The sequence below is a fragment of the Diorhabda carinulata genome, chromosome 1 (genome assembly GCF_026250575.1).
Source record: "Diorhabda carinulata isolate Delta chromosome 1, icDioCari1.1, whole genome shotgun sequence".
In the NCBI taxonomy this organism is placed as follows: domain Eukaryota; kingdom Metazoa; phylum Arthropoda; class Insecta; order Coleoptera; family Chrysomelidae; genus Diorhabda; species Diorhabda carinulata.
In genome coordinates this window covers 1,855,148-2,845,494 of record NC_079460.1, presented here as the reverse complement: position 1 = coordinate 2,845,494, position 990,347 = coordinate 1,855,148, and the positions used below count along the sequence as shown (strand labels likewise).

At 31.9% G+C, this 990,347-nt stretch overlaps 37 protein-coding genes and 3 long non-coding RNA genes across 85 annotated transcripts; 17 read left to right on the top strand and 23 right to left on the bottom strand.

The window, feature by feature from the left end:
* Window positions 1–10,858: 10,858 nt before the first annotated feature.
* Window positions 10,859–22,587, bottom strand: LOC130896500 (F-box only protein 33). The gene is made up of 7 exons (XM_057804656.1): window positions 22,409–22,587; window positions 20,074–20,266; window positions 19,574–19,810; window positions 19,283–19,517; window positions 18,906–19,181; window positions 18,187–18,501; window positions 10,859–18,016 (listed from the first exon to the last, which is right to left on the bottom strand). The coding sequence occupies exons 2-7, from the start codon at window positions 20,262–20,264 to the stop codon at window positions 17,885–17,887; spliced, it is 1,386 nt and encodes a 461-aa protein (XP_057660639.1). The 5' UTR covers window positions 20,265–20,266; window positions 22,409–22,587; the 3' UTR covers window positions 10,859–17,884.
* Window positions 22,588–25,795: 3,208 nt separating this feature from the next.
* LOC130896485 (ubiquitin carboxyl-terminal hydrolase calypso) lies at window positions 25,796–27,841 on the bottom strand. 2 transcript variants are annotated; one of them, XM_057804645.1, is made up of 5 exons: window positions 27,199–27,841; window positions 26,776–27,146; window positions 26,384–26,693; window positions 26,099–26,328; window positions 25,796–26,034 (listed from the first exon to the last, which is right to left on the bottom strand). In XM_057804645.1, exons 1-5 carry the CDS (start codon window positions 27,710–27,712, stop codon window positions 26,008–26,010), a joined length of 1,452 nt encoding a protein of 483 aa, XP_057660628.1. In that variant the 5' UTR covers window positions 27,713–27,841; the 3' UTR covers window positions 25,796–26,007. The 2 variants fall into 2 exon arrangements, with proteins under 2 accessions (XP_057660628.1, XP_057660621.1); XM_057804638.1 differs by having other exon boundaries at window positions 25,796–26,328.
* A 165-nt stretch (window positions 27,842–28,006) lies between these two features.
* Window positions 28,007–29,520, top strand: LOC130896505 (MYG1 exonuclease). Its single transcript, XM_057804668.1, has 6 exons — window positions 28,007–28,154; window positions 28,210–28,369; window positions 28,418–28,557; window positions 28,606–28,936; window positions 28,991–29,232; window positions 29,289–29,520. Exons 1-6 carry the CDS (start codon window positions 28,084–28,086, stop codon window positions 29,464–29,466), a joined length of 1,122 nt encoding a protein of 373 aa, XP_057660651.1. The 5' UTR covers window positions 28,007–28,083; the 3' UTR covers window positions 29,467–29,520.
* Window positions 29,521–34,291: 4,771 nt separating this feature from the next.
* Window positions 34,292–37,546, bottom strand: LOC130896587 (uncharacterized). The gene is made up of 2 exons (XR_009059590.1): window positions 34,693–37,546; window positions 34,292–34,477 (listed from the first exon to the last, which is right to left on the bottom strand). It is a non-coding gene; the product is annotated as an uncharacterized LOC130896587 (long non-coding RNA).
* Window positions 37,547–37,765: 219 nt separating this feature from the next.
* LOC130896439 (probable phospholipid-transporting ATPase IIB) lies at window positions 37,766–50,692 on the top strand. 3 transcript variants are annotated; one of them, XM_057804589.1, is made up of 17 exons: window positions 37,872–38,140; window positions 38,219–38,318; window positions 39,073–39,331; window positions 39,391–39,540; window positions 39,593–39,847; window positions 39,910–40,012; window positions 40,087–40,294; window positions 40,350–40,572; window positions 42,511–42,673; window positions 42,733–42,986; window positions 43,097–43,273; window positions 43,333–43,582; window positions 43,845–44,053; window positions 44,118–44,477; window positions 47,270–47,408; window positions 47,466–47,669; window positions 47,955–50,692. In XM_057804589.1, exons 2-17 carry the CDS (start codon window positions 38,245–38,247, stop codon window positions 48,086–48,088), a joined length of 3,162 nt encoding a protein of 1,053 aa, XP_057660572.1. In that variant the 5' UTR covers window positions 37,872–38,140; window positions 38,219–38,244; the 3' UTR covers window positions 48,089–50,692. The 3 variants fall into 3 exon arrangements, with proteins under 3 accessions (XP_057660555.1, XP_057660572.1, XP_057660563.1); XM_057804572.1 differs by having other exon boundaries at window positions 37,766–38,318; XM_057804580.1 differs by lacking the exons at window positions 37,872–38,140; window positions 38,219–38,318 and adding an exon at window positions 38,722–39,011.
* A 350-nt stretch (window positions 50,693–51,042) lies between these two features.
* Window positions 51,043–57,551, bottom strand: LOC130896458 (carotenoid isomerooxygenase). 2 transcript variants are annotated; one of them, XM_057804607.1, is made up of 13 exons: window positions 57,275–57,551; window positions 57,086–57,191; window positions 56,585–56,696; window positions 55,139–55,285; window positions 54,885–55,087; window positions 53,508–53,588; window positions 53,363–53,452; window positions 53,187–53,311; window positions 52,664–52,840; window positions 52,131–52,359; window positions 52,019–52,080; window positions 51,867–51,965; window positions 51,043–51,387 (listed from the first exon to the last, which is right to left on the bottom strand). In XM_057804607.1, the coding sequence occupies exons 1-13, from the start codon at window positions 57,407–57,409 to the stop codon at window positions 51,217–51,219; spliced, it is 1,737 nt and encodes a 578-aa protein (XP_057660590.1). In that variant the 5' UTR covers window positions 57,410–57,551; the 3' UTR covers window positions 51,043–51,216. The 2 variants fall into 2 exon arrangements, with proteins under 2 accessions (XP_057660590.1, XP_057660584.1); XM_057804601.1 differs by having other exon boundaries at window positions 51,043–51,965; window positions 57,275–57,546.
* A 6,285-nt stretch (window positions 57,552–63,836) lies between these two features.
* Window positions 63,837–82,321, bottom strand: LOC130896468 (transcriptional repressor p66-alpha). 2 transcript variants are annotated; one of them, XM_057804620.1, is made up of 9 exons: window positions 81,513–82,321; window positions 77,640–77,930; window positions 77,216–77,531; window positions 76,958–77,155; window positions 74,382–74,474; window positions 69,139–69,349; window positions 68,886–69,031; window positions 66,734–66,995; window positions 63,837–66,681 (listed from the first exon to the last, which is right to left on the bottom strand). In XM_057804620.1, the coding sequence occupies exons 1-9, from the start codon at window positions 81,548–81,550 to the stop codon at window positions 66,461–66,463; spliced, it is 1,776 nt and encodes a 591-aa protein (XP_057660603.1). In that variant the 5' UTR covers window positions 81,551–82,321; the 3' UTR covers window positions 63,837–66,460. The 2 variants fall into 2 exon arrangements, with proteins under 2 accessions (XP_057660603.1, XP_057660611.1); XM_057804628.1 differs by having other exon boundaries at window positions 76,958–77,152.
* A 1,263-nt stretch (window positions 82,322–83,584) lies between these two features.
* LOC130896524 (exosome complex component RRP40) lies at window positions 83,585–84,599 on the bottom strand. The gene has a single exon (XM_057804707.1). It carries the CDS (start codon window positions 84,294–84,296, stop codon window positions 83,610–83,612), a length of 687 nt encoding a protein of 228 aa, XP_057660690.1. The 5' UTR covers window positions 84,297–84,599; the 3' UTR covers window positions 83,585–83,609.
* A 563-nt stretch (window positions 84,600–85,162) lies between these two features.
* On the top strand, window positions 85,163–85,471 carry LOC130891043 (uncharacterized). Its single transcript, XM_057795578.1, has one exon. The coding sequence runs from the start codon at window positions 85,163–85,165 to the stop codon at window positions 85,469–85,471; it is 309 nt and encodes a 102-aa protein (XP_057651561.1).
* A 333-nt stretch (window positions 85,472–85,804) lies between these two features.
* Window positions 85,805–87,171, top strand: LOC130896579 (60S ribosomal protein L29). Its single transcript, XM_057804764.1, has 4 exons — window positions 85,805–85,904; window positions 86,040–86,092; window positions 86,152–86,216; window positions 87,015–87,171. The coding sequence occupies exons 2-4, from the start codon at window positions 86,056–86,058 to the stop codon at window positions 87,129–87,131; spliced, it is 219 nt and encodes a 72-aa protein (XP_057660747.1). The 5' UTR covers window positions 85,805–85,904; window positions 86,040–86,055; the 3' UTR covers window positions 87,132–87,171.
* On the bottom strand, window positions 86,260–89,299 carry LOC130896591 (uncharacterized). Its single transcript, XR_009059592.1, has 2 exons — window positions 88,691–89,299; window positions 86,260–88,568 (listed from the first exon to the last, which is right to left on the bottom strand). It is a non-coding gene; the product is annotated as an uncharacterized LOC130896591 (long non-coding RNA).
* Window positions 89,300–89,873: 574 nt separating this feature from the next.
* LOC130896432 (laminin subunit alpha-2) lies at window positions 89,874–333,557 on the bottom strand. Its single transcript, XM_057804561.1, has 37 exons — window positions 333,276–333,557; window positions 261,653–261,990; window positions 205,470–205,712; window positions 198,015–198,269; window positions 194,039–194,275; window positions 192,127–192,426; window positions 191,932–192,072; window positions 189,026–189,305; window positions 187,866–188,186; window positions 187,398–187,564; window positions 186,158–186,372; window positions 185,204–185,328; window positions 183,661–183,830; window positions 183,372–183,549; window positions 107,717–107,823; window positions 105,671–105,851; window positions 105,474–105,613; window positions 105,135–105,362; window positions 104,856–105,035; window positions 104,169–104,467; window positions 102,858–103,107; window positions 102,622–102,790; window positions 102,333–102,554; window positions 100,528–101,479; window positions 100,203–100,444; window positions 99,575–99,853; window positions 98,475–98,656; window positions 98,176–98,417; window positions 97,879–98,112; window positions 97,671–97,824; window positions 97,096–97,497; window positions 96,482–96,858; window positions 92,679–92,979; window positions 92,279–92,563; window positions 91,927–92,092; window positions 91,475–91,834; window positions 89,874–90,469 (listed from the first exon to the last, which is right to left on the bottom strand). The coding sequence occupies exons 1-37, from the start codon at window positions 333,361–333,363 to the stop codon at window positions 90,327–90,329; spliced, it is 9,153 nt and encodes a 3,050-aa protein (XP_057660544.1). The 5' UTR covers window positions 333,364–333,557; the 3' UTR covers window positions 89,874–90,326.
* A 2,476-nt stretch (window positions 333,558–336,033) lies between these two features.
* On the bottom strand, window positions 336,034–428,604 carry LOC130901464 (uncharacterized). 4 transcript variants are annotated; one of them, XM_057812894.1, is made up of 10 exons: window positions 428,180–428,604; window positions 409,317–411,289; window positions 406,835–409,242; window positions 363,964–364,187; window positions 362,557–362,701; window positions 358,989–359,111; window positions 358,066–358,245; window positions 354,479–354,773; window positions 348,761–348,907; window positions 336,034–336,119 (listed from the first exon to the last, which is right to left on the bottom strand). In XM_057812894.1, exons 3-8 carry the CDS (start codon window positions 406,941–406,943, stop codon window positions 354,565–354,567), a joined length of 990 nt encoding a protein of 329 aa, XP_057668877.1. In that variant the 5' UTR covers window positions 406,944–409,242; window positions 409,317–411,289; window positions 428,180–428,604; the 3' UTR covers window positions 336,034–336,119; window positions 348,761–348,907; window positions 354,479–354,564. The 4 variants fall into 4 exon arrangements, with proteins under 4 accessions (XP_057668877.1, XP_057668869.1, XP_057668885.1 ...); XM_057812886.1 differs by lacking the exons at window positions 336,034–336,119; window positions 409,317–411,289 and having other exon boundaries at window positions 341,519–348,907; window positions 406,835–407,287; window positions 428,180–428,193; XM_057812902.1 differs by lacking the exons at window positions 336,034–336,119; window positions 406,835–409,242; window positions 409,317–411,289 and having other exon boundaries at window positions 341,519–348,907.
* LOC130901455 (uncharacterized) lies at window positions 409,986–422,818 on the top strand. 2 transcript variants are annotated; one of them, XR_009060288.1, is made up of 7 exons: window positions 409,986–410,081; window positions 412,256–412,505; window positions 413,880–414,149; window positions 414,216–414,505; window positions 416,196–416,386; window positions 417,542–418,519; window positions 420,458–422,818. XR_009060288.1 is itself a non-coding variant. In XM_057812872.1 (6 exons), exons 2-6 carry the CDS (start codon window positions 412,381–412,383, stop codon window positions 417,737–417,739), a joined length of 1,074 nt encoding a protein of 357 aa, XP_057668855.1. In that variant the 5' UTR covers window positions 409,986–410,081; window positions 412,256–412,380; the 3' UTR covers window positions 417,740–422,818. The 2 variants fall into 2 exon arrangements, 1 of the variants encoding a protein (XP_057668855.1); XM_057812872.1 differs by having other exon boundaries at window positions 417,542–422,818.
* LOC130901433 (uncharacterized) lies at window positions 417,633–436,684 on the top strand. 4 transcript variants are annotated; one of them, XM_057812847.1, is made up of 10 exons: window positions 417,633–417,786; window positions 424,158–424,370; window positions 424,426–424,529; window positions 424,589–424,660; window positions 424,725–424,834; window positions 424,953–425,223; window positions 425,399–425,584; window positions 425,679–425,830; window positions 430,309–430,548; window positions 430,621–431,011. In XM_057812847.1, exons 2-10 carry the CDS (start codon window positions 424,280–424,282, stop codon window positions 430,955–430,957), a joined length of 1,563 nt encoding a protein of 520 aa, XP_057668830.1. In that variant the 5' UTR covers window positions 417,633–417,786; window positions 424,158–424,279; the 3' UTR covers window positions 430,958–431,011. The 4 variants fall into 4 exon arrangements, with proteins under 4 accessions (XP_057668830.1, XP_057668822.1, XP_057668814.1 ...); XM_057812839.1 differs by lacking the exons at window positions 425,399–425,584; window positions 425,679–425,830; window positions 430,309–430,548; window positions 430,621–431,011 and adding exons at window positions 432,308–432,572; window positions 435,710–435,989; window positions 436,126–436,684; XM_057812831.1 differs by lacking the exons at window positions 425,399–425,584; window positions 425,679–425,830; window positions 430,309–430,548; window positions 430,621–431,011 and adding exons at window positions 432,308–432,572; window positions 435,710–435,989; window positions 436,120–436,684.
* A 777-nt stretch (window positions 436,685–437,461) lies between these two features.
* LOC130901423 (protein commissureless 2 homolog) lies at window positions 437,462–488,915 on the bottom strand. The gene is made up of 2 exons (XM_057812819.1): window positions 488,376–488,915; window positions 437,462–439,847 (listed from the first exon to the last, which is right to left on the bottom strand). Exons 1-2 carry the CDS (start codon window positions 488,638–488,640, stop codon window positions 439,582–439,584), a joined length of 531 nt encoding a protein of 176 aa, XP_057668802.1. The 5' UTR covers window positions 488,641–488,915; the 3' UTR covers window positions 437,462–439,581.
* A 13,278-nt stretch (window positions 488,916–502,193) lies between these two features.
* On the bottom strand, window positions 502,194–511,302 carry LOC130896149 (calcium channel flower). 2 transcript variants are annotated; one of them, XM_057803990.1, is made up of 6 exons: window positions 511,185–511,289; window positions 511,004–511,124; window positions 510,518–510,716; window positions 510,257–510,364; window positions 509,587–509,727; window positions 502,194–507,149 (listed from the first exon to the last, which is right to left on the bottom strand). In XM_057803990.1, exons 1-5 carry the CDS (start codon window positions 511,185–511,187, stop codon window positions 509,604–509,606), a joined length of 555 nt encoding a protein of 184 aa, XP_057659973.1. In that variant the 5' UTR covers window positions 511,188–511,289; the 3' UTR covers window positions 502,194–507,149; window positions 509,587–509,603. The 2 variants fall into 2 exon arrangements, with proteins under 2 accessions (XP_057659973.1, XP_057659962.1); XM_057803979.1 differs by lacking the exon at window positions 509,587–509,727 and having other exon boundaries at window positions 511,185–511,302.
* A 349-nt stretch (window positions 511,303–511,651) lies between these two features.
* On the top strand, window positions 511,652–512,969 carry LOC130892297 (HCLS1-associated protein X-1-like). Its single transcript, XM_057797655.1, has 5 exons — window positions 511,652–511,845; window positions 511,952–512,130; window positions 512,181–512,337; window positions 512,395–512,530; window positions 512,584–512,969. The coding sequence occupies exons 1-5, from the start codon at window positions 511,793–511,795 to the stop codon at window positions 512,824–512,826; spliced, it is 768 nt and encodes a 255-aa protein (XP_057653638.1). The 5' UTR covers window positions 511,652–511,792; the 3' UTR covers window positions 512,827–512,969.
* A 1,719-nt stretch (window positions 512,970–514,688) lies between these two features.
* LOC130894345 (sodium bicarbonate cotransporter 3) lies at window positions 514,689–565,296 on the bottom strand. 14 transcript variants are annotated; one of them, XM_057801151.1, is made up of 17 exons: window positions 564,917–565,270; window positions 560,288–560,371; window positions 545,306–545,403; window positions 541,549–541,680; window positions 538,611–538,661; window positions 529,763–530,230; window positions 527,516–527,584; window positions 526,688–526,963; window positions 525,859–526,628; window positions 525,441–525,596; window positions 524,781–524,927; window positions 524,166–524,445; window positions 523,730–524,115; window positions 523,281–523,508; window positions 516,681–516,880; window positions 516,180–516,291; window positions 514,689–515,501 (listed from the first exon to the last, which is right to left on the bottom strand). In XM_057801151.1, exons 3-17 carry the CDS (start codon window positions 545,391–545,393, stop codon window positions 515,493–515,495), a joined length of 3,372 nt encoding a protein of 1,123 aa, XP_057657134.1. In that variant the 5' UTR covers window positions 545,394–545,403; window positions 560,288–560,371; window positions 564,917–565,270; the 3' UTR covers window positions 514,689–515,492. The 14 variants fall into 14 exon arrangements, 13 of the variants coding, with proteins under 13 accessions (XP_057657134.1, XP_057657125.1, XP_057657174.1 ...); XR_009059322.1 differs by lacking the exon at window positions 560,288–560,371 and having other exon boundaries at window positions 516,102–516,291; window positions 564,917–565,239; XM_057801142.1 differs by lacking the exon at window positions 560,288–560,371 and having other exon boundaries at window positions 564,917–565,296.
* A 6,621-nt stretch (window positions 565,297–571,917) lies between these two features.
* Window positions 571,918–582,758, bottom strand: LOC130894400 (girdin-like). The gene is made up of 11 exons (XM_057801231.1): window positions 582,485–582,758; window positions 582,288–582,428; window positions 582,199–582,231; window positions 581,804–581,960; window positions 579,927–580,019; window positions 578,703–579,052; window positions 578,456–578,554; window positions 578,026–578,398; window positions 575,509–575,900; window positions 572,937–573,297; window positions 571,918–572,404 (listed from the first exon to the last, which is right to left on the bottom strand). The coding sequence occupies exons 1-11, from the start codon at window positions 582,665–582,667 to the stop codon at window positions 572,226–572,228; spliced, it is 2,361 nt and encodes a 786-aa protein (XP_057657214.1). The 5' UTR covers window positions 582,668–582,758; the 3' UTR covers window positions 571,918–572,225.
* A 4,454-nt stretch (window positions 582,759–587,212) lies between these two features.
* Window positions 587,213–590,647, bottom strand: LOC130894421 (elongation factor G, mitochondrial). Its single transcript, XM_057801263.1, has 6 exons — window positions 590,249–590,647; window positions 589,843–590,197; window positions 589,074–589,778; window positions 588,616–589,019; window positions 588,192–588,555; window positions 587,213–587,633 (listed from the first exon to the last, which is right to left on the bottom strand). The coding sequence occupies exons 1-6, from the start codon at window positions 590,300–590,302 to the stop codon at window positions 587,284–587,286; spliced, it is 2,232 nt and encodes a 743-aa protein (XP_057657246.1). The 5' UTR covers window positions 590,303–590,647; the 3' UTR covers window positions 587,213–587,283.
* A 9,041-nt stretch (window positions 590,648–599,688) lies between these two features.
* LOC130894430 (serine/threonine-protein kinase 26) lies at window positions 599,689–632,281 on the bottom strand. Of its 2 annotated transcripts, none has more exons than XM_057801283.1 (9): window positions 631,844–632,281; window positions 607,576–607,800; window positions 607,298–607,514; window positions 605,525–605,817; window positions 605,327–605,472; window positions 605,069–605,270; window positions 604,727–605,014; window positions 602,188–602,393; window positions 599,689–602,089 (listed from the first exon to the last, which is right to left on the bottom strand). In XM_057801283.1, the coding sequence occupies exons 1-9, from the start codon at window positions 631,856–631,858 to the stop codon at window positions 602,077–602,079; spliced, it is 1,605 nt and encodes a 534-aa protein (XP_057657266.1). In that variant the 5' UTR covers window positions 631,859–632,281; the 3' UTR covers window positions 599,689–602,076. The 2 variants fall into 2 exon arrangements, with proteins under 2 accessions (XP_057657266.1, XP_057657256.1); XM_057801273.1 differs by lacking the exon at window positions 631,844–632,281 and adding an exon at window positions 626,910–627,353.
* Window positions 630,956–634,170, top strand: LOC130894537 (pre-mRNA-splicing factor SPF27). Its single transcript, XM_057801419.1, has 3 exons — window positions 630,956–632,390; window positions 632,441–632,678; window positions 632,741–634,170. The coding sequence occupies exons 2-3, from the start codon at window positions 632,604–632,606 to the stop codon at window positions 633,323–633,325; spliced, it is 660 nt and encodes a 219-aa protein (XP_057657402.1). The 5' UTR covers window positions 630,956–632,390; window positions 632,441–632,603; the 3' UTR covers window positions 633,326–634,170.
* LOC130894478 (mRNA cap guanine-N7 methyltransferase) lies at window positions 633,399–642,602 on the bottom strand. Its single transcript, XM_057801350.1, has 4 exons — window positions 642,046–642,602; window positions 641,706–641,993; window positions 640,016–640,477; window positions 633,399–633,567 (listed from the first exon to the last, which is right to left on the bottom strand). Exons 1-4 carry the CDS (start codon window positions 642,524–642,526, stop codon window positions 633,491–633,493), a joined length of 1,308 nt encoding a protein of 435 aa, XP_057657333.1. The 5' UTR covers window positions 642,527–642,602; the 3' UTR covers window positions 633,399–633,490.
* Window positions 642,603–642,725: 123 nt separating this feature from the next.
* Window positions 642,726–646,475, top strand: LOC130894406 (nonsense-mediated mRNA decay factor SMG8). 2 transcript variants are annotated; one of them, XM_057801244.1, is made up of 9 exons: window positions 642,726–642,976; window positions 643,031–643,166; window positions 643,213–643,499; window positions 643,551–643,763; window positions 643,819–644,095; window positions 644,234–644,630; window positions 644,684–645,007; window positions 645,075–645,481; window positions 646,166–646,475. In XM_057801244.1, exons 1-9 carry the CDS (start codon window positions 642,936–642,938, stop codon window positions 646,349–646,351), a joined length of 2,268 nt encoding a protein of 755 aa, XP_057657227.1. In that variant the 5' UTR covers window positions 642,726–642,935; the 3' UTR covers window positions 646,352–646,475. The 2 variants fall into 2 exon arrangements, with proteins under 2 accessions (XP_057657227.1, XP_057657235.1); XM_057801252.1 differs by having other exon boundaries at window positions 645,695–646,475.
* Window positions 646,476–647,071: 596 nt separating this feature from the next.
* LOC130894440 (putative sodium-dependent multivitamin transporter) lies at window positions 647,072–666,309 on the top strand. 8 transcript variants are annotated; one of them, XR_009059336.1, is made up of 11 exons: window positions 647,072–647,394; window positions 651,568–651,712; window positions 651,770–651,991; window positions 652,204–652,360; window positions 655,139–655,322; window positions 656,910–657,180; window positions 658,912–659,058; window positions 659,909–660,133; window positions 660,190–660,347; window positions 662,155–664,196; window positions 665,071–666,309. XR_009059336.1 is itself a non-coding variant. In XM_057801315.1 (10 exons), the coding sequence occupies exons 2-10, from the start codon at window positions 651,593–651,595 to the stop codon at window positions 662,420–662,422; spliced, it is 1,752 nt and encodes a 583-aa protein (XP_057657298.1). In that variant the 5' UTR covers window positions 647,072–647,394; window positions 651,568–651,592; the 3' UTR covers window positions 662,423–666,309. The 8 variants fall into 8 exon arrangements, 5 of the variants coding, with proteins under 5 accessions (XP_057657298.1, XP_057657280.1, XP_057657309.1 ...); XR_009059330.1 differs by having other exon boundaries at window positions 647,090–647,394; window positions 652,191–652,356; XR_009059338.1 differs by having other exon boundaries at window positions 647,096–647,480.
* A 2,879-nt stretch (window positions 666,310–669,188) lies between these two features.
* Window positions 669,189–674,406, top strand: LOC130890742 (tigger transposable element-derived protein 4-like). Its single transcript, XM_057795057.1, has one exon. The coding sequence runs from the start codon at window positions 673,261–673,263 to the stop codon at window positions 674,404–674,406; it is 1,146 nt and encodes a 381-aa protein (XP_057651040.1). The 5' UTR covers window positions 669,189–673,260.
* A 1,343-nt stretch (window positions 674,407–675,749) lies between these two features.
* Window positions 675,750–678,712, bottom strand: LOC130894501 (45 kDa calcium-binding protein). Its single transcript, XM_057801386.1, has 4 exons — window positions 678,249–678,712; window positions 677,289–677,545; window positions 677,032–677,238; window positions 675,750–676,222 (listed from the first exon to the last, which is right to left on the bottom strand). The coding sequence occupies exons 1-4, from the start codon at window positions 678,560–678,562 to the stop codon at window positions 675,933–675,935; spliced, it is 1,068 nt and encodes a 355-aa protein (XP_057657369.1). The 5' UTR covers window positions 678,563–678,712; the 3' UTR covers window positions 675,750–675,932.
* A 5,781-nt stretch (window positions 678,713–684,493) lies between these two features.
* Window positions 684,494–686,198, bottom strand: LOC130894510 (inhibitor of growth protein 5). Of its 4 annotated transcripts, none has more exons than XM_057801394.1 (6): window positions 686,028–686,198; window positions 685,787–685,977; window positions 685,579–685,735; window positions 685,348–685,527; window positions 685,083–685,234; window positions 684,494–684,847 (listed from the first exon to the last, which is right to left on the bottom strand). In XM_057801394.1, the coding sequence occupies exons 1-6, from the start codon at window positions 686,062–686,064 to the stop codon at window positions 684,746–684,748; spliced, it is 819 nt and encodes a 272-aa protein (XP_057657377.1). In that variant the 5' UTR covers window positions 686,065–686,198; the 3' UTR covers window positions 684,494–684,745. The 4 variants fall into 4 exon arrangements, with proteins under 4 accessions (XP_057657377.1, XP_057657383.1, XP_057657390.1 ...); XM_057801400.1 differs by having other exon boundaries at window positions 685,083–685,231; XM_057801407.1 differs by having other exon boundaries at window positions 685,354–685,527.
* A 209-nt stretch (window positions 686,199–686,407) lies between these two features.
* LOC130894485 (protein DDI1 homolog 2-like) lies at window positions 686,408–691,370 on the top strand. Of its 3 annotated transcripts, none has more exons than XM_057801362.1 (5): window positions 686,408–687,301; window positions 687,732–687,899; window positions 687,957–688,211; window positions 688,268–688,690; window positions 690,804–691,370. In XM_057801362.1, the coding sequence occupies exons 1-5, from the start codon at window positions 687,049–687,051 to the stop codon at window positions 690,986–690,988; spliced, it is 1,284 nt and encodes a 427-aa protein (XP_057657345.1). In that variant the 5' UTR covers window positions 686,408–687,048; the 3' UTR covers window positions 690,989–691,370. The 3 variants fall into 3 exon arrangements, with proteins under 3 accessions (XP_057657345.1, XP_057657361.1, XP_057657353.1); XM_057801378.1 differs by lacking the exon at window positions 690,804–691,370 and adding an exon at window positions 690,228–690,361 and having other exon boundaries at window positions 686,706–687,301; XM_057801370.1 differs by having other exon boundaries at window positions 686,723–687,301; window positions 687,732–687,890.
* A 59,911-nt stretch (window positions 691,371–751,281) lies between these two features.
* Window positions 751,282–821,205, top strand: LOC130897448 (pituitary homeobox homolog Ptx1). Its single transcript, XM_057806304.1, has 5 exons — window positions 751,282–751,601; window positions 759,554–759,898; window positions 783,242–783,358; window positions 793,066–793,301; window positions 812,728–821,205. Exons 2-5 carry the CDS (start codon window positions 759,628–759,630, stop codon window positions 813,328–813,330), a joined length of 1,227 nt encoding a protein of 408 aa, XP_057662287.1. The 5' UTR covers window positions 751,282–751,601; window positions 759,554–759,627; the 3' UTR covers window positions 813,331–821,205.
* Window positions 821,206–851,114: 29,909 nt separating this feature from the next.
* LOC130894574 (uncharacterized) lies at window positions 851,115–851,402 on the top strand. Its single transcript, XR_009059347.1, has 2 exons — window positions 851,115–851,253; window positions 851,321–851,402. It is a non-coding gene; the product is annotated as an uncharacterized LOC130894574 (long non-coding RNA).
* An 8,760-nt stretch (window positions 851,403–860,162) lies between these two features.
* LOC130892396 (protein CASC3) lies at window positions 860,163–866,290 on the top strand. The gene is made up of 8 exons (XM_057797813.1): window positions 860,163–860,425; window positions 860,579–860,874; window positions 860,968–861,171; window positions 861,399–861,617; window positions 862,658–862,940; window positions 862,996–863,230; window positions 863,767–864,095; window positions 864,555–866,290. The coding sequence occupies exons 1-8, from the start codon at window positions 860,360–860,362 to the stop codon at window positions 864,771–864,773; spliced, it is 1,851 nt and encodes a 616-aa protein (XP_057653796.1). The 5' UTR covers window positions 860,163–860,359; the 3' UTR covers window positions 864,774–866,290.
* Window positions 865,818–868,134, bottom strand: LOC130892404 (ADP-ribosylation factor-like protein 6). 2 transcript variants are annotated; one of them, XM_057797824.1, is made up of 2 exons: window positions 867,899–868,134; window positions 865,818–866,932 (listed from the first exon to the last, which is right to left on the bottom strand). In XM_057797824.1, the coding sequence occupies exons 1-2, from the start codon at window positions 868,074–868,076 to the stop codon at window positions 866,541–866,543; spliced, it is 570 nt and encodes a 189-aa protein (XP_057653807.1). In that variant the 5' UTR covers window positions 868,077–868,134; the 3' UTR covers window positions 865,818–866,540. The 2 variants fall into 2 exon arrangements, with proteins under 2 accessions (XP_057653807.1, XP_057653813.1); XM_057797830.1 differs by having other exon boundaries at window positions 865,818–866,911.
* A 3,383-nt stretch (window positions 868,135–871,517) lies between these two features.
* On the bottom strand, window positions 871,518–879,791 carry LOC130895598 (uncharacterized). Of its 3 annotated transcripts, none has more exons than XM_057802991.1 (5): window positions 879,617–879,791; window positions 878,885–879,178; window positions 878,389–878,711; window positions 877,876–878,183; window positions 871,518–877,303 (listed from the first exon to the last, which is right to left on the bottom strand). In XM_057802991.1, the coding sequence occupies exons 2-5, from the start codon at window positions 879,129–879,131 to the stop codon at window positions 877,123–877,125; spliced, it is 1,059 nt and encodes a 352-aa protein (XP_057658974.1). In that variant the 5' UTR covers window positions 879,132–879,178; window positions 879,617–879,791; the 3' UTR covers window positions 871,518–877,122. The 3 variants fall into 3 exon arrangements, with proteins under 3 accessions (XP_057658974.1, XP_057658965.1, XP_057658983.1); XM_057802982.1 differs by having other exon boundaries at window positions 878,885–879,228; window positions 879,617–879,782; XM_057803000.1 differs by having other exon boundaries at window positions 878,885–879,170; window positions 879,617–879,770.
* Window positions 879,792–883,479: 3,688 nt separating this feature from the next.
* On the bottom strand, window positions 883,480–885,215 carry LOC130903574 (derlin-1). Of its 2 annotated transcripts, none has more exons than XM_057815773.1 (4): window positions 884,779–885,215; window positions 884,633–884,724; window positions 884,289–884,577; window positions 883,480–883,950 (listed from the first exon to the last, which is right to left on the bottom strand). In XM_057815773.1, the coding sequence occupies exons 1-4, from the start codon at window positions 885,035–885,037 to the stop codon at window positions 883,946–883,948; spliced, it is 645 nt and encodes a 214-aa protein (XP_057671756.1). In that variant the 5' UTR covers window positions 885,038–885,215; the 3' UTR covers window positions 883,480–883,945. The 2 variants fall into 2 exon arrangements, with proteins under 2 accessions (XP_057671756.1, XP_057671748.1); XM_057815765.1 differs by having other exon boundaries at window positions 883,480–883,747.
* A 41-nt stretch (window positions 885,216–885,256) lies between these two features.
* Window positions 885,257–885,813, top strand: LOC130893531 (dolichyl-diphosphooligosaccharide--protein glycosyltransferase subunit DAD1). Its single transcript, XM_057799759.1, has 2 exons — window positions 885,257–885,547; window positions 885,653–885,813. Exons 1-2 carry the CDS (start codon window positions 885,340–885,342, stop codon window positions 885,781–885,783), a joined length of 339 nt encoding a protein of 112 aa, XP_057655742.1. The 5' UTR covers window positions 885,257–885,339; the 3' UTR covers window positions 885,784–885,813.
* Window positions 885,814–889,199: 3,386 nt separating this feature from the next.
* LOC130893522 (CCR4-NOT transcription complex subunit 10) lies at window positions 889,200–894,125 on the bottom strand. Its single transcript, XM_057799747.1, has 14 exons — window positions 893,919–894,125; window positions 893,715–893,871; window positions 893,501–893,642; window positions 893,283–893,446; window positions 893,095–893,232; window positions 892,674–892,780; window positions 892,469–892,620; window positions 892,224–892,414; window positions 891,843–891,955; window positions 891,641–891,768; window positions 891,307–891,502; window positions 891,094–891,251; window positions 890,841–891,026; window positions 889,200–889,313 (listed from the first exon to the last, which is right to left on the bottom strand). Exons 1-14 carry the CDS (start codon window positions 894,005–894,007, stop codon window positions 889,255–889,257), a joined length of 1,980 nt encoding a protein of 659 aa, XP_057655730.1. The 5' UTR covers window positions 894,008–894,125; the 3' UTR covers window positions 889,200–889,254.
* A 49-nt stretch (window positions 894,126–894,174) lies between these two features.
* Window positions 894,175–894,982, top strand: LOC130892174 (rRNA-processing protein FCF1 homolog). The gene is made up of 2 exons (XM_057797398.1): window positions 894,175–894,238; window positions 894,297–894,982. The coding sequence occupies exons 1-2, from the start codon at window positions 894,236–894,238 to the stop codon at window positions 894,900–894,902; spliced, it is 609 nt and encodes a 202-aa protein (XP_057653381.1). The 5' UTR covers window positions 894,175–894,235; the 3' UTR covers window positions 894,903–894,982.
* A 757-nt stretch (window positions 894,983–895,739) lies between these two features.
* LOC130892593 (sodium/calcium exchanger 3) lies at window positions 895,740–986,045 on the bottom strand. 2 transcript variants are annotated; one of them, XM_057798080.1, is made up of 8 exons: window positions 984,762–986,045; window positions 967,754–968,086; window positions 949,769–949,860; window positions 934,699–934,835; window positions 922,700–922,901; window positions 920,716–920,874; window positions 914,078–914,249; window positions 895,740–913,984 (listed from the first exon to the last, which is right to left on the bottom strand). In XM_057798080.1, the coding sequence occupies exons 1-8, from the start codon at window positions 985,985–985,987 to the stop codon at window positions 913,780–913,782; spliced, it is 2,526 nt and encodes an 841-aa protein (XP_057654063.1). In that variant the 5' UTR covers window positions 985,988–986,045; the 3' UTR covers window positions 895,740–913,779. The 2 variants fall into 2 exon arrangements, with proteins under 2 accessions (XP_057654063.1, XP_057654055.1); XM_057798072.1 differs by having other exon boundaries at window positions 934,699–934,844; window positions 984,762–986,042.
* Between the last annotated feature and the right edge of the window lie 4,302 nt (window positions 986,046–990,347).

Sequence of the window (990,347 nt, the reverse complement as noted above, 5' to 3'; positions counted from 1 at the left end):
AAAACGGCAGTCTTCAGATTGCTTTCATCTCACTCCAGAATGTGTTGAAAATAGGTATTGCTTGTGATCTGTTGCTACCTACGGATTTAGGTATTAGTCGAGTATTGGGGCGGTTGATTTGAACGATGACACCAATGTGTTATCGGCGATGAGGTTGTAGAACGTGCTTCCAGTTTTGTCTAGTAGATCGTTGATCTACAGGAGCACACCAGCGTTAACCTCAAACCTTTCTCAGGTACGTCCATCGATGGCGACCTGAACGGATCGGTATTTGAGAAAGCTACTAATCCAGTCGATAAGTGAGGAGGACAAACCATACGATCTTAATTTATTTAGAAGTTTGAAATGCCAATCTATCAAAATCCTTAGATATGTCTAGTGCGATTGCACGGATTTTTTTATGAAAACCGTATTGATGGTCGCTGATGATGTTAGCAGACTCAAGATTTGCTGGTTACAGACTTTCTCCATGACCTTGGCATTGATGATAATAAATCAATGGGACGGTTGTTTTTGGGAACAGTTTTTTTCCTAAGTATGGATTGAACTCGAGCAATTTTCCAAATTACCCCTTTTTTATTATAGAGAAAAGAGTTTGCATGGCAGGCTCATTAGTTCAGCTGCGCATTTCTTTAATACTTTTGGTGGTGTTCTGTTGGAGCCAGTGGCTTTATTAATGTCCAATCCATTGAGAACTTTTCCTACATCTCGGTGTTTGTTGCAACAATGCGAGTTGTCTCATTTTTATCTTCAATTAAATTGTAGCAACCTAAATATGCCTAAAAATTTTGAATAAATTGGCCTTTAGAGATATCTGGGAGTGATAGTGACTAAACGAAGAAGGTGAAATCAGGAGAATCGATAAAATACCGGCGAGAGGGAACAAACTTTTGGTTAGGTTAGGTTAGGTTAGTATATGATACAAGCAAGGCTTACATATTTCGCAATCCCCTCTATCGAAACCAGTTGCTCTGAAAAAGTTAATTCTACAGAGATTGCTTTCCAATAAGCCAAAAAAGTTAGTGTATAGTTATAGGGTTTTGGGAGATGTGGTATGGCTAAACAAATGTTGTATTGCATGGTGTGGACGTAATGGAATGACATATAGCCTCACTACTTCCTGATCGTAGCGTGGAGCTGCCATATTACCTCTAATTAAAACTAGTCGTGATCTGGTTCAATAGTACAGTTTTGGGCATATGAGAATGTAGAATCCGCTTCGTCTTTTTACCCTCAACCAACCATCCCATAGAAAGGTAAGTAAAAATTTTTGCATTCTGACGAACAACTTTTTAAAAAGTCAATGTATACGCCACTGCAGAATTTTTTGTATATCTTTAAAAGAGATACAATAAAATTGGACTTTTTCTAAAATTTCCATTTCAGATATAACTTTAATAATATAAATATCTAAACCACTATCAAGAAACACTTCATATATTGATGAAAACCGGATGTAAATTTTTTAAAAAAGTTTTGACTATTGTACTGATTACTTTAGCTGTAAATGAAGGGTTTGCTCTTGGTAGCTGCACTAGACCAGTATAGGCCAGTTCATGAGTGTATAGAATTAGTTCGATCTCATACAAAGAACAATATAGTTCAGAGAGCAATGGAGCATTTGTTAATTGTTGTATTTGAGTTTATTTGATGTGATTCAGGCCTTGTAGTATTAACAATAATGGAAAACGATTTATTACTTTTTGACATTTTACATTCGTCCGATGACGAAGATGTAGTGTCACCGTTTCCAGATTACACTTATGGCACTGTCTTGCACTGCACTAGCTGAACTGACTCTAGACCCAGTGCAAGCAGTGCAGTGAATTTGATGAACTAGTTCTCTTGCACTGCTACTAAGAACAGCGACACTAGCGCTGGTTCTGCTACAAAGAACGCTTTAGTGTACACTTCCCGAACTAGTTCTGCCGGCGCAGCTACCAAGCACAAACCTCAACTTCATGAATGGGTTCGTAATGAAGCATGCGCATTACAGTGATCCTAAATTGGTTACCAAAGGATTCGGGATATATTCGAAATTGATCCGCTAACCAATCTTTTGTTTTATAATATGTAGTGATTCCCCGTAAACATTGGACTAGTAAAAAGAGTCCGTTCCCTAATCTAAGGTCAAATGTGACATTAACCTAAAAATTATTCACAAAGGCTCATCTCTTTGATAAGGTACAGAGAGCAATAAAAATCTATTTTGGGTGCTCTAAAATTTTATTTAAATTAACAAAATTTCGTTTCCATCATTAATAACAATTTTTTTTTCAACATTACAAACATCGATTATTTAATTATACCACATGTTAAATTGCTAGTTTATCTAAAAATGTGAATTGAATATATCAACAATTATAACATGGATATTTTTAAACTGGTGGTTTTCAAAAAACAAGCTGCAATTGTTTACTAAAGTTCCAGCAAACAAAAACTTTTTGGACCAATTATAATTTTAGCAAATTAATTACTACAAAAAGTATGAGACATAAGGAATTTAAAATGGCGTAGATAGGTGTGAGCCCACGCACGACCCATTTAGACTCTACCATATGATTACTTTTAAGGCCAAAAATAAACGAGATTTGTTAGAAATGACTAGCTAAAAATCAACGTTTTTTCCATAGATTATATATTATTTTTTCATGTCAGGGTCACGCTGATGCCACTTTCACCCATGTCTGATTATTCTACGCTACGCCTCTGAAAACTTTAACAAGAAAGTCTATTATTTAGAAGTGTTTGCGAATACAAAATAGTTTTTTGATTTAGTGAAAACTTAGTGACTGTCACAGTCAAGTTTTTAGAAGAAAAAAAAACAATAATTGAAAATAAATTTCAAGTTTAATAATAACAATTAAGGATTGCAATCGATCTTTTAATTGTGTAATAAATTCTAAAATATATAATTTGTGATTCAAAATATATTTGTAAAGTAATAAAATGCTTTTTTTGAGTAATAAAATTGAAAATTTCACTTTAATAATAATACTACTTCAAAGAAAGTACAGGAAACTTTCAACAAAACAAAATATTCAAAAAAGATTCTAAATGAAATTCCAAGCATTTTCCTTTCAATATCCGATGGACCAGTATGATGAGCATGAATTCGGCAAATTGTTGATACGTAGTTTGCGACTGCGCATCTCCCCCTCAACACGCTCTACCACACACATATATGTAAACTCCTATATTGACAGTTGGTATGGGAAACAAACGTCCCTACGTTATAACGAGTTACTGCTATGGAGAGTAGAGATAAAGAGAACCATCTCTATGCTATAGAAAGTTTCCATCAAATCCTTTACGTTAGGGAGGTCAAACTATAGCACGAGTTTAAAGAAAGATAATGACTTCGGCGTACTACTTAAGTTACTTTTCATTTTACTTCCACTCGGACAACTTTTCGCTGAGCAAATTTGATGATTCTATTGTGTAGTAAAGTTTTGTGGTAATTGACTTTATAATTACTTGAAAAATTCTTACAAATTCACAATAATTAATTAACATTCAGCATTATCTCACAGTATGATTTCTAGGTTATATTTACAAAATTATTTTGGACTACGTGAATAGTTTAGATTTTGTATACCAATATTTAATTAACGACTCTAGTCATTTGAAATATTGAATTTTCTAACACTGAATACTTCACTCTATCTAAAATAACTAAGTTCATATGATAAATTTTAAATTATAATTTACCGTCTACAAGCGGACAGTTTTTAAGCTAAGCCCCCATATGAGATGGTCCTCCTTACTTCCACCCTCCATAGTTACTGCAATATGCATTTTCTCTCTCGTTCGAGACACTTTATCTATAATGCGCATGCTTGAGAATGCGCAGAACCGAGCTGGAACCTCGGAGGATAGAGAAATCATTGCCATTCTGTCTTCCTTAGTGGGAACAGCTTCCACTTATAGAAACTGTCCATATAGAATTGATTTGCAGTAACATAATCATGTTTGTTCATCAAGGACACAAGTCAGTTCTTATAAACGAGTTATCCAAGCAAGGAAAATCGGTTTATCGTAAGTGAATTATTGATGAAATTTTCAGATGTTCACCGTTATCCATCGTTACTGAACAGTTGCGCTCGTTCTCTTTCAAATCCATTTTGATGAAACTTGATTCCAATATGACACATTATCCAAAGAGACTCACGAAATTTAAATGAATGATAAACAACTGGCTTTTGGAAATAAAAAGGTATGTTACTTTTGGTGTTTATTCAGATTTGTTTTGTGAAAAAGCAATGTTTACAAAGAGCTAACCAAAATTTGTGAAACCACGTCTCCTTCAGCACATTTTGATGGGATATTTTTGAATACCAACCATATCATTCCAATCTACTACAGAATAATCCATCTTGTGCTTGAGTGGTTGGGGGCAGCGCTTTTAAACTGACATGGAGTTGAATGAAACTGTTATCACTCCCTTGTATTCGTTGCAAAACTTGTTCACAGATTATGTGTAGAAATAATTATTATTATATATTACATTTGGTAATAAAATCTTCTTTGTATATTTTTGTTTTTTATTTAAGAATCCATCGGAGGTATCTCTTCTATGAACTTAATTTTGTTTGATTATTATTAAAAAAATTAATATTATTTTATAATTATGTAGAATCCCTATTTTAAGACTTATTTAAAAAACCCAGACCAGACAAGAAATTTTGTAACAATTGAATGAAATGTATTCAAAACTGTACTTTCTGGTAATATTAAAGATTTTGAATATAATATCAGTAATAAAATTAAAAAAAATATACAAAATGTTCATTTTTAACAAGATGTTAGCTAGAATAATAAATTTGGTTCTCTTTTTGAACTGCATGATTCATTTTAATATGAATACACCGATTACTGCCACTTATGATAACTTAGCTATCAAAATAGATGTCAAAAAGTGTAATTCAGTCAATTCAAGATAATACAACATGTTTATAACATAAAGGTACAGTTGTACATGTTTTTCATATTACTAGACCAGTTTTTACAGTATATTCCGGTCTACAGAGGGCTTTTGCAGCACTTACTCTATATTTCTATCAATGTGATAATTCTATATAGTCTCGCAAAAAAATTTTCGGATTACCACTGGTCGACTGTATTACTATGTTGTTTAGTATAATGTGAAGTGGGGTTCTCACTAGTCAGTTTCGCTGAATCAGTCTGACTGATTCGGAGATTCTGAATAGTCCCAGAGCTGGCTACATTAAACTGTACCGATAAAGTACACGACGTTTGAGTTCGTAAACCCCTAGAAAATAGTTGTGACGTTACCAAATGGCTGTTCTGTCTGTTCGGACAGGAAGCATATGAAAATGCCAGCAGAGTTTCCACGTCGAACAAATGTGCCTAAAAAACCGATGGGGTACACGCGTGAAAATTTTTTTATAGGTTTTTATAGAGTTCAAGTAAGAGCGGTAAAGCAGAAATGTAGCCATTCAGAAAACCTCCGGCAGAAGCGATAAAGACTGTCGGAAAACTTATGTGAAAAAACCGATGGGGTACACGTGCCAAAATTTTTTACGTGTTTTTAGGGATCTAAACTAAGGTTTATATGATAATGGCAGAAATTTAGTCAGCCGGAAAACCTTCGGAAAAATTCAAAAGATGTCGACGTACATGTAAAATTATATACATTCGCAGTTGTTGCATTCAAAACCTGTTTTTTATGATGCCATTCCAAATATCTTTTTGTTCTACCCCAAATTGAAAAAAAAATCACCTTGATACGCGAGTTTTCACCTGAAAACTCGCTGAAACATCATCATTATTATAACAGAGCGCTCGATTTGAAGCAGGTTTCTCCGTTTCTGGCGCATCGCATCGAATGAATAAATAAAATGTAGTTGAAAGAGAGAAAGCGAGAAAAACTACTCGTTCACTTTTTCTTTGTATTTTAACCATTATTACAATAAAGCATTTAATGATTTGAGTTCAAATTTTAATACTTTATTAATAAATCCTATTTAAGTATTTGTTTCTGTTGTTGTTCATGTAGCAATACACTTGATTCTTTCCTTTTCTCGTTCTGTGATATACGATTATTTTATTTTATTTACATTTGGTAACGTCACAACTATTTTCTAGGGGTTTACGAACTCAAACGTCGTGTACTTTATCGGTACAGTTTAATGTAGCCAGCTCTGGGACTAGAATGAATAATGAATGTGAGAAAACCTGTTCATTAAAAATGATCATCAGTTTGATACCTTCAGTGAAAGCAGAGTCTACTATTGTTCAAATGAATCCAAACTGATGCTTGAAAATGGCCTATTTTATTTTTGTTTATTCAGTTCAAAATGGTTTTTCGTTGACGGGATGAACTCATACAGGTATTTTTAGACAATAATTATACAAAAATGAGAGTGTCTATGGAATGTCAGCAATAACTTTAAACGAGACAATACAGAGGATGATTAAAAAAAATCAAAAAGATAATACAAACTACAAAAATAAAATGAGCAACGGTTTTCATTTTGTGGCATGAAAGTATTGAAACTGAAATGGCTGCTTGATATGTTCAGCAAACATGAAGCATATGAACGAATTTATTTTCGTTATTAATTAATCGGACTACTTCAGCGAGATTGACTAGTACGATCCCCGCTTAAGCAGCGTGAATGCCAAAAACGCTACCAGAAATTCCATTCAAGTTAAATGTCCTATAATATTTTTCTGAATTGTCATTCCAAACATACTCAGTTTCATTATAAACAGAAATTATCTACTAAAGCAGTTGGGTTGTTCCAAGTTTACATAAATGAGTGCTCTGTAATTTTCTAACTTCACTTTTGAAAATTTTTGTTTCCAGAACTTTTCTATTTTGCATTAAGAGTTGTTGATAAATTTAGAAAATAAACTCCATTTTTAACCGATATTGTTTTCAAATCTTAAACCACTACTATACACAAATATCCATAAAACGTAATATTAAAACGGTTATTAATATTAATATTGACAAAGCGACGTAATTTCATAATCCAATCGATTCTTAATAAAAAAATGTATGTATGTATAGCAGCTTCTAATGGTACGTTCCCATGCAGCCCTTCATTTCGAGTAATCAAATAGGTTACTGCAACAAATTGTAGTAACAGCAACGGACATCGAAGCGACAAACAGTACCGTTTTAAAAATATAAATATCGATAAATCGATACCGAATTAACATGATTTGATACATCTTTTACCCTTAGAAACATATTATATTAATATAAAGTTCAGTAGTTATTTACTATACTAACTACTTCTACCAAATAATAACTCAGTAATTCTTAATTGCACTTATAGATCTGAACAATAAATAACTTAACTTCACATAACTTGTTTATATCATGGATATATATCGATTATCTATCGATTGTGGAGTTTTAACTCGTTTTTCTTCAAGCGATAAAGCTCGTCCCGTGACCAAATTTGTTGTTTGAACTGCACGAGTTCGTACCTTAATTAAATTAGTATTCGCGTATTTTAGTCAATAACAGCCAACGAATTTTCATATTGTTCATTTTACTTTCAACGCCATGGGAAGGCAATAAACATTTGAGACCCATTTGGTTGAATGGGATCGAAATAGAGCCAATATCGACTAACTGTTCAATTTAATTGTTTAATGTTAGTGAAAAGAGTATTTCTAAAGAGTAGTGAAGAATATCTGATAATTTCGAAGCAGCTTAAGTGCTTTTAGTGGATTTAACAAAATTAAGCGCACTTACAATTTATATGGACGTTCAATTTGTTGAACAATGTACATTAGATACTTGAATCAAGTATTTTTTTGTGTATGAACTTAATTACGATACAGATTTTCAAGCCAATAGAATAAAGAAATTTGGAAAAAACAATTTGCCAATGATTCAAGATCTCAATTTATATACTGGACATGTTTTCATAGATCTGCAACCTTATTGGTGGATTGAGGTAGTAATCTCACCGCATAAAAAAGATACAGTATTTGGTAATCCACTACACGGTAGAGGGTAGTAAAGAAAATGTCAAATTTAATTTTGAAACAATAACTTCCCATCCGCCTGAACAGAATCAGCCCTCCAAATAAAGTTTACGATAAAAAATTTATACATAAACAAAGAAAGGTTTTACATTAATCTATTTTTTTATAATAAATGATAATTATTAATTAAATACTACTTATCAAACTAATAATAAAAATATTTGATGAAAGGAAACGAATATTTACTATGCCACTGCTACTACAATTTTTTAGACAATTAGTTGCTTTCCAATTTATTTAGTACTTTGTGCACGATATCCATGGGCTCGGCGCTTATGAGCTTAGCACATAAGAATCAATTGGAACACACCCTCACTTGTGTCAAGTGTCAAATTTGAAAAGAAACTCACAAATTATTTGTTTATTTCTTTCCGTGTCCGAAATACATGATTAATTAAATATAAATAGTATATAAACTTTACTTTTTATTATATATACCTTCTTAGTCTTCTAAATTAAGAAATAATTCATATTTCCAATTTGCCTCTGAAGCCAATATGAGAAAATTTTGTTCTAAACAAACACAAATGTGAATCTTAATAAACCGAAATGAATTTGTAATTATGCCCATCGATTGTAAAATTTGGGATTAAAGCACAATTTTAAAGCTCGAAGGGCTCAAACATTTATCTGGTGTTTTAGGGACAAGGGGAAAACGCAACTATGCTCGACGCACACATCTTAAAAACGACAATTTGGAACATGGGTGCGCACATGTGCTCGATTTGGTGCTCAAATTATGTAATTGGAAAGCAACTATTGAATTAATTATGATAATTTAAGGGGGGGTTCATGAGTAAAAAGAGTAGTCTGCATATAGAAAAATGAGCTTGGATTAGCAATCGCGTCAAAATACCTCTTAAAATAAGAAAATAAGTTACTTACAGATAGTAAGTGTTTTAAATATCATTTTATTCTCAATTAATTTTTTTAAACGAATAAAATGTATCAAAACCCAAGTTATATTCACGTTAATTAAAAACATAATCGCAGAATTTTTTTAACAAAACATGATGTATTTTTTACACTGTCACCAGTGGTGAATTTAGTAGCAGGCTGAGTAGCCTGTAGGCAAATTTTTTATTGTTCACACGGAGAAAAGATTTGAAATTTTTACAGAAATAAAACTAATTACATAAAATTTGAATATAAAGCCATACGCAGTATACTAAATGATATCTTTAGTTATGAACTAAAGTATCGAATTTCAGTAGAGGCGGCAAATCTGTATATCTGCCACCTCCTTAAATGACAAGCTGGATGGAGAAGTTCCACTGTATGGTAATAATGGTATATCTAATCAGCTAACAAGATAGAACCTAGGTTCTTCTGGTACTAAACCTTTTTTACATTCATTTATTAATGGAAACGAAGTGATAGAACAAAGAATGTTAATAATAAATAACTAAAATGTCATCAATTCTAGATTTTTCAATGTTCCGCTAGTGGTTGAATTGAAGTGGTATCTTGTATGATGGCTAGAACTAATATAATGCTATAGTGGATAAAAATTTTACACATTTTCAATACACTGGAAAATAAACGTTTCCTAAGGATGTCAATTTTTTTAAAACATAATCCAGTTATTAAATATCTCTGAGTATTATGTAAAACATGCCATATAATTATCTTTTCTAGATTTTGAATAATTTAATTTTGGACAATCCGATAATCCTGATGAGATTCAAGTATAAGACAAGAACTATCAGTTTTTTTTTGGCACCAGAATCTTTAAAATCCATAGTTCTCCACAACAGCGACAAAACTTTTGATCAGTACTTCCTCATTTACTATATCTTCATTGGTTTCCTTATGATACAATAACAAAAGTTTTAATCGACTCTTCAAACAGTGGCGGCGCTAGGTGTCGGCCACCGCAGTCTAGTTTCAATAACCAAGTTATCGTCCTCAGAGACTAAAGGTAAACTGTCTTCAGTCTCTGAGTTGATTATCGTCATTTTGCTACTGGATTCAAGAATTCCGTAATACAGGATTTGACAATGGTGTTGCACAAGCTCGATTATTTGTAGAGAAAATTATTATCGAAATTGAGTCTTAATTTAAAGAAAAAAAAAAAATTAGGAAATAACGTAAGTTCGATTATGAACATATTGAAAAACCTATTCAATCTTTTGATATGCAGTCCATAGTTAACACACTGAATGTTGATTCAAAACACGCAATGAACCTTTTTAGTAATTTCGTTTGATTTATATGTTATTTAAATTCTATATCAAAAGAAGACTTTCTCAAGTATTGTAATGATTTAGGTACAATACTATATTCGGGAAAGATGCAAACAACAACATACAGCCTTTCAAACTATTAAGAACTCAAATTTTCATAAACAAATTCACTAGACTCATTCAGTACATTTTAGAAAATAATTTGGAAGAAATATATCCAAATTAAAATCATGTTCACAATTCCTGTCAGTACAGCTTCCGCTGAGAGAGGCTTCTCGAAGTTAAAATTGATTAAGACCTTCTTGAGAAATACAATGAATCAAGAGAGACTATCTGTGTTAGCAGTTCTATCAATTGAAGCTGAAATTGCGGCTAGAGTTAGCTATGAATCCTGAAAAAGTTCAGTGTGACCAAAAGCCGAAAAGTTCGTCTATTTTAATTTCTATTTGTGGAATTTTTATCATCATGTGAACAGTCATAAAACAATAGTTTGATTATAATTCGGCTTATATAGTTTAACATTTTCTTTGTTTAGAAAAAGAGGGGCTCACGAACCTAATTTCGCCGACGTTCACGCGTGGTCTAGCGCCGCCACTGTCTTCAAACATAAATTTTGATCGATATAATCAAAAAAGAAGACATTAAAAGTTCAAAAAATCTATATTATTAAACTTAAGCACATTTCTAAACGGTATCAACAAAAATAATGCAGGATGGCCTAATGAAAACTGCATCAACATTATAAAAACGTAAAATTAATTCAATGATATTAATTGATAAGTGAAAATAAATATTTATATCCAAATGTTTAAGGCAGTATCTGGTAATGGCCATCCGGTATATGTTTAACTTAAAATAAATAACCATTTTTGGTCGATTCCTTTAAAAACAAATTTACAGACTAATTTCAAATTTGTATTTTTAAAAATTCAAAACTTAATGAATTAGTCTGTATTTGAATAGTAAAATAGACTACACAAATATTAAATAAACATTTTATATTTAAAAGTAATCAGATATACAATCAGCTCATATGAAATTAATATGCTGCCAAACTTCTTTTGGACCTGATTACTTTATTTTCGACAAAAATTTATAACAAAACATTGATATATTTCCACTTTTTTTATTGTCTTTTTCGGAAAAGAAAGCTATTTGCAACACTCACTTTGTAATTATATTCCATAGAAAAAAAAAAGATAAATACCTGTTAGACTTGTAAGCGCAGAAATTGTTTTAGTACCATTCAGTTTCAAATAAAAAAAATCTATGAATACAGAATGAACCTGCATTTGATGTTTGTGGACTTTGAAAAGGTTTTTGATCGTGTCAACACGAAATGAACAGAGTAGGTGAGGAGAAAACAGGGGTTTATTAATTCATTAAGTTTATTAATAAATTGTTTTAGTACCATTAGACAGTTAGTTGACTTCTTTAACAAAAAAATTGATGAGTAGAAAGATTCCAAATTTAAATAAATTAAATGATTTAACAGTATCAAAATTTCATAAGAATATAGCAAAGAAAAAACAAAGATGGAAAACTATAATTAACGATATAAAACTGTATTACCATTTCAAAGAGGATTTGTTTTTAGTAATATGTTAGTGATAAGTACTACCTATTCATACTGGGCTAACAGATACTATCTTATGATAATTAGAATGGATCTTTGTAGTTTTAAACCTACATTGTAATTTTCAGCGTGTTGAAACATATGTACGCTGTTAACAATGAGTATATTTTTCATCACAGACATATCTTAAAACTCCATTTTTACTATATAATATTTTTTGGAATAGTTTTATATTGAAAGTGGATGGAGTTACACACATTGTTGTCAACATTCTCTCATGTCATTCTTCGTACACAAACCTCCATTTTAGGTATTATTTGGAACATCAATATTATGCGAAAACTACCTCACTACAGAACACAATTACATTATCTGGTCCTTCCAGCCGGATATGAAGAACCATACAGTGTAATAGTGAGTATAAAAAGGCTAAACACCTACAAGTTCCAAGTATATACTGAAAATTTGTATTATATAAATCTTGTTAAAAAAATATCTATCGAAAAAGACAAGATTCATACTAACAGGTTTATATTGTACGAAGAACGTATTATATTAATTTTTGACACACACATTTCATACATATGAAGATTTCTTTTAATTCTTTCGTTATAATACTAATATCTTGGACTAGTTTATGAATTACAATAGCAGGTTAAGTTTTGCTATAATCACTTGTTATTCAGGTACTTGATGTTGTAAAGATTCTCACACCATTTGATTAAGATTTTTTCTATTGAGACACAAAATTATTTCAAGCATATTCGCCACTAGAATTCATATAATCCCACAGTTTTTTCAAAGTATTTGAAAGTTTAGATGATATATTCAAAATTATTACCAAATAGTTGAAGTGATTGGAAGTACAAGTAGTATAGTAATTACATCAGTTGCTCTGTAGTTTTATATATTTGTAAAAGAAGAATCGAAAAAATGGTTTGAAAACTAACCTTCAAAATATGAGTTGTAGTTTCATACATTTGAAAAAGATGAAAAATCTGTAAAATATTATGAAAACTAGCCTTAAAAATAGAAGTTGATTGAATTCTCTGTAGTTTTATATATTTGGAAAAGAAGAAGAAATGATAAAATATCATATAGAATGAAAGTTGTATGTATAAGGTCATCCAAAATCTACAGCTGATAGAGGTACTCTTTCATATAGGAGATACAACCCTTAAAATGAATTTAAAAATTCTGAGTAGCTTTGGTATTTAAATTTGATTAAATTTAAAGAAATAATTTTCAAAATAAATTCTTCAAACTATTAAAAATTGAGAAACCAGTAGGTAATACCCATCTAAAGTTACTTTGTAGTCAAATAGGATGATGAGTATGAGTAATTTACAATTGATTATCTGTACATCTTATAATTCAGTAACAAAAACGAATAAGGACGCATATGAAAAGATTTCCAAAAGAAGTAAAACAACCGAAACAAGTTTTTAAAGTTTAAATTTGGAATATTCAGAGGTGACAAACTAGAAGATGAGTCAGACTAATTAATAAAGTAAGGGAAACTTGGGAATAAGGAATAACACGACTGGAGCATGTAGAGCTTTTTTAGAGTGGGTAAACCGAAAAAGAAAGAAATCATAAAATACTTAGAATAAATATAGCTGATGATACATAAGGATTAAGTCTACTAATGAATAAAATAATCTAAACTTTTGGGGTGGGGGGGGGGTTTGATTGTAAGGTTCTCATTCCACCCCTTTACAAGTTTGATTCGGGTCTTCTGTTACTGAGCCTTAGAGAGCTGTTCCTATCTTTACCGTGGTTTACTTTAAGTTAGTCACCCTGAACGACCCCTAAGTGTGAAACTATACTCTTATTCCATCCAATTTGATACAGACAACATGCATGGTTGGTTAGATTCGGTTCACTTGTGATAACTTCTATATTGTAGCTAATGGCTAAATGGACGATGTCCTTCGACCAAAAAAAAATGTACTAGTTTATAATTTGTATAAAAAGATTAAATACAGAGCATAACTAATATGAAAGCAAGTATTTTAATTTTGTTGTGGTTTCATTACAATTATATATTGTTCAAGTGACGTTTTGAATACGTGTCAGAAATAGAAAAAATATTTTTGATTTTTTTTTAAAGCCTTCAATGTTCATTAAAGCAATAAACTTTGGATTTATAAAACGAACAAAACAGAACGTATTTTATACAAAGAATACCTAAAATTAAACGAAAACGAAATATTGATTTAAGGATTCTTCGTATAAATTTTATTCATTGGTTATGATCGTGATATTAATACTAGATAAAATGTAGTTAATAATAATTTTAATTCGTTTAATTATCACATTCGCCTTCTCCAGTTAATTTAAAGTTGTATTGTCCTGAAGATTTTATAAACTAAAATTATTATGAACTATTCTAATGATATACAGACATTTATAATTTTTATAATTTGATAAACATAAACTTATACACACAATTAAAAAAATAAAATGTTGTTAACATTCATATAATTTTTTTCAGAACTACTTTGATAACTAAATACATGGTATCTTCAAAGTTATGTACACATTTTAAGATTTTAAGTCAAGAAGGATTTTTTGGTGCTACAGAATATGTTAAAACACTTGAGTGGACAATACCAATACAATACTATAAGGTTGGCAACTAAGTACTTTCGCTTTTTACTGATAGAGAGCGTTTCTGTCAGCTTGGTGGGATTACAAAGGTGTTCTGTTTTTTGAGCTGCTTCCAAGGAACCAAACGATCAATTCTGATGTTTACTGCCAACAATTAATAATGAAGCAATAAAAAAAGAACTGTCAGAATCGCCAAATCGGAAAGGTTTAGAGTTTCACCATGATAATACAAGGCCTCACATGTCTTTGGTAACTCTTGGAGATTGACTGGCCAAATCCTCCATATACTTCTAATCCGCATCAACTGATTACCATTATTTCGAAATTTGCAGAATTCTTTGAATGGTGAAACTTTCACAAATGACAATGACTTTCAATCGCACCTGGTTTATTTTTTTTTGCTGATTAGAACCAGTAATTTGATGAGCGCGGAAATATGAAGTTGAAAGTATATATAACTGAACAAAAACTTTTCTTTGTTTTATTTTATACTACAAAACCGAAATTACTTTGTCGCCAACTTAAATACAACAAATTTCATTGCATTTTATTTATCATATTTCACCAATACTAGTAGTCATATTGAACACACTGTTGTCTACTTTAATACTATTTACACTATCTGGTCCTTCGAGCCGGATGTGAATCAAATACTTATAGAAAGCTCAAAGGATTAGATAGTGTAATTATATATGAATGTGACTAACGATTCCAGAAATTCCAACTTGGTTTAAATTCTCCATCTCAAATTACTTTAAAGAATTGGTGATAAGCATTGAAAAATAAATTATTAAGAAATGTTAGCATACTTTTAATGTAAACAAAATTTTCTGGATTTGTAAGCAAAATATGTATCTGCCTTCCTTTGTAAAACTTTTGAGTACGACCTTAAGCCTTGTCTTCTTTCACATTAAATAAGCAATATAACATTTTCTTCATTTTTTATCAACCTGACTTGAAACATATTGGTCTTCGGTCAATATTTCAATATACACAATCTTATTTATATTTTTTTTATCATAATACTGTGAAATCCCTAATTTGAGAATTATTTATAATAGCTTTTGATGTTAACTAGTGAGTAGTAGGAAACGATAGAGGGGAGCAGATGTGGAATTTGCAGTAACTTCAGTTATATTTTTGCTTAAACATTTTGACACAAAACTTTTAAAAATTCTATAACAAATACTTCGAATCCTTTACCATCCTATATATTATTTAAAATATAAAAATTAGATGAAATAATAAGCAAAAGGATAAAAATAACATACCAAGCAGCTTCCGGCAACTTTACAGTAACTAAAACTCAAAATTCTACTAAAACGTATTTCAAACACAGAGGTTAAAAAATATCCTAGTAAAATAGACTACTTTTTACCCCAGCTTTCAATATACAAGACCAGAACCTCCTTTTATAAATTGCACATAAGTCTTTTTCATAAACTTTTAAAATTGCTATTTATAATGGACTATATATAAACAATTAATAATATAGGAAAAATTAAGTTATTTGTGCCAAAATTAATCAAAAATACCTACTTTTTAATACTCCTAAAATTTAGTTTGATCTGCATATTACACAATGCGTTATTTCTAGAATATGAATATCTGAGGAACTCTATTTGTAGTACTGCACGAATAACATAAATTAAATACATTTACATTTTTAAACAATATCAAACATCATGGAAAATGTTCATCACAACAAACGGATCATAAGAATAAGCTGCATTATAATCTAACTTTTGGTCAAAAGAAAAGCAATTTTTTTATTTATGTTCGAAACTTTTTGTTTGAAGTTGTTAAACAGGCAACAATCTTCAATGTTTAAATATCGATCGTTGTTACGTTTGCTTTTCAGTTAAGTTTTTATTTTTCAATATCACAGATGTTTTGTTTTTATTTTCTGGTTTCAGAAACATGATCGAATCTACAAGATTATATTATACAATAAATGAATAGGGTCGCACCTATTTTCCTAAGTTAGTACTGAACACAATTTTTATTACAATTATACCAATATTTACACTCTGGTACTTCAAAGTTTCCATAGGTTTTTGGTACATATCCGGCTCGAAGAACCAAACAATGTAATTATGACTTTATAGTATGTATTCCACTAACAAGTGCAGAAATTCCAATTTAGTTCTGGAGGTTAGTTCAAAATAATAATTAGAGCTGATAGTTTGAAGCAAAGTACATTAAATTGGATACTTATAAGGCAAATTGGTTAATATCATGGTACAATTAAAAGTCAAAGTAGTTAATAAAAGGTATTTGGAATTTGCTTATTACCCTAAATTATTAATTTATATAAAATTGAAGCTCATACTGTCTGATTTGGTAAAAATAATGAAAAAAATCTATAAAACTTACAATGATACTTCTAGTACACCCCTAAAAAAATCGTGCTCTTAAACCCTTTCATATATACATTTTTGTAATGTATCAAATTGAATATCATAAAACCTACAAGGATTTTTTTGATTCGATCAATATCCTTAAACCATTAAATTCTTATCTCTATTTTTCATTTGTTAATGAAACATGTCAGACTTTGCACTTTGGGATATTCTTGTTGGAATGTGCAAAGTTTTTATATCAGCTCTTTGAGCTTAAGCTAACATAATTTTATTTAAAACTATACAATCATTCACTTGTTCAGACAGTTTTGTCCAAAAAGAAACAGTCAAGCAGTTAATTTTTTTAGCGATACATTCAAAAAGTCTTATATGGCATGTTTGAGAACAATTTTTCAAAATCTTCTGACCCGTAACATATATTTGAATATTTTGTTCATCATAATTAACTAAAATATCATCGGAAGAAGTATTTTGGTGGTATATTAAATTTACGAAAAATTAGTTCAAATGTCCCGATGGTAAACAGAATAATCAACATAACTTTAAAAACATAAGACAGACATAAAAAAATAAAGATAATTAAAATTATTATTATTATTATTATATGTTATTAAAATTATTATGAAACAAATTAAGATAGTAGAAATCAATTCTGAAATAGAAAAGCGAAGCCTAGTAAAAAAAAAAAGTTGGAACAATCCAAAAGTAAATTAGAGGAAAATCATAAAAAATTTATAAATAGCTGTAATCAAATTAAGGTAGTGGTAACTTTAGGCATAACAGTTATTTAAATTTATGTAACTCCTTCTCGATGATATATCAGTTTTTGTAAATTGTTCCCAAACATTATTTAAATCAGTTCTGGATTAAAAATTTGTTCTAATATCATAAGCGAGATCTTTACATCGTTCACAGCAATATTCTAAGTTTATATTTGTCTGTAAATATAATCACTAAAAAATTCAACTTTTGACTAAACCAATCAATACGAACGCATAAATACACTGTAATTGTGAGAACTACTTTGCATTCTTTTTATAAATAGAAGACCAAAACAATGTAAAATAAATATAAATTTATGCTGGATCAAAACGAATGTTTGAAGTTCTCCTTAACTAGTTGAGGTCTGCTAAGACTAGCGGCAATAGATATTCGTCAGAATCACCTGCTGTAGCACTGCGCACTACTGGGTGTAGTTCTGACCGTTTCAAAGGTCTCCATGGTTTAATTCTGCTATGTGGAATATTCTGAAAATAAATCATACAAAATTATAAGAAATGGTATTTTATTTTTGGTTCCCTTATATTATCTGATATCTTATTATTCCTAATACTAACAATTCTTCAAAATTAAATCCTGCTTGTCAGGAGCTTTGTTTTAATCTGAACTAAAGTGATTTTTGATAAACAATACTCACTAAATTCAAAGGTTCTCTCGTTTTTTTATCATCAATACACACATCTACTTCTGCGATATCCAGTCTTTTTAATGTGTGACCCCGTAGTCTACCAATAGCAATTAAATTTTCATGCGAATATTTGTAACCAAATAATACCAATTCTTCCAGACGTTTGCATAACCAAGCTGTTAATACGAAAGGATCAGGACTATCGTCGTACCATGGTTTTATCAATGACCAACTGCTGTGGTTGTCGCTCAAAGAATCTACCAAAATTACACTACGTAATGTGTCCGAGTATTGGGTAAGACCTTCTATAAGTTGCATATTTATCTTGAAAAATAAAACAGATTTAATAACAATAGAAATATTTTCATTCGGTAAAATATCTTAGTACAAAAAAGAAAAATAACAAGAAAAATTAACAAAAACAGTCAAATATTGGAAATTTAAAAGCTACTTAGATAGGATCAGTTAGTGATTTGAAATGATATCAATTAAGGAACAAATCTTTGGAATGATTTGAAGGTAGATTAATTAAAAATGACCGATTTAACACCTGAAGTATAGTAATAACTAGACTCTGATGGATGCATTACATGAAAAAATTTCTTAGATTCGAAATACTGGATTGTAAATTGTAATAATCCAAGACCTCTAAGTAGCTGCTAATGTTGTTCAAAGTCATAAAATTTATTAGTAAATTGGTAAATCATGTTATTTTATCAATTACTCACTTGTTCACAGAAGAATACTTTAAGGTGAGAAAGTGGCATGGCAGACCTCATGACAGTTTCGTGAATGTTTCTAATATCCCTAAAAGCATGTATAAATGCCAATCGAAGCTCACAATTTGGATGTTTGTCGCTAAAATCGATCCAAGCTTTGTTCGTGGTGTTGGGATGATTTCTACGAACTGCATGAATGTGTACTACTAATCGTTCTAATTCCGTCGCACCATCCAATTTTGAAAGAAAATCGTCGGATATTTGATCGTAATCCACACTTAGAATCTAAAAAATAATATATAAGTTACTCCTCTATGATTTGTTTTTCAATATTCCTCTTGTATCAAGATTTAAATCTAGAGATATTGAATTTAATGTATACTTACTACTAGTTTTGTAAAACGGGTAATTAGCTTAGAATCAAAACAACCACCTTCTTGTTTCAAAGGAATATCTTTAACACTAGCTAAACCTAGATGGGTTACAAGAGACGGATTAAGCGATTCCAATAATTCTTGAAGTTGTAAGGAAAAATTCTCTAAGCAACCGATACTGAATTTTCTAAGTTTCGACAAACAATTCTTCAATAATTTCAATATTTCTTTGTATTCATCAATGTATCTGAAAAAAAAATACTATATTTAGCATGAAAACTGTAGTAACATATATTTTCTTACCTATTTTGTTTTACTGGCACTTCAAGTCGACAATGTGTTGGTTCTATAATAAAACTTTTCAAGTTATTATTTTTTTGCATTTCTTCTAACAAATGCATAAATTCTTCAACACATTCATATGACAATGAATTTAATATTATCTTGATTTCTGAAGCAATGCTACCAAAGGTGTATATTTGAAATCTGGCTCTTTCTAAATTACGTTGTTCGATCCTAAATGTTACTGAATGAAACCACCTAAAAATATATTTTACTTCTGATAACACTCAATTTAAATTTAACCATATTACTCTATCTTAATGAATGAAAGCAACGCGAGAGATAAAAATGAATAAATGAGCAAAGAATATAAGAATCTTGAATAAAATATTAGAGGTACACTGTGATTAGATCAGTTTTGAAGTTTGGGAACTTGTCAATAGTTCTCAGTAGATTTTTTAGGGTGTTGGAATTTTTTGTTAATGCTAAATCCAATTATTTGATATAAGCTTTTCACTTACTTGGGATGGAAACTATTTTGTCTCCAATTCTTACACACTGCAGATGCATTTCGCCTATCCTCTTTGCTTAACAAATCAAAAATGTCACATAAGATGAGAGACGGTAAATGTGCCCAATATGAAGCAAAGGCAAATTCTTCTGAAGTCTTAGACTTCTTAGGTTTTGAGCAATCTCCATATGTCGAATTCATTTCTGGAAAAAAAATCATGTAATACAGATGATATCAATATCATAGTTTATAACCAATAATAATAATAAAATCTCCAATTTTATACACTTTTTTCAACGCTTCGTACACACAATTTATTACATAACTTTATCTAAATTTATTACACAACTTTTCAACGATCCGAAAATAATAAATTGACTGATTATAGAATCATTTCATTTACCTTCATTTATTTAACCAAGGTAGAAATGGAAACAAAAGATATAAATACACTACACTACAGACAATTATCGATAACAAAGAATTTTATTAGTTTGTTTTTGCTCAGTGGAATGTTTAGTTAGATATAATAATTAATATAGACTAAGCAAATCAATTCAAGTCATATCTTCAAGTTATGTGTGTTGATAGCAAATATTTGTAAACTGTGACCAATTTATGACAACCAACATATCAATGTACCTTGAAATTATGTAATGGGAACAGAAATTTCATGAAAAATAATTATTTTTACATTTCAGAATCGCTTATTCCTTGATCCTTATAAGTATATATACAGGGTGAGTCAGGAAGAGCTTTACGTACTTTTACTATATGTAGAGCCCCTCATACAGGATATCATGTGGCTACTAAAATGTGTTATCTTCTATTAGAAATTCCAAGACCGGCTTTAGAAAAATTAATTTAGGGATTCGTATTGAATATTACACCCTGTACAATATTTGTATTGTATTGTATTAAGTGATAAACTGTATCAAACTACGATAATGACAAACACCAAACAACATAAAACAGTAAAACAGAAAATAAATATAATAATGTTGATCGTTTCTAATAGTATGACAGAAAATTATAATTCTATCAATTAATTGTTGTCAGTAAAATAGTTCCTTCAATCATCCCCAAATATTGTAATCAATGAGATTAAAATCAGGGAATATGTAGTTTGAAAATTCATTACTGCATTTAAAAAAATACTATATAGGATATAATATTCAATATGAATCCCTAAATAAATTTTTCCAAAGTCGGTTCTAAAATTTTTAAATTCAGTTAATACCAGTCGAATGATTGATACTGCTGTACTGCATCATGAAAAATTTAAAAATTCAAATGAGCTGATGCACTGATGGGTGCAAAATAAGTTTGAAACTAGCCCTCTCTTTTTAAGATAAAATTGACATGAATATACTTATATCCAAATCTAGTATATTTTTTTTTATATATTTGACCTTAGAATATCCAATTTTGATTATTAGGTAAATTTACATCTAATAAATTCACATTATACAACATCAACCTGTTGCTTTTTCTTCAACAGAAAACCATAAAATAATTTTAAATATTTTTTTTCTTATATAATATCTGATGATATATAATACAATATTTTTTTCATTTAATTATTGTACATAATATAAGCAGCACATTCAATTTGTAATAGCGTGAATTCAGTTAATATAATTCAATGTTATAATTGACAGACATAACAAATTTTGATTGCAATTATTAGAAGACAAAATATTAAATTGTAATGTTTTACAACAATATATAGTACTTGTTGGATTTCAACTAATTCATAAAGAGTTACCTCCTCTAACTTATTGACATATAAAGAAAAAAAGTAAAAATTAATTTGAGGAAAAATCTCAATCATATAAATAAATCCGATGAGCAAAAACCAAAATACAAATGAAATAAGAGCAAATGGAATATTTTTATATAAAACATCTACACTTCATTGTTACATATACATCATGTTTTTTATTTATATAATAGAAATTGCAAAATATCTTGAAAAAACACTATTGTATTTGCCAAAAATAAAACAATATTTACAATAAACAAATATTAATCGTCACAAACCAGACCGTAAATTTCATAAAAAAATAAAACTGATCAAAATAACCTTTCTTCAACATTTGTAGCAGCAACAAAAAATCGATGTTTACATTATATATAAAAATCTCTTCATTGTTTTTTGGCATCTTAAATACGAACAGATGGTGAAGTAACGTAAATTTGAATGGCATTTAATGATATTTTTTTTATGAAAACTAATATGATTTTAAAAATAATATGGAAAATATGTTCTCATTAGTTTTCAACGTAAACAAGGATCATCTTCCATTTTAATTAATACTGACATGTAATGGCGATCATCTTACCTAATATATCTCGCTTCTTTGTACTAAACTACTAAAACAACTTCATCAAATTTTTTTGTTCACACCTTATTTTATGCGATTTTCCTTTCACTAAATTCAGTATTCAACAAATTACGCATGTACTAATTCAGTTCAACACACAGCTGATTTCTATCTTGTCAAAACATCTGCGTTTCTAACTGACCTACTTCGAATCCTAAAGGTGTTATTTCATGTTGACGCTCAACTCTAGCATGAAGCGTCAAACGAGATCACGTGATATCATTTCGACTGAAGCATCATTTTAAATAAATTAATGCGAGGTCAAATATAAGATTGTCAATAAGCCTAACAATATTTAGTTTTGACGCTGCGTTTATTTAAGATAACACTCCAGTCAAAATTGTACCACGTGACATTATTCGACGCTCTTAATCAGCGTTAAACGTCCACATGAAATTGCACCTTAAGAGTTGGTAGTTAGTAGCTGCGTTCTATTAAATGTACGATAACACAACTTTGTCATCAAATTTTTATACAGAGTGGCAGTATATAATCTTAAGGCAGATCTATCGAGTATATAATCTTAGGTGTACATAATTATTCGTAAATGGAGTAGGACAAACCAACATTTTATAGCAATTCTTTCCAAATTACGAATTATAATAATAATAAATCGTCTTTGGTATACAAAATACGATTGAAAAAGTATACAATATACACAATAAGAGTGGCGAGATTTAACATATAATCTAACCACTTCTCGCCGCTTATCTTTGCAAAAGAACTTTATGCAGTCTCAACTATAAACTTATTAAATTTTTAACCAATTTACAATACAAGTTTTGTACAAATTACACACGATTTTTCCATTCAATGAACAAAAATCACAGTAGGTAAAAATAGAAAATACCAGAAATTCACAAGGTTTTTTTCGTCTTAAGAATTAAGAATAAACATGTTTATATACAAGAGTTTCATCTTAGCATAGGTTTTCTGCAAAAGTATCTGGAATTAGTTCTGAGTTCTTGACAAATTGTTTGAATACTAACGTCTCACTGCCTAATTTCAATTTTAAATTTTGTTGTATCTGAGACAAAATAGTAAAACTACAATCTTATTTGCATTCAGCTTTAAATTATGTTTAGTAGAATATTCAAGAATACTTGACAGATTTCTATTTTGGTGTGTAGCTGCTGCATCTGGATCTGCAAGATCAAAATAGTGTAGGACCTGAGTGTCATCAGCATATTATTGAATGTGACAGTGTGAGACACTGTCACATAAATCAAAGACATATACAAGAAACAAAAGTGACCCAATTATTGAAGCCTGTGGCACACCAGATACTATTTCGCCAGCCTCAGATGAATTCTGATCAATGCAAACCCTCTGCCTTCTTCCTTTCAAGTAAGGCCCAAAAAAATTACAGCATATTCCATCAAATCCCAGTTATTGCAGCTTTGCACAAAGAAGATGATCCAACACATTAAATGCTTTGTAGTAAGCCTTATCCTTATCCAGTGTTCTTATTATGTTGTCAGTGATATTTAACATTGCAGTTGCTGTGCTGTGCCCTTACTACTAGCTGATGCACGGAAAGAAGATTATTTTAATGTAAAAATGTATGATACCATTTATATAATTCTCCTATATGAACAAATGGTATGGGAAAAAAACGTCCCTACATTACGGTGCCGACAATATTCATCTTCTCTCTTGGTCGAGACACTATCTATACTGCGCAGAGCCGAGCTGGAGGATAGAGAAGTCATTATCATTCTGTCTTCCTTAGTCGGAACAGCTTCAGCTTATAGAAACTGTTCATATAAAAGTATTACACTTACGGCAGTTATACGGTGAATTATAAGTGGCAAATGAGCAAGGGAAGAGTGCATATTTTAAGATACAATAAATATATTTATAAAAAATCTCCATATTTGTTAAATTGAAATTGGAAAAACAAGCATGGCGCACAATGCACGAAGTCATCATCATCATCCTAGGGAAATAACCATAGTCTTAAAATAAGGGATTTGCAAACTTAGCCACTAACAACCTAATGATCTGTGGAACGTATATCACCTATTTTTGTGGTTATGTAAGTACGAACAAATTACATCAATAAATAACTCTATTAACGGGTCAAATTCCGAATAATTCTTGGACCAATCGCATGCGCACTTTCAAAATTGTCGTACGCGAGTTGATGACTTCACCCCCCCCTTCACCGAAAACGACAATATTGTAAGTGCGCATGCGATTGGTCCTAAAATTATTCGGAATTTGACCCTCGAACAAAGGTAATATTGAATTATTATCCAAACTAAATAGATGAGCTGTAAATAAATGTTTATGAGAATAATAATTTAGGGGCTCGATTAATTAATTAAAGAATCAAAACTTTTTAACGAAAAGAGCCATTACTCATGTTTATTTGTCGTGAACACCAAAACATTGATGTCTGTACTTGAAGAAATCCACTTTTAATGTAAACAACTGTTTCCTAGAATACCACACAGCTCATCAATTTAAATAAATTCCTTGTTAACTCTAATGACATTAATATGTGTAACTGCCTTAAAAGTTATTTTTAAAACGATACTACTAATGGAATAAAATCACTGATTTAAATGATTTGTTAACAGTCATGAATACTGAAATAAATGTGAAGTAAAGTTATACAATTTTGTATGATTACCAAAAAATGAAATGGTTAAAAACTGGACCGGCAAATTGTAACTATAAAGTAATCTTCACATTAACAATATATGCTCATATTTTGCTTCCTGTTGACTCTCATCAGAATGACGTATCTAATATCTGGATATGATTTAACGTTTTCACTGCTTTCTCATAACTGGATTGTACATGATCATTTTTTAGACCAGATATAATGGTAGTGATTGTAAACCTGTTGATAGGAATACTCCACTGTGGTAGTGATTGTAGATCTATTGAGAGGAATATCCACTGTGGTGTGTGGTTTTACGCTGAAGGATAACGCTGTGCGTTTTATGCAGACTCGGGTGATTATTGTTTAGTTTTTATGATTATACAATTCACGCCTTTCCCTAAACTAACTATTAAATGTTCAACATTATGAACGTAATTTTTGTTTCTATCAACCTTGTCCTCGTGTCGGTTCAACTTAGTTCATATTGGCTTTTTATTATCTTCGGGTTGATAACCACCACACACTAAGTATTGTTTTCTCACATCCTAAAGGCGCTAAGCAGAATTCACAATGGAAACTCCCAGAAGTTAGATTTTTTTAACACTTCCTACATTTGATATTTGTCAACCTTAACTTTCCTTATAAATCTATGGGGGGGAAACCACATGACGATATATTAATTAGTTCATTTTGAGTAGACAGATCTGGAGAGGGATTGTAACTGAATAACATTGTGTATAGCATTTTTATTTAGTAAATATATAATAAGTGTATAAAGTATAAGTAAAAAGAAAATAAATAAAGTAAAAAAAATATTAACGCCTTTTTTTCACTTTGGATCTCCCTTTTTTCTTTCTTTTTCCTCCATCTTTCTTCTTTTTAGTTGGTTTGGGTACAGGAGTAGAATTGTTAGGTCTCTTTGGTACAACAAGATTTAATTCAACTAGATCAGCCAATTTTCCTTGTTCAGCTAACATTGAAAGGAAGGTACAAATAAATTCATCGTAATTATGAGTTCTTCTACTATCATCTACCTTATATTTGTTCTGTTTGTCATTTTCATCTTTCAAACTCATCTCACACATGCAGATTTCATTTTCGAGGTTACGTAGTAATGCCAGAAGATCTTTAGGAGCAAAAGTGTGTGGCTCTAGAAGCTCTTGATTTTTCTTCTCTGCTATTACAGGATCTCCATCACTCGTATGTACTCTAGCATGACCTCGGCCAGATTTGTGTTCTGGAGCTTCAGTATTAATTCTAGAAACTAAAGAAATACTAAATTAAACAATCCTTGGCGAGGTTCAGTGCAAGTTATTTACCACTTTTTTCATTATCTTCTTGTTCAGCCATTCTGAGAACAACAAACCGTTTTAAATCCTTAGAAGTAGGACTATTTTGACCAGCTGCAGAGTTCGCCCAATTCCATGTTTGTGTAGGAGAATTGAAAGCAGATCCGAGATCAGAAGGAGTATCAGTACCTGATGTACTGGGAGCAGGCGAAGTTTGTATTGTTAAAGGTGTTGCATAGTCTAAAGGACAAAGAGTAACTTTACTAGTAGTAGATGATGTTTCAGGTTTAGTATTTTTTGCTTCTTCTTCAGAGATTTCTTCTTTAGTTGATTCTGCAGACTAATGAAAAATTAAATCTCTAATCATTCAACTAGAAACTTATTTAAAAAAATTTCAAATAAGAAACATTAAAGAGGCTTACTTCATCAACATTATTAGTTATAGAATGTTTTCCAGCTTGCATAGAAGTTTCATTTTTGATTCCACCTCCCTTATCTTTAATTTTAACTAAATGCTGCAGGGCATCTAAAACTATCTGTTTATTTGTTCTTAACATTTTAAGCTTATGCTGGATGGCTAATCGTCTATCGGGAACTACAGCCATTAAATTAAATCTTATTTCATTATATTCATCTGCAGTTATACCTAATCTATCAGTAATAACACTCCTAAATTTATCTGTCCATTCCATATCATTACATGGACCATGGTCTATAGGGTAAGGTTTTAATCCATCTAGTTCAAATAACCTTCCTCCAATTGGGACAAAACTTACAAAATGAAATGCTTCTCCTACAAAAAAAAATAAACATACTACGTTTCACGAGTATCTGGGATAACATACCTGTGAAGCGCCCAGTTGTTACACCACTTCCTTTTTCCAATCTTCTTTTCGCTTGTGGCATTGCATGTGAATTATGTGCACAAGCTAGCTCTGGGGTATTTCCTATTGCCCAACCTTTATTGTCAGGACTCATACCTTGTGTATGAGCTTTTAGCCTAGCAAGCGTCTCTCCCAAATGTATATTTGGACAATTTAATAAAATTGAAATCAATGCATGAGTTGCACAACTATTTGGTACCATTTGTTGAGCAAAAAATATATTATTCACAATATCTTCATCCTTAACGAAAGTTTCATTTTGTTCCACGACTTTACGCCGTGACCGCCTCTCTTCCACCCACCGAAATAAAAAAATAAAACCATAAACTGGACTATCTAATGGCTTGTTTAGGTCGTATATTTCTTCCACTTGTACACCTTTAACCCCGAAATCTTCTAAAAGAAGAGTGAATAGACCTGGATCACTTTCTAGTTCGAGCCATCCTTCGGTAAGTTCTTTTATATCTACAGGCATTTTAATTATCCAGTTTATTAGACAAGTAAACAAATTAAATTGAAAGTTGGATAACCTCAAAATCAAAAATAAATGTCAAATGTTATTGAGGGCTAAGCATTAACTCACTAATTCAAAATTGACGTCATAACGACGTATCATTTACCCTACATTGTTATTAAAAACGAAAAATCATGATTGAATTTGCAATCTTTAAGTTTCTTTAGACATCTTAAATATATTTCTTTTAGAAGTGATAACACAGCTCGGTTAAATAATCACATTAACCATAATAATTTAAACCATATTGAAAAGTGCCTAGAAATCACGTCAAACATCAAAATGAAAATTTTTATAATTTGAATTGTCAAGATAAATAGTTGATTGTATATATGGCTCTTAGCGCCAAGATATATGAAATTATTCGTATCTCTTCCGGCGTTGGGACACACGTGTGGAACGGGTTGGTTTACATAGTCAGTTATTGAAGTGAAATGTTTCAGTTACCTTTCTTTTAGGTTCTCGACTATGGCTACAGGTCCAAAAAATCCTAAAGTATCAAAGAAAATCGGTACGCATAGCGGTGTCTTTCATTGTGACGAGGCATTGGCATGTTATATGTTAAAACAGTTACCAGAATACGCAGATGCCGAAATCATAAGAACAAGAGATCAATTTGTGAGTAATAAATGCTTCTGAAAAAATGTGATAGCATATTTTGATTAGATTTTAGGAAATTGTGATATAGTAGTTGATGTCGGAGGAGAATACGACCCAAAGAAACATCGATATGATCATCATCAGAGAAGTTTTGAACACACTATAAGTACTGTGCGATCAGACTTAATTAAAAATAAATCTATAAAGTATGTAGTTTTATTTCTGTTTCTTGTATAATTTACTATTATTTCTAGGTTGAGTTCAGCAGGTTTGGTGTATGCACATTTCGGTTTTGAAGTAATAATTAAAATATTGGAAAAGCAAAATATAACAGCAAGCAGTGAGTGTTTGAGGTCCGTTTATGGGTATATTTATGAGAGTTTTGTAGAAGAATTAGATGCTATAGATAATGGTATTCCCATGTTCACTGAAGGCAAACCAAAATTTAGAATAAATACTCATTTAAGTGCAAGGGTTCATAGGCTAAACCCTGAATGGAATTCACCAAATCCTTTGCCATCCGATGAAATATTTTACAAAGCAATGGAACTTGTAGGTTCAGAATTCAGTGAAAGAGTAACTGAAGTAAGTTGTTTTTATTTTAAATTTTTTAATCAATTTTACATTAATTTTTTGTAGAGTGTTACCATATGGTGGCCTGCGAAGGAAATTGTTAAAAAATCAATGGAAAACAGAAGTAAGGTTGATAAAAGTGGAGAAATAATACTGATAGGTGAAAGATGTCCATGGAAAGACCATCTATTTGCATTAGAAGAAGAAATGGGTATTGTGGGAGAAATTAAATTTGTAATTTTCAATGATGTTGGAGGTTCCTGGAGAGTTCAAGCTGTACCGATACAACCAGACAGTTTTATATGCAGGTTTGACTAATACTTTCCTTATATACTTTGTAGCTTTCAATCATTATTTATTCTAGAGTATTTTTGCATAAGGACTGGAGAGGTGTAAGAGATGATGAACTTATTGAAATTTCTGGGATCGAAGGATCTTTATTCTGCCACGCCACTGGTTTTATAGGAGGGAATAAAACCAAAGAAGGTGCTTTACAAATGGCATTACGGAGTTTATCTGCAAATATTGCCGATAGAGAATAATTTGTATAAAATCATTTTGTTATTCATTTTAAATAAAAGTACTTTACCAATGAACTGTTTCTCATTTATCAAAAATTGAATTTTTTAAACTAAATATTGTGTTGTTTTTGGTATAAAACTTCCTTAAGGAGGTATTCTGGTCTAGAAGCCTAAATTTTGAGCGTTTTTGAAACTAGCGTAAAAAATGAAAATTTTATTTATAAATATTTCAATTGTGTTGAACTTTTTGTTAATAAAGGCATAAAAATGTCCTCGAACGTCTGTAAACGCATGGTTTTATTTCCAAACATCAAGGACTAGCCACTACGATTTTTTAGATATTCAAGGAAAAAATGACGTTTTAATGACAAGGTCAAAAGAGAAAAGTCTCGATCAATTTAGAAAAATGACTACAAATACAACGATACCGATACTAAAAGCTAACAATTTTAGCAACTAGCTGTTTAGGATCAAAATATTATGTCGAAAAGATAAGTGTTTAGAAGCAATAGATGGTAATCCACCAGACTCAACAGCAAGTAGAAAAGAGAAGGATGAATGGGAGTCTAAAGATGCAAAAGCTCATTCTATTATTATTCCGGGTATATCTGATAAGCATGTAGATATTACTAAAGAATGCATAACGGTCAAAGAACAAATTGAGGCACTTAAAAATGTGTTTGTAAGGACAAGTGCTTTGACTATGATGGCATTATGTAGAAAATTATTAACTATGAAAAATGAGGAATTTGAAAAAATGGAAGACCTATTTTCAAAATTTGATACAACGATAAGAGATCTCAAAGATATGGGGTCTATATTATATAAAGGAGATAAAGTATGTCTTTTATTGTTTGCTTTACCGCCAAAATACAATAATGTAGCCACTGTTTTGGAAACAATAGAAAAAGTTAGATGAAGAACTTAGAAATAATTCATAGTTGGACACTACAGAATCTAGTTTTAAAGCTTCAAATGGGTGCTATAAATGTGGAAGCCAAGAACATTGGTTTTCACAATGTCCTAAGCGAGACAGAGGTAGAGGTGGTTATAGAGGGCGTGGAAGAGGAAGAATAAGAAATAGAGGAAGAGAAAGATCTTATACTCAAAATTCAAGGCAAGCTAACGTTATGAAGGAAGAAGAGAAAGAAATACAGCTGTATGCAGCAAATTTATGTTCTGAAACAAATGGAAAAATGACAATGATTTTGGATTCTGGAGCAAGTAATCACTTCTTGAAAGAGGAACTAGAAAAATATATGGTTAATATAAGAAAGCTAGACATGCCCGTAACCATTCATATTGCAAATGGTGACATTTCACAAGCAAATAAAATAGGAACTCTGAAAACAGAAACAGAAAACAGTTTGCATTTTTTATTTGCCAGAAGCTTTTGGCAACAGTTTCTTTATTATAGGGATTGGATATAATAATAGGAAAGTGCAGTTTTAGGGTCACAGAACCTGAGGTCAATAGCAGAAAAGGAGCCTGAGGAGATGTTAACAGACAGATACCAGTTGAATTTATGACTTTTTCTATTGTGTTGCCTCTAGTGCGAGTTTGGGTGACGCCCCACATAGTGTGATGTGCATTAAAGTCTCCAACAAGAATGTATGGTTGGGGAAGCTGACGAATTAGGTCTGTTAACTCTTTTTCATCAAGGTGGTGGTCCGGTGGAATGTATATACTGCAAATGGTAAGTTTATTGGGGCACCAAGTAGTTATAGCTACTACTTCAAGGTTTGTTGATAATGGGAGGTGGGATGAGTAATGTCGCTGGATACAAATATTGAACTACCGCCACTGCCTCTTATGCAGTTGGTACGGATGTAATGATATCCTTCAAAGTTTCTCAAATTGCGTTTATGATCAATTTTGAAGTTGGTTTTTTGGAGACAAAGGAAGTCAGGTTTGTGGGAGGAAATTATTTTCTGAATTCTTTCTAGTCGAGGATAAAATCCATCGCAGTTCCACTGTATCAGGGAGAATGTACTTGTTTAGGAAGAAGGGAGAGAGTATTTTACTGAGATAATGTCGAGGAGTCAGTGGTATTCCCATCATCAGTAATAGACATTTCGGGAGGAGTTTTTTGTTCGGGGTGAAGTTTAAAGTTAATTCTATTGATTAGACGTGTAATACGGTTTTTTAAAGATCTTTCTTTTATATTAGGATAAATTAGGGACAAATCCTTCGGAAAAAGGGTTGTGTCGGAAATAAATTTGTTGGCTTCGGGGAGGGGGGTCATTGATGCATGTTTTCAAGAAACTCAATAAATTGGGTGCCTGTAAGGAAAAATGATTCAGGAGAATCGTCGAATTGTTTATGTATAACGAAGCGTGATTCGGGGCAAGTGACAATCGTTTTTAGTCAGTTTAGATTTTTTGGTCTTCTTTTTCGCAGGGTTTATGGAGCTGAATGCTGAAAATTCGGGGGGAGGCATTGGATCTGGATGAAGATCGGTAGAAGATATAGACTGTGTTGAGTCGAGGCTGCTGTCATTCGAACGGGGACGTTTTTCGCTAGTTTTTGATAGAGATAAGATAAATTAGAGAGGGAAAATGAGGATAATACGGGAATAACTGAAGTATTAGTAGTGGCAGTTGGGTCAGCACAAGAGGAGGGATTGAGATTGACCGAATCCTTTGATTTGGGAGAGGGATCTTGAGGGATGGAAGTGTTGGGGCATGAATCAGCAGTGTGCCCAGCCTGTTTGCATAGACAGCATTCAAGTTTGTTGGTAGAAATGAATATTCTGTGTGTTGTATTTTTATGACTGATGAGAATTGAAGATTGAAGAGAAAAATCATTATTGGTTGGTAATACGTAAGGTACTCGGCGGAAGCTGAGCACATGTGCGTATTCATCATCAGGTGAGCCACATTTGACGTATGATATAGGAGAGGTGAGTGATAACCCTAGGTCTTGCAGTGCTTTCTCGATGACGGAATGGGGAATGGATGGACAAACATTGGAAATGAGTATTCTTTTGGTTGGAGATATAAGCCGACGTATAGGGATTAAATTGGAATTAACTAGGATACTTTGGTTGGTTTTTAGAAGTTCGTCGACTTGAGTTGTCGACGATAAATAAATGCATATGCGTCCGTGTGATATTTTGGATGCGAAAATGACATTTTTAGGAGAGACGATTGATTTAATGTAGTCAAATAGTACAGTGTTGGGGATAGAAGGCATAATGATGGCCTGATCTTGTGAAGACACAGAAGGCGGTGGAGATTTTGCTGAGGTAGCTGCAGCATATGATAAACGTGGCGAGTGAATATTTGGATTGGTTTTTGGTAGTGAGGGAAGGTTAGACATATTGCTGTGATCTTGGTTTCCAAAATAACAGTCAATAGTTGAAAAAACAAAAATAAGAAAAACGGATCAAATATATAAATAAATCTCAGCTCGAGAAAAACCAAACAGTCGTCTGTGTCTCAGTGATTGGCATATTGATTTCCGGATTCGTAAATAATTTTAAAGTATATTTACCAAATTTTGTGGTATCACATTTCAATTATAACAAAAAGCGAAGAATATATCTGTACCTTGAAACAAAAAGGGCCAATGTCTATTTTCGTCAAATGACAGGAAACCCAATTTAAATTTGAGGAATTTTAAGAATCCTACTACAATTTTTGTACTATTATTTTTCAAAGTTGTAGCTTTTAATTCAGTAATGTTTTTCTCACTACAATCTAATGTTAGATTGATTTTTTTACTTTTTTATATTTTTATTGTGCATTTAACTCAAATTTTGAAATTTTGGACATTGGCCCTTTTTGTTCCAAGGTACAGATATTATTGTTGGGATTTAACTTAACGATCTGAACCTGACGAGGTATACAGAAAGAATAATGGATTAGAATATTGTTTATTATTTGGAAAAAGAAATACAGGACTGGTTGCTATGTGTGATTCAGATTGTGGTGGCGAAAGACAGTCAAGAAAAAGTGTGAGTGGATTTATAGCTTTTTATAACAAGAATCCCATAAATTCGAGGAAGCAAAATTGTGTGGCCATTAGTTCAATGGAAGCAGAATATATTGTCGCAGCATTAGCAGCTCAGGTTTTTCTGAAAATTGTGCTGACATGTTCACAAAATCTTTGTCAAAAGAAAAATTTGTTGGTTTTCGTAAATTAATTTTGGCAAATTAAAAAATGTTATAAGTTGTTATTTTAGAACTTTTTTGGCAACATAAATGTTTAGATTGTTAATACATTTAAATTGAGGGGGTGTATTAAATTTAGATATTAGTATGTATATGTTCAGGCTATTTTGTCTGTGTTCAGTTGTGTGCAATTTTGACAATTAATTTAAAAAAAAAATATATACAGTTGACGTCCTTGAAAACAGCCAGCGTTTTATTTTTCTTTTATTTAGTTTATTGTAGTTTTTCCACTGCAAGGACTAACATAACCAATAGTCCTCGCACAGATTGCCTATATATGCAACCCAAATTAACCCAGCTAGTGGTGTAAAATATTATCTCAACAACCACTGTTAATTGAAGGGTCGGAGGGAAGAAGGGGCAAAGTCACATTGACCAAATTTTTCAGGAGAGACAATTTAAGGTTAATTTTTGGATATACGTATTAATAAAACATGAAATTATAAATTCTGTTTATTGAATAAGCTACCTTAATAATTTTAGAGTCTTAATATATTATTTATCTTAATTGTATTCACTCCTTGGCATGACAGATTACGTAATTGAAAAATGGTAACAATCTGGAAGAGGGAAAAAGGGGCAATTTGCAGGACTTGTCCCCCTTTTCCCCCTTCAAGTTAACTTTTAATGTGTCATAGGATGGTATTATAGGTAAAATTATGAAAAATCCCTTAAAATCAAGAATATTATTTATTGAATGGGTAAAAAACAGTTTTGCTTCACTTTTTTTTTCCTTTTTTGTCTTGCTTCGTCGTTGTGTGGCAGGTTTATATAGTAATCCTTTGCTTTCATTTTACTGCAGAATTTAGAAAGATGTACCAAATCTTCGTATTTTTCATCTGATATTGGCACTGGTCCTAAAAACATAAGCAAAATTTTCGTAGGCCTACGCATTTCAAAGTACGCACATTTTTTAAACATAATGTTATCATAAAGTAAAAACTTTCCGGTTTCATAAAACTTAAGGATCCCTGACATTTCTTAATATTTTTATTAACAATATCATTTTATATTATTCTATTTTCTTCAATTTTAAAGATACTGTCACTTGATAATATAAATTTATTATTACCTGTGTGAGAGTGATCAGGAAGAGTGGAAGGTTCTACATTGAATCTACGCCTGGCTGGTAGAGTGATGACTGTGCTTTCCCAATGTCCAGAATAATTATTCCTGAAGTACATAAGCCTTTCAGATTCAATAGTGAACTTGATTTCTCTTATGGGTCTTGTTTGAACGCTAAGTTTTTTCTTGTAAGTCAAGTTAAAAAACACAGTCCATGATTACCAAAACGAGTAATCTACTTCTACAACAACGTATGGATTAGGTTTCTGTCTACAATGCCTGATGTGATTAATCCAGTCACTTGGCAGTTCAGCTCTAAAATTGTTTTTTACTAGAGCCATGTCTTTGTCTGTCTCCATATATGAGTGCCCTCTTATAGGAAATGTCATTTGTACAGACTTAAACCTGTTTTGTATATATATAATATAATGGAGGAATTGTATCATCGTAATGTTTTTGTTCTGACCTCCGCAAGAGTCTGCATATATTTGTAGAATTTCAACATTTTTGTCGAGATGGTTGTTTAAAAATTCAAAGAGCATTTGACAAACATTGTCACTTACTTTTTTACCTTCTGACTCTGGATAGACAAAAAAGTAAGAAGTGTTATTATTGAGAATGTGAATAATAAAACAAAAAACAGAAAGTTGTCTTCTGTAATATACATTGTTTGTGGTAACATTAGGCACACACAAATTTTTTCCATAATCAATGCATATGGCCTCATAGGTTTTTGTTTTCGATGCAGCCTTTCGGGCTCTTCTTTTTAAATCATAAAATTTGTCTGCCTTCAATTTGTGTAATTTGAATTCCATTTCTTTTTTCTTCAAGGATTCTTCAATTTTATCTCTTTTTTCTTGACTTTCAACATTTTTCAAATCATTTCTCAGTGATTCTAGTTTGATATGCATTTCATCACAAAAACTACATGTATCTGTTCTTGGGTAGCCAAAGGCTATGTTAAAAACACATCTGTAAGAGTCATATGAGACTTGCGTGTTTGGATGTAGCTCTTGAAAAAGTTTATACATTTTTTATATATTCAGGTCTTCTGACAAATATTTTTTTTGTAGTCTTTTATACAATAGTGCGCCCCTCGACCTTTGAATGAATTTATATGGTCCTTAATGTTGTTTTGTTTCCTCAGGGATAGCATGTTTTCTATTTAAATGTTTTCCTCTTTGGTACTTTGGCGAATATCCTGTCAATTTCAATGAGTTAATTAAATACTCTACCTTCTTTTTTGATATGCCATGTATGGCAGAAAACGCTTTCTGACAAACATCGTACTCATTAACTACCCCATCGACCATATCCCTAACTTTATATTTGCATGTAACATCTCTAAATTTTGCGTCAGCTGTATTTACTCAACAGGCACAACAGCCATCAAGCCACACAAATACGAGTTTTGTTCATTTGTATTGTGCATCAGATTAAATTTAGAAATAATGCTATCTCTAACCTGTAAAGGTATTTTTTCAAAGCATTTCATTCTACACTTACAGTCTGCCCCTGACTCATGACTCAGCACCCTCATCTTCTTTGAAACTTCTCGCAATCTACCAAATCCTTTTCTTTTTTTAGTAGTCTTCTCCACAACACTATCATCACTTATGTCACTATCACTCATTTTGTACCAATATAGACAAATATTATTTAGAGATAACAACAACACACTAACCTCAACCTGTTGCACCACTGACAGAGAACAACAAAACAAACACTGCATTCACAATCATCTGTGATTCAAATCAGCAACTGGTTAAGTAGCAAATATCTTATTTGTATTTAAAATAATGCTTCTAAGATGTAAATACGTATATAATAAACTGAATTATTATATAACAACAATAAAAGTCACGATTAATTAAGATCTTCATAGGTAAATTGCTGAATACAACGGCGTTTAGTTGTGGACTTGACTTCTTTCCACTACGCTCTGGACTTAACCCCTTCTTCTCTTTGGGCCCAATTTTTCAAACCATTATTTTAAGGTGACTTGACCCGTTTTTCCCACAAATCATTATATCATGTGAAAGTACTCGTCAAGAGCTACAACAATCCATCAATAACTCAACTACTAAAAAAAATGGACTTTGCCCCTTTTTCCCTCCGGCCCTTCAGTTAGTTTTATTAATGTCATAAAATTAAAATGTCATTTTAAAGAACCTTATAATATTTAGAAATATATATTTGCTCACTAAATTATAATTCTTCATTTGATTATAGTAATAAGCTCCCACAAAACATAATATTTATTAATATAGTAAAAATAGTTGACTAAAAATCGTAAATTATAACATAAAATAATCAGACACTGATTTTAGTACTACTAAGAACACATAACTATTTTGGAAGATAAAAATCTTCATGATAATATAGGAACAAATGGATTCATATTGAAAAAGTCAATATTTATTTCCAGGATTGTCAAAACATCACCAAATAAAGGATCGTTAAAATTAAGCCCTGATCACATTATTCCAGTCGAGGGCTGGAATGCTACTAGAATAATATGAACCTGCAGGGGAATATACCATTTCAGTGTTCAATACAGTTCAGTTGAATAGGATCACGGTCTATACGATATATATATTATAAGTAAACAGTTTACCTTCAGTCTCCAAATACTCCAAAAAAGTTAACTGAAGACAAAACTCTTCAGTCTGTTTCTTTGTACAAAGAACATGTATTTTCGTGAGATATCCTTCTTTTTCATTTCTTTCGTTTATCCAAGCCCTCACCCAAATCTACTTTTTTCTTTTCAATTCTTCTTCCACTACATCAGTTTTTTCTAACAATAATAATTGAACAGTTTTGAAACAATTTCTAAACTTCTTTCTTGAAACTATTGTTACGATAATGTTACCGAGCTTACAGCTTTTAATGACTGGAATAATTAATAAGATTTAGTCCAGCACTGGATTACTGTACTGGAATAATGTAAGCCGAGCTTTATAAAAAATTTAAAAATAACGACAAATAGTATTTACTTTATACTTTATCTATGAACAACATAACACAATCAGGAATATTTGAATTAACAACCAAAACCATAGACAACATTTATTTACGAAGAATCACCATTGCACAATCATAGTGTCAATTTATAAATTCGATTTCTATTATTCCTGACAGATTAAATTAGAGTTCTAGACGGAAAATTAAACTTGACTTTAAATCATATGCGTGAACTGTCTATAAAGTAAATAGTTTGTGGATCCTTGCAGTTGTAATTTGTCAAATTTGTGATGTCAAAAAACTAAAAATAGTAAAAATCAGATGTGAGGTTCTTTAACAAACTAAAATGTAGCTTCTGACTTAAAAGTTCTTAATGAAATAATGTGTGAGCACTCGTGATTTTTTACTTTGATGTACAATAAATATATCTTCTTGGTTGCCAATGCAATTTTTTTCCAAACGTAATAGTTTCAGTTTCCCACTGAAATGACGTAAGTTAAACATTAATTTTGTTATGGAATTTCCTATGCAAGATTTTGATTGTGATCAAGAAACAACATTTTTATTAGCAAATTCTTCAAGTAATGGAAACGATATGGATGTAATACAGACTTCCGTGAGAAATCGAAACCCCAAACGTCGTCGCAGTATAGGCAGTATTTTGTGTGGGTAAGTTTAAATTGAAATAATAATTATTTTTGATATATCTTATATTTATTAGCTCAATTTTTCATTATTATTCCGAGGTATAAAATTATTTTTGTTACAAATTTAGATTTAAAATCACCGCCTTGAAAAAGTGATATCTTTTCTTCCGCTTCCTATTTGTAGCTGTGAGGAAATAAGTATTGACTAAACGTAATGGTTTAAATCCATAATTTATTTAAAATTATTGTATAATTTAAAATGGTTATTATTTTTCTGAAAATTTCCTGAACTGTTTAGTTTGTTGTAATAAAAAGGAAATTTTATAAATATATTATTAAATCATAATAAAATTGTAGCACTCTAAACTGATTTTTATTGTTTTTACAATGAATCATATGTAGTTATTTGCGCCTAACTTCATTTCACTTAAAAGAGACACAAAATGGTGAGATAAGAATAGAGAAAAAGATGAGAAATCTACTGACATTGACAGAATCATTCCCTTGTTATTCATCAGTAAAAGATGTTTTACGATTATATCAACGTAAATTGATATTATAATTGTAATTTAGTGTTGAAAGTAGATAATTATTAAGTGAGATATTTCTTACATTCAATAATTATGGATAATATGGAATCTCAAAGTAATATTCTGAAAACATCAAAGGAAGACATTCCACTGATAAGCAAAACACATAGACAAACAAATTGGGGGTACCATAATCATTTATTGGTATATAATAAATTCATTTACTACTAATATTACTCCTTTTAGATGTTGGTGCACTTTTTTTCGAAGATGCTGTGGTCCAAGGGAATTAAGATCCAGAAATATTCTTTTGGGAAAATCGACACCCGGACAATTCCCTGCCAATGCGATAAGGAATCAAAAATATAATATTATCACATTTTTGCCCCTTGTTCTTTACCAGCAATTCAAATTTTTTCTCAATATGTATTTTTTGATCATGGCTACAAGTCAATTTGTGCCCGACATTCGGATTGGTTATTTGTATACATATTGGGGACCATTGGTAATATTTTAAGATTGCATTATAAATGTTTTTCTTTATATGAATGTACTTAATTGTAGTGCTTCGTTCTTTTGGTTACTATTTCAAGAGAAGCTATTGATGATTGGAGAAGACATAAACGTGATCAAGAAGTCAATAATCAAAAATGTAAAAGGTTACTTAACGACCTTAATAAACCATTTGAGACAGTAGCAGCACACAAATTAAAGGTAAAATGAAATGTAATGCTCATTTTATCAATAACAATCAATATATTTGTAGGTAGGAGATCTTATTATCGTCGATAAAGATGAAAGGGTGCCAGCAGATTTGGTGTTATTGAGAACCTCTGAAAGTAGTGGTGCTGTATTTGTAAGAACAGATCAATTAGACGGTGAAACAGATTGGAAGTTAAGATTAGCTGTTCCCGCAACTCAAAAGTTATCATCAGACTGTCAATTATTTGAAATAAATGCTAGTATATATGCAGAGAAGCCTCAGAAGGATATACATTCTTTTATTGGAACATTTAGTAGAGTAAGTATTTACATAACTACAACAAGATTTCAAAAATTACATGTAATTATACTCATTTTCAGCTAGATTCTTTGAATAGTGATGAAAGTTTGAATTTAGAAAATACATTATGGACAAATTGTGTTATAGCATCTGGGCAAGCTACAGGAGTTGTTATTTATACAGGTACTTATATAATTTTCTATGATATTAAAAAAAATAATATAATATACTTAATTTTTGTAATTATTTGCTGACAGGTCCTGAAACAAGATCAGTTATGAATAACTCTGCTCCTAGATCCAAAGTAGGTCTTTTGGACATTGAAGTAAATACAATAACAAAGCTATTATTTGCTGCGGTAATAGGTCTTACTCTTATTATGATGGCATTAAAAGGATTCAATGGTCCTTGGTATAGATATATGTTCAGATTTATTCTCTTATTCTCCTATATTATACCAATTAGGTGAGATCTAATTAACAAAATTGTTTGCAATAATTAATTATTTATTTTCTTACAGCTTACGGGTTAACTTGGACATGGGAAAATCTTTTTACTCATGGGCTATTGGAAAAGATCCTGCAATGAAAGGTACAGCAGTCCGGTGTACTACTATACCCGAAGAATTAGGTAGAATATCATATCTTCTTTCTGATAAAACTGGTACTCTAACTCAAAATTCAATGGTACTGAAAAGGTTGCACATGGGTACTGTTAGTTTTGCTACTGACAGTTTTGATGAGGTATGTGTACACAAGTATATCTGGTTTATTTTTAATTTATGGCTTCTGAGTGGAAGGAAACTCTAGAAATCTACTGTCTTTGCTTTATTATAATGTATTTATGTCATCATGGGAAAATATGAAAAGAGTACTATGAAAATAAATTATACGAAGACGGAAAAAAGAAGGAGAGGAAGAAGCAAATTTCCCAACTAAAAATTATGTATAAGAAGAAATGAAAAGACTACCTAATGGAAAAGCTCCCGATCAAGATAGAATAGAAGCGAAGTTGTTAAAATACAGAGAGGAATAATTGAAAAAACAAATTCATCAACAATCTGGAAACAAAACAAGATCCCAAAGGAGTGGAATACCTCTACACAAAAAAAGGCGATAAAGAGGAATGGAAAAACTATAGAGCCATTACTCTTCTTAACATTATGTATAAAATACTCGCTAATTTGATAAATAGAAAACTAAAATCAAATGCAGAAAGCATACTGGGAGTCTACCAACATGGGCTCAACATGCCATATATATCTCATCTCTGTAGCTTGCAATGCTTTTATGTCTATTAGTGAGAGTCCTTGTTTCACAGATATAAGTTAATAGTGTTTTATAAACATTCATTTTTGGCAATCTCTGCGTTCTCATTACCTTTATTTTATATTTCTGTTCCAAGGTATTCAAATTCAAACTGATTTAATGCTTTCTCCTTCTATTTCTGCTTAATGTTTGGATGCCATTAGTACAGTTTTTTCCACATTTATTCTCACAACAAACTGCTTTTATGTATTGTTCCAGTTGTCAAAATTTTTCTGTAGATCTTTTATGTTTTCTGCAATAAGGACTAAATCATCAGCATATGATCTTTGAGATAATTTCACTATTTGCAGGTTTTTGTATCCAACTCACCCTTTGAGTTGAATAAGCAGATATTCATTATATCATCAAAGAATATACTGAATACCAATGGATTCAATCCATTGTCTTACTTCTTCTGAGATTAGAAAAGAAAAAGAAATTAGATTTTTACTGATAACATCAATATCTGTTTTTCTTCTTTCCAAACTTTCCCATATGTTTGTCTATGGTACCCTTCATATCAATAAATCCAAATAATGCATCTGTATCTCGACATGATCTTGTACACTTCTACCTTTGCGGAATCCTTTTTGTACATCATTTAGTGTATCTTCTATATGCTTGGTCTCAACTTGTTATCTAAAATTTTCTCATAAACTTTCTTCAATGTAACAGTCAAGTTATTCCTCTATAGTTGTTACATTGCTTGTTATCTTCTGACTAAAAAATTGGTAGTTATAATGCTACTTCTCAATCTTTTGGTATTCTTGACATAATCCAAGCTATTTTGCATTTTTTAACTATTTTATCGCTTCTATAACTTCTTTTATTATTCTTTCCTCGTTTTTTTCGTGGTCCTCTTTTTTACTTATTTTATTAATATCTTCATTTAGTCTAATATCCTCTTCCATCTTTCTATTATTTTCGCCTCTTCTGTTAAAATTCTACTATTTTCATCCTTAATTTCTTAAAAATTTAATTGTTTTGTAAATCATTTTTATATGACTGATTGTTGCACTGACTTATAAAAGTCAGTGCAACCCGTTTTCTTTACTTCAGCTACCACTTTTTTTCTCTGTTCTTTGTATTTAATAGTTTTCTGCTATTTTTATTGTAAGATATTGCTTCTATGTGTCTTTTTCTTCTTACTTATTTCTTCCTTTATTTGGCTCGTCTAACATGGTGTCAATTTTTTGTTGGTAGTAGTTTTGCATACTCCACATATTTGTTTTGCTGTTTCACTTCTCGCTACTTTTACTAACCTTTTTTACATTTGAGTATTATTTTATTTTTTATCACTGTAGATAATAGCACACATGGTATTTGTTTAAGTTTTTTTATAATACTAATTTCATAGGATATTGATGTTTTCAGGTAAGCACTTGTTTGCGGAATTCATATAATATAGAAAATTTGACAGTGGGCTCTGAAAAATTCAGGAGATCTGAAAACATAAGAATTAGAGAGGCAGTACAGGCATTAGCATTGTGTCATAACGTTACCCCCATGTGTGATACAACTGAAAAGAAAGACACAGGTAGAGAATTTTTTTTGTCCAATCAATTTTTAAAAACTAATTGAATTCAATCTATTTAGATTCAGGTTCGTTTGGTTCTGAAACTGAGGCTGATCATCATTTGCAAATATCTGATCAAGAAGTAACTTACCAAGCATCAAGTCCAGATGAAGTAGCTCTAGTACAGTGGACACACCAAGTCGGATTAACTTTAAGTCATAGAGATCTCACGTCTATGCAGCTCAGAAGGCCTGATGGTAGATTGATGAATTATAGTATTTTACAAGTATTTCCCTTCAAGAGCGAAACTAAAAGGATGGGAATTATAGTTAAGGTTAGTGAAAAAATTGACTAAAAGTGTGAAATAATAATCATTCATTTGTAAAAGTTTTGTATCATATTAAAACTTTTCATTATAAATATTCATTAGATGATATTTTCCAGGATCTATATACAGGAGAAATAATTTTTTATGTAAAAGGTGCTGATGTTGTAATGTCAGCTATTGTACAATATACGGATTGGTTAGACGAAGAAGTTGGTAATATGGCTAGGGATGGTTTGAGGACGTTAGTTGTTGCTAAAAAGGATCTAACTGAAGAGCAGTACCTTGATTTTGAGGTATATATACAAATAATGAATTATTGTAACATAAATAATATTCAAACTATTTTTTTAAGGCTCGGTATGATGCAGCTAGATTATCCAAAACAGATAGAGGTGCAAGAGTTGCTCAAGTAGTCGAATCATTAGAAAGAGAAATGGAACTCTTATGTGTTACTGGAGTAGAAGACAAATTGCAAGATAATGTTAGATCAACTTTAGAATTACTGAGAAATGCTGGTATTAAAATATGGATGCTTACTGGTGATAAGTTAGAAACTGCTACATGTATTGCCAAGAGTTCTAGCTTGGTATCTAAAACACAGGGTAAGAATTATAAATCTGTTATCAAAATATTAATCTAGAGAATTTGTTTATTTTAGTTTTATTATTGCTAGTATTCCACACTTTCCATTACTTAATTATTTTCTTCTGAGACAAAAAAACTTCTAACTCAGTTTCATGAAGTTTTTGGTAGGATGAGTTCTATCCTCTCATTTATTTTCTCTTGGGTCTATAAATCAGTTTAGTTTAATGTCTCACATCAAAAACAATTTTTTAGTAGTATGTATATTAAATCAAATTTTAGGTCTTCATGTTTTCAAAAAAGTAGTAACTCGCACTGACGCTCATCTGGAACTGAATTCATACAGAAGAAAACAAGATTGCGCTTTAGTAATAAGCGGTGAAAGTTTAGAAGTCTGTTTATTATATTACCAACCTGAATTTATGGAACTAGCAACTGCTGCTCCTGCAGTGGTTTGTTGTAGATGTTCGCCCACTCAAAAAGCTCAAGTGGTGAGTTGGAATTTTTTTGGAAATTTCTATCAACTGGTTATCATATATCTTTGTATTCTTATAGGTACAACTTATTCAAAAACACACTGGTAAACGTACAGCTGCAGTTGGAGATGGTGGAAATGATGTTAGTATGATCCAACAAGCTGACGCAGGTATCGGTATAGAAGGTCGAGAAGGGAAACAAGCCAGTCTAGCTGGTGATTTCAGCATACCGCAGTTTTCCCATTTAGCTCGACTTTTATTGGTACATGGAAGGAAATCTTATAAACGATCAGCATCTTTGGCTCAATTTGTTATACACAGAGGATTGATTATTTCGACCATGCAAGCTGTGTTCAGTAGTGTGTTTTATCTGAGCTCTGTGGCACTGTACCAAGGTTTCCTCATGGTTGGTTACGCTACTGTTTATACTATGTTTCCGGTGGGTAAATATCTCTCCAGTTGAAGAATATATGATAATTTTCTTTATTGTAAATAGCTCTGATTCCCTGTAATTGTGTTGCTAACTACTGATGCATGACATGAGTATTTATTTTAATAAATGTTAGTGGCAGTTTTCAAAAAAAAATTATGTATTTCTGGAATTGTCCATCCCTAGGCTTGAACATCTTATATCCAGAAATACTTACTATAAAAGGGTATGTGGAAGGAAAACTATCAGAATGTGATATATCAATTCATTCTGATAGTAAAATGGCTATTAAAACATCGAACAGTAATGTCATTGATTCAAAACTGACATTGGAGTGCTCGATGAGAGTATTTTTCATTAGAGTCCTAGAGAATATAGGATCCAAAGGAAATTAAGACATGAAAAAGGTAGCAAATGATGAGAAAAATTTCTAACAGAAATGGGCGAGTGTAGATTCTTGTGGAGATGATGGCTATAATGGCTCCTCATTGCAAATCAATACAGATAATACTTTTGACAAGAAACCTGTAGGATAGAAAATCTAACGTCCAGAAAACCAGCACAGAAACCGGTCTCCATTAGCACTCTGAAACTGAAATGTTTAGATATTGAATAGCTTTGATATATGCATGGACCTATTAAAGGTTAGGGACTCGCCCTACCTATCTTTTCACACGCAGTTTCGAGATGCCAACATTTGAAAAAGAGTTTCGAGATAAAGCTAAAGAGAGTAAAAAGCAACTTAAATCAGTAAAATATTGTCAGCAAAACGGTTCAAATATTTGGTTTAAAATGACACTTTTTTGAAACTTTTAAATTGGATACTAATTAATACTCAATATTGGTCGCTAGTGATATTTAAATTATTTACATTTTATTAAAAGTGATCTATAAAATAATAGAGAATAAAGGAAAAACTCATATATAATTTTTATATTTCATTCAAGGTAAAGGATAAGGAAATAACAAAAAAGATTTCATACCAACTAGTTTATTTATAAATTTAAGATTTACTTACAATATAATAATATTTATTACATCTATACAGTTTGAAAATTGGATGGGTGATATTTTCTTATATTATATTATATAAGTTTATACAACAATATTATAAATATAATATTGTTGTATAAACATGAGGTATTATATTATTGGTATTTGTTTAGGACAAGTACATAAAATGTAATAAAATAGTATGTTTGTGTGAAATGTAAAAACCCTGAATCATACAATAAATAATAATAAAAATTAAAATACAATGAAGAGACAAGATATTCTTATATTTAATATATACATTATATAGGGTGAGTTACAACAATCATAAAACTTATTTGTCTTAATGATAATGAGCCCATAGTCTATAGTATTGTATTGTAATATTAAAACCAGGAAATCTGTCTAAATAGTAATGATCTATGTATTTCAGGCACGCTTTCCATAAAAAATTTTAATAATCAAAATCATATAAACAACTCAAAATTTAGGAGAAAACTATACCTTTAACATAAACAACTGTTCAGAAGATATCTTCTTTTTTTTTAACAATGAGTTAAAATTGTTCACCTTCTGTCTTCGTTTTCTGATTGTATTTTGATGATATTTTTCAAGACCATTAGATTTTGAAATAGGATCATGTGCTGCTTCCCAAAATCTTTTCCTCCTCATTTTGTCATCTAAGTCAATTTCTTTAAAATCTCTGAAGTAAACAGGGTATCTTGGATCGAAAAAGGAAATTTGTTAGTTAGTAGGTAAAATGATAAATTAGCAATTCCAAAATGATATTAATATAAATGCTAGATAGAGCCAAAATCTAAGGCCACTGTAGTATTTTGTACATTTAGATCCTGCGGTAAATTTTATGAAATTCTACCATTATCTTCGTATCCACAGCTGGTGCATCTGTGGCAGTGCTGGTATCTAAAAATATGATTAATAATTAACAGATATTATTTTACTTTAGGCAAATTATTAAAATAACTAACCATACAATCTATTTTTGTCCTTACATCAATATCTTCACTACTTAATCTTTTCCTTTCCTCTTATCTTGTAATTTTTTGTAAATGTATAGGAAAATCAAAAACAGAAGGAATTGCTCCTGCTTTTAAAATTCTATTCCCATGTACATTAACTTCAAAGTCTTCTTTGGTGAAGTGTTTTATACAAATCACTGTATAGTCACTCTGTTTAAAACTGTCTCTTCTTATAGCCATTAACCATTTATTTCTAAGGGCGGGATCTTTTGGTATCCCAAAAATATAGGTACTTAATCATTTTTGAATGCAATGATTACAAAATAGTAATTTTTTTTTGGGAGAAAAAGAATTAATATTGATGTTAACATTCTTACTTGAATATTTTTATTTCTGCTTTTTTCTTCCTTCTAGCCGTACAGTTCAGGGCACAACAAGATTGAACCATCTTTAAACCTCTAACTTGAAATTAAAAAACAAAATATTTCTCAAAAATCATTCAAAACCTCGTTATATTTATCACTATCCCAAAATAAAATGAGTATAATAAGACACTAACACTTAAAGATCCTCCAGTACTTAAAGATGAATTATCGCAATTAACCATAGGCAAACTAAATAAACTCCAAGCTCCAGATAAAAATTTCTTTTATTTTGACCTCTTTACCTCCATTCTATTTATATTGTCTCTCTTGCACTGCGTTGGCATCAATTTAAAATCGTTTGAACTCGTCCATAACCTTTAATAGATCCATGGCCTTATTATAAAGGAATCCCTTAGATTTATACTAAAATTCTTATAGCCTAATCTCAATTTAATAATTGTAGGTATTCAGTTTGGTGCTTGATCAAGATGTAAGTCCTGAAATAGCTCTAACTTATCCAGAACTGTACAAAGATCTAGCCAAAGGAAGGAGTCTCTCTTTTAAAACATTCTTTATGTGGGTTCTAATAAGTATTTACCAAGGTATGCTCTATCTCATCTTCCCTGTTGCTATTGAACTGATATATTTTGTTTCTTTAGGGGGTGTTATAATGTATGGTGCTTTACTTTTATTTGAAGATGAATTTATCCACATTGTAGCGATTAGTTTTACTTCACTGATCCTCACCGAATTAATAATGGTCGCCTTAAATATCCGTACATGGCATTATCTAATGGTATTAGCTGAATTTTTCTCGTTAGGACTATACGCATTATCTTTGATAGTTCTACATGATTATTTTGGTAAGTTTTTACATATATTTTGTTACTATTTTGCCTATACAGTTAAGGCAAATTAATTTTTTAAATCTAATTTTATGGGTTAGATTATTTCCCCATTGTAATTTACATTTTTATTGTAGATATTTTATAATCGATTGTGTGGTTTTTTCTGTATTTAAAGTCTTATTTTACTTTCCAGATTATTTTAATCTATCATTCCTTATACAGAATTTTTCTTGTTTCCACAGTTTTTATTATATGTTGAATTTATTGTTTGTTGATTTAAGCTAATTTTGAAATTTTTAGATGCGGAATTTATAAGAACAGTGGATTTCTTCTGGAGAGTGGTGTTGATAACGTTGATATCCTGCCTACCGTTGTACATCCTCAAATTCTTAAGAAAGAAATTTTCTCCTCCGAGTTACAGTAAACTTTCGTAAATTTCTGATAAGAGAAAAAAAAAGGAATGTGATAATAAAAGCACCATTTGCAATAGTTTTCCACGAATAAAACAAAATATGTTTAGCATTGTCACATGAAATGATACAAAAAAAAAATTGTGATAACTAGTGACAGAACTAACACTTCCACTGAATACTTATGCGAACTCATGATGTCTCAAAATGGACAGTTTTGAAAGAGATAAGCCAAAGAACAATAGGTTACAAGAAGTTGAATTATGATATAACCAAACTTTCTTATATAGTGACCACAAACTGCTTCCAGTTAATATATTTTAAAATAATGTTTATTAGTTAATATTAATAACAATTTGTTATTTGTGTAATAAAACATGAAATAAATATTAATCTATTTTCTTGAATAAATAGTACATGGCAACAATTCTCTCTTTGTACACTTTATCAGTATATTGTGAATATTTTCTGTGGGAATAAATTTGTGTTTCTTCTCTGACTCAGTTTAAAATGTTTCTCTCGGTGTTTGGGGGGTTAGTTAACTAAGGACTTAACATGAAGCAATATGCAACTGATCGATTCGCAATTTTATCAATTTTGGAAATCGTAGGAAAACTCTAGTTACTGTTGGTTTAGCAATCAACAAGATATCAGATTTATTTCCGTCTACTGTGATCATTGTGAATTGTTCTGATTTTCTGTTACTGGCAATTATTCGTTTTGGAGGGCAGCCACACATAAAAATGTCAAGGTCACTTCAAATTACGGCTACAACACTCTTAACACTAAAACTAACCCTATTATGTATAGTTATAACATTCCAAATAAGTGAATGTAACAATAATTACCAATGAACAAGAAAGTTAGATTTACCAAAGAAGAAAAATTTGTTTTACACAATCAGCTGATCTTAACCAAGTTGGAATTTCTAAAACCGTTGGTGATATTTATACTGAACATACTGTTTACACCAACAATCACAATTACACTGTTTGACCCGCGTTTCAGTAACCAAGTTATCGTCTTCAGAGACTGAAGATAAACTGTTTACCTTCTACTCTGAAGACGATAACTTGGTTAGACAGTGTGGTGTAAACAGTGGATACAATATACAGCTGATTTTAGTTACAGTTAGTTGGTGGTGAAATCAGAAATAACTAGATTCATCCCTGCAATTTGCAGGCAATAGAACGTACATAAAGTTGCAGGAATCGGTTAGCTGCATAATTGTAATCGAGTATTCCATTGCACATTGTTATGTTACTGTCGTTGTAGTTCCTAAAGAGGCTTTTTAGTTTGAATAATTATATATTTTTGTAGTTGACTTCACATGAGAATATTTATTTTTTTGTCTTATCTTTATATATGTTATTTTCCATAAATATTGAAACTTTTATAGCACAATTTAATATTATTTTTGCATTCAAGCATTCCAGTACAGCTCAATTACTCCTACAATTATGCATTAACGGTGTACTTGTAATGATAAAAAATGTATTTTTGACAATAATCTATCGAGCACCTTTTTAATTTTAAAATATTTTTTTGAACTAATATATTGTGAAAGTTTACTAATTTTGAGACATCTGAGGATATGAAAGATTAACAAATTAATTTTTTGGTATTGTCCAATTAACCATGATTATTATAAACGATTCTTTTTTATTATTAGTTTAGTTTTTTTGGAAATAAGTGCAGAAGATTAGCATTTGCAACAATTTTATTATTTGTTGTAAACTTACAAGTTTGTACAATTACATTTTTCTGTATATTGTTCAAATATATATATATTTGAATAAAACTGCTTTTTTAGTAGTAACATCAAAAAATAAGTTTCTTCTCTAGTAAACAACTAATAACGATTTTAAGCCAAAATTCGTTTTATTCATTGAAATAATTTCTTCACGATCAGTCCAAGACGTTTCTAATCATTTTCAATCATTCTTATAACGATTTTTCACTTTTATTAAAATGATTTGTCACATTTTTTCTAGCCCTAAAACACACACTTAAGGTCAGATCTGGAGAATATGATGATTGCAGAAGCAATTTGAATTCATTAGTGTTATCTTGGGGCAGTTGATTTGCGATTTTCCTCTTTAATCGGTTTATTAATATGTAATAATAGACATTGTTAATGTTATGTCCTTCCTTCATAAAGATTTTTTTTATATTTTGTGGTGTAACCATCTCCTGATTGTTGAACATCATCGGTAGTTGTACATGCATGTTTAATCTCACGACATATTCCAGTGACTTAATTTTGTAGAAGAAGAGTCCCTTAATACTTTTCAAGCCTGAACTGTATTTCAGTTATAAAATGATGCTAAAACCGACACAAATCTTTTACTTCTAACAAGTTATTGGGATGGAATAAACTCAAAGTTTGACACTTGTCATTTGAAAAGTAATACCGAGAGGGAAGTGTTTTTTCGTGACATCAATCCGTCTAACAGGACTTTATTGATAAATGTATAATCAAATTTGACAATTCAGGTAAACTCCGTCGTTTATTTAAACTATTTTTGTTTCGTATGTTATTTCTGGAATCCAACAAATTTTGGTCACATTAAGTCCTATCTCCATTTACAGTTGCTTATACAGGAATCATCCATTAAATGAAAATAACTGACTACCTTCCATAGATTTTTTAGTAGACTTGAAACCAGAGCTTAAAAACTACGTTTACCTGCTTACCAAGGTTTGGAAAACGTCACCATGCTCAAAGTCTATCTTGAAAAAATCTATATGAATTCAGTATCGATTTATATCGATATTAAAGAAGAAATCGATGAATTTATCGTGTAAATTTTGAAAACTATGATTTTAGAAAGACAAATGTAAGTCAACAAATACAAGAAATTTCAATATATTTATAATGAGGAATCAAGAATCTTTTTTTGGCAATTGTTGAAAATGAAAATCTACTTCCAACTTTAATCCCCACACTTTTATTATTTGTTAGTTAAAGAAAATCCTTAGAAATGAAGCACGTTTTTATTTATTTCAAAGTACATTTGTATGTAGTTGTATTACATTAGCTAGAATATTCTATTAACTGTTTTATTGTTGATTATACAGTTTATTATTTATCGAAAACATTGTATTTATAACAATATATGCTTATTTTAAATTTATTCAAGTATTTTTCATTATGATGGGAGGTACCAACCGTGTAAACATTTTGGAGCTGGAGAAAGTGTTTGAAAATCTGCTCTACCTAGTTCAGTAAATGTTACAGCATCTAGGATTAACAAACCGACGTGATTGGTATCTTCTTCTCCCCACACCATCGCCGACAGAATTACACCTTCATCCTCAGTCTAATAATGAAGAGAATGTAATCACAATCGCATCAATTAGTTACATACTTGAAATGAACTAAATGGGTGAGTCAGTCCGCAACTTTTTAAATTAACCGTTACTCAACTAAAATGACAACGCTGTACTCGTTAATTGACATCTTTCGATTTCTGTTAAAATTTGAACGGGTTCTCATTTAGTGTTTAGTGTTTTATAACCGTTAGTACCATAAAAGATCGTAATTTGAGGAGGAATTGTAAACCACGACTCAAACAAAGGATAAGCTTGATAAGGGGACTTTTTGCCCAACATATTTGACTGCCAATGATGAAATAATCTCACAAAAAATAACCTTGAAGAACTTAATTTGTATGGAATAAATTAGATAAATGTTGAACGAGCTCAAAAAGACACTAATTGAAAAATAAAATGATTTTGATGTACATTTCGTTCGGAAAGTCGCTGACTTATTAACCCACTTTCTATCTAGGAAACAAACCTTGGAATCCGGACAAGGTACAAATATAGGTTCGCTTGGATAGCAATTTTTCTCACACCATGTTTTGGTTGAATGTGATGAAACATCTACTTTTATGAGCTAAAAATAAAATCGTTTAAAAAATATTTTATTTTATAGATAAAGGGTCTTACAGTTCCTGGATTATCTGCGTCAACATCTGCACTAATTGCATAGAAGTATCTGTAAGGTTTACCTAGAAAATTGTCATTAGAATAATTTTATAATAGATAACCACACACATACCCAGGTAATTTTCATAATTAATTCTTGGTGTTTCACATCCTATATCACAAAGTTTCTCTGGTTCTACTAAAATCTTTTTATTGGACATGTAGTACGCTTTAGCGCGCACATTTTTCAAAGTAACTAAATTTCTACTTTCTGCTGCATCTCGATTAGGTTCTAGAGGTAGAACAAATCTTGCAGGACGTCCTCGAAACATTTTTGCATAATCAGGATTTTGTTGCATTGTCTATAAAATAAAAATAAAATAAAAAATATTTCATTGAAGTTTCTATCATAACACTTGTTCAAGTGTTATGGATTTTTTTTTTGGTAGGAAAATTTAATATAAAACGGGTGAGTTAAGTTAATAGGTTTTAGTTTACCTTGTCTCTGAAGACAATAACTTAGTTATCGAAACGTGCGTCAGGCAGTATAATTGTGAATGTTGTTGTAGTAGTAGTGTAGACAGTGTTCAGTATAAACTTTTTATTGATTTTAAATCGAATTCAGTTTAACTATATATCATAGTGGAAACAATAATTATTACATACCTTCATTGTTTCAATGTACATACAGTCCAACATTGAAGGGTCTTTGTACATACAGATATCTAAAACTATATGATTATCCATTTCATACTGATTGATTATATGTAAATAGAAAAATGATTTGGCAAAAAATGTTTCAAATACTTCTCCATTGGTTCTAGAAATAACCGTTATTCTGGTCTAAAAAAATTAACAACTTCCTCAAATATTAATAGAGAAACAAAATCTTCAAATATGTTCAATTTAGAGATTTAACCATCAACAAATAGTAATGATTAAATTACGTTAAACATATTGGTGTGTAAGTCTGGTACTCTACTAACATATAATGTTGAAAGAATAACATTTATTGCTTTTAATTTGGCTTTGATTAAACAGTTTCTAATATTTCTAAATAAACACTCTAAATTGTTCATTATAATTACACCTAATCACAAAACATCTTAGTATCAAAACTCTGTAACTTCTGGTATTCTTTCGAGGTATTCTCAATGATTAATTTTATGGAACACTAAAAAACACTTACATATTCTTCGTGGTACCATCTGAAACAACCTGCTAAAGGCTCATTGTTTAGTTTTGATGAAATGAGACCAAGAACTGATATACTCAATGGTTGTTCTACAATTATATAATAATTGTCTGTTATACCTAAAATACGACAAGTTTATTGACTATAATGCAGTATAAAAAATATCCTACCAAAACTATGCATGTAAGAGGGATGTAAACGCCATCTTGCTGGAACTGAAGCAACTATACGAGCTTTTTCAAACATGGATTTAGAAAAACCTAAAAATATTTATGTAAAAAATTTCTTGCTCTACATTAAGTGTGCTTTATTTACCGGTTTCAGTTTGTGGAAACTCCACTATATTATGATATATTCCAGAAGAAGAAATAGACATTCCTAAATTATAGACTGTACCTAAAAATACGTTTCACAACTTTCTCAATGATACTAGGATAAAGTATTTCTAATAAAATTTTCCAACAATGGTTAGGTTAGGTCGTCATAGTTTTCAAATGGAACTGAGTTATTTCAATGCATACGAGGGTTGCCTTTCAAGTTTTTACAATCGAACAATAGATTGCGTTAATGAGTGTATTTGCCAACATTGATGTTTGTTACCGCCTTTTACAACTAAAGTTTAAATCTCAAACGTCAGTTCAAGCCACAGATATGGAGTTTTCATGTTTTACCGTTACCGGCGGTCTGGGAGTAGTTTAAGCTTGAGTGTAATATGACACTGAGATTTCCAACCTAGCTTTTTCAAATTGTTAATGTTTTTACGATATTACGTCTTGAGTTAGGGAGGGTATTAAAAGTGTCCATCGAAATGCGTTAAATAAGGGTGGCGCCACATTAGCATCCAGGGTAAATTTTAAAGAAGGCGCTAAATATTATTGAGAAATACAAAATAAAATAATTTTTTATGCACGTTTGCTCATAATTCTTTTAGGTTATTTTTTTCAACTCTGCATACTTCAATTCATCTAGTGCTACATAATACCAAACCCTTTTCTACTTCAGCGCCATTCTGGAAGGTTTTTGAATTGTAATTTATCGTATACAGTTAAATACTTTTTTCCCATAACAGATACTCCTCCCTCTCTCTACCCTACATACCTTGAGCAAAAGATTTTGGTTTTGCTAAAATGTCTGAATATGTGCACTTCATATTTGACGAACTCGATGATGATCATGAAAAATTTATCAACATTGTCGATTCAGTAATTACTAATGCCATATGAAAAAATAGAGTTTGAGTTATATTTTTGTTGGGGTTACACCTAACAAAACAATGTGGGTTCAGCTGTGACCTGCAAAATAGAGCAACTTTATTCTTGATTTAAACTAGAGTTTAATCTCCAGTTTCACCATAAGTTGTAAAATTATGTTTTAGTCAACAACAATGTATAGAATCGCTTCGTGCAACTTTTGGTAATGAAGCACCATCAAAGAAGACAAATATTTGAAAAAGCAACAGAACACTTTGTTTACAACTTGTTCATTTTGTAAAAATTTAAAAATACATAGAAGACAAGTCAAAGTTTATGTGTAGAATGAATTCACTGATTATTTGATAAATTGGAAAAAAATAATTTAAATAACTATAAAAGTGATTGTTATTCATTTTATGAAAATTCTGTGAGTTTTCACTATTTTTTGAACAAACAGAATATTAACTGTTTTAATAATCAATGGAATTAAACTATTTACCAGATTTCAAAACATGTGGATGAGATGTATGACTCACAATCGAAACATATTCGCCAATATTCACTTTTTCTTTGGTTTCCAACGTTTCCGTATCTATACGATGAATCATGGATGTTTCTCCAAATGCGTACAATTCATCACCGAAAGGATATACGGAAATCATAGAATTATCTGAAACTTCCTTACTAAACACAGTGGCAATCCTAAAAAATCAATCATTAATTGTAATAAACGAGATAAAAAAAGTCACGTACCTCTTAAATATGGAATGACAAGGATCTTCTACAATTTTTGTACCAAATTCGCTATGGACAATTCTTTTTGCTTTCCAATTTTTCTTATACACATCTGACTGCAAGAAACGACATTGGTAGGTTACTTCACCATTTTTTATACCGAATCTAAAATCAAAAAGAGAGATACTAAGTACTACATATTTCGAAATTTTAAATCCAGTTTGTTGCTTTCCACAGTGACACTGAGTTTTCGGGGTAAAAATTACTGATTACAGGAGATACAAGAAACGGTGATCAAAAGAATCTTGCTTTATCTCATATACATATATCAGAAAAAAATTCTTAAAATTTCAACTAAATATTCTCCCAAAGCAAACATACAGGAGTTTCTACTTTAACAAGATTTATATTTCGAAGAGTATTATACAAAAAAAGTAAGTCATAGAGGTTATCGAAACAAAATTAATTGCCAAAGAATATACTGTAGACGTAATGGGCCTAATCCGTATTCTTGTGTTTTAAATCCAACTGAATTAATATATTCCCGACTAAAAAGACAAACAAGAACTAATAACACTTCACCCAAAAATTCCTCCTCCGTTATGGAAGTGATAATGAAAAAATGTTCAAACATTAGGATCAAGAATTGGAAAAATGCCATGAATTACGTAAAAAGAGTTAAAAACTTAAACATAATTAAACGACAGTCATTATGGGGAAGATGAATATGATGAATGAGAACAAAACTTGGTACGTTACAATTTTAGAATCTTCCAGGAAATTGTTATGGATATGTTGGTAAATAGTTATTTCCCAGTATGATTTTACTGTTATAAAGTATTCACTGTATTGTATCTGTATTATGACAACAAAAACAAGAAAAAACAAAAAATGGTCTTAACAACTTTTTCTGCCAAAGATTTTTTTAGCTCTATGAGTAACATTCATAAAAAAATGCTATGTAAACTATAATTTTCGGTTTTCGAAAATTATTTTTAAAAATTTATTTTACAATAATTGAATGAATACAATTAATCTCACAAGCGAACTAACTGATATTCATTGAATGAACTATATATTCATGAACGATACATATATTGATTGCAAAGTTGTTTACAAATTATTTGTATTTATAATAAAATAATTGCTGATGAAGTGTTTTATATTGCGTTTTATATAAATGTCCTTCTAGAATTTTCTCCATGTAACTTGTAACGTTTACTTTATTTTTTAAGTTACAAATAAAACTTCGAAGCAACAAATTCATCTTTGGATTTAATTTCACTGAAATGATGGTTTCCTTATATACATTTGCAAGCCGATTATGGTTTTACAATGTGATAATCTGAATAACTAGCAGAGAAGCTCACAATACTTTATTTTCACACTCCAAATTTCAACATTCTAAGTATCACACTTCAAAAAAAGGGGGGTTATATAATAAATAATATATGGAATACTTACTTGTGCAGCAATCCTGAACTATCAAAAAGATGTGTAAATTCCTCATCACCCACTTTTAATGATCCAGGTCCGTTGCGAATCAAAGAACCATTCAACCATTTTGGAATATCACCTAAAACTTCCTTATTAAAACAAGAATATACAAATATGACAAAATGTGAGAAACCTTGACCTTGAGAGAACTCTGCTAATGAATCAGACAGTCACGTTGTTTGCATATATATTGGCATTTAAACTGCTGATGTCGAATTTATGAGCAAATGTTTTAGTTATATTTGTGTAACTAAACTCAGTTGACGATTTATAAAAAAATTATAGTTGCGAATTTTATTCAATTACTCTTATTATTTATTACTGGCATTTATAATTTCTCTGATATCCGATTTATCTAAATAATTGAATTATTTTTGGATATAACGGCTAAAGAGTTATTGTTTAACAAAATGTATATTTTTATACATTCAATAATTATATTATATGGAAAAATATAATGCATATTACCTGAAATTTTTCCATATATAGGAAATTTTATTTCTTCTTGACAAGACCTCAACCAAATGGTAAAGTCACAGTTTGGATATAATGGTTGTTTGTTTTCGTTATAATTCTAAAAATTGTAGAATCCCGTTCGATTAATCAAAAAGTCTTACTGCGGTTTCTTCTTTATCATCTTTATAATTAATATTTTACCTTATTATTGCTGCTGGAATTTTTAATAAAGTTTAATTGCCTTTTTTGCGGCAAAGGAGACCAAGAAAGAACTGGACTACAGGTTCCTGACGGACACCCTTCTTTAACGTTTAAAAATTCCGGTATCGAACTCATTTTTGTCGCTTTACTTAGTCAACGCAAATATCTGTTAAAACTATTCGCGAATACATAATCGGCAAACCGACATGCTATAATTTAATTTATATAATATACTTGTGTCACCTACAAGGTCGCTCAATATCGATTGTATTAAATTTATTTATAGTTTAAGACCAATAAATATATGCAAATAGATTCGACCCTAGTTGGCATAATACATAACAACTAAAAACAATACGGTCGATCATGAATTGAATGTGAAGTGAAAGTAACACATTGCTCTCTGACTTCAACGTCCAGTTTGTCCCAGAACAAGTCAATCGGATTGAGATCGGGTGACTGTGACGGCTAAATCCTCACTTTCAGTACACTATACCTTTCCAATTCTATCAAATACTCTTTGCACATCTACGAGGAATGCTTGGGATCGTTTTCATGGCGAAAGATAAATTTTCTGCTGATCAGGTGCTGGCAAGAATGTACTACATTTACACCGAGCCTCCGCCATCTTTTACTGAACGTTTTCTATCGCCAAGCTCTTGGTGGATACATATTTTTTCACGTTGTAGTCTACGGTACGTCGACGTATTTTTGATTCGGCGGCAATGGTATGGTTATTTTGCCTAGACTATGAAGACAGTTTCACCCTTTTTAAATAAGTAAATTACAATCATAAACACCAAAGAATGAAATTTTCAAGAAACTGATCCCCGAAAAAAATTATTAACAATGTGATTGTCGACTATTTTAATACACTTTTGTACACGTCTTGGTAGCGTCAAAAAGAGATGGCTGATGTCTGCTGTTTGCACCTCGTTTCATTGGTCAGTCTTCTCCCCATTATATCCCACACATGATTTATGGGAGTCAAATTTTGACGTCTTTAGAGACAAATTAATGCGCTTAATTAATACAGATAGATGACCTTGTAAATTCAGTTGAAGGTAAACCGTTAATATTGCCTCATCATCCATGACCATGATTCCCTTTAGATTCACTAAATCTAATTTAACTGAGTATGAAAGTTGCTTTGATTATTGGAATAACTCATCATTATCGTCACATGCATAGCTTCCAGTGAAGCAAATGGCGCCTGTCAGTGTTTCAGCAACTGTGGTAAAACTATGAGGTCGCTATCTTCATGCGTCATCCAATTTTGTTGATGAGGGCTCTCTATTTCCTTCTACTTTCGACTATTTCTGTAGCATCTTTCCATGTTAACTGTTCTTTTCCATGTTCGTACAGGTCTGTCTCTTTTCTTCCTCCCTATTGAATTTTTAATGTTTGTCTGGTTATATTTGTTGCTAGTTTTCCTAGTGTATGACCTATCCATCTCTATTTTCCTTCGTAATCGTTACGTCTATTTGCTCTTCTTCAGTTATGTTACAAAGAAATTTATAACTTATCCTATTTAGCAAGAAGATTCGTAGGTATTCCAATGTTTCGAATGGGTTCTAGTTGATTATTTACGTTTCATCCCCTTATTTCCTCATTATTCAATCTATTGCAAATATTGGCGAAAGAAAACACCCCTATCTCACTAACTTTTCTATTTTGATTAATTCTATGTTTATCGAGTCAAATGTTTTTCGAAATCAATAAAATTTGACCAGATATTTTCATTTTCTTTTATTGTTGTACAGTATTATTCTCATTGACGCAATATGGTCAATGAAAGAATTACCATTTCTGATTGGAATAATTAATTTAACAAAATTTGTAGAAACACGATAATTACCAAGAAAACACTGAATACATTTTACTTTTTATATTCTATAAAATTAATATATAGTATCAAAGTGAACTTTTGTTGAGTAGGTAGCTTTGTTATTGTTAATTTTTGTCATACCATTGGAAAATTGATTGCATTTTAAAATCCCATTTACTTTTAACTAAGTTAATTTTCTACTCTTATTTTTGCTTTACATATTTTTGTAAATTAAAACAACAAATTCAATTAACTAGAAAATTTTCTTACTTCTTTTTATCTTTGCTCTAAATGTAACCTGAATGTAAGACTAGTAAACGAAAAATTTATATTGTTGAATTATTTTGATTATAGTAGTCTCTTTTTTAATGTATGAGATTGAAAATTGGGATAATTTTGATTGAAGGTTCTTAATTTATTCATCCATTTTTTATATTTTCTTTTACTTGAGTTAGATCTTCTTTGATGTCCCTATGTGTTGAAGAACGATCTATTCTTGTCTTTAGGATAGTTCAATCTGCAGTTTCATTAGATAGTCTGATATCTATCTATAAATGTGAAGATCTACTTTAAATTTTTAGGCCAGTCCGGCTCTACTGCTTGGTTATATTTCTCTATATATGTAATACTTCTATATGGATAGTTTCTTCTTCGAGCACTTCAGTTAGTTCTGCGCATATTTTACGCGCACGAAGCATGCGCAGTATAAATAAAGCATCTCAAATGAGAGAAAAACAAAATTGTCGGTACCGTAACATAGGGACGTTTTTTCCATACCAACTGACTATATAGGAGTGTTACATATATAATATTGCTTAAACAAGCTTCAACATACAAAAAAAAACAAGCCATTTGTATGTCAAAAAGCTAAAAAAGTACAAAATTGGCAATCCTTAAACCAGTCAATTGTCTTGTTTAATAATTAGGAATAATAGTTTTTAAAATTCAAAAATCAAACGAAACAACCAATCAGCTGATCGCTTTTACCCACCATATCGGTATCCCTTCAAATGCGATACTCCCTCTGACGAGTGTTTGTGTAAGTAAATTTATATACACTGTTATATGTTGAGTAACTTCAAGTAGTGTAAAATTGTTAATTGTTTCCCAGTTCAATTCATTTTCAATTTTTAATATGAATAATTATTACTGTTGTGTTCCTCATTGTTCTTCCTGGGCGAAAAGAAATCCTGAACTGAGCTTTCATAGTTTTCCGGTAGCAGGAAATTCGAAAGTTCTTGTGGAAAATGAATTTGGGGACAAAGAACTTGTGGACAGGAGAAAAGAATGGATTAGACAACTGAAAATTGGAAAAAAGAGGTCAAATTATATGAAAGTATGCTCGCTCCATTTCAAAGACACAGATTTTTTCCAAAAAGGTTTGTTAATTTATGAATTAAGGTTATGTGTCAAAAATTTATATAAAATATTTTTAGAAAAAGTAAAACGAAGAAGACTGAAGTGTAATGCTGTTCCTTCAAAGAATCTACCAGGAACTGTTGTTCTCAGTTCATCCCCTAAACATAAATTTTCTAGAGCAACTCGTAAAATAGGAGCTAAATCGGAGGAAACCACAGATTTAAAAGAAACTACCCAAGAAGTGTCAACATCTTATGAAAATGGATTCAATTTTGAAGATGAGGAAGACAGACAGGCCGCAGAAGCATTATTAGCTTTGAAACATACTCGAAGACGTGAAGAAGATGAAGCAGGCCCCAGTCATAGAGATTTTAATGTGTAAATGAGCACATCAACAATTTTAACAGTATTAATAAGTAACTTGTGATCAAAGTATAAAAGATAAGCGAATAAACTCATATAAACTTATTGTATTCATAATTCACCTGAAAATAAAAGATTGAATAAATAATAAGTAAAAACAAAATCAAGTACAATACTCTGAAAACAACCTCTAAAATAATTTGATTACCTAAAAAAATACACAAAACAACATAACATAAATGATGGCAATGTTTCTGGCTGCCACCACCGTGGCGCATTCATCTTAATCTGAGAATTCAATACTAAAGATATAAGCGGACCTTACACGTTCAATAACATTGATCCTGTAAGGAAAAAAATCTAGCTATAAGTGATGGGGATATTGTGGATATTGAGCGTGTAGGGGGAAACGTCAATAACATGGTCAATAATATTCAGTTGGTGCCAAGGTTTCGTATGAGATGGTTCTTGTATGCAGTGACAAATAATTTATCTAATGGTTTTCATTTATCAATAGGAAAGAGTTTATTGACTTTTGATTCTACTCCTTCTGATGACTACAATGACATGAATGCTGAAGTTTTTCAAGAATAGTTCGAACAAATGATAGATCTTCTTCCCTAGAAGTGTATAATAGTAATGGGGAATCCAAGTTAACATTTGAGATTTTAGACAAATTGCCAACATCTAAGATTTACAAAATTAGCTAAATTCAGAGAATATTAAGTTCCATTCCAGTTCTGTGAGGAAATAACATGCTTTGTGTTCCCTTTATAAAGAGAAATTAAAAAATTTGAAATCTATGATTGATTTTGGTTAGACCTCCACCATATCAAAAACTTATCCCGATTGAACTGGTATGGGCACAAATAAAAGGAGAAGTTTCAAGAAAAAAATACTTATTTTAAAATTAGTGATTTGCATAGTTTTCTTTTTTGAAGCCTAAAAACGGGAAAGGACAGTAAATCATACGATTAAAGAAGAGAAAATGTGGAAGTTGCACATATTGGTTCCAAAACTTAGTGTCATGAACGATAAAATCTTATTAGTCAATATTATGGGTCTAAAGGACAGTATTGACAGTATAATCACGATATTATCGAGTGTGTTAAGGCCCGTTATATGAAAAGCACCTGAGCGACCTAAGAAATTGTCAAAATCAACTGATTCCGATTTAAAAAATACCCGCCGTGGGGTAAGCATATGCTTTTGCCGTAAATTTATGTGTTTTGTGAACTTATTTGTTCTATTTTTAGTTTTATTGCAAAATTTTTTCTTATGGAGTGCTCCCAGAAAGGGGCTTTGTCGGTTTTTTCTACTGTATAGTGTTGTGCTCAGAGTAGATAAGCGGTAAATATAGTCTAAAACGCAAGTAAATTGGAAACTTGTGAAAAATGAGTAGGATTCTCAATAAAACTCTTAATATAATCAAATGAAGTTAATTGCACCTAAAGCTTCAAGTTTGTCCTTTATCTTTCAGCTGCCACTGATTTGTTATGACTTGGCAACCTACTCATGTTTGATGAACTTGTAAACTCAACAATGGAAATTAATATAAAAAAAAACACCCGTAATTTAATTAAAATTAGTAAAAGTGTTCTAAATTTTGTAAATTTCGTGAAAGTTTACTTGATTGACTGAAAAAATACTCAGTTTCAGCTGTATTAGTTTCACTCAAACAGGTCTGAGAATTATTTATGAAGTCATAACAACAACATAGACCAATTATTATAAAACTAAGACTAATGGCTTTGAGATGCTAAAATCAGAAAAAGAATGGAAGCCATCAATTTTTTGCTAGCAACTTTTCACCGCAAACGTGTGACTTGAGCAGATTTTTTTTGCTCACGATTATATATCTCAATAAGAATAAGTTGAAATTGTATGTGTTGTAGAAGATTGATCATGCCCTTTCTATTCTATTCAGTTTCTGGAAACCACTTCAGACACAATTAGTATGTTTAGTCCGGATTCTTCAAGAAATTTCACAAACATCCGCCGGCTTCAGTTTGGATACATATTCCTGCTCTATCCAGTTTTCTCACATATGTTATACCTGAGATAATGTAATGCCGCCTTGCTGATAAATATTTACTCTTTTAAACCACAAAATCTGCATTGGTTGAGGTATCCATTCAAGGGATACTGTTTAATACAGACTTCTGGTCTAGTCCTACTATATTGCCCAGTACTTCAATCTTCTCAATAACTTCTATTTCATCCAATATTGTATCAGTGCTGATTCCTCAAGAGGATTCTAGTTCCTTTCCTTTGCTAGTTTATCAATCATCTCATTTCCTCCTACTTTAGTGTGTCTTGGTAATCACAACTTTGTTAAGTTCAAAAAATGATTCCCAAAGAATTATTAATTATACAAGAGCTAGTGCTTTACTGACTGCTTGGTGATCATACAAGATATTATTATCAGCGCATTTCTTATTGACATTGAACTGATCTCTAATTGCGTAAATTTCTATTTGGAGTTTTTAAAAACTATTTAGTATTTTGTTCCAGACTCATGTACTCCTACTTACTTTAAAACAGTATACCATTCAATTCTATTCTTTTCCTAGTACTATTTCCTGTTTGTTACTAGATTCTGTATTTACTCGTTCTATCAATTTCCAGAAATTGTGTAATAAATGGAAATATCATTAAATCAGTATTGGTATGAGAATTCGTTTATGCTTTTATCAGTAGTATATTTGAAATTTCTGGTGAATCGTTGATAATGTTCATACTGTTTCAGTACCACTATACCAATATTTACAATTATGCTATCAGGTCCTTTGACTCGTATCCGGCTCGAAGGGCCAGACAGTGTAATTATAAATGTTAGTAAACCGTGTTTTTGGTTATATTTCTTCCAATTGTATATCCTAAATATTTTAGGGTAGTTATAGACTTCTTATATATATAACTCTTATGTTATAGTTTTAAAATATGCGATTGTTTTAAGGCTGGTGGTAGAACTGATTAAATCAATTAAAATAAGAATCAAGAAAAACGAAATAGTACTAGAACACCTTATATTAAATTTATTGAGCATAGTATGCACCAGTATTTCTAAAAAAAGAATTATGACTAATGTACAATTGTGGAAACATTTATTTACAAATATTCAACCAATACATAAGCTGAAGATTCGATACTGTAAAAGGTTTAGACAAAATTGTGCTTATAAATCGCCAGTATCAAATCTTTCTACACAGATTGTCCCAGAATTTAATATGCTAATTTAAAATCAAGCAAAACTAAGAAGAATGCATCGACATAGATAATTAAATCCTATTCAGTAAACCATTAGTATTTATTTTGATCAAAATTATGGCAAACATAAAGTTACTGTTAGAATTTTACTTCACTATTCATTTTTTAGAAGCAAAATATTCCTTCAAGTCTTTTTATCAGTTTTCTAATAACACAATTTCTTGATAAAACAAAACCTGTTCTAGACCTTTCTTTGCTACTAAAAATTGTGTCATAAGATCTGAATTATACTAAAGAAACAAATCAACAGGATATATGTGAGTGTCTCATTAAATATTAAACATAATTTTAAATGAATTAAAATTGAAACATTCTAATAAATTCTGAGACATCCTGTACACATCAATTTACCTTCACTTTATAAAGCAGTTTTCCAGAGCAACTTTAATGTAGGTAGTACACGCTCGCCAAGGTGACCCAAGAGTGTATACGGAGTTATTTCGACCTCCCTGATTACTCTGAAAAAGTCAAAGGAAGTAAAGACATCTAGGGAGTATTTCTAGTACAAGTTCGCACTGTACGATTCGTTACGAAATTCTTGGAAATGTTGACATAAAAACTGATCTCGTGCTCATGTCGCATTGATGAGTGTGTACTGCCGGCATAATATTTCCAACTATTGTTGTACACCAGCAAACGAAAAGTACAATGCCGTTTCGGCACAGCCGTAATCAAAAATAAATAAATTCTACTTCAGAAAAATATTTTTTTGAAGGTTTTCTACAGTTGTAAAATACAAAGTAACAAAAGAATAAATGCGTTCAAAAAATGAATAATTATAAAAAGGTCGACAAAAATATTTGTAATTAAATATAATTGTTTAAAGCGACACTAATTTCATAGCAAATAGTTTTTTTAAATAAAATATAACAAGAAATATATTCAGATTCTAACAGGTTGTTTGCGGAACACACTTAGAGCTTCATGATAGTAAAAAATTTCCATATCTTGGTCTGACTAATTTCATAATGTTCCAAGAAAATAACTAGAGCGTAGGCCGACATAAAACAAATACGGCTCTGTACAAATATGAAGGACGCTTAAGATGGTTAAGGTGTCTGCTCACTACACCGTAACCAATATATGAACACTACTCATACTAGACCGTTAAATCACAGACTAATACTGTCGCCTACAACTCACGGAACGTCAAGACTATTATGCCACTTTGCTTGACCGCTGGGCGGTGAGTATACTGCACTTGTTGACTGTCTCACCATTGTCATCTGTTGATAGCACTAAAAGACACCACACAATACTTTGTACGTGGGAGAATAAAACTCAGTTTTGGTGGATGTAGCAGATACAAAACGCCGTTGATCCATTTAGGTAGAGCGTAACATGTCAGATACTTTTCTAGCATGTTAAAGGTATGGTGTAGTTAGCAGACTTATTAAATTGAAAATGAATACAATAAACTAATCTCAAATTTGAAAATTGAGATTCGATAGGAGGAACAAAAGACCTACTGACGCAGCAATCGAGTTTAGGGTCACATGTTGCGACCAATATTATACTAAAAATAAAAAAAAGAAACTCATTTCGTCAAAGCAGTAAAGTTACATCCTTCATCTTTTGAAATTTTTGGCACTCACTTGTCAACTTAGCTACCCCGTAACGCTGTTTGACAAAAGATAAAATAAATCGACTGTTTCGTTTTTGAAACTCCAGGATGTTTGTTTAAAATAAAATTTAATTAAAAAAATCGAAAAAATAAATTAAAAGTGATATTGTTAAACGATAAAAAGAGTTGATTTGATAACAGCATAAAACATTTCAAAGTTAGTACCAAATTTATAAAATTTATTTACAAGAAATCAGATAAAAATATAACTGTAGTGAAGCCCTCATTTTACAATAAAAAGATTGAATGTGACTTTACGTCAATATTAAAAACATTAAAAGTTACAGCTGATTTATTTGGAAGTATTCTTTTCTTGACCAGTTTATTTTTTATACAGCTGAAACTTGTTCAGGTCTAAAATCATCTCATATATATATATATATATATATATATATATATATATATATATATATATATATATATATATATATATTTAGTCTCTCGAGCTGGATTTTAAGAAATAAATATGTCCTGTAGTCGAGTTGTGATTAATTATCTGATAAAGTTCAAATAACACTACATATAAAATGGTATTCATTTCAACTGAATAAAAAATAGCACAGACATCGGACAAATAAAGGTATAATCACCATCTACTGTCAAACAACTGAACTTTGTTAATAATGTGTGAATGAGTAGTATGCTTGAATTGTCATAGTGGCGTATCATATAATTCCGTATCCCTACAAAACAGCTAATTACACAATGAAAACTAAACGTATCACTCTCGATTTCTTTCGCATCATGTCTTCCAATTGTGACGTTGTTGTTGAGTTGGTGGTGGAATCATATCCAACAGGTACTGTCGATGTAGATCGGCAGCGCGTTGTATATCTGCCAAATTGCCGCCAGCCGTGTTTTTACCGGTCGCGGCTGCTTGTGCCATCGCCAACTGATACGGGTAAAATAGCGGGGAAAATTGAAGCATATGCGCAGCTGCTGGAGGCCCGCCAGCAGATAAACCTAAAAGAATAAAATCAAAATTATCAGGAACAAAATTTAAAGATTTACTTACTTCTTAAGATCTGCTGATGTAACGCCTGCATAGCAGCTGCATTCTGTTGTTGCGTGTACTTATCCTGGGCGACGGAAGGAGGAGGATGATTTGGTGGATGTGAAGTGCGCGGCGGCGGCGGAGTAGGTTGTGGTGGCGGTGGTGGGGCTGGCGCGGGCGGTGTAGGGGCATGTCTCGGTACAGGTGTGGGTGTTACCGCCTTCGGAAGAGCTTCGGGTGTCACCGGTGACGGCGCTGGACTGCTCGAGGTGAATACTCCATTCTATAAAAAATATAAAATGACAAAAATTTCAATCAAAATAAATATATATATATATATATATATATATATATATATATATATATATATATATATATATATATATATATATATATATATATATATATATATAACACGGTAGGAGTATTTCCTTGCAACATGTTTTACGATCCCATATAACGCATTGTGTATAAATTATCCATATTTATTGCTTGTCGGAAGAAAGGGCTTCTAATACCATTGAATGATAGAAAATTTTTCGAGCTTATGCTTTTATTAAACAACTATTTGTAGGAATATTATTTGATAGCAATCTATCAAAAAATCTTCTGTTTTTGAATGTAATATGCCAGTCGGCTTATTACGTTTTCTTCAAACATTTTGAATAATCCTAATAATAATATTGTGGGATAGTAGTCACTTCGGATTTATTTACTCTAACATTTGAGATTATGAAGGAATTAATTTGTTATCGACCTACCACTCCATTCGAGAATTCAATAAAACCTCGAAATGTATTCGAAATCGTCCTCTACATTTTAAATCAAAATAAATTTCAGTAAATTTGTGGTTATTATATTCTTTATATTCGCTGGTAATTTTTTTCTTTTTTTTTATCATTGTGTTCATAAAAATTCCGGTTATAATTATGGATTTCCCTTTGTTTTAAACAAATTTTGTATAATAGTTTTCATATAAATTCGTATTATCTATTTATTTGGGGAATAGAATGAATAGAACAGATTTCAGTTTGGTTATATTATAAAAAAATATAAATTCAGTTTGGTTATATTATAAAAAAATATAAATTCAGTTTTTCTATATGCTAGTGCATAGGCTCTTTTTTATTCAAATCTGTTCTTTCTTCAGTAATTTCCATCTGTGTTCCCGTTTCCTTCCTCATTGTGTTTTATCCCGCACTTCTACAGCTACCAAGTTGCAGTTTCAATCAACCAAAGGACTCAACCGGTACACCACAAACAACTCAACGTCACAGCCCTCAACTGGAAATTCAGTTGGAAATCCATCCCGGATTTCCATAGATAAGTCCCAGTCTTATTTTCATTCTATATATATATATATATATATATATATATATATATATATATATATATGTAGAATGAAAATAAGACTGGGACTTATCTATGGAATGGAAATTGAATATATATATATATATATATATATATATATATATATATATATATATATATATATATATATACATATATATATATTCAATTTCTTAAACCTTTTGATATATTTATTAAATGTTCTTGATTTTAGATCTCTTCTGATTATATTTTATACATATTTATGCCGGAATACCACCACTTCATGAAGAAGAGTCTTCTGCTGGGGAATTTAAGATTATATTTTTTTTTCGCATCTTTTGTGAGAACGTATATTGATCTATTTGCATTAGTTTCTTTGGTTACATTTCAGTATTTTTTTTCAAATCCTTCTTTTTTCACGTGATCTCTTATGGTTCATTTTTTTTTTGGTTTTGCATGTTGTGTCAAATTCTTTACTCCATTGGTGGCGTCATTTATCACCAATTTGTCATACTTGACTTCTTGTGTATTTTGTTTAAAGTATGTTAATAATATTCTTTGTTCCTTTGTATTTTTTTGGTCATCTCTTATCCTTATATCAGTGCCTTTTATTTTTTCTGTTTGTATATATACTAAAATTTTTATATTTCATATGCCGTCTTTTATAAGATTGTGTCTTGTTCTACCAGGTTTAAAAAGATACTAAAAATAAGCTCATACATAACTGAGGAAGGCGTATATGAAATGCGGAGGAAAAAAATTGTGGGGACAAGTAACCAGTATAAGAATAACTGTACCGAATCATATTCTAAAATTAAATATTGTTATGAAACATACTCACTTGTGCGAGTCTCTGTTCAATTTCTTGCTCCTGTTGTAGAGCCTTCACAAATGCTGTCTTCAACCTATTTGTATGTTCTGCTTTCAGAGCCTTTTTAACATTATTTGTGACACACTGTTCACAAATGACAGATTTACTACCTGAAACTATAAATATATATATAAATATATATATATATATATATATATATATATATATATATATATATATATATATATATATATATATATATATTAATGAACAATTGAATTACCTTTTTGTTTTTTACTATTTTCCCATTTCCAAACGGGAGTGAAGTCAGACTGGCATTGGCTACAAGCAAATGGTTGTGGGGGTAATGGCATTCGTGTTTCTTTAGTGAGAAAATCAACGACATGTTCTAAGCCGACAAGATATATAAATTCTGTATTGCTCGGATTAGGTATAAAGTGCATTTCTGGAGGTGGCGGTTTTGGTGGTGGTATCTGAAAATAAAATCTGTTTACATTACTTGACCAAAAAAATTATAAAACCCAATTAATGTCTACCATTTCAATGAATAAACAGAATTTTTCAAAATACAATTTTCAAAAAAATAAGATTTACGATTATGTATCATTTTTGATGAGACCAACATACCGAAGTTAGAAACAAGTTACTCTATAAAATTAATTAAAAAAGGAATTTCGATAAAAATCTACTCCGTTAAAAAAGTATTTAAACAAGCCATATAAAAAGTTAAAAGTGCCTTATGGGATACCTGGCTCTTGCATGCAATATATTGATTCTAAATTACTTCATTATTGGCCAAGATGAAGTCCATTCTCTCAGAGAGGGATGATGTAGTGCAGGTATGGGCAACCTTTGACATGCTGAGGGCCAAACTTTAGCGTGCAAAACGTTCGCGGGCCGCGTTTAAAAGTACTTAGTGCATTTTAAAGTAGTGATAATATTTTTTTGCGATAGATATTAGACATGAAATAATACGACAATGTTATTATTGTATTATGTATTTATTATTGACATGTATGTGTATATTGACAATGTAATTATTGTATTTATTAACAAAACAAAATAAAATTTAAAAAAATGATACAACATTATAATTAAATAGTTACATTTGCAATTGTTACAAACTACAAATGTTAAATACACTGAAATCAATGAGACACTTGAGCTTGAATTTGGGAAACTAATCCATCGATATTTGGATGAATTCCACTGATACAAAGACGTAAAGAATTTTCCAAATTATCGTCAGTCAGTCTTGTACGATGTGTTGATTTATTAACTTTCATTAATGGAAAGAACTGTTCGCGTTTATAAGTACTGCCAAACGCAGAAATCAATCTTCTTGCGAATTTTCTAAGCTGCGGAAAATTGTCTTCTTCTAGGTATTTTTTTGTAGAAATCGCACAACTCTACGTCTTCAAATTTGGATTTTAGGAGTGAGTTTTCTTGAATCTCGATTAAGTGTATTGGAGCATTTTGTACATTACATTTTGTAGGAGTAGCAAATAAATTGAAACATTCTTCCATGTTTTTGAAGTCGCTAAATCTGTTCGAAAATTGTTCCGACGGTAACTTGAGTTCTTCAGCATATTGAGCATAAGCAATATTTTCATACGCAGAGAGCGTGTTGAAATGGTAACTGTTACCAGACTGCAACTGTGACTCCCACAAACGTAGTTTGATCTGAAACGCTTTCAAATGGCCGTACAAATCATTTACTAACTGTCCTTGTTTTTGAAGTTTCAAATTTAAATCATTCAAATAGCCTGTAAGATCGACCAGAAATGCTAAATCACATATCCATTTTGGGTCACTCAATTCAGATAGTGACTTATCTTTCATTTTCATAAAGTCTGCTATCTCATTTCTAAGCTCGTAAAACCGTTTCAACATTTTTCCTTTGCTCATCATCTGACTTCACAATAATATGTTACGTCGTTATATTCAGCTAATATTTCATCCAAAAACGTCTTGAACTGACGATGGTTAAGCCCTCGGGATCTAATAAAATTGATGGTTTTTACTACCACATTCATAACATTGTGGAGTCGAATGGACTTAGAACACAAGTTCTGTTGGTGGATAATGCAATGAAGGACTATCAAATCATCTTTTTGCACATTTAATTCTGTTGCTTTTTAATTCAAAATTCCGATGAAACCTTTTCGTAAGCCGACCATAGAAGGGGCACCATCAGTGGATACTCCAATTAATTTTGACCATGGCTGGCCAAAACTTCTGAATACCTTTTGAACTTCATTAAAAATATCCTCTCGTGTAGTGGTTGCTTTTAGCGGCTGTAAAGCTAGCAATTCCTCAGTAACAGTGAACTCCTTATCAATACCTCGAATAAATATAGCCAGTTGAGCTGTGTCAGACAAATCGGTGCTCTCGTCTAATATTATGGAAAATTATTCAAAACCAGCCATACGGTCAGTCAATGTTGTTTTTATATCATTAGCCATCATTTTTATACGTCGAACAACAGTTCGTCTTGACAAACTAATTTTTTCAAATTCATTTTTCTTTTCAGGACACAAAACACCGCAAACTTCTAACATACACTCCTTGATAAATTCTTCTTCAGCAAATGGTTTTAATGTCTTTGCCAATTTTGAGCTAACTATAAAACTAGCTTTCACAACATTATCAAGTTGTGTTCTTTGTTTATGAACCATTTGTTGCTGTTTTTCAATATTTGCTCTAAGCTTCTGGATTTTGTCTGTTCTTAATTGTCCTGTCAGTGAGTGCTGTGTAGCATGCTTAGTTGAGTAATGCCTCTTTATATTGAATTCTTTCATTACTGAAATGGATTCATTACAAAGCAAACAAATAGGCTTACCATTGTGCAAGATAAAAAAGAATTCTTCAGTCCATTTTTCTTGAAACTGGCGACCCTCTGTATCTACTTTTCGTTTCTTTCCACCAGACATCATTTTTTTTTACTTTTCGTTCAATAAACTTAATAACAAACTATAGTTAGTAACCACTCAAGATGCACACAAATTCACAAAGCAAGTTGACGGCTCTAGCCGTTCGCTAGGATATCGCTTGTCTGAGTTATCACCGAGGTGATAGCTCAAATAGAACTGAACTAACTTTCGGGCCATCCACCCGCTTATATAGACAAAATGAAGGAATAATCTGGAATAAACTAGTTTAGAATAATCGAGAAGCAATAAATAAAATCTTTTGATGTGTAGCCCGTGAGGCGGCAAACTTCAAAGAATTTGATCGAGCAAGTCGAGTGGCGGTGATTATCGAAGGTTTTGATGTTTGCCGCCTCACCGTCACTCCCGTGAGTAAACTAAGGAAACACAAGGAAACTCACGGGCCGGATCATATCTTACAAGGGGCCGGATCCGGCCCGCGGGCCGGTGGTTGCCCATATCGATGGTTTTCTAACGCAACCTCGTAACTCGATTTTTAACGATTTTGGGATTTAAACGAAAAATTAATCGGTAAATATCGTCGCATCGATCTGTAAAGTTATAAATAAAAATATTCATCCATTTTTTTTTTATTTAAAAAAATACAATTTAGTATCTCAATTCAGAAAACTGTGTTATGCGCAACCTCGTATCTTAAAATCCAATATGGCGCATAAACAAATTCCCTCTCAGCAGTTTGATTTAGTTAGTATTACAGTTGAGAAGATTAAAATATAGTCAAGACAAAATAATGTTATGTTAAAATAAGTTATCCTTTGATAACAAATAGGAGGATCTTTCACAACGTTTGAACAAGAATATTTCTGTCAATACTGAAATTAAGGATTTATATTCCAAAGAAATGCCGTTAACTAAGCAAAAATACATGGACTTATTATTTCTTGAACTATTAATACCTAAGGACTATCATTCTTCTTATGAAAATTTAAAATACGTGAATAATGAAAATTAAAAATATTTTTCAAAATCTGCAAATATTGTCTGTATAGGCAATGAAAAAAAATAAATTTTATGATTATTTGATTTTATAATTCTATTCGAAAAGTCGTCGGAAGTGATTAAAAGTATTAATGAAACTGTGTGATATTTATACTAATACTAGAATTAAGACAACAAATTTATCTAGATTTAAAAGAGTAATATATTGTAGTAATTGAGAACTCTTATTATTTGAAAGTTTAACACGTTTGTTCGATTGAAAATTATTTAAAAAGTTAATTTGATCGCAAAAAAAAATAGTTTACAGAACTTTTTCATGTACTTATATTTGTAAAGAATACTACGCAATCACGTAAGTTACGTTTTTTCCTCTGCTGCAAACACGTATCTCAGAAAATAAAATGAAAAATAATGATTAAATGTGTTAAATACTAAACTTATCTTGAAAATTTATCAAGAAAGTGAATATTTTTTAAATTAATAAAAAAATTGTTTGAAAAAATTCTCAATTTAATTATAAAACGTTTTTTGTCATTCTTGAAAAGTAGTAGTTTTTGAGATACGAGGTTGCGTTAGAAAACCATTGATATGTGATGTAGTGTAAGGGATCGCTTTATTTTTTATTTCATTAAAATAAATTCCTAACCTAGTTATTAAACATTTCAAATTATCAATAGAATTGTTATTGTTACCAATTAATACATGTAACGAAGACTCAGCGAAAATAAAGACATATTCTGTCTCACACATACAAAAAAATAGAAACTTCAGCTTAACAAGACTTATCTCATACAGAATAACATAAACGAAGGAAGTTATAGTAAACTAATAACAAAAATACTATTTAAGCTTGAAAATGGAAAAATGAGACATCATCAAAAGTATTTGTGAAACCAATAACTGCAGTCTAAAGGCTCGAAAAAAGAGCATCTGATATTAAAATATTAAAAAATCTGATTTAACTTATACAATAAATGTTAAAAAATGGTCAAATGATTTTTATTTCATTATTTCTGGTTTAATTTTCCTAATAGGTTTTGAAATTGCATAAAGATTTACAACAACAAGGTTAATGCAAGTTAACAATTAATATGTTCAAAACTCTAATTGAAATTTTATGGGATACCTGGCTCTTGCAAGCAATATATTGATTATAAAGTACTTCATTATTGGCTAAGAGGAAGCCCATTCTCTCAGAGAGGGATGATGTAGTGGAAAGGATCGTTTTATTTTTTATTTCATAAAAATAAATTGCTAACCTAGTTATTAAACGTTTCAAATTATCAATAGAATTGTTATTGTTACCAATTAATACCTGTGACGAAGACACAGCGAAAATAAAGACATATTTTGTCTGGCCATAACCAATAACTGCAGTATAAAGGAAGGAAGAGCATACGATATTGAAATAACAATAAATGTGATTTAACTTAAAAAATAAGTATGGGGGCAATGCTACAAAATTCATCAATAAGTAAAAAATACTTTAAATTGGCCAAAAAACCTCGGGTTGATGGCCTTGTGGTACAAAAGTATTAAAAAAAGTTTGTTCGAATTAAAATTGAATTACAGCATAATCCTTTTGAAGTTCGTAATACTTCTTTTAAATAAATACCTGCAATAATGTTTTTTCCAATTGTTTTCGTAATGCTAATTTTGCAGCAGCTTGTCTTTGAGCAGGAGTTTGGTTGTCTTCTCTAGGTCTCTCCTAAAATAATTATTATAATTAATTGGAATGATAATTATCGGAATAAATAATAGATAATTAAACACAAATATAAAAGTTTACTGCCTATAAAAATAAATCTGTAAAAAGATTGTCTATTCTATGACTTTATGCAAATATTTTTGGGCAATCTTTAATTCATAAGTTTCAAAACAAACCCAATTATTGGTTAAAGGAAAGTTGGAATTTCTGGAATCGTTGTTGTAAATCATACTATCACTACATTGTCTGCTCCTTCAAATCGAACATATCAGGCTTGAAGGACCATATGTGAAATTTTTAGAATTACACTGCCTATTTCGTCATATCCGGCTCGAAGAACCAGACAATATAATTGTTACTTATGGTGTAGTGGTAGTAAACATTGAGTTCAAAATGCATAGCCGAACAATAGTTAATAGTAGTTACCTGTCAGAATAATTAAAAATACATTTTAGCAGTACTGAAATCATCATATGAGACAAAAATATTTTTTGTGTAATCTAATATTAACAAAATATATAGTTGTAATTTGATATTATGTAAGATTTTATGTAGTATCTTTCCAGCTGGCTTAAGTGAGAGCAGTTTAATTGAAAAATAAAATCAAAAACCATCGAAGATTCTATGATTTCTAAAGATAGATTATTACCTCTTGAATAAGGTTCGGCTGCATAGGTCCACCATGCACCAAACCTTTGTTTTCTACTCCACTAACAGTCTGGCAGCAAAGTAAAAAAGAATAAACAAATTTAATAAAAACAAACTACACTTTTAATTATCAACAGAAAAATTGTGACTCATTGAAATAATAAATAAAGTTTTAAAGCATCAGCTAACAAAAAAAGTGACCCTAATGTGGCTACCAGGCAACCAGGATATTAGGAAGGAGAAAATCTTGCCAAAAAGAGGCAATAACTCCTTATTTTGGACCTCATGGGTTATCACATCAACAATGAACAGAATGGAGGGCTAAAGGATAAGATGGAAATTTATTTGAGAAATGTTCCAAATCTAAGGTATTTCAATAATATCAGCTGAGGCACTTCTCATGATGTTCATAAATGACTTTAAGATAATGGTCCGTATTAAATATGATCTTAAAATAATAGGCATAGCAGAGGAAGACAACTGCAGATTATGAGAGAGGCACAGAGACAGCAGAACATCTACTGAGCAAAAAATCTGTTTATTCCAACAAAAGTATTAGGGAGCAACAATTATCGACTAATTAAGGGTGTGGGGATAAAAAATCCATTCAGTTTTAGACAGCTTAGCAAGTGGGCATTGACTAAGAATGTTATTAATTGTTTCTCATAATTTGGCAGTTGTCAGAGTATGAACATTAGTAGTACTACTAGTAGAACTTTTCAAGTATTGAAAATCTAAAAGAAAACGAACGAGGTAAGATAATTGTAAAATTTCATGAACAAAATCAACATCTAAAGAAATTGTTTACGGTTTACTTTCTAAAAATGGGAATAGCCATTTAAACAATTTACAATATCTATCGGCGTGTTCAGACATGTATTTCGATTGAAAACAAGTTAGAATAAAGTGGAAAAGATCAAAAATATGCTAAAATAGAAGCTTTGGTTAAAAGGGCTCACGGAAAACTAGGTGTCAGTTTGTAAAAATTGGGCAGAAAATTCAAAATCGATAAGGAAATGTTAGACAGCCTATCTAAAGGAACAGAATTTAGTTTGAAAAATCAAGAAATCGGCACATAAAGAATCTAAGAAGCAACAAAATTCGTCTGCTAAAGTTTTGGAAATCATTATCGAAAACAAGTTAAATTTTACTTTTGACGGTAGTGAAACAGTGAATAATAAGATTTATTATTGTCAGAAAGGCAAGGAAGTAAATCCAAGTGTATTTCAAAAAACACAAAAATTTCAATTCGAAAGTATTAGTTTAGTTGGTCGTTTTTCAGCATACATTTGTCCCTCTGGAAGTTCTGTAACCGCCAAAATAAATGAATAATAGTGTGCTATATCTAGATTAATGCAGTTCATAAAGAAAAAACATCCTGAAAAACATTTTATGGTTTGGACAGATATGAAAACTGCTCATTATGTAAAGTACGTTGTGGAAGCTTTTGCAGAGTTGATTATTTTGTTTAATGAGAAGTCTAGGAATGTTCCTAATGCGCTTCAACTAATGCCAATTGAACAAAATTTGAAACTAAACGCATATTCTGAAGGTGGGGAAGCAACTACACATGAAGAATTAAATAAGAACAAACTCCGGTAAACGCCTGATTCAGTATATCATAATTTAATGCAATATTTAGGAACAAAAATTAGGAAAGCGAGCCCACTGGGTGCTGATTCGCTTATATAAAATTTGTGTAATTATTAATTTGTATGGATTTTTTGTCCCTACACCCTAAGAGCATATATACCAAAAAATGAACTGTTCTTTTAGCAAGAACTAAAACATTTAAAAATATTTGGACTTTATAAAGAAAATATGTTTATTTATACCTTAATAGATTGGGGAGGTGCAGGCGTAATTGTCACTGAAGGAGACAAGTCTTTAACTCCGGGTGGAAAACCACTTGGTGGTCTACCCATTGAACTCCTTTGAGGTGGTTGAGGAACTGATAAACTAGTTCTGTTATTAATTGGAGATGCATTCATAGGTGGACCATGCATACTAGCACGAGGAGGTGGTGGTTGCTGCTGAAATTTAATAACCATCAAAATAAAATCAATAAATAGCATAATTATATAGAAACTTACAACTCTTAATAAGTGTTGAGAGTTACCACTGCCGTTGCCGGGTATATTGCTCACTTTGTGCGAATTATTAGAAGACGGATGTCGTGAATGTGCCATCTGTGGAGATTGTTGACCTTTGGGTGGAACCTTGACTGTTGTAGGGGTGATACTGAGACCACTTGGTAAACCACTTGTTGGTAAAGCTGAAACGGGAATATTAGGGGGCAAAACTGCAACATTTTCTTTTAACTGTTGAGACTGCTTGAGCTTTTTGAGAAGAACTAGTTTCATTTCTTCGGCTCTAAGCTCTTCACGTAACCTTCTCAGGCCCCTCTCCCTATATAATACACAATACATTATAAACACTTTTAGATAGATACTATGGTGAAAGTCCATGAAGATGTTTTGCTGAGTTAGAAAAATATATGTTAACCAAATTAATTACCTTTGCTTAATCTCAGCAGTTGTATATTCCCTAATTGGACTGAGTGGAGGCATTTCTCCTTCACTTGAATCACTGCTGTACTCAAAATTCCCGTTAACTCTTGGTTTATCTAATAAACCGTTGATTAGAGCATCCGAACTTTCTACATAAGATCGGGGTTCTGTTCTAGGCCTTAAAACTCTTCTAGAATTCGTTAACGGCAGTGGTTGTTGTTGAGGAATTGAGGAAGTTGAATTGTTGTTTGTTAAATGAAATGGAACGTAATTTGGAGGAGTTGATGAAGACCTGTTGCTGAAATATATATATATGACAGTTATATCAGACGATTTTTGTGTATATACATTTTATTACAAATACATATAAACTTGAATACTAATATGTACTTGTCTTTAGCTACCCATATGTTACTAAAGCAATAAAATGGTTATTCATATTAGGACAAACAATGCAAATCAGATAGTACAGCCATTAACATTAAAATTGTGTTCTAATCTAATCAGCATTTTTTCCACAGTGATTAACAATCAATAATGTCCACATCCTTTTTTATATTTAATTAAAATTGTAAAAATGAAGTGTATTTTGAATAGTGCAAAGTTAACTGAAACAAAATTTCCTTTTTTGGAAAACATACTTAGTACTGGAATTGAGTGCAAATTTTAAATATTAATCATATTTGCTTTTTAACTTTTAAATTTTACAAAAGCACCATCATAAAATATACAGTTCCATGAGTAAATTACAATATATTTTCAATATTTGAATTAGGATTCAAGTGGTGGTAATTAACTCAACAACCAATAAATCTCTGGTCTAGTGACCATAAAAAAAATTTTTCAAACGAATTTTGCTCTATTCATCATTATAGTTTCCTTCAAAAGTGTGATACAGTTCAACACTTATACAAACTTTTTTATAGAATGTTTTTTTCGCCACAAAATAGCTTGATACTTCAGTGATAATCTCATTTAATACATATATTTTTTTTAAAATGATTTCTTGGGGCCTGAAAATAGCGAATAGTTACTGGGAACCAAATCTGGGGAATATGATGGGTGAGGAAGCGATTCAAAGTTCAAATCATTAAATTTTTTTCCTCAATTGGTCCAATAATCTACAGTAATAGTCACTATTGAATATTTTTCACTTGTTTAAATAGTCAATGAACAATACAAAATGATATCCATAAATACAAAGGCAATAACCTTGACAGTCTATAGCTGTGGTTTTATCTCCTCATTCAATTGACTTTTTATTATAGGAGCATTTTTTCCAGAGATAACCTACTCATTTAAAAGATATTTTTGTTTTTAGAGCATTTATTCTGGCAGGTAAATGGCGAGTAGCTACTGGGAATCAAATGTGGGGAATATGGTGGGTGGAGAGGCGATTCAAAGTTTAAATCACTAAATTTTCTTCTTCAATTGGTCCAATAATAACCACTGTTAAATATTTTTTATTTGTCTAAACAGACAATACACAGTGAATAAGCCTATATACTGAGGCAATAACCTTGGAAGCCTACAGTTGTGGTTTTACCTCTTCATTTAATTAAATTTTTGTCATAGGAGCATTTTTTTTCAGAGAGAAGCTACTTATTCAATAGATATTTTTGTTCTAGAGCATTTATTCTAGCCTGTTAATTGCGAGTAGCTACTGGGAACCAGCTCAGGAGAATGTGGTAGGTGAAGAAGTGATTTAAAGTTCAAATCATTAAATTTTCTACTTCCATTGGTCCAATAATATGCAGTAGTAGTCGCTGTTGAATATTTTTCACTTGTCTAAATAGTCAATGAACAATACACAGTGAGTAAACCTAAATACAGAAGCAATAACCTTGGCAGCCTAAAGTTGTGGTTTTGCTCACTTTTGCAGGGACCAGTTAGCTCAGATGACATCAGTTTTCATTTAGGTACATAAATCCAAATTCCATCCTTGGTTATGTGTCAATTTAAAAAATTCTTTTTATTTTGCAAAAACAGCTCCAAAAAGTGCTCTGGACCATTAATTTCTTGTTGTTCTTCATCCATTATAAGTAAATGTGAAACCCATTTGGAAAATTGTTTCTACATATTTAAATACTCATATAAAATGGTGTTATAACATCTTAATAATTTATACTACCTCTTTCAATTTTACTTGGTGCTTCCCATTATAATTTTCACAATATTCTTATGTTTAATGATGTAGCCTCTCAAGTTGTAAATCTCATCATCTGTGCTTGTATAGATACTTTTAAACTCCATATACCTGTCAACGATTGTTGATTTTCATGGAGAAGAGTCACATAATACTTTACAAACCAAACCTCTTCCATAATTGTATTTTTTCCAAGTGAAAAATTCTTTTTTATCATTTAAAAATACTTCACTTTGGTTTTTGTGAGCTCAATAAATTCAACATTTCATAATAGCACTGATAGAATTAGTTAAATGAAATATAATAATCATGAGAATTAGTTCCATTGAAAATCTAAAATATGAATACCAAAAATATGTCAAATACACAAAATAGATGCATGTGTAGAAACTTTTTAGGTCGCCTACTCCAGAGACATTTGATTCAATTAGTGATAAAATAAATTAAATAATAAACCTAATACAACGCTAAGGCCACAAGACAGATAAAAAGTATATAACTACATTATTTTCCAAATCAATGCCACAAGTATCAAAAGCAGCAATCCGAGAGATCCAGGAGCTTTTGGTTTTTAAATAAAATTTCTCTTCACAGCTCTTCATATTTCCTTGAACTTTATTTCTAGCCTCCATGTTTCTAAATTATTCAATATAATTCTGGAATGTCTTTATACTTATTTTATTCAATTGTTTTTGTCCATTTATAGAAATGGATACACTATGCTATTTTTTAAAACTGTGTGATAATATCAAATGCAACAATCAGTGAGGTCTAAATGTTTTAAAGAAAATTGTGTATAGCAATAGCAAAAATAAATTCAACTGCAATTGAAGAATGGTTTGGAAACATTTTGAACAAACCTAATCTTTTTTAATTGCATTCATATACTGCACCTTTACATATTGGCCTTATTCAAAACCCAAACCAACCAAAAATAAACTTTAAGATTTTTCAGTTATATTAAATAATAATAGTAATGGTTTATAAACTTCCAAGGGTTTCACTAATGACTTAAATGAGACTTATCCTCTATTTTTTGTTTTTATTTCTTCTACTTATAGGTTTTTAAGGTCTTATTGTATGATAAAAGATATGACAAGGATAATCCACAATTGTCTGGAGAATCTGGATTGACCCCAGTATATGACCAAATCGAATTATGTATTTATCTAAAGTACATTTTTGTCATTCAATTTTGTATTGTTTCAAATATAAAAGAAACAGAAAAGACCTAATTTGAATTTCCTTTCAAATTAATGCTAGAAATTATATTCAGTCGATGTAAGATATAAATACTAATATACCTGCAACTGACCCTTATATATCAATTGCAAGTAATATCAAATAAAAAAATGTTTTTAACACATCTTCACAATGGAATAGAAAAACAACAATTTTATTTTCCATGTTCGATTCCTTGAAGATTTAAACTTTTAACATACATATAAAACAAATGCATTGCACAATATATACTAACAAATTATGAGTAGTCAAGGAATCGTATATTATATATATATATATATATATATATATATATATATATATATATATATATATATATATATCTTTGTTAATTATTGTTTATCAGAAAATACAATTATCTTTAAAATAAGCAATTGGAAAAATAATTTAGGTAAATACGTCCCATTTATGAATAGACACATTTAAATTTTCATTTCCTTCAATGTAAATTGGCTAAGTAATTTAATTTTACAAATGGTATTGTATACATACCTAATACTCAAATCTACAACAGTTTCATCGACATCCATTTTTTTAGATAGACTTCCAAAAGAAAGTATCACCTTTGTATGTATTATCTAACGTATTTATGTATAAATAAACACACATCTGAGTATACAATACTTTATTACGATCTAATGAAACCCATTTAAGTCTACCTAACGAAAAAAAGTAATTGTATGCTTTCTAGCCTATTCACTCAAATCGTGGCCTCCTACCACTGTTGCTAATTATTATTATCAAAAGATGTTGATAATCAACATAGGCGATAACCCCATTCCTAAAAGAAACCTTTTACGAAACACGGTAGGTTCGTTACGAATCACTAGACACTTCTTTACCGCTTATTCATGAGATGTTAATATCCACTTTTTGTTATTAATTGTTATACACTGAAAACTTGAACACAAAAATAACTCCAACCACGATACAAATCAGAAGAAGCCGCATCCAACGACACCAAACATGGTACATTTATGAAGTGATGGTTGAACGCACCTTAGGTCAATTAGTGCACCGAAATTGTAATCTAAACTCGCGTTGACAAATCGATTATCTTCCTGCATGTATATACACTTTTCTGAATAAAAAATCATCATTCTACTTGTTATCAAAATATAAAAACTTTTCTCAAATGAACTACTGGAATATGTGTCACACCTTATTATTAATAATATCGAGTAGTTTTGATTAAATTTATTTTTATAAAAACACGAAAAAAGTGAAAAGCGCGAGACACCAATTCACCCCGAGCCAAAATTAACAGACAACTGATTCGTTTCAATATGGCGCGGCCTTGTGTTGAGCTTATACACCGACGCAAAGGTCAAAGACACTCTTATCATCTGCTCTCTTTTTTTCCATTATAAAAGTCTATTCATAACGTACGTCTATACTTTTTACGTCTTGCATTTATTTATTTGGCACATGATACAATCAACCGCAGCTACCAGGTTATCTCTTTCACTCGAACGAATTCAAAATTGTATCTTTCATCTTTATACGGCGTTGTTTGCATTTGTAAACTTCTAAGCCAATCAAAAACAATACTCTTTAGAGGTATCTATCTCACTTCTACTTTCTATTAACCCATTACTAAAATAACATGTTCGTCTGATTCTTCATGATTAGAAAAAAAAACAAAAGGTGTAATGTCACAAGTGATTTTTTTCTTATGAATAAAATACATATATGTATATATATAATAAAACAAATTACTTATGTAATATTTTCATCCAAGGTCATATACAAAAAATATTTAATATATACATAATAATATGATAATAAATATAAAACAATGTATCATATAATAACTAATAAAATAATGATCAATATCATTTGTATTGATTTTTATCACAGGTATGTCCTCATAATGAATATATAACTTTTACTAATACATCGTTTATCCATATTTTTTAACGAAAGAAACAGATTTATCTGAATTTTAAAAAAATATTTTTAGAAGTTTAGTGAATATGTATAGGATGTTTGTATTGTTAAAGAATGAATTTGTTTTATCTCTTCATCATACAGTATCATTTTCATATCTTATCTTTTTTGTTTTCTAGGCATTTTTTTTAATTATCTGTTATACTTACCAAATTAAAACAAATTTCTTTATTTCCAATGGTTTAACACATTCTTTTTGAAAATATTGTTTCTACACATCTTGCTTTTTAGAATCTATACTTTGTATATTTCTTATTGTACTTTTATTCGTGTTTTTTCATATTATAGCTTTATCTCTAGTTTCTTCTTGTTTTTAAATGGCTCTCTTATATTCCTTATTGTATTTTTGTTTTATTGCTATTGATTTATCTCCTTATTTTCTAATTGTTCTACTATACTCCTAATTGTAGTTTTATTCATGATTGTTAATATATTTCTATTAGTTTATCTAATTTTTAATTTGTTCTATCTGTTCATACTTGCATTCATTTTTTATACATGTTATATTTATCATACATTTATATTTGTAAATTTAGATATAATTTTCGTTTTCTCAATATGTTTGTATCATGTTAGGAAAATTCAGTTGCTAAATTATTAATAAAACACAAGAATTATTTCCACATTGTTTAATGTAGATCATAAAATAAATTTTCTAATTTCAGATACACTTGTAATACCATGTTCATCAACTATTTGTAAAACTTTCATCAAATTCAAAATATCAGTGGTCTTTCTAGCATTAATCCAAACTTTACCATTTACACCAACAACAATCTCATAAACAAATTTCTCTCCTAAAAACTTCAACATGGAATTTTCGATATCTAAAAGGCTTTGGGCAAGTGTCAGAGATATTGTAAAACAGTATCCTTCGCTTGAAAGTACTCCTAACGGTCCAGCTTTAAAGTAAGAGTCTATACAAACTAATTCGGGTTCCATTTCTTTGTGTGCATTGATCAATTTAGCATACACTACATCACCAACTTTAACATCTGCTTTTTGCTTCTTAGTAGCTCCTTCAAAACATAATAGCGAAAGAGCAGCATGTTCAGCACTACCAATATCTACTTTTACAGTAGCTCCAGCTTTTTTTATCACAATTCCAACAACCAAATCTCCCTTTTTTGGAACATACCTAGTTCTATTTCCTTCAATCCAATATACATTGGGCTCTCTGAAACATAACTTGCCAGGTTGAGTTACACACAATACATTTGTGGGATCTTCATTTTGTCTGAGACCTGGACCCAATACTGTTAAACCTCTTAAAGATTTTACTTCCTTTATAATTTCTCCTGGAAATACAAATTCAGGTTGCGTCATTTTTTAAAATAGAATATAAAATAATTGCCCTCTTACATTGACTTATACTTTACTATAAAAACTAAATTTATAGGCTTCAATAGTCACTATTTTTTCTCTATATTTTTTGATAAAAATTCTTCATATTGTTATTTGAATTTAATATTTTACTTTTTATTCTTCAAGTACTCCACTTGAAATGATGTATTAATTCATTTTCTTTAATATATATTATACTTAATAAACAAAAAAAATCTATGGTTTTACACCATAAGTTGGACACGTGTTGAAAGGAGATGTTACCAACTGCATTTTCTCGAATAGAGAGTGTCTAAAGCTTCCATAGCTCGATATTAAAACAATTTAATTAAATTATATTTGAACTAGAAGATTAACATTATACGCTAATGATTCTTGTTTAGAATTAACTGATATCTTCTATTTATATTTTTGTCCCTCATTTCTCGATATTTATAAAATTCATAGTAATGTGCTTATTATTATTCATCTAATAAGTACAAACTAAATGTTAATTAAAATTTGTTGTAGCCTTAGACATTTCTTATGATAATTTTTTATGCATTTGAAATAATTATGTTATTAGTAAATGAATGATAATAACCGTTAATTTTAAATTGACAGAAAAGCCAGATATATTTTTGTAAATTAAAATCGCAAAAAAATACATAAAAACCTGTTTAAGACAGTTGACGTTAGTAGATTATTCATTTCCTGTTGGATACCGCAGAAATCTCTGGTAGTAACTAGTTTGGAGGACTATAGTCTGAATTTTAATTTGTTAGAAGAAAGAATCATTCAGGTAAGATTAAATGTACTTTCTTACGTATGTATAACTGGATTAGTTGCTAACACATGAAAATTTCAGAATGACCTCCACGAACATAAATGTTGGATTAAGTGATTCTACAAGGAATTCTAGTAGAGTATTGAGACCTCCGGGTGGTGGACACACGAATATTTTTGATAATGAGAAGAACGAGACTAAAACTACTAGGAAAGATCATGGCAGAAATGCTTCATCAATTCTTGAAGGAACTAATACAGACATTACACAAACAAGTCCAGTGAAGACTGTTCTTCCTTCTTCACAGCCCGAAATAAGTAAAGAACCAGCATCTTCTGTCCAACAGAAAGGAAGAGTCCCTCCAGGAGGATTTTCATCAAAGCTTTGGTGAATGAATGCATGTTATATATTTGGAATTTCGCTTATTGGAAACTATGATATAGTACTTATATTTTCATGTAATTTTTCACTTTTGACAATTTTTAAATAAAATTTTTTGAGCTAATAAAAAGGGTTTTAATAATTGATTTTTTATTCCTACCATATTTGTGGTTAATAAAGTTATCCTCATTGAAATCTATAAACAAATATTTAATAATTCATGCAGCTACTTCGTAGTTCATGTATGGTATAAATACAAGGATTTATACTTACGAAGAAAACGCCCATTAGGAATATTAACATATTAAAAAAGAAGAAAGAAAATATGAACGTCATACTTACAGTTTATCTATGGAGTGTATCTACACTCCATAAGTTTATCTATGCAAAAGTCAACCGTCAACGTTCTTCTGACATTTGGCAGTATACAATATACTGTGAAGGTAAATAATTTTAAATTTATTTCATCAATCCATCAGTTTTTTTCTTAATATAACGCTGTATCTTAACTTCAAAGCTTAGAAAAATATTCCGACATTTTTATTTTTCATTTTTTATATTAACGAACTTTTTTTTAGGTTAATCTCAAAAGAGATGGCGAAGTCAAAGAATCACACAAATCATAATCAAAGTAAGTAAAATACATGTAAAATATATAATACCTTAACTAATAATATTATTTCGTTATAGATCGTAAAGCCCATCGTAATGGAATTAAAAAACCTAAACGATTCCGTCATGAATCTACTTTAGGGGTAAGTAACTTTTTACGAATTTCAATGAAATAATTTACATGCATTCACATTTTTTAAGTATACATTTTATTTCTTTTCAAATTTGGATTATTCTACATTTGACAGTTCTTTTATGCCTTAAATTGTAAATTATTTCAATTTATAAATTTCTGTTTGAAATTGTCGCACCACTACAAATATGCCTTATCTGTTTTAAAATTTATTCAGTTTTATATTAGTATATGTACGAACGAGTATAAGGTATAACTTTACATTGTTTAATGTTTTCTGGATTTAATCTGCTTTAACAGACACTGTGTGTAATTCTGGGTAACAGAAAATCTTTGAAATAGGAACTAATTCTGGGTAACAGAAAATCTTTGTTTCACCACCTTATGGTTAGCTTTAAGTGTGGGTAATCATGAAACCTTAATTTTTACACTTCTGTTTTTTTTTTGGTTAAAATATCAAATAATAATGATTTCTAGTAAACTTGTATCTATAGCAATCGTAAATCTTTTACTGGTCAAATTTACATTTTTTACTCTTATTTTTATATTTTATAGTAAAGTTGCAGTACCTTACATATTCATCATTACTTGAATTTTCTGAACTAATGATATGATTTATCTGTTAATTTTAACCAAATAAGCTACAGTATGATTATGTTATCTTATTTGTTTCAATACTTATTTTCTTACATTAAATGTTGTTTCCTTGAGTAAATAAAATAAATTTAGAAATATAAGTGGTATGATAGTTTTCAATAGTAGTTTGTGTTAATGTGCTTTAGATATAATCTGTTTTTAATTTTTTTAGATGGATGCCAAATTCCTTAAAAACCAAAGATTTTCCAAAAGGCACAATTTAAGCACGAAACAACAACTTAAACGTGCAGCGGAAAGAAAAGCAGAGCGTGAAAGTAAAGGAAAATAAATGTTGTTTGACTTTTTTCTAATAAAGATCTTATGAAATACTTACGATTTTCTATAAATTTATCCTGGCTTTTATAAAATTTATCAAATTATAGAAACAGATGCTTTTTTGCTTTATAGACGGTTTTTGCAAAATAACTGATAAAATTGTAAATTAAATCAGTTTTTTATAATTATTTGAAAGAAGTTAATATTCTAAACATAAGAACCTATAAACAACAAATTACTAGAAAGAATTTAATCTATAAGAAAATTAAAAACCAATTTGAATTGTTTTTATTATAAAATTGGTTGATTGTACTGCTTTTCACTGGAGTACATATTGAATTTAATGTTTTAATCTGTTACATGCCTAAGTTAGAATTCTGGAACTGTTGGTGGTATTCTCAGACAATAACACTCTCATTCCTTATAACCAGATATGAACTAGCCATTTACGGAAGGCTTGAAGGTGCAGATAGAGTAATTGTGAGTGTGTTAAGTATGTTTATATGTCTGTAGATAAATTAAACACTTATTGTTAGCATATTCTTTTGAAAATGTTTCCAAGATAAAAACTAACTTTAAGCTATTCTATTTTGAAAATAAATAGTTGTGCGTAAAATATGTGCTAGGCAAGAAAAATAAAGTTACCCTGCAATGGATTCTGGGATACACCAGAGTGGATGGAAACAAAATAGCTGATAAAATTTTTAAAATAAGGGCAGGAAAACCCTTCTTAGGACCTGAATTGTTTTGTGGTATAAGCTATAGAACAATAAAAGAATCTTTTAAAAATGAGCTAGATAGGGCATAACTAGTTACTGGGACAATTTACAGTGGCTGAGACAGACAAATACTCTCCTGAGAAACTGTAATCAGAGAAGATCTGTTGAATGTATCAGCCTAAGTAAGAACAACCTACAGATAGTAAGAGGAGTACTATCGGGGCACTGTCCCCTCAATAGAAGATAAACAATAGATCCTTTGGGTCACAGTATATATGAGAACCCAATATTTACATACATACACATACAATATGTGCTGGAGCCCTAATTTATACGAAAGGGAAAAACTTCACTTCACATGACAGATTTGAATTTCCATTTATGGTTTTACAAATAAATATCAGTCTATGCCTATTAAGCAAACAAAAGTGAAATATAGTCGAGTACTAAATTTTATCAAGACCAAGATATTGTTTCTTGATTTTCAAATGAAATACTCAACTGATTGAAAAACAAGAGTGAATAAATCATGATCAATAACTCACTACAAATTTGCTACTACTTAATTTTAAATATATTCCCATTTTATTTGTTGTAATTACTTCTTCTATACCATTGTCCTAAGTTAGTGAATTCTCTTCTGCTTCTAAACTATGTAATAACTGTAAACCAGACTGAATTACAGATGCTTCACCTCCTAACAAAGAAATGTGGAATTCTGGGTTTTCTAACTGTAACAATATTATTAAATTCATTTGTAGATGGACTATTTGGTATTAAAAGGGCTGCGTAATGTTCCTTGTGTCCAACACATTTTTTTTTCATTCATCATTTTTTAAGAGCCCCTATATACCTGATTACTCCGTTTTGAAAATAACCATGGAGTCCTCGAACTCCACCCATTCCAATTTCTATTAATACTTTTTCAATGATCCTGCTGAATCCTATATCTTTATGTTCAAAACTGTCCATATATTGTACTACTTTCTGACAAAATTTTTGCAAGAAAGTTTCTAATACATCAGTCAATATATCCAATACACTGAGCAAACAGATTTCTTCACTAGATTTTTAACCACTGCTTCACTCAATTCAGGTATTTTTACTTCATTTCCAGAAGTGAATGGAGTTATTATTCTTGAAATAGAATTAACGTTAATTCTCTTATAATTCTGCCTCTCTGATCATCCAGTCATATCGTTAGCATATTTATGTAAAGAAATGGCGTGGGAAACCAATGATTCTATAAGAGGCAACATGATTTTTTCTTTGTCTTCAAAATTATCGAACTCTGCTAAATAAAATGCTTTATCGATTTTTCTATATCTGCAGTGATGTCGGGAATATTGAAATCAGGTGCTTGTTTTGTTTCAATTTCAATGTTATAACAAACGTAACCTTATTCATGCAGAAAGTTGAAAACTTATATGAGGTTTGTTCTTGCTGGCTGCACTGGAACTGTATTGGACTGGACCAGTGCAGGCCAATTCATGAGTGTATGGAATTAGTTCAATCGGATACAAAAAACGATATAGTGCAGAGAGCAATGGAGCATTTCTTGATTGTTGTATTTGAGGATAATTGATGTGATTCAGGCCTTGTAGTATTAAAAATAATGGAAAACGATTTAGTACTTTTTGACATTTTACATTCGTCGGATGACGAAGATGTAGTGTCACCGTTTCCAAATTACACTTATGGCAATGTCTAGCACTGCAATGACTGAACTGACTCTAGACTCAGTGCAAGCAGTACAGTGAACTAGATAAACTAGCTCTCTTACACTGCTACTAAGAACAGCGATACTAGTGCTGGTTCTGCTACAAAGAACGCTTTAGTTTACACTTCCTGAACTATTTCTGCCAGTGCAGCTACCAAGAACAAACCTATACTGTTTTGTAACGAAAGTCATATAGGCATAGGTGACACAAAATACATTTTCCTGTAATGATGATTGTATGAATCTGCGGTAAGTTGAAAACGTTATTTATATATTTAGAAACTTAGGAACCACTAGAATTAATTAAACAAACAAATTATTATAATTATATTTTATTTTCATAAATTAATTTACAGTATTTATTTAAGTACCACTTTAATATAGGAGAATACCTACTATATACAAAACATCCACAAATTATTACATCATTGAACTAAGTTTATGGCAGTTGTACAAAAATTAAATAATTATTTACACAATTATGTACAGGATATATTGGCAGTGAGGTTTTATAATACAATATTAATATAATACTATAGCAATAACATTCAACCATTACAGAATCGAATATTTGTTGGAAAATATATTTTTTTCGAATAATCAAAGCATATTTTAGAATATAGTCAGTAGTTTTGCAAGTAATATCTTTCTCACTTGCAGTTCTTCCTGAGATTAACAAATTATAACAATTTGATTTGATTCTTAAACGGTTAAATTTAAATTGATTTGGTTTTGGTTTTTTCACGTCATCTTAACTAATTCTACTATTTTATGATACCGGACATGAATTTAGTAAAACATTATTCAATTCTTTCATATCTGTCCAATCCATCGGTTGATTTTCAATTTTCAGTTTTCTTATACAGCCTTTGAAGTTTGTAAATGTTTTTAATGTTCCAGTAGGTGCATTATCTGAAAAAGAAAAGATATATATTTTGAGAAAAAAAAAAGGTTTTAATTTTTTTTCATGAAGTAGATATTCAGTAAAACAAAATTTGATTGGACGAGTTGGCAGCATTGTAACACAACTATACCAAACAAATTTTGATTTATGTTTCAGAAGGAAATGAACAGGAGGATTGGACACTAGAAGAAATACTTGAATAAATATTCATATTTGAAATATACAACAGATGGAAATTTGAAACATATATTCAAAGAACGAAATTTTGGATAGAAGAAATAAGAAAGTTTGTGGGAGAATAGAAGACGACATGGAAAACCAGCTCTAACCATAGAGTTTAACAGGAAGAGGAACGCAATTAAAATGAAATAAAAAAAAAGAAAAAGCATAGTCGGGGAGAATTTGAAGAAGATATAACAACATTTGTATACAGAGAAAATTAAAAAAGAGTTGAGAGAAATGATAAAAGCAATCAAAGACAAAAATAATCGACTAATTATTATGTAGAAAAATTACATATAATTCCTTAAAAGTAATATATATATATATATATATATATAAATATATATATATATATATATATATATATTTACAATGAATGGAGAAAGAGTAACAAGAAAATGCGAGAAGTAGAAGCAACCATACAAAACATCAAAATTTATTATGTGTCTGGGAGAAACAGATAAAGACTGCAAGTGAAAAATGGAGAATATAGAAGATACAGAGAAGATAGATATAGAGAAGATACAGAGGGAATGGAAGAATCGTTTAATAGTGCCTTTCTAGCAATGGACAATTGGCAGAAGATGGAAAAAACTTGCATTAGGAATGGAATACCTAGGAAGAATAGAAGGAAAACTGAGTGGAACTGAATGAAACTGAAACGAAGAGGGGAACAAAGAAAGGAATGTATAAAATAAAGGAATTTAGGGAAGATAGCAAAATACAGAAAACCGTGGACACCTGACAAAGGATAAGGAAAAGAGAATAAGAATATATATGTTTATATTTACCAGGTAATCCTCCTATATACAATGGGGCTTCCATATCGTCCATTGCCGAACTAGGATCACTTTGTACCCAACTTTTTCTTATTCCATCCACGTTAACCGTAAGTTCTGAATTCGAATACAAAGCAGTGACGTTGTGCCATCTATTATTACATAAAGCGATATCCGAATCGAGATTGTTGGTTACATTTATAGTTATCCCATTTCCTAAATTTACCGCCATCACAATAGCGCCATTTTGTAGTTCTACGGAAAGAGCGGGCGAATCACCGTTATTGGAAACACTCAGTAACATCCCATTTTGCTCGGAAGTTCTGAATTCAAAGCTCAATTCCAGTATTTCGGTGAATCGGAAATCTTCTTCTGCAAAATTGAATAATTGATTTGTAGCCTTGAATTGGTAAAATATTACTTAAGTTCAATAAATATTGTTGATAAATGTGTATGATACTTACTGTAAACAGCATAGGCGTCTCCTCCAAAGTATGTTCCTTCTTCAACTTTCGAAAAACATAATGTAATATTGGAGTGCAGGACATTTTTGTTATTTGTTAAAAACTGCAGTTCATTATTGATTTCTAATGATTTCATGCAGCCCCTAAACGGTAGTAGACGACTTCTCTGAAACATTTTAATTATTAATATTTACTTGCGTGTTTTGTGCCAAGACTATAGGGAGATACGTTAAGTGGATTTATGTTTCGTCACATAACGTCTTGTCAACTGATTATTAAATTTATAAGAGTGAAAATATACAATTCCCAATATATAAGCCAACGTATAATCATTGATATTTCTTCTACTTACCAAATCGGGTATATCTGTGTACTCTGAACGTGGATCTACTCCTCCAAAATAAATCTCATCTTTCGGTTTGATTCTCAAATTTATTCGATTGGGTTTGTTTTCTCTATCAAGAATAACAGTGAGTTTTTTCAATTTCCTGGTTAATCTAACGTGATGCCATTGTCCATCGTTTATTTTACCGGAATTTATTGGCAGCGTCTTAACTTGCTTCTTTCGGCCTTCCACATTCAATTGGAGTTGACCTTCTTTCAATTCTAATAGGATGTAATTTTTCCTCTTGTTACTCTAAACAAGAATTATATTGTTATTGGAAATTGAAAACGAATATATATATATATATATATATATATATATATATATATATATATATATATATATATATATATATATAATAACTTACAGCTACGAATATAACACCGTTTGGATAGAAAGTCCTAAATTCAAATTGTAACGTGAAGTTCGTCCTCCAAAATTTTGTTTTAATGAATGTGTAGCTGTTTGGTTTATCCCCGAATTTAATAGCGTCTCCTTGAATATCGTTATCGTCAAATTCTGTACACCTCTCGGTATTTTGCATTGAATTTGTCATATTCAACATCATTAAACTTTTGACGTTTATATTTGATTCGACAACTGGCTTCTCCCTACCGATTTCAACATTTTCAAATTCTTTTACAGTTGTATTTTCAAATTGAAGAAGCCTACAAAAAATAACCATATGAACCTAAATTATTTTTAAAAACGGCACCAAGACAACATTTAGTGAGAAGCATTGGCGAAATTTTGGAATAAAACCCATTGTGTTTATTTCGGTTGAACACAACACAAACAAAATGCTATTGAAAATTATTCTAATGCCAAAGTATTTGACTAATTTTGAGATTCTTGTTTGTCGGAAAATTTTCTTTGAATGCAGAGTGAAAGTGTCTACAGATACAATAACTAATATAATGTTATGTTGAATATTGTATTATAAAAAAACTTATGCTTATAATGTAATACTTTATGTTTGCTTTCATTTTTATTGTGTATTAAAAAGGTAGGAAGGCTCATAGATGATAAAACAACAAAGATAAAATCCGAAGAAGAATTGGAGAGAATCCTAGCATAACAACATAGCTATAATGTAAACGACGAATGGAAACATTTAGAGAAAACTATTAAGAAGGCGACAAGTAAAATAATACCACCAAAAATAGATCAGAAAAAAGGGACGAATGTGAAGAAGAAATTAAAAGAAGATAACAAGCCAAACAGAAAATGTTACAGACTGGTACATATAAAGGTCAAAAACAGTATGAAGAGCAAAGAATAATAACGAAGAAGACGTGTTGGACAAAGAAGTGAAAAGGAATGGAGAGCAGGTAAAGGCGCATAAAAGAAAACTTGGTCAATAAAGAAATGAAGAAATTCTATGAAGTAATAAAATACGATAAAGGACAAGCTAAGCAGAAGACAATGTATATAAAAAATAAGAATGGGGGAATAATAATGAATGAGAGAGCATTTCAAAGAAACATAAAACACAGAAAACGATGGTGGTCGATAGGAGGAGCTTACGACCCCAGATTGGAAGAATGACGGACATATTTGCCACCATCGAACGAGAACATATTAGAAATAAAACTGGGACAACAGAACGGTAAATGCCCGGGAGAAGGCGAAATAGAATCAGAATTAATCAAATACGGTGAAACTGCTTTTAAGAAGTAACAAAAATACACAAGAAAGGGAAAACAGATGAATACAGAAACTGCAAAGGTATAGCGCTACTAGATACAGTTTGTACAATAATGGCTACGATCATAGAGAGAAAGTTGAGAAAATATGGAGAAAACTTGTTCGAACACTACCAATACGGGTTAAGATCAGGAAGATCATTCACAAACCATATTTTTACTCTGAGACAAACGCAAAGAATGGATTATCAATATCATTTGCCAATGTACTCAGTTTTCATAAATTTCCAAAAAGCTGTCAGTAGAAATTATTTATACAGGATTATGAACGATCTTAACATTCCAAAATACTAATAGATTTTACCAACATAACACTCGAACATCTTCATCTTCTTCTTCTTCTTATTTTAAGACTATGTCTTGTGTTTTCAAAGAGGCAGCCTAAGTTGTGACTCCGAGGACCAGCTCTCATACCAGCGCTTTGGTGGTCTTCCAGGCGGTCTACTTGTATTGGGTCTCTCTTCCTTTGCGAATTTCGCCAGTCGATCGTCGTCCATTCTATTGACATGATCTCTCCATGCTCTTCTTCTAGTTCTGGCCCATCTCACTATATCCGGAACGTCACACATTCTTCTAATTTCATTGCTCCTTATTCTGTCTCTTAGTGTTTTCCCTGTGATTGAGCGTAATGTCTTCATCTCGGTCGTTCTAAGAATCCGCTTAGTAGTTGCAGTCTCCGCCCTCGTTTCTATGGCGTATGTCATTACTGGTCTGACACAAGTTTTATATATCCGTGTTTTGCTTTCGATACTTAAAAATTTATTCCTCCATATCACGGTTCGAAGGAATCCTGATATCCTAGATGATGCTGTTCTTTGCGTTTTGACTTCTTGTTTCAAGTTCCTATTGCTCGTGATGTTAACCCCTAAATATTTAAAAGACATAACCTGCTCTACACTTTTATTATAAATTGCCAGTTTGCATCTTCTTGGTTCTCTCGCTATTGTCAAGGATTGTGTTTTTTGTGTCGATATGATCATATTGAATTTTTCTGCAACTGTTCCAAATCTGTGTAGCAGTTTTTGCAGATTATCTTCATCTTCGGATATCACAACCGCGTCATCAGTGTAGCAAACTATCTTAAACTCATGTTTTCCCATTCTTTATCCTCTGCCTGCCGTTTTGACTTCTTTTATGATTTCGTCCATTATAATGTTGAAGAGTATTGGGCTGAGACTATCTCCTTGTCTGATCCCTGTTGATACTGGCATTTTACTGGAGAGTTCGTTGTTTACTCTTACATATGTGCTATTTCCGTGGTTAATGTCCCGAATGATGTCTATTGTCCTTTGGTTTACGCCTCGTTCTTTTAGTAGTTCAATGACGTCATGTAATCTCACACAAAGTCTATGAAGCACATAAACCCGGTTTTATTGTACTCTATGGCCTCGAACATACAAAAATGAAAATGAAGACTAACTGTGGTGGTTATTTACCTCGAAATTCTAGAAAGACTAATATGAACTGAGCTGAACTGAACACGAGAACAAGGTTGATAGAAACTAAAATTATGTTCGTAATAGTGTTAAGCAATCATTGTTTACTACCAATCTTAGATAAACAGAGACATGAAAGAATATATATGTAGGATTGTGTCAATACAATACAATTATTGCTCTATTGCTCTACTCCGTATTACAGCAAAGCATGAAGCCACACTGCCACGAGTTCTCTTCGAGCATCTATACCTAGCCCAGCGAGAGCATTCAGGCCATTCATTGTGGAATAAGATACCGAACGACGAAGATTACACGACCAAAGACGCTTGTAAAGACGGTTTCCCGCTCATTTAAATTAGTATTACGATATTCAGTATTTGTTAGTTAGTAACTAATTCATGGTTCAAAAAGAAAAAGTTAATTTACAGCAAGAATGTCAAAATGTTTCCAGACCAACACAGGATTTAAATTGAGATATTCGTTATCTATTACGCTGTTCAATATGATATTAGAATAGCTTAAAAATCGAAAACAAGTTCAAGGAAATTTACAGACCCTTCATAGAAACGACAGTGAATCTACAAGTCGACGAAGATAAATCGAAGTGAAAAAAAGAACAAGGAAAAGATGGTGCGTAGAGGTGATGGAATACTTAACAAAGAGAGGAATTTAGAACTGGAAAACGAAAGCAAAAAATAGGAGAGAATGGAAGGGAATCGCTTCCAAGCTATGGGCCTTGAAGGTCTTAGTGAAGCGCCTATATACATGTTGAATATTGTATTGTGAAAAAACGATTGCATATAATGTAAGAATTTATGTTTGGTTTTATTTTTATTGTATTATTGCTATTGCTAATATATTGAAAAGTGATAGCAAAATGTTTATAGACATGTAAAAGTGAAATCGTTTGTTGACTACACTGCTGTAAAATTATGTACGATTATGAATGTAAATTAAGTTTTATATAAGGATAAATGCAATTTATAGCTATTTTTGACAGTTTCAATATATGTAAAAATACTCACTTGTCATTGATGATTATATCTCGAATTCCTCCAACAAATCCTCCTTGTTTTCCACCAATTTGAACGTTTGTGATTGTAATACCCTCAGGACTGAAAATTTTTTGCTTTTTACCATTAACAATTATTTCTTTATTGGTACCCATTTTCAATTCTATTGAATTGTAATCATCCAAAGTGATATTTGTGTTATCAATTTTTTCACCATTTAAAATAATATCGGAGTCTAGTAAAACAATACTTTGGGCATCATTGAATTTGATTATAGTTCCACTTTTTATCGGCCGGAAAATGTAATTGAAAGTTTTGATTACTTCTTTCGGGTAATCTAAATTGAGGTAACCTTGTTCATTCACCCAGGCATGAGTGAAAGCCAGCGTCTAAAAAATATATTCAACTTTATTGTTTATACAGAGATTTACAAAAATATTTTAAAGATTACTAATAAAAAAGTGATACCTTTACTATTTTTTATTTAAAATCAAATTGGGTAAATTTAAATGGTAAATTTACAAAACAACTTAAGTAATCAAAACATAAGATATTTTAAAAGAGATTTCATCTTTTTATAATTCTTTGATCTAGTTAGATGAGGCAAATATAAAAAATACACTTACTTTAGCTTTGGTAATACCGTACGAAATATTGACATTTGTCAATTGAGATCTCAGTTTAAGAAATCCTAATAAAGGTACACCATGCACTGGAATACACTTATGGTCAAAGGTAGGTGGTACTCCTCCTAAATAATGTTTGGTTTCTTTCAATTTGAAGACGTTGCTTGCGTTTATAGGTTTTGGCGGTGTCGATGTTCTATTGAAATCTACAGCTAACGTATATGTTATATCGAATTTCGAATGTTTTTGATTCAATTTCCAACTTATTTCTGCCGAATGTACTTTTCCATCGTTTACTTTTTGGGTATCTTCCAGTTCGACGACTTCTTTATTTTTCAGGCGGATAATGAAGTGGACGTGGCCATTTTCAAGATACAAAGTGAAGTAAGAGCAAGTGGGGAACTAAAAAAATAAGTTGATGGAAAAAGCAAGCAAAATAGGAGACAGATTTAGAATATTTGGTATTTGTCTTTAGGTGAACATTGAGAACTAAACAGTTATGAATATTTAGGTTGAAAGTATTCAGAAAATTTAGTATACAATATTTGAAGCCCTCTCACTGATTTTCTACTTACATGTGCTGCAATGTAGATGATACTGTTTTCATCGAACGTACTGAACTCAAATACTACTGAGAATTGTTTGGGATTCAAATTAGTATTAACTTCATATACTAAATAACCTTTCCCGTTGAAGAGATCATTCAATGTTTCGTCAACCGCAACGTTCCTTAAAAATATACTTATATTGAATTGAAGAAGAAGTATAATAATTCGTTAGTACCTTTTTTGACCTTTACACATTCCATTAGTGTCTGCAAAGTTCCATACTCCAAAGTTCTCACCATTAAGTATAACTTTATAGATATATGAAATTTCTTTACTGTCACTGACTTCGTCTTTATCTCCCAGTTCTAAGAAGTCGTTAGTATTGATGTAAGTCATTGGAATTCTCGACTTTTGTAATCGCTTACTTCGTTCTTGTCGTCCTACTTGTGCTTTTAATAAACTGCCTGTCCTGAAATTAAAGTTTTTATACGCTATTTTTCAACAATAATGGGTAAATAATAATTATACTTACTTTTGTATTGATACCGTAGTTTCTCCTGTTTCGATTCCGCTAACGTTAATTTCTTCTTCTTCTATAGTTACAGTAACCATATTGTCTCTAACACTTATTGATAACGATTCGCCACTGGGTTTTGTCCAGTTAAATAATGTGCAGTCATTGCAATTGAACGTAATGGAAAGGCTTTGGAAGTATTGGGATTTCGGTAACTGATACGCCATGTAGCAATTCTTTGGATTTATTGGAACGTCAACCTAAAATAGAAATTAGTATACTACTTATAAAAACTAACGCTTAAAATATATACTTACCCCATCCACTTGTTGTTTTGCTAAACTAATTAGATTTTGCAATTCTTTTAGTTTCTTTTCTACATTACTTAGTTTGTCCACAGAATCTTTTTTCTCTTTAGAAGTGTTTGGAGCCCGGGGAATTCGGAGGTTGTTAAGTGCTTCTCTCGCGGCTTTCATCTCAGAATTTATTCGATTTATATCTACAACAGAAACAGATTTTTGAAACAAATGGATTTGGAATTGGAACTCAAATAGTTACATCAGTATTTCCAGAGGTTGGAAAGGATGTAAAACATATTTCTATTTCTACAGGGTGAGTCGGTAGGAGCGCACCAAATTCTAGGAGTGTATTATACACGTGAAAATAATGTAAAAAAAACTGATATGTTCTTATCCGATTTTCATTTGTTTTCAGGTTATGGAGTAATTAAAAATGTTCATCTAGCTTTCCACTTATATCTGAATTTTAACTGAACGTTTAATTTCGAATTTATGTGATTGTTAGTGTTGCAAAATGCCAGATACTTATTCAAATTTAGAATATGCAAATATGGTGTTTGTTTATGGTTTCTGTAGTGGAAATGCTACAGCTGCTGCTGAAGAATATCGTCAACGTTTTCCACACCAAAGATATCCTGATAAAAACGAATTTATTAGAGTTTTTAACAAATTGCGCGAGACTGGTAAGCTTCCCTGTGCTAACATATCATCTGAACGCGCTACTCGACAAGGTTTGGCAGAAGTAAAAAATATTCTGCATCTAGTAGAAGAAGATGCAGCTACTAGCTCACGGAGAATTGCCTCTCAATTGGGAATTCCACAAAAAAGGGTGATAAACACACTCCACGAACAAGGCTTATATCCATATCACGTACAGTGATTACAGCACCTACAACTCTCTTTACGTCGGTTTAGACTGCGGCGGTGAGGGGGGCTGGGGGCTTTATTATAAGAATTTATATTGTACTATTTTTTTAGTAGACTATGACTATAAATAAATATTTTTGGTTTACTATGTAGCCAAAATTAAAGTAATTAAATCTAATAGCTGCATAATGACTATGTATTGAAAGTAGATATGAAAGTTACATAATATAATAAGTAGGTGTATAACTCACCTTTGGGGTCAATTTGCTCTTGATATTTTTGATATTTTTTATCGAAGTTGAACTGTTTGTCGAATGCTATGTCATCTGTTTTTTTATAAATATCTCTCATTCTTTCAGAAACTTCGGAAGCGGTTTTTATGGCTTTTTTCACTCTGGCTACTTGTTCTTCTTGAGATGTTATATATTTATCAGTTTTAATTGCATTTTGTACTACTTCGTTGTTTGCTTTACCGTTTTCTATTATACTGTAACCAAGTTCTTCTAGTTTGCCTTTGATTTTGTTGAAATCTGGAAACTTTTTTAGTAGTCAAAACTAATTATTTATATGATGTGATCCAAATTTTCAACCAGTATTATAAAAAACCAAAACAATCGAATAAGTTCAATTGAAACGCCTTGTCTTCTAATACAACTAGTTTTTGATTATTTTTGCAACTGTACTGGAATCTGGCATAATATTTAAGATTTAGGAGAAAGAAAGTAAATAATGGTATCTGAACATTGTTTTAAAAGTATTATTTCATCCTAATGGTACCCATAAGAGCTCATCACCCACCTTTACAAAAATTCTAATCTCTCTTTCAACCAGTATTTTTGAAATTTATCATATTTGAATACGAAATAAATGTTAACTTACCGTTCGAAATCATTTTTAAATTATTTATTCTCTGTTTTAATCTGTCAGAATATGTTTGAGCTAAATTTGATACTGTGTCTATACTGTCTCCACCTTCTGGCGCAATTATATTCTTTGCTTGACTAATGGCTTCTTTGGTTTGTGTTAAACTATCTCGGGCTTCTTTTATACCTTGTATAATGGTCTCGTAAGCGCCACTTGCGTTAATTTTTTTCCATTCATCTTTGGTGAAGTTGAACATGCTGCGAAATTAAAAATACAGGATGAAACATTCAACAGTTAAAAATAACATGCATGAAGATGAATTATAAATTGATAAACTTACCTGTGATATTCTTCAACTTTTTTCTCTAGATCTTGTACATGTTCTACTGCTTTATCAAACAATTCTTGGGCTTCAGGTATTTCTTGTGTTTGCTTTTCTACTTTATCCTCTAGTTCATCGTATTCTTTGAAATCCGATATTTCTACCAGATCTTTATAAACTATCTCCAATGCTTCTAATACATCCTCGGTACCATTTAGTTTTTTTACGATGTCGTTGAAAGAAGTGGTGATTTCTTTATTTTTACTCTTGATTCTTTCAAATTTCTCTTTGACAGATTCTAGTCTTCTGGAGTTGTCAGTGTTTTTAGCATCGGCTAATTTTGCCAGGTTGTCTATGTATGAGAGCAAATCAAAAAGGGCGTTTAATATATTTTTTATATCTTCGATATTATTAGGAGGCACTTTAGGAGGATTCCCATAGATTTCGTCCACTTTTTTATTGATATTCGCACAATAATCAAAGATTTTTTGATCATTTAATTCATCTATTCGATTTGAAGTCTGTTGAATGTTTTTCAGTATTTCCCGAGCTTTAGATAATGCTTCCGATAAACTGACATGCTTATTTCCAAAACTTTCCAAAGAATCTATAATGTTTATAAGCTTTTTGCTCAATTCGTTAGCTTCGTTAACAAGTTCAGTGGATTTTTCATTCAACTTATCTACGTTTTTAATATTCTCTTCTAGAACTTCGTTATCTTTGATCGTTCTCTCTTTCAAATCATTAACTTTAGCTTGATATTCGACTATGTTGTTCGCTTTTAAGATATTATCGAATTGTTCCCTTTTGTTTTTGTATTTTTCGGATAGCATGTCGTGTTCATTCAAATAGTCTGCGAGCTTTTTCCAAGGTGGACCGATTCCATTTTTGAACATATCATAAATGTTTTGAACGTCTGCTTTCATTTTATCTATTTCATCAAAGAGTAACATTGTACATTCATCACAAGCTAAAAAAATTAAAGATAGAATAGGATATTACAGACGATAAAAAGTTGAAGAAATAAGTTGATATGAGCATGCTATAATCAAAACTTTTTACAATATACTTATAAAATACAAAATAAAACTATTTTATGGTATCATGAAATCATGCCATATATATACTAAATTTTTGGCGTTTAAAGTAGAGAAGTTTGATGTTTGTTCATTATTTTTCTTCTCTTCCATGTTTTTTCCTTTTTATGTTTTTCTATGTCATATTCTCTTACTTTTTATATCTTTTAATGTAAGTATTCTCTTCTTGGCTTTTCTCTTGATTTATTTTTGTATTTTATATGTGTTATACCAGCCTTAATATTTCCGTCTGAATTATCCTGCAGTTTTTTTATTTATCTTATTTCCGTTGCATTACTCCCTGTTTCAATCTCTTATTATTATTTTCGATAATATATGTTCTTAAAAACTTTGTATTCCATTTATTATGAATTCAGAAATTGTTTTATTTTTAAGTTTTCCATTTAATTCACTTGGATAACGTTTGAAGAAATTCAAAAATTTGTTAGAATTTATAATGCCAGAGTTTTTAATCAGTTTTAAGCAATCGCGGCACTTAACTTTTCTTTGGTTTCTTTGTTTTTCCACATGAAAACAATGTTTAATTATAAATTTTGTGGAAAACCAAACAGCTAAAAGTATTGTCTTATACCAAATTAATTATTTAGGGAATCAAGAGTAATTATTATGTTGTTTTGGTCACCAAAAAAATTAGTACATAAGGCTGCAAATCAACGTATCGAAAATATTTATTTTATTGATTAAATTGTGGTAGAATTTTCCCTTGTTAAAATAGATTTAACTTACATTTACATATTCCATCTTTTATATATTCTCTTTCTTTGACACATTGGTTACATTTGTCCCCTTTAAATCCTTCTTGACATTGACATCTACCGTCCTCATCGCAAATTCCAAAATGCTCAGCTACAATTCCATATCTGTTACAATCACAAGGCACGCAGACTGATGAATTTGATGGTGAATAATATTGACTATCGCATTTGTCACAATATGGTCCAGTATATCCTACAGATATATATTTTATAAATATTTTTATTTGGTAGAAATGAAGAAGTGACTTTTATTAATTTACCTTTTTTACACTGACAAACAAATCCACCGTTTTTTTTAGGAGAACAACTTTTAGCATTGTTTTGTTGTTCTGAAGGACAAAGACAAGTCTTACAGTGGTTGTCGTTGTCTAAATAAAAACCATCTTCACATTTATCACAGTGTGGACCACTCCTATGATCTACACAGTTCTAGAAATTGGAAATAACAGAATTACAGAAATGCAAAAAAACAATTTAAAAAGTTATAAGAGCTTACTTTACAATGTCCTGTTTCTGGATCGCAATCTTCAGAATATCCTCCACATTCACATTTCTTAGCAATTCCTATAACTCGATCTATCCAAGAAAGTTTAGGGTCATCAGAAAAGTATCGGTAGTATCCTTTACTAGGCTCCGCACAGGAAAGTCCTGTATATTGAGCAGGACAATTACATTTTTCTATGGAATGAGTCAACGTATATTCGGAGTCTTCATTCGTTGCTTTATCCAGAAGAACTTCCTTAATCCTGAAGAAATTTTGACATTGTTATTATTATTATTTCTGATAAATTGTCTTGATTTTAAGTTTCCTCTGATTTAGAATTATATTTTAAAGCAGTTGAAAAAATTGACGTTTCGATCTATTTCTGTCTTTATCAAAATATTAATTCATTTGACATTGACAACTTGAATAATTATATTGATCAATAGATCACCTATAACATTGATTAATTAATATAATATCATTACGCAAATTTTCAATGTCAAATCAAATATTATTTTGTTAAAGACTGTATATAAAAAAGTATACAGTTATTTGTTTTATATTTACGGTAGAAACGTTTACCTGTTGTAATTAAACTATATGCTGGAGAAGTTTTATTGAAATATGTACTTTTCTGTTTACTTTGATATGTTGAGGCGACAACTTCCAACTTATACTTATAAAACCTAAGGCTAATCAAACCTTTTAAATACTTCTAAAAATATAATTCGATGTCTGTCGGTAAGGTAGTCAGAGAGGTGGCAATTTTGACTAAAAACTTAATTTGCCGATGGTATTGTTAAAATATGCTATATCAAAGCCAAAAATCAGGGTATATGATCAAACAGAAGTTATTGCACGATATCCAGAGCGATTTGGCCCAAAATCGATGAAGAGAACAATATTCACGAACAAATCAAATCAAAAGGTCTGGGAGGGATCACTGGACTTGTACTGTGGGCACAAAACTATAGAAATGGGGAGTAGCAACTATTGCAAATAGTGTAACAGAGAAGAAGAGAAGAGACTACTCTGCCTTGACTTAAGAACGACGTCAAAAGCTTTGAAATAACACAGCAGATGGTCTCGAAGAAATAGTAGCAGTAAAAAAAATTCATTCTAGGTTGGAAATGCTTAAAAATAAGATGTAAAAGAGGAAATATAAGAGGGTGATCCAAATTTTGGAAAATAAAGGGTACCACAAGAGTTTCAGGTATCCGAGTGAACCACGATCAATCTAGGTTGAGACTCCTCGTACTGACCTAACCCAATTTACTTCATTATTTTATTTCCTATAATAATTATTATATATGTATAATTTACCTGGTGTTAGCCTTGATCATGAAGAAAGTAACATTTTGAATTATCACCATGAAACATGCTCGTGTTAATTTATCGATGCATTCGTTAGAAAAATCCAAATTTTTTGAAATAACTCTCCAATTACCGGATTCTGTCATCTGTAGTTCACTGTGATCATTTCTGGACGATATTTGTATGTTATTACCTTCCAAAAAGACGTCAAAGTATCCACCAGAGTTTTCTACTATTAAATGTCCTCCATATGAAGCTGTAATATCGCCTAAAAATGCTTTTGGTAGGCTGAGTTCATCTTCGGTTATCTAAAAATTTAGATTACTCACTATATAAGTTATTTAATATCAAATTTATGAACAATGGGGCTTTTCTCAGATAAAAGCATGGTAGCGATAGAGGACGAGTCTATAGAAAAAACAAAAAAAAAAAACAAATAAAATAGTCTTGTACAAGCCATTAATCCAACATGGATCTATGAGATTATTCCAGTAAGTGAAGCAGAAGAAAGCACAAGATATTCTGTTGCATATAATCATTTGATGCAAGAGAAAAAGCTATAAATCAAAAGAGAATATGATAAAGAATTGGTCTTCGCAATAGAAGAAAATCTCTACAGTTTTCTAAAAACTAAATTCAGTTCCGATTCATTATAAAAAGAAAAATTGCATAAGTAATTAATAATCTTGAGCTTACTCTGTTATCTTCTTCCAAATCTGTTTCTAATCTTGTTGTTTTACTCCAATGGTATCGCGCGTCTTCACAAGTGTTACTTCTACCAAAACAGAAACATTCCGTACATCCCTTTGAATTTTCTATAGAAAGTCCGTAATAGTTCTCTTTGCAACGATCACAATATTTTCCTTCCACATTTTCCTATAAAATTGGAAAGTTTTATCAATTTATTTTGTATATTTCGAATCATTTTTGGTAATCAGAGAAAATGGGAGTATTATAGTAATGGATGAGATTTACCTTGCATTTACATCCTCCTCTGTTATCACATTTACATAGACCATTCTGACACTGTCCTTCGTGGGTACCATTTCGATCACAATCACATTTCTTGCAATTAGGATAATCGTAGTAACCAAAGCTGCATCTGTTACATTTTTCCCCTTCAAATCCTAAGTTACAACTGCAGTTTCCTCTCATTTGGTCACACTGTTGACTTGAGCTACCAGTATTGGAACAGTTGCAATGCTACAAAAGTTTAGTTTCTAATATAGTACAATCAAAGTATTAAACTACTTCCCAGACTATTGTAATCATTATTAAACTTAATTCGTAAGATATATTGTTGTTTTCAATTACCTTACATCCTATGCCCGGTTCGTAACCCCAAGTATTCTCAACACAGTTTTCACAATATTTTCCACTTGCTAATGGAGGACAAATGCATTTGCCGTTTTTAGGATCACAAATATGTCCCTTTTTGTCACATGGATCGCATTCTAAGAAACATAATTATTCAGTTGGGCTTACACTTTAATAAAATAGCCATTACTTACTTTGACAACTGGTTTGGATTGTTCCGTAATGATCTGGTAAGCAACTAGTACATTGGTCTCCAGCTACTCCCGATTTGCATTGACATTTTCCAGTTTCTTTGTCACATATGGTGTTAGGGATAGTACCATATGAATTGCATCTACACTCTGTGCATACGTTATTTCTTCTCCAATAATTATCCTAAAACATATATAGTATAAAAAATTATTTATAGCAGTTATTTCGGAAGACTTTTATGTCTTGGTCGGTGACCAAATTAATTTGCTTTTTTAGTGAATAGGATTCAATAGATAGTTTCCCGTATGAAACGTGTAGGACATATATTAATCTGTCTAATAGGGAGAACTTGAATAGGTTCTTCTACGTCTACTTAGGAACGAATAAAACTTTACGTCTAAAAATTAACGCAAATTTAGTAAAATGGAAGAATACACTGGCTAACAATAATTGTAAGCCAATTGATTACAAACTCTTTGGATTTTGTGTGAAAGCAACATTTTTTGATAAAATGGTGGAAGAATGCTGGCTAGCAGAAACTATTATCCCATATAGACGCAATAGGTGAATATATCAAATCAAATATCAAATCTGAAATTGCCATCATAAAGTTTGACATTTTTAATAGTAACGTACTCAGAACGTGTTGTCGTACAACGGCTATTTGAGTTGTTTACAGATACTTGAAACATTCATCTTGGTAATAAAATATTCCCTGACTTTCAACGTGGATTAAACCAACAGATCAACTCGTTTCGACTTTTGGTGATAAAGCACTATCTCAAGTCATCGAGTGATCGCACTCCGCGACAGGATGAATTTCGTGAAGATCGTCCAAAATGTGTTGTGCCAGAAAAAATCGAGGTGTGGTTTATCTGATATTGCAAGATCGTCATGTAACATACCGTGAGATTAAGGCCTCATGGGCATTAGTTCCACTCGCTTGGAGATCGTGACATTTGACGAATCATGGATCTATGCACATAAATACGAAACTAAACAACAATCGACTGTATGGGTGTTCCAAAACTAGCTAAATCCAACTAAAGTTGTTCGCGCACGAAGCACTTGAATCAAATGGTCGCCTGTTTTTTCTGAATAATTAGATATATCGGCACCGTTCCATTAGAGCAACGTAGAACGGTCAATTCTGAATAGTAAACCAGAGGGAAACCAATAGAATCATTATCCACTAAGACTATCCACTAAAAAAAGTTTTTGAACAGTGAAAACATCGAATCGATGGGTCATCCACCGTAGAGTCCTTAATTGACACCCAATGATTTATTCTTATTCCCGCAAATAAAAAATAAATTGCGAGGTCAACGTTTTTTTACACATGGAGAAGCGGTTGACGCGTTCAAATCACATGTTTTGTAGGTACCTCAATCGGAATGGAGTAAAAGTCATATCCAATTATAAATATTGGTTTTTCTTTGTTTATACAAAACTGAGTAGCAACCATCGCATTCTACTTGTAAACCACTGATTGAAATTACTTGAGTTCACTCGAGAATATCGAAATTGGGGCAACCATGGATGGAGTAAAGTTCTGCGGACCTAGTTGTGATTTTGATTCATATAATAATATAGCAACTATTTATTAGGAACAAAATGGTATTAATGCATGATATTGTACTCTCACACGTAGCTAGAATAGTGCAAGATTACCTCCAAGAAGTAGATAACCCTACTTTGAATTGGCCAGCGCGAAGTCCTAATATCAACTCTTATTGGACCGAGCGAGCCTTCTAATTGTTTTTCTTTTTTCAAAATAGTCGTTAATTCTGCGACTAGTGTAGTTTTGATAAGCAAAAAACTTGGCAAATTATTTTCCAAACGAAACAAGCAGAAGCTAATTGAATCAATAAATCTTGAGTATTGTTTTGAGTTTTGTTACTTCAGTCTGTTTTCATAGATTTAGAAAAATGTAATGGTGAAGAGTTACTGAAAATACAGTTGTTCAAACTATTTCTGCGGTAGGATGTAGAGAATGATAATTATTTCAAGAAATGCCAAAAAAATAATAAGTTCAATAGGTTAATTACCTCGCATGTACTACAATCAATTCCTGTAAAATGCGGTTTACAAAAACACGCTCCTGTAGTTTGATTGCAAGTAAGGAACATAGAACCATCCGGATCACAGGTGCAGGCTGTAAAAAAATCAATTATAAGAATGACTTGGAATCATATTTGGAACAAATTAAAAGTTAGTTTATGATTATTCAAGGTAAAAATATAAATTTTTTATTTATATTACATGGTGAGAATGAGGAAATTCAAAATCAAATAAATCCCAGTACACCCTGTTTGAAAACCATCTCAATTCGATTATCATACGCTTTTAAGATCTTCACGAAGGATCTAACAGAACCGTACGATATCAACTCTTCAGATCACGCCTTCTCGCCGATTCCCTTCATCTTCTTCTTCTAAAAAAACTTTGATCCAGTGAATTGTTACTCTGTTTAAAATTAAAGATGCTATCGTGGTCTAAAGAAGCGGATTAACTACGTCCGCTGAAAGGATTTGCAAATTATGTTTGGTTTCTTGAAAGAATATAATTCAAATTAAATGTACGGATATACAGTAAATCTTTTTATCAGTCTATATTTACTAATTATAGGTATGGCTGGAGTAAATCTCACGTTTTAAACAAATAGGTTTGTTATTGAACAAACCGATTCGAATCCTAATCTAAAAGTAATTACTATTTGTTCATTAATTTAAGAATGTGCAGCATTTATTTTATAGATATATGGACAGTGAATCTATTCCTTCTTCTTCTTTTCCAGTTCCATTTACTAGAAGAAACCAAGGGGTCGAACTAACCCTTAAATCAGATATTAAATATTGGTTTGGTGGGTGACCTTCGATTAAAGTTTGACATGGAGAGAATATCTTCAAGCAGTAAGCCACAAGATACGAAATGCCTTATAAAACTGCTACAGAATGGTCGAAGCAACATGGGGCTTGAAACATAAAATGATGAACTGCATCTACAAATCATAAGCTATACATTTTTCATGTGGTGGCCAAAAACAAAAACAAAAATTGGGAAAACAACCGTAGATAAGTTGGAAAGGACGGCCTGGTTTGCGATAACAGGTGCGACACGGTCATGCCCCACGGCAGGATTACAAGTTATTTTAGACTTGCCCCCTATGGCGACCTTCATAGAAAGAAAATCAATTTAGTGGGCATGTCGTATCTATGAGCATTCTAAAGATGCTCATAGATACGATAATGGACACCATATCATGTCTTCTAAACTATGCTCAAATACTATAAAATTTCAATAATAAGTCGACAGCAATAGACAAATGCTGTGATTGCGTTCCCACGAGTCCCATAAGTATTCTACAATGATGGACAATGGGGACAGGAATATATGGCCCAGGAACCAAGCTTGCTATCCATTGGGCTTAGAACCTTTCATTTTCCAGACGGAAACATAACACAATGCAAAGATTCATTATATATAAAAGCAAAGCAGCCCTACAAGCACTTGACTTATAAAATTGAGTCAAAGCTAGTATGGGACCGAACATTTTTACGCGCTTGCTCATCTAATCTAATCTAAATTCCTTCTAATTATCTGTAATTAAAGACATTAAAATACTTGCAAATTTGTTAAGTCAACTATATATAATTTATTTCTTCAATTTCTTATTTCTTAGACCTTTTGATTTATTAATGCATCTAAATGTTCTTGATTTTAGGTCTCTTCTGTTTCAAAATTAGTTGATAGTTTTTAAAAAAAAAGATAAATTTTGACGTTTCGACTTTATCAAAATTTAAGACTTAAAGAAAAGTCGAAACGTCAAAATTTATCTGTCTTTTAAAAACTATAAAAAAATAATTTTGAAACAGAAGAGACCTAAAATAAAGAACATTTAGATGCATTATAATTTATTTCTAATAATTAAAACAGGCGAATTTAGCAGTTTTTCAATTTACAAAAGTTTTTAGTTTGAAAACCGGTTGTATTTATTGAAGCAACTCGTTGTAATATTTCTTGGGCGTTACATATTTCTATAGGGTTTTCATTGTTTTCAAAACACTCGAAAGCATGCCCGATTATGTTCAGTAGTCTCGGCATATCAAACCCACGTCTTATTTTTTGAAAGCTTAAAAAATGTTGGCTCTCATTTGATATTATTCATTCCACCAAGTTAAAACTACCTCTTGAAGAAGCAATTTTGCTTTAATTCCAGGATTATCTTGAGAAATATACCGTGAGAACAAATGGTTTTTCAACTATTGAAACTCAGTGGAGAATTTAGATAAGAAAGATTACAGTTCTAATATTTACTGAAGATTATTTTGTATCTGCTACTAAATTACAAAAATTGCATTAAAGTTCGAAAGATATGAATACAGATGAAAATATTTTGAAAACTATTCGATTGCTGTAAACGATATTGTCTTCTTCATGTTATCCTAAAGACTTTTTACTAATCGGATTTGGATTCAGTATCCATTTTCATGCTCTTCAGGTCCTGACAAGTACTTTCATCTCCTTCAGAGTTTTTGCTTTATCTGATCATATTTCTTCTATTTTGTCGATCAATTGTTTTCCTCTAGCCAATTCTCATTATATGGTAGTATGAGTTATGGATTTTTGCCATATACCGATACTCTTTCTGAATTGTTTTCTTAACTTTTGTAATATTTACTATTTTTGTTTACTTTGTTTGCCATCGTAACTTTCGTTTTTACGTTTCTTTCCATTTTCATTTTTTCAACCTCATATATTTACTAATTTTTATTTCTAACTAGTTCTAAGCCAGTTATCTTCAATTCTTTCTCACTATCTCATCCAAAACCAAAATAAATATTCCTTTTATTGTTAAAGTCATTGAACATTCTTCCTCCTTTCTGTATCTGGGATCTCACTGTTTCTATGTATTTTTTATTACTTCTACTAGTGTTATTAGTAATTTCACATTTTTCTACTTATAGTACCAAAAGCCGTCCTAATATCAAAGTATGATATGCCTAATTCTTCTCCTTCTTGGATTTTTCTTTTTAATCGTCTTCTGAGTTCATTTCTATTATATTCATTTCTATTCTATCATATTTATTTAACCGGCATATTCTTCTTCTAACCTAAGTTTCACATATTATCTAATCTATTTTTTAAAATTTGGATCATCTTTATATTAAGTTTAAGCCAAACCAAGCTACACTCCTGAGCAAAAAAGTTGACTCTGCAATCACATGTCACTGGCAAAAAAACTGAACACGAAATTGTATTTTTCTTAGTAAAATTTTAAAGCTTCAAAATGGTTTGAAATATTGTAATGTTTCTTGCTCTTACGGTCCAACAATATGTTATGATCGGTCACCACTCATTTTATGTTTTATGCGTGCGACTTGAATCGATTTTTTTGCTCACACGTGTTCATTTCGCAATTTTTTTGTATGAGACGTTATTTTTTTTGTTTCTCATGCTTTCTTATATATTTCTCATGACAAATTTTTCTTCTTTATCAACTCATGCTATCATTTTCGTTGTTATTGCATCCTCTCCACAAGCGCTTCCTGTTTTCTTTTTATTTATTTTTATTTCTTTTTATTTATTGCATTTCATTTTTACTTATTTATTTTATTTCCTCTCTCTCTGTGTTATATTTTTATGTAGTACTATTACTTATTCATGTAGTATTGTTTGTATAACATCCTTCCATTTCTGTCTTAATCTGTTTATCTTTTTACTTAATTTATTTTTTTATTCTTTTCGTTCCATTAAAAAATCTATTGTAATCTGTTTTCGGGTTGCATTATTATTTCTTCAAATTCTTTCTGTTTTGGTTGCTTTCACGTTGTTTCTTTTCTTTATCTCTGGTCGTTACTTTCTTGTGTTTTGGTTGAGTTTTGATGGAATATTGCTGATAAAGCGTGAAACAATATTGATTCGGTGTCTGAATTAATGAAAGGTATATACGGATAGAGTGAATGAGGAATTTTTTGAATGAGTACAATGCGTCAGAAGTCAATGGAAGTTATTTGTAAAGAAAGTTCAAGTGCCAATGTATATCAATACTTGTCATTGTGTAGGTGGGTAGTAGACTACATGTGTATTAATTATTTATAAACAATTTCAAAAAGAGAAACTTATTTTAAATGAAGAAAAATTGAAAAATAGAATACGTGTAGGCGGTGATATGTAACACTAAAACCTGTAGTTACTAATAATATGCAAATTGGAATTATTTATAATAATTATTATCTAACAAATATTATTTGGGTTGGGTTATAGATGTTTTATACGTCGATGGCAGGTAGAATGAATTAACAACAAAACTGGTATGTAAATTGACTACTGTCACGCTGTCTGGAGAAAAGTAATTCAATATCTGTCGAGGCGTATGGTACTTCCTTTATTATTATAAAGGAAAGCAGAGTATAGAATGAGAGAAAATACAATATGAGATGAAACTATAGAGAAAAAAAGTTGAAAAAGTCTCGATGAAACTAGCATAAAAATAAGATTAGATAACTGGGAAGACGATGAAGAATGTTTTATGAATAACCATCTATAACATGTTTATGAAGTTCTATTCTGAATCTTGGAAAATGTGCATTTTAGCACCGGACAACCCAAAAACATTGTGACGGAATACTTATTATTCTTTTTCTAATGGTTATTATGCTTCAATAGATTTTAGTACATTTTTCTATATTATTATATTTATATATATATATTTATTTCACTTTTCTCGCATTTGTAAAATTCCTTGCTATTTCAAGAAAATAATAACAAGTTTACAATAACGCCCCTCAAGAATCCTTAAAAAAATTTAGATGAAACGATGATGCAATATATTATTCAGCATTGAATTTCTTTTCAAAGTTTGTCAAAATCCATAAACCGGCACTAAAATTATAACTATTTTATTGAGCTAGTCTTTCCATTTACCCCTATCAGTTATTTACTACCCATCAATTTCGATTATAAATTAATAAATGCGCAAATAATGCTATATTCTCATTGCAACAACTTTGTCCTAAAGGCTTTCGATTGTGTAAATCATAATATTTTAGTAATAACAAATCAAGTTCTAGGACAGTTTATTATAATCTTTATGTATTGCATTTCTGGTATGCCCTTCCTTTTTGGGGTACGTTTTGTGCGACTCAATTTTTAGAAGATTCAAAATATTGGATCTTACTTCCTTTCTTCTTTAAATCCGTTTGACTTATCCGTTTCAGACTCCGTAAGACTCAATACTGTACAATTTTAAAAAAATGCACAATAATTTGCCAATTGAAATCAAATCTATAACACCTTTTCCCGCATTACATATTGGGTGCATTAAAGATTGATTTTTAATACAAGTTATTACATATTTTAGAATTGCCGTATATTTAATTTTATTATCTGTATGTACATTTTAAAAGTTAATATCGTTATTAATTGCAGTTTTCGTGTTTATACTATATATTTGGATTTTCTTTGTGTAGTTATTCATTTAGTTATTTATGTGTTTGTTTTCTAGTTATTTACAATTTTCTATAAATTGTAAACAATAAAGCTCAATCTCTTTAAAAGATAGAGGAAAAGTTTATTTCTAAATTCATGGAAAATAGTACGAATATTTATATTTTGTGACAGCATTACTATGTAGAAAAATGATATTATTGTATTATTATTAATAATTGGGCTTTCTACCGCTGGAGTAGTAAGCTTTAAAATAGTTTCTAGTAGTTTCTTCTATGCGACATTTATAAATTTATTGTACGATTAGTAGTTTCTGAGATACAACTGGTATCTCTTTCAATGTATACGAATCGTTGAAACACTTTTCTCAACTACATATATTTTTGTCTTCTTCACACATTGTACGCGAAGAACATTAAAAGTATTACGTTCTAATTGAAGAGCTAACAAATAATTGTTGTATTCAATGATAGTTATAAAATGATATAATAAATAATAAGCTTACCATTATAAAAATTTAAATTACAGCAATATTTGTATAGCAAACAATTTATTTCAATTTGAGAGACCGCTGGAAAGCCGCAGGGTCTTCCTAAATCGTACGCATCCTCATGCCTTATTTGTTGTTAATATGCAAACGAAATCTCCTACAGCTTGAATTAATGCAGCTATCGACAGGACCGCATTTAAATATGGAAATCAATTTAAAATAAACAAATTTAATATAAAAAATGACCAAAATCATAGCGAGGAAGAAGGGACAAAGAAAAAGTTTAAACAATTATCATCTTCAAATTTCAGCTGAATTCCGTGGCTCTTCCTGATAAATTCGCCTAATTTTAACCATATATTTACACCAGACGCAAAAAATCGTCTCGTTTGAATACACACCATCATGGAGTGTTATAGTCATTCAGACACCATCACCAGTATTGTTCCTAGACTATGAGAGAGAGAGAGAGAGAGAGAGAGAGAGAGAGAGATTTTTAGATAAGACGGTATTATGTAACCCCCATTTCAAGAAATTGTCCACAACAAGCCCTAAGAATTTTACAGATTGAACAATGTCAATGGTGGGTGGTGTTATTTAATAAAAAAGGCTGCAATGTATTTTTATATGATATAACTTTTGTTTTAGAAATGTTGAGACAGAGAAAATTTGAATTGCACCATGATTTAAGGGTGGTTAGGTCACTAGTTATGGTCCTATGAAGTGCCGTGAGATCAGGGTTGCTTCAAGAGAAACTAGTGTAGTCTGTAAATACACATATTTTACCACTGATGTTTAGATAGGCGATTTCGTTTATAAACAGAAGAAACAAAATAGGGTCTAGTACTGAGCCTTGGGGCACTCCACATTCTTGCAAGAAGACATCATTGTATCAACCCTTACAAGCTAACTTCTGCTGGTAAGGGATGACTTGAACCATGCGAGGGGTATTCCCGTGAAACCGTAGTACTGCAATATGTAGATGTAGTAATGTATTTTATATTTAAACAGATAGATATTTAAATATCTGGGAATCGAAATATCTGGACACGGGGACGTGGAGATGGAAGTAAGAAACCAAGCTACAAGAGCCTCAAGAGCAGCAGCATACCTAAATGACACAATCTGGCGAAATAAATACATTCGAACTGAAGGAAAAGCCCGCATATATAAGACCGCAATCAGACCTATATTATCCTATGCAGCAGAGACCCGACCTGAGACCTCTAAAACGAAACGGATATTGGAGACTACATAAATGAAAATAGTTCGAAGAATAGCGGGAAGAACACTAATGGATAGAGAAAGGAGTGAAAACATAAGACGAACATGCGGGATAGATAACATCAATGACTGGGTACTGGATAGAAAGATAAAATGGAATGAGCACATTGACCGCATGACGGAAGAACGAATTGTGATAATATCAAGGGACAAATCACCAGCAGGACAAAGAAGCCTTGGAAGACCTACGAAAAGATGGAGTGACAACCTCCCCGGTGACTGAGCAGAGGCAATAACGTGAAGAAAAACAGGCAATGATGCCTATACACAGCAGGAAGAAGAAGAAGAAGATATTTAAACAGAAATGATAAAAGCCTCTTTTTGACCAATATTTCTATGATTATGGATAACGTCTTAAGCCAATTGGGAAAAATGCCATTTTGAAATGAAACGTTAAATAAAGTGGTAAGGTGATTTAATATGCAATTGGGCAGACTTGAAAACATTTTTAATGTTTAAAAGTCCATCAGTTCCAGATGAGTATTTATTTTTAATGTTATTAATTGTACTGCGAAGATCTGATAAAACTACGGGCATAAATAAGAAACTGTGTAAGTTAGCATTAGCATTAGGAAGATATAAAATCGGATCATAAGAAGGAGTTATAGAATTTGATAAATTTTTGGCTACATTCACAAAGTAATTATTGAGGTTATAAGGTGAAGTAGAGACTATTCTTGATGAAGAAGCCTCATTTCTTAGATCATTCACAATGGACCATGTTTCTTTAGAAACATAACAAGAATTGGCGAGTCTCCTATTATAATAAATATCTTTAGCAGCCTTTATTATTATCTTCTGATAAATTTTTTGGTATAGTTTCACGTAATGTTTGAGATCGCATGTTGTTTGCAGATATACGTAAACCTTTAGTGAACCAGAGTTTATTTTGCTTATTTTTAATACGCCTGAAGGGAAAATAATTGGATACCAGACTAGTTAGTGTTAGTCCATATCACCAGAGCATGTTTCAGTCAGTTGTTTGACAACGGTGCTTGAAGTTTTGAAAACTTTTTTAAGTATTAAAATCAATCAATATCTTTGGATAAAGACCCAAATAGGTCGAAACGTCAATTTTCACCTGTTCAAACAAATCGGAAGCGAAAACATACATTAGGGTTTGAGGAATAAAAAACCAAAGAAATTTTCATATAATTTGTATTTCCTATATTGCCGACATTGGAAAATATGTCTTTCTTTGGCTTGGTCCGATTCTGTAATATTAATTATGTTTGATTGAGATAATGACATAAAAACAAATTAAACATTGCATTAATTAGAAGCAAAGCTAATTTCCATATAATTGATTACGTAGAAGGTATTTGCAGAATAATTTTCTTCTATAAATTATAGTCGTGGAAGCTGTATAATAAATAATTTATATATAAAAAAATCTACTGTACGACTCTTAAATATTAATATACAAAAACAGTAAATGAAAAGTATCTGGATGAGTGTGACGCTACAAGCCATTAATACCACTTATACATTCATTTTATGTATTTGTCTCTTAACATTATAATCTTTTAAAACTAGAAATGACTAGACTTCGAGATTAGAGTATTAATATTTACATAAAGTGATTTAATTGGCTCTAACTGATCAGTCATGTAAATTATGATCGCAATATCACGCCATCTTCTCTTTCAATATATGCACCAGCTTAAACAGTGTTTCGCAGTCCAAAGAAACACTAAACGTAGAAGTTTGGAACCAGCTAGTTGCTTCGCCAAAGATATAAGTTGTGCTCTAAGTATGTTATCAAATATAATATTATTGATTGATTGTATCATAAAGAGTATGTAGTTAACTTGTCAATCGGTTTTTTCATCCATTTCAAAAATTCTAAACAACCAAACGGGATGATACTTTACACGACATGCGTTTCATAAAAAGTTCTTCTCTTATGAAGACGAATGTAAACTGTAAACAGAGAGTTTAAGTGTGAGTGTTGTAGTGAAATTTGTATTCAGTATGAATTTCTAGTTCGAGAGCTTTGTGGAAAATGATTCAGTAAATTCGTTAAATCTCTATAAACACCAAAAAATAATAATGAATAACATATTTATTTAGTTTCAAACCCAATAATTTCTCTCGAGATTAACTATATCATTTGCATATTATATGCAATTGTTTCAGCGCTAAAGTTTATGCTCGCTTCTGTAACTGAGAATGTTATTCTGAAAAACTTCCTGAAAGCTTTCAATCCATCAGTTTGGTTTATATCAAAGTTTCAACATCTTTTTTTTCATAGTATCGACCTAAATTTTAGACTTGAATATTCTTTACTGTTGTTGAACTCGAAATGAATATTATAATGTTACTAAAAGTACTGCCCTGCTCAATATGTGCCAGTGAATATCATGCGTATGAAAAGTGATTGTGTTCACTTGTAGTCTATCAGTCTATAAATTCTATAGACATTTTTTTAAGTACTTTTATAAATTTAAGTAATGATCCACTCAGATGTCCTGAACATGACAGTTTTGTGGTCTCATACTTTCAAACAAGTTTTATTTCTCATCAGATAAAAATAATTAACTGTCTATGATGTTACTGCTATTTAAAGTAATAATAAACTTATTCGCGTCATAATGAATATGTCATTCATCATTTGGCTTTTAGATAATTATCCATGAAATGAAACTTGTTGAATATTGGTAAATATGTGATATTGAAACCAGTGGCGTATGATAGCAAACCTGAAATGGTTATTACAAATTAGCGACTCAATTTTAGTCACCACCTTTTAAGTATAGCCAGTATAGCCGTGACCTTGGTTTGTATAGGGGCTAATTTTTTGTAATGTAAAAATTGTAACCTTAAATTCCCGGCAGGAGCACAACGAGCAAAAGCTGTTATAAATTAAAAACAACTCAGACTTGTCTATATATTAAAGATAAGACTGGGGCTTATCTATGGAAATCCGGGATGGTTTCAGCTCTCGACTGGATTCTCAGATGCTCAAGTTGAGGTTGAGTTTGTAGTCTGGTAATTGTTGTGGAAACCCCAGCGTGGCAGCTGTAGAACAGCGAATATAAAGAATAAAATCACCACAAATTTATTAAAATTTACTTTCGCTTGAAGTGTAGATAGGTAGAGGAAGAATTCGAAGTTTTATTGAATTTCTCAAATGGAGTGGGAGGTCAAATTGATTTCCTCAAAAACTCGAAAGTTAGAATAAATAAATTCGATGTGACTACTGTGCCACAATACGTGAACAAAGAAATATTCGAAATGTTCGAAGAAAAATGTAACAAGCCGAATGGCATGTTACAAAATAGAGCAGCGGATTATTGTGTGGCTTCGTCGAGAAATGCTGTAGTCCATTTTTATCCCCACTAGTGAGGTATTTGTAAAAATTATTGCAAAATTTTTATAAAAAATATCGCGAGAAAAGTTAGATAAAACGTCATTCGAAAGAGCATTAAAAATGCTTCTAAAAGGTCATTCACCATAATTTTATCTGTAACAGTTTTGCTGTAAAATGAAATTTTTCATAGGCATGTAGTATTACTATTTTCACTTCGTTTCCTGAATATGAACTTGACATCTTGCAAAAAAACTGTCTCATTTCTGCGAAAATTGAGATATTGAAAAAAAACAACTTGTTCATCATATTCTTGCCAACTACGAGGATGGTCCCAGAAGTATCTGACCTAACAAAGAAAACACAAAAATTTTGGAAAAAATATATTTAATTTTCAACGTAATCTCCTTTTAGTTCCATACAGTTTTAGCAGCGATGTTCAATAAGTTTGATACCCTGTTTATAATAAAAATCGTCAAGCTCCTCAAAATAGCCATTAACTGCCGAAATTAGCTCTTGATTGTTGGAAAATCTTTGACTACTGAGCCATTTTTTCAAGTCTGAACAGAAAATAATCCGAGGGAGCTAAATCTCGCGAATAGGGTGCATGTGGTAGCAATTTTAGCTCTAATTCATTAATTTTGGCCATTGCATTAACGAATTTGTGAGCACTTTCTTCTTAGCCAAATGCTGCCGTTTTTTTCGCTCAAACGTTGCAATGAGTTTGCATAATACTCGCCGTTGATGATTTTTCCTTTTTAAAGATAGTCAATGAACATTATTCCAGGCGCATCTCAAAAAAAAAGACTTGCTTGCAGATTGTCTTTATCTTCTTGGAGCCGGTTGTTCCTTTTCAGTACATTGTGTTGATTGTTCTTTTTATTTCGGGTGTGAAGTGATGGATAGCGTTCCATCCATGATTATTAAACGTCGCAAAAATTCGGCTTTATTTCTCTGAAATATTGCCAAACACTCGATGTCTACATCTTCACGACGCTGTTTTTGTTCCCTTGTGGGCAAACGCGGCACTCATCTTACGCCCAGCTTTCTCATGTCCAAATTTTCAGTTAAAATGCGATGTATCGAGCTCTTCGATATGCCTACTATGTCTGCTAGCTCGCGCACTTTCAGTCGACAATCATCCAGCTTCGCTTTCTGGATTTTTTTCTACATTTCTGGTGTCGTCACCTCATTTGGTCGACCACTGCGATGCTGATTTTCGTAGGTCTTACTACCTCGTTTTAAACTCTGCTACTCTCTACTGTTGATAACGAATGAGCATTCTCACCCAGAGTAGAATCTAGTTCAGCTTTTATATTGGTTGGGCTAAGGCCATATTGTATCACAAAACAATGACCAAGTTTTTCCATGTTTACAAATTCACTGAAAACGTTCACTATTGATGGTTGCCAAACAAATATTAAACAACGTAGCGACTTCAAACTTTTTCAGCAACTACCGCCATCTCTAGTTCAGACCAGGTACTTTTGGGACCATCCTCGTAATTCATTTTGACTAATATTTTGTAATTACAAAAGAGGCAGAATCAGAAGAATCAGCGTCACAGAAACAACAATGAGTGCAAGTGAAATTCTGTTCTATTTGATGGAAATCGAAGTTTTTTATCGTCTGTACCAATTGAGATTATTATAGATTAATGTCCTTTCAAATGGTTCAACCTCTATTTCATAACACTCAGCATTTGGCGCATTTTAAAATACATTCAAGACAATTTATCTACTTATTCTACAACTAGACTATAAAGTGTTTTTAACACGCTTAGGATGATTATATAGGAACATTCTATGTACAACGTTGCCAGCCGGTCCTCTCCCACTCACTGGCAACTTGAAAACAACATCAGTCCACAATTATATGCGATTTATAAATGAAACATTTCACTTTATGTTGTAATTTCTTTGACCCCAGAAGTTTTTTAATTAAAAAGAGTACATAAACCCCTTCCGAAATAATATCCCAACATCACAAAAATTTTTATTAATCGCATTCGGAGGAATCGCCGGTTATCATCAGATGGAAATGAAATATTAACTGGACTGGACCTCACAATTCCACTGGAAGCTTATATGCCCAATGTTGTTATGGGACTTATTCATTTATGAGATGTCACTGTACTTAAGATGTGAGAAAAATATAAAATAATATGAGAGAAAGATCATATATTTTTTCACTTTTAGACAAAGAGCCTTGTAGGATATACTATCTTTAATTCTCAAACATATGACTATTGTTCTTACCAATGTCACAAAAATGAAAGCTTTCATAGGATGGCACACCCTTGCTTTAATTTTTGACTTGGAAGAGTCCTTATTTGGAGAGATTTATTAAAATTTTGTCTAGATTTTTTTATTGAGGCATATATCTGATGCACCTAACAAAACATTCATGTTTTTTTTTACTTGAACTTCACATTTCTAGTCAATACTAACTTTACATTTTCTTTTGGTCCAAACTTATCAAGTCCCGTTCCAGCCTTATGTGATAGGTTGATTTCAAGAAGAAATACTAGAACAATTCGAGACTAATTTTGAAATGAGTATATACAGTTTCTTGATGGATTTATCATTTGTTTATTAAAAAAACACTAAAATCGTACCTACCAACTTCTTCTTTTGTAAATAATTTTCTTTACAAGTATTTTGTCATGTTATCTTTGAGTAGAAATATTTACATATTATATTTCATATCTCTTTTGCAGTTTTGTATGTACTTGTTGGTGACACACTGGGTTCCTGGAATTTAAGTTATTTAGCACAGTTTAATTTGTCCTTTTGTTGAAATATTTTTATATAAACAAATTGAATGTTTGGTTTATTTTCTCTTGAGGTTAAGTCTTGGCCTACATGACGCAAGCATTATTCGAAATTTGCCAGACGTGGTATAACTGGTTGCAGAATTATATTGCTTGTAAGAGCAAAGTTGCTTCCCCTTAGAAGGTTCGAGCAACATCTAGTTAACTGTTCACGAATTATTCGTGCAGTATTTTGTAAATTTTACGGAAATTGGTTTTTGGTTGTTTAGTCCGTTGAAATGTTGTTTTGAGGAGTGATTTGTTAGCTGGTGTTTTAAAATTGAGCTATCGTTACACCTGGCTAGATTATCATCATGACGTGTGACCCGATTTTGCTCAAGAATTCTGATTATAAATTTTTAAATTTGGCTCCAAATTCTATATTAGTGATATTTCCGACTGAGAATTTGACGATTGGAGATTCAAAAATTCTGGAATATTAAATTGTTAATTGACATTCAAGAAGTAGATACAAGTTAAAAAAGAAGGCAAGATCTTTTTTTTTATAAAAGCAGAAATAGTTCTAATTACTGACATATGAACTAGGTTAGGCTCCAAATTAAGTTATAAATTATTTCTTTTAGTAATCTATAAATTGGCAAATTTTTCACAGATTGTATTTTGTACATTTTTCTTTTTAATTTAATTAGGGACTTAGTTTTGGATATAGTATCTTTATTAGGGTTTAAAACTTAGACGACCTTAATTTGGATTTAACGTCAAATCTTGTCTTGTGGAACTACCTAGTCCGGGACAATTAACTGAATGAACTTCTTTAATTCCTAACCGCATTCCACGGATGTGGTCCTGTTTGTATTCTCCTGACAAGTAGGCAGCCTCATGTGTTGTTAAAGGTCAGATCCACTCACATTAGTTTTTTGTTGTAAAATTTACTTCATTATTTTCTGTAAACCAAAAACTCCTATTCCTAGAGATACCTCAACCTATTTCTATACCTTTCTCAATTTAGGAAAAAAAATTTATTGTCGCCTCATTGGGAAATTGAAAGCATACAAAATTTGTATACCCCTTAAAACATCAAAATCTTAAACGAACCCCGACAACACACATTAACATGATGAGCTTAGTCGGAGCCCAAAATGTGACCTATTTTTTACTGTTGCAACAAATCTAATATATTTTATACATGACTTCTTCCCTTGAAAAGTAAAATTTATGATGTTACGCCTCTGTTATACATCTATTGACATTATAAATAAAGAATGTATTCATGAATTTAATAGATTATCACATTTTGATAAGGTTAAAACGTATTTATTAATTTTGAGGTTATATTTACGTTATTCAAAGTTTTTTTACAAGGTTATTTTCCTTCGTGATAAATATATCTTAGTACGAACAATTCATTCATATCTATAAATAACGTTGTAAGGTATTATGTATCGAAAAGTATCCAAATTGATTACTATCACCGATCTGGCAACGTTTCTAGTTAAATGAATACTTTGCCACATTGTAGATACACTGCTAGTCATTCATGAGCTTTTAATTTTTTTTTTCTGTCTTCAAGGAGGTCGGTTTATCAACATTATTTATTAGGTGAAAGTTTTTTGTTCTAAATTACATGATGAAATGTTACGTACGACTATATTTGGACTCAGACGTGAATCTTCCTGTGGCGGAAAATATCAAAGGTTGTTTATTACAGAGTGGATTGATCTTACGATAATAAAAATTACGCGATGTGAATTAAAATAAAATAGACTACATTATACTTGAATTAAATACATGTGTTTTTCTTCATTTTTCGTTCATACTTTCTAGTCCATATTGATACGTCGAATTTTCTTGGCCCTCTCCTGTGTTTTTCTTCATTTTTCGTTCAAACTTTCTAGTCCATATTGATACGTCGAATTTTCTTGGCCCTCTCCTGTGTTTTTCTTCATTTTTTGTTCAAACTTTCTAGTCCATATTGATACGTCGAATTTTCTTGGCCCTCTCCTGTGTTTTTCTTCATTTTTCGTTCATACTTTCTAGTCCATATTGATACGTCGAATTTTCTTGGCCCTCTCCTGTGTTTTTCTTCATTTTTCGTTCAAACTTTCTAGTCCATATTGATACGTCGAATTTTCTTGGCCCTCTCCTGTGTTTTTCTTCATTTTTCGTTCAAACTTTCTAGTCCATATTGATACGTCGAATTTTCTTGGCCCTCTCCTGTGTTTTTCTTCATTTTTCGTTCAAAATTTCTAGTCCATATTGATACGTCGAATTTTCTTGGCCCTCTCCTGTGTTTTTCTTCATTTTTCGTTCAAACTTTCTAGTCCATATTGATACGTCGAATTTTCTTGGCCCTCTCCTGTGTTTTTCTTCATTTTTCGTTCAAACTTTCTAGTCCATATTGATACTTCGAATTTTTTTGGCCCTCTCCTGTGTTTTTCTTCATTTTTCGTTCAAACTTTCTAGTCCATATTGATACGTCGAATTTTCTTGGCCCTCTCCTAACTGTTTCTTTCCAGTTTTTACTCCCTACCTCTTCATTATCTTTTATTTTGTCTTTCCGTTGTTTCAGGTGTATTCATTCCTAGCAATTACATACACAATCCTAGCATTACTAAGCAACAGTGTTGTTGCTTAATAATGCCCCAAAATAGATTGAAGCTTTCAAAGAACACACAAAACTGAATATTTTTGAAGCCTTCCGTCTACTTTCATTTCTATCTATAGTCTTTATTTTTTCATTTGTTTATATTATTTTACGTTATTGTCTTTCTTTATGTTGTACCGTTTGTTCAAGTTCCTTAATTGTTTTCTTTTATTTTTTTCGTCTCTTCCTTATGGTTCTGTTTCACCAATAATGTCTAGTAAATTTCTGTATTGACTTGGCCAACTACTATTTTTCTGTTGGGCTGTTCGGCTGTCATCAGTTGTCTCTCGCTCTTGACGTTTCGCAAAGCATCTTCAGAAACTGTGAGTTTGACTGCTAGCGAACTTCTGGAACCTGCCGCGACAAAGACGATACAGAGATAATCGATGTGGTGATTTTACTTGGGAAAAAGAAACGATTTCGTGTAGGATATGGTTTATTTCTGAAATTTCTCTGACATAGGAAAACTTTTCCTCTGCAAGGGTTTTTTTTATGAGCAATCAACAGATTGCTTGTATGCCTGCCCATTATTGGATGAGGGATATAAAATAGAGATAATGGGAGGAAAGCTATTGGAAAGTACAATAGATTATTTCTTGTAAGTTAGTGTAGGTACAGCTGCGGCTATATTATTACCTCTCGTCGACCATTCACCAGGTTATAGGAGAAACCTTATGTAAGAGAGAGAGGTTCGTTTTATTGTTTGCGAATGGGATCGGGACATTATTCATCTAAGGTTAGGGATATTTTACGTTTGGCACTGATAAAGTGAAATTTTCCTCTGTAGAGCTGGAATTGTAGTGGATTTAGAATGAGTGTTATGAACTGTATTGGGGTGAAAGCAAAAAATGGGAGAAGAGAAAAAGAAAACGGCAGCGATTTTCTTTGTTTATTTAGATAAGCGTGCAGCGGCTGTGTTGTCTCCTGTCGTTGGCCATTTGGCTAGTGCACTGGTTTACCAGGCTACAAGAACACTGCAACAAATCTAACGACGATGGGAGAAACCTGACCTTATCTCAGCTCGTATTTATGGGCGTCTCGATAGGCGGTATCAACAGTTCGGTTGTGATATTGTCGAGTGTTCATATTCGGTCGTGACGATCATTGTCGAGTGTTTTTCTTTGTTGTACGAGGATTTTTCCAGAAGTACGTGGCCCAACAAAGAAAGTACAAAAATATTGAAAAAAAAATGTTTTCAGTTTTCAACATAAACTCCTTTTAGCTTCATATACTTTTCCCAGCGATGTTCAATAAGTTGGATACTCAAAATAGCCATTAACTGCCGACATCACCTCTTCATTGTTGGACAATCTTTGACCACAGACCCATGTTTTCAAGTTTGGGAACAGAAAATAATACAATAATCTGACGAATGGGATGAATGAGGTAGCAATTCAAACTTTAATTCATTAATTTTGGCCATTATAATAACAGATGTGTGTGGTGCATTGTCTTGATGAAACAACACTTTCTTATTAGCCAAATGCGGTCATTTTTGCTTGATTTCTTCGCTCAAACGTTGCAATAAGTTCCATTGTGTTCTATTGTGAGCAAACGCGGCACCCATCATGCGCACAGCTTCCTCGTGTCCAAATTTTCAGTTAATATGTGATGTATCGCACTTTTTGAATTGCCTACTATGTCTGCTAGTTCGCGTACTTTCAGTTGATGTTCATTCAATACCGCTTTGTGGATTTTCTGCAACATTTCTGGAGTCGTCACCTCATTTGGTCTGCAATGCTGGTATTCGCGGGTCGTACGGCCTTGTTTAAACTCTGTTATCCAATATTTTACTTTTGATAACGAAGGACCAGTCTCACCTAGAGTAGAATCTAGTTCAGCTTTTATATTTGTTGGGCTAAACATATGCTGTATAGATTCTAATACAGAAGTATTTTTCGAACAACTACCGCCATCTCTAGGTCAGGCCAGGTACTTCTGGGATCATCCTCGGATGGAGCAGTTTTAGCGTTTTTCAATATTGGAATCCATATTTGATTTTCCTTCACTATTTCTTAGTTTTGTTAAAATTGGATGGATGGTTATGATTCTCATGGCTTTTCAAGTAGAGTTTGGCATAATGTTGCTGATTTTCCAACACGTTTTGATGCCAAAACGAAGAGGTGATGATAGAGATAAACCCGTATTTTGCGGAACTGATAATATAATAAAATTGAAAACTGGCTGAATTAGATATTGTGTAGATATTGGTATTATGTAACATAAGAATATTTTTTTCTTGTAGTAAAGCAATTTTCAAATAAAAGTCAAAATGCGATCGTATGTCATCAAAATGTTACAACAAAAGAAAAATCCATTAAATTTATCCAAGAAAATGAGCGAGGGGGCTAAGTATCGATATAGAAAATTCCTTTCAGTGCTTCTGAGAATATAACCAATTATTAGGCAAATGAGTAAAATTATTTATTCAAATTATATAGATACACCCAACATAGTAGTTAAAACAAAAAGTAATAATCATTAAAAAAAGTAACAGAACTGATAATAGAGTATAGAAATAGGTAAATGACATCAATCTAGAGCACCCGTGGTAAAAAACTAGAACAAATACAACCACGTTGTATTAAAAACAAAATGTCAAATTAGTAGTGGTATGAAATAAGTGTTTGTTGTGCAATAAAGAGGTAGCATAGAATGAAGACCAAATTTTTAAGTTGGTCACCGCTTAATCCCACGCCCAATAAAATTCTAATATCTCATTGATACAATCGAACATTGAAAAAGCATATCGGATATCCAATCGCAATAACATAAATGTATTATTGTTCTGTTTCAGACAAGAGACAATAAAAAAGTTCGTGCAATCAGATAAAATAATTTTCAGTAAAGAAAAGAGAATAAGTATTTACATGAAGCACGTTTCGAGTTAAACGGATATAAGAAATTCATTATACTAGATAATTTTGATATATTTCGGACTTTCTTAGGAATGCATGATTTTTACTACGTTGATTAGCAATGTGATTACCCCAACTTTGAACCAGTGAAGAGACTTTAATGTGCTTTTTCAATTGTGCTAAGACATTTCTTATTTTCGGAGAAGAGCCTTAAATCGTACGGTGCTAAATCTTGTGCGTAAGCGAGATGAGAAGACAAAATGAGTCGTCAATTACGACAATATGTACTTCCCATTATAAACTAATTTCTGACATTTTTCAACCGGGTGATTTCATAAAAATTTCTGTAAAGATTTTATGTAATAATTATTTCCTGTATTTCGAAAGTGCAATAGCATATCTAAGTTGCTTTAATCCGCTTGTCCGTAAGCGTAACATTCTAATAGTGACATAAACCCAACATTAGAACTACGTTTGTCATAATTTTAATACTAAATTATGAATAAAGATTCTGATGTTTTTGTTTGATCTAAACAAACCAGAGAAAATATAGTTAGACATTTCTGATTTTAAAAAAAGTCGCACGTAACTAAATCTGACGGTTCAGAGGTTGCTCTAAAACTTTTATGTTTCATAGACTACTTTCAAAATTTTGATTGATCCGGTGGACCCCTGCCCTACCAATCTCGAAAAATCTCTCCAAATCTTGATTAGAACTATCTATGGAAACTTGTGTTGTGGCTGAGTTTCAACGACGAATTAATAGTTTTCGAAGAGTGGTGAAAAGAAATTTAGTATATTTTCTTGTGTTGAAGGTGTTCATTCAAATATATAAACTTATATACTATTAATTATTGTTATAACAGTCGTAATTTAACACGTAATGTAACTTGTACCTACCTCATATAGCTAGTTGGTTGGAAGAGATTCCTTTCCATTTAATTCCTATTTTTTGTTTAAAATAAATAATATATAAAATAAAACTATATGCATATAATACAGGCCAACACTAATATCGATTCATTGTACCAAATTTCGGAAATAAATGAGTAACGTTTATCCTTAACATTCATATTTATATTGGAAAATAATCGAACAAGTTGATGCAAGATTGCAAGCACATACACTTTAAGTCGTATTAATTTGCATGTCTGAATAAGCGTTCTGGACTGGACTGCGGCCGGCGTGGCAACGGCAAGTCTCGACGCGTTGTACTGAATATGGAATATGCAAGTTGACACCAGTAACTGTCGCTGAGCTTCTTAAAATATTATCTGCTTATATTGATACGAAAGGTCAAGCCAATATTTTAGAAACCAAATAAATTTTCATCCCCATTGTTTGTCACACCCAACGTAGACCCGTCAAGTCTCCCGTGGACCCCTGATGGTCTCTCCTTTGGACCAATTTGGGAATCACGCCTCTAGAACGTGACCCAAAATGTGACGGGCAAAACGCATTTCGTAAAGAATTTTTTTTCTACAGTTAATCCATTTTGGATAATTTTTTTATTGAAGTCAATTTAACTATTATTCTATTATTTTTTATAATTTAAATAGGCTAAAAAGATCATACTATTATTTTTTACGGACTTGCAAATTATAAATTTTGAATTAAGAAGTAAATAATTGATTTGTTGAAACAATTTGTTGGTAACCTCAAAACATACATTAATAATTCAAAAAATATGAAGTAATTACTGAAGAATGTTCATTCAGTCTCGTCAGGCTGATGATTACGGATAAGTGAAGTGGTGGTACATTGTAGCGAAGACCACCTGGATATTCTCAAATTATTTCATCCGACTATATAATTTCTTTAATTGCTGTCATTTGTAATCGCATTGACTTTTGAAATTATGATTATACGATGTTTTTTTGATATAATTTTCAATCAAATATTCATGACAAAGTGATTTTCGGCAAATAGAATTTTGGACAGTTGTTAACACAGCTAATACGTAGTATTTTTGAAATAATAAATATGTCAACAAAACCCTCCTGTAGGCATGCATAATTTTAAAAATGTTTTAATAAAATTCACGTTTTTGTAAGAATCAACTTCGAATTCTTAAAAACAATCATCTTTTGTTCTGGATACAAAACTAGGTCGAATACTTTTAGCTAAATTTACGTAATTTGGAAATTATTTATAATAATTTTTCATTTATTTCAACTTATATCAATTTATTGATTAAAGTTCACATATTTAACATCATAAACATATTTTGTTAATATAAATGTAGTATATATATAAAAAAGAAGATAAGAATAGGAGAGGTACTATTTAACAGGGGCGGCTATCATTATATAATTCAAATAATGATTATCCAAAATTTTTTATAACTTATCCAGAAAAAAAATTTCAAACGCAGTATTAATACCTTAACTGTAATTTAAAATAGTGTATTGTGATTTAACTATAGAATCAAGCTGCATTTGGTCCAACGCAACGTGTAATGCATTGTGGGTTAGGTACCGAATACATGCTACATTGCTACATAGAATTCAATTACCAAATATTGTTATAGAAAAAACTATCGTAAGTAGGGGTACAAGCTACAAAAGAAACTTTTTATTTAAGATCTTTAAGCCAAAAATATCGGATTTGTGATAACTAAAAAATATATTATGCTGTTATCTCTTTTTAGTTTTTGAACTTTATGAAGCTTAGATGGTTGACTATACAGAGACATAATGATAATATGATGAAGGCTAGGTATATATTGTCGAAATTTATAAATTGTATTAAATTTTGTGGGGCATTTGAGTTGGCACTCCACGATAATTTCAATAGTCATGATTTTTTGGAGTTTTTTAGGTGTACAATTTCTCAATATAGTTAAATACGGAAATGTTAACTCTTTCAGTTGTTACCACGAGACACCACTGATATTTAACCTAGATCGTGATATACGTTTCCATCCATCTCGTAACATATCTCATAGTTTGATAATATTTTTTAATAATATACCGTAAAATATTCAAATTTTAGTCCTATTTTACGAAAAAGGGATACATTTGAAAATATACTATGTACATGTTCTGAGTTAGTGGTATAAGCTGTTATATAACATTTGAATTAATTTAGGGCCAATAGCTGGACTTTTAGGCTCAGAGTTAGCTGCCTTAAGTCTTCTTCTGACTGTTCGGCAACTCACAGCCACTCCTCGCGTTTCTCTGAGCTCTAGTTGGACTTGAACATCAGTGAGGGTCCGATTTCTCAACGATGTGCTGACAATGAGTCGATCATCTCTCTCGGATGTGTATCTTTACCTCTCTGAGCAGCGTATTCGATGAAAGTCTCTTGGTAACGTTGGTTAACTCTGGATACAGCAGACTGATTCATGTCCAGCGCACTGATCACATCTCGCCGAATCTGCCCTTGTCGCAATAGGGTGACCGCTTGTGCAGTTTTATCACTTTTTGTGTTCATTGTCAGGTAGAATTTTCGTTTGTTGTTAACGGAGATGTGCATCGGTTGACGTATGAAGGTTGACGGATAGTGGTGGGTTAGGTAGACAACCTTTTATGAGTCAGTTACTCCTAATTATCAGTATTGGAATTTAGTTTAAAAATGGTGGTTATCGATCATAGTATATCTATTCCTTGAACCAAGAGAGCAATAAACATTACAATATTTTATCCCATTTTGAAGCTAATACCATTAGATTTAAGGTTTTCCTCAGAAAAATACAATTTCTTGTTCTGATTTGCGATTGCGGGAGTGTCGCCTCAGTCGATTTTTTTGCTCACCATTGTATTTATATCTACATAATCTATTTTTGCTAAGATTATGGAATTAACCAAGTTTTTTGTAGATTAGAATTTATAAATACCCCTATTAAAATTAAAATAGTTTCACTAAAGGATGTATTCAATGAAATTAATACATTTTTGTCACCTGAAATTATTTTTAAACCTGAAATGCTTATTAAATAATCTTATAAATAAAAAGTCTTGATATTCGAAGTATAGCCAATCTTATTCTGTGTTTTAATTCAAGTTCAGCGAGTTCTTTGAGATCTTGGTAAAACCATTCTTTGGGCTTAGATGCTAAAAATTGTCGCATTCCATTTTCAACATATCCTTTGGATTAAATTTTTTGAGGTAGGGATTCAATAATGTTCTTCACACATGAAAACTGACATTACTTATAAGACACCCTCGGTATTTATAAACGGAATTTAATAATTTTCAGGTACAAACGTGCTTTAATTGATAATTATGTTTATGATACATTTTCAATAACAGTAAATAGCAAGATCTCTCGTTAAACTCGTTTAAAAAAATTTAATAATACTCAAAATCTGGTATGAAATACACTGCTCGTTATGTCGGTTCTGCTATGCGAGTATGCTATAAAACCTATTTCGACATCAAAGAAAAGTTAATGGAACAAAATAAAAATTCATGTGTGTAATCTTTAACTTTGTTAATCCTACCTACCTAACTTTTAGTTAACACAAATTTAATAACTTTGTTTGATAGAGATGTAAATATATTAGTAACTGTGAATATTTGGACCGGATTTGAAACCTCATTTTTAGACGTTAAGTGAAATCATTTGATTTCAGTTGATAGAACACGTATTATTAATTAGGATTTATTAGGTCGAATTTCTTCAATCAGTTGAAAATTGATGCTTCGAAGTAGTATTATTGGGTTTGGAAAGAGAAAAGGTCGCTTAGAACATCAGGAAATCGTTCACTATGATTTTATTTCTATGCTGTTTATTCCTAACCTAACCTATAATATATATTATGAATAAATATATAATTTAATCGAAGATGTATTTTGCCGTTCTTCAAAGTGGAAAACAACTACTTCTCTGGCTAATGTCTCAACGAATATTGAATTACATTTTCTTTCAAGAGCGTTAAGTCAATCGACCTTTTTGTCGATATTAACATCTCCAATGTCTCGTAATTGCTAGGAGAGGTTTGTAACTACTGACTAGTAACGGTGTTATTACGACTCATCAGTAATGGCATTATAATTAAATTAAGGTTATAGTTCAAAAGTCGGTTGTAATAATATAATATCAAAATGAATTTGTGAACAAAGAGTTTATTTCATCTTTTTTATGTCAGTTTCATTGAAATGGTCGCAGACAACCTATTTGGTTTTCTGTCAATTGTTACTTTCTGACAGGTGTATTTCCAACATAGAGGCTGTTTTGTTACATAAAGTAGTAAATTTGGTGGTACTTTGTTTAGATCCTTTTTAAAGAATTACGATGTGTGTCTATTGTTCACCCACTTTAAATGTATTTGAAAATGGACATAATTCAAAATGAAATTATAGAGAATAATCCATACAGCTCCAATTTATTTTCAATAACACCAATGTATTATGAATTGGAAATAAGAAAAAGCATATACGAGGCATATTTTTTAAGTAAGTACCGTTTAGGAATTAAAAAAAGACGTGCAAAGATATCGCAATAATTTTATTTTTACATGAAAGCCTGTACCTTAATCTACTCTTCTACATAATTTCCGTGAATAATGAGGCACTTGTCATAACGCGACACCAGTTTTTGAATACCCTCCTCATAAAATTCTGCCGCCTGACTTGTTAACCACTGTATCATATCTGTTTTGACTTCGTTATCGTGTTGAAGACGCTGACCGCCCAGGTGTTTCTTTAAGTGCAGGAACAAATGGTAGTCGCTGGGGGAGGATGATCTAGAGTTTCCCATTGAAAAGATTTGATGAGATCTTTGGTCCGATTAGCCACATGTGGACGGACATTGTCATGCAGCAAAACGATACCCTGCACTCACCCATTTCCTTACCATTCCATCACTCATAATGTTTTGTCCGTGAACTTCACAGATCTCTCGATGAATATCGATCGGTTTTACGCCTTTAGCACTAAGAAATCGTATAACAGCTCGTACTTCACAATAGGCGGGACTCACGATTGTCGGAGGCATCTTAAACACTCAGTAAACAACGTACACAATGAATAATCAGACTGTAATGGCATCAGTGCGTAGACAAGAGATGAAGGTAACCAGCGCGCATGTGCGGAACGCCGACCTTGCGGCTACTGCGGCGGAATCGCAAAACGGTACTTACTTAAAAAATAAGCCTCGTATAATTTTGTTGGAGCCTGACATAATTCGCCTTTTTAATAACCAAAATCTTCACGCAGGAACATTGACCGTGCTATAACCGAATGAGCACGTAGCATATTCAGACCTTATGTGAGTTGAGTAAGGAGGCAAGCTGTAGATTCTGAAAGATATATGAACTACTGCCTGTCTTTAAATTATTTGATTTTGTACGTTATCACGTTGGAAAAAATATAATGTTTTGTTCGGATTTAGCGTCCTGCCATTATGCAAGGAAAATCGACGGTATTTGTAGAAAGAGTTTTTTTCCCATTATGACAACGCAAGTTCTCACACTTTGGTGATCGCCATGGCTAAAATTCTCGACTCGACTAACTCAATCTAGCCCTCAGCGACTAATATTTAGGAGGGTTAAAAAGGTTAGAGCATAGCTTAAAAAAGTGTATTATATGGAAAAAATGTTTTCTTTATTTGATAGGTCCGGAGCTTTTCAGACAACCTTGTATCAAATGTTAAAATGGATCAGTATTATTGTGGTTTATAGATACGACACAAGCCAGCAGCCGATTGCGGAGTCTCTTTGTAAGTTATTTATTGCATTAGACTGTCACCACCTTATTTTCCTAATCGAACCGATGAAAATTTATGGTCGTTTCTCGTTATTAATACTGATTTGTTCTACTTGGTGCGGGCATTTCTTGTACTGAAACCTAACCGGTGGCAATGTTTTATTTACCTTTAGGCTACTGATCATATATCATATGCTAAGACCTTTTTTAACGATCCCTGATAAATGTGTTGTGATTTCTATGAGATCCGATACGAATTTAAATACTATAATCCGGTACCGGCAGTATAGGTAGTAAATTATTAGAATTGTGAATGTTGTTGCAAAGCTTTGATCTCAAATATTTCATAAGTTGTTCTTTCGAAGTTATCATCAATTCTTGCACTTATGAGTCCGATTTCCTCAAACTATGAGGCGGTTGTATAAAAAAATGTGAGGCGACTTACAAATTAATATGAAAATTTTAATATATCATACAAATTCATATATATCGTCATGTATAAAGTTAATAAACTATACTGTAAGTATTTAACAATACTTTAAGTTAGAAATAAAAGTTATTAACTATCATAACACCATTAATAATTTAGTAGTAATGATATAGTTCAGTAATCAGTCATTTTCCCGTAGAAATTTGATGTAAATATGTCAAATCTGACATTGCCATCATAAAGTTTTTTTGGTGACTTTTTTAATAGTGAACGTACACAGAAAGTGTTGCCATACGAGTGCTATATGAGTTGTTATCAGATACTTGGAACTCGCATACATTCAATTTTGCATGAACATTTGGCTGTCAAAAATATTTGTCGCGTTGGATACCTCATAATTCGATAATCGCTGAACAAAGCTCGTGTCGATTGGTGCGAAAAATTCAACCGTGGTGCTTCAAAAGACGTATATAAGATTGTGACAAATCCAGTACAAGTAGACCAATCGCAGAAGTCGAATCATTCTCCACCACGACAATGCGGGCTGTCACACATCATTTCAAACAGAAACGTTTTTGAATAATCAAAACATTGAATTGAGTGGTCATCCGCCGTACAGTCCCCGTTTGGAACCCAATGATTTCTACTTATTCTCGTAGATCAAAAATAAATTGCGAGGTCAAGTCTTTTTACACATGAAAAAGCGGTTGTGTTAAATTACATGTTTTGGAGGTACTTCGATCGGAATGGAAAAAATATTTCAACATTTAGTGCAAACAAAAGTGTACTGATCTTAATGGAGAATATTTTGAAAATCACAAACGCCATATCCAATTAAGAATACTTGTTTTTATTTGTCCATTTCAAAACTTTAGTAGTAATCCTGGTATTATATTCTTTAACATCTAGCCTGTGAAGAAGTGGGCTTTTGCACTAGGGGATGAGAATTTTTATGGCTAATGTTACTTCGAAATTAGGTAGATTGACTTATTCGAAGCAACTTGTCTGATTTTTTTTTAATATTATACCTCAAAGTTATTAGAGATTGAAATTGTATTTTCTATTAAAAAAACGCAGTTTTTTAACCTTTTTTCATGAATAACTCGAGTTTTAACTTTATCTAAAACTAATTTGAAACAAAAATGTAGATAAAAAAAAACAAACGAATTCATTTTTTAATGATCTCTGTAAACGTAGTTAGGACTGAGTTATAGCCCGTTGAGGGATGGTTATTGTTAGAAAACACCGAAAGTTAAAACATTTAAGCCTAAAAAACTCGTAAGTTTTTGGGAAAAACTCGAGATCCCTTTCTTAAAGAGAATAGAAATCCCTTTAAAATGAGCACTTGTTGAAATTTTTTGCATGAAAATTGATCGAATTACAACAAAAAATATCACTATTTTATTTCTGAAATATAATACCCTCAGATGCCGATACGTTGACAGATTGCTATAACAACAACCTCAATTTTACAGTTACCTAATTGTAAAACCATATATGTAATACTCCTATACGGACATTTTCTATAAGTGGAAGGTGTTCCGACTAAGTGAAATATATAGTGTATCGTTCTCTCTGTTCTCCGAGCACTTCAGTTAGTTCTGCGCATTTTTCAATATTCTTGATATATTTTTTTTTCGTTTTATGTTTAGATACCACAATAACATCAGCTTTTATTTCAAAATCGTCTATAGACATCTTAATGACCTCTTCGTTTCGACAAGCACCAGTGTAAGCGATAATGAGAACAATCTGAAGTAGTTGAATATTGAATTGAAGAAAAGATCATGTCGTAGCAAGCTTAATTTATTAAGTCACCAAATATCAAACCAAAATAAAAGCTTATTAATATGTCAAAAATTTGATTTTTTGTTTATTATTTTTAATATACCGAATTTCCCACGAGTTTGAATTAATCTCCGTGAATTATTTCTCGGTTGCAATTTACCTCGGGATATTTTTCAAAAAACACCGCGAAAAGATTTTCGGAAATACTTCAAGCTCAAGGGAGATTATACGAGATAATTTCATTTTCGTTATTTCACAAGTGAATTTCTATTAAATCAACAAAAAATATTCATGATATTGAAAAATGTTTCGAACAGTAATTTTAGGGCTTTTCTCATTTTTGCATCAGAAAATTGAAGGATATTTGGCGATTGGAAGTTCACGTTCACGTATTAATTGATGCTCCTTCAAGCCTTTCAACAAAATTTATGACTTGATATGACTTTGAGGCCCTTGAAATTCTCTACAAAATGCTTTTTTAAAAATGTTTTTCGTTTGAATAATGAAGGGGTTATTGTCAGAAAACCAACCGCTTTTTTTAAATTTTTGAGAATACGCTCATAGGCAGAAAATTGGAGAATATACATAGCGAGGTTGTAATCGTGGAATTAATTATAAACTTCAGGAGATCTGAAAATAATTCATTTCATCTTTACTTCGACCAAATAATTATAAGATTCAAAACTTTTCAATTTTTTGTAATAAGAATTAGTTTTGATCTCCATAAAACAAAAATAACACTTCGACATAGGGTAGATTTTTAAGAAGAGCATGAATAGAGCTTAAATACAAATTTTCTACCGCTGGTAACTGGATTAATATGAACACGAATACTGTACACTTATGAATCACGAAAAAAGGATCCAAATGAAAGGAGAAGTTATAAATAAAATAAATACGATAGTGTGGATATGTACAAAGAAACATCCCCTGAAGTGTAGTTCAATAAAAGTAGACTACTGAAAACCATGTAGGAAGTAAACGAAGATCTGAAAATACGAGTAGTAACTATTTGGGAGAATATTAGGAGAAGAAGAAAATGGAAAGATAAGGAACATAAAAAAGGCGAGAGGGAATACGAATGCAAAAAATAGGACTGATCAAGAGCTTATTAAGAGAGAGCTTTACTCCCTTTAAGGAATTATAGATAATTTAAGCTCATATATTATTTCCTCTATATAAGCTGAAGATATCATATATTATGTTGGTTCGAGATATAGTTATAAATTGCTTTTCAATCTACAACGAGAAAAGTTAAATCTCCCATGTAATTCCCATAACATGCACGGTCTATTATATAAAGTATGTTGCAATAGGGAATGGATTTATTTCCTAATTGTAACTCATTATTCGTACAAGTACAATAATTTGAGAGATTACGAGTTGTAACAATTGTTGCATTAGATGAGATGTTGTAAAAGGAGTTATTAATTATTAATACTTTTGTAGGATTAACAATTATTATTTGAGAAATTTTAAGCTGTTCAGAATGGTTCGACTAATGAATAGTGTTGCTATACATATATGGTTTTCCAACGAAAAGTACCCTGAATAGGAAGGCTGCTACTTAAGTATTGAAATAAAGAAAATATCTATAATGGGATATGGCTTTTTTTGTTTTTTAAAATATTCTCCATTAAAATCAATACACTTTTGCCTGCATTTAATCCAATTGTATAAACAGTTTTTCCATTCCGATTGAGGTACCTCCTGAACATGTGATTTGAAGGAAACCATCGCTTCTTTAGGTGTGGAAAAACGATTGAATTCAGAAAACTAGTAAAATAAGGTGGGTCGAGATAGTGTTTCATTACCAAAAAGTCGAAGCAAGTTAATCAGCACACTGTTGTTGGTTTAATCCACGTCGAAAGTCATAGAAACTCATCGCACGAAAATGTTCCCGATTTAATTCCATTTTTTGACCAAGAAAAATGTTTCAAGGATCCGTAAACAACTCGTACGAGGATATATTGAAAAATTCTTAGCCTACTATAGAACCAAACAAAATTTCAATGTCAAAATATTTTATTACTCAACATATTCTCCACATTTATTACAGCGAACCTGCAAAGTCTCTAGATCTTTCAAAAATAATGTTTCTTCTTGCTCTGCAAACCAGACGTCCGCAGCTTTTATTACCTCCTCGTTGGAAGAATATTTACGACCTTTAAAACTTTTTTTCAGTTGAGTAAAGAGATGATAGTCGGACGAAGCCAAATCTGGTGAATAAGGGGGGTGTTCTAGTAATTCAAACCCTAAATCACGAATTTTTTGAATGGCAACATGAGATTTGTGTGCAGGGGCGTTGTCCTGCAAAAACAAAACATCTTTGGATAGCTTTCCACGTCTTTTCTCTTTAATTTTTCCCGTAGAGTGGTCAGTAATATCGAATAGTAATCTCCAGTTATTGTTCTACCCTTATCCAAAAAATCAATCATGATTACTCCATGGCAATCTCAAAAAACTGCAGCAAGAACTTTTCTAGCAGATTGACATGAAACTTCTTAGGTCTTGGAGAACCAGAGTGTCGCCATTCCATCGATTGTTGCTTTGTTTATGGATCGTAGAAATGTACCCAAGTCTCATCTATAGTAACAATTCGGTTTAAGAACTCTATCTACATCGTTTTCAAATCGAGCACAGATCGAACGCGGTGCTTCTACCTTTGCACTCATTCAAACATTTGAGGATCCATTTTGCAGTAATTTTTCTCATGTCCAAATTGACGTGAAGTATATGATGAACGCGTTCGTATGAAATATTCAGTGCTTCAGATATCCGTTTTAGCCCAATTCGGTCTGATAAAAACATGTCATGAACTGCATCGATATTTTCGGGAACTGACACAGAAACTGACCGCCTTCTCGATCGGTCATCATCTTCAATGGAAAATTTACTTCTTTTGAAACTTGCAGTCCAATTTTTCATGATCGTATACGAAGGATATTGATCACCAAGGGTATTAAGCATCTTTGTAAATCTGCTTACCTCTTATCCCTTTTTAATACAGGTACTTGATGATGGTTTGATACTCCAATTTTTCGATTTTCGATTTTCACAATTTCGGTGGATATATTTTTTCTTTTAATTTATTGCGCAACTCTGGTTTACTTTTTTGACGTCAAACTTCTCACTGACACTTCTAATAAGTTATTTTTCGTTGCTATGGTAACGCAATATTTTGTTTGTGAATTGAGCTGGTCGCTAACTAGATATCAATACATCCTCGTATGACAACACGTTCTGAGTACGTTCACCATTGGAAATGTCAGATATGACATATTCCCATCAGTATTGTCATATCTCAAAACTTAATTGGCAATCCTCGTAATTGCAGAGGTAGTAGCATTCAAAGTAGTGAAATACGTGGATTTTATTTTCCAATAGACTTCTTGATCAGTGCTATGCATTTTGAATCATCTCTTGGATGCACTTTAAATAAATTTATTATTTTTCGTAACTTTTTTGGAAATTGTTACAAGAGTTAAACGAAGATGATCACTGCGAGATTTTTACTTAAATATATTATAACTATAACAATACGGTTCTAAAAAAATCACATGTTAGTACGCTACCAGTTTTTATTATCGAATATAAATAGTTTGAAGATTATCTTTGTTCATTTGCAAAGTCTCTGAGACAAACTTACGGAACATCAGTTTTGTTGTAGTTGAAACTCAAGAGAAAAGATGAACGCGAACGAGCATAGTAATAGCGATGGCATGAATACTACCACCGTGTCTACCATAAATCTTTAGAAAAGCCATCCCGTTATGCTTGTTCGTTTCTCATCTCTTACACGAACTTTTATAACATTTTTGTTTCGCTTAAAATGAGTCTTTTGTTCTTAGAATTGCTCTCTATTTACCAACGCGAAGCGATCAATCAAAAACATATTGGTTTAATGAAAGACATACATATTCTGGAATTTTAATTCGGATAAAATTATAGTAGAGGATGAATAGTAAGAGACTTATCTTTCATTTTATTCATTTTATTAAACAACAAACAGCCCTCGAATGCGATTGAGTGGTAAAGTGTTTTTATTTCAGCCAATTAGATTAAAAAATAGTCCGTACAAAAACAGTGTACACATCTACATTCTATGAAAAGGCACAAAAGCCACAAATATGATAAAAATGGAACATAAATTAGAATAATAGTTACGGAGAGTGACAACAATATCACCAAATAAATACATTTACACTATTTATAGTAAATATAGGACAAACAAAGTGAACAACAAGGAAATACTTCCGATTCATATCTTAATCCTGGTTTTTATTAAATGAAAATCTAGTTATTTTGTAACGGTATTTTTCCGAAACAAGCGACTTTATCCCATCACGCTATGTTTAAAAACAATAAAACTACATGAACCTCAGGTCTATATTTTCACGTGTTTATGGTGTATTATATTTCTAGAACACGGAAATTTAACATTAAATCTAGCAGGCCACATTTCACTAAGAACAAGCCTTCACGATACATTTTGCGGCGTAATATCTTCTAACCACAAGTATTATCAGTACCTACGGGTTATCGTTATTTATACGCGTTGAAAACGTTTTTTTTTTAAATTCTAATTCTAATTAATGAATTACCATGATGTCATCTGAATGTTATTTAATTTATTTTTATGAAACAGAGAACAAATCCATCTGTTTTTTTATTATATAGAGGGTGTCTCATAAAATATTGTCAGATTCTAATGTTCACTTTGTTCATTCCATAATCATACAAAAAGCAATCCTCAATATTCGAAATATAGCCCATTGTACTCTATGGCTTTAACCCAACCTTCAGCAAACTCTTTGAGACCTTGTTAGAACTATTCTTTCGGCTTAGATGCAAAAAATTGTCACACTGCATAACCAACCAAATAGTAATCTGATGATTTGAGGTCATAAAATTTATGTCCACAACATTTTCCTCAGCAAGACACATATTACAAATTAATTTCTCTTTAATGTCTTACCGTAGCCACTCCTGTCACTAGATTTTGATCTCTATGTGGAAGGAGGTGATTGTCTAATCTTCGCCAAACATTTTGGCGTAGTTAATTGACGAAATTAAAGATCAAGTAGATAGCCCAAGGCATTATTACTTTTTGTTCTGAATACATGCTAATGAAATATCTTGCAAATGTAATCGTTTTATTCTTGATGAAATGCTATCAAAATATCAAAAAATCAAGGTCAAAACGGCCAAGTAGTCCTCCTTATTAACTAATGAGCCTCACCACGACTATTCAACGAAACTATGAGCATCACCTTGATATTTGACCGATTTTGACAACACACGTTTAGTCACCAGTAATGATGCGTTAACGCCAATCAAAATATGTTGAGTCTATCCATAAAGCAATTCTCCACTGGAAATTTGTATATTCCGAAGAAGATCGGAGAATTATGAAATGGATAATGTACGTCATGTTGGAAGAAGAAGGCCAAACACACCTTCTTTTGGTATACAAAGTGAGAATAACTTCGTGGTGATCTTGCTCAATAGATGGGGGACTTACCTCTGAAAAAATTAAAGGAAAAATGATCGAAAGGAAGAAGATATGGGATGCTGTAAGCACCTTTGTACTAGTACATAATATAAGAATATAAGGAAGTCAATAGAGAATAGGAACGAGAAGATTAGATAACTGTCAGGAAAAGTAGACGAAATAAAACATGATAAAGATGTCGATCAAGGCATGAACAGAAGCAGGAAAAGAGAAAATACTGTAACAATGTAAGGAAAAGGGGTCAAGATGCTATCGTCGTCAACAGAGATGGATGTCGACTTACATGAGGCGAGTATTCGATTATTTTCACTGAATGCTTTGAGCCACTCAAATACTTGCGTATCTAAAACAATTCTGCAACATTTTGAACGCATCCGAAGCCGTAATTCTATTGGAAACAAAAAATTTCAAGCAAACTCGTGGCGCAACTTTTTTCACAGTAGAAATGTTGACGATTCGATTTACGCGTGCAGTTTCAATGCACTAGTCAAATTAGATCAGAACGGAATCTTTCCCAATTTCCAAACAATTAGTGTATACAAATATCTAATGAAAAAGTTTATTATTATACTTTTAATGGATGTTTCGTGTTTCAATATAAGTAATAAATAATTGCGTTGAATTGCGATAATTTATTTATTAAGTTAAAAGGCACTTCCATAATTATAACATTGCTGGTTAGTTAGGCCAGTTTCTACGTTCATATCGAAGAAAAACTAATCATTTTAATCTGTGGTTATAAAAAACTGGACTGATACTTTGGAAGATAAACAGTTGATTGGCTCAAAACAAAATCGTGGATTTTATGAAAGCATTTTTCGCAAAATATATCGTGACTGTGTTAGAATGTTGGACTTCTTTCTATTTTTGAAGGTGACATAGGCGCTAAAAGGTAACAAGTGTGGAGGCGATTAAAGCAAAACCTGACTTCCAGCACCGCTTTCAACAATGAACACATCGTATGGACCGATGTAGTAATTGCTAAGGGAAAATTGGTCATAGTTACACGGCAGATTAATTTAAATATTCATTGATAAAGCAACAAGTCTTTAAGAAAACCGTATCAAGATAAATTAAATACTTGGCACTTATCAGCAAATACGACTGTTGTCTTTAATTTCAGTCATTTTGGATGGTTGGCTTCTGGTTGACAAAATTTGGGCGGCTAAGTGCAAACATGGCCGTACCAGTTTGATTGACGACAAGTGTTCGGAACTGCGAGAACCAATGATATTATTTAACAAGTTCACCAAATGGTACTGGACGACCATCGGATTGAAGTTAGTTACTGACTGAAGAATTATATATGCGTAAGTTATCCGCGCGTTGGGTACTACTTTTGTTCATTTTGGACCGGAAACGCATTCGTTTGAACATTTCTTAGGCCTTATAGTAATGGTTTAAGCAAAATATGTCGGATTATTAGCGTCGATTCGTAACTGTAGATGAAACCTGGATTCAATACCACACTCAACACACACCACCACGGACAAACAGTAAAAATAATGGATTGCAAAGAGCGAATAGGCTCTAGAAAAGGCAAAGACGATTTCAGCCGGAAAAGAGATTACGATCGTTTTTTGAGAAGACAAAGGGAAAGTAATAGAGAAATTACAGAAAAGCGACCATACTTGAGAAAAATGCAAATGCTTTTGCTGTAGGACAACGCACCCTGTCATACTTCGGTGATTGCCTTTTGCGTTAAAAGTCACGAACTGCACTTTGGATTGGTTGACCAACCACTAGATTCACCAGATTTATCCCTCAGTGACTTTTTCCTGTTCTCCAACAGGTTAAAGTTGAAGGTAAAGCTTAGCTAGACTTAGATTTAGAAGGAAACTATGGTGAGAAATAAAAATTGTTATGGAAAAAAATGTCTTGTTTGTTTGTTAGATTGGAAACTCTACATTCAACCCAAGTATTTACAGAATAAAACAAATTATTTTGGAGAAATCCTGTATACTATACGTTCTATTTTATGCTTCTAAATCTTCTTGATTTTAGGTTTCTTCTGTTTCAAAATTAGTTTTTTTCAATAATTTTTGAAAGATAGATAAAATTGACATCCCGACTTTTTTTAGTCTTTATCAAAATAGATCACAGTGTCCTGTCCTGTTCTTCATGAGTGAATAAAAAATGAAAATCTGAATAAAAATATAGTGTATTCAATCTAATTAAAATATTTACTTTAGGGACCTCATTACATTGTTACCGTTTGATTATTTTTTTGTTTAAGCTTATGCGGCTACCCTAATACACGAGTTTCACCCAACATTTACCATTCATCATAATATGTACAGAATTCAGAAGACAATAAACATTTACACTTTATTGAAATCGATGTCAATCACCGTATACGCGCAATCATAATACACAATATATGCCATCAGATGAGTAGACAAAATCATCAATCATACCGGCAGTAATTTTCAATCAAAATCCGTCAACATTTAGACAATAAAAGAAATCACGAGCTGTGTAAAATGTATACAAAATGAAACATAACCTCGGATTAATTGAATTACTATGAATACTTGATGTGTCGATTCATAGAACGACGCAATATACACGAAAAAAAACTGTTTAGTCATTCTGGCTCGAATAAAGACAATTTTTCAGAAGGGAATTTCAGTAAAGTATTGTTGGAAAACCTAAACATTGTGTAATAACGGTCAAAAATCAAGGTGACACCATGGTGTGGTTTACCATAAATTCGTTCCAGAATGTCAAACTCTTAATAAGCACGTTAGCACTTGATTCTTTGATATTTTAATAGCATTACATCAAAAAAAAAAACAATAACACTTGCAAAATATTTTATTAGCACGTATTAAGAAAAACATTGAATACATTTCTGTACAGGTCTAAGTATCGACAAAAGCAAGTGGTCGATGTCTGCTTCTTCTGAGCATTTAATTTCGTTGATTTACTACGCCAAAATCTGTTGTGAAAATTGTAGTCACCTACCACGTATTTTCTATGAGATTAAAATCTAATGATAGAGGTAGCTACTCTAAGACATTGAAGACAGTTTCTTGGATAAACTTAATATATAGTACTCAATTCGTAACATGTAGAGTGAGTTGTCTTGCTGAAAAAGGTCATGTGGACGCCAATTTGTATAAAGCCATTATTTAAATAGCCTTTCAATACTTCGACACCAAAAAAATTGATAAACTTTTCCCTGGGCCCAAAAAATATTTCTGGGTTTTTACGCTCCATCTGGGGTGACAATCCAAAGGAAAATAGGAAAAACATTTATTTGCAATAAAAAGTGCGAAACAATAATGTTTTTCTTTTTGCAGTATTTGTTTTGGAAAACCACATTATCGTATTTCGTGTTTTGCGGAAAAACCTAAATAATTGGGATTGTAACAACAATTTATTGTTGTATTTATCTGTAATATGTTTTTTGTCATATTTTTTATACCCTTAAAACAAAATAGGTACAGGTAATGTAAAGGTAGTATAAATTGAAAATTTTGATCAAATATTATTTGAATTATGTTGAAGAAAACAAAACAAATATGAAAACTAAAAAAAATCAAACCAAGTGTAGGATAATTTTCCAAGGACTCTGGACGGTCCAACCAAACTGTAAAACACATTTAAATACGTTCCCTTAGGTCATGCGGGAGGTTTGAAATAAGTTGCCTATGGACCGCACCGGGTTCAACGTGTTAAAAGCAAAATTTTAATACTAACGTCACTATTATTGTCTTTTTCTTCATCATTTAAAAATAAGTGGGATAATTTAAAAATTTGCTCTAGGACGGATAATTTTTTGTTTTCCCGGCATTTCGACAATATTGTACATTTCTTCATCATCATCCTCGAGATCATCAAATATAAAGTGCAAATTTTCAATCATTTTACCAAAACCCTTTTTAATATCTTGAAAATGTGAACAATTTGAAAAAGTTAGGTTCGAAACCTCCGTTTCATGTTAAACAGTTTAGTTTAAACTACCGCCTCCTGCCGGTAACGTTGAAACTGATTTTGTCGGTAAACGCCATCTACAAAACGCGAAAAAATGGTAATAGTGGTTTAAAGTGACATTTGAGGCTTAAATTTTCATTTGTAAAACTGAGCCTAAACATTTTATTATCATTTCTTGCATTTGTTCGTTCTTTTCACTTAGTATTTCATTTTCGGTTTTCATATTTAATATTTCATCTTGGCATTTCATCTTCGATTTATCCTCATGTTTTTGATCTCTCTAGATAATTCTTCCATAGACTCTGGCATTTCAACCATCATTTCCATCATTAGCCCTATATTTTCTTCAATTTTTTTATGTGATTTGGTAGATCAGTCTACTGTTCCTAAAAACATCACCTTCCCATTACTTTCCATCTTCCTCCCAGTTACTTTTCCATTTCTTCGTTGCTCCCCATTCTATGGGATTTATTCAAGTAATTGACTTGAATTATGAATATATGGTAGTTTTTCTTACTTGCTCTGCAATTTTCATAGTTTTGACTCTTCAGTTGCACTTTTGGTTTAATTACACATCACTGTTTGGACTTAATTATTTTTAATTGTTAGTATTATCTAGTATTATAAATTGAGTAGAAATATCTAAATGCTAAACTACATACTGCAAAAGTTACGCGGAATTAGAACCAAAGAAGATGTTGAAAATGCAGGATGACAATTATTTGCATTCAAGCCCAAATGTTTTTTTAATATTTTAAAAATGTCTCAAAGAGATTGCTGAACGTTGGGTTAAAACCATAGAATACGATGGGCTATATTTCGAATATTGAGGATTTCTTTTTGTATGATTATTTAATAAACAAAGTGATTCATATTTATGAGACATCTGAATATGTGGACAACTGCTTCATGATCCCGAAAGATCATTTGAAATACTTCTTCATTAGTATTATTTGGATTGATAACATCAGATATTATCAAAAGAACTTGCAATTAACCTTTACCCTCACATGCACACAATATGAAAGATTATCACATGAAAGTTGTCTCGTTACTTTAAAGATTGAATTACTTGTAAGGATACTAGCAATTGTCGTTATGGTGAAGCATCTGATAGTGGTATTCACATTGAATCCGTGACCTCTAGACGTACCTTTTTATTGTACACTGTATATATGCGAGACGTTGTTCTGAATTTACGTAATATCTTAAGCTACGGATAAAACTAGCATCATAATTGTACTTGCTTGTATAGTTGGTATAAATAATACCTTCTTATTCTTTAATCAATAATATTTTATCAAATAATAGTATAGTATCACAAACGATTACGATAAAGTAACACTAAAACGTTTTTTGTTGACGAACAAATAATCACTCATCAAATTAATATAATAAATCAATATTACGTTTTAGTGTTATTTAAAATGTTAATTTTATATTCTTTCATGGAACTCCAAGTTTTTCCAATGGATTAATAAATATATAGGTATTTGTTGTGATAAATATTCATGTATTTTATTTAATTGTTTTACGGAATATCATCAGTATTTGTAATCTTTTCATTCGGTTTCAATTTTATCAATAACCTAATCCAGCGTATAAAAACATTCAAATCAACTTAAATGTAGTGACTAATAAACCAACATATTGATCAATTTCATCATTAAATTTTACAAAACCAAATATGTTACTACAACATTATCAAATTGTTACTAAAATAGAGTTTTGAAGTCCAACTTTGTGCTTCTAAAATAATTTCACTTTCCAAAAAGAAGCAATGGATATAAAAACGTTAAAGATGAGGTGGGCAAGATGAATATGATCAACATAATATAAAAAAGTAGCCCATGCAAAAGGAAGAAAGGTTTAAAAAAATCAGTATAAGAAAAATAAGAAACTTTAGATCCATTTCATTCGATCTTTAGGCAAAAGTTTATGTTCCCCATGCAGGTTATTATAATCAGAAGCCAAATGTTTATTATACTTTTGGTGAACATTCCTTTGTATAGAGTGAAATTCGTGAGAAAAAAGTGCAGAAATTGTGGCTTAATTCAAATAGTAGAGCCAATTCAAATTCATGGAATCAGGTCATTCTTGTATTGAAGCTGATTCTTTGCATGCCACTATAGAAAACCTAATTAACTATAAAAAATTCATTCCACACATTGATAAAAAATTCTATTTTTTAAGGCGAGAATAAAACCACATCCACCATCAATATAAAACGAATGAAATTCCATAAGGTCTCACCTTATATTATACTGTAAAGTTTTGTGGATAAAATTGTAAATTTGATATCATTACACCATAATTATCACCCCAATAATAATAGTTCTAACAATTTAGTAACTATAACTTCACTTTATATATCACTTTATACTTCTTTCGCTTTCCCACTGTGAGTTCCAGCCTTATATTTATATTTGCGATGTTATAGAAAGAACATTGTAGAAGAGCCTTTTAGAATGTCTAGTAATATTCAATCTTCTCCAAGAGCACTAGAACGTAGTTCAAAGGTTACCCAATAGATGGAGACACTCATTGTTTCCTCAACCATAACTTATGACCAGTGGTGTCACTTGGCGTGCGGCTTTGTCCTCGTTTTAATTCATATCTTAAGAAGCATTGTACTCTGAGCACATATTTAACCAAAGCAATAGGTGATGACGTGAATGGAATAAAAATTAACAGCAGGACATTAAACAACATACGTTATGCAATCGACATAGTTATCATTGCAGACAATCCAGAAGTCCTCCAACGCCTAATCAACAAAGTTGTGGAAATGGGAGATCAATTAGGCATGAAAATTAATGTAACAAAAACAAAAGTAATGGCCATAACAAGACCTCCAAATTCACAATTGAACATAAACATCTATGATACCGCAATATAGAAATTTGAGAAATTAAATATCTTGGCAGCTGCATAACGACAAATGTAGAGTCTGACGTCGAAGTAAGATCACGTATAGAACAAGTTAGGGCCATATTCCTAAAGGTGAAAAACTTATTATGTAACGCAACCTTGAACTTAAACTTAAGATACCGTTTTGTAAAGGCAAACGTGCTCTCAGTTCTTTTGTATGGAGCAGAAACATGGACATTAAAAGTGGATACCATGAACAGATTTTAGGCTTTTGAAATGTGGATCTTCCGCAGACTAGTAAAAATATCATGGATTCAACATATACCTAACAATGAAGTGCTTAGAGGTATGGGAAATGAAAGAAACTTACTTACAACAATAAAGAGAAAAAAGGCCGCTTATCTGGGCCACACATACTTAACAACAGGTATGATATACTGAAATTAATAATTGAATCACAGACAACATTCATGGTTAAAAAACATTCTGGTATGAATATATCATCTTTAATTCGCACCACTCAGGGTCGAAATAGGTATGCCGAAATTCTCGCCAACCTTCATTAAATGGAGGTGGCACCTAAAGAAGAAGAAGAAGAAGAATTATTTCTTGCAGTCATCTCGTCAGATATACGAAAACTCACAAAGAAAAAAGTACAATTCAGTCTCACAGAAGAAGATAAAAAATATTTAGTGGCTATCAAATGAAACTATTTTATGGTATTACGTTTATATGGTTTCATTGATAGTAAATAATTGGATCACAAATCATAATTCCATTAACTAATAGATAATGAACGTTGTATAACTGAGTCGCATGGAACTTTAACTTTTATAACAGCGTAGAATTTTAGTACTAATAATATAGATAGTTTTTCGAGGTAGTCATCTTGTTGTTTCACAACTTTATTTGGTACCCAATATATCCTCTACAGTCGAATATCGATGAGAATTTTGTTTTAGCTCTGTAAAGGATGAATATTTAGACGAGTTATCGGTGCATTAGCTACGTCTATAACAAATTTGGTTTTTTATCTGAACTCGGAACAGATCACATTAGAATGATATATTATTATGTAGTTGGAAGAACTTCTGTAGCGTATTATGTAATAGACTTGTACCTTTACTAATGACAACTTTATTTTTAACAATAGAAAAGGAAATGTGTATGCATACACCTACCTGCCTACATTTAAATATAGTAAGTACCAAAACGTCCCAAAATAAAAGACTAAAAGTCGTTTCGTGTAACTATATTTGTTTCGTTTGATTTGATTTGAGACGACTTATTTGTTTGATCTTACTACCTACTGGGTGACAAGTGAAAAGTGAATTTCTCGTAATTTTTAGACGTTTTTCGTTTGTATTTAAATTTATAATCATCATTATCATCATTTAAATTTATTTGAAGGAGAGCTCTGTATAGTTACCAATTCCATTTATACATGTTTGTTTCGTTCCTGACTACTAATAACTATTCACTTAAGCTAAAGTAAGACGAAATTTTTTCTTAATCCGAGTTGAAATTAGTTTTATCATTCGTTCAGATCATAGACTCTAAGGATAAAACATAAGTCATAAGTTGAAGAGGCACAATAACGACAAAACCGGTGTGTAAGATATGTTAACTCATATTTATTCAGTTATGTAGTCATAAAACTACAAGAGTAAGAACACTTTTGACGGTTTTTTCACTTTTAATTATAACCATCAGTAACATTTAAACATTTGTCCAGTTTTTAGATCCAATCATCAAAGGATTATAGGATTTTAACGCCTGATAGTCAAACTAGATGGTAAAAGTTTCAATTAACTTGTTTTAATTTTCCAAGTGTAAGCTTATGGCATCGTACTGATTTTCAAACCAGATTAAGAGAATTTCAACTTCAAATTTTTGTGCCAAGTCTTCATTCATATGACTAGGCCCTCTTTATCGTTTTTATTATTCCTTTACTAAAAAGCTGACCTATTTCTATCTTTACTTATAAATCTTGTTTCTATATTCGACCGTCAAAGCTCTACCATTGATAGATCCCAATCTATGATTCATTTTGATATAGGAATACGAACCCTTACGGAGCCTAGTTGCTGAGATATAGGGTGAAGAGTTAATATTAAATATTTTTAAAAAGCCCTCATTAAGTAATCAAACTGTAAGTCGCGCTTTAACAGTGGACCATTCTACTGTATGGAAAGTAAAAGAACAAGTGTTACACCATTACAAAATAGCCAGTGTTCAAGTATTAGAACCTAGAGATTTTGAGGTGCGTATAAATTTTCAAACAGGTATTTGCAAAATGTCGTGTAAATCGAAATTTTCCAAAATATGTATTGTATACCGACGAGGTTAGATTTACTAGGGAAAGAATTTCCAACTCTAGAAATAGTCACGTTTGGGATGAAGAAAATCCGTACTTTGTTCGTGAAAGGGGGTTTCAGCATTAATATTCGGTTAATGTATGGGTGGGTATGGTTGGAGATTGCTTAATCGGGCCTTACATTTTACCAAATAAATAAAATGGAGCAATTTATACGCGCTCTCTGGAAGAAATGTTGGATTAATTATTGGAGAATGTACTGTTAAATACACATGTAGTTTCAACACGATGGTGCATCTGTTCATTTTGCTGCAGCGGTAAGAAATTACTTTAACAGACGTTTTAGAGAAAAATGGATTGGTCGGTGTGGACCCAATTGTTGGCCTACACTATCACCTGACTTAAATCCTATCGATTTTTTTATATGGGCCTATATGAAGTCGTTAGTGTACGAAATAATGATCGAATCTGAAAAGGATCTAATAGCTAGAATTCAAGCTGCGGCAGAAATTATTCAATCCCATCCAGATTTATTTGTAAAAACACGTTTTTCAATGACAAAACGGTGTAAAAGTTTTTTGAAGTAAGCGACCAACAGTTTGAACAATTGAGATTATGAATAATTTTTATTTGTTTTGAACTACTTGCGCTTAATGATTATTCGAAATTAAATGATTAATGAATTAATTTGTAAGTTACTTAGGTACTTGCACATTTTCGTTTAGAGGCAAATTTCTACAAATCCGTTCATTTTAGCTCCACAAAAGGTTACTAGTTTTTTTAACTAAAAATAATCAGGCAATTTAAAATAAAATTAAAAAAGAATTTACTCCAGTGGCGTAACAAATAGAGGGATAAAAGTGACAACTAACCCTAATAATGCACCACTGGTTAAATTTTTCCAAAGTTTGATTATGTAAAATATTACTTTGTTAAGAAGCATATTAGTCACCAAATTTGAAAAAAAATTTATAGGCGTTCTTGATTTATGGCAAATTTTTTTATATTTCAGCAACTAGGCCCCGTAACGGTTCGTATTTCAATATCAAAATGAATCATTCATTGAGATCTCTCTGTGGTACAGCGTTGTCGGTCGAATATAGAAACACCCTGTATAAGTTGCCAGTGGATTTTCAGTAGAAATCAACCAACGCCTGCAGAGACGTTAAACGTAATGATGGTATGGTTATGGGCTGGCAAAGATTGCTTTTAAGTAACGTCACTTGAAAGGATGCACATCAAATTTTGTGCCAAGTCCTCATTCATGTGACTAGCCAATCCATTTCGTTTTTATCTTCATTCTATCTTTAATGTTCAATAAATTGCTAGTGGATTTTCAGCAGGATTCATTTTTTGACAGAAAAGCCGAATAAATGAGCAGTTTACCATAACAACCAACAACAACAGAGATAGATGAAATGTCGGCATCGTGAGAGTAGCCACCCTTTAACCAATGTCACTTGATAGGAAGAGAGAAGAGATGCGCAGTAGGTTTTTACTCTTGGTTTATTCCTTCAAAAATGATTAAAAATATAATTTTGGTTTCTATCTACAGTTTCTATCTACAATTAACAGGAAGTAGTTGGGAAAGCAAAGTAAGATTGTTTTTGTATTGTATTGCCTAATTCCAATTTCATTCAAATAATTATACGATTTACAGTGAAACATGAACATTTGAAGTCGTGTTTAGAACAGAAAAAAAAATAATCTGTCGATAAAAAAACCTAAGGCGTTAGTAAATATCTAACATAAAACTTTTAAACATGAAGTAAAAATTTGTATTTACCTATTTATTTGATAAAATAAAAACATTATTGCTATGGTAATAACCGGTATTTACAAGCGACACTAACCTAACACTAATCCTAATAAATTCCATGAACGTTTTGTCATTATATTTTAGATAGTGCCATTTATAAATTGCATTGTGATTGTCCGTGAGAAACATCTCGTGGTACATAAGAAACTACTCGGGCAATATACCTAGTATTTAAAATGAACACGATCCATATTTCATGAATGGTTTAGTACAAGGAAATCACCGAGTATGTCTGTGTTACATATGCTTTTAATACATTTTAACAGAAATAGAAGTGAACTGGTTGAGATCGGTTAAATGCACTCTACGAGGTGGTGAAAATAAGTTTGGTTTGGCTACTTCATTAATATTATCAAACTTTATTGAAACCTGTAATTAAAATAATTGAAAAACAGCAGCTTACATCATTTGGACAATTTTTTAGAATGTAGAACAATAGACAGGCAGAGAGGATTTGACAAGTTAGAGAAATGGCCGCTCAAAAAATCTGGGGAAAAGAATATCACGGAGAAAGATTATGAAAAAAGCTAAAAATAAAAATGAGTGGTAGAAATTTGTTTATGAATAAAAACACATACCCGTTACCCACAGCGGGTACACATGGGTTCATGATTACCTAATATGGATGAAAACAGATTTGATAACAAATTATTGCAAAAATAATAGATAAAATTTCCAATCTTATTGTTGTAAGTTCAAGCTAAAATGCAATTTGCAACGGAAATGGAAGAATAATTATCTGAAGTACATATCGTATGTTACTTGTTGTCCATTTATTTCTTCAATATTTCTAAATTTGGCAAGCTTTTTTATAACTTCGGAGAAAGGAGCATAAAGAGTTTGTCGTTCGATGGCGGAAGCCGTTCAGTAAAGCTGCGCCTACCAATTTCTCTTCTGGGAAAAACATTATTTAGTTATTGTCTCACGTCAGCTCTGAATCAAAAGGCAATGGATTGTTACGTTTGAATCGTTAGATGGTAGAATTTCATCTTCATCTTAACGTTTATCTTAATCATCTATTATCATTCAAAATTCCCATTATGGACGTTTGCGAGATATCTAATTACTTAGATATTTGTCTAACATAACAGAAATATCTGAAGATGTTTTTCTACTCACAGTTGTTCGGATTTTGATAAATAAAGGTTTAGAACCGTACATTTTTCACCAACTTACTCAAAAGAGATATAAATTGATGAAGATATTACATTTTTATTGTTGACTTTACTGTCATTCCGTGGCGTTTTCAAGGATTCTAATAAACTTTGTGTGATCAGAGTTAATTAAAATGGTAGATGACGACGAAAATTTTAAATGGTAAGAATGTGTTTTTGTAGTTTTCTCCCTAATAAGGACTAAACATTCTAGTTGCGTGAATTAGCGATTCTAATATAAATTTGTTTCATTTAAATTAAATATCAATTAGGAAATATGGATTTAAACAATTGTTGTTATTTAATAATATAGTTCTGTCACCTTTTTGAAGATTTCCACTAAAGCAGACGCAAATAAACATTCTACTTTCTATATATAGCGAGTTCGTTATGGTATGCACATGCTTTACCCACTCTAACAGAGATAATCTTCTGACGAGTCGCAAGATTGTGGAGACATATTTGCTATATAAGAGAGCTATAATACTACGCGTGCTGTTTCAGATTTCTAACTAATTATTAAGGAAACTTATGTGCTAACCAGTGGTGTAGCTGAATTAGAATTATATGTAACACTCCAACAATTTTTATCGGAACAGATAATTTAGTTTATTGAATTTCATCATTGAATTTTTATACAATGCTAAAATCGATTGAAGCGTCTCAGTAAACAAGTAGAAGATTTAATGGTACAAAACGTACTACGAAGTAACTACGATCGTTTTACCATAAGTAAAGTTCCCAATAAATTACTGCTTCGAGGGAAGATTCTAAGCTGAAGTTGACAACAGTGTCATGCGCAGTGGTTCCCCCACTCTAGAGCACATTCTTCCGCAATTACCTATGTCCCTAAGTGTTCGCATAGTATTTGTCAGAGATAAATCTGTTGATTGCCACTCCCGCAAATTGCGAGGTTCGATGAGTTATACAGTTTTTCCACGAAAGCAGATTACCCCCCGTGGAGATTTATCTTCAACTGACTGAGGTTTATGATAAAGAGTGCATATCCGATCAGCATGTTCGCTAATGTTGCAGAGCTTTTGATGAAGGTCGGGCGAAAGTTCAAAATGATGACTGCCTGTTTCGGACGCGATTGTCCAGAAGATTCACTCAACAATGTCAGGGGGTAGACAACAAGAAGAAAATTGATCAAACGTAGTCAATAGGAAATGTTACGGCGACTGTGATTTGGGTTCGAAAGGGGGTTCCTCATCGATTTTATGCAACCTGACACGACAATGAACTCAGATATATTGATCAATATAGGATTGTCGAAGAGAATGGCTGATTATCACCTCCTCCCCAAGCTAAAGGAACAATTATGGTAAATGCTTCAACGGCTATAACGAAGCCCGATTACACGATTCCTCAACGGATTGGCTGGAGAGTTCTTCGACTTAGGAATATAAAAGCTGGAGCACCGTGTAACAAACAATTGAACACTATGTTGAAAAGTAGAAAACAGTGTTAGCTTTTAAAAGAAGATTTATTAATTGAGAGCAATAAATAATTTTTTCGTTTGGAAACATTTAGGAAACTTACTTTTGGTCGAACCGTTGTAATAGGTGGTTACCATTTGTTGGGTTGGATATGATATTTTATTACATCACTTAAAAGTCGTGTGACTGACATACAGATGACGTACCAATTATCAAGTCCATATGACATGTATGAAGTACCAACTACCAAAAGACTATGTGTAAATTATCATGACATTTTGATTAGTCAGAAAAATTACAGCTATTTAAGTGAAGCTACTCTTCTTATTTAAAAAAAAATGAAATCAAAACAATTTCGTGTGTTAATTTATCATTGCTTTTTGATGAAAAAAATAAAAGCTGAGCAATGGCTTCAAAAGTGTTACCCGAACTCTGCGCGATCGGAAAGAATAATTTGTTATTAGTTTGTTGAATCTATAGACATCGGTAATGGTGAACGTTCTGGTCGTCCTATTAAGGTGGTTACTCCAGAAAACATCAAAAAAGTTCACAAATTGGTTATATCTAATCGTATATTGCAATTGCGTGAGATAGCTGAGGCCGTAAAAATATCAGAGGCGGACTATTCATAATTATGTATAAACATTTTACCATGAGAAAGCTTTTTTCAATGTGGATACTGCGTTTACTCACAGTCAATCAAATACAACAATGTGTTGATGATACAGAGCAGTGTTTCGCCATGTTTACACGTAATAAATCAGATTTTTTGCGTTGGTATGTGACAATGGTAGAAATATTGATCCATCACTTCACTCCGGAATCAAAACGATCATCATCTGAGTGGACTTCAGCCGGTGAACCACGTCCGAAGCATTCAAAGGCACAACAGTCAGTTGGGAAGGATATGGTCGTTTGAATTCAGGATTCAAGGAAAAACGGCGTCATATGACAAAGAAAAAATGACTATTTACCAAGACAATGTACCGATTCACAAATCGATGGCAACGATGGCAAAAAATATGTTTTTCTTAGTTAGTCACACAACTTGAGTGATGTGTTATCTTTGTCTAGTGCAAACACAAGTTTTGTAATTATATTGAGAGATAATATTGTGATTTAAAACAGTAAAAATGATTTTCATACCCTTAGTTGTAGTAGTTCTAGTCCTTGGTGAAGTTTTTCTTTGAGTAGGTCTAGCTGTTGGTCTTGTGCTTCTTGAAGTTGTTCTGGGTGTAGTACGTCTAGTGGATTTTGTCGATTGAGTTGTTCTTAAGGTAAACCTTGGAGTTATCTTCGTGGTTATCCTTGAAGGTGTTCTTGTTGAGACTGTAGTATTTGGTATCCTAGTAATCGAAGTAGTTCTGAAGGTCGTCTTCGTAGGCATAGAAATGTAAGGACATCTTCTTATACACGATGAACTTAAACATCCCATGCAATAATTGCATCTAGTAGGTATGTAGTATTGTCTAGGAATTAAGTAACGTGGTGGTATTATATTAGGATTTATTTGATGTCCATTATTATATACCGGTTGATAATTTGGTACAGGTTGGTAACTTGGTATCCGTTGATAATTTTCTATGTAGCGTTTACATCTTGATTCCCTTTTTTTGTTTTTTCTTCTATGTTTATGCCGCGGAATGTCAGTGAACTTAGTTAGCTGGACATCATCAACGTCCGAAATTGTTGATAACTGATAACTGACACTATCATTTGCTTCGAATCCATGTGACGTAAGAAATAATATGAAAATCACTGACACAAATATTTCCGTGCTCTTCATTATAATGGTTTCATATTTGACAAACTGGTAGATTCGAAATGAAAATCAATTGCAAATTAATTTTTTAAGGAACCTTATCTAACAAACTCCTAAGCAAATAAAATTAAATTTTTCACTAGATAATTTCTATTTACTTTATATCTAATGCTCAACGTTTAATTGTGTCATATCCGTTTATTGTGACATATTTTCCTTATCTGTATTTGCTCTTGTATATCAGTTTTTATATCATTTCTATTATTCCGATTCGGAAGAAACTAATATTTGCAAATGGATTGAAATTTTTAAAACTTATGACTAGCGCCACCTTCATATTACAAGTACTAGAACTCGAAGGTTCACCATAAGTGAATTATCGCTGTAATTTGTGGAAGTTTCAAGACCTGCCCTGTACTCGATCGTTGCTAAACAGTTACGCTACAGAGAATATTGTGCTTCCAACGATGTTGACTGACAATTACAAAACTCGCCGATATGGGTGAAGAGTTTTTTGACTGTTAATAACTGATTTTTTCAAAATCCATTGTGACATATGATGAGATATGGATTTTGTATGACACGCCCGAAAAGAAACGACAATGGAAGTCTACATATTATCCAACACGATCCACAAAATTACAATGAACCTTCAACAGCCGTAAGATGATGGCAACTCTTCGGACTCAAAATGATACGTTACTTTTGTTTACGCAGCCTGAGTTCTGGAATTGTTCTGATCGCCAACGATGCCCGTCCCCACAGCACTCGTATACTTTAGGTAATAAAATCTTTTTTGTATATTCACGCGTCATTTCTTCACAGTTCAGGTATATAATGCATACGAACTAGCTAGGATCATCTCAAATCGATTAGGTTAGGTGTTGGAGACGATCTGAGCAGGCATCTATAATTTAAGAGTTTTCTTTGAAAAACTAATGGAAAAGTTTCGATGAAATCAGTGGAGATTCAGGAATCAGAGAATCAGGACAGATTTTCTGTGGATCATTAAATTTGTTTTTTAGTTAAACCATAGCAAAGTAGACTGGGGAAAGTATGTTGATGACTTAGTGATCCTATTCTCAGTGTAAGTCTTGCCGAATGAATAATGATATTTTAAGAACAAACAATACCGAAAGTTTACAATGATAACTCAAAATACAGGCAAATTTTTCCGAAGAAGCGAAACATAGCAATATAGATCCCAGTTGAAATTTTAAATCAAAATCCTCTATTTGCACATATTTTTTAAAATAAATGAAGTAGCGAAAACGAAAAAAAGATTCCATTATTTGTTTAAAATGTACTATTGAATTAACAATTCGATTTATCGATTTTATTCATAGATTTAAAATAAATAATTCCTAATCCTGCTGCTATATTTAAAATTAGTTCCAGTCTGTATTTTTCCGTCTGAAGCAGATGCAAAATGAGGGAAATGCATTTATGTCTGTTAATGTATTTCAAGTCCAACCGAGGATAACCTAATTGCTAGATATCTTAATGGTGAGAGGAGAAAAAATAAACACTGAAATTTCGGTTAATACAAAAGTGGAAATTGGCAATTTCTTTGCCAGTCGTGGCGAAACAAATGGGAATTGAGTGATACCTTATTTTAAAGGTAATAAAGGTATCATCTTATATGATGAAATTTTCATAATGTCTACTATTTTTTATGCTCCTGTTATTCGAAAGGCATCTATTGAAATCTCTCCACACGCAGCTCTTATTTATTCTTCTCCTCAGGCGTTATGTTTTATAAACGGTCGATTTCATATGCCTCCATAGGAAGATACCATCTTACCGTACAATATGTCTCCACTGCATTTTGTTGTCGATACCAACCTCTCATCCATTGATTTTCGTCACCTTCGGGACCGCCACCACATTATCTATTCATTTCCACCTCTTCCTAGTAGTGTAAAGTTTTGTGTTATTTAGAGCATTCCATATTCCTATATCCTCTGCATATGACCAAACCATCTCAACCTGTCTGAGTTTATGAAATTTCTTGGTCTTGATTAGTATTCAACCGATCTAAGGCATTTTGTAATCAAATTGCTCTTAAGGAAATTTTTATTTATATGCTAATTTAATTTTTTTTTTCTGATGGCATTACTTGTTTTCTTTATATTGTCGACAAACTCATCAATATATTTAAACCATACCATTCTCTCAAATCTCTTGGCAAGTCCCAGTTCTTTTCTCCTTGCTTCTAATTTTTTTACTATTCAACGAGTTTGTATTGCGTTTATTCATGATATTAAAATAACATAATCAAATATGTGCTTGTTTGTTTAACGTTTGCTTGCTGTGCAACTATAAAAAGTATTCCAGATACATTCACATTAACTTACTCTATTATTAATGATCCTTTCTATGCTGTATATTTTAACTTTGGCTACGGTCCTTACTTACTGGGTATGGTAATACTTTTTATCATTTCTAGTAAGAATCTAGAGACTTTAAATCGACCATTCGTGATGGCTATTCTATAGAATCCAACTGCCAGAAAATATATTATTCAGCCATTGTCTCACTAGAGGAAAGCGGATAATATCTTGTAAATCATGTCACCAGCCACATCAATATGCCTTTCCAAACTAAATTTTTATAAATGATATTAAACTATTATTTCTCGAAATAGCGATCAGCAATCAGATTTTTCTGATTAAATATAGGTTCAATCAAACTTTCTTCAAGAATAGCATTCTAAACCTTCACTTTTTTCGAATACTATGACCTTTTTTGTGCTGGGAACGAGAATTATTAGAGGATGACCCATGTGCGTGAGGTCCTGTGACGGTGACTACTTCAGAAAACATTAAATTAGTAAAAGAAATTGAAAGTGATCGGCATCTAAAAACAAAAGAAATTGCAGCTCAGATCGGAATTTCCAAAGCAAGTTCTATAAGGATTCTACATGAGTATTTAAAAATGACAAAAATTAGTGCCTCGAGTTTTGAGTGTAGTGCAAAAGCAGCACCACGAGGATCAATTGTAACGGGTGATGAAACTATGGTCTCTTATTATGATCCGACATCCAAAAGAGATTCCATGGAGTGGCATTGGAAAAGAAAGTCCGTACCAGGAATAGCAAAGGTCATGAAAAGCACCAAAAAGTGCTGGCTAAAATATTTGGAGACTGCGAGGGTATCCTTTTGATTGACAGTTCCGTCAAAAAATTATTGAAAATGGAATGGTAAAATCAGCCGCGGTGTGCGCTTGCTTCATGACAATGTTCCTGTCCACACTACTCAGTTTTCCAAGGCGAATGTGGCTTCACAGAGATTGTACACCTACCATATAGTCATTATCTGGCCCTGTCCGAGTTATAGGGTGAAATATTTAATAGCGACGATGAAATTAAAGAGGCAGTGTACGAACATTTTAACTCTAAGTATGCATCATACTTTCATAGTGGCATAGAAGCTTTAGTCAGACGTTATGAAATGTGGCTGTAAGTTAAGGGACAATATATTGACAAATAATAACAGTTTTTCTATTTATCACTATGTCATGCTAAGAACTCATGGACCGCACTACGTATGTTCATTAATATTTTTTGAGTTTTTACATTCAGCTCTCCGTATTTCAAAATCTACTGAAGTACATATTAAATCTTATTTGAAAAAGTCTAGTCATTTTTTTCATTTGTTTGTAACAGTAATTCAAAACCACTATGTATGAGATAAATACAGTTAAGCTCTAGTGTGAGGAATCCCTTGATATTATCTCTCTAAATTTCATTGTCAGTGTGTTTTATTATATTCATATTTGGACATAAAAAATTCTGTTTCGAAGAAAAATATCTGATAAACTTCTGGATATGGTACAAAATCATGGAATTGTTTTAAGAAATATAAAACTTGAAGTTATAAGATAATTCAACAAACTACTTTTGCATTGTAGAAGCAGGTAACATATTTATAAAATTTATATAATTTTTTGAACTTTTCGAACTGAATAAAATATTCTTTTATATGTCTACTTCGAGAATTTTGAATATGATAAATTTAATGAACCTTGTAATATCTAATTCATTCATTTTTATAATTTTTCAATTTGAATAAATCAAATTTGTATAATTGATAAAAAACAACATCCAAATCCAAAGACTTTTGATGAATTACAAAAAAAAATTTTTAGACTATAATTTTCACTTTATATATTTTCTGAAAATACAGTTGAAATTTATGTGTTTGTTTTAAATCAGATTAATATAAATATTGATTAAAAAATAAAGCTGTACAGATAAAGAATGACATATAGTAAATTGTTGTATATCCACCCGTAAAAAAGTTTATAGATAGAAGAATGAATGGACTTTATTATTTGTTATTTCATGTTATCTACCTATCGATTATACTGTTAAAAATAAAATTTATAGAAAAAATTTCAAATATTTTTTAGTCCGAATTTGCAATTGATTATCACTTTAACCTGTTAATTCCATCCGACACTAACACCAACCCTCACATAACCACCACTTCGGTTTAACAAAGTGTTAAAATTTTTACGCTCACTTCAATCACGTCGTGGAAGTTATATGTTAAATCGTGACTAGCCGCGTTAAAATTCAAGATTAGACTAAACTGAAAGATTCAAAAGATCGAGGATCGCGTGAATGTGAGTACCGCGGATCTAGCTCTCGCGGTTCCTTATCTCATCAAGGTAGTGTTTGTGAGTACCGCGCGGCACCCTATCACTTGTCGTTTGGTTCATTACATGGGTTGTAGGCATGCAGAGATGGTGCTGAGAGCTCGTACGGACTTTAATTGTTTTTGGGAATTAAAAATGGATTTTAATCAGTTGAAAAAAATAATGTTTTTTTAATCGTCTATCTTACCATGCTTTTAAAACTAAATATAATTAAATAGTTTAACTTAAGTAAAGATACAAATTTACTCATACACTAATATTGGTTAGAAATTCATCATGAATAATGATCTTTAAAGAAAATTTAAAGATTTGATGTGGATATTTTTGAAGAAAATTGAGCAGATTTCATTATCGAGTGCAATCCAGAAGAAAAGACGTGGCAAGTTGAGTAAGGGTATCGTTTTGCTGCATGACAATGCCCATCCACATGTGGATAATAGGACCAAAGATCTCATCAAATCTTTTCAATGGGAAACACTAGATCATCATCCCTACAGCCCTGACCTGGCGCCCAGCGACTACCATTTGTTCCTGCACTTGAAGAAACACCTGGGCGGTCAGCGTCTTCAACACGATAACGAAGTCAAAACAGTTATGATACAGTAGTTAACAAGTCAGGCGGCAATCACGGAAATTATGTAGAAAAGTAGATTAAGGTACAGGCTTTCATGTAAAAATAAAATTATTGCGATATCTTTGCACTTCTTTTTATAATTCCAAAACAGTACTTACTTAAAAAATATGCCTTGTACAATATAATTTTCATAGAAAGTTTTAATATAATAATCTTAAATTTTCATACTAACGTAGTTATCATTTAGACAGTATGTAGTTAAGAAAAATCAAATCCATTTTATGGCATAACATAAATTCAGTGTAAAGGTAAGGAGAACTATGTCAATGTATCAATTAGTTTTTTTTATACAAAAAGCAAACATAAACTCTATTACACTCGCTTGTGGATATTGATCTTAAACTTCTTTAGGTTGTAGTGTTCGGGAAACACGTGCCTTGGTAGCTAATTCCACAGGCTTGCACTTCTCGATAAATTGACGTTCTGGGCGCCTACCTGTCGAGTAGGTCGTATAAATACTGCTCTAGGTGATATTACGTTGAACTTCATGGAAGAGCATCGAATTGCTCTCCAGATATGAAAGCAATACTTCACAGTGCCCGTTGAAATGGAGCAACTTAAGGTGGCGCTTTAGTAGCAAGAGGGAAAACAGCGCCAGAAATTGTTATAGCTCGCTAGTAAGCTGTTAAATAAAAAGCTTCTTAGATATGGCCAAGGGCCCTTCTCATTTGCCCACCCATTACATTATACTGATCTTAATAACATAAAATTAAATAAGTCAAGTAGGTACATAATATCAACTGTCAATTAATAGCCATTCCAGAGTGGGACCACAATGAACTAAGAAGTATTATGAAGAGCTGAAGAAATATTCAAAAAAGAGTTGAGTAAATGTGGTATATCATCGAAGAAACGATTGAAAAAGAAAAACTAGTAGCAGTAGCTGACACAGAAACCGTCACACGAAAATAACAATTCAAGAAATTGTGAATACACCAGCCGACCTGATGGTTGCCCACGTATGGCAGTTTAAAGAGAAAAAACCCTCAAAAACCTCAGTTCATTGCAAATTCTTTCATTTAAACTCAAAAAAATGCTGCAATATACACCTCTAATTCGAAATACAATAATTGAAAATTTAGCTCATTTATTCTGAGTCTGATAAGGCTTCCAGCTCATGTAAAGTTTTCAAAAATTAGCTTTTGCGTACTATACCTCCATATTATGATTTATTAATTATTAATACAAACATAAGAAAATTTAATTAAGCATCTTGTCGTTCTTTTATCTTGACACTAGACTATCTATTGTTGCCCTCGCGGTTATATGCCATTCAAATGAACACAAACACCTTTTCGCAAACACAATTAAATAAATAAATTTGTGGAATATTCAGCTTCCTAGCTAACATAAAACTGGATATGCTTTTTGTATTTTAATAATTAAAAAAGGGTTCGCAATACTTATTACTTCTGACGGTCATTGTTTTTACACTAAAATGGAGTATGGCGTTGAGCAGTAGTTGAATAGGTATCAGAAATAAAAAACTTTAGAGAATGGATTTTCTGAATCCTCCTTTGGAGAACAGAAAGAGTATGGCAACTACTTACGAGTGGTGAACATGGAATCGTAAGTACTTTCTATACTCTTTCGGTATTCCAAAAGGCAGTAATTGAAAAATTGCGGACAATCACTCGTGAGAATAACTATTCTTATTTATATGAATGTTTTCAGATTGTCTGTTTTCTATATCTAAATCAAAGACAAATAGAAAGTGATATAAAAGTGATGCATACATTAAATAAATCAAATTTAGTAACGTGTGTGTTACGATAACGCAGAGGCATACTTCTGATCAAGCCCTCCAAGTAATTTAGGTCTAAATTGTTCCACTCATTCGTTAACATCTCTTGCAGTTGTTGAACGTTAGCTGGTATCACATCTGTGGATCTTACCCTTCTGTAAAAATTGGTTCACAGATGGTCAATAAGGTTTAAATGTAGGCTGCGTGTAGGCCAGTCTAAAACTACAATATTTACCTCTTGAAGGTGTTGGTATACTATTCTAATGACTCGAGGAAAATACCTCTCACCATATCTTCTATAAACAGGTATTCTCAGATGTATTACATAAATAAAATCTGGATTTGCTGTTGAAAAATGCATTACCCCAATCTTGGACATTCCAGTTGGTATGCTTTCGAGCGAATCTTAGCCTAGTAGCTCGGTGTTCCCTGGTCCCTAACTCTTGTTGAAGCTTTCTTCCCATTACATGTCCTCTTCGTAAAGTTGTGTGCCGAACAAACTGATAAGGAGCAAAAACCGATTAAAACGTTTTGCTGATGTACTCAAACGATACGTTACGGTTCAACTCAATGCTGTTTTCCGTTTGGGTTCAATCTTGGGTTGCGTCTGATGTACTGGTGTGAATGTAATTCGCATTCAGATAGTTATTAGCATTGCGTATACTACCTACAATATATAATAAGTTCGTAACATTCTGGATGAAGACTGGCTAATTACAGTAGCTTCAGCTTTGAAGATGAGAAAACCGAGAAAGAAAAAATAATGGACTAAAGCCTGGTATATCAAAAGAAATTCCTTGTATCATTTAAAGTTAATAAAGGAACTTCGATTGGAACCAACTTTTTGTTTCACAAACAAAGACATAGATATGAAGAAACTCCGCAACAAATTCGTGATCCATCGACTTATTTATACAATAAAACAATCACCGAGACAGCCAGATCCAAAATGAGACATGAGCATGAGAGTTACGCGTTTGTTTACACAGGAATTCTTAGAACTGAAATGAAACGAGTCCATCCCGTTAGGTCTTCGTCTGAATAAGGGATTCCTTTCAGTTTTTATCTGTTTATACCTAGGAAAAACTGACATTTCGACTGAGATTGAATCAGAACTGGTAACTGATATGACCGTGAAAACGGACCTTAACATTCTTTCTAAATTTCTTTCTAAAAATTAAACTAATCGATATTTTTCTTACCCCTTTTTTTATTTTTTTGTTAGTTTCTAGTTAGTTAACTATTTAAAATAAATTAATTGCGAATATTCCAGTATAAATTAACCTTTGTTTGGAGGCTAAATAAAAATATGTCAAAACATCTACATCGTGAATACGTAACTAATCACCACCAGCCGTTGTAAGCTTTGACACCTTCCTCGGTATCTCAGCAGCTCAAAGCCAAGTTCCAATTAATGATCTTAATTAATTCATCATAAATAAAAAAAAAGTTTACACAAATATCTACAATACTCACCGCTGGTAGCTGTTGAATTATTTGATACCGGCTTTGAATTAATTAGAAAAGAAAAACATGAAACTATTTTCTGTATAATGAGAAAGAAAGGACTTTATGGAATAACAAACATAAAATATGTGGATAGGTAATACTTATATTACGGCCATTTTATACCATTAAAATAAGAAACTTCTATTTTTGACTACCGAATAGATCGGAGATTAGATCCTTCTTTTTTTTGAAAATTAATATTTAGGAGTAATTGATAAATTTTAAGTGACGTTACGGACCTTGGGGTTAACGCCGATATAAATCCTTGTCGTATATTAATTCAAGCATGAAATATAATACTGTTAAACTATGAAAAAATTATTTATTGCTTTTATTAACATCGTCCTCGATGTTTTTATTGTTGCAGCTTTTTAAATCTTTAATAACATATTGCCTAACCGCGGCAATCCAGTGATGTAAACAAAAGAAAAGAAATATACAAGAGGAAAGTAAAATAAGCGGAAACACGTCATTAGGCTAAAAGCCATACGCGTTATAAGGAAACATACGGTCGTTTAATACTTGGCGACTCTATCAAACACGTGCTTAAAGATTACAAACTCCGCGAACATTTAACATCCAAACAAAAATAAAATAACAAAGCTTCAATACGTAATTACGACGTGTGTATATAATATTCATTTGAATATTAATTATACAAGTTCAAAGTTGATGAATAACTACCAGATTATGTTATCTTAGAGCCGGCGAATGGCGTTTACTTTATTGTAACTGGAGCTTGTTAAAATCTGTTATCAACCAGAACGTGTCTGGTTTATTATTTTATTAGGCTTTTTACACATATATTTTTAGATAAATTACGTCCAAAATATAAAAAAAAGTCATATAAATTATTCCATTTACTGCTAGTTTTTTATTAAAGTTGATTACATTTACATTTCTTCAACTTCAACTTCTTAGACTTGTTCATATATTTTTCTTGGAAATCATTTTGATGTTAGATCTCTGTTTCCAAAAATAGGTGAACATTGACGTTTCGACCTATTTCGGAAATTGACAATTTGCTTAATTATCTTCATCATCCACTTGGAGAGTTATCTTTAAAAAAAATGTACTTCCGTTGACAATGAAAAGTGATTTTCACGAAGACGGAATGAACTCAAAGATGTATAGAAAATGAAAGGCGTTTTCAAAAATTGTTTTTTTTAATGATTTTTTGAAAAAGTGCAAACTAACAAGAAAGCAATGGCTCAAAGAGTTTTTTTGCATAGTTTTGGCTCATTTTGGAAAATTCATCTCATTTGCTTCGTAACGGAACAACAATCGTTTCATGACCTGGTATAAGTTGCTCACAATTTTTTCATTAAAAAAATGAAGATTTTGAATCATATTCTTACTATAAACAACTATAAATAAAGTTAAACCGACAACTGTTCCAAAATAACACTATTATCATTGATTCGCATCTCATGTAGAATCACATAGCAGTCGTATGTGCTCAAGAAAGTATTTAAGGGTTATACATTTCGACCATCTTGGGAAAAACAAGACATTTGAGAAGATTAGCTGAAATCCACTGATAAAAACTAGCAAGACTAGGATTTAATGAACGTTACAACGTCGAAAATGAGCTACAGTTAGCAGAAAGACAACTTCTAAGGGAAATTCATTGAATTAAGAAGCTTAGAAGTAGAAAAATATTAAGCGGAGGATTATAATACTTAATATATTTATTTTTAAATTCTTTATCCAGAAAATGTGGGCATGCAATCAGAAAAACAGTTAATTAATATTATTATAATAGAACTAGAAATATATTGAAGTTATCTCCACTTTCAACTGTTATACTAACGAGGTCGAATAAAACTGAAATTTCGGTTTATAGCTTTTTTCTTAAGTTGAAGCTAAAATGGTCTAGTGTTAATCGATAATTAGGTCTTTAATTTTTCGAGAAATATATAATCAAATGTTTGAAACGACATACAGCCATGAGAATTGTTGTTTTACCTTTAAAAAATGGCAACAACATGGCTTGGAAAATATTGTTCATCAAATTTCTGACGTGTAAGTAGAATCTCATTAAAATCAATAACCTTTAAGTACAAATAATGCATGAAAATACGAGTGAAATTATTTTTATGTAGAAAAACAATTGAAGAAACTGAGAAAAAGTTATGTAAATAATATCCTAAGTGCTGCATCTCATTGAACCATTTATGATTGTTATATATTTTTATATATGATCACGGATGCTGCTAAACGTCCGTGACCCGACATTAACTAGTCCAAAAATCGTTGATAAAATCTAGCAAGACTAAAAGTATAATATTTCATTGAACAGTCATGTCGCCAAACTGCACTAATTTACCTAAACGGTTTTTAAACCTAAGCTGAAAGTTATCAATTATTGTTCATTAAGGTTATAGTTTTGAAAAATTTTCTCTCACAATACTTTATTACTTATAAAAGATATATACTTTTTCAAGAATCAACGAGAGGTCTTTTCTTCTTTGAAAATATAAACTGTCCATACAAACACAACAAATTTTTAGGGGGCTCTGCAACATCACTGTATGGAAGCCCAAATGGGAGGTAAATTTTTTCACAAAGCACTAGTATTTAATAATATAAAACATCTATTGAGTAGTGTATGTATGTATGTATTGGGATATCACATACACTGCGGCCCAAAGAATCTATTGTGTTGGTTAATCCCTTATTAGAAATTCAGAAAATTCATTCCATCAATTAATTCAGTATTACTCACAAAATTCAATGGTGTTTCAACAAGTTTTCCGGGGGGAATAACAGCATATTCTCTATTTCTGACCCTTCCGGTTACAACTGCAAGGGCTGAAAAAAGTTTTTCTGAATCAAAACTTATTTAAGGACCTCTCTGAGAATAGTTATCGGATTTGTCCTTATTATATATAGAGGTCATAAACCTCGAATAACTGAAATCGCCTACTGCTATTGATAATTTAATTAATAAATTTTCCGAAAAAAAGTCGAAAAGAGTGATTTCAATTATTTTGCTAAATAGCCCCTGGGAGCATTTGTCTTAAATAATAGGTAACACTCAAAATTTACCCCAATTTTAAACTGTAGAAGTAAATGGGATCAAAAAACCATACATATAATGAACAGAAATACCATTAATAGTCCCAGAGCTGGCTACAAAAAACAGGGTCGATAAGGTGCGCGCCATTTCAGCTTGTAAACTGGCGACTCCCACTTAATACATCACCGAACGCCACTTCTTAAGGTCAGCACAGGTCGGATATGAAAATGCCAGCCGGTTTTCCCGAACGAAAAAATTGGCTGAAAAACCTCATAACGGGCGCGCGTGAAACCTTTAGTAACGTGGGGTTCAAACCTCAAATAAGAGCGGTGTAATAGCGCAAGAAGTTTTGCAGGCCGGAAAACCCTCGTAAGAAGTGATCGAAAGTGTCGGAAAACTCATCTGAAAAACCTCATAACGTGCGCGCGCGAAACTTTTTTATTAGGTTTTTGGGGTCTCAACTAAGAGCGGTGTGATAGCGCAAGAAGTTTTGCGGGCCGGAAAACCCCCGAAAAGAATTGAAGAAAATCGGCGTATATTTGAAATGAAAATTTTTCGTATTCGGCTTAATGGAAAATTATTTTTGATGTCTGCATTCAAAATACCTGTTTGAGCTACCCGAAATTAAAAAAAAATCATCAAGATACGATGAAAACTCGCTGAAATATAATCATTTTTTATCGCGCGCGTGATTTTATAGCGCTTACTCATTTTCCACCTACTCGAGCCGCCGCCAACAACGCAAAAACGGGCTTCTAATTTTTTTTTTAATTCATTTACTGCGCCAATTATCAAGTGATTTTGATCAAATTTTTTTTAAAACTTCTGGGAATGGTTATACTTTTTGATAAAGTTCGATCACTTCTTACGACAAATGCTCCCAGGGGCTATTTAGCGAAATAATTGAAATCACTCTTTTCGACTTTTTTTCGGTAAATTTATTAATTAAATTATCAATAGCAGTAGACGATTTCAGTTATTCGAGGTTTATGACCTCTATATATAATAAGGACAAATCCGATAACTATTCTCAGAGAGGTCCTTAAATAAGTTTTGATTCAGAAAAACTTTTTTCAGCCCTTGCAGTTGTAACCGGAAGGGTCAGAAATAGAGAATATGCTGTTATTCCCCCCGGAAAACTTGTTGAAACACCATTGAATTTTGTGAGTAATACTGAATTAATTGATGGAATGAATTTTCTGAATTTCGAATATCAACCATGTTTTCCCTTCCTTTGTTTGGTTTGCTGTAAAATAAAAGGGTTTATGCTTGATATCAATTCAATTAGCCGTCCGCCCAACCGTTAACTTTATAAGCTTTCTTTGCTTCCGTATCAAAAATTTTTCCGTATCGAGTGATATTGTGGGTAACATTTCACATATTTTTTCACACATGGGTTCGTGGCTCCTGTAGTTGGGGAGTCCCATATCTTTGATACTGTGGTATCTTCTGACAAAAACATTGTTTACACTTTCTAGTCGACATTTAATAAAGTTTGAAATGAGATATTGGTTTTTTAGGTTTAAGGGGTGTATAGAAAACATCAACCAGTTTATTTATTTGATACATATTTTCAGACAATAAGTTGTATTTTACTTATTTCTGCTCAGAGATAAGAGAAAAACCGTGGAACGTATTTCCAGTATTTTATCAAGACATATTCGACATGTTCTAAATAAAAGCAAAAAGTGATTTTCCAGAACGTCACTGATAATTCCTCTAGAAAACATGAAACGCGTGGCACATTTGGGAAGACATCATCCGACATGTAACAAAGAGAGAAGGAGAAGACACGTGAAAGGAGGAGGAGGAACATTGTAAAAAAAGTAATGAAGAGACCTCGTCGGTGGCTGTTGACTCTTAATCCCTTGAAAATCCCTGCCGGACCATGAAATATCTAGTGTACTGGTCGCTTGGTTTTTTTTTTTAATTTTGGCTTAATTAGAGATGATATACGTTAGAGTTGGAGAATGTTTTTTGCGGAAAATAACTAACTTCTGACTTTTATAAAAAGTGAGTTTAGTTCAAAAAGTATTTCACAGGATTGGTAAGATTCATAGACTTGAAAATGAAGTTGAGTTAATGATGATGAAAATGGAATTTTTATTCAAGCTAGTGCTGTAAAGTAGGGTGTGTAAAATTGATACGGGGGCTGCTACTTAAGTTTTGAGATACAAAAATGAAAACAAATATTTATATAATATTACAAATATTAGTGTTTTTCAACATATCCTCCATTAATATCAAAACACTTTTGCATGCGTTTGAACCAATTGTTGAAGCATTTTTTCTATTCTGATTGAGGTACCTCCAAAACATACGATTTGAATGCATAAACCCCTTCTTTAGGTGTTGAAAAACGTTCACCTCGCAATTTATTTTTGATCTGCGGGAATTAAAAGAAATTATTGGGTGCAAACAAGGACTGTACGGCTGATGACCCATGTATTGACTGTTTTGGTTTGAGCTGATGTGCGAGAGCTTGCACTGTAGTGGAGAATAATTCGTATTCTGCAATTATTTTGTGGAAACAAATGCTCATGTACCATTCAGAATGTTCGTACAATATTGAATGTATGCGGGTGAAGATAATGTCCAAATATGCTTCAATCTCACGGTATATCAAATGACGATCTAGTAATATCAGTTCATAGAAATTCATCGACTACGATTGAATTCGGGAAATCAGCGAAACACGGTTGCTCAAGATGGTACTTTAACCAAGATGAATGCTTCCACCATCGGTAAACAACTCCAATAGCACTTATAAGACAACACGATCTGTGGACGTTTACCATTAAAAAGTTAAACTTTATGATGGCAATGTCAGATTTGACATTTCAGTGTTTCAGTGTTGCCATATCTTAACACTTAAGTTGCAACCCTCGTATTTCTTCAATAATAAGGTTTTTGTTAATTGGCTCTTGCATTATGATTCAAAAATATCTTGAATACATTTTTACTATATCCTTAAAATACATTTAACGGATTTCTGGTTTTCAAAATTCTAAATCTCATATTACATGAGACCGGAAACTCAAAATAGTTTTGCAGAATAAAATTGTTACAACTTATTGATAGTTATTTTAGTTACAGTCAATAAATTTGCATATGTTAAAAATGACCTACTTTCCAGACACAATATTAGCAAATTAAAAATGTTTAAACTTTCATTACCACTTCCTGTTGTAATTAGTATCATTGACGAATAATCAAATTAAGGGTGTGTTCCGAACAGAACCGTATTCATGAAATATATTCAAATTTATAGTACCAGTGATGTTTTTCAAAACAATTTCCATACACTTTCACAAGTTTTAAGATATTCTATTTTTAACTAAATATGATTATTTTTAGAAGGAAAAAACTTGACGTATAACATATTTTATTATTCCTTTTATGTATTCCCTCTATGAAGATAACTTGTATTCAAGGACAATTCTAAGATCTGGCTTTATTGTTTCTTAGAATTTTTGCATGCGTTTCATTTTTATTTCCGATTGAGGTACCTCCAAAGCTGATTTGAATGCAATCGAATCTCGCAATTTAGTTTGCATTTGCGGGAATAAAAAGTAATCATTGGGTGCAAAAAAAGGACTGTACGGCGAATGAGCCATCAATTCGATGTTTTGACTATTCAAAAATGTTTTTGTTTGAAATGATGTATGAGAGCTTGCATTCTCCTACTAGAGAATGATTTATCTTCTACGATTGGTTTTGATTCGTGTTCTGCAATTGGTTTCTCTGATTTTTTCGAACCCTTCTGGCAAAAAATTGCTGTTATACCATTCATAATTGACAGTTCTACGCTGCTCTAATGGAACGGTGGCGATATGTCCAGTTATTCCGGAAAAATAGGTTACCATTTGGTTCGAGGTGACATATCCATATTAACAACTTAAGTATCAATCCTTGTATTCATCAAGTGATCCATAGCTGTCCGTTTTATATAGTCCAAAACCTCTTTAATCTACAGCTAGGGATCGTGCGAAATTATGGTAAGAATTTATCCAAGTCACCTCTCAAGCGCTTTCCGTATTTTTTCAATGAGCGATTATACTATGGGAGGGAAGCAATGTTAGCTTTTCCAAAAAATTCGTTCTTTCGTTGCTTAATGCGTGATCAATTTTCTCCCAATGACATTAATATTACCACATTGACCATATAGTTGAAGATTTGTCTAGGATTGTCCATTATTTGTAGTTTGGGATACCTAGATTGAAAGCGACGTTATTTAAGTCTGGGTACGGTTTAAAAAATTTCTCTTAGCGAAAGTCAGGTTTCATTCGTGCCAATATATGGCTACATTCAGAATCAACTAATTGGAACAAATACTGATGTTGACATATTCTTGCCATTCTTTTCAAATTCAGAAGGAAATTTCAACAGTTACACATATAATGGTTTAATAATACTAAAAAAAGAGAAGAATGAAACACAAAATTTCAATAATCGTCTTGTTCCATTTATAACAAATCCACGTGTTGTCAGTCATTTCTCCATCAAGGTTGAATCAAGAATTAGTTTCCTTTGTATTAATTTGAATAATTTAAGATGTTTTCCATTGAGGTTTTGGTACATTTTTCTTGAGAATCGGTTCTGTGCGAAATATGTTTCTTTTCGCCTGGATTTGGCGACAATGAGCTTAAGAATTTACATACAATCGACGAAATTATCAATAAATTGCGTAGGCAGTTTTCAGTATTTTCTTTGTATTTTTGATTGTATAATTAATTAATAACACTCCTGCCAATATTGTCGTATTCGAGATTATAGCCTAAAAGTTAATTGTAGTTTTATTTTGTCACATATTTATATTAACATTTTTCAAAATAAAACTATGTACACTGTATATTATTGAAGAGTGATCTGAGCAACTTTTTAATGTCTCAAAATTAGATTAGATATAAACAACCTATTAGTCAAACAAAATAATTAATTATTTCAATTGTAATCTTGATTGTATCGACCTCGATCAATCTTACACAATCACACTATGACTTAGCCATGTGTTTAGTCTCTTAGCGGCCCCTCAAAAAATAATTCAATTACGAAAAGAAAACGATGCTTACTTTTTATAAATAGAAACTGAATTTAGCTTACATTTTAATTATAATTGATAAACATTTACTCGGAAAAATATAAACAATATTATTACGGGGGTATATATTTGCATTTTAGTAAATTTGTTTTGGAACTTAGTTACCATACATTCTATATTTCTGGGATATGTCGTGAATTGTAATGTTTAATCTATCATTTTCCACTGACTTCATAGGGAATGGTTAATAAAATAATTATTCGCAATTTCTTTACGAATAGAATACCATAGTGTTATGAGATGTTCCTTTCTTCTTCACTTACAAAGAGATTAGTGTTATCTTCGTTTCTAAGAGAGTTGGTGTCAAGAAAAGGTAATGATCATTACCTTTTATTGATACAAAATCTATTAGAAACGAATACAATAAAATTTTAATCGACTTGCTTAAATTGTGATAGAAAATACATTGGTCGGTCTAAGATGTCACTCACCAATCGGATAACCTCTCAAAAAAGTGACAGCGAATTATATCCAGATAGATATTCGTTGGCATAACATATTTTCTATGGAGATCATTCTGTAGATTATGATTATGCCAAATAAAAACAACTGATTTTAATAACAAGTGTAATCTATACATATCTTCTAGATTTTGAACAAACAGATTTTAAAAAAAAGTTCAACGATATTCGTATCTATCAAAACATTATTTGTAATAACTTAAAATAACTTTTCATTAGATGGCTTTCAATTAAAAAAAAACAAATGAATAGCAACGTAATGATGTTAAAATTTTATGAAAACTTTATTTTACTGCAATTATCGTTTAATTGATATAAGTAGTTTTCACATTTCTCAATACTTTTATATACATATATACAATGTTATATTTCGACCATATTTTCAATCCCTGACAATGAATACACTTTGGTGTTTGATAGCTGCAGTCCCACAATAATAACATTTATAAACTAGATGATGAAGACAGAACAGTAGATTGGAATGTAACCTTCACTATTTGTTAAGGACAATGAGCATACCCCGTCCGTCGAAAAATCCTTACACGATGGATATTTTTGCTATATATAATGGATATTTCCAATTATAATAAACGTTGGTTAATAGTAAACAATTTATGATTGCAATGTACTTAGTTAAGAGTTTGTATGCTTAGAAAACGCTCATATCTTCTATTTGTTTGACAGGAGAGTTTCTGAACACCCTGTACGTATGTTCTATGCCTTAAGTTTAAGATGACTTGAATCGTTTTTTCTTTTGTGATAGTGTCCTGAACATATTTAAAACAAGTTCTATTGATTCTTGTGAGTTATCGTTATGGTTATCGCCGATTGTTAATTGGGATTATTTTTCAGAAGACGTGAAGATGTGCTATATCTGTTCATTAAAATTAATTATAAAATGATTTTGTTAAAATAATATCCACGATGCACGGTACTCTAACAATAAAATCATATTAATAAATAAATAAATATCATTTGTCCCCGGTATCACTATATATCTTGGATGTTATTGACCCACGAGTGGGTTGTTTATCGAAAATTTTAAATACTTTCGATCGAACCAAGTACTGTTAACGGTGAAAAAGACAATGATATGAAGTTAAAAGATAAATATACATAAAATCATTGTGGTATAAAATTAAATGCATTGAATGTATCAAATACATTGAATAACAAAAAAACAATATGTGAATGAAAAAAAATTGACACGCCAAGTTCCCTTGTGACATCAAAACATATATTTTCGTAAGAAGTACAAACATCAGTTATATTTATAGATATTATTGCTTTCGTGAATATTTGGCTCCTGGAAGGTCTTCTTTCAGTCTCCAACTATAATCTGATGATATTTCTGGACTCCATATTTCTTAATAGCACTTTTCCATTAAAGATGGGACTTCTCACCTTGTTCGTCACTTATATGTATATTTAAATATTACACCCTAAAGCTTTATATGACATTATAATTTCATTTGTCTTTGTAATTTTCCGATTTATGGTTTACTAGAAAATATGGATAACGTCTACAAAATATTTTCAGTTTTTCCTCATCATTCAGTTTGAATGTCTTGAAATGTCTAAATGTTAAATTACTTCGAAATTAGTGGTTTTCTAAATTTTGTCCATCACTTGTGTAATAGTCAGACCAACTGTGCCAGAACGGATAAAAACATTAATAACATGATTTTTATCATAAGATATATTTAAAGTTAGTTTATTTTAATAGAGAATTGCGATGAAAACGCTATTTATGATTCTTCTTGAAAAAGCTTACATTTTACGACCACACTCTTCAGAGTATTCGGTATATAATTATTAGAATTGGCTCTCCTCTTTTTAACCTTATCTCCCTTTGATCACTCAATATGTTGGCTAATTAGATATCTTAATTCGCTTTTTATTTCTGAGATCACTTAAAAGCCAAGCCAAGTAAACACAGATAAAGTAAATAAAATGCGTAGGATTCATTTATACTATAGACCAGACAAAGAAGTTAATTTTAAAATTAATTCCATTAAAAAGAAATTATAAAATTCAGTTCATATTTATTGAGTTTTGTTTTAAAAATATATAACTGTAATGTCATTCGGCCTGAAAATTTTTTTTTCCAATAATTTGAATATTCCTTTGTTCATTAAGTGATTAAGTAGTAACTTATGTTTTAATTACAAATTTCAAGTTTTTGAAGAAATTAATTTCTTTCGACCCTCTACTCTATTCGAAAAATTCAATAAAATCTCCGTGTCGATTCTACAAGTAAATTTAAATAAATTCATGATTCTTTCTTATATTCGCTGGTATGTTTTTTTAAATATCTTTTTAATTTTGCTTTTTATATAGTGCTCACATAATTTCTATTACATCCTATAATTTACATATCTTTTATTTCAAGCAATTTTTCTATAGGTATTTTCGTGTGAATTCGACTTTTATTTACTTTGGAGAACAGAACAATTACGAAAAAAACGATTTCTGGATGGTTACATTTTAAAAAAATATAAATTGAGTTTATGTAAGTTGCATAAGTTCCTTTTGATATAGATCTGCTCGATCTACTCGTTCATTTAGTAATTTCCACTTGTGTTACTGTTTCCTTCGTTAATCCATTTTTTTCTACAGGTTGGAGTTAGCTATATCCAAGAAACCAACCGTTGTACCATTTAATAAAAATCATACTCAACCATCCTAGGTCCCTAAAGATAAGTCCTAGTTCCCATCTTTAATATACATAAATCTGGTTTGTTTTTAATTTATAAATGCTTTTATTCGTTGTGCTTTCTTGGATACGCAGTTCATCTGAATTTTATTACTTCTATACTATAATTAATCATTTGTTGAAACCTTTTTTATTGATCACAGCAATAAATTTTTATTAGAAGAATCGTGTCCGACTATAGTTTGTTTTTTTTTTAGTTTTAGTTTAATTCATAAGGTGTTTCCAGCTTTCTTCACTTTTAACTTCGTTCGTTAAAAAGCTTGTAGTGTCCAATTTAATATTATTCACCTAAGTACCTGTTATTTATATACTTTAACTTATGCCGAATGAAACTTCCTGAGGAAGAATCTCCAACCGGGGATCTAAAGTTATACTAATTGCAAAGGCTACCCATTTGTTGCTCCCTACGCAACAGTAATATTAAAAAATTATAATCGGATCGGATGAAAATTTAAGGGATCTAAATATTATTCTTGCTCATAGACTATTTACTTGACAATTTTCAAAATAACGGGGGAGTTTTTCTATAGCATGTAAAGCGTCTTTTTTTTGAAATAGGCATTTATTTTACATCCATACATTTCTTTATTTCTATAAGTGTTCAATCCGCAATTATGTCATCATCATTATGCTTTCCAGAACCGGCAACTCAACATCAAAGTTTTTCAAAATGCTTGGTTTACAGTGATTAAATTAGACCTTGAGGACGGATAAATTGTCTAAAGAAACATATAGGACACTGTTTTCCTGATGATAAGAAACAGCAAAAATATTTATTTCTGTCCAGACTTTCGCTTTGCTTTCCTCTATCACATTTTCTCCTGTTTTGGATGATACTCTTATAAAAGTTCAGGTAAATTTTCAGTACACAATCTTCTGAATTCATTGATTTGATTTTTTTGAAAATATGACAAGTCTCATAGCCTTTTTAAATTTTTCGACCAGCCGTTACTAGCTGAAAAATTTTGTATTCCCAGTTTTAAAGCGAACATTTTACTTCAACAATTTATGGGAAAGAATACTTTGTATTTGCATGTTCTATTTAACTCTAACAATTTTATTAAATCTATATTTTTTATTATTTTATAGAGAGATTTCGGTAAGTTGAGATCGTAAGAATTTTGTTTCTTGATTGGCCTTCGAATGCAACTACTTTTTTAATTTCATCACTATTCGCTTCAGCATCTTGAGGGTATAACGCCAAACCTTCTTTCTTCAATGATTGTTATCAAACAACCAAAAGTTGAGGATCAAACGCTTACGTATATTGTAAGTCCATGAAAAACAATGACGCTTTGGTTTTTTTATTAAACAATACGGTTTGATTATATGTCTCGAGTTCTCAGAGTTTCGTAATAAAATAGTAGAGAATCTCGTTTACAAAGGATTAGAGTAAGAAACTGTCACCAACAGAGATCTTCAAGTAGAAAATTATTCTGAAAGAGAGAATCTGACTATTTTAATGTTTTCTTACCTATAAAATTTTCGCTTTTCCAGTATTATAGTAGCCTCGCTTTTAAAAATATTCATACAAGATAAAAAAATTAGATGTTGTTTCTTGGTCTATAGCGCGAATTTCTTAATTGAAAAAGAAATGATTTTTAAAGCTTTAAGAAATGTATATTTTTTAACGTTCCGTTGTTCACTAAACCAACTCATCGATTTATTTAATTATGTAGCTTTTAGTACTTCTCCAACAAGTATTAAAATTTGTAAAAACTGTGTAATGCAATTATCTTAAAAGTAAAATTTGATTATTAATTTTAGTTCATACAAGAAATTTGAGAAGAAAAACTGATTATAAAATATTTTTAACGATGTTTTTTTGTCAACTCATTTGTGAAACAGTTGATAATAATTGTATTTCTCACCAAGTATTACAAATTGAGTTTCACTAAAAAATCTCAATGTTAAATATCTTCGATTAAAACAAAAATGATCCTTATATTTAAATATGCAGAAAAAAATTGTACAAACAGAACAGAACAAGATAAAATCTATATACGAGGGCGGGTCAATCAATCAATCACTTTTTAACTAAATACAGCTTTTCTATTAAAAAATAATTTCATTTTTCAGTAGTCTCCTCAATTTAGAGGCACTTGGTTTTATTCATAGTATAAATCTTATAATAAAACTGAAAAAAAAATAATTGGAATAATTGAATGATGAATAATATTTCTAATGTTTATTGTTATAATTAATATTAATAATGAAGTAATTTCAACATCAAAAATTACGGCGTGTTTAAGTGGAGATGTTGATTGATTCGCAATTTTGACATGGAAACTGCACGTATTTGCCATATGTGTCAACAAATCTTTCAAATAAATAAGAAGGTCTCACATTACTACGAATACGGGGCCTTCAATTTGTTAATAAATATTAACGAAAAACATATGCATGTTTAAAAATTCACTAACATCAAGATAATTAGAGCATTGAGTTGAATATGGAGAGAGGTATTTTTAATTGTTAGACGTATGTTCAAAAAAAAAGGTTGGACGTTTGTAGGTATTTTTAATTGTTAGATGTATGTGCAGAAAAAGTTTGGACGATTGTAGGTCTGACATTATTGAGAATAAGATAATTGAGCATTGAGCTCATAACGTTTGTAGGTTTCACAGTATTGACAATATGGTATAATATTCGTGATTGATAGTTTTGATTGATGTTTGGTCTATTTGGTCTAATGTGCGGAGTCCATGATCCAACAAACACTCCTCGAATTTTTCATAACATTGCAATTGTTGCGCAAAGGGCCACTCATCTTGCGAAAAACATTCTCATAAACCTTCTGGGTGTCCAGTACATCCAGCATTTCCCGTACTTGTAAGGTCACAACGAAATTCAGTAAACTTTTGTTCTACTATTCTAATTGATGGCGCAGAATTCTCATAGTATTTATCAAATTGAATTCATCCTGCCCACCAAATTCACTTTTTTAAATTTTTTCTAATTACCAGATATTTTGCCATTAATTGTTGCTTATTTAGATTTAATTTTGAATATACTCTAGCAGCAGCTCTACTACAAATATTAATCTGTACCTAAATTTATGTATTTTTAACGAGAAATTCATAATATCACAATTAATAATAAAAAATTATAATATTACAATCCGTTTGTTTGTCTTTTGAACTGTTAATATTGGTAGTTTCATTTCAACAATAATCTCTGCTCACTACTAACAGTATAGAAATTGATTTTCCATAACATCTGGAAAGCCAAATAAAATCTCTGTACACTTACAGTTTTACACCTACTCCAGAATCTATTAACCAAAGGATATGATAATATTAAAGGCGATTAGACATTATCCAAGCTCGTTTTTTCTTTAACTTGAAGATGTGAACAAAATCTGTAGCTCATTAATTTCAGCTAATCGTAGAAATTATCATTTCAGACTGTATTGTGTCACAGTATAGAAGAAAAGACATAATTATAAATCAATTAATACTGACAACGAGAGATACTTATCACCATAGAGTTAATATTAAAGATAGAAAGAGCTGCGTGTAAGACGTACTCTCTCTCTCTCTCTACTCGCTTCTGATTCTGTTCCAATTATTCGAAGCTCTGACGTCACGGCGATCCAATTAATATAGAGTAGAGAGAGTGATAAACCTATGTTCTTCTTTTTACTATCAGCAGTTCGGACGTACTTGAACAAGCTCTCATACCTCGCACTCTCTCTCTCTCTCTCTTTAATATTAACTCTATGCTTGTGACGCATTGTTACGAATAAGTAACATTAGGGTATATAGTCTAACAAATCAGTTAAATGAGACTAAATTGATTAGTGAGATGTAATTGAGAACACAGTAGTTAGTTATGCACAATTTATGGAAATTCTGAACCAATCCAATTCGCATTTCGAAATGAGTAACGAATGCTTGTTGGGATCGACATTAAAATCGGGGATTCCATTAATTTATAGTTGGGTTCTAAAATTTGGCATGCGCATGCTTCGGATGCTCTCAAACTATTTCTGAATTGAAACCGATCTTATGGAAAGTTGTCACTGTTCCTGTCGCGGAACTGAATAATATTATCCATCTCTATTTATAAGTGGGTAGTAGTTCAGAAGAGAATTACTGAATGAAATCACGTGACTGCTTCCAATAAATAATCAAACCGTGTAATTTTTTTTCACAACGCGCAGACACAATGTGTTAGCTGGATGAACGAGTGTGACTTCAACGAGATGTTTATTTGTTTTTATATCCTTGTTCGGACAAGAATAATGTGGGATGATGGGTACCTATTTTGATTTTTTACTAAGGATAATCATGAATGAATAATTTTAATATTCGTGTCATCCCGATCACATTATATATTTGCAAATTCTTAATCGTCGATACAAAGTTATATGAATAAATATTTAGTTAAGTACATCATGTTGGAATATCTTTGAAGATATACGAGGTCTGGTTCCAAAACATGTTTCCATCACTATTATAGTTTGTATAGTAGCGATTTGAAACGAATGTGTTTTTTTGCGACGAAAAGCAAGAGCAACGTATCAATATCAAATTTTTTGTTAAATTGAAAAAAAACTCCGATTGAGTGCTATAAATTGTTGCAAGAGGCCTATGGGGACAATTCTCTATCTCGTGCGCGTGTTTTGAGTGGTGTAAGCACTTTAGTGAGAGCCGAGAGAGCACTGAAGATGACCAGCGCCCATGTTGCCCTGTGACTATTTCAACTCCGGAAACAGTGACCAAAATTAACAAAATTGTGCGTGCAAATCGTCGAAAGAGCATCTGGATGATTGCCGAGGCTGTAAGTGCCGATAAAGAAACGCTTAGAAAAATTTTACACGAGGAATTATGCAAGGCATAAGTCTGTACGAAGTTTGTGCCAAAAAATCTGACTCTTGACCAAAAGTATTTGGCGTACTCGCCGTACTTACCAGATTTGGCAGCGTACGACTTTTTTTTGTTTACGACGAAAATCTGTTTTTAAAGAGACCTGATTTGAGTCGATGGAAGCGGTAAAGCAAAAAACGACAGAACTTCTATCCCCTAGGCAATCACCAAAGAAGACTTCCAGCACAGCTTGGATCAATGGAAAAAACGTATGGAAACATGTGTGGCGAGTGGAGGGGTGTATATTGATGGGGAACATTCGAATGTAGAAAAATTTTTATAATAAAACCCTTTTTCGCCTCGTTATTTATTAGCCAGACCTTGTACATTCATATAAAACGACGAAAAGTGGTGAAAGAACTACAATTTAAGAAATCGAATCAAGCACTTGATTGTATAATAAGTTTAATATTATTTTTTTACTTTGGTTCGTTGTTTGTTTGTTTGTGAATTCGCAATGTCACTACACAATTTTGATGTGAATTTCGAGGTAATTTAACAGCAAATTCATCTTAAACTTAAAAAACATCCTTAAAATGTGCATATTCACTATCATTTGTACGTTAAAAAGAATTTTTTGCACAAATATATACGTTTGAGTTTGATCTTAAGATTTGTACGTTATATATATGTATATATATATATATATATATATATATATATATATATATATATATATATATATATATATATATATATATATATATATATATATATATATTTAGAATCAATTTTACTTAGATATTTTTCTTCTCCATCAAATTTATTCAATTTTCTTTTAATCACGATTCACGATGAACAATAATAGTATGCAATAAAGCTTTTAGATGCCTGACTTTTTAATGATGATCGAATATATCAAATGCCCTACTGTATAATATATAAGGCTGTTTGCGAGTGTTTTTTTCGTAAAACCTCTCAATATAAAAGAAGATACAAAAATGTTTGACTCGTAATATATTTCTGAGAGATCAAAATCGTTGACAAAATTCATAACGAATAACATTAAGTTTATAACAAAAAAATTGTATTCGACTCGTTTCCATAACTAAATTTGCAGTTCTGTTCTCCCACATCGCTAATCTCAATCGCCATATTTTCATTCACAGACAAAATTAATTCACACTAAGCGGGTTCAAGTTAGAAATTACCGTTCGTAAACCATGGGTGTTACCGTACAAGGGAATGCGGACGAGGAAGTTGAATTTATAGATAGATGACTTGTGGAGAAAGTCGTTCAAAAATCAGTATCTTGTGGCGTAGGATATAAAAAACACAAACAAAAACTGGCTAATTTTTCTACATGTCATTCGTAATTTGTTTAAATTCAATGTGAAAGTTTCTAAAATTGTCTATTAAATAAATGAATTACGATAGAAGTCTCGTTCCAAAGAAAAATCTTGGATTTGAAATAGTATTTGCGGATTTTATAAAATCATAGACCATCTCGGATTTCTGTTTACCTTTGCAACGAATTCTCGATTGATGGTCATACCACAAATCTATTGTTTTTGTCATCATCGCTGACAGAATGTCTAAGGAAAGACTAGATGCTCCAGAGCAAAATTGGATCAGAAATGTCTTATTGAAGCGAAGTAGTTACATTCGCAGTTTGTGTTCGGGTATTGTCGTGAATAGAAACCACTCCTATGTGAATCTTATTTCGGTGATTATTTTGAATTTCGCGACTTCGCAATTTTTGTGTTTCGTTACCAAAAGTTTTCTGCGTTTTTAACGATCGATCTATGCTGTCTGCATTGAACCGCGTATCGCTGTTCCTTCGTACACCTCCCAGATTTGTCAATGAATCAATATTCATTATTTTCAGACAGTTCATAATATTTTATTTTGATTTTATGGAGGCGTCGATAAAAATTCCGACTTTTTTCTTTTTATTATCGAAAAATTTAAGCTCTTTTCTAGTCTTCAAGATGGCTTTTCATCACATATATCTTCTTTACTTATCTATCCTATCTCTATTTACTCACATGCTGAAATCGGAACTGGTTTTGTTTTATTATTTCTAGTCATTCTTTATTCACTTAATCTATTTTCATAACTTTTATCTAATTAGTTTCTAAAACGTGTATTGTTTTCTCATATTAAAAATTTAATCCAAACTTTGAAATGCGTGAATTGTTTTGGGTTTGATTTATGAAATTACAGTCCATCTATCTCTATAAGGCCCTTTTAAAATTTTCTCGTACTGTTTATGCTCAAAATTAAACCTCAGCACATTCAATTTTAAGTTTATAATAAATTTGCATAGATTGAGGTTAAAGCGTAGACTGGAAGTTATGGAAATCTGTATTACCAGAAACAGGGAATAATTCCTGATATTTCGTACTACACTAAATAAAACTGAAAAAATATGAGCGATTTCATTCGAAAGTTCAAAAAAGATACTACTGAAAGTTGTAATTTGATTTGAACAGGAATGTAGCTTCAAATTTAATGCCAATTTTGGCTATAAATTACTCAAATTACTTACGTTTACATCCTGTATCAGAGAATCCATAAAACATATTTTGGCAGGCATCACAGTGAAATCCTTCGACTCCCGGCTTACAATCACAAATTCCTGTGTGACTGTTACATATTTCTGAAGTTGAACCGATAATGTTGCAGCTGCATGGCACACAAAGGGCGGTAACATTCCCAAATCCACTCTAAAATAAATATCCCGACAATAAGTAGTAACCAGAATTAAAAAAAAAATAAAACAGCATGTTTGTTCTAGTTTAGGTATGGATCATAATATGAAAAGTTTCAAATCTTACTTCACATTCTGAACATATCCTTCCGATGAATTTTTCTTTGCATTCGCATTGGCCTGTGACATTATCACATTGTCTTGATACTGAACCAATCGGATCACATTCGCAAGCCTTACAGTTGAAATGAGAAGGTTCTCCATAATGTTCAGGTTTACATTTCTCACATTTCCAACCTAAAAGAAAAAGAGTTTCTCACTATCGCTAAAATTTATATTCAGTATACACTATGCTTGAATGATAGGAATATGAATAAACACACTTCAAGTACTGAATTTCATTACAAAAAATTAAGCAATTATAGACAAAGACATATTTATGACTGGAATATGTACAATGTATTTAAGATAATCCTAAATACATTGCACAGAAGCACTTTCATAAAAAAATATATTCATTTTTCAATGTAATCTCCTTTAGCTCCATACACTTTTCCCATCGACGTTCAATAAGTTCGATACCATTTTTATAATAAGAATCGTCAAGATCCTCTAATTAGCCATTAAATGCCAACATCATTGTTGGAAAATCTTTGACCATTGAGCCATTTTTCTGTCTGGCCACATAAAATAATCAGAGGGGACTAAATCTAGCGAATAGAGTGTGAGATGCAAATTTAAACTACAATCCAATAATTTTGGCCTCTGCAATAACGGATGTGTGAGCTGGTGCATTGCCTGGATGAAACAACACTTTCTTCTCATTCAAATGCGGCTGTTTTTGCTCGATTTATTCGCTCAAACGTTGCAATAAGTTTGCATAATACTCGCCGTTGATAGTTTATCCTTTTTCAAGATAGTCAATGAAAATTATTCCACGCTTATCCAAAAAACTGACGCCATTACCTTGCCTGCAGATGGGACGGTCTTTTCTTTCTTTGGAGCTGGCTTTCCCTCCCTTCAGTCCCTTGTTTTGATTGTTTCAGGTGTGAAGTGATGGACCCAAGTTTCATTCAAGGTTATGAAACGACGCAAAATTCGTTTTTTTTTTGTGTGAAACATTACCAAACACTGCATAGAAAAATCGTTACGATGCTGTTTTTGTTCCATTGTGAAATGCCTACTATGTCCGATAGCTCGCGCACTTTCAGTCTACGATCATCTAGTACCGCATTATGGATTTTATTCAACATTTCGTCGTCACTTCATTTGGTCGACCACTGCGTTGCTGATCTTCGCAGGTCATACGGTCTCGTTTAAAATCTGCTACCCAATATTTTACTTTTGATAACGAAGGAGCAGTCTCACCCACAGTAGAATCTAATTCAGATTCTATATTAGTTGGGCTAATAACTTTAATATAAAAGTATTGTACTCGTATTCTATAATGATGACCAATTTTTTCCATGTCTACAACTTCGTTTACTATTGATGGCTGCCAAACAAATACTAAACAACGTGGCGTTTTTAAACTTGAAACATATGCTGTATACATTGTATACTTTTTAATACAGTGGTATTTTACAGGCAATTATCGCCATCTCTAGGTTAGGCCAAGTACTTCTGGGACTATCCTCATATATACAATTATATTTAATTTGGTGCATTACCTTCTGTATTTCCCCGGCAACTGAGGCATTGTCCAGTTTTACGATCACATGGTCCGCCGTTGCAATCACATGGTTGACAGCTATTTCCAATTTCCATGGGATTTCCATAATAACCATCATCACATCTAAAATATAACAATAAATAAGGTACAAACTTCTAATAAACACATTTATATTTGTTCAAACTAGTTTTCTATAGGGATTTATTTATAAATAAGTTGGTTGAAACAACCTACCAAGATTGAAAATGAAGCAAAAAAATACCAATAGTTCAACCCAATGAAAGAATTATCTGATGGTAGTTTTTTGGGAACATGTTTGTGTTTTTTATGAAGCTAATATAATAGCGTTCCTTTAATTATTTTTGGCTTTTATCAATCTTTTATCACATTTAAAGAGCTTTGATCTTTGATGACTAAGATAGCATAACCTACAAATTTTTATATTTATCCAGGTTTAATTAATTAAATTAGATCGTCATGTTGTGGTAGTGATTAGTTTTGAATGTTTCTTCTTGTTAGTATTTTCATTTAAACTATGACAGGTTCTAAAAATATCTCTCTAGTTTCGGTTTTCAATTTTGGTTAAGAAAATGTGGACGAAATCTTGACTTTGGAGTCAAAGGGTTTTCCTACATCAGCCTGCTACGGTAAATTCTAAAAACTTTGTTCATTAAAGGTAGACTACACGAGAGGAGTGAGATGTAGTGTAGAAAATTGAACGAGATCTACGATCTAGTAAGAAAAAGGCGTCTATAATTTTTATGATGCACCAAATTCTTCTCGTACCATAAATATTTTTTTATCTAGTAAAACTTGGATGCTAAATGACTGGTTATACTGGAAATCCTAAATATCTCTCTTTTTCTAAGATACGCCAACGTATATTTCGACTAAACCTGCTTGAATTCAGTTTTCGTTAAAAAATGCGATGAAAGAATGTTCCATTACTTACATTTCACAGTGATCTCCTGTATATCCCTTCGGACACTGAGTACAGACGTAATTGCCCTCATCTTCCTCCCTCTCGACAAAGTAGTCAAGTTGACAGCTGGGACTGAAGTTGTTCTCGTCGTTCTCCAAAGGACAAGCACACTTTTTGCAGTCATCGGAAGTGCCTCGAATTGGATTCCCGTAGAAACCAGGGGCGCAACGTTCACACTTTTCACCCTGCATGATAATTTTGAATAATTTATATCGTTAATTAAATCAAGTAGTGGAAAAACTCGCTTCATGCATTAAATAGCACTTTTAAATAATCAGAAAGTATTTCTGGGGATAAAGTGGAGGAGTTTGAACAAAACTGCCTATAAAACAACTTTAACGTATTGATGGCCTTTTAATCTATTTTCTAAATACTGAGATGTCTGTCCTAAAGCGTCACAACCATTACAAGATACTTGATATATAATTTACTTCTTTTAGTTTAGTAAAATATTTCGACAATGTATTATGTCCTTTATGACTTATACTAATATCCTATTTAATGGTATAATTCGATAGTTGTTGGGAAAGTCATTATATATGGTAGGCAAAATGATTTATGTTTACATAGGTCAAACATCTCAGTATTTAGAAAATAGAATATAATATTAAAACTATAAAAAATAACATTTTGCATTACCAAATCAAGAGTTATCGAAAATAAATTCAATTATAAAAATTAAAAAATTCTTGAAATGGTTTTAACTACAAAAACAGAGAATTTTTTTATAGTTCTATTTTATAAATTTTAATGCAACTACGAATAATTTACTTGATAGCTTGCTGCTATATTTCTTGAAATGTAACAACTAAGAAAAAACGACTTTTTGTGGTTAAAACCGATTTTTATTTTCATATTTTTGTAGTATGCGATCAATTGATTAATATAATTATGCAATTTATCATGTCAAATCATATTTTAATGAAGATTGAAATAAGTCGAAACGTGAAAATTTTTACCCGTTTAAAAACAAATTTTCAATCAAAAGTGACCTAAAATCAAGCCAAGAAACAATTATTTAATACAATAGTGTCTTAAACATTTGATATATTTGAAAAATAATCAATAAACTTTGAAGTTGATTGTATAAAAAAAGACTTTTGGTGTCCCAAAACCAGCATAGGAATAATTGATGTTTTATTATGGAATAGGTAAAGTATTTCAAATAATGGAAAAGTATTGATGTAACAAATGATGTTTGATAGAGTACCATGGTGTTGTGTTGACACGAGCATTCTCCTGTATCTGGATTGCAGGTGGAAGAGTGTCCGTTACAGTCGCATTTGACACAAAAGCTTTGCTCTGTATTAACAGAAGTATTCGTTTGAATACGAACATAACCGAAGGAACATGATTCGCAAGATAACCCAGTGTAACCTAAAACATATCATAAATCAGTGTGAATATTAAAGAAATATAAAAATGATTGAAAACACATTTCGATTTTTCGTTTATCACAAGTAGTTATAAAGTTCATGATGTAAGACATATACTTATACCTTTTCTAATAATATACGTATCTTAAAGTAAAATCTATTTCCGATTTATTTTCTATCTACATGTACTAAGTTTTGAAAGTTTATATGAAGCAACAAGAAAATTTGATGTAGTCTAGAGTCTTTCTAGCTTTCTAAAATTGATACTAGTCCAAATTGAATAAATTTATTGGACAACTCACCAGACGGACAAGAACATCTTTCTACACTGCTATACCCATATTCATCTTCGCCAATATCCAATGTGGCTTCTTCCAACAACGCTTCAATTTGATCAGTATGAAATGTAGATCTTAGTAATATATTCGTTACGTTCACAAGAATGCTCAGAAACTCAAATCTAGTAACACTTCTGCCATGATAAATGCTGCTGTTTACTTTTGTGATATCCGATATGTTATTAGGGATATGGTACCAGTTCAATTCGTTGAGTTTGATTTGCGATGCCAATTTAGACGATGTGTGAATTTCATCACCACATCCTATTTTTAAACCATTGCTTCCTACAAAACCCAAGAATTGTAACGATTATATTTATCATCTAGTAAGTTTAGTTGGAATGCAATCAAATAGAGTCGAAGACAAGTGACAAAGTTTTTCGAGCTCGGATTGACGATTCGAAACCTGATGAAACGTTAGATTGTTAGTGTTAGGGTGTACAGCTTATCAAGGATGGAAACGGAAAAACAAAGATCAGAAGAATAATTAACTCGGCAAATGAGGTATACTTCACTATTTTTATCTAGAAACGTAGATATAAACAATGAAGTCGGAATATACAACGGCAATAATAACCTACGGTTGTGAAATCTTGGTCTTTGCACAACAAATAGTCGATTATATAAATACCTTTGAAATGGAGATTTTAAGGAAAATAGAGAGACAGAGACTAAGATGGGTAGGTCATACAATGCGAATGGATGAACAGAGAAAATACCCGAAACCAATTTTCAGGGGCGTATGCCAATTGGAAGATCTCAGAAAACGTAGTAGAAGACGCGATCAGTCTTGCAAATACAAGGGGGCAATTCTAGACAGGACCAACTGCAAAGAAAACTTAGAGAGGAAGAAGGATAGTAATAGCAATGACCTACTTGAATAACATCAATATTCAGTACAGAAAAGAAAAACCATTATTTAAAAATTAAGTGAGAATGGGAAAATATTTTTTATAAGAAAAAATATCTAGATTCATCACATTTAATTGGTATCATCTATTTTTAGTGACGTTCTCAGGGAAAGTATTTAACGAAAGGGTAAAAAAATGTCTGTTATACGGACATATTCTTTGAATATCGAAAAATACTGTTACTCCTTTGATTTCTCTTTTTATTGTACTCACCCATCATGACAATATTGGGTCCTTTGATAGGTTCACCGCTGGTATCTCCCCTCATCACTACCCACTGCATTTTAAATAAGAAATTGGAATTATATGCTTCTAATTTGTTGCCTAAATATTGTTCGGGGGCTAACCAGTAAAAAGATTTCGTTCCGCCACCGCTGCTTCCCGAAAAATCTCCGTAGTTGCCGAGAGAAAACACATTTTGACCATTCCAGTTCGGTTTCACCACTTTTGACACTCTTAGGTCGGTTATTCGCCAGTCTTTCAAGGAGCGGATCTAAAAATTCAAATGAAGCCCTTGAGTTTCGAAAAATTGAATAACCCTAAAGAAATGGAATACAAATTTTTATTCCTCATAGAAGTTAACGAATTTGAATGCTAGAAAAACATAGGAGTCATCAGTCATTGATTTAAGATTTATTTATTTATTGAATTAATTATTTTTGGAGAACAAATTGAACCTCAATATGAATATCTAATTACCTCTGTATTACGACTATTATTATTTTAAATAATTTTGAAACCGTTAATATCAAAAACGGAGTATTCTATTTTGTCTTTTCATCAGATTTGATAGTTAGATAATGATAAAATAACAAATGAAGTGGCTATCTGGCTAAGTTCTACGCCTCTGTGTATTTACCCTAAACTTGTTAATTTAAGCATTCCCTTTAATCATTTTAATCAAATATTTAAACTCTTCTGCCTCAAAACTACTGTGTGAATTAAAATTATACAGTTTATTCGTAAACATGAAGCGAACAAAGAGTGAGTGAGGAAAATCCATTGTAACCGAGGAAAATCTAATTGTGAGTTTTCACGGACAGAAGACCAACAAAAGGCGTCATACGATGGATTTTCTTTGTCGAAGTAATGGACTGAAATAAATTAGGAGATAAAAGAATACCCCTTTTAAAGTTACAATGGCATTTTGTATGAATTTAAGCAATACATTTTCCGATTAAGTTGTAGTTTTCGTTATATAAGATGTTGAATTTCAATTAAATTAATTGTTATTTCACGGAAAAAAGAAGTTGAAAAGAGACTTTAATTCATTGAAACAGATATGGATAATAGCTTCGATACAAATGCTATTCAATCATTATCAGTTATATATCTCTAGCTCGATAGTATATCTTGAAAATAAAACATCGAGAGTATTAGTTACCCAACGTCAGTAAACGTATCATTGCCACATAATAGAATAGTAGATTGTTTAGAAAATCGTGAAAAAATATTTAGTGCACTAGCGCGCAACTCTGGATTTCATTATTCTGTTTCTAAAATACACAGATTTCTCCCAAAGACGCTAGTTTTCTGGCTTTTTTGTTTCACTTCCCAATTTATTAACAATTCTCCTTCGGAGTTCGTGATCCTTTTGCTGAAATTGACAGGACATTCGCAGATATGCTCTGTTGTATCAATGGCTTACTCCCAGATATGCAGTTGTCGTCCTGTACCACATAATTCATGTAAACAGAGGGTAAATGTAATTAACTTTTAAAAAGTAATCAATTCTTCATATATTTATTTATTGCCAAAAGTGAGATGCACTACAGCTTATTTTTCTACATAATCATCTTATGTATGTATATTGGTTATATCTATGACGAATTTTGCACAAGTGCGTTGGGACGATTTGCTTAAGATCTACATGAATTTAGAAGCGCCGCCCTCCATGTTACTCTTTCAGTTTAAGGAAAAGATGCAAATTATTCGGTGCTGGGCCGTATCTGTATGGTCGGTGTTCGATTATGTCCCATTGAAATTACTGAAGGATCATTGGGTTACACGAGCGCTGTAGGGATAGCCATCGTGTTATTCCAGGCCCATCTGTTTGGTTCCAAAAAACAGTTGCCATAATATTACGATGGTTGAAGGTTCATTTGAATTTTGTGGAGAATTTATGTGCATCCATTATTGTGATTGTCGCTTCTTTTCGGGCGTATCATCACCTGTCACAATGGATTCCAAAAAAGTTTCTCCATCAGTATTGTAACGGTTAAGAAACTCCAAAGCTGCATCGATTCAGAAAGTTTTGTGGTTGTCAGTGAACATCGTTGGCACAAACTGTAACGATAGAGTACTTGAAAGAAATCTCAAAAAATGCATCACATCACTTTCAAGTTTCTCTAACCGCTTGGTCAATTCATTGAACAATGTCGTCTATAGCGACAGACTTGCTTCCATAAACCCCTTCATCAGGAACGTCAGTTCGACCATCTTTAAATTTTCGGCACCACTCATAAAGGTATCTCCATATCCTCGACTCATTCTTCGATGAATTTATGCTGCACTGTTCCTTTTATTACATCTCGCAATGCACCCTTGGCGGGAGAATCAATAGCGACTGCCATATTTATGTGATTGCAACTCAATGGGAAATGGCCTGTTAAAATCGCCAGTGACAGACCGTTTAGGCGCAGTCACTCGCGTGTCACCAATCACCTGCTGCATTCCTGGACAACACCCTGTGCGGTTGGAGGTTGTAAAAAAACTATCCTAGTAGTTATCATGTCTAAGTTGTTTGTTGAGGCTTGCACTTTTCGTACTTATATATTTTTAGGCATAAAAATTGCTTATTGGTATAAAAATTTATCATAATATCCATGAATGTTGATAAATCGTTGATAACTATTCGATATTAACAACTAATATCTATAAACCAATCAAAATCTATGAAAAATTAACGCATGAAACTAAAATAATAAAAATAAAAGGTTTTTGTAAGTTGGGTTTTGAAACTTCACTGAAAAGGAATCTCCGGATATTCTTATGAAAATCTTGTTCTACTTGACCTGGAATCATCATAGACCTGGTAACACGAGAGCTGCTAATTCTTTTTTCACAAATATTTAGCGTAATAATGACAGAAAAGAATCGAAATATTCAAGTTCTATTACCGTCTGTTTCTTCAGTAAAGCTGATTCACATAAAGTTGTTACTTGAGAACAGTAGCAAGGCAGGCAACCTCCTTCAACATCACTTCTTAATCCAAAATAACCAACTTTGCATCTGTCACAATATTTACCTTCTACATGCTCCTAAAAGAAAAGTATCAATGCAATATACAGTACTCGAAAAAATATGAAAATTACCTTACACACACAACCAACTTCACAATTATCCATGGTATTGACTCCTTTAGTATCACAAGGACAAGGCTGACAGTCGGGGAATCCCGTATAACCTACTGCACATGCTACGCATCTTTCTCCGGTGTACCCATCTCTACACTGACAAGCTCCCGCTTGCTCTCCATATTGTATACAAGTACTTCCTGATCCAGCGGGATCACAATCACACTGTACACAAGGTGTTTCCGCATCTGGAAGAGTGTTTGCTGGTCGATAATAGCCAGGAAGGCATTTTTCGCAGTTTATTCCTGTTGTGAAATCCTAACAAAAAATTTACGTTATGATATTTATTTGGTGTTATTGGTTTTTATTAACTGTGACAAGAAAATTGAGATTTGTAGAAATTATTTTATTGCGATTTTTCGAAACCTCAAACCAACCGAAAATACTTCCATCGAGAATTTTCAAATTTAAAATGGAGAGTATATTATATTCTTCAAACAGTAGTACATTAACAACAATATAATGTCTTCGTGAAAATTGATAGTAAATTCTGCCCACATTATCTAAATTGCTTTTTCATCTTGAAAAATTGCATTTCTCTTAAAAATACAGGTTCCGCATCGTTTTAATAAACATACATGACTTGTAAACATGAATTATGTGAACGAGTGCAGCACTAATTTTAATAAAATTGGAATAAAATACAAATCAGTTGTAAATGGACATTTTTCATTCTATCCATCATAATATAATATAATGAGTAGTACGTTTATGGAAATATGAAAGGAGGGCACAAGAATTTGAAGAAGCCTCCTTGTTTTCTTCTTCATCTCATGCCGTCTTCTCATTGAAGAATGGCGTGCACGTTTTTAAATGCGTCTCTGTCCCTCGCAACATGAAACAATTCTCCGAGGCTGAGATTTGTCCATTCTCTTATGTTATGGAGCCAGGATTTCTTTTTTCTGCCGATCACTTTCTTTACCTCTACTCTGCTCTGCATTATGTTCTGTAGCAATAGGTATTTGTCGTTCCGTAAGATGTGTCCAGCTTTCTTTTGCGACCAATGCGTCTTATAAACAACAATGCATCGAAATGTAAACAGCGTAATTAAATACAAAACTAATGAAATTGTTGCTTTGTTTGTTTGTTTGTTGCTGACTAAAATATCAATACCTGTAAATGTAGTACACAAATAAGTTGAAGGGAAAGGCAATAACATCTTCAACCCATTTGCATGACGATTGGAGTAGTCTGTTGCAGTCTTTATCCAGAATTGATAAATAAATTTCTTATTCCTTAGATCTTTTGATATGTTTATGTTTCTAAATGTTCTTGATTTTAGGTCTCTTCTGTTTCAAAATTAGTTTTTTAAATAATTTTTAAAAGATACAAATTGAAATGTGACTAAGTCCTAGATCTGAGGCTAGTTCAATAAGTTTTGTCTCTACGACTGTCGTAATTGTAATAATTATCAATAAATGGATTGATTATCCACAGATTACTTGAACACACATCTTCTTCTGGTATAATAATGATAAAAAGCTTTGAAAGTAAATTTAAATGCTTCATCCCATAGTATAATTGGTCAGAGGCATAGTTTTCATTTTATCTGCAGCAGATTCACCCATTCACATAACACGTTTATCACACACAGTCTGTCAAGGTATTTAGCAGCTTACTAAGTATGATTTTTTAGATTTGGCAATACGCACATCAACTAAATACGATGCTCTACAAGCAACCCATTCAGGTTTTGGATAATTTTCGTTTGATTTAGGTCAGAGGATAAAACCATACTGCCTTACAAAGCTTTTTACTGATCTTTAAAGGTATGCCAAAGGCTTCTTTACTCCTTTCTTTTCATGTATTGAGCGATGCCATTTAACATAATCCCTTTTCAACATCAAAACCTGGTTTAATAGATACTTACTGTACAATTATCACATACTCCTCCCCCTTGATATGTTCCATGAGCATCCATGCTCAATCCAGCTCTATCGACGTCTTCTTCATAATGACAACTTGAACTATGACCATGGCAGTTGCATGCTAAACATTGTCTAGCATCTCTTGCGGAACCTGGACCCCACTGACGTTGATTATACATTGGACAACATCTGTCACAGTTCGGTCCACATGTATGGTGGCTACATTCACATTCTGGATGCTAAAAAATTAAAGGGTTATTTGAATTGTGTCACTATTCATTTGATTCTAAAATGTAAATCACTGTAATTTTTGTGTGTCGATATTTTTTTATTATATTTCCATATTCTGTCACTGCTGTTGATTAAAAATTGTTTCTATTATAAATACCTAATTATATCGATGTTCTAAATATAGTACGCGATTCGTTCCCTTTGAAAAAGTCCATCGTACGCCTTGGCGTGTGTGAGGACATTTTTCTTTTGTTTTAAGTATCTCGATAAATTAATAGTTTGTGAAAATTCAGGTAAGTCCTTATGTCGGTCGACAGAAGACAAAAAGACCGAAAAAGGATCCCGTTGAAGAGACAGACATACCATAAAAGTCGATAGCAGCGCCAATATCTTTCTGAGAATTGTAGTCTTGCCATCTTTATTTGGTATTATTCGATAGCTATCGTGTGGGAAAGCCATCAATCTAAGGGTTTGTAACATCGATGACCATAATTGCCGGGTTGTTCTTACTTGATAAACATGAGAAAGGTAAAAAGGGATTTATTTATGTATATTTTTTCGATGGTTTCTTGTATTCATATTAAAAACAATATTACTGTTACTGATTTAGGCAAACGAAGAAAGTTATTATTCTATTTCTCTCTATACAAATGGTCTGATAAAATTTGACCCGGACTGGTAGATTTAATGTACGTGTTACGTGAGGTTATTTGTCGTGAATGACAGGATTCGGATATTTCACATTTTGGTGAGTGATTTTTTGGTCAAAAATCAAAAAACCAAACGAGAGTCATCGCTCAGCCACCATTTTCGCAATATTTGATTTCCGATGACTTTTTCTTTTTTCGAAACTCAAAAATTTGCCTCGGTGAACCTATATCGAGTCCATTGGCGTCAAGATGAGTAATTAGATTAAGGTATAGTCTATTTTTAGGGACGAGAGAGTAATAAAACCTTAATCGGAAACTTAGTACTGTCATTTTAAATATTATCATAGAGTGATCTAAAGATCCTAAAATTTTTATAAATGTACATGAGTTAATACAAGGTTCCGAGTTTTTATTGGTCTTTTATAATCATAAGTTTTACTGAATAATAGAAAAAGATTTGGACTGCTCATAATCCCTGTGTATTGAAGATTACATCTATATCTATAAATACCTATTTGCCAATTACAGTTAGAAATTTTGTTTTATTTAAATTCCTAGAATATCTTCGCGACGAATTTTACCGAACATACGATTTCAGGTTTTTCCATACAATAAGGAGATCCAAGTTTTGTATTCTTAAAAATTTGGAAGAGCCGTTCGGTCGTTTACTATGTTAGTTAATGAAAAAACATCAATATTTAATTGTTTTAAATCATTTACCTGACAAACATTTATATGGAATTGTTGATGCGTTGGATTAATTAGTTGGTTAGCTTGGTGAAATCTATGGTCACAAAGTTATTCTAGAAAGGAAATTTGACGAGTTTCTGACAGTAGACAAAGCTCTTGTCACGGTTCGCTATGATAAGGATTATCCTGAACTGAGTCGAAGCATACTATGAAAACTTTTAGAAGAAAAAGTTTTAGCTGGAAAAAGCATTACAGATACTCGATTTTAATAGAAAGAAACCAGATTGTAACCTGGAGGAGTATAAAAGAAATGAAAAACCCAAGAAGAAAACAGAAAAGTAGCGCAGACAGATAATACTGATATAATAGGTTCAAACGGTTTTGTTAAAGGTGGTTTATTGACTTTTGAATCTACCGATGACTACGAAAGGGCACGAATGCTGATGTTTTTGAAGAATGGTTCGAACAAATGATAGATCTTCCTCAGAACTGTATTATAGTAATGGATAATGCAAGTTATTCTTCTAGACTTTTAAAAAAATTGCCCACGACCAAGTTAAGTTCTCTGAGAGAAAACTTAGTGTTTGTGTTTCCTTCATAAAGAGAAAATAGAAGAATATGAAATTGATGAAATTACAGAAAATCGTGGAATGATGATGGTTAGATATCCACGATATTATTGCGAATTAAACCCGATTGAACTGGTATGACAACATATGAAAGAAAGAGTTTTGAGAAAAAATTATTCTTTTAAAATGAAACAGTTGTTTTTGGAGGTTGTAAATAATGTGAAGCTTGAAAACTGGGAAAAGGCAGTTAATCATACGATAAAAGAAGAAGAGAAAGTTTGGAAGATGGATAATATTAGCGATGAAAAGATTGAGACGATTGTGAATATTGATTGCAGCCGTTCATCTTCTGATTCAGCTTCTAATTTGGATTTGTAAGAAGTATCTCTATTTGTCCCTGGTGAGTTTTTGTATTCAAATTAATATTTATTCACGTAACGTTGTTTAAAAACCAAAGTTTAAATCCTTATGCCAAATAACTAGTAGGTATGACACAATTTCAGCTGTTTGAAAGATATAATCAGGTAATTTGGTGAAAGCATAAGTGTAAGATATTTTCGTTATATTTATATACTCTTGGAATTACTTGAACAAATATTTTTACTGTCTACTAGTAATAAGAAGGAATACGCCTATGGATTACGAATGCTTCATCAGTTTATTACTCTCCCATTCACAAAAATTGACTATAAAGGAGGCGTCTTGAAAATATTTTGCTCATTGATCTTAAATCCCTTTTTATTCGGGCTAGTCACTTTCGTTTTCTCTATCGCCTTCACCGCGTAATATGCTCAACGTTACGGAAATATTCGACTTTTCGGTATTCTATCTTCCAGTAGCACCAGCGATCCCAAATTTATATCAAACATTAATATGACGCATTGGCTAAAACAGTAACTTCAAATTTCGTTTAATTGCTATGTAAATCTCATTATATAATGTAATTTTTGAGACAAGAGTTTACCATTTTTTAAAAAACTGATCATTATCAATGGCCGTACAAAATAACCAACAATAGTCTCGAACACCAAATTATTTTAATAATTTTTGCAATTAATGAAACAATTACATGCACTTTATGTTCAATCCTATGTTGGCCTATCTTTATCACTTGCAATCACACTATTTTTGTTATACCTAATTTGATAAATATATCAATAGCTGATAATTTTAAAGTATCTTTAATCTATTTTATCTATTATATGCTACAGACAATGCATTTTGCTTCGGTAATTCACAGAAATATTTTTTCTTTGGTTTTAATTTTTTTAATAATAATACACGTCCACAAAGTCCACATATTCATGTTACGTGCTCACTATGCTATTTTTCGAAAATGGGCTCTGATGGAAATAGCGAAAGGGCAACAGTAGCCTCGATCGCATTATTATTCTAATAATTTTTGCAATTAATGAAACAATAAAATGCACTTTGTGTTCAAGTCTACGTTGACCTATCTTTATCATTTGCAATCTTACTATTTTTGTAATATCTTAATTGATAAGTGGTTGAATATACTTATTATTATAAATTATGTAAATGGGAGCTTTCCCAATTACTTATTCTTCCCCCTCGCTACCTTCGTTATTAATACTTTTCTTTTTGTATGATTATTTAATAAATAAAGTGAACCAATTGTAAACCAACATTATTTATGAGACCATTCCGAATTAATACCTTAGATAAACTATTTCATAACGACATCTGATTTTTTGGAAATAAGAATACATTCACACTTACTGAACTCTCATATAATAATATTTATTTATTGAAGAATTATATTAATTTTCCACAAGCGTTATCATAATTTTTGTGAAAGAATCTGTTTGCTCACTTACCCCTGAAGCGACGTTATGTCTGCAATTTTCGGCGTGACCATTACACACACATTGTCCTCCTATGCTGATGTCTTTAATCGAGTAGAAGAGCTTCTTATCCTTCCAAATGTCTTGAGCCAGCCAACGCGGGATCGGCTCTTGTGTGCCTCGTAATCCAATTAAACGTATACGAACAAAACGTGCTTTAGTAAATTCTGAAAGTTCTGGACTCGTTTCATTCGCACCTGGTCTTCCTTGGATTAAAGAGGTATGTATCTAAAAATTAATAAAGAATGTTTTTTCGATACTTCTTAACTTATTTCAAAACTACCGATAAAGGAAAAATTACTATTATTTGAAAACATGTCTTCCCGAAATTTTAGCGGCCATGCTTGTATTCTTTCTTATAGTTTGTCTGTATCCTTCCATGTTCATGTTATGTTGATCAGAAGTGCTTTAATTCTGAACTCTATAATATTGTTTTTATCCCATAGATTTATAAAATCGAGAAATAATCAAAAAATAAGGTTATAAGCAGCATCTACATATTGTTGAGAAATTTTGTTCCCAGGTGCTTCAGTACGAGTGAAATGGCATGATTTGATTTTTATGAGCAAAAAATCATAATCAAATCTTGGAAGTTTTCATAGAAGTAGTAAAGAGAAAACACTCTTTTTAATCAAAGTGTTGTCAAAGCCCAGCCATATTCTTCAACTACACAGTGTGTTTTCGATGGGCTTTACGTGCATTATTCGATGAGCACGAAGATCACCAAATGAAGTGCAATATCACAAGCAATGCTATTCTGGCAACCAGCACTTTATCGATCACATTTTTAGGGAGGACGAAAGAAACCATCGTTTCAAATATGGAGCGGACACATTCTGGACACTAGTAGGGAAAAAATTTGAGTATATACCCTTTACTGTTAAAGTTATGTAACCATATTCTGGGATCCATACGCTATTATCCTGTTAGAGAATGTTGAATCATCTGTCTTTTGGACTGCTTAAGCAACATAGGAATTGTTTCATCAGTTCACGTGAAAGATATGGAACAAATTTGGTAACCAGTGACTTTTTTCTTTTTTGAGATTGAAGAAGAACTTATCCAGCACACGGTTCTCTCCAGACAATGATGATGAAAATATCCCTAGGCAGGTTAAACAATTTGTCTCAGTAGTTTGATAAATGTCTGAATACACTTGGTGACAATGTCGAAAAGTACGTTTGCTACTCACTCGTCTCCTTTTCTTTTCAAATTATTTTGACTATCGTTAAAAATAATAATGAAAAAATGACAGCAATGTCTTAGTAGGAGATCTGTCATTTTGACGTTTAGAAATTTAGCATAATTTATTCGAATACTTGCAATGTAGGCATACGAGTACATAATAAATCGAAATATATGATTTGAACGCATCAATCGCTTCTTCACGTGTAGAATGTTGACCTCGAATTTTATTTTTGATCTGCGGAAATAAGAAGAAATCTTTGAGTCCCAAACAGGGACTGTACGGCAAATGACATATCAATTCGATGTTTTGACTATTGAGAAAACGTTTTTGTTTGATTAGTTGTGTAAGAGCTCGAATTGTGATGGTATAGAATGATTCTGCGATTGGTTTCCTTGATTTTTTCTAACACTTCTGGCAAACAAATGCTAGTGTAACATTCAGAATTGACCATTATACGTTGCTCTAATGGAGCGATGGCGATATGTAAAGTTATTCCGTGAAAACAGACGTCCATTTGCTTCTAAATGCTTCGTGCGCGAACAACTTTTGTTGCTTTGGCTCGTACAATCGATTGTTGTTCAGTTTTGAGTTCATATACATAGATTCATGATTCGTCACCTGTTACGATCTTATAGAAGTGCTTCATCATCAAAATTTGAGGCAAGTTCATCGACACTCTGCGATCGGTTTAATCCACGTCTAAAGTCATAGAAAATCATCGCACGAAAATATTCACGAAGATGAATATTTCAAGTATCTGTAAGCAACTCAAATAGCACTGGTATGACAACATGTTCCGAGTACTTTCTCTATTAAAAATGTCAAACTTTATGATGGTAATGTCAGATTTGACATATGGGTGATTCCGTTCTAACTGTGATTTTTTGTATTCAAAATTTCAAGATTTTAAAATTTAACTTTTCTAACTTTTTTATGCATATTATTCATCTATTTTACTGTAAAAATAAAACTCTAAGAGGAATTTACTACAACTTCAAAGTATCACGAGCAAGACACAAATGTCGGATTTTGAGTTCCACGGTACTGACTCATTTATCCACGGTACTGACATGGTAACTTAAGATATTAAACAACAAGTGCATCAATTTTCCTCAGTTTGATCATAAACATTAGAATTTATAAGGTAATTAGTTTAAATCATTTGTTACGACAAAAAAAATTAATAATTTATCGGTAAATTCTAGGAATGGACATGACACGGTACTGACATGGTAACTTAAGATATTAAACAACAAGTGCATCAATTTTCCTCAGTTTGATCATAAACATTAGAATTTATAAGGTAATTAGTTTAAATAATTTGTTACGACAAAAAAAATTAATAATTTATCGGTAAATTCTAGGAATGGACATGACACGGTACTGACATTCAAGTGATGTAGTATAAGTTTTCTTTAAGTGGCAAGTTATATTGTATAAAAATAATGTTTAAATATCTTAAGAATTATTCAATTAACACAAAATTTTTATTAATTGATTATTAATTAATGACTAGTACAAAAAAACAATACAGGACATTGAATATCACAGTTAGAACGGAATCACCCATATTCACATCAGTGCTGCCATATTTCAAATAAGTATATATCTCTTAAATAGAAGCCCTTTTACGATATAAGTGAAGCTTTTCATTACATATAACACAATTCATTTAGTTTATGATTAAAGAAAAAATAGTTAATTATATTATGAAAAGTAAAAGGCTTCATTATGTGTTTATCCTAGATAACTATGCTTTGACAGAAAACGTATGAGCTCAAAACATAATAAACTCCTAGATAATATTCTTCAGCCTGTAACCCTTCATATTTCGAGAAAAATAGAAATACTCAAGGTAAAAATTTTCTAAACTAGTATATTGAAAAAATTGAGTTTTGGCATAACGTTATTTTAATTACAAGTAGCTCCGCCCTGTAAGTAAATAGCTATTTTGAAATTCTGCCTCAGGCCGTAGTCGATCAATCAAATCTCATTATGCTGTATAAACCAGCAACAAAATGGATCACTGTTAACTCCAATAAAAAGATACATCGACATAGAATCATATCTTAATGCTAAGTCATCTAAATCACTGACAAGAATCAATTATATCGTAATCAGAGAATCAATTTGAGTTCTTCTGTAATTGTAATTGGAGGAATTCCTCTTAGTTACGTAACGTGAAGAAAAGATGTTCTGAAATCGATGGTGCTTCTTAAATTTGATCCTTGAAGAATTTTAATCACAGTATAAAACATGAATTAATATCTATTGTTCGAAGATTTGTCAGTTCAATTGTTCATCTGTTAGCGGTAAATGGAGAAATAATCGCCAAGGAAAAAGAGAAGATAAAAAAGATTTTGTATACGTTAGTATAAATACGAAGGCGGTTAGACGAAAGAGTGACATTGCATCAGAAAAGTTACTTTACCGTGAAAATTTTAAATTTCGTGAAACTGGAGAATAATCTTTCAGATGTTACTACAATCACCTCCATTTATTTGAAATTATTCGTCAACACATTTCGAAACAGAAAGTAATCGGGAGGAACCATATCAGGCGAAAATGGCGGATGAGTTAATAAATTGGAAAGCATTTCAGTTTATGCAATGGAAAGGCGCATTGTTGTGGTGTAACAAAACTTTTTTCTTTAACCAATACAGTTGTTTTTTCTTTCGTCTGTATTTTTGATTCTTAGGAAAAATAGCGTACCCATATTTCATCTACTCGAAATTCTTTCTTTTTTTCATATTAACCCATCAACGACTACAATATTCCCATATAAGTATAAAAAATATGCAAAATATATGTGAAATTTTGACAAACAACACTAAAAATATGACTGAAACGAACAATACAATGACTGTAGCGGAAGGGTCAAATCCTTCTCATAATTAAAACGAATTTTAGGTTCCTTCCTTTGACAGTCATAGTAATTTTATTCGACTTCACTAGAGCAAACTCACAATTACATTTAGCTTCGTCTTATTACCAACTCAATGTCATTAGTTACCATATTCCATATCGAGAAAACAATGTTCATAAATCATTGTTATTCGGATGTTTTTAGGTAGTTACTAAATTTGGAGTTTTAACAAAGTAAATTTGGAGTTTTAACAATTATTACCTGTGTTTTTATGGTTAATAGACACAGTTTGAGGATATTTTCTAGCTGTCTGTCTATCCATTGTCCATGATAATAAAATTTATAACAAATATTGGACGCCTAAATTAATTAGATAAGCTTTTTACCGGAACTAGTTCGATTTTGCGAGTAGATGCTACAACTGAGTTTCTGAAATAATGAAAAAATAAAAAGGGACCTTATAATTTTGCATATTCATGTTTTATACAACCCGCGCTTTATACGAGGGTTGACTATGTTTTTACAATGGAATAATTCATGAAAATGACGCATCCCAAAACGCATGAACTAAAAAGAAGAACATCAGACCGATAGTACTGAGTGCAAGCGAAACGTGGATATTAATTAAAACGGAGGAAAACGAATTAGATACAGGGAAAGGATTATTAGGTGGATATTAGAAGGAAAAAAGAAAGAACAGACTAGGAATAAAAAACATGTATGATGTACAAGAAATTAGCAAAATTATAAGATCAAGAAGACTAGGATGGAAGGGAAAACTTGAATAGAAATCCGTAATAAAGAATGAATGGAAAATGAATATAATCGCTTCGTGGAACTTTTGGTAATGAAACACCATTAGAGAAGACTATTTACAATTAGTTCGCAGAATTTTGTTTTGGTTGTACGTCTGTCAGTAATGAATATCGAGGCACAAATTTTGCATGTAAATTTAGGTGTAGAAAGATGTGTTTCAGAAACAACTGAAAAACATTGAATTAATGTCGCATTGATGTACAGACAGCGATTTTCATCATCTAGAAAAGCTGAATTATTTCAAAGCCTCGTTTCTCCGATATCAGCTTTAGAGTGGAAAAATGTATCTAGAATTGTTTTGAGAGTATGCAAAATGTATAGAGTTTAAGGGCAAATATTTCGGAAAGTAAGAAAAAACTTTGTTTTGATCTTGTTTGTTTCTGTTCCATTTGTTTCACTTAACTTAAAACTTAAAACGGCAACCTAGGTGACACAAACATCATATTATCTGATTGTAGTGTGTGTAAGATTTAACCCCACTAATAAAGGAGTTCATTATAACAATAACGTTAAAATTACAACAGACATTACAGGTAAATAGTTGTTTACATAATTTTTGAATGTTTGGACGTGTTGAAGCTGTAACCGGCATTAGCAGAGCAAGTAGAATTAAAAAAGATAGAGATAATGCAAAACTACGGTGATTTGGCAAACAATATAAAAGAGGGGTGAAGTAAATGAAAAAATATGTAAAAACTATTTGAAGGGAAGTTTATATCAATTTTTGAAGCGTATAGAAGAAGAAGACACTATGTATAGATAAATTTAGCGAAATATACTTCTTATTTATTAAATATATTAATTAATAAAATGTTGACTGGAAAATGCAGAAATAAAATGGATGTATAGAGGATACAAATGAAGATATAATTAAGAAAACATTATCTCAATTCCCATCTCATAATCTTATTACATATAATCGACTTTAATATTTTTACATTAATTAATGTAGATGAAGAACGGATGCAATACGTACACGTATAATATGAAAATGTCATACTTATATGATTAGTATCAAAACTGTCAACAATCCAAAAAGATTATCTTGTGATGTTAGAGAAAACTTAACAATCATGTGTCGATAGTTTACGTAATCATGGTGTTAAGGATCATTCGTCAATTGCTCTAACGTGATTGACTAGCGCATGGGTATGTGCTGCTAAATCTGGGTTCAATAACATGTAGGCTTTCTTATTACTCAAAATGTCAATCGAATAAACCTTCTGTGACGGAATCACATAATTGTCTAGAGCCGTGTCTAATAAGACATTTCGAATTTTGGAGAAAGCTTGCACTTAAAGAATGTTGTTTTAAGTGTGACACTCCGCACATTTCTTCACATTTAGATTTTTCTTGTATTTGCAATGTGCCGTGTTACCTAATTATATAGGTCTGTTCAAGACGAGCCTGACTTGACTATTCGGAAGCGTGCTGTTGCTTTTAACGTACACAACATTTTGAGGGCTGCACCCTTACAAAATTCAGTTAATGCAAAAACTGAAGCCTCAGAATAAACCATATAATGGAGACGTCAACAAGCAAAATTGCCGCTACTGTAGGGCAGCCAATACAAAACACAAACATCAGAAACCTCTAGATTCGCCTGAAGTGTCAGCGCGAGGAAATATAACTCATTAGTGTTTTGAAGATGAAAGGGGAAGTCTAATTACAGTGAATTCAGAGCGGTATGTGCAGGCGTTTACACATGTCCAATAGATCTCTGCCACGAAATTTTTCAAGGTAAAATGATCTTGAGGAGAGGTGGCATAAGTTGGTCTCCGTGCAGTCCCGATTGAACCCCTATAGCCTTTTTTCTGTGGATTTACGTTAAATCTGGAGTTTACGACATCCTTGGGACAATTGAAATATTCATCATTAAATGGCAGCCATCACGAAGAATACCTACCGAGCTGTCAAAAACTCAATCAAATGAATGCCGTGGACGAAACGGTTTACATTTAGACGATGTTATTTTTAAAAAATAAATTTCCAAGCAATGTATTTTAATATGTAATAAAAATTAATTTTTAAAAATGGGAGGGAGGACCGACTACATTGCACGCTCGATCAACGGGATTTACAAATATTGACTTTGTCATGTGCAATAGCCAAGGAAATAGGAGAACCTTGTTTTGATATAAAATTTTTGAAAAATATAGCAGTCGATTATAAAATTACATCCAAGTTATAGGTGGGTTCTTTAAACATTTAGCTTAAAATTATCTTCTTTGAAAATTGATTTTCATATAAATTGGTAGACATGCATCATATACGAACATGTAGATATAAGCATATTTGTGGTAGCCAAAAATCATTTTTATGCACGTTGTTGTGTCTTACTGTATGAACTCCAATAAAATTTCTGTACCCTTTAAATTTTTAAAAGCATACGTATTTTCTTTTTTTTTGGAATGATGATGAATGACTCGAGTAAAAATATAAACGTGTATTCATTTATAAAAATGTAATAATACTTTTAGTGCTCCCGTAAAAAATGTCAACACTCTCCGGTTCCATCGATCAATTCTCTCAGCAAAACAAGAACATAAAGGCTCACCTCTCCGTTTTCCATCGGAGTTAACTTGGAGTAAAAAGAAGTGCATATCACTTCGTTGTCGGTAACGTAATGTGGTTTTCCTTTAGTAGCTGGAATTCCGAAACGTTCTAGGCACTCTTTGTCGGTCCTCGCAAAATACTGCCAGACCTCGTAATATTCGCCGTCAAAGGATCGTTCTAAAATCCAAGAACCAGGTCGAGGTGAATTTCCCATTTTCATAATTACGTACGCAATTTGGTAAACCTGAAAATTAAAAAAAAAAACTCTTTGTAAGCGGGATGAAATGTGTATATTTAGATAAAAATGTGAAATGTATTTTGAGAACGTCATATCTCCCGAAAATATAAAATTGGATAATAATTCTAATTAAGACTCAAGCATTTTCCATACTATCATAATTTCTACTTAAATTTGGAAATAGTAGGGAAATTTTAATAATTTTTTATTTTTAATATTAGGTCACTATGTTGAATGCTAAGTTATTATTTTTTGCAGTTGTAGGTAAATGACATTTGTTTTTGACATTTGTGTTACAAAACACATGTCAATAAGACATGAGTCATTAGAGTCATTATTTATCTTGGAATTATTTCCACAATTTCTCAGTAGTGTTGACGCAACGTGATTTAGACACAATATGAGACAACATAAGATGTTCAAGTTTGGGAAGCTTCAGATTTGTCGTTCGGGTCAGAACATCGCAGATGGGACTGTAGATGTTGTACAGGACATGCTAGTATTAATATAACGACGTGTTACATAATTTTAGTGAATAATGATGCTGCCCAAGGCATTCTGAATCTCGACAAATACGACGAAGCCAACTTTTGATCGAAAATCATAAATAGCGACGAGATCTATTTCCAAATTTAAGATCCCCAATAGACACACAAAGAGCCAATATAGCCGCTACAAGTTACTATGTGGTGTTATGGGTCTTAAATTGTTCAAAAACACCACGCGTCAATGACGAGAGCTACTAAGCCATGCTGTATAACTTGCTCCAACTTTAATGAGACTAATTGGGAATAAATATGTGTTTTCAACAGGATGGAGCAATGCTACATGATACATGTACAGTATACAAATGAAAATTCCAATAACTATATTTCTTTTTTGAATATAACATGTGAAAATTCTTACATGTAATATACTTGACATGTATCCATTGTCAAAATTAAACCAAATAATAAAATTAAATATACAGCAATCATAAAAAACATGTTATAATTTGTACTAAAAATGAATATTAATATTAGCCCACTGTGTGAAATGCACATAATTAGATATAGAATATGCCTTGTGAAAAGCGGGAAAAGATGTTATATATTTGATTTCAATTGGCAATTTATTGCCATTTTTTCGCTGTGTACAGTATTGAGCCTTAAACTAATTCTGAATGTGAAGTAGGTAGATAAAGATCCGCGTTCCGGATTGGGCAAAGGGCTTCAAAGATGGATAAGGAAGGAAGAGTCTACATTTTAAATCTTCTAAAAAACGCCAGTCCTTTTTTGTAGTTTGCAGATTCGCTCAAATTGAGTACTCCAGAAAGGACGTATAGAAGATGGGATTCGAAAAGGGCACAATAAACTGTTAAATATGTTGATAAGTTTAGTTTTTTGGAAACTGATCCTAGCACAGAACTTAATATTTCAGATAAAGCGAAGATATATAACTCTCATTGCAAAGAATTGTCTACATTAGTAGTAAGTATTTTGTATTTGAACAAAAATGATGGAAGCCTTTTTTTAAACCAATCAATGATTTTATATAACGTGGGAAGGAGTGACTTGACCTCCATCTCCTCCTTTATGCAGACGTGTAATTATTGCCGTCTTAAGGCAATTTGAAAAAATACCATTTTGAAACAAGATATTGAGATAGCTTCAGTAATTTGCCCAGCAAAATATTATATTCTTGTCTCTTCCATAAACTCAACCAATATGAAGTCACCAGCTTTAGAAGTGCATTTCTGGAAGGAACTGTCCATCTTGAATTTAAAATGTGTCTAGTTATCTAAACTATCATAACTATTCACCCAAACTTTTTCATTAAATTTTTTTCATATTTTAAGCTTTATTCTCACCGTCTCCTTGTTTTCCTTCTAACTCTAGTTTGTCAGGTGTATCAGATGAAATTCGACGTTTACCTCTTTCTGTTTGCACATTGACCTTTGTTATATGGTATAATTGGTGAAACAAAGGTTGTTCATAGTTGATAGTTATATATATATATATATATATATATATATATATATATATATATATATATATAAATTCTCAATTCACGATTTATTTATTAAGAAAATACATTCAGATACCAGTTGTTCAAAAAATTAGTACATATAGGAGACTTAATTCTCTGATCATAGCTTTAATAGATAGGATCAACTCTCCCGAGACCACACCAAATGTTTAAAATGGTAATAAAACCTAAACATAACTCAATACATAAACAAATTCAACATTCACTTTTCCTCCCAAAATCTCAGCAAGCAATTCCTAATGCGTTAATTGTCTACTAAAACCAAATAGTATGCAACCAGTGTTACCAATAAAACACAATATAATCTTCTCTCTAATCTAATCACAATATAATAATTACATAATCTTTTCAAAAGAAAAAGTTGTTATCTCTGTATGCACATGCCTGTGCATACCTCAATAGTTATTATTATTATGAGTTATTATGAGAGGAACAACACGATTAATTTCACTGGGTTACGTTATTTGAGACTACGTCGATCAGAGCTAATGTTGTGGTGAGATTAAATAGCATATTGTCTGGTAAACGGGATTTATCTAGGAAAATCGATTCCGGTTTACCCGACTTGTCAAACTAATTAATATACTGCATAATCCCCAGATAAATGCGTCCCAAGATGGAAGATTAATGTTCTCCAAATCTTGTCTTATGAAATGTGCGATTAGTATCAGATGGCGGTTATGGTGAATCCAAAGCTGATAACACGGTGTAAGATACGAACTTCATATTTGCAAACTCACAAACCATCATTTGGCACACTTAATTATAGATAAAGTGACTCGATGTAATATAGGCAGGTGAAATCTCGATGGGCAAGAAACTGACTGCCTGACTACTACTATACTACTATATCCAAAGTAATCACCAATCAAGCTTTTGGAATAGAAAGAGATTGATGAATGTCTGTCGTGAAACCTCGACCACGAAAACGCTTCTTTAAGGTGAGGAATAGCCCAAAATCGGATTTGTTCAAAACAGGCGATTGTTATATTATTTTCATATACAAATTTAAATGTTTTTTGTGCAGTATGTGACGATGCATTCAGTGGACGAAACCGTTGTGAAATCCTAGCGGAATCGTGTGATGAGTGATGGATATACTTCGTTATTCTTCAAAAATAAATTAGACAATTTATAAGCAGAGGAATAAACAGTCTATAAGTCACTAATATGATCAATGGACTATCTCTTGACGGTACTCTGTGAGTGTTTACTATAGGAGATCTTCTAGTCATCTTTATCTTCTGTTTGCCAGGGGCTGTTTAAACAGATGATACATTAATTTATTGTTGTGGTCATTTTGATTAGTGGAATATTCATATCGTTATAAATTGTTTAAAATTAGAAACGTACGAAAGGGGCTTCACTTCACTTACTCACTTACATATAGAGTGTTTTGGATTGAAATGTTTGGAGTAATCTTCGTATTTGAAGGTTCACTGCAGCCCCATAGCTCTATTTCATATGACCAAATTGTTACAATTATAGTTTTTATAAGTTACCAATGCAAATTTGATTTCAAATATAATAATTTCTTGGTTTTGATATGTCTTCCATGTAAGTTTCTCATCTAGATGCAACCTTAAATACCTACCTGTTGTATATATGGGAATATTATTGATGAAAATTCGCGGGAAAACTGATTTTTATGTTAATTTTTCGCCGATGGAGCTAGTTTTGTAACATATTTAACATATATAGTTAATTTTCTACCTTTTCTGCAGATTCAGTTGGTTCGATATATGTTGCCGTGATTGCCGTGTCCACTAATTCGTCGCTCTTATAACGACATTTTTCTCTTTAACTTCTTAAATTCTTAGATATATTTTCCAAAATCTATTTCAAAGTCATAAGGTTGAAATATTTCTTCGAGATCTGAGTTGCTTGCAGATCATTGTTCATCACTTGTTCGTAGAAGTGTATTAATGGTTTTGTTTGCTTGAGATGTATCATTTTTTATTGGCCAACAATTTTTCAGTCTTTTCGCGTTAACAACTCCTCTAGTAGTGGATTTGAGTGGTTTTCTATATTTTGGTGGTATTTGATGATCCTCTCTTGGATAACTTCTTGTACAGTGGGCACTGCCAGGTCCACGTGAGTTATATACCATGGAGCATCTACTAGTTGGCGGAGTATTTTAGATTAGGATCTCTGAATAATATTTGTATTAGATCTGGAAGCGCAACCCCACAGCTCTATTCCATATGTCCATATAGGCTTGATGACAGATTTGTAGATAAGGACTTTGTTTTCAAGTGAGACTTTGGATTTTCTCCCCATCAACAAATGTGGTAATCTTGCTTTTATATCGAGTTGATTTCTTTTTTTTTTGTGATGTGTTGTTTCCAGTTAATTTTTTTGTCTAGGTGGGTTCCTAAGTATTTGCTTGAGGTATTTCCGTATTGTTCAACTTAACTGGCGGACATGTACCCTTATGTAGTGTGAATGTTACATTTATTGATTTGGTCTCATTAACTTTAAGTCTCCATTTTTGTAGCCACTCCTGTAATTGGTCAAGATGAGCCTGGACATTTTTTGCTGTTGTTTGTGGTTTTTGATCAGTAGAGAGGATGACTATGTCGTCAGTAAAAGTTTTTGTTTTTGTATACTTTGGTATATCTGATGTATACAGTATGTAAAATAGTGGGCCTAGTACGGTATCCTGTGGTACCTCTAGTGCTATAGTAAAATTTTTGGACTTTTTCTTATTAACTTTTGTTTGGAAGGTTCTGTTGGTTAAGTAATATTTCAGAAGTGGTTAGTAGTTTGGGAAAACAGCAAAGCAATATTATTTGGTTTCCAAGGCTTTATTTATTTTCTGCGTGAGTCGGTGGACTTGCACTGTCGAATGTTTTTGTCGGAATCCAAATTGATGGCAGGGGATCCAATTCTGTGGAGGTAAGTCTTCAGTTTCAAGAAGTTTGGACATTGTAGGTAGACGGCTTATTGGACAGTATGATGACACGTTGGTTGAGTCTTTTCCTGGTTTACCAATCAATATGATTTGTACAACTTTATATGATTATTGCCAGTATCCGAATCGCATAATTACATTGTAGATGTATGTTAGCATGACTACCCCTTTTTGTGGCAATTCTTTCAGCATTTTGGCGGTTATTAGGTCAGAGCCCGGTGCTTTTTTCGAGTTTAGTAATTTTATCTCATTGTGTACTTCTTTTGGAGTCAATGCTTTCACGGGGCTTCTTGTATTTATTGCAGTTGGTAAGTTTTACTCTACTTCTTGGTCTGTCTAGTGTCTTACTGGCTGAAAGACTGTAGTGAGATAATTCGCAATTGAATCTGCTTTTTATTTGTCGCTTCTAGCCCACTGTTCATGTTCGTTTATTCGTACAGGTGGGGCTGTGATCTTTTTTTAATTTTTTATTGGATTCCAAATGGAATGATCTGGTCTCATTAATTTAGATACGTATTCCTCAAATTGTACATCCCTTATTTCTTTGAATTTTTTCTTCAATTTATGACTAAGTTGAAGTTATTTTTGTCTGCAGGATGATGTCAGATGAATTTGGAAATAACCTGTATATAGTATTCACCTCCAGATCTTACTCTTTTTTTTTAATATTTCGTGTTAAATCAAATTGAATACTTCTTTTTGTCTCCAACTTCTCATTTTTCCTTATTCTATTTACTCCTTTAAAGGTTTCTTTTATTTTGGTCATTGTTGTTGTTCCTATCGCATATATATTTTCTTCTATAAGCTTGTTGGTCACTTTGAAACCTGTCGTTGGATCTTTGCCTTTTTGGTAAAATTTCTCGATTTATCTAGCCGAAGAAACCACCGTTTGACGATGCAGATGTTATCTGAAATTTAACCAATCTTCATAAACGTGGAAGTTTACATGTATACCGCCTTCACTGCTCGCTCTGAATTAAATATGAAAAGATAAAAGCTTCTCCAAATTTCCTGAGATCTAAAAGTGATGACTACATAAATGCTGAGCTGTCGATATTAAGTACTGGAAAATGTTTTGAACAAGCTTATACTATTTATTGATTGTATTCTCAATAACATTAAGGTAATTTGTGAACGTTTGATTCAAGAAACGTTAGAACTGATCGGGCAAATAGAGAAAATTCAAAATAACCGGAAAATTCCATGTTTATTTAACTATAACTATTTTTCGAATCTATGCGAGCCATATCGAAGTAGCAATCAGTGAGGTCCATTGGCGTACTTTGGAAATGAGGATATGAAAAAATTAACTGTAATAATTTCTTTGGAATTGAAGAATTGGTATATTTTTATGAATCTACTAACTTACGTTTTACCTGTTTATATTTAGGAATTGATTGATGTAGAAAATTAATTCTTTCAATACTAGACGTTTGTTTGGTGGTGAAAAAAAATTATTTACTTTTATAAATTAGAGAATGGTTTTATCAAGGTATTCCATATGTATTCTAAAAAAATTAAATTTTGCAGATTAATACACAAGTTGTTCTGTTTAAGAGCAAGCACAGAGCAAATGCGTATAGTAGAGCCCAAAATATCACTATTGAGGGCAATTTAGCTCTAAACCATCCCTTAGGAGTTAGGCCCTTCGCAGACAGGTCGACCGTATGCATACCGTACAATAGAAGACCACGGGTGCGGAGGGCCTTATATTATTTCAAATGAGTGATCAATCTCAATCAATCAATATTTCTTTTGTTGAAGAGGTGGAGAAGCATGAAGTGTTGTACAACTACCACCTTCTTGGTTATTCTAAAGGCACAGATTCCCTTATATTGGTATTCTGCATCTGTATTGAAGGAGCAACCAATCTCACCAATTCTTCAAAGCTTTCTTTTGTCATTCTATAGAATGCTACAAACTTTGCATTTGTTTCTTTAAGTTCTTCGGCAACAACAAACAACCTGCGACTTAAGTTTTTTTGAATATACGGATGACACATATTTCCTTCTTCCTCCTCTATGATACCGTCTGTTCTGATAATAATCTATCATTTCTTCCTCAGACTCACTAATGCTAGAATGCATTTTCAAAAACTAGCATTACATAAAGTAAAATTATAGAAATATAATTTCAGTTCTCCGAGCTCTGTTGCCAACTGAAACCGACTATCAGCCGAGAGTTGCGGACTGAAGTTGCATTCATGGCCCAACTGTGTGCAAACTCCAGTTGCAGTCAGGTTGCACAACTCCGATTGCACGATTCCGATTACGCGTTGCGCATTTAAGTTGCAAACTCAAATTGTAAATGAGTCGACCCGTGTGCGGAGGGCCTTATAGTTCCTAAAAATTTCGAAAAAAATCAATTTCTATGCAATCTTTCATCTTAAAAATAGCAAAACGGAATAAATCTTTTAAGAAACAGTCTCATGCTTAGTTTTTTAAAAATGATCCATCTCAAAATATATTCAAAATGAAATGAGCTAAACAATCATTTTAAAAATTCCAAAAACTTTGATTATTGGTTGGTGTTGACTTTTAAAATGTCTACAATGAAAGGGAATATTGTCGAAAATTGAGTAAATGATGATCAGTATGAGTTCATTATGCGAAAAGTCGAAGGTTAATTAGATGCGCACTAACATTTATTGGTGATAGCAAACTGTAATGAAAAAATAGATTTAACAGTGTTAGAAAGATAGAATATAACTTTAATCTTATTTTGTTCGTAGTCATGATCAATACAGCAAAATCTATTTTTTCAAACAAAAAGTTCCTGGAGACAAACTAACATCCAAAAGTGACTTTCCTTTCCTAAATCAAAACTATTCATGTTGGCTAAGAGAGTTTATGGATGAAAAGGTTTGAAGTAGAAATGACGTACTATGGTTACTATCCTTTAATGTTTTGCATGTCTTTCATCTTCGTTTATGAATGTCGTCCAATATGTGAAAAACACTTTGGGTATTAGATTTGTTCGAATCAAATTTTACACCGTTTAATTCTAATAAAACTTAAATTCTTCGTAGTCTGTGTTTTTCTACTTAAATTTTATTAAATGAAATGAATAGCACCTTTCACCCTTATACTTCCGCCACCTATGTTCCTATACAAAGATCAAGGAGCAATAGCTCCATACCAACTCGTACCATTGAAGCGCGTGACGTCATGATCTTCAAGCAATGCACGCTTCGATGCGATTCCGGGAGACTGAATATTAAAATGGGAACCGGGTGAGAGTGGGTAAAACCTAATAATTTATATGGAAATAAAACTATGGATAAAAATGATTGTTTTAACTATCAATATGCTTTTAAAAGTAATTTAAATAAAGGCATTACCACGTTTATGAAACATACAATTTTTTGCTTGCTAGCTGATTAGGTTGCGTCATTTAGTTAAGTTTTTCCAAATGGTAAGGAGATCCAAGTTGTATATTATTAGAAGTTTAGTTTAGTTGCAGCTTGCAAGGTGCAGTGTGCAATCTATTGTTAACTCCAGTTTAATTATAGAAGAAGACTTCGAAGGAAAGTACATGCATTATTTTTTCGAATAGAATTTCCGGAGACAAAATTCTTGTCACGAAATGAGTCTAAGCGGACAATATATATATATTTATGAATTTACTCGTTCCGGTGACTACCATGAGGACATGAATGCTGATGTTTTATGAGAATGGTTCGAACAAAAAATAGATCTTTCTTAGAACTGTAAAACAGTAATAGATAATGCAAGTTGTCACTCGTAACATCAAGAAAACTTGCTCATAACTGATTAAAAAAGATTTACAGAATTGGCTTGTTGATCATACTATTAAAGAAGAAGAGAAAACGTGCCAGCTGGACAATTCATGTTCTGATTTAGATTTTGATTTGGATTTATAATAAGTAGCTCTGTTTATACTGGCGAGTTTTTATATTAAAATTATCCGTTATGAACGTAACGTTGTTTCCAAAACCAAGTTTGAATCCTTATACCTTTATAACCAGTAGGTATGACACAATGTTAACATACCTTGTGGAACAATTAAACATTTTAGAAACAAATTGCATGTTTTCATATACAGCTGTTTGGAAGTTGGAAGCAAGTTAATTAGATGAAAATATAAGTGTACACCCAATATATTTATTATACGAAATACCCATTGTATAACTTGAAAAACCAACACACTACAAACACAAGTGTGAGTGTTGCAGTAATGATATAATAAAAATTGAACAATATTTATTTTCTTTACCCAAGTTTCAAAATTTCATTCTAAATCGTATAATATTTTCATTGACTGATATACAATATGATAAATTATAAATTTTACTGTTGCCACATGATTTATGATTTGAAATTCGTCGACGACGATTCCCTTTGGTCCTATAAATGCCCTTAAAATACAAAAAAGCATAAAGCAATTCAAAACAATTGAGACCATTTTTTTTGTTGGATCATATCCATATAGATTACATTTCTCCTATATGGGTTATGGAAACAAAGAATGATTCAGTTTGTAATTGTAATGTAGAGTTGAGCATTCAAATAAGTTCTTGCGTACGTACAGGGCCTTTTCCATATATAAATCGAGTGATGTTTGTTTTAGTGACAGATCTAAATGGAAATGTGAATATATACATTCCGTATCACTTTGATTTCTGATTGCAATAAGATGGAAAAACTATTATTATTCATATGGACGTTTTCGGAGAGTTTTAACTGTTTTCTGTGTTGATTTCTAGGGCTATAATCATATCACGACAACGACTCCAAGTAATTTTGGTTCAACTCAGTCATTAACATCTCTTGTAGTTGTCGACGGTTAGGAGGTATGACAACTATGGATTTCGCCCTTCTGCAAATATTGTCCCATACTTGCTTATTATAGTTTAAGTCTTTTTCAAAATAGAAACATTTACTTGAAATGTATTTATACGGTTATCACGTTTATCACCAGCGGTGGAGGTTTTTCGTGACCGCCCTAAGCATTTTCTATCGCCAAAGCTCCTGGTAGAAGCATATTTTTTTGTAGTCCACGGTACGTCGAGGTATTTTTAATTCGGCGGCAATGGTACGGTTACTTTTGCCTAGACTAAGAAGACTTGCGATTAATGCCGAGTTTCAATCGATAGTTTCTTGGATTTACCATTTTAAAACTTACAATTCTGAATTTTCTAGAATGAAAGCAATTTGTATTCGAATTTCACAAAAAGATGTCTTGGTCCAAAAATTATAAATGACAGCACGTTCTTGCGTCTCACAGAGCTAACTGGGACTAAACTACAATTATAAACACCGAAGATATAATTCAGAATTAAAGAATAATGAACAAATCAGTCGGTACTTGCAAGTTTTAACTTGTTGATCTAGCCGTCAAAATATAAACATGCTCTCGTATGAAGTAAACAAATAACGGACGCTATTATTTTTAGTTTGTAAGACTCCGTTTCGACCTTCACTTGACAATATGAGAGAGAAATTTGTTAAAGCGTATTATTTTCAAATTTAATGAATAGATTATGAGATGGGCAGAAACTTTTGACTGGTAGTGTACTTTTGATGTGTATCATATGTTTAGATTAACTTCACATACCTTCTTTTCGACTAAATATAATTAATTTTCGTTTTCTCTACTTTTAAGTAAAATAAAGTAACTATATATGCTTCATCACAAAAAAATGCTGCAACTACGCCACTGGTACTATGAACATTAAGGATGCAGCACGAGTAGTTTGACGATCTGAAATGTAACGATACAATTTATATTTGTCTTTATGGCACGACATTTCGTGGGAATTGGGTGGTTTTCTGATAAATTTATTCATTGCTGTTATAATTACTTAGTTATTCGGTGCCATATTTGCAGAAAACTTATTTTCACAGGGATAAGACGACCAATTATTAAAATAAACTATTATATTGCATTATATACATCCCGCAATTCATCAAATTTACAGGATATTATTATTTTTTATAACTATGTACAGAACAATAGAAAAAGGTTTAGAATGATCAAAAGCCCTGTCTATTAAAGATTACATACCCGTACCTTGAGATCTATAAGTACATATTTGCCATTAAAAGCAAGAAATTTTGTTTTATTCTAATTCCAAGAATCTCATCGCGAAAAATTTCAATGAAAATTCGATTTTAGGTTTTTCCATATAGTAACGAGGCCCAAGTTATGTATTTTTAAAAGTTTAGTTTGGTTGTAGCTTGCAAGGTGCAGTGTGCAATCTATTGTGAATTCCAGTGTAATTATAGAAGAAGGCTGCGAAGGAAAGTACATGCGTTATTTTTTCGAAAAGAATTTCCAATAGTAGACAGAGTCCTTGTCACGAAATGAGTCTAAGCACACAGCATATACATTTATGAAACTATAATAAGTCGAAGACAGGATTATTGTCTACCAACAGAAAAGGAGCGCAGAGTGATAATAGTACACACAGTTCAAAAAATTTTGTTAAAAGTGGTTTATTGACCTTTGAATCTACTCGTACCGGTGACTACCATGACTGCTGATGTTTTAGGAGAATGGTTCGAACAAAATATAGATCTTCTTTAGAACTGTAAAACAGTAATAGACAAGGCAAGTTATCACTCGTCACATCTAGAAAAAATGCTCATAACTAAAAGATTCACAGAATAGAACGTGCATTTATAAGTATAGACTAAAAAAATAAATACATAAGTTATTGTTGAAACAAAAGTTATGATGATTAGGTAAGTTTATATTATACAAATAACAGCATCTAAATGACGGCCCTCTCAAAGACGGCACTCCTCCAAAGGCGAACGTAAATTTGTGAAAATCTGGGGTGATTTCTGCCATTTCCTGGCGGATATTTTCCTTTAGCTGACTCATGTCCCTCGGTTTGTTCATGTAGACTTTATGTTTGAGGTGTCCCCACAAAATAAATCCCTAGGCGTCAAGTCAGGGCTACGTGGGGACCAAGGGATATCACCTCTTTTGGAAATTAGTCTTGCAGGAAACATCACAGCCGCTATAGAGTCATTTGATGTGTGACAGGTAGCTCCGTCTTGTTGGAACCAAGTTCTCGTATTCACTATTCTTGATCTCGCAAGTTCTGAAGTCAAATATCCCTCTAACATCGCAACATAGCGGTCGATGTTAACGGTGATGTTTCGTCCTCGTGAATCTTCAAAGAACAAAGGGCCAATAATTACTTGCTTGAGATTGCTGCCCATACCGTTATTTTATGTGCAGTTTAAGATCGAACTTCAAAATTCGCTCTAAACTTTGGTTCAAAGCCGCCGAGTAGACACATGTGGATTTTATCGTATTGACTCCTTCAACCTATCAATATTTTTTGTGGTCCTAGACGTTCTTGTATGACCTTTTGCTGGTGGCTTAAACTTGATTAAATTTGCAATCGGAGCTTTATTAATGTGTCTTGATCCATATTCTGAACGATACAGTCGCCTTGTCAAGACGCAAGAACGACCGTTCTCGTAAAACATGCGAACACAAAGAGCACGACGTTTTCCATCGAAGTGACTCATGGGTACTAAAATCTTACGAGTGCAAAGTGCAATTATCCAAACACGCTCACGCACCGTTTACTTCGCGAAAAAAGATGATTAAATATGCACGTTCTATTGCGCCACTCTGTATTAAAAAAGAAGAGAAAACGTGCAAGTTGGCCAATATTACGGATAAAATGAACGAGTCACTCATTTTAAATATTGGTCGCAACAGTTCATCTCCTGATTTCGATTTTAATTTGTATTTGTAAGTAGCTCTGCTTATACTATTGAGTTTTATATTGAAATTATCCTTTAGCAACGTAACGCTGTTTCAAAAACAAAGTTTAAACCCTTGTGCCATATTCGCAGAAAACTTATTTTTACCAATTATCAAAATAAACTATTATATAGTGCTATATCTATATCCTTCAATGCACCAGTTTCACAGGATATTATTGTTTTTTCAAATGAAAAAACCATTGCAGACTTCAGGTGTGTTAAACAAGTAACATACTCTTATAAACTGTGGGGAAACAGGTACTAATAAATATTTATAATTGATTCGATGTTTAAAAAAGGAAGCAGTTTATAAACTTTCTTATCTCAACATCGATTTGTTTAAATCGTAAATTGAAGGCTTAGGTGGAAGCTGTAAAATTGATCTGTAAAATATTCAGATTACCCTCAGGTCGGTTAAGTAAAATGAATTAGATTCAAAACGATGTTCACAAAATCCCATAACAAAAGCCGTCGTCATTTATTACCGAAATTAATTGTAGAGACTTACAGTGTTTGCTTAGCAACAGCTTTGAAAACTGCTTAAATAGATAGTTTAATTAATTAGTTATATGATTGAAATCACATCTTTTTATAGTTCATTGAAAATTAACAATAATTACCTAATATTATTCATTATATATTCTATAATGTATTTTTAAGCATGACAATGAGAGCAATAAGAGAGTACTGTGGTAAAGTAAGAACGTGATAGTACCATGTAAGGAAGAACTTGTAAGCAGTACGCAAAAGTATTGGACAGGTTCACTGTTACGACGCATTCTATTGTTCGATCCTAAATTATTTTAAATTGGTGCGCAAATTAGCTTGAACAAAGACTCGACCATTATGGTAACTACTCCCAATTAACGGTACGTACAAATGCCCGATCATTCTCATTATCCATTTAAGATTTACTTTTAGAGAGTACCACGCAGTGCCAACCTGTATTCTAGTGAAACTATAACTATAACTTGTTTTAAATTGTTTCAATTACAATACTTCAATTCAAATACATGTACCAACTCGAATATGTACAGAGTGATCGCATTATTGGTAAACATAGTTAGGGGAGCCAGAAAGCTTATGAGAAACGTGAAACTGACTTTGAATAAAACAGATAATTTTTTTAATTAAGAATGTTGGTATTTGTGTTCTTTTGTTTTTTTTTGAGCGTTCTTCTTTGTGTATTCAATGTCCAATGTTCCCCTACGTCCCTACCAGAATAATGTGATCAAGTCAGACAAATTCTTAGACTAGAAAATAATTTAATTAAATTTATACATTCAAACGGGACATTATTGAAAGGTGAAACAATATTTCATCTCCATATTTGACCATAATGTTTATATATCCAATTAGTCTCATATTTTCTCAAATAATAAATAATTGGACTTTTTCTGTTAGCAAAAAAATGAATAGAGCAGTTGGTGGGATGTTCAGAATGCATATTTTAGTAAATTTCAATCAAATTTAGAAATCTGCCGGTCGTAAAATGTGTGTTTACAAGCCAGACACAGCGGTATTGCCTTTCAATCTGTTATCATTCATCACAGGTGTGGCACTGTCTTTTTAATCTGGTTCGCCAATATTCCTGTCACGTGACAATTAATCACTTCCAGAAGATCATTTTAAAAATTTAAACTGACTGATACGCGTGGATTTTATTTGAATACAGAATAGGTTTCAAATTAATTATGAGATATGCCGTGGGAAGAAGAAAGAATGGTAAACAATAATTTTATTATCCTAGTCATTTATTGAAGTTGAAAATTGGTACGATTTTTTCACTGAATAAGTAATATTTTCCTCATAAATTTAGAAAAAATCAATTATACTCTTTTCATATTAGATACTGCTATTCATAAATAATAAACATAACCGGCTTGTTTAAAATATTTTCTAATGGAAATACACTATCAAAAATTATTATGCAGTATATATATATATATATATATATATATATATATATATATATATATATATATATATATATATATATATATATATGCAATTATGTGGCTTTAATTCAAATTATGGCTGAGGATGGTTAAATTCTCCTCAATAAGCAGTTATTTAAAGATTATTTCCAAGTACCTATAGTTTTCTTGTGCTACTCCACTTATTTCTGCTGGTGATATTTAGGTATATCATAGTTCAAAATAGTTCACAAGAATTTCAGTACACTTTACGACACAAATAAGAAAACTTTTGTTTTGTCTAGAACAGATGTTTTTTCAAAAAACATAAAGAATATAGCTATGACCAAGAATTAAACCTGAAACTATTCTTTGTGGATTTCAAGCAAGCGTATGATTCAATAAGTAGCCCTAGTAGCACTTTGAATGCTTAAAGAAATATTATATTTAGTAGAAATTACACTAAAAAACACCGAGAATAGAGTAGCTGTCGAAGGAAGCCTATTGGAAAGTAGACCGACCAACTATCAAAAGTGCTGTTTAACCTGATGATCCCAAGAATTAGTAGCATCTAAGCCCAGAAGATGATTTACAAGATCAAAACACAAACGCAGATGGTATGTACTTATAAGTAGAACGAAAAAGATCTAGAAAAAATGATTATACTCTTTGAAAAGACAGCAAAAAAATAAGGACTACGCATAAATCAACAAAAGACAGAGCGAAACAGGGAGTATAGATTTGATAGAGTCCAGGAGTTCGAATACCAGGGAGTGACAACCGAAGGAGGTGAAACCAAGGAAACCGACAAAAGACTAGTGAGAAGAACAAAGACGTTTGGAGCCCTAAGAAAACTATTAAGATCAGAAGATATTCAAAGAGCCGCCAAGTTAAGCATTTACAAGGCAATTATATAATCAACAGTGCTGCATTGCTGGATCTTGAACTGAAAAGAAGAAGAAAAAATAAACATATGGAAGAAAAAGGTACCAGGGAGGGTTTTTGGAGGAGAGCAGGAGAAAAGCGACAGGAGGGGGAAAACGAACACAGAAATCAAAGTACTGTATGGTTAAGCAGAGGTGAGATGTGAGATCAGAGCAAAAAGACTCCATTGCATAGCGCATATGAGGTGTAGCTATTAAATAATGAAATAGGTGATATAAAACATTTTATTTTTATGTTTTTAAATTTTCTTGATTTTAGATCTCTTTTGTTTCCAAATTATTTTTTTTTAATAATTTTTAAAAGATAGATAAAAATTGACGTTTCGACATTTCATTGAGTCTTTTTTAAATTTTTATAATTGAATTTATGTTTTTTTGATATTTTATGGTTGGTTAATGCAGTTCTATTTTATTTATCGTATTGATTGATGACCTATTAGTCTATTTTATAAATACTGAGATGTCTGCCCTATGCAGACAGCGGCACAATTAGTACAAGGCACTTAATATATAATATTACTTCTTTTGTTTTTTGTTTTATTTTTATATGTGTTTATTTATTTATTATCACCTTGAATATATATATATATATATATATATATATATATATATATATATATATCTATATATATATATATATACATATATCTCTCTAGATCCCTGTGAAATTTCACAATAATCTATTGCAATATTTTTACGTCGATCATTTTTACGACAAAAAACAGCGTCTAAGCAAACGTGACTGTTATACTGATTTGTCTACCGACACGGTAGACATCCCCTTCGAAAGAGTGAGCTTCAGGCTAAACAGCTGTTAGTCACTTATCTTTGACGTATGCATACTTTTTCTGTAGCAGCGCTAGTCTCGTTACTTAAAAGCTACACCTCGTATAGCCAGAATAGACAGAGAAAGTTGAATGAAAAGATCTTTGTTAAGGAAAGAAGCAGCGAAAAAAAAGAGCGTCCAAAAGAAGATTTAGAAAGAATACGGATAGAGAGCTGGCGTGAAGCAGTCATGAACAAAAATAGATGGAGGACAGTTGAATAGCGACTCCAAGCCTTGGGCGTGACTGTGAAACAAGCATGCATGTAAAAACTTTTTGTGTAAACAAGCTGTAGCGCAGTAAGGAATATTTTGTATAAATATTTAGATTTTACTAACCACTTGATAATCAAATAAATTTCAATATCGCTAGTTTGCTTCGCTTTATCAAGCACAAATAAATATTTGTATCGAAGAAGTATCAAAACCTGTACAAACGTATGTTGTAAGTGAACACCTGTAGCGGACAAGAATGTCTACTAATCTAAGAAATAAAAACAGAGATTTACTAGAAGAATTAATTAAGCAATGTGAAAATTAGTCATGTCTGTGGAAGATAAGATTACAGTCTTTCATTAGGAGTTATAGCTATACCCATAATGATTTTCTCAGTTTTAATTAGTTATTATACACAAGAGATTCAAATATGTTTGTTGATAATTGTGCCAATCTCGCGGATATTAAGCGAATTTATATATGAATAGTTTTGTCGTTTCAATAACCAATTTCTACACCGATTTTTTAGTTTTAAAAGGGGAAAATCCAATCAAAGCGAATCATCAGCATCGTTCACGTGGAAACTGGTACTGACTCAAATATGCTCCTATCGTATGGTGTCGAAGGGAAATGGTACATCATTTGTAGTATAGATTGCGGAATTCTTTGGCTCCAGCAGTACGGAATACGCACTATAATCGTCTAACTGAACATCGTAAAGCTTTATACTTGTACAGATCTCGCATTTTTCATTACCGAGCAAACGACATTAACAGAAAAGTTTCTAAGAAATCTGTATGCTTGAAATGTATTGTTAAATCGTTAGGTAGATACTAAATATTCGGTGCATACTCATTCTGGTAATGTGAATTGAAAGGGTTATAAGTCTCTATATACTCATCTGTTTTTTCAATAAAATTTGCTGAAAAACTTACTATTTGATACTGTCTTTTGGTGGTTTTGAAAGTATTTCATGTATTACGTACAGTTATCGTTAATTTATTTGAATCGCGGGTTTGTTTCTATGTTCACAAACATAATTTTATAGTTGTCTACTAGAAAATCTATCAACCGTCTCTTCTAATACGAATGCTCTTTTTCGGGATAAGAAAGATACCAAAAATAATTATTCTTCCATTTTCAGAAAATCTGCCCATTTCACATTCATCACTATTATCACATACCAATAGAACAGGATGATTATTTGTATCATTTCAGTCCTTTTAAAGCACAGCCGACATTACTGAGTTATTTTACATTCTGAGCTACAAAAATCCAATTAAATGAAGTCGGACATATTTATGCCCTCAAATTACTGGTATATCTATGAATAGTTCAATTCTACAAGTTAGGCGTTGTGTATCTAATAGAATTTATATAAAAAGCTATCTCTTATAAAAATAATGAATCATTATTTCAGTGGCATATCTTAAAGATATTTCAGTTAAAATCTCAATTCTTCAAATTCCTTTTCAATAATTTATTTCGATTTTTTTTGTAGGAACCTGAAGACAATAAATTTATGAGCCGCATCAACGTAGTAATCTCGCTGTTCAAATTATTATTCAATTAAATTATCAGAAAATTAATTTATTTAGTAGGCTGCACAACTGCTGCACTTTTTGTATAAATTTCCAATTTGTATGAGATCAGGACCGGACCAATATCTATTTTGTCAAGTCTATCAATTTTGTAGCACTTTGATTCTCAAAATCATCTTAAAAATTTATATTGAGGCATCTCATTGTCTATAATCTTTGCTAAAATAAATATTTTTTGCAAAAAATTCAAATTTTCAATTAGGATATACGGATGTGTATTTGAATTGTTGAAAATGATGGTTTTCAAGATATTTGAACTCAAAAATACTCAACAACTTATGACACAAGAAAGAAGGTAAAATACTTGGACAATGGCGTAACATTGATAAGGAATGGAGTACTTTCCTTACATCATTAATAGAATTGTCTACATAAATCTGTAATTTATTACCAAATTTAATAAATTCGTGCTGTGTATATTTTCCACCTTCTACATTTTAAATGATACCTGATATTATGAATTGATTGATTAATTTAACGAAAATTGAGGTAAATAATGCATTTTTCAACTTTATTTGCTTGGCAGCAATTGGCAAAATCAAAACGTAGCAAAATAAGCTGTTAATTTTTTAACTGAATTATCTCAATAATGGGAAAACTTGACTTAACCAAGCATATTACCAAAGTATAGGATGATAGAATGCTCAGAAATAAATAGAATAATATTAGAATAGTAGTCGTTTACAGCGTAGAAGGCACTTTTCAGTAAATATGCGTTCGAATTCTAATAAAATACGGGAGAAGATGTTATAGATTTGATTTCAATTGGCAAATGATTGTGCATGTTTTTCGCATTGTACATTATTGAGCCTTAAACTGATTCAGAACGTGGAGTATAGTAGATAAAGATCGTGTTTCTGGGTGGATAGCTATGCAATGAACTTTCTAGAATGCTTACGAATTAGGCAAGCGAATTCGAATATGAATAAGTAAAGAAGATTCAATATTTTGAGTCCCGGCAGTTTGTACCGTTATCTCTGTGTAAATAACAGAGTTGTAGTTTAAAGATTCACTCGAATTGAGTCGTTTTTTTTTGGAAACTGATGACTTAGTGCAAAACAGGCCAACCGCTTTAGGCTCTACGTCAATGGTGGTGCTATTTAATATAAAAGGCTGCAATGTATTTTTATACGATAAAACTTTAGTTTTGGGAAAATTGAGACAGAGAAGAATCGCACTATAATTTGAGGGTGATTATGTTACTAGATATAGTCTTATGAAGTGCCGTGATGTCAGGGCTGCTCCAAGATAAGCTGGAATCGCCCGCAAAGAGACATATTTTACCACAGATGTCTAGATAGGCAATAGTACCTAGCACTCGATATTCTATTGGCTTGCAAAAAGATATCGTTGTATCAACCCTTGCAAGCTGACTTTTGTTCGTAAGGTATGACTTAAAACATGTGACAGGTACTCCTCGGAAACCGTAGTATTACATTTTTTTAATTGAAATATTATGATTCATATAATTGAAAGCCTTAGAAGAATCACAGAAAGTATGTAAGAAAGCATTCTTAGATGTTCTTGGTACCTCCAGAAGTTGAGTACAGAGATTAGTTAGGAATCACTTACAAACAGAGTTAATGCTTACAGAAAAACGAGGTGGTGATCGCGTCAGTAAGAGGTATGATTAAAGACGGGTAATAAACAATATCTAGAGCGCCATATAGGTATTTCTAAGCTTGGAAAATATATAGTGAGTCATACTATGCTCTCTTCAACAAAAAGTAAACTTTGTTTCAAACTATCTTTTTCAAATAACATTAGTTAGCAGAAAGAATTTAGCTCAAAAAAGTACTGAAAAGAATAGTAGCTTGATGGTAGAAAGAAGAATCCACACTTTAAAATCAAAGCCGTTCTTCGAGAAAAGTGAGGAAGATAATAATAATATGATGACTTTTTCTTTTAAATGCTAGAAATTGGTAAACCCCAAGGTTTCAGATCGTGTGTCTATTATAGTAGCCATTTATACAACTATAACTTCACTATAGTTCATCCTAGGCAAAAATGGACCTCTCATAGCATTCAATAATAAGAATTTCTGTTGATGAATGTGGGAAACAGAGCCAAAACTCAACTATGATTGGCGTGTTATCATATTTTTTATCTAAAAATGACCCCTATAATATAATCACTGTTGAGTTATTTTCCGATACCAGGGTATTCGTTTCTACCATCAGACAGAGTTTTTGAAAAAAGATCTAAAAAAGGCAGCCATGATGGATTAGATATTGAATATTAGAGAGTTTTTAAACCCGTTGGGCACTTGCAGCTTCATTATAATACAGCTGATGTTGAAAAATAATTTCGAAGAATTATTGGCAAGAGAGACAAGACTTATTGTGTTTTTAAACACACTTGTCAGACATAAATCAGGTGTTACTCAACATACTATCGACGATCTCGAGGGAGATTTCCGTAAACGAAGAACGCCAGACCAGAAAATGATATTTATCCGAAAATTTGATTGTATTACATTACAATTTTTTAAAAACGCTTAGCTGTTTTCATGTTTCAAAAACTTACCCTATCAATGCATAATTAGTTAAATCCAGAATGACACTGCAAAATTTGTCTCCTCCAATTTAACTAACTCCAATCCACTTTAACCGCAGTACAACTTTCCTTTTTTATGCTTTGGGTATTAATTTATCACAATAAAAATTTAAATAATGAATTTCGTATTGGTTTTTAGCTAAATATGCAAAATTACCTAAAATGGGTGATATACCTCATATCTAAACGTGTTGATCATTAATTTTTTTATTGAGTATTGACGCACTAACTCAACACTCTCATTTGAGCTAATGCATAATATTCTACCAAAAAAAAGATTCACGAATCCGCTCTATAGTTACAGGTAATAAGTTCGTTATTACAATCTTTAGAAATAAAAAGAATGTTGAGAAAATTGGAAATATATGACCACCTTGTAAATTCAAATTTTAGATAAAAACCGTTATACCGCGTCACAGAAATTACACGTACAATATCCCCGCTGAGGTTGATCTTCAAAATAAATTGGTAGTTTAGGTCGGTTTTATGTGAGACGGCACTTGATTTATGGCCTAAATTATTTTTAATACTCACGTTAGTGGGTCTTTTTAACAACCTCATTTGAGTTTCTAAAAGTATGTCTACCGAATGTATAACCAGTAGATATTCAAAATAATGAGAGTGATGGTGTGATTAGAGGAAAAGCATTCATTTACACGCTGTTTTTTGTTATCGGTTCCAAATTAATGGGATTCTTGTTAAATTATAAAAAAACAGAAGAAAAGAATTTACTTAGGAACCTGCTCCTTGTATACCGGAACTGAAATAGGGCAGCAGTTTTTTGGAAAGTTTTGACGAGCATTTACCCTTATCAAATATATTACTTTCGAGATATTCGCATTTTGAAATTGGTTATAAAAATTTTTTTGAAAAAAATTTGTACTGAAAATGCTTATTTCTTTTTATTAGGATAAATGCGTAGAATGGATGTCTCAACATTTGAGGATGAATCAATAGTTAAATTGCTCGATGGGATAAGTCAGTGATAGGGATACCAAAGCATCTACGACTAGTATTGCATGGCAAAAGTTGGCCAAACAGCATCATGAAAAAAAACTCATAACATCGCTTATTTAGACATATCTTTTTGTAATACGTATTTATAATGAAATTTTCCTCATTTACCTAGAATAACTTATTGTTTAGTATCTAAACTAAAAGTTGATAGCTAAATGGAGGGACCCGTGCTTCTCAACTAGATGTAAGTTTCTGCAAATGCATCTCATATTAAGTCTTGGATGACTTGAACATCTATTTAGCGTATTTTATCTAAAAATTCTAAGTTGTACCTAATTGTTCCCCATCTTCAGCATCATAAACTTTGCGAGATAAAAGTGCTCAAAAATCTTTGGGGTCTGATTTACATTGGGGAAGTTATGTTATTGTGTTGCAAAAGGTTATTTATATATTTAGAAAACTTCCGTCTCTTTCGGTATTTTTGTCCATTTCCCGAGATATGGTATTCATGCGATAACGAAGACCCCGTTTCTGTCTCTGGCTCTTCTTACTAGTCTTTCTGCTCTTATTCGAATGAATATTCTGGGTTTTTCACTTATTGAGAAGTTCGGACATCGTATTCCTTTTTCACATTCGACTATGCTTTTGAGTGAAATATTTTAATTCTTCAAAAATGCGAACTGTCAAGCTTAGAGATCTGTCATACCACATCATAAATGGTATAAGACAGTCTAATGTAACTGACATAGAAAAAGATTCTAACTAATGTCAAAATAATAAACAATTTTTTGTTTACAAAGCCATTTTGATATTGTATTATTACAATCTTACAATTTCAAACTACCAAATTATGTACCAAATCTATTACGACATATATTACAAAAGATCACCTTCCAAAACTTCAAATATACCAACTCTGAATGTACTTGCAATCGAGCACTAGCATAAAATCATCTATCTAACATACCAGATTCCATGATTATTAGCTCATGAATTATTCAAGAGACTCTACTGCATAATCTCAAAAGCATTCAAAGGTGACGGTAGACGTAATCATAAAAGGATTATGAATGGGGGAAGTAACGCTTGGTCGTCCACTTTAATGTTTTCTTTCACGTTTCCAGATGCTTTAGTATCTGCTAAATAACTTTCACTTATTTTGATCATAAACCTTGAAAACACAAGCAAGTAGTACTGACAAGAGTTATTGAGTCAAATTAAAATAAATCCAATATGTAAGACCTGTTTGTAGATTAGATTATATGCTAGTCATACTAATTTTTACGCAACCTTCTACTATTTTAGGGGATGAAGTCTCAATTGAACATTATTTTTTTAATGCTATGATTATAGTTATATTATCTCGATGCTGCATGCTATTATCATCCTAACTATAATTTTTAGAAGTTCTACTAGACACATTATCCGGAAACTCTGGTTTGTTTAAATGGCCTTTACGCTTAATACGCCATGTAAATATTTTCTCTACACCTGCGCTACAGTAATTATTCCAAAACAGGTTTTACCTACCGATATTATAAATATAAATTTTAGTTTCTCCATAGAATCTATTAATTAATTAATAAAAGTAGGAAAAATATTCAGATTGCGCGTAAAAATGAGAAATTCTCAATAAGAATGTGGTTTTTCTGGTATCAACAATCTCATGTGCTCTTTCTCTTTCCTCTTTCCAAAACTATTCATATCAATATGTTAGAGCGATTCCTACTTGCTACTGTGTTAAAAACTAAACTCTAAACAGAATTGAGCCAAAAACACCACATACTAATAGGTTTAGGAAAAATATATAGAATGGAAAGGAATACGTAGAATAGAATAAACAGATATGCGAAGTTTCATTAAATTTAAATGCAGATGAGACAAATTATAAAGCTTCTCATCATAAGATAAAAACATGAAACTAAATTATAAGGCAAGATTGAAATTGTTTCATATTACTTTATATTGTATTATAGAAAATAGGTAGTCACTTCTTTTTTACTATTACGTTTAAGTTTTTAAAGAAATTGTCGATCTTTCACTACATTCAAAAAGTTAAAGTAAAATAAAATTGTAGAGTCGATTTCAAAACGTCCTCTACATACCACGCCTACCAAAGGTTCAAATCAAAGTAAATTTTAGAAAATTTTTGGTGACACTACTTCCTAAGCAGATTGGTAAGTTCTTCTAATATCTTCTAATACTGTTACAAAGTTTCCTCATTTTCATCACTGATTCTATTTTTTTTCTGCAGCTCTAGCTGCTAGGTTAGGAGTTTCAACCACAACTAAGGATCCAACTACCAACAAATTCATCTCACGCAACATCTGAGAATCTATTCTGAGTTGGTCTCAGTCTGAGTTCCTTCCAATTTATAACTGCTTTGTATTTCTTGTATTCATTCGAATACGCAGTTAATAACAATTTTATAACTTTTTAAATAAATCTAATATTAATTTGAGGGGATAGTTTTTATTAACTGAATTAATAAGGTGTTACCAGTTTTTTTTACCTTTTTCTTTACCTTAAATTTCATTTCATTTAAAATCTGATAGCGTCCAATTTGACATTAATTGCTTACCCCATCTAAGTACTAGTTATACGAGGGTGGTTCAAATATAAACCGGAATTTTACTATAAATAATTTTATCATTAAGTTACAGAGCTTAAATTTATTACATTTCTGTAGATAGTCATACTATACACACAGAGTGATCCAGTGTTTTCGAACCCAATTCGTTCAATGTTTCCATCCTAAGTCGAGCTGAATGCGGTCTGATGTTGTCTTGTAGCAATATCGCACTACGAATTGGAAGATCGCGTTGTTATAATCTGTAGACATGTCTCACCGTGTTTTTAGGAGGTTGCTATAATGTTGCGCCTTCACATTTCATTTTTCAGTGGGTAAACCAGGCGCAATTATTCATCCTCTGTTCCAAAACACGGTACACAACATTAACTGATGCATCTTCGTCTTTCTTCCTACACTCCATAGACTCGCGGACACTCTTCAGAATGTATACCAAGTCTCGTCTGTGATGAATATTCGGTGCAATAAATTTCCTCCTTCCTCTTCATAACGCTGCAAAAGATTCGTGCAAACTTCCCAGCGTGTGAATTTCTGTTTAGTTAAGATTACAAGGTAAACTAAAGTAAAATTGTGATTCTTGAGTTTATTTAATGTGAAATTTGGACAAACAGACTCCAACACACTTTGGTCAAAAATACAAAAATTCCGTATGGCATGCTGGTTACGTATCCGTTGTCAAAAAATACCACGTGCTTCAATTGCAGAGATGTTGACACACTTATTTGTACTGGATTCAAATTAACTAATTTTTTTTTCGAATATGCGCAATCGTTTGATGCTGTTCTATTAACAAAAATAATACAGATTACCGAGAAAAGAATTAATTCTGCATGGACAAATTTTTCAATAATAATTCTGTAACTAAGGTGGCGGTATTTTTTTTAACAGATTCGTAAAGACAAAATTATGCTTAATTTTTTTGCATTCGTCGTAAGTGGACAAATGCTTCGGTTTTAAAAGAAATTTCTCTATCAACGTTGAAATAAGAATCTCGATATTAATAAGATATTAAATAAGATCATATATTCAAGTGGTTCATTTTTATTTGTCTTTATCAGTATTTTTTCACCTTGTATAATTCTCGTAATGTAAACTTCTTTTCGGTACTTATATATACTTCTCAACTGCTGACATGTTGCCTAATGGTTTAATGAAGATTTTTAGAATCCTAATCGTTTCAAGTGCCTTTCAGAGTCATAACGAAATAATTAGATTTTTGACTTTCGAGGTTTATTGGCTGTCGAGATGAACATGCCAGTAAACCTATTTAAAATGTACTAATGGTTCGATTTTATTGTAATTCTGTGTTTGTAAAGAGAAGACCAGTTGACAGTTAAACGAGATATTATCACCTTATTTCGTAATAGATATAATACTTATAGAAATAGGCATATTATTGACAGATTCATTTGGTAGTAATATATAAACTATTTCCGGTAGCTCTTATTTGATATTTTTCTGCTATAACTGTGAGAATTATTTTGGCAAATGAATGAATTTTTGTTAGTGAACTTGAAATACATGATTTTCATACGTATTTTACAAAGATAAACCAATAGTAGAATTAAGAGTCTACTAGCAAAACTAAATAAACAATTTTTTAATGATTATTGGGGTTGAAGTAGAATCTATAAAATTTACAGACAGACTAAAATATTCAAAATTTATAGCAAGATAACTTAAAGAGGTTAGAGTTCATAATAATAAATAAGTAATTGATGATGATGCGCCGCTGTGAAGAGGGTTGTTTTGGATAACGTAACTCCTCCCATAAGTTCAGAAAATCTGGGTTCGCATATTTTCTGAGTTCCTCTTTGTATTTTCTGAATAGGTAGGCCATTTATCCAAAAAATAGCAAATTTTGCTTGCAGATGAAGATGTCTGCTACATCTGGGCATATTTCTGTTACTAACCATTGCGTATTTTCCTTAAGTAATACATAATATATATATATATATATATATATATATATATATATATATATATATATAGTATGGTAAAGGGTATCTGTCATCTATAGTATTTTCATTTAGTTAGTGTCCATTTTCTTTGGAACGAACCAGACGGGGGCGGGCCAAGGACTTGATGAAGGTCATATTATTCCGTCATCTAACATTTGTGTTATTTGTCTTTGTACCTAGGCTTTGTGTATGTAGGGATACCTATATGATTTTGTATGAATCGGTATTTCATCTTTTGTTTTTACTTCATGTTTGACACTATTATTGAAACTTAATTTTTCGTTAGGTCTATGTAATACTTCTGTAAATTGAGCAATAAGTTTTTTCAATTCCATTTTTTCTTCCTGATTAAGATGATTTGATCTGATTAAAGAGAAGTCATAATTATAATTGATATTGGCAGAATTTATGTTATTTAAATCGAATTCTGGTTCTATTATTTCATTCAATATTTGTTCTATGTTGAATATTTCGAAATCTTCGGCTCGAAATAATTCAGCTTTTTGTCTTATGGAGTCAGGATAAAAAGGTACGATTACGCTATTTCTAAAGGTACTGTTTTATTTTTTACTTACAATAAGCTAGGTAAGATTTCAATAATTGAATTGTTTATATAAGGCATAAAGAATTCGGTATTTTCTTCTAAATCGGTATATTTCACTTATAAAACTGTTTATAGTAGTTTAAAGTGTATTTGACATGAGGACGTTCACATAAGTTTTTCTAATGTTTTGTTTTTAATATAAAAAAGCTGCTTTGAAGTTTCATTTTTTGTTTATATTCGAAATAGATCCATTTACATAAATTGCAGTTTACGTCCAATTATAAGCCCTAAGAGGTTCTTGAGAAAGTTTGATATTGGTTAGTGATTCAATTAAATTATGTTAAGTCAAATTCCACATAAAGAGTGTGCCCCATAAGAGAAAACTATAAATATATAATATTTCATTCTATCGAAATTTTCATGGGAATTTAGAGAAATACTAGTTATAAATGAGTTGTACATGATGCGTTATCTACCTCTGTTATTAGAAAGTGGATTTTCTCCCATTTACATTGGGCAGAGGACAGAAGGAAGCAAAAATTGTTAATTCCGTTGATATAATACTGTGATATTGGAAAAATTAATTTTCCTTGAATTCAGTTGAAAGTTCCGCCATTGTTACTTTCTTTAACGGCCGTATTTCGTTCGCGATAGCGTGGATCGCGCCGATAATCAGAGATATCAAAGAAATTGAGTTCCCGTTGGTGTTTTTATTGGACGTCCGTGTTTCCCCTTGATTTATATGCCCATATACCGCCTCTTGGAATGTTTCAACAGGCGCACTCTCTACATGGTAATGCTGCATGACATGGTGCTTGTGCTCTCTTGGTTGGTCTGTATAGGTACGTATATGTTAGCAGTAACGTTTTTATCCACGTACGGGACGATGTTTAACTTTGTAATCTTATTTATTGGGGATGACAATTTTTAGCGTTTATTCAACTTCAAAATGTGCTGTGAGGAAAAAACAATAAGGTAACTGTGTTACATGAACATAAAATCAGCCAAAAAAAAAAAAAGAGGGAGGAAAAGATATAAGAATATACGTAGAGCGGATAAATTAGCTCAAATTCAAATTCTTCGGTTTGATTTTTTGCCTGGAATCTGTGGAGGTCTTCCATCACGTGACTCAAACTTCGATTTATCGAACACATATTTTTTACATACTATCTTCTTTTATCTATAGAAATTAGACATAAAATATAAGATCGATTGTCGTCTCACAAGACCAACTACAAGACATACGTAAGTTTATTTAAATTGACAGTTGTTTTCGTAAAAAGAGACGATATAATTGACGTAACGTGGATAACTGATGGTACTACAAGTCAAATTTGATATGAGCTTTGTTTACTGTGTTAATAACGAATTTTTCGATTGAATATGTGTTCATTGTTAAAATATGTTTTTTTAACTACCTATTTGACGTTTTATATTTTTAAGTTACAAACTATTATTGGTAAATAGTGTTTATAACTTTGTACAATTTGTAAATTTCTGTAGAATTTACAAAATTGTGTCGAGCAAGTGCCTGATTATACTCGTAACGACATATTAACTAACAGTTATTTTCAATTATCATTACTGGATAATGGATTAATTCACGAGCTTAGGAGTTTACGTGTTTAAATATTTTGAAACGAAAAAAAAAAAAAATTAAAGGCGTACCTTTTCAACCTCTTCCATCTGTTCAGCTTGGTTCAGTTCTTAACCTTAAGATTAAAGTCAGCTAACAATTTAAATAAAATTGAGCAAAATTAGGATTACAAAACATAGTGCATATAGTATTATCTATACAGTCTGGTTTTTCAACCGTTGGTTATAGGGTGGTATCTGAGTCTTGTCATTTCATGATTTCACTTTCCTAAACTAATAATTTATATCTACACTGATAGAAAAAATTCGTAAAAGTGTTACTTCAGTCGCTCAGGTATTCAAAATAGAATATATTTAGCTATACAGATTACGTACTATTTATTTTTAAACCATGAATGACGAACGTGAAATTATTTCTAATGGAAGTGCCTCTTTATCTGTGTTATTGAAAATTTGGTATTCAAATATAAAAAAGAAGATAACAGAAGAATTAATAGATTTGTCATCATCATCATAGTTGTAGATGAAGCATGGATATATATCAAACAAAACTAATTAAGTTCTTGGCAGAAGACAGCTGAGATTCCGAATCGGAAGAACTCTAAATTTCTGGCTGCAATTCCACAGTCAAATAGTCAAATATTCTGCTATCAACGTTACACGAGTATGAGTCTACTAACGCTCCTATTATATTTAAATTAATTCATACACATTAGTGTAATTTTGTTAAGAGGACACCCAGTTGATAGATCAGATATTACGTCACTTTTGTGACCTACGTACGTTTATTTACCTTACTATCCACGTCATCCTGCGAAAAATAGCCTTTCTACTAATAAGCCATCATTGCTAATATCTATTTTAGATTTTTAAAACTTATTCACCCAGTATATCGATATTTTTATCAAGAATTTTGCTAAATATGTCGATTTAACCATATAAATAAAATACAAACAATTGAAAATGTGAACTTTCTTTTTTAATTGCTAATTCGTAAAAGGCCGACGTTTGGAATATTAGTCATAACGATTATTTCTATTGAGTTGACAGAAATTTTGATTTGATTCATATGAATACCGTGTCTAATGTATATTAATACACCAGAATTAATAAAATTAAACGTCATTAAAATGGTTTTCAGGAAATTAACAAATTATGTGTATACTAGATTGTTTCTAATAAGTTGTAGAAATTATTTTCTGAATTGAAAGATGTCACTAAGATTCTGATACCAATTAACATTTTCTAATGCCAATTAGTTTCTCTTACTTTATCTAATACAACTATTTCTAACGGTACACAAAGAAAATATTCTGATTCATAATGTAATGTGTTAATCATGGGGAAATTCTTCAATCTAATTCTGGTTCTAGAGCAAGCTTTTCAAAAACTTTGTTTAATCGTATGGTAGATGTATACAAGGGAATTCGTTAACCACATACTCTGAGAACTGATTGAACTCAAGTTTTTTGTTTTGTTCTATACATCTAAATATTCTTCTGTATATGTTCTAGGATTTAAGTCTGTTCTAATCTTTTCATTTGCATCTATCCATGTCATTCTTATTAGAATCTATCTGTTCTCAAGGTCTTACTAATTATTACATTTTAGGTCAATGATACCATCTGATGATACAAAACGACCAGAAACGACCAGAAAATGAAAAACCAAGTAGTTTTAATATGACAAGTTTTTTTGAAAGAAATACTGAAACAAGATAGACGGTCAAGTGATTGGTATATTATTGAAAAGTATCATACAGGGTTCAGACAAGGCAGAGATACCACAGACTGACTATTCACCCTAAAACATCTACAATGTATTAGTTACGATCAGCATCTATAGTTGCATATATATTTAATTGATTTGAAGCAAGCCTACGATACAGTTAATAGATCTAAGTTATATGAACCTATGAAATACCTTGGGCTACAGATCAAGGTAGTTCTTTGGAAAAAACTACAAGTAGGATAACGGTTTAAGATGGAAAGCTTCCAATAGAATAAAACTTTCGACGTCGTTGTTCAATATAATATTCGAAGGCATCATGAGAAAATCCATTATGAGGAAAAAGGAAATTTATTTCTTCAAATATTGTGCTTATACGGACTATATAAGTACTTTTAACTAAATCGAAAATAGCTAGATTAGAAGTGATAGCAAGAGAATATGGACTACATATAAATGGAGGTATTACTTAAAGACCAACAAGCCATTTATCAAAACAAGTGGACAATGGAAAAGAATACTGTTTTGAAATGGTAACCCATTTCAACTATCTGGGCTTAACAAGGGGTGGAAAAAAACTAGAGTTTATAGAACAGTTATTTGTCCAATATTAAGAAACATTTTTGGAGGAAAACAAATAAAGAAATGAGGAACGTTCGCAATTAACCATTAATTATTAAGGGAGGAAAGAGTTAAATGACTGGGACACCTGTTGCGAATGAATATGTACAGAATATCGAAAAAGATATTAATAGCGGGGGAAATGGGAAAGATAAAAAAGAAAGACCAAGGAAAAAATGGATAGAAAAAGTTAAGATAGATATAAGAAAGTTTGGTATTGAAAGAAGGGAAGAAGGACATAGTGAAATGGAAAAATTCCGCTCTTAATAATAGCTTCACAGTGAAATCCGAAACCTCGATAAATTCCAAAATTCAGCGCAGTTCATTTTTTCATATGATTATTTTATGTCTTTTGAAACTCGAATATGTATTAGCGTTATAATGTACTATTCGGGACACAAATAATAGTGGTTATTTTCACAAAAACAATTTTTTGAACAAATGACTGATCAAAAAGCTACATCCCTAAAAAAGGCTTTCCGTCTACGCTTTCTCTCTTATAAATCCTTCGTACAAATTTCCAATTTATTTGCATTGAAATACGACAGGAACTGGCTCTTAAAAAGCCGAAGAAAAAGAAGCGACTAAGTAGGTGAGACAGTGTGTTCTTTTCAATACCGTGCGAACACTGTGATTAATGGCTCGCGCGAACTGTGTATGTTTCTGCGGTTTCTCGGTTATCTATATTGCCTTTAACTGTTGCCTCGTTTGTTAAATGAATTATAAATAGCCAATCAGATCGTCGGTAGTTTCACAAAGGAATACACATCAGTGACCTTTGGCAACATGATTTTGTGCACCGATATTTTTGTTATGTCATCCTTGGTTGTTTGAACGTGCACAACATGATTTCCTTTATAAACATCGCTATTAAAGAGAACTTCTTTTAGATAACGAATGCCGTTAGTATTATAATTATACCGGAGGGTTATATAATTTTACCTTATATAATTTTACCTTCAATGTTTTATATAATCAAAAATAATTAAAGGAACGCAGTGGTACAAATTCTAAGTTAATGCAACTATACTCAAGCGAAACTTGATAGTCATATGTCACTTAGTTTAATTTGTCAAAAATTTATCATTGAAAATCAGGCTCTGGTCAAACAAGTTAAAATCTAAAACAGAGTCAAAAATTTCTCATAAATCAATTAGTATCTCCAACATTGTTTTTTATTGTTACTAGCCACGTTTTAGGTAAATTAATTAATATTTTTTTTATTCTAAAAGTCACAATATAACTTCGAAGTTACTGTATTTCGTCGGTAAAGGCAGAATGTGGTCTTTCTTCAATATACGTTTAAAAATTATTTCAGAAATTTGGTAATTCAAATTTTCCTAGTTTTATCTGGAACCAAAGATACTCTGTGCAAATTTGGAACGATCTGATATTACGAAAGATGTGCAAGAAATTATTTTTATTTATTTTCAGTACTAGTAACCAAATTGACATTTTATGTGGTCTTGAGTTGACTCTATTATGATCATATTTAAAGCACACTATACTTATTGGGATATCTCTGAAGCTAATTTTCAATCTTCAAGTGGTCATTAACAAGCTGAAAAAAACTTTTTGGTCGTAAGATTGACAGTTGTCCTGTAACCTGTTGAGCTTTTCCAGCAGGCAAATGGCCGACGATAGAGAAAAATACATCTACAGCTGCACCTGCCTGTACTTACGATAGAAACTAAGTCTATTATAACCGCAAACGCTTATTATTTTTTGTTTCCAGAATTTTCCTTTTTTACCCATCTCGCAGCAGTCGTTGGACTGCATATTTGATAAGTAGCTAAAGTAACTAACCAACTCCAAAACTATAACAATTCCAGCCTTACAAAGGAAAATTTTCCTTTATTGGGGCCAAACCTAAGATATCCCTCACCACACATAAAAAAGTTCTCTACGCCACTCACAAACATGATAACGAAACTCTTCCGCGCGAATATACTAGTGTAATTTAATGACTCTATAGGTCTCTAGTTAATTGTTGTTGATGTTGATCGAGACCACACCGAAATGAGGTGGTTTTAGGAGAAATATAAAATGAAATTGTTCTTCGCCTTAGTCGCCGTATCTAAATCTCATAGAGCATGGCTGGAATCAGTTACCAACAGCCATTGACGACCGTAATCCACGACCAGAAACCATACAACTTTGAACAGAAATCGGACAAAATTTATTGGACAACTTGGTTGAAAACATTACAAGATAAATGCTGTGACACGTGCAATGAAGGACACACAGTATCTTATCTGCTGTTTAAATATTCTTTTTTATTACATTCTTTGATAATCCTTTTGTTTCATTATTTTATATTATTATATATAATCTATAGTGTTTCAAAAGTTAACAAATACGTACCCTTTGCAGATATACCAATAATTTTCTATCTTCTCGCTTTTAAAATCGAATTTAGTCAATATCTTCTATTCAGTAACAATTAAAACGTATTCAAAAAATCTACCATAACAGTAAATTAAATTTTTGATTATGTTTTTATCTTGAAATTATTTTAAATAATACTCTCAGCTAATTATCTACATAAAAGCGAATCTCTGGTTTCAACAGGTCTCGTGTTTCTGCGACTGCATAGCAAACAATTCTGCATTGTTTCAGCAAAACAAGAAAGCAAATAACAAGTATTTAGTGCTACTTTATCTGGCATCTTGGTACATATTCACTTAACTCAAATAAATGTAAACTATTCAACTAGTGTGCCGCTTATATAATTTGTATTGTGTCCTTAAAAGCCTCGTAGAATGTACAGGGTGACGGTAACAAATTTAATAAAACCATGATTATTTCGCTTTATGATGTGATCTTCAGTGAAGTGAATCTTAGCAAATAGATAGATAGATGGATAGAATTGGAAAATAGATATTTAAGAAAATTTAGCATTAGTTTTGGACGATCGATATTATGTTAAACCCAGTAAAACTTTACCTGAAGTAGATAAAGTGTTAGTTTGTCCATTAAAATGTATAAATTTAAAGAGAAAATTTCGTTGCTGAACTTAATCTGGTAATAATGGGAGAATATAGAAACTTCGTATTTATTCCGTACTTATTAGAACTCACATTTGTTCTACGAACCCATAAATCATCTATTTTCTATAAATAGTTCATTCCTTTTTTCATTACGTCTTTGTTAGTCAACCCGATGAAAGACAATTTTATTCAAAACACCTCAATAAAATAATTTCTACAAATTTCATGCGGATTTCATTAATCATGATCGTTCATCTTAACGTAGATATTTTCATCGACATAATTTACGATAAGTTTATTACCAACATAAATTATAGGTTATTATTTCTGTCTAATAAACATAACATACGCCAAAAATTAATTCCCATAAAGTTCAATGAATTTGTGTACCGCCCTTTCGTATCTCATATCCATATCTATGCGTTCCTCATCCTCATATCTTCGTGTGTGGTCCAACATGTTCATCGAAGCCACATCAATGATCGCCGCATTGACCGGACGTCTCATTAGTCCACTAGAATTACACACTGACCTAATTTACACGTATTTAGAGGAAAGAACAGAAGTTTTTCAAGTAAAAGAACAGAAACACTGATTCAACTACAGATAGATAGACAACAAATATTACCCAGAGTTGTCAGATAAAACATCGAATGGAATGAAAAAGGCAACCCAAGTAGCACAACTTGTTTTATTAACGAAAAATAACCGTTTACATAACAATTTTCAGAAGTTGAATGGTGCTCAAAATTTAAATATTTAAATAGCTCTTATTCATCCAATTAGGACCATTCTACTCGACCGTTTTATTGAGGTAGTCTCACATTCACAAAAGAACAATTATATAGAACTACTGTAGCATCATAAGAGAGCTCTTTACTAGCTGTTATACAACAACTGTATGACTACTTAGTAATTATATCACTCACAAGAAATATTTTTAATTTGATAGTGATACGATAGACAGAAATGAATATTATTTGCACCTAATTTTATTGACATATGGTGACCATACATTCCCATGGGAATTGTCTAAGGGGATATCTTATCGATCGATTCCTTTTTAACTAACTGTTTCCAAGCGAATTAATTTTTTCTACATATTTAATCCAAAAAGGTATTATTTTTACTTTCTTCTTCGTTTCTTTAATATTCATACTCTCTATATCCTGGTCTTTTTATCTTATTCTAGTTTTCCACTTGCTTTGTCTACAACTGGTTCCCATTCTGTTATTTTCCTCAATGTATCTTCTCCAATCCTTCTGTAAAGTTGTAGTCTGCGTGCTTTAGTAATATGTACTTGGGAGAAATATTTAAAATGTGTTACCTCTCTATCATATTTAACATATATCTACGCCTGCTTCTTGCAGAAACTCCACAGGTTGCCGAGTAATATGTGGAAAATATTGATAACGCAATAGATTTTAGGGCTTCATCAACAAAGCCCAGATATCATATGACCCGAATAATTCAAATTTGATATAACACATTCTAATTGGAAGAAAGGATTAGAAGAAACCTTAGGTAACAGAAATTGTAGGAGCTGTTACGTTACTATTTGGACATGTGATGTTTTAGAAAAGTAATTTTATCATGACTATGAATTAATTGCATCCTATTAGAAATATGAAGAGATTGTTTAAAAGATAAATCATGGACTTTTGTCCTTAACTTAGTTTAACAGATCTTCGAAATATCGTTTGTGCGTCCCAGCAGTTTTTATATAACACAAGCTAACAATACTTAACTAATGATTGTTAAACGTACACAATATATTGTACTTTTATTTAGCAGTTAAATTTTTTCACACAATTAATTCTCAAAGTTATGAATTAACTGGAAAATTTTTAAAAACAAAAAATCTATCAATTTTTCATTAATTTCTATCTTTTGGTGATTCAAATTGCATCGTTAACTTGAAATGACACAATTCCGGCGGATTATATATAGAGGTCTTTATTGCTCCGATGAGATGAACCAGATACAAATCATTAATTGGGGATCAAGTAAGGGAGTTGGAACTCGCTAAGCGACAACTACGACATCGAGTACTATATATTGGAAGCGAATGACACACTTCACATGGCCAAAGGGTTTAACACGCACGCTGGACTAAATTTACAATATCGGGCCTTTGAAGCTGAAATGTCAACCTTAATTATATTATTTCAATGATTGATCTTTTCTAGTGGTATGAAATATCGTTTGTTATAAGTGACGATTTTGATGGTTGTAGATTATTTTCTTAGAAATAATTTGATATACTGCGGGTTTTGTTATAATTTTTTCAATAATTTTCTGTTCTTTTAATCATTGTATCGGATTTATACAAATTGTTTCGAGAAACATTTTGCTATTTTCATCTATGTTAAAATTTTTTTCTTATCGTCGTGTACAAAACCATAGATCTAAAATTGCTTCATATGTTTTGCTTTTTGGAATCTTTGTCACCCATAATATTGTTTATTAATAGTTAATTTCTAATAGAGAGTATATATTGGCACCACATCCATTGCAGATGATAACCCTCCTTTCAAGTTTTGTAGATTAATATTTTGTGGTGACTTTGACCCTTTTGCTCGCTTCCCTACTACCTCCACCCTGTTCCACTTCTCTCTATCCTAGACGATTTATCTCCAATTCCGCACCCACACCGCCGCAATATCTTGTTGTTCCCAGCGTTATTTTGGTCGATCGTTTGACCGTTCTTGGGCTGGCTTCCTTCCGTAATACGGCTTTCGGATCTTCTTCGTCTATGTTCCAACCATTTAAGCCTTTGCATCTTTATCATTGTCACTGTATAACCTCTTTCACCTCGTTCTTGATCTCGTGGCTCACCAACCTTCTTAGGAATCCTCCATCGGTCTTGACAGATCCCAATATCTTCCTTTAGATCCTTCTCTTCATTCCTCCTCGTACTTTCCCGTCAGGCACGTCGCTTCGGCTTCATATGTATTGACTGGTCTAGTTCCTGTTTTTAACTTTGTGCTCGTGCTTAGCTCTGTACTCTTCACATATCTCTAGTACGTTCAATTTACCGCTCTGATTTCTACGCTTATATTATTTGCCGCATCTATTGTCACACCCAAATACTTTCACTTTTTGGAATTGATAATCTCCCAAATTGATCTTTCTCTATCTTATTTGTCTTTCTCTTAGTTACTAACATGTACTTTGTTTTCTGAACAATAACCAACCCCGTTTTCCAACATTATAATTTTTTCTAGCCTCTCCCATATCTATATCATCTATTACTCCATATATTATGACGTCTAACAGAGTCGTTAAGAAAACGTCTCTCTGTTTAACACCTCTCTGTACTGGAATCACCTTTGTTAATCTTCTGTCAAAATTTTGACATTAGAGCTGTTCATAATCGTATTTACCAATTTAATAAGCTTTCAGGAGATTCCCTATTTTTCATCACCTGCTCTATTCGTTTTTTGTTGACATTATCAAGAATTTTTAAAGTTCACAAATATCATGTGCAGGTCCATTCCGTGTTCATAGAACTGATGTTAATTTCCAAGTTTCGCTCCAATATATTTCACTAGTCTATCTCTTTTGAGAATGTTTAGAATTTTATGCGTTGTATCTAAGAGTGTTATTGGCCTCTAACTGTCGCACAACTTGGGCTTCCGTTTATCAGGATTGTAATGATCAGTCCTCTATTCCATTCTGTAGGCATCTTGTTTTCACCCCATATTTTGTTGATAATGTAATAATATATTGTTATTAAAGTTTTGCTCCATTCTTCATTAAATCAAATGTAAACTAATCTAGTCCTAGTGCTTTCATCTGTCTAAGCCGGCCAACTTCTTTAACATATTTTTCATATGATGGTGCTTTTTTGTAATCGATTCCCTCTTGGTTACTTTCGTGTTGTTCGCTCGTTTCTCTGAAAGCGACTTCAAGGTATGTTCCCCATTCCTTCCTTTCTATTATCGACAACGCCCTCCTGGGTGTATTTTGTGCTCTGATGTAGTGGAAAAATTTTCTGCTGCCTTTGCTCTTTTCCTCCATTTCCTCAAGCATTGCATTTATCCACTCTCTTCTTTTTTCTGCAGCGTTTTAGTGCTTTTTTATCTTGTTTACTATTGTGAGATATTGCAGCCATGACTATTTTTTATTACTGGTGTGTATCTCGCACTCCTTCCCAAACCACACTTCCCTTTTTTGGATTTCTCCCTCTCCCAATGTACTGTTCGCTATATTCATCTCTGCTTCTTTAATATTTCTCCAATTCTGTTCAATAGAACTAAAGCCATCCTGCATCAGATCTCTTTTAGTGTGTCTCCCTAAGAATTTCAAGATCTGTATCTTGTACAATATGTTTCTATTTTCTCGATATTAGTATGTAATCGATTTGATTCCCCTCTGTTGATCTTATGTTGTTTCGGGTGCTTCAAATTTGTGCTCACTATTGATTCTATATTTGCGGGTAGTATCCACGCTTTTTCTTATCGCCGTGTAAGAAGCCATAAGATTGGTAGAGTTACAGTTACTTTCCGACATAATCACCAAAGAGATTGAGACATTTGTCATATCTGTGTACATAGAGTACAAAACAGACCTTGAAACTTCTGGAATTTCCTTAGATAATGGTGAATCTGCAGTTTTCTTTAACCATTCTGTCAACTCGTTGAACCAGGTCGTCTGAAACAACAGATTTGCGTCGACTCTTTCTCCGATGGATTTCTGCTGCAGTATGGTCTTCAGCCTATAGAAAACGAATCAGACTTCAATAATGGAGGTCTTATGTACATGGCTGTAGCACAACGCCGACTGACGCCTGAATGTCAACAATGGTGGAATGTGTGGTGCAAGAGCTTTGCAGTCGCCTACAGTGCATACCCGCTTTCTTTTGCTCGTATAGCGTCTGCACGAAGCGATCGTAGGTTGACAAAAAGATGGCCCTCGTATTTTAAAAAATGTTATGACACGTTGTAGTTTTTATTTCTAATGAAGCATCCTGTATATTTTTTAAACCAGTTTAACACGAAAATTTTATGACTACTTGATAAATGTTCAAATTTTATAATCGTTACAAATAATTCCACTCTATACATTATAATTATAGTAATTAAACGGAGCGAGGTACTTCAATTTCCCTTACAATAAGTATTTGTTATAGCTAAACAACAAAAAATATGTTTTGTTCACAACATTGTAACTGATAATAATTATAATTATAATAAAGCCATAAATTATTTTATAGTGGCACCGAGCTCTGTAATGGTCAGATACAGGCCCAGTAAATGATGTTCCCACGTTTGAATGCGTCCCTTTCATCAAGTGCATCTCCTAAAGTGCACTTAGAGTAAACGATCAGAGACGGGTTAAGCTTATTTGATTTCAAAACCACAAAAATAAAATTTAATACCAAAGAATTGTGTTTAATATGATAAATAATGAAGTAATTCTGTTAATACTAAACTTATTTTAGAATTACTTTTATGTTATCTCTTTACTAACAAATTCTCATATTACAATGGAACAGTTTTTTAAAATCTTCTCTAAAATACCCGAAAAGCTCGTAAAGCTGCATTATACGAAACGGCGGAAGAATAAATTATTTTGAAACATAAAGTTATGAAGTGCAGCTATGCTGAGATTTGAAAGTTTTCAGTTCCTGAACTCGTTAGTGCGGCGAAAAATTTATATGTAACATCTCATCCACGAGTCGGGACCAGCGACGTAGAGCTTCAGCATCGAATTCATGAGATGTTTATTCGGTTTATTTTTACTTTTAGCAAAATGATCGAAATTTTATATTTAAGAGTTAAACTGATATAAAATTATGTATTTTTTGTAACCTTTTTTATTAGCAGAATAAAGCGATTATTTCAAAAGAAAAAATAAGAGAGTTCAAAATGTGGTTTCAATTCATTAACAAATTATTCCGGCTGAGTATAAAGCGATGTTGATCTTAACAAAACTACATATTTGACACAAATAATACTAATAATAAGGAAAAGAATAATTGAACATGTAGCAATTAATTGATAACATTCTGAAGAAGAACCCAAAAACTGATTAATAAATGAAGAGATTTCCTTCCAGTAGGGTTTATCCGCTTCGTATATTCTTGACTAGTAAGAACATTCAGACTTTGCTGCCCAGAATAATTCTGTGGTATTTAAGACAATCCATTGCCTAAGGTTCAGGTGCTAAGAGTTTCTTCTCCGTTCCGATTCCGTATATTTTGCATTGAAAAATTAGCTTCATCGATTTTCATTCCTTGTTAAAGTACCCAAATTTTCACTCACATGATTTATTGTTTTAGTACTTCAAAAGTGCTCTATCCATGATATTAGTATCTTAATCGAAGTTTCAGTAATAGTCCATGAGATTCCATGTCATAAGGCCGAAAATACATAACAGCGCAGTTAACGTAGTTTCCTTGCTCTCGGTAGATCACGGCTTTATTCGTTCTGATGAAAGATGCTCTTGCCTAAACAGTGTAGCTGTTTTCTCTTTCTATTTGTTGTTGATTGACTGTTCTAAGGTTTATGAGTTTTACCAATTACATTAAGTTGAGATCAAATTTCTGGCTACAATCTCCTACGCACATAATCAGAATGTGTTGATCTTCTAGAATATCTGCAAATATGATTGTATCATCTGCCTATCTTATATCGTTTATTCACCGTTCCGCACGATGAGAATAGTATAAATTCCAAATGAACTTGAAAGAAAACTATTAGAAATGTTATGCAGCGATTCATTCTAATACTCCAGTAGCCTTCAAAGCAATCCATATCATCTTCTCAACGCTGCTTATTAATATAATCTAAAATAATCTGGCCTGGATTCTTGGTCATGAGAAATCGGCGATGTAGAGAAATACATTAGGCAGAGATTGAGCACATCCGCCTTTTATTCTTGTGAAGAAATGCTCCTATAAGATAAAGAAGAAAGAAATGCACTTTGGTAATTCCTGGTAATGCCTAGGAAGGCACGTGATTGGGAATATGTCTCGCATAAACTGGAGAGTGCAGATTTTTTGATAATAATAAAAACAATATTAGCAAAAGAATTAAAAATGTGATATAATGATTAATTTTGATAACCAAGCAACCATCAGCACTGAGCACCATGATTAACTCCTTAGAGTTGGTTGATGAATTAAGCTACAAAAATCTAGCATGGGTCTTTAATCATAAAGAAAAGAAATAAGACAAAGAAGGATGAATATTAAAGAGATTCTTGAATCTTTAATACTACTAGATTGAAACGGTCATAACAGTTGTTACCTTTTAAAAATAAGTAGCAGTATCAATTAAATTATTCGCAATTTGCATTAAAATTATTAAAATGGCACTCTAAGTTTCACTCAAATCACTTCTGTTTTTCTGTATTTGATATCTTTACAATGATTAATGAATTTCATAATCAATGGTATATCTTGTTGATATTTCACGGTTTCTGATAACAGTTTCGTGGAATTGAAAAATCAAAAAATTATCCTGCGAAACATTTTTTTATTGATCATTTTTTACCTACTGTTTAGAATTTAAGACTTCCTAATATATAACGTGAAAGAATCGAAAAGGATGAAAAGTATTCAATAGTCAGCTCTTATTGTTCAGAATAATTTTTTTCAGTTCTGTTCACCTTCACTTTCTGAAGACGATAACTTAGTTATCGAAACGCACGTCAGACATTGTAAATGTGTGAGTTGGGCTACTGATAGTGTTCAATATTAATATCAACAACGGCTCCCCAAATTCCAGCTTATTCAAGAAATTGACGCTACGCCTATGTGAAAACCAATTATCCTTAAAATCATTTGAAAATTTTTTAAAGTTTGCATATTCCCTACTACGAAAATGAATTCGAAGAAATACTGTTTTTAATTTTTTATTGTTTTGTCTGGTACTCACTAAAATTTCTACCACACTTCTTGTTGATAACGAATTTTAATTGAATTTCAGTTTATGAAATACATTGAGCGAGGTAACAGGATATTTTCCTTAAAAAGAATACTTATAGTTGGCATTAACACAATATGATTGAAAGTAACAAATTATAAAAGCTGCTATTTATACACAGGGGATAGAAAGAGCAACCAAATAAATTCAATTAGCTCCAAAACATGCTTTTTGAAAGCCTTATCGCCTCTTCCATCTTTTAGTGTCCACGTAATTCGTCTTCAACTATTGGAAATATGAAGAAATAATTGGGTTCCAGGGGTTATTGCAACAATTCAATCTTTTAGGCGATGTGTGTCAGATCCTGTTAATACAAAACAATTTGCCGCTCTGTATCAGTTCATTAGTAATTTCCTCATTGGCATTTTCACCTGTTACGATACTGTATGCGGCTTTGTATGGACCACAGTTGTATTTTTTAATCAATCGACACGAGCATTTTTTCGAGAATGTGGAATTCAACTTGAAATATTTCAGATTTTTTTTTGTAATTATTCTCTTCTGTTCTGACTGGTTTCTTCTTTACGGTCTCTATTAAAAAACTGTAAAGACGTAAAGACTCTAGTTTAAGTTTAAGATTACACTTGCTATATGCTATATACCAGGTTAATCTACAATGTTCCGCTTATATTTCTATCAGCGGTAGCGCTGCCATCGTAGTATCGAAGTACGGCAGTTACTTTGATTCCAGCAGAATAAACAGAAGAAATGTACATAAACAAAGAAAGTTAAATTAAATGAAATTTATCGGCAACTGCAATGATTAAAAGATATATCAGACATTTCAATGAAAGACATGATCTAGTGCACCCTCCGTGGACTCCTGTCTTTGTTTACTGATGAATTGGTTCACGTTAATTAAGAGAAATTTAAGCAAAAGCGTTTTCATAGTTTTCATATCTCGCGATCAGTAATTCAAGAAATTGTTTCTGAAAAACTGAAATTTCTAAAACATTGATCACGTTGGGTCCCCAAAATTTTCTTCCTTTGATAGTTACGGGGGATGAAAATTGGGTATCTTGGGATAGCCCAGAAAATAATCGTCAATCAAGGAAATGGAGTCACTCTCCGTCTCCAACAAAAGATAAGCCTAAGCAAATCTTGACTCCCTCGAAAACTCATGTGCATCAAGGCTTTTGCTGATTGATTCCTTTCTACGAAGCCAAACAATCAATACACATGTTTACTACGATACCCCTAGCAACATTAGCAAAAATTAGTGCAAGGTATCATGAATTCTGAGCGCAGTGCAAAAGTGGTGTCGGGTGGAATGTTGTGCACGAAGTGTAGAGCTTTGTCGCAAAGACCAAGAAAATGTAATCCGATCAATTGGAACGGGTGATGGAACAATGGTCTTTCAGTACGATCCGACATCCAAAAGAGATTCCATGGAGTGACATCGAAAAGAAGAGCCCGTGCCAAAAAAGCGAAGGTCAGGAAAAGCACCAAAAAGTGATTGCTACAATATTTTGAGTACAGTAAGTGTTTCCCTTTGATTGACTTTGGGAAATCAAACACAACCCACACTCCTTAACTTTTCAAGGCTTCTGTCACGAATGTGGCTTCACAAAGCGTGAATAACCACCATATGGCCCTGATCAGGCTCCCTCTGACTATTTTTTGTGTGGTGGTAAAAGATCGACGATAAAATTAAACAGGCGGAATTTGAACTTGTTCATATTTTTATAGTAGCAAATAAGATTTACTCAGACGTTCGGATAAATGTGTGGAAATAAAAGAAGAATATATAAAAAAATAAAATTTATTACCTAATATTAATGTTAATGTTTAAGGCTAAGAACTCATGAACCGCACTACGTACCTCGTATAGAATATGTCTTTGATTCGTTCTTAGCAATGACAATTTGAGTTGTGAAGATAATGGAGAATTTTAATACTTCCCTATACCGAAGACATCTGGTTGATGTATTTCAACAGAAGCAATTATTTTATTCAAGGAAATTACACATAATAATGTTGGAAAAAACATGACTAAATATTTGTCGAGATCAATTTTTTTCTGCATTAGATAAAATCAGAATTAAGTAGATATTAACTCAAAATTCCAACATCGTTCTGTTATAAGTGGTTCTAATTTATATTTTTAAAATAAATCTAATTTCAAATTAGATTATAAACAAGATTTCTTCAAATTTCCCCTGTATTTAACTAGAAGCTGTCTCGTTGATTACATGTACCTGTGACACCTGGTCGTAGCGTCGCTTTCGATAAACAAACACAACCGATCCATTAATGCTTGTTTGATCTTTTCAAGGAATCTGGTTAGAGTCAATGTGGATCTCACTTTAACGCATCTCTAGTGTAGCTAGAGATATGAAGACCGAGAACGGCTTTGCATATCCCATTCCTAATGAAATAAATTACCGTTGAGATTGACGGTTACCAAAAAGCGGTTCCGGGGGGAATTTGTCAGAGCCGGCACGTGAGAATATTAAATCATATGGAATATTTATTCATGAAAAATATCATCGAGATTCAAAATAATTATACTAAATTGATGATATTATTCATCTGGTGTGCCAATATCTCCATTATTGTTAATCTATTTTGACAGTTATGTCATATTAATGAGTTCTTTAATACATTATCCAAATATAACGGAACTTATTACCAAATAAATTATATAAATAGAATGAAAATAGATATAAATAAATATAAATATTAGCGGAGAAATGGTTAAAATAAAAGTGACAAATATATTGAGAAGAACTAAATAAAAGTGCTAAAAAGATTGACAGTTGAATTACGAAAAATTAGAAAACTTAATTGTACAAGCAAAACAACTCGACAGTACTAAAGAGATTAAGAAATGAAAGTTAACAAAATAAACGAGCTATATACTAAATCACTATTAGGAATTTATACAAAAGGATAATGAGTCGATGGTATGAATATTTTGAGAAATCAGAAATCGAAAAAGTGTTGTACTATGGCTAGCAATTAAACCAAGAATGATAATTCACAATACAAATTTACGTAAGATTTTAGATCAGGAGACAACATAGTAGGAGAACTTTATGGCTAATTATAATTTTATTATAATTAATAATAAAGAAAAAATAGAGAAGAAATGCAAAAAGTTGATCTGGAATATAAAAAGTAGTATACGAGGCAGACGCTGTAAAGCATGATATATATATATATATATATATATATATATATATATATATATATATATATATATATATATAACTCTTCTATGCCTACAACACTTTTTCCATTGTTTAAATATTTAACATTTTTCTTGTTTTTTCTGAGCTTTAGCCGACTAGTTTGACGATTATTATACTTTTTAACAAGTTTCCTGTACGTTTCAGATTGGATCAGATTACTGATCTTTTTGATATTTTAATACGTTTCTGACATGGAAAGGTGACCCAAGTGGAAATTATCTAGAACGTCTTCTCGGTCAAATGCATCCTCAACAACAGGTCGTACAGTAACAGCTCTCGGTTATCGGTGTTAGTCGCAGGCAAACGTCTTCTGTGGGAACTTTAATTTCGCTATTTAATCGCAATAACTCGTATAAGAAGATAACTTTCTAAATTTCTAATATTCATGACAATAAAAGTTTATGAGAATATTCCCAAAGAAACATTTCTTTAAAATTTTATGTTGAAACAAAGGCTGAAGAAGAAATAAATAAATGAAGATAAAATTTTGAGATATCTCTATTATATATGAATATAAAGATCAACTACCAAAACAACCTCCTATTGGCAGCGAAACATGGAGTTTGTTGTGTGTTAGACCTTTTGAAACATACTGAAAATAATATAGTAACGTCTAAGCTAATCGTAATATCTCTTGACATTTCAGAGAAAGTGAGACAGGCTAGTGTGTCACTTATACATGAAGGATTATGAGTTTAATCAGCCCAATATATGCAGAAATATATTTTGAATCTGCGGTATCATAACGGCTTTCGAAGATTGAATACGCCATCCACTGTTAAATAAGTGGGTGAAACAAAACTTAACAAAACCACAGTTTGCCTTAAAAGATTAGAGCTGTATAATAAAATATTTTGAGGCTGTTTCAACTTAGATAACATACTGATTTAATCTCAAATGGCGAACAAAAAGGAAATGGTATTAGTTAATAATGAAATATTTATCAATGTGCTCGTAATAAATCTTAAATTACTTACATACGACGCACGTACGGTTATTTAGTAACTAGACTGGTGATATAGAATATTTATTTTGATATAGTTAAGTTATCCAAAACAACCCTCTTCACAGCGGCGCATCATCATCAATTACTTATTTATTATTATGAACTCTAACCTCTTCAACTTATCTTGCTATAAATTTTGAATATGTTTAGTCTGTCTGTAAGTTTTATAGATTTCACTTCAACCCCATTGAAGTATCATCTTCAGTTAATTATTATTAATGTAATAATAATGAACCATAAATATATTGGTTAGGTCAGATTGGTGTAACCATTTATATATTCTTCTAGTATGTTAGTCAGATTAGTGTAACTATTTGTTACTTTAAATTATTAAATTCTCAGTTTGCTAAATAAATTGTTTTATAAAAAGCAAGTTGGTGAATTGAGTTATTTAGTTATATTATGTATATTTATTTATTATCACCTTCAATATATACACCTCTTCTATCGTTTCCTAAATCGCTTCGTGCGAGTCTTGAGCCTTGTGCGAAACAGTGCAGGAAGTCTTTTTCTTCCAGTTCCTTCAGGGAGCTTTTAATTTCACAGCTTGTACAGACTCAAATCTTGTTCCTTTCAATGCAGATTTAACCTTAGGAAAGAAGTAGAAGTAGCACGGTGCAGCATCCGGCGAATAAGGTGGACAGTCTAGCACTGGGTAGAAAACACTTGACGGATAGTGCGGAATGAGGCACCAGCTTTGCACACACTTTTTGCGTTTTAAAATTTTCATATAAAATTTGCCGCACACATTCTTTTTCAATTCGTATAGATTCAACCATAGTACGAATACTTAGCTGACGGTCAGATCGAATAAGATTACCGACTTTTTAGATATTTTCATTTGTTTGGAAAACACGTGGACACGACAAACATCCATTTCCATAAACTTGTTTTAATAAATTATAAGTTTCATTTGCAGTTTTTCCAAGTTTCATCTATTTCTACGTCTTTCATTTTTAGGCTTAAGACTAAACAGCTGATAATCGCTAACGTGCGATTTAGTTGTATTAAGTTATGATGTTATTTCATAATAAAGAAATAATTGTTTATAAGTTTTATTTTGTTAAATAAAAAATAGTTGAACAATCTCAAAAATTATTTCGCCAATAGAAGGTTATATAAACGTTATATAGCGTAAGTCATGTTTAAAAATTAACGCAATTGTAATAATCCAAGGTATATTCATACTAATGATACTGGAATATCATCCAACCCGCATCGTGTCTATTTTTAACTTATCCCTGTCCTAAGTTGTCTTGCAGAAGTGAAGGAACTCGTAAAGTAGATGTAAAATGGAAAATAACCAGGATCTTTATAAAAACCTTAAAAATGATAATGAAAATCCTGTTTTACTTGACGGGTTTTATTTAGGGATAATATCTAACATTTTCTCTTGCGTCGAGTATGTGTACAAATGAAAAGTGAAATGCGTGTAGGGGCTCCAATTACTCGTTGCTCTTACTTGAACAAACTCGAAAATGTTGGATGTGTGACCAGTATAGTTAAGTCACAATATCCGTTTATTAGAATTAGTTAATCAAAATATGCACAAGATTTGAAATTGTTGACATCTGATTATATTAATACCCAATCAACTGATAGTTTAATAATTAAGATTGATTGAGTACAGGCTCTTATATCTTGAAATTATTCGAATCGAACCGTTTAGAGATTACGAAGGGTATTTAAATGCTGCGGCATGAGCGAACAGCCCTACAGTTTTAGTTATTAGTTACATATTGATTATATAGAGGTTGTCTAATGAATACCGTCGGTTTCTAATATTTACTTTGTTCATTAAATTATCATACAAAAAGAAAGCCCTAATATTCAAAGTATATCCTATCATAATGTATGGTTTTAACCACAACGTTCAACAAGACCTTGGTACAACCATCCTTTGAGCTTGGATGCAAAAAATTGCACTGCATGTTCAACATCTCCATTGGATTAAAATTTTTTCCCAAGCAAAAATTTTGTCATGGAATTGAATACATAGTGGTCTGGCGATACAAGGTCTCCCCTATTTTGGTTAACTAAACTTAATACATTCACATTAGCTGTCCACTAAACACCTCGGAATTGATAACTGTACCCTCTGGAATGATTTTGATGTACACTAAACCTTCAGAATTCCATCAGGCACACATAAAGACTTTTCGCTCAAATCGAGACCTCTTTGTGAAGAGTTCTGTAATTGATTTTTGTTTAATCTCTGCTATCAAACCAATTAAACAAAAGCTGCCCTGTTGGCTCATTAACTGTGTCTTTTCCTTCTATTTCATATATTTTCCCAGCTGCCATAGCTGCTTTAAGCTTTTGTGGCCAGTTTTTGTGACTAAAATAAAGGATTTGTCCCGCCACATGATTTTAATATACTCATGTACGGTCGGCTCCTCAAGAAGCAATCGTGTGTGGTACTGTGAAGCTGGGTCAAGTTGTTAGTTTTCGACCTACTCCTCTTCTGAATCTTAACTCTGATTCTTGCATTTTCTATTATAGATCTGAAGAATATAGACTATTTAAAAAAAGATAAACTTTAGGAAATGTTAAAAATAAGTCATAACTTTTTCTCCTATTTATTTTTCGATAAAAAGAACAATCCTATAGAATTCCATAACACCGTAAAGAATAATAATGTCTAAAGCCTCTCATCTCGTAAGAATCTTGCTTTGGATTCCATAGTGGCGAACGTATAACGACCGAAAAGAAAAATCGTTTAGTGCGTGAGAACCGATTTTAGTCCCAAATAGGGTTATTTGTTAGCTGAGTGACGCAGCATCTTCTGAATAAATATTATGACGCGTCTTCTTTATTATCGTGAATAAATGAAATTTTTGCTTATAAATTTGTTTTTTTTTTCAGTAAATCGAATTCGAATTTGATGCATCACTGATATTTTATGGGTCGGGAAAAAAGATGCGGTTACACGGAATACATTTACAGCTTTTTTCCGCAACATTTGACGGTTGATAAATATTAGTGACATGATGTTACAGGTTCAAAGACAGGGTAAAAGCACTTTCCCAAGACTAGAGGAGCACAGGAATTATGGAGAAAAAGGTACATATACCTGTTTAATAATAAAATTTCTTCACTTTGCACATTCTGCTGAAGACAATTTGTGTGAAAAAATCAGATTTTGTTGCTTTGTCCATATAACTTTTATTACACAAATTTCGGAATGGATTATAACGAATGAACGATATTGCAGAACGTCTATGAAAATGATTCCTTATAGTCTACTTTTTTGGGTAAGAGAGTTCTAAAATGGTGAAGCATTCGTGATCCATAGGCGTATCACTACTTCTATTAGGCAGTTAAAATCTTTAAAGTTATACCTTGAGTATTTTCGTATGAAATAACATTATGCCATACTTGTAATGTATCTAAAGCAGATTAAATGTTGGAACCACTATTCACAATGAGTGATCATTTTATCAGTAATGTCTAACTTCCACATTTTCTCTTCTTCTTTAATTTTTTTTAACCACTTGGATGTGGGCAATTTTTCTAAAGGTCTCCAATGAAAACTTGCATTATCCATTTCTATTTTACAGTTCTGAAATCTATCATTTCTTCAAACTATTCTCTAAAAATATCAACATTCGTGACCTCATAATAGTGACCGGAACGAGTAGATTCAAAAGTTTGAACTTTTTCCAGCCAAAACTTATTTCTCATCTCGAACGTTGACAATAAATTTGTCTACTGATGAAAATGATTTTCTAAAGAAGAACGCATATACTTCCTAGTTTTTTTTTCAGATCATTTTTCTTCAAAAATTTTGGTTTTCCTGCAGCTTTACGTGCTGTTTGAAACTCGCCAAATTTGTTTTCTATAATAACACTGGATTTCCCAATAACAAGCGTACTACTAACTAATTCCACTGTGTCATTAACACTTCTATATAAATATTTGTCTGCAAATGTTTTAAAACAATTATATATCCTTGTTTTTTTTCATTAAATGTTGGACTGATTTTTCAGCGTGTACGGACCTTCTAAATTTTCCATAATCTCACTAGATTGCTAAGTTCTGAATTTGAAATTTTTAGTTTTCCTTGTCTAGTCTTATATTTCTCTAAAATAATAATCCTAATCTCTAACCTCGTGCTGTACTGACCAGGTCATTTACGTCCAGTGTCCTATGGAATTATGACTACTTAAAATTGAAAGTTATGTCAGGAACATAATATACTCAACATTACTGAGCTGGAATGTCTAGCACATTTGGTTCTACTCATATTAAACAGAATATTTACTGCTACTTTCACAATTACACTGTAATCGTTTCAACGAGAAAATATTCGTCTTCAGAGACCAAAAGTAAACTGTTTACAATGCAGCTGTGATTTTTCTTTGTTTGACTGAGAGAACGGAGAACTAACCTCATTGAAGCCGTTCCAAATAATAACATTCATCAATACTCTAGGTCTGTACGAGGGGATGAAGCATATTTTTCCAGTCTAGATATAGTGAATAGAGTACATAATTCAGATAGCAGTGCAAGTACAAACGTTCAGTATCTTCAGTATACTTAATATAATCCTGTTAGGACAAACATCTTATTCTCTCGGTACTTTACAGTTAGCATTTCGCAGTTTTCAAATTACTGATTAGATTAGATGAGCTAGAGCGTGAAAGCCGTAAATCTATATCGATGACACTTTGACCTATCGATCTATTTTGTATCCTGAACTGTTTACATGTCTACATGTCTGACGGCTATGCGGCTTACCTCATCTGGCTCAAAACGGTTCAATTTAAATATTGTAATCTTCTTCGCACTCACAGGGGATGGTTTCTTTTGATTCCTAGTTAAAGCGACAAGAGCTGTCGAGATTTTCTCTTCAGATCGAATTTAACCGGATATTGTCCAGTAAGCATATTCTTCTTAGTTAATTTTTGATTAATAAAACGGCCTTTTGGAACCAGTTGGTACAATAAGAAGAAATCTCTTCGATTATTTTACACCAGGGGTCTTACTCCATGTTTGTGATTTCTTCTCGTTTTTTATAACCATGACTTGATGGCTTTTCGAAAAGATTTTACTCCTATGAAAGAAGTTTCGCCTTTCTTTGCCAGGTGATCATTTTATAGTTTTTAGATAAATTACTGATTTCCAGTGGTTTGGTGAACAAAGTAACTAGCAAGGTGCAGGATCTATCACATCTAGACGTATATGAAAAAGCAGCAGAGGGCTACTGTGGATTGAGTGATATGAACATTATAACAAACAATGTGTAATAAAGTGATAAATCAATGGCGTGAATTGAAAATAGAACACCTTAGAATAATACCTAACCAAATCAGCTTTTGAAGATACCTGTTATACCCTCCAGATTCTAGTATAGTACTTTCTCTTAAATTGTCCCGATGGTCCATTTGAATTTTCTGTGTTGGTGTTTAAAAATGTAGTTTATTAAGAAATGATTTGATCAATAGCGTTGAAGTTGAAAATAGTTGTATTTTCGAAATTATTAAGAAATATCTACGTAAGAGGTATGTAAAAATTCAAAATACTGGTGTAAATTTTTAGTTTTTTCTTTATTTCCTCCTCTAAGCATCCAAGATTTATTTTCAATCATCAATCATAACCTAACATATTAAGCGGCAACAACCTAATTACATCAATAACTAATTTCCAAGCCCGCAAGTACACTTTTTTTGTTTTCTTCTCCACGATGCATTTAACTGCTAAATGCCATGCATATCTGAAATCCTAAAGCGGCTAAGACATGAATAAGACTTATTTTTAAACAGGAGGGTAAATCCAGCTCAGAGGCACACACTCACACATATAAATCTGCCAGTTACTTTGTCAAGCACGTTCAAATTCCTTAAGCTTTTAAATTGGGAGTGGCTCCTGCTCTACTTCACGTAACCACCATATATAACTTGGAAATTGGGAACTGTGAAAAATTGTCGGAATGGACATCTTGATAACCATAATCACGAATCGCTTCCTTTTATACAGTAGAAATATTACGGGATGAGATTTCAAAATGCTTCAATTTCATAACTCAGTAATATTTATAATGAATACAGTCTTTCCCATAAAATTGATTCAATATTATTATAATCATTAGTGTGAAGTTCTAAAGGTTCTAAAATATTTGGAAGGAAGATGAAGATGGGAAGCATTTATTTTTGGGAAGTACTACTTACAGTAGGACTACGACATTATTTAAATATAGTATAAATACATTAGAATGAATTCACTCCTAGTAGAAAAGATATATTGTCAGTTTATGTAGAAAAATTGGTATGTCTAGTTTAAATAACAACAGTTTCAGAAAGCCATATTTGGTGACTTGGATAGCCACGTACCATCCTTTTATCAAAATATGCTGCATTTAAAAATTCTCAGAAATCATACGCCGAGCACTCATCGCGCTGGAGCTACGTGGAAATTGCTAGATATGTATCTAAACGAATAGGTAATTCATCACTTAAAAAATTTAGCTACAATTCCCCATTTATAGCCGTTTTCTTCATAAATAGTTGAACCTTAGCTACATATTCCGATAGGTAAAAATATTTTAGGTTTTAAATCGAATGGTTTTCGTTGCTAGTATCTGTTATCTGGTGAATAACTTTAACCGAAGGATAACTACGACTGAAGAAAATGACCATAAGTGAAGTATCGAAAATAAAAGTTTGAATAAAATTAAATATAAATGTCAGTTCTATTTAATTTAGTTTCCGTAAGTTATTGGCTTGAATTTATTAGCTTCAGTTTTGATTTATTTTGTACCATTGACAACCGGAAGGTATATTGCTGTTCCCACACTTGTAGTTTTCCCATTGTGCACAGAGATATAATACAATAGAACGCCAAAACTGAATAACAACTTCTAGTGCGTGATGTCTGTATTAGTTTCGGTTTAAACTCGTAGTTCAGGAGTTTCGGCGGTTGAAGTGGTCGAAGAAGAATTTGTACAGGTTAAGGAGTTCTCTACTTCGACCCTAGTTAGAAAACTTATCAAGGATCATTTCCTATTTACGTAGATTTATCATTTCCATTCGATTTGAATCGATTTCGGAAATATAAATAAGTCATATACGTTTACTTGAGAAAAGTTATAGTGATTAATGGTAAATTTGGTTAGTACTACTGCGAACGTTATAAACTATTCCAAAATAGGAACATATAGACAAAATAATATAGCAGACTATACTTTCCAATGCATAAAGAGAGTGGTAACACAATTATATATCTTCCTTACACAATAATGTACATCTGACATTAACACACCAATATTTAATACTGTTACAAAATCAAATTAAGGGAAACATAACCTAAATTCAACAGCTTAATTTAGTCGTAGCGTATAAAAAAGTGATGTGAATATTGGATAACATTTTGTAAATATACACGAATAATTATGCATAAAGTTTTTAAAGGCGACAGGAGATAATTCAAAGTTCAAACGTAAAGAATGCGAATTGTTACACTTCAACGGATCGCCAGCCCTCCTCTTTCCTTCGTGCTCGGTTACCTTCTTTTTTTGGTGTTTGATCTCCCTGAATTTGCCTCGCCAGATCGTCGCCTCTTTTTTTAAGGTGATTATAATGGAAATTCACTCTATGAATAATATGACAGGATGAAAATGTACGATGTTTGGTGAAAATATTATTAAAGTTCATTTTTCAGATTAGTTTTTTCAACATAAAGCACTTTAAGATAAAATATGGAAGAAATGTTGGAGAATTTACCATGATATACGATGTAGACACCATACAAATATTGAAATTTTTGTCATTTGAAAAAATTTCTCCAAATTAATTATAAAATAAACTCGTTATAGACAATCATAAACTGTTTGAATCGACAAAAATATTGGAAAAATTCCAGGTCTTGTTTTGTTGAGATTGTTAATTGACGTATGATTAACTGTTCTTCATAAAAACCCGATTAATACTAGATATGACATTGTTTCTCCAACCTGCACAGCCATCTCCGTTCTACCGTTTTTGGCTGAAAATGGCATAGTTACGCTGCCCCACGTAACTTATTCGCCTGACCTGGCCCCGTGTGACTTTTTTTTACTCTACGTATGAAAATAGGCATGAAAGGACACCGATTTTACAATAACAACAAGGAAAGAGCTGCCAGCCAATTCTGTAATAGAAAGTATGATGAAAGGAATAACGTTGTTTTGTGAAATTGGTGATTCCGGTTATCTTTGGGTCCCTCGTTATACATAGTAGACTTTACCGAGTTCTTTATTGTTCAAATTAATTATGAAGCGGTCCTAATGAAGAAAACCGTTAACACTATAATTAATTATTTCTACCGACCTTATATCTACAGACTTATAATATAAAATTATATTAGTAATATTTATTTGTGAGAAGACCTGTGGCGCGTATGTCGTTATGTGTAAACTTTTACGAGTCGCGATGTTTTTAATGAGTTGCCAATAGGTAATTCATTAAATAATAACATAAAATGAATCGTATAGCATTATAGCCATAAAATTTTTACAATGCATCGTAAAATTGGTTTCTTCAATGCTGGAAAATTATTCGATTGAAAACAATTGGAAAGAAATTGACAATAATAAATTTGAAAATTAGATGACCGTGGTAGTTCGTTTTACAACCACTAAACCACAGTTATCTTTAATTTTCTCCTCTATACAATATTGGAAGAAAAATTTGAAATTGCAATGAAGGAGAAATAAGTTAAGGTACAATTACACGTGATTAGTGTTAATTGAATGTGAAATATTCACTTGTGCAGTTGTGAGTTTACCAGCCCAACTGAAAATATGGAAGACTGATAAAAATTTAGAAAGTATATTTCTGTGGCGACCACGCCATGTGCCCTAGCGTACAAAAATACATAGATGGTGACTCTGAAGTGATAAGCGAAGAGCGTAAAAACAGTGAATATGTTCTTTGTGGGCGTAAAGTGAATGTGCATAGTGTTCAAGTGAAGTGTAGTGCTAGTTCCTCAGTTTATGATGACTAACGGTGTAAATTATGCTGGTGCAGTAGTCCGACAAATATCCTCTTTTCGTTACGACTACCATTATTCTTACCTACGAAACCTGCACTATGGTTCACCCAGCGAAATATTGCTGCATACAGTATAACGGACGAAGAAGCAAAATCCACTTACACGATCATGGCAATGGATATCAGTGCCAAAATGGACATAATTTTGTATCAACCGACCGTCAAGCCATATAAAAAACTCAAGGTGTCAATCCGTCGTTTAAGTACATCGCAGAAACAAAGCATACTACAACTTTTGGAAGTTGAAGCTATATCGACGAAAGTCCTCTCTTTTTTTGCGTGACTCACATTCTTTCGGCGGTAGCGCGTTCACCGAAATCATTCTACTGATGATGGCTACGCAGATAAAAACAACCACTCAACGAAGCCGCAAAATTCGCAGATTCTATCGGCTCCATGGCAATGAGAAAGTTGATTTAACTCGAAAAATCGAAGCACAAGTTGATCGAGTGGTAAGCAGTATATGCTCTTTAGAACGATCTCAACGATGCAAATTTTCGCGCTCCACCGGACAACTTGCACACCGTGTTCATTCGCGCGACCAGTTGTTCATCGGAACAGCGAAAGGAGTAGATCTCGAACCCTTAGATCTCAGCGGAGCTACGTTGCTCCAAGAGATTCGGTTTCATGTTACGACTTGTATATATTTTTATGTATATTGTTTTGTTGATATATATTTATCGAATAATAAATATATGAATAGAATATTTTTTGTACCATTCTGCAGGAATATAAGTTTAGTTTATTTATTGTTATTTCTGGAAAAACAGTACTATTCTGTTACCGAATTGCCGTCACGTGCTAAAACTTATTATACGGTCCAGCAGATGGCTTTGCGAATAAATGTAGTCATAGAGGTAGTTCTAGACTAGATATGGCTGATATGATATAAATCAAAAACAACTACACCATCATACAGTCAGTTGAACAGAGTATGGAAAATTTAAAATATAATTGATACATTACAGTATTTAAAAAATAATCTTAACGTAAAATAAGTTGTGAGTTAACTCTGTAGATATGATGCTGGATAATCAAAAGACTTACCTGTTTCAGATCAATAGTGATAGTGACGTATTCGTAATGAGGGCCGTAATATAGAGCGGGACTTTGCCACCACCTATTGCTTCCGTCGATGGCGAAATTAATAGAATGCCTTTTGCCGGGATCGGGGCTGAAATTGTCGCAAATACCGCAGCGTCCTTTACCATTATTAGCCATCCGGCAGAACTCCTCTCTTCCTCTTTCCCCGCAAGTCGCGTTAGCTGTGATCGCGGCTTTTGTGGCCAAATTAAAAACTGAAGGCCATAGACCAGCTTGGGGAGCTGAACGCCGCGGGGAGTGATTCCGGATACCTCCGCGATGGCTTTTCAGAAATTTCAGCCCTAAAAATTCAATTAGAATTAGATGGGGTGTGTTGAAACTGAGATTTTGTGTGAAACTATCGAGTAAGGTCGGATATTCAAGCAGTGAGGGATTGGAAGATGATTTAGGGCTTAGGTATGTGTATCAGGAGAAAATGGATTTTTGTAAATAGAAAATGCACACGCCAAAAATGATCGCATCATCCATAAAAATAGCAACATTGCTTACAAAATCAGCGTATGTTACACTACTAGAAACTAACAAAAATGTAAAAAAGGAGACAAGAAAAATATCGTTTTATAAGTTTTTCTCAGAAAACAATTTGAAAAATATTACTCGGTTTTGTACAGCACTGATCGAAAATACACAGTTTGTGTTTTATCGGGTATTTTGGAATTAATTTTAACTATGTAAACATACATTCCAATTTAACAAGCGAGTAAATTTTTAGAATAATTGCTCTTATTGAAGACGGTCGCAGTCAGGTACGTTGACAATATACTGGGAAATAATCAGTATTGTGACCATGTAGTTGTGAGATATCGAGAGACCTGAAGATATGATAGAAGACCGGTGATGGTTCGACCAGCGGCAACTTGAGACTGCAAGCTTCACTAAGAAGACATGTAACGGTAAGGCAGCTTCAACAAGTGTCAGATGAAGCTCGAAAATTAAAGTACCTTCTCAAACCGTGAGAAATGCTTCACGAAGTGCTGGAATTACCGCCACTTAACTAACAAGGGAACACCTTGCAGCTAGGTTTAGATTCGCACGAGAACATGCGGACTGGTCGCAGTCAGAAGTACGTTGCCAATATACTGGGAATTAATCAGTCCTGTGACCATGTAGTTGCGGGATATCGAGAGACCGGAAGATATGATAGAAGACCGGTGATGGTTCGGCCGCGGTAGCTAGACCTTAAACAATAGATTTTTGAGACTTCCAGCTTTACTAAAAAGACATGTAACGGCAAGGCAGCTTCAACAAGTGTTAGTTGAAGTTCGAAATGTTAATGAAACTTCTCAAACTGTGAGAAATATTTTACGACATACTGGAATTACTCCCCTCAACTAACAAGGGGACACCGTGCAGCTAGGTTAAGATTCATACGAGAACATGCGAACTGGAATGTTCAAGATTGGTGTAATGTACAATTCCAAATTTTGTTTATCTACTACATATCGCAGAATACCTATTTATAGAAGAGATGATGAGAGGTATTTTCCTTGCAATAACAAATTTTGTAGGTGGGTCTATTATGCTGTGGGTTGGATACGTTTAGGAGATGACACAGAATTAGTACTGTTAGATAAAGGATCATTAACTGCTCATTATGGATATTTGAGAGTCACATGTTGTTCCCCCATTTATAGGTTAGGCAGTGACTTTCATTGGGAAAATATGTAGTTTTACGTATACTGTATACTGTCCGGACTTGAAATCTATTGAATATATGTGGGACAATATTTACAGAAGGGTGGAATCCAAATATTTTATACTGGATACTAGATAAACTTCAAAGATATGTTAATGACTGAGAGGGAAAATTTGGACCAAAATTACTTGGAGGTCTTTTCGATTTCTGAGTTCCTTTAACCAACATGTCTACATTACTTTTATATAACTTTCCATCTGTTATTAATTCAAATACAGAAAACAGTTGAGACTATTTGAAAACACTCATATGATAAGAAATCATAGTGATACGATACTTTTTTGGCGGAGGGTATATTCTGCTTTTCAGTTAAAGTTTTTATTCAAGGATTGATTGCTACAAACAAGAATTTGACGGATGTGTGCAACTTTTTACGCTTTAATCATGGGAGGAGTTTTCCATCATATGACTCAATCTACGATTTATCGAACACATAGTTTCTACATACTATCTTCTATCAAAAGAAACCAAACGTAACAACGTAATATCGATTGTCTTCTTCACAAAACCAACTACAAGACATCCATGATAGTTTGTTAAAATTAACAGTAGTATCGTAACAAGACATAACTATATAATGACGTAACGTGAATAACTGACCGTACTAAAAATCAAATTTGACATGAGCTTTGTTTACTGTGTTGTTTTGAGCGAATGTTTCCATTGAATATGTATTTATTGATAAAATCAGTTCTTTTAACAACTAATATGACTTTTTATTCAATTTTACACAGGTATATATAAATATAATACATTATCAACTTTTGACATAATACTTAAAATTCCGAAAGACGGGGAGGTTAAAATGCTTATATTACTACTTACCTTAAGATTAAAATCAGCTTACACTTAAAATAAAATTGGGGAATATTAAGATCACACATCATATTGCAAGTAGTATTATCTATACAGTGTGATTATTCTCCAATTGTTTTTAGTGTGGTATTTGAAATTCTTAGGAAACTGGTATAATTTGATGTTAGTTCGATCACAGATTTCTAAGTTGAGAACTATCTGTAAATGTTTACTAATTTATGGTTAACTAGTTATTTTTAAAAATTGTTTAAGAAGTTTTTTAAAAAATCTATGGAATTTCACAGAGTAGAAGCAGAAAAAATCAATGTAAAGTACTGGGTACTACTTAAGATTTAAAGAGCTTTGGGTTCTGCTAGGGCTTTTCAATAGGTCGTCTGTGTTGTTTGGGTTTCTAGTAGTTATATGTGTTTGATTATCATTTCTGACCTCTGTTATACATATATTCATTTGTGTTTTACTCTGATAATGCTAAAATATTCACCGAAACGTCGACTTTCAAGTTGTTTAGGAATCTTCTATTCAAGAACTATAGCCTAATCCAAAAAACGGTAAACCTATTTTTTAATTAACAATTCGTAAAAGGTCGACCTTTGGAATATCAATAATTACGATTATTTCTACTAAGTTGTCAGAAATTTTGGTTAGGTGATTCATATGAATATTGTGCTGTGATTAAAGAACTCCACCGTTTCTACTTTACTTGTGCCCTAATAAATGTATTTTTCAATAAATTTTCAATTAGTTTTAAAATTGCCTACTTCATTTAATTGACTTTGGGAATTACTACCTGTCACGACCGACATGACAGAAGAGATTGTGTAATAATTATTGTTAATACGAATAGATTCGATCTGCAGATGACGTTTAGCCTGAAGACGAAGAAATCATTAGAGTTAATCACGTTACCAAATAAAGTTATCTCAAAATTGTACCGAATCGAATCGTTCAATTTTAGAAGACCAAAAGAAACATACGAAAGAACTCCTGAAATAAATTGACTTTGTTGATATTAAATGCGATAAGTCGCGACGTCCGGCCATAGTATATAAAATATATATGAGCTCAGGGTTTAAAAATATCTACCAATTTATTTGGTGAACTGGAAAAAATACCGTATTGAAACGTATTTGGAAGCAAGTTATTCTTCGGATCTTACATAATAATATGTTATTTTGTAATTATTCTTGATAGTTTTAGAAAATTAAATCATTCATTATTGTGGAGGAATATTTATTTCAAATGAATTTCATATAATTGAACTAAAAGTAATAGTAACAAGACAGTAAAGCAAATCAGAAATTCTATTTCAAAGTTCTAAGAACACTAAGAAATGGGAAATCGAACACTAAAAAACAAAGAAAAAATGAAAATGGTGACATATTGAAACAAGATGTACCGGGTGTCCCAATAAGAATGGCTCTCGGCCATATCTCGGGAACCATTTATAGTACAGCTTCGGGAAAAAAATATAACAAAAGTGACCTCGAGAAAAACCTGGAAATTATTTACAGAGTTATAGGTCCGCGTCTAGAGGGCGTAATTAAATACCAAAAATTATAAAATAAATAATTTACAAATTTTGCCTAATTAAGATGCATTTAAACTATGATTATCGAATTCTTCTAGAAATACCAATGTAAAAGTTATAATTTCGAAACAAGCTCATGAGTAACGTATACGCTAGAGGGCGCTATTTATTTATTTTTTTAAATCTAGCTATCCTTGATAAATGTTAAATGGGAGCATGCAGTTTTAATTGAGAAATATAAAAGTAGAACAAATTAGCAACAGAATAGCGAAAACCGCATGTCGAAATCTTTTTCGTATTACGAGATATCCTAAGAAATATGTAAATTTTAAGCATTTTCCTTTAAACATAAATTACTCCGGGTTGAATGAACGGATTTTAACATTTTTTGACTCCTCGAAATTGTCCTTCCTTGTTATATTAATAATAGTTCCAATTATTATGTCAATATTACTTATGCTGTCACCGGGAAACTGCGTTATGGAAGTTAAAATGGAAATATATAAAAACAAACCAAAAAGATATGTCTTGTGTTAAATTAATAAACCCAGCAATTGTTCATTTACGTGACATTGCGATTTGTGTGTGTTACGTCCCAAGCCCGATCTTGTACGGAGTCGAGCTTCGTACAATGAATTTGTACGAAGTCCGATCTGTACAAGCCATTTTGTACGAAGCCGATATTGGCGGACTTCGGACAGAGATGATTGTACGAAGTCGACTCTGTACAACGCTGGTTGTACGGAGTCGGAGCATCGATACTCACTCGGTAATGAGCGCGTTATTCCGAAGTAGTACACGCAACCTAACCTAACCTAACCTAACCTAACCTAACCTAACTTAACCTAACAATAGATGGTAGCCAACTAGCCTGAGAACATACTTTCAATCACAATAACTACGTTTGTGTTTACTAACATCTTAATAGCGCGCTCATTACCAAGTGAGTATCGATGCTCCGACTCCGTACAACCAGCGTTGTACAGAGTCGACTCTGTCCGAAGTCCGCCAATCTCGGCTTCGTACAAAATGGCTTGTACAGATCGGACTCCGTACAAGATCGGGCTTGGGACGTAACATGTGCATTAAATTCGATATAAAATTTACTTAAAAGTTAGGTTAGTTATATCTAAGATGATTCTTACAAGCATTTGATATGATAGGCATTTACTTTGAATGTATGCGAAATGCAACTGTTGCGGCTAGGGTATATGCCATACAATATCCCTAAAGACGTCATCCCGGTAGCAGAGTTTTTCGTCGACTCATACACCGTTTAAGAACGATTGGAAATGTAAATCCTCCTGTATTTAGAAGACGCGGCAGAGGTCGTTCAGAGGAAAACACAATAAATGTTTTGGCATATGTGCAATTTAACCCGCATTTAAGTATTAGAGCAATAAGTAGAGACTTGGGAATATGCAGAACCACCGTTCAACGTATTTTGACAGGACCTAGGTAAATTATGATGTAAAAAGATATGTTTCTTAAACAAAATATACCCGCATAATATTATTTGTGAGCATGGTTATATGTTAACATAATTATTTATTTATCATTCCTATTTAATAGGTCATTATATTTCTTTTAGATTTCATCCGTATGATATAGTACTGCATCAATAATTGGTTGATCGTGATTACGACAGAAGGTTGGATTATTGCAACTGGTTACTACATATGGTATAAGACGAACCTCAATTACTGTCACGTATTTTGTGGTCAGACGAAGCTACATTTAGTAGTGATGGTACGGTTAACTGGCATAATATGCACTATTGGTCACAGAATAATCCACGCTGGATGGAAGAAGTTCAGCATCAGGGGCGATGGTCGGTGAATGTATGGTTTGGTAATGTAGATGGTCAGATAATGAACGGGGAACGCTACCTAAATTTTATAAGGGATGAATTACCACTTCTTCTAGAAGATATATCACAAGCAACTCATTCAGAGTATTTCGACAGCAGAAAATGAGATTGCTGTTCAATCTACTCTTCAAGGAATAAACGCTTGTATCGAAAAAGATGGGCGACAATTTGAACATTTAGGTCGTCACTAGCGAGGTACCTTAAGTTATATTCCCATTTTAACTTCCATAACGCAGTTTCCCGCTGACAGCATAAGTAATACTGACATAATAAATGGAACTATTATTAATAGAACAAGAAAAGACAATTTCGAGGAGTCAAATAATGTTAAAATCCGTTCAGTCAACCCAGAGTAATTTATCTTTAAAGGAAAATGCTTAAAATTTATACATTTCTTAGGATATCTCACGAAAAAGATATCTACATGCGGTTTTCGCTATTCTATGGCTAATTTGGTCTACTTTTATATTCCTCAATTAAAACTGCATGTTTCCATTTAACATTTTTCAAGGATAGCTAGATTTAAAAAAATAAATAAATAGCGCCCTCAAGCGTATACTTCACTCATTAGGTTCAAAAAGACTAAGTTTGCATAGATAGGTTAAGTAGAACTGCACTTACAGGCTTTTTTTCATAATAAAGTTCCCGCTTCCCCCCACCTCTTATTTGAAGAGATAGAACAAAACTTGTAAAATCAAATATACGCTGGATTTCTTGAAGAATACGATAATCATAATTGCATCTTAATTAGGCAAAATTTGTAGAATTTGAATTGACACAATTGATACAATTTCAGAATTTTACGACTAAAGAAGGATTAAGACATAGACTACTGAGTCCGGAGCTATTCATAATGATAATGGGTGATTATTGAAAGAAGTGAAATAGATACAAGTAGGATACAGAAACTGGAAACAGTTAGAATGTCTAAATATGTTTTTGCCGACGATTTAGTATTGTTTGCTAAAAATTAAGAATTGACACATAATTTATTAAAATGGAAACAAGCATTAAAATTAAGGAATATAAATATCAATATAGAGAAGATGAAAATACAGTTAATGAGGAAACAAGAATAGATGGAGTATATTGGAACAAGTTGGAAATTAAGAATCAGAGGATAATGGAAGAATTAGCACGGCAATCAAACTTTATTAAGCGTTGAACAGAAATTGTCTGAGAAGAAACAACAAAAAACATCAAAATGAATGTATAAATCTATCACCTATCTGTATACATGGTAGCGATAGCTAGGTACTTACAAATTGACTCAAAAACAAATTTCAAGTATCTGAAAGAAAATACTACCACGGAGTCAAAGATATCACCAGAAAAGATCGAATAAGAAACGAATCAATGAGAGAAGACTTAAATGTAGAATATGTAATTAACACAACAGCCTAGATGGTTTGGACACATTTGTAGAATGGAGAGAAATACACCGGCAGAAAGGATTTAACAAGTTGGAGATATGTGAAAGAAAAAAGAGGATGCCCAAGGAAATCTAGATCTAGGGAAAACATAATTGCCGGAATTTTAGGAGAAAATGAAAAAACATGGAGAGAGTTACGCAAAAAACTAGAAATAGAAAACAGTGGCAAAATTTTATGCATGAATCAAAAGACACACATCTGACACCCACAAAAGGTACACACGGGACTATGATTATATGCATGTTTGGAAATTTGGAATAGAAAGTATATATCAGTTATAAAACTAAATGTGGAGGAATTTCGCGTGAATTGGGTAAAATAGAAACAAAACAGAACAAAGTACTGAACAAGACTGAATAAATAGTGGAACAAAATAAAGCGAATCAAATTAGGACCAAACAGAACGAATTGGAGTAAATTACGACATGATATACCAAAATGGATCAAAAGAAAACAGAAAAAACTGATTTGGAAAAAAGCGAAATACAAACAAATAAAGCCGGCAATCAGAACAAAAACGAACAAAACAAAACAGAAAGTACTTGTGCCAAATATAACAGAAAAAAACAGAGGATACAATTATAAATAAGAAATAACTAGAAATAGTATCTTGTAAAGAAGTAGAAGTAGAATAGAAAAACATTTATAATTATCGAAATCGTATTTTTGATGCCCATTTGGAGGAATTTGAAAGAATATTTGAGCTTCATTATCTTCATGTTAAATGACTCAAATATCACTAAAAACACTTGTCTAAATCTTTGAATATATACCAAGGTATTGAGACGTAAAAAAGTTTGAACATTTTTCTCAATTGAATCTTGTTCAAATTAAATCAGAATAACTTTGCTAGCAGCAAATGTTAATGTTATGTCTAATAACTTTTTTATACCTCCATGCCCTAAAATAAATACGTACTTTTCAGTTTATTAAACTTTGCCAGTAACGCCCTCTTGCTTGTCTGCGCTTGACATAATTGAATGATTGTAAGTGGCTCTTGCAAAAACCAAAATTTTCTCCCCCTTGTCAACTTTGTTATATTTTGTCTGGTACAGAATTGGAAGTATCTTATCTAAATAATGATGTTATATACTTGATGCGATGTTGCATTGCATTTATATGTGTTTTTTATTTGAAAATTATTTTATTTCATGTTAACTACAATATATAAATAATGAATAAAAAAATACTCTTTTCCAGAAGCTAAAATAATGGTTAAACTGAACTTTCTAAAAATATATTTTGGTGAATAATATAAATAGGATTTTACATCACACTACTCATATTTAAAATATGTGTTTATCAATAACATATTTCCTTTCACAGTTCCATTACCACTAATTATATTTTACTTATAGAAATGGCACCAGGAAGTGTATTTATAACCTCAAAATATTTTTTAACTAATTGCATATGCCGCTTTTCAACGTCCGTTATCAAAATGAGAACAAATGAAACCGCAAACTTCTTGTGGTTTTACTTAACCGACACTTGTCATTTGAACTCGATGCGTTAAAAAGAAAAAAATTGACGGGTATGAAATGAAAAAGCGGTCGTTGTGGTAATTATACAGTGCGAAGTTGAATCTCCTGGGGTACAAAAACATAAAAAAAAATTAAATGGTCAGTTTTAACAAGCTTTTACGACATAATGTACAATTACAGGGTCTGTCTCTTTCTGATACGTGGTAAGATTGAAGATGCTGTGAATTTAATCTTCTTCAAAATACTACCCTTGTTTATGAATGCAGTTATCTTAAGTGTTTCTGTAATGTTTCTTTGAGTGAGGTTTTTATCTAATCTGATGGGATTGTATGAAAACTTTCCATTTTAATACACACAGTTTTTTCATTTTCTTGCAGATTCAGAAATCACATTGACCTAAATCTGGCCACATAGACGGTTCACGTCCAAATACTCGCGATAAAAATCGAATTAAGGTGAAACGGCGAAATAGAAATCGCCATCACATTTTTCAAGCCGTGTTATTCACGCACTATTTCGAAACCTTTCTACTACTCCCTTTTAATTAGGGAATTGCAGTTGCTTTCTTTGAATCGAACTCTGATCGCATTGTGCTCTCGGAATACATGAAAACAATGATCCTGACCTTAATTTTTCCTTTTCAAGACAAACAGAGTCACTGTTTTTTAATTGAGAACTCCAAATTTTGGTTTCATTGTCGCAAACCAACTATTTTAATATTTCATGAGTTTTTTTCAATACATTTTGATGTTAAGGCATTGTTTAATAGCTGTATTCCAAGACAGATAGGCTCAAAGTTGTCACTACTTGAATAAAAACAACGTATATAGTATTAACTATAAAAACTTTATATTATTTATCTTTGATCATACCTTGATCAAAGATAAAGAGAGAGCTACCACCCTTTGAAGATAGCACTGTTTAAAACTGACTTAACAGTATTATCTTCAAAGGTAGTTAGCTCTATTAGAACTTTTTAATAGTGATAAATTAGGTTAAATTGAATCAATTATCTTAAGTTTACAGAAGAGTTTATGGGCAACCTTCAAATTATCAGAATTATTAGAATCGGAGAAAAATGCTTATGCTAGATTTGTTGAACCAAAGTTTCCACCCGCGGATGATTTGAGAAATATATCTCCATTCAATTATGAATGGACAAATAATTTTTTTATGATTATATCAGGAAGAAGTTATTCACCTCCAGTATAGTATTCAGTAGTAGAGAACATAATAATTATTCATTCGTTGATAAATTTGAATTTTTACAAGGATCTTTACATTCATCGATGAACCTTTATTGAAAGTTTTAAACTGTTGAGAAATTTATAGTATAACTTTGAAATCCCAAACCAGCAGATTGCTGAAATAAATCCATAACCTACCCTAACGCAACCTTGCTTTTGAACTTGCACGACTTGATTCAGTTCAACGTCTTGATGCAAACAAAATAAAAATAGGTAGTGAGCATGTATAATAAAAGTGTAATGCTAAAACATAGAAGCTTATGATGCATATATTATGGTTTATATATATATATATATATATATATATATATATATATATATATAAACAAAAAAAATGGAGTATAGCAACTAAAACTAAATCAAAGAATATTGGGAAGAGAAAAATAAAATGATAATTAAATAAAACTTTGAATCTTTTATATTTATGATGTTACGTATTCCTACTGTATGAACACTTTTAATTCATGTGTGGCACATAAATTTTAGTGGTTACAAGGGTTGCTATTTATATCTTTGGCCTTGGCAACGCTGTCTGTTCTTGATTATCAACATCACAAGATTTGAGTGCTATTAATGGTATTTGTAGTTAATTAAAAAGTGCAGTGGCTAGCGGAATATAGAATTGACCCGTAAACACTTTTGAGCAATTATTTTTCATAACTTTATATGCGTCAATTAACTTAATACATTATATAGCGTAGGATTCACATTCTTCTCTGTGTAACACTGGTATAATGAATTCAAACCGATGGTGAATCAAGAAGGAAATCCGCGATGGCCGTAGTTTTACTTAAATATATGGATGCTGATCTGATTAAACGACATAGTCATGTGAGATTAAGGCATATTAGGAAAGTATGACTAACATCAACTACATGATCATATGGTGGTTAAAATTTTGTCCCTGTCAGATCCTACATAATCTGATCAATGCTCAAAAGAATACTTGGGTATTGAAATGTTAAAAATACATCAATCACAGTTGGAGCTTCTGCACATGGTACAAAACACCATTAAACTGTGTGGGTTTTTCATGACAAGCCAAAGTACCGAGTACGCAGTTTTTGTATTTAAAACTTCCATTTTGAAGTTACCTTTATCGGAAGTTGTCGAAAATCTAGGTGACGAAAAATATAAAGCTCAAGATTAATTTATTGTATATTTTTATCCATTATGAAAATCGCTTAATATGTACTAACTAAATAGAGTATTGGAAACAAACTTATTGGCATAAGAATCTCCATCTACGTATGAATGAAGACAGTTGTGCTAACAACGACAAAAAGATTTTCAACAAACTATTTTTGTGGGCTCTTCAAATGATAAACTTCCGTCGGGCCCCTGTACTGTAAAATAGAAAAAATAGTCACCTTGTCTTAAGAGAAAAGGTGTTTGCATATGTATAAATTTACATGGGATTATAAATACACCGGACCGTCTAGCAGATGTTTGCTGGTAATTAAAACTAAATCTTGAAAGGAACAATTACAATAAGCGGTGACCACTCCGATATGGTTGTTCAGCCACTGAATTAATTCTCGAAACTCCTGGTTATAATCTTATGGAAAGCATTTGAGCACTGCAGAATAAATGGCCCATAAAATATTAAAACTTCCACTATTTATTTTCATGTTCCAACTAATAAATGTATATTGGAGCAAGCCTATTAACATAATATTCTTTTTTGCCTTCGTCTTGAATTTGTGCCCAATAAGATTGGGTTTTATATATCAATTTCGTTACAAACTTTTTCCAGTAAAGGGCACTGAATAAGATAAAAGCAAGGATGCTACTAGCGATTTGTAAAACATGGACATTATTGATTGCACAATTTTTCATAGATTATTTCAGCAAAGGATTGTGATGATTTAAAATATATATTAGGGAATAGTAAGTAGTGAAAGTAAAAGCTAGAAATGCTACAATAAGAAGTAAAATACTGTACAACTTATAAATGTGGCAACTACACCATTTGCCCTCGCATTCAAAAATACGTGATACAAGTACACTTTCATTCACGATATTTTTCATCTTTTAACTCTTCCCTTGAACAACTTTTTCAATTAAACAATAATCCTTTGACCCATGATTGACCGATACCTCACCCAGAGAATTCCAAGTTATTTTACATACCTGTTAACATGTAAACCTATGTACGTTTTTCTATCTTCCACACATCATGACATGAAACATCATGACACCCCGTACTTACACGAAACCAGGCAAGACAGCGAAGCGAGCAGATATCTAACGAATAGATCTCAATATAATTACGCTGCTCCTAGAGATTCGGCACGCTCGTAGCCAAAAGCAAAACATAATAGTTAATCATTTAATGGATTGTGGACATGTCCATTGAACATTCGATTCTTCAAGCAAATTTTATCTTAACGACGAAAAAAGGTCTCGATTAAGTTGGAGAGAGAGGGGAAGACTGGAATAGTATATTGTTTAACGAGCAAGGAATGAAAGTCATTCCCTACGAGTTAAAGTTTTCAACATGGGCCGTAGGCGAATGCTGGAAATCGTGTGAGTGGGAAATACGCATCACATGCGGCTTAAGCGATAATAGCGAAATGATGTAACAAATTACATGATCTTTAATGTCATTTAAAATTTCATTTAGGTATAACAATAATAGCAATTACAGATTGAATAACAAAGAAACTGTATTTTCAGAAGAATAAGTAAGTTCTTATTCACTCGTTGCTCATTGTAGGATTTTGTGAAACGTTTCACAACTATATAGTTATTAGTAAAAAGAGCTGTCAATGCTTGAAATTTGACATTCCATAGGAGGCCTCATTTATTGTGTAATAATAACCACATCTGTAACATAATGAAGTCATTGGTTAATCAAATAAGGAAATAAAGTTGAAGACATACGATGGACGTCATTGATCTATGAATAACAGTTTTGTGTTATAGCCGTTAGAAGCTTAGTTTACTTTCGACCATTTAACTTGGTTAGGTTCATATAGAAGCAAATATTTTTAAATATTCGTACCACATATAAACTTGCAGTTTTCTCTTAATTGCCACTAAAATCGTATTATTTTCTTCACCCTTGCCGTTTAAAAATCAGTGGAAACGTAAAGAGAAAGCGGTAGCTTTAAACGGTTGGTGTTCCCAACTTATTATCCAATTTCATTTAAAATCCAAACCGCAATACATCTCTTAAAAAGTCTTGCAATAATTCACGGTCTGTCGAAAAATAGGTCCTTCCTTTTAATTGGACATCGAAACCCTTGTTGAACTTTCGACAGACTCCAGTAGCGTATCAATTTTCAGCATTTTTCTAAGGATCCCAAGACGAAACGAGAATTTGAAAAATATTCCAGCTAATTTGAAAGAAAGAGATGACCGACAAAAATCCAAAGAATCGAATAAAGATTTGTGGGACAATATTACCCTTGACTATTTCATTCATTCAATTATGATGCGGATAGTTTGACAGTTTGACAAAGTAATAATTCGTGAAATACTAAATAGTTTTAGATACAAACTACTACAAGGTGAACAAAAATCGTGTAGTCGTAAAAATTACAGTTTGGTTAAGAATTTCATGCTCTTTCAGAAAATCACAAAAATAAAAAAATCGCACGACAGAACTTAATTTTAACGTAATTTTCTTTGGCAATCCCTTTTGACCGATAATCGTCTTTAGATAAGGTAGTTGATATTACAGAACGCCGCGGGGGCGTTCCCGACCTGTAAAGCGACAATTACGTGGTTAGTAGTGTCAAAATTTTGGAAAATTGTGCTCTTTTGAGTTTGCTGGCCAAATGGGCACTTTTTTATAACTGGTCTTCTGCAGACGGAGTTGTATGGAATCCTTAATAGCCTCAGAGTACGTCACGTGGACGGGCAATGGAAAGGACAATGTTGGGAATTACGAGAAGGGATAGAATTACAAATGAGAACATAAGAAGAAGAATAAACGTTAAGGACATTATTAAAATTATAGCCCAAAAGAAATGGAAATGGGCAGGCCATGTAGCCCGAATGACGGATAATAGATGGACGAAAAGAATATTGGAGTGGAGGCCAAGAATGGATAAGAGAAGTAGAGGCAGGCCGCCAACAAGATGGCTGATAGATGATGATGATGATGACGTCACATGGATATTTATGATTAGTGCTGTCAACATTTTTTGAAATAAACAACAAAAAAACATTAAATTGGCATGATGCCGTACATAAATGCCTTAGAACTATGCTGAAGCTGCTATATGTTCAATATTGATAGGAGGGTGACATAACCGGAGAGGGAGGTAAAAGAAAAAGAGATTGAGTTAGAAAAAGTACGAGAAAGAAAGGCAATTTGATGTCACAGTGCTGTCAGAGCTACTTTGCTATCCTTCGTACTACATACGCAACGTTTGTCGCTCATTCTGCACCGAGTCAGCGCAACAATCCTAAGAAGGCATTAGTGGAGGGCGATAACGAAAATGATCCCCCTTCTCTCCAATTCATTTATTGCTGTTCATCAAGGATTGTCGTTTCAGAAAATAGTATCAATGAATAAAAGTGATGGCAAGAATAGGTGAAACTCACTTTGTGGCAATTATAAGTAATTTGTACGTTGCTTCATGCCAATATTCTGAGCTTCTCACAAAAATGGTCAACACGTGCGACTCTCATTATATTAGAGGTTGCATAGGACTCCAACTGCTGAAGACTAGAGAGAAGAATGTGCCCATTTTTCTCCCGAAAACCCAAAAGAGTACAATTTTCAAAAATTTTGACTGCACTATACACTCACCTGTTGTTTTCCAGCTCAGAAATGCCTTCGCCGTCGTCCATCTTGGTTCTGTAAGGCAAACTAGTTGATATAAAGTCAACTACTGACGTCAAAATTAATTGTCATGTCCTATTTTATATACAAGGATCAAACGTAATGAGATTTAGTTATAAGAATAAATTTTATTACAGACCAAAATATGAATATTTTCTACCATCTGACCATTAACTTCCGAATATTTATCATGTCGTGGTACCATCTGTTTGATACCAACACAACACTCTGCTGTATGACGATTAAATCAGTTAGTGGTTTCTTTCAGGTGGTCAACTTTTGATCTTGAAACATGCGGAAAATTTTCCATGAAACTCGTCAATAGTGAAGCGCCTGTCTGGGCGAATTTCTTCATATTTGAAACTAGGTCATCCATATCGTTATTCATGCATATTTCCATCATTTATTACATTTTCGTCACAAACCTTAGCAAGACGAGCTTTTTTGAGTGTGTGCCCAAAGGGTTCTTACTTCAAAAGTAACCCTCGTATCTTGAACAACATTTGCATACTCACAATTGTCCCTCAATTATTGTTAATTTGAATCTACTAATTTTTTGTGACAATTGAGGATAGGAGTGTGGACAGAATAAATTTTATTTTGATACGTGGTAGATGATGTATTAATTCATATGTCGTAGTTGTCTATGGCAGGTAATATTCTGATAAAGATGTCAGAGCTTTTCTATAACAGAAGCACGTTATTAATTAGAACAGATCTTAAATCAAAACATTTATTTAAAAAAATAAGGTTTAGACCTGTCACTAAAAGAAGGATTAATGTGGAGATAAACTTTAATTGACATGTTTCTGATACATTATAAATATGCCAAATAATTGGCATACTGTATTTATTCCATTTTGGCTCTGCCATGCTGTATACAAAATGCATTAGTTTCCATATAACAATACCATAAAATATTGAAAGTGAAATAAATTATTCATCATTCAATCCCGGAAGTTTCTATAACAAGCCGACGTGATTTTCTTGGTTTATATACCTTAATACTTCGTCATAAATTGTACGAGTGTCATACCGATTTCCAGTCGAAAATTTCCAAACCACTAACTGATTTAATGGCACGAAACATGAAAACGGTAATGAACTTCAATTATACACGAAAAAATAATTTTTATCGTCCAATTACGTATGGTAATTGGTGTATTGATTTGAATTTACGACTTGAAAACATGAACTGAATGACTTAAATATCGGGTATTGTTTACAAATCTTTTACAGCGAGAAATACTGCGGCAGTTGATTTATCGGTCTTAGAAGTGATTTAATCCCACCGTTGTTGATTCCGTGTTTATCAACCCGACTTTCCACCTTATTTAATTACTAATTTCATAAAAAAATATGAACATTTCAATATAAATTCAGTTCAAAACTTTATTAAGTATATATTTTTTGTATTATTGCAGAAAGAGAAGTGCAAGACTTTTGCAAGACCATGACATAGTATTGCAATAGTTGCGCAAGACCAATATCAATCATGCAAGACTCTTGTGGTGTTGCGTTTTCCTTCCGAAATATCTTTTGAACGTTTGTCAACAATTCATATAGGCAAGCATCCGGGTCATTATCTTACATCTTAAGATAATTTGTATAATCTAACGTGGTAAATAATATGATTTGGCTGATAATATTTTTACAGATTAATCAAAATTTCTAGAATTTCATATCCTATATAAGACAGTTTATTTGCATTTGCTTCGATTTGGACACTTTCATTAATATTTATACAACACTCCATACTTGATTTATCTATCCTTCATTTATTTGAAAAATTTTCTTCAAAAAATTGCCTACAGTGAAAATCTCCCAAATAAGATTCGCAAAAGTATTGATGCAAGACCAATACCAAAACTACACCTTTCAAAAACAAGACCAAGACCAAAGCTGTGTATTACACTGCAAGACTAAGACTAGCTCTAGATCCGCAGATCGATCATGCAAGACTCTTATGATCTTGTGGTTTCTTCGCAATTTCTTTTGAACTTTTGTCAAAAACTGAAAAAGAAAAGCATCATCCTTCTCACTATCTTACTGTTAAAAAAATTCTTAAATTCTAAAGTAGCAGATAATATTTTTACAAATTAAAACAAAATCTTTGACATATCAAACATACAAGGCAGTTTATTTGCATCTGCTTCGATTTTGGGCGCTTTATATTTCTAGAAACTTTCATTAATATTTATACAACACTCCACTCTTCATTTGTTCATTCTTTATTTACTTTGAATTGATTGAAAAAATAGTTATCTTCAAATTTTTACTATACTGAAAATCTACCAAATGGGAATCTTGCAAAAGTCTTTCTGTGATATCAAGACCAAGACCACTTATTACACGACAAGACTAATACGCGAGATCAAGACTAACCTAGTATTGGTCTTAACCTTGCATTTACTCATTGCTAATTGTATATATCCATTCACAACATTATGTAGCTCAACTTAAATAGTGAAAAGAAACATAATATGGTAGTAGGCGAAAAATACTTGTTGGATATCAAAAGTTACATGTTTGAGAGACTGATAACTGATAGCTCAAACTAGGCGATAGAAGCGATATTTACTTAAAAAATTCCATCATTTATTGTCTGTATGTTCCCAACCAAGATATTTAATAGTTTTCATTTTACTACACAAAGTCTTTCTGCGTTATTAGTTTATATCCATCTGACGTAAAACATCAAAGGTGAGAGAAAATAAAACACATTATACCTATTTGTATACGTGTCTAGAACATTTCTTTCTAACGGATGCATAATCAAGGAACCCTCTATTGGCTAAAAATATATAGACTCCAAAATAAAATTACAGTAACGTTTCGGGAAAGTATCGAATTCTTCTCACTACAATCCTCAGAGAATTACTGAGAAAACTTTGTGATGTTTTCTTTAAATTTATTCTATAAGCAATAATCGATAATACGATAGGAGAAAAAATTGTTACGTAAATAAAATGTTTCTATGCCTTCTTCCTTTATGGAAACTTTTCAAATAACTAAGATAAAAAAGATTGAGAAAAAAAGTGTTCTTTGTAAGGATCTTTATTATACATATTTCTGATACTGAGGAAGATTCTTAAAAATTGAGAAATAATTTGTTATCAGTGATTTCAGTGGCTTGAGTGAGATAGGCTACATATCGTTCCCTTAATAGTTAACTGAATAAAGGTTGGCCTAGAAAGAAAATAGTTTAAAAGGTAGAAAACAAGAGGAAAACTGTTTTACCTAAAAGTCTTATAATTATATAATATACAGCAAGATGATAACGTCTTTGTTAGTTATGATACTTTTACAGGATGCACTACAACTCGTGACGATTCTTAATCCATCGATATAAGGTTGCGCCAATCTGAGACGATATATATTTCAAGTAAACGAAAAGGTAGTCCGAGAATATAAACTTATAACGAATTAATTAAAAGTATTACCTGGTATTTAGTACCTAATCCACTTTGTTGAGTTGCAAAATTCTAAACTTAAAACCTAGAATTTCTAAATACTTCAAATTGCATTTTAACATTATGTAAATACTAAGTAATATGCAATGGCGAAATTAATTTTTAAAATATGTGGAAATCGTAATTTGTAACATTCCATTTAACATAGTAATGTACACTTGCAATTGGTTAGGTTAGGTTAGGTTAGGTAAGTCAAATAAAATAACACAATATTAGTTTATGAAATAGGTCTCTTATAGATACAAAATGTAATGTTTAGAATGTAGAATATTTTTTACTGCAATACACTATAAATATTTAGAATTACGAGTTAGCGTACGCTCCTTTTACAAACACAAACTTTCAGGTAAAATTTGTTATTATTACACTGGTGAAAGCTGCGTTTCTGAAAGCTCCTGTGACGTACGGGCGAGCTTATGCTGTTGAAGGGTTGCAGTGAATCAGTATATTCGTTCCCGGCATCTGTATTTCCTTCAGTTGCAAAGAAAATCCTGATTGCATTAAGTTTTCCAGCTCTTCATCGTTTGTCTTCGAAGATGCTGGCTCGATAGATGCTTCGATTTATTCGATACATGAGAGCTTATCGGCCACAACGCTGTCTTTACCGTATTTCCGTACTGAATTGGTTGATAAAATCGAAGTAGCACGCTTGCGGAGGGAAGCTTTTTCAAGTTTCTGTTGGAAGGCGAAAGTTAAAGGTTTCTGATTCGTATACCAGCTTGCTTTCGATTTAAGACGAAAAATCTAAGCCCAGGTTGAACAAGAGGTGAGCTGAATACGCCCCTCCGAAAGATTTCAACGACACGACATTACACGCTCTCCCAGATAACCTGCACGCCGCGATTATTTGCGCTTGCCGGATCGCCCGCGGGATATCGAAAATTCAAAATATAAAAAAATGACGGCAATATCATTATGGACAAATCTTGTAATAGTAGTTTGGTATTTCGTTTCAAGAATATCAGAAACCAACTCTTAATGGAAATTTCTTTCCATTTTTCTTCTGGTCGGTATCCGAGCCGGCGCTTATTATTGTCCATTATACAATCATCACATAAAATAGCGCCATAAAATTTCGAAGTTAATTTCTAATTATCAAAGTAAAATGAAAAAGAAAAATATAACGCCGTTCTCTGGGTTCGGAAAATGCAATACATTTCTTTAATTGTATTCACACAGGCGCCCAGCACAAAGTACAAGTCGTTCAATAAACATTCGAGGCTATTTCTGTGGCTTGTATCCGATTATTTCAGTTAATTGCTTGATTTTCTATAGTTAATGAATATGTAAATCTTAGCCCTTAAATTAGAATAAAAATATGAAAGAAATGAAGAATACTTTCATTATATATTTTTGATAAACTGTATGAATAATTTAGTTTTAAGGGGGATAAATAAAGTAGAGACGCAATCAACATTTAGATGATTTACGATATCATTAACTCTAACAAAATTAGCACCATCCAGGAATCTAACATTTTCATGGTATTCGTTTATATGTAATAGGTCTGAAATCTGCATAATTTTGAAATATATATTGTGACAAAAGCAATGAAATTTTGAAAACTGCATGCCAAACAAATAAATTTCCTGATGTTATTATGAGTAATGTTTTTAGAAGCTTACAAGTAGAATTTAGAAAAATCAGTTATCAAAAACAGCAGTAATATGATAATTATTCAATTAATTTTATTAATAACCTCAACTAATATTCAACTATTTTAAAACGAAAATAACAAGTAAAAAAATGTTTGATTTGAATATTATGTATAAAGTATTGATACCTGAATCGGTAATATTATATTCAGCAGCTTGTAAAACGTTTCAAGTTTTTGATGTATGGGAATGAATGCATTGCATTAATGGAATCCCATAGCGAAACATAATATCAAAACTTCAAACAAATTCACCATAATCGGTAATGGGTAAAATTATCGAAAAGTTTCAAATATCACAAACACAGCAAAATGGATAGATAACCTTCATATGCACAATGATATATTAATAACCAGAGCCGGAATCATCATTGCACTACCAACGAAACTTTTTTTATCCTAATATCTATGATGTCAGATCTAATTCAATGTCTTTACTGAAAATAAAAGTTTTTACCTGTTAACCATATTAGGTTAAGGATAAATATTGATTTTGAAAAGGTTCTGAAACGTTGAAATTTAATATATATATATATATATATATATATATATATATATATATATATATACATATATATATATATACATACATATATATATATATATATATATATATATATATATATATATATATATATATATTACCAAGAACAGCCATACGATACTGAAGTGCTTGGGTTTTAGAAATTATTAAACTTTATAAATAACTTTGTAACAAATTGAGTATAAATCAATTATAGTACAAATATTACTATACTATTAGAGGGTTTCTCATAAATAATATCGGTTTCCAATGTTTACTTTGTTTATTAAATATTCATACAAAAAGAAAGCCTAATATTCGACATATAGCGCATTATATTTTATGCTTTTAACAAAACTACTGATTTTTCATATTCGGTTGTTTAGATAAATCCATTTTTCATCGTAAGTGACAATGCAGCTAATCAAACGATCATCTTTTGGCAGAGCAAAGAGCCGTTTACACACCTCTACACGACGTTTCTCTCTCTCGGTTAATTCCTTAGAAGGTCCGAGGAAGTCTGGTAATCGGCGAGTGCTAGTATTACTGCTTCCTTTGTAAATTCAATATTACACAATATTACAATATCAGGTGGACGACCTGAGCGCAAACTATCTTCAAGCATCAAATATCCACTATTAAAACGATTACACCAACACTGTGCCGTTCGCTCATTAACTGTGTTTACCTCTTCAATTTTACATGCTTTCTTTGCTACGGTGTCTGCTACAATACACGAATTCTATATTTATCGCACCACATACTATTTTTTATGCTGCGTCGACAAGCAACAAAGAGAGAATGATTAGAAGAAAGTGAAGCGATTGTACTTTTCATAGAATTAAAGATTAGTCTTAACAAGTTACGGCATGTTTATGAGACACATATGAGGAAATTTCAATACTTTAGGCGAATTGGGGATAATATAGTTCGGGTCAACAAAAATCAGAATTATTGGACGATAATTTATCGATTTGAAAACTTTATTTGTGACGAGACATGTCACAAATAATCTAACTTAGAAATAGGTTTAGGTGTTAGAATATAGTAGATTTTATGAAATAAATGAAAAAATATACTCCAAACGAATATACATCTTAAAAAGGGCTGGAATAATCCCCCCTTGGATCACACGACAATGAAACATATCACTTCATGAAGAGCGGATCAACTTTTATAGGACCACAACCTTTTATAGGTTTCCTAGTTGTTTCTTAAGGAATCTAATCATCACCTTTCAGCAATACAATATCATAAAGAGATTGTCTCATATTTGTTACTCTTTTAAAACCATGTGGATAAATTTCTGTTTCAAATAAATCCAAAGAACAAAAAATCTGGGGATTTGGAAGGTCAATTGATCACGCAACGCGATATTTTTTCCCAAATAATTTTGAACCTCGCGTTATTGTGAACAGAACAACCTTTTTGCGGCAACGAAATAATAAAGCTCTACAAATAATTTGATGAAGTAAAAGTTGCAAATATTTATTTCCATTAACTCAGAAGGGACCTTCGATATACTCCCTTAATATTATTATTCGAACGTTAATTTTTCAAATCCGTACACAAATGCTGAGGTAAACTAATTTTTTTTTGTGTATGACAGTTTTGTCATAAAATATTCAAAGTAATTATCTACACCTCCCTAATATTGTTTTAATGCTGATAGATTTTCATTGTAATAAGAAGGGTAATTAAAGATAGTGAAAAAGTTAATTTTTTGTGACGTTCTGTTAAAATTTACACTGGTACATTAGAAATCAATTGGTTGAACTTTTTATATTGAAACTATAACTTAAAAAAAGAGACAAAAAGAATTGTAATTGTGTGAAAATATTTTTTTGATAATTTCTTAGCTGTTACTCATATTTTTTTAGATAATTTTCGTATAATCATATAATCATTAAAGACCATATGTTCACATTCACGTTTCATTTGTAGGTCTTTTTCATGTAATGACTCGAAGATTAAGGCTCATTTGGAAGACGGTCGGACCCTTGAAGAAGGTATTCAATATAGAAGAAAAAGCTCGTCAACAACGTTTATATTATTATTCAGGCCTTCAAATTGAATTCTATGCCACCGAAAGGAAATGGAATATAATAAGACAATATAATGATGGACGAATTGAAATAAACAGAAGAGAACGTTTAGGGTTATTTATAGAATGCAAGACGTGGAAAATTATTACCAAATAAGGTCAAGTGGAATTACTATTATCAGAACCTTATTTCAAAACCACAAACTAAAACATTTATAAGTTCAACAGAAAAATTATTTCATCATATTTTTTGTATTGAAGGCGAAATTCATTTATTGTTAATATCTGGAACCGGTTTTTTATCAATATTAGCATATTTCTTTTCTTTAATTTTTTTTGAAGCAGAAAATAAAGTTTCTTGGTTAATAAATATTAATATTTTTTCTAGAAGTCGAAGTAAAAACTAGCAGAAACAAAACTGTTTAAAAACCTGACACGCCCGCTGTGATCTGTAAAAAGTCTGAAGAAGTCAAGCCCTTTTCATCGAATAGGTGAATGCTTCTTCTAGTGGTGTCAAGACGAAGGCATTGTTTGAGAAAATAGGGGACGAAAACAGTGGCGTGGGAACCTACCAAATTTTGATATACATACTAGCATGTCAAAAAAACTAGAATAAATCGACGAGAAGATAATGTCGATCTAAATTCATTGTAACGCTTCCAAAATTTTTTTATATTTCAGAATGCATTACAATCTATTTATACAACCCAAACAATGTTAGGTAGATATTAAGTAATCGGTATGACAAATTAGTCTACCACAGTTGTTTTGAATACTTAGATTGTTTTTCATGTATTCTTAGCAATAATTAAATATAAGAGCACTACGTGTGGTTGATTAACTAGACTTTTTGCAAACGCATTCGAATGCACGTTTAGTTTTTACTTCTTTATCTCTTCTTTAGCATACAACGGACCCGCATCGTGGTAAATGGTTTCATTAGTTATAAATCATGAGACCCCTAGTATCATTTTGGACTTAAATCTCTGTATATTTTTAATATTTTGAAGGGCAGCTGTTTTCATGGATAGTTTTCAATGGATAGTTCTGATTTTTTACAAGCCTCTCAACTTTTGGCCTAGTTGTTTTGTTTTGTCCAATTTGACTTCCTGCTTACCTAGATACTTTGTTGCATTTCTTTGCTGTTCAGTTTTACAGGCGGACATGTTTCCTTATTACCAGCGATTGTTAAATATTGTGATTTGTTATCATTTATTTTTATTCTTCATTTTGTTATCCATGTTTGTATTCAGGTAAGGCTATTTGACAGGGTTTAGGAGGCTATTTTGGGATTTTTGTTAGGTGCAAGGATTGCTGTATCATCGATGAATGTGGCCGTGGTAATGTTTGTATCTGTTGTCACGTTGGCTGAAAATATTACACATTATTATTAGTAGGAGGCCTAATACCCTTCCTTGGGGCACGCCAGCATGAATTAATTGAATGCTTGGGTAGTCATTGTCGTATTTTACCTTTATAGTAATTTCCTAACAAGTTCTGTTTCAGTTTACATATGAGACCTTTGTAAAAAACCTGGCTGATGTCCAGGAAGATCGTGGGGCAATATTTCTTACTTTCAAAGTTTTTATTGATTTGCTCCACAACTCTATGCTGTTCTTTTCCGGGCTTTAAAATCATATATTTCTTTGGTAATTTCTAGTTTCATCTGAAGTAGTCTCTTTTGATTGTAGAATTGAACAGCCGGGCCTAATCCAAAATAACACAGTACGCCAACGAATAATCATTTGATCAAAATATTTTTAAATGCATTTTCAAAATCTGTTAACATGAACATCAAATGAATATGAATAACTATGACCTGCGATATATATTGATTAAAGTAATTTTTTATGTGTAATTTTGAAATTTAAAATTCTAGGAGCTTCATTCTTGAAATGGTTCACCTTTCTAACCAAATTAAACTTTGTCGATATTTATACTTTTCTTTAAATAGAAAATCAATGGTTTTTTTTTATAATATATGTATTCAAGTTATTTGAATAACAGAGGAAATTGTGACGGAAATACTACCTAACTAACTAAAATTAAAACAGTAACGAGAATAGTAAAAATATCAGGACCGAATGAGTTTTCCATCAAAGTAATTTATTTAAATCAACTAAAATTTCATTGATTAATTATCGAAGAACAAATTTTCGAAAAATTTTTATCAGAATATTGAAAAAATTACAAATTTTATGGATATTAGGTACCAACTGTTCTTTTCAAGAAGTAAATTTTTGTACTTATGGTACCTATCCCTGCCGAATGTTGACGATTATCATGGCAATCTTTATTCTGTCAGCAGCAATGGGAAAGAGTTGAGGGGAGTTTTCATTGGACCTCTTTTTCAAATATTTCGCCTCGCTTTTCATTACTTCTTGTTCTTTTTTCATTCAGGACTTCTATTTGCTACCCGGATGGTCCGGGGGATCAAAAGTCTTCTTCTAAAAGTCATATTTTGAATGCTGAATTAAATTACAAGCAGTCAGAACTACCAAAGAGGTAGAAGTTACTGCGATAAGAAATTGATACTTTCTAGTTTAAATCAGGTTTTATATCAATATAACACAAAAGTGAATAGTTTATGCATGATCAGGGGTGATAAAAATAGATACCGTTTTCCTGATCTAAGCACCTTATTTCGATTGAGAAATTTTACATCTAAGTTATCAGAAATTGTGTTTTTCGTTGCGATCAGAGGATCCCAAAGTTTACAGCTGATCTATTAATCCCATTCCTCTTTCATACGCTCCCAGGTATAGAGAGCGTCCTCAGCATAACATAAACTTCACGCTGCATTCACTAGCGTCTTCAGCTGTCCAATGACGTGCTACGGTCCCGACAAGACTCCCCGTAGTATTCGTAGGCTGCTCTTACTTAGGCTGATACATTTAGTAGATCTTCTCTGGTTATAGTTTCCCAGGAGTCTTTGTCTCTTTCAGCCTCTAATATTTTCTTTATTGTTTTGTATACAATATCACTGAAGAGTTCAGGTCCTATGAAGGGTTTGTCTGCCCCTACTTTAATGAATTTCTCAGTTATTTTGTTTCCCTCCACTCCAGTGTGTCCCGGAATCCATTACAGGGGGGTAACTTTATTTTTCTTGCATAGATTGTTTTCATATTAGAGACTAGAGCCTAATGGCTGCTTATCTTTGATGATTTATTTCTTGCGATATTTCCTATACAGATCTAGATTGAACTTGACACATTTTTCATTTCAAATGAATGTAATTGAAAATTGCTTGGTGCGTTGACCAGTTTTATCAGTTATTTTAGAGCCATCCGTGTACCATTTGATGACATTTCTCATTTCTCGTATGGTGTTTTAATTCCACTTGCTTCTACAACTTAGTATTGAGCTGTTTTTTTCTTAAAGTTTACTTTATTGGTATTTCATCCTGAGACATGTCCCAGGTTTGATTATATTTTAAGGATGGTTTTTTGTTGTTAATTCCGTCTCTTAACATTCTGAGTGACGTTTTTTCTGCCACACTTTCCAATCCTATAGGGTGTGAGATTTAAAAATTTTCAGTGCATCAGCTGGGTATGATCTCTTGGCCCCTGTTGCACATATGGAATCCAGTCTGTGTACCTTCAAAAAAATTGCAACTAGGTGCGATCAAGAAATATTCGCTGTTAATAACTGGTCATTTTCTAAAACGTTGAGCATAAAGATCTTCAAGGTGGTTTGGCACTGTTAAACTCTAATTAACTGAACAATTTCTAAATAGAACTATTATAATGGGAACTCTAATTAATGAAATCGTTGGCAGAATGGAGAAAAAGAAAGAAAACAAATGAAGAAGATACTACAGAGACTGTTAATCGGTCCAAAGCATACGCGTTACGTTAGAGGTAATAACATTCATCAATAACTTCGAATAAATTTATCCCTCGATATCAAATTTTTCAATGCTCTCTAATTGAGAAAACCACCCGACCTTTTATGAGAACTTCTGACCTGGTATGACCAATTTAGAACCAACCTTGTAGATGGATATAATTGGTCAATTGAAATAAAAATGGGATGTTTAGACCCCCGAGCTTCGTTTTTACTGTTTTACATCAAGATCGTATATGAGGGAAGAGCTACATGAAATATAAATAACCAAGTATATGGAACATAATATCAGAACCGCAGCAGATTTAGTAGAAGTACGAAATACCGATAGCAATTATTTTGTCTTAAAAAAAGGGAAGATTGCTGTGAACCAATCTATCTCATAAAATGTAGTATTATATAGTTTCAATTATTACAATTATCGCTTAATGTATGAACAAACAAAATCTTACCGTTCATTTTAAGTATTTTCAATCAAATGTTATAAATATACTTGGTACGCCTCTGTAATCACAACATAATTAAAAAAGTGGCTTATTCAATTCAAAATAGAATCGCATATGACATGTGATAAAAATATGTCTGCTCTGAATAATAACAAAGTACCCAATAAAAAGAAATAAAAAAAGCCTACCGATCTATTGTAGTAAGAACGTTCTTTGAAGTTAATGAACACTAAATCTCCAATATCGCCCTCAAAAAACCCTTATCCTCGGCTACTGCCCTTTCTCAAGTGGATATCAGGGCTTATTGTTCTCAATAATGGGCGCCAGTCTCTTCAGGACCCCTACAGTCAGTCCAACCATCCACTCTTCGAAACATTTTCTTCTTTGATGTTTATGTAGCTCGTAAATCCATGTAAGGATTTTTTCTTGTTGAGCTTCAATTTGTCTCATTTTGAATAATATTGGTCGGACATGCCATCGTCTATGGAAATTCGTTTATGGGGTGTAGAAGTTTAAGCTTATGTCGGTTGAACACATTCAACAAGTCACCTGAGTGTTAAACTGAATATATCATGGGTTTTTATAGGACAAAACACATAACGTAAAATATCAACCGTTATTTTTTTTAAGTATCAAATTTATTTTTAAATTTGTTCCAGTTTATGTTTCTGTTTTAGTAGAAAATAAGAAATATTGAAGAAAATTCAACATCTCAATAATGTCTTCAAGTAAAAATTTTATGAACTTAGTTTGATAATGTTCGAAATACCAGTTCAATTACGAAATAAGATGTAACAAATAGGTAGGTAATAAGTTGTACCATAATGAGAACGAAGATATCGTGAAATATTTATGAAATGTATGAACTAGAAGTAATATTTTTTTTAAGAATCTCTATAATGTGTTGAACCACTCATAAAAAATACCAACTCGAATATTTTATTAAAAAGGTCAAAGTCTAGAAGAAGTTCTACAATTCATCAACGTTTGACAAAAATGTGTAGAATAAGACCAAGAACAAGTTTTATCTTCACCCTTTGGCAATAATGAGCGAAACAAGACCAGGTTAGCTTTGGTCATATTTAGTCCTGTTTTTGTACAGACTTCAGATAATCAATAATTGTAGTCACTATCGGAAACAAATTTTTGTAGTACCCACCCATATTGTGTAATAAATATGAAATACAAACATTTATGTATCTCCATTCACCATATTTTACATTTTTAGCTTTTCCATCGAAAAAAGTATCAAAAGAATTAATGATCTCTATTCCATATATTTTTATAAATACAGCTCAGTCAGAGAACAATATATATCCAAAAAAATAAATATATTTTATTATTTTGTTACAGCCGAAAGTTTTAACTGTAAATAAGTTATTCTATAGTAGTCAATTTAAATAAATTGAACAGTCATAGTTTGAGACATAAATACATGCTGGGCTATTGTAATGTATTGTTGTGTTTTTAAAAATCAGTTATAATGTTATATTATAATTATAATAATCTCAGAAGTATTATCATTATTACTAATTTATTAGATAAATAAAAACTAACATAGAATTTTAAAATTTTGTAAAATACAGTTATAAAAAATCGAAACTATATCAGAATCTCGTTCTAGGTTAGGATCTGCAATCAGCTGATTAGTGATTTACCTGAACTCTGGTTATAGTTTCCTGTGATGATCAGAAAAAGCAAGCCAGGGTATTCTGAAACCATACATCGCGCATCATGATAAATTTTATTCTCTAAAGTGCAGACAGATGGTGCACTTGCCATACATTTGGTTTACTGTGCCTAACAATCAAATCATTGAAACTCATGGCAAAGAAGCAATAAGGAGACAATATGTAGTGAAATAATGTCGCTATTTTCTATCAGGCAAACAAAGAGTGGCTCGCTAAGCTCTTCAGCAACAGCTGTCAAGACAGCATGAAATTCAAAATGAGTAGCTCTGCGTGAAAGCTGGTCAGAGCACAGATAGGATACAGCAAGTTGTTTTTATTCCATTATTTATCACACTACACGTGTGATAAAGTTTTAGCAACCATATTTTAAGTATTATTCTGATCGATTATCCTCTTGCATGACAATGCCTTATACTGCTAAAACAACGATAATACAGCAGATACTACACGGAATTGAAAAAGTTGTACCAGACCAGGTGAATGTAAATTTATTTCTATTGATTGAATTAGTGATTTAAATTGAAAAAACTGGGCAAATTTATGTATGCGTAGCTATTTTGCATTTCGAATTTACTCACTCACTGCCTCTAATTAAGTGATTGTTTTATTGTTATTTTTTCATATTCTACAAGATTATATTAATATTTCCTTTCATTTCATATATTTGTAAGATACAACCGCAAATTCGCTATAAAAATGTGATTCTCAATTTGATTGTAATCGCACACGTTCTCGCAGCGATGATTACGATGTTGCGTGAAGGGGATAATTCGCAGGTAAAAGAAGAGATATAATATGAATGCTGTTTCATCCATTGTTCTCATGGTATCTGCCATATATAACAATTCACCCGAGAAATTATATACGATGTTTTCGATCTTCTAATTCATGTTAATGAATTTATAGGTCTTGTAAATATGTACAAAAAACAGTTCACATGGATATTTATCATTATTCATTAGAGTTCATGAGAAAATATTTTTTGGGGGCTTAAAGATTCTTGAGAAGAATTGTGGAATCGTATAATAGACAAACAAATCATTAACTACTGGCCAGAATTATCGGTGGATAATGATTTCGTGTCTAAGAGAAAATGGTAATCATTTTCAACAATTTCTTTGAATAATAAACTTTCATGTTATTTGCGCATTATTATTAATTTGTTATTCTATTGAATTGTTCTTAATCGACTTTTTCGAAATTGTATGCTCTAATTTGAGGCACTAGAACTCCTCAAAGAGTATTGGTATATAGATAGTTAAACTGCCCACAATCGTCATATTTTGGGCTCCTCTATACGCCTTTACATCCTATATATAAAGAGAGATAATATACATGATTATATGTCTAAATATTCCCTTCTGATTATGTACCCTATTTAAAATTACGGGAGTGGATAAGTAGAAGGATGAGTGTTGATATATGACAGGTATCTCTATCGTAAAAATGTGTCCTACTTGGAACAAAATGGTTTTGTGTGACCCACTTCGTATAGTTCTCTAAATTCAATAATATGCAAATAAAAATAAATACAATTTCTTGCTTTTATGCACAGATACTCAAAAACTTCAAACAAAAAATAATTTCATATCATATCCACACAACAATTTCTCGTACTTATAGGAATGCATTTAATGCTTTATTTAATGACCACCAAAACTTGACTGATACTATATTTTGATTAATAGAGCCTTCATGTTCCAATTAGTGTTTCCTACTATTAACACACGACTTCCAAGACTCCAACTTAGATAAGGCCATGATCCCTTAAAAGCCATGATGACTGATTTCTCACAGATAAATATAGACTTTCAAGAATACAGTGTCGTATTCATCAAAATTAGTCCATTAAATTCCAATTTCATTTCATTAAGTTTGTTGAGTGATTATAAGATTGGACAGAAAAACGATCACTATTAATATACAAGTTCATTCAATAGAGATTTGAGTATATAATTTTTTACAAATTATTCATCCTCTGTCTTGAAAAAGTTAGTTACACAGAACGTAACAAAATTAACATGGATTAAAAATAAATCAAATAATTGAAAAAAGAAGCAGTTCAAATGTTGAATTGAAAATTTAGAAGAGTTTCAAAAAAGTAAATCGAATTTATTTTTACAATGACTGTAGAAAAAAGTAAGAACACTACAAAGGTATATTGTACGATGTATATCTATAATGTAAGTTGCGTTTCTATTTCTATTAGCAGCAGCACTGCGCTTGCAGTTTCAAGCATGTGCAGCAGTTACTCTGACTCAAGCAGAAGATATGCATGCCATTTTAAGATCGCTGATGCCGACTTGTTCTTTGAAGTGCTTCTTTATGATGTTAGCCTCAATTAAAAATACCGCCGCTCGTGAAATCAGATTTGTGATTTTCTAAATTCCAAGAAGTTAAAACAAAATGGGTCAAAGTTCAAGTAACGATGTGGTTACCCGTCTTTGGTAACTGATGATTCGGTTCACGCAGTTGAAGAGAAGCTTAAGCGAAATCGTAAGTTTATAAAAAAAGCTATTGCTCATGTAATTATTACTGAAAAACTGAAATTTCGATAACTTTGCTCACGTTGGGTATCCAAATTTTTACTGAATAATAGAATACAACGGATGGGTAGTGTACTTCAGTTTTTAATACACTACGATGAACCCGGTAATGATTTTCTTTCTTAAATGGTCATGGTGAATTAAACTTTGGTATTTTACGACATCCCAGAAACTAAACGGCAATCAATGGAAGGAGCTACATCCGAACAAAAGTTGACCCTAAGCAATTCTGGACATCTCAAAAACTTATATGAACAGTTTTTGGGACAAAAAAGACATTTTGCTGATTGCTTTCTTACCACGGGGCCACACCATCAGTGCATATATTTATTGCGAGACCATAAAGAAATTACGCCAAGGATTAGGATTACTGTCAAATGGTGTTTTTCCACGATATTGTTTGACCTCACAATGCGAACGTAACAAAAAACTACAGAAATTTGGCTGGGACGTGTTCGATCATCCTAAAATCTTTCCTTGGTGGTCAATACTTCATCGATGATGACGAGCTGAACATGAGACCGTTTTCAAATGGTTGAAAACATAGGCGCTAAACGTCTATGAAAATAGCTAACAAACTTGTCCCACGCTACGATAAGTGCCTACAAAATTTCGAAACCTATCTAGAACATTATTCCAATACTTGTAGATTTTTGTACAATTAATATTTTTCGTTGATCTGTACATATCTTTTTCATTACTTTGTGGATATACCTCGTAAATGAAAGAATAAATGTAATGTAGAACCATTACAAGAAGAAAATAATATAAAGAAAGTCCAAAACTACATGGAATAGGAAAAGAAAACTAGAAAGTAAAACTACAGGGGAAAATGACAGATGAAGACAGAATCAAAGAAATATGGATAGAAAATGAGAATTACCACACAATAATACGAAATTGTACATTGAACTAATCATATTCTCGCCGTTAACGTATTTTTTTCCTATAATATAATACTAAGTTTTGATCAAAGAAAGATTCCGCAATAAATTTAATAACAAACCTCATAGAACTATCATACATTTTCTAAATAGTACGATACGCAACGATAATCTCACGGTACTACCTTCCATTATATGAATTACTTTAACCTTTTGAGACACTTTAAGATAAATAGTTATATTTATATCCTACTTCGTTCATCTGCTTGACTGTGACTATTTAAATTGAATGTTTACCGCGGGGACTTGAAGAAGGTAATACTTTAATATCAGAGACGGATCAAGTATATACAAGATAGTATGATATAATACGATACGATCACCATATACGGTACCAAAAACCGATATAAAATGATAGAAATCTACCTAACGAACCTTAAAAACTTTCAATAACAAAATTAACGTTGCTACAAGAAATTCAATCAGTTCAGTTTTTTGAAACAAGCTCTAAACTAAAAATATTATTAAGTTTAGATCTCATATCAAAACGCGTACAAATGTGTGTGAACTTGTTCAAATGAATCCACAAACTTAAGAATAGCAAGAGAGTAAATTTACATCAAATATTGTTATTCAAGTCGGTGCAAAATAATTCAGCCTGAAAACCATTAAATCAATTTATTGTTACTTGTTTAATCATTTTATGTTATAAATCAAATTACTCCTTAATTGACACCGAAACATGCGCCAGAAAAAGCAGTCATTGAAGTTTGAATGTCTAAATACTTTAGCAAATTCTCTGATGAGGCTTATCTTACCAGCTTAATAGTATCTACTCAATTTTCCAGAAGATTTGAAATTATACCTCTTTCAACTATACAAGATGTTAATTACCTAATCCATTATGGTTTAGAGAGTCTTAACCTAATACTTTTGTTTTTTAGTTTATTGATCTCTTAAGTTAAGGTTTTATATTCGGATTTATATTCGGATATAAATTGTGATATCCAATCTCCATTTATAAAAATTACCGTACTTATACTTATATCGATATCAAAAGCATTTTAAAGTGATGTTACTTTATTCGTCACTTAGCTGTTGCATCAGTGGTTCTCATTTTCTGAAAAATCGTTGTCGGTCTGTCCCTGAACTCTGTAAATTTAATATCGCATAAAAAATGATCAAAGCTATTATTAGATTATATCTGATTTGTCATTTGTCATGAATAATCTATCTCTACATATATTTGTATTCACAAAGTTAAACATTTCTATTCAGACGTAAGCTTTAAATCATAATGTCGTAAGTCATTAATTTTTGCCATAGTTCATTAAAATTAAATTAATAATTTTAATTAATCGCTATTTTTAACATATTAAGAGATTATATTTTTTATAATTTCCTTTGTTTAGTAACAGCACAACCAACCAGAAAGTCACTTATCTGTATTTATATTATGTAAAGACCTCAATTAAAATAAATATAAATAAATAATTATTAATGTGTGATATTAACTTTGGCACACGTGAAGAATGGATATGAATGTGGAATATTTCCGCTAGATCAAAATGTAAACAATTACAGGATATATTAAAGATGAACTAAAAAGAATCTGTAATGAAGAAAATGTTGGAGAAGCGGCAGCATGTGCTTTTTGAAAATTATATTCTCAATCAGATCAAAGAGTAAGGAAAAAAGAGAAAGATGCAGCTTAATTTTGACTACATTACTTACTACTACTTTATGCACGTTTCTATAACCAAGTTACAGTCTTTAGAGAAATTTAGTTTATCTTCGGTTTCTGGAATGTATGACTAAAGAAAATTGGTATTTCAATTTGTGGTATCGGACATCATTACTTCAAATGAAAAATACAAGAGAATGGTTTACCACAAGCAACAATTATAAGCACTACAATTTTTCTATTAGGAATCAATGACATACTAGATCAATACTTGCCACTTGTTAATGACTATATGCTGATGACATATTTGTCTTTGACAAAGGACAAAATTATTTACCACATACTATGAGTGACCTTCAATTTCCCAGCTTTTTCCAAACAAATATTTAAACCCTTCCACGCTGATTGATTTCCATACCAACCTTAAAAAATCAAACAAAATGGAAACTCGAAATAACCTGATGGAACAATCTTGTTTAACACGCTTATATCAGTTCCACCTGTATATTTGTATACTTGTATGTTTGCACCAAAAAACCAGGGTTTTTCCGATCGTACAGTATGATGGCCAGGAATGCAGTAGGTAATTGGTACGCGTAGTAGGCGACTGTGCAATTTCCTTGGTCAAACGTTCTGTCACTGGCAATTCCAACAGGTCATTTTCGTTGAATTTTTGACACATAAACATGGCTGTTTCTATTGCTTCTCTCGCCAAATGTGAATTGCGAGCTGTTATTCGTTGTTTGCAAAAAGAAAGTGCAGCGGAAATTCTTCGGAGAATGAGTCGAGTGAATGGAGACACATTTAGGAGTAATGGCGTTGCTCGTGAGAGTTTCGAAAATTTAAAGATGGCCGACCTGATGTTAATACTGAAGGAGGTTACGAACGCAAGTCTGTCACTACAGACAACATTGTTTAGGGAGGTTCATGATTAATGAATTATCGATGCAATTTTTGGAAGTTTCAAGATTTGTCCTGTACTCTATCGTTACTGAACAGTCCCAACGATGTTGACTATCACAAAACTCGCCGAATGGGTGCAGCTTTGGGTTTCTTGACATTTACAATACTCATGGAGAAGATTGTTGGAAATCTATTGTGATAGTTGATACGCCCAAAACGAAACGACAATCACAACAATGGATGCATACAGTGAGACCCACAAAACTACAACCAATCTTCAATAGTAAGATTATGACAACTGTATTTTTGCACCAAAATGATATGTTGCTTGTGATACTTATGCAGCTTGGAGCAACAATTAATGCAGATTCATATTCTGGAACTTTAGAGCGCTTACGATAACCTATTCAAAGCAAACGAAGAGACATGGAATTGTTCTTATTTACGACAATACCCGTCCCCATAGAGGTTGTGTAATCCAACGACTCTTCCAACATTTTTAGGTACATACACCCATATACCCAGCACCAAGTGACATTCATCTTCTCCCTGAACTTAACGAGTTGCTTGGAGGGCGGCACTTCTAAACTGACGTGGAGCTCAATGAAACCGCAAAGCTTGTTGATAAATATGCCTTAATCTTGATGATTATGTATAGAAATAACCTGTATTATACAGTTTTGATAATAATTTTTTTTGTATATTCGTTTTTTCTTTACAGCCTATCGGAGATTGAAAAAAAAACAAAAACAACAATATTATTGTAAATATTTCTCTTATGTTGCTAATAACCCTATTAGTGGAAGTGATTTTGATGTAGGCAGTATCAAAAATACCAATCTTGATAGTAGTATAACGAATAATTTTTTTAACAGAATAAGGAAGTCCTATTCTTCATAAACAAAATTATTTTGCAAATGTTTCACTTGAGCTAATAAGTAACAGGAGTTACAGACGATAATTATTTTCAAAGTAGAACTACTTCAGCAATCCATTATTCAATTTGAAATATTCTTATACACATGAATGAACATCAAATAACATTTTGTTATAAGTAGATTAAAATCATGAATCGTTCGCGGGAAGATAAATAGCTGTGTGTTTTTAATCATGCTGTAAATATGTTTATAAAGTTGGAAGTGACACTACTAAAGATAGAGAACCACTTTTTTGACAGAATTTCCTTTTAAGCATCGAAGATCATCTTTATGGTTAATAGAATATCTTGATAGGCCGTGCAACTTTTCACAATGTTACCAACTGATAAATCATGTTAAATTACCGGTATAAGAGTTTATCTAACTTGACCGAGAAACACAGTGGCAGGACACGGTACATAATTAAATGGTACGTAATTAATTCTTAATTGAATGGTAGTGATTGTGTTATAATAATAAAGGTTTTTACTTTGAAACAAATTGAAAAAAGAAAGCTGCTGATGTTATTTTATGAAAAGTGTTTGCTATAATGAATTTGCGTTGAATTGCCTATAGAATAGTGTATTGTAAAATTAAGGAGAATCAAGCAGGATTTTAGATCAATTTTTTTCAATGATTCATATGATTGATTCTTGTAAATAGTTTTAATTGAATGTGAACTGAATTTTAAGAATAAAATTTTACTATGTCAATGATGAAATGAATTGGATCTTATCATTAACGGGAATTTTTTTTCTAGAAGTTTATGATGTACTGACAATATTGGATGGAATGAATCATAAAACCAGTCAATTATTATACCGCATAAAAGGCAGTATTATTCAATTTTATTATAAGAACTCTCAATAACATTAGACCTTTTATAATACGAGTGATTGTGAAGAAGTGAACCATAACATTAATTTCCAAGTAAATATTTATTGTCATTCATTAATTTATAAGTTGATTTATGAAATTGTTCTAGAAGGTACGCCTATGATAGTAAAAAGACTTTTTTCAAACAAAAAAATTATATAATGAAGAGGAATTGAGTTAAAATGTCATTTTATTTAATAAACAAAAATTCCGAACGGCAAAACTAAACAGAAACCCTTACTTCGAAATTTGAGGAAGACTGAAAACGAAAATACATAAATACATACTAAGATGAGAGCATTTTATTAACATTTATTGCCTTTTTTCCTGAAAAATTTTGAATTTGTGTATCTGTTTTTAATCTAATGATTCAGTGGCGAACAACAAAGTTCTAATATTTGGATTTCTCCAATATTTCAACCAATTTTAGTATTTGGGTAAGAAAGTTGCTTCATTCAACAAGCTTCTATTATTTGATTTCTGTCAATAATTTGAATGTCCAGTTGAGATTATAAGCATCTTGAATGACGCAATGGTTTTAATTGGTTATTGCTTCGTGAGCAATAACCAATGGTACCGCATTTGCTCACAATCATGTAACAGCTTCGCAGGAGTATTTGGTGTTGTTCAACTACAATAAGGACAATTTTTTGAGCTCAAGAACTTTAAATGATTTAAATCATAAATAAACAGAAAATCATTGCTGTGTTGTGTAATTCAAACTATGTGTCTAGTATTGAGAACTTATATAACACAATAATTTGTAATTTTTACATCGTTTCCTAGATTGACATTAGAAACCTTTCTGGAACGTGTTTTTCTACAACTTGCAAAAATCAACGGTCGTAAAAAGATAATTGACAATTGTGCATAATGGTATGAGTCAACAAGGCCTTAAAGGGTATAAGAAAATATAAAAAAAATTAGTCGGTTAGACTGCAGCTCACGATCAGTCGAAGTCTTTACCATATATGTGGGAGGAACGCGAAAAACCAGACGACATACGTCAGTGCCGTACTTATTATTATAAGTTATACATTATAACATAACCTAACCTAACCAAGGTGACTTTTTTAATAAAAAAATTTCTTTCAGGCTAGCTTCCATAGATTAATTCGCTCCTTATTTACTCATTATGGTATGGCTTTTTTCTCTTTATAAAGCCGTAATTACGATTTTGAGGTAACTATTTTCAGTTGATAGAAGATATATAACAGAATTTAAAGGCTATCTGCTCCTGGAGGACGTTTGCGCTATCACTACCGAGCACACAAAATTACACTGTTTGACGCGTATTTCGATAACCAAGTTATCGTTTACCTTCATTAGATAGATTCTTGGAAAGTTTCGATGTCATAATCACCAAACCACATTTCATATGAATATAATGCCTTGACCACGTTGTTAAGCATCTCTTTTGCAACCTCTACGAGACGATGGTTTAGTAAAAGATTTTTTTGATCTTTTTGTACTTGCATTGACAAAATTCATACTCAAAATATCACTTAAAATATGTTAAGAGATGTTAAGAACCTTTGCTATCTCTCGGATACCGACACGACGATTTTCGAGCACCCATTCTTCATCTTTTTGATGTTATCGTCGCAAATTTTCTTATGTTCGCGGATAAAGTAGAGTCTCAAAAACAAAAACACAAAAACACGCGATATTTCCAACGATTTCGAAGCGGTAATTTCATAGGAAACAGAAAATTTTAAGCAAACTCGTTGATTAACTTTGTTTTACTCATTTCAGTCATTGGTAAAAATTCTGATCTTTCAATTCATAAATTTAGTTGGGTATATATGGGATGTTTTATATAGATCACTTCTGTAATTTAGGAGAAAAAACGTATCAAAATACGTTTTGTATGGCATAGTTTATTTCTCGCATATTTTTATTTCTTATTTTAAATGTTACGGCTATGAATGGCCAACGGTCTTGAAAACATGATTTTTTATGTTCGGTTACATTGTTTAGTACATGTTGTGAATTGGAAACAGAAATTTATTCATATGGTATTAAATCATATCATGATAACCCATAAAAATTTGTTAACAATTGTAATGTGGATATTTTGCAATTAATCATAAATTTCTGTAGCAATTAATAAAAGAATGAATCATGACTAATGAATCATAGTATACAACCAATCTTTAAAAATACACTCTCCAGCAAAATTAACACATTATTTGTTATATTAACACATCCGTCGGTTTTTAGAGCATCAATAATATAATAATTCTATTTGATATCCGGAGTACATCTGTTAAGACAAGAAACATTACTTAGTACAATAATTTGTACTTCCCAGATAAAGTCCAGATTTTCCATATTTACCAAAGAATGACGTATCCCAGTGCATAGAAAAGCGAACGAAAGGGTTGCGCAATGCTGAACATTACCAATGCATATAGTAGCGGAACAATAATGATGTGGCAATAATATGGAGGGATATACCAACATTGTGATCATTTTATCATCTTGATCATTATTGTTGGATAGATTCGAACCAAAGGTTATATTTTCAACCCCTTTTATAGAAGAAATTCAGTTTTTTCCATGCATAACCATTCTCGACCGCATATCGCAAGAATCGTTGAAACTTACCACGACGAGCTCGAAATCCAAGTACTGATAAGGCCAGTTAACAGTCCTGACCTCCATCCAATAGGTTTAACGTAATCAATAATAATTCACGTACTTTATATACATGAGATAGATACTACGAAATTCCTACTATAGTGATTAAACTTTAAAAAAGACGTGGAATTTCATGTAAACTTTTGTGGTCAAATTCATTTTTCCAAATTAAAATAATTTAATTTTTTTGTTCCTTTTTGGTAATCTAAACGTTCTCGAGAATGAAATTATGAAAGTTGATTTAACTAGCATCCTTTTAGTTTTAAATAATCACTTTAATGATTTTATTAAAAGTGGTAAACACAAAACTGCGTCCGGTGATAAAAGTAGATGGCATTTTATTTATTGTTGTTTTCCTGTAACTCAACAGATTTCATGGAAAAATATGAAAAGCTCTGGAAGAGGCAAATTCTAAAAAAAAATCTACTCCATATAACATTATGTAATTAATAAAATTTACGGAAAAAGAGAAAACTCACAGACATGTTTAGATTTTCGTTTTTAGATTATTTTCACTATTCAACAAAAAAAATGGTAGTCATGAAAAAATCGTATTAAAAATTTCTTTCCCTAGCCCCTCAAAGTGAATTGTTTTCAGGTGTTTCATGATGAGAAGTAGGATTGCTGAAATAGTCAACATAAACTTTTATAGGTTATTAAAAGTAACCAAAATGGTGGGTAAGTTGTTATTGAACGATAAGGAAATCGTTTTTATTACACTTAAAAACGAAAGTCGAGTCGTAACATAAAATAGCAATTTACGGTTTTAGAGGTTTGTTCTATTTTGCGTTTATAAGATTCTCTAGTAAAGAGTCAGAGTGAGAATATTTTTTGTGAATATTCACTACATAATAGTTCACTTACATTGTTACCGATGATTTAGTATCATGTTTATATCTTAAAAAACTTGAAAATAAATGAAACGGCTAGATTCAAATTATGAATATAAATATGAAGTAAAGAAAAATAGTGGGCCAAAAGAGATTTATTCTTAAGAAACGCATAAGAAGCTTTGAATGAATATTACGTTATATGGAAAGTTCTGGGGAAACATAAAAAGGCAACAAAATACCAAAATGGCCGTTCACAAATCAATTATTCCAGTTCTTATACTTGATAGTCCAAATTGATTGTTTCCACAAAATAAAATTTGTATAAAAGCCACATAAATGTGGTAGTTAGTCAAAGGCCCCAAATAACAATTCAGAAAAAATAGCTTAGATTGGTAAAATGGGGGTTTCATTTAAAGATATTATACAAAATATAGATTTTTTCTTAAATAAAACGGGATCCGTTTTCAAACTAAATCTTAATTTTATGACCAACTAAACAGGATTGTGGATTATTTTCGGCCACTCGGATACAGCTACTCTGCACCTATATTTAGAAGATATTTTGTACAAGACTCTACATCTTATTGTTCCCATTCCAAAATACATAGACTATTTTTTGGGGTGTTTCGTGTCCCACTTTACTAGGTGTTAATATTACTCCTTTAAGCTACATATTTTTTTTTGCGAAATGGGCGGGACACTCGTAAACTAGATGCTCTGTTGTTTCCATGACTTACTCGGAAAATCTGTAACTGTCGTCCTCTGTCATGCCTTTCATCTTATTGTGGTATTTGACGGGGCAGTGACCTGTCCAGGTTTGAGTAGCGGTGACCAGGTTCAGTAGCGCCTCTAAGGCTGTAGTAGGGAAGGTTGAGATTTCCCCTGTAATACCTAGACAGATTAGCCTTTGAATCTTGTTTATTTTTTTATGAGCTGTTGTTGATTGTTTGATATATTCAGAATACCGTTTTAGGCTTTAGTCCCCATGTTTTGTCAACAAGCTTGCGACAAGTCCATATAGCCGCAGTGGCTATATCCATCAAGGATAGATACACTTATATTTGCCTTCCTTATTAATGAGACTAGCGATGTTTTACTGGGGTAGATCGACAGTTGCTCTTCATTACCTCAGTTTTCGAATGTGTTTAGGGCCGTTTGAATCCGGGCAGAGATTTTATCTTCATGCTTGCCCCTTACTACCATTACTAGATCTTCCGCATAGACTAGAGCTGTAAATCCAGCGCTGCTGTCAGGACATTGTCCACTTCCAATGACCACAATAGGAATTATAGGTCTCCGCCTTGTGGAAGGCCCTTTACTGTAGTAACAGTGGAAGTGTTTCCGTCTATTTCTGTTGCAAGAAATGAACAAATTTCGCTATAAGAAAATAGGTAAATAAGTATTATCAATACTAATTTTTCGTTTACAGAACCAAAATTCATCTTGCCTCACCTGCTAAGCAGGATGGGATTTTCAGTGGGATGAGATAGGGTAAACATGGAGCATGATGGGTTTAGCCACTAACAATCCAGCCTTCAGAAGATAATGAATATAAATAACCGCAGTACACACATTCTGCGTCCGACTCTTTCTATGAGGATGAACTCTTCCGTTTCCACTTAGAACTGGTTTTTGTCACTTAGGTTTTTTTCTTGCATGCTTTTATTATGGTTTGATGTGTCTCGCAAGGTTTTACTTTTTACTAATCTGAGGATATTGAATTGAGAGCCCTGGTATTATTTTCTTTTTTTTATTTTAATTAAGGATTTCTAAAAAACGTTGACACATTCTCACATCCCACATGTATTCACATTAGTTTTTACAAAATTTCGTATTTCTAGGTTAAGTTACTGTGTTTACTTTATTTTAGAATTTTATCTAATTTTTTTTAGAAAAATATATAAAAACCTTTTATTTCAAATTGCTTTGAATAAATTCATATTTTAAAATACCCGATGATATCAAATATAGATTTAAGATCAAGTACAGTAAAAAACCAGCCAGTAGAAGCGAAGGGCCGTGGTGAAAGTAAACGGAGAGACGATCTACTCGCAAGCGATCAGTTGCTTTAGTGATACTTCGAGCAACCTTGCATCGTATATTGCATCTGGATTCAAAACTGGATCCTTTCAAGGAAGAAAGTGATCTAATTTCAAGACAAGTCTTTGTCGATACGATATTCGAAAGTTTTGATAACTTTAATAACAAAATTTCAGTTTTCGGAGTTGAGAGAACTCCTTATTATTGTAAAAATCTGACAAAATGGAATAAAATAACTGATGACCCTCAAACTCACATAACGCTCTGAACATTGTTTTTGTTTATTCGAAACAGCCAAGTGTCGATTTCCATTCAATAATTTTATGAATGTCATTTTTGTGTTGACATTTTTATTGCAGTAGAGTAAGAATTATTGTTCTTTTTAATGTTCGAATTTTTTGTTACACTCTATATGATACCATGTAGATTCTACCGTAAATAAATATTGTACAGATTGTGGTTTAATTAGACTACCTCCAACGTTACTAGCATATTAATGGATATATTAAAATAAACATTGTATATAAACAATGATTATACTTTTTGTTCTCCATCTCTAGATCGAATTCAATCTCTTCCGCTATATATTCGTAATATTTACCTGCTCCAAATTCCATTTCGTAGCAAATGAAAAATAAAATATCGCCCACAATCAAGTAAAGCGCATTCTTGTATTAAGATAACCGATCTAATAGATAAAATTTTTAGTGGTCTGTGTGTGTATCTTAGCAGATCATCTCCACGCGCATCCAGTGCATCCCCTTGAACTTTTTGCACTCGCATTACTGGTACTGGTTCTGGGTCAATGACTTTGTTCTTGTTGCGTTTAATGTTGTCCCGTTTGGTACCAAAAGGGGAATCATACCGTACGTGGAGCGATCATGTTTATGATATCATGGGAATTGTTGTGTTCTTGCCTTTCAACATCTCAAGAATTCGCACGACTGATTTCTTCTTTCGCTTCTTCGTTTTCTTTCGGATTTCGCTCAAGATGGTGATGATGATGACGTTTCAGGAATTTTAAGAGATAGAAAAATATAGACTAGTTTATTACATCAAATACTAATATGATGTTGATTAAATTTATACTGAATAGTTTAGAAATTGGTAAAAATTATAATAATGCTTGACAATTCTCTTAACTATGATAACAGCCTCTTTAATTTTTTTTCTTGAGTATCAAGATATAAATATTCTCTACAATGAGAAGAACTTTAGTCTATTTCTATACACGGAAAGAGTAATCAAACCAATTAATACAAGTTTTTGAGCATTAATTATTCAATTATAACCATAAGCACGAGATTTACAACATGAAATTTACTGGGATTCAGGACTAATCAATCAGAAGACTTTCTTGAGCTTAAAAAAATGAACATCAATATTTGTGTATTGACCAAAACAAAGAGAAAGAGAAATGAAAACATTGGAGATTACATACGTTTCTACAGCGGGGTACGAAAGGATGCTAGAACGAAGAGCCGTACATGAAGACATCAAACAGTGCATGAAAAGTTGAGAAAAAATAGTCGAGCATATAATGACCATAGAAATAGTAAAAAATATTCGACAAATAGTTATAATTGGTGTGTATGCTACCAGTGATGATGCGTTGTCATAAATAAAAGATCAGATTTATGATAGGCTTATAGGGGTAGTGCCAAATATGTGCGAAACTACAATAATGAAAAAAGTGAATTTTTTTTCGCATATTCAGATAGGTGGATATCCATAAGTTTACGTAGGAGCAGGCTACCAAGAATTTGAGGTAAATTTGAAGTAAATGAAATTAAATATAATCTGAAGCAAGTGAAAATAAGAGTGTACACCGAATATATTGATTATATTTATATAAATGCTATATCATACATACACGAGGTAGAAAATGTAAAAAATATTTCAACTGTCTACTGAAAGAAGTTACACTTCTATGGATTACGAGTGCTTCATCATTTTGTTAATTTTTCATTCATGAAAATAGACTATAGAGGATAGACAGAGTCATACTTTCCCCATCTATTCGAGCATTTAATGAGAACAAATAATGGAACTTTAGTTATTTTGAAAATTCTTCATTTCAGGAATGCCTTTTGAAGCGACTTTCCTAGAATATGAGCTCAAGTTGGCCAGTAACTTATTTTATTGTCTCTTAATTAAAAAACTTATATACAGGGTGCGGCAGCATAACTTCCTTTTTTCAAAAGTTAATAAAACTTATTGTATGAATCAGAAAATTTTTATTCGTTTTTTATAATACAGGCACATACATAAAGTTTTGTTTTACTGAGTTTTGAAGATCAAATCAGTTAGGTGACGTCCCCCATTCTCCATACACTGAGTAAACCGATTTCTGGCGTTTGTCATGACTCTTGCCAGCATAGCAGGCGTTATGTTGGCAATTTCTTCCTGGATGTTCGTCTTCAAATCTTGTAGGGTCCTTGGACGGTTCACATACACACGGGATTTCAAAAAACCCCATAGGAAATAATCACAAGGGGTCAAATCGGGAGAGCGGGCTGGCCACTCCAAATCGCCCCTAATTGAGATAAGGCGCTCTGGGAAGTGTTCCCTCAAAACAGCCATCGATGTTCTTGAAGTGTGTGCCGTTGCTCCGTCTTGTTGGAACCAAGTGTCCCCTAAGTCCAACTCATCTAGCCGTGGGAAAAAAAATTCCTGTAACATGTTTACATACCGGTGCGAATTCACTGTCACTGTGACTTCATTTTCCTCAAAGAACCAGGGACCAATAATTCCACGTGAGTAAATTGCACACCACACTGTGACTTTAGGTGAATGCAAAGGCCGTTGATGCAATTGTCGAGGATTGGTATCAGCCCAGTAGCGCATGTTTTGTTTGTTTACGGATCCACACAAATGAAAATGGGCTTCATCACTAAAAAAAACAATAGCGTCCTCAGGAAGGACTTCCAGAAAAACCTCACACGCGTTCCTCCGAGAATTGAAGTCACGTTCAGAAAGTTCCTGCACAATTGCCATCTTGTATGGATGAAAATGAAGATCATCATGAAGTATTCTCCTCACAGAACGATCGGAAAGTCCAAGGGCAGACGCATGTTTGCGCGCAGAACGCCGTGGTGATCGCAACACTGAAGTTCTAACTAACTCAATGTTCTCCGGTGATCTAATGGGCCGAGGGACTCCAGTTCTTCGTCTTGTCACACTTGCAGTTTGTCTGAACGTAGTGACCCACGTAACAATTGATTTCCGGTCCGGGACAGGGGCCAAGGGGGCTAAATTAAAGCGATTCCGAAAGGCGCGCTGGGTTGCGATCACAGAACATCCGCTCGAAAAGTAAACCTCAACGGCAAACGCACGCTCCTCACTGTTCCAACGCATGATGGCGACTGAACTGTGCCGGGACAAAACTTTATAGTCCCCCCTCTCGAACGAGACCACTAGCACTCCGTTACGACATCTACCGACTAAATGGCGAACTTTTTAAAAAAGGAAGTTATGCTGCCGCACCCTGTATAAGTGCCGAATTGATTGATTTCTCTCAACATTATTTTCCCTCGCCTTACCAGTACTATAAATATAACCCTCGTAAAGTTTATTATGTCACTGTTTTGAAAATAAATATGTGATTTATTTCTTTGGAAGATTTATGAGCACCACTCCATAGGTTAAAAGAAAAGATAGATAAAAGACCGTATATCATGAAAATTGGCTGAAATATAAAAGACGTGTATTGGATATATTTAAATGTCGACCAACGTTTCTTCGATAAACAGAATAGAAATTCAATTATTGTTTATTAAAGGTTTATCCTTTGGCGGGAAATGTTTCTCCAGAGAAAATATTTAATAATGGAAGCTTTCCACAGAAGGATGTATTGACGCTAAGAATAAAATTCTTTTTAGTTTTATTACAAACATTTCTATAGGATTAAAATAATCTAAAATATTTTGGCACTCATCGTATACCCTCGTATTTAATATTATCATTTATTACTATGCAATCGATTAATTCTATACGAGGCTTACATAATTTGAAAAGTGAAAAGTATTAGAAAGAACGATGAAACATGCAAAACGTATTCTTCTAAGACTTATACATACCTAGGCGAATGAACTGAAGTTATTTCAGGATCTTTTCCTAGAAAATAAGAAGAGTCTACCCCGGCTAGCATAACAGGATGTATATAATTTCATTTAGAAATCAAGACGCTTGCCAAGTATGAAATTTTAGTTTTTGATAAACTGCAATATTAATTGCTGTACTTCTTGTGTTTACAGAAATATGAATACCCTAAACAAAAAACAAAATTAAAAACGAATTTACCTTTAGCTTTATTTGAAATAGATGTAATTAAAATTGTTTTATATATAAGTAAACAAAATTTTTTCAATATGTTTAGATTTCTCTTGTCGGTCTAAGTGATATGAATTAACTACTACCTACATTATTTTCCCGTCGTACACACGATCAAAAATATTTAGGACTACATTGTTTTCTTTAGTATTTCTGCTGCTTTCGATATTCACACCCTCAAATTGCGTTCCACTTTTTGTTTTTGTATAAGAAACGTTTATAGCGCTATACAACGTTTTTTTTTATGTCTTGGCAACCTAAATTGCAAAGTCAGGCCTGCAAATGAAAATTCCGCATTGTTCTTCGCTTTATTGGTAATTATAAGTCATCTCCATCCAATGAACCTCTTTTGACTTTCGATAATTACAGCCTTTGCAATTGCCTATTATTTTGTGCACCGATCTCGAAAATGTAGACATCAAATGATTATAAATCTAGAGAACGGGTTCTCTGATATTGTTCCTTGTAAGGAAGTCCTACAAAACAGTGGCGTATTTGCCTTTTGTCATTTGGGTTTTCAAAGATGTGTACTCCTACCGACATGACATTGTTGAAGTATGGAGAACAATTATCATGAAAAACATGGATTTTTCCATTAAAAATTAGATATTTGACTAGTGTATAACTGTTATAATATCTAGAATCGCCACTGCTACCACACCAACACTTACAAGTATACTTCGGACGCTCCTTTTGGTAACCAAGTTATAGTCTTCAGAAACCAGAGATAAACTGATAATTACTCGTATAACGTATGAGTTTTATTGTTGCACATTTTGAATTCTGTTCGGAAATGTAATAACTTAACTAAACTCTATATATATTTACCTACTTCTGAAAGTAATTTATTTTTGTGCCGCAAACAGTTTTTTACATCAGAATTTTTGTTAAAAGTAAATATTCTGCTGTTATATCAAAATTATTCCATTAAATTCTCCAAATATTTTGACGTTTACAGATTCGACAGGCTAGGAAACAATGAACTTCAGTTTACTGATAATTAAAAGAAGGAACTGATAAACTACCTGGTTTGATTAGTAAATTTTCAAAATCCTTTGATATCAATATTGAGATATGCAATATTGTGTGAAGCTTTCGCGGCCATCGTCCAATATCTATTTACTATTTCCACTAAACCAACACTCGCGATGACCGCAAAAGCTTTACACTAATCATTCGTCGCCTCTATGAGAAGGATATATCAGTACTACGCTAGCAGTCAAATCGATAGCAGATTCTGAAGATGCCAACCGATGAACATAAAAACCGCACATATATTGGACGATGTCCGCGAAACCTTGATCGTCGATGTTGCACGTTTTATGCTGATTTCCTGTGACATGGTGAACCCGTTTACCCACCCAATGGCCGACAATAAGTTACCCCTAAAAAAACAAAAAAATATATATTGCCTATCTGAGAAAAACCGTTTTTTTGTATCGCGCGTTCCTGTCTTTTCTTATTCACTCCGTTTTAATAATTTCTTTTTCAGCCTGAAGCAGTACAAATCACACTACCATACACCACATTTCAGACCTGCATTGTAATAATACCTATATCAGAGCCCAATCAAATGAATCCCATTCTCAACATAAGAAAATTCCTCAACCCATCCAAAAAACCAAGGAATTTCTCTCTTTTAATTAGGGATACAAATTGCTGAAGCATTTTCATTTCCTTTCCACGTTTGTGCACTTTATAAGGCAATAGCGCATTGATATTATCAAGTTACTAACTAGTGACTTATATTTTTGTGAACCGTTGAATTCATTCTATTTGAAAAATTTTTCGAAATCTTAATATAAGATCCTATTTCGTCGAGCTATCAACTCTTTCGAAATAGTCCTTTTTGTCTATTACAACAATATTGTTCCTCATGTCGACTTCTAAATAAAAACAATCCTTTTTCATCAAAGTTTTGACAATAAGGAAATACATTCTTCTCGAACCAGGGAGATACTAAAAAAAACTTTCAATAAGCTCAATCAAGGCACTGCAAAACTCAACCCCGTTTAACGTGTCTATCTTTCAGTCCCTGAAGACGATAACTTAGTTATCGAAACGTGTGTCAGACTGTAATTGAGTGTTGTGTGAATTAGTTGTAGTAAATTGATCATTGTACAGAATGTTAAAAATTTCTAAATCTGATTATTGATTTCTATCGGCTTCAATTACGATTACGTGATCCCTCTATGTACTTTTAATAGGGTACATTTTTTACAAAGTATTTATTTTTTTGTTTATTTCCTAAGCTATTGATATGAAATAATGACAGAAATATTTAATTAAAAGTCAAAAAATAATATCTAAATATTAAACTGCAAATCGCAAAAATTTCAAATTTTCAACTACTAGAAAAATATTCTCATTGGTTTTCAGTTGTGACGTCATAGGCTTAATAAAATCATTGAGCAGTTGTCTGCTTGATAATCACGAGGATATCGTTGCCGGCAATATAGCATGTGCTCTTATAATACAGTTTCTATTTATTAGTTACGTATAAATAGAAATTTTTATAGGTAAAGTTTTCACATTATTACATAATCACGTTGCAAATCAAAAGCATAATAAACTTAATTACTATAAAATATTGAAATAAGTTAAATTTGTATCTTATAACAAAAATAATTATAGGATCGTCAAAGCGACCAACACACACCAAACCATTTTTCTAGTATAATCGAATTTCTTGGCATCATAAAAAAACTTTTCAGGTGTTTTAGTCGAGGTATTTTATATCCTGGTACAAAACACGGTTTATGTACCATTTTTCAGATTAATCGAAATTTAACAAAGCTTATTTTAGAATCAGCAAGAGAATAACTGTCGTATTTACTTTGTATCATACGTTCAGTGTATATTTTATACCTATGACAACACGTAATATGGCAGAAATGCTTAAACTACTTTCAAAATTTTTGAATTTTTAATAATTTTTTCTCTATAAATATTTATAAAAAAAAATTAAAAAAAATCCCAATTAAATGTTGTATATAAAACATCCAAAACTATTTTTTTCTTAAACCATGCAAGTACCCTATTTATATAATGTAAAATTACATTGGTAGTTAACACATTGTTAAAAGAAACATTTTCTTTTCTTCTTTTTAGTTTATAATTTCTTGAGAGTTGAGACATTATCAAAGAACCATTTAAATGAAACTTAAAGACAAATGTAAAAAATATTTATCTTCTCATGGTAATATTCCCATTAGTCTTCTTCTTAATGGATTTAGGTGTTTTACAAAGCCAAATGTGTTTTTAATGTTTCAGTTGACAGTCGTTAAATGCCGATTGAAAAAATCATATTCAAATTTTTTGAGAGCATATGAAAAACTAGGAGTGTCCCTGGGTTAAATAAAATCAAAACAAAATGTCAATATGTCAATAAATCTGCTACCGTGTATTTCTTATTAATTAATTGTATAATTTTTCATGCTCCTTCTTATTTACTGTTTTTGGGTGTTTATTTATAATAGCTCTGTAGCATTAATCAAGACCACCCAGTTATTTTAAAATTTTTATTTCTCATGCATTTTCGAACAAAAAATATAAATTTATTGTTGATTTAAACAATAATTGACGTATTATGAAGTAATTTGCTTGGAAAACGCTCAATCACCTCTATTTAAATTAGACTACAGAGGCGCTACAAATTTTTTCAATAAAAGAGTACGGAAACTATAAAAATAAAAACTCTGTTTATACTGTATGATAGAACAACAAAATAAAGCACAGAAGAATAATAAATTGGGGAAATTGAAAATAAGATTACCAGTACAATAATACATAATACAGAGATATAATTTATAGCGTTATATTATCCAGTGCCACTGTATATCGTCGGTATACCGAATTCAAAAGATAAAGTACATCCAAAAATCGGTTGCAGTATTAGAGAACTTCTATTCTCTGCTAAAACGTAGCGAACAAGATCGTTATGTAACATATCGTTAAGTCGAGACATGTGTAACCATTAGTATGAGTTTTTGCACGTAAATTTGGGTTTTTAGAAGTTATATGTTCGTTGGATCGCACATTAATTGATATATCGTCAAAAACATTATCGGTGTCGTAAAATACTTAGAAAATATAACTGTAGGATATTTAAAATCTTATACACATCCGTTTTATGTACGTGTGACCATTATTACCGTGTTAATTAGTATGCATATATAAAACGACTTTTTCCGTCAAATTTTATTCTATTCATCAAGAAACTAATATAATCAGTTTAAAGCTTTTACAACTTTTCTTTGGTGTTAAAAGAGGCTTCTGTTTTAACGAAGACTTTCTCAATTAATTAATATTTCTACTCCCTAGAACATTTTTTTACGTCTGAAGATATCCCGGAGGGTTGGAACTGGAGAGCAAGGTGGGTGAGAGTCGATTTGTAACACGGTCCATTGTTATGATGAAAGAGATTTTTCCTTCTGCATAGAGAGTTGTTTCTTTGTGATTTTCGTCTCCAATTGGTCTAATAATGGACAATAATAGTTGATTGTGATTGATTTAGTCTTTTTCAAATAGTCGTGTATATCCTAGAAAGAAGAAACCACAATATCGTTTTTGCGTTTTTGCTCTTTTTACCGGATCCAATGCATTTTTATTCAGGTACATCGAGGTGAAGTCTCATCCATGGTCACATACCCAAAAAATCCTCTTAGTTCCAAACAGTACTCGAATAATTAATTCTTTGTTGTTGCTTTGAATTGTGAGGAAACGTGTAACCTACTTTGAAAGAAACTATTTCATGCTTATGTAAAATTTTTCAACCACTCATATGATATCTAGATGATATCTTATTATTTCATTTTTTGATTTTCCATCACAATTTCCAGGATATTTTCCATGTTGTCTACTGTAGTGACCTCTATTAAACGTACTGATTATCGAGCATCATCTATGCTTGTATGGCAGTGTTTAAATTCCGCATACCGATTAATAATGGCCGATTTTTATAGAGAAGAGTGAACATAATATTTTACGAACCTCACCGGTGTTTTTTCCGAATATAAAAAAAATTTTACTTGAAAAGATTTTTTCTTTTACAAACTATTGGACATTAGATGCAAATTAGAAGTAACTCACATAAGCAGTTATTTAAACGTAGAATAAGAGGTAAGAGAACAGTAGCTAGAGCAAGTCAGGTCGTGGGATGTCTTCAAAAGGTAGTATGGCGAAAAAAACACGACAAGAAACAAAAGCACGCATTTACAAAGCAACAATCAGACCTGTAATAAACTATACATCAGAAACCAGGCCAGAAACATCAAGAACGAAACAACTTCTGAAGACCACAGAGATGAAAATTCTCAGGCATATGTGACGTACATGACATTAAAGAATGGATATTACAGCGTAAAAATCAATCAGAAATCAATCTAGAATCAATCTAGAACGTCGGTATCATGATAATTCAAGCTCATACTCACGGCGTGGAAGAAGAAAATTCGTATCATACACAAAAAAAATAGTTATCTCTTCTTATTAGCACTATCTTGGAAATTATATATTATTATTGCAAGGTATGGATCTGAGGTGAGCTGGACACGATTCTATTAATTTCCAATATAAAATTAGCATAAGTATGATCTTTAACTTTTTGATTATTTAATTTCTCTCAGTTCCCCGCCTCTGTTGATAAGGCATGCATATAAAGCGCCATTATTATCACGATAGTTATTTGCGGTTCTGTTCCGACAGGAAATAATATCCCTATTTAAAGATTGCAACATTCTCAGGTGCTCCTTTTAAGTGCATTTATAATAAATGTACAATTATTTAAAACTTTCACGAGCTTCGAATTTTTTCCGAATTTCTTCTCAGTTCTCACCGCTTATATAAAAGTCATAGGTAATTGTTTGATTGTTAAAATTAAATGAACTCTTAGTGAGAGAAAATTTCATGATATTGAGTTAGAAATCGTGTGCTTCATTATGATGTTAAGGATAAGCTTTCTTAAACAAACACGAAAATTTCAATAGGGCACAGTTTAAGCGTTATCATTCTTTAGTTTTTATGTGGTACTCCATTTGGTTAGTTTATTTTTGAACCAAGCACCTCAAATCAACTAGATGTCATCAAACATGAAATGAACGCTACAAAAGCATTGATATGAACTGATCACAGGCAGCGTTTCGAAGGAACTTCCAATAGAAAGGATTAGCCAAATAATCAAGATAACATGCTGAGCTTGAGTCATTTCCCATCCCAGTGAAAAGTAGCCCAAATAATTCTCAGCCTGAGAAAGATCCGACTAATATCAAATCACAAAGATCTATCAGCCTCCTGTCTATTCTATCTAAACTGTTTAAGAAGCTCTACCTTCGGAAACTAAATACCAATACAAGAGAGAAGAAATACTAGATAGAAGAAGCCAGCTACCAGTTTGGCTTCTGGAACTCTAATTAAACTTTTTTTAGCCAAAAAATAAGAAAATATAACAAAAATGACCATAACATGGAGAGGGTTGGAGATGGAAAGTTTCGATCTTAGACAGGAAATCATCTCGTAACTAATTGAACCTACATGTGAAATTTCATTTTTCAGTCGCTTTTCGTTTGACCTGCAGAGGTGAGCAAAGGTCAAAAACCACTTTTTTTGCACTGCGACCCCTCGAAATATTCTTTTGTTTTCAACCAAACTCTAATAACATCAATCCGCCGCCATTAGCATACATGGCTTTTTTAGCCATGTATGCTAATTTTGAACCAAATCGGACCCATAGCAATTGCTCGAGAGACGAAAATAAGAATTGTAGCTTAAACATCTTGTACCGATAAAATCTAGGATACCACAAAACGGCGTGCTACGACCCATTCTATAACTAGACCCATGTTTACAGATTCTAAAACGATTCTAGTTTCACACTAAAACGCTGAGATTTTCTATAGCTGCAGTAACACCTCGATTAAAGTGATAAATGGGTGAAGATCTGGCGCATCTGAGTGAATACCTCCAAATCTGTCCATTGACATTCACCATTAACAGATATACTTGTCCTATAGTTACGATGAACAACTGTTTATCACTATCTATCTATCTGGACCAGCGTCTAACTTAGAGTAAACAAATAAGGTAAAAGAGATTACAACTTGACATAAATCAGATCACTGAATAGTATATTCCCAGTTATGTACTTCCCACAGATCTCAAAGTTCCAACAACAATTGTAAAATGTGACAATGAACTATTTACTTACCCATCAGCCAATGAAGAGACTGAAGAGTCATAGCTGTGGACAATACGTTGTCATGTTAATATATATAAGTGGTATCAGCGGATACCTCTTCTCTTTTTCATTTGTCATAAGCTATGAGTATACCAAATTCTCATTTCCTTGAAAACGACAGATTGTATTTATAAGAGATACTGAAAAAAATGTTTTTGAAGGAATTTCGTATGTGGAAGCGCAGAAAATATCACAGAATTCTTTCGTAAATCTTTATAAGAAACGAGTATCTTACAACGGTAAAGTTAACAAATCCGTACGTCTAAGTTTGATAAAGGCTTATAGACGAAGCGCTGCTACTATTATTGAACTAACAGCAGGTGCATTTGCCGTCTCTTATGTTGTAAGGTACAAATTATTATGCAAATCGTGATAAGCGACTGCTAATGTTCACTTATCTATCCAACACAAGTATGTAACCTGAAGATGTTGTCAGTATAATGATAATGGATTCAAATTGCTCGCTTTCTTCTTCTGTAGAACGACGAATGAGTAATTTCATGTAAAAAGAACAGTGCAACTTAGTCAGTTACCTTTTAAAGCAAATAATACAAGAAAAATTGATTATAAACAATGTGGTAGGTAGTTCAAAGCATTGATTTATATTTTGAAGAATTGTGTATACATATATGAGAGATCGAAAAACAGCTTGAGAAATCTCAAAAAATTTATTTTGAAAATTACACGGAATTGTGAAGGAAATTAAACATGGAATGAAGCGCTCAGTGGAATAGGTTTAGAGCCATGAAAGAACGATTGTTATTAGAAAATAATGGAGAATAATAAATCATTGCGAGTTTACAGGAAACAAAATTTAGTATGAATTTTGTGAGGTTCGCTTTCAGATAAAAGTGCAATGTTTCAGTTTCTAAATATATGTTTAATAATAATTAATGTGGATGACAAATTGTTCTGATATTTATTGTTACCTGGCTAAGATTTAAAGCTGTTGTCATTAAAACTAAACCATACCAATAATAACTCAGGTCATTGAACTATTTTCATATGCATTTTGAGGTACTCAAACATCTGAAACCATTTTCAAACTTGAAACCATTGTTCAAAATTTTGATTAAAAGAGTTAACAATAATTAATTAAAATAATTACTACAATTTCCAGGTGAGAATGAATATACTTTGCACAAATACATGCCTGAAATTAAGCCGTTGTCTTCAGTTCGGGTCCCAAACCCGATCGTGAGTTGTTAAACCACTCGGATGAGACGTAATAACGTCGAAACTAGTCTAGATTTCTACCTAACCAGTGGTTCGCAGTTGATAGTAAGAACGGCGCCAATTAGCTTTTTCTGGGGAATGTTAACTACATGAACCAAATAGTGACGCTCTTTGACGTTGTCTTAAGTTCGGGTCCCAAGCCCGAACGTAAGTTGTTAAACCACTATGATGAGACGTAATAATATCGAAACTAGTCAGTGGTTACGAACCTCACCTTGCAATTGTAAGCCATTGGGAATGGGGAACGGCAGAACACAATTTCTGCCGCATTATTTTATTATTAAAATTCGAATTAATATAAGAGGTGCCAAGTACTTTTTAACAAAAAATACCATTGAATATTAATCAGATTTTGCCCCAAGAAAATCAACTGTTGAGAAGTGGTACGCTAAGTTTAAAGGGAACGAAACGAGCACCGATAACTGTGCACGTAGTGGACACGCCAAAGAGGCTGCGCCGACATAAAAGTCCGGATAACCGTAATCTAAAGCTGATTCAGATAGCTGAGATCCTAAAGATATAATATCAAAGGAAATGTTAAATATATCGTGAATGAATATTTGGATATACGAAACCTCTGTTCGAGGAGGGTCGTGCGAATTCACCACCGACCAACAACAACGAATTAAATGCATTGATATGTGACAATAGATGAAACGTGGAGCCCAACTGACAGTCAGCTGAGTGGAATGTACGGTAATGAACCGACTCCAAAGCGTGGAAAGACAAGAGTCGGCTGGTAAGGTAATGGAATGATCAGTATTTTGGGATGCGTTTGATATAATAATCATCAACTATCTTAAGAAGGGAAAATCATAAACAGCGACTATTACCTAGCGTTATTACTAGCGTTATTAGAGCATTTGAAGATTAAAAATGTATCATAAATCAATAAAAATGGTGACAGCATTCCATGAGTTGAATTGCTTCTGAACCTACCATATTCTTCAGATCTAGCCCTCCCCCAGCGATTTGTACTCATACCTTAAAAAGTTGCTCTCGAGCCAAATATTTTCGCCCACCGGTTATTTTAAAATATTAGATTGATATCACTTATTACGAGTATGTCATAATTATGAGTGGAAATAAACACCGTGCCAATTACAGAAAATTTACGGTATGTGTACCACATCAGAGATCATTCTGTTTCTTGAATTTTGAAATTAATTCTTGTTTTATGTAATATTTCCATTACCAAAAGCTCCAGTATTTTTTATCTTCCAATTATTGGAAACAAATTTCTCGAAGGAAAAGTTAACATAAAAATAAGATGAAAATCGTGGTTGTTCAATAATATAGCTCTTTTAAAAAAACGGTCAAAATCCGTTATGTGGTTATAACTCTTGAATTGGTTCCTTAACAACAAATTGCTAAACAAAATAGAAGTATGTACATTAAAGTTATATTATATATGAGATATCGATTACTTTATGAGATTAATTAATAAAAACTGGGTTCTTGAAATCAAAAGGTAACATGGGGTTCTTGGTGTGTGAAAATATGGCTGATTCACGGGTTAATAACTTAAATTAGTTAGGTTAGGTTAGGTTATGTTAAGTTAGATTAGGTTGGGTTAAAATTGTTAATTTGCTAACAATAATAATCCAACTTAACCTAACTTAACCTTACCTTACTCAATTCTCATGATAGAAAACCTAAGTATGACCACCTCACTACTCATTTATATTTATATTTTTTCTGTGAAATTTTTATAGTGTTTGCTTAAAAAACTTTCTTAAATTGTGTCTTTTCAATTATTTAGCACTGACAGTTTGTATCGATTGATTATACAAGCATTATGGAAAAAATAGAGTTGCGTGCACATAACAGATTTTGACCTTAAAACCGAATAGTTTACGAAATCAGTTTATATCTAAATTAATTTATTCACAAAAATATGATATATATTCATATTATATGAGATGTTCTGAATATTGAACAAATTGATAGTTACAAAGTATCGATAACGTGTATGAACGATTTGTTAGCGTCTATCTTTTTCCTAGTCAGAATATGTGAGATCAAAATTATTATAGGTAATTTAGAAGTGTATAAAATTACATATGTGTCAGGGATTGCGTGGTTTGGAATTTTAAACGTCATTATCAGGCTTTTGTTTTGCTCCCACTATGGAGTAATATGGCTACATTTTCTTTTTTTTTTTTTTAATAGGTAGTTACATATTTGAGATCCACTGAAAGGAGGATCTATTTATATTTATTCGTAGATGAATATTTAAAGAATTTTATAAGAAATTACACGTACATATTTGGGGATATTTAATTCATTATTATTCAAAACTGTAACAAAAATTTGCGTATATCTGTTAATTTTATGTTTTCAAAAGTTGGTCTTTCGGTAAAAACTTTTAGAACTAAAATGTTTTTTTGCAAAGCGTGTTGAAGTGATAATGTTAAGAGAGTACTGGCAGAGAAAGAATTTTAATTTTTATGACTTCACGGGCCTCACTCTAGGAGGTCCCTACTCTTCTAAGAAAATATAGCACAACAATAAGCTTAGATGTTAACAAGCAGTATGATATTTGACACCTTTAAAAAGTATAAAGTGAAACGAGAAAGGTATAACCACCTCTTTCTGTTATAACGAGAATTGAAGAACAACAATAGTAGTCAACATGACGTGACTCATTTAACACGAAAATTTCTTATATATAGGGTGTTTGAAGCATAGACCGATAGGTTGTGGGCTCCTGCACTCATATGTTCTAAGTGTCACGGCAGGTTTTTTGAAAATCACTAAAATCATTGCCTTTAAATTGTCATAACTTCCTATTTAGGATACTAATTGTGCTTCTATTTATTCTCATGCTGGATACATGATGACCTGACACTAATTAGTATTAAAAAAATCTGAGATGAGCTTACAATGTTATGAAAAGTGACAAAATCTAAACTGTTTGCAAAGAAAACTAAAAACCATTTTGAATTTAGCGTTTTTTTAAAAGTTGTTATCCTTTCCAATGATATGCTTCATGAAAAAATGCAAGAGATAAAAACGTTTCTGAACTACCGCGACAGTTAGGAGATAGGTTCTACCGAGGAAAAGTATTGTATGAGACCCCCAAAATAATTGTAGCTCAAAGCGCCAAACACCCTGTATAATTGTGTTATCGTTAATAGGTACAGGGTGTTGACTTTATTGTTGTAAACTAAAAATGAAACTTTTCTTAGTGACGCTACTGGTTTTCAAAACTAATAAAAAGCACATGTTTATTTTAAGTAGCCTTTGGAATGTTGACAATTACTGAGACAAACTTTCACATTTCTATTTCAAAAGAAATCATCCGGTAATATACTGCACTAATTGTCTTTATCTATATTTTATTTACTTCCCTCCTTCCTGTGTGTACCTTGGGTAAACAATGCAGACTAAATAAAAATGTGAAATTCCATCTTCCTGTACCTGACATCCCGTTTATTTAATATGGCAGGTGGATTTGATACGTTTATTTTAGTCGGAAATAATAAACGGCCATTATCACATTGTACCGAGCGAAATATTCAAACAAAATTATTTAAATCGCTGAATAAATTGATCCAGTTGACAGTTGACAGAATGCAGGTTTTCAAATTTTCGCCATAACTTTTCATATTCCAGTAGTATCTACTTGAAAAGTAGTTTTATCTTCTTTCGCATCTAATTTAGTATTGTATTATTTCTCTCTATAAGCACCATTGAACTATTCGATGAATTAGTTGTGGGAGTGATTTTATTTGATTATCAACTGATGCCAATGCTAAAGAAAAAAGACAAAAGGAAAAATCTGATAAGAAATAGTAATAATTCCAACAAAATTCCTCTTAATGGTCTATCAGAGACACATCACTGTTCAAATTTATCAAATTAGAAACGGCCAATGCGCTATCTCTTTGAGAATCAATTAACCCCTAAAGTGCTCAATACATAAGGTGGCATTCCAAGATTACATTTTTACGTATTAACAAAAATTTCTATGCCTGTATTCCTTTCATAAACTTGAAGTTCAAAATCATTTGGAATTAATGATAGAATTATTTCTTCGCGTGATGCATTAAAGTGGCCTCCCAAATAACCACAATTTTTTTTCTTTGAGGTCATTGTTCATCGACGGCTACTATAATTAAAGAATTAAAAACAACAACATCTAATTTTGAAGTAGAATTACAGCTTATCTCATATAAGGATACATCTTTATAGCTAAGTTATTTTTGATATATCTTGTCACAGATAATATTTTTAATTCATATAATTATCGTTCAAAAATAGACATTTTTGTGTTGACATTTACCTCTCAACCTTATTTTAATACTTATAGATGTCAAGTACCGGGAGGGCAACTAAGAACGGCGTCGTTCAGAAACAAATTATGTCACAAATTTTTTCTCTACCCTGAGATATCTGGTTCGCCCAAACGCAAATTCAAAATTTTATTCTGGATAGAAAGTTTTTGCACAATCACACGTTTACAAATGAACAAACCTGATGTTGGATTTCCTTTCGAAATAGTAATGCATATTATGACGATTTACTCTACCATTACTATGAAACGTAGTCTTATCTGTCGACAAAATTCATGAAAATATTTCGCTTGTATAATATTTACTATGACAAATATGTAGGTTTGTACTTTGATTCACTGGCAAAAATATATAACATTTTTAAATGATGAGAAAAATTAACACAACTTACTTCATCAGCCTACTATATGTTTGAAGAAAAATTCTTACCCTATACACATTTCTTAAGATATCTCGGTACAGAAAAAGATATCGACATGTGGTTATCGCTAATTTAATGATTTCATTTGAGTTTACGTTGCTAATTAAATTACTTACAATTCATATATTTTATATTGCAGTTCTTTCAAACAACATCAAGTTATAAAAATCGGTTAAGCAGAAAAGGACTTAAAGGCATTTTTTCATAACAAGGTTCCCACTCTCTCCCGCCTCTCATTTGAAGAATTGGACTAAAACGTATGAAACTAAAAATTCGTAGTGTTTATTGAAGAATTTGATTATCGTATAAAGTGCTACTCAATTGGCTAACTTAAAAAAATGCTTTTTTAATTTTATATTTTCAAATATGCCCCTCTAGTGGTGGACTTAAAATTCTAAAAATAATTTGCAAGTGTTTCTCGAGGCAACAATTATCATAATTTTTTCCTTGAAGTTGTAAAATAATCTTAGTTGCCCATCTAGTAAAGTATAACAGTTTATTTCAATTCATATTGAACGTAAATTTTGTCCAATACTGTAGAATCCGTAGAAAGACCGACAATATAAACATGGAGCCGGCAACAATGTGCTTAGATTATTTATACTCTATAGTAAATTTTTCCTTAAATCACGTATGTAAATAAAAAAATGGAATTTGTTCCTTAAACACCTCAACTTTTGGAGTAAATCACCCTATACAAATAATATACAGCTTTTATCACAAGAATCTAAGTTCGGTCAATAGAAAAAGGCACCAGGTAGATAGAGAACAATGTGCTATCTAAAACAATTACATAGAAATAAAATGGTTTTCACCTGTACCTGTATTCAGTGTCCCTATTTATGACGCGTCATTAAGATAAGATGGCTTTAAAGTAACTTAAACCAACCTGTGGGTGAGATTTTTCGGAAAGCATAAGGTGAATTTTTTTATAGGGACCGTACTAGGATACGTTCTTAATGAATTTTGATCAAAGCTGTAAGTGAATTTAAAGCCTAATCCAACCATATAACCACACAAAACAATCATTATAAACTATTAACCATCATTCAATTATATATCACTAAAAGTGTTGCCTTTTCTATAATAGTCATAAAAGTATGAACCGTAGAGAGAAGCCAGAAGTATTGTTAGGTTATGATAAGATATTACCGAGCGTATTAGTCTTCATCAAGTGTTTATACCAATCACATCTCGTAAAAAGACATTCAAAGTTTAGTTTTCAACTTAAAAATGGTTCAATGTTCAGTTTTAGTAATGGTCCAATGATACTTTCGACTCTTTCGAAGTTACGACATTTTCAATTATTTAGTTCACTTCACTTCAATTTTATGCTTGATAACTTATGTTATGCTCACAAGAATTGCCATAATGATAATTGTAGTATTAAATTCAAGTTTTATCTGATAGATATTGATTTTCTCAAGTTAAGAACCATGTGCGTGTCTTCGATTTTTATATCCTAAGTAGGTGGCGTCAAAGAATCCATACTAATCCTAAATACCTAAAAAAATATGTGTATATGTGCTACAATTAAATATTGATATACTACCACCATAACCGATTAGAACCGCGAGCATACACACAAGTTTGAATATCTTTAACAAGGCAGAAACACCGACCAAGTTTTACTCGAAACTCTCCGTGTATTCTAACTTCTATCAAATATACATTGATGCATCTGAAATCCCAAATGGGGTTGAGGCTGCTGTTATCACTTCTCATGAAGCTCCCTTGAAATATTAATTACCTGACATAAGCTCTGTATATACAGTAGTAATCATAAGACATCCTATAAGATTCGTCAAATATACATAAAACTGTAATAATAACAGACTTCTTAAATGCCCCGAGTTCCTTAAATCTATAATCACAAACAACCCTCTTGAGCTACAAATGTAGATTCATTTGTATTTTCTACAAAGCAATTACTCAGATGTCAGTTTTTTTTGTGTTCTCTCATCAAGGAATTGTAGGAGACAAAGATGCTAATAAACATGGAAAAGACGTTACTGTATGCAACGATGTACATATAGTAGGTACAGTGCAGTTATTCCATCACGTGACTCAATCTACGATTTATCGAACACATTTTCTACATACTACTTATTTTATCAACAGAAAACAAACATAACAACATAAGATCGATTATCTTCTTCACAAGACCAACTACAAGACATACGTAATAGTTTCTTTAAATTGACAGTAGTAATCGTAAAAAGAGACAACGATATAAGTAGTGGCCTAACGTGAATAAATGACGGTACTACCAGTTAAATTTGACATGAGCTTTGTTTACTGTGTTATTTTTATTGAATATGTATTTATTGTTAAAGTCATCAGATTTTTCAACAACTAATTTGACTTTTAATTTTACATCAGTAACTACCTAAAATGTCGTGAGATAAAAAAAATAACGGCCGACTTTTTCAACCTAGAATTAACAACTGGTTATAGACATTTCTATGGTCGTATGGATGGATACTTTAATTAAAACTAAAACACCGAATGTACTCGAGGTAACCAAAATATATATATATATTATGTATGAATAAAGTAAATAAATAAACGTGTGAAACAATGATACAATACCGTCCCATGTTCTTAATCTTTAGATTGAACTCTGCTTAACCTTAAATAAAAGTAAGAAAAATTAAATAAAATTGAGAAAAATTAAGATTGCATACAGATCATAGTGCCTGACTTTTGGAATATTGGTCATAACGATTATTTCTACTCAGTGCCCAGAAATTTTGATTTTACTCATAAGAATATCGTTGCTGGCGTATTAATCACATGATGTTTTTCTACTCTTGAAATGAAATGAAAATTAATCTTCAGCATCAAGTTGAGTGGCCAGGATCATGTTAAAAATTAAGAAAAGTAAAGGTGAGTGTTGAATAATAGCCGCGAATATGCAGCAATCGCCCAAAATAAGTCATAGTAAGGGGACTAAGCATAGGTCACATTAAAATTATGCACAAATATTCATTATGAAGAAGTAACAAACCTATATGTACAGCTTGTAACCAAAACATACTGTAAAACATATAATATATGAATGTACATTATACCCTTCGCAAAGGCAATAATGTAATTTTCCAAAAGATATGAAAACCCTACTGGGAAAGAACTACTTAATAACTTGTGATTATATTACCAAATCCATAACTAAGAATATAAATGAAATATATGTTGTCCGCTTTATCTACTGTAAAGAGTCTTGTTTTATTTCAAAAAATGCATTGAATGTTCAATATTTTGTTGGTGTCTTCGATAAGGGGAATGGGCATATACCTCTTACCACATTACAGGCTTCACGTGCACGCGCCTAGAAGCTGACTCATGCTCGTTTCCTATATTTTCTATTTCAATGATATTAGTAATAAAACGGATAAACTAACAGAATATATTAGAATACGTTTATCTTCATGATCACGACAATTTTTGGCCTGAGAGATTTATTTCTAATACACTAATGCCACTTAAATAAATTTGAAAAACATAATGCTGACGCATGTGGTGATATAAAGAAAACCTAATAATATAGTTAAGTTATCCAAAACAACCCTCTTCACAGCGGCGCATCATCATCAATTACTTATTTATTATTATGTTATCTTGCTATAAATTTTGAATATGTTTAGTCTGTCTGTAAGTTTTATAGATTCCACTTCAACCCCATTGAAGTATCATCTTCAGTTAATTATTATTAATGTGACAATAATGAACCATAAATATATTGGTTAGGTCAGATTGGTGTAACCATTTATATATTCTTCTAGTATGTTAGTCAGATTAGTGTAACTATTTGTTACTTTAAATTATTAAATTCTCAGTTTGGTAAATAAATTGTTTTTAAAAAAGCAAGTTGGTGAATTGAGTTATTTCATTACAGTCTTATTCATAAAAACCGCGTAATCAGTAATTATTAAATAATGGCCCTATTACTTATGAAAAACAAAAAAACGATAACGGTATATTTGCCATTACTCACATGTCTATTGTACTCAGAAAATGATAACCATGCTGATTTGTTGAGTGTCGGACGACCGCTACTTCGTATAAATAAATTTCGTTCGTTGACAGCAATCATTTTGTTTTGTTGTTGTTATTAAACTCGCTGCCTGAAGAGTGGCAACAATAAAATTTGGTCGTTCCAAAAAGGTCGTAACTGGACAAACGAATATAATTGCTATCAAGTTACGTGGGATAACAGAGAAAATAGGCCGATATATTCGCTTGAAACACTTGAAAACTAAAAGAAAATTTACAACTGAAATTAGTAGATGTGTAGAAAGAAAAAAGTCGGAACAAAATTTGGAAGAACAAAAAAATTTGAATGACCAAAATTGGTATATTGAATGCAATTGAAACTTTCGTTTAGCTGACGAAGCAAATCACTATATATAAAATCCTTATTAAGATGGTTGCTACAGAGTGGCCCTCTGAAATCAATGTATGCTCGTTTTTATAGCAAATGAATACATATAACTAATACACAACCCAGGAACTCTACTACAGGAAATTAAAAGTAGAATCAAATTAGCTTTGTGGAAATTCGTAAGAATCACTATTATATTCGAATCATCAAAAAAACGACTCAAAGAAAGCGTTTAATAACGCATACTAGTCCTAACTGTGAAACCTGGACATTGAGAACAGATATAGTAAGTAGATACAGAGTAGATACAGAGAAATACTTAAGATAGGACGACTAAGTTTGCCTAAATTAGGTGGAAAAATATGGACCATCACATCCAACACTAGACTCACTGAGCTCAAATGAAGGAAGAATATATAAATATGTAAATGCGGTCAGAAAGCCTACAAATGAGGATGCAAATAATGAAGATAGAGTATTATAGCTTGACCACCTTGTATCTTCATAAATCTATAACTATTTAGGTATATTAATGATACTCTTTATATATGAGACTAATACATCAAATACTTTCAACTATATTTTCAAGCTCCGACATTTATTATTTCTCTGTAATTAGATTTTTGCCAATTTTATTTTTATTTTTGATAATGAAAGTGATTGAAGAAGACCAAATTATCAGAATTTGATGTTAGCTATTTATCCTTTTATTTGTGCCCAAATTAGCTCGGTTAGATTCAAATCGCAGTAATATCCAAGCAGTAATTCCACGTTACTTTGCAATTTCATCAATGGCGTATTTTTTAATGCTGGAGTATATTGCTATGTTTTTACAGGTAGCCGCTGCTAACAGTTCTATCTATCCTGAATGATATCCATTATCCATAACTACAACGGAATTAAACCCAGAAAACATTGAGGTATTTTACGCTCACTGACATTAGTCTGTGTATGTGTGTGTGGGAGTATGTTTGTATGTGTGTGTATGTGTCACTTTCAATTTGTTTCAAGTGAGAACAAGTGATTGAAAGGTACGTACAAACACGTGAATTTTTTTAGATTTAAATAATTCGAAATCTAACCTCTTGTCTCTTTAAAAGAAGTAGGATTGATGAATCAGCTGTAAACACTGGGTTCTCCAGTATCGCAGCAAGAGGGGTACACAATAGATCATTTGGGTCGAAGTGTATACGAGACCCCAAATCCATACATACATACATAACCGGTATTGATAATTGTATATTTACCTTCCGTTTTGGTGAACTTCATTTATCGTATTCACACATTACACACACATAAGAAAATGTGCCCTAATTTGGTTCGCGCATTACGCCCCATTTGTAGAATTTTTTTTATATGAATTTTATTGTTTTTCCGAATTTCTATAATGTAATTGTTATATATCAACAAATGGGGAAAGTTGAAACTAAAGATCCAAGAAAATGAACAAAAAAGTGTGTTAGAAAATGTGCTAATTACGAAAAATGGAGCTGGAGTCAGAAAAATGAGACTTGCAGCTCACATTAATTATCTCAAATCTATCCGATTTCTTATCAAACGAGACTGAGATCTATTTTTTATGACTTTGAAGATAAACAAGGATTGTTTCATCTTCTCCTTCATAGTCTTATTACCATACGAATATGGGTTCAATGTTTGCGGTAGCGCAAATAACGGAAAAAGAAAATAGACAAAAAAACGTTGATATCATCTGTGTTAATTACATTCTAGAAGACTGTTCTAAATAATATCATTTTTTATTTTAATTCGTCCAATGGTAGGGCACGATTACCAAGTTTACTCATCCCCAATATGGGCTATTATTACACGACAACCTTTCCCAATTGGAATTTTCTTCTCTTTTCTTCCATAATAAGTCTAAAATCTGTTCCTTCTTCGATATTTTACCTCATCCTGGCTCTAGGTTGTCCCTTCACTTTTTTCTTAGTCGACCTCTGCTCGGTGTTCCAATTTGAACTATATTTTTTACTATTCTAACTAATCTATCGTCTGTCATTCGACTTATATGTTGGCTCCATTGTTATCTACGTCACATATTTGTCTGATGTTTTCACTTCTTCCTTGGTCTTGTAATGTTTTTCCCGAAATTAGCCTGAGAATTTTCATCTCTGTGGTCTTCAAAAGTTGTGTCGTTTTCGATATTCCTGCCCTTGTTTCTTATTAATAAGTCATTATAGGTGGGATGATTATCGCTTTGTGAATTCGTTTTTCTTATCTCATGTATTTGTTTCGCCATATTACGTTCAGAACGCATCCTGCGACTTTATTTGGTCTAGCTACTTGTCCTCTCATCTTGTCTTCTAAGTCTTCATAATTGCTGCTTCATATGCTGATTCCAAGATATCTTCAAACCAATTAATAAATATTCTTAAAACGTTTGTTCAGGATAATTAACCGAGTTGTCTCGCCAGATCTTTTTGTATCCATAACACCTTTTTTTCAGCTTTTTACGTATTTTGTATAAAATTCTCGTACTGGCCTGAAATTACCGGAACAAGAACCTAGTTCACTAAAAAAAAATCGGCAAAATCACGATCATATTACCGAAAATAACAGATAAGAGTAATTTATATGCCTACCTGGGTGATTATACGTTCGTCATGTTAATCCGCTAATACGATAATACGCGTGGGTTAACCACACTAAATGTCGGATATTGTAGGCCTGGAAACCAAACCCTCCTACGGCTTTCTTCCTATACGGTACACTGAGATAAATACAAATCTTTAAGCGACTTTCATAAAAACATGGGAAACGTAGATTTATAACAATATTTTGTCACATCAACCCACGATCATCGCTGGCTTTGTCAAAAGCTAATGATACAGAAATTAACCGCTGCTATATTATTTGGAATGTTCTTCAATTTCAAAAATTGGTAGAAAATATTGAATTTATTGATACCACTTATTAATTGAGATGAAACTCCAAGATTTTAACAAATATCGCTAGTCGGAAGAGAGAGAAGTGGCAGTACATATAAGGAAAAAAACGGATATTTATTGTTTACAGGACCAAAAGCAATTTTTTTTTTTTTTGGAAAAATGGCACATATGAACTAATGAACTCATATAAAGTTTCAGTATAGTTAGTTCGGTTCTCTTTTTAATTGTCTAATTCCTTCCTTGATCCACCTATTCTCATTTGAACCTTCTTTATGTTTTATTTCTACATTCGGATTTTATTACTTCTCTTGCTATACTTTCCGGTTTAATTTACTCCTTTTTATTCATTATACTCATTAGTTTTCCCTAGTTTGTTATTATCTCGACATTTCCCCATTTACTTTTTAGTTTACTTTTTGTTAAATCTGCTTCTATTTCCAAATTGTAAGTGAGATTTCGATTGTTTCACTTGATATCCATCCCGAAATAAAATCATTTTTGTTTCAAAATTTATACCTATTGTTGGGTTTTTATCTTCATTTTATGTCTATAGTTAAAGGGTAACTGTCATACTAGGAAACAGAAAAAATGAAATAATTATACTATAGGAAAGTTTATCGTTAAGTGGCCGTAATCAGAAACGTTGGTGGGTGAAACCATGAAACTCAAAAAGAGAATATCCGGCAGTTTCATCAACGTTCATAACTGAATGAAGATACTTTATAATACAATAACATTTCAATAAAGAAATAGTTTGAACTGATAAACTAGAGAATATTTGTTAAGTTTGGATGAATAATAAGCTCAAGAAACAAATCCTTTTTTCAAAAGTTGATAGGGTGTCAACATATGTTAATGAAACTTTGTATGATTTCTGCAAGTGATGTGTGATCTATATATCTAAGCATTCCGTAGCTTATTTGATATTTACAGTATGTTTGGGATATGCCAGTTAAGGATGCATCAAATTTATTTATTACTAATTATTGTTTTAGTTTATTATGTTCAGCATGTATAAAAGTGAATATTTAGTCGTATTTCAGTGTATACCATGAAGTTAAAGTCTCCCACGTTCTTCCTTGTTCATAATAACATGCAAATCGCCCATTGAAGTTACCTTACAATTTTAAATGATTTCGACGCTTCATGTCTATTCTTTCCTTCAACTTTTCGCTTTTCATACCAGAAGTAATTCATAAACTCAGTAACATTTTTCTTATGAATGCAAAATTGTTTTGGCATTTAATATACATCTTGTCTTGTTTGTACTAACATTAGAAAGTACGGTAATGATTATTTACCTCTAGAATAAATTTTAAAATATCTAATTATGTACCAGACAGGCTAATCCGTTTTTAAAACGAGCCAAATCTCTGTTGTGTCTGTATATATGCAAACATATATCGATGCGTGAACGGTATTTTTATCTTTAACTTTTTTAAAACTGATTTTTGAAGAAAGAGGTATTGTTGTGACGTTTTAGGTTATTAAAATCCAACTCTCTTTAAAAATACTTATTAATATAGAATAATTTAGATATTAAATATAGATAACTGTATTGAAAATTGATAATATGCATTAATTAAGTCGATTCACAAACAATGTCGTAGCCGTCAATGTCATTAAATTATTTGGGAACAATGAAATGAATTTGTAGTGTACAAATTCAGCCACAGTGACCGTTGTGGTCCCTTAGCGAGTGATTATTGCTTTTGGAAATTGCAAATTCAAACATTGTCCAATTTTGTTGGCGTTATGAGAGCACACCCAGATAACATGCAAAATATATATTCTTCTCACATTTTGGATAATTTCAGTTCTAGCTAAATGATTTTTCAGATAAAAATTGTTTAACTATGATGCAATTATAAGATATTTTCATCGTATGATGAAAATAAAAAAGCATTTCAATAATGAATGAACCAAAGAAAATCTAATAACTTCTTTTACCGATATAAGATGCCAATTACGTAGGCGTCAGTTTTCATATTTCATTCGTTTAGTTTCAGAGAAATATGAAAATACTGGTGCCCACGTGTTGTGCATCTTTAACCTATATAGTCGCTCCACTAAAAAGAAGTAATAATATTTTATTAAAATATACTGGTACATTTAACATATCTTCTTTGTGTGAAATATGAATGAAAAAACGTTAAAACAAAAAATAAATGCATAAATCATCACCTAATATCTATCCATTTATACAAGAGATTACTTTTAAATGGTATATAATGTCGCAGTTATTTTAATAACTTAATTTTCGCATCACGAAAGAGCATTGACACTACTTGAAGTTCCCACCCCCACGCAAATATTAAGGAACCGCACCTGTGTTTTTAGAAGCGGATTCACATTTATAAAGTAAATAAACGGCATTTTCACAGATTTTCCCCGATGTTAATGCCCTTATAAACGATGATTTGCTTACAACGTACAAACAGTCCGCGGTTGCAAGATTAGCAGAACATAATCTTTTTACGGGTTAAAAGCAGATGCAAATTCATTATTAGGCGTTAAATTGATTTAAAGATTTATACTGGGTGGTTGATAATAGTTTGTTGTCAAAAATATCGAACATACTTGAGCTCCTAAGATAAATAGAAATATACGTAGTGCAATCCCTGAGTTCTTAGCCTAGCATAGAAAGATAGGTCATAAATAAATGAAAACTGTTATTATGTTTCAATATATTATCCCCTTATTTATTTTCACACACTTTTCAGCGATGTATCTTAAGAGTCAAACAGTAACCTCGGATAGCGAAGCACTGGGGACTGAATCATTGTCATGAAGCAAGCGCACACCTCGGCTAATTTTGCCGCACCTTTCTTCAATAACTTTTTGACGCAACTACCTCAGTAAGTCAGAGTGATAGGCCGCGTTCATGGTCGTATTTGATTTCTCAATCAAAAGTATACCCTGGCAGTCCTAATATATTGTAGGCATAACTATTTTCGTGTTTTTCGTGACCTTTGCTCTTTTCGCACCGGCTCTTTTTTCCCATATCATTCCATGGAATCTCTTTTGGATGTCGGATCATAGTAAAAGACCATAGTTTTATAATTTGGGGCAATTGATCGGATTACACTTCATTGGTCCTCATGGAATAGCTCTAAAAATCACTCACAACATTCTACTCAACGGTGCTTTTGCACTGCGCTGAGAATTCAGGACCTTTCGCAAGTGGGTCATCTTCTAATGATTTTCAGTTTCTCTACTCTGTTTTTGATTTGTGTTGGCGTTAATCCGTACTTATTAAAAATTTTATAACAGCTCGAAACTATAACAAAATTTATCGAACCAGCAAGTTGAAACTTCGTGTAAAGCTTGATTAGCCATTTAATTGACTGAATAATAGACGAAGCTTTATTTTCATTTCCTTTTATTTGAGTGGTTTTCATCTATTTCTTTTCGTTCAGCATTATGGAATCACTCTAAATTAGCTGAAAATATGTGAAATATTTCTAGATGGGTTTCGTGTTGTCATGCATAGCAGATACATGCAGCAGATAATGAATCAGTACAATTCTAGAAACTAGGTGATAGTAAAATTACTCGTGAACCACAGGAGAGTTAGCTAACGACAAAGTTAGAAATAATTCGATAGACTTATCATAGAGGTTTTAGTTTAAAACCATCTAAGCTCTTGAAAATGCCTTTATTTCACAAAATCTGCCAATTAGTTTGCAATTGAAACCTTGAAAATCGTACGGAATGCTTGTTAAAAACAGTAAGTGCTATAATAAGTTTATACTGTAATGGATTATACTTTATACTAAATTTTTTTAAATATGTTACTCATATCCGAGGACTATATCCTTACTTTAAATAATTTTTTTACAATTTTAACATTTTGATTATACGGAAAAATAATTTAAGACATTTAGATTAACAAGTAAATTTTAAATAAGAGAACAGGTTTGAGGTAAGCAAAACCTCAGTTTATTCATATTCATGCACTGCTAGGAGTTGATAAAATGAAACTGTTATGGTTTGGAATAATACATGCGTGAATTGAGAGCCTTGAATAATATGGAGAATGAGCCAAACAAGAAGTTAAGTGGACCAGATTGAGTTTTGGAAATGTTTAAAGTGTGTTTATTAAACGTAAAAATAACATTATGGTCGAGTATTTGGTTCTATAAATAGGGATATGACAGTGTGAACAGTGACAACAAGCAAATGATTTATTTGTTGTCACTGTTCCTAATATATCCGACCCTTTTCATAAAATTATTGAAAACACTGCAGATGGTAGCAGAAATTAATCTGATTGTTAGGAAGAAGGCTAAAAATAATCATAAATATAATTTTTTTGATCCTGATACAGTAGTTCATACAAAAACAGTTGAGAAGATGTGGGGAAGTGCTAAATACAGGATCAAGTGATAATAAGAAGATAACAAGCATCATGTTATGGACTCTCATTTAGCTGAAAGAAAACTGAGACTGTTTCGGACTCAATATCAATCTTTTTTCCACCAAAATCCTATTGATTACTTTTTGGAACGTGTTTTAATTTTGAATAAAGCGTTGTATCTGATAATTTATAGCAACCAAGTTTATATGTAGAATGGCGGCACTTAAAAACGCCCCATCTGTAGCTGGATGTGGTGTTAATATTTAAGTATCAAAAATGAGGGTTCTACAGAATTTGTAGTACCTACCAAATGAGAAAATGTTAGAACCACGAGCGCATGAGCATAATTTTGACAAAACAAATCAAGGTCATGACAGTTCATTTAAGTTCGATACAAAATCATCATAAATGAGTATAGAATAATAAATATCTACTCATTGAGTCATAAAATAAATGTTCAATAAAAGGACTAAATATTTTATAAATATTTAACTCGAATGTTTCTTTATATTAATCTAACCTTGTTTCCCATTCTTGTGTTTCATTTTTCCAGCAACTTCAGCAAATACAATCAAAAGCAAAACAGCGCCAACATTTTTTAATTTCATTTTGCACAATTATCACTCACAATATATAAACACACAAATTTCGACATAAATGCGTTCAATGCATTTTCTCTAAATCTTAACGTTTAGTTTTCGGGAGTTCGATTTATTTACTAATTTTTTTGTATAAATAAAGCACGTGGTCGAACTTTCAGTCGTATCGAAGTCACAGACCCCACGCCAAGAAGATGTGGACTGAGTAAAATGACTTAACACAAGCTCTTAGTCGGTTGCTTGAGATGAAGCGATGTTGCCGATCATAGCAGAGGGATCTCTTCGAAGCTCTACCGGATAGAGGGTATTTATGTATATTATAAGAATCAATTTGCAGCTCTTCGACATAGGAGAAAAGAATGTCAAATTATTTGAGGAAAATTCGTATACGGGCCAGAAAAACAGAATCTGACTGGAAAAAATTGTTATATACCGAAAGCAAAAAGTATTTAGCTGTCGACTTCATTTATGAATATTCTCACTCTTTAATGTAGGAGTAGCAGAGTTCAGTTACAATTTTTTTCTAATCATTTGTATTAAACCTTTAAGAACAGATATTTTCCTATTGGTATGAATAAGAAGTCTAACCGGGATGCCCCAAGATGAAATCAGCTATCTAAATGAATTAATAAAATAATATATGATTAAAAAGCATGTTTTTTTTGGCTAAAATTTCTCCATAACTTGATGAGATTAAGTCAAGAACGATTATGAACCATTTTTGAATGTAACAATACCTTGTACTGTACCAATATCTATAATGATAGCGATTAGCTGTATCAGTTAACGCAGGGCTTCCCAACGTGTGGTCTGCGGACCTTTGAACTGTTGCAGAGATTCTCAAGTGTTGACCCGCCGATAGTTTAGTAGCGGTGGATGTAGCCTCCTTTTGTAAAACTCTTAGGGTCGCTTACGTGTCGACTTTTACCATGATCTTCTGAAATTGTACGATCTCAGCTGTTCAATCAGACTGACCATTGCCTCGTATGCTCTCCTCACTTTGTGTGTGGTAGACGGTCGCCCGATTTTTCTCGTTTTTATCGAGATATCATTCAATGCTGAACTTCCTTCATCAGTACACTATTTGCTTTGTGCTCAGTTTATTACTTCCACCATGCATCTGTAGCTGAAGTCGGGATCATTGCAAAAGCTAGCAGTTACTCCATCGCCACAGTAAGAAAAGCTCCCGGGTGAAATTAATTATGAATGAGGACGGTCAAATGAAGAACAGTTACATTACGCAATGCGAAAACCTGGACCTCGATTCTAAAGAAAGTAATGTTTTTTAAGAGGGAGAACACTCACGAAAACTCATGCAAAAGCAATTGACGAAAATTTATTTCTTGTTAAGTTATCGGGTGATATTGTTTTTTGCATGCTAGACGTGCCATTATCAAACAATACTGTCAAGAGATAGATAGTTGACATGTCAAATGAAGTGAAAGAATCACAGGTTTCTCGTCTCTAGCACAATTCATTTTTTCTCCAAATAAATTAAACTATTGATGCTGCGGGGTTAACGTGGGGTGATTGAAAGAAATGGCACTTGCATTATGAAGTTTTAAATTCCGATGGGTTTCAACTTGAATTCTACTAGTTACCGTACACTTCACTGACAGGGGTCGGCCGTTGATTTTTGCTTGAAAAAGGGGTGCGCGAGCTAAAAAGGTTGGGAATCCTTGAGTTAACGTAAACGTGACTTCATCGGATAAGAGTATTTTACTTGAATGATCGTCTGTATCTACCTTTTACATTATGATTTCACGAAATTGCATTTTGTGAACATGATCACCTTCATATATATCTTGTACTACTGTTAATTTATAAAGAAGCTTAAACTTGTTACGTGCGGATCCTACACAAACGTAATCTTGTAATTTATTTTCCCCAATGAATGTGCAGATTTACTATAGAATTGTATACTCGTATGTTCAGATGTTTTTTTTTTGTAATTTAATGTATTATTTAAACTAAATAATATAACTTTACACCCTGTATACTTTTAATTTATTTATCTATATGACTTGAATTAATTGAAAAAGCAGTTTTTTATTACAGAAATAGAAATGTTGGCTTAATTTATACACACTATATACAAGCAGGTTTAAGAATTGTTTTTTGCTCATTTTCAACTTCTTTTAACAATTACCCTATTCGCTATGTTTGTCTTATCTTCTTCATATATCTAACTTTCTGTTGACAGGTATCAAGTTTCTTAATTTCTACTGACCACAATTTTTTTTCCATTCATTACAGATATCTGTACTTTTGATACTACTTTCATAAATCGATCTCCACTTTACTCTTTTATTTCATATAAATTCTTATAATCAATTTAGTTTTGAAACCGTAGTGTACACTATTTAATATGTATTCGGAGCTTTCCAATTCTTATGTATTTGTAATCGGGTAATTAATTCAATTAATCGAGAATTTTGGTGTTAGTATATTTTCTCTATAACAAAAAAACATTAAATTTATTCGGCTCAAAAATCAATATTGAAATTGACACTTGACATAAATATTCGTTATTTGCTGCAATACCAAAACTAAAACGCTCATAAACTAATTGGCAAAGATTAACAATGTAGCTACTCAAATTCCCGACTCCACCGATATTTTCCTGAAGTGGCAACGTTTTTTAACGCACTATACTGAAATAGCCTACGAAACGCCACCACTTTTTCCGATTCAAAGAACATGCCGACAGTTTTAAATCTTCTGTTGTATCTTTCTATCCCTGCTTTTATTGTAATTAACCATACCTGGAAGTTAGTAAAAAACTTTATAAATGATTCGACGAAGTTTATAAAATGTAATATTTATATAAATTTTCATTGATACTAAAGTGAATTTAGACTTATAATAATTTTCTTTAATTTGTATACAGTCGGGTGGCTCTTAAGATGTTTTTATGAGACCTGAACAAATATACTTCTACAGATTTGGAAGTGAAGATAAACCAGTTATACATTTTTAGAAGAGGTGACTCTTAATAACCCATAAATCGATAGTGAAGGTTTTGATTAATGAGCAACACTATTTCGTATGTTATGAAGTTCATATACGTTCAATACTCTTTCACATATATAGTTATGATGTATTGTGAAGTAATGCATAAAATTCATACATTGTACAACTACAAATTCTAATGATGGTAGATTACGGCGAGAGACCTGACTTCGAAGTCATGAAAAAACAGGTCATTTATTGAAAGAAATACATTTTAAAAGACCTCCAATTGCTAGAAGCACAGCTAAATTTAATGAAACGAGAAACGTGAGGAGTGCTCCAAATCTGTAATACCAGGAATCAATTTATATATTTATATAAATGTTAGTCGCTTGAAGTAGAATTTTCAAAGAAAGAAAAACTACACCTATAAAATGTTCAACTTGTTCGTGAGCTCTCAGAAGATGAAACGGAAAGACAAAACATACCACGTGCTCCAAAAAATTTATGTTTGGGTAGCAATCGTAGGGGAAAATTTATTAGTTGTTATTTCTTTCTCGGGAATTAAACAGCAGTGTGAAATTTGAAACATTTCGCATTGCCTAAGTGTTGAAATTACACATGAAATGACTTGTGTAAGTGCACAGAACGTCTAAAATTCTGTAAATCAGGTCTACCATTTTCTTGGCTTTTGAACGGGACACAGTTTTAACCATTCCTAGAATAAAGAGTTTTGGCTTAATAGACTGTTAAAACAAAGAAAAATGACATTGACAAATTTGACGTTTTATTTTTTTTAACTTGTCAAAAAAGTACATGCTAAAAAGAGAAGAGAAGAACTTGTACATAATAAACTTATGCTTTATAAACAGATACTCATGCTTGTATGGACTCATGGTATGCAACTATGGGGATGCACCGAAGCAAGCAACCTAGGAATAATCAAAATATTCCAAAACAATGCACTGAAGAACAAAGTAGATGCCCCTTGGTACGTTCGCAATAGTGACCTACGTACAGACCTGAAAGACCAGACCATCAAGAAGTTGGCTAAGAGTAATCTCCATCTCATGTCAATGTAAGACTCAAAAGGATCAAGACCGCTGAGTTAGCTTAGTGTTTTTAATGTATATGCGGAGCTTGTGTGTCACTATACACTTTAGTGCAATCTATTCTACAGATCCCAAGAAAGTGAGTAAACTTTTTGAAATGATTTTACATTCTATTAAAAAATGAACGTTTTATGAATTGTTTACATTACTTATCATAACGCTGTACTATGGCAAGTAGCTCTAAAACTTTTTCGTTTTGTTTTTATTTTTGGCGAATCACTTATTTACGTAACTAATGCATCCATTAGACTGAATTATGCTAAAAAGGAAAAAGGCGAAATAATAAGCATTCCATAACCTGGGAAGACAGTAAACACGCTATAGTCACAGACACCTACCTTATTTATCAAGATTGTTTGGAAAAAACCACAGTACACGTAACTTTTCATATTGTGTATAGTTCGTTCCAAAATATTTCGCCTCGTCTAGATGATTTTTTATTCCAATCAGTTCATTATGTCAGCCACAAAATTTTTTTAGGAAATTTTTCCTGTAAACTCTTTACATGCATTGTTCGGATGCAATATAAATGCCTCTAGCTTACCAGTTTATACATTGGTGTGTTAAATAGCTGATCTGCTCTGAAAAAGCAGAGATGGTTTCATCAACCGGAAAAGTAATGGCGACTGTTTTATTGGGATACGGGATTATTGACCGTCTTTAAAAAATTAACAAAGAGTATTTCAAATCATTCCTTGTTAAGGTGAAGAGGGAAAGTGCTAGAAAGCTATCGCATATTAAGAGAAAAAAAGAAAGAGAAAGTTTCATCCCCACAACGCACCTCACACATCGGTACCATAGCTAAAATTTACGAAGTTTACTCCGAATTAGTTGATCACTCAGCGTATTCACCAGTCTGGCACCCACCCACTTGTTCCTGTTTCCCAACCTCAAATTTTCAGTTACTGGAGAAAGATCTCAATCAGACGAGGACGTTATTGCAAATGTAAACGCCTTTTTTGAGGATAAAGATGGCAACTATTACTTGAAAAAATTATAACATCGCTGGACTAAGTCCATAAACTTTAAACGGGACTGTTTTGAAACATAAAAATGATTATGAAAAAAAAATGTCTTGTTTCTCCGCTAGTTTTGAAACTTTTCAGGCAACCCTTCTAATAAGTATATTTTAACAGATTAAAAATGTTCTCAAGAAAGTACTCGATATTGATTGGGGAAAGATCTTGGAACGAACTATACCTGTGTTATAATAATATAAAATATTCTGAATCACATCAACATTCTAATAAATATTTTCGACGTCGATGACAAGTTATTTTGGTTTCAGCTGTATCAATGGAAGTATGAAAAATATAAACAACGAATCAATAATTCATTTTATTAAATACACATTTTATACAGACCGTCTGTTTGTTCCGACGTTATTGGAAGATATCGATGCGTCCTATTTTTATAATAATGACCTTTTCACTATATAAAGAAATACTGTGAACCTTACATGTATTGATAAAACGTTGTAGGGGAAAAATAATGTTTAAGAATCAACAACGTAATTATCCATATATTGACAAAAAATCGAACATGACTTATCTTTTATAGAAGCTTGTTGGCGAAAAAATTATGCCTCTAGACCTACTCTTATAGTCGATTTGGCTAACTCAGAGGATGACAGACTATCAAAAATGCCTCTAATGGAATATTTCTGCTAATAAAAGAATATGTTCTTCCAACCCCTTTCCACCTCAAACGATAGAGGGTACCACTGATGTGAACGTTTTTCTTTGTACGGGTTAGCAAAAAAATAGAAATTGTTCATGAAAGAGGAAAATACAATCATGCATGTAACTAACATAGAAATAGAAAAAGTAGGAAACGAGCATAAATGAGCTTGTAGGCACGTGAAAGTGAAGCCTGCCCAAGTAACATTTTTAGTAAAAACCACGTGGGTGTCACCAAAGGAAAAACTTGAAAGAGTATCGTACCTAGTGGCTGCCATGTGGTTACCGCTAAATAGCCACGTAGCTACCACGGATATGGAGAACACTTTTTGGTCTCACACCACGTTCCAATCACATTTTAGGAACTTATCCCGTAATGATACAGCTACGTACCACCCATGTGGCTGAAATGTGGCAGGATAGGTGGCAGTTTAGTCCGATCTCTATCTTTATAATTATAAATAACACGTTGTCTCAATCCAATTGCTTTGAGGCTATTAATTTTTGATACTTGTCTATGTCGATATATATTTGACAAAACTGAATACAGGTCATTGTAAATTGAAAAAGTGTGATTGTGATTTAGTGAAAATTATGGCGGTTACCAATTTATTGAACCAGACATCTCTTTTCGATTTCTTCTTTGTGAAAGAAATAGACTACTGTGACTTCAATATACATACAAGTGCCGTGAATTTTTTTTTATTATTTGTAATTGGTCAAGATTAATAAATACTGATCTATTAAATATATTTTTTGTACTACTGAAGATAAAACTTTTGCGTTTTCAGCGTAAATAAAGGGGAAAGAAAACAGTTATATTTAAATTTCGAAGTTGCTATGGAAATAAAATAAACAACCAATCAGATGCCATACATTGTAACATCAAAATGGTGCTTTGGTTATTTTCGGTGGTTAATGTGATCGTGTATTGACGTAACAGCCTCTTCGTCTAAGTTCAAACATACGTTATATCACTTCTGATGGTACTTGGGTGAAGTGCAGTATCCTCAGAAAATTTAGCAGAATCGGGCAATTAAAACTCGCAAGAATCATCGGAATTGATTTCAATATTATTTATATTTTCAGTTTGGATGGCGGATGGTGGATGAACTATCTAAAACTTTTCAATGTAAACAGATCAGATAACAGCTTCTTTAGTTGAAGCCTAATCAACTCTTTCTCTACTCTGAATCCACATATTCCTGAAATTGATCTTTTATGAAAACCTTAAAAACAAACTAAAAAACTTTTACGAATGTTGGTAGTGGAGGTTTTTTGGGGTCGCTGATTACGAATTAGGCAATGGTGTTTCGAAAATAGGAAGGTGGATCCAGCTTGGCAGCTAAAAAATGACGAAATTGATTGTTAGCACTGAAAATTGGTTATTACAAGTATACTAACAAACCAATGAAATAGGACTTATTAACATTTAGATTTTATTCCGAGAATTATGTCCACAAAAGATAAAATAAACTTAAGCCTGCAATTTTAGCAGTCGCTTTCACATTCTTCATCACTGGATTCTAAATAATCCGTTTCATTTTCACTATCGGTATGTCCATCGATCACAATTTGTACTTTACTTATATAAAGTTTTTCTTTACGTTATCGGAAAGTCGATATGACCGAAGCAGTTTCTCAGAAACATAACTTTCGACGATGCTTAACATGACTTTTACTTCATTGACACTGCTACTCGTATTGCAGGAATATTTAATACAAACACTCTGTTAAAAAAATTGTTAATAACAAAAGAGTCGGTTATTTGTATAATATAATGGAATTTCTTAATGATTATTTGTTTAAATAACGTCATAAACCGAACTTGCCGCTATTTTTGACACCGTTGTACAAAAAGTAGTATTACATACAATGTTGCAAATTGGCGCAGTTATGATAAAAACTGTTGCTTCCTTCTTTCGTACTTCCATCTAAACTGAAAAAATTGGAAACAAACAAAATTTTTTTAAATTCGAAAAAGAAATTATGCCAGCGTCAGGTTTTCAATTAGGCACATTCCCTTTTTTGGGATCTATGAATGAACGAAATTTTCAGTGAATGGTATTTGAGGTGTAACTTTTTTACCATACATGATAGCGAAAAATTGGAAAGTGCGTTCTAAAGAGTAGAAGTAGAAGAAAATGGATGGAGCTTTATAGGGAAAAATATTCAGAAGCAAGCCTAAAAAATATTGTTATGCAAGTTCTAGTGGCCAATACGCCAGTGCAGCTATCAAATTTGTGCTTAAAAAACCAAAGTTTTGAAATTTTAAGGCTCGTTAATGACAAATATTTTTCTAAAGCTAAGAATTGCGAAATAATAATTATGCTTATTATTGTTAAATTTATTAGTAACCGACTCAAACCAAATTCTTTTCCTCATTATTTAATGGAGAGGGTTGAAATGAAACACACCAGATTCAGTATTCGTTTTTATTAAATAAACATTTTCTGTACTCCATTTAAACACACACGGACTTTTTGATAAATAATTTTGCTAAGAAGGACCATAAATTTGTTTTTCTAACATTTGGTCAACAGTTTTTAACTCTTCTGTATTCAACTATCATTTCCATACTGAATACGGTTTCGTCGTTAGAAAAGTTTTATAAATATAAATAATATCATATTATGCAACTAATATGTCGGTCATATTATTGAGTATAAAAATGATTTTTTTTATTGGTTTAATTGGTTTTTGTATGAATTTTCTAGCATCCTAGCAATATTAGTTATGTATTGAACTAAACTGATGATTGTGGAATGAAATCTAAAAAATACTAGCTTTCGGACGATCTGTAACATCAAGCTAAGTATATATATTTCAACTCATTTCATCTTTAGAATTTTCGTAGATTTTAATTTGAAATTTTGTATCTCTTAAGCATTTTTTACCCAAACCATGAATAACCTAAACACATACGGCGGATGTAAATACGGTCAAATTAATTACCTGACCTACAATTTCACAAAGGTCGTTTTAAATTCGCTGGTAAATTCGGCCAAAAAGGTTAGGTTAGGTTTCAGTTCGTAAAATCGTTGCTTGGTTGAATGTCGTGTAATATTTTGTTACGTACTTTACAATGTTCAGTTTTCAGTTCAGCATTTCTTTAATTATCTCCAAATTTTGGTGTATTTGTATGAATTTGAACATTTTTTAATATATAAGTTTGTTAGTTGTATACTTAAATTTTCATTACTCAATTTAAATATTTTCTAATATCTAATGCAGGTGTTTGGTATTAAAATAGCACCCTAAAATCTGGCCGAGTTTACATATACAAATACTGCATCTCAATTTTCTCTTGCCGAATTCACCACACCAAGGGGTCATTTACCTGCTATCTGGTCGGAATTTACTACAGCCTATTATTTGATATCTGACAGAATATTGGTTTGTGTATTATTTTTTCAAATTTTTTATCTCGATACTATATAAGTATTGATAGAAAGATACTTTGATTTAATTGTGAGAATTTTCTAAATAAAAAAGATGAAATGAATCGATCTTTTTAATTATATTCGTGATAAATATGTAAGCCCATAAAATGATTAAATCTAACAATTTGTTTAAAACATTCTCATTAAATCCCGTACCGGCTCGTGAGTAAATCTTTGTATACCAAAAGATATGACTACAGTTACTAGAAATATATAAATGCGGGCTTATTTTACAAAATTTAAACATCTTTAGAGCCTGGGATCAATATGTCTAATATAAATACGAACTTGATGAATAACAATTATACTTAATGTGCTGTAAAAACTTGATAACACTGTCTACAAAACTTTTGTTTTTACAACTGGCGCACCGCATAGGATTGGTGTAACAATGTTAGTTATATAATTAAATAATATTTTGAAATGTAGTCTCATAAATTGAAAAAGAATTGAATGACTAGAACTAGAAAAAGAAGGTTATGTTGAAAGAGAAACAACAGTTGATGCATAATATCAAATATTATTGATGTATAAATAGGAAAAAAAATTGTTAATTTTTTAGTTTATTGTCATGATTGACTGGCGTGTATTTCCTTCCTCTTTATGACGAAAAATCAAGTATTTATATCAAACATATTGTTCTCTAGCTCTTAACCTGCATATAAAATATATTGATATGTTTATTATTGCTTTTAAAACGATACGATATGAATTAAACGATTAGATTTGCTCACAAGCTGTTGTAAAAAAGCAACAATTGATTACCAAAATAAGCAATTTTTTACTATATTCAATTATCTTAGTAAGCGCTCTAGGTTTGACTAGAAATTCTTATAGATTACAAGTACAGACGTACTCAAGGATACTACAGTAAAAAATTGTACGAAAAATTTAGATTCAAGGTATTTTAATCTTCTGAAGGTGTCACAGAATTCATGCGTTGAAACGAGAAGTAGGTAGAAAGAAAAAAATTCAACTTGTACGAATTCTGTCTCGATAGGTCTTCAAAAGCTATCGATGTCTATATTCCACATCAAATATTAGATACAAACGTCACGCATTATGATTGATTCAAAATACTGAAACAAATTTATTATGAAAACAAATATACAAACAGTCTAAAAGAGATTTTTTGGACAAGTATGCATCAATTACCAATATGGTAAATGGTAAATGGCTAGATGTAAATCGAAGTAAAAATCTTCATGATCAGTACGTTATCCTGATTTAAATTGTCTAGGTTTTTCCTATCCCCATATATTTTTCTTTTGGACAGCTGGGAACTTGATATTGGATCTTTTATTACGTATTATCTGACCTCGCATTATCAATGTAATTAATTTTGGTCGAGCAAATGTAACAAAGGGATTGAGTGCCAATTTCTCTCAAAATTAGGTATTTGTAGAAATAGGATCTATGTGCCATCGACTATATCCTATCAAACGAGAAAAATGCCAGGAATTTGGATGTAGTCAAAAATCAATCAGGTGTTAGATGGCGCTTTATACAAGCGTGTGGTCGTTTCTACATCGAAGGTGTCAAGTGTCATAGTATGTATCACTGTATAACTGTGTGGTTCGTCGGTTCATACTATATATCGCTGTAGCGAATAATGAACTTCAGAATGGATTCATGACGTTGCAATTAATGGATGGGAGGATAATATTACGGTTGCTTGTAAATCCACTTTCATAAATACATTTGAAGACCATTATAAAAAAAGATGAAATGTACTAAATGTTTTATTAAAACACCTAAAAGTAACGCCAGATGTAAATGTGACTCCTCTTTTTTACGAATGAAAAGCGCAAACTGAAAAAAGTCAAACAGGAAAGTTTGAAATCGACCATCGGAAGGCAGAAGCAAGTCAAGTTCGTACCTACATCAACTCAATCCGACATGTTCTATTTCATCCAGCTTTCATGCTATACCTTGGGAATCAACTTTGGGCAAAACCAACAATCATGCATAACGTCTTGTTTTTTTCGCGATCCAAATTTAAGCATTTTATTTAGAAAGAATATTGTTATTTGGAGTGACAACCTAGAATAAAAACCGAATGATTGTGTTTGTTTAAGTATTTTTGGTGAGTTGTGAACTCCATTTAAACATAGATATCTGTTAAGTGGTCAGTGCGATGGGGATTCCGCCATAATCTAAAAAAAGCGTACCATGGAACCAAAAAACTTACAAAATCTTAGTAAAGTTATCAAACCAAAAGTAGATTAACAAACACCGGTATATAATATTTTAATTAACCACCTATCAGATAAATAAGGTTAGTGAGAACAAGAATAATGTACTAAACGGATAATTGCCTATAAAGAGTTCTTTTTCTACGTGAAGTCTTTCTTTATAAATTCCTCTTTAATAATTTTAGCACTTATCCCGTTTGCTTCTTCTGCTCCTCAATAAGAAAAAGTTTATAACCTCTTGTGGTATTTAAAAACAAATACGATGTATTTTACATGCCACTTATATAGTATCATCATCCTCACCTCAACTCGTCATTTCAAAGAATAAACTTCTGAGACACCAAATATAAACAAATTTCAGTGAATACACTAAGAATACTGGTTAGTAGCAGTAGAAAGATCATAATACAGATTACAATATTTGGCAAGTTGAATGCATGCCAAATAATCATCATTGTTTAAAACATACTTTATTAAATTAGCAAATTCCTTAGATATAAAGCAAGAAAATTTTTGGGACGTGTCCTTATAAGCAAATACTTTCTTTAAAATTCACTAGATGAATAAATGGAAATGTTGAGCTCAAACATTTATATTGAAAAGAATTTTATTGATTGTATGTAGATGTTGCGAAAAAAACTTGTTCGAGTCAATATGATGCAGATGTAGTTAATGAAAGACATAATTTTGCAATGAATTTATTGGTTGAGGAGATAAAAACAAAGCGTGCTCATTCTGCGGCCAAATATGTTTAGAACATTCATCGGCAGGGTAATCGGTATGCTCAATAATTCATATCAACGCAGTTAAATCGAAAGTCCAAAAAATGTTGTCATATTAACTCGAGCAGTGCTTGTAAACATCAAGAAGTGCCCTAATAACTTGAAGAGGCGTAGTCTAGGGGTTTTGAGCATATATAAAGTATATTAAAGATTTGATTTTATGGCATGCATTATTTGTTCTTTTACATATTACTCGAATATCTACAATTTTTAGTGGTTCAAGTTCTACTACACAGACTTCTATTTACAACATATAAAAAGATATTAAAGACAAATTAATATTTAATAATTAAAATCCTACCTCAATACTGCTCCTGAATAGGAAATTTTGCGTTGCCAATACTTGTTATACAAGTTGACATGAAATAATATATTTTCAGTTTATATTATTCACGCATATTAATGTAGGACAAATACCTTTTAAATAAAACTTTCACTGAAACTTGTTACATGAAAACTTACGATTATAACAAAAATTATATTTTTCTATACATTTACTTACGTGAGGAACGGTTTTATGGAAATAGTCGAGAAAAAATATTTATTTTTCCCCTTTTACAAGTGTTTTATAATTTTTCTAATAAAATGTTTAGCTTTAAACTTCGGGCTTGTTTTTAATCAGTTTTTTTAAATTATTAATTGTTCGAAGGAAGTGGTAAGTGCACAGAAACAGACTAAAGCAAGACGTAGTCCTGAAATAATTTTCGACCATTTTCATAAGATTCGTCTAGAGTATTTTTTCATTAACCTACATACATTTTAGTCCTTTTAAGACTTTGTAGTGCTATACAAATAGAAGTGTTCCTTGTCTATCTTATTACATTACATCGTGTCATCATATTTGTCTATGGATTGTGTGCGTATTAGAATTTTTTTACTTTCCGAAGCAATCTCCAAACAGCAATACGCAACGTCATTATAAAATCTGTCATATTGAAAGCAAATAGTGATCAAACGCATAGAAAATGTTTCTATACAATAATTATGTGAACGAATTCAAGTTTGATCTGAGGACGCTAACGAATTAAAGGTAGAAACGTTTTATTCTAGCAGATCATTACAGTTGATCAATCTGCACTATTTTTCAAATTTCGTATATAATTGGTTTTCACTGGATTTTTGTAAAAAAAGTAAATTTAGCTTAGTATGAAATAATATATACACTGGTGATTTGCACATTTGGTCCAGTTATCTTTGAAAAGCGAACAGCACGCCTTGCATAAATGATTAAATATGATATATTTCTTCAAAATGAATTTTACAAATTTTAAAAGACAGAAATAAGTTATCTAAATTGTAAGATTCGTCATTTAATACCTTCAATATCCACCTTCAACAATTGATTTATTTTTATTGAACGAATATCATTCTTAGCTTTCTATTGGGGTAGATCTTACTATAAATTTAATGCTATTGAGTTAATTTTGAACAGATGGAAAACATAATTATAAAATTATATTAGTAGAAAGAGATATGATAATTAACATGTTATAAATATATAGAAAGAATTATTAGGCTTGGAATAAATATCTACTCAATAAAGATATTAAAACAATAATAATATATGTAAAAGACGAGAGCTCAGATTCGAAAAGTGATTAATCAAAAATCAATATTTTTCGTAGATTTTCATTTGTTGTATTTTCGGAAAACACGAAATAAAATGAAAACTTAATAGTTTGGTAAAAATGCCGATTGTAAGAATAACGTTTATTTCTACTGGAAATTTGATATTATTTGGATGCAGTTTCGTGTCAAAAAAAATTTTCAGTATAGATTCGAAAGGCTAATGTTATGAACCAAATGTCGTTCACCACGCCCTTGACATCATATTCATAGCTGAAATCATCAACTAATCACAGGTTTGATATGAAGGTGAAATATTGTTTTGTACACCATTACTTCGAAAACGGCAGTAGATACACAAATAATCAATGTATATGGATGATGTATATACATGTCTGGAAGAAAAGAATTATTGAAGAATCAATTTAATACTACTTATACATATGTAATTAATACAATTAGAATTTCAAGTTTTTCTCGAATATTTGACAGGAAATAGTTTGAACCGGCCGTTATTCTGTTCAAGCAATTGAAGAACTGTAGCTTGATTTAAATAACTTATTTTTGTGTCGAATTATAAATTAGTGAGGCTTTTATTAATTTGTTTATTTCTTTTGCGTCGTCAGCTATAAATCTTTTTCATATTATCGGCAGTACAGAGCTGTGTGACTTTACAAACGCAATCCTAATTTTCAAAAAATTTTTCATACATATACAAAATTTCAAATAAGGTAGCCAAACATCTATCGTTGATAACGTGGCTAGTTCATTTACGGTACCAAAATTTCATCCAATTCAATGTAATGTTTCTTGATTTCTCTATACTTGCACGTATTAGCCATGAACGTTTTAAAAAGTTCAAAATATACTACATGGATAAACTGTGACGTGTGACATTATACGTTGGACGTAGCACATGTTGTTAACGTAACGTTTCTTTAAAACGTTATGTGATGTTTGTCAAAACGTCACATGAAGCGTAAAAAATCACGTTCTGTGAGTTAGTTGTCAACAGCAGTTAGCATCAGCGCCTCTAACGGAATATATTATATCCACATTACGAGATTATCCTACTGAAAAATGTTTCACATAATTTCCTGCTGGACTTACTGGAATTAATAAATGTATTGGCTACCTAAATGACTCTCCAAAATAATTACCTAGTTTTATTAGCTAGTTTAGGCTACATCTTCACACTGATAAGGGTAATTTCAGATATACTAGATAGTACGGATATTAATACATATTGTCTCTCACAAAATGTCTCCATTTATTCTAAGACCTACCTTTTTGGTTGAGATTTTCCAATTAAAAAGTAATTATGAGGAGATAATGAGGTTGTTAGAATGATTAGGAGTTATTTGTTAATATCGTTTGGTTCATTACAAAAAAATAATAACGGTATTACTGTTTATCATCATACAATCACAAGCTTTTATGAGATGTACAAATAGTTATTAGCGAGCATATCAAATATTTTCATTCACCACAATTTATTGTCAAAATAATAATTGTTGTTCAATCAGTCTTTGATTATTAATGAGCCAAACGGCATTGAAAATACTCATGTCAAAAAAATAAACATAATATTCGAAATAAAGGAGGAAGGAAGGAAGATACTGAAAATTGCACTGTCTGTTTTACAGATAATTATGTAATAATTAATAATGTCCTTACACTTAATTTAATATCCAAGCAATCGCACGGCGATAAGAAAATTTGTCCCGTGGATTGTCGATGTAGTTAAGAAATACATAGAAGTGCTAATGGCCGAACGATGGGTTCTGCGTTCGACTCACCCTGCAGGCTTCGACCCGGTCGACTCTGAAACAAAAAAGGATAAAACATGAGAAAACAGGTTACTTCGTTGGATTTAATAGCGAAAAAAGAATATGGGAAATTTTATAACTATCAAAACAAATACTATTGTAGTTCATAAAACAATCATTTGTTTTGTCTACTAACTAAATCAAGATTGGCCACAAACGTAGAGCCGGTACAGCTCTGGTTACAGGCATCCTGGCCCAGTATTGTTTTGTATATTATTATTGTAGAATATTCTTCAACGGATCATACATTATAAATAAAAAAACAAGTTTAGTCATATAAATTATAATTCAAGTTCTAACTTTTGATTAATTAGGCGCATACATGTGTGGTTACTGTTGTGTGCATATAAGAGTCTGCACGAGCCCTATACACTTCCTCCAACCATCCACACAGAAAAATGGTTGTTTCCTGGAAAACAACCATATAAAATACTGGACAAGAATGCTGTCGCTGTATGATAAAATCTCCGAGCAAAGAAAACACTACTTAGAATGGAACAGTCTTCAGATATCATTGAAAGGGCATGGAGTTGACCGTAATCTGTAACAGATTATAAACTGCAAAGCCACAAGATGGAAAGCTATACTCCAACGAATATTGGAAACAACTTGAGTCTTGAGCAGTAGAAGCTTAGCTTTCCAAGGGGAGAATATCCAAATTTGTGATGGAAACTTCTTAGCAGTATTGGAATTGAAAGGAAAATATGACGTAGACCTCGTGAACATCTAGCCAAATTAAAAAAAAAGCTAATTGAATAGAAAAAGTGAGATAGGTCAAGACTCTCTTGGTACTCACAGAATGAATTTATTTTATTCTGTGGTTAGAAATTACTAAAAACTAGAGTATGTCATCTATGGGATTATTATTGATGCTACTCCCTACATTCCCCAAAAGGAGCAAAATGTGTACTCATTATACGTTACGTTTATCAAAATGTAGAATAAAAGACATTCGAAGTTTGCGAAGAATTCATCGAATTCATACATTTTAGCAAGATAACAGGTAAGTAACTGACGAAATACTGTCCACTTTAAAAAATATTGACTACACTGAAGGTGTAGAATCAAGAGTATTTCAAAAAAATGGTGTAAATGCTGCAAAATTGAACCATGATGTAATGACACTTTTCAAAACATTGTTAGTAATTCTCATTCTTCAGCACGCCTTTTCGTTGGGAATTGTTAAAGCAGCACGTCCCTTTGTCTCTACAAAGTTTTTCTAAGCTGTACGATTAAACATTTTTTAATAATCTGCCTTCATGGACTTTTTCTGCCAGGAATACTGTTTTGGCAGTAAAGAGGTAATTTCTATCTTTCAAAGGCCTCTTGACATAATCGGTTTGGCACAAGATCTTGGCGTCGAGAAAAGTTTCCTTAAACATAGAAACTCAACTGATGAAAGATTTGTTAAATGAATTTTCAGCAACAAGCTTCACAGGATTTCAAATCTTCTGTGGTCTTTTTGAGTCGAAAATCAAATTTGCGAACTGTGAAGAAATTTGTAACCTGTTTCCTCTAGTTTTAGTTTTCATGAATTTAGTAAACAAGGAACTGAAACTTAAAACAGCCAATCCCGTTTCATATTACACTTTTGGCTTTGCTGATCCAAAATATCTATTTAAAAGAACCCTTCTTATCAAGAATGTCTGATTTGTGGAAGTATTTATTTAAACAGATTAATTGCGATATTATGTAACATACACAGATCTGAAAATTGTTCTTGATACTATTTATATAATGGAAATGTTAAGAAGAAATAGAAATCAATAAATAAAGTAATGATAAACACATATGTAACAATAAAATACCAAATGAAGGTAGATGGAAGAATATCAGATGATTCTTTTGAAATAAGGAGAAGTCGCTAATAATTTGAGTCACTAATAAGATAATGAAAATATTTGAAGAAAAATAGAGGCAAAGAGATTGTGTGATGGGATTCACAAAGTTAGACGCGGTAGTTTATTATATGTGATGCAGAATTAATACCTATAACGAAAATTAGTCAACAAAAGGAAAACTCACGAAGGAATAAAAGTACTGATCAGGAATAGAAAAGCTTGAAATTGGCGAAAGAGGATACGGAGTCTCAAATCGAAGGAATAACACAAGTGTCATCAAAAGAACTGTCTTATTTGTAATGGTAGAAAATACCCTTCAATGGGGTTTATAGTAAATCAAATTTATTGATGAATACTAAGTATTTTAATAGAAACATCTAATAAACTTCTGAATAATATTTCAACAACTATTTTAAAATTTATATAATGGTGGCAATGGATATTGAAACTTTGAATCAGCTTTCAGTTTAGTAATGCTATTGGAACGTTTCGCTGTTGCTTCGTTCGATTTTATGCACCTTGAGTTGAATATTAAATGTCCATTATAGCTATATTTTCCTGTTTTATATTTGGAAAATATTACCAAAGTCTATTAATTGAAACATATGCAATTTCTCATTAGAGAAAAATTCATTATCTTTCCAAATTAAGTATTAAGAGCTTTGTAAAACATAGAACATCACTAAAAAAGAACCATAAATAATGGTGTCATAAAATTGATATGTACAACCTTTATCACAGTATAAGAGCACTGGTCTTGAACATCTTCCAGAAGATAAATGAAGAATTTAGTAAGTTGAACCAATTCATCAATTTAGACGAAATGCTGAGAGCGACAAGAGATTTCAATTATTATAAATATCACTGGTAAATGCCAGCGATAAAAAATAAAAATTTAAGAAGAAAACTAAAAAATGTTTACATTGAAAAGAGTTAAAAATAATTGTAATCTAAAGTATAAGGAAATCAACGAACCCGTAATCCTACAATTATGATTTTGTCGAGGTTTACTCAAAGATAACCATCAAAACTTCAAAGTAATCTTGAATGTTTATTCAGTCACATATAACGACTCTACTCAAAATCGTGTGATAACGACGTTAGTCAATGTTAAGAATCAATTTTTTGGCCATTTTTGTAGTATTGGACGACTAACACCAAAAGGTTGCCGTTTTAGGAACAGAAAAGTTGGAAACGTTGTGGCATAAGAAACCAGTTTCACTTGCAGAACAGAATCAGATCCTTGAAGTCGTTGACGTATATGAACACAGATTCCACTTAAATGTTAGAACTGTTAGATTTCCAAATATTCTCTCAAAATTTTATGGAATATGAAAGGATAATCTAGGAGTATTTGGTATTGTTTATATACCCAAACACTAGAAAATTTTTCTATCCCGAGAGCTTAATATTAAGGTGTCGATCTTGTTGAAATACCAGCAAATAGGCAGTAACCAGGGTTTATAAAATACTGTATCAACAGCTACTATGGGTAATTGCAGTTAAGAAAGAATAATCTCATAGAATTTGTAGTTTGTTGCGTACGAACTCTCTAGATGAATGGGAGGATTGAATTTTGTTGGGAGAGATCGAATAAGCGGCTTACGCTATGCTAATGACACCACCATATTTGCTGCAATGGAGGATGAAATGATAGTTCTCCTTAACAGAATAGAGAGGAGTGGAGAGTCTGATCTTCCCAATCTTCTCATACGGCTCAAAATCGTGGACGCTTAGAGTTAAGAAATGCAAATACAAATTGTCATTTATTTGTTAGCGCTCAGTAGGTATTTTCCGTAATAGTGGCCATTTCATGACGGATATTTTCTTTTGATTGTCCCAGGGAAATCAGTTTATTAGCTTAAACTTCAGATTTGATATTACCCCACAGGTAAAAGCCCATAGATTGTAAGGAAGCCAACTCCATTGCTCCATTCAGCTGGAATCACGTTCTTTGGTTGTAATTATTAAAGTTTTGCAGTTCAGGCAAGAAGTAGTCGTCTAACATCCGCACATAACCCTTTGAAATTGATGTAACTGTGCGTTCCCTTCCATCTGCAACAAAGTAAGGGTTTATAATTACTCACGCTTAATTTGCAACCCATTTTAAACGCATCTAAAGTTTCTGATGTTTGTAGCTTGGATTAGTTGCTTTCCAGTAGCGCCAATTTTGCTCGTTGACGTGTCCATCAAGTGGCCAGCATTCTGAGACTTCGATTCTCACACCAACTTAGTTTTTTACTTTTTGTATAAAATGCGAATTAATGGTTATTTATGCATGTTGAAAGCAGTAACCTGCTTCGAAATAGACAAGTCATGCTCGTTACGATCACATCGAGTAACACTGTCTACGTTTCCGCCCATTTTCCAATCTGTCGAGCGTTTAGCGCATCATTTAAGTGACGAATATTGCATAATTTCTACGGGCGACAATCACCGAATTACCATTTTTGTAAAACTCACTCACGCACAACACACGGTCCGTTCTCGAGAAACGCTCCATAGCGACTAAATTTCCAAGAGTTAGGCTACCCATTAACATCCCTCACGCGCCCCTCCAAAAAGCTGCGATCACATATTAAGCATTTACATACTGGAAGAGATAAGTGTAACCACCGGACTATCATCATTATGCATGAAGTGTTGTAATGTTTTGGACACGTAGCTAGAAGACGAGGTAACAATGAAGTCAGGCATATAATAATGGAGAAGTACAGGGAAAAAGTAGAGGCCGATCGCCTATGAGATGGTGCGATCAAATCAAACTAGTCACAGACCAGCCCCTTCACGTATCATTACGCCCGAATAAATATCGAGAAATTTCGAGGGAAAGAATTAAAAAGAGAATAGGGACATTCCAAAGAGTTTACTTATGACTGAGGAAACGAGCAGAGAGGGATTCACATAGAATCATATGTTCAATATTTGTAGTTTTTGAGTACGATCCTCCCGCGTTAGGCTTGTGTATTTTCTACTCAGTATCTACAATTGTATAATTACAAAACTGACTAATTTAATTTTGTCAGGATCCTTGTCTAAAAACTACATAATTAATTCATTCATGTACTGTTTCCCGACAGTTCTTTTGGAAGGAGAGGCATTAAACAATCTACCTAAGGTTCTTGCAAATTTATTATTCTCGTAGTATAAAATTAGAATTTCAATTATTTCCATTTCCACGACGAATTTTGTGATTTCTCATATATTCTTAAGTACACAGACTTACTTATTCAACAGTATATTTAAAAAACGTCACAGACAGTTTTTCGGTCCTTACGTTTTAGTCTTTTTCAAAACATGGTTTGGTAATAGGATCCAGAAATTCTAGACGATATGGAGAGGGTATGTTATTTCAAGTACATTCTGATTGGATTGTTTTTTATTTTTTCCAAACAAGATGATAACAGATTGAAAACAACACTCAATAAATTTAATTATCTCTGATAAATTTTAAATCGACATTTTATGCTAATTGTTATCCATATTGGTTTATTGAACTAATTAAAATACCATTCATATAAATATGGACAATTTACTTCATAAAGGATCACAAAAATGATAATTTTGAGATTTATTTGGAATCAATTTAAAGTCAGTGAAAAGCAAATGATAACAATAATTTTATTGAGAACGATCCAAATGAAACGCTTTACTATTAGAAAAAGAAATACCAATGCAAATGATTTAATGAGCTCACAAAAATTACTAATGAAAAATAAGCTTACCTACTGCTAGACGAACCACTCGTCTTTCTGGCTAGAAGAGACGTGTTCGGTGTCAGCTCCTCCGCCATTGACGGGAGGTGCTAATCTCACTTTGCCTGGCAGTAGAGGCGGACCCGGACCGGCGTGCTGAGGCGGAACCCTAGTGGGCCCGCAGGGTGGCACCAGTTTCCCGGCTGTTGGTGCTGGTGGATACCGCCACCTCCACCTGGACCACCGCCCGTCGTTGTTACCGTTAACGTCGTCATGCTACCGGTGCTGGACTTCATGGCGCCGTTAGAGCCGTACATTTGTTGAACTGAAACAAATTAAACAACAATTGAACACAAGAATTTCATTTTGTTGAATAAAAGTAACTTTACAGGCACTACTGATATAAACACCTCAAAACTCCTTATAGACCCAAGACTTGAAGTCGCTCTACTGCTTTTCTCTTACTATTTTTGATAATAGCTGTTTCACGCGAGTTTTCTATTCCTATTTTTATGTGAATTTTCTCTACACTCTTCTATTCATGAACGCCCTCATTTCCTTTTTGCTCCCTCTCTCCACAACAAGGATCTTTTCCCCCAACTATCTTCGTCCAATGTGGGTATGTGTCCAATCAAACGTCTTTTTGCTCTGACCACATATCCCATCTCAGCTTGATCATATAGTACTATGATCTCTACGTTTGTTCTTCTCCTCCACTCGTTTTGCTCCTGCACTCCTTCGGACAGGACAGGAGCAAATGCATTGGAGATAGATTTGTAAGTAAGGAAATGAAGAACTTTCATAAATAATTTAAAAAGAATAGAAAAATGGAACAACAAAAAACAATTTTGATCAAAATCCAACATGGCAATATAAAAACAGATAAAGACGAACCTACAAAAAGGTGGAAGGAACTTCCAAGAAATTTTAAATACAAAAAATAATAAGGAAGAAACATATGAAATAGCAACTCTAACGCCACAAAACGAAGAAAAAATACCAGCACTAACTAAGAAATTACTAGTCGAATTGATACAAAACCAAAAAAAATCCACGAATTGATTAAAAACATATTGCAAAATGAGATAATACCAAAGGCACATCGATACAACATCGATAGTGCTGCCAATATACAAAAAAGGAGTGTCTATATAAAAAAATAAGAGGATATGGAGGAACTCTGCTGGGAGAATACCAGTGAGGATTTGGAACTGGAAGATCCGTAACAGACTATATATTCATTCTCAAGCAGATACGCAGAATGGGGTATGAATACAACTTGTCGATATTTGCAATTTTCATCGACTTCCAAAGGAGATATGGCACAGTTACAAAACAACATCTTTATAAAATAAAAGATCTGAAAGTACCAATAAAATTGATGAAGCACACTCAAACGAAAATTAAAATGAAACAGAAATCATCAGATAACTTTAACACAAATATAGGATCCTCTATCTACTACTTTGTTCAACATAATACTGAAATGGATGGTATGAAAAAAGTGGAATCAACAATTAAAATAAAAACAACACAGTTGATAGCATATGGAGATAATGCGGTTATTTTATCAACAACAACTTAAAAGTAAACGAGGGGAAATCCAAGTTCATGAAAATGACGCATCCCAAAACGCATGAGAATAAGATAAATCTTAGAGTGGAATTACACACAAAAGATAATTTAACAGTTACAGTTATCTTGGAACAGCAAAGACAATGGTGATGAGGGAGATATAAGTTAGAGGAAAAAACTTAGGAGGATATTAGGAGAGAAAAGGGAGGAAGACAAATGTAGAAGAAGGACAAACCAGGAAATGAGGAACCTTAGAAACACAAAACACACATAAAGAATATCGCAAATAAAAGTGACGAAAGACCTAAAAAGATATGGTATGCGGGGACACAAGAGGATCTAATGGATGGAGGAGTTCGGAAGTGGAAGGCGAAGTCAAGAAACAGAAAAGAATGAAAGAAAATTATTACCACGCTATGGGTCTCCGATAATCTGTGTGTAGCACGATATACATACATACAAATGTTTAAAAATATTGACCAAAAGTCATATAAATCGGTATTTTCTAATTTTATGATAACTCCAAATGTTATAATTTACACCTTTTTCATTTGTTATTTCAGTTTTTCAATTTCCTCCAATCATTTTTTTTGCACAATATACTATAATGAGCAACTGTATTAGATCACTGTTTCAATAAATAATCTATCGAGTTAACTTGTTTGTTGAACTACATCAAGTTAATTAAATCCTGAAACTACCCGTTAATTAGATAATTAAATTGAATTAATTAGGTACTTCCACCAGAAACGTGGAAATAAATGCTTGTCTGTCATTCTACAGTTAGCAATTCAAACTAATTTTTCCTGTTTCCGCGTCCGCTTTCCAGAGAGATTGAAGCGTCACCACCGTTGCGTCGCAACGCCCGTTTGGGAAATGGAAAACTCTTCCCATTTTTATATGCAGGACCGGGTTGATTAAACGTTGAAGGAGAAAATGTATTAGGAAATCAATTGGATATTTTTAAATTTTAAATTTGAGGATAAAAATTCTCTGACAACAGTAATCAGAAAATCTTAATAAAAAGTATAGATATAATTCACGATGCTTTAGATAAGATTAGCTCAACCCATGATACATCAATTTGCCATAACAGAAATTCAATAGACTCAATTAAGAGTAATTGTAAGGACTGGATAATAGTTTGTTTCACTTCACCCATCTCCCTCGCGTACAAATTAAATATGTAAAATATATATGTTAACACAAAAGTAGATAACGATAAAAGTACCGTTGGAAAGAGACATTTTGTGGCTGTTTTTTTTAGAAAATTGCATATATGGATGATAATATAGAGCAAATAAATGTATGTGTAAGGAACAGTCCAAAATATTTTCTAATGACTTTCAAATTAAAAAAAATGCTTTGAATTACTTTGAAAGAAACCTGTGTCATCATTATCTAATCAGTTCTGGATAAATATTAGGGTTAATGATGTATTGAAGTAATTAGCAGATTAAAGATAAAATTGTTCAAAATTTCAGCCTTTTCCACTTTGATAGCGTGGCCTCATTATTTTTCAAAGTTTATAGTGATATCAAAGAATGTAAAATACTTGGTATCAGAGAATTGTAAGAGTAAATTAGAATTAGAATCATCTATATATTCGTTTGGTTTTTTTATCGTTTTGAGTTTCCCGAGTTTTTGCAACCCTGTCATTTCGTTCAGGAAATGGAAAACTCTTTCAGAGTTTCTCTTTATGTTTTGTTTCCAACTGTCAACAAAGCTCTTCGAATGAGGCGAAACACACATACTGATTTTAGGTTTTTAATGAAAATGATACTGAATTGTAGTTCGCATTGTTGCAAATTTTCTAAAAATCAAAAACGATAAGTTTATTGTAGATAAAACAGGTAGAATTATGATTAAAAAGCTTTTAAGAAAAATTACATTGAATATAATAATGTATATTGTGAGAGGAAAGAATGTACCAAAACTAGAAGTTTGATTAAAAATACAACGTCATTTTAAAAACTAATACGCATAATATTTGGTTGCTTGAATTATTTTTATGATTAAGTCTAAAGATAGTGAGAACTTACGAGAATAGGAAGCATTTTGCTGTTGCACTGTACCATTTCCAGAGGAGGAATGTGGCCATCCCATTCTGCAGATGCACACAGAGACGGCTACAATAAGAACCAAAAGGACTAACAAAGCACTAACAACAACAACGACAAACCATGTCATTTCCAATCCCAAAATCATTCCAGTATCGTTATCTGTGAACAAAAAACAAAATCGTAAGTATAATTTTCATTATTCACATTCTAAATTTGCAAAAACAAACAACATTTGGAAGACGGATTCTGTTTTAATTACTTGGATTTTTTAATATTGGATATGGATATAATGAATTTACGTTATTTGAAAATTCATTTTGTTAATTTTTATTATTCGCTTGATAATTGTTGAGAGAGAATCTAATTGAAAATAATGAAAAAGTCAGTTACAAACATACTGATGAAACTAGAAAAGAGTGAACAGACAGACAGTAGACACACTATCAACATGTTACAAACTGAATTGGAGGATATATAGTACCTATGCAATTTATATTGGATACGGTTAAGTCTATCAATGTATTGAGAATTCCAAATTATTTATCCATAACTTAAGACATTGTTTGCATAGCTCATAATAAAGATTGCAATGAATGTAAAGTTTGTTGATAAAGCCCAAAAATTTTGATATATTGGCCGAAAATGAATTTGGCGTTACAATAAACTTTTTTCATCTGTGATACCTGTTCAATAGGTTGGTTTTCAAGAAAATATTGAAAATCGATATTATGAACATTTTTATGTCATATCGTTTTTCTATATTTACACGACTTTCATTAAACTTATTCTATAAAATGTAGCAATTACAAAAATTAGCCAACATTCCTATAACGTAAAATAGAACTATACAACTATCCAAAACTATTACAACAACTCGAAATTATATATGAGTGGCTACTTACTTTGACATAGATTTGTAGAGGTTTCATCGGATCCATCAGCGCAGTGGTTGATGCCATCACATACAAGCTCAGTTGCTATACAAAATTCCCTCAAATTGCAACGATACTCTGTGCAGGCGTGCTCTGTAACAAATAAAAAAAGTAGTAGGAAATGAAAATATCAATTTATAATTAGAAACTGACATTTTAATATACGTTTCGATATTACCCACCTGGTATACAAAATTATATTCTAAATAAATTAATAAGAATATGTTTGTAGTTGTCCTATACTTTCAAAAATGATTTTAAGATATATTTGTCTCATATAAATATGAACAAATCTATTCATAGTTTTTTAGAGCAAAAAAATTAGTTAATAATAATTAATGATTATTCATCGTTATTATTAACTATGCTTTCAACAAACGACATTTTCATTGTAATAAGAGAATCGACAGAGTTTCCTGTTAAATAGTATCCTCTCTATATCAAATTTGCTCTCTGTAATTTAAGCATTTAACAGAGAGTGACACAAAGCAACTTCCACACAATGTAATTCAACTGCCTTTAAAATCTAACAAAAAACAAATACAAACAAAAACACGAAATTATTTAGAAATTATTAAAAGCATAACAACCCTTAGATTGCTTTCACTTCAAAGAGATGATGCCTACTCAACTCATTTCGTAAATATTATTGTTTAACGTTCGAAAGGCTTCTGTTCTCTTAACTCAGAACAACGAGGACTGTTTTATTCCTTGTTTCTTTCGGTTGAAAAGTATTATGACGAAATTTTCTAGTTTTTAGTCAAATGAAGTTGTTTTTAAAAATATAAAAGGTATACAATTCATTATTTTTCACAATAAGAAATTTTCGACTTATAGGAATGTCAATTTTATTGTTAAAATAAGAAATTGTGGCCAGAATTATTCTAAATTATGTATGATCGATATTTCCAAATACAGAGGGCAACTCATAAGTAATGTCCATTTTAATATGTGTAAATGCCTATGGCTCAATTTAACCATTACGTAATTTGTTAAAAAATTAAATTCAGTTGGTGCAAGAATTGAAGCCTTAAGATGCGGATCAGAAGCTTGACTCCTTAAAACGGATAATTGAGGGCTTTCCAACGTTAACCAACAACTTGTGTTCGGATAAACTCATTTTCATCTTAATGGACACATCAACAAGCACAATTGCCGCTACTGGAGTACATCTACTCCAAAATCAGAAATCCCTAGATACGCCTAAAGTGACCGTATTGGCTGCGATGTCAGTGGGAGGAAATATCGGTCCTTAATTTTCTGAAGATGAAAGAAGACACACAGTTACAGTGAATTCAGAGCGTTAGACGACTTCTTAGTGTCTGAACTGCAAAACTTTAATCGTTTCAATCAAAGAACATGGTTCCAGCAACTTGATACTCGTCCAATATATCTCTACCATGAAATCGCGACATTTTTTCTGGCAAATTGATCGCCAGGAGAGGTGTCATAAATCTCCAAACAGTCTCTATTTAACACCTTTTTCCAGTTGGATTATGTCCAATCTTAAGTTTACGCTAACAAACCGACTTCCCTGGCACAATTAAAAAAATATCCGTCACAAAATGGCATGCATCACCAAGAATACTTGCATAAACAATTTTAGTGCTGACGATATTAATTTAAGAAAATAAATTCCCAATTGATGTTTTTTACGAGTAATAGGTAGCAAACATTTTTTCAATAAACTCTTTTCTCAAAATGGTTTCATTAAATTTGATCTTTCTTTTAAGACACCTTGTACTTGAAATTTTTGCCTGGGAAATAATTTGAATCTTAAGAAGAATGTTGAAAGCGCAGTGGACAAAATTTTTTGCATCTAAGCCCAAAGGTCTCAAAGAGCTTGCTGAATGTTAGATTAAAACCATAGAATACAATGTGTTTTATGAGACACCCTTTATATATTAAGTGTCCCAATAAAAATAGCTATCAAAAACTGCTTGCATTTAGCTTAGAAAAAAAATTACTATTTAACTGGTAGTTTGTCTTTTAGGTGGAATTTTCTAATCAAATTTTCAAAAACATTCAATCAACTTCTTGACTTGAAATTCAATACACAATTCAATAAAAAAAATTGGTGAAATATTTGGTAATATATGAAACAGAATGTTCTATTTTTCATTTTTGTTATTCTGTAATAGTATTAATGAGTGAATTGAGTTGACTTAAAAAAATTCATAACGATTTTTTGTAAAATATTCATTTATATAATCAAATGAGGTTTTAAATGTAAAACAGTTTCGATCGTTCAATAGTCCATGAGCGCGGCTTACGATCATTTATAACATATATTAAACGCTCACACTTGAAGATATTATTTTTTTCTTTCACAACTACTATTTTTTCACACATTATAATTACAATTAGCTAAAAATTTATGACATTCTGAGTTGTGGAAATGGTTTTTAATATATGACCAACTTTCCTTTACATTTCAGTTCATATATGATTACAATACATTATTTCAACTCGTACCAACATTTATTTTTTGTATTTTATTTTTTTAAATCCATGGTTAATGATAATAAGAAAAAAAGAACAAATATAAGCATTATAAAGTCAATGTGCAAGATAAAGATAATTTCAGAGACTACAAATATTACAAATACCGATAAGTAATAACCTAGCCTCCAAAGGAATAAGATCAGAAAAGAATGGGATGAAATACAAAACAGAAGGCTTATAATATGATACCAAAAATTATGTCGTTTTGTTTTAATTTCAATAAATACTTCAAAGAAGATTCCTTTTTGCGTCACGAGTAAAGAATTTGTTCCCTCAATTTACTAACACTCTGAACTCAACCGTTATGTCGCATTCAACCAAAAAATAATTTTAGTTCCTATTGAATAATATTAGAATTTTGTAATTTAAATGGCTTCTACTTTAATAAAAACTGAAAAAGATTTCACTGTACTGAGAAAATTAATTTATAGATTCGCTCCGAGGATCCTATTCTTTTCCTTTGCTTTATGGAAATGACGAAATTTTTAAAATGGGCGGAAGATAAAGGTGAAATGTTAATATATTTTGTAAAACATAAAATTGGTTACCGAACCAGTTGTTATTCTTGTAGGGACCGATAAAATAACTACAATAGTAATTTCTGAATCATTTTAATGAGTTTTTAAGCCCAGAAAATGTAGCCGATTAATTTCTCATTTACTTTGTTAGACTATTACAACCGGCATCGCAAACAAATAAATCGGTTCGGCTCTTGAGTAAACAAGCAAATTAATGTAATAATGTGAAGAGTAACTATTTGGAGTCAGTCATTTTCATCTGCTCAATTTTCATATTTCAATTATTAACTTTTGTTATGGTATAATTTGCAATGAATACGTCAAAAGCATCTGATACTTCGGAAAACAATACTAGTGTAATAGATTATCAAATTTTAACAATTTTTCAAAGATCTTCAAGTAATTTATGAGATATTGAAGGATATTTGATTTAAATAAAACCACATATAAAAATTAAATTAATCAAATTGCGAAATTTGATGACTAACACTTTTAAAAAGTAATTGGTTACTTACTGGGATCTTTGACAGCTGTGATAACAAGTTTGAATCCGTTGGAGTCTGTACCCCACGCATCTGTAACGTACTTGAGCGTAACGTAATTAGTACGTGTAAACATGGCCCCAAGGTTTTGTTTCGTATTCTTGCAAGATAGATCAAACTGAAAATAAAATATTAATATGAGTAAAATTAAACTTTGAAAATCGATCAAAAATACAATTTCATTAATCCAGATATTATTCAAGATACGAGAACGTACCCAAAAATCTTCAATTAGAAGAGATTGAGGTAAATAAGGAGGGATTTTTTTTGGAAGAAAAAGTATGTTATTTTGATGTAGCCAATGTAAAATCAACTAAAATCTATGTTTTCCTCCTTAGTTGGCTCATACGAGGTCTGGATAACCCTTTCGTCAAAATTACACACCAGACCAGAAATTTATCAGCGAATTTTGCTTTTTTTTATATTTTTCATTATCAGAACACTCTTCTATATTGTCCGTGTAGAAAGCATGGAGGGGTGGAGTATTTTTTATCGTCCATAACAATGACTCTCTCATTCACAAAATGTATCTATCTTAGTTTGACAACAGCATCTTGATATCCGTGCTAATTATTTTGAGGTATATTTATAGTCTATTTTTATGCAAGAGAGAGTAATAAAACCTTATTACTAATCCATAATTTAGTACGGCCATTCTAAATATTATTTAAAAATAATCTAAAGATTTCTTAATTCTATAAATCTACCTGAACTAATACAAGTTTTCGCCCTTTATTGATCTTCTACAACCATAAGTTGTGCTGAACAATAGAAAAAGGTTTTGACTTCCCTGTGTATTAAAGATTACATAGTCGTATCATAAGATCCTATTTGCCAATAAAAGTTAGAAATTTTGTTGTCTGAGACAATTTATCTACTGGTTTAAATCCACCAAAAGAAAAGGGACGCAGACTGATAATAATCTGCATCAGTAATTCAACGATTCTTTTGAGGGTGGTTCATTGACTATTCCATCTACTCGTTCAGGTGACTACCATAAGGACATGAATGCTGATGTTCTTAAAGAATGGTTCCAACGAATGATAGTCTTCTTCTTCTTTTTGTGAAGTTCAGACATGGTATTCCTCCTTCAAATTTCGCTATACCACAGTGAATATTTCTGCGTGAAATATTTTGGTTTCGAAAAATGCGAAAAATGTCATGGATCTGTCCAACCAAATTATACATGTTTTTCCATATATCTAAGTTTTTAATAGAACTGACATAAAAAAGGACCAGTACAACTGAAGTAAAAAAAAGAAACCCTATTGCGACATACGTTTTGTGTTATATGAGTCAAAGAGACAATTATTCTTATTCTGTTCAAAAAAACGATATTATAATATGCATATTATTCACTTCACTAATCTATCCACTTACTTTATATGTTCCTACTGCATGAGCGCCGTCGTAGATATATAAATGATCATTACAATCTAACTGAAGAAAATCAAATCGAAGCATGAATCTCTGAAGAATCGAATGAGTTTGAAATGTTATGATGCAGTCCAAATTTCTCTCATTTTGCGACCAAAGTAAAGCGCCATCTATTTTCCGGTACAAGTTCTGAAGAAAATGGTTCTTGCATAAAGATTGCATGGAGTCTGAAACAAAGAAGAATTTGTTAGAATAAAAATTATTCTAATTGTTAATTGCTGCTTTTTTGTATATATTTTTTTCATATTCCCTTAAATATATTAAACCATGGAGACTCGTATACCAAATTTTTCAATACCGGTTGTAACTATTAAAAAAACTTGTTACCAAAAATTAATTGATTTTTGGGTCGCAGAGAAGATACAGTTTTCTTTACTCTATAATATTCCAAATTTCATGAGAAATCAAATTAATGCTTACGTAAACAACTAACATTGGTAGATTATACAATATATATTATATATTTAAGAACGTCCCAGCTTTTTATTTTGTTCCCACCACGTACCGTGAATAGTCGTTTATTGAATAATAAAAATAACGAAAGCAACTGAGTTTTCATACATGAAAGTTAGATCTGCAAATCCTACGCTCTGAGGTTTTCGGAGTTAAAGGAATGTGACAAGACATCCCTCGATAAGGCATATTTTCTCATTTTAAATGCTAAAATATGTTCCTTTCCCGACTTTCGAATCACAAAAAGAAATTATATAACAAAAAAGGAGATCAAGGAACACGAGGCGGAATTGTGGAAAATATGCACAACGTGCGCTTCAAAAACTTTTCGACAAATAGGCGAAATTTTCTCCGATGCAAAGATTTGAATCACGGAATTGAACTTCGAACTTTTGGTAGAATATAGTCGTGGAAAAGATAAGATAGATGAGAAAAAAAAATAAGAGGGCGCTTTGATATTTTGCAAATTAAAAGAGTTTGCGTACTAATCTATCAAATATTGACATATTGAAAAATTAGACAACAATTAATCGAAATTAAGTAGAAAATGCATTTTTTGGCAAACTTTTACTTATTAAATTAAAAATTTATTATTCTTCGCACTGTTAAGTAAGAATAATTTAATTAAGATCTGGTGATATTGTGGTAGTATCTTTTATATTTAAAAATTTGGTGAGAGCGTCGGGAAACAAGAAACTGAACTAAACAATTTATTTGTTACAAGAATTGGGATAATTGGTGATCGGAACTAAGAGTTGGATACTGATTGCTCAATTTTGTGACACTTTTTCGCAGTGCTAAAATGCGTAAAATATGTGAAAAGTGAACAAGCTAGCGAAAGTCTATTGAACTATATTTTGGTTTGATTGTTATCAATAAAAGCTATATTAGCAAGGAAAAGGTCGTGATTTGTTGTGTTCCTCAATGTATGGTGATTGGCCTCATGCTCTTTACATTGTTCAAGATGGAGAGATTTTGAGATTTTGTGACGATACGGTTGAATTTTCTACTGTTGAGTTTTGGAAAAGAAAAACAAATTCTAAAAGTCATTTTGAAATGTTTGATTATAAAATTTAAATTGTAAATTATAAGAAACATTATTTATGCCTTATTTAATACTAGACTGCATGTCAATATAATATTGAAGGAAAAAGGTTAATCAAAAACATTGGTCGAAGATGCCATGATTACTTGATTTCCAAAGTTTTTAAATATCTTAAGTCTAAACAAAACTTCGATTCAAAATAAAATCTCATTGAGAAATAAGAAAAAACAGTAAAACCAACAATCTTTAGTCTCCCTCGCTTGGTAAACATACAAGATTATTTTATTTTTATTGTATTATAAATTGAATGATTTTTTCATTATTATACAATTTATAAGTTGATAATTGGAATGTAATAAGTTGCAAGATATATATGCTCGTATAGCGGATCACAAAAATTGCAATTGGTTCACGTATAATTTTAATAAACTGCTCATAATTCAAAATTGGTTGAGAGCGAATGGAAAATGTTTTTTATTTTCAAAGAAATTTGACTTCACTGGACTCAATTATTATGTGTTGATAGAACATTTGTTGAATCCAATTGCTTTCTACAAAAGTGTATAATACTTTCATATTCGTAATTATTTGTCAAGATGCTCTCATGAATTTTTTAATATTCATCCAATTCTCAACTTTAGAGTACTATAGAGCTCTTATTAAGACTTATTAAGATACTTGAAACATCCTAAAAGGAAAAATTTCTGACAATAAAAGAAATACATTCTTGTTGCATGAGTGAAGTCTACACACAAGACGAATCCTGTCTAGGAAAACAATCGAGACGACAGCGCCGAATGGCCAATTCCCTGATCAAGTTGACCTCGGATATCCTTGAGTGCTCCCAGGAGGACATAGCTTTCACTACACAAACAGATAAATTGACCCCAGTTTATCGCAAACTCGGAATCGAGTTTTCCTCCAATCTTTTCCATTTAGAAAACGATAAGGAAAATAAGGAAGGCATATTGACTCGACTTGTAGTCTCGTAATTGATTGTTTTCTTAGGATCGATTTGAAACAAAGCTGAAGAGCCGCTTGTTAGTTACTTCTCGAAAGTTACTTACACTTACAAATAACAAACTAATTCAACGTCAAGAGTTTAGCCTCTGATTAATTTAAGTACTTTGTTTTGAGTCCAAATTACATTTCAACTGAGCAATAATTTGACATCTATTTTTCCGAAGTTTCTTAATTTTTCATCACAAGAAACAGGTCAGAAACATAGAAATACCAAATCTCAGCAACAGAATGCGATCCGAACATAAGATAAGAAAACAATTCATAATTGTGTGAAGAGTGATGAGTGACCAATATGCGCCAAAGTTAATACAGAAGAAAAGCGAAAGGAAGAATCAATTAAGAACTGAAATATATATGTATACTGGACCGTATATAAGATATTGTAATGGAGTGCTATACTTAAACCCGAATGGGGTAAAAAAGAATGAATATAAAGTAGCAGTATTCAGTCCTAGATCTAAAAGACCTATTGTACTAATTTATATATAATTACGAAAACACAGCTCTAGAATAACAATCAAAATCATTTTGCTTATAATTAAAATTTCTGTTTTAAAAATACAGAATGTCATATTAATCATTAACTTGTATTAAAACTGGTCGTATTGCGTATAATACGTAATGTGAGATATCATTTTCCTACATTGGAATAATCTTCAAACACCATCGACATTCAATTAATTATGTCATATTTACAATGAGGAAGTTCCCGTCAACTACAGATATAAATCCACCCGATAAGAGGCTCTTAATGTATTTGGAAGTCTTAAAAATTTATCATATATATTATATGTTGGTATCGAACATAAATTTATAGAAGTTGCCAGAATTTTAATGATATCTATATTGAGTTATCAACCATGTTCCCCGATATTCAAGACGACTAGATTCTCCCTAAACCTTTCGCACTTATGGTTATTGATTTAATTATGAAACGGTTGACAATAGGTGAATATGACAAGTAGATGGAATGGATACGAAAAGGTAGGAGTCAAATTTATATAAACATATATAAGGGTTTTTCGTAGTGGGAATATGGCAAAATTAAACACCAACGTGTACTAACTCTAATAAATTTCCGAGCTTTCGAATACGTATTAATCATCTGGGACTGAGACTAAAATTATGGTCAAGTACAATTTAAAAATATTTATAAAAGTATAACAATTATAACAAAATTACTTATATCAAGTTCAGTGTGTTAAATTTTTTGATATATTTTGAAAAACAGATTATTCGACTTCAAAATTCAAATTTACGTTTGATAGAAATATGAAGCGTATTGATTCTGGTTACTATAGATCGTTTTAAAGGCATTTCTTGAGTTATAAATGGTGTAAGTAACACGACTTTCTCTTTATATATATATATATATATATATATATATATATATATATATATATATATATATATATATTATATATATATATATATATATATATATATATATATATAAATGCATCTAAATGTTCTTGATTTTAGGTCTCTTCTGTTTTAAAATTAGTTTTTTTTAGTTATATAGTTATATAGATAGTTTTTAAAAGAAAGATAAATTTTGACGTTTCGACTTTTTATTAAATGTTTATTAAGTTATGATATTGACAATGACAATTTGTATGTTTATATTGATCTATAGATCACCTTCATCATGAATAATATAAGGATAAAATCATAAAACCATTGTGATAAATATATTAATGAAAAAATGGGACAAAATTAAAGAATATACATAAATACCTTAAAATGAATTTATAAAAGCTATTGAACTCACACTTACAACAACATATTTCAAATGTGAAAAGGAAATATACAAACAAATTGATGGTTGTGCTATGGGAGCTTCCAAGTGTTATAGCACAATTGGTGCTGCATTATCGAACCGTGAAATGTCAAAAAAAAAAACATAAATTCAATTATAGTGATTCAAAAATTTTTGAAACGGAATCTAATACACGAAAAAGAGAATATTAAGAAATGTTTCACATTCATAAGAACAAAAAGCTATAAATTATAAAAAAGATCTAAATAATTTAAGTAAAATTTATAGCTTTATTTTGTAATTTCTAATAAATTTAATTGATTACCGCTATATATTTGAGATGTGGGAACTAAAGGAAAAATTAATTTTTCTTATTGGAACAAAGTTCTAAGTTGATTTTATCCTTATTTTGATATTCATGATGAAGGTGATCTATAGATCAATATAAATAAGCTTATTGTCAGTGTCAATATCATTCACGCATCATATCAAACACGCAACATTTCGATAACCAAACTATGGTCTTCAGAGACTAAAGTAAACTTAAGTTTACCTCCTTAATTGTGAATGTTGGTGTAGTGGTAATGTAATCAGTGTGCAAAGTAGTGACTTGTTTGTCAGATTTCAATGTCATTGTCACAATAACTAACCTAATTTTTCAATAAGGGTTGATTCCACTAAATACACATACCCATTCAATCAAATTTTGTACGCTATGTCTATTCTTATTCTTCTGTTCAGAATTAAGTACTAGTGTAGTTCTTTTCGTGTGGTACATTCTGCGTATGCATACTTTTGACTTATAAATATTTCAAAAATTTACGTAGAGTAGAATATAATTTTTAAAAGCAAGAAAACCCGCATTCGCGAAGGTACAATATTGTTAAACCTAACCATTTAATAAACTTGGAATAGTAGCCCGTTATGTTTCAGACTGCCCACAATTCTTTAAGTCAAATCAATGCCATGAAAGAAAGCTGTCAATATGATAAATTATTTGATTCATATGCCAAAAAGTCAAAAAAATTTTTTGGATATTACCATCCTTACATATTATTATTATTATATCAAATTTAGAAATACCAACAACAAGCAAAATAGGTACTAAAAATGAAAATTGATTATTTAAATGGACCAAACATGTTTTTCTATCAATGACATTTATTCATAATCCTTTTCTTTAAATTATAAAGTTTTTGGTAGTCATAATTTAGCAATAGTTAAAAGCGAAAATAAATTCGATTGCCAGATTCAATTTTTACTCCTTTATGGACCCTTAAATTTGATTATCTAGGTTTTTAAATGTTTATCTTCTCCAATTAGTGTTTTCACAACATTAGATTAGATATATTTATAGTTATTCAAGCAATTACAGATATTTTCCCAACCCTTGCATAAAAGTTCTATAATGTTTTTTCTTTTAGGATAATACTCAAGTTCCAATTAGACACATACTTTTAATCAAGCTGTCCATTTAGACAGAAGAAAATACTTTCGTTGAGCAGGGAGAAGTGAACTGAAGCTGACACATAGAGAAAGTCTTTGTGAGAAAATTTTATTAATTATGGTATTTCCTCAACACAATTTTCCGCATACTAAATATGAAATGTTAACTATACAATAACAAAAGAGTAAATATTCTATATCATATCCCAAGTTTGCGACAGTGTCTCAAGGCTCTTATCTATTTACTCTTAGAAGTAAACAAACTAATATACGAAGTGTACCAAAATTTCATTTAGCGGTTGCATTGTGTGCATCTGTAGTAAATTATTCAGAAGATCAACACATCAAGTCGGGTAACTAATTGTGGTGAAATTTCCAAAAGCAAATAGTGCTGGAATGCTGAGACTCGGAGAAACCGGAATTAATGGAGATATGAATATTACCATTGGTTTTGGACGACCGAAACTAATATACAAACTTAATAACATGGTCAAGCGAATATAATATACAAAAATTTATCAATTTCAATATCAAGTTAGTAAAGATATTTTTCTAATAGGGATCATTGATAATCATATTCCCAATTATATGTTGTTAGAAGTCCATCTGGATCAAAAAAGAAGCAAAAACAATTTAAAATATGCTAATGAGAGACGAAGTATTCCACATAAAGGATCTAAAACAATAACATTAGACCTATACGAAGGTTGCTACTTAAGTTTTGAGATATGGCAACATTGATGTGAATATGTCAAATCTGACATTGCAATCATAAACTTTTCAATAGTAAATGTACTCAGAACATTTTGTCATATGACTGCTATTGGAGTTGTTTATAGATGCTTGAAACATTCATCTTGGTTAAAGAATGGAATTAAATCGCGAAGATTTTCGTACGATAGTTTTTCTATGACTTTCGACGCTGTTGTACCAGAAAACATTGATGCTGTGCATAAACTGATAGATGTGATATTAGTTCCACTCGCAAAAATTCAGTTTTACATGAACATTTGGTTGTCAAAAAGATTTGTTCGCGTTGGATATCGCATCATTTGACAGTTACTCAAAAAAAAAAGATCGTTTTGATTAGTGCAAAGAAATGCTGAAAGAATTCAATCGCCGAAGCTAAACAACAATCGACTGTATGGTTCTTCCAAGATGAGCCAAATCCAACACAGCTGTTCGCGCACGAAGCACTTCGAAGCAAATGATCGCCTGTTTTTTCGTAATAACATGTCGCCACCGTTCCATTAGAGCAACGTAGAACGGTCAACTCTAAATAGTACACCAGCATTTTTTCAGTCAAACCAATCGCAGAAGACGAATCAATCTCCACAACGACAATACAAGCTCTCACACATCTGTTTATACGTTTTTGAACAGTTAAAAAATCGAATTGATGGGTCATCCTCCTTATTTGGCACCCAATAATTTCTTCTTTTTGCAGCAGATCAAAAATAAAACGAGGTCAAAGTTTTTATACACTTGAAGAAGCGGTTGATGCGTTGAAGGTACTTCAATTGGAATGGAAAAAATGCTTCGAGAACTGGTACAAGCACATGCAGAAGTGTATTGACCTTAATGAAGAATATTTTAAGAAAACAATAAAGCCATATTCAATTATAAATATTTTTTCATTTGTCGATCTCGAAACTTAAGTAGCAACCCTCGTATAAGTTCATCTTGCACTACTCAAGCAAAAACTAAGAAGACAGATAGTTGAATGTTTTCGATTTATCCTAGCGTTTTTTTTTTTTCGGTAGCCTCTGAATAAGTCAGTAATAATTGAAGTAATTGTCAAACAAATTGGATCCAACTAAATAATGTATAATCTGTTTCTAAATCAGTTAAAGCCAATCGATAACTTATGAAGTCATAAATAGTTCGATACACGCTAAAAAAACTATGCCCCAATTTTGGTTAGGTTATGCGGATATTTTGATAATTAATCATATATTGTGTAATTTTTATGACACCTTGTTATATTTAGTACTTATTCTGATAATAAAAGTGAAAAGATATTTTTTAATAGCAAAATTCGCTCGAAAAATTTTAAAAAATGACTAACACGCTCGTGTGTAACGGAAGCATGCCGGAAAACTGTAAGCAGAAACTAAAACATCGCCTGATAATCGGTATTTGCACTTCTGGCGACATCTAACGAGTTATATTTAGATTAAAGCACTGCAGTGTACATTACTGAAAGCCATTGAAAGGCGGTAACGTCAGTTAACCACAACAAAGATATATATGTATATAAACGTACACCTGAGTGTACTTAAAGGGTTAACTAAGTATTAGCATCATAAAGACACACGAAGCAAAAGGAAATTGGTCTTTTGAAGGTCAGAAAACAAAATAAACAATTTGCAATTTAAATAATTATGAGAGTAATTTTGCAAACTGTAACGAAGTTTTTACTTTTCTAACACCTAAAAAGAACTATATTGCCGATTTTACATCTAAATTTATATCTCCGTTATTTTTCAATGTAAAAAAAATAATTCTTTTTTTAAAAAAATAGCCCGATTTAAATCTAAAATATCTCCCCCAAAACTACAATCATTGTATAAAGAATAGGATAGTAGGTTAAACTTATGAAGATATCATTTGACGAGGTGGACGCCACCAATAGATGGCAGTGGAGAGTTGGCGTCCACAGCACGTCTTTTCTTACTGTACTGTACTGTACTACTGCTTGAATTACGTGATTTTTTAGCTTTGGTTGCCGAATTTCCCCAACAACAGATGGCGCCAAAATTATTTAAAATATTATATTTAACCCTTAAGCTGTGTTGTAAAGTTTCTTATTTTGGGTGCCTATAGCAAAGTTGCAATTTGAGTTCAATATTGTATTGTGTTCGTTGTGTTATTGTTGAGTTTCGTTGGTTGTGCATTTGGATTATTTTTTTATTTGAGAATCTTTGAACTTGGATATATATTTCATTTTTAAGGTAAGTGGATATTATTACAATTAATATACATCACCACTCTCTTAGTTAATATATTCAAATTATAAGAGGCGCTAGATGTATAAATGCTACAGCTTAAAATTTCGAAAAAAAACTGTATATTTAGCGAACTACTTACTAAAATGTATTTATATAACAAATAATCACTTCTTCTTTTCAATTTTTTAGAAATGGCTGGAAATAAGCGTGTTTATTTCAAGTGTGGACTATGTAAGAGATCAGATCCTACAATTAAAATGTACCGATTTCCTGTGAATGACCCTATCAGATGTCGAAAATGGATCATACACTCGGGTGAGTTATTCTTAATAGACAATTATTTTTCATAAAGGAATAAAAAATAGTGAATGTGAATAAATGACTGTTCACAAATGTTCAATACTAAACATAAGTAGGTATTTAATTATCGTCAAATAAAAGATAATTCGTCCAATAGTTTTTTCTGATAATGAATATTTGTATTATGGTCGCATTGAATATTATACAAGTACAATGATTTACTACAAATTCCAAATCCATTCAATCTTATTAACTTATCAAAAGTACTTGATTCATACCTAAAATTAAACTTAGAAGCCACCTTTATAGTAAAGACATAATAGAATAAAACATTTTTGGAAATATTTCAAACTTATACATAACCACAACTAACCGAATACAAAGCACTGAACTCTATATTTCACAAAAATCGAAATAGTATTTTTTGTTATTTTTTTATGTTCATGAACTAAGCACATAATAATAAGGTAATGCGTCTGTGTGTTTATATTTGGAAATTATCCTGTCAATGAGGCAAAAATTTCACTTGTTCAAATGTATAGAGACTGTTTTTTTATCACATATTATAATATGGTTATAATACTATATTCTATGCCATAACAAAATAGTAACAATTAGGGAGAAAATTATAATTTCCTGCTTTCTCAAGTTATACATGAATCAGATAGGGAAAATTTGGATGAACAAATAATCCAATTAAATGTTTCGTCACATCCACAAACATATCCAATAGTGATTTTATTGCCTCGATTCATTCCAGAAACATTAACATGAGAGGTAGTTCAATCAGTAACCATGAAGATGAAGAGTGGTTGAAAAAGTTACAGAACCTTCCATCTTGTTCTATGGGAATTGGAGGTAGGAAGCAGTCATTGCAAGAAGAAAATGAACGGTTGAGAAAGGAACTAACCAATGCTACGAAAAAAGTCAATAACATGAATACTCAATTGAGAGCTACAAAAAAAAAGGATTATGAAAACGCAACTCTCTGCGAACGTTTTGTATGGAGAAGGAACTCTCACGAATTTTACAAAATCTCTTGTGAATATGCGACATAAGATAAAATCCCCATGGTTACTATCTGAAAAGAAAACTTCCCTGTCATTATTTTATACCTAAGGACCTAATACATACAGATATTTGCGACAAAAAGGGTTTATTTTGCCAGTAATATCAACAGTGAAATCACGGGTTGCCAATTTCCGTTGCAAAACTGGATTCAATAAAAAAATTTTTATGCACCTTACTTTAAAGGCGGATACGATGCTGCTTTACGAGAAGAAATATATTCTGATGTTCTACGAAATGTCTATTAAGAGGAATCTTGAGTACAACATGAAAACAGATTTAATTGTAGGTTTCGAAGATCTGGGCGAGTTTGGAAGAAAGCCTTTCCCTGCCAGTGAAGCTCTAGTTCTCATGATCAGAGGAATCTATAGCAACTGGAAAATTCCTATTGCCTTCTTTGTATCGAATGGTGGGGTGTCATATGTTTCTTTATGGTGTATAATTACCAAGGCATTGGAAAAACTTAGTGAGACAAAACTAGACACTATAGGCATAGTATGTGCTTTATCAACTACCAATCATAAACTCATAAAACATTTGGGGGTTAACAAAAACCAACCTTATTTTTTTCATAAAATTGTTGGTCCCTAGCTGACATTAATGAAAAAATTCGAAAACTAGAACATCAATAATATTATATATTATTATATATAATAAGATGGCTTAAGACTGATGCAAAAAATTGTCGTACATTTTTCAAGGTCCATTTACAGTAGATTATATTTTCGATAAAAGGTAATTGTTGAAATATTTGTGTGGATTGTGGTTTGATTTCCAATATTCAACAACAGAAAGAATCATGAATAACCAATAATAATCAACGTTTTTATTTGTAGTAGGTGGTTCAATAGTAAATGTGACCCAATTTGACCCAAGAATATCTAGAGGTCATCGCGAGTAGATTCTACATGTTGTATAACATATTTGGGGTTTTAGAGTCTTCTTAACGAAGATTCAGGTTGTTTAGTGGATTTTGTCCATTTCTTTCCGTGGTCAAAATTAAGAGCTACTTTGTATATATTTTCTTGATAACACATAGTCCAAATGGGCCGGGTACTGGTTATAAAAAAAATAATTTCTAGAAACGAAAAATATTATAATGTGAGCAACACTATCATACTTTTTAACAAACATTTTGAGAATTTGAAAAAGGTTTCAAATCACAATAAATTTACTCCATTTGTTGACCATGCGAAGTTCCGAATATCAACGACGGCATTTCTTCAAGAAAGGACTTATTGCACCATTGAAGAATTCTACAATGTCATTAATTGAATTATTAGTACGATATTGTATTATGATACATTTAATATATTTCATCTCGTTACGTTTAGCATAGTTAGAACTTTTTACAAGTTATTGTTTTTGATTTTATCAAATATATTAATACAGTACGAAAGCGGAACAAAATCAAAAATATTTTTCCCAGGAAGAAAGGGAAAAATGGATAAATCACATAAATCAACTGAGAGTTAAAAAAACACACAAAATAGCCAGGACTTATTTTTTCGCCTGTACAAAATATCATCAAAATATGAATGTTTCAAAAATACATTCATGACCGAGGTTCTGAAATCGCAAATTGATATTATTTCAGTCAGCAAAGGAAAGTATATATATTTTATATACCTTTGTGCAAGGATCCTTCTTCCTATCCCAAATTTAAGTGATTAACAGATTAATGAAAAATTATTTGTTTCATTTGCTAATGCTACACGAACTCATTACAAAAATCTTTTTTTTTATACATTGAAATTGGTGACAAATAATTAGTACTGAGATTAAGTTTATTTTTGGTTCGAGATGAATACATGCTATAACATTATTAGAAACATGACATTTCAAAATACGCCCTATCTATCTATTGTAAAGATTCCTATTGAATAGGTAATTTGTGTCACTGTCGTAATAAAAAGTAAAGTCGGCAACTATGTACTGTCGGTTCGAATTTCGAAGATAAAGAAAACTTCACATTTAGTTGGGATCTTTCCAAAAAAATTTAGTTGTTGAAACTAGTGCGTTTATTTCAGATGGCACTAAGCTACGGGTCATTTTTATGAAGAACGAGCGTAAAAGTAACTAGATGGCATGCAAAATTGCCTCAAATGGTTTTAACATTGTCACTGTTCTACTATCCTATTCTTTCTATAATGCTGAAAGTATTTACAAGTGTTATATTTTCCAACCAGCTCCGAAACTTGAGGAACGGTAGCCAAGGCCATCTTTCGCACCGCTCGAGAAAGGGAAACGCTAACAATACTAAAAGAGATGGTACCGAGTCATGAAAAGAAGTCGTCCCACCATCCTCATCGAAACACAAAGCCGACCAAGGAATACCGTTGTAAGTAGAAAGTAAGTCTGCACAAGTCCAGCGGATTGGTAAAATAGAAAAACCTACAGCGAAGACAAGATTAGAGCAGAGTAAGAGTCCCAAGTCTTACTAAGTCAGTTGAAGGGTTTCTGTGCAAGTTCGTTCGAACTCAAGTGGGAGGATTCCAGGTGAACCGATATTGAAGTGTTGGCAACAACCACCGAATACGGTTCAGGTTAGAAGGAACCGAGGTAAGGAAACTGCTACAGGAGAAGCTGAGTATTCACACTTCAGTAGTAGTCAAGAAACTGCCCTTAAGTGGTGGTCGTGTTTGTGCCTTCAGCCAACCGAATAGAACCATTTTGAATAATTAAAACATATATAACGCGCTTGCTTTCACCATCCAAGAGCTTAGTTTTCGCACACCACTCAACCGCACTTGTTGAACGCACCCGTTTTCTCTTTCCGTACCCCTTAGCAGCCGTTTGTGCCATATTTGGGAGTTTTCACGTAGTAATCGTAGAATTTGTGCTTTTCGTATAGTTGCTTTTCCAGCTATTTTCTTCAGTGATTTTGATATATCTTCATATATAGTTTATTATTATTTCCGTTTTTAATGAATAAAATTTTGTTTAACTGTTATTTCGCTTTCTTATACGTCACCGTACCTCAAAATCTTCATAATGAACACCAGCAGAAAATACCTAGGTTAACAATCCAGAACAGCACGTAAAATCTGTTCAACTGGCTTCACCATATTGACCCCTGGAATATGTTATTTTCTTTACTGATGTTGTCCGGAGCAAGTGTAACATACCTCGATAAAAAAATGGCGCCTGAGGCAATCCTGAGCTTTGGCGTCAAACCGTCATGTAGGGACGAAAGAGCGTTACAGCGTTACAGAGTAATGCCTCTGAAATATACCACGCGTTGTCATATACTGTTATCGGTCCTTTCGGTTTTTCTATACACAATAACAACGATGATAAGGGATGGATGATGTATAACGACTATATTAGATAGAAATATCTTCAACTGGAATCACTATTATCAGAGAGAAGAAATTAAGTGTGCTATTTGTAGTACATCCAGTATAATCAACATTTTTCGTAGATATTAGTTCCGCCACTAGATTCCAGCAAATAAAATCATCTAAAATCGTGTTCTCTTTATCGAAAAGGAAACATAGATCTAGCTATTCTTTTATGAGAAAATATTCGGTTGAATTTAATCTTTTGTACGGAATAGATTCGGGATGTAATATACGCTTTATTGCAGGAAAGACACTGAAAATTCGAATGGATTGTTCAAAGGCGTGCGCTCAGCTGGATCTTCTTTGACAGAGATTAGTTTTCATATGAATAACCGATCTAATAGATTCCAATAATCGATTTTAAATTCCATTCTTATGTGTATATTCCATAAGGCAATGTTTCTAATCGATGCAAAAGAATTAAGAAGTACATAAGTATGAGTACTCTAAAATTTGAAAGCCTGGTTTTTATTGAAACTTGTTTTGCTGTCAATTTCCTAGAAATGATTTATCTACACTCTAAAATATTAAAAGTTGGGTATCCTATAATAGTCTAAAGGGCTTTTCAGAAACTACGATATTGTTAACTTGAACATGATCTGAATAATCGGAAAGTAATCCGGATTACGTTCACTGTCGTTCGGAAACTGATCTTAGTAGTCGGGTCTTTCAACCCTAATATACCAATAGGTGAATAGTGTAAATACGATATCCTGCGACGTTTGTTTCTTTTAAAATTCTTTATTATCTATCATTGAGTCTTATGAGCTGCTTCTTGGTAGGTTATAAAAATCCTTATTGGTATGAACAATTTGTTAAAATCAATGGGAATGAGTAAATTGTTGCTGATAATTGCTAGCTACCTATTTTTAAAACAACTAGAATCGATTATATAACTGAATAAAGTCTATGAGCATAGAAAAATTGACACTAAAGTAATAAACTCAAAGATTTTTCGAAAGTTTTTAATTTGAAATTTCCACCTAAAATAGAACATCACGCTGAAAAACTTACATAAAAATTTCGTCCTGACTTTGGATCTGCAATTAGCTAATAAGTAATTTATCCGACCGGGGGTTATAGATTTGAAACATAATGTCTTAAAAAATTACGGAGGAATATTGTGGAAGAATTTTGGTACAACCGCAATGAATATCTACTCCTGTATAATTTTCACAATAATACATATGTTTTGTTTTATCACAAAAATGTTAAATACGAGGTATATGCGTTGTGATGTTCAATATTACAATGAGAAAGTAAGGAACATTTTCTCAGGATGAATTGGAAGGACTCTATTGCTTGGTTGCTCAGATTTTAACCCTATCGATTGGGTAAGTAAAGTTCAGTCAATATTTAGCCCCAGAATATAATCTGACTTACCTTCATATTAGAATTTCTATTCATAATGTCATTTTTAGGAGTATTATAATATTACATAAGCGATCTAATTTCAGCTGTGATTTCAATTATTGAATTAATTTGAAATAGGTCCATGACTAAATCCCCATCGTGTTATCCGATTCATTTACTGAAAATCCTATTTACAAAATTCTAAATGGATTTCCGATGCTGTTTCAACTAAATTGGATAATACCCTGCACCGAAATTTCTTCCTGCCACATTGTAATTTAACACAATAAGAGTCTAGAACAGTGTTGTTGATCAAATTAAATGGAAACTTATTCTGTATAATAACGAAAAAACTTGTTTCGTGGTTTTACGTCGTTTTAAGGATTAGAAAAAGATATTTGTAATGTAATCAACTTTACACACTTTTATCTGTATCAGGGAAAATAGGTGGTAAGACAAACGACAAAGGTCGATTTTGCGACGAAAAATTTGAATCAAAAAAAGATGTTGAAAATGCAATGCAACAATTTTTCATATCTACATCCAAAGAATGGTTTTACAAAAATCTCAAAGAGCTTGCTGAACATTGGGTTAAAACCATAGATGGAGCCTTTGAATATCAAGGCTTTCTTTTTGTGCCAAAGTGAATATTGCAAACCGACATTATTTATAAGATATCCTATATGTTAAACATTTTTTTCTTACATCATTGAATTAAATCATCCAAAAATAATCAGATTGCCCCATACTTAGTACCAATATATTTACAACAATTCCAACACATAAAAGTTTTCATAAGATTTTTTCAAATAACAAATATATAACATTTATCAAATATTTAGGCAATTCATATTCAAAAACTTTTTTGCTGTAACCTAAATAATCATTGGACTGTAACGTACCCAATAAAAATTAATATTTAAAAAAACCATATTCCTCAATTAAGCTCACCGATTCATAAAGAATGCATCAAAAATTCCAATATTTTGTTGGTTAGGATGCGGGGAGGCACAAAATGTGTTAATAAAACTTCATTAGCCACAAAATCCCGGGTATTACGATTCCTCTTCATTGTGGTAGGTCATCATTCGATATCTCCAGGATCCAGGCGAAAATCCCTTTTTATGTAAACGGGACATTTGGAAAGATGAGAAGTGTTAGTAATATTTTCACGTTCACCGCATCAATCTGGATGATGCGGATGCGTTGTCGCTTGTTAACACTCATAACGAGAATTGAGACCGAAACTCACAGAAAACTTACTTGGAAAATGAATTTCCGTCACTTGTTTCTCGCTCCATTTATGCATTAGTTGTTTCTTATTGTCGTTTTATGAAATGAAGTCGAATAAAATTTGACACTTATTAAGTAAGTGATGGAAATTGGGGAAAATGAAAAAGAAATACCACGATAAATTATTTGGGAGGTTTCCACGCATTTTTATTTTATTGGAAAAATTATTCACTCCAAATTTAATCAAGCAAAAAGTATAGGGTTTAAATCAAGTGCAAGAAAATTTTTTGACTCTTCCATATCCAAAAAATGTCAATCTTAATAAAGAGCTTTTGATGTTACTAGAGCATATGGGTTATTTTCGCAATATTTCAAATAGACTGGAGAAATTCGGAAAAAATCAGCAATAAGATGGTTTTGATGATTGATATCGAGGCACTTAGACACTAGGTTAGTGAAAAGTGGAATTAGGAGAGAGGATGCCAAAAAGGCAGTACTACTAACTATACATTTGTTAAAATTTGCTGTTGATATGAGAATCCGAGCCAAACATCAGGATCTTCGCACAAGTATTTGCACCATATCCGAAATGATTTAATCAAGGATAAGTGAAGACACAACAGAAAAATTTAGTTCCATGAAACATTCAATCGAGAAAATCATTGGAGTGATCACTAAACATTGCACATTTGCCATTAGAATCCATAAATATGGAATGACAACTATCGCAAAGCCGTAACGGAGAAGAGACGATCGAGCTGCTGTTCTGACTTGACGGAAAATCGACGTCAAATGCTGGAGCACAGTAGACTGTCTTGAAATAGCAAATTCAAAAACAGGGAAAGTGAAATACTTCATTCTAGGCTGGAAATGCTTGCTTGAGAATCAAAAATAAAAAAAAGATCTAATTAGTTAACTAATTTACCAAATTGTGGAAAATAAAGGACAACAAAATAGGCCTCCGTATTCCCCAAATAATCTAAGTCGAGGTTGCTAGTATCAACTTAACCTAACCTATTTTGGTGTCTAGCTTATATCTTCGCTACCTCACTCGCGTATGCATTTTGGGATAACCTAGTACATTATTGTAGATGTTACAAAATTTTGATATTGAAGGGGTTTACTGAATCATCAGAGCTTGATTTTGTACGACCAAGAAGAAGAAATAGAATGAAAGTGATACATTAAGCAATTACATTGATAATACTTCTCCTTTAGATTGTTGGGGGTACTTTTCTTCTCATCAGTTGGCTTTGAACATAAATGAATTAAAAGTAACCCTACTATGAGATTGTTTTCCTTTGCAATAATTATTTTCACACTGTTATCAAAATACGGCTCTGGTCTTAATAGTCCCATATATCAAATTCAGAAGACTCCATTTTAACCCGTTTCAACATCGACATTCATACCTTAACTTCCGGTCAGATAACCCTGCAAACAGCGCTAGCCGGCATCACTGCACATTTTCACGATATATATGCGCCATGACTGCAAACTATAAATTATTTCGTATATTACATTTTGGTTATATTATTTTGGTGAATTTATGGAAGATCGGTGATTCTAGATTATTATGTCTTTCAATTCGAACGAAATTTAAGTTTGTGTGAAATTCATTTATATCATTTAGATACAAAGTATAAATTTAACTTGATATTTGTTGTTATATTATATTGCCACACTATGAGGTGATTCTGCAGTAAAGATTTTGTATATGAACTGCTTCATCCAAAATTATTTCTTACCAACCAGTTTCACTAACTATATCCAGGGTATATTTATGATTCAAATTACCAATCGTAGAAGACAAATCATTCTCCACCACGACAATGCGAGCTCTCACACATCTGTTTAAACAAAAAAGTTTTTGAACAGTCAAGACATCGAATTGATATGTAATCCGCCGTACAGTCTTTGTTTGGCACCCAATAATTTCTTCTCAATCCCACAGATCAAAAATAAATAGTAAGGTCAACGTTTTTCTACACCTGAAGGAGCGATTGATGCGTTCAAATCACATGTCTTAGAGGTACCTCAATCGGAATGGAAAAAATGCTTCGACAATTGTTTCAAACACATCCAAAAGTATAATGATCTTACTTGAGAATATTTTGAAAAACGATAAAGCCATATCCAATTATAAATATTTATTTTTCCTCATCCTCCACATTCCCCATAAAAGAAAGCGTAAGCACCATAAAAAACAATAAACGCATAAGTGAGAATATATTTAAATAATATTTTTCCTAATAATCTTCATTTAAAGGAATATTATGTTTGTCTAATATCTTGGTGGAAATTAGGAGTGAAATTACTTTTCACTGTTATGTAATACGACACTTTCATTCAGTTTATATCACCTGATTTTTCATGATTTCTGAAAAAGGTCAAGAAGGTTTTGAAAAGGTAGTTAACTGACCTTTAAAACGAAGTATCAGTCAACCTCCCATCCTATTTAAGATTTTATGAGTTTTGTCCGCCTCCACTAGATGTAATGTAGTTGAAAACCAGCCTACAGACTATGGACGTGGATTAACATATTTTTGAAATATAGAGGGTAGTGTGGTGATACTCTGTATATATAAAAAGTGAACTAAAAAGTTTGTAGGGTAGCATAGAAAAGATCTTTATTTTATATAATTTGCTTCTATTACAATTTTTAATTTTTCGATACAATTTTTATCGGACGATTTGCCTATAGCCTCGAAATAGGCCTCAGTTTCGGCGATAACCTCTTCATAGGCGCAAAAGTTCTGTCTAGTAAGCTGTGAGGTCTGAGAACAGGAAAAATTCGCTAGGGGTCTGATCTCGGTAGCTCGATGGATGCTAATTTTGTAGAATATTTATTGATTCATGACACGGTGCATTGTTTAAATGAAACAGAACTTTCTTCTTAGCCAAATGGGATCGTTTTTATGCGATTTTATCCTTCAAACGCTTAGTAATAGTTGCTATCTATGATTTTCCAGTTTTTAAGATAGTTGATGAATGTACTCTGCTGCGCATCCCAAAATACTGATTCCTTGATCCTGTCATCCGATTTTGCGTCTTTCTGCGTTTTGGAGTCGGTTTATCACGTGCAGTTTATTCGGCCGACTGATAATTGGGCTCCGGTGTGAAATTATAAAACCATGTTAAATCTATTCACACATACCGATGCAAAAATTCGGGTTTATTAAGATCGATTGTGAGCCGGCGTAGTACGCACTTTGATCAGAGTTTTCACATACCCAAATATCCATTTACGATTTGTCCAACACGTTTCTTTCTCAGCTATCTCAATCAACTTCACTTTACAGTGTTATTCAGAATTATTTTGTAGACTTTTCTGATGTTTTTATCGGTGACAGCCGCTTTGAGACGTCCACTGCGTACATCATCCTAGGTACTCATTTCTTTCAGTTTGAACTTAGCAAACCACTTCTCAACTTCTATTTTTTCTGGGGCAAAGTCCAAATAATGTTGCTTCTTTAGTATTTATGACAAAAAGTTGCTTCATTCAAAATGCCATAACAAAGTAATAGTACGACAGCTGCCAAATTCGTACACGTGTCTTAAGAAGGCTATAGTGCTTACTGAATATCATATAGATTTAATATCACGAGCGCCATCTATGTATCAACCTATCTAATATAATTACTATTCAGTTCTGTTCCCTTTATTTATTTTCTTGTACCCACAGCTTTAAAACTTATAGACACAGCGATATATGGTTTCCTTTTTGTATGAGAAAATATGATTTTCTATAAATACTATGGAAACGTACGATCCGTAGTAGAATACAACTGAAACTTCTGTAACTCTTATAAATAACAAAGTTATAGTGCTATTGCGTTACTTCTGAAACGCACTGAATGAATAAAAATATCAGTAATTCAATAGTCTATCATTGAATTTTCTTATTGCAACTAAATGTCGAAGCTGAATAGCGATCTCGAAATTAAATTGTTTGATGTTTGGTTAATGGAATGTAATTTGATAGTGGCAAATTTGCCAGTATCGTAAATTGGCTAACGGATTATCTGGTACAGCTTAACAATGCATTAATTATTCACGATATATTCCTGTTGTTAGTTATCGATTTCAAAATCTGTACAATTGCAACATAATAAAATTAGTGCTGTTCGATGTTAAGTTCACATTAGATGAGATAATTTTCAAAACAAAGTTAAGTAAAGCTCATACATCATTGAAATTGTTGAATATACATATAAAAAACATAGAGCAGAGTGAAAAACAAAACTGAAATAAAGAAAGATCAAAAGATATATAAATACGAATGGATAAGAACCTCAACAAAATTAAAGTCGAATAGTAAATAAAACTAACTGAAAAAACATAGATAACTGACAACACATTCTTTATTACTCGGGAATAACACGAGAACAGATAGAAAAGGAGGGGTAGAAATAATTATCTTCTTCTCCAGAACCCTTTATACCCTATTAAGCGCCAGAATATTGAGATTTTAGTTTTATTTATACTTTAATCCATTTTTCCACTCTTTGCGAGCCTTTGCTACTTCAAACATCTGATGTGTGTTTCCCCCGTCTCTGTACCAATTTTTCCCAATTCTCCTTTTCCATCTTTTCTCATATCTTCTCGCTTCTGTCACTTTGTAGAAATAATTATAAAATGAGAAAATGACCCAGTAAACTCATTTTTTGAAATTTCACTCAATACTGCAGGGGAAACTAGATGGAATGGGAAGAGCAATAAATAACAATGTGTATAGGGAACTAAAAAAGCGGACTTGATAACTACATAAATAAAAAATGAGATGCATGAGAATTCATTTTCGAAACAAAACATCTATGTTGGAATTTTCGGGTTTTCCCACTGGAATTATTCAGTATAAAAAAAGTAGGTCAAGTTAATAGATTTTAGTTTATCTTCAATCTCTAAAGACGATAATTTGTTGATCGAAACGCGCGTCAAACTGTATAAATTGTGAGTGTTGGTTAGGTATTGATAAGTGTTCAGAAACAAAACAAAAATTGATGATATAAATAATAAACAAGCTAAATTAATATGGAAATATCTTAAGAAAAGAGACAGTAAGACAAATTAATTACAAAAATATTGAGAAAATAAAAAAACACTGTAGAAACCAAAGAAAGAAATAAAGGTGCAGAAAGAAATAAAGGAATAGAAATCAGAAAATAGTGGGAGAATCAGGAACAAAAGTGACCGCGTATCCTTAAAAAATACAACGAGAAGGAATGAATTAAAATATTTGACTCAGAGGGAATATCACTATTATATTCTTCACTTTACACTGTTTATGCGGAAGGATGAGTAAATTCTTCTTCTCGATGCGAAAAACATTAAAACTTGTGACATTTCGAAAGGTTATATCTAATAACATGAATATCCAACAGATATTAAAATTCCTATCCAATCTGCTATTTAATTAAAAGGCGAATCCAGAAACGGACCAGCAATAAACATTCTTTTATAAGCTAGATTTTTATCACTATTTTAGTATTATGCATTTTTGTCCGCTTTACCGAATTTTAAGTAGAGGAATATATTACCTGCTATTACAGATCCCTAACTGCACATTTGGAGGACGTCCTCAATATGTATCTACTATCACCCCAAAGTGAATCTAATATTTTGGTCATTCGTTTTTTCTTCATTAAATAATTGTAATAATTTTTACTTTACTCAGCTTGTGGATAATGTTTTTGAGGTCTGATATATGTATCCTTCAAATCGTTCTAACTTATTCATAGTTTATTGGTTCACTGACCAAACACGAGTTCTATTGAAATATCTGATATTTAAAACATTTCTGACTTTCTATATACTCATTTACTTAATATAGAAGGCTTGTTAATTAAGTTTTGAGATAAGGTAACACTGATTTAAATATGTCAAATCTGACATTTCACATTGCCATCATAAAGTTTGACGTTTTTAATGGTGAACGTATCTACTCAGAACTTGTCATACGAGTGCTATTTGAGTTGTTTCGTGCGACGATTTTCTATGACTTTTGACGTGGACTAAACCAACAACAGTGTGCCGATCAACTCGCATCGACTTTTGGTAATGAATCACTATTTCGAGTCACCGTGTTTCGCTGGTTTTCCGTTTTCAATTGTGGTCACACTGGGCTGTCAAAAAGATTTGTTCACGCTGGATACCGTATAACATGACAATCGCTTAAAAAAAGCTCGTGTCGAAATACTGAAAGTTACATTAAAGCAACGTAGAACGCTCAATTCTGAATGGTACACTAGTATTTTTTTACCAAAATTTTCGAAAAATTCAAGGAAACACATCGCAGAAGACAAATCCATCACGACAATAGGGGCTCTCACACAGTTTTATAGATTGCGACATCAACGTTTTTCTACACCTCAAGAAGCGATTGATACGTTCATATAACATGTTTTGGAGGTACCTCAATCGGAATGGAAAAAATGCTTCGAAAATAATTGATTCAAACGCATGCCAAAGTGTATTATAAATATTTGTTTTTATTTATACATCTGAAAACTCTCGAAAGTAGCAGCCTTAGTAGTATTTTATTCCATAGATTTTTCGCTTATTTCGGCTACCTGCGCTATTAACTATATGTTTGGTTGGACATAATAAACAAAGTTGTTAACAAAACACATCTTTTCTTCTTCTTTTTGAATTTTAATTCCATCCGATGTTACTTAGCACCCATTCCTGGGCCTGGTACAGGCAGTGCCACACCACTTATTTTTCATAATACCAGGCTTTCTAATATGCGTGTTGAAATTTGACATACTTTGATCCATAGTTGATCGGTTAAAGTTAAGTGAAGCTACAATTGCTTTTGTTTAAAATATTGAGTCTAGTGTATTGATTAAAAACTGTTTTTTGGTTTAAAATATACTATGCAAGCAAAGCAATGACTTGGTAAGTATCATTCACTCTGTTCCATCGACAACAGTTAGATGGTATGCTGACTTTGAACGTGGTCGAAGACCACCAACGATGCTCTGTACGCATTTGTCAGCAAACATAGTAAGGTGACAATTATCAGAAAACATAAACATTTGTCCACGGTTTTACTTCATGAGCCTGTTACAAATCGACGGAAACTGTGGTTCTAATTACTTGAAAACTAGCATATTCCCCATGTCTAGTTTCCCAGTGACTAGTGGCTCTTTGGAGATTAAAAAAATGCTCTATGTGAAGAGATTTGATTCCTATGAAGTAACGACTGTCAAGGCTAAGCCCCATTTTGAAAACAAAGACAATTAATTTTACAGAAAAGGAATAGAAAAGTCAGTGGAATAATTGAAAGATATACATAAATAAAATTGAAGAAAATAAGCAAAATAAGAAAGAAGCAGAGAGCAGTGTAAACAACAATACTGAAATAGAGATCAGAAGAAATATAGATAGAAACAGGAGAATAACGTTAACAAACTTCCGTTCTATTGAAATATCTGATATTTCAAATACTTCTATCTGTATTCTCATTTATTTTTTATATTACTCCATTTCATGGGGTTTCCGCGTATTTTCAAAGAAAATCATAGTTCAAAACAAGGATTAAAATCAGTGGAACGTTGGATGAATTAATGTGGATTTTATTCCCAATCACAAATAACTGTTTCCCCTTGTTCTGGGATTATTCAATTCAGATATGCCATTTTAATTTTTGATGTTCGAGTTTCCTTTATTTTCATTTGAAAAAAATTTCTAATCCGTTTCTGCCATTGTTCTACATTTTTCTGAGAATTCTCAGAATGATAAAATTGGTCCTCAGAAATTTAATTAACCTACCTCGAAAGAATTTTCTCATCGGGCTTCTTTATTTTTTCGCGTAAATCATAGTTTTCCATCTTCCAGTGGAAAACCATGGGTGGAATATTTACTTGTTGAAATCCAGATAAATAAAAAGTTTTTAGATACCTGAAGCTGAATTTATAGCTCTTATATAGAACTTTTATTTTATAAGAAGGAGATTTACTGATTTTATTTTTTTCGTGCTTGTCAGACCTATACAATTTCATTTCGCTCTAGTCATTAACTTTTTATACTTTATACATCCAATTTTGTACACTCCATACCTTGTTGATGGAAAATCATAACTTTGTATACTCAACTTGTTTGTTCTAAAACTGAGTTGAATCGCAATAACAAACTTCAACAAGAAAGAAAATACCTTACGGCATGAAACACAATGTTCGTTTTCATTCGGAAAAACTTAATCAATTTAAAATGGAAACAGTCAATTTTCTACAACCCAAACTAATATCAAGCTTGCTGATTGCATGATTTTTATCTTTTTTCCAATATTGTTACTACCTCTGGATTCCACGACTATCTTGTTATGTTTATTATCCTTTCGGTACTCAATCTCGTATACCACATGGATATCACTGGGTTTCTGATCTTATAATTATATTAGTTAATTATACTTTATTTTCTTCAAGATTGGATCTACGCTTATTCTCACAATTCTATTTCATCTTATGTTTACGAGTTGTTATATGCATTTTTTTAGGTTTTTGTCCTGTAAACAGTCTCTGCTTCATAATTTTTAAGCTAAAGCGATTTGCTTACTTAAGTGTCTTCAGTTCAATTGGATTAATATTCACTTGACTGTGTGAGACGCAAAGCAAACTAAATTCAATAGGACAACTCCGAGGAGATATTTGACCAAGTCCAATAGTTTTGATACTTACAAAACAATAAATAGTAATATATAAGTACAGAATAAAAACTTTATTCACAAATTTTTGTAGTTACCTATAATAATGATATAAAAACTCATTTGTAATTAATTTTGTTTATTGGGCATTTCAGTACAGTTATATTCCCTTCAACAACTACTGTTCATCAGAATGTCGATGGCGCAACAACAAAAAGAGACGGAGGAGAAAAAAATAGAAAAATAGAATGAGCTAAAGACCTGAAGAAAGTATAGAAAAGTTCGTTCCGCATCTACGAATTTGTTAAAACTCTTAAAAGTCCCAGAACAGTAAACAGTAATGAATCACTGTATCTACACAAATATCACAAGTACATTTTATTTGGCTTCTAAACGTAGTACGATCCATAAGTTCTGGCCTCATATAATGAATAGATTGCGTCCGAAAAAATCTTTATGCTTGCGTCAGTCACAAGTCTCAACAAGCTTTGAAAAAAGTTTTTTCTTGCTGCTTCTATCCATTTTATTACAGTAGACTTCGAACGAGCACTCATAGTCCAGTCAACATACGCAGTAAAATTCACTTAGAGCTGAAAATTGGCATATTAAATACTTAATTATATATAAAACAGAAAAATCTCTGTCGATCTTCCTTCTGCAAAAAAATTATCCAAGGTCAAATATGCGAAATTGAGGTTTTAATAGCTTCTGGTATTCCAAGAACAATTGGAAAGTTTAACAACTGTCTTTGTTGGGGAAGATATTGATTTGCTGGATACTACGAGTACAATCAACAAAAAATTCATCATATGCATAACCAAAATGTCGAGTTCATATTTTATTTTTACATGCTGTAACTGGTTGCGAAATTACATCATCAATTTCGAAAAGAAGTAAAACAGCAGTATTTAAATTGTTCGAGAACCGGAATGATTCAGTTGAATGCATTGAAGTATATACAAAGATTGACTCTTCTCTACACGACATCGTTTTCTATTGGCAATGAAGCAATAAAACAGTACAGTTGTATTGTTTGTTCCCAAGATCTGCTTCTGCCTGTCAACAGTTGAATCTTTTGTATTATCAAGTTCGAGTGTGGCTAAGCAATGAAATAGACCCACAAGAATGAGGCTGGAAATTGAATGATAAGGCTCCTGCTCCGGAAAAACTGCTTGATACTATATTTTGTACCTGTATTGTAGTAAGTATCAATTGTCAGAGTTAAATTTTCTCCAATATTTAATCAAATAAAACAATGTTTTAAGAAGAAGAAAGTGAAGGTGATGAAATAATTGTTGAAGTCGAGTTTGACAATTATCAATTCCAATAACATTTAGAAGAAAACAACATATTCCACTTCGAATCAATAGTACTATTCTTTTAATTATACGATCTGATTGAACTTTCAGAATAGATCGTAGAGTATACCTACTGGGGAAATTAAAAAAATGCGCCAAATACATTACATTATAGGTGGTGAGGAAATATGTGCATGCTATGTAAGATATGAAATTTCCAAAGTTTAACACGATATCTTACGAATGGTGAGTTTTTTTACGATAAAAATGACTTTTTCAAAAAAAAGTCGGAAAAATCTCAATTTTGCACATTTGTACTTGAATTTTGCTGTTTTATTTATAATTATGTATTTAAGTTGTGTGCATCTTTCTCAACGATTAAAAATTTGTTCCGCTGGGAAAAAATTGCAGCACATACTGGTTTCTTAATAACATGCGCATTTAAACAAAAATTCCAAGGTGGGTACCTCGAATTCTCAGCGCACTACAAAAGTAGCATCGAGTAGAATGTTGAGAGCAATGTTTAATGCTTCACCGAGAGAACCAGCCAGTGTTATCCAATCAATTGTGACTGCTATTAAAATTATGATACTTTTACTATGATCCCACATCAAAGATATTCCTCGGAGTCATATCGGAAAGTGTGTCAAACAAGTAATTCACGAAAATCACTAGTCAGTGATGACTACCATATTTTGGGACTGGGACGGAATCTTGTGATTGACTTTAAGGAATCAAATAGGCTTACTAAGGTAGTTGCACCAAAAATTTTTTGAAAAAATTCACGCCAGAATCAGGCGAGTTGTGCGCTTGCTTCATAACAATACTCCATTCCACACTAATTGGCTGCTTCCAAGGAGGGTACTGTACACGAATGTGGCTTTACAGGGATTTCCCACCCACCATATAGCCCTGATCTGTCTCCGTTCGACTGTTTTTTGTTCATAAAGCTGAGAGCCGATTTAAGGGGTTAAGGATTTTGCATCAACAATGAACAGGCTAAACGGGTTAAACAGACGGTGTACGAACATTATGACCCTCAAGAAGTTTTAATCAGACTTTCTGAAAAGTGTGTGGCTTTAAAGGGAGACTATATTGATAAATAATCACAGATGTTTTTAATTATGAAATTTCTTTCTATGCTGGACCGGATTAAGTTCTTATATTCCAATATATCAGTTTCAAACTTCATTTTTAATAGATTCTTCACTACGAACGAACCGAAGAGATTTAATATATGATCGGTCATCTTGCAACTCAAAATTCATGAATTGGTTAATAGGTAACCGAAATTCCTTCGAAATTTGACATTTATACATTCAATTTATCTTCCAATATTACGAGTCTATTGTTTATTGGTTGCGCTAATTCAAAAACAATAGCCCGAAAAGCAATTGTCTCTATTCATTTTAAGTTGAAAAAGCCCCATTCAATGTCTTGAAAAGTGAGCTAACCACGGGAGCTCCTATTTTCCTCTTCTCTCTTGAGACTGTCGAGACTCCTCTTCTGATTGGGTAGCTATTGATCGAGATAGGGTGCGAACAAACTTCATTCAGCTAAATTTCATATTCATTGAAAATAAAACTCTCGATATCGAATGATAGAGCTGCTCTCTCTTGAGCCTTTTCTCGATAATGGGGTATATTTTTTAAGAAAATGCTAAGGGCGTGGTGCAACGAGGGAGTGGAGAAGTTATCAGCAAATTATCATTTTTTATATTCATGAATCATCTATTTTTTTATTGCCAAGTGGAACATCCAATAGGCGTACTTCATTAAATGATATCTTTTTTTTACAGAATTTATGATCATAAATAAGTTGGGGGTGATTATAATTTTATTAAAAAAGTATTATCTCCATCTCTTCAAAAAGTAATGAGAAGAGTTATCGATACATTATATTTTGGAAATTTTATTTTGATTATCCAAAATATACAAGGTGTGGTGAATAACTGCAGGGTGTTCCGTATAAGAGCCGACAAAGAGCAGAGACGTATAAATAGAATATGACGATTGGGGGTAATCCCATATAGAGAAAATATGGGAAATTTTTTACTGAAACTTTTTCATAAAACTGCCATTTTCAAGGAAAAGTCGAATAACCAAAGAGATGTTATTCGAAAAAATACAGAAAAATCAAGAATTTGTACATCAAAATTGAATTGTAATAATTTTTTTAACTGAGTGGAAAATTCTAATTTAGCGGACACGTCGATATTTTATTGGTGTTTTTAGGTTTTTCTGATGTAAGCTGTAGAACAAGAGTGGAAAAATATCAGAGGAAGTTTCCTAATCGCATCCTCACAGAGAGACATTTCCTAATGCCGAAACACGGGAAAGTTTTCTAGTGTTAATCGATAACGTCCTGTTCAAATGATCGTGCGAGATGTAGAACTTACTTTGGATACCATTAAAGATCAACGCCATATTAGCACTAAAACTTTATCTGGCTAGAGTGGCATATCAAGACCAAGGACATGGTTTGTGTTTGCTTTTCTAAAAGGCTATTTCAGTCGTATCGTGGAAATGACTCATATTAACAACGTGTCTTGATTCAATTTTTAGATAAATCAAACGGAACCTTCCCGAAAGCTGTTGATGTATGGAGAACATTTTTTGTCAAAACATGCGTCTCTAAATGGACAAAGTGGTTCAAAGAGGAAAAAGCAATCTGTAAGATGAATCTAATCATTTACTCAGATATTTACAGTATCGTTCATGGTTAAGCTGATGTTTTAGTAGAAAATTATATGGAAAAAGAGCAGAAAATCAAAGTTTTCCCAGACAATTGAAGCAATCTCGAAAAGGACGTCATATTGCCCAAGAAATATATGCGCAAGGCATCGCTTTGACATTTGTAAAAACTGTAAAGCTTAATCTTTAATGCTTTATACAAAATTTGAGATTATTTCTTTTTATTTTAAAAAATATTCGCTTTCCATATTGTCACTTATGAATATTTCTATTTCATTTTATGGTTCATCTTTATACAAAATTTTAGCAAAATATATAAATATTTAGAAGCTTAATAAAAATGGGTGCATTGTTTTTAACTATTTGAGTAAAGTGACTTTGAAAATGGGTCACCGGCAGCTCCATGTTGTGGTCTTGTTTCAGTTATTCCACGTTGTGGTTCTAAGGTTAATTAGAAAAATGTCTATCCATTTATTATTTGAATAACTCGTATACTAAAGTATCTCTTTCTAAACGAATACCGAAGATCCAATTAAACGAGTAAATTCAAGCAGATCTTGAGTAGAGACTGCCACATCCTTTATTGATGTTAAAACACCATCCATTAAACACAAAACAAGTGAATCGACATAAATACAATATGTGACCAAGCCAACCACGTTCCTCTACAAAATTGCTGTTAATTTATCTAGCCAGCGATCGAGAGCTGATTTCTACTGTCTCTGTCTCACTCCCGCGTTCTCTCACGCGCGCTTTATTCGATTTGAGGTGGTTAGATGGGGTGTAAACAGAGACATGGGGTTGAGGGTGCAACGGCCCCTTTTGCTTATACAGCCGACAAGCTGCATTTTGAGATAAAATAATTTACCCTAAGTATAAGATAATCAATTTTTTTCCGTTCCATTGCATGGTAATTAAATCACTAGTGAATTATACACTGGCCAACGTAAAACGAAAATATTATCCGTACATTCATACTTTCCAATTTATTTTGAATATTTTACACAATATTGGTGTTATAGCTCATCAATTTCATAGTGATATTCGTTATAGATTAGACAATGAGGAAATATAATAATCAGAGTAGTTCACAAAAACCACGTTAACAATGTATAGAACATCATAACGCTTATTTTGAAACCTGTCGTTGTTTTGGAAGTACCGGTTAACCTTAGAGGATTCTAAAAAAAATTTTATAGATATTTATTTAAAACCTACTACCTTTATTATCATAATAACTTTCCATCACCTTTTCAACAATGACATTGTGTTGTAATGCATATCAATTTCCAAATTATTTTTTAAGACTTTTATTTTCTATACATTTATCGTACTATTGGAGAGCATGATTTTATGTAACTATCAGATGTCGTTTTCGTCACGCACACTACTGATAAGTAAGAGTCGTTGAGTATAATAAATTTATTTCAGTCATCTGTAAAATATGTCTAATTTTTGTAAAGGTATGAAAATAAATGCATTACATTATTGGAATGCTTAAACCGTCTATAAAATAGCTCGTGCTCTCAATGAAATTTTGTTTATAAATGCAGTAAATACAATCACAAAACAAAAACTCAAACAGTTAAATTGATATTAAGGTAAAATCATTCAAAAATTTTTGTACATAATAGACTTGTTATAAAGCCATTTACTTTCCATCACACACGTACAGTTGAAATCGAATTTGTATTCCAGTTGCCGCATAGCAAGTGTAAAAATTATACTAAATAAAATTTGAAACTTATAGCATCATTCAAGTTCTTTGTTTGTTCGAAGCTACCATATTCCACTATTCCTACCTTTAGGAATATATTTCTGTTGTGCATTTAGATATCCAACATGTAATCAGTCATTGCTCTGTCCAACTGCGGTAAAGCGGAGTCAAGGAAAGATTGAGAACAATACTGCTATTGATTTTACGTCTGCTGTGGGAAAACAGGTTTTGTTAAGAAATTCTAAAAGGTTCACTTCCGGCTTGATCGATTTTATTCCACATTGTATTTCGAGTGATAAAACCGAATCAGAAGTTTCTATTATCTAACCTCATGTTTAGTGTTCTTCTTTTTGGGACAAGCTAACTAATCATTTCTTTATTTGATACGTCATCGATATTTTTTTAATTTCTTCTGTGTGATAATTATTCTAGACTTCTAGGACGGTTGCACAACTATCATTGATTTGTATAAATGTAGTTTGAAAGTACCTGAGTTTTATTTAGAGTGATCTAAGTTTCTTATTTCGTATTTGAATGTGGAACTCTTCGTAAGTGAAATATTTTCTTCAAAAAAATAAAACAAGAATTAGTTATTCATAGTTAGAATATACTAGGAGTTGGAAAATCATTGATCTAAATACAAAAGGTGTTTTTTTCATTATTTAATTACAAATATTGTATTTCTTCTCCTAGTTAAATGAATTTTTCTTTATTTCCATGGAGCAATAAAAATAAGAATAAATCCAATACAATGTTATGTTATGTAACTGCTTCTTTAACCTCAAGAAGAATTTACTAATTAGTAGGCTCAATACATAGAGAAAAGTTTCTTATTTCGAGGTTATGTAGAAATGATATTACTTAAAGAGAGCCTTTATTTCAAAAATTTTTATTGAAAAATATCTAAAATCAATTGTAAACAAGCGGAAGTTTTTAGCATTGATTGAGCAATTAGAATAGTTAATTCTCTTTGCATTGAGCTAAGCAATTTTTGTCGATTAAAATAATGAAAATATCAAAAAACCAGCTTAGTTCCAAAGTCCACCATATTCTGATTTCCATATTTTTGAATTACGATTTAAAAACCTCTTGTGTGCTATAGTTTATTTCAGAAAGGTATAGAGTGATAAAACCTCATTAGGTATGCAAAGAGACCACAGAATGACCCAACGAATATTTAAGCTACTTTCACAGTTTGGCATTGATTTCATTGTAAATTTCTCTATGAAAATACACACTGAAAATAGTGTGCCAAAGGCGTGCCGGTAGGATACTCGTAAAAATGAAAGAATTTTATTTTAACAGAATAAAAATTAGGCATAATGTACATAGTATTAGGTACACTTATTTTTTATTGAATATTATACAAAAAATACATTATACAGAAATTAAATTAAAAAGAATCATAATATTCTTCGTCATCTGAGGAACTGTTATCTCCTCTTAACGATTTAATTAACGGGTCGGCGATCCCATCGATCAAGTAGTCAAGTTTTTCATCTCTTCTTTAATGACATGCTGGACTGATTTTCGCAAGTTCTCTGATATTACCTCCTTAAAGGCTTGATCAAACAGTAATTTAACGTCTTTCATTTTGAATGTCGTGTTGTGACTTGCTACAAATCCTTTCTCTTGCGTCCATATAAGTTCTATAGGATTTAGTGGTTAACCAGTCAATAATTTCTTGTTTTCACCAAGATGAAGTTGGAATCTTTTCTATGCGTCGAGAATAATAACTTACATTATCCATAACTACTACTGAATCAGTCGGAAGATATTTTATCATTTCACCAAAATAGTCTACAAAAACATCCGAATTCATGTCCTTGTGGTAATCTCTCGTATGGCTCGACTGAAAGGTTAGCAAACCTTCTTTTCAAAATCCCTCTTCACTTCCAATATGGACGATTATTAGTCTTTTCCCTTTACCTGAAGATACCTTAATACCCTTTGACAGGTCTTCCATGAAAGCTTGGCGGGTACTGGTTATATTTTTGTCTTGCCACATTTTTTATACAGTGTAACCTTCATTAATCCACGTCTCATCAACATAAAAGATTTTCTTCTGCTCTGTTCTGTACTGCTTATACTCCTTAAGTATTTTCGTCGCCACCAAACAATTTCATCGCTTTCCAGTAAAAGTGCTTTACGGTTATGCTTTATAATTTAAAAACGGTGAACTTTCCAACTCCAGTCATTCGGGAACATCGGTCGTCAGTTTCTTGTACAGTAAATTTCGGGTAATTGTGTACATTCAAAATAATAAGTTTTTCATCCACTGATAGTGGAGAATTGGAATATCTTTTCGTTGGTGTAAATGTCGTCATTTTATCACTAATCTTATAAAACCGTGGACACTATTTATGGCTTAAAAGCGAATACTGATGCGTTAAACTAAACAAATATACTTATAAAGGTCTAAAAATTTTGGGTAACGCCCTTACGGTGCATGGTTAAGCCTGATCTGAAATAGGGTTGGAATTAGGCAGAGGCACTAATAGAAGGTTAAACGGTACCTGTTAAACGCAAAAGGTAACTGTATAATCTACTACCTAAGTAATCCCTACACAATATTTCAAGACCTACACCTATGGCCGACACCTAAATTGAGCCGAAATGGACGGAATTCCCCATTTTATTGCTCTATACCTTTCTGAAATAGACTATAGACTATTCTATTCTTTTGTCTGCTACTTTATTGGTTAATTAGCAAACCTAAAATCGCAGAATTTTCTTGTGAAAACAAGAATTAACAAGAACACTACTTAATTTGACAGTTGAACTTATAAAAATAAATATATAGAGAGTATAAAGGACACAAAGTAATATTCGCTGTGTCGAAATCTGTTCTAAATTTGAACTTCATTTGTTTCGATGTAATCTCAGAAAATCAAAAGCAGTGAAAGCACATTCTAACTTGAATTTACTACCTAACTTCTCCCATTCTAATTTGCTATCTTGGGATTGACTTCTGACCTGACTAGTAACAGTTTATTTTCTAATCAATGAGTTTGTAATGTCTCCAGTGCTGCACTCAGAACGAAATCTAATTGAAATCGGAACTTCCTAGTCCATTTATTGTAGTCCCGCAAGGCGAAGAAAAAAAGGATAAATCGAGTAAATTAGACGTTTGGGAAGTACCCAATGTGTGTAAATATATCTTGTAGAATATCATAATATTTTAGTTTTGTTTTTAGTTTCAGATGCAAAAAAATAATGAGATAAATTACAGAAACTCAGTCTCTCATAAAATATTGAAGAAGTAATTTGCACAAAAAATGAGCACGTAGGAAACCGCATCAGATGAAAATAAGATGTTCACGTAATTAGGAAAACTACATTAAATTATTATCAAAAATTAACTTTCCATTATTTTGCTCCTGTTCATTGCACTTCGTATTTATCCCATATCTCCATATTTTTAGAAATTCATCAAATTCTATGAAATGCAAGGGAGAAGAGGATTTACGTCATGAAAAGGATGAATCACGAACTTAGTCACCTCACTGAAGGGGTTGTTAGAGTTAGAAGTGTAAAAAGCACAAAGGGTAGATCATATACCAAGAACGTATTTTATAAAATTACACGTAGAAAAATTATATAAGCTAAATTAGAAGATATACCGTTCCTTGAGCTGACCCACCAAGCATGAAAGTCACTTTTTTACAGAAACAGCTGATACTGACTTTGCAGAAAATTGTAGAGAAAATATCTCTTATATGATTGAAATGAGAAATAATGTAAATTTGTATTAACTTTTCAATTTGTCCGTGTTACTGATATAAAGGTGTATGTCCGCCATTACGGAACCATACGATCAAGTCTACATCTAGTTACGTGATTTTAAATATCAACCACCCATTGAGAATCCCAACGATTGCGAAATACGTACTGAGATATGTTTTTCAGTACTAAAAACTTTAAAGCCGCTAACAGTCATCGCCAAATGGTATCGTAAAACATTACTCCCCCACAAAGATTCATGATGAACAAGGAAGTAAACACCCTTCGGTCATTATTCCAAAAAGTAGACAAATACAGCGATAGTAAATTCGACCAGATAGCAGGTAGATGACCTTTTAGTGTGGAAGAAGCGGGATGCAAAATTTCCATATTTCTATTGGATGGGAAACTTGCACCAGCCGTCATACATTGCCGATCAAGCACCGAGCGACTACCATTTATTTTGTTTTTGCACTTGAACGGAACTGTATCAGGACTCTACTTGGAGAAGTACGTCTTTCACGAACATTATAATCTACAAGTTCGAGACCAATATCTACAAGCATTTCAAAACGGCAGGCACCACGCAAACTACTCGAGTGCAAGTGAGTTTATTTTATTGAATGAATAGCCTTAGTAAATAAATTAATTCTGGAACTTATTCACTTGTTTTTTTTTTTGAAAACGGTACTAACTTTACAAATATTGCTTGTAAAATGAGGACAAAAATGGAGGTAACATAGGTGATAGGTACGTTGTTAATAGTCATCTCTGAACAAATACGTATATTCTCAATATTAATAAGTTTTCTCATTTTCATAAAACTCTCAGGAAACTTCCTTTTTAATTAGAAAAATACTTCCCTTAACACCTCTATCAAAGTTATAATAGTAGTTTAACGACAAAAGATTAATTTCAAAAGAAATGTAATCTTGTTTACGTGAGAAGAATCAGCAAATAATATAATAGCTACCTACTTAGAAACTTTTTCTCCTTTTTATGGGGGCTGTAAAAATGGAAGAAACCATCTCGGAAATTTCGTTCGAATAACTTTTAATGCAATTTCTGAAAGTTTTGCAATCTCCACGTTTTGTTTGACGTTTTATAATTGTTCTCAACAGAAGAGAATTAGTTTTTTTATTGCTAACCCGTTTACCTGGAAAGTTTAAGTAATTTTAATCGGTGCTTTTATTGAATTTAAAGAACAATCCCAAAGTTTGACTTCTATTTATAATTTAAATATGTGTTATATAATACTCGTAATATTATACTCTGTATTTTTAGTTGATACACGGTGTGAAAAAATCAACTAGATTCGACATATTGAATATACTGCATATTTGAATTTTCAAGTGTACTGGGTGTGGTATAGTACAGGGTGTCCCAATAAAAATTGCTCTTGGTCATATATCAGAAGCCGTTTACAGTACAGCTGCGGGAAAATATTATAACAATTAACATCTCAAAAAAAAACACCAGAAATTATTTGTATACAGTTCCGATAATCAAATTATCGTCTTCAGAGACTGAATGTGACCACATTGAGAGTGCTGGTGTTGTTTTATAGTCCAGTTTTTATGTACGAGAGAATAATAAAACCTGATCCAAAACTTAGTAAGGTTGTTTCAAATATTACTACAGAATAATCTAAATATTGCCCAAAATTTTCATGAATTTACCTTAGATCGTAGATGCTTTGGAACTGTTATTGGTCTTTTATAACTATAAGCTGTTCAGAATAATAGAAAAAGGTTAAGACAGGCCAAAAGCCCTGTGTATTAAGGATACATAACCGTAACATCTATAAGTCCCTTTTGCCAATTAAAGAAAATTTGTTCTGTTTCAATACCAAGAATCTCTTTCCGACAAGTTGCACCTAAAATACGATTCTAGGGTTTTCCATATAGTAAAAAGGCCTAAATACTGTATTCTTGACAGATTAATTTAGTTGCAACTTGCAAATTGCAATGCTCTTCATGCCTTGAAGAAACATTTCAGAAAAAATTGCACCTATTTAGTTTCAGCTGTTTGTAAGCAGTTTAAATAAGTGAAAATATAAGTATACACCCGATATATTCATTATATTCATACAAATGTTATACAAATATGTACAAAATTATTGAAATATAAATAATATTTAAAGTCATTTTATTACTCTCTCTCTCTATTAAAAAAAGTGTAAACAGTGTGTTCAACCTATTTAAGAACTTGATAAGAAACTATAATCGTAGGTTTGTTCGTTCTTGAAAATTGATATATTCTGCGCAATTTCCGGCTATGCACTGTTCTGGTAACAGTACTTGCTATGAAGCAAATATCGAAAAGACCGTCGCGGAAACGGAAACAAACGATACCTAAGTTGGTTGGATTAAAAAACAAAATCATTCGTATAACGCTAACTGCCCGGTTGGAACACGTAATCTCTATCGCGCAGAATTGTACCAAGACAGTTTTTGATGGGCTAGAACGAACCTCTTCTTCTCTTTGCTACTCAAATAGGGCGTCGGGTTGAGTATGAACATAACTCTTATTCTACACTAACTTATGGTCTTCTTTAAAACAACTCTTGTAATTAAAACTTCACTTAATGAGTAATATATACGCTAAAGAGCGGTATTTGATTTTTTTAAATCCAGTTGTGCTCCGAAAGTTTTGATCACTAGTATGCTTTAAAAGAGAAGATATCGATATGCGGTCCCTATTCTTTTACTAATTAGGTCTTGATTAATTTAACTTACTTGAAAGCTGCTAACTAGTATTTAACAGCTTTATATACCCGAGAGACCTTCTTACTGAAACACCCTGTAATTCTTGTATCAGTAAATAACATAACAACAATATCTACCAACGCTCATGATACCGCAGCACGAGCATTATATACAAAGTCAATGATTTTGTTTGTTTGACAAAATCTCCGGTTCAAATCCAACACAATAGTTGAATATTCAAGAAAATGGCGACTTGATAGCCATGAAACTAATACAGATCACTTAATTGTGATGCTTGAAGAAACCTTTCCACTTCACAACTATCCTTAAAGCACTTGACGCTAGAATACATTTTTCAAGATCCTACTATAAAAATCCATACTTAAAACGCATGTATGGAGATAACAAGTCGAGGAGAGAAACCTGTATAATGGAGATTAGTTACTGGAGTTATTTCCTTGCGAATTTGAATTTTTCTAAGAAAAATTTTTATATTTAACTCAGAATGTGATAAGAGCCCTTTCTAAATAAGCGGAATTACCCCTAACCAACAGCCACGTTGAGGACTAAACACCCTGTCGGTAAATTCCACTCAAAATTTGCGCCCTTTGATCCCTATCTACAAGATTCTGAACTTGAGAGGGTAACGGTATTTGGGGTATGAAAAGCAGAAGCTGCTTATTACTGTGATATTCCATGAATTTACAAAAGCGACATTGTTGTTTCAGTAAGGATAATCTAAAGGATTGTTAATTATTTCTATGGAGATTTTTCACGAGTAACACTTAAGCTTTAACACCGCCCCAAATTCCAAAATCTAATTTAAAATATTTAACCAGTATTTAATTGCAGAGTAAGTTTAATGCACTACGTTATGACAATATCAATCAGTGACATTTAAACTTTGATGACCAAATATTCTCCGTATTTATATTGCTTTCCTCGCATATCGCATCTTTTGCAATCTTTATTAGTCTCTCATTCCGACCCTTTTATAGTTCTTCCAGTTCCCAGACCATTATTATCCCAGTTTCATTATATATTTATAGTTTCTCTTCAAGTCAAATGTATGAAGATGAGGTGAATAATAATAATAGAAAGGATTAGATTAGATGAACTACGGTGTGAAGGTCATGAATAAACCTCGCCAACATTTTGACCCATTGATCTAATGTGTACCTGAGCAAATTCTATCTAGCGGCTCTGCGGCTTACTTCTTTTGTTTGCATTTGTTTACAAGGACTAACTGAAACGAATTGGTAGAATAATAAAGAAATATCTTCGAGTGTTTCATATCTGGGGTCTTATGTCTATGTTTCCGATTTATTCTCTCTTGATGGTTTTTTGAGAAAACTATGAAAATATTGTGGGACTAGGAAAGGAGTTGTCTCGCCTTTCTTTGCCAGGTGATCAGCTTGTTCATCACACCACTCACATTAAAGTAAATTTGTTGTTTGCTTCTAGTGAGTTCAAAGATTGAATGACTCAATTTTATAAGAGTCAAGTGCTTGTTGCTGCTCTGCTATCTGATACGATAAATATCTTTGCATTACGGTAGTTACGTTGTCCATCAGTGTAGAATACCCATGGGTCTCATGGACAGCAATATCTGCATTTGTCCATTGCTGTTGACTTATTATTATAATTTTGTTGCACCTGTTATTGTAAGACAAGCCGTCCTCAGCAGTAATAGAAGGGATAAAAAACAAAAAACATGCATGATTTCAACTTGGCAAGTGATGAACACAAGAAAAATTTTTAGTTTGGGAGGTAAAATTTTGCGCCAGAAAAATTAAAAAGGGTGAATGAAAACAAATTATTAGAAAAAGAAGCGTCAAAAGTAGCTCAAAACCAGGTTATTTTTTTGAACGTTGAAGGCTGAAATTTGTAAAATGTGGTTTTAAATTAAACTGAATACTACAGTAAATGAGTTCTGTGGTATATTAAAAATCAATTTCATATGTCCGTTTTTTACATATCTATCACTTTGTTAAATTCGGGTAAAAAAACGTTTTACTTCTTAAACCTTTCTACATGTTTTTCCTAAGAAATCCTCTAGATTTTAGATTTATTTGATATAAATTGAATGTAGCCAAAAATTTATCAAATTCTATAACTCCTTTCATATCTCCCTTATGCTAATGCTTGGTTACAGTTTCTTAATAAATAATCATCTGGAACTGATGAACTTACATCAAAAGTGTTTTTGAGTCTGCCCGATTGCACAGTAAATCATCTTACCACTTTAAGTAACGTTTCATTTGAAAATAGCATTTTCCCAATTGTCCTAAGACAAGAAGATTGGTCAAAAATAGGCTTTTATAATTTCTGTTTAAATATAGGATACTTACTACCCATCAATTTGGGTATTTAAGTAACAAATACACAAATGATGCTCTAGCCATCACTCCACTGCAACAACTTTTTGTAATTTTTCTTTCGATTGTGTTAATCATAATATTCTAATCAACAAATTGCAGTACTACGGTTTCAGGGGAATACCTCTCGCGTGGCTCAAGTCATACCTTACCAAAAGAAGTGAGCTAGTAAAGGTTGATATAATGATAGAATGTGGAGTGCCCTGAGGTTCAGTACTATGCCCTATTTTGTTTCTTCTGGTTATAGACGACATCACATATCTAGACATCAGTGATAATATGTCTATTTGCAGACGACACTAGTTTCTCTTGGAGCAACCCTGATCTCACAGCACTTCATAGGACCATAATTAGTGACCTAATCTCCCTTAAATCATGGTACGATTCTAATCTTCTCTGTCTCAACGTTTCTAAAACCAAAGTTTTATCATATAAAAATACATTGAAATTTTTTTATTAAATAACACCACCATTGATGTCGTTGAATCTGTAAAATTCTTGGGGCTTGTTGTGAACAATTCCTTGAAATCAGAGTTACATATTGCCGCCTTATCTATAAAAATAAGTTCCTCTTGCTTTGCGCTGAGATCAGTCTCCAAAGAATTGAACTTATCCATCCCCTTAACAGTTTATTATGCCCTTTTTGAGAAACATTTCCGATATGCCCTTCCCTTTGGGGTACATGTGGTGCAACTCAATTTGAGCGAATATCAAACTACAAAAAAGCTGTTAGATATTTACTCGGATTAAACAGCAGGGCTCACTGCAGGGACTTTTTTGAAAGATTAAAAATTCAGACTCTTCCTTATTCATCTTCAAATCCGTTTGCCTAATTCGTAAGCACGCTTCTCCAATTCCAGAAAGATCTTTGCACGGCTATCCACTTCTATCCTATCCGGCTAACCAGAAACGCGAAACACGACCTTTACCTACCTACTCCACGTTCAGAATTAGTTAAAGGCTCAATATTTTACAATGCAAAGAAAATGCACAATCACTTGCCAATTGAAATCAAATCTATAACACCTTTTGAAATATCATTTTATTTGTATCTTTATTTAGTTATTTTTATGTTTGTTTTTAAATTTTTATAAGCTGTTGTCTATAAATTGTAACAATTTTTCGGCAATAAAGCATTCCTCCCTCTCTCTGTCTCTCTCTTCTAAAATTAGTTTCAAAAAATAAGTAAAAAATTGACGTTGCGACCTATTAATGTCTTCATCAAAATATGACTTGACATTTCCAATCTGCGTAATTATATTATAAAAGTATTTACTAAATCTGGCCGTTTTCTGAATTACAATAACATCATACACAACCAGTTTAATTGAATTAAACTTGCGTCTGTGTGAACTTTAAAAACAATATTTAACGAAACTTTTAAACCTGTCCTTGGGTTTCTCTGTGTCCGTGTTTAAATTTTAATGAACTGCATCTGAAATTTCTCGAGTCTTTTTGAAAGCATAACCATTTCTCTAGTAATATTATACTCAACAGTAATAACGAACTTTTCAACTATTGTAAAATTTGATAGAACCCTGCTATATCAGAGAATGCAGTTTAACTAAACCAGAAGCCAACTTGAAACAAATCCTATGAAGTACACCCACTCGTCTAATTAATATTACAGTTGTATAAAGGAAAACTTCTGAATATTTGGAGTTGCCGTTTGTTGGTTTCAATTATTGTGAATCGAAGTTAAACAACTCAGAAAGTTGACAACGACAACTTTAAATAAATCGGTTAAATATTTGGCAGCAAACTGAAAATTCGTTGCTACCAAACAGGTTGCATATTTAATAGTTTTAAACGTTCCTGTCAAACAGGTTGCATACCTAATAGTCTCTACTTCATCAGATTTTAAAAATTTTAATGGTACATTTAGAAGTTACATTGTATTGTGTCAAAATATCAAAGAATATAATTAAATAACATTTTTATATCTAAAAATCGGTTCAAAATATTCAATGGAAATTTTTGTTAGATCTAAACATAAAAAAGATAAATTTTTAATTAGTATACTATAGATTCGGTATAAGTTAGAATTTCTGAAATTCTGGAACAATCATACTTATCACACTATTTACTACCACTGCACAAACACAATTACACTCTTTGCCACACATTTCGATTACTTAGTTATCGTCTTCAGAGACCGAAGTAAAATTAATTGATGTAGTGGTACTAGTGTGTTGAGTATATACTTGGTATCTAAGCTATCGGAAAGATCCAATTTTGCAAGGTAATATCAACGTAATTGTGCTTAAATATGAATAATGGCCGATATTGGGTTGGAATAATTTTTTTAAAATACATATTATTGATTCCAATTTATAGTATCGCCTTTCAAATCCTCAATAATATACTCATCCCAAAGAATAATCTAGCCATCAAATTATTTTCTCTATGAAGAGAAAACAATGGGTAATTTTAGTACAGGACGGATCACAGGCATATTTGAAATCATGCATTAAAAAAATACTACTACTGCTACTGAAAACATGTTATTTCATTTCATACAATTTTTTTGCCAAGTGTCACTTGTCTATTTATTTAAATATATCAAACCCTTTGAGTCACATATTTTTCTACTAGGTATATTCTCTTGAAAAAATGTACGACGCAGTTTATGGCGTGGCTGAGCATGAATATCTTGAGATATAAAGTTGATAATAAGATCAATGTACAAAGAAATAAGTGAATAAAAAAGTAACAAAACATGTGAAAGATAATAAAAATTGTGTGTTTTTAAGTTGGAGAGTGCATTGGCCTAATCAATGATAATTGGGGGAAAGTGGAGTGAAATCATATATAATTTGAAGTAGAGATGTGAGAGATACAGCACTATAGTGGTAAAGGGAGATAGATATAAGTAAGGGAATAGGAAGTAGAACAAGAAAATACAAATAATTTGATGCATAGGTAGAAGCCGTAGAAGACATTTACATAAAATTCGTTTATTTGTAATGAACAGGATATAAGAATATGAAAAGAAATAGAAGAAAGGGTAGGGGAAAATCAGTATAACTCATAACAAAGGTTAAATACAATAACAAAGTAGATAAGATAATAAGATGTTACCAAATAAGTAATGGAGAAAGTTTATGAGTTATAAGAGAAAATTATGAGTGATCTAAGAGTAAGTAGTGGAAAATATTCGAAGATAAGACAGAAAGAAGTGGTAAGAACTGATAAAAAAGATAGATTATTGGTAGAATCAATTCTATTATTATTTAGATATGAGGCTGTGTCAGGAAAATTGCAGAAGATTTTTCTACGAGAAACATTTTTGGATTTTCGATTTAAAAATAATAAATAAATGACAAATGATACAAAAACCAATTTCGGATGAGATAATAATTAATGAGTACATATTTACATTTATTTATCTCTGTTATATATAGTGTTAAATATCGAATACAATGATTAGTATTAACATATTGTACATATTTATTTATTTTCAATATTACAACCTGGAAGGGCTCAAGGACAAATATCCAAACAGCAGTTGTAGTAAACGTAAATCAACGAAATAGTATTTTCGTTTTACTAGTGGTAGTGGTTGTGCATAAAAGACAAATTTTAATACGATTGAAATTGATTACGACATTATTAATTACTAAATATAAAGTTTTTTATGAATTAGTATTAATATAATATAAATATGTTACTTACATTTTTTAGTTTTCTCCGCATTTACATCTGATGGTAGAATAGCGAAAAGAACACAAAATAGAACCAAAAGCGTCCATGGGGGTCCTGGTCCTCTATTTCCCAACATCATGTTCAAATTGTTTCACTATAAAAACCCACTAAGTCACTAAGTCACGGAAAACGCGAAAAACCGAAACATATCCAAATGAATACGCCACTTTAGGTTTCAAAGAAAAAAAAACTACATTTTGAATATTTGATTTATTTTTTTATTTTAAAAATTTTTTGGTCGGAAAGGATTTGATATGTTTAAGAGGCTAGTCTGTGGATATGTGTTGGTTGTTGGACGAGGAGAATCTGTAGTTTGTGATTCGACTCGCGTAGCATGCGCATGACACCCACAAAATCGATGTTGGCGTCGGCACAAGAGAGGACATCGCGACGCTGCCGCCATTTTTAACTCGCCAGCGATATCTGAGACGAAAGAGATGAACTGAGCGACAAGAAGAGCTCTGTTATTTACATATAGAGTTATGGGAGCTACATACATGTAGGAAAAGGGCACAAGGCTCAATTAGATAATAAATATCATTATGTGTCACATTCAAATTCACCCATTCATTTTAAAAACAACAGAAAATTTTGTTAGGAGGAAAGGGTTGATTAAATTGTACTGAGAATTGTGCGTTTAATAATTAAAAATTTTATTAGTTTGATATTTACGACGGATATTGGGAGAAAAAGTTACTTTACTATGAAAAAATGTTTTTTCCAACAAAATCCTTTTCACTTTACACATTTTATTCAGCAAGTACCAATTTTTTTCAAACGATTAAAAAAAAATTTTAACACTCTCCATTTGTTTGAAATCGTTTTTTACCAGTCACTAGAGAATAATCGGAAAAAGTCAGATCAGGTGAATATGATAAATGAAGAAATAAATAGTTACACAATGGGAGTAATTTTCGTGCAACAATAGCGGAGGAATGGACATGAGTATTATTGTCATGGAACGAAACACTTTTCTTCATCAAATAAAGTCGTTTTTTCTTAAATTCGGCATCAAAACTTGTTAACAAACACTGACCAGTTATCGCCTTGACCTTTGCCAAAAAACTGTTTTTGCTTCTTTGGAAGCATGCTCCTCGGATAAATCTATTTTTCGACCGTATCTTTCTGGCGTATACAAGGTGTGGCTATTAAGTTATTAAGACGAGCTGCAGAAACATACGCATGCGCCAAAGGTTAGCAGCTGCCAACTGTTTAGCCTAAAGCCTAAAATTGTAGCAATTGATTATTCTGAAATCTCACATGAAACTACAACTGAAACTAATTTCTTGAAAAAAGTGTATGGCAATATATGTTTGACGAGTTAACGTGTTTTTGAGTGGTTCAAGTTTTTTTCAAAATGTCGGATAATATCGAAAAAGTCAGTAATCCTTTTCGACCTTACCGTCGGCTAAATATTCGAACGATTGCTAAATCTAAAAGAATTGACAAATATATGTGAGGGGTATATATTAAAGGTGATAATAAATAAATATACATAAAGTATATGTATATAAATACATAAGTAAAATATTTTGTCACCAGTCTCGTTATTTAATAGCTAAACCTCGTAATGATGCATAAGTTTTATCTACTGTGACATATCGATGAAAAAAAATGTTTACGTGAGTTTTCCCCGGTTTTTTGGTTTTGCAACTAAAGCAGTTTCCTTTATATATGAATGAAAATTGATTTGTGTAAAATTATGCCAGATAACATAAGAAATATTATGGAAACTAAGAAGGGTTGTCTTCTCAGATTATACAAAAAGTAAAACGAATAAGTTTGAGACAAAGTGTTCTATTGCTTTTCGAAATACTCACCCTTAGAGTCTATACATTTTTGCAAACGCACAAACCAATTCATGTAACATCTTTTCCATTCTTAGAAACGTAGAAACATGGTTTTGAAAGATTTCAACAACTTTTCGAGATATCCACGCATCTTTTGTGTAATAGTGGACAGGCAGAAGAAGGAGTTATTAGGTGATAAATCTGATGAATACGGACAATGAGACATTGAATCGATGTGTTTCTTCTCCATATAGCTGTATGACCTGCTTTATGGAAGATGGCATGCGGAATCTATCTGGAGCATGTCTTTCTCACTGGCCTCACAATAAAAAATGGAGAGGTGTCAAAACCAGCGTTAACTATTGTTTGATTGTAAAAACCGAAGTGTCAACCAATGAAAAGTCAGTATTCCGTAAATCGTCTTCGATATGATGTTTTGAATACGAGACAGCGATCTGTCATTTTGGTCTATTATATTCTATTCCATCGTTTACCAAGATGATGATACATCCACTGTATACAAATCTCCAAAAACCATTTTTTTCCTATCTTTTTAAGTATCTTGATACTAAAGTATTGTACTGAATTCTGTAATATTGGAGTAAGATACTAGGAGTACACATTAACACGTAGTATAAAGTATGGAAATAGAATTCACTTACCAAAGACAAAATGTGAAGTACCCAATGAATGAACAAACAAATTGTCATGTCTTATACCTGAGGAGCAATATACAAGTTGAAATATCATTTGTTGTTTTATTAAAGACTAGAAAGTGTGTATTTATAGACAAAAAAAACAATAGTCAATAGTAGAAAACTTTGTAAACACAAATTGAACTTCCAATAGCAAAACAACATAATTTATCAATCAATACTTCAAATGTCTTAATACAAAAAAAGATATTGAAACGATAGTTTTAAAGAGAGATAAAATTGTCAAAAACATCTTTCATCCAACCTCACTCGATCCTCATAGATTTATCAAATGGATCATGTGATAAAAATAATGCACAAACATTGAATAACAATTAATTAATATACTAGATTTCCATGACTGACAAAAATCAATGAGATAAAATCATATTTTTAAATTGTTCTCGAAAAAAAAAATACCGCCCTTTTTGATAACGTCAAAAAAACGTCTAACTAGTTGAGGTCTCGAATTCCAAACGAAAAACCTCAAAGTTTTGAAAATCTGATACTTGGATTTCGAGACCATTAACCAGTAATTGTAATTGTTTCTAGAGAGCCTAAAAAATTATCTTTTTATCAATTTTATCAATCCAAAAGATTAATTTAATACTTGAGATAGTTCAGTTTGTTAGTAGCATCTTTATTGTTTTGAACGATACACGGTTTTTATAAACATAATTTCTACATGTTGAAATACTAATATTCAAGCCTATTTTGAATAAAACAAATTGAGTAAGTACCAAATAGAATTCTATTTCATTAAATCTACAAATTTATTTCTAGACGAAACCCCCATTATTTAATTTTCATAACAGATTAAGTTATGTCATAAAATTTATAGTAACATAATTATGGCATCAGTTTCACAGATTAATCACTCATATTATCAATATTAACATTATACAAAAAACTAAGTTTCTTAACATGCTGTGCCGCTGCACTAGAGTAATTATAATACAGGCCAGGAAATTTTTCGCAATAATTTATTTTGAATGAAAATTCATCAAAAATAGTGCTATAAGTTGATCTAATATAAATGAAATAATATAGTGGACACCGCCCAATTAAAACCGAGATGGACGAGTGTTGGCAATATCCCTGAAGATGGGAATAAGATTTGTTCCTATGCTTTCAGTTTTTTCACATCAAGAGTTTTTTATATACAAATGAACTTCTAAAATTTATGTTTAAAAAGTAGCAATTTGCCAACAATATTGCTGATTTAAAAAGCAATGATGTATGAGAAAAATCCTCTTTGACTGAATATACGACAAAATTTTGAAACACCCTGTGCTATCAGAATTGCTATGTATCAATAGGCGACTAAAAGTTAATGGAAAAATTTAAAAAAATGCAAATTTGGATTAAAATTTTTCATATTATATGCAAACAGTGGATATTTATATGACATAAAGGTTTTATTATATAATTACATTTTTTTTGATTATTTGAAAACAAAAGTTTTGTAAATAAAAAATTTGCCTGATGAATACTTCATGAAATATATATTCCATCATTCTATAAAATCTTTCACTAATTTGGCTACGGCGAACAGTTTATATAAGCACGAAAATCAACTACTAACAAATAGTACTAATAGTATTATAAACGGTAGTTTTTTGGTCGAGGATGGCGAAGAGGTATCACAATAATCAAAGTTGAATAACTACTTAAAACTTTACAAAATATATACAAAAGAAGCTTGAGAATCATTCGCTCTGCTGTCCTTAGCACTTCAATCCAAAACATCTCGCCTTGATTCTTGTAAGAAACAGGAGGGGGTGTCGTGGAACCGTGTCTCCATATTTTACTCGTCGGCTATGTGACTGAAGTCCAGACCTGGATTTCTCATTCATCAATACCTTTGATCATTGGAGGTCTTTTGGTATGTGAATAAGTTTCATGCCAACGTCTTCTTACAATTTGGGTCCTTTGTATTGCTAGTCAAGTAAGAATTGTGAAGGAGATTAATCAAAATTTTGTCACCTTTATAGTTTTCTTTCAATAAAATACTCAATTCACCTTATCTTAACATCATACAATACAATATCGTTTAAATTATCAGTGCGGGATGAAAGAAGCCTATTATTTTTACAATAATTCAAATATTTTCGGAACTTATCCGAGCATATCTACTGTTTCTGAAGAAGGTTCTTATCATTCAACACAATGTTTCATTTAGAGTTTAAAAGACCTTGACTGTTTCATATAAATTTTTCCAAAGCACAGACGATATCAATAAGTAAACAAAGTAATAATCAGTTTGGATTGGAAACATGAATAAATTGATAAAACATTCGCCTATCGGGCATTCAGCTTAATAGGATTCACTTCATATCTACAAGTATATTCACAGAGAAACCAGCTAAAAGTCCCCCTGTGACACCCCCAATGTATCCCTTCCATAAACGGCGCATCGTAACGTTTTATGATTGATATTAGTGTCACATAAATGTGTAAATATTTTTTTAACTATTTGTAACAAAATTATAATCCATTAAAAATAATGTCCCCTCTTTATTTTTCTATTTTTAATAAATGCGAGGCTTGTTTCATGTTATAATTTGTTGAAAAGCTGTTTTTTACCTCAATGGTCTTCAGAGTTCTACTGTGTTTAAAAGTTTATTTCTTCTAGTATCAACTCTGTGTTTCCCTTTTTCATCTTCTTTATAAATTTGTTAATAATTTCAATTCTGTGGTATGAACTGCAATTTTTTTTAATTCCTCCTATTTTTCCACTACGTTATATATTATACGCTATAGGTAAGTTAATCGGTCTTTAATTGCGAAATATTTATTTATTTCTAGATCTTCACAAACTTCCTTCTTGTTTGCTTAGTAAATATTTTATCTTGTGTACTATTAACAAATTTATTTTTAAGAATAATTTCCGTATTTTTGTGTAGGTTCGCCGCTGACTAACAATTCCACCCTCCTTCAACACTAACCACCACTACGGACATTTAATCCTAGTTAAAAGTATTATAGTGATGATATTTGAAACTTACTAGTACATTGGTCGACTTCAAGTATGAGAGTTTATAAAACTGACGGAAGTTACGTGGAAGATAACGACTCGGAATTCGGTTGGTACTTCTACGAAATTATGGTAGATGAAGCTGATGAACGTTTTGAAAGAATTAACAGAGAAACAAGGTGAGCTATGAAGCTTTAAATTAAAGCATACTTTTAATCTTGAGTTGGCTTTTATTGATCAGCGCTTAATCAATACCTACTATTTTTATACAGTAAAATGATTCTGGGACTGTAAATAGTATTAAATCTAATAATTTAATCGTCTAGCTCAATGTAGTAAGTATGTAGTTCTACGATGGAACTTAATTCAGGATCCTTTCTCTGCAAGTTGTTCGTTCGTGGAAGTTTTATTTTGCATTGTGCTATATTATGAAGCAATGTGGAAAAATAAAATCATCCAAGTTGCCTCCATCTCGATACTGTTATTCCTAAAACCTGACCCTCAAATTTCCTTAAACACATGATACTTCACGAATTTTCTCAAATGCTCAAATGAAGCATGGTCACGTAAGCTCCACTTTAAAGAGAACCCCAAAAAGAAATCATATGAAGGTAGTTCTAGAATGCGGGAAAACCGTGAAATATATCTTCTTCTCCAGTTCAATTTGTTTGGGAACATTTGTTTCACCGCGGGTAGCCGCACCTTGTTGCACCTAAGTTGTATAGTTGTAATTCTCAAATTATGTAACTTTGGTTGAAAAACCCTTTGTAGTTTTTTCACATATTTTGCACCAATAACTGTTACTAAATATCCGCGTGCATTTTAAAAAACCCAATGTTATCGTTATATTGTTTTTTGATTTATCTACTTTTACTTTTAAGTTTTGAGGGTCTTAGTAGTACACCACACGACTAATGTACCCCCTTATGTAGGGCGCGGGCCTGCTTCTAGGTATATATAATCTATTATATATTGAATATATTCTCTGCAGAGAAATAGCTTTACTATAACAGGGCCATTCCAAAAATTATCCAAATCCGTCATGAAATAAATCCTACTTCACAAATAAAAACAATCCAACAACTATCTCTCTCTCTCTCTCTCTCTCTCTCTCTCTCTCTCTCTTTCCCTCTCTCTCTCTCTCTCGAATAGATATATTATTTTTGAGAGTATTAGCTCCGTATAGATTAAAACTAAATACTATTATATGATTTGGATAAAATGTTGGTAATTATATAATATATGGTTGGTTTCTTGAAATCACTTGAAGTGGTTTCCTCAAAATATCCAAACGCCTTGAGTTTGAAATTTCTAAAAAACCTTTCAGCCTATATTTGAAAGGTTCAGTTTATATGGAAATAAATTGGAAATGCCGTAAACAGAGATCGAATCAATGTGTTAATATCACAGTTAATAAAGAATTAATTGAAAAAATGTATGAAACACTCCATACGGGGAGTTTGGAGGTTAATTTCGTAACATTTATTACAACATACTACAAAACTTCTATCCTCAATGATTTTTTAAAGATATATAGTTTATTTGCTTTTTAGATTATTTTCGAAGTTAAATAAAAAAATTTCGGAAAATATCGAATCAATAGATTTGATCAATTTTGAAGACTCGACCTCTGATCCCGTGAAAAATATCAATCCTGATATAGAAATAGAAGAAATTATTGAAGTGGAATCATACAATAGAGGAGAAGATGAATGTTTTAAAGATATTGATCTTGAATTTCCTCCAAAAGAAAAGTTATCAGAATTAATCAATCCCTGTAACACTGAAACTAAGATGTTGTTGTCTGTTGTGAATTTTCCAAGGTAGAATCATTCAGAAACTTTTTGTAACAATCCAGGTATTTATTTGAAATCTTTTATTAATTTCAGATATCGTGCTCTCATGAAACAAGAAGCCACAAACAAACTAATGGAAAATTTAAATCCAAAAAGTACTAATTACAAAAATCTTATTAAAGATAAACGCACAAGTATAACTGAAGATATGGTTAATGAAATAGTCAATTACCATGCCACGAAAGAAGATACCATGATGTCGCTTATGATGGAATTAATTTTAACAGATGTTGATTGCAGTTTAGAAGATATTGTAGAAGTAGATGAAAAAGAGAAAAACGTTTCACAAGTACCTCAGTTTGTTATAGAAAATTACGATTCGGGTAAGTACACATTCTGTTGTCGAAATTTTTCTCATGTCTCCTCTTCAAGAAAGACAAGTCACCTACTTTGGACGCCTTAGATGCAGATTTCAAAAGGAAAACATATTCTTCTTCTTTTAGGGTTACAGCGTCCATATGGCTCCTTGAATTTTCTTAAGATGTCTACTTGCATGCATCCAACGATATCATACGATTTGAGTATAAAATAATTTGTCTGCTGCAGCGTCAATTGTAATTAGATGCACATTTTAAGTCCTTATGACCGAATTCAACTTGTTTAAACTTTAAAAATCAGTTTTCTCGTCTTTTTATTTGAAAATTCCTAATACGGAAAATTGTGACATTCAAATTGAAAAAATTGATTTAGTTGATATAAAAACAATTTTGTTACAGCATTACAGGTCAGGTTTTTTCTTTTGTAAGTTTGTGAAACATCCAATTGCTTATTAAAAAAATAATGTACAGGGTGTCCCGCATAATAACATAAAACAGAGGCGTATAGGGGAATCCAAAATATAACATCTGGGGGCAATTTATCTCTATAACAAGTAGCATCCCTGAGAACTGTTAACTTAGAAATACCAAATTTGGTAAACAGTTTGAGACTGTTAAGGGCATTCTTGAGAGTTAATTAGAGTTGACCTAACCCGTAAAATTTCATTGAAATTTTTTATCTGTCAGTTAATTTTGAAAAAGTTATTTTCATATTAGAGACAATTTAATTCTACATTTTTCTACTCTTTTCAAGTCCAGAGTTCTTCTCGGAACCATCTGGAGAAAATTGAACAAACTCGTTCAATTCCCACCAAAGAAAATAATTTCATTTAATGAGGTCCTGTGAGCGAGGAGGCCAATTTTAAGGATAATTATTTCCTCTTCCAATTCATTGATTTGAATATTAGCGGTGTATTACCTACAATCGTCATATTTGGGGTTCTTCTATACGCTTCTGCTCTGTGTCGTTTCTTATGCGATACACTCTGTATATTTATAGATTTGGTTTTTTCTGTATTTACTTTCAAATATTCCTTGTGAAGAATTTTAGGCCTAAAGTTTCGTCTATTATTCTGCATAATGATTGAGTGAAATGATGTTGATAAACTCTAAATCTTCTTAGCCCTTTCCGGTGGCCAAAAATGTAAAATATTCAAACCAAAACACAATTCCTCATATTTTTGTGAAAACTAGTTTTTGATGGTGAGTTTATATTAGAAAAAAATATATAGAAATATTTTACCTTAGAATTAGGTCGCTAATATGGTGATACGCATTTTTATATCAAACCAGTTATATTAGGTATATTCTAAAATGGTATGGATGTAATCGTAACTTTTGGAATAAATTAACATTTTAACAAAAATTTTAGGCCACTTTTCGCACCAAAATCTGCAATAGGTTTAATAATGTGTTTCCTCATCAAAAACTCAACCAAATATAACGATTTTGGCGTAATTTCCTATCGAAAGACGCAGCAGTATCGTAATTTTCGCTTTAGCTTTATCTCTAGCGGCTATTTGTCCTTACACCAAGCCGCTAACAGCTAACAGCTCGAATCTTCTGCCTTAATTTCTTTTAAAATGGCCAGTCGCCACGGTAACGCCATTGTAACTTTCAGCACGTCCTACATGACAATTGCTATTTCTCTAATTATACCAACAATTATTATGCTTATGCTTCTTATACATTTCAGTGAACAATCTGCCAAGTATAAGATCGAACAAAAGCGAAGGTATTGTACGTAACAATTATCTGCAAGTGCCGAACCGGGAGAATATTTTGAGTAGCTTGGGTCTTAGTGAGGAGGATAAGAGCATACAGAGTTTCTGCGAGGAAACTTTCGAGATGCACCAGGAGTTAGCCGATATTAGAAAAAGCTTTCAGGTAAGTATGCGAAAGTAGGAAGTTGAAAGTGATTATTTTTGCTTTGCCGAGAGTTGTTTGGAATAGGGACGAGATAATAGTATTATTAGGCAAGTTTCATGTAACTTACTGAAAAGCATAAAGGGATAGAAATATAATAAGAATGTGTTTGAATCTAATCAATTAAAATGTACCAAATGTCTTGTTAATTAGAGAATACGTTTACAAATTGATAATACATTAATAATATCAAGTGCTATTCAAATTTTTCCCTTTTCTCTGAAAATAATAAAAATATGTGTAGAAGTATAGAAAGTATAAAATATTCTGAAACAGTGAGAAAAATGTGAGGTTATTCATACGGATACGTTTGGCTCAAACTCCATTTAATCAATAGTTTTAGAGACCAGGAGGTGACTAGATGAAACATAGTTTGAAAGAGGACCGAACAACTCTTCGCCCTGTCAGACCAACAAATTATAATACACATACCCTGATAGAGAGGAGATAGAGGAAAATTCAAGTAGAATAATTATATCTAGCATGCATACCAATATCAACAATACCAGCAAAAGTAAGGAAATTTTTGGAAAAAATTCCTCAAACCTCACAAGGAAACGATGAAACAAACGTCTTTGATCGATGAAGTAAATAAGAAACAGTTCAATTGGATATTGGTGTCGGTATATATTGAGAATGAGGCAACAAAAAATGACAAGGGAACACGAAAAAAAATAATAGATTGACAGAAATAGGATAAAACAAATAGAAAACTCTATAGAAAATGAAAGTACATTTCCAAGCAAAAAAGCTTGGAAAATAGATGGAATCGTACACGAAGTCTGAAAACGCATTAGCAAAATAAACAAAAAGAAAAATAAATAATGTTTAGGTTTATAATTCATAGTCCTGCAATTAAAAAATTCATATTAGTTCATTAGATTTCATACAATCAATTTAAACAAAATATAGTAAATTATGAATAAATAGTTTTACATAAACTAATAACTGTTTAATAGTATTGTGATATTTTTAAAAAATTCAGTGTATGATTTTCATGATAATGAAGCATACTTTCTCTCTTCCACTCTAAAAAACCACTTTAATTTTCAAGCAAAGCATGTATCTCATTTGAAAATGTTATTGATAGTTTTCCTTTAAAGTATTTATTTCCAGGAGGACACCGATAAAGTATACGACCTGCTAAAACAAACAAGTGCCTTAAAAAACGATTTAAGAGAAACCTTGTACCTCAATGACATCATCAATCTTTTGAAGGGTGACATAGAAAAAGTTAAACTGAAGAAGCTCCCCTTCCGCATATTTTACGCGCGAATCGAAGAGGGTGAACCGGAAATCAACCTCATTATATAAAACTCCATTCCAGTGTTATGATCACAATCGGATTATAAAGACGTATTGTAAGTTATATCATTGTATAAAGAATAGGATAGTAGGTTAACCTTATGAGGATATCATTTGACGAGGTGGACGCCACCAATAGATGGCAGTGGAGAGTTGGCGTCCACAGCACGTCTTTTCTTACTGTACTGTACTGTACTGTACTGTACTGTACTACTGCTTGCATTACGTGATTTTTTAGCTTTGGTTGCCGAATTTCCCCAACAACAGATGGCGCCAAAATTATTTAAAATATTATATTTAACCCTTAAGCTGTGTTGTAAAGTTTCTTATTTTGGGTGCCTATAGCAAAGTTGCAATTTGAGTTCATTATTGTATTGTGTTCGTTGTGTTATTGTTGAGTTTCGTTGGTTGTGCATTTGGATTATTTTTTTATTTGAGAATCTTTGAACTTGGATATATATTTCATTTTTAAGGTAAGTGGATATTATTACAATTAATATACATCACCACTAGCTCTCTTAGTTAATATATTCAAATTATAAGAGGCGCTAGATGTATAAATGCTACAGCTTACAATTTCGAAACAAAACTGTATATTTAGCGAACTACTTACTAAAATGTATTTATATAACAAATAATCACTTCTTCTTTTCAATTTTTTAGAAATGGCTGGAAATAAGCGTGTTTATTTCAAGTGTGGACTATGTAAGAGATCAGATCCTACAATTAAAATGTACCGATTTCCTGTGAATGACCCTATCAGATGTCGAAAATGGATCATACACTCGGGTGAGTTATTCTTAATAGACAATTATTTTTCATAAAGGAATAAAAAATAGTGAATGTGAATAAATGACTGTTCACAAATGTTCAATACTAAACATAAGTAGGTATTTAATTATCGTCAAATAAAAGATAATTCGTCCAATAGTTTTTTCTGATAATGAATATTTGTATTATGGTCGCATTGAATATTATACAAGTACAATGATTTACTACAAATTCCAAATCCATTCAATCTTATAAACTTATCAAAAGTACTTGAATCATACCTAAATTTAAACTTAAAAGCCACCTTTATAGTAAAGAAATATTTTTTGAAAATATTTCAAACTTATACATAAATACAACTAACCGAATACTGAACTTTAATATTTCACAAAAATTGAAATAGTATTTTTTTTTATTTTTTTATGTTTATGAACTAAGCACATAATAATAAGGTAATGCGTCTGTGTGTTTATATTTGGAAATTATCCTGTCAATGAGGCAAAAATTTCACATGTTCAAATGTATAGAGACTTTTTTTTATCACATATTATAATATGGTTATAATACTAATAATTTTGTTTTATCCAGCATAGAATGTTTGAATGAAATAATATCAAATACTAGTTTTATTTGAATACAAATTTACTATAGACATGTACCAACAAATCTTCGATATGACGTTTCGTGCCTTCACGAGGAAAACATATAGGTTTTTAATGAGGATATGCTTATTTACTATAATTATTAGTCAATTTAAGCAATATAGCACACTTTTATCTCGAATAACTAACATCACTAATGATTATTCTTAAATACGTTTCTGTCGTAGATACTCGTTTTGATTTTATCATAAAATGTACTGAGAGCTTTACTTTAAACATTACCTGGTATTTTCGATATAAAAAAGAACTTTTTTAACCAATTTCCCTCCATAATATAATCACCATTTTTGTCCATTGTTCATTTTTGTCCTCGTATTTATTAAGGGTAAGAATATAGTAATGCCATATACCATCTTACGATTGCTGAATACTTTCAATAAAAATGAATTTTAGTTTCAATTTTATTATATATATTGGAAAAAACACATTTAACAAGAGATAATTTTATTTGCTATTAAGTACCCGCTTTTATGACCATATATAGGTACTTGTTCAGATAAGTAGACCTTTTGCCTGCTTTTATTATACCATTAAACAAACAGATGGTTTTATATTTAACTCAACAATGAGCTCAGTTTTAAAATTTCTATATTATTTTGTGGTCAATCTAAAAAGTATAAATAGTTAATACAATAAATGATATTTTCGATTATTATAACTTTTGGCTCTCCAATGTGAAACCAAGACCGGTCCTGGGTTAGTATAAATATCTTTACACAATGATAAAACTGACAAAACGATTATAAGTAGGTATTTTAGTAGTAGTTGATAGGACAAATTTTTTTTCTTCATTAGAAAGAGTTTTTTTTATTTATTGGTCTTATCCAAATTTTCGCATTGATCCGTAACTTTCAATACAAAGCCAATGAATATAATATTTATATTAAAATCAGATTATTTAAATATCTTTGGTACGTATGTACTTATTAGTATATTTTTTATTTCTGGTTTTGCTACACTTCTTTGGAATGGTCTTTTTTGTTTGATTTTAAAAACCCTTATTAAAGAAAAGTATGAAAGTGTTTTCACCGTTGTTGTGAGCATACCAAGAATTTTAATGATATGTAGTTGTTTTTGAGAATGATACACAGGTATGGAATTATCTTAAAACAATTCGGGAAAATTCTGTCATTCCGACGATGATATAAGATACAATTAGGGAAATTCCAAATAAGGGTACTACTAGTCATTATTCCATTTATGCCCGTTATTGAAATAAAATAAATTCAAGTTTTTGAACATAAAAAAATACTTTACCATAACCATTACAATACATTGATGTTCCTCATTTCAGGTAATGCTGTTTTGGCAAACTTAAGCTAGAAATCACTAAGAAATAAGCTGATCTGCAGCAAACATTTCAGTGAAAATATTAGTCAATCTAAAAGATTGCCTACTACTGCTGTACCATTCCGCTACAAAAATTACAAAAATGATGAAGTTTCAGAAAGTGAATCGGATAGGGAAAATTTGGATGAACAAATAATCCAATTAAATGTTTCGTCACATCGAAAAACATATTCAATAGTGATTTTATTGCCTCGATTCATTCCAGAAACATTAACATGAGAGGTAGTTCAATCAGTAACTATGAAGATGAAGAGTTACAGAACCTTCCATCTTGTTCTATGGGAATTGGAGGTAGGAAGCAGTCATTGCAAGAAGAAAATGAACGGTTGAGAAAGGAACTAACCAATGCTACGAAAAAAGTCAATAACATGAATACTCAATTGAGAGCTACAAAAAAAAAAGGATTATGAAAACGCAACTCTCTGCGAACGTTTTGTATGGAGAAGGAACTCTCACGAATTTTACAAAATCTCTTGTGAATATGCGACATACGATAAAATCCCCATGGTTACTATCTGAAAAGAAAACTTCCCTGTCATTATTTTATACCTAAGGACCTAATACATACAGATATTTGCGACAAAAAGGGTTTATTTTGCCAGCAATATCAACAGTGAAATCACGGGTTGCCAATTTCCGTTGCAAACCTGAATTCAATAAAAAAATTTTATGCACCTTACTTTAAAGGCGGATACGATGCTGGCTTACGAAAAGAAATTTATTCTGTTGTTCGACGAAATGTCTATTAAGAGGAATCTTGAGTACAACATGAAAACAGATTTAATTGAGTGTTTCGAAGATCTGGGCGAGTTTGGAAGAAAGCCTTTCCCTGCCAGTGAAGCTCTAGCTCTCATGATCAGAGGAATCTATAGAAACTTGAAAATTTCTATTGCCTTCTTTGTATCGAATGGAGGGGTGTCATATGCTTCTTTATGGTGTATAATTACCAAGGCATTGGAAAAACTTTTGAACAATAGTTTCATATTTAATGGGCAGTTCATATGTTTTTCTGACATTTGAAAAGTTTATGATCTTGATAAAAGGAGCAAAACAGGATAGATCTTTTTGAAACTGACTGATAAGCACATCAATCCGAATTCTTTCGAAAAAATGAAGTTTAAATTATTATTGAGTCACAGTGTTTATTCTGCCATAATGACATCTTTGGAAAATGGTGAACTTATTTCAAGTATAGCTAAAAACACAGCTGACTTTTGTTCTAACCATGAACAATTTATTTGATGCCCTGAATAGTACACGTTCCCGAGTGGTATGCAACAAATGCAATCTGTTGTAGTCATAGGCAATACATTTTCAATTTATTATTGCGAACTCAGATTTTCAAATATTGTAAAACTTTTTCAAGTTCATTAAAAATTAGACAAACTAAAAAAAATGATAAATTTTCAATACTTCAGCATAACTGTTATATAATTTTATATTCAACAATTTCATAAAAAGTGTAGTTATTATTGTTACTTTATTTAATATTTCTGTGCGATATTTTCTAATAAATTCATTTACTAAAACTTTGAGTGTTTTATTAGTTATCTAATATGAAGGATGCAATTACCTCAGAGCAAAAATCCGTGATTCCTGACGTTTATGCCAAAATCTAACATTTTTTTTATGTACATTAATTTATTTCAATTTATTCATAATAGTCCAAGCATTAGGTAATGCCATAAGATATTTATTGTCCAACCGACCTCTGACCTTCTAGAACCTTCATGCTAAAAAATTATCATCTAGGTATCTTTAGAATTATAAGCAACAAATAGATTAAGTTCCGAATATCGACGACGGCATTTCTTCAAGAAAGGACATATTTGCATAATTGAAGAATTCTACAATGTCATTAATTGAATTATTAGTACGATATTGTATTACGATACATTTAGTATATTTCATCTCGTTACGTTTAAAATATTAGCATAGTTAGAACTTTTTACAATTTATTGTTTTTAAGTTTATCAAATATATTAATACAGTACGAAAGCGGAACAAAATCAAAAATATTTTTCCCAGGAAGAAAGGGGAAAATGGATAAATCACATAAATCAACTAAAAGTTAAAAAAACCATACAAAATAGCCAGGACTTATTTTTTCGCCTGTACAAAATATCATCAAAATATGAATGTTTCAAAAATACATTCATGACCGAGGTTCTGAAATCGCAAATTGATATTATTTCAGTCAGCAAAGGAAAGTATATATATTTTATATACCTTTGTGCAAGGATCCTTGTTCCTATCCCAAATTTAAGTGATTAACGATTAATGAAAAATTATTTGTTTCATTTGCTAATGCTACACGAACTTATTACAAAAATCTTTTTTTTATACATTGAAATTGGTGACAAATAATTAGTACTGAGATTAAGTTTATTTTCGGTTCGAGATGAATACATGCTATAACATTATTAGAAACATGACATTTCAAAATACTCCCTATCTATCTATTGTAAAGATTCCTATTGAATAGGTAATTTGTGTCACTTTCGTAATAAAAAGTAAAATCGGCAACAATGTACTGTCGGTTCGAATATAGAAGATAAAGAAAACTTCACATTTAGTTGGGATCTTTCCAAAAAAATCTATTTGTTGAAAATAGTGCTGTTTATTTCAGGTGGCACTAAGCTACGGGTCATTTTTATGAAGAACGAGCATAAAAGTAACTAGATGACGTGCAAAAATGGTTTTAACATTGTCACTGTTCTACTATACTATTCTTTATAAAATGGTTATATACAAATATGGTATATTTGCTGAGATACTTTTTTCAATGGAAAATTATAAGTTTTTCGAAAAAAATGAGTTACTGTCCAGCATTTCCATGTTCCAAAAATTCTATTTGCTGGAAACTTTTCTAGCTTGTACCAAAATAGCAGAAAACAATTAAAAGTTAAACAATGTTAAATTTCAACACAGTGGCTAGGAAGCTGCTCAATTTGAGCAGTTATGTTTATACATTGTACGTTTTCCTGATGAAATATTATACCGATTACTTTGATAGATCATCATTTCTATATTAAATCGGTCAAATAAGGCATTAGCTACTTAGTTTCTCTTGTTAAGGTCCACTTGTGTTATAAGATTTGATTGTTATAACCGTTACAGAGAATTTTTTGCCTTCTTGAACATAAAATTAATCATATTCAACGATTTTTATCTAGTCTTAAGCTCAAGCTTCCGTTGGAATGTTAATATTGTATATTATAATTTATTATAAACTCTTTTGACTTCTGACAAGGCTAGGCATCTTCAGTGGATAGTCCATTGTGTGACTCAGTGTTCCAACAAACGTCACGTAACATTAAATGTCATTAATGCACCATAGATTATTTACATAATCACGAGGTTCATTTGGTTTGAAGAGTGACAAATGTCAAAATAATAAGCGTTTTATAACTATTACGCCGTTTCATGAAAAAATTTCAACCTAATTAAACGATAATAGGGATCTAATGAATTAATACATGTAATAAAATTATTTACTCTATCCAATAACGATGTTTATCAACCCACACTTTATCACACCAATCAAAACTGATTACCTATTTAAATTGAAAAACTTATTCATTATTATGTACCTGTCTAAATTTACCTTGAATAATATTTAGAAATATATATTCATATTACAGAGTTGAAAAATGAAACTACCATTATCAACACTATCAATTTATCTATTTTCTTTCCTCTATACCGTTTGTCGCTTCTTCTACTGGTTTCTATAGCAACCCACGAATTTGAAATAATTGTCAAAATGGCTAAGAAGGGTCAGCAAGTACAGCTTCAAGCTGAATTAACCACTGAAGAAGAATGGGAGAAGTTCTTATCGAAAGATGGACTTCTTCGTGAGTATTCCTTCTCTTGAATTAATGAAAAAAAGTAACTACTTAATATTTGCAGTAATCGATATTTACTCAGATTGGTGCGGTCCATGCTCTGGAATGGCGGCTAATTTGAAGAAAATAAAACTGGAATTCGGTGGAGATTTGCTACTCTTAGCAATTGTGAGTATATTATTCAATGTTTTTATGCTCCTAATACATATATTGAAATGATTTTCCAGGCAAAAAATGATCACATCAAGCAATTGGAAAGATTCCGAGGAAGAAGTGAACCTACCTGGTTATTCGTTTCGGTGAGTAAAACAATGCAATTATTCGAAGATTTTTTAAATAAATTGAGTCATTTTGATCTAATAGAAAGGAAAAAAAGTTAATATGTTGTTTGGATGCAATGCTCCACTTCTAAAACGCGTTATTTTGGAAGAAATCAAGAAAGAAGAACAGGCAGCGAGCGGAGAAAAACAAAGGTAAATATCTTCATCATATTTCTATGTTTTGATATCAAACTGACACATAAAATAACCTTATGCAATATACATTCATATATTCGTTTTTCACATAAATCATTATCAAATTCATTTGTAGAGATCGCTATTCAGAAATTACTGATCTGGAGGAGATAGAAATCCAGAGACAGGCAGCAATTGATGCTGTAATACAAGCAGCCAAAGAAAAAGAGGAAGCAAAGAGAATCAAAGAATATGAAGAAAGAAAAATTGCTGAATGTAATAATATTCTTGAAAATTTGCCCAACATTGGTACAATATTGATATTCCCATGTGGAAGAGATAAATACCATGACGTTTTGAATGAACTAATGAAAGAAGCAAGCCTTATTACAACTCAAACTGAGAAAGTAAGCAACTTATCAATTTCTGTATTTTTTTTTTTAACGTAAGTGGATCCTTGAATAGTATACTGTTGTTCGGGATTAATACTGTTTAAAACAAAACATGTAAAATCCTTCAAATTTTCAGAGTAATTGATAATCTAAGTAAATTTCCCCTGACTTATATTACGCTTGTCATCAGGTAAGATTCACCGAAGAAGAGTTAGAGGAGTTGATGTACTTTGAAGAACCAAGACAAGGAGCAGACGAATACATATTTGATGGTTATTCTCTACACAATCTGTTAAACGAGGAAGCACTTTTCTTAGCAGTCAAACCATCTCATGGATCAGAAGTCGAAAATATTGATAAACTATTATTGGAGATGGTATTTCTATTTATATCGTAACTTTTTTCTACATTAATATTTTTGGGGCAGCTTCTTTTTTAATTAGAAGTAACAACTTTATTTTTGGACTTAGATATATGGGCCTCCAATGAAACCACCTGGATCTGAAGATTGCCCATACAGACAGATGTTAACTGAAGCAGAAGATGAAGAATCTGGTAATGTCGTTGAACTAATTGGAATATGGGTGCCAGCAATACCTTGTGTTAGAGCTACGGTTCTAAGGTTACAAATATTTTTTATTATAAGTGTGGATCATAAACTGTCCCACTTTCTTTCAAGTTTTTCCATCATTCACATTCCATAAAAATTTTAAATCTTCTAAACTCGATTTAATAATTCCTTCATTATGTTAAATTTCATCAAATATTATCTAATATTGTAATTAAGGTCTTCTTTTACCAATCCAGCTACAAGTTTTATTAAAGCCGCTTGACATGTAGCAAGATAACAAACAAAGCGATTTGTTAGAAGCTTAGTTTTACAATCAACCCATTGATATGATGGAAATTCAGTTGGTTTTTAAATGAAAAGTTACAAGTGTGATCATGATATCGCATCTCTGCTCAAATAGATTCAGAAATCAAAAAATTAGAAGATCTCGTTTATTGCACCAGTGGAATTAGAAAACTTCATCTCATATAATGTCATGTAAATAGCTACTATTGTGGTAACTTTGTCAATTTTTGAATTATCATCATCAATCAATTTCAAATGCTGGTAATTATCTAGATTAGGTTACACCCCTCCGATTTCGATAAAATTTTAGTAAGTTGTATAGAAAATTACCCTGAACAAGAATATATACATACGATAGGGAAACCTATTCCTTCTGGTACTTTTTTTATGTGGAGAATCATATAATTGTAATAATTTTTCACTGATTGTAATATTAAAATTGATCATTAAAGTAAATAAAAGAGGGACAGATAGGACATTGGTCTTAAGTTTTAACCCCCTCAACCACTTCAACTACTTTCAACCATTAATTTTTACGTAATCATTTAATCAAATTGTTGTTTAAACTTTAAGACCAACTTCTTTTATCAGCATAATAAAATATATATACAAATTAAATAATCATCAATTTCGATAGGATACATCTGAGACCTTTTTTGAAAAAAAGTCATTTATTCTCTGTGTATAGCTAAAGTGACTCTTAAATAAGAATTCGGCAACATATTGCTTTTAATGATGATGAGATCTGCTATGTTATCACGCAAATCTCTCCAGAGCGCCTCTATATTTTAGAGTGTGTGCTTTCTGGGTTTCTGGATCTACCAAATTATATATAATAATTATAATTAATAATGATGAACCGTGTACTAATTTTAACTTAGAATATTGATATCAATGAACAGCAATATACAAGAATTCATACAATTTCATTTTTTCATTATCAAACAAGAATAAAAAAAAACAAATATTGATAGATTTACTATTGATAGTTGTATGTAAACAAACTAGACTAAATTCTCTATAAATTTTATGATTCATGTTGTCATTATTAGGTAATGAATTCATGGGAAGCTGAGCTATGATGTATAAAATATTTTTCTTTTTCTGGAACTGCAAAGTTAAAAAGCTATGTAAAGTTTTGCTTTCTGCACCCTAAATATTCTTGTTCAGAGTAATTTTCTCTATACATACTAAAATTTTAACAAAATCGGAGGAGTGTAACATGATCTAAATAATTACCCAAATGCTTATTACTCCATAGTTTACTTTTTTTTAATTATCACACTATTTGAGCAGAGGTGCAATATATTGCATTGCCACGCATGTTTCGCTCTCCATGTCAAGTGGTATTAATATCGAACTTTTTTTAATTTCATGCTATTAAATCAACTTTAGTTTTTATCTTGTTAAGCAAAAAAAAGAGTATAGTTGGTCATTATACTATACTAGTTCAATATTAAACACCATACTAAACAGCAATATTTATTAACTACATGAGACAATATACACAATTAGTCAATGCATGAAATATTCAACTGAAAACAAGTACACATGATTTTTAAAAAATAATAACAAATAACTAAAATCAATGTTTAAATAACTGTTTACTGTATCAACCAGTATTTATATCACAATAAGTAAAATAACGAACTGTAGTATAATATTTGGTATGAAATAGTAATAATATTACTACAGCCAGGGGTATTTAGAACGATATTTTCTTACAACCTGACTAAAATTAACAATAATTCAATTTCCAATGATCTGAAGGTTTCGAAGTGAATTGGCACTAGACACAATCTGCCTGAAATATATGAAGGCTTAGTTACATTATAACAAACAATATTAAATGTTTATACAGGGTTTCACGTTGTGTATGCTCCATAATCTAACTTTTATAGCTATTACCAGACCTTTGATTCCATAGCAGTTAATTATGAATAATTTTCGAATTTGTTTCATACATTTTTAGACAAATTGAAAATTTGATTGATTAAAGCGAAGTATTGAAGACTTTAGTTATAAGTAAAAAGGAATGAAAACATGCTTTCGAAATGATTTGTATCAATGTCAAAGGAACACAAGTATTTTAAAATAAATATTTCCAATATTTACTTTGTAAATGGAGGTTTAATCGTATTTTCCACACATGCTGCTTAATTTTTGGAAATCCTAGTAGAAAAAAGTTTTTCAGTAGTTAAATTTGAATCCAATTGTTTGAATATTTCTGGATCTGACTAAATAAAACGACGTTTTCTACGATTGGATTTATATCACCGAGTGCACGAAACTTTTAAGTATTTATAGTCTTTGAAAATTCTTCAAATAATCATATCGTAAGATATTGAAATCACAAAATAAATAAAAAATAGCGATACAGATTCACTAGAAACAAAATAGATATCATATAGGTTATAAGTCTACACGTGGCAATGAGTATCGATGGCATGGAACGTGAACATCAGGTAGTTGAGGTTAAATCTTTGTATCGTCCAGGAAATAAAGCACAGAACTCAGAAATTTCTAAACAGTAATCCTGATCAAGATACAACAAAGTGTATACGATATATATATATATATATATATATATATATATATATATATATATATATATATATATATATATATATCCTGGGGGTTTTTGAGATCGCTGGACACGACGGCAATATTACCTGCATGGTAGGGGCCGGGGTGGATGGTTTATACGGGGTCTCATGAACCTCCGGAGGAATTCATTATGAAATTCGTCAAATATATATTTCCTGGAGGTTTTCGTGGTCGTTTCTGCCCACCTAATAATTTATTTATTTGATTTCAAAATAATGCACTTTCTCTCTCATATTCTCAAGTAAAGGTCGAAACGGTGTCTTACAAATAAAAAAGTCTTCGTTATTTGTTTACTTTATGGAACGCATATTTATATATTTCCTCGTTGTTTATGATTGTAGTTCAGCCAGTCAGCCATGGCAGACGCAAAAACGTGGTATTATTTATACTTTTAGAACTAAGATATCTTTTTGTGAAATTGAGACTCGTAAGTTTTGAAATGGGTGAAACTAAGGAACTATCGGTTGAAAGTAATGGATTAATCGCAAGTCTTCATAATCTAGGCAAAAGTTACCGTACGATTGCCATCGACCACTCATTTGCCCAGGGATATCAGCTCAGATCAATGAATCTAGGAATTTATCTTTGAGAACTTCTATAGTGAAAAGGAGAATAAGAGAAGCTGGCCTTTTTGGAAAGGTGACAGTGAAGAAACTTCTCTTAAGACTTCAAAATAAAATTGAGAGGTTGCATTGAGCTAAAAAACATAAAAATTAGATGCATCAAGAGTGGGAGAGAGCTCTACTATAATAAAATGGATCGAAGCAGCAAGTTGAAACTTTGTATAAAGCTTATTGAGACTTTTCACTAACGCGTGCATGAAGATTTTTACTAACGCACTTTTATTTCCCATACGATGCCAATACCAATGATACCCTTGCTTCAAAGTAGCTTTTCCAATGATAGGGTTGAATATTGGAAGGAAGGCTGAATATAGTACTGCAATTACACGATGTATCCAATATTCATGCAAATATTCACCTTCGAAAGTTGGCTAAACATTGGAAAGCTGGAACCTTACCTAAATGTACCCATAAAAATGAAAACGTGACAAAAAAGTGATGAACCGTATACAAAAGATGTAAATTCTTTAAAAATAAACTGGATAATACTAGCAAATTTGGTTTTTCATACAAAACACGTAGCATTCACAAGCAAGAGGACAAGAGGTGTGTGTAGCTGCACAATAAGTGTTGGTTGCAACTTCCTTCCAATGGTTGCTACTCTTTTGACGTGGGTAAAAAAGAAACCGACTTTCCATGGCCAACGTTGGAAGCAAAACAGTCGTCGAAAGACATGCGCACTACGACCACACGATGCGTTCAATCATACCCGTCTCCAAAGTTGGAAGCATTGGATGCATCGTGTGGTTCCAGTTTAAAATTAAGCTTTTTCTGTTGTAAAGTTTCCGGGTTTGCACTATTCTGATTTTCTGTAGCCACCAAGGAAATCAACTTTTATGAACAAGTTTCTCTCATTTTTTTCATTTTAATACGTTTTGTCCTATAATAGCACTGGTCAGAATGTTTTTATATAAAAAATTAGTAATTATTAGTTCACTTATTATTGAATTCAACAAAGATTTGGCCATAGTCTCTTCCTTATATCTTCCTGCTCAATAATTTTTTTACCTTTAGACTATTTTTCCCAAAACTATCTGGTCCTTATGTAATCCCTGAACCGGAACCAGAACCTGAACATTTGGCGATTATTTTCGATAAAAAGAAGACTCGTGAAGCTTTACGTACTATGGGTCACTGGCCAGAACAAATTATGAATTACGGATTTTTCTCCAACGAAGATCCAGAAGACACGGAATTAATAGCCAAGAGTGTTCAACGTTTAGAGGATCCAAATATTAGAGTCAAGAGAACATAGTAAGAATTTCATCTTGTATTATATCTTCCATATTGAAGTTTTCTTAATATTCAAATATCTCAAATTTACAGCGAGGAAAAATTAGTTATCCAACTGTCAAAGAAAAAAAGTGAATGTGTTCTGACTTTCGCTCAAATTGGTCCAATATACATATCCCCTAACCCTCAAGAAGGAGCTAGAGAGTGTGCATTATTTTTTCCTGACGATTACTCCGAATCACTTACTGAAGAAGAACGCGCTCTTAGTGACTTTTTGGCCTTGGAACCCGATCCAGAAGAAATTCAAGTGGAAGAAGAAATCGAAGAAGTACAAGAACCGCAAGAAGCAGTTGATGCGGTTGAAGCAATTGAAGCATCTGATGAAGATGTTAAAGAAGAGTTAGATATGAACATGTTCATGATGATGTAATGAATTGTTAATTTGATTTGAAATAAATAAATGTTCTGAAGGTTTTTCCATAAATTTATGTTCTTTATACAAGAAAATGAAGTTACTAGATGCTGATTGGAAACAAATGGAAATGGAGTTAATTGTCACATAGCTGATGATTCAAGAGGATAACAAAAATTGTTTTCATATGGAGTCTCCTATTTTCATGATAACAGCATTTTGATATTCACAGTTAAGTCGTGGAATTTTGTAGTGGAGAAGCAATAAGCATGCATCATATGGCTTCTAATGAGTTGTGTTATTCCAAGAAATGTCCTCGCTGGGCTTCACTTGCGTTTTCCAATTGGCACAAAGCCACGCGAATGATTAACAGTTCAACGTTACCATTCCAAAAGCCAACATTTTCATTATCCCTCTCATTATTCAAGAACATTTCTTCTACATTATGGTTTTCCTGTAACCTGATGAATCTGTTCACCAGCCAAATGCCCGACGACCCGCCTATCTAAATTCTATCTTTTTGGATACAACTCTAGCTCCAGAGAAGAAAGTTTTCCTATATCAAGGCCGTACCTAACATATCCCTCATCCCACATAAATAATGTTCCCATCTCACTCATATATATAACCCAACAAACCTGTCTCTTCATACCAAGCTCTATTTTGCAGTAAATTCTTAGACGATTGGGGATTGGACCGAATTTCGTCAGGGGTTTTCTGATTCCTACCTTTTTGAATACTGAAAGAGTATATTAAGTGTTAAGGATCCCTGGAAAACTCCTTGATCGCCTATTGACATTTTCGTTGAAAATTTAGATAGTTTAAGACAAAAAAAGAGTTTCCTGCCTTGATTTTTTAATTCCTGTCATGTTTATAAAACGATAATGTATCATTGATTCTAATATTAAAATTTAAAAATTACGGATAATTTTTCTTGAATTTTCATACTTATATTCTAACCCTTAGAACCCTTGCAATCTTCTTACCAAAAAAATTTTGATAATGAAATTGATGATAAACATTCTATAAACATGACAGGAATGATAAAATTGTGAAAGGACCAATTTTTTTGATAAGAAAATGTCAATTTCCTAGAAAAATGTTATTGAAAACCAAAGGATATTCCCAGGAATCGTAAGTACTTTTCATACTCTTTCAGAACTCTAAAAGGTAGGAATCAGAAAATTGCGGACGAACTTAGGACCAATCCCTCTCGCGGTCTATCCACTTCTTGGTTTGTTTTGAAAGCTACAAAATTAGTTAAAGTCACTATTTAAATATGCTGTAGCGAAACTCGCAACCTTTTCTTGATTTTCTCTTATTAACATAAAAATATAACTTGACAGATTTTAATCTAATAAATTTTAGATAAAAATGACCAGAGAGCTAATAGACGAAATATTCTTTTTCTGTGAAGAAAAATTGTCTTTGAAAACCATTGAAGATACTTTGAGTGGTAAAATAACCATAGCAATGATAGTTAGAAGAAATGGAGATCTGCCGGGTGAAATAGACGATATCGTTCTTCAACTAGTTTATGGAAATAGTAGGAAAATGCCCGGAGACGAACATTCACCTTGCCACCAATTGACATTTAAAAAAAACAACGATGATGATGTGGATAGTATTACAGGTAAAAAAAAACATCAAAAATGTGAACAAAAATCGACTCAGGTGATACACTTGCAATCGCAAGTCACTGGTAAACACACTGAACACGAAATTGTATACTTCCTGAAGCTTCAAAATTATATAAAATATTGTAATTTTTCTTGCTCTCACATTAAGTTTTGATTGGTGACCACCCTTTGTATCCCTGTTCAAAATAATTCCAATAAGGGGTAACTGGCCCGTTACCTACCTGATCCACCATTATCAGTTAACCATCAACCGATACGTATCTCCGTTAAAACCAAACAAGAATCTTTCCTGAAAATGTGATGAAGCTGCTCAAGTTGTCACCCTTTTGCGACAAAGCCATACACTGAGGCGAAACACCAAATTATTGGACATTGTAGTTTTATGACCAGACTGTTAGCAGTACGAAAAAAAAATCAAACGCAAACCCCTATTATTTTTTATCGATTTCTGTATTCAAATTTCAATATTTATATTCAGGGTGGCCCAGCAATCACTTTTTTTTATTAGAATCCTATTGTTTGACGTCGTAAATTGATTCCACACCCTATATCCAGAAATGTCACTTTTTTATAGGAGCAATCGTAAAAAAGGGTTACGGGGTTTCTCGGCAAACGAAAACCCGTTTTCCATATCAGAAACGTAGATACCATTCAATTTGCAATGAATTTCTGGCGTACACTCCTTTTTCTTAGGAATATTTTCGAGTTCTAGATCGTAAATCCATTGTCCAAATGCCCAGTCTAATGTTCGAAACTTATATGGTTTGTTCTTAAAAAGTTAAAAATGTCGCGACTTTTATTCATATTTGATTTCTTTATTAATTTTCTTGTTTTTATAATTCATGACAAGACAATAATACGTGCATAAAACAAAAAAATTGGATTTTAAACATGTGAAGAAAACGAAAGATAAAAGAAAGAGAATTAAAAACAAAAATTCTCGTAAAACGACACGAACCCCTAGGTAATTATTAATGGAAAGTAAACTATAATCCTTATAGTTAATTTCTGTGGAGGTAGATTTCTGAAAGATTTTAAACGACTTTCGATGTAATTGTTTTAAATTTTTATATGTCCACCAAATGTGCAGATTCACCCCACTGTGCGACAGGACGCTGAACATGAGTCTGTTTGCTATTTCCAGAGTTAATCGTTGTTACCAGAAGACTGGTAACTTTCATAGAAGACGCGGTCCCGGAAGAAAAAGGTACACATCTGAGAAAGATGACCGATTCATTGTCGGACATCGTTGAGACATCGGGCCTTCACTGGTGTTCAAGTCCAACAAGAGCTCAAATACACACAAAGAGTGGCTAAGAGTGGTTGGACAGTCAGAAGAAGACTTAAGGTAACCTTGAGCCAAAATGTCAAGGTACTGGCCCCAAATTAACCCCAGCTCACCGAGCAGTCCGTCTACGATTTACCAGAGACACGTAAATTCGACTCACGAACAATGGGGCTTCTGGATGATATTGCAGATTCCGTATGGTAGTATTTACAGGATGTCGAAATCGCCGTTATGGATTGGCCGGCGTGTAGCCTGAACATGAGTCTTCTCGAGCATTTACGGAATGAATTTAAGAGAAAAGTTTGGGCTAGAAATCCTGCACCAGTCACGAAATCGGACCTGAGAATAACGCAAGCTGAATAATGGGAAAGCATCGAGCAAGATCGAGTAAAAATACTAAATATTAATATGTTAATTTTAAACAAATTATCTTGAGAAAATACAGATTTCGTAATAGACCTTTGACAGAAAGCGTAGGACTGACTTGAATCGATTTTTTTGCTCACGTGTGTATATAGGGTGTTTCCTAAATAAAATGTTTCTGGATATTTACAGTTGAGGGTGTTGGGAAAGATATGTTGAGAAATATTAGTCCGATTTTGGATTAAAGATTATAATCATTTGATATACAAAAAACTTTTTGACTGGTTGCGGTGTGAATATACTGATCTAAATTTGGAGTACAAGTTTTCCTAATCGACAAATAGGTGGCGTTAATAAGTTGTACCACTGTATTTGTCAACAATATCGTTTTTCATTGCGAAAACAGTGACAATTTAGAAATTGTCGGAATTATTGATAGTGAACGTTTAAAAGAAACAAGTTCGTGCAAAAAAGAAATCACCCTTGAAAGTTTATGGTGAATAATTTTTTATGCTTTTAACAAAGGCCTTACTCAAAAAATGCATAGAATCGCTTTGTGCAACTTCTGGTGATAAAGCACCATCAGATAAGACTGTTTGGTTTGCAGAATGTCGATATGATCGTGCGTCCGTCAGTGATGAATATCGAGAAGATCAGCCAAAATCGGTTGGAATTCCAATAAAAATCTATGTTATGCGTAACATGATTAAAGAAAATTGGCATGTGACCCACATACAGATTGAGGCGTCCCTAAGTATATCGCAGACTGCAATCCAAATGATTTTGCTTTAATATTAAAGTGTGAGAGATAAACTTCCAAAACCATGTTTCTACGACATCAGCTTAAAAGTGGAAAAATATTTCCAGAATTAGTTTGAGCGTATGCCAAAATGTATAGACCCTAAGGGCGAATATTTCGAAACACAATGGAACACTTCGAATGGAATTTCTTGGTTTCTGTTTCACTTTTTGTAAAAACGCAACCCCTTGTGTTTTGTTTTAAAGAAATAAAACGCGAATATTTCTCGTAAAATTAATAGTAGGCGATGAAAAATGGATTGAATATGCGAACTTTAAACCCAAACGATCGTGTTCGAAGCGTGATGAAGTGACAAAAATGAATGTAAGCCCGGATTGACGGCACGTAATTTTGAAAAAACTGCTAGGAATTATATGCTATGAAACCAGGTCAAATGGTCAACAGTTGACTAGATTACGGAAGGAATTTTAGAAGTAGCACCTGGAGTTGGTGAATAAAACGGGCTTTGTAACCATATCATACACATCTTAGATAACTCACTAAAGAGTGACTTAATTTGTTTGGGAAATTCTGATGCGTTCAATAGACCGGATATTACACCGTTTGAGAAAAATGTTCAGTCAAAAATCAAGCAAAAATTTGAAAATACTTTTTAGACGACCCTATTACGTGATGAAACTTCCACACATATTTATTATGAAATATGTTTATTTTTATAGGAATATGGGCTCCACCGGATAAATTGACAAGATCTTTAGTTCTTAAATACCTTTTTCCTAATATTACGGCACCTTATAAATTTCCGGATGTTGAACCAACTCCTTTTTATATAGCGGTAGCTTACGACGCTTTCAAAACTAAAGAAGTCATGGAACTGTCAGATCTTTACCCGGGACAAGTTATGATGTATGGATTTTTCGATGACGATAAGCCTGAAACGGCAACTTTAATTTCAAAAACGGTAACAGAATTTGAAGAGAGGACCACCCCGACTACATAGTGAGTTTAAATATCTTTATTAGGAGAGTTGCGGTGCATATAAAAGTGAATCTTATTAAAACTCCTCATGTAATTTCATTATTATATCCACTACGTCTCTCCTAAACAGTTTTCAAACTTATTTGATTAGTTTCAGCGAGGAAAAAATCATCATTCAGTTGGCTAAAACCAATCCAGAATGTCTACTAGCATTCACAGAATTAGGACCGACTTACATGAGCGCAGATGCGGAGAAAGGCGAAATCGATTGCAAATACTTCTTCCCCGATGGCTACAATGTACCAAAAGAAGTAATACATGAAGTGAAGAAGAAATTTAAGAAAAAGAAAAACAAAGCAGCAGCAGTAAACCAAGAAGAAAATACATCAGTAGCTACTAGTGACTTGGTGAAGGAACAAGAAGAGCTAGAGCATGAAGATGAAGAGGGTAACAGTGAAGAAGAGAAAATTGAATGTGATATACTACCGGAAGAGCATTATGAACAAGAGCTCGTAGAAGATGGCAATTTAAGTGCTAGGAGTATTAGAGAAGCTGATAAGGCAACGTCTCCTATAGCCGATAGTTGTTTATAGAAGTAAATAATTTTAAATACAAGGCATAAAGTGAAAATTTCTTAATAATTGATTATTAATTTGAAAAAATTGTTATGAGTACTGTCAGAAAATTACTGAAAATAAAAAATGTTAATGGAAAAATACATTGTTTTTGATTTTTACCAACATAGCGTCGGCTCAACAATACTCTAAAATATACAAGGTGTCCCGCAAAAGAAAATGGATCTTTTACAAAATACTAATCATTAATTCAACCATGCTCCCTTTATAGGATTGATAAGGCCGGATTTAGAGGTCTGGAGGATTCAAGACAACAGAAGAGTGAAAGCTACCTCCGCCTAGATAATTGTCCAAACAAAATTTCTAATTCGAGGTTGTTAAGAAATAATTTATTGTGAAACTAAGTATTTAAAAAAATAAATATAATTGAAAACGAGAACAATCTGAAATAAAATTTTAGGAACCCTCAACTATTGAGGCTGCTTTTTTGTGTAACTCCGTGTGCCCTTCCCTAAATCCGGCCATAAGGATAGAATGTGTTTGACGGTTGATATTGAATTAAGATTAAATAAATTTATACTATAATACAAACCATTCCAACATCTCTTGACTAAAGATAATGAACAGAGCTAATCTAAATTCCTGTAATATATTGTCATTAAGTTTTTTTGTTTGAAATGTAGATGGCGTGATATGATGGAAAACGATACAGCGTCGTATAACTGAGATTACATTACATCGAAAAACCAGTTTTCAACTCTTAAGATTACTATGTAATGAGTGTTTCCGGGGTTATCACGACAAACCAAACATTCCATAAGAAAATATATTTTCAAAAAATGGAGATACAATAACTGTGAAACTGATAAGTTATTGACGTCTTTCACATTATCGAAAGGAAAAAAAATAAAACAATCATTATATATCGGAGTCTTTTTAATAGAACATAAATAACAAATATTTACACGATCGCCACATATACATACTGATGATGATTACATCAGACTCAAATTATCACTTCGTTTACTAGAACTAACATGATATTTATTTTTATTCTAATCACAGCCTTTTCACACAATAATTTCTGAATTGTTTCTAATTTTCAGAAAAAAAATGGAAATAATCATCAATTTTTGCATAAACAATTAGGTACCATAAAAAAGAAATTTTTGTTATGTAGTTGACATAAATTTATGATTATTTTATTAAATAAAAAAATATTTATAAAGTCAAATAAAGAACTACATCTCGTTCACATTGTGTTCTCGAAACAAATATATTTTCAATACTAAAAAAATTTATTCAGTTGAACTTTCTGGGTAAGGTGGAGTTATAAAGTGTATGAATGATACAAAATATATTTTTTTCCAATTTGGAAGCTGCTGTCGAAAGATCACGAAACTCAAGTAAACATTAACCGATATGTTGATATTGTGTGATAAAAATGTTTATTGCTCTTCAATATATTATCATCAAGGTGGTTCTGATGTACTGAATTAATATAAAAACAAAAAAAACACCTGAGAATTCTAAAAAACATACAGCTTATTTAAGTTACGCCTATGTGTTATGACTAATACCAAAGAATTTTACATTCCGGGTCTTCAACTGACTCTATATTCTGGTAAATTAGTATCTCAGAAGTATTAAATTGAATGGTAAGTTGTTGTTTCCAATGAAAAAATTTACAATTTATTTTTTGCACCATTCATTCACAGTATTGTTTTTTCCATTATTGATTGAAAATATATATGTACTCCATTGTTAGGTAATGAAATTTAGTCTCCAATTTTAATTCACAGTGAAGTTTTTAGTTTAATATACCGTACTTTGATATGTTGAAGAATTTATTTATTTAAATTATTACTTTTGTCAAAAGCTGCCTTGTTTCTTGTTAATTTATGTATTAATAGATATACAACCGACATGAAGACAAAACCATGAAATGAAACATGTACATAGAAGGTGTACTAATGTTATAGTAGACATCAAATTCCCAGAAATGTGAAAAACATCTCTAGTTGTATCCATTCAGAAACTGAAAAAATATGACTAATGTTGGTTACACATAAACACGTTGCTTCAACAATAAATTTTATGAATTTAAAACGTATATAGAATAGAAATAATATACAAGAAAATGAAAGGAAAACTGAATTTTTCGAAATGTCACAGCAGGTCGATTAAAGAATTGCAAAAATCACGAAAACGTATATTTAGACTTTCTACTTACATCGCAGCAAGTTTCAAAATACTAGTTATATAAGACGTGACAAATATCGAATTACATTTCCTCGTTGATTTCACAGTTTCATTCATCAACAGTTAAAATCTAGTTTTTAAACATTATTTTTTTAAAAAACTCAAGACTTGTTGTCGTATTCGGCATCAAAGTCAACTCAAAAAGGGAATGAACGATCAAATACATATCCATATAACGATATCCAGTATGACGTAAATATCTAATTAGTCATACGATTCCATCCATTACGTCTGTTAAAAAATGTGACGTGAAAGAAATATAAAAAATAGACATGTAGGTATTTAGCTGCCGTGATTTTTTAGGACTGGAATTACGCACAAATATGCTTCACCTTCATATCACTTGGGAAAGGGCTAAACTACCTGACGTGGTGTAGTTTATCGAACTACTAACCAAAGCAACTAATGACATTGAAATTTTATGTATCAATGAATATTGTTACGTATCATTGTGTCTGAAACGAAAAAATATCCGTTTAATTTCAAAATAAACAAAAACGTCCCTACATAAAAAAAATTAAGTATTTTATCTGATACAATTTGTTTTTTTTTTTCGTTAAAATCACATAAAAACCAATTCGAAGTATTAAAGCGAGTTCATGACACGGCTATATTTGGAATTAAACATTTGAACACATTTTTTTTTTAAAGTTTCGTTTCCAATCACTACACATAATCAGTCGACTGCTTATTTACCACAATTCATCGTAAACCTTTGGTTAACAAGAAACCACAATAGTTAAAATATCAATCACACTTCTTCAAATTGAGTCGATTCAAGTAGCTTTCGATGAATCAGCGTTATCGTTGGTATATCCTTGAAAAAATTTCACAACATTCAAAGAGACAGGTGGTGTTGCTGGAGTGGGAGGTGTATGTGGAGTCCAATCTGTCGTCTCTGACGTTTTATCGGGCATAGGATCTTTCGTGTTGAGTTGAAGCGCTTCTTCGTAAGTCGGTAAACCGGAAGCTATGGTGTAGCTCGGAAGTTCTGATTCGGTCAGGCCTGATTCTAAGTTACCAGCATTTCTTGCTTCTATAACTGAAACATAAATTTCTCATCAATATTTATATTCCGACAAAAGTTTTCTTTGATTTTTCATTATTTTATATTTTTTGTTATACAAGTCTTTACTTTCAGTATACAACTACTTTGTATTTTCAGCTTTTGGACAAACTTTCAATTTAGAAGGGCTCATAGTGAAAGGGAGTTGTTTTAGGTATCTCCCTTTAGTTATTTTCTTTCTAACGGAGCTATTACATATTCATGATTATTTTTTTTATTATGGTAAAAAAGTAATGTTGATGCAACTGAAGCTGCTGCTTTTTTTCAAGAAAAACTGAAAAACTTCTTCGTATTTCTCTTTCGTAAGTTCTGTGAGAATAGGGAAAGGTTTCTAATGAATAATTGAATATAGTCTAATGAAATGATAATAATGTTATAGTTTTGACAAATTGTTACCTAGGGCCCCATAATTTTCTGGGTCAAATTTGTTTGCATTGTCCAAGAATGGGTATTGCATAGGCTGTTAGGTTCTAAGATAGACGTTTTGCAACTCCAGAGTGAATGTGTTCTGTAAATTCTTCAAAAATATGTCCATGAATCATGAAATGTAATCTTTCAACCCAACGTTCAGCAAGCTCTTTGAGACTTTGGTGAAACCAACTTAGATGTAAAAAATTATCGTTCTGCATTTTTCAACATCTCCTTTCCATTCAAAATTTTCTGAATTTGAATAAGTAGTAATCTGACGGTACAAGGTCCGGACTTAAAGCTAGATAAGGGAGGATTTCAATACCAGTTCTTCGATATTATATCGTGTATATTCCGCAGTATGAGGTTTATAGTAAGAGAATTCGCTTTCGGTTAACTAAACCTGCGTATTTCTCCGATTAAAACCTCATACATCCTCATCATCAGCACACTATATACCTCGGCATTGATAGCTAGACCACCTGGAATGATTTCGAAGTACACTAAACCTCCATAATTTCACCAGACACACAACAAGACTTTCCGCTCGAATCGACCTCTATTTGAGACGCGTTCTGGTGATTGTCCTTAATTTTACCACTGATTTTCATGCTCGGGTTGTCTACACTACTCCTTTCAATTTCACATATTTTTTCTTGCTGCCACGGTGGCTTTTACATTTTTACAATTTTCACATACGAAAACAGACAGTACTTATGAGATACAATCTGTAGACTGTAATGTTATGTAATAATACATAATTACTAAAAGTTTAGTATGGAATTTTTAGGAATGTCGTATCCATTTAACATTCTGAAATATTTATGGTTGTAAGGAAAAAAGAATCCATAAATAATGTCATAAAATCGCCATGTTAAAAAATCCAAGCAATAATGTTAATTGTACTGGTAAGAAACGCCAGAAATTTCAAATATTATTTATATTTATACATTAGTTTTTTTTAAATATTTCTGTACGTTAACGTCTAAAATGCTGTTAATTTCCCTAAAAATCTTTGTTATTTAAAAACTATTTTTTGGATTGATTTCACAAGGTTGAATGTAAAATATCATTCAGAAAGCAGACCTCGATATTCGACATAATAATATATACTTATATCAGCCCTTCAGGCCTATGTGACACTCTGCTTCGAGATCTTTCACTCTTTCTTCGCATTTTTTCTGTATTTTATCAGCTCATTTCTACTTGGCCTTGCTTTTATTATATAGTTTATACTCGTATTTATACTATAGGAAAAATCTGAGCGACAAGAAAAGATGCGATTAATTCAATAAAAGATAAAATGTACGTATCCTGGCGGAAACACTGGTATAACGCTTCACGATCCTCAAATAACACTTATTTTCAAATTTATCCTACCCCATCCTCAATTCCAATATAATTTTTAATTACAAAACTCCGAAATTTTATTCAGCAAGTATATTTAGAACGAAAACTAGCCATAAGAGATATCCCGTCAATCTGCCAAGCACAATATCATACAATCATCTGAGATGTTTGTCCTTATGCTGATTTTAATCACATTTTCTTTGAATGCAGCAATTACATTCACAAAATAAACTATTTATTACAGTAAAAGATAACCGTCATAGTTTGGATCTATTGGTAAATTTCATCAAGGATATTAAAATTGATATTCAGGTAAAATCAATAATAAATTCTGTGCCTAATGGAATTGCATCCAAGCCTTTTTCTTTCACACTCACTCAAGGTTTCACATGCGTAGGTAACTGACAGTCTTATTATTGGTTTCTACATTTTTATTTAAGGTATTTAAGTGTTATATCGAAAATGACATGGTAGAAAATATTTAAGATGTTAAAAATTCAACAATTGTTACAAAAAACATTTTAAGACAAATAAAAAAGGACAATACCACACGGAATATACAGAATGAAATCGATTCAACAGAAAAACCGAAAAAACTTAAACGAAAACACCATATCTTACAAAACCAAGTAATAATGATCAATTACAGAGATATTCAAGATATATATGTAAGCGAAAATTACATAAATTAGCGCATAAGTTCCAATATAATCTTCTAATCCATATAAACTATGTTAAAATCTGCTGTTATGACACTAGGTTTTTGGCAAGTTGATTGGGTAAAACTATAGTCTTTCATTGTACTTTTCACAGGTCACTTTAATTTCTTCTCTAACCGAGAGACTTTCAAGTGAAATATCTCAATAATATTTATAATTGATGTGTGGTGTTTTCTCTAAGGAAGTCTTCTACCCAAATAAATTTCAAGATGGACAGTTTTCTCGTCTATTTGTGAGAGTCACATAGATGGATTTGCTTGATGGATTTTTGATGCAGTTGAGTATCTCGGTTGAAACAAGTAAAGCAGTGTCATCGACATATATTGCATATAAGTGTATTATCTGATGTGGGTAAATCGGCTGCATATGGAAGATGCTGTATCGGACCCAAAAGGCTTTCTAACATCTGCGTTGATTAGTTGTATATTTGAGTATTTGTTATGGTACTTAACCAAGAAATATCGCTCTTCAAGGTAAGATTTGAAAATAAGGGAATAATTTAGAGCAAGGAATTTTCTAATTTTGAAAAGTAGTCCCAAGTGAGAGACTTTTTTAGTTACATTCACATATTTTTTACAATCAAAGTAAAAAATATTTCGTGTGGTATGCCAAATTGTGTCTGTCTTTCGGTCTATAAGTAACTCTAATAATAATATTTTTTAGATTTAGTTGTTGTCGTTTTCGAACGTTAGGAAATGCTATAGGATGGAAAATTTAAATAAAATTTAATAAAAGAACTTTAGAAATTGTATAAAAAAACGAAATATGGTTATTGAGAGACGATATTCGAGTAAAGGCGATTTCTGCTGATTAATGGTATTTTTTTTCAATGCGCTAGTAACACTATTAACACCATAATCACCTTGATTTAACATATGTTCCGCTTCTGATTTTAAGTTTTTTATCACAGCGGAAGAGAATTCTGTTAAAAAACCATATCAAATATTTAAATATGGTATTAACTTGCATAACTCGTATAAAGAAAGCATTCGTTTTAACCTTGGTGTCCATTCAAGTAAATAAACAGCAAATTTCCATTAAAGAACGATATATTGTAAAAAACTATAGGTTATATAAATATAGTAAAAAAACTAATAAATCAAACAATTTAATCGATTCCACAACATTATCATTATATATTATTATGTTAAGTTTTTGTCTATTTTTATTGATTAATTTCAAATATAGCTATTTTTAACGTGTATATATATATATATATATATATATATATATATATATATATATATATATATATATATAACTAATTATTATCATGGTTCAATGATCAGGAATAAATTAAATACAAGTTTAGTTGTGGGATCGATTATAATTTGTAATATGAAGAATATAATAAAACAATGAAAATATTGGGTGTACAAATTGTGCCAAAAAATCGAAGACTAAATCTAAGTTAATCAGAGAATAATTTATTCCAATCCATCCCTACACAGATAGCTACCCAGGAGAGATCCAAAGCAGAAAACTAATTTCATGGCTTAATAGATCTATTTTTGTACTTACAACACGTACAGGAATGTGTTTTTGTGTAATGTTAACAATCAAAAAACGATCAATGAAAGCATTGGAATAAACTGCCATTTAAAATAAATAAGCAGCAACTAGAAAATTCCTAAAGTATATAACTTCTGGTGTTGATAAGTCTGTTGATTTTTTTCACGTTTCTTTTCTACTTATTTTTTATGTAATATTAATTTTTCAATTCCAGTAGATGATAGCAAGTGATAATAACTATCCAAAGACGTTACCAAATATAAATAATCGTCATTTGATTATACTTACTCTTTTATCCTCAAGAATTTTTTGCATCTTTCCCAGTTATGTTTCTTTTATTCCTTCCTAATGTATTGTTTGGTTTGTTTTTAACAATTTATTGGCTGCTACATATTTTTGTGGTTACAACTGTTTGTAAGAATCTGCACTTTTGAACAAAAAAATCGACTCAGGCGACACCCCTGCAATCGCAAGGGACTAGCAAGAAAACTGAGCACGCCGCTTATATCTACCTCACCTTATGACAATGCCAGACTCAGCGAGAAGTGACCAGTGCGCCCATGAGTCAGTCTGCTATTTCGGGGTTACCAAGAGATTGATAACTTTTATCGAAGATGCGGTTCCAGAAGAAAAATGTGCACATCCGATAGATATGACCGTTTCATTGTCAGCACATTGCCAAGGAATCAGGCCCTCACTGGTGTTGAAGTCCAACAAGAGCTCAGAGAAACGCGGGGTTTGGCTTTAAGTGGCTGAACAGTTAGAAGAAATCTTAAGACAGCTAGCTTTGAGTCAAAAAATCCAGCTACTGCTTCCAAAATTTGCTCCAGAACGAGCAGTCCGCCTACGATTTGCCAAAGAAGACGATACATAGAAGGAATTTCAGGACATCACGTCGTTCCGATGCTCGTCCACATACTGCAGGTTCCGTCTGGAAGTATTTACAGAATGTGGAAATTGCTGTTATGGATTGACCAGCGTGAAGCTTGGACTCAAATTCTATTGAGAATTTACGAGTTCAAACTAGAAATCCTGCATCAGCCACTAAATCAGACCTCAAAACGGCGCTCACTGAAGAATAGGATAGCATCGAAAAACGATCCATGAAGCGGCTATTAGATAAGTTCTTTACCAAAAAAAAATAATACTATAACGACTTAGACCACTCATTATAAAAACCAATGGCTTTGAGATGCTAAAATCGGAAAAAGAATGGAACCTGTAGATTTTTTGCTAGAGACTTTCGACCGCGGACGTGCGAGTAAGTCGATTTTTTTACTCAAAAATGTAGCTGTGAAAATAGAATTAGAGAAAATAAATGTATATTTTTATTTTTCTTAATTTTGTAACTCAGTTTATTAATTTTTCTTTTAATTGTAATATTAAAACACCAATATTTTAAATTAATGCATTAACCCGCGACATTCCTTAACAATCTTCCTTTCCTATAATTATGATGTCATCTGCATAAAATATCGTTTGCGTTTGTTAAACGCGATAGCAATCTTATCGAAGTTCGTTCTTTGTGAAATGCCTTCCAGTTAAAATATTATTTAACTCAAGGAATGTACTTGGCAATCTTTCATATCTCACTTTCATTGTGTTTCGTCATATTCTGTAAAAGCAGATATTCTTGATAAAACTGTCATAGAATTCTTATGTCCAAATCTACTTCTCATTACGCACACAATCGAATGATTCGTTACATTTAAGCAATTTAAGTTGTGAATTAATATTAAAGTTCCAAAATACCAAGAAATTGAAAACAAAACCTAAAACTGCTATAATAAAGGCCGATCATAATCAAGAGGTTTCGGAGTATACGAAGGAAATTTTTCTGTACTTTGAAGAGCATTTCCACATTCTGTCCTATAAAGTTTTATTAATTCCTTATTAATTCTTAAAGACAGCACGACATGGTGCAAGACAACGTGCAAGAAATTGCATGCAATTTTTGCCAAAGTCAGAATATTTCATAGATTAATATTGGACGTCTTTTGACAAGTCTCTTACCTAGCACTGCATGATAGCTGTGGTAAATTGAACAAATTCCTAACGTTAAATTTTATTTAATATTTTCTGACCAGTTTAAAACAATTTAAAAATAACAAAGCTAAATTAAATGGACAAGAAAGAAGTAAGTAGACTGTTGAACTTCTGAACATCTGCGCACGCTTTTGATAAAAATATTGCTTCTTGCATTGCATTGCACGTTGCACTGCATCATATCAAGTGGCCTTTGTAAGTACCGGAATCGAATATTACTTAGGAAAATTTTAAAGCACCGGAATCGATTATGTACACTAACCACTAAGATTTGCTCAGTTCTGCTTCTTTAAACAAACGATAACACGATCCTTTAACAGCACAGAGATGCCATTGTTTTGTTGAATGTGTGGCAAGTGGCACCGTTCTTTTGGATCCATATATCATCTAGCTCCATATCCTCAATGTTGGCCACAACAAATCAGTTATTATATCGCGAACACCATTCTGCTCCTCGACGTCATTCTCAAAGAAGAAGACCCCGCAGTCCAAAAATCATACTAAACAGACGCTTTTTATTGATAATAACAATCCCTGGTGGATTCTAATTTGACCAAATGTGATAATTCTGATTATCAGGTGAAACTGTGCTTCAATGTATAAGATGATTCGCTTCGTAAAGTCATTATTTACGTATGATCAAACAACCATTCGATGTATTAAAGACGCTTGAAATGGTCATTATGCTTCAGCTATTGAGTCAGTTGAACCTTTTAAGCGTGTGTGGGTCAGTTTATCAATTGCAAGGTTTATCCTGTCGTTAAGTATCCGTCGGATAATATTAACCGGCAGATAAAGTTCCAATTTGGTTTTTCCCTCTCATATTTTATCTGGTTCAGCCAGATAAGGAATGTTGGCAGAAGTGATTAATAAATATAACAGACTTGATTGGCTGTGTATTTTTCCATAGACCAATAAGCATATTGTACGTTATTTTTATTCAAACTCTGGTTCACTAATCAATAAGTGATATCATCATTCAATTTTTATTTTAATATGATGGATTTTGGATAATGATGCGGATCTTGTGGAATTCCTTCAACACGAAAGAAGGCCTTATGTATCAAGGAAACGAGTATATAATTATGAGAAATGGGATGAGCATGTTTTTCATGATAGATTTTATCAGTTCTTTTACTTATTATTATATTCTTCTGTCTCAACAATAAAGCTCTCTCTTCGAGACTAAAAGTGCTGCCTCGCTTTTTAGTGTTAGTATTTTGAATTCCTTTAAAATAAATTTCGCTCACAAATAAACCAGTAAAAATTGTTCTTACACAGACCGGAAATCAAATATATTTCACAATATTTAGATTTTTTCTACAGACCTGTGGAAATTTACACACCATTCGATAGATTTTGGACACATTTGCTCGATTACACTGATAATGTACGAAATGACTAAATGCGTTTTGATTTGAATAGAAGTAATGAACTACTACTATTTACTTCACTATTTGCAATTCAAAGCTTTCATAGATTGTAGGTTTACAGGTAGTGCCCTCTGTTTGTTTCTAATATTGTTTTGGTTTGCCTTGATCTTCATGTTTGTGTTTTCGAATGTTATTTTAATCAGACATCTGTTTTATGTATTCCGTTTTTATATTCTTGAATTAATAAAAGAACTTGACTAAAAATAAACTAATGGTTATATTAAACAAATTATAATATGCACGCTAACATAGTGTTAATTTATATCAAGAGAGGAGACAAATAATATTATTAACACATTTAAAAGAAAAGTATTTATTATATCGTTGTAAATTAGTATATAAAAGTATTATCTCGATTTTAGAGTTTTACAAGGTATTTTCAATAAACAGGTTGTTATAAATTATATCAATAAATTTAATAATAGAGTGGTTCCATCTTTCAAGTTTTTTATGTTATTTTTAAGTCCAGTAGTTAATAAAGGTTCCTACTCTAGACATACCTACTTATGTCGTAACGAATATATTGCATAATAATAATATTACTATTTATATTTAATTGAAGAAACTTTGGATATTGTTCTAGACGAAAGTACATTCACACCAATTAGCATTAATTATCATACTGAGAAAGAAACTTGACTAGCGGGATTGTTTACTAGTGTTGACAAACTACTAGGTCAAAGTCTTACAACACCCTACGATTTTACACTACCTTGGACCAAATTCATTGTTGTTCATGTTGTTAAATAGAACTATTATTAATAAAAACAGTAATTGCGCTTCTATTATTACTTTATTGAAATTATTTATTCACTTACACGAATTATATTTAATACCAATACGCTATTTTTCTTTCGAAAACCCAGAAACGTGGAAAACATGCAAGCCTTAGTAACCTGTCAACTACTCTGCTCATGTGCACATCAAAATCAAAAACAAAAACAACGAAGCAACCCGTGAGTTGATCACATTCAACCACTGTATATGACTCCACTAGGATGGAGTGCAATACCGGCTACAGCCCTGTTTTATATATTTTTATGACAAAATATTTTTCAAGAGTTTATTAAAAATGAAAAATTATAATCATGAGAAAGTTTAATAAAATCAATTCTAGTGCTAATTCTACTCATGTACTCATCGTTTTTTAGCTGATAATAACGAATGAAATTTTGTCCACTTTAGAAGATATTGGGGTACCACTTTTCGATTGTCGAGCTAACGGCTTTGACAGCGACTTTAACGTGCTGTGAAACACTAAAGGTGTACAAGCAAGAATAGTTCCATGTGTCTTTTTTTCCCTGTGAAACAGACTCTTTTCACAGAGTTGGTGTAAATGCTTCAAAACTGTGCCACGACGTAGTGACGTTTGGAAAAATTGAGAGTTTCTCCAGCAGCCCTGGTCGTTGAGGATTGTTAAAGTAGTACGTCCCTTTGTCTCTACAAAACTTTTCCGAAACTTGTTAGAGTGAACGACTTCTAGCTGTACGACCAATTTTTAAACATTATCCTTCAATTTTCAATGTTTTGGACCTGCTCTTGAAAGATAATAATGTGCATGTAATGATTCCTACTGACAAAAATACTGTTTTGGCGCTTTGGATCTTTCAAAGGCCTCCTGACGTCATCGTTTTAGTACAAGATGTTGGCGTTCATTGATCAAAGAGACTAGACCCGAGTAACTTGAACAACAAGCCTCACGTTCTGTTGTCTTTTCTACTTTAGATTTCATCATGGCTATCTAGAAAACCAAATTTTCGAGCTGTGTAGAAATCTCTTTACTCTAGTTTGAGTTTTTATAGAACCGCCAATCTCGTATCATATTACTCTCCAGACATTACTGATCCAAAAGGAACCTCATTATCTGTATTTAGTGTAAATAATATAATGGAGTAATTATAACATAGCATAGTACGGAACTATGAGATTGGAGGGGCTGGACCCCTGATATAGGGCCCGATCATTTTTGGAACAACGGAGAATAAGATCGAGATTGTTTTCCGAACATTCAAATTATGATCTGGTTAACCTGCTCATAGTTTCCAGAAACTTCATCCTCTGTCAATGGTTGCAGTTTTAATTTCCTTTGGATATAGTCGATACAAATAAAATATCTCTCCCAGTTTTTCTAGATACAGATTGTTAATATTCTAAAAATATAGGGATGCTGGTAGTATTTAAATGGTAATTGCCGCTGTTTAACTTGTTGCTTCTTATTTAAAAATCTCATGAATCTAGGAAATTAACACTACACATGGATATGTTTATACAAACATGGAAAAAATAGGTTCTATTGTATAACTAATGGTGTAAATTGTGTACTCTGAAACGTCAATATTTTTGAATAAATACCAAATCAAATGATCAATGACGTACAATTGTAAACAACATTTTATAGTAAACACTAAATAACTGTACATAGATATTTCAAAAATACGTTGTTTTAAATTGAAATCACAGTTTGATTGCGGATCACAATAAAAAAAATATATGAAAAAAGTAGTTCTATAACACAGAACTGTAAAAACGTTTTTATATGAGTGATATTTCGCAAATGTTTTTCAGTGTAAGAATGTAATAGAAAACTGCTCTAACATTTTAATTGTAAATATAAGGACTTTTCGTGAAACTATGATGATGATTATGAACTAAATGTTCGGAAACTAACCCGGATCACGTTAATTGTTGTTCGAAAAGTGATCGAGTTGGGTTCATATATTATGATCCTTTCTGCCCTGGTATACCGGCGGGTAAATGCGATCAACTGAAGGGTTTCTCAATTTGTCATTGGTTGTTTGAACTTGATGACTACTCAATAACATTTATTAAACTTTTAGAACATATTATACAACTAAATAGACATCATGGAAGAATTAAGCCACAAAAAAGTAATAGAAATCAAAAGATCATGTCTTAGATTTGAAATTTACATCGAAAATTGAACATGGCATTCAGAAACTTTGATTTAAATCTTTGTTCTAGGGTGGAATCCGCAAATAGGTGATCTACCTGAACACGACTTATAGTTTCCAAAAATTCCTATCGTTTATTCAGAAACCGTCGGGGATTAAAATCAGTCAGTTGGCAAAATTCGTGTTAATATGAGGCTAGGAATGGATCGTTCTCATTCAAAATTTGCTCTTCATAGTTCTTCATATATATGCGTATTTTACCTAAAGAAAAAACTAGATCATCTAATTTAGAGTAATAATTGAAACTGCGTGTTTTGGATATACAAAAAATTAAAATATGTTTCTTGAACTACAGTGTCAGTTCAAGCATTTTTACTAGGGACGTTTTTGAGGAATGGTTTGAGCAAATATTAGATCTCATTCCAGATCCCTTCACTGTAATGGATAAAACAAGATATTATTCAAAGTTGAACTAAGTAATTTACGTAAATGAAAACTTTATGTTTGAATCCAATTAAAAGAATATACAATTTTCTAGTGACACACTAAAACTGGAACTTTATTGAATTTCGAAAATAGATTTAAAGTATATGTTTTGGAAGAAATGACACCTTCACGTGACATAGCTGTGCTTCGATTTTCTCTACACCATCTAAATTCTATAGAATTGATATGAGCGCTTATAAAATTGGACATTAGAACAAAATATAATTTATAGTTTGGATGAAACGAAAAGTTGAAGACGACGTCGAGCATTTCTTCAAAGAAGAATCATTTATGTGGAAGATTTATAATATTTGTAATGGATTAGTTGAAACATGCAGGTTAACTCTTAAGTACAATATTACTCAAGCAACTATTTTCTTGTTAATTTTTGTAACACTTTTTGCCTTTTAACAGAATGTTAAACTTAAATTTGAAGCATTCTACATACAAGTATACAATAAAAAATTTTCAGAATCTGACTTAAGTTTCAAAGTAAATTTTACCTAATTGTTATATTATTTGGACCATACAGTGTCTATATTAACTATAGCAATACTCGTAGTGCAACATAACCTTCCATTTTTGACCTACACTGATAATCTTATCAACTTGTTTTATTTGCAGTTTCCACGCGAAATGGGAAACACAATATATCTGATTATTTTTTCATGAACCTCTCTATCAACTAGCTATTTTTATTTAGGTTTAAAAGCGATTACCTTAAGATATGTTATTAAAATAAATTGATGGACTGACGTCAATCGAGCCGATAAGGATTTTACGATAAGAGTTCTGTTCACATTTTAAATTAATGATTACCTCGTGGTTCTTTTGCTACAAGGTTTATCACTCGAATATCGAATCTACTTTTATATCCCAACGTCAAAACCGAGCGACCTTTGTGGGACGTCATAACCTCGTTCGTATACTCTACTCTTCATCTTCATCAATTTTGTTTGAAACACTAAATTATTATTAATGATGAAGACGCTACGAAACCTGAACAAAGATCCCCAAGACCGAAAATTCGAAACATAACAAAGCAAAGACTTTTTAATTTTTATTATGCAGACGAAGAAGAGAGAGAGAGAAATGCTTTATTGTCAAAAAATTGTTACAACTTGTAGACAAAAGAATGTAAAAACTGAAAAACAAACATAAAAATAAATGAATAAAGGTACAAATAAAATAAAATTTCAATATACAGAAGGAAACCACAATGAGTAACAAAATTATAGGTAATAGTAATAGATGATATTTAGTATATGAATCGTATATAAGTCGATAGCAAAAATTAAACTAGTATGCAGCATGTCCGGAATTAAATATTATTATTAGAATAGAAGTCGTTTACAGGGTCACAGTTTTGGACCAGCGATGATTGATTGCTTCACCAATGAGCCAGTAGGATGAGCTTTCTGCTTAACAAATCACCAAATCGTAAAGCTTCGCTAGCTTCAGTATAGTTCCAGATTAAAAAGGACATTGGTTTGATAATAAAGAGACGGTTGAATCTAATGTACCAAAGGTAATTTCAAAAAATGACTTCCAGAATTGAGAACGTGTTATTCAATTAAATGAGGACATCTTTGAAGTATTTCACTTACAAGATGTGGTGGAATACTTATATACTTGAGGACCCGTCGCACCTTGATTTTTAGGGTTCGAGTCTGCAGTTAGATACATTTTTCATTATCCCCTGTTCACAATAGGAATTTTGGTTAATAAGATTGTGAAACCCTGTAGCTTATTCTTAAAATTTACCTTTTGTAGACTAAATACAGTTTTCCGGTTTTTTATTCAGCAAAAGTGTCAGTTTGTCTATCAAAGTGTTTAAAGTAACTTTCGATGTAGATAATTGGCAAGTAATTCAAGTGATTTACTGAAAGAACAGAAGAACCTCAAAACAAAACAAAGGATCTAGAAGTACAAAAATACTTACTTTTAAACTGTTAGATCCTTCCAGAGTTTCGTTATCAAAGTAAATTACATATATGAATACAAGAGAGACAAATATACTATTTTTATGTACTCATGAGAAGTCAAAATCAGATTTATAAACAAAAATCATAAAAATCGTAAAATATTTATATACGCTCGTGAGCAACAAAATCCACTTAGTGGCTGGACACTCAGAAGAAGATTTAAGGCAGCTAACTTAGAGCCAAAAAGACTAGATACTTGCTATAAAGTAACCCCGGCCCACCGAGCAGCCCGTCTACAATTTGCCAGTTAATTAAATTGACGTAAAATGGGGCTTCTTTCGAGTCTATAATAGACCTATAATAGACGAGTCTACAATAGACCTTGAAAAAGATTCACGCAGTGTTGCAACAAAGAGAAGGTTCCTGGATAGTTTGGACGACTCCAGTTTCATCGGCGAAAGCCTCATCCTTACGGAGAACAATGCCCGTCCATATACTGCAGGTTTTGTACGGCAATATTTACATTTTGTCGAAATTGTCGCTATGAATTGTCCAGCGGTAGCCTGAACTTGAATCATATCGAGCATTTTCAGGATGAATTTAGTTTGGGCTAAAAATCCTGCAGCAGCCACGAAATCTGACCGTGAAAAATCGATTGAAAGCGGTTAGTAGAGCCAGGGGAGAGAACATTGATAGGTTTTTATTTAATTGAGAAATTTTGTAAAAATGTCAAGTAATTGAGGCTACACATTTTTCGAAATCGGACAATAAAACCGACGCTCACTGAAGAATGGCATAGTATCCGAGAAGATTGAGTAAAGAAACTTTACTCTTTAAAAAAGCTACTGGAATGCAGGAAACGCTAAATATTGATAGATTAATTTCAAATGAATTATTATGTAGTTTCTTTATTGTTTAATTATAACCCTTTCTCAATGTTGAAGATTTCTTTTTATTTCATATTTTTTCTTCAGTTAAAAATAATTCAATAAAAAGATAGACCACTCATTATAAAGCTAAAACTAATGGCTTTGGAGTCCCTTGCATCTACCACATGTGTGATACGGTAAATTCCCTGACCGGACCATGAGATATAAAGATGGGATCGATATTTTTGATATAAACCTCGTATATATAAACGATTTATAGTTGATCAGCAAATGAATATGTACATAAATAAATTTTATCTAATGTAAATTCCTAGTTTCACTATAATAGTTACACGTAGAGAATAGGTTAATGAGGAAGCTACTGGTGCATATACTACATCTAATCTTATCACTTCCGGATTGTTAATAAAAACTACAAGGAACAGTTCGATGACTCCCACTTCCTATTCGTTCATAGGAGCGTGTTCTAAGGAAATCACTAATTTTTATCGGAAGCTTGAAAAAATGTTAATACAAAACTTTTTAGAGAAGCCAGATAAGCTAATCAATGGTGTAGTTACGGGCTCTAGTCCTATCATTTAACTCTGTTCATTCTTTTTAAATATGATTAAAGTAATTTGATAAGACCTATAAGTGAAAGCCCCGAGACAATAATTAAAAGTGTAACAAATAACAGTCAACTTATATTCAGTAGACGTCTGTTATATTTATGATGCAAATATCTTTTTAATTGGTGAATTAACAATATGGTTGTTGCTTTCCAGTGACCAAGTTTGAATTTAGACGACACCACTGGTACGTGATTAATTTAATCGTGTACTTTACAGTTCAGGTGATTCACTGTTATTGTACACTGTTATATAGCGGTTATTATGATTGTACTACGTCGTTGTCATTATAATTAGAGTATGAATTGTGATTAGTGATACCAGAAATTGAAGAAAAAGGCACTCACATAGGGAAATCTTTATAGACAAATCCCTTCCAAATCTAATAACTTGTTAGTCGTTATATAAAATAAATTATCACAATTATTTAAATAATAACTATATATTTGTTAATTAATTATTAAATTTTTAGGTTTAAAAGTATAACTTTTATCTTTAAAATTGAATTGTACGTTGAAACTCAACGCTCTTTGTCAAAATATACAAAAAACGTTATGTGACAAACATACAATTTTGAGTAATCAATGAAAGAACATTCATGAATTAAAGTTTTGATTAGTTTGTAGGTTAGTTTTTTGTTTCAATAATCGAGCACTATATGATACTATGACGAACTATTATACATTTTAGAACCTCCTATAAGTTTTTCCTGGAGGAAACGTTTCTTCATTCTCCTACGTTACTAAATAAAAATACTCAGGAAACTGGGAATGCGTAATAGGAATGGAAAAAAAAATTTGAAACTTTATTAGTAGTGGAAATGGTATAGAGTATATTTGAATTTTATTTACACTACCGTAGAATGTTATTTCTGTAAACAGCTTCAGAATATTTTGTTTTTTTTCTAGAAATATGAGAAAAAACTTGAAAATAACGCTATAAATATTAGATAATGATTAACAAATTACATAGTATATTATCTGAACAAATAGTGACCTTAGTTTTATCGAGTATTATACTGAACAAGAGTGGCAGTTGAAACGTTATTCTACTGATTTCTCTTGGTGATAGTTTCACTAGTACTGGCTTTTCAATTTTTGATAATAAATTAATGCTGTCCAGCATTCTTGAACCCTTTCCATTCCTTATCCATTCGTTCATGTTGATCTTTTTTCTTTGTCCTTTATTTGAACATTTTTGGTCTCCGAGAGAGAACGAGATGGTAAACGGCGGGATCCATTACTGGCGGATAGAATCTAGTTTCAAATAACACGTATGTCTGGAAATTTTCGTGCTTTTTAGCAGACGCAATCAGTAGTACCGATATGAAAATATTAAACGTCAAATTGCCCTTTGAACGTTATTCTCCCAAAGTCGCAGCTTATTTTTTTGTGGAACAGAATGTTCTATTTTGCATTTATGTCATACTATAGTTCCATCTGTTAATTAAAATTTTATTGTACAAATTCCAAAATCATTTTCTAACGATTTTTACGAGTCTATATGTAAAACAGCTTATACAGCTCAATGGTTCGTGAACGCGGCTTATAATAGATCAAATTTCATTAGGGACGTGATTAAAAAAGTCCATTCTTTTTAAAAAACTTTTAAGTTTTCACTGTAAAACTATTTTCAGTCTTATATAAAAAAATTATATGCAGAAAATTGGGCATATAGGAACATATAATTAGTTGAAATATCCGCTAATAAGTAAAGTTAAATTTCATTGATATAGATGACTAAATTATCAAAAAATTGTTATAAAGGGTAAACAAATACTTGAAGAGTAAATGAAGCATAGTTATATCATGAATTGAGATTCAAATTACACCAATAATCACGCTAATAATTTCATTTTTTTATTTTTTTATCACTCATCAAGGAAAACCGATTTCTTATACGTTTGACTCCAAAATAATAATAATAATAATAAATGAGTAAACTAATCAATTTCGAATAAAAATATTCATATTTGCTGCCACGCAATCAAAATTTCAAGGTTGAAATCTTGTAATAATTCAATATGGGTTAGATTAAAATAATATTAATATGCATAAATCAACAATAAGAATATGAGGTCTCACACGAACTTGTAACCGAGTATGGAAACAATGACCTAACCAAAAGGTTCAATATTCATACATGTAATTAAAAATATTATTCACGTTACACTTTAATTGGGGACAGAAATAGATCAAATTTTGATTTAGTTTGATGTGCTAATAGGAGGTCACCAAATTGACACCAATTTAGAAACGATGAAATGATTTTGTCACGCCTAATATTAATACAGATTTTATTTGGAAAATTACGTTTATTTTGATGATTTTTTAATTGTATATCATGTTATTTTTTTATATAATTATAGAACTTAATCCAAAAGAACATTATGCGAATGGTAAGAAATAATCAATAGATGGCAGGACTCGAACCTGCAGTGGAAATTCTCTGCAGACACTCTAAGCTGTGGAAAAAGGAAGAAAAACAAAGAAGTATGGCTCAAGCCTTATGGCTTGAGATAAGCCAAAACCTTCGTAGATGAAGCAAACTTCTCAAGCTGGAGAACTGAAATACTGCATCTTAGTATAAGAGAGAAATAAACATGGCACGTGGAAGTCGGTATCACAGATACAACATAAGCAAGGCCACCGAAAACTACAGAAAGAAAACTACAATAACCTTGCTTTAAAGCCAACAACACCAGGAGGATTCTTCATCAAAAAATAGGATCGACAAGGTCTCCCCCATTATTAATAATAGGCGACGATTGAGAAAATCTGGTGAGACCGTTCAAGTTGTCTAAATGAATTAACAAAATTGTTGTATGTTTTTTCACCTTTTTCATTGGCTCTTTCTTGGTACAAATAAATTATTTTATTTATGCAACAGGTGACTGTACGAGGTGTGGCTATTAAATAACGGGATTGATGATATGAAATGCTTTACTTAGATATTATGTATAATTACTTAACAGACTAAAATTCGTTCCTTTCAATTTGTCACACGTTATTAGCTTTTCTAATAAGTTTGAGATATTTTCAATCGTATTTAAAGTGTCAATCCAAAAAATTTTGCGAGCATGTTGTCGTTCAAATAATTTTGGGTACCAATTTTGTACACACTTTCGCATGCTGAAATTTTCATGTAAAATTTGCCGCACAAAATTCTTTGATTTAGCAATCGTACGAATCGACGGTCAGATTACCAAATTTTTCGATATTATCATCCGTTTCTGGCATGGAAGGGCGAACCAAACGAGAACACGACAAACATCCATTGCCATACACTTGTTTCAATAAACTGTAAGTTTCAAATCCATAAGAAATTTCATAACAATCCGATGCTCTACTTGTACGTTGATAATTTTTACGGCCAAACAAAAAAAAACATATATAAACAACGGCTACACTGGTTTGTCTACAGACTCAAGACATTCGAGTCTGCTTCTACCTCAAAATTGTTCAACTTTGTCAATACTATATGTAATAAGAAAAAACGACAAGACACTGTCTGGAGGTTGAAGATGCTACGGCAGTGGGGCCAACGAACTTTTATAAATAGAAGCACTAGGTTAACAATCACCTATGAAAAACTATAAGGAAATTCCATCCACATAGGTTGAAACTATCAACCTATGCACCTATATTTATGTTTACGTGTTCTGAAATATCAGTTAAATCCTATTTTCTCACTATAACATTGAAAAGAAGCAAGTCTTTTGAAAACTTAATGGAGTTCGATTGATGTTGAAGACTTTTTGATAAGAAATAAACAAATAGTTAAACCCGTTACACTTCCTTATAACCATTATAAAACATTAAGAACGTGTGATGACTGATTAAAATATTTACTGAAGAATATGTAAATATATTAGAAGATACTTCATTGTATGTAACAAATTACATATTCGACAATCGTTTACTGTATTTCATCTAACAAAACTTACATCTACTTTATTATATTTGTATCCTTGAAAGGATTGTTTTGAATATTGCAGTTACCTTATAGAGTGATAATATGCATAACAACACGTGTATTTAAATTATAAATAAAGTCTTTGTTAATAACATACTATGTAGTTTACTGGAAACATCTTCCTAATTTTAAGAAATTATAGAAAAATAAAATAACAGGGGCGGCTCGAAAACAATAATATGTCGCTTATATAAATTGGATTTTTTTGATAAATCCAGCTTAATAGAAACGTAATATCGCCACTGATATTTATAAAATTTTTATATATTTATACACTACCGGTAAAAAATTTTTACGCACCCTATAGTTTGCGTGGTACACAATAACTGAAAACAATACGATCGATTTCGATATTTTTATTTTAAACAAATTATATAGATAAGAATATGGTGATAATGAAACTACAGTTTGTAATTTTTATATATATTCAAGTTTTTGATTCATGGATATAACCCCTTTTTGCTTTTATTATTTCGGTGAACAATCTTGGCATTCTCTGTAACAATTTCAATGTTGTCTATTTGGTTCTAATCGTTTTACAGGATATTCTAAAGATCTAAAGTGTTTTCTGACTTCCCTGTCGAAATCATTACTTTCAGTACATTCTTCTTTTCCAGTCCTTTCAATTACTCTCTGCATAACTTCGAGGAATGCTTGAGATTGTTGTCAAGCTGAAAGATATATTTTCTGTCAATCAGGGGCTGGCTAGAGCGTACGACATTTTTCTTTAATATTTTTTATAACCTTCTTTCTCCAACATCCTTCATTTTTCCCAGGTCATCTCCAAACCACCTCCGTCGTGTTCTACAGTAGGTATCAAATATGGATCTTATATTCGTTGTTCTTTGACCTTCGTACAAAAACCCTTCTCTTAGATCTAAAAACTTCAAACTTTGAAACATCATGAAACTCTTTCCCATACTTCATGCGTCCAATTTTTATGTTCTCCAGCCACTGCAAGCTATAGAAATATTCGAAGGCAGATCCCTAGATTCATTGATCTGAGCTGATATGTTTGGGCTCGTGAGTCGTCGATCACGTTTACTTTTTAATACAATATGTTTATCACCAGCGGTTGTAGTTTTTCATGGCCGCCCTGAACGTTTTCTATCGACAAAGTTCCTGGTGAATTTATATTTTTTCAAGTTGTACGATATTTACCCATTTTAAAACTTACAAGTCTGAATTTGCGAGAACGAAGACCATTCCAAGTTTTAACTTGTCGCACACGCCGATAAAATTTAGAGAGAAATTTATTAGAATTTATTACATATTTTGAAATTTAATGAATTGATTGGGAAGACACTTTTGATGGCTAGTGTATATATACTTATTTATTAAAAAATTAAATTTATATTTCTATCGAATTAATAAAACTTAAAAGTTATCCTCGCTCTTTGTTTTGTTTATATTATAAACTGGCTAGAAATATATGTTAATTGACAATTGTGGGTTTCGCAAACCAAAGCGGCTACTGTGGCAGCCAAAGCCAGGGTTGAAACTGCGGTTAGAACGATTACTTTGGTATTGATCTATATTAAACACGGCCTTATAAGTACGACGATCCTTGGAAAGCGTTTTGACAAGCGATTCTCGCCAAAAGTGTATTGTTTAATTTGGTCTCTAGCTGTATTATCTGGAAACAGTCGAAAACCATGAAATATGGCAGTGACATCAGAAACAATTACTGAAGCTTTAAATAATAAAGTGCTGCAGTATTGGAATTATTATGAACTCTTTCTTAATCCAAATGTAATCGATCAAAGTATGCTTGAAAATGTAGAATTTTATTGCTCAATATCTTGATTAAAAAATATGGGGCACAACCAGCCTAAAATGATCGAAGCTGTCTCAACAAAGTATTTCCGAATATGTGGAATGGAAGTCTAGCAAAATTACCCTATTAGATTTTTATGGGGATGTGATACTACAGTAGTTTTTGTAAAAAATTGTTATTTTTTGAGATATTACTTTAAAAAAAAGTTGACCTAACAATAAAGAAGTTAGGGCTGATTCAACCCCTTATATACTTGAACAGTATTTGTATTAAAGGCTATAAAGAATAAAACTGACGTGTTTAAAGAATTTCGCGGTAGACCTTTATAAAGGTACAGGATTTGCTCTATTTACATTTTCCACTCTGTATAATTATTATGATTATTAAGTAGTCGACACTTCTACTTTGAAACTTGAAGTAAAATAATAAATGAAAAACAGTTTGTTTACGTCTTTCCACTGCCGGCAACCTTGAGATTGTCTTAAAAAGGCGATGTGTATGTGTATAACCAACTCATTATCATTATTAAGAAAAGTTTATCGTCTCCACAGACTAAAAATACAATATGGCTCTATTGTTTTGAACTCTTAACAAATAAAATATAATCAATAAAAAGAGAAACACGATAGTTTTATACTGATTTGATATAAAAACCGTTATTACTTTAATGTGAGTGATTGATGTAAAAAACGCATTAAAGTTAATTGGTGGAATAACATTTTTTTAATGTCTTTTTTAACTCAAAACATACAGCTGACATTTGTTTTATGGAAAACGTGAAACACACCAATTTTTATTATATCAGCCATAGCTTTTTATCCATAGTAAGATGTCATTTTGAGATTTTTATACCTTCTGACTTCTGCTTTGTAAGGTGGCAAAATGAAATATATCCCACTATTTCCTATAAAGTAATATTCTATAAAGCTATAATCAGATATATTGAAATCTTATTTCTTAGAATTGGCAAAATATAATATGATATGGCATCTGTAATCACTGGGTAATAATCTGTTAATAATTTTAATTTTGGAAGCTGCCAAAAACAATATTTGTCGTTTTATTTTAGTCTTAAAAATCAAAAACTTCCACCAAAGTTACTAAACATAATATTGGCAAAACTATACAGGGTGTCCCAGAAATTGCACGCCAGGCTGACACGGGAGGTAGATCAGCTTTAGATCTATCAAATAAAAGCAACATGACCTCAGTAAAAGTTTTTTAGTTTTCGAGATATTAACACTTTTAGGTTTTTTCAGAAAATCTCTACTTTTTGCCCTATTTTTGTCTGTTATGGGCATAAAAAACCTCTAATTTATAATTCTTTTTTTTCTGGGCTACCACTAATAGTTGGTTGAGACAACCCAGTATTCATTTTAATAAAAAGTAGCACGACATTAACAAAAAAAAACAACTCAATCTTACCTTTTGTTTCAAAGCGAAAACCTTAACTAAAGTTTGGTTAGCGACTGTGAAAAAAAATGTACCAGACTGAGTCAGAAAATGTTCTTAAAAACTAGCCTACTTAGTGCTCTTTAAAAATGGTATAATATTCATAGAATTATAAATTAGAGGTTTTTTATGCCCATAACAGACAAAAATAGGGCAAAAAGTAGAGATTTTCTGAAAAAACCTAAAAGTGTTAATATCTCGAAAACTAAAAAACTTTTACTGAGGTTATGTTGCTTTTATTTGATAGATCTAAAGCTGATCTACCTCCCGTGTCAGCCTGGCGTGCAATTTCTGGGACACCGTGTATATGTTGTAATATACGGTTTTGCCCACTTATCATATTATTTTATATTTTTATTACAGAGCTGGCGAATGAAGCAGATGAATCTTACGAGAGTAAAAGGGGAGACAAAGCAGAGGCTTGAAGATCATAGTAAATGACTTACAAAAAAAGTATTACTTGTATCATATTAAATATTAAGCAACAAACGTGGTTTATTAAAAACGTGTGTTATCTGCATGCAATCTAACAATTGGGGACTGTAGTGCGTTCACTGGAACTTCAAGCTGATTCATATGGCACGAAGCGATTGATGGCAGCGGTCCCGAACAAATTGATTCCTGTGTATTTAAAAAAAATAAGTGTGTACCCGATACCATTCAACACATTACAAAATATTCCGACACTTATTGCGAACAAAGCCGAAATATTAATATGGCTATAATAATTTTTTATGTCATTCAGAAGACAGCAATTGAGGTAATTGACCAGACATTTTTGCTTCCTAGACACATCTGTTTGGAATGTGACAATGATCATGCAAAAATTGAAGGAACCAAACAACAAATTGATGATAATTTCAAAATTGTTATTCAACTGATCTATTCGGATGTTGAAAGGTAAAAAAAAGTTGAATGTAGTGGGTATGACCCAGAAATATTTTTTAGCATTTTTCACATTATTAAATATTCAAGTTGAAAGAGCTCCCGACACTAATGTTGGTAAACTAGCTTAATATAAAGTGGATGGGATTCTAAAAAGAGTTTGGAACAATGTTCTTTAAGTACACATTGAATAAAGAACGCTCCGTTCAAAATTTTAGATCTAAAACGTGGAAAGGCATGAGTGACGCCAAATAATATACCGGATCCTTTCCAGTATATCATTAGCCGTAGAATTTTGTATCACTTTTTCTGGATTAAAAAATAATAATAAAATCTGAGGTGTTCATAATATGTAGTTTTCATTTTTCTGAATAAATATAAGGAGACAGTATCAGATATATTATGTGTCTAAAATTCAAAGTTTTGTGAAATGAAAGTGCTGACTTACAATAAAGTTCTTGTGAAACAAAAAAAAATGTATCAAAAGTTTTGCCTATAATTTATGTGTTATTTAACATCAATATGTTAAATATGTATGTATAACAAAAAAATGACATATCTGGATTTGTCATCTAACCACAGATATACAGATACAGGATTCAACCATCTATATATGTTTCATCAATATACTGTGCTTTTCAGATAAAAGTATCCACCTTTAATAACTTTTGTAATACTGGTATTTAGAAAGAATCCAAAAACACGTCAATTTATGTTGGAAGGGGCAAGCATTATGGCTTATTTAAACTTACTGGAAAAGCCACCCCCTCACCCCTAGCAGCATCCCCTTTATTTTTTTTAATTACTTTTCATATTTTTTATGTAAAATTTGGATACTCCTCTTTGAGCTGATTTCAAAAATGTATAATACTTGTAGGTTAAAGTGGTTAGTTTATGAGATAAACAATTTTTCTTTTAAGAGCACAAATTTTACTTATTATTTACTTTCACCTTATTTGCCTGTACTAAAATGGGTTGTACAACAGTTCAAACTCTTTAATCTTTTTAACTGTGCTATTTATTATGAAGTTACAATAAGTGTTCAAAATTAGTACCATTCACTTCCATACAATGGTATAATCTATTTTGAAATGCCTCTCTGACATTGCTTAATACGGCTGGATTTAATTGTCGACATTCATTTTCTATCCTCTCTCGTAAATCATCCAGAGATTCTGGTTGGGTAGCATAAACTTTTGTTTTTAAATACCCCCATAAAAAGAAGTCTAGGGGTGTTAAATCCGGTGACCTAGGTGGCCACTCCATCATCTGCCCCCTTCTACCTATCCAACGAGCGGGGAATGTTTTGTTTAAAAATTGTCGGACAGGCATAGCATAGTGTGGGGGAGCTCCGTCTTGTTGAAATACCAGTAAATCTTCGGAAAGGTTATCATCATTTTCTATTATTGTTGTAATACGTGGGTCAACCCCTTCCCTGAGTAACTCAAGATATGATTCACCATTTAAATTTCCGTTGATGAAGAAAGGTCCGACAATGTGGTCACCTAGGATACCACACCAAACGTTTAACTTTTGGGGATGTTGTGTATGGAATTCACGCATAATATGTGGATCACTTTCAGCCCAATATCTACAATTATGCCTACTTACTAAGCCATTTAATGACCATGAGCATTCATCAGAAAAGCAAATATTGTTTAACAATTGTGGATTGTTATTGATAATTTGCGTCATTGATTCGCAAAACTCTAGACGACGATCAAAATCATCTTCATTCAACTCGTGCACCAACTTAACTTTGTATGGGTGATACTTGAATTTATGTAGAACTTGGAAAACTGTAGAAGATGAAACACCGATCGCTCTACTTATTGTTGACAACGATTGGGGTTGTTGAGCCTCTAAGCTGACTTGCCCTAAAATTGCCACTTGGATTGCTTCGTTATTTACGAGTCCCTCTCGCTTATGCACTTTATTGCAAACAGACCCTGTTGTGGTAAATTTATCCATCAGTTGAATTACATACTTATGAGTTGCATGTCTTCCGTCATGTAATTCGTTAAATATTCTAGCAGCAGCTCTTGCACAATTATTATTTTGGTAGTATAAACCTACAATTTCAATTCTTTCTTGCAAAGAGTAAACCATTTCAGAGAAACAAAATAAATAATGTATCAAATTACACTATCAATAGTGACTACAAATTCTAGTTGACAATGTCAAACTTTAATAAAAAGTAGAGTTTTTTGTTGTTTGGATTTTTTAAGTAGAATAAATAGCACAGTTAAAAAGATTAAAGAGTTTGAACTGTTGTACAACCCATTTTAGTACAGGCAAATAAGGTGAAAGTAAATAATAAGTAAAATTTGTGCTCTTAAAAGAAAAATTGTTTATCTCATAAACTAACCACTTTAACCTACAAGTATTATACATTTTTGAAATCAGCTCAAAGAGGAGTATCCAAATTTTACATAAAAAATATGAAAAGTAATTTAAAAAAATAAAGGGGATGCTGCTAGGGGTGAGGGGGTGGCTTTTCCAGTAAGTTTAAATAAGCCATAATGCTTGCCCCTTCCAACATAAATTGACGTGTTTTTGGATTTTTTCTAAATACCAGTATTACAAAAGTTATTAAAGGTGGATACTTTTATCTGAAAAGCACTGTATTTTATAAATATTATCATTTATATCTACAGAGTGTGTCTTATAATTCATGTCGACTTTTCTAGGCCACTATTTAAACCTGTCGTAACCTGTTAAAGCTATAATCTAATTTTATGAAGAATACAATTGCTTTATTTTGTTTATTGACGACGGCAGTATGTTTTTATAATAAATAGTATGAATTGCCATGATTATGAAATAAGTGTGGTGTGTGACTTTTTTGGAAACAAAAGCCGTGGCAGTAAAAAAAATATGTGAAACTGAAAGGAAACACACAGATATTGAGCGAACGGCAAAGCGTTAGTTTAATCTCTTTAATAGCGGAGATTTGACGCGTTCAGGTCTTTCTGCGTGAGATATTGAAGTTACAAGGAAAGCAGTAGATAACCAACCAAGTACCGTAACTTGCCGATTATCGGAATCCCTTGGACCTTTTACCGGACATCGCCATTTGAAATCATTAGGTAAGATTAGGTAAGATCTATGAAAGTTGTCGAATAGTGCCACATGAATTAGTCGAGATTCAAGCGAAACGTCGAGTAGAGGTATATAAACAGCTCCTTGTCGACGGATGATCGATTTATTAGACACATGTTCACTTGCGATGAAAAATGGATTTATTTGAACAATCAGTGGGAATCAGTGGTTAGATGTAGGACAATTATCAGAACCCGCCGCTAAGAGAAGTCGAGTCGAACGGAGAGACTTGTTATATGTCTGGTGGGATTATGAAGGTTTAATGTACTTGGAAATAATCTCAGATGGTCGAGTTACAAATGGCGAAGTATATAGTGGACAGTTGATGTGAATGTATGAGGTTTTATCGGAGAAATATCCAGGTTTAGTTAACCGAAAGCGGGTTCTCTTACAAAAATGCTGAACCAAATTCTGTTATAAGATAGACGAAATTGATGTTATTGAACTCTTACCATATCTAGCATTTAAGAATTCAGAAGATTCATGGCAAAATTCTTACGTGGGAAAAATTTAATCCAACGGGGATGTGGAAAATGTAGTGCGACAATTTCTTGTACCTATGACCAATAAACTTAGCAATGTCTTAAAAAGCTGGCTCAAGATTATAATGGGTTATACTTTGAATATCAAGGCTTTCTTTGTGTATGATTATTTAATAATAATAAAAATATTTAATGAACATTGGAAACAGACATTATTTATTATATTTTATTTTCTTTCTATTTATACTTTTGCAATAATAGGCTTCAATAACAATATGGTCCCAATTGTTATTCACTTACAAAGTCACCAAACAAGATTAATAACGCTTTATGAACATTTCTAAGAGCTGCGCTGGTCTAAATTTTGGAACGAATCAAAGTAAACTTCGAAGAATAAACAATTGCGTATATATTCCAAATTATTATTCACTGACTTTGATTAATATTGGTAAAAACATTGATAACTGTTTATTTAAAAGGTCATTTCAACTGCTACTTTAACAAAATTATTCATAGAAATGATACCATACACGTTTTGATAATAAATAATTGATATTTTTCAAACAATAAACATAAACAAGGCATAATTTATCAATGCGCACATCTTTTTAACAACAGAAGTCTCCCTGTCCTTTATTATTAATGTTACACCAATAATTTATTTTAAAATTGTCTAGAATGTAGGCAATATATAGAAGTGAGAAAGATTAGAAAATATTGAATATACATATAGTATCAGAAAAAGTATTGCAAAACAAGAGTATGAATTTCAATGTAGTCATTTTGACTCAGTCAATATTCACGGGTTAAATTGCGTCACGACAATGCACCGTCACATTGCAGATCAGACAGTTAAATTGTTACGTGAAATTAATATAACTGTCATTGTACTTGCACCCTAATAGCCCGATTTGTGATCTTAACCTAAAGAAGTATAAATATGGTCGACGTTTCAAGACTAAGGATGAGATAGATGTAGCAATCCATCAATTTTTAAGAGCAGATGACTAGAAGTTTTGGAAGTTTCGGTTACATTGATGAAAGTGGTGATTACTTTGAACCCTCGTATTTCAAAGATAACTATTTCGTTTCAAACTATACCGATCCTTGTTTAGAGTCGAAGGGTTTACTATACAGAGGACGAAACCTCTATCCACATTCTCTCGAAGCGTCAACCACTGATAGTTCAAAATTCATACATACATACATCATTTATTAATGACTATAAAACAAAAAATGTAAACTTGCTTATTCCTAAATAATAAAAAATTATATGGAGAAAACAAACATATCCTAATGAACAATAACTATGCTGTACAAAGAAATGAATATATTCGTAAAACATTGGAAAATAGATTTAAAAACACTCGATTACAAAATGCAGAACAAAATAGAATAATATCAGAATGAAGCATGTTATGGATTGAAACATCGAAGTAAAGACCAGGTTGAATTTTCCTTAAGCAGTTTTGCTGATTTTATGGAGCACTTTGAGGCCACCAATGTGGCTAGGGTAGCTACAATGATGGCAGGTTTTTACGGTAATACCTTATTATTGACAGACGAAATTTGTATAGAATCATTTTCGGTTGACCTGAATCTTTATCATATATATTTTGTAGGAATTTACAAACAGCAATTGAAAGGTGGCTATTTTTAGATACCAACTGAGAGTTTTTCTTTCACGGATAAAACGCAAGAAGTTGGTCTTGTATATCTACTCCCAGGCATAAACTTATATCTCATACTTCGCAATAGCTTCAGGTTTGTCAACAACTTGTCCTCGCTTTTTATATGTCTAGGTATGTATTCCTTTTCGAGTGATACGTTCTAAACTTTCTTCAATGTTTTTTTGAATGACTTTCCTTTAAATCTTTTCGTAAAGTTCCTGTGCAGTACGTGTTATCACCAAATTGTTGCTATAGTATCTATCCACGTATATTGAGTAGCCACTCTGAAGCTTTTCTTCTAGTAGTTGCATAGTTACCTTCAGTTCATCAGGATCAATCAACATGTGAAGTTGTACTTTGTATTTGTGTCTCTTATTTTTTATAAACTGTTTGAACTTCAATCGCAATGTTCTATTGAAACGTACACTAATATATTAGACGTAAGATTTTAAATTAAAATACTTACGTAATTTTTTTTCAATGTCATAGAAATTTAAAAGAAAACATTTCTTCGTGACATAGTCCTAGTTAACTTGTTTGTTGTATGTTGTAATAAAAATGGAATAAATGATATAACAAAAAACTGTGAGACGGAACTAACAATGATCTTTCAAACAAAAAGGTCAATGACAGACCCCAATACCATGAAATGTTACATTCTATGTAAAACCGTTTCAAATCTGCATTAAAATAAATATGCACAGTTATCGGTGAAATAGACGGTATTATTGTGTGAAATTATCTGTGGGTTACCATATAATAATAGTCCAAAAAAATGACGGATATAAATCATACTAAATTGCACTAAAAATAAAATCAGGGCAAATAAATATAATGAATGAATAATATAAATGATATAACTCCTTTGTTGAAAAAATATTGACCTTTTTGTGAATATATTTGCTTATAACATTATTAGACCAGTGAACAACAGCTTTTACCTTAGAACTCCATCAAGACGCATGGATTTGCTAGAAATTCTAACAGTAAATAGTAAATAGATAAAAAGCGAAGTCTACCCTTTGCCGTTATGTGCTTTTACACTTTGAGTAATGTTTTGTTGAAACTAAACATAGAAATCGATAGAAAAAAACATTCTAAGCACAAATTACATTATGGAGTTTTTTCGAAAAATCAATACTTTTGACTTATTTGTGAATGAAGTTTTAAATATTTGTTACTCTAGATTTTATCGAAAAAAACTGAAAGGAGGTTAAACATAGCTTTCAAAAAAATAAAAAGAATTTTTTTTTCGTTATAGACCTAATACAACCGAGTTATGATTTATTAAAGATTGCAAACGGTCAATTTTTCGGAAAAAATGTATTGAATATTTTTTAAAAAACTTTGAAAACCATTCAAATGAGACTTTTTATGATATTGTAATACATGAAATAAGTGAGTTGAAAATAAGATAGAATCTCTTCATTTCATGAAAAAAAGGCCTTTGCTGCCCTTGATTTTTCCACCCTAATTGACATAAAATATTATAAACTTGCAAACCACTTTAATTGAATACAAATAATAGAATCAAGAAGAATGGTGTAGGAATCTTGATTTTGAAAAAAATTATCGTTACAATGGAGAAAGCATTTTTAAATTTTTCCAAAAAATTGTCTATTATTAAAAATAACTTGAAAAATATGAAAGATAAAACTGTTGGAGAAAATTGGTGTTTTTTAATTAAAATTCTCCTTTTTTTATTTTTCTATTAACTAACAGAATTAACCGAAATATAATCTTTCAAAGTTCACAGTAGCGTGTGACTGGTACCGTTTTGAAGTCCTTTAAACGTTTTCCTTTTAAGAATACCACTCCAAAAAATATCAATTTAACATAAGTAATATTTTTAATTCTATAAATGAGATCTTAAATGATTTCTTTTAAATTTTTTTGCAATAAGGGATGATTTTTAAGGGTGAAAATTTTGTGATAAAGAAACATTTGAGTTGAATACAATAAAAAGAGCACTTTTAATATAAATTAACTAAGATAAAGTACTATTATTGTTTTTTTTTCAATTTTATCATAGGAGGGGTTTGGTTTTGAGGGTTGAAATACATTGATTAAGGGTTCAAAAACATATATAGTATCCTAAAACATCATGCTATCTTTATTTTAATCCTACAAATGTGTTTTTAACTTTTAATTTATTGTATTTTGACAATAAGGGGTGGTTTTCACCCATTAAAATAATTGCCCCATATTGACATAGGCTATATTTTGAAGTGAAAAATAAATAGAAGTCAAGTCCAAAAATTCGTACATATTCATGCGTCTTGATGCAATTTGAGGTGAAACCATATTTTTACCGTTGTTCACTGGACTATATTATAATATAACGTAAATTTTTAATAGATTTTTGTATAAGAAACCCATTTGCTTTAATTAGCAGGAATATTATATTTTGGGAAACCATATTTGAATGAAACTATGGCAAAATTAGTTGATCTACTGATTGATCGGTTTATGACTTCAGTACTTTATTTAAACTATTTCGGAGCTAAATTCATACCAGTTCTCAAGTAGTACACAAAAAATTTTGGTATATGAGCTAAAAGAAATGCATGTCTTGTAAACTTATTCTTTTGAGAAATAATCCTCAAGACAAAATTATATAGGTAGATATGTATTATTTCTTTCTACTCCTTAACCTTTTTAAATGTTTTTCTTGATAAATTTTCTTGATTTTAGGTTTTTCTTTATAGAATATCAGTTTAAAAATTAGACGTTTCCATCTATTTCGGTCTTTATCAAAATATGACAAAGTATATTCTATGGTGTGTTAATGCATTTTTATTTTTTTTTAACGTATTGATGACCTCTATATCTACTATTTTCTAAATACTGATATGTCCATTCTATGTAAACAGCGTCACAATCCCTACAAGGTACTTGATTTAAAATATTTCTTTATTTGCTATTAGGTGTTTTAGTTCAGTGAAATATTTCGATGTAAGTATTATGTGTCCTTTATGACTTATACGAGTACTAATATCATATTTATTGAAATAATTCGATAATTGTTGGGAAAGTCCTTGTACAGTCCTTTATGTTTTGATGTTTCGTTTCGTTTTGACCTCTACAATGTCACCCCCGCTGTTTTTATTTTACGTTCATTATCTGTCATAAATCTATCATCAGTGTGACGTCTGATAACGGGGTTTACTACTATATTCGTTTTGGTATGAGTCATTATTGGACGAATCATTTGCAAGATTCTCTCAACAAAAATTTGAAGAGTATAAACTATTTGTCATTAGGAATAACAACATTTATGAATGAAAATAAATATTTAATGTTTTAATGATAAGAATTTAATACTTTTGTTTTAAGAACTACGGTATTGTTATATTGTACAAACTATGTTATGAGGATACCTACATCTTTCATACGGTGACCTTAATTATATAAAACAAATATGAAGTAAAGTTGAAAAACTAACATACAAGGTGTATGTATCTAAAAACTGTGAATTTGCTTTGGGATCAACTGTTATAAACGCACTTGCTCGACACGATCGATTTTGATACTGAAATGGGACTCGAATTAAGAATTCCCCTTAAGCACCTTTTCACCAGATTCAGAGTTATCAATTTATAGTGGGATACATAATAGGTTACAAGTGATATAATGATAGATAATTTATAAATGAGTCAAAGGTAGAGCAAAGAGATTAGTCCTGTTTTTTTACGATTTTATACCTTCCACAATTTCGTTCTAGTTCACACAAATACCACAATTATTATTATAAGTGTCTTTTATAGACTTTTGTGAAAATCCAGTTGAGATTAAATGCAAATGGGATACTGTAACATATTTAAAAATACACAGACAGTGGACCATATGATCAAGATTTCCACCATCTAAAAATAAGAAAAAGTGTTAATAGAGACTCGGTCTGTTGAGGTTGTGATGCAAAATATATCCACTTCTGTATCAGAATCTATTGGATTCCATAAATTCATACCCAGCTATTACCAGATTTAGGAGGAAATAGTTCGTTTTATTATTTTGAAAAAATTCCCTCTCTTCTGTAGCAGTGTTTTCATATCATCTAGATAATATCCTAACTACTAAAATATTTCAAATTCCACTTGAGCTGGGTTCAACCATTTTGCTTTTAAATATAAAACATCGTATTTCGAGAAAAGAGCAGATTTAAATTCGGAATTTTTCCTACCCAAATGCACTGGCACGTATTCAGTATTATATTTTTTACTGCATGTATTTATTTTGATCTTTGACCATGACAGTCGGTTGAAATGAACAAATTAATTAAATAATTTGTGTAAACCTGTTTTATACGTCAAAAAATACAGTTAATGGAAAAAAAACTATATAAAGACATTCAAAACATATCTTATTGATACTTCTTGGTTGGAATTTGTTTTTCGTATTGCGTTTCTTTGTATCAAATTTCATGCTACACAATCATCATAAAATGTCATCAAAATCCTTGATATATATAACATTAAATCTTAGTAAATACGTGCCATTATTTAAAATTAATCATTTGAATTCGCCTACCTTTGAACCTTACAATTTTATGTTTTCTGTTCAAGGAGTGTTTAGTATTAAATTCAATCACATGTTTATTACTATTTGGTGTATTACTCAGGCAGCTAAAGAATAAAAAATAGTGTCTATGTTCTTATATACATATAGATAGAATTTTGGTATCTTTATATTTATGCTATAAATAGAACTAGCACATTGAAATACATTTAGACACTAGCATCTCCTCTAATTCTGGGAGAACAATTATTATTTCGAATATTTTGCAGAAATTAGATATTACATGGAAAGTTTATATTATATTGATGAAAAAAAAACGAACAATAACTAACCGTCAAGCTCAGGAAATTGTCTGGAAATATTATACTGCTAGTTTAGCCGAGAAAGTAGCTAAACATCTAAAAGGATTAAAGTCAAAACGACTATGCACAATTCTATATTTCATTGGCTGCTTTAAATGGTTCCAAAATAATAAAAAAGCGTTCTTAATACTTTAGAGGTTAAAAAATGTTTTACAATTCTTTTAAATGAACTGGAAACAATTTGAATTGTTTAAGAAGAATCAGAAATGATTTCTATTCTTTTCAAGAAATCAAGATCGATTATTAATTCCTAAAAAAGGATTCAGCAAGTAATTGATATACGAAATAGGATTGTATGAATTGGAATCGATTACAAAAAAAATTAATTTCCAGTTTTAAAGAAAGCGAATCGAAGATTCTCACTGATTGACGTAAGTCTTAATAAATATTTTTCACTTTCCTTTTTCTGAGAAGAATAGAAGAAGTAGCTGTAACTCTATGATCTAAGCTGAGAAGAAATCATTTAAAAATTCTAGTTAGAGATACTGTGGTTTTTAATGTTTGTTAATTCTCTCCATTCATGTCAGTCATAAATTTAATACTCCTGTACGGCGTAGAGGTATGGAGATAGACTACGTAGAAAGAGATCCACCTCAAAAGAACTGAAGAGATCTGCTCTTATAGTATATATATATATATATATATATATATATATATATATATATATATATATATATATACTATAACTATATATATAACTATAACAGTATTAACCATTGTGGAAACCATCCGCTAGCACTCAAACGAAGGAGAATACACAAGAAAATACGTAATGCGGAAAAGATGATGAGCTGCATGCCTCTCACCATGTGTAAAAGGCTGGATTGAAAGAAGTCACGGAGAGGTGAATTATTACTTGTCCAAACTATTGTCAGAATACGGATACTTTAGATCCTATCTCACTTGTTTTGCTTGCGAACAAGATACGAACAACGCAGAGCACACATTCTTCATATCCAATTATTGGAACTTACAACGCGCAATTCTTCAAAAAATATCGAAAAATTCACCGAGAATGATCACGGAAGAAGTGAACAAGGACGCCTTAGCTGAGAAAGTAGCAATAATTTTACGTGCGAAAAAACGAGACCAAACCACTTAAAGCTACAACTAAAGAGATCACAAAACGACGAATAAATAGAGCAAATGCAAATCGAGCAAAGAACGGCCATCCTGTGGAATGTCTATGGAAACCTCGGAAAGATTTAATTTAGAAAGAACGTATATCCCAACACCACACACTGGTCGGCTTCCTGTGGTCACAGACGGTGATCTGTACCCATTATTTGGGCACTACTATAACGTGCGATGTAACTTCGAACGATGTAATTTCGAAGGAATTGAACAAATATGGTGTTTCTTCTATATTAATCCTACACAAAATTTCTTTTATTTGACTATTTTAAATGACGAAGAAAAATTCGCGAGGAGGTTCTCAAGGTAACAATAATCAAAATTTATCTTTATAATAAGAATGAAATTTATAATTTTAATAGGAAAATCAATAAATTTTCTCCTTATATATTCATAATTACTATTTTAATAAATTATCAAAATACGATATAATGTTGCACAACCTCGCCTGTTTATTTCATTGGAAATTTTATCATACCAACAGTAATTTTTTAGCCTGAAGCATTTCTACAAACTTACTACATTACTACAAAGGAATTTGCACGTAGTAATCAAACTAGAAAATGAACGACGTATAGGAAAAACAAGTTTTTTGATTGTGAGTCATTTAATGAAGGGTATACAAGGCGTCAATGGCGAGCTTCTGTTCTAAATTATTTATAAAATGTTTTATCATACATGTTACTATTATTTATACTTTTCTTCATCGAGGGCTTCTTCTTTTATATCCAAAATTCTTTATTCGAATATTATAAAGCATGTGTACAAATATCCATAAGTATAGTAGCACTTTATCTTATTCTAAATATAAAGTATTGTGCCCTGACCTAAACTGGGCTAGTGGATTTTGGCGGCGTGGTTATATTTGTATTAAGTAATTATGAAACTTGTGCAGTTTCATGTAGATCGGTCAACTTTTTCGTATACTTTGTTGTTGCGTCATATAAAGGAAAAACTGGGAATATCGTGCAGTAATAACATTCGTACTTTTGTAAGGTATGGCTCCCAAATAAATTCAAAATTGTTCAAAGTGTATTAGTAGTCTTCACCTTCGATTCAAACAGTAGGAACTGGTCAGACAAGTCTTAATGACGATCCACGCGAAGGTCTTTAGTAGAAACCTTAAACATCTCATTAGAGGGTCTGAGTAATATTTTGGATTACAGTCTACAAAATGGCTGCTGCATTAGCTAATACTGGAACAAAAACACAGTCGGATGCGTTTCTCAATATTTAGAACATTTTAGAAGAAACTAAAAGGATTCTGTAAGGCGTGGATGAGAACAGGATCCACCAACATGATTCTGAATCAAAACTAGAAGCTAAAGAGTGGTGAAAACCTGGTACTTTGACTCAGAAGTGAATTAGGCTCCATAAATTGGGCAATAAGGTGTTGACACTAGTTGTTTGAAAAACAAAAAAAAATGCTATTGATTATTACAACAATAAACACAAAGTACTATTGCAATCTGTTGAATGAACTACATGTGAAAATTAGTGTAAAACGATGGTTTAAACGCATGAATTTCAAAACATGATGCAACATTAATCCCATTCGCTAGACTCTGACTGTCTGGCAGTGGTAGAAGTGGAATTTTATATTTTTTTTCAAGAGAGTAATAGAAAATGACATTTTCCCTCAAATGTTAGTGAAACATGAGATTTTCAAATCGAAAACAATTATAACTTCCACTGAGAATGTTAGTAAATGTAAGCTTAATTAAATGTACGAGTACATGAGACAAGATAAAAATCTGCGTCGGTGGCTAATGGCCAATGTAGATATGGCTATTTTAATAGCAGCTTATATTGGTGCTAATTCTAGAGCTAGTCAACTGTATGAATAAAGTGCTCAGTAGATGAAGTTGTTAATGTCTTCCATATATTCAAAACACAGTGTTTTATGACAAATTTCAAGAATTGGCGTAAAAGAGTTATGTAAAAAGGAACTTGGTGCGATCAAAATTGGATTAGGAGGCGAGAAATTCTTGGTGTTTCAATTACTCTAGCAGATGAGGACGCTAGAATGTACTTTGATAATGTATCTTTTCGACTATTGGCTTGTAGCTCCTTTAATAAAGAAAAATTATGCTGTGATGAGCAAGTCAAAAACTAAACTTCAAATGATAATAAGGTATTTGGCAACAGAACCTATATCGTGTGCCTGTTACCACCATATCGAGGTTTTTTCCGGAAGGCGTGTGGTAGCTAGCGCAATCCAAGCATCCAGATACCACTTATAACGTGAGAGAGAGAGACAGATTCGTTGGTTAAGGTTTGGTAAGATAAGGAGGATTTTTGTTAGGAAGGTGGTTTGTTTGAGTAGGTCCTGATATAGGAATAGCTCCTCTGGGCTGGGGTTGTGGTGGTTTCGTTGGGTTGTGTTTGCCTAATTCTCTAAAGGGAGATTTTGACCAAAATAAAACGAAGTGAAGCTTATAAGCAAAAAAGGCCCTGGGATTGTGTTTTTTGAGAGGATTTATTTGTTTTTTTTTTTTTTTGGAAATTTAGTGTTTTTTTTTATTTGTTCATTCTAAATTTAATTTGAGGCGGACGGGTACAGATGCAGCTGCAATATTCCCTATCGTCGGCCATATGGCTGGAGAACCGGTTCACCTGGTTGCAAGGAAACCGCAGAAAACCTGCAACACCGACGATAGACGAAAGAGTGTGAGGGGTGGGTGAGGAAAGTCGGATTTTATCTTATGGATAAGGGAGAGCCGACGAGGAGTCTGCCGGTAAGGTTGGTTTTAGTATAACCAAAAACGGGCATTCTTGGAGTTTTACCTCACAGGGAGGTACTTGGCTTTTGGGTAAATGCGAAATAGATGCGGTTATCCACGCCGCTAGTAAAGGTAAAGTTGTATCCGTAAAAAGGGGTATGAGGCGTTGTAGCGTTTCGGCTATTAGCGCGCGAAAAGTGAGGATGACATTCATTATTGTGGGATTTTAGTGTCTGTAGAAAGGTCGTATGGAGTTTGGGGTTTTCTAGGGAGACTGGGGTAGTTTCCTGGGGGAATTTTGAGGTTTCCATCCTCTTCGGACAACAGGGGTGGAAGGCGGGGTGCGATCCACCGTAATTTTTGCATGTAGGGGAGTTTGATTTTGGGCATTTCTCTGGTTTGTGTTCAGAAGCACCGCACGAGGGCAGATCGGTACTTATAACGTGCTAATTCACAAGCTTTAGTAATCACGTGACTACCTCCTCCGCTTCTGAACGCTTGTATCATCAAATATATCAAAAGCGAGTAAACTGCTAGCTTGCTTGTTATCATTTTCGCTATTGGGGCGTTTATACGGTGTTAATTTAGAAGCGCTAATCAATTAGCTGGTAATCCAGCAACGTCTAGACGGGACTTAAATATAAGTAAATATAACGGTAACAAATTATTTTCTCGATGAATCTTTATCCAAATATTCGTTGATTATCAAGACAAAAAATGTTTTTGTTATCCATCTGTGATTGTAAGCCTACAGATTTTTTACAAAAGTAGAATTTCTGACTAAGCAGTGAGCTAAAATGAAGAAAAAATTATTCACACCTCTAATAATAGCAAACATTTTTATATTTAAAATTTTTATTTAAAAAACTCGTTATATTTGTTTGGAAACATACCAACATAACCTATAATAATGACGAATTTAGTATAGAAAAAATACAAGAATTGAAAAACTTCTCTGAACATACGATTTAATTTTAATTAATTAATTTTATGAATCACAGTAAACAATAGAGTTTTAAAAAAATATTATACTTCAAACATGACATACTTTCGTTATCTATTTGAATACACTAAAAGACAGCCAAATATCATAATATGAAAAATTTAGTTAAAATTCTTATGAATAAATGACTAATTTTCTTAGATATTTGATAGCTTCATTTAAACAGTAATTAACATAGGATTTTAAACACGTTTAGAATTCCAATCTCGACGTTTCGGCTTTCCTTTCAAAAGTCATTTTCATAATAAATATACAGTGCTTTTCAGATAAAAGTATCCACCTTTAATAACTTTTGTAATACTGGTATTTAGAAAAAATCCAAAAACACGTCAATTTATGTTGGAAGGGGCAAGCATTATAGCTTATTTAAACTTACTGGAAAAGCCACCCCCTCACCCCTAGCAGCATCCCCTTTATTTTTTTAAATTACTTTTCATATTTTTTATGTAAAATTTGGATACTCCTCTTTGAGCTGATTTCAAAAATGTATAATACTTGTAGGTTAAAGTGGTTAGTTTATGAGATAAACAATTTTTCTTTTAAGAGCACAAATTTTACTTATTATTTACTTTCACCTTATTTGCCTGTACTAAAATGGGTTGTACAACAGTTCAAACTCTTTAATCTTTTTAACTGTGCTATTTATTATGAAGTTACAATAAGTGTTCAAAATTAGTACCATTCACTTCCATACAATGGTATAATCTATTTTGAAATGCCTCTCTGACATTGCTTAATACGGCTGGATTTAATTGTCGACATTCATTTTCTATCCTCTCTCGTAAATCATCCAGAGATTCTGGTTGGGTAGCATAAACTTTTGTTTTTAAATACCCCCATAAAAAGAAGTCTAGGGGTGTTAAATCCGGTGACCTAGGTGGCCACTCCATCATCTGCCCCCTTCTACCTATCCAACGAGCGGGGAATGTTTTGTTTAAAAATTGTCGGACAGGCATAGCATAGTGTGGGGGAGCTCCGTCTTGTTGAAATACCAGTAAATCTTCGGAAAGGTTATCATCATTTTCTATTATTGTTGTAATACGTGGGTCAACCCCTTCCCTGAGTAACTCAAGATATGATTCACCATTTAAATTTCCGTTGATGAAGAAAGGTCCGACAATGTGGTCACCTAGGATACCACACCAAACGTTTAACTTTTGGGGATGTTGTGTATGGAATTCACGCATAATATGTGGATCACTTTCAGCCCAATATCTACAATTATGCCTACTTACTAAGCCATTTAATGACCATGAGCATTCATCAGAAAAGCAAATATTGTTTAACAATTGTGGATTGTTATTGATAATTTGCGTCATTGATTCGCAAAACTCTAGACGACGATCAAAATCATCTTCATTCAACTCGTGCACCAACTTAACTTTGTATGGGTGGTACTTGAATTTATGTAGAACTCGGAAAACTGTAGAAGATGAAACACCGATCGCTCTACTTGTTGTACAACCCATTTTAGTACAGGCAAATAAGGTGAAAGTAAATAATAAGTAAAATTTGTGCTCTTAAAAGAAAAATTGTTTATCTCATAAACTAACCACTTTAACCTACAAGTATTATACATTTTTGAAATCAGCTCAAAGAGGAGTATCCAAATTTTACATAAAAAATATGAAAAGTAATTTAAAAAAATAAAGGGGATGCTGCTAGGGGTGAGGGGGTGGCTTTTCCAGTAAGTTTAAATAAGCCATAATGCTTGCCCCTTCCAACATAAATTGACGTGTTTTTGGATTTTTTCTAAATACCAGTATTACAAAAGTTATTAAAGGTGGATACTTTTATCTGAAAAGCACTGTATAGGAAAAATATTCCTCTGTAAAAATAAAATTGGGCTGATTTTTGGAATGGAAGCAAAGTCTGAATAATAGCAAAAGAAGAACAAATCACAACTTTTGAATATAGAAGCGGATGTTACAAACAGAATAAAAAACGCAACAAATATACGAGGATGGTCCTAGAAGGACGTGGCCTGACTTAGAGATGGCGGTAGTGGCTTGAAAAATACCACTGTATTAGAAAGTACACAAATATTCACTATATGTTTAATGTTTGAAGACGCCACGTTATTCAGCATATGTTTGGCAGCCATCAATATTGAATGTTTTCAGTGAATTTGTAAACATGCGGTACATCGCATATTAACTGAAAATTTGGACATTAGAAAGCTGTACGCAAAATGGTACCGCATTTGTTCACAATGGAACAAAAATAGTGTCGTAAAGATGTTTCTATCGAGTGTTTGGCAAAGTTTCACAGAAATAAAGCCAAATTCCATCTGCATATAATTTGGGATCATTTTCATTGACTATCTTGAAATATGAAAAAGGAGTATTATATGAACTTATTGCAATATTTGAGCTAAGAAATGGTTCGGTTGTCAAAGATTTCAGCAGTCAATGGCTATTTCTAGGAGCTTGACGATTCTTATTATAAAAAAGGGTATCTAACTTTTTGAACATCACTGGTAAAAGGAGATTACATTGAAAAATAAATATATTTTTTCCAATATTTTTCAGTTTTATTTGTTTGGCCAGGTACGTCTATATAAAGCAATGTTCAAATAAGAACGTAAAACTGAACGTATACAATAAAATTTTAGCTATATATGGAAGTGAAACGTGAGCATCTAACAATAAAATAGTAAAATAAACGCAATCGGGTCGAATTACACACATGACAAGAAGAGATGGAAGAAATGGGTGAATGGATAATAAATACATTTTCGGCGCCCTAGAGAGAGCAGAAAGAAAAATAAGAAGAAGAAGTAATTTTATATAATGTGACATGGAATTTATTTTACTAAATAGTTTTGAATTCGGGTTTTTTATGACAAAATTGAATTGAATTTTTTGGTACAGTCCCACGGCAATCCCATGGCAATCCCACGGATACTTTTCATGATAACATATTTTAATGTCATAATTAGATATTTTTCAGCTTTCGATTTATAAGATCTCACTTTTAGTTTGTAGAAATAAAAATTATTTTAAGAAAGTAGTTTTAATAAACTACAAATTTAATTGGCGCAGTCAGTAGGATTGCAAATTAGTTTAACAAAAATCGTGACACCGGTCCGTATCTACGGTTTGTTTGCAATCTCGAACCTTGTGTTATTTTGTGGTTTCCAAGAAACTTCAAGAATCCAGTCCAGGGAAGAGGGACCACATCGCCCAGATTCTTTTGGAGAAGAATGAACATTTTCTTCATAGTACTGTAAGTCGAAACGTTTGCGAAACAGATTAGAAGTAGCTATGTCTTTAGTTATAGGAGAAGAGAGTTTTATGTATAGTCAGAATAGAAATAATACTCTAAATTATCAACCTTGCAAACCAACACCGAGAATTACTCCATCCAAACAAAATAATTATCACCCCAATTTCTTCAAAAAGAGCAACGCTAGTTACCCAAATTTCAATTCGCCACCTTCTCAACACACTATTTCATTTAATAGGAATTCATATCCAGGTGTAGCTAATAATCAATTCTCGCAATCCCCACAGAATTTTAGTAATTTCAATCGTCCTTTGATACAAACTTCACAACCCCAGTCGAGGAACTATAATAACTTTGAAACTCAAAGACAACCATTTTCCAATCAACCCAGACAAAGCCAGATATCGAGAGCACCCTCAAATCAAAGCAGAAATCAATCAAATCCCAACAAACCATATAAACCTACTCCAATGGACACATCATCAGGTAATACAATGTTAGCACCTAAGAGAAAATTCACGTCCACAGAATTATTTGCACATGATGTAAATCATCAAAATTATGAATTCAATAACCAACATGGTGAATGCTCGTACCAAACCCATAATTTCCAAAATAATTTTGATACACATTCTAATCAAACATCAAACAAAATTTTCAACAAGAAGCCTCTCAAAACAATCCCACTTAGTAACTTTAAATATATCTAGAACAAATTTACATTCCCGAACTGAAAGCAAATTTTTTAATTGATACAGGTAGTACGCGCAGTTTAATTAAACCTGATTTAGCTTATCAATTTTATCCAAATCAAATTTTTAAAGAAGATTTTCAAATACAAAGTGCACATAACATAACATATCACGACGAAGTAATAAAAATACAAATTTTCAAAATTTTTAGAGTTTCATAATATCATAGATTCTATCTCTTCAATTTTAATGATAAATATGGCGGTTTAATAGGCAAACAATTAAAAGCTTCAATAGATATGAATTCAAAAATTATTGCAGCTCCATTTGTCAAAATTCCAATAATATATGAAAATGAAATATCAAATATTCAAAATCATAAATATCAAACATATAATTTAAAAATACCGCCTAGAATTCAACAAAAAGTTGGAATAACAGTAAAAATGAAACAAGGCACCGGACTATTGGAATATAAAATGTTTGTACCTCATTTCGAGATGCCAGTCGCTGTAGTGAATGTCGAAAATTACTTTGCTCTTACCACAATCATAAATTTTTCGAACCAATCGATATTGAAATTTAAAATGCAAACTGATCATAAAATTAGTGAAGAACATGACCGTATTTTAAAAACAAATTTGAAAAATATTGATCTAAATCATTGTATTCCAGAAGGTAAAGAGGTTATTAAAAAATTATGTTATGAATATCGTGATATTTTTTATGGTGAAGAGATACCGCTCTCTTTCACTAATCAAATAAAACATAAGATAAATTTAACAGATGATACTCCAATATTTACAAAAACATATCGCTACCCCGAAATTTATAAAGAAGAAGTTAAAACACAAATAAACAAAATGCTGGATCAAGGTATTATCCAACCTTCCAATTCTCCCTACTCATCTCCTATTTGGATCGTTCCAAAGAAAGCAGATAAATCAAATAAAAAGAAATTTCTTTTAGTACGAAAATTAAATGAAAAAACCATCACTAGTAATACCCTTTACCAAACATTACAGAAATATTAGACAAATTAGGCAAAAGTCAATATTTTAGTATTCTAGACTTAGCTAGTGGATTCTACCAAATTCAAATGCATGAAGACGACATTCCGAACGACTACGTTCATCTCCTTCTACATTCCAAAGAGTTATGGACAACATTTTACGAGGTTTAAACAACGAAATATGTTTAGTGTACTTAGACGACATCCTTGCAAGAACACGCAGGAAGACTGAAAACAGTATTTGACCGCTTACGACAATCAAATTTCAAAATCCAACTAGATAAATCTGATTTTCTTAGGAAAGAAGTCGCGTACTTAGGGCATATCATTACACTAGACGGAGTAAAGTCAAATCCCGAGAATGTAAGTGCAATAAAAAATTATCCAATACCAAAAACACAAAAAGAAATCAAAAGCTTTTTAGGACTATTTAGAATATTATAGACGTTACATTAAAGATTTTGCTAAAATAACTAAACGTTAACTTTATGTCTGAAAAAGAATGCTAAAGTCAAACACGATCAAAATTTCGTCTCAGCTTTCAACATTAAAAAATTTATTAATTTATTAATTAATTCACCGATACTTCAGTACCCAGACTTTTCCAAACTCTTTGTTTTGGCAACTGACGCTTCAAACGTTGCACTAGGTTCAGTATTATCTCAAGGTCCAATTGGTTCAGATAGACCAATTGCATACGCTTCGAGAACACTAAATAACTCTGAACAAAAATATAGCACTATCGAGAGAGAAATACTTGCTATAGTGTGGGCTTGTAAATATTTTAGACCATATCTCTACGGTAAGCGATTTAAAATATATTGTGACCATCGTCCTTTAATTTGGCTATTCAATCTTAGAGAACCGAATTTAAAATTATCGTTGGAGATTACGTTTAGAAGAATTTTACTATGAAATAATTTAAAAAAAGGTTACTTTGAATTCTAATTGCGATACACTTTCTAGAGTAGTTATTAATGCACTAGAAACCGATTCAATGATTAATAATCCTGATGACATGACAGATCCTCTTGAATTAGAGCAATTTTTGAATGACCTTATAGACGAACAACTAAATGACAACATAAGAGATGCCAATTATAATAAATAATTAATAATAAAGTCAATCAAAATATAGTAGAAGAACAAATAACGTTGGCAAAACTAACCATCGTGGTATTGTAGAAACGTACGAATATTTAAAACGAAATTATTATTGGAAAAACATGAAATATTTGTCAACAAACAAAATACGGCAGACATCCTCCATACATACCTCTAGTAATAACCGAAACAGCATCAAAACCTTTTCAAATTGTTCACATAGATTCATTCCATTACAACAATATTTAATTATTATTGACGCATTTTCCAAATTTGCACAAGCATATCAAGTCGAAGGCAAAACGGCTATTCATATAAGTAAAGCAATAATAAAATAATGTTGTTCTTTTCGAGTACCAGAAAAAATAATTCTTGATCGAGGTACTGAATTTAATAATGATACGGTAAAAGAAATTTTAAATCTACATAAAATAAAAATACATTTTGACACTGTAGGACATCACGAATCGAATAGTATAGCAGAATGTTTTAATTCCAGTTTAATAGAACATCTCAGAGTTCTAAAGGAGATGCACCCCAATGAAGATGATTTAATTGGCTTTGCAATCTTAGGCTACAATAGCTCAATACTTAATAGTACTAAATTCACTCCTTTCGAATTAACCTTCGGACATACATACTAATTCCCGAAATCTAAAGGAAATTTTTATTCCTGCAGCATTTTATTCAAATTATGCTGAAAATCATAAAAAGAAATTTAAGCATGTATACGAAAATGTAAAAGAAACCATAGAAAAACAAAAGAATGAAATCGTAGATAAAAATAACCAAAAAGGTAGTATTAATACTGATTTTAAGTTAGGACACATAGTATTTGAGAAAAACTTTCGTTATCATAGTAAAAAAGATAATAAATTTATAGGGCCTTATGAAATAACAGAAATTTTAGATAAGAATAAAGTAGAAATAACCTCAATAAAAATTCGAAATAAAAAGGAAATAATACATATAAAGGAACTAAAGCAACCTCCAACTGTTACAGGTTGTCCACCCACATCCATGAGGGATCCAACCCCCCAAGACTCCATAACTTAAATAATAACCCTGGTCTTCTACCTTACAAAGTAGGCAATGCTCAAAATAAAATCGTTTTTGGGTTTTTTATTGAAACTTCCGAAATTTCAGATATAGTAAATCATTTCGAAATCATACAAAACCACTTGAAAAGAATTCAGCAAATATTTCCAAGAGATGAAGATAAATAGGTTTTAATGAATTTCAAAGTGTATGCAACCTAATCTTAAATCTGGAACAAAAAATACAAACTCAGTTAAATCAAATAAATCCAGTTTTCAATATAAGAATCAAAAGAGGATTAATAAATGGAATTAACGGGCAATCTAGACCAAAACGATGCAGAAAAATACTATAAAGCAATTAACACACTTTCTGATAATCAATCGAAATTAAAAAATATAGTTAATTCACAAATAACACTTCTTCAAAATTCTATTAACATTTTTAAAAACAATACAAACACATTGGCACAAAACCAACAAACGTTATTGAAACGAATAGAGGAAATTGAAACTTATTACAGACAATCAGAGGAAGATTATCACTTTTTTGTCACTGATACACTGGTTTCTCAAATCGCTCCAACATCAATTAATTTACAAAATTAAATACAGCTCATAATTAAATAATTGAACCTAGAGAACTATTAGATGAAATTAAGATTGTGAATGAACAATTGAAATTTAATAAGCTTCCATTTGAACTGAGAGTAGAAAATATTCTCTTATATGAAAAGGTCACAGAAATAAAATGTTACACCAAGTGATGCAAAATAGTATTTATCTTAGAAATTTCTATAGTAAAAAAGCGAAATGTACAATTATTTCCACATATACTCATTGCCTGTACCCACACAGAATTCCTTCAAAGTAATTTTACGTCAAGCAAAATTCCTCATCCTAAATGACCTTTCCTATATGTTTTTTGACGAGAATTGTCAACAAGTCTCATCCGAACAGTACATTTGCAACCAGAATGGACCCGTCATCATTCAAGAAGAAACCCCATGTGAAATTCAAATGCTCCGCTACTTCAAGAACGTCTCATCATGTCAACAGTTACCTATCCGAATGCCAAAAATACGAATCCAAAAATTAGAAAAGAATCATTGGATTCTTATATCTCCTGAAATAAGTGTAGTTAATCAAAAATGCGGATCTAATAAAGACAATTTTCCAAATCAGGGAACTTTTTTTAGAACTTGACTCGGAGTGTGAAGTGGACATAAACGGCATTAAAATTAAACATTTTGAAAATTATCAAACCGAACTCAATTTAATAAACTTTCCAAATTTAATGTTTTCAAGTGAAATATCAAAATTTCAAATGGAACCAATTCAACTACATTTTATTAATTTAGACGAATTTAAACATATTCAAAGTGCTTTAAACATTCAAAAACAGAAAATCTCAAATATTCCATTTCCAATAATATTGGCAAATTCCACGGATACTTTTCATGATAACATATTTTAATGTCATAATTATATCTTATTATATATATTATATCTCTTTTAGTTTGTAGAAATAAAAATTATTTTAAAAAAGTAGTTTTAATAAACTACAAATTTAATTTGTACATAACGCGTTTAATATTCATGTAAACACCTTGTGGATGACTCAGTATTATTTTCTCTTTGTCATCGTGAAAAATATACGTATAAAAGTGAGAATTACAGTTTCTCAAAATAAGACAAATTATCGATTACTGTCTATTCACTTTTTCATAATGTTCCAAAAATACATAACCACGTGGGTTATTAGCGAAAAAGCCAGAGAATAATTATTTTCAAGTATTCTATAATTTTTTAAAATTATATGAGTTTCACTCAAATTAGAAGTGATTGTACACCTCATAGTACTTAGGATAGTTAATTATATAAGTCAATTTTATATTACACAAATCGCACTTTGTTTCTTCGTCACTGTTAAACAAATAGGAACGTGTTAATTTCAAATGACCTAATCTGAGACGTGATATTAACACTTTCATTTTTCAGTATTTCCCATGGTGTCTGCACTAGTTTTTGATTAATTATCTTCCAAAAAGAAATCTAAACTTCAAAATGGAACAAGTGGTATCAGAATTAATTTAGATGATTCAAATTTCATCAGTTCATCCGTGGACTTGTATTTTTATAACTTCCGTTGATTACAGTTTAGTGGATTTGAATAGTATGACTAATCAGAAATCGCGAAAGAAAAATCTTCTATTAGAAGAAATATTCATCATTGAAATGACTTTACAGTGTCATATTGGCATTATGTTGAGTATCGCCGAACAGTTTTTATACGTATTTAATAACGAAGGAAACATCAACATCGAACCTACCTAAAAGAGATTACGTGACAACTTTAACGTAAACACGAGGCTATAATATTTATATATATATATATATATATATATATATATATATATAAACTGTTATACTCGATTTAATTTCTTCTTTAATTGTAATCTATTTGTAATATTTTATTCTCAATTGAGAACCTTCTAGATATTACATCACGCCCGATGAACTATTGAATCATCTGTATCGGGAATAGTGTTAATTGAATAATAATTTATGATTTATTCAAACAGTAATTCCATTTCAATTGGTTTTTTGCTAGTTGAAAATGTAATTAAATGATTCTCTCACATTACTAAAATTTTTATTAAACCATCGAAGGAAATCATTGTTTTACTTGACAGTATAATACCAATATCAAAAGTGTTCATTTTCCTAGAATCCGGTACTATCTGATGAAATGGGTTTAAACATTAAGGTTGACGACATTTTGCAAGTTGGTAAATTTTATTGAGAGATATCAATACTTTTGCTCTGTATATTACACTGAATTGCGAAAGGAATCATGTAAATATTATAACATGACATTTTCTTTTCTGTGTTTGTCTATATTAGAAAAGTATGACGTAATCTTTAAGCCATTTATTTTATAGATTTTATAGGTTATATTAGACATTAGTAAAGAGTAGCTTTAAACAGGCAATAAAATAAAACTTATAGGATTATTTAGAAACAGGTAAATTACTTCCGTTCCCAACTAATGTTTGGTCATTTTAAAAGTCTTTTTGAGTCATGTGAGTCATATTATCGTGGTGGACAAACAAATCTGTTTCTTTTATGTCATATAAAGAATCGATTGTCTCAAGCTCTATTTTCTATCGAAATGAATATGTGAATTTAATTTTCATCAAATCGATAGTTTTTTTTTGTTATACAGATTTAAAATATGCAAATGTACAACGTCTAAGTTTTTAAGATACGAATTTCTCCGTCAGAGAAACATACATTATTGATATGCCACTATATCTTTAATATGATGTGTTGAAATAGTTGGATTTCGATAAAATCGCACGTTGTGACTATTTCCTATATTATCAGAACCAACAACTGGACAACATTCAGTCATTAAATCATTAAGTGTGATAAAAGATTTTGAATACAAAATTATGGAAATGGGATTGAATTTTTTGACGTCATTATGGTTGAAGTGTTATTTGTTTTCGACATTTTCATTTTGTCATACATATTTCAATTGTTTTATTGTTTTTATTTTCCACTACTCAAATATAACCACATTTTAGAAGCCGATTTTGTAGTAAAACAAACCAACAACGATAAATTACAGATTATATGAAGGAAAAAGGAACGGTTGCCAACAGGTATCCGGAAAATCGCAATCAATAACAGGATGATAGATTATTTTATTTCAAAGGTTAATTTTAAAAAAATAGTGTGTAACTAAATCCACATGTTATTCAGTATTATGACCAAGAAAAATGTAGTAATCTCTCTATTTTTGAAAAAATTTCCATATTACTTTGAAATAAAAACTACTTTCAAATGAAAATCGTTGTGGTTTGCTATTTTACGAAGAAAATGACGCAAATTTCAGTAATATCCATTAAAAAGGTACCATAAAAGAATCTTCCAAATATTGTTAAAATACAATGAAATGAACATTCTAATCTGCACATAAAGTCATTTTATAAATCGAAAGTATCAGAAAATATATAGTATATTCATGAAATTGATAGAAGAAAAACTCACCTCTAGTTTTCCACTGCTGGAATTTATGGTAAATCAAACACGAACACATAAAACAAACACAGCTTAGCACCATGAGAGTCAATACAATTCCAACCCAAACGTCTGCTAAAAATTGTTCATATTCTGGATCAGAAACTGCTATTTTACTACCATCAGTTTCTGAAGGTTCTAGGAGAATCTTGGTCAAATTATAGTCGGCACTATTAAATTCATTACTATATTTTGAAGGCACTTTTATTTCAAAATCCTCGTCTAGCGTTAACATTTTGAAGTTAAAAATACCGGTAGACGTTGTCCGTTATTTTATACGTTACGGTAAGTTCAACACTGTTCAAATTGTAATAACAAAGTTCTGTGTTGAATACTACTTGTAATAGTGTGTCCCCCACTTTACCGGTACCATCGGTTCAACGTAGCCGGTCAGTTGGATATTCATTAATATTTAACTGGAGATAAAATGAATTATTGTAAAAAGCCAAATACTTTATTAATGATAATCACTTAGGATTTCACTACTTTTATCAATAACTAATGTTGACTAGCTTGAAAAGAATTTTTCCATCAAATTATCTACAATTAAAACTGTTCTTATTCTATATTTTTTTATTTTATTGTTTAGCATTTGTAATTAAGATTGTCATAAAAATATGATTAATAATATTTTTTAATTGAACAATAAATTATTAAATTCAGTTGCTTCCTCTACAAGAAACGATATCTGATTGGAATTATTTTAAACACATAGATAGTCGAAGGCAATGTGTTAAAATAAGTTTACACTTCTTTAAAAAATGGAATACCATGTGACTGAACGCTTACTTTGTTTCTTTTAGACATAAACTATATTATGACTACTAAGAAAACTTGTAATTGAATTTTTGAAGAAATTTTACACAAATATTGTGGAAATTGAATTAATATTTATTAAAAATTATATACAGGGTGTCTCATAAATAATGTCGATTTCCAATGTTCACTTTGTTTATTATAAATATATAAAAATAGCCTGTATATTCGAAATATAGCCCATTGTTTTATATGATTTTAACACAACGGTTAGTAAGCTCTTTGAGTCCTGGAAAAACTATTCTTTTGGGCTTAGATGTAAAAAATTGTCGCACTGCATTTTCAACACCTACTTTGGATTAAAATTTTGTCCCAAGGAAGAATTTCACCTTGGATCTCAACTCTCTTCCAATTATTGACTGCTACATTTTTTGAAAAGGGTATTGCAACACTTGTTTACAGTTGCGATAAATGGCTTAATCGTCAAGGTGATAATGTAGAGAAATAAGCTGTATTGTACCTTACCTTTGGTAATAAAATCTTTTTTGTATATTCACCCATCTTTTCCCCACAGCCCATTGGATATTGAAAAAAACAATCCTCGTATTTGTTTAAAAGACAGAATTGATTGTTTCTATGCTGTAAAAATGGAAAAAAACATACTACAGCGAAAAGAAAGAAATTGGAATAAGAGAATTAAAGAATTAAAATAAAATACTTATGATCCTTAGTAATTGTTGTACACTGTATAAATATTCATATGATTCGCGATATACTAGTTCATTATATGAACAACTATATAAACGATAATCAAACAAGTACATATTCTTAGGAACTGAAAATACATCACCATTCTATGATAACTAAAATTTTTGTAAAAATGAAAATATTTTTGATTCTGATTCTGATAAATATTGACACTAAGATAAAAAATGATCTGGTGATAAATAACTTTTCCTAGTAATGTTATTAAATTGGAAAAATCAAAATTATAACTGTTAAGTACACGGAGAAGTCGATTCAGAACCGTTCAACTAAAATAGTGAACCAAATAAATGAGGATTACATATTTTAATAGGTTGGGGATTTAGAAGAAAATTGTGTTTGAATGTTTCAGAAATTGAGTATGAGTACATATGACAACAAATTTATGTCTGAATCTATAGTGTAAATAAAAAATAGTGAGTTTTGTTTGGTTATGGTAAAAAACGTGTACAGATACAGAAAATATATTTATATTACAAAAATCTGCAGCCGTTAAACTAATTGTGCACATAGCTTCAGAAATTTTGTAGTTACTTGCCATAGCGTGGCATAAGTTTTTGTATGCCTTCTTCATAGAAGCTGTGTTTTAAGCATGGAGTAATATGTTCTTTCAGCTCGCTATCTTCTTGAATTGTTTGCCACCAAAAAAATGTATCCGAGCTGTTCGGAGGATGATTAAACACGTTCCAGTCAGATTCCTGTAAAAGTTTTTTTTCAACGCAGTGTGTGGTCGGGCATTATCGTGATTAAAACACTTTTGACAGAAGTCTCTGCGCTTATTCTGTATTTCGGGAAATTTCTTAATGGTCTTGCAGTAGATAGCAAATATTGTTTCGTCTCGTTATAAGAAATTAATAAGCCTTTTCTACCCTAAAAAACGGTGTAAATGTGTTTTCCAGGTGTCAAGATTTCCTTAGGCTTAACTTTCGTGGGGGACGAAATGTTTCTCTATTTCCATTGATTAGTTTCAGGAGTGGTTTAAGATACCTAAGTTTCATCCCCCGTGTCTATCCTAGAAAGAAAATCTTCATTGTAGCGTGTCAAAAAATAAACTGCACTACCCATCCATTGTTTTATCTGTTATTCAGAATTTTCGGTACCGAACGTGAGCAAAATTTTCGAAATTTCCATTTTTCAGTAACGACGTCATGAATTTGTGATGATTTGCGGAAATTCCATAGCAATAGCACGAATTGTAAACTCACTGTTTTGCATAAGCTTCTCTTCAATTGCGTAAATCAGTAACCAAAGACGGGCATTCACATTGTTCTCCATTGTGCACTTGATCACGTCCTTCACTGAAATGTCTGACCCATCTTCTAATCATTGAATCACTCTTAGCATTTTTTCCGTAAACCTCGCAGATTTGCCGATAAATTTCTCTTGGTTTAACTTTCTTTATGCTTAGAAACCAAATCACATGTCCGATTTCACAAGCAACGGTATTTTCATGATCTGAAAATAGCTTACATTTCTTCTACTTGAGTCAGAGAAACTTCTACACATGCTCGGAACTGCGATTACACAATACAGAATAGAACCGGAATGTACATTGTGGATATACATCGTATATTAGCCGTAACACATGGGTCCTTATTTTTTTTTATAAATTATATTAAAAAATAACTGCTATTTCTACGAAAAAGTTTAAAGTTCGGGTATTGGTTTCCGTTGCTATTTTCTTGTAAATATAATCTAGTTAATTATGAAAAAACTTACCAAAATAAATCAGGACATAGATTGATTTTGAGTAGTGTATATTATGTCATTGAAATTTTGGTTCGCACTATAAGATTCTTTCAAAGAAATTGACTCCTTTTTCATTATTCTAATAAAAAAAAAAGATTGATTTGTAGAATCTGCAAACTCCAATAAAAAGGATTGATTTCTATTACAAATCCCAATGATTCCTTCATCTTACACAAACATCGTGTCCCAAACCAATTTTGATGCACCAAAACCATCGATCCAACTCGCACCTACAAGTCTAGATTAAATCTATGTAGAATAAGAAAAACGTTCAAATTGCTTGAAAACTAAAGTCGACAGCCAGACCGTCAAAATATAAAAATCTTTTTCATTCATCCTTTTCCGAGACCATATCACCCTATTCCCCCAAGAATGCCAAAAAATATAATTTTTCGATTGAAATGAACACAATTACTGCCGATAGACCACTTCCCAAGTGCTCCAAAAACATACATATTGTAAAAAATTCTGATTGAGCTGTGTATAACAATTTTTTCAATTCACTAACTTTATGATTTGTTCTTAGCTCTTAATTTTTTGAGTTTTTTGGGAAATCCTTCAGCTTATGCAATAGCTACCCATGAGATACAAATTGAAAAATTCGGATGGGCGTTTTTTTATTGACGCGTAGTGTACATGGTGGAATGAAAAGCCACCACTGAATAAGTATACTAAACTCAACCACACTTGGTAAATATAAACCCTATGCACGTTATTGACCGAATTGGTCGTCATAACTGATGTTGCCAAATTGTTGAAAAAATATGAAGTGACAGTAATTGTTGTTGGCCCTTTATTTTAGCTGCGCTTGATCTGAATCATCATCGGTAATGTTACTTTGGTGCCGCCAGTGTAAATAATTCTTGGAATTATGCATGCGTATATTTACAAGAACATCGGGTAAATTCCGGCAAGGAAGCCAATTAATTTATATTGAATTTTCCCTTCTTTGGTAAGATCTGTCTTTTTGGGTAATAAATCAAACTTCATACATTTTTCAATAAACTTCTTGATTGATAATCGTGTTGGTGGTGATTTTTACGTGAATTAATATTACCCTTTTCCCAATTTATTTATTTCAACATATACATTTTTTTCAAATACATTATCGACCACATATTAACCACACCATCGATTTAAAATTATGCCATTATGCCATTGAATATTTCAGTTTAAGTGAACAGACTTTTGTAATTATCAATGTGTCCGTCGAGAAACCTTGAAGACACTCGACACGTGCATCTGCGTTTTTATACATATGAACATATTTTAAATATATGTTTAACAAAGAATGTGAAATAAAGGATACATTATGCAAAAATAAATTGTTTGTTGTATGTGCTGGGGTTTGAATCAGTCCTCAAGTAATAAAAATCATAATGTGGGATTTACTGATGGCCAAATGATGCAGAGAAGTCGAATAGGGACGTACAAATTTGAATGGAATATTGTCTCACACCCCCTTAAAGCCCAGAGTTGGACCTCAGTGATTAATATCTTTTTCCTGAATTAAAGAAGCACTTGGGAGGGACACATTTCAGAACCAACGAAGAGCTGAAAGAAAAGGTTCTAAGCTGTCTTCGTAGCACAGCGACGACTTTTACTGGAATAAAGATGGTTAACCGTGTGCAAAAAATGCATTGATCTAAACGGCGATTATGTCAAAAAAGAGGGTAGTCTAAGCTTCTCAATCTCATATTATTCAGTGTCAAGAAAGATTCGTTGTGAATTCAGTCAACAAAGCCTTTAGATAGCCTCTTTCTCTGTATATTTCTCAGCTGTGTCTCAGTGTTTGCATATATATATATATATATATATATATATATATATATATATATATATATATATATATATATCTGGTTGATATCACATTGTTTACTAATGATACAACAATCATAGGATTATATCTAGTTAGTGAGAAATATTCATTTTAACTTGAAATACATTTATTCTAAAGAATTTTTTCATTTTAGTGATCTTGTTATGTTGTAATCACACGTGTTTTCTCAGTTTAATTAGTAAACCATGTAATGTCGACTTGAAATGAACAAAAAAGATCTAGTAAATATAATAATATTCCCCTAGAATAAGTAATTTATTATGTTTATTTAAAATATTAGCAAAAAAAAGCATTTATTTGTCTGTCTAGTCATGATAAAAACAAGATAAAATTTATTTTTTCAATAATAATAATAATATTTATTTCGATAGAACAATATCATATTTTTATTTGTAATTTTGAAAATAATTATATTATCTTTTTCTACCGAATAACTCAACTTATACATTCACATCTAGATGTTTTTGAGATACTTAATGTTTAAACAATAATAGGTATTCGATACCTTAACCCACAGTATTAACAAAGAAATCAATTAAGTTGTATCTAAAAAGTCTCACATACTTTCATTTATTCAGACAACCATAAAAAATGATCAGATGAACTGAATTAAAATGACTAATAACCATCGATAGGACATTTTTTAAGTTGTCACCCGGCGAACTACAGTTCGTCGTAGGGTTGTTGATATTTACCCTTCGTTTAAAAATGTAACGGCATTTATGTTCTCCATATAATCAGCTACCGCCTAGTGCCCACGTCAACAGTCGATACAAACAAGTCGACATATCTTTGAGCAAATAGTCATTTCTCTAACTTTCCAATGTTTCTACTGTAATAGGATCGGATACACAGTACTACAGTTCATATGTAGTGTCATTTGATTATTGCATGTTAGGTAGCGTCTTCAGGAATAAGAGCAAACACATGTGGTGCAAAAATCATAGACTCAAAAGTAAAGAAAAAAGCAACAAATCACATTTTCAAAACAAAATTTATAATATTAGAAAAAAACAGTAAGGAATTGCTACCTATGACATTGTTTTTTATTTGTTTCTTATTTTATTTTTATTTGTTAAAACGAGGGAACCAAATTTCTCGAAAATAATATATTTTCCAAATGAGAGTACGCACTTATTCAATCGCATATTGATTGATGCTGAAGAAGTAGCATCCAGCTTAGACATAGAACCTAAATTCAAAAAACAGAGAGGTGTAAAACTGAGAAAAATAAAAAAAACATTTTGATTATGAATGTGACGAAATTATAAAATTCAAAGTTGATTGGGTTTTCAATGCTCTAGATGTAATCATAACATCAGTGGATGAGAACCCAATTATTTTCTTCTCACCATAAAAATACTATAATATAATACTACAACTCACACATTTTGTTGTATAAGATGAAACACTATTGATTCCGAGATAGAGTTGGAGTGGCTTGAATCTTATTTGGAAAATCGACAGCAGTTCGTAAACTGTGAATCTAGTCCGAGTCACTCCGGGTTCAGTCTTGGGACCACCATTGTTTCGGATATATATATATATATATATATATATATATATATAAATATATATATAAATATATATATAAATATATATATATATATATATATATATATATATATATATACTGATATATATATATATATATATATATATATATATATATATCAGTTTTAATTACCAACGATGCTACATTCCTAACAAAAAGGATGAAAACGTCAGCATCGAGAATCTAGCTGAATCTTGAAAATAAACAGAACAAAATCTAAAAAAAAAATATTTAGTTCTGCAAAACGAGGTACCAGAGAGGAATCTATGAAATTGTTGGGAATCACAATAGATCACTACAGCTTTTTGCAATGAGACAATTGCGCTTATCTATTAGCAGTATTTGCGCTCGATTTACTTGGCTTGAACCCACAGTCATCTGGCTTATGGTATCTCTCTATGGGACAACTCTAGCAGACTTCAAAGGGTTTTTACTCTACAGAAGACTGCTCTGCGTATTATTCACAGTGCAATAAGTCGAACTCTATGGGATCCTGCCATTGCAGCAAAGAGGTCTCGTACTATATGTACAATTTAGAATTACGTCAGAACGAACATTTAGCTTAAAACCTTTACAAATGAATCAGTGGTGTGGCAGTCAAAATGGATAGCAATAACACATTTTTTGACCAGGTGTCCATACATCAACTGAAGCTCTTCTAGGTTGATTCAGAAAGAGAAGTGAAAAGAGTATTTGTTGTTATAGATACCACAGCAAAAAGAGATTTCTCAGTATTAGTGAGTGATGGACTTATTGCGCTTCTGTAGTCTTCAGATGAACAAAAGATACTTCGCTATAATTGTAAAGCTTATCTTCTAACGAAAAAATGGGTTTGAATGGTGAGGATTTAATATTGGTGAACATGTCGAGTGAATTTACACAGTTAAATTATTGCAGAAATCTGTTCCAAGACTTGAATGCTTCAATAAAGAGAACTCAATGAGAAATTACTTGTATGGATTATACGTGTAAAATATAAATAAAAATTAAACCAAATTTATAAAAATATTTTTTAAATTATTTTTGAATAATAGATAATACCTAACTTGACCCATTTCTGTACTCATTTGTTAACCTAACACAAATTTGCAGCGTTATATTGAATTTGCACAAGCGTGGGCCTGATTGTCTTTATTGCAGTGTGATGTCCCGTTGTAACATGACGTAGATGTTTCATTGAAACACGCTAACCATGGTTGTCAGATCTCTAAATATAATTACTTGATCCAAATGCTATTATGAACAACTATTTTCTATTGTCATATAAAAAAACGACAATATTCATAATTGAAAGTTGTTTTTTCCCTGTCCAGTTTCGAAAATACATTCATTTGACACCTACCTTGCGTCATTAAAAACTAATCAGAATAATTTTATGTTATTGTTTTTATTAAAATGAGCGAATTACAACCTATTAGATACTATTATCTTTATATTTAATATAAATTAAAACTTTTTTTGTTTTAAATCCATCGTTCTTTTTTTAAAAGTGAAGGTAAAGCAAACCAATTAGGTTCCAATTTATAAAACGTTATAAATAAAAGATTTTTCTTTTTTATCTACTTATTAGGATGAACTGAATCGTAATAAAACTGAAAGAAGTCTTAAATATCCCAGGTTGCCCAGTCTCGTATTTTTCATGTCAATATTTAGTCATTTTTTACGTCATATGACCAAAAAAATCACATCCTGAAGACGTAAAAATCACGTGATACAACCCAGCGACGTCATTTTTCAACGTCCTTCATAGGACAAAACAAAACGTTAGTTTTACCAGTAAAAATACCTACTATACAGGATGTTTGAAAAAAAATGTGATCCGGTCCTTAGGATATATAGAGATATATTTTGGATTTGGTCAGTAAAAAATTTTCATATTCAAGATAAAGGGCATTTTTCATCAGGGCATCAAGACATTTTTTTTATGATTTTGCCGCAACTACTGGCAACATTGTATTAAAATTTTATACGAATATGTTTTGGAAGCTAATACAACTAATGAATTTGTTTTTATGTCTGACTCTCATAGAGGGCGCTAGTTACGCGGTTCGTACCAAGTAGTATTGAACATAACTTTTTCAATATTTGATTTATTAAGCAAAATTTCAAGTGAATTTAAATTCATTTAATTTTACTTGATACTATGTACCGTTTTCGGAATATTTTGATTTGAAAATGATGAAGTACTAACCGATGCTAGTATAAAGTAATGATATATATATATATATATATATATATATATATATATATATATATATATATATATATATATATATATATATCAATTAAACGAAAAATCACAAGATGAAAATAGGATAATAACTTTCTTTCTTTCAATTCTTGAGGTGAATTTACCTCTGTAGCATAAGCTTTTTCATTAAGATACGAACAAAGGGAATTAAAATCACATAACCGAGGAGGCCATAGAATCGGAGCTTCTGGACCTCTACCAATCCATCGATTCGGAAAATGGTTACTCAACCAATTATGACACCTAAAGATGCTGCCCAAACATTAACTTTAAATGAATGTTGGTAATGTGATAACCTTTAGTCATGTGGATTCTGATCAACTAAATTTAAAATCATATTTTCTTTATTAATGGTTCACATTTCCGGTTTCTCGACAATGTTATTCAAAGGCTCTAAATGTATTTTTACTTGGTGAGTTTCTTGGCGGAAACTTTTCTGCATAACGTGTAACAGCTGCAATAGAGTTTCTTAAGGAGAATATGTATAATTAATCGGATATTGTGTAGATAAATAAAGTACTTTATTTTCATAATGACTCCTTCACTTCATCTCGTTAAACGCATCAATGCAATACTACCAAATATAAATTCATCAACACATGAACAAAACCATATAAGGCAGCAAAATTTGAACAACACATTTCACTTTAGACGAAGGAGAGAAAGAGATTTGCTAGAAGAATTTTTTGGTAGGATGAAGGAAATTTGTTACAGGAGGAAGATTTGTTGGAATTAGCCCGGATATAGGAGTTGCTCCTCTGCAGGGCTGGGATTTTAAGGGTTGCGTGGGGTTGTGTTTGCTATCTTGGTTGGAGAGAACGAAATGCGAACAACATTTGCCAGATGAAAACGAAAATAGAACTGTGTGAGTAAAAAAGTTTTTCGGTTTGGGTTTTTTTGTGAGTTTTATGTGAGTTACGTTAGACGAAGGCACGGGACACGACAGTTTATAATAAACCGCGAAATTTAAAGTATTGTGAACAAAAAATAAAGAGTCGATCGATTTTGATGGCATTGACATGTGAATGATCAAAGAGTAGGTACTTGTTTTCCTACAAACCCAATATAAGGAAAGCTGACAATATTGTCATGTATGTATATCACAGATTAATAAGAGAGAAATAAAATTATTCATACCATAGGCATGGACGTTATATACCACACGTTATAATCACGTTATACGAATTACGTGAAAAATGATGTAATTGAGTGACGACAAATTGACGTCAGTTTTTGGTCACTTCACGAAACCAATGAAATATCACCTATTGATGTCGTGCTACCTGGAATACGTTCCTTGTGTTCTTAAGTATGAGATGCATTCATAAAAAAATTGTTTTCTTCGCAAATTGAGCTGCGCAATCTTTTTTTTCGACTGAAAACTTGTACTCATAGTATGGGCTTGGTCCATGGTTCATTTAATTATTTGATATCTAAACTACATGTTATTCTCCAATCAACATCCTTCAGTAAAAGGTATTCATCAGTTTTGACGTGAATTCTCATTAAATCGGGTTCCAGGTAATATAATGTGTTCTTTTATTTGTAAATACATCAAGCCCCTAATAAAAATATCCAAAAACCAAAATATGAGGAATATTTGTGAACACATTACAACACGACTAGAATTGAGCCATAACAAACTAAATGAAAGAAGATGAGTACAGAATCAAAAATCAGGTTAAGAAAATAGATAGAAGAATGTTGATTATCTAGGGGAAAGAACAATTTATAGAAGAATAATCTGTTAGAAACATAATTCACAATTGAAAATATAACATAAATAAAAAATAATAATACGAGATCAGTTAGACATGCTTCAATTTATTTCACTGTAAGGAACAAAGAGATGAAGGTATCTAATAATTTAGAAATTTCAGTTTCAAGTATTTTTGTAGAAAAACAACAATATTTAAATCCAGCTACAAAAGAATGGGAGATGAGATACTGAAAAAATGAGGAAGCAGATCTATTATATTTCAAGTCCGGAATGTATATAAAAGATGAAAGAAATTATAGGTGTGGCTATTAATATGATATGACACATTTTATTTTGATATTATGTATATTCATTTATTATCACATTCAATATATATCCCACCTCTATTCCTACATCGCTCCTGTTCAAAACAGTGCAGGTAGTCTTTTTCTGACAGATCCTTCAGGACGCGCGCCGCTTGTTCTTTCACAGCTTGAACAGACTTAAATGTTGTTCCTTCAATTCAGATTTGACCTTAAGAAAGGAGTAGAAAACGCACAGTGCAAGATCTGGCGATAAAGTGGGTGGTCTAACCCTGGGATGTTGTAATTAGCTAGAGAACTCTTAACGAACAGTGCGAAATGAGGCACCAGTTAGCACACTTTTTGCATGTTAAAATTTTCATGCAAAATTTGCCGCACACATTCTTAGTGCGGCTCGAACGCGAATAATCTTCTACGTCTTAAACCTCTCAATAATACGTAGACGCGACAAACATTCATTGCAATACACTCATTTCAATAAATTAAGTGTTTCCAAGTATCATGTGTCATTTCATAACAATCCATTACTCCATCTTTATGGCAAAACAAAAAACACAGCCCCTATACAAACGAGGCTACACTAATTTGTTTTCAGACACAATAAAGTGAGCTTCTGGCTAAGTAGCTAACAGTCGTAAACCTCTGGTGCATGCGTACTTTTCCTGCAGTAGAGTTATCCTCGTTATGTGATAGCAGCACCTCGTATGTAGGCCTTCAACTAAATTGTAACTAGTGCTCAAAAAATGCAAAATTTAAATTTCTGGACCCGTCGATGATGTTCATACTGAACTAGATCTAAAGTTGCAATTACATTGTCTGGTCTTTCGAGCCGGATATTACCTGCTGATGTTTTAGTAATAAATAGTGTTCTATTTTTAGAAAAGGTATTCGAAAGCTCGGATTAGAACAGTGTGCTATATCATTGATAACATATGGCATATATAATTCACAATCTCTTATTATTTTGTAGTACCTATGACGCTTAACTATCAAAAATTTAATTACACTCTGTACAGTGTTTCAAAACATGTTAGTTTATTATTATTCCATACTGCCTGGAAGTACTACAAATTTGAAGCTTTTTATCTATTCCAGGTATCAGATTGAATTTGAATTATTTGAAATGTTTTTTATGGAATTAAGAGAAAAGAAGAAGAAACCAAACATTGTCTTAATATAAGATAATTTTATTTATTGCTACAACACATGAATACATAATTTCAACAAAAGAATATTCACTATATTATCCTATTTTAACTTGGATTTTAATGAAGGTAACAAAAAACATTTTAAATATTTTTTAAGACTTGTTCTTATCACTATACAAAATGATAATATACGTAAATAGCGGATATAAAATATTATTCACAATAATTAACATACAGAGTGACTCAAAAGTATACAGAAATATTAATTCCAATGGTATACTTTGTTTACTATGTAAGATTCATAAATATACCGATTGTATATTATTTTTTAAAATAATTTCAACTTGACTAGCAGCACAATATTGGAAAAAATATTTTAAAAATGGGTATAAGGTTTTCTTTCAAATAAGTGTTGGTCACAGTGATGTTATCTTGTGAAATACACTTCTTGATCAAATTATGCTGGTTTTGATCCCTTTCTGATTCAAATTATTCAGTTCCTGATCTCACTTCTGATTAAAGAAAAACAACCTACTCTTTATACCAATACTACTTAATTAAATATTTTTGGCATATTTGACTTCCATTTATGAATAATCTCTATAGAACTCACTATTGCGATATGTTTTTTCAGCTACCAATCTTCTACACCTGAATATTCTTGCTTACACGCCGGACAAATTCAACTAAAAGAAGCACTACTTTCTATAGGGTTGTGGCTTTTAAACTATTAACCACAGCCACCGGAATGATGTTTTTTTTGCTATTTTCAAAAATGGAATACATTTGAAACATTATTAATTACTTTATTTATACCTACAAGAGCAACCAAATAAATATATTGAGCAAAAATATAATTTAAACTAAAATAATACGTATTGGATGTAAAAATCTACCAATATTAAAATATACAGTCTTTAATAGATCAGACCACTATATACTAATCATATAAGAAAAAAAAAGTCCGATGGATGCTATAATATTTACCATTCATTATTACTGCAAAATGACGTAAAAGCATAGTTAAAATAATCAAACGGTCATTAAAACTGAGAGAATTTCAATGAAACGGAATTTCCATTATTGTTTTATTACAGTAGAACCTCGATAAGATAATTACCAAGGGAAACATTAAATAATTTGAGTTGGAAGTTTGTTCTTTTTACTTGCAGATGTTCGATTATGAGCTGATAACTCAATGATAATTATTAAACACCTAGAATCTATGATACATCTGAATAAGGGCCTAAAATCATGGAAAAAATATTAAGATAAGTTTTTAATTTGAAATTTCCACGAAACATCGAAAGCGACGTGCAGAAAGATAAGTGATCTATCTAATCCAGTATCATACTTTCTGAAAAGCCCTCTTGTAAAATAACTTGTGGCATTGAATAATAATTAAAATGTATTTAAAATAACAATTCTTTTAGTAAAATGATTATTTTGACAGCATATATATATATATATATATATATATATATATATATATATATATATCAAATATGTTATCAGACTTAATTTGAATAAGAACATAATGCTATAAATAACAATGGAAATTCAAAGATTATCACTGTATATAATTTTTCCTTATTATTACGTCATCTTAGAAAATTAAACGATTCGCGGTAAATAAAGAGATGAGAATTTCTATAAAACAGACATAAATGAGCCATTATATTATTTAAAAAAAGTCATAAACAATGATTTAAGTTTTATCTGCTGGCATACATAAACACAAACACAATTTTTTTACAAATCAAAAAGACACTATTATTAAACAATAATTAATTCCAATTTTACAATTTGCAAATTGAATTTGCATTGAAAAGTCTTTTAGATATGATTTAAATAACGAAATACGATTCTGTATTTGTTATAACTTTTTTTTAAATAGAATATCTTGACTTTCATAAATCACAACAAATTGAAGTTAATTCAAATTATAGAATTTTTCACGATCTAAAAAAGTCTCCAGTTAATACATGAAATGCAATAGAATAGAATACCCTTATATTTAAACATGACTTTAACAGGGTCGGATTATGTATGGTGCCAACGACTGTATAAGTTCATTTCGAACCAAGAAACAGTGTGTATCATATATTTCGATAGTATCTCTTACAATGTAGATCAAACAGAGCAAATATTCACCCGTTCAGGCAAAAATGATAGTTAAAAGTATTTACTTAAAGTTAGTAAAGTGAAGCCACGAAATATACTTTTCATTAATGAGAATTCCTGGAACTAAATTGAAAAATTGTTAGTAAATATCTCCTTAAAAAACATGAAAAGACAATAGAGCACCAAAGTGAATTGATTTCTTTTAATCCTCATGGAATGCATGCAGAACAAAAAGTGCCAACGTGATTATCACTTGCAGACTGTTCCAGAAACCTGATGGTGAGATTAATTGTTCCACTACAACTTTGCGGCATACTGTACGTCGTTTGGGGTTTTTATGCAAAATAATAAACGAAAAGCAAGTTATAATTGAGTCGCAGCACTTGCACAAACTTATAATAGAATATCTCGAAACAATAAATACTTATAGATTGAGAAACCGAAATAAAATCTACATATATGAGACTTGGTACGACTCCCATAGTACACCTGGTATAATATGGGTTGATGGTTCAAAAAAATGTTACATGATACAATCATGTAAATGATAGTTTTCGGAGATTGGTTTCAAAATAAATAATTGCCGAATATATCAACGAATAGCTGTATTGTGATGGATTGTATCCTACCATAGACGCCAAAAGAATAAGATATCAGGTTCCAATAGTAGAAAAAGTGAAATATAAGACTCTCTAACGAAGCGAAGGCAGTTCTCGCAGAACCAGCAGCCGTTCACCACGTAGTCAAAATCCGAAGCAAAGTAAGTTTGGGGCACTTACTAATTTTAACTTTAATAATTCTGTTTAAGGGTTTCTGCGCCAGTCTAAATATAAATGGGAGAAACCAAGGTAATCGGATATAACTCAATGAATTGTGAGAGGTAGGTCTGCAACGCCCGTGAAGACCGCTCAGGTTAAAATCAGAGTTGAGTTTGTGTTTATCATATTTATGCTGTTCTCAAGCGCCGAGCTTCAGATTTCGTAGCAGGTATTGAATTTTTAATCCGATCGAGACGATATGGCGTAAATTAAAATCTAATGTACGTGCCAATAAAAAACTTCGCTATTTTCCGTAATATCGTCCAAAAATATAGGATTACAAACAAAAACACAAAAATATCACGAAAACAAAAAGAATAACAAAATTTTCAATGGCAGCAATGTAAAGTTTATCAATAGGATGTAGAATTAGCTACGAACGTCAAACGTCAACCGCGAACGGTAAATCCAATTATACAACAATGTAACTCAAATTTACCCTCTATTATTATGAAATTTAAATATAAACTATAAAGTAAAAAGCCAGGTATTATAACACAATAGTGCGACTCTGCACAATATTCTCCCAATAATTTACAACTTTTGGGTCTTATCGAATTTTAATAGGTTTCGGTAGTAAAGGTAATTTCTTAGATTGTGAAAAATACTACACCAACAGATGAAACGGTTATTAATAAAAACTAAACTTTATTCACAAAAATATATCGTAGAAGATTATTTGGAATTAATGGATCCAATAGTTGAGTATATGTAATGTCTCATAGAAAAACAATAGGATACCTCGATTTGAACTTTTTCTGTAAATATATACAGTACTAACGTACTATCGGGTTCATGATTAGCTAATTATCCAAGTTTCTCCTCTCGATGTTTTCAACTTTCTTGCAATCTCTTTAATTGGCCTACTGCTACTTCTCTTTGTTATAACATTTTCCAACTACAAGGATATAAAAAACAATGATAGATTAAAACAATGATAAAAGTCTCAATGACATTTTTTTTCAAAATCGAGTTAAAAAAGTTTAATAAAGGAGTTTAATAAGTACATAAGGTAGATACCATTTAGAATATGGTTGTATAAAACAATAGAATGTGACAAAGTGCATTACTAAGAAAATTTTAAAAATCTGAGACAGGATGCAGAAGAAAAATAAAATAAAATTAACTATTTTATCTTACATAATAGAGTTAATACAGCAAAGAAATTCATTTGAAATATTGTATAATTGAAAATTTCTTGTGTTATTTTGGTACAAAAAAAACTATAATAATAACAGGAAAAGTAAAACTTGTTTTAGGAAATGCTAGAACCAGATTAGTTCCATAGCTGTGAATCCAAAATTTTACAAATCAATATTTTGTTACAATAAACACTTTCAAGTACATTGAGCACACCTTTCTTATGTCTCTAGTTCATACTAAAACTGTAACTATTCGAATATCTCGAGAAAACAAAATAATCAGCTGACTATACTATAGTGTATTATACGTCAATTGGCGCCTCGAACATGAAAAAAAATTTATATTTTCAGTGATTTCCTATCAATTAAAGATTTTATTGATGCTACCTTATATGTACATGTGAATAAATATATAAGTCAGCTGGCTATATCTCAGTGGAAAAACGTCAGCTGATATTTTGGATGTTATTACCTAGGAGTTAAGCTGAAGCATCTATTGCATCAGCTGACCAGGTTTTCCTCGAATCACTGCTAGCTGATTTTTTTCATATATCACAGCAGTATATTAACAATCAGCTTACACATTTTCAGGTGGGAGGAAATTACTGAATTTAGGCTTTATTACATAACTCTCTGATGCATACCACCAATTAACTTTCGAAAACAAATAATTAACCAAATTATCACCTGGCTCCGGACTATTAAGGAAGAATAAGATCAACAAAAGAGCATGTTGATCTATGAAAACCAATGAGATTCTTTGTACAAATTGAAAAATCTGTACTAAGCACATGGAAATAATAGTATTTTGTTCACAAAAATTGTCATTGTATCAAGCTCTTACTTGATCAGGTACGAGGTATGTGGCAAAATTAATAAGACTACTAGCAATATTATAGACAATTTGGCATCATTGAATGTCTTAGATTGGTTTGGTTATACCTTAGAGCTAACACGTTATCTTTGACAGTTCTATAATGTGTTTTCAAAATGGTGCATTAGAATATCGAGCAACGTTTTTGTTTTTGAAACAGTTTATCTTGTTAACCAAGGATCCTGATGAGTCTTAGTGAATTTTTCCTTTTCCTGATATTTAATCTTAAGAAAATCTCATTTTTAAAAAGACTGTCGAGTTAGCTGTCTAAGGGAAATGCTTTAAAAGGGATAACATTACTTGCTAAGATTAAAATTATTCCCATCAATTTTCTTACTTAGCAAAAAATAATAAACTACGTATTTACAGAAAATGACATTACAAATACTAAAATAAACTAACTGAGGAAAATGCATATAAAAATGAATGTATAGAGTCAGTTGGTAAGTTGAGAAAGTTCAATATCACTCTAATTGAAGGTTAGCCTTAGTTTCTTGGAAATCATTATTCACATTATCACACAAATTCTATATCACACTTTTGAACTGTAATTTGGATTCAAATCGAGGTAACTTTGTATTTTATGAGAAATGATGCAAGATAAAATATATCACCTAGTAATAATAAATTATATCACAATATGTATAAACTTTGCTATAATAAACAATAAAATCCAATTGAAGCTGTTAAACTATAACGTTAATGAAGATAATTCAATAATATCTTCAATAAAATTATTTCTCAAACAGTTTTTGATTTGGCTTTATGTTTAATAATAACATACTTAAAATTAAGACACAATATAAAACGAATGGCTGGAATTTAATGAATCATCCTAAATAATTATTTAACAATAAATTTTTTAGCACATAATTTTCTGATTAATGCTATTTAAAAAACCAGATTGTTACAATTTATACAGCAACAGATAAAATCGACATTTTAACCCATTTAAAATATGAGCACATGATAAAATTCGTTTGAGCCTTAAGTTGCTGTATAAACCATTCCTTTTTAGTGACCTTTAACTGTAGTATATGAATTTTCAAAAAAAATTACAGTAATATTATACAGCTATTTATTAATACACATGTATCTACAAATTGAAAATTTATAATCTGATATGTAGAAATTTAAATACTATTATGATTATACCTACAAGGGCAATTTGTGTTCATCATCGCAACTCCAAAAATTTTGTAACAAGATCTGTACTTTAAAATAAACTACTGTTCTAAGAATTTTTAATCTGCACGACATAAAAGTTCGACATAATAAAAATATTAAAGGCCCAGACACCAAAACCCTAAACCAAAGAAGAATTGAAGTGTTGGTCAAAAAAATAATGTCATAATTTAGGAATTTTCTGCATTTTCCAAAGTTTTCAGTTTAATAATGTAGCAAATAAATTTATATAAAGTTATCAAATTCCCAAATTCAATATGTTTATATCGTAGTACTCAGATTTCCACATGTCAATATTCAACTCTTACTTATAGGAAGGGAAGGGGAATTACTAGATGAGGAAATAGAAAATTGAAAGGACGTCGGTTCGTAGACACGTCTACACGTTACTGTCAAAAACCGGCGTGCCCGTAAAACTGATTGGCTGCGCATGTGCGACAAGATTCGAGCGCGTATTGGTAGGTGGTACTGCATTTTCGGCTCGCGCTGCTTGTCGCATCTCATCAGCTGATGCCCTAAATAAAAAAATATTTTACAATATATTCATGAAAATACAATTTAATTATATTGCCCAGAATGATCACCAATAAGAGAAATCAAGAGAAAATTTCACATATTGATGCTATTCTTAGTAATTATTAATTTTGCTTTTCAAGCATTTTCCTTTTGGAGGTATTTTCAAATTCCTTTTTTAACTAAGTTGTAATTTCTGGTACCGTTGGTGATACTCATACTGAATACACTGTTTTCTCTACCACTACATCAACAGTCACAAACACAGCCACTGTCTGACGCACATTTCGATACTCAAGTTCTAGTCTTCAGAGATAGAAGGTAACCTAATAACTTGACTTACCTGTTTTATACTGAATTTTCTCACAAATAAACCGTTTCCTGCTGTATCTAATTTTCGCAGAAGATTATTAGGTTAGAAGGTTATTAGGTTTTAGTTTACTTTCAGTCTCTGAAGACGATAAGTTGATTATTGAAACGAGCGTCACACAGTGTAATTATAATTGTTGGTACAGTGGTAGTGTAAACAGTGTGTTCAATTCGTTTATTGACCAAATGGCAATTAATTTGATGTCCATTTTAATGATTTTTCTAGATCATGAGGAAAAGCAAGAAAATTAACGTTATTACTCATTACTTACATCAGATATTGATAAAAGAATCTGAAAATTTAATCTATAATGCTATTATTAGTAAGGGCTGTTTATTACAATACATTAGCATTCAAACTTATAAAGTTTATAAAAGGGTTTGAACTAAGATACATTCTCTCTACTTTTACACCTGTGATATATTTAATTCCAAAAAATAAACGAATAAAAGAATTGACACATTGATCAAACTGTAGGATTTGATAAATTATATAACCAAATACAACATCCCATTCCCCACTAAATCTTCCTACCGTACCATAATATCTGTTTCATACGGTGATAGGAACAAGATTTTTTGTATATAAGAAATCTGAATCCTTATTTTCATCTTTAGTTATATGATTCAAATTTTTCTAAGATCAATATTTGATCTGTATTAAAAACATTTTCATAATACAATTGTTGAAGGTATCATATCATTATATAAGGATAAGATTATTATATACAGGCTGCAGCAGTCAATCCTAAATAATTGAAAGGCTGTAGATAAGTAGAAAGTGATCAAAACAACACTGAGAGTTTGCTGTGAAAGCGTTTTACCAAGTAGGTAGGTAGCTATATAGTAATTTAGTGTCGTTTTCGTACTTATTTTAAAGTTAATCAGAATCAGCTAGTGTCTAGTGTAATTTTAACAAATTTTGAAAATATTGATGAAAAAATGAGCAAAGGAGGTGGCAGTACGAAGTCCTGGGAATTGCTGTAGGAAGAAGCCCACAAAGGTTAGCGCATTGGAAAAATGTCGTATTTGGAATTTCCAACAAGTCTGCCCAAAGGATCTTTAGGTCAGATTTGCACCATTACCTTTACAAAATTCGAATGATTCAGGTATTGAACAAACATGATTTTACTGCTCAACGGCAATTTTGCGAAACGTTTTTGGGCACTTTTGAAGAAAATGAGCTTGTCGACAACCTTTGGATTAGTGACGAGGCACATTTCATCTCTCGAGATTTGTGAACTAACAAAACTTCAGGTACTGTAATGATCAAAACTCTTATCAAATTCACCAACAACCTCTCCACTCAGCCAAGATAACAGTTTGGTGTGTCATGTTCTAATCGGGAATCATAGGCCCATTTTTTTTCAATGAAAAAAATGCAGTCTGTTACAATAAACACAGAGTATTCGGAAATATAATTCTATATTTGAGTAAACATGCAGTTTAAGAACTCAAAGAACAAGTCCAATTAGAAATACTGAGATTTCCTCAGCAGGAAGGACGTCATCTGATCAGTGTTGTTTTTAAATTTTGATTAATTACACTTACACTAACTTAGTCAAAGTTTTTTGATAAACAACAAAATTTTGAAAAATGCAACTGTCTATTTTTCAAGGCCAATTCAAAAATGCAGGATTGACTGTCGCACCCTGATTTGCTTGGGTATGAAATCAGATCCGACCAAATTTCCAATACTAAATTCAAGATGACAAGCAACAAATTAGTCTAAAAACAAAAGAAAAACACTTTGGGAAACCAAATTACTGCATGTTAGGTATTACTCTGGATAAATATACAGGGTGTTTCATTTATACTTGTTAAAGTTGGAAAATTAGAAAACTATAATAGCATGTATTGAGTAAACTTCTATTGATGAATAAATTATTGAACATCTAAAACTTGAAAATATCCATTCAAGTTCAAATGTTCACTAGCTCTTATCATAAAATTTTCAATGAAATTTCTGGTTTTGTTTGAAACACCTTGTATAGTATAAAAAAAGAAGAAATCATCTTTGGCCAATTGTCATGCGATCATGCAAATGAACTAAAAATGATTGTTAATTACACAAATCTGTTAGTAGCTTATGTTGGACGCCAAACATCTGGATCCTCCATAAGAGTAGTGTGGTGATCTGTATGTCCCATGCCAGTTGGAGAAGTTACCATATGGGGCGAGGCAACAGCTGCCATATCTTCCCTAGAGCCTCTAATTTTCGGCAAAAGTGTAAATTAAAGTGAAATAGTTAATTGATGAATATTTACATCAACTGAGATTAATTCAAATTCTGTATCTTATTAGCTAACCCACAACCACATTCATTAATTATATAAAAATTGAACCCCCAAAACTTAAAAATTTATATAGGATTATATCAAAAATAGTCTTCTGAAATTTTTAAAAATGTATTATATGTCCAAATTGTCAAGGGCTCATTAAATATTGAATTGATATACAAAACCATTCAAAGTGAAGCATATTTTTAAAAAATGGAATGCTACTATAATAGTAAGGAATCAATTATGAACAAACATGTATCAAGATTTAAAGAAATACAACAATTCATCTTTGACATAAATGGCATAAATAAATTAAAAAATTATTTAAGTGTAATTATAATCCCACTTCTTAACGCCATATATAACATATATATTTCTAAATTTATTAAAATAAGCATTAGTACCCAATAAAAAAACACTTGTAAAATTAATATAAGAGATTAAGAGAAGTTACTTACTTTTTCCCCAATGCCATCATACCATATATCACTGCAGTTAACAAAATTAATCCACAACCAAAACCAGTAGAAATTCCAAAATTCAAAATTAAAGGAGGCAAAGCCAATCTGCAAATATAATTTTCTCAACAAATATAATCAGCCCAAATATAAAAAACATGAATATTTATTTTACAATTAGGTTTTTTTACTAAAAAAATTTTTCATTTTTATTAGGTCATAATAGATTATTTAAATAATGAAACAAATGCATAAACTTACAATCCATATGCAGCGGCCCTGTTCCAATATGGTCTATTTTCAATAAAATCTGCTAATTTTTGTACATGTTCCACAAACATACAACAGCACGGTGCTTCACAGCAAACCAATAAGAATCCAGCGAAAATTTGCCATAGACCAGCAACTAGGTTTGCTACAGTTAATGTCACACATACCCATATCCCCAAAAACATAGCAACTGAAAGAATTCAGGATAAGAAAAATAAAGCAACATAGATTTTTATTTCTGGAAATAAAAAAATTAAATCACAAAACAATGTGTAAAATTATAAACTTCTTATATTAAAAACTGTATAGAATCTACTGATGACAATATAGTGTAAATGAATTCATTCAAATCTGAACAAAATAAAAACAGTCAATCTTGTATTCGATCTAATAGTATAACAAAGTTCACGGCTCTTGATGTATATTGAAGAAATTTTTATTATACTAATATATTATGAGGGATTAAAACTGTCTTACCAAATCCTGCGAAGGTGCCAACTCCTCTTCCAGCAAATTTCATCCACCATGGTACATCGTCTTTTGCTACTGGATCTTGACCGGGTCGAGCCATTAGGGCTGAAATTTTGTCTTGAAATGACTAAAAAAAGTTATATTCTGATATCACATGAGTTCACATGACATTATGAAAATATCTCACCATTTTTGAAGAAAATATTAAATATTAACAATACACAATTTTTTGTCACTCTGAGGTATACTGTCAAACTTAAACGTCAACTTGACAAACAGTACTTGTCACTGGGTGTCTATCAATTGATATAAGTCTCCTGACATAGTATGTAATTCATTGGATAATAGACGATTAGTTTCGAGTTATGATATAAAAATTCATTTAAAATATTTCAATCCTTTTGCCCTTATAGTGTATTAAAACAATTGAAAACATTTTTTAAGCACAATTTCTAGATTTTGCTGTGAATTGGGATAATCTTTTAATATTGGTTGCCTATCAGATGTTAAATATAAAAAAGAAATTATTAATATAGTAGTTTCTGATGGTAATATATATTATTTAGAATACTCACCAAGTTGTTTATAATATATGATATGGTAATTTAAGGAACTAAGGAAAAATAATATTTTGAATAACTAAATCAAATTCAGTGATAAAATAACAGTGCTAGATAATTTGATCTTGATATATCGCACGTCACTAGTAATATTTCAATTCTCGTGTTTTGAAAATACTTAATGTCAAAGCAGAAGTTTTCAAATTATTAAAAGGATAAATTAATAGTAATATACATGGATCTTTTTCGAAAAATATTTGGGATGGATCGTAATGAGGATCATAATCAGTAAGTAGTTTTTAATGTCAACAATACGATGTAACAATTTCTTACTTAATTAGTAGTTTCTAGAAAGTTTGTACATCCTCATATATATGTGTTTTAAATATTTCAGATTTAGAAAAGACCCTCGAGTGAGTGATTATGATAGTGATGATTTTTATTCTGAGGACCCTTTTAGCAGAAGAAACTTTGATGTGTTCTCGGATCCCATACAAATGCACAGATATTTTGAGCAACAGTTGAGCGATGTCCTGAGAATATTTGGCTTATATGGAAATAGTGAATTTTCAAGTAAGTCTATTTATCAAATATTCTAAAATCTATTTATGCTCAATTTTCAGTTGGAATTCCAAATTCACCTCTAGATGATTGGTCACAAACACCTCCAAGTGGACCCAGTGAAAATCCCGAAAATTTACGTGACCAGTTTCTAAAACCAGGTTATGAGAAACCAGTAAAAAATTATTCTGATATGGTTGATAGAGATTTGGACGAAAGGTAAGCTTTATTATAGTTTATGTAATAAATTTCAGCTATTATGCAATTTAATTTCAGTGTGAAAAATGGAAATGTAAGTAAAGTATTGGAGGGAAAATTTGACAATGAAGTTATGCCTTATGAGAAGCAGAAAACTAAAAGCTTCTTTTTTGGAACTAGTCAATCCATAAGGACCATACAAAATCCTGATGGGGTATGTACTTAATAACTTTCATAAAATCACAACTTAATTTCATTGAATTTCAGTCTATAGAGACTCATAGAACCACTAGAGATAATGAAGGCAATGAAGAAACTACAGTATGTCATAAAATTGGAAACAAAGAATACTGCGTAATAAAAAAAAAGGATAAATATGGCAAAGAGGAAGTATCAGAAAATTTTGTTAATATAGATGAAAAAGAAAAAGACATATTTACCAAACCTAAAAATAATAAGCCCAGTGGACATCCATACAGTACTTCTGATTTCTGGAGCAAGTTCTTCTAGTTTGAAATAAATGACCAACTGTGGGACAGCAGTTTATACAGATTATTGCAAATTATGTTTCTTTTATTAAACAGTAGCAGAATAATTTATTTTTTGCTATTTGTTAATAGAATTTCTTGAAATATATTTTATTTAAAAAAAAATTGTTTTAGTGTTAGAACACTCCCTAGCAAAATTATAATTTCTATTTTGCAATGAATTTGATAAAAAATTACTATCTGAAGGTGGAATTAAAACTTTCCTTATTTTTTTTTTAAATTTAAACCTCTAAAATATGTAATAAATTGAAAGGACCTATTTTAATAGCTCACATTTTTTTTATCTCAACGACAACTTTATAGCTATATCGTTTAAATATTTCATTTGAGTGACAGCTCATAAGCGAATTTAAAGGCTATATTACATTAACGTCAGGCCATACCTGTGCTTAGATTTCAATCTCTTCAAGGTAATTTTGCATGAAGAGAATAAGTTATCTCGTACAAAGGAAGAGAAAGGTACCACTTATGATTTTAATAAGCCAACAATGTGTGACCCAACCTTTTTGAATTAGCACTATATTGGTGTGACCCTCCAAGTTAATGATTTCACATATCAATACTGACCCTCCACCATACGCGTACAGTGGTTGCATTTGGCATTGTGATGATTAATTTCCTTCCTCAAAACTGACAGGATGAAACTTCAAGTGTTTTATTTCCAGAAAGATGTCTAGATTAAGCTGGTGGTCCAGGAATGCTTTCGATTTTTTTCAATTTTAGTTTTCAAAAACTTCTTTCCATCATATGGACTCTTTCGCGATACTACTGACTGCGCCAATTATATTTTCGATTTTTAAAAAGTGAATAACTATAGAATATATACTGAACACATTGTTTGCACCAACACTCACTATTACACTGTCTGACGCGCGTTTCGATATCTGAAAACGATTACTTGGTTATCGAAACGCGCGTCAGACAGTGTAATTGTGAGTGGTGGCGTAAACAGTATGTTCAGTATGAATATTACCAACGGTTCCAGAAATTTCACAATATATCCCATGTCGCCTCGTTGGAATCAAACGGATCATCCACTGTTAGTGATTCAATATTAGAGCACGACAGGTCTTGACAAGGTGTACATGCCAGAGAACAAAACAGTCCAACTTTTTTGTAGCCACATTTAATACTGTATCCCTTTTTGCAGTTGCAAAAATTGTGTTCAGCAATTTTTCCGACGTCGTTTTCATAAGGAGACAGTTTTCACCATGTTTTAAGAGGTTATAATAATACTGAGCGTTCACAGTTCATTGTTCAATGAGTAAGTCAACCGCAATGAATCCTAGCTGAAAGAGTAACTTTCGCTTTAACTGGCGCTCCTTAGTCTTTCTTCCAACACTCCATAGACGCGGGTTTACTTTCCGGAATATAGTGGTAGAGGTAAGGAGAACTATCTCGGTGTATCGTGTACCTCTACCCTCCCTAGGTGAATCTTCGGTGCAATAATTTTCTTCTTTCTTCATACCGCTGCTTGATACCCATCTGGCTGAAATTTTGCGGTAGCCGAACCGTTCATAAATTTTTTGTTCAATACTGGTGGTGCCCAATTCTTTAGCCATATCGCGTACAGAACCGCGTTGGTTTCCCAAAATGAGTTTTTATACACCGCTGCTGTTCTAATCGGTAACACGAATCGTCGCTAATGGCTATAAGTAAGACAGACCAGTCCAACATCCAGTACATCCACTTTTACGATACTAAATTTTTCGCAGTTTATTTAAAAATTCCGGTTTATATTTGAGCCACCCTCATATAACTCATATAACTTACCTGTATTATGAACTACAAAATGATGTTTTCAAACCCACTAATCAAACAAAATTGCTTCTTATATTGTTTTTTATTTTACACATATTTGATAATATTGTTTATAAAATATAATGGTAATACAAATACCAAAGTTAAACCTACAGATATGCGAATGTACAGAATATTTTGATATATTTACAGCCTTTTTCATAAAATCTTTGAAAAACCTTCGCTGAGGACAAATCTTATATAACAATATCCTAATGAGGTAATGTATTGATGTCAAATTCCATAAAATTTCTAGATATACATATTTATCTAGTTTAGAGGACTTAGGAGTAAAAAATTTTCCCAGTGGAAGCATTTTTATACTTTGCACGATTCTTAGACCAAATTTCGGTCTAGGATATTAAATAAGCTGACGATACCGACATTTGGGGGATAAAGAAACGCCAAAACTGAATCAACATATTGTTTTCTTCATGTTAGGATTCAAATTATTGAACAGCAGACGTAGACAAGCAACTAAAAGACTAGAAGCAAGAAAACGTTTGGGATTTTTTGTGAATTTTCCAGTGGAATTTGAAAAAAAAATAAAGCTAATTTTCAAAATTGTTTAAAGTGATTATTAACTAGTACACACACAAATCCATAGATTTTTGAGATATAAGTTATAGAAAAAGAAAACTAATACATTGACTATATTTAACTAATTTCTCTATTACCTAAATGTTTTTTAAAGGAAACCGTATCAAGGGTATTAAAATATATTTTTTATGTAAAAAACTGTTGATATAATACTGGAATGGATGAATTTAGTCGTCAGTCGTATGATTTGAATATGGACCTCCTCAACGTTTCATCTAATGAGTTTATTTAGGGATTCTGAAAAATGAAATAAAATTGTGTTGTTAAGCTTTTAATTTTATCGCATGTCCTAATTGTTTTGTTTAAATCAAAATTTTATTGAACTCTCTGCAGTTTTTTGACGGCCACGATCACGAATGCTATTATTATTATTATTATTATAATAAGCAATTGAAGCTAAGTACTCATGTACATGTAATAGTTTACTTAAATACAAGAAAAACAATTTGTGGTGGTTTAAAACCATTATAACCAAATTTCACAATGTATATATTTATAAAAAAGAAAAAACATATTTTTCAATTTAAAAACCAAAAGTGAACAAAACAATGGGGGCATGCAATGATTTTTTAAAATAACCCAGAAATGAGGAATTGTATAAAATTTATAGAGAAATATTAATTATTTACATGAAAATTTTTTGTAATTATAATTTACTTGGAACGAAGTCAGGTCAATATCCATTCAGCTTTTTAATAAAACAAAGTATTGTTAAATTAAAAATGGAGGATTTTTATTTTTTTTAAATTCTTCTAGTTCAAAACTATGGTAAGAGAAAGAAATTAAATAGTTTTGATATTATGATGATATGTTCAGTTATAATTAGCTTCTACTTACAGTTTATATGAAATAGTGTATACTGTGTTGATGTCTAATGTATATTTAGATTTAAATATGAAGAGACGTGTCTGTCACCTTTATGATGAAACCCTCGTCCTCTTCTTGACAAGTCGACAGTCTTTTCTCCAGCTTTTCATCTTTGATAATTTTTTCCTCTTTTCGTCCAGGTTTCTTCTTTTTAAACTTACTATAATAAAAAATTGTTTCAGAGGAGTAAAAATAATGGTAAAACAGTGGATGAGAAATATGTTATTTCTATATATGTCCCTTTTCACTGATTTTTTCACAAACATTTCTTCGGTTTGGCTATATAATTAATATCTCAGGAATTAAACTTTTTAAATGAATTCTGCCTTTGGTTCAAGTCTATGAGGGAAACTTGATCTTATTTGCAACGATTCTTATATGCTCAACCCAATTGATATGTTTATTGTACTTCAAATTATTTCATTTGAAACCACTGAAATTTTAATAGAGGCAAAACTTTGTATTGTTTCGCTTCCGTTTGTTCGTTACATAATTATTAAAACTGTTGTTTCCAATGAGGAAATATGGTGGTTTCAATATAATACTCACGTTTTACTCCTGGGACTCTTCTTTTTTACTTTTTCTTGACTTTGGCAATCATTCACATGTTTCCATATACCTGTTTTATCCACTTCTTCGGAAATATTAATTGCAGATAAAGGTATATTCATAACATTTCCGTTGGCTAAGGGAATTTTCAAATTTCCAGATTTTTTTTGGATCTCTATTGGATTTTTTCCCGATCTTTCCTGAAAATGGTAATGGTTCCAAGTTATTTTATGAAGAAGCAGGGTTTTTTTTATAGAAAAGCATAAGCGCACCCATATTGGTACAGTTAGATTACCACTTAGGCAACAATGAAATCACATTTTAAATACTTATAGACAATTATCAAACATAATATTGACTTTAGGATTGGTGTTCGTTGCAAATACAGAGAGGAGAATAACAGAAGCAGTACCGTTACTGAAAAAATTCAGCGTATAAGTATTATTTAGAACTGAAAGAAGGGTAAGACAAATCCAGTCAACCATATTTAAAATTGTACATACAAATAAAAACAATTAACCTTGAAGTAAAAAAACAGTTTGATGGATAGCAAGAGTACAGTGTCTGGACAAATCGAGTTCAGAATTCTGAAACTTATCAATAAAAAAAGTCAGTCAACCAAACTGTACATTACACATACAAAAGTACATCAACTGTTCTTCAATCTAAGAAAACAGCTTAATGAAGCAATTATACAATAAACCTATAATAAAATATAGAAAACCTGGAACAACAATGAGATAAATAAGGACAGGGATAGCAGAATACTCATGCAGAATTTCAACAGTTTTTTTTTCGCAGTAAACTTGTATGTGCTCTTAAGTACTGATTGATTGATGAAGTATTAATGGGATTAAGCTAAAACAGAACTTATTTATCGAAAGAGATGAAGAAACTGGTTATAAAAACAAAAGAGTATAAAAACAGCATGTTAAGTTCGGTGCTGTGTGGATAAACCAAACCAAAATAAACTCAGTATATTAGTATAATGCATAAGAGCTCCAGTTGAAATTACCTTAAAAAATAGTTAGAAACCTTTATTATCAACAAGTGTTGGGCTAATTGAAAGTAATAACATTTTTAAATAAATAAATGAACTTATGAGTCTGTACAATAAGAATCCATTGGTCCTAAATATAAAAAAAGGTTTGTATATGAATAAATCAATAAATGAACCTTGGTATTTTCATTTCATTATTAATAAATTAACAATATGAGATAAAAATTGTGTAAAGATACTGAATATTGCTAGTGCTAGTGAGTAAAGAAAACGACTCAAGCGACACCCCTTGCAATCGTAAGTCACTCGCAAAAAAACTAAACAGCAAAATGTATTAACTTCAAAATATAGAATTCTTATTCCATTCATGAAAAGGCAATTGGAGGCTGTCATTAGAGCAAGAGGAGAGAGCATTAAATATTAATAGGCTAATTTCAAATAAATGATTATTTTGACAAATTTGAGCCTGTATCTTCTTTACTGTTAATTATAACCTTTTTTCATTGTTTAAGATTTTTTTTTGTGTTATTATTTATTTATAAGAAAAATGATTAAATATCGACATACACACTCATTATAAAGCTAAGACTAAGGGTTAGGTTAGGTTTATGCGATGCTAAAATTAGAAAAAGAATGGGAGCTACAGATTTTTTGTTAGAGACTTTCGACAGCGATGTGTGCGTCCTGAGTCAATTTTTTGGCTGACTGGTGTATTTGATTTTTCGTAAAATTATCTTTTCGAGGTATATGAAAATAACTTCCTTTCAGATTGATTGCTTTTTGGTTTATTTTCTAGCTACTCTTTAATAACTAATTAATTTTCATTTTTATTATGAGCACAAGAACTAACAGCATATAAACAACTGAAATTTACTACAATACAGTGAAAAAAGTATGGAAATTAGGAAGTAAACAAAATAATAACACACAGCGATTCCAATAACATAATTTAGTTGTTTAGTTGTTTCTCATTGTATTGTTAAAGTTATGGTGAACTAAATGCTATGCTTTTTATTTATTAATTGTTGTTTTGCACCTGTTTATCAATGAATTAATTTTAGATATTTCTAGTTGCATTCAGTGCTAATAATGAGATTTTTGTTGTGCTGCTTAGAACAAGTTATAAGTAATTCATATCTTATCTATCATAAGTTTTTTTTAGGTTTGTTGCTTCTGTATATCAAATCAACAAAAGTAGCTAATGCACAATTTAATGTTAGTAAAATTCATTTAATTAATACAAACATTTTTTATCGCAGTAAGGAGAGTTTATTCTGTTTAGATGATCCACACTTTATCATATGTTACAGTGTGAGCTGGTGCATTATTTATGCAGTAGATGATTGACATTAAAAATTATTCCGAATAAAACTTGTGTGATGTTTACTTACGTTTTTGTGGTGACGTATGATGAGAACAAAAAAAATAAATAAAAGAAAAATAAATATAATTTATTGAAAAATAAATAGAACTATAAAATATAAATGATATAAGATATGTAACGACAACTTATCACATTTAGAATTCCAAATTATTGCAGAAAAAATAACAACTGGAAACACAACATTTATGTAAGTAGCTTATTAAAATGATTCTTGTAAACGCTTGAAGCACTGGTCAAAAATTTGGTTCTTATACTTCATAATTTAGCATAGAATATAACAGAAAACTGAATTGTAATCTAACAGTTTAAGGTAGTTGTAATATTTTGACAAAACAGATAAGAAACCTAAGTAATTTTTCAATAAATTTAGCAAAAAGTGCATAGGGAAAACTTTTATTTACAAATGAGGAAATAGTAATTAATTGTTAAATGAAAATTTTGAAAAGGACCTCAAGATACAATCAAATATACATGTATATTCAAGCATATAAAATTTTGCATCAATTCTTTCTTTATCTTGAATACAAGTGAATTAAGCTACTACTTTAATGGAAAAGGCACTGAATTTGAAATTTAAATATTCGACAAATACAATTGAAACAATTCTAATAATATCACAATTGAAATATTGCAGAGAATTAAATCTTAATCAATTTACTCATTAGCTTATCTATACAAAATGTCAGTCCAAAAAATTCTAGTTTGTTTATCATTTATGATAGTGTAAAAAAATTAAAGCTATCGGATAGCTGGAATTTTTGGAACCATTGATGATATTTATAGTAGACACTGTTTACTGCCCCACAATGCCCACATCCAAACCAGATCATATATTTACTTACAATAAACAGTTTCGGGTGTATTGGACTAGTTAATATTCAGTTCGAATGACTAGATAGTATAGATAGATTAGAGTTTTTGGGTGCTTTGTGCTGGTAAGTTGTAACTTTTTCTTTAGAGAAGGAAGAATATGGAAAATAAGGACTGCAGATGAACGTATAAAAGACACAGTACTTTTATAAAGGAGAGGATACAACTGATATACAAATAGAAAACAAGGAAATTATAACGAGATGTGACAAAGTAGAAACAAGTGGAACGAACATAGAATATAGAATAAAAAGAGCAAAAACAATAACTAAATGAATGAATAGCAAACAACGCATTATGTCTGCTCGTCGAGCACGTAGATAGGAGGGATTATAATCGATAACTCGAAAGAGCATCTGTCGCAGTAGTATCGATAAAACAGAGTCAGGTCGGCGACCTTTCTTGTATGCTGTAAGCAGTTTAAGCTATCAACTCTGAATCGCTTTAAGTAGAATTGCTTCCTTCTGTATTGAGTCGAGCATCCTCAGGGTATACTTGAGAGCCGAGCTCTGAATGTGCGCGCGATACCCCAAAGATGGACAAATCTGGCCCTTGTAGAGCATTAGAAGCGGAGTATATGGCTTTTTGGTCTTAAAGAGGAATCCAAGTTTTTGTGAAACTGCCACAGCAAATTCGGTCACGAGACTATGCCAGAACATCTTGCTCCAAACATCAATACCCAACAAGCGATAATAGTGATATTTCAACCTGGCCTAACCTAAACAAAACCAAATCCTGAGCCGCAGTGCCAGTCTTTTTCGTAAAAAGAGCAGTTTGGGTCTTGCTGCATTAAACTCAATCAAATAGCTTCCATTTTACTCCAAAAGATCGGTATCGATGGTGTTGATATGTTGACGCCTACAGATTTGGATCAGGTTTGCAGTTTTGTCAAGTAGATCGTTGATGTATCGAAGTAAGGGAGTGGGTGACAAGCTGCGTCCCTGGGAAACACCAACGTTGACCTCAAATGTATCTGAGATATTTCTATCGTTAACGAATTGGGTGGATCGGTTTTTGAGAAAGCTACTAAGCCAGTCGATGAGTAAGGACGACAAACCATACTATCTTAACTTATTTCGAAGGTTGGCATGCCAAACTTTGTGAAATGCCTTCAATATATTCAGTCTGACTCTGGATTCTCCATATTTTAATATAATGGTCGCTGATGATATTAGCAGACTCAATATTTGCTGGTTAAAAACTTTTCCATGAACTAAGCGATCGGACGGTAATTGTTGGGAACAATTTTTTGCTTTTTCTGATGGGATTAAATCCGAGCAAGTTTCCAATTTGCAGGTATTATCTTATATTAAGTTATTGTTAATATCAGATAACAACAAATTAAGATTGTTATTGACTTTTTGGAACCAGATTGAACAAACAAATCTATTATTTGACAACTAATAGCAACAAATTTTGGCCCCTTTTCAAAAGTTTTTAAACAAATGAAAACAAACCATTTTTTATAAAAAAAAATGGAAATGCGTGTTGATATTCTACGTTAAGATTTAGTTCTCGCCTCAAAAATAATACAAGTTTGATACTATACATAATACACCATTAATAACATGGGGAGGATTTGATAATAATGTACTTTTTATAAAACAATATACTTATTCACAGATCTCTCCAAATGTTAAAAATTGTCCTAATCACTTAATTAGTTATAATACAGATTAAAAATATAAACAAATAACTATTTTATTTTAAATATATTTTTTTTGTACTATAAATTTGTGGAATACCATTTCAGTTTTTATAAAATTTGAAAAAATCAACTATTACACTGGTCAGCGAAAAAATTGCAGCTCTTAATTAAATCATTTACTTGGTCCAGAATAATGTACATTAATTTCGACATCTGTGGGTACTGCTTTATGTACATTGACTAATAAGGGAGAAAAATCCTTTATAGTGTTAAATTAACAATTCAATTTTTTAAAAATATGTGCTAAACGTTTTTGATTACAGATTATATTTTTTGAAACTAATTATAAGACATAAGAATAATTCTTTCTTTCCACCACCTATCCTAATCCATGTGCATACAGGAGGGTTTGCAAGGGTTGTTATTCATCATATTTTTCCAATTTTCAATTATTTAAAAACGTTAGGCTTAAATTAGATAGATATCACAATTTATCTAAACACTACCGGTATATTCCAGTAATAAAAAAAAACTTACTTTTCATCCCAAATTTTATGGGACAGATTTTTTACACTTTTCAAATATGAACTCCATAATCATAACCATCCCTTTCCTAGAAAAGTATATTTTAAGTCGCGAAGAATTTCTAGTTTTTAATCTAAAAGGGTGACAGTAGAAATAAAGTTCTTAATTCACCCCTTTAAAGTGTTTCTTATTTTCTAAGTGCATAAAAAAATGTACACAAAGCACCACCTTTATTTTTGAAAGAAACAAAGAAAATTAAATAGCACAGAATTTTCTGAAGAAAAGTTGGCTAGTATGAACACTGTAATTGAATCTGGATAAATATGGTCCAAACTAAAATTAATTTATTGAAGAGATAAAGCATGGATGAGCAAAGATGACCTTGAGAAATTTAACACTTGGTAAAAAATTTTCTAACGCTCACCAATTAATTAGACCAACTGGCCTTTTACGGCCAATTTCTGACTTTTTAATTGGTACAATTGTTCAATCGAAATTCCGCAAATGTCGTGTTAAGATCGCGAAGCTTAGGTGAGGAATTTTAACAGGGCAAAGAAAACTTTATTACAAAAGACGCAATCTCACTGATACAATTAAATTGACGTTTTTGTTTATAAAATTGAATGAACCAAAACTTTTAGATTTTTTATTAATGTTCACATTTCACTAGCGGTTCCTGTATAAATGACCCAAAACAGTTAAGATCTGGCTGAAATTTTTTCACAATCCAGTGTTTTTTGACACAGGAAATTGAACAAATTAATCGTCTTAGGGATGTAATAATAATAATATAATTTTTGTTAAATACACCAACCTGCAAATTCCTAACAATTTAAAATAAAATTTAGTTGTAGACATAATGTGTAGTTTGCATGGAAGTGTCAAATGTTTCTAAAGTTTTCGCATAGCCTAAGAAACTGAAGAATTACTCAGCTCCCTGTGCTGTACTTAGGTATTTTAATAAATTATAACATTCCCATTTTATATATTTGTTCACTATAAATTCTTTTTATAAGAAAAATATCACGCTATATAGAGTATTTCATTACATTTTTCATCATATTTTTCCAATTACAACGATTCTTTAGCAATCTGATTGCATTTCATGTATTGCTTATTTATCACCAACTTGGGACCTAAAAATAATTTAGAAATATATCTCACACAGCCCACCTCTTCATCATCCAATTGATATATTTTATTATTTTCTGGCATAACATCGTCGAGAATCCTGAGCTCTCGTCTTGTGAAGATCCAATCTAAAGATTTTCTGATCCCAATCATCACTACCAACATTAGAGGAAATAATATTGAAGTCTGGCTGAAAGATTTCACCATCCAGAGGCAAATTAAACAGGTTAATTGGATGATTGTGAAGAGATGAACCTTTTTGATGGGTACCTGAAACCAACAGAATTTATAATTACTATTTCAATTTATAATTTTCAAAAAGTGAGAGATTCCAATCCATCCAATTGATATTTTTTGTGTTAGGACTCCATTTAGTCACGAGTTAATTATTCAAGGCATACTCATTAAAGTATCTGAAATCCTTGGAAACCTTAGTAAATTTGAGATAGCTTTTGAAACTACTAAACAAATGCATACCATGTCCAACTTACCTGTCTTAAAAACATAAAATCCGGTTGATACTTGTTAGGCATTAACATAATTCGTATCCTGTCAAAGAATTGTAGTCCTTTTAATGAAGAAATGCCCATGTATAAAAATACTCCAAACAAAACGGGCATAGGTATATGACCCAACATAGGTGTCAAAAATACTGATAAACCTATTGATGCAAATATCAAGATATGAGTGACCCTCTGTTCTCTTACACCCAAAAATTGAGGCTTGTCCCCCGGAGCTGCACATTCTGATTCCAGTTTAAGAGAATGTACATGTGTTATAGAGAGTACTGTTGCTGCTACGAACCATGGTAGACCCATAACAGAACATATTTCGATGAGAATCGCCAAAACAAAGAGATCTAAGTGGTAACCACAACCTAAAAAAATAATTTTATGAGATACAATAACTATAGGAAGAAAAACAAACCTTTTTTGAGTTTGAACTCTTTTCTATTGACAATGACAGCAGTAATCTGTTGATCCATGAATATTAGGATAGTACCTAATAGAGCTGGTGGTATCGCCACAAATACGGTGTAGAAAGGATTATGATTAAATGGTGCTATTATCCATCCCCTTCCTGGAAGGGTAGGTTTTAACTCATGAGGAACTTCAAGTTTTGGAGTTGGAATGCTGACATAGTAATCTAAAAGGGTCATGGAACATATTGCTATTATGACTGCAAAGTCACTAATAAATTGACGTACCTGAAAGAAAATGTGAAATTAGGGAATTTGAAAACGATTTCATAGTATTTGAATCCAGTATCAAAATTACGCCTAGATTTTGAAACATTTATAATTTGTTTCTATGTTAATGTACAGAATCTGCAAATTTAGGGTATGAGATATATTTCATTACCTATGACCATTTTTGGGATATATACTCAGAGGTTTTCAAGATCTATGATTAATTATTGGTATACTATCTAAAAGAATAATTCTACTTTTGGTATGTTGTGATTGCTAAGTTTTGTTATGTTGGTATTTCTGATAGATTTTGATTAATATTGTTTTGGTACCATTCATGATTATGTACTTACTTTGGATGGAAAGTAGAGAGCATTTTTGAAGTCTTTCAATTGGATTGAAATGACGAAAGTACCAAGAAACAGTAGAACTGACATTAAAAATATATCCGGAGAATATGGTGGAGTGAAACAGCCTTCAGATAGTGTACCATTCAATTGCTGAAAAATACAATTCATTATTAAAAATATTTTAATTATATTTCAATTCCATATTTTCCCCATATCTTTCCTTGACTTCAAACTTTATGTTTTTTGTTGCTATACACTGCTCATTTTTCATACTATTAGTTGTTTGCGTTTTTTTTTTATTTATAGTTAACCGATAGTTCCTCATAAAAAATTATTGCCATCTAAGACAATTCAGTTTTTTTTTCAAAATTATTGTCAATATTTTGTGTGTTTTCAGGTGAAAAGTTGTTCTCTCCTACTTATTTTTTCTACACCTCCTTATTTTCCAATCTACTATAGTTCTTCACTTACTGCCTTACTGCATCCTGTCAATTTTCAATCTTCTTTTTCTTTTTCTTTGCTATTTCCTATTCATTTACTATCAATTGTCCATTGACTCATTCCTCATTATATGTCCATACTTAATTTACCTGTTTTTTTTTCTATTTTATTAATAATTATTGATATTTTCCACCAAATTTGGTCCAAAAGAAAGTTATTTACCTGACATAATGTTTGATTAACCGTAGCAGTATTTGAAAAATTTGACAACGATGAAGATATAGAATCGTTCCAAGTACAAGAACATTCCATATTTATATTATTTACGTCCACCGTTATTGGAAACTTCTTCCCTATTGCCCACACGTTTTCCACAGCCTGAAATGGAAAATACTATGAAAACATTTTTTCTCTCATATAGGATTTTATTTATTCATATTAAAGCAATTAACATCCATACCCAATATAATATTGGGTTTTGGATCCTGTTTCAATTTTCTGATAATTATAAAATAAGAAATTATTTTCCAGGAGTTGGGTGTGCAAATTCTCACCATAAAATTCTAAGAAGCATTGTTGTAACTGAGAGAACTGTGAATAAAGACTACAGAGCAAAAATACATTACATATAATTACTAACCTTGTAAATAAAAATGAAAGCTATCAGAGTAGCGAAGTTCTCTTCAGTAAACCTAGTAATATAGCAAACGAATGCACTTGCATCAATTGCTACCAATATCAATAGAATAATAGCAGTCCATGTTCCTATCCAAAATCTAAATGACATGTAATCCCATTTCATGGTATAACAGAAATCAAAAACTATCGTTTCGAATACTAATACTGGTCCTGTAGATCCTAAAATAGACAAAGGTTGTCCGGAGAATAATCCGTATCCAACACCACAAACGAATCCAGATACCAACGATTCCATTGCTGCCATATTTTTACCAGTTGCTTCAGAGAGAAGACCTCCAAATGTTATAATAGGTGAAAGACAAGCAAAATAAAGGAATATCCAAGAAGCGATACATTGAGTAGAAAAAGCATCTTTAAAATCTGATAAATAAAATGGCACTTTTCTTTTGATATCATTCTTTAAACCTCCGAATAATATTCCAGTTCTAGCCAATCCAGCTTCAGCTCTTTGTATTTGTTCTTGTTCTTCCTCATCTATTTCTTCCATCATTTTTTCAGGTGGTCTTTTTCTAGCATCTTGAGAAGGTATGGCTGCCGGTGGTTCTATTCTTATAGCAGGATCCCATTCTCCGGGTGGTAATACTGTTACTGCATCAAGAAATTCATCTACACCAGCTAATAAATGACTTCTATTACGTGCTCGGTATGCTACCTCATGGAACACCTCATCTGACATCAGTGTCGCCATGGCTCTACCAATTTCATGGTAGCCTAAAAAATATATTAAATTTATGTTAATATGAACAAATTATTATATTATTTATACATACTAGAAGAAGTTGATAAAGGACCGAGAAGGATGAATAAAAATCTAGTTGGCACTGGAACTTCAGTCAAATCCCCCAAAATAGTGGCTGTATTAAGTCTAACAAAAGCTGATAAAGTTTTTTCTAAAAATCCAACTTCCCCTACAAGAATGTTACTCGCCTCTGCACCCGTTGGAATCTTTTTCATAAACGCTAAGTTGTGTTGAACTTCGGAGAGATCCCCAGAACTGTGATTTCTGTGTATTGATACATAGCTTGCACTTTTCTTTATAGATTTATCTGAATCAATACATTAATTAACATTAGAAAAAAAAATCCAGTTACATTTGGAAGCATTTTCATTTCTTTTGGCTTCTATTCAAATTTGTGATATTTCATGCGAAAAATGCCAACAAAATAAGTCTGATTTTCGGAATATCCATTTTATAGTCTTTGTTTTAAAAAAATGTAGCGAATAATGATGGAACAGGCAACATGCACTAATTGTACAATAAGAATTTGATTAATTTTACAATCACTAGGTAAGAAGCAAGTGCATAAATTTCGAGAAAATAAGATTGTTACAACAAAGGCCTGCATAAAAACAAATAATTATAAATACAATTGGAATAAACTTGAGCAATATTTTTAATATCCAAAGCAAAAAAGTTCAAGGAAGATACCTAAATCATTTAAAAATCGAATTGTTAACTGAGAAATAAAAAAAAAACTTTACAAAAAATTCAGCCATATTCGATAAGCAAAACATCAAATTATGAAATTAAACTTAAAACATTCAAAAACAGGTACGGAACTAAGGAATAACGACATTCTATGTATTTGAATTTTTACCCTGTCCAGGGACTCCTAAAAACTTTCCAGATTCTTTCCCAGAAGAATAGTCACTAAAATGTTCATCAACTGAAAATTAGAACAGTGTCTATAGAAACATCATACAAACATGATGGGTTCAAAACAGTTACCAGGTTTCTTGTTTCGAAAGCGAAAATGTCATTTAATAAGTAATTACTTCTTTATAAACTGATTATATTGCTTGGTTGAATGCCCTATGATAGGAAACACTTCTATAGCACCACCATGCCTAATCTCTTTTGGAGATATTTGCCATTAATTAGAATATGCAATGTTTTGGTGGGTCACGGCCATAAACCAGTATTTTAAAGTCACTTGTAAGTAGACTTTTCATTTTTTCATGATTTCTTGATCCAGAAATGACATATATGTTGTTTTCGTCTATATGATATTTTAGATCCATCACATCATTATACAAAACATAATTAGATGTACTTAGAGGAAAAATCATCTTTATAAATATATAAATAAATATGCGAAAATATTTTTTTATATATCATGTATATATCGAAAAGATCCTCGTTGAGAATGTATAGAGTCAAAAACTAGAACTGTTTCCCATCTAAATGGGAGCTTAAAAATCCTTAATATGTAATTATTGTAAGTTCATATTTAGTGGTTAGTGAGATCATTGAGTACGTAATGAAATGAAAGATTCAAATTTGAAATGTAATAGATAGATTGAGCCAACTTCGGTAATATCGAAGACCTACTGAATCTACAAATATACTAAACTTCAGTTAACGATATCACAAAGAAGATCAAAAGAATACGTACACTACCGGTAAACAGTTTTTGTTTTGGGTAATACACAACATATAAAAACTATACGATCGATTTTAAATAAGAAAATAGTAATAATGAAACTACAGTCTGTAATTGTTATATATTTAAATTTTTTATTCATGGATATAACCCCTTTTTGCTTTTATTATATCGGTGCACAATTTTGGCATTCTCTGTAACAATTTCGACGTACAATCGTCGTCTGTTTGATTCTATTCGTTTTTCAGGATGTTCCAAAGTTGTGAAGTGGAAGTAGGACACATCTTTCTGACATCCTTGTCCCAGCTTTGAGGAAATTTTCTGCCGATGAGGCGCTGGCCAGAGCGTACTACACTTTCCTTTAATATTTTTATAGCCTTTTTACCTAAAATCCCCTTCAATTTTTATCAGGTTTCCAGTTGTTCTTATGCCAGAACAGCCCCAGTCATTTATAGTCGAGATTAGGTACACATGGATATAACATCCGTTCTTTTTTTGACCTGCCTACAAACCCTCTTCTCTTGTACCCAAAACTGCAATCTCTTAACTTTATTTTGACGTCTTAAAAGAGGTTTGTTAACGGCTATCCTTTTAAAAAGGCCAGCTTCTATCAATCCCTTTTTAACTGTAGAAGTACTCAAAAGCAGATCCCTATATTCACTGATCTGAGCTGTTATCTACCAGTGGGTCGTCAATCATTTTTACGGTTACTTTTGCCTAGACTATGAAGTCCTGCGATTAATGCATGAGTTTCAACTGAGAGAACTCTGGTTTTGCCCATTTTAGTACCTACAAGTTCGAATTTTCGAGAAGAAAAACAATTTGTATGCGTACATCACAACAAAATGTCTTGATCCAAAAAGTATGAATCTCAGCACGTTCTTATGTCTCACTGGGACTAAACTACAATCATAAACATCGAAGAAATAAATCACAATTGAAGATTAATAAAAAAATCAGGCGGGTACTTGCAAGTTTCAACTTGTTGTTTTCGCCGACAAAACATAAACTAAACAAATAACGGGCACACGGATCCTATTATTTTTGGTTTGTAATAAACCGTTTTGGAGCCTTTGCTTGATAATATGATAAAAAAATTTGTTAAAGTGTATTTTTTTGAAATTCAATCTATAGATTACGAGATGGACAAAAACTTTTGACCGTTAGTGTATGTATTGCGGCACTTTTAGTTTCTCAAAAACGCGATGGAATAATTCTTATTCTGCACATAAAATTACGTCCAGTTACGACACCGTTTTACACATGTAAAGAAACAATTCTCGAAATCAGAACACAAACATTTATACAGTGAGGGTCTTCTAAAATAACGTATGACCTCTTTCAAGATTTTCCAAGTACGTGGAAAAAAAACTTTATTTTCCCCTAAATTTAAATGTTCATGCTTTGTATTTCCATTTCGAGAAAAAAAAAGGTAATTTTGATTTGTCTAAAAATACTTACTCTTCGAAGAAGAATGATTTTTAGTTTCGTTAAATGACCTAATAAAAGGCAACGTGTGGTTCTTTGTCTGATGTTGATGCCGGTGCCTCTTCATCAAAGCTTCCTTCACTTTTCCTTTTTTATCGAAAGGCAAACTGTTATTATTTATCATATTATCCAATACCAAATCTGAAATTTGTTCGATTGAATTTGCCTCCATATCCAAAATAACCGTTCCATTTAGTAATAAACTTCTTAGTTCAAATAAGGAATGTAAGGATAATGTAGCTACGTGTGGTTTGGACCATCTGTTTCCTCCTTCTTCAACATCTTCTTCGAACTTGATCCACCTGGCGGTTTCTTTCCACTCCATTTCGTCTCCGTCTCCCACCAACTCCTCCATTTCGGAGAAGAGAGGGTGAATTTCATGTTTTTCGTCTGTCGCATCTTCTCCAAGGATGAACTGCACTCTTTGAGATGGAGGAGTGCCTGAAAATTGAAGAAACGTCAAACATTGGCAAAAAATTATTGGTACAACAATGATTTTCAAATCTACTACAACAAAATCTACTGTAAATGATAGAAAATGTAAAAATGTGTATAAAATTGTATAATAAGAACTTTTTTTAAGTAAAGTTTTTCAAGTTCTTTCTTCAATATTATGAATAATTAGTTAACAAAAAAACACCGAGAATTATTATGAATATTAAATGAATACAGTTCCAGTTCTATTTCAAAAAACCTATTTCCAATCGTACCGGGTGATTCATTAAAACGATTGCTGCATCTATTTCAGACATCGTCTACGAATGAGAATAATAGTTTCTAATATTGATATTTTCTACCAACGCTATAAACTTGTGATGTTAAAAATTCATAAACCAACCTTTTAAAACAGAATATGAAACAAATACAACTTCGAAAAGAGCAATCAAATAACGAAAATATTTAGAAATTATATACAAGAGAAGTTAATCTAAAGTTCTAAATAATTGGAATCACTGATGAACAGATTATACCTACTGCTTGTGGATGAGAAACATACATCCTAACCATGTGAGAACATAAAAACAAAATATACATAGTTTTCATGGAAATTATATTCTTTTAATATTTTATGAGGTATGGCTATTAAGTAAAGAGACTAGCGTATGCTAGTATGTTAGCGACTGTCAGCTGTTTAGCCTGAAATTTATTTTTTCGAATGCGATGTCTGTAGACAAACCAGTGTAGCCCTGGCCTTTGTTTGTATAAAGGCTGTTTTTTGTTTTGTCGTAGAAATAATCGTTTTGACCGTTGGTTAAGTATTTGTGCGTTTCTTGAATCTATAAAAATTGATATACGATTTGTAACGGCATGAATTTTACATGAATAGCTTAACAAGCGTGAAGTGTGTGGGAAACTGGTGCCTAATTCCACACTGTCCGTCAAGATATTTCAACATCCCAGTGCTAGATCACCCATCTTATTCGCCGGATCTTGCACCGTACAACTTTAACCTTTTTCCTAAGGTCAAATCCGCATTAAGAGGAACAGGAATAAAGGTGGGGTATATATCGAAGATGATAATAAATAAATATACATTAAGTCGAAATTAAATATTTTATATCATCAGTCTAGTTATTCAATATGCACACCTCGTATTATTCTTAAAACGTGTATAAATTGTGCGAAACTGTCTCGGCCTAACTGTTGTCATAGAGCGAAATGTTTCGGGTGGACATGCGAAAACAGGGTGAGCCAGTGAGAAAGCATGTTGGTTGTTATTCGTGAGCAGCATTTGCAATTATGTTGATAATTGAATTGAGAAAGATAAGCAAAAGATAGCAACAGGGTACTGCAATTTCGCCTTTATTTTGTTCCAAGCATCCTCTCTCTTCATTCGGTTATGATAAACCTAATCTTTGGCCTCCACTAAAAATCGGTACTTTGCGTAAAGTTCAATCAGGCGGAGGTACCCCCCTGGTTGATTTTCGACGTGAATTACTAGTATTGGTTTACACTAAGCAAAACACGGGAAACTCTCTGATACGCGCTTCAATACCAACTGACGAGTGGTTCATGACGAAACTTACTTGCGAGTACACGCGAAACAAGTTGTGACTTTTCAAGCTTGGTAGAAAAAAGTAATCGGTATCGGTATCAAAAGGTGTCAGTAAATCAGCATAACATTGGCTAGTCATCGTTTTTAGTTAGTCAATGAAGATATTCTTATGCGAACAAGACAAGAAAACAGGTTTCTCCTTTTCAATCGTCTCAATTTTTAAAACGGGCGAGCGATCATTAAGCAATCGTGGCCTTCCCCTCGCAGATAACTTATTTATTAATAACTTTTAAAGAGAAATATCACATGCCCGTTAGCTTAGAATATATACGGTTTTTCCACAACCATTATAAAGCAGAGAACCTCTTACAAATCAATTCATGTGACGACGCCTTTCAAGGCTTCATGATTTGTTCTCGGTTTCTTTATCCAGAAACTAAAAATATTATCACCATAGGGGAAATGCCAACCTCTGGAAAGTCAGTTTCAAATCAAACTGCCCTAGTATAGTCGTAAAAAAAGACAAAATAATGAATGATAAACTATAGGGCAGAGAAAAGTGGGCGAGTAATTAGAAAATCTATGAAGGATATTGAACATAAATTATGAATAGAGAAAAGATAATTAGAATATATTGCTTTATGTCTTAACAGTAGAAATCAAAATTTTAAAAAAAAGTTACGCAAAAAATAATACCATATATATTTTCCACTAACACCCAAGATGCTTAAGAATCATGATGAAGAAGAATTCATGTGTAGTACAAAAAAGAAAATAGGTATAACTGTAAATAGTTTAAAGTATTTTTTTTTAATTTAAAGGTAAAATTTAAGTCATAAAAGAAATACTGTGTATTTCAATAAAAACTACCCATTTTTTGAATTGCTTTATTAAAAAAACAATGAATCCTGAACAGGGTGTATTAGTAAAATACATCCTACCCTAATACAGAACATTAAACTCCGCTGATGCAGGAAATTATCAGTTTTGTATTAGCGAAAATACGAATACAAAAATGTCACCAAGGAAGAAACAGGAAAAATAACAATGGAAAAAATGATCATAGTTTTTTTGTGACAACAAGAGAGTTATATGAAAAAAAGGAAAAAATAGAAGACCAATGAACGTAGAAGTTATAAACGAGAGCTGGGAGAAACTCAGAAAGAACATAGAAGACGCTGCTAAAGAGGCGATAGGCACACACATAGTCATAACCAATAACAAAAATGTAAGCAAAAACGAGAAGATTTCATAGCATACAGAACGTTACACACACCAGAAGCTTAGAGCAAATACAAACTGGTTCGGAACGAGACTAACTTACTAGTTAGGTAGATAAAAAGCAAAAGAAGAATTCTCGAAAAAAATGGAGGGGTACTTTTACAGCGCCCAAAAATATATATTGTGTGAGACAACAACGGGAAGAAATAAATGAAATCTGCCAATCAAGTCAAATATCAGAGGACTACCTAACAGAGGTAATACTAAGAAAACCAACATACCGCATATAAGAAATAACATGGAAGTCACAATTCAAGAAGGAAATAGAAAATTTCCCGGAAAGGTTGGACTCCAAAATGAACCACTGAATGATGATTAAAAAAGGAGATAAACAAGATGCGGCTAAGTACCGGGAGATAAATATGCTGGATACAACATTGAAACTCGTTACAAAAATTATCACCAACACAAAATTGAGTCGATCATAACACTAGAAGGCGACCAGCAAGGATTCAGATCAAGAAGACGTTGCGCAGAGAAATCTAAATCCTGCGCTATGCCAATAACGCCATGATATGTACCGAAAATGAAGATGATCTTCAAATATTATCAAATATCTTCAACCTCAGGACAAAACAGTATAATATGACTATCTAGACTGAAAAAAATATGCATGATTACATTAAAATAGCAGATACAAATTAGAACTAATACAATAGAGAATGAAATGCAAGTACCTTGGGATTGATATAACCAGTTATGGAGATGTAGAAGACAGTTACGAGGACAAGTAACCAAAGCAAATAGGCCTCGAGATGGATTCACAACGTATTATGGCGAAACAAACAGACAAGAAATAAAGGTACGAAGGTACAAAATTCTCATCAAATAATCATGTGACGTAGATAACATTAACTAATGGGGATCACAGCGTAAAAAATAATGGAATAAACATATAAATCGATTGACAGACGATAGACTGGTAAACATAGCAAAGGATGAATCTTCAATTGGAACAGGGAGTAGATGTCGACAACGAAACAGGTGAATTAACAACATAGATCCAGGATAAAGAAAGATATCGAAGAAGGAACAGGCGATAGACCTATTATAGAAGACTTAACTCGGCGCACATTGCTCGCGTCTATTAATATTTTCATTAAACTATTTGTATATATGAATATAATTAAAACAAAAATTTTCAATTGTACAATACAAAATTAAACGATTTACAGTTTTTATAGATGATTATGCAATGACAGATTCAATAATCAGGCAAAAACATAATCAACACATTTTTATCCGGAAGTTCGTACTTGAATACATTCTTGTTTACTATTGTCCTATGTACCCATTAGAAGCATCAAGCTTTTTTGAATGTGTTCAACAACTATTTCTGAAATTTTTCCTACTGCATCGATTAAATACTAATCAGCTGTTCAATAAGTTTTATCGTTTCATAAGTGATAACGCTATTAGATTCGTAGTTTTACCGAAGTTTCATGTAAATCGGTATATTCTCAGTTGTTCAAAATTAAAGGCAGTACTTTTTTACAATCATACAGGGATAAAATTTTAGTTTCGGAAGGCGAGCATCAAAACAAATTCACGAATGATGGGTAGAAGTGTAAATTACAGGAGACATTACTTAGTATGTTGAGAATCCATATGATATCATTATATATATTTGTACATATGCGACCTTTTTAACAGAATTTGGAGTATTTTTGGAAGGTTAAAGAGACTTTTTATATCTTTTATAAGTTTAGATTATACTTGAATCTACCACGATAATCCTGAATCGAAACAAGTAGCTAAGGAGTGGTGTGAATACAGTAATTCGGTTTCAAATCCACTTAGAGCTCAGAAATAGGACAAGAAGGTGTAAACGTCATTTGTTTGGGATAGAAAAAGAATTACCCTGCTCTGGCAAAACAATAAACGCTAAGCATTATCAATCAATTGGATGTAAAAATTGGTAGAAAAGTCTGATCTTATTGAAAAGACACGTATATGTTCGAATTTACTGATCGAAGACATCAAAGCAATTGCTCACCTATACCTAAAAAGGAATAAATGTTTCTTCACTAAATTTTTTTGGATTTCCAATAATTTTTTATTGCCAGAATTTCTGCTTCTGTGTAAACAGGTTGATTCATTAAGAATGTCCAATCTCTCAACTGTAGATTCTAGACCTCAAAATATGATGATTCTGCTCAACATGCCTTATGCAAATATTGCTAGTTTCCGAGATACGGGGTGTTCAAAGTTTGAAATTAAAGTTTGATTTTCGCAATAATTTTTTATGTTTTCACAATTTCACTTTGGAAATTGGCAATTTTACGTTTTTTGACATGAGCAATCATAATTTGCACTCTAATTTAACATTGCTAATAGAGGGCGCTAGTTACACTTGTTTGTGTTAATTAAATCAATGTAAACTTTTTTTGGGCTAAACTTACAACTGAAATAATAAAAAAATATTAAAAAGCGTTAAATTCTACAAAAAAAGTTACTCTTCTTTGATTCGTGTAACTCAATCGGTTATCGAGTTATTTGCTTCTAAAAAGTTCAATAAATTTTAATTTTTTCTTAAAAAAATTTTATTACTCCTTAAATATTTTCTGGATACAATTCTTTTTACTGGTGAGGCAACATTTACCAGATGAGGAATATTTAATTATAAAAATAATTATTTGTGGGATTCTGAAAATCCACATGCTATGAGGGAAAAACATTTTCAGCACGAGTTTAAGGTTAACATTTGGTGTGGTGTGATATGTGGGTATTTAATAGGTTCTTTTGAAATGCCAACCAATTTAGATGGACCTCTAGAGGATATATCTCTCGCTTTAAGACAAAATATGTGGTTTTTGCACGACGGAGCACCATCACATTATTCTTTACAAGTTCGTCAATACTTAAACGAACAGTTTCCGCATCGATGGATTGGTCGTGGAAGTGAGTTTGCTTGGCCCCCAAGAGGCCCTGATTTAATTCCTTTGGATTTTTCAATTTGGTCGCAAATGAAGGCTTTAGTTTACAAAGAAAAAATTACTTCTGTTCCACAACGGCGACGGAATATAGAAGAAGCCGCGGATATAAGTATTTTTTGATATTAAGAGATCTTTACGAAAGCGGATCATAAAGTATATTGAATTAAATGGTGGGCATTTTGAGCATTTGCTTTGAAGTTTTTTATTTTTGTTTACAAATTTGTTATTGTTACATATTAAAGGAATAATAAAATTTTTTTATGAAAAAATTAGAATTTATTGAACTTTTTAGAAGTAAATAACTCGATAACCGATTGAGTTACACGAATCAAAGAAGAGTAACTTTTTTTGTAGAATTTAACGCTTTTTAATATTTATGTATTATTTTAATTGTAGTTTAGGCCAAAAAAAGTTCACTTTGATTTAATTAACACAAACAAGTGTAACTAGCGCCCTCTATTAGCAATGTTAAATTAGAGTGCAAATTATGATTCCTCATGCCAAAAAAAGTAAAATTGCCAATTTTCAAAGAGAAATTGTGAAAATATAAAAAATTATTGCGAAAATCAAAATTTAAATTTAAACTTTGAACACCCCGTATCTCGGAAACTAGCAATATTTGCATAAGGCATGTTGAGCAGAATCATCATATTTTGAGATCTACAGTCTACAGTTGAGAGATTGGACATTCTTTATGAATAACCCTGTATATATCAGAGTGATCATCAAATGGATTTTTATCCGAAACTTTAAGCATTCTGTCATTTTCTACTGACACACCTTTTCACCTTGTCCATTTTAATTTTTGCTCAGATTGGCTTCTTTAAACGTTCACTATCAACTACCCACTCAGTCAATTGCCACTGGATTCGCAATAACAAACGTCATTATTCACAAATACAGTGATGCCATAGCTCGTCAACGCCACCTATTGTTCGATTGTGAATAAATCAAAGTCAACCCTCATAATAAAGATAAAGAGATAGAGGTATGGAAGCTTGTTTAAGTAGGCTCAAACAGCTGATAGTGAGAAAAGGAACAACAATATATCACTCTCTCTATTTCTCTCTACTCTATTCTGATTGAATCGCGTAAAGGGGAGGTTTCGAAGTGGTAACGGAAAAGTAATCAGAGATAGAGAGTGACAAAGCCAAGGACTCTTCTCCAAAGAATAAGATGGTCTACTTAATCAAATCTGTCACACTGTCTTCTGACGTCACAAATTACACGACATTACCTCACTTTATAGTAAAATGTAAAGAAATCAACATAATAAAAAATGATGTGGTTAGGTGATAATAAAATGTGAGCACTGAGTAGTATATATCAATTTAAAATATTGTTAATGTCACCAAGATAAAAGCTTTCGTAGGATGGCTATACGCTTGCTTGTAATTTGTACTACAAAATTGGATTGTGTGAGGTTAATGGAAGTTAGACTGTCCTATTCTTTGTGAAAGAGTCCTTGTGGAAAGCCGTTGGTTTTTCTCTCTCTTCCAATAGTAAAATACCATTTACATTATCCTCTCTATATTCGATATCAACTCTATGGTTTTAAATAATGACATACGTGTTTTGGGTGACCTCATACTGTCCAAAAGAGATAGCGACATAAGACATAGAAAATTCTCATAAGGATTCTTTTTGACGTCTTCCGACAACTGTCACTTATGAAAATATTGAAATTGTCATTTTCAGACGTTAAGTAGGTTTTGAAGCGTTTTATCAATAACACTCATAAATAAAGTAGTTTTTGTTTCCTCATTTTACATAGAATTATGTCATAATTATAATTCATTTTTTAAGTACACGTATTTGGAAGATTGTGTATACTAGCGCAAATTTGACAATCTTTTATTTTGTTTTAGAACCGTGAGTTCATAAAAAATCATAGAATAAGGTTTTTTTGTAAATGACAAAGTCATGACGACGCTTTTTTTGATTGACTATCTTGAAAAAGGATAAACTATCAACGACGAGTATTATGCGAACTTATTGAAAGGTTTGGGTGAAAAAATCAAGCAAAAACGGCCGCATTTGGTTAAGAAAAAAAAGAAGAAGTGAAGAAGTGTTGTTTCATCCAGACAATCCACCATCTCACACATCCGTTATTACAATGGCCAAAATTAATTAATCATAGTTGAATTGCTACCTTATTCACCCTATTCGCCAGATTCAACCCACTCGGATTATTTTTTGTTCCCAGACTTGAAAAAATGGGTCAATTTTCAAAGATTTTCCAGCAATGGAAAGGTGATGTCGGCAGGAAATGGCTATTTTGAGGAGTTTAACGATTCTTATTATTATAAACTTTGGATGGAACAAAAATGAAGCTACTCGTAACTTTTCAAGGTGGATATCCGAAGTGAAAAGTGGATAATTCCCCCAGGATGGACATTTCAATTTGAAAAATATCTAGCAAAAATGAATTTTTGTTTTTTACTTATTTTTAAATTCATTAACGACCAAAACCAAAAAGTTTAATGCTTCTAATTTGAAATGGTTTAACTGTGAGTAATATAATAATTTATTGAAAACAATAAACAATATTATTGTTCATGTAAGATCATCGTACGCACTCCCGCATAAAATTATTTGAACATCTTACACATTTGGGGTTCTTCGCTAATACTCAATCCTCTTCTTGACGTTATCGTACCTAAAAATTGGATTATAACAATAATTTAACCACGGTTCAATAAAAAATTCACACAAATTATCGCAAACCTTCATAAAAATTCATCCAGATATAAATAGAAAGATTTAATATAAAATAATCTACTTGGTTTTATTTATAAGACAAACAATTTAACTCTTTTTGGGTACCAGAAACGTACTTCAAAATCATTACAGATGTTCGAGCTATCAGTGCCGATGTATATAGTGGATAGATGCGAATCTTTGGAGGTTTTATCGGATAAATATCCAAGTTTAGTCAACCGAAAGCGGGATCTCTTTCAACAAGACAATGCTGAACCACATCCTTCGGAATAAGATCAAAGAACTTGGTGATATTGAGCTCCTCCTATCCAGCAATTAATCCGAAATTTGCATGGTCAGATTACTATTTATTCAGACCCATGGAAAAAATCTGATTCCAAAAGAGATGCTGCAAATGCAGAATAGCATTTTTTTGTACCTAAGACCAAAGAATGGAATGGAATTCCAATAGGAGTTTTAAAAAAGACGAGATATTAACATTTATAGTAATTAAATATATGAGGCATGGATGCCTCATGAATAAGTATGCCATGGGTTCCTTCGCCGTCATTAGAACGTGACGCGAAGAGCTAGTGTCACTTTTGATTGATAAAAGTATTCCTGTTTGTCAACTCTCCATATTTAGCACCATGCGATGTTTGGTTGTTTACGAATTTAAAAAATTTGCTAAAAGAAACATTTTGACACCGGCTACGGCAAAAAAATTTTGCACAAATGATTGATTGCAGTTTTCACATTAAAATTGCTGAAATGAAATATTCGAATAACTATCCACTCCAAAGAATAAAAATAAAATTTGTTACATGCATTTTTGTTGAACAAAACACAGTTTTACAAAAAATTTTTATAAATAGAAATTATGTGAAGGTACTTGTGTACCAATTTTTTCAAACACCAAATATTTGATGGAAATTCAAAAATTTCAACTTGTTCGTTGTACAGTTACCGTATAACAATATCTGGTATATTATTTAGTTTTCTTTTTGACCCTCAAAGTTTTGTTTTTTTATAGGTCTTTGATACCCAATCTTCATTTGTATGAAACACACAACATAAATCATTCAAGATATTTTTGACAAATCGCTACCTTAGTTTGACAAGCTTCTAACTGACATTTTTTCAAAAATTTATGTCTTCATACAATATAACTCACTATATATTTCTCTGTGTGTTTCACCTGCTGTTATTCCTTTATAACAAATGACAGATTTAGAACAGTGACAGAGCTCTATCTGAAGGGAGGAAAAAGGGTATTTTTATTTGACAGGGTCCCGATAAATTTTGTCAATTCACTTGTCAGATGTTTATATTAAAGAAGAAGAATTGTGTCCGTCTTTGTTAAACTCTCCATGTACAACAAAATATTTGTTACGTAGTATAACTTAGGCTTTCATCAGCCTAAAAGTAGTCATTGTGATCTTTGCGAGAAATTTAAAATGGCCGCGGCAATGTTCATTTACTTGACAAAAATACAATACGAGGGGTAGCCAAAAGGAATAAGGATTCTAAAACTTCTGCTCTGTTTTTCGATTAGGAAACTGTCATAAATTTCCCTCGAGCTGCAATAAGCTCTTTTTATGCTAGGAACTCTCATCTTTATAATATGAAAGTTGTGTACAGTGTTACAAACCAGGTCTATTTTGCTTTGAGGACAGAAAATATGGCTAGAAGGAAGGGCAACGATATTGCAAGTGCAGTAATGAAATTTTTTGATGTGGTAGCTGAAACTTCATTATATGGTTGGATTCATGTGTGCCCCAAAACAGAAACTCGATTATATCTTATGCCATGATCGACTTCCTTAAAGAACTTGAGGGAATAAACTCACTTACTATGAAGTATTTTGTGCCTAGACATTCATGCGTTCAGCTGGTACACAAAGCTCCAAGTTTGATATATAAGGCAATGCGAAAATCAGAATTTTACTCTTCAATTAGTTTAATAAGACTATTATCATTCAGATAAAAGAATCAGAGCTACAAAAAGTGTGTTTTTCACAAAAGAAGCTACCTTGCAATTTACATTTAGCTTTCATGAGATTGAGTCCAAGACTTTTGAGCATATGAACATTGGGAGTCTCAAGAACAAAGAATTAACTCCTAAAAGGAATTGCAGTGCTACGGAAAGAGAATCAAATACGCATACAACTGTGTTCGACTAAACCTAAAGTTAACAAAAACAAATGATTTTATAAACCATATAATGAGTCTTACAAGAAATAAAAAAATAGAAAAAGTTTTTCTAGTATGTTAATTACAACCAATATATTTTTTAAAATTGGCCAGTTATTTAGTTTGACACTTAGAACCTTGTCAGTCTGAGAATAAGTCATTAGGATAATGACAAGATTTATTGCATTTCAGTAGTTTTATAATTGATTTAAATATATGAAAAAATAAAATAAACAATACATTTTCTCAAAGTAATAACAATCATTAGTCTATGTGCCAAATATAAAAAATTAATTCCTCATAATAATGTAGATTAAGCAATTGAAAACGTTTTTTTCAAAAATAACAGATGGTCAGTTAAAACATTGTCAGCCCAAAGTAGCGAAAAAATTTATTATAAACGCGTTTATTTCTTCGTTTCGGCTGGATTTTTTCGATTAAACAGACATTTCTCATTAAAAATTAATTAAAATTAATAACCTCCTAGTAAAATTGTTAATGGATATACTTTGAATTTACCTTGAAAAATACTTAGAAATATTAAGAAAAGTGCACTAAAAAAATAACAGTGAAACACTGGGATTATACAACATGCTTCTATCACTATTTCTATCTAAAACGAAATTAAAATTTCGAACACTTAATGGAACTTACTAGGGCGACATTCTTGGAGCCCAGTATTAACACTTCCTTCAGGACTTTTGTGACGATGATGGTGACGTCGATGCGAATGTCGACGCTCCACGGGCACGTGGACGCCGATAAATACGCTATGCGCGCGATGACCTGGCACACAAAGTGGAAATATTTGACTATTAATAGGCGGTTCATTTGCCACACGAATAATATAGTCAAGTGTTATTACACACGCATTGTATTTCTGTCGTAAAATATTTCCATACATCAGATTAGGGATGACGAAATTAACAGTTTTACCAAAAAATTTAAAAAACTCAATCTTTGATTTAATCTGCAATTAACACCTGTTGAAGGAATTTTAATTAGTTGAAGGTGTAAAAGCGTCGCCAAGGAGATGAAACAAAACAAAATCACACTACACTCTCTAGAGGTAGTGTAAGAGAAACATTAAGTTTCATTAGTTATCAATTCATCGAAACTCATGTAACAAAATAGAAATGAGTGAAAATACAATCTACCAAAAGAAAGTTTACTTACTAGTGTTGATTCTACGCAAGCTACTGTATGATAGCAACGGTACGGCAATCAAAATTCTTAAAACCTTTGTTTATAGGAAAGTTTTGATAAGTTTGTTTCGGGACATCCTGCCATATTTTTTACTCTAACCTAGTTCATTCTTGATGCAATTAAAGTTAAATAACAATACCCAAAAATACTTTATAATGGTAATAGAGGTATCTCAGAATAAAACGAAATAATATTTTGGTTCATATTCAAACCATATTATACGAGGTCTATTGAGAAAGGCAAGAAAAGAGAGATATTTGGGAGTTCAGCTATCACAATGAAAACGTTTCCAAGTTACCCATTTTTAACGATATGGTAAATAATACTGAACAAACTATTTACACTAGCACTACACCAACAGTCAATATTACACGCGCGTTTCGATAACCAAGATATCGTCTTCAGAGACTGACGGTATTGTAGTAATGTAAACTGTGTTTACTATAAATAATCAACGGTTTCAGAAATGCCAACTAAATCGGTGTTTATTGTTTGAAATTATCAAACATAAGCTAAGTTAGATTCTGGGCGTCTATAAACAGATTTGTAACTAGATATAATCGTAGTTGATAAGAAAACGTGGCCGAGACTCACAAAATCAAACAAATATTTGCAAATGTTCTCACCGAAGAAGATTATAGAGGCTATACGTAGATATTGACCTGTACAAACATGAAGAACTATTGAGAATGACTTGCAACAAATAAACTTGGAAACATGGAAAGAATCTACAGAAATAGTCAAAAATAGAAGAAAATGGAGAAACCTCGGCAATAAAATTGGATGGATCCCACAATAATACGCATGAAGATAGCGACCTCATTGTTTTATCACAGCTGCTTACAGCGATGAATAAATGAAATTAAATATCTCCAAATTTGTGCATTTTATTTTTTACGTCATTGCACGTAATTAAATAAAAAGTAACAGTTCTGTTTCAACCAAATAAACAACTTAAACGAATTGATGATATATTTCAAGCTGAGTAGAAACCAACATAATTACGTAATTAAGTTAATTAATTTTAAGAACGAGTTTGTTGAAGAACGACAAAAATATCAAACTATTATAGAGTCAAACAAACATTTAAAAGGTGATAATGCTACCTATGCAATTCAAAGTTTACTCATCCCCCTCATACATTTCAAACAATGATTTTCTGTAACATTTAGGAAACAATGATATGATCGGGTTAACCCGACATATCTAAATATTCAGAAATTAACCCGGATCACGTTCACTATTGTTTGGAAACTGATCGGGTCGTAGTCATACCTGACGGGTTGTTAATATATTTTTTTAAACGTTAAAAATTGTTAATTCCCCTTATATGGTTATTGATAGGTTACTTAAACTTGCGATTTCTATAATTTTCAGTATATCAAAATAAAAATAGCTTATTGGTATTAAATTTTAGTGCAAATATTGGTAATTCGCTGAATAACAATTATTAAACATCTAGAATCTATTAGATAATTGAATAAATATTATGTAAAAAGTAAATCACTATAAAAGAGAAGAAATCAGAAATTCAATTCAATATCGTAGTTTCGTAAAAATCTTAATGACTAATCAATTTTCTCATTATAACTTCTCCAAAAAAACATGAATGTAAGAACAATCAGTTCATTAACCAAAACGAGTAGATAATAAACTATACATTACCACTATATCTAATCAACAACAACAAACAGTAACATATTATAAAAAAACGAGCTCCCCCGCTAGAGTGATAAAAGTGTATTTTACACTGGATGTATCGAACAAATTAAGCTTGAGTACAGATTTTGAATTATTTAATTTTCTGTTATGTGATGAATTATTCCAATGAATGTCTTATTTAATGAAAATTATTAACTCATAATGTGTAAGAGCTGGAGTCATTTATTAAACACTATTTACTAGTACCACTAAATCAACACAATTACACTCTATGACCAACCAAGTTTTGTTTTCAGATACTGATGGTAAACAGTTTATAATAAATAAACAAAAACATGGTTCTCGAATCGCGCGTTAGACAGTGTAATTGTGTATTTGATATAGTGGTAGTAGTGTGTTCAGTACATCACCGACGGTTCCAAAATTCCGACTTTTTTTAAATTTTTCGAAATATTTCATATCTTAAAAGATTATTATGAACAGTGATGGAAACAGGAAGTAACAAACAGTCTGTCAATACATACCAAACCATTCGTTACGTGCTACGTTTGTAATTGTACGAATAATATAAAATTTTTACATAATCGTAACAAATTGTTATGCCGGCGACACACGATCCGGGATTTGACTAGAGCCGGGAAACTTAGAATTGGTTAGGCTACACTACGTCTGGCCTGACGCAAAAGTAATCCAGTGTTCGCACAAATATTCTCTACACTCACTCGCCCGGCGCTTATCCACTCCTTCAGTCTATATTCAATCATCGCACATTGTGTTTTGTATTATTTAGAATTGTTTGAGCAGCAGTGTCTATGTATGCTTAAACATGACGTCTACAGAATTAGATGTAGATTTATTATTAAGTCTTATACAAGAGACGTAGCTATGAAATTTAGGACATTACATATTTACAAGGACAAAAATAAAAATAGGGGTAGTAGGAGAAATATTTGCAAAAAAGTTTCTTATTCTGGTATCTTGTCCTTGTACGAGAACCTTCATCTTCCCTAGAAAAACTTAGTATTATCATCCCCCAACTCTAAAAATAATGAATAGAATGCGCCATGCATCTTTTTTATAAAATATGATAAACCCTAATAAGTCTTTTTTCTTCCTTTGACCGAACCTAACAAATTCAAACGTGTGAATAGTACTTAAGATATTTTTGTTTTTAAGATTGGCAAGATGTTAGTCACCTTGATCGAGTGAATGGTTTTTCGCGTTCCTAGGAAAATTCAAAACACAACATCTTTTTTTACCGTATTCATTGCTTTATTTCACTAATTTTCTTATTTTCATAATGAAAGTAACATACTAACGAACTCGTCTAACGTATACAATGTATAATCAAGTACCACTTAAACTTATATTCACGTGTGTCACATGCGGCGTGTTAAATAATCTTAAATTCTACCGAAATGGTATTATCAGTATAACGTGCATTATCCACAGTCATATTTTAATCGATTTATCAAAATTTTATCATTATAACAATAATGATATTTATGACAAATTATTGTTATAAATACGTAAAGTACGTTACCTTCAAAATCTTTTTCGTCTAGAGGAAGCTTTATTTTATGATCTGCTGCGGGATCTTTTGATGCCTCGTCATGTCCTAATGGATCCATCTCATCAATTCTGAAAAAAATATACTAAATAACTTATTCAGTATCTAATTGAATATAAAAAATAAAAAATACGAGGACTTATAAGAACAATTATTTCTCGATGAAAATGTTCCACCGAGACATTTATGTGTCACAGGCGTTTAGCATTATTATTTTCGTTTATATGTCAGTTTTAAAAGCAGAGAACAGCTTACAAGTTATTCCTTCCAGAATAATATTTATGTTGTTTGTTTTGTAGTGTAAAAAATAATGTTTAATCGACATTCTCCATATTTAGTGTTTGAACTTAGCTATCAGTAAATTTAGGTGAAATTTTGGTAGGTGATTTCAGAATTATGGTAGAAAATAAAAATTTAATCAAGGTAACGAAAGTGTAAGCCCTAGAATAATAGCTCTTCTATTAAAGCGCCCTTATCTATAATAACCACTATCAAAGAATGGAAAATTAAACAGTCGGAGAATCAAATGAAAAAGTATGCCAAAAAGCGCAAAGAAAAATCTGTTTAAAAATATACAACATAGCATGTTGTATATTTTTTTCAGTATTCTATCCACACGAGATGGTGACTTAGGCTATACAAGGCAACCTGCTGTCGTTAGTTGACGTTTGTCGAGTTTGAACTCTGTTTTGGTCAACAGACAGATTATCAGTCCGCTCTACTACGTCGCTTCTTTATTCAAATTCAAATAACACGTGGAATGGGTATGTATACAAGAAAAAGAAATAGATTTAATTGAAATGACATGACTGTAAACTTAACTACGAGGTTTATCCACAAAGTAAGATTCGTCTTTATTTCTTACAGCGGCAGCGCTGCGATCGTGGTTCCAAGCCTGCGCGGCAATTATTTTGACTCAAGCAGAGAACAAGTTCGTCATATTCAGATCGCTACCGCTGACGTCTTCTTTGTAGTGATTCTTTATGGCAGGATAGAGTTTTATCATCTGGTCTATTCTTCAACGATGATGATGAGCTGAATAAACAACATATTACCAAAGGCGGCATGAAGAAGGCACACATAAACTTAAGCCACGCTATGACTAATGCCTATAAAATTTGGGAAGCTACATAGAAAATTAGTTAAACAATTGTAGATTTTGTACAATAAATATTTTTCTTATCTATACACGTATTATATAACCAAACGGAAGTAACTTTGTGGACATACATCGTAGTTGGATACTAATATCCCAAAGAGTTATTTTCTGTGAAAATAGTGTTTAAAAAAATTCATTTCAATAGATTGGAACCACATTTCTACTTCAAAATCCAGACTTAATTCGAATATGAATATTTCTGTACCAAATTTAGTTGCTTAAGATGGAATCACAATAGAATGTATTAATTTGGCTTGACCTTGACGACAAATTGATGATTTCTTATTAACTTCTTCAGTCAACAAGTAATTTAAGCCAATTTTCTTAAAATTGCGGATTTCCTCATCCTCTATTTTAATTACACACGATCTTCGTCCAAGCGTCTGATTCACTAATTCTATTTTTCTTCTTTTCATAAATGTACAAGGAGAATGTTTACTAAGGTCAATCAATGACAAATAAACTAAATGTGTATTTTGTTTTATATTGCAAACCGAACTGAACTAAATATAGCAAAGATTTTAAGCGAATCGGAATTAATACTAAGCTTTTCAAAAAGAGGTGACGTTTCAGCGGATCGGTCAACTCATTCGTATGTTCTTAGGCCCTCGTTCCACTAAGATATTGGTTCCCAAACTTTTTTGTTTCGTATACCACTTTCAAAATTTTGCTGGATCCGGTGGACTAAACGGGTAACCCAACGTTTAGTCAGTATATGGCAAATGCCAAAAGCTTCTTATATCTTTCTAACCTTAATCTCGTTGGTTGTCGCAGTGGTAAATGATGGTGCAGTGTCTCCTCATATAGTGTCTAATTCCTCTTTCCTTTGCGAATTCCTTAAAAGCACATATTCAATGTCAACTTGATCCTAAATTCTTTTGATTTTTATAAAAATCTTCACAATGACTCACTTAGACGGTTGTCAAACAGAAACTAAGCGTCTAAAATGGCTGAAATTTTGTGAGAATCAATATGTGCTAAAATATATTCATATTAATAAGTGCTGACATCTTCAAGTTGAGATCGAAAACTTCTAAAACAATCCTCGTATGTGACTGTTAATAAAGTGAATAATAGTCGATATTTTTGATAAAATTGATCTTCGATTTCATAAAAACTTCGTTGAGGACTATCATAAAGACGATCATATTATAACAATATAAATCAAAAGCAACGAATTCTTATAATTCCTTTTCAATCATTTTTAGATAATACTAGATAGACGCACTAAATTTTATGCTAATAAACTAGATTTTCGAGGTTATAATCCAAATTATAGTAGTTAGAATGTAATTTTTAGAGAAAAGTGAAAATTTTCAACTTTTCAAAATAATAATAGTTTTTCATAAAAGAATTGTTGTGGGTTCTCGTAGTAATTGTTTCGAATACTTACTCTGGATATATGCAAAACTTGTTTCCAACTTGTTTTTTATTCAAATAGTATTTTAATAATAGCACAATTCGAATATTAGATAAACTTTAAATATTAAAGTATACCGCACGAGGTATTAAATATCATAAAATCTTGAGAGTATATATACCTACGTTATATTTCTATTTACATATCAGAGAATAATCACTTTTATTTTCTATAATAAAATCTGGAACAGTAAAAAATTATTAAAGTATCACATTGGAAATGTGTCTTGTCTCGAGCAGTTGTTTACCCCAGTTTATTACACGTTAAGATAATCAGAAAAACCATAAAAGTGGAATCATATAAAACGTCTGATGAAAAGGCTTTTCGTAACTGTAATCTCAATGTTCGGAAAGTATTCCTAATTATAAACACTGTCGTTCGTGAAATGGACGAAATAATCGGGAAATAGCTATAGAACAAAAGTCGAAAACTATTAACGGATTAACGCAAACTATAAACGGATTAACACAAACTATGAACGGATTAACGCAATCATGATCTGAATGTTAGGAAACTAAACCGGATTCCATTTACTGTTGATTGGAATCGTAGTCATATTTAAGCAGCTGAAGCGCTCTTGAAAAATCATTTATTTCTCGGTTGAGATGTTGAGAGCATAATTTCATCAACTTTTTATCGTCTTTAACTCCCCCAAATAGTTTTGCAACATCTTCAACGATTCCGTTGCCGTAATTCTATTGGAAACACAAAGTTTCAAGTAAACTAGTTGCTAAATTGGTTTTTATCCAGTCGTTTCGTAAACAAACAGCACTAATTGCGAAATGGCCCTCAAATTTCACAAAAACATCATCAAAAATACATTTCTATTCGATTTACGAGCGCAGTTTGAATGCACTAATACGAATTAAATTTAATTAAACAGTATATAAAAAGGTTCAAGAAATAAGAAACTTCATTCAAATTGTATATTAAATCTTTAACAAGAAATGTAATTTATAAACGATTCAGTAGTTCTCAGTGACCTTGCATACATTTTGTCATAAAGTTTCATTAAATTAAGAACATGGAAAAAGTTTTTTTAAATGTTATCTCAATATTCATTTCGAGGTTGCAGTAAACATAAACGTATTCGCTTAAATGGTTATAATTATAGACTATAAGAATACAATGCGGTTGTTAAATGTTGGTCAAAAGTATGTGTATCAATTCAATCTATTCTTATCGGCAATTTTCCATTTGCGTATTTGTAAATAAGTTTTGTAAACTAAATGACTATATGTTTGTGTTATATAATTTTATGACTAATAACACACTAATTTTGATTATTTTTATAGTCGACTCTGACCCAAGAAAAATAGGATGCATGATAATATAGTTTTGAATTTGTTATCAATTAACATTTTTGAAGATTCAATTAATATAAGAATGTTAATATCCTTCACATTTTTTCACCTGTATTAAGTGGAATGTTAGATATTTAATTGAAAGTCCATTTACTCATCTTTCCCATCCTATTCTTTCCTTTGATCATTGAATTAGTGAAGCTCTCATCGTTGTTAGGTTGGGTTTCATTATGTAAACATTTTTTGCTTTCTCCTTAGCCGTATTATCTTTTGCTATTGTGTTTCCCACATTTCTGTTGAATATTTTCCTCCTGTTCCTACTGTATGTTCGGAATTCATTTTTATTTTTATCAATTTTATGTGGAACACAATATAATCACAAATGTTCTCGACATTAAATTAAAGAGTTTACAATTTATTTCACCACCCAACAAAATATTTTTGATAACAATGTGTCAATTCATAATATACATCATGGGATTCATCAGTAATTATAATTATGGTCATAAAATAACAAAAATTAATGTTTTTCATAAAAACAATATGTTTAATGGTTTTCTTTATAATATTTTTTTTATTGTTCAATAAATTAAATAAGTAGTACTAAAACGCTGATAATATGTTTGGGAAAAAACCATAAAAAGTAAACTTTAGGTTTATTATGACGAAGCAATGATTTTTTATTTTATAAAACAACAAATAAGTTGAAATATTTCCTTGCTGTAACATACTATAATGGAATGACCCAATCTAAATACGAATATGGCCAGAAAAATTTGTAACTAGTAAGAGCTGCTACTTGAGTTTTGAGATAGACAAATAAAAACAAATTTTTTCCCATTCAGATTGAGGTACCTACAAAACATGTAATTTGAATTCACCAACCATTTCTTCCGATGTAGAAAAACATTGACCTCCCAATTTATTTTTGATCTGCGGGAATCTCAGAAAATTGGGTGTCAAACAAGGACTGTATGGCGGATGAGCCATCAATTCAACAGTTGATTGTTGTTTAGTTTCGGGTTCATATGAATAGGCCCATGAACGCCTGCCACGATCTTTTAGACGTATTTTGTAGCACCGCGATTGATGTCAAATGACTATCCGGCAATATCATTTTACGCACAACATCGTTCTGAGTACGTTCAACATTAAAAATGTCGAATTTACACATAAAATTTACTACCAGCGAACAAAAAAACATCTAAAGAACATATACATCTTATTGGAAAGTATTGGGGTCTATTTTTTATTATTTCGAAGGTATTGGAAATATAAAATTGTGTTTGAAATATATTACAAAAATCGTATAGGTAAGAGAAGCAAAATAGTAAAAACGTGAAAAAATCAATTAAATTCTGAGGAAAAGAATTCCAGCTATTCTTAAAAAACTAATCAATGTGCTGCAATAACTTATTGCGGTCCTGTAAATGGTAATTACTGGCTCATTAAATGTTATTGTAACCACTGTCTTTTATGCTACGTTCATACGATTGTTGAGACTTTGTAAACGTCCACAAACCCAAAGTCTTTATAAACGCTTGGATGTCAAGGCTTTGGATCAAACAAGTTTGAATAAATCATTTGTCCCCAGGGGTTGTCAACTTCAGGCGACAGAAATCCGGAGCACTAAATCAATAAATAAGATATAAACCCGAAAAATTAACAAATTAACCAAAAAAAAAACTTGATGAAGTGCATTCTTGTTCTTTAAAATTTTCAGAAAAATCAGTGCGACTCATCTCTAAATTTAAAATTATGAGAAGTTCGGCTGTTATCAAATTCAGTGGCTTCTGGGCTTCCATTTGAACTTCATGTGTAAAATACCCTCTCGCAAGAGGCGTGAGAAGGAGGATAGTCAGTGCTCAGGACACAACGGTTTTTAGCGCGTCCAAATTCGCTTCGCTGGCGTTAGCGAAAATCTGACTCATTTCCTGAACTGTCGTTGAACGCTTGTTTACTTCAGAAAAAACTGGTTTTATAATAGAATTATTATCAAATAGGTGATATACGGAAACTTTTTTTTTAATGCCCAGTGTGGTGGCAGTTTCTGAAAGACCTTCAAAAAAGATATCCTCAGCCATGGACTGACAAGATATTTTCTTTAAAGGGTTATCGTCGCTGAAGTAAAAATGCGTATCTAAACAGTGGCAAATATTAGAAAAAGTTTAGAAATCGAAAACTGCATTTTAAAAAACGTCTACATCTGTTTGATTCTTGGCCATCATCACCCAAAAATTATTCTTCTTTCCAAGCAAGAACTGAGCCTAATGACAACGACCTAGTTGGTACATGTTTGACAAGCTCTTGCCGTTAGATTTCGTCTTCCTCCATGAACTGTTTCAAACTTGATTGTGATTCCGATTTAGTAGCAAATCATCAATTATCCTGTTACAGTTTTACTGCTTAACTCCCAACCCCAGGATAATGATGTCCCGGGAGTAGATAGAGCGGGATACGCAAACGGAAATCGGGACTTTCCTGGTTAATCCGGAACGGTTGGTTACCGTACGCGTAATACACCTAATGTATAATATATTTAAACCAAATATTCAGTGTAATATTGGAGTGAATATTAGCTGCGTCGCGCAGAGCCGGCTTAACCATCATGAAAAAACTATGATGAGACACGGAATATTTCGTACATAGTCGGGTTATGCAACAAATTGATCACCGAACTAATCGCATCTCTAAATTTTGTTTTCTATCAAAAGAAACGAAATTAAAATTTAGCAAATGAATGTTCTTGATCGAATAATACTTACTTTTTAAAGTTTTTTACTTTTTATTGTGAATATTTTACTTTTTATATCTTTGTATTATATTTCATATCATTTTCAATAGTTTGTTTACTGATATTTGAGTAGGTTTTTCATCAGCATCAATTAACTCGATTATGAAATTAATATCTACATTAAAAAACGTGATTTCCTTTCAAGATCCAAACAGAATAAGTATTCAATCAATCATAAAGGAAAATAAGACATAAATGCAGGAAATCTTCGCGTAAAGTTCTTATAAAATTCATCAAAATAGAGTATTTCTTCCAGGATATCTAGTTGACATTATTATTTATTGTTCATTGGTAATAATACACTGCCGAGCATAAACTTAGGTATTTTCGTCGTCTTCCAATCTCATCCCAAATATGTTGTGTTGTATCTTATTTTCTGGACTACGAGCTGGCCAAACCATTCATGAGATTTTAACCTCGACAAGAAAAGCAATGCGGGATCGTGTATTATCATACATAAAGGTTGCATTTCTCAAAAAATAAGAGCTAGCTTGAGCCACTATCAGGCAGGTACCTGCGAATTCAATATCTCGTTATGGTTAAAGAATAACTCTGTGTGAGCTCCAAATTATATTCCTACCCATGCTATAGCTGATCCTCCACCAAATGGAAGTCATCATACTCTTACACGACTATCTAAGCCTCTATTGTCTAAAACATGTTCAAAATTTGAACTTGCGATCTGGGTTCCACGGAAAGCTGCAGTCCAATATCTTCAATTTCCGAAGTTAATCCAGCTGCAGAAGTTCGCCTCCTCAGTGTCCTCATATAAAGCTTGTAAAATCTATATATATATATATATATATATATATATATATATATATATATATATATATATATATATATATATATATATATATATATATATATATATTGTTATGGTATTAATAGTGTGTAATGTTTATTTTTATAAATTTTATTTTAAATAAAATCAGATTTTAATTTGGGCGCCATTAATAATTATTTGAATTTCTTTATTTTATTATGTTATTATTTTTTTTTATTCTCAGGGTATTATATTGTGAGGTCAAATTAAAAAAATTTTATTGCGATAAATTGTTATGGTTATAAGGTCAGATTATAATAGTTTTAAGACCGAGTCTGTTCTTTATAATGAATAAAATATTCAAAATATACAATTTCTTAATTAGCTATTACAATTATTTTATTTTACAAACATTCATTCATTCATTCATACTCATAATTACACTCATAAAACTAAATTATATGGAAATGTGAACTCAAATATTATATACTAAAAGAAATACTTAAACTTAATAGAACAGTACCTTAAGTGTTTGTTATGTTGTATTTTTATTTTTATTTTTTTTAAATTGGAAATTGTTACGGCCTTGCAGAATAAACAGATACTCCGCTGTAGTTCCACTCCTGTTCTTTTCCTTTTCACAACTTCTTTATCTTGGAAATTGTCCCTTTGTGAGTATTCTCACTTATTTCACTTTATTTAATTGTTTTCACTAATTTCTTATTACTACACTTATACAATTATTAATTATCAATCCTTTGAATATTTTATACCTTTTATATCAAGATTTTAATTTTTTTAAATTTCAATTAAATTATTTTACTCTTTTTTCTCTTGCAAAAAAAATGTCTCGTTGTTGATTTTTTTCTTCTTTCTTTTTTTTTTTTAAACAAACTTTCTTTTTTTTTTTTTTTTTCTTTTAACCAATGATATTTATTTTAAAAGTTAGTTACTAAATTGTCATTTCTAAATTTTTAAATTATTGTGACTTTATTCAAATAATATTATTCTATAATTTCTTTGTTGTATTTATTTCATTCCTATGTTATTAATTTTATCATTGCAGTTGTCAAAATTTTTATATTTTATCATTTATAACCTTAAAATTTATGTTGGTATGTCACACAAATTTTTGAAGTTGGTGCTCCTGTTTTATCTGTCAATTTATGGATTAAATTCTTTGAATATACAGGATTTGTCAAAATTAAATAATAATTTAGATTATAGTGTTGGTCAAAACTTAATATAAAGAATGTTATTTATTTTATTGTGATAAACTGCTCTAAGTAACCTAATAACAAAACTGAACTTATTGCTTTATTTATATCTTATTATTATTTAATAATTTATTTTGGATATATTCATACCATAACAACATTCCCAAAATTTGTTTTCTTGATTTATTTTATTTATAAAAGAAATAAGAAAACCAAATTTTAATTCTTCTTTATAAGTTGTTCTCAGTTATTGTCTTTTATTCCAATAATTATTTTGTGATAAATTCCCAGTTATAATTTTTTTTAGTATTAATGAAATATCAATAAATATAGGATTAATGTATTGTGAGTTGCTTCTTTCTATTATTTTATTTTCCAATAGTTCTTTTATGCATTTTCTCACTTGATCTTTATACTTGTATGGAATAGGATAAGTTTTAGCTTTGAAATTCTTAATATCTTCATTGACTTCTATTTTATGTACATAATCTTTCGCAATTCTATTTTCCTTTGAAAATAAATTATTATATTTATTCATTAACATTTTTATTTCTTCTTTTCTGTCCTCTGGACAATCCATTATAACTTCATCTTCCCCTTCTTCTTCATCATCATAATTTTTATTCAATTCTTCCTTGTACATATTATTAACTACTTTACCTTCAAAGTTAATCCATGTTGCATCCAATTTTAATCTTCTTTCTTCAATATCTATTATGGCTTTATGTTTTTCTAGCTCATCATATCCTATTATTATTTCTGTCTCAATATCTGGAGCAATTAATACTTGTAAATTAAATTCTTTTCCCTTAATATTAGCGTTTATATTTATTAATCTATTAATTTCACATATTTTCTTTGAATTAGCACCTATTAAATTTATTTTTGGGATTTTAATAATTTTATTTGTAGGAATATTTAATTTATCAACAAAATTTTTATTAATCATTGATGCTTCTGATCCAGTATCAATAAGTAATTTAGCTTCTAAATTGTTAATTAGCCCATTTATAATAATTAAACAATTATTCCCATCTGTGTCTATATTTTCATTTATTTTTATAAATTCATTTGGATTTTCATATTTACAAATATATAGATTTTGTTTATTTGATGTGTGCGTATTTAAAAATTTTCATTGTCATTTATTTGTTCAGTTGTCTGTCTTGTATTTTCCCTATATATTTGTGCTGTATGTAATCTTGTCTCATTTATATTTGTTACATCATCATCTCTGCTTTCTGATCTATTTCTTCTATCTTGATTGATTCTTTGAAAATTTACTCTTCTTGTCTCTTGATCTCCATTTCCTCTTTGCATATTTCCTTCAGAATTTCTACTCTCCAGTCCTCTATATTGTCTATTGTTCCTGTCATTATAATTATTTTGTCTGTATGAATCATTGTTGCTTCTATTGTTAGTATTAGTATTGTAGTTTCTGTTATTGTAATTATTGTTATTATAATTATTGTTATTATTAATTTGTGCATTATTATTATAATTTCTATTATTATTAAATCTATTATTTGTCCAATTGTTATTTTGATTGTTGTTTCTCTGATTATTTTCATTGTTTCTATAATTTGTTCTTATATTTTGTTGTGAATTTTCATGTCTGATCAAATTTCTCTCTACTCTTTGTAGATACATAGATAATTGATCCAATTTTCTTATATTTTGTATTGCAATGGTCTCAGCCAATTCTGCCTTGAAATGCCTTGCTATGAACATAACGATTTCCTCCTCAGGGATTGGTGGTTCCAGATATTGTGTCATCGCATGTAGTTGGATTGCATAATTGTTTAAACTATGGCTTCTATTTTCATCAAACTTTCCGAAATATAATTGTTCCCTGATGGTTGATTGAGTATTTTCCCCCCAGAAATATTGTAAAAATGCCGTTTCAAAATCTTGAAATTCCGACATATCTTTTTCTCTGGCAGAAAACCATATTAACGCATGATTTTCTAAATGATCTCTTATTATTTCCTTTATGTCTTCAATATTATTTATTCCTCTTATTCGATTTTTCAAAATTCTTATGAATATTTTTGGATGCAGTTTTTTAATATTTCCGTCAAATTTTTGACTAGTTGCTCCATAAATTGTTTTTACTCCTCCAACATATTCCATACTCATTCCTTTTTTCTCAATTTGTTCTATTTTTCCTTGTATGTTCTTTATTTCCATTTTAAATTCATTTTCATTTTTCTTAATATTTTCCATTTCTCTAGATTGTATTTCTTCCACTTCCATTAATCTTCCTAACATTTCATCTCGAATTTCTTGTTTTGTCTCTTGTATTTTGTTTTCGGCATAGCTTCTTACTTCTTCCAATTGTTTTCTCATATCTTCTATTTTCTCTTCCATTCTTTGACTATTTGTATTCATTTCTCGTTTTATTTCTTCTTTAGATTCAACCATTTTTTTTATCATAATCTGGAACATACTCATTATATCCATCCTCTCTTTCTTTTTCTGTGAATTTTCTGCTGTTTGATTTTCTATCATTTCTTCTGTTTCAGTTCTCTCTGTTTCTTCATTATGGTCTTGTTCCATATAATGTACTTGGAAATCACCCATTCCATGTCTCCTTACTTCTTCATCTGATTCTCCTTCTGCTCTTATTTGTTTCCCATCTCTGAGTGTCATTCCTTTTTCCATTTTTTCTTGTTTAAATTTGTTATTACTGTAAACTCTTCAATGCCAAATTTTGTTATGTCCAATTTTTTTTTATGTCCAATTTTTATATATGCCCCACGTTGGGCACCAAATTGTTATGGTATTATAGTGTGTAATGTTTATTTTTATAAATTTTATTTTAAATAAAATCAGATTTTAATTTGGGCGCCATTAATAATTATTTGAATTTCTTTATTTTATTATGTTATTATTTTTTTTTATTCTCAGGGTATTATATTGTGAGGTCAAATTAAAAAAATTTTATTGCGATAAATTGTTATGGTTATAAGGTCAGATTATAATAGTTTTAAGACCGAGTCTGTTCTTTATAATGAATAAAATATTCAAAATATACAATTTCTTAATTAGCTATTACAATTATTTTATTTTACAAACATTCATTCATTCATTCATACTCATAATTACACTCATAAAACTAAATTATATGGAAATGTGAACTCAAATATTATATACTAAAAGAAATACTTAAACTTAATAGAACAGTACCTTAAGTGTTTGTTATGTTGTATTTTTATTTTTATTTTTTTTAAATTGGAAATTGTTACGGCCTTGCAGAATAAACAGATACTCCGCTGTAGTTCCACTCCTGTTCTTTTCCTTTTCACAACTTCTTTATCTTGGAAATTGTCCCTTTGTGAGTATTCTCACTTATTTCACTTTATTTAATTGTTTTCACTAATTTCTTATTACTACACTTATACAATTATTAATTATCAATCCTTTGAATATTTTATACCTTTTATATCAAGATTTTAATTTTTTTAAATTTCAATTAAATTATTTTACTCTTTTTTCTCTTGCAAAAAAAATGTCTCGTTGTTGATTTTTTTCTTCTTTCTTTTTTTTTTTTAAACAAACTTTCTTTTTTTTTTTTCTTTTAACCAATGATATTTATTTTAAAAGTTAGTTACTAAATTGTCATTTCTAAATTTTTAAATTATTGTGACTTTATTCAAATAATATTATTCTATAATTTCTTTGTTGTATTTATTTCATTCCTATGTTATTAATTTTATCATTGCAGTTGTCAAAATTTTTATATTTTATCATTTATAACCTTAAAATTTATGTTGGTATGTCACACAAATTTTTGAAGTTGGTGCTCCTGTTTTATCTGTCAATTTATGGATTAAATTCTTTGAATATACAGGATTTGTCAAAATTAAATAATAATTTAGATTATAGTGTTGGTCAAAACTTAATATAAAGAATGTTATTTATTTTATTGTGATAAACTGCTCTAAGTAACCTAATAACAAAACTGAACTTATTGCTTTATTTATATCTTATTATTATTTAATAATTTATTTTGGATATATTCATACCATAACAATATATATAAAATAAAATACGACACAAGAAAATAAATCAAAATGATTTCACATTACAAAGTGACACCAATTTTTTGCTAGGTATAAAAGAATATTAAGGGGTCTAAATGCGAAAAGTAAATTGAAAGTGCATAGATACTTTTCCCTGAGCTAGTACAAATAGTAATCAGTACGAAAACTTCAAATTATGGAAGAGAAAAAGAAGTAAAATTTATTTTAGTTTGCACAGTTTCAAACAGTGTTTTAAAAAATAAGGTGATAAAAAATGTCCAATGAATTCACGAAATAATGGAATCTGTCTATGGCGATAATGTAATCAATTTGAACAATATTAACAAGCAATTTAAAAGTGTAAATAAAGTAGTCACTTTTGATTCACAGATTCAGCTCTATGCAAGAATAGAAAATGTGCTAAAATTAGAACGTTTTAACGCCATTTTCGTCATTAACAAAGCCATGACAGAGCAGCTGAAACTATTCCGATATAAGTCTTCCAAAAATATTTGTCATTGTTGGCTAAAGCATTACAAAACTATATCACCATTTTAATTACATCTCGAATTCTATTTTTAGAATGCTTGTCATGAAATCAAATTAATAATAATATTGATTGTTATATGTAATGGTCTATATAAAGTTCATACGTTTATATCCCTCTTTATTCTTTTCAATATACAATCCGGTACAAGAAAAAATGTTGCCCTTAACGCGATATAATAGTGACTTTGCTAAGACTCACATAAAGCTCTTACTCATACTGTAAACCTGTAAAAATCACATCGAAGCTTATGTAAATTACTATTTGAAGCGAACTATGTTGAGACTGTCTTCTTGAACACTCTGGAGAGGAGCGAGCGTAGTTGAACAATACGTGGAGTGAAGTTTCCTCATCATCTTTGCATCTTGACATAGAGCTTTTTATGCCTATCGTCTTATTGCTTAGTCGTATATCAGTAATCAACCCAATAAACAGATTTAGCACCCAGTACCTTTAATGACCTGAAGGAGGTTTTGATATGACTAAGTTTTCAAAACGATATGCATTAAAGACTCGATACTCAGAGCCAAAGGCTAGCAGGAAACTTCCCTAGACGTATTGTTCAACGTGGTTTCATGTGGGTAGCAACAAACTATCCTCCAAATTAAGCTTCCAGTGAATTTTAATTCACATAGAAAATAATCGCAAAAAGAGGTATAGTAACATCGGTATTTATAATAATATCCTTAAAATAAACAATATTAATAAATAAAAGCGAAGAAATAAGCAAAGAAGGGGTTAGTTTAGCTTCTAAACGAGTATTTTGAAATGCAATTTTTTTGAGGTTGAAATTTCTATTCAAATTTTAATGAAAATCGTTCAAAAAAAATATACTGATGGTAAAACTCGATATTGTAGTGAAATTTTTCCTGATTGAAAAAAAGTTTTATGTCAACCCCTACATCTACAACTTTCACTATTTTCAAAATAAAAAAATACTTTCCTGATTAGAAACTACAACGAACGTTACTTTTGCTTCAAAACACATAACACTGATACCATGTATGTTCTCTAGATTTTCTCTTCGAAGGGATAATCCTCACCACTAAGGCACTAATGATAAAAACAAATCTTGAAAAAGCTTTTCACTTGAAGTGTAAAATAAGGTTCACAGCAAATTTTAATGAAAAATCTAAGTTGTAACAAATAAAAATCATTATAAATAATGAATGAAATTATGAATAATGATTGTAGATAAGGAACTCAAAAAGAGGTCATTGTTAATAAATACATTTCGAAGCTGGCTCATGGACAATGAAAAAGAACGGCTTTTGCAAAGTTGTTTAAAGCTCCTTGAAATGTAAATGTACCACAGGATCCTAAGAATGGGGAACATAGAGACGATAGAAAACAAAAAAGGAATACCAAACCAACTTCTTCAAATTATAAAACAACAGAGAAAATGATCATTAAACCAGAGAAGATACATACTTACTAAAACTGCAATAACTAATATCTGTTTAAAATAGGAATTTCGAAACCAAAATAGCCTTAATGTCTACCATATCTTCACAAAGCACACAGAAAAAGAAAAAACACGTTTATAGTCAGTAATCTGATTGATTTCTAAAAACGGCGTATTTAATTCAAATCGTCTTAAAAAAATAAATAAAAAATAATTTGCAGAAAATTAAATGAATGTTTAAATTGATTTGAAAGCTAATTAATATATTGCGTTGCGCTTAAACATTAAATACATTGAAATATAGTCATTAATGCCTACCTTAAACCTACGCAATATGTTTTCCTTTTTTTTATCTTCTTTGGGTGAGCGACCGAGGTTGTCAACAAACACGCACTGAACCCACTAAAACCAAACGGTTGTTACGCTGATGTAAATGCAACTGTTAATAATTATTCGAATGAGAAAATGTACCCCGACATCGACAGCGAGTGCGTACAATATCATAAAAACAATGGAAAATAGAAGTGGAAATACCTCTTCTTTTAGTTAACAAGTCGACTAGTATAAATAATAAAATTGTAGATACGATTATTTGGTCTCTAGAACGTTTATCTGTGATAAAATTTGATTCTTCATTTTGTTTGGTGTTTTTTTATTACATTTAAAATTATACCATAGTATATAAATATTAGTTTTTCTAACGGCCAAATCATTAATTGACCTTAGTGTTACAATTAAATGACAATTAGAAACTTTACTTACAAAGTAGAAGGGAATAAATGATGGAGAAAGTGAATAAAGACATTCACTTTGAATTTTGAAATGTTTTGTTTTTCTAACAGAATAATATAAACAAAAAACTTTTTTATGTATTCAAAATGCGTTTACAATAAAACTCAAATAAAAATAATATTAAAAAACTTCTAGTTTTTCATATTGAATGTTTTTTAAAGGAACAAAGCATTTCTATCTTAGTAAAATTCAATCGAACATGTAGAAAAGACTTTTGGTGCTTTGCCAGAGCGTGTGGCGTGATATTAATCATCTCTGACAAAAATGTATCTGAACGACATTATGGACCCAAAACAAGACCGTTAACAATACGTACACGAAGAATTGTATTTGCATGTTAGAAGACCTTTAAAAGTTTCACCTACATCACGTGGCAATCGCGCAGTAAGGTTAGATTGGGCTCTGGAATACGAAAACTAGAATAGATTAATGGTCAAAGGTATTGTTAAAATTGTTTAATGACGAATACAGGTGTGAACTTCATTTGTATAACAGACGAGTGAGTGAAATATAGAAATTCGGGATGGATTAGTGTCACGTCTTTAAACAACATAGGAGGTGCATAGTTTCGAGGTAGTATAGAGAGGTGGAAAAACTGATTTCGTTTCTTTACAATATTCAAAACAATGTTGTTTGTCCATAAGCTGCAATAATTGAGCTCCAATTTCTATTATTACATTCTGCCAGAATAATTCAATTTTCTAGAATTTGACTCAATTGACGTACTGGATTCTCTCATCCATTCTGTGGGTCTCAAGTCGATTGGGCAGATCTGCGACATATTACAAAAGAAGGTTACGCATAAAAATGATATTTTTGATAACCAGAAGGTGTTTATTAACAGTCTTTTGAGACAATAGAAAGAACATTATTTTTTTAAAGGAAGAAGATGTAGAACTGTCATTAACACTAGAGGAGATCATTCAATGGCCTTATCAGGCATTCTCACTTAATTAGTAGATATTTAGGGATACTACTTTTCGTCATTTCGTCGTAAGTAGTAATTGTATGCTTTTGACATTACTTAATTATAATTATTATGTTACCAAAATGTAAATTAATACTTGATCAAACATTCAAAAAACCTATTCACAAATTTATCGTTTTATAATTAATTTTTTAAAATATCCGTAGACTATGTTAATGTGTGTGTCTGTAACACATTTATCGGGTAGATATTATTTATCTTACCGGAATTTACCAGTAACTTAATCAGTCAATTCATAATGTGTTCCTAACACAGCTGACCTCACCGTTAGTAAATTATCTACATATTAATTTTTTAATGTATATTTCACTTTTAAGTTTATTTTATAGAAATTACTCTTGACGTTTCAACCTAATTTCGGTCTTTTCCAAAATATAACCTGACTTATAGACATCAGCATCATCAAATCGTTGTCCCTGACTGTCAGAACTAAACTTTTATTTAAGGAAAGAATTAAGGTTAAATTGGATTTGGATTCTGACTGAGCAGGGTGCTCAACAATTCAGCCATTGCGTCCGGATCCTATAAAGTACAATTCATGGGTTGGAGTTGATTAACTTCGACTATTTGTCTCAGGGCCGGATTAAGATTTATAAGGCCCGGGGATAAAATAATGACGGGCCCCCTTAAGGAATTCGAAAACCCGGAAAAATTCACAAAATAATATCAATACGTTAGATTTGTGGTATCAACACATCAAAAAATACAGAATGATTTCCAAATGATGGGGCCCTCTTGGACCTGGAGCCTGGGGCTATAGCCCCCCAAAGCCCCTAGCTTAATCCGGTCCTGATTTGTCTCCTTGATGATTTCGATTTGTTCTCCCGCAGTAATCAACCGGCTGATTTTTTTAGAGTCGGATAGAGGCTGCCTGTCAATGATCCTCTGAATAGGGTTTTGGTGTGTCGTATGTCGGTAATTTCCAGTCACATGTTCGGAAGGCTACACCTCCTTTTCATGTTGAAATTATCAGGTACGGGAATTGGGCAGGAGCGTAGCGTACTCTTGACGGCACTTTTATCTAACCCTTTCACCCCTTTCATTTCCCTGGACACCAGAATATATCCTCCATCCATCTCTGTCCGTGTCTTTTAACCTTTTGGATGCCAAAGAGAGATTTTTGCGTTTATTAAATTGATAGTGTCAACTTTCCAGTACCACCTATCAAGAAAGATGACTTTAAATTGGGTTGTAGAAGTTCTGAAGATGGTCTCACTCTAAAGTTAATACCACTCGGCGGTCCCTGTTCTTTAGTATAGCCGTATGCCCATATTTTGAAGCTTTCCAGAGCTCTTGTATTTTCAGCCTAATCGCAGTATAAATGGTTACATTTATAAAATAGATTTGAAAATTTTACTCGAATTGTTTTCTTCATTGATAGATTTCTAGTTTTATATATATTCATAGAGATGTGCATTTAGCAAACAAAAACTTAGCAAAAAAAATAGAGATTTCCTGAAAAAATTATAAATAATATATATTAGAGAAGAACGAATACATATTATATGTTACTATATATGAAGTGAAAGTAGAGAGGACATCAATATAATTCAGTGAACTAAAATCTAAAACTCCAAAAAATAAAAGAAGTATAGTAACGATGATGTTGTGGATAGATATCTCAATATTAAGAAAATATTGAAAAGTCATTTGATATCATGAAAAATGAAACTGCTTCAACTTCTTTTCTAGAGCTCCATATCCCTTTCGAGCATCAGAATATTGGGATTTGAATTTTCATTCTCATTTGATACATTTTTTCCTACTCTTTCCGATCTTTTGCTACATCTTTCATATACTGTAATGTTTTCACTACTCTCTCCCGTTTCTTTGCTACTTGCTGAAGCCAAGTTTTCCTTTTCTTCTTTTCTCGTATTTTTTTGCTTCTTTAAACAACTTTCAACTATTTTGTTTGTTTTCGAGCTTTTCTATAATTACCCCGTTTCTTATCCTATCATCCTTGTTTCCTCTACTATTTCTCCTAATTGTTACATCTCCGTGGCTACTATTCTACTCTGTAACTTTTTGTTCATTTTTTATATACACCTTGCTCCTTCTCCATTTCTTTATTTTTGTCTACAAGAGTCTCGTATATGTTTTTTAGCCAACTGACGATAAGCGTATTGCTCTGTAGTTTTAGCACTTTTGGTCATCTCCTTTTTATCTAGTAGTCAATTGATTTTCTTCCCGGGATCTGAGTATTAGCATTAACAAACTGTAAAATATTGAAGAATATAAAAATTTAAAACGCAAAGATTCTTAAAAAGTCTCTGCCAATGGAATATGGAGAGGACCTTAAGACGATGGGTATCAGATGTTTATTGTCTAAGATGTAAAGGTGGAGATGAAGTTCTAATGCAGTGGGAAGAAGCGCGAGAAAACACATCGAAATTAAGGAGATACATAGACGAATTAAGTCTATATTAAATTTTTTTAAATTTTAATTTCGACAGTTTAAAAAAAAGATTCTTCATATGGTTAAAATAGACTATATTTTGATATTCATAGAGTCAAGTTATATTTTGGTAAAGACTGAAGTTAGGTCGAAACGCGTGATTTCTGCGAAAAATCCATTATTTATTAAAGTAGACTGACTGCATATCTAGAGATGCCTTTTTTCAAGAACACTCGTTGCTTTTTTTTGAACGTTTGTGACAGAAGTTTAAAGTAAACGTTTAAAGTTTAAAGTAGTTTGAAATGAGAATTTCTGCAGACCCCGTATATAATTTACTTGAAATATAAATTCTAAAGCTTTAAGACAAGAACGTTTGTCTCCTGTAGTTTCGATCTTATTTTCGATACGCCCTTGAATAAGTTGCATGGACTAGATTAGACACTTTTTTATAATGATCATCGGTAGGTTAGTACATTTATTATTTAGTTGAGGTCATTTCTATTCTATGATATTTTTATTGGTCAATCGAAGTTTGAAGCATTTTTCCAGGACGTGGAAAGACCATTGATGTTATGAACAATTCATAAGTTAATTATTTGGTAACTGTGCATGCGCAATTTTCGGTTTAAATTTTTTAATAATAAGAATGTTTAATATTAATAGCCGAATAACATGCATAATCTATTTTTCCCAAAATTTATTTTATTTGAACAATTTCGTTCGTTATTATTTCCGTATCCCCAATTCATATTATCGTTGATTCACAACTTACCCTTAAAATTCCATGCGGATAAATAATTTTCACTAAATTGCCTAAATACACGAATTTAATCAACCTTAAATAGTTTCAACAAAGTACTCTAAAACATTGACACAAATGTTACTTAAATTTTAACGTATCTAATGGCATCACTTTTATTTTTTCTTAATCTATGGATGTATTTAAAAACTGATTTAACGATTTTTTTAACAGGCATTTTGGTTTTTCGAGTGCAGAAATTTTTGTTAAAAATGGTGCAAAATAGAGATTTGATAGATACGTCTGTTTTTAGTGATTTAAGTTGAGAATAGGTATTAGAAGAAAAACGGAAGCATTTTCCGTTGGGAAACTAAAATAGACTACCCCCGACTAACCACTGAAAACAAAATGCTAAAAATATTGGGTCAGAAATTTTGCGGGCGTTGTCAAATTTATAGATCAAAATCAGAAATAAAAAGAATTCAATACTATGTAGTAGGAATGTACATAGTATATACATAGAAAATTTTCTCTTATGTCTCACATCTAATGATCATGAAATGAGAAATAAGTTTTGGCTATTATGACGGTATATAAAGCATATCTCAAACAATTGTTTTAAACAGTACCAGGGTTTCAGACTACCACTAAATTTCATCACATCAACCGCAATATTTTGTCATTTGAGTGCGACTAGTGTTAATTAAAAAATACAGTTCCTATTAAAAAATAGAGCTAGTCTATAACACTTTCGTGAAATTAATTTTCACAACTCCAAAACTCAAAAGCAGTCGAACATCGAGTATTTAATTTTCCTATAAATACCAAAAAAATAAATTCGTTGTATTTATTTTTGTTCCAATATCTTGAAGAATCGACAACGTCGCTTATAGAGTTATGTCTATAGGAATACAGATTCTTATCAGGAGAACAGTGGGCAGAGACATGCGCCACATATTGATCTGTAACAGAGCGCGAGGAAGATTTAGAGATTTTTGCTATTTTCTGACTCTGACTTGAAGAAGAATATACCATGTTAAAGAATGAAAAGGTTCTCCCATTCATATAAGCAGGAAAAAAGTGGGACACCCGCCAAATTAAGTGACGTTTTGAAGTAGAAGGCAATTTAGTCAAAATTTTAAGGGGGGGATTGATGTATGCCATGAGCGTATCACATTATTGGACTTGATATTTGCTCATTAACTCATAACTATGAGTTAATTTGCGTAGCGTTAAAGCGATTCATTTATGATTAGATCAAATGCAATCTACAAAAGATTGTATTATTTTTTATCGAAGGGTTACAGATTGATACTTGTAAGGATTTTTGAAAACTAGGATCCTCTCCAGAACGAAATCACAGTTTCCGAACCTGACGTTTTATTTTCTGTGAAAATTTCAAATTTATGACATGATGTACAAGAACTTTTGATTTTTATTATATTTTGGTGTGTAAATTCTTCCATGAAATTTATTTAGTTTATGTTTTTGTAATATAGATTCTGCTCATCAGAATTAATAGTAGACATCCATTTAAGGAATTTTAAAGCTCAAAAAACCATAGACAAATGAAACGTCAGCTGATCGCATTTACCCACCGGTCTACCAGGGTAGAAAGGATCATATCATATGACCACGACCCAATTAGCATGATCAGTTTCCGAACAACAATGAACGTTATCCAGGTTTGCTCCCGAACATTCAGATCATGAATCCGTTTGACTAATTCGTAAGCACGCTTCTCCAATTTCAGAAAGATCGTTACAAGGCTATCCTTTTAGGAATGCGGAACACGACACTCATCTACCTACTCCACGTTCAGAATTAGTTGAGGGCTCAATATTTCACAATGCAAAAAAATGCACAATCACTTGCCAATTTAAATTAAATCGATATCATATTTTCCCATATTCCGCAATAATTTGAGGGCATATTTACTGGAAAGTGCCTTCTACTCTGTAAACGACTTCTATTCTAATAATAATATTTAATTCTGGATATGCTGCATACTGGTTTAATTTTTGCTATGGCCTTGTTTACTGATTATTACCTTTTACTATTACCTATAATTTAGTCGCTCATTATGGTTTTATTCTGTATATTGAAATTTAATTATTTTATTCCATTTATTTTATCTTTATTTAGTTATTTTTCAGTTTTTACAAGCTTTTGTCAACAAATTGTAACAATTTTTTTATTATAAAGCATTTCTCTCTCTCTCTCTCTCTCTCTCTCTCTCTCTCTCTCTCTCTCTCTCTCTCTCTCTCTCTCTCTCTCTCTCTCTCTCTCTCTCTCTCTCTGATTGGTTTAACCCGATTATAGTTTCCAAGGAGTCCTGTAATAGATAACCTATCAACTGATGGCGGATTCTAGCCGACAACGAGATTTTAATCAAAGATTTCGAAGAAGAAAACCCACTGTTCGTAATAAAAATTAGAGATTCATCCTACATTTCCACTATATACATTTCGCTTCTAAAAGTAATTCCTAACCTTACCGAAATCAACACAAATAGCTCTTTGCAGTTTCATGTTGACACTTGACGCCGTTGATCACGTGGTACAATTTTGACTTGAGTTTCATCTTAAATTAATGCAACGTCAAAGCTGAACGTTGTTTAGCTTTTTAAATCTAGTATTAAACTTGAGAATGTAACACGTTAATTCATATTTAAAAAGTGACTATTTACCACACACATTATGTTTATGTTTATAAACTCTGCCTGTGATATCGCTGGGTGGACTGAGTAGCTCAGTGGTTTCATAGCCGGTCCCAAGCCCGGGTAAAAGAGGAGGGTTCCAAGTGAGGCTAGCGATCTGCTTGGGTAAAAAAAAACAAAGTTCTCAGAGATCCAACGGTTTATCCTCGGATATGACTGGATTAAATAATGACAACCTGGCGAGAATAAGGATTAAGCGCAAAAGGAAAACGACTTTACTTAGAATTGGATGCTGGAATGTAACATCATTTAATAATAAAGACCAAGAAATTTTACTCGAAATAAAAAGACACAAATTAGATATGTGCGCCCTTTCGGAGACTAAAAAGAAGGGCAAAAGCAACAGCAAATATGGAAACTACATTCTAATATACAGCAGCAAGAATAAAAATGAAAGAGCAACATCAGGAGTTGGCTTACTGCTACACGAAAGCTACGAGAACCAAATCAGCAATATAATATACGTTAACGACAGAATACTTCGGGCGACGATCAACCTACAAAAATCAAGACCAACGCATATAATAAGTATCTACGCACCCGATAGTAGCAAAACACAGGCTGATATAGACGATGAACTTATTCCCGGTATCAAAAATCGATTTAACGAAGAAACAATCAATGAGAGTGATGAAAAAATGATACAGCTATGCATACACAATGAACTAAGAATTAATAACACCTTCTACCCACATAAACCACAACATAAATATATATTCGAAAATACACGAGGACATAAATCAACTATAGATTACGTAATTACAAATAAAAATATCCATCCGACAAGAATACAGGACACTAGATCTCTAACTTCTGTAAATGCAGGAACAAACCACCAGCTTGTAATGGCAAAAATGCGAACAACCATTCAACGTTCTTGTAACAAACCTATTGAAGAAGTAAGCAAAATGAATATAAATCCCTATCAGACGAGTCGACAAAATATCTTTATCAACAAAGGCTCAGAGAGAAAATTGCTGTTAATAATATCCAAGAGACAGATGACATCGAAACAGCATGGACAAAACTAAGAACTAATATACTACAAGCAGCAGAAGAAGCCTGTGGAAGAAGGACTATAAAAAAGGGGGAAGAACAAATACAAAACCGTGGTTTAGACAAGAATTCAAGATCCTAGCCGAAGAGAAAAGAAAATCGTACCTGCAATACAGATCCAATGCAACAACGTATAATGACTATAAAGCTGTAAGAAATAGAGTCAACGAAAATATTCGAAAAATTAAAAGAGATCACTGGGAGAAGTTTTCGAATGATATGGAACATGACGTATATGGGGGACAGAAAAAAATGTGGAATCTTCTGAGGGATAGGAGAAAACCAATAAACGAAGACATACAAAATACAAAAATCACGGCAGACGAATGAGGAAGACATTTTGAAAAACTTTATAGTTCAACACGTACTAGCACAGGAATTGCCCTACGAAGATGAAAACATCAATGCAATACAAAATAGGCTTTTCTCCCTGCATAAAATACAACAAATGATAAAAGAAGAAGATAAAGATAAAGATAAAGATAAGAAGATAAAGAACAGAAAAGCCCCAGGCATCGACGAAATAACAAACGAAATGATCAAATATGGAGGCGACAAACTGTATGATGAACTACAATCTCTCTTCAATAAAATACTAGAGGTCAAAAATGTACCATCTGAATGGAAAGAAAGTATTCTGATACCGATTTTCAAAAAGGGAGAAAAAACCGATCCCCAAAATTATCGATGCATTAGCCTGATGAGTACGGTTCTGAAACTATTCACTAAAATCTTAGCAGAAGAAGTAATGTCTACCGGGATATGTGAAGAACAGCAAGGTTTCAGAAACAACAGATCTGCTATAGATGCTATATTTATAATGCGCCAAATAACTGAAAAAGCCATAGAGTTAATAAGGCAGCTTTTATGTGCTTCATTGATCTCACCCAAGCGTTTGATAGGATACGCTTAACTGATGTTATAACTCTATTAAAAAAAGGAACGTTCACCCCAATATAATAAGAGTTATCGAAAAACTTAACCCCGATAATTATACCTTTGTGAGAACGGCAAACAAATTAGGCAATAAAATATCTATGGCAACTGGTATCAGACAAGGGTATAGCCTAAGCCCAATCCTGTTCAATATCATAATGGACGAAATCATCAACGAAGTAAAGCAAGCTGGGAGAGGATACCGAATGGGAGACAAAGAGATAAAAATAATATGCTATGCTGATGACGCAGTAATCATCTCGGAAGACGAAGATAACCTACAGAAGCTCCTATATAAATTCCAACAAATAGCAAACACGTACAACATGCAAATATCCACAAAAAAAAACAAAATCTCTGACAATATCTAAAGAACCGAGAAGATGTAAACTAGCGATCTACGATCAGAGTGTAGATCAAGTGATGTCCTTCAAATATCTAGGGAAAAACATAACAAGCGATAGAAATCTAAAGAAAGAAGTAAAAGCACAAACAACGAAGGCAGCATTAATATCGGGATACCTTAGAGATTTAATTTGGCGAAATAAATACATGAGTACAAAATGTAAAATTAGAATATATAAAACTTGCGTAAGGCCGGTCATGACATATGCAATAGAAACTAGAGCGGAGAACTCATATACTAAACGGCTCCTAAGAACAACAGAAATGCGGACTCTGAAATCAATAACAGGACATACGTTACTCGATCGGAAGAAAAATGAAGAAATAAGGGACATGTGCGATATTCAGAATGTAGTAAGATGGGCAAGGAGCCGCAGAAGAAACCATGTTGACAGAATGCCAAAAGCAAAAATTGCAAAGGAAAAGAAACCAGACACAACTCGACCCCCTGGACGACCACCTATAAGGTGGTAAGAAAGCTGGTCCTCAGCATCCCAACTACTCCTGGCAAATCCTTGATGAAAATACAGGACCTAGTCCTAACGTAAGAAAAAGAAGAAGATTATGTTTATAGGTTAAGAGACTGACACAGGTGGTATATTTTAGTATTTTGAAGCTTGCCGCTCTTATATTTGACGCTGCATTTAAGATGGCGCTCCAGTCGGATTTAGACTACGTGCCTCCATTTGACGCTCTAATCCAACGCCGAGGGCCAACATGAAATCGTACCTTAAAACCAACGTTGGAATTGAATTTTTCAGCAAATAGGAAAGGTAGCATGGTCGAGAAAATAATACTAACTAGTTTGAGAAAAATATATTTTATATAGGTGATGAATAAAAATAGAAATTAATTTATTTTTCATATTTTCCATATGTACTTTTTTACTGAATCTATTGATACTAGAACGAAATATTTTGGAATGAATGAAATTTTTATTTTACGAAACACAATTTCTAAATTGAGATTTGATATTAAATGAAAAAATGGATGCTTATTACATACTGCAGAAATTATAGATTATAACATGGAAAAAATTACAGGAAATTTTATGCTTTCAAAGAATCACAAAATCGAAGGCAGCATTTTTTTCTAGAATTGTCAAAATTTAATTATCAAGCACTTCTTTGACTTTTGACCGGTTATCGTCAGTGGGTGTCTTTAGATCAGTTATGGTGTATTCCACTAAGCGTTCACGGCGTTTAAAATACTCTTTTGGGGGTGTCACATAACGAATACGATCGTTGCGGTCGCGGAGAGAACGTCAGTCATGACGTCATAACTTCCACGACGAACCTCATCAAGAGGGTGAATCGAGCAATTCAAGCAACGTAGATTGCAACCATGAGAATCTTTCTCATTATTTGATGCGGTACGGGATACTCTGTGCCACCAAATATTTTACTGTCACTGCAGAAGATATTTTACTTTCCATTCCATTACATTCCATTAAAAAATTCAATAACTCTCAACACTCAAAACGCCTCGTAAGCCATTCCACTTGGGTTCACGCTTATAACGCTCTGGACTAAGTGGAACGGGAAAGATCGTGGTCGTGGGTGCTTAGAGGAATTCACCCTTAGTTGGAATTACAGCACTAAACACATATCTGTCGGTTTCGGAGTAGGAAACGACCCCGCAGTCGTTTATGTAGGTCCTGTAATACCTAATCGAAAGACATCTACAGACGATAATTGTTGAAAAGTGATTATCAAAGGAAATTAAGTTTTTACAGCTCTAGAAAAAAATTTTCTCGTGCGATTCTCCTAATTTTTATTTCCTGAATAAGTACGAAATACGGAAGTGACATTTATGAAACATACCTTTGATTATCAATTATTATATTCACGCCACGACTATTTTAATATAGCGTGGGGGTCTTCCCATGATAATGAAACGCCAATAATAAAAAGAGAATATATTTCGTATAAACATTTTTTTTTTGTCTACACACATTTGAAAATAAATTTTGTTGTAACAATTTGCTGAAAGTATAAATGACAATATGAACAAATTAATGATTTTCTCCAAATTAATTTTATTCTCACAAACACAAAAGAGATGAGCAAAATCAAGTCTTTGAACAATTTTGTATTTCATGTAAACTTCTAATTAATTCCAAGAATTTAGCATTATGATATGCCCAAATAGTCCAAATATACTTTATACTATCAGCAAAACGTAAAATTATATCCAGGACTAGAGTGATTTTCGAATCTACTTTTACTAATATTTTTTTTCATCCCTTCCTCTTATCCTTTTGCAATTTTGAGAACAACTTGATTTTGATCTCCGTCTTTCTTTATTCAACTGATCCCATTCGTAATACTGTTGCGATAATGCTTCAGCAACTCTTCTAACGGCACATTCAGGTTTTTTCAGTTTCTGTTGCAATTGCTCTTTACCTGTTTAACAAAAATATTTTAAAACTACCACTACAGTGACATTGACTGCAGGTAGAGAAAAAATTATTCAAAAAAGCAATTTATGGTATTAAAATTCGAGAAATAAGTTAACAATCTGATGAGAACATTACTTCATTAGGTCTGATTATCCTTAAACTTTGAAAAAATTATTCGGAATAATTTACATTAATGTTTACAGCTGACTGTATGTCCAGAAGTCAAGATATTACTTTATAGAGACTTTTTTAGTCTAAAAATTGAATCTTTGAAGGGGTAAATTGAGGAATTTGTTTCAATTCTACTAACCGGTTTGATTAATGATATATTTTGAGAGTGATTTTAGACATTTTATCTTAACCCTCGCCCACTTTCCAAAACTATCCCTTGTGTATAGGAAAATATTCATACATACATACATGAAATGGTTTTTTTTGAATATATAAACAAAAATAATCATTTTTTAGATATTAATATGTGTATAAATAATAAAATCGAAATAATTTATTATACTGAGATGTAAATGTTGAGTTACCTGTTAAAACAGCCATTTCATTAGCAATTTCTTGCAGTGTTTCATTTTCCCTGTTTGCTTCCTTCAATTCTTTTCTCATCAAACGTATAGCTGCCAATTCACAGACCTTTGATTTTTTTATATCATTATATTTTTCTTTAGAAATTCTTTCTAGGCGTGCGATGTGTTCTCTTGCTGCATTCAATTCATTCTGTAAGTCTTTAACTTTCGCCTTGTAACAACTAGTCTCGCAAAATACACCTTCTATGGAATTCTTCAATTCCGATTGCATTTTATTTAATCTAATATCCGCAGAAGCTATTAGATTGTCCTTTTTTTGTATCTCAGCTCTCATATTTGCTAAAGCTTTGTTCATATTTGACTAAAAGGAAGTTTAAAACATCAGAATTTAATTCCCTTTGAATTGAGCTAAGTTTGTGGTGAAAATTAATTTAGAATTTTTAAAAAATAAATTGTTTTTTGTTTCGATTAAAACACACTTCGTTACTACTTGAGAATAGGAGATAAAGTAAAATATTCCCATTTCTGTTATGCAAATATATTGAAAACTGATTAAAGAGAAGTAATTTTTTCTTAAAATACTTATAGTTTGTATAAACTGTTCTTAACTCTTCTTGTACAGGATGATTGATTAGTGTGATAAAGTTCAATTCCTCCTTTATTCTTGCATATTTGGAATCAGCTTGACTTCACCATTATAATAATTTGAGGTTGTGTTGTGCTTTACGGGGTATTTGAAAAGTTATAACCAATCGGATCTTGCATGGTTTGAGAAAAAAAAAAGGTTCTTAATAGTTTATACACAACTCTTATTATAATTTTTTTCAATTCTTTGATTATTATTTATACAAAAAAAGTTATCGAGAATTCAAAAATTTTGTAGGTACTTTAAACATTTCAGTGAGCCGCCATATTGCGTAACGTCATAGGTATTAAATCAACACTGAACATATGGTACAAAGTAAATACGACACGACTGAAACACGTAATAAAGTTTTTTTACGATTCAAAGAAATTCAAATATACAACAAAAATGGTTTGAAAGTTTTGATTATCCTGCGAGATATAATTATTTTTATTGCCAGGATCATTTTAATGTAAGTAAGATTCAAATTAACTCATTTTAATAAATTAGAGAAATAAAATTTATTATGATTTAAATTTTCAACGTGATCATTTAATAATGCTAGAACTTTACCTATAAAAATTTTATTCACTAACTAATAAAAAAAACTGTATTATAACAGCATACGCTACGTTGCCGCCAACGATAACCTCGTGATTATCAAGCAGACAACTGTTCAATGTTTTGATTAAACCTATGACGTTACAACTAAAAACGAATGAGACTGATTTCCTTATGTAGTTAAAAATTTGATATTTTTGAGATTTTCAATAAAATTTTGGGATATTATTTTTTCGCTATAAATTAAATATTCTATTTTCTCACATTATTTCATATCATTATAAAATAAACAAAAAACGCAAGTACCTTATGTTCCATACAATTTGTAACCATTTCAATACCCAGTACAATGTGATATAAATTCAAAAATGAAGATCTGTTGCGATCAAAGCATTCAAATAGTAGTAAAAATTCTGGAAAATTATTTATATCGTTAATATTCATTGCATCTGATACAGAGTGAATCAAAATACTAATACATTACTCCCTTGGTTTTCTTAAATCACCCTGTATTTTATGTGAGTATCGAAAACTACTACCAACATACTTCTTTTTTATCAAGAATTCCCTATAGATACTTAAAATTATCAGATATATTGAAATATTTTGCTTTTTCTTCGCAAAACAATGATTATGCACCGACATCTATGCTATTCGAATGCTTTGGCCGCAACAGATCTTCATTTTTGAATTTCTCTTACATCGCACAGGGTTTTGAAATTGTTACAATTTTTATGGAAAATGGGTTTTCAAATACCTGGTAGAACATAACATAACCCCATATTATTGTAATGGGGAAGTCAAGCTGATTCCAAATTTGAAATAAAACATAGGGTGATTCATTTAAAAAAATGTAACTTTGATAAGATAGATAGATGTAAGTAATGATTTATTATTTCCACATGTATCTTAATTTAAATTTATTTTAGACTGTTACATTATTGACAAGGTTGTTTAAAGTAGGACATGTTCTTATTAAAGTAACAAATATAGGTACTAATCAGAATCATGTTGAATGCACAATATATCCTAGATAGATATATAACGACAAAAATCATACTTCATTCGAAAAAGGATAGTTTGGGCCTCTGTGTAATAAGTATTTGAAGAAACAGGGTATCTAAAAGCTTTGAAAACCGAGAAAAAGTCGGGAATTTGGCAGAGCCGGAAAAAACCGGGGAGTAAGCCAACTAGACATAGCAAGCTGGTGTTGGTATAGCTCATAAACCTTCCTAATGTCGAATCGACTTCGACTAATGTCAAAAATCGTATTATCCAATCGAAACATATTGAACCTCGTAACTGTACTCTTACATACATAAGATTGTATATATGACTGACGTTGTTACTCCAGATATAAATTACTAGTTTTTGTATCAAACTTACTTGGATCTCATCTTTGTTCTTTATTAGACCATCTATTTGTTTAAGAAGCATCTTGGCATTGTTTTCTTGGTCAATTATATAAGACTGTAGATCCATCACTTGCTTTTTCAGCAAATCTTTTTCTTTTTGTATCACCGATGCTGCTTCTACTTGCGCTTTTAAAGACTCATTTTCGCATTTAACATTTAACTGTGATTCGTACTGTTGTTTATACATGTTTCTTTCTTTCGCTAAATTTTCCAAATATTTGCATTTAAGTTGAAGGTTTTCGTAGTCGATCTGTACATGAATTAAATCGTTCAATTTTATTTGTAATTTATCTCTTTCCACCAATAAAACTTCTACTTCTTTAGCTTGCGCTCTTAAGCTGTCCATCTCATCTTGCATCATATCTAAAAATAAGGTAGGTATATGAAAATATTGACTACTTCTTAAAGGGTAATTCCAACTCCATTTACTGTCGATGTGACAAAAATGACAGCATTTAATCAATAAAAAACTTCTTTTGCAGTAGGACAATGCAAGCGTGCACACATTAACCAAGAACCATTAACCCCCTCATCAGCTCTATTCCCCAGATTCAATCACTAATGACCATTTCTTGTATCAAAACCTGAAGAAATGACTCTAAAGAAAGACGTTTGATTCCATAAATGATATTCCACAAACGAAAACATATTCCGGTGACCTTGACACATTATTTTCTTTAAAAAGCAACTATATACTGTAGTTGAACTTTTTTTGATTAAATTATTCCAATTTAAAATTTTTCAGTTAGCTATGTTCATAATGTAATTATGATATATCTACATATATGCTTACAAATATTCTAGACAAGTCTAGCAAATAGTTAACGTTAAAAAATTAATGAGCTAGCGCCTGAAGGCTGTGAATCTACCTAGCTAAAACTTTGGCCTATTGATCTATTGTATACCCCAGACTATTCGCCAGTAAGATAGCAACGACTTTGCAAAGGGAGCTACCTGTCTGAGGGATACTTGAATTAACAACCGTAGTGTTTGTTTATGCCTCGCACTCCAAAAAAAGTCGGCGGTTTCCTTTGGTTCCTTAGAAAAACAACAAGAGGCTTCATGAGTTTTTCCGATGTTTTTCAGACTGAATTCACTGCGCTTACAGTGCAAGTCCGATTCGTGGAATAGGAAAGAAATCTCTTCGTTTGTTTAAGATCTCCGGTCTTATTGCATGTTTTTGGTTTCTTCTCGATTTCCCACTTCTGCATGACCATGACTTAAAAGCTTTTTGGGTTGTGGGACTATGAAAGGAGTTGTCTCGCCTTTCTTTGCCAGGTGATCACACCCACGTTAGAGTAAATTTGTTGTTTGCTATCTGATAGGATGAATACCTTTGCATTGCGGTAGTTACGTTGCGCCCAACGAGCTGCGCATGTAAGAATAGCGTATGTTTCCACATGTAAAATGAAAGGTTCTGATCTCATTGGAATAGCTTCCTGGACCATATATTCCTGCCCCTGCTTGTTCACTTTCCATTTTCGAACCATCAGTTCCAATATTAATGATCCTCGTGGGAATGCAATCTCTGCATTTGTCCATTGCTGCCGACTTGTAAAGCATAGTTTCACATAGACTTCTTACATTTCTTCCGAACGCTGAGGTGCTCTGTTAGATCTCCTAGCTTAATGTTTTGTTTCTTGTATGCCTTTATTGCCCACTTTATGGCTTCACTTTATATGAAGATCTTCAAAAGGAACAAATCTAAAATGATTCGTAGTGCTGTCGTGGGACATGACCGTGTCGCGACCTCAAGACAGGTTATCCTTTGCAACGTATCTATGATTTTTCCCTAATTTTGGTTTTCATTCTTGGCCACCAAATGAAAGCTGCATATCTTATGATAGGTGGCACAATGAATTCGTACATTTAGTTCAGCATTTTAGTTTTAAGCCCCACATTCCTCAGACCATTACGCAGCAGTTGTATAAAGCACTTCATGCCTTATGCCTTACTGCTTGAAGATATTGTCTCCATGTCAGTCGCTGATGGTAGGTTACTTCGAGAAATTAAATAAATATTTGAATTGAGAGCTAATTCTACCACGTTCATTCTAGTGAATGGAACTAAGGTGATCTTTGAGGGGTTTATGGTCAAACCTTCATTGACATACCATCTTGCGATTGTTGGAGCAGATTGCAGTTGATATCATCATGTTTACCCCACACAATTATTGCTAGATCATCGGCGCATCCGCAGACTCCATATCCTTTTTTGATTAGATTTGTGAGCAGATGATTGACTACTAATATCAAAAAAAAACTTTAACAGTGAAAATAAACAAAAATTCCTGGAACCGTTGATGATATTTAACATAATTGTCCAGTATTTTACATCCAGCTAGAAGAACTATATAATGTTAATATAAAGTAGCAGTAAACAGTGTGTTCGATCATCAAAATCAAATTCTAAAAGTAGAAGAGGTATTGATTAAAAAAAATCAAATTTTTCGATTGTTTGCCACAAATAATTTGAAGTAAACTTTTACCAAATTTCTTCTGTAAAGCATCTCTCTCCGCAGTTACACTTTCTAATTCACTTTCAAGTCCAACACATCTCGATTGGATTTTTTTGGTATCATAATATGGGGAATTCTCTTTTTGTAACGTCCTTAGCTGTTCTCTCAGCTCTTCGGCTTTAGTTGCTTTCTTTTTATATTCAACTAGTTGAGTTTCCAGTTCATTCATTTGTTGCATCTTTTTCTGTACTTCTTCTCGTTCTGCTAACATGTTGTCGATCAACAATGAGTTGTTTTTAGAAGTCTCTAGATCTTTGGCTGCAATATCGCTATATTTTGCCAATCGCCTTTCGAGTATTTTCACTTTATTTGCTAAAGCTCCACATGTTTCCCTTTGTTGATCCTGTAAATATAATAAACTAACTAGATGCACAACATTTTTGGCATTTCAATCTCTCACTGATCTAGTGGTTTCCTGAATTTGTCTCTCCAAAGCAGCTTGCTCCTTTTGGAAGTTTTTTATATTGTCTTTTTGTTCTTGGCACACATATTCCAAAGCCTAGAAAAAAATCAGAACTTACTATGTATATTTAAAGCAAAAAAAATCATATTAGTACTAATTGACAAACATTTAGGATATTACCAATATCTGAGGTCCTTTGTTTACTAAAAATTAAGATAAACATTATTATGGATAGGATGCAAACCTTCAACTTATCCTGAATATCTCTATATGCTTCAGATGTGTTCTCCGTATCCTGAGAAATTGCCTCCACTTTAACAGATCTTGTATATCCTAGAGGTAGAGGGGAAGTTGATGTTCCTTTAACAACATATTTGCTGATGGGTTCACTTCTTCCAGTCGCCTTATTCACCAGATCTGATTCAGTTTGAAAAGCTGTACATTTAACCGAATTCATATCATACTGACAAACTATGTTAGTTTTGGGTATCGCTGTTATTAGACCTTTTTCAGCTGTAGTCACTTCAAATCCTTCATTTTTATCTGCATATTCAAATTCTTTAGCTTTTATTCTTGGATGGACTACAAGTGAACCTAGAAATAATGTAAGTTAATTGAAGAAATTGATAATCATGAGAAATGTAGACTTAGGTGAAAAGAATTAGGAAAATGTGATAACCTAAAGACGAATCAGGACAATATTTCTTCAATTGCTTATTGTTGATATTTCAACATCAACATATCTTGGCTTCTGGTGTTACATACTCAATGTTGCTTTTTTTCTGTTTTTTTTAAGGTAACTGAAGAAGAGGTCATTCTTCTAACAATTCTAATTCACTGTCCAGAAATTTTGAGAGGCAATAACAAATATAGAGTGGAGAAAAGCAAGTAGAGGAGTAAACTTAATTGGTAGGAAACAGAAAAAAACATTTACGTGAAAACCCAAAAGAAAAATCTGAATAATTTGAAATTATTTTTGTTCTTAATGATATTGTGAACATGTTAGATAGGAAAAGCTTCCTTAAATAAAAATATTCATTTTAAAAACAACAAAAAAAAGAGACCAGATAGGATTCTATGATAGGAAGTATCAATAACCAGAAAATATCTAGCAAGAGAAGAAACCCAAAAAATACCCAGTTTACAAATCCAAAATTCACAAAAAAAACAAGGTGACAAAATTAAACCATAAATAGTGATGGAGCTGGTAAAAATAAGAAGCAGGCAATATGAAGAAAGCCCCAAAGAAAATAGATTCTACAGAAAGAAAAAATAAGAGTTGTAATTAAGTTGCGGTGTAGAGCCTTAAAAGTATCAAATATCTAAGAAAATAAAGAGAATTCTTGCTTTATATTTTTATTTCATTCAAATATTAAAGTTTTACTATTAGTGAATATTATTTTCATTTAATTATTCAAAATTGGAGACATACATTATCAGAAGATGAGAAAGATTATAACTAATTTACCTTCATAACTGGAATCAGGAAGGGTAGCTGCTCTTGGGCTAATTTTAGAATGTTGAACACCATCTGAAGTAGTGCAGGCACAAGGTTTCTTTTCTGAAGTAAAAAATTCAATCAGTTATGCGAGTTAGCAATAAATTATTCTTTTCAATACGAATAGTTTATTTGGAGCGTACTACATTTACTTCAGTTGGAATTTCTGGAACCGTTGATGACATTCATACCAAACACACTTCCCACTACAGTAGCGTTGCCAGGATTTTGAAACGGGGGAGGTTGGTCAGAGATTAAGGGGCTCTGTCTATTCTCAGTGGCAGTAAAAGAGGAATAAGGGAATGCAGGAAAATGTCAGCTAGAGGGTTATGGGAGCGATGCGATTAGAGACAAAACTAAAGCTCCTGTTTACACGGGCGCTTTCGGCACGCTGCCATCGTATTTCTCTGCGGTGCTAATCTCGCAAGTGCCACGTGTTGTGTGACTACGGAATTTAGTCGATTTTTTGATCCACTCGTAGAAAAAATACGAAATTTTTGACTAGATATATGTGAAGTCATACGTAACAATTTTGAGTATATGTGCATATAATTTCGTTGCAAGCAGATTCAGTATATCATTTCATTAAATTTAAAAATGGTAGCAGTCGGGTGATCAAAACTTATTAGGCTCTGATTACTGTAGGTCCAATTACCCTATGATTTTAATTCTTTTTAGATGCCAAAATGACAAGAAAAAGGGAACGCGCTATTACGAAAACGTCTTGGATCGTTGAATCCTCAGAAAATTCTGTCAAAAAAACTTCGGCGTGGCGGTACATCAGTATCCAAAGCACCTTGAAAAAGAGATTAAGATTAATTAAATCCATCGATACTAGCTACAAATGACCACCAAAGCTAAGAAGGCCTTATTTTTTAACTGGGGAACAAGAAGCCAATTTGACTGACAAAATATAAATTAAATTTTACAGGCTGATGACGGCTCAGTTTTGTAAGGTTTGTTACACCATGGTTGAAACATACTTGGATTCAATAAAACAGAAGTGAATCGGTTCATTGAAAATTCGAAAAATGTCTTGACAAAATAACACTTTTCGTCGTCTAATATTTACAATATGGATGAAACTAGCGTAACGACGATCCAGGAAAAAATTGGTGCCCCCACTTGGCTTCTTCTTCTTCAACTGCCTGCTTTACTAGCTCCTCGATCCAACTGCAGTCAGCTGTCTCCGATGAAAGTTTCCTCTTCAACACAGTTTCCCAAGTACTGCGGGATTACTCGAAAGGGGGACACCCAAAAAAAATATATGCTCAGCATCTTCGTTCACGGCACTAGATGGGCACTCGGGAAACGTGTCGTACAAGTATTCCCGGAAACACCCATGCCCTGATATCATCTGAATCAAGTAATAATTAACCTCTCTATGCTCACAGTTCACCTAGGTTTCTGTGTTTTTAATGCATCAGATCATATTGATTGGAATGCCATCTTGTGTTCGGTATTTCACATTAAATAAATTAGTTTTTGTTCTCAATTCCAGTATAATTTGAATAAAATTAAAAGGGAATAGACAATACATACTATTTCCTCACGAAATTGTTGTACAATTTTATTCAGCAATTTATTCAATTTAAAGTGAAAAAATTTCTTTTGAAATAAGTAAATTTCCATAATTGAAAAATTTCGTACTTTTCTCAGGAAAATAGAAAATTACCAAAGGAATTTCACAAAAATATTAATCAAATTTGGAACAAATGACATGAATTAAATGAAAAAGACCAAAATTTTTATATTTTCAATTTAAACTGAACAGTGGTATAAGTACCAAAGTACTTTCCTTTCTGAACAATATAAATTCACTGGGAAATTAATAAAAAATATATTACCTTCGGGCAATTTATCTTCAAAAAAATGTTCGTTCTTATCAAGCTTGTCCTGCATAGTCTGAGTCATTTCTAATAAATTATTTCTATGTTTGAAGTAATTTTCATCATCACATACACATACTAAGTCGTAGTATCCAACACACATACAGCCCTGAATCTGTAAATATATTTAAATGTAATGGAAATTATGGAAAAAGATACCTTCAAAAAAAGGGAAATAGTTCATATGATTCAATGAGAACCGAGGATATGGGTAGAGACATCATAATAATAATAAATTAGAAATAAAAAAAATTATTAACAAAAGACTAATGCAGGCAAATAATGTCCATATGGAGTGATAGATTGAATAAAAAAATATATTCTGAAACTATTATATAAACAAAATTACTTACAGCTTTTAAACTAACATAACCCATTTGTTTTTGCTGGAATAGAAAATTACATGTTAGTAATGATCAACATAAATCAAATAGGACATCACCAATTGTAAAAGCTGTTTCATCTTTTGAGGAGTTTGATTTCTTGACATAAAAAAATTCCATAGCTTCTTCAGATTTCTGGCCAATTCTGTTTTTGATTGAAGAGATAGAGCTTGTAATATTGCCGCGCTCAATTGCCCACACTAAAATATAACCATAATAGAACTTTTCTAGAAAATAATAAAAATTAAAAACTTACTTTTTCTATATCGCTTTTGACAACATCTAAAATTTGTCGCCTTCTATCTTCGACAGTGAAATTCCAACTCCTTAAGTCTTCACTGGAGTTATATGTTTTGAGTCTTCCTTCTGATCGCCTTTTCAATGTTTTTGGGGGAATTTTATTCAAAATATAATTTAAATTTTGATCAACATAAGACATACTGTAATTTATATTTCGCACTGTACAATTTAAATTTCTAAAGCAATACTCTGCAATTAGGAACAATTACTTTAAGCCCGGATGTATGAAAGATATTATTTGACATATTTGGTAATAACATTATCTCACACATATGTCAAATATTCAAAAGTTGAATATTAAATTTTCCATTGTATTGATCTATAATTGAAATGATCGATTTTTCTTATTATGCGCCACCATTAATTTTGAAGAATATTCATATACTCCACCACTGCTCTATGAATAATAAAATAAATACCAACATTTGATATAAAGTCCTAACCTAATTCAATTTGTTTGTATTTTACAACTGAAGCGTGACGTCACGGCCGTCAGTCATATTGTTATAGTTCACTTTCCAAACAAAGTTTGTGAGGTTTGTGTATTCTTTAAAGTTATTTGAAAAGTGTTTAATTAGCTTGCTGTTTACTGTATAAGATGGTAATGTGTTTTGTGCGAGAAGGTATTTTTTTGAAAAATTTATCAAAGAAAATACGAAAAAATCACAATTCGCTAAACATATATAACATCGTCAACGCAGTTAAGACTGTTTGGAAAGTTACCCCTGACCTGCACTATACTACTTCTATATGGACAGTTTAAATGGGAAGGAATATCCTACTATTAAGGTGCTGACAATATACTATTTAGAGGTTCCAGATACATAGCTCAGGTTGCGCATGCGTGAGAATGCGCAGAACCGAGCTGGAACCTTCTATATAGACAGTTTCTATGAGTGGAAGCTGTTCCGATTAAGGAAGACAGAATGGTAACAATTTCTCTAGGGGAGGGTTGGATAATACCGCGCCCTTAAGAGCATATGGCTATAATTTTCGACTAGTGCATATAAAATTTTATTTTAAGAGGTTACCTGGTAATAAATTTTAAATACAATATTTATTTTGTACAACACCTATATAAAAATAAAGGAAGAAAAATAAAATTTATGAGAGCGCGGCATTTATCAAACTGGTTAGAGAATAGCGTGCCCCGGTTTGATAATACCGCGATACATAGGTCAATCAACATTTATTTAGGCATAATTCACAGCCATTGTACATAACTAGGTATAGTGTTTCACTTAACATTAATCGTAACAGAAGTCGCAAATATAATTTTCTGCCGTTTCTTTTCCACTGCATTCTTTGTGGATCCAGGTTGAACAAGAGCAGCAACGAAACCAGACTTCATTATTACGTCCGAATTCACCACATAATTTACATATGTCATTAGTATTCTCATTTTCTTTGTCTAAACTTATCTTCATCGTCGTCATTACATAATTGTGCAAGGGGAATATCCTCGCTGCTTTCTTCACTGTTAGAAATTAACACTCTTCTCTTCACAGATTTTCCTTTTGCCAAACCTTTTTTTCTTCTTTTAATCTTCTCTTTCTCTCCTTACCTTCTAGCTGTCCATTTAGTGGCGTGGCAGTCAAAATTTGAGAGTGTCGTTTCTTTGAACATCTTTTAATTTTCTGAATTTTTCGTGGCACTGGGCTCAATATCTCTAAAATGTTATTACGCAAAGTGCTGGCAACAGGTTCGGTTTCATTTGCAACATGTGTAGAGAGTGCTTCCGTTGCTATCTCATTGTTGAATGAATTTTCGTTTCGAGTAGTTAAGTCTTCAACAATTGGGTCTGATATAAAATCATCATCATCAAACACATTGGGGTTTATGAGATGAATGCCAGTCACTTCGAAACCTTTTACTGCCTTGTCCATCGAAGCTACTCTCCAATGAGCTTTGTTAAATATTGAAGCCAAAACATCATGAGTAATTTATTTATATGGATGCTTTTTCATATATAAGTCACACTCTTTATGATAAGCTGATATAAGTGATATCCATCGGCTGCATCCTATGGGAAGTGTGCGGGGACAAAGATAGCATATGGATCCCGTTTTCCCGGCAAAATTGATAAGCCTTCAGTGACAAGTGACTAGCATGATTGTCAAGAATTAGTAGAATGGGGTTTTCAGCTATTGCAGTAATATATTTGGCAAAGTGACGAAGCCATTTCTCAAAAAGTTCTTCGGTGATCCACCCAAGCTTTGAACACTCATATTCTGCTCCAATAGGCCCTCCAATCTTGAGACTTCGTTTGATTCTTTGGCGTGGATATATAAACTTGGGTGGGATGAATTAATTTGCATTCCAAAAAATGTTTTAGCCAACTTAATAATATGGCCAACTAACTCCTTTTCATCTTCTTTTGAAAATGTTGCCTTTCGGCCAAGTCGAGGGTCATAGTATTCTCCTTTAACCTATCTCTAATTGAAGATTCCGGAAGCATAAATCATCTTGCTACTTCCTTTATTTTTCTCCCACTCTTTACAGCTTCTAAAGCAGCTTGCATTTGAAGTAGATCCCATGACCCCTTTTTTCTTTATGGTGCACTTTCAGCCAACTGTAAAAGAAAAAATAGGTACCTATAATATGCAATTGATAATACCGCGCCCTGAACGCGGCATTGTCAGCCTACGCCATTTTGTTTTGCCACCACAACAGAATTTTACAAACAAAATTTTAGCCCTAAAACTCATATCTACTTTAAATAACACCAAATTACTTTACAAAATACATTACAACAACATAATTTAGACCACAAAAGAAGTACATACCTGGATACGTCAGTCACAGAAAAATTATAAGAAATACGCGCAAAAGTTCTCTACAGACGTACAACTATGACCACTAGCCGTGGGACACTGCCGCGCGGGGCGGGGTTACTCGGTCGCAAGGGCGATCATGTGATGCATACACATTCATAGCTTTTATAGATATTTATGTAATACTTCTATATGGACAGTTTCTATAAGTGGAAATTGCTCCGAATGAGGAAGACAGAATGATAACGCTTTCTCTATCCTCCGAGGTTTCAGTTAGGTTCTAAGCATTCTCAAGCATGCGTGTTGCGTAGTATAGATAAGGTGTCTCGAACGAGCGAGAAAATGAATATTATCGGCACCGTAACGTAGGGACGATTTTTCCCATACCAACTGTCCTTAGATATTAACATTTCAGCAAAATTCAATAAATCGGAAGAGAGAAGAAGCTTTGCAAGTAAGAAAGAAATGTGAAAATTATGTGGTGATCGAGAAGCAGTAAAAAGAACTAATACTGAAAAATAAAATTATAAAGATGGGACAAAGGATTAGTTAAAAAAAAAAAGATTAAGACCAGTGCCTGACTCAGTTTTTTTTAAATTCTTCAAAATGATGGTCAAAAATTAACGATGATTTTTCCATGATTGAAATAATGAAGTCAAAAATATTTCAATTGAGCCCAATATTGCGCTGAATTAGTCACTTCCCCGATTCATGAAAAACCTGGTACTACTTTCTTCAGAACAATACACAAATTGTAAAAGAAAACTACAAGAAAATCATTATTTGCGAAGGGCACTTGATATATAAAGGACAGAACTTGCTTTAGGAAAGACTCAACAATCTTACGAAGAGAAATCGTTTGGAGATGAAATACTTATTCAAAAGAATAAGAATTATTATAGGCCATACTAAGGAAACATCATACGAGGTCTGGCTATTAAATAACGAGACTGGATACGAAAAAGGGTTTTATTATCAAAATTATTCTACATTCGAATGCTCCTCTTCAATATACTCCCCTCAATTCACCGCACATCTATCCATACGTTTTTTTCATTGATCGAAGCAGTACTGGAAGTCTTCGTTGGTGAGGGCCTTTTTGCTTTACCGCTTCCATCCACTCAAACAGGTTCAAAAAATCTGAGCAGACCCGTTGACGCAAAAGATTTGGTCAGGAGTCATATTTTTTGGCACCAATTTCGCACAGACTTTTGCCATGTATAAAATTTTTTTTCAGGTTTCTTTATCGGCTTTGGTTGAATGTGATCACTGTTTCCGGAGTTGAAACAGTCACAGGGTGACAGAATTGTCCCCATCACTCTTACAACAATTTATAGTACTCAGTCGTTTTTTTCAATTTAAAAAACACATTCGTTTTAATAAACTGCTACTGCACAATACTATAATAGTGAAGTAAACGTGTATAGACAAGATCTAGATACCCAACTACTCGTTTTTTACCCCACCCGTCTATGGCGCCCTTTAAACGCGCAATCTCGTTATTTAATAGCCAGACCTCGTAGTTTGCACTTCCAGATAGTCCATTTTTGTGTTCTAGTTTTTTTATTAAACCTTTGAAGCTATCTTTTTTATAAATTTTGGTTTCACTGCAACTATATTTGAATATTCTTAAATTTCAAGTAGTTCCTCTTTTCCACATATTTTGTCTATTTTTGTACATATTTTCCTCTTTATATTCCATTTAATATTGTTGCACCCAGGCTATTCTTTTTCCCTATTTAGTGAAGATCTTAGGTTCACATATTTTGTTCCCATTAATTTTCATACTTTTCTGCAATCGGTTTGACATAAGCCATAAAAAACAAAGATGTGTAATTTTTTTTATCAAATAGTGTATTTTATATCACATTATTTACAAATAACAGTTTAAAAAAAATTCAATCGAAAAATTTTTGTATAGAATTTCTTCTATATTTTCAAAACATTACAATAAATAATTTTTGCCAGTTTCACACTACCATTAGTTCTTTTTCTTCTTCTTATCTTTCTCTGGTGACAAACCCATGGAGTTCTGATATTCTGCTATGATACTTTCCTGCACTTCTGGTAAACAAGGGGAATACCTACAGTACTCCATGGTGAACTCCCCTTTTCCTTGTGTACTAGATCTTAATTCTCCAGCATAACCAAACATATCATTTAAGGGAACTTCAGCGTGTAGAATAAACCAACCCTCAGTTCCTTCGGTACTTGTTACTATACCATGTCTTTTGTTTATTTGAGCTATCACTGCTCCTTGAAATTCTTCAGGAGCAGTAATTTCAACTGACATAATCGGCTCCAATATTTGCCAATTACCTTTATCAAAAGCTGAAGTACAAAAAGAAACAATCAAATTTTCATTTGAAATTGTCATCACCAAGAAATTACATTATAAATGGTTTCCAGAATTATGTAGTTAATTTCTATAGTTAGAGTAAATATCAAAAGTTTATTTACTAAATATTATGGGAGATATAATCCGGTAGAAGGAAATGAGAGCCTGATTTTCCTCAACTGTTGTATATATAAAGTAGTTTTCATTGAACTAATCAAAAGGTACATGTACACATGTACCTATTTAGTGGAAAATGTGATGTGATAACCTTCATTTACCAAACAGAATTTCCCCTCATATAGCCTGAATTAGAATGGATAGATAATGAAATGAAATTAATTACTCTAATTTCTTATAATCACTCCCAAAATATGAAGTTAATTAATTAAAACTATTAGGTATATATTTAACAAAATCATTTAACCACTTTGTGTTGTATTTTCAGTACATATTATCAGTAATAAAAGTTAATATACATAATTCTGAATCATGTTGTATGAAAGATTAAACAAACATTGTTATAATTTATAAAAACAAATTCAAATACATACTATCCCTTATGGCTCCTTGAGCTGCTAAGAAAAACGAATATTCACTAGAATCCACCATGTGATGGGCTCCATCTATTAGCCTAAATTTCAAACCAGATAGTTTCTGACCAGCCAACAACCCTTTCTCAGCCATGGATAAGAAACCTCTTTTAACTCCAGGAACATACTGTTTAGGAATATTAGTTCCGACTGTCTCGTCAACGAATTCTAGTAGTGTATTTTTGTGTGGAGGTAGTGGTTCTAGTACACCTATAACTTTGGCATATTGTCCTTGACCACCAGATTGCTTCTTATGAAAATAATCAAATTCGCAGGGAAATATAAGAGTTTCTCTAAAAGCTACCTTTGGTTTTCCCAGAGTAACCTGAAATAAAATATTACTTTATAGAAAATATCCAATAAAACAGTTTATATAAATACTTACAGGGCAGTTGTACTCCCGTTCCATTCTCTGGGCATAAATTTCCAAATGCAATTCTCCCATACCAGATACAATTGTTTCTCTACTGTCGTCATCATAATAATAGTGAAAAGTAGGATCTTCCTTTGTGAACCTAGCTATAGCTTTTGAAAAATTATCCCTATCCTTGGAATTTGTTGGATTAATAGACATAGAAACAACAGGTTCAGGTACATAAATAGATTCAAGAGCAAGGTTCAGTTTAAGGTCTGTCACAAATGTATCTCCACTTGCACAATCCACTCCAAACAAAGCAAAAATATCTCCGGCATAAACTTCATTAACATCTTCCATATTGTTGGAATGTAAACGTATCAAACGAGCAACTCTTACTTTCTTTTGAGTTCGTACATTATAAATATTATCACCTAGAATGCAAATAAAACATTTACTAAGAAATATCTTTCAAATGAAAATCCTACCCTTCTGAAGTTTTCCTTGATAACACCTCATGTAAGTTAGTTGTCCAAAACGACCTGCTTCTAATTTGAATGCCAAGGAAACAAAAGGTTTGTTGCCATTTCTTGAAGAATCTAACAAAATTTTTTGGGATTCTTCCCCTTCTTTTTCTTTGAGAGCATAATTTTCAACTTCTCCAGGGTTAGGTAAAAAGTCAACAACCCCATCTAACAAAGGCTGTACTCCTTTATTTTTTAAAGCTGTGCCCACAAAAACAGGAGTAAAAGTTCTTTTCAGACAAGATCTACGTATGGCTGCTTTTATATCATCTTGTGTGAAAGGTTTTTCTTCTAAATATAGTTCTCCAAAAGCATCATCACAATTGGATAAATGTTCTATCAACTCATGTCTTCTTTCATCACTTTCAACTCTCATATCTTTAGGTACTTCATCATAACGAACTTGTTCTCCAAACTGTCCATCAAAATAGATTGATTTTTCACCAACTAAATCAATAATACCTTTACAATTTGATTCCACACCTATTGGAAGTTGAACAAAAGCAGCATGATGATTCATTTTTGATCTCATTTGAGAAAGAACTCTATAAGGATTTGCCCCTAATCGGTCTAATTTATTAATGAATGCTAAACAAGGTACATTGTAACGTTTCATTTGTCTATTCACAGTTAAAGATTGACTTTGTACTCCTCCAACTGCACATAAAACTAAAATAGAAAAAAAACATATAAATGAGCATATAAGAACAAAGATGATTATATAAATGCCTACCTAAAATAGCACCATCTAATACTCTTAATGCTCTTTCTACTTCTACGGTGAAGTCAACATGACCTGGAGTGTCTATTATATTAATATTATGATCTTTCCATAATGTATAAGTAGCAGCTGACTGAATCGTAATTCCTCTCTGCCTTTCTAATTCCATAGAGTCCATTGTAGCGCCTACATTATCTTTTCCTTTAACTTCATGCATGGTTTCAATTCGCCCAGTATAGTAAAGTATACGTTCGGTTAAAGTTGTTTTACCAGAATCTATGTGAGCCGAAATACCTATGTTTCTAATTCTTTCCAGTGATTTCTGTTCTGCATATTTAGCGTACTTACACATACATTTATGATTGTTCTGAAATGTGATTTTGTAATGAGAGGTTCAATAGTTCAATACAATACTTACCTTGATTGATTTTGAAATGCTTTTTAAAACGTGGCTATGTGTTATCCGATTCATTTTCAAGAAATTTATGTGGCTGTTATTTAATATTATGTTGGAAATAATTTTATTTTGGTCACATTTAGTTTTACTCCTTACTTACTAAAGGAGCGATTACACTACCGAATTTGACGGCAAGCTTACATGCGAGCAAGCCAGCTAGTTGTACAATAATGAAGACAAGAAATAAGTTTACTTGCGGATTATTTAAAATGTGCTCTTCAACTAGCCAACATGATGACATTGGGAAACTTTACTATTTAATACTAAACTAGCCAGCTGATAGAACGTAAAATCGTTTAATGTAGTCGACCCTTTAGTAATCAGTGCCAGTTGTCATCTAAATTGAGATGATATTTTTCTTCTTCTATTTTTTAAATGGTAATGCCTCCACATAATCAACTCACGTTAACCATTGTTTTCAAACCTCATATTATGTTTTTATTAATTGAGTATCAACATAAAAACAGTCAAACATTAAAAGTGTTCGTAGTATTTAAGTTTATAATTATTACGGCAGAATAACGTAACTTTTGGTTTGGTTTGTTAAGCAACGTCTGGACTTCAATGAACCAAATTCATAGCCATGTCGTCTTCTGTAAGAGATTCTTAATAAGGGGCCATATTTTTATACTGAAAACATTATATAAAGAATAGGATAGTAGGTTAACCTTATGAGGCAGTGGAGAGTGGGTGTCAAACATATAGGTTTTTAATGAGGATATGCTTATTTATTATAATTATTAATGAATTTAAGCGATATAGCACACTTTTATCTCGAATAACTAACATCACTAATGATTATTCTTAAATACGTTTCTGTCGTAGATACTCGTTTTGATTTTGTCAAAAAATGTACTGAGAGCTTTACTTTAAACATTACCTGATGTTTTCGATATAAAAAAGTACTTTTTTAACCAATGTAATGTTCCTCCATAATAAAATCACCATTTTTGTCCATTGTTCATTTTTGTCCTTGTATCTATTAAGGGTAAAAATATAGTAATGCCATATACCGTCTTACGATTGTGGAATACTTTCAATAAAAATGAATTTTAGTTTCAATCTATATTGTATATTGGAAAAAACACATTTAGCAAGAGATAATTTTATTTGCTAGTAAGTACCCACTTTTATGACCATACATACTTGGTTCAGATAAATCGACCTTTTGCTTGCTTTTATTATACCATTAAACAAACAGATGGTTTTGTAAGCATTTATGGTCTATGGTCTCATTGTAAAATATAATTTCTGAAAGTTGAAGGTAGTAACAAGTTCCTCAAGTATATTTTTCCAGTCGCACATTATGAATGAATTTATCATCCCAACAAATATTGATGTTAGTTATTTATTTCACGATTTACCTACTTCCTACAGTGATAATAGAAACACCTTTTTTAAAACTATAGAACAAATTAATTATTTTTAAAAAATGTTACGTATATAATCCTGGAGAAGAGCAATTTATATTTTAAACTGTAGTAGTTGGTGTCTTTTTTTGTAACGTTATAACTATATCAAATATGACGCCTTGGGTATATTTTTTAATGGTATATATTTTTTGTATTGCACTTTAATAGGTTATAATTTCAAAAATATATGACTCATAATTGATTTACCTATAACAGATTTGTGAATAAAATCATATTGTTAAATAAGTACCAGTAGTAATATAAATATATTTAACTCAACAATGAGCTCAGTTTTAACATTTCTATATTATTTTGTGGTCAATCCAAAAAGTATAAATAGATAATACAATAAATAATATTTTCGATTATTATAACTTTTGGCTCTCCAATGTGAAACCAAGACCGGTCCTGGGTTAGTATAAATATCTTTACACAATGATAAAACTGACAAAACGATTATAAGTAGGTATTTTAATAGTAGTTGATAGGACAATGCCAAAGTCAATGAATATAATATTTCTATTAAAATCAGATTATTTTAATATCTTTGGTACGTATATACTTATTAGTATATTTTTTATTTCTGGTTTTGCTACACTTCTTTGGAATGGTCTTTTTTGTTTGATTTCAAAAACCCTTATTAAAGATAAGTATGAGAATGTTTTTACCGTTGTTGTGAGCATACCAAGAAATGTCAATGATGTGTAGTTGTTTTTGAGAATGATACACAGGTATGGAATTATCTTAAAACAATTCGGGAAAATTCTGTTATTCCGACAATGATATAAGATACAATTAGGGTAAATTCCAAATAAGGGTACTACTAGTCGTTATTCCATTTATGCCCGTTATTGAAATGAAATAAATTCAAGTTTTTGAACATAAAAAAATACTTTACCATATCCATTACAATAAATATGTATGTTAACATTGATGTTCCTTATTTCAGGTAATGCTGTTTTGGCGGTAGGAAGCAGGTAGGAAAAAAGGAATATAAAAACGCAACTCTCTGCGAACGTTTTGTTTGAAAAGAAAACTGTCCTGTCATTATTTTATAAAGGACCTAAGACATACAGATATTTGCGACAAAAAGGGTTTCTTTTGCCAGCAAAATCAACAGTGAAATCATGGGTTGCCAATTTCCGTTGCAAACGTGGATTCATTAGAAATATTTTTATGCACCTTACTTTAAAGGCGGATACAATGCTGCCTTACGAGAAGAAGTGTATTCTGTTGTTCGACGAAATGTCTATTAAGAGGAATGTTGAGTACAACATGAAAACAGATTTAATTGAGGGTTTCGAAGATCTGGGCGAGTTTGGAAGAAAGCCTTTCCATGCCAGTGAAGTTCTAGTTCTCATGATCAGAGGAATCTATAGCAACTGGAAAATTCCTATTGCCTTCTTTGTATCGAATGGTGGGGTGTCATATGCTTCTTTATGGTGTATAATTACCAAGGCATTGGAAAAACTTAGTGAGACAAAACTAGACACTATAGGCATAGTATGTGATTTATCAACTACCAATCATAAACTCATAAAGCATTTGGGGGTTAACAAAAACTAACCTTATTTTTTTCATAATGATAAAAAATATGCTTTTTTGATGCTCCCCATCTGTTGAAATGAGTTAGAAACAATTTTTTGAACAATAGTTTCATATTTAATAGGCAGTTCATTTGTTTTTCTGACATTCGAAAAGTTTATGATCTTGATAAAAGGAGCAAAACAGGAAAGGTCTTATTGAAACTAACTGATGAGCACATCAATCCGAATTCTTTAGAAAAAATGAAGGTTAAATTAGGTGCCCAATTGTTGAGTCACAGTGTTTATTCTGCCATAATGACATCTTTGGAAACTGGTGAACTTATTTGAAGTACAGCTAAAAACACTGCTAACTTTGTTCTAATCATGAACAATTTATTTGATGCCCTGAATAGTACACGTTTACATTCAACAAAACCCTGTAATCGTGCTCTTAGCGATACGAATCCAGAAGTGCTAGCAACTTTAAACTCAGGATATGATTTATTGGAAAATCTATACAAAGTTGGAAAAAAAGGAAATTTGACTAGACCTGATAGCTTTGATGATATTCTTCTCACCATTAACTCCGTTAAACAATTTGCAAGTGATAAAAAAAGTGAAGGTTTCAATTATTTATTAACAGGCAGACTAATTCAAGATCCACTTAAAAATCAATTTTCTGTTTATCGTCAAAGAGGAGGGTATAACCGAAACCCAACAGTGAAAGCATTTCAAGCTGTATTTAAATAAATATTGTCGCCAATTTAATGAGGCCATCTAGAAGTGCTACTGCAGGTAGTCAACTGGATGATGATGATAATATACTGCTTTCACCAACAGATGACAATGAAGCACTCGCTTCATTAAATGTTGAAGAAGAATCTTCATCCGAACAAACGGATTCATCCACCAATTCAATTTCTTCCGACTTTCCGTACATTCAAATGATATTACGACGTTAGAAAATTGTTCTGAAGTATATTTTGGGGGTTATTTAATTAAAAAATGTTTAGATCGGTTCGATTGCAAAGACTGTAAAGTCAGTTTAGAAGCTTCTGATGACATAAACGGTGGACAAGAGCTTCTTATATTCTATAAGAATAGATTCTACATGTACTACATTTTTGGGGTTTTACAGTCTTCTTAACGGAGATTCAGGTTGTTTAGTGGATTTTGTCCATTTCTCTCTGTGGTGAAAATTAAGAGCTACTTTGTATATATTTTCTTGATAACACATAGTCCCAATGGGTCGGGTACTGGTTATAAAAAAAATAATTTCCATAAAACAAAAATATTAGAATGTGAATAATGTTCCGAAGCAACACTATCATACTTTTTAACAAACATTTTGAGATTTTCAAAAAGTTTTTAAATTACAATAAATTCACTCAATTTGTTGGCCATTCGAATTTCCCACTAACAATTTTGTAGCTGTAAAATGCACAAGGAATATATACAGGACCGTACTACTTATAGTTTCTGATAATTTTTTCAAACGCTCAGTCTATAATTATTAGAGGCGTCCAGTTGCAAAAGTCGCTAATATACTTTTTTGTTATTTTTCATAAATCAGGAAAAACGTTTAACTTTTGTTACTAATACTTTTGCAAATATTTATTGTTGTTAAACAATAGTGTCGTGTATGTGTTATTTATGTGTCCTTTGATCAAAAATCAGAGACAAGCCGTTTCTTGTCCCTAAAGGATCAAATATCATAATGAATGAGTTTTGCTACTGTGCACAAAAATGAATGAATTTTGCTACGGGAATGAATTAAAATAACTGAGTTTTGTCAACAAATGGACATCGTTTATTGAATTTAATAAACATCAGATAACATCGAGTTCGTAAGAAATAAAAAATAAAAATTCAAAACAAAAGTAAATAATATCATACTATTCATATTGTCAATACTTAGTTTTCTAAATTTGCATTATATCACCAACTTCTGCTTGTATTTCATACATCTCAACCTCTTCTTGAGCCTCACTTTCTGCATTATCATTAACTAGTGACTTATACAGAGCCAAATGGTCGTCACCAGCCCAATCTTTACCAAAGTGCTTCTCTAGTAACTTATGTATATCATTCACTTTGGCACTTTTTAATGGTACTCCAGGAGGAACGATCTCTAGGTGCTTATCTAAATCACTGAGTTTGCAACCCCTTTTCAGAAGAGAACGAAAACATGAGACTTCGTTCTTATAGGAAATTTCGCCTTTAACGACCGTCGTTCCTTGACGTGACGATGTTAATATTTTAATTCTTTTACACAGTGATATTTTAAAATGCCACTGCGCTGTGGGTTTAAGAATTTTGCCAAGGGCTGATTTCCAGTTGTATACCAATAAGTTGTTATTGCCGAACTGTCTGACGGTGCCGGATTCCTCAAAAATTTCAATATATTCATTGGGATTGACAATAGATTCTCTTTTTTTAATGCTCCGTTCAATTCTTCCGAAAACACGATCTGGCGGCAAAAATGAATGTCCAACTACCGGAAATACCACTTCAATGATTTTAACATGTTTAGGTGCCTTCATTTGCAGCCAGTACATTAGCATTCCTATTAGAACCATATTTTTGTTTTGCCCAGGGCAACCGTCAGCAAAAAGTTGGACATTTGTAATGTTTGTCTCAAAAGCAGTGGTATTTAATTGGTAAAAAACTGCGGAAGCAATTTGATTTGCATTGCGATAATACTCATTTTCCAACCAAGGATAAATAGTTACAGTTTCCTTATTTTGTTCACTTTTAGATGAGCCTGCACATACAGTAAAATTAAACAAGTACAGTTGCCGACTAAAATATGCGGACTGATCTGGCACTTTTGGCAATACTAAGTTCTTTTGGCAATCAAACGCTAACATCAAGGTATCGCTTTTCTCAGTCCGCAGCTCATCATAAAATGCCTTTGCTTTTAGGCGGTGAACTCGTAACATAGCCATGTTATGAATTTTTTCGGCACCATTTGAATTTTGAATACTGAGCCGAAGTTCTATACATGTTGAACAGGCATCAGTTGCTGGAGTTTTAAAGCTTATATTGTAATCTTTGGTAAAAATACCGCGAAAAAACTCATATTTCACTTGTGAACAGGAACTTCCTTGTGCACTGTTGTACAGCCTCCAAAGCTTCCTGATATTGAGATCACATTGTAAATACAGACGCGTTGATTTATCTCTCCCGTAATGCGATTCAACAGGCTGCAACTGGTCGATGAAATTTTTTACGGTTTGTCTTTTTTCAGCGAATGCCTGGTTAACTCGATATCCGCCACGTCGCTCCTTTGGCGTTTCTCCTTTGAGGAAGTGGCGTTGGCACAAAATTCGCACTCTGTCCTTTGATACCCGCAAAGCATTCAGAAATGTTTTCTGACAGACCTTAACGTTTCCCGTTTTTCTCGGGACAAAGTATGTTGTAGTTACAGCAACTTTTCGTTTGCCATCAACAGTTTCACTTCGCTTTTTCGGCAGCGATTGATTGGTGTACTTGAGCAACAGACAATCTTGTGATTTTTTTGATTTGTTTGCATACAACATTTTGTGGAAATTTTCAATGTCAAGCTGCGTGAGTTTCGCACACTTAAATGACGATGTGTCCTTGTGGTTACAAGAAGGGAGTTGTGGAGGCGCATGAGCACTATACCTGTGTATAAAAAGAGATAATTGAATAAAAAGAATAGTAAATAATATTACAAAGTTTATACCGAATCCTTTTGGCCTTCTCCCTTTTCCATTCCCTTTTGTTTGCAATTCTCTTTCTTCCTTTCCCACGATCGTAATCTCCGACACATCGACCCATCTCTGTAGACCACAGCTAGATTAACAAAACTATACGATTATTACATTTTTCACGCACTCATATTTACCTTTTCACAAAGCCGGCACTCTAACCGCACAAACGCCGAAGACTGAATTGTTCACGATCACTGATACAGTAAAACGTCAAACATGATATTGTCAGATTCAAAAATGAGAAATGAATGACGTATGCAACGGTACATGAAATTTTATATGAAAAGTAACGAGTTTTGACAACTAACCTCTTTCGGAAAATAAATGAGTTATGGAGTCAAACGCCGTGATAAATTAATGACTTTTGCAACCAATTTCACTTTTGTGATTGATTTTGTAGGAAATAAGCGGGTTTTGGCGCCGTATATAGTAGGCAGAACGATAGAAGGTAGAATTGGCTGGCGATTGACATTGCCAGCTCAAAATTTAAAAAAAAGTAAATTAGCGACTTTTGCAACTGGACTCCTCATTATAATTTTATATCAACAATTTCAAAAAAGTGTAGTTATTATTGTTACTTTATTTAATATTTCTGTTCGATATTTTCTAATAAATTCATTTACTAAAACTTTGAGTGTTTTATTTAGTTATCTAATATGAAGGATGCAATTACCTCAGAGCAAAAATCCGTGATTCCTGACGTTTAAACCAAAATCTAACATTTTTTTTATGTACATTCATTTATTTCAATTTATTCATAATAGTTCAAGCATTAGGTAATGCCATAAGATGTTTATTGCCCAACCGACCTCTGACCTGTTAGAACGTTCATGCTAAAAAATTATCATCTAGGTATCTTTAGAATTATAAGCAACAAATAGATTTAGTAATTTCCGAATATCGACGACTGCATTTCTTCAAGAAAAGACATATTTGCGTAATTGAAGAATTCTACAATGTCATTAATTGAATTATTAGTACGATATTGAATTATGATACATTTAATATATTTCATCTCGTCACGTTTAAAATATTAGTATAGTTAGAACTTTTTACAAGTTATTGTTTTTGATTTTATCAAATATATTAATACAGTACGAAACCGGAACAAAATCAAAAATATTTTTTCCAGGAAGAAAGGGGAAAATGGATAAATCACATAAATCAACTAAAAGTTAAAAAAAAACCATACAAAATAGCCAGGACTTATTTTTTCGCCTCTACAAAATATCATCAAAATATGAATGTTTCAAAATTACATTCATGATGACCGAGGTTCTGAAATCGCAAACTAATATATATATATATATATATATATATATATATATATATATATATATATATATATATATATATGATTAACGGATTAATGAAAAATTATTTGTTTCATTTGCTTGTGCTACACGAACTCATTACAAAAATATTTTTTTTATACATTGAAATTGGTGACAAATAATTAGTACTGAGATTAAGTATATTTTCGGATTAAGATGAATACATGCTATAACATTATCAGAAACATGATATTTCAAAATACGCCCTATCTATCTATTGTAAAAATTCGTATCGAATAGGTATTTGTGTCGCTTTCGTAATAAAAAGTAAAATCGGCAACAATGTCGGTTCGAATTTCGAAGATAAAGAAAACTTCACATTTAGTTGGGATCTTTAAAAAAAATTTATTTGTTGAGATGGCACTAAGCTACGGGTCATTTTTATGAAGAACGAGCTTAAAAGTAACTAGATGGCGTGCAAAATTGCCTCAAATGGTTTGAACATTGTCACTGTTCTACTATCCTATTCTTTATACAATGCTGAAACTATTTACATTTTTTTACTGTTTCATCTTTGAAAAAAATAGCTGGTTTAGAAAGTAATGATGGATAATAAAAGAGATATTTATTAAACCGCATCCGCACTCGCGCGAGAAGCACCCGCGAAGCATGAGTGTGGATCCGATTTGCATATTCTTCCGAGGCTCGTTCCCCGAAAATTGTCGGTTTTTGTCCCGCGAAAGAGTTCGCAGGAGCGAAGCACGCTCAAACACGACAAGACTCCACATTCGCGGGTTGCTCAACTGCAATAGCAACAGACGGTTGTGTTTTCGACATCACGATTTTGCATCCAAAATGAGCACCTGATGTACTGTTTTCACTATCCGTACCTACTACAAATAAACTTGGAATGAGAAAATTATAAGACGTGCATACGCGTCAAAAGCGCGAACTATATTGTGAGCCTGGCGCGAACCTGTGAGTGTAGATTGTTCTGCGCTGCTAGTCACGCGCTGATTCGCTTGCTACTATTAATCAGCTATTATAATGAAACTATTTACATTTTTTTATCGTTTCATTTAAAATAAAGTAGGAGTTGATTGAGAAAGACGTGATGGATAATAAAAAACGTGAATTTCGTGAAAAAATTTAGAGGCTTGCACTACCTCGCTGTTTCGTTTTACGGCTTGGCCGTAATGGATACTTTTTTATATGTCCATGATCGAAGCGATGTTATAAAATGCTATTGAGCTATAGAAATTTAGAAATACAAAATCTGAGTTTTAATTTTTTTAATTGAAAATCTTTGCACCACTCTGTGGAGGGCCCAAACTTTCAGGGAACTCTTTTTGGACACTAGCAACAAAATGGGACAGAAAAAAAGCACCCTATATCTTGTGGTGTAGTGATAGAGCCTTTCGAGTGGTAGTTGAATTTAGGAATAAATAAATATTTGTTCAACAGTGTAACTATTTATTGATATATATATTTACACATCTAAAAAAATACATTGCAAGAAAAAATATTATCTTAATAATAGAATATAGTTCAATCTAGATATACATATATACAATGGATCCCAAGAGGACATGGCATAAACTTTTTACTCCATCATGAAAAACATTATTTCTATAATAATTGTTATTAAACTAAAAGAATCATGAAAATTCGAAAACTTACCGAGGACAATTCTAATTACAAATTTTGAACTTTTAAATTTTTTTTTCTAGCGACTAAATCCAAGTGAACAAGAAACATCTTCAACTATGGAAAGTTTTCAAAATGGTGCTCTAAAATTGAAACGTTTTCAACTATTTTTATTAAAAGATTGTAATATTATCAAGAGTTTTGGTAATCAGGGAGTTTTTCGTAATACAACGTTTGTCATTATTACTTTCTTTATAGATATTGTGGATAGAATGTTTTAACAATATTTTTTACTTATCCATTACCGGTACGCGTACACCAAATCTGTCATCGGCCGAAGTATGCTCGGGCGTCGTCGGCCGATTAAACCAAACCTATGTAAAAGTTGCATGAAAGCGCATACACTGCTACAACCGACCTCGCGGATTATGCGCTTTCAAACTCTAACATAGGTTTGGTTTAATTGTCCGAGTCCGGCCGATGACGGATTTGGTGTAAGCGTACCGTTAGAGTCTAATAGTTGTTGGAATATATATAAAAGTGTATAAAAACTGGATATGTTAAACTGGGTATCATATTTTGAAAAAAGAATGTTAGTATTATTTCAACATGAAATGGCACATTTTCATCCATTAAAATGAGGGTCCTCTAACTCCATGATGATAATACACGAAAGAAAAAAATTATCAATTGTCAAATATGTCCAGTTTCACAAAGATTTATAAAAATTATTAATAGAGTGAATAAGGTTGAAAAATTAAGTTCAGTTTAGTTATGGACATGCCCTGTTTATTCCAACTTCTAATAAGACAATAAAGGAAGCTTTTTACCTTAAAAAGAACCATGGATAAGTAAAAGTCATACTTGAAAAATGAATTTTCGATGTGCAACGAATTAAAGCCATCTATTATTATACCTCAAATGTATTACATTGAATAATTTGGACGGCAGTGAGGACGACATATCATGGAAGGATGTGCAGATGAGGATGATGACATATATAACAACTGCACTAATAATTTGGAAGCATTAATAATAGATCAGATGCATAATTTTAAAAAATTTTAGTATTACAATATTGTACATTTATTTTCAATGGAATACTGGAAATTATGGAGGCAGAATTAGAAATTTATATAATTTTTCTTAATTAGCAATTATAACAAAATAGAAATCTGTTGGTAGATGTTGTTACGAAAAATTTCCTATGTTTAAATGTCAAATAAAATCCGTAATGGAAGTGAAATACCTGTTACTACCATTGTTGGTAAACTGAATACATTGTTTTACTATCCCACTAAATCAACACTCACAATTACACTGCTTGGTCCTTCGAGCCGGATATGAAGGACTCGAAAGACCAAACAGTGTAATTGTAAATGTTAAGTGGACTGGTGTAAAAAGTGTGTTTAAAGTAAATATATAAATGTTTTATAGAGCATATGAAAATTGTTTAAAATTGAAAAATTTACAACTGCTAACAAATGTTATGAAAAGTTTCCTATTTCAGAAATCAAATAAAATAACATTCATAATAAATAGTCAATAATCTGTAATAAAGTTGAGCTACTACTAGTACTGTTGGTATACTGAAAACATTGCTTTACTACTCCACTACACCAACACTCACAATTATTATACTGTCTGGTCCTTGGAGCCGGATATGAAGGACTCGAAGGATCAGTGTAAATCTGTAATTGTTCCATACAGCATAACAAAACTGTTTGATATTGAAGAATTAACAACATAACACATATTACATAAAGTAATGTTTTTGAGAGAATTTAGTGTTATGAGATGCAAATGACATTATCGACATATTTGACTTTTATAAAAATGTACCAAAACATCAAATACTGTAATTGATTATAGTGAAACACTGCGAATAATACTCAAAAAATTATGTAAGTAGATTTAGTCATCAAGTAAAAGTGATTGACAAGAATTGTCTATGAAAAGTGAACAATCGCGGCGGTGGTTGTAGGACTAAGAGGTGGGTGTTAATATTCATTCAACTATTTTTCTATATGAAAGTTTCGCTTAAAATTTACCAGTAATAAGCTCAATAAGTATAAGATATTGTCATGTAAATGGTAAGTATTTATTTTTCTTAACAACGTGGAATAACAAGAGAATTTACTTTCCAAATCAACAAATACATTCTCAAATTGCAACTTCAACAAAACTCCCTTCCTACAAAGTATCCCTGAAACAAAAGGAAATGTCAAATGGTATCTAATTAGTGAAATTACTGAATTATGATATTTTGTTAAATGAACTTCTAATTTCGGGAATTCAAATTACCTAACAACTTTATCTAACACCCCCTTAAGCCTTTGTTCAGAAATTGATGGCACCAACTTTTGCACCAATTCACAGATGAATACTTCACTTATACCAGGACTTGTTTTTTCAGCTATTTCAAAGGCATTTTCTAATTCTTCTATTGCATCACTAGATTTGTGAGACGCCTCTGCTGATCGTCTATTGTATTGATGCTTCCTCTGCAACTATAAAAACAAATAAATATAAATCGAAAGCTTTAATTGAAAAGGTGTTTTCTCAACCATTCAGTTCAATGCATGAAATTTAACATTTAATATTTCCAAAAGCGAATAACAATCGATATTATGCAAAAGAATAAAATTAACACATAATTAGTTACTTTATTAATACTTTTACAGCTGGTTTCATAATCCCACCCTAACTGGCACTTTAGTTAAAAGTTCCTTTACGGTCGGTTTCATAATCCCATCCTAATTGGCACTTTAACTAAAGACTCCTTTAGATTAAAGGGCTCTTTAACTTAGTTGTTAAAGTGAAGTGGTCCCATAATCGATTTTTAATGGTCTGTCATATAAAGGATCCTTTAAGATGTTAAAAGAAAACTGTATTTTTAAATTTTCTGACAGGTACCTTTTCCAATATGTGTTGTTAAAAAAAGAAACAAAATAAAACGTGGAAGTGTGATGCATTTGGATATACATTGGGTTCAATTGTGCCACTGCTTTACATACTCTTGCGACACCTACTAAATCTCCAGTTATTAATATTCATAAGTCAGTAGAAGTTGTATAATAGGTTAAATACTGCCACCCCTTAAATAACATAGTACAATAAAATAACAATTGATTAATTGTGGGAATCATATATTGTGTGTTACCTATTTGTAGTGGGCATAGTTAATCGAAATATTTGCTATGTCGATTCATTTTTCGTCTTCGGATAATTATATTTTTCTTTTCGGATAAGCTTGAGCTAAAACTTAACATAAAATTTAGCCATTGTGCCATAAACCTTTTATTTTTTGAAAAAACGCCTGGGTCAGCTTAGAATTCAAATATATGTTTGCATTTGACGTTTGCTGCTTAAGGAGATTGTAATGTGCTAAAGTGAATCATTTCCGACTTTACCTTAAAGTGCAAATTAAAAGAACATATAGGCTAAACAGCAATCAATACTATGTAGAACATAAATCTTCAAAACAATAAAGAGACAAATTAAAGAACTATTTGAGGCTTGTAGTGCCTACAATTGAGCCTTTGTGCTTATCTAAACACATTAAAAAGCATGACTACAAATTGCTAGAGATTTTGACTTGGCATATTTTATTATACAACCAAGAGGCCATTTTTAAATTATTATAGTTTATGATTTTTTTACTACAACCTCTCTCCTGTCAACACGTTGTTAAGTTTGTGATATTCCCTCTAGCGAATTTTTCCACATTTTTAATTTTTACATCTAAAAATAATCAAACTAAACATCACTCCACCCTTTTTTTTAATTTTCATTAAGCATGAACTGACGGACGAATATATACTTTATGTTTTATGTTTACTTTGAGGTTTTGTATATGTGATAGTACAAACAGAAATAATATGGGAAATAATGAGGTATAGAAAGGTTAGTGAATAATTGATAAGCATAATTAAGAATATACATAAGGAAACAGAGAATGTAGTACGAGTATGCAGGAAGATGACACATGTAATTTTATAATTGATAAAGACAAAGGGGCGTTTTAAGCCCGTTATTGTTTCTCTCAATTATGCACGGAATATCTAAAGAATTCAACGAAGAAAAGAAAAAAAGACATAGGATGTAACAGACTAAGACCAATCTGAATAAACTAACCTATTAACTTAATAATATACAAAAGAAAAGCGACAAAACAGAATACAGAAGAACAAATCAGAAAAAAATGTGCAAATACAAGAGCTGGAGAAGAGTGTTAACAATCTAAAGTATCTAGGGGCAACAATAAACCAAATGGAAGAATTGACGAAGAGGTAGCTAAAAGGGCAAATAAGACAATATCCACACATATAGAGTATTTTTCAGGAAAAAAAAGAGATAAAACGTCCAAAAAAGGAAATCTATGAATCAGTCAGTACTACTGCCATTGATGATGTATGACTGCAAATCGTGGGTTTCAACCAACAAACTTAAACAGAAAATAAGGTGCTAAATTAAAAGTCCGAGAAAAATAGTGGGGGTGGTAAGACTAGATAAAATAAGGAACGAAATAATTAGACGTGAATTAAATGTACTGAGTGTACTGCAAAAAATCAAACAAAAGTTGAGATTTAGACATATAGAGAATGAAGGAAAACAAGACAGTAAAGGTGATAAGTAAAACTGAAAAAAAAATTAGGTAGACTCAGAAGGAAATAGAATACTGAAATAGCAAACAACCTAGTAAAAAGAGAACTGAATTTGAAATGTGCTAAACATGAAGCAAATGGATAAGAAATATCACCTCTACACCTCACAGTGCCAATTTATGAATGACCTTTTCTAAGTTATCTTATAACACATTCGGACAGTATGCTAGACTTACTTCTGATATAATTGGATAAATGAATGCGCCCAATACTGGCGCCCTACTCTCGATCTTTCCGCTATAATTTGAATGTTCTCTCGAGCCGGGTTTTCTGTTAACCTTCTTTTCTGCAGATATACTGTCTCCTCGATGATCTAATGGACTCAATTCCCGAGATATTCTCTTCTCCTTCTCTTTGATGTCAGTCCTTTCCCGTTCTTTTTCTCTTTCGCTCTCCTTTTCTCTGTCTCTGTCCTTGTCTTTTCTATTGTCTAACGAGGATTGTACTACAGGCGATTTTAAGGACTAAAAAGAAATTGAAATAAGAAAAATCGTAAAGGATTACTAATGGGGTCTCACCAGGTTGGCTTTTTCTGGTTTATAATGATTGAGATTAGAGTCAGTCGGTGGAGATTTGCTTAACATGGGTCCTGAACCGTTTTGAACTTTGTTACCAGATTTGTGGTTTGGAGACGGTATTTCATCCAAAGGCAATTTCATGTTTCCTTTTACTGTCATTATCCACGGATCGTCTAGATCGCCATCTTGTTTTGGCTCCTCTCTGTAACAGAACAATAATTAACATATTTTCGAGTATGGATAAAAATTATTACTTACGAATCAGAATTCTCGGATTCAGTCTCAGATTCTTCATTTCTTGTACACCTCCACTTCTTATATCTGTCAATTAGATCTATTAAGTAAGAATTTTTCTTAGCTTTCCTGATAAATGGGTATTTTAGTAATTCTTTTGCAGTTGGTCTCTATAAAAAAATTAATATTAAAAAAGGTGCTATTGAATTAAATTAAACTTACATTTTCAGGATCCTTATTTAAGCACGCTTCCACGAAATCCTTGAACTGTTTACTGTAACTGCCGGTCAATTGAGGTGGATTATTTTTCGGGATAAGGAAGAGAACCCTCATTGGATGCAATTCGGAATTGGGAGGTTCACCTTTGGCAAGTTCTATGGCCGTGATACCCAAACTCCATATATCGGCTTTGGAATCATAAGCAGACTGTTTAATCACCTCTGGAGCCATCCAAAAGGGAGTACCGACGAAAGTGTTCCGTTTACTTGTTGTGTTAGTTAGTTGACCAGCCACACCTACAAAAATATAATAATAGTAATAAGACGACCGAAAGAAAAATCATATTACCAAAATCATAAGGTATAACAAATAATTCTACAGCAGTTAAAAAATTAATTAAAGTGAAAACTTTTTAATCCTGTTTACAAGGAAATCTAAAATTGTTTTTTCTAGTAATATAATTAAAACAGAGCAGGAACAAGAAGTAATTTATAATATGGAAACAAAATTTGTTACAGAAGCTAAAATAGAAATACATATTAACAAAAAAAATTAGTAATGTAAAAATAATCCAAAGATTAAGTAAGGTAACAATAGATAAATAATTCCATTATAAAATTTGGGACACAATTAATTCAATAAAGACATAACATAACAGGTGTTACACAACTAGTGTCAAATCGTTATTCAAATGTATTTCTAAATATTCAAAAACATTTCTCGGGGTTGGTTGTTGTCAAGATATTATGATCTATATGAATGAACGAGTCCATCCTCTTCCAATTATGTACATAAATGAGTAAAGTTTCTATTTTTAGACCTATTTGACTGAGTAAAATGAGGAAATCTACATGTGGCATCAAAAAATGATTCATTCTTTAAAAAACAAAATATAATGGAAAACTGAATTTACTTCAAAGTACTGTCTTATTTATTAATAAAATTATCCCAATGTTTGAAACATAATCGGAAGCATTTCTGGAAGGCTTTAATTTGCTCTACACAATTGGATGTTAAAATGGTGTTTTCATTTCAGTACATTTTTTAGTATCTGAAAGAGCCAGAAGTCGCATGGTGCTAAATTTTGTGATTAAGTTGGATGTGAATACATAAAAATACTCAAATCTTAAAAGTAGAAAGTCATTAGTACTTTAGGTTTCTTCTCACATACATTTTGATAACTTTTTGAAAAATTTAGAGATTATAGTTGACTTTGAAGTAAGCTCAAAGAATTATCATGATCTTGATTGACTAGCCTTTTTAGAATAAGGTGAGCCATAAAGACTCAAATGTTTGTTTCAGTGTCGGTCGTAGTTCCAAGTTTCAATTTCAGTATCAATTCTGTATGAAGATTTCCTTTTCGTATTGGTCAAACATATGTACAGTAAATTTCTTTTGTTTTTGAGTTAGTAAGACATCCTTAACTCATCACTTTTCAGTTTTAAATTACTCATAGGGTTTGTAAATCGTTTTAAAGGTGATATATTGTCACCATAAACAGATTTCACTATTTCGTAAGCTCTTTTGCACTTTTTTAACTCGAAAAAAGCTTAATGTCTCACAACAGACACTATAAACAGGATGCAACTAAAGCGGTTATAGTAGCAAACTGACAAGCCGGAACTGGTTAAAATTTGTCACTGCTAATGTCAAGACATGGGGGTACGAGTTATACTAGTTGAAATAAAAATAAAAGTAATAATTATTGCTAAGGAAATTTGATCGTTTTATTTTTTGCTCACACCTCGTTAGTTATCAAAAATGAAAAATATCTACCAAAATCGGCAAGTTTGACATCTCCCATCTCGCTCAATAGTACATTGGCAGCTTTAATGTCTCTATGTAGTTTCCTTTCGCTGTGTAAATAGTCCAGACCTTTTAAAACTTCTCTTAAAATAATGGCTATGTGCATCTCTTCAAAATTTCCTGCTTTCATCAGATCTAATGCCGAACCACCGCCCAAGTATTCCATTATAATCCATAGTTTTGTACCCTAAAACAAAATAACATCAGTGATGTCACAAAAATTATTATTAAAAAAGTTGAGCGTTTACCTTCAGGTAAGATCCATAATATTTTGTAACGAATGGACTATCGCACTGCGACAGTACCATAATCTCTTGCTGTATGTCTTCGATTTCATCTTCGGCCTCTTCCAAGTCGATGATTTTGATAGCAACAACTTGCGTAGTTCGATTGTCAATACCTTTGAAAACTTCTCCAAAAGAACCTTTTCCGATTCTCTCTTGTTTTGTGAATATCAATTCTGGATCGACCTTCTGCAATAAACAAACAGGAAGATAATATTTTATAATCAATATATAATATATATTATATTATATATAATAAATAATATCTATTGGAGTTGTCTGTAAAATGTCCGTCCTCATGCTGAAGATGTTGGGACATATATTTCAGCCATTTTGGATGTTTAGTTTCTGTTTGGCCATCATATAAGTGAGTCGTTGCTACTGGACGACCATCTGATCAAGGTTAGGGAGATAAAAGGGGCATATCAAAAGAACGCATTTGTCATATACTGACTGAAAAATTAAGGATCCGTAAGCTATCTGCCCTTTTGCTCACTTTGGACCAAAAGCACATTCGAATGAACATTGCATAGGCGACGAAGTTTAAGAAAAATAAGTCGGATAACTCAGAAAGTAACAAATATGGAGATTAATTAGGAAAATTCATGGAGCAGTGAAAGTTGGGAATAATGAGAACTATGAAATTAAGAATATATTAGAAAATGAGGATATAGTAAACACAAAACACACAAAAGAATGAAAAAACGACGACAGGGAATAAGAAGAATTGCAGAATGAAGATCGAACGAAAAAATATTGCTAGGAAAAAATAGATATGTCTCTACATATCTATTTTTCTATGTCTAAGAGTACGTGACTGGAACAAACATTTGCAGAATATAAAAAAATGGAGAACAATAGACACGGTAAAAACGTAATAAACTGTAAATAAGTAGTTATAAATTGTGGGCCGACTTTCCACAGAAATCAGGGTCAAAAGAGCTCAATTTGAGTGGCTACAATTATAAATAGAATGAATAATCTTATATATATATATATATAATCAAGTTAATGTTTTACATTTTTGAGTCACTCACAGATGAGGGAAATAATCATTTAGGTTAATTAACCAAAGAGTCTAAGCTATTGAAGTTTTAGATTGCACGCTATTGAAAATATTAGTAAACATTTCTGAGTAGACAGCTTTGTTAATGGTAGTAAGTTATATAGGTTGATGAGGGGTAGTTTTTAGTTCTTTATACATTTTATTGCTTGTATTATTTGAAATAATAAGAGGGCTGTATTTAGTTTATATTTTGTTTTTTGAAAGAATAGTTCTAATCGTCTTAACAACTACCCTGACTTATATCTAAAGGTGGGAGATGCAATTACCACTTGTTCTATATTGAGCACATTTCTTCTCTGTTCTAGGAATATCCCTTACATCCATGTTGGGTATTTATCTAAGCCTTATTAAGTATAAATTTGAATAAATTTGGAGACGCACTGTATAAGTACAATGACATCATTACTCGTATCACATAAACTAAAAGATTTACGTTTATCAATCAAAATAGATATCAATAATTTGTTGAACTATCAGATATTTCGTAAAAAAATAACAATTTGTTTACGTTGTTCGATATAGTAAAATCGGCAAACTTCTCGAAAGTTGCGTTACTAGTTAGCAGCATCCTTATAAAGATAAACATTTATACTACTATTTATTAGATATTTAAAGTTTACGTTGAATCTATTAGTCATCAAATTTATCATATTTATTATTTTTTTATACACAAATTGACGTCAGATATAGGAAAGTGTGACATCCGCACAACAGGTTTACACAATATAAAGTAACAAAATAAATTAGCTAACAAAAAATTATTAAATCATTCTTAATATTCCATCACAAAGCAAGATCGCCGTGTGATGGGTTCACTATAACTTCTTTTGTTTAACAGGTAATTAGGAAAATGGTCCCAGAAGTACCTGGCCTGACCTAAAGATGGCGGTAGTTGTTTTAAAAATACCACTGTATTAAAAAGTACACAATCTATACAGCAGGTGAAAAGTAATAGAAAAATGTGATAAGAAAGAAGAAATTTAATAAAAAGATTCAAATATTGATAGGAATAGACAGAACGAATAAAAATTATCATAACTACAAAAAAAACGTTACCCCCTGTATAATATAAGAAAAAAGAATTGTAACAAAAATGCAGATATTGATAGGAATAGACAAAAGTGTGCGCGATTTTCATGCTGATTTTTTCCTCGAATATACACCTAAAAAGGAGAAACTTAGAAGCCTCTATCTAGCGGCATTCTTTTCAGTAGACCATCGTTTTTCAAAAATAAAATAGATATTTTTTCTTCGAAAACGTATATTATAGTGTTTTATAAAATATCTAAGTTGAGTTAATAGATAAATATAAGTTATGACCAAATAACTTTTTTTTCTTTTGAATATAGGGTTTCTATTGAAAAAAATGCCGTTATGTAGAGGTTACTAAGTTACATTGTGATACAAATTATTGAAAATAAGTGATAACATTTTTTCCCGAGGCTGGATTTGGTCATCATCAAATAATTAGAACCGTTTCCTTTTTAGATGTATTTTTGAGGAAAAAATCTGCCCAATAATCAGATTTTGACATCAGAAACATATGGTCACTGCAATGAACTTTTTGTAAAACTCTATCAAATTCCCTCGTTTAAGATTGAGTATCCAAAATTATACTGATTGAATTTTTCAAATTAAATTATTACTATACTATTATCTCGTTTGTGTATAGCAAAAATATTGAATCAATAAACATTTCAAATTTAATATTACAAAATTATAAAATACTTAAAGCTATTTCAAAAAATGTTAGAAAACAATGAGTAACTTGATAAGATATCATTCATATGAAGGATTATATTAAAAATGATGACATTCCTGATTTCCAAGGATATAATACAATGTGTCGAAAATGATATATTATGAATGTTTTTGTGGGTCCACGTGTAAGCGAAATACGAACGAATTGTCCAGATCTTTTTCACGTCTGTTTAAAGTCCAACTAATATGTTAAAAAAAACAACAGTGTCATTATTCAAATTTCATAAAAAAAATAAATTAACACTAGTTTACACATTTTGACTTTTATCTATCGTAATTAAACCTAAAACTACTTTTTTCCCTTTAATCAAATAATTTTCTCAACTACCCTACGTCTCCAAAGGACGGCTCATTTTTATTATGGACTTAATCCAAGGCGGAAGAAATCGTGGCGAGGGATGAGATGAATGAAACAAATTTTCCCCCCGAGAACTCTGAGCAAACAGGGACCTTGGAACCTACTTTAAGTCTATTTTTATGTACGAGAGAGTAATAAAACCTACTCCCTAATCCAAAACGTAGTACAGTCATTTGAAATATTACAAAATAATCTAAATATTTCTAAAAATTTTCATAAATGTAATTGAGCTCATACAAATTTTCGGGATTTTATTGATCTTTTATTTATAAGCTGTACAGAATAAAAGAAAAAGGTTTGGAATGATCAAAAGCCCTGTCTACTAAAGATTAGATAATGATTCATCGAAAATACGTTTTTAGGATTTTCCTTACAGTAAGGAGGTTCAAGTTGTCTATTCTTAAAAACCGCTTGACATGATACAAGGCGCAATATTATTGATTTTTTCATGCAAGATCTCGCACTTGCAATTTTATCGATTTTGTGCCATTTTTATTGCGTGCAAGCTGCAATTCTAGGAAAAAATATAGTTCCTTTTGGCTTACCAACCTGTCTATCCGGCTCTAGAAGTAATACAACGGCATATATAATTATTGACAGTGATCCTCTCTCTGACCACTTTTCCACTTCATTACTTTCTCATTTAGTTTTATTATTCTCATTTAGAAATCAGCCACAAAATATTGAACAAAAATTTAGGTTATGAATATGTTTACTTTCATTAATGGAATTTTTGTTAGTGGCAGCCATAATGCAATAGCGATAGAGACTTGAATAATGTGAAACGACGTGCAATATTCACTTATGCAATATTTTGACTCTGCATGAAATGGCAAGCAATTTCTTGCATGTTGTCTTTAAAGCCGCTTTGCATGATGCAAGACAACGTGCAAGAAATTGCATGCAGGTTCAATATATTGCATAGATGAATATTGCGTTTTATTTAATATTTGTGTGCGGTTTAAAAATGAAAATAACAAAACTAGGTAAAGTAAACAAGAAGTGTATCACTAGCATTAATTATAATTTCTGCAACTTTGCTTTTGGAGTGTGATAGACAAAAAAGAGCATTAATCAAAATCCTAGCCTCATATTAGGTTCAATATTTTGTGCCTAGCTTAGAAAAAAACTAAATTTTACAAATGTCAACTGATCTGTTGAGCCAAAAGTAACTAGATTTCTCCCTAGAATTGCAACTTCTATGCAATAAAATGACATCAAACCGATAGTTGCAAGTGCGAGATCTTGCGTGAAACAATTGTTTTGGATCATTTACATACAAATATTTATGCTCCAAATAGCACGAAAAGCACCAGGAAAAGCAAAATTTCAAATAGAAAAACATTTGAAAGAAAGGCGTGGAAGGAAAGTGCATGAGTTCTTCTTTAGAATAGAGTCACGGTTCGAAACGAAGATTATCCTAAACTGAGTGGCAGAACAATATGGAAACTTCTAAAAAAAATAAACTTTCGCTGGAAAAAGCATTCCAGAATGTCTTTTTTACAGAGAGAAGCGATATTGTAGTATGGGGAAGAAATTACCTCACGAACATAAAAGAAATGAGAAACCAAAGAGGGAATATATTCTGTTTAGATGAAACGTGGATCAACGAGAGACATGCACTAAATAAATATTGGTAAGATGAAACTGTTAAAAGTTGAAGAAAGGGTTATTCTAAATAATCTATTACTGGTTTAAATCTACCAACAGGAAAGGGGCACAGACTGATAATAGAACACATCGCAGTTCAAACGGTATTGTCAAAGGTGGTTTATTGTCTTTTGAATCTACTCGTTCCAGTGACTGCCATGAATATTTTTAATGAATGGTTCGAACAAATGATAGATCTTCCTCATAACTGTATGATAGTAATGGATAATGGCAAGTTATTACTCGAGAATTTACAGATGGCTAGGTTCAAAGAATATCAAGTTCCATCCCGGTTCTGTGAGATGGAATCACAGAAAATCGTGGAATGACAGATCCCTAGCATATCGTTGCGAACTAAACCCGATTAAACTGGTATAAGCACAGATAAAGTGAGAAATTCCAAGAAAATATAATTCTTTAAAAATGATGTTTGACCTATAGTTTTTGTAAGTTGTAAATAGTGTGAAGCCTGAAAAATAGCAAGACAGTTAATTATGAGGATGTATTGATAACTAGTTAGCCTAGACCAGTTCCATGCATAAACAAAATATTGCGTTACCATAGCAACTTATTAGCAGTGTCGGTGTGAAGTTTGACGTCAAAAAAGTGAACCAGAGTTACGCAATAAATGAAAAGAAAAAAGATGTCTACCGAAATTGTGAAAATCGAAAAATTGGAGCCATCAGTACCTGTATTTTATAAAGGTTTAAGAGGTAAGCAGATTTACGAAGATATGCCCTTGGTGATCAATGTCCTTCGTACGCGACCGTGAAAAATTGGACTGTAAGCCTCAAAAACAATTTCGGTGTCAGTCCCCGAAAATATCGATGCAGTTCATGACATGATTTTTTCAGACCATCGATTTGGGCTAAAACGGATCTGATCTGAAGCACTGAATATTTCATATGAACGCGTTCATCATATAGTTCACGTCAATTTGGACATGAGAAAAATTGCTGCAAAATGGATCTCCAAATGTTTTAATGTTGACCAAAAGCGTGCAAGGGTAGAAGCATCGCATTCGATCTGTGCTCGATTTGAAAACGATGTAGACTTCTTAAACCGAATTGTTACTATGAATGAGACTTGGGTACATTTCTACGATCCATAAACAAAGCAACAATCGATGGAATGGCGACACTCTGGTTCTCCAAGGCCTATGGAAGTTTCGTGTCCAAAAATCTGCTGGAAAAGTTCTTGCTTCAGTTTTTTGGGATTGCCAGGGAGTAATCATGGTTGATTTTTTAAATAAGGGTAGAACAATAACTGGAGATTACTATTCAACATTCAAATTGAAAAGAAAAGACGTGGTAAGCTATCCAAAGGTGTTTCGTTTTTGCAGGACAACGCTTCTGCACACAAATTTCATGTTGCCATGCAAAAAATTCGTGATTTAGGGTTTGAATTACTAGAACACCCCTATTATTCACCAGATTTGGCTCCGTCCTCAACTGAAAGTTTAAAAGGTCGTAAATTTTTTTCCAACGAGGAGGTATTTAAAGCTGTGGAGGTCTGGTTTGCAAAGCAAGAACAAACATTTTTTTTAAAGGTCTAGAGACGTTGCAGGTTCGCTGAAATAAATGTATCCAATTAAGAGGAGAATATATTGAGTAATACAATATTTTGACATGGACATTTTGTTTGGTTCTATAGTAAGCTAAAAATTTTTCAATATATCCTCGTATACGAATAAAAAGAGAAAATGTGGAGGTTGGACACTATTACTGATAAAATGATCGAGCCAGTCATAGTGAATAATGGTTGCAACAATTCATCTTCTGACTCTGATTATGATTTGGGTCTGGAAGAAATAACTCTACTTATACTGGTAAGTTTTTATATTAAAATTATTCTTTATGATCGTGAAAGTGTTTAAAAATCAAAATTCAAACCTTTATACCTATATAACCAGTATGACACAATGTTCTTCATACCTTACCTACTATCTACATAAAGAAGTGATACGAACGAATGGTTTATTATTTTAATACTCTTATTCATATAAATAGACTATATCCACAAAGCATCGGTTTCTACCTATGTCGAAGCTCTGACTGATGCTATTGACAAGGCGCAGTTCATACGTTGCAATATCAGTAAAGCGAAGAAGAAAAGGAGAAGGAAAGCTAAGGCTGTCGATTAACGGCCCCGGATCCTATTGTTGCCTTGACCTTCAACCTTCCTCCACCCAGTGCTTCTAGCTCGGAGGTCCGTGTTAAGCCTGTTAAGAAGCTAAGAACAACGAGTTGGCTTCAAAAGCTGTAAAAATGAACTAGTAGTATCTGCAGCTGGCCGTGAGTCGAGGATGACAACCCGATACCGGCTTCACGGAAGAATAGCTGTTGGATTTCATTGATGCGATAACTAGGGCTATCAAGCGATCTTCATCCGATAGGGAAACCAAACCACCCCAGTTTCTCTTTCTTCGGGTGGTGTAAGGGACTGTGTAAAACGGACCATAGCCGCCCACTATTCTACTCTGAACTATCCTACTTGATGACCTAAATAAACAATAACACTGGCCGATAAGATTTTCATAACACAGGCGAGACTTTTATTTTTAAAATGGAAATACCCCTCCAATAATAAAAAAAAATTATTATTATTAAGCCCTAACACGTACCATTTTTCAATAGCTTAATTATCCCTGCTTACATTAGCAGGTAGGTGATTTTATAAAGTTAAATTTTATGGCGGAAAAAATACCTGAACTGTATTATACAGAATAATAAACATAAAAATAACATTAAAAATTAGTATTCTGTTTAGTTTCATAGTAACTGGTTCTCTGTTCATAGTGCAAAAAATGATTATAAAGACGAAAATGTCGAGTACTTTAATTGGAGGCCAAGACAAACAGTGGGCCCCCACGTGACTGTGTTAGTTGTAGCGTGTCATTGGTGCAGTAGATTGATGAGAAGAAAAAAAGCATGCCTTTAGCAATTCCAATGGTATGGCGGGAACCTACTAACCATTTTGCCGACTGCTACTTTTGTCTAACACAGATTGAAGCTTATTCTAAGAAAGGAAAGCAAAGATCGAGGATCCAAATTTGCAGTCTGCAATACGACCTGTTCCCTATAACGAAGATTTACCAGTACCGATTTCGACTTTAGATCCGCATAATATTGTTTTAGAAGATACTGAAGACAACGTATCATCAGGAAGCTCCGAAGAACAAAGCACCGACTCTATTTTTACTCCCAAGTATGTTCCGGCGAGTCACATTTGATTGTTCAAAGTGAGTTGAATTTAGCACGTGATTTGGGGTTATCAAAGCAACAGTCTGAAGTTCTTGAGACAAAAATTATGACCTTTAGAAAAAGAAATGCTACATTTTCTGCATTCTATAGTATGAAAAATTCGTTGTCTGCTTGTATGGATATTGATGGTCTAATAAAGGAACTTGATATTGAGCATAATCCCAGTAAGTGGCGCCTATTTATTGACTTCTTTAAATACAGTTTGAAAGCAGTGTTCTTACACAATGGAAATTTAAAACCAGTGGCTCATTCTGTGAAGATGAAAGAAACTTATGAAAATATTCGCTCGCTTTTAGACAAAATTAACTACAACAAGACAGTATAGTGGCAAATATGTGCTGAAGGTGATTGGAATTTTAATGGCACTTCAGGGAGGGTTTTCGAAACAGCTGTAGATCAACACTATGTGAAAAAAATTGGCAAGCAAGAAGTGAGTTTCAGCCGGGATCTCAAAATGTTAAGTTTTTACCCCTTATAGATACCAAAAATGTCCTTTTTTATTAGGCCACAGATAAGAAAATTGCTGGACGATGACAATTTTGCAAAAAAGCTCACCAGACAGGAAAATAAAGCATGGAAGGCATTTGTTAGTGTAGTGAGGGAATTTTTGGGCAACAATATGGATCCAAACTACCAACAGTTAGTTGATGAACTTCTAGACGCCTACAAATCCCTTGGTACTCGAATGTCATTGAAAATTCATTCTTTCCATTCCTATCTGACATTTTTTCTCGAAAATTTGGGAGCTGTCAGTGATGAGCAGGGTGAAAGGTGCCACCAAAATATTAGAACAATGGAAATTCGGTATCAAGGACGATGGGATTCGGCCATGATGGGTGATTACTGTTGGTTTTTAAAAAAAGAAAGTGCAACCCCTCATAAAAGGAAAAAGTAGAGCTAATTGATATTTAAAGTGAGTTTTGTTTTTAACAGATATGAGGCATGTTTATTAGATGTAAACTATAAATATTGTTAATATACATAAATATTTAAAAACTATTTTTTTAATAAATATTAAATATTCTACCAATGGATATGGTTCTATAAATGAGTAGGAAAGCTGTGTATACTAGTGTAATTAGAAGATTACCATCCCGAAACCGTATCGTTATACCGTATATGTTCTAGTTGTAAAAATTCTCAAATACTATTAGGACATTTTGTTAGCAATAATATAAATAAAAAACTAATTCAAAATATTACGGTATATAGAAGTTTCGTGATAATCGCAATAACCTTCGCAATCCAAATGACTTTCCCTGTAAACGACACCAGTAGAACACTATCGCTTCCTTCGGATAGCTGTGGGTGTTTAAATTATAAAATATGCAATGTCAACAACTATGACATTTACAACCGTGTATATATAATCGTGAATAAATTAAATTGATTACGCCACGATTTTTGAAGTATAAGCTATACTTTTATATAGATTTAACCTTTCTAGTTTTTGAAACGTGAGGTTTATCTAAAAAATATTTGCAATATTCGAGGCGGATTCATGTAACCTTCACGTATCGCAATAAATTGAAAAATTAAATTAAATATAATAAAATAATGATTGAAAAAATATTTTTATATATAAGATCAGTATACAGCATCAAAAAAAATTCGAAGTATATACAATGCGGTTCAATTTTAGAATGTACTGTAAATAACTTTTAACAATTAAATAAAATGTTCAAAATAACCACCATTTACTTCTTGACAATGACCGAGGCTATTTTGGAATTCTCGTACATTTCGTATGATCTAAAGGGTTATTTTGTTAAATTTTTCAGTTATCCTAACTTTTATATCAACAATATTGTCTGGTCTATTCAAATATACTTTAGAAATAAACAGGTAGGTATTTTCGTATCTGTTCTGCTAAACATCAGGAAAAAATCTTTGAAGATACCAAAATATTGATCAAAAAGCCAAATAAATAATTGATATGAATCTAGTAGGCTACTATCATTTAATTATTTAAAGTTACTAAAAGACGTCAACACAATATTTGTGCGCGTAATAAATTTAATTATGGCTCATTTGTCCGAGACTCAAAGAATAGGTTGTGGTAATAAAACGAGAACTCAAAAGGAGGTTTGTGAAATTTTTAATAATAAATGCCCTGATTAACACGTTAGCAAAATGCGAAAAGTTTCGAGAAAATTGGACATGTAAAAAATATTGAAAAACCAGGTAGAAATATTCAATTTACTGATGAAAAAAAGTTAGATGTACTTCTAGAGATTGAGGAAAAGTGAACTCGAAAACTTGCCGCCGACAATGATGTAAGTAAATTATCTATTTTGAGAGAAAAAAAAATACCACCCTTAAAAGTTCAATTGGTTCAGGATTTAAATGAAGATGATCCTGGTAGAAGGCAAGAATTCTGTGAATTGATAGTAGACAGAATGAAAGCAGATTTGCAGTTCATAAACAAAATAGTTTTTTTCTGATGAAGCGACGTTTCATTTGCACGGAATGGTTAACAAACAGAACTATAGATATGGGATCAGAGAAAATCCTCACTGGATGTGTGAGGCTCAAATTCAATATTCTAAAAAAGTGAGCGTTTGGGCTGGTATTATTAATAATAAAATTATTAGCCCTTATTTTTTGAGGGCACAGTTAAATGGTGAGGTTTATCTAGATTTTTTTATCAACTTCTTAGTGCCTACATTACAAAAACTTTTTCCTGATGTCAATCATCCAAATGAGATAGATCGATCTATTTACTACCAATAAGACGAAGCTCCGCCGTATTTTGCACGTACAGTTAGAAATTATTTAAACTAGGGTTTTCCCAATAGATTGATTGGAAAACGTGGAACGATCGAATGGCCGGCTAGATCCCCCGATTTGACTCGTCTCGATTACTTTTTATCGGGTTATTCTAAATCTAAAGTATATTTTAATAGAACAGACAATATTGCTGATTTGAAAGTTAGAATAACGGAAAAAAATTAACAAAATAACCCTTGAGGTCATCCAAAATGTTGTACGAGAATTCCTAAATCGCCTCGGTTATTTTCAGTTATGATTGTACCAAATTTAAAAAACTATATATTGCTGAACTAACTAACATCCCTTTCCAACAAGATGCCACACCCCACTCTTTCTTATTTAAAATTTTATTCAGAAGGGATGCTGGAGGGGGATAATATTTGCATACTGTAAATTGTCAATTTAAAAATAAAAATCGACCTGTTCTAGGTTTTTTTCACATAGTACACCGATCGAATTGTATATGTGAAGCATTTAAAATGCGAAACAAAAAACATACACACAATGGTCGACGGATCGGATAAGACAGTTAACTGAAGATAAAAACAAAAATACATGAATACAAAATTTAAAGAGATCATAAAAGCTATGAATCAATGAATTTCAAATTTATACAAAAGAAATCAACGAAAAATCATGGAAAATGGACTACCTCATATTAAACTTCAGGGAAAAGCCAAAATTATTTTATGGAGCACTGAAACAAATAAAAAAAAAGGAGGCGGTGGTAAACTCGTCGCCAATATTACTTGCTCGACGAATCCGATATGTAAATTGGTCACCCAAATTTAAGGTTTCATTCAATCCTTCCAGGTTTTTCTATCGGAACCAAAAAGATATTTTTGCAGAAGCAACATTCATATAATAGTACTTAAATAGTTGGTTTAGGTTATTGTTACTAACATTAAAATTTTGTAAGTGGATAGTTTTTTACCTTTTCAAGGAAAACATATTTTGGTCTATACCTGCAGCAGGTGGGTCTGACAACGCCGACGACGAATTTAATTGTCATTAGTAGCGATCCTTGTCGAATTGTAGCGAAGGGATTACACCTTGGCGACCAATTTAAATCCGTCGGAAAAACAAATATAATTGAACAATCCGAAAGACAAGGATGGAAATATGGTCATTAAGAAAGATAAAATAATGGAGAAATGGAGGATTTTTAACGTTGTGTATAGAAAATATCCTTTTATAGGGGGTCATATTTTCAAAAAACCAGCATCATGGCTGGGTACCATTGCCGTTGGTCCGAATATCCATTGTTCTGGTGTCTGGTGGAACCTTTCACCGTGCTCATCACTGACAGCTCTCAAATTTTCAGGAAAAACTAATATATGTAATTATATTCGGCAAACAAGCCTAGGAATCTTTAAGTTCTCTTCGTAGTTTGCATCTATATTGTTACCCAAAAATCCTATCACGACACTTGTTCAATTTTCTTCAACTTGGCGTTACTTAACTGAGGGTAGAAGATATTTAAATTCTTCTCGTGACGTATAACTGGTAGCTCTGTCTTGTTGAAACAAAGTTCCAGAATTCACCATTCTGAAGCTAATAAACCATCCAAAATCGCAACATAGTGATCGGTATTTACAATGACTTTTTGTCCCTGCGATTTTCAATGAAACAAGGATCAATTATTCCCAAGCCTGAGATTACTGCTCGTACTGTTACTTTAGGACTATGCAATGGTTTTTGGTTCTAGAATTTGGGATTCTCACTGTTTCAATAGCAAATACAAACCTATTGATATAGAAATGGGTCCAATGAGAGAAAAGATAGAAAATTGGAAAATCGATTGATCATTTCGTTAGCAACTGCGATTCACATTCTTTCAATTCTTGTGTTAATTGTAGCTTGTATGTATGCAGTTTCAGATTAAAGCTCAAAATTCGTTGCAAACTTTGTTGTGATAACTGTAAGACAGTCATGTCAAGTCAATGGGACACAGAAGAAAGAATCGTACTCTCAAGTCTACGGATGTTTATAAGTAATTTCAAGGGCAGCGCGTGCCTAGACAAGCGAGAGAGAAAGACAGTATCGCCATCTCTTAGCAGCAAGCGGAAATATTCCATTATTTTTGTCGAGAACGATAGAATCTTCCACGCACTTCGAGTCTAGACTAGAACCTTCCTTAACCATATAAAACGAGTGTGTCGGCGCGACTTAAGTCAATTTAGTCGGTTGGAGAAGGATTTTAACTGTACTGCAAAGTAGTGGTGAAGGTCAACAATCGATGTTTACTAAAGCTTATACAGAGAGAGAAGATGCCCTGAAATCAAGTTTTATTATTGCATTAGAAATCGCGAAAAGATCAAAACCTTTCACTGATGATGATTTTATTAAAGACTATTTGTTTAAAGTTGTCGATGTTTCATTTTCATCTCGAAAGTCAATAATTCAAATTATTTTGCTCTCAACAAACACTGTTTCTTCAAGAATAAATTTAGTTCTTCAACTGAAAGAGAAAATTGACGAATTTACAAACTGGCTGTTGACGAGAGCACTGATACTGTTGATACAGCTCAACTTGCTGTTTTTTTACGAGGCATTAACAGTAACTTTGAAATAACCGAAGAACTATTAAAGTGCGTTCCATCGACAGGTACTACAATAGCAAATGATATTTATTCTGCAATTGAGCATTTGACAGCAGAATATGAACTCGACTGGAATATTCTTAGCAGCACAACTATCGGATGGCGCTTCTGCCATGGCCGGCCAAAATTCGGGCGTTGTAACTAAATAATTTTGTGGGATTTCAGTGTATATACTGTATATTCACATCAGGAATAATTGGCATCATAATTAAAATTGTAAATTTTATAAGGAGCAGAAGACTAAATTACCAACAGTTCAGGCAATGTTTACAAGATTTGGACAAAAAGTTTTCTGATGTCCCTTATTTCACCGAAGTTCGTTGGCTCAATCGAGGAGTAGTCTTAGAAAGATTTTTTGCATTACGTGATACTATTCAAGCTTTCATGTTAGAAAAAGGCAAACCAATTGATTATGACAATGGCTGGTGGATTGATTGTGCCTTTTTTGTAGATATGAATAAACACTTGACTGATCTGAATATAAAGTTACAGGGTAAAAACCTGATTCGATACTCAAATGTATTCATATATTCAAGCCTTTGAAATAAAGTTGAAGCTGTTGGAAAATCAGGTAAAAAATCAAACTTTGGACCATTTCCCTCATTTAAAATCATTTGACACAGTGAACCAAAAAAAATTGAATGAATATTTCCAACTTCTGCAAAATTTGATTCTGAAAGAAAAATTTAATGAGATTAACGCTCTTACATTTTATACACAATATTTCAAGAGTTTGGATAATTACCCGAAATTAAAAAAACATACAGCACGCATTCTCTGCATATTTGGTAGCACCAACCTATTTATTTGAGCAGATGTTTTGATTTGATTGATCTCCAATCAATTCTTAAAATAATTACAACGAATATGATACCTGACATCAATGAGCTTGTCGAAAATAAAAGAAGTCAGTCAGGTATCTGGATCCTCCAGCTCAACATAATTACCTACCACTTTTATAACTTTGATATGGTTTTTAACAACCGTATATTATATCCTTATATAATTTAATAAATAAAATGTTATAATAATTCGGTTAATTTTTTTGTATTTTCAATCTGGCCCACCTACGAATTCAAAATTTAGTATATGGCCCTCTGCAAAATTGATTTTGACACCTCTGCTGTAAGACAGGCAATTTCTTCTAAGTTGGAATTTTTGGAACCAAGTTATCGTTGTCAGAAATTGAAGGTGAAACAGTGTTAGGGTGAATTTTGCTGGCCCAAAGATTGGTTTCAACCAAGGTCTCAAAGAGCTTGCTGAACGTTTAAAACCATAAAATATTCGAATATTGAAGCTTCAATAAACAAAGTGAACATTGGAAACCGACATTATTTATGAGACACCCTCTATATTTGGAAGATATTAGCATTATAAAAATCATTGTTTAAACTGTGTTACAGAAATCGTGTAGGCCAGTGTTATTACTGTCGCCATGTCAGCAGACTTTCCATTCATCACGTTTTACCATTAAACCGTTACACAAAGCTATCTAATGAAAAAAAGGCCATAAATAAAGCAATACATACCACAATACCGTAGGTACTTATTATGATTCATTTTACCATTGAAACCACAATAGTATGTTCCGTTATATAACGATTTCGTTGAATCAGGAACTATTTTTAAATAATACGATCGAATGAAGTGTTAATTGAGATATTATTATCTCTTTTTATTGACATACAGTTTATTTTATGCTATTTGTAAATTGATAAAACCTATATATCTCAGTAAACTGAGAAACTATTATGAAGGAATGTATACTACTGGTCAAAAGTTTTTACCCATCTCATAATCAATTCATCCCGCGGTCAAATGGACCTGTAAAGGTCTATACTAGTTGCGTCCGGTTTGAACATTTTCTCATCTACGGGCTAAGGTTAAGTCATATAATTTCAACCAATTACTTTAAATTTATCTCCATCCATGGTATTTATCCTGATATGAGAGGGGTGTTATGATTAATAAGTTGGTTGTGTATTTTACTTAAGCTCCAGGTAAGAAAGTGGTTAACCATATTTAGATATCGATAATCCTTATAGAGTTATAATTAGTTTAAAAAAGTATTTAGTACCACGATTCTTGAAAGGTTTTCTTTATACGTGGGAAAAGTTAAAACTGGCTGTCTGATTTGTTTATTAGTCTGTAAATTATTTCTTCGGTGTTTATGATTATAGCTTACTCCCAGTTAGCTCTGTTAGACTCAATATCGTGCTGTGATTTATACTTTTTAGACTAAGACATTTTTTTGTGTAGTTGGTATTCGAATTGACCTCGTTCTCGCAAATTCAAAGTTTTAAAATGGGTAAACCCAAGGAGCTATGGATTGAAACTCGTGCATTAATCGTAAGTCTTCATTGCCGCCTAATTGAAAATACTTCGGCGTACCGTGGATTAAACGTAAAAAATATACATCCACCAAGAGATTTGGCGAAAGAAAACGTTCAGAGAAGCGTTTGTTGAGGCGACAGTGCCCGGATAGGACTCCTGTTAGTATTTTTAGATTGTTCTTACTTAGGTTGATACATTCAACATATCCTCTCAGAATACACACTACACATTCATTCTCTGAAGACGATAACCAGCTGGTTATAAGTTGGAATTTCTCCAACCGTTGGCGATATTCATACTGAATACACTGTTTACACCAACACTATACCAACACTTCAGAGACTGAAGGTAAACTATTGGTGTAGTGGTGTTGTAAACAGTGTATTCAGTATTCTCTGGTTCTAATTTCCCAGAAGAGTCTTTGCCTGTCTCAGTTTCTGTAGATTGTCCCAATAATTGGTTTTACTTCTAACTACCTTCTTTTCTAGCGCTTTTTCCATTGTTCTGAAGCTGATACCACAGAAGGATTCGGGTCCTATGGAGGGCTTATCTAGCAGACGGCTAAAAAACTAGACGCATGGGAGAGAATTTTATGGAGTGCGCAGGTCAATGGAAGAATGGATGTTAGATCCATGTGTAATTCCGACTGTTAAAGACGTTGGAGACTCAGGATGGTTTGAGAATATTTTAGAGTAATGGTAAAGGCTATAAAAAATAATAAAGAACAATGTATTACGTTCTGGCTATAGCCTGATGGACAGGAATTTTATCTTCCAGTAAGACAACGATCCCAAGTATTCGTCGAATCCGTGCAAAAAGTATTTGAAAGAATAGGAGAGAATGAGTGTATGGAAAGTGAGGATTTGGCCGTCATAATCGCCCGACCCCAACCCAATTGAGTTGTTTGGGACAAATGGCACAGGGAAGTCGGAAAGCAGTATTCTACTTCCACTTCACATATTTGGAAAACCAAATAGTCGACGAAATTATTACAGAGAATATCAAAATTTTGCACCGAAATAATAAAAGCAAAAGGGGGTTATATGGATAAGTCAAATTTTTAAATATGTAACAATTACAGATTGTAGTTTTATTTTTGCTATATTCCTCAAAATATGAATATCAAAATCGATCGTATTGTTTTTATTTGTTGATTATAAGCAAATTATAGATTATAGGGTGAAAAAAAAACCCGGTAGTGTACATATTAACTAAATGATTGAAAAATATCATGTATTTCTGATAACAAATGATGCATTTATTTCATGTTAATCTTAATGATACATTTTTCTAATAGAGAAGTAATATCTTATGAATTGAAAAAAGTTTCCAAATATAATGAAATCACCACTGTAGACCAGGGTCGATAATTTTTAAAAAAATAAAAAATAGTAGTAGGATGGAAGCCACTGGGAAATGAAGAAGATAAGACAAAAATAAAAGGAAAAATAATTTACCCGTGATCTGAGATCAGAGAGTTTTTAAGGCTGAAAATCGATGTATTTCAGAAAAATTCCTAAAGGTCCTATAAAAAAAGTTGAATAGCAAAGTTGTGGGTAATAAAAAACTTTTGTATCTACACTTTTTTTCACATAACCTCGAAATTTATGTGAAAAATTCAAATAACCAAGTCTTTTTTATGTTTTTAACGAAATTCAGTGAAAACTTTTTTCTCATATCTTCAAGCACACTGTATTTTTTTGATTACTCGGAAAACGTGGGATTCCATGTTACATTGAAAAACATAAGTAATTAAAGTGTAAAATTATAACCATTAAATTTTTGCAGTTCAGGCACAAGTTCTGCTCAGAATTCCCTCTAACTTTACGTCCCATTTCATTTTAAAAAAGGGGGGACCAATAATTTCTCGCGTTAACAACACAGCCCATATAGTCACTTTAGGAGAATGTAGGGGTTTCTGATGTTTGTGTTGAGGATTGGTTAGACTCCAGTAACGGCAATTTTGCTTGTTAAGATGTCCGTTTAGATGAAAATGAGCTCTATCCGAAACTAGATGTTGGTAAACGTTGTAAAGCGCTCAATCATCTGGTTTACGAAGTCGTGCCTCTGGTCAGCATCCTGATGCTTCATTTTTTGCACCAACTGAATTTTTCGAGTGTGTAACCCCAAACCTTTATGTAAAATGCGAAATAATGATGATCTATGCACGTTTAAAGCAAAAGCAAGCTTCCGAATAGACAAGTCAGGCTCCTTACGAACACACCGAATAACACTGTCACGTTTCGATTATAGAAGACCTCCAGTATTGATCCAGTCTTTTCAAACTTCTCGACCCATTTTCCAATCGAGCGCTTTGCGCATCATTTAAGTGACGAAATTGGCGAATATTGCAGAACATACCTCCCGTGTCCCTCCGAATAGTTGTGTTCACATAATAAGAAATACGAAGGTGAAATTTTTTTTGAGACACCTTGTATATTTAGTTTTCAGGGGAATTAGTAAAGCGAGTGTGTTCGTATTTAGTGCGCAATAATGTAACTCAAATAATTTGATGATGATTGAACATGTTAAAAATAAAAACAAAATTAGATTTGTCATTATTTCTCAATAAAATTAGCTAGAGACCGCCCCTGCCTCTTGATAATACTTATACCAGATAGATATTTCCTCTATAGGAAAAAAATACAAGTTGTTCTTGTTCCTACCGATTGTTTGAATTTGGTGATTCTGGTTAATTGAATCTATGTATATAATATTGAATCCGTTTTTCTCGCCGGAAACCGAGACTTAAGACGATACTATAATTGTTGATTGGCTAAGATCCGGCTTACATATATATTAATTGGTAAGAGAAGATAAGGTTTAGCAAGATATAAGGAATTATAACAAGTTAGATAAGACTAAAATAAAACTAAACCAAATATTTGACATAACAGCAAATTAAACATCAATTTCATAGTATCTGTTTTATTCCAAATATTACCACATACTTTATGCTTAGTAAGCATGTTTTTACAAACAAATTTGTTATACAAATATTGGGAAGTAGTTTTTTTTGGATAATTTAGTCTTGTGGCAAGAATATAAGTTTTCAGTGTATTATCAATAATAAATATAAAGGGTCACTCATAAAAAATATAACGCACAACATACTTATATCCTATTGTTTGAAGCAGTAAAATATTCTGCATAGTATGTATCACAATAATTCAATGTACAATATAAAAACCAGAAATATGATGAGAAAGAAGATGAAAGCAATGCCAACAGAAATGAACTAACGTGAGGAAAATGCCTACAAAACTATCCAGGAAAATAGATCATAGAATCCAAAAGTCTGATGCTGTTAAATATATCATTATTACAGAATACGGAATGAAATTTAAAATGAAAAACGTGTGGGGAAAGAAAGAGATATACCAGGAAATATCTTTATCTCACATAAATGTATAAGCTGCTACTTTGATAGTTGGCATAGATAAACGAGATAAAATAATATGGAGAAAGAATACAAATTGTGAACAACTTACTCTTGATATCCGACGTGTCCTATTTGCAGCTGTTCGTAAAGCAGATAATTCCACAATTCCGTTAAAAGACCATGAAACTGGTCTTGCTATGGTCTTACCATTGCTTCGAAAATATTCTATTGGTCCATTCGTGGCAACTTTAATGGAGTGATTTTGAGGACGTACCGGATTATTGAACATTGGATATATTTTACAGTCAAAAACACTATGGATCGAAAATATCAACTAATTTTAGAAAAACAGCGACGCATATCTTAGTATAGTCATACTTTTACTATCACCACCAATAATCTATCTACCAAAACTAAACAAAGCTAATACAGTGGAAAAACGATCAACACAGTCAAAATTTTAAACAAGAGTATATGTAACTTATCACTTATATGTGTAAAAAACGTCTAATGTATGAGAAAAGTATGTAGAATATCAGTTTTAAGTGATACATATGTAGGTAATTAAAAAGTGAGATTAAGTAGATTATTATCAGAAAGTCCTCACATCATTATCAGACTAGATTACACTATAAACAACCATGGCGACAAAAAAGTTATAAATACAATAAAGTAACATCGTTTGTGATTTCCATAAAATAGAAAAAACTTTGCACAAGTTACATGAAGAAAATTCTAGAAGGACATTTATATAAAACGCAATTGTATTAAATATCGTAAACACTTTATCAGCAATTATTTTATTATAAATACGAATTATTGTAAACAACTTGGTAATGAATATATAGTTCATTCAATGAATATCAGTTAGTTCGCTTTTGAGATTAATTGTATTCATTTAATTTTATTGTAAAATAAAATAATAAAAAAATAATTTTCGAAAACCGAAAATTATAATTGGCGCAGTCAGTAGGATAGTGCGGTCGCGAGTTTTACGCAATGTGCGATAAAAGTTCGGACTAAGTACTTCAGTACCTCAGCACTAAATCCACGAGCTCTACGAGGGACAGGACTTCAAATAATTGTAAGTGCCAAGTTCCTATTTTTATTCTTTTTATTATCTATCCTTATCGATTCCGAGTAAGGAAGAGATAATTTATTGATTTTTTTAACATATGAACGATTTTGATACGTTATTGAATACATTTTGTAAATTAAACTTAAAAGATAATTCAGATTCTGAAAAAATGGCAACTTCATGTCCAAAAACCCTAAATTGGGGATTGTTTAAATTAAAACTAGAAAATATCAAACCGTACGATGGAAATATAAATACTTTAAATAAATTCATAAACAGATGTGAAAAGTTAATAGAGACGTATTCGGTCTATAATGCTCAAGATATTAATAATCATGTCTTGGAATGTATCCAAGAAAAATTAATTGACAAAGCTGAAATTATGGTCGAAAATAGGATCGAATTAAATACATGGTTTAAACTAAAAGAAGCTTTAATACAGTGTTTCGCAGACAGACGCGAATTAGACTGTATACTATAGGAACTAACAAGAACACGACCATTTAAAAATGAGAGTCTAATAGCATTTGGAAATAGATTACAATTACTGAAAAGTCAAACAATACAAAGAATCAGTAATAATTTAAATTTAGGTGAAATTGACAAAAAATGTCAAATAAACCATTGCGAAAAAACAGCTTTGAACACCTTTATAGCAGGATGTTCAGGCATCATATGTAATAACATGTATTTAAAAAAGCCTGTATCACTAGAGGATGCTATGGCTTATATTGATGAGTGCGAAAATTTTGAGAAACTCTATGGCCAATTTTATGAGCCTAGAGTTAAGTACAATAATAATAATAATTTTAAAACTAATTCAATGAAAAACAATAGAAATAATCAATATAATAATAACAACCCCTACTATTAAAAATATCAGCAATATGATAATAATTATAATAGAAACCAATTTTATAATAATGAAAGATATAATAGTAATAATGATAATTACAACTTTCCTAGTCAACCAATCAATATAAAGTCCATGCCACAAAGAAGGCAAAATTATCCGACAAATGCACAAGTATTTGGCACCAGGAAAAATGTTTTCCGGCCAAACCAAATACCTGTAAACCGTTTACCAAGACCAGAACCGATGTCTACGACATCGAGAAATTTTTCCGATAAACCTAGTAGACGTGTAAACATTAATAACAATTGTAATAATAATAATGCAAATAATACTAGATATTTCCAATCGAGAAATGAACGACCAAATTTTATATCAGAAGAGTTATATAATAATAATTGTAACAATAATGATCAAACCATAAATTTTCGGAAAGAGCCTCGGAAGAAAAATCAAAAATAATTGAAATAAACATCGCAGCAAATAATCCATTACCATACATTGAAATTAAAAATCCAAAATCATACAATATTTATCCCTCCTCAACCTTACTTGGCCAGAAATCAAAAAGAAGTCAATTTCATTAAAGAAGAATGTCCAACATTAGAAGAAACATTTAAGTTAAAAGACAATTGTACTATTGAATTGTTAAACGGACGCTCTGCTGAAAATTGTGTTGTTAGTGAAATAAATCTTCAAGAAACTATATTAGAACAAGTGACAAATAACGAACTTTTAGTAATTCCAAATTCAGAAACTGAAGTGATTTCTACATGTGTTTCGGACCGTTATTTTAAAATAAGTTATCCATCAATTATAAAAATTCCAAAGACTGTAGTATCCAAATAGAAAGTGAAATTTTCTCAACCAACATACAAATTAAAAAAGGAAAATCGATAATATTAAATTAAATTAAATTAAACTTAAATTAAATTAAACTTCAAATTTTTAAATAATCAAATTTATAAATCTCCCAATTTAACCAACATAGATTTTGACAAATTATATGAAATCAATAAAATTGTTAAAATATAAAACCAATTTATGAAATTCATAATCCGCAAAGCCATGTATCAATTGGACTATTTACTATAATAATAATAATTTCTGTAATTTTCATAACATTATGGTTAATTTGAAGAAAAGAAGAAAGAAAACATCGAATTAGAAAAAAGAAGACAACAAGATATGAAAAATACCTCCGTCATTTTTCATTCTTAGGGATGGAGGAGTTACATGAAGAAAATTCTAGAAGAACATTTATATAAAATGCAATTGTATTAAATATCGTAAACACTTCATCAGCAATTATTTTATTATAAATACGAATTATTGTAAACAACTTGGTAATGAATATATAGATCATGTAATGAATATATAGTTCATTCAATGAATATCAGTTAGTTTGCTTTTGAGATTAATTGTATTCATTTAATTTTATTGTAAAATAAATTTTTAAAAATAATTTTCGAAAACCGAAAATTATAATTCACATGAATCATATGTTTTGAAACTTTAACAGCAACAAGAAGCAGTACATATTCAAACCATATTTTAGCATCTAACATTAGAAACAATCCAAAAGCCATATTAACAAGAAAACTCATTGCGACATGTTGATAGATTCATATTCCAAATTATCATACTACTAATTTCAATTATTTGTGAGAATATTCATGTTTATTAAATCATGAGTGCTTTATGTCAAGTATTGTTATCAGTTACGCATTTCAGGGACTATACTATATGTCATTTAGCTATGATTGAAACAATAATTATTTTGTTAGTTTCACTTCAGTTTGGTGTGTCCACTGCTAAATTGTTTTTCCAATGATTATTTGTTTTATTTATAAGTGCATTAGATAAATATTTAACATATTGATGATGAATGTGTCAGAGTTGCTCTTACAAGGGAGAAGAAGTATGTATTACATGGCGAATTTGATTCTTGTGCATCAGTTGTTAATTAATCCCATAGTTTTCATGTTTATAGAAACTATATTGCAGGTACAAGAGACATTAAGCATAATAGTCAACAAAAACAAAGTTATCAATTGAAAATTATCAGAAATAATTAATTTGTTTTATTTGACCAACAAAAACTTGTGCTACATATTCATATAATAATCCTAATGAAGATACTGAAAGACTTAGAGCATATTGTTCTATCAGAATGATTCCAAAACATGAAAACAAGCATATCCAGATAAATGCATAAGAATATGATATACTCAAAGTAACAACAGTAAGTGCCTATCAATCTGTCATTTAGACAACCGTGATATATGAATGTAAAACATGGATACATGCAAAAATAGTAGAGAACTGGAAAGCAAAAATTATTTTTTGAGAAATTCAATTACAAAAACTAGGTATGAGATGAATAACAAATAGGGGAAAAGGTGAGAATTAAATTGGAAACCTAACACAGTAAATGTAGTTGTACTACGCAGTCTACTATTTTAACTTCAAATTAAAAATAGAATATGAATATTTATGGTGGTGAGATAATTCTTAGGAATTTTCAATATTCGCAACCATTGTGTATTACAAATTTGTTGAAACTTATAAACTTGAATCAGAATCAAATACCAAAATTTTAGTAAATTATTACTGCCGAGGTTAAGTGTGGAAATGTTAAATATATTGAAAAATCTCAATGTTGAAAAGTAATAAACTAAAATGAATATAATTATCAAAAGTCAAAGGTTATTTTTCACTATATAGGTATCTGTGTGGTTTATTCACTAACTCTATGAATATTTTTTTATATTAATGACCTTATATCGTTTTTAGCTGTATCCATAGAGTTACAGAAGAAATTTAATTTTATATTAAAAATAAATTAATCATTCCAATAAGATTCGATTTTTTTTGCATTTTATTTTTTACAGATTTCTCAGAATTTAGATTTCATCTTATAACTATTTTATTTATTACCAAATCATTTTAATGTTAAATGAAGGATTGAATTGAAAGTGGGACATGAGGATGGGATCTGAAAATATCTTGAGTTATAAGAATTATTATGGTTGCTTAAAGGATTCAATAATGCAATTTATGTTCAGAAACGGTGTGACACGCATCTAGTAAATAATAATTTATCACTTACCTCATTAAAGGCCATATCTGAAGGTAGGTAGCTCGGTAGTTCGATGGCCTTTCACCCAAAAGATGTCAAACACAATCTTTTTTTCTTTATGAAATATTTATACAAAAGATCGAACTACTTATATAACAGGCAACACTCATCCCTCGAACAGATCCTAATTTCTATGCGATTCATTTGGTAAAAGACCCATTTGTAAACAACAAAAAATTTACATTCCTCAGGTGAGCTAAGTGAACACACCTTTTGACTAATCACTAACTGAATTAAACACTATAATAGACTCAGGAATGTATGAATGTTAATGAGATAAGGAACTTAATTATTTAATAATGAGATTTACGACGATTTTCACTTATTTTCCAGGAACAATTGACATTTCACACATAACACTTGTCAGAAGAAGCCATATGCATTTTGCATTCTATGACATTACGAGATGTCATAACATGACATGACAAGAACTTTAATTTCTGTAGTCAGTCATGGTAGATAAACATAATACAAGAAACAATGACGTCATTACATTAACATATATAAAAATAATTCGGTAAAAAAATGGTTTGTTTTAAAAATGAAAACTAATTTGATAAATTCTAGATTAGAAGATAAAAAGTTTCTATTTTTATACTTAATTCATAATTACACAAGAAATTTTGGAATATTTGTGAAAGAAGAAGATAACCTTTTTTCTCTATGTTAATTATGAATATTTGGAAAATTAACAAACTTAAATCTTGTAAGACTAATTTTATCCTAAAAAATGGCTGGAGAAGTTGTAGTAGATGCTTTACCATATATTGATCAAGGTTATGATGAACCAGGAGTCAGAGAAGCGGTAAGTTATAAGAAATAGAAATATTGTAAACCACTACATTTTGTTTCCCTCTTAATTTCAAGGCATTTGCTATGGTTGAAGAGGAATGTCGAAGATATCGACCAACAAAAAATTACTTGGAACATTTACCTCCTCTCAACATATCCTCTTTCGAAACACCAATCATGCATAATGAATTCGAAAGGTTACAGAACAGATTACCAATGGAAACACTATCTATGAAACGTTATGAACTACCACCACCACCAAGTGGAAAATTAAATGAAGTAGGAGCTTGGAATGAATGTGTCGATAATTCCCAAGCACAGTTGGAGCACCAAGCAGTTAGAATTTTAAACTTGGAACTTATGTTAGAATATTGTTGTCCGGCCTGGAAAAGGTATCTACAAACTCTAGCTGACTCAGAGAAAATAGCTTCCAAGAAGTTGATGGAATTAAGACGACAATTACAACAAGTAAATTGGCAGAGAAAATCGTTGCAAACAAAAGGTGGAGATCAATTAAAGGCACTAGAAGCTAAATGGGTGGCTCTGGTGTCTCATAATTATGAAATAGAGCAAGCGTGTGTCATGACTGAAGAGTATTTAGCTCAAATCAAACAAAATCCTAATATTCACCATAAACTTCACGAATCAATCAGTAATTGATACTATTTTTTTTATTCTCAAATAATTGTGTGTCTAAATGTATAATTTGGAGATATGATAGGAAATAAAAGAATTTATTTTACTTTTTTATATATGCATATATTTTATTTCAAAGTCTATAAACCAACAAATGATAACTCAAATTATAAAATAGTATATAATCTATCATATGTTGTAAACAGGAGTACCATCTTTATTCCAAGTATTTTTCACTTTTTCAAATGCCATTGTAATGTAAAGAGCTGAAATACAACATATATAAGAAATATTTATATAAAAATGGATTGAAGATATATCAAATTCTCCATAATGTATGTTTTATCGAAAAAAATTTATTCTTATTCTTGATATATTTTGGAATTTATCTTAATTCCACACTGATACTATTTAATGTAATAATATATACAAAATAATAAATAAATAAATATCTTTATTTAGCACTTGGCAACTTATAACTAAATTAGAAACATTACAAAATCAACTTTGATTGCACAAATATGTAAACAGTCGTTTACTAAATTTATATATATTTGGTACATTTTCAATATCATCACTCAATTCATTAAAAGAGCGAAGCCCTTCATAAAACAGTGTTTTTTGCAATGCTGAGGTTCGTACAATGTCGTGATTATAGTTTTGTTTGGATCTAACATAATTATGAAACTGCAGTCGTTTCTTTATGTATGCATAAATACTCTAGCATTAGGTTATGTTCAATTTTATATATTAAAAGGATATTCGCTCTTTTAATGTTCTGCTCAACAGTTAGCCAATTTAGAGTTTCAAGCATGTAATCAATTGGAGTGTATTTACTACAATTTAACAGAATACACATGATTTTGTTCTGTTGTATTTGTAATTAACCCACTTCCTCCTTGTTGCAAGAAATCAATACTGAGCTACAATATGTAGTGATGCAAAATTATCGTTTTATATATCATCATTCTGGTCCATTCAGAAACACAATAAGATATTCTACTGAAAAACCCTATTTTTTACCTAATTTTTTACATAAATAATCAACATGAATAGAAAAATTTAATTGACACCCAAATATTTAATTTCGTTTACAAATTCTATAGGCACACTGTTTATGGATAAAGACAAATTTAGATTATAAAATTTTTTACAATTTATAGCTGAGCCCACCACCATACATTTTGTTTTTGAGGAGTTTAATTTTAATCTATTCTGACACAACAATTTATACAGTATCTTAAGTTCATCATTTAAAATATTTACAATTTCTAAGTAGTTTTGCCCAGACACTGATATAAGGGTATCATCAACAGCAAATAAATTAAGGAAACAATTTTTTAAAGTCATATGAAGATCATTAATATATATTATAAACAAAAATGGTCCCAGGACACTTCACTGGGGTTTGTTTTATGAAATCTGTTTTCTAAGTAGTTATTAATCCAACTTGAAGAACATTTATTCACACCATAGTGTTCCAGTTTTCTTATAAGAATTCGATGGTCAATTGTCTCAAAATCACCCATGTTTATTTTTTCTCGCCAATTTGCACACACGTACTGAATCGCTGACTCACGGGAATGCTGACTCCTTAAACATGACTGTCCCATAAACAACCAGTTACTTTTTTCGAAGTACTCCCTAAGTTGATTACAGATGATGGTTTCAATGATCTTATCAACAGCTGGTAAAAGATTAATAGGCCTAAACTCTGAAGGTTTCCTTGGTTTATTAACTTTTGGGATAAGTGTTATCACACTAGTTTTTAGGTCACGTGGTATTTTTCCGGTGGTGATTGAGGCATTAATCAAGTATAGAAGGGGATATCCAATTACACAGAATAATTGCTTTACTAGTTTAATATTCAAGCTGTCATTGCTCGAACCTTTATTTCTTAAGCCATATATAACTTTTCTTAACTGAGACAAATTTATGGTCTCAAAATGGGAAAAGTATGTTTCGGTATTAAAATCTTGGCTTTCCCAATTTTCATACTCTATACTCTCTGAAACTTCATGCAACGAGTCTGAAAAGAATTCATTGAAGTTTTCCTCTACAGAGCTGTTGTACTGTTCAAAATCTATTTCCTTGAAATCAGTAGATTGTTTCTTTGTTCCAGTTAATTCCTTCAGCGTTCTCCACAACCTTTTGCTGTCCCCTTTACAGTTGTCAATATTTTGTTCATAATGTGGTGTTTTGTTTTTTCTAATCGCTGACACAACTTCATTTCTATATTTTTTATAGCATCCCCAGTCTGTGTTTAGTTTTGTAAAACAAAATTTTTGGTAGGCTCTATCTCTTTTTTGTTGTATCTGTTTAGTATCATGTGTCATCCAAGGGCACTTTCTAGGGTTATTTTTGTTTACTGGTGCAATTTTATCTAAAGCCTCTTCAATATTTTTCATAAAGTCTGCATAGATGACATCTACATCTACAGCGGTGTAGTTCCACATTTTCCCTATTAGTTCATTGATAACATTGAGTATATTATCGTCATTCAGATTTCTACTGTAATATGGCTGTTTCTCCTCTGACCTTCTATTTACCTCAATATTTACTCCAATAATTTCATGATCAATTATGCTAGGGAAATTTCTCTGAACCTCCTGCATATTAAAGTCATTGGTTATTATATAATCAATTAATGAAGACGAGGTATTTGTTCTCCTAGTCTCCTTGGTTACTACTTGTTTAAATCCTGAACTTTGAATAATGTTTCACACTCTTCTTGTGTCACTGTTGTTTTTTTTGCCAGTCAATGTTTATGTCTCCCAGAAATACTGCTATTTGCTTATGTAATAATTCACCACCCAATTTATCTTCTAAATATTGTAAGAAAACAGCCGAACTTGTGTTTGGGTACCTGTAGAATGCACCAATTAAAACAACTTTTTATAACAGTTTCAATTCCACCACAAGTGACCAAAAACTATAGTCAACAGAGTCATTAAGCACAACAGATAATCCAAAACAGTTCATTGCATAAATAACCACTCCGCCAGTATGCCTACTGTTAGATCTACTGCATGTTGCAATATATCCATCGATATTAAATTCATTTTCCTCAATATCTGGAGTCAAATGTGTTTCACTTACACAACACACTATAGACTTTCTATTTATCCAGCAACTGGCGCAGTTCGTCGAGGTGCGACATGAGACCCTGTATGTTTATGTGCAAAATTAAACCTTCTTTTTTTTTGAGTTCCATCTGTTTTTAAGTTTAGCTGCTAGATATACTGTGTTTTTGTGTTGAGTATGTCTATTGCCTTTTTATGCGATAAACACCGTTTATCAAAAACTGTGTGATCATATTTAATATCCTTGATATTCAGAACATCACAAGCATATCTACAGTTTGTACATTCCTTTATTTCTGACTGGCATTCATCACTTTTATGAGTTTTGTTACACAGTAGACAGACAACGGCTTCTTGACGACAAACATCAGCTTTATGTCCATATTTCCAGCATTTATAGCATCTAAGAACTCCCAGATGCTCATAAACTAAACAAGAATCCCAAACCAAATACACTCTTCTGCACTTTAACAAGATTTAAAAAAACTTCCGGCGACACTTCCAATAAAACATTAAGCTTATTGGCGCTTTTCGATTTAAATTTTTTTAAGAGCTCTACTTCCACGTTTAGAGCATTTTTAAGGCTATTTTGGCTTTTTATTTTCTGACTAAATACATCTTCCTTAATATATTCATCTCGAACACCAACAATTGTAATTTTCGGATTTATCATTTTAGGAATTTGAACATCATAATTTGCCAAAAGTTCCGCCACTGCTTTATTTTGAAGTATTTGCAAAGATTTGTTATCACCGCATTCCACAACAATACACGTATTGCCGGCAGTCTTCACCTTTTTTACTTCAATTGATACGTCTGAAGGCTTTATTTTTTTCTCCAAAACATTTTTTGTTGTAGCACTGTCCTGATTTGCATTTTTTTGTCGAATTATTAATGGCGGATTCCTTTTTACCACGTTCGACTATTGTTCATTCCTGTTAACTGAAGTCGGATTTCCCATGTTTTTTATAATTTCTTTTGTGTTTTCCCTGCATTCTTCGATTTGTTATTCCAATCTCGACAAATTTTTAGTAACATCCAGGTTAATTTTATCTCGGTCAACGGACTCATCACAAAACCAAGAGTTTTCTGCACTCGTTTATTATTTTTAAAAACTGATCTTTTATTCTAGCACAATGTACTTGATAATTTTTACTACACAAATTACACGCAATCTGTTTATTATTCACGATAAAATTATCGTGCGTACCGCTCGACGGCATGTCTTATGTCCCACTGTATATAATATAATACTATTGTTTATACTAAAGTGATAGATAATCTTCGATTCGATCAATGAAATAACGTGAATCACCAATAGTCGCTATCAACAAAGTTATATATAAATTATATGACGGCTACAACTGCTAATAAAGGAGTCATCGGAAGGTTGAAAATGCTAGTTCACGTAGAATAAGGAAAAAATGTACAGGGATAAGTATGTTAAAATTGAACTGAATATTCATTCAGAACAGACTATTAGATAATTCTTAAAGACCTCTTGAGACAAATTTTTATACCCCTAAATTTAATTCTATAGTCCCTAAACTTGAAAATGTGTTTTTTTGAAACTGTTCTGTTTCACGTTTTGCTATAAAAACTGGGAAAGTGCCTGTTGTTTAAAAAAACCGATTTTATTCAGATTTTAGATATTATTTTTTATTTTTCAATAATTTTTAGGTTATGAAATCATCAGATTCTTTCGAATGTCGCGCTGTTTGAATTACCCCATTTTCCCTTGTTTTTCATAATAGTTATTTCCAGTATATTATTTCTAATAGAAATTGTGCATGGGAGACTCGATGGAAAATATGGAGCACAAAACACTTCCTGAAATTGAGTGGCTTCGAACACGCAATTAGAAAGTAAAATTTTTCTGCTCTATTTTGAACCTTTAGTTTCCCATGCTCAAGTTAACGTATTCTGACAACAAAGTGTAAATGAAATTAACACAATAATTATTAATTTTATTATTATATGGCCCACAATTACAATAATTGAAGTTCTTATAGTTCTTAACATAATATTATCAATCTTCGACGCCAACTTTACGTGATAAATGCTTCTGCAGGCAGAGAGTAAAAGCTTTTTATACATAAGCTGAAATCCTAGAGTCTCTTTGGACCTTTTGGTGCGGTTTGTACTCTTTTGTTCAGGTAATGTACCAGAAACATGGGAAAATGGTTCATTCAACTTTTGAAAAAGTTCTAGTTTGAAACTGACAAGGCATTTGAAAAAAAAAATATGGAAAAATACAGGTTATTGGAGATCTGCCAAATATGACTTTCATAATATAAAATATTATCGAGAAATAGAAAAAATTCTAGGCCCAATTTTGATACCCAAAATCAGAAATAAAACAGGGTGGTTTTCCAATAAAAAGGGCACCTGAATAAATTTTTAAAATTTTTTTGGCACAAACCGTAAAGTAAGAAAGTTTTTTGAGTTTAGGGGTCTAACAATTTGGCTCCAGAGGTCTTTACATGTGTCCTTTTTGATAGCTTAATACGCATAAATATAGAGACAATTTTAACACATTCATCCCGCTATATCCTTTATTCAAAATTTCATTTAAAAGTTTTGTCAGGTAATCTGTTATATACATAAGACACATATATTCTTGGGGGAATTGGGCTGATCCTTGGAGCTCTTGATTCTCTTATTACAGTCAATCACTTTTTATGGCCTCTAATGATCTTTTTTCTACATATTTTTATAAATCTTGATAACATTTAGTTTCTGTTATTCTGGTCTATTCTCTTATATTGTTGAGATTGTATATAACATATTGATTATTAAATTTTTTAATGTCTCACTTGGTCTTCCCCCATTAATCTTAGTCATATTCTCGGTAAACTTTCCTTTATCTCTTTTAGTTCCTTATTCACTACCTTTTTATATTCATTTTTATCTTTCAACGTCTATTAAAAATACCAAAAATAATTTTAGAAAAATATGCATTCATTTTATTCTCCTCCATTTGTTTATAGTATTTGCTTATATAAAGTGTGATAAATTAATTATAATTAAGCATGTATCAAGTCTAAATTTGATAAAGTAAATAGACACCAATAGAGTTAAGTAGTATTAAGTCGATACCACACGATGCGTCCGAAGCTTCAAACTTTGAACGCTGGAATGATTGGATGCATCATGCAGTTGTAGTGTGCATATCATTTGATGGATGTTTTGCTTCTAACTATGGCATTTGGAACGTTGGCCATGGAAAGTCGGTTTTTCTGACCTATGACAAAGGAGTTCCCAAATTGGAACACTTTTGGTACAACTACACACACTTCTCTTTTGTGAGAATGCTATGTGTTTTGTATGAAAAACTAAAGTTGCCAGTATCATCCAATATAGTTTAGAAGAATTTATACCTGCTCATCACATTTTTGCCACATTTTCATTTCTTTACATAAGTTTTGATAAGGATTCAGCCTTCGAACAATGTTCAGCCAACTTTGGAAGGTGAATGTTGACAGCCTTCCTTCCAATGTTCAGCTGTATGTTGAAAGGTGAATGTTGGCACAAACATTGGACGCATCATGTAGTACCAGCTTTAGATGTTCTCTTTCAACTCATGTATGCATACTTTATTTATTAAATTATATATTAATGAAACACTTACATGTAACTTCCCATTCTGATTTAGATAAGGTTCCAATTCTTATGTCATCTCTTTTATATTGTTTAATATATTCCTCGGCATGTTGATAATCTAAAGGATCTGTTCCAACCAAATTTGAGTTATCTGTACATGGATAACTTTGTAAACTTCTCATATTACTTAACAAATGTCTTCCTTCATCTTTCCATCTTTGGAAATAATCATGAAATTTTTCAGCTTTCACTAGTTTTAAACCAAACCTTTTTGCTAGTTTAACTAGGGTAGGAAAATGAACTAAAAATTCTGGACAATTTACAACACCGTCAAGTTGGAAATTGTATTTAGCACCAAATAAAGGAGGCTTGTTAATGTCAAAATCAATTGAAACTTCGTAAACATTGTTTCCAAAAGTATTGCTTTGGGCCCTCTTGGCCCTAGCAACAATTTCATTAGCATCAGGTATTGTGGCTATGAAATATCCGCCTAAAAAGTAATTTAATTTTGTTCTATATAAATAATAAAAACAGGGGAATGAAAAATGTACAGGGTAACCACAATGTGCTGAGTTGACAAGTGTAAAACTAAAAGAAATTGTAGATCTGAGATTTCTGAAACCATTTTAGTAAATAATCTGTTTCTAACTTTTCTTTTTATAGTGGAAATAGATCCCTTTTCTATTAAAATGGAATAACTAGAGACATAAATACGTCTAAAGGGTTCCAGTTATCAGTATTATGATTTTTTTAAGGGAAACCAAAATTTGTGTAAATAGTACTAGAAGCTTCCTAAATCTTTTCAAATTTTACAAATTAAAATGGAGTGCTCAGAAATGGCATTGGATGTGGTTATCTTAAAAAAGTGTTTAACTCACTTTTTAAGCCCTGTTTGTTGTCATTTCCAGTAGATTCTAGGCTAAAAATTTGTGTTGTGAATCTACAGACAATAAAATTACCAAAATGTCTTAAATCTTGTGAGGTTCTAGATATTCTGTAAAAATAGTAGATTATTTCTTGCAAAGGATTGAACTACCTGGGTTAAGACATTCTGCTGCATTTCGCAATATGCACTCTGCTTGGGGAAGGCTTTCAAAACTGTAATGGAAAGCGAACTTGCAGCTAACTACATCAACTTTATGTTAACCAACCCTATATAGAGGTTAAATAGTTCAACTAAAATTTTCATGTGGTTATTAGAGAGGAATCAGTGGGCTTTCTAAAAAGAAGGGACACACATTTTTTTTAATAAATGAAAAAACTGATAGAAAAATATAAATTTTGGATAAAAGGCAAGATCTACTATAAACCCCATTAATAATATTTTATACAATAGATCATTTTACAAGTGGCACTTTTTTTATAGTAACAAATAAAAAATATTTTCTTAAAAATAATCAAACTGGCTATATACTAAGTGACGAAACTGTAGAATTACAGTCAAAATGAGTTCCAAGCAGGATTAAACACTGTCAAATCAGACACATATTTGAATAGAAAATTTTCACAGAATAATCACGAGAAATTCAATTTCATTAAGAAAACCATATAATAAAATTTTATTTGTTGACGTTCAGTTCCAAAATATGAAAACACAAGTCAACTAAATTTCTGTTGTGAATCTACAGAAAATAAAATTACCAAAATCTCTTAAATCTTGCGAGGTTCGAGATCATCTGTAAAAATAGTAAATTATTTCTTGCAAAGGATTGAACTACCTGGGTTAAGACATTCTGCTGCATTCCGCAACATGCACTCTGCTTGGGGAAGGCTTTCAAAACTGTAATGGAAAGCGAACTGGCAGCTAACTAAATCAACTTTTGTTGATGGATCTGAATACTTTTCACGTAGTCTCATTCTAGTACTATCACCAGCTATATATTCAATAGAATAAATACTTGGACCCCTCTCCCAACTGAAACGACTTTTCATATCAGTGTATCTAGCTTTACACTGCTCAAGTGACACATCGGCTATATCACTGCAAATAAGATGAGTTATACTCCCTAAAATAAAATTTCATTCATATAATATTTATTTCATTTTAATCCAATCTACCTTTTTTCCATTTTAGTAAGTCTCCTCCTTTACCACAACACATATCGTGTACTCTGATAGGTGCATTGTGTTTCTTGGTATCCTTAATTTTCGTTAAATATTCATTAATAAGCATACTTTTTATCCAATTATGGAAATTTCTCAAGTAGACAATACGAGACTTTAACCTTTCTTGTATTCCCTTTTCTTCCAGCTGATTGTAATGATTTGCTACAACGTCTGCATAACCTTTATGCAGTTTAGGCTTGATAATTTCTTCATCTTCCAGTTTCCTCTTAAGGGTCTTAATTGGAGTGGTTTCTTTATCAACTGATTTTGAAGATTCACCCTCCACTTCCTCATTTTTGTAAAATTCTGGTTCCTTACACACTTCTTTATCATTTTCAGAAGTTTGGTAATTATTTATTTCTTGATAATTTCGTGAATCCGCATCAGCAGCTACCATCACTAAGGCCTGTTCCAATTCATTAATTTCAGTCATATTTGTATTTATAAATTAATATATAAACTAAAATATTTATAGTGAATACGATGTTTTTATTCGAACAGTTTACGTACTTATATAAAAAGCTACTAAATAAGTTATATCTTTATGTCATTTATATAGCGTTATTCTTGAGGTGCGTTTTAATGTTAATAAATTTATGGTTATAAGAAATATTATTTCAATCCAAGGTAGTACGTAACTCAGTCAGTTTCGATGATCTTTTTAATTTTATAGATTTTTTTCAGATTTTATTACTTAATAAAATGTGATTTTATATTACTTTAATGAACAGAAACCAAAAAAACGCGCTTATTTGACAAAACTGTCAGACAGTTTTATTTGGAGGTTATAATTTGGTATCAACATTAGAAAAGTTTACAATTATTAAAATTATACATCGAAAATGCGAAACACATTTTTTCTTCCAAATTTAGATCAACTTTTGTAAGTATTATATAACATTGTGACTCAATTACTTCAATCCAGCTTTGTCTTCAGTGATGTTTCCGGTATCTCGTGTGATAAAATTGTTGTCGTTTCAATAATTGGAAAATCTTCCTACAACTCTTTGGGATTAAAAGTTAAATCAATTGGACGGGTGATTTCTTCTAAGGAATATGCTAATGGACAAGAGGTACGTTCAATTATTAGAAAATAGTGTTTTTATTGTTTTTTTTTAGTGTGTTATCGAGGGTTCTTATGATGAAGAAAATCAAATAGTTTACCTGCATATGTGTACTCCCCTGGATGCAGATTATTTTGTAAAGGAATATTCTAATATATCAAAGAAATGTGAAATATTGCGCGGCTGTGATGATTTCCTAGCAGTATATGATGAAATTAAAAGTATATTTGCTAGATATTTAGTTCTGCTGTTTCACATTAGTCACATTGTTATATTATCTCATCCAGTATGCAATGTAGATACCAATTATATTCAGTATTTTAAAGCTGTAGATTTATTGAGGTAAGTAATACTTCTAGATATTTAATTTCAAATTTAATTAGTCATTTTTAGTCAAAAAGTATTCGAGAAGATAGTGGATATTTTAAAATCTATAGATACAATAAGTCAAGAATGGGTATCTGCTGGTAGATTCTGTACTCCTAGGTTAATATTCTATTTTGAAAAATGTCCTTCAAACATTACCAATATCAAAAAATTAGAACATAATTTGGAAGACAAAATTTATTTTGTACTAAAGAAAACTAGGATTATAAGCACTTCAGGGTAATATATAAGAAACTATATAGTTTGATTACTTTATATTGAGGTGTGATTTAAGGTGTTCCTTGTTTGCAATTCCACCCAATAACGAATTTGTCTATATAGAAGAGGAATTAGGACCTTATGATAAACTAGGAAACATGGTTAGAAACCTCCTAATGGATTGTCAACCTGGCGGTGCTTTGCAACTTGAAGTTCCATATTCTAGTCAGCCAAATGGAGGTAAAAATTTCAAAAAATTCATGCACGTACACATACAACAAGCAAGAACTAAGGGTTTTGACGATACAGTCAGTTCTGGCAGACATCAGCATTCACAAAATACTCATTTTGAGGTTTGATACATTTTTATTAAAAATAAAATGATTTAAAAAGAAACATTTTGTTTTTATCATTTCAAATAACATTTAATTTAATTTTTTCCTTAAATATCTAATAAATTAGTGATAATCATTATTTTTAAACTGTTTCAGCTTCCAGTCTTGAAACAATGGATAGAAGCTACAAAAGCAATTTACAAATTCATGTCAAAATGTAAATTAGTGAATTCGCTATGTACTGATACTCGTTTTTCAGAACAACGTTGTTTGAAAGTCCTTCCGCTAGCACTAGCACGATATCAAGAAGGTTTACCATCTCATTATGCCAAAGCGGAACATAAAGCTCGATTGTCAGTGGCATTGTCTTTATTTAAAGCACAAGCACGTGGTCCTGTTTTTGACAGATATGCTGCACAGCTAGAAATGGATTGTAAAATTCATTGGAAAAATGGTAGGCAGCAGTGCGAAGTTGCTTCTCTAACTGGTAATCCCTGTAAACTCCCAAAACATTCCAGTGATCAGGAACATATGAGTGGATTCATATATAAAGGTAGTTCCATCAAACTGTTTCAGTCAAAAAATTTTTGTTATGGTTGATTTCAGCTATTTGTGATTGTGGTCGCAAAGTAGGGGCCCGTGAAGATCCTTATAAGGAAAAACAAGCCAACTACACATTTTACCAACAAATTTCAAAAGAATGTCAGTGTTCAAAATTAGAAAGAATCCAGTTTCCAGTACTTCAATCGACTTCAAAAATTGCTTTTGAAACTGATGAAATTTCATCATCATCATCAGAAAAATGTCTAGATGATTCTGAAAGTTCATCTAAAATGTTAACATTAAATTCCCCTATTGGAATGTTACCTTCATATTCTTCATGGTCTTTGGTATGCTTAGGAGCATCCTCTTTATATAGTCACAATTTAGGTAGGAAGATTATAAAACAAAACTATAAATGATAATCTCAATCTGTTGAAAATCTTCTCTGTTTTAGGTCTGTCGGAATCGCATCATCCAGGTTTTCTTAGTTCCACAAACTACCTTCTACCGTGGGATGTTACTGTATTCTCGGAATCAAAACAAAATTGGCCACACGTCAACAAATATACAATAAGAGGAAGAAGAGGGCGTTCATCTGGCAGCTTACCCCAATTTACTGTTAAAGTATTTATTGGTGTTGAATACGAATGTTCCTCAGGACACAGATTTATGTTGTCAAGTCCAGACAGGATGTTAAAAGCAATGTCTGGGGGTATAGTAAAAGATACAGGATACAAAGTGGCTGAAAGTGATATGCCCCTTTATTTCCCATGTGCCTGTAGAGCTGGTAGATTGGCTCAGTTGATGAGGTTGCATGTTGTAACACCAAAGGCTCCTGTACATTGTACTTTGAATCCAAAGGTAGTACTTTTACTTTTAATACTAGGTTAGAAATAGTGAGGGACATGTTTTCTTTTTGCATCTTCTTATTTAATTGCTTTAGTTTTTGTTTCCCTTCTCCTAACTTTGTGATTCTTTATTTTTACACCTGTTTAATCTCACAAACAACTAGTTTTAAGGGAAACGTTACTACATATATGAATTTTTTTCAAAGTGCCTTATAATTGTTTACAGATGGTGTTATTCAAAATAATCCACAAAAGGCATGTCCAAATAAAATGGCTGTAGTAATGAAATAATTAAGAAAACTGTAAATTCTACTTGAATAGTTTGTATTATGAATTTACTATTATAATTATTGTGATTATTTATCAATATTCAATGGAAAATTGGTATTAAAATACTACATTAAAATAATTTAAACAACTTATTTTTACAATAACTGGGATGACTTTGCAGTTAAAATATGTTGATATATAAATAAAAATATCTAATACAAGGACTATACAACCTCCTACAAGAAAGAAAAACCAAATTCTCCTTCTGTACTTCCCAGAGTTATCGACCAACATTTTCCCACTTCCTATCAACCTCAACATCAATATCATGATGTTGAAAATATATAATACAAGTGAAATTGATGATAGCAATAGCAAAGAAAAAAAACTCGAAGCTATTTACCTAATGTGATGTTCATGAATGTAGGTTCAACCTGCGACTGGTGCTCCTGTTTTCATACCTACCCTTAATGGTCCAACGAAATTGACACAATCCGCTTACTGGATCATGCGACTTCCTTATGTCTACATCTCAGAAAAAGAACATTACGGTGTGAATCCGGCTGCTAGATTATTACAAGGTGTTTTCGGAGTAACTGAAATGGATCAATGAATTAATAGAATCATAAAAAATAACGTATGAAATTGTGGACTTAATTTTGTATTTAAATTGATAAATTTAATTGTTGTTTTTATTAGTTCTCTCCGTGGGACTCTATTAAAAATATAATATACAATAGTTAATCTAAATTATACTTACTTTATTTAACAGTCTATTTACACTAATCTTGTACGTCATATTTAAGCATGTAAATATTCTTCTTAATAAAAATTTTTACTCCAATTTTCTTCAAAACCTTTTACAACTTCAGTTACCGATGTCTCGTATCTTGATTTTTTTCATTATTAGCTGTCAAAATTTGTTTTTACTGTCCTTTTAAACTTAACCTTCAAATGTTTTTCATTCGCCACAATAAAGACACTAAATACCTTGTAAATCTGTAGTCTACAAATCTAATCAATTTCCACCCAAAATACAAGGTATAATTAAAAAATTAGTAAATTGTTTTAACAATTGCCTCGTAGCTACAAATTATAAATGTGTCTGTAACAGTTTCTTATTCAAAATAACTGAATTTTCCTTTTCAATTCATTTTTGCTGACAATACATTAAAAATTTTTCTGACTAATTTCATTTAATCGGGTAATTTATGAAATTTCACTCAATTCCCATACTATGCTAACGAGTTGGCAACGCAGTCTAATTATAACAAAATATACCATACTACTTATAAAAACTTTATAGTTTGTTAAAATGATATTCTCAAATTTTCATTTAGTTATTATTTGACGTACCCTGTACAATGAAAATTAATTATTTGATTTATTAACCCAACCCAAGATATTTAATTTTTGCGAACAAATTTTACCGGGCGTATATTTTGAACGTGAGTGCGTCCCTGTGCTCGAGCACATGGCAGAATGACCCACATTTATAGTGGTTGTAATTCCTAATCAATTCATTGTGGTTCGTTCCGTGATGTGTATTGTTTTAATCGAAAAATTTTTAGTATAATTGTAGACAAGGAGAAATTTAGAAATGTGTTTTATATTTAAAAAATTTTAAAATATTTGTTCATCTTATTTATAATATAAGTAAGTATGTTTAGAATCTTCAAAAATAGAATAGCGGCAAATATAACCTCAAAATAAAAGGTGTTATCGACGTTGTCACGTTTCAGGTAAACTTGTTCCTATTTATTAGTGCATTTAATTGTAAAAACGGTTGATAGAAAAAATGAACAGTATCGTAATTTAAACTATTTATTTTTTTCATAATATATATGTTGAAATGTAAAAAAACATGAAAATGATATCAAAATATTAGCCCGCCTTTTGCAGTTGAAATTATATCCCTTTTTTACATTTGATGGCCAAATTTATCTTAAAAATAATCATTTTTATATTTTCTTTAGTTCGTGGTTCATTTAATACCTTCAAATTTGTTTCCAAAGAGGTTTTTAATTTATTAGATTTCTTATTAATCTTTCTCAGATTCTATTTAACATGTTTACATTTTCCGACTACAAATAGACCAGTTTTTTTTTACTTTTTAATGTTGATTGTCGGCGTCAAAATTCTATATTTTCAACCTTGGAGCATGTAATTCTAATGTTTATTGAATATTATTTGCATAATAATTTGAAGACGAAGTGCGGGGTATTACAAATAAAAATTAGAAAACTTTCATGGATAACCATAAAATAAAAACAATTATAAATAAATTGGTTTGATTTAACATATCGATATGATAAATGAGAATAAAGCAGTTACGATTTTTTCCCCAGTCGTTTATTTTTGTTATTGATCCCATTCAACCACCAATACCTAACCTTGAAAACTTCATACTTTAACATTGTTATTAACGAAACGTTTTAAGAAATTTATATCTTTATTTTAAAACCGATTTCATAAACACAATTACGTTAATAATGTTTCCTAATCATTTTATGATTTCATATTAGATTTTAAAGTGTATACAAATCGTTTGAAACAATTGTATGTTTGACATAAATTGTAACAATGAGCAATAAAGTTTAATTTGGTGGATAACGGTAATCCTAGAACATAAATCTTAATTTAAATACTACTTTATTTTTTTTCCACATAGAGACGTTTTTTTTTCTTGTTGATCCCATTGTATTTATTAGTAAAAATATGACCTCCTAGATTATTATTTCACCCTCTCAGTATCTATGTATGTATCTATCTATGTAACGGAAAATTTGAAATAGATTTCACCCCACTTTTAAACGTCAGATTAATTTGAAAATTTGCACACTTATAAAGGACCGATGATAATTTCATAAATTATTACCACTACCATATACCGTTTATTACTTCACAAATATTCTTCCTAATCATTCCTAATTTTATTTTAGTTTCAATTATAGTTTTGTTTCTATAATCCGCATTATATGCATTAATTATTTTGCCTAATAACCTTTTATTTTTATTATAACTTTGTTCAAATAAAGCAACATTTAAGGAAGAAGATTGTTAAAACAGTTTCAACAAATTCATTTATATAGTGTCTATAAAGTTGATTATTCTAATTTTTTATCTTTAATTTAAATCGCAATTAGCATATTATAGTAATTATAATCGTATTATATATTTGATAAGATAAGTTTAGGTTACTAAAAATTACATGAATCATTTCCACCATATTCTCCAGATATGGAGTCTAGTTGCTGTTTTCTATCACTAAAGTTTATAAAAAACAAATATTATAAAAAAACGAATTATCTAATTCCATTAACGTTTAAATATGTGGTTCGGAAACGCTAAAAAAATAATGAAAAAAAAAAAATAAATTTTTGTATATTTATGACAAAATATTTACTTGATTATCTACACTATATAGTTACCAGTAGTAGTAAAACAATTTATAAATCTGGTACAATTGGCAAGGTCAGTTTAATCATTTTTATTAGATACTATTTATACAGGAAAGTAATGCGTCAAGGCCTGGATTTAAAAATTTATTGATGGGAATGGTAAAGTTTGCCTTTATTCATCATCAATACACTTTTGCCATCGAGATTTTGATGCGGTATAGGCTAAAATGGTGATGTCTTTCAGCGACCTCCTCGTAATGTTGTTCAAGGTCTCTAAATATATTCCTTTCGCCCATGTCGGAAGTCGAGACTGTAGACCGAGTGAATGAGCATATTGTCGTGGTGAAGCCTCCAAGAATCCTTGATCTCAGCTTGAAGTGGTTGACTCTTTGTTACCGTACAGGATGAATAAGAAAAATGCATCCTTGAGGATAAAAAAGTCACGCGAAAAGGTGATGTCTAATAATAATAATTAGCTGTTTCCTCTTTCCAGAGATTAAGGATATCATGATGGCTAACCAAGATTGAGTTATGAACTTTAACAACTACAAGAAGAATGTGATTAAGGATCCGAACCCTCGGTGCGACAATTGCAAAAAGTATCAGCAAACATCAGAGACAATACTGTTTATCTGCAAGTTAGGTTTTCTCAATACCTATATACCGTATTACAAGTACCAGTCGGAGAAGCTGGAAAATCAAAACTTTGGGTCCATTATCACCGATAGACAGTGAATAAATAACAGACCTGATTTAGTTGATGATCGCGGATCTCACAATGAGCTTGGAAACGACATTTGAATTATTGTGTTATAGAAAACTCAAATTTAGCAACATATTTGGTTTCTATGGCATTTATAGTTACTTCACAATTAATTATCATAATTCGAATAAATAAGACACCACTCGTTTTCCTCGTGGTGACTCGGCCGGTAAGATACGTCATCAGCGCCAATCGCCTGGCTAGAGAATTAGTCCGTTCAAATAACTACACCAAATAAAGTATTCATTTGTCTTCCAAAAGGAGAGAAAATACGGAAACAGTGGTGTATTGCAATAGAAATTGACCTCTCTGCGATACCTTTGATTTTCAAAAACTTAACGACACTGTTGATTTCGACCTATAGCATTTTACAGAAGTCGGAGCTGGTTCTTCGCTTCGTAGATGCATCCAATAGCTTGCAGCCTCCAGCACTTGTAACACAATGGTGACATTAGACACTTTGAACCACAGATATCTTTTCGATACAAATGAAAGTAATATGGCACGATGTCTTACGAACCGACTTTCACTTCCTTCTTCAGCTGCACGTATCCTATTGAGTTATCGCCATAAGTATAAACACATTTTCAACTAAAAAATTGTTTTCCAATATATACTGGTTTATCGCATTTGATGATATTGTACAGTGTAAAATTTATGGGCTAAAGATAAAAAAGGCGTATTATTACTATTAATAATAATGAACAACACCTTGAAAATAATTGATAAAAAATTGAAACTCATTACAAATCGTAAATAACTACTATAATCAACTATTTGTCGTCAAAATAGCGAATAGTCACTCTAGCCAGCAGCATTTTGTAAAACCGGTCGGCCGCTCTTCTACACAATCGGCGCTGATGATGTAGTAACTATTTGGAACGTATTTTGGGCGGTATAAAATTTATCTAGACTTTCAAAGTTTATAAATTTGTTAATACTAATCCCATCGACTTAAAATGAACAGCATTATTCTTATTAAATAAGGTTGTTTCTAGAGAATATACTTTTTTTGAATTTACCAAGCCCATTGAGATTGAACAGATGTGGCACGGCAAAAATGTGGAAAGTTATTATGTGTTGGAGTGTTGCCTCTCCCCATATTCTCATATTGTGTCAGTTAACTCTTCTGCACTCAAATGGAAAGTTTGTTTGTCATTAACCATCTACAGCTGGTTTTTGACTCACAAAACTCAACACCTTAATGCAAATCTTTTAACAAGCGGAATCTGTACAGTTTCATACGCCAGACAGTAGTCGAAGAAATGTTCCCTACCAGCATGTCGAGTGAATTTTTGCGAGCTGCGGGGAAAAATTTGGCAGATATGCCTTCATTTTCCACACGGGGACGACCTGAATATTTTCTTCTACAGAGATAACCTTTATTACTAAATGAGAGATAAATGAGAGGAAGTGGGACGATGTTAATTAAAAAAGGTCCCGGTAGGAAATTAGTAGTATAATGGAAACAATAGTTGACGTAACTAAAGGCTTTAGAGCCCCCTCTTCCATTGATATGTCTAAACTTTTACAAATTTGTATTTTGTTGATATAGTAATCGATTTTAGAGCTTAAGGTTCTCAAAGTTAAATTACATTTATCCACTATCGACTATAAAAAATTTATTGATTCCAAAATGAATTCTAAAACAACCTATTTGTACAGTTTCAGCTACTTAAATTACTTGAACATGGCTAAGCAAATTTCATTTGGTGTGTGGGACTATGTGGTCATAGCTATAGTTTTAGCAATCTCCTCAATCATAGGAATTTATTTTAGATGTACCGGAGGCAAACAAAAAACTACAAAAGTAAGAAAATTTCAACTTTTCCATATAAAAACATTTAAAGTTTTATATTTATTTCAGGAGTTCTTACTTGCTGATAAAAATATGTCTATAACTCCTGTAGCATTCTCTTTAATGGCGTCATTCATGTCTGCAATCACGTTGCTGGGAGTGTCAAGTGAAAACTATTCATTTGGTGTACAGTTTATTGTTATTAATATCTCCTACGGCATTTTTACGTTTATAGCCGCTTATCTTTACCTACCAGTATTCTTTAAATTACAAGCAACTAGCGCTTATGAGGTTAGTGAACTATGTATATAAATTTTTTTCTTGCAAATCAGCTTTTTCACATGATAGGAAATGAGTCACCCTCATATTATTAGAGTATGTTTATTTACAATCACAATATCAACCCTTATGTCAGTATTCAATCGTTACAAGGTTGTTTAATATCCTGGGTACAAGACATCCAGATGTGACGATGATTTTTTGATTCTAGTATGAATTTTCAGTATTTAGAAAAAAGGTTTGGGAAAACTGCAAGATTGGCAGCGTCCTTGTCGTATACTTTACAAATGACTTTATATATGGGAGTGGTTTTATATGCCCCTGCACTTGTGCTAGAAGCCCTTACTGGTATTACAAAAATAACCGCAATTTTATCAGTAGGTATGATTTTTTTATTTTCAAAAATTAAAAATGAAGTACATGCCGTTGGCCATATCAGAGGAACGGATTAAATTATAGCTTTTGGGAAAAAATTTGAAAAATGTGGCGCCGAGAAACACGTGGAAATTATTGTTAAGGTCCACCACTAGAGGGTGTATTTGAAAATATAAAATTGAGAAAGCAAAATTTTTCAAAATTCTTCGCATTTTTCATTTTACAAGATTTCCTCAAATTGGAGGTGTTTGGAATAGTTAAAACTGCATATCGATATCTTTTTTCTGTCCGAGATATCTTAAGAAATGTGTAATCAACGAGATGTTGCAATATTAGGTTTCTGGTACAACAGTCAATCCACATCAAAAGTCATAAAAAATCATGGCATGAGAATGTTTGCGATTTAATTCCATTTCTTGACCAATATGAATGTTTCAAGTATCTGTAAACAACTCAAATGGCACTCGTGTGACAACACGTTCTGAGTACGTCCACCGCTCGTTCTGAGTACGTTTACTATTAAAAATTGCAAACTTTATGATGGCAATGTTAGATTTGACAAATTCACATTAGTGTTGCCATATCTCAAATCTTAAGTAACAACCCGTATTAGGCTGGTAAATTTAAAATTTATTGTGAATGGAAAGCTCTTTCATTGGAATACCTGCTGTAATATGAACTGTTGATATAATTATCTTCTTATTGCCGCTAGATGGTGTTATAAAGTGAATGTAAAGCTAATATTACTTACAAATCATTAAAAAACCATTTAACAAATATAATAATCAACAACTATGTAATTAGAGGCGCCCTAGTTGTTCGAAATTCGGTCCTACAAATAAAAATCTGAGCAAGGTCTGGAGATTTGGGTGGCCAAATAATTAGACTTCCACGTCCTATCCACATATCAGGTTGTGTTTGATCTAAAAAATGATGAATGAGCAACCATCATATTGAATAAGAAGAAGCAATTTAATTCTTAAAAAGTCTCAATATCTTATTTCTTTAACTGTCTAATTTAAAAAAATGGCCTAATAATTTAATTTAATAGCCCTCTAGGATTAACGTTGCAAATTAAATTGCTTAGAATTGATATATTTTGTATTGCTTGACAAAAGCTCTTTTGAACAACATCAAGTTTATAAAAATGTGATAAGCAGAACCAGACTTACAGGAATTTTTTCATAATATGGTTCCCATTCTCCCCAAGCTCTTATTTGAAGAGATAAAGGTCGAAACCCACTAGCAGCACGCCACGCCGCGCCACGTGTCGAATATAATTCAATTATGGTCCTACACACTCTGCCCACTACACGCCATACCACGTGGGATGATTTAAAATTCTCAGATTTAATGGACACTTGTTTAGACATGTGAATGCCCATCTCTTGCCTTTACAGAAGTACATATGATACTCATTAAGATCTGCTTCCAGTTCTCGGATTAATACATGGAAAGCACCACGATTGATTTTAGGGATCCAAAATCTTCTTTTTCTCTTGCTGTGCAAAATCACAGCCGGAGCAGCAAATTTTTTCTAAAAACTTTAGGTCACATGAACTACTAGTGCTCTCCATAATGTACACAAAGCTACTGAAAAATGTTCTGTTTAAAATTATAGAATAAAATGAGCGTGTCCTCACGTGGTGTGTTACAAATGTGTACACAACAATGTACCACGTGAACCGACGTCCCATGGGTTTTGATCTTGTGGTTTGAGCTTGTGGAATGAAGTATGCACAGAATTTGCTGAAGACTTAAATTTTCGTATATAAAGTGCCACTTTATATACGAATTTTTCCCAAAGCTATAATTTAATCTGCTCTTGAGAAATGACCCACATGCGTTTTTAGTTTCCCACCCTTTACTAAGACAATATTTACGTATAAAGCTTATAATATGAATGTATTTTATTATTTATTAAATTTTTACCATCATTATTGTGGAATATAGGTACATAGGAATATTTCACTGATGTTCCTCTGCAATATTTTCAGATCTGTTGTGGTCCTCTGAATTTAGCCTTATTTTCGAAGCTTGGAGATTGAATATTTTATGTAGTTGTTTGTTAGTGACATAGATTGTACTCCGATTGACAGTTTCTACATTAACCTCATAAATTTCAGATGTTTATTCAACTTCATTAAACAGACCATAGTTTGGACCGTTGAGTGATTCTTGTTTTTGACTCGGTTAATTCCACCATCTCAAACTAGAGTTCTACTACTCCGACTTTTTAGCTACTGCTTTAGTTGTTCTTCTTGCAACCTCGCAAAAGGTCCAAAGGACGATATTGGCTCAGTGTTTCGGCCATTTCTTCGCATTTATGACCCTCGTATCCATGCTACTGTAACTTCACTAGTGTTTAGATCACATACACACAATTCCATACAGTTTCTGTCTAGTCTCAACTGAATCGAGATCTTTTATCGCTTTTTGACTATCAGTGAAGAACGATATATGTTCTTTACTGAATTTTGATTACTTCCACACAGTACTACTTTGCCTTTCAGCTAGGTTGCTTCCACTTATATGGGGTGGAGTATTTAAGAAATGAAACTGATCTATCTGTCAGTTTTAGATTTATAACTTTGATATATGACATCAGAAACATGACAACAATTAATGATATAATCATACTAGTGAAAGTTAAACCACCTTCTTATTCTGTAAATTATAGTTCTGTACTCTCCTTGTTCGAAAATTTGAAGAGGTGGTGGAATCAGTATTATGACGAATCCGTGTTAAAATGAAATGGTGTCAAAACACGTTTTCTATTTTTAGGTGTAGTTTGTACTTTTTACTCCACATTAGGAGGAATGAAGGCTGTTCTAATAACGGACGTATTCCAGTCTCTTCTCATGTTTGTAGCGATATTCAGTGTCATCATCTATGGATGGATAGACGAAGGAAGTTTGGCGGAAATCTGGAGGATAGCCGAAGAATACAATCGAACCACTCTCTCTAAGTAAGTTTTAAGATACAAATATGTAACCCTATAAATTTACATTATATTTTATTTATTAACCAAGTGTTATCATTTAATTTCACAGTTTGGAACAAAATAACTCCTTTATATCGTCCTAGATAAACCTCTAAATAACATGTGCTCTAGTTTTGTGATTTTTGCTTATATTTAAAGCTTTATAAACTTTACATTTACAGTCATCACGTGATTACCACTCCACACATTGAAGAATGACCGTTATTTAAAGTAGGTACGCTTGATGTACATTTAGAGAAGTTGCCAAGTATAAATACTTGGTTTTGAGTAAATGTTGACTCTAGAAATGATTTATTGCTTATTAAAACACAGATTTATTACAGAGTATCAAGTATAACAATTATTTAACAAAAAAACACAAGAAATATTACAGATTTCATCAAGCAGACTTATATTCTCAGTTGTGGGATTAAGGGAAACGTCCCGCATAAGATTTCGGTATTCTTGATACAGGCTAAGAATCATTCTGATGATTTCTCTTATGTAGTAAATGCTAAAGGTTTCAATAGAAGATATCCATACTTTCATGTCCTGTTTCACACAACGAAAATACTCCTCGACCTACGTACAAACTTCGGTAGAATCTACAAGTGGAAGTTAATTTGAGGAAATTTGCGCCAAAGTTGCTTTCTCAAAAAAGCTCTGTGGTACAACACGCAGTTTAAATTTATCAAAACAAGGATCGGATTATTGCTTCAAGTTTGATAGAAGATTATAGAACAAGAGGAAGTGATATATTATCATTCTTTGCAAAAAGAACAACTTCTCAACTCAAACTACATCGTGAAACATGAGTTTAATGGAATACAAATCTACTGATTGGAGATATTCAATTAATAGTTGCAAAAGAAAATTAAATTACGTTTCATTGCACAATGTTCATCAATTTGTATCAGAACAAAAAAAGAATATGAAAATGTTGAATCAGTTTTGGCAAAAATTCATTCCTCGGAGCCGGATTGTGCTGATTTGGAAATAGTCACCTTTTTACTTGTCAAAAAAATTGATACTTTTGTCTGTAGGATAGTGGAGCAAACTCCATTGGGAAGAAGATTTGGCCTTTAAGAAATTCCTCAACTATCGGCAAAGACAGCGAACTAAAGAAGCCGTTATTATCTAAAAATATCAAGTTATGTGTGATTTTTTTCCCTTTTCTATATGCAATTTATAGGAAAATTCGATTTTTTTCTCTCTTTCTGCTTTTTAAATAAAAATTGATATAAATATATCTGTATAATATAAATGGTGATAAATCAAAACGATTTATCACCAAAAAAATATCCGTACATTTTCCGATTTTCATAAAGTGAGAAGAAAATGAAAATTTTATTAAAAATCTTCCAAAATCTTCCAAAATCATTGATCGTTTTATGAATTTTAAGTATAAATATGTTCGAAATCAATCTTATACCAAAAGTAACAAAACCATTGATGACCAATATCAAATCTAAAACTTTATTATCCATATTTTTTCCATTTTAACGAATCTAGTGTTTACCAGAATAGATTTAGTACCATACCTAACTCTTCAGTAACTATCAATTATTTTAGTTTTGATCCGGATCCAACTGAGAGACATTCCTGGTTTACTCTAATCATCGGTGGTGGAGTGACATACCTATCTCTCTATGGCGTGAATCAAACACAAGTTCAACGTTACCTGACAGTGAAAGACTTAAAAACTGCACAAAAGGCGTTGTGGTTGAACTGGCCTATTTTAACTTGTCTTAGCTTGAGTACTTCATTTTCGGGCTTAGTAATTTTTTCAAGATACTATAACTGTGATCCCATTACAACTCAACAAATCGGATCTGCAGATCAGGTATTACACGCTTTAAATTAAGTTTACAATAACCCTCTGCTGACATATTGTTTGTTGAACGATACGAGGGCGGTTTGACGAAGTGTATTTACTGTTAATTTTTCAATATAATATTTCTACTCCACACACTAAGTCTAACAAGTTTCCAATTTTTCCATACTGTCCATCCACCTTTCGGAAGTTGTCTTTGCCATCAACTCTTCAGTTGTCTGAAATTACATTCAAATTCAGAAACTAGAGAACCAGATCAAGTGAATATAGTAGATGAGGCAGATAATACCTTTCCTTTTACAAATGATCTGATTTCATTCAAATTGAGCTGACATCATAAAATTCCCCTGTCAATACAAAAGTGGAATAAAATAAACAATAACCTAAACTGTTCAATTATCAGGAATTTTATGCAAAAGGAAATACTTCTTTTTTTTTCTTTAACCGGCGCCTCCTCAACAATCGACTGCCAATCCTTTCTGTCCTGAGCATGATGCAAAGTCGAACGCATAGCTGGATCAGGTACGCTTCAACGTCCTCCAACCAGTGAATTCACGGTCTTCCTCTCAGTCCCGTCTTCCAGGAACTCCATACATGGCTCTGCTCGAGTATCAATTAAGAGGCATCCTATCTACGTGTCCCAACCACCTGAGACGCACTTTCCGGATGAACGCCACCATGCAAAGGAACGCTATAAATAAATCATGACGCAGTTCGACTAATTTTACTTCAAGAATAGCAGACAAATGGGCAAGTGCATTGTCGTGATTGAATAACACTCTTTTTAAAAACATTGGCATATTATTGAGCAGTTGTCGTTCACCCTTTTTGTTTAGGATCAATAAAAATGACAAAGACCCCAAAACACTGTAGTCATTACTTTATTGATCAGAAAAACAATTTTTGCTTTCTTGAGAGTAGATTTTTTGAATGTTGTCCATTGTTTCGATTGCTCATGTCATGCCATCAACCGTTACACATATACAAGGCTCACACCTTTGTTCTAGGGATTTCCCTGATATAGGGAATCTTTTCCTCTGCAGGGGTGAGGTTGTGGTGTTAGAATGGCTTTTTTGCCAATAGTCGCTATCTATGGCTGGTGGAATTAAATTTAGGAGCTTGAGAAAGAAAAGAAAATTATGAAACAAAGCGCAGTTGGGTAGTATTAAATAGGTGGAAGGGCGGGTACAGCTGCGATTTTATTATCCCTATCGTCAATCATTTGACTGATAAAAAGTTAATCAGGTCGAAGGGAAAAAATCTGTCGTTACCGATGGGAGCCCCAAAACACTCATGACTTTATTCGGTTTTTGCTTTCTTGGAAGCACATTTCTTAACGTCCAGTGTTCAGACTGTTATTTTGTTTCTTGGTTATAATGATAGTTATATGACCAATTTTAAAAGTAGAGATAAATTTATGTAACTGTTCCTTGGTTTCTTTAATCATAAAAAATGAATTTTTAATCAACACTTGAAATTCTCCAACAACGAAACACAATTTTCTTTATATGAATAATCAAACTACTATATCTGTCATTTTTATGCAAAATTTTGACAGATGACATAAAAAACATGGCGGAAACTATCAATATAAACACCGCAGCTAAAGTGTTATCAACCTCTTGAAAGTCACTGTTACGTCCTAACCACCCTCATATTATCTAAAATGAAACATTGTTTCAGAGCATGACTTTTTTTTTAAACGTTCTATAGTGAAAATTTATCCTCACCGATTTTTAGCTTCTACCATACTATGTTGTGGATACTATGGGACATATACCAGGGTTATCTGGATTGTTTGTGGCCGGTATATTTAGTGCCTCATTATCTACCATATCTGCAGCTCTTAACAGTTTGGCAGCTATTACAGTTGAAGATTATATCAAAGTAAGTTTACTCGTAGACGGATTTCATATTATTGAGTTTTTTAAAGAATTGGATATATTCGAGTGAGTGACTAAAGTTTTTTCTACAACAGGGTGCTCAGTAATCCAACCATTATGCCCTATGAAGGGAAGTTGAAATACAGATTAAGGACATCTACTTCGTGCGCAAAGTCTCTATCTCCTTGCTCTCCCTGGATGTCTTTTCGAACACCCCGGGGGAAAACGCATTTCTTTAATACCTAGAGGGAAGTTCCTCTTCTTGTTGCATTTTGGACATTTAGTATAGTGCATGATTTTCGACTACGATAAGATTCTTCCTCTTAAGAGGGGTTTGATGTGTTGTTTACCGTAGTTTCCAATCCCCTACTCAAAAAATTTTTCCAGGTCTTTTTCCATTAGACTTTTGATGAAACCATCGCGTACGGGAATTACGGAGACCGGTAATATAATCGTAAGTAAGATGAAATTGTCGCTCTAAAGAGGGATTTGATATGTCGCATACTCTCCAACCACACCAGGCTGTCTCCAGGTCTTTTTCCATTAGACTTTTAATGATAACATCGGGTACAGGATTGGACACTTTTTACTAACTCATCCACTCTGTCATTCCTCTGGAAACTAGAATTTCTAGGAACCCTCACTAGTTTCACCAATTGATTATGTATTAAGAGCGAGAGAAACATTTATTCTGAGCTTTTTCACGAAATACAACATTTTTCCTAAAATCGCTTGAATAAAACTATTTTTAAATCACTTTATAATCTTTGAACTTTTCTATTTGAATGGATAAATTTCTTGTGAAAAAATTGAAAAATGTTTTAAATACCTGGTAATTTATTTTTTTATTTCAGCCTCTATATTTTTCAATGCGCAAAATCCATTTAACCGAAACAGTGGTAGCTGTTCAACTCAAAGTGATATCACTTATTTTTGGTGGAATATGTTTAGCAGTAGCATTTTTAGCTCAATTCTTGGGTGGTCTTCTGCAAGCTGCCTTAACAATTTTCGGTGTAGTGGGTGGGCCACTTCTTGGTTTATTTTCATTAGGAATGTTTACAACAGTCGCTAACGAAACAGTGAGTTTTGGGTAACTTATAGATCTATAATCTTGATTAATTCAATCACTTTCCAGGGATCAGTATGTGGTTTGGTAGCTGGAGTTGGTTTCGCATTATGGATGGCTCTTGGTGCAAAACCTGCAGTTCCTCTACCTAGAAGTATACAAGGCTGTGAAAATGCTGATGCTTTACTTAATGCCACTTTAATTGCTGTTTCAAAAAAACCTGAAAAGTAAGTTTCTTTTTCCAATTTAGGTGTTCCAATGTTAAGTTCTTTAACCGATCACTGATCTACCATATATGGCATTGAAAATTCGTTCTGGAGATTCCAAAAATCAAGTATATCATATATAAGTATAATTTCTACATTTAATACAAATATAATAATTACAGATATTTACTCTTGCTGATTAATCAGTCGTTTTCCTTTTTTTTTGGTGTTGAAGAACATGTCCGTTATGAATTATTTTTACTCTCCTTGACGACTTATAAGAAATGATTGATAGCAATGTTATTATAGAGATCTGCAAGCCTATTGAGATCAGCTTGGTTTAGGTGTCATTTTAAGAGCGTTGCCTGACATCCTTCCACATCTTCAAAAGATCTTTAATGGCAGAGATCGGCATTGCTCCTCTCTCGTCTTTCGGTTTTTTTGTGTTCTTCATTCAAGATATCTTGGAAAATGTCAAATTGTTCTATCTAAAGTCATTTTTGCTTCAAAACATCGCCAAAACAGCGCATGAACTCAGATTAAATACTACAGATGTTTCATTCGGAGAAAAGGAGAAAAATTTAAATGACCGAGGTCATTCTTGATCCATTTACTGAATCAGTGAAGTCGAATCGGAGAAGTCGGAGAGAAAAACTGCACAGTCAGCCAGGGAAAGTCTATCAGCAAATTTGAATGCTCTGGTGCGTTGTCCAAGAGCAGCAATGCTTTCAATGGGAAATCATTGGTATCAAAGTAATCTTTGATGCAAGGGGCACAAACTTCAAATAGCCACTTTTTGAAAAGAACCTGCATAACCGATCACCTCTAATTAGATCTCCAAGTCACTGACAGTTTTCTCTTGATATTAGTATTTTTTAAATGCTCTAGGATTTTCAGAGTGATAAACGAGACGTGGTTTAAGCTTCATACCACCACTAGGGTTATCTGCCAAAAGTAACGTCAATCGGTCTTTCATGGGTTTATGTCCAAGAACACTTCTCTCATCTTTTGTGGTGTAGGTACGGTTCGGCATGCACAAAAAACAAATCAGTTGCATTGCTATTAAATATTTGTTGTGGACAATACCCTTCTTTTTCAATATATTCTTGTAATTTAAGATGGAACTTCAGTGTCTTCTTTATCTGCATTAGCAGACTCACCATGCATGACCACATATTCAATAACAGATAGCCATACTAGTTACATCTATTTAATTAGCCCAAACTAAAAGCAATCTCTCTATTTTTTCATGGATGGCACTTCTTTGCGGCTTGAGTCTTCTTGATGATATCTTTGTATTTTTGTCCAGCAACATCAGTAATTCTTTTTAAATCCCATAATATTGTCAGATTTTCAGTTTTTTATAAGGCGTTTAGAAAATCACAAGGGCAAAAACCAACTGTGGTACAAAACTAAAACGTGTCGTCACACATTACTGCACGCCTTGTGATGCCTCACTGGTACGTAGTATGAATGATAAACCGAGAAGTTTCCGTTAGAATTGGTTTTGGTTCGTTATGCGAATATTGTTCATTTTCTGAACGCAAAAATCTGAAAATCCTGAAAGTGTGCGTTGTCCGATTTGTTCGCTGTCTGAACTGTTCGTTAACCGATCACCTGATGTAGTCGTCCAGGAATCTACAGCCAACCCAAAGACTGCATATTCTATACGTTTTATAATAAACTAACTTTATTAAAAAAATTTATGTTTAATTCTATTTTATTAGACAGGAGAAGGTAGATTTAAGTAAGGGTCTTCTACTAATACAAATTGTACATTGTATTAAAATTTATAAACTAGAAAATTGTATGTTTTATTTATTTTTAGGACTTACTTATGGATACATCGAGTGTCGTATTTATACAACGGCGTATTTGGACTGGTAATTACATTCGTAATTGGAATCGTTCTCAGTTTTGTAATCAACAGATATTCAACACAAACTAAAATTCACGATCCAAATTTGTTCATACCGCCATTAGCTAGAAAATTAAGGAAAAAATATGGGGAAACTATCAATCTTGCTAATATGGATCTTGCCGTATCGAATTCTAGAGAATATTTAAAAAACGGCCATAAAGCCGAGTTTATATAGTTAAATATTTTGATGATTTTAATTTTTAGGTTGTATAGACGGAATCAAAAGAAATTAGTTGGTTTTTAAGTTTCTTATTGGCTTTTCGGCAACTATGTATCGGGTTAATAACTGATAATTTCACAAAAATTATTTATATATTTGAATAAACAGGGACCGAATTTAGGGCAGCTATAGCCTTCACAAAAGAAGCTCCCCTACTATTGATATTTTAAAAAATCTCTCAAATCTAAAATTTTTTCACTAAAAAAATCTTGAAAGGTTCAGTTGGTTGATACTAAAATTTAGTTCCAGATAATTCTCGTTCTCTATTATATTTTGTTGAATTATAACAGAATCTTTTTGGTTCCACTTATTCCTTTCCATTTATTGAAAAAAATATTCGGAGAGAGGAAGTTTCCTTCCTTTGCTCCTCCAAAGCTTCCATAAACCTAAATCTGTAAACTAATCCACTTCGTTGTTGTTCAACATAAGTTGGGTTGCGAGGGTTGCCTTTTAAGTTTCTACAATCGAGCAATAGGTGGCGCTACTGTATTTGTGAACATTGACGTTTGTTATTGCGAAGCAAGTTAGTTGTTGATAGTTAACGTTTGGAAGAAATAAATTTGTGTAAAAATGGAAATCACCCGTGAAAGCTTATGTTGGATGATTTTTTATAATTTTTAAAAAGGTTTTTTTCAAAAACAATGAGAATAGCTTCGTATAACTTTTGATAATGAAACATCATCAGAGAAGACCGTTTACAATTGGTTTGCAAATTTTGTGACTTATAGGCAGATAGAGGCATCTCTTATGATATCTCAGACTGCAATACAATCAATTTTACTCAAACATTTAGTTGTGAGAAGATATTATCCAGATAGATTCTGCATCCCAGCTCCCATAGATCAAGTCAAATAGTATTCAAAGGAGAGAAACATCGAATTAATTTCTCATTACCTATATTCACCCGATTTATCGCCTAATGACTTTTTCTTCTTTCCCAATGTCAAACAAAAGATAAGGGGACAGCGATTTTCATCGTCTCAAGCGTTAAAGTTAAAGACTTTCAAAAGCATGTTTCTATGATATTTGCTTCAGAGGAGAAAAATATTTCCAGAATCAACTTGAGCGTATGCAAAAGTGTAGACCTCATGGGCGAATATTTCGAAAAGCAATAAAACATTTCATTTCGAACTCGATCGTTTCCGTTTTACTTTTTATAAAATGTTAAAAGGCCACCCTCGTATTAGAAGCTGTGAGGATAAGTCATATCAATACTAGAGAGACTATTTATCAACAGAAACATCAAAATAGAAAGCAAATAGAAATGCAAAAGTGAAAGCAAGAGAACACGAACTACATATATATAAATAAAATACTAAAAATATAATAATAATTGGGAATTCGCAAATACCTACAAGCCATGTATCAATAAAAAAAGTGGATAATGAAAACGAATACTGTTGTGTCAAAATAACCCAATTTCAATATTTGGGAGTAACAATTACAAATAAAAATAAAGAGAATCAAAAGGGGTAAAAAAATTAGGTAGGGAATCAACGCCATAAAAGCAGTGTTAAATTCCAAAATATTATCAAGACCAGCGAAAACTAGAGTTTCTAAAACAGTTATTTGTCCAACTGCTTCGAACTATGGATATTATCCACTGCAAGAGTGGGAGGGGAAAATACTGAGAAAAATCTTTGGACGAATTTAATCTGATGAAAGGTACTGGAGAAGGAGAACAGATAAAGAAATATTGGTCGTTTACGATCAACCATCAATTACCCAGGTATTTAGGGCGCACGTAATTTATTTCTACACTTAAATTAAACCAATAATCTTTTACTAAACTATTCACTAACACCTTGTATATAATTTATTTATATTCGCCGTTTTATGACTTAGAATTATTTTCTAACTGCTACAGCTGCTAGAGCCTCATTTATATTCACTAAATACAAGGGCATTGATCTTATTAACATTCATGACGTCCCGGATATTCAGTATGATCCGTGTTTTAAAAGCAGTAAACTAATTACTAATCATTCCTTGTTACTGAGCACTTCCCGGATAATATTTACCAAACTTTTTCTTGGTTTCTTGAATTATAAGATATAATTTTCAATTCATGAAACAACGAAAACAGTTTTTTATAGGATTATTAAAATTAAAATATCTGTCAAATTATGCGAAATTTTGACGGATGACATCAGAAACATGACGAAAGCTAACAATGAATTCATATATGTAATACTTCTATATGGACAGTTTCTATAAGGTGAAGATGTTCTGACTAAGGAAGACAGAATGGCAACGATTTCTCTATCCCCCAAGGTTCTAACTTGGTTCTTCTCATTCTCAAGCATGCGCAGTATAGATAAAGTGTCTCGAACGAGAGAGAAAATGAATATTGTCGATATCGTAACGTAGGGACGTTTTTTCCCATACCAACTGCCCCTATGGGAGTATTACATATATGAATGAATATACGAAAGGAGTATTGTTCCTTGAACTACAGTCGTATAAATATTAAAAATCATGAAAAAATTAACTCACGAACCTAAAATCATGAAAATAAAAGTTTCTGTAGATTAAGTTTTAAACTTAGAAGATAAACGATAAAAGAAAGCGACGTTCGGAAACTGAGCAATATTTTGTTTTAGGTTAGGATTCGCGATCAACTGATAGTTGATCTAACTGATCCAAAATTATAGTTCTCGAAAAACCTTTAAGACATAAGTTATACCTTTATTATTATACCTATAATTATTTGAAAATAATTATAATCTTGTACTTATTTGGACTATTTTGTGTACTTAGAATGTACTAAAATTTTTTATATCACTATTAAAATACTTAATAGGATCTGAAAAGATCAAATATTTTTTTTCGAATTAAAGAAAGAATTCCATATTATTGGTTACATTTTAAAAAATGCTGAACACGTTGATTCCTACCACTATACCAATAATTACACTATCTGGTTTGTCGAGTCTCGTTCATACCGGCTCGAAGCACCAGACAATCTATTTGTTACTGTTGTTGTAGTGATTACTATGTTCAGTATGTTATATAGCTGATACACTTACTTCATTGTTATTTTGGCTCAAAGTTACAGATATTTATTTATACTTATTATATAAATTCATTTAAAAAACATTCTTTGTCTAAAAATTTCAAAAAATTCAGAAATTTATAATAATATACTGTGTTCAGTATATACAGGGTACTTTTAAACAAAGATTGCTGGCAAAGTTCATTAACATCTGTGATGTGTGAAGTTTAAAATAGAAGCTTTGTAAAAATCCAGAGGATCTTGTTCGGTTGACGTCAAGGGCCTTGGATGTGGAGGTTGTTATGTAAAAACTGTGGATGGTCCACATACGGTTTTACATCATGAAAGAGGTAATTTCATTATGAAGGTCATTTTCTATAAAATACCCCACCGGTAACCGAAAAAAAATGGCCCTAATAAACAATCGTCGATAATTCTATGACGTGGTATGAATTTTTATCGAAATGGACATTATTAGCCTAATCATAAAATTTAGGCCTGTCTGACAATTTAACACCATTGGATTTCTTATCCCCACAACTTCGTTGTCCAAATTTTCAACCAAATCGCAGAATAAAATTTCACAACCCCCCAGCCAAGTTGCATCAAATTGAAGCACTGTAGATCCAGATTCCAGTGCCAAAATTGTCCCTAGAGTTAAAAATTGAATCTATTTCTATGATCCTAAAGAAAACCTTTCAGTTGAAGATTGTTATTAAAAACAATTCACACCTCATTAATGAAAAAATAACATATGAAGGGCACAGGGGAAAAACGGCGATAGTCCATCCGGACGAATTTGGAGAATATCGAACATATGGGTTTACTAACTCGTTAGAAAGTAAAATTTAAGGAAAAAAAGTCGCAAAAAATATGTTTAGGAAATAATGTGTTAATTATTACAAAAAATGGAAAAAAATAAACATTAATTCAAAACTAGTGACGTAACATAAAAGAAAAAAAGTTTTATCCTGGACTCATGCCACTTTTCCCCAGCGCAAACTAATCTGTTGGTGGGTCATCCAAAAATTCGTCATCTGTTCTTGAGGTTGTTCGGCAAATGGTAATTTTTGATAAACCAACCTGGCTTCTGCTCTCACAAGGAATGATGTCAGATCTTGCAAATCCTTCCATTTGGGCATTTTAACAGGGATGCGACCCTGATAAAGTTTTCTCAGCGTGTTCTCTCCCGTTTTTTGGTTTCCTTCTTGTATCTTTCTTAGGCTCTTAAGCGGTTTCTGGTCGAACTTAGAACTATTATATAGGCAAATATAAGCGGATTTGTGGAAAACTAAGAGGGAATTCTCATGAGAAAACTTCAACATCCTGATAGGCCAAGTCTGGAAGGGGCACTTCGTTGGATAAAGCGGCGAAAAAAATGTGCTCCAATTTTGAAAATTAAAATTTTTGCCACAATCAATGACCTCAAATGGTGTAGGTTTCACACGGCAATTTCTTAATTCGTCTCTCCAGTCATCTGGTACCTCAGTGTAAGCTTTTGGATTTACAAGGCTCATATCTCGATCGCACTCGAGGTATGAGTGCCCTCTGATCGGAAATATTACTTTCACAGTATCAAAATGGTTTTTTTGGTAACCAAGTAATGCAGGAATCGAATAACCGTAAAGTTTTTATTTTGTCCTGATCACGAATCACAAAAAGTTGCTAGTTCTTTTACTTCCATGGACAGGATACAGCATGGAACAGACTTAGTCAGATCCTTTCTTAGCAACAGATTCATCGTAGGTGTGAAATACAGATCTTGAATTTCACAAAATATGAATATTGAAACTAATGAAATTTAGTTGACGTTTATAGTAAACATCATTAGTAGTGATGTTTGGACATGGCAAATTTTTTTGGAAATCCATGGTGATACTTTCCATAGTCAGAGACTTTGCGGCACGTTTGCGGTAATTTCGCTTTAGATTATAAAATGACTTTCTTAGACGAAGCTCCTTTTCACGATTTGTTTTCGCGAACTCATTGCTTGCAATCTTCCTCGTTTTATCATCCGGGATGGAATTCAATTTTAGAGTTAGTGAAGATATGTCGTCTTTCAAGGTATCACACGTACTGCACGTGTCTTTGCGTGGATAGCCAAACGATATATTAAAGTTGCTTTCAAAAATTCACTGGACACTGAATAGTCACTATCCATTGTGTACAAAACTGTAAATACTTTACCAAATAAACCTAAGGCGGTTGTTACCATTTAACGATTTCATTATCTGATAATAACCACAAAATGGCATAAAATAATACTGCATGCGGAGTTTCGCATAAAAATGGACTACTGCCGTTTTTCCCCTGGACCCTTCATATATTTATGGGAATTCTTTGGAAACACCCTGTATATAATGAATAAGAGGGTAGAAGTACAATGGGTATAGGTAATTGAATTCGCGTTAAACCTACACTCTATAAGGATGGATTTTCTAAAATCTAACTAATTTTGGGTGAAAGTAGGGTAGAAATATTTTTATTTTTCAAAATCCTCTATTTCCATTTTTTCAATTGTATGTACCGAGTTTTGGGAAGTATTATTTTGTATTTTGCAAACTAGAAGAATTTTGTTAAAAATAAAGTGTTAAAGAATGTGATAATTATAACAATGTTATTTTGAAAAAAGTCAAAAGTTTTTATAAAAATCAAAGTCAATAGAACAAATTTAATATACAATTGTTTTTCAATCTAACTTTACCAGTGCCTAAAATGTTTAAACATAATTCGAATATCCACTTGGCAGCATATATGTGAGACCCCCTATCCATTTCTTAGTTTTTAACCCTTATTTAGGATCTGGAATTTTGGCCATCTACTGCCGTTATTGGGAAAATCCTCAATTCTTTTACAAGTTTTTCTAACTTTAGTTAAATTTCTAATATATTGCTGTAAGCAGGAATGATCTCTTGAAAGGTCTTTTAGAAGCTATTAATAGGAATAGCTCTTAGTAGGGGCGGCAGGTTCTCCATCAACTGGAGAACAGCCGGTAGCTGAACCTCCAGAATCATTTTCTGGTTCGACCTCAGCTAGAAGCTGGCCTTGATCCATTTCTTCTTCGAGAGGAATTTCCAAGGGAAAAACTCGCTGGACAGGACGCGTCAGTTGGCCATCCTGCGTTCGAAGCTTGAAAACTCGGCACCGACCGTCAACACCAAGAATCAGTTCTTCAACCACTGTCATCGGCCAATGCATCCGCTTCTGATTGTCAGCGCCAATGAGGACTATTTCTCCCACCTTGGGCTCTGTCGGATTCTTCAAATTGCTGGCAGTCATGAACATCTGGCCCAAGTATTCAGACCGGAAACGCTGCTTTAGGTTGTCTCTGATCTCTTGGCGACGTCTAACTTTTTTGTGTAGACTCTTTGCATCAACTTCGTCCAAGTCAGGGACACCCATTTCTTGAATATCTCCAATGAACATTTGAGGAGTAATAGGCACCGGATCATTCGGGTCATCCGATGTATAGGTGATGGGGCGAGAATTGATATAAGCAGTACACTCACTGATCACGGTGTTCAACTCTTCAAAAGTGAGTGAAACCCGTCCCAGAATTTGGCGAAGATGAACTTTCAAAATTCCTATTAAGCGTTCCCAGAACCCGCCCCACCATGTTGCTGTGGGTGGGTTGAAGCGCCATTCAATTTGGTCCACCAAACCGCCGGACGCTACTCTCTACCAATCAATTCCATCGAGAGCATTTTTGAACCCCTTATAGTAAGGTCTGCCCTAACGCGCAATGAAACGTCGAAACGCCATGATAAAGGCTTCCGTTGACATGGCAGTAACCAATTCCAAATGTGTGACACGATAAACAGCACAGGTGAATATGCACACCCAAACCTTGTCTCCATTTTTAAGTTAGAGTGGACCAGCAAAATCCGTGCCACTCAACTTCTAATGCCTTGGCCCTATAACGCCTGCATATCACACACGCAAAACCATTCTTCTCACAGCTTGCCTCCCTCTAACGATCCAGAATCTTTCTCTTAGAAGGTTCAGAAGACCTTGCCCTCCAATGTGTCCATTCTGCGTGTGCATGTCGTGGATCAATCTGTCAACGGAAGTCTTCAGGGTCTTTTCTCGCCCAAATACGGGTTCTCAAACGCATAATTCCGACTTTATCTTTGTGTGGCTTCAAATTTTTGAGCTGTTTATCACCTAGCCCTTCAAAAGCTTCATCCTGTATCAATTTCAGAACCACCTTTTCAGCTCTTCCCATCCACGAAGATCAAAGCATGCTTTCATAAAAATTTCCTTGGCTTGCGACATGAAGTTCAAAAGTTCCTTCTCATCATCAACCGAAGTCACACAGTTATCAACGTACAAGCATTTGCGCAACTGTGAGATGACAGATCGATCATAAGGAACCTCTTTTGAAGCCACTTTTTCCTTACACCTTGAGAGATGATGGTCAATAACGGCCCCTATCAAATAAGGGCTCCTGGTCACCCCAAATACCACCCTCCTGTGACGGTAGATTTTCATCTGTCCGACCTCGTCCTTCCATAGGAACCTCAAGCTATCACGATCCTTTTCCGAAACAGAAATCTGTAAGAATGCTTTTCTTATGTCAGAAATAACGCCTATTGCGTTCAGTCTGAATCGTAGAAGAATCGATGGGATTAACTCTACGTAACTGTCCCCTTTTTCTAGACACATATTCAGGCTAGGCTTGCCTTTCTCTTTGGACGAGGCATCGAAAACAGGACGAATTCGGGTGGTACTGGCTTCCTTAACCACGGCTCAGTGAGGCAAATAATGTCCGAAATCCCACTTATCAAGCTGTACCTCTTCAGTAATTTCATATTTCAGCCATTCTTGAAACACCGCTTCATATTCTTTCACCAAATGACCGTTACGTAACTTCGCTAGGGTCGATTCAAGTCTACCACGGGTCAGATCGAAATTTCGAGGCAGCGGGGGATGCTCCTTCAGCAATGGAAGACATACCTCATATCGTCCATCTGATAAAATCTTAACTGTTTCCAAGAAGTGCCGACGCGCAAGCGTTTTTGCCTCTTCTTTGGTACTAACCAAAGCGGGGTCCTCGATGCCCAACACATCAAACCTCCACATATCAGAAGGGTCGAACTCCTGGGCAAACTGATGTTAACCATGCAACTTGTCTCAGCGTCCTTAACGCGGCCCATTATGGTCCAACCTAGGCTAGTTTCGATAGCAACCAAACCACAGCTTAATACCTCGCGCCTCCCGGTGAGTAGCTTTCCCGCGACGTCCGCTCCAACAAGAATGCCAATTGGGCCCTCTCTGTCGTCAGTCAACTCGATTTTCTTCTCGCAAAGTTCATATACCCATAGACCTTTAGGAATTGAGAGAATGGCGTGACAAATCTGTTCGAGTCAAGAACTTCAAAGTTGCAGGAAAACGCACTCATCAAACTTTGTAGACGGACCTTATAGCATTGATGCGTCTTGGGTTCAGTCTTGCTCCCACCAAACAATGTATGAACCAAGTTCTCAGTGCGGATCGGCTCATAGCGCATTCTGGTAGCCAGCGCTTGAGTTATATAACTTCTTTGAGAAGCTGTGTCAATCAACAACCTGGTTGTGACAGGATTTTCTCCTTTCAAACGAACCCTCAAAGTCTGCATCAACACTGGCGCACTCTGGATACTAGCATAGTTGTGCTCTACATCGTTTTCTTTCTTAGCTGCCTTACTAGTTTCAGTAGACGTTGAATTCCGGTCATGAGGAATTGGGCACATCACAGTAACATGAGGTTCAGCATAAACTAAGCAACACAGCTTTTCCTTACAGGGCCGTTTCCCGTGGAATTTTTTCAGACACTTAAAACAGCGGCTTTTAGCTTAGAGGAGCTTAATTTTCTCCTCTTTGCTCTTGTCCCTCGCCTCTGAACACAATTCGATATTGTGAGAATTCTTGCAAAAAATGCAACTGACATCTTCAGGGCCTTCAGTGGACTCAATACCTACTAGGTCAGCAGCTGTGGTCTACTTTCCAGTCGAGAACTTGACATTCCCAGCACTGCTCTTTGGTGCAGCGCCCTTTTTCTTAGGGACAGAAAACGTGCTCCTAGCTAGCAGAAACCACTCCTCGCTTTCAACCTCTCTCTTCAGAAAATCTCGCAACTTGACCATTTGATCTGCAGCCTCAAAGAGGGATCCATCAGTGCCGCACGACTTACGCTTCTATTCCCGCAAAATTGACTCAGGAAGTGCGGATTCAACTAACGGCGCGAGCATGCACGCGTATTTTTCTGATGTAACTCCCAAACTTTCCAAGGCCATTAGCTGGTTTTTTAGCTTGTCATAAAGCTGTGCGAGAGTCAAAGAAACTTTGCCCGATGCCTGTACCAAGACCAATGAGAGTAGCTCCCTAACATACAACTCAATCAGCAATTCGTCACGGCCAAAACGGTTTTTCAGTTGGCCAAAAGCCTTCGGATAATTGGCCGCCGATGCAGGATAGCTACTCAACAGTTCCTTTGCTTGGGTACCATCCTTGGCAATACGCAACAAAATCAAGAACTTATCGTCAGAAGGCAGGTCCTCTCTTTCATGGATTTTCTTGAAATATGCCCAAAAACTGATCCATGTTTTAGGCGTGATGTTGAATTTTGGGAGATCCAACTTAGGTAATTAGAGGGTGAGGTTATCACTAGAAGCAGCAGCAGAAACTTCGGTAGGACACGCTGTGTTGGCCTTGACTTTTTCCAGTAACTCATTCTTTCTAGCACTCAAAGTTAGCCAGGTGTCCCTGTACTTCTCCACAGTTTCAAACTCCTTATCTAAATCTTCTTCTTTGACCTGATCCAATGACTCGAACATAATTTCTTTTACTTTATCATCGAGAAGAAAAAGCCTATCAGCCTTGTCGGTAACCTTAATTAAAGCAACAGTTACCTCCTCGACGGTTGCCTCAGGTTTTCCAAAGGTTTCTTCACAACCATTCGCGGCAATCGTGAAGAATCTTCTAAGTTGCGTTCGTTCCGCGCACAGACGTTCCATAGTTCCAAACTGCTGTAATAAAATGACGTCGACAATCGTCCTTCCCCACCAGGGATGCCAGATGTTTGGGTCCAGCCACAAGCAAACATACGAACTTAAGAGAAGAAACGGAAACTATTTAATCGCAACTATTGAAAATTACACTGACTGACTTTTTTGACTAAATTTCAATATACAGTAGAATTCATTTATAACGACGTTGCTTATAACGATTAACCGTTTTTAGCGTCGATATTATTTTACTCAAGTTCGGTTTAATAGTTAGATACTGAGAAAATGTAACCGTTTAGTGCGACTCCGGTTTGAGCGACAAACCGTTTATAGCGACCATTTTTTACGATACTCGTCCGTTTAAAACGACGCGCCGTGTTTTGTTTCAATTTAGGTAACGAATGACCAATACCTCGGCCCCCTCACTTTCCCCGCGCGTTTCACCGTTCAATTCTCCTTATTGGCGCGCGTAAATCACAGTTAGTGTTTGTCACCTGTTATGACAAGTTCATAAAGCGCCATAAAATGAGTTCTGTAAAGAGAAAGTGTTTTACAATTGAAGAAAAGAGTGCAATATTACACAGATTAGAAGCTGGCGAATAAAACGCGACCCTCGCAAAGGAATTTGGCGTATCTCATTCTACAATATCAACAATAAAGAAGAATAAATACAAGATGAGCCGTTATTTAATGCCAATGTTTTGAAATGCAAACGTGTAAGAACTTCTACTCATGAGCAGTTGGATAAGGCATTGTTACAGTGGTTAAGCTTCAGCGCGACCGGGGAATACCTCTTAAATTTTTTTGCTAGACATGTACAATTTCATATGTTCCATGAGTTGGATAAACCGTTTTAAAGTAAGACACAACATCGTCAGTGGAAAGATTGTTGGCGAGTCTTTGTCAGTACAACAGAGTGATGTACACGATTGGTTAGAAAAAGTTTGGCCTACTATACGTGCTCAATTTAGTGATGATGAAATTTTTAATGCAGATGTGACCGGGTTGTTTTATAAATTAACCCCAGACAAGACGTTGAAATTTAAAGGTGAAAAATGTACAAGAGGAAAATTATCAAAGGAGAGAATAACAGTGATGGTGGCAGCCAACATGAGTGGTACAGCTAAAAAAAAACTTCTCGTTATCGGGAAATCTCAACGTCCCAGATGTTTTAAAAATGTACGGCATTTGCCAGTGGATTATGAGAGCAATCGAAAAGCCTGGATGACTGGTGACATTTTTACCAAATGGGCACGCGCATGGGATCGTGAACTTACGAAAAAGAATAAGAAAATCCTACTGTTAGTTGACAACTTTCCTGCACATCCCCATATTGCAGAATTGAAAAGCATAACCCTAGTATTTCTGCCTCCAAACACGACATCAGTGTTGCAACCCATGGATCAAGGGATCATTCGAGCTTTGAAAGCACATTTTCGTAAAAACCTTGTTTTAAAAATGATCCAGTTTCTAGATGGCGGATGCAGTAGTGTTGAGTGCCTGAAGATCACTGTTCTTAACGTCATTCTAATGATTCAAGATGCCTGGACTCAACTCAAGCAAGGAACAATTTTTAACTGTTACAAACATGCTGGTTTTGTCCGAAGCAATGTAGAATTTACCATAACTTCAGATGATTTTAACGAAGAAGATGACGTACCGCTGAGCATTTGGGCGAAGGCTATTGATAAGCATCAGTTACCTATAACAAACGAGGACTTTGAACAATACGCGCGTGTCGATGATGCTGTCGCCACTTGTGAAGAGCCGTCTGATGAAAACATTGTGGATAATATCATCGCCGACGACGCGAATAGCAAAGATAGCGACGGTGATGATGACGAACCAGAGTTTTATCCAACCTTGAGTGTATCTGAAGCTCTGAAGGCTGCGGAAACGCTTAATGTATTTGTTCAGACTAACTTTGATGATGACCATATGAAAACAATGATGTCATGAATTCACAATGCTGTCCGAAGTTCTTACTACCGAACAAAAGTCTGTCAAAAACAAACCCAAATAACAGATTTCCTACTTTAGTGACAGTATTACAGTACATTACGTACCTATGTTTGTAATTTGGTATGTACTACTTATTTGTGTACATATAACAATAATTAAAATAAACATATGTAACTGATTCCTACAACATGTTTTATTTACCTAAATAGGAAAATCTAACTTTCGCACTTATAATACATAATTACATACATATATAAATATCCGTTTTATACGTCATCCGGTTAGTACGACATAATATCGCCGGTCCCTTGAAGGTCGTTATATCCGGATTCTACAGTATATCAAATTTGATAAGACACGAGGCTACTACGACGCGATTAAAGCGACAACAACAACCACTTACTTCACTATACCGACTACAACCATGACGGACACTAATTCCACATCAACTTTGATAAACAACTCAACCAGTTCACTAATCCATCTACCTTTCGATTGACGTTGTTGCAGTTTTATTATTAAGTTATAATCTCGGCGGTTTAAACAGTATGGCCTTATTTAATTCGTGAAGCTCTCTGGATTCAGTCCAGCGCAACATGCGTTGGTTGGATACCGAGTAAACGCTATAATATAATAGTTTGTGTATGATTTTATGCAAAATGAAAGTTATTTTGAAGTTAATAAGTACGAAGAGTTTTTGTAAATGATTACACGAAAAAAAAATACGAGGAACGCAACAGGTGATTGGTATGCGTAATAGGCGACTGCGTATCTCCCCGCGCCCTTCCAACAGGTTATTTTTTGTTGAGTTGAAGTCACATGAACATGGATGTCGCTATTGATTCTCCCGTGTGAATTCCAAACGCATTAGAAACGCTAAAGCATCGATGAAAAAATGTATTGTCTTCAAAAAAAAATCCTTACTAATCTTTTATTATTAGTATGTCAGGGATGTAGCAGAGGAATCAGCCCTTGTACAATATACAGTCGAGCATAAACATTTCGAAATCAATTAGGTAGTGGAAATAGTTTTAGAGCTTAGAGTTTTAAATTGGAATTTCTGGAATTGTTGATGATATTCAATTATTAAACACCAACACTCGCAATTACACTGTCTGACGCGCGTTTCAATAATCAACTTATCGTCTTCAGAGACTGAAAGTAAGCAGTGTGCTTAGTATACTTCATCCACATACTTAAAGTAACTTTGTACTTGTTTTTTATTACTTAGAGAAACTGTAATTTATAAGGCTACTTTAATTGGTTACTGAGAGTACTTTCTTTCTTTGTAAGTACTAATTATACAGGGTATTAATGTATTCAAAAATCAAACTAGTTACTTAATTGACATAACTTTTATTCAACATTAAACTATTTTACAAAAATAAAAAAACGACAATTCCAATGAGGTTGATTAAATTGCCGTAATATAAAAAAATTGCTTTTTAAAGGAATCATGACAGTTTACCCTTCGAATAATGATTTCAATAAACTAATTCACTTTTAGACAGCAATTCCTAGTATCAAAATTCATCGTGAAAACTTCTGGCAGTATCTACCATTTTGGATTTCAAAAACAAATCCGGATGTGCGAGGATTTCATCTAAAGACAACATTTGATCGTGATCGTTATCAGCTAATGCCAAAAGAGCTTCCGCCTCGTGTTCGCTGTGCCTAGGACTTTGCGGTGCTACATAATGCAACAATTCTCTTCTGTCTGCTTTACCATCACCGTTTAGATCTATAGTCTTACGGAATTCCGCTCTACGTTCGTTTTCATCTTGTCTCACAATTAACGTTTCATCGCCGTTACCTAAAATTTATACAGTATTAAAAACAAATTTACGAAACTTAATTTCATTCTTTTTCCGTGTTTTAAAGACAGCCTAGAGATCAATTGGTCAATTGGAAAAGATCTCATTACCAACAAACATCTGTAAATAGAAAACATTTCCCACCACTATTCGCTGCTACTTTAATCGATAACAACAGGAATCTATCCTATCGATCATGAACGCGTTCTTTGGAAAATTCCATCCGAAGATGATCAGGATACTACCATGAAAATAACTTACTCGTGAATTATTTACAGCAAAGCGTATCATTGCTGCGCCATATAGAGGAAATTTGATTGTAGAACCTGGGAAAAGCGTTGGAACCAATAAAACAGAATCATCCAGTGATTCAGATATCAATGAGACAGTGACGACGATTCAGGCGCTGATTCTACGGAAGTTGAAGCTTATGACGAAAGAGCGGAAACGGAATAATTTGAACTAGAAAGAAATAAAATTTCTGCTTTTCTAGTGCAAAACGTTGATGAAGAAAAAAATTAGATTCGACTTCAATCAGTGAACGAACTCAAAAAAGAATTTAAAGTGAATTAGTAAAAAGTTCGCGTTTTACAGATCCCAATAGTTTAAAAAATAGAAGTTGTTTATGCACCACGTATTTTCCCCAAAAGTTGAATTATACACTGGAGTTCAATTAATACGCAAGTAAACAACAGTCGTGATAAACCTAACTGTTCCACTGTATTCAAACTCCACTTTAACAGAATGAAGTGGGAATATCAATTTTAATGTTCTTGATATAAATATATATAAAAATTCTTCTTCTTACCTTCAGTTTGCAAAACAGCAAATTCATTTTCCGTTAATAATTCATCGCCATCTCTATCAAATTTATCGAAAAGTTCGTCTACTAGCACTAACTGGTTAGTTACACTGGATTCTGGATGAGTAAATGATAAAAATTCATCCAGAGTAAGTGAATCCGGATTAGATCTAGCAGCTTCCATCCAAGATGCTTTATCTCTCATAATTTTTTCTAAAAAAAAAGTACCTTCAAAATGTGACATAATCTAACAAGGTTTATACCTTTCAATGATCTTTGTAGTCCTTTGTGTCTACGTTCATCGTGATCATCGACGTATTTATCGCTAAAACCCCTTTTTTTCAAAAAATAAGTGTGGTATTCTTTCCAAGTTATTACCCCATTTTGAGGACTCACGTCAATCTGTTTGAAAAGATCTAAATTTGTGCTTACAGCTATGAAGATGTGCTCGACTATTTTCCGTCTTATCCACTGAGCTAGTTCTCTAGAATCGAGCTTTTTATTTCTATCTTTATCAGCCCTGAAAAATTTTTAAAAAAAGGTATATTAATAAAGATCCTATTTTATGTTTACACTTCACTGTATATAAGGTGTGATCAAAATCACTTACAATTCATATATTTCAAATGGCATAGCCAATGTGTCGAGAGAAGCAATTACAAGTTTGGACTCGTTTTGGCTTGTAAGTTTGTTGGGAAAAGTACCAAAGAAGCGTACGAAATTTTAAAATATGATCATTGTAATAATATAATAACTTTGAAGACTGTTTATAAGTGGTATCAATAATTTAATAATGCAAACATGCGAGAGCTTCGTGAGGGACTTTAAATCGCGTACGGAGCTGTGCCAGTCATTTGCAGATGATTTTCCACTGATTGGAAAGAAGATCGTGCTTCAAATTACACTGTCGTCTTCACACAGATCCGGATTTCTTTGCTAAAATTACTATCACCCTGATAAAAAAATTTAGCGTTTACTATATCTGTTTTTTTACATTCCAATGTTTGTTAGGTTTAAGTAGGTTATACTTTTTGACTAGTTATCGCCGATCTGCCTACTTTTTCTAAAGAAAAAAATTGAGAAAACCAAAGGCAGTACTTCATTTCAATATTCATGTTACTTTTTATATAATTCACATACTTTTGATCAAACCTCGTATATTGAAAACCTTAACTCATTCAAATATATATTTAACTTAACATATAATTTTCATATTTACTCACTTTTGAAAAACTTCCATTAGTACTTTAGTGCTATCTTTATTTGTGTATTCTTCATCGTTCGAGTTTACAAGATATTCGTTTTTTTCCACAAATTCTTGCCCTCCCTTTTTGTCCGTATTAAAATTACTATTTTTTATTCTAATTTCGAATGAATCTTCAGGATCGAGTTTCAAATCCTTCACGATTTTTATGTTTTGCTTTAAAGGTACTGCTAGCATCCAAATCATAAAGAAAAACGCCAAATAACACAACACTGGTACGGTATACGACCACCGCAAACAATCCAGATATTTTATTTTTTTAATTATATTCATTATAGAATTATTTTAAAAATTAATAACATTTTTTATCATATCTTCATTACGATCACGTTTGGGAACATATTTTTTGAAAGGAATTATATAGTTTCTTACTACAACGTACATTTTTAAGATCGTCGAAAATGTGTATTTTTATGACAGATCGATATTGCGCAATGCTTGGCAACAAAGGCGTAATCACGCAGATGCTGAACGACGTTCAAAACTTTTACAGCATTTCCCTTAAATTTTTTGTTGACTTTTTGTAAATTAATAATATAGATACAGTTGATTAAAAAAATATAAAACATGAAAAGAGAAGTGTAAACTAATGAAACTAAAGTCATGATCATACATTGTTTACAACATAACGATAATAGAAATGAAATAAAATGCAACAAGATCATACTTGGATATAGAGATGGTAGCGAAAATGGGGATTTACAATAATAACGATACGAATAATGTCAGATGCATGTCATATTTGTAATACCATTGTATAAAGAATAGGATACTAGAACAGTGACAATGTTAAAATCATTTGAGGCAATTTTGCACGCCATCTAGTTACTTTTACATAAAAATGACCCGCAGTTTAGTGCCATCTGAAATAAATAGCACTATTTTCAACAAATAAATTTTTTTGGAAAGATCCCAACTAAATGTGAAGTTTTCTTTATATTCGAACCGAGAGTACATTGTGGCCGATTTTACTTTTTATTACGATTGTGACAAATTACCTATTCGATAGGAATCTTTACAATAGATAGATAGGGCGTATTTTGAAATGTCATGTTTCTAATAATGTTATAGCATGTATTCATCTCGAACCGAAAATAAACTTGATCTCAGTACTAATTATTTGTCACAAATTTCAATGTATAAAAAAAAAATTTTTGTAATGAGTCCTTGCACAAAGGTATATAATATATATATATATATATATATATATATATATATATATATATATATATATATATATATATATATATATATATATATATTCATATTAATATGAATTTGCGATTTCAGAACTTCAGTCATGAATGTATTTTTGAAACATTCATATTTTGATTATATTTTGTAGAGGCGAAAAAATAAGTGCTAGCTATTTTGTATGTTTTTTTTTTTAACTTTCAGTTGATTTTGTTGATAAAATCAAAAACAATAACTTGTAAAAAGTTCTAACTATGCTAATATTTTAAACGTAACGAGATGAAATATACTAAATGTATCATAATACAATATCGTACAAATAATTCAATTAATGACATTGTAGAATTCTTCAATTATAGACTGAGCGTTTGAAAAAATTATCAGAAACTATAAGTAGTACGGTCCTGTATATATTCCTTGTGCATTTTACAGCTACAAAATTGTTAGTGGGAAATTCGAATGGCCAACAAATTGAGTGAATTTATTGTAATTTAAAAACTTTTTGAAAATCTCAAAATGTTTGTTAAAAAGTATGATAGTGTTGCTCCGGAACATTATTCACATTCTAATATTTTTGGTTTCTAGAAATTATTTTTTTTATAACCAGTACACGACCCATTTGGACTATGTGTTATCAAGAAAATATATACAAAGTAGCTCTTAATTTTGACCATGGAAAAAAATAGACAAAATCCACTAAACAACCTGAATCTCCGTTAAGAAGACTCTAAAACCCCAAATATCTTGTTCAACATGTAGAATCTACTCGCGATGACCTCTAGATATTCTTGGGTCAAATTGGGTCACATTTACTATTGAAACACCTACTACAAATAAAAACGTTGATTATTATTGGTTATTCATTATTCTGTTGTTAAATATTGGAAATCAAACCGCAATCCACACAAATATTTCAACAATTACCTTTTATCGAAAATATAATCTACTGTAAATGGACCTTGAAAAATGTACGACAATTTTTTGCATCAGTCTTAAGCCATCTTATTATATATAATAATATATAATATTATTGATGTTCTAGTTTTCGAATTTTTTCATTAATGTCAGCTAGGGACCAACAATTTTATGAAAAAAATAAGGTTGGTTTTTGTTAACCCCCAAATGCTTTATGAGTTTATGATTGGTAGTTGATAAATCACATACTATGCCTATAGTGTCTAGTTTTGTCTCACTAAGTTTTTCCAAAGCCTTGGTAATTATACACCATAAAGAAGTATATGACACCCCACCATTCGATACAAAGTAGGCAATAGGAATTTTCCAGTTGCTATAGATTCCTCTGATCATGAGAACTAGAGCTTCACTGGCAGGGAAAGGCTTTCTTCCAAACTCGCCCAGATCTTTGAAACCTACAATTAAATCTGTTTTCATGTTGTACTCAAGATTCCTCTTAATAGACATTTCGTCGAACAACAGAATACATTTCTTTTCGTAAAGCAGCATCGTATCCGCCTTTAAACTAAGGTGCATAAAAATTTTTTTATTGAATCCAGGTTTGCAACGGAAATTGGCAACCCGTGATTTCACTGTTGATATTGCTGGCAAAATAAACCCTTTTTGTCGCAAATATCTGTATGTCTTAGGTCCTTTATAAAATAATGACGGAAGTTTTCTTTTCAGATAGTAACCATAGGGATTTTATCTTATGTCGCATATTCACAAAAGATTTTGTAAAATTCGTGAGAGTTCCTTCTCCATACAAAACGTTCGCAGAGAGTTGCGTTTTCATAATCCTTTTTTTGTAGCTCTCAATTGAGTATTCAGGTTATTGACTTTTCGTCAATTCGTAGCATTGGTTAGTTCCTTTCTCAACTGTTCATTTTCTTCTTGCAATGACTGCTTCCTACCTCCAATTCCCATAGAACAAGATGGAAGGTTCTGTAACTCTTTCAACCACTCTTCATCTTCATGGTTACTGATTGAACTACCTCTCATGTCAATGTTTCTGAAATGAATCGAGGCAGTAAAATCACTATTGAATACGTTTGTGGATGTTACGAAACATTCAATTGGATTATTTATTCATCCAAATTTTCCCTATCCTATTCATGTATTTTCATGTATAACTTGAGAATGCAGGAAATTATAATTTTCTCCCTAATTGTTACTATTTTGTTATGGCATGGAATAAAATATTATAACCATATTATAATATGTGATAAAAAAACAGTCTATATACATTTGAACAGGTGAAATTTTTGCCTCATTGACAGGATAATTTCCAAATATAAACACACAGACGCACTACCTTATTATTATGTGCTTAGTTCATAAACATAAAAAAATAACAAAAAATACTATTTCAATTTTTGTGAAATATTAAAGTTCAGTGCTTTGTATTCGGTTAGTTGTATTTATGTATAAGTTTGAAATATTTTCAAAAATGTTTTATTCTATTATGCCTTTACTATAAAGGTGGCTTCTAAGTTTAATTTTAATTGAAAAGAAGAAGTGATTATTTGTTATATAAATACATTTTAGTAAGTAGTTCGCTAAATATACAGTTTTTTTTCGAAATTTTAAGCTGTAGCATTTATACATCTAGCGCCTCTTATAATTTGAATATATTAACTAAGAGAGCTAGTGGTGATGTATATTAATTGTAATAATATCCACTTACCTTAAAAATGAAATATATATCCAAGTTCAAATATTCTCAAATAAAAAAATAGTCCAAATGCACAACCAACGAAACTCAACAATAACACAACGAACACAATACAATAATGAACTCAAATTGCAACTTTGCCATAGGCACCCAAAATAAGAAACTTTACAACACAGATTAAGGTTGAATATAATATTTTAAATAATTTTGGCGCCATCTGTTGTTGGTGAAAGTCGGCAACCAAAGCTAAGAAAACACAAGCTTACGACTTACAGTAAGAAAAGACGTGCTGTGGACGCCAACTCTCCACTACCATCTATTGGTGGCGTCCACCAATAGAACGTTAACCTACTATCCTATTCTTTATACAATGGTAATTCGATTATATGGACAGTTCTTATGGAAAAAACGTCTCTACGTTGAGGTGCCGACAGTATTTATTTTCTGTCTCGTTCTAGACACTTTATCTATATTGCGCATGCTTTATGCGTGTAAAAGATGCACATAACTGAAGCGCTCGAGGGATAGAGAACGATACACTATTTGTTTCACTTAGTCGGAACACTCATAGAAACTGTCCATATAGGAGTATTACATATATTATGCATGTGAAAATTGAGCATTGAGAAGGAAGGATGAAGCTAAGGTGAACATAAGATGAAGACGGAAGAAACCAAGGAATCTTTCAAGATATTACAGAACAATAATGCAATGAGCAGAGCTGAAATGTCAATTTGGTGAACAATAGCCATTTTGTCCATTGGTAACGCTGGTCCAGAAATCATAACTAGGATTATAATAAAAAAGAAGAATGTAAGTGGATCGTACCGGTTCACACATCGGTTGGTTTCGCATAGTACGCATGCCCATTTTCCCCTCTTCTCAATAAAAAGATATTTGAATAAATATTATTATACTCAATTGTTTTTTGTGTTGTATTCTATTTCTTGTATTAACATTTTTTATTTAATTATATATAATTTCTTAAGTGTTCTTTTGAGCGGTATTATGTCATAATTATTAATTTTTATGAATTTCTAATTAAATATAAAATTCAGACAATAGTTTGTTCATTATAACCAATAATTCTGAGAAAAAAATATGAATATTGTCTATCCAGAGAAAAATTTGTACGTTATGACCCTTAGTTCGTAGTCCGATACTATCCTTTTGCCAAAGGGTTTTAAAAATAAGCTCTGTAATGTATAATTTGAAAACTTTGAGATTATTTAATGTATTTCCTCTATTACTAATATTTTCAAAGCTAGATTGGCCATATCTTAGTAGATGATAATTTTATCTTTAAAAAATCCTAATTAGCGAAAAATTCCGATTTTTCTAACAAAAAAAATCGTATGTTTAAAAAATCATAACATTTAATTTCGGTCAAAGTCATAGGAAATTAAAATTTTTATCTTTAACAACATGACTCATGAAAAATGTTCACTATATTTCAATGAATTTTCAAAAAACTTTTTAATTAACAAACATAAAATTTGAATTTGTTATAACGTGATAAACATATCTGACATTGAAATTCATAACTTTTTGATAAATATCAGTAATAACTAAAAAAGGCCGTGGATGTGTAAAATTACAAGATCTACAATTTTGAAATTTTTACAAAACTAAATTCTTTAAAAATCTATTTCACACACTTCAAAGTAACTTGCATAGAAAATCAAGGAAACCAAATTCTCATTTTTGGATCAGTTTTCTTGAACTACATACAAAGCCATTGATGCTGTTTCTATCCTAATAGACTTTTCTTTAACAACTCTTGCATTAAATTGATTTATTTTGCAGTCTCTTCCAGTAGAATATTCCTATTCTATTCTATTTTAGTATCTCCTCAGATGTATTTGATTGAAAAATATAACTTCAGTAATATTCACTAGGTCTCCTCAAAATCGTCCCTCTTTGAGATTAGGAAGCTGTGGGTTACTACCCTTTCCATTAAACATTATTCAGAGTTATTAAAATTTTTTGGAATCTACCCTCTCAATAACAAAATAAGGATTCAAAACTCCAATTTGGGTCTTACATACATTGTTATAATTTCCTCAGATGTGCTTTTTGTAATACGAGTATAACTGGATTCATTCTTGTTATTCAATCTATACCAACATTGGGGATTGTTGCAGCCAATACAATCATCAAAGTTTAAAGGAATTGAATGAGGTTCTTTACCAGTCTCATAAATTCAAGATATAATTTAATTTCATTTGTATCTGACAGTGAAAATCACCCCACAAATTATGGATCCTTTCAAAACAAATATAGGTTCTCGAGTAGATTTGATAGTGTTTATATGATATAGAAACATCTCCCTTATTTAATATTCGACAAAAAATTATGTGGTGGTAAAAATACTCAATATATAATGTGTAAAAAGTTTATTAAGAGAACAATAAGACTTTGCTACTCTTATATATCAACATATATATATATAAATATATATAACAATAATATATTTAAAGATAAAAAAAGTATATAAAAAAATTATGATCAATAGGATCTATATGATAAATATTAAATAAATTACATGCAATTTGAGACACATCATAAATCATATCTTATCTTAATTCAGCGCAAAGACAATATGGGATGGCAGCATATTTAGTATGATACCATCACTTTTTCTTTCTATCTTGAGTACATTTTGGACAATACCATTTTCCTTTTGGTTTTGTTGTCAATCCAACACATGCAAAATGGAACCATTCAATAGGACACTAAAAATATATATTTAATAAATAGTAATTCAATCAACATTTTGACTTCTACTTAATAATTATTATTAGAATTTTTCTTGATTAGAATGATAGTTGGTTCACTGTATTTTGTTCAATAATGTACTTTAATTTTTTAATAAACAATAAGAACAATTTTAAATAATTTGTAATTATTTTTCACATATTAATAGTTTATTATCTTAATCTATAAATTTTTATATAAATCAATACTTACATCTGGATTGTCACAACCTATCATTTCTCCATAAGATACTTGATGGCATAAACAGTAAGTAGGTTCATTAGGATCAACGGGCATGTCTAAAACGTCACTAGGATGTGCTATACCAGCTAAACCTGGCAATACAGCAGCAACAGCTTCAGCTACTAGAATAAAATTTATTTAAGATTCTCTTATTCAGTTTCAAGTGTGATGATGTATGGAATAGCAGTATGTAAAATATGTAGTATAGAATGAAGAAGCATGAGATGATACGAACCCTCACCTGCCGCAACTTTTGCACCACTAGCTGCAGTTCCTCCTGATGTACCACCTCCTCCTGCACCTTTTTGTTTCTTTTTTTTACTTCCCTTAATTGTACCCGTAGAATCTTCTTCACTGGAATTACCAGGTCGTTTCTTTTTATCCATTTTCCCATCTTTTATTTTTTTCCTACCTCCTAAAATAACACATAAAATATTTTAAATTTAAAAATATATATTATACAAACTTTTGCCAACAGTAGGTTCCTCTTGATTACGTGCGTTCAATGCTTTATCCTGGATCTCAGACTCAAATCTTGCCAGGTCGTTATCCAACCTACGAATATGTTTATCAACTAATTCATACGTTTGTATTGCTAATTGTACTTTATCATCTCCGTATTCCTAAAAAGAGGAAGTAAAAAACATACTGGTGAGTTAATAAACATATTTTACCTTAGCCTTATTAAATAAACCTTGAATTTTGTCTAACCGTTCTTTTTTTTGATCGCTAGTGAGCGTTTTTTGATTTCTAAGGTATTCATCTGCTAGAGAATCAATATTTTTCATCAAGCCCTGTGCTCTTGAGTCCAATTCCCTCATTAAAGTAAAGTTGCGTTGTAATTCCACAGGTAAATGTTCCAAGCCTAAAAGTAATTAATAAAAATCGTGTAATAATTAAAAAAAAATTACTTACTATCCAGGTAATGTTCTAAATAAAGAGCAGAAGTCATTTTTTTCTTATTTTAGAAATGTAAATGTTAAAATGTAATGTGTTAGAACACATTTATATAAAAAGTTTTAAAACTGCATTATAAATTATTTGGATGCGATAGCTTTGGATGCCTTCATTCTGAAATATACTTCAGAATACTGGTCAATGATAATGACGTCATGAATACGACGTCACATTAAATTATTACACCGGCATAATTGTACTGATGAGAAAAGTAAAATAGTGACTTATTTGCTGTATATTTAAAATATTGATGCAGCAACAAAATAAATAAATAATTCTGAGAGTTGAAGGAAATAACATGTCAAGTTAACGTAACGGTTCAGTGTGTTTCAGGAAGAGTAAACAGTATGGCGTCGATTTGTAACGTCATTTCCACTGCCTAGTATCCGGTATCCGTAGATTTCGAATTAAGTTGAAAATCCCAGACTGCTTGTCACTGTCATTTCGCTAAAAGGAATGTGTTCCGATGAAATCAATGTTTACTGTATCTATATTTCCTTCATCTATATTAATGTACTCTAACTTACAGAAACTTTAATAAGAAATTATCATATCTTTGATACCTCATTATTTCAAGAATTTTTGATGTTTATATTCTGATGAAAACTGAACGTACCCCTTTCTCATTCTGGCGATGTATAAGACCTCTAACAAAACAGTTCGTGCAACGTGAAGTATGGGGTTAATAACCTTGTGATTTTGGTTGATTTCATTGTTTTGAGGTACGATTCCCCACAAACATTAGAAAAAATATCCACAATAAGTTATTTTTGTAAGGGTCAATTTGCAAGTCATTCTACGTTGATTCATTGGTCGAACAAAGCGTTTTCAAAGACGTTGTCATTGTTTAGCATAAATTGTTATTAAAGTGTATAGCTTTCAGACAATGAACATATGAGAAGAAAAATTTTTAGTTAAATTACACAGTGCTAACTAACATTTAAAAATAAACCCTTTCTGCTGGATATTATACTAGAAAATGAAGATAAAAGTTACTACTTTGACTGATTTTATATTTGATTTGGACGTATCTGAAGATTTAGAATTAGAAAATTTCAAAGCGTTTTGTGAGATCGAATCTGGTTTTCCGGCTTCTGAAATTGCAATAGCTTTTAATGGTAGACCATTGATGGAAAACAAGAAGTCACTGAAAGAGCTCGGAATTAAGGATGGAGATAGTGTTACTCTTCAACATATTCAAAGTAGTTCCCAACTAAGTCTAGATCAATCTGGTAAGTGAAAATACTTTCGTTTAACTCATATTATACAAAATATTGAAATATCTTTCACTATTGATTTATTTATAATTCTGTATTTTTGATGTATGCATGCTATTCAAAGGGGCTTTACTAATTAGTATATTTTGAAAAAATATTTGTGCCAATTCACAATTAATTATAAAATTTTTCTATTCAAAAAAAACATTTATTTCAATATCAAGTGCGGTATTCATAGAATTCTAAAAATAGACAAATTTACTTCTATAAGTACAGATTTGTAAATATTGATATTAACAAATACTTATTTCATTTTGAGATAATTTATTAGGATCTTAAATTATCATTTTCACATATAATATTATAATTTCATATATTTAGAGTCAAATATTAATTTTCACACTTAATTATTTAAACTATTTTACATATTTAACAAATATTTCAGCAAATTTTGACTTCAGCAATATTGAAATTCCAAATAGTACAAGAAATAGGCAGGTTGAAGATGATCCTGTGCTTATTAAAGAAATGTTCCTGGCAAATCCAGATCAACTTGCTCTTTTAAAGCAGAATAATCCTAGATTAGCAGATGCTCTCTTAAGTGGTAACATAAGTGAGTAAAAAAAACTTGAATTGTGTTATGTGATTTACATTTTTTTTTATATTCAAGACACATTTGCAACAGTCCTGCAAGAACAAGTTAGAGCTAGACAAGAGCGAGAGGAACAGAGACTGAGGATGCTCAAAGCTGATCCCTTTGATACAGAGGCACAGCGCCTCATTGCTGAGGAAATACGTCAAAAAAATATTGAAGCTAATATGGAAGCAGCTATGGAATATAATCCTGAATCTTTCGGCACGGTTGTTATGCTTTATATAAATTGTAGAGTGAATGGATATCCAGTTACTGCATTCATAGATTCAGGTTAGTATATTTTTTAAACAACATATTCACTATTTGTTGTAATGACTTTTTTATAGGTGCACAGACCACAATAATGTCAAGCCGTTGTGCAGAACGTTGTAACTTGATGCGACTTGTAGATACACGATGGGCAGGAATAGCTAAGGGAGTAGGTGTACAAAAAATTATAGGAAGAATCCACATGGTGCAAATTCAAATAGAGAATGTCTTCCTCACAACTAGTTTTTCTGTATTAGAAGACCAACCTATGGACATGCTGCTTGGGTTGGATATGTTGAAAAGGCATCAGTGTTGCATAGATCTCAAAGATAATGTTTTGCGAATTGGAACCACTGGCACAGAAACCAGATTTCTACCAGAGAGTGAATTGCCAGATTGTGCAAGACTGAGTAGTATATCAGAAGAAGATGTGGCGATGAGGTCCAGGAAGGAGTTTGAGGACAAAGAGTTGCAGACTGCTATCAAAAATAGCCAACAAGGTTAATATTATATTTATATCACAATCAAATTAGTTTTAAATACATACAAGGTGGTCCAAAATAATGTACATTAAAATTCACAAAGTTCTTATTTGGGAATGATTATTAGACTTCTTTATAATTAATTTCATGTTACCATTTATCCCATCCTGTATGAATACAGGGTACTTTAAGGATTGAGGTTTATTATATCACATTTTCAATCATAGTAAGTAGATTTATATCTTGGAGATTAAATAAATTGAAAATGGAAATGTACATCTTAAATTTTTACAACTGAGAGCAAGTCTACAAATTCGCTGGTAGGAGGATGTTGAGGCGGACCTGATCCAGCTAGGGGTTCGACGTTAGAGGCACCATGCTCAGGACAGAAAGGATTTGCAGTCAATTGTTGAGAAGGTTCTGCTTCTCAAAGGACTGTAGGGCCGTTTAAAGAAGAATTTTATAAACAAAACTAATATTTGAAGAAAGAAGGTTTTCTGAAGTGTTGTATGTCCCTTATTCTTAAGTTTTCCAAAAATTTGTACATTAAGAAGTATATGTATATTCCTGGACTTATTGCTCACTCTATTAAGTAACATACAGGATTTTGGATTACCTTGTATGAGTAAGAAGTTAACAGGATAGGCACTTGTTATGAATTTCTTTCTCTAGTTAAATTGAATATAGCAAAGGTTTTATAATACCTCTGAAACTATCCTTATAGTATGTTTGTTACTTTATTTTAACTCATATAAATTATTCTCAATAATGAGTTAGTTTATAGATTTTCTAAACTGTAGTAAACTACAGATAATCTCTGCAAAATTTTACAGACTATTTTAGTCGTCGCCCTGAATATAAATGGTACAGAGGGATTTATAAAAGTAGTAATGTGCTGGGATGTCATTATTATATCATATCTGCCAAAAAATTTATATTTGCTTCAATTTTCCTTTGTGGAATAATTTTCTATTGAACTTGTTGATTATTTTATTCAGTAAGCATTTTTTAATTTTGTTTGGATTGGTAAAAATGTAAAATCTTTATTTTCCATATCTATTTCAATCATTTCTAGTATTTTTTAAAATGACTAAACATTTCTTGCATATTTAATGAGTTTTAAACAAATAAATCGAATAGTAGTTTCGGAGATCTTAGATAAGTGTATAACTCATAGATAAATAAATCAATTTGATTGCAATCCATGCTGGCTTTCCTAAGTTAAATATCCTCTCCTATAAGTTTCTTGTCCCAAACGAGGTATTCTAAAAGTGGTTGAACTGAAAATTTTCCCTGCGTTCTTCAGTTTCTACTAGACCTATCTTTCATCATGTGCCCCTTGATAGTCCAGTGCCTTCTAAGGAAGTCTGTGAGGAAGTGTATTTTGTGTTGGAAGCTCATAATCCATGGATATTGAGTATTTTATTATTAATTTGCAAACTTTGGTAGATTTTGAAATTAAATCAAGGCAGCATATTACTTTTTATTTTCAGAACCCCTAAACTAAGCAAATTGTATTCCCTATACAACCATAACTAACCTAACCTATTTTCAGAGAGAAAAAGATTCCAAGAAAACCGATCCAATTCCTCCCTACCACTCCATCCAAGAATAAAACAAAGGAGAAACATAAAAATTCAAACTGACATCTATCAAATATAATTTCAATAAACGTACGAAATTTTCAAATTCTCGTTTTTGTGTCTTCATTCTACAAAACAGAAGCACGAAGATTGACTGTGTCAATCAAAACAGTATAAAAATTTTTAGTGGACGATTTGGTAAGTTTGTCAGCAAGATATAAATTATAACTTTGTCTAACGATGTTAGAAAAATTAGTATTTTTGATATGAGTGTTCTATATCTTCTCAATTTTTTTGTCAATTATTGGGAAACACTAAATTTAAAAAAAAAGAAATAATAGCAGACAGTTTGAAAAATACCATGGAAAACTAACAAACAGCTTGTAGGTATAGCAATACAATATAAACAAATATAGAAATTCCACTGATTATGCAAAATTGAATAGAATAGTGTTAAAATTTATCCTTCTAATACAAATTTGCACTTGATATTTTTATTCTAATAAAATTTTTTGATTTTAATTTTAAGATGATTTCGTTATTTTCAGCTGTTGCTGCCTCTTCAAGTCAAATCAATATAAATGTTCCTATAGAATCATTTCCCGAAGCTGATATTAATGATTTGATCAGTATGGGTTTTAGCAGAGATCAAGTGATATTTGAATTAAGACGTTTCAACGGCGATAAAACTCAAGCAACTGCCGCACTTTTTGCAAAATCGTTAAAATTTTAAGTTAAATCTTATGTGTGAGAGTGAATGTATTGAGAATGTTAAAATAATTTGTATTCACATGAAAGGCATATCGCTTTAATTGCAGAATCTATTCAAATATTATGATAATTGGTTGATTATTAGAAAAATGAGACACAAATACTAGGTTGTGGTCCTTATGTAAAATCTGTATAAAATTTTCAATTTGGATTAGGAAAAGTGTTGCCTCGATTTACTGTAATCAACTATAGAACTATTAAATTTTCAAGGGTAACGCAACAATAAATAGCATAAATTTATTATTAATTTGTTGAAGACACTGGAAAAGTGGAAAGATAGTTATAATTGTGCACTTTTTGAATTTACACAGTTTTTGTTGAAATTATACTGATTTTTACTACTCTGCACCTTTATTGTTCCATAATATCTCTCCTACCTCAATCCGAACCCACTGGTTCAAACTAACTTTTCCATATCGGCTAATTTCTGTTCGAAATCAGAATCAGTTAATCTCTTATTCAAAAATTCATCACTTTCCATTTTTAACAAAAACTGTATAGTCGAATTATTATTTGAATGACTAAGTGTGGTTTTTTTATATGATCACTTTAATGGATTGCAATTATTCGGGATTTTATAGGGGAGGTAAAAATTGTATAAAGAAATTTTTTATACAAACTTTGTGTTTTATTTCTAACTCACTGTTAGTAAGAAAAATTTCTGACGTCATATAATTTTTTTCGTTCTAATCTCTAATGATTATAGAATTTTTCACGATCTGAGAAGTTAATATATGAGATGCAATAGAATAGACTCTACTCTTGTATTTTAACAGGATCGGATTATGTATGGTCCCAACGCATTTATCTGTGTCAGTTCGTTACGAGCCATGAAACTGTATTATGTAGTTCGATAGTATCTTTTTAAATGTCTACCAAACAGCGCATTATTCACCCGTGCGGGCAAAAATTATAATTAAAAGTGTTTACTTAAAGTTATTAAAGTGAGGCCACGAAAAATACTTTTCATTGAAAGAGACAGCTTTAACGAACATCCCAGATAATACAGCATGGAAAACTGTGAATAATTCGATAGACCATAAAAAAACATGAAATGGTGTACCCAACTGCATTGATTTCTTCCAAGTAGACTTAATTCGCCGCAATATTTATGGAATGTATAAACAACAAAAAGTGTCAACGTTATTGTCACTTTCATGGAGACTGTTCCAGGAAATTGATGGTGAGATTAATTGTTCTACTACAACAGATGTAATTGAGGGTTTCGAAGATCTGGGCGAGTTTGGAAGAAAGCCTTTCCCTGCCAGTGAAGCTCTAGTTCTCGTGATCAGAGGAATCTATAGCAGCTGGAAAATTCCTATTGCCTACTTTGTATCGAATGGTGGGGTGTCATATACTTCTTTATGGTGTATAATTACCAAGGCTTTGGAAAACTTAGTGAGACAAAACTAGACACTATAGGCATAGTATGTGATTTATCAACTACCAATCAGAAACTCGTAAAGCATTTGGGGGTTAACCAAAAATCAAACTTATTTTTTTCATGAGAAAAAATATTATGCTTTTTTGATGCTCCCCATCTGTTGAAATGCTTTAGAAACAATTTTTTGAACAATAGTTTCATATTTAATGGGCAGTTCATATGTTTTTCTGACATTCGAAAAGTTTATGATCTTGATAATAGGAGCAAAACAGGAAAGGCCTATTGAAACTGACTTATAAGCACATCAATCCGAATTCTTTTGAAAAAATGAAGGTTAAATTAGCTGCTCAATTGTTGAGTCATAACGTTTATTCTGCCATAATGACATCTTTGGAAACTGGTGAACTTATTTCAAGTACAGCTAAAAATAAGCTGACTTTGTTCTAACCATGAACAATTTATTTTATGCCCTGAATAGTACACGTTTACATTCAACAAAACCCTGTAATCGTGTTCTGAGCGATACGAATCCAAAGTGCAAGCAGCTTTAAGCTCAGGATATGATTTATTGGAAAATCTATACAAAGTTGGAAAAAAGGGAAATTTTGCTAGACCTGATAGCTTTGATGATATTCTTCTCACCGTTAACTCCGTTAAACAAATTGCAAGTGATAAAAAAAATGAAGGTTTCAATTATTTATTCACAGGCAGACTAATTCAAGATCCACTTGAAAATCAATTTTCTGTTTATCGTCAAAGAGGAGGGTATAACAGAAACCCAACAGTGAAAGCATTTCGAGCTGTATTTAAAATAAATATTGTCGCCAATTTAATGAGGTCACCTAGAAGTGCTAATGCAGGCAGTCAACTGCATGATGATGATAATATACTGCTTTTACCAACAGATGACAATTAAGTACTCGCTTCATTAAATGTTGAAGAAGAATCATCATCCGAATAAACGGATTCATCCACCAATTCAATTTCTTCCGAGGTACATTCAAATGATATTGCGACGTTAGAAAATTGTTCTTTAGTATATTTTGGGGGTTATTTAATTAAAAAATTTTTAGATCGCTTCGATTGCAAAAACTGTAAAATCAGTTTAGAAGCTTCTGATGACATAAACAGTGGACAAGAGCTTTTTATATTCTATAAGAATTATTATTTAAATGATAAGTGTGCATTGAAAACTCCAACAACATTATTGAAAAATTTCACCATGATAGTACTTAATAGACAAAAATATAGGAAAAATAATATTAAATTTGAAAAAGACAATTGTTGGAAAAATAGAAAAAATTCTTCCTGAGTGGTATGCAACAAATGCAATCTGTTGTAGTCATAGGCAATACATTTTCAATTTATTATTGCGAACTCAGATTTTCAAATATTGTAAAACTTTTTCATGTTTTACAGTCTTCTTAACGGAGATTCAGGTTGTTTAGTGGATTTTGTCCATTTCTTTCTGTGGTCAAAATTAAGAGCTACTTTGTATATATTTTCTTGATAACACATAGTCTAACACTATCATACATTTTAACAAACATTTTGAGAATTTGAAAAAGGTTTCAAATTACAATAAATTTACTCAATTGTTGACCATTCAAAGTTCCGAATATCGACGACGGCATTTCTTCAAGAAAGGACATATTGCACAATTGAAGAATTCTACAATGTCATTGATTGAATTATTAGTACGATATTGTATTGTGATACATTTAGTGTATTTCATCTCGTTACGTTTAAAATATTAGTATAGTTAGAACTTTTTACAAGTTATTGTTTTTGATTTTATCAAATATATTAATACAGTACGAAAGCGGAACAAAATCAATCACATAAATCAACTGAAAGTTAAAAAAAACATACAAAATAGCCAGCACTTATTTTTTCGCCTCTACAAAGTATCATCAAAATATGAATGATTCAAAAATACATTCATGACTGAAGTTCTGAAATTGCAAATTCATATTATTTCAGTCACCAAAGGAAAGCTTTATTATATTACTATTCCATTTTTTTATTTGTAGGGGTTCTTACAGATTTTACTAAAAGAAAAAGAAAAATTCTTCAGAATTATTATATAAAACTTCCAAAAGATGAATTTTGGAATTCTCAAAAAAAAATATTCTCTTTAAAAATTGAAAATCTTTTTTAAAACTTGTTATTTATATTATATCCAAGTTTTAAAAAAGATTTTCAATTTTTAAAGAGAGTATTTTTTTTGAGAATTCCAAAATTCATCTTTTGGAAGTTTTATATGATAATTCTGAAGAATTTTTCTTTTTTTTTTAGTAAAATCTGTAAGAACCCCTACAAATAAAAAAATGGAATGGTAATATAATAAAGCTTTTAGATGAGATTTAGTTTTTATATAATTTGAAAAGCCATCTGTTTTAAAGTTCAGACGTTACTTAATTATCATACCTTTTACTTTAATTTACTAAATATCAGTAAAAACACCCAAACCAACAGTAGTGAATAGATAATAAAATAAAGTTCCTTTCTTATTAAATATATGTGAAACCACACTTTCAATTCAAAAAGAAAAAATGTAATATAATAAGGTTTTTAGATGGGATAATTAATTTTGATAAATTTTTCTCCAATTTCAGTAAAAAACATTTCCAGATCAAAAAAGTGAAATGGATGGTAGTTTTCATAAATTTAATAAATATCAGGTAATCAAATGAAGTTCCTTTTTAAGATGGGTTAAAATTAAGATATAATTTGAAAAGTCATCTTGTTTGAGAACTTCCACTTTTAGCTCATAAAACAAAAACTATTATATAAAAGATGTAACTTAGTTATATTTATTGAAAATTATTTATTTCATTTAATTAGAGGTTATGAAATGAAAAATAAGCGCTTATAGACACCTACTAGTGAATAGAAATTTTACTTGATTTCTAAAATTGGAAACTGTTCCTGTTTTATGCACACCGAACGTTTTGCTGGTTCTATTGATATCTAGATGGCGCTCATTGTGAAAAATGTAAATTGACACGGTTTTCATTTTATTGTAGTATAAATAGCAACAAAACGATATCTGATATTTTTCTCTATTTTTTAGATCATTGAAAAAGTGTAGAATAAGAAAGATTATTGAACAAATATTTCTGTTTTTTTTTCGTTTCTATCCTTCAAAAATAAGGTTGTAACGTTAGCGGCACCTAGTGGCGATCAATATTTCTAAAATTATGAGTAGATTTAGTATCCAAGTACCCTTTCATAAGTAAAGAAAATATTATAGTTAAGTTTTCTCGATCCTAGATGACACCGACTTGACCAATTAGAAATTAATACAGTTTTCCTTTTATTATATTCGAAATAACTAGAAAATTATATCTGAAGCTTTCTCTCTATTTTCTGGATGAGTTTTTATTGAGAAAACTTGAACCTTGATCAGAAAAAAACGTACATGTAATCGGAGATGGTTACTTATGTTTTACCAAAATTGTTCATTTCAGTTTTCCATAAATGTTGTCTTTTGTTTTTTCTGCAATTTAAGAAATTTAACAAATAGCAATTGCTAACGATGATCACTACTAGATAGAAGCAACAGAAAGATGTCTTGATATTTCTAGGTGGCACTGACTTTTCTCGATATGTATTAGTGGTACGTTTCTCATGAGTGAGATATTATCTGATACTTTATATTTTGTACCATTTTATATCACGCCCTCTTCTTCTTTTTGCACCTTCTCCACTTGTTAAAGCTCTTTTCGCCCACCTGTTTTCTTCCATTCTGGCTATATGTCCCAACCAACGCAGTCTTTTTGCCTATCTCTGCCTGACCATACAACCTTTTAATCTCTGAATTCTTCCTTATTCTCCATTCATCTTGTTGCACTGGTATCCCTCCAAAAATTTTTTCTTAACACTCCTCTCTCCCATGCATTTAGCCGTAGGTTGTATAACTGTCCTGTAAATTCTTAGCTCCGCTACTTTTGAGATATCTTTGGACCTCAATAGGTGTAACTTACCTATGCTTATTACAAATGTTAATTTTAGTTTGTTTCAATTAAAAAACTGGAAATAAGTGAATTCTATTTTTTGATTTTTTATTTGAATACTTTTTATGAATTTTTTTCTCCATTTATCAGGTTCAGTTTAAAAAAAATATCTATTACTGCAATTGACTTCTAGATGTCACTCAACGCGCTAAAATTGGAATTGCTTATTTTTCAGGAATTAAATGCATATACTACAGTAAGTTGGGTTTTATCTCTTCTGTTTTCTTTTCTTATAAAAGTGGTCATATTATCATCTCATGCGTATTTAATTTTGAAAATATTCGTCTATAGTTTGTTTATAAAAATTTGTTGTTTTCAGCCTATTCATAGTTTATTTTTAGATTTACATCTGATCGTTGAAATATTAGTTGTTAAATATGATAAGGCTTTTAGTTTAATTAGAAATGTTTAGGAATTGTGAAAATTATTATGTAAATAATCATGACAGAAGTATAAAAAATGAGAAGTCAGTATATGAATAAAATTCTATGAAAAAGAAGTAGACGTAGCAATGACTTCTTCAACTCAATTTTTTGATCATTCAAAACTGAATCTATGGTTTTTTTCCATTTTTGAGTGTTTTATTCCTAAAGGACCAGTAAGTTGTCGGATTCCCCCAGAAGAGTAATACTCATTGGTATCATCCTCAAATAAATCGATGTTCTTTTTAATAATAACAGATGTTACTTATTACCGACCACGGCTTTTATGTTTCGTAATGTGGCGAGAAATTGTATGGTGTTGTTTGGCCATTTATTATATTACATATCTGTTTGGTTTTTGTTTGAAGGGGCAATGATTTATAGGACGGTCCGTATATATACAGAAGGGTAATAAAATGTGTTTATTTAACAGACTTTTGCTGGTAGAATAAATAGAATAGGAAATGTTTAATATATTGACATACATTATTGATCGGGTTTATATCATATAAAAATTATTATCGAAGTTTTTTGAAAATTGTTTGCAAAATATTCAATGACTATGAGTATAGCCTATTTTTATTAATGGGAGAGTAATAAAATGATGAAGCATTTGTAATCCATAGGCGTATCACTTCCTTTAGTTAAAATATCCTGTCTTTGTCTTGTAACTGTTTCATTTTGCTAAAATTTATTTGGTGTATCTTCCCGTAAATGATTCAAAACAGTTAAATATTATGTTGTTTAATTAACTGTTAAGTCAAAATATATTGCACACTAAACCTTGCAAGTTGCATCCAATGTAAACTGTTGAGAATACATAACTTTGACATCTTTTCTATATCTATAGATTATTTCAGAAAGGTATAGAGTAATAAAACCTCATTAGGTATGCAAAGGGACCACAGAATGATCCAACGAATATTTAAGCCACTTTCATAGTTTGGCATTGATTTGATTGTAAAATTCGTTTTTTTATCAAGTGCAGTTAGTACCATCCGGGTTGGGGTCAATTTATGGGTTTAGCTTATTGTTATCCATTTACAAACACTGAAAATAGTGTGCCAAAGGCGTGCCGGTAGGATACTCGTAAAAAGGAAAGTCGAATTTGAGATGGGGCTGGAATTAGGCAGAGGCACTAATAGAAGGTTAAACGGTACCTGTTAAACGCAAAATGTAACTGTATAATCTACTACCTAAGTAATCCCTACACAATATTTCGATATTGATACTTCAGGCCAGAAAACATACTTTTCCTAATTCTCTTACGCAATTCCTTGAAATTTTAATATTACAAACAATACTATTTCAAGACCTACACCTATGGCCAACACCGAAATTGAGCCGAACTGGACGGAATTCCCAATTTTCTTACTCTACACCTTTCTGAAATAGACTATAAAATCGCAATTTTGGATGAAATTTGCCGGGACGAGAATATTGGAATTAAAATATATCGAAATTTCTACCTTTTATTAGCAAATAGGTTGATAATAGATTAATCGAAAATAATCAATTTTCGATTATTCGAAAATCGGAAATAAATCTTCAAAATAACGATTGTGGTTTGATTCCTACAAAAAACAAGATAAAGAGCGAGTATATCACTAGGAATATACAGAAGACATTATGATTTGATTCCCAATAAAAACAAACCAAATAATGAACCTACAGAAGATATTTAGAAGTAAGATTCCGATATTAAATGATGTTGAAATAATTATTCAGAAAATAAATTTTTTAATCGTTAAATTGATTATTATATTATTTGATTATTTTAACGATTGTACGAAAAATAGTGTGTATGCCACATCCGCGAAACTTTTTAACGACCTCAAGATTATCTTGTCTCGGCCGCAAGCGGTCTCGGCGATAACTGTTCTTTCGGTACATTAAAAATTAACTATTTCAGTCTTTTACTTTGTAATAAAGCCACTTAAAAACTATCTTTTAAATTCTGTTAAACTGTACCAAAACTAATATGCATTTTGAGAATGAAAATAGGCAAGAAACATTGTATTTTATAAAACCAAATTCTCACAGGATGTTGTCCACATCCATTAATCGATATTTCCCGCTTAATCGATATTTTTCGATTACCGATTATTTTTAAAAATATATATCGATTAATCGATCACCCGGTTAATCGATTATTTTTCGATTAATCGATTATTTTGCCCACCCCTAGTAGTAGTATGTAGTATCTTATGACACGTCTATGTATTCAGTACACACGGCTTTTGACCAATCCAAACCTTTTTATATTGTTCTTTATAGCTTATGTCTGTAAAAGACCAATAAAAGCCCGTAAACTTGTATTAGCTCAGATAAAATTAGAAAGCTTACTATACTGTACTAAGTTTTGGATTAATAAGTGGGTTTTATTATTCTCTCGTGCATAAAAATAGACTATAGTAAGTATCTAAGTTGCTCAAGATTTATCAATCTAAAATTGTTCTATTTTCACAATAATTCGTCGAGAGAAACAAATAACAAAGGATTCTGCCATTTTAAATGGCGCACATTGTTTTAGAATCCTAATTTAGGTGATTAAAAGTCGAAAAATGGAAGTAGGAATATTTGAACCAAAATACGTGTAAATAGCAGGTAGACAGTTACCAAGGTCAGAAGAAGTCTAGAAATGATGTGTATATGTACAGCAGGGTTTATCCAAACATGAGTTATGTCTTCTACTTATTAGATATTACAATGTTACATCAATCTTAAGAAGTAGTTTGACATGTTTTTTTCCAAATATTGAGTCACGCTTTCTACTAATAGTGGTAAGTGAATGCTTTATTACCCTTAAATTGAAAATTCTAAACAAATCCGTGAGGACGTTATAATTTATATCGAAATTCACTGAAATTTCGTAAAATTTCATATTAAGAAGTTTATATTTCGTAGAGAAGAGACTAGGGCGCCATGATCCTATCAATAACATTTTCTAAAACTGCCCTCAAATGATCTACAATTAATTCCCGAACCATAAATTACCATACTTTGGAGTAATTGGGTTTGTTCAGAAACATCGTATATCGTCCCATATCTAGAAGAGTTTAAAAAATAAGCAAATTATGTCTCAGGGAGATGGCGAAGTAATTACTCAATTAGATTTGGAAAAATACACCTTTCTGAACGAAAGAGAAATTATTTAATGTCCAAAGGTAAGAATTTTTTGAAAAAACTTAAGATATTTTGGAAAGACAGTCAACACAGTTATTCTAACTTCATATTAAAAAAGAAAATAATGGTTGAGCTACGATATCAGAGTTCGAGTAAAAAATAAGCCTTTGCTGGGGGGAAGACCCAAAAAATATTTTTAAAATCATGTTGTACTTCACGAAAAAGAAGAATAAAAAATATAATTGATAATCATTCCTTGGATGACCTCGCCTAAAAGTGACACAAAAGTTAATATAAATGAAAGAACGTCCACCTGGATTTTCTCTTGACGAAGCTCTATCTTTGATTGTGTCTTTCCATTTAACGACATTTTAATCCTCGTTGAATCGTGAAAGTACAGGATAGAGAAAAGTTGAATTATATTCTCATTACCATGCTGTCCTTAGAACTAAAAAGGCACGTCATTCCCAATATATCTACGTCAATGACTACTCACTTGAAATTGGACTTCAAATAACATTGATTTCACCATAAGATGGTTCTTTTTGATTCCAAAAGTCGCACTATTCTCGTTTCTGATGTAAAGTGATATCATAGAGCTTCAGTACGTCGTTAAATGTGGTTGTAATATGAACGACACTAGTATTCTAACTTCATCCTTCCTTCCACTACAGTTATGTACTGTAAGAAAAGAAGACAATCATCGAAAAATCTTTTGTGCCTGGATAAATGGGCGCATATCTTCCCCCTGATTTTGTCGTACCATAACTACGTAGCTACTCATGATTTAGTCAGAGACATTTCACATATTGCTTATTCTACTTGTCATAACTGAGTTGACAGTAAATGAGAGGATAATTAGAATTTTCATAAAATTTCTGCTAACTATGGTTGAAGGCAAAGTGCACAATGCTTTGTTTTCCAATAACTCTATTTGAAAATATTATATACCTACGTTGGATCAAGATTATTGCTCTACTCCATCCTACAGCCACGCACGAAACACAAGTTATCTTCAACAGTCTAAAGCCGAGAATAGCATTCGAGTCAATCGGGAGTAAAACGTAGACGGTTAAGATCACGCAACAAAGACGGCTTCCCCCGTGATCAAGACAAGTCTCCCGCTCATTTAGCGTATAAACCACACATGAATATTTTTACTATCAACCTTAGTTCTCTCATTTACATTGTACATAAGTAAAGTGTTTTCATTGTTTAAATTCTGTTATAAAAGTGTTTTCTTTCTAACCGGTTTTTTAAGAAGAAAAGAACCCTAGACAACCAAGAAATCCCTACATATATGTGGTACTATAACTAAAACTATGAATCAATTAAAGGTGAAAAAATGGAAAACACCATATTATTTAAAAAATGAATTATTTTTTCCTAGATTTATTTATGAACCCTTGGAATATTTATATTGTAATAAAGCTTATTTTTGAGGGATCTATCGGATCCTATGTAGAAAATAGTGAAGAAAACGTATTTTTTCACAAGTATTGTGTAATGCTATTTTTTTTCTTCAAATTTTTTTCCTCGTTACTACTTAATGGCCGACGATCATTCAATCTGATAATGTCGTCTTATTCTACGTTGATAGTACCCTTCTGATTTCTAGAAAATGAGATACGAGGAGAGGGGGTTTTGGTAACTTAGATTGGCGTTTTGAAACACTGTTGTTTTATAATAGACAGTTATTTAGAAATTTTAAATTTCTTTGTATTCTTTGTATATTATTAAGTGTTAAAAATTTACTTTGTCTAAAACAATTAATGACAAGCGTCAGTGATATGCAGGGCCGGATTAAGATTTATAAGGCCCGGGGCTAAAATAATGACGGGGCCCCCTTAAGGAATTCGGAAACCCGGAAAAATTCACAAAATAATATCAATACGTTAGATTTGTGGTATCAACACATCAAAAAATACAGAATGATTTCCAAATGATGGGGCCCTCTTGGACCTGGGGCCCGGGGCTATAGCTCCCCCCCAAGCCCCTAGGTTAATCCGGCACTGATGATATGGTTTCTGGTGACGAGTGCATGTATGACACGCGAAAAAGGAAAACTCCATATTATTGTACCATACGCCGTAATAGACCTTAACTTAGATAATTTAATCCAAAATATGAGGTGTTTCTAGACACTTGGTATTTTTTATTGATCCTTTTAATGTCTTCCATTCTATTTCTAGAATGGAAAAAATTGTGGTATTTCACCCAATGAAAATAGCTCTACTCCTGTATAATTTCAATTAGGGTTATTTTAAGGCAGGCACTCAAATAATACGATGTCATCGGTTAACAAAAAGGTGATTAAAAAGTTGGAAGTTGACGCAGCAGAAGGCTTCCGAGCTCGTTCAATAAACCAAATTTGTTATCCAACGAAGATAATTGGTTTACAAGGGCATTTGATAAGAGATAAGTCGGATTATATGTTCGTGTAAGGGCGATGTAGCGCGTCCTTTATCCACGGCTTGCTAGATTTATTAGCTATAAATTGCATCGGACGTATAGTTCGCCACACAAATACCGAACATATTAAAAATGTTTATGTGAAGGGTTGATATTAATTATTATCCTCTAAGTAGTATTATTAGTAAATACTTCTTTTTTAATGAACACTGGAAAAAAATTTTGTGGGAGAATGGTTTTTTGAAAGTATATCCTCGTTAAAAATTTAGTAAAAAATATAAGTCAAGAAACTACTGTCTCATTTACATAGATTGTTTTCTCATACGACTCATCGTTTCTGAGTTTTAGGCCTTTAAAGTTGCGATGTCATAACTGTTGAACATCGGGTTACTTCCGCTAGGAAAAAATTAAAATGTAGAAAAACTTGATTAGTTAGCCTTATCTTATCAAATAAAAACAAAAAGAAAACATAATAAATATCCGAAGTGGGCACTTTGAACTTTTACACACTTAAGGAGTCTACGGAGGACATTTCTTTCAACTTGGAAGAGCATTCCAAGATTCTGCCATATAGCGTCACAAATTTCTTCTTTCGATCATTTCGTTCCTTGTGTTGTATATACCAAGCTTCTAAGATATCCTCAAAGAAATGAATTCATTGTATTTAATTCAAGGGAACGTGGTATGCAAATGGACTTCGTCGACCAATCCACCTATTAGGAAAATGTTATTAAGATGATTTTTTAACATCATTTAGGACGTTGGAAGGGACTCCATCGTGCATGAGAGACATGTTTCTACGAATGGCTAGAGAAATATCACATAACATGGGTGGGAAATAATTTTGGAGAAATTCTAAGTATCGCTGACCATTATTATTATCAAAAAATATGTACCTACTAAATTGTTACCCACTATTCCCGCCCACACAAATAATACAAAATTGATGTTGATTCTTTGTTTGGATTGTACCGTGAGGATTTTGATATGCTCATACATGGAAATTATGGGAATGAAACCGTCTAGTGTGAAACCAACTTCATCAGTTAATAGTACTTATCAAACAAATGTCAACACGTTCGTTGTGTATCTAGAAACCAATGAGCGTAGGCCAGTCTTACTGGATAATCCTCTACTTCCATGGCATGAACTTTCAGGATGTGAAAGGGGTATAGAAGTTGCTTCTGAAGAATACTATAAATTTTACGTACGCTAGTTGTAGGATCAGCATCAACTGTATCTTAGCTAGTGTTCGTATAGTTCGTTGTTGATTTCACCACCTTTTTTTGGTAGGACACTTTCTAAAATTCATTTTATGAAAAATAATAGAAACTAATTTACTTAATTTATGTAGACAAATATGTTTCCCGTAAGCTGCGATTAACCCTAATAAATATTTTACAGTCGGGTATAATTCTGCCCGGAAAGCGTTCAGTATACAACCTTCTGGCTTCTGATGAGTTACCAGAAGCCTAACTATTTATCAAATGCATGTCGGCATTTTGACTAAAGGTAAATTCTATCATATGGAAACTTTAAATACGATGTGATAATTGTTGATGACCGGTTTTGAAAAGACTGATAGCAAAGTGACATTAACAAATTGAGTTGCTTGCAATTTTAAATAGAATATCACTAAGTAGTTTATTTGACAGTAGCATACTAGATGGAAAATTATTATTAATATCTTTCAAGTTTTTCCTTATGCCAGTATGATCTTCGATAGTATGTAGTACAAATGTTTATTTATTTATTCATTAGTTCTCCAAGAAATGTTTCATTATCTTTTAATACCTCCTCTAAGTATTTTCAATAAATAATTACAATTTATGATATTTTCTTTCAGAATGTCTCTTTATGGCGAACGGTTTCCTTGGCATGTACTAAACTATCTAAAAATTTTACATATCTCCTAAACCATAAATTTTATCGAGTTAAAAAAAGAGTACCTTCTTGTTATCTTCAGATTGTACAGGTTGTCATTGTAAAATTTGCGGATTGTTAACTATTGGGCATGAGCTGTCCCTAGTCTTCAGATTATGGTGTAGAATTATTTATTCCGTCAAACATACTATATAGAAATATATAATCATCCAATATAATTTAGAAAATATACTTAAATATACGTTTTGATTTGCAACTTTGAATACCTATAACTCAGAAACGAGGGGTCGTATGAGAATTTTTTTTCATGTCACAGCATTATTTATACGTTTATACGTCATTCTTCAAGAAATCTAAAATATTTTTGTTGGCGTTTATTCTTTCATTTTCATTGTCATTAACGTCGCGAAGGTTACTGAATTTTGTAATAAACGAGATTTGTGACATTTATTTTTTTAAAGTTATTGGTTTTGTGCTTTCAACTTAACGCAAAAAATATTTTCTATTATATAAACAATGTATTTTTCAACTGACAGCTCTGTAATAGACTCCTCACTATTTGGATGATGTAGACACTTTATGGCGATTTCATGATAAAACAAATCAATTAAAATGGCGAAAAACATGATTTTGAGAATGTTTTTCGAAAAGCACGTTTATATAATATAAAACTATACAGATGAAACGGTATTTGTATGATCATTAAAAAATAATTCAAAACTTGTATATAATTAAAACACTAACTAGAATCTACCGCAAACACCACATTTACACCATTAAATTCTCATTAATTCGAACACAATGCAACAAAGAACAAACTATTCTAGTGGCAAGGAACAATAGGCCAGAAGTTATAAACAGTGGTAATCCTGGGCGTAACACAGGACAATGCGAAGATCCTGCCACTATCCTGTGCTGTATAAATTCTGACCAGAGCCACATTTCCATTACAATGGAGTATAGCCTTTGTGAGGTTCGCACTTTCTACCTCATACAATTCACATTGGGGCAAAACGCTGTTGTGCCGTTATATATTGTATTTGAATTTGCAGTTATACAGGGTAGCTTACGTTACCTTTTACAATTTCGTTAATCAAAAATGAAAATAAATCCAATTAAAACATAACAAAATATTTATCCATCAACCTTTATAGTAACTAAATCAAAATGTTACATCTTTTTTGTTAAAGTAGATAATAAACTTACATCAGAATAATTTTTTATGACCTTTTATTATTTCAAAGTTGTGTGTATACAAATTTTGTACATTTTATACAATTTTTTCTGGATTTTCTCTCAATGTTCTTTAGAAATAAGTTACATTTTTGTCACGCAGTAAAAGTTCTTCTTTTGTAATTTATAATATGATAAAACATATTCCTTGTTACAATCAGCAGCCACAAAAATTGAAAGAGTAAAAGTAACACTTCTATTTCATCTTTCATTACAGAAGTATAATTTCTTCTTTTTTTTTAGTAAGCTTCCTCAAGGTCTTATTCGATTCTCATTAGAATTATATTCCCTCAAAAAATGGAAAAATCTCTTTTAAAAGATTTAAAATTAGAGCTGTATTCTGAGGTATTTTTTTGATGTTATATTTTGTTTTTTTATTCCTGTAACATATGAAATTTTGGCTATTAGATCCGGCGTGATGTGGATTTCTGATATTGTCAAACATGATGGACTGAATGACCAAATCATGAGGATATGTTGTTACTAACTGTTAGAAGGTTTTAAAAATTTCAAAATATTCGCTGTGACATTTTCTTTTTCTGTTTAAAAGGTCTTTAAATGATTACAAAATGATCACAAAAAATGAACGTATAAAACCTTTTTTTCAATTGAAATTTAGTGAAAAATAAAACACTCGTTTTCACTGGATTGACAATTTTAATTGTTTTTATATTTTCGAAAATATTATATCGATATATAGGAGAGCTACCCTGTAGATATTTTATTGAGGATATAATACACCGGATCCTTTGTACTCTAATGTAAATAAACAGAATCCTTCTTTCACGCCCATTTCCGATGAAAAAGTTTGATTTGTGAGCTGGACAACAAAGCGTAAACACAAAATAAAAAAAAATATGTACAGATGTGTTAGAAAGTGGAAAACCTATCATTGAAATGATCATCATTAATAAAAAATATTCATATTTAGTTAATGTGATCATATTTGCTAATTTTTTGCTGTTTCTAAAAGCATGGCAACAATGCCAATAAAATAAAAGTTTTTTTATGGAAGGCATAATACAAGTTCACGACGGAGTCGACCAGTAGAAATCAAAAAGTTTAAAATATATTTTGCAAATTGAATAAACTGATAATAAAATTATTACAGTCCGTTTTATTGAACCAAGTTATATAGTGTATTTATATTTTGTTCAAAATGAATACCTACTTATATGAAAACAATAAACAAAACCCGCAAAGAGAATAGTACAAATAATTTTTCGTGGAAAATGTGGTTTTAAAGACGAGGAATTTTGTGGTATATTCCACAAAGTAGTTCAATTATGCCTTAATTCATAAATTCTTGACGCATTTAATCCCCACAATTTGGATGTTTAATAAATAAAGTGTTTTATCAGAAACATCAACTGAAGCAATTCACTCATCTTTTCCTTGTGCATGGATGTCAATTGAGCTTTGAAAGCATGTACGACGCCGGCGCGTACCTTTGTCAGCAATGCATTTAACCTAACATTGAATCCACGATTGGAAGCACTTTATCTATTCAATCGTATGTCAATTGAGGTTTGAAAGCTGTGTGACGCGCTCTGCCCTTTGTCACTAATACACTTATTTTTTTTTACAAGAGCTAGAACTCGAATGGTGCTACATCTGGTGTGTATAGGTAGACTTTCAGTAGGCCAAAACATGCTTAACAAAAGTAACTTGTACCATTATGAAGAAGTGGGCGTTTGACTAAATTTTGGAAATGATCGGTTTCACTATGCTTTCGCAATCGACGAAAGCAGTAACCACAACCATGATGTTTCATTTTTGTCATCGGATTTATTTAGGGTGAGGGGAGTCACTAGTTTTTCGTTGAAAACTGTGAATTTTTGTGTAAGTGACAAAGCGATAGACCCAACTCTCATCTCTAGTGGCTACGAAATTTGGATCTGTATGAAGATAATTCAATTAAATGCAAATTGTGTCTTGTCCTTAACTGACTTATACCAATTGTAAACAGTAATAACAAGATACTAAATTATTGCCAAACAGATTTCATTATTTGTGAACTTCTATAGCACTTTTTTCAACTTGAAATAAAACTCAATACTTATGAGTTGTGCAATATCCATGGTTCACCACAGATATTGCCTACATTGATGCAGCTATAATATAATAGAGTGTTTAGTAGGAAATAGTTGAAACAAAGACAGTGTGAGTTACGTCTTACATATGGAGAGTATTCGTTAGGAAGATCTTCCTATGATATGCTATTTTTGTTTTATACACAATTTGTGAAAACATGATATCTTGAGCCGCTTTATTTGCGGTTTTCCAAAAGAAAAAAAACGATTTATTAAGCGTATATTCTTAATAAGAATACCACAACTTGATGAATATTATCTCATTAAATTATTAAATGAAGCATGAATTCAACAATATAGCAATTTTCGGTTCCTTTGATATATCAAAGTTATTTAAAGCATCCATCATATTTTTTTTGTCTCTCTATTTAGAAGACACTGTTTTAAAAAAAAGTGATGCAAAGGCACGTGCTGAACCTTCTCCAATAAAAAGAGAATAAATTGGAGGACATAATCCCCCTTACACAGTTAGACACGTTCCAATTAGCATAAACATTTTTATATCCACTAAATAAAGTAAACAATCGTATCACGGTCTATTATTTGATCAAGAGTCCGTGTGAAATATTTTAAAATTTTTAAATCAGTGTCTGGAAATTAGATATTCGGTTGTCAAGAGCCCTTTTTCAAACAAAGAATGGAAAAGCATGTGCCTTTTTGGAATTGGAATAATTGAATTGTGAACCCTTTGTTATTTTATCTTGAGAGACGATTGCCGACGAGGAATTGAAAAATAATTTTAAAAACAGGAACAAATGATAACCCTATGTGGAAAATTCAATTTGTGTTCATTTTTTTATTTGGAATTTGAGTAATGAAAAAAGGCAACGAAATCTTAGTTTAGTTTAGTAGTAGTATGTTTTAAACGTTTTCTAATGTTATACTGATCATTGTTGATGAATGAAATCATTTCATTGATAAAATGCTTCTAAATTAGTATAAAAATTATGAATTTTTATTATTACTAATCATCTGAATATACGTCAAAAAGGGAGCAATTACCTATACAAATAAAACCTAGACACAACAATATAAAAATATGACATAGACCGAATAGCTAATTCTTGGGGGTTTACAAAATATTTTAAGAAATATATTTTAGTAAAAAATGTAAAATAAATAAATACTAAAAAATGCATAATGCATATCAGTGGCGGATTTCTAGATTTTCCGCCTGTAGGCTATTCATACTTTGCTGCCTCTACTGACCTCTGAAAGTGAAAGATAGTTTATTCAAATTACGTTTAAGCAAAGAAAATTCGGAGGACACACGAAAATAATCGAATGTTTCTCGCTCGGGGAACATGCTACTATCTTCCAAGCTGTGGACGCGTGATACTCAACGCCATAGAAACACAGTAATCCAAATCTGCTCAGAAAGCGAAGCTGCCATACAAGCCATAACGGCTAAAACTGGAGAATGATGGCTGGAAGATCCAGCTCGTCCGGTCATTTGGACAACGACGAAGGATACTGGCTTGCCCTATTCTTAGTGTAGCCAAAAGTGTTGCTATTACGTCTATCAATAGTCCGCTTGCTCGCAGAGATGGATAGAGACACCTGGCATGAGACAAGCTAAGTCAGACATAGATGGGCCTCTACTTCTTTTTCTAAACAAATGTTTAACTGGAATAGGCGTGAAATTTGACTAGTGACTGGAGTTTTGGCTGGACACGGTCATCTAAGAAGCCATCACCATACTATGAACATTACGGATGACCCAGTTTACCGCTATTGCATGGAGGAGGAGAAGCTTCAGACCACATCATCTGTGAGTGCCCGTGCGGTTCAAACACTCACAGCTTGCCTAAGGAAGTCAATAGGTTCAAGCCAAAGCGTCTGGTCTGCTTTTCAAAAAACATTTGCCTTTGGTAATGTCAAGTGGGGTACGACGGGCATATCAAGTCTGGGAACAGAAAATAATCCGAGAGGGCTAAATCTGGCGAATAGGATGCAAAAGGTAGCAATTCAAACTTTAATTCATTAATTTTGGTCATTGCACTAACGAGCTATGTGCTTAACGGCGCTTGGTCGCTTACTATTCTACTATGGACTATGAAGCAAAGAAATTTTTATGTACTACTTTTAAAGTAAGATTAGGTATGTTTTGAAACTATTCAAGGAATCAATTTGGATCAGTGTTTTTTATGCATAAATAAAAAAAATTTTTGAAATCGAGAGAGATTTTCTAATTAGGTCATTGATATTGAATGATGATTGAAGTAAAATTGATAATATTCAGATATTAAGGGCATAAGACATAGTAAAAATTGTGGTAGTCATCAGATTAACTTTATTACTAATTAAGTTATAAAAATAACTAAATTTCAATTATAATATCAGATTGCTGTTGCAATATTCTGAAAATTCATTATCCCAATAGTATGTTTTACAAAGTGTTTGCAATTATTCATTTAGAGGTCAATTTTTTTATTTCTGTGAAAAATTCTAAACTTGTCCTCTTAGTGTGAGCAATAATTTTTTTAAATTTTGTAAATTGGAACAAAAAAAATTTGATCAAAATTCACTGCCCCAGATTATAGCCTACTCAGCCTGCTGGTAAATCCACCACTGCTATTTATTATTAGTGATTAAATTTCTCAACAATACCAATTGTTCGAATACATCTTCACTCATTTTTCTTCTGTGAGGCTTCATTATCAATCTACCATAAAAAGATCCTCTATTGGTGCTGAGTTTGGTAAATTTTTATTGTAGAACAAGCGTTCAGTATCGCCAGACTTGAGTACTCATCCTTGCTGAGGAGTCTGAATCCTGGAACATGTAGTAAAACTCTTTATTTGTTGTAAATTTCTTATGAAGCTAATATCCTCATCCTCATTGATTGAATTTGCAGACATCCATGATAGATATATCCCATTTTCACAAAATCAGGAAATATTTGTTATGTAATTGTAATATGAATTCCGTCTAGTTGGACATGGGTGTGGAAATTCACCAAAATTTCAGATGATTTCGATGACGCATAAATTCCAAACAGCCTGATATTTAGTCATAGCCATATCATGTAGTTTCTGCTATGAATTATTATTTTCAATGTCAATGTTTTTTATTACAAGGTACTTGAATGCAAAATATGGAATAAGTATTTCGAATAAATCGCATCTCTGCTAATTGTATACACAAACTGCTTATCGAGTCTGTAATATTTATGAAAAAGTGTCTTGCAAAAACCTATTTGATCCCTATTTTGAAAAGTATAGGAATCACAAATTTTCTAAATAACAAGACGCTTTCGTGGCAGGATATTCTTCTAATTTAAATACTGATTTAATTTTAATGCCGACTGACATAGACGTAACATTAATTAGAATCAAGGTTCCAAAGTATTCAGTTCAATATAAAAACTAATAATAAGAAAATTTAATTATTATCTCATAAATAAACAAAAACTATAACAAAATCGTATTTCTTTATTTACTTGTATTACTTTAACGATCTTTTACGATGGTACCAAATTCCTTTCCACTTGCTTCATTAATGAAGCTCATTATTATATCCCTGTACAAAGTCTGAAATCACTATACGGTAGGCCTGGAACTCAATTTGCGTGTTCCTATTCCATTTACGAGGATGGTCCCAGAAGTACCTAACAAAGTAAACACAAAAATTTCAGAGAAAAATATATTTATTTTCAACGTAATCTCCTTTAAGCTCCATACACTTTTAACTTTTTAGGAAAGAGATTGTTCGGACTGATGAAATTGTGAGCAAATCACTTATTCTAAACCCAGCACCATTCACTACTTTTAGTTCCGTACACTTTTCCCAGCGATGTTCAATAAGTTCGATACCCTTTTTATAATAAGAATCGTCAAGCTCCTCAAAATTAGTCATTAACTGCCGACATCACCTATTCATTGTTGGAAAATTTTTGACCACCCAGCTATTTTTTCAAGTCTAGGATCAGAAAATAATCCGAGAGGGCTAAATCTGGCGAATAGGGTGCCAAAGGTAGCAATTCAAACTTTAATTCTCTAATTTTGGTCATTGCAATCACGGATGTGTGAGCTGGTGCATTGTCTTGATAAAACAATACTTTTTTCTTAGCCAAATGCGACCGTGTGCAACCATGGTTTCTTCACTCAAACGTTGCAGTGAGTTCGCATTATACTCGCTGTTGATAGTTTTTCCTTTTTGAAGATAGTCAATATTATTTTGTTTCGGGTGGGAAGTGATGGACCCACGTTTATCCATGGTTATGAATCTGCGCAAATTATTTCTGTGAAACATTGCGAAACACTCGATGGAAACATCTTCAAGGTGCTTTTTTGTTCCATAAGTACGCGGTACCCATCATGTCCAAATTTTCAGTTGATATGCGATGTACCGCACTTTTTGAAATGTTTACTATGCCTGCTAGTTCGCGCACTTTCAATCGATGATCATCCAGTACCACTTTGTGGATTTTATTTAACATTTATAGAATCGTCACCTCATTTGGTCGATCATTACGATTTTGGTCTTCGCAGGTCGTACGGACTTGTCCAAACTCTACTACCCAATATTTTACTGTTGATAACCAAGGAACAGTCTTACCCAGAGTGTTATATAACATAACGATGACACATTTTTTTCCATGTTTACAATTTCACTGAAAACGTTCACTATTGTTGGCTGTCAAAGAAATACTAAACAAACTTGAAAGATATACTGTGTAGATTGTGTACTTTCTAATACAGTGGTATTTTTCAAATAACTACCGCCATCTCTAGGTCAGGCCAGGTATTTCTGGGACCATCTTCGTATCTCATTGGATTGTGCGAAATTTACGAATTGCAGGCCGATGAAAATGCAGACTCTCCTGGTCATCATCAGCAAATGGTTATCACGTGTTTGTTGTACACATTTTTGAGAGCTGTTTGTCTTTTTCAAGCTTGGTGGTTATAATAGGTATATATTAGCAAACAAGTTTCTGAATGAATTGTAAATTATTTCGTATTTCCTTTCTGGATCTGAAAAGAATAAACTAGAGGTTTAAGTTACGATGATAAGTAAGTAAAACAAAAAATTTGTTTCTTATAAATTTTGGCGACCTGGCAATGCTGCATAATTTAGTTGAGGCTTCTATCATCACAGTTGCGCGCATCATCAACAATCCTATAAATTATTATCTTCCTCTTAATCAGCCATGCGTAATGTTATTTGTACTACATTTCCAAACACAACACGAGCTTCAGTATTCACAGCAATTTTTCTTTCATGACTATGTGTTTGTCTCGATATGGTAATTTGAGTTTGAAACGATGAAGTAGAAATTATAACTCAAAGTTTTTTGAGATCTTCTTGGTTATCCACAAATCTTCTCTCGCGAGTTTCAAAATAAAGCATTGTTAACCATGTGACAGGTTTCTTTGAAGCAGGATCAATTTCAAGTACCCACGTTATTGAGTTTTTTGGCACATAAATGATATAAAGTGTTATTGTGTGGATGTGTGTTCAAGGTAATTGGATGTGTTTGTAGATAGGAAAACGCCGTCTATGAGGAAAGGGCCTATTTAGGGTGTTTTCCTACCCGCTCCCTTCCTTGATGATTAATTACGGGGCCGATGAATATGCATGAGAGAACAGCAAAGCGTGTTATCTGAATACTAAATACTCGAAACGCGACGACATTGCTACGCCGTTTTCATACGATTAGGAGAGAAAATGTTCGTAGGAAGGTCGAGAAGGAGGCAAGAATATTGGAAGGAGATGTTGAGCATATAACTGTTAACTTGAAGTATAAGTGAAGAAAAAAAAAAGGTATTTTATTTTCCTGAATAAATGCTTTGATTTTCTTGTAACCAAACCCTACTGCTCTTTTCCTAGCAACAACAATGAAAGTAACAAATTTAGTTTATGCATTATAAAGTTTAGAACACGGATAGAAAGATGTGTTAACCTTATTGGATATTATTTTGGAAATAAAACATCTTCGTGAATTTTCTCTTGTAACTATAATCTATTTTTATGTATAGGAATAATAGACAAAGTTTTGAACAGGCTAAAAGCAATTTCACCGAAAATACGGTTGTAGGTTTTTCCATTTACTACGGAGGTTCAAGTTGTGTATTCTTAATATTTAGTTTATGCATTATAAAGTTTAGAACACGGATAGAAAGATGTGTTAACCTTATTGGATATTATTTTGGAAATAAAACATCTTCGTGAATTTTCTCTTGTAACTATAATCTATTTTTATGTATAGGAATAATAGACAAAGTTTTGAACAGGCTAAAAGCAATTTCACCGAAAATACGGTTGTAGGTTTTTCCATTTACTACGGAGGTTCAAGTTGTGTATTCTTAATATTTTAGTTTAGTTGCAACTTGGAAGGTTAAGTGAGCAGTCTATTGTGAATGCTTGTGTGATGTGTGGATGACACTTGTCACGGTTCGATATGGATAATCCTGAGTCGAAGCACACTATGGAAACTTTCTAGAAAAAGCATTCTAGAAAGTATATTTTAATGCAAAAAAACGATATTGTAGTAAGAGAAGAAATTATCTAAGTACTATAAAAGAACTGAGGAACCAAAGATGAAATATATTTTATTTATATGAAATATGGATGAAAGAGGGACAGACACCAGATAAAGATTAAACTGTCACAAGTCGAAGACAGGTTTTGTTAGATAATTTTACTACTTGTTTGAATCCACCAACAGGAAAGGGGTGCAGACTGATACTGGTTAAAATTAGCAGTTTAAACGGTTTTGTTAAAAGTGGTTTATTGACTTTTGAATGATGGATCTTTTTCCTCAGAACTGTATAGTGTAATAATGCATGTTATCACTCAATAAAAAATGACCACAACCAAGTGGTTGAACAAGGATTTACATAATTGGCTAAATTTAAAGTTCCATCCCGTTCATGTGAGAAAAGAACTGTAATCTTTGGGTTTCCTTCAAAAAGAGAAATTGCAGAAAATTGTGAATGAAGGTGATTAGATATATAGGTGATATAACCTGTATAACACAATGTTCTTAACATTCATAACATTCTTGTGAAAAATAAAACATTTTAGAAAATATTGCACTTTTTACCTTCGGCTGGTTAGAAGTTATAAGCATGGTAATTAGATGAAAATATAAGTGTACACTCAATATATTCATACAAATATTATTTCATACTAATATACTTGAGATGTAACAACAAAAAATATTTTAACCTTCTACTAAAAGAAGTGCGCCTATGGATTACGAATGCATCAATATTTCATTACTCTCTCATTCACAAAAATAGACTATAGATGAAGGATAGAGCGAGAGGATCAGCCTTCGTATATTTTCCAACTATTGAAAATTTACATTAATATGTTCTTTACTTATAATTCAAAATTTAAAGACCATTTCTGCGTAATATTGGTTGTCTACATTTAGGTGACTTTTAAATTATGTTATCTTTATAACACAGTATGTTACAGAGATGAAAAACTATATATATTTAATTGTTTTATAAACTGATTATACTGATATAATTAGTTTAAAAGCCATATGTCTGTATCGTCGGATTTAAAAACAGCATACAGATAAAACCGAAAAAAGGGCGTCGCACCCCAGTTCTAAATCTAAAAGGGCTTCTCTTACCATCCTCGTCAAAAACGATAATAATCTATATTGAGCAATTAGTCAGTCTACTTGTTCGCATATGGTTGGATATGATATAAGTTAATTCTATTTAAATTTCGATTAAAAAAACAAGCAAAGGATTCTCGCAATCTGAATAAGTGTAAAATTTTTTATAAAAGCTACATGAGTTCATCATTTAGTGAAACGAGTTAAGGGTTTACGGTAATCCATTTCCATATAAATATACTTATCAACCATTGTGTTTATTTCATTGATAAGATAGTTATATATACCGTAAAGGCTTAATGTAACATGGAATCGTAATAAACAGGTTTTTTAAGGTTATGTCAGGTTGGAAATAGTATATAAAAAAAATTATAAAAGGGAAAGTTATACTGTGAAATTTCAGTAGCTTCATAATCAAATAAGAAAGTCACTATTTACGGAGTTAGACTAATGTTGTCAAAAGAGATCTATTGCCATTTTCGTATACTCTTATTTTAAGATACCTAACGCTGCTTTACAATGTTGTCAATACAAAAACTTGAAAACACAGCAATGGGAAATTATGGTACGTTTCGCCATGTTCAACCTAGCCTAGAAAACTTATTCAATGCAAATTTGTGAAATTCCTTCAATGAAAACATAGATTAATTCAAAGTAGCTGAATCTTAAGAAGTGTTTCACCAAAATATATAGTTTTCCTAGTACTTATCTAAATTCATATAATTGTGAAATTACCTTCCAATAGTCTCAAATAATATCCTAGGTTAGGTTAAGTTATTACGGGCAACCTCGATCTAGTTTGTTTGTGGCTCACTCGGTGGTCTGAGCCCCATTGTGTTACCCTTTATTATCCACGATTTGGAAACTTAGTTAACTAGTTTATCACCTTCCTATTGTCTTCCCTTTTATAGTGAATTTAATAGCATACCCAACCAAAAATAAAGTTTTTATTTCTTCTGTGTCCAGTTCTGCTTTTTTATCTTGGTAATCTATTGTGCCGTTCCCAAACATTTTACGTCATTTCTCTGTCAAGGCAGAACACCGGCAAAGCAAATGCTCTATCTTTTCTTATTTTCCGTCATACTCTTTGCAATAGTTGTTACTTCCAGCCAACAGTACAATGTCTAGTGATCGGTTTAATGGCCTTCTGGATTGAGTGTTTCGTGTAACCTATTTTTTTTTCTATTCTCTTCACTGATCCTTGGCTAAATCGCTTTGGATATAGTTCAATCACTTCTGTTTGACCATATATTCTGATGTTTAGCTCTGATTTCTGAGTCAATAGCATCTTTCAACAATTCTATCGTTAGTAGTACTGTTACTGTCTCTTTGGCACACTCTCTCCTCGTCCCATCTTTAGTAAGCCTATCTGCTCCCTTCCATTTCATAGGTATTTAGATGTTATTGGTTTTAGTTGCCTGGTTGTCTATGTTATGTTTCCGTTTGATTTACCACTTTGCCTATAAGTCTAGCAGTCTTCTATATAATTAACACACCAGCCCCCGTTCCATATTTTTTACAGTCTGTAAATTTCATTATCTTTTTCAATATCTTGCTCTGTTAATCGGAGAACAATTCTGTAGGCTGAAGGCTTAGTATTGTTTCTAATGTTGTTTGTGCAGTACTTCTCATAGCTCCGGTGATTCCCAGTGCTGCTATCCTCTGTACTTTCGAGAGATTTATTTTTGTTTGTTTCTTTGTTATAAATTCCCACCACAATACTGAGCCATATGATAAGCTTTTTGATTGTATACAATCAATTAATTACTTTTGCCAGTAGTCAATTCCTATGTTTTTTTTTACCCATAATTGCTTTTAAGCTTGTTGAAACTCTTTCTTTGAAAGCTAATCTCACCAATTTTTGTACAAATTTTGCACAAATTTTGTACGACCAATATACATCCAAGCTTCATCAGTATAATATATATAAACTTTTTCCAGAACGTTCTTATCCAATAATTTTTTCCAAGAACTCTCATCGTCATAACACAATGTTTCCTTTCTCAATCAACAAAGGTAATTTTACTTAAAATTTTTTGAGGCAACGATTAGTTACATAATTAGTAGTGGCACTACTCCTTTAGAGGCTGGTAGTCTATACGCAAGGTTGGCTCCCATCTACCCTGATAACTCTTCCCATGTTATCCGGAAAGGAACTTGAACGAGACTGTAGGAAATAAGTTTTCAACCACCATGTTGCGGTGAAGGTTTAGTGTACTTTAAAATCATATCAGATAGTCGAGCTATAAATGCCGAGGTATATAGTGGACAGCTGATATGAATGTATTAGATTTTATTGAAGAAATATTCAATTTTAGTTAACCAAAAGCATATTCTTTTACGACATGACAATGCTTAACCATATACTGCGAAGTTACTCTAAATAAGATCGAAGAACTTGGTGGTGTTGAGCTCCTATCACATCCAGCTTCTAGTCCGGAACTTGTTCCATCAGATTACTATTTATTCAGACCGATGGGAAATATTTGAATCCAAAGGAGATTTTTGAAATGCAGTGCGATGGGCTATACTTCAAATATTGAGGCTTTTATATGATTATTAGATAAACAAAGTGATGAGACATCCTCTATAGATAAACAAGAATTCAGCACATGATGGTAAATACTAAATTTTGCGTCTATGTTAATCCATTCTGTCCGTTTCCAGAACATGATATTGATACAAATGATGATAAATTAGTGTGATAAAAATAAAAAGAAATATAGTCATTTACCAACCAGAAAATTGGATACTGACAAACCTATTAAACTTGTAGTGTAGTGTATGTGTCAATGAAAATATTCTCCTAAGCTTCCTTGCTGCGGTGATTGCACACTCCCATCATTGTTCTTCTCTGTATATACAAAGTCACGTGTGACAAGCCGTCGAAATAATAGACACGTGACTCGAGCCTACGTTTCGTCGCCCTTTTATTTGTTCTACGGATCAGAACGTTTATTGAATTAGCGTGATCATAGATTTTGAAGATACTAACTTGTCCCTTGAAATATCATTCTAATCTGTCACTTAGCAAGAATGCGCTTTGAAATCGGATCAAGTTTCGATAAAGATTATTTTGTAATTGTATTTTATCTAATAAATTAGGTATATTTAAAAAAACCTGTATATTTTATTTGTAAATTCACAACAATAACCTAAAAACCTACACTTTTTGAAAATGGTTTGAATTTAATTGGACTACACTTTTGAATAAGCAGGTAACGGAAAAATGACTTGCTCATTGTCTGATTTACAACAATTTGAATTATATAATAATAATAATAATAATAATAATAACTTTTAAAGCTATGACAGTATTTCTATTTGCTCAGTACATTATTTCGGTGCCGACTTCATAATTCACTAAACTATATTGTACTCGAAATGCTGCGAAACTACAACGGTCGTCGAACATCTTTTTTGGAAAGTCGGGGAACTACTGAGTAAATCTATCGCTTACGTTGGTCCAAGCACAATGAATTCCAAGTAAAGTCTGCAAGAATATTTCAGTAAATTCCATAATAAAGTTAGGCGACAGCTTTAGTAGTCCGTAGAGAACGTATGTAGGAAGGAAAGTCCGGTTTTCTAGTTTGCGGACAGTAGGCCAGTCATAAATATATTTACCTAGAAAGTATAGTAGGTGTTCGATACTAAGTTCTCGATCAAAATATTTTGATTATAATAGCCCCATCTGGCTAATCTTAATCAATCTCTGATTAAATATTACCGTACCTTAAGGATTGACTAAGCAATTTTTATTTTGCTGTTGTAATTTACCTACTGAGAAGTTTCCGAAGGTCTAGAATAATTTCGAGTGAATTTTTAACTGGCCTAATTGTGGAAAATGGCGTACGTATGAAGCAAAGTTGTGTCGTGTCCGAGTATTCGGTGGTCAGAGCGGCCGCCGAACGGCACCCAGTCCACTAAGATAATAAAACTCAGTGGTTAAGCCGTTGCCGGACAAAGCTCGGGCTGAAGTAAATTGCCGGCAGGGATTACGGGATTTGTTTAGGAGCTTCGACGGCGACCCGGAAGCTACCTGAGAGAGCTTCGAGAGAGGTCCTTTTGACCACCGACGCTCTTACTTCGCTCTAAATATATATTTTATTACGACGACAGATGCACATTCAATTAAGTTCCAATGCCGTTGAGAACATCCAGCTTTTTAATAGAGATTTTTTATTAAACTTGATGCAAAGTGTAGTTTGATTGTTTTTATTTTCAAAAAAGAAGGTAGATCGTACTATGTGATTTACCATCTGTTTCTATATATTTAAAATTGTGAGATGATTATTGAGCTTTTTTGGCGATTATCTTTTGAACATTTCGTAAAGCTGCTCTTTTTTTAATTAAGAATTAGAGCTCAAAGGTGGAGCCCAATGAGTAGATATTTATAGAATCTTAATGAACAAGAGTTTCAGCATACAAAGTGTGATGAATAAATATGATTAATTATTTTGTTAAAACCAACATGAAAAGTGTAAGATTTCATTTGCGCCATCGTTGCTTCTGCTTGTCAGGAGTGGAGTCAAAAATTTTCCTTTTAGCACATCTTTCATTTTCGGGAAGAGTTTAAAGTCGCATGATACTTAATCTGGTAAGTGAGGTCAAAAGCTTGCCAATCAAATGTAACTTGTAGCACAAGTTTGCAAATATTTTTCAATGCACTCTTATTCACTATGCCCTAACAATTTAAAAAAGATAAGTTTTTCATTGAGTACTGTACACCCTACTATCCTGATATTGCTTTTATCGATTTTTGGCATCGTCGAAGAATAGAAGATGTCTGTCACCTACTGGTTCCATTCATAGGGGACAAAGGTGTCTAAAAGTTGATACAATGAGGGTGAAAACTGATATCTGATTGTATAAGTTAAAAATAGTCGCGGCATGTTTTACGCTAATTATAAATAAGGCAATTTTCAGTAGGCAATAAAACTGTTCTGAAACCCCCTGAAACATCTCCGAACGAAACAATAGGTCCGATATTCATTAAAAATCGATGAATTGTAAATAATCTGAATTGCATTAATTTTTTGCGGATATTAAAAATCAGTGAAGTTGGGTTCGAAATTGATTTTAAATGGTAGGATTATTGCCATGGGATTCGAAAGCTGAGCTTTGCGAACCGTGGCTTTTTAATCTCTTTTGTATTCAGTTAATCAGATCTGGATTGCGATGTTAAATCGAACCTGTCTATAAATTCATTAAAATTGTTACGTAATATGTGATTTGATGATATATTCTTTCAGCGATTCATCAATATTCGGTAAATTTAGCTTTAATATGTTATTAAATTAATAATACATAATAATAACTGGAAAAACGTAAGGAGTTTGTGGTAAAACATAAATGCTGTTGAATATAAATCTCTTATTTTCGGAATAAAGTGACTATAAACTTAAATATTTAACCTTCAATAAGGCCCATAACAACTTATATTGCAGCGAAAATGAACATGACTAGAAGTGAGGCCGAAAGATGCCGAAAATGGAAAGAAAAATTATGGGATCAAAAAAAATGACCTAAACAGAAGAAGAGCAAATAAAGAATTATGGGAAGGAGTTGAAAATGTGGTGAACAAAAATGGAGAGGACTGGTACACACGCTCCGCGAAGCTTGAAAGAGTAGAAAAGGACGTAGGACATAAGGACGTAGAGATATAAGCAACTACCAAAAGTTTTGTATATTTTCAACGTCGTTAGATGTTTTAATCTTTCTTCCTAATCATTCTTTATTATTTTGATGTTTTTTACTGTGTTTTTGGTATCTATGCAGTAGCAGCGTTAGGGGTAGAAGGCGGTAGAGGGACCGCCCAGGCATAAATAGGCACTGCTGGCGAGATAGGCTAACTTGCCCGAAAATTCTCAAAACTTTGCAAAAAATTCATTATATTGGCACCAGTGGAATGGACAATCTCTGCACTGCATGCAGTTCATTGTAATAGGTATATCCTACTATAAAAAAACATATTATCTATCTCTTTTTAACAAAACCTTTCGAAAAGAAAGCTTGACAGGAAGAACAAGAATCCGCGACTACGGATGAAAACAAAACTTTTTAAAGAAAATCGATCAATTTTTGTTTTTTGTATTATACCGAAAATTTTATTGGAAATTATGAGAAAATACTGTGCAAATTAGAGCTCTTAACATTAATTTGAATAGGTGCCTAATCGCAAATTCTCATTTCTCATTTCAATAACACGGGAACAACGTTTTTTTCGAATTTGAAATTTTATAACTCATGTTGGGCAACTCGGTCAATTGAAATTGCTGAAAACATCGACTTCGATAACTGAATCAAAGATTTCTCCAATAAAAAGGCTAGAAATGTGAAATTTTATTTTTTTTTATTATTATTTTTCACATAAAGGGTTAGTCAATTAAATCCTTTGCCATTTTTCATATAGATTGGAATAGCAATTAAGGAGCGCCGTAGAAATTTCGCCCAGGGCGATGGTGGTGCTAAAAACGCACTTTCTATGGAAACTTTTGAGCCTGTTTTGTAGCTATAGTAATTTCATACTATTGAACTTAGCACAAAAAATACAATAAATTTCAGAAAATTGTGTATATGAAGAGCATCCATCCAAAGTAATGGTTGCCTACTATTAATTCTCATAAGCAGCGTAATTTGTAGGGATTACTGAGGTTTGCGGTTTTTATACTTTTCAGCATTCCAACATAAAAATAGCTCATTGGTATTGAACTTAAATGGATAAATTGTTGATAACTGTTGATAATTGTCAATAACAATTATTAAACATCTAAAATATATTATACAACTAAATAAATGTCATGAAAGGATTAACGTACAACAAAGTAATAAAATTCAAAAGTTTTTTAAATCATGTATTAAAATTGATCGTTCTGGGTTAATATCCACAGTCAGCTGATAAGTGATCAATCTGATCCATGATCATAGCTTTCGAAAAAGCTTTTTGTCGAGATATATTAATCACGTATAATTATCGATTTGCCACTTTGAAGATACCAGAAACTAGGAAGCTACTGAGAATGACAAGCGCTCAAAAAAGTAGAACCATAACATGTTCGACGCAAAGTCAGACCAAGTGTTAGTAATTCGATATATGAATTTTTCACAAAAAAATGACTTAGGAATAAACTAATTCACAGTACGAGGATGTATTGATATCTAGTTAGCCTAGACCAGTTCCATGCATAAACAAAATATTGCGTTAGCATAGCAACGAACAATAACTTATTAAAAGTGTCAGTGTGAAGTTTGACGTCAAAAAAGTGAACCAGAGTTACGCAATAAATAAAAGTAAAAAGATGTCCACCGAAATTGTGAAAATCGAAAAATTGGAGTATCGAGCCATCATCAAGTACCTGTATTTAAAAGGGTTAAGAGGTAAGCAGATTTACGAAGATATGCTTTATACCCTTGGTGATCAATGTCCTTCGTATGCGACCGTGAAAAATTGGACTGCAAGCTCCAAAAGTGGTAAATTTTCCATTGAAGATGATGACCAATCGAAAAGGCCAGTTTCCGTTCCAGTCTTATCGATGCATTTCATGACATGATTTTATCAGACCGTCGAATTGGGCTAAAATGGATATCTGAAGCACTGAATATTTCATACGAACGCGTTCATCCTATAGTTTACGTCAATTTGGACATGAGAAAAATTGCTGCAAAATGGATCTCCAAATGTTTGAATGTTGACCAAAAGCTTGCAAGGGTAGAAGCATCGCGTTCGTTCTGTGCTCGATTTGAAAACGATGTAAACTTCCTAACCCGAATTGTTACTATGGATGAGACTTGGGTACATTTCTACGATCCAGAAACAAAGCAACAATCGATGGAATGGCGACACTCTGGTTCTCCAAGACCTGAGAAGTTTCGTGTCCAAAAATCTGCTGGAAAAGTTCTTGCTTCAGTTTTTTGGGATTGCCAGGGAGTAATCATGGTTGATTTTTTGGGTAAGGATAGAACAATAACTGGAGATTACTATTCGACATTACTGACAACTCTACGGGAAAAATTAAAGAAAAAAGACGCGGAAAACTATCCAGAGGTATTTTCTTTTTGCAGGACAACGCCCTGCACACAAATCTCATGCTGCCATGCAAAAAATTCGTGATTTAGGGTTTGAATTATTAGAACACACCCCTTATTCACTAGATTTGGGTCCGTTCGACTATCATCTCTTTCCTCAACTGAAAAAAAATTTAAATGTTGTAAATTTTCTTCCAACGAGGAGATAATAAAAGCTGTGGAGGTCTGGTCTGCAGAGCAAGAAGAAACATTTTTTTCGAAAGGTATAGAGACTTTGCAGGTTCGCTGTAATAAATGTATTCAATTAAGAGGAGAATATGTTGAGTAATAAAATATTTTTACATTGAAATTCTATAATAGGCTAAGAATTTTTCAATATAACCTCGTAGGTAGGTAGGTAAGCGGTGTTTTTTTCGATAGACTTTTAATAGTTTTTAATTATGGTCACTTGAATGATGTATGTAAACAGGCACCTCTATTCTTCTTCTTAGAGTGCTTACCTATCCTACGTTGGCTATTGAAACTTTGTCAATAGTAGCGTGAAAAAGCAGAGTTGTTGATTTATTTAAACTCGTTTTTAAATGTTTCAACCACCAGATATTCATTTGTTAGCACTTCTTACTCAATCTTGCTTTAGAGGGAGTCCCATTATAGTATATTAGTTAATAAACGGTGATAGAGGTCATGACTCACTCAAATGAAATTTGCAGCAATTTATCAATAATGGAGAGAATGTTTAAAAAATGAATTTACAAAATCATTTTATGCGTACTTCCAATCCTATAGTTGATGAGTTAACATCTAACTATGAATATAAATAAAAAATACGTTGAGATTGGCAAACCGTCTTGGTTTTATTGAAATTTTAGTTAAAAAGTATACATCAATTTGACAACAAATTTTTCACAGTACATGTATTTAATAAAGGGTTATTGTATCCGATGGCCTAGAGCGATATATCAATCTGCAGACGAGAAGAATAGGTAGAGCATCAAGAACCAACTTGATCCAGAGATGCATACAGGGATTTCGAGGATTTGACGTAATCCTTATCTAAGTGAAACGGGCACGACTCGTGCCTTAGCGATGCACTTCACTATTTATTGACACATGTATCGTAGAGATCTTAGCAAATAACACATATATACATCCTTAGGCTCCTGTAAACGCATATTACGAACGAGTGAATTTAGTTATGGTGCAGGAAATATACATTTAAACAGTCTTGGCAATTAATATTATACACGGCGTATTTTCTAACAGCAAATTTTTCTAAACTGTCTGTCTGTTGCGGATTTTATTTTACAGACACAATAGTTGCGTTGTATTGAAAAGTTTCAACTCGATTGTTGATTTCAATTTATGAAGGGCTGATTGAGATTATTTAACTCATATTTTGTGAAATATTGAAATGAGCAGTTAAAACAATTCACTTCAAAAAGTGTAAAAGAATGTGTATACATTGATACGTTTTAAATTGATGGTACATTCTCTCTAAATCAACCAGCTCTTGAGCTATTTTTGTGAGGGTTGCTGTAGTATGAAATAAGATATCGCTAAGGAGTGTGTATATATGTATAGTGTAATTGGCTGTGCCAGTACTTACACGTGGAGCGCTTTGAGATAATTTACTGGAAAATAATTTCTTCACTGTGAAATATTTCTTGTTTAAATCTAATTTTGTTCTCTATTTTATTTAAGAATGCTTAAATAAGAGTCGTCAGCGTTCAATGTGCCAATCAAATATAGTTTGTTGCGTCTTTTAGATATCTCGCAAGTCTCGCACTTTTTTTATGTTTTCTACCTAAATGAAATACACAAATAGAAGCTGTTCGAATTCATTTTTATGAACAAAAACATGGTAATCTAACAAGATAAATAGAAAGCGAGACGAGATAAGACGAGACTTTCGCAAACGAGAATATCATGGGCAACGCTAATCAAATAATGTTTTTTTTTTATTTGACATTGAGTCATGGCTATCAATAGCAAAAACTTCTAACCTACGTGTGGTTGGTAAGCCACCAGTATCGAAACTTATCAAAAAGCAAAATCATGAACCAAAACGAAGTTTAGTTTTACCACAGAAGATGAAATCATGCATCGTAAGTTTCAGAAAGACACAGCCTTTTACTGCTGTAATTAAATTATGAAAAAATGTAATTAATTTAATTTGTTTTGTAACAAATAATTAATTTTACTTTCTAATTTTTATACTCGCAAATGTACTTCTTTTCCTAGGCTTTTAACTTTCAAATACATAACCTAACATTAGTTTAGAAGTACACAAGATCACAAATTTATAATTGAGAACCACTGATTGCACCCACTAAGCTGTTTTAATAAAGTGTATCGCTATTCTCAATCATTTATTTACGTTAAAAAGAGTGCAGCTTTTGATGTTTACATTTTCAAAAAGTGCAGTTATTTTAAGAGTTTTTCAATTATTTTTGCAATTTATATAAACAGGCAGCTAGTTATTGAATAAAAAGTAGATATCTCCCTAGAATTCCAACTGTATGCAATAACATCAAACCGATAGAAATTTATTTGCGTATGCTTTTTATCAAGATAAATTATGTCCTTGTTCCATGTCAAGCAGCCTTAATAACCAATTTATCGATTAAGATGTTAAATATCAGAAATCACAGCAATTTGACATAAGTATGTGCGAATGTAAGATGCAAACATATGCTTTTTTATAACAAAAAGTCTCAAAGTTGATTAAATTTTTATATTGTGGTCAATGATTATCTCATGTTTTGATACATGCTCAACAAAACGAAATGAAGTCTATTGTATGGAGCATATTCATATTTCACGGTAGATTTGCTACCAAAGGTTGATATTCACGATAACATGTGTTAGGGGCGGAATAGATGATATACGCACGAAAAAAGGCACCCTTATTTATTAATGTAGTCAATAGAAAAAGCATATTTATCAATTTTATTTCCTAATACATTCATAGTTAAGGGTTATAATAATTAATAGATAATAATACAATGTTTTTAAAATTATCAGTGTAAGTGAATTTTATTAAATCATAATTTCTTTATATATATTATGGTGCACGGTTCCATGGTGTAATGGTTAGCACTCTGGACTTTGAATCCAGTGATCAGAGATCAAATCTCGATGGGACATAATTTTTATATTATAAAATCATTTTATATTACTCACTATTACTATTTTAGAATTTTTTCAATAAATTGTTACAGGTAAAATTTAATCTATTCGCGATTTATCAAGAATAATTAAAATATAATGTTAATTGTAAAAAACAAGGTGTTTATTTGCAAAAATAAATGTAACTTGGGTAGGTAAAGGTGATTGGAGCAGCTAACATTATTATATCTGCAATAGTTTACCACAAGAAGCATCAGGATTTGTCACTGGCAGAGTTGGAAAATTGTAACAAATAGACATAAACCTAAAAAACTGGTAGGTACTGTTAAATAATGGGCAAAGAATTTGATTTTCAATAAAGCCAAATAGAAGAGCAAATTTAATTATGGACGAGTTCGAAGTAGTTGGTACAGTAACGGTACAAAGAATAAAATGGTTGTCACAATTGTTATATTGCTGCTTCATTAAATGGAAACCCAAATGATAATATAGACAAATAAGTAGAGTAGAATTCAATGCTGGGAGAAAGAGGAAAATAATTGAATGAAGTGGAGGGATATAATCAACCAAGAGACTGCAAATATCATTCAAACACCAATCATTATCTCGTTTAAGCTGCTTAATATCTATCTTAGTTTTCATCATACAGAATAATATAAGTAATCAATCTACCAAATGCATAGAATTATAGACATAAAGATCCTATTCGAAAGGGTTATCAATGTTTGCAAATTATGGTTGAATAAAAATCTCAAAAGGCATCTGGCATAGAGATGGCTAGAAGCTAGCGCTAGGGCTGAGCAATTATCAAAAAATATAATCGATTATATACAACACATATGGGCAACCATCGGCCCGCGGGCCGGATCCGGCCCCGTGTAAGATATGATCCGGCCCACGAGACATTTTGGAAAAACCCAATTAAAAAAATATTACACTAAACTAAGTACTTATACTTAGTACTAGTACATATACTTATACTAGTACATATCTTTAAAAGAAAACACTTGCTTGTGCTTTTTATCTTATCCGGCACCGGATATGATTTGTATAGACTATAAAAATGTGGAGTCATCAATAGACTAATGAATCCCATAGCCTACACAAGTTTCCTTGTGTTTCCTTAGTTTACTCACGGGAGTGACAGTGAGGCGGCAAACATCAAAACCTTCGATGTTTGCCGCCTCACTCTTTGATAATCACCGCCACTCGGCTTGCTCGATCAAATTCTTTGAAGTTTGCCGCCTCACGGGCTACACATCAAAAGATTTTATTTATTGCTTCTCGATTATTCTAAACCAGTTTATTCCAGATTATTCCTTCATTTTGTCTATATAAGCGGGTGGATGGCCCAAAAGTTAGTTCAGTTCTATTTGAGCTACCGAGGTGATAACTCAGACAAGAGATATCCTAGCGAACGGCTAGAGCCGTCAACTTGCTTTGTGAATTTGTGTGCATCTTGAGTGGTTACTAACTATAGTTTGTTATTAAGTTTATTGAACGAAAAATAAAAAAAAATGATGTCTGGTGGAAAGAAACGAAAAGTAGATACAGAGGGTCGCCAGTTTTAAGAAAAATGGACTGAAGAATTCTTTTTTATCTTGCACAATGGTAAGCCTATTTGTTTGCTTTGTAATGAATCCATTTCAGTAATGAAAGAATTCAATATAAAGAGGCATTACTCAACTAAGCATGCTACACAGCACTCACTGACAGGACAATTAAGAACAGACAAAATCCAGAAGCTTAGAGCAAATATTGAAAAACAGCAACAAATGTTTCATAAACAAAGAACACAACTTGATAATGTTGTGAAAGCTAGTTTTATAGTTAGCTCAAAATTGGTTGGCAAAGGCATTTGCCGAAGGAGAATTTATCCATAGCATTAGACGAGAGCACCGATTTGTCTGACACAGCTCAACTGGCTATATTTATTCGAGGTATTGATAAGGAGTTCACTGTTACTGAGAAATTGCTAGCTTTACAGCCGCTAAAAGCAATCACTACAGGAGAGGATATTTTTAATGAAGTTCAAAAGATATTCACAAGTTTTGGCCAGCCATGGTCAAAATTAATTGGAGTATGCACTGATGGTGCACCTTCTATGGTCGGCTTACGAAAAGGTTTCATCGGAATTTTGAATGAAAAAGCAACAGAATTAAATGTGCAAAAAGATGATTTGATAGTCCTTCATTGCATTATTCACCAACAGAACTTGTGTTCTAAGTCCATTTCGACTCCACAATGTTATGAATGTGGTAGTAAAAACCATCAATTTTATTTGATCCCGAGGGCTTAACCATCGTCAGTTCAAGACGTTTTTGGATGAAATATCAGCTGAATATAACGACGTAACATATTATTGTGAAGTCAGATGGATGAGCAAAGGAAAAATGTTGAAACGGTTTTACGAGCTTAGAAATGAGATAGCAGACATTATGAAAATAAAAGATAAGCCACTATCTGAATTGAGTGACCCAAAATGGATATGTGATTTAGTATTTCTGGTCGATCTTACAGGCTATTTGAATGATTTAAATTTGAAACTTCAAAAACAAGGACAGTTAGTAAATGATTTGTACAGCCATTTGAAAGCGTTTCAGATCAAACTACGTTTGTGGGAGTCACAGTTGCAGTCTGGTAACAGTTACCATTTCAACACGCTCTCTGCATATGAAAATATTGCTTAGCTAAATATGCTGAAGAACTCAAGTTACTATCGGAAAAATTTTCGAACAGATTTAGCGACTTCAAAAACATGGGAGAATGTTTCAATTTATTTGCTACTCCTACAAAATGTAATGTACAAAATGCTCCAATACACTTACAAATGGAGTTAATCGAGATTCAAGAAAACTCACTCCTAAAATCCAAATTTGAAGACGTAGAGTTGTGCGATTTCTACAAAAAATACCTAGAAGAAGACAATTTTCCGCAGCTTAGAAAATTCGCAAGAAGATTGATTTCTGCGTTTGGCAGTACTATAAATGCGAACAGTTCTTTTCATTGATGAAAGTTAAGAAATCAACACATCGTACAAGACTGACTGACGATAATTTGGAAAATTCTTTACGTCTTTGTATCAGTGGAATTCATCCAAATATCGATGGATTAGTTTCCCAAATTCAAGCTCAAGTGACTCATTGATTTCAGTGTATTTAACTTTTGTAGTTTGTAACAATTGCAAATGTAACTATTTAATTATAATGTTGTATCATTTTTTTAAATTTTATTTTGTTTTGTTAATAAATACAATAATTACATTGTCAATATACACATACATGTCAATAATAAATACATAATACAGTAATAACATTGTCGTATTATTTCATGTCTAATATCTATCGCAAAAAAATATTATCACCACTTTAAAATGCACTAAGTACTTTTAAATGCGGCCCGCGAACGTTTTGCACGCTAAAGTTTGGCCCTTAGAATGTCAAAGGTTGCCCATACCTGATATACAATAATAGATTATTATTTTTGATTAATCTAAAATAATCAAAAATAATCGATTTATCGAGAATAATCGATCAATCCACAATAATCGATAAATAATCAATTTTCGATTATTCGAAAATCGGAAATAAAGCTTCAAACGAACGATTGTGGTTTGACTAAAAACAAGATAAACAGCGAGTATACCACTAGGAACATACGGAAGACATTATGGTTTAATTCCCAATAAAAACAAACCAAATAATGAACCTACAGAAGATATTTAGAAGTAAGATTCCGATATTGAATGATGTTGAAATAATTATTCAGAAAATAAATTTTTTAATCGTTAAATTGATTATTATATTATTAGATTATTTTAACGATTGTACGAAAATAGAGTGTGTATGTCATAGCCGCGAAACTTTTTAACGACCTCAAGATTATCTTGCTGCGGCCGCAAGCGGTCTCGGCGATAATTGTTCTTTCGGTACGTTAAAAAGGTATTTCGCGGCCTAAGCATACAAATAACTATTTCAATCTTTTACTTTGTAATAAAGCCACTTAAAAACTCTCTTTTAAATTCAATTAAACTGTACCAAAACCATTATGCATTTTAGAGAATGAAAATAGGCATATTGTATTTTATAAAACCAAATTCTCACAGGATGTTGTCCACAAGCTCCACCTTACACAATAATCTCTTTTGTATATTATTACTTAAAAGAGATAATTTGTCACTAGCTCTTAATGAGCTTGTTTCAAAATAAACTCTTTAGTCTTAGATTTAGGCTTGCAACTAAAAGCAAACCAAAAAAATATTATCTTGAAAGATGTTTATTATAAATTTTTAGGAATGTTAACAAACGTCTTATTCATAGTTAAAAAAACAAGCTGGTCAATATGATCTCCAGTTAGTGACGCTCCTAGGTCAGTTACTATTTGGCCTCCTTTGCTAAATACTCGCTCAGATGGAACACTGGAAGCTTGAATACAGAGAAACTTTTTTGTACATTGGGAAAGAAAAGGAAATACATGTGCGTTATATTGCCACCATATCAGTGGATCTTCTTCAACATCAATGACTGGTATATTCATGTATTGTTCGATTTCATTTTTAATTTTTACATTACACAGCATCACTACCTTCAACAATTTTCATAGATTTAAAAATTCATGAAAGTCCGCTTTTCTTTTTTCCTGATGTCGCAGCTCTATTCTCAGAAACTGGAATTATTTCTAATTCGCTACAAAGTTGTAAGTAATAATATATCTTCAATTATCTAGTTTTCTGCAGAACTAAAAAAGGATCCTTTAAAACGTGGGTCCATGAAGGTGGTAGTCTGCAATAGTTTATGAGTTATCTCGTTGATTTCATATTTGTTTTTAAATGTGTTTAAAATTACTGAAGCTATTTCCCTTTTTAGTTCCACAGTGTCTTCATCAATTTCAGTTTCATCGTATTCATCTACCAATGTTTTACCTAATTCAAAAGATATAGGTAGAATGGTAGATCCCGTTACATAATTTTCTTCAGACAGAGTTTATTAAATGTTTTGAATTGGAGTTAATAATTCCAGGATAACATTCAGGAGTTTCAAATCGTCAGCGTTTAGTATCAGCTTTTTTAATGTCCATTATTATAGGTTTGTAAAAAATTTAAGAGATTTACTTCTTGTTGAACAATTATCTTGATTAAATTTAAAAGAGACCATCATCGCGTTTTAGAAAAGGGAGGAATTTTTGTTTCCTTAGTGTTGTATTTTTTCTGAATTATTTTTAAATTTCTAACAGCTTTCCAACTAAGTGCAAAAATATTCTGATTTTTTTAATTTTAGCCATAGTTTGCATTTTCAAAACATTTATTTAATGCAATATTAATTGCATGTCCAAAGCAACATATATGGGCTATACCCATATCCTTAATAGCTTTTAATACATTACTTCCGTAATCTGTGGTAAGCGATGTATTTGCTTTTTCTTCAATACTCCACTCGTTTAATATAAGATTATATTATTACATAAGTTTTCAGCAGTATGATCTTTATTCATTTCATAACAGCCTAAACAAACGCTTACTAACTGATCATTTTCGTCTACAAAATGGCATGTAAGGGCGATATATAGGATCTGTTTGGAAGTCCAGCAATCGGTGGTACAAGATATAAATTTGTTTTAAAATAGCTTCAATAACTCAGCGCGTGTCATTGTACAAATTAGGAATTAACTTTTGTGACAATGTGTTTCTGCTGGGTAATTTATAGCTTCCATTTAAAACTTGTACAAATTTTTTTAAAACCGTCTTTTTCTACTATATTATAAGGGATCATTTCTGTACCTACGAAAAAAGCCAAAGCCATATCGGTTTTGGTTTGTAACTTTTTTGTTATCGTAAAGCTTTCGTCCATAGCTCAACTCAACTACTACTGAGATTTCGTTTAGGTACATCAGTAGTTTGGATCACGATATTGCTTGGCGACAAAAGATCTTCAATTTCCTCGTTATAACTCGACATTCTAAAAACAAAAGCATTTATTAGTGATTTTATTTTATACCGATTTATACCTGATTTATTATCCATAATTAGTTAGAGTAGCTCGTATATTATATAATATAGCTATTTCGTTTATACGCAGAATTATTGTTGGCCCCAATTTTGCCTTCTCCGTTATGGATGGTTCAAACATCTCCTTTTTAATGTAAGTATTCTTTGTTTTTATGCTCAACAATTATTTTTCAAGTTCACCTCAGTTAGAAATAATTTAAGGGATAATCAAAATTATCCCTTATTTTCGTTTTCCTTCCCCTGAGGAATTTTGCTCAAAATCAATCTGAACTGACCATTTGTGCAAAATTTCCAATGGATTGTTCAACTAACTGCTAAAGTGTCGGTTTCGGGTGTCGGTAGACACTTTTTTTGCCTAGCTCGCATTCGGTAAATGCCTAGAGCGTAACGAGCGATGAGGAACTTTCCTTCCAAAAAACGCACTATATCCTTGTACCATTAATACAATAAAAAGATGAGTAGTTTGTACTATGAAATAATATTTACCTTGATTCATCATCGCTTATTTCAGTACTTGCAGATTTATCTGTTCGATGAATATTTTGCATCTCAGCGTAAAGAAGATGCTTTGCTTTCAAGTGATTCCTTAAATTGGTAGTGTTACCACATGACTTAATGTTTTTTTGTACATTTTCTACAAACTAAGGTGTCTCCAGTTCCAGATTTATTGAAGTAATACCAAAGTAAGTTTCTTCCTCTATTTTCTTCCATATTCCTAAAAAAAAGCATAATTCAAACAAAAAATGCTGCATCTGCACCTCATTCACATTCATTTTATTACCGACTGCAAGGATAAACTTTAAACTAGCCGCCTTCAAAAAATTTGACAGCACTATATTATACAGTGAAACTGTTTTTATAAATGATCATCTGTAACAAAAACTAGAAAATAATTGGCACACAAACCTGGATCCTCTTCAATGGAATTAGTAATAATTATAATAATTAATCGATTTTTTTCGATTAATCGATTATTTTGCCCACCCCTAGTTAGCGCAAGGAACTAGATTGGGCATTTTTGGAACAAAATGTACCATTAAGAAAAGCATTGACTATTTTTCATGCAGAGTTGGTAACAATAAACAGATGTGTTTTAATACAAACCTCGCTAGATACCACATTTACATTCTCTTGGATAGCCAAGCAGCCTTGAAGGTCCTGATGGTTATTGAGTGCTCGCCTAGGCTATCAAGTATAAGCAAACTTTAGAAGCTTTAGCTGACAGAAACAAAGTAAACCTAGTATGACTACCAGGATACCAGGGTATAACAGGCAAAAATAAAGAAGACACTCTTGTCAAAAAGGGACAATAAGCCCATATTTTCGACTAGAGCCCTACTGTCACCTTATCAAATGTCACATCAATAACAAAGATGGAAAACAATCCAGATCTAAGACAATCCAAAAGATTCATTACCATATCAGTCTAGGGGACTTCACGAGATATCCAAAAATAGCATTAAACTGATGGTGAATCTTGTAATAGAAAACTGCTTGGGTAAATATCAACTTAGTCAATAGATATGGCAGAAAACGACAACTTGAGAATTTACAAGCAATCCATAGAGACAGTAGAGCATCTACTTTGTGAATGGCCTGCCCATTGTAGCGATAGGTTTAGATACCTTTAAGGAGTAGTTCTTGTGACAAAAAACGTCCAGAAAAATAGCCTCCTTTGGGAGGAGTCCTCGTACTTATTTTGGAGACAGAACAATGAAATGCAGAGTTATACGAAAGTTTAGGTGCAGAGTTGCCAAAGAGCCAAAACGATAATCTATAATCGATCTCTATCTTCATATTATGAATGTTCCAATTTCCTGCTGATGAATGATGATTTATTCAAGAGAATATATGAAGGAATTTTTTTTATTCAGCTAATATTTTTTGTGTAACTTTTTAGAGATCCTAAATTCGAAGATTTTTTGTCCATTTCATTTATGTTTAAAATAAGGTTTTTTACTTCGAATTTAATTCATTTAACATAATTCTTTCCTATTAGGGGCATAAATTTATATTAATTCCAATAGATTTAGCGGTTTTATAATTAAAAATATTGGACATAATCGACAAGTTAGCATTCTCACACTTGATATTTCACACTATAATATATCACATAAAAAAAATCAAACAAGTCACATTCGAAATCGAGATGGTATTGTCTCTTATAGGGGCGTGCAGGGGTTGAGGTGTCCATGTCATCCCTATTGTGACAGCCTTTTGTTGGAAGGTTAAGATAAATGATTGTAAAATAAAAGTTTCTCTCCCTATCGCCTGGATACAAACATGCTATTATTGCCATATAAGCGGAAGCCAATGGGGTGAATTTCAATGCTGAATGTAAATATTTCGATAAAAATGATTTTCGATTGGAGTGAGAATATCGTTGGAGATTTTTCAAGAATAACAAACTAAGTTAAGAAATATCAGTGTTTCTTCTTTTTTGGTTTATACAGGTTGTGTCGTAAATATAGTGTTTCTCCTTTCTAGACACTTTTTAATAACTAAATTTTCTACTATAGACATCTTCGATTTGTTATCTCGTTTGTTACATATCGAATGTAGGAAATACTGAAAAACAATCTCTTCGGCATATGGTCGAAGTGAGTATTTCATCTTACCATTAGTATTAACCCAGCACATACATCTCCTAGAATTTTAGCAATAAAGTATTCAGGCTTAAAATCATTATATTTACGTACAATGAAAAAATAGAGTATTTGATTTGACAATTCTCAGTAGTTGTAACCCAGGGAAATTGATAATTGTTCGAAAAAAATTTATAACACAGCTTGATGTTTGGAAATAGACCGACGCCTGGGACTGAGCTCTGTTGCCTATAAGCAACAAGCTTGAGAAAGTTGTTATTAAATTTTTTGTTAATTAAAATAAAAACAATTTATTATTCAAAGGTGCAATTAACAAAAGAAGTTAAGTAAAGATCCAGACGTGTTAGTTTCTATAACTGATGAAGATGTATTTCCAATACGCATGCTGTTAATAATTTGATTATGATGTTCTTCGTCAATATTCAAGGAAGGTTTTATTGAGTTGTGATTCGTAATTTTTGTAAGCTCTTGCTCTTGTACACCACTTTTGGTCAATCGACTAACCGCGGTCGATCTATCGAAGTGATTATTCATTTTTTTCCTTGGTATTCAATTCAATCGCTTCGGCAGACGATTTTGTCCAATTTTAAACCGTATCTCTTCCTATGGGCATATTATCATACCAGTAATCATTTCCGAATTTCCAGTGACGATATATTCGTAGGAATAATCTGTTGATTTTAATATTGACTCCCTTTTTTAAATAAATTATTCAAATAATCTGATGGGACAAACGTTGCTGTCGTTTTTTTCTATTAAAAATTTGTTTCCAGTACACATACTTAAATTACCTTGGCAAGTCTTGCTCAATACAGGGTTATATTCAATTCGATTTGTTATAGAACCATTGTTGTTCAAATCGATACAAAAAAAGTCAGTCGAGAAAGCTTTGTTTCCTTTTACAGGGATCTGATTGCAGTTTTTGTCGTATAGAATCGCGGGCAACTCGCGCTAGTTGAAATACAACACTTTTAAATGGTGAATTTCCATTTATTTATAATATTTTCTCTTGTACTAGCTTACTTGTTAGGTTCCACGAGCTTTTGACCATAGTTTCTTTAAACTCTGTACCATCTTTTCTTCTCATGTTCACAGCCCAATCCTTTAAAATCAACGCCAATTCTTCTGCCGTCCGATTTCCAGCTAATTGATACTTTGCATCATTGCAAAAATCCATAAAAGCTTTCCATAGAAAAATCTATTGTAAACAGTATTTTTCGATATATTAGATTCTATAAGTTCATTATTATTCTTATCAATATTACAACCAAATCGTAATATTTTTAAATATTTGTAACGTCGAAATCGAAATTTCTAGTGGAGCAATAAATTTATTTTGTAAGGAAAACAAAAGGCAGGCTTTTTAAAAAAAAAAAAATTATCTGTGTCAATGTCTGGAAGCTGTTAAACGTTACATGTCGGCATTTATCTTCGAAGTATAAGTGGGTATTTAAAAAAAAGTTCCTTAATAAATCCTTCATTACTTTTGAGTTCCGTAGTCTTTAAAGCAAACACCGATAAAGTAAACTGATATCCCATATTCTCTTACAAACAGTGTCTGATACGTTATCCTCAATAAATAAATATGTTTGTATCTGAATCGTTCTAGGGCTCCTAACACCGACAACAAGCTGTTTTCATTGATCTCACATATATATTTAAGTCATAAACATGAATATTTCGATACAGAATAGAATGAGCAGTAAGTAAAACTTGGAAACCAATTTGATAAAAAATTATAACACAAAAAAATTTATTATATCAAACCATTTTTGGATTGTTTGCTATTCTAAAAGCTCTTAGCATACTTTCATTTTAGCAGTTCGGTTTTGATTCCGTATAGACAAAAGCGAGATTGAGCTACTTAGAACTTTCTTTGTGCAAAAACACGAATAGAGTGAATAAGATAAATAAAAACAAATATTTATAATTGGATATGGCCTTATTGTTTTTCAAAATATTTTCCATTAAGATCATTATACTTTTGCATGCGTTTGAACCAATTCTCGAAGAATTTTTTCCTTTCCGATGGAGGTACCTCCAAAACATGTGTGATTTGAACGAATCAACCGCTTCTCTAGCTGTAGAAAAACGTTGACCTCGCCGAACAAGGAATGCTCCGTGGATGACCCATCAATGCGATGTTTTGACTGTTTTTGTTTGAACTGATGTGTGAGAGCTCGTATTGTCGTGATGGAAATTGGTGTACCATTCAGAATTCACCGTTCTACGTTGCTCTAATGAGACGGAGGCGTTATGTCCACTTATTCCGAAAAAATAGGCGACCATTAACAATTTTTGTTGGATTTGGCTCGTCTTGATTCGCACCAATCAACACGAGCTTCTCTTGAGTAATTGTCAAATTATGTGGTATCCAAAGCGAACAAATCGTTTTTACAGTAAAATGTTCATGTCATATTGAATGTATTCAAGAGGAACTAATGCCCAAGTATGTCACATTACGATTGTGCAATATCAGTTTATGCCCAGCATCGATGTTTTCTGACATAACAGCCGATTTTGGACGACCCACACATCCTGTCGCGGAGTGCGACCACGATTGAATTCGGAAGCCAGCGAAACACGATGACTTGAGATGAATATTAGTATTTGTATTTTGGCAATAAATGGTTCATTCACTTTTCGGAAACTATAACCCGTATTCGGGTAGATCAGCGATCAGTTTATTGCGGATTCTTACCCAGAACGAGATTTAGATCATAGTTTGTGACAGTCGCGTTCAAATAATCGTGGAAATTTCAAATTTACAATATGTTTTACTAGAGCTTCTGAGTTTTATTACTTCGTTTGTGCGTTAATTTTTCCATGATATTTATTTAGTTGTATAATGGATTCTGTATGAAACAACCCGTCAGCTGATCGAGTTTACCCACCGGTCTACCGGGATAGAAAGTATCATATAACTACGATCCTATTAACTCGATCAGTTTCCTAACAACAATGAACGTGATCCGATTTTAGGATATGCTCATTTTCTGTGATTTTCTATTGAAAATTATCCTTTTTCATTTTCTTTTAGGTATTTTCTAGTTTTAATTAATAGTTTTCATTTATTCTGTAGAAAGTGACATCATTGTTGATTGACACATGATTCTCATCTAAATCTCTTTATCTCTTTGTCAAGTTTATGCAAAGTAATCTGATATTTTCATTCTGTGCAGATTGTATTTTTTTACTTTTTGTGTATATGTTCCAATCCCGATGCCTTATTGGCCTACGAATCCTCAATATACGAAGATCTTGTCTTCCAAGCATCAGAGTATTCGGTTTGTAGTTCATTTCTCTTTTATCAATTCTTCCACTTTTTCCGATCCTTTGCTACTTTTATTCATTTGCTGTAATATTTTCCCTTTTCTTTCTCCTTCGCTACTTGTTGTAGCCAAGTTTTACTGGGTCTTCTTTTCCTTCTTTTCTTATGTCTTTTTGCTTCTGATCCTTTTTTATTAGGCTTTGTAGTGATCTTCTCTTTATGTGTCTATACCAGTTTAAACATATTTTAACTGTTTTGTTTCCTATTGGTTCTTGTTTGAGCTTTTCTATTATTACCTTATTTCTTATCTTATCCATCATCGTTTTTCCTACCATTTTTCTTAGTTGTTTCTTCTCTGCTGTTACGAAGATTAATTCCAAAATATCTTGTATTATGACTGTTCATCAGATAAATTTAAAAAAGGTCGTCTGCAAAAAATTTACCGCTCACTCGCCAATTTGATAGATGTACCATTGATGATGACTAATCGCATCATCAGGTGTACAAACAGTAAAACATTTAGACGTCAATTCATCTTTGTGCCCCCAATCCCTGCGGGGTGTCCAGTCAATGGGACTAATTGATCGTTTCCGAGTGTTGACATTGCCAGCAGGGGCTCTTTCAAATATTTTAAACGTCTTTTCTCATTTTTTCGCGATACATTCGCGTTTGTAACGAGAAATTTTAGAAAACTATCATTCGTTTTTTACCTCTTGCTGCGATATGTACAAACAAGAGATGCGATTAATGAATTTTATACTTTGAGAGGTAGTAATGGTATCTACAAAATAACAAAAGTACATATACTTATAAGTATCGGAGTTTAATATATATATATATATATATATATATATATATATATATATATATATATATATATATATATATATTGATATAATAATTAAATTTGTACTGAATATCTTTGTACAGATTAATTGAATGAAAAGACATTAAAGGCTTTCCCGGTCAAGTATTTTTGAATGCTAACTTATATAGGAGTACTATAACTTTTTTATTGAAAAAGCAAAAAATATGTTAAAAGTGAAAAATCATAAAGGATTCTACCGGTTTCAGCGGCGTCCCTTTGTTAAAATGACAAGTATTATATTGGAAAATAATGTTATAATAGATAATTTATATTTAAATTGTATTTTCAAAAATTAGTTCACAAAATTGTTTCTCTATTTGTTCTATTTGTATAACGAGAGAGAAATAGAACCTACTTGCAAACGGTCATTTTAAATATTATTACAGAATATAATCTAAATATTTTCTCATAAATGTATCTGAGCTAACACAAGCTTTCGAACTTTTATTGGTCTTTCATAATTATAAGTTGTACAGAACAATATAAAAAATCATACACCATTCGTCGTATAAAATCTTTGGTGGCATTGTCGACTTTTATTGGTGTTCAGAGTTACGTACGCGGTTTACCTCTAAATATTATACATTCTTAGAAATTCTTATTCAGCGACATATGCAGATCCATTTTATTATCCACAATTCAATCTCTGTTCATATCTCACACGATAAAATTGTAATTAATTTAATAAATTTTTTAAGCAGCGAGTTTTTCTTTAAGAAAAACAAAATTTTGATTAACTTTGTTTTTTTTTTAGTGTATGAGCTATAACGTCCCTCATTTGTACAACGCAATGCATGGTAGAATATTGCGTTATAGTTTATTGTTCAATCCTTTCAATAATACTTCATGTTCTCGTCTTAGGCACTTGAACATATTTCAACTAATTGACATTGGATATCCAAAATCTCGACTTCAAATGGTCGCAAAGAAGCCACCATTTTCAATGAATTTAAATTGTTAATAATAAAAAAAAAACAAAACATTAACATACAACCAAACTAAATATTTTCTTTAATACAAATATTCAGCGACACTGATGTCTTATCGGAGTTACTAAGAACTAGTAAAATTCACTATTTTGTCATGAGAAAGGGTATTATTAGCGTTTCTTCGTCTCAGTATATCAATTTTGCGATAGGAACTATTTGATAATTTTCTTAGACCTTCAAAGTATATAAAGTATAATTCCAAAATAATTTCGAGTGATCAATTCTAATTACTGTCGTGTTCAATCTAGAACAAAAGATCTGATTGAGTATATTCACATACCAATCCACTGTTTCTTACAGTTGAATGAATACAATCTATTTAATATGGATACAAAACGAAATTACTCTTTCTTACAAAGAAAACAATCCATAATTAATGTAATCAGCCGCATAAGGAACATATTTAACAATAGCGTAATAGAAACAATTATGTATATAGGATGGCGCTTCCATATTCAATCTAGAAAAAGCAATACAAAGTTTATTACAACTAATATTCATGACATTTCGCAGAACTCCAAAATTCAACGTAAATTGGTATCTAGCCCAGGGTAATCCTTGCACCTGCATTTCGAAAAAGGTCGCTACTAATGACAATTAAATTCGTCGCCGGTGTTTTCCTGACTACTTAGTTACATCTGTAGGTATGAAACAATATTTGTTTTCCTTGGAAAGTTTTAAGATTAACTTTTTAGGTAGTATTCTATAAAAGTTTCTTTTGAATATTATTGAACTTATCAAAGTGAAGTGCAGCATTTGCAGCAGGTAATCTTGGTTTACCATCGACTATTGAGCCTATCTTTTGATATATATGCAGACGTGGATACATGACTATAAAAGTTCAAGACACATAGAAGAGCTTCTGAAAATTCGTTGAGCGGAGTCTTCAATTGCATCATATAGCTGTCATTCTGACGTGTACTCTTTTATAGGTTCTAGACATATTAGTTCAGCCATTAACAGTAAATTTGTTACAAAATGTATTCTGTCGTATTTTCTATGAAATCAATAAATTTTATATACACATAACCAATTCAAAATAATCTAGCTCGTATTTAATTTTTGCCCAGGATTTATTATTGTCTGAATCCAATAATAATATAAATAAAAACATTGTGAAAACGTAACTTTGATCCTTCCGAACAGCATTCAAAAAACTGGTACCAGTAAAAAATGTGTTCAATTTGTTTAATCCTCTTTTAATTGTCATATCAACAATCCATCATGTGCGCTGACAATGTCTGAATGGGATTTTAAAATCACAAAATACACTGATCACCGCTTTTAAATGGATGGCGCATAAATTTAAATTTATATGTATATATATGGTGGGCAGGATGGATCCCGAAAGACTAACAGATGGCTTAGGAACTTTTAAATGCCGCAAATAGGTTTTATAATTACAATTAGTTAGATTGATATTCCATTTTATAATTTCTCGAGGGGTCATTCGTTGGAACAAACAAATTAATAATTATTGTCTATAAAATATCTGACAATTATTTTATTAGATCTTTTATTTGGTAATAGACATTTCTTGAGGCATTCCATATCGGAAATTTAAGATATCGCTGATAAACCTGCAGTTTAAACACCATAGATATAGTCAATAAAGTTGAATCAGGAGGTCTGCCAAACAAGAAATATTCCCTACTATGTAGACGAGTGGGGGTATGTTGTTGCGGGGGTAAGCCCCAAGCTGCTAGGCTTCGTGTATGTCCCCATTTAAAATATATTAATTTTTCATCAGGTTTTCCTGATCATGTCTATACAAGGAATCACCTGATGAGTTTCCAAGATCAATAAAGTATTCTTATAAAAAACGTTTACTTGTTTGAATCTCTTACTTTTTAGACCAGATAGATACTATATAAAGTGATCCGAGTCAGGGGCACATACGTTAATCCTATCCATAAAACCATGCATATAAGGATAATCTGATCAGTACCCTGACCAGAAAGTAATCTTTACGAAAAGTACACAAGAAAAATATAATCTGGAATATATGAGATGATCGTGATTACGACCTTTAAAGCAATCTTGATCAGGAGCTCGTTAGTAATCTGCGTTAAATCCTTATGAGGCCCTAATCAGGTTATCCTCACCTATAACTCACCAGATTTCAGAATAACCTGGTAAGGTCCTTATCAGGTCCTTACAAAATATTTTAGTCGGGTAGTTTAGTGAAATATTTCGATTCAGTTTCACGTCCTATACGACTTGTACTAATATTATATTTATCAAAATAATTCTATAGTTATCCGAAAAGTACTTGTAAGTACATAAGCTAAGGAAAAATGTTTTGACGTTTAGTTTCTGTTTTTGTCCTTCAATTGATTATAGTATCTGTTTATCCTTCTCTTGAAATTGTTACTATTATTTTTTCTCAGGATAATTATTATCTATTGATACAGTTTTTGCTTTTTTAATGTTCAGGATTTGATAGTTGGGTAGCTCTATCATTCAAACTTTCTTTGTGACGAGGGATGACATGAATTGAAGTATAAATTTTATATGTGACATCAAGGAAATTAATTTTATTCGATTTCGATTGCGAAAGTTTTTTTTGATAAGAATAGAATTTTGGATTTTTGTTTTCAATTTCATTTTTAGTACAGCAGTAGGTAATGCAATCACCTACACATAACGAAATACAACCATCTTTTTATTCCTAAAGTTCATTTTCAAATTTAAAGTGTAAGTGTCAGCTCTATAGCTTTAAAAAATTCGTTTTGAGATACCTATCTACCTTCGACTGAGTATCATCTAACTTTATCCCATTTTTTTTATCTTTATATACAAATACAAATACAAATTCCAATTACAATTGTAAGTGATTGAAGACTACATCTAACGAAACTTATACATATTCTTCAAGAGTTTTGATATCTTTATATTTATATACAATGCTTATATTTTCACTTTGATCAACTTTCCAGTTCCCCATGATGAATACATAGTTATTCGAAAGCGCGGAATACATTTTAATAATGAGAACATAAGTATTTTGTTGCCATAATCCCACAACAATCGAAAGTTCAAGATTATGAGTATATAAGTAAAATCAAGAACCAAAATGAACTTGCAAGATCAAGATTTTCCTAGTCCTGACGTGTTAGTAAATGTCAGTTTGACTATCAAATGCTTTTAGGTTAGTTTCAAGTTTAGGTAATTTACTGTGAAAAAATCAGCTTATCATATGTTTAAAATCGGTAAAAAGCATCAATTGTTTTATTACATTATATAAAAATTTAATTGATAATATTTGTATTTTCCTCAAGAAACGCCAACTTTCACAATCAGATTCATACACTCACAAAAACTGCCTCACCAAAACTCATATCAATCACGCAACAATCATTATAAGAAACTTATTAAAGAAATCAGAAACGGACGACGATAATCAACGACTTCTGTGGTTGCAATAAGCCACGTTCGGTAGAAGCGTCGTCCGACGCCATATTGGTTCGTTCGGCCCCTCCTTTCCTCGCTCAGTGGTTGATACAGAGTTATTTGGAAAGGCGGAGCCTAAACTCTATTCCGTTGTTTGATTGACAGCATGACTTTGATAAGAATGCACTTGTATCAGTACATGGGTGATGCCGGAGACTTTTAGTTTCAAGGGAATATGTTCATATCAACATCTCTTAATAATTTATTTTTACAATTCTACAATGATGTAAAAAATTATTATCATTGGAAAAGGTTTACATTTTATATTCATTTAATGGAACATCAATAGAATCTACTTAAAGGGGTTGTGGAAAGAACTTCTGTCTTTTACTCTCACGCTTCAGCATCATTTAGTTTGTTTATTATACTCCATTTTGTTAATACATGGATTGTACAAAAATTTATTTATGTATGTTGTATATTGCAAATCGAATTTTGTCTATGGTAGTGGGTACATTTTTTATTTTTGCAAAAAGGATATTAGTTCCAGAGAATTTACCTATAAAATTCAAGAAATCATATTAACAACAACGTATTAATGTTATCGGGCTTTTCGAAAATTAATTTATTAGTTCGAGGTTATGTCTATGCCTATAGAAGGAAAATCGCGGCTATTAATGAAAATTATTCATGAAAATTTATATTTTGTTGAATAAATTATTTCTTGGGTTGAGTTCATTGATGAATGAAAGTGATACCAATGATTAATTAAATTTGTTTTGAAGTACATATATCTCAATGTTTTCCTAGATACCTAATTCTATTATTATGCTATCCTTCTTTTTGTTCCTGATATTTGTTAGATAGATAGATATATTTTATAAAATTATTTTTTCTATTCTCTTCCCCTTCACTTAACTTCCCATTTCTCTCTGTTTTTCTTGCTTTACCGACTATTCGTTTTGCTATTATACGTAATATAATTTTAATTATTTGGTTATATTAACAAAATACCTAAGAAAAGAAACAGAAAATTTACTATTAGATCAAGAAAGAAGCGAATGTGATGTGGATAACATCAACGAATGGGTATGGCAGCGTTAAAGCAACGGAACCAATATATAAGTCGAATGACAGACGATAAAAAAGCAAGAGATACATCTCCAATTCGCACACGGAGTGGAGGTCGACAAAAGAAGAAGGAACCGGCGTTAGAAGACGGAACCTGTTAAGGAAGAAAGAAGAACATTACATTAAACCAGCCTGGATCAAACTCATATTATTTTATAATTTTTTTTTTCTCTTATTTCTATCAACTGGAAATTTTAGTTGTTTGCTAAAATCAGGAATCCTTAAATCCGTTTGAACCTTTGGCAATAAATATTGAAAGTATAGTTTTTGGGAGAAAACCCTTTCACCCCAACTATATCGTCATTCCTGACTTATCGTTTTATTTTTCTACAGCTCGCTTTAAGTTTCTACATCGAAATGCGGGCCTGGAGAAAATTGAAAAATTAAATTAAGTTTCCTTCGAGATGTGGATAATAAAATCCCAGGGGAAAGAGAAATGCTCATATAAACTATATTGACATGGCAACAAAACAAGGTATACTTATTTTAGATTTGAATGATTAGTTTTTGAAACTGAAAAGATGTAATATAGACGCAGGTGTACGAGGTTGACACAAAGCTCTGTTAATATTGCTGCAAAAGGTTCGAAGAAAACACTGGCGTATTGTCGTTTTGAATCTCATCAAAAAGTATGGTCATTTTAACTATGTTGGACAAATTTTCAACACGTAAAATTGAAGATTCAGAATACTTCCACTATAAAGACTTTGTCCCAAATCATAGTCAATACATTACCTATAAGATCTTTAGTTGAAGCAAAATTGGATTCGCTTGCCTAGGTAATTTGAGACTATAAAAATACACGAGCAATGTAAACAAAAGCACACCATTTCTCGAGCTACCAGACCTCCATTTTCAGCAGAGATAGCTCATTGGCTTGGAGTCCCCATTCGATGACGCTAAAGTCATCAGTATAAGACATGAAGATGAACAAATATCATTTCCTTCTTCTATTAGATTGAAAGTATAAGAAAAAGACAAAAATATACCACAGAATCAATTTAGTGACAATAGGTTTTCAATTTTCTATTTAAGGGTTCATAAACCATTGATTGTCGTTGCTTTCTTGAATGTAGGTTTGTAGAAGATAATCACTGGTGCGAATATGTCAATATGACAATGTAGAATTTGTTGACATAGATACGAGTGCCATTTGAGTTGCTTACAGATACTTGGAACATTCATCTTGGTTAAAAAATGGAAATAAATCATGAACATATTCTATGACTTCCGACACAGCAGTGTGCCGATCACCTCGTTTCTACTTTTGGTGATGAAGCACCATCTTGAACCACCGTGTTTCGTTGGTTTTCCGAATTCAATCGAGGTCGTACTTCGCTACAGGATGAATTTCGGGAAGGGCGCCCCAAATCGGCTGTTTTGGCGGAAAACTTAGATGCTGTGCGTTAAACTGATATTGCAAGATCGTAATGTGAAATACCGGCAGATTGAAGCATATTTGGGCATTAGCTCCGCTCGCATACATTCAATATTGCATGAATATTTGGCTGTATACCAACATTTGTTTGCCAGGTGTTCAGGGAAACCAATCGCAGAAGACGAATCATTCTCCACCACGACAATGCGATCTCTCACACATTAGTTCAGACAAAACGTTATTGAACAGTCAAAATAACATCGAATTGATGAAGCGATTGATGCGGCAAATGCAAAAAAACTTGAAAAAATTGATTGAAACGCATGCAAAAGTGTATTGATCCTAATGGAGAATATTTTGAGAAACAATGAAGCCATATCCATTATATATATATATTTGTTTTTATTTGTCTATCTCAAAACTTAAGTAGCAACCCTCGTATAACTTCACGAGCTGTGTGCCTCTACCCATATCGAATCACCTACATTTCATGAGAAGTTTTGACGAAAAATTGAGCAATATTACAAAAAATAAAATCAATTATTTCTCAACCAAATTAAAGTTTTATAATGATAAAAAAATATTTAACTTGATATGAGATGATGATATAGATAAAGCCAAATAAAAAATACCGTAGAATTATCTAAATCCACTGGGCGTTTATCTTGATCTAATGAAAAATACCCAACTTTTTCATCACAAGTGTTTATATTCATAAAATTATCTTTCTAATCGAATTAAAGGAAATACAGTGATGTCCTAACATAAATAAATTCATTTTGTACGCCCTCTCACAATGCTAGCGCTAGCTATCAAAAACGTTCACAGATAGCAGATGAGAAGTGCAAAAAAATGTATAAGACATTTTGATTTTTAACACGCTTATATAGGCCTGGTATGTAAGTAACTGAATCGTTGAAGTCGATTTTTGAGCTCTTCAAAACGTGGGATTTATTAGAAACTTCTTACACTTATTAAACACCGATGAAAACACAATAATTTCATACATTAGCAATGTTTCAATCTTTCTGGTAGTGCTTTGTACCAACTACCAACGAACGTGCTCAGCCATGCGCAATGCTTAAATTCATAATCGGTATTTTCAGAGAGGAAGCTTAAGAACCTCTTATCTTATCAGAGGAAGGTAGCAGGCGCGTAATTTACCCACTTCTTGGATAAGTTACCGACTTTGAATGAAAATAAATAATAGTTTGAAAAACTAATAAAACGCGCTTTGATAGCAAACCAAACTAATAATTGGAAAATAATATTTCACATCAGGGTAGATGGATTGATAAAATATTTTATTTTAATGTAAAAAAGCATATTTTCAATAATAATTTTATTACGACTTCACTTATATCTATCGATATCAAATATTTACATCAATGGACATCAAACACGCTATTATATTGAAATTATTTCTTTATCACTTTACTTTTATTTATCATACATCATTTTGCTTGTTATCCTGTAAGTATAACGATACGCATTGTTATAACGAGAAACTAACATAAATTAGTTGTGGAACAGTGCTAGTAAAGACCCTGTGTCTCTGTAAATAATTTTAAAACGTTTGTATTTTAGTCAATAACTTTTTGATAGCAAACTTTGTGACACCAGTTCCCTCTGTACATTCTAAATTTCCGGTACCAACGAACTTTTCCTCGAAGAAAAAATTTCCAATGAAGAATCCTCATTCTGTATGAATATTTTTAATTCGCATCTAATTAATTCTAATGCATTCAACAATTTATTTTAACAATTTCATATCATTCATATTAATTCCTTGATTTCGAGCGACAGTTTTCTTGGCTATAACCGATTAACAGACCGTTAACAATCGTTGGTTCCTAATATTGGCTATCATATTGACTATCATTGCTTTATTTAGTTTAGATTTAAACCGAGAACTCCATATAAGAACAGTCAAAGAAGAGATGAAGTTGATTGCTAAAGTTCGCGAGGAACAACTGCGAGCCATATAATCAACTGTAACTTCTCGATAAACAAGACACAGTCTACAGGCTCAAACACACCAGGCCTTTTGGTATGTACAATAAGTGATAGTTGAAACCCTACTTAATAGTTAGTAGCTACAATGGTGCGCATAAACGTCGATTTCTAAGTGGACCATTGGGAATACTTAGTACAGTAAAGTACTTAGTAGATTACAATGTAATAAGTCGGTTAATCATGTGATTAAGTGCATTGTTAGTATCGTAAAAAAAGTTTTGACCATATATTTATTCTTCTTTATAAGCAGTAATTTGTAATTCTGACTATAACAAGACAGTATACAGCCTCTTCAAACAAGCTGGCTATTAAATTATTATCTGCATAGCTTATACTAATAATCAAGACACCTTCATCAGAGGAGTCTTCGATAACTTTTATCTATGGAATTACTTGATAATTGTTTGAAATTTTTGAAGGATTTTCGATATAGCTCCAAAACTATTCCGTAAAAAATATTTTCCGATGCTTCGGTATAAGCAAAATGAAAAGTTATAGAACAGATTTCTCTCGTTTTTACCATATATTTTGGAAGAATGACTCTTTCGAAAATCTTTCTGACTAGTATCGCTGTAGATATCTGGGATATATTATTGAGAACCAAGTTTTAACATTAAATAAAAGAAATTTATTTCGTATAACAGATGATCACTTTTGATAAACTTTTTTCATGAATGAATATGTCAACAAGTATTTATAATATCGCAGGTGTTGAAATGTAGTAGCTCAAAAAGGAAACGTCAGCAGGAATTATTAAACAAATAGCTTACGGGTTAAAGTGATATACTCATTTATATTTTATTTTCTTCAGAAAAAGTATACTAAAGCCATATTTAATAGAGTATTTTCTATTTCAGTAATACTGACGATTGGCTAAGTTTACCATCACTAGATATCTTTCAAATTTTTAATAACGATGTTCTGGACTTCTTTATTTACAACTACATTGAAAATTTTATTCCTGGCACTTCGCATTGATTGATGAATTCTTTCATATCGGTAAACAAACAAATCGAGATTGAGACTAATTATATTATTTTTTTAATTCGACGAAACCAAAACAAATTTTTAAAAAACAATATTTTATCTCGTTGAAACACTTGGCAATATTGGAACTTTACTATGAAACTAGTTACTTTTCTTAGCGTATCTATGAATAAGTTTATTCAAAGTATAGAAAAAAATCTCTAATTACTTAAATTTCATGTTTGAATCTATTAGAGAAAAATCTAAATGAGTATACGTTGTTTCAGAAAATTATTGAAAGCTCTTGAATAGGTATATCGAGATTTTTGAAAAAGTATGTAGTACTTAGATTCTTATATTGAATTCTTTAAAGAGTTTTAATGCTTTTTCGTGAGAGCCATCAAATCTACAACTCTTCAACAACACTAATCGAAATTTTTCCTTTTTTATATTAAACAAAAAAATTCATCTTTTAACGTACTGTCGTAATAGTTTTGACATAAAAGTCAGTAGTTTAAAAATAGCTTATAACAATACAATATCATAATGTCATCATAAACAAAAAATTGTTTATATTCTTGACATTAGATAAGTACTTTTAAATATCAGTTGAATTAAAATGTTTTATAAGCTGAAAATAAAGAAAGAAAATCTACTATTTGGTTGGACAGATTCCTGAGTCTGACATAGTTCGGATTTTTCGAAATGTTTCACGTAGAATCATTTACCGTGCTATAGCCGAAAACTGATAAGAAAAGCAACACACACACATTAGTACCTACCATATCACAGGAATTAGTAAGAAGTGAGCAAAAATACCGAAAGTGTCCTAAAAATACTCCAAACCTATAAGCACGGATACCAAGATGTTGTCGTCAACTAAGGTGCATAAATTTTGCGACTGAGAGTGGACGATGAAAAATACTTCACACTTGGCAAATCGAAAATGAAAGGAAACTGTGATTTTCGGACAATATAGAAGAGTGCCCTAACAATGTAAAATATAAAGAGAAAGCAAAAAGACTCTCTGATAAAGTGTTCTCGTGTGCGATTTTGCCAAGAGAGATACGCAGACCTTATGTAGGTCGTGTAAAGCGGAAAACTGTAGATTCTGAAAGGTATACCTATTAACAACTGCATCACTAAACTGAATGATTTTGTAAGTCAAAATCACGTTAAAAACGATATAATGCTTTGGCTGGACTCACCATCCTACCATTATGCAAGGACAACTAAAACTTGACTACATCCAAATAACAAACTTTTTATACCACAACAAGATAGCCTTCATTAATTACCTCAGGCCTGTCAGCTAATGAGGAACAATTAGATACGGCGTAGAATTTTTAGAAAAATACTCGCAATAGATGTTCATTAGTTCATTACCAACATATATAGTTATTTTGTGCCAAAACTATTGGGACATACGTTACCAAATACGAATCACCTCTATAAAATAATAATTCAACAAAAAATATTTTTGGGCGATAAAAATTAATTCGGAAAACCAACAACTCAAGTAATCCGAGTTCGTCTTCTTAAACCCGAAGAATCCAACAATCCTAAATTAAGAATCATGGCATTACTATAAATAACCATAATCCTGTATCAATATACAAGAGATGAACTATCCTGTATCGTGATTCTCTTGACTTAGCGCCTTACAGTATCCGCCCCCCATCAATAAAAGCTCTAGCGATGCAAAATAACCTGTCAAATAGGAAAGAAGGAGATGGGATGATAGAAAACATGACATACTCACGCATGCTCCTCAATTTACTAGTAGGGGCGTGTCTACGATACATGAGAGACCGAATATGTAGCAAGGTTGCCGCGTTAGTTTTGTATTATGCATGTGGACTTAGTTCATATAGATTAATATCAAAGTTGATATAGATGATTATATACTTAAAATCGAATTATTTTTTTAATACAAGGTTTTAATTTAATATCAGGATGTTTATTTCTATTAAAATCTCCTCAGTGAGGATTTGATGTGATTTTCAATAAGGAAAATGGGGGAAAAATAAAAGAAATGAAAAATATAGAAGGATAACCAACTGAATCGTTTTAATCTAGAGCAAGTGACTTTGAGAAACATGGAGGGTGGTTTATAAGCAAAAAACAGTTCTGGAGTGAATATCATAGGAGAGCAAGGAAGTAGATAATTTCAAAAATCGAGCACACTACCGATTTTTTGGATTTGGCAACAGTGCGTTCTAGTATTAGAGAAAGATAGATAGAATCGAATGAAGCCGATCGCGCGCCACTCTCGGTTCTGCCTCTTAGGCTCCTACGATGATATATAGAGTAGACGACTTAGAATTAAACCGCGCTGGGAAGTGGCCCAGATTACTGAGACTTTACAGAATCAACTCCTAAACCGATATCCTGTACGGACGCTAAGCGCTTAAGACTTTTTAATACTTCCTAGGGATTTTCTTGAAAACCGTCGAGTTTTGCGATTGACGCTGATTTGTAAGATCATACCCTTCAGACGACGATCGTGTTTTTCTAAACGAATAAAAAGATAATTTCCCAGGTTACTTTGTTCAAGTGTGGTGTAGTGTTTATTGAGACTGTGATAGACTTGTGTGATTTTTTTCGTGCTCATCAAATTCCTGTACACGACTACGAAATATTTAAGGTTAGTTATAGATATATAGATAAATTTTAGATTAAGTTATTTTTAATTTCACTCTATTTTTTACTTAAGTTTATGAAAATTTCATATATTTTCCAAGTATTTTCATTAGAAAAATGTACATTTTGTACATCTAAGTATTTGTCGATGCTCACAAATTTTTTATTATCTAGTTAATTACGGACATTATCAATGTTTTCAGCCAAATTGAAACCAAAAATTGAATTCAAATAAGCACATAATTTGCATAGCTACTTATCGTCGCTAGCATGCTTCTGTTTCCATTTTTATAATGAAATTTTCACGCTTTCTAAATTTACAAAAAAGATCAGAAATCAGAATATTGACAGCGTTGTGAAATATGAAAGAAATAAAGGAAAAACAGTGTAGTATAAATTATGATTTAGTACAATTTCATGTTTTACATCTCATTTTCAATTATTTAAGTGAAATTTCACCATCTTGTTCAACTTAACATATCTGTTTATTATTGTTTATTATTTCTGTAATAATATAAATGCTATGAAATTATTTTATCAGACGATATTTCCCCGTCGGGAAATATCGGATACATCAACTGTAGAGATAAAAAACATTCATGTTTTCGAACAGGATTGTTATTTCAAAATGTGATTTGATTGTTCTTACTCAACTTTTCATGGAAGTAACTTTTTTTCGAAAATGTCAAATATTTGGAGACCGTTCTTTATTGCTTACAATACACTCCGAGATTTAATTTTTAATAATATGTAACCTAACAGAAAACTTATAATAAAATCTATTTTTAATAAATTAGTAAAGAAATTGTTGCAGTTGAATATTTTTTCAAATCATGCCGCAGAAAACATGCAACAAAATTCTTTAGTTTTTTATGTCATGTTCAAAGAAGGTTCACATACGAATAATAAGCAAATAAGAAAACAAAAAGTAATGGAAATTATGGCTGATATTCAAAATGTCGCCTCTTGCAATTTTCAAAACTTTATAAAATATTTTGTAACATCCCTGTCTGATTATTTATTCTTATCTTTGTAGTAATCCTTCTCCTTTCAATTTTTGAATATTGGTAGGTTTTGTTTTAAGTTACCACACATGAAATAGTCGAAAATATTCATATCGGGTCATTGGAGGCACGATTCGATATAATCACGCCTTCAAATCTACGTCGAATTATTTAGATTCTGCTTCATAGTGAATTTTTTCACTTTATTGGATAAGCTTACTATCCACATCTATAAAAATCATCATCTGATGAAGTTTATTATCATCAAATTATGATTACGGATATTAGAGAAATATCAAGTATGAATTGTCTTATCAACACGTGATGCAGTTTTTCTGTGTTCTTTTTTTTACGCCATCAATTTGGTTAACATTTTTTATGAAATTACTCCCAGTAGATCGTGTCATGTGGATTTGGTTAGGATATAGATTATTAAATATCTTTTTTTGTTGACTGCTACGTACCATATTAAAATCTCGATAAAGTTATTTTTTGTAGGTAATCGAAGTTAACTTATTGTGATACATGATAAATATTAGGCATTTCTTAACTTTTGATATATCAACGTTCATTATATTCCTTCAACAAAGATAGATATGATAACAATATTAATACCATTATAATATATGGTTTAACACCTTATGTGACCCCATCGTCGGCTCAGTAGTGCATCTACGTATTCGCTAATTTTTGTTAATGTTTCCGAACTCTTTTCCTCATCATCCATCCAGCGTATTTGCGCTTCTACGTCTAATAACCATTTCGATCTGGGTCTTCTTCCCAGTTGGTATTGTAGAATAGCCTTTGTCTCTACACTTCCAGTTGTCTCTTCAACAAATGTCTCAGTCACTTTAATCTGTTTAGTATGTCTTTCCCACGTATTTCTTCAAATATTTCTTGATACTTTCTTCTCTGGCAAATTTACTGTTGGATCTTCACTAGACCAAGAATTACTCATATTATTTTTTTTGTTACCCCTCACATTCTGTTTATTTTCGAGATAGTGACTACTTTGCATATTGTATAAATTATATTAAAATGATTACTGGAACGTCTTTTAGATATAGAATTGAAATTGAAACAAATTATCTGAAATTCTGATGGAAACAATATTTATCCTTGACCACCTGCTTCAAAATAAACTAAGTAAGTTTGAGCATATAATAAACAAATATTTTAATGAAATGGCTATAGGTTAGTAGTCGAGATTTCATTATTCCAAAAGTGTGTTATAAGGGTGTGATTAAAAATCACGATTTTTCTGCCAAAGAACAGAATTCTCTTGTTTCTTTTTTGACAATATGAAATAGATTTGGAGGAAGAGAGCGACCACCAAAATCGATAAACCAAGGAAGGCGAAGCCACCAGAATGTTCAGGCGCTCAACTATCGTAAATTAATATGCACGTTATTTACATAAATTATCACCTGACAGTGTACCACCTCTCCTATCAGAACCGTCATTACGGACACACTCTAATCGTTTTCCGTGATATTAACGTATAAACGGTTAACTCGGTAACATAATAATATACAGCGCTAATGGATATAAATTACGTTAGTCAACTATAAATCATTCCTTATCTAGGAGCCACATGTGTTGTAAAATTTGGTCCACAAATTTTTTTTATAATGTTTATTGACAACTTATCTCTCTGATAATATTTGCTGAACCATATTCCTCGTGTATATGATACTTTTAAGCGTACCTCAGTTTTAATATTGAAAATGACAATTCAAAATCATGGTAGAACTACTGCTAGGATAAAACGGAGACACACACAGCGTTTATTACTAAAAACAAAATTAAAAATGACAATTAGGAAGCAGAAAGACCAGGAATAGATATATAAAAAAAAACTTGGAGAAATTTCATAATACTAGAGACAGTAAAGAAAACGAAGCACTACAACAATTTGTAGCAAGAAGAAAAGAAACAACTAAAGAGATGTACTACAAAAATGATCAAATTCAGAAGAAAGTGTAAAGAATTCTTGTGAGAACACTCTTAGATATAGGAGGGGATCTCTCTTAGACAGAGTAGTTTCAAGATAAGAATTTATAATCGATAATTAGAACTATACTTCCAATTAAAAAAATATATACTGAATTAAAAATGTAATAATAATCCTCAAAAAACATAAACAGGTACTATAATCAATTGAGAAACCAAACAGAAACATAAAACAAGAACTTCCCAAGAACTATCGAATTATTACAATGAATATGATATTAGGATAAGTGTTACAGGACATAATACATCATCAAAATATTTCACTAAACTAAAGACAACCAAAAAGAGAAGAACTGATATTATATATGAAATACGTTATAATGATTGTAACGTTTATCTAGGACAGACATCTCAATAGTTAGAAAATAGATTGGAAGGTCATCAACACCAAAACAAATAATAGAACTGCATTAAAGTTACTATTTTAAAAATTTTAATGCAAATAATTGTAAGTTTATTAATATTTGTTACATATTTTTGAAAATTAATAACTTGGGAAAAATTATTTCGAAATACATATTGTACATCTGCACCTTAATTTAATAGTGGAGAATAAAAAACACACACTACATACCAGATTCCCCACGAGTTTATTATTGTATATATAAAACTTTTGATATATTCGATAAAGAACGAAATAGGTCAACATTTTGACCTGTTTAATAACTAATTTTTAATTAGAAGAAACCTAAAAACAAGACAATTTAATAAAAATTATTATTATTAAAAAATTTAATAAAAAAACTATGGATTTATTTCACCAAGATTTGCTAAAACCACAAATCCATAGAGCTATAATTTGTTTTATCTTCAATACTTTGTGTCTAGATAAGCTTACCGCTATTAAATAGCCTCATAATAGATAGTTTTTAGGAGTCTTCTTTTTTATTTCTTAAATTCGTGTGCTCAAGCGGATTTTGTAACTAGTTGAAAGATATCATTGAAACTAATCCAAGATAATAACCACTGCGTTCATTATTTTCTTATAATAAACCGTCAAAATCCTGAATTAAGTCCTGGGAATGCTGGGTCTAAGTCTGTAGATTTGTGTCTAGTCCGACACGTCGACCTGGAATTTGGTGAAACTTTTCTACATATACCCGCAGATTTTCAGACTCAACTCTGATTAGGAACGGACTTAAAGAGGGATTATAAGACTCTGCTAAACATTTTAGTTGATAATTGACACAAAATGTGTTTATTTTTAAACGCAAGAGATGTTTCAAAGCATATGGTTAGGTATTGAAATTGAAAATTTATAAATAATAATGTCATTGCGTATTTGCTTCTGAATTATATCTGTTGGTAAATAAATGATAAAACTATTATTTATATGGTTTTAGAACCATATATTTCTCAATACATTGATACTGTTGTTTCGAAATTCCAAAAATAACTTTGAAATATTTTACTTTCATCATAATTCAGTTAAAAATTAATGTCTGGGTAGAGATTCTGTGTCTAATGCAATTGCTTTCAAACATTTGAACTCATTAGGGGTTTGTTTGGAATTAGCTTGTTCTTGGACCAAACTTATCTCCTGTGTTGTTTTTGTGAATCCTGAATGTATTGTCTAGTTTTCTACACGAGAGAGTAATAAAACCTACTTACTAATTTAAAACGATGATTTAAATATTATTGCAGAATAATCTTTCGTAAACTTTTCATGAATGTACCGAAGCTAAAACAAATTTTCATGTTTTTAATGGTATTTTATAACAATAAGCTGTACAAAATGGTAGAAAGCTCTGTATATTAAAAATTGCATAGCCGTATTATTAGGGATATAAGTACCTATTTGCCAATAAAAGAAATTTTGTTTTATTTTAATTTCAAGAATCTCTTCACGACAAATTTCACCAAAAATACTATTTTAGGTTTTTCCATATAGTAAGGAATTCTTAAAAGTTGCAGCTTGTAAGGTGCAGTGTGCAATCCATTGCAAAGTCTAGTGTAATTGTGGAAACTTTGGAAGGACCGCGTGAACGGTCCTTTAATTGTTTTAAATAATTTACAGACACTCTGGAATTAGTTATTATTACAGAAACGAAATGTGGCGAGCTCAAAGCAGCACGTAAAGTCCAGGAGAACCAAAATTTCAAATAAAAAATTTGAAAGAAAAACTTTGAAAGAAAGTTCAAGAGTTATTTTTTAGGAAACAATTTCCGGCAGTAGACTAAGTTCTTGTTACGGTTCGAAATGAGCCTAAACACATTATGGAAACTTTTACAAGGAATAGGTTTTCGCTGGAAAAATATTTGCAGAAAGTCTATTTTATTGGAAAGAAGGCTAAATTCAAAGACTTACAAAGACTCACAGGTCTGTGAGAAAAAACTGCATTCTTTGTGTTCCCTTCATAAAGTGAAATTTGAAAAATATGAAGTTGATGAAACTGCAGAAAATCGTGGAAAAACAGTGGTTAGATCTCAACCATATTGCGAACTAAACCCGATTGAACTCGAATTTTATTATGAAAGCTTCATCATTTTATTACTCACTCGTTCATAAATATTGACTATAACTAATTTTTATCTATATAATTCATATTATATAGATATTAATTTTTTTTGTTGAAAATTGTGTTTCAAACTACTCCTTGTACGGACCTGTACATACGCTTTAGCCTATTATCGTTGAATTTGAGCGAACGACCACCATTCGCATGCACCATTGTTTTAAATGTGATCATTTTTATTGATAGTATCAGTCTAATTGCTTCAGCAATTCAACCGGATCACCTTTATTTCACATAATCGATTACCTAATTTCATTCTTTTCAAAACCACCTCTGGTACGCTGTAAAAATTTGAAATTATTAAAATTTCCCAATAACTGAATCACTTTACGAACTTTATATAACAAGGGATTGAAACTTTTCTTAAGAAGTTTATCTACCAACGAATAGAAATTGCTTTTTTTCTTGTTCCGAATCACGCGGAATGTGCTGATTAAAGAGTAAAATGATCGTTTTCACTAATAATAATATGTGATTTCAAGGTTTGGAACTGTCAAAAACACAATTTAATCCGTGGAACAATGAATATTATTACAAGAATTTAAATCTGTATATTTTATGATCTATAACGTTTTCGTCATATTAAATTTTCCGTTAAAAAAGTTTGGGTAAATTATTTTTCACATTTCTAGAAAAATATGATATAATTCATACTCTATTCATCATAATCAATTCCAGCAGAAAATAACTATAGTTATACTTGTATACAAGTAGATTGAAAACAATCTGATAATGAGTGAATGTATTGGTAGTGGAAAATTAGACAAAACGAGGCGCATTGGAGGGCGGTCCGACTTTGTAGCAGAGAAAACGCGTCGAGCTTAGTATCTGCAAAGCTCTCAGACCGACGCCGATGTCGTCTCCTTTCACCGCGCTGCCGCGACGCTTCATGATCCGATCTAAACCTGGCCAAAGCTGTTTTTAAGCTCCGCAGCTTTTTTCGTGGACTTAAGCGACTTTTGGTCTTTGTTTCACGTCGCACCTGGATTTACTTACCGTCTTTTTAAGCGATCTCCAGATTTTAGCACTGAGTGATTTTAGTTGGGTGATTTGTGACAATTGGAAGAAATATTATAGGTAGACTAGATTTTGTGTACAAACTATTTCATATTTGTAGATTATTTACAGGTAACTAATCTATTATTTACACATTCATAGAATATAAACATATTTGTTTTAAATTAATAAATAATAACTATAATTATGCATTAAGGATTGGCAGTGAGAACATAATAAGGAAAGAAAAGGAGAATTCTTAAAAGATAAATGAATTTGACTGTATTTATTCATACATATTTATTAATGAAAAAAAAATAACAGGATAACAGTAATGGTAAACTATATATGTAAGAAAAAGAAAACACGTGTTTTCACAGCAAATTAACAACCCAAGAAACGTGAAGTCTATTCTTCATGTCAACTTCTCTCTTATTTGATAGGGATAATTATCATCGTATGTTTTAAAATCTTTATTTGTATATTTGATAATTATTTTTGTAAAAATAAAAATAAAATTGGGGTTATTAGAAATATCTATATTTCGGTTTTCTAAGTGACAAGAAATCAATAGAAAGTCAATGAGGCTGCATTTCCACTATGATGTTTGAAACATTCTTCTTATTGCTAATACTCTCTCCAACGCAACTAGTCGCTAGAACTGCTGATTTCCATCCTACTTGTCATTTGATTTGATCGATTATCACGCCACAATTTGTGTTTCTCCAATTTAAGATGCAATTTGCGAAGTTTAAGATCCAAATGTATTAACACCCATTGATTAGTCCCTCTGTATCATACCTTAAGAAAATGCGGTTTGTACTTACATCTTTGAGACTTCATCACAACCCTTAAGTCTTGGAAAGTAGGTTAATGAATGATAGGCAATAATTTTCTTCATTTATAATCATATAACCCTCAATCTCGCATTTCGCATCTACAGAATACCGTAAATGGCTACCAACATGAAAAATAAATATGTCCGGTGCATCAAGGAAGAACTTCCGTCTTTCTTAAATACAAATACCTCTGTGCTATCTAAATCTTGGCAATTAACTTCAGAAACCCATGCAACTTTGAATGTATCGTTCCCATAGTCGACTCTTTTTACTGTTGCTGAAGACCTTAGTTATTATTTATATTTTAGTATATTAATAAAATGAACTACCCTATAAAACATAAAAAAAATAACAGTATTGTGTAACAATTAGTTTAGAATTTTAAGTAAGTCAAGTTTAGCTTAGATATGATGTAGATACAGATAAATTATAGATTATCGTGAAAAACTCAGATGTCTATTTTTAAACCAAGAGCATTAGACACGGAGGTTTAAATAAATAATTGAAAATGAAATTCACAATACCAACTTTTTGATAAGAAATTTCAAAAGCTAACATTTATTAACATATATTTCTTTTTCATTTTCAGCCAAAGAATTATGAAATTACAATCAACAAACTGAATACAGTCAATAAAATCTCTATTACTTAATCAACCTTACAATGGAACGTTTAGAATCCTTACAAGACCCGTCGTTGTGTCTTCAAGACCTCGTGACTGGTGTAACTACGTCTTCAGCCAATTCAGACATACACGGTCATCATCCTTTACACGACACCACCGTTTCCGTGAGCTCGGCTATTTCCGGAATAATGAGCTGTACATCATCGTCAGTTCTCGGTCATCACGTGACCTCTCATGAATCGCCGCATCATCCCGGAGTGGTACCTCATACGCCATCACTGCATCACGAACCTCTGGAGAAGTTGAAACGTGGTGAGTTCGTTCCTAGTTGGATAGTAAATTGATACTATTGATAGTAAATAATTGATTAGTTCGTTATCAAATTTTTATACACTTGAGGCTATTTTCTTTGAATTTCATAAAATCTAAAAAGCAAATAACTCAATTTTGCGATTATTTTTTGCTTATATCGAGTTTTCTCTATATCTCAAATGCTTCAATATTTTGAAGATTTTGGTTATTCATTCGCTTCACAGTAGATAGTAGAGAAATCTATCACAAGTTTTGGAATAATGAAATTAGCAATTCAACTTTCTTTATCTTCTTTTTACCTGTATTCTATTTATATATGTATCCCCCTCACCAATCTATTTGTAGCTTTTTTTGTAACTCTTCTAAGCTTAGTTTTCAGCAGATACTACTCATACATTTTCTTTTTTCTTCCAGTTCCAGTCTTCTAGATTCAGGTATCTATCTATCATCGCGGGCTCAATGTATGTTTCCTATTTTCTCTGAAGGCTTCAGTATTCGTTTTGAACACATGTGCTCTGGCATTATTTGGAGGTGATCATATCATTGCAGTGCTCAGTTTTCTAGTTTACTAGTTTACTTGTTATTGACACTCCAATGTTGCCATATTTCTTATTTTATCGGCTCTTGTGATATGTAGGCACCTCCTCTTATAATGTTTTTTATTGTTGTTGTCATTGGCCAAACATCTGCCTCATATGAAGGGATATTCTGTATTATGTTTTTAAACAGACACTTTTTTCGTTTTCTTCAGATACCTTTCCCAAATAGTGAATATATTTACGGTGAAATTTTTAAATACTATTTCTTGACACTTTAGTAAAAAATAAACAAAATTGAAGATAAGGCCAATCAATATGGAGATAAAATACTTAGTTATCTGTCTCAATTTTTTATAGTAGATACGTAACACTGATACATAGATACAAGGTAGTCTATTATAAACGACAGATTAAATTAAACACAGATACAAAACAACAGTATCATAGCTTACCACTACAATCCCTAGCAATTTATCTACCACAAAATTTTTAATGGTAAATTTGATTTTATTTTTCTCTCCAAATGACGTCGGTATTACTAATATAAAAAAAAATTCAATATTGAATAATTATTCGATAAAGACAGTGTTCAATATCCATTAAGCAATTATCTATCTATCGGTATTAATTTTTGTAACAGTCGTTTCTCTTTATAATGGTGTCTTAAAGTACCCCATAAATATAAAAATCTATGTCGTTACTCATCATGCCATAAATTTTATCATCTGATAAAATATAATCCTATAATTGATAACTTTTATCGACAATTAAAATCCATAAAACCGCATGCCCTGAACGATTAATAGTCTTATTTCCAGAAGGAGAATCTTACGTGAAAACAGAATATCTTCTCTAATTAAATGTGGAAATTTTATATATGATCGTCTTCGCCTCCATCGTTACCTAATTTTTCTTCTTTTTCTTTCTATTTATTTATCTAATCTTAAACCAGATCACTTTTAGGTGCATGGATGTTTAATTGGGGGATACGACATATACTTTTTCTCCATACCTTTCTTTTTTTTTGTTGGATCTTTTATTATCTTTGCCTCCTCTACTTTTTTTTTCAATCCATGTGTTTCTTAGTCTTCCTCTATATTTTTCACGTGCTCTTTTGGATTCGAATGTTCTTTCTGTTATGCTACTCCAACTATTTAACTCTAATTTTTTTTATTTTCTATTTTCCTCAGAATTCCATTCTCATACGGACTATTTGATTTTGATTCCATGTCTCACAGCTGTACAGTATAGTAGGCCTCTCTACTTTTTTCACCATTCCCATTTTTATGTTTTCTTGGCTTTCTCTGCTTCAAATAGTTTATCAACTTTTCTCGGTTCTTCTTTGATTTTCTGCTCAAGTCTTTTGACTTTTAGTTTTATTTCTACTCAGTTTCATCTTATACATTTCCGTACTTGATATTTCACGGTTATGTTGTAGATCTTCTTCCGTTTTGGCGAATAATACCAAATAATCTACGAAGATCAAATCCGTTATATATTTCTTATTAAATATCCTTATTTAACACCTATATTTGTCGTTAATGCTCTCAATTCTTCGTTTTTTGCTCGTTATACAGTTTTATTATTATTGTTTTTAAGTACTTTAAATATCCCTCCTTATTTTGTCAAAGGCTTTCTTAAAATCTATAAAATATAAATTAATTTCGTTACCTTTATCTATTACTTTGTCATTTTATTGTCTAATTGTAAATATTGAATCGTTAGAGCTTCTTCCACTTCCAAAGCCACATTATGAGTACATTTTTTTTGCTAGTAAGCTTACTGTTATACCACGGAATAGGTTTAACTAATGTTTTGTCTCCACTTTTATATATATGTAGTATAATTCTTAGGTTCTATCCTTCTTCCTGATGCATTACATTTACATTTGAATAAATTAATTTTTTTAAACGTTCATTTACAAAAATATTATCTAGAAGTTAACAACTTCATTAAAATTTTTGGTTGAGTCTGTCAATTTCACTTATATGTGATTCACCTGCAGAAATTCGTATCCTACACTTTTCAAACATTTATAGATGGTTTTAATAAACGGTGGATATATCGGTAAGAAAAATCTCATTTAAACGCATTACGAATGACTCGAAAACCCTCTATTTGTATTGAAAGTCATTAATTTTGCTTTATGTATAGTATAGTATAATGGTGTGGTCAACCCCATCTCCGAAAAATAGTCACATCTGCCGTTACAATTTGGATTAATCTCACTTTGGAATTGGTCTCAAGTAAAATACCATTTAGCAGTGACATTTCGTTTATAGAAAAATTTCGGGGTTAATCCCGTAAATACGAAATTACTTTGTGGAATTTTAGGAGGGTAAACAATTTAGACATTTTTCAAGAGCATGTCAATACAGTATCTAGGAGCACTAGTTCCAACATATATCCACCTCTGGCCTTATACACTTAGTGTTACACTGATTTAGAAGAAACCATTTTTCTGTAATTTATGTTTTCATAACATCGTGACCATATTTAGAGCAGGCTATAAGAAAAATATCAAAGTTTTATCTTTGACTACGTAGACAAAAACATTATTTTCCTTTCACTTTGTTTTTTTGAAGAAAACCGAATGGTACAGATATTCGTTATGGCGCGTTTCTATACTTAAACAAAATGCAAAGTCAAAATTTTCATGAGGTTACCGTAGTAGAATTGTGACCTATTGAAATTTTGGTTCATCCTATGACAAATTTACTTTAGGTTTACTGTTCTGCAGGCGCTACAGGTACCAAGCTTAGCGAGACCAATTTGATATTACACGTCAAACTGTTAACCAATGGTCTTAAGAGAAAGGTAGACTTATTACTGTGCGTAGATTGTCTATCCCATTCGAGCATTTTCATATATTTCATCATTAGTACATCCTTCTATTTCAAAAAAGTTTCATCAAAATTTGGGCCTGTAAACGACAGGATTGGGAGACAGAATAGCAATACATGATATTGGGTGTGTTGAAGGTATTTATTCAGAACTGTTGGAGTAATGGCTTGGAGGTTATTTCCTATGGTATTTAGCTGGGCATTATGTCGGTGATGTCCTACCAACCGTATTATGGCATTATCTAATTGGCGTCGACAAATCCTTTTTCAGTAAGACAACTCCATCCATATTTTGAACATAGAACTAAGAAGTTCCTGCGAACAGCTAGGGTTAATGTTTTGCCGTGGTCGTCCTGTGACTAGATTTAAATCCCATGCAGGGGGCTGTCCAATTTGTATCACCTTCCATACATTTTGGTGCAGTTACTTGGAAAGATGTAGAGAAGTGTATTTAGCTACAGGATCACCAAACGCATTAATTCATTTTTTACTACAGGTTAATGAAATTTCTTGCCGAGTTTATCGTTTTATTCATGATATAAAACTATCGCATTACTATAAAATATAGGTCAATAAATTCCTTCTTTGTGTAAAACAGTCGATGAGTATAATTTTGGAAAATATTCTGAATTAGTGATTCTATAGAGGGTGTCTCATAAATAATGTTCGCTGTTCACTTTGTTCATTAAATAATCATACAAAAACCCCAATATTCGAAATATAGTCCATCGTATTCTATGGTTTTAACCGAATGTTCAGCAAGCTCTTCGATATCATGGTAAAAACACTCTGCCTTAAACTTTTGTTTCTAATAATTATCTATGACAATACACGAATTTCATATTTATCGCAATCCATACTATTATATTATAAAAACCGTATTATGTCGAAAATAAACAAAAAGAATGATGGAAAGAAAGTAGAGCTTGAAAATTTTTTCTTATGAAACTGTCATTATGAGACATATTTTGTAGTTTGTTACTGGAACTGTAGGTCTTTTTCGGTTTTATACTGGCATTTTTTCTTGAAAAACATAAATTTACCAAAGTATGATTGAGTATATGTGACTTTCTTTAAGAGAAATAATTTTTGAAGTCCTTTCAAAATATTGTTATTGTCACACTTTTTGATTTTTTTTTCTTCTTCCTCTATCTCTATCCTGCGTATTTCTGATTTTACAATATTTTATTTAACTGGTTTTGTGTTATTTTTGTTAGTCGTTAGATACTATAAAATAAATAATAAATAAAAACTTTGGAGAGGTGTGATAACTTCGAACAATTCAATGTTTTAATTGGTTTTTAAATCGAAAAGCCAGTATAATTCCGGCTATTACAAAAAGTTAAGAAAATAATACCATCTGAACTATCTCATAATCTGTATTTATGCCACGATTACTAAGTCAAATCTTAAAAAGCGAGAAAAATCTCCAAGTAAATAAAACAGAGTAAAAATAAATTAGAAGTACTTTCTCAAAACATGCTTATCCAGGATAATCTTCGATGCGCTATCAAGTTTTATACCATAATTCCCAAGCATAATTTTAATGATCCCTCTAATCCATAGTATTACACTTGTAAGCTCGATCTAAGAGGTATTATCGTTTGGCAAATTTCTTGTCATGTTTCAAAAGCACGACGGTTCCCTACGTTTACTCGCATAAAAAAATAAATGAATGAAAACATTTTTTTCAATAATCGTTTTTGCTTAACTATTCAATTAATTACAAGTTATAGTATCGTTTATCTAATTGATTTTCTCTGTTAAACTATTATTTGCCAAGCTTTGAAAAAACAGTAGCTGCCAACACTGCCCGGTCCCATAGTACGATTGCGACCATGGAACTGATGACGATCCTCCTCGATTCTGAAACATATTTTTGAATCAATTTTTTATAATCAGTTAGTGAATAAAAGATAAAACCAGGCAACTTTGTAATAATTATTATTATCACAAACTAAGTGATACTAACATAACATCGGAGATCTATGGAGAGGATCTCGTCAATGAAGTTGAAAATTAATTATGCAAATTAATTTATCTCGATATTCTCGAAAAAATTATATATAAATGAATGGCATTGAGTGGTGTTGGAATGCGAAAAAGTGCAGCTTAAAAGATTGTTTCTGTTGGTCAAAGATTTATCAATAATTTTTTTTACTGTTATTTGCTTCCCCGAAGATAATCGAATTACAAAAGTGCTGTAACAAGCATACTTGAGGGGCGATTTTCATATATAAAACATGAGTAGTAATATAATAACTGTGAGATATTTATTGAAATATTATTAAAATATGAGAATAAAATAAATACTTTTGTTTGCTGAAGTTATCTAGAGACGTTCCTTTTTTAAATAAATGAATTGCCAAATTCGCGACTGTGTTTTAAGTTAACATTGTGTTTGAATTTCTTTATTTATTCTCAGATTTCGTTAAGCTGTCAAAAATTCAGTACAATAGAATTTGTTTATTGTGAACCATATAATTTATTGCTGAAATGTATTTGTTAATACCATCAAAATGATAAGATTAAACAGGACTAACAAATGTCTTGGCAAATATGTGTGTTTAACAGTCTTTTTTATTTGAATTGCTCTGAAACTTTCCAGTTGCATGGTTACGTGTTTTTTTTCATAAAAATATTTTTTAATTTCATTACGACTAAGAAATTTATGTTCCAAATAATATAACGTACTTTCCAACCACCACAATTCGGCATTTTTATGGAATTTGTTAAGGTTCACAAATTTTTGGGTTTTAAATTTTGAAATAAACATATCTTTCAATGAATCTCTTTAAAGTAAACAGAAAAAAGTCATTATTTGAACAGGAATTCTGGATGATAATTCACTGGGACCAGTATTCCTTCAATTCACATATAAAAATGTGAATGAATTAGGGACCATTTATTAATTACGTAAAAATGGTTTTCTTCGACATTATATGATAAAACAACTATCTACCCTTCAGGATATTATTTTTATAATTAAAAGTAGTTTTTGAATAATCTTACACCGAGCAAACATAAATCCGTTAAACTTTCTTTGATAAGGGCATGTATATATTTTTCTACGAAATTATGGATAAGAAGTTTTGTTTCAAGATGAAAAAATTTAATGAAGTTCACGAAATGTTGAAACCTGTCCATAGCTATGACACAGGGACAGAAATTCAGAAGTCTCAATGGAAAACTAGTATCTTGCTCAGGAATCAAAGTCAAAAGTTAAGGACATTTTAGTCTAAATAATTCATTATGAGGACAATAACACTAAACTCCGAATTTAAGGTTTGCATCGAAAGTTTTTCTATCTCCGAGATTTAGTACCATGCGATCTGTTGAAAATAAAAAATGTACTGAAAAGAAGATTTATCACGACAGAGCAGCACCTATTCAGAGAGAAGCCTTACAGAAATGCTTCCAGTCATGTGTTCAACGTTGAGATAAGTGTACTATTAACTAATGGCAGTAGTATAAAGAAAAATTAATTTGAACTTTATGTTACTTTCTCACTTTGTTTTCAATTAATTTATTCAAGATTTGCCATAGATCTGGTATTCATGTCCTGGGAGCTGACAATTATTTGCCTATTTTGCTAAACGATACGAGAAGGTATTGAAGACTCATTGTGAGCATGTTTATAAGATCGAAAAGAAATTTTTAAGAGAAACGTACAAAATACCATATTTTGATATTTGATTTTATATATCTTTGTGATATTGCAATCATGTGGTCTTTGCCATTAGCATTTTCTCTCCTTACTTGTTATTTTTGGCTCATTCTACAGTTCCATTTATTGTTCAGTCTTGTTCGTATCCCTTTAGTTGCAGATATTACTATCCATCTTATTGTTTCGTTGAATCTAATTTCAGGATTAGGAGTCTCAAAAAGATCCAGTAGCTTTACTACCTTTTCTCTGATTGTTATTTTTATTTTTATGTGCTTGAATTTGTCGACTCTTTCAAATTACTCTTCTACAGCATTAATTTTTGGAGTATAACTAATAGGGCGACCATAAAAAATCAATTATAGAGCAGGAACAGATTTTTCAATAATGAAATAAATTTTTTCTGCATCTATAATTAAATTGCATCAACTTAAATAACTATAGATATTCCTATAGTATTCTTGGCACGATTTTTGTTTTATCTAATAATATGTAACATCCTATACTGAACATGGTTTATCAAAAGATGATAACAAAGTAACACCAAACTGTGAAATTATTTTAGGATATCCTTTTCTGATGTGAACAATTAGAGGGGTAAATATTGATAGATTCGTATGAACCTGAAAATTCGATAATTTTGGTAGGTATAACGCGGTAAATATTTGTCTCTATATTTATTTTCAAGTTCCTACAATTTATTACTGCCCGCCTGTACCGGGTGTTCGACATCGTGCGGCGAGAGAAATGTAGAATGGAAAGGTATCACAATATCGAAAATGGAACTTACCCTTTTTTTCCAAAACAAGAATATTACACATCGCTCAATAAGTCGTATGACTGAGAAAAACACATTTTTTGCCAAAAATCAATTTTATTCATCAATGTGATCTTTGAGAGCAATATGTCTTTTACCTAAAAATGGCTATATGGCTTTTCATTTGAGCTGAATTTCTTACCGACGAGCGTTTTTTTGAGAACAGCGATTTGCCAGTTGTCACTGGGTGCCATTTCTGAAATATACAATGGATGAGGAAAAAATTCGAAGCTGTAATTCGTTTAATTCAACCATCGTTGCCATCAACTTGTGAATCGGTGCATTGTCTTGGTAGAACAGTGGTTTTTTCTTCGACAAATGAAGCTGTTTTTCCTTGATTCTGGATTAAAGCGATCCAACAACTCTATGTAGTATTCGCTTTTGATTGTCTCATCCTTTTGGATATTCGAAGTACATCCCATATGCATCCCAAAATACTGAAGCCATAACTTTCCCAGCTGACTGTTATGCCTTTGGACGCTTCGAGTATAGCCAAACACTGCTTTGAATCATCAAAACGTTGTTTTTAATCGACTGTGAGTAAACGCGGCACCCACTTTGAAGAAAGCTTTCTCATGATCAAATGTTTGTGCATAATTGTAAACTCACTGCCTTCTGATATCTTTACGGTCTCAGCTATCTCACGAAATTTCAATTTACGATTAGATATAACCAATTTGTGAACATTTTTATGTTTTCTGGAGTAACCATCTCATTTGGACGACCAGAAAGTTCACCATTATCGGTGTCTGTACGATCACACTTAAATTCAGCAAACCAATAACAAATAGCTCTTTTCGATGGAGCAGAGTCCGGATAACATTTTTGAAGCCATTGCTGAGTTTATACAGTATTTTTTTCATCAAGAAGCAATGATAAATTAAGACACGAAATTGTTTTGAATTCGTTTTTTGGAAAATAACAAAAGTAGCTTCACTTAAATGGCTATCCCTTTTTTCTGAACAATCAAAATTTTAAACATAGTCTTTTGAGAGCTGGTACTTCATGTCATATGAATTTGACAATGGTAGTGCCATCTTTGTGGCAGTCACACGACTTCGCAGAACTTCCATGCATAACTGGAAAGAACGATGATATTCCAGAAGAAGACCGCCGATTGAATTTACGACACACTCCGAGAATTTTTTAAATTAAAGTTTTGACATATGTAATCTTTTGTTCATATTATGTGGAACATGGAGGAATAAACTAAAAATCGTGGAAGTTTTCGAAGAATAATGAACGTTGCAAAGAAACTAAGAGTTTAAAGTCATGAAATTAGTCCAGATTTTCGATATAAAAGTGCTTCTGGAAAATCAGAAAAAAAGAGAATACTTTATATATATATATATATATATATATATATATATATATATATATACGTACAATACAAAGTATACAAACAAGTTTGAAAGATTTTGGAAGGGCTGGCAGACACAGAAATCGACCACACAAGCTCACAGATGAAAGAATCATTAATGTTTGTCAACATATTTCATATTTTGAAAAAGATTCATAGAACCAAAAGAACTTAATGTCTTTATTCAAGAATATCGTTTAATAGGTACAGAGAAATGTTTAATGGAAAATTTCAAATTGGTGTTGGCTAATCAAGGCCGGACACCTGCTGTATTTGTGACGAAACTGATGTTATCCTAAATTCGTTGGAGTCTAAAACTTATGAAGCACAAGAACATTAAAAAGCAAATGTCTTAATGGAAATAAAGAAGCTTGGGAGAAACAGAAAGTACATCTAGCTAAAGCTAATGCATTTTGTTATAGAGAAGTGCTTCTAAAAGATCAGCTAGGCTTTATCCAAATTCAAATATTTCTCTTTTACAAAGCTGTCCAAGTAATGTGGCGAAGAGTCAAACAATTTGCTGGACGGTTTATCTTATAACAGGTGAATGGGAATGTTAAACTAAAGTAAAACCCCAAAGGTAACGAAATGAGAAAAAGTCTAAACAATGTATTTTCCTAAGATTCAACACCTTATTTAAGTGAAAAATAATGGGAAAATGTTCGACTCAATCTGCAACATAAGAAAATAAAATTTTTTTATTTTTTATTGATGCTATTAACATTAGTTTAATATTCTGTAGAGAGTAGCTCCAAGAGTTGACCATATCGACCTTTCCACTTCTGGGACAAATATTTTGAAATTTTCGCTTTTGAGGATGTGTTTGTCACAAGATTGATATTTTCCATATCTGGATATCTGCGCTTCTTTGGTACTTGGTAAGGAGATTTGGAAATGTTTAGAAATGATGTACGCAATCAGTGAATTGTTCAAGAGAATGAAAGATATGGCATGAAAAGTGAAAGCTGGAATACAAACAATCGAAAATATTGAATATAAATTTAATGGAATATAAACTAACGCTATACAACCAGAAAATGAATCCTCATAATCTAAATTTCCACACTAAGTATAAACTTAATCCACCGTAAGTTGTTTTAAAAGATCACCATCTGGTATAATTATTATTTTAGAGGATCAAACGATAGAAATGTTTATAATAAACCACAAACCATCCGTAACAAAATCCGTTCCAAACTATAAAAAAGAAACTAAGAAACTCGATATTCATTTTTCAGATTATGTCTGAGGTGTGTTCCTCCGATATGTCTCAATCAGTATAATAAATTTGAGATAGGGCGCTTCAAAACTACTTTGAAAAATATCATGTTTCAAAATTTGTTAGAACTGCAAGAATTTTGTAAAGGCGTGGAACTAATTTGTTAACGTGACATTTCAAAATATATTTTTAAAAATTTTATACATCAGTGATTTTCCATATATATTTCATAATCATAAATTAATTAATATAAACATGTTCCAGGGATTTTTATAAATAAAAATCTATAGAATATTTTTTCACCAATTCAGTTCCATCATACTACTTTATCTTTAAGAAAGAAAAGCTCACCACTCTTTAGAAGGAAAGAAATTCTGTTCGTCTATATTCTTTAAGGTGATACAAACAGAAACATCGTTTGTATCAGATCAATGAAATAAGAATATTCAAATGTTGAGCTATTATGAATTGTTGCTACAAAGGTATGGCTGAAAACAACTTAAAAAGAACATACAAAATCCATCATGTCTCTACTATAAAGCATAGAAGTCACCACATATTTTTCTCAAGTGACAACTATCAAATAATTCGCTAGAATAGTTTTTTGGTTACAATTTTTTGATTAAGCATTGTTTGTTGATTTAAAAAATATTGTTAGAACAAAGGCTTGGCTTGAAAAGTCTGATCAAGAAACCTCAAAGGGGTGCTGCGTTTCCTCACGTAAACAACAATGAATTGATAAGCTGTTTGAAGCTATCCAGGCGACATAAAAAGGATTCTTTGCTTCTGTATGTAACCATCAATTAAAGAGAAAAGATGCGAAAAACTAACAAAGTAAACATAATTAACCGTGACTAGTAGTACTGTACATTTTTTAACCAATTGAAGGAGGAAATCATTAAGAAACTGCTTCATATTCAGAAAAATATTTTCTTAAAATTAAGACAATGCTAAATCGATAAAATTGAACTTTGAAATGCATACGCCATATTCTACAGATTTGACACCAAGACACTACTTGCTCTTTACAGATCAGAAAAAAGAACCCCAAGGAGAAAAATACCAATCATATGAGAAAGTCGTCACTCGAACAGATTTTTTTATGAAAATGGCATGAAAAGATTGGACAGGCTGCTTAAATCAATGTTTACCCATATAAGATTTTACGATGGGCCCAATATAGTACGAGACTTGGAAGCCATTATTGGACCAGGCATGGCTTGCAAGCCTGGATCAGGCCCGGTTGCCTAGATAAACCCAAGGCTGGTCTGTAACCCTGGTTGCTTGTAAAAATATATTTTTAACATATTGTTAATAAAATTAGTTTTATGACAAATTTCTATTAAAGCACTCTACTAATTAATGAACATAAAATTATTAGTTAAGTAATTAAACATAAAGAAATGATACTATTTTTTTTATTCTATTTTTTATTGTCTTTTATGGATAAATGAATGTTATTCATATTATTTTTAATGTTCAGATATCTATTATGGATACGATATTAAAAAAAAACTTTATATAGTTATTTAGAGGATAGCCGAGCTGGGTTACCCAGAGCTCAGCCCGGCTTGGGTGAATATGAGATGGCAGAGATAAGGTTACATAGAGTTCAGCCAAGCTTGGCTGGCTGTAGATTGGCCGGGGCTAAGTTACCCAGACTTCAACCAGGCTTGGGCCATTATTGGTTTGCCAAGGCTGGGTTTCCCAGCGTTGGCCCAAGCTAACCCATCGACGTTGAAGTCTTGTGGAATAAAAAGCCGGCTACTTATTATATTATAACTGATTATAAGCAAAAATACGTTGCTAATAATTTTTAAGTATTGATAAGTAGAATTAATAAAAGGGGAAATGTTCCAAATAAAAATAAACTAATTGAGGTAAATGCCTTTAAGTAACTGTAAAGTTGAGTATAGTAAATTAGAACTTCAGTGGTAATTTAAATTATATAATTTCTTGAGTCATATGAATTTAAAAGCTATCATATTCGTTTTGTACAACATTGTATCGAATTTCCTATAAAATTCTAAATAAAACTATGCGATTCTGAAAACAGTGTACACGTTCTCGAAAAGTAGATAACACTTTATAATCTTCCTAGTTAATCCTTCGAATCCGTTCCAAAGTGTTAGTTTATGGTCTCGCCACCTGGCGGTCTAATATGTGACTGATAAATGACTTCCTAAAATCCTAAAGGAAAGTGAGATTAAAGGATTAGTGGACGTGTCGTGGGCCTGACGGCAAGAATCAACCCTCTTCGTAACTACCCCTTCTCCTCGCCACATTCTGAGTCAGCAATACTGTCAACCTGAGAAAAATTTACACAGCGCTGGACTCTTCGTTATCAAATTAAAATTAGATTGTAAAATAGATTTCAAAGCGTTTTCTATAAAATGTCATGGTCAATGTTGATCAATTACATGAATATATACTTATTTAAAAGTAAATTGCCCTGTATTTGGAACTAAATCGATCATTTAGAATTTTTTATTGAAATTCGTTAGAAAAAAATAATTACGATGTTGTTTTTTTCACATTTTTACTCAATTTTTAGGATCTGTGATAAGTTGTCTGAATGTAGAATCGCATATTTCTATTTGTATTAAAATATAGTAGGCCTGTACAACATTTTGCATTCAATCATGCTGACAAAAAAAAATTAACTATCGTACGTTGCAAATTAACTAAATGTGTCTCAAAGAGGAATGCTAAATCGGTTTCAGGAAACTGAAACCTTTGATGACGGTTATCTGGAAATCACGACTCGTAGTTAATACTTATGGAATCTTCGGAGAAAGACTTTCTATAGGTATTTTAGTATCTGTATCTCAACAATAAGGAAAAGAATCCGTAATTCTTATGTAAGCTCCAGGCTACTTTTAAGAAAAGTAAAGATTATCTTGGGGATTGGAGCATACACATTGACGTAATGCATAGAAAAATGCAAGAAATTCATTCCTTTCGAGGAGGTACAGTTATGGTCTTGGCAGTATTGGATAGAAAGATGACAGAACAGGTATATGAGGAACAAGTGATGGCCGACATACTACCACAATTTCATGCCGCTATAGGCCAGAAGTTCATTTGTATTGGATAAAGCGGGACCATATCAAGATGCGTTGGTTTTAGAAGGAATAGAAAATCGAGGTTTTCTTCATCTACTGTTTCCACCCAGATGCTTGATCTGCATATCATAGAGCACGCAATCACAATCTGGGATCAAATACATTGAAAACATGCAAGATGTGTTGCAGTAATACATGCAAATCAGGGTCACAAATAATATTAACTATCTATTATTATTTTTACTTTTTGAACATGTTTATTATAGTTTAATCAACCTGTGTGGAATCCTTCAAACAAGAAGGCTGGAGATTTATTACTATTGATTCTTGAATGTTGAATGATGCTATGACGATACCGGTTAGTAACAGATATGGTCTTCTCTCAAACGTTTGCTGTGAAAGTATGAATAATATCAATAAACTAAAATTATTCTGTAGAATAAATTAAAAAACCAACAAAAAATTTAGAGTATAATGTGTAATGAAAGCAGCACGGACGTTCTAGTTCTCATAATAATCGAATTTGTTTCCCATAACTATTAGACTAACTATTAATTTTCTGGTTACTTATTAGTTTATATTATATTAAATTTTCAATTGATTCCTATACTTTTTGCTTACTTTATGTAGAGGTTGTGATAAGTTTTTCCATTTTTGATTAAGTACGGCCCTGAATGAAAGCAAAAAATTGCGACGCAACCGGTGACGTTAACGAGAACGGCGTCAGGTGTCTGTCTTTGGGCGTTTCAACAAACGTGACGGTATAGTTGATTCCGTGGTTTGGTGGTTTTAAACAGAGGAAAATAGTTGAGATTGTGTCGTCTACTTGATAATAAACAAAAAAAACCGATTCTAAATTTAGAAGTTATATTTTAGTTGAAGAAATGAAGTTTCGAAAAAAGTTCATAATACAAATACTACACATCAATTTTCATAGTCTGAACTAAATTCATTTATAAAATTCATATATAAAATGTTAGAAAGATTTAGCCATCTGAAAATGAAAAAAGTCTTAGAAATTATGATTGACGAAACTGAAAATATCGAATTTTGTCCATATTTTCATACTTCTAAGTCCTAAGTCTAGCGCTAAATATTCTCGAAGCAATTCAGTCTAAACTTTTCGTTTTTAGACGGTTCAAGATTCCAATTTTGATAATTAAGTTATCCAAAGTATACCATATCATTGAAGATTCAAGCAAAACGATTTATAAAATATTAGTCTCCCTTTCTATATATTATTTGGTGACACTAACTTAAAACAGTTAAGCTGTATATTTACAAATAGTTAGAAAAGAGCTGATAAAAAATTAGTTTGTACCATGTTTTGTCGAAATAATAAGAATTAGAGAATAAAATGGAATATTAAAATCATCTGAGTGTGTTTTATAATAAATTTAATGAGCTTCTGGTGAGATTTCAGAATCGTATAAATGAATAAATTTTCTTCATTCTTCATCGTCCTGATGTTATTCTCGACATCAATCAAGGTCGTAACAAAAAAAATCGGGAGATGGCGTTTGGTTCGGTATAACAGAAAAAAACTTGGTGCAACTTATCATGTGTTAAAATATTCATTAGAAATCCAATAGAAATATTAACATTTTATTGCACAATAAAATTTAGTCTTCTAGCTATCTCACAACCAAAGTCAAATACCTCATCGATATCAATTGTGTGATGGCATGTGGAGTTTCTTAAATAAGTTATGAGGCGTTTAGAACATAGAAACTGGGGTACATGTGGTATGCATTCTCCAAGGCCTTCATTAGCACATATTGGTCGATGTAGTTCATATTCTTCATCATCAAGCCATTTGGTCCGTCACAATTCTAATTCAACTTTCAACAAATCCCATTCGGAATATTTCATAAAACTAGTAGTTTTCTTGATAATTACGATGAATTTGTTATTTCTTGCAACAAAGAGACTGAACTAAAATGTTGAAAATAGATAAAAAGGAATTATTATAGTGATTCTGACATAAGTTTGAAGTAATTTGTCCTATACTCCCACGTAACATATGAAAAAGCAAATAAAGCAGCAAAATTAATGGAAAACGTCAAGGATTTTACATTCGTGCTCATCAACAAAAAGATACTCTTAAAGAGGAATATATTTAGAAATTTATTTTAACTAAAATCATTCAGTGACAAAGAAAAGCAATTTCACTGATAACCATAGAAGAAGTTAGAAACAAATGTTGAAGTGAATGTTTCTTGGATTGATACTGTAGAAAAGCATGTTTCAAGATCCATGTAGCACAACGGAGCTAAGAACCTTCAAGTGATATTTAAAAAATACGAATTTTCTTGTTGAATATTGTTTTTTCCAGGCAAAGGTCAACTTTTATTGATCTGAACATTAAAGAAAAAGAAATTGAACTGGACCAGAATTGGAACTGTGTAGTCATCCAGATTGTCTCAAATAAAAAGTTAAATTTCTAGTAACCGTTATAGTATTGAGGCGATTTTGGTCAAAGTTGGTTATACTTCACAGATGGTATTGTCAATAACGAGAACAAATATTCATAAGAAATATTACACACGATAGAAGACACAAACCACCTATTTTCGTTTCACGTTTCACACAGATGGCCCAAGATCACACCAACCACAAACACAAACAGCCATCCACATACTTGGCGAACATTCATAACGTTCCGCATCGGCAAACATGGTCGACGACGGGCTTGTGGAAGCTCTTATTTTCGGGTTGACCTATTTTTATTACAAATTCAAGCAAAATGGAATAAAAAGAAAAAAAAAAGAAAGCGAGGACGATAGTGGATGACCGAAAGTGCAGCAAATAAATACATTAACGTCCCGCAAGCTCCTCATCACTGATCACTGCCAAACGTGTGGATAGATCGCAAACTGTTTGCCAAACATCCTTTGATCTGACAAGAAAAACCACACCGATTCCAAACACAAACAGGTAAACAACAACAAGCACCCATCTACACGATCGTGATTTGCTGTTTGCCACTGTTTGAGAATCATGTGGATGGGGCCCCAATATAATGCATTTATTCCCAAATCCGCATAAGGACTTAGAACGTTTTAATAGATGGCTGCAGGCTATAAATAAAACTAAGTTAACTGCAAGGGTTTTGTTTTGAAGTTCAAGGTATAAAATTTATCAAAATTAGACATTCTGATTGGTTATTTTTGTATGCAATATTTCATTTAAAAACATATATTTTCTTCAAGTTTTATTTTCACTTTATAGTATTTATATTATTATTATAATTATAAAATTCTCAAATTACTTCCAAAACCCGATTTGTCCACATTTCACTTGAGTAAGGACAAAACAGCGCTTGCAATAACTTTAATATTTTTCTCCTGTAAGGTAAGTAGTATGAACTACCTTCAAATAATTTAAATCGCACGCCATTAATAAAATTCAAATTTGCCAGTATTCTACTAAAAATGACATCTCAGTAGTACAAGTTCAGACTCCCCAGTCGTCGTCAATTTGGTTAGAATTAATATTATGATTGGCGCCAAAGTAATTTCGGTTTTGTAGTATAAAAAATAACACTTTTTTAAAAAGATATTAGTTTTCAATCAATTATATATTTTCCATTTTGTTCAATGACCTTTTGCCATCTTCCAAGTTCATGATTCCGCACATATAAAATTTCTGTTCCTTATCAGCAAAAAACTGAAACAGGTGTGATTGAAGATCATCGTCATTTGTGAAAGTTTGACCATTCAAAAAATTCTACAAACTTCGAAATAAATGGTATTCAGATGGTGCCAGATCAGGACTGTTTGGGGGATGTGCATCACTTCTCAGCCAAGCTGAGTTGACAAAGAAGTGTGAGGCTTGGCATTATCATGATGAAACACTAAACTTTTCCGATTTGACAATTCTGGCCATTTTTCTTTGATTACTTCATCCAGTTTCATTAATTGTTGACAGTTAACATCAGAATTGATTGTTTGGTTTATTGGAGGCAGCTCAAAATACACATCACCTTTATAATCCTACCAAACTGACAGCATGAGCTTTTTTTTGTTTTTCAACTTTCGATGTGGTTTGTGCTGGTTAATCATGTTTCCTCCAGATCTTTTTCGAACTATGTTACTGTACAGGACCCATTTTTCATCACCAGTGGCGATTCTTTTCAAGAAAAGGTCGGTTTCATCGTTTAAGGTGCATACCGCAAATGTTGATTCTGCGGTACCCAAATATCAAGTGGAAATAATAGAGTAAAATATGCCGAAAATGTTCGTTTCTGCACTCCATTGATAGCTTTAATGAAAATCACACATTACTTGTTTCTAAAGTTACGTCAATGTGACCAGTATTACTTGACAAACGGCAAAGTACAGCATTAGCACAGCAAGTTATTGAAAAAATAAAACAACGCTCTCTATCAGTAAAAAGCGAAAGTACTTAGTTGCCAACCTATGACATTGTTGTGATCCATCTAAATATAGATGATCTGTGAGAGAAGAGCTCGGATTCTACATTACAGCAAGACGAAGCTGCCTCAAAAATAGCAACAAAATCTGAAGTTTCTGTAGTTGTACTAACAAGAAATTGAAAATTAATAAACCACATGAATCTAGGCTTGATTTAACATAATGTTGGAAGAATACATTGAGAGTAATTTAAAAGCCCAGTTTCATCACAACTTGTTATATGAAATCCATGGCTTTTTTGTAGACAGTTTTGAGTGTAATAGGATAAAAAACGTAAAAACAACAAAAAAACACAATCGTTATATATTGATGAAACAAACCTGGAAGCAATAGAATTCTCTTCATTAAGCGAAATAAAACGTGACTTTGAGCGATTTCCACTCGATTCAGTTTGTTGAACAATTGATTTGATCAAACATTTATTGATCCACTAAAAAGTTGATCAGCTACGTGGAAGTAAACTATCTTGATCGAACTTTGGTTGATCAACATAAAACGATTGCTTTGTATTTCTATATGTTTGTGAAACAAAAAAATCAGATTAGATTATGAGAATTCTCTGTTTTTATTTCAACTTCGAGCAGAAAACATTCTAGTTATTTATAATTTTTTAATGAAAAATTTCATTGATCCATTCAAATAATTAATGGCCTTTTTCATCTGGTGTGATCCATTGTGTTATTTATTATTTTTGAAGAAAAACCATACATCACGAGTTTATCTGTCAGAACAATAAAATTTAAATATTGACAGTATTGCGCGAGCGGAACACAAAACGTTCCATTAAAAATCATGTCGAATGAAAAATAGCTGAGATTACCGAAAAAAACGCCTGAGAATCGAAACAAGTGTCGGCATTTCAGTTATGATAGCGGCGCCCCTCGCGTTAGATTAGCGAATTATTTCAACTGGCTGAAGCTATTACAAAAGGTCCCTCCGATGCTATATTCACAGTAGAACGTATCGTTCGTCATTATTTTTTGTGTAGCGTCGATGTGAAATATTTGATTGATCGTCAGGCCGTATAAAAGAGCCGTCAGGGCATTGAATGTTTTGTGTGTATGTCTGTGTGTGTGGTACGCATGAATTAGCTGCCAAAAGGGTCTGCGGATATCATCAATACGCTCATATTAGAAATTAATACGCTTTGTTTAGATTCGGGGAGGGGTAAACACGTTGAATTATTATTGTGTTCGGTAATCAACTGCAATTGTGACAATATTCACACTTGTCATATGCATACATTACGTAATATTCATTTATTCTTCAATATTTTGATATATACTTCGAAACCTAATCGAAATTATAAGATCAATTATTCATTATTGATCTTCATGCTGCTCTCTTTCTTATGGGCGTACAGCGAACTAATAAAAATCAACTGTAGTCCGTTTTTATATACGGGAGAATAATAAAACCTCATTTCTAATACAAAACTTGCAAATACGGCCATTTTAAATATTACTAAAGAATCATCTAAATATTTCCTAAATTTTTCATAAATGTACCTGAGCTAATAAAGTTTTCGGTCTTTCATTGGTATTTTACAACCATAAGCTGTACACAACAATAGATAAAGGTTTGACGGGTCAAAAGCCTTGTGTATTAGAGTTTACATAACCGTAACATAAGATTTTCTTCAATTAGTACCTATTTGCCAAAAAAGGTTTGAATTTTTGTTTAATTTTAATTCCAAAAATCTCTCCTCAATAAATTTTACCGAAAATGCGATTTTAGGTTTTTCCATTACGTAAGGAGGTTAAAATTGTGTACTCTTAATAGTCTAGTTTAGTGGCAACTTGCAAGGTGAATTCCAGTGTGATTATGGAAAATGTATGTAAAAGTGTTGATGACACAGTGGAATTAGTAGTACGCTTAGTTACGATTTACAGAAAAATGTTGTGACTTTCAAACATCACATAAAGCTCCAAGAAAACCAAAATTTCAAATAGAAATTGAAAGAAAGACTTCGAAGGAAAGTATATGCGTTCTTCTTTAGAAAAGAACTTCGGACAGAAGATTGTCACAGTTCGAATATCCTGAACTGAATCGAATGGATTATTTTTTAGAGAAAAAGGTTATCGTTGGAAAAACCATTTCAGAGAGTGAAGTTCAATGAAAAGGGGCAATATTGTAGTATGGAGAAGAAATAACTTGACGACTATAAAAGAAATGATTAACCAAGGAAGAAATATTTTTTATTTAGATGAAACATGAATCAACAAGAAGCATACACCAAATAAATTTTGGTAATATGAAACTGTTAGAAGTAGAAGACAGGCTTTTCCAAATAATTTACCTACTGATTCAAAACCACCATAAGGAAAGGAGCGCAGACTGATATTAACACACGTCGTCAGTTCAAACAGTTTTATTTTTATTAAAGGTGGTTTATTAACTTTTGAATCTTCTCGTACAGGTGACCACCATGTGTTCATGAATGCTAATGTCTTCAAATAAAAAGTTATGAAGATATTAGTTGATTTTAACAAGCTACTAAGAGAATTAACCATCGAATAATGTTTTCGAGTTATTGGAATACTCCTAGCGGGCTCAACACAGACGGATGTTGCAAATTGACTAGCTACGCCTCGAAGTGTCATTTTGAGTATACTCGATAGGTTCTAAGAAACTTAAACTATTGTCGAAAGACCCAGAGTAACAACCGTTGTTGATTATTGTTACTTGGGATTTACAGTTCGTAAAAATCTTGAGCAGTAAAACACTAACACCAACAATGAGTGCTAGAACGTGATCTTCACCGACGAATATCTTTAGGGATTGTTTTCAGATTGTACTCAGGAAAGAATATTGATAAATTCATTGTATCGACGACCTGTCGTAGAAAATTAATCTCTTTGAAGGAAATTATATTTATGGCCTAGGCAAGAATCGATGCTGCTATAGGCTCTCGATTTATTTCTGTTGATGATAACGCGAAACCACATGGAACTGATTATGTTTCATATTGTATCGATAATGAAAATTGAGAGCTGTATCGAATATCGCAGATTCTACAGTTATCTACTATTATATCTAGTTTTGTCGTTTTTTATCATTTATATTATTTACATCTAGCAGATGAATTAAGTTTTAGCAATTTGTGTAACGTACTTATTTTAGCCCAAAGTTTTGTGCATATATAAAAGAGATTGATCATCAATATTGTTTCAAAACCAGTAGAAAACTGCAGTAAAACGATGCATTATAATATGAAAAAAACTGGAGGTTGTCTCCATATCATCAGATACGTATCTTAATTTTATAACGGCCTGTTATAAAACTATTATTTAAATAACAATATTTGTGTAAGTAGACGTTCGTCTTTTACAATGTTTATTAAAAAGAACAAACATGTTGTATTTGAGGAAAACCGTGTTTCTCCCAAAAATTATATTTATTCAGATCCTTTTTTTGATGTAAATAAAAAGTAACAATGACATCCTCGTGCCTTTAATGTATACACATGTATATGGAGATAAATATAGTCATTGTCGCTGTGTATTTGTTTCTACATTTAAATATGTATTTGTATGAATAGTGCGATCTCGTCTTCGAAAATTGTATGTAGAATGAAAAAAATACCGTTATATTACAATAGCGTAGTAAAACATAAAAGAAAATGGAATGAGGATCAATATTGAGATATCATAAATATTAGCGGTCATACCAAATATTTGTATGAAAAAATTCATAGCCTAAATCAGTATACGATAATTCGAAAATTCCAGAAAAGTATTACACTACTAGAAACTGAAAAAATACAAAAAACGAGGCAAGAAAAATATCGCTTAGTTTAATATTCAGATAAATGTTAATTGGATTTTGCTACTTTGTGTTTTATTGGACATTTCTAAATTAATATCCATAGAGTTAATACCAGCTAACTTTCTATAATTGCAAAAGGTGTTAATGGCTGTCATCAACTGACCAAATACTACTACACAATGAATAATTTTGTAAAAAATCATAAGTATTAAAAAAAAGTTATAGAATATTTCAATACAATTGAGAACATAACAAGTAGTTATGAATGATAAACAAAAAATTCTGTTTTTAATAATAATACGTAAAAAGTTGATACATGTGAAGAACTGTCAATAATATAATAGAAAACAAATCAATGATTTTGTTCACAATTTTTATCAGAGATAATTTTGTGCATAGTAAAACTTTTATACATTTTTTTCAAACATTGGAATATTCCTCGTATATCATCCTTAATACCAAAAAATCTAATAAATTATTCCGAACTTCTGTTAGCAATAAATTAAACGATCTTTTAAAGAACGAATACAAGGTAGTTGTTGAGTCCTAATTTTCTGGAAGCACATGTTAAACTCAAAAATCGTTTAGCACAAATGACAAGGCAGTTAACGCCAATTAATGTGAGAGAAGGACAGTGAGTTATAGGCCCCACTAATTTCTGAACTTGAACAAACATTCCGTGGCTTCTGGGATGATAGTTGTGAATCGGTGGCAATAAAGTAGGTGGCTAAAAATATAATCGACTGCGGACTAAAAAAACGTTACTCTTTATAAACTGTTCAAAAAATAATAAAAGAAAGTATTTTCGAGACAACGATTTTAATGTTTTCTTGGGAATAGTGAATGTTTTCCAAGAGAAAAAGCGTTTTTTCTTCCAAATAACACATTTTGGAAAAGTAAAAATAACAAACTGAAACAAGACAGCTACTGGAAAAACCACAATTTGAGAACTTGGCAGAATAATTAGGAAACGATCTTGGACAGGTACTAGGTTGAAAGAGGGAATGTGACGAGAAGAATTGGATGAAACAAATCTCCGTTAAGTTGGAACTATTTAGAACGGTTTCGAAAACGTTGAAGCAGTATGGACACAAAAACGACGAAACAAAAAAAAAACGTAGAGTTGATAAATGATCATCAAATAGTTTTTTCGTTGATTTTTGTCCAAAATTCGCTTATAATTATGACCTACTGCGATGAAGCGTTCTTAATCTATATCAGATCCATCCCTCAACTATAGAGTGTATTGTTGAGTCTAAACATCGCAATGTAATGATCAACTGAAGAGATAGACAAACTTTTAAATATCTTGTGTAGCATTAATTGAATGTTCTAGTTTCTCTTCTAGAATTTGTGCTTCTTTAATCATATCAATGATATATTTGTTAATAAATTTTTCCCTGGATATCAGTTCCATTTCATTCCAAATGATGAATTATTAATAGTACTTCACATAGGTAAGTGAAATTAACCATTTTAGACGGCTTGGAGTGGAGGATTGTTTGGTAATAAAAAAATATATATTAACACAAATTTAAATCCCATATTAATAAAACTTTCATTTCGTTACAAAAATCTCGTTCCGAGAATATTCAAATTTTATTACAAATTGTCTATAATTTGTTACAGTTTGGGCTGAAACCGGAGATTTCCGGGATGCTCACAATGGAATGTCGGGATCGACAATGGACCATCCACAACTGCCTTTTCCCGCTGCTGTCAGAACTAGAACAAGAGAACGAAAAGGTAACACTTGCTTAAGAAATATATGAACAGTTTTTTCCAAATATGTTTATGTTCTTAGTTCACAACCATCTTGCCACATTATTTTATCCACTCTAATCTATGTAATAAATCCCCTATATGAAACATGAATTTTTTCAAGTGTTTTCAAATCTACGCTACTTAATTGGCGCAATCAGTAGAATTATTGTGATAAGTTATGACTCAACTATGGGAGATTTCTTTTTAGCTTCGAAGAAAAAACTCGTCTATGTGACTAGGCAGTTGTGAGAGTATCTAAGGCGTATTGATTTTCGGAGGATACGTAGTACGGTCCATGAGTTTTTGGCCTCATATAGTAAATAGAGTGCGTTCACAAAAATCTTTATGCACGCGTGAGTCACAAGTTTCAACAAGCTTTGAACAAAGTTTCAACTTGCTGCTTCGTTCCAATCTATTGTAGTAGAGATCGAACGACCACTCTTTCAAATTGTTTTTAAAATGTCTCAAATTGAGTTGTGAAAATAATGTTTTTGTGAACATTGACATTTTTAATTGCGAAATTAGTGGCAATATGGAAATTTCTTTGTATATAGTGAAAGCCCAAAAAAAGGAGATTTGTAGTAATGGTAATCACTCGTGATGGTTTATGTTGGATTATTTTTTAAATTTAAAAAAAAAACATTTCATAGAATTGCTTCGTGTAACTTTTGGTAACGAAGCATCATAGAAGACTGTTTATAACTGGCCTGTAGAATTTCATCATGGTCGAGCGTACGTCTGGGATGAATATCGAGAAGGTTGGCCAAAAAATGTAGCAGACTACATACAATTGATTTTGCATGAATATTTAGGTGTGAGAAAGATAAAATGTTCCAGATTGATTCCACACACCAGCTCCCAAAGCACGTCGTTTATTCACCCAGTTTATAATAATAATAACTTTTTCTTGCTACCCACTGTCAAACAAAAGATGTTTCAGATTTCATCTCCTCAAGAAGGTGTTAAAGACCTTCAAAACCGTTTTTCTACTATAACAGCTAAAGAATGGGAAAAAGGTTTCCAGAATTGGTTTGAGCATATGCAAAAACGTATAGACCTTAAAAACTTAGAAGACAACCCTTGTATAAAAATAATTTTTGTTTTATAATGTGACTAAAGATAAAAAAATAAAGATATAATATTCATGTGATATATAATCTATGGATTGATATAATTATGCGAATTGTCATTGCCAGATTAAATTTTGATATAGCCCGATATTAAGCTCAAACTTTAGAAACATTTTCCCTAAAATAATAACATATTCATTAAGAGAGTCCTAAAATCTAGACCAATGATCATCAAAAATATATAAAATGGTCTAGATATGGAGGAATTAAAGAAATTATGGACATAACTTTTTAAATTGTGTTTCTCTGCTCAATGCTTTCAACAATACTATCCGATAAATAAAAATAATTTCTATTCTATATATTCCTGTATCTCGTAAAAAATGTTTAACGCGTGATAACGAATATTAAAAATGTATCAAGCATTCGAATCCATTTTTAAGCCGCATATCGTTTGAGAATACGTGATTGTTAAATCTCCTTATTTCCATATTATCCGATTCCTCTCCAATATACAACCCCATAGGGTCGATTAAATGTATCAACAGAACATACCGGCTAAATCCACCTCGAACCTGGAAATAATAAGCGAGAAAGGAAATGAAAAACAACCATTGTGCACTTTTCCATCTATATGTTCAACGAAAAGAAAGAAAAATAATCGCAAAATCTTCCAATCGGTTTTTGAAGCACTTTTCGGGGCTTAGCACCAGAATTTTTAATCAGTTTCTCAAACACGGCAATGTTTCAGACGCGACTCGTGTGTTGCCGGTAATGCATGGGCGTTTAGAGCCTGCATTTTTTGGGGACACTGAAAATTATTATTTATTTTGATAAAAAAATCAGTTATTATAATATATGAAAATACATAAGACAACAAAAACTGAAGCACATGATAGAATGCGAAGTAGTTCAAGACGACTTTTAAGCAATTTATATATGAAAAGAAGAAGAAATGGGAAAATTGACACTTAATGAGAATGAGGAAGAAAAGGAATAATAACAATGGGATAAACTCTATCACATTGTTTACAATGAAGGTCGAATGAGACGTGGCATAAAATATGGCATACATGATCATCTTCATGTGAAAAAATTATAAGCTATTAACCTGTCTCACCTATATATTTAATAGAATAATACGAGTACATGGTAGAATAACCATATCAACAACACAAAGTGCGTTTCAAATATGTAAGGCTACGGTCTTTTATAAACGCCATCTGCTGCGTACAGCGACCCGTCACAATGTTTACTATAGAAATGTACTGTTGTGGTCTCTTGTACACGCTGACGTTAGCGTGTGTACACCGTAGACGTCATGTAAATGTTTTGCGCCGCATCTAGTTATTTCGAACCATTGCAACATAAACGGCGTATCTGGCGTCAGCACAAAATGTCGAAATTCGATAAAGAAAATTGAATAAGTCCAATGTTATTGTGCATTATACAATAAAAGTGACATACAAGTTTTTCTTCGGGTGATATGGGCTTAGAATTCGTTTTTGTTGGCAGTTTTATTATATATTCCCGCACAAGCACTACGATATGTTTGAATTGTTCTTGAATAACATGAAAATATTCAATAAATTGAGTATTGTTTTAGTATTTTAGTATTTTATTATCAAAATCTGGAAACATTTTTTTTCTTCCTCATTATAAATAATCGGTGCCTCGGTTGCTCTAATTTTTTTTCTTATATAGTCGTCTTGTGTCGAATTTAAATTCATTTGATATCACACGACCACACTGCTTGTCGACTACTGTTGTGAACGAGGCGTCGTCGTTGGCGTATGAGATGTATTGACCGTTGACGCTGTGCCTGGCGTTCAGGCCTCGATCAGAACATTTACGCTCAAGTCGGACGTCGCCTATATTTAATAGGAGACCGAGGCCTAATACCTCAATTAGAATGATTCATTTGGAATAACAAAGTCATATGACAAAACCTGGTATAAACTAACATTTATAGAAATGAATACATTTATTTGTTTATGTATGCATTCTGTTTTGTTTCCTATTTCTAAATAATAATCTAATAAATTTAAATGTGTCGAAATAGTTCTGATTAAGGTGACAAATAATAGGCAATAACTTTAACCTACTACTGACACTACATTATTTCCTTGTATTTGTCTGGAGTATTCATAAACTTCACATAAAATCAACAAGTTAATACCCAATGCGATTTAAGTTTTTATTTACTCATTGAGAACTTCAAAAGCTTGAAGAGACGTGAAATTAAAATCCTTTAGTATATTTTCGTCCCATCAGTGCCTACACCTTTATTTACGAATACCAAAAAGACGTTTCATATCGAATTTATTAGAATGCCATCTGTGCCATCTATAAATTATAATGGGAGTAGCTTGCTTTTGGTGTATCAAAAATAATCTTTGTTTATCTTATGTTTATAAAATGGATTTAAGGATTTGTGGTCGGATAAAATTGGTTTATATTGGTACGTTTTCAATTGATAAACTTCTAAATGTACTGGGATTCTGTAGCTTTACAAAAAAATAAACAATTCATTATCACTTTTTGTTTATATTCACATAAAAGTATTAAATGGTTATAAGCAAATCAATAAATAATTAAAGTTTCAATTCTCAAGTAGACATATCTTCTCACATGTAGGAGCCCCTAGACTTGAGCGACAGGGCTTAGCTTGTACCAACGCTGGGAAACCCGTTCATGGTAGACCAATAATGGCCCAAGCCTGGTTGAAGTATGGTTATCTTAGCCCTGGCCATTCTATAGTCAGCTAAGACTGGCTGAACTCTTATGTAACCCGACCTCGGCCATCCTATAGTCGCCAGGCTTAGCAGAATTCTGGGTAACCCGACCTCGGCCGTCCTATAGCCACCCAATCCGGGCTGAACTCTGGGTAACCCGACCTCGGCCATCCTAGTCGCCAGGCTTGGCATAACTCAGAATAACTATATAAAGTTTCATTCTAATATCTTATCCATAATAGATATATTAACATTAAAAGTAATAATTTTTTATGCATAAAAGACAATAAAAAATAGTATAATTTTTTTATATGTGTAATTAATTTTATGTACATTAATTAGTAGAGTGCATTGGGTTTATCTAGGCAACCAAGCCTAGTTTAGGCTTGCAATACAAGCGAGGGTCATTGTTTTCATCCCCGAGTCCCATCAAGTCTGGGCCAATAATGGCTTCCAAGCTAGGACCAGAGTTGTACATACTTGGCCCAAGTTTGGGCCTATACTGGGCCCATCGTAAAATCCTATATGGGCTGGTTAGTCTTCAGCACTGGAGACACAAAATTTAAGAGTTAAGTAAAGAGATATTGTGAAGTTCCACCCTTTATTTATAATATTTAAATGATATATATTTCTAGTAATGTTATCTTTAGAGCACACTTCGATAATTCGATTTTTTTCCAAAGTCTGGAAAAATTTCATTGTTTTCTCGTAAATGCAAAAAAATTGTATGTAAACTGCAATTGGATTATGGTGTGAAAAAATAGAACCATTCCAGCATTCGCTAAACGCTAATGATTTTTCCTGTTAATTTAAAAATTTAGCACAAGGGTCGTTTGGCAGAAAAAATATTAAGTAATGAGTAGGTTGAGTGTGTATGAAGATGTTAAGAATGAAAAGATGACATTCCTTTTACTGTTATTGTTGGAATTTCATTTTTGCAAAAAATTTTTCATCATCGATCATCATCAATCATTTTTTGTAGAGTTCCTTACCATTTTTTATAATGATTGTCAATGATTTCTTTTTTATTCAATCATGATGAAATGAAACCGCTTGAAGTAACCCCTAGTTTCTCACATCAGGTTGTTTGGTTACGTCAAGTTGGAGTTAGAATACAAGTTCGTGGTGATATTTTCCTTTAGTTCAGTTGATCTAGTAGTAGTAATTTGATTAGTAGAGAAATAGGTCTTCAATCACTTAGTTCCTTGGGACGAAAACGATCATTGTATCATTTCAAAGTATGCTCAGAGTCGCGGAATCCGCATAATTGAAAGGAGTATTTTGAGCTTTGAATTCCTAACTTGGCTTTCACAGGAATGCGGGAATCGATTGAATCGAATGAGACGACGAAAATGTTTACAATTAGTTATACTTTTATTCAGTCAGTCATATAAAACTGTGATTGTGAAAATTGAATTTTATTGTAAACCAATGGAAATTTTATGTTGTTGAATTATTTAGTAAACAAAAGTCCATCCAATTTTTTTTTAACTTTTCCAGAAAATAAATAGATATGCGCTTATGAGTCAATATCTGATATATTTCTTTAGGATTGGAAAGAATAAATAGTCACTTGGTGCTAAATCGAGCAATTTCTATCTTCAATCATACATTTTTACTACACTACATATGTGCACTATTTTGAGGTATTCTCTGAGAGCACTAAAAGAGGTGACTTAGACTTTATGACTGACAAACTAATCTAGACCTTCTTTGTCGCCGATTTACTCCAAGATTCACGGTTACGAAACGGCTCAAAACTGTCAATATTGCGACTGAAAAATACGAAAAAAATCACTGGACTATGTGAGGTACCTATGGCTTCCAACATATCTTGTATATAGAACTCAACTGGGCGACTAGAAAGTTCGGAATTTTCTGTGCGAAAACGGAATTCACTAAACCGTTTTTTCCACCATTTATTAATCTTAGTCTTAGTTTGCGTGATTTATTTTTCTCAAACAATAATATCTGAAAAATCTCACTTTTTATTAATCTATTATGAGGTAGTGTACTATCAATCGTTGTCAAACGCACATTAAATGATGAAGCTTGTTTCCAACAAAGTTACAGACTCGTTGATCCGCCCTGGTATCATATCTAAAATTGGAGAGCGTCATACCTTTTCTATTATACAAATATTTACCTATAAATTAATTACGTTCCTAGTATCAGAAAAAATACATATAACAGAAAACGTTATCGCAGCGGCAGGAATATTCTGCAACCAAATAGAAAAAAAAAATTATCAGTTATTGGGGGCATTTTATCTCCATTATCGAAACCGTTTCAAAACGTCTCTCCAAACAATCAAATAAATTCTGATAACAATATAATTGCAAGTACGTCGAAGTAAGCGCTGTTCGACTTTTTGTTTTGACAGCTAAGAATGTCGGCTGTCATTGAATGTTTGATTGATGGAGGCGGTGCTTATTAAAAGAATCCTTATCATGTTTTTGGCTTATCTGGTAATGGTGGATTGTCGAATAATATTTTGTTATCCAATCATTTATAAATTTGGAAAAATTAATCATGGAATGTGCGATCGAATAAAGAAGGCGGAGTTTTAGATTAAAACTAATTCCTATTCGGTCAAAAAACGAATGTTATCTCTATAGATAACAGATTTCAAGTGACGTTGAAATAAAAATTTTAAAATATTATTCTGAATTGATTAACAAATGAGATTAGAAGCATAAAAGTGTTTTAAAAGTGTTTTTAAAAAAACCTGTTTTCTGCGAAAAGGGGATATTTTTATATATATTTGGACCAATAAAGATTGATGAAAATGAATACAGAAAACGTATGAATTATGAAATAAAAGAGGAAACAAATAATAAGATGACTAGGCCATCTGTGAAGAGCTAGCAAAGAAACGATAGCTTTTAAATGCTACAATGGGATTCAGGAGATAGAGGGAGAGGGGAAAGGAAAGGAAAGAAGCAGAACAAAGACAGAATCACATGGAGATTAATTAGTGGCCGAGTGGAATGAATACACAATGAGGATTGATCAACCCGCAAAAAGGATCTAGAAAGCTTCATACGGTTCAATCCCACAAGGGGTGTACAGCCATATATAAATTTAGATACTTCACACAATTCACACACGTCCACTTGTACTTAAAATAATGACTTAATTTCGATTGGATGCCTTATTATGACATTATAACAGATAGTGACAGTGACAAACAAAATTAATGAGGTTCTATTTATATAAGAATTTATTGTCATATATGACATTTTAGCAATCGACTAACGTTTTATCATTTGAATTCAGATATATTATATAAATTATTATTTTTTAATCCCTAATATATTATTTTGATTCTACAGTAAATAACTCAATGTTAAAAATAAATTTTCTGCTTTTAATCAGTTTATAGTTCATACTGATGCACATTATAGAGTGAATATGATGTCACTTTAAAAATAATAAGGTTCTTGAGAAAATATAAAGCAATGATGTTATGTATATAATTTAATATTGAAAGATTTTTACATTTGTGTGTAGGTACATATATGAAGTCTGTAGTCCTCGCAAAATTGACGCATATTTTGTAAAATGGAAGCATCAATTTGAGAACGATATCTGGTTTCAAGTCATTTATTCAACGATGATCATTTTCTGAATATTCAGTACAAACACAACCGGTTTGGAATCAAAGAACGCTCTGTATTGAATTATTGTTCATTCCTGACAGTTTTTGTTGTTCTATTTCTATGGTTTATTTTAAGGAGGGTAGAGAGAAGAAGGAGTATCTCTAATAGTAGAAGTTGAAAAAGTGGCCACCGGTACACGATAAAAAACAATTGAAAAACCTTGTGGTATGAATGGAATAATTGAATATGAAATGAAGTATGTCAAGTTAAAAAAGTGAATATAATTTTTTACCCAAGCAGTTCAATATTGAAAATTTCAACGATTTGCGTTGTACAAAATAATCTACTAAATCTAACATAAACCAAATTTACCCTGATGCTAGTGTGGCGCCACCCTTATTTAAGGCATTTCGACAGACATTTTTCATGTACACATATTATTCTTCATCTCTCTACCCTCCATAGTTTATTTATAACGTTAAGGAAAGTGACTCTAAGTGATATAAGAGTATCAAGAGTACGTTAGTGCAATGGCAATCATGGAAATTGTGAAACGCTATTATGGTGTGATTCGATCTACCATCTCCCTGATACGGTATCAAGAGAACGTTAATAATGAAGATCCATTCTTGAGTATACAGGTACTAGAAATTGATTCACTACATCCAAGAAGTAGATTGGCCAACACGAAGCTCTGATTTATTAGTTATGGATCAATTTGAGTGAGCAGATTAGAACTTTACAGCATGCATCTAGAGGTCTAGATCATACTAACCAAATTGTGAGATTGATTGTATAAAGATGCAATCAAACACTTGATTTCAATCATCTCAAAAAAGATTCGTACCGATACGATGGCTATATATAATAATGAGACTGGTTACGAAAAAGGGTTTTATTATTATATTATTCTAAATTCGAATACTCCCCTTCAATATACTTCCCTCCCCTCGCCACACACCTTTCCATACGTTTTTTCCATTGATCGAAGCAGTCTTCTTTGATGAGGGCCTTTAGGGCTTTGTCGTTTTTTTGCTTTACCGCTTCCATCGACTTAAATCGGGTCCCTTTCAAAGCAGATCTTTTTCTAGCCTTTCAAGGAAATCTGAGCAGACCCGTTGACGCAAGAGCTTTTGGTCAGGGGTCAGATATTTGGCACTAATTTCGCACAGACTTTTCTCATGTTTAATTCCTCGTGTAAAATTTTTTTAACCGTTTGAATCAGTTGAAACATTCACAGGGCGATCTGGGCGCTGGTCATTTTCAGTGCTCTCTCGGCCCTTACTAAAGCGCTTACACCACTCAAAACACGTGCACGAGATAGAGAATTGTCCCCATAGGCCTCTTGCAACAATTTATAACAATCAGTTGGAGTTTTTTTCAATTTAACGAAAAATTTGAGATTGATACGTTGCTCCTGCTTTTCGCCGCAAAAAACATTTTCATTTCAAACCGCTACTGTGCAAATACCATAATAGTGACAGAAACGTGTTTTTGGACGTGTATAGACAAGATATCTAGATACACAACGCACTACTCGTTTTTTACCCCGTCCGTATAGGGCGCCCTCTAGGCGCGAAGGTCTCGTTATTTAATACCCAGACTTCGTACTCTAAGCAAGGGGAAATAATATGTCTAGTAAATGTTTAATTTATTAATACAGTTGTAAGCTATCATGTTAGGCCATCAAGAAGATTTAATGATTATACAAAATATGCGTTAGTTTTGCTGCGTACTGTATTTAATAGGAATAAAATACAAACCATGTTTTGATTAACTACTATATGTTGGAAAAAAATCCCAGAAATTACAAAAAGTTCAACATTTCCCGAAGTTCAGTTTTAAAAGAAACTTTTTTATGACTATCACACATAAATTTTAAATCTATTAAAATCTATTAACAAAGAGGTATATTTAAAACATGTCTGCCTCTATTTGTGAGAAATCATGTGCATGTACGATGTCTAAGAAGACAGGAATGTAACATTAAAAAAGTTATACAGATGCTATAAAGTTAATCCCGGTAAGATGAAGAAGAGGGCAGGCTATTTTGGTTGTGCCTTTAAATAATTACTCTGACATAGGGGGATTACGCTACCAACTTTCCCAAAATTCAAATTAATTGGAAAATGAGAGCGAAAGTCTAGAAGTTCTTGTTATATTTTATGCGCGTAACTTTGATGTGGGTGCACTAATTGCTTTACCGAAAGATATATTTTTTCGTTATTCTTAAATAATTATAAAATTATTTCCACTATTTTAATGAAAATTATTTGTTACAGCTAGCAGATCTTTATCAGATACGATAAAGACAGAAACGGGCGTAGGCGTGGAATCTTCTGAAGCTGATGATGGCAAAAACGATAAAAAGAATAAAAGACAAAGGCGACAAAGGACGCATTTTACCAGTCAACAATTGCAAGAACTGGAAGCAACTTTCGCAAGAAATAGATACCCCGATATGAGTACTAGAGAAGAGATAGCCATGTGGACAAATCTTACTGAAGCTCGCGTTAGGGTAAGTCCGAAAATAATTTACTTGAGATTCTAATCAAATATTTTTATAAATATCCACTATAATACTTTTGTTGAGAAGACATAAGGGGTAGTATTGTAGAAGGAAGAAAACTAACGGTTGTTAATTGATAATACTGATTATAGAGAAGTATTACCGAGAATAAGCGAAATATAAAACGAGAAATAAAATTCGTTTGATTTACTTTTCATTATTTGATTTGCAGAATTTTTTAACCTAACCAGGATTATTTATAAAGTATATTGGAATGTGATGAAATTAATTCTTTTGAAGTATATTAAATGTAAAAAAATTACTAGATGTCTATTTATATTCTCCAAGAAGTTAACAATAACACTTGCTTATTTTATATACTCTGTATCTTACAAATTAATAACTATTGACTAATTAAAGGCGTGTCACGTAACCCTGTATATAAAAGTATAACAATGTTCTATTCGTAATTTCAGAGTCCTTAAAATGAAAATAAAACATAACAAATAAGAAATATTCTCAAAGCCTGTGTTTGTTCAGGTAGGCACTCGACTTATAGACGAAGCGGCGGTATCAAAGAATGCGAGAGCACAGATGAACATGTGTAAACATGTGTTAACTAGATAACTGGTGGTTGTTACCCTCTTGTGTTGATTTTCTTGTCATCCGATAAGGAAACACGCACTTACATTATACTCCGATCAAAAAATTACTGTTTTGTTTGTTATTTGGTGTTTATTGAAGTATGCCGAGGAAGCGATCAATCAATGGTTTTTCGACTGAATGCTTTTCAAATGTAACTCGAAAGCCGCTCGACATAATGTTAAAGGTTCAACTTGTCTGAGAATAGTGATAGAGCAAGAAATGTGATATACAGTATAACTCATTTTTAATGGAATCACATTTACCATATCTAAAGTTGTCTGGAGACATAATTAGCCAATCTATCTTCGCAATACTACAGCTTCTCCATCGGTTTGGCTAATCAATAGACTAAAATTAAACGTTCATTAATTGCTAACATATGAATGGCATCCCATAAATCTTCAATTGTATATTCTAATAAATTCTGCATGGTGAAATTTTCTTCAAAAGAGAAAGGGCCTAATGAATGAGTTTTGGTTGTAATAAATTGGGTCAGATAGCAGGTACACGACTTTTTGGTGTGGTAAATTCGGCAAGACAAATTTGGAATGCGATATTTGAGCATGTAAACTCTGACAGATTTCAGGGTTGAAATCATAAAAACCTAACCTAACCTAAGCTAACGATGATTAAAATTTTCCAAGAATTTTATTCTCATATTCCCGCTATACTTAGAGTATTCCCAGTCGTTTTTCTAATGTAGAGAAATCTAATTTAGACATATGAGGATGATGAGTGTACCAGAATAAATACTCAAATACATTTCATTTGAAGTAAAAAATGCCAAGAGTGAATCAATTAAAGACAAAGTTTTTATTGCAATAAAACGAAGTGCACACCTATTGAAAGTCACATTTTATAAACAATTCTGTGATATTAAAATACATATGGGTTAAAATACTTGAACCAAATGAACCACTTTTAAATAAATTATTGTATTAAAATGTAAATGTGTACCGATTGAGTGGAAACCATTGTTCCTTCTCCATTTACGGATACTTACCTATTTCCTTAACTCTTAGGTACCAGTGACAGTTTTTGGCGGAATTTACCAATAAATTTGAAAGGTCCTTTGTAAAGCCGTAGTTAGTAATTAATTTGGGTAAATTATCCTCCGGTTTGTTTAGTACTCACAGTTCACCAGACGTTGATTTTTTGGAAAAATTCACTACAACAGTTTATTATTCATCGGAGGGTCATGAATAGCGACTACTGCATGTATAGTATACGTGGTTTTATTGATAGAAATCAAATTTTTTAAAAAACTTCTATTGTTCAAATATTCCTTTGGAGCCCATCTGCAATATTCAAAACGATTTTCCTCGTCAGCTTCTTGCTGTGCGTAAAAATGCGGGTTGATCAACAATTTTTAGAAGTTATTTATACCACATCAGTTCCATTGCAAACCTCTTCTTTATTTATCGTACGCTAGCTATTGTAGCAACCACGGACACATTAAAAAATATACATAATACAGGTACATTTACAACTTTTCCACCTCCTACGACACACCATACGTATACCGCTCGTTTTCAAAGATCTGCTCACAAAAAAACACGTTTTTCTACGCGGAGTAAAAAACTCGCTGCGCATGACAGACTTACGAAGTGATCGAACGATGACAAAAAAACAATAGATCACTTGACAACAATGGCGTGGCTATCCACCTACGAAGTCAAGTCAATCAAAGTGGTACCCAGTCAGCTGGCTACCACCAGCAGCCCAAAATCCACAACAGCAGCTCGTCGATAATCAACCACGTCCTGCAGAGGACGATGCATCAGCACAACTACATCAGGTACAACAGTAAGAACTTTGGTGATCATAGCAAAGAGCTCGATTCGTACAACGTTATCAGGCCAGGTTTTCGAGAGCACAAATACTAATTCACACGTTTACATATATACACACGCACACAATTTCGTGTCATCATAACTGGAAGGGGGGTTATGTGGAAACCACGCCGTATGGAACTCTCCCGTCGCATTTAAAAGTGCTTAATACGAGTACAAGTTCATTTACGACCTTTTTCATCCTTCGACCGTTTCGTCGCACAACTTCCTGAATAGAAAAATAATCCTTCAACCCCTAACTGATCGACTTCTGACCAAGGGAATTCCAAATTGCCTTCTTTTGGGAATGCCAAGTCACCCTTCTTTTATAATTTTCTTAGTGTCCTAACAGCATGCAATTAACTTAATTTCTCAGATATACCTGGTAGTACGTTTCAGGAATAACCAATATACCTACCTCCTTACACCAAAAGAGACGTTTTAAATCCAAGTGTTCAGGACTTACTCTTTCACAGGACAACGAAGCAGGTCTCGAACATTCATCTACGCTGCTTCTAGAGGTTAGACACACGTGGGGGATATCGGCTAATTTTAGTTTTATGTTTTGTATATATGTTTTTCTTTTGTAAATGTTTATAGTATTTAAGTACTAGATCGAAATTTGATTATTGTGTTACCCCTCAGCCATCCTCGGCCCTAAGATTCGCGCCCATATTAACACTAGGACGATCTGTCTTGAATATCTCACATCCTTCTGAAAGGCGTATTCTAATTTATTCTCAGTCGTGATACATAATCAAACAACTGTATATAAATAATGTTACTGAAGTATTCATGAATTCAAAATGTCACTAAAATGTGTGACCACTGCCAAATTTTAAAAAAAAATTTTCCAATCGGTGAAAACAATTTTTACATATGTTTCTAAATGAGTCACATCTATTGATGTATAGTAAAATGGCTAATAATACATACATAAGTTCGAAAATATCAATAATAGTTTATAAATTCATAACATTTTGAGTATTAGAAAATAGGCGATGTTTACCTCTTTCCATTATTATAGTGGAAAATCTAAATGTTTATCGGTAAATATTCAGTTTAATAGCAAACAAAGTCAGTTATCCCCAAGAGAGATAAATTTCCTTTTTGTTGTCACCTCCGTTATGAAATAATTAAACGTGATCTGTAGCGACCAATCAGCGGACAGCTGGCGCGTCATAATAACTCATTTAGCATAAACACCATGCAGAAACGGCGCGTCACTATATCATACCACATTAATGAGATATGCATCCGAGCGAACCGTGATATAGTAGCCTTAATTCCTTTGGGACAACTAACCAGGTACACAGAGAGAGAGAGAGAGAGAGAGAGGAAGAGCGAGAGAGAAAGGCCGAATGCTGTAGAGTAATCCCTGCATGATTAACACCATAAATCTGCCGTGGATTAACGCGATCGCCATCGCGGACTGCCATGTATACTTATATGAACTATAGGTATTTAGCGTGCGTGGGTATGTGGTTACGAGAAAGGGTTATACGAACCTTCAGAATTTAAATATTTACGTCATAATATAATACATTCTTTTTGCTCCATTCACATAGTTGGATAATTTCTTCTTCCACTTATCAAATAAAAAACTGCACTTTGAGTACGAATGTATTTCCATGGGAAATTTACTCAGATCCGTTCTGAACATAGTTGGCCCTCAATCTTGCATATGCTATGTAGCCTGCACCATCTTTTTCAGGCGTAAACAATATTTAGTGTGAAATTTTCGGGCATGAATATTTCTGATATATAGGGCCAAATTCCACATGAAGAAAAAGCATTTACGCCTTTTTTTATTCAAGGAATGCTAGAAAATGCTGTGTCACCTGGGATTAGAGACATGTAACTTCTCCATAAACAGAAAAAGAAAGGATATGAAAAATTGTCTATTAAAGAACTGTATTTGATGAAAGCTTTATATTAGTAAACTAAGAATATCGACACGAAAAAAATCCAGTTGAATAGAACTAGCTGGAGCATCATTAAGCAGTTCTCTCTTTGTTTTTTGCGCGAAAATATTAAGAAATAGGGTTATTCGTGTTTTCCACTACCACTAATGGCGCACACTGAGTTTATACGCTAAACCCTTTCAGCTGATAGGATTAATCCAGAATATCACCAACGGTTCCAAAAATTCCAATTTAATCTTTTTGCCAGTAAGAGCACTTTTGACATATTGCTTAGTATGATGATAATCGTAGCGGAATTTGTTGCTTCTTAATTATTTTATGAAGCTATCCAAAACGACTCACTTGAACACTTGCACGTCTTGATTCCTGAAACACCCGAAGACACTTGCAGAATGGAAACAAACAATTGTTTTCCCTTATTTCATAAAGTCTTTGGAATCTGAGGCTAACGCTGTTTTTTGTCATTTCGAATTATAATTATTTGCAGTAACTAGCTAAGACTCTTTTCATATCTGGATTAAAAACTGGTACGAATCAGTCGAAGGAGGTGGATATTGAATCAGCTCTCAATCATTCCTGAAGATACACGTTGACATGGATCTTTTATTTTAGTGACTCGTCTCTCCTTTCTTCATAGATTCTCAAAAGTTTCTGGCTTTCAATTAGGTTTTCGAATGAAATTTTTTGTAACTTCACAATTAAAATAAAACCATTTAACAGAAAGGACGCAGACGAATACTCTGTCTACATATTTTTTGTGATGCGAATATGATTTAGCAGGCTCCTTCCAAGTTTGATAACAGCTAACAGCCGATGCCGGTACCTACTGAACTATCCTAATTTTTTTATTTTTAAATACAATGTTATCATTTAATTTTTTCCAGTTACCATACAACGAATAGTATTAAATATCCTCATAATGTTCTTAATGACCAAGAACTTCTGCGAACACGCATGGCCTTTTAGATCGTGACAGAAATCAAGAACAAACTCTTATCTTCGTTTTATATTTTTACTCTTGGTTAATTTATATATGATTTATTGATAGTATGTATTTCTTTTTTTTATTTTTAGTCAATTATATTCTATACTATAAGAGTACATATACATGTTACCGAGTTCTAAGATTATTCCTCAAAAAGTCATAAATCTAGTGACCACTGGATAAAGTTCAGTCTGGCGCAGAAAATGAGGGCCATTTACTGCATTTAGAAGCTTTTCTAGATCTCTGCGGGGCTTTACTCTGAATCCTTCTATACATCATTCAGGTGTTGATTCCTTTTGTATGTAAAATAGTAGAAGTGCGAATGGCATCGCAATGCAAATAAAATCTTTTGTATACTTGTTTTAGAAGTAAGTTTCATTGTATAACACACGAAGAAATTTTTAGTAGGAAGCGTATTTTATAATGAAAATTTCAATATGATGAACAAATCAAATAATTATAATCGTATGATTACATCTTTTTGTAAGTTTTATAGTTGAAATATGTGAATAGATTCTCATGAATAAATTTGAAAGCAAAACTTTTAATCCGCCATAATCAAATTATAAATAAATTTCGAAGTGAAATAATCTGTTATACTATCCGCTGAAACCGCTAAATCTGAGTTGTTGGACCTCTAATTCTAAACCACATATTTGGATGCAGCTCTGAATGTAGTAAATCAAAAGATAAACATAAAATCCCTCTAACTATATACCATCGTTTACACCAACTTGTTTACAGTGTGACCCATAAATGCGTACATTATCGATGTCCGTTTATTATGGAAACTATTCACGATTTAACGATTATGTAATTTATATTTTCCTAATCTATGACAGTAAATTTCAAAAATAGCACTGTCCAAATTGAAGTTTTCAGTTTAAAACTACGGCTTTCTTTTATCCATTTACATGTGTCTTGTCATATTTTTTTTATGTGTGGATTTTTTTTAATGTAGACTATGCCCAAAATTATCAAAGTGAGAACCGAAAACATATGCTTAAGTTAAAACTAAAATACATTTTAAGTAGGTATACGTAGATATCCAAATTTTATAAACGCCAAATAAATCAAATATTTATATAAAGAAAAAATTTTTATTTGATAGAGTGAGTTTTTAAATGTCGGCAACACATACCATGCCCTCAGTGCCTTGGAAATATGTCTACTGTATATTCAAATTATTTGTACTTGAAATAAATAAAAAGATAAACAATCTCGAATTCCTAACGTCATAAAAACAAACATACCATCGAACTGATTTGTAAAAGCCAGCTGGAAAACATATTATCCACTATATAAAATGAAAAAAGAGTCGCATCCGTAGGTCGTGGTTGTACCGACGTCGAGCGTCGGGGAGGCAAGCAACGGCGCTTCCAGCAGATCCTGGAAATCCTAGTAGATCCTTAGGGCCTCCGTTAACGGCCAAGGCGCTCTTCACCGGAATTTATTTTTAATGAAGTGCGGTTGCTTTCTAACTCTCGCCGACGCTAGGTGAATTATACAACGACGCTTAGCGTCCACGCGAATACTACCAAAAGTTCACGTAAATCAATACGTATATTGAATATACGACTTATTGGTTTAAATTTATTACTTTATAATAGTGTATTTGACAAATTTTGAAAAAGCTGTCTCGATTTGATTGCTTTATTCCTCTTTGTTTTGTGTCAACTACATGCACAAATTAAAGCATTCGACGCCATTTTATTACTGAACTTAATTCATCAGTTGCATCGTGATTTTTTTAATAATGGAATGTATCGAAAATTTCAGAAATTGTTCCGAAACTCAGTGCCTAAAGCCAGTTAAATTTTCAGAAAATGACATTCTCAAGTTGGGATCGTACTAAATCGTTAGAATTGTCTGAACACTTCTACAGAAGAATTTAAATGATAATATTAAAACACTTAACATTTGTGTCACCTTTGTGGGTATAAAGGAAATGACTGTGAAAATATCTTCAACACCATCAATCAATCTTATTCCATTTAAAACTTAATTAAACCTAAATATTCAAACACACACGTGCCTAACTGGATTTAAGTTCATTTTGCTACTCCCTTTATATAACACCACCGCCAAATCACCAAGTAAACTGATTTAGGGGTATATCCTATTACAGGAACGGACTAGCGCATTTGCAAATCATCACTCAGTTGAATATGTGAGGACTTTTTATGACGAACTCTAATGATTCATTTGTTTCGATAAGTATATGATTAGAGAAGTTGTATATAGTTTGAGGGTGCAGCTTAGTTAAATGTAGAGTTAACAGAATAATTAAAACACAAATTAATTATTACATATTAATATGAAGCACTCGTTTTATTATAAATTGACAAAAAGTTTGAAATATTTTCCACCAGTTCAATTCAAAAACTAATGAATTATCCTGATTTTCATACTAATATTTCAATTTCTCTTCATATTCAGTAGATATCTGAAATAAACATTTGTATAAATGGGATTTGTTGCAACTGTTTTCTACTGGTGTACGTACTTTTTTCTATTCATCAAATTGAATTATATTTTTTCTTACAACTCTATCGCAGTGTATTCGTAAATATTTCTTTATCTACCCTTTATTATTTATTGTGTTGTCAGATATTTTGCTTTTCTGTATATAAGATGAATTTTGCTATTTCAATTAGATCAACACGATCCTTAACGGATGCTGAATATTTTTCATGTAATGTTTCCTATAACTACTATTCGAAACCTTGAAATAATACATTAAGATGACTGCAATTGCAACAAAAACAGTTTTTCGATAGACTGTTAATATTAAATTACAGACTGGAGAAATTGGCAATGCGAGAATCAGGACTTGCTAAATACCAAATCCTGTGACAGTTGATAATAAGGGCTTGGACGCACATTACTAACAGATAACAGTGGACGGATGACTTCAAGTCCACAATATAAAAAAATGGAGCCACCTGATACACGTATGCCTCCAAGATGATTGGCTCGGCCAGATCAGGCTTCTACGGAATATATAAATTGGCTGGAATAATAGACGTCAAACGTCCTTTTCATTGAAGAAAACTTAAATGAACCTATGTGATAAATTATATTAGTGAATAATATTTTACCAAAGTTGGTTACGTTATTTCCAAATCCTAATAAGTATTTTCAATTGCTATTCGATGCAAAAATATCATTGCTCCATACTTCAAACGATAACAATGTTCCAAACAACAATATTTCAGTACAATGAGATGAACTCCACTTCACTATGCACGTGATATGAGGCAATACATAAATGTGTTTGGACGGCCCTTGTGATCACCCGACCTGTATCCTTCAGATCCTATGGGATCAACCAAACACAATTCATAAAACAAAACTTGTCAATATTAAGAATATGAAAGATAGGATACCTCAAAAATAAGAAAAATTGAATATTTGATTTGGTACCATCAAAATATCGGCAATTTTACGAATAAAAGTTTACAAAAATAGTCCAAGCTTTTCCAGAAATAATTGAGGTTTTCCATATTAAAAACTGTTCATGAAACATGATTTTATTTCTATTTAAACGCTGTTGTTGGATCCAATTCTTTAGCTTCAATTCGAAAAAATCGGGTAAACCTTAATTGGTTACGCTGTATACATTATCATTTTTAACATAAAAAATCAATTTTCATCTTTGTTTTGTAATTGCTTCCGTCCTGTAGCCAAAAACCAATCGACATGGTGATGTAATAATTTCAGTGGGCGAAAGTGTGTGTGTGTTAAATTTCCGAACGGCAAGGGTCGCATAATGAAACTTTTGACTGATTAACAAGTTATATGTGTATGCACACACGCGTCCCGACGGGGATTCTCGCTTATTGCGGCCTCCCGCGACGCCAAACGTCCGTCCAATCCATAGTCGACAATGATAATGGCGCACATTTCATTCTCGCGAATCCATTAGCGATATCTTGCGATAAACTTTTCACTGCCCAAATGTTTATACAAGCATTATGTAATTTCCTAAAATATTATTAATATAAAATGAGATTTATATCTTTAAGTAATACTTCGTCCACTTCTATCATCCAACAACATAGAAACCGTTGCTTTAAAATTTATGACACACAAGAATCAAAATGTCTTAAGACACTGCTGAAAACTCAGTTCGTCTTAAAAAATATTATTTTATTACTGATCAAATAAATGCAAACCAATAATAAACAATATCTTATCGTAATCAAGTCTCAAATAGTCCACCTTTTAATATTCCAGCCACAAACGATAATTATGTACAGGTCACGAGACCAGACGTATTGGTACCAATAAAATAAAATTTCCACCTTTAAACTTTCAGCTTCGGTCCTACCCAACTTTGTTTTTCAAATGCAAAGGTATGTCTTATGTAGGAGAATCGAAAAGCTTTGTGACAAATTGAATCCCCCATACCATTTTTTTATGGAGCTATTGAGAAATAGGGGTAAATTAACGTAGTAGATCCTCCACATTACATTTAGCAGGCTCCCAAGCAATGGCAAAACCTGTTTCTGAATGATTTTGTATTAAAAACAAGCCAGGCTGGGCTCCCTATTCTATTGATTACCTATGTTACTTAAAACACAACTTCATTGGAATTTATCTTTTCAGAACATCTGAAACATAAAATGAGTATAAGCAATCATAAGCAATTGTTGAGCAATGTATGTTAGAAATGTTATTTCTTTGTTGATTTGATAAATGTTTTGGTTCGATTCTAAAAAATTCTGTGTACAATGAATTGGGATCTCTAGTCAATTAATTTGTATATGAAAAGTATTCTTAAACCTGTTAGAAAAACATTGACTGGAAGTGTTGATATTGTTCCGATAGAATATAAAAGAGAATTCTGTACTTAATTTAATGTACTGTTGGTAAGATCTTGTATAAGTTCAAAGAACAGTGAAGGACTTTCCCAGAAGTGTCCACCCCATAGAATTAATATTAAAGATAGAGAGGTACGGGAGCTTCTTCAAGTAAGACCGAACTGCTAATCTCTGAACTCTATCTCTTTTTTCTCTAATGTGCTTTGATCACCATGACGTCACAGAAACGGCAGAAAACAAGAATAACAAGTTTTGATTTTAATAGCGAGTAGAGAGAGTAAGAGAGTGGTAAATCTATGGCCAGCCACATGTTTTAGATGAAAATAGAAAATACTACATCGCCTTACCTCTGTAAAGAGATTTGTTTGTTTCAACAGTTGGCCCAAAAACCACGCTGCGTCTACATAAACGATTGGAAGATTTTTGAAAACAGAAAAAATCATCCGTATAAAATATATATCTTATTCAGAAGGTTTTGGAAGATGACAATGACATACGTATACAATTTCGTGACCTACTCTTTATTTTAATAGAGTAATTAACAGGCACTATTATCATTTTTAGAATCGGAAATGTCTACATTGGATTTGTGAAGGTTTTATGTTTTATTTACCAGTAAATGTATGTTTGAGAAAAGCCGTACAGCTGAACGATACTCACACTTTTTAAGATTGGAATCAGTACCTGCTATAACTGTTATGTTTCCCAACGTATCAGATGCAGATCTTTCTAGAAAAATACTTTCATTTCAATAGGACGGCGCTCCTCCACATTTTTATTGATTTGTTGATATTTATAACTAACTCTTTCAATGCCATTTCCTCTTGATTTGATTTTTCATCACAATTTCACAAAATAGGTTTGATATTGCCCTCGGAAAATATTTCCTCATTTGTTCAAACAAATTTGTTTCAAAATGTTCTGATGAGATCTGCAAGCATAGGGTTCTTTTGAAATTTGTGGAATAACTTTGACACATTCGGTATTTTTTTTCCAATACTGTATATGTATAATGATTATAATGTGCTACCGTTATCCACCAAACTACCACCAACCAAAATTGTTTTCTTTTACTCGAATAAATTTTCGATTTTCCGTCGGATTTTCCACGATAGAATAAAAGGGAGAAATGCACCGCATCCCTCATTCCAACCCCTTCGCCCCCATCGGCTGTAACTTTACTTCGCACAAACGTCGCGGCCAATAGAGCGGCTCGTTGATCTTCATTCCAGTCGCCGCAATTAGATGGGTCGTTGGCCATGTTGGGTGGGGGGTCGGGAGCGGCGTCGCCACCTCGCGAGAGCAATTTATGTTGCCCTGCCGCCCCAAATAGAACGACAACGTAATGGAAGATGATGTCGGGGAATGGATGATGTTTCTACCATGGAAAAAATGTAACTGATAGATAATAGCTTATGACTGGGTCTGCAAGGTTTTTATGTCATATTCTAAATCATTACTTGAAAATTGGTAGAACTACAGAGGTGTCTCATAAGTAATGTATTTTTTCATGTATAAATAATCCTACTCCTCAATATGTCGTAACTCTAATACGAAAAGTACAATGGTTTTGTGCTAATCAGTTTCTCTCTGTTTATTGATGACCCAGTACGTTTTTATAATAAATAGTATGGATTGCAATGAAATTCGTCTATTGTTAAGACATTATTGGAAACAAAAATTTCAAGCAGCCGTGGCAGCAAGGAACATATGTAATAATGAAGGGGAAGATACAGTTTATGAGCGAACGGCATAGCGTTGGTTGGTTCAATCATTTAAATAGTGGAGATTTGACCCTTGATGATCGTACGCGCTTAGATCGTCCACCTGTCTGGGATATTGGAGTTACAAGAGAAATAGTAGAAAACCAGCCTAGTTCCAGCAGCCGCCGATTATGGAACTTCTTTGAGCTTGTAAATATACCGTATATCATTAAGTATGTAAGATCTATAAAAGTTGTCCAATTTTGCCGCATGAATTATACGGCAAGCGAAAGATCGAGTAGATGTGCGTAAACAGCTCCTTGCCCTGCGAAAGATTGATGACAAAGGGCAATTACCAGAACCAGTCGCAAAGAGGAGTTGGTTCAAGCAGAAAGTCTTGTCGTATGTCTGGCGGAGTTTTGAGGGTTGAGTGTACTTCAAAATAATTCCAGATGGTCGAGCTATCAATGCCGAGATATATAGTGGACATTGATCTGAGTATATGAAGTTTTTCGGTGAAATATCCACGTTTCTCTTACAATAAGACAATGGTAAACAAGATACTGCAAAAGTTAAACGGTCAGATTACTAGTTTTTATCATGGTGGAATTGTTGCGTCGGAAAAACTTTTAATCTAGAGGAAATGTTGAAAATAGAGTGCGACAACTTTTTTGCATCTGTGTCAAAAGAATGGTCTTACTAAGGTCTTAAAGAGCTTGCTGAACGTTGGTTTGAAACCATAGAATACAATGGGCTATACTTCGAATAATAAGACTTTCTTTTTATATGATTATTTAATAAACATAGTGAACATCAGAAATCGACATTATTTATGAGAAAAATGTTATATTATATTAAATATTGGGATTCATAATAAGATTGCTGTGACTGTTAAATATTAAGCACTAATATGCTATCTTATTTATGATATTTCACTGTTGGATGTGATGATTTTTTCTATGAGATATTTACAGCTAATTTCTCAAACATCATACAGGATATGTAAAGCTACTGGTTAATATCTGATTTATTGCCAGTAACAAATTTTGTTAATTCTATAGATAATAAAAAGCAACAAATATTCGGTAAGTGGGTATTAAGCAGCGTTAATTTTAGATATATCACACCCCTAATCCTCTTCCGTAATGACACATCCATTATTATCAACACTAATTCTTGAATAAATTTCAATAAAAAAACTTTTCATAACTGTCATTTTTGGTTTATGCATGTAATTTAGTGATTTGCAGCTATGACAAAAATTAGTGTACTCACGCCAACACGATGAAAGTTCTTTAGACATAATAGTTTTCGCTATTTATCCAAATATACAATTTTTCTGATATTTCCAATAACAAAACAACCACCAGGATATGATTAACTAATATTAAAAGCCATACCTAATTGAGATCATTCGAAAATCAATGACAAATTATTCTTATTTTACTTATTTCTGCCGTCCTCTGAATTGTAATAATTTTAAACGTATGTGACCATAAATAAAGAAAACAAGTTAACTCGCAGCACTTTGAAAACCGTCTTCCACGTCAAATATCTCCCAATGGAGCAATGGGTTTCAATAGCTGATGAAGTTCCTATCCTCATCCATCGTTTTGTTGATGAGGGCTCTCCATTTCCTTCTGTTTTTAGCTATTTCTGTACCTTATTTTCATGTTGTTGCAGTTTTTTCTCAAAATTTCTTCTCCATGTTAGTACAAGCCTGTTTGTTATATTTAATAATTTGATGCTTGTTGGTTAGGTTACGTATGTTTGTTGCTGGTTTCCGTAGTGTATGACCTATCCCTGTTCTCTGTTGATTTCTTGGTCAATTGAATCGACATTTGCTTGTTTATTTAATTCAGAAAAAAACTCTACCCTTTTAGTTATATTTTGTGCTGTGGGTTTAGTTAACTTTTAGTTTTTTGGTTATTTTATATATTGTTTTCATATCGTGAGCGTTCGCTGCTTATTCTGCTTTTCGCTTGTCTTGTCTGGCACTTCTTTCCACTTATTTTTCATGTTATATTTCTCTAGTAAGTCTTTTCTTTTGGACATTTAGACATACCACCCAATTTTAGTAATTGATTTTGTCAAATATTTTCTTTCTGTTTTTTCGACCTTCGTTGAAAACCTGACTCAACTTCCCAAGAATCAGAATACTGCTAAAATTATTATATAAAACATTCAATATCAATAAAACTTGAACAATGATCATCAAACTTTTCATTTAAATATTTTGTATTTTTCTTATATTCGTTATATGTTCTGGAATCAAATTTTGCCTCAATTCGTGGGTTCTGAGGATTCTTCCATTTCATTCCATCTCATCTCCCCAAATCATTTTAATTCTTATGGTTATTTACAATTTGATCTGTCCATTTTAGGCATTATCTTTGATTTCCCTCATAGTTTTCCTTGTTAATTTGTCTTTGTGTTTCGGTATTGCTTCAAAACTTTGTTTATCCTGCATTTCTTCCTTGAACCGTAAGAAAACTGAAGCATTCATACATGTGTTTATTACCCTTAAAAACTGTGCATAAATTCTCTGAATTATCTACCAAAAACAGGAACCTTCTCCTTAATCTAGATCCCTCTAAGACTAAGTAATGAGTTTAGCAAGGGAAAAGGGCACAATCAGAATTAGATGAGGCGTGTGAATGTATGGCGTGGTTAACGCGATTACCCTGCTACGAATTGTAAAGGAGGGTCGTCTATACTTACGCGTGCCGATGCGCGTATCAAACTGTAATTTGTGCAAATTTTTACGCGCTTTATTGCCTGCTCCTTTTGCTACTGTAGACGGATTGAGTTGTTACCCAGCGACAGCTGACAACGTTCCCATGAAAATTAATTTTAGAAAAATATAACCAAAAATTTTTTGTTCAGAGGAAAAAGGATAACAGAAAAAATGAAAATATGACTACCAGTAATCACAGGCTTACCACTAAAATAAAAGAAAGCAACAAATTGGTTTGATCGAATATTTTGCATTAGTAAAAACCCAGTCAGTTAGTTATCCATATGTTATTAAAAGAATTTTGAAATAATTTATTTCTCCTCCAGTATCCTCGTGTTTGAGTTTAAGCTTTGTTCAGTAGCGATTTTGTTTTTATTATAACTATTTGTAGTACGAGTTATTCTTATTGATATACCACCTAAAGGTCATTTGGAGGCTATTTAAAAAAGTAAATCGAGATGATCTATTAAGGAAATCTTTTGAATTGACGCCCCATTCAAATGAGTTGACATTGAATGATACTGATAATAGAGTTGAATTTAAAAACAAAAATTGAAATGTTCACTTTCAGTGACTTGTTCTAATTATCTATGCGTTTATCTATCTATTTCTAGTCTTTATAAGAGATAAAAAATCAAGGATATCATTTACATACATTTTTTGTAGAATGAATGGGCTCTTCTTCTTACAGTTAGCTATGAAATTTACCCAATAGTTGCATGTAAAAACTACTATCTGATTTTTCTATGCTCTTCGTTTGATGCTGTGTTATCCATCGACTTCGATAGGAGATATTTGTAGTTCCTTGATTTCGGTAAAGTTAGAAAGTGTTTTAAAAATCCAAGTATTGATCAATATAATATTCTTCTGGTTTTGTCCACTGCAGTTATCTATCTATACAGTTAGCGTATTGAATGCATATATGTAGATACTGGGGTGTCATATACAGTGCGCCCAAAGGATCTATTGTGCCCCTATTTCTTGCTGCGATACTGTTGAACCCACTGTTCTCAGCTGATCTGTTAATCCCACACCTTTAGGAAAGTCCAGAATGTGAGATGGCTGTAACTGCAGGAATTTTCGTCTTCTATTTCATACGCTACCAGGTGTAGTGCTCCTTAGTATTTCACACTTCGAGAGAATGTGGATAGAGGCTTCGTCTCGGTGTAACAAAACCTGCACGCCGCATTATCTGCCGCCGTAGTGCCCCGATAGAGCTCCTGTTAGTATTCGTATATTGTTTTTACTTAGATTGATACATTCAGCAGATCTTCTCTGGTTAAAGTTTCCCATAAGAGTCTTTGCGTCTCAGTCCCTGTAGGTTGTCCCAATAGTTAGTTTTGCTCCTATCTAACTTCTTTTTCAATGCTTTTTCTATTGTTCTGTAGCTGAAACCACAGAAGAGCCCAGGTCCACGAAGGGCTTGTCTGCCCCCGCTTTAGCGATCTTTTAATTTTTTAGGCAATCCCAAAGGAGTTTAGATTTCATGATATTGGAGCTTAAAGCTCTAATGGCTGCTTGGCTATCTAACAAGATGATGATCTCCTGTTTGCGATAGTTCCTCTCTAGATTGAACTAGACACATATTTCAATTGCTTATATTTCTGTTTGTAAATGATTGGTGTGTCACACGGGTTTTCAGAGTGTTTATTTCTGGGCTCGTACAATCTTATTCCAGTTCTGGTGCTTTTGATCCATCCGTATTGCATTTAATGGCATTTCTGTTCATTTCTTGTATGGTCTTCTGATCCCACTTGCTTTTACAGTTTATTATTGAGGTGATATTTTTCTCAAAACTAACTAAACTTTTTCGATACAACGTCCTGAGGCATATCCCAGGGTAGGTAATTATTTGGGAACGTGTTTTCTTTGATGATTTCGCCTCTGAACATTATAAGTAATGTTTTTACTGCCACGCTTTCCAGTACTAGAGTGGAGAAGTTGGAGTCTTAGAATCACTTCTAGTGAAGTATGATTTAATGGACCCTGCTGCATATATGCAAGCCAGTCTTTGTACCTTCGAGAGATTGTTGTTAGCTTATTAGTTTCACTTCCCATTAACTCAACTGTCCAAAGACAAGATGTCATTGCATTCCCTCCTCTTCCTTCTGTCACATCGTCCTGTAGCATTCACAATGCTTTATTTTTAGAACTGTCGTGAATGGTATAATTTGAAGTCCAGAACTTCCGAAAATAAAACCTCTGGATTTGTCAGGTTGGGTAGTAAGTTAAGTTTTTGACACTCAACACATTAAAAGGAGTTAAGTTCTCATAACCATTGTTATATTCTACAAATTTTTCGTTGTATAAGTTTGATAGAGATTAAGAAACTAACAAAATCAGTAAAAAACACAATTTGTTGAAAGTTGGACACGGCATTGAACAGATTTCCATCAAATGAATTGAAAATCTCCGTTCACATAGACTTGAAAGACTATATAATGAGTAAGTCATAAATTTGTCCACTGAATAAGTTTGATACATTCCTCACTAAAAAATTCTATCTGACGTGACAGGAATTTAGAGCTATTTATAGAGAGAAAAAAAATGTGTAATTAATTCCTAAAATATGTTCTAAACTAGAGAAGTAATACATTACGATTTCCGGCAATTCTTTGACATCTAGTATGAACAAATATCTAAAACAAGCAATTGAAATATTGATAAGGTGTGTTTTGATACTAATTATATCAGTTTGGTAAAACCTTCGATTTATTGAGGCAATGAATAGTAAGTTCCCTAGTTGAAATATACCGAAAAGCAATTATTTTTGTCTAGGAAAGAATTGCGATTAAGGGTGGCCGTCGTGTTACGTTCGGCCGTCGTTTATTTGCCATTTTGGTGATGTTAGCTGTGATTGAACGGTCAAGCGTGCTATGCAATGAGCTGTGTGTAACGGAATATAAATTGGTATATTTGTCATGCTATTTGTGGTCATGAGTATGCTTTGATCAATATCTACGTGGCGCAGTCGATTTTTATACATAATTAATACTAGTCAATAAAATTTAAACCTTTTTTTGTTACACGAAAACTTATACCCAATTTCAAATATACTATGGCCACCAAACAATAATATATCAATGGAAAAAAATTGACACATCAGGTTTCTTTGTGAGATCAAGACACATTTTTATAAAAAATACAAGTACTTAGAAAAAATATTTCTTAATTTACAATAAAAAGCTATTATTTTCGTGAATGTTTGAAAGATACATTACATCCCAAAGCTTTGTATGAAATTATAAGCTCATTAATCAAGTCTTTGTAATTTTCCGCTTCATGGTTTCCTAGAAAATTTTGGACAACATTCACAAATCATATCCAGGCGACTTTTCTAGTTCATTCAGCTTCACTGCATTCTTCACTAAAGGATCATTCTCAACATTCTCCTGTACTGGAGTAAGTGATCCACGCTTGGACCATACTTTCTTTGTGTAGTAACTTTTTCTGTTTCTGCTGTCTCATTCGCAAACGAGTAATCAAGTCGGTAGCCCAAGTAAAAGAGCAATGACTAAAATCTTCACAAATTTCCCAAACTGTATTCAATCTTTTCAAGAAGTAACTTCATGTTCTCGAAAGTCTCTTTCATATTAGAACCATGGAAAACCATTACTGAAGGACATTTGTTTTCATTGTATAGCAACACTGCTTTCAAGCTAGCTTTTGAGCAGTCAATGAACAATCGCCAGTGACTTGGATCATATTCGAAATTCAATGAACTCATCGCTACAGGAATATTATTACAATAGACTAAATAATCTGTTTTAGAGAAAGTAGATTTTATTTCATCGTCACGATGTGGGAAATAGAAATTTTTGTATCAGTAGAAATTGAATTCCAATCATTTAATCTAGACCCCAAAAGCTTAGCTTGTTTTTTAGACAAATTCAAATCAGGTACTTAATCGTTTAAATCACTTTGTATCAATAAATGCGGTTATTTTGAAGATGACGGTTCATAATTTGGGTCACTCTCTTGAGATACCTTATCGGATTGACTAAGAACAAATTCCTGATTAGAAAGAAAATCTTGACTTTCTGCTTGATTTGAAGGTTTTAGCACCGGCAGTTCGGCACTATGTAGGATTGGACAATGTGTTTGGACATAGATGAGACGCGTTCTGTTTGAATCAAAGAAAAACAACAATCACATACATGATCTTTTAGTTCTGTCCAAATCATTAGTATACCAAAAGGCAAATGTCTAAATTATGTTTAGCTCAACCTAATAGGATATAAGTTACAGAGCATAAATATGGAACCCAGGATTTATCTTGGTGGCGCAGAGGAAAACAAAAATAGTCTTAATAGCGTAAATGTTCGAAGCTGAGATTAAAGAATTAATTCTTCACACACTTAACAAAAACTGTCCAATGTAACAAACGTAACTTAGTTAAATGTAATCGCTAAACTCAAATTAACAAAAACACATAAATGAGGCCAGAAAAGAATATTTAGCTGTCACAAAAAAATTGGATGTGACTGAAGCAAATAATAATGAGGGTATATCAAAACAAATAAAAATCATCACAAAGTTTGTGTGACAAAAACAGTGTATAGCAGTGTATAATCAGTCTTACGATGACTATTCTAATACAAAATATACTATTAATGATTTATATTTATTTGAATACTTCTTTAGTTATATTTATGATAACTAAAGCTTTAATGATTTTAAATGAACAGAGGAATCGCACTCATCCATCATTAATGATCGCAAGAATATAACTATGTTCTTAGTTGCTTTGTTTTTCTTCAATTTCGTTTCTCTTTGTTTTAGGTATGGTTCAAAAACCGTCGAGCAAAATGGAGAAAACGTGAAAGAAACGCAATGAATGCCATGAACGCAGCTGCGGAGTTCAAAACTGGTTTCGGTACTCAATTCAACGGTCTTATGCCAACAATAAGCGACGATAGTTTCTACTCCTACTCCACATACAACAATTGGGCAACTAAAGTACCGAGTCCTTTAGGAACTAAACCACCATTTTGGCCGGTAGTTCCTACGAATCATCACCAAAGCCCTGTAAATTGTTTTAACGCTGCATCTTCCGTAACAGGAGCAACAATGAGTGGCGCGGTCAGTAGCATGCTTCCAGGCGCCATGGGCACGGTGATGACATCAACGACTCCCGGAGCTGTGTCGGCGCAACCCTGTCCTTACACTACTCCCGCAAATCCTTATTCTATGTATCATCACAGAAGTGCAGCTGAACCTTGCACAGCTATGTCATCTAGCATAGCTTCGTTAAGACTAAAAGCTAAGCAACATACTGGATTTGTGGGGTATTCTAGTGTAAGTCCTGTTCGATCATCGTCGACAGGTTTATCTGCTTGTCAGTATGCAGGTAGTGGGATAGGTGTAGGGGAGAGGCATGGCTGAGAGCAGGAGGTGGCCCTTGTGGCCCAACTCAAGCACGAAGACCAAGACGATTGAAGTTACAGTGACCTACGGGCATGGTATTGAAGTTTTTAGTTATTCTGGACGATATAAGCAATATTCAATACATTAAAATGAAAAATTAGCAAATGCGGCACTTGAAAAATCGTTATTTGAAATACTTTTCCACAAAATTTATGAATTCTAACATTTGGCTTTACGTTGCCATTTTAGTGGGTGTACCAAATGCCGTTTCACTCGAATTTGAAAGTTATGTTATCAGTATTTGCCGATATTAACTACTTTAAATTAACGCAGTGATTGAGACAGTATCAACTGGTTAAGTGAGACTATTTTTTCTAAGATAGGTTCTACTTAATATCATTTACAATCAAAGGAAGAATCAAAGTAGCATAATACATAGTCGTCTGAAACGATTTATTTTGATCTGGAAAATATAATCGTGGACTTCATCTTAGTTTGGTAAGAGCCATTCCAAAGAAACTTAATGTTATGGTAATCTAAGGTCACGACAGACCAGCGAAAAACAATATTAACGAGTTAGATGCCAGGTAGTACTTGGAAAGCTCAAAAAGCCAATACAACACGGTTCCGATTGCATTTGATTGAAGTTCAGAATGTTTAGAAGGTGTAAAAATTTCAAGCCCATTCCCGTTTTTTCGGAAATATTTATTATGAAATAAGAAAAATTAAAGGGTCACCGAAATTTCGAAGTTTTGATCAAATTGTGTAAATATGTAAAAACTATAGTTTGATGTCATGTGTAAAACAATTGAAATGAGAAATTTTGAAATCTTGAAAAACGCATTCTTAGTTTAATTTTCAACTTGAGTCTTCCATATGAATAGCCTAATTTGAAAAAAAATCACTCACAAGTAAATGATATGAAATTTACAATAGTACCTTGAAAGGAATCCAGAGCTGGGTAATGGAAAACATTTTTTATTATAGTGTTTTATTCCTTATTATGGAATTATCCACTTATTTTGGTCATATACATTGATTATAAAATAAAAATAGTGATTTTTTGTCATTAAAATACAAATTTAAATTTTATTATGGATTTTTTCCATTAAAAATTCTTTTTTTTTCAGAAATTTTAGTGAACAATTTCCATATATTTCTTATTCTATTTATTCAAAAAGCATTTATTAATAATTGATCTCTTCAGCAAGCTCTTTGAGACCATGGTAAAACCATTCTTTGGACAAAAAATTGTCGGACTGCATTTTCAACATCTTATTTCGATTCAAATTTTTTTCCACGCAATGTGTCCATGGATAAATAGTAATCTGAAGGTGCAAGATCTGCACTAAATGCTGGATGTGGTAGGAGCTCAATATCTCCAATTTCTTTGATCTTATTCCGCGTAACTTTCGCAGTATGTGATTTAGCATTGTCTTGCTGCAAAAAACCCGCTTTCAGTTGACTAAACCTGGATATTCCTCCGGTATAATCTCGTACATTCACTTTAGCTGTTTACTCCATACCTTGACATTGATAGTTTGATCATCTGAAATGATTTAGAAGCACAATAAACTTTCAAAATTCCACCAGACAACAATAAGACTTTCCGCTTGAATCAACCTCTCTTTTTTGTCTTAGTACTGATTTTACACCTTCGGGTTATTTAGATAAATCCATTTTTCAACACAAGTAACAATGCGGCAAATTAAACGATCATGTTTCGACAAGGCAAGGAGCTGTATAGAGTATACCTCTATATCTTTTTTATGTATAAAGCAAACACAAGAGGGTAAACCCTATTACATTTTAGTAGTTCGAGTGATGCCTGCCGTGTGAATATTGATATTGAACTTCTGTAGACTATAGTGTTTGTTAAAGACGTGCCCTGGTAGCTGATTCCTCAAGCTCGCACTTCTCCAAAAAAAGGATTCCCGATAAATTGAAATTATGGGCGTCTGCAGGCGAAATCGGTGTTTATGAGCTACGTCTGCCTGTCCAATAGTACTCCCAATACTGCTCTAGGTGGGTTTATGTTACACAGCTTGGAAGAGTATCTGCCGTGATAGTATCGGTATTAGCGACATTTTTTCTATGCACTAAACTCTCAACTCTGGTTCACGAATTGCTCTCTTCTGTATTGAGTCGAGCATCTTCAAGGTATGCTTTTGAGCCGAATTCCAAATATGCGAGCAATAGTCCAAAGATATACGAATTTAGGCCTTGTAGAGGTTTAGAAGCTGTTGTGGAGTATATAGCTTTTTGGTCTTCAAGAGGGGTTCAAGTTTTTGTGAAGCTGCTTCAGCTAATCGGTCACATGACTATGCTAGGAAATATTGCCCTCAACCTCAACATCCAACAGGACAGGACCAAATTCGAAGTCTCTCAGTGCTAGCTTTCTTCGTAAAAACAACAGCCTCCTTCTTTGCAGCAATAAACTCAATCAGATTGCTTCCACCTCACTCGAAATGCTGTCTACGGATTTGGGTGTTAGCTGAGTTTATTTGAGCGGCTGATTTAAAATACGACACCAATGTGCTACCGTCGGCGTAACTTTAGATCGGGTTTGCAGTTTTGTCGAGTAGATCGTTGATGTACAAAAGAAAGAGAGTAGGTGAATTCCTTGAGACACCAGCGTTGAGCTTAAACCTTTCTGAGGTGGTCCATCGATAGTGATCCTGATGGATCGATCTTTGAAAATTATTTTAGAGTACACTTAACATTCATAATTACACCAACACACAACAAGACTTTCCCCTCTCTTTGCTGTGGGTTCTGATAATCTTCCTTTGTCTAACTATTGAATTTTCCCGTTTCATCACAAGTAAAAATACGCCAATCGGAAGGTTGACGATCTGTTTACATACATCTACTGACATTTCGCATGAATCTCAGTTAATTCGACAACTTTTGTAGATATTACATAATGATTTTAAATGGTGCTTCCCGCTTCTCTTGTAACCACAATATTCCACGCAGGTCACCTCCATTAAAACGATTAAACCAACGATGTGTTGTTCGCTCATAAGCTGTGTCTTTCCTTTCAATTTTACATATTTTCCTTGCTGCCACGGCTGCTTGAACTTTTTAAACTAGTCTTAACAAGTTAAAAAATGTTCGAATCGAGGCATAGGCATTTTCATATATGAAATTATCTATGCGACAACTTCTGTAATTAGCATAATTATCAGCCAATTTCAATTATTAAATTTTCTATTAAATGTTAGGTTTTGTTACTTTAATCTGGCAATAACAATGAGAGCAAAAATAATTCCTTTAATAACTGCCGTTACATCAAAACTACGCACAATCCAATTGTGAGCATTGATGGAGAGTATCACATTTATTAGTGTTATTTTGTTATAAAGAAGATAATTTTTCTTTGGATCTCCATTTGAGGCAATAAAACTATCAAGAAACAAAATATTATTATCCTTTCAAGCTCTTCAGATCGATAACCCTGTAGTACTGAATATTTCACGACGCGACGTAAAGTGTTGGAAAGAGTGAATAACTCCAATAGATATTTCACGTGTTCATAATTCCAATGTCATTGTCAAAATGAAATCCTCCTCATTTACTGTGGTTCAGCTAATAGCAAAGTTTGGATAATCTTGGAAAACTGCGTAAGTACAAAAGCATATCTATCATTATTGAAATATTTGGTATCGTGTAATGAAAATATGTGTGCTGATTAACACTAACAGTTTATGCTGACACTATAACAGTTTACATTGGCAGTGTCAGTACTCATAATAAAACTATGCTTACTGCTCAAACTAACAATTATGAGGAAATAGATATTTCCATGATGTACCAATGAGCGGGATGTTATAGAAACTGTCAAGTTACACATCCAAATGTTGACTTTTACGTTCGAGCTTCGTCGACTATAATATGCGGGTTCAAACTTGCTATATGGAAATGTTTTTATTATTCTATTTCTGGCGAAATTTTATTTTAGATTAAATTTGGTACACAATGGAAAATTGGTAGTTGAGTTGTCAATCATCTACATTTGACACGATAGCTGAAGGAAAGCAAAATATAGACTACTATCATTTTCGATATTATCAAAAAAGTTCTTCTAGAAAAGTTATTTTGAATTAGAAACAGTATTTAGATTTGATCTATGATTTCGTTTGTAGAAAATGGTTCCGATTTTTACTAGTTCTCCTACTAGGTCACATATTAGGATTTACGTTCTTGAGTAACTAATAACTTGACAATTGCAGAAGATGTATATCGTAATTTCCTCCTCTATTCCACAGAAACTACCTAGAATCTTTGCGTTTCTTTCCTTACCTGCAATATATCCCAAAAGATTGAACCTCATTAGTTTGATCTGTAAACAGAAGCGTGTGTTCTTTGCACCCTTTTTTGCTCCTGCGATCTTGCCTTTTTTGGATCCATCAGTGAGTGTCACCATTTTGAGGCAAACTGACCTCGTTTTGATCTGAATAATCCTCGTTAAGAAGCTTGACCTCAAATTTCATGACAACTAGGTACATGCGTTGGATCCTGTCGAGGGGTCTTATAAAGATTATATTTTAGGAAGGAAATCCCTCTACGAATTGCTAAAAATGTATTACTTTTGTATGTTTAGACGTTTTAAAGCTTGAAACAATTTGCGTTATAATAATATAGCAATTAGCAAAGTAAAGATTCGATGACAACTCTCTTCCATGGAGAAAACAGAAAAGTCAAGAAGAATTATTTATTATACTTTATCCCGAAAATCTCACATGAATGTTTCGAAAACACGAGATCTATAGACAATAACAAAAACAAAAAAACATACTAGATAAGTAACACTGGACCATGAATCACAAAAAAAATTTTATCAGCGGTAATTGAGAATGAAGAGTATATGAATAAGTAGATACTCAATTGTTCAGTTTTTTTTATATTGAGTTATATTGAGGAAAACGTTTATGCTTGGAGACCATATAAAAATATCGATATAAATGTTTTCAAATTTAGATTTCTGATATCTCAAATGCTAGTTTCCCCAATTTTTATTAAGAATAGAATTGTTGACGGATGGATGTTAAACCATTTTCTATGTATGGACTTATTTATGAAACCCTTTATATTTATTTCCAATGACTGTATGCGTAGTGTAATATTTTATTTATTCAGAAAATGACATTGAAGGCATATCTTTTATATAACATAAAATTTTAGTATTAATATACGTAGAAAACTACCCTGTTAATAAAGTATCATTTAATACTGATCAATCATTTTTTATAGATTGACGTCGGTAAAGGATTTTATTATGCCGTTAAAAGATATCTTTTCAAGATTACAACAATTTCTTATCAACACAAAAAATTGATAATCTAATCAAAAATGGATTATTTTTATGTCTTTATTGTATTATTTCTAAGATAATTTTCAATTAAAGACCAATTTAAAAGTTATAAAATACACTACAGAGAATTTTTTTAAATAATCATTTATTAGTAAATTTTGGAAATCAGAAATGAATAGATATTTAAATCTTCAAAGTCAAATACTATATAAAAAGTTTTCATTTTTATTTAGTATCATATTCTGCCTTAATTACTACCCTTATACTAAATATCGTAACAATTATTGAGAAATCTAAATAGTCAACAAATTATTGAAAACTTGACAATGACTTGGATTTTGCCTTGTTGATATTTGTGTTCATGCTGTAGTTAATATTTTAGAAAATTCTCTGAAAACACAGTACACAACAAAAAATATGTATTCAGATCACATAAATGCCAACCCATCGTACTGTAGATAGATAAAAACATTTTTATTCAATAATTATAAATTTATTTTATTATGGTAGAGTTGCTCAAATATTTTTTTTATTTAAGATAATGCAAAAAGTTTGAATGTTTTATACATCAATAATAAACAAACCAACTTCTTGCACTACCTTGATCTAGTACAAATATAAAAAATAACCATTGTTATTGTGCCAAATGTTTTCAGATTTATCCAAAGACTTTATTTTGAATTGTTTAACGCATTTTTATTATATTGTATATTCGGCGGTCGATATTTATGAAGTATATTAGCATTTTAATTCGATTTTAACATGTGGTTTATTCATAGATTACACTTTCTGAATAAAATGCCCCTTTTTCAAGTCCCTGATCTGTAAAATAACCAATAGAGAGAAGAAGTAGCATGAGTTAATACATTTACTAAGAATGGGTTACCCGTATTATCCATTCGCAGTCACCTTGGTCGTCCTAGCCTAAGGGGAATATACAGAACTGGATTATCCTTCAGGCATCGCCGGCTTCAAAGCAAAATCTTCCACTACGTGAAATCCTAGGATTATCTTCTTTGTGTTAATAAGAGCTAGGCTAATTCCAATTTTCCTTCTCAATTGCACAGTCTTGCCTGTCTGTGATAACGAAATTCCACGTGCCCTCCAATCTTGACCAGGTTTTCGGCAAATTAATTGCTCCTGAGTCCCTTATATCAAGAATCGAGAGTAGCTCTACTATCTAGCTTTCCTAAATTCGTGGCACAGTAAATATGATGAAAATCAGTTAAGACTTAAGCAAATATATATTTTACAATTCTTTTTTGGTTGTTTTGCGAAAACTATTCCCGCTTCTTAATAGCATGAAAAGTGAGAAAAACATTATTAAAATCACTGGATCCAGTGATAGAGATATTAGAGGAGTGAAAAGTAAAAAACATGTCATGCGGAGAAGAGTAAGGGAAACTTTATAACTGTTCATGTACAGACCTCGAAGACCAAAAGCGTTGGTAACAGAATGAGGTGAATTTTACAAAGTTAAGCCATGGTTTTCCAGTGAATTTGATGGAGCTTGCGGTTGCTAAATGGAGAGGAATTGAAATTATTGGTGCATATGGTTGGACTAAATAAATTGAAACAATTCTTCAAGTCGTTACGCATTCACTTTATTATTCTGGAGAGGTGAAACCCGGTCATTTTTGATTTCTAATATTCCCAGTTTATTATTCATATTTTACAATAAATCCCGGCTGTTAAGCTTTGAAGGGGTAGTTAAAACCTGAAAGAGGAGTATATAATTTTGTTCAGAAAGAGTAATATGATCAGAAAAACATCAATATAATCAATATATTCCATGAAGATGGACCGCACAATAGAATGGTCTCAGAATTATAAATGGATTCCATATTGATGGATATAGTCAATTAAGTACCAATTTTATGGTTTTAATTAAATATTCGTAGACTTTTTCCTTTGGTGAGATTATTGATTTATAAAGTTTTTCTTCAGTTTCGTGTTTATACTTCGTATGGTAAAAATTGTTTTTGTTTCAAGTTCACATATTCACGTTAATATTTTGATTTCGTCTACCTTGTTTTCAAATATTCTCTTTTCTAATAAAGACACCTTTTGTTTAATTTATTTTGCTTCTATCCAAACATTGTATTTACTCTTCAATATGTCAAATACATCATGGTCAGCCCCTCCCATAATAAATTTCAGTATTATTATATCCTTAATAGAAGTAACATGAAATTTGTTCTAAGCAGACCATTCTCCTAACTTACAAATCATATTTTTCCAAATGTAAAATAATCATTCTGTACGAATGCATAATGGTTTTATTTCTTTTGTGATTGTAAGGGGCCCTTTTTGCAGGCTCCATGTACAAAGGCTGCATTGTGCAATGTAAAATTATGTCGTAGATATATTGAATGAAACGTTGAATGAATGAAAAAAAAAATAAAGAAAGTTTGTTATTTCATTATTTATATTATATAAAATAGGACGTCTAGAGATTTCCAAAAAAAAAAAATGAAAATCTATCGTACCTTTTATTCGATTATACTCTGCATATCGTTTGTAATTGTTCAAACATTTTCAACCATCTAGTCACAATAAAAATATCCATATCAAAATAGTTTTTTATTTATTCCCTCACCAATTTACTAATTTAAGAGAGGAAGATTCTCAAATACTGGTAAAAATCAATAAGCTCTTTAGCGGACTGCAGGACTATAGCCTTTGAGGCAACTTACTTAAAATTTATCGTTTACTGTGTTATTGATTACAAAAGCTTCTCCGTGGAACTTTATAGTGTTCAATTTTATTTTGATGCTTGCAAATCCAGTATATAGCCCCACAGGGCTTCAGTTGTGAAAAGTAGAACATAAAAAATGTGGAAAATTGTAAAAAATCCTATATTAATGTATTCATAATTTGGTATAAATATGCATTTAATAATAACTTGCCCAAAAGACAATAGGTTTGATAATATTATCAAAAAGTTAAAGAAAACATAGCTTAACAGAAAAATATGTTGCAAAGATTTCAAAAATTCGTCTAGTCAGAATATAAAGAAATGAATTACGTATCCTTCAACGAGGATCTTCTTTTTAAAGTTAAGTAAGTTTCATTATAGCATGGACTATATGTTATGTAGTGTTTTTCTTATTTATTCAAAATTTTTCTAACGGTGGAATCAATTTGTACACACTGTCTCTTACATACTTAATTTATTCACAGACTTACACTAGACACTATTTATAATAATCAATTGTTCACTACTTATATAATTTATTTAAATCGGTTACTATTGACTATTTCCATCCGTTCACCATGACATTCAATTATATACAGACTTCTCGCTACTAAACAAGCACGTATTTATACCAGAAAGGAATTTCTCGAATAATTCTGTAATTTAAACGAAAAAATAAATAAAAAGGTCTTCCTAGAAATTGGTTAAAAAAAACAATATAAACAAATCGCTGCTGTGATAAAAACCTATAGAAAAATAATATCAAATGGTTTCCGCTTCACTTGCGTACTCGACGCGTCCACCAGATTTTGGATTGAAATAATCAAAGAGAACAGGCCAAAATAAATGCGGAAACAGATCGGTTCAGTATCGAAAAGGGCGTCCGATATTTTTTATGGATGACGGAGTAATGAAATGAAACACCAAGCTCACTAATAACTAATTCCACAGTGTCATCAACACTTTGACATAAATGTTTGTTTGTAAATTATTTAAAACAATTGAATAATTATGTGTTTTCATTAACCGTGGAAGCACCGATTTTTCGGCGTTCACGCGGCCCTTCCAAATTTTCTATAATAACACTAGAATTCACAATAGATTGCACACTGCACCTTGCAAGTTGAAACTAGACTAAAATGTTAAATATACGCAACTTGGACCTTCTTACTATAAGAAAAAATTTAAAATCGTATTTCTAACTTTTATTGGCAAATTGGTACTTATAGATCTTATTATACGGCTGTTTAATCTTCAATACACATGGCTTTTGACCAGCCCAAACCTTTTTCTATTGCTCTCTACACCTTATACTTATAAAATACCAATAAAAGCCCCAAACATGACCGTACTAAATTATGGATTAGTAAGAAGGTTTTATTACTCTCTCTCACATAAAAACTAGACTATAAGTACATACGGCTTCTAGTTTGTAGTTAGAAGAGAAAAATTTTGACACAATTCACAAACATATTGAGAAATCCGCTACAAAGCAGATGAGAGCTTTTCAGAAATGCTTTCAGTCATGAATTTCACGTTGGAATATGTGTACTCGTATTGCTAGCCGGTTGTAGTACCTACCTCGAGTTTTTATTAACGTTTTACTTTGTCTATAATGAAAAAATTCACAATAATTTTTTATCTTATCTTGAATTTCTTAGACATTCCACGCTGTATCATAGTTTACGGTCAATAAATAATACGAGCCAAAATATATGAGAAATATTATCTCAAGCAACTGACATGTAAATGTCAGTAGCGACTGCAATATTTACAGTATGAAACTACTCACACCGTGCATTCAGAAGATGTTTCATTATTGAAAGGTCCAGTATAATGCAAAACATCTTCCAATGTTTCCCTTATCTCAGATTTTTGCTTGGCTAACTTAGTGTGAGACGAGACACTACTGTGATGAAGAATTTAGAACAATAATCAATATAAACATAAAGGGCAACTTATAAATATCACATTTGTGAAAATAATGATAAAAACGATAAGACAATTTATATTTCTGGAACGTAGTAATCGACTCGTTTAGGGTGTAAATTTAAATCAAGATTTCGTTGTGCAGGCCACGTATTCGCCGAACACATTAGTTTTCATTACGCAACACTCGAATTGTATCTTGGTTAGTCAATAGAAGTGAAAGATTTATTTCTTGTCGCATCGCCTCTAACAAATGGACCAAATAATCGATACTGATACAGCGACATCACTAGATTTATTGCAAGAACATGACATTGGAAAGAAAACATACGCCGTCAAACGTATCGGAGTTGTTAGTAGCGGCAGATGTGGTCGGTTAGATAGTTCGATTTACTTTTCGTATAGTTATTTTGAAGGTTTGAATATTTAAACTTTAATTTAGGCACTAATAATGTTCCAAACGAAATTTTATTCAATATTTCTATAAACTTAATAACATAACTAGACCGTTTTTTAGTCCAACTGATCACCAGCATTACTTAGCATGTAATTAACTTCCTATCCTCTCCGATATACCTGGTACACATTTTAGGAAAAATCAACACACTTACACGAACCCAGGCGGGACGTTATGAATCGAAAATTCGCACTGTCTCGTGACAGCGCACCGAGGGGATCACGACTGCCTAGATCTCCGCGGAGCTATTCTGCTCCTGGGCAGGCATGACTTAGTTTAGTTCTTCGTTTTATAAAAATTTTTGTGTATATTGTTTTGTTCGATATTTATGAATAAGTTTAAATAATTATCGAAATTTGATTACTGTGCTACCTCTTCGCAATTCTCCTCGCTAAGACAAGCGCCCATAGAAGCTTATGTATATTAAAATTTTTTGTCTGTAATCAAGATATTTCATAAATACAGAAGATTGAAATATTTGTAGCGCAAAATGCTCCAATGTATGGAAAGTAAATAAGCGTTCTTACCACGTTACATTCATTCGTAGTGAATTTATTGGGTATGCTATGAAGTTATCCAAATTCACTATTTTCCATATTTTCGCCTTGCTTAATGATATTTTTCCCTTTATTCTGTCTAATACCAACTGCTTGTGCAAATTTTTCATGCATTTAACGCAAATTGGAATTAAACAAGGAATAGTAAATTTGGAAGCATAGGATTTCTTCCAAATATAAAAAATAAAAAGTATGTAGACTGTGGAATTAATTTTAAGTAGAAAAGTTTTATTTTGACAGTTAAAGATACACTACGGGTCAAAAGTTTTGTCCACCCCATAATCCATTATCAGTTTCAAAATAATACACTTTAACAAGTTCGTATACGATTGCCGTCGAATTAAAAATTCCTCGTGATACGTACCGTGGACTACAGCGTGGAAAAGTATACATTCACTACGAGCTTTGGCGATAGAAAACGTTCAGGGCAGCCTCGAAAAACCACAATCACTGAAGATAAAGATATTGATTAGTGAACGTGAACGACAACTCAAGGACCGCAGCTCAGCTCAATGAATCTAGGGATATGCCGTTGAGTATTTGTACAGTGAAAAGGAGATTGAGAGAAACTGGTCTTTTTGGAAGAGTGCCAGTGAAGAAACCTTTTTTGAGACGCCAATATAAAGTTAAGAGGTTGCAGTGGGCTAAAGAAAAAATATATTGAAGGAAAATGTAGTACATTCCGGCTATTGCCTGATGGACAGGAAATTTATCTTCCAGTATGACAACGATCCCAAGCATTCCTCAAAGATGTGTAAAGAGTATTTGAAAAAATTGGAAGAATGTACTGAAAGTAATGATTTGGACGTAATAGTCGCCCGACCTCAACCCGATTGAGTTGTTGTGGGACAAATTGAGCAGGGAAGTCAGAAACCAGTGTTCTACTTCTACTACCACTTCACACCTTTGAAATATCCTGAAAAACGGATTAAACCAAATAGACGAAGATTATTTTTCGAAATTGTTACTGTAATTTTATTCTCTATATTCTCATTTATATATGTTCTTTAAAACATAAATATCAAAATCAATCGTATTGTTTTTATTTGTACGATGCAAACTATAGAGTGGGGAAAGCTTTCTACCGGTGGCATTTTTGAAATCAGCATATTGAAAACAATGTAAAATCAGCTGCTGGATTTCTGACATCAAACATTTTTTCCTTTTTGTTGAGTAGGTATTTAATTCTACATACAATTTGAAAAAATTAAATCTGTTTATACCAGGCTTCATATTATTTCTGAATTTCAATTTTTTATGCAAATTATCTATCATTTTTTGTGAGTGATATTACTAATCTCTATAGTCCAGATCCAACAAGTTATATAATATTGACGATAAATGTTTTTTGGATAACGTGAATCGATAAAAGTCGAGAATGAAATTATAATCAATAATTACAATGATAATATATTTTTGATGCGGTAAGAAAATAATCCAGATTATTTTTATTCTAACCTACTTTTCAGTCCAACTATTAATAATTTAAACGTCTCTTATCAAATAAAATAATAATTGCAATACTATCAACGTTAATAACAATGGTGCGTTATTATACTTCCAATTATAATAGGGATATTTCTACAAACATAATTTCAACATTTCAATTATCTAAATCGACATTATATCTTCAAAACCAAGCCGTCTGTGGGAGAACGTTATTTCTTGATATTTCAATTATCACGCAAGATTTACTAATCTCATCATTCGGTTGCCTGGTTACATCCGAATGGTTCCTAGCTCCCTTTCGGATATGCCCTTTTAATGTTGTTCATTCTATCTTGTTTTAGTTGCTCGGTTATTCCCTAAAACCTTATATATCTATCTTTAGGGCGATGTCGCTCATTGTAGGGAAACGACCCGTACAGTGTCTAAGGGCTAATTACAATATTAGAGCTATAAAAGTTAGTTCAATTATATACAAATGTCCCATGATATAGATACTGAGTTGGTTAGATGAATAAATTAATTATACGAGGTACTTTTATCACAATGTTGTAGTGGTAGTGTAAACATTGTATTAAGTAAGAAAGTTGCAAGTGATAAGAGCCTATTTATATCACGAAAAAAAGTGGATTATTATTGACTCAATTTCCAATGGACATAGAGGTATAAAACATAAAGAATCGGATTACTTTGAAAAGATCGGGAGGCAAAGATTGCTTATGGCAGTGGAAACTACAACAATATCATCTAATATAATTTTATGTTCCCCCCATATTGAGTACAAAATAAAGTTATGGGTCTCTTTTTGAAGCAGTACTACAATTTACTACACAGCAAAACAAAGGATATTTCACTATACAAAGAAGATATAGAAGTACAGTGTGTAATTTTCGTCTTAATCAAGCATAAAAAAGTAATTCCATGACGATATCATGTTTAAAGTTATATGGCATTAATACTTATGTAGGAATGTGAATAGCAAATAAGGCTAGTCACTATAAATTACATTTGGCATCATATGGCTGCATTTAAGTAAAGAACAGCAAGAATAATTGTCATTTATTACTGATTTGCTAACCAAGTTATCGTCTTCAGAGACCGAGGGTAAACCTGATAACTTTTCCCACCAATAAATCTTCTTCCGCAAAAAATAATTCCAGCAGGAGAACCTCCTTCACATTTATTCCTTGACTACAAAACTATAGAGTGTGCAGTAAGGAATAGAACCTTGGCCCTTATTTAAGCTTTTCTTACATATTTAAACCATTTTACATTCATAATATTGATGTCATGATTATGGTTGACAGCGTGATCGGCAATACTCGATTTTTTGGTGCGTCCATATTTTCAATGAGCTATGTGCTCTTTAAACAGGACAATAACGGATCTCTTAGTTTGCCCAATCAACGCAGCTAATTTCATAAATACCTCTCTTTTCCAAATTTGGTATTGTATCCTTAGGAGAAGAAGGTTTATTGGTGGGAAAATTCAGTATAAAATAGGTAAGTCAAGTTATCAGATTTTAGTTTACCTTCAGTTTCTGAAGACGATAACTTGGTGATCGAAACGAGCATCCGACAGTTTAATTGTGAGTGTTGATATAGTGATAGTATAAACAGTGTGTTCAGTATGAATATCCCCAACGCTTCCAAAAATTTCAACTTAATAGCAACGTATTCACTTATGTTTTATAAACTGAATATCTAAACATGAACGCAGTTAAAACTAATGTCCAAAGCCCTATTAAGATCACAAAACAAAAAAAATAATATAAAACAACTCTCACTATTGAAAAAAAAAACAAGAAAAGCTAAAATGGGTACATACGAAATAATATATTGTTTACCTCATGACCGCTATTTTGACGTAGATGAGCTAATTTTTTAAAATAGCCAAATTATAATGTGAATAAAATTTATAAATGAAGAAACAACATTAATGGAACCAATTATAGCATTCAAGAACGGCACGGCGGGCCTATCTGAAGACCTATGTGCTCAACGGCCCCTTGGCCGCCCACTATGAACTATGAACCATTAAAAAAAGTAGGTTTTTCAATATATTCACCCAAATGCATCTTATATAGCATGTAAATTCACACTTTTCGATTTGAAGAAGAATTATTTCGGGCTTTATCAAAATAGGTCAAAACTTTAATTTTTTCTTGTTTTTTGAAACTAATTTCATATGAAAAGAGACCAAAAATCAAGACGATCTATCAAAAAAACATTTAAAAAGGTCTAAGTAATAAAAAAAGAAAGTTACTGATTTATCTACTCGCCCAGTATAGGAGACTCTGATTATGAGGAAGGAAATTTGTTTTCTGATGTTTCTGATAAAACCGAAAGAGAAAAAATGATCATTTAAAATCGAGCTAAAAGATTCCATTATTCCATACGTGGTGAACCTGGCAAAGAATTATAACATAATTTATGAAATTATTGTATTGTTGTTCGTCTTTGAGAAATGTGCAAAATTTCAAATTAACCCGACATTTTTAGGTGTTCAAAAATCGAATTTTTCATATACATAGATGTTTATTAAAAATAAGCTAAATTACTCCAGAAATAATAGAAAATAAATTTATCTGGGGTCAATATAACTGTAACATCAGAAAAGAAAATGGAAAAGGAATATAACACTTTTTAATTCGACAATTGTTAATATTTCATGAAATTGAGATTCAAATCCACAAAAACTAACGCAGAATTCCACTTATAGATAGAAAATATTATAAGAAACAAAAAAATATAACTTGATATGAATCAAATGAACCATTATTTTCCGGTACGAATGTGTTAAATTCCAATCTATATTAGATGATTAATGATCAAGTGTCGATTCGGAGTACTGTCAGGAGGTAAACCATTCATCCGATCGCCATAACTCTTCCTGAAGCTTTAGAGAATTATCTGAAGCCACATTACGCGGCTTGTATTTTAAAGCTCGAAGCTTTTTATTTCAATTTTGCGCACATTTAAAGCTCACTCTTAAATTAGCACTGTATTTAGCTTAATCTCTTTTCGATACTTGCCATTATATCTATATTTAAATTGTATGTATCCACAGGTAGCTCGTTTTCAACCAATTTTTTCGTGAAATATACATGATATTAATATATTTATATCCCGTTTTATATATCGAATCAATTCTATACTAGGATATAATAGGAAGTCAATTTGATGATAGTTTACACTGAAAAATTTTGATTGATCTGAAATGTTTCCAAAATTCACGTATTTAATATATCAAACCATGCTTTAAAAAAATAATATAGTAAAACATTATTTTTTTGCGTAATTAATACAATTAAGTTTATTACAAAACAACAAACCTGTCAGCCTACCAACAACAATATATTACAGAATCAACGTCAGAAGTTTGTTGTGGTTGGTCCCTTCGCTCAACCTTCACCCCTAAAATAATATTAAACGTAATAGGCCAGTATTTGATAAATGACTTGCCATTCTCAGACAACATCACAAACTCTATAGAAGATATTTAACCATTGAAGCTTTCCTGTTAAATAGTAACATCTCTAGAGTTTTCATTATACTATCTAACGCTGAATATTCATATTTTTACGAGAAAATGACAAAATTTTCATCTTATGTTTTAGAAATGAACGCAGGGCTTCCAGCATATCTCAGTGTTGCATAGTCGACTTTCTGTTCTCTGAATGTATCGACATTGAGGAGGAGAAGTTTAAACATGAATCTCCTCTGACTATAGCGCTCCAGCTCCCGTAATCTAGGAATAGCATCAAAAGATTATGCTCTTGTTATTATTGTTTTAAATATTGAGCATTAAATTGAAAGTAATCAAAATAGCTTATGAGTAGTTTTTTCGCGTTGAAGAACGAAAATACTAGGACAATTTCACCCCATCAAATTTTATTGCCATTACTATTTCTGGATACTGAAGGGGCTATGAAAATTGGGATTTTAATTTTAAGTTAATATGCACTCTTTGAAATGCCTACCATGGGTACTAGCTCGCGAACTTTCAGTCGATGATCATCAAGTACTGCTTTGTGGATTTTGCTACGTTGATCTTACAATTTTTCCATATTAACAAATTCACTGAAAACGTTTACTATTGATGGCTGCCAAACAAATACTAAACAACTTGCCCTCTTCAAACTTGAAACAAATTCTGTAGAAATTGTGTACTTTCTAATAAAGTGGTATTTTTTAAGCAACTACCGCCATCTCCAGATCAGGCGAGCTACTTCTGGGACCATCCTCGTAAAGTAGGGCAAATGCGAAGCCGAAAAGTCAGTTAAATCATTCAGGATCATGGAAAAAATGTGTTGTTTCATTGTTAGAGCTCTCTTTTAGGGATTTACTTTTTTTTCGTGTTCCTGCTATATTTACATCAATCATTTTCTTTGCAATTATTGAATCGGGTATTGTTTTTATGTGTTCCAACCATCCTAGTCTTCTGGATCTTCTAATTTTGTTTATTTCTTGTTCATCATACAATTTCTTTAGTTCTTGGTACGAATACATCCTGACCACCAGGGCGACCAACTACAAGATCCTAACGTACGATGAAGAAGAAGAAAGAGGGTTGAACCGATATATAAGTCGCGCAATGATTCAGTTGGTGTTTCCGTTAGTTGTACTTCTAATGATAAGCAACACATTCCAACTGACTCATTATTAAATTTGAGTGCACGACAATGCGGGCTAACTTTGTCCAAAGTACGGCTGACCATTTTGGAATGATCATAATATCAACATCGAACTCATACTGGAATGCTAGCTTAAGAAATTTATCTGATGCAAATACTTCAAGTACTTGTTGGAGTTGTTGATCTAAGGGATTTTTTACTCACAGATTAGGATTGTCTTGCTTTCAATCAAATCTTCAAGTTTTCAATTGAGAGTGAAAAAATATTCATGCGATGTCTTATTATGCTATTTTTGTTTTAATATTGACTGTCGAAAGTATTTAAAAAAAGCGAAAGTCTTGGACCAAAAACTAGGTTATAGGAATGGACAGTTTTTTCAATGTAAAAGCAGGACACCATTAGGACAATTTCACCTCATGAAACTTGAGGATTTCTGGATACTGAAGATACTGAGAAGAGTTTTCTTTCATGATAACGTTCTAATTATGCTAGATATTTGATTTTCCAAATGAAGATACATTTTTCAAAAGTTAGGACTGACTTTTTTCGATTTCTCTCTTGAGAAACAAAAGTAGGCACTAAAAAAAGTACATGAGGTATAAGGAAATAGGAATATGTTAATATCCTGTTTTAAATAATAACAATAAGAGTATTTTCATTTGATTTTTAGTATTTGAAATTTTTTATCGAGATTTAGCCATTTCTATATTTTTTTATCAAATACTGGACTATTTTGTTTTCAGTATAATCAAAGGAGGCACAAAACACGACCCTTCGCCCTTCGCTGGCAGTCTTGATTGGCTCGAGTTCCGCTAATCCCATTTTAGCCCTGACGGCCGCCCGCGCCCGTACATTTCCCCCCATCGCTCGTTTTTGGCCACCAAACAACTGCCTTATGTGAAACATGTACTGAATTCCAAATAACCCTATCTCACTTGTAGTGAAATCAGGTGCATCATCTGAAATCAGAAGTGGAATAGTGTTAGTCGGAGGATATTCTACTATTAGATAATATTGGTATTCGTTAAGAAATAATGAGCACTAAATCGATGAAAACTGGAATTTTAATGCCAAAGAAATTTTAGCTGTTTCTAATTATGTTATTTTCAAATATATAATTAGAATATTTTCATCCGCTCTAGGTACCTACTGAGTTTCAGCTATGAAGGTATAAAAATGTATTTAACAAGAAAAAATTCATCAGTGAGTATTAAAATAAATCATTTTAATAATTTTCTCTGTGTAGTAGATCTTCTACAAATACACATATAATTTTCAAATTTTTTGTATCCAACAAAAGTCTACATTACAAGACGAAATATGTCCAAACGCTTAGTTCTAGCTTAGTCATAGAATTTCTAAATTGAGTACCTTTCGTGAGTTATTTAATTTGAGGGCCATCGATAATAATGGTTTTAATCTTTTCCATAGTGATTTGAAGAAATTTTTGAAAATGTGAGCAAAGTAGTTTCGTCTTTATCTATATAAACAAACTATTTCATGATGCCCATACATATAATGGTGGAAAGATAATTTTACTACGAGCTACAAATGAGTTCTGGACTATATTTTTCTATCCAGATGATATCGATTTGATTTCAACTGGCAAATGATTGTGCAATTTTTGCTTTGTAAAATATTGAGCCCTCAAGTAATTCTGAATGTGGAGTAGGTAGGTGAAGGTCGTGCTCCGCATTTCTGAGTGGATAGCCGTGTAACGAACTTTCTGAAATTGGAGAAGCATGCTTACGAATTAGGCAAACGGATTCAAAGATTAATAAGAAAGGAAGAGTCAGAATTTTTAATCTTTTAAAGAAGTCCTTGCAGTAAGCCCTGCTGTTCAGTCCGAGTAAATATCTAATAGCTCTCTTTTGAAATTTGAAGATTCGCTCAAATTGAATCGCACCATACGTACCCCAGAAGGGAAGGGAATATCGGAGATACGACTCAATAAGGAAAAATAAACTATTAAGGAGATGAATCAATTAAGTTCTTTTGAAACTGATCCCAGTGCAAAACAGGAAGCACTTCATTTTTTAGATAAGGTGGCAATATGTACCTCCCATTTCAAGGAATTGTCCACAACAAACTTTAAGAATTTTACAGACTCAACGACGTCAATGGTGGTGTTATTTAATAAAAAACGGCAGTAATGTATTTTTATATAATGAAACTTTAATTTTAGAAACGTTGAGACAGAGAAAATTTGAATTGCACCATGATTTAAGGGTGATTAGGTCACTAGTTATGGTCCTATGAAGTGCCGTGAGATCAGGGTTGCTCCAAGAGAAACTAGTGTCTTCTGCAAATAGACATATTTCACCACTGATATCTAGATAGGCGATGTCGTTTATAAACAGAAGAAACAAAATAGGGCCTAGTACTGAGCCTTGGGGCACTCCACATTCTTGCAAGAAGACATCGTTGTATCAACCCTTACAAGCTGACTTCTGTTGGTAAGGGACGACTTGAACCATGCGATAGGTCTTCCCCTGAAACCGTAGTACTGTAATTTTTAAAATAAAATATTATGATTAACACAATCAAAAGTCTTAGAAAAATCACAAAAAGTTGTTGCAGTGGAGTGGATGGCTGTTTAGGCTAGAATTCCATTATGTGAAGACTTTCATCGTTAAGCAGGTGAAGCTGAAGATGCGCTTCAATATATTTGAATGGATAGATCGTTCGTTTGCATGAGTGTATTATTAACCAAATAAAGATGATTAATTCTTTTACAGCAATTCCCGATAGTCCTGATTATGTCAGGTCCTCGACGTAATACTCAATATTCACGAGAACATTTATGTAATTAATCAACATATAGATGAAAAATACAATAAACCATTATATTAATTAACTCAACAAACACCATTTACTTCTATTAACCTATTTTTCTAGGTCGCTTAAGTTAAAACACACAAACGTAACTGCTCTCATTTACTCATCCCTATTTTTCTGCTTTTTTTTTCGAGGAACAAAACATTTATCATTGTATCTTATTACTGCGATAAAACACAACCGTTGAACGATTATTCATTTTGACTAGAACAAACAGCGGTGATTTACGCTAGGATGCTTGCAGGATTTTAAATTCTCCAAGAAAATGGTCTGGATCTTTTGAAGGATTGACTGTACTTTCGTAGAACCGAAGCAAATTTGTCCTCTAGGTACCTGATTTGTGCAATCGATGTTTTCTTATTAACTGGGCCATTTTATAAAAGTTTAAAGTGTAACTGAATTGTAGGAAATGTAGTTTAATTTCTTTTTTTTGATAAAGTGATATGATTAATCTATTATTATTTCGAAATTTTCACTTTAAAATAAATTTAATTAATTAGTTTTTTCATTTAGCGGGTGAAGCCAACTTCTTGATTGGAAGTAAATGACACAGGGAAGATGGATCTGTCTAAAATAAATTTATGTTTGATTTTATTGTGTAAAAATGCGTAAAAATTTAAATATACATAAAAAAATTAATTAAATAACTCCCTCAACATACTGATATTTATAATTTCAGTTAGTCAAGGTCGTCTTCACTAGATTCATCATCGATTTCAAAATATCTAACAAGCTTTATGGTTTCTTCTATCAGTTTCAAGCAGCTCTCAAGTTTTTTCTGTTCTTTAATTATATGTTACCGAACATTATCAAGTTTAAATGTTGTATTCTAACGATCCACATATCCTTTCAAATGTACTCAAATAAGCTCGTTAGGATTCAATCCACAGTGAATCGGTGGCAATCGAAAAACATTTCTTGTCCATTTTATCAATACAACCAGAAATGGAAATAAATTTTTATATTGTAGTAGCAGAGGTTATTGTTTATGAAATTTAACCTCATTTTTATTGCTTTTACTCAGTTAAAATTACCTCTTACCCTAAACAATTGGACTATGATTGATGTGTTGTGATGTGATTGGTGTTACGAATTTAAGAAAAATAAATTTATTTGTTATATCGTAGCTCACTCACCTAACAGCCAGTTTTTCTCTCTGAAAAGTTCAATGTGCAGCTGTATAATTTTCCAGAAACCAAAAAAGTCGATAATGTAAATAATATTTCGGCGAATTCTTAGAAAGCAGCCGGAAACAACGCTGCGGAAAGAGTGGATCCGGTGGAAAGCAAAACGAAAAATATGTATAGGGGGTAGCGTTAGTTTATTTTATATTCCTATCCAAATGTTCCAAACTGCAATCGACCAAGCACATAAAAGTAAAACAGCGCAGTTTCCTTTATATTTTCCGAGGAAAACTCAAAAGGGTCGCTGGAAACACACCGAGAGAAATAACAGGGGATTATCTGAGTGCGTTCCCCATGATTAGATTGTAAAATACTGAAAGTGACGTATGCTGGGGTGGATAAATAAGACACATAAAACTGAAATGAAAACAGATATAAAAATTGGAGGATGCAGCTATAAAGATGTCTTTATCCGTGCTTTTGTCATATTTTTGCGAAGAGATGTGATGATCCGATCAATTACGGTTTCTACTTCTACCCACTAATATACAGAAACTTCAAAGCAGTTAAAGATGGTTCTAGAATCTTTTATTCTTATTTATGCCAAATTTTGACAAATGAATTTTTCAAAATACAAAGTAAAGGCTGATTCATTTACTGACCTATTTATAAATAAAAACAATCGATTATCATCACGTCACTATTATGTATAGACTAACTCAAGAAACTTACTAGTCTGAATCTATTGTAGCGTAGAAACTAGAATTCAAGGTACATATCAGTATCAAAATAGAACGTGTCTAACAACGCGCGGTGATTAATTACTACATTCAAAAAAAGTTGACTTCAATGTAAAACTCACAAAGTTTTGTAGATGGATCTGCAGTATTTCATAGCATAGTAACAAGGTGGTTTTGTGGGTTTGAATATGGTAAACATACGCGGAATAAGATCAAAGAACATGGTAGTAGTGAACTCCTTCATCCACCTTCACCATCAGATTACTATTTATTCAGATCCATGGCGGAATTCTTACTTGGGAAAAATTTGAATCAAAAAAGATGTTGAAAATGCAGTGAAAGAATTTTTTGCATCTAAGCCCAAAGAAGTTTTACCCATGTCTCAAAGAGCTTGCTGAACGCTGGATTCATTATCATAGAATGTACTTCGAATATTAATGCTTTTTCTTTCTTTTTAGATGGGTACACTACAGCTCGTTACGATTTTTAATCCGTTAAGAAAAGAATGCGCCAACTCGGGACGGGGATATTTCAGGTAAATGAAAAGGTATACCGAATACATAATACAATTAGTGACGGATTCATTAGGAGTATTACCTGGAATTAACTACCTAATCCACTTTGTAAAGTTGGAAAATCTAAAAATTAAAGCCTAGAATTTCTGAATCCTTTAAACGGCATTCTAACATTAGGTAGGTAGTTAACAATATACAATACACAAATTAATTTTTAAAATTTACGGAAGCCGTAATATAACATAGAACATATTAATATACACTTGCTTCTTTCTTCATTCTTTAAGCGATAATGTGTGTGGGTGTTTGTGACAAGCTAAAAATGGTATTAGTAGTAGATTTTACGCTAGAGGAGGTTAGGTTCGGTTAGGTTAGGTTAGGAGTTTAGAATGTAATAGATTTTTCACTGAAATATATATTTTATTTTTGTTTTTTATTTCATAATTAAAATCCCGAGATGCGTAATCTTCCGTTGGTAAATTATAACAGAAGTTAAAATTTTATGGCGGGTATTAAAATCACGAATAGGCGCACGACCTTTTATATGATTATTTGATAATCAAAGTGAACATAGGAAACAGACATTATTTATGAGACATCCTCTATAAACACACCAATTTTTCTTGTGAACTGACCAGGGATGAAGATGAGGATGAAATAGGTGAGCCATCGTAATATTTAACAAACTACATGACCTAAATTTTGATTCAATTTTTTGAATTATGAACAACTGTACAAACAAAATATTCGAATTTTCAGTTTCAGTTGTTTAAAAATAATAAAAATTTGAAAATAAGATACGAATATATGTTAGTATAATGACTTATTGGAATATTAAATAATATTTACATTATGCTGTATCAGTGACAATTATATCAGAACTGAAAGTGTTCAATCATTCAAGAGAATATTGAAAAATCACCATCATAAATCAGTCAGAAAAACTGATAGACACGAAAGCCGCTATCGAAAATAAAGAAAATTATCAAATAAGGAGATAATAGATAAACACTTTTATTGTGGAGGTTGTAAAATACTAAGACATATTAACAACAGTGATTAAAGGTTGTAAATTTTTGTTGGAAACGGTAACAACGATGCCAAATTTTTTGATGTATGAGTTTTCTAATTGAAAACAATAATGAAAATAGTGATACTCCTTTAATGTGAGTAGATACTCATAAAACATAAAATAGATAGATATACAACCAAATAAAAATCTAACGCATTTTTAATAATTTACGGTTGGTATTATTATTAATTAAATTTTAATGGATTTTTGGGAATAATCCTTTAAAGATTGTCATAATATCTGTCACTAAATTGGTAGTTATTATCAAATAATAATGTCCAGAAATCTGATTTTCCTTCCTTCTGATGTTGAATGTCGATTCAAATATTTTCGATAAGGATCTCTATATCTCGGAAATACTGTACGCAAATGTTTATTCGTTAGGAGTATTCAATGTGACAGAGTATATAAACTTATTACCTTGTTTTCCTGACTGTAACCTAAAAATATCTTCACCTACAAAATTTCATACAATTTTCAACCTTAGAAAGTATTCATTCCAAATTAAAAAATAAACATAACCTCATTTATTCTTAGCAGTAGGTTTTTAGAATCATCGATGAATTTGGAGACCAGCACAACCAACTAATACCGTAAAATTGATAAAATATCAGTTATAAAAAAGTGAAAAACTCGAAAAAATACACCATTTAGCCTGTTTTCATTCAAATATAGTATTTTATTGGACATTTCTCTAAAAAATACTAGAACAAACCCATTCTACCAAGATCTAGAAGGAATTCCCATCACAACTAAATTAACAGTGGTGAAAGGAGAGTTACCAAAGTAATGAAGATGAAATTATGGAATTTATTCATTTTTCTTTGAACAATTTCCAAAATATCAAACGAGTGTGTGAATTGACTCCTTCAAAGTAGATTTGACGAAACTGGGACTAGCTTTTTCTATGTAGACATGAAGTTAACTATCTGCATACTTCTACACTCGCAATACTCTACACGCATAATCAGAAGCCAATATTTACAAAAATAAGTATAATTCATCAGTTTTGATGGGAAAAATAACATACCATACTCGACGGAAAATAGCTCAACTAGCGTCTCACTCACAACATTCGTACTCATGTGAAATGTAATATATTCTATTTCGTTGGAGTTTTGCCTTCTCTCCTATAAGTTACACTTCCTTCGCAATTTTTCTGGAGTTCCTTGTGTAAAATTTCAAAACAAGAACCCACCCTTAGATTACAGACTCCAGATTCATCCTAATAAAGACGGTGATACAAATGTACCGGGTGTCGCAATAAGAATGGCTCTCGGCCATATCTCGGGAACCGTTTATAGTACAGCTTCGGGAAAAAAAATTATAAGAAAAGTGGCCTCGAGAAAAACCTGGAAATTATTTACAGAGTTGTAGGTTCATCACTAGAAGGCGTAATTAAATAACAAAAGTTATAAAATGAATAATTTACAAATTTTGTCTAATTAAGATGCATTTAAACTATATTATCGTATTCTTCAAGAAATTTAAGTTTAGTCTATCTCTACAAATAAGAGGTGGAGGGAAGCGGAAAAAAACGCCGATAAGTCCAGTTCTACTTAACTTATCTATGCAAACTTAGTCTTTTTGAAGAGAGCTCCTTTCTACCAATGTAAGAGTTATAATTTCGAAACAAGCTCATGAGTAACGTATACGCTAGAGGGCGCTATTTATTTATTTTTTTAAATCTAGCTATCCTTGAAAAATGTTGAATGGGAACATACAGTTCTAATTAAGGAATATAAAAGTAGACCAAATTAGCAGCAGAATAGCGAAAACCGCATGTCGATATCTTTTTCGTATTACGAGATATCCTAAGAAATATGTGAATTTTAAGCATTTTCCTTTAAATTTAAATTACTCCGGTTTGACTGAACGGATTTTAACATTTTTTGACTCCTCAAAATTGTCTTTTCTTGTTCTATTAATAATAGTTCCAATTATTATGTCAATACTACTTATGCTGTCAACGGGAAACTACGTTATGAAAGTTAAAATGGAAATATAACTTAAGGTACCTCGCGAGTGACGACCTAAATCTTCAAATTTTCGCCCATCATTTTCGATACAAAAACATAGACCTTCAAGTTGCTTGTGATATATCTTCTAGCAGAAGTGGTAACTCATCTTTTATAAAATTTAGGTAGCGTTCCCCGTTAATTGCGTTGTCAAAAATAAAAGATCCAATTATTTGACCATCTACAATACCACACCATACATTCACCGACCATCGCCCCTAATACTGAACTTCTTCCATCCAGCGTGGATTATTCTGTGACCAATAGTGCATATTATGCCAGTACCATCACTACTAAATGTAGCTTCGTCTGACCACAAAATATGTGACAGTAATTGAGGTTCGTCTTATACCATATGTAGTAACCAGTTGCAATAATCCAACCTTCTGTCGTAATCACGATCAACCAATTATTGATGCAGTACTATATCATACGGATGAAATCTAAAAGAAATATAATGACCTATTAAATAGGAATGATAAATAAATAATTATGTTAACATATAACCATGCTCACAAATAATATTATGCGGGTATATTTTGTTTAAGAAACATATCTTTTTACATCATAATTTACCTAGGTCCTGTCAAAATACGTTAAACGGTGGTTCTGCTTATTCCCAAGTATCTACTTATTGCTCTAATACTTAAATGCGGGTTAAATTGCACATATGCCAAAACATTTATTGTGTTTTCCTCTGAACGACCTCTGCCGCGTCTTCTAAATACAGGAGGATTTACATTTCCAATCGTTCTTAAACGGTGTATGAGTCGACGAAAAACTCTGCTACCGGGATGACGTCTTTGGGGATATTATATGGCATATACCCTAGCCGCAACAGTTGCATTTCTCATAAGTAAATGCCTATCATACCAGATGCTTGTAAGAATCATCTTAGATATAACTTTTAAGTAAATTTTATATCGAATTTAATGCACACAAATCGCAATGACATGTAAATGAACAAATTACTGGGTTTATTAATTTGACACAAGACATATCTTTTTGTTTTGTTTTTTACATGGCCCACTACTTGTTTTTATATATTTCCATTTTAACTTCCATAACGCAGTTTCCCGTTGACAGCATAAATAATATTGACATAATAATTGGAACTATTATTAATATAAAGAAAGACAATTTCGAGGAGTCAAAAAATGTTAAAATCCGTTCATTCAACCCGGAGTAATTTATGTTTAAAGGAAAATGCTTAAAATTTACACATTTTTTAGGATATCTCGTAATACGAAAAAGATACATATCTCATTACGTTGTTTTTTCATAATAAAGTTCCCGCTTCCCTCCACCTCTTATTTGAAGAGATAGACTAAAACTTGTAAAATCAACTATACGCTGGATTTCTTGAAGAATACGATAATCATAATTGCATCTTAATTAGGCAAAATTTGTAAATTATTCATTTTATAATTTTTGGTATTTAAGTGCGCCCTCTGGCGGTGGACCTGCAACTCTGTAAATAATTTCCAGGTTTTTCTCGAGTTAACTTTTGTTATAAATTTATTTTTACCGAAGCTGTGCTACAAACGATTTCCGAGATATGGCATAGAGCCATTCTTATTGAGACACCCGGTATATTTATCAAAGTAAATTTATTTAGCACCTCACTGGATCAAAGAGCAGTTAAAAATTGAAATGTTCAAGGAAAAATATCAACCGATAGAAATTTGGTACAACAAAGAAATTTGACGGAATGGAAACGGTTGTTGGATCTACGAAAATTGTACCGCAAAAAGTCGAAAATCCTTGGGATTGAAACTACAAGCCGTGACATTCATCCCATCGACATCGAATTAATCCAACTTTAATTTGCCTGTTCTTTTACGTTCAGTCTAAATCAATTGCCGAAGAGGTATACCAGCGACCGACACTGCATAAATCCGTAAGAATCAAGTTAGCTTGGAATAGAGGTTAGAGATGGAGTCCCTATTGTCTATTGAAGAATTTAGTTTAATTGATTTCATATTTAAGAAATATTCCTTCACATAACTAAAGACTGTTATTAAATTTTTGTATATGTCAACTACATACCGAACGCACTTTTTACTCTAACATTACACCAATACTACCAATTACACTGTCTGTCGCACGTTTCGATAATCAAGTTATCGTCTTCAGGAACTGAAGGAGATTTAAAACCGATTCACAGTAATGTGGATGATATTTTCGCTATATTTGATACGAAAAAGGCGAATGTAGAAGAATTAATTTCAAAACTCAATTTCACATGTTTATCCTTAAAGTTTAGTTATGAAATGGAATATAATGGACAGTTACCATTCTTAGATACTTTAGTGATTGAGAATACTAATAGGCTAGAATTTGAAGTATTTAGGAAAAACACTATTACATGCAGTTACATCCCAGTTGAGTGCTACTACCTTTCTTCAAAATCAAAATGAAAAGCAAAATCAACTTAATTGTGAACTACAAGGTCAACATGATAAGGAGAAGGACGATTATTGCTGTAAAGTGAAAAACTTTAATATTAAGCTTAGATGAATCTATGAAAAGTCTTTCTCCATTGAGAGCTTGATACAAATTCAAAAATTTCTGCAGAATCCAGTAACGTTGAAGTATTCCACAAGATTATTGACTTGACTTGACACTCTACCTTTTTACAAATGAGATGACAGACCGTAAAAATAAGATAGAATACATTAAAAATATAGTAAGTGAGTAAGTTACAACACAGAATAGATCAGCTCCAAAATAACTTTTTCGTGATAAAAGTCGCTATGCTCATCTCTGTCAGCACCTGGCATCAGGTATCGGAATTGGGAGTAAGACAGAAAATCGAGGAAAACGGAGTAAATAGGAGATGGAGACTCTGTGGAAGTAATACTGGATAAGTCTTAGAGCTTTATTTTCGACTTATGTGATCCTTCTGGAAAATTTGTGCGTTTCCGTCACTTTCTTGTTTGATGTTTTTTAGTTAAATTTATTGAATTGCACGACTGTGAATAAATATGTTCAAGAGGATTTATTTTAAAAGAAGTTCTTGAACAATACCATATACAATAAAGATAATAAGCGTTAATAAACAAATTTTTCTATATCAAATTGTAAGAATAAATATTTATATCATTATTGAAATGAATCTGCTGCAATAATTCTCGAAAGAAAATTTTTAATTATTATATATTTTAATAGATTTATAAATATTGCAGGTTGTGAATCCACTTGTTTCCAACAAAATGAAACCCATCTTAGTATTAAAAAAGGTGAAAATTTCTATTTCGATTGACAAAATATACCTAGTGAGTCATCATGAAGTGGGGATGTAGCCCCCGTATGTAAGACAAATAATAACCTATGGAACAATCGCCTGGTGACTTTTCCAACAGCACTAATGAAAGTTATAAAGAGCATACATGTCCAGCTTTACTAACAGGAACAAATACTCCATACGAACCTCATAAGTTCGGCAAAATTTAATTCCATCTTATCAAATAACACTAGATATTCAATTTTTATTTGCTTTAAATCAATTAAGCGAGGACAAAAACCACTTCTTGGAATTTAACTATAACTGATATTGGGGAGAGCAACGAAAGTGAACAAGAGGATTTAACTGAATATGAAGATGAAAAATCTGAACATCTGTTTCTAGCGACGATGATGATTCGCCTATTCTAACAGACCTAAATGTCCATGCACAAAGGGTGATGTATTGCAAGAATATATGTGAATGGTATTTGGATAGCCTACTATAAACAATAGAACTTGTCAAAAGAATTTGGTCACTTACTTACCAGAGCCAAAAGGAGATGTTAGAGGTGTTGGAGAACGAAAATAGGACATTATTTCTTTTTGTCATTTTGAAGATTATTTTTTGAACGTAATGATTTTTTAAATTCTATCGAAAGCTTGGAATATATATTAAAAAAAAACGCAAATTAAAATTTGAACAATCTTGAATTCAAGATTTACATTCCAGTTTAATAATGTATAATTCCATTTTTTCAAATTCTTCTGGTTTATTTTTTAATGAGAAGGAAGATTGTGATGATTTCCAATTGGATTATTAAAAATTTATTGTCCAAATTTTCCTTTCTATACCAAATTAATGTTATGAGTAAATATTTGAAGACGGTAAGCAATCTGATAATCCAATTAATTGTTGCAAATGAAAATAATTCCCACTAAGTCATATCTGTAGAGCTCAAACAAATGTAGATTATTTCATTAAAAATTGAATGGATGTACGTCGTGGCTAATAACCCGAAGTACTGTAACTATAACAAAAGAAAGTTCAACAATAAGAGCCACTACTTAAACAATAAACAAATTGATAAGGCAATATTGGGAATGCACCCAACAAAATATTAGCATTACTAGATAAAATTGAGGCATTGGACTCCATGGAATGATTAATTAGAATTAATAAAAAGTACGATTGTTACCCTCATTAATATAGTTAATATAATTAAAATATAGAATGGTGTTTCGACAAAAGCTTGAAAATTACCCTCATTCCGAATGTGGAAATTCTCTTTATTCGCGCACCCATTCAATTAAAAATGGCCTTCATACGATAAAACAATTTTGAATGGAAATTCACTAGATATCAATTTGTGCTTCAGCCAAATGGTCGAATTGGCTGAGACATAAGGTAGACGTTTGGCTTTAACAATTGAAATCTTTTTAGGCCAAGATTATCTACTATAAAGTGGAAGCACATGACCCCATTTGCTGAAATCGATGACTTATTGATTGATTTAGATTTTCTTCGTTGATTCCCTGTACAGTACGGGATACACATTATAAGTTAAAGTAAACGTGATCCGAAAACGATTCATTGTTATTCGAATTAGTCGCTCTGAATGTATACTATGAAACGGATGTATTTCACGATAAATTTGAAGAAAAGAAGCAGTCTCAATTTACAATTTACAAGCGTTGCTCTGATGTATGTCCATCGATAAAGACAAGTCAAACCAAACTAAACTAAACAAAAAGCAACTTTCAGTTGTCGGATGTATCAGTATTGCCAACTTAAAATCGTGAACCTTTAAATAAACCTTGATAAAGAGATTTCTTTCTGCTGTTTAGCGCAACCATAAGTAAACTAAACGTATCAACAAATATTTTACAATGTGTAATAATAAAGTTTGGATCGAAAAAAATAAATAAACATAGAGTAAAACGTTTAAAAAGTAGTTTAATTTATGTCTAATAATGGGAAAATTTTACTAAATTATTGAACTAATATTCTCGAATGACATGATATAAAAACCCTTGTTTATGTTGCGTAGACAGTTCCACTAAATGTCAATCAGTATCCTCTGATTTGATCAAGTTTGTTGAATTTACTTATATTATTATGTTAATTAGGTACATATGCTAAAACAAATCAAGCATGTATTCGTATTTCTTTTTTTGTCAACTTGTACGGCATATGTTAAAATAACACAATCGGCACTTATTTTGTTTTATCAGTTGTCACCGAACAGTGACGAAACTTAATAAAACCTCGTTGTGATTTATCTCATTAATTATCATCAGATGTGGATGTGGCGAGTTTAATTAATAACTGTCGTCAATAAATTTTGCTACTCATTACAAGAATTATCAAAATATACAGTGTGTACTAGAACCTAACCATTTTAAACACGTTGGTAAGTGAATTAGTTGAAAAAGTATTCCTTGGGTAATGTTATTTGTTATTTTTCACTTACTAAAGAGAGATATTAGAAGTTGATGAGGTCGAGTATGTTTATAAGTAATGAATCAAATGTAAATCGGGAAAGCACAAAAAACTCTAACAAGTATCTAATGCAATTTAATATAGAAAGCCAATGTTTATGAAATATCACTAATTTGAAATTTACTCTCCAAAACCCAAACTCCATTTGATACATTTAAAAAAGAAATAATTAGGAAAATCAAATACAGCTACTCAGATTAGAAACTCAAGAAGGAATAAATGTTACAATTAATATCTATTCTTTGAAAAAATAAGTTGAGAAATGGGATTCAAGTGAAGAAAATACAATAGTCCCGAAAGTCATTAAATCTGAACGAATTGACGAAATTTTTCAAGAATGTACATATAAGGACAGGTCTGGAATAGGATTTTGTTTAATTCGTTGATTTTCACTTTTTCAACAACCAATAGAACTTTCACTAAATACAAAAGTTGAGAGGTTGAAATTCAATAAAAAATAAAAGAAGGTCAAATACAGATCTGCATCTCATTTTGAAATCGAACTAAACAGTATAATGTGTGCAGGGGGAAAAATCTAAATTCTATAGAGTACTGTTCCATTTTGAACCATTCAGGCATCGCCACGGTGTCTAAATAGAATAGCTTGACCTCCAGGTCTTGATCTGCTGCGTTTAGGGTCACCACGTGAAGCATACAATCTATGATCGCACATTCCTGATAGAGTTGGAAGTACCAAGCCGTCGTGAGATAATTCAAGGAGAGTCCTAAAATTCTCCGTCTTCCTTTGGGTTATCTATTTCGTACATTTAACTTTACGTCAAAGGATGTTATATATAAGAAAATAAATATTTGGTTATGCATTGCAAGAAGCATTTTACATGGATTATTACGTGAATTGATCTCCAACATGAAATTAGAGCTTCCATCCTACAGAACGGACAGAAAACCGAACAGCAGGCATGTTATCTAGCAAATTTTCTTAGTCAATGCTAGCTGTTTTCTGACTGAGACCAATTGTAAGGAAGATAGGTACCCCTGAATTAAGATGCAATATTCAAAGGGTCACGGAATGTTTGTTGCGTGACAAGCAGTCATTACTAAAAAATCTAGTCTACTAACGCGAATTAGTTTTCCATGATGCTAAATGAAATAAACCGTATAGAATTTTGAACACTTATTAGAATATACCCTCAATCTTCTTCGAAACGATCAACCAAAGCTCCAGGATGCTTATTCCAAACAAGCAAACTTGTGTCTTCTTCCCCTAATATTTTAGTAAAATATTTCTGCTCAAATATATTTAATTCGAAATTTATATTGATATATACGTATTTTATGTTTATCATTCCATAGATATAATAATTTCGCAATAACTTTATTTGATCTGTTTAATGTAGATAAACAAATGATCAAATTAATTGAAATATATTTATTCAAGTAAAATAGTTTTTGTCAATAACTAATTAATTATATGGATAATATGAAAATCTACCTAATTTTGTATCAGTGGCAACAAATCCCAATAGCCCTAGGTAATCCCATTTCCATCTATTGATGGCATTATTTAGTTTTGCGTAGTTAAAAACAGATAAAAAAGTTTAAACAAGACCAGAATCCATGGGAAATGTCTAAACAGATTTTTCTACAATCAACAGTAGCACGAATTTCGATGTTTGTAAACAATATCTAATATTATTAATCAGAACTTTCCCAAAAAAGAGGTGGTATTTCCGGGATACCAAAACTGAAGACTTTCAGAGCATAAATAAAAATATATTATATATTTAATAGGTTAAAATAAGTAATGTCAAATAAATAATCGCCACTTGAATATTTTGATACAAAATTGATAGCTTTTGGTAAATAATTAGCCACAGATCTGAAGATCTGAGGAAATTTAAGGATCATGAAAAGACTGACCAAAAAACTTTTCACCGCTTCTAATTTTACTTGTGCTACAATACTACATTTAACATGTATCACGGATACCCACATTTTGAGTTATGTTATTGTACAGAGGAAACCTGATATATCGGAGAATTTAAGCACGGAAATAGAACCATTTTTAAACTCAATACTCTCACGGAAAAACTCGAGATTTTTTAGTAAAGTGCAAAGTAATGAGAAGAAGTAAACAAATAGCCACTTCTACAATCTTTAAAGTAAGAGACTTAGTCGTGTTAAAAAAGACACGTTCAAAATTAGTTATTTAAAATGTATTTAAATAAACCAAAGAGGATGGTTTATCAACATACAAGGATGTTATATAAATATACAACTATATTACGTACATAGACGACTAAGAAATCGATGGTATTCCGGCTCTCTTGACCGAATGTTGTCATTGATCCAGTATGTTTAAGTTCCCAAATAACCTAGTAAATATTCAAGTAACATTCACACTTCAATTTCTAAATACTCCTTTCTCGATGTCACTAAATTTCTAATTCAAACTTTTATTTAAGTATAAGGTTGATCATAGAAATTAAATCAGATCTTTTCATCTCGATCGTCAACATGAATAAAAAATCTGTAGGTCCCCGTCGCATATTACCGAGGGATCCCCACATGCAGCAGGGGTTGCATTTAAACTATTATTATTATTATGCTGATCGGGCTATGATAACGGGATTACACTTGCAATAAAACCGGCACTGATACTGATATCAATCCAACCTCAATATGCTCCTAGGGCCACCGTCGACGGTGGTTATTTATGGGAACACCGAGTGGTGACGGCCAACACCGCCCCCACAAAAACGGGGACCCGGTGTTTCAACCACCAGCTCATTACCATTTTATAGAGATGATTAATAGTTTAGGTAACAGTTACAATTATTCGCAGAATATATACTAAAGTCGGTTCAAGATACACATCAAAAAACTAAGTAAATTCGTTATTTCCAATGAGGGCTAATCAGGAACATTTTAAAATTCAAAGAACAAATACGAGAATAATATTACATAGATACCAAACACATTGAGGTATATACTGAGGTCGGCATAAGTCAGGCAACAAACTTGCATTAAGTAAGTCAGGCAACAAACTTGCATTAAGAGAAAAAAATGCAGCGTCAAAATTAATTCATAAAAAAGGATTACAAGAAATTAATGCCGATCCTTATCAATGTACTTACGGCAATGTTTAACAACGGGGAGGCAGACTATGTTAAGCATGTCAAGCTGTCCGCGAAGAGTTTCAAATTCTTTTTTAATTGCATTTTGGAGATCGGAAAGGGTCCTTGAAAAGGCTCCACAACAAGAAATGACAGGGTGTCAGGTGACATGACCGTGCTGCCACTCAACGAATCCTCGTCTGCCCTTCCATTCTCCAATATGAATATTAAGGTATTATATTGGTAATATATACCGCACACATAACGTACAGTGCGGCGAAGCTCCATCCTGCATGAAATGACGGATGTACGCGAGTGTTGGATCGTTGTCCATTTGCTCACATAAATCTTCGAGTATTTCCAGATAACAGTAGCCCGTCACGTGCCCCTCAAAAACGTACGGATCCACGAGACCTCCTTTATGGATACTTCCTCAATTGTAGTTTAGAGGTCGGAAATGGTGCGGGGTCCTCTTGCAAAAACGAGGCCCTTGAAAAGGCCCCACAGGACGTAAACTCGTCGAAAATGCCGATTTCTTAGAGAGCGTTGCCTGACTTATATCAAGTTTGAAATTTCTTTCATTAAAGAATTCTACCGTAGGTGATATCAGCCTGCTCTAATTCGTGAAGATCAGAACTATAAGGCGGATGAGAGAATTAAGAAGCTCTTGAATGTAAAACAACTTTCGAAGATGCTTATTTTGAACTACTCTTCTAAGTTTATGATAAGTATGATAGTAGTTTATAGTGACACCTCTATCATTCTTTTTAACGCATAGGAATTTGTGTAAATGTGAGAAAAAACAAAGTAGGAGTTAGTTGTGTAAATGACTGTCAAACATGATATAAACTTTATTCCAATAAACGTTGCTATGCTTTTAATAATAAAAACAAGATTTAGGTAATTTCCAATTTTTTACAAAAATATAGTAATTGTTCCTTTCAGCAAACTGTTATTCCCATCTCTATATCTATAGCGATTATGTTAATATCTATCTTTATTGGATTTGTTTTGTAATATATATAGGAGTACATATGTGTATAAATAGCACTATTATTTTAGGTTAGGGGGCATATTAATGCTCGATGTCATTATGGTGCTAGATATTAACCATGTGGTTTATTTATGTCATGTAATTAAAAATTGAAACTACCCAAAAAAAAGTTATAATTCGAAAAAAAAATTACTGTGTTACTGATGAAAAATAGAATAGAATAGAATATCTTTGAAAAGAAGGTGGAAAAAATTTGTTTCGATAACTTTACAGGGACAATGGAGAAAAGCCATTTTCATACAATAATACAATATTTTTTCTTTATTGTTCAGTATTTTATGGCTTCTATAAATTTTATGATGAAGCGTTTTCTTATAACTAATTTTGATCCTATTTCCTATAGTATTTAGTATATTTTAAACAGTTTTGGCCCATTGTCAACAACTAATAGCTACTCCCAACACATTTTTCTAATTTCGAACAAGTTTCTACCATCATTTTTCAATCATATGACTTTTACCTTTTAGAGTTATTTCTATTAGGTATTCTGGTTCCTTGGATATTGACAGATAACTTACGTAGTGCGGTCCATGAGTTATTGTATTGTATATAGTAAATAGAGTAAGTTCACAAAAATCTTCATGTACGCGTCAGTGACAACTCTAAACAAGCTTTACACAAAGTTTCAACTTGCTGCTTCGATCCATTTTATTATAGTAGAGCTCTCAGTCAAGTTGTTTGGAAAAATGTCTCAAATTGAGTTTTACGCTGTCATAAAATTTTTGACTAAAGAACACAAATAAAAAACAGAATGAAGAGCCCGTGCCAAAAAAAGCAAAGGTCACAATAAGCACCAAAAAAGTGATAGCTACAATATTTTGGGAATGCGAGGCTATTCTTTTGATTGACCTCAAGAAATCAAATACAGCCATAAACGCGGTTGATTTACTGAGGCAGCTACGACAGAAAATTATCTAAAAGACGCACAACAAAATCAGCCAATATACTGTTTATACCACCACAACACCAACACTCACAATTATACTTTCTTCAGTCTCTGAAGAAAATAACTTGATTATCGAAACGCGCGTCTGACAGTGTAAGTGTGAGTGTTGCTGTAGTGGTGGTATAAACAGTCTATTCAGCAGCCAATACGATGTCAAGATCACAAGCATGAAGCTCAGCTGAGAGTTTCCAGCAAAACCTTGCAATTGCAGCTTTATCGCTTTGGTGCCATTTCTGTTTCTTGCATGCTGCAATTCTAAGATTTAGTGACTTTGTTTCAACAACTAACCAAATGTCAGTCAAATCAACTGATCTATATCTAACCTTTTGTGATTTTCTCTTCATTTGTGATTTTGATTGCCACCGTATATTTCGATATGTTTAGTTGTTGTTTTTTATTATAGCCAGAGGTAGAAAAATTACCCAATGAAAAGTAAGTAACAAAAAAGGAAAGAGTTGATTATTGGCAGCCGTGATTCAAAGGCAAGAGCCTTATATAATGTAAAACATTGTACAAGATTCATCATATACAATATTTTGCAATGCGATATGTCTTGATCACAAGTATGAGCAAATGAAACTCAGCTGATAAATTCCTGCAAGATCTTGCGATTGCAACTTTATCGGTTTGGTGCATTTCCTGTTTCTTGAATGTTGCAATTCTAAGATCTAGCTGGTTTTGGTTTAACAAAAAATAAAGTGCCATTCAGATCAAACTAACCTTTTTTGAGTCTTCTGTACATTCATGAGTTTTGTTGCCACCATATATTTCGATCTTTTTTTATAGCTAAAGGTAAAAAAGTACCAAATAGAAAGTAAGTCGTAGAAGAGGAAAGCGTTTTATGTAGTGGTAGCTATGATACAATGGCATATGCAACTCTTTCATGGCTTCGTTACTTTAAATATCAGCTATGGAGTGTAGAGAAGGAGTAACGTCTCTTATGGACGGTACGTTTAAAATATGGTCTGAATTCTGTAGGGATAATACGTGGCGCTGATTGTACTATGGGATTGAGATCTGAAGTTAGACACTTACTATATCTGAAACTAGCTTCAGATTCTATAAACTAACGAAAACAGAATATTATGTAGGTGGTGAAAAGAATTAAACAACGTTTAAAAATATTAAAAAAATAGTAAAAAAAGAATACAAAAAATCATGGTGAAAACTTGTTGTATTTCTGGATGTATAAGTGGTTCTTTAAAAGATCGTGGAATTCGTTCATCTCAAAATATAAAATAAGCAAGTCTCTTTGGAATACCAAAGGTAAGTCATGTTTGAATCTGTTAGAAAGCAAAATTCATTAGAGGAAAATCAATAATTATTTATCTATGTTCCCAAAATATTTGTTGATTAACATTGATTTCTCATTAAATTTGAAAAATAATAAGTAACACAGTGACGTTAATTCAAAATCATTAAATTTATTTTATAGGACGCTACGCTGCTAGCACAATGGTCTTCTATTTTGAACATGACTTTAACGAAACATCATTGTATCTGCGATTATCATTTTAAAGAAGAAGATATTGTGAAATCGCGGAAGATTGATTATTCAGGTGGAATAATCAAAGAATATGAATTGAAACGATGGACCCTATTGCCAAATGCTGTACCAGTTAACCTACAGCCAAGACAATATGATATTGAAGTAAAGTTTTATAGAAAATTTCATTGACTTTCAAAGATATTACAAAATTTGTACTAACTTTAAATGTAGCTTTCAGAAAATCAAGAAAACCTGCACTATCAAACGGTTAAAATAATAAATGACGATAAATTTTCAAAGGTATAAGGTTTAAAGTAAAAACTAAGCAGTAATTTAATTTTAATTAATTTTAATAAATATTTCGTAGAAGCCAACCATCAATGTGCGAAAGCCTTTTCAACAGTTGGACAATCGTATTAACATTAGAAAAAAACCAGCGTCAACATCAATCGAAAAGATCTCGCCTTCGCTGATAAAAATCCGAAAAACTGCAAGTTCTAACGATAAATATCCACAATTTATTTCACATAAAACATCATTAAATAGTATACCTGATCAACCAGTAGACAAGATGCAAATTGCTGTGAAAAATGTAGAGACAAGATTTGATGCAGAACAAGTTTTTTTAAATGAAATCGATTCAAACAATGTTAGTTAAAGCTTGAAATATCAGTAGATTCATGATTTAAGTATATACCAAAATTTTCTACAGATCCTTAATTTTTTTCCAGACTCAGGGATTGTTTGAATTAACTCGCCGGTTAGAAAATACAGTTTTGGATGTTGTTGGGAAAAAGGGAATTGAAGGGAATACTATACAAATGATTTTTGATCGAATTACTTAAATTTAATTGCCCAAAATTGGTTGCCACGAACATTCTCTATTGTTAACAAGAGAGATTATTATTTATTATTTAACCATGAGAGGACATTTCTTGGCCAAAACATTTAACAAGGAGTATATAGAAAAAAAAAATAAAAGTAAAATGTATAAGAAATTATCAAAGTTGTGACTGACGTTTGATTATATTCATGTGAAAAGCTGTGCAATCCTTAATATCTTATTAGATTTTATTTTTTATTAAGAACTTGATATATTTCTGTACCTGCTTGCATAAGCTAATTACCAATGATATTTTAACAAAACTATAATTATTATATTTGTTACGGATAGAGTTCAATATTTTATTTCTATGAACCAAAATGTTTTATTTTCAATTATTTTATTATTCTTATTGATATTTTTATATGACTATAACTATTATATTAGTTGCTATTATTTTTATTGATCTAATTATATCGCTATAATTATTATATTAGTTACGGATAAAATTCAATATTTTATTTTAATCAACCAAAATTTTTTTTATACTATTTCATTATTGTTACATGATTCTACTTTTTTTCATATTAGAATATATGTATTATCTAAACCAAATAAATAGCTAAATAATAAAGTTAATTTAACGAGATTCTGTTTTGTTAATCGTTTGATTATTTAATACTACTAATTCCATTATCACGGTGCATTATTTAAAGCATTACTATACAGTTATTTTCAAATCAGCGCGTAAAATTCAAGCGAATACCCTCTATAATCAGCGCCACCTATTTACCCATCAAAAATCAGCTCACATTTTTTAACCCAGAGACGTTACTCCTTCTCTACACTCCATAATATCAGCTGTAAATTCTTTCTCAAATTATTCATGAACTAGTTTGAGATAAAAAAAATCAAGCAACTTATACATATTTGTATGAAAAAATTAATAGAGAAATCGGTAAAATCAGTACAAATAGGCAGAGCTTTAATTGAACTCATATATTTTAGCAAATACATATAAATATAATTATAATATTAACGTTTTATTAAAAGTTTAATACTTATTAATCAATAACTCGATGAATATTTGACGTAACTCGTTAGTATAATGTTTGATATTAGATGAGGCCGATGTGTACACATACATGATTAGGCAAACGGTCAGCATATTAATTGGTGGTCAGAGTGATTGATTGTGATCCTGTGACCCATACGAAATTATATTCGACAAAGTCATTTGTATTCAGTGCTGTACTAACATTTTTTTTTTAATTAATTATATTATATATTACAACATAATCTAGATTTACGAGAAATAATTGAGAATTATACACAGAAATGTTCGTAGTTGCTTACATCAGGTATTAAACTTAAAAACGTCGAATAAAAACTTTCATTTCAAAGTTTTGTTCATATTCAACTACTATTGCGCATATTTATAGACCCTATCTCTATCTATATACCATTCGAAAAAAGTTTTACGTCTCCCTTGTCTACTGTGCCTTTTTATCTCTGCTATATTATTCCTATTTTAACTTCTTCGTTGTGCATTGTGTCTTTTTATTACCTAATTACATGTATATCTCCCTACTAGGTTCAATTACATAACCAGTTCTACAATTATTAGGATTATTGAACAAGTTGAAGTTTTTACTTATTTGTCTAAATCGCCTTTTTATTATCTAATTTCTTGTCAATTCTCAACTTATTGCCTTATTTTTTAGTATTAAATAGTATAGACTACCAGTATTACATTTTTTTATATTTACTGCATAGTGGTAAAAAACTGATTTACAAAGTTCATTTATGAAGTTTATAAAATTACTGTTTTCATATTGAATATCAGTACTTATTTCAAAATATTATTAATTTCTAAAAAAAACATCATATTAATTTTTTAAAAATTGAGATTGGCAACCTAAACTAAATGAGTGTTTGATGAGAATTTTTTTTTATTTCATTTAAAAATTATTTTTACAAATGACTCGGAGAGTTTTTATAGCGTTTTTTCAACGATTCTATTACAAAATGTGCTACTGTGAATTACAACGAATCCCTTTTTATTATACATTTTTATCAGCCATTTATTTCAAAATCCGTAAAAGTGGACGACTTGATTGACTATAGCGAACGTTCTAAGTAAAAACGGAAATAAATACGGCCCCTCATACCCCATTGCTATGGTAATTGTATGGATGAAGACGGAAAATGTCAGTTGGTTTTTTTTCATAACATTCTGTATACTATTTAGGTAAGGTTCCTATTTTCGACAAAAATATCTGGACTTAAGGTACAAAAATGAATAGTACCTAGGTATACCAGAGAATTCAACCATTTTGGAGAATATAATTATATCCAAATACTCAATTAAATTCAAATCCTTGGCAGGTATGTATATTTTATTTCCGATGCTATTCATTTTAAAAGTTATCCTATTTAATTTCAATTATGAATCAGCGAAATTTCCTTTCGAATTACACCAGATGCTAACAAAATTTCGAATTCATCGATTGTAATGAACCAAACCGGAATCTTTTGATTGTAGTCCGTATTCGCATTGGTCTCGAAACTCGTTAAGTTTGGATTAGAGGGCAATGTTTCGTACATTTGAAATGGGGCCACGGAAAAGCCTCTTCTACTTCTGTCTCTCGTTTCTCAGTTCACACGCTTAGATGCTTTTAGCTAATTAAATAGTTTTATTATTCCAGAAGAGAAAGACGCGAACGAATCACATTAGATATATTGTTTAACATCTCAAGAAAAAAGATTTTCAAGTCAAAACGCCATGTTTTTACCAATTTAATCACTACTAAAAGCAAAAGATGTCAGCAATACTAATGGTCTCATAAATATAGAAACCATTTTAAAAATTACTTGTAAAACTTTTCACTTCCAGCCAGTAGCGGAGCGTAGAACAGTAAAAGGGGCGGGAGGGTTAACGGGTATCTGGGGTATGAAGCAAGGTCCTCCCCGACAAATTTTTATTAAGTGTCCAAAATGGCAATTTTAGAATATTTCTTTGTCCATAGTTGAAGTAAAATAACATTCAAACCGCTGCCATTATGTTTATATCAAGAACAACAGTATTGCCAATCTACTAACTTTTTTCATTACTATAATTGTCATTATTATTTATTGGGAATAATCTTGTAATGGAGTATCAGGTATAATGCATAATAGGTCTATATTTGTATCACTGTTGCTTTTTAAATTTTGTATGATCTTTGTTTTGCATTGAAATGTTACAATCTGCGGTCAAGACTTTTAACTCTTAAATAAACTTGTTTTGCTATCGCTCAAGGTTTCCAAGACAGTTACATAAGGAACAATCAGTTCTTTGAAAATAATGAGTCTTTCAACCCATCTTGTTGGACATAGTGTATTCTGTCTCTGATTTTTAGAACCTGTGCATATCTATCTCATCCTCAAGAGCATTTACTCGATTAGCAGAGGCTGATAAAAATGTTGAAACCGTTCCTACACTTCCAATGGCATTTCTTATTAGTGAAATGTCACAGCATTTGGTGAGAAGCAGGTTCAAGAAGTGGCTTGTTGTCCCTGTTTCCACCATTATAGCCTTGGCCACATAGGAAATAGTATGACAACCCTGGTTTTTCAGAGACTAGACAATTCTTGGTCTATCGCTGATTTTATTGAAAGACTTGTCGTTGATTTTAGCTCTACAAATGCAAGGAAATCTCTACCCTACAGTCTTCCATGCTGACATACCGAATACAAAACATAAGCTGTTCTTTTTTATCCATAGTTTCGTCACAAATAGTGTAGTACTTGGCCACATAAACACTTTCTATTCTTGTCTTGAACGTCTGGCCGGTTTTAATCGACCAAAAACCAACAACAAAAACAGTTTCTTTGCATGATATTTCAAATAGATCCAAACATTATGTTCTATATAATCTTCAGCTTAAATTATTTAAATCTCCCGTAAATCTTATGATAAATTTTTGAGATATCTCCAAATTTTCCCATTTTATTCAGTGTTAGTTTTAACCCAATGAGGGAACTTAGCCCCCCCCTCTCATAGATACGCCGGTAATGTGAAAGAACACCGGAAATGTCTTTTGGTGAATTGTTTATTCTTTGTTGTGCAGAAGGATTCTGCAATAATGTGCCTTACAAAAATATATTAAATTACATTCTTCAACTTGTTATTTACAATGTAATTATTCAAAGCATTGTGACAAAAAAGTATATTGAACACAATTTTTCACCATAGAACCATTTATAAAAATTTATATTTTTGATCGACGTTCAGTGGAATCGTTTCAGAAATTATTAAACACCGAAGCGAACATCTCCATACATTCCAAAGGCAATTTATCAATATGACTGTAGCTATGCCTGTTACGTCAAATGTAAAATTTCATAAATCAACCAACCGAACCAGTGAAATAAACTTGTACCCGTCAACCCCCCCTCCTTTCTCTCCCGGCCAACGATGCCGCCACCATCATTCCGTGGCGGAAGACATTTTCTTAAGCCTCCTACGACTCGTTGCTCCTAATTATGCACGCAAAAGATTTTTCGCTTAATTTGGTCCTACCGGTTCTCTACAGTTCGCGATATCGTACACCATACCAGAGGCGTACGTAAAATTAATTTGTTTTCTATAAACAAAGATTCTTCTCAATATTATTTTATTTGGAAAAAATAGGAACTCGCTATTCCAAACTTAGTCAAAGTGATTTATGGACTTCAAAAAATCTTCAAAAAGAGCAAAAATGCATCGTATGGAATAAATTTGCAGACGGCGTCCGATTCCCTCACTCTTCTAGAAAATTTGACAACAAGAAAGCTTGAGGTCGTTCGCATGATGTGATGAGACAAGCTATGATAATAGCAAACAGCAAAAGAGCTGCTGTCATTTGTTTTGTTGATACAACACAAGTCAACCTCCGCCGAAATTAATGATGAAAGTTTCATCCCTCAGCTCTTCCAATTCAATATTCAGAGATTTCTACGAATTGATTTAAATATAAGAAATAGGTATGAAAAACAAATTTTTTATAAAGAAGTTAAAATTTTAATGAACAATATTGCGGAAACTTTAATTGTACCTACAGGTAAATGCTTCAAATGATAAAAATGATTTTGATAGTTCCGAGCAATCTAATCTTGAAATTTAGTTTTTAGTCGAAAAAATAAACAAAATTCGTACAAATAAATGAACTAAGATCAAAAAGTTGGTAGTTGCCAAAGCGTGTTGCGTTATCTGTAAAAATTGCGAATGTTTTCTTAAAAACAAGTAACATTCTAATACTCCTCTGTATATCTGATTAACTGAATAACTGTCTCTAACCTACAATAAATTAACTGTTTCCTCACTATAAGTGATTTCAAATTATAAAATCTTTTTATTTTGGTTAAATCAAGTTTTTCTATCTTACTCTTATATCGTAAATCCCGACTTTATTTCACGAAACCCACTTGAAAAGCACTTGTGAAGTTTCTTATGTACGCCAATGCACCATGCCCTTTCCTCTTCCAAATTTTCTCGAGAGACGCCATGTAGAATGGTTATTTCAAGCCGATTACCTGATCTACGCTCTCACAGTCTTAGCTCCAAGAAGTTTGTCTCTATGGCAACGATTCGGAAATAGGGGGAACGCCATTTTGTCCCCGCCGCCGCGTCGGGAGTTAGAGGAAAGCGCCACAAATTTATATCTGCCTCATCCAGGGCTCAGGAGAGATCATTACCAAAGCTTTCTACTCAATTGCGGATCGTCCGGAGTTTGATCTATTTGTCGACGCTCTTTACCTGACTGAATGCGCCCGAGATGATTATTTTATATTGCTTTTTTTCGGTGCTGCTGCTTTCACACAAGGAGGGAAATGAGATGGAGCTCGAGACATGTCAATTTATTTTTTTAAAGATTGGAAAATTTGCTAGGCTTTTTTACTATGAAACAATGCAAGAAATCTAAATAAGAGTATCAAGAATGAATACGAAACATTTATTATTAGGCATCTATAAGTTGACAAAAAGTACGCATTTCTAACATCCCTAAAATAGATCAACTACGAAAGATCATTGGATAAAATCTTGAATAGCTTTAACGATGTTTGTATGACATATATTTTACATTGTAGCCACGTTGTGATTTTTTTCCAGTTCTTAGCAATTTTTTTATTTATTCATTTATTACATTTACAACCTGTTTCTAAATGGAACTTTAAGTAAAAAAATGACTTGTGGAGTAGAAACCTGAGGTTCCGCCTAATTATTCCATTTATGCAATTACCGTAGAATCAGTATAACAAAACATGTATAACAATTGAAAGTAGGTGTATCTAAATTGACGCAGTTGGTTAAAAGATAACAGAAAGCATAGAGGGCTTCACATAACGAACACTTCTAGTCAATTTAAAATAGAATATGCTGAAATCTAAGTGTAAACATAGACGACATTATCTTATTAAAACTTCTAATCCATATAAAATATGTTAAAATCTATTAGGGTGGTCGTACGAAGTAAAGATTTTGAGTCTGTGTTGGATAATAATTTCTGACACTAAGTTTGCGAGGTGAGTCTTTTATTGTATTTTTCACTGGTCACTTTAAGTTTTTTCCTAACCAACTTGTAGATTCCTTGCAAAGTGCATATATCATCGAGCACTAGAACTTTTTATTGACATCTATCGATAGTACCTATTTATATAAAATGACGCTGAATCACATAGCTGAATTTACTTATAATTATCCAATATAGTTGTCTAAGTTTAATCCCGAGCTGTTTTCTTTCCATGAAGAGGTGTTTATTCCAAGAAAGTCTCCTTTCCAGATAGATTTCAAGATGTTTGACTTCAACCTTCTGTGGAATTTCATGCTAGTTTATTATGACATAGAGACATACGGTTTAAAGAGAGGTTTGATGTTTAAGTTTGACTTGAAAAATTGGGCTTTAGACTCGTGGGTTTGTAATGTAGTTTGAGGATTTGGTGTGAAGCTACTAAAACAGTACCAGAAGTATTTTTGTATTGTCTGATATAGGTAAATAAACAGTATATAGAAGATATAGAAGCGGATTCAAAACGCTATCTTGGGAAACACCTACGTTGATTGGATGTTTTGTAGAGTATTCGTGTAGATATTTAACCATGAAATATTGATTTTCAAGATAGGTTTTGAGAACTAGGAAATAATTTAGGATAAGGAATTTCCTGAGCTTGTAATTATTAATAACAACAATAAGAAACCGACCTAAACAGGGCCTGCCTTTCTATATAGCAAGTTTTTATGCCTCTTCACTATATCATTTCATAACTTGTCACAATTTCTCTTTTAATTCTCATCAGAATATCATCGTTGATCTTAGTTTATAACCACCCTCTTCTGTAACCTTATTATTTTTCAAAAGTACATATTGTAGTAAACATTTAAATTCAATATTATAACAAAATCATATAAAATGTGGGAAGTAATATAAATGATCTAAAAATATGTTTGACCTTTACTTTCGATAGAGTTGAGACATTGATCCTCAAACTTGTGCCTGAAGCTGCGAGTGGATTTTTGGCTCAAAACTTCCTTTAATAATTCTTCTTTATTGCCCCGTCCGCTGTTCCTTTCGGTTAGCGCATCACCTGTTCACCTTTATTTCACAACTTGACTCTTTTTAATTGTTTATAAACGCTAAATTTATTTGTTTGCCAGCAATTGATTGAATTGATATTTATACAAGTAATATATATATATATATATATATATATATATATATATATATATATATATATATATATATATATATATATATATATATATAATTTCCTTGATGGCCTGTTCTTATATTTTGTCTTTGATAAATTAGCTCTGAAGTGTTATCATATTCAATTTAAATCTTTCTTTACTATAAAATTGTTTGGCAAAAAAACAATATCAGTATGATTATTATATTATGTGCTACAAAATACAAATATTCACCCTTACAAATTATAACGCCGCCCTCTACCATAAGAGAGTAGTAACAAGATTATTGGTTCAACAAACCTTACCACTACAGAAACCTATACACTTTTTATCATAATTTTATTCCTGATAATATATGATTAAATATATTAAAAAAAATAGTTCATCATCAAATCATTTGATATATTATAAATTACAAATTATTTGACATTACAAACTATCAATATATCATTTTTTTCGTTACAGGAATCTGCAAATCGTAAATTATAATTAGACTTTTCATGCATAGATGTCATCATAAAAACATTCGGCAATAATTTCCAATACGATTGATTAAAATTAGAGAAATAACACATATAGAAATTATTGAAAAAAAAAGCATTTCGTAAACTCAAAATCAATTTCAAAGTATAAATAGATATGTACCTAAAGATTCGAGTCGACCATGAAATAATAAACGAAGATTCCTAACCTACTATGTCAATGTTAGTTATACATATATCAAAAGACACAAGTTACTATATTTATCTCTTTTCGACTCCTATTATTTTCTCGTTGGAACCTTTCACCTAACTCTATTATAAAATTCATTTATAAAAAACATATCTTACGTCTAGTAATTAGAGAAAGGAGTGAAATATTTTTTCTTTGAAATAATGGAATCTACGATAAGTAATCAAGCGAGAGCAAATAAAGAACGTGATAATGACATTGGCAACAAGGTAAGTAACCTTCTATGTTAAAGAAAGAACTTGAAAGTGAAAAGTGAAAGACCAATCTAAAGACTCCAAATTAAGGTCGGAGACATTAAGTAGAGCAAGGCATTCACTAAAGGTTATTTCATTACATTCGTCAGTAACAAAATGATTTTACAGAAAGAAACTGATACCGCTCTTCCTGAGGATAAAGGATCAACTGGATATTCGGAATATGACAGTGCCGATGCAGATAGTTACACTGATGAAGATGAAAACCAAAAAATACGTTCCAGGGCTTCTTATTTAGATGATAATTCTGATGGTGAAAGCCTATTATTAGAACGAGAAGAAGGTGATGGACAGGAAAGTGTTTCTTCAAAGAAAATTGATGATGATGAAGATAAAAAGAATCCACAGTATATTCCAAAGAGAGGAACTTTCTATGAACATGATGATAGAACTTTGGAGGATAAGTAAGCCATTTCATATTTAACAATTATATTTTATAAATGTTGTGCACATATGCTCCGTTTAATATTTTCATAATAATTCAAAACAAATTTCAGTGAAATTCAGAATGAAGGGGAAACTGATAAAGAAAAGGACAACAAAAAGAAAGTGTGGCAAGATAAGAAAGAAAGATGGGCTCATGATAGATATAACGAACCAGAACAAGCTCCAAAAAGTAGATCAGAATTAATTGCAATATATGGTTATGATATTAGAAATGAAGAAGGACCACCAAGAGCTAGGAGACGTAGAAAATATGGGTAAATATTTGTTTGGATTAATATTTTTAAAATATTATCTATTGTCTACATACATAAAGAGGTTAATGACTAAGCCATTTATATTTATAATACTTCAATGTCAAATTATGACTTACATTATTAAACAATTAAAGAACAATGAAATATTTTTAAACATAGCTTGATAATGTGAAATTCTTGATAAAATATTGATAATATTGATTGAAATAATGCTTTTTTTATTGTAGTCGAGGGCCAAATAAATACACTCGTAATTGGGAGGATGAGGAAGCTTATAACAAACCTTCACCTGTAGTCAAAAGAGGAAAGAAGCCCCTAAATAGAAATAATCAAGAAGAATTTCCACCATTAATAAAAAATTCGTCAGAGAGGAATGAAAATAATCATAAAGCTCCAAACAATGTGAAAGTTGATCAACAACCACCGTCAATGAAAGTTGAAACTTGGTAAATAATATGTTTAATTCATTATGGTATCAATTTATTCCTCAAGCCCATGTGATATATCTTAGTAGAATCATTTTGGCATATTATTTTCTTCAACTCTCTTCTCACATTTTTCTTGGTCTACTTCTCCCTCTCTTTGTCATTGTTCTTACATATACTGATCTCTCTATTTGTACCACATCATTTATTTCCCATTAGTTCTTCTCTACTATTTTATCAATTGATTTTAAATTTAGAATATTTCTAAATGTTCTATTTTTGATTCTGTTTTTATTACAGCTTACTTTTTATATTTTTGATTATCTGTTTATTTTGTTTATCCATATACCTTGAAATACGACCTTCAACACTACAGTGACAGGTCTAATTTTGTCCTGGGTCTCAAAATATTGTCCTTTCATCTACCTCTTGAACCGAGGAAACAGAAAGTTGTCTGACGGAGTGAGGTCGGGTCTGTAGGCCAGCTGGAGTATGACGCTAATTTTAATTTTTGTCAGGTAGTAGAGGAGAAGGCTGTGTTAGCGTGTCTGACGTGATTGACCCTTTGTTTTTTAATCTTCTTAATTCTACAATGTAAAATTTAGTAGTAACTGTTAGCAGAATTTCGGAGTGTCTTTAACCTTTTCCTAGCTATCCATAACATCTTGTGCCACCTCTTTGACTGAAATTTCGAGGAATAAAAATCTTCAAAGGCGTTTTTCAGCATTCCAAAGGTCTTATTTGGTGTTTGCCTTAGTCACATGCAAAACTTGATTACATAATGTTCTTTTGAATCTAATATAAATCTATAAATATTAGCGAAGGCTCCAGCAACCCCAATTTTGTTCCATTTTATGGTATGTTTGTTATTTTCTCCCAAATTTTATTTTTTTGATTTCATTCATAACAGTCATTCTTCGTTTTGTGGCCTTTGTTTTATTTCATAACCTTGTTTTTTTTTTTCTGTTTCCTTCCTATCTCTGACAATAACAATAAGGTCATGTAGAAATTATTTATTTTGTCATATTAGAATAAAATTGACTTAATTTTGTATTGCTTAGGAATGAGGCTCCAAAAGAAAAACAGATACCTCATTCATCTAAATCAGAGAATTCCCAAAATAATGCAAGTTATCCTGACAACAACAATAAGGGTCAACGTATAGGATCTGGAAGAATTAGTAGTTCAAAAGAACCAAACGAATCTGAGTATAATGGTTTCACAACAAAATCCAGGAATGCCCGAAATAGAAAAGCAACAGCACAAAAAGTTTTGCCAGCTAAGAATGTTCAAAAAGACGATTACATTCAATCGCAAAACTTTTACCTCAGTAATAAGAATAATGTGAGTATATAAATAAATTTTTGTTCATTTTATCTCATTACTAATCATTTTTCAGGAGTTAGAGAAGGATATGAGCAAATTGAATATAGAAGATGGGAATGGAAGCAAATCAAACTTTAATAAAGCAAATTATAACAATTGTAACAATAACCAAAGGCAGAGCAGTGTTCCACCACGACTTCAATCAGAACAGAAAGGTTCTAAGAGATATAGTTCTATGAGACAGAAAAGTTTACCGGAAACTACCACTCCTCCATTGAATAACTATGCCACAACATTTTATCCAAATGGTAAATCATTATAGTTCAAAAATATTTTTTTAATGTAATTCAAAAAAATACTTTGGTATTATTTATTCATGTGCATTAATATGTTATACAAATTTGTATTATATTGATAAGCCACTTAATTGTTCAATATTTCCAAAAAAATGTTCATTGTCAATAAATTTTTGATATTTCTAGCACATCATTCAGAGCAATTTCGACAGAGATAATATGTGGTGCAGTTAAATGACAATTCTATGCAGAAAAAAGTCTTTCTCTTGATATTTAAACCTTTGTATCTTTATCTATATTTTTCTCACTTTATTACTTCCTAACCAAAGTATACCAAAAACTTACAAAGAACTGTTCAAGCCAATTTATGGAAAAAATATTTGTAGCAATTAAAATACTCATGTCTTACTAACTAAAAATTATCAAATGAACAATTGCTTAAAATAAAGTACCAAATAGACAAACGTCATTAAACGATTGATCATTAGGCATGCTAATCCTTATCTTCTTCATAAATCAGTGAAGTTATGTAACTTAATTTTTTTTAGAATTCAATCAACAATCTGTTCCATCTCCTACTCAATCAATTTTACACCAATCTTCCCAGATACTTTCCCCTACTACACAAGTAGCTCATGTTTCTCCACTTCAACCGACTCCTTTGCCTCAAGTTCCCGTTACAGCTGCTCCTTTACTTCAAGCTCCTACTTTCGCTCCTCAACCATATGCTCAACCTCCTCCTTTCATACAAACTCCAGCAGTTGCCGGGCCTACGTTTATACCGACTGCACCCGCAACGCAACTCATCAATTTCGTCCAAAGTCAACCTAGTTTCCCAGCAAATTTCCAAGGATATCAACAACCTTTTAATTCGGTGGTAAGTATCATAGTTATTATCACTTGTCATAAAGGGTAATCCAAAAATACAGTGAAATCTTTTATTAAAACAATGTAACATAAAATTTGGGTTAATATTCCTAGAGGTACTGCACTTGCTAACCTTTTATCACATTTTTAATATTTTTGGGTAGAAGTTACATAGTGCTGAATGTGATGAGTAATGCAGATGTGTGATATGATGAAAAGGAAAGTTATCTCTTTGCATGCACTCTAAAACCTCAATCGCCTATTCGAGTAGACATGTTTGTCCACATTTTTATCTATTGTGTTGATGTTTTGTTCAAGATATAAACACTGGATTCAAATTTTTTACTGCTAGCTTTAATATGTGGGGGTATGAGACATACTACTTGCAATAGATGTAGTGTTAATAATTCATTGTATTTTTTATTGTATCTTGTATTTTTATTCATAGTTGCAATGTCATAAATTTCAGACTCCACCGACTGAACTGTATCAACCACAGGGGGGAATAACTTATTACTCAACTGATCAGCAAATTGCCCAACGTCAAGTGCCGCAAAAACGCCCCAAAGCAGCAATTCCCATAGTAGCTCCTCCTTCCTATGATAAAAAAGATGAAAATTCCGACGTTCAGTCAGTGAATAATACTCAAATTGAAAATACAGAAACAACTGTCGAAGTACATCAATGACACAGCTCTTATTTTGGGTAGAGTTTAGTTTCGCTTTTTCGGCTACATATTATCAAGGTGATCGATGTGAAAATTTGAAGAAAATCGAAAATGCAAGCTGTAGTTTTATAAAGGTGCAAATAGGCAAAACTGATATATAAATAATTTATAGCAAAAATGTATGTATTTTACTATGAAAATGCTTCTCTTTTAATATCAGTTTGATTTATAAGTGGCCATTTGCCTTACCATTATGACTCATACATTTTCAAAATGTTCAATATAACCAATCTAGATAGTGATAAAATGATACAGGAAATGTTATAGTTATGTGTAAATCCAGCATATATAGCATTTTGAGATGAATGCGCATGTCTTCAATAAATTCATTCAACTGGCGCAGTCACTAGGATTTTTTAAAAATTTAGTATTTGCTCCTGAATATAATCTACTAATTTTATGTAAATACGATTGATCCGTCTAATTAAAAAAGTACTATTTATGCAACAAAACACACTAAAGACTCAGTTGAGGACATTGGAGACGTTTGCTGAGACAGATATTATTTTGTAACCAAAACTATGATTCTGAATGAAATTGAATAATTCAATCAACTATTGAATTGAATGAAAAATTGCCTTTAGCATTGTGTTATTGGCATAGGCAAACAATTGAAGAACTTATTGCCTGTTACAATGAATACTGGCGTATACTTTCAAAGCTACAATTGTAAATAGTATAATCTTACAGATTTATGATTGTATCTTTGAAAATATACCCTAGTAAATAACCAAGCTTTTTTACATGATAGTGTATCAGAAATGATAGTGGTTGTATCATTTTAACATTCTTCTTGACACATGATCACAAATTTATAATTTCAGACAAAACAATATCAATTTGTATGGGCTACAAACCAATAAGTAGTATTTGGTTTCCATTTGTTGATGTTTTGCTTAATAAGGTTACTCAAGAGGTGAATTGTATTAGTTATATGTTGGTATTTATTTATTTTATTTTTTATTGAATTGAAATTTAGTGAAAATTATGTAAAAAAAACTACTATTGTACTTTTATTCTATTATCAACTGAATTATAATTTTTCTAACAATAATTCATCATTTTAAACATTTGAAATTAGAAAAAAATATTTGTTGCATAACATTTGACAAACAGTGCACACTTCTGGAAATTGGCGGGAAAATATTGTTCAATTAAAATAGAAGAAATTCAATTTTTAACAAATTCTTTATAATAAAAAATGTCTTTTCATTAATTAATAAATTTGTTTGTAAATGAGCTGATTTTCAATTTTATTGGATATTAAATGTAAAAATGAGGAATAAAATTAATTTTTCATGTTTCTATATAATTTTCACTCATATATTTTATTTTAATGATGATCACTTGCAACTATGCTTTAGTTTTTTTACTCTCCAATTAAATACTGGGGGAATGTGAGGTAAAAATATTAATACAAATATAACATGTATTTTTGTTTAACCTTAAAATTGATATTAATAAATAACTCGTTTGAACATTCTATTTTCTGTTTCGTAATAAGCCACATGAAAAACTTATCAGTTGGACCAAAATAAAAAAATCCTACCGAGAAAAATAAGGATCTATTCACATCTCCCAATAGTGAGTTATGCAACATTTCGTTCTTAAAATAATATAGATAGATTAAAAAAAATTGTAAAATCTATTATGCCAACTCAAATGTTAAAGCTTTTAAGGGAATAACATGACAAATTCATTAAAAATGAAAAGAAATATTGAAATTATCTACTGTTTGGCTATTATCATTTCCCGAATCTGTTGTGTCAACCATTCGACTCCATCCTGTAACCCTTCTCCAGTAAGAGCATTACTGGAAGATATATGCCATGGTTTGTTCATAATTTTATCTAGTCCTAAACCTGCAGCTATCTTAACGCTACTTAAAGCTTCTTTACTGTCCATTTTATTGGCGAAAAACAAAATTGGAATTTTTTTGTTACAAATATCAGGATGCTGAAGAAGAAGATCCAATTCTTCCTTCACTACAACCAATCTTAATCTGTCGCTACTGTCTATGACGAAGATGATTCCATGGCAGTCTTTGTAATAATGTTCCCAAAGGTCTCTATATCGTCCGTGGCCGGACATATCGAACGCTGTAAAAGAGAGGTTTTTGTCTGGAAATAACCAATAGAAAAATTTTAATATCAATCATATATTAAGTCATAAATATGTCGATAAAAAATCACCATAAACAATAATAAGAAAGAGCAGAAAAAAAAATCTAGAAATAAATCACTTAATATCGTGAAAAGTGACTAGGATCGGCGAACTCCCCGATGGTCTCAGAAGCCATCCTTGGTGTGATTAAAAGCGTTGTTATCGCGTATTTCAACGGTCTACTCGCAAGGCGGACTCGGCAGAAATGGATAGAAATAACTGGGACATATAGATGGACTTCGTGCATCCCACACCAAAAAACTGCTCCAACTAAACAGGAGCGAAATCCGACTAGTGACCGGACACTGCCATCTAAGACGCAATCTCCATACCATGGGTTTCACATACGGACGATCCAGAGCCGTTGGTGCATGGAAGAGGACGAAACCGTAAACCATGTCATCTGTGAGTGCCCATTGGGCAAGCCTTACAGTTTGCCTAATGACATTATGGGTTCAATCAACTTCTCAACGGACATCGGCTTGTAAGACGGGCCTATGTGCTCAAAGAACCCCTGGCCGTCTACAATTAACTATGAACTATGATAAAGAGCCGATGCAAATCAAAAAACTCTGGGGGTAAGGAATTAAATCTAATTCTAACCAGACACTATAATTTGAAAGAATACTTGTAAGAACAAAAATGAAAAAGAAAGGCGATTGCAAATGTTGGTAAAGAAAATGAAGATACTAACCCCTAATATTTTCGAAGTAATTAAATCTAATCCATCATATTTTGTTTGATATGTATCCTGTCTACATTCCTTTGCATATTAATGGATATATAGAAGTAAGTAAAACATTTTGAGATTCCACGATTTAAATGAAAAAATTTTGAATTAATTATGTTACTAAATTATAAAAATTTCAACCCATAATTATTGAATAAAACAGATGGTTTATAAATAGTTAAAAATCACTTACTTTGAAACCTCTCAACTGAAAAACCTACTGTAGGCACAACATCAGTAACTCTCTCGTCTTCATTTTTAAATTTATTTACCACAGTCGATTTGCCACTATTATTTAACCCTACCACTAATACATTAACCTCTTTTTTTTTCACCCCTAGGAAAGTGGCTAGTTTCTGGAATAACCCCATTTTTTTGTAGAATATTTCAGAAATAAATTATCAGTTCTTCACTTCATCGTTTTTGTTGTGTTTGTCTAATTGCTAAAACCATGTGTTGCAGTCGTTACCATGACGATCGAAATAAATACAAACACTATAGGAAACCAGTTCAATACTATTATGTCAACTCTATTAATTTTTAAATATGTAAATAATAAGGCATTTGATTCAGACGCTACGCTTAAACCATAACCTCATCTAAAAATGAAAATATTCAAACAAAATATATTGTACTACATGATGGTATACTCTAGGAGAACCTAAGTAAGAATAATAAAAAAAATCTATGCCAAATTTAAGGTAAAAAATGTTTCTTATAAAAATGAAGTAGCGTAGGAACGCAAGCTGAAGTTTTTGCTTGGTGTTTTCAATACGATTTGAAAATGATTTGGTTACGTAATTAAGTCTAAAAGTAGGTAAAAATGACTGATAATGAATTAACTTTGCTAACTCCTCCTGAAATGAGAGTTAGTAGCACTGAAGAACTATCGCCGGAAAAATCTAAAGGTTTGTACCTTAAAAATTTAAAAAACTGGTGCAACAATGAAAAAGTACCTGACTTTACTAAAAATATGCTACTAGCTTATTTTCAAGAGAATTCAAAATACAAAAAAATTGCCATTCTGTAGTGTCATTAGTCGATGTTGAGGACCACGCTTTTGATGAGAGGGAACATCGACATATCCAAATTTTTTTAAGTTAGTAAGTTATTTTAAAGTCTTCTACCATCTCCCAAAGGATATCATAAAAAGCACCTGATAAATATTATATTGCAATTAAAATAATTATGTTTCATAGCCGGTGCTTGTCGTGATGATGTACTATGTAACTTGCTGTTTTCTGATGTGATAACAGAAGAGGACATCATTTTTATTAATATTAGAACGAGTAACAATGACACATTACGGAAATTTGTGATTATGGCGTTGGAAATCACCAGCGGTAGCAGAGGGTTATGTGAAGGAGGCCTCGCTGTTAAAAAAAAAACAATTGCAAAAATGCAAAAAACATCATCAGTTGAAATACTACTTTCAATTCTCATCGAACCTGCTCCTGGTTCTGTCCCTGTGAATAACACTGTCATCAACATACCCACTTCTAACCTTACTAATGCATCCGAAAACAAATCAGGACCGGTGATATTATGACACGCCATAATTGCACCGCAGCGTCAATTATAATTTCTATAAACAATAATTGGATTAACATGTATTGTTGTAAATAATAACTAAATGTTCTTTTCTGTTGTTAATACAGAGTACCGTTATAACGTAACCTCATAACGAAAATGATTTGTCATTATTAGCAAGGTGTCAAAAATCAAATCAAGCACAAATTGTAAACTTGTAAACATAATTTGAAACTAAAATTTTTATGTTGGAATAAATAAATTAGTGCACTAAACACGTTAAATACAATATTCTGGATTTAAAACATTATATTCTATGGGTTTTTTTTCTTTACTACTAATCTCGAAATTAAACAAGAATGGATCTTTTTCTTTATTGACTAGTGGTTAATAATGCATAAATTATTCACCACAAGCAGCGCTGAGGTGGTGAATTTAAAGTTCACGGTTTGCTATGACATGGATTCTATGACTAGTAGTGAAAAAAGTGTGGGAGTTGAGGACTTTGTTGTGAACTACGTAAATTATTTATTCTCAATGACTTGATGATGTTTCAAAAAAAAATTATGCTCGAGGAGGGTCTAAAAAAATTCAAATTTAAATAGTTTGTACAATTTATTGCGATTGAGTTAACACAGCTATGCTATATATATATATATATATATATATATATATATATATATATATATATATATATATATATATATATATATATATATATAAACCAAATTTCGATCAAACTAAAAAACTAAATACAGACTAGGCAGCATTGATGCATAGCATCGTCACTAACAGCATTCCATTATATGGTTATTAGCTAAAAATATGTCCGTAGGATATAATTATATACAAAGTATAGTCCTATCACACCAAGTTATTTGATTACATTTGTTTAGAGAAAATCTTATAAAGGTATTTAAATACATTATAAACAAAACCTTTTACTATGTTAATATCGAACAAACGTCACAAGTAACTATTCAATTAGAAAAATAAGAGGAAGGATTCGACTTCTTTAGTGAAAAAACAATCATAGTTCACTTAAAGATTAACATTCCCATTTTTGAGGTTATTTTACTCAAAACAGAATCAGATTTTCGCATAAATAAATCCGAAAATTTTTTTAACCAAAAATAACTTAATTTAAAATTTAGTTAATATAACCATTCTGAATACTACATCACAATCACAATGTCTGGTCCTTCGAGTCTGGTATGAATCTATGGAAGGCTCGAAGGACCAGATAGTGTACCTAATTGTGATAAGCGGATGAAAAACATTTTTTTTGTGTCAAAGTATTTTGTAACTGAGGAAGTGAAATTTAACAGCAAATAATAGAGATAACATCTAATTGGATTAGATGCGTTAAAAATTAGAAAATATATTTCACGTTTATTAAATATCTGTTTGAATTACACAAATATAAATATGTATAAAAATTATTCGAGTAGAAATAAAATATATATAATAAAAATCTACAACAAAATATATATATAATCACATAAATATAACAAAAAAGAAAGTATATTTTCAATAAAGAGTAAATATTCGAGTTTCTATATCACAATTCACTTCAAAGTGCAAAATAAGTCCAGACATCCTGGACTATTATTCTTTTTCTAATAAATCTAAATATTAATTTTCAGTCATGATGCGAATTGTGATAACTTCATAAATATAATAGCATTTCATCATCTATTACATTTTGTATAAGTATACTAAGAATTTGATTCGCAACCTATCAGTCAATATTTACATTTAAAAAAAAAATCGAAACACTGAAGACTACTCAGAGTTGTTAAAATTACCTTGATCTGAATACTTATTCGGATTTAGGTATTCAAAAGGACACATGTAATGCGCAATGAACAACTTACAATATTGGTAGTTTTGTAGACATGTTCAGTCAAAATTTCGTCAAGTCAAAAAAATAACCATACGTGATGTGACGTAACATAAACAGCTGCGACAGTAGGTTACCTCACGTGACGTGATATTGTGTTTGCGCATGTCGTTTAAAATTACGCGTCACTTTTCACAAATAAAAACTAATTTTTAATATGAGTATATAGATCAAATAACCGTAGAAAATTTAGAACTACAACTAAAAATTTTTTTTTGCTTCACAGTTTGTTCCAAGACTGAAAATTTCATGAAGGTGCCTTTTTTATTGAAAAAATACCCCGATTTTTTTTAGACTTTAGGAATGAACATTGAGTCCAGAAATTTTTTTAGGTTATTTGACAAAATTCCAAATAACCATTATTAGTGTATTTTCTTCCTTCTTTCAAATGCCTTCCAATTGCCATTTTAAAATAATTTTCCTTGCATTTTTCTCGTGTTTTTGGTACATTACCTGAAAATAAGATAGTCCAAGAGGCTCCGAAACGCCAAAAAATACTTTAGGATTCAATTTTATATACAAAAATCTTTTAGAAATGAGTTCGTGACCTGATTCTAAATAATTACTAAACAGATTTTTTTGGAGCAAACCCCAAGACTTAGAGATTTCAATAAACATATGGTTTGTTGGCCAGTTCCGAACGAATATCCATTTCTAAGCAATTTTAACATGCATTCACATGACAACCTCAATAAGTAAAGAAGGATCTATGGATTTTTGGAAGGAATGAGACACACAAATATATTCAAAAATTAACTAACTACTATGCTATAGATAAGTAGATCATTTGTTTCGAGTTGTTAAGGCATTTTTTTCTTAATTACTTCATTATAAGACAGTTCTGGTTGGAATCATAAGAATTTTAATCCGGAGTAGCAACTAATAGAAATTTATATGGAATTAACAATGAAGAACCAGTACATATTGAAGAATTGGGAGAATTAAAGTTCTTCCTCTTTTTAAATACTTGTACTGGTAGCTGTATTCAATGAATTCAACCTCCATGTCATTTCAGAAGAAAAGCAGAAGATTCATATAAAAAAATGCACTGTAAGTTCCAGCTACATATCCAAACATGGAATGTAATTAAAATGCTCCCTGTTTTATGGCATTAGACTGGTTTTTCTTCCCGTTAACCTGTAGCTTACGATTATTTATTGTTTATGACCCTTCCAAACTCTTGAGAGCTCACTTAGTTTATAAATATCAAGTAATACCATGAGAAAATTGTATTCAAATTCAGTGGCACCTATAAAAAGAGAAAAGAATGACAATATTCATTGTTATGAGCAATAGATTACTTGTGCAGTATACAAATATGAGATATATTCGTAAAGATGTGATTCTGTTAATCTCCACGATAAGTTGGGTGTGTGCTTATCACAGCATTTACTTAAAGCGGCCACGTGTGAATAAATTTGATCGGTAATTCGTTTTCCAAATAAGAAAAACGTTCAAAAATTGATATTTATCCCCAAAAAGATGTCATTTATGTATTTATATCTGAACCGACCTACTGTCAAGATAGGAATTTTTTTTTCTCAGTTACTTGCCGCAAAACATTTGATCTAGTTTGAAAATAAGAAATTATATCTGTTGTAGTAATTATGTTTACAGTTAAAACTAGTTTTTACATAGATCGCGGTATTCCTAGTTTTTAATGTATGCCTTTGTTAATACTAGAATTAACTAATGCTCAAATCGAATATCAGTTAAAACTAGACAAAACGCGTTACTCCGAAGCCACCCAGTTGAAACTGTATCATCTGATCATCGTACTTTATTCCGATTGGTCGCGAGACGTAAGCTGATTCGACAAGTGCGGGGAAACACCGACGTCCGCGCGCTATGCGCTTGCTTCATTCATTCCCGCTTCGTTTTTAAAAGGAAACGTGATGGAAAGAGGAGTTTTTAAACAAGTTATTAGCGATTCGTGATCACGAAAAAAAGAAGACCACTTTCATATTATAACAAAAGAAACCAATGACAATTTAGTAGACGAAATTAATGAAGCACAATTAGCTGTTCAGAAATCTAAAAAACAGTACAGGAGACCGAAGCAATTTAAGGTAATTAATATTTGTGGTATACGAAAATTAGTGACTAAACAGGAGCCCATGAAGTACTACTTCATCTACTAGTAAGTACTACTAATCATATGTAGATGATTGAAGCAGCTCATGTGGCCGATGGACATGGTGTTTGGGATAAACTGAAAAAAGAATCTTCTTGAAAATATGTAAACATAACCTCAGAAATGATACAATATTTTTTTCTATGTACGAAAATTGTCGGCTCAAAAAGAATATGCTTGCATCTTACACTCCGATAACGGCAGAGAATTTGTAAATTCTGTCATAAATGAGCTCGTTTCATTTTAGCCCGAGTGTAAACTGGTCCATGAAAAACCAAGATACAGCCAAAGCCAAGGATATGTTGAAGGGGCTAACCGAGATATGGAGAAAATGTTGGCTTCAACGATACCACAAATTGGCCAAATGGTATTCAGTTTGTATAGTTTATGAAAAATCGGGTACTTCGTTTCAGAATCAATCAGTCACCATACAAAGCAATGTTTGGTATAGAACCACGAGTAGAGCTTATGACTTCGACTTTGACTCGAAATGTTATTGAGGATATACAAGATGAAGATGATCTTGAAAATGCGTTGAATTAAATAAATATGATGGATAATACGCTGAATCTATAGCTAGTTGCAATGGTACAGCATCTGATTATAACTGGAGTCCAACAAAAAAACGTAGAAAGTTCGTCCAAATAGAGAATCGCCAATTGTATCAGAAACAAGTGAATATAGCATTGAAGGTGAACCATCTACGACCACAAAGCCTTTTATAATACCACCACATGACAAAGACTACGAAATTGTGATCAATATGAATGGATAAATAAAGGCATCCAAATAAACTGCACATCAAAACTTAAAAAAACAGGCCAAGATAATGACTTTAACATTAGATGCAATACACGTTCCAATAAAAATCGATGATAATGTAATTATACAATCTCTGATGTTTACCAAGCAAAAGCAGATCTACTTAATATAGTCGGAGTGGTTCTTCAAAAGTATGATCAAGGTTTTCATTAGATAGGCACGAAATATGGAACGCTTGATAAATTTTATTGCAGGTATGAACCTACGTGTTGCTTCATTGTTTCATCAAGTTTAATTATGTCCTTTTAAATGTGCTTTTCAAGTCAGAATTTGACAAGTGCAAAGGAAAATTTTTGCTTGAAAATGTACCAAATACAAATTTACCTTTGAGAACTGTTGTTAAGGAAGCAGCCATAGGAACAGGCCAATGATATATGCGCTTCGTATGCAAGAATAATTGTGTCAAAAAGGTGTCTCTGCAAGAAAAATGGTTATTGTTGTAATTAAAAATGCTACGATAATTTCTCATGCAATAACAAGTAGACCACAACTAATTTAAGTCGATGTTCCCTAAAATGTTCCTTTAGTGTTACGATTATTCTTTGGTTCTCGGTGTCTTAGATCTTTACAATAAGTATATTTAAAACTATATCTTGTTTTCAATCCCAAATTAGTTTTTCTAGTGCTAGTTTTAACTGCAGTTCTATGTGGCAACTAGTTTTATCTGAAAATCAAATATCAGTGGTAAATTCTAGTTTTAACAAAGGCATTAAGTAAAAACTAGTTTTAACTAGGGAAAACGAATTCTGAAGAAAAATATGTTTCAGCTGCAACATATATAAAATATGAAAAACACTTAAAAATCAGATTAAAGTGTCTTACCATAGCCCATTCTTGGTATAGCCATACGTAGACATGAGACAAGCTAAAACACACTTAGATGTGCCTTCTTATCTGTTTAAATGGTCTTTTAACCGAATACGGTTATTCAAGACCCCATCTCCATGTTACAGGCATCATAAACGACCCGGAATACCACTGGTGCTTGGCAGAGGAAGAAACTGTAGACCACATTATCGGTGAGTGCCCAACAATCAAACGTATAAGACTCAAGGCAAGGTGCCTAATTAGCTTTTTCACGACAAGATTATTTGGAGGTCTATGTGGGCAGTGGTTCATGATTGCATACTGTCATAATTTATTGAAATATATGCGAGATGTATGGAGAACAAATGAAAATGTATTGGGCAGTTTAAAAAAAGGGCGTCAGGTTAAAAAATAGTATAAAATTGGTAGATTTTTGTGCAATTGATGACTCCTGTATTTATATGAGTTCATGTTTATTTTGAAAGGTAACTTATTTTACGAATATCCCTCATATAACCCATATCTACTTCAACACATATTATTTATAATATTTATAAAATATCACTGAAACGGCGTAACGCAGTTTTGGCTAAACTACAACAAACAGGAATGATTATATATTCACACATATACATTTCTAAAAAAAAATATTTTTTAAGTACGCACACAATGAAAAAATTGAGATTTCGCGTTCACAGTTATATACATTGATGATGGTACGGTCATAAGTAATTGAGGAATAAGTATTCATATAGTTCGAAATGCATATGCAAGTTTATTTTAAAAAATTGTAACTGTCTTTTAAAAAGGAAAGCACGTTGTTTCTATAACTAGAAAAATTTTCAGTATATCAATACAATTGGTGAAAGGAGCATTTTTTATAGCAACTGTGAGCTGAGTATGACCATCCAAGTGAATATTTCAAAATTGAACACTATTTTCAAACATAAATACCTGTAACGCCGTAATAAATCCAAAAAATCATAAAATATGACTAACAATAGCATAAGTTGTCTTATTTTTTACTGGAAGACCTTTTCACTAAGTGATTTCGATGTAAAAATTCTTGTGCGCGATCTCAAAGCACAAAGAGCATTACAAAAAATCTGCTACAATTGAACTGTTTCAAATAATATTATTAGATTTTTTTTAACGCACTGTATAACATTTTAATTCATTACAGCGCCAAAGATATTTTAATTTCATCAAATATTAAAGACTGTCCATGAATTTCAATTCGAAACCTTTGATAACATACTTCAATATGACTAATTTGAACAATGCGGTCCTTATAATTTTTTATATTACCAAAAAAATACCCCATACCACTAAAGGCCGATTATACAATCGATTCAAAACAAACTTGATCTTCAGTACTACAGTTAAAAAAATAAATATGTAGATTTATATATTTAATTGTAGTATTACTACATTTTATACATACAGTATTGGCAAAAATATTTTGACATGTAAGAATATAAATATAAACACTTCATTTTCCGGGCTTGTTTTTATAGTGCTTGATTTCTATTCTGAAAAGTAGAGTAATCAAATTGTGTAGCAGTTAATTTTACTATGATTATTGAGATGTTATTATCCTGAAGATTGGAATCAAGTTCTCACATTTATATTTCTATGCCTACAAAATATTTCTCAATGTAAGCCCAAATATGGTAATGGTAATAAATCGATTTTGGGTGTTATAACGACAATAAAATTTTGTGAACACGACCACTGAATTAAGTTAAGAAAGCAATTTGAAAAAGTGGACTCATTTACAGGAATTTTGCAGCAAAATTATTTCAAATCTTTATATCATGTGTAAGTTATGGAATTTTTATTGTAGAAAAAATGTAATATTGGTTTCAAAAAAATGCGCAAGATATATTTAAAATCTACATATTTACATAGAAAGCTTGTACAACCGATCATAAATATTATAAAACATTATCATATATACTTCTGAGTGACAAAAGTTTAACAGAACGATAGACAGTCTGTTCAATCAATTCACAGAATTCTCATTAAACGCCAAAGACATACTATTTTCTATTCCACTACAATTTTCAAAAAATTACGAACTTGTATACAAAATTGTATTTAAATGGTATCCAATAAAATATATAACTAGAAAAGAATATCTTTAACATTTAATTAAAGACGAAAAACTCAAAACACGACAACGATTTTAAACGTAGTAATCGTCGCCGTCATCCAAACCTCAGGATAACTGCAATTTTTTGCAGTTACACAGCCATTTGATAATTCGTGCGTTTCTTTCGACGATTGATGGAGGATCGCCAGATCTATAAGCTGAAGGACAATGTTCTACATTATCAATCGGCCTACTCGAATCCACAGTCGATACATCTGAGAAGAAGACTGGACTATCCGAGGAATCGCTATAAACCAAATCAATATTGACAAATTAATTTTTTAAAATTAGTAGCTGGAGTTTATAATGGATCATAAAGTGCAAGGGTACTTCACTACTAAGACTTCTTTTATTTTATAGAGGAATTTCAGCACAGATCCCAAAAAACAAGTAGGAATTATGGGTTGCTATAAAGTTTGGAGAATAATTTTTCTGTTGTTCATTATAATTTCGCACAAAATCCATGAGTACATTTTTCTCATCACTTTTAAGAATTCAAATTTTTTTTGATAAAGGGTGGATGCGGAATGGTAGACCTGCCTTAGAAACAGAAGTTCAAAATAATTCATACTCTGATTATTTAAGATCAAAGGGTTCTTAAATACTTGTATGAATAAGCATACTTCTAAACTAATCAGGATTTTTACAGGGGAGGTACAATAAGTGCGACTTCCCTTCCTAAGAATTTTTTTAAGGAAATGTGGGATACTGTCACATTTACACTTGATAATGATCGTAATCTAGTGTAATTCAAGTAAACCTAAATAGGTAAGTGGATTTACTAAAAATATTTTTATTTTTATAAACAAATGTACCTACCTGCGACTCAACATTTCCTCATACATATCACTAGGAAGTCCCAAGTTTTCGAAGAAATGTTGTAGGTGCGGAGGATCAGAGGATCTTCGGTAACGATCGCTAATGTCTGATTTGGATCGTAAGATGGGTCTTTCTCTTTTATAACGAAGACATTTCTGGCGCTTGAAGGTAGCTGGTGGTTGTGATAAGCCAGGAGAAAGTTGTGAAGGGTAAGCGTGTCTAGTAGCTCGACATTCTGCTTCTTGACAACAATAATAGGAGCTGCCACCACTATGCTGTGTGCTTGATCCAGAATCACGACGCACCTCCTAAAGGTATAAAATATACTGACAATAATCATAATATGAAAAATATCATTTAAATAGAGTTCAATTTGATTTCAATTTAGTAAAATTCAGTTAAAGTTGTTATCCAATCAATTTAAGATATCTATCAACTTTATTATTGACTACAGATCAAAATTATCCAACAAGCAACAACTTAAAATGATGAAATAGAAATTTTTTTTAAAACCTGTCGAGGTGGTGGTGGAGGTTCGCTTCTCTGAGTATAATGACCACTGGAACCACCACTGTCCCTGTTTGAAAGGCTTTTATTGCTGCTCTTGTTAGAGCTAGGCTCACGGCAGTGCAAATCTGGGAGGCTTTTGTGACATCTTTGTGCATATTCAGCAGGTGGACTGAGTGGTGCCATTTGATCTACTCTCAATTCTTCCGCACTATCACATACCAATAATTGACGTAACCGATTTTGTAACAAATCTGTATTTGCTGTGGAATGTACTGATCGTCGATGTGTCAATGGTGGTAGGGATCTCGAAGGGGATACAGCCATATCTATAAAATTAGAGTATTGCTAATTTTATCAACAAAATATATACATACATACATATTAATTTTGAAAACACACCACACTAGTCTAAACTATATCAGATTTACAACAGTTCATCTACTGATGATACAACAAATATTGCTAATTAAATGAATCATTTATCAAATAATATACTTACATTGTGGAAGAGTTGTGGGTCTATAATTAGATCCATGACCTGCTACATTTACAGACTTACTGCGATTATAAGTACCATATGCACTAGTGTTTGAATTAGGCCTTAATGGTAGGACCTGAGTAGTGTCTCTAACCACTTCAGACTTTACATAAAATGGCTTGCTCTCAGCTAATAGTTCCACAGCTGATTTCCTCTTAGTTCTCATACTCTGAGATTTTGTGAGGCTTGGATACATCATTGTAGCCATTTTATCAACTACACAGTGGCTATTTCTTCACCTTACACTCTAAAATCCTTATAATCAATCCCTCTTAGTAAGCATTATTCACAAAACTATTTGTTTTCTAATAGAAAAAAAAATTAATAGTAAATAAAATTTTAAACATATGTAAAACTTTAATTGGATGTAAAAACTTCTATATTAAAAGAATCCTCACAATTAATATATGTGGCAAAATATATTTGATTAGTAGAAACAAGAAATTGTTTACACATTATGTAAATAATAACAATAACAAAAACGTTTACCACACTCTGTGGGAATGAACTAGTTAAAATGTTTGTAGGTCAAAAATATTCTGATTAAAAAATTTAGTCTCATCCTCTTCAATATTTCACTGCCATTTATCACTAATACTGGCATAATGATATTCACATGGAAGTAGGAAATAAATGGATTAAATACTTAAAGGCAATCGTTAATGTAATGTATACATACAATAAGATACTTACTAAACATAATCAAATTGTTCTAAAGCATTGTAAATACATTTGCCTTTTATAACGACGGCTTAATTAGTTTCACATTGTTTATAACCAGCATAAATGATTAAAGTTTTATTTTCCAAAAACTGTAGAAGCCATTTTAAGATTTTCTTCTTTTGGCTATCAAATATCTGATGTAACTGTCATTTTAGATCAGCTGATAATACGTTGCCTAAAATTATTTAGGATATCATCAACTAAATAAAAAGCCATTGTCCAGTCTTAATATATATATTTTATCTTTGAGTTAGAATAATTTTCAAATCCAAACATTCCTAAAAATAAGCTCAAATGTATATTATAAAAAAATGTTCTAAAAAATAGTGCGCCATATCGATTAAGTAAAAGATAATCTCACAAAAAAAAGAAGTTGAGCCGAATTTAAATTCTGCATCAACAGCTCATAAAATAATATTCCAAACAAAACGTTATTAGTTTGATACATAAATAATATTAAGAAATTACGTGGAAAATTATGGCGTTTATAATACCAGACTAAGTATTGGAAAAGATGATATGCGATTCATGTCACAAATATTTATCAGTAAAACCTATCAAAATATTTCCAAATAGACGTATAAAATGTGGAAGATGTTGTCGAAACAAGAATCAATCAGATGGCGTTGTATCTCTATACGGACTCATAGCAGAAAAATGTCTATTTAAATACGTTAATAGGTTCGATGGATGCAAAACGTTATTGACTTATGAACAAGTTAGAGACCATGAAAAAGTAATATTTCAAAAATAATAAAATACACATTCAAACTTAACAATTCATTTATAGGTATGTATTGGTAAACAATATAAAAGTCCAATATGCCCAGAATCCATGGATATAGAACTTATCTTATGAAAAAACATTTTAAGGAAAATCACAAAGGTGCAATATTAGATCACCTTGGTTTTTATTTGAAACTGGATCTATTGCGCGAATCTTCTGTTACTTACCTATATCAACAAAACGAAAAATTATTTTTCATAATTTTGACTAGTAGTCCTTTGAACCAAAATTGAATTGAACGCTTTGTATTTAGGGAATCCTTATGTAGTAAAAAATATAAATCAACAATTTACTGTGAGTACAGAAGACACTTCTGAGATAATATCAGAACTGAAACCTTGTTTTGCATATTTATCAGCTGATTATGATAATTTTTCTATAAATTTTCCAGATACAACAAAGACCGCCTTTATAAAATTCTCTATTACTGTTGATAATGAAACTACCTAAAATTAAAAGTGTAGATACAACCAATAGTGTAATAAGTTCTTCAGCAAATGAATACACCTTTGTTCCTATGGTGAAAGAAGGAAGGGTATGGAAAATGTTTTTGACATCTCAATTTATTCATAGATATCCAGATTTCTTATTAACTCCACATGCTAATGCCCTTACTATCAGAAACTCCAATAGAATATATTTCATTGAATGTTCTAACTGCAAAGAGCTTTGTTGGCAAGGCCAAAGTCAAGAAATTTTTGTGCAGAGGTTTTATTGTCATAAAAAATTTAACCACTCTCTATGTTACTACTGCTTCCAGTTTTTAAAACACAAAGAGGAAGTATCTGAAGATTCTTATGCAAATGAGGAGTTTCCAATTGAAATTATTCCACATCTGCGATTCTTTTGCAAATGGATTGTGGTGAGGTTTTAGATGCACAATCTCACTCAGGACACAAATTTTCATGTAAGGTAAATCCTTTATTAGTTTGTCCAGATGTGCTTTGCAATTTTAAGGGTATCATTTCAGATATTATATTGCACATGGCCAACCATCCAAACAGTATAGTCTATACATATTCCAATTTTTTAATTTCTTCTTTAAGTAATAAAAATATCTATTTATATTTAAATGAGAGGTTTGTATGGATTGAAGTTGTAATTTTGTGGAAGACCACTGTACATATGAGAGCACAAATGGTAACAAATAATTTGTTAACTGAGATTGTGAAAAACTGAAACCTGTTATATTGTTATTTGATGATAATAAAAAGTTTGGAAATTTTACTAAGAGATTCTATTGTATTTCATGGAAATCGTTGGGTAAAAGTGATGTTGATCGAAGCTTAATAATCATAACAGTTGTTTGGTACATGGGAAAGGGCCACATTCTCTAGAAGGAAACTGTTTCGGATCTCTTCTGTGTAAAAATAACACAATATTGAACTAAAAAGCATCCCAAGGAATTTTAATCTCGTTAGTTGGTCTTATATCAGTAATGCTACTGTGATATTATCAAATATAGTTGAAATGAGATTTCAAATTCAAGACGTAGTACAAATATAGATTAGTTGTTTAGATTTAATGTTAACCATGTTTTGTACCATATGAACAAATTGAAATTTTGTTATTTATCTTACTATTGTATAAAAAAAATATAATTATATTTAACAGTTTATATTGTTTTACACAACCTTTTTATTTATTTAATTGTAAGTATATAATCACAATTTCTTCCTGCTCTTCACATGTATCATCAGAATTAGTTTTTATTGAGTATGTTGTAAAATAACACCTCTTGAAATCTGAAGCCAATCCAGCTTTAGAATAAATGACGAGTTGCTTCAAAATCAATGGGCTATTTGACATTAAAAATATACTTCATCAAATAATGCCACAATAATGTATTATTCTTTTTTATAATGAAATGTGAATATGGGCATTAATTGGAACAAAAAGTGTTACTAAAGTGGGCATTAAGTAGAATGTACCCAAGTAGCTATGATTCCTGGTGCGGTTTTGACCTTTATCATTTATTTTTATAACTTTAAATATTATTGTTATTATGTAATAATGTAATGTAATTTGCCAGAAAAGGCAACTCCAGGGAGACTTCTTCCTTATTAACTGTTTAACGAAAGTTTATCACTTCTAGCTACCACATTTGAATATTAGAACATTTTTCAAAAATTCTTCAATGAAAATGTAGAGATAAATTTTTAACTTGATAATTTTTATTAGTATTGAGATACATTTTCCTTTTATGGTATAAAATTTTTAGTAACTGTTTAAAATACGTTTCATCAATAAAATAAGCTGGATATTGGTGCCTTCCAAAAAAAATCCCATGATTTCTTACTTATGGTGGTCAAGGTCTTGAATAATCACAATCATTTTTCAGTGTATGAAAGTGTTTAGCTTTAGGTCTGAACTTTTGTTACATGTTTTCATTAAAGAAACTGCTGTTAGTAAAAGTATGTATGTATGGATTTGGGGTCTCGTATACAATGCAACCCAAAGGATCTATTGTGTCCCCCTTTCTTGCTGCGATACTGGAGAACCCTGTGTTTACAGCTGATCTATTAATCCCACTCCCAGGTATATTGCTCTGGAGTTCCTTAGTGTTTCACACTTCGTGAGAATGTGAATAGATGTTTCCTCTCGGTGTAACAAAACCTGTACGCCGCATTATCTGCTAGGTCTAGCGTCTTCAGGTGTTTGTTGAGGCGACAGTGCTCCAATAGAACTCCTGTTAGTCATCGTAGATTGTTTGTACTTAGATTGATACATTCAGTAAATCTATTCTGGCTATATATAGGTACATAACTTACCTGTCAGTTGATTATTACAATCAAATTGCATTCAGAAAAATGCATCTTCATAAGAATACTTGTAAGTTCAAATCAGTTTGGTCATTTTTAGATCACTTTGTACATTTAGTAATAAACTGCAAATGCAAATAGGATGGATAATACTTTTTTAACAAGGAACTTCACTCGTACGCCCTTATCTTATACAGGATAAGTGTGAACATCTACCAATATTTTGTTGTTTCTAAATATCCCGTTGCTCTAACTATTGAGAAAATGGTGGATTTAAATGGAAATTCCAATTTTAAAAATTTTATTGGATGAAAAACGCTTTTCACACAGATATTTGTTGATATTAAAAAAATATAAACATTAATAGTAGTTAACATATTTTAACATTTTTTAAATATATTCACATATTGTCCTTGCACTATGCATATTTTCAATTCCCTCCTAATGTATGTCCTCTTCCCCAATTATGTCCTCCAAAGAATCCACCAGCTGGCCTGCCGCCGCCGCCGCCCCCTTGAGGCCTTTGAGGTGCAGTTCCAAAACCATAGACACCTAAATGATACAAAAAACATTTCCAATTACTTTTTATTGATTCAAAATAAATATAAAAATGTTTTGGGCAATATTTGAGAAAGTAACAAATTGCATTATATTTGAATATCCAGTACAGCAGCTTCAAATCATAGTTTATAATCTGTTTTGTGTTTAACGTAGAATTTGTATTGATTCTTGAGTTAGAAGACTGATTGTTCATTCTAGGGCAAAATAAATAAATAAGTTTTTATTTATAAGAACTAATCTATAATCTTCCAGTAATTGCGTTATTATATTTCTAACTGGAATTTTACTACTTTCACTTTTATGATAATGAAAGTTGAAAGAAATTATAATGAATTAAATAACTGATACTACTTCAAAAAAATTCAAAAATATAGCAATTAATTCGAATTTCTGGAAGCAATAGTGATATTCATAAATACAATTTCTGGTCCTTCAAACCTTCCACAGATAGCTGGTTCATATCCATCTAGAAGGACTAGACAGTGTAATTATGAGTGTGGTTGTAAAAATGTATGCATGTTTCGATACTAACCTCCAACTTGATCTGGAAACAATGCCTTCAAGAATGATGGTGTTCGTAGTAATGTAGGACCACCTAATTCCTGAGGATATTTGAACATGAGGAAGTAGTAGAGGTGGCCGACTAATATGCCAAACAGTTCCATAATTCCACCACCACTTAAAACCAAATTGAAACCTAAAAGTACCCATGGTAGATAGATAGCCTTGAAACGAGTACCAAACCAAAATGATACTATAGTGTCCTTATTAAGCTGGCACCAAACGTAAAGAACGGAAAGAATCATTGGATCCATCAAAATCTGCAAATAAAAATATTAGTAAATTTTAAACTAACAATAGTATAAGACTTCTTACAGGTAATTCAGCTACCAATCCAAGAATTATGCAACAAGACCAATTGAATAATAACATAAATAGATAATCAGCAGGTTTATTGGCAAATTGACCTAAAAATAATAGAAAATTACTAAATACATAGAAAAAAATATATATTTCAATACCTTCCTCTAGCCGACGAGAATAATTATAGAGGAAATAGAGATTTATAAGATAGTGAAATCCAGCTTGTTGGATAGGGTAGTACAATACACTTGTAACCAGTCTCCATAACTGTAACTTCTTGAGAGGTTCATATAACAAAATTAAATTATAAGGATTAACGATACCAAATCTGCCTAAAAGAGTAAAAACTATAGATCCGCTAAACCAGTATCTTGTGAAAACAGGAATACTCCTGAACCAGTCTCCTAAATCAGACATTTGCAATTTATAATATTTTTCGTCGCCTTTTAAACAAATTTACAGCATGGCAGTACAGAGATTTTTGAATGATTGAGGTTTACTTTGTTGACATGTATGGAAACTTGATGATTTTCAGAAATATTGGACGTGTCTTTTTTACAGTGGATCAACTTCGACAATTGACATAAAAAAGATTGACAAATGACAATTATTAGCAATTTTTGAACCAGCCGGGAAACAGTGATAAAAAGAGAACAATACACGTCAACAAGAATTTGGCAGGTTAAGACGTACACGTTTAAAACTTATATTATTGAACAATGTCGGGAGTTTTAGGAGTAATTTCAAAATTTTATAATGAATACTCCAGCAAGACTCCAAAGAAGTTGAAATTAATAGATGCCTACCTGTTTTATATCCTTCTAACAGGTATTATTCAATTCGTTTATTGTCTTCTCGTCGGAACGTTTCCCTTTAATTCATTCCTAAGTGGATTCATCTCTACAGTTAGCTGTTTCGTATTAGCCGGTAAGTATTAGATTTTTAGTTAAAATAAACGTATCTTCATAAATATGTTTTATTCCATATACCTTCCTATATTTTCCCTTATTTACATTATTAAATCTGTTTTAGTGTGTCTAAGACTCCAAGTTAATCCGGAAAATAAAAGTCAGTTCAGTGGGATAAGTCCAGAGAGAGGATTTGCTGATTTTATTTTTGCCCATATTGTGTTGCATCTAGTTGTAATGAATTTCATTGGATAAACTATTTCCAATAAAATTACCTGCATATAAGTTTTGTTTAAAATAAACTAAATATTTTTTTGTTAAATTTTAGAACTGCTAAACAAAGTATGGTTTGTATAATTAACAAAAAAAGAATTGCTTCTTCATACAATTATATATATAACCTATGATAGAAATGTTGATAATTATTAAATACAGCACACAACAAAGGAATTAAAATAAAACTATTAATTCATCGACTGACGACTTCTTAATATTGCCTTATTTTTAAATATTTTTTGAAAAATACAATTGTTCCATTTTGATGAGAAATAAAGTTTTATATAAATATTTTTACAATTACACATTGTTTTTACATACTTGAGGAACTATTTATCATTGGATGGGAGATTTTATCTCTATTTATAATAAAAATGAATATAAGTTATAAGCCCAAGGTTTCTTATCTATGTGTTATAATATTTCAAACAATAAATCAGTATTCAAGTTATCTGACTTATCAAATTTTCAAATGAATCTAGTCTAAATTGATAAAACTATTTTTTCCACATTCACAACGTAAACTGAGCATGGTGTGATATTACGATGTTGACTTGTTGTTTAAGAAAAAAATTAAAAGCAGCTGATACTGCTCAGAGTGAAGAGAACCATTATGAAAAAAGTAAATATGTACAAATTATAACAAGTATTTTATGATCTATTTATATAAGATGTAAAATATACTGAAGTGTATTGAAAAAAAAATGAGATATGTTCAAGGGGTGTATTATTAGAACAACAAACAAATTGTAAACAGTAAAGTAATACATACTGCTAAATAAAAATGGACAAAGGATATAGGTCAGCACAAAATATCTCATAGGGGATATAAGTAAAGTTGGAGTATAATTCAATCTAATTACCTGTTCTGTGGATTAAGTGAACTATAAAACTGAAGAAAACTTTTCTAATGTGTATGTATCTTGTGATCTATGATGTCAAAGGATCTTTTTTGGCACTGGAGTGGGGACACTCAATGTTTATAGCTGATCTAACTCCTTTTAGAACCTTCAGGATGTGGGATGGCTTTAGCTCCCAAAGATCTTCTATTTCGTAAACTACCTGGTGTAATGCTCTGAAGTTAGTAATCTCTCTTGTTTTAAAAGAATGTGGATAGAGGTTTCGTGTGTCTATTAGGCGACAGTGCCTCGATTCCTGTATTTTCTGTGCAATTTGATTCAAAGGTCTGCTCTAACATTTCATTCATTTATGAACAGAAAATTATCTTTTTCTATTTTTATTTAAATTTTATATATTTTCAGTACCTTCCAAGATGATTGATGATGACCAAAATTTAGGTAAAGAGTCAGCTAAAAGCGAAAATCCACAAATGAAGACTCAAAGATCAAATAGTTCTACATCATTTGATAGAAGTTTTTCTTTGAGCAGTTTCTATAGCGTGAATTCGACGAGATCTGCAGGTGACGGTGATTATTATAGTGTCTGTAGTGTTGAATCGTTCAAAAGTGTTTAGTACAAATCGCTTTAATATAGTTGTATTGATTTTTCAAAATATTGTATATTTTATACAAATTTCACAAAAAACTATAATAACATTGTTTGAAAGAGCTTGAGTGTGTAATATTATGCAGTTTAGTACTAATACTTTGAGCCTTCTACAAATTCATATCCAGCTCAGAGAACTGGACATGGTAATTTGCGTTTAGTAGTTAGTTACATTAATACTGTTTAAAATTCTTTATACAGTGTATTGTTAAATTTGAATAAACCTTTAAATTTTTCGTTCCAAAGAGGTTTTAATTAAAAATGCAATAGAGAATTCATGAATTATGAGAAAGGAAATGTTTATCCATGGGTTATATTAGATATTTGAAAAATATGGAGACAAAAATTATTTATGAAGGCTACTGCTACCTATCGGTAACGATAAAAATCGAGAACATGTTGAGCATTCGCTGTCAAGACTTTTCTGTGTTTTGTTAGTTTATGACAGATATATTTTCAAAACAGATGCTTTTTTCATTGCTTTTATTGTACTTCACCAAGTGGTAAATGTAGAGGTACTTTGTCTAGTTCCTTTTCAAATAAATATGAGGTGTATTCATCACTCACCCACTTTTGTTTGTATATAAAAATTTTCATTATAATTCAAAACTAAATTATAGAGAATAATTTAGGCAGTTCCAATTCACTTATCATATCTTCATAAACGAATTCAATCATTTTTCTTATCAACAAATTTCACTTCCGCTAACACTACCTAGCACAAATTAAAAGCGGCAATTAGAAGATGAGCGCCTCTCCAAGGACTTAAGTGTATGAATGGTATTCCGCTTTCTGAAAGGCCGAGAAATGGAGGCAAACAAGCTACGTGCGCGGCGCCCCAGAACAAATGTTACCAATAAGAATATCAGCGTTGTAGAACAACTCATTTTAGGCATCAGCGTAGGTAATATTAAGCAAATAATTTCTGTGAGGCTCGGTTACGCAAAATATCAGCCAAATGGTTGTCTAGATTTCTGAATTTAGAGCAAACATTCACATGAAAGTTTGCACGCGTCTCCTGCAGCGGTATGAAATGAAAAAAAGACCATTTATTTCAATCGGGTCTGCTGAGTCGTTAAATTGCAAGACCTTTTCAATAAAGTCCACCCAAAAACTTGTATGTACACACAAATAAAATATCAAAGTAAAAATTATCATGTTAAATACCAAAAATGTTAAAAATATTTTTAAGAAGGGGTGCTAACTTCCAGAGCAACAAATTTTTAGAGTTATGATTAAAAATTACATTTTTTACTTGAATATCAACTAATAAAACCATACAGATATTAAAGATACTTACCTTTATTTAGTAATTACTATGAATTATTTAAGCAACTCGAAATAAACACAAAAACCGTTATTATTGGGGGCACTAGTTACAGCAACAAAGACTAAGGGCAAAATGGCGGTGACGCTGGATTTAGCAGCGAAAGTTTGAATCGTATGGATTTAGCAATTTTAATCATCACACATTTTTATATGCTGTTCATCTTGATTTTAAGTAGCCGTTTTTCTCATAGGATAAAGCATTTCTTTTTCTTTCAAATGGTATTCAGTTATTTGAGTCCAAAAATGGATTTACACTTTAATTAAGGCGACGATATGTTGTTCATAAATAAAAATGTTTCGGTACAATCACTATAAAAAATCCTGATTGAGTTGCTAACTGAGTTCCACTTCTTTATAAATATAATATCTGATAGTTAAATGAATTGGAAACTATCACTCAATATTTGTACTGCAAATAAAGGCAAATGATATAATTTGCTACATAATTTATTCTAAAAAATATGTAGAGAAAGATCTACATCAATATTGGTTAAAATAACTAACTGTTAGCATTAGATAAAATAAATTTATGAGTCAGAGAAATAATAAAATAAATAATATACTCATTACTTTCTATTTAATTATTAAACATTTTGAGCTTAGAATTATTTTGGATCATCCTGTTAAACTATGTTGATATTGTCTGATCAAATTTCTTGCAACATCTGCGTGTCCTAAAAATTAAAAAACTTTATTGAAATACTCTTCATCTAAAGCTTTTAATTACAATTAATCGGAGTTTTTCGACATAACTAGTCTTTTAAGTTTGACAGTCCTTTTAAAATTTGGCACTAAATTTGTATTTGAATGAAACATTTTCCTATTTCACTCCTATATTATGTTTAAAATGAAAACTAAAGATTTCAAAAACGATTAAATACATAAATAGATATGAAACCTAACCTACAATTTTTAATATGGCTTTTCAAATAGCTCACTTGAAAACAAATATGGCTGATGGAGGACACACTATCTAACTGTTGTTTAATCTGCCCATCTCATTTCAATAAAAAATTTCTTTACTATGCTTACATTTTGCACGGTGATAAAGTGTGAAAATAGATCTGAAACGAATGCTGTCAGTTTTTTCAAATTCTGGGTATCACGCCGTTCAAACCTAAACAGCTGTTCAGAGATGATACATTGAATCCTGATTGTACCCTTAGTTTAGACATGGTCTATAAAAAGGTGAAACCTTCATCCAAAACCAAACAAAAAAGATATGAAAGAGGGAAAAACGTCGAAGGTACAAAACATGATAAACTTCAATGTACACATAATATTTGTAGTTTGTATAGTAAGAATCTTCATACAATAATTAATTAATGTCTTTGTGAAAGGTTAATGGGAAAGATGCTTGATGAAGCCTACTTTTTTCCTGTCCGTAGTCTCAACTTTAATTGGGCAGAATTTAAATAAATATTATCTTTTTATTTAAGAATATATTTAGGTTTTACTAGAAGATACTGAAACTCCAAGTACAAGTACAGAAAATGTTCCAGGAGAATTTCTGTATGGATGTTTTCAAGAAGTGCAAACGGAATTATCATTAGAAGGCATATATGATCCTTTTACTAACATAGCTCAATATTATTTAAACATGCCCTTTCTAGTGAAACTTAAAGAAACAATGAAAAGGAAACTAAATCTTATAAAAGCTTAAATAACTACACATCTTTTGAAATTACTGTAGGTTTACTGAAGTCATACATCATAACTCATTCTCTCATGCAAAGAACAGATATTGCTAACAATAATAAAGTAAAGTTTAAATTTGGATTACCAGGGTTTGGGATAAAGATTAGGAATATAAAATACAAAAATTTACAACGAAACAACGAATGATGCCTTTTAAAGATAAACCTTAGTCAATGCAAGGCAACAAAATGCACGTTACTCTGAAAAGGTAGCAAAACCCAGAGGTCACAATAACATAAAATGAAGTTGTTAATCGTCCAGCGGCTATATTAGTGTTGCATAGGTCATTGTTATGGATTGCTCTATATGCATGAGTTTAATTGAAATAATAAATTTAATATGAACTGAAAAATCCTAAAACAACATTTCATAATTCTTTCTGTTGTAATTTTTGAGGCTAGTCTTCATAAAGTTTCCATATAAATATAATAAAAAAATTTAACTTTACCATTTACTATAAAAAAATTTCTTAAAGAACTTATGAATGATCAATTTATACTAACCTAACTGTAATTCTATATAAATAATCAGCATAATTATATGAGTTGGAACTTTGCAAGTTCTTTTCTGTGACCATATTTTTCCTAATAATTGGGATGCTTGGTCTAATTGGCCTCTCATAGTTTTCGCAACTGCTATGTTGTACTGCATCACAGAATACGCGCTTTGAATACTATTCGGGAACCATTCTATGTTTAAAACAAAGATATATGTTTAATTATATCAAAATTATAGAAAGTTAATAAAACTACTCACTAGGTGGTGGATTATTGTTCACAAAACTACCCTCAGATTGATCCTGTGGCAAATCAAATGATAAATCTTTGATATTTTCAGGATTTAAGTATTCTATTGCTTCAGATATCTTATCTAGATATATTAATGATTCGGCTGTGTATAGATGTCCTAGTAATCTAAAACAATCAAAATAAAAATAACAAAAAGTAACTTGAATATTAATTTCCATACTTATGAACCCCTGATATTTTAGGCTGTTCTAAAAGTTGTTTCGAGTATTCTAATGATAAAATATAATCTCCAAGACACAGAGAAACGTAGGCACTGGCAATCAGAATTCCATTTTTGAGAACAGCCGCTCCATCTCGTGTTAAGGGGTTGGAAGGAGAAGGTCCAGGACTAGGGGGAGGAGCAGGCGGAGTAACACCTAAACAATAAAAATATTTGTCAAACCAATATTACTATACTAATGTTAAATGCTGGTAAATCATAATTAGAAGGAATAAAGTAAAACATTTACAATGATAAATTAATAATTATAGAAATTGCAGTTAATTTAACTTACCTGGAATTAAGAAAAGTGGAACTGGAGGTGTAGCAGTACCAGAAGGTATCAACAAGTAAGCATTTCTCAAGCACAACGAGGCGAATTCTAATGAAGGAACAGGAACAGCGTAAGATTGACTTTCTGCACTATAATTTTTTGAATGTTTCATACATAAATAATTCAAACAAAATGTTTTTAAAAGTAATCTCAGTATGCTTACCTATATTTCTTATCTATTGAAAAATTGGTTACAAGTACAACTTTCTTCTTGTCTCTAGATCCAACAAAATCCACAATTAAACTCTTTTGGCCTTCAAAATCAATTTCATTACTCTGAAAATATGTTATTTGACATACTATAGCTTCCAGTGACATTTACTATATTAAGTATATATAATAAGAACAATTTTTAGTACATTCATAATCAAGACAAAAAAAATGATAGTAAATATTGATAAAATGAAGAGCAGAACTAAAAAGAATGAATGAACAAAGAAAGAGAAAGTATTAAAGAAATGGAAAAGAATAACAAGAAATAGAACATAACGCAAGATAAAGGTGAAAAATGACGTAAAGGTAAAGGATAGACAAGGGAATTTACCTCTTTATGTACCATAATGCAACATTCAGCTATACGTAACCACAATCTGGAGTTTCTGTGGTACCTCCTAACTGCTATAATCAAACAATCAAAAGCCTGAGCTGGTCGTTTAGCATGTAAAAGAGCAATACCCAAATTATACATTAATTCGTGATATTTAGATCCCCCTAAAGTGAATAATGGCTTCTCACCTAAAAATAAAAATGTGAAAAAGTTCATAGCCGCAAATAATATCTAATTCTTACTATCATCCTTATTTTGGTAATTTTCCGATATTCTCAATTCTTCTTTTAAAGCCATTTGGAAGTAGTGACATGCCAAATTTGGTTTTCCCATGGCATGGTGTACTGTTCCCATGTTATTATAAAACATTACAGTAGACGATTCACCGCATTCACTACAAAGCATTTTTTTGTATTAGATGACAAAGAAGTTAGACAGCAAACTCACTGGTAAATTAAACTATCTTTTGGTATAGAAGTTAAAATTTTTACAGCCTCTTCATAGATTCCTTTTAAATATTCAATATTAGCTGCTAGAAATAAGGCATCAATGTTCTGAAAAACATATTGAAAGAGGTAACAGTATTGAGAAAAAAAAAATAAATGTCTATTCAACACATACAATGATATTTAGTGCTCGACTTTTATAAATAAAAATATTCAAAACTACACGATTGTTGCTAATATAGGAGTTTTATCTCTCCATGATGCTGACTACACAGTTAAAACTAATAAGATGTTATGTGACTGCTGAGTAGACCATGTTATGTGGTCACATCACACCCTCACCTCCGTAAAATACAGTATATTGCTATTCATTGTATAGAAAAAGGAAGAAAAAACCAAAAGAAAATCGAAACATTACTTACAGTTTTATCTTTGAGAAGAACTTGAATTTCCTTCATGGCAGTCTTTATGGAATGATTCATTATATAACTTCGTAACTTATACTTCAGGAGCTTTTTCTCAAATTTCTCAGGTAGTGGTTTTGGAGGGGGTAGTTGTATCTAAAAATTGATAAAATTTACACTCAAATAAATTCTATTTAAAATTGTACCTTTCTGTCTTTCCCATTCTTGTCCAAACCTTTCAAAGGTAGACTACCACCATAAATTAAATTGTTTTCCAAGTAATTTATTAAAGTTAATGATTTGTCTGGCTGTCTAAGGCATAACTGTATTTCTATAGCTAAAAGGCTAACTTGTTTTGCCAAGGATTCATCTATAAAAGCATCAAGACATAATATCTTATTTAATATGATACTATAAGGCTTACCCATTGGTTCAATAAATTTATATACTCTATCCATAATTCTTAGTGCAGCAGTGTACTGCTTCTGGTGGTACAATAAAACTGCTTGGTTAAACTGAATAATGCAATGATCAATATCATCTAGTCTTTCTAATTTTATCTGGAACTAACAAAATCATTTATGTACATATTTCTTGGTCTATTAATTGATAATTGAGGATATCTTTTAATCCCATACCTGATTGCAAATTTGTGCTAAATTTCTTTGCAATTGCTCAGTTTTCATGAAATCGTTCTTGAAATACTCAATTATAGCTTTGTTTTGAACTACCTTAAGGTCACCGTTTCTATTTTCCAATTTATTTATAAATTGCAAGCAGCTTGCATAGTTTTTCCTACAATAAAATAAATAGAAAATACTTTACTTTATATTTTGACTCACTTTTTGTATTCATTAAAAGCATTTTGAGCAATTTCTCGTTCTTGTTCAGACACGATTTCTGGACCTTTCTCTTGATCTTTTTCGGTCATTTTAACTTATTTGTTATTTGAAAATTAATTATCTAAATTTTTATTTACTTAAAGCTAAGTGTCCTATAAATCTAAAAATCGATTAAACCTCTTCTCTTTTAAATCTTTAAAATTATCCTCAACCACAGATAATTATTGTGGTTGAATGTCCACATAGTAAGCGTCTCATATAAAAGAAAAAGAACTCCGAATGTTAATGTGGTTATTTGGTCGTGTTTTATTTTCGAAATGGTATGGAATATATTAGTAGGATTAAAAAGTATAATTTAGTAATTTCTTTTTGTTTCAGGGTAAAGCAAGGAAAACTAGAAAAATTGCCGAAAAGCGTTTCGCAAAAATGAAGAAAATGATTAGTTTAAGTGATCCTCGTATCAAAGAATCATTAAGACAATCACCTAAGAAAAAGAAACCAGAAGATCCGCATGAAATGAAAGTACATGAAGCACCACAAATTAGTTCCGCTCTATTTTTTCAATATAATACACAACTTGGCCCCCCGTATCACATACTTATAGATACAAATTTCATAAATTTCTCCATTAAAAATAAATTGGATATCATACAAAACATGATGGACTGCTTGTTTGCGAAATGTACACCATATATTACAGATTGTGTGTTAGCTGAGTTAGAGAAACTAGGACAAAAATATAGAGTAGCTCTTAGAATTATCAAAGATCCCAGGTTTGAAAGGATATGTTGTATGCATAAAGGTACTTATGCGGATGATTGTTTAGTACAAAGGGTAACACAACATAAGTGCTATATTGTAGCTACTAATGATAGGGACTTGAAAAGAAGGATCAGAAAAATACCAGGTGTACCAATTATGTATGTATCACAACATAAATATACCATTGAAAGAATGCCTGATGCATATGGAGCTCCCAAATAATTATGTAATGTGTATTTTTTAATAAAAATTGAACTTTATATTTGTAAAATTTTGATATTATAGTGGATAACTATTTATAAGTGGTTTTATAATTATTTCACACTGAACACATTTACTACCTCTACACCAAAACTCACTATTAGATGTCTAGTCCATTACGTCAGATATGAACCAATGCAGAGATCTAGGGAATAAAATCATAGTAAACTTGTTTATTTCCTTTTGGGTAATTTGTTTGTCATTATATTAAAAAATTAGAATACTATAGTGCTCTATTTTATTAAATAATAAACTAAAACACCCAAAAACAAAAGAAGTGATAATATATGTATAAAGTACCTTGTTAAGTTTACATAGTGCAGACATCTCAGTATTTAGAAAATAGATCAAAAATTCACCAATATGATAAAAAAATATTTTTGGGGTGTGGAAACTAAGGAAAAATTATTCTTTCTTATTAAAACATATTTTCATTTTGATATTCATGATGTAGATGTTCTATCGATTGATGTAATTATGCAGATTGTCATTGCCATGCCATATTTTGATAAAGACCGAAATAGGTCGAAACGTTAATTTTGATTGATTTTCATAAAAAAAGAGACAAAATCAAAACAAATTATCACGAAAAACATATACGAAGGTCTAAGAAGTAAAAAGATTAATTTAAATAATACATACATCAAAAAGAATGCAGTTAAATGTTTTGAGATATTTGTATCACCTAACTCCTAAAGAATGGGTGAGTTTGTTTTTAGATACATACTATGTTCCTTAAAGAGCAGTTATGAACTAGAGGCAGATGGTAGGTTTAATAATTGAAAAACAGACCAAAAATCATTAAGAAAAAAAACTTGTATTACTTTTTAACTGGTATACAACAATTGTAATATAACAATTAACAACAATAATTTAATCTTCACTGCTTAACAGCTTACATCAAAACCAAAAATAACTTTGCTGATCTTAAATATGTTTAATCTAGAAAACTAATGAAAAAATTACTTATATGTATAATTTAAGTGAGAACACCTAATCTTATCACTTTTTTTTATCAACGAAAGGTCAGCAAAATTCTCTTGGTATTTATTACAATACATGGAACATTATTTGGCGAAATAATATAAGTATCTTATTTCTAAGTATAACAACCTTAAGAGGAGGAAGGAGGAAATACACAATTTTCTCCAGTTTAAGAACTTGTAAAAACTTATAATTTGGAATGTCTTTTGGACTGTATATTTGCTGTGATTCAACCATTTATTTTTTTTTTCTAGAAATTGACCAAGTGCCGAAGTAGACGACACAATGTGAATGAAATTATTTTATTAATTCCACAGCAAACTTTTCACAACAAAGTTGAAGATATTTCTGAAATACTGACAATCCAACCTATTCGTTTTTTCTCAGAATTACAAGTTGTACATAGTTTTTTAGTGAAGAGTGGAAAAAAATATAAAACTACTTTAGAATAAGATAGAAATGGATTACTGAATGGTTTGGTAAATATTTTATTCAAATTTATTAAGTAGTAAGTATTATATATGATTCAGTAGTTATTTATATAGTAACTTAGTGCGTTCATTCTTTCCTAAAATTTCCTGTATATATTTTGTATTTGATTAAAAGGACGGTTATTTCGATTACGGTTTCTACTTGGATGAAATAAAAACAGACCAGTCAAGTGGCACTAAGTAAACGACTATTTCCAAATTATAAAAGTAGTTTAATTTTCTGTGCCACTTCATAAGAATCAGTCACTGATACTTCTTTACCTTATGCGTTTAACTTATATCCTAATTTAGGTAGCCTAGCAGCAAAAACAGGGAAGTGTATTGAATAATCTATATATTTGAGTCAATCTTACAAAGTGAAATATCGTATTTGTCACATTGGAATATATATGATTTATTTCTTTGATATATTGTTTGGTTTGTATATTTTCTGGCGTTTATTCAATTGAAAAAAAAAATCGTGATCTATTTGGCTGTTTCTATTCAAAGCATTTTTGTTCCTAAAATATTTCTTACTTACATTAATCTAGTGGAATGAACCAGGTAAATATCTCGACGATATCTTCCGAACTTTTACATCATTTATCTCGAAAAATCTAAACTTTATGAAAAATTTTAAGCAGAGCAATGTTAATAATTGAATTTTCTATAATTTGCTTCTCAATTTTTTTTGTCAATATCATAAAAAGTATTGATGTTTGAAATCGAACATACAAATAATATTAATTTTCCATCTATTCCAATTTCTTTTTTATCATTTGGATAATTTACCGATTAAAAACTTTTATAAATTAAGGCTCTGAATCGTGAAGTATAAATAAAACTACATTTGGATTTATTTTATCATTGCTTGACGATATTATAAATTATAAAAAAATATGAATAATATATTTTATTATAGTCCTTGGTGTAATTTTAATTCAATTTTCAGATTTTAATTTAAAAGTTTCTATTTCTTCTTAAGATACACTTCTAATTCAATTGGCGTAAAATTGGCTTATTTCTAATGAGTTTTGCCAACCTTTGCTAAAATTGCTGGCATATATGCGCTTTTCCACCAGTTTTTTGAGTTTTAGTTTAATTGGGCAGTCTTTTGATATAATATGGACACAATGATAAACGATGAATTTTTTCTCCAGTGTGTTTCTAATTACAAACCACTTTACGATATATCAGATAAAGGGTATAAATCTGTGTTACAAAAAGAAAATTTTTTAATTCGACGTAGTGCGCATGTGTTGTGCACAGCACGAAATGCATAATTTTGAAGTTTGCAGCCTCTTTGGACCGTTAACATGGTTTTTAGCCTCGAATTGCATCAGAAATGCTAACATTGTTTCTCGTATGTCAAGCATATGTGCTGTATTTTCACTTTGCATCAATTACTTTATAATTGTATGCCTAAGAAGTCATAGGAACTATATTTGTATTTTATAGAGAATGTGGCACATAGTTGCCACTTGTTTTACTAACCCCGTCACGTTTCAAATCCAACATCGACTAAAATTTTACTCAAAACAGGTTTTTGAGAAGCGGTTATTTCTTTATGTGAATAGTGATGGAATAATACTCTTCCTGACATAATAAAAGTTGTGTTCGATTTAACGTTGTTCAATCACCGATGGTTGACATATGCTTGGTATTGTAATGCAATTGCACCACACGTTAGCTAACCGGAACTACGTGTTTAAATATAATATCTGTGTTAGCTGCACTGAGAGTTCAATTTGTACCAATTATTAAATTCGAATAAATTGACATTTTCCGGGAAACAGTGTCATTGTGCGAGGTCAGATTTCTTTGAAGCTTCTATTATATCTCCATTTAAAAGATGAGTCTTAAGGGATCATTTTAGATAGCTGGAAGGAGTTATGACTATGATTCATACGCACAACTCTGGACAGTTAAATTATAGGAATTTTAACATGGCTGGATGGATAATCTACGGATTGACTCAATCATCACAGGGAAAAAGAAGAAGAAGGGTTCAAAGAGACAAAGAATAAATTACACAGAGTAAGATTGTCATGTTCTTGTGGATATAATTATAAATCACAAGAACATTGTAGAGTACAAACAAAACCGATGTTTAATCATTTATTTTATATTAGTACTTGGAAAACAATTACAGAGGCATATAATGCCCTATTAATTGGAGAAGTTTCAGAGCAATTACGTTACAAATGTGACAATTTAAGAAACAAAAGTTTAGGTTAGAAGGTACATCTCAACATTCGGTTGACAGTTCAAACTGAAGTCTGGCTACGGTTGGACGAACCGACATACAACCATCGGTTCGAACCCCGACTGACATTTATAATACGGAAACTCCAGCTCAACCATATATTTTAAATAAAATAGATACAAACTAAATTAATCAACAAACCATTTATTTGTTAAGATATTCATAAAAATTGGTGAGAATCCAACTTCTAAATAGTTTTTTATTATGGGCAGTGAATGTTATTATGAGCTCTAATGATTATAATTGAATCAAAGTGATAAAAAATGAATGAAATAAATTATGTCAATTATTAAGAAACTATCGAATAAAGAGAATTCAAAATATGAAATTAGAAAATTGTTAGATATATTAAGATATATTGAAGTGTTTAAAAGCATCACTGACTAGCCGTGTCGGCAGTTTTAGGCTAAAATACGAGTTTTTTTTGTAATCGATACATTTGTTGACCGTTTTTATATCTACTGGTTTAGTTTTTCGTTTATGTGTTTGTTTTGCTAACGATAAGAATGACGCTCTGTTCTTGTTTAAAGAGGTCTAAAAAGTGTATCGTGTTTTTACTAGTCGGTTATTTGCTTTTCTTGTAAACGTTCGAGTTACGAGTTTTAATTAAAGTATTCAGTTTTCACGAGTTTATTATTTACTTCACCTGATCCACAAAAATTCTACAACAGGTTATGGGCCCAGGTGTGTACTGGAAGTAAATAATTGTTCGGTTTTTTTTCGGTGTAACGGAAAAGTGAAGTGCGGGTGCGACTGAGTAAAAACTAAGTGCATTCGGCTATCGTTCGCCGGTCAAGTTTGCCATAATGGAAATTGACAAACCGAAAATAGATAAACTGCGTGATGCTGACAACTGGTCGCAGTGGCGGTTTGTGATTCAAACGCTATTGGACAGTGACGACTCGTTAGAAATTTGTGAAGGGACAGAACAACGGCCAACTGAAGGAGTTACGGACTACCAGAATATACTTAGAAACAAAACCCTTGCAGTTAATTATGAATTGTACAACGGCTCATGAAATGTGGTCAAAACTGCACAGTGTTTACGATCTTAAATCCGAAGAGAGCCTTGCGTTGGTACAAAAGCAATTTTTTGAATTTAAGTGGAGTCATGATGGTAGTATTGCGCATCACATATCAAGTCTTGAGCAGCTGGCAAACAAGATGGATAAGTTGGGTGGTAAGATACCGGAATCTATGTTGATAACGAGAATACTCTCCACATTACCACCTAAATTCAACTTCTTTCACAGTGCTTGGGATTCCACAGAACAAAGCAAACGTACTTTAGAAAATTTGACAACAAGACTACTTACTGAAGAACTAAGATTTGGCAGTCAAGAAAATGTTGAAGATGAGTCTAAAGTAGCGTTAGTTTCAGGAAAGTTTGCTGGAAAGAAAAATCGTTTCGGGAAGTCATCTTCAGCTGATTCTGTGACGCGTTGTTCGTTATGCCGCAAAAACAACCACACGTTTAAAGAGTGTCGGGGTTGTTTTTCGTGTGGCTCCAAAAAACATTTATTAAAGGACTGTCCAAATAAAGGTGAAGGCTCGTCAAGTAAAAAGAGAGAAGCCTTTGTTGGGGATACTACCGGGAGTGGACAAGATCATTGGCTCATTGATTCTGGAGCTTCGCAGCATATGACAAATCGACGGACCTGGTTTGTAAATTTTAAAGAATTTGCAAAACCAACTATGGTTTATGTAGGTAATGGTCCCGCCGTGGAAGCTTTTGGAAGTGGTGACATTGATATGGAGACATTTGTAAACGGTGAGTGGTGCCCAGGAACTTTATGTGACGTCCTGTATACTCCGGAAATGTCGAAAAATTTGTTTTCGGTTCGCGTAGCCGCTAAAAAGGGTATCGATTTCACTCTGACGCATAATGGTACTCAATGTACATTTCGTAGAGGTAAAAAAATGGTGGCTGTCGGGATCGAAGCGGGTAACTTATATCGACTTTTAATGCGAGTGGTTTCGCCGGATAATGCTTCTGCCGCGTCAGTGGATGATCAACTGCAACTTTGGCATGAACGGTTATGTCATCAAAATAAACGACACGTGCAGATGGTTATGAAAAATCGCGGAGTTGAACTTAAGTTAAACAATGAGTTGTGTGATGCGTGCGCGTTCGGTAAACATCACAGACTCAAGTTCGGTACACGTGAGAATATTGCATCACAACCGCGTGCAATTATTCATTCGGACGTGTGCGGACCGATCCAAGTGGAAAGTCCAGGTAAGAAAAGATATTATGTACTTTTCAAAGACGATTACAGCAATTATCGGACTGTTTATTTTCTTCGTGAAAAATCGGAGGTCAAAGACAAAATTGAACTTTTTTGCGCGGAAATTAAAACACGCTTTGGTAGAGACATCATTGAAATGCGTACAGATAGTGGGGGCGAATATGTGAATAAGGAGGTTGAAGATTTCCTGAACAAACGAGGTATTAAACATACAATAACAACTCCTTACTGCCCGGAGCAAAATGGAAGTGCCGAACGAGAAAATCGTACCTTAATGGAAGCAGCACGTTCTATGTTACATGCAAAGCCACATTTGCCGCAGTTTCTTTGAGCTGAAGCTGTAAATACTGCTGTATTTGTTTTGAATAGAACAGGACCAACCAAAATCAAAGATCAAAGCCCATATGAATTATGGTTTGCTGAGAAACCCAGAATTGGTAACCTAAAAGTTTTTGGTACGGATTGTTTTGTCCACATACCTGTACAAAAACGTAGAAAACTGGACAAAAAGGCATTGAAAGGCATATTTGTCGGATATCTTGAACATCTTGATGGGTATTGTGTTTGGGTTTCGGAAAAACATGATGTGGTATTAAGTCATGATGTGATTTTTAAGGAGGAGAAAATAGTTTTAAAATCAACTCAATTTGAGAATACATCAGAAGAAAATCACGATGAAGATCAGATACCAGAAATGCTGCAAGAGCCAGAAGAAGTTTTGGAAGAGGTGTCTTCAGAAACTACAACACGTCAGTTACGTCCCAGGGATAAAATCAATGCTCCAGATTATTACGGTATTCCTGTAGCGTGGGTTGCTCAGAGTGAGCCAGAAAGCTTCGAGAAGGCGGTTTCATCAGAACATTCGACTGAATTGTTACATGCTATGCAAGAAGAAATGAGCTCCCTGCAACAAAATGACACGTGGTTGTTAGTTGAAAGACCTCCTGACAAAAAGGTAATTGGAAATCGTTTGGTTTTTCGTATCAAGTATAAAGACAATGGTGAAATTGAGCGGTTTAAGGCGCGTCTTGTCGTAAAAGGTTGTGCGCAGAAAACCGGGATAGACTTTAATGAAACTTTCAGTCCCGTGGCTCGTTTTGAGACTATTCGTGTTGTGTTAAGTTTTGCTGCTATGGAGAAGCTTCATCTACGACAGTTCGACATCAAGACAGCTTTCCTGTATGGAGATCTTGAGGAGGAAATTTTCATGGAACAGCCCAAAGGTTTCGAGAATGGCTCCTCTCAAGTTTGTTTACTTAAGAAAAGTCTGTATGGTCTTAAATAGGCACCAAGATGTTGGAATAGAAAGTTCTCTGATTTCTTGGATGTTTATGGATTCAAGGAACATCTTAAGGTTTACTGTGATGCGGATTTGGCGAGTGACGTAAATACGCGAAAGTCAACTTCGGGAGTAATTTGTAAGTTCGGGGGTGCGGCTGTAACGTGGTTCAGTAAAAAACAACAATGTATCGCGCAATCAAAGACTGAACCCGAATACGTGAGTGCGGCTATGGCGGTAAAAGACTTAATTTGGTTAAAGCGCATCATCAGTGAAGTAGGTTTAGAAAATGTAGAAAATCCATTGTTATGTATCGATAATCAAAGCGCACTTAAGTTGATGAAGAACCCAGAATTTCATGCTCGTACAAAACATATTGATGTTAACTATAATTTTGTTAGGCATGTATATGCTAAGGGCGAATTTGACGTCATTTATGTATCTAGTGACAAACAGGTTGCCTAAACCTAAATTTGTTGTTTTCAGAAATTGGTTTAGTTCGAAATAATAGTTTATAGACTGGGTGAGTTGGTTAGTCAGTTATACTTTTAGGGAGAGTATTGAAGTGTTTAAAAGCATCACTGACTAGCCGTGTCGGCATTTTTAGGCTGAAATACGAGTTTTTTGTAATCGATACATTTGTTGACCGTTTTTATATCTACTGGTTTAGTTTTTCGTTTATGTGTTTGTTTTGCTAACGATAAGAATGACGCTCTGTTCTTGTTTAAAGAGGTCTAAAAAGTGTATCGTATTTTTACTAGAGTCAGTCGGTTATTTGCTTTTCTTGTAAACGTTCGAGTTACGAGTTTTAATTAAAGTATTCAGTTTTCACGAGTTTATTATTTACTTCACCTGATCCACAAAAATTCTACAACAAAATATAGCGTCAAAGATGACAACAGAAAACGGAGCTTTGAAATAAATAATATAATAAAATAGACTTGCTCATCATATAAATACTCTATATGAAGACGTGTTTCAAGATCCACATATTACAGAGAAGCTACGAAACTTGGGATTGGTCGTACAAGATGACATTTTCAAAATTTTTTCATTAAAAATTTAATAACATCAACACTAAAGAAACCTACTGCTAGATGCCGTAGTAGAAATTGGGAGTTAGATTAGTGGAACAATTCATTGAGATGACGAGTCTCATCTTGAGTGCATAAGTGACAGTCGAAGAGAGTCATTCATGAAAAAAATGACACATTTCATCCAGATTGTCACAATTGAAAAGTTAAATTTACGTTCTGCAGTAGAGATTGACATTCGTCAAAGGTGTAGGGTAATTATACTTTAGAGATGGTATTGTTAAATCTGTTGATAAATATTTAACCATCTTAAGGAATGTTTGTTACCTGCAATCCCGGGGTCGGATTTTATATTTCAGCAAGACGAGGCTGCTTGTTACACTTCAAAAACAGCATTAAAATGGTTTAAGGACAACAATATTAAATTGTTAAAAAAGATCTCAAACAGTCCTAACCTATCATTTCACGGGCACTAAAATACCTCACTCTGTGGTCGTCAGGTCGGCGTTGTAATCAAGATATGATGTCAAATTGTATTAAATTAACCTAATAATAGTTATTATTTCTATAAGTAAGGAATTATTATAAATAAAAGTAAATAATATTTAACGAAATTATATAAAAGTAGTTAAATAAGAACAAATAATAATAGTTCTATCATCTATGTCCTACCCCACGGTTTTACAGTTAACCATGTCCTACCCACGTCCATTTTTAGCATATCTAGATAGCAGTGCCGCGCCATGGTTATTTCAAACACTAAGAATCTGGACAACGAGCGAACAACAGACGACTGAAAAGTTTGAGGTTAGATTTACTTGTTTTTTTGCGAGTGTCTAATTGTTAGAATCATGGTTGAGATCCGGGGATTTAATTTCTAATAATTAATAATTAATAATATATAATAAATGTTAAAAACATATTGTTAAACTTTATATATAAACTTAATTAATTACGTTGCAAAAGTATGGACACTTTGTACATCCAAAGAAAACTCTCCTTACCTCTATTCTCCATAGAATCATCACAGTGCTCCCAGTACTGATATATTCAAGACGTAGGTACGTTCCAGGAGAATACCAAAGTGATGTATCGTTAATATGTATAAAACGTTGTTTACATATTTATTTATATATAATTATTATTGACTTTTATTTCGAAATAAGTTGTTGATTAATTACTTATTATTAGCAAAACGTTTCTTTAAAAATAAAAAAAATTATTTAACATATTTATGACCAGGATTTCTTCCTCTAAAATGTTCTGTCTAACAATGTAGAAGCTTGTTTGTTGTCCATTGAAACGGGACGGGGGCTCCTATATATCAGTAGAACAATTTGGAGAGAATCATAGAGAACAATTTGAAGTGGAATAATTTTTACTATTCATATGTGTGTTTCTTTTGAACTAAAAATGAACTATCATGAGTTGCATATTCCAAGTTTTTCTATTTCTTCTACCACCCGCAGAGAAATACTATTAAAAACTTATTTTTCTATAAACTAGCCATAAAATATATATACTTTTTGAAAGGATCATTTGTAAAATAAACTACTTCGTTAAAAAATCTACAAATACACCAATTACAAAATAGGCGTTAATTTATCGTTGGATCTAATTAGTTTACACTTCTTCTAAAAGTATCTATACATTTATACGTGGTAAGTTTCGTAGAATCATTGGATCGTATTTTTAAACATCCAGCACATTATGTACATACATAAAACTTGTCTAGTCGGTTACATTATATAGGCAATTCTGCAGTTAACGTGAGGTAATATGAAAATAGAGAGAGCGAGATATAGAAGCTTTATCAAGTGGACTCGAGCTGCTGATAGAGAGAGAAAGAATATCGGTATACCACTCCGTATCTCTCTCTACTCTATTATGATTGGATCGCCATAACATCGAAGTTTCGAGTGGTAGGAATGGCGAAAAAAGATAATAACAAGCTTTGATTGTATTGGCGATTGGAGGAAGAAAGTGTGGTAAACCGATGCTGTTTCTCTCTTTTCTAATAGTACAATTCCACCTAGATGTTCCTCTCTACATATTTAATATTAACTCTATGGGTAACCTGCTCATGATCTGAATGTTGGGAAACTAACCTCGACCACGTTCAATGTTAGTCGTTTATTGATCGAGTTAATCGGGTCGTAGTCATTTGATATGATCCTTTCTACCCTGGTAGACCAGTGGGTAAATGCGGTCAGCTGACGGATTGTTTCTGATTAGTTTTCATAAGCAACGTAATTGATAGGTTTCTGAGGCTTGCGGTGTTTCGGTATTTCAACATAAAAATAGCTTGTTGGAATTAAAATTTAGTGCATAATCTGTGTAAGTAAATCCTTGAAAATTTGAAATTTCCACCGAAAATTGAACGCGAAGTTAGCACGCTGTGATTAAAATCTCGTTCTGGCTACCGACCAATCAGCTGATAGGTGGTCCCTCTGACCCAGGATAGTTTCAGAAAAGTACCATATGAATGAATGCTATCGTTGTTATTCTAACCAACTGGTGTCAGCGGTAAGGGCCAATTTTACAACCTAGGGTAAAACAGGAGATTAAACTAAAGTTTAAACTATGGTTTGAACTCTACTTTAAACCAAGAATAAACAAGATTACTCTATTTTACATGTCACAGTTATACAGACATTTTTCTGCCAGTAGTTAAAAATATAATCAAAATTTTTCCGGTATTTATTTAAACTTGAATTGTTCAAGAAAGTTTTTTAAACAAAAATGAACAAAGAACAAAAAATTGTGCTATGAAGTAGTGCTTTTGGTTAACCTTGTGAAGAAAATCAAAGAAACAGTCGAATTCAAAAAAAGTGATACGGAAACTTGGAAGGAAAATCTTCAATCATTCTATCAAATCCCTTTAAATAATATTGTAAAAATGTAAGCAATTTCACAAAATTAGGTTCGGATCCTACGTTTCATTTTAAACTGAAGTTTAAACATCCCTCAGACCGCCGGTAACGTTTAAACTGAAGTTTGTCGGTATACGCCACCCATAAAAAGTGAGAAAAATGGTATCTGTAGTTTAAACCGACGTTTGAGGTTCAAATTTCACTTGTAAAATTCGACGTAAGTGAAGTTTTACAGTTAGTACGCGTATGAAAACGTGATTTACATATATGTAAATCATTTCCTAGTTACGTAAAATTGCAGTTTTGTTGAATAAAAAAGATAATTTTCCGAGAAATAAAACCTTTTTAGCAACGTTTGTAAAAACGTCTTAACCCTCACGATGCTATCTAAAGAATCAACTACTTACAATCTACCACAATCAATTTAATATCATAAGTAGTAACTATTTATTAAATGAACATGAATTATAACTCCAAAGTAAACAAAAGTAGTTGACATGACCTTTCGGAGACCTCTACTTAAGCGTCTCTAGTCCAGTCCCTTTTTTTATTTTCAAGTCTTTCAGCTATAAATTTAATTATATGGAGTGCATTCATAAAATTACTCATTATTATCAAATCAAACCGTTGGATGACAAATTACAGGAACAAGTCGATTTTTATTTTCAAAATATAAATGAAATATTCATTGAGGAAACAATCACGATAAAGAATGAATAACCTTTGAATGATGAGTTAGCAACATTTTTTTTAATTTGCAGATTTCCTTCTGACGTCGTAAATGTATATGTACAAAACCTTATCGTTAATCTGATTTATCATATAATCCTTTTTAACAAAATTTTATGTTAAACTGCGTTTAAACAGATGTGAAGGAGTTTAAATGGTGGTTGATGTTGGCTATAATATTATGACATGTACATTATTTGAAGAAATGCACCCATAGATCGTGAATATATCTCTAAAATAGCAAAATACAAACTAGATGTAGATAATTGGAGCGCGTTAGACAAGGTAGATCAACATTGATTGCAAGACCTCAACAATATATAATTTTGTGGGCAATCTACACTATCCAAAGAGAAAATTATCTGGGGATTTGTATAGTCACTGGATCACCTAAACTCTTCGTTAGATTTCTTTTTGAAGGTAGGTTGAGATTAGATTTCTTCGGAAGATACGAGTATCCGTGCCCTAAAAGCCAGAATCATAAAGGAAATTCAGAACGTAATATCCGCTATGCTACAAAATATTACAATTACTGCAAATTTTATTTGGTCTGATATTTTTACAACAAACGTTCATTTTTCATCAATTATTTTGTAAATAATAAATTGACATAAACAACTTTTGCATTTTTGTTCACCTTGTACAATTCAACTTCTTTGGAATCAGAGGAATTGTTCTATTGAAAAATGTTATCACTAAAAGGTTATGCACCCTATACTATAGAATATTATTTTAAAAATAATAAATAATAGTATATCACACAATGAAACAGAACACGAGTGTGAAAATGTTACTTTCTATTGTGATGTGTACGTTATTTTTCTCACGAAAACTGATATGTTACGCTTATTTTGTTATTACTTCATCCTGCAAATTTGGAAACGTCCTTAACAGCAAATAATGTTACCAATTTCTTCAAATTTAGCTTAAAATATATATCTGCTAGGAAATTTCATGAATTACGGTCCAACACAATTTGTTTTATTCTCCTTCTTCGTTCTTCCATAATAGGAACCGCCTGTTCCTTGTTCGATATCTTTTCTCTATCCTGACTCTAGGTTGTCACTCAACCTCTTTCGTGGTCGACCTCTACTTCGTATTCCAACTCCCTGCTCTTTTTACCACTATATCTTCTGTCATTCGACAGACATTGATATTGTTTCTTAGGCTGATGTTTTCGCTCCTTTCTCGATCTATTAGTGTTTTTTCTGAGATTTGCCTGAGACTTTTCATTTCTGTGATCTCCAAGTTTGGTTTTTGACTTTCCTGGCCTTGAGTTTGATGTGTAGGTCATTCTAGGTCTGATTGTTGCTTTGTAAAATCGTTCTTTATTTATTGTCTGAGGTGTTTGTTTTACTATACTAAGATCTGAAGATATCCCGTGATTTTATTTGCTTTGGCTATTTGTCCTACTACCTCGTCTTCTACGTCTCCATAACTGGGTTTTGCAATTTCAAGGTACTTGAATTTCATTCTCTGTTGTATTATTTGACCTTCATAAATTTTATCATGTTTTTATCTTCATTTATTTGGTAACTGAGCACGTCTACTGCTAACTTAGATGGCATGTAGGTTTTTAGGGATTGCTTAAATGTGATGTTAAACTGGTATTTAAGTTTAAGGTTAAGTTTATTATGAAATTTGGTTTTCATTTTTGGGTAGAATTTCAAGGCAGATTTGGAATATGTGCTGTAATGGCAAATATTCATTATTTTCTTGGTTTACACACTTTTCCTAGCACCTGCTAAAATATTTATGTATATTTATGAAATTTAGAATTTTCTAACAACGCGTATGTATGATACGCGTGATGTAAGTATGATCTATTTTCGTTCTATATGGTCGTAGAATTAATCAGTGTGATGATGTTTCTATATAATAACTAATTAATCATCTAACAATGAATTTACGCGTTACTTTATGGATGCAACGCTTATATTTTCTCAAGTTATCTTTTACAACTGCAATTTTACATAAAGTTTGAATAATTTTTGGATTTTTGCGTTTAAAATGATAAAAACTTTACTGTTGTATGTTTAGGTGACTTACTTATTTAACTTCAATCAAAATTGCCGATTTCATATAATCTTTGTCCCAACTCACAAATTAGTATGTACTGTGCTCATAAAATTTCGTCTCATAAATATCAGAAAGCATAATTATATCGTTATGAAGGAGTTTATTCTAATATCTTTTGGAGCATCCAGTATTATTATTATTATTATTAATAATAATGGGAAGGCTAATTGCCTGGATAATATCGTTGCAATCTCCTTTTCGTTAAGGCCAAAGGTCAGCAACCTTTTGAAACGGAGGAGCCGAAAGTTAAAATTTTAAAAATTTCTTATAGTAGCGAATTTAAGGCCTCTACTTGCGGAATTTCTTTTAGAGCTCTCAAACTGCACTGTGCAATGTGCATGCATTTCTGGATCTCCAACTCTCCCGACTTGCTCTTGACTTCTGTGTCACAAGTCTATCTAATCGCCACAATCAGGCATCAATTCCAAATGACTCAATATTAATTTCATATATATTAGTGTCAAAAGGTTTTGTTATGGACGACGGACCTTTATTTATTTTGAAAGCTCAAATCTCTCAGCAAATAGATCCTCCATGTATTTTTAAGCTTGGTCGAATAATTACTGTCAATCTTTGTATCGCGGTATCGCTTCTAATTATTGAGCAAGTGAATAAACAAGCAACAACTGAAGTTACCCAAAAATGATCCACTAACCACATCTAGACGGAAATAGATTGCAGTTGTTTGAAAGATAAATCTTAACATGGAGTCTCATCTCTAAGAATGCAATAATAGTTCATATTTATATCCTTAGTCTTGTTAAGTGTAGAAATTTGAAATAAGAAATTAGTTAATTGAAATTTATTTTACCATTTTCAAAGGGTTTTGATAAGAGCCGTATGCGGCTTGTGACCTTTAGATCATAGATGTTCTCCAGAATTGAAGAATTGTCGATCCACTAAGTCTAATCATAGCATTTCCCTCCGTGTGTAAATAAGAGCTTGACAGTTGCAGATGTGTATCGTAATTTCTCCCCCTATCCTCCAGAATCAGCAGCCCTATGTTGTATTAGTAATACCACGTGCCCTGTCAGCGGTTGAGTGGCTTCCAGGCTGGGAATTTTGTTTTGTAGGCTTAATATATTATATAATTTTGTATTTCTGCGCTAATGTTTGTTAATATTTTTATTTAATTATATTTCTCTCTATATTTTATGCTATCTGATATTTATTTTTATAATTTGGCCTCTAAATATTTACCACATTTAAGTTGATAACTAGGTTAATCTATAGAATATTGGACCAATTACCCTTACTTTTATAAAATCATGTAAATGATGTGTGAAATTTTGGTCTTTTGGGATTAAATTTTGCCGCTTGCTCAAATTATTCAATTTTATCTAAGAATTTTATTTTTATAATTCTCAATTATTCCTTTTATAAATCAACAAACAATGTTCTTAGTAGAATCAATTTATCGTTACGTCAAAAATAACCGGGAATCGATCAATGAAACCCATGTTCTCTCTTTACTGATAACCAGTATTATTTTGAGTTTTTGATAAAGCAACAAGTAGAACGGAGTCAAGAGGATAGTTCGATTGATTTTTATCTTTCGGCTCAAAATGATCTTTCAAAACAGCACGAATTGATTTATGAGAGACATAATTTTCGTCGGTTTTTGTGATATGAAATACGATTTCCAGTAGCATATTTTAAAATATTGAAACAATTTAACACAAAATTTTTCGACGACCCCTTTATAGCAGGTTTTTTAAATAAGACATTCCCAGTAATTACTTGTAAGGTATATACAGCCAAGACGTTTAATTTTTTTAAATCCTGATGTTTGAACTTTGCAGAATTTTGGATATAGTACATTATTTGGCATATATTTTAAGTAATTAAATGTCAACCTTATTCAACATTACAATAATATGAGTAATATAAAAAATTGGTGCAACTTACCAAATTGCCAATCAGGTGTATGGCAATATGGATATACAAAATATTGTTAGTGTAATGAATGTTATTCGGGAATAGTCGAAAAAATAAATTTATTATGACGAGTCAATTATAGGGTGATTGCAAAAACAGATCTTTTATTCATAACAATCAAATTTTCAATCACAATCTGGATATATGAAAATATCTATGACATCGTTTTTGGTGAGTCCAATGCACTCTTTATGGACATAATCATTGTATTAATATTTCAGCGCATATCGATTTACCTATCCTCCAGGCAGAGTTTACAATACCAAGACTACTTTAAAATTTTAATTAATTTAAATTAAGGCGGTCTCGATATTTTCGTTTTTTTTTTTATATTTGTACATGAGTCCTTAGTTTTATTTTGTTTATTGAATATGTTTCTTGTTTCAAATTGAGCTCTACTATCGAGAGCAAGTTTTCTGTGCTTCTTAGCTTTGGTTGGTGCTTGATTTGGAGCTAGAAGCATCTCAGCTCCTCTTATTCAAGACAAGATCTTCTCCAATTTCTTTTTCAGAATAAGATTCATCAGATTTATCGTATACACTGAAAAGGCTCTTTGTATCACTGCTGCTATCATCATGGGTAGAAGTTATGTCTCTAATACGAGTTTTCAAAGTAATCGACATCATTTTCCTCATTCTCTAATAAACTAGATGTAGGTTTTATTTCTTAAGATATTTGGTGTTTCTGTTGAGTTTCTTGGCTCTGATTTTGACTTGTAATAGTGCTTTCTGATTGCATACCTATTTCAAGGATATATTCATGTTGCCCTAAAGCCTGCTCTGACATTTAACATGGTCATTGTTCTATCCCAAATAGCTGAAAATATGCTTCAAAAATAACGCATGTTACTTATAAAACGTTTTTCTGGATGCTTTAACAGCTTCATCGTCTCTATAGTACTCAAACCCTCTAAAGACAGCTTTATCGATTGGTTGGAGTTTATGTGTTGTATAAGTGGGTAAACAATACAATGTAATATCGAATCTGTCAGCGGTTTCCAAAATAATGAAATCCAAATGACATTGGGTTCCATAAAAAATAACCTTGAACCTTAAATTTTGCAAAATGTTCTATTCAACTGCTCTATGCTGCTTGTATCATGCTACCTTTTTCAGTCATAAGTACTAAAGTCCCTTCAGGCATTAAGTAAATCCATTCTTGTTTTTGGAGCTTTCCTTTAAATAAAATTTCGGGAGGTATTGCTGCTCCAATAGTGTAAATTTGTTTCGTTTTTGGGCTCTTGACGGGTTTAAGTTTTGTGCTTTTCTGACCCGGATTTGAATGGTTTCTTTCCATAAATCTTTATAGCAGATAGGTATCATCCAGCCTGTAGTGTTATGGGTGTTGACTATTGGAACCTCAGTTAGAGCCCAATTAAACAAGTTAGTTATGGATAATACACTTTATTAAAAATAACACTTATTTACAAGATTTTTGCATTACATTCTTTAGCGACATATAGTCGATGCTAAGGTCGATGCCTGACTGTGGCCCGCTATTGACTGCATTTTGAATCCAAGAAGACTCACAGTACTTGTGGGGGAACTGTTTAATCCCCGTTTAGTTATTGATTACGCTTATTAATTATAGTAAGTATAACATAGCCGTGGCCATATTGCTATCTATCGACTATGTCCATATTGCTCACATGTACAAAGTTAACTGTTTTTTCCACGTACTATCATTAACTTAACCGTAGATTCAAAAAATTTCACTTTTATATGCGGCAATTTTAAATCACAAGTTTCATTTGGAAAGCAGTTCACGCTCAGGCGGTTTGCTCAAAACTGATGACTTTACGGCTGGTGTATTTGGCAAATATCCTGTTTATACGCGACATACTTCAAATATTAGGCTATGGTCTCCTATAAACGCCATCACGTCACCCGTACGTGGCGTCTCGATGCTTATTATTGAAATGTACTGTTGTGGTCGCTTTCAAACGCTAACTTTGGCGTGTGGACACCGTAGGCGCCATTCAAACGCTCTACGCCGCGACTCTAGTTATTTCGAACCATTGCAGACTAAACGTAGTATCTGGCATAAACACAAAATGCCGAAATTCGATAAGAAAAAAAAATAATTATTGATTGAATAAGTTCAATGTATTATGCATTATACATAAAATTGACCAGCAGCTTTTCCTTCAGGTGATATGGGCTTAAGATGCCTTTTTGGTGGCACTTTTATTATACATTCCCGTACAAATTCTACGATATGTTTGAATTGTTCTTGATTGTTGTCTTTTAAGTGTTTCATTATCAAAATCTGGAAAAATTCTTCTTTCTTCCTCCCCATAAATAATCGGTGTGTTGTTGCCCTGATTTTTATGCAGTTGTCTTGTGCCGCCTCTTCAAGTAACATGAGTGCTGCCAAAAGTGTCGAATTTAAATCAATTTGATATCACACGACTACACTATTTGTCGACTACTGTTGTGAACGAGATATCGTCGTTCGCGTATGAGATCTATTGATCACTGACGGTGTGACTGGCGTTCAGTCATTGATCGGAACGTTTACGCTCAAGTCGGATGTCGCATACAGCATTTAATAGGAGATCGAGGCCTTAGGTAGTTATCGAGCTATGAGGAATTAACCATATTGCCAACTTGGCCTTATTGGCTGCATATACCTTACTTTGAGTGTTTAAATACGTAGATATTTCATTTTGGCAGTAGCTGTCAAATGATCATTAGTATACTGTCGTTATTTGGATAGCATCATTTTGAGGTGCTGTCAAAAAATTAGTTCACATGTTTTGTAGTTTTTGAATATGAACGAATTTTGTTATTTATATAATATTATTCAACTTAAAGTTTATACAAAATTTAAAATACGAAATGTGTTGGTTTAACCGTATCGCTAAGAAGAGAACCGTATTTTCAATAAAACGTAGATGACCTTTTAACAGACATATTTATATTTTGTTGAAATAATTTAAAACCCATGTATGACTCCGTAGACTTCTAACGATGACATGATAAGGTAGACGATCCATAGACTAAAAAAGACAGCAGACGTAAAATATTTTATGTAAGTAGGCCCCCCCAACTCTCCACCGATGTACTTCGATCTGCGAAGAACTAGGACAATAATTACCAAAGCTGCTTCCGTGCAAAAAATTGTGACAGAAAAGGCAAGACTGAAAATAGAAAGTTTTTTAAACATAATTTATCTCGTCTAATTTAGAGATTATTATATTAAACTTCTTTGATTCGTTTTTAAATATACTTACTTGCCAGGATCTACGTGGAAGACATTTCCATTGACGTGGTGATAAATCGCGGCTATGGACCACGCTACACCTATTCCTAGAAATACGTTAACTGCATTGCTGCCAGTCACGTTACCTACACTAGCGTCTGCGTGCTTATCTTGTATGGCAGCTACTTTACTGGCGAATGTGTCTATAAACAATAAACTCGTTAATATCCAGAATTACTTAGTAGGCTTCCCTAAAATACTATGAACACTAAATGATAATTTTTGGCCAATTTCACAAATCCCTGTACTGTACGTCTAGCTTGAATGACGTGTTTTCTTAGCTTTGGTTGCCGAATTACCCCAATAACAGATGGCGCCAAAATTATTTAAAATATTATATTCAACCCTTAAGCTGTGTTGTGAAGTTTCTTATTTTGGGTGCCTATAGCAAAGTTGCAATTTGAGTTCATTATTGTATTGTGTTCGTTGTGTTATTGTTGAGTTTCGTTGGTTGTGCATTTGGATTATTTTTTTATTTGAGAATCTTTGAACTTGGATATATATTTCATTTTTAAGGTAAGTGGATATTATTACAATTAATATACATCACCACTAGCTCTCTTAGTTAATATATTCAAATTATAAGAGGCGCTAGATGTATAAATGCTACAGCTTACAATTTCGAAAAAAAAAACTGTATATTTAGCGAACTACTACTAAAATGTATTTAAATAACAAATAGTCACTTCTTCTTCTCAATTTTTTAGAAATGGCTGGAAATAAGTGTGTTTATTTTAAGCTTGGACTAAGTAAAAGATCAGATCCTACAATTGAAATGTACCGATTTCCTGTGAATGACCCTACCAGATGTCAAAAAAGGATCATACACTCGGGTGAGTTATTCTCAAGACAATTATTTTTCATAAAGGAATAAAAAATAGTGAATGTGAATAAATGACTGTTTACAAATGTTCAATACTAAACATAAGTAGTTATTTAATTATCGTCAAATAAAAAATAATTCGTCCAAGAGTTTTTTTTGATAATGAGTTTATTTGTATTACGGTCGCATTGCATATTATACAAGTACAATGATTTACTACAAATTCCAAATCCATTCAATCTTATAAATTTATCAAAAGTACTTGAATCATACCTAAATTTAAACTTAGGAGCCATCTTTATAGTAAAGACAAACAGAATAGAATAAGACATTTTTGAAAATATTTCAAACTTATACACAAACAACAACTAACCGAATACAAAGGACTGAACTTTAATATTTCACAAAAATTGAAATAGTATGTTTTGTTATTTTTTTATGTTTATGAACTAAGCACATAATAATAAGGTAATGCGTCTGTGTGTTTATATTTGGAAATTATCCTGTCAATGAGGCAAAAATTTCACCTGTTCAAGTGTATATAGGCTGTTTTTTTATCACATATTATAATATGGTTATAATACTAATACTTTTGTTTTATCCAGCATAGAATGTTTTAATGAAATAATACCAAATACTAGTTTTATTTGAATACAAATTTACTATAGACATGTACCAACAAATCTTCGATATGACGTTTCGTGCTTTCACGAGGTTTTTAATCAGGATATGCTTATTTATTATAATTATTAGTCAATTTAAGCGATATAGCACACTTTTATCTCGAATAACTAACATCACTAATGATTATTCTTAAATACGTTTCTGTCGTAGATAGATACTCGTTTTGATTTTGTCAAAAAATGTACTGAGAGCTTTACTTTAAACATTATCTGATGTTTTCGATATAAAAAAGAACTTTTTTAACCAATGTAATTTCCCTCCATAATATAATCACCATTTTTGTCCTCGTATCTATTAAGGGTAAGAATATAGTAATGCCATATACCATCTTACGATTGTTGAATACTTTCAATAAAAATGAATTTTAGTTTCAATTTTATTATATATATATATATATATATATATATATATATATATATATACATATATATATATATATATATATATATATATATATATATATATATATATATATATTGCAAAAAACACATTTAACAAGAGAGAATTTGCTAGTAAGTACCCGCTTTTATGACCATACATAGGTACTTGTTCAGATAAGTAGACCTTTTACCTTATATTATATATATATATATATATATATATATATATATATATATATATATATATAAATGTTTATTATACCATTAAACAAACAGATGGTTTTGTAAGCATTTATGGTCTATGGTCTCATTGTAAAATATAATTTCTGAAAGTTGAAGGTAGTAACAAGTTCCTCAAGTATATTTTTCCAGTTGCACATTATGAATGAATTTATCATCCCAACAAATATTGATGTTAGTTATTTATTTCACGATTTACCTACTTCCTACAGTGATAATAGAAACAGCCTTTTTAAAACTATAGAACAAATTAATTATTTTTAAAAAATGTTACGTATATAATCCTGGAGAAGAGCGATTTATATTTTCAACTAGTTGGTGTCTTTTTTTGTAACGTTATAACTATATTAAATATGACGCCTTGGGTATATTTTTTAATGATATATATTTTTTGTATTGCACTTTAATAGGTTATAATTTCAAAAATATATGACTCATGCTTGATTTACCTATAACAAATTTGTGAATAAAATCATTTTGTTAAATTAGTACTAGTAGTAATATAAATATATTTAACTCAGCAATGAGCTCAGTTTTAACATTTCTATATTATTTTGTGGTCAATCCAAAAAGTATAAATAGATAATACAATAAATAATATTTTCGATTATTATAACTTTTGGCTCTCCAATGTGAAATCCAGACCGGTCCTGGGTTAGTTGGTACAATTATCGGTAAGATGAGGCCATTGTATAAATATCTTTACACAATGATAAAACCGACAAAACGATTATAAGTAGGTATTTTAGTAGTAGTTGATAGGACAAATTTTTTTTCTTCATTAGATAGAGTTTTTTTTTATTTATTGGTCTTATCCAAATTTTCGCATTGATCCGTAACTTTCAATACAAAGCCAATGAATATAATATTTATATTAAAATCAGATTATTTAAATATCTTTGGTACGTATGTACTTATTAGTATATTTTTTATTTCTGGTTTTGCTACACTTCTTTGGAATGGTCTTTTTTGTTTGATTTTAAAAACCCTTATTAAAGAAAAGTATGAAAGTGTTTTCACCGTTGTTGTGAGCATACCAAGAAATTTCAATGATGTGTAGTTGTTTTTGAGAATGATACACAGGTATGGAATTATCTTAAAACAATTCGGGAAAATTCTGTCATTCCGACGATGATATAAGATACAATTAGGGAAATTCAAAATAAGGGTACTACTAGTCATTATTCCATTTATGCCCGTTATTGAAATAAAATAAATTCAAGTTTTTGAACATAAAAAAAATACTACTTTACCATAACCATTACAATAAATATGTATGTTAACGTTGATGTTCCTCATTTCAGGTAATGCTGTTTTGGCAGAAATCACTAAGAAATAAGCTGATCTGCAGCAAACATTTCATTGAAAATATTAGTCAATCTAAAAGATTGCCTAATACTGCTGTACCATTCCGCTACAAAAATGATGAAGGTTCAGAAAGTGAATTGGATAGGGGGAATTTGGATGAACAAATAATCCAATTAAATGTTACGTCACATCCACAAACATATTTAAATAGTGATTTTATTGCCCCGATTCATTCCAGAAACATTGACATGAGAGGTAGTTCAATCACTAACCATGAAGATGAAGAGTGGTTGAAAGAGTTACAGAACCTTCCATCTTGTTCTATTGGAATTGGAGGTAGGAAGCAGTCATTGCAAGAAGAAAATGAACGGTTGAGAAAGGAACTAACCAATGCTAGGAAAAAAGTCAATAACCTGAATACTCAATTGAGAGCTACAAAAAAAAAGGATTATGAAAACGCAACTCTCTGCGAACGTTTTGTATGGAGAAGGAACTCTGACGAATTTTACAAAATCTCTTGTGAATATGCGACATAAGATAAAATCCCCATGGTTACTATCTGAAAAGAAAACTGTCCTGTCATTATTTTATAAAGGACCTAAGACATACAGATATTTGCGACAAAAAAGGTTTATTTTGCCAGCAATATGAACAGTGAAATCACGGGTTGCCAATTTCCGTTGCAAAACTGGATTCAATAAAAAAATTTTTATGCACCTTACTTTAAAGGCGGATACGATTTTGGCTTACGATAAGAAATGTATTCTGTTGTTCGACGAAATGTCTATTAAGAGGAATCTTGAGTACAACATGAAAACAGATTTAATTGTAGGTTTCGAAGATCTGGGCGAGTTTGGAAGAAAGCCTTTCCCTGCCAGTGAAGCTCTAGTTCTCATGATCAGAGGAATCTATAGCAACTGGAAAATTCCTATTGCCTTCTTTGTATCGAATGGTGGGGTGTCATATACTTCTTTATGGTGTATAATTACCAAGGCATTGGAAAAACTTAGTGAGACAAAACTAGACACTATAGGCATAGTATGTGATTTATCAACTATAAATCATAAACCCAAAAAGCATTTGGAGGTTAACAAAAACCAACCTTATTTTTTTCATAATGAGAAAAAATATTATCCTTTTTTTAATGCTCCCCATCTGTTGAAATACGTTAGAAACAATTTTTGAACAATAGTTTCATATTTAATGGGCAGTTCATATGTTTTTCTGACATTCGAAAAGTTTATGATCTTGATAAAAGGAGCAAAACAGGAAAGGCCTTATTGAAACTGACTGATAAGCACATCAATCCGAATTCTTTCGAAAAAATGAAGGTTAAATTAGATGCCCAATTGTTGAGTCATAACGTTTATTCTGCCATAATGACATCTTTGGAAACTGGTGAACTTATTTCAAGTACAGCTAAAAACACTGTTAACTTTGTTCTAACCATGAACAATTTATTTGATGCCCCGAATAGTACACGTTTACATTCAACAAAACCCTGTAATCGTGTTTTGAGCGATACGAATCCAGAAGTGCTATCAACTTTAAGCTCAGGATATGATTTACTGGAAAATCTATACAAAGTTGAAAAAAAGGGAAATTTGACCAGACCTGATAGCTTTGATGATTTTCTTCTCACCATTAACTCCATTAAACAATTTGCAAGTGATAAAAAAAATGAAGGTTTCAATTATTTATTCACAGGCAGTCTCATTCAAGATCCACTTGAAAATCAATTTTCTGTTTATCGTCAAAGAGGAGGGTATAACATAAACCCAACAGTGAAAGCATTTCGAGCTGCATTTAAAATAAATATTGTCGCCAATTTAATGAGGCCACCTAGAAGTGCTGATGCAGGCAATCAACTGGACGATGATAATATACTGGTTTCCTCCCAGAGGGATAAAAGTAGGTGAAGTTCATATTGTCATAATACAAGGTGCGATATTCAATGCGAATCCCTAAATTGATTTTCCCAAAGTCAGTCCTGGAATTTAAAAAATCAAATGGGCTGTGTTAACACTATACCCAATTTGAATTTAAAGTCAATTTCACAAATCATCCAAATTAAAAAAGAAGAGGAGTTGACACATTTTAGTAGCCACATGATATCCTCCCAGAGGGGCTCTACATATGGGGAAAGTATATAAATTTGCTCACGACACACTCTGTATAAATGTTGCTCTTGAAAAATAAATTGGTCAAAGTGAAGTGGACCATTAGTTTTTGTTTTTGGTTCCAATATAAAAACAAAGCGACCAATTTACGTATAGGAATTAAAAGTGACCATTTCATATGTCGGATTAGTGATGTAGAAAATCTTGGACACGAATTGTTTCAAAAACATCTTAAATCCCATATTAAACATTCATCAAAAGCAGTAAATATTGAACATATTTATCAGAACCGAAACATCTAATACGAGTTTGGAATATAATATTGATTATGACACTTATTTGTAATGAATTTACTGTTAATTTTATGACGTAATAAACTGAGTTATCGATTTCATCATTTCATCTTAAAGAAAACCAAATTATAAATAAACTCGTTATACACATTTTAGAATTAAATTTGTCTCAATAATCTAATTCAAATTCAAGTTTTGAATTAACGATTAAGATTATGAATATGATATTGAAGGTGGTAGCTGAACCCTTTTATAAACCCTATTTACACAGCCATGTAAAGTTGATGAATTTATAGAGGGTTATTCAAAAGAAAGAAAATCGCTGCTTTGGTTTATGAAAATAATTATTTGAAAAAATTAATATGTTTGACAAAAAGCATTAGTTGTTCTCATGATGTGGTTGCTCTCGCGAAATGAGGATGCTCAAATGTAATCAAAAGGTTCAATTGCATAAACTGTATAGTAGAACATAATTGGTTATAATAAACGTCACGTGAGCTTGGAGCAAAATAGTGAGACCATGTCATTTGTAACACTATGGATCGGTCTTTTAATGTAAATCATATACCCTAGACTATTGCAGAAAGTTAACTTCCAGATGGAAAAAAATATTTCACTTTTTTGAGAAACGCTACCAATATTCCTATGAATTATCAATCATAAATCAGATAAAACAAAAATGTAGGAAGGGCACATGTCTATTGAAATATCCTATATTTTTAATTGATACTTTATTCAATTGGCATATTTTATTAACTTACCTGGAATACTAGTGCCTAAAGCAACAAATACTATGGCAGTAACTGCGTCTTTGATTCCTAATGTAGCTCCGAAATGTGAAGCTGCATCTCCTATAACTGCTGTAACTAGTCCTATACAGAAAATGGATACCACAAAACAGAGGTATCCTCTAAAAATATCTGTAACATAAAGAATAAAGTTGACAGAAAGAAAAACCTTCAAAGCATATAATTCTAGTTTTGGATAATTGTGTGACAGTCTTATATTATTTAGGAATGAAACATAGTCTTGGTACATCCCAGTGCCCAACTTAAAGTTGAATAACTACGCTAAATTTGATAAAATTGAACGGTATCTTTTGTCAAAGATTTCATTTCATTTTTATATCGTTGGATTTGTGAAAATAACTGCTTTAAAGATAACAGTCACTCTCTATCTAACAAGGAATAAAGATTGACCCATGAACTACTAGCTCAAAGTTTTAATTTCTAAGGCATTTAAGTAGGACTTCTTTTTCTTCTTCTCTAAAACCCTTTATGCTCTTCCGAACGTTAGAATACTGGGATTTCAATCCTTTATTCCACTTTTCCGGCTTTTTGCTACTTTATTCATTTATCGTATTTATTTCCCATTTAAGAGCTACAAGTTTTTCTTCCTTTCCTTATCATCTTATGCCTTTTTGAATATTCAATTTTTCTCAGTGGACTTTGTGATGTTATTATTTTTATTTGTCTTTACTAGTTCAAAGATTTTTCATGTAGTTTGTTTCCTATTGGCTCCTGTTTGGGCTTTTCTATATATTTCTATATCTCATTTCTTATTCTCTACATTCTCGTTTTCCCTACAAACGAAAAAATTCCTTGACAAGACAAGACAAAAAGATTTGGTATTCACACATGCTAGTTTACTGCTTTTCGCATGCGAGTTCAGTTGAAGATACTATGTTGTACTACTTAATATTCGGTTTATAAACGTCGTCTGCCCCAATGCCCGTACCCTTTGAACCTTTTACATTTTTCAACTCCTGATAATAAATTTATCATGCAATAAATACAACTTTATTGAACTATATTTATTGGAAAAAGTGGATCTTTATTGCACTAGGGCAATAAATATTTATTGCACTTATCTGTCATTATAGCATAGAGGTTTGTGATGAAGACAAACATAAACAATCAAATAAGCAAAATATTTAGTCCTTTTTCTGTGAAATTGTGATGTGTTTCAAAGAATTGCGCTTTTTATTTTATTATCAATCATATTTATTAAGTATTGGATTACGAAATTACTAGAAAATGCATTTTTTTCTATATAAGTTGCCATATGATTACAATTTATGAACACAAATGTAAATGCCTCAAACATACGCGATCACGATTACTATGATTTAGATAGAGCAACTCTGCAGTTCTAGAAATGTCAGTGAAAAATTAATTTTTTTTTGTCATGAACGTAGAAAAAATATTGTATGCAACTCGTGCAAAAAGTGTTTATTGCATTCGTTAGACAAATACACGTCGCGTGCAATAAACAATTACTTTTTTGCACTTGTTGCATGAATAACTATTATCCTGAAATTCATTCACGAATTGTGGAGATTTAATTTATGTAAGATATACAAGTATTATAATAAAATGTATCTTACTATATTACTTGGAACTAACTTCGTCTAATTTCAGTGGAGTCTTCGAGCTAGTTGGTTTTGTTTATATATTCAAATATTGAATGGTAAAAAAAATCACAATAATAATTGAATAATGAATTTTTTAGAGAAAACAATACGTCCAACAAGTTCTGTGCCAAAAAATTTCTCGTGTCACGAGATAAAACATTTACTTTAACTTTGATCCGCTTATACCCTTTGGACGCTCTTGAAAACACGAACTTTTTAATTGTACCGTGAATGATTAATGAAAACAAAGTTTTTAAATAGCATCGGCGGTAAAATAATTCTTCCTTTTCTAAAAACGACTTAGGAAAAACTCGTTTGGTACAATGACTTACCAGTTGGTGGAACGAACGCAAATAGTATTTTCCAAAACATAGTGAGAAAATGCAAGGCGTAGTCTAATCCTGAAGGATCTTTATCATCTAAAGCATCATCACTGGAACTAACGGTCAAAGCCTCCATGAACTGCTCTTTCCAAGAGGAGGTTCCTATTAATAGCGATGCGTTGGCACGTTGAACTAATTTATCGACCGTATTCTGTAAAATAAAATTTTCTATACGTGAATATTCAATAAACAATAATAGGTTTCGTTACTATTTATGTGCGTCTCACATTCAATATTTTATTCAAAAGACAAACTCGGTCAATAATGCTCAGAGCTTTTTCAATATTAATTGACAAACCTATTTTTTTTTAAATCTATTGCATTAACATGAATAAACACCATAGAAAAATAAATTTTTACATATTTCTCTTGTCAACGTCAGTTGAATAAATCCAATCCAACTTTTACAAGTATCAGTTTGCTTCGACGTCTGCCGAACCATTTAAGTCCACGTGGAAATTCTAGTGCTTATTTTCATTGACTATTGTGGTTAAAAAGAACTTTTTTAATCATAACAGAATATTATGAGCAAAAAATACATCCATTATAAGTAAGTGTTTCAAATTTGAAAAGGAGTTGAGCTGTTTAAAAACCTCAAAATCCAAATGAAACTTGTCACTAACAAACATCAAAAGAAAATGGAGAAAAGGATGTAAGAAAATCTGTAACTGGATCGGAGATTGAAGATTATTTAGTAATAGTAATGTGGTGAACTAAAAAAATATTTTAAAATAAAAAAATGATCGTGTAAAGCGTCAGTATCATGTTCGGCTTAACCTAGAGCTATAGGGAACTATATAGAACAATTTGTGGAAAAACTATTGTCGTTTACGATCCTCTATTTTGTGTGAATATTTGTCACAACCCCTGGATAGGAAGTAAACATTTATTAATGAACAAAGTTACGTTGGATTTCATAAGAGAGAGTCGTGATTCCATTAATTAAAATAGTATAACAAACTTATAAACTACAATAAAAATGCTATAAAGTTGTAACAAACTATAGAGGGTGTCTAATAAGTAATGTCGATTTTTATATCTGTTAATGAGAGAACGTCATTTAAAATCAGTAAGATCTATAGAAGTTGTCGAATTAATCGAGATTCAAGTAAAACGTCGAGTAGAGGTGTGTAAACAGTTCTTGTCCGCCCGAAAGATGATTGTTTTAATAGGCGCATTGTTGTTGTTGAGAAATATCCAGGTTTAGTTAACTGAAAGCGGGTTCACTTACCACAAGGCAACAATACCCCACACCAAATAATGGAATAATATATCCAGTATTGGAGAAGGGAGATAAAAGTTGATGAAAAATGTAGAGGGATATCACTTATTGATGTATTGTACAAAATTTGGGTTAAGTTATGAAAAACAGTTTCAACGACTTACAAGAAGAGAGAGAATATCAAGAAGATTTCAAGTAAGGAAGAGGAACAACGGATCAGATATTTGCCCTCAAGACAATCATGGATGAAAGCTATTAGCGAAATCTACGCCTTCATAAAATATTTATAGATTATAAGCAGGTTTATGACACAGTAGATAGAAATAAAAGGTATGTTGCCTTTCAGAGAAGACTATAAATTCGTCTTCGTGTTTCCCCTTTGTTGGTACCTCTGGAACAGCCGATACAGCAGATCCCTATGCATGAGGGAGTTTTGAAAACCCGCGATAGCGATTTCGAATATTACTGACGTAAAATAATAATTGTTAGCACTTGTATTATTTTCATTATTTGTATTGAATTATTTTATGTTTTTTGTTCACCGCTGATCTAAAATCTTCGACTCAAAGTCTGAAACTTAACCTTAGAATTGACATGTGAATAGTATTGTAGTATTATTAACATGATGCCTGGCACACACTTTTCAGTATACTTGTCAGGTGGCCTCGAAGTGTAAAAAGAAAAAAATCGCAAAAACTGGTGTAAAAATTGAGTTTACAAGTGAAATTAATACATTCATTTACGGATATTGAAAGATATGAGTGTTCAGATACTACAGATTATCGCAATTATTTGCAGATGTATGGATAAGTATACAATAGTATATAATGTTAATAGCAAGACGACAGGGGAATTATCGACGCCTTCTACTCAAGGAATCAGGCAGAACTATCCAAAAACCTGTACAGAGAAGCAGATATGATTTACAGACACATGCTGGTTACACGCCTGTGCAGATATATAGAATATAATTTTGATTTTTTTCCGGTTGCTTGCATGGATAGACCTGAAGCGGCTAGCACCCACGCTCTGGTTTACCTGCACAATTAAACCTTTCCAGTATACCGGAAGGTGTGTGCCAGGCCTAAGTATTTTATATGCATAGTTATGTGATAAGTGAAGATAGATTAGTATAAAGTGAAAAAAATAAACGTTTGTGTCCCAAAAAGGAGTCGTTATTATTAAACATGTTTTTTCTTTCACTGAAACGACCAAAATTTTCTTATAATTAATATTTTTGTGTCTTGAGCTTAACAACGGCACTTAATTGATTAAAATTCAACTTATTAGCTAGGGACCTGCTTAAATTCACAACACCAACGGATTTTCTTGTGAATTTTTGAATTATTAAAAAACGAAGATAAGATGAAATTAAACGTCATTTATTTTCCTAATTTGAGTATATACGTACTTATCATCTGGCAGCTTGAAGTTAATTTATATATTTATAACGTCAAACGTAAAATTAAACAAAGGATTTCAGTGTTTTCCTAAACAATTCAATAGTACCAAAAACAAAAAAAACTTATCAAGATAAGTTATGATATAATTAATCATTATTTTGAATAATTGTTTTTCAGAAGATCCTGAGCTAGGTTCCAAATGTAAGAATCAAAAACCGTCTTCAGGGACGTCCCATTATTACAATAATTATGTTTCATTATCATAGACAATAATTTAATGTTAATTCTATGGAAATAGATTATTAGAGCTTTCAAAAAAATTTTAAAAACTAGTATTTTCGCCTGAAAGTCGCTTTGGCCATAAAGAGATTAAACGCTTTAAATTTTTTTCGCCCTCAATAACCTTTATTAAAGGGGAAATGTAGAATTTAAATTATTCGATTTCTCATTTTATTAAATGCATTTCATCAAATAAATAAAGGAAGTGTAGATTATCACTTTATTGTTGCAAATTCATCTCGCAGGCGTTCATTAAACATTATCTAATTATTAAGCATTAGTTCCGTATGTGGAGCATTCTACTGATTAATACATTTTTAGATATGTACAAAAATGTATTTCAAATTATCAACTATCGGAGATTTCAAAAATGTATTTTATTCATTTTAAGTTTCGACGGAATAGATAGAAACAGTAAATTCATTGGTTATTATGTAAAATCAAAATAACAGTATTTTTTTAACTTTGTTTAAGTTTTTACGGTGTAGATGGCGCCCTTTAATGTTTTGGAGTTCGCGACATGATTATATATTAGCTGGGTCCCTTACTAACATTGTGGCATAGTTTTTGTTAAAAACGCGCGTGCTACGACAATGAGTGAACGACAAGTGGTGACCACCGTAACTTAATACAATTCATTTTTTTCGTATGAGACAACATTAAAAACACGGAAATTATCGGCGCTTACGAAATAGATTCGGTGATGAGTGCGTAAGGTCTGCTGTATTTAAATTGACTAAAGCGTTCAAAGATAGTCGCGAAACCGTCGAGAATTAGCCGCATGATCGTCGACCACGAACAATCATCACACCAGACAACATTCTCCGCATAAAACAACTCATTTTGGAGGACCGCAAAATGACTGTTCGAAAAATTTCGGCTGAATTCGGCATTAGTATGGGTAAAATAGAGTCTACCATTGAACTTACGAACTTTTTGACGCAAAATGAGGCGAAGAGGGACGGTTTTTAACGTGAATATTTAGTACAGACGAAACATGGGTACACTATTATACTCTCAAAAGCAAGGTGTCATCTAATGAGTGGTGGAAGAAGGAGGAATGGGTGCATGTCAAAGCGATCACAATCAGGTACGCGGGTAAGATTATGTGTACTGTATTCTGGGACCGAAGGGGAGTGCCGTACGTTGACTTCCTGCGCACACAACGTTCCATAAATGCTGCATACTCTAACCATACGTGAAACCCGCTTATCGCTCAAAACGGAGTATTTCATAAGATTTTAGGCATATAAATGAAACAAAAAACAGCTGAAACTTTGTTAATACTTTGTATGGCCAATGTGTAAAATTATAATACATTATTTTAGAATGTGTTTACAAAAAATTGAATTATATGTTACCAGGACCTGTAATTATAAGAGTGACAGAGTGTGAAATTGTAGATGTTAATTAGCCAACATTTGGATTCAATCCTTTGATAGTTTGAAACTTTTTCAAACGATAATAAAACATATTTCTTGGTAGAGTCATTCTTTGGTTACGTTTCGCCTTTGGTTCACGTAAGATCAAACCAATATTTTATCCTATTTAACTTTTCAAACACTTCTGTTGGTTGATTAAATTTGTAATAAACCCTCCATTTCTTTTGACTTCCATTGCATATACCAGCCTATACTTATTCACTAAATTAAATTTGAGAAATTACATTTGTCATTGACGGGAGAAAAGTAGAACTGTCCGTGTGATTTTCCAATAAATTTTATTATATACTTCCGTTATAACTTGACGTATGTTTTCAATCATCACAGCACTGGAAGGATATAAACGATTTTATTTGTGTGATTTGTCTTTTAATTTAAATACTCTAAACCATTTCTATAGGATTAAATACAAAATACTATAGAATCAGCCTTAATGAAATATGTCCATGATTCTTGCAAATGCTATGATTAACTCGTTTTTTAAATGATAACTTTTTATAATTTGAAACAACTCCTTTTTGTCGGAATATGTTTCTTATTAACATTTGGATACTTTTCAAGAGTCCTTCAAGTAAGCACGGTTAAAGTATTAAAGTATAATATCATTGACAATGACGTAAACCTTACTACTTCATAATTATATTATCGCTTTCAGATCTCAATTATTTTATTATTATCCAAAAAATATGATTAATTCTTTTCCACATACCCTACTATTATCTAAGTGTAAATCATTTTCCCTAAACTACCGACCGATACCACATTGTTCAAATTTCATCAGTCGATGTCAATAGGGGTAATAAACTGAATCATAGGAGGGAAACGTTAGAGACAAAATATTGTGAGGGTTGTGAAATTGCAGTATATAATGTCACCGTGAAAAGCGATTATGTTATATATCACGTATGGAAAAGCCATGAGGCCTGAATAGACGTATTATTATCGAATGATGTGTATCGACAGATATTAGTTTGATTTAATTTCACTGAAAATTTTGGTTCATTTTACTACGGAATTGTGCCGAATTATACTAAAAAATTTTGTATTGTAGTCACCATTTTTTTAAGTTCGGAACTTGGTCGTGTTTTTCCCATCATATTTGAGAAGTAATAACTTTCACCAACTAGAAGTATTTCGATGAAGAGATACGTATCCTTCTTTTGTTCGAGTATACACTTCTAAATCGCACATTTTGATTCGAAACGATTTCGCAATTCGTTTAAAAGCCAATCAACCATCAAGCGTATTTCTTGAACAATCAACTAGGCACTAATTAAAGTAGGGAAAGTTCGAAAAATGATGTTATATTAGTAACGGCCACGCAAACGCGTCTACTGATTTTAATTTCCTGTAACGATGTGAATAAATCGAAGGTTTTCATGTCTGGAAAAGGACCTTGCGTGATTTTTTCCTCTTTACTTCAAGGTATAAAATTCCCCTTACCCGACTTTTATTACGGAATTTTTGTTCAGTGTTTAGGACAGTACCGGACTATCCCACTTCTGAAAACAAATAAACTTTAAAACTAGTTGGATTAAATTATGTGCGAAACTGTTCTTATTATATAATAATTAACAATAAAAAAAGTATGAAACTAATGATGCTTTCGAAAGCTTCAGGTTTTTAATTATTTAATTTTAATATATGCTTCGTTACTCATTGGGCTGATTGGAACTTTTTTGTGGTTTCCTGTTATCATCTTTGTCTATAAAACATGATACATATCTTTTTCTATTAACTCTTGCCTACGGTACTGGATTCAATCCAATATGTCGTGACTTCAGACTGTCTGCCCTCGTGATAATTATGAGAAAATTATATGATCTAACTTTATATGAACAAGTTCTTTAAAAAACTTTCTGTTTAACCGTTCTGAAGTTATAAAATATAATGAGTTCCTCTCATTTGAAATGTCTAATCAATACTCCTTGTGTGACCTAAATCTGAACATAATTGCAACCAAATCTGTAATCTGATATTTGAAAGAATATGCTTCAATAGATCCCAAAACGTGGTTTTCAAAAATCTTAGGAATCTTGTTTCATTCAAGGGACCATTGGAAAATCAGGGAACTATTACGTGTTTTTCCACAATCGAATCCAACTCATATTTCATTTGAAATAATAAATAATTAATATTTGAATTCGGCCAAAGTTATTCTCAATAATTGAACACTTTATTATAAAATAATGGAAAAGTAAACTATCAAGATTGATAGTACAAGGTATTCTTGATTACTGGTGTGAACTTCAATTGTCTTACGTTAACGGGTTCAACGTGATAAAACGTTTACTCTTCAGCTCCGCAAAAAATTAAGACCGATCAAATTTTTCATGCGAAAATAAAAAATATGATCGAAATATATTTATTCAAAACATCCGTATGATTAATTCATCCAACTAATATAGGGATGTCGTGTATGATTGGAAATAATTTTAGATGGAAGGTGTAATTTCATGTGGTCATGAGGTAAAAATTTTGAAAAATGTCAACGTCTGCCTACTAGAGGGGGTATGAATCCAAGTGACTTAATAAAATAGCCCAATATTTCGATTTCTGTTAAGTTCAGACACTACCAAACCGAGGTCAGTCTTTGTGTATATATGTATATATAGATTTAGGTCTATTATATTTTAAAATTATTTAAAAAAACTAATTTTAAAACAGAAGAGATCCAAAATCAAGAAAATTTAGAAGCATTATGTAAGAATGTATATATGGATTTGAGGTCTGTATACACTGCGGCCAAAGGATCTATTGTGTCCGCCTTTCTTGATGCGATACTGGAAAACCACCCAGTGTTTACAGCTGATCCATTAATCCCACTCCTTTTAAAAAGTCTAGAATGTGGGATGGCTTTAATTGCCAGAGATCTTCGTTTTCTATTTTATACTCACCCAGGTGTAGTGCTCTGGAGTTCCTTTGTATTTCACACTTCGAGAAAATGTGGATAGAGGTTTCGTCCAGTGTGCAACAAACTCTGCACGCCGCATTATCTGCTAGGCTAGCGTCTTCAGGTGTTTGTTGAGGCGACAGTGGCCTGATATAACTCCTGTTAGTATTCGTAAATTGTTATTACTTAGGTTGATAAATTCAGTAGATCTACTCTAGTTATAGTTTCAGGAAGAGTCTTTGCCTGTCTAAGCCCCTGTAGGTTGTCCCAATAATTGGTTTTGCTACTATCTGCCTTCTTTTCCAGTACTTTTTCCATTGTTCTGTAGCTGATACCACCGAAGGGTTCGGGCCCATGAAGGACTTGTCTGCTCCCACATTAGCGGCCTTATCAGCTATTTCATTTCCCTTCGCTCCGGTGTGTCCCGGAATCCATTATAGGTTAATTTTATTTTTCTTACAAAATGAGTTTTGATTTTATGATATTCTGTTTGCGATAGTTCCTCTCTAAACTGAACTGAACACATTTTTCAATTGCATATATTTCTGCTTGAAAAATGCTTGGTGCACTACCCAGGCTTTCAGAGTGTTTGGTTCTGGACCCGTACACTCCCCCGTATTCCAGTTTCGTCTGCTGTTTTTGATCCGTCCGTATATCATTTAACGGCATTTCTGTTCACTTCTTGTATGGTCTTTTGATCCCACTTGCTTTCACAATTTATTATTGAGGTTACGTTTTTCTCAAGAGTAACTAAACTTTTTCGATGCAACGTCCCGAGGTATGTCCCAGGGCTGTTCATTATTTAGAAACGGGTTTTCTTTGTTGATTCCGTCTCTGAACATTCTAAGTGACGTTTTCTCTGCCACGCTTTCCTGTACTATGTGGAGAGGATGTAGGAGATTAAGAATCACTTCTAGTATAGCTGTTGGGCAAGATTTCATAGCCCCAGTTGCACATAACGTGGTGTTCAGACTAGTTTATTATCCCAAACCACTAACCCATATGTGATTATTGGTCCCACAATTGCCATGTACATCTACACTAGGATCTTTGGGTTACAACCCCAATTCCTCCCTGCAAAGTTTCTGGACACCATCAGACACAATAAAAATATTAACGATTTACGGTATTTTACGAATACACTGTATACGTTTTTTGGACAATGAAAAGTTGACAAATTACTGAAAGCTGAAATACATTGACGTTATATCGTTTTCCTTCAGTAAGTACAGTAATTTTCGTGTGTATGTGTATGTTACACTAAATAATGCTATAAGATTATTTTTTTTAATCCAACAAAATAATGATATTTTCAACACAGCTGCCTGCGAATATTAGTTCCCTCTTAGCTATGTGTTTTACACAAATTATGTGTTACTGGTGTTCGTCACAAAAATGAAAAAGCGAAATCGTTTCACAATCAAATTTTGTGCCAAATTTGGAGATTCGGCGACTGAAATTCCGATGAAGTATTTGATGATGATTCTGTCAGCCGTGCACAATTGTTTCGTTGGTATAATATATTCAAGAGCCGTGAAAGCATAGAAGATGAAGCAAGGGGAAGAAGACCGGTCGAGATTAGCATTGTACGGTTAGTTTCGAATGATATTAATATACAACAACATTAATATCAACCGCGGATCCGACAGGCAAATTTCACCTCAAGATTTCTCGATGAGAAAGTTCTGTGGAAAAATGACCCCAAAAAAACTTTCGATAGAGCAAAAACAACATCGAATATCAATATCAGTAGACTGTTTGGGACACGTAGAAAATGATCCTACGCTGTTCGATCGCATTATTTGGGTAACGAAAGTTAGTTTTATCAATATGATCTCGAAACGAAGCGTCAGGGACTATCATCAAATTATCCAAGAAAATAGTTGGCATGACAGCCGCGGGGTGGTTCAAAGAAGTTTGTTCCACCTGGATAGACTATGAGTCTTGTTGCATCATGACACCCTTCTTCTAGACGTTGAAGTTTAAGTATTATGACGCCATTCTTTTCATCAGATTTATCTTCTTTCTCTTCTCTTAAATCAAGTACGTCATAAAAAACGTATTTCCAATCAATTAAGCACATCCTAATACTTGTGACGAGGGTACTGTCGAAGTCGAAGTCCAAGACTTTCTACAACGGCTTGAGCAATCGCTGGAGACAGTGTATGAAGAACTACTTTGAAAGGGAACATGTTGCTACTGTCTAATTTTATGACAAATAACTTTTGTAGTTTCCTTTCTTAATCATAAGACCTTGTAGTAACGTTCTGTTTGTTATAAGACAGCAGGATATCGTTTTTATCCAAATATTTTGAAAAATTTTATTTTAATTCAATTATTTCATTTGATTTTGTTTCTTGTTTTGTTAATCGATATTCTCTGTTCATTGATTTTAATTTTGCTTGATTTCTGTTGAAAAGTTCAATGACCCAGAAACTCAATTGTGCCTTAAACGATATGATTTTAATTTCTCATTCAGACGTGTAGCTGTAAAAGTAGTTGTTTTTCACTATAGAAAAGGGTCAAATTTCAATTTAAAAATGGCATCTCAAAAGAAAGTGCGTATAGGGCGCAAAGGAAATGCCAGTAGGTAGCATAACTCTTATGAATTCATTCATTATGAAGTGTTTCTCAAGATCGGACTGGAAAAGAGTTTCACAAAAACGGTGATTAGTGACTGAATCGCGTAAAAGATTCTGCAATATCTGAAGCTTTCGTTATTCAAATAACCTGCCAAGCATACCTTTAAGTTGGAAAGGGGCCAAAAAATTTGAATCAGGTTTAAAACAAGAAAAACCAAATTTCGGGTAGATCGTGAGTTTCATTGACTTACAGTTGTTAGTTGATTTTTGATGAACAAGTAGATTCAAATTTATTTGCGAACAATCCCAATAAAAAATGATAGACTTCAACTTAATTCAGAAGTTGGCAAATAACAATTTTGGCTACTAGAATATTCATATAATCAACAGCTAGCTAAATTAAATGATGTAATTGTAAAAGTTCCGATAAAACAGGGACGTAATACTATCTCTATTCATACATGCAGGCGGCCAAAATAGCGTAGGAAGGTAGACAACCTTGAGAAAAAAATCTATAAATTCTCAGTAATTCATCCTCGAAAAGTCATCAATCGATTAAGAAGGTCAATCTACTGAGAAAAAGAATATTTATATGAAAAAGAGGTGAATATAGGTAGTCTCAAATCGATAATTATTCTTTGTCAAAGATATAGACACAACAAAAATATTAAATATTCTCTATGAAATTCAACAATACGTTTTTGATGTTTTTATCAATACTGTTGACTAGAAAAAAAGCTTCGCTTAATAACCATAAATTAATGTTTATGTCAAAAAAATTCAATATACTCACACATCCGATGTTTTCCTGGCGTGTGCATTTTCTCGAGAAATTTCATTTGGTCATAAGGTCGGATCCTATTCTTGGTAATATGGCCAGGGGCTCTTAAACGACGTGTCACTGAGGTATAAACAACACAATTACGCACAGAAAATCTTGAACGAATTTTCTCGGGGTTTAGGAAGATAAAAGAAGGGAGGAGAACACGTCGATAAAACAAAAAAAAAATAACCTCGTTACAAAAACTACCTTCGAAATATACTGAGTGAAATATATAAATTTCCATATACTGTGCTAGCGGATTTGCTTTGTTAAAAATTATTTGTGTTTAAAACATATTTTCATTTTCATATTCATGTTGTAGGTGATCTTTTGATTAATATAATTAGGCTAGTATGCAATTGTGCATCACCTCTAATAAAGATTATGAACTGTGAGTTTAAAATCGCTCTTTGAACTTCTAATCCCTGTTTTGCACACTTGGGGATTGAATATTTCAAATTCCTGTATCTCAAGGAAAATTTGTGAGCTTCTTTCACAAGTTTCTACCTGAGTTTGAGTTTTGTACCAAAAATCTTTTCTTATTTAGAAAATTACGTTGGAAAAGGTTTTACAATGATAAATCAGTCAGTTTTTTTATATATTTGGATATATTATATATAGAATGTAGGAGAACCAGGATCAGGATTTTTTTCGAGAAAAGACAATAACAGAAAAATGCAGACCTCCTCATCTATATTTTTAACTCATGATCAATATTTCAGCCCATTGCATGCATAGGCTGCCTTATGGTAAAAACAAATATATGTGAATGCACAGAATAGGGTTAATAAATCTTAGTAGCTATATTTTTTGCAAAAAACTCGCAGACAGATTGTAGAACATTCACGCTAGGATTATATCTTATTAGTGAATAATGATATTTTCTGAGTTTGTAGAGAATATTTGGTTTTGAATTATTTTTCAACATCACATTCATAACAACATATTTTGAAATTGGTCACGTATGTTTCATAAAATCACAAATGGTAGTGGAGCCGACAAAATAAACAAAATACTTTTTAAACTATATATGACTATGTATGACTTATTATCATATATACGCATAATTTTCAATATAGCATCAACTGTTAATTATTTTGGATTTTTTTATCACATAAATCATTTGTTCTGGAGTTCAAATGTGTAGTTATTTGGCTTGTGTTAATAATTTAGTTCTGTATTGTATCTAGAGTTTTTGTTATTTTTCTTTCTCTGGATAGTCTCTGAAAGTCTTTTTTGAATATCCATATAATATATAAATATTTTGCGACAAATAAACATATAAAAAATGTAATGCGCCCTACCTTGAACTCTTTACTTTCCTTGATCCTAATTTGAGCACGTGTTATATCTCCCAATCGGGGCTTTCCCAAAATGGCAATTTTCTCTCGTTCGGTTCTATCTTCTGGATTCTTCTTTGCCGCTTCTTCTGCTAAGCTGGCTAATTCGTCTAAAGAAATATATCATTAAAATTCAAGCTATGATTATACTTACTGATTAAAAGCGATAGAATTGATAAATAAAAATAAAGATTAGAAGAAAATCAGCATATATACTATTTGTTTCGACAATAAATAAACATTACGAAAAATTTTAATCTGCGGTAATGAATTTGTCGTTTACAGCGAAAACACGAGAAAACCTCATCACAATGTGGAAGAATGTGGTTATCGTGTACATTATTTTCACTTGAAAACTGATACTATGGCAAAACAAAACGAATTACAACCGCGTTAAGCATTTTCTAAAAATTCAGTTATGTTTCCAATCTTGGCGAATTGATTAAATGGTAAAGAACGTGGTGAAATGAATACTATTATTTAACTAACTTATTAACTAAATACTATTTTTAGTATATTTAAAAATTTTATTGTTCTAAGCTAATGAAAAATGTTAATGTGAAGACATCAAGAACTAAAACACTTTGGCGCAACTGAGTATAAGAAATATAATGAATTCGCGAGCAAAAAAATCGACTTAGGCGACACTTCTGCAATCACAAGTCACTGGCAAAAAACTGAACACGAAATTGTATTTTTCTTAGTACAATCTTAAAGATAAGAAATAGTATTAGCTATTTGTCATTTTTCTTGTTATCAGAGTCAAACAATATGTTATGATTACCACCTTCTTTATACTTGTTTATAATTGTGCTAATTAGATCTTTATCCTGATGAAAGTTTATCTACCTGAACCACTACTATCAAATTTCAATCGATACACATCTCCCTTAACAACAAATAAGAATTCTTCTGGAAAATGGATACAACAAGTGATAAAGCAGCTTAAGCGGTCACCCTATTGCGACGAGGCCAGAGTCGGCCTAGAAATGGCCAGTGAGCAGAGTATGAGTCACTCTGCTGTTTCCAGAGTTTAGCGTCGATACCAAAAGACTGGTAACTTCCATAGAAGACGCGGTCGGGCCTTCACTGGTGTTTAAGTCCTAGAAGATTTCAGAGAAACGCATGGAATAGCTGTGAGTGGCTGGACAGTCAGAAGAAGACTTGAGGCAGCTAGCCTTGAATTAAAAAGGCTCCTACTGGCCCCAAATTAACCCCACCTCACCAATCAACAATGGGGCTCCGTTCTCTTCTAAGATAAAAGTAGAATATGTCTGCATGAAGCGATAGAAGAGGGCGAGTCTACAGAAGACCTGGAGCATGATTCGCGGAGTGTTGTATAAACGAAAACGTGGCTTTTGGAGGAGGTTTTTTTGGTGGTTAGGGGCATTTATGAAATGAACTTAAGAGAAAAGTTCGGGTTAGAAATCTTGCACTAGCCATTAAATCGTACCTTAAAACGGCACAAACTGAAGAATGGGATAGCATCGAATAAAAAATTTAATCGATCCATGAAAAAACGATTAAAAGTTGTTATTAGAATCAGGGTAGGAAATACTTTTCATTGTTTAAAATTTGTTTTGTTTGATATACAGAATAACATAGACCATTCATTATAAAGCTACGACTGAGGGCTTTGAGATGTTAAAATTAGGAAAAGAATGGAAGCTACAGATTTTTCGCTGTAGACTTTTGACCGCGTGCGTACGACTTGAGTCGATTGTTTTACTCACGAGTGTAAAGGCTACAATATAATTAATCTTTTAATCAAACAAGCGACTAATTATACAACTCGTTGATGATTTAACCATTCGATAAAAAGAATAAACCAATCGATTTTCTAACCCTGACCAGTGTAACAAAGAAAATACTAATGTGTTTTTTTGTCATGAAATTAATGTATTTTGTTGATAAATGATGATAAATTTGATATTATTTCCTAGTCATTAACATGTCAAAAATGAATTCATTTCATTAAGTGGACGTTTCATATCAGTCATAATTATAGACCAATTCCTATTCTCTGAATTGTATATTCAGTCAATCTCAAACTAATTTTCAGGTATCCGAAATCTAAAGTATGAAAATATGAAATTGAATAACTTCATTTAAGCCTACAGTTTTTCTAGATGTCACATAATATCACATATACGTATTTTAAATTCCGGAATAGTTAATAAAGAAGAAAGCATAAAAACAACAAATAGGATAGAAAAAACATATTGAAGATACGAATTTATATGAAAGTAGACTCACTAATATGAATTAAATTATCAAGAAATATAATGGAGAAGTTGCAAATTACAGGAATAGGTATGTAAATTTAAACAGAAATATCGTTGATGATGTAGTGTTTATAGTCAAATAAAAATACCTGCAACAGAATCGAAAAATATATAACGAAACAAAATAATAGAATGAGAAATTGATAAGAAAATAATTAAAAATAAAACCAGCATTAGAAAATACAGAAAAAAGATTCATAGAGAAGAAAGAATATGAAGACCAAAAATAGTAAAGTTGTAGTTCTAAATACCGTATAGATTAGGTATTCCAGATAATTTAGACTCCTGTATGATGAGTTAAGGGTTGATATACAGAAATGTTTTTCAAATTATGGCTAGTATAACCATATTTACTCGAGTATCATTCAAATTAAAAATTATGGCAAGATTGTAGGAAATATGTTATGTTCAACTAAATTGCAAGTCTCAAACTTTTCATGTTTTTAGTTAAAACACGTGTTCTAAAAATATAACCAGAGAATATTAAAAAGTATTTCTATATTGATTACTATCCATAACAAATTACAATTATCGATTTTACAACTTTTGTAAATAGTTATTATTTAAAATTATAGTGAGTGCGATAGACATGCTTTATATTTCTAGCTTTTTATAACTTAAATTAACTCTATATCATTTCAGAATTGATTGTAATCCAAGACAAAATTCTGTATTATCACTGCTATTCTATTGGATTCTTCATATGTAGATACTCTGAGATCCTTTTCAATGATAAATAGATGAAACTAAAAAAAAAGGTTTTCGATTGTAGTTGTAGTGTATTTTTGAATTGACTCACTACATTATTTTAGCGAATAGTTTTGAATAATATACGATTACCAAATGAAGGTGTAAAGTTTGTCGAATATACGTGAAACACCTTGCTTTCTGGTATGAAGCATCGTATAAAACTCATTTTTGACACACTATATACCTTTTTATATTATATTTCTACATAATTTTTAGTTTCTTTATACTGATCTTAAGTTGAAAAAATACCAAAGCGGGTTTCGGACAACCTACATAAAATTAAGTGTTGAGAGAATGGAGTTCTAGAGAAGTTTACTATCTACCGTGAGTCCCAGATATTTCCTCTCTGTTTTCCACTCGATTACTTGCCTGCCTAGCTTGATGGGCATGAGGTTGAGTTTTCTCTTCCTAGTGAAAGAAATTAGGTAGGTCTTGCTCGGATTGACGTTTAGCCCCACCGATCGACACTAGCTTTTTGTATAGTTGAGTTCTCTTTGAACTATGTCACAGAGTGTATTCTCAAAGAATCATTTTGCTTCGATGACTATGCCGCTTGCATATCCTTAACAGGGTTCTTTGCTGTTCTGTTCTAGTAGATAGTAGTTGTGCTATCAAAATGAAGGTTGACCTATCTACTCCTCTCGCATCTAATGCTCTTTTGACAGCGTCGTGTGTCAAAGGCGCCTTCTATGTCTAAGAAGGCGCATACTAAATTTCTTTGTACGTCAGAGCATTCTGTATTCCAGTTGTCAATTGTACCAAAGCAGTCTCCGTAGATTTGCCTGTTTGGTATGTGAATTGATATTGATAGAGGGATTTCCACTTCAGAATCTTTGTTCTAATGTAATTGTCGAACATTCACACAATATTGATAGAAATATGCAATTCGATAATATTATAGACAAAAACAATAAAAATAATGATATATTTGTATTTTCGTTATTTTACATGAATGCAAATCTGTGATAATATCGGTTTGGTCGTACAAAAATCAATAAGTCATTGAAAATTTCGTAATTAATGTATGAATATGTATTATTATGTTCCAAATAAAATCATGATGATTTACGTGAATTGCTATTCATAAATTGGAAACGAAAACAATAAACAAACAAATTTTATCAAAAATACATTTATTATTCATAAAAAAATCGCCACATTTTCACATTATTGAATCATCGTTCAATCTAGACATGATGTGACAGTGGAAGATCATGAACTTTTGCGCACATAGATATCCTGTTCCACATAAAAATACCAACGATCGACGTGCACATTTCAACATCACTGGACAAACTATAAGACTTGCTAATGTGTTTGAGCCTAGCATGTGTGAGTGCTGGTTAGTTTTCTCGCGCAATTAAAAGCAATATAGGGCTCTATCAAGTAGCGCCGAGCTTGATTTTGAGTCTACTCTTCCTATTGTATTATTTTCTATTATTATTATTACTACTATTCAACAGGAGCACGAATCTAATTTCGGATTTTTTTATATTTTATAAGAAACTAGTTAATTGTCTACCAAGAAGTAATTTTCTCATCAGATGAACCGAAGAAAATCGACATGTCAAACTGTGGAGATAAAATTTAAGCAATGCTCAGAGAGACGCCTTAACTCAAAAATTGCATGTTTCGCTTAAGGCCGCTTGACATAATTCAATATAACGTGCAAGAAATTGCATGCAAGTCTCTGTAGACAGTAAAAGCAAACAAATTCCTAACCTCAAATTTTTACTAATATTTTGTACATAGTTTAACAATGAAAATAACGAAGTTTCACGACAGTCAGCTGATATGCATGCTTTTGATCAAGAAATATTGCGTCTTGCATTGCATTCCATCATGTCAAGCGGCCTTTAGTAATTATCCCCATATATAACATACAGTATAAAATTGTGGAGTAATTCTAGAGGAACAAGCAGGATTTCCCTTTTACAGAACAATTTATTGAAAATATTATTTATGGAATGTACTTATTCTAATAATTCAAAAAAAATTTCATTGGATCTTATATTAGTATTCGGATACACGTAACAAAACAGTATACAATATTTTCATTTTGAGTTAACATGTAGTAACATGCCTAAAAAACCAATACATGTCATGTTTTATAAAAATCGGCGATCTCTTTTGTATACAAATGCTTGAAAGGGTGTCTGTCGTACAATATGAAAGGTATATAGTTCCATGCAGTTGCTACTCTATTGTAAAGAATGCAATACGAGTATAACCTATACTATACAACACTCACGAAGGAGGTCAAGAGAGACTGTAGACAAGATAAGTGAACGTCGGTGTAACTTATTATGTAACCGTCAGGCATTGACGTACATTATAAAATCTCGTATTCACATTTATGATTAATTATCCACATTCCCAAAATTCAGTTTTATATGTGAGACGTTCTTTTCAACTCAGTTCTATTATTTTGATTTGTATATATGCATTTGATGTCTCGATAATTTCAAATTTTATGCGAGACATTTTATTTATCAGCACATTAATTTTTTTTTCGTCGATGGAATGAAGTTACTGCGAAGAACAGGAATCGAATAAGTTTGTTTTTTTAAACAAATTGATAATTACGTCATAAAACAAATTTTGAGAAACTTCCGAAAAACGCCAAGAGGAATTGGAAGGTAAAAATGATATGGAATGGTCACAATCGAATAAGGACTACGTAAATATACCTGGGATCGTGCGCATGCGCGGAGAGTGAATTAAAATTCGGCTAAAAAATGTCTATTCGTGTCACGAAAAATAGAAATACGATAGTAAACGCACCTAACCTAACTTAACCTAACCTGACCGAATCGATAGCATCAACGAATTTTCCGGTCCTGAAAGAGCAATAAAAACAATAGAAATAAATGAAAAGCAATTTTATTCCACAAAAATATAGTTACTTTTCTCATCTTCTTACATTGGAGGTCAATCATTCTTTCCAGGATAAAAAAACTTTATATCTACAATAATTACATCGAATGGATCCGCATTTTTTCGCCGGAAAATTAATGAAGATGCAGTTCCAAGTTACTTCTGATTGCCCCCTCTTCTTTTTCTCTTGTGCCTCCAGCTGGATTCAATATTTTGGGTGTAGGCTTTTTCGGAAGTTCAGCCACAAATATTTATACATCATTATTTGATTAAAATGATGTATGAAAATAATTCAATGCATTTGATTATTTTCATTTGGGCTCAAATCGAAGTGTTTTGAATTTTGAGCGAGACTATTGAGCGTTTCCATAACCAAGTTATGGAAACGTTTAGGAAATTACAAAAATAAATAATGTCCTACCAAAATCACTGAAAACACATAAAATAACTAAACAGCATCAAACACCCTTACAGTTTGTTCTGTTAAGTTCACCGATATAGAAGCCAAATTTAGCGCCATCTCTTGACGTTGATTTTTGCCAATAGCAGCTATTATTTGAAACAGTGGAATATGATTAGAGGATATAATTGCAATAAACAGCTTGTAAGAGTAATGAAAAACGATGAACTAATGCTGGACGATAGTTTATTTAAAAATCAAGAAAATAATCTTTCGGTAAACAGTATAGATCTCAAGAATATTTTTGCGTTGGATCAACAATATACAATAGTTCAAAGGAGTAATTTTAGGAGCAGTCTTTTTATTCGGAATATCCAACAACTATTTGGACTGAGCCTTTGAACTAATTGATGGTATTTTAAAGCTTCTATTTACAATATATAAAGTTTAAAAGTTTCGCCACTACAAAGGGATAGCTTTATTGTACAAATTACGCATAGATCTACACATTTATAATACGTAACTTTAAGGACAACTGGCCTTATACATAATACATTAGCCCAATCCCCAAATTTCTCAACGTCGTGTAGGAACCGTATAATTTTATTATCCCACGAAAATTGCTAGAACGAAAACGAAAGTATTCTGAAAACAATACGTGAAAATGATGCAAATTTCTCATTCACGAGGGCTGTTTGACGGAAGATTGACTTTTCAATAAAACAGTTATTTCACTGTACAGAAGGATATTTCGTTATTTAACATATTCCTAATTGAACTCTAAGCACTTATCAAATCAAAACATACGAGTGTATCACCCATTTGGGACCAGAACGTGATCGGAAGGAGCAAAATCAGCTAACTACGAGAGATGTGGTACTAAATATTAACATAGAACGAATAATTTTTCTGTAGTAATAGTAGGGAAATGGGCAGATGCATTGTCGTGACGACAACCGTCAAGTAGAATGGTACTGATTTTATTTCTGAAGTAGTTAAGATGAATGCCGATCTCGGATATTCAGAATCATTCCTATTTATAAGACTACTATCAAAAGTGAACAATCACATAAAAATCATTCGATGGAACGAATAATATGTACACATCTTTTTTCGGTTTCTTCAGTTCTTTCTTTACGTAAAAAATAATGTTGGTCAAGTACTAATTAATTTTTTGTTATCATACTTTGAGATACTTGTAACAAATATACATGTGAGGGAAATAGAAAATTTTAAAGAAAAGCTGCATACAATATGAAAAGCTCATCAAAAAACAGTTAGTAGAATATGTGTTACATTATATTTTTCCAGGAATTACAGAATCATATTGACGAATAAATAATTTATAAAGAATGACTTTATACATCTCATGTTTTATATCAGTTCCTATATAAATCGAAACTAAAAATTCTAATTTCAGTAAAATTCTGATAACATTGAATGTGAATATTAATTTACGTCTTACTTATTCTTGGTAGTTGAAAAACTGGAAAAAATATTTGATAACCTCGCATTCCTTCATAAATTTTTATTGGATTTCCTAAACGATTTATCACTCAGTTTTAGCGAATATCTCCATTTTCGGAGAATTTAAAGTGCCTTTTTATCATGATTACAGTTATAAAGGCAGCTGTAACGAGATTATTCTTTGAAAAATAGTGTTCAAAACATTTGATCATAAGTTAAATATAAACTACAAAGGCAAAACTTGTTTCAAACTGTCAATATAAGAAAAATTGACATTAAAACAAAAAAAAATAGAATAGAAGTGTTAATTGAATTTAAAAAATGGTCGTTTTTGAAGTAATTTTTTTGTAAATTACGAATACGACATCAAATTTTTCAGTAATATAAGATTTAAAAACACGATTTCTTCATATACATGAGGCTATGTTGCAACGTAACTATTTAATCCTCAAATATGAGTTTTGCTATCCGGAAAAAATAATTTTTCCCTTCAAAATCCTTTTTCCCAAATTGAAGGACTTCTCCTATCGAGATGTCATTAAATAAAGTTCAGCCGGAACTTTTTTTAGGTGGGTATGCTTTGATTTAGATACCTGGATTGCCTTGAAATTGGTGTTATTGCTATATGTCGCCTTGCTTTCGTTTTTATCGATCGATTTCGCTATATTTGTCTCGTAGTGTTCAACACAGAACATATCCTAAGAAGAAACTTAGTAATTATTCAGTGGAAACAACATGGCGGATTTTCGATGCCAGTGCCCTGGATATTACGTGCAGAACTAATCTATTTACGCGGTTCATTTAAATTTACAACGCAGAACATCTACTGTATTCTATGTTATTCATTTTCATCCGATTTCGCAGTTTCCTTAATCCATGATAAAAAACATCTTAGAACTGGGACACGTTTATTCACAAAAAAAGTATTTACATACATTTTCCACTAAACCAAGGAAAATTAGTAGACATGATTACAATTTCACTTTCTTACAAAGTTAAAAATGTATATGTGAAAAATACTAACCAGAAATAAAACATTAATTCAGTTGTACATCATTACTATCATTTTGGGATTTAACCAAAAAAATATTGCTATGAATACAAATGAGCCAAAGAACATAAACGTTTGTTAATGAATATATATATCAAGGTACGTTAAAAGGTTAAGTCGATCTGCTCACCAAGATAAGTCAAAAATGAACAATATTGATACCAGAGATACATAAAAAATCACAGCACTTTAGTAGTATAATGAATAAACTATATCAATTTACCATAGTTGAGTAGAGACTTGTTTTGTACATAGAAAAAGCAAAAATTTTATCCTGTCCATCATTTTGCTGTACCCTGTCTATGAATATTTCTTAACTGTAATTAATGAATTCTTTCGTTACATTCAAATTTTCTATTATACATTTAGGTGTTTCACACATCTCCAATGTCTTTAAATGCTCTTTGTTATTCTTCAAACTGTTTTTCAATTTTGATATTTTGACTGTAGTATTCCGATAAACTTGATACATTACCATTTTCCTAGGTGTTAAATTGTTCTTACTAGTTCTAGCTACAGTCAAAAAACCCGATTTTTGTATATCAAATCTACCAAATTTCTCTGTACAAATGTAATTTGAAAATTCACTTGAAAACTCCATTGGCTCTTCTATAGGTAAATTGCTAGATATTCAAGGCATGTACACTAGGATTATCAACTCGATGTTCTTCGACGATCATATCAGTGTCTAGTATACCTGTATGAATGCTCTTGGTTTACTATACAATCATTAACTTTGGTGTAATTGTAATCTTCATAAATGTAAGTAGACAATGAAGGCAGATGAGAGGTACGAGTAGATGGGATCACTTTCCAGTTGATGATTTTCCCGCAAGCGATAATTTGACGTTGAGTATTGAATTTTACGAAATTCTTACTATTTAGAACACACATCAGGAAAGCGTTTGGAAAACTTAAACAAATGATTATATATCTAGATAATTGTGACAATAATGACACATTTTTATTACACGAGTGCCACGCCATTGGTAAGTGGCAGTACTAAATTTGTTTTGCTGAAATTTAGAGCAAGTCCACTTTCTTATTGGGTATGTTTTGTGCTGTTTAATACATATATAAAATCATAGGACTTTTCCGAACCTATGATCGGATTAACCCGATCATGATCTGGATGTTTGGAAACTAACCCGGATTTATTCGGAAACTTATCAAGTTAATGGGGTTGTAGTTATATGATCATCATCCTTTCTATCCTGGTAGATAAGTTGGTAGATGCGATCAGCTGACGGGTTATTTGATTTGTCTTTTGATCATTAAATATGTGGGTTACTGAGGTTTGAGGCTTTCCAACATAAAAATAGCTTATTAATATTAAAGTCAATAAATATTATATAATAACTGCTCAATTATTAAACATCTAGAATCTATTAAATAACTTATCGAATATAATAGAAGAATTAACGCACAAAAAAGTGACTATAACAAAATTTTGATTTGATGAGCCAATTCTCACCTCTATTTGAATCTTGTACAGTAAAAACAATAGTAAAATCACCCTAAAGATAAATAAATGGTTTAATGCAATAAAGAAGTGTCTTTCCCTAGTTTCATTATTGGTCTAATTAAACTACAACACAAAACAGTTCAATTTCAAATAACATCAACAGCGTTTCATTTTTTATGTAAAACCACTTGTAAACAAACAAATTAGTTGTTTTATTCTATATGAATGAAATTTTGTTTTTTAGACTCTAAATACGTCGAAAATACAAAAACCTTTTCCCTCACCTTCTATTAGTACACGGACTTGTTTGTATAATAGAATGACTGATGGTTCAAATCTGAGTTTCAAGCTAAAGTTATTCTTAGATCCATTAAACACTTTTTGTGAATATACAATATAGCTATTAACATACAATGCATATCAATGGGGTTACAAATATGGATTAAACAACCAATAGATAATAGAAACAGAACAGACTTTAAAATTCAATGTTGGGGATACTAACAAAGATGGAGTTAGAAAAGTATACGACCAAATCGGATGTGAGTATGGGACAAATTTAGGAGAAAGAAGAACATCAAATGTTAGAATAGTGTTCATTATATAATTGTGAATAATTTAAATTCACTCCCCAACAAAATTAACGCAAGAGATCTTTAGATTTCTTTTATTGACTAAATTTAGTTTGTTGTTTTTTTTAGTCCCATAATCATTATTAAAACTTGTAGTTGCTGTACGAAACCTGCAATTTTTTGTAAAGTATAAGAATGGATTGAAATAAATTTGCCATTACGCTATCGATCTCTATAACTACGTTGGAACAAATCCCAATCTTACCCCCGAAGAGTATGCTGCAACTATTTACGTTGACCGAAGAAGGTTTCTTATAAGTGCAAGTGGCCATTTTCAGAGCATTAAAAAGGTTTCGAGAGGCACGAAGATATCAGGACAAATCCGTGTAACTGATGCAAATCAGGATTGACTTATGGTACTTCAAGCACGAAGACAAAGGTTTGATACATATACTTCGGTTCGCCAACTAGTTGTGTGCCGCTATCAATAAGATATAAGCAATTATGCGATAGGGAGACGACTTAGTACTTCGATTAAAGGCTCGGCGCCTAACACATTACGACAGATTTCAAAAGACGGATATGGGTGATAATTCAAAGACGTATGTCGCTCTTTTTGTTAAAGAAAATTTTAAGAGATAGAGAAATAGAGTCTCCGTGGGATGGCATTGATAGTCGTTTACAAGCTCTATCAAATGCATAATTTATCTCAAAATACGAAGTTCGATCCAAATGATTTATATATATATATATATATATATATATATATATATATATATATATATATAATGATTGTAAAAATGTTTAAAATTCAATATCAATGTGATTTTGAATATTGAATTCTATGAGTTTAAAAATTTTTAATATTAACAATATCAAAAATCACCGCAAATCTTAATTAATTAGTTCCCAGACGATGAATATGTTACGTCCCAAGCCCGATCTTGTACGGAGTCGAGCTTCGTACAATGAATTTGTACGAAGTCCGATCTGTACAAGCCATTTTGTACGAAGCCGAGATTGGCGGACTTCGGACAGAGATGATTGTACGAAGTCGACTCTGTACAACGCTGGTTAGGTTAGTTAGGTTTTCCTCAAATACTCTTTTCATCGTGTCCAAATTCATTTTCAATCTCAATCCGTTTTCAATCTACACTCGACAATAGATGGTAGCCAACTAGCCGGAGAACATACTTTCAATCACTATAACTACGTTTGTGTTTACTAACATCTTAATAGCGCGCTCATTACCGAGTGAGTATCGATGCTCCGACTCCGTACAACCAGCGTTGTACAGAGTCGACTTCGTACAATCATCTCTGTCCAGAGTCCGCAAATCTCGGCTTCGTACAAAATGGCTTGTACAGATCGGACTTCGTACAAATTCATTGTACGAAGCTCGACTCCGTACAAGATCGGGCTTGGGACGTAACAAATACATAAGTATTTGAAAGTTCGGAAAATATATTAAAGTTAGTCCACTTGGTGTTTCCTTGCCACGTTCCCTATAAAACTTTGAAAATATGTCTTCATTTTGCTAAGGAGCATGTAATAAATTTTATTATATCTAGTTCATTACAAAAAATGTATAATAATCGACCGAGATAATATGAGAACTCATACAGGTTTGTTAATTACATTATACTCTTACACCTACGATATTCCTGATTAGGTCAAGAAGGTAGATATTATGCTATTGTCAAATCCTCTAAACTGTAAACGTTGTTTCATATGAATGCTTTTCGGAAATAATCATCGATAAAGATCTGAATGTGAGAAAAATAATCTAGATCGTTAGGTAACTGAACAGATAAATCGGGTTACATGATAGGATACTGCCTAGAGATCGTGGTTGTGCGACGTTCCAAACTATGATAAAAATCTTGTTCTGGGCTAGGATCAGCAATCAACTGATCCAGGATCTTAGTTTCCGAAAAGTACTATTATCAGCTTGAGTTAAAACTCCACAAACGTATACATAAGCTATCATTGTACCTATTTACTTTCATAAATTGAAGATTTTCCACTCTAAACGTGCGGTATTAAAAAATTTTTATAATAGAGGGCTTCATATATTTGTCCAACAGCCAATTTTTTTTCAATATCATAATTTTTTAGGGAACCTCAGATTATATAAAAAATCTAATGAATTAAGAATAAAATCAACTGTTGGCAAATATTTGATATTTTTTGAAAATGTATTTACTGAGATGTTTTGAAAATATAATTTTCTTCAAAAAATGCATATTAAAATACGAAAAATGTATGGCACTTTAAATAAAAGTTTAGAATACTACATTTTTATTTATCAAATATGAATCAGTTGAAAAAAATTATGCCACCGATTATAAATGAATACTTGTGAAATTATTTTCGAATCGTCGGCCATATTTTTTATAAAAAACAGTACAAACAATAAGTTATGAAGTGATCTTGTATTGTATAACAATTAGTATAATTTATGTATAAGAGGGGTGGAAAACCTTGTAGGCTAGCATAAAAAAATCTTTATTATATAGAATTTGATATTATTATTTAATATACGAGGGTTGCCTCGTAAGTTTTTACCAAAAGTGAAACAAAGATTAACAAGTTTGAAACAAAGTGTTTGCTTTTCCAAATATTAAGTTCTATACATTTTTGCATACGCTCAAACCAATTCTGAAACAATTTTCTCACTATAAAGTTGATATTGTAGAAACTTGAAACTCTTTGACAACTTCTTGAATCAATGGAAACCTCAACTTTTGACATTGAGCAACAGGAAAAAGTCATTAGAAAATAAATCGAGCGAACCTGGGCAATTAGATCTTTCTTTAAAGGTGATTTTCATTTTTGCAGAAACTTGCTTCTTTCAAACGTTCACCATCAACAAATTAGTCAATCAATTTATAAACTGCAACTGGCTTCACAATAACAAATGTCATTTTGACAAACACAAATCATTGACGCCACCTTTCGTTCGATTGTAGAAACAAGGCAACCCTCCTAGTTGCCTTCGAGGGCGATACAACGATTACAGCGGTCATACGTGGATACAATTTTTATAGTACAACTGTAGATTTAAATTATTTTGTTCTTTTTAAGACAGTCGATGAAAATTACGTTAATTCCACGTTAATTCCAAATACTTAAGCCAACGGACTTTTACGCGATTCTATGTTTTGGAGACGCTTCATCGCTAATTGCCGATTAAACTCTGTTGTGAAATGATAGAGCCATGTCATATATCAATGCGAAAAAGCTCTCTCGTTGTTGTATTCGGTTGATTGTGGGTTCGCATGGCACCCCTTTCGAATGGAGCTTTCACATAATCAAATATTTATTCACGATATACCCAACACGTTCCTTCGATATATTTAGGGTCTCAGTTATTTTAATCAGCCTCACTTTACGGTTACTCGAAATTATTTTATAGACTTTTTAAGGTTTACGTCGGTGTCTACTTCGTGCATCGTTTACAAACCATTTTTCAACGGTTGGTTTTCCTTAGGTAAAGCCCGAATAATGTTTATCAAGCCAATCGTTGTCTTTAATGGAACTTTTTTGTTAAAAATAAATGCTTCATTAATACTAATAATACTAATACTAATAATTTTTGTAAACTAACAAAAGCTGATACCCTCGAAATGCTAAAATTCATAAAATAATGGTACGACGGCTGTCAAATTCCTACACTTGTCTTTTAAAGGTTAGAGCTAACTAAAAATCATGGATATAGTACAATAGCGCTATCTATGTGTTAGCCTACGAACTTTGCAATTCATCTAATAATTATTAATAAAAATACTATGTTCAAAAATTCAAAGAACATCATTTGAAATATATGATAGATTGCTCTTTTTTGTAGTAATTGAAATGTCTGTCTCCAGTCTAAATGTATGTTAATGATATTAAATGATTATCTACAAAATTATTAGTGACATCAACAAAAATGTAATTTATCTCAATTTCACATAAAAGAACATCTCAGTAAAAACATACTCACTAATACCCTAAAGCGACACTTAATCATACAAAAAAATATAACTTTTTACTTACTCATCATGCAGTGAGTCACAGACGAAGAGCAGAATAGTTTAAAAAAGAGGAAGAAGAGCACACATGAAAAAAAGTGTCAACAATAGATAAGAACGAGACAAACATTAATCAAAACTTAACGCTTACCGCCAGTCATTTGAGGCTCCCCTAACTGTACGTAGAAAAGCACGTCTTTTTCATAGCTATCTTCCTCTATTATTTTCAGCAGGATGCTTTTCCTGGAAAAGAAATTTATATCGGTCGTAAATTATAAGATTACCGGCAACCCTCTTCTACATATAAATATTTTTGGAAAATTATATTACGCTTGACAGAAAGTAAAAACGTTTTTGAGTGAAACATATGCACTATTCACAGGAAGATACTGAAATTTTGTTCGATTTCATTTTTTTTGTCAAATGGATCTCGGTTAATAGATAGTCAAATAGACAAGTAAAATTAAAGTGGTCCATTAAGAACAGAACAATAAAAATATTTCAAAATTACGTGGACGATTTTTCTTCAAATTTTCTCTTGCAAAAAGGACCTCCAGCTTTTTTTACGTGGAATTTTCGAACAAATGTAGTCCGGCAAAAAGTATTGTATAAAACTACCAACTTTGCTTACAAAATCTGCCTTACTGGAATTTTATTATTTACAAAAAAACGAGACAAAAGAAATATCGGTTGGTTCAATTTTCAAGAATAGAATTAGAAGAAACCTCAAACTCTGACTGATCGCTACATAATTCTCTCCTATTTTCATGAGTGCGATGTTTATATTCTTTAGCGCAGTGCAACTCCTTTTCTTATTTTGACGTCTTAAAACATATTTCTTCACAGACAGCTCCCAATCTCCTTTTTACTGTATAAGTCCTCAAAGGCAGATCCCTAGATTCATTGATCTGAGCTGCTATCTTTGAATCCCTGAAACGTCGATCACGTTTATTAATCAACAAAATACATTCATCTTTAGTGGTTTTGGTTTTTCGAAGCCGCGTTTTCTATCACCAAAACTCATGGTGGATGCATCTTTTTTTACATTAGTCCGCGGTACAACGAGTTGCAATACCTGTTTATAGAAGAGACGGTGAGAGATATTTTTCTTACAACATAGGACCTTCAACAAATTTTGGAGCAGGGTCTATTATGTTAGAGTAAATATCTTGTATGGCTCATACAGAATTGGTATATTGCAGAGATTTTAGAGCCACATATTGATCCTTATGCCCTTTTTATGGGCAATGACTTTGTTTTATAGCGCTCGTCCCCATGTCGCTAGAATAGTACGTCAGTACCTTCAAGATGTAAATATTGTGGTTTTAAATTGGTCGGTACGCAGTCTGAACTTAAACCCTATTGAGCATGAATGGGAGAATATTTAGAGAAGAGTGAGATCCACAGATTTGATACCAGCTAACCTTCAACAAAGACAAGTGCTGTTAATGACTGGGTGAGAAAATTTGTACCAAAAATACTTAGAGGAGGATTTGATCAGAAGTAGGCCACAGCGTTGATGTGATGTTATAAAAGAATGACTTTGTACTGATATTAGGTATATTTCGAATTCTGAATTATTCCTTTCACTAAAATGTAAACAATACATTCATATTAAAATAATAATTATTCTCATATCTCATTGCAATGATTAGAATCATAGTGATACGGAGTGTATAATAAATGAATTATATTTTTTTTTACTTTATGAAGTTTACAGAGAAATCAAGCCAATTATTAGTTTTCAATTTTCGTTTCAAGATAATTCAAAAGTGTCAATTCCTTCACTTCCGAGTTTTTTTTAAATCTCAAATTTCCCAGCTATTGACATTCTCATTCCATTCCATTGAAATCAATCCATTCAATAATCTGCAAAAAAAATGAAATATTTACATTTTTAAATTCCAATTCTTTATAAAAACTCTTATTTATCAAAGGCTTCTAAAATCGAAAACCTATTCAAAAGTGAAGCTAATTTCTTCTCCAGCAGAAAGAGCATTGAATAGAAAGAACCAATTCGGGGAAAATCCCTTTCACTGGAATCCATCGCTATTGAATTCTCTCTGTTCATCAAAATAAACGAAAACTTTTAAATAGCAACGTGGCACTTGCTAGAGTCTTTATTTGCTAATGACTATTGAATTGTACTCAGTATATGAATTTGAATGGGGTTAAGAATAATTATACCCTGTTTTAAATGGTTAGTAAATTTAATTATGCTGACTATTCAGGAACTGGATAATTCTTTCAGTGAAAATATGACACATTTTAGTGACATCTCTCATTTATGCTTCCACCTTTTATTTGTGCTCTTTGCGATTCGAAATTTGGAAAATGTAATATAGTATTCACCATATTCTGTAAATTTAGAAAATGGGTCACATCTGTTTGTTTCCTTTGCAGCTTTTTCTCGTGTAGGTACTAAACTTTGTGTTTAGATATAAAAATTCATAATTCATGAGTACGTCTTGGTATAATCTTCAAGAGAAATTTATATATTTTTGTAGTCATTTTATACGACAATGTGACCGAAATTTTAAACAACTCTATATCAATTATTATTTATTTTAAGCTGATATTAATGTAAAATCGACTCGCTGGAAAATTTCTCTTCTATTGATGTTTTTTGATATTTAGAGAAAATGGAATGTAAAAGGATCACTTTTTCAATCTATAAATTTGAATTTTCACAAAAAATCATTGTATTTACTCCAAATTAACCACCTCTACAAAGTTTATTAATGACAAAATACATCTCTCTGATACCATTTTATTTAAAAGCTCTGGAATTGAATCTAACCTAACCTAACCTAACCTAACCTAAACAACAGTGGTTGGTGTAGTACATTGCTAGAAGCCTTTTCGAAAATGATATACGTCTATATTCTAAAAAAATCAAGGAGAACCTGATGGATAGTTTCCTTCGTTTTTAGTATAGCTCCAGAAGTTCCAATATGTAATTACCTATCCACAAAATAGCGCTTAAGCAAGGTGTGTTAAAAAAACTGTTTCATTAAAAACAAAGCAAAAAGGTAGTGTAAAATTTTAATCAATCTCAAAAGTACTACCATTTGCTAGCAATGTACTTATCCCAATGACTGGAAGCATTTCATCTGCTTTTAGTAGCAGCCTGCAGCAGAAAATTTGCGAATTAAAAGAGATTTGTGATATGGTACGTTGATATGATGGACTGTTTGTCTATTTTTGGACCATATTCTTTTTAAACAGATTTTAAAAGCTACGAAGCTTCTTTGTCACTTTTTTTTCAACACCACAAACAGGTTAACACTAAAGTGTCTATATTAACACACTGACAATCCAGAACATGCTAAAACTGTTGGTCTCAGCACATGAATGTATGACTTTCAGTAAAAACATATGGGTGATTCCGTTCTAACTGTGATTTTTTGTATTCAAAATTTCAAGATTTTAAAATTTAACTTTTCTAACTTTTTTATGCATATTATTCATCTATTTTACTGTAAAAATAAAACTCTAAGAGGAATTTACTACAACTTCAAAGTATCACGAGCAAGACACAAATGTCGGATTTTGAGTTCCACGGTACTGACTCATTTATCCACGGTACTGACATGGTAACTTAAGATATTAAACAACAAGTGCATCAATTTTCCTCAGTTTGATCATAAACATTAGAATTTATAAGGTAATTAGTTTAAATCATTTGTTACGACAAAAAAAATTAATAATTTATCGGTAAATTCTAGGAATGGACATGACACGGTACTGACATTCAAGTGATGTAGTATAAGTTTTCTTTAAGTGGCAAGTTATATTGTATAAAAATAATGTTTAAATATCTTAAGAATTATTCAATTAACACAAAATTTTTATTAATTGATTATTAATTAATGACTAGTACAAAAAAACAATACAGGACATTGAATATCACAGTTATAATGGAATCACCCATATGCAGGATTAGAGGCGAAGTTCCGAATATGGATCCTGCTGCTAATATGGGAGCGTCATCTTCCGAATATACCTCAAGTTACTCTCACTGTGTCTAGCTTGATTTATAGACACGTGCTGAATTGTTACGCAAAAACAATCGAACAACCGTTAAATGGTTGGTACTAGACGGACACTACAGCCACACTCGGAGCATAGATGTGATAGGGCTAGCCAGTGTTAATCACATCTACATCATTTCTCTCCCACCACATGCTACCCACAAATTACAGCTTTTAGACAAAACATTTATGGGTGGCATCAAGGCTTATTATAGCGAGGAGATCAGGTGCTGGATACATGAAAATCAAAGGGCTATTTCTCAAATTGATCCAGCAGAACTAGCGAGGAAAGCATTTTTAAAATCCCAAACTGCCGAAATAGCATCAAATGGATTCAGAGTAACAGGGATTTTTCCATTTAATCGTAATATTTTTTCTGATGCTGACTTCATCGGTGAGCAAACTGAAGCAGAAAAATCCTGCAATACTTTTGATTTAAATTAATCACTGGAGGAGGACCTGGACAATCAGCCTCAACAAGGCTGCTCGAAGGACATAGGGCCTCGACCAGAAGACAATACTGGACCACAATTTGCAACAAATAAGGTCAAAGGCAGCTGGTGCAACTGAATGTATTTCAAAGAATAAAGCAGGGCCCTTGAAAAATTTCGCATCTCCTTTCGACATATCGCCAATACCAACACTGAGTATACAGTGTTGCTGAGTACAGTAACATGGAATCGAGAAAGAAAATTTTCAAAATCTCAAATTATCACCTTCTCTCGTTACAAAATGTAATGGAAACATCAATACAAAATATAAGTAACAAGAGAAAGTGGAAACTAGAAATAACAACTTCAAAGGGATAGAAAATCCAAAAGCTGCCAACGCCTAAAAAAGTAAAACTGCACGGTTGGAAGAAGGGGAGGATGAAGAAGATTCAGATGATTTTTCTCCAGTTAATGAGGATAACGACATGGAAGAAATTGGTGGCATTCCATACGGGGAAGATGCGGTATGCATGTTTTGCGATGGTCATTTCAAGGACGACACAAGAGGTGAACTATGGTTCCAGTGATTATTGTATAATAATTGGGCACATGAACAATGTGCTGAAGCTGACAAAGACGCTTATGTCTGCGATTTTTGTCACTAATTTGTGCTTTAAGTTTCAAAAATAAAGGTGTTAATTGGCATTTAACTACTGTTTCAAAATATTTGAGTTCCTGGCCCATATTCCAATCACCTTAGACCTGAATGAGAAATTTCCACTTTTGAGTTATGTATTTTTTATGAGCTTCTATATTGTATTAAACATAAAATACTACAACAATCTCTCGAGATACATGTATGCTGAATTTGTTATTTATAGGAGTATATTATTTTGAGTTATCATCAAATATATAGGGGGGCCCATATTCGGAATTTCTCCTCTAATAATTGAAGCTATTCTTTCAATGTATTTAATGATCACGCCACGTATTTGTCGTAATTAACAATTATATAGATTAAAATGATCAGATTTGTGAATCATACACTTAAGAATCTTATAATTGCAGTCCTAATTTGAGAGTTGATTGAAACAACGTTAATTATCTTAATTAGAGTAACTAAACAAGCCTTTCTGTCGACTTAAATATAATGTAAAAATATTTTTTGTTCCCCTACTACGTAATGTCCTTCACGAGGGTATATAGTGTTCGTGACTATGATGTTGTGCTAGATTGTAAATCATATCTCTATATATCTGCACGTCAAATAAGGGTGAAAAGTATACTGAAATCTTCGTATCACACAAACTGATATGCTAAGAAAAAATCATGTTTCATTGACATTACTCATGCAACGTTAACAATTATGAGCTACATATCGTAGAGACACCCACTCCGACCACCCTAAAAATATTATAATAACTTTTTTTAGAAAATAGTCCGTTAGTTTTTGAAACAGTTGTCGTTTAACCAATGAGTCAAATCAAGGCAATAACAGCATTGTTTAAGAAGCATCATCAAGATAAATACTTTTTGGTTCATATTTAGAGAAATGCCTTTTGGTCAACTAAAGAATGAGGTGAGTGATTGTTAGTTTGGTCTCTATATAACAGAATTTTCAAGAAAATCTAAAAGCACCATAAAATATCCAGACGAGCTTCCGATACTTTTAACTCTAAGAAGCAAAGTGTGAAGTAGAATATAGAAAGATAGTGGAGTGTTCAATTATAAGAATCTCAAAAACGCTCCATTTCATAATTTAATCAGAGCTTAACGATTTAATAAGACATCTAAATTTATTACAGAGAATTTTTAATTATAAAATTGTATATGAATTTCCTTCAGTCGGACGTTAATGTTAGTGCTTACCGCAAGCGTCATACTTCCTTTATCGATTTAAATTTTTATTCAACCAATGGAGACTTAGTCTATTGTTCTGAAGTTGACGGTATGATAGGTAAGATGGATAATTAGCATATAGCATTAGCCACTCTATTGACTCGTCTTTGTCAAATTTAACACCATTCCTATCAGGATCGTTTTTAAATTATCAATTGAATTTTCCTACATTCAACTTAAGTGATTCGTCTTTAAAGTTTACGAATTTTTCTTATATATATACTACTTGCCTAGCTAACGTCTCGACGAATATTGAATTACAACTCCTCAATTGCAAGGATATGGTGTAACTACTGACTAGTTTGGACGTTATTATGTCTCATCAGGGCAGTTTAACACTTCTCGTTTGGGCTTGAGACCCGAATATTCGTGGAGGCATTTAGCCAGGAAAGTAGTTGTTTTCTCCTTTGAAGAACGGCGGAATACATTTTCAAAATATTGAATTTAGAAATTATTTCAGAGATGAATAGTAGAAATCATTTATTTTGATACATTTCACACACCTCATTCACCATCGAAATCTATATTATCGGCGACTACGCTAGATTTCTACCTGACCAACGGTTCGCAGTTGGAAGTGAGGATGGCGCCCCTTAGCGTTCGCTGGGAAATGTTTAACTACATGTACCAAATGCAATGCTCTGTGACGTTATCTTAAGTTCGGGTCTTAAGCTCGAACGATGGGTGTTAAACTGCTCTGATGAGACGTAATAACTATAAAGTCTTTACAAACGAAAGGTAATATAGTTGTAGCACGATTTTATCCGAAAAGTGCCTTCCAGAAAGTGATTAGGTTAGTCTTTATTTATATTTTTATAGTTAGGACGTCATTTTCTGTGATAAGAATTGATAAGAATATAATCAAACTTATAAGGAAGTGTCGACCAATAGGTATTTAGATTGTTGGGATATGAATGGGAATTGTCTATTGCAAAGTTATATGAATTTTTTGCAATTCTATATGAACGCTCTTCTATGAAATAAGTGGGGCCCCCCATGTTTTCTCAAATTCTATGTGCTGAGATGACTTTGAGAACTAGGACCATAAATTACTATTGACAAACAATTGTTTCCAACGAAAGCAAGATGTAGATTCACTCAATATATGCTCAATAAACCGGGCAAATTTGATATAGAATTTTGGTGAGTATCCGATGTATGTAGCAAATATATAATAAACGGCATAGGGAAAAGGTGATAGTATAGAACCTTCAGTGTCTCTTGGAGAGTGTCACTATGAAAATAGTAGAACCGTATGTAGGATGTGGAAGAAATATACAAAGCCATATCAAGAAAGTTATATTTCTCAGTTCAATGAACTATTCCGTACAAGTTTAAGAAAATTACGTAGATTTGACAGACCAAATGGCCAAAGATTATTCGGTAGAATCTAAATCTCGGAGATGGACTTTGCAAATATTTTTTAATATCTTGGATTTAGCCGGGAGAACGAACAAAATCTGTCTAAAATGTAAAAGTGCGTATGCGGAAAATCTACTATAGGGAAGCTCAGTAGATTATTTACTCTTGAATAAAAAAAATATATTTTCATACTACTAAGCTGGCTATTCGTTTGGATCCAATATTGAAAATATAAGTTGTCCGGTCATTTGATCGGCCATGGTAGGAATGGGTATACGTGAAGCGTCGGTAGGAATAGGCTACAAATCCCGGTTACATAAAGTTTTTGTATCAATAGGATAATAACGCTAAAAATCCACAATTCATTTAGAGCAAGTAGCCTCCATAAATTAGTTACATCCCAGAACATTGCAGAGAATATGTTTGAAGCATATCTTAAAATTAAATTCAGTAGCTATGAGTGATGAACACGTAGAGGAATCCTTAAATATCCTAAAATTGTAACGTTGTAGAAAATGGTGATTTTGCTTTCAACGGTAAAGATTTTTGTAGTTGGTTAGTTTTATATACAAATCTAGTTATAAACTATTGCAGTTAACCCCCTCCTTTTCAGAATATTTAAACGAAAATAAGAATATTTATTGAAATTCTTTGCTTTAATATTGCATACTTACTTAACATTTATGTTTATCTACCCTTACGGGCGTAAGATGTGGTATTAGTTTATATTTCAATGGAGTCTTTCTTCCAAAATTCTTTCCATTTTTTTCGGTCTATTGTTTGTGGTAGTACCTCATGTAGTACCAGGTGTTCGTTGGTTTTCCTCTGTTTCTCTTGCTGCTCTGGCTTCTGGTATATTCTTCTTGTAATCCTTTCCTTACTCATCCTTTTAACATGTCCGAAGCATCTTCTATTTATGGTTCTGCAGGTTTTGTATTTACTTTATTTTTTTTGTTTTTTTTTGTGTCTTTCAATCGTTGTCCATGTTTCGGAACCATATGGGTGTGGGTACTCTTTTATAAAATATGACTCTCATTTCTCTGGTTATTTCACTGTTTCAAAAAGTTTTCCTGCGTTTGCTGTTCTTTCTGTTATTTCTCTCTCTATTTTTCCATCTCCTACTATCATTGAGCGAAGTATTTCAAATATTCCGTTTGTCTATTTCCTATTTTGATATATTGTGTCTTTGTTTCTGGGCTTATGATCATCGTCTTACTTTGATCTATTTTTATATTCATACTGTATGTAATTATTGCTTCGATGTACAATTCAAGATTTCGGTTTATTGTTTTTTTGACCTCTGCAAATATGACTATATAAAGGTCTTCGATATACTTTGTGAACTACGTCTAATCCTCAAATTTGGTTATTTGTTTATCACTATAAATATATATTTTTCTGTGTTCTGGATGGCATTGAAACGTTTCTAATGTGTACATTAGAAATTTCTGTTTATTGTCCCATCGAAACAGAGAGAAGAGCTTTCAAGAAAATTGGGGATGAGAAAATGAAAGCTCATCATATTCCTCCTGCCAACTACCTCTGAAATATTTACTCTTTGAAAATTGTTCGCTTTCGTTCCTGCAAACAAGCTTTAGAGTGATCCAGTAGCGTAGGAGTGGAATATAAAAAATCAGCGTATCCTTGAACGCACAAACGTTATATTTTATAAAAACCACGCTATCGATAACTCATGAAAGGGCTTGCACAGATCGATTTATGCACATTTTCGTTCCTTAACACCTAGTGTTAATGTATGAAAAACATTTCCATTTTTGCTTTAAATCCCATCTAATATAGCATATGATGAAGTCTCTTTATTCTGCTCATTTCATATAAACCATTGATTGCTACTCCATATTCAAGAGAATTCGTAAGAGATCCAATAGTCTGGTTTGAAACGCAGTTAGGAGTATAGAACTTTTTTAAACCAAAAATTGTAGAAGCGCAAATTATTTACACTAGATTGAATAGCAAAGGCTTGTTGAGGGTTTATTTTGAATTTAATTTTTCCGTAACCGTAATCTTATTAGAATGCACAGGTAATTCTTCTTTAATTGTTAATTAGTTTTTTTTTATAATAAGTCTCTCTTTTTACCCCGCAAGATTAAATGAAAAAAAAAATTGCCGTGCCGTTTTCGTATTATCGTATTAAACAAGTTTCCCATAAAATCGACCGTAACAAGCAAATCCTTGATTGGTGCTTATCAGCTCCAGGAATATTTGAAACCCTTCAAAGGATTAATCTTTGTTCATTGATACGTGTCCTTAATTAAATTGTAAGTGATGATGACACTTATCAGATTCGATAAGTGTTTGCCAATTTGTTTTCACTTTGACTATGGATTTTGAGGAGTATTTTCGTGATATTTGCAAATGTTTAATTAGAATAGATGTGTGAATTAATTTGAATTATTATCGAGGATCTAAATATTAATCGTTTCTTATATTTTTTAAAGTTGTTCCTATTTAAACAAAGAAAAAAATTAGAATTTATTTGATCGTACTAGGAACAGTTCTAAAAGATGATTTATTGCTGTAAGTTCGCCAAGAAACGATTGTAACGTTTGGAGAACAAGTAGATATTTTATTTATATCGGAAAGTGAAGGGAAAATTCTTATAACTTTTTGTCGAAATATTCACGTAGAAGGTAAACAAACTGAGAAATTGCCTTGTCATCCGATTTTGAATAAATTTGTTTCACTATTTGATTCGAAATAAAAATAGTTTTATAGTTTAATTATACTATTTTCAACTTAATAGGATAACACTTATAAAATCAGAAATATGGCTGTGGATTGGGATTAACAATTTCATATTTCATTAACAATTTTATATGAATACTGTTTTCCAGAGCAAGTAAAGGTTGGCACTGGCTAGCTCTTCAACAACACCGATCGAACAAAAGATTCGAAAGGAGGAAAACGTTGAACAGAGTTCAGAAGAAGTTTTTATGCATTTCATATATGGCTAAGGAACTATTATTGAGGATAAAGAAATACTTCAAAGCGATGATATGGTACAGAGTCAAGGTGGACTAAGGCTTGCAGGCTCCTACCGGACTATCTCTATACAGGCAGTGTTAATGATATTTGCCGCTTTCAAGCGTAAGAGGATATATTGTAGCAACTTAGATATAGGACGATATGATACGGCAACCATCGAAAGTGGTGGAACAGAAGAAAAATCAACTGAATGGACGTAACGACCGTGCACCGAAAGGAGTTCAGGTATGTTAACTTCTACATTATCTAGCTCCTGACGAAATGAAGTAGGTAAAACCATCTGAGTGTCATACTATAAACTAGAACTATATGATGCCGGACATAGTTCTTCGTGTGTAATCACTGAAGAGATGTGAGAAAAGAACTAGGTAAGACTGTCGGCAGCCTAATATCGTCCAGGTGATGCTGCACAAGGTAGACTGGTTGCAACTGGTGCTATCTACGCAGAAAAAATTCTTGGGAAAAAAAATGTAGACGGCTGCCTGGTATGATAATATCATAGAAAACGAACATACACGGACAAATCCACCAACTAGAAGAAATATCACCATAGTTTCTGGTTGGATGGCAATGACAGAAGATGGTGGTTTATGGTAGGTTACGGGAGTCCCACATATCAATCAGCGCTCCTGGCGGAATCCGTTACTTGGATTCCGCATCTTCTTAATGTTGTCACATGATTTTCATTGACTGTAATTTTTCTAATAAATAAAAAACTTTTTTTATGGGTTGTCTTTATTTCATATCCATTATTTTTCATTAAGTAGAAAAAATGATATTAGCCAAGAAGCCGCCTTCAGAATTGATGAAAATACGGTCACAAATTATCGCATACAGAATTTTCAGGAATATGTTCCTGCATTCATGACGGATCTTATCTTTTAGGACACGAAAAGTCTGAAGCTTGTTGACATAGATTCGAGACTGTAGAAAACTTCACAAAAAGAAGTCTAGATAAGTTGAACCAGGCAATCTTCTGGCTATTAAAAATCACCGAAACGAGATATTAAGCAACTCAGAAATGTAGACCTCAAAATTTCATATGCGACGTTTCTCTATCCTGTTGTAACCACATATTCTCTAGTTTAACTATCGTTGAGCAATGTTCTGTTCACAGTAGTAACTGCGCTCGCGGCGTTTTCAAAGGACCGATGATGTCTTAAGCATAAATACTAAGCCGCGGCCACGATATGCTCATAAAAACGGTTGTTCCGCTCATATCTGACATCGCGTTTTGCTCCACACTCTAAGAATTTAATAGCTTGCTCAGTTGGTGTCGTCGACCGGGAAATATTATTATAAATTATCCACACCAACTAAAGGAAAATTATGAGTTAAGATCTTGTTGACATATATTTTTTATCTGTTTACTTCATAAATATTAGGGAAAATTGACATTCATTACCATTTATAAAATTTATGGAATCTTTCGATAAGGTGATGACTTCTGCTCCACCTGTTATTTTCTATTAAATCCCGCATTGTTTTGAGATAAAACTGTCACTATTACGTTCCTTGAATAATTATACTCACAATATTCCTCAGTGGTATGTTTCTGAGAAGATTATATACAAGAATTGTTTGTCTCGACTTTACTCAATCCCTTGGAAGTTATTTCGGTAAACTTCAACTATGTTTTGCGATTAAATGTGGTTTCGAAACCAAAGTTCGTTAAGTACGACATTATATTTCATCTCATAGCTCATAAGATACATCCATATCAAATATGAGCGCTTGCCCTGGGGTATTTAACAAGCAGTTTCATCTATTTATAACTGTTCCATAACTGGCACTTGCATTTGTTATTTCAATATTATTACATAAATAATAACGATTGTTGGCTCACGTTGTCTAAGAGATAATTCAATAAAAATTGGACTTTTCACAAATACTCTCACAAAATATTGCCTATGGACGCACACATGGATTTGATTTAAGAAAGATAGAAAAATCGACGTCACCAATTCCACATATATACTAAAAAACTTTCAAATTGTATTCTCATCGGAATGCTGAATAACATGAATATGAAATGAGATTAAATAACATGTTTTATGGTTAATAGAAAGTTTCTCAATATGCTTCTCAAAATGGACTATCGAAATTTTCTACTTGTCTTCGTTTATGTAAATTTTGAAGGCTGTCAAATGCAGTTTTTTAATAATGCCTTAATTTAAAATTCCATCTCAATTTTTTAATAGGGTGTCTCAGAAATCTTCACTTTGCTTATTAAATAATCATACAAAAACGTACTAAACATAGCCCGTCGTATTCTATAGTTTCAACCCAACGTGCAGCAGACTATTTGAGAACTCGGTTAAACCATTCTTTGGGCTTGGATGAAAAAAAAAATTGTCACACTACATTTCCAGCATCTGAATAAATAGTAATCTGACGGTGCAAAGTCCGAACTAAATACTGGATGTAGTAGGAGTTCCATACTACAAAGTTCTTTGAACTTATTCCACATTATGGAGTTTAGCCTTGTCTGGATATAACAGACTACAATTTTTCCAATGAAACCTCATATAATCAGATCAGCTGTCCACTATATACTTACATGATAACTCGATAATCTGGAATGTTTTTGATGTACACTAAACCTTCATAATTCCACTAGACACACAACAAGACTTTCTGCTCAAATCGACCTCTCTTTGAGGCAGATTCTGGTGATTGTCCTTTGTCTAACCCCTGATACTTGACGTTTGGCTTGAATCTTGGTAAATTCCTGGTGATACTATTTGACTTTCAAAGATCTTTTCTACTGCTTCATTTGTATGTTCAGTATTCCACCCAGGTGGGTGACCTGAGCGCCGACGATCTTCAAGCGTCAAATCTTCCCTATTTCCCTCATTAACTGTATCTCCCTCTTCATTTTCATATATTTTTCTTGCTACCAGAGATGCTTTAATACATTAATTTTATATTTATCACACTCCATACTATTTATTATAAAAACGTAGTGCATATTCAATAAATGAAGAGAGAATGATTCAGAGAAAGTTTAGCAATTGTATTTTTCATAGAAATAGAGACCAGTTCTAATTACGAGTTTATATTGAGACGGAGAAATTTACATATGAAAACCGACTTATGAAACCCCTCGAGAAATCGAGAATGAATTCAAACACATATCGTCAGTTTGAATTATGATATTAAGAAAAATGAGTTATATACAGGGACAGAGCTCAATTTTTGAACATATTTACGGGAACAAGAAAGGCACAAAGTAACAAAATCAAATAAAATATAACGACCAGCTTTCGTGGAGATTTGCTGAATATAATAATATAATTATTAAGTATTAATTTTTTTGGTAATTGAGACACAAGGACCAACGATGGAAAACAACTTAATTTCATTAGTTTCCTTGTATTTTCTATTCTAACTTTTTTATCTGTATATAGAACTATGGAATCAACTTCCGCTAATCACCACATAATAAATTGTTGATGTATTGTATTATTTTGTATTCATACAAATACATTGGTGTCTTTCAAACTTCTCTCTCTATGTTTACATTTACCTCTTGGAACTTTCTTGAAATGATTTAATTTATCAGAAAAAAGCAAAGTGAAATTTTTTGTTTGTGTACATAATGTGAAATAGGATTTTCGTTGTTAGGTACTTTGAAGTTGGAATAAATCACAGGAGACTACATAAAAATATTGGGGAGATTTATATTCATCAAAAATGAGATTCAAATATTTTTGTGGATTTGCTACACTTTGTTGCTGTATAAAAAGATATATCTCGCTCTCACCATAATTTTGAATATTATTAGGAGAAACATATTGAAAATACTCAATTTCAATCAGAATTTATGTAGATACTCATCAATAATGACAATATATTATATGTTTGTACTCACTCAATTTAAATAAGAATAAGCAATTACAATATAAAAATATTTATCGTTGCGCACCCACCATAATTTCAAATTATAACGAAGTCATTAAAAGGAGTCTCCAAATATATTTATTCTATGATTCAAACAAATATTAAATATAAAGAGAGGCTCTTGATAAATGAATTATTACACATGAAAACCGTTATTCAACTCTTGTAAAGACTTGAGTGTCTTCTTCAAAGTTCTCATAAGCTTCAATCGAAACTTTAGATTGTTTCCAAACTCTTGATCTTGTACATAAAACAGAACCTTCGAGAGCTTATTGTGAGAAATTGAAGCAATAGAAATAATAAAGATTAATTTCTCTTAAAAAGTACACAAAAGTCGTAAGAAAGATATTATAGGGAAACACAATCTAAACTTTTCTTTGTGTAGAAGACAGTCAATATATTAAGAGATTTGAAATTTATTAATCTGCGTGATAGAAGTATAAGACCTCCAATAGTTATAAGAAATCTAAAGTTTATATAATGAGTTTGATAGAATTGAATAAATAAATGAGTATTTTGGGTGTTAAACATATTTTTTGGTATTTATAACGCAACCCAACCAAATATTCGAAAAGATACAAAACGAAAAACTAGAAATCAAACCGAAGATGTGAAATAAAAAAAATGGAAAGGAATAATTAAAAAAAAAAACTAGTAAAAAGCATCCAGAAACGACAAAATCACATATGAAATGATTAAAAATCTAAGAAATATAGAAATTGATGTACTAGTAAAAATTACAAATAAAGTCTGACAGGAAGAAGACAAAAATTATAAAAAACAGAAAAAATCAACTGTCAAAACAATGTGAATCACGCCACAATACAACAAGTGGAAGAAAACAATCTGGAGAATAAAACAATAATCATTGATTCAAAAAAAGCGTTTGATACGGTACCTATGAAGAAAATCTGGTAAGGGAATCGAAAAGAGGATGAAATTTATAAAATAATCTAAAATTAGGATAGGATTAAGACTAGGAGAAAGACTAAGCCCAATACTGTTTAAGTAATATAAACAATGCCATCAGGAAGAGTGAACAGAGATTAAAGAATGTATTGTATAAGAACCTAGAATGAGTAGGTAATAGCCGAGGGTGCTTGTACAAACAAGATAATATTAATGTCAAGGAACGGAGCACGAGTATAAAAAGATTTGGTAACCTGAAGGGAAGGAAAGACTCAAATGTAACCAAAGTATTGGTAACATTAAATCCTAATATCAGTAAAGACATTAAAATAGAGAACATGTAAACAAAGAAGTAAAATTATATTGTAAAGTAGTCTTCGAAGAAATAGGAAAATAAAGTGCAGGAATAAATTATGAAACAAAAAAATGTAATATCATTTATCGGCCAGTTTTAATATAGGAATACGAGTCATGGATGCTTGCAAAAAAGTAGGGAAGCAAAATGTTTACAGCAGAAAAAACGAAAAAAAAAAACAAATAACGGTGTTGAGAGGAAATTGAATAAATATTGAATTTTATAGAACAACGACAAGACATATTCAAAGTGTTGACAATGACAAGTTGAAGTGAATATCATAAACCCGAAACCTGAAGATTAATATTTCGAGCATAAAATATACATTTCAATTGACTTTATAAGTACTGTACTCTAGTCAAATCGTTAACTACGGTTTAATGTAGTCGGAATTGCCACTATAAAATTAGTTATTATGAAAATGAAACTCGTAAGCAATCCCGTTAAAATGTCACTAAAATATCATGGACGCAACAACTGATCTTTATTACTGTAGGAAATTGTTTGAAACACTGTTGAAAATAGTGAAATTTCCTTTTCAATGAAGTATCTTAACAATTACTCCACGTACTTTTGCGAATAAAGTAATGAAAAGGAGTTAACTAAATTGAATTTTTTAGTTATGTTAATTTTGGCTTAGAATACTATTGTAAACAGTTCACTTTATAAATCGTACACGTAGTGGGATAAAAGGGTTTCTTAAATCGATAGTTCCTTGATATATTGCATGTTACTGACATTATATATGAAATTATGTCATTATATTGATCAATCAGTTTAAATTTGAGTTGAATCGGCGTTTTTCTTTATATTGTTCACACAAATATAGCTATTCTATGCAGACAAAATCTTTTTACAGAATTAGTGTCTATATTACAAAGGCGAATTTTTTACGTCCCTAAGTTGGTAAAATTGTCCTAAACACTTATGCAATAGTATGAGCATCATATAGCATTAAGATGGTGAATAATGCTTCATTTAAAAAAATCTTATCAATTTTTGCAGATAAAAATATCAAACAAAGATATATTCTAAATGTTATCTACAATTTCCAACATGCCCTGAAGGGTCTTGAGTAGGCATGCAAACGAATTCTAAAAGCACTAGCTAATCGAAATATGGCAACTCTAATGTATCTACCAGGCGTATACCAGGTAATGAGGAAGCAGAAAAGTGGTCACGACTCCATATTGTAGACCAGAGCCCTACTGTAGTCTCTCGAGCAAGTGCAAACAAATTCTAAAATCACTAGCTAAATTTTACAAAGTATAACTACTAGGAAGCCGGTCATACGAGGCAATGAGAAAGCAGAAAAATTTGCTAAAATATACAATTACTTCATATTTTTAACCATAGCCCTACTGTGGTCTTATGGGATGTCATATCAATAACGAAATGACTGGCTGGCTAAAGAATGAGATGGAATCTTACTGAAGAAACACTTCAGGTCTAAGAAAGTTCAAAAAATTTCAAGTTCACTGAAAAAAAACTTTAGGCTTAAGACAGTCCAAAAGATTAATAACCATATCACCTAAGAACTCTGAAGAGTTTTTCATGATGTCCAGAAACGACATTAAACTGGTGGTTGAATTTTGACATTGCCTCTTCAAATACTACCATTAGACTATCTACTCTGTGAATGTTTTGCCCATTTTAACAAAAGACTACCTCGAAGGAGTAGTGCTACCACCTTGTGAAATGGGACATAAAAACCCCAGAAAAATAGATTTTTTTAGTAGTATACGTATTTTGGGAACATTGAGATGCAGTGTCTTGTACAAAATATCTTCTTGATATAGTTACAGAGTGGCTTGGAAGCCAAAACGAATAATCTACAATCTTTGCAAAGAACTGTAGTAAAATTAAACATAAATAGTTACTAGAATACAGAGATTTTTTGGTCTACCCAGTAAATTATATAAGATATTCTATGTTTCATTGTTCTTATATTCAAACCGCATCCATAGTTGTTGTGTTGTTGTCGTTGTTATTGGAAGTTTGGAGTTTCTGAAACATTACTCATTTATTTGAAAATGTTTTCTCAAAGTTTCAAGGATGGTTATATGTATCTAGTGACATTTATATTAAAGCGTTTAAATTTTGTTTCACTATCAGTAGTTATTTTAGAGCTATAAAAACAAATTTATCTTTTAAAATTCCACTAAACATATTTTCTCTTATTCATCTAAATTGTTTTGAACATAAGTATTTCCAAATAAAAACAATTTATTACTTACTCGGATTCATTATTTTCGAATACCAATTGTCCCTCTTGCTTCTCGTATTCCTTTCCTTGTTTAGCAGTACCATCTTCCGTCCAATAGGGAATTATAACTTTTCCTCGAGCTCCTGAACATCTAACGACTTTCAATTCGTACTGGCCGACACTTTCGACTAACTCGTGGTTCTGTGCTTCAAATTTGAACAAACCCCCATGGTCATCGTCCAGTATGATAACGGTTGCCAAAACCGGGCTTCCTAGACTACCTGTGGGTTGAGATGACGATAAGCGGATATAAAAATGTTCGTCGGGTTCGAAGACGTCGTCGTCAATAACTTCTAAGCGGATTCTGTAACAAAATTCGTAGAATTCGTAATTCAATTTGAGAAAGGAAGCAAAAGTAGTTTGAGATGTGATACTGAAATGCAGGATAATTCCAAAAAATGTTGTTTTGAATTTTTAGAAAATATATGCATAAAAATATTTCAAAAAAGGGTTATCAGTTGATTTCCATAATTTTATTACCACTTATTCTATCACAGAGAAATTGGTATAAGTCGTCATTTAAGATTTAAAAGGTTTAAAAACTGTAGTTTAGAAAAGCTGAAGTGAATGTCGATATAGTGACATCGGAAATGCATCAAGCGATTTCATTGCTAATGCAAACGTTGGAACATTCTCTTTAGACAACAATCGATACCGAAGGAGATTGTTGAGGTGTTCACGAAAAACCAAAAGACGGTCGAAGTGAGAGATTAAAGATAACTCGATTGAAATTAACATTTTTTTAGAGTGATAAATATATATAATATATAATAATTATATTCATAAAAAACTAATTATTTTGTGTTTTCTGATTTTCGAAAGGCAGCCACACCCTGCTTCTTTTTGAAAGAAATACAAGAAAAATTTATACCTTCAAGGATTCACTATTTTATTTATTCTCTTCAATCTTACTATGTGCCAAAACAGTTACTGAATGACTTTCAACAACGAATTTCCCAATAGTTTCGGAACAAAATATTTAACCATTTATATTTGTAATAAGTATCTTCAAAGAAACTTTCGGTATTTGCCATTATTAAAGGCTTAGTAACTAACAAAGTTAATAACTTAAACTGAATGAAGGGACCCCCGAGCTCCTCAACTAATTTTTTGCGAACATCTCTCATTAGGTTTTGGACGACTTGAACATCTATTTGGCATATTTTTCTAAAAATAATTTACTTTGCGAGATAAAAGTGCCCAAAAATTCTCATTTGGACGGGCTTGAGGTAAATAATCTTATTTTGCTACGACGCCAAGCCGACTAAGTAAACATTATATCATCTCCAACGTGATTTTGACGTACAAAATCAACTGATTAAATGAGGTAGTTTTGAAATAACTTTCAGAAACTATAGCTTTCCCATTACTCGACCCACATACGATCTGGATACCCCTCTTGTAGAAATTGCACACCGGAACAGAACTTTATCAAGGAATTTTGCTTTATACTTTTATTTTACATTGTTAGGGCTCTCTTATATATTGTGTTCTTCGATTTCTGAATTGGCTAGTGTGAAGTATATTCCATCATCCATAACAATGACTCTCTCATTCGTAACATGTATCCGCCTCAGTTGACGACAGCATCTTGGTATCCATGCTAATTGGTTTACGGTATCTTCAAGACATTGTAGTCTTTTTCGTTATTTTTGACCATTCTTGCTAATTTCCGCGATACGGTACTCTTACGAAAACCTAGACTCTGGTAAAAAATCTTGGTTTTATACTTTCGGGGAGGTTTAAACATGGTATTATTTCTTTACATTTGACTATATTACGGTAAAGCTATGCAAATTGTAAATGCTTTTTCTTATACCTAACTTATAAGACATTTTAATGCAGCTGACATAGAAAATGACTTGTACAATTAATGTCAAGAAAATAAGTTAATCAGATTTTTTTTGTACACAGAGTCATTTTGATATCGTATTATTACAACCTATTTTTAATCTCCTCAATTTTGTGCCAAAACTATTACGACATACTTAGGTTATTTTCACCTATTGTCCTACCAGATCTCGAATTCTTCTAGTCTCTGATGGTTCTAGTGCACATATCACCTTTATTGAGATGGTTCGCTACTTTCATATCCTTCACATAATACTGGCAAATTTAATGTTTAATTATAGCGCAAAATTCAAGTTCTATTTTATGATAATTCAGCAGAGGCTACTCATTGTAAAAAAAATTAGATGTTCCGCAATGTTTCCAAAAAACTTATCTCATTCTCGTCTTTGTCAAATTGTCATTGATTTTATCTACATTACATCTCTACCGAGGTCTTTACTATAGTTTCTCACGTTACTATTATTGCCTGTAAAGAAACTTCCCAATTTTTAAATTTTCAAAAATGTTCGTCAACAGATTAAACGCTTAAAGTATGCTTCGGGACTCACTTAAAGTTGCATCTCATTCTGCCGAAAAATAGTTAGGTCCCAGAAATATGCCACGATTAATAGATGTATCGGTTCCATCATTTTCGCGGTAAGCCAATTCAGCTGCCCCTCAAAATTTAATACAAATAATAATAATCTTCAACTCATTCTTATGTATCTTTAACTAATAAACAGAATCTAAGTAAGCCATAATATTAGTTGATCCTGTTAACGCATATTCCATGCAATTATAAAGATGAATTTTGACGTTTTCGTGTTTTTTATCTTTGACTGACTCCTATTTTTGTTTATGCTTTATCGCCAACAAAAAGTAAGTAGGGAAAACAATATAATGCATTTTTTAAGTTCCAACCAAAAATCTAATCATTTTTGACGTAAATATCTCGAATAAATTTTCCTCGGCTTACAAGTTTTTTCTATAATGATTCTTGGTAATGACCTTCCTTCCTTTTTTAATTCTTTCTTCACAAATTATCTTTGTATTTATTGAGTTGAAAACAACTCTATTATAGTATATAGTTATTCAATCCAAATCGTCTCAAAAAACTAGGTAGTTCGGAAAGTCACGAAAAAAGCTATTTACTCGACATCTATTCATCGTATTTAGCATTGCACTAATGCAGTGAACTCCTCCAGTTAAATCACGCCACTTAGACCGCTGGGATAATAGCGTAGGTCATCAAAAGAGCGCAAAGACCACATTCGTATATCCCAGATGAATAATAATACTGCGTAAATCGGAGGACAGGTAGACTATTTGTATCAAAATTATGTAATTATCATTTCATATCATCCAGCAGCCATCTTCACCAACCAAATTATCACAATAATCGGTAAACTTATCGAAAAGACACAAATAACAAAATTGGTACAATGTATAGGTAACTGTCATACGCGCAATGCCCTAGAAACTTAATATTTACTTTAGCGTGTTGGTAAGTTGATTGCTATTCATGCTGGCACACCCAAATCTAAACTATAAGTGAAAAATTAACTCGACCTGTCATCTGCTTGAAATTTTAAGAAAAAATTAACCTCTACATATTTGACAAATCTTTTTAAAGTAGGGTTTCATAAAATTATACTTAAAAGAGGTGTTTTGACGTCCACTCACATGTTCTCTATAACATAAGTTCGGTACTTTTGTTTATAAACAGTTCCAGCTGTTAAACTCGAAAAAAAAACTAAATTGAATATATTATTTACGAACTGAAATCATCTCTTTCTTACGAGTTTTAAACCATTATAATCTACACACAAAACACTTTTGCTTATAAAAACTCATTACTCATTTTTTGTTAGACTTGCGAGGAAGCGTTAGACAAAGTGTTTTTTTTTTATTTACGCCAGATTTTTTAAAATAACCTATTTTTATATCTCCCTAAAAAATCTTGTCATGGCGTCGGTGTATTGAGAAGAATATATTTGACAATTCCAGTGCTGTTTGAACAATAGAGGGATTGACAAAGTTTCTAAAATGGCATCTATAAGCCCTTCTTTAACCCTTATTAAACAGATTTCCAACAATTGTATTCAATATAGGAAAGAGCTTGATCTCCATTAAATTCAGGTTGTATGAAATGTTTAGAGCTGGAATTAAATATTTTGTAGTAAGAATTCAGTTTCAATGTTGGAGTAACAAATATATATTGTCATTATAGATTAAAACTGAAATACATAGATTTATCTACATAAGAGGAGGTCACGTAAAAACATTCATTAAATGTCAGCGAACATGTCTGTGTTGTGTTATTTGTCGGAAAGCGTTCGTGACTTGAACCATACACACAATTAATCTGTGAAACACGCTTTAATGCTATCGAATGTGAGTAAAGGTGAAAAACTGAATATGGATCCATAAATTTCCATGAGGATACAGCATATAGAGCATGCTAATGGTATTATCCTTGTTGCAAGTGAAACTTGATATAATGGAAGTGAGTGTATAATACTTTATGTGAGGTAATCAAATAGTATGCAGAAGGTATTTCAACGAACAGTTGTCGTATTGTAGTGTCAGGAATGGAAATATATTGTTCGTTTAATAGAGAAAGGCATACCTTATGTCATTAAGTTGACATAAAATGTTCCGTTGAAGTTAGATAATTCGATAACTTTCTTTTATAGAATAATGTTTTGCGGAAAACATCACTGGATTCATTAAGAACGAAATAAATTTGAAACTTTTCAAAGCAGTATCATACATTAATTTCAAATCCACAAATTCCAGAAAACTTAAATTAGTCCTTACCGTTAAAACTAATCTAAACCGCTCTTTTTAATCAGATCACGGGTTCACTACATCATCCGAATGCTCGTTACTCTATTCATTCAAACTTTACGCTCTCGTTCATTTCACAATGTTCTTTCATTTAGTTTCCCAGCACAAGGACTTATGAACATAATGATAATCCTTCTTTGAATTAATGTAATTGAAATAACAATATTTTCATATATTTTATACCACTCTTGTCACGCGCTGCTTTTATAACCAATCCAATTCTTTAATATGATCTTCAAACACATTCTTCTAGATTAATCAATAACTGCATAACCATATATGCAAAGGAAAGTTGCATAGAAGAATCATCTAAGGGGTTATTCTCAAAACAAGTTCCGTTTGGTTTTATAAGAAAACGTCAACAGATGCAGAAAAACATTTATTGGACAAAAATCTACAACTGTTAAACTAATTTTCTACATAGCTTCTGACATTTTGTGTGGCACTAATTTTTGTGTGCCTTTTTCATAGAAGGTTGCCGCTTGTGTTTTCAACCATGTGGTAACATGTTCTTTGAGTGTTGACTACCAAGGAAAGATCTTAGATTTAAGAAGAGATGAAAGGATGCTAGGAACGAGATCCGGGCCGTATGGAACATAACATTTGACAGTAATCCTAGGCGCTTTTTCTTTATTGCGCGGCGCAATTTCCTTATGGTCTCGCATTAAATATGTTCGATTGTATTTTAAGAGTTGTCAAGAATTGCTTAGACTTAACTCGTTGTCGACGCAGTGGCCTCCATTCCATTGATTGCAGTTTGGTTGCTAGAGTGTCGTAAAATATTCAATTTTCATCCACCACGACTATCCAAAAAAGAAAATCACTTATGCATCCTTTTTGTATTGTTCAGTATGAATTTTGGGTACCCAGCGTGAACAAAGCTTTCGAAATCACAGTTTTACATGAATTTCTAATCGTGAGATTTACGAAAATTCCATAGCAAGAGCACTTATTGTTAACTTATGGTTTGCGTGAACCAGTTTATCAGACGGACGTCCACAATGTTCTTCATCGTGCACTTTACCACATTGTTCGTTAGTTCGATAACTGCATTATTATGAAGAAGAGTAACCTAACTATCTGGATAATCTAGGTTTGTAGTTTCGTTACAATATGTTTCTATGTATAGCTATTTATGATAAAACGTATTTTCTTATTGAAAAAATTACCATAGACTATTTTTGGTGGAATGGCATCAGTTAACAGGAACTGGAATAGTATTTAATAATATAATTTCAGTGAATTGGGTCATTATCTACGTTCAGGTCTCATTGTCTCCTATTTAAAATTTAATAATATCGGTTTGACACGTGAACTAAATTTAGAAACAAAATTCTAGCGTATATTGGATTCAACAGATCATCATCATGAATTTCGCATGTATGAGAAGGTTAATTGAAGAATTTCAATGATAAGAAAAAATGATCAAGAACAAAATATAAGCAAAAATGCGTAAGAAAAGAATCCTTTGTTTGCTGATCATAATATAACTATATAACCAGCGGCATGAATCATTTTATCATGAATTTGATATTTGTTTATTACTAGGAAAAAGTCTATCACCAATGGAAAGTCTACAGTAGAAATTAGGAGAGCTACACTTAAATCCTAGGCTAAAACTCCTCAGTGGTAAATATGCAGCCACTTTTGAGAGAGAGAGAAGCTTTATTGTCAAAAAATTGTTGCAGTTTGTAGGCAAAAGCTTGTAAAAACTAAAAAACAAACATAAAAATAACTGAATAAAGACAAATAAAATAAAATTTCAATATACAGAAGAAAACCATAATGAGCGACTAAATTATAGGTAATAGTAATAATCAGTAAACAAGGCCATAGCAAAAATTAAACCAGTATGAAGCATGTCCAGAATTAAATATTATTATTGGAATAGAGGTCGTTTACAGAGTAGAAGGCACTTTCCAGTAAATATACCCTCAAATTATTGCGGAATGCGGGTAAAGATGATATCGATTTGATTTCAATTGGCAAGTGATTGTGCATTTTTTCGCATTGTAAAATATTGAGCCCTCAACTAATTCTGAACGTGGAGTAGGTAGGTAAATGTCGTGCTCCGCGTTTCTAAGTGGATAGCCGTGCAATGATATTTCTGAAATTGGAGAAGCGTGCTTACGCATTAAGCAAGTAGATTCAAAGATGAATAAGGAAGGAAAAGTAAGAATTTTTAATCCCGGCAGTGATCCTTCTGTTCAGTCCGAGTGAATATCTAACAGCTCTCTTTTGTAGTTCGAAGATTCGCTCAAATTGAGTCGCACCACACGTACCCCAAAAGGAAAGGGCATATCGGAGATGCGACTCAATAAGGGCATAATAAACTGTTAAGGAAGTCGATAAGTTCAGTTCTGATCCCAGCGCAAAACAATTTGTCTATAAATCAAAATTTCAGTATACTCATTCAAATAAAGGATATCTCACTGGAAAACCAAGAACACGAGATTTATGATAGAATTAGAAGGTTCTTCCAACAAATTGACTTCTGTTTACCTAATTACCACCTATAACATAGAACCCTGATTGGTAAAGACTCCACATTGCGAATCCAGCTTTTATACTCTAAATCGATAGTAGAGATTTGACCAGCACAGAAACTCGTATATAAACGTTTATTTTACTCAAGCACTAGCACATATAATCCAAAGTAGTCATCAAAACAATTCCCTCATCATCACAGACTCCCTCAGTTGCCATCACTTTATACAAACAATTGATTGAGTCCACTACAGTTGAAAGAACCAAGAACCACTATTCCTAAAGTGATTAATTCGGATATTAAGGGCATTTTGAATAATAAAAAAAATTTCACTATGGCAATCTCAATTGGCGAAAAGAGAATCAAAAGTACGCAAAATTCTTTAAATGAAAAGTGGGCTCCTTTTCCAATAACAGACAACAAAAAACTGGGAACTATTTACTGAATTTTGAGGGCTATTTCAGGATAACAACTATCATTAACTGATGAAATAAAATAAAAATACTCAATTCAGTGGAGTTACCTCATAACTAAACTTTTTATAAATATAAAAACAAGTTTATGGTTATGTGTATCCGCTAGTACTTACTTGTATATACTTTATTTTTAGATTTCATTTTACTTGTGTCTTTATTTATTTATTTGTATGTTTGTTTCTTAGTTTTTTATAAGTCACTAAATTGTGAATAATTTTTTGTCAATAAAGCATTTCTCTCTTTATCCCTCTATTAACCATTTACAATAGCTAATAATAATTGATAAAGGTTTCCTTTGTCCTGTTCTATATTTCTTTCATTCATCCAATATTTCTAAAACACAATTCAATATTTTAAAGTTATGTTTTATTCTGTTTACTGCTCTTATAAATATTAAATAGCTACATGATGCACATCTTGTATATTTAAATAGATACAAAATTATTTAGTTTTCTATTCTATGTAGCATTTTCCAGGAAAAAAGCTCGAAACAGACCAATTTAAATTCATCGCAGATGACAATTGAATCTAATTAGTCTATATTGAAATTGTTTATCCTCTGGATACGTGATTCAAATTATTTACTACATATATATATATATATATATATATATATATATATATATATATAAATTTCTTCAATTTCTTAGACCTTTTGATATATTAATGCATCTAAATGTTCTGGATTTTAGGTCCCTTCTGTTTCAAAATTAGTTTTTTTTTGATAGTTTTTAAAAGAGAGATAAATTTTGATGTTTCGACTTTTCTTTAAGTCATTATGAAAATATCAAAACTATAAAAAAAACTAATTTTGAAACAGAAGAGACCTAAAATCAAGAACATTTAGATGCATATATATATATATATATATATATATATATATATATATATATATATATATATATAGGTTCGTGATTGTGTTAGTGTCAACAGTATTTTTGATGGTAATCATACTATTTTTATTTTCTATTCTTATCATTTTATATTTTTGTTCCAGCTTTTCATTTCTTTGGTGAAATTCCAAGGAGTAGACAGATTGAGGCATTGGAATTAACTATGTAAAAGAGGGATTCGTAGAGTGGATCACTTCTTGCCAATGATCGAATAACCACCCTATCTCCACCCTTCTTTTGATAATGTGGGATTCGGAACGAATTTTTAAAATTCCAGCGCGATTCAACCCTTTTATTGAATTTATTAATCCTGACCGCGGAAACCTTTCCGAACATTATATATATACCAACTAATTTATTTTATCCATGAAACTATCATGCCTTTGACAGAGAGTATTACTAAGTTACTTCTTAATCGTAAACTAGTGTTAATTTTAATCTTATTTTCATATTTTATGCGGATAAAGAGCTGTGGAATGTTGAAACTGGCATTTTCTTATTTGGGTCAGATCTTTTCCGGAATGAATTAATTTATCTGAAATGTTTTCTCCCTACATTGCGAAGTAACGACCTTCAGCGTACGCTACTAGGGATAATTCGATTTACCAATAGACTCATTACCCTAACCAACCACTAACTTAAAGTTAAAATTCTTGGACAAGTTTCGTAGCACTTTGAATTTCTAAATTTTATTAAGGAAACTTTGCGCTATCAAAAAGTTGTTACTAAAACCACTATCACTAGCAGACTTTTTTATACGAAAAAGTTTAATTAACATATATCAAAAATAACTATTTGTATAGCAGATTAGAAAAATATTTCAATTTTTTACTAATATTAATTTTATATTTCCAATTTTTGCACTCCAGTTTTACATTTTTGAGAGTAGTTTATGGTATACTCAGGGGAGAAATACAATTGTTACGACTATTATAAAAATAGGAAACCAAATTTTTCGATACGTTTTATAATATATAAAATCTGATAACCCTATAATATGGTATATTGTTTATTTCTATCAAGGCCAGAAAAAAGAAAAAAATAATTTTTGGAAACAACAGATCTTCGTGAAAAGAGTTTTTATCGATTTCTTTGGAATACAAGTTGTCTCTTTCATGAATAGAAATATGTTGGCAATCAAATGGACACGAGTTTAAAAATTTCATCCCTCCTATGAATTTATTTAGTTCATACTTTTTGGTATTTTTGGATCGAAACTAAAACACAATCATATTTTTTCTTTTCAATACAACGTCATCGAAACACATTTTTAATCTTATATAAAGCCCTGTTTTCTTCATTTTTATTGTATTTTAGAAAATCTATGTCCAACCTGTGATAAAGTCCGGATTATACATTTAAAACAATAAACTTGATAACATTTTGAACTTTGTTAACGTGCCACTAAAGTTTTATTTTCGTTCTGTTCGTATTTTTGAAACTAAATTCAATCCTAAATCAAATATCGTAAGATTTTTATAAAAAATTATGTAAGAAACATTAACGTGGCTAACTGACACAATAGAAAAAACATATATTAAAAAAAAATAACTAATAAGAAAATTGTGTGATGACTAAGTGAAAACAACAACGACGACGGCAAACAATATCTAAATAGTGTCTTTACACAAAGTACCCATTCCAGATAACTTCGAAGGTAAAAACATTCTAAAGAAATGATGAAATACATCGACTTTGATTGTTTTGAAATTTACACGGTAGATTTTAAGCTATTTGGAAAGTTGGTTTCAGTATGTACCTAGAACATATTTAGTACAAGACTGCATTTCATTGTATTTCCAAAATAAGTAGACCCCTTCCTTTCATGTCCCACTACCTAAGGTGTTATCATTACTTCTTCGAGGTAACTTTTGGATTAAATGGGCAGGATATTCACAGAATAGATGGTCTAGAGGTGGTATTTGAGGCAGTGTCAGAAGAGCGACCTCCAGTTTAATGTCGTTTCTGAACATCATGAGAAACTCTGCAGAGTTCTTAGATGATATGGTTATTAATCTTTTGGACTGTCTTAAGCCTAAAGTTTTTTTTCAGTGAGACTCCATCTCATTCTTCAGCCATCCGGTCATTTCTTTATTGATGTGACATCTCATAAGACTACAGTAGAACTATGGTCCAAAATATGAAGTAATCTTTCTGCTTTCTCATTGCCTGGTATATCCTGGTTCCTAGTTGTTATACTAGGATTACTTTGTTTCTATTAGCTAGTGATTTTAGAGTTTGTACTCTCACGATAGCTTAGAAGTGCACTCAATAGCCTTCAGGCTTTCTAGAGAGGTACACTCATGAATACATATGTACTATTTGTATATCAGTGAGATATATTTAGAGCTTGTGGAAAATCTTTATTGCGCCATAATTGGCGGCCAATGATAACCACTTCTGTGTCATGCTATGCATATGTTCTATTGGTTTTTGTCTCTGCTTTCTAGCTTTATCATATTAATAAAGCTTCCAAGGTAACATCAACAAACTGATAAAGATAAAGGTTATTTCAACTTTACAGCAGTAACTTGTAACGTCGAATGAAATTCATTCTAATATGCTTTTTATAGCAGGAATAAATTTTGTTCTAATTAATACTGCTAACATAAGTCTATGAGGTACTAATAACACTATTAATGCTTCGTCCTTCTTATCGCTAATACTTTCTTCAACGTAATTAGTCGCCATAACTGTCGATTTACTTCCTGCTTGTCGTTGTATTTGATCGATTATCATACCATAATGGTAGTGAACACATGTGAAAACTCATGTTCCGTGTTTCTCAATATTTTCCGATTTAAGATAACGTACAATTTGCAAGTAACAGGATTTAAATTTATTAATACTTTATCATAAGATGGATTCTACTTACATACATTTTTGTGGCCCAATGATAAATATTTCCAAAGCCTTTACAGTCTTGTAAGGTTGAAAAATTATAAACGATTTCTTTTTTCTTGATAAATCGCATGATTTACTTCTACAAATGGATACCACCTTCAAAAATACGTAATATCCGGTGCCTCAATAAAACACTTTATAATGGAATGACTGTGTGACTTTTAAGTTATTTCAGTCATAGTTATTTAAGATGGGTACTTTTCTCTGGTATATGAAATTCGACGGCATTTCTTGATGATTATTCTCATCATTCCTTATTCTCTCTCTCTCTCTGTCTCTCTCTCTCTCTCTATATATATATATATATATATATATATATAGTATATATATATATATATATATATATATATATATATATATATACTAGCTGACCCGGCGAACTTTGTTCCGCCTTAATGGCAATAAATAAGCAGTTTTTTTTAATTGGAAAAGATACAAAAAAAATTAAATACCTACATTAATCATTGATAATTATTTCTGTATTTTAGTACATAGGTTGCTCTTCATTTAAGTGCCTTTTAAGGATTGGCCTTGTGATTTGTTGATGGTCATGACAAATGCAAGACGTATCGGAAATTGAAGTCTTTTAAATTCAAACGGCATATCGGTTGGGATCATCGGTATCCTCGGAATGAGAACTTCCTCACCTTTGAATTTTCCTATCATTATCGTAGCGTAAACTACATTGTTCATCAATTTTCTAACCACCAAACGCGTACCGTTGCACAGTTTTGGTTGGTTTATGTTTCGAAGCATGATTACTACGGAGCCAACCTTTAGGCGTAAATTGTGCGGTGGTAAGCCAGGCACGTCCAAAGAGTTTAAAAATTCAATTGGATAGTTGGTGGCTTCATCTTCATTTGTGACGCAGTTAATAGATTTGAATGAATGCATTGTTCCAATGATCTTATTTTGAATTATGTAGTTTAGGTCATCTACATCTTTATTCTTAGCCGCTAAAATTGCTCGCTCACTCAACCATTCATTATTTTTGTAGTTAGAAATAATTTCTGGAAATACATTGTTGATAAGTTCGTCTTTTGATGAGTCAAAATTACAGAAATTATTCGGAAATGATATTAATCCGCTCGATTCATCGACAGGTACTTGACCATTACCGATAGTCAGCAATTGCTCCGAGAAATCTTCAGCAGATGTATCATTAAGCAATATAACTCTCATGTTTATTTCATCGGCAGCCGTAGATCTTGGAATTACTGGCAGTATTTGGCGGAAATCGCTAGACAGTAAAATCATTGCCCCTCCAAAACATCTGGAGTCATTGCGTAAATCTTTTAATGTTCGGTTAAGTGCTTCTAATGGACGTTTATGCGTCATTGTGCTTTCGTCCTAGAAGATGATTTTCGATACCGCTAAAACTTTGCCCATTGCTGAGTGTTTTGCAATATTACACGTTGGTTCTTGAATAGTTTGAAGATTTAACGGTAATTTGAATGCTGAATGAGCCGTACGGCATCCTTCTAACAATGTGGCTGCTATTCCAGAAGAAGCAACTGCAACCGCTATGTTAGATCTCTCCCGAACAGTTGCTAAAACTAATGACATGAGACAAATTATCTATTTGTTGACCTCTGTTGTTCGCTCGACGATTCTGCATTGCCAACCGAGCTGTTTCACGGGCTGCTTCACTTTGCTCTCGTGATTGAGAAGCACTAAGTCGAGCCATACTATTGCGGCGCTGTTCACGTGCAATTTCTTGTTCTTCTTCAGTCCTTTCATTTGCAGTATTTCGTATTCTTCTTGCATCACGGCTTTGTCGGGAAAGATTGGATCGTCTGGGTCGCGGCATTATTAATTAAACTTCACTTCACCTAAAAACTCAAATTTTCAACCATACCGAGTTTTATAGTTCACTTCACTTTTTACGAATGGGTAATGGCACTATCATTACATTATAATTGTTAATTATTTATTTAATAGAAATAGTTTTATTATTGATTTCTTACAAATATCAAATTGTCATCCATACGTCATTACATATCTGTCATTAAACGTCAATTACATAGCTGTCATTTGCGTTTTGTTATTCCAAGTCTGATTCTTTTTTGTTATACCACGTTTTATAGTGACTGACGTTTCATGTCAAGTCACGCGGGAATGCTGTCGAACGGGATAAATTTCATGTCAAGTCACACGAAAATGCTGTCGAACGGGATAAAAAGTATCCTATGTCCTTCTCCTGGCTCTAAGCTACCTCCCTGCCAATTTTCAGCTAAATCGGTTCAGCCGTTCTTGAGTTATAAGTGGAGTAACTAACACGACTTTCTTTTATATATATATACATATATATATATCTATATATATATATATATATATATATATATATATATATATATATATATATATATGCATCTTGTTTAAAAATTAGTTTTTTTTTGATAATTTTTAAAAGAAAGATAAATTTTGACGTTTCGACTTTTTTTATGTCTTTATCAAAATATGATATTGACATTGACAATTTGCCTATTTATATTAATCAATGGTATACGAAACCAACTTGGTCCTCTCGATTCAAAAAGCAAAAATTGCATTGAAAGAAAATAATTCTCCCGAAATAATGATAAATAACCTATTCGAGAAAAGGATAAACAGATACTACAATCAATTTAAAATACAAAACATCAAAGCATAAAACATTTTTCCTTACCATATGTACAAGGACTTTCCCAACAATTATGATATTATTATAAGTCATAAAGGACATTATCCAAATATTCCACTAAATTAAAATCTAAAACACCAAAAAACAAAAGAAGGAATATTATATATCAAGTGCCTTATACTAATTATGACGCTGTCTACATAGGGCAAACATCTCAGTAATTGGAAAATAGACTAAGAGGTCATCAATACGATAAAAAAATAGAATTGCATTAACGAACCATGAAATATCAAAAAAAAAACATAAATTCTAATATAATTCTAATAATCTAATACACGAAAAAGGGAATTTTTAGAAATGGTTCACATTCATAGGAACGAAAAAGCTATAAATGATAAAAAAGATCTAAATAATTTAAGTAAAATTTATTTTGTAAATTCTAATAAAACTACAAATAATTTAATTGATTACTGCTATATATTTGAGATGTAGGGAACAAGGTAAAATTAATTTTTCTTATTATAACAAATTCCTATTTTGATTTTATTCTTATTTTGATGTTCATGATGTAGGTGATCTATTGATTAATATAAATACGCAAATTGTTAGTGTCAATATCATATTTTGATAAAGACTTAAAGAAAAGTCGAAACGTTAAAATTTATCTATCTTTTAAAAATTATCAAAAAAAAAATTAATTTTAAAACAGAAGTGACCTAAAATCAAGAAAATTTAGATGCAATAATATATCAAAGGGTCTAAGAAACAAGAAATTAAAGAAATTTATATATATATATATATATATATATATATATATATATATATATATTTATAAAATAATTCAAGATGTAGCTTGTGAATTTGCTTTATTAACTCCGATTTATAAAATCCAATGAATATTTCCTTGCGCGGATCCTAATTTATTTCTTGAATTCAAGCAAACAATATCAGAATAGAAAAATTAGGTTAATTGGTATTTTATCTGGCAATCCCATCTTGAAATTTTGCATGCCGATACGGTTTTCGATAGGTATGGGAACAATTATGAAGGTCTTATTTCAGTCCAAATATTTGAATATTTTTGAAAGAATCAGATTTTTGTAATCACAATTAATAATGAAGAGAAATTTAAACAGGAATTTTTTGAAGGTGTCTTAAATGGACTGTAGAATACTTGGGAAGATTGAAAATCGTTCATGTTTTGCGATTTTACAATCTATAATCACATTCCAAGAATGTTTTGAGCAGAAGCACTGAAAATATGATCTAGAGTTTATAAAGAATGGAATTTGAAATTTCAACCGAAAACGGAATGCGACGCGACGTTCGGAAACATAAACCTACTCAAGGATCATTGTTTCTCAAAGCACTACTATCATTATGATTGAAAGTATAACATTTTTGGAAACAGCTAAGCATATTTTATTTTGCTTGCCCATTGTGCTTTTTATTTTTACAATGAAAAATAGGGGCAAATATTAACTTTTTATCATAAAATTAGAGACTGTTTAGAAATACGGAAGTTTTTTAAGTAACAACTTAAATATAGCGAAGTTGATTTATTTAGAATCTGAATAGATTTCTGGAAGTATTCCAATTATTTAGATAAATGGAAAAACGATCCGTTTACCAAATGACAACGGAAACGCGAACTGTGAGGATATTAAAATAAAATGACAACGGTTTAAAAGATAAAATTAAAAGATATTTATTACAAAAAAATGTGAGTCTATTAGAAGAAAACATCCAGTGATCTGGATAAACGTTGAAAAGTATTGTCAATAATATTGATCTTCTACTTTTCAATGTTTAACCTTATTTATTTCATCTTCACCTTCGTTCTTTTATCTTAAGTAAGGTACACGTAGTGTCATGTAACCAAAAACTAGAGCTCCTTCAATCGGATTTCCTCATACAAGCTTTTCTTAAAGAAAATTCCCATCTCTTCACTTTCAGGAGTGACGTAATAAATATTTAACAAAATTTCTGCTACAAACAACAACACTTCCTCTAAACAAGGTGAAAAAATTAGTAGTTTAATATAATCATTTTCGTGAAAAGGAGGATCAAAAACATGTAGCGTAAAAACTGTAACGGTGGAACCAAAATGTAATGAACCAATTACATAGAACATTGCTGCTTCAAGAGACAAGAATTGGCTGTGAATTTCATTCATGAGAGGTCACGATATCTTTTATAATGATTTTGTTCAGTTAAAGATGATATTAGACATGCGAAATGGTCATGAATCCGATCATTTGTACTAGTCCTCATTTTCTTGGTACATTGCAAACGTGTATTGCTATCTTTACAATGGATGAAAATAGAAGATTTACGGTTAATCGACTCCATATGCCCTAAATGGATATCACAAACTTATAACGTCTGAAATAAAGGAATGAATTGTTATTGTGCATTCTCTTGGAACAATGCTAACTGAAATGTATGTGTCTCACGAAGAAAATCCGACCATTTTAAATTATTGTTTGGCATCACGATAACACACCATCTTTGTGACTGAAATTCTGGACATTAATTATCAGAAAATCATCTTATTTTCTTCTCTTTCTTACTCAGATAACTACTTAATGAGAAGTGTTGACGTGAGTATGTTAGACCAGAAAAGTCCATTATAAAGGCGATATAATAAATAATACGTAATTTGCATCATTACAAACTTCATAGTAATCTATAAATTTCATTACATATTGTTAACCAATGGGCTAAGGCAAATAAGCTCAATCATGATTAATTAAATTCAGATGAAACAAATATAAAAATTTTAGTAACAATTATACAAAAATATTCATCATTATCATTATTAAAATAAAGCAGTTTTTCTCACCATACTGATGCTAACGTAAGACTTAACTAGGGATTAAAAAAAGAGATTCAAATATACAATGTTCACAAACCTTTTCTCTTTTTCTCCTGGTCCAAACTGCAAACTGCCCTTAGCTTTAACATAGTCACTTCCAGCTTGAGCTGTACCATCTTCGGTGGTATAATCTACAGTTAACGGGCAATCAGTATTACCAACTCTGACAATTCTTACTTCGAATCTTCCGCAACTTTCTAATACCGTGTACTTTGAAGGTTCAAAAAATACCCTGCAAGCAGTTTGATTGTATTCAGCAGCACCCGATTCTCTTTGTAACTCTGCTTTTACTTCACTTAAGTCGCTTTGAGCTCTTTCTGATATCCTTCGCAGTAAATCACCGCTTCCCATTAATTTTCTCGTTGCTTGGATTCGATAGAAAGCTCTAGACTTTGGACCTCGATTCAAAAGCATTTCGTGGGCCATCTTTTCAAGTACACCTAAATCCGCGTGCGGATTTTGTTGCCTCAGATCTTTTAAAGTAGTGATATATTCTTGTTTTATATCTTCATGAACATCATCCAAAGCCAATAATTCGGTGTTTCCCAATTCTAGATTTTCCCCTTCAGCTTGTACTATAACTCCTCTTCTGTTCATCCTGTAATCTTTCGTCATATACTTATGAATTTTTCTATCAGCCGCGTAGGCTGTTAATACAGTTAAAGGGAAAAACGAGAATGTTAATAACCCTTCCCAAATTTCGATGATTTCCGGAGAAAAAACACAAAGGATGAGATATAACCATATGTAAGCGAACACAGACCAAGTAGCTGTCACAAAGAAGACACCCAAATGTTTAATTTTTCGCACTTCTCCATTTGGAATAACGGAAACACAAATAGCTATGATAACCAATAGGTTATAAGCAGCTGAACCTACTATTGTACCTGGACCAAGATCACCAGCTTCGAAATTCTTTGCATAAATTTCTATAACTGAAAGAAGAATTTCAGGAGCGCTGGAACCCAAAGCCATTAAAGTTAAATTAGCTACGGTCTCATTCCACATTCTTACTACAACAATTTGCGTATCTCCGTTCGGCTTCCTTACTGACAGTTCTTTTTCTTGAGATGTAATAACTTCTATAGCTGCCATAAATCTGTCTGAAATAATTGAAACGCCGATGAATAAGTAAGCGAGTGTTAGGAAGTATACTAATCCGCGTCCAGCTCGGTCTATGAAAGTTACACCGTCTAGAGGTTGCCAACAGGGCAGCATGAGACCGTCCACGCACAGGATCGAGCCGTTGTTCGCCGCCCCCATATTTCCCGCGTCGTATGGCAGTCGGCATGCCAGACGTTCGGTCGACTTCACGGGAGAGACTGGCAGTGCTGGCGACATAGCAGAAACCCCTTTTGGAGTTTTTCGGCGGCGCAAGTGCGCAGGAGACGTTCTGTGGGACCTGGGGTAGCACACACACTGATTGAGACGTATCTGCTATGGGGTGTGATATTTCTCTACGGTCTGTACAAGTAAATATAAGTGTGACCAAATGATTTCGACAAGTTTATACTTTTTTATATAAATATTGCTTTTCTATTCTTCAATATACAGAGAGAGACTTTTGATTATGAGAGATTCTTAACGAAGAAAAATGAGGTTGCAAAAAAAGTGGTCCACGAAAGAAAAAAAATAATTGTAGTGGCAGAAGGATAAAGGTGAAGAATACCTATTTAGGGGCAGCAATAAATAAGTGCTATAAATAAAAATATATTTGACATGCTTTTCCGTAACATCGACTTTCTTAAATAATTACATCATTTTCTCTTCATATTTTTAATTATTTTAGGGGGGAGGAGCTGATAAGTCGAAAATATTAAAATAAAAACTTTAATAAAATCGGGGAAGCCCAGAAGTATTTACTTCCGAAGAGATGATATAGAATAACTACACATATAAATCTATGAAATGAATACATTCACTTAACAATCGTTGAATTGAATAATGTAAATGACTATGCTATATCACAGAAGTTAATAGATCCAATAATAACTATTAAATAACGTCTTTAGTAGAAATTCTACTGTCTTTTCTATTATTTGGTCTAGAGTGTGGATTGCGTCGATAATTGATCTTCCTGGTCTAAAGCCGTTTTGATCATCCCCTAGTTCTTTCTCTGTGAATTCTTTCAATCTTTTGTTTATTAAGGATCTACTAAGCTATATACTGCCCTAGAATATTAGAAGAGTGGATAGAAGATGTAATTATAGAAAGCACGTTAATAAGCTTATTATTCATGCCTACGAGTTCATTAAAACAATATTTATTTTTATAGTTTTTGATAAAAAAAATTGCTGCTCATTAATTTGTACTATTGATATTTTTATTCACTTCCAACAATGATACAAAATCGCTGTTTCTAATAAATTGAAAAATGAATATGACAATTGGAAACTGGCTCTGTTTATCGTAATAAAGTTGTAGATTTTATTATAAATTCCAAACATAATTCAACCTTTTGAAATAAAGAAAACGGCTGTCTATTTACAAAGAACAATTCTATAAAATACCACCTGTTTCGACCCTCATTCTTTTACGACTACAAATATTCAGACCTTGAATATTTTCCCTTCATTACCTATCTAATTTTTTCTACCCTTATCTTAAATTGTTTATTACCAAATATACAAAGGAGCATGTATAGAATGTATTTTCCAGAAATGGTTTTCCTCATAATATCTACAGATATGCAATATTTTAATAAGTATTTATAATATTAGAGCAATTTATAAGAAATTCGCGCTATTTCTGTATATTTTTGATTATTCATTTTTTATGATAGGAAATTTCGGCGATATCCCTTCCAAATAACAATCAATCACTGTCAATACAGAATTTATTACATCCCTTTCAACGATATTAAGGCATTTATACATTGAAATATCTCGCAGAACTTTGGCCATTTCGCGTGATAAATTCTGGATAACAGTTTCCGAATACACTGATATGACGATGATCGTTTCATTGATACGTTTCACAGCTTCATCTTCAATTATTGGGACCAAGAAAAATTTTTTAGATGATTTACATTCGTCGATTTGAATTGGTTTAATTTCCAAATGCTTTTCGTGAAAGCTAATATTTAAAAATAATTTTATACAGCAACATCGTGTATAAACGTATATGTTGAGCGCCATCAGCATTAAGGGATTATTACCTAAGGTATACGAAAAGCTTGAATACGGTTTGGTGTGGGTCTAATCGGTAAACGATAAAAACAATTTAGAAAATAAATGCGAAACCATTATACTTTATTCTTGTTATTATACTGCATTTGAAACATATTTCTTTCGTATTGAAGGCAATGATCGGAAAACGGTTTCTTAACTGATCATACATTTTTAGATGTTCCGCAATAATTCCAACAAAAAAATACCTTGTTATAGTCGTTGTCAAATTTCCACAAAAGAAAAAAATTAATCGCCAATCACTACTTTAGGTCTTTACCGATGCGTCAACTTTACTACTTTACTTTTATTTTCTTTAAATAAAAATCGCAATATTTCAAATTCCAGAAAAATACCTACTTAACAATAGGGCTTTTCGGAAACTATAATCGGGTTAACCCGGATCACGTTCATTGTTGTTCAGAAACTGATCGAATTTGTTGGGGCATATGTGATCAGCTGACAACTTGTTTCATTTGTCTATGATATTTGTTGTTATTAGAATAACGCCTATTCCATGCAATGCAATGAAGCTCTCACCTAAATAATAGCTACCATAACCAAAATCCAGGTAATGCAGCGAAGAATGGAGCGAGAGATGCTAGGTTTACCTCTGAGAAACAGAGTAACAAATGTACTCGTAGGTATAACACAAGTTTAACGGATGAAGTAGTAAGAATAACTGAATTAAAATGGAATTGGGCGGACTTTGTAACCAGATCCAGAACCAGAATAGACAATCAGTGGACCAAAAGAACTATTAAGCGGAGATCGAGAGAAGATGCCCTTAGAAATAGAGGACGCCTACCGACACGCTGGACTGACTGTAATAAGACGATGGTTTCCAGTGGGATGACAATTCCTAGTGACCTCGCATAGTGGCAAAGATTAATGTCCAGCAGTGGACGCAACTAGCTGTATGATGATGATGATGACGATAGTGCCTCAATGTACTAATACTTCCTTGAAAAAATGTGAAAAATCATTTATTCACATTCCTACAGCAATAAAGTAACAAAAAAGGATTACAACTTGCTCGAAAAGATCGACTATAACTTCAATTTATATTTGTGGAGATCACTTTAATGTAAGTATAAATTGTTATATCCACTTTCTCAGCTTTATGATAAATATTATTAAAATAATGAAATGAAAATTCAACCTTAACAACCATAATGTTATAACTTATAAAAGAAAGCCATCAAGCAAATAGTATCTAGCATTAGCAATTTTGAACTATCCGCTTTCTATTGTAAATGTTGTTAATTGACAATAAAGATACACAAAACAAAACTTAATTTAGGCATAAATCCGTAAATTAGTCTATAAACCACAAGAAAATGAAATTACCGGTAGTCCAAAAGAAGTAAATTGAATGGCGTTAATCGGTCTGCAGCGGTTCATCGTTCAATGATTAAATTTAATGAATTTTTTCATTAAAATTATTATGTTTTTAACAAAAAATGTTTATTTTAAGAAATATTGAGACTTTTAGCAATGATCAAAAAACCAATATAAATTTATATTTTCTCACTATCAAATGCCCTGTAAACAAAAACCATTTGTACAGCATTATGAACGATCTTAGTATTCCAAAAAAGCTTATAAGTCTTACGAAAATAACACTTAAACATACAGAAACGAAGGCAAATCAAAGAATATCAAAATGTTTCCAGACCAACACAAGACTATAACAGGGAGATCCTTTATTCACTACGCTGTTCAATATAGTATTAGAATGGATAGTACGTGAAATCGGTTTGAATAGAACAAGGACTCTAAAAACAAGGAAAAACGCAACTACTGGCATACGCAGACAATGTAGTAATCCTTTCAACATCAGTAAACGGCAGTAAAATGGCAGAGACAGTCAATCTATGAATCAACAAATATAAATCGAAATTCATGATATGGCAACACCACAAAGGAAAAGAGCAATGAGAAGTTTGTCAATATAACTGAACGAAGAAGAGAAAATGAGCTTAGAACAAGTTATGTATATCCTGGGATGTTATCAAGTACGACGGTGACGAGGGAGAAAATCTGGAAGCGAAAATGACGAGGGGAAGTAAACAAAAAATAAGCGGTAAAAAGGAGGGAGATTTTTGGCCGAGGAGAACAAATAATAAGGAATCTATTTAGAAAAGCAGAAAAATGATGGAGATAGAACAAGGAGGAACAAGAAAAAAAAGAAAGTCCAAGGAAGGTGGAGGTGAGACTTAAGAAAGAGAGGAATTCAGAACTGGAAAACGAAAGCGAAAAATAGGAAAGAGTAGAAGGGAATCACTTCCATGCTATGGGGCTAAAAGGTCTGCGTGAAGCACCTATATATATCAAATACCCTATTATAAATATGGGTTTGGTAATTTTCGTGTCTATTTTTGGCATTAATTTTTTCGTTTAGCTTTTTCCCCTTCTTAAAACCATTACAAAACAAAATAACACAAGCTCTTTTA

Excerpts from the sequence above, each read along its gene's own strand:
- LOC130896500 (XM_057804656.1), bottom strand. The coding sequence starts at position 20,264 with ATGAATTCGACATATGGAGATTGCTCAAAACCTAAGAAGTCTAAGACT. Across the intron at positions 19,182-19,282 it reads CCCGTTTTACAAAACTAGTA|ATTCTAAGTGTGGATTACGA; the intron begins GTAAGTATACAT and ends ATTATTTTTTAG. Across the intron at positions 18,502-18,905 it reads AAGTATTCTTCTGTGAACAA|ATAAATATGCAACTTATAGA; the intron begins GTGAGTAATTGA and ends TTATTTTTCAAG.
- LOC130896485 (XM_057804638.1), bottom strand. The coding sequence starts at position 27,712 with ATGCCTGTAGATATAAAAGAACTTACCGAAGGATGGCTCGAACTAGAA. Across the intron at positions 27,147-27,198 it reads AACAACTGGGCGCTTCACAG|GAGAAGCATTTCATTTTGTA; the intron begins GTATGTTATCCC and ends TTTTTTTTGTAG. Across the intron at positions 26,329-26,383 it reads AGAAGATAATGAAAAAAGTG|TTTCTAGAATTAATACTGAA; the intron begins GTAAATAACTTG and ends GTATTTCTTTAG.
- LOC130896505 (XM_057804668.1), top strand. The coding sequence starts at position 28,084 with ATGGCTCTTAGCGCCAAGATATATGAAATTATTCGTATCTCTTCCGGC. Across the intron at positions 28,155-28,209 it reads GGGACACACGTGTGGAACGG|GTTCTCGACTATGGCTACAG; the intron begins GTTGGTTTACAT and ends CCTTTCTTTTAG. Across the intron at positions 28,370-28,417 it reads TAAGAACAAGAGATCAATTT|ATTTTAGGAAATTGTGATAT; the intron begins GTGAGTAATAAA and ends TATTTTGATTAG.
- LOC130896439 (XM_057804572.1), top strand. The coding sequence starts at position 38,164 with ATGGAATTTCCTATGCAAGATTTTGATTGTGATCAAGAAACAACATTT. Across the intron at positions 40,013-40,086 it reads AGGAGTTGTTATTTATACAG|GTCCTGAAACAAGATCAGTT; the intron begins GTACTTATATAA and ends ATTTGCTGACAG. Across the intron at positions 40,295-40,349 it reads TCCTATATTATACCAATTAG|CTTACGGGTTAACTTGGACA; the intron begins GTGAGATCTAAT and ends ATTTTCTTACAG.
- LOC130896458 (XM_057804601.1), bottom strand. The coding sequence starts at position 57,409 with ATGAGTTCGATACCGGAATTTTTAAACGTTAAAGAAGGGTGTCCGTCA. Across the intron at positions 52,360-52,663 it reads TGTACATTGAAACAATGAAG|ACAATGCAACAAAATCCTGA; the intron begins GTATGTAATAAT and ends TTTATTTTATAG. Across the intron at positions 51,966-52,018 it reads ACGCAGATAATCCAGGAACT|CTCATAAAAGTAGATGTTTC; the intron begins GTAAGACCCTTT and ends TTTTATTTTTAG.
- LOC130896468 (XM_057804620.1), bottom strand. The coding sequence starts at position 81,550 with ATGGATGTCGATGAAACTGTTGTAGATTTGAGTATTAG. Across the intron at positions 77,931-81,512 it reads GTTGTAGATTTGAGTATTAG|CAACAGGTCTTCATCAACTC; the intron begins GTATGTATACAA and ends TATATATTTCAG. Across the intron at positions 77,532-77,639 it reads ACTGCTGAGATTAAGCAAAG|GGAGAGGGGCCTGAGAAGGT; the intron begins GTAATTAATTTG and ends TGTATTATATAG.
- LOC130896524 (XM_057804707.1), bottom strand. The coding sequence starts at position 84,296 with ATGACGCAACCTGAATTTGTATTTCCAGGAGAAATTATAAAGGAAGTA.
- LOC130891043 (XM_057795578.1), top strand. The coding sequence starts at position 85,163 with ATGACCTCCACGAACATAAATGTTGGATTAAGTGATTCTACAAGGAAT.
- LOC130896579 (XM_057804764.1), top strand. The coding sequence starts at position 86,056 with ATGGCGAAGTCAAAGAATCACACAAATCATAATCAAA. Across the intron at positions 86,093-86,151 it reads TCACACAAATCATAATCAAA|ATCGTAAAGCCCATCGTAAT; the intron begins GTAAGTAAAATA and ends ATTTCGTTATAG. Across the intron at positions 86,217-87,014 it reads GTCATGAATCTACTTTAGGG|ATGGATGCCAAATTCCTTAA; the intron begins GTAAGTAACTTT and ends TAATTTTTTTAG.
- LOC130896432 (XM_057804561.1), bottom strand. The coding sequence starts at position 333,363 with ATGAAATTAAAAAATGTTGGCGCTGTTTTGCTTTTGATTGTATTTGCT. Across the intron at positions 186,373-187,397 it reads CGTGTCAACACAACACCATG|GGTGAAAAGTGTGAACGTTG; the intron begins GTACTCTATCAA and ends ATTATCATGCAG. Across the intron at positions 98,657-99,574 it reads AGAGCAAATTGACCCCAAAG|ATATAAATCGAATAAATTCT; the intron begins GTGAGTTATACA and ends TTTCTGTTGTAG.
- LOC130901464 (XM_057812894.1), bottom strand. The coding sequence starts at position 406,943 with ATGATGTTGGGAAATAGAGGACCAGGACCCCCATGGACGCTTTTGGTT. Across the intron at positions 362,702-363,963 it reads ATGCAGTAGGAACATATAAA|TTTGATCTATCTTGCAAGAA; the intron begins GTAAGTGGATAG and ends TTTTATTTTCAG. Across the intron at positions 358,246-358,988 it reads CTCTACAAATCTATGTCAAA|ATAACGATACTGGAATGATT; the intron begins GTAAGTAGCCAC and ends TTTTGTTCACAG.
- LOC130901455 (XM_057812872.1), top strand. The coding sequence starts at position 412,381 with ATGAGAGTTTATAAAACTGACGGAAGTTACGTGGAAGATAACGACTCG. Across the intron at positions 412,506-413,879 it reads AGAATTAACAGAGAAACAAG|ATTATTTTCGAAGTTAAATA; the intron begins GTGAGCTATGAA and ends TTTGCTTTTTAG. Across the intron at positions 416,387-417,541 it reads ATATTAGAAAAAGCTTTCAG|GAGGACACCGATAAAGTATA; the intron begins GTAAGTATGCGA and ends ATTTATTTCCAG.
- LOC130901433 (XM_057812831.1), top strand. The coding sequence starts at position 424,280 with ATGGCTAAGAAGGGTCAGCAAGTACAGCTTCAAGCTGAATTAACCACT. Across the intron at positions 424,835-424,952 it reads GCGAGCGGAGAAAAACAAAG|AGATCGCTATTCAGAAATTA; the intron begins GTAAATATCTTC and ends ATTCATTTGTAG. Across the intron at positions 435,990-436,119 it reads AGGACCACCCCGACTACATA|TTTCAGCGAGGAAAAAATCA; the intron begins GTGAGTTTAAAT and ends TTATTTGATTAG.
- LOC130901423 (XM_057812819.1), bottom strand. The coding sequence starts at position 488,640 with ATGTTAACGCTAGACGAGGATTTTGAAATAAAAGTGCCTTCAAAATAT. Across the intron at positions 439,848-488,375 it reads CCAGCAGTGGAAAACTAGAG|TTATAGAAGCAAGAAATGCT; the intron begins GTGAGTTTTTCT and ends TTTATGTTTCAG.
- LOC130896149 (XM_057803979.1), bottom strand. Across the intron at positions 510,365-510,517 it reads AGGGCCGCTGCATATGGATT|ATTGGCTTTGCCTCCTTTAA; the intron begins GTAAGTTTATGC and ends TTATATTTGCAG. Across the intron at positions 507,150-510,256 it reads ATGATGGCATTGGGGAAAAA|GGCATCAGCTGATGAGATGC; the intron begins GTAAGTAACTTC and ends TTTTTTATTTAG.
- LOC130892297 (XM_057797655.1), top strand. The coding sequence starts at position 511,793 with ATGGATCTTTTTCGAAAAATATTTGGGATGGATCGTAATGAGGATCAT. Across the intron at positions 511,846-511,951 it reads CGTAATGAGGATCATAATCA|ATTTAGAAAAGACCCTCGAG; the intron begins GTAAGTAGTTTT and ends TAAATATTTCAG. Across the intron at positions 512,338-512,394 it reads GATAGAGATTTGGACGAAAG|TGTGAAAAATGGAAATGTAA; the intron begins GTAAGCTTTATT and ends ATTTAATTTCAG.
- LOC130894345 (XM_057801115.1), bottom strand. The coding sequence starts at position 545,393 with ATGGATCCATTAGGACATGACGAGGCATCAAAAGATCCCGCAGCAGAT. Across the intron at positions 525,597-525,858 it reads CTTTCATTTTTATTTACAAG|GCTGTGGAAAACGTGTGGGC; the intron begins GTTAGTAATTAT and ends TTTCCATTTCAG. Across the intron at positions 523,509-523,729 it reads ATTTTATGTTTTTAAGACAG|GTACCCATCAAAAAGGTTCA; the intron begins GTAAGTTGGACA and ends TGTTGGTTTCAG.
- LOC130894400 (XM_057801231.1), bottom strand. The coding sequence starts at position 582,667 with ATGTCTTATGTTGATCAAAATTTAAATTATATTTTGAATAAAATTCCC. Across the intron at positions 580,020-581,803 it reads TGAAGATAAATTGCCCGAAG|AAAAGAAACCTTGTGCCTGC; the intron begins GTAATATATTTT and ends TTTTTACTTCAG. Across the intron at positions 575,901-578,025 it reads TGCTTTACAGAAGAAATTTG|ATATGATGCAAGATGAGATG; the intron begins GTAAAAGTTTAC and ends CCTTATTTTTAG.
- LOC130894421 (XM_057801263.1), bottom strand. The coding sequence starts at position 590,302 with ATGAATCGGATAACACATAGCCACGTTTTAAAAAGCATTTCAAAATCA. Across the intron at positions 590,198-590,248 it reads GCATTTCAAAATCAATCAAG|AACAATCATAAATGTATGTG; the intron begins GTAAGTATTGTA and ends ATCACATTTCAG. Across the intron at positions 587,634-588,191 it reads TCAAGGAGCCATAAGGGATA|CTTTTGATAAAGGTAATTGG; the intron begins GTATGTATTTGA and ends TTTGTACTTCAG.
- LOC130894430 (XM_057801273.1), bottom strand. The coding sequence starts at position 627,089 with ATGTTCAATAATCCGGTACGTCCTCAAAATCACTCCATTAAAGTTGCC. Across the intron at positions 607,801-626,909 it reads GGACACGTCGGATATCAAGA|AAGGTCGATCCAGAATTGAT; the intron begins GTAAGTTGTTCA and ends TGTTTATTGCAG. Across the intron at positions 602,394-604,726 it reads TTTATCCAATTATATCAGAA|TTGCAGAGGAAGCATCAATA; the intron begins GTAAGTCTAGCA and ends TTGTTTTTATAG.
- LOC130894537 (XM_057801419.1), top strand. The coding sequence starts at position 632,604 with ATGGCTGGAGAAGTTGTAGTAGATGCTTTACCATATATTGATCAAGGT. Across the intron at positions 632,679-632,740 it reads AACCAGGAGTCAGAGAAGCG|GCATTTGCTATGGTTGAAGA; the intron begins GTAAGTTATAAG and ends CTTAATTTCAAG.
- LOC130894478 (XM_057801350.1), bottom strand. The coding sequence starts at position 642,526 with ATGACTGAAATTAATGAATTGGAACAGGCCTTAGTGATGGTAGCTGCT. Across the intron at positions 640,478-641,705 it reads AGCAGAATGTCTTAACCCAG|GCGGATATTTCATAGCCACA; the intron begins GTAGTTCAATCC and ends ATTACTTTTTAG. Across the intron at positions 633,568-640,015 it reads ATCAGAATGGGAAGTTACAT|CTCTTTACATTACAATGGCA; the intron begins GTAAGTGTTTCA and ends GTTGTATTTCAG.
- LOC130894406 (XM_057801244.1), top strand. The coding sequence starts at position 642,936 with ATGCGAAACACATTTTTTCTTCCAAATTTAGATCAACTTTT. Across the intron at positions 643,167-643,212 it reads AATATGCTAATGGACAAGAG|TGTGTTATCGAGGGTTCTTA; the intron begins GTACGTTCAATT and ends GTTTTTTTTTAG. Across the intron at positions 643,500-643,550 it reads AAAGCTGTAGATTTATTGAG|TCAAAAAGTATTCGAGAAGA; the intron begins GTAAGTAATACT and ends AGTCATTTTTAG.
- LOC130894440 (XM_057801297.1), top strand. The coding sequence starts at position 651,593 with ATGGCTAAGCAAATTTCATTTGGTGTGTGGGACTATGTGGTCATAGCT. Across the intron at positions 651,713-651,769 it reads GCAAACAAAAAACTACAAAA|GAGTTCTTACTTGCTGATAA; the intron begins GTAAGAAAATTT and ends TATTTATTTCAG. Across the intron at positions 660,134-660,189 it reads CAACAGTCGCTAACGAAACA|GGATCAGTATGTGGTTTGGT; the intron begins GTGAGTTTTGGG and ends ATCACTTTCCAG.
- LOC130890742 (XM_057795057.1), top strand. The coding sequence starts at position 673,261 with ATGTACAATTTCATATGTTCCATGAGTTGGATAAACCGTTTTAAAGTA.
- LOC130894501 (XM_057801386.1), bottom strand. The coding sequence starts at position 678,562 with ATGAATATAATTAAAAAAATAAAATATCTGGATTGTTTGCGGTGGTCG. Across the intron at positions 677,239-677,288 it reads ACTACAAAGATCATTGAAAG|AAAAAATTATGAGAGATAAA; the intron begins GTATAAACCTTG and ends CTTTTTTTTTAG. Across the intron at positions 676,223-677,031 it reads TGCTGTTTTGCAAACTGAAG|GTAACGGCGATGAAACGTTA; the intron begins GTAAGAAGAAGA and ends TATAAATTTTAG.
- LOC130894510 (XM_057801394.1), bottom strand. The coding sequence starts at position 686,064 with ATGACTTCTGCTCTTTATTTAGAACATTACCTGGATA. Across the intron at positions 685,978-686,027 it reads TTTAGAACATTACCTGGATA|GCTTGGAACATTTACCTGTG; the intron begins GTAAGTAATTTT and ends AATTACTTTTAG. Across the intron at positions 685,528-685,578 it reads GGAACCTACTGTTGGCAAAA|GAGGTAGGAAAAAAATAAAA; the intron begins GTTTGTATAATA and ends GTGTTATTTTAG.
- LOC130894485 (XM_057801362.1), top strand. The coding sequence starts at position 687,049 with ATGAAGATAAAAGTTACTACTTTGACTGATTTTATATTTGATTTGGAC. Across the intron at positions 687,900-687,956 it reads TCTCTTAAGTGGTAACATAA|ACACATTTGCAACAGTCCTG; the intron begins GTGAGTAAAAAA and ends TTTATATTCAAG. Across the intron at positions 688,212-688,267 it reads TACTGCATTCATAGATTCAG|GTGCACAGACCACAATAATG; the intron begins GTTAGTATATTT and ends ACTTTTTTATAG.
- LOC130897448 (XM_057806304.1), top strand. The coding sequence starts at position 759,628 with ATGGAACGTTTAGAATCCTTACAAGACCCGTCGTTGTGTCTTCAAGAC. Across the intron at positions 759,899-783,241 it reads ACCTCTGGAGAAGTTGAAAC|TTTGGGCTGAAACCGGAGAT; the intron begins GTGGTGAGTTCG and ends AATTTGTTACAG. Across the intron at positions 793,302-812,727 it reads TTACTGAAGCTCGCGTTAGG|GTATGGTTCAAAAACCGTCG; the intron begins GTAAGTCCGAAA and ends TCTTTGTTTTAG.
- LOC130892396 (XM_057797813.1), top strand. The coding sequence starts at position 860,360 with ATGGAATCTACGATAAGTAATCAAGCGAGAGCAAATAAAGAACGTGAT. Across the intron at positions 861,618-862,657 it reads TCAATGAAAGTTGAAACTTG|GAATGAGGCTCCAAAAGAAA; the intron begins GTAAATAATATG and ends TGTATTGCTTAG. Across the intron at positions 864,096-864,554 it reads AACAACCTTTTAATTCGGTG|ACTCCACCGACTGAACTGTA; the intron begins GTAAGTATCATA and ends CATAAATTTCAG.
- LOC130892404 (XM_057797824.1), bottom strand. The coding sequence starts at position 868,076 with ATGGGGTTATTCCAGAAACTAGCCACTTTCCTAGGGGTGAAAAAAAAA. Across the intron at positions 866,933-867,898 it reads TTCAGTTGAGAGGTTTCAAA|ACAAAAACCTCTCTTTTACA; the intron begins GTAAGTGATTTT and ends GGTTATTTCCAG.
- LOC130895598 (XM_057802991.1), bottom strand. The coding sequence starts at position 879,131 with ATGGCTACAATGATGTATCCAAGCCTCACAAAATCTCAGAGTATGAGA. Across the intron at positions 878,184-878,388 it reads CTCCACCACCACCTCGACAG|GAGGTGCGTCGTGATTCTGG; the intron begins GTTTTAAAAAAA and ends TTATACCTTTAG. Across the intron at positions 877,304-877,875 it reads GAGGAAATGTTGAGTCGCAG|CGATTCCTCGGATAGTCCAG; the intron begins GTAGGTACATTT and ends TTTGGTTTATAG.
- LOC130903574 (XM_057815765.1), bottom strand. The coding sequence starts at position 885,037 with ATGTCTGATTTAGGAGACTGGTTCAGGAGTATTCCTGTTTTCACAAGA. Across the intron at positions 884,578-884,632 it reads GATTGGTAGCTGAATTACCT|ATTTTGATGGATCCAATGAT; the intron begins GTAAGAAGTCTT and ends TTTTATTTGCAG. Across the intron at positions 883,748-884,288 it reads GTTTCCAGATCAAGTTGGAG|GTGTCTATGGTTTTGGAACT; the intron begins GTTAGTATCGAA and ends TGTATCATTTAG.
- LOC130893531 (XM_057799759.1), top strand. The coding sequence starts at position 885,340 with ATGTCGGGAGTTTTAGGAGTAATTTCAAAATTTTATAATGAATACTCC. Across the intron at positions 885,548-885,652 it reads TAGCTGTTTCGTATTAGCCG|TGTGTCTAAGACTCCAAGTT; the intron begins GTAAGTATTAGA and ends AATCTGTTTTAG.
- LOC130893522 (XM_057799747.1), bottom strand. The coding sequence starts at position 894,007 with ATGACCGAAAAAGATCAAGAGAAAGGTCCAGAAATCGTGTCTGAACAA. Across the intron at positions 892,621-892,673 it reads AAAGATAGTTTAATTTACCA|TGAATGCGGTGAATCGTCTA; the intron begins GTGAGTTTGCTG and ends AATGCTTTGTAG. Across the intron at positions 891,503-891,640 it reads TCCACTTTTCTTAATTCCAG|GTGTTACTCCGCCTGCTCCT; the intron begins GTAAGTTAAATT and ends TTTATTGTTTAG.
- LOC130892593 (XM_057798072.1), bottom strand. The coding sequence starts at position 985,987 with ATGGGGGCGGCGAACAACGGCTCGATCCTGTGCGTGGACGGTCTCATG. Across the intron at positions 920,875-922,699 it reads TGCGTTCGTTCCACCAACTG|ATATTTTTAGAGGATACCTC; the intron begins GTAAGTCATTGT and ends TTTATGTTACAG. Across the intron at positions 913,985-914,077 it reads TTCCACGTAGATCCTGGCAA|TCTTGCCTTTTCTGTCACAA; the intron begins GTAAGTATATTT and ends TTCTATTTTCAG.